Source organism: Mastigoproctus giganteus, chromosome 3 (genome assembly GCF_048544385.1).
Source record: "Mastigoproctus giganteus isolate SK-2022 chromosome 3, ASM4854438v1, whole genome shotgun sequence".
Taxonomy (NCBI): domain Eukaryota; kingdom Metazoa; phylum Arthropoda; class Arachnida; order Uropygi; family Thelyphonidae; genus Mastigoproctus; species Mastigoproctus giganteus.
Genome location: NC_143577.1, coordinates 74238039 through 75391471, shown reverse-complemented (window position 1 = coordinate 75391471; position 1153433 = coordinate 74238039). Strand labels below are relative to the sequence as shown.

General features: G+C 37.6%; 5 protein-coding genes across 7 annotated transcripts; 3 read left to right on the top strand and 2 right to left on the bottom strand.

Annotated features, from left to right (window-relative positions):
* Positions 1-10802: 10802 nt before the first annotated feature.
* On the top strand, positions 10803-304266 carry ProRS-m (prolyl-tRNA synthetase 2-like protein, mitochondrial). Its single transcript, XM_090370015.1, has 14 exons — positions 10803-10948; positions 13498-13623; positions 26445-26622; positions 56732-56805; positions 88518-88598; positions 91774-91846; positions 114068-114175; positions 133590-133683; positions 161098-161129; positions 184839-184894; positions 192420-192499; positions 243785-243920; positions 269402-269581; positions 304153-304266. The coding sequence occupies exons 2-14, from the start codon at positions 13522-13524 to the stop codon at positions 304264-304266; spliced, it is 1308 nt and encodes a 435-aa protein (XP_090226141.1). The 5' UTR covers positions 10803-10948; positions 13498-13521.
* Positions 304267-304732: 466 nt separating this feature from the next.
* On the top strand, positions 304733-305146 carry LOC150088087 (protein CFDP2-like). Its single transcript, XM_090370014.1, has one exon. The coding sequence runs from the start codon at positions 304733-304735 to the stop codon at positions 305144-305146; it is 414 nt and encodes a 137-aa protein (XP_090226140.1).
* A 23179-nt stretch (positions 305147-328325) lies between these two features.
* On the top strand, positions 328326-897498 carry LOC150088086 (nardilysin-like). Of its 3 annotated transcripts, none has more exons than XM_090370567.1 (31): positions 328326-328429; positions 341540-341795; positions 353248-353329; positions 364458-364558; positions 390591-390717; positions 418384-418479; positions 437206-437328; positions 447442-447499; positions 471335-471368; positions 488935-488974; positions 507287-507356; positions 512868-512945; positions 527756-527876; positions 583763-583876; positions 601116-601220; positions 609554-609683; positions 631978-632010; positions 684866-684916; positions 702894-702937; positions 708274-708349; positions 738084-738135; positions 756777-756927; positions 772283-772410; positions 783445-783604; positions 791625-791699; positions 807054-807197; positions 828192-828328; positions 841243-841333; positions 860106-860330; positions 876805-877050; positions 897378-897498. In XM_090370567.1, exons 2-30 carry the CDS (start codon positions 341685-341687, stop codon positions 877012-877014), a joined length of 2967 nt encoding a protein of 988 aa, XP_090226693.1. In that variant the 5' UTR covers positions 328326-328429; positions 341540-341684; the 3' UTR covers positions 877015-877050; positions 897378-897498. The 3 variants fall into 3 exon arrangements, with proteins under 3 accessions (XP_090226693.1, XP_090226691.1, XP_090226692.1); XM_090370565.1 differs by lacking the exon at positions 328326-328429 and adding an exon at positions 328780-329271; XM_090370566.1 differs by lacking the exon at positions 328326-328429 and adding an exon at positions 328780-329275.
* Positions 886189-1044265, bottom strand: LOC150088085 (solute carrier family 4 member 11-like). Its single transcript, XM_090370013.1, has 15 exons — positions 1043999-1044265; positions 1002793-1002856; positions 988648-988829; positions 981553-981634; positions 978704-978826; positions 974779-974892; positions 972909-973041; positions 962018-962091; positions 960959-961151; positions 934846-934952; positions 926536-926701; positions 900553-900717; positions 897391-897586; positions 895870-896039; positions 886189-886249 (listed from the first exon to the last, which is right to left on the bottom strand). The coding sequence occupies exons 1-15, from the start codon at positions 1044263-1044265 to the stop codon at positions 886189-886191; spliced, it is 2097 nt and encodes a 698-aa protein (XP_090226139.1).
* A 22252-nt stretch (positions 1044266-1066517) lies between these two features.
* On the bottom strand, positions 1066518-1147873 carry LOC150088084 (glucoside xylosyltransferase 1-like). The gene is made up of 7 exons (XM_090370011.1): positions 1147098-1147873; positions 1119535-1119697; positions 1102391-1102528; positions 1091586-1091778; positions 1083606-1083755; positions 1083328-1083500; positions 1066518-1066667 (listed from the first exon to the last, which is right to left on the bottom strand). The coding sequence occupies exons 1-7, from the start codon at positions 1147385-1147387 to the stop codon at positions 1066518-1066520; spliced, it is 1257 nt and encodes a 418-aa protein (XP_090226137.1). The 5' UTR covers positions 1147388-1147873.
* Between the last annotated feature and the right edge of the window lie 5560 nt (positions 1147874-1153433).

The window sequence follows — 1153433 nt, the reverse complement described above, 5'->3', positions numbered from 1 at the left end:
GTTGGTTCCACCGTATAGAATTTAAATACTGTCTGAGATCACTGTAGTCACCTTTACTAAAGGTGACTACAGACAGCAAACTGAAACAAAACTCTGACTGTGAGACAGGAAACTGAAACAAAAACCCTTCCCTTTACCTTTGATGGTAATTACCTCCTTGAGTAAATCCCACTTCAGCACACTGTGATCACTGCCACCTACTGGTTTCTTTATCTGCAGATTCTTGGTGCATGAAGAAACACTACTGATAATCAGATCAAGAGTATTACTCCCTCTCGTTGCCTCCTGAACATGCTGCTGTAGAAACAATTATCCAATAAATCCACAAAAGCCTTGTTAGTGTGTGAGTGACCAACCGACAAATTCCATTCAATACTGGGAAATTAAAATCCCCTTTACAAGACACTCTAATTTACTGGCCCACTCTATTTCTCTGCACAATTGCTCATTATACTCATTAGATTCATTAGGCCTATAACACACACCTACTTTCTTTTTTTTTTTCCCAGTGCTTATGTCACACCAAATAGACTCATCATTGCATTGTCCACCCACATCAATTGGATGCACCTCCTTAGATTTTATGTGTTTCTTAACTAACAGCATAACCCTTCCTCCCTTGTCTCTCCTTTCTGTTCACATTGTACTCCCAAATTCCAGTTCTGCACTGCTTATGTCTGTGTGAAGCCAATTTATTAACTATACTCCTAGCATTGGTGTACATGCATGTATACTCTTAGTTACCCTAACACAGCCCATGTGTTTACTTGTTCCACTATCACTCCCAGCAGTCCTGGAAATTCCCATTGCCTTGCTTTCCAGGCTGCTGCTCAATTGCATTTCAATAGAAGTAGTGCAAGAATCATTTTTACCTCTGCCAGCGGCTACTGTTAATCTATTAGTCCGTGTATCCCCCCCAAGCTAGCAGTTTTTCGACCCACCTAACTCTGCCTCGATAGCATCAGCAAATATTCTTGCACCCTTTCTATTTAAGTATATCCCATCCCTGTAGAACAGTCTCTCCTGTTAACAATTACAGACCAGGCTAAGAAAAAGTTTACCCCTTGAGCCTTGCACAATCTCTCCAGGGTAGAATTGATCGACAAGGCTCTCATCATATACTCCCTCCTATCGTGTCTGGGCTGAATTGCAGACACTTTCAAATTCAACCCTAACTTACGGCTTTTTTTCAGCATTGTTTTGTACTTGTTAAGTAATTCAGCCGATCTGCTACTCTTAATATCATTAGTGCCAACGTGTACAACAATATCATCTTTTGTGCCCTTAATGGATGATATCTGCCCTACAACGTCATCAAACTTTGCTCCTGGTAGATGTACCCTGGTCCTGTTCCATCTATTCTTTTTGCCCAATATGTTCCCCGTTTCCCTGACAATAGAGTCACCTACAACAACTGTTCAACTTGTTTTGCAAATTGCGATGAAAAGAAGCAGTGACTCTGTAACTTCCCAAAATGAAATTAAATGTAATTAACTTGATATCATATGATTCCTGTTTTTTTTTTTGTTTTTTTTTGTTTAGCCTTTTTGTGCTGATGACAGTGATAAATTTTATTGTTAAAGATTCTGTTAAAATCAAAGAATTTTCAAAAACTGCAGCTGCTTTATTTATATAAAATTATTTCTTGCCATCCAAAAAAATAAGGGTAATACCCTTATTTTATTGGATGGTACAACCAAGCTAGAGGGGGTTTACATAAATTAAGTTATAATAATAACATACAAAATAAGTATTATTATTATAAGTATTATGTATTGTTCAGAATATTAGAAACAGGCAAATCAGTGGCTAAAATAGTCACTAATGTATATTACAGTAAAATCTCATTAATACAAACTCGTTTTATACAAAGTACTTGTTTGTTTATGTGAAGCACATACCATTCTCTGCAAAAGGATAGGCTTTTCTATGTAAATATATTCGTTTATTACAAAATTCGGTTAATATGTATTACAAAGTTCATTTTCAACCTGTGAGAAGTAAATACAGTATTGGTATTTTGTATGTTTAATACAAATCTTGGCACAGCTATCTGATTATTGCCTCTGGCCACTTGGTTCCCTACTTCCCAAAGGATGGCACTGACTTGTTAGAAATTACTTTTGTGTAAACAAAACCAGTTTATGGTATCTGCAACATAAGTGCACTCTGAAAAACCTCTTTCTGAAGGATGAGCTGAAAGGATTAAATTACCAAGAATAAAAAACAGTTTTTTAAGTTGCTTCCATACACTCCCTCGCTCTCTACAGTATTAAGGTCAGTTGCAATTGTTACGCCAGTTCAAAGAGTTTTTTGCTACAGTATACACTGATCTATTTTTTTGTGCCATTTTATATGAGCTGTCATCTTTTTTTGGGATTTGTGTCTTTATATTAATTTAAAATTTGTTTATATCAAATCTTATCTAGCATTGTTATGGCAACAAAATGTAACCGGACGGAATTAAGCCTGGAAATTAAACTGAAAAATTATACAAGTGGCTGATAGGATAGATCGAAGTAAAATGGACATTACAAAGGATAACAACATCCCTTTACCTACTTTAACCACAATACAGGCACTCCCCAACTTACGTAATACTCAACTTCCATAAATTCGACTTTACGTAAGTTTTTGCCAGCTTGTGCAAACATAAAAAAATCATGACAACGTATTTTGTATCCCGTAGGAATAAATGGAGGTATTGTGAAAACATCGCATTGTGAACCCACTAACACATTGTTTTTTTGGTAATTTGTTCCAAGACCTTGGAAGTTGAAATTTTTGCTATATAACTAAGCTATTTATCTCTCTAAAAGGTAATTTTTATAATGAAGCGCTAGCCTTTCATCATTATCATATGTTCTGTCATAAGAATCAATTTTGAACGGTTTTGTTAATATTTTTCTAAAGAACCTTTCTGGAGGTCACGATCATAAAACAATAAATACAATTTGCACTTTCTGGTTTATTGGGCTTTTCTGTGAGTGCATCTAATTATAAATGGGTAGTAAACTCGATCTTATTGCATTTGCGATAATCCCGATAATTGGAATCGTGCGGGTTTTTACGCTATTATGGTGAAATATGTTCCCCTTCACTGAAATCTTCAATCATATAAGAAACATAAATAAATTTTCAGAATCTTCTCTGAAGGGAAAGCAACTAACGGAAACTGCAAGTGGTGGCAGTGCTAGGAAACCAAACAAAATTGATTTAGAAATGAAGATGAAAATGATTATGAAGTAAGAAGCAGGACAAAGTTTGCCATCTATTGCATGGGAATTAAGTCTCGCTACTTCAACAGTGAATGCTATTTCAAAGGACAGTGCGCATATAAAAGAACATGTTAAAGGATCAGTGCATTTAAGATCAATAGTGATTACAAAACAGCATTCAGGTGCCATATAGAAGATGGAAAAGCTATTAATAATATGAATGGAAAATCAGATTCAGAAACAAGTGCCCCTGAGTCTAATGACCATTCAAGCAAAAGCAAGTATTTATGAAGATACGGTGAACTACAAGCCAAGTTCATGGTAAGCAACGGGTGGTTTAATAGGTTCTAGCATCGTGCTGGTTTCCACATTAAAGTATGCAGTGAAGTCGCCAGTGCTGATCTGCAGCATAAAAAGCAGAGAAATTTTGTGATGTGTTCGAAAAAACCCCTTTTAAATTTTCATAGTCCTCAGCCTCTGCAGCAGCGTACCTTTCAGCTGGAGATGTTGATTCTCGCAACGATGCTCAAAAGTTAAAACTTGCTGATGTCATGCCTGTCCCCCTCCCTTTTTTTGTAATTGCGCACTTTTGTAATTTTTCCTACACATGAGTTAAAAAAAAATTGAATAAATAATTCTATTTACATGATCATCAAACATTTCTTTTTTGCTTCAATGAAATTTAGCAAGCATAGTTGCGAGTGCTGCATAAGCCTTTAGGGGAAATTCCGACTTACGTAAAATTCAAGTTATGCAGAGTTCTGCAGAACAAAACCCTTATGTAAGTTGGGGAATGCCTGTACCGAAACACTGAAAAAACTTGATAAGTACGTGCAAAACACGAGGAGCTTGAAACAAAACTTTTTGAGTGGTACCAAGAAATGCGTGCATCTAATTTGCCAATATCAGGTCCAATTTTGCAAGGAAAGGCAAATTATATAGCTCAGCAACATGGATGGAATTAGCGACTTAAAATCAGTAGTGGTTGGCTCCAAAGATTTAAAAACAGGAATATTCTTGGTTTTGTGAAATGTTTGCGGCGAGGTCTGGATTAGTCAACAAAGAAAAGTACAGACAGTTTTGTATTTTGTACGGTCCATTCTTGAAAAATATGAAGCAAAGGATAGTTTTAATCTTGATGAGACAGGTTTATTTTATGATTTACTGCCAAACAAAAAAAAAACATTTGCTGTTCAAGGAGAGTCTTGTCATGGTGGAAAATTAAGTAAACAATGACTCACTGTTCTGTTATGCTACAATTCAGATGGGAGTACAAAACTACACCCACTGTGATTGGTAAGTTTTCCAAGCCAGGATGTTTTAAAGAAGTTAACCAACGTCCCTGTGATTATGAGGCCAGTAGAAGTGCTTGGCTTATCATCAAAATTGTGCAGTCTTGTTTATCAAAAGTGGACAGAAGAATTGCTTCAGAAAAAAATGAACATTTTGATGATTTTAGATCGTTCTGCAGCACATTCTGCTGAGACACTTAAATCGACTGTTTAAATTGACAAATATGGCTGTTGTTTTTACCTCCCAATACCACCAGTTTTATGTAGCCACTGGATCAAGGGATTGTTTATAACTTTAAGAGAGCATATAGAGCCCATCTGATAAGGTACTTGATCGTCAACATAGACGGGGGACAGGAACAGTTTATCTTGGATGCTGTCCGTAATCTTGTTACTGCTTTGGACAGTATTGCATCAAGCATAATAATCAGCTGCTTCAGAAAGAGTGGCTTTGGAGAGAATATCATCAAAAAATATGGTCCAAGGTTCAGCAGATGAATGTGATAACAACATTGAGGAATGGAGGAATTTGAAGGAGCATATTGATTTTGTTGGTAAATTTGAAGAGTCTGTGAAGGTGGATGATCAAGTTGCTACCACAGTAAGGACAACACCAGAAGAGCTGCTGAGCACCAAGTAAAATGATATTATTTTTGTTACCAGCGACAGTGAAAGTGAAGAAGCACACACGCACTGCTGTCTAAAAAAAGATGCCCAAAATGCATTGAGCATAATAGAGAATGGCTTGGCCTGCAGTAACATTGATAAGAAACAACTATTGCATTTAATAATGTCTGTGCTGTAGTTAAAAATTCATATAGGACAAAAACTGTGCAAACAATATTGGATTAATTTATTAAAAAGTTGATGGTTTGTATGTCTCATTTTGTTGGTCTATAATTGGAAATTATAGACCAATTAGGTTGTTATCCCACATTAACAAGCTGTTCACAAGACTCATTACTAACACATTCGAAAGAATACATGATAAGAATTAACCGAAAGAGCAAGCTGGCTTTAGTTTCTCAACTATGGATCACCTTCACGTAATATCACAGCTAAGCTAATGGAGAAAGCAAATGAATATAAAACACCATTATGCCTGGCATTTGTGGATTATGAAAAGGCATTTGATTCCATACAGCATAAGGCAATGTTTCAAGGGCACCTCCGTAGCCAGGTGGGCAGGAGCAGCAGTGCGTAGCAGCACACGCTTCTTGATTAGACCGGGGTTCGAGCCCGTGACCACCAAATACGGAGGATGCGGAAAGGTCAGGGAATGACCACCGCATATCTCCGGAGCAATATGGCCTTAGTTGCTAATGCTCCTAAAAACCAAATAACAAACAATAGGGCAATGTTTCGGGCGCTGGAAAGACAAGGCATACATACCCCATATATTATGATTTTGAAGAAAATATATGACAACGTTACCTCCTTTATTAGACTAGACAAAGACAGTAGCAAATTTAAAATTGAGAAAGGAGTTCGACAAGGAGGCACAATATCTCCGAAGTTGTTTACAGCTATCCTTGAGGAAGCTTTCAGAAGATTAGACTGGTCACAGAAAGGAGTCAATGTGAATGGAGAGTACCTAAACCATTTACGATTTGCAGATGACATTGTGGCCATAAGCCACAATCCCAAAGAATTAGAGGAAAATCTTAGTCAGTTATGCAGAGTTAGTAAGGATTTTGGAGTAAAGATGAATATGGCTAAAACAAAAGTAATGATGAATAAGTATGCCACAGAAAGGGATATAATGATTGAAGGAGCAGTAATTGAAAAGGTGGAGTCATATACTTATCAGGGACAAGTCATTGGCTGTAATAATGATAAATGGCTGGAAGTCAAGAGAAGAATAAATTTTGGATGGATAGCATTCAGGAAATATAGTCACATACTGAAGAGCAATATCCCAATTTGTCTGAAACGTAAAATAATGAACCAGTGTATACTCCCCACTTATGGAAGTGAAACTTGGGCATTCACCAAAAGAATGGAAGAGAAGCTGCGAACGACACAGTGAAGAATGGAATGAATTATATTGGGAATCAGACTGTTAGATAAGAAGAAAAACACATGGATTAGGCAGAAAACTCAAGTAAAGGACATTTTTATCAAAACTAAAGAACTAGAATGGTCTCTGGCAGGAAACATAGCTCAAAGACATGATGACAAATGGACTAAGAAAATAACAGAATGGTATCCAAGAGGAGCTAGAAGAAAACCTGGAAGACAATGATGGAGATGGACAGATGAAATTCATGGGTTTGTGGGTAGTAAATGGATGGCCATTTCACAAAACAGAAGGAAGTGGAAAGTTGCTGGAGAGGCGTTTATCCTGCAGTGGATTGAAAATGGCTGATGATTATGATGTCTCGTTTTATAAGATTCTAATTCTTTTTACTGTGATACTAAAATATTGTATATATCAAAATATATACTGTACAACATTTTCATTTCCGTTAATTGCTTTTCTCTTTGTTTATCTTACAAATAAAATAAAATCTCTAAAAAATGTGTTATTCCTATTCAGTGGCATAGCTACCATGTAGGCAGGCAAGGTAATTGCCTGCAGGCCTGGTGTCTTTGGCTGTCTCCTATTTTTGCAATTTTCATTAATTAAGTAGGGGCTCAAACATGTTCTTTGCCTGTGGGCCCGAAAAAGGGTAGCTACGCTACTGTTCCTATTACTATATTGTTAGACAAGGCTTTTGTTTTTATTATTTTTTTTATTAATTTAAATTAATTTATTTTTTCCTTTATTTTTGATATTATTATGATTATTTATTATTATTCTTAGAATAATAATAAAAAAAAAAAGAAAAAAAAAAAGGTAAACTTTGACATTTTCGGGGAACTTCATTATTACAAAACATGAAAATTTAGGAACTTTGTATTAATGAGATTCGACTGTATATTTTGCAATTCAATCCATAAGCTGCCAAAAAAGGAAAAAAAAGAACAGTTTCCATTGGTAACTATGGCACTATATTGGCTACTGTAAGCAATTAGAAATAAAACGAACTCCTTTAGCTCTTGGGAAACAAGCATTAGCATTAGTAGAGGCATATGATGCATGAAAGTAAACTTATACAGCATCAACCAAAAAAAAACCCCTTCCAATTTCACCCATCCATTTGCTCGATATGATTGTATAGTGGTGCTTTGAATTTAAGCTGTAAATTTGTACAACAGATGGATTTTGTTGCAGCATTCAACCACTCGCTGGCTAAAGTCAAATTTCCGCACATCTATTCTTAAACTGTCTTTCCTCAATTTGAATATATGTCCCCTCAGGCGATTAATCTGGCCAAGAGAAAAAATCTCGTCAGCATTGACCTTGCTCAAACCATTCAAGGCCCTTATACACCTCAATCAGATCACCTCGCAGGTGCCTAGTCTCCAGACATTGTAATTTGCAAAACTTAAGTATTTCTTCGTAAGAGCAACCCTTTGTTCCATCCACTAATCTTGTTACTCTTCTCTGTACTCGTTCCAGCAGCTCTACGTCCTTCCTAAAATGAGACCTCCAGACCTCATTCACCTCCCCATCTCTGCTAGAAAAATTCTGGTATATCATTGACAAGACACTATGAGCTACCCTTGCAGACTGTCCGCACAGCTCAGAAAACTTCATATCTGACTGCACAATTACTCTTAGGTCCTTTTCATTCTCTACCACTGTCAGTGTAGTACCACAGAGTTGATACGTTGCTCTGGGGTTGCTGTTTCCCATATGTAGTACTTTACATTTGTCAGTGTTATAAACTTCATTTGCCACCTCTCAGCCCATCTGCTCAACATTTTCAGATCCTGTTGCAGCAGCATAGCGTCAGTAGTGTCCTTAACAACCCTGCCAACCTTTGTATCATCTGCAAACTTGGACATTAAGCTTGATATACTATCATCAATATTATTTATAAATACAGAAAACAATAATGGACCCAACACTGAACCCTGAGGGACTCCACTAATGACATTAGTCCACGATGAGCAGTTTCCATTGATTAACATTCTCTGTCTTCTCCCACACAACCATCACTTTATCCATAGCAGCAACTTGCTCTTAATGCCACACTGCTCCAATTTGTACAGCAGTCTTCCATGTGCAACAGTATCAAAAGCCTTTCTAAGATCCAAGTATATGATATCAAAATCATCTTTGCATCTAGTTCCTTTGTGACCAGATCATAGTATCGAATCAAATTGGTCAGACAAGACAAACCCATGCGGTGTCCGAACTATAACTGAAGTCTTGTCTAGATGATCCCGCAGTGCTTCTTTAACCAGTGCTTCCATTAATTTCCCTGGAACAGAAGTTAAAATGAACAGGTCTGTAATTACTTGTGTTGCCCTTTGATCTTCCTTTGTGAATTTGGATCACATTTGCACATCTCCAGTCCATAGGTACCTCTCCTGACTCCAAGGAAAGCCTCATAATTATGGCTAAGGGTTTGCTTACTTCCTTTGCTGCTTCCTTTAATATAACTGGATAGATTCCATCCACCCCAGGTGCTTTTCCTTTGTTTATTTTCAACAATTTCTGCTCCACTTTGCTATTAGTTTTTACAAAATCATTTAGCTCACTGCCAGAATTTAATACACCTCTGGCATTCCTCTCCCTGAATAACTCCTGTAAATGTTGAGGCAAGATACTCATTCAGTTTGTGTGTATGACTGTTTGTGAATTTAGTGACATGTGCAAACTTGGTTAAGCGTTGGAAAGAGCATAAGTGTACCAATATATTTTGTACTTTGGCATTTCATATAAGAAAAAAGAACAATGAGAATTTTATTTTATTATTTTTTAAAATTCACTTAAATACATGTCAGTTATCAGGAAAAAAAATTCCCTAGTGAAAAAGTACTGCTACTCAAAGTGTTATTATTAAAGGTCAAGTTTTCTGCCTCCATGATTTTCAATGGACTGTGAAGTTTTCAAGGAAGTAATGGACTCAAACTCACAATCTTCTTACTACAATGGGTGCTGAGAAAAGCAATAGGATTAGTCAAAACCATAAAAGGAGGGTACCTTCCCAAGGAAAATTTGATTTCTGTAAATTGCATTGTTCTGGAAGCTAAGAATTGGCAAGGAGATCTAATTGAAATGTTCAAGGCTTTAAATGGCATTTAATTCATTCAAATTAAATGCTATAGACTGGTTACTATATAGTCAAACACAACGGTACCATAGTAGTACACATACATTTGAGTTGACTGCAGTTCTAGCGAGTGTTGTACCTAGGTATGGACAAACTGGGCGGTTGTCCAGGGCTCAGGAATGTAGGGGGTCCGAATTCTGATAATATTTTAATATTTTTAAATATAATAAAATGGTTATTTCTTAATATAATACTTTTAATTATACAAAAAAAATATTGCCTTATTTATACAGGGTGTTTCAAAAGTGATGGTCAATAATTTAAAGGTGAACTGTACAGACTACAATATGCAAAAAAGCCTAGTAAAGGTGGGTCCTTAAGTGAATCGTTTTCGAGATATTGCACATTTATAGTTGGGATCCACTACTGACAAGGTGAACTGTACAGAGTTGGGATCCACCACTTGACTTTGTTTAGGTTAGGTTATGCTCATTCTCTCCCTTTTCCCTTTCTAAATCCTCTGAGATGTAGCAGTCATACTAGTACTTGTCAAAGGATGGTCAACAAAGAAAGAGGTTACAGCAACGAAGAGTATGCAGACATGCACTTCATGTATGGTAAAGCCAACGGCAGTGCACTTGAGGCTGTACGTTTGTAACATGAAACATTTCCCTGCCGAAGGCAGCCCAACAGGTGCACATTCATCAGGGTACTCAATGCCTTAGAGAACATGGGCACTTTGCACATGGAGTATGAGACGGTAGGCCCAGAAGCATAACACCTGATGTTGAGGAAAGGGTGAAAGAGAAAGAAAACCCTGTAACATCTGTAAAATCCTGTGGTGTTGAAACCAAAAATGTATTATCGTATGTTTAATAAAACCACCCTTAGCAAAGGATTCACAGCTTTTTGCTAAACTAGTGCTCCCAAAATCAGTGGTGGATCTTAACAGAAAATGCGCATTATCTCGAAAACGGTTCATTTGCGGTCCAATGTTCACTGGGACTTTTTTGCTTATTTTAATTTGTACTTTTCACCTTTAAATTATTGACCATCATTTTTAAACACCCTGTATTGCAGTAAATTTATTTATTTTATAATCAGATGTTAAAAGAAGTTCATTTTTGCCTATTTTTATTATTTAAACCTAGTTTTAATGCAACAAAAACCCACAGTAATGCAGATTCACATTTAAAACTGTTTTCTTTGCTCTGAATGTAACAATATCAGTTATGACTGCAATATCAGTTACGAGCTATTACAACTGCATTAAATGAAATCAAGGAACAGGCCAAAGGAAAATATGCAAAATTGCAGTCTGAAATACAAGGTTTGTTAACAGAAATTACTTCTTTTAAAAATTTATTATAAGTTTAGTTGTTTGGTATGAAACATTGAGTATTGTAAATAAAGTGAGTAAAACCAGCAAAGTAAAACCACAATTGAGATGAACACTGCAATTATATTGATAGAAGGTCAACTAAATGAATTTAGAACATCAGAATTTAAATTGTGCATGGATAAAGCTATAGACATTGCAGTTGAGTTGGAAGTACCATCAGTGTTACCAGAAGTGCAAGTTTACCTATGAAACTTCTTCAGATGAACGCTCTATTAATCCATCCAAAAGGTTTGAAATGGAATTTTTTAATATAATGATCAATGTAGCTTACAAGAAAGATTCGATCAGATGAACGAAATATCCTCTGCTTTTCATCTTATTCTAAAATCAGAAAACTTCATGAATTCATTTGAAAGTGCAATAGAAATGAAATGTCAACACTTGGAAGCAATTCTCATTGGCGAAGACAGGACATCAATGTCAAAGAGTTACATCAAGAAATCCAATCTTTTCAACATGTTTTAAAAGGATAAAAAAATTAGTTGGTTACAATTATTGACATTTATTTGTTAGTTGAATTATTTATTTATTAATTTATTAGTTGAATTATATCCCATCATCATTTCTCTTTGGATATTATTAACATTGCCAGTTGTAGTTGCATCTGGAGAGAAGAGTTTTTCAAGACTCAAAATTATTGAAACACATTCACGAGCAACAGTTGGCCAAGAAAGAATTATTGGATTGGCCATTATGTTAACAGAACAAGATGTATTAAAAGATATAAAAGCATCAGACATTATAGACAAATTAATATCAAGTAAATATCATAAGGTAATGCCGTGAAAAAAACTTTTTTGTATACTAAGTTTGTATCAATAAAAAACTAAGTTTGTATAAATAATGCACTTGTCATTCAAGTTTAAATAAATAATTATGATTTGAATAATTTTTTGGTGTTTCTTTTTTTTTTTTGTCAATTTTACAAATTCCACCTTTAATTTTTGCGAGGAGGCCCAAGATGAATATTTTGCCTGGGGCTTACAGAAGTCATGGCACTGGTTCTAGCCTAAATAAAGTGCTGTTCTCATATTGCTTTTCTCTGACATGTAAACGCCCCTGATGCTATATGGGCACCATGGAATATAAAAAAAAAATTATTATTTCTTATTATCCTTACTCTTTTTTGAATGACAAATAGAAAAGAATGTAAATTAATTTAACTTAAATTCTGGTTGCTGAGTAGATGTGTTGAAATTTGTTTTCAGCCCAAAAGTAATTGGTTGTTGGGATAAACTTTACCTGGTTATTGAGGAAATAGGCAGTTTGAATAAATTTAAAGAAGAATTGGAGAAATAATTAGAAGGGATGAGTAGACAAAGTGGGTAAAAAATTATATACAAATTTGTATATTTGCAAGCAAGAAAGCAAGCTCATATGCAGCATCAGCCATATTTCAAAAAAAAAAAAAACATGTTTGATGCTTCTATAAGCTTGGTTTTTTTCATTATTTTTGCCACTAGTAATGCTAATATTACTAGAATGTTGTCACCTCTGTGAATGTGTTTCCCCTTCTTAACCTCTCATACTCCTTTACTCTTTTAAAAAAGAGCTGTTGCGATCACAACACCAGCTTTTTAAATATATAGCAGATGCTACTTTATTTACATTGTTTATGTTTATTTGAAGTGGTGCAGATCTAAGGTTTGTTAAATGTATGAGCGAAATAAGTCTGTATAAAAAGTCTTGTCTTTTACAATTTTTCAGGTGGCAATAGCTTTGGAATATTAAAAAGAATAATGTCCTTAGAAAAATGTGTTCCTAATAGTTTACAAAGTTAGGTTTTTGTCTTGTGTCCTTAGTGTATACTTCATGAAACTTGTTGTTTCCATTGATATAAATCACCTCATGGAGACATTGTACTTCAAGCATGATGTTTGTTCTACAGCATCTAGGAGTGACATTGATTGGTGCAGCATATATAGTGACAGTATGGGTAGTGCCTGTCGGTTAATCAGTATGAAGCCCATGCAGTGGGGAAAGGGAAGGACCTGACAGTTGTATTGGGACTGATTTGTGGGCACTAGGGAGGCAAAGGCCAAGAATTTCGTGGGCTCTCCTGACTGCCAAATTTTCCCCGTGACACCTATCCCACCGAACATTTGTGGGGTGTAGTAGAATGCAGCATTTGCCATTCATGCCAGTGCCTTGCTCTATTTCTTAACTCTAGAATGTTCTTCTGTTCGGCTTCTCTAGGATGCCTAAGGACACCTGGTCTTATGGAGTCGATGCCATGCTGGGTGTAAGCAGCTATCTAATGAAAGATGGCCCAACATGCTATTAGGTAGGTGGTCATAGCATTTTGGCTGATGAGTAAATGCATGATATTTGTCATTCTCCCCATTCAAGTCATTCAGAAGTGCCAAGTGACCTTTATGTGTCTTGTATATTAGTGTAGTTGTATTTTATTTTTATTATTCAATATAATAAAAATGTTAAATATTAAAAGTTTAATATGGATAATTTTATACTTTCAGCATTTTGAAAAAAGAGTTTCCTAGATGTACCGAAACAGCTGGTATTATAGTGTCCCAAAATTATCTTGGTTTTTGCGACATACCGCAGATGTTGGTAATACAGGAGCCATATCTAAAAGTCTGAAGGTAATTTTCATAAAATTGTGTGTGCACATAGGGCATTCAGTATAGAAGTTATTTTATTTTTTTTCCCCTGAAGCTGTCAAACGTTAGTATTAGTATTAATCAGGCCAAATGATGTAAGGAAGCAGATTTATTCTACATCAGCTAAAAAAAAACTGAATTAATTATAATTTGCTCCTCATAGAAATGTAATTACCAATTTGAACTTGTCAGACAGTCCCTCAGCTGCTTTTCGAAGGCAATTTATTCTAATGGGAAACAGTGCTGTGCCCATACCAATCTTCCATTTAGTTCTACATTAGATTTGTTCCCAAATTTAATGTAGATCTGATCTGTGTTGCTTCTGAAAATTTAATAGTTTCACCCCCACTCCCATGTTTTTAGTTTCACCTGTTGTGAATATACCTTTCTCATTTATTTTGCTTATTACTTTATGAGCCTTTAACTCCTCGATCTGATCACTCTAAGGTGTTTAGTCTTCATGCTCTAAAGTATTCATCTTATAAGGTGCTTGTCATAGGGACAAACCTGGTTATCTGTTGAACCCTCTCTAGAAGTTCTATATGCTTATTTCAGTGAGCTTCCAGACCAGAATACAGTATTCCAATTGTCTCACCAGTTTTTTAAAGAGGAATAACAACATTCTTCTCCTGGCCAGCAGAGCCTATAGCCTATAGATCATTAATAGTACACTCCAGGCTTTCCTGAACACCTGCATTGGCAGGTACAGCATTGCAAAACAAAACAAAAAAACAGTACTTCTCTTATTATCTGTTCACCTCCCTAACAATTTGTCTAGTTCTTCTTAGAATTTGTTCAAACTACCCATCTCCACAGCACCAGATAAACGTTTGTTCCAACAATCAATTACCTGCTGGTTGAAGGCAAATATATGCACATGTATCCTGTAACCATCCTTTCTCAATTTGAATTTATGCTCCATACTATTGCTTCTGAAAATTTAATGGCTTCACCTCCACTCCCATGTTTTTAGTTTCACTTGTTGTGAATATACCTTTCTCATTTATTTAGCTTATTATTTTGAGCCTTTAACTCCTTGATCTCATCACTCCTAACGTGTCTAGTCTGAGAAGGATTCCAATGGCATTGAGCTTAATCAATCCATTCAAAGCCTTAAACACCTTGACCAGATCTTCTTGCAAGTATCTAGTTTCCAGGTGACTGCAATTTATAGAACTAAAGCCATTCTTGGTAAAAGTTTTTTTCTGCACTCATTCAGACAGATCCTCATCCTTCTGCAAATGAGGTTCCAGACCTGTTTTCAAGATATGACCTAACCATTGCCTTATATAACAGGATAATTACCTTCTTATCCCTACCAAAAAATTACTGTATATCATTGAAAAAACCCATGAGTTGTCTTGGCAGCCTGTCTGCACTGCTCAGAGAACTTCATATCTGACTGCACAATTACCCTCAGGTCTTACCACTACCTTGAGTTTGTACCACACAGGTGGTATGTTAATCTGGGATTACTGCTATCCATATGGAGTATAATTACATTTGTCAATGTTAAAATTCAGTAAAACTCCAGAGAATGGTACCCCTTACAAAATGACGTTGAGAAGAAGAGGGGAAAAGCAGTGATGTACGGTTCGTAACTCTGCCCACTTACCGCATTCCCCCTCTTCTCTTGACTGCATGTGGAGGATGTAACGTGACATAACAATATGTCGGATCTGAAAAACAATAAAATTAATGGAAAATGGCAATTTTTTCAGAGCAGCAAGTAACAGAAATGCAATTAATTTGGGGAAGACAAAATGTCATGTAACATAACAACATCTCAGATTTAAAATGAAGAAAAATTAACATGAAAACAGCAATTTTTTTTTCAAAACAAGAAAAAAAGTAATACCATGTGCAGCCAACAACCAGTTTTGCTTGATTCCCTCCCGAAGTCGTGTAAAAACCTAACCTGAAAACGTAACCATTTTTCACTAAAGACAAATGAAAGTCGATTAAATGACCCCTCTTTATTGTTTTTTTTTCCCCAACATCTGGTTTTTGCTTGAATCCCTACCGAAATCACTTAAAAACTTAACCTTTTTTGACTAAACACAAATGAAAGTCGATTAACACGTGCAATTAACAATAAAATTCCTCTTTGTATATGCACAATATGCCAATAGAATTTGTTTTTTTTAAAGAACGTAACAACTGACACAATACTAGGTTAATGAAATGCGAAAAGAAAACTCACCTCATCAGTCCTTGCATGCAGGCTCGCAGCAGCAAAAAACAATGAAACAGTTTACCTGCAGGATGGAACAGGATATATGACAAACTCAGGACAACACGAGGGACCATGTGGCAAGCAAACCCAGTATTAATTTTTGGACACTTATGGTAGTTAAAAAGATGTTAAGGAAAAAATATGACCAGTTTATGAATATTTCCAAGTTTCACTTTTCTTTAACTCAGGATGACACAAAAAGTACCACATAGCAAGCCAACATAACCAGCAAACCCAGCAAGCAAATGCGACTATGAAACAATACAAATTTGTATTTACTGCTGCAATTACATCGTGTCACGTGATGACTGCCTGAAACGAAGAGAGGATGCAGTGAGTTGGTGGAGTCACAACCTGTCAATCACTGCTTTCCCCTGCTTCTTGTTGCCATTTTGAAGGGTGTACCACTCTCTGGAGTATAGCCTAAAATTCATTTGCCACTTCTCAACCCATCTGCTTAATTTTTGTAGATCTTGTTATTTATTATTATTAATATCAATCTATTTCTCCCTTGAGGAGAAATAGATTGATATTAGTAATAATAAATAACCCCTGGGATAGCCATTAACTAGAAGGGTATATGTTACATACTTTAGGTGTGAATGGGCCTCCATGAGCATGAGGATTACATTGTCCATGGGGCATTCACCCTGAAAGGTTACAGTGTGCTCTTTTATTACATTAAAAATTATTTAAATATCACATTTACATTTTTCAAAAAGTTTCAAATTTCAATTTAGTTATTATTGAAGGTGAAATAACTCATTTCACCCTTTTATTGTGTGGCAAACTGGTTGCTGTGGTAACTATTTTATCTAGTACACAATCACTACAGCTGCATGAGATGGTAAGAGTCAGCGAAGACTTGCAACCTGAAGGTCTTGTTGTTGCTGAGCTTTTTTTGGATTAATCTTAAGTTGATTAAAAAGTTCTGTGGTGTTTGCTGGTAAAAAATGGTTAGACTATCCAGGTTTTTTAAGTTGCTGCCAAGAGGAGGTCTTGTGTTAACATTCCTATGAGAGCCATGATGAGAGTTCAAAAGATTGTCTATGTTGGGAGAATCCAATATTCCCATGAGTAGTTGAGCTAATGTGTATACATTCTGTGCAGTTATTGTCTGTCTCCAGGATAAGATATTGAGGTTGGAAAGTAGGATAGCTCTAGAGGTGGTAAAAAGCTGGTTAGAGACTCTGTTGAGCCATCTAAAGAGCTGGTATTCAATACTTAGAATTGCTTTCAGGTTGTAGGCAGGGCAGAGGACTAAATCTGTGAGGCATGCAGTGGGATGGAAAGAGCACATTTCAGGATATATTTTTTGACTATATCTGGGTTTTTAATGCCAGTTGGTTCCTCTATGATTGCCTATAGTGCCACATTGGTTTTTGTTTTGATGAAAACAAAATGCTGAGCAAATGTTAGACCCTTGTCTCATTTTAGTAGTTCTACGTGGTATCTACGTAAGATCGCCCATCAGTGAAGACAGGATATCAAAGCTGGAAAATGAATTACAAAATGAGAATTGGAATATCATCGGTTTGGCTGAAACAAGAAGAAGAAATTAATCACTTATAAGTTTACCAAGTGGAAATCTGCTGTACACCAATGAAAACAGTAAAAGGAGCGAAGGTGTAGTTGGCTTTCTGGTCCATAAAGATATAAAAAACAACATTTTGGAATTCCAAAGTACATTACCAAGGGTGTCAAGACTACTACTCAGGATTTCTAAGAGGTACAAGCTAACGATTATAATGATTTAGGCACCAACATCAAGCCATGATGATGAAGCGGTTGAAAAAATGTACACCGAAATTGAGAGTCTTCTAGATGAGCAGAAAACCCACTACACTATCATTATGGGGGACTTCAATGCTAAGGTTGGAAAGAGACAAAACAGTGCAGAAAGGGGACCTATAGGAAATTTTGGAATTAGTGAAAGAAATGAAAGAGGTGAAAGACTTGTGGAATTTGCAGAATCTCGAGGAATGTCAGTAATGAACACCTTTTTCAAGTAAAGGGTGAACAGAATGTGGATGGAAGATTAATCTTAACCTAAACCAAATGGATTAACAGCTAATGAAATTGACTTCATCCTCACTAACAGAAGATATATTGTGAATGATGTTACCATCCTGAACAAGGTAAATGTTGGAAGTGATCACTTGTCATGATGAACCAAAGAAGACAAATAAAGAGCGAGATAAACAATGGCAAGCAGAAAATTGAGTATACTGAGTTATGCAAAGCCATTAGAAAGAGACTCAGAGAGGACATAAAAATATTTAACACAAGAAAAGTAGAACAAGCATTAAGGGAAAACAAAGGACTTAAATCAGCAGCCATGAGCAGTAATACAGAAAGATAAATGATACCGAAACTGAAGAATAGCGATGGTGTACTTATAAATAGCAGAGAAGGCATAATTCAAATAGCAGAAGACTACTATAGAGAATTATACAAGGAGTAAGGGAATGATGCCAGTTGTGTTGACGATGGATCGCAAATTAATAACACATACAGCATACCTGATGAGGTGAAACGTGCGTTAAAGAAAATGAAGAATCAGCAATTCCAGGGGGAAGATGAAGTTACTGTAGAGTTGTTAAAATTGGGAGGAAGAGACAAGACACAAAAACTGACAAGACTATTCACAAAATGCATTAGAAAAGGTGCAACACCTAAGGAATGGAATAATGCAATCATAGTTTTGCTGCATAAGAAAGGAGATAAATCAGAAATTCAAAATTATAGACCAATTAGCTTGTTATCCCACATCTAAAAGTTGTTCACAAGGGTCATTACTAAAATATTAGAAAGAATATTTGATGAGAATCAACCGAAAGAGCAAGCTGGCTTTAGGACAGGATTCTCAACTGTGGATCACCTTCATGTAATATCACAGCTAATGGAGAAAGCAAATGAATATAAAACACCATTATGCCTGGCATTTGTGGATTATGAAAAGGCATTTGACTCCATACAGCATAAGGCAAATTTCGGGCACTGATACCCCATATATTATGATTTTGAAGAAAATATATGAGAACACTACCTCCTTTATCAGACTAGACAAAGACAGTAGCAAATTTAAAATTGAGAAAGGAATTCGACAAGGAGACACAATATCTCCAAAGTTGTTTACAGCTGCCCTTGAAGCTTTCAGAAGATTAGACTGATCACAGAAAGGAGTCAATGTGAATGGAGAGTACCTAAACCATTTACAATTTGCAGATGACATTGTGGTCATAAGCCATGATCCATCCCAAAGAATTAGAGGAAAATCTTAATCAGTTATGCTGAGTTAGTAAGGATTTTGGTCTAAAGATGAATATGGCAAAAACAAAAGTAATGATGAACATGTATGTCTCAGAAAGGGATATAATGATTGAAGGAGCAGTAATTGAAAATGTGGAGTCATGTACTTATCTGGAACAAGTCATTGGCTGTAATAATGATAAATGGCTGGAAGTCAAGAGAAGAAATTTTGGATGGATAGCATTCAGGAAATATAGTCACATACTGAGGGGCAATATCCCAATTTGTCTGAAACGTAAAATAATGAACCAATGTACACTCCCCCACCATGACTTATGGAAGTGAAACTTGGGCACTCACCAAAAGAATGGAAGAGAAGCTGAGAATGACACAGTGAAGAATGGAGTGAATTATATATTTTTTTTTATGAAAAACCCCAAACACGAAAGGTATCAAAACCTATAGTACTTAGTACCATGCATGGGTTGAAGGAGAAGTATGGGGGGAGGGGGATGCTGGAAACTTTGCTCTAGAGACTAAACATGGGTTTCACCACTTCAAGCCTCCAATAAGCAAAGTGGTGGTATTTCACCGGTTGATGAAAGTCATCTACCACCTCTATTGGAATCAGACTGTTAGATAAGAAGAAAAACACATGGATTAGGCAGAAAACTCAAGTAAAGGACATTCTTATCAAAACTAAAGAACTAAAATGGTCTTGGGCAGGAAACATAGCTCAAAGACATGATGACAAATGGACTAAGAAAATAACAGAATGGTACTCAAGAGGAGCTAGAAGAAAACCTGGAAGACAACATCAGAGATGGACAGATGAAATTCATGAGTTTGTGGGTAGTAAATGATGGCCATTGCACAAAACAGAAGGAACTTTTTTTTTTGTTAGTTGTTGGTGCATCAGCTTCTGTGGCCATAATGCACCTCCCAAGGTTTTTGCACTACTCTGATCCAAGCCCGAGGCAGGATTCGAACCTGTGACCTTTGGGTTGCCAGGCAGGCACTTTACCCACCTGGCTAGCCCGGTCGATAGAAGGAACTGGAAAGTTGCTGGAGAGGCCTTCATCGTGTAGTGGATTGAAAATGAAGATGACACGGGATTTAACCTTTTATATTTATCGTGGGATCATTGCATCTGCTTACCTATATGCTATATTATTCTTAACATTTTTCTTTGTAATTGTCATGTGTGTCTTGGGTTTAAATAGTAGTAATGGCAGATAATGCAAGAAAGAGCAAGCTTATATAGCGTCAGACAAAATAAAACAAAAAAAAAAAACAACACAGTTCATTCATCTGTACCCTCCAAGAACTTGTCTAGTTCTGCCTTGAATTTATTTAAGCTATCCACTTCCACAACATATGGAAGCCTGTTCCAACAATCAATCACCCACTGGCAAACTTCTGCACATTCTTCTATCCTGCAACCGTCCTTCCTCAAGTTTAATTTATGCCCCCTGTCATGTGTAGTCTGAGCAAGTGGAAGAATATCATTAACATTCATCTTAATCAATCCATTCAAGGCTTTAAACACCTCACTCAGTCAGATCTCCCCACAGGTGCCTGCTCTCTAGATGCTGCAGTTTGAAGAAACGAAGGTCTTTCTAGGCAAGAGCACCCTTTTGTTGAAGGGAAACAAAAGTATGCCTTTTTTATGTCCATCTTCAACAATTTCTCCTCCACTTTACTTTCAGTTATCACAAGGTCATTTAGCTGCTTGTTAGAGTTTGATTAATTTCTGTCATCCCCTTCCCTAAAGAATTCCTCATATGTGAATGTAGAATGCAAAAGGGAAAAGGGAACTCCTCTGCACCTGATCCAGCAGATTTACCTTCTTCCTAAAGGGAGGCCTCCACACCTGTATACAGTACTAAAGATGCAGCTAACCATGGCTTATACAAGGGGGTAATCACTTCCTTATCCCTGCCAGCAAAGTTTCTGTATATCATTGACAAAACCAAACCCCATGAGCTGTCTTGGCAGCAGGTCTGCACTGCTCAGGGAATTTCATGTCTGACTTCTCAATTGTCTCCAGGTCTTTTTCATTCCCCACTACCTCAGTCTGTGCCACAAAGTTGATAAGTTACTCTGAAGTTACTTCTACCCATGTGCAGTACCTAGCATTTGTCAATGTTAAACTTCAACAGCCATTTCTCAGCCCATCAACCCAATTTTCCTAGATCATGTTGCAGTAGCTCACCTTGATGACTGTTGTTAACCACCCTGTAAACTTTGTATCATCTGCAAACTTAGACATTAAGCCTGATATACCTTCCTCAATTTCATTGTTAAATATTGAAAACAATAATGGATCCAGCACTGAACTGTGGGGAACTCCACTAATAACATTAGTCCTCAAAGATCAGTACCCATTGATAACCACTCTCTATCTTCTTCCACTTAACTGTCCCTTTATCCATATCAGTAACTTGCCCTTAATGCCACATTGCTCCTGTTTTTACAGCAGTCTTTTCTGTTCAACAGTATCAAAAGCCTTCCTGAAATCCAAGTATATGATTTTTACATCCAGTTCCTTTAACACTGTATCATAGTAACCTATCAGATTGGTTAGACAAGACCACCCCTTAACAGATGCGTGCTGTGATTCCAGTATAATTACCTGCCTGTCCAACTGGTCCTTCATTACTTCTTTAATTAGTGGGCCCATTGCTTTACCTGGAACAGACGTTAAGCTAACAAGTCTGTAATTACTCATGTCACATTTTGATCCCCTTTATGAATTGGGCTATATTCACACTTCTCCAGTCCATAGGGACCTCTGAATTCAAGCATCCTTGGATTCAGGGGAGTATCCAATAATAATTATTTTAATAATTATTATTGGATAATTATGGTTTTGCTTATCTCCTTTGTTGCCTCCCTCAATATAATTGGAGAGATTCCATCCAACCTAGTGCCTCTTTTATGTCCATCCTCAACAATTTCTCCTCCACTTTCCTTTCAGTTTTCACTGCATCATTTAGCTCCTCGTTAGAGTTTGATGAACTTCTGTCATTCCCTTCCCTAAAGAATTTCTCATATCTGAATGTAGATTCAAAATTCCTGTTCAATTTGTCCACAACCTGAGCAGGGTCATCAACAGTTAACACATAGACATCAAGTGGCCCATGTGATTCAACCCCTTCCTTCTATTGTTAAGTATAAGTATAGAAGCCTTTTCTGTTTTTTTTTTCATTCTTTGCCAGAAACGTCTCATAATTTGCCTTACCGCCTTTGTGACTTGATTACAGACTAATTTATATCTACCATGGGCTTTTGTATCACAAGTGCATCCCATGCACTTTTCTCTGCCATGTGTCTGAATGGTTCACTCACATCCAATTAGATCTAAGCCTTGAAGAGTATTTCTATGTTGGTACAAAAAGTCTAGTAGCCATTATCACTGGACGATCGGTGCTGCTAGGTTTGGGGCTCACATCTGGTGAATATGGGCTTGGTACACCCAGGGTCCTGAGCTGGATATCATCATTCTTCTCCTTCTTGGTGATTCCTTTCTACTTCTCTCTCTCTCTCTCTCTCAGGGTAATAGGGAATTTTTTTTTTTTTTTTTTATTGCCGGTGAAGCATAAGCCTCAGGCTTCTTTGCACCATATGGCTGATAATAATAATAATAAACCCACTGCAGGATGGAAGCCTCCTCAACAATTCATGCTGAGAGAAATGGACTATAATCTGCCACGCTGGTCCAGTGTGGGTTGCCAGATATGCATGAATCAGTTATAATTAATTTGGGAAAAAAGTATGGGAATACAGTTTATACCAGTGTTTCCCAACCTTTTTTTTACCATGCCCCACCTAAGTCTTTCTAAAATTCTGATGCCCCCCCCCCATGTAATGTTGGGAAACACCGATATACATATTTTTTATATTCAAAAATTGGATTATTCCCTAAATGAAGCCTAATTACAACTTGTTCAGGACACAAGACTTAGGTTTTAGGAAGAAATCATTAGGAAATTATTAAGAAAAAAATAGTAAGTAAATTTTCAAAACATATAATAGACAACTAAAATTCAAGTACAAAATAATTTATATGAAAGATTTTTCTATAATATTTTAATTTTTAGTAATTATTATTTAATTGTTTAATAATTTCAACATTCCATGTGAAGTCACTTCTAGATGAGTGCACTAAATTTAGTGTTTATTTGTTGTTTGTTATTTGGTTTTTAGGAGCATTAGCAACTAAGGCCATATTGTTCCGGGATATGCGGGGGTCATTCCCTGACATTTCCGCATTCTCCGTATTTGGTGGTGACGGGCTCGAACCCCGGTATAATCAAGAAGCATGTGCTACGCACTACTGCTCCTTTCCACCTGGCTACGGAGGCGCCCCTAAATTTAGTGAGACCCTTGTGCTTGATGCAGAGAGATTTTATATTGGGCTCCAATTTAGTCAGCTTCAGTCTCAAATCTCCCAGTTTTGTGATATCCAGTCGATTTCTTTTCTTTAGTAACAAATCATTTATGGCATTAAATCCACATTCAGCTAAATATGAAGATGGAAACGGTAATAATAGCTCTCTTGCAAAGTTGGTTGAATTTGGGTATTTAATTTCTGTTTCATCACAAAGCCATGCCATCGCTCCTTTTATATTGAATAAAGTTTTAACTGACTCATCATTTTGCATTTCTGACAGTTCTTCTTGGTACTGCATTGATACATCAAACAAATCTATTAACATTGGTTGCATCATCCAGGTTGGAAAATCAATTTGTTTTAAATCAGAAAACTTTCTTTTAAATCAGTGGACAGAATTTTCAGATGATCGACAATAACAAGTACAGCAGTATCAGTAACAAAAATTTTAACAAAAATTTTGTAACAAAATTTTTGTTACAAATATATTTTTGACATAATTCAATGAATGTAATGAAACCAAATATCTTCGCTTTTGCATTGACGAGAGTTTTATTTGTTCCTTGAAGTTGTTTATTTAATATATTTAGTTTTTCAAAGATATCGGCTAAATAACTCACAAATTCTTTACCATCGACCATTAACAGATGCTTCATTTCAGGTTTGTCACTTAAAAAGTCACTAATAGTATCAAATAGTTCCATAAATCTTTTCAAGCAGTTCCCTTTCAGTGTGAAGTAAAAGTCTCACATGGTCTGCATTTTGTTCTTCACAAAAAAGCTTGAAGAGACGCTCACATTTGGCATTAGCTTTAATAGCATTGACACACTTTATAACTGATTTAATACTTCATTAAGAACAGGCGAAATATTTTTAGCTACCAAGTTTTCCCTATGAATAACACAATGCACATGAAGCATTTCTGGATTCTCATCTTTCATCAATTTTAAGCAGCCATTTTTCTTGCCCATCATATTAGGAGCACCATCTGCAGCACAAGATGTTATATTTTTCATTGGTATATTATTGTCATCCAAGTAATTTTTTAGCTTATTATATATACCTTTGGAGGTAGTGGTGCTCTCTAATGATTTACAGAATAACATTTCTTCAGCAAAATTACCTTTATCAATATATCTTACATAAGTTATCAGTACGGCTTCACTGTCTCTCAAAGTTGATTCATCCATTTGCACTGAGAATTTTCTTGTTTTCAGCTTTCCAACAAGTTGTATTTCAATATCTTCACTCATTTCATCTATTCTTCTGCTAACAGTATTGTTATTGAGTGGCATAGCTTTCACGTCTTTGTCATCTTTTTCCAGAACTGTTTAAGAAATGCTGATATTGATGGTTTGATTAAATTCTCTCCTATAGTACGATTTTTCCCAGATTTAGCAATGAGTAAAGAAATTTCATAACTAGCTTCAAGAGTACGATTGATAGTTGCAGTATGAGCAATAAACAGAGACTTTCATGTTGCTCTTTTTTCATAATTCTTCTTTAAAGTTTGAAAGTAATTTAAATCTGAATTTACAAGGGCATTATGTTTCGCCTTGAAATGCGCCTCAAGACGACCTCGCTTCATTGATTCGTTGGTCAAGCATTGTTGGCATAAAAGACAAAAAGGTGACCTTTGATCGTGGATAGCGGGTATGAAACCAAATTTTAAGTATTCCTCTGAATACTGACGAACTTTTTTTTTACTTGCACTACTCATTTTACTGTGCAACTGAAAGAAATAAATATAAGATAAATCAAAAACTAAAAATAAACTATGCATTAAAGTTAATTTAATTTAATTTTAATATATCAAAATTAATTATTAGTACGCTTTTTGAATGAATAAATCACACGAATTACTGAATTCGGGCTATTAAATCTGTGGTCTCTGTGAACAAGCAGATAAGTCTAATTTGTCAAAAATGAGATAAGTGCACTATAATAAAGTATTTATTATTTACTATTATGTGACACGCAGCTATCTTCGTTATTGTAGTTTTAGCGTGAGTAATAAATATTTGTATATTCGAATATATGCGTGTTTATATGAGAGTGTGAAGTTTATTTTTCCTCTCCTGCAAATTCGAGTTTTTGGACTTATTTGCTTATTTACTGAGACCACAGAAATACATATATGACAAATACATACCATTGTATATCACGGTTCTTCATTAATAATAATTCTGTGCGTGGACAAAGTAATTTTTATTTTAATCTGAGATCGTCAAACCTATCCAAATGTACAGTCACAATGCCCAAACGAGCGTTTGTATGAAAGGAATTACCTATTTCATATAACATGCTGAGTTTGCGGTAGGCTACAGTAGACAACCACTTTGCTTGCACATTGCATATGCCATAAGCAATCGTCCAATACAGTATGTACTATTCCTTCACTAGGCATAGTAAGCAATACTCTCCGAGCAAACTGTAGTTGATATTACTCCAAACTTTCAAGTGCAGCTCTATAGAAAGTACAACATTTAACGAATGCTTATTTAAAATTGAGATACCAACAATTCTTCTTTTGTACAAGTTAAATCATAGTAGGCGGTTGTTTTAAACTCTAGACGAGCAATTTTTGAATTGCCCCCCTGAACAATCAAATTGCCCCCATGTGGGGCGTGGGACCCACGTTGGGAAACACTGGTTTATACACCATTTTAAGTCAGATCTCTATTGAAAATCTTTTTTTTTTTTTTTTTCTATGAGTTAGCAGGTATCAGAATTTTCAGTTTATTAATCATGCAGCATTAAAGTTGATTAAAAATCAATTTTTTGACATTATTTACATTTCTTTAAAAGTTCTGTCTAAGTTACCTCATTGATTCCTTTAAAGTAATTGACAAATTGAGAGGTAAATATTTATTTGTTTGCTGTTTGTGGATGTAAGTTTTTTCAAAACTTCTTTTACAGCTAATGCTAGGAAAGGGTTTAATTTCCAGATCAAGTAATGGAATTTTCCATCTTCTGCCTCTAACTGTGCGGTCTTTGGAAAAGTTATGTGCTCTTATTGACAAAGAAATGCAAAATATTGGGTGTTGTAAAATAATCATGCCCACTTTAAGTTCAAGCTCTCTCTGGAAATGTTCAGGTTAGTGAAATTTTAAATTTAGAATTTAACATTAAATTTTAATTTTAAGTTTGCAGATTTTTTTTCAAGCTGTTTTTTCAGACATCTTCACCCCTGTGTTTTTAAGTGAGATAATTAGTAATATATATTATGTGTGAACCCATTTTAAAACATTTGAATATATGATGGAAAATATGTGGGGGTTATCCCTGTGCACCTGCTCCTCACTCCATACACCTGTGTGACTGACGTATATCAGGATAATTTTAAGTTTAACCTCAACATTATTGTGCTTGAAAGAGAGTTCCTGTATTGAGTATTTGTATAGAGGAACTATCTGTATAGCTCTTTAAAATATGGATGGTAGTTTTGCTTCAGGTCAGATTACAGTTTCAGATCAAAGATCTTTTATCAGAATTGAAACTTTATATGGTGAGATGCTGACAAAATTTATGTATTGTTGTGGGAAGTGTGTGGTGAGCGAGCAGTAAATTGTAGCACAGTTTTATGTTGTTCTCAAAGGCTTTGTCAAGGTCAAACCAGTGTTGAGGATAAGCAGTGCTTGGATAAGGTTGTGGGTGTACCAGTTTGCTGGAAATGCCAGAGATTTAAAAGTGTATGGATATTGTATATGTGTAGTGTCGTGTTCTGTTGTTCATCTGGTCATTTAGCCGCTGGATCCCATGCTGTGGCCCAACGTTGCCGCAGTCATCCGGGAAGGCTTGGGCCTTGACTTCTCCCAGGTCCATAGTGAGTTCATCGAATACCATATTCCACAAGAGCAGCTCCAGGCGGATCCCTGAGGGCAGCCCCTGCAGACTTGCCTGTTTAAGCTTCAGAAGGGTGTCACTACCTGTACCTGTCTGTCTGTGAGGTAAGCTTTGATGCTGTTGTATAAATTCATTGGTACTTTCGCTGCCCTGAGCCTGGCCAGGAAACTCGGCCACTAAAGGGTGTTGAAGCCCCGGCAAAGACCACCACTATAATGAGGAAGTATTTCTTAGTGCATTGAACTGCTTTTGTGGCCAGGCCCTGGATGGCTTCAATTGTCGATGATCCTGGTGTGAATCCATACTGCTTGGATGTATTTAGATTTGTTTTGTGGTAATGATGTTGTAATCTCTTGCACAATAGTCTGTCATGTAGTTTGCTTAGCATTGAAAGCAGAGCTATTGGCCAATAAGAATTTAGTTATTCCTGGGGTTTGGTTGGTTTCTTGGGTATCAGCTTTAGATTGGCTGTTCTCCCTCTAGATGGGAACTGGCCTGTCCTTAGGCAGCGGTTGAATAGTCGAAGTAAAAGTTCCGGGATGGTTTCTGTGGCTTTTTTGATCATCTCTAGTTCTATTAAATCTGGGCTGGGACATTTTTTGTTCCTTGTTCTTGCTGCAGGTTCATGCAGTTCATGGGCTCCTCCGTAGCCAGGTGGGAAGGAGCAGTAGTGCGTAGCACACGCTTCTTGATTAGACCGGGGTTCGAGCCCGTCACCACCAAATACGGAGGATGCGGAAAGGTCAGGGAATGACCACTGCATAACCCCGAGCAATATGGCCTTAGTTGTTAATGCTCCTAAAAACCAAATAACAAACAAACGTGCAGTTCATCTGTTGTGAAAGGGGGCAATACAGGCTCTATTTGGTGTGGCGTGTATTCCTCATTTGCTTGGCAAATTGCCTGCTGGTCCTCCGTTAGTAGTTTGGGGATCTTGTATTATGGCATTTAGTATGTTTGTAACTGATTCTTCCCAGTGGTTAGGTCTCCCTGCGGCATTTTTGTTGCGGTTATCACTTCTCCCCTCGGTAGTTTATTTGTGGTTATTTGGATACCACTCCCCAGGGGTTGTTGTTTCCTGTTATTTGGACGAGTCTTTCCCAGGATGTCCTCTTATTCTATTTTTATTGTCTCTGTATATAGGTTCCTGATTTGCCTATATTGTTGTCGTAGTTTTGCTACTTTGTCGGGGGGGGGGGGCGTGTTGCTCGGGCCCTCTGGTACTGTTTTCACTTGTTCTGCACCTGTTTCCTGAATCTCTGGAGCTCCAGGGTCTACCAGGGCATGGCCCTGGATGTGGGGGGTTTCCCCCTTCATGGCTGCTTCGGTGGCACTGGTGATATAGTGGGTTATTTATTGCTTTAGCTGATCTGGATTTTCGCTTCCACTGCCTCCTTCTTGTATGGCCAATTTCTCCTAAATATTGTTGTTCTCTGGTGAGGAGGTGTTCTCGGAATATATCCCAGTTTGCCTTGCCTATTGCAAACCTGTACTGCATGTGTCTCGTAACCATTGTTCTGGTTATGTTTCTTTCTATATAATAGGTGATAGTTCGGTGGTCGGATGTGGTCCTTGCATTTTGCACAGTCCAGTTTGTGACATGGCTTTCGATGTTCCTGGAGGTTAAGGTTATGTCAATTGTTGACTCCCATAGTGTACTGCAGTACATTGGGAGGCAGAAGGGCTGATTCTTGACTGTGAAAATTGAATTTGTGAGAAATTCTTCAAATTGCTGTCCATTCATCATACCCCAGTGGTCTGGTGTTGCACTATGCCAAAGGTGAGATCAACAGTTGACATCCGCCCCATAAGGATTTTCTGCCCTGCTAGGATTGATTGTATGGTCTGTAAGTAGGCTGTGGCAAAGTCAATTTCAGTTCCCAGTCTGCATTAGAGAGCAATTGCATAAAAGCTTCCTATAAAGCTCATGATATGAGCACAGGTGACCTAGGGGCTGCATAAATAATTTTTGTAACTGTTAGCTCCGGGTTCCTTATCAGTATGGCTACCCAGAGAGTATCTTCATCACTTTGCACTATTTTATAACTAAGTGGATAGCCTCTGGTGGGTGTATGGTTCGAGTACGGTTATGATGTCAGCGTTTTCCTCGTCTGCCCTAGGGCGCACTTGGTCGATCACTGCTCGAGCCCACTGTGCATTAAGTTGGTGGATCTTTAGTGCTCCGTTGTTGTAACATTTATGGTGTGTCCCCATAGTCGATTCTCGATTGGAAGGTACTCTTTATCTTGAGATAGGTGGGGTAGTTTGCATCTCCGATTGAGTGTGTGTGTGTGTTCAAGTCTGAAGCTCTTACGGTTTATGCAGATGGGTTCCTTGGTTTTGTTGAGACAGGACACGACTATAACAGTTGTTATAGTCGTGTCCTCTCTCCCTACTGTGGCCACAGGTCAGTTCCTTTTGGTTGCAGGTATGGGAGGTGTGGCCATACTTCCAACATCTGAAGCACTTGGGTATGGCCATGTGTTCCTGAAACCGTAGGCTACTCCACTCAATGTAGATTCTGCTCTGCATTTTTAGGGCCTGCCAAACAGGTGGGGCCAGCTCCACGGTCCAGTTGCATCCTCTGCCGTTTTTTTGACATTGTCTTATATTTTGGGATCACTAGTGTTTCCCCTTCCTGGTCCGGTAGGTGGCTTTTGAGGTTTCTTCTGTAGATCTCCTCTGCCAGTTGCTGAGGTTGTAGATCCTGGTGAACATTGCATATTATAATCGATGGCCCTTTTCTTTTGGGGGCCTCCGCCGTGAATCCCAGGTCATTTATCTTTAGATTTGCTGGTAGTATTTCTTCTGCCTCTTCCTTATTCTCCGTCTCTATGATGATTCCAGCATTTGTTGTTTTCCTAATAGATTTGATTCTGGTGTTTTCAAAATCTTCTTTCAGGTTTTCTATGATCTTTTGCTTGATTTGTTCACTGGAATTTTTCTCCTCCCCAGTGGGTCTAAGGATTGACAATATTTGGGGTGTTCAGTAACGTCTTCCTTTTCTGGATTGGTGCATTGCTTGTTTTCTCTGCCTCGCTTGATGTATTCCTCAGCGCTTGGACGTATGTGGGGGTGCGCTGTGGAATTTGTTTTGCTCCATAATCAGCGTAGGCCTGGGGTTTTGTGTTGACCCTTTCACTTTTGAGGTAAGCTTCCACCAGGAGTGTGTCGAGCTTATTCCACAGGGTCACTATTTGTGCCCTTAATATTATGGTTATTCTATTTGTCTGCACTTTGAACAGATTTTCCAATGCTGAATTTTCCAAAACAGAAATCCTTGTTTTAAGAAACAAGGATTTCTCATATATTGTATCCTCTGGCAGTGTAGGATCCAGGAGTGGGTCCTGCAGTTTATCTTAATTGGCCTCTTTTGGTACTGCGGAGTTTTCTTGCGACTCTTTTGATTCCGTTTGGGAATGTGTTTCCCGTTCTTGCTTTGGTATTCCTTTCTTATTCTTTTTCTTCCTGGTCTGAGGGGCTCCAGAGTGGGGTCCATCACCTCTTCTTGTTGGCCAAGTATAGTAATGTCATCGTTTTGCGTCTGCTGCATGGGGTGTCTGATTTTATCCATTTTCCCCCTCTATTTCAGTATTTGCCGGATAAATGAATCTGATCGGTTTATCGGGATTATTCTCTTACTTTAAAACAGTACTTTAAAAGATATGGCAAATGATGCCCACCACAAGTTTATAGCTTAAACGAGAGGCTAGTTAGGTGCCTTTAAGATATTGTGCTATCCCCCTCAGCACGTGGGGGGTAAACAGCCGAGATTAAAAATGCCTCTAGAACCATGGGATTACTTTCCTATAAGGTATTCGGGGGCGCTGAAAATGATGGTAGCATTGAGAACACTAAGATTTCCTGGAACACTAAGATTTCACTCCTTACCATGTAAAGTCAATGGCAGAGGGGGGGGGGGAAGATCACTAAAGTCATTCTTTACGATAGAGTCGCACAGCACATTTGAAATTTTTGGAGCATAGACACTGTTCAAGGTCACCTTGCTTGGGACACCTCCCGAGTCCAGTGCCAGGTGGAAACGTGGCAGCTGCATATATCGGCCACCTCTCTATATCCCTGTCATCAGCCACATGTTGGCACCTCTGTAGCCAGGTGGGCAGGAGCAGCAGTGCATAGCACACGCTTCATGATTAGACCTGGGTTCGAGCCTGTGACCACCAAATACGAAGGATGCGGAAAGGTCAGGGAATGACCACCGCATATCCCCGGAGCAATATGGCCTTAGTTGCTAAAGCTCCTAAAAACCAAACGACAACAATAGCCTCATGTTGACTAATGCATGCAGTCTGATAACAAAGGACACAGATAATTACACTTCAATCTGGCTAATTACCCAACAAAATAAAAGTTTCTTACCAGAGGTTTCACTGATGTTCTTCCTGGGGATACACCTTTCTTTCACTACAATAAACTTTAACTACCTATTTAAGCACAAAAATCAGGAGTGCAAAATAATGCGTCCACTCACAATGGTGGCCATATTGGCTTCAGCAATGCTTGGTTAGTTGGAGAACATATATGGACAGCACATCATAGTTATTATTATCACCATTTTTGAGGAAGGCAGATGCATGATTTGCGAAGAGATAGTCAATGAATCCAAAATACTGAAATCATCTGTTTACCAAATTTTAACTGATGTGTTACAAAAATGAAAGCTTGCTGCCTGATTGGTTCCACATTTGCTGTCAGATGTGCAATGAGCAAAGGGAAAGAAATTGCAACACAGTTACATTTACATGCATGTTACCAATTGAAGGTGAAGTGTTTTTAAAATGCATTGTTGGCATTGATGAGACACACATACATGACTTTGAAGCTAATGGTGACGTCAGTTCAATGGACGCATCCATCTTTGCCAAACCCACCTAAATGTTGCTGGCAGCAATCAAAGGTGAAATCAAATGGTCATCATGACCTACAATTTTGAAGACGTTATTGCTGCCTATCATGTGCCACTTGGAAGATCAGTAACTGGAGACTACTATGCAACATTTCTTTGTCAGAAATTATGCCTGGAAATTTGTCAGAAGCAGTCAGATGTTGGAAGCTAATGTGCTCATACTCTGTGACAACACAGGGGCTCATATCTTACAGTCTGTTCAGTTTGTTTTCACTTATTACAAGTTTTAAGCATTATCTCACTCCTCTTATAGTCCTGATATGAGTCCTTATGATTATGATCTATTTCTGCAAGCTCAAGGAACCACTGCATGGACAAAGGTTTCTATCTTTAGAAGTGCAACCATGATCCATCACATCTGACAGCTTAACTCAGAAACAGTTAAATGGAATTCAAAAATTACCTGAACATTGGAAGTAGTCATAAGGTGTTAAGGAAACTAAATTGAAGATTTTTAATGTAAATTATGTTATAAAATAAACATAAAATTTTATAGCACAAAACCTTCTCATGCTATGTAAAATTGAACTATGATGTAGTGTAGTGCAAATGCATCATTATTACATAGTTGAATTTTAAGATAAACTGAGGTTTGTACATTAGGCATCATTATTATAACATCTAATTTTTCAAAATCCTTTAAAATGAGTTTCCTTCCTCTTATAGTTAGAATAAGGAACATTTCTCCATTATAGAAAGAGAAGCCTGTTGTTACTTATTCTCTGTAGAGTAGTACCACACAGACAACATCATTTTGAAGCTATATGGCCTCGGATCAGCGAGTGGGTAGGTACCCAGACATATGAGCTGACAATTATTTGACACTTATTTACACATTGAGAGAAGCCAAGAGGTGTGCTTCTCACACCAGTAACATTTCAGGATATAAAGCCTCAAACTATATAAAATTCAAATTATTACATTGCTTAGTGCAAATGTATCATTACTACATAACTGAATTTTAAGACAAACCAAAGTTTGTACATTAGGCATCATTATTATGTAAATAAGTGACAACTGGGTTGTCAGCTCTTAGACCTCTTAGTATGTACCCATTCACCAGTTCCAAAGTGATGCTGTCTGGGTGTGGTACTCAACTCAGAATAAGTAACAGCAGAGTTCCCTAATGGGGAAATGTTAGTTATTCAACGTATAAGAGGAAAGCAACTCGTGAAGGATTTCACAATATGAGATATTATAATAATAATGCCTGATTACAAACTTCAGTTTGGCTTAAAATTCAACTGTGTAGTAATGATTCATTCATATAAAAAAAATGTCATGATTATAAAATAAATTCATTTTAAAATAATTGCTTTTGTGCATTATTTTTGGTATAAACTTCGAAATTCTGCTCTTCATTTTGGGGAAACAAAGGAATTAAAAATAATGTTATTATACAGTATAATTAAATTGGAACTATATAAATTCATGTATCTGTAACAATTTTTTTTTTTTCACATGAAAACAAATGACACGACCAAGTTTGTTTTTCATTGGTTGTGTTTGTATCTACCAGGGTGCAGCTATGGGTAAAACAAATTGCAGCTTTCACAGTTGAAAAATAAAAGCACACCCTGTGTTTTGATTTGAGTAAATTAAGTACACACACAAGTGTAATAAAGGTTTTGTGCACATTACAAAAAAGAATCCTCCTACCAGATTCTATGTGTGTGAATAGTAAATTTTATCCATATTGGGTGTTATGTGACACATAGTATGAAAGCTGGTAGGCTTGCTGTGAGCAGTGAAACACTAGTGTATTGAGCAAGCATATCTCCAAAGTCAGTAGAAATCCACTATTATGCTACCTGTGAATTGTGTTCCATAACCTACTTTTTGCAAGTGCGATTAGAATTAGCATGAGTAGAGGCATATGATGCAAGAAAGCAAGCTTATGCAGCATCAGCCGAAAAAAAAAAAAAAAACCCTTCCACTTCACCCCTCCATTCGTTCAAAATACCTGTCCAGCTGAGCCTTAAATTTATTTAGGATATCAACTGCCACAACAAGGGATGGAAGTCTGTTCCACCAACCAACAACCCGCTGGCTAAAGGCAAATTTCCGCACATCTATCCTACATCTGTCTTTCCTCAATTTGAATTTATTCCCTCTCAGGTGATTATTCTGAGCAAGAGGAAGAATCCCATCAGCATTGAGCATGCTCAAACCATTCAAGGCTTTATACACCTCTATCAGATCACCTCGCTAGTGCCTAGTCTCCAGACACTGTAATTTGCAAAACTTAAGCCTTTCTTCGTAAGAGCATCCCTTTGTTCCATTCACTAATCTTGTTGCCCTTCTCTGTACTCGTTCCAGCAGCTCTACATCCTTCTTGAGATGAGGCCTCCAGACCTGTATACAGTACTCTAGGTGTGGCCTGACCATTGCCTTATTTATACAAGGGAATAATCACCTCCTTATCCCTGCTAGAAAAATTCCTATATATCATTGACAATACACCATGAGCTACTCTTGCAGCCCGTCTGTACTGCTCAGAGAACTTCATATCTGTCTGCACAACAACCCCCAGGTCCATTTCATTCTCTACCACTGTCAGTGTAGTACCACAGAGTTGATACGTTGCTCTGGGGTTGCTGTTTCCCATATGTAGTACTTTACATTTGTCAATGTTAAACTTCATTTGCCACCTCTCAGCCCATCTGCTCAACATTTCCAGATCCTGTTGCAGCAGCATAGTGTCAGTAGTGTCCTTGACAACCCTGCCAACCTTTGTATCGTCTGCAAACTTCGACATTAAGCTTGATATACCATCATCAATATCATTTATAAATACAGAAAACAATAATGGACCCAACACTGATCCCTGAGGGCCTCCACTAATAACATTAGTCCACGATGAGCAGTGTCCATTGATTACCACTCTCTGTCTTCTCCCCTTCAACTACCCCTTTATCCATAGCAACAATCTGCTTCCAATGCCACACTGCTCCAATTTGTGCAGCAGTCTTCCATGTGCAACAGTATCAAAAGCCTTTCTAAGATCCAAGTATATAATATCAAAGTTATTCCCTGCATCCAGTTCTTTTGTGACTGCATCATAGTATCCAATCAAATTGGTCAGGCAAGACTTCCCCTTAACAAAAGCATGCTGTGTCTGAGCTATAACTGAAGTCTTGTCTAGATTATCCTGCAGTGCTTCTTTAACCAGTGCCTCCATTAATTTTCCTGGAACAGAAGTTAAACTCACAGGTCTATAATTACTTGTGTCAGCCTTTGATCCTCCTTTGTGAATTGGGGTCACGTTTGCACATCTCCAGTCTATGAGTACCTCCCCTGAGTCCAAAGAAGCTCTCATGATTATGGCTAGTGGTTTGCTTACTTCCTTTGTTGCCTCCTTTAATATAACTGGATAGATCCCATCCACCCCAGGTGCCTTTCTTCAACAATTTCTCCTCCACTTTACACTCAGTTATTACAAGATTATCTAGCTTACTGCCAGAGTTGAATACACCTCTGGCATTCCCCTCGCTGAATAACTCCTCATGTGTGAATGTCAATGCAAAATATTCATTTAATTTGTTAACTACCTGATCAGGATCATCAACAGTTGAACCATCGATATCAAATGGACCAATCTGATTCATCCCCTTCCTTCTAGAGTTTACATAATTAAAGAACTCTTTGCTGTTTTTCTTTGCATCCCTTGCCAAAGATTTCTCGTAATCTGCCTTCATCTGCCTAACCTCCTTTGTAACTTGGTTACAGATCAACTCAGAGTATCTGTAACAGGTGCATAGATGCCCTCAAGTTTGTCTTCTATGCATTGAAGTCAACAAAAGTTTATATGCCTCTCATTTTTAGTGAAAACAAAGTTACTGTTGTTGTGTATTTGGGTGTGCTTGAGAACTTTCTGTTATGACAAACCACTCAGAAAGTAGAGTAATTTTTCAACTGGATAATATGTCTCCTCATTATCACTGCAGCAAGTGAGAAATTCTCTAAATCAGCAATTCTCAAGTTGCTGAATCAATCATGGTGGCCCTCTTAAGTGGCCTCCTTGCTCATGAGAACTAACCTGACATGATTTTTTCTGTGGAGTTTCATCAAAGATATTTTATCACCTTCCATTATTTTATCATTCATTTTACATTTTTTTTCATATATCAATTTTGTGTTTTACAATTTATGATTCAACTGATTGATTACTATTGTTGTTGCCCAAGTAACTCCTGATATTAGTAAATGCTGAGGGTTTTATTTCAGTGAAGGCATTGAAATAACATGATAATGACATGTTAATGAAACTTTGATATAGTACCCTACACTGCATTCTAGCTTGTGCCACAAAGTGAGGGAGAGAATTAGATTTCATTGTGATATCTGCTGCATTACTTCTGTTACTCATAGCATGCATCTTTAAACTTGATGCTTTTCTCTTTGTGGTCATGTCATTGTTTTTTTTCCTCTTTCATCTAAAAAATAATTGTTTTAAATGTTTGAAGTTATAGAGCTACCATGTAATTACTCTGTACATTTGAAATAAAACTTGCATTTATTAAAAATATAAATGAATAATAGCTTTGTGTATCTATATTTTAACTAATTATAAAATTAATTTGTAAAATATAAAATAATCTAGTGTATTACAGCAAGAAGTTTGCTTATGGGTAAAATGAAAATTCTTTCTACTGTTGCACTTTTCCATCATTTTTTAATTCTTCTTAAAGTATAAGTAATTCACTAAAACTCCTTGTTTTAGAAGAAAAACTTGTGGATAGCGCAGTAATCCACAAGTAATTTTAACTTCTTTAAGGCTTTTGACACAGTCCTTCATGAACAACTTTTACATAAATTGGAGCAATGTGCATCACAGGAATGTTAATTGGTAGAAGGCAGAGTGGTAAATGGCCTCTTCACGGACTAATGTTATGAGTGAAGTCTTTGTCATAACATTAGTCCGTGAAGAGGACTAATGTTATGAGTGAAGTCTTACAGAATTCATTGTTTGGTTTCTTGCTGTTTATGATGTTTGTTAATTATATCAGTGAAAGTAATATAAATTTAATTGTCCAGGTTTGTTACAAAGATGACATCATGGTTGACCACAGTAATCAGGGTACTTATTTAACCAAACCTAGGAAAGTTATGGCCGCCGTAGCCTAGTGGTCAGGCGCGCGGGTGCATAAGTACACGTGCCTTGAGTGACCGGGGTTCAAGCCCGTGACTGCTGAATACGGTGCTGTTTCTTGTATTCTGTCTATCTTGTTAACTCCTCTGACTGTTTGGTCGTCCCGGAGTATAAACAGAAAATTTATTATTTATTATTATTTATTTTATTCCAGTAGTCTGAAATATAGCTGTTAAGGGAAGGATGTTAACATATGTCACGTTAATGTTTTTCAAACTAAAGAGCAAAAGAAAAAAAAAAAAATATATATATATTCCTTTCCAAATATTTGTACAAAAATAGAAATACTCTGAGATAAGAGAACAAGAGGCTGAACAAAGAGCTAGCATCCTCTTTATTGCTTTCTCTTTTCTTTTTCATGCACAATGCATTTTTTATATTTTTAACTCCCTACTTTTTCTGTTTATTAGTGTTATCGAAAAGAGGTTTGGTAATTCATATTTTGTATGATCTTGTTCGTTTTCAAGGCATTAATTCACATACATAAAATGAATAAGAATCCTGTAATTCATCTGTAATGCTACTAAATAACACTGACTGGAATCTGTAAAACGAATCATCTTTATTATGATAAAATAAAATATATGCGTACTAATTGTATAACTATATGTTAAAATATTAAAACAGAATAAAATAAATGTCGTATAACAAGAATAAAATTCAATAAAATATATCAAATTAAAAGCGATAAAAGTTGTTTAAAACCACTAATACAGGAGCTTTTGGCAGCAGCAGCTGCCTTCATCAGCTATAGTGGTTGCAGGATGACTGACAATCTATATGTACCACACATTTCAGCAGGTCTGCGACATGAACTACGGCATCTGCGCACAGTTCACTTCTCGTGCATTGGAACCAGAAAATGTACAAGCCACTCTAAACCTTTCGTCTCTTTGTAGGATAAGAGCTTCAAAGAGTGGATGAATGCGACAGCCCTTATCCCTATTAAGACTGTAGCACTCGGACGAACATATTCTTAAACTCTCTAGCCATTTCCGTTCCAAAAGCCATGTGCCTTATCCACGATCACAGCTTTTTTAGCAGTAATGCCATGCCCAGTTTCCCAGGCATGTTCCACTACAGCTCTGTAATTTTCAGTCTTAAGGGCTCTATTGTGTTCCCCCAGGCGATCCCGCAGTTTGCATTTCATTTCTCCCACATAACACCCCCCCCCCCACAATCAGGACACTCAATTTCATATATGACCCCACTAGTGTCATTACCCGCATAGGATCTTTAGTTGCAGATACTACTGTGTGCAGTGGCGCAATATAACCTTAGTTGTTTTTGCACCAATAAAACCAAAATCACTGTGTGCAGCCTCTAACCTGGCAGCTGCACACAGCGTATCTTACACAAATGCAAGATACGGGAAATGGGTTCCGAAATGCCCGGATAGTAGGGGATGTATGCGGTGGAAACAGGTGTAAAAGCATCCCTGCAAATGTTGTTCATATCTCTTAAACACCTCTCAATGATGCTCTGGGGGTAAACGCATGTTACTAGGTCCGTTGTAACATGTTTAATCTCTTCGCCTCTCTCTTCAGACAAAGAGCAGTGGGACCCCACCCTTTCCAAAAAAACTGTTAACCACATTACTTTTGTGGTAGCTGGCCTGAGCTGTTTTGAAGTGTGTGTGTGTATTGGCCCCGACACACAGGTTTTCTGTAAACCTTAGTTTTCAAGTGTCGGCCTTCTCTGTATACACACATGTCTAGGAATGGAAGGGGAAACACAATAGAGCCCTTAAGACTGCAAATTAAGGAGGTTCAGCTGTAGCGGAACATGCCTGGGAAACTGGGCATGGCATTACTGCTAAAGAAGCCGTGATCGTGGATAAGGCACATGACTTTTGGAACTGGAAATGGCTGGTGAGTTTAAGAATATGTTCGTCTGAGCACTACAGTCTTAATTAGGGATAAGGGTTGTTGCATTCATCCACTCTTTGAAGCTCTTATCCTACGAAGAGACAAACGGTTTAGAGTGACCCATCCATTTTCCGGAACTATTGAACCCGTCCATAGTTCATGTCGCAGACCTGCTGAGATGTGTGGTACATATAGATTGTCGGTCATCCTGCAACCACTATAGCTGATGAAGGGCTGCTGCTGCCAAAAGCTCCTGTATTAGTGGTTTTAAACAAAGTTTATCGCTTTTAATTTGATATATTTTATTCAATATTATTCTTGTTATACAACATTTATTTTATTTTGTTTTAATATTTTAACATATAATTATACAATCAGTACGTATGTATTTTATTTTATTTTATCATAATAAAGACTATTCATTTTAAAGATTCGAGTCAGTGTTATTTAGTAGCATTACAGATGAATTACAGAGTTCCTGACTCCAGAGGCCTTTTCAATGAATAAGAATCAACAAAATAAAAAGAAACTTACTGAGATTGCTGATAAATGCAAATTTAATGACGATAGGGAAGATGAGTTTCTGCTTGTTCAAATGCTTGTTCAATAGGTTCAAATGGAAAATCATGGAAAACTGTCTAGGACTCTATTAACAAATTATAAGAGATTTACTTATAATTGTTATTATATACAGCAACATAAACAGAAAATAGAAGAAAAACAAAAAAAAATATGAAGAATAGAATTACAGAAAAAATATATCAAAAGTAAAAAAAAAACATCTGCAATAGATATAAAAACATTGCTTCAGTGGAATTCTGAAAAACTAACAGCTATGACTGCATTTTTACATGATATTTTGCTATTAATTGCAAAGAAAAAAGGGCATTTTCTGATGGTGAGGAGTTAATCAAGGCGAGTTTAAAAATGGTAATGAAAAACAATTTTCAAATGTCCCATTGTTACAATTAACTGTAACAAGATGAATCGAAGAATTCGTGACTGATGTGAAATCAACATGTTCTAATTGTTATCGTTCTTATCGTTTTCTCTTGCACTTCATGAATTAGTAGATATTTGTGATACAGGTCAGTTCGTTTAAGCATTTTTATTAGAGCAATTGATGTAAATTTCAGTGTTACCAAAGCACTTGTGGGTCTCGAGCAAATATGTATTACAACAAAGGTTACTGATATTTTTGAAAAGTTAAAAGCTGTAACTGGAAAAAACTTGACAGGTTATGTACTCTTGGTGCTCCTGCTGTGGTTGGCATATCTAGATTTTCTACAAAAATATTTTATCATTATAGATATTGAGTTTTGTATATTCCACCATTACTATTTGACTGTGAAATAAAAAAAAAATCATATGTGGTGACATATGCTTCTGAAGATTGAGAATTGTGCAGTTCCCTGCATTCTCACCAGTAAACTGTAAAGTGTGTTTAGTGTCAATCGACACCAGGGGTTTCCCCCATCTCCACGTTGGTTGCATTGTGATGGGTGTGCCAGTTACTGGAAATGCCAGAGATTCAAAAGTGTATGGATGTTGTACATGTGTAGTGTTGTGTACCGTTGTTCATCTGGTCATTTAGCCGCTGGACCCCTACTGAGGCCCAACGTTGCCCCACTTTCGCCCCGTGGAGGCAGACCAGGAAACACCAGTAGACTAAGATTAACCCTGGCAGATCCTGCCACCTAATTTCCTGAGATTTCAGTGGCTAGGACCTATTATAAAAAAAAAAAAAAAAAAAAAAAAAAAATTGCGTACGTGTTGCGGGAAGCGCTAGGAGAAGTCCAGAATGTTGGACAAAATTAATTTTGATTGGTAATTTTAGATTGTGTGGGGCGTGTTCATGTTGCTGTCAGATAGAGTAGGATGAAGACTGGGGGTAGATAGACAGAAATATGGAGCCGAAAGGGAAGGCAACTCCAGTTTACAGTGGGGCATACCCATGCCCCCACTGTAAACCATGCCACTCTATTTCTTCCCACCAAAGGAAGAAATAGAGTGGCAGGGTGGGGAGGGGACAGCAAACTCTCCCCTCCCCACCCTGCCAGGAAGAGGTGAGACAGTGAGCCAGACAAGGGAGCCGGCTCAGGTTGCCAATGTGGCCTGTGCATGGGTGGAAGCAAACCAGACTGCAGGGTCAGGTCCGCACCATCCAGAAAAACTTGAGGCTCAGCAGAGGCGATCCAATGTTGGTTTAGCTGAATAGGTTGTGCAAAATGTCATAATTGGGAGTCATTCATGGGACTGTTGTCCCGTCTGGTAGTCAATGTTCTGGGAAGTGGAGTTTTGTCACTTCTCAGAAGAGTTCCAGTTTTGTCCTGCATGAAGGATCAAGCAGTGAAACCTGAAGTCTGGTTGGGGGTCTCTGAGAAGCTTTGTTTGACACGTCTATTCGAAGTTTACAGGCAGAGGAATGGTCAATCGTCTGGCATACAGGTTCTGGGCAAACTTGGTGAATGCTATATATGAGGCTTCATCTTCCAGTAAGTATTGTTCCTGGTTTTTGGGATTAAGGTGCACTTGGATGATTAATTCAACACGAAGATCTTCATAAAGTTCGCAGTCATACATCTGGTGTCCCAGGTCTCCACAGAGCCACAAGCACTTGGGCTGTTTTCGAGTCCGAAAAGGTGTAATTTGTGGCGGATCGCTCCATGTCCTGTTAGGAGATACGTGCTGTACAATCCAGGGCAAAGCCATGCCTGATACTGTGGGTATATTTGTTGTAGATTGGGGAGGAACTCCGCGTGACTTCCCCTTTTGTGGAGGTCGTCCAGCGCTGCTCCCATATTGATCGCAAATAAATCTGGAGTCTTTTCTTCTCCACTGTAGTAGTGTAGCTACCCTTTTTCGGGCCCGGTGACAAAGAACATGTTCGGGCCCCTACTTAATTAATAAATATTGCAAAAAGAGGAGACAGCCAGCCAAAGATGCCGTGCCCCTAAAGGACCTGGGGCTGGAAGCAATTGCCTTGTCTACCTACATGGTAGCTACGCCACTGATTCTCACTTGTATTATCAATGTGCAAATGCCAACAAGTATGATATTCCAGATAGAAACCATGTATCAAAACAAATACATGGTGATCATTTTAAATGAGAACAGTGTAGGGTGCCAGAGCTGCTAGTACTTTGTCTCTCAGATTGAAGTGTGTTTTATCTTATTTTTTGTTTTAATTTGTCTAGTCTTATTTTTTGTGCATTATTTTTTTATTTCAATTTAAAATTATATTTATTTACAAGATTTGCAAAATATAGAACAAAGATAAATATAAAGTTCCAAAAAGAATATTTTTAGCCTTAGATTTTATTCAGTTTTGTCACAAAAATAAAAGTTGTTACAAATAACACATCTATGTTCGAAACAAATGAATTTGTTTCATTTGAATAAGCATCATTGAACTTTCCATGATGAGCTATTCTACCTGATGCTCATCATTGAAATTCAGTAAGCATTCATATCTACTTCTTCATAATTCATTCAAATTTGGTTGCTCTATCCAAATTCACTCAGTTCATTCAAATTCTGTTCTTCATTCAAATGCAGTTAATTCATTGAAATTCTGTTCATCAAATTCATTTTGTTTATTTGATACATGGTTCAAATGCAGTTAATTTATGGAAATTCTGTTCTTCAAATTAATTCAGTTCATTTAAATTTGACTACTTCAGTAGAAATATACACGTTTATGTTGTACTACATATCATGCCTAATTTATTCAGAATGTGCCGAGTCACAACAAGTGCTCTTCTTCAAGAATGCAACTTTTTGTCCTGCAATCACCAGGATATGAGTATAATTAAGTTTATGGCGAAAATATAAAAACATAGCAGGAAGTCAGATTACTCTAGTCATAAACAAGTTTTTTTGGAGAAGGCGCAAGAAATAATTTAAAGCGGAACATTTTTTGAAGTGTTCTTAATCCTTAATTTCATTATAATGGTAATCAGGAAATTATTTCTTAAAGAAATAGTTTCCTGATTACTATTACAGCAAAAGTGAAGGAGTAACCAAAGCTGTCTAGACAACTCTTGCTAGTATCTTACAGATGCTAAATGGGAATGGGAGTTGACAAAGAAAGGTAGATGCTTTTGCTCATCTGGCATCTCTTAAATGCCAAACAAAATAAAAAAAGAATAGTTTCTCATAATTCATAGAATATCGAAATAAAAACAGAAAATACTATATAATGAGTTAGAGAATGTTGGTGAGCAAAGGTATAGAATATCGAAATAAAAACAGAAAATACTATATAATGAGTTAGAGAATGTTGGTGAGCAAAGGTATATAGAGGATTTCATTTAAGTTACAGATTTAAAAAAAAATAGAAAAATTTCAAAGCGTGGCATCATATTAGCAGTGGAATGTTAAATGAAATGTACTTTTCCACCAAATATTTTTCCACTTTGATATAAAATAGTGCAGGAACCAGTCTTGGAAAATCATTGCAGTAACTTGTGCTTTGTTATTCAATTTCTAAATTACTGGCAGTGAAGACTGAAACATTCTTGAAAGCCTGTGTATTCTTACTGTGATACACTAAAAGTATCTTCAATTTGTAGGCTTTCAGCAGCAGTCTTTTGCAGCATTGAAACTAGATAAATTTCTTCATCTCACGTGCAAGGTATGTAAATGAGAGTATCTTATATCAAAATAATCCAGAATGATGATAAATTGTTCACATTGAACATTTCATCGCCATTGTATTTTCCCTCTCCACTCCCACACCACCACCTGAATTTCAGAAAGTAAGTCAGAAAAACAACGCACTTCTCCTGAATTACTGCTAGCAGCTTCTCCTGCCAATTTTATATCATGTTGTTGTTGTTATTTGGTTTTTAGGAGCATTAGCAACTAAGGCCATATTGCTCCGGGGATATGCAGTGGTCATTCCCCGACCTTTCCGCATCCTCCATATTTGGTGGTCACGGGCTCGAACCCCGGTCTAATCAAGAAGCGTGTGCTACGCACTGCTGCTCCTGCCCACCTGGCTACAGAGGCGCCTTTATATCGTGTAATCTTGAATGGAACTTCTTGTCTCTTTGAAACCAGCCACAAGTGGTGAAACCCACGTTTAGTCTCTAGAGCAACGTTTCCGGCATCCCCCCCCCCCATACTTCTCCTTCAACCCATGCACGGTACTAAGTACTACAGGTTTTGATACCTTTCGTGTTTGGGTTTTCATAAAAAAAAAAAAAAAAAAAACTTGAATCAAAATTACTACCGTCATCTGACAATATGAGTTTTTAGTATCAGTAGTGGAAAATATCAGGCTGAAAGCAAATTTATATTTTTTTTATGCTGTTACCATTGTTTCCTCAATTTAAATGTATGCTTCCTTGTGTGTGTTGTCTGAGCATCAGCGTTTAACTAACTCAATCTTTCAAAGTCATAAATACTTCAATCGGATCTCCTTGTAGGTGCCTAGTTTCCAGATGCTGCAATTTGCAGAACTGAAGTATTTCTTGGTAAGTTTTCCTCACTATGCTTATTGCTCTTCTATGTATCTGTTTCAGCAAATACCCATCCTTTCTAAAATGAAGCTTCCAGAACTGTGGTCCGTACTGATTAAGTGGGATAATCATCTTCTTATCCCTGTTGGCAAAGTTATTTTATATCACTGACAAAAACCCCACGATTTATTTTAGCAGCCTCTCTAACTTACTCAGTGAACTGAACTGAACTGCCTGACTACAATTACGTTGAGATCTTTTTCATTCTCCACTGGCTTGAGTGTGGTAACATGGTTGGTATGTTATTCTAGGATTACTGCTACCAATATGCAGTATCTTGCATTTGTTAATGTTAAACTTCAGTTGCCACTTCTTACACCATCTATCTAATTTTTCTAGTTCTTGTTGCAGTAGCATACCTTGATTACTGTTATTAACCACCCTGCCACTGATATGGGAGTCATAGTGGAACAAATACATACATGGGCTGTGTTAGGGTAACTAACTTCTTACACCATCTATCTAATTTTTCTAGTTCTTGTTGCAGTAGCACACCTTGATTACTGTTATTAACCACCCTGCCACTGATATGGAAGTCATAGTGGAACAAATACATACATGGGCTGTGTTAGGGTAACTAAGAGTAGAAACAGGTGCATGTATACTTGCATGTACAGCAATGTTAGGAGTATAGTTAATAAATATGATGAGCTTGAAGTTCTAGTCAAGACATCAAAGGCAGATATTGTTGGGATATCAGAGACTTGGTGTCACACAGATACAAGCAGTGCAGAATTTTGATTTGGGGAGTACAATGTGTACAGAAAGGATAGACAGGACAGGAAGGGAGGAGGGGTTATGCTGTTAGTTAAGAAACACCGAAAATCTAAGGAGGTGCATCCAGTTGATGTTGGTGAACAATGCAGTGTTGAGTCTGTTTAGTGTGATATAAACACTGGGAAAGGAAAAATGAGTGTAGGTGTGTGTTATAGGCCTAATGAATCTGATGAGTATAATGAGCAATTGTGCGAGGGTAATAGTGGGCTAGTATGTCAGAATGTCTTTTAATGGGGGATTTTAACTTTCCAGATATTGGCTGGAACTTGTGGGTTGGTCACTCGCACACTAGCAAGACATTTTTGGATTTATTGGATGACTGTTTTCTACAGCAGCATGTTCGAGAGGCAACCATAATTCTCTTTATCTGATTATCAGCAGTGATTATTCATGCATTAACAATTTGCAGATAAAGGAACCACTGGGTGACAGTGATCACAATGTACTGATATTATTATTATTTATTATTATTATTAACTATATGGTGCAAGGAAGCCTGTGGCTTATGCTGCACCAGCCAAAAAAAATTCCCGAGTTACGAGAGAGAGAGAGAGAGAGAGAGAGAGAGAGAGAAAGTAGAAGGGAATCACCAAGAAAGAGAAGAATGATGATATCCAGCTCAGGACCCTGGGTGTGCCAAGCCCATACTCACCAAATGTGAGCCCCTGGGGTTGTGAGAATTACTTAAAGATGTAATTACCATCAAGACTAAAGGGAAGGGCTTTTGCTTTTGTAAAGATGATAAATTGTTTTTAAATTCTGTACAGTGGAATCAACTGATGATGTTACCAACGTTGAATTCTAAATGTGAAGCCTTCAGGGAGTTAATCTTGGAGGCTACTGGGCTTTTCATTCCAACTAAGAAATACTGTTCAAGGTTCAGGCCTAAATGGATGTCAGATGAATTAATGAGGCTCATAGCAGAGAAGAAAAATGTATGGGATGCATATAAATAATCAGGTGACACAGAAGCCTGTGGCAGATATAAGCTTGTCTGTAATCAAGTCATAAAAGGAGGTCAGGCAAGTGAGTGCAGATTACGAGAAATCATTTGCAAAGGGTGCAAAGAAAAACAGCAAAGAGTTCTTTACTTATGTGAACTCTAGAAGGAAAGGGATGAACAATTCACAAAGGGGGTTAAAAAGGTTACACAAGTAACTATAGAGCTGTTAGTTTAACTTGTGTTCCAGGGAAAATAAAGGAGTCACTGGTTAAAGAAGCATTGTAGGATCAATTAGACAAGACTGCAGTAATAGTTAAGACACAGCTTGGGTTTGTTAAAGGGGGTTCTTTTCTAACTAATTTGATTGGATACAATGATGTGGTCACAAAGGAACTGAATGTCAAAAATAATTTTGATATCATTTACTTGGATTTCCGGAAAGCTTTTGATACTGTTGCACATGAAAGACTACTGTACAAATTGGAGAGGTATGGCATTAAGGATAAGTTGCTACAATGGATAAAGGGATGGTTGAGTGGGAGACGACAGAGAGTGGTAATCAATGGACTCTGCTCTTTGTGGACGAATGTTATTAGTGGAGTTCCCCATGGTTCAGTGCTGGGAACATTGTTGTTTTGTGTATTCATCAGTGATATTGATGAAGGTACAGGAACTCACTGATTTACGCAAGGGTTGTGTTCCGGGGAATGCTACATAAGTCGGAATTTCACCCATGATTGTGCAGCACTCACAACTGTGCTCACTGAATTGATTGAATCAAAAAAGAAAGGTTCAATGAACATGTGAATAGAACTATTTATTGCATTTATTAAATTTTTTCTCGTGCGCAGTAAAAATTACAAAAGTGTGCAATTTCAAAAATTTCAAAATTATAAAATTACAAAAAAAAAAAAGAGAGGAGACAGGCATAATGTCAGTAAGTTTTACCTCTCGAGCATCGTTGCCAGAATCGACGTCTTTAGCTAATAAGTATGCCACTGCGAAGGTTGAGGGCTGTGGAGACTTAAAAGGGGTCGGCCGCTCAACCTTACAAAGGAACATATTAATGGATGACTGGATGGTGGCTTTTTTCTTTTCATCGTAGATTTCTTTGCAGCAAGCAAGCATATCATTCACTCCTGTTAACTTTTAAGAATTGTTCACTGTCAGGATCCATCTTCTCAAACCTCGCCATTGCCATCTCTCTCTGGTGACGAAGCATCTCGGCTCTTCATTTTAGCGTTAGCATTAGTACAGGCATATGATGCAAGAAAGCAAGCTTATGCAGCATCAGCCAAAAAAAAAAAAAAAAACCCACTCCCATTTCACCCCTCCGTTCATTCGAAATACCTGTCCAGATGAGCCTTAAATTTATTTAGGCTATCAACTTCCACAACAAGGGATTGGGAGTCCATTCCACCAACCAACTACCTGCTGGCTAAAGGCAAATTGCCGCACATCTATCCTACATCTGTCTTTCCTCAATTTGAATTTATGCCCTCTCAGGTGATTATTCTGAGCAAGAGGAAGAATCCCATCAGCATTGAGCATGCTCAAACCATTCAAGGCTTTATACACCTCTATCAGATCACCTCGCCGGTGCCTAGTCTCCAGACACTGTAATTTGCAAAACTTAAGCCTTTCTTCGTAAGAGCAATCCTTTGTTCCATTCACTAATCTTGTTGCCCTTCTCTGTACTCGTTCCAGCAGCTCTACATCCATCTTGAAATGAGGCCTCCAGACCTGTATACAGTATTCAAGGTTGGCCTGACCATTGCCTTATACAAGGGAATAATCACCTCCTTAAATTGGTTCATCTTGAGCTTCGTCAGCATTTTTTTCTTACGCTATCACTGCCTGCAAGTCAATAAGTACTTCGTTAGATAATTCCTTCTCTTCTTCCTCTATTAATTCCTCCATGTCTTTGGCATCACCCTATCATCAATAATTATTTCCAACTTATTATTGATGATAATAAGTTGGAAATTGATGATAACAAATTATTGATGATAGCATCACGCTATCATCAATAATTTTTTCCAACACATCACAAAATTTCTCTGCAGCTGCACAATCAGCACTGGCGACTTCGCCTCATACTTTAATGTTGTGGAAACCAGCGCAATGCTTAATCTATAAAATTATCTGTTGCTTGCCACTAACTTGCATTGGGGTTAGCCGTACTTATCCTTGATATCTTTATAAATACTTGTTGCTTTTGCTTGAATGGTCATTAGACTCAGGGGCACTCGCTTCTGAATCTGATTTTCCATCCATATTATTAAGAGCTGTTCCATCTTCGATATAGCACCTGAACGCTGTTTTGTGATCATTGTTGATCCTTTGATGTGTTCTTTTTCATGCACGCTGTCCTATTAAAATAGTATTCACTGTTGAAACAGCGAGATCTAATTCCCTTGCAATAGATGACAAAATTTGTCTGCTTCGTACTTTATCATTTTCATCTTCATTTCTAAATCAATTTTGTTTCGTTTCCTGGCACTACCACCACTTGCACTTTCCATTGGTCCCTTTCCCTTCCTCATTGTAATACGTAAATAGGAATGGAGAAGCTTCTGAAAATTTGATTTTTATATGATTGAAGATTTCTATGAAGGGGAACACATTTCACCATAATACCATAACGTAAAAACCCACAGAATTCTAGTTATTGGGATTATTGCAAATGCAATAAGATCGAGTTTACCACCTGTTTATAATTACATGCACTAATAGAAAAGCCCAATAAACTGGAAAGTACAAATGTTTTTATTGTTTTATGGTCATGATCTCCAGAAACGTCCTTTAGAAAAATATCACAAAGCATACAAAATTGATTCTTATAATGGAAACATATGATAACGATGAAAGGGTGGTGCAATTTCCATTATAAATATGACCTTTTAGAGAGATAAATAGCTTAGTAATATAGCCAAATTTTCAACTTCCAAGGAATTGGAACGAATTACAAAAAAAAAATGTGTTATTGGGTTCACATTACGATATTTTCATGATACATCCATTTATTCCTACTGGATGCAAAATACGTTTCTACAATTTTTTTAAAGTTTGCACCGGCTGGAAAAAACTTATGTAAAGTACAATTTTTGTAAGTCGGGTATTACGTAAGTCGGGGAGTTTCTGTATATCAGGATTAATGTCCAAGTTTGCAGATGATACAAAGTTTGTTAGGGTTATTAGCGACAGTAAAGACAGTTTGCTAATCCAACTGGATCTAGATAAGTTGGGCAAATGGGCTGAGAAGTGGCAACCGAAGTTTAACATTGACAAATGCAAAGTACCACATATGGGTAGCAATAACCCAAGAGAAACGTACCAACTGTGTGGTACTATGCTCGGGGAAGTGGTAAGGGAAAAAGACCTGGGGGGTATTTGTGCAGTCAAATATGAAGTTTATTGAGTAGTGTAGACGGGCTGCCTGGGCAGGTCATGGAGTCTTGTCAGTGATATATAGGAATTTGTTAGCAGGGACAGGAGCACCTCCATAGCCAGGTGGGCAGGAGCAGCAGTGCGTAGCACACGCTTCTTGAGTAGACCTGGGTTCGTGCCTGTGCCCACCAAATACGGAGGATACGGAAAGGTCAGGGAATGATCACTGCATATCCCCGGAGCAATATGGCCTTAGTTGCTAATGCTCCTAAAAACCAAACAAACAACAGCAGCAGGGACAGGGAGGTGATTATCCCATTGTACAATGCAATGTTCAGGCCACACTTAAAGTACTGTGTACGGGTCTGGAGGCCTCATTTTAGGAAGGATGTAGAGTTGCTAGAACAAGTACAAAGAAGGGCAACAAGATAGGTGAGGGGGAACAAAGGGATGCTCTTACCAAGAAAGGCTTAAGTTCTACAAATTGCAGCACCTGGAGAGTAAGCACCTGCGAGGGGATCTGATTGAGGTGTATAAGGCCTTGAATGGGTTGAGCAAGCTGAAAGCTGATGAGATTCTTCCTTTTGCTTGGATTAAGAACCTGAGGAGGCATAGATTCAAATTGAGGAAAGACAGTTGTAGAATGGATGTGCGGAAGTTTGCCTTTACCCAGAGGGTAGTTGATTGGTGGAACAGACTTCCATCTGATTGTGCAAGGCTCAAGAGGTAGAATTTTTTTCAGCCTGGACTGTCCTTGTTAACAGGAGAGATTGCTTCTACAGGGATGGGATACACTTAAATAGAAAGGATGCAAGAATATTTGCTGATGCTATCGATTCAGTGTTAGGTGGGTCGGAAAACTGCTAGCTTGGGGGAGGATACAAAGACGAATAGATTAACAGTAGCCACTGGCAGAGGTGAAAGAGATTCTTGCACTGCTTCTATTGGAATGAGCAGAAGCCTGAAAAACAAGATTCAGGATATTTCAGAGACTGCTGGGAGTCATTGCGGTACAAGTAAACACATGGGTTGTGTTAGGGTAGCTAAGAATAGAAATAGGTGCATGTATACTTGCGTGTACACCAATGCTAGGAGTTTAGTAAATAAATTTGATGAATTTGAGGTATTGCTCAAAACATCAAAGGCAGATATTGTTGGGATATCAGAGACTTGGTGTCACACAGATATAAGGAATGCAGAACTGGAATTTGGGGAGTACAACGTCTACAGAAAGGATAGACTGGATAGGAAGGGAGGAGGGGTTATGCTATTAGTTAAGAAATACATAAAATCCAAGGAAGTGAAGCCAGTGGACATCGCTGGACAGTGCAGTGTCGAGTCAGTTTGGTGTGACATAAGCATTGGGAGATCAAAATTGAGAGTAGGAATGTGCTATAGGCCTAATGACTCTGATGAGTATAATAAGATACTGTACAGGGAAATAGAGTACTGCGAGTACTGGGAGATTTTAATTTCCCATATATTGACTGGAATTTGTGGGCTGGTCACTCACACACTAGCAAGGCTTTTGTGGATTTATTGGATGATTGTTTTCTACATCAGCATGTTCGGGAGGCAACTAGAGGGAGTAATACTCTTGATTTGATTATCAGCAGTGATTCTTCATGCATTAAGAATCTGCAGATAAAGGAACCACTAGGTGGCAGTGATCACAGTGTGCTGAAGTGGGATTTACTCAAAGAGGTAACTACCATTAGGGTTAAAGGGAAGGGTTATTGCTTCCGTAAAGGTGACTACGATGGACTGAGACAGTATTTAAATTCTATACAGTGGGACCAACTGATGATGTTACCAACAGCAAATGCAAAATGGGAAGCATTCAAAGAACTTATCTTGGAAGCTACTAGGCTTTACATACCAACTAAGAAATATTGTTCAAGGTTTAGGCCTAAATGGATGTCAGATGAACTGATGAGGCATATGGCAGAGAAGAAACATGCATGGGATACATACAAATTAACACATGACACAGAAGCCTATGATAGATACAAGTTGATCTGTAACCAAGTTACAAAGGAGGTTAGGCAGGCGAAGGCAGAGTACGAGAAATCTTTGGCAAGGGATGCCAAGAAAAACAGCAAAGAGTTCTTTACTTATGTAAACTCTAGAAGGAAGGGGATGAATCAGATTGGTCCACTTGATATCGATGGGTCAACTGTTGATGATCCTGCTCAGATAGCTAACAAACTAAATGAATATTTTGCATCGACATTCAGACATGAGGAGTTATTTAGCGAGGAGAAAGTCAGGGGTGTATTCAACTCTAGCAGTAAGCTAGAGAATCTTGAAATAACTGAGAGTAAAGTGGAGGAGAAACTGTTGAAGATAAACACAAGAAAGGCACCTGGGGTGGATGGGATCTATCCAGTTATATTAAAGGAGGAAGCAGAGGAAGTAATCAAACCCTTAGCCATAATTATGAGAGCTTCCTTGGACTCAGGGGAGGTACCCGCAGACTGGAGATGTTCAAATGTGTCCCCAATTCACAAAGGAGGATCAAAGGCTGACACAAGCAATTATAGACCTGTGAGTTTAACTTCTGTTCCAGGAAAATTAATGGAGGCACTAGTTAAAGAAGCACTGCAGGATCATTTAGACAAGACTTCAGTTATAGCTCGGACACAGCATGCTTTTGTTAAGGGGAAATCTTGCCTGACCAATTTGGTTGGATACTATGATGCAGTCACAAAGGAACTGGATGCAGGGAATAACTTTGATATTATATACTTGGATCTTAGAAAGGCTTTTGATACTGTTGCACATGGAAGACTGCTGCACAAATTGGAGCAGTGTGACATTGGAGGCAAATTGCTGCTGTGGATAAAGGAGTGGCTGAGGGGGAGAAGACAGAGAGTGGTAATCAATGGACACTGCTCATCGTGGACTAATGTTATTAGTGGAGTCCCTCAGGGCTCAGTGTTGGGTCCATTATTGTTTTCTGTATTCATAAATGATATTGATGATGGTATATCAAGTTTAATGTCGAAGTTTGCAGACGATACAAAGGTAGGCAGGGTTGTCAAGGATGCTACTGACACTGTGCTGCTGCAACAGGATCTGGATAGGTTGAGCAGATGGGCTGAGAGGTGGCAAATGAAGTTTAACATTGACAAATGTAAAGTACTACACATGGGAAACAGCAACCCCACAGCAACGTATCAAATCTGTGGTACTACCCTGACAGTGGTTGAGAATGAAAGGGTCCTGGGCCTGGTTGTGCAGGCAGATATGAAGTTCTCTGACAGTGGAGACAGGCTGCAAGAGTAGCTCATGGTGTATTGTCAATGATATATAGGAATTTTACTAGCAGGGATAAGGAGGTGATTATTCCCTTGTATAAGGCAATGGTCAGGCCACACCTAGAGTACTGTATACAGGTCTGGAGGCCTCATTTCAAGAAGGATGTAGAGCTGCTGGAACGAGTACAGAGAAGGGCAACAAGATTAGTGAATGGAACAAAGGGGTGCTCTTACGAAGAAAGGCTTAAATTTTGCAAATTACAATGTCTGGAGACTAGGCACCAGCGAGGTGATCTGATAGAGGTGTATAAAGCATTGAATAGTTTGAGCATGCTCAATGCTGATGGGATTCTTCCTCTCGCTCAGAATAATCACCTGAGGGGGCATAAATTCAAATTGAGGAAAGACAGATGTAGGATAGACGTGCGGAAATTTGCCTTTAGCCAGCGAGTGGTTAGTTGGTGGAACAGACTTCCATCCCTTGTCGTGGAAGTTGATAGCCTAAATAAGTTTAAGGCTGAGCTGGACAGGTATTTTGAACGAACAGAGGGGTGAAGTGGAAGTGGTTTTTTTTTTTTTTTTTTGGCTGATGCTGCATAAGCTTGCTTTCTTGCATCAAATGCCTCTACTAATGCTAATCTGTTGTTGTGGAAGTTGATAGCCTAAAGGGGTGAAACGGGAAGATTTTTTTTTTTTTTGCTGATGCTGCATAAGCTTTCTTTCTTGTATCGTATGCCTCTACTAATGCTAATGCTTTCATCAGTAATAATAAATATTGAAAACAACAATACACCCAACACTGAACCTTGGAGTACTTTAATAATAACATTAGTCGAAGAAGAACCATGCTCATTTATAACTACTGTCTTTTGCTGCTTGACCATCCCTTTATCTATAACAGTAACTTGCCTCTTGTGCCACACTGCTCCAATTTTTATGGTTAGCTTTCATATAGAGCAGTATCAAAATCTTTTCTGAAATCTATGTATATGACGTCAAAATTATTTTTTGCATCCAGTTCCTTTGTTAAATTGTCATAGTACCGAATTAGATTGATCAGACAGATTTTCCCATAACAAATCCATGCTGTGATTGCCATATAACTACATTCCTATCTGATGACTCCACATAACTTCTTTAACCAGTGATTCCATTATTACAGACGTCAAGTTATTGGTCTGTAATTATTCACCTCACCTTTTGATCCCTCTGTGAATTGCGGAGAATATTTGTACATCTCCGATTAATAGGGACCTCTCCCGAATCCAAGGATACACTCATAATTAAAGATATACATTTGTTTCCTTCTTTTGCTGCCTCTCTTAACTTAATTGAACAGATCTATTCCCACCAGGTCCCTTATTTACTTATTATTTATGGCGTCAACAATTTCTCTTCTGTTTTTCTCTCACTTATTATGAGATCAATTAGCCATCCTAGAATTTGTTATACGTGTAACATCTCCATCCCTAAAAAAAATCCTTACACACAAATGAAATCTATTAAATTTTTCAGCAACCTGGACAAGATTGTCAAGTTAACATTTATATCTAGTGGACCAATCTGATTCTCCCCTTTCCTTCTAGTGTCGACACAACTAAAGAAGTCTGCTACTTTTCTTTGTATTTTTTTTTTGACAGAGACATCTTGTAATCTGCCGTAACTTTTCTTAACCTCTTCATGACTTGATTGCTGATTAGTTTATATTTAATGTCAGATTCTGTGTATCCTGATAATTTATATGCATCCCATGTATTTTTATTTCTTGCTACTTCATCTGACATCCAGTCATATATCCAGTCAGGCCTTGAATACTGTCTCATAATATTTGCCCTGAATGCTTCTCATTTAGAATTTACAGATGGTAATGTCATCAGTCGGTCCCACTGAATAGAATTTAGAAGCAGTCTGAGACCATTATAATCACCTTTATGAAAGCAAAATATTTCACTACCATTTAATCACTACCACCTGGCAATTTATCTGGAGATTCCTAATGCTTAAATGACTGCTGATAATCAAATCAAGTATATTACTTTCTCTTGTTGCCCTTTTCCTGTGCTGGTAGAAAACAGTCATCCATTTAATCCAGAAAACTCTTGTTACTATATGACTGACCTCTTTTGCTGCCTCTCTTAACATAATTGAACAGATCTATTCCCTGCCAGGTCCCTTATTTACTTATTATTTGTAAGTAAATAAGTTCCAACTCACAAGTTCCAGTCAATATCTGTAAAGTTAATCTCCCATTATAAGACATTCTGATTTACTGGCCCACTCTATTTTTCTGTATAGTTGTTCGTTGTTGATGCACACAAAACTGCTGAAATGATATCAAAAGCAAAACCAAAAGAATGGTTTTAGTGTTTCTTTCTTATTTATAAGGCACATTAGCTTCTAATCTCACAAAGAAATAAATTTTCTCTTTATACACTGGATTTACCACAGCAGAGGACTATACAATTAATCATTTACAGTTATAACATAATAGAGTGCCAAACAAATGAAACAGTATGTAGCTATGTGTACATATATCTAACAAACAAACAAACAAGTAAGCATTCTGGAATTGTATCGCCAGATGTATAGTAACCGAAGCATTATGGGTAGTTCCAGTTGTATGACAAATACAGTGTATCAGAAGTAATAACAGTATTTAATAAAATATCAGATGACAATAAAGAGTTCTAATATTCAAAGTGTTTTAAATATATGTTTATCTCAAGTGATCAAATAATTTACTGAACTTCAATTCACTACTTTCCTGCAAATTAGCAAAACCTGTTTCTCACGTGTAATGTTAGGGAGTGAAAAGGGAACCATGAATCAGTGGGACATGATTGTTGTGCAATACCCATATATATAACCAACCTGTGGTAATTTATAAAATTTTCATTCAGCCTGCAGATGAACATAGGTTTGTCCAACCTTGGTATAAATCAACTTTTTTTTTTTTTTTTTTTTTTTTTTGCCATCAGGCCACACTGAAAATTTCATGGGGAACTCAGAGGTCACATAAGTGGTAAATTTATTATATAGAAATTGAAAAGAATTGAAATTTAAGTTTGGCTCCAGTTTAGTATTATAAGATCTAGCACTCATTAATTTTCATAGAATTTAAATATATATTTTTTGTTTCATTATACTTTTTTAAATTATGCTTTTAACTGTATATGTGATTCGTTAATATTTCTTCCATTTAACAAAAATAATTTTGTTTCTTTATAAAGAATTGTATTGTTGAGTTTTAAATTTTTCTGTTGTTCACCATTGGGCTAGATCTTTCCTCATCTCTTTTCATGCCTTTAGATGCCTTCTGTTTCTGCTGTCCTTTTATATATATTCCTCAAGGCTAGTATTTCCATCTATTTGTCATGCAGGGGTGTATAATTATTGGCATAAGATCTGTGGAATGGGCCATTGTTTTCCAAACTTGATGTGTCTCAGTACATATTGGAGGATAGTGGGTGATACATGAATACAGTTTCTATAATATTACAGACAGTTTTTGCTTTTAGGTCGCTGGGTTGATATGGATAAAGAATTATTTAAGCTGCACGGCCGAGACTCAGCAGAGTTCTGTCTAGCACCCGTAAGTGATTAGTTGAATATTTAGTTTTAACTGCTAAAAAGGAAACTGTGTATCTCAGAGAGAGAGAGAGAGAGAGAGAGAAAGTATACAGATTGTATTGTTTTTACTATATATATATTTTTTTATTCATGTAATTGCATGTAAAATCCAGTTTATTTCATTATACTATTTTTTTTAAAAATTATAAAAAAATTCTATAATTCTGTAAAAAATTCTGTTTAAAAACCAGAGTAAACTCTTCTTAGTGGCACAACCACTAAGAAGAGTTTACTCTATCAGTCATGTGGACTTGAACTACAGTCAAATCAAACACATAGTGTACCACACTTTGGTGTCTAACTACTCATATTTAAAAGAATTATGGCTACATTGAGCTGTAGTTATTTTAAATATTTAAATATAAAATTTCTTGATCACTGTTTCTTCCATTTAACAAAAAATAAAATAAGTTGAGTATCCTTTAAAAAAGCAATTTTAAATGAGCACTCAAGAAGACTACTTGGAGCACAGTTTGTACAATATTCACAAACCTTTATAAAACTGAAACATTATTGTTTCAGTTTTATAAAGAGAGAGAGAAAGATTGTGTGCTGATACCAACCTGAAACTACTTCCAGGTGATAGAAGATATAATCAAGTTTATTCAGCAGATGGCAGCATAATCACAAAACTAAAATTGTGGCAGAATTTACCAGCAAAATTAAATTATTGATAGAATTTTGTTGGTTTTATCATTGATTGACAGCCTCTGTACAAGCTGTAACATATGGTTTCATCCTCAGATGGAGACATAACATGTTACGCACCATTGACCTTGACCTGGGAAATCCACACAAGGTGCCTGTTATGAACTCATTACTAGCATGTTGTATGGATTTCCCATGCTTTGCATCAAATATCCTTAAACCAGCTGCACTGCTTCCTTACTGACTTTCGTTTGCCCACCCCTCAGCTGGTATAATTACACTAAATGCTATCCTTTATGAATTTTCTGTACCATTGCAGAACTGTAGATCTGCTTATTGGCTTCTTTTTAAATCAATTTTGAAATTTACTCATAACGGTGGTAGACTGCAGCTTGTTGAACCAAAGTATGCATTGCACCTTTGCATGGTTGATAAAAGTTTTGTAATTATGCTATCATGTACTGCAGTGTGCATATTTTCTGGTTGGTCATTAAAAACATGATGATATCCTCTATCCTATTCACACAATAAGATTTTAATTTTGCATAGGAGGCTTGTGGATATCCTGTATTTTATAATAGGGAAAGTTACATTCCACACGAATAATTTTAACATTGTAGGCCAGTGGTTTTCAACCTTATTTTAATAACGGCACCCCTAAGTCACTTATTTTATTTTGGGGCACCCCTACTCAATTTTCTGCCTGTTAGATTCGATTCTCTCTCTGTGTATATATATATATATATATATATATATATATATATATATAAAATATTAAAAAATATATAGAGGTACTAAGTAAACATCAATTATAGATTGCCATAAAATTAAAAAGATACTGTACACCTTTTTATAATGAAATAAACATATAATTTTTTTTAAAAATAATAAGTTTTAAGTAACTTAAACCCAAATTACATGGCACCCCTGTTGAAAACCACTGTAGTAGCCTATAATGTTATTCTGCTTGCATTAAAATTATTTGTAATAATGATTGTATATATTTGCTTAAAATCATAGCAGAATTAAAAGTTAAAATAATTTGTTACTTACCTTCTTTTTTAAAACATTGTATAATCCTGTGCAAAAAAGGTTTAATAATAGTCATTTTTTTCTTCTCTCCTTTAATTTGTAATTATTCATGCTTAATGCAACTGGTCAGCTTGGGTAGCATGACCTGATACTGTTATGCAGTGCCACCAAACTGGAGCAGGAAATAAAAAAAAAAAAAAAAAATTCAATAAATCTATGGATGGAACAAGGTTTGATTTTGCATGCAAATATTAAATTATTATTTTTGAGTTAATGTACTGAAAACAATTAAAGGTTTGAATTAGACTAATGCAAAAATTAGAATATATGTATCCCAAAGCATGCCTGAGTGAAAAGGTATGTTTTTGTAAAATAATATTAAGGATTACAGCAAATGCAATTACTGCTCTGCTAATGAAAATATAAGGGAGAATTTTAAATCAGTATGGTGAGTGAAACTGTATGCATCGAAATTCCATCTTGTTTTAATGTATCAACTTATTTCCATGTGTTATGTACGAGAGGGATATCAAAAGGTTCGTACCCTTACCTAGAAATAATAGCCCTAGAAAGGTGAAACTTCACAGGAACTTTTAATCCTTTTCTATGTACTCTCCATGTATAGTAATGCATTTCTGCCATCTATGGATCAGTTGTTTAATGCTTTGATCTTAGAAGTCCGCACTTTTTGCCTGAAACCACGATTCCACTTCATTGATGACTTCCTGAGATGAATCAAAGTAATGGTTTTGCTGTTGCTTCATATTTGCAAGGATTCTTTCTATGTGCCTTTAGCGTAACATAATATTTTTTACAGATTTTGATTCAATATCATTCCTCAGTAATATTTTTAGGAATCAAGTGTTTTTTCCACACAAGTAGGCACTGCTTTTTAGTAAATAGAAGGGATTTCATTTATGCAGAACCATCACTCCAAGTAATACTGGCATCTGTTGTAGTGTTCTAATGGATTCTGAATCTCATTCAGGATCTGAATGAGATTCAGAATCCATCCCACTTGAATAGAATTCTATTTCAATATCAGAAGACATATTATAAAGAGCTAATTTAATGTCAGCAGCTTTAGCATTAGTAGAGGCACATGATGCAAGAAAGCAAGCTTATACAGCATCAGCCAAAAAAAAAAAAAACCCATTCCCATTTGTCTGATCCATTCATTCCAAATGTTTGTCTAGTTCTGCCTTGAATTTATTTAAGCTCAACTTCCACAACAACAGATGGAAATTTGTTCCAGCAATCAACTATCCGCTGGCTGATGGCAAACTTCCGCACATCTATTCTAAAACTGCCTTTCCTCAGTTTGAATATATGCCCGCTCAGGTTCTTAATCTGAGCAAGAGAAAGAATCCCATCAGCATTGAGCCTGCTCAATCCATTCAAGGCCTTATACACCTCAATCAGATCACCTCGCAAGTCGCCTCCAGAAGCTGTAATTTGCAGAACTTAAGCCTTTCTTCATAAGAGCACCCCTTTGTTCCCTTCTGTGTACCAGTCTTGTTGCCCTTCTCTGTACTCGTTCTAGCAATCTACATCATTCCTAAAATGAGGCTTTCAGACCTGTATACAGAATTCAAGGTGTGGCTTGACCATTGCCTTATACAAGGAGATAATCACCTCCTTATCCCTGCTAGAAAAATTCATTCCTGTATATCATTGACAAGACCCCATGACCTACTCTGGCAGCCTGTCTGCACCGATCAGAAAACTTTCATATCTGACTGCATAATTACCCCCAGGTCTCTTTCATTCTCCACTACCCTGAGTGTAACACCGCATAGTTGGTACATTTCTCTGGGGTTACTGCTACCCATATGTAGTACTTAGCATTTGTCAATGTTAAACTTCAGTTGCCACTTCTCAGCCCATCTACCCAACTTTTCCAGATCCTGTTGCAGCAGTATACTATCATTACTGTTATTAACAACCCTGCCAACCTTTGTATCATATGCAAACTCTGACATTAAGCTTGATATACCTTCATCAATATCATTGATAAATATACAGAACAACAATGGGACCAACACTGAACCCTGAGGGATAACACTAATAACATTTGTCCACATAGAGCAGTACCCATTGATCACCACTCTCTGTCTTTTTGAACTCATCCATCATTTTATCCATTGTAGTAACTTCCCCTTAATGCCACACTGCTCCAATTTGTACAGTAGTCTTTCATGTGCAACAGTATCAAAAGCTTTCCTGAAATCCAAATACAGGCTGGCCTCGATTAACGCGATTAATTCGTCCTGCGAGCGCATCGCGCAAAATGGAAACGCATTAATCGAATATAATAATCAATAGGAAAAATTATAATTGGTCTTTGACCTTCTGGAATGTCCATAAAGAATTTTAAAAATACCTTTTAAATCGCTTTTTAACAGTATACAAGGTAAAAGATAATGAAAATAATTATGGAATTAAATGTTTATTGCATAAAACACGGTTTCCAAACCATGCACCACTGAATATTTTAAATTTTCGAGGGAAACACAGCGATACTCGACATCTGTCAGACACCATGCGAACTACTAGCTCGAGGTAGTTCACAGTTTCAACATTTCTTGTTAAGTTGTTTTAACCAACTACTAAACGGAACTGTTGGGTATTTCTTTTGGTCTTGGTGTGCCTTGAAAAAAATTACTGAGACACTAAGGGTGCCATGAATGCCATGAACTGAGAAAGTTTGGGAACCTCTGACATAAAATACACAATGAAGAAATTACTGTTGCGGAAATATTTGAACAGTGTTGACTTTCTCTTTTCATCAGTCAATTTCCGATAGCCGACAACAATCTTCTCTGGGCCCTGGTGAAATAAATATCGCAGAGAACTTCACCACCTTTTGTTTGAGGTTCTTTGTGATATGAAAGGTTTCATCTAGTTCTTTTACCATTATCTCCTTCGCGGTAACATTTTCATCTGGCTCATTTAAAAATTTTAATATTTATACAAGTGACTTTATTGACTTTATTAGCAGGAAACAAACAAGTAACACGTCTTCTTCCGATGGTTGATGGAACACACCGAGGCGGGCAGCAGGCAAACGTTGGTTTATTGCCCGTCCGATTTGCGGTAAGCTTAACGTGCGATTCAAATCTTTTTCAACTATCGCATAAAAATCGCATCGTGTAAAGTGGTATAATTTTTTCAATTAGCGTTAACTGAAAATCGCGTTAATGTAACTCGCGTTATTCGAGGCCTAGCTGTATATGATATCAAAATTATTTTTTGCATCCAGTTCCTTTGTGACCACATCATAGTATCCAATCAAATTGGTCAGACAAGACTTCCTTTTGACAAACCCATGCTGTTTCTCAACTATTACTGCTGTCTTGTCTAGATGATCCTACAATGCTTCTTTCACCAGTGACTGCGTTATTTTCCCTGGAACAGAAGTCAAACTGACAGATCTGTAATTACTCGTGTCACCCTTTGATGATCCCCCTTTGTGCATTGGAGATACATTTTCACATTTCCATGGGGGCTTCCCCCAAGTCCAGGGATGCCCTTATAATTATGGCTAAGGGTTTGCTTACTTCCTTTGCTGCCTCCTTTAATATAACTGGATAAATCCCATCCACATCAGGTGCCTTTCTTATGTTAGATTTCAACAATTTCTCCTCCACTTTGCTCTCAGTTATTACAAAATCATTTAACTCCCTGTTAGAGTTTGATAAACATCTAGCCCTCTCCTCCTTGAATAACTCCTCACATGTGAATGTAGATGCAAAATACTCATTTAGTTTGGCAGCTATCTGAGAATGATCATCTACAGTCAAACCATTGATATTAATTGGACCAATCTGATTCATCCCCTTCCTTTTAGAGTTTATATAAGTAAAGAAGTCTTTGCTGTTTTTCTTTGCATCCTTTGCCAGAGATTTTTCATAATCTGCCTTCACTATCCTAACCTTCTTTGTGACTTGATTACAAACTAGCTTGTATCTACCATAGGCTTCTGTGTCGCCTGACAATTTATCTGCATCCCATGTATTTTTCTTCTCTGCCACGAGTCTCATTAGTTCATCTGACATCTATGTGGGCCTGAACCTAGAGCAGTATTTCTTAGTTGGAACAAAAAGCCTAGTATCTTCCAAAATTACTTCCTTGAATGCTTCCCATATAGAAATTGCTGTTGCTAATATCATCAGGTGGTCCCACTATACAGAACCTAAAAAATCTCTGAGACCACTGTAGTCGCCTTTACGAAAGCAAAAAACTCTTCCCTTTACCCCTGATGGTAGATGCATCTTTAAGTAAATCCCACATCAGTACACTGTAATCACTGTCACCTAGTGGTTCCTTTATCTGTAAATTCTTAATGCATGAATAATCATGCATTAAGAATTATCAAAAAGCAATAAGAGGGCCGGGGTGCCAAGTGATTGTGACTAAGCGATTTCTCTGTACTTCCAGTGCGATTTACAGTTCCTTTTTGTCCTTATCATTAAAAAATCTATTTATTTTATAACAGCTCTCGTAACAAAAGCCCCTGTACAGAGCAAGGAAGGAAAGCCACCTTTCTTTATTTTCTCATAGTATATTACTAACCACTATTACTCTTCGCTTGGTCACACCAGGCACCGCTCCTGCCGCCCCGTGGCGGGGCCGGAATTCTTGGCAGAAAAGTCTCTCTGCCAAGGGCTAAAAGGAGCAAAGATGGAACATACCAATACTGACTCTTGCGGGATCAATGCCCCATCACATTCTAGAGAGCAGGAAGATTACAACCCTTCCTATGCAAAGAAACAAAAGAAGGATACAGACCAGAATATCTGACCTCATTTCCTCATAATACATTCTTTGACTGACCAGCCGGTCAGCAAGCTTTCTCCTTTTCTGATCCAGAAAAGTTTAGAGAATGTCGCTGGCTCACCAAAAATGGTTCGCAGACTAAAATCAGGTGACCTGCTTGTTGAAACAACACAATCCAATCATTCTGACAAGCTATTTAAATTGAAAACACTTTGGAGGAACTCCCATAGAAGTGTCACCTCATGCCACCTTAAACTACTCAAAAGGAGTTGTAACAGAATGGGATCTTCTACATGTATCCGAGGAAGAAATTAAACAAAAGCTTTCAGAACAAAATGTTATTCAGGTAATAAGAATACTAATCAAAAAGGATGGTTCACTACTTCCAACCAGAAACATTATATTAACTTTCAACTTGCCAAATCCACCAACGTCTGTAAAAGCCGGATACTTGAACAGTCGTGTCCGACCATATATACCAAACCCAATCAGATGTTATAAATGTCAAAAATTTGGGCATTCACAGACAGTATGTCGAGGAACTGCTGTATGTGCTTCGTGTGGATCTAAAGACCATATCCATACCGAATGCTCTGCACAAACCTTACAGTGTCCAAACTGTAGAGGCAACCATTCGGTTGCCAATAACACGCTCATATGCAGCAACTGTCCAATAGCATAAACAGATAACTGCTGTTACCACCACCACCACTACCACTTCAGTTCAAACCAACGTTACAGTCCCACCAAACATCTCTATTTCTGATTGGGCTCGCTCAATTCTAGCTCCATCAGCAAAATCATCTTCATCTCAACTTCTAATCAAGCCATAAATACACCTGTTACAATTCCGCCAACAATGCCTTCTATGTCACGGCCAACCTTAAATACTAAAAACATAGATATAGATGACAAACTCCCTACCCATGATCATATGGATACATGTGAAAAAGAAGTCCCAGAAGAACCAACCTTAGAGATACATGCTGAGAAAGAGATGGAAGTTCACCCAATCTTCCCCAGAAAAGAGAAAAAGCCTGAGTGATCCAAGCAGACCCCCACTCATAAAAAGTCAGAAACAAATACAAATACAAAGCCAATATAATGCACACAATAATACAGTGGAATTGTCGAGGTTACTGCAGTAACCTTGATGACATTCGCAACCTAATTGATAAATATCACCCGGTAGGCGTCTGCCTTCAAGAAACTAACCTAACTCCACAAATAAATGCAGCAGTAAACCACTGCGGTACCTATAGACAAGACTGACGATTTTCTGGAGGAGCTCATGGTGGAGTTTCAATCTTAATTGATTGCAAAATTCCGTGTAAACGCCTCCAACTACAAACTTTTTTGGAAGCAGTTGCAGTTCGAGTCTCAATACAATTTACTTTCTCACTGGTCTCACTCTACCTCCCCCCCACAAATCAAGAATTTTCTCTTTCAGAATTGGAAGAGTTAGTAACCCAGCTCCTACCTCCAGTCTGTATCATGGGAGATTTAAATAGTCACCATCCCATATGGGGATCCCATCACCAAGACAAACGTGGTAAATTGATTGAGAAATTACTGTAAGAGCAAAACCTCTCTCTCCTTAATACTGGAACTGAGACATACATCCATTTGCAGCCGACCGGGCTAGTTGGGTGGGTAAAGTGCCTGCCTAGCAACCCAAAGGTTGCGGGTTTGAATCCCGCCTCGGGCTTGGAACAAAGTACTGCAAAAACCTTGGGAGGTGCATTATGGCCATAGAAGTCGATGCACCAACAACTACCAAATAAATAATAAAAAAAAAAAACATCCATTTGTCCACTGGAACAGCTTCTGCAATTGACATATACATATGTTCGCCTGTCCTATATCCATTGATTGAATGGTCAATATTGAATAATCCACTAAATAGTGACCATTTTCCTGTGGTCTGCAAAATACTAACAAATGATGTTGCACTTCACGATGGCTAAAAAAGATGGAGATTCCGTAAAGCTGACTGGACTAAATATAAAACAATTGCAGCAATAGACGAACAAATAATCACCACTCAGCCCATAGACAATGCTACATCTCATGCCACAAACCAAATTTTAATGGCAGTTGAAGCTACATTTCCTCGGTCATCTGGAAAATACCATAAACATGACACAGCATAGTGGACTGAAGAATGCAGTATGGCCAAAAGAGAGAGGAATAAAGCTTGGAATCTCTTCTGAAAATATCCCATTTTCATCAATCTCATAAATTTTAAAAAAGCCAGAGCCAAAGCTAGATATTTTCAGCATAAAAGTAGAAAGGAATCATGGATATGTTTCGCCTCCACAATTAACAAAAATAGAGATACCCATGTCATATGGAACAAAATCAGAAAACTAAATGGGAAATTTCTTTCAGTTCCAACTCCACTAATAATCTGGAATGGACAGGAGATAACCAACCCCAATGAAATCGCAAACTTACTGGCAACTACTTTTGCAAATATATCAGCAGTATCGGTATATACGCCATCTTTTCAGAAAATGAAAACTGTAGCTGAAAAATGCAGACTAAATTTTAATACCAACCAACAACTTCCATATAACCAACCTTTCAACATAGAAGAATTACAAAAAGTTCTGGCTAAGTCTAGGAAGAGTGCAGCAGGACCTGATGGAGTTCACTATGAAATGATCCAACAACTTAATCAAAATTCTCTAAAGGCATTGCTTATGCTACACAATAGAATTTATATGGAAAACTACTATCCAAATTCTTGGCTTCACTCCCTTATAATTTCCTTACAGCCTGACAAAGATCATACGATCCCTACAAATTATCGACCAATAGTGCTAACAAGTTGCCGTGGGAAAATCCTCGAGAAAATGGTGAACAACAGATTAACCTGGTTTCTGGAAAAATATAACGTACTTAACATAAATCAATACGGATTTCATAAAAACAGATAATCTCTGGACCCCATGATAAAAGCAGAAGCAAATATCCGCAATGCTTTTCTAAGGAATGAGCATCTAATAATGATCAGTCTTGATATAGAAAAGGCCTTTGATACTACCTGGCTATACAGCATTCTTAAAGATCTCCACAGTATTGGTTTGTGAGGAAACTTACCACTCTTGGTAAAAAACTTTCTGAAAGTTAGAACCTTCCAGGTAAAATATCAAAACAATCTGTCACAAATATACACACAGGAAGAAAGGAGTACCCCAAGGCCCAGTGCTGAGTGCATCCCTATATGTCATCAAAATAAACTCTATTATAAAAGACCTGCCAAAAACAGTTGAAACATTCCTTTATGCAGATGATGTTACTGTTTCGTGCCATTCACAAAACACGAACATGATAGAAAGACAATTACAAAGTGCAGTGAACAAAATAGAATTGTGGACTAAAAACAATGGCTACAGATTATCTCAACAAAAAACAATAGCCATACACTTCTGTAGAAAATAAAAAATGCACCCAGATCCAGAAATAAAACTAGAAAACCAGCTGATACCTCTAGCAAATAGTATACGTTTCCTTGGCCTGATTCTTGATAAAAAACTTAACTTTTTGGAACACATCAAATACTTCCTAACAACCTATCAAAAAAAAACTAAATATTCTCAGAGTTCTTTCTGCAATGAAGTGGGGAGCTGATTGGCTCACACTTCTTCACCTGTACCATGCTATAATCAGATCAAGACTTGACTATGGGGCCCCTGTGTATACCTCATGCAGACCAAGTGCCATCAAATGGCTTGATTCCATACATCATAGCGCCTTACAAATCTCTTTAGGTGCATACAGACCATCACCAATAAAAAGCTTATATGCAGAGACTCATGAGCTCTCATTATATCTCTGGAGGCAAATGCTGCTATTAAACTATGCAATTAAAATCCGAAGTCTTCCTCATCGTCCTACTTGGCAGTATCTTTTCAATCCACAGTGGGAAATCCTCTACAGCAATAAACCCACAGTAAATAAACCAGCCGGAATACGACTAAAAGAAACAATCTCAAAATGGGGCCTAAGCTTTGACAATGTACATGAGGATAATAGCATAAATATTCCACCATGGCACACTTTCATGCCAAACTGTGACACTTATTTTCAACAATGGGGAAAAAGCAGTCTGGCAAATGTCAACATAAAACAGATGCATGCAGCCCATGCATCACAGTTCTCGGAATACCTTCATATATATACAGATGGCTCTAAAACAGACACCAAAGTTGGTGCTGCAGTGGTCTTTCCACACACTGTTCTCTCAAAACAACTTCCAAACCAATGCAATAGCTATTCTGCTGAACTATTCGCCCTACAAATAGCCTTAAAATACATAGCTTCTTCCCCTCTTCTAAAACATCTCATATACACAGATTCATTGAGTGTAATACATGCTCTCCAACAAAGATAGACTCCATCACATCCCATTCTCTATCAGATACAAGCTTACCTTGTGAAACTTAAAAGCAAAATGAGGCAAGTAAAATTCTGTTAGATCCCAGGACATACAGGCATTGAAGGTAATGAAAGAGCTGATAGAGCAGCAAAGAATCCAACAAACACAAACCAAAGGCTTTACAAAGTTCCATATACCGATTACAGACCTATCATAAAACAGTTTCTCCACACTCAGTGGTCACAAATGTGGCAAAATGAATCAAACAATAAACTGTTTCAAATAAAACATGAACTACAGCCATGGAAATCGAGTCTTCGCAAGAATCGGCATGAAGAAGTCATTATATCCAGACTACACATTGGACATACACATCTTACGCACTATTATTTACTCACCAAAGCAAATCCTCCAGAATGCCTTCACTGTTCTTGTCAACTCACTGTAAAACATTTCCTTATAGAATGTACACAATACCACATGGCGCAACAATCAGCCTTCCATCTTCCTATAAATTTCCAAGATTCTCTGACCTTATCACAAATCCTAGGCGATAACTACAACATTGAAAATATATTTACTTATTTAAAATTAATAGGATATTTTGACCAGATATAAATCATATTTAAGAAATATAAATGTCCTTGTCACTAAACATTAATAGATAAGTGCAATATGGCCAAAGTTGCTTTTGTGCCAAAAAACCGAACAACAGCCAACAACCAGCCAGCAACAAGAGGGAGTAACACTCTTGATCTGATAATCAGATCAAGAGTGTTACTCCCTCTTGTTGCCTCTCTAACATGCTGCTGTAGAAAACAATCATCCAATAAATCTACAAAAGCATTGCTAGTGTGCAAGTGACCAATCCACAAGTTCTAGTCTATATCTGTGAAGTTAAAATCTCCCATTATAAGACACTCTAATTTACTGGCCCACTCTATTTTTCTGCACAATTGCTCATTATACTCATCAGACTCATTAGGCCTATAACAAACTCCAACTCTCATTTTTGCTTTCCCAATGCTTATGTCACACCAAACTGACTCAACATCGCGCTGTCCATCTATGTCAACTGGATGCACTTTCTTAGATTTGATGTGTTTATTAATTAACAGCGTAACCCCTTCTCCCTTTCTATCCTGTCTATCCTTTCTGTACACATTGTACTCCCCAAATTCGAATTCTGCATCCCTTATATCTGAGTGTTCACCATGTGTCAGATATCCCAACAATATCCACCTTGGATGTCTTAACCAGCACTTCAAACTCATCAAATATATTTACTGTACTCCTGTCATTGGTGTACATGCAAGTATATATGCACCTGTTCTTACTCTTAGTTACTCTTGCACAGCCCATGTATTTACTTGTTTCATGACCTCCAGCAGTTCCCAAAATCCCCAGCAACTGGCTTTCCGGGCTGCTGCTCATTCCAATAGAAGCAGTACAAGAATCATTTCCACCTTTGCCAGCAGCTACTGTTAATCTATTAGTCTGTGAATCCCCCCCAAATTAGCAGTTTTCTGACCCACCTAACATTGCCTCGATAGCATCAGCAAATATTCTTGCACCCCTTCTATTTAAGTGTATCCCATCCCTGTAGAAGCAATCTCTGCTGTTAACAAGCACAGACCTTTCTGAGAAAAATACTACCCCATGGCCCTGCACAATCTCTTCAGAGCCGAATTGATTGACAAGGCTCTCGTCATATACTCCCTCCTGTCGTGTCTGGGCAGGATTGCAGACACTTTCAAATTTAATTCTAACTCACGACTTTTTTTCAGCATTGACCTGTACTTGTTTAGTAAATCCGCAGATCTCCCACACTTAATGTCATTAGTGCCAACATATACAACGATATCACCTTTTGTGCCCTTAAAAGATGATATCTGCTTTACAACGTCAGCATCTTTTGTCCCTGGCAAACATACCCTGGTCCTATTTCAACTATCTGTCCATCCTTTTCCTTCTCAGTGTTCAGGCTGTGGATCCAATTTAATAATTCTTTAGGGTAAAATTTCATAGAAAAATACTTTTTATGCAACATGTTATCAGTAGATACACACTAGAGATGTTTTGTTTTTCACAAACTGAAGAATTAAAATTCAGCGAGCATAATCTTAAAAAAATTTTACCTTTTCTTCTTGTGGAAAGTACTAAACTAAATAAAATAACTTTGACATAAGCAAAAAACATGAAATTGTGAATCGTGTATACAGCTTTTATAGCACTCTCTAGAGAGTGTGATTGGAGCTAAGAAAAACCCCAGCCATAATGCAAATAGATGGTTCAATTATTGTACCAATATCAACCAGTTGTTCATTTCATGTGCCTTTCTTTTTATGTTTAAAAGAAAAATTCAAAATCGATTAATTACTGAAGATATTATTTGTTGTGATGCACATAACCTCCTTATTGTGTACAGTATTTATTTATGTTTTTGTCTGATATATTTGTCACCCAGGATCAAATGGCTAGTGGATTCTCCTGAGAGTCAACTGTGTCAATGCCATGCCCCTACTCTCATGGTCTGAGAAACAGGATTCAGGCTGGTGGAGATACAGGTATGGTGTCTAGATAGACCTGATGTTGCATTCCTGAATAAATTTATTTCTTGGTGGGCCCATTTGGACTCCATGGTAGATACTGAACTGGAAAAAAAAAAAAAAAACCATTTGTGAATATTCTGATAATCAAAACTTCTTCTGGGACTCCAACATGGACCCTCATCATCAGCCATTTTCAATCCATTGCAGGATGATGGCCTCTCCAACAACTTTCCAGTTCCTTCTGTTTTGTGCAGTGGCCATCCATTTACTACCCACAAACTCATGAATTTCATCTGTCCATCTCCGTTGTTGTCTTCCAGGTTTTCTTCTAGCTCCTCTTGGGTACCATTCTGTTATTTTCTTAGTCCATTTTTTATCATGTCTTTGAGCTAAGTTTCCTGCCCAAGACCATTTTAGTTCTTTAGTTTTAATAAAAATGTCCTTTACTTGAATTTTCTGCCTAATCCATGAGTTTTTCTTCTTATTGAACAGTCTGATTCCCAATATAATTCATTCTATTCTTTGCTGTGTCGTTCTCAGCTTCTCTTCCATTCTTTTGATGAGTGCCCAAGTTTCACTTCCATAAGTCATGGTGGGGGATATACATTGGTTCATTATTTTACGTTTCAGACAAATTGGGATATTGCTCCTCAGTATGTGACTATATTTCCTGAATGCTATCCATCCAAAATTTCTTCTCTTGACTTCCAGCCATTTATCATTATTACAGCCAATGACTTGTCCCAAATAAGTATATGACTCCAACTTTTCAATTACTGCTCCTTCAATCATTATATCCATTTCTGTGGCATACTTGTTCATCATTACTTTTGTTTTAGCCATATTCATCTTTAGTCCAAAATCCTTACTAACTCTGCATAACTGACTAAGATTTTCCTCTAATTCTTTGGGACCTTGGCTTATGACCACATTTGCTCTTCATTTGTTGTCTTTGGTTCGTCATGACAAGTGTTTCTTGACTAATTTTTTCTTTGGATTTCTTTTTACTTATAGGTTTCTTTGGCTTTATCATTTTCAGAAAGTTGTAATATTCCTTGTTGATATCTCGGTCCTGAGCAGTCTGCAGAAGCTCTCACTCGTTCTTAATTTCCAGTACATACTGCTTTTTTCTCCTCTTCTGTTATCTCAAAGACCTTCGTATTATTTACTCGAGTCAGTTTTTTCCTTTCTTTTCTTACATCTATATCAAGTGTGCATCTTACCATTCTGTGATCACTTCCAATATTTACCTTGTTCAGGATAGTAACGTCATTCACAATATATCTTCTGTTAGTGAGAATGAAGTCGATTTCATTAATTGTTAATCCATTTGGGCTCTTCCATGTCCACTTTCTGTTCACCCTTTTCTTGAAAAAGTGTTCATTACTGTCAATCCTCGAGATTCTGCAAATTCCATAAGTCTTTCAACTCTTTTCACCATGGTCCCTACCAGATATTAATATAGTTGACAATAATATCACTAATGCAGCAAAATGGAACAGCAGGACTTACTCCATGCTTCCTGGTAATTCATTCCACTATTGGAAGATGTTACACTTTGTTATTCAGAAGGTTTTGAAAGGGTTTGCAGGGTCGCAAAAAAAAAAGTGAAACAGCAGTGCTATTGTGATATTTTAATAGAAACCAATAAGGAAAAGCATCCAGAACAGCTTCTTTGAGCCACCTCTATCAGGGGAATATTGATTACAGTTACTCCCTGACACTAAATTAATCTTGTGACAGATCTTATGGAAGTATCAGAGAAAGAAATTTGTTCTGAACTGGGAGTCACAGCTGTAAATATAATATTTGTGCATAGGGATTTCAATCTAGTGCCAACTAGAAACCTTATCCTTACTTTCAACTTGCCACCATCTCCTAATTCCATTACAGCTGTATATCTATGCTGCCCATACCAAATCCTCTGAGATGTCTCAAGTGTCAAAAATGTGGACACTTGCAAATGGCCTGTTTAGTGCCCTTGCATGCACTAAACAGGCCATTTGCAAGAGATGGTGTAAAGGATAACAAAATCATGGGATGTTCAGCTACAAAGCCTGTTTGCATCATATGGAAACGAGAATACTCTGCATATACTTAAGAGCATGCCAGCAGTGGAAGGAGGAAACAGAAATACAGAGGCTCAAGGCAGAGCTGAACATATCCTATCAGGAGGAAAGAAAAGCAGTGAAGCTAATAAACAGCAGTAAGTCTACATATGCTGAAAAAATTGCACAAAGCATTCCATTGGAACCTAAACTGATATGACTTCCACCAAGAGAGACATTCACTCCCATTGCACACTACTTTTGAGCTCATAAAAACCTGCCCAAAAATCAGTCAGCTGCCACTCCTGTATCCATACCTCCTAGTGCTTCACTATTGCCAAAACAAGCAGCAAGTCCAAAACATCATAAGAGTTGCGTACAATACCAGAAATAATGGATGTAGAGGTTAAGGAAGTACTAGATGACTCAGTCCTGGAACTCTTTGCAGTCAAAGAGAATAGAAACTTACCAAGACTATATCGATATTGGATGCTATAAATTTATTTAATGATGCATGGAACAACATTACTTCGACAACCATATCAAATTGCTTCAGGAAATCGAAATTAAATCCAAATGTAATTTCAATTGTAGATGAAGAAGATGGAAATGAAGAAAACAACTTACCATTATCCAAATGGTTGCTATATAACCACTTTGTAGGTTTCAATACTCTTAACATTGATGAATTTGTATGAGTCTATGTGAACTTATTAACTAGTGGTTTCCTACAGAGAGTGACATTGTAGATGCTGTGCTCAACAAAGACGATGGTAAAGACGATGATTGTGATGATGATATTTGAATATATGACAATTGAGGCAAGTAATAAGACTTTTAGCGCATCGAGTGTTTTAAGGGAAAACTTAAGAAATATCAAAGTCAAATCTTTAAAACAAACATCAGTTTTAAGATTCATAAATAAAGACTAATTGAAATCTTGTTTATTATTAAATAGTGTTGTTTTTAATTACAGAGAAATAAATTGTTTTGTATTAAATGTCTGGTTTTAAAATTACAGACAAATAAATTGCGTTTAATATTAAGTGTATTGTAGTTTATACAAGCATATTAATACAAATAATATGTAGGTATATACTTATATTATTTTTTCTCTCTAATATTTCTTTTGTTTTTCTTTTTTTTACTGGATTTCTTTTTATACTGGGAACGAGAGTAGCCTTGTTCAGGCAAAGTTTTTACTGCTCCTGGAAATAGAGAAGTTTTTTCTGTTTTATTAGCTTAAATTGGCATATTAACTTATTTTCTAGAGTAGCTTTATATTGCTAGTCACGATACTTAGTCTAAGTTTAACTTAGATAGCGATTTCGTAGGTTATTACTTAGTATCGGTAAGGGTATCCAATTCATGTGTTATAAGTTTTGCAGCTCCGCTGAATGAGAAGTTTTTAGCCATATTTAGCCGCTTTATTGACGAATTGTTATATTAAATTATTTTCTATAAGTAGCTTATAGACCTAGTCAAGATCCTTGGTTTATTCTGAATTGCGACAGCGAGATTTTGGAAGTTAATTAATACTTAAGTGTCCGTAGATTTATCGTTCATAACTTGATGCCATTGTTATACTACAACAGTATATCCTGAACTAGATAGCGTTAGTATAGTATAGTGTAGTATAGCGTATAATATAGCATTGTCAATTAATCAGCAAAATCTATTAATTTTGTTAAACTTCGTTGTCAATTAAATTGTACTTTTAACTAAATACATATAACGACTTAGATTTCAAACGTAACATAATTAATTAATACATAACTTGATACGGAAGTTATATAAATGGAACTCATAGATAATATTTGATACTGAAAAATATATATAGTGTTATAACTGTGTTGGGATACAAGTTTAGGGTTATAATTTTGTACTGAAATTGAAATTTTATTGAAATTAAATCGAAATCATGACTCAGACCAGAGCAGCAAAGCAAAAGGCTCAAGCTAATGGGAGTCCTGTGGCTCAGGAGAGTACTGAGGGAGGGCAGTTGCCCTCTGAATCACAGCCTTTTAAAATGCACTGCTTGCATGATGTTTGTGGAGCAATCGGGTACGGGACATGATATTGCCATGGGGGATGTCTTTGTGTGTGTGTGCGCGCGATGTAAGTAGTGTAAGGAAATCAGGTGACAACTCAGCATTGTTATGGGCCTATATGAGAGCTTGAAAAAATTGGTGGATGCCCTCGAAGGATCTAAATTGAGGGGGCCCATCAAGCTCTCAGCTGCCCACATCAAAACCAGAGCTTGTACTTGATCATCACGCAACACATTGGCAACCCCCAAGGCAAAATGCGCTGGTCCCACAGGAACTAGTAGTTGTTGGTGACTCTATTGTCAGGGAAATGGGGAACATGCTTTGTAAAAAGCATAGCAGGAACAGGACCAGGGTATGTCTGCAAGGGGCAAAGGTTGATGATGTTGTAGAACAGATATCATCTTTGAAGGGCACAAAAGGTGATATTGTTGTACACGTTGGCACTAATGATATTAAGAGTAGGAGACCGGTGGAATTACTTGACGAGTACAGGTCACTATTGAAAAAAAGCCATGAATTAGGGTTGAATTTGAAAGTGTCTGCAATTCCGCCCAGACACAATAGGAGGGAGTATATGATGAGACCTTGTCGATCAATTCGGCCCTGGAAAGATTGTGCAAAGCTCAAGGGGTAGAATTTTTTTCAGCCTGGCCTGACTTGTTAACAGGAGAGACTGCTTCTACAGGAATGGGATATACTTAAATAGAAAGGGTGCAAGAATATTTGCTGATGCTATCAAGGCAGTGTTAGGTGGGGCGGAAAACTGCTAGCTTGGGGGATACAAGAACTAATAGATTAACAGTAGCCATTGGCAGAGCTGAAAGTGATTCTTGCACTGTTTCTATTGGAATGAGCAGCAGCCTGGAAAACAAGATGCAGGATATTTCAGAGACTGCTGGGATTCATTACGGTACAAATAAACATATGGGTTGTGTTAGGGTAGCTAAGAATAGGAACTGGTGCATGTATACTTGCGTGTACACTAATGCTAGGAGTTTGGTAAATAAATTTGATGAATTTGAGGTATTGCTCAAAACATCAAAGGCAGATATTGTTGGGATATCAGAGACATTGTGTCACACAGATATAAGGAATGCATATCTGGAATTTGGGGAGTACAATGTGTACAGAAAGCATAGACAGGATAGGAGGGGTTATGCTATTAGTTAAGAAACACATAAAATCCAAGGAAGTGAAGCCAGTCGACATCACTGGACAGTGCAGTGTCGAATCTGTTTGGTGTCACATAAGTATTGGCAGATCAAAATTGAGAGTAGGAGTGTGCTATAGGCCTAACGACTCTGATGAGTATAATAAGAAACTGTACAGGGAAATAGAGTGAGCCAGTAAATCAGAGAGTCTTTTAATGGGGGATTTTAATTTCCCAGATATTGACTGTAATTTGTGGGTTAGTCAGTCACACACTAGGAAGGCTTTTGTGAATTTATTGGATGATTGTTTTCTACATCAGCATATTCGGTTGGCAACTAGCATTAGCATTAGCATTAGTAGAGGCATTTGATGCAAGAAAGCAAGCTTATGCAGCATCAGCCAAAAAAAAAAACCCACTTCCACTTCACCACTCTGTTCGTTCAAAATACCTGTCCAGCTGAGCCTTAAACTTATTTAGGCTATCAACCTCCACCACAAGGGATGGCAGTCTGTTCCACCAACCAACCACCCGCTGGCTAAAGGCAAATTTCCGCACGTCTATCCTACATCTGTCTTTTCTCAATTTGAATTTATGCCCTCTCAGGTGATTTTTCTGAGCTAGAGGAAGAATCCCATCAGCATTGAGCATGCTTAAACCATTCAAGGCTTTATACACCTCTATCAGATCACCTCGCTGGTGCCTAGTCTCCAGACACTGTAATTTGCAAAACTTAAGCCTTTCTTCGTAAGAGCACCCCTTTGTTCCATTCACTAATCTTGTTGCCCTTCTCTGTACTCGTTCCAGCAGCTCTACATCCTTCTTGAAATGAGGCCTCCAGACCTGTATACAGTACTCTAGGTGTGGCCTGACCATTGCCTTATACAATGGAATAATCACCTCCTTATCCCTGCTGGAAAAATTCCTGTATATCATTGACAATACTCCATGAGCTACTCTTGCAGCCCGTCTGCACTGCTCAGAGAACTTCATATCTGCCTGCACAATCACCCCCAAGTCCCTTTCATTCTCTACCACTGTCAGTGTAGTACCACAGAGTTGATACGTTGCTCTGGGGTTGCTTTTTCCCATGTGTAGTACTTTACATTTGTCAATGTTAAACTTCATTTGCCACCTCTCAGCCCATCTGCTCAACCTTTCCAGATCCTGTTGCAGCAGCATAGTGTCAGTAGTGTCCTTGACAACCCTGCCAACCTTTGTATCATCTGCAAACTTGGACATTAAGCTTGATATACCATCATCAATATCATTTATAAATACAGAAAACAATAATGGACCCAACACTGAGCCCTGAGGGACTCCACTAATAACATTAGTCCACGATGAGCAGTGTCCATTGATTACCACTCTCTGTCTTCTCCCCCTCAACCACCCCTTTATCTATAGCAGCAATTTGTCTCCAATGTCACACTGCTCCAATTTGTGTAGCAGTCTTCCATGTGCAACAGTATCAAAAGCCTTTCTAAGATCCAAGTATATAATATCAAAGTTATTCCCTGCATCCAGTTCTTTTGTGACTGCATCATAGTATCCAATCAAGTTGGTCAGGCAAGACTTCCCCTTAACAAAACCATGCTGTGTCTGAGCTATAACTGAAGTCTTGTCTAAATGATCCTGCAGTGCTTCTTTAACCAGTGCCTCCATTAATTTTCCTGGAACAGAAGTTAAGCTCACAGGTCTATAATTACTTGTGTCAGCCTTTGATCCTCCTTTGTGAATTGGGGTCACATTTGCACATTTCCAGTCTATGGGTACCTCCCCTGAGTCCAAGGAAGCTCTCATAATTAAGGCTAAGGGTTTGCTTACTTCCTTTGCTGCCTCCTTTAATATAACTGGATAGATCCCATCCACCCCGGGTGCCTTTCTTGTGTTTATCTTCAACAGTTTCTCCTCCACTTTACTCCCAGTTATTTCAAGATTCTGTAGCTTACTGCTAGAGTTGAATACACCTCTGGCATTCCACTTGTTGAATAACTCCTCATGTGTGAATGTCGATGCAAAATATTCATTTAGTTTGTTAGCTACCTGAGCAGGATCATCAACAGTTGACCCATCAATATCAAGTGGAACAATCTGATTCATCCCCTTCCTTCTAGAGTTTACATAAGTAAAGAACTCTTTGCTGTTTTTCTTTGCATCCCTTGCCAAGGATTTCTCGTAATCTGCCTTCGCCTGCCTAACCTCCTTTGTAACTTGGTTGCATATCAACTTGTATCTATCATAGGCTTCTGTGTCATGTGTTAATTTGTAAGTATCCCATGCATTTTTCTTCTCTGCATATGCCTCATTAGTTCATCTGACATCCATTTTGGCCTAAACCTTGAACAATATTTCTTAGTTGGTATGTAAAGCCTAGTAGCTTCCAAGATAAGTTCTTTGAATGCTTCCCATTTTGAATTTGCTGTTGGTAACATCATCAGTTGGTCCCACTGTATAGAATTTAAATACTGTCTCAGTCCATCGTAGTCGCCTTTACGGAAGCAATAACCCTTCCCTTTACCCCTAATGGTAGTTACCTCTTTGAGTAAATCCCACTTCAGCACACTGTGATCACTGCCACCTAGTGGTTCATTTATCTGCAGATTCTTAATGCATGAAGAATCACTGCTGATAATCAAATCAAGAGTATTACTCCCTCTAGTTGCCTCCCGAACATGCTGATGTAGAAAACAATCATCCAATAAATCCACAAAAGCCCTGCTAGTGTGTGAGTAACCAGCCCCCAAATTCCAGTCAATATCTGGGAAATTAAAATCTCCCATTATAAGACTCTCTGATTTACTGGCCCACTCTATTTCCCTGTACAGTTCCTTATTTTACTAATCAGAGTCATTAGGCCTATAGCACACTCCTACTCTCAATTTTGATCTCCCAATGCTTATGTCACACCAAACTGACTCAACACTGCACTGTCCAGCGATGTCGACTGGCTTCACTTCCTTGGTTTTTATGTGTTTCTTAACTAATAGCATAACCCCTCCCCCCTTCCTATCCTGTCTATCCTTTCTGTAGACGTTGTACTCCCCAAATTGCATTTCTGCATCCCTTATATCTGTGTGACACCACGCCTCTGATATCCCAACAATATCTGCCTTTGATGTTTTGAGCAATACCTCAAATTCATCAAATTTATTTACTAAACTCCTAGCATTGGTGTACACGCAAGTATACCTGCACCTGTTTCTATTCTTAGCTACCCTAACACAACCCATGTGTTTACTTGTACCGCAATGGCTCCCAGCAGTCTCTGAAATACCATGCATCTTGTTTTTCAGGCTTCTGCTCATTCTAATAGAAGCAGTGCAAGAATCTCTTTCACCTCTGCCAGTGGCTACTGTCAATCTATTGGTCTTTGTCTCCCCCCAAGCTAGCAGTTTTCCGACCCACCTAACACTGCCTCGATAGCATCAGCAAATATTCTTGCACCCTTTCTATTTAAGTGTATCCCATCCCTGTAGAAGCAGTCTCTCCTGTTAACAAGTACAGTCCAGGCTGAAAAAAATTCTACCCCTTGAGCCTTGCACAATCTTTCCAGGGCCAAATTGATTGACAAGGCTCTCATCATATACTCCCTCCTATCGTGTCTGGGCAGAATTGCAGACACTTTCAAATTCAACCCTAATTCTCGGCTTTTGTTCAACAGTGATCTGTACTTGTTAAGTAATTCTGCCGGTCTCCTACTCTTAATATCGTTAGTGCCAACGTATACAACTATATCACCTTTTGTGCCCTTAAAAGATGATATTCGCTCTACAACGTCATCAGCCTTTGCCCCTGGCAGACGTACCCTGGTCCTGTTCCACCTATCTTTTTTACAAAGCATGTTCCCCGTTTCCCTGACAATAGAGTCACCAACAACTACTAGTTCCTTCTTGACCAGTGCATTCTGCCTTGGGGGTTGTCTCTGTGTCACGCGATGCCCAAGTGCAAGCTCTGGCGTTGATGTGGGCAGCTGAGAGCTTGATGGGCCACTCAATTTAGTTTCTTCGAGGGCATCCACCCTGTCCTTCAAGCTCTCATATAGGCCCACAAGAACGCCGAGTTGTTGCCTGATATCGATACACTCCTTGCATCGCGCACACACAAAGACATCCCCCTTGGCAGTATCATGTCCCGTACCCGATTGCTCTGCAAACATCAAGCAAACAGTGCATTTTATAGTAATACTCTACTAGGGGGAGTAATACTCTTGATCTGATTATTAGTAGTGATTCTTCATGCATTAAGAATCTGCAGATAAAGGAACCACCAGGTGGCAGTGATCACAGTGTGCTGAAGTGGGATTTACCAATGCGGTAACTACCATCAGGGGTAAAGGGAAGGGGTTTTGCTTTCGTAAAGGCGACTACGATAGTCTAAGACAGTATTTAAATTCTATACAGTGGGACCAACTGATGATATCAATAGTAAATTCAAAATGGGGAGCATTCCAAGAATTTATCTTGGAAGCTACTAGGCTCTACATGCCAACTAAGAAATATTGTTCAAGGATTAGGCCTAAATGGACGTCAGATGAACTAATGAGACATGTGGCAGAGAAGAAAAATGTATGGGATACATATAAATTAATGGGTGACATGGAAGCCTATGATAGATATAAGCTGGTCTGCAACCAAGTCACAAAGGAGATTAGGCAGGCAAAGGCAAATTATGAGAAATCCTTGTTAAAGGATGGAAAGAAAAACAACAAAGAGTTCTTTACCTATGTAAACTCTAGAAGGAAAGGGATGAATCAGATTGGTCCACTGGATATTGATGGTTCAACTGTTGATGATCCTGCTCAGGTGGCTAACAAACTAAATGAGTATTTTGCATCTACATTCACCCATGAGGAGTTATTCAGGGAGGGGCATGCGAGAGGTGAGCTAAACTCTGGCAGTGAGCTGGATGATGTTGTAATAACTGAGATGAAAGCGGAGGAGAAACTGTTGAAGATAAACATAAAAAAGGCACCCTGGGTGGACGGGATCTATCCAGTTATATTAAAGGAGGCTGAAAAGGAAGTAAGCAAACCCTTAGCCATAATTATGAGAGCTTCTTTGGACTCAGGTTTGGTACCCATTGACTGGAGATGTGCAAATGTAACCACAATTCACAGAGGAGGATCAAAGGCTGACACAAGTAATTATAGACCTGTGAGTTTAACTTCTGTTCCAGGAAAATTAATGGAGTCCCTCAGAGTTCAGTGTTGGTTCCATTGTTGTTTTCTGTATTTATAAATGATATTGATGATGGTGTATCAAACTTAATGTCCAAGTTTGCAGACGATGCAAAGGTTGTCATGGTTGTTAAGGACATTAATGACAGTATGCTGCTGCAACAGGATCTGGAAAGGTTGAGCAGATGGGCTGAGAGGTGGTAAATGAAGTTTAACATTGACAAATGTAAAGTACTACATATGGGAAACAGTAACACCAGAGCAACATATCAACTCTGTGGTACTACACTGACAGTGGTAGAGAATGAAAAGGACCTGGGGGTAATTGTGCAGGCAGATAGGAAGTTTTCTGAGCAGTGCAGACGGGCTGCAAGAGTGGCCCATGGCGTCTTGTCAATGATATACTGGAATTTTTCTAGCTGGGATAAGGAGGTGTTATTCCCTTGTATAACATTATAGCCCTAGTTGCTAACGCGCCAAAAAAATCCAAACAAACCAAACCAATCCCTTGTATAAGGCAATGGTCAGGCCACCCCTTGAGTACTGTATACAGGTCTGGAGGCCTCATTTGAAGAAGGATGTAGAGCTGCTGGAACGAATACAGAGAAGGCCAACAAGATTAGTGAATGGAACAAAGGATTGCTCTTACAAGGAAAGGCTTAAGTCTTGCAAATTACAGAGTCTGGAGACTAGGCACCAGCGTGGTGATCTGATAGAGGTGTATAACGCCTTGAATGGTTTGAGCATGCTCAATGCTGATGGGATTCTTCCTCTTTCTCAGAATAATCACCTGAGAGGGCATAAATTCAAATTGAGCAAAGACAGGTGTAGGATAGATGTGCAGAAATGTGCTTTACCCAGCGGGTAGTTGGTTGGTGGAACAGACTTCCATCCCTTGTTTTGGAAGTTGATAGCCTAAATAAATTTAAGGCTCAGCTGGACAGGTATTTAGAACGAATGGAGGGGTGAATTGGGAGCGGGTTTTTTTTTTTTTTTTTTTGGCTGATGCCGTATAAGCTTGTTTTCTTGCATCATATGCCTCTACTAATGTAATGTTTTTTGAATCTATCTTTTTATCAAGTTATTGAGAATTTAAAAAAATAAGATGTAGATTTAACTGATCACTGGTATAAATTGTTCATTGTTTAATGGCCCCAGGGGTTTTCCCCTCTCTGCAGTCACTGATATAGTGAGTAATGGTTATAACGAGGAAATTTTGTCAGTCCCTTGTTGCTTGTTATAACCAAGTTCGACGGTATCTAAATGTCTCTTGAAAACAAAGACATTTAGATATTGAGAAACATTTAGATTAATTGTTATGTCATCCATAACTTTGGTTCTAGCAGTTCAATTTTAAAATGGTTCTGATTTTCGTCAAAGATGTTTTCACATAAAATATCTTTCGTGCATACAGGGTACACATGCAGTCTTTTTTTTTGCAGCTAGTTCCTTGGTATCATAGTATCTAATCACATTGGTAGACAGGACTGCTTCTCAATAAATCCATGCTGTGACTGCAGTATAATTGCATTCCTATCTAGATGGTCCTGCATTACTTCATTGCAGAACTCAAGCTTTTCATTGCAGAACTCAAGCTTTTCTTGGAAAGAACACCCTTTTTTCTCCCTTCACCAATCTGATTGCCTTTCTATGCACCCATTCCTGCAGAATGCACTGCGGCAAGAAAGGCAAACAAGGCATTGGGGATATTTCATCAATATCCTACTGCACAAAATCGGATGTAGGGGAACCCCTGGTGCCTTCAGACAATTAACACACTTTGCACAAAATCTAATTGACCTTCAAATGTGCATGGAAAAAGCATGTTATATTAGCTGTCAGAGTCAGGAAGGATCTTGGATGTGCTTCACATTTTCCATCACCCAGGTGTTGATCTCATCTGGGACAAAGTCCAGAAAATTAAGGGTAAATATGCATTACACCCTTCGTCAATCCTAGAGCATAATGGATGTTCAATTGCAGACCTAACTGCAGTTGAAAACACTACAGGAACTCATTTGCTAAAGTATCTACTGAAACATTGTACCCCCCCCTCCCTGTTTCTGGCCTTCCAAAAAAAAAAAAAAATCTAAAAAACAGTATTTGTAGTTTTACTCAAGTGAGTAAAACTACAAATAATTGGTTGTAGTGTGGTCTACAACCAACCTTTCACAAAAGGGAAACTAAAAGTGGGACTCCATCCAGGTAGTGCTGCCAGGCCAGACAATATCCATTATGAGATGATTAAACATCTTTTATCTAATTCTCTGGATCATCTGCTTTGTCTCTATAACAGAATCTATCTTGAAGAGCAGTTTCTGAACTCCTAGCATGAGGCAATTGACCTCGCATTCCTCAAATTAGGTAAGGATCAAAAAATTCTGAACAATTATTGCCCAGTTGCTCCGACAAGCTGCTTGTGCAAGATCCTGGAAAGAATGGCTACTGCACATCTCATATGGTATTTAGAAGCTGATGATCTCCTTTCCAGAACATAGTGTGGATTCTGAAGGAACTTTCCAACACCGCCATTTAATAAGACTCACTATTCAAGATGCTTTTCTCAAACATGACACCTAGTGTCTGTTTTCTTTGATATGGCAGAAGCATATGATGCAGCCTGCAGATTTGTAATTTTAAAAGTTTATACATTCCTTTCTTCTGAGGGTTGATGACCCTCCCCTTCCCCATGTGTGAGAACTGTTGACTACTTTTTAAGTATCCATTGTGTTTTATCCGAGTGTCTGTGTTTTAGAAATGAACTTCACATATCTTTTACCTCTTTTAGTCTTCTGACTGGGACAAGTGGCCAGAAACAACTAAACAACACAACAACACACACACACACACAGACATTGTACAGAATTTTGTTGTTGTTGTTTGTAGTTTTTAGGAGCATTAGCAACTAAGGCCATATTGCTCCGGGGATATGCGGTGGTCATTCCCTGACCTTTCCGCATCCTCCATATTTGGTGGTCACGGGCTTGAAAATTGGTCTAATAAAGAAGCATGTGCTATGCACTGCTGCTCCTGCCCACCTGGCTATGGAGGCAGTGACAGAATTTTGTATATCACCACAGAGAACCATAGTGGAGTTGAAATAACATTTAAGGGCTGCCTTACATAAGACACAATACATGTCCACATGTAAATCTGACTGAGTCCTATACACTCAGTCAGATCAGGTACTATCTGATAATGACCATGTGTCAGCTGTGCCTTCTTAAAATTGATAGACTTGTTTAGATAGATTTAAGATATTTAAGTAATGTCTCTATCTATCGTTATATATCTTTTAACTTTTTATACATTTTGGCAGATTTTTATCATTATATAATCCTTGATATATCTCTTGACGTAGTGACCAGTTTCAGTAGGTCCTGAAATTTTTGTCCTCCTTTTATTGTTTTTATGATTATTTTTACTGTTTTTACTATTTTTGTGCATTATAGCCCATGTTGCTATGCCAGTAAAATCCAAATCAAATAAAACCAAACTGATATACTTAATTTAATATCTTATCTGATTTTTTGTTCTTCATCTGGAGACCAACTGGGTTGGAGCAAAAATATTGTATCCCCCTCCGCACTCACCAGTTAGCTCTAAATGTATTTTTTGGATTGTTTTCACCTTCTTACTAAAAATCAAAAGTTTACACCCTTTGTGTGTGTGTGTGTGTGTGTGTGTGTGTGTGTGTGTGTGTGTGTGTGTGTGTGTGTGTGTGTGTGTGTGTGTGTGTGTCACTTGTAAAAGTGCATGATTTATTTGTATAGATGGTGGCAACTACCATGCCTTACTAGCTGAGTATTTTTGATATGGTTTACACTTACACATGATAATAGGTTCCCCCCACGCATACAGATTAACTCAGGTTTGGAACATTCTGTGTGGTTGCCCAAACTTACCTTTTAGTATCAAATTTCTTTTTTTGGAGAGCAGAAATTAACCGTCTTTCCCCCGAGGACTCTGTTAACTTCTTGATCACAAGCGTTAAAGCATGAAACAAGCTGCATTAATAAAAAAATACTTTGTATAAATTTTTTAAATCTGCACCCAGTTATTTAGGTTTAAAAGTTCAGGAAATATCCTTTTTGTTTTTCTTTTGTTGTTTTTTTGTTATTATTATATTTAATTCTTCATTTATAATTGTGGATCTATAATAAATAAGCATATTTATTTTTAAAAATCTTTTGGTAAGTTAGTTAGGTTCAAGCCAGAAGTTTGATACTAATTATTTACACCCTTTACGCTACAGTAAAATTATTTATTATTTTGTATGTGACAGCACCTTTGCCTGAATCTTGATTATTTGCAAACTGGATTAATGCCCATTAAACACAAACATAATTCTTCCAAAGAATATGTAAAAATAGTCTCAAATTCTATGACTAATTTCTTAATTGCTTTTTTAACTGGTTAAAATTACCCAAACCCCTGCCTTGTTCATCATCTGACTCTGTTATTGAATAATCTGTTCAAAGGTCAGATATATTTCTAACATTGTTTCTGTTAAGAGTTTTTTTGTTAAATTTCCAATAAAAAAATGCTTCTTTTATTATGCGTGAATTTGAACTCAAATGCATGTTTTACCAGTTCTAATTGTTTTGTATGGCCTTTTGATCTGTACAGAATACACCGTTAGGAGAAAATTCACATATAATTAAAGTAAGTTCAAAATATTGATGACATGTGACCTTTAGAAAGAAGTATTCATTATCAGATTTGACCACGATGGATCAGGGCAGAAGGTTAGTTAATTTTAATCAGTCAAAAAGCAGTTGATAGGGCCTCCCAAGCCAAACAGATTACTAAGAGAGAGAAATACCCTGGGGCCTTACTAAGAGAGAGAAATACCCTGGGGCCTTACTAAGAGAGAGAAATACCCTGGTCCTCCAAGTTGGGGGTTGCTGCAACGGACTAGCTCCTTGTTCAACATAAAAAATACACAAATGCTAAACAACCTACAAGTGGAAATGAAAATGGACTGCACTTTCAGACACGACTCAGCAAATTGAAAAGGACAATGATTTTGGGATGCTGAAATATTTGAGGTCTTTCAACTAAAAGAAACTTTCTCCTGGTTGAACTGCAAAAATTCAATTTAGACATTGTTGTGTTATCGGAGACAAAGAAAAAGGGATGTGCAGAGGAAATAATGGGAGAATATTACCATTTTTGGAGTGGATTGATAAGAGTGAAAGAGCAAGAGCAGGAGTTTCTATTGCTGTTAAAAAGAAACAGACATAATATCAAAAATTGGTTATTTATTAATGAAAGAATGATCTCATTGGATTTGACAATGTATGGGAGAGAAATATCTATTTTGGGAATATATGCCCCAACTAATGGCACCACTGATATTTTGAAGGATGAATTTTGGGAGGATCTGAGAGAACTAATAGAAAAAATCCCTAAGAACAATGATATATTTTAATGGGGGATTTATATGTAAGAGTAAGAACTGAACAAAACACAAAAGTTATTGGAAGATTCTTAGAGAAAGAGAGGAATGATAACGGAGATAGACTATCCAAACTTTGTGAACAGTTGACTTGAGAATGAACAACACATTTTCCAACACAAGGATATCCATAAATATACTTTGTTGTGAGACAAGACAAATTAGATCAGTTATAGATTACATTATTTCAAAACAATCAGGGACATACATATTGAAAGATGTCAGAGTTTATAGAGGTGCCGAATGTGGATTTGACTGTTTACTTGTTAAAACAACACAGGTGCAACTGGATTAAGAAAATAAGAGTGGACAACCAACTATGCAGGGTAGGAGAAATTCTACAAACGGATCAATTTAATGTTGAACTACCTCAGGATGACAGCATTAGAAACAACTTCACCCGGAGATTGGATGCTGCAATTAATGTAGAGATAGAAGGTAATGCTGAAGACATTTACAAATACTTAAAAAATATTGCGAAAAAAATAGCTCATGAAATCCTAGGTGAAAAGAAGAGCCAAGGACCAAAAAAAAAACCTGGATTACAGAGAAAGTAAGAGCTGCTGTAGAGCAAAAGAAACCTGCATATCAGAAATGGCTGCTTGAAAGGAATGATACATACAAGAATATTTATGTTGAAAAGAAGAAAATAGCCAATGAGTTGGTAGTAGAAGCAAAAAATAAAGAATGGGAAAGGAAGTGCGTGACTATCAATAGCAAATTGGGTTTCAAGCGGTCAGCAGGATCTTCTATGATTCTGACAATAATGACTTGAGAAGACAGAATAAACACAATGCTGGTTTGCAATTGATACCTTTGAAAGATTGGATGGAGTACTATAAAGGACTTTTAAAATAAAACTGGGAAGAGTTCAAGATGGTGTAGGATTTTGGTGTGGAAGACTCGGGCTTAAAAGTATCTATTAGAGAAGTGGAACTCTTATTAAAGGAGGGAAGGAATGGCAAATCACCTGGACCTGGATGAGTTTATATGGAACTTCTGAAATACGGCGAAAGAGGAGTGGTTGTTTTGATACAAAAACTGGTATACTGAGAGGAGAAGAAATACAGGATATATTACATCAATTTATAAGAAGGGCGATCAGAAAAACTTAATTTCTGAGGAATAGGCATCCTGAACCCACTTTTAAAGATTCTTGGAAAATGGACAGAGAACCATTTAGAAGCTTGAATCGAGGTGTCAGAAGGACAGTGTAGTTTTTCAGCCATGGGGTCATGTATAGACCATATCTCAACAGTATGGCAGATCCTTGAAAAATGTCAATCAAAAGGAAAAGAAATCTTTATGATTTTCATTGACCTTGAAAAGGCATATGACAGTGTTCTTCCAAGAAAACTCTTATGGGAAGCACCGAAAGAGACAAATATTGGTGGACAATTTACAGGAATAATAGATGCAGAATTAAAGTGGAATTGACTTTATCACATGAATTCCACACTTGAAAAGGCTTATTACAAGGGTGTTGCATGTCGCCAACACTTTTCAAAATTTATATCGACATCTGCCTGAGATTGTGGTAAAAAAAATGCAATAAAATGGGTTTGCCAATCAATAAGAATGTCTATATTCACAATTTACTTTTTGCAGATGATCAGGTGGTGATAGTACAAGACTTAGAAGATGCAGACTATGCATGTCGTAAATCGTTTGAGGAATATAAATGATGGGGTGTGAAAACCAATTTTAGCAAGACTGAATTGTTGTCTTCAGGATCAGGACACATTCTAAATACTGAAGGTTTTCAAATCAAGCAAGTCAATAAATTCAAAGATTTGGGATCAATCTTACAAAGTGATGGATCATCCCAAGCAGAAATCAATAAGAGAATTGGGTATGGCAGAAAGGCTATCAGCATGCTAAATTCTGTTCTATGGAGCAGAAATATTCAAAATAAAACAAAGATTGTTTTATTTTGCCCACCTATAAAGGTGAGCAGTGGCAAGCACAGAATTCATTTCAAATGTGTACACTAAATGATGGACACATGGAAAGAGCTAATGGAGTTTTAGAGAGGGAATGAGAGTTGGATGTCATTTTGGGAAAATGTCTGGGTTTGCTATTGCTCAGGAATTAAAGATTCTTAAGTAAATAGTGGCAACAAGCTGAAGAAATGGAAGTTCAGAGGGACAGATCTACCCATATGGACTGATAAAAGCTAACATGCCTCATCTCACATGGCACTAAAGAATCTGAATTTGCCTGTGGCTGTGAGCAGCGACAGACAAACTTGTAACAATGTATAGCGTTTCACATACCTCATTGCATTCATTGCCAATTTAATGCATTAATTTTTATGTTATTTATTTTTTCTTTTATAATTCTTTCAGAAATTATTAATGGTGATTTTTATTATTTTTTATGTATTTCAGACTCATGAGGAAGTTGTGACTAATCTTTTGGCTTCCATAAAGGCATTGTCATATAAGCATCTTCCTATTAGACTGTATCAGGTTAGTTATCTATTCGGAAAATAGTTTTTTTGTAAATAATGTTGCTGCTACTTTATTGTGATCCTCTATCAATATTGGCTTAGTTGGCATTCAGAATTAGCAAGTATCTATTTTAATAATAGTCGACTATTGACCTGTAGGATGGATCCATTCCCCCATTTCCTGCAAAGAAGCTTTGTTATCTGAGAAAATATTTAATATTTCAGATTTCAATTTCAAATTATATATGTATTATTTGTTGCTGTCTGTAATTTTTTTTTTCAGGGAGAGACTAGTAGAGAGGTTAATAGTTGCTACTACTCAGTCATAGAAGTGGGAAAGTTCAATTGACATCAGATTTTCATTCTGTTCATTGGTGCTTTAAAAGAACCAATTGCAGTTCCAAAAATCCCTCAAAAGCACTGCAGCTTTTGATTTCCTTGTCCAAATTTATCAGCTCCATATTTGTCCATATTTGAACAATCTGTGTATGTATAGTGGAAGAAACATGATTGGAATTAAGGGCTAAGACTTTTCCTAGTTTCAATCTTTGTGCCAGAATGATATCTGGGGGGGGTTGAATTGACTTGCATGACTGTGCTCCATAGCCAGGTGGGAAGGAGCAGCAGTGCGTAGCACACGCTTCTTGATTAGACCGGGGTTCAAGCCCATCACGACCAAATATGGAGGAGGCGGAAAGGTCAGGGAATAACCACCGCATATCCCGGAGCAATATGGCCTTAGTTGCTAATGCTCCTAAAAACCAAATAACAAACAAACAAGCATGACTGTGCTGGTGGCGCTGTCATAGGCTGCCTTTGTTTGGGTTGAAGGTTTGCATCTCGTGGTGGTGGAGATTCTGTGGCTGAGGAGGATATTACCTTACGTGGTTTCTTTTTTTGAGGCCGGGCAGGCCCATCGATCCACGGGGGTTCTCATCAGAGTCATCCTGAGTGAGGTCTTGTCTGGTAGTAGGTTCTTGCAGTTCCAACTCAGAGTGTGACATTCTGGTAAAAATTGAATAATCTACATTCCGGATTAGCAAATGACTTATTAACATTTCTCTAGATCAGCTGAAGATGGATCCAACAAGGTGTCACACGTCAACATTCGTCATTTAGGAGCAAGTTATCTTTCGGCTACGGGTTGGGCTGAAAAGCAGAAGGGGAGAAAAAGAGCGAAGCTGATTTAGTCAAAGTGGCCTAAGGAACCCTGGTCATATTTCTTCTGGGGATAAACACGGGCACTAAGAATGCTGGTGTTATCAGTTGTTGCCTGTAGTACATTGTTCAGAAGTTAGGGATCTTCCATTATAGTCTGTGGGGGAAAAATAGGGGGGATCCAAATTTTGCCAAGAATGATCAAATATAACTTAATGTAAGCCTTCAAGACAAAACAAAAACACTTCCTATTTTTGTGTTGCTTGTAGCTTCTAAAGGTAGCAGATAAACAGCAATTTGAGCATTCTCCTGCTCAAGGTCACACGGGGGGGGGGACCACCCAGTAAGTAGGAAAATTAAGGCTCAAAGGCCAAGTCAATAACAACACCGACTTCGCTCCCCAGCATCTGGTTAATGGTGGCGTGGTGACCAATGACTCTTTAACAAAGACCTCAGGTAATAACACACGTAATCTTCCAAAAATCCCTATAAATATGGAACCCACCCAGTAAGTAGAAAAATTAAGGCTCAAAGGCCAAGTCAATAACAACACCGACCTCGCTCCCTAGCATCTCATTAATGGCGGCGTGGTGACCAATGACTCTTTAACAAAGACCTCAGGTAATAACACACATAATCTTCCAAAAATCCCTATAAATATGGAACAGCAGCTCTGGGTCTTTTCAGAATTTCAGGACTTATTTAGAATTTTCTTCTGGAACTTTTTACCAAATGTCACATGAATAGGTTAAGCCATGTTCACTTTACACTCATCCCCCCCATAAAAAAAAGAATTGCTTTGGTAGACATTTCTTGAGCACAAGAAAAGAAAAAAATTTACTGAATTTTTAATCTCCAAGTTATATTATTCGATAATTGAATGCACCTGAAATGTAATATAATGCGCATGTTATATTATATTTCATTATATTTTATAATTAACATTATAATGTTCACATTATAAATATAATGTTAATTATTTTATGAGAAATATATTATTATTATTATTAGCCATATGGTGCAAGGAAGCCTGAGGCTTATGGCTGCACCAGCCGAAACAAAATCCGAGTTACCCTGAGAGTGAGAGAGAAAGAGCAAAAAAGAGTCAGAAGTAGAAAGGAATCACCAAGAAGGAAAAGAATGATGATATCCAGCTGAGGACCCTGGGTGTGCCAAGCCAATACTCACCAGATGTGAGCCCCCGATGAGGTTGTTGTTGTTGGGTTTTAGGTACATCAGTGATTTAGAGACCATATTGTATGGGCAAGTGTTCTGTGATCAGTTTGCTTATTTGCTGGACAAAAATCCCAAGTGTCTGGGAAGGGAAACCATTCTATCCTTGCCTAAAAACAACTAACTGTGAAAAAGGTCCATAAAAATTTCTCGCATCATTGACAGGATTCAAACTCTGGTCTTTTCCATTTCATATAGAGAAGATGGTGATTATATCAATTGTGCCACCTGTGAGGCCGATAGAAATATTTATGGGACTGTTATAATCTTTGTGCTTGTAACATTGGGATAAAAATATGCTATGCATACAAAGGTTTTTTTTTTTAATAACTTGCATCATATATAATATTTATTTTTTTGCAGTCTGATTAGTTTTATCAAATAAAAAAACAAATTTCATTGAGAGCTGAATTTGCTGCCAATCTGTAAGCTGCAAGAAGTCAAGGTAGAAAAAATCAGGTGCAAATGCTTAGGACACAAAAATTTTTTCTTTCTTTTAATAAACATTTTAAACAATGTTTATTTAAAAAACAAAAATGAATTGGAAATATTCATAGCTATAAGCTAAATGCCTGTATTTGAGTATATTTGATATCACATTTTACTCAATGTGCTCACTGCATGTCGTATTATGCAAGTCGTATTTTCTCTAAGCTTAACAGTTTTATCGTAAATAAGCAAAATAAGCTATTGATTAAGATAAGAAATATACATGCTTTATTGTCAGTTAATAATATAAAATTAAAAAAAAATTCATATGCACCAACAAGTCAAAGATGACATACAAAGTTATTCAATTTCAGATAACGGCAAAATTCCGGGATGAAATGCGGCCAAAATTTGGACTTTTGAGAGCAAAAGAATTTTGGATGAAAGGTTTGCAAAGTTTTTTGATATAAACTCTATAAGATAAATTACTTAACAAGCTAGGTCACAGGGCACATTTTAATTGATTCCATTTTCATTCTGTCTGTCTTTGATGAATTTGTTTTTGGAATATAAATAAAACTGTTATATGCAAATAAATGCCACTTGAGTACCCTGAAAGGTAAAAGATGTATTCATTGGAAACAACTGTTTTGTATGTAGCATAATCAAAATATCTCCCCCCACAACACACATTTTTACTGTGTCAGAGAACAGGATTAATGGAGGTCTATTTCACCTGCCAATAAATAAGTAGTAACATTAAGATTTATCGCCTAGGTGTTTTATTAAATAAATCCATTTAATAAAATAAATATTGATTTATTAAATCAATTATAAAAAATTATCACAATATGAGCAATAAAATTTTATTTATAATGTGATAATACTTGTACAAGGTGTGGCAATAAAGTTCCTGGGCTGATGCAATAAAAAGAACATAAACTGAAGGAGCTCAAAAATGGGTTTATTTTTATTCAAAGTAATTTCCACCTGATTGAATGAACTCATGCCATTCTAAAAGTTTTTGAGTCAGAAAAGGTGTCCAAAGAGATGATTTCAGTTCAGTGGTTATGTTTTTTGTTATGTACTCAGGATCTTGATAGATCTTTCCTTTGATGGCAGTTTTTCATCTTGGGGAAAGAGGAAGAAATTCACTCAGGCAGGCTGCCAGAGCAAGTCATGGGATATTGTCAATGATATGCAGGAATTTTGCTAGCAGAGAAAAGGAGGTGATTATCCCTTTGTATAAGGCAATTGTCAGTCCATGCCTTGAGTACTGTGTACAGGTCTGGAAGCTTAATTTTAGGAAGGATGTAGAGTTGCTTGAGCATGTACAGCAAAGGCGCCTCCATAGCCAGGTGGGCAGAAGCAGCAGTGCGTAGCACACGCTTCTTGATTAGACTGGGGTTCGAGCCCGTGACCACCAAATACAGAGGATGCAGAAAGGTCAGGGAATGACCACCGCATATCCCCAGAGCAATATGGCCTTAGTTGCTAATGCTCCTAAAAACCAAATAACAATGTACAGTGAAGGGCAACAAGATTGGTGAGGGGTAACGAAGGTGTCCTCTTATGAAGAAAGGCTTAAGTTCTGCAAATTGCAGCCTCTGGAGACTATGCACCTGCAAGGTGATCTGATTGAGGTGTATAAGGCATTGAATGGTTTGAGCACACTAAATTTTGATGGAATTCTTCTGCTTGCTCAGATTTCAAACTTGAGGGGGGATAAATTAAAATTGAGGAAAGACAGCTATAGAATAGATGTGTGCAAATTTGCCTTTAGCTGGCAGGTGGTTAATTGTTGCAACAAACTTCCATCTGTCATTGTGGAAGTTGATAGCTTAAATAAATTCAATTAGGAACTGGACAAACTTTTAGAGGGAATGGTTGTGTGAATTTTTTTTTTTTTTTTTTTTTAAGCTGATGCTAAATAAGCTCATACACTTGCTTGCTTTCTTGCATCACATGCCTCTACTACTACTACTCCATTGTCACTTTTGAGTCACTTATACCATTCAAACATACTGGTATGTGTTAATGTTTCATCGCCATAAACAGTTTTTAACATTTCAGATTTTCCCAGTTTAAATCAAAATTTGATATTTGTTCGCTGCTGCATTGCAAAATCATGACACAAAATGTTAACACTAATGATGAAACTGGTTCTTACTTGCAACCACTAAGCCTACTGGACAATCTCTATACCACTATCCATTGGAGAAGATTTAAACTACAACATACAACTTATTTATTTTTAAACTCTTATTTATTTTTAAACTAGAGGTGTATAAAGCCTTGAATGGTTTAAGCATGCTCAATGCTGATGGGATTCTTCCTCTAGCTCAGAAAAATCACCTGAGAGGGCATAAATTCAAATTGAGGAAAGACAGATGTAGGATAGATGTGAGGAAATTTGCCTTTAGCCAGCGGGTGGTTGGTTGGTGGAACAGACTTCCATCCCTTGTGGTGGAGGTTAATAGCCTAAATAAGTTTAAGGCTCAGCTGGACAGGTATTTGGAACGAACAGAGGGGTGAAGTGGAAGTGGGTTTTTTTTTTTTTTTTTTTTTGGCTGATGCTGCATAAGCTTGCTTTCTTGCATCAAATGCCTCTACTAATGCTAATGCTAACTCATTGAACATGACCACAACAGTGCTAGTCCAGGAACTTTATTGCCACACCATGTATATTCTTAGTGATGTATCCTGCAATACAATATTTTATTATACAATTTACCTTTAATTATTTAAGTTATTAAAATGATGGAATTTTTTTACATTTAATAAAATTAAATCTAAAATTAAAATTAAATAAAATCTTATATTGACATAAAATTAAAAACTAGATGTGTTGAGCTAGTTATAGCAAGTAAGTTCACTGAACTGTGAGTCATCTGCTGAAACTGAATATCTCAATTGGATCAAAAATGAAAACAATGTTTCTAAAATACATGAGAAAACCAACAGTGACAAAATTAATAAAGCAACTCTAACTGGGCTCTACAGGAATTGTTAAATGCCTAAATTTTGGGTATTTGAATTCAAGAAGCAGTCCTTCAGTTTGCTAAAGAATTTTAAGTGAAAATTATGATGTATTAACTAAAAGACTGGATAGTTTTAAGGAGAGAAATTCAGTATGCTAAAAAAAAGTTTGGTGATATAATGCAGTGTTGTAGTGAATGCCTCTAATGAAAAGTTCAGTGAAATGTTTTTGGATTTACAAGAAAGATACTTTTAATGCAATTAAGTGTGGGCGTCTGTGTTTAGTGTGTCCAATAAGACAACGGCAGTAAAAGATGACATAAAATAATATATTTAGAGAGAGAGAGAGAGAGAGAGGGAGAGGGAGGGAGGGAGGGAGGGAGAGATGCAGGGAGACTGCTTTATTAGCTGTGAGTGAAACTAGTATTGAGTTAGTATTATAATGGCTAAATGATCTAAGAGGGTGGACCCTTAGATCATTTAGCCATTTTGGCATCTGCTAAAAAAAAAAAAAAATGTAACAATGTAAACATAGACATTTTGCCAGTGATTTTGGAGAATAGATAAATTGGTGTGGATGATTAGTGCATTATTTATTGACTGTTTGAATATTATAAATGAAATAAAAGAATTGAAAAATTTAAATGCTCATGCCCAAGGATTGATAGCTTGCCAAACTTAACAATAAGCCTCGAAAGGGCATGGCAATTTCCTTCTAACTGACAAGCATATCCTATGATAAAGTATACCATTTTATAACTTTAAAATCGGCAAAAGATAATTCAGCTATGTTGACTTTTTGATGCTATCCTTTATTATAACACTGTAGTTGACACAGCTATGATAATAAGGCATTTTTCATATTGAAAAAAGTATTTTTTTTAAATAATTTTTTTAATATCTACTTCAGTTGGCATACTATTTACCTTATTAAATAGATGCACCACTGTTCGTGTGGGCAGAGCAACATGATGGGAATTACTATGGAAAGGTAGTGAGTGATAACTCATATTTTCCTAAGTGTTTACTTGAAAATCAGCTTTACAGCCACAAACACGCCTTTGTACACCCTATGCCAAAATGAAATTAAGCTCACTATTTAATTTTTCTGTGATAAAACTACTTCAATTCCAACAATTAATGATGCAGATTAGATGAAAACATTAATTGAAGAATACTGAAATTGGCAATGATGTCAATCTGACAGGGTTTTTACTTTATACAAGAGACGTGCCTATCAATATTGATCCTCAAGTCAAGTGTACCCAATTTCAGCGAAGTCCGGATGGTCTGTGACAGCCAAATCCTCTGCTTGCACCTTCAGGATGGTGGGACTGTTAGTAATCTTGGGTATAACCCCCATGTACAAGCACACTGTGGGTGACCACCCAGATGTGAACCAACGTAAGCAGGGGTCACGTTGTGGAGCCCACACCACATGGAGAAATGCTGCCCCTCTGTGTTACCAAGCAATACTAGATGACTGGTAGATGACTCTCATCAACTGGTGCAATACCACTACTTTGCTTATTGGAGGCTTGAAGTGGTGGAACCCATGTTAGGTCTCCAAAGCTAAGTTCCGGTCAACCCTTCCCATCTCTTCATCATGCAGTATGACTGATAGGTTAAATAAATTTAACCTATCAGTCATACTGCATGATGAAGAGATGGGAAGGGATGAAGAGATAATTCAATTCCACCACTTGGTGGAATTGAATTAAAAATAAAAAAATAGATGAAGAGTGTTATTTGGGGGTAACAATACAAGTGGGCACAAGCACACTGTGGAGGCATTCAGTGGAGGCAAGTGGTGGGGTGTGCTCATGGTGTCCTATTGATGATTTGTTGACCATTTGCTTGGCAGTAGGAAAGTCATAATTCCACTGTATTATCCAGAAAAATTCTCCACCATTTGGAATGCTGTGTCCAAGTATGGAGGTTATGCTTTAAAAAAAAAAAAAAGGCACTGAGCCTCTTGAAGGGATCCAAAGGCAGGCAGCATGCCCAGTGAGAGTGGTAAAATGTCCACATGAGAAGAGACTTCAGATATATGGCTACAAAGCTTGGTAACCAGGCACTTTAGAGCAGACTGCAGACCTAACTGAAGTCTATATAGCTTGGAGAGGAGAAAGTAAAATGAATGAGGCCAAAATTTTCACTTTGCTCTTATGATTCCAGAAGTAAGTGCCATAAATTCAAATTATAGAAGAGGTTTAGAATTGGATTGTAGAATGTTTTATTTTTGCCAGCAAGTTTCTGATTATTGGAATAAGTTGTCTCCATGGGTGGTTGAAGCTCACAACTTGTGGAAATTAAAAGTTTAGCTGGATAGGTACCTATGTGAGGAGGAAATCACATAAGTAGTTTATTTTATTTATTATTATTATTATTATTATTTAATTTTTTTTGGCTGGCGCAGTAAAAAGCCTGAGGCTTCTTTGTACCACATGGCTAATGCTAATAATTACAAAGAGAATAAAACTAAGCAACAAACAATGTGCTTTTTTGAAAAAAAAAAGCTTTTTAACTAACTCATTTTAATAATATATCATATGTATTATTAAAATGCACATAAATATGTGGTTATTTTCCATTATTGATATGATCAGAAAGTTTGTGACTGAATTAATATTTTTGATATGATGCTTTAAAAAAGTTCAGCTATTCAGATGAACCTTCTTGAAGTAGTTTCCTTGAAAAAATAGTGACTATACACCAATTTTAGAATTTCTACAACTTCTGAAAGCATTTGTTATTAGGTTCTGTGCTTCATTCTGCATTTGGAATGCTGTTGAAGGAAGCTTTAAGCTTCAGAAACAAAAACAATCGCATCCTGCTAAACCTGGCGAGTGTGGTGGATGGGGAACCATAGCGATGGAGTGCTTCAAAAGAAATTCTTGATTAGCAAATTCCAAGGGTGCAGAGGCATTGTGATGTGAAGTCCACTTTTCTGGCTGTTTTCTTTGAATCGCATTGCACAGTTGCTGCAGAACTGTTTCATAGTAGTCCTAGTGCACTGCTTGACTAAGTGGGACAAATTCATAATGAATGCCTGTGGGTCAAAAAATATAAGCATGATCATCATTTGATTGAAATTGACTTCTCTTTGTTTTATTTATTTTATTTATTTATTTTTTTTACCTTGAAGGAGATCAAGTCTTCTACTGAGAGAACTGGGCCTTTGTTTCTGGGTCGTAGCCATGCATCCACAATTCGCCACTAATAATGAGGGAAGAAACAAAGTGTGGGTCAGCAGCTGCACTTTAACAAAGATCATGACTTCAAGAACTCACCACTCTCTGTGATTACCGGTAATGATGTGAGGCACAAACTTCTGTAACTTCATAAACATATCCCATACTAAATACCAATTTCAGTAGCAACTTTGCAAATAGTTAATGTCAACCACTCCTAATCAGATCATGAACATGAGTAATTGAATCATTAGTTTTTGAAGTTGAAGGGTGGCTAGTTTGAAGTTGGCTAGGTGTCGCTTGGTGAAGACATAGACTTCTGTAGCTGCTGCAAGCCGATAAATTTTTGTTGAAATTTTATCATATTTTTGATTAGTTAGCATATTAATTTGTGTTTTACAAATAGATTAAGTAAACTTAATGGCGTTCGTTAGCTTATTTTTTAAATTTAGCTAGTGGTTTTGTAAGTTACAACTCGCTACTCCTACTACTGCTGTAGCAGTGTTTTTAGCAGGAATATTGTAGAGTAACCAGTAGCTCAGAAGAATAGTTAAAGTTTAAATTGTAATAAATAAGTGTTTGAAGGGCATATATCTGTTTTGTTTAGCTAAGAATATAACTAATTTAGCATTGTGAATGTTAAAATTTAGCGCAACTTTGATAATGTATATCTCGAATTTGATAGCTAAGGTATATTGTAAAACTATATAGTGGAATACGTATTACTGTATTAGCTTAGTATAGTATTGTATATAGTATAATAAATTAATCAATTAAATTTGTTAACCTTATTAATTTTCATTGTTAATTAATTAAATTGTATTTAAATGGATATTGTGCCCCAGACTACAGCAGCAAAGCAACGCACAAAGTAGCGAGAGTGCTGTGGCTCGGGGGAGAACCAAAGGGGCCGATTCTTCAACGCATCACAGCCTAAAGAAATGTGCAACTTATGAAATGTTTTCAGACTTTTCTGGAACAGGACACGATGTTGCCAATTGGGATGTCTTTGTTTGTGCTCAATGTAAGCATTTTTTTTTTTTAACTTTTTTTTTTTATGAAAACCCCAAACACGAGAGGTATTAGAACCTATAGTACTTAGTACCATGCTTGGGTTGGAGGTTGAGAAGACAAAAGAAGATATTTGTTGACATTAGACTTTAACTTCTGTTGGGTGTAATTTTCAGGAAATACATATGAGGGAAGGTTGTTCCAGAAAACAGCAGTTGAATGAATAAACAAGGAAGGTGAAAAGTTGGTACTGTGAGTTTGAAGTTAGACAGTAAATGGATGTTGGCTGGTGGCGGCATGTGTTCAGACTGTTTTGAAAGAGAGAGCGGGAATTATAGAAGCCAATTCAGAAGAACAGTGCCCATGGAAGTATCTGTAGAAAAGGCAGGCAGCAGAAACAGAACGTCTATGTGACAGGGAGTGAAGAGACTCTGTTAGAGAGGAATCATTAATTAACCTAACTACCCTCTTCTGAATGGAATCTAGAAGCCTGAGAGAGGTTTTGTGGGCAACACCCTAGATGTGGGAACAATATTCCATGGTAGTTATTTGTACAGAGTGAACAGCTGTTTGGAAGAAAAGTAACACTGAGAGCAAAAGAGATAACCAAGTTTTTTAGATGCAGAGGAAGTAATATTTGTAATGTGCTTGTGCCAAGAGAGATTAGAAGTCAGGGTAATCCCCAAAAGAGATATATCATTTTGCCTAGAAATCGGAGTGTCACTAAAGATAAGCATAGGAGCAGAAGAATCCTTTTGCGAGATATAAGACAAGACTGAGTTTTAGAAGGGTTGAAATCAACTAAGTTGTCTTTGCCCCACTGGAGAATTACCTGAAGATCGGCATTTAAGGAATTGGTAGCAGATTTTCGAGAAGTTGAAGCTGATTGAGCAGGACAAGGTTTCTCAAACTGGAAAGTGGAATGCAATGTGCTATCATCAGCAAAACTATGGACAGGATTTCCAGTCAATGGAAGAAGATCATTAATATACAAGAGGAAAAGAGTAGGGGAAAGAACTGAACCTTGGGGGACACCAGCATTAGTGGAGAAGTTAGAAGACAGAGAGCCATCTACCATCACCCTCAGTGAGCGATCAGAGAGAAAACTGGATAACCAGTTACAAAAAACAGTTGGTAAACCATAAGATGGAAGCTTGTTTAGAAAACCTTTATGCCAAACACGATCGAAAGACTTTGAGATGTCAAGAGCAACTTCTTGTTTCACCGAACTTTTCTATTGAAATTGTCCATAAAAGGTAACATAAGCCAGAATATCACTGACGGAACCCATACTGGCATTAGTTGATCAGACGGAAGGTTTCTAAGTAGTTTAAGAGTTGGCAGTTAATTGATTTCTCCATTACTTTAGAAAGACTAGAAGTAATTGCAATGGGACAATAATTGGACGAGAGGAAATTGTCACCCTTTTTAGAAATTGGCTGGATGTGAGCAAATTTCCAAGAAGAAGGAAAAACACCTTTGGAATACGAAAGTGAAAAAAGGCGGCAAAGAAAGGAGTAGTTTAGGAGCATAGGTTTTGAGAACAAGTGGAGAAATACCATCAGGACCTGGAGCTTTCAGAGCATTAAATTTCATCAAAATCCTTCTGACATCCTTTTGACGGAAGACAACAGGAGGCATTGAAATGGAGCATGTTGGGAGGTGTTTTACCAAGATCATTAATACATGGTCTGGAAGAAAAATGGGATGCTAGCAGGTCAGCTTTATCCTTGGCTGAAGTGACAACAAAACCATCTGGTTTGGACAGAGGTGGGAGCAGAGATGGGCAAAAGTTGCAGCCAATAGCTTTGGCAAGGACCAGAATGCTCGGCTACCATTAGGGCAAGAAGCAAGTTTTCTACTCTTAACCTGTTCAAACTCTAGATTGGACTGATTAATAACTGCTTTACAATTGTTGCGAGCTTTGGTGTAGGCAGAAAATGAAATTGAAGAATTAGAAACAAGACAATTACGATATGCAACATCCTTCTCTTAAACAGCCTTAGCACATTTATTGGAAAACCAAGGTTTAGATAAAGGATGAGATTTTAAAGTGGAGTGTGGGATAAAGAATTCCATTCCTGCTAGAATAATTTCACTGACACGATCTGAGCAAACGTTGACATCAGAAGTTTTGAAATAGTAATTTGACCATGGAAAAGAAGAAAAGAAATCTCGCAGGAAATCACATTTTGCATTCTTGTAATGCCAAACAACACAACGTTAGGAATAGCCATGAGGTAAAGGCTCAATTCGAGAAGAGACAATCACCAAGTTGTCATCTCAGGTGCCTAAAGGACCGCTCACTTCGACCGTGTACTTAGAAGAGTTGTTTGTGAGAAAAAGATCAAGCTTGTTGGCTGTATGGTTAGGATTGTCTGGTATTCTTGTAGGTAAATGAACAATCTGTGCAAGGTCATTAATAATTGCAAGAGCCTCAGCATCTTGGCCAGCTACGTCGGTGTGACTAGAAAATGGAAGCCAGCTGGAGTTGTGAACATTAAAATCACCAAGGAAAATTACTTCACTGTTAGGAAAGTTGGACTGGAGAAAGTCAAGTTGAAAAGAGAGGAAGTCAAAGAGCTCCAAGTGATTAGTGGAGTTGGGAGAACGGTAGAGACAACAGATGAATTTGACACAATGAGGTAGAGAGATTTTAAGCCAGAGAAGATCAAAGAGAGGAGATTCCAAATTGCCAAGTCTCTGACAGGGAATATCAGAACGGACATATGCACAAGTACCACCTTTGAGGCGAAAAGAATCATACAGCGAATAATTTGTGCAACTGAGATGAGCAGTATTTGAATCAACCAATAACTGAGATTCTGTCAGAAAAAGTAAATGGGGTTTGGCAGACTGCAAGTGGAAATAGACATCATTGAGATTAGAACTGAGACCACGTATATTTGTGAAATGAATGAGGAAATGTTTGGGAGGTTTACATCTTTTTGTAGATAAGCTTACTCTATTAGTTTGACAATTCATGGTGTATTCAATAGTAAGAAAAGTTGCAATGGGACATGCTGTATGAAATAATGAAATTTTTGGATATGGCATACACATGGTAAGAATATACTGAAATCCTTGACATAACGTGGCCTCAACAATGCTCCCTGCATACACACTACTTGGACACCCTCCAGTCACTATCTGGCAGAGTAGAGGTAGCAAGATTATACACTAGCTGATCCTCAAGCCTCCTAGAGAGTTACCAATAGGTTCGGTCCGGTGTACTAACTAGCCAGCCTGCGAACACCGTTTTAGAGCTGTACCCTTGAAATGTAAGGAAGATTGGATCTCGCCATGCTGTCCATCATAACCACAAAAGTCATCAGTCATACTGCATGATGAAGAGGTGGGAAAGGTTGATCAGAACTTAGCTTTGGAGACTAAACATGGGTTCCACCACTTCAAGCCTCCAATTAGCAAAGTGGTGGTATTGCACCAGTTGATGAGAGTCATCTACCAGTCATCTAGTATTGCTTGATAACACAGAGGGGCAGCATTTCTCCATGTGGCGTGGGCGCCACAGCTCGACCCCTGCTTACGTTGGTTCACATCTGGGTGGTCACCCACAGTGTGTTTGCACATGGGGGTTATACCCAGGATTACTAACAGTCCCACCATCCTGAAGGTGCAAGTAGAGGATTTGGCTGTCACAGACCGTCTGGACTTGACTTGAGGATCAATATCAGTTACATCAGCGTTTTAGACTTCCAGGTAGCAAGTACAGCTTGTCTGGCATATCTGAGAGAATGTCTGCGCCAACCTCAAGGACCAACTTTTGAAGTCGAAGGGTGGCCAGTGCAGAGACATTTGGCCAGGTGTCGCTTTGTGAAGACGTAGACTTCTGTAGCTGCCGAAAGCTGATAAATTTTTGTTGAAATTTTATCATATTTTTGATTAGTTAGCGTATTAATTTGTGTTTTACAAATAGATTAAATAGGCTTAATGGCATTTGTTATTTTATTTTAAAATTTAGCTAATTGTTTAGTAAGTTACAATTCCAACTCAGCATTGTTCCCTCGAAGGATTTATTTGGGGGACTCATCAAGCTCTCAGCTGCCCACAAAAGTGCCAGAGCTTGCACTTGATCATCAGGCAACACAGTGGCTACCTTCAGGGCAGAATGTGCTGGTCCCACAGAAGCTAGTTATTGTGGGTGATTCTATTGTCAGGGATATGGGAAATATATTGTGCAAAAAAGGATTGGTGGAATAGGACCAGGGGTATGTCTGCCAGGGGCAAAAGTTGATGACATTGTAGAACAGATATCATCTTTTAAGAACACAAGGGATGATATTGTTGTACAAGTTGGCACCAATGACATTAAAAGTAGGAGATCTGCAGACTTACTTAACAAGTACAAGTCAATGTTGAAAAAAAGCCGTGAATTAGGGTTGAATTTGAAAGTGTCTGCAATTCTGCCCAGACATGATAGGAGGGTGTGTATGATGAGAACCTTGCCAATCAGTTCAGCTCTGCAGAGATTGTGCAAGTCTCATGGGGTATAATTTTTCTCAGCGAGAATAAGAATAAGAGTAAGAATAGGTATATGTATACTTGCATGTACACAAATGCTAGGAGTATACTAAATAAATTTTATGAATTGGAAGTGCTGGAGAAGACATCAAAAGTGGATATTGTTAGGAAATCAGAGACTTGGTGCCACATGGATATAAGAAGTGCAGAATTGGAATTTGGGGAGTATAATGTGTACAGAAAGGATAGACAGGACAGGAAGGGAGGAGGGGGTTATGCTGTTAGTTAAGAAACATAAAACCTAAGGAAGTGCATCCAATTGACATTGGTGGACAATGCAATGTTGAATCAGTGTGGTGTGAAATAAGCATTAGGAAAGGGAAAATGAGAGTAGGTGTGTGTTTTAGGTCTAATGAATCTGATGAGTGTAATGAGCATTTGTTCAGAGAAATAGAGTGGGCCAGTAAATCAGAATGTCTTATAATGGGAGATTTTAACTTTCCAGATATTGACTGTAACTTATGGGTTGGTCACTCGCACACTAACAAGACTTTTGTGAATTTATTGGATGTCTGTTTTCTATAGCAGCATGTTCAAGACGCAACCAGAGGTAGTAATACTCTTGATCTGATTATTCATGCGTTAAGAATTTGCATAGAAAGGGACCACTAGGTGGCAGTGATCACAGTGTACTGATGTGGGATTTACTTAAAGATATAACTACCATCAGGAGTAAGGAGAAGTTTTTGATTTTTTGGTAAAGGTGACTAAAGTGGTCTCGGAGAGTTTTTAAATTCTATACAGTGGGATCAACTGATGATGCTACCAATGTTAATTCTAAATGGAAGCCTTTAAGGACTTAATTATGGATGATACTAGGCTTTTCATACTAATTAAGAAATATGTTGAAGGTTTAGGCCTAAATCGATATCAGATGAATTAATACGGCTTGTGGCAGAGAAGAAAAATGCATGGGAATGCATATAAGTTATCAGGCGACACAGAATCATATGGCAGATATAAGCTAGTCTGTAATCAAGTCACAAAGGAGGTTAGGCAGGTGAAGCCAAATTATGAGAAATCTTTGGCAAAGGATGCAAAGAAAAACAGCAAAGAGTTCTTTACTTTTGTAAACTCTAGAAGGAAAGGGATGAGTCAGAATGGTCCACTTAACATAAATGGTTTGACTATTGATGATCATGTTCAGGTAGCTGATAAATTGAATGAGTATTTTGTCTACATTTACACATGAGACGTTATTCAAGGAGGGGAATGACAGAAGTTTATGAAACTCTAACAGGGAGCTAAATGATTTTGTAATAACTGAGAGCAAAGTGGAGAGAAATTGTTGAAGTTAAACATAAGGAAGGCACCTCAGGTGCCTTCCTTATGTTTAATGGAATCTATGGGATCTATCCAGTTATATTAAAGGAGACAACAAAGAAGTAAGCAAACCCTTAGCCATAATTATGAAAACTGCCTTGCACTCAGGGGAAGTCCCATGGACCAGAGATGAGCAAATGTGTCCCCAATTCAAAAAGGAGTCTCAGAGGGTGAGATGGGTAATTACAGACCTCTGTTCCAGAGAAAATAATGGAGTCACTGGTTAAGAAAGTGATGCAGCATCATCAAAATAAGACTGCAGTTATAGTTCAGACACAGCATGCATTGTTAAGGGGGAAGTCTTGTCTTGCAAATTTAATTGATTCTATGATGTGGTCACAAAGGAATTGGATGCAAACCATAATTTTGATATCATATACTTGAATTTTAGTAAAGCTTTTGATACTGTTGTATATGGAAAACTACTGTACAAATTGGAGCAGAATGGCATTAAGGGCAAGTTGCTACAATGGATAAAAGGATGGTGAGTTGTAGAAGACAGAGTGGTTATCAATGGACACTGCTCTTCTTGGACTAATGTTATTAGTGGAGTACTGCAGGGTTTGGTGTTGGACCCATTGTTGTTTTCAGTATTTATCAATGATATGGTTAAGGTTAATGATATGGTAAAGTACATCACCAAGGGTGTCAAGACTAATACTCAAGATTTCTAAGAGGTACAAGCTAAAGATTATAATGATATATGCACCAACATCGAGCCATGATGATGAAGAGGTTGAAGAAATGTACACTGAAATTGAGAGTCTTCTAGATGAGCAGAAAACCCACTACACTATTATTATGGGGGACTTCAATGCTAAGGTTGGAAAAAGGCAAAACAGCGCAGAAAGAGGAACTATAGGAAATTTTGGAATTGGTGAAAGAAATAAAAGAGGTGAAAGACTTGTGGAATTTGCAGAATCTCAAGGAATGTCAGTAATGAACACTGTTTTCAAGAAAAGGGTGAACAGAAAGTGGACATGAAAGAGTCCAAATGGATTAACAACTAATGAAATCGACTTCATCCTCACTAACAGAAGATATATTGTGACTGATGTTACCGTCCTGAATAAGGTAAATGTTGGAAGTGATCACAGAATGGTAAGATGTACACTTGATATAGATGTAGGAAAGGAAAAAACTGACTCGAGTAAATAATACAAAGGTCTTTGAGATAACAGTAGAGGAGAAAAAGCAGTATGTACTGGAACTTAAGAACAAGTATGAGCTTCTGCAGACTGCTGAGGACCAAGATATCGACGAGGAATATTACAACTTTTTGAAAGTGATAAAGCCCAAGAAACCTATAGGGAAACAGAAATCCAAAGAAGAAAAAATTAGTCAAGAAACACTTGTCATGATGAACCAAAGACGACAAATGAAGAGCAAGAAAAACACTGACAGGGAGAAAATTGAGTATACTGAGTTATGCAAAGCCATTAGAAAGAGACTCAGAGAGGACATAAGAAGATTTAACACAAGAAAAGTAGAACAAGCATTAAGGGAAAACAAAGGATTTAAATCAGCAGCCATGAGCAGTAATACAGAAAGACAAATGATACTGAAACTGAAGAATAGCGATGGTGTACTTATAAACAGCAGAGAAGGCATAATTCAAATAGCGAAGACTACTATAGAGAATTATACAAGGAGCGAGGTAATGATACCAGCAGTGGGGAAGATGGATTGCAAAGTAGCAACACATACGACATACCCGATATTCTTCCTGATGAGGTAGAACATGCATTGAAGAAAATGAAGAATCGGAAAGCCCCGGGGGAAGATGAAGTTACTGTAGAGTTGTTAAAATTGGGAGGAAGAGACATAACACAAAAACTGGCAAGGCTCTTCACAAAGTGCATTAGAAAAGGTGCGATGCCTAAGCAGTGGAATAATGCAATCATAGTTTTGCTGCATAAGAAAGGAGATAAATCAGAAATTGGAAATTATAGACCAATTAGCTTGTTATCCCATATCTACAAGTTGTTCACAAGGGTCATTACTAACAGATTAGAAAGAATACTTGATGAGAATCAACCGAAAGAGCAAGCTGGCTTTAGGACAGGATTCTCAACTATGGATCACCTTCACGTAATATCACAGCTAATGGAGAAAGCAAATGAATATAAAACACCATTATGCCTGGCATTTGTGGATTATGAAAAGGCATTTGACTCCATACAGCATAAGGCAATGTTTCGGGCACTGGAAAGACAAGGCATAGATACTCCATATATTATGATTTTGAAGAAAATATATGAGAGTGCTACATCCTTTATTAGACTAGACAAAGACAGTAGCAAATTTAAAATCGAGAAAGGAGTTCGACAAGGAGACACAATATCTCCGAAGCTGTTTACTGCTGCCCTTGAGGAAGCTTTCAGAAGATTAGACTGGTCGCAGAAAGGAGTCAATGTGAACGGAGAGTACCTAAACCATTTACAATTTGCAGATGACATTGTGGTCATAAGCCACGATCCCAAAGAATTAGAGGAAAATCTTAATCAGTTATGCACAGTTAGTAAGGATTTTGGAGTAAAGATGAATATGGCTAAAACAAAAGTAATGATGAACAAGTATGCCACGGAAAGGGGAAATAATGATTGAAGGAGCAGTAATTGAAAAGGTGGACTCATATACTTATCTGGGACAAGTTATTAGCTGTAATAAAGATAAATGGCTGGAAGTCAAGAGAAGAATAAATTTTGGATGGATAGCATTCAGGAAATATAGTCACATACTGAGGAGCAATATCCCAGTTTGCCTGAAACGTAAAATAATGAATCAATGTATACTCCCCACCATGACTTATGGAAGTGAAACTTGGGCACTCACCAAAAGAATGGAAGAGAAGCTAAGAACTACACAGCGAAGAATAGAACGAATTATATTGGGAATCAGACTGTTAGATAAGAAGAGAAACACATGGATTAGGCAGGCAAACTCAAGTAAAAAACATTCTTATCAAAACTAAAGAACTAAAATGGTCTTGGGCAGGACACATAGCTAGAAGACATGATGGCAGATGGACTAAGAAAATAACAGAATGGTACCCAAGAGGAGCTAGAAGAAAACCTGGAAGACAAAGGCGGAGATGGATAGATGAAATTCATGAGTTTTTGAGTAGTAAATGGATGGCCAGTGCTCAAAACAGAAGGAACTGGGAAGTTGCTGGAGAGGCCTTCATCCTGCAGTGGATTCAAAATGGCTGATGATGATGATGGTTAAGGTTTAGCATTAGCATTAGTAGAGGCATTTGATGCAAGAAAGCAAGCTTATGCAGCATCAGCCAAAAAAAAAAAAAAAACCACTTCCACTTCACCCCTCTGTTCGTTCAAAATACCTGTCCAGCTGAGCCTTTAACTTATTTAGGCTATCAACTTCCACGACAAGGGATGGAAGTCTGTTCCACCAACCAACCACCCGCTGGCTAAAGGCAAATTTCCGCACGTCTATCCTACATCTGTCTTTCCTCAATTTGAATTTATGCCCTCTCAGGTGATTATTCTGAGCGAGAGGAAGAATCCCATCAGCATTGAGCATGCTCAAACCATTCAAGGCTTTATACACCTCTATCAGATCACCTCGCTGGTGCCTAGTCTCCAGACACTGTAATTTGCAAAACTTAAGCCTTTCTTCGTAAGAGCAACCCTTTGTTCCATTCAATAATCTTGTTGCCCTTCTCTGTACTCGTTCCAGCAGCTCTACATCCTTCTTGAAATGAGGCCTCCAGACCTGTATACAGTACTCAAGATGTGGCCTAACCATTGCCTTATACAAGGGAATAATCACCACCTTATCCCTGCTAGAAAAATTCCTATATATCATTGACAATACACCATGAGCTACTCTTGCAGCCCGTCTGCACTGCTCAGAGAACTTCATATCTGCCTGCACAACCACCCCCAGGTCCCTTTCATTCTCTACCACTGTCAGTGTAGTACCACAGAGTTGATACGTTGCTCTGGGGTTGCTGTTTCCCATGTGTAGTACTTTACATTTGTCAATGTTAAACTTCATTTGCCATCTCTCAGCCCATCTGCTCAACCTTTCCAGATCCTGTTGCAGCAGCATAGTGTCAGTAGTGTCCTTGACAACCCTGCCTACCTTTGTATTGTCTGCAAACTTCGACATTAAGCTTGATATATCCTCATCAATATCATTTATGAATATAGAAAACAATAATGGACCCAACACTGAGCCCTGAGGGACTCCACTAATAACATTAGTCCACGACGAGCAGTGTCCATTGATTACCACTCTCTGTCTTCTCCCCCTCAGCCACCCCTTTATCCACAGCAGCAATTTGGCTCCAATGCCACACTGCTCCAATTTGTGCAGCAGTCTTCCATGTCAACAGTATCAAAAGCCTTTCTAAGATCCAAGTATATAATATCAAAGTTATTCCCTGCATCCGGTTCCTTTGTGACTGCATCATAGTATCCAATCAAATTGGTCAGGCAAGACTTCCCCTTAACAAAAGCATGCTGTGTCCGAGCTATAGCTGAAGTCTCAAAATGATCCTGCAGTGCTTCTTTAAGTAGTGCCTCCATTAATTTTCCTGGAACAGAAGTTAAACTCACAGGTCTATAATTACTTGTGTCAGCCTTTGATCCTGCTTTGTGAATTGGGGTGACATTTGCACATCTTCAGTCTGTGGGTACCTCCCCTGAGTCCAAGGAAGCTCTCATAATTATGGCTAAGGGTTTGCTTACTTCCTTTGCTGCCTCCTTTAATATAACTGGATAGATCCCATCCACCCCGGGTGCCTTTCTTGTGTTTATCTTCAACAATTTCTCCTCCACTTTACTCTCAGTTATTACAAGATTCTCTAGCTTACTGCTAGTGTTGAATACACCTCTGGCTTTCTGATCACTAAATAACTCCTCATGTGTAAATGTTGATGCAAAATATTCATTTAGTTTGTTAGCTACCTGAGCAGGATCATCAACAGTTGACCCATCGATATCAAGTGGACCAATCTGATTCATCCCCTTCCTTCTAGAGTTTACATAAGTAAAGAACTCTTTGCTGTTTTTCTTTGCATCCCTTGCCAAAGATTTCTCGTAATCTGCCTTTGCCTGCCTAACCTCCTTTGTAACTTGGTTACAGATCATCTTGTATCTATCATAGGCTTCTGGGTCATGTGTTAATTTGTATGTATCCCATGCATGTTTCTTCTCTGCCATATGCCTCATTAATGTTCATCTGACATGCATTTAGGCCTAAACTTTGAACAATATTTCTTAGTTGGTATGTAAAGCCTAGTAGCTTCCAATATAAGTTCTTTGAATGCTTCCCATTTTGGATTTGCTGTTGGTAACATCATCAGTTGGTCCCACTGTATAGAATTTAAATACTGTCTCAGTCCATCGTAGTCACCTTTACGGAAGCAATAACCCTTCCCTTTACCCCTAATGGTAGTTACCTCTTTGAGTAAATCCCACTTCAGCACACTGTGATCACTGCCACCTAGTGGTTCATTTATCTGCAGATTCTTAATGCATGAAGAATCACTGCTGATAATCAAATCAAGTGTATCACTCCCACTAGTTGCCTCCTGAACATGCTGATGTAGAAAACAATCATCCAATAAATCCCCAAAAGCCTTGCTAGTGTGTGAGTGACCAGCCCCCATATTCCAGTCAATATCTGGGAAATTAAAATCTCCCATTATAAGACTCTCTGATTTACTGGCCCACTCTATTTCCCTGTACAGTATCTTATTATACTCATCAGAGTCATTAGGCCTATAGCACACTCCTACTCTCAATTTTGATCTCCCAATGCTTATGTCACACCAAAATGACTCGACACTGTACTGTCCAGCGATGTACACTGGCTTCACTTCCTTGGATTTTATGTATTTCTTAACTAATAGCATAACCCCCCCCTGCCTTCCTATCCAGTCTATCCTTTCTGTAGACGTTGTACTCCCCAAATCCCAGTTCTGCATTCCTTATATCTGTGTGACACCACATCTCTGATATCCCAACAATATCTGCCTTTGATGTTTTGAGCAATACCTCAAATTCATCAAATTTATTTACTAAACTCCTAGCATTGGTGTACACGCAAGTATACATCCACCTATTTCTATTCTTAGCTACCTTAACACAACCCATGTGTTTACTTGTACCGCAATGACTCCCGGCAGTCTCTGAAATATCCTGTATCTTGTTTTTCAGGCTTCTGCTCATTCCAATAGAAGCAGTGCAAGAATATCTTTCTTCTCTGCCAGTGGCTACTGTTAATCTATTCGTCTTTGTCTACCCCCAAGCTAGCAGTTTTCCGACCCACCTAACACTGCCTCGATAGCATCAGCAAATATTCTTGCACCCTTTCTATTTAAGTGTATCCCATCCCTGTAGAAGCAATCTCTCCTGTTAACAAGTACAGTGCAGGCTGAAAAAAATTCTACCCCTTGAGCCTTGCACAATCTTTCCAGGGCCGAATTGATCGACAAAGCTCTCATCATATACTCCCTCCTATCGTGTCTGGGCAGAATTGCAGACACTTTCAATTTCAACCCTATTTCACGGCTTTTTTTCAACAGTGACCTGTACTTGTTAAGCAATTCTGCCGGTCTCCTACTCTTGATATCATTAGTGCCAATGTGTACAACTATATCACCTTTTGTGCCCTTAAAAGATGATATCTGCTCTAGAACGTCATCAACTTTGCCCCTGGCAGACATACCCCGGTCCTGTTCCAGCTATCCTCTTTACAAAGCATATTCCCCGTTTCCCTGACAATAGAGTCACCAACAATTACTAGTTCCTGTGGGACCAATGCATTCTGCCTTGGGGGTTGCCGCTGTGTTGCGTGATGACCAAGTGCAATCTCTGGCATTGATGTGGGCAACTGAGAACTTGATGGGCCCCTCAATTTAGATCCTTCGAGGGCATCCACCCTGTCCTTCAAGCTCTCATATAGGCCCATAACAATGCTGAGTTGTCGCCTGATTTCGTTACACACCTTGCATTGCGTGCATGCACAAAGACATCCCCCATGGCAATATCATGTCCCGTACCTGAATGCTCCACTAACATCATGCAAGCTGTGCATTTTAGAAGGCTGTGATTCAGAAGGCAAAAGCCCCCCTCAGTTCTCCTCTGAGCCACAGCACTTCCATTAGCTTGAGCCTTTTGGTTTGCTGCTCTGGTCTGAGTCATGATTTCTTTTAATTTAAATAAAATTTCAATTTCAGTTTATAACCCTAACTTATCTCCCAACACAGTTATAACGAGATATATATTTTTTAGTGTCAAGTATTAATTATCTCCGAGTTCCCTTTATATAACTTCCGTATCAGTTATGTATTAATTAATTATTTTACGTTTGTAATCTAAGTCGGTATATGTATTTAGTTAAAAGTACAATTTAAATGCCAACGAAGTTCAACAAGTTTAATAGATTTTACCGATCACTGAAAATATTATAACCTATACTATACTAACGTTATCTAGGTTTGATATATAACGATCGTATGACAAAGACAAAGGCGTGAAGTTACGAACGGTAATCTATGGACACTTAAGTATTAATTAACTTTCAAATCTCACTGTCTCAATTCAGAGTAAACTAACGATCCTTACTAGGTCTATAAGCTACTTACAAAAAATAATTTGATGTAAACAATATTCAATAAGCGGCTAAATATGGCTAAAAAAAAAACTTCTCGTTCAGCGGAGTTGCGACTTGTAACACGTGGATACGCTTACCGATACTTTTATGCAATTGCAAGGCCGAGTAAAGAATAAATACACCAAATTAATCAGAAAATCCCAAAATAATGCTATACTACTAAATTTAAATCAAAAGTTTTAGAAAAACAATAATTTCAAATCAATAAATAAGAAAAATCCATTTAGCGGCTTTGAACACGTCTGGCCCCTACTAGCCTCGTCAGCAGACTCCTTTATTAATGACAGTAATGATAGTACACTACTGCAACAGGATCTGGAAAAGTTGAGCAAATGTGCTGAGACGTGGCAAATGAAGTTTAACATTGACAAATGTAAAGTATTGTATAATGGTAGCAGTAATCCCAGAATAACGTATTAACTGGGTGGTACTACACTCATGTAACCTCCCCAGGTTACCTGAGTGTAGTACCACCCAGTCTGACTGCACAATTACCTTAGGGTAATTGTGCAGTCAGATATGAAGCTTTCTGAGCAGTGCAAAAAGCCTGCAAGAGTAGCTCATGGTGTCTCGTCAGTATATATATACAGGAATTTTGCTAGCAGGCATAAGGGAGTGATTGTTCCCTTGTATAAGGCAATGGTCAGGCCACAACTTAAATACTGTATACAGGTCTGAGACCTCATTTTAGGAAAGATGTAGAGCTGCTGGAATGAGTACAGAGGAGGGCAATGAGATTGGTGAGTGGAACAAAGGGTTGATGAGAAATTTTAATTTAGTATATTTTAATGTATTTTATGGTTTTATTGTTCTTAACCCAGTATATTTTAATGTATATTTTATATGTATATTTTATATATTTTAGTTGTAAAGTTAAATATAATTTATTGTAAATACAGGCAAATATAATTTATTATAAATACATAGTTATCAGGATTCTAGTTTTCGTTGTGTTTTATTTCTACATAAGGTTGGTGGAAAACATTTACAACTACAATATGAATATACCCAACCCTCAGAAGCCTGTTTGAAGAATTTTATGGGGATCTATTGCAATTTGAACTGAAATTTAATGCAAGTTCGAATCTCAGTGAAATCACTCATTTTAAAATATGATGAAACTTATAAAACACCTTATAAAATACTAATTTAGACTGACTGCAGATGAATAGGTGATTCATGAGCTGCTATATTTAGATGAATTACTGAACATATTATGACAAATTACAATATGTGCAGGTTCAAGATACAGAGTTAGTGCTACACACCTTTTTGATTACATCTCATAAAAGTAAAATATTTTAAAACTTAATTAAATTTATTTCGATTATGTTGTTTCTAATTATAGGCATTTCAATTAAACTGGCTATAAGTAGATTGATTTTTCTTTTCACATACCATTTTGGATTAAATTGTTTGATTCAATTTATTTATAGTGACAGATTTATAGCTGACAGATCAAATGAAATTAGTACATGACACGTATAGCATTATTTCCTCAAAACAGTCAGATGGGCACTAGTATTACCAACCTCTTCATATAAAGCTTGCCATGCTTAAATTCTGCTTATGAAATTTGAATTGTATACTCTGCTAGAAAATTAATGTGTGCAGACACTTGAAGTGAAATTCAGACATATATTATTGATATGACAATTAAAGAACATAAAATAGATAAATTAAATTAAGAAATATACATGTTGCTGATGTATGATTGCAAAACTAAAATACAGTACTTAATTCCCCATTCTTTTTGTAATTCTTAAGTGCCCTCTGTTACCCCTTTGTGTGTTCATAATAATAATCTATCTAATAAAGTTTTTCAATGTCTAGTATGTTTGTTGAATCAGTAGTATAAAGTATCATTTGAATTAAAATAATCATCAAGAATAAACATAGGTGAATTTTAAAATTATTAAATAGCTATTATTTTTTTTTTTTCTCTCACAAATTGTTAAATATTACTTTTTAGATTTGTATACCTTTGACTCCAGCAAAGAGACTGCTCTGAAAACCTATGGAGATGTTTGCTCTGCCTATGAAACAATATTTAAACATTTAGGAATACCTGTCACAAAAGGTACAGACATATGTTAATATTGAAAAGAATTCATTTACAGGAAAATATTGTATACTAATTACTGCAAACAATTAGTGCAGTCATCCTGTGGGCCTGTTATTTTAGCAGGAAATGCAAGTGTTTTATTTGATTGTAATTTTTTAGCTTCCCCCTCCCACTAACTTACTTATTTCAACTAAGTACATTGGATTACTAAATCACTCCTTTACCTTATCCTCTACAGTAAGGTAAAGGTGTGATTTGAGTCTTTATACAATAAGCATAGCTGACAAATATCTGGATTTACGACAAAGGCCATTTATTTTCAATCATTCTCCTGTTCATCGTGTGAAACACAGCTTTGCTTTATCTTTTTTGTAACTTATATAAATTCATTTACCATTTTTTTCCCTAGTTTTTTTTAACATAAATACCCTTTACTTAGTAAATAAATACTTTATTTACTAATGTTTTATGAGTATATATACTAAAAGGCAATGTATTAAACATTATATTATTCCCTTTACATTGTACTAAAACACAATGCTGTTGGCTTACATTTTACGCATCTCTTCTGAAATAGTCATGTAATTTAATTTGCTGGAACTGGTGACAACATTTTTGCAGGTACATAATTCTTAATACTGTAGTGTGGTTGTGGTCAGATGCAATAAATGAAGACATTTACTATCACTCTGACATTCTAACTATGCCATCACCTCATTAATATTTTAAAGCACATTGTTAATTTCTGGTGCTTTTTCCTTATATGAGTCATCCTCATTATCTTCTGAGTCACTTCCTCTGTCACTGGCCTTCTGTTTGTCAATTGTCTTCCCACTGTTCACAGAGGCTGCAATTTCTTCCTTGCTCAGGTAGTGTGCAACTAGGGCGCCTCCGTAGCCAGGTGGGAAGGAGCAGCAGTGTGTAGCACACGCTTCTTGATTAGACCGGGGGTTCGAGCCCGTCACCACCAAATACAGAGGATGCGGAAAGGTCAGGGAATGACCACCACATATTCCCGGAGCAATATGGCCTTAGTTGCTAATGCTCCTAAAAACCAAATAACAACAACAACAATAGTGTGCAACTGATGCTTCTCATTCAGCTTAATCCAAGCAGCCAGGCCATTTGCTCCTAGACTGCCACCAAGTACATTACAAGCAGCCTTTGCTTCTTGTTCTGAAAATGCTGCTAATTCAAGATTATAATTAGTGATCTTGTCTTTTCCAATACATTTTTTCCAGCAATTTTTAGTTACCTTGAGCTTATTTTCTCTCCTGCTAATCCGATATTGTATTCAACATCTTTCAGCATTAATGTTTTCAGAAATTCTAGAACTTGAATTTCTTAGTTCTTAATACCAGCAAGTAGCTCACAACAATAGTAAGCTTTTAAGGCTCAAATAATGCTCTGATCCGTGGGCTTAATTAGTGCAGTTGTGTTCTCTGGCAGAAGTGTGACTCTGATTTGGCCATCTTTCTATTTTAGGACATCAACCAAAGGATCAGCTAGGCAGTGATTCAACAATAACAGTCTTTTCTTTAAAAAATAATGTCTCACTGATGGTACAAACTCACTTTCATACCATGAAGCAAAAATATCACTCACCCTCCAAGCATTGTAGCTATTTTTATAAATCACAGGTAGAGATTTCATACTCACATGCTTAAAACTCTGGGGAACTTCAACTTTAATTGATACACAACAACTTTAGCTAGTAATTTCCAGTCTTGTTTGTGCACAGTAACACAGTAATTCTCTCTTTGTTAGATTTCATGCTCACTTTGTTGGGTGCCTTTTTAATATCCAGTGACTTGTCGAGGAAACGTTTTTAGTACAGCACTGTTTCATCACAGTTATACAACTGTTCATCTGCGAAATCAGCATCTTGAGTCACATTATGCAGAAGTTCAGGATATGCTTCTGTTGCTGTAATGTTACCAAATGCAGATTTTCCTACAAGAGTAACCTGGGATATAATAGTAGGTAATAGTAGTAGTGGCATGTGATGCAAGAAAGCAAGTGTTATGAGCTTATGCAGCATCAGCCAAAAAAAATTACAAAACAATCCCCTCTAAATATTTGTCCAGTTCCTCCTTAAATTTATTTAACCTATCAACTTCCACAACAACAGATGGAAGTTTGTTCCAGCAATTAACCACCTTCTGGCTAAAGGCAAATTTCCGCACATCTATTCTACATCTGTCCTTCCTCAATTTCAGTTTTATGCCCCCTTAGGTTCGTAATCTGAACAAGTGGAAGAATCCCATCACAATTCAGCGTGCTCAACCCATTCAAGGCCTTGTACATCTCAATCAGATCACCTCGCAAGTGGGTGCCTCCGTAGCCAGGTGGGCAGGAGCAGCAGTGCTTAGCACACGCTTCTTGATTAGACTGGGGTTCGAGCCCGTGACCACCAAATACGGAGGATACGGAAAGGTCAGGGAATGACCACCGCATATCCCCGGAGCAATATGACCTTAGTTGCTAATGCTCCCAAAAACCAAATAACAAACAAACCTCGCAAGTGCCTAGTCTCCAGCCACTGCAATTTGCAGAACTTAAGCTTCTCTTGGTAAGAGGATCCCTTCATTCCCCTCACCAATCTTGTTGCCCTTTTCTGTACATGTTCAAGCAAATCTACATCCTTCCTAAAATGAGGCCTCCAGACTTGCACGCAGTACTCAAGGCGTGGCCTGACCTAATCATTGCCTTATACAGAGGGACAATCACCTCCTTTTCCCTGCTAGCAAAATTCCTGTGTATCATTGACAACACCCCATGACCTCCCTGGCAGCCTGTCTGCATTGTTCAGAAAACTTCATATCTGACTGCCCAATTACTCCCAGGTCTTTTTCATTTTCTCCCACCTTAAGTGTAGTACCCACACAGTTGTTACATTTCTCTGGGGTTACTTCTATCCATATGCAGTACTTTGCATTTTTCAATGTTAAACTTCAGTTGCCACTTCTCAGCCCATCTGCCCAAATTTTCTAGATCCTGTTGCGTAACACACTGCCATTACTGTCATTAACAACCCTGCGAACCTTTGTATAATCTGCAAACTTCGATACTAAGCCTGATATACCTTCATCAATATCATTGACAAATATACAAAACAACAGTGGACCCAACACCGAACCCCGTTATTACATATCCCATAACAAGCCTTCTAATTCTAAAGCCACCCTTCAGAAGCTTTAAGTCATTAGCATTAGAAGAGGTATATGATGCAAGAAAGCAAGTTTATGCAGCATCAGCCAAAAAAAAAAAAAAAAACAAAACCACTTCCATTTCACCCCTCCATTCGTTTGAAATACCTGTCCAGCCGAGCCTTAAACTTATTTAGGCTATCAACTTCCACAACAAGGGATAGAAGTCTGTTCCACCAACCAACCACCCGCTGGCTAAAGGCAAATTTCCGCACATCTATCCTACATCTGTCTTTCCTCAATCTGAATTTATGCCCTCTCAGGTGATATTCTGAGCAAGAGGAAGAGTCCCATTGGCATTGAGCTTGAACAAACCATTCAAGGCTTTATACACCTCTATCAGTTCACCTCGCCGGTGCCTAGTCTCCAGACACTGTAATTTGCAAAACTTAAGCCTTTCTTTGTAAGAGTAACCCTTTGTTCCATTCATTAATCTTGTTGCCCTTCTCTGTACTTGTTCCAGCAGCTCTACATCTTTCTTGAAATGAGGCGCCAGACCTGTATACAGTGCTCAAGGTGTGGCCTGATCATAGCCTTATACAAGGGAACAATCACCTCCTTATCCCTGCTAGAAAAATTCCTGTATATCATTGACAAGACACCATGAGCTACTCTTGCAGCCCGTCTGACTGCTCAGAGAACTTCATATCTGCTTGCACAAATACCCTCAGGTCCTTCTCATTCTCTGCCACTGTCAGTGTAGTACCAAAGAGTTGATACGTTGCCCTGGGGTTGCTGTTTCCCATATGTAGTACTTTACATTTGTCAATTCATTTGATAAATGTAAAGTACTAACTAAAGTAAAGTGTAAATTCATTTGACAAATGTTAAACTTCATTTGCCACCTCTCAGCCAATGTGCTCAACCTTTCCTGATCCTGTTGCAGCAGCAGCAGCATAGCATCAGTAGTGCCCTTAACAACCCTGCCAACCTTTATATTGTCTGCAAACTTGGACATTAAGCTTGATATACCATCATCAATATCATTTATAAATACAGAAAACAATAATGGACCCAACACTGAACCCTTAGGGACTCCTCTAATAACATTAGTCCACAATGAGCAGTGTCCATTGATTACCACTCTCTGTCTTCTTCCCCTGAACCATCCCTTTATCCATAGCAGCAATTTGCCTCCAATGCCACACTGCTCCAATTTGTGCAGCAGTCTTCCATGTGCAACAGTATCAAAAGCCTTTCTAAGATCCAAATCTGTAATATCAAAGTTATTCCCTGCATCCAGTTCTTTGTGATTGCATCATAGTATCCAATCAAATTTGTCAGGCAAACAAGACTTTCCCTTAACAAAACCATGCTGTGTCCGAGCTATAACTGAAGTCTCGTCTAGATGATCCTGCAGTGGTTCTTTAACCAGTGCCTCCATTAATTTTCCTGGAACAGAAGTTAAACTCTCAGGTCTATAATTACTTGTGTCAGCCTTTGATCCTACTTTGTGAATTGGAGTCACATTTGCACATCTCCAGTCTATGGGTACCTCCCCTGAGTCCAAGGAAGCTCTAATGATAATGGCTATGGTTTGCTTACTTCCTTTGCTGCCTCCTTTAATGTAACTGGATAGATTCCATCCACCCCAGGTGTCTTTCTTGTGTTTATCTTCAACAATTTCTCCTCAACTTTACTCTCAGTTATTACAAGATTATCTAGTTTACTGCCAGGGTTGAATACACCTCTGGCATTCTCATCGCTGAATAACTCCTCGTGTGTGAATGTTGATGCAAAATATTCATTTAGTTTGTTAGCTACCTGAGCAGGATCATCAACAGTTGAACCATCGATATCAAGTGTACCAATCTGATTCATCCCCTTCCTTCTAGAGTTTACATAAGTAAAGAACTCTTTGCTGTTTTTCTTTTTTTTTTTTTATGTGAACCCCAAACACGAAAGGTATTAGAACCTATAGTACTTAGTACTGTGCTTGTGTTGGGGGTTGAGAAGAAGAAAGAAGATATTTGTTGACATTGGACTTGAACTTCTGTACATTGTAATTTTCAGGAAATACGTATGTAGGAAGGTTGTTCCAGAAAAGGCAGTTGAATGAATAAATGAGGAAGATGAAAAGTTGGTTCTGTGGGTTTGAAGTTGGACAGTAAATGGATGTTGGCTGGTGGCGGCACGTGTTCGGACTGTTTTGAAAGAGAGAGCGAGAATTATAGAAGCCAATTCAGAAGAACAGTGCCCATGGAAGTATCTGTAGAAGAGGCATGCAGCAGAAACAGTACATCTATGAGACAGCGAGTGGAGAGACTCTGTTAAAGATTAATCATTAATTAACCTAACTGCACTCTTCTGAATGGAATCAAGAAGTCTGAGAGAGGTTTTGGGGGCACCACCCCAGATGTGGAAACAATATTCCATGGCAGGGCGGATTTGGGATTTATACAGAGTGAGCAGCTGATTGGAAGAAAAGTAAAGACGAGAGCGAAAGAGAAAACCAAGTTTTTAGATGCAGAGGAAGCAATATTTGTGATGTGCTTGTGCCAAGAGAGATTAGAAGTCAGGGTAATCCCCAAAAGAGATATATCATTTTGCCTAGAAATCGGAGTGTCACTAAAGACAAGCATAGGAGCAGAAGAATCCTTTTTGCGAGATATAAGACAAGACTGAGTTTTAGAAGGGTTGAAATCAACTAAGTTGTCTTTGCTCCACTGGAGAAGTACCTGAAGATCGGCATTTAAGGAATTGGTAGCAGATTTTCGAGAAGTTGAAGCTGATTGAGCAGGACAAGGTTTCTCAAAATGGAAAGTGGAGTGCAATGTGCTATCATCGGCAAAACTATGGATAGGATTTCCAGTCAATGGAAGAAGGTCATTGATATACAAGAGGAAAAGAGTGGGGGAAAGAACTGAACCTTGGGGGACACCGGCATTAGTGGAGAAGTTAGAAGACAGGGAGCCATCTACCATCACATTCAGTGAGTGATCAGAGAGAAAACTGGATAACCAATTACTAAAAACAGTTGGCAAACAATAAAATGGAAGCTTGTTTGGAAGATCTTTATGCCAAACACAATAAAAAGCCTTTGAGATGTGAAGAGCATCTACTTGTGTTTCCACGAACCTTTCCATTGAATTAGACCATAAATGGGTAACATAATCCAAAATATCACCAGTGGATCGACACTGACAGAATCCATACTGGCAATCGTTGATCAGACGGAAGGGTTCTAGGTATTTAAGAGTTGGTGGTTAATTGATTTCTCCATTACTTTAGAAAGAGTAGAAGTAATTGCAATGGGACGATAATTGGATGGGAGGGATTTGTCACCCTTTTTAGGAACTGGCTGGATATGAGCAAATTTCCAAGCAGAAGGAAAAACACCTTTGGAATAAGAAAGTGAAAAAAGGCGGCAAAGAATAGGAGTAAGTTCAGGAGCACAGGTTTTGAGAACAAGTGGAGAAATACCATCGGGACCTGGAGCTTTCTTAGCATCAAGATTGATCAAAATCCTTCTGATATCCTTTTGACGGAAGACCACAGGAGGCATTGAATGGAGCGTGTTGGGAATTGTGGGAGGTGTTTTACCAAGATCATTAATACATGGGCTGGAAGAAAAATGGGATGCTAGGAGGTCAGCTTTATCCTTGGCTGAAGTGACAACAGAACCATCTGGTTTGGACAGAGGTGGGAGCAGAGATGGGCAAAAGTTGCGGCCAATAGCTTTGGCAAGAGACCAGAATGCTCGGCTACCATTAGGGCAAGAAGCAAGTTTTCTACTCTTAGCCTGTTCAAACTCTAGTTTGGACTGATTAATAACTGCTTTACAATTTTTGCGAGCTTTGGTTTAGGCTGAAAATGAAACTGAAGAATTGGAAACAAGCCAATCACGATATGCAACATTCTTCTCTTGAACAGCCTTAGCACATTTATTGGAAAACCAAGGTTTAGATAAAGAGCGAGATTTTAAAGTGGAGTGTGGGATAAAGGATTCCATTCCTGCAAGAATAATTTCACTGACACAATCTGAGCAAACGTTGACATCAGAAGTTTTGAAACAGTAATCCGACCAAGGAAAAGAAGAAAAGAAGTCTCGCAGGTCATCCCATTTTGCATTCTTGTAATGCCAAACAACACGAGGTTGGGAATAGCCATGAGATAAAGGTTCCATTGGAGAAGAGACAATCACCAAGTTGTGATCTGAAGTACCTAAAGGACCTTTCACTTCGACTGTGTACTTAGAAGGGTTGTTTGTGAGAAAAAGATCAAGGGTATTGGCTTAATGATTAGGATTGTCCAGTATTCTTGTAGGTAAATGAACAATCTATGCTAGGTTATTAGTAATTGGAAAAGGGTCAATGTGACTAGAAAACGGAAGCCATCTGGAGTTGTGAACATTAAAATCACCAAGGAAAATTACCTCACTGTTTGGAAAGTTCGACTGGAGAAAGTCAAGTTGCACAGAAAGGAAGTCAAAGAGCTCCAAGTGATTAGTGGAGTTGGGAGAACGGAAGAGACAACAGATGAATTTGACACAATGAGGTAGAGAGATTTTAAGCCAGAGAAGATTCCAAATTGCCAAGTCTCTGACAGGGAATATCAGAACGGACATATTGCACAAGTACAACCTTTGAGGCGAAAGGAATCATACAGCGAATAATTTGGGCATCTCAGATGAGCAGTAGTTGAATCAACCAATAACTGAGATTCTGTCAGAAAAAGTACATGGGGTTTGGCAAACTGCAAGTGGAAATGGACATCGTTGAGATTAGAATTGAGACCACATATATTTGTGAAATGAATTAGGAAGTCCTTTGCATCCTTTGCCAAAGATTTCTCATAATCTGCCTTCGCCTGCCTACCCTCCTTTGTAACTTGGTTAGAGATCAGCTTATATCTATCATAGGCTTCTGTGTCACATGTTAATTTATATGTATCCCATGCATTTTTCTTCTCTGCCATATGTCTGACATCCACTTAGGCCTAAACCTTGACCAGTATTTCTTAGTTGGTATGTAAAGCCTAGTAGCTTCCAAGATAAGTTCTTTAAATGCTTCCCATTTTGAATTTGCTGTTGGTAACATCATCAGTTGGTCCCACTGTATAGAATTTAAATACTGTCTCAGACCATCGTAGTCACCTTTATGAAAGCAAAAACCCTTCCCTTTACCCCTGATGGTAGTTACCTCTTTGAGTAAATCCCACTTCAGCACACTGTGATCACTTCCACCTAGTGGTTCCTTTATCTGCAGATTCTTAATGCATGAAGAATCACTTCTGATAATCAGATCAAGAGTATTACTCCCTCTATTGCCTCCCGAACATGCTGATGTAGAAAACAATCATCCAATAAATCCACAAAAGCTTTGCTATTGTGTAAGTGACCAACCGACAAATTCCAGTTAGTATCTGGGAAATTAAAATCCCCCATTATAAGACTCTCTGATTTACTGGCCCGCTCGCTTTCTCTGTACAGTTTCTTATTATACTCATCAGAGTCATTAGGCCTATAGCACACTCCTACTCTCAATTTTGATCTCCCAATGCTTATGTCACACCAAACTGACTCGACACTGCACTGTCCAGTGATGTCGACTAGCTTCACTTCCTTGGATTTTGTGTTTCTTAACTAATAGCATAAGCCCTCCTCTCTTCCTATTCTGTGTATCCTTTCTGTGCACATTGTACTCCCCAAATTCCAGTTCTGCATTCCGTATATCTGTTTGACACCATGTCTCTGATATCCCGACAATTATCTGCCTTTGATGTTTTGAGCAATACCTCAAATTCATCAAATTTATTTACTAAACTCCTAGCATTGGTGTACACACAAGTATACATGCACCTATTTCTATTCTTAGCTACCCTAACACAACCCCTGTGTTTACTTGTACCGCAATGACTCGCAGCAGTCTCTGAAATATCTTGAATCTTATTTTCCAGGCTGCTGCTCATTCCAATAGATGCAGTGCAAGAATCACTTTCACCTCTGCCAGTGGCTACTATTAATCTATTAGTCCTTGTATCGCCCCGAGCTAGCAGTTTTCCGACCCGCCTAATACTGCCTCGATAGCATCAGCAAATATTCTTGCACCTTTTCTATTTAAGTGTATTCCATCCCTGTAGAAGCAGTCTCTCCTGTTAACAAGTATAGACCAGGCTAAAACAAATTCTACCCCTTGAGCCTTGCACAATCTTTCCAGGGCTGAATTGATCGACAAGGCTCTCATCATATACTCCCTCCTATCGTGGCTGGGCAGAATTGCAGACACTTTCATCAACCCGAATTCACAGCTTTTTTTCAACAGTGACCTGTACTTGTTAAGTAATTTTGCCGGTCTCCTACTCTTAATATCATTAGTGCCAACGTGTACAACTATATCGCCTTTTGTGCCCTTAAAAGATAATATCTGCTCTAGAACGTCATCAGCTTTGCCCCTGGCAGACATACCCTGGTACTGTTCCACCTATCCTCTTTATAAAGCACGTTCCCCGTTTCCCTGCCAATAGAGTCACCAAGAATTACTTGTTCCTGTGGGACCAATGCATTCTGCCTTGGGGGTTGCCGCTGTGTTGCGTGATGACCAAGTGCAAGCTCTGGCATTGATGTGGGCAGCTGAGAGCTTGATGGGCCCCTCAATTTAGATCCTTCGAGGGCATCCACCCTGTCCTTCAAGCTCTCATATAGGCCCATAACAATGCTGAGTTGTCGCCTGATTTCGTTACACACCTTGCATTGTGCGCACACACAAAGACATCCCCCATGGCAATATCATGTCCTGTACCGATTGTTCCACAAACATCATGCAAGCAGTGCATTTTAAAAGGCTGTGATTCAGAGGGCACCTCCCCCCCCCCCCAGTGCTCCCCTGAACCACAGCATTCCCATTAGCTTGAGCCTTTTGCTTTGCTGCTCTGGTCTGAGTCATGATTTCGATTTAATTTCAATAAAATTTAAATTTCAGTTCAAAATTATAACCCTAAACTTGTATCCCAACACAGTTATAATGCTATATATATTTTTCTGTATCAAATATTATCTACGAGTTCCGTTTATGTAACTTCCGTATTAAGTTATGTATTAATGAATTATGTTACGTTTGTAATCTAAGTCGTTATACAGGGTGATTCACTACCAGTGTAACAAGCTTGCAGGAAGTGCAGGGGGCACAAAGGCGAATCGGAATCACATAGCATTGCAGCATCCGAAATGCCTTCGTCATGCGATAGAGGACGTTGAACGGGAGGTTGCGTGAACAGCGATCCCGCTTGAAGTCAGCATTTGCCATTTCTGTTGAAGAAACCAAGTAGTAAAAGTCCTCCAGAGTGGATAATCCACAGACTCCAATGATTGGATGCATTGCAGATGGTATGAACTCATTTGGCTTGTTGACAGTATGCTCCATACAGTGGATTGGGAAATACCCAATCATTGGCTTATCGCTCGAGTACTCATACTCGGATTGCCTTTTGCAAGAAGTAGGACATTCTCCTCATTGTCTGGTGTCTTCGTCGTTCGCTCTCGATTCATGGTACCTCTCGTGAAGCAACCAGTCTCACGTAACCTTCTGTGCACACGTGCGAAAATCTTATGACGAGGAGCACGCCTGTGCGGGAAACGTTCCTAGCAGAGCGGCGTGGCGCGCCCGTTACAGTCCGCAGCTCCATACACGAGGTGCATGTCGGCCAGTTCAACGCTTGAATACTCGTCCATCCTACTGCCTCGGGAACCAGTTTGCAAATGCTGACTGCCAGTGAGATCGCTGTTCAAGCGACCTCTCGTTCAACGTCCTCTACCACATGACTAAGGCATTTCGGACCCTGCAATGCTATGTGATTCTGATTCGTCTTTGTGCCCCCTACAACTCCTGCAAGTTTGTCGCACTGGTAGTGAATCACCCTGTATGTATTTAGTTAAAAGTACAATTTAATTGACAATGCTATATTATATGCTTTACTGTACTGTACTGTACTGTACTGTACTGTACTGTACTGTACTGTACTGTACTGTACTGTACTGTACTGTACTGTACTGTACTGTACTGTACTGTACTGTACTGTACTGTACTGTACTGTACTGTACTGTACTGTACTGTACTGTACTGTACTGTACTGTACTGTACTGTACTGTACTGTACTGTACTGTACTGTACTGTACTGTACTGTACTGTACTGTACTGTACTGTACTGTACTGTACTGTACTGTACTGTACTGTACTGTACTGTACTGTACTGTACTGTACTGTACTGTACTGTACTGTACTGTACTGTACTGTACTGTACTGTACTGTACTGTACTGTACTGTACTGTACTGTACTGTACTGTACTGTACTGTACTGTACTGTACTGTACTGTACTGTACTGTACTGTACTGTACTGTACTGTACTGTACTGTACTGTACTGTACTGTACTGTACTGTACTGTACTGTACTGTACTGTACTGTACTGTACTGTACTGTACTGTACTGTACTGTACTGTACTGTACTGTACTGTACTGTACTGTACTGTACTGTACTGTACTGTACTGTACTGTACTGTACTGTACTGTACTGTACTGTACTGTACTGTACTGTACTGTACTGTACTGTACTGTACTGTACTGTACTAACGCTATCTAGTTCGGGATATATCGTTGTTGTATAACAATGGCGGCAAGTTATGAACGGTAAATCTACAGACACTTAAATATAATTAACTTCCAAATCTAGCTGTCTCAATTCAGAATAAACTAACGATCCTGACTAGGTCTATAAGCTACTTATTGAAAATAATTTGATGTAACAATTGGTCAATAAAGCGGCTAAATATGGCTATAAAACTTCTCGTTCAGCGTAGCTGCAACTTGTAACACATGGATTTGATACCCTTACTGATACGTTTATGCAATTACAAGGCCGAGTAAAGAATAAATACACCAGATTAATCAGAAAATCATAAGATAATGCTATACTACTAAATTTACATCAAAAGTTTTAGAAAAACAATAATTTCAAATCAATAAATAAGAAAATCCACTTAGCGGCTTTGAACACTTCCGACTCCCACTAGCCTCGTTAGTTGTCTAGCCTTGTCATCATCTTCACCAAATAGCTTATGAAATTTAAGTGCCCATGCTTTAAAAATTACTCCATTTATTGGTACTCCTTCACTATGCTTCTATAGAAACCACTTGTATAAGCATTGCTTCACATTACTGTTTTCACAAAGTCTAATTTTTTTTATTTGGAGGCTTAATTCATCTTCTGTGGAATTTGTAGACTCTGTGGAGTCTACAAATGAAGGCAATTTTTCTTCCTCTTTCATCCTCAATATAATATGCCTCTTCACACTACAATTTGGATATATTGTTGGTACAATTGTGTCCCATGAAATGAATTATGAAAAAAAAACGTTTCTTCAGGAATTCCACAGTCACGAAATATACTGCATTTTGTTTCGCTACTCATAACCCTTGCGATAATCTTTATCTTTTCTTCAACTGTATAATTTTTTTCATTTGGTGGCCATTACTTCAGTTCCACTGCTTTACTAATTTTGCTGTCTATTTATTTCTGTTGTTAAAATTAGGAAGAAGAGGCAAGACTCTTTGCAAAATACATTTGGAAAGGCATGACGCCTAAGGAGTTGAATTATTCAATCATAATTTTGCTGTATAAGAAAGGAGATAAATCAGAAATTGGAAATTATAGACCAATTAGCTTGTTGGCCCACATTTACAAGTTGTTCACAAGGGGACATTACTAAGAGATTAGAAAGAATACTTGATGAGAATCAACCTAAAGAGCAACCTGGCTTTAGGATAGGATTCTCAACTATGGATCACTGTCACGTAATATCACAGCTAATGGAGAAAGCAATTGAATAAAAAACACCATTATGCCTGGCATTTGTGGATTATGAAAAGGCATTTGACTCTGTATATCATAAGGCAATGTTTCAGGCACTGGGAAGATAAGACACTGACACCCCATACATTATGATTTTGAAGAAAATGTTTGAGTGCGCTGCCTCCTTTATTAAGACTAGACAAAGACAGTAGCAAATTTAAAATTGAGAAAGGAGTTCGACAAGGAGACATTATCTCCGAAGTTGTTTGCTGCTGCCCTTGAAGAAGCTTTCAGAAAATTAGACTGGTCAAAGAAAGGAGTTAATGTGAGTGGAGAGTACCTAAATCATTTACAATTTGCAGATGATATTATAATCATTAAGCCATGATCCCGAAGAATTAGAGGAAAATATTAATCAGTTATGCTGAATTAGTGAAGATTTCAAGCTAAAGATGAATATGGTTGCAACAAAAGTAATGATGAAAAAGTATACCATAGGGAGGGATATAATCATTGGAGGAACAGAAATTAAAAAGGTGGATGCATATACTAATGACTTGTCCAAGATGTATATCTTGGACAAGTCATTAGCTATAATAAGGATAAATTGCTGGAAGTCAATAGAAGAAGTAATTTTGGATGGATAGCATTCAGGAAATATAGTCGCATGCTGAAGAGCAATATCTCAATTTGTCTGAAACATAAAATAATGAACCAATGTATACTCACCACCATGATGTATGGAAGGGAAACTTGGGCACTCGCCAAAAGAATGGTAGAGAAGCTTAAAACTATACAGTGAAGAATGAAACGAATTATATTAGGAATCAGGCTGCTGGATAAGAAGAGAAACAAATAGATTAGGGCAGTAAACTCAAATAAAGGACATTCTTAGCAAAACAGAAGAACTGAAATGGACTTGGGCAGGACACAAAGCTCGAAGACATGATGACAGATGGACTAAGGAAATAACAGAAGGTTATCCAAGAGGAGCTAAAATAAAACCTGGAAGACAACAATGAAGATGGACAGATAAAATTCAACAATTTTTGGGCAGTAAATGGCTGGTCATTGCACAAAATAGAAGGAACTGGAAAGTTGCTGGAGAGGCATTTTATTTCACAACCTGGAGAGGATTATATTTCACAACCAGTTGTGAAATATAATTCCACAATATGAGAGATGCCAAATGGTGTTTCAGAGTATAATAGTACTAGAAAAATAAATTCACCAGGCGCAATAAACTACGAATTTGAATTCATCCTGCAATGGATTGAAAATGGCTGATGAAGATGATTATTATTATTATTTCTGATGCCTTAGAATTTACCATGTTTTGAGAAAACTAAATCAAAACTGAACTGTCTGGCCTATTGTAGTGTCGAAGTGAAGTCACATCGTTTCTCCATAAATCACTTGTCAGTTTATGTATATTTTTGTCTAGTTTTAGTCCTTAGAACTTTTTGCTATCCTAAGTGCAACTTCTAGTCAAAGAAAGGATGTCGTGTGCTGCTGTTTACAAAAATTACTTTGTAAATGAATTCACCTAATGAATGGCAGCCATATTCTCCTCCAGAGGTAGCTATTTGTTATTAGCGTTCTGCTGATATACTCTTTTATTGCATCTCTAGCTGAGGGGAGAAACTTGGTGTCTACAGTAATTAGTCGTCAATAAGTTCTTTTGTTTACAAAAATTAATCTGCAACTGAATATTGAGTATATCAAAGCCAAATATGTAGCCAATTTTTAGGTAATTTTCCCTCTTGGAAATATGGTAGTAGGATGATATGAGTATATACAGTATTCACTTTTTCCAGGTTCCATTGCTACTTCTTTGAACACACTATGCTACTTTATTTTACTACAGAACTGCTAGTGTATATACACAATATTTTGTTCATAGTAGTGAACAACAACAGTAGTGTAAAAGGCATTGATTTAATTGTATCTCACATTGTGACTACTTTCACGAGTTTAGCATTAGTAGAGACACATAATGCAAGAAAGCAAGCATATACTGCATCAGCCAAAAAAAAAAAAAAAATATTCCTTCCCATTTCACTGATCCAATTCATTCCAAATGTTTATCTAGTTCTGCCTTGAATTTATTTAAGCTATCAGCTTCAATAACAGTAGATGGAAGTTTGTTCGAGCAATCAACTACACGCTGACTAAAGGAAACTTCCACACATCTATTCTACAACTGTCTTTTCTCAGTTTGAATCTATGTCCCCTCAGGTTTGTAATCTGAGCAAGAGAAAGAATCCCATCAGCATTGAGCCTGCCCAATCCATTCAATCAGATCGCCTCACAGGTGCCTAGTCTACAGAAGCTGCAATTTGCAGTTACCATGATATTCCACTACCTTGAATAAGTAACGCTTCACCAATGAAGAAGACTACTGTTACTTATTCTCAGAGGATACCATCACTCAGATGGCACCGTTTCAAGGCTTATTGGCCTATCCTCAGTTTAATCCTGTTGCAGTCATGACAACCAGTTGTGAAATATAATTCCACAATATGAGAGATGCCAAATGGTGTTTCAGAGTATAATAGTACTAGAAAAATAAATGCACCAGGCGCAATAAACTACGAATTTGAAATTCACTACAGAACTGCCAGTGTATATACACAATATTTTGTTCGTAGTAGTGAACTACAACAATAGTGTAAAAGGCTAGGTGAGGATAGGCCACTAAGCCTTGAAATGGTGCCATCTGGGTGGTGGTATCCTCTGAGAATAAGTAACAATAGTCTTCTCCATTGTCGAAGCATTACTTATCCGAGGTAGTGCAATATCATGGTAACTCGTTGTGAAGGTAGTAGCAATATGAGATATATGAGGGGTTTCCGAAAAGTAAGGTAACAATTTTTTCCCCTCAATAATGGTGAAAGGGAATGAGATGAAATGCGGTGGACAGATAGACCTGTTAATAACATTCAAAAAGACCGCCAGTGCAGTGTTGCGGTACTCTCGCCTCACAGCAGATTCCAGTTGTAAAATGGCGGCTACCATGCGGGTGGTCCGAAACAGGTGTTCATGAAGTTATTTGCTTTTTGCAAGCAAAATGGTCTTCACCAAGTGACATTCACTGTGAACTGGTTGCTGTGTATGGCGAAAAGGGGATGACAAAGAAGCAGGTGTGTTTTTGGTGCAATGAATTTAAAGTGGGCAAGACGGAAGACAACATTTCGTGCATTAATGGCATCGTTCTTGAAAACAGGTGAGTGAAACTGTGTGAAATTGCACAAGTAGTGAACATGAGTAAGTCAACTGTTCACAATGTTCTTGGCTTTTGAAAGGTGTGCTGCTGCTGGGTGCCCCAACAATTGCCAGAGGAGGACAAAGCAAAATGCATGGGGATGTGTCTGGAGAACCTGTTGCAGTACAGTGATGAAGGAGAGAATTTTCTTGCTCATGTAGTCACAGCAGATGAAAAATGGGTTCATCACTTTACCCCAGAGAGAGCAAACAAGACTCCATGACCTGGAAACATCCACAATCTCCTGTGTGCAAAAAATTCAAAACTGTTCCCAGTGTCTGAAAAGTCATGGCCACAGTGTTCAGGGATTGCCAAGGCATTCTGTTTGTGGATTTCTTGCCGAAGGGAGGAACAATCAATGCACAGCTTTACTATCCAACATTGGAAAAACTGAAAGCCAACATTCGATGCAAAAGACCAGGACTCCTGACAAGCGATTTGATTTTGTTGCACGACAGTGCAACTCCACACACTGCCCATACCATGTGTGAGTGGTGGTGGTAGTAGTAGTAATAGTAGCGGCATGTGGTGCAAGAAAGCAAGTGTATGAGCTTATGCAGCATCAGCCAAAAAAAAAAAAAAAAAAAATCACACCATTCCCTCCAAATGCCTGTCCAGTTCCTCCTTAAGTTTATTTAACCTATCAACTTCCACAACGACAGATGGAAGTTTGTTCCAGCAATTAACCACCCGCTGGCTAAAGGCAAATTTCTGCACGTCTATTCTACATCTGTCTTTTCTTAATTTGAAATTATGCCCCCTTAGGTTCGTAATCTGAACAAGTGGAAGGATCCCATCAGAATTCAGCGTGCTCAATCCATTCAAGGCCTTATACACCTCAATCAGATCACCGCGCATGTGCCTAGTCTCCAGCCACTGCAATTTGCAGAACGTAAGCCTCTCTTGGTAAAAGGATCCCTTCATTCCCCTCTGGCGCATTATGGCCACAGCTGCCAATGCGCCAATAAAAAACCAAAAACAAAACAAATCATTCCCCTCACCAATCTTGTTGCCCTTCTCTGTACACGCTCAAGCAAATCTACATTCTTCCTAAAATGAGGCCTCCAGACCTGTACGCATGTCAATGTAATGTCTATATCACAATGCAGTACTCAAGGCGTGGCCTGACAATTGCCTTATACAGAGGGAAATCACCTCCTTTTCCCTGCTAGCAAAATTCCTATATATCATTGACAAAACCCCATGACCTGCCCTGGCAGCCTGTCTGCATTGCTCAGAAAACTTCATATCTGACTGCACAATTACTCCCAGGTCTGTTTTCATTTTCTACCACCTTAAGTGTAGACCACACAGTTGGTACATTTCTCTGGGATTACTTCTACCCATATGCAGTACTTTGCATTTGTCAAGGTTAAACTTCAGTTGCCACTTCTTAGCCCATCTGCACAAATTATCTAGATCCTGTTGCAGTAGCACACTGCCATTACTGTCATTAACAACCCTGCCAACCTTTGTATCATCTGCAAACTTCGACACTAAGCCTGATATACCTTCATCAATATCATTGATAAATATACAAAACAACAGAGGATCCAACACCGAACCCTGTGGGACTCCACTAATAACATTAGTCCATGATAAGCAACACCCATTAATTACCACCCTCTGTCTTCTCCCACTCAACCATCCTTTTATCCATTGTAGCAACTTACCCTTAATGCCATTCTGCTCCAATTTGTACAATAGTCTTCCATGCTCAACAGTGTCAAAAGATTTCCTGAAATCCAAATATATGATATCAAAATTATTTTTTGCATCCAGTTCCTTTGTAACCACATCATAATATCCTATCAAATTTGTCAGACAAGACTTTCCCTTAACAAACCCATTCTGTGTCTCAGTTATTGCTGCAGTCTTGTCTAGATGATCCTGCAGTGCATCTTTAACCAGTGACTCCATTATTTTACCCGAAACAGAAGTTAAACTAACTGGTCTGTAATTACTTGTGTCACCCTTCGATCCCCCTTTGTGAATTGGTGATGCACATCTCCAGTTCGTGGGGACCTCCCCTGAGTCCAAGGTTGCACCACAATCATTAGGAAACTCTGTCTCATCCCCACTACAGCCTAGACTTAGCACCTTCAGACTTCCATTTGTTCAGCCCTCTGAAAAAACACCTTTCAGGAAAGCATTTCACCATGGATAAGGAAATTCATCAGGTGGTGTGATGTGATATTGGTTACTGCGTGTGGGCACAGACTTCTTCAGTACTGGCATTGATAAACTGCTCCATCATTGGGATTAGTGCATCAATAAAACTGGAGACTTTGTAGAGTAGTGCATGTTCACTTATTTCTTTATGTGTAATTTCAACTTCGTATTGTTAAACATTATAGAGAGAAAAAATATGTTATCTTACTTTTCGGAAACCCCTCGTAGTTAAATTGGTGCCTTTACACTACTATCATAGTTCACTGCTATGAACAAAAGATTGTGTATATACACTGGCAGTTCTGGTGAATTTCAAATTAGTAGTTTATTATGTCTGATGTGTTTATTTTTCTAGTACTACTTTTTTTTATTATTCATTTTGTGGGATGTGATCATACCCGCAGTATATCCAAAACTGTAATATGAAGAGGCACGTTATATCAAGGTTGTACTGTTAAATGATATTTTCTTTGTATAAAAGAAAATTATACAAAGAAATTTTGCCATCTATTTTGGCAGTTAGAGAGTAAGATTAAAAATAGGAACTAATTCCATGCTAAATTTCCTGTTAAAGTAGCATGTCCTTGGGATGACTGTACTAATTACTGTTTTTCACCTTTACTTAACATTCATTTCTAACCAATATGTTTAGCTATTGCTTTCTTCTTGCACTACCAATTTCTTTTTCAACGTTACTATACTTTCCAGGGCCCATCACTACTATGGATGGGAAGTTGACCTCTTAAAAAATGCAAGCAGAAGCTTTAAACTTCTTCAGTTATAAACTTTTTAACTTTCTATTAATTTCATTAATTAAATATATTATACTATTAATTAAATATATTAATTTCAACACTTGGCTCTATTAGGTTTATCTGAGAGATACCCCTAATAGCACAGAGTTGTCTATTTTTATCCTCAAGTCCCTTACCTAGCTAGTTTCTTTTCTCAACAAACTGAAAAGTAGAATAAAAAGAAAAAATGTATATTTTTTATAGTTCAAGGTGATCCTGGCGATATGGGCAGTACATTTTCGGAAGAATATCATGTTGTGACTGAAATAGGAGATGACGAACTTCTGTTTTGTGTGAGGTAATCAGTTATCTGATTGCATTATTTATTGTGTAAAAATATATTTTTCCATTATTATATGGTTTAATTTGAATAAAATAATGAATTGTTCTATCATTACCATTTAGTTTTGTGAATCTTTATTTTGTTTGATTCATTTAGTCCTTTAGTAGCAAAATTTTACAATTTTGATTGTTTACCTACCTGCCATATTTTCTCTGGGATTATCTAAAAACAGACCATAAGGTGCACTTTTTTTTTCTTGGAAAATGTTGCCTAAAATTTCTCTGTGTTTTACTGTCCAAAAGTATGTTGGTACATGCAGTGATTTTTTAATTTATAGCTGTGGCTAGAGAAGTGTAGTTAAAATGTTAGTGTGTAACAATTTCAAATCATATAACAAATTGGATACTATGATGGAGTAACAAAGGAACTGGATGAAAAAAATAATTTTGATATCATATACTTGAAATCAGGAAAAAAATCAGGAAAGCTTTTGATACTGTTGCACATAAAATATTCCTGTACAAATTGGAGTAGTGTGGCATTAAGGGCAAGTTACTGCTATGGATAAAGGAATGGTTGAGTGGGAGAAGACAGAGTGGTTATTAGTGGAAACTTCTCTTCATGAAAATATGCTATTAGGGGAGCCCCCAGGGCTCATTGCTGGGCCCATTGTTGTTTTCTGTATTTACGAATGATATTGATGAAGGTATATGGGACTTAATGTCTAAGTTTGCAGATGATACAGTGGTTGGCAGTGCGGTTAATGACAGTAATCAAGGTCAACTACTGCAACAAGATTTAGAAAAATTAAGCAGATGGGCTGAGAAATGGCAGTTGAAGTTTAACATTAACAAGTGCAAGGTACTGCATATAGGTAGCAGTAATTCCTAATTAGTATACCAATTGTGTGGTATACTAATCTGAGTCATTTTTTTTTTTTTTTTTAATTTATTTTACTATGCAGTCCCAGCCAGATTTCCTGGCAACCCTATCTATTTACAATGCTGTATGAGTGAACATTAATAAAAGAGGGCTACGTGCTCCGGATTCATAATGCGAAAAAATTTATTTGTTGCACAGAGCATTGAACTACAATACATAAAATTAGCTTTCGGCTGGGTGGCAGCCTTCATCGGATTAAAATACTTGAATGGCAGTTAGAATAGTGATGCACTGCCAGGATGGTGTGTGAGGCACGTGGTTAATTGTTTGTTGATGTTTGTGGCTGTGACGTATGGTGGTGACGTGGCCAGCGTTTGTCTATGGATAGAATTACTGACTCTGTGATGGGATTAACTTGACAACCACTGTTCCTGTTCATAGAGGTGTCCGAGCATTTTATATTTAACGATTCCAACCAGGTATGCCTTAGGTAATGGTGGGACCTGTCCACAACCACGACATCGCGGTGTGGGTCGATGTCGTGGTGGGTTGTCCAGACATGCTCGGCGATAGCTGAGTGTTCCACATCTGCCAAACGGATCGCCCTTTTATGTTCTGAGAGGCGTTTCTCGAGTTGACGTCCAGTCTCTCCAAAGTAGCAGCTAGTGCAGTCACGGCAAGAGATGCGATAGACCAAACCGCTCTGTAGAAGGGTGGGGACAGGTGCTTTTATGTTGGAAATGAGAGAATGCAGTTTCTTGCCTGGCAGTTGGATGCACTTTATCCCATGTGATTTTAGGATTATACCGATCTGTTGTGACAAGTTGGGGTAGTATGGGATGAATGCCCTTGTGGATGACTCGTCACTGTTGGCGTTGCTGTTGGTTGTTGCGTGCTTGTAGATCACACCTGTCAAGGACGTCGATAGGGTAGCCACACCTCATAAGGTCTACTTTGACTCTGGTGACCTCTTTGTGCCTTTCATCTGCGGTGCTGGAGTGTGTCCAGGTGCGACTTAGCAAGGTTCGGGCAGTGAAGAAGAGGTGGCCCCGTGCGTGTGCTGACCGGAAGTTGGTAAACTGGCCAGCACACATAGGCTTACGATAAACTGTCGTCTTCAAGCATGTGTCTTCGTGCCGGACAAGTGTATCTAGGTATGGTATAGAGTTGTTCGACTCCAGCTCAATCGTGAATTTTATGAAGGGCGATAGTGAGTTGAGGTGGGTTAAGAGTCGCTGACCTGAGTCTCTAGGGATGACTACGAACACATCGTCTAAATAGCGACACCAAAAGGCGATGTGATCTGGTGCGTGTGTAAACGCACGTTCCTCTAACTCCTCCATTACGATGTTTGCTGTGACTGAGCTGACAGGGGAACCCATGGCTGTGCCATGTATCTGCTGGTAGATTGAGTCATTAAACGTGATTGCACCCCCTGTTAAGCACAGCCTGAGGGCGGTGGAAATGTCATCAGGCGTCAGTCTAGTTCTGTCGCTAAGGGTTCCATCATTGTCCAAGAGTTGTTTTGTACAAGAGATGGCAAGTTCCACCGGGATGGAGGTAAAGACTGATATGACATCGAACGATGCCATGACTTGATCTTGCGAGATGGATATAGTGCGGATCCTTTCTATGAACTCAACACTGTTGGAGACGGTGTAGGTGGTCTTGCCAACTAGAGGAGAAAGAAGTCTCGAGACAAATTTAGACAGCTCATAAGTCGGTGATCCACAGCAGGATACAATAGGTCTTAGAGGTGTGCCTTCTTTATGCACCTTCAGCAGGCTGTAAAACCGTGGGATCTGACACCCGGAGGCACGGAGGTGATTACGGGTTGACTGTGTGATTTTCTCTTGTTTCAGCCAAGTGTTGATGAGGATATTCACCTCTGACTCCCATCGTTCCAAAGCCCTGTTGGGGTTGACAGTTAAGGGTTTGTAGACGGTAGTGTCTCGTAAGAGCAGTAAGGCTTTCGCCATGTAATCAGTGCGGTTCATTACAACTGTACGACGGCCTTTGTTCGCTGGTAGAATGACGATGGACGTATCCCGTTTCAGTGCCTTGAGGGTAGAAATCTGTATACGGCTGAGGTTTGAAGAGACAGGGCGAGCATGGTGTAGAACTGCTGCAGTCTTTAAGCAGATTGTGTTGGCTACATTACCTTAACAAACCCATGCTGTGTGTGAACCATGACTGCAGTCTTGTCTAGATGATCCTGCAACACTTCTTTAAAACAGTGACTGCATTATTTTCCCAGGAACAGAAGTTAAACTAATAGGTCTGTAATTACTCGTCACATTTGTGAATTGGGGATACATTTGCATATCTCTAGTCCATGAGGACTTCCCATGAGTTCAAAGATGCACTCGTAATTATGGCTAAGGGTTTGCTTACTTCCTTTGCTGCCTCTTTTAATATAACTGGATTGATCCCGTCCACCCCAGGTCCTTTTCTTATGTTTAACTTCAACAATTTCTCCTCCACTTTGCTCTCAGTTAATATGAAATCATTTAGCTCACTGCCAGAGTTTGATAAACTTCTGGCATTCCCTTCCCTGAATATCTCCTCATGTGTGATTGTAGATGCGAAATACTCATCCACCTGATTGGTCCCTTTCCTTCTAGAGTTTACATAAATAAAGAACTCTTTGCTGTTTTTCTTTGCATCTTTTGCCTAGGATTTCTTGTGATCTGCCTTTGCCTGTCTAACCTCCTTTGTGACTTGATTGCAGACTAGCATATATCTACCATAGGCTTCTGTGTTGCCTGTTAGTTTATATGCATTCCATGCATTTTTCTTCTTCCCCCACAAGTCTCATTTGTTTATCTGACATCCATTTAGGCCTACCTTGAACAATATTTCTTAATTGGAACAAAAAGCCTAGTAGCTTCCAAAATTATGTCCATGAATCCCATTTAGAATTTGTTGTTGGTAACGTCATCAGTTGGTCCCACTGTATAGAATTTAAAAATTATCTCCACTGCAGTAACCTTTATGAAAGCAAAAACCCTTCCCATTATCCCTGATGTTAGTTAAATCTTTGAGCAAATCCCACATCAGCACACTGTGAACACTGTCACCTTGTGGTTCCTTTATCTGTAGATTCTTAATACATGAAGAATCATTGCTAATAATCAGATCAAGGGTATTAACTCTCTCTGGTTGCCTCTCGAACATGCTGCTGTTGAAAACAATTGTCCAATAAATCCACAAAACCTTGCTAGTGTGCAAGTGGCCAGTCCACAAGTTCCAGTTAATATCTGGGAAGTTAAAATCCCCCATTATAATACAATCTGATTTACTGGCCTACTCTGTTTCTCTGTAGAATTGTTCATTGTGCTCATCAGAGTCATTAGGCCTATAACACACTCCATTCTCAATTTTGCTTTTCTAGTGTTTATGTCACACCCAACTGACTTAACATTGCACTGTCCACTCATGTCAGCTGGATGCACTTCCTTAGATTTTGTGCTTCTTAACTAACAGCATAATCCCTCCTGTCTATCCTTTCTTTACACATTGTACTCCCCAAATATCAATTTCGCATTCCTTATATCTGTGTGACACCACATCTCTGATATCCCAACAGTATCTGCCTTTGATGTTTTGACCAGCACTTCAAATTCATCAAATTTATTTACCAAACTCCTAGCATTGGTGTAGCAAGTATAGGTGGTAGATGACTTTCATCAACCAGTGAAATACCACCACTTTGCTTATTGGAGGCTTGAAGTGATGAAACCCATGTTTAGTCTCTAGAGCAAAGTTTCTGCATCCCCCTCCCCCCATACTTCTCCTTCAACCCATGTACGGTACTAAGTACTATAGGTTTTGATACCTTTCGTGTTTGGGGTTTTCATAAAAAAAAAAAAAAAAAAAAAACATGCACCTGTGTAGGTGCATCCATAGCAAGATGGGCAGGAGCAGCAGTGCGTAGCAAAGGCTTATTGATTAGAACGGAGTTCGAGCCCGTGACCACTAAATATGGAGGATGTGGAAAGGTCAGGGAATGACCACCGCATATCCCTGGAGCAATATGGCCGTAGTTGCTAATGCTCCTAAAAACCAAATAACAAACAAACATGCACTTGTTCTTACTCTTATTTACCCTAACACAGCCCATGTATTTACTTGTTCCGTAATGACTTCCAGCAGTCCTTGAAATCCCCAGCACCTTGTTTTTCTGGCCTCTGCTCATTCAAATAGAAGCAGTGCAAGAATAACTTTCACCTCTGTCAGTGGCTAACAGTTTCCCCAAGCTAACAGTTTCCTGACCCATCTAACACTGCTTCAATAGCATCAGCAAATATTCTTGCACTCTTTCTATTTAAATTATTCCATCCCTGTAGAAGCAGTCTCTCCTGTTAACAAGCACAGACCACACTGAGAAAAATTATGTGTGTAAAATATATGTGAATCATTATATGTGTAGGGAAAATTGCTCTTGATTTGTGCACTTTCGATTTATGAACTCCCGCCAGTTATCAACTTAGGTTGGTTTTAGTGTACATCAATCCACACGGATAGCAAAATGAAATTCCATATTTATTATTTATGACAGACTGATTTCCATTTTGTTTTAAATATTGTGTAAATATATATGTTATTTCAGTTAAAAGACCCAAGAGTCTGTCTCACTTATTTTAAGGTTTAGACTATTTCTTTGCAACTTTTTTGTCATAGCTGGGCTGAAACTTTTGAATCTGATATTAAAATTGGATGAATTTTGATTTATGATCACCATTAAATATGATGATTTTTAAATTAAATTTTGCATTATAAACTGCTGTTTTTCTCATTGGAAAAGTTTATTTCCTACTATTAGTTTCATTTAAAAGTATCATTGGTATACTTCTGTACTGGACAAAAAAGGGAGTTTTGTTTTGAAGGGGAAAAAAATAAACTAGCAACAGTTGTGTGGGGTTTTGCTCTTCACTGTGCATGTTTAGCTGCACAAGCTATAGTATGAGAACACAGCTGTGCTGCATCTCCCTCCTCATGCTACAACCATTACATTATTACTAATATTAGCATTAGCATTAGTAGAGGATTATGATGCAAGAAAGCAAGCTTATGCAGCATCAGCCAAAAAAAAAAAAAAAGACACTTCGATTTCACCCCTCCATTCGTTTGAAATTACCGTCCAGCTGAGCCTTAAATTTATTTAGGCTATCAACTTCAACAACAAGGGATGGAAGTCTGTTCCACCAACAAACCACCTGCTGGCTAAAGGCAAATTTCTGCACATCTGTCTTTCTTCTATCTGAATTTATGCCCTCTCAGGTGACTATTCTGAGAAAGAGGAAGAATCCCATCGGCATTGAGCATGCTCAAACCATTCAAGGCTTTATACACTTCTATCAGATCACCTCGCCAGTGCCTAGTCTCCAGACACTGTAATTTGCAAAACTTAAGCCTTTCCATTCACTAATCTTGTTGCCCTTCTCTGTACTCGTTCCAGCAGCTCTACATCCTTCTTGAAATGAGGTCTCCAGTACTGTATACAGTACTTAAGGTGTGGCCTGATCATTGCCTTATACAAGGGAATAATCACCTCCTTATCCCTGCTAGAAACATTCCTGTATATCATTGACAAGACACCATGAGCTACTCTTGCAGCCCGTCTGTACTCCTCAAAGAACTTCATATCTACCTGCACAATTACCCCAGGTCCTTTTCATTCTCTACCACTGTCAGTGTAGTACCACAGAGTTGATACGTTGCTCTGGAGTTGCTGTTTCCCATATGTAGTACTTTCCATTTGTCAATGTTAAACTTCATTTGCCACCTCTCAGCATCTGCTCAACCTTTCCAGATCCTGTTTCAGCAGCATAGCATGCCAACCTTTGTATCATCTGCAAACTTGGACATTAAGCTTGATATAACATCCTCAATATCATTTATAAATATAGAAAACAATAATGGACCTAACACTGAACCCTGAGGGACTCCACTAATAACATTAGTCCACGATGATCAGTGTTCATTGATTACCACTCTCTGTCTTCTCCCCCTCAACCATCCCTTTATCCGTAACAGCAATTTGCCTCCAATGCCACACTGCTCCAATTTGTGCAACAGTATCAAAAGCCTTTGTAAGATCCAAGTATATAATAACAAAGTTATTCCCTGCATCCAGTTCTTTTGTGACTGCATCATAGTATCCAATCAAATTGGTCAGGCAAGACTTCCCCTTAACAAAACCATGCTGTGTCCGAGCTATAACTGAAGTCTTGTCTAGATGATCCTGCATTGCTTCTTTAACCAGTGCCTCCAGTAATTTTCCGGGAACACAAGTTAAACTCACAGGTCTATAATTACTAGTGTCAGCCTTTGATCCTCCTTTGTGAATTGGGGTCACATTTGCACTTTTTCAATCTATGGGTACCTCCCCTAAGTGCAAAGAAGCTCTCATAATTATGGCTAAGGGTTTGCTTACTTCCTTTGCTGCCTCCTTTAATATAACTGGATAGATCCCATCCACCCCAGGTGCCTTTTTTATGATTATCCCCAACAATTTCTCCTCCACTTTCCTCTCAGTTATTACAAAATCATCTAGCTCACTGCCAGAGTTTACTTCACCTCTGGCATTCCCCTTCCTGAATAACTCCTCTTGTGTGAATGTAGATGCAAAATACTCATTTAGTTTGTTAGCCACCTGAGCAGGATCCTCAACTGTTGAACCATCAATATCCACTGGACCAATCTGATTCATCCTTAGGTAAAGAACTTTTTTCTGTTTTTCTTTGCATCCTTTGCCAAGGATTTCTCATAATCTGTCTTTGCCTACCTAATCTCCTTTGTGACTTGGTTACAGACCAGCTTATATCTATCATAGGCTTCCATGTCACCCATTAATTTATATATATATCCCATGCATTTTTCTTCTCTGCCATACGTCTCATTAGTTTATCTGACATCCATTTAGGCCTAAACCTTGAACAATGTTTCTTAGTTGGTATATAAAACCTAGTAGCTTCCAAGATAAGTTCTTTAAATGCTTCCCATTTTGAATTTGCTGTTGGTAACATCATCAGTTGGTCCCACTGTATTGAATTTAAATACTGTCTCAGACCATCGTAGTCACCTTTATGAAAGCAAAAACCCTTCCCTTTACCCCTGATGGTAGTTACCTCTTTGAGTAAATCCCACTTCAGCACACTGTGATCACTTCCACCTAGTGGTTCCTTTATCTGCAGATTCTTAATGCATGAAGAATCACTACTGGTAATTAGATCAAGAGTATTACTCCCTCTAGTTGCCTCCCGAACATGCTGATGTAGAAAACAATCATCCAATAAATCCACAAAAGCCTTGCTAGTGTGTGAGTGACAAACCCAAAAAAAAATTAAAATCCCCCATTATAAGACTCTCTGATTTACTGGCCCACTCTATTTCCCTGTACAGTTTCTTATTATACTCATCAGAGTCATTAGACCTATAGCACACTCCTACTCTCAATTTTGATCTCCAAATGCTTATGTCACACCAAACTGACTCGACACTGCACATCTGGCCATGTCGACTGGCTTCACTTCCTTGGATTTTATGTGTTTCTTAACTAATAGCATAACCCCTACTCCCTTCCTATCCTGTTTATCATTTCTGTACACATTGTACTCCCCAAATTCCAGTTTTGCATTCCTTATAATCTGTGTGACATCACGTCTCTAATATCCCAACAATATCTGCCTTTGATGTTTTGAGCAATACCTCAAATTCATCAAATTTATTTACCAAATTCCTAGCATTGGTGTACACGCAAGTATACATGCCACTGTTCCTATACTTAGCTACTTTAACACAACCCATGTGTTTACTTGTACTTATACCGCAATGACTCCCAGCAGTCTCTGAAATATCCTGCAACTTGTTTTCCAGGCTGCTGCTCATTCCAATAGAAGCAGTGCAAGAATCACTTTCACCTCTGCCAGTGGCTTCTATTAATCCTTGTATCCCCCCCCCAAGCTAGTAGTTTTCCGACTCACCTAACACTGCCTCGATAGCATCAGCAAATATTCTTGCACCCTTTCTGTTTAAGTGTATCCCATCCCTGGAGGAGCAGTCTCTCCTGTTAACAAGTACAGACCAGGCTGAAAAAAATTTTATCCCTTGAGCCTTGCAGAATCTTTCCAGGGCCAAATTGATCAATAAGGCTCTCATCATATACTCCCTCCTATCGTGTCTGGGCAGAATTGCAGAATTGTTTTATATATTTTTATATTTATTTCAGAAGTACACCGATGATGATTTTAGACCAAACCAAGGATGGGAAACAACTTGCCCATTGAGAAGAAAGCAGTTGATTTAATCAAACTTAATTTAAAATTTAGAAATAATCAATTGTAACCTATTGTAGTTATTATACTTTTAGTACCAAATTTGAAAATTTAAGCTCAAATATGACAACCCCCAGATGACAAATAAAAGCTTAAACCTAAAAGTAAGCATTAGCATTAGTTGATGCATATGATGAAAGAAAGCAAGTTTATGCAGCATCAGCCAAAAAAACAAATCTTCCCATTTCACCCATCCAGTCACTTCAAATGTTTGTTTAGTTCAGCCTTATTTTATCTTGATAGACACTGCCTTTTAATTGAAACACCCTGTTTGTGTGTATGCATGCATGCGCATGGATATGCCATATATGTGTATATGTATGTATGTATGATTTTTCAGAATAAGTTATACTCTATAGTATCCAAGAGATTTGGATAGTTAACAACCCTACCTTTGAATCTTTGGTCATCTAATGTTTATTATTATCCACTTTTGTTTTTATTCTACATTGGATTTATTTATTCATTGGATCTTCAATCAACCATTTGCCTTCAGTCAACTAAGTAATGCCTTTTATTATTTACACTAGATTTCCTTATCAGGCCACCTTTGGATTTATACTACACTCATTCACCATTGGGTATTTTTATTTATTATTACTGAAATTTTCTTCAGTACCTCATCATCATCAGCCATTTTCAATCCACTGCAGGATGAAGGCCTCTCCAGCAACTTTCCAGTTACTTCTGTTTTGAGCACTGGCCATCCATTTACTACCCACAAACTCATGAATTTCATCTAGCCATCTCCATCTTTGACTTCCGGGTTTTCTTTTAGCTCCTCTTGGGTACCATTCTGTTATTTTCTTAGTCCATCTGTCATCATGTCTTCGAGCTATGTGTCCTGCCCAAGACATAAGTGGTGTGACATAAGCATTGGGAGATCAAAATTGAGAGTAGGAGTGTGCTATAGGCCTAATGACTCTGATGAGTATAATAAGAAACTGTACAGGGAAATAGAGTGGGCCAGTAAATCAGAGAGTCTTATAATGGGAGATTTTAATTTCCCAGATATTGACTGGAATTTGGGGGCTGGTCACTCACACACTAGCAAGGCTTTTGTGGATTTATTGGATGATGTTTTCTACATCAGCATGTTCGGGAGGCAACTAGAGGGACTAATACTCTTGATTTGATTACCAGTAGTGATTCTTCATGCATTAAGAATCTGCAGATAAATGAACCACTAGGTGGCAGTGATCACAGTGTGCTGAAGTGGGATTTACTCAAAGAGGTAACTACCATTAGGGGTAAAGGGAAGGGTTATTGCTTTCGTAAAGGCGACTACGATAGTCTGAGACAGTATTTAAATTGTATACAGTGGGACCAACTGATGATGTTACGAACAGCAAATTCAAAATGAGAAGCATTCAAAGGACTTAATCCTGGAAGCTACTAGGCTTTACACATCAACTAAGAAATATTGTTCAAGGTTTAGGCCTAAATGGATGACAGATGAACTAATGAGACATATGGCAGAGAAGAAAAATGCATGGAATACATACAAATTAACACGTGACACAGAAGCCTATGATAGATACAAGTTGATCTGTAACCAAGTTACAAAGGAGGTTAGGCAGGTGAAGGCAGATTACGAGATATCTTTGGCAAGGGATGCAAAGAAAAACAGCAAAGAGTTCTTTACTTATGTAAACTCTAGAAGGAAGGGGATGAATCAGAGTGGTCCACTGGATATCGATGGGTCAACTGTTAATGATCCTGCTCAGATAGCTAACAAACTAAATGAATATTTTGCATCAACATTCACACATGAGGAGTTATTTAGCGAGGGGAATGCCAGAGGTGTATTCAACTCTGGCAGTAAGCTAGAGAATCTTGTAATCTCAGAGAGTAAAGTGGAGGAGAAATTGTTGAAGATAAACACAAGAAAGGCACCTCGGGTGGATGGGATCTATCCAGTTATATTAAAGGAGGCAGCAAAGGAAGTAAGCGAACCTGTAGCCATAATTATGAGAGCTTCCTTAGACTCAGGGGAGCTACCCATAGACTGGAGATGTGCAAATGTGACCCCAATTTACAAAGGAGGATCAAAGGCAGTAATTGTAGACCTGTGAGTTTAACTTGTGTTCCCGGAAAATTAATGGAGGCACTGGTTAAAGAAGCACTGCAGGATCATCTAGGTCTTGCCTGACCAGTTTGATTGGATACTATGATGCAGTCACAAAAGAACTGGATGCAGGGAATAACTTTGATATTATATACTTGGATCTTAGAAAGGCTTTTGATACTGTTGCACGTGAAATACTGCTGCACAAATTGGAGCAGTATGGCATTGGAGGCAAATTACTGCTATGGATAAAGGGGTGGTTGAGGGGGAGAAGACAGAGAGTGGTAATCAATGGACACTGCTCATCGTGGACTAATGTTATTAGTGGAGTCCCTCAGGGTTCAGTATTGGGTTCATTATTGTTTTCTGTATTTATAAATGATATTGATGATGGTATATCAAGCTTAATAGATGATGGTATACCAAGTTTGCAGACGATACGAAGGTTGGCAGGGTTGTCAAAGACACTACTGACACTATGCTGCTGCAACAGGATTCTGGAAAGGTTGAGCAGATGGGCTGAGAGGTGGCAAATGAAGTTTAACATTGACAAATGTAAAGTACTACACATGGGAAACAGCAACCCCAGAGCAATGTATCAACTCTGTGGTACTACACTGACAGTGGTAGAGAATGAAAAGGACCTGGGGGTGGTTGTGCAGGATCAAATATGAAGGCAGGCAGATATGAAGTTCTCTGAGCAGTGCAGACGGGTGCAAGAGTAGCTCATGGAGTATTGTCAATGATATACAGGAATTTTTCCATCAGGGATAAGGAGGTGATTATTCCCTTGTATAAGGCAATGGTCAGGCCACACCTAGAGTACTGTATACAGGTCTGGAGGCCTCATTTCAAGAAGGATGTAGAGCTGCTGGAACAAGTACAGAGAAGGGCAACAAGAGTAGTGAATGGAACAAAGGGGTGCTCTTACAAAGAAAGGCTTAAGTTTTGCAAATTACAGTGTCTGGAGACTAGGCACCAGCGAGGTGATCTGATAGAGGTGTATAAAGCCCTGAATGGTTTGAGCATGCTCAATGCTGATGTGATTCTCCCTCTTGCCCAGAATAATCACCTGAGAGGGCATAAATTCAAATTGAGGAAAGACAGATGTAGGATAGACGTGCGGAAATTTGCCTTTAGCCAGCGGGTGGTTGGTTGGTGGAACAGACTTCCATCCCTTGTCGTGGAAGTTGATAGCCTAAATAAGTTTAAGGTTCAGCTGGACAGGTATTTCGAACGAACAGAGGGGTGAAGTGGAAGTGGTTATTTATTATTTTTTTATTTATTTATTTAATTTTATTTTATTTATTTATTTATTTTTTTTTTTTTTGGCTGATGCTGCATAAGCTGCTTTCTTGCATCAAATGCCTCTACTAATGCTAAGACCATTTTAGTTCTTTAGTTTTGATAAAAATATCCTTTATTTAAATTTGCTGCCTAATCCCTGTGTTTCTCTTCTTATCTAACAGTCTGATTCCCAATATAATTCCTTCCATCCTTCGCTGTGTAGTTCTCAGCTTCTTTTCCATTCTTTTGGTGGGTGCCCAAGTTTCACTTCCATAAGTCATGGTGGGGAGTATACATTGGTTCATTATTTTTCATTTCAGACAAACTGGGATATTGCTCTTCAGTATGTGACTATATTTCCTGAATGCTATCCATCCAAAATTTATTCTTCTCTTGACTTCCAGCCATTTATCATTATTACAGCTAATAACTTGTCCCAGATATGTATATGACTCCACCTTTTCAATTACTGCTCCTCCAATCATTATTTCCCTTTCTGTGGCATACTTGTTCATCATTACTTTTGTTTTATGCACAGTTAGTAAATCCTTACTAACTGTGCATAACTGATTTAGATTTTCCTCTAATTTTTTGGGATCGTGGCTTATGACCACGATCCCAAAAAATTAGAGGAAAATGTCATCTGCAAATTGTAAATGGTTTAGGTACTCTCCGTTCACATTGACTCCTTTCTGCGACCAGTCTAATCTTCTGAAAGCTTCCTCAAGGGCAGCAGTAAACAGCTTTGGAGTTATTGTGTCTCCTTGTCGAACTCCTTTATCAATTTTAAATTTCATACTGTCTTTGTCTACTCTAATAAAGGAGATAGCACTCTCATATATTTTCTTCAAAATCATAAATATGTGGGGTATCTATGCCTTGTGTTTCCAGTGCCCAAAACATTGCCTTATGCTGTATGGAGTCAAATGCCTTTTCGTAATCCACAAATGCCAAGCATAATGGTGTTTTATATTCATTTGCTTTCTCCATTAGCTGTGATATTACGTGAAGGTGATCCATAGTTGAGAATCCTGTCCTAAAATCATCTTGCTCTTTCGGTTGATTCTCATCAAGTATTCTTTCTAATCTGATAGTAATGACCCTTGTGAACAACTTGTATATGTGGGATAACAAGCTAATTGGTCTATAATTTTCAATTTCTGATTTATCTCCTTTCTTATGCAGCAAAACTATGATTGCATTATTCCACTGCTTCGGCGTCACACCTTTTCTAATGCACTTTGTGAAGAGCCTTGCTAGTTTTTGTTATGTCTCTTCCTCCCAATTTTAACAACTCTACAGTAACTTCATCTTCCCCCAGGGCTTTCTGATTCTTCATTTTCTTCAATGCATGTTCTACCTCATCAGGTAGAATATTGTGTATGTCGTATGTGTTGCTAATTTGCAATCCATCTTGCCCACTGCTGGCATCATTCCTTCGCTCCTTGTACAATTCTCTATAGTAGTCTTCTGCTATTTGAATTATGCCTTCTCTGCTGTTTATAAGTACACCATCACTATTCTTCAGTTTGAGTATCATTTGTCTTTCTGTATTACTGCTCATGGCTGCTGATTTAAATCCTTTGTTTTCCCTTAATCCTTGTTCTACTTTTTCTTGTGTTAAATCTTCTTATGTCCTCTCTGAGTCTCTTTCTAATGGCTTTGCATAACTCAGTATACTTAATTTTTTCCTTGTCAGTGTTTATCTTGCTCTTCATTTTTCGCCTTCAGTTCATCATAACAAGTGTTTCTTGACTAATTTTTTTCTTCTTGTGGAATTTGCAGAATCCTCGAGATTCTGCAAATTCCACAAGTCTTTCACCTCTTTCATTTCTTTCACCAATTCCAAAATTTCCTATAGTTTCTCTTTCTGTGCTGTTTTGTCTCTTTCCAACCTTAGCATTGAAGACCCCCATAATGATAGTGTAGTGAGTTTTTTGTTCATCTAGAAGACTCTCAATTTCGGTGTACTTTTCTTCAACCTCTTCATCATCATGGCTCAATGTTGGTGCATAAATCATTATAATCTTTAGTTCGTATCTCTTAGAAATCTTGAGTATTAGTCTTGACACCCTTGGTGATGTACTTTTGTTGTTGTTGTTGTTGTTATTTGGTTTTTAGGAGCATTAGCAACTAAGGCCATATTGCTCCGGGATATGCGGTGGTCATTCCCTGACCTTTCCGCATCCTCCGTATTTGGTGGTGACGGGCTCGAACCCCGGTCTAATCAAGAAGCGTGTGCTACGCACTGCTGCTCCTCCCCACCTGGCTACGGAGGCGCCTATGTACTTTTGAATTCCAAAATGTTGTTTTTTAAATCTTTGTGGACCAGAAACCCAACTTCACCTTCACTCCTTTCACTGTTTCCATTGGTGTACAGCAGATTTTCACTTTGTAAACTAATAAGTGATTCATTTCTTCTTCTTGTTTTAGCCGAACTGATGATATTCCAATTCACATTTTCTAATTCCTTTTCCAGCTCTAATATCCTGTCTTCACCGATGAGTGATCTTACATTATAACAGGCCAAGTTCAGGTTCCGTGCATGGCAGCCTGCTCATACCCAGAGATTCTTAGCACCCTCTGCTTCCACTGTCACCTTTCACTGCCGTAAGAGGAGGAGTGAAAGCTGCTGGGGACTGAGGGCCATTTGTTTTGTTGTGCTGTCATAAGCTGGAGGGTTTGGTCTTTTCCTCTTCATGCTGACCAGGCATCTTGAAGAGAACCACTCTACACGTTCGTTGCCACCTAATTGACATAACAGAGCTTGCCATCGAGAAGGTGTGCATGAGTGGATTTTAGGGAGGCAAGCCAACCGGACTTCTTCTAAATCTTCTGTAATAGAGAGATATTGGATCCATCAGTGTTTTAGGCTGAGTGTCTGATAACACACAGGATACCTGTTCCGCTCTAAGCCCCAGTACCTGTTCACTTTTGAATTCACTACCTCTATACGCTACACTCTCTCATCATTGGATTTTTGATACTGTTGCACATGGAAGACTGATGTCGATTTATTTATTATTACTGAAATTTTCTTCAGTATCTATTCACTTCCAAGTAGTTACATAATCCTTTCTGGAATCTTTAATAAGACCACCATTTTGGACTACAGACTTATGCTTGACCTATATTCATCCCTTAGATCATTTATATTCTCTCCATATAAGGTTTTCATGTTATTCATTACATATTACTAACTTTTTATGCTGACATATGTTAAAAATCCTATCCTGGATTTAAATATTTTTTATGTTAACAATAATACCCTGGTTTATAAAAAAATTCTTTATTTCTCACAAGGCTTTACTTATGCAACATCCAAAATTGCTTAGGTATATAGTAGCCATACCATTTGGTCCATTTTATTACTTTCTGATTTACTGGACTTGTCACTACTATGTCCAATATATATATTTTCATTTATAGACTGATTTTTTATTTTCTACATATCGTATGTCTTTCTGTCTACAAAAGTCATTATTTCAACCACATATTTTCATTGTAATTATTGTTACAGATAGGCTTTCTCTTTGCCAACAAAGAGAAACAATGTTTCACTTATATATATCTATGCACATATTTCATCAAATACAACTGTAGAGGTCACTAATTTCTCTTTTTCACATCTCTCTATTAAGTCCGTTCTTTTACTGTAAATAGTTATGTGCCTGTAACACAGTCTATAATGTGGTACTGCTTTAGATGCATTCATCAGCTCAACCGAATATGTTCGCATTAATTTTCCCGCCTTCTTACTTCCATTATGCATTACTTGAAAGGTCCAGGTATTGTTTTTATACTTTATTTTCACATTATACTTTCGGTTTTTCTTTCAGCCTTTTTCGGCTTTACATTTTCACTTTTGTTTTCCTTTCTTCCTTATTTTCAAGCATTTGGTATTAGTCTCTTTTTCATACTAACACTTACAAAGTCATGACCCTTACTAAAAAGTTGGGCTTTACAACTCCAGCTAGCCTAGTACATTTAATATCTTTTTCTTTACTTTTTATCTTTTTACTTTCTACTTCTACTTTTTTCCCCGTTCGTAAAGCTATTAGTGCAATATGAGGGTGATACGAATGTTCCAGCTATCCTTAGTCTCTTGTTATCTTCATCTCGGTCTATTCAATTACACCTTTAGCCCTTCCCTGGCTGTATATCATTTGCCTGCTCCAAATTTTATCAAACTTATTTACTTTTTCATTAAATTAAATTTTCTACTAAATTCCAATCCTAATTTTTTTTTTACGCTGAAAACATATATTTGTATTTTAATTCTATTTCAGCTTTAATTTTTATATAACTTACACTGCACTGGGACTACCTTGTCCATATTTTGTAAGAGTGGTTCTGCTTTATCCCACATTGTTTTATTCTTTTATGCTTTAATTCACTTCTCTTCCCTGATGAAATACCTGACCATGTATCAATATTTACTTTAGCTAACATCAGATTTCTGCATTTTTGCTATTCCATTTTTTTGACATAACTAAATTTGCCCACCCATTTTTGATGCTGACTATTTCTCCTTTTATTTGTTTAATAACTTTGTATTAATCATTTTACTTATAGTTCCCTTACCTCTAATTGGCTTTGCAATTCAGCCTATAATTTTCTTAATTCATCATAACATATAGGATATTCGCATTCTTTCTTTCTTTTCACACACCTACAGTACTTCTTATTTCACTTCCATCTATGTATTTTTTTATCAAACTCATTAATTCCTACATAAATATATAAACTTTTGCATCCTTTACTGCTGCTTTGTGTGTTCTGGTACATCTGTCATATCTTCCTTATTTTTATCTTTATCTATCAACTAGCACTTATTGCTTAAACTCATGGTAATATTTTGCATTTCATATATACAAGTGACCCCCGCTTAACGCTGATAATTCGTTCCAGAAAAACAGAGCGCTAAGTGAATCCACACTAAGTGAGCGCCGCATTCCCATAAGGTAACATGTATTTGTGAGTTGTGGTTGGTGCCATAGGATATTTCCTAATCAATAATAAACGGTAGTGAAAAGATGCACAAATGTCGGTCAAAATATTTAATATTCAAATATTTGTACATATAAAATATTCTGCATTACATACCTATATAATTATGTGGTAACTACTTACGTATCAAAAATTAAACTTAAAATTCCAATTAAAATCATGAATTTAATTGATCTTAATTGAATTTGATTGATTTAATTTAATTGATGAATTTAATCACGAAAAATGTGTCGATTTTTGGTTGTACTTTGGCCCTCTTACTGGTAAACTAAAAGGGGTTTTAATTTTAAATCCCCCGCAGCGTTACCACCCAACATAAAGTCAACTGATCCTTCGCCACTTTGAAACCTGGCACGTTTTTTTCTTCTTTTAATATGAAACTTCTTTTAGGCATTTGTTTCCAAAAAAAGTCTTGCTTCATCTATGTTAAAAACTTGTTGAGAAGTATAATACATAACACCCCTCTTCAGTAATTTTAACAAGTTCTTTTTTGAAAGTTTCAGCTCCTTGATCTGCACTTGTGGCTTCTCCCTGGATTTTAAATCTATTCAACCAGCCCTTACTAGCTTTAAATGGTTCTGCATTTTTGTTTTTTAGGTGAGTTTTCTTCAGATCATCATATAGGCTAATCTTTCTCTCTCTCTCTTTTTTTTTTTTTTTTTTTTTATAATATTTAACTTAACTGAATTCTGCATTGGATATTATCTTCAATAAAATTAGTTAGTCTCTACATTTCAATCCTGATAGCCGGCCTAGCCCTAGTTGCTTGCAGTGGAACAGCTGTCTTTCCCACTGCTAAAATTAATTCTTTATTTTTTATAATTGTTCTTACAGTTAAACTTGCCAGCCTAAATTATGGCACACATCTGCTTGTCGTTGACCGGAATCGATTCGCTTCAAAACATCTAATTCAATTTTCAAATTCAGTCTTTTTCTTACATTTGTAGTCTTCGTACTGTTTCCAGACATTGTTGCTTTTTCATTCTTATCCGCCATTATTAACTCTTCGAAAATGTAACTGCGTTGGTTGTATTAATTATAATACAATGTTCGAGTAAACTGTCCGTTACACACGATGTCTAATACTGTACTGAGTGATGACTAGACTTCGGATAAATGCATATAATGTAAATATTACAAGCAATATACTTGATCATTTTTAAAAATGTTGATCTCGGAATTACATAACAAGTCACTGTACTACAATTAAATTAGCATGTGAGAAAATTTCATTGAGCATAGGAAAATTTCTCAAGTCGGTGTGGGAAACGTTTTAATTCTGTTTTGCTATTCATTTTCAAGATATAGACTCCATCAAATGAAACAATTTCATTAAATATACCAAAAATGCAATCTGTAAAAAAATGTTATAGTGATTTGTGACAGCGTTATAATCATATATGGGTTATAACATAAGAACAGCATTATAGCGAATCAGTGTAAAGCTAACCACATTATAACGAGGGCCTGCTGTATATATATATAAATATGTGTGTGTCTGTGTGTGTATATTTACACACACACACACACACACACACACACGTATATATATATATATATATATATATATATATATATGCACACACACACATTTATATATATATAGACAAATATATTTTACCAGTATATTGGGTAGGGGTGCTGACCTGTCAAGTGTAATTACAATGGAAAAAAATTGAGAATGCCTGCAAGGTAAAACAGATTATCTGAAATTAAATGAAATTAAGATTAACATCTTAATTTTGTTAATTTTAATTTCATTTAATTTGAGGTATTCTGTTTTTACCTTGCAGACATTCTCAATTTTTTTCCATTGTAATTACACTTGACAGGTCAGAACCCCTACACAATACACTGATAAAATACATTTTTCTATATTTCATTATGGTTGCTGGGTGTTTCTGCTATAACTAGTAGTGCCCAGTTTAATAATTTAACTCTTTTTCTTACTTGCTTAGATGTTCCGTAATGTCATTATATCATATTATTTTTATCAATATATATATATATATATATATATATATATATATACACAAGGTGTCTCAAAAATACACGGCATAACTTCAGGAATGAGTTCCTCTTATGTAGACAATAAAAATATTTTATATCAACATAGTTCCGGAAATGCTTGGTTTCTGAGTTATTAACCGGAATGTCTTATCTCCCGCAGGTGATTTCCTTCATCACAAGGTACTGACAGAATCTGGTGGTTTTCCATTCTGACCATATACTCAAATCAGGAGCAAGCGGATATGCACTTTATGTATGGTTTGGCAGACGACAATGCTCTGGAGACTTGTTGTTTGTACCACGAAAGGTTCCCAGAACGAAGATGTCCAGACAGGAAAACGTTTGAAGGTATCCATCGCTACCTTTGTGAACATGGGACCTTTACACCTCACACCACTCTACACTCTCTGCAGTCGAATTGTGGCAGGTTGTGAGACAATACGAAACGTGCCAGGAATTTGGCATCGTCTTCATGAGTCCATGAGACGTCAATGTGAGGCCTGTATTCAGGCAGAAGGTGGACATTTTTAACAATTACTATAAGGTAATGTGAATAGTTAAGTGTCATAGACAAACCTTCAAAACTCGGAAACCAAGCATTTCCGGAATTATGTTGATATAAAATATTTTTATTGTTTACCTATGAGGAACTCATTCCTGAAGTTATGCTGTGTATTTTTGAGACACCCTGTATATATATATATACATACAAGGGGGGACAAAATAATGTAACCACCAATGTAAGTAGTATTTTTTTGTAATGGTTGTATGACATATTTATTTTTTTTGACCTGATTGTTTTTTGTTTCTTGCAGGTAATACTGAGAAGGAAAGACAATAAAAGTGTATGTTTATTTAGAGGTAATGTAAAAAGGTACATGAAGAAAAATGACCAACCTGTCTGAATTCCAAAGTGGCCAGATTGTTGGTGCATATTTAGTAGGGGCATTGGTGGCTAAAAGTGCTAATTTTTAAAAATTTTTTTTAATGTATGTAGAGCAACTATATCAAAAGTGATGTCTGCATTAACCAAGAATAAATAAGCAAAATCTGATAGGAAGAATTGTGACAGGAAATTGAAGCTGATTGAAAGATACCACTGGTCACAAAAGGATAGTACACCGAAAACATAATAACTATAACTACTGCATCAAAAATAACTGCAGAACTTAATGTGAGTCTTAGCAACCCAGTTTCTAGCAAAGCAGTTTGGCAAAAACTGTATAAAGCTAGAATTTATGGCAGAGCTGCTATTTCCAAGCCATTCTATGGTAATGCTAGAGAGTGGTGAAAGGAGCACAAAAACTGGACACTTCATGATTGGAACATGTAAATTGCAGACAAATCGTCAAACACTATTTTTTCAACATTAAGGAGAGTTTGTTTGTCGAATGCTAAAGGAAGTGCATCATCCTGACTGTTTATGCCAACTGTCAAACATTGAGGAGAATCAACAATGGTTTGGGCAGCAATATCTTGGTATTCTTTAGGTCCTATCATCACCCTGAATGGAAAAGTTACTGTCATCCATTGATTACCTTGATGTTTTTTGTGACCAGGTTCATCCCGTGGTGCAAACATTTTTTCGTATGAATGATACCATGTTTCAAGATACTAACGCTCCAATATACATAGCAAGATGTGTCCAGTCTTGGTTTCGGGAGCATGAAACTGAGGCTAAGCATCTCCCATGGCTTGCACAATCACCAGACTTAAACATTATTGAGCCACCATGGACATATTTGGAGAAGAGAGTGAGAAGAATATTTTTTCGACCTTCTCACTCAAGGAGCTTGGAACTTTCTTCTATGACGAATGGTCTAATATTAATACCAATGGTCTTAATACAGTACGAGAATTATTTGGTTATTCTATTCCACATAGAATTCAAACTGTTTTAAAAGCAAAGGGTGGACCAACACCTTATTAGCACATACCTGTAACTCTTATCATAGGTGTTTCCGTTGTTTTGTCCACCCCATATGTATACAGGGTGTCTCAAAAATACACGGCATAACTTCAGGAATGAGTTCCTCATATGTAGACAATAAAAATATTTTATATCAACATAGTTCCGGAAATGCTTGGTTCACAAGTTATTAACCGTAATATCTTATCTCCCTCAGGTGATTTCCTTCATCACAAGGTACTCCATTTAAGCAACAGAACCTTCAATGCGCCACCCAGGCAATTGCCTATCTGCGCCAGAGTCTTTAAACTTTTGTAATACATTTATATTTATGTGACTTATCATCACTTTAGTTGTTACTCTGCCAAAATTGTTCTAAGCATTTCTGTTGATTAAAGGATTCTTAAAATTGGTCTTTAGCCTGTGGTCACACAGAAATAAGTGAATATCCTGTGTGACCACAGTTTCCGCCCCTTCCTCGAGGAGGAAGACCTCTACACGTTTGGCGGTAAAATTCAGCTTAACTCTTTAAAACCTTAAAACTGTAGTCTCACACTGGGTCTCTTTCCAAGTGCAGCACTGTTTCAATCATAATCAGTTCTTCTTCGGCTTAGGGACATAGCCTTTTCATACTCAGGGCAAGTATGGTCTACTGCAGTATGCTCTGCTGTTATCTTCCTACGTTTGCAGTTTATGCAACAAGGTGGTCTTTCTTTATTAGCACAATCTTTATATGAATGGCCTTCAATAGAACAGAATCCGCAGCTCGCTCTCATTTTGCAGAACTTGGCTATATGGCCAAAGGCCATACATCTGTAACATTGTGTCACCATTACAATGTCACGAACTCGGCAAGCAGACCAATTTATGAACACTTTCCCTTTGCTAATTAGCTGTTTATGGACGGGACCTGCTATCTGCAATATCCAATTGTTTAGTTTCTTATTCTTTGCTTTATTTACTGATATTACGTTAAAGCTTTCTTGAAATACACTTTGGTCCACGCCATAATCCTTCAAGTTCTTTATCCACAATTGTTCTTTTAACTCTTCTTTATTTATATCTAATTCCACATCAAAGATCAGAATCTTGGGATCTTGCTTCTTTACTTTTTCCACGCACAGTTTCAGTTCTTTAAACTTTGGACAATCTTTGAGCAAGTCTATGTCCTTCTCTGATTCTGCTTCAAGGATGATCTTGTTATCCCGTGCAGTTCTTAAGTTTTGTACCCTGATTTTCTGTAACTCTGGTCTTACTTTTTTTATCAGATCTTCTTTGATATCTTCACTACACTTATGTTCACTATTCTTCGTAGTAATAACTACCACTTTTGGTTTAACACACTTTTCTTTTAATACAGTAGCATAATCCCTTTTTTGCTCCTTTTGAATGTCTCTCTTTTCAGCTTTTAAAACATGTATATCTATTTCCATCTTTACTATAATCATCTCTAGATCATCCCAGATGTTCATTATCTTAGTTGCCACATTGCCTGTAACTCGATGTTCCCTTTGCAGTAGGAGAGCCCTCAATCTCCCTCGTGCCTCTGCAACTTTTTCCAAACCTGTTACCATTGGTCTTTGTTCCGAACTGCTTGCCATAGAATTTAACAACTTTTTCATATTATGAATCATCTCTAATTTCTTTTCTGGTGTCCATCTATCCTGCTTTTTCCTTTTACCACCTATATCACGAGATTCCACAGTACTATCAGTTCTTCCACTTGCTTCTTCAAGATCTACATCTTCCATTTCTTCCTGAGTCTCGGATTCTTCACTCTCAAGATCACTCTCTTCTTCCAACATCATCTCTGCTTTTTTCTTGGAAAGAGAGCCAGTGCTCGACTGTTTACTAGACATATTAAAAGGCTAAATTTGCCAACTATTTACAATTGAACTTTATACAAGGTCTTTAAGACCAACTCAACTAAATAAATTTTTAAACAAAATTCTCTCCGCTCTATCACTCAGTACCCGTTTGGCCGGCCAGGGGAATAACCCCTAGCCGCTCACCCCAGACGTCGTGAACGTAGGGCAGCTAATCAGTGCACGTCGTGCAACGGAAAACTCAATAAGCAACAAATCAATAAAGAAATTTTAATCAAAATTTGCTAATTACGCTTCTGATAAATCACTTAGTCAGTCCCCAAGATTAGCTTCCTGGGGCATCACAAGGTACTGACAGAATCTGGTGGTTTTCCATTCTGACCATGTACTCAAATCAGGAGCAAGCTGATATGCACTTTATGTACGGTTTGGTGGACAGCAATGCTCTGGAGGCTTGTCATTTGTACCACGAAAGGTTCCCAGAATGAAGATGTCCAGCCAGGAAAACGTTTGAAGGTATCTATCACTGCCTTTGTGAACATGGGACTTTTATACCTCGTGCTGCCAACAGAGGATGACCAAGATCTACTACTCCTGAAGTAGAGGGATGGACCAACTGCCTGGCCTCCACGCTCATCTGTTTTAAACCCACTATTCTTCTTGTGGGGCCATTTAAAGTCATTGGTATATTCAACGCCGGTAGCTGATGTAGAAACTCTCCACAACCTAATTGTGGCAGGTTGTGAGACAATACGAAACGTGCCAGGAATTTGGCATCGTCTTCATGAGTCCATGAGACGTCGATGTGAGGCCTGTATTCAGGCAGAAGGTGGACATTTTGAACAATTACTATAAGGTGATGTGAATAGTTAAGTGTCATAGACAGACCTTCAAAACTCGGAAACCAAGCATTTCTGGAACTATGTTGATATAAAATATTTTTATTGTCTACATATGAGGAACTCATTCCTGAAGTTATGCCGTGTATTTTTGAGACACCCTGTATATGTACAGGTGTGTGTGTGTTTGTATATGTATATTCATAAAGTATGATCACAAAGCTTGGGGGACTGATTTGATTCCCTGAAATTGCAGTGTCATAGCACTGATAATCACAACTTTTTGCAACATGTTCAGTGACTCATCTAGACATAGTAACAATGAATCACCTGTTCTTCAGAAGTCAGTCAGAATTAGTGCCCACTGAATAGATGTTTTATGTGTTTTGCCATATTTTAAAATTTGTGATTTTAGTGAGCTGCGAAATCATCATTGCATCAAATTTAGTTTTAAAGTAGGGAAAAGTGAAACAGAAATCCATGAAATGTTAAAAACAACATTTGGATCTTTGCTTTGGCCACTTTTCAACTTCAGAAACCAATGATTCAATCACTCAACTGTGTCTTGAATCAGAACATATTTGTGATCTAATCAGGAATGATCAATGCTTAACAACTATCTGCAAAGTTGCTAGGGAAATTGGTATTTCTTATGGGACATGTCAGTCAATTTAAAAAAAAAAAAAATTGCGGTTTGTGATGCATTTCAGCAAAGTTTGTGCCTCATAAAGAGTGGCAAATTCTTGCATGTTAGGATCTTCATCAACTTGCTGTTGTCTCACACTTTGTTTCTTCCATCATTAGTGGTGACAAATTGTGGGTGTATAGTTATGACTTGGAAATAAATGAATGGAAGACTATCTCTGTCTTCTCCAAGGCCCCCAAAAAAAAGTCAGGCAATCTCATTCAAATGTGAAGCCTTATTATATTTTTTGACTCAGAGGACATTATTCATTATGAATTTGCCCCGCATGGTCAAACAGGTGAACAAAGTGAACCAGGAATACTACAAAACAGTTCTGTGGTGATTGTAGAAAACAGCCAGAAATGTAGGTTTTGGAGAATTGGCCCTTGCACACCCGGCACGTTCCATTCAAGAATATCTTACAAAGCATTCCCTCACTGTGGTTTCTACCTGCTATACTCACCAGATTTAGTTCCTTGTGATTTTTCCCCCCTCAGCTTAAAGTGCCCTTAAAAGGGCATAGATTTGCAATGACTGAAGAAATTATTCAGAACACAAGAACTATTAGTAATTCCAAATGAAGCCTATCTAGAAGCTTCCAGAAGTTGCAGAAGCATTAGGATCTGTGTATACACCATCAAGGAGACCACTTGCAGTAGTCTCCTTGATGGTGTATACACATGCAAAAAGTCTGTAAGCTTAATAATTTCCTAAATATTAGTTTAGTCCCCAAACTTTTTTATCATGCCTTGTATAAAACAAACTCTGTATATCAGTATCTTATAACTAAAAACCTGGAACATTTTATTAGGTTATAGTAAAGTTAGCACCAAACTACCATTCTGGAAGGTCTCCCCACCAGAGGGAGGTATGCTCTTGCTGCCATATGCCTGATGTTTTTTTATGATTGTTAAGCAGTTTGACTTTTTAGAACTTAAGAACTAGCTGATGAAAGGAAAGTTATGTTTGTTAAAGGAATGTAGCAGAAAGGCTATTACATTAGCAGTACAGAGAAAAGTAATAAATAATAAATTTTATCTTCATACTCTGCATGACCACACAGACTCAGAGGAGTTCACTTAATATCTGTGGGTTGTTGAATTAATTATGATAGTTATAATAAACACTCTTACATACTTCATATATGATTAATAATTGATAAGTGTGCCATTTGAATTCATATAGAATAAGCTCTTTTGACATAAATAATTTTGACAACAGTTTTCTTGGAACATAACCAGCCATAAGTCAAAAGACTGAAGTATTTATGTACTGTACATTCTCAGGAATGTAGTAGCAGCAGTGGCATATGATGCAAGAAAGCAAGCTTATAAAGCATCAGCCAAAAAAAAAAAATCCTCCCACATCACCTGTCCATCTCTTCCAATAAATTTTCTAGTTCTTTCCTGAATATATTCAAACTGCCCACTTCTACAACACCAGATGGAATTTTCTTCCAGCAATCAACCATCCACTAGCTGAACACAAATTTCTGCACATCTATCCAGCAACCATTCTTCCTCAGTTTGAATTTATGCTCCCATGTGTGTAGTTTAAGCAAGAGGAAGAAGGCCATTAGCATTGAACATGATCAATACATTCAAGCCTTAAACACCTCAATCAGATCACATCGTAGGTGCTTAGCCTCCAGATGCTGCAATTTGAAGAACCAAAGTCTGTCTTGGTAAAACCACCTTTCATTCCCTTCACCAGTCTCATTGCTCTTCTCTGCACCTGTTCCAACAGATCTTCCTAAAATGAAGCCTCCAAACCTGTGTGTAGCACTCAAGTGCAGCCCAACTTTCCTTATACATACAATGGGATAATCAGTTACTCTTATCCCTGCTAGCAAAGTCCTGTAAATCATAGATAAAATCCTATGAGCTGTCCTGGCAACCTGTCTGCATTGCTCAGAAAACTTCATATCTGACTGCACAATTACCCCCCCCCCAGGTCTTTTTCATTTTCCATTACTCTGAATGTAGTACCACACATTTGGTCCTTAATCTGGGATTACTGCTACCCATATAGTGTAATATTAACAAATGCAGTACCTTGCATTTGTTAATATTACATTTCAATTGCCATTTCTCAACCCATCTAATTTTTCTAGTTTCTTTTGCAGCAGCTTATTCTGATTACTATCATTAACCATCCTGCCAACCTTTCTATCACCTTCATCAGTATCATTAATAAGTATAGAAAACAACAATGGGCCCAGCACTGAACCCTGGGGACTCCACTAATAACATTGGTCCACAAAGAGCAGAGTCCATTAATAACCACTCTCTGTCTTCTTCCACATCCCTTTATCCAGAGAAGTAACTTGCCCTTAATACTGCACTGCTCCAATTTGTATAGCAACCTTTTATGTTCAACAATATCAAAAACTTTCCTGAAATCCAAGTATATGATATCAAAATTATTTTTTGCATTTAGTTCCTTTGTTACTGCATCATCATAATATCCAATCAGATTGGTTAGACAAGATTGCCCTTTGTCATTTTTCATGGTTTGCATTAATTGCAGACTTAACTTTTGCTTAATAAATCCTTATGAAATTATTTTCTTTAGGTGTGGAACTGGACACAGTGCACAAGTAAATGGTGAGTAGTTTTATAAAATGAATATTAAAAATTTAGTTAGCTTTCTTTAGAATTTTGAACAGTATGAAAGTTGCATTATAGTAACAGTTTTATACACCAATGAACCAAAACATTATGACTACCTACCTAATATGATGTTGGTCCTCCATGTGCAGCCAAAACAGCTCATACCCGGTGAGGCATGGACGCTACAAGATTTCTAAATGTGTCTTGTGGTATCTGGTACCAACACGTAACCAGCAGAGGCATGGATGCTAGAAGATTTCTAAATGTATCTTGTTGTATCTGGTACCAACACGTAACCAGCAGATCTTTTAACTCCTGTAAGGTCTATGGTTGAGATTCTGCAGATCGGAGTTGCTGTTCCAACACAAACCACAGCAGAGGCATGGATGCTAGAAGATTTCTAAATGTATCTTGTCGTATCTGGTACCAACACGTAACCAGCAGATCCTTTAACTCCTGTAAGGTCTATGGTTGAGATTCTGCAGATCAGAGTTGCTGTTCCAACACAAACCACAGATGCTCAATGGGATTGATGTTTGGGGAATCTGGAGGCCAGGGCAATTCTTGTAAGTCTTCCTCATGTTCTGTGAACCAGTCTTGAACAATCCGGGTGGTGTGGAATGGCGCATTATCCTGCTGAAAGATGGCACTGCCAGAGTGGAAGACAGTTGCTACGAAAGGGTGTATCTGGTCAGCAATGATGTTTAGGTAGGTGATAGACATCAGAGTGCCCGGCACATGGATGACTGGACCCAGGGTATCCCAGCATGACACCACCGCCACTGGTTTAGTTTCGTCCCACGGTGCATCCAGGTGCCATCACTTCCCCAGGTAAACGACGCACACATACCCGGCTGCCCACAAATGGTGCAACAGGAAATGTGATTCATCGGACCAGACGACCTTCTTCCAATCACTCAAGGTTCAGTTTCACATGCCCATTGTGCTGTCGCCGGTGAACCGTGGTTAGCATGGGCACTCAGAGCAGCCTGTTACACCACAGTCACCCTTCTGTTGCCATGTGCCATCTGGGAGAGCCTTTGCTCACCTCGAGGATTGATGAGCCGTGGTCGTCCAACACCTTGCTGTCGGTTCGTGGGTTTTCCATCCTCGGACCACTTTCGTTGGGTACTAACCACAGCTGACCATGAGCACCCCACCAGCCGTGCCGTTTTGGATATGCTCTGACCCAGTTGTCTGGACATTACAATTTGGACTTTGTCAAACTTACTTAAGTCCGCTGCCTTTCCCATCTGAAGAACAAGAGTAATACTGATTAATGGAACTCAGTATCAGGTGTTTTTTATACCGTGTCCTGTCCTGAGCACGTGCCTTAGTTCACCTGCAGTTGCTTCAGTTTGCATAATGACTCACTAGTCTTAATGTTTTGGTTCATCGGTGTAGTCTTCTAATGTTTTAATTTTTAATATTATTTTTTAGATCTATTGCTAGGAAGCCAGTGCTGTCAGACTTGATGGTTCACAGTGTATATGTTATTTGGTTTGTTTATTTGATTCCAGATGGAAAACCTCTAAAAATGTAAAGAAATAATTCTGCAGCACTTTATCTGAGAATGACTTACTTAGTATAGTGAATATTATATTATGACTTACTTAAGTATAGTGAATATGGCAAATAGGGGATCATACCAGTTGAGTGCTTTACAAGAAATTCTTAAATGAAAAGCGTCAAGTGTGTAGAGGCTCTGCCATGATTAGTATTAGCATTAGTTGAGGCATATGATGTAAGAAAGCAAGCTTATAGAGCATCAGCCAAAAAAAAAAAAAAAAAATCCCTTTCCATTTCACCCATCCAGTCACTCCCAATGTTTGTCTAGTTCAGCCTTAAATTTATTTAAGCTATCAACTTCCACAACAACAGATGGAAGTATGTTCCAGAAATCAACTACCCGCTGGCTAAAGGCAAATTTCCTCACATCTATTCTACGACTGTCTTTTCTTCAATTTAAATCTATGCCCCCTTGAGTTCTTAATCTGAGCAAATGGAAGAATCCCATTAGCAGTGAGCCTGCTCAAACCATTCAAAGCCTTGTACACCTCAATCAGATCACCTCGCAGGTGCCTAGCCTCCAGATGCTGAAACTTACAGAATTTAAGCCTCTCCTGGTAAGAGAACCCCTTTGTTGTCACCAATCTTGCTTCCCTACTCTGCTTGTTCTAGCAACTCTACATCGATCCTAAAATGAGGCCTCCACAACTGTATGCTGTACTCAAGGTGTGGCCTGACCATTGCCGTATACAAATGTATAATCATCTTGTCTCTGCTAGCAAAATTCCTATATATCATTGACAAAACTCCATGACCTACTCTGGCAGCCTGTCTGCACTGCTCAGAGAACTTCAAATCCAACTGCACAATTACCCCCAAGTCTTTTTCGTTCTCCACTTCCCTGAGTGTAATACCACACAGTTGGTACATTTTTCTTGGGTTACTGCTACCCATATGCAGTACTTTGCATTTTTCAATATTAAACTTCAGTTGCCACTCCTCAGCCCATCTACCTAACTTTTCTAGATCCTGTTGCAGTAGCATACTCTCTTTACTATCACTAACAACCCTGCCAACCTATGTATCATCTGCAAACTTGGACAGTAAGCCTGATATATCTTCATCACTATCATTAATAAATACACAAAACAACAATGGGTCTAACACCGAACCTTCGGGGACTCCAATAATAACATTAGTCCACGTAGAGCAGTGTCCATTTATTACCACTCTCTGCAATCTCCCACTCAATCATCCCTTTATCCATTGCATCAACTTGCCCTTAATGCCATACTGCTCTAATTTGTGCAGCAGTCTTCTGTGTGCAACAGTATCAAAAGCTTTCCTGAAATCCAAGTATATGATATCAAAATTATTTTTTGCATCCAGGTCCTTTGTGACCACATTATAGTATCCAATCAAATTGGTTAGACAAGACTTCCCCTTAACAAACTCATTCTGTGTCTGAACTATTACTGCAGTCTTGTCTAGGTGATCCTGCATCACTTCTTTAACCAGTGATTCCATTATTTTCCCCGGAATAGAAGTTAAACTAACAAGTCTATAATTATTTGCTTCACCCTTTGAACCTCCTTTGTGAATTGGGAATACATTTGCACATCTTCAGTCCATGGGAACCTCCCCTGAATCTAAGGATGCTCTCATAATTAAGACTAAGGGTATGCTTACTTTCCTCGATGCCTCCTTCAATATAACTGGATAGATTCCATCTGCCCCAGGTGCCTTTTTTATGTTTAACTTCAACAATTTCTCCTCCACTTTGTTCTCCGTTATTACAAAATCATTTAGCTCTGTGTTAGTGTCTAGTAAACTTCTGAACTCCCCTTTCTTAAAGAATTCGTCATGTGTGAATGTAGATGCAAAATATTCATTCAGTTTGTCAGCTATCTGAGCAGGATCATCAACAGTAGAACCACCAACATCGTGACCAATCTGGTTCATCCCCTTTCTTCTAGAGTTTACATAAGTAAAGAACTCTTTGCTGTTTTTCTTTGCATCTTTTGCCTAGCATTTCTCGTAATCTGCCTTTCTTTGCCTAACCTCCTTTGTAACTTGATTACAGACTAGTTTATATCTTTATATCTGCCATAGGCTTTCTGGGTCACCTGTTAATTTATGTGTATCCCACACATTTTCTTCTCTGCCACGAACCTTATTAGTTCATCTGACATCTATTTAGACCTAAATTTTGAACAGTATTTCTTTGTTGGTGTGAAAATCCTAGTAGCTTCCATGATTAATTCATTGAAGGCTTCCCATTTAGAATTCACTGTTTTTAATATCATCAATTGATCCCACTGTATAGAATTTAAAAACTGTCTGAGACCACTGTAGTCACCTTTACGAAAACAAAAACTCTTCCCTTTACCCTTGATGGTAGAGGCACCTCCGTAGCCAGGTGGGCAGGAGTGGAAATGCATAGCACACGCTTCTTGATTAGATAATGGTTCGAGCCCATGACCACCAAATACAGAGGATGCGGAAAGGTCAGGGAATGACCACCACATATCCCCGGAGCAATATGGCCTTTGTTACTAATGCTCCTAAAAACCAAACAACAACAACAACTCAAACCTTGATGGTAGTTACATCTTTAAGTAAATCCCATATCAGTAGACTGTGGTCACTGTCACCTAGTGGTTCATTTATCTGCAAATTCCTAATGCATAAGAGATCACCGTTGATAATCAGATCAAGAGTATTATCCCCACCCCCTCTGGTTGACCCTCAAACATGTTGCTGTAGAAAACAATCCTCCAAATAAATCCTCAAAAGTCTTACTAGCGTGCGAGTGACCAACCAAAAGTTCCAGCCAATATCTGGAAAGTTAAAAAGCCCCTATTACATGACATTCTGATTTAATGGCCCACTCTATTTCTCTGCACAATTGTTCATTGTACTTTTCAGAGTCATTAGGCCTATAACACACTCCTACTCTCATATTCCCTCTCCCAGTGTTTACATCACACCAAACAGACTCAATATTACATTGTCCAACAATTCTTAAGTTTTGCAAATTACAGTGTCTGGAGACTAGGCACTAGCGAGGTGATCTCATAGAGGTGTATAAAGCCTTGAATGGTTTGAGCATGCTCAATGCTGATGGGATTCTTCCTCTTGCTCTGAATAATTACCTGAGAGGGCATAAATTCAAATTGAGGAAAGACAGATGTAGGATATATGTGCGTAAATTTGCCTTTAGTCAGCGGGTAGTTGGTTGGTGGAACAGATTTCCATACCCTGTTATGGAAGTTGATAGCCTAAATAAATTTAGGGCTCAGCTGGACAGGTATTTCGAACGAATGGAGGGGTGAAGTGGAAGTTTTTTTTTTTGGCTGATGCTGCATAAGCTTGCTTTCTTGCATCATATGCCTCTACTAATGCTAATGGTAATTCCAATTGGATGCACTTCCTTAGATTTTGTGTTTCTTAACTAACAGCATAACCACGCCTCCCTTTCTACCCTGTCTATGTTTATGTACACAATGTACTCCCCAAATTCCAATTCTGCACTGCTTATATCTGTGTGACACCATATCTCCGATATCTCAACAATATCTGCCTTTGATGCCTTGATCAGCACTTCAGATTCATCAGATTTATTTACTATACTTCTAGCATTGCTGTAAATTTAAGTATACATGCACCTGTTCTTACTCTTAGTTACCCTAACACAGCCCATGTATTTACTGTTCCATGATGATGCCCAGCAGTTCTTGAAATCCCCAGCAACTTGCTCTCTAGGGTGCTGCTTATTACAATAGAAGCAGTGCAAGAATCGCTTTCACTTCTGCCTCTGTGGATCTGTCTATGTTTATGTACACAATAATCTTTTAGTCTGTGAATTCCCCCAAGCCAGCAGTTTTCCGACCAACCTAACACTGCCTCTATAGCATCAGCAGATATTCTTGCATCCTTTGTATTTAAGTGTATCCCATCCCTGTAGAAGCAGTCTCTCCTGTTAGCAAGCAAAGACCATGCTGAAAAAAATTCTGCCCCATGAGCCGTGCACAATCTGTCCAAGGCTGAAGTGATTGACAAGGCTTTTGTCATATACTCCCTCCTATCATGTGTGGGCAGAATTGCAGACACTTTCAAATTCAACCCTAGCTCGCTATTTTTTTTTCAATGTTGACTTATACTTGTTAATTAAATCTGCAGATCTTTATTGCCAACTTAAGATCATTAGTGCCAACATGAACAACAATATCATCTTTTGATACAAGCACCAATTCTCTGAACCCGCTTTTTTTTTGGCTTTTAGTAGTAGTGGTAGTAATAGAGGCATGTGATGCAAGAAATCAACCGTATGAGCTTATGTAGAATCAGCCAAAAAAAATTTTTTTTTCACACATCCATTTCCTCTAAAAGTTTGTCCAGTTCCTCCTTGAATTTATTTAAGCTATCAACTTCCACAATAACAGATGGAAGTTTGTTCCAGAAATTTACCACCTGCTGGCTAAAAGCAAATTTTCACACATCTATTCTATAACTGTCTGTCCTCAATTTGAATTTATGCCCTCTGAGGTTCGTAATCTGAGCAAGTGGAAGAATCCCATCAGAATTCAGTGTGCTCAACCCATTGAAGGCCTTATACACCTCAATCAGATCACCTCGCAGGTGCCTAGTCTCCAGCTGCTGCAGTTTGCGGAACTTAAGCCTTTCTTAGTAAGAGGACTCCTTATTTTCCTTCACCAATCTTGTTGCCATTCTCTGTATACTCTCAAGTAACTCTACATCCTTCCTAAAATGAAGCCTCCAGACCTCTACGCAGTAATCAAGGCGTGGCCTGACTATTGCCTGATATTGGCTTTTCTATGAACAGCATTACACAATCACCATAGAACTGTTATGTAGCATTCCTGTTTGACCATTCAGGAAAACCTGACAATGAACAATGTCCTCTGAGTCATAAAATATGGTAATAATCGTCACAATTGATCAGAGACATTTGTGCCTTGAAGAAGATTAGCAGTTTTATAGATATTTAAACTTTGATCACTCCTGATAAGATCATGAAAATGAGTGATTGAATCATTGATTTTTAAAGTTGAAGGGTGGCACCAGTGTGAAGGTCATCCATACTCAATATTAAACTTTGCAAACTGTTGAAAAGTCTTTGAAACATATAGCACCCTCTCCGAAAGCTGTTTTTTACATTTGATGGGTCTGTTATTTTTCCATGGTTTGAAACGAAATTTGATACAAATTTTGCTGCTCAGTAAAATCACTCATTTTAAAATGTGATAAAACACATAAAACACCTTTATTCAACAGGCACTAATTTAGACTGACTGCAGCTGAATAGGTGATTTCATGAGCAAAATGTCGAGATAAAACACTAATCATGTTGCAGTAAGTTCCAACTTGCTATTTGCAATTTCAAGGTACACAATCTGGCCCCAAACTTTTTGATCACACCTCATGTAATCATTTTGAAACCAAAAATAGTTACAAAAAAAAGAAAACTCAATCAGAAATAATCAGACCCTGGATATAATTTCATGAGTTCTCTATAAAGTAGTTCTCATAAGGTTTTAAAAAGCTGAAAGCTATAGCAATTATTTATTCTGCAAAACAACAAATATACAAAATTATTCAGAGATCCCTCAAAATAATTGTCTGTGAACTGTTCAACCATATCAGAAATGCATTTGACGTGCTAAATTCATCAGTAAAACAGAAAAGTGCTGCAGCTTCTTCAATTACATGACTATATGTGTGACTGCAGTATGGTCTTAATTAACTTAAGTATGAGTTGAACAAGGGCTTAATTAACAGTATTTTAGTGGTATACGCAACCACTAAATACAGTTAATACCTGCCAGGGGCAAAGGTTGATGACATTGTAGAGCGAATATCATCTTTTAAGGGCAGAAAAGGTGATATAGTTGTACACGTTGGCACTAATGATATTAAGAGTAGGAGACCAGCAGAATTACTTAACAAGTACAGGTCACTGTTGAACAAAAGCCGAGAATTAGGGTTGAATTTGAAAGTGTCTGCAATTCTCTGCCCAGACACGATAGGAGGGAGTATATGATGAGAGCCTTGTTGATCAATTCGGCCCTGGAAAGATTGTACAAGGCTCAAGGGGTAGAATTTTTTTCAGCCTAGACTGTACTTGTTAACAGGAGAGATTGCTTCTACAGGGATGGAATACACTTAAATAGAAAGGGTGCAAGAATATTTTCTGATGCTATCGAGGCAGTGTTAGGTGGGTCGGAAAACTGCTAGCTTGGGGGGAGACAAAGACCAATAGATTGACAGTAGCCACTGGCAGAGGTGAAAGAGATTCTTGCACTGCTTCTATTAGAATGAGCAGAAGCCTGAAAAACAAGATGCATGATATTTCAGAGACTGCTGAGAGCCATTGCGGTACAAGTAAACACATGGGTTGTGTTAGGGTAGCTAAGAATAGAGGTGCAGGTATACTTGCGTGTACACCAATGCTAGGAGTTTAGTAAATAAATTTGATGAATTTGAGGTATTGCTCAAAACATCAAAGGCAGATATTGTTGGGATATCAGAGACGTGGTGTCACACAGATATAAGGGATGCAGAACTGGAATTTGGGGAGTACAACGTCTACAGAAAGGATAGACAGGATAGCAAAGGGGGAGGGGTTATGCTATTAGTTAAGAAACACATAAAAACCAAGGAAGTGAAGCCAGTCGACATCGCTGGACAGTGCAGTGTTGAGTCAGATTGGTGTGACATAAGCATTGGGAGATCAAAATTGAGAGTAGGAGTGTGCTATAGGCCTAATGACTCTGATGAGTATAAAAGAAACTGTACACGGAAATAGAGTGGGCCAGTAAATCAGAGAGTCTTATAATGGGAGATTTTAATTTCCCAGATATTAACTGGAATTTGGGGGCTGGTCACTCACACACTAGCAGGGCTTTTGTGGATTTATTGGATGATTGTTTTCTACATCAGCATGTTCGGGAGGCAATTAGAGGGAGTAATACTCTTGATTTGATTATCAGCAGTGATTCTTCATGCATTAAGAATCTGCAGATAAATGAACCACTAGGTGGCAGTGATCACAGTGTGCTGAAGTGGGATTTACTCAAAGAGGTAACTACCATTAGGGGTAAAGGGAAGGGTTATTGCTTCCGTAAAGGTGACTACGATGGACTGAGACAGTATTTAAATTCTATACAGTGGGACCAACTGATGATGTTACCAACAGCAAATTGAAAATGGGAAGCATTCAAAGAACTTATCTTGGAAGCTACTAAGCTTTACATACCAACTAAGAAATATTGTTCAAAGTTTAGGCCAAAATGGATGTCAGATGAACTAATGAGGCATATGGCAGAGAAGAAAAATGCATGGGATACTTACAAATTAACACATGACACAGAAGCCTATGATAAATACAAATTGATATGCAATCAAGTTACAAAGGAGGTTAGGCAGGCGAAGGCAGATTACGAGAAAACCTTGGCAAGGGATGCAAAGAAAAACAGCACAGAGTTCTTTACTTATGTAAACTCTAGAAGGAAGGGGATGAATCAGATTGGTCTACTTGATATTGATGGGTCAACTGTTGATAATCCTGCTCAGGTAGCTAACAAACTAAATGAATATTTTGCATCGACATTCACACATGAGGAGTTATTCAGCGAGGGGAATGCCAGAGGTGTATTCAACTCTAGCAGTAAGCTACAGAATCTTGAAATAACTGAGAGTAAAGTGGAGGAGAAATTGTTGAAGATAAACACAAGAAAGGCACCCGGGGTGGATGGGATCTATCCAGTTATATTAAAGGAGGCAGCAAAGGAAGTAAGCAAACCCTTAGCCATAATTATGAGAGCTTCCTTGGACTCAGGGGAGGTACCCATAGACTGGAATTGTGCAAATGTGACCCCAATTCACAAAGGAGGATAAAAGGCTGACACAAGTAATTATAGACCTGTGAGCTTAACTTCTGTTCCAGGAAAATTAATGGAGGCACTGGTTAAAGAAGCACTGCAGGATCATTTAGACAAGTCTTCAGTTATAGCTCGGACACAGCATGGTTTTGTTAAGGGGAAGTCTTGCCTGACCAATTTGATTGGATACTATGATGCAGTCACAAAAGAACTGGATTCGGGGAATAGCTTTGATATTATATACTTGGATCTTAGAAAGGCTTTTGATACTGTTGCACATGGAAGCCTGCTACACAAATTGGAGCAGTGTGACATTGGAGGCAAATTGCTGCTATGGATAAAGGGGTGGTTGAGGGGGAGAAGACAGAGAGTGGTAATCAATGGACACTGCTCATCGTGGACTAATGTTATTAGTGGAGTCCCTCGGGGCTCAGTGTTGGGTCCGTTATTGTTTTCTGTATTTATAAATGATATTGATGATGGTATATGAAGCTTAATGTCGAAGTTTGCAGACGATACAAAGGTTGGCAGGGTTGTCAAGGACACTACTGACACTATGCTGCTGCAACTGGATCTGGAAAGGTTGAGCAGATGAGCTGAGAGGTGGCAAATGAAGTTTAACATTGACAAATGTAAAGTACTACACATGGGAAACAGCAACCCCAGAGCAACGTATCGGGCGCCTCCGTAGCCAGGTGGGAAGGAGCAGCAGTGCGTAGCACACGCTTCTTGATTACACCGGGGTTCGAGCCCGTCACCACCAAATACGGAGGATGCGGAAAGGTCAGGAATGACCACCGCATATCCCGGAGCAATATGGCCTTAGTTGCTAATGCTCCTAAAAACCAAACAACAACAACAGAGCAACGTATCAACTCTGTGGTACTACACTGACAGTGGTAGAGAATGAAAAGGACCTGGGGGTGGTTGTGCAGGATCAAATATGAAGGCAGGCAGATATGAAGTTCTCTGAGCAGTGCAGACAGGCTGCAAGAGTAGCTCGTGGAGTATTGTCAATGATATACAGGAATTTTTCCAGCAGGGATAAGGAGGTGATTATTCCCTTGTATAAGGCAATGGTCAGGCCACACCTAGAGTACTGTACAAAGGTCTGGAGGCCTCATTTCAAGAAGGATGTAGAGCTGCTGGAACGAGTACAGAGAAGGGCAACAAGATTAGTGAATGGAACAAAGGGGTGCTCTTACGAAGAAAGGCTTAAGTTTTGCAAATTACAGTGTCTGGAGACTAGGCACCAGCGAGGTGATCTGATAGAGGTGTATAAAGCCTTGAATGGTTTGAGCATGCTCAATGCTGATGGGATTCTTCCTCTAGCTCAGAATAATCACCTGAGAGGGCATAAATTCAAATTGAGGAAAGACAGATGTAGGATAGACGTGCGGAAATTTGCCTTTAGCCAGCGGGTGGTTGGTTGGTGGAACAGACTTCCATCCTTTGTTGTGGAGGTTGATAGCCTAAATAAGTTTAAGGCTCAGCTGGACAGGTATTTTGAACGAACAGAGGGGTGAAGTGGAAGTGGTTGTTTTTTTTTTTTTTTTTTTTGGCTGATGCTGCATAAGCTTGCTTTCTTGCATCAAATGCTTCTACTAATGCTAATGCTATGAACTTGCCAGTGTAATCATGAAGCAATAATAGCACAGCTGCCAACTCTTTGGATTTATGTTGTTGATTGCCTTTTTCACTCAGTTTGATCCTCCATATTTTTTGCAAGATAATAGTAAAACTATGTTAGAACTAAATACAATTAATGATGATATTCTTTTAGCATTAGTAGGGGCACATAATGCAAGAAAGCAAGCTTATACAGCAGACTTTTTCACAGGACATTTTTTCTGGATCAGAGCACAGATGTTCAAGCATGCAATACACTGAATTTACAAAAGGCACATGGAGATACCCAATATGAATTAAAAGTTTGACTGGGGTGGAATAGAGAAGTAAAGTGAAATATAATGATGAAAATAGCGCATTTCCATAAAGGTTTGATGAAATTAATAAAATCACATAACTGTGGTTGATTTTACCATGTTTATATTCTTATGCCTAGATGTTTGTGCAGAATTCCTGTTTCTGTATTTTTGTATGAAAAAAAATAAATGTCTTTAAAACAAAAAATGTTTTTTGTCTTAAAGTGTCTTATCCTCCATTATTGTTTGCTTATTTTCTCCATCATATACTTGAACATAGCATATGAACTCTGGCTGCCAGAGCAGGTAATGGAGTTTTGTCAATGATATATAGGAATTTTGCTGGAATGAGTACAGAGAAGGGCAACAAAGTTGGTGAGAGGAACAAAGGGGTGCTCTTACCAAGAGAGGCTTATGTTCTGCAAGTTGCAGCATCTGGAGACTAGGCACCTGCAAGGTGATCTGATTGAGGTTTATAAGGCATTGAATGGTTTGAGCAGTCTCAATGCTGATGGCATACTTCCGCTTGCTCAGATTAAGAACCCAAGGGGTCATAGATTCAGATTGAGGAAAGACAGTTGTAGAATAGATGTGTAGAAGTTTGCCTTTAGCCAGCAGGTAGTTTATTGCTGGAACAGACTTCCATCTGTTGTTGTGGAAGTTGATAGCTTAAATAAATTTATGGCTGAACTAGACAAACATTTGGAGTGACTGGGTGGGTGTAATGGGAATATATTTTTTTTCTTTTTTTGCTGATGCTGTATAAGCTTGCTTTCTTGCATCATATGCCTCAACTAATGCTAAATGCTAACTTCCCAGTGTAATCTTGAAGCATTAATAGCATAGCTATCAACTCTCTTGATTTACAATGGAGAATCTGTCTTCTAGGTAACTAATGTTACCTGAAGGTAACATTAGTTACCTAAGAAGACAGATCAGTTTTTACCTTGGGGTAACATTAGTTACATTAGTTAATTTTACCTTGGGGTAACATTAGTTACCCCAAGGTAAAAACAAGAAATGTTACCCCAAGGTTTCTTATAAAAACAAACAAAGCCAGAAGTGCAGGACAACAAGCTTTGCAAACATATGTCACTGAAAATGGGATAAGGTTACTTCTTTTGGGGTAAATAGGGAGGTATTTTACTCAAAGGTTCTCCAATGTATTTTTTTTTTTTTTTTCAAAGTTATCTTTGGCAAACTTGAGTTCCTAAAACTCCCGGATATCTTCTTGCAGAGATTGAACATCAGCGAGAAATAGAATTCTTCACAAGTTTCCAAATAGAATTTTCAGTCACAGCATCAGGGAAATGTCGTTCGAATTCATTTAAAGATAAACTAAGTGGCATTTTATTTTTTCTTGTGAATCATTTTCAAGAAACTTATCTTTGAGAGTTTCAAGTAGAGAAAACAAAGCAACATTTTTAGCACCAACTCACTGAATCCATAATTCAATTTTGGCTATAAATGCCTTCAATACATCAAAATGAGCCATGATGGTGGAATTTTCCCCTGCAGTTTTCGAGTTAATGTGCTCAAAGCTTCAGCTTTGAGCACATTAACTCTAAAACTACAGAGTAATCTGTCAAATATGCCAAGCTCAGCTGAAAACTTTCATTTTTGAAGGCTTGAAGCAGTTGGTCTTTGCCTTGATATTCCAAAAATAGGGCAATTGCTTCCTTAAGCTTATTAGTATTAGTATTAGTAACGGCCGCATGGTGCAAGAAAGCCTATGGCTTATGCTGCACCAGCCAAAAAAAAAAAATAAAAATAAAAAAAAAATAAATAAAAATAAAAAAAATATAAATCCGAACAAAACAATGATAAAAACAAAAAAAAAAAAAAAAAAAAAATAAATAAATAAATAACTAAATAATAATAATTAATAAAATAAAAAATAAATAAAAAGGAAATTAAACCTATCATCCTATGTGCTTCCCTTACCCGACAGTACTATCCAGATGTCCTTTGAATTGCCCCAAAATATAAACCCTTATAAACCCAACCGAGCAATTTTACCTTCAATAACCAACCAACCTCAGTATAGAACAGAAGAGTTTTGTGGTTGGCATTCAAATCTTCAAAAAGGAAAGAAAATAATCTTGAGTTTAATGCACTGTTTTTCACATAATAGTACTATTAGTGATGGCAAATTCGAGAAAGCAAGCTTGCTTATAAAGCATCAGCAAAAACAAGAAAAGAAAAAGAAAATCTACATACATCACCCATCCATACCCTTCAAGAATTTGTCTAGTTCTTCCTTGAATTTATTCAGCCCACCCACTTCCACAACAACAGATGGAAAGTTGTTCCAACAATCAACCACCTGCTGGCTGAAGGCAAACTTCCATGCATCTATTATGCACTTGAATTTATTCCCCCACACATGTGTGTAGTCTCAGCAAGGGGAAGAATACTATCAACATTAGTATACTGAAACTATTCAAGCCTTTAAACAGTAAACAGTAAGATCTTCCTGCAGGTACCAAATGCGGCAATTTGCAGAACTACTGGCTGGCTTCCAGCTTTCAACATTTCACTAGTGACTTTATTGGGTCCTGCTGCTTTGCCATTTTTCATTGATTTTTTATAGCATCTTCTATTTCTTCTACCAAAATTTCTGGTACAGCTTCTGTATCTGGTGTTGGATCCAGTTGTCCTTTATCCTTATAAAGATTTGAATAAATTTCTTCCTTGTTGTAGTATTTTTGTTGTTGCACCATCCTCAAACTTCCAAACAAACATGGCTCTTTTGTGTAACCATTTTTCTTTCTTTAGCTTGAATTTTTTCTAGTGTTCTTCTGACAAGATCAACGTTGAACTTGCGCATGCTTTCTTTTATGTGCTTTCTTATGGTCTTGCACATTTCTAAATATTCTACCTTGTCTCTTATGTCACCACTTTGCTTCATTTCTCATCACTTTTTCATCATGGCAATTGTTTCTGATTGGTTTTATAGTAAGTGCAAGGGACTGTCTACAATAGTCTCAATGACGTTGCCATTATTGGTTGAAATATCTGTGTCAGGAAGGTCGTGCAGCACACAAAAATGACTGAACAGTTCTAGTTTAGAATTTTGACAATTTTTCAATATTTGATTAGTGTCGATCCTCTTCACTTTAGTTGACTTGACCAATTTCTTTCGTTCTTTCTTGCAATCAATTTCGATTTTTACTCTGAGTAACCAATGGCCACTTCCAACATTAAAGTGGTTCCAGACTGAGCAGTCAGTGAATATTGTTTTATTGTTTATTTATATGAAATCAATTTCACTAGTATTTCCAAGAGGCCTTTTCCTTGAAGAACAAGTTCATGATAAACAAATTTTGTTCCTCCACAAATTCATTTTGTAACTGTCTCTATAATCTCTTTTTCCAGTTCTGTATGGGCCGACAGATCTTTCCCCATTTTCACTCTTACCAATACTCTCACATTGATAAACAAATTTTGTTCCTCCACAAATTCATTTTGTAACTGTCTCTATGATCTCTTTTTCCAGTTCTGTATGGGCCGACAGATCTTTTCCCATTTTGACTCTTACCAATACTCTCACATTGAAATCTCCCATTACAACTTTATTGTGATAATTGTCCTGCTTGTAAAAGTGCAATAAGTCTTCATAAAATTCTTCAACTTCATCATCACTATGGCTACTTGTAAGAGCACGAGCTTGAATCATTTAAAGAGAATAGCGACTGTTTAGCTTAATAGCACAGCAAGCAATTCTTTCAGTAATACTTTCTATTTTTATGGTTAGTCTTTTGTTGATCAGGAACCACATTCCACCACACCATCCATTATCTGTTCCTTTGTAGTACAGCCAATGTCCATCTTCTAATTTGACCAAATCTTCACTTTTTCTTTGAATCTTACATAAACCAATGCTGTCCCAATTGACAATTTTCAGCTCTTTTAATAGTTCTTCTCGGTGTGGGTCTGTACTCATAGACTGAATATTAAGTGTTCTAAAATCCCAAGGCATCCTGATCAAGCTTGGTGATTCTCAGCATCCTCTGCCATTGAGCTAGTCTTCCTGCTACCATAGGTACCAGCTCACAGGCCTCTGGGGAATGAGGGTTGTTTATTTTGTTCTGAAGCAATGTTCTGAAGGTCGAGGCAATGGACCATAATCTGCCATGCTTGTCCAGTGCAGATTGGCAGATTTTGAATCAGTTTAGTCTGATGCCTTAGCTTTGATCTGTCCATCATGGATAACTCTGCTAGGAGCATATGCTCCCAATGGCATAGTTCTTGGCTTCACTGGCATGCACAAACACTCCTGCCACTAGTATTTGTGCTTTCATGGCAGTGAAGCCTGATATACCTTCATCAGTATCATTAATAAATATTCAAAGTAACGATGGCCCAGCACTGAACCCTGGGGTACTCCACTAATAACATTATTCCAAAAAAGGGCAGTGCCCATTGACAACCACTATTTGTCTTCTTCCACTCAACCATCCCTTCATCCATAGCAATAACTTAATTAATGCCACATTGCTCCAGTTTATATAGTCTTATGTGCAACAGTATCAAAAGCCTTCCTGAAATCCAAGTTTTCTCCATAAACAGTGACCATTTCTTTGTGGATTGTTTTGGGCATTTCTCTTTGCAAAAATCGGGACTGAATCACTGGCCTGTATTCCACTTTATCCATCATGACACTTCACTTCATTCAGCTCCGCAAAAAAAAAAAAAAAAAATTGTCAGATCAAACCAAAATTTGTGTGGTTGCTATAAGAGATTTGAAGATATCAAACAAAATTATTTAATGTTTCTATCACGGCTACTTCTGGGTGAATACAAATCTTTTTTGAACCCCCCCTTTTGTATTTTTAATAGAGCAAAGAAAGATATCAAGAGACAGTTATAAAGAAAAGAAAATCTTTATAGCATATATACAGTAGTATAAGTTGGTTGGTCTATAATAGTACCACCATCCTCCATGGTACTGTTATAGACCAACAGGCTTAGTCTGCACAGTATACATTGCTATCTGCCACTTGTTTGGAGAGGTCTGGATGCATTTCCTATTAGTGACTGGAGGAATTGCTGAATTCTTTTTTAGTCATAAGTCAATCTTCTTCCTGAGATTGACTAACTACAAGACTGTAGTTAGTCAATCTCAGGAAGAAGAGTAGGGTTTTATAGTCCACACAGACCAATATGCAAATTGGTCTGTGAGCATAAACTTGTGTAGTCATAATACTCTGGCACAGTGTAACCAAAATGCTAATGCTCTGTGAAACCAACGACGACAACAACAACTGAGAGTAAATTTGCTGTTTCTCTAAACATTGCCAGAAATGATTGGAGCCAGATAATGGATTGTCAGATTTAGTAAGTACATATTGCTATGTTATGCATTGAGCTGAAATGTTCTGTTGTTGAAAGCAGAATAATCACTGGTGGTTAAAAAATCTTCCTATCTCCATTTTTGTATGCATTACTGGATTCACCCATTTTACTGCACATAGCTAGAAAATGGACTGTGCTGAATAACGGAATATCAAATTTTAGAGGCTCAACTATATTGTCATTTTTGCTTCTCACAATGATAGTTATGGCATGTAATTGAACTGAAATGTCCTAATGTGGCAAGCAGATGAATCACTTATGGAACAACTTTACCACCTTCGTTTTTCTGTGATTCGGTCACTCTGACAAATCCTGTCATTATGATCTGCCGTAGGGTCATTGACAAAGGCTGGGAGATTATTTTGTATAATTAGAAATTGCTTTTATTATATCAGGAAAAATATATAGAGTAGGGAAATTATATATATAACTGAATGCACTTGGGATTATACCAACTTGCAAGTTATATGTACCAGAACTCCCCAACTTTCCACACTTAGTAGCAGCAATGATGTGAGAAAGTAAGCATATACAGCATGAACCAAATAAAACAATATGTGCTATAGTATCACTGACTTGCCAGCCAGTGATACTATAGTGTTAAGATGATTGGCCAGAATATTTGAAACTAATGAGAGAAATGTGAGCCAATATTTCTACCTTTTCCTTTAATTGAACATTTCCACTTTTACAACTGCATATCACTAGACCTGTGAGTCAGGTTTTGAGGAGTTATTTCTCTGATGAAATAGTGATAGACTGCAATACTGGCATGAGATTGTGTAACACACGTTCACCTGATTTTACTCCTCCATGATTTTTGGCTGTGGGATTATCTAAAAGGCTAATGTTTATTGTGCAAATATTTGATTGATGGCATATTTGAAAGTCAGCATTATGTAACATGGAAGCAACATTATACCAGATATGTTACATGCCACCATCAAAAATGTTACCCTTCACTGATATCACATTGTTCAAAATGAGGGAAATAAGGAGCAAGACCTTCAGTAACTTATGCAGTGCTGGTACCACATTTTTCTCAGTTGGTATTATTTGGGAAGTTTTTTTTCCTTGTGAATTTCTCTTCTCCATCATCTGTATTGTACATATCCCAAATTTCATTGTTCTTCGATAGACCATTCCAGCTACAGGCCCATCAGTATGGGTGAACTTAAATTACATTCACTCTTAATCAGTGCTATAGTTGTAAAATTAGCAGAAGGTATACTCTGTGAATGTTACAAAAAGCAAAGAGTATACTTTGTATATCAGACTTATTAATCAAATTCGCTTCAGTTGCATAGATTAAAACAAGCGATTTTTCAAAATAATATTCTGTATTTTGGTAATCAAATTCTAATAAATTTATTTTTTAATTTTCAGTAAGTATTTTAAAATAATATTTGTTTTTTCAAGTCTTTCAAAAACCAGAAGGTATATGCTATTCACCTGTAGTGGAAGGTGTACACCCTCCACTACAGCCCTGCCCTGAATATAATTTTCCTGTTGTAGTTGTTCAGGGCTGTCCTGGCTCCTTGGCTGCCTGCACATAGCAACTTTTTGATGCCCCTTTACATCATATTTTTAAAAGGAAAAAATTTTCCCGAAAAGCTTTTAGTTTTTACTAGTAATATGAAACAGTGACACAAATTTAAATTAAATTTTTACTGAAACTACAAAGCTACGTAATAATCCTATCCTATAAATAATTCTTGAAGCATCCTTCTGTCTGTTTGTCGTCTGTTCTGTTTTAAAATCTTTTTAAAATATAAAACTAAAAGACACTAAACCACAAAAAAATAATAAAACAACATTAAAAAATACTTATACATTCAGCTCACAAATTTTAATTTTACATAAATTTTCGTGTAGCAAATACTTTGATTAAATTGACCATATCAATTCCCTGTGAAGTATCATTTTCTACAGCAGTTATTACAAGGTCACTTAGTCTTTCTTGAAGCATTGTAGACCTTAAATATTTTTAATGATCTTTAATTTTGAAAAAGATCTTTCACCAGTTGAAACAGAAACTGGAAGAGTCAAAAAAATTCTCAGTACTGAGTGCTACGCAACATTTGGAACAGGAACTGCATTTATTGTATTATTGTTACATATCATTTTGGATCGTCACTACTAATTTTTAAAATACCCCTTGGATTATCGCTACTAATTTTTAATGATTTCAGCTTTTCAAAAAGTTCTTTTTGTTGCTTATATCATTTTAGCATTAGTAGAGGTATGCAATGCAAGAAAGCAAGCCTATGCAGCATCAGCCAAAAAAAAAAAAAAAAAAAACCTTCCATTTCACCCCCTCCATTTGTTCCAAATGCCTGACCAGCTGAGCCTTAAATTTATTTAGGCTGTCAACTTCCACAACAAAAGATAGAAGTCTGTTCCACCTATCAACTACCCACTGGCTAAAGGCATATATCTGCACATCTATTCTACAACTGTCTTTCCTCAATTTGAATCTAAGCCCCCTCAGGTTCTTAATCTGAGTAAGGGGTCATTAACAACGCTGCCAACCTTCATATTGTCTGCAAACTTAGACATTAATCCTAATATACCTTCATCAATATCATTGATAAATACTGAAAACAACAATGGGCCCAACACTGAACCCTGGAGGACTCCATTCTATTTATCAGATCAGTAAAATATGATTGATTAAAGCATTTCATTCGAGGTTTACTTTATTGCAATACTGCTTAATTAGTCCTCAGATATAATTATTTTACAGTAAATAAATTATTATTTTTTTTTCTATTATAAATATTTCTTTCCTTTTTAGAGTGTATATTAGCATTAGCATTAGTAGAGGCATATGATGCAAGAAAGCATGCTTATATAGCATCAGCCAAAAAAAAAACAAAAAAAAAAAAACCGCCTCCCATTTTACCCATCCATTCACTCCAAATGTTTGTTTAGTTCTGCCTTGAACTTATTTGAGTATGCAACTGCAGCTTTTTAACTTTTAGCCCGCATGAAGCACAATTTGAAATGGAAAAAATCAAGGGCATGTGGAGTGCAAGACTAAAGTGCCTTAAAACTGAAATTAAGGATTTGGAGAGGTAAAAGGCTGGCCTTGCAATTCTACACAAATGGATGCCGATAGATGATTTGAAAAAGCAAGACCAAATTGTGTTTGATGTGTGGAGTAGCTTACTGGACACGTATATAAAATATTTGTGTTTGGACTTCTCTCAGTTTTTGGTTCAACAAATTTCTGCAGGCAAATATTTTCGAACATGAACTATATTAAAAATAAATCAAGAAACCGTCTGAACAGTGCAAGTCCCTCAGCATGTTTAAAGATGAAAATTATGGCATACTCACCTGATGGTGAGAGACTGGCTCAGAAGTTCGGCAGCAAAATTCACATTAATTTGTACCTAATTGGATGTTTGTTACGTGTTTTCGGTATTAATAAATAATATTTCAGAATATATATTTTTTTTAATAAAACACTTTTTCTCTCTATTCCATTTCTTAAAAAACTCCCCCTCCCCTCCACCTCCTCCCAGCTTGAGCTAAGGTGCGTCTTGTCGGATTCCCTCTGTTTTTTTTTTTAATTAGATCAAAAATGGCTCTTTACTCAAAAAAGGTTGCCAACCCCTGTTCTAGAGTTTACATAAGTAAAGAAGTCTTTGCTGTTTTTCTTTGCATTATTTGTCAAAGATTTCTCGTAATCTGCCTTTGCTTGCCTAACGTTCTCTGTGACTTGATTTCAGACTATCTTATATCTACCATAGGCATTTGTGTCTCCTGATAATTTATATGCATCCCATGCATTTTTCTTCTCTGTCACGAGTGTCATTATGTCATCTGATATCTAAATATGGCAACATAAACGGGACAAAGTTTTCATTGTCCCGTTTTTTTTTTCATAAATTTTGGGCTGTCATTGTACAGAATAACCTTTTGTAGAATGAGAGGAGAAATACTCTAAATGGGAAAAATAAAAACAAACTGGGAGTTGAATTATTTGTGGTCATTTAAACCACATATGAGCTTTGTTATTAGAGGAGTAATTAAAAAAGTAGGATAACAGACATTTTGAGAAAGAAACCATGTCTTTTCTAATATTGAAACATTGCATGAATAAAAGTATTAATAGTTTCTGGATTTTTTTCATATTTTCCTAAAGAAAAATACAGCTATCTGTATATTTATTATGAATGAAAATTAGAGGCAGTGTGAATTTTTTAACTGTTATTAAAGTAATTAGAAATTTGGCTGTTTCTTATGAATTTTTTATAATTTATTTTTTGTTAAAGTATTATTTTTAAGTGTGAATATTTCTAATTCATATTTCTTCAAGAGCTGCATTTCAGGCATCAATGAGCCATGTTTTGGACACATCTAATAAATACTGAAAGGCACAGACTTTACAACTATGTTTGGCTGTAAAGTCCTCTGGCTTTTTATAGCTGTCTAAAATCTCTTGGATCTCAGAGTATAAGCAGAAAAAAATGTTTTATATATTACAAATACATAATACTGGGTGGTTATAAAATAAGTTTCCCTATTCAGGAGACCCAAGTGTCAAAACAGTTGGAGATAGCACTGTGAAAATCAGTGGGTGTGTCATTTAGGGTATGGGGAAGCAATTTGTAGAAGAAAAAAAATTAGTTCAAGTTTCCACTACCAGGGGAGAAATTGGCACTGTAAACACGAGATGGAATACTTAACTTAGGATTAGATTTTAATATCAGAACTTAGAAATCTGCAGATATTGTTCTATGTGCTTTCCTTCACTTCAGGTGACAAAGGACTGCGTGCGACACAGTTTTGCACAGCATCTCATTGTGTATGTTGGCTACAGGCTGTTTAATGCTTGCTTTCAAATCAGCAAGTGTCTGTATGCAGCCATGGTATATATATATATATATTTTTTTTTTTTTTTAATTATTATTTTATTTATTTATTTTTTTTTTTTTTACTTTTATCATTATTATTTTTTATTTTTATTTTATTATTATTATTTTTTTTTTACTTTTATCATTATTATTTTTTTTTTATTTATTTTTTTTTTTTATTTATTATTATTATTTTTTTTATTTTATTAATTTATTTATTTTTTAGGTCCTAGCCACTGAAATCCCAGGAAACTAGGTGGCAGGACCTGCCGGAGCAACTCGTCATGATGCTGGACACCCGGCTAGCTTCCACGTGGCAAGGCATGGGCAACGTCGGGCCCCACCAGGGGCCAGGCGGCCAATAAGCCGGACAAACAATGGGCACAACAGATCACACTGCACAGACATGACCCGCACACTTTCAAGTCTCTGGCTTGACAGTGTACTGTCCTCAACACAGCGAACATACGCGGAGATGGGAGAAATCCCAGGCGCCGTCTGACACGAACATACCTTATACCTTATATGCAGCCATGGTAAACTCTGTCTTTCAGGTATCCCCATAGCCAGAAATCACAGGGATTGAGATCTGCTGATCGGGCTGGCCAGAACTGCGGAAAGTCTTTAGAAATGATGCGATCATTTTCAAATGTTGAACAGAGAAGTTCCTTCACTTGTCGATCAACGTGGGGAGGGGCACCATCTTGCATGAACACTACAGTCTCCAAGCATTGCCTTTCTTGCAGAGTGGGAATAATGTGATCTCTTAGAAGAGCACAGCACCGTGCACTAGTTACCATACACCATGAGGGGTAGACTCTTCAAAGAAAAATGGTCCGATTATAAACTCTGCTGTGAATCCACACCCACCATACTGTAATGTATGGACTTTGTAGTGGTCTTTCATGCACAGCAGATGGACGAGAAGTTCCCCATATTCAGCAGTTTTGTGCATTTACAGCCCATGAAGAGTGAAATGTGCCTCATCAGACCACAAGATCATTTGAGCCCATGTATCGTCAAGTTCTGTACAAGCCAGAAATCGTACAGCAAAGTCTATTTTTTGTTGCTGATCACAAGACTTTAGTTCTTGCACTACGTGAATCTTGTACAGAACCAGCATAAAATTATTCAAAGCACTTTATGTACAGTAGACCAAGGAAGGTTCAAGTCTCTTGACACACCTCTGGCACTGGTAGTGTTTCGCATTCTGACCATTGCAACCGCCACTTCATCCACTGCCTCTGTACTGATACGTGGTTGTCTCCTGCCTGGAATTACACCTAACTCCCCGGTCGCTTCAAATTTCTTTATTAGTTTTCGAAGCCCCACTGATATCAAAGGTCCTTTACGCAAACCTTTAAGTTTCCGATATTCACATAGTGCTGCATTTTTTTTTTTTTTTTTGGTAGTAGTTGTTGGTGCATCGGCTTCTGTGGCCATAATGCACCTCCCAAGGTTTTTGCAGTACTTTGATCCAAGGCTGAGGCGGGATTCGAACCCATGACCTTTGGGTTGCTAGGTAGGCACTTTACCCACCCAGCTAGCCCGGTCGGCCAGTGCTGCATTAGTGTTACTATTATTCTGGTAGAACAATTTTACTAAAAGAGCATGTTCCCTTTTTTGTAAGAGCCATAATGGTTATTGACAGTGACATTGGCCTTTCTGCTTTTATCTAACAGGATGTCATTTGCATAAGCAGCATGTCTTGAAGGAAATGACAGCTCTTACATATGTGAAGTGCCACGTTTCCCGTGGTACCAGAAATTTGAGCTAATTTTTTTTTCTTCTACAAAGTGCTTCCCCATACCCTAAATGACATACCTACCAATTTTCACATCACTGTCTCTAACCATTTTGACACTAGGGTCTCCTGAAGAGGGAACTTATTTTATAACCACCCAGTACATATTAAACTCATTGAAAGGTATGGATGAGGGTGGATGGTCACATTGGCCATATCAAAATGTAATATCAGATCATTTTTGAATTACATTTAATTCTCAAGCAATTTATTTTTGCTGTATATAGATAGCAAGATAATAAAAATTTGAAAATTATTTTTAATTTTGTTTTATTATCATTACATTTACAACTTGATATAAATTTTTAATTACATTCTTTTTATTTTTCAAACATTAGACACGATATCCTGTCTAAAATGTGGGTCAGAACTGATTAAAAAGAATGGAATTGAGGTAACAATAAGAAATTAAAAGTTTGAGTATATTTTAAGGCAGATTTGAAGATTGAATTACTTTTACTTAGACTGGAGTCACTTTCCAGTAAAATATGTTTATTTTAGAGGAATTTGGACACTCTGCAACACTAGCAAAACAAGTCTGATGCAATGCACAAAGGTAAGAACGTCAGTGGAAGTGTTAAGGGTGCTGGAAACCACAAGGGTATTATTAGCCAGTATGAGTTGCAAGTTGTTTGTGGAATTACAGGGAAGTTTGGTTGCTAGATGCCATGCCAGTCATTTTTGTTGCTGCAACCCATTTAAGCCTTCTAAAGTCAAATGTATCTGTGTCAAAAATATGAAAAAAACAAAATTGACAGGGGAAATACAGCAATAACCTGCATAGCACTAATAATTGGTACCGAAACTGTTCCATGTTATGTGAAACCGTGCTGATTGAGGTATAATTATAATGGGTTTTAATTGAATGTGTACCAAAGAAATGGTCTCTAAACAAATTATAATCAATCTATAAACAATTTGTGCTAGATACCAATTAAATGAATTTGAAATAAAAAATATTGGAAAAATTTTATTAATGAAAAGGTAACATAATGAGAGATGAGAGAAAAGCTTTATTCTTTATTTAGGTATTTCAGTAATGAAGTCTGGTGAAGTTGTCTCTGCATTTTCTAAGCATACTAGTCATTGTGTGTAGGCGCCTCCGTAGCCAGGTGGGCAGGAGCAGTAGTGCGTAGCACACGCTTCTTGATTAGACCAGGGTTCGAGCCTGTGACCACCAAATACGGAGGATGCAGAAAGGTCTGGGAATGACCACCGCATATCCCCGGAGCAATATGGCCTTAGTTGCTAATGCTCCTACAAACCAAATAACAACAAGTCATTGTAGCATCGAATTATATAGCAACTTCAGTGTTATCCACTTCAGAATTGTTTTCCTCTTTATCATATGCAGTTTGCTCATCAATTTCAATGAGAGTTTCATCATCTAAGTCATTTGCATATGAGTCAATGGAATCATCACATTGGCAGTGTCGAAAGTTTCGACCCGAAGTCTTTTCTGATCTTCACATCTTTGGCAATTGTCCGAACTTGCAGTTCAAAACCAGTGAAAACCAGCCAAATGGGGCAAAACATGCTGCCAAACAGAACGCACGTTGTTGGTAATGATTTCTAGCCAAGATGCAGATATATTTTCAATCGCATTCCTGATGTTAAAATTTTTCCAAAATGTTTGTAAAGATGATGATCCCACTCCTGTTGAAACTTTAATCGCTTGGGAAAAAGTTTGCTCCAGATAATATGCCTTGAATGTGGCAATTATGCCTTGATTCATGGGCTGTAAGATAGACATTGTGTTAGGTGAAGAAAGCACATTTTTATATTTTAATTGAGATCAGAAATTTCAGGTGGATGGCCTGGTGCATTGTCTAAAAGCATCAAAATTTTGAACTCCATCCCTTCATCTTTTCAGTAACATTCAGTGGCACCTCCGTAGCCAGGTGGGCAGGAGCAGCAGTGCGTAGCACACGCTTCTTGATCAGACCGGGGTTCGAGCCCGTGACCACCAAATACGGAGGATGCGGAAAGGTCAGGAAATGACCACCGCATATGCCCCGGAGCACTATGGCCTTAGTTGCTAATGCTCCTAAAAACCAAATAACAGTAACATTCAACCATCAGACAAAAATAATTTGTGAACCATTCTGTAAACAATTCTCTTGTAATCCATGCTTTCTTATTGGATCACCAAATTATGGACAATGTGCTTTTTACACAACCCTTTAGAGCTCTTGGATTTTCTGCTCTGAACATGAGTAGAGGCTTCAATATAAAATCCCCAGATGAGTTTCCACCCAATAAAAGTGTTAAACAATCTTTTGATGCTTTATATCCAGGTTGGGCCTTTTCATTTTCAGCTAGAAAAGTTCATGAGGTTATATTTTTTCAGAACAGTCCAGTTTCGTCGATGTTGAAAATTTGTTTGTCTTTGTAGCCACCTTCTTCAATGATGTCTTTCAATTCACTGGGAAATCTTGCAGCAGTGATTTTGTTTGCACTTTCACCTGAGATATGAACATTGTGAAGCCCAACACAGTTTTTAAATTGTAAAAACCAACCACAACTGGCTGTAAATATTTCTTTGGTCTCCTCCTCTTCATTTTCTTCTTTTTCCTTGAGTGTGTTATAAAGGCTCATGGCTTTCACTTGAATGATGTTTTGACTCAAAGGAATTTTCTTTTTATTACAATTTTCTCTCCATATTAATAAAAGACGTTCCATATTAATCAATAGTGAACTTCTTTGCTTAGTTATCACTTTCGTCATGTAAGATTTAGAAATTCCCTGCTCTTTAACCTGATCCTTCTTTCAAATAATCGTTCACACTGATGCTTCATTCATTCCATTTTCTTGCACAATTTTAGCATACGATGCACCACCTTCATGGCACTTGATATCAAGTTTTTTTTCAAATGTAAGCCATTTATGTTTAGTAGCTCCACCGCTTTCATTACTTTTACTTTTTTGACTCATTAGTTCATATTTAAAGGGGTAAAAAATAAGTTACGAAATAAAGTTTGAAAAGCTATCACCTTGTCTCGTCAGGATGGAACACTGAACACTGTTGCACATTGCCGCTGACTGCCTGAGGAGAGCTATTGGCACATGTGCATGTGAGACGATCGAGTTGGCACCCCAACATTTATGTACGCATACCTAGGCTATGACAATACAGCATATAATTATGTAGAGTATGTGTCTAGGCTACTAGTGTAAATTTTTGACTTAAATTTAGTCATAAAGTTTATTGCTTCCTCTGAAAACTAATAAATTTATTATAAGTTAAGATACAAAAATATAAACAAACAGGAGCTTTCGGGGCGATGGAACATTATAGTCATAAAACAATAAATTTTATGACTATTATGGAATCTGATACCAAAGGCCTTTTCACAGACTTAAACTTAATTGAAAACAGTGTTATAGTGAAACCCATGCTGTTTGAAGCCGTGCTACGCGAGGTATTAAGGCGCCTCTGTAGCCTGGTGGAAAGGAGCAGCAGTGCGTAGCACACACTTCTTGATTAGACCGGGGTTCGAGCCTGTCACCACTAAATACGGAGGATGCGGAAAGGTCAGGTAATGACCACCGATATATCCCAAAGCAATATGGCCTTAGTTGCTAATGCTCCTAAAAACCAAATAACAAACAAACAAACGCGAGGTATTGCTGTACTGTAAATGGAAAAATAAGGGGACATGCTGTCAAGAAGTGAGAGCATGTCCCCAATGCCACACAGAATGGAATCAGTGATTTCTGGAGAGAATATTCATCATTGCAGATAGAGGTTTGAGGTTTCTGCATCAAAAGGAGGAATAACTATCATTCATTGGGAATTACACAGTTGTGGTAGAGCTGAGTTGAATGGAAACAGTAGTTTTGCTGTAAAACTGTGTTTTTGCATTACATAACTCAATATTATTTCTCAACACAATCATCCTCCTTAATACACTTCTTTAAATAATTCCCTAGTGCCATCAGAGAAAAATCTTAGCACTGCATATTTAACTTCGTGGTCATTATGAAAACAGATTCTTCCAGGTTTTGCTCTAAAAGCTCCATACAAGTAATAATGACTTGGTGTGTGGCTTGGTGAAAATTGGTATTAGTAGTAGGCAAATGATGTAAGGAATCAAAGCTTATGGCGCCTCCGTAGCCAGGTGGAAAGGAGCAGCAGTGCGTAGCACATGCTTCTTGATTAGATCAATGTTCGAGCCTGTCACCACCAAATACGGAGGATGCGGAAAGGTCAGGGAATGACCACTGCATATTCCTGGAGCAATGTGGCCTTAGTTGCTAATGCTCCTAAAAACCAAATAACAACAACAACAAGAATCAAAGCTTACATAGCTTTCTTCCTTACATCGTTACATATCATCAGCCAAAAAAAAAAAAAAAAAAAAAAACATCATGTGCCCCATATCCTTTAGTAATTTTTCTAATTCTTCCTTACATTTACTTGCTCTGGCTGAAAGAAAATGTTTGCAAATCTGTCATGCAACCATCCTTTTTCAAGATAAATTTATGTCATTTAAGTGTGCTTTGTCCAATAAAGAGTAAGGACCATGTGCATATAGTTTACTCAATCCATTTAAAGACTTAAACACTTCAATCAGGACTCCTCGCTAGTGCTTAATTTTCAATTTATAAACTATAAAGCCCTTTTTGGTAAGAGTACTCTTTTGTGCTCGTGAGTAATTAATTTTCTTGCTCTGCTTCTTGCTCGTTTCAACTGTTCATGATTGATGGTTCAGCTGTTCATGATCCTGCTCAGGTAGCTAACAAACTGAATCAATATTTTGCATCTACATTCACACATGAAGAGTTATTCAGGAAGGGGAATGCCATAGATGTAGTTAACACTGGCAGTGAGCTAGATGATCTTGTAATAATTGAGAGTAAAGTGGAGGAGAAATTGTTGAAGATAAATGCAAAAAAGGCACCTGGGGTTGATGGGATCTATCCAGTTATATTAAAGGAGGCAGCAAAGGAAGTAAGCAATCCGTTAGCCATAATTATGAGAGCTTCCTTGGACTCAGAGGAGGTACCCACAGACTGGAGATGTGCAAATGTAATCCCAATTCACAAAGGAGGATCAAAGGCTGACACAAGTAATTATAGACCTGTGAGTTTAACTTCTGTTCCAGGAAAATTAATGGAAGCACTGGTTAAAGAACACTGCAGGATCATCTTGACAAGAATTCAGTTATAGCTCAGACACAGCATGGTTTGTTAAGGGAAGGTCTTGTCTGACCAATTTGATTGGATACTATGATGTAGTCACAAAAGAATTGGATGCAGGGAATAACTTTGATAGTATATATTTGGATCTTAGAAAGGCTTTTGATACTGTTGCACATGGAAGACTGCTGCAAAAATTGGAGCAGCATGGCATTGGTGGCAAATTGTTGCTGTGGATAAAGGGATGGTTGAGTGGCAGAAGACAGAGAGTGGTAATTAATGGACACTGCTCATCGTGGACTAATGTTATTAGTGGAGTCCCTCATGGTTCATTGTTAGGTCCATTGTTATTTTCTGTATTTATAAATAATATTGATGATGGTATATCAAGCTTAATGTCCAAGTTTGCAGACGATACAAAGGTTGGCAGGGTTGTTAAGGACACTACTGACACTATGCTGCTGCAACAGGATCTGGAAAGGTTGAGCAGATGAGCTGAGAGGTGGCAAATGAAGTTTAACATTGACAAATGTAAAGTACTACATATGGGAAACAGCAACCCCAGAGCAACGTATCAACTTAGTGGTACTACACTGACAGTGGTAGAGAATGAAAAGGACCTGGGGGTATTTGTGCAGGCAGATATGAAGTTCTCTGAGCAGTGCAGATGGGCTGCAAGAGTAGCTCATGGTGTCTTATCAATGATATACAGGAATTTTTGTAGCAGGGATAGGGAGGTGATTATTCCCTTGTATAAGGCAATGGTCAGCCCGCAACTTGAGTACTGTATACAGGTCTGGAGGCCTCATTTCAAGAAGGATGTAGAGCTGCTAGAATGAGTACAGAGAAGGGCAACAAGGTTAGTGAACGGAACGAAGGGTTGCTCTTACGAAGAAAGGCTTATATTTGGCAAATTACAGTGTCTGGAGACTAGGCACCGGCGAGGTGATCTGATAGAGGTGTACAAAGCCTTGAATGGTTTGAGCATGCTCAATTCTGATGGGATACTGCCTCTTGCTCAGAATAATCACCTGAGAGGGCATAAATTCAAATTGAGGAAAGATAGATGTGCAGAAATTTGCCTTTAGCCAGCGGGTAGTTGGTTGGTGGAACAGACTTCCATCCCTTGTTGTGGAAGTTGATAGCCTAAATAAATTTAAGGCTCAGCTGGACAGGTATTTTGAACGAATGAAGGGGTGAAGTGGAAGGGTTTTTTTTTTTTTTTTGGCTGATGCTGCATAATTTTGTTTTCTTGCATCATATGCCTCTACTATTGATAATGCTTCAATAATTCCATATCTTTAAATTGCAATGTCTGGAGATTAGTCATCTGTGGGGGTGATCTGATTGAGGTGCTTAAGGCCCGGAATGGATTTGAGTAAGCTGAATGTGAATGGCATTCTTCCTCTTCCTGAAACCACACAGATGAAGGGACATAAATTTAAGTTGGGGAAGGATGGTTGCAGGATAGATGTGTGGAAGATCTTCAGCCATCAGGTGGTTGATTGTTGGAACAGGCTTCCATCTGTTATTGTGGAAGTGGATGGTTTGAATAAATTCAGGTAAGAACTAGACAGATTCGTGGAGAGTATGGATGAGTGAAGTGTGTGGGTTTTTTTTTTTTTTTGCTGATGCTATATAAACTTGCTTTCTTGCATCATTTGCTGCTACTAGTTATTATTACTAAAATGAGTCTGCCAGGCTTGTGTACACAAGATGTGACCTAATAATTGCCTTATACAATGGGATAATCACCCTCCTTGGCCCTACTAGTAAAATTCTTGTATATAATTGACAGAACTCTGTATAAGCTGTCCTAGCAGCCTCCTATCTGCACTGCTAAGAGAACTTTATATTAGACTGTATAACTACCCCAAGCACAGGTTCCTCTAATGTTTTACCTTAATGCATGAAATGAGTACCACTTTACATGCATTAGCATTGTTGTGCAGCTGGTCACCATAAAAAAAAATTATTATATGATTATTATTATTATTATATGTAATTTCATTGCACGATTATTATTATTATTACATGTGATTTTCTTGTGAGAATTAGAAAATAAATAATTAAATGACAAGTAATTATAACTATTAGATGAAATAGTTTACAAATATAAAATTAGCTTTATGGAAAATATTCTTGAAAGATTTTTTTTTTTAACATTAGGAACTACAGAGTGAACATTTGGAACATAATCCTTATGTGCCTCCCATACATCCTTTGACAGTAAGACAATATGAACTTTTATCAGTGAGGGTGGGAGAGGTACATTCCTCCCAAAAATTCTTTGAATTACACTGTGGGGTTCCCAAGTTTTCCTGTACCTATGGTTCTTAATGGATATAAAGCATATTTGTATTCCAGTAATAGAAATATGCAAAACCTTTATGAGAAGGAGTGGTTAGCAGGCTGGAATCAAGATACAACCATGGGGGATATTTGACACATTTAACAAGAAAAGTTACAAATTTTGAATGTTCTAATACAATAAGTATTAACTTGATAGCACTAGATTACACAACTTAATTGGCAACAAAAGTTGTAATACAGAATGAATGCCTTTTTTCAGTGGAAGCGTGAAGTATTGCAAAGAGAAGCAGTATTATTAAACTGCATTCCAAGTATTCTTTTTAAATATGTGATACCCATTATTTCCTAAAGGATTTGCTTATTTTAAAGACTGAATTAAATTAAATTTTCTGTAACATTTTTACAATCGTCATATTTATATTTTGTGCATGTAATATGTTTTTTATATGCAAGATTTCTACTAGGTAGCCCATGCATTCCAACTTGGATCAACATATAGTGCTGTCTTTGATGCTAGTTACACATCAAATGGAGGGCAGAAACAGTATGTATTTTATGAAATAATTCTTACTGGAGAAAATAACCTTACTTTAAAATATATTCATAGACCTTTCAATCATTCTAACAACCTCTTAATTAAGAAGTTAAAACTATTATTTAATAAACTAAAAGTGAGTAAAAAATAAATTGTATATCTCCCCCCCCCTTCCTTTGCACTCTTTTTGAATTTCAGCATACTTCTGGTGATGATGATGATGCTTAATCCTTTAACTTCTAAGTTTAGTTGGATGCAATATACTCTGCTAGGGTAAAGAAGAGATTTTACTTTGTCTTCTTCTCCCCTTTTATGAATACAGGCAAATAGCTGAAATGCAGCAGCCTTGGGATTTAAGCCTTGTCTGACCTTGGAATTTCTCAATTATGGGTGGTCATATTATAGTCAGATGTAAATGAACAAAGACTGATCTGAATTTCTTCATTTCAATTTATTGTGCATAGTAGTATTCCAGTATCTACCTCAAGAGAAAAACAATATACAGTATGCATTATTATTTCTTTCTATGTGTCTCATACAGTATGCATTGTTTTTTTGTGTGTGTCATATACAGTATGCATTGTTTTTTTGTGTGTGTCATATACAGTATGCATTATTTCTTTCTATGTGTCATATACAGTATTCAGTGTTATTTTTTTCTATGTGTCAGTGTCTGCCAATAATTTAGAGAGCTTCACTCTACATGTCTATACATTGTATACTGTGATAAGCCGACTTCAAAACTTTTATGCGGTTGCTTCACTGAAGTTCCATTGATGAGTTCTTTAGACACTGCAACTTCTTTCTGCAGTAGATATGACAAACCTTCTTTGCTTGTATTTGCATTGTGAAACACTACAATCCTCCAAATCACTAGCTTTTTCTTTTAGGTTTACTGTCAGGGAAACCAGAAATATATTCTGCAAAAAGGATAGGTGGAATAGGATCAAGGTACGTATCAAGGACAAAAGTTGATGCTGTAGAGCAGATATCATCTTTTAAGGACACAAAGGGTGATGTACACATTTGCACAAATGATATTAAGAGTACAAGAGCTGCAGAATTACTTAACAAATACAGGGCAATGTTGAAAAAAAGTTGCAAGTTAGCATTAAATTTGAAAGTGTCTACAATTCTGCCCAGACACAATAGGAGAGAGTATATGATGAGAGCCATGTCAATCAGTTCAGCCCTGGAGAGATTGTGCATGCTCTTGGCAGACACTTTTTCTCAGTATGGACTGTGCTTGTTAACAGGAGAGACTTCTTCTACAGGGATAGGATACACTTAAATAAGAAAGATACAAGAATATATGCTGATTTTATCAAGGCAGTGTTAGGTGAATTGGAAAACTGCTATTTTTGAGGGGGGGGGGGAAATACACAGACTAATAAATTAACAATAGCCACAGACAGGTGAAAGTGATCCTTGCACTGCTTTTATTGGAAAGTGCATAAGACAAAAGAAAGCTGCCAAGCATTTCAAGGCCTGCTGTGAGTCATCATGGAACAAGTAAATATATGGGCTGTGATAGGGTAACTAAGTGTAAGAACACATGCCACCAATCCTAGGAGCATAGTAAATAAATTTTAGGAATTTTAAGTACTGGTCAAGTCAACAAATGCAGACATTGTGGGGATATCAGAGATGTGGTGTCATTAAGAAATAAGGGATGCAGAATTTCAATATGGGGAGTACAATGTGTACAGAAAGGACAAACAGATAAGGAGGGGGAAGGGTTATGCTCTTAAGAAGCACATAAAATCTAAGCCAGTGCATCCAGTTGACATGGGTAACCAGTGCAATGTTGAGTCAGTGTGGTGTGTGTGAAATAAGCACTGGGAAAGCAAAAATTAGAGTGGGAGTGTGTTATAGGCCTAATAAAGAGTTCAGTGAACAGTCGTACAGAGAAATAAAGTGTGCCAGTAAACCAGAATGTCATTTAATGGGTGATTTTAACTTTCCAAATATTGACGGGAGCTTGTGGGTTGGTTACTTGTACACTGGCAAGACTTTTGTGAATTTATTGAATGGCTATTTTCTACAGCAGCATGTTAGCAGCCTTGCAGCAGGCAACAAGAGAGAGTAATACTCATGATCTGCTTAGCAGCAGTGATAATTCATGCATTAAGAATCTGCAGATAAAAGAACTGATAGATGGCAGCAATCACATTGTATTGATGGTGAATTTATTTAAGAATTTAACTACCATCAAGGGTGAAGTGAAGGGATTTTGCTTTCATAAAGGTGACTTCAGTGTTCTCAGACAGTTTTTAAATTTTATAAAGTGGAACTAACTGATGATGTTACCATCAGCAAATTCTAAATGCATTCAAGGAAATAATCATAGAAGCTGCTATGCTGTTTGTACCAACTAAAGAAATACTGTTCAAGGCTTAGACCTAAATGGTTGTTAGATGAACTAATGAGACTTGTGGCAGAGAAGAAAAATGCATGGGATGCATATAAATTGTCAGGCGATATAGAAGCCTGTAGTAGATATAAATTAGTCTGTAATAAAGTCACAAAGGAGGCAAGCTAAGACAGATTTTGAGAAATCTTTGGCTAAGGATGCAAAGAAAAGCAGCAAATACTTTTTTCTTATATAAACATTAGAAGGAAGGGCGTGAATCACATTGGCCCACTTGATGTCAATGATTTAACTGTTGATGATACTGCTCGGGTTGCTGACAATCAATATTTTGCATCTACATTCACATCCTTTAGGGAAATGGAATCCAGAAGTGTGTCAAACTCTAACAGGGAGCTAAATGATTTTGTAACAACTGAGAGGAAACTGGAAGGGAATCCGTTGAAGTCAGACATAAAAAAAGACACTTGGGGTGGATGGGATCTATGCAGTTATATTGAAGGAGACAGCTAACAAAACTGAAAATGGTTTGCTTACTTTGTTAAGCAAAAGCCATAATTATGAGAGCATCTTTTGTTTCAGGAAACCTTCTGTGAACAGGGGGTGTGTAAATGTATCCTCAATTCCCAAAGGGAATTGAGGATAATTACTTGTATCAACAAGTAATTACAGATCTGTTAGCTTAACTTCTGTTCCAGGAAAAACAATGGAGTCACTGGTTGTAGAAGTAATGCAGGACCATCTTGACAGGAGTGCAGTTATACTTCAGACACAACATGAATTTGTGAATGGAAAATCTTGTCTGACCAAATTGATTGGCTATTATGATGCAGTCACAAAGGAACTGGATGCAAAAAATTATTTTGATATTATATAGTTGGATTTCTGGAAAGCTCTTAATACTGTTGCATACAAAATACTGCTATACAAATTGGAACACCACACCACATACATTAAAAGGTAAGTTACTGCTGGATAAAGTGGTAGATGACAGAGAGTGGTTATTACTGAATACTGCTCTTTGCGGAGGACCAATTTTATTAGTTGGGTCTTTCAACCGAACCCAACCCAAGTGAACCCAACTAATGTTAATAGTTGGGTTTAGTACTGAGCCCATTGTTGTACTGGGGTAGGGTGGTTAATGACTGTATGCTACTGCAACAGGATCTAGAAAAATTCGGCAGATGGGCTGAGAAATGGCAATTGAAGTTTAACATTGACAAATGCAAAGTACTACATAGGGGTAACAGTAAGTGCAGAGTAATGCTGAGTGTAGTACCACACACACCAACTGTGTGGTACTACACTCAGGGTAGTGGCAAATGAAAAAGAGCTGGGGTAATTATGCCATCAAATATGAAGTTCTGTGATCAGTGCAAACAGGCTGCCAGGACTTCTCATGGGTTTTTGTCAGTAATATGCAGGAATTTTTGCTAACAGTGATAAGGAGGTAATTATTCTATTGTATAAGACAATGGACAGACCACATCTTGAATACTGCATACAGGTCTGGAGGCCTCATTTTGGGAAGGATATATAACGGGTTCATTATTGGCTCTGTTTCAGTATTAACTGAAACAAAGGTATGCAGATAGACCATAACCAGATACATATTTTGAAAAGCAGAGTATTAGGGCAGATAAAAAATTAAAATAAGAACCACAATAAATATATTCAAAAAAAGAATCCCCTCTCCCCTTCTAACATACTTTTGAACCCCTACACCATTAAGATGCTCACAAAGGTTGACTGCCAAACAGATGTCTATAATATTGCATCCACATCTACTCTCTTTCTAAATACCCTCAATGACAAACTAATCTAAGATTGATCCCAGGAGACCTTAAGCAGAGTTTTAATTCTAAACTTTCTTAGTTTAAAAGTACAGTCTGTCCTCGTATAGCACGATAGTTGTGTTCCTAGAAACCCTCGTGCAATGCAAAATCGTGCAATATAAACAACAGGCCCTATGGGAAAAGTGGAGTTAGGTGCCGACCACCCAAGATTGAACACACATTTGGAACCAAAACATTACCAAATACAATAAATAATCGGGTAATTTTAATCGTTATAAAATACGTAAGTATTTTATAACGATTAAAATACGTAATAAAAATAATATTTTTTATTTATATTATAATATAATAAATAATAAAAAATATTTATTTTTTATTATTTATTTAAATAATAAAAATTTATTATATTAAATAAAATAGTCGTAATAAAATACTTACGTATTTCATAATACGTAAGTAAAAATTATAATACGTACGTAATAAAATGCTTAAGTATTTTATTACGACTATTACGTAATAAAATATTACTAATGCTTTTGCTTCTATTGTAAGCAAACTTGTTTTTTGCTTAGATTTTGATTTTATTTGCTTAGATTGTTAGATTTTCTATCCAAACAGATGACAGCCGTTCCATCTCTTCCAATTCTTTGTGTCTTAATCTAATGGATTTTAATTACACTTTGAGTTGTTCTGCTATGAAAGTTGTTTTTATTTTCTCTGCATTCTTTCTAATTCTCGGCATTGCCTCATTTCGGTCTGTAGCACGTGCAATATCACATGGTCTTCCATTTTGCTCAAAGCGTTTCACAATTTCATATTTTTTCTCTATCGACAGAGGTGGACTGGCCATAAGCCTTACCCGGGAAATCCCGGTGGGCCATAGGCCTGTGTGATTTTGGCCATAAACCCATAAACCATAAACATATGAGGCCACTATAAATTTTCCCGGGTAAGAATTTTTGATCCAGTCCGCCTCTGTTTATCGATATTGCCTTTTTTTTTTTCCTCTCTGAATCTGCAGTGTCTTCGCCAGGACGCTTCCTTTTCACACCTTTTAAGTATTTTACTAATTTTTAGGGAATAAAGCACAATTACAAAACGAGGAGGTATGCTTGATACACATAAACAAAGCTGCGTGCCTGTAGCAACTGAATAAACAACACCGTAAAGGCCGAGATACACTATTAACACCTCACATTTTACTAAAGCACATTTCTGGGGGTTACTACCATAAAACAATTTCCAGTTCCATTTCTGCTAGTGGAATCTGTTATAAACTGGTAGTAAACTCCATCTAATTGCATTTGCGATTATATCGATAGCTGGAATTGTGTTGGTTTTTACGTTATTATGGTGAAATGTGTTTCCCTTCACTGATATAAAAAACATAAATACATTTTCAGAATCTTCTCTTCATTCCTATCGTGTTGCGTTCCGTTGGGGTGATTCTGCGTTCGACTGCCATTTCTTGTAAACACAAAGGCGAATCGTGCATAAGCGAATTCGGTTCATGTTATATAAGATATCCTTCCCCTATTTATAAATCGTGTATGATCGAATTCGTGTAATGTAAACACGTGTTATATGAGGACCGACTGTATAGTACAGAACATTTAAATATAATGAATTGTAATCCACTATCTTGGTATGAGGCCAGTGGTATCGTAAAGACAGCATTACGGAAGTGTATATATTTATATTATCCATTTCTTAATGTTAATTGATTTATTATTAATCTTATTAACCAAATTAATAACTGATATAAAATTATTTAAAACCGTTGAAACTTAATTCTTTACCTAATATTTGCCAATAGCTATTTGTTAACTAATTTAAGACAAAACCTTAACTTTAAGAAATATGCAATCAAATTAATAGTAATAACATGTAATCAAAATTAACAACTTAATAAAAATCATAACACCATAATTTACCGATTTTGCTGTCTTTACAGTCACTGAAGAAGTGGTATATCAAGAATTTACAGTTTTTGATGCTGCTAAAGAAATATTTAAGATTAGTGTAAATGTTTAAGTAGGCTGATTGAACAATGGCAACCTCTGACAAGTCAGTTTAGAGGAGAGGTTAGACATGATGAACAAAACCACATGACCAATTTTCAAAGTTACCAAAGTTGCTAGTGACTGTTCATTAATTTTTCTTCTCCCAAAAGTTTTGAAAGAATACAAATTAATGAGCTTCTCAAGAAAAAGAATTATTTCTGAATTGCAGGCTTCTGGTAAAAGCAATCCTAAACAAGCTTAGCAAGCTGATAATTTTAAGCATGTTATTTATCCTCACTTTTATGGGAAGACAAGTTGTACTTTTTGCTTGAATAACCTCATTTCTGAAGAGGGCTTATTTCTTTTAAATGTTATGCATCATTCAAAAATTTTAACATAGCTCTTCAATCTAGTGTCCCTAGATTGAAGGGCTATGTTCAATCTAGTGTCCCTAACATTCATGTATTGGGGTTATTACTGCAAGTCATATTGAAGAATGCTATGTGCAAATTTGTTAAACCAACAGTTTTTAAATCTTCCACTACTATTGTGAAAGTTGATTGCCATAGCAGACTTAAAAAAAAAGGATAATTCTTATTTATTTATGGGCATTTATACTGTCATGGTATGGAAAGTCTAAAACAAGAAGAGAAGATTCTGTTCTTTTTTTTCAGTCAGGAAGTACTTTATTGTTACATATGCCTACATGGTGCACAAGTCCCATTGAAAAATTATGTTCTTATAAATGCTAATGTTCTTATGTTCTTATAAATACAAATTTTGTCAATTGGCAAAGAGAATCATTTCCAAATTTGAAATTTTTTACGGACAAAATTTTTCTGCAACCATCCTTCCTCATTTTGAATATATGCTCATGTGCATAGTCTGAGGAAAGGTAAGAGTCCCATCAGCATTGAGTTTGCTCAAGCCTTAAACACCTGAATCAGATTGTTACAGGGGCCAAGTCTCCAGATGCTGCAATTTGCAGAACTTAAGCCTTCCTTGGTAAGATTCACCCTTTGTTCCCCTCACAAATCTTGTTGCCTTCTCTGTACTTGTTCCAGCAGCTCTACATCCTTCTTAAAATGAGGCCTCCAGACTTGTGTGCAGTACTTCAGATGCGACCTGACCATTGCCTCATACAATGGAGTAATCGCCTCCTTATCCGTGCTAGCAAAATTCCTGTAAATCATTGATAAAATGCCATGAGCTGTCCTGGAGGCCTGTCTGCACTGCTCAAAGAATATCATATCAGACTGAGAAATAATCCCCAGGTGCTTTACATTTTCCACTGCCCCGAGTGTAGTACCACAAAGTTGATACATTTCTTTAGCATTACTACTACCCATAAGCAATACCTTGCATTTGTCAATGTTAAACTTCAATTGCCATTTCTCTAACCATATGCCTAATTTTTCTAGATCTTGTTGGAGCAGCGTACCTTCATTACTGTCATTAACCATCCTGCCACCCTTTGTATCATCTACAAATTTGGACATTAAGCCTGATATATTCTCATCAATATCATTAATAAACATAGAAGATAACAAATGGCCCAGCACTGAATGCTGTGGGATTCCACTAATAACATTAGTCCATGATAACCACTCCTGTCTTATGCCACTGCTCCAATTTGATACTGTTGCCCATAAATAGCAGCAGTCATTTATGTGTAACAATATCAAAAGCTTTCCTGAAATCCAAGTATATGATACCAGAAATATTTATTGCATCCAGTTCCTCTGTCATTGCATCATAGTTTCCAAACGGATTGGTGAGACAAGATCTCCCCTTAACAAATCCATGCTGTGACTGAAGTATAACAGCACTCCAGTTTAAATAGGCCTGTATTACTTATTTAACTAGTTACTCCATTATTTTACCTTTAACAGAAGTTAAGCTAACTGGTCTGTAATTACTCATGTCACCCTTTGATCCCCATTTGTTAATCAGAAATACATTTGCATATGTCCTATCCATCCACAGGGACATCCCCTGAATCTAGAGATGCTCTTATAATTATGGCTAATGGTTTGCTTACATCCTTTGCTGCATCCTTTAATATAATTGGAGAGATCCCATCCACACAAGGGACCTTTTTTTTTATGTCAAACTTCAACAGTTTCTCTTTCACTCTTCTCTCAGTTATCCCAAAATCATGTGACTCCCTGTAAGAATTTTATAAGATTCTGGCATCCTCCTCCCTAAAGAATTCCTCATATGTGAATGTATCCAAAATACCTATTCAGACTGTCAGCAACCTAAGCAGAATCATCAACAGTTACACCATCAACACCAAGTGGACCAATGTCCTTATGTTCCATTGGTCCTTCCTTCTACTGTTAATATAAGTAAGCTCTTTTCTTAGCATTCTTTGACCTTTTCATAATCTGCCTTGGCTTGCCTAGCCTTCTTTGTGACTTCATTACAGACTAGTTTATATCTACCATAGGTTTCTGTAGCACCTGATAATTTATACCCATCCCAAGCATTTTTTTTCTCTGCCACAAGTTTCATTAGTTCATCTGACATCCATCTTGAACAATATTTCTTAGTTGATATGGAAAGTGTAGTAGCTTCTATGCTTATTTCCTTGATGGTAAACACCATCTGTTTGTCCCACTTTATAGAATTTAAAAACTAAGACCTGAAATCATCTTTACAAAAGCAAAATCCCTTTACCCTTGATAGTAGTTAAATCCTTAAGTAAATCCTTTCCACATAAGTACACTGTGATCACTGCCACCTATTGGTTCTTTTATCTTCAGATTCTTAATGCACGAATTGTCACTGCTGCTAATCAATCAGACCAAGGATATTACTCTCTCTTGTTGCCACTCTAACATACTGCTGTAGAAAACAGTCATCCAATAAATCGCAGACTTACTAGTGTCAGAGTGCCCAATACCCATAATTTCCAGTCAATATCTGAAAAGTTAAAATTCCCCATTATAAGACATTCTGATTTATTGGCCCACTCTATTTCTCTGTACAGCTGTTCAGTGTACTAATCCAAGTCATTAGACTTATAACATGCTCCTACTCTCATTTTTGCTTTTTCAGTGCATATTTCACACCAACGTGACTCAACATTGCACTGTCCGTCCATGTCAATTCAACTGCCTTAGATTTTATGTGCTTCTTAACTAAGATCATAATCCTTCCCCACCTGCTGTCTGTCCTTTCTGTATACATTGTACTTCTGATCAGAATCGCAGGCACTTTCAGATTTAACTCTCAACATTGTCTTATACTTATTAAGTGAATTCTCAGATCTACTCTTAATGTCATTAGTGCCAATGTGTAAAATAATATAACCTTCTGTGTCCTTAAAAGATGATATCTACTCTTGTTAGACACAACGTCTTACAAATACTTATTTCTCTGAGTAAGAATAGCAGGTAGAAATAAAGCAATTTTATGAACAAAGAAAACGTTTCAGAGATATTTCAGTCAGTGGGAGTGGGATTCAGATTTGGTACAGATTCAGATGTTTAGTATCATTGTTGCATGCTCCGGGGTTCCTCCCATTTGCCGCCGAGTACTCTGTACCGGACATAGCCCATGCTATTACTTCCAGCCAACAACAGAACAAGAGAACTTGTTCTGCCATTGGCTGGACCCAACAGGTGTATAGCAGCCAGGGTGCACCAGATCTAGCACCCTCATCCTTAGCTGCGTGGAGGCATGCCAGGTTCTACTATCAATGACTCAGGTCCCAAGATAGCTGGGAGCTCGAAGTGGTAAGTGAAAGAAGCTGGTGATAGTAGGAGAAGTTTGGGTGGGAGGGATAAGAGGAGTAAGTTGGGTGTGGGAGAAGGCATTCGCTAGAAAACTAAGTGATGATCATGAATAGTAACAGATTACAGATTGTAGTCTGTAATCTGTTACTGTCAGTCGATCCCGCCCCAATAAGGGGTCAGCAAGTTCACCTAGAGGCGGATCCCTGGAAGGATTGATATCCTATCCCCTAAGAGTTAATGAGTTGTTCTCTTGTAGGGAGCCTACTAGGCTGAGGGCTGTTTCCCACTCAATATGGCTGAGTCAGATTATGTAATCTCATCCCATTATGGGGTTAGCTGTCATGGTCTGGAGTGTCTTCTGAATTTAGTAGTCATTGTCAGTGGGTTCCTCTTGTTGGGAATTCTACTAGGATAAGGGTGGAGCCCACAGGCTGGTCATGTCCTAGTTTAGGCGATTCATCAGACGTCATTGCTGCTTGAATACATTTTGCGAGTTCATTGAATGCTGCAGAGTTTTCCTTTGTTTGTATGAGCAGGGGTGCCTCTTCTGGTGCCAGGCCCAATGCATGAAATTTCATGTCGAGGCTTCCATGTCCAGTTAGTAGAGCACAGTATACTCTCTGCATATGTAACATTCACATAGTATACCTTCTGCTAATTTTACGACTACAGCACTGGTTGGCAGCCCAGGAATTCTGCCAGATGGAGATCAGTTCACATGTAATTCTTTTCTTCTCTTCTTGGATAGCGTTGTTCAGGTCCAATATTATGTTGTTGCTACTGCATGAGAAGTTTAGTCTCTTATGATATATTTGATAATGGTATGTCACCTCAAGATGAAGAGGTGACTTGCCAGATAGAACCTGCGGTGCAGGAGTAGAAACTGTTCTGCAGGCCCTAGAGGTCACCAGGAGGATCATGCGGTGCTCTTGGTCTAGCTGTTGTTTTACTGTGGTGTAGTTTTAAGTGTCAGAAGTATGCACACTCTCAAGCAGTATGCAGAAGTTTCGCTATCTGTGCAAAATGCGGGTCACAAGAACATACATAACAAGACTGTACAGCACAAAATTCAAGATGTCCCAACTGCAGAGGAGAACATAATGCCTACTCGAAAGAATGTGAAGAGTGGAAGAAAGAAAAGAGAACACAGAAATATAAAGTGGAAAACAATGTAACATATCAAGAAGCTAAAAGAACAATACAACCACAACGGATAAATAGACCATCTTATGCACAAGTAACACAAACTTATTAAACAGTAGAAACACAGACAGAAGTAACGATCTCACCAAAAAAGTCCATTTCAGATTGGGCACGTTCACAGCTCACTGACCCAAAACCAAAACAAAAAGCAGAACAGGCAATAAACATGCCCATTACGATACCACCAACTAGAGAAACCAACAAATCCACAAAACAAGGTAGAACCACTGAAGTAAATGGGAATAAAATGGATAACATGGAAGTAGAAGAAAAGAATCAGACAGAAGAAACAATACTAGAAATTTTTGCAGAGGAAGAAGAGATGGATACCGGAAAGTCATACTTCCCTAAAAAAGGAAGACAAAAACAGAGAACCCTAAGCCAATAACCTCAAGAAAATAAGCTGAAAATACTAACAAAACCAAATAATGAATACATTTTTACATTGGAACTGTATAGGATTCCGCAGCAATTTTGAAGATATCCATGATCTCCTATCGCAGTACAATCCGATTAATCTATGTTTGAAAGAAACATATCTTAAATCTCAGAATAAAATAACACTAAAACATTACAATATATACAGAATTACCAACAGTACAGCACATGGAGGAGTAGCAATCTTAGTAAACTCCAGTATACCTACCCAACAGGTTCCCTTGCAGACTAATCTAGAGGTCATGGCAGTATGAATTGCAGTAAACTATTATATTACAATTGCCTCCATGTACCTGCCACCAAACCAAGATACAGATCTAGACCTGGTAGTCCAACTACCACCTCCTGTATTTATCATGGGAGATATGAATGGCCATCATCCTCTATGGGGAAATGAAAACACAGATAAAAGAGGTCAAATTCTAAAGAAACTACTTGATAAACTCAACCTAATATTTTTGAATGACGGGATACCCACATGTATAGGTCTAACCATAGGAACTAGCACAGCTATAGACCTTTCTATATGCTCTCCATTAATATACCCTCTACTGGTGTGGGAAGTTGATAATGATCCCCTGAGTAGTGATCATTTTCCAATAAAGATTACTTTAAATGAACCTACCCCTTGTCAACCAGAAAGAGCTCCAAAATGGAGATTAGATAAGGCAAACTAGGCAAGATACAAGCAGCTGGCAATATTAGAACAGCAACAAATCCAACAGGTATCAATTGACTTTGCAGTGAAATATGTGACTGACAAACTCCTCCAGGTTGCAAAATTAACAGTACCAAAAACTTCATCAAAATTTCCCATACATCCAAAGCCATGGTGGAACGATGCATGTTCCCTAGCAAAATGCGAGAAAATCAAATCATGGAATGTTTTCCGAAGACACCCTACCACAACCAACTTGATCCTTTTCAAAAAGGCAAGGGCGAATGTCAGACCCATTACTAAGATTAGTAAGAAAAAATCTTGGATCCGTTTTGCATCTGCGATTACTAGGAAAACAGACAGTAGGAAAGTTTGGGACAAAATAAATAAAATGAACAACAAATATCAAAGAATTTCTACTCCTTTTATAAAATGGAATGGACAAGATATAGCTAAATCTAAAGATATAGCAAATGCTCTAGATAGAACCTTTGAAAAAATATCAGATATTAACTCCTATGAGGCAGCTTTCCAAAAACATAAAGCCCATGCAGAAACATATAATTTGAATTTCTCTAGTAAAAGCAAAGAATGCTATAACCGACCTTTCGCCCTCAGAGAACTTTACAAAACCATCTCACAGACAAAGCAAAGTGCAGCAGGTCCAGATGAAACAGTATACATGATAGTACGAAAATTAGATGAGAAATCATTGATATTGTTGCTCCTCTTATATAACAGAATATACCTGGAAAATTCCTTTCTGAATCAATGGCACCACACAATAGTCTTAGCCTTTTCAAAACAAGATAAAGATCCCACAAATCCAAATCACTATCGCCCAATAGCCTTAACTAGCTGCCTTGGAAAAATACTTGAGAAAATGGTAAATGCCCAACTAATGTGGTTTTTAGAAACCCATAACTTACTAAATACAGCTCAATGTGGTTTCAGAAAGAGCAGGTGCACTCTAGACCTAACGATAAAAGCAGAAAACAACATAAGAAATGCCTTCTTAAGAAAACAACACTCAGTAATGATATTTTTTGATATTGACAAGGCGTATGACACAGCATGGCGATATGGAATACTTAGAGACAGAACTTTGGAATGAGAGGACATCTACCAATGTATATCCGAAATTTTTTGCAACAACAAACTTTTCAAGTTAAGATATTAACAACACTATCAGAAGTCTTTGTGCAGCAAGAGGGAGTACCACAGGGATTGGTACTCAGTGCTACTCTGTTCGCCATAAAAATCAACTCAATAGCTAAACAAGTACTGAATACCATAGATGCAGTGCTTTATGTTGATGATTTCAGCATTGCTTGTCAATCACAAAACATGTGAACAGTTGAGCGTCAATTACGAACAACAATTATAAAATAACTGCATGGACTCAAAACAATGGCTATAAAATCTCTAAGCAAAAGACAGTAGGAATACACTTTTGCCGGAAAAGAAATTTACACCCAGACCCAGAATTAAAGCTAGAAGAAGTAATCCCAATGACAATGAGCACAGATTTTCTCGGATTAACCATAGATAAGAAACTGCCTTTTTAGATCACATAAAGCATCTTAGAATAAACTGTTTAAAGAAATTAAATATTCTGAGAGTCATATCTGCAACAAATTGGGGAGCAGACAGGTACACATTGTTACATCTGTATAGAAGCTTGATAAGATCCAAACTCTCTATTACGGGGGCGCCTGTTTACAGCTCTGCAAAACCAAGCTATTATTAGTCTTCCAAGCTATTATTAGTCTCTCTATTGCTGACTTCAGATGGTGTTGGCGGCTCTTTGTCATCATTGTCTTTGTCTTTAGCATGATATCCTCTAGCTCGGTGTTAGTCCAATCTATGACCCCGAAGGTGTATGTTAGTACTGGAGCTGCATAGGTGTTTATGGCTTTAACTGTGTTCCCTCCATTCAGTTTTGCTTTCAGCAGGCTTCTGAGTCTCTGATGATATTTTTCAGTCAGGCACTTCTTGATTTCCTTGTGCTCTAACTGCTGAGCCTGTATCATCCCTAGGTATTTGTAGGTCTCTCCTTCTGTCATAGCTTCGATCACTTTACCAGTCAGCAGCTGGTAGTTTCAGCCGACTAATTTTCCCTGGTGCAGTGCGTGGGTCTTGCATTTCTTTACACCAAATTCCATCCTGATGTCATTGCTGAATTCTTCGGTGATCTGGACTTGCTTCTTGTTTTCCGCATAGAGCTTATTATTATTATTTTGTTGCTTTTATATTATTTCTCCCTGATTGGGGGATTCCACTCTGTGACGGGTACTGCTACCAAGTACTCAGGGTGGTTGTAATGTCTGGTATTACTGTTGGTCGAGGAAATCTCTGACTATCCTACAGGTGTTCGGGATTGCGACTTTCTGGAGTTCCTTGTAGGTGTTCTCTGGGAGACCTATTGCTGCTAGACTGCTATGTAGTCTTTGGCACCATACCGGTGGTTGACATGATGATCGAGATGGTTGTTACTTCTTGCATATGCCACATCTCCTTGACCTCATGTTTCAGGTTCTGTACTTCCTAATGTTTTCCTCATGAGTTTTCTGGACATTGCAAGTGTTGGGCACCACTTTGGCAATCAGGTAGGTAGCCTTTTCTATCTTGTCCACAAGGGTTATGTCTGGTCTGTTGTGCGGGATGGTCTTATCTGTTATTATGGTGCGGTCCCAGTGGGTTTGGGTCTCAAGTACTGCCTAGGGTTCATACTTGTAGTATGGTACACTTTCTTTGTTCAACTCGTATTTCCTTGCTAGCTTCTATTATTATTATTATTATTATTATTACTAGCCATATGGTGCAAGGAAGCCTGAGGCTTATGCTCCACCAGCAAAAAAAAATTCCTGAATTACCCTGAGAGAGAGAGAGAGAGAGTGACAGAAGTAGAAAGAAATCACCAAGAAAGAGAAGAATGATGATATTCAGCTCAGGACTCTGGGTGTGCCAAGCCCATACTCACTGGATTGTTGTTACACAATGCTGCTACGCATCCTTCCAATGAAATTTCATCAAGCATTATGTGAGCCCCTTGGGCAATTTCCCTTGTATAAGGCAATGGTCAGGCCATACCTTGAGTACCGTGTACAGGTCTGGAAGTGTCATTTTAGGAAGGATGAAGAGTTGCTAGAACGAGTGCACAGAAGGGCAACAAGACTGGTGAAGGGAACAAAGGAGTGCTCTTACCAAGAAAGGCTTAAGTTCTGCAATTTGCAGCTTCTGCAGACTAGGCACCTGCAAGGCAATCTGATTGAGGTGTATAAGGCCGTGAATGGTATGATCAGGCTCAATGCTGATGGGATTCTTCCTCTTGCTCAGATTACAAACCTGAGGGGGCATAGATTCAAACTGAGGAAAGACAGTTGTAGAATAGATGTGCGGAAGTTTGCCCTTAGCTAGCGGGTAGTTGATTGCTCGAACAAGCTTCCATCTATTGTTGAAGTTGATAGCTTAAATAAATTCAAGGCAGAACTAGACAAACATTTGGAATGAATGGTTCAATGAAATGGGAAGGGGTTTTTTTTTTTTTTTTTTTGACTGATGCTGTATAAGCTTGCTTTCTTGCATCGTGTGCCTCTGCTAATGCTAAAGTCATAGGCGTCCTTGCACCATGTGGCCTTTACTAATACTAAATCTTTCCTAAATACATTATAGATACCATACAGAAACTCATCATCCCCTATCTCCCAGTTGGCACCAGGTTTCTGTAAGCCCTAAAATGTCAGAGTTACTTGTCCTAACCAGCAGTTCGAATTCACTCATTTTATTGATGACACTTCTGGCATTACTGTATAAACAATGAAGACTTAGTGTTCTTGTATAGTTAACTACCCTGACACACTCCTTAAAGTTATTTAAGCTCTCATTTCCCTGACAGCTCATCTGAAACGTTTCTGCCCTCAGAACATCTTGCTAATATGTTCTTTTGCAGTAAATAACAAGCACTCTTGAAGTATGTACAAGTGTTAATTTGACCAATATTATCAGATAAACGCATATTTATACTACCTTGCCCCCCCCCCAAACTAGCAGTTTACCTGAACCTTCAGTATACCCAATAATACTGGCAAAAACTCTTGCATCATCTTTGTTTAAATGTATCCCGTCTCTACAAAACAAATTCTTTCTACCTTCAAGTGTGGACCAACTGATAGAACTTCCCCCCTCCCCAAGAGCCTTGCAGAGTCCTTTAAGCCTTGAGCTAATGCACAAGGCTTTCAGCATATAATCCCTCCTATCATGCCTGTTCAGAATTGCAAACACATAGACATTGTGACCTAACTCATTGCATTCTTCAGCATGGTCCTATATTTGTCTAACAAATCATCAGATTGTGTATTCTTAATGTCATTAGTCCCCACATGAATAATAATATTCTCCTTACCTCCATTAAAATCTGACAGTCTGTTGGTCACATTATTAATAGTTGCTCCCGGCAGACATACCCTGGTTCTAGTCCATCTGTCCTTATTACAAAAATACTTCCTGTTTCCTTTCCCTGACAATAAAGTTTCCTAATAAAACTAAGTCCTTTTGAACCAGAGTAGTTTGCACTTGTTTATTCTCTTCTGGAGCCCAAATCGGGAGTGCATCACTTTGTAAGTTATTAGTGTCTTGAGTCGCTGATGAGCTCCCAGTTACATTATTCTCGAGGGCAAGCACCCATTTTTTCAGTGACTCAAATTGTTCTAGCAATGCACAAAATTTTAACTTAAGATTAGTACGCTATTCTATACAGAATTAACAACATGATAACATCCAAGGAAATTTTTCTTGCTCAGTTCTGCATTAGGACATAGTTGTTTCACACACATTCCTTTTTGCTGATGACTTTCCTTTGTGTGAATACTGTGACACCATTTTAATTATTACACATTCTTATTTGAATGTCCAAATTTTACTCAAACTTGCAATTTATCTTTTACCAGTTTTAACTAAGTGGCAAAATCATATATATCCAGTGAGATTTTACCCACTGGAGATAGTATAGCTGGCATTTAAATTTTTACAAACCAACTGATGATATATTAAGGAATCCTTATGTGCTGTGATGGAACGACTAGATCGTGGGTATAGCTTAGCTTAATTATCAGCACTCATCTCATAGTAATCTGCTTAGTTTGATGAAAGTAACAATTTTTAAAGCTCATAATTTAGTAATTTCTAATTTTTAAATTCATAATTTCTTTAAGTTAAAAATAGCTACTAATCGGCATTTTAAAATTTCATAACTACTATGTACATGTTGAAACTTTCATCAAACTAAGTGGATTACTATGAGGTGAGTACTGATAATTAAGCTATGCTATAGCTTAGAAGAAAGGCAGAGAAGAAAAATGCATGGGATACTTACAAATTAACACATGACAGAGAAGCCTATGATAGATACAAGTTGATATGCAACCAAGTTACAAAGGAGGTTAGGCAGGCGAAGGCAGATTACGAGAGATCCTTGGCAAGGGATGCGAAGAAAAACAGCAAAGAGTTCTTTACTTATGTAAACTCTAGAAGGAAGGGGATGAATCAGATTGGTCCACTTGATATTGATGGGTCAACTGTTGATGATCCTGCTCAGGTAGCTAACAAACTAAATGAATATTTTGCATCGACATTCACACATGAGGAGTTATTCAGCAAGGGGAATGCCAGAGGTGTATTCAACTCTAACAGTAAGCTAGAGAATCTTGAAATAACTGGGAGTAAAGTGGAGGAGAAACTGTTGAAGATAAACATAAGAAAGGCACCCGGGGTGGATGGGATCTATCCAGTTATATTAAAGGAGGCAGCAAAGGAAGTAAGCAAACCCTTAGCCATAATTATGAGAGCTTCCTTGGACTCAGGGGAGGTACCCATAGACTGGAAATGTGCAAATGTAACCCCAATTCACAAAGGAGGATCAAAGGCTGACACAAGTAATTATAGACCTGTGAGCTTAACTTCTGTTCCAGGAAAATTAATGGAGGCACTGGTTAAAGAAGCACTGCAGGATCATTTAGACAAGACTTCAGTTATAGCTCAGACACAGCATGGTTTTGTTAAGGGGAAGTCTTGCCTGACCAACTTGATTGGATACTATGATGCAGTCACAAAAGAACTGGATGCAGGGAATAACTTTGATATTATATACTTGGATCTTAGAAAGGCTTTTGATACTGTTGCACATGGAAGACTGCTACACAAATTGGAGCAGTGTGACATTGGAGGCAAATTGCTGCTATGGATAAAGGGGTGGTTGAGGGGGAGAAGACAGAGAGTGGTAATCAATGGACACTGCTCATCGTGGACTAATGTTATTAGTGGAGTCCCTCAGGGCTCAGTGTTGGTTCCATTATTGTTTTCTGTATTTATAAATGATATTGATGATGGTATATCAAGCTTAATGTCCAAGTTTGCAGACGATACAAAGGTTGGCAGGGTTGTCAAGGACACTACTGACACTATGCTGCTGCAACAGGATCTGGAAAGGTTGAGCAGATGGGCTGAGAGGTGGCAAATGAAGTTTAACATTGACAAATGTAAAGTACTACACATGGGAAACAGCAACCCCAGAGCAAGGTATGAACTCTGTGGTACTACACTGACAGTGGTAGAGAATGAAAGGGACTTGGGGGTGGTTGTGCAGACAGATATGAAGTTCTCTGAGCAGTGCAGACGGGCTGCAAGAGTAGCTCATGGAGTATTGTCAATGATATACAGGAATTTTTCCAGCAGGGATAAGGAGGTGATTATTGCATTGTATAAGGCGATGGTCAGGCCACACCTAGAGTACTGTATACAGGTCTGGAGGCCTCATTTCAAGAAGGATGTAGAGCTGCTGGAACGAGTACAGAGAAGGGCAACAAGATTAGTGAATGGAACAAAGGGGTGCTCTTACGAAGAAAGGCTTAAGTTTTGCAAATTACAGAGTCTGGAGACTAGGCACCAGCGTGGTGATCTGATAGAGGTGTATAAAGCCTTGAATGGTTTAAGCATGCTCAGTGCTGATGGGATTCTTCCTCTAGCTCAGAATAATCACCTGAGAGGGCATAAATTCAAATTGAGGAAAGACAGATGTAGGATAGACGTGCGGAAATTTGCCTTTAGCCAGCGGGTGGTTGGTTGGTGGAACAGACTTCCATCCCTTGTGGTGGAGGTTGATAGCCTAAATAAGTTTAAGGCTCAGCTGGACAGGTATTTTGAACGAACAGAGGGGTGAAGTGGAAGTGGGTTTTCTTTTTTTTTTTTTTTTGACTGATGCTGCATAAGCTTGCTTTCTTGCATCAAATGCCTCTACTAATGCTAATGCTAATGCTAACTTCCACAACAACTTCCATAACAAGGGATGGAAGTCTGTTCCACCAACCAACTACCCGCTGGCTAAAGGCAAATTTCCGCACATCTATCCTAGGTGCCTCCGTAGCCAGGTGGGAAGGAGCAGCAGCGCGTAGCACATGCTTCTTGATTAGACCGGGGTTCGAGCCCGTCACCACCAAATATGGAGGATATGGGAAAGGTCAGGGAATAACATGGCCGCCGTCTAGTGTGAATGCACGTTCTCCGCGCTCCTGCATCTTGTTCACGAATATGTGGTAACAGTGTCTACTGGTTTTTGAAAAGTTTACTCCTTAGTATAACAACTACAGTGGATCTCAGGGTGAGAAACTTTTGAATATTTAACGGGAACTTTGCAGATTATTTGCGTTTTTTATCTATATCCTTTGTTGCCAGACCGTACTGGTCACCATGCGGCTGACAGCAGGGCTATAGAGAGGCACCAATTATACTGTGGTTGCCACGCAAATACCCTGCACTTGACTTGGGAGGAATGTGTAGCACTCCCCTCCGGCGCAGGGATTAGTGAATTATCTACCCCTTCAGCTGTGACCTTGACTGCCGCATTGATTGGGGACGGCAATTCCACCTGTGAAACCTTGAACTGTGATAACGTCCAATATCTTCAAACTATGTTAGAGAACAATTTTCGGTGCAATCATGATTTCAGTGACCCCCCCCCCCCCGCTGCAATAGACTTACCATGGACAGCTTTTCCTTTTGTTCCTGCTTGTATAGTGGAAAAACAGACTTCACCATAAGTTTCTGCGGCTGCGAAAACGCTAGAAGAAAGTAGCACAGGTTCTCCTAGGCTATCTTTACGGTTGTAGGTCCCCCCCCCTCACGTGACAGTGGGGGATAGACCAAATCGACATCCGTGCGCTATCTGGCTTCAAATTTAGCTACAAACCTGTGGTTGGCACCAAACTTCGTCATTCCTCAACCTCTATCAAACTGTGCAGCAATAATCTGTTATCCGAATATTCCCGATAAACCGATATTTCCAACTAATCTGAGAATATGGATACACCCAGTACAAATCCCACTGAATTGATTTGTAACGTCATTGAACGGTCATCGAGCGCTCAACAAACCACATAATACAAAAAGTGACCAACCTGACATTGAAATCACGGATAATTTTGAAGATATCCGGCTGACACCGGTATCCAAAAAGAAACATAGAAAACGGGTAGTTCCCCAATCGGACAGGGAAACCCGCTCGCAAAGTGAGCCTCAAGAGCCCCAGGGATCCCAGGGCCCCATACAAGACAACCGCGAAAAGACGACAAAACAGCAAGAGTCGACTAACATCGACCCAACTCTTCCAGAGGGCACCGTTAATGAGCAAGTATTGGCCCTGCGAGTTGAACTGGAAAATAAACTAAAAGAGTCTTCCAGCCGCATTACCTCAACCCTTCGGGGTGAGATTGTTGATATCTTGGCAAAGCTTGAGACTATCCTGCACAACGTTCACCTTGCTTCTGAAAGGAATGAGGCCAAACTCGAGGCATACCTCGAATGTAGGGGCACACAAATGCTACAGCGCGCCCCAACTTTTGCTGATGCGCTGAGGAACACAAAGCCAAATACGAGAACGGACCCGCCACCAAAAAGAAAGACATTACTACCAACACCACACCTGGTAATTCTCAAGCCGGCCACAGCCAATGCACCAAAAACAAGCGAGGAGATTAAGAAGACTGTAATCGCTTCCCTTACTGATGACCTGAGAAACACTAAAATAAAATCCATTCGAAAGACCCGAAATACGGGCATCATCATAGAAACTGACTCGAAGGACGACGCTGATATGATATTAACAAATGCTAAGATACCTACCCTGGGCCTCCTAGCTGAGCCCCCAAGGAAAAAGGCACCCTCAATAGTAATTTATGACATCGACAAGGGTCTGGATCCCAACACCATACGAGATGAATTGTACAGGCGTAACCTAAAACATGCACTCCCAAAAGAGGACCCAGCTAGCCTAATAAAGCCAAAGTACCAAACAAAGTCTAGAAGTGGCACTTCCTTCAACTAGGTTGTAGAACTGGCACCAACAGCCTGGCACATACTGACCCACCACAATCGAGTGTACATAAATTGGGGCTCCCACCGCTACAAGGAGCATGTAGCTGTCCCAAAATGCTTCAGATGCTGTCGTTTCGGTCACACGACCACAGTTTCGGTCACGTGCACCCAGACAGAACAGACCTGTGGTCACTGTGCTGATAAAGGCCACAGCTATGAAACCTGCCCGAACAAGGCCAATGAATCAATCTGTGCTAACTGTAAAAGCCAGAAACTACCTCATGCCCACTCACTTCGGGATAATAAATGCCCTGTCTACATCAAGGCCAAGAGCACGCTCCAACAACGAATAAATTATGGGGACACTGCATAAACAGTATAACAGCAACAAGATAAAATTCTTGCAAATAAATGTGCAGCGGGCAAAGGCCGTTGTGGGACAACTCCAACGGAAGGCAGATGAGGAAAACATCGATATTCTCTTAATACAAGAACCCTACACTCATTCAAACGAAATAAGGGGATACCCCTTGTCCTACAAAATTGTCCAGGCTCCTGGTGTGACACCCTGGGCGGGGATCGCTGTGAGGAATCCTCACTTGACTGTGATGCAGATAACTCATCTCTGTTCTCCATGGGCTGCCTGTGCCCACATCATCTCCTCTCTGGGCGACTTCTATGCCGTCTCCCTGTACTGCAGGCCGGGAGAGGACATTCTACCTGCAGTCCAGTACCTACAACACGTCTTAACAGAACTGGCGGGTTCAAAGATTGTCATTTGTGCCGACGTAAATTGCCGCTCTGCCCTCTGGCACAGTGAGACCCCAGGGCGTAGAGGTGCTACAAATGGACAGCGGTTGGAGGAGTTCCTGGCTAATAGTGGTCTGGAAGTCATAAATAGGCCCAACAGCCTGCCGACGTTTTCCAGCTCACTTTGGGAATCTACGATTGACGTGACTCTCTCCACCAGTTCCTTTGCTAGATTTCTGTCGGATTGGACCGTACGGGAGGGCTGGTCCACCTCAGACCATCGGGCCATAACTTTCAACATGTACAGATCGATTACTCAGTCCACAATTCTCAGACAGAAGCAACACAGATACGCTTTGAACAAAGCTGACTGGAGCCTGTTTAAAGAAACACTCATCAATGGGATATTGCACTTACAAACCGAGAATGTGCAAGTTCAGCATCCAGACTCCCATCAGCGCAAGGTCACGGACATAATTACGATCGCTGCAAATACAGCAATAAAATGGAAAAATCCAATCCCTGGGGCAGTCCCCTGGTGGTCAGGGGAGCTTCAGGCCCTCAGACGTGAAGTAAACCAAAAGAGGCGTGCATTCCAACGAGCCAGGCGATCCTGGCCTCCTGCAGAAATTGAATACCTCCGGCAGGAGTACAGAGAAACTCGAAACGCCTACAACGCGATGATCAGGCAGCGTAAAAGACTGTCCTGGGAGCACCTGGTATCAACAGTTGGTAACTCTGACCCCTGGGGTGTCGTGTTCAAAGTAACAACAAACAAACTGCCAAGAGGAGAAGTTATTCGCTCCACAATCACCCCACAAGGCCACATGACCTCCACCTGGCAGCATTCAATTTCAAACATACTTGATTACTCTTTCAAACAGCCACCAGATGACAACTCACCAGAACAACAGCAGCTTTGCCTCGACAATAACAACTATAACTCAACACTCGTGGAAGAGCCTTTCAACATCGAGGATCTCTCTATGGCCATTGGGAGACTGAGAAATAACAAGTCACCAGGCCTGGACATGCTTGAGCCCGAAATAATTAAAAAAGTTGCTGAATTCGCTCCAGAAACCCTGCTAAACCTCTTCAACCATTGCCTGCTAAAGGGATGGTTCCCAACTGATTGGAAAACTGCGTCCATTCGGCTCATACTCAAAAATCCAACTAAACCGCATGATCGCCCTGACTCGTACAGGCCTATTGCTCTCCTTTCTGTGCTGAGTAAGGTTTTTGAGCAGCTCCTTAGACGGAGACTGGAAAACCACTACAGTACTGCACAGCTACCAGCACGAAATCAATTTGGATTCAAACCGGGCATGTCTACGGTCGATGCGCTGGAGACCATTACAAATGCTGCCAGGAACTGCACCCAGAAGTACCTCCTTGTCATCTCGATCGACTTTGCTGGGGCATTCAACACCTTATGGTGGCCTAGCGTCCTCGGACGGCTGAGACGCGCTGAGCTCCCAGGAAATCTCTACAACTGCATTGCCAGCTATCTCAGTGACAGGAGCATTGTGGTTCAGGCTCCCTTCTCCAGTGTGAATCGTCGTGTCCACCGAGGTTGCCCTCAGGGCTCTGTCCTGGGCCCCCTTTTCTGGAACTCTGTACTCGACGAGCTTCTCAGTACGGACTTAGGCGATGTCCAGACCTTGGCATATGCTGATGATCTCTCCCTGATCCTGGCAGGGGACTCCAGGGCTCAACTTGAAATATCTGCCAACAGAGCCCTTACCACCCTGCAATCGTGGGTCCGGAAAAACCATCTGACCATCTCATCCACAAAAACCCAATCCATTCTCCTGAAGGGCTATCTTGATCCGCGGAGGCCGCCTCAAATCAAGATACATGGCACAACCATCAAGCTTGTTACTCAGCTGAAACTCCTTGGAATTATCATCGACAGCAAACTAACATTTCTCCCACATCTCAACTATCTACAGAAGAAAATTAGAAATTACATTGCACTGATTGCCAGGGTGACCCGCCGAGATTGGGGGCTCAAAAAACGCACTCTAGCTTTACTGTATAAAGCCATATTCATACCAGCTATCACCTACGGTTCTGGCATATGGTTCAACAAAGCCTCCACTGTGGTAGGACGAAGAAAGCTGAACATCATTCAACGGCCAATTCTCCTTACAATAACCAGAGCATGTTGCACCTCCAGCACGCACGCCCTACAGGTCCTCGCCAGTGTACTGCCCCCTAGACCTTGAGGTGGCCCATGTGGGGATGCTGTATCAGCTCAGCAGAGGAAAGTCTACCACCTTTATTGATTTTACCACGGATCCTGCTAACACCTATTCCAGCGAAAAAAGCAGACTCCTAACCTACTTACAACAGACCTGGCAAGCCAGATGGTCTGAATCCACCAAAGGGGCCATCACCCGCAAATTTATACCAGACATATGCAAAGTATATCCCAAATCACCATCCTGGTTCTCCCGAGGCCTTCTAACCACGTACCTCCTAACAGGGCATGGTGCCTTTCGCAGTAAACTGAACCTTCTTGGACTTTCCGACAGCCCCCTTTGCACCTGTGGTGCCCAGGAAACCTGGGATCACTTGATGCATGACTGCCTACTATATGATGACCTCAGATCTTCTCTCATCACACAAATTCATTTCATCCCTAGAGATCAGGAGCAACATCTCCTGGAAGACCACCATACCTACACAGCCTTTTCGAACTTTGCTCAGAGCCTCTTCACGAGGCGGAAAACCCTACCACAACCACAGAATCAGACCCAACCAGACAATGAAACGGCCTAATCAGCCATGTGTAAAGACCACTACTTGCTTCAGCATACTGCAATCCCCATGAAGCCTTTCAACCTGCACAATAATTGTGCCTTTACAATGCAGTCTCAACATCACCTTCATCTACCATGACTGCCGCTCCGGCTTTGCCTCCCACCAAGTTGACTCACCACTGAAATGACTCCACTATCTGGACGGGACTTCTTTGTCCCAGGATTGACACTACTCGAATTTGATCCTCTTTGATTGACTCTACCAAATATATCTTCATGCAGCTCACTACTGAAATGACTTCACCACCTGGACGGGACCTGTCTGTCCCAGGACTGCACTACTCGAATCTTACCTTCTCGGACTGGACTCTGCCAACTATGACTTCAAGCTGCATTGCTGCCAATGCCATGTGGCGATCCTGAACCCGTGCTCCCTTGCACGGCCCTGTTTCTCCCCTGTCCTGGCCGGGAGGAGGTGAAAGTCCCCTTGTCTCCTCCCCGCCACCCCCTCTTTCCTTCTGGTGTGGCATGGGCCTGCCTCACTGATTTTGGGGTCATCTACTCTATCGACCCTATACTTCTGTCTCTCACCCACCAGCCTTTAGTCTCCCCTCCCCCTCTAGCTTTCCAACTAGCGTTCATCCCATGTCAAAATTATCCTAGCCCTACACCCAAAATTCTAAATTCCACACTGTATAACTTAAAACTCCTTGGCCTGACCCAACCTCTAGCGCACCCCCCACCTTTTTTTTTTTTTTTTTTTTTTTTTGGTCCTAGCCATTGAAATCCCAGGAAATTACTGGTGTACCTGGCTTGCCTCCACGGGGCTAAGTGTGGGCAACGTTGGGCCTCAGTAGGGGTCCAGCGGCTAAATAGCCAGATGAACAACGGTACACGACACTACATCCAACAATATCCATACACTTTTAAATCTCTGGCCTTTACAGTGTTCTGTAACACGTGACAATGTAGACTACACGGAGATGGGGGTAACCCCTGGTGCCGTTAGACCCTAAACACACTTTACACTTTACACTTACCACATATACCCGGAGCAATATGGCTTTAGTTGCTAATGCTCCTAAAAAAAAAAAATAATAATAACAATAAAATAAATAACATCTGTCTTTCCTCAATCTGAATTTATGCACTCAGGTGATTATTCTGATCAAGAGGAAGAATCCCATCGGCATTGAGAATGCTCAAACCATTCAAGGCCTTATACACCTCTATAAGATCACCTCGCCAGTGCCTAGTCTCCACACACTGTAATTTGCAAAACTTAAGCCTTTCTTCGTAAGAGCAACCCTTTGTTCCATTCACTAATCTTGTTATCCTTCTCTGTACTCATTCCAGCAGCTCTACATCCTTCTTGAAATGAGGCCTCCAGATTATACAGTACTCAAGGTGTGGCCTGACCATTGCCTTATACAAGGGAATAATCACCTCCTCATCCCTGCTAGAAAAATTCCTGTATATCATTGACCATGAGCTATTCTTGCAGCCCATCTGCACTGCTCAGAGAACTTCATATCTGCCTGCACAATTACCCCCAGGTCCTTTTCATTCTCTGCCACTGTCAGTGTAGTACCACAGAGTTAATACGTTGCTCTGGGGTTGCTATTTCCCATATGTAGTACTTTACATTTGTCAATGTTAAACTTCATTTGCCACCTCTTAGCCCATCTGCTCAACTTTTCCAGATCTTGTTGCATCAGCATAGCGTTAGTAGTGTCCTTAACAACCCTGCCAACCTTTGTATCGTCTGCAAACTTGGACATTAAACTTGATATACCATCATCAATATCATTTATAAATACAGAAAACAAAAATGGACCCAACACTGAACCCTGAGAGACTCCACTAATAACATTTCCACGATGAGCAGGGTCCATTGATTACCACTCTTTGTCTTCTCCCCCTCAACCATACCATCCCTTTATCCAAAACAGCAATTTGCCTCCAATGCCAAACTGCTCCAGTTTGTGCAGCAGTCTTCCATGAGCAACAGTATCAAAAGCCTTTCTAAGATCCAAATATATAATATCAAAGTTATTCCCTGCATCCAGTTCTTTTGTGACTGCATCATAGTATCCAATCAAATTGGTCAGGCAAGACTTTCCCTTAACAAAACCATGCTGTGTCCAAGCTATAACTGAAGTCTTGTCTAGATGATCCTGCAGTTCTTCTTTAATCAGTGCCTCCATTAATTTTCCTGGAACAGAAGTTAAACTCACAGGTCTATAATTACTTGTGTCAGCCTTTGATCCTCCTTTGTGAATTGGGGTCACATTTGCACATCTCCAGTCTACGGGTACGACCCCTGAGTCTAAGGAAGCTCTTATAATTATGGCTAAGGGTTTGCTTACTTCCTTTGCTGCCTCCTTTAATATAAATGGATAGATCCCATCCATCCCAGGTGCCTTTCTTGTGTTTATCTTCAACACTTTCTCCTCCATTTTACTCTCAGTTATTACAAGATTATCTAGCTTACTGCCAGAGTTGAATACACCTGGCATTCCGCTCACTGAATAACTCCTCATGTGTGAATGTCAATGCAAAATATTCATTTAGTTTGTTAGCTGCTTGAGCAGGATCCTCAACAGTTGAACCATCTGTATCAAGTGGACCAATCTGATTCATCCCCTTCCTTCTAGAGTTTACATAAGTAAAGAAATCTTCGCTGTTTTTCTTTGCATCCTTTGCCAAAGGTTTCTCGTAATCTGCCTTCATCTGCCTAACTTCCTTTGTAACTTGGTTACAGACCAGCTTATATCTATCATAGGCTTGTGTGTCACATGTTAATTTTTATGTATCCCATGCATTTTTCTTTTCTGCCATATGTCTCATTAGTTCATCTGACATCCATTTAGGCCTCAACCCTGAACAATATTTCTTAGTTGGTATGTAAAGCCTAGTAGCTTCCAAGATAAGTTCTTTGAATGCTTCCCATTTCGAATTTGCTGTTGCTCACATCATCAGTTGGTTCCACTGTATAGAATTTAAATACTGTCTCAGACCATTGTAGTCATCTTTACAAAAGCAATAACCCTTCCCTTTACCCCTAATGGTAGTTACCTCTTTGAGTAAATCCCTCTTCAGCACACTGTGATCACTGCCACCTATTGGTTCCTTTATCTGCAGATTCTTAATGCATGAAGAATTACTACTGATTATCAGATCAAGATTATTACTCCCTCTAGTTGCCTCCCGAACATCCCTATGTAGAAAACAATCATCCAATAAATACACAAAAGCCTTGCTAGTGTGTGTGAGTGACCAAACCACAAATTCCAGTGAGTATCTGGGAAATTAAAATACCCCATTAAAAGACTCTCTTTTTTCTATTTCCCTGTACAGTTTCTTATTATACTCATAGACTTATAGCACACTCCTACTCTCAATTTTGATCTCTCAATGCGTATGTCACAACAAACTGATGTCGACTGGCTTCACTTCCTTGAATTATATGTGTTTCTTAACTAATAGCATAACCCCCTCCTCCCTTCCTATCCTGTCTATCCTTTCTGTACACATTGTACTCCCCAAATTCCAGTTCTGCATTCCTTATATCTGTGTGACACCACGTCTCTGATATCCCAACAATATCTGCCTTTGATGTTTTGAGCAATACCTCAAATTCATTAAATTTATTTACCAAACTCCTAGCATTGGTGTACACGCAAGTATACTGCCAGTAGCTACTGTTAATCTATTATTTCTTGTATACCCCCCAAGCTAGCAGTTCTCCGACCCACCTAACATTGCCGCAATAGCTGATGCTCTCTTGGAACCTACTAGGCTTTACATACCAACTAAGAAATATTGTTCAAGGTTTAGGCTTAAATGGATGTCGGATGAATTAATGAGACATATGGCAGAGAAGAAAAATGCTTGGGATACATATAAATTAATGGGTGACATGGAAGCTTATGATATATATAAGCTAGTCTGTAACCAAGTCACAAAGGAGATTAGGCAGGCAAAGGCAGATTATGAGAAATCCTTGGCAAAGAATGCAAAGAAAAACAGAAAAGAGTTCTTTACCTAGTGATGAATCAGATTGGTCCACTGGATATTGATGGTTCAACAGTTGAGGATCCTGCTCAGGTAGCTAACAAACTAAATGAGTATTTTGCATCTACATTCACACATGAGGAGTTATTCAGGAAGGGGAATGCCAGAGGTGAAGTAAACTCTGGCAGTGAGCTAAATGATTTTGTAATAACTGAGAGGAAAGTGGAGGAGAAATTGTTGAGGATAAACATAAAAAAGGTGCCTGGGGTGGATGGGATCTGTCCAGTTATATTAAAGTAGGCAGCAAAGGAAGTAAGCAAACCCTTAGTCATAATTATGACAGCTTCTTTGGACTCAGGGGAAGTACCCATAGACTGGAGATGTGCAAATGTGACCTCAATTCACAGAGGAGGAGGATCAAAGGTTGACACAAGTATTATAGACCTGTGAGTTTAACTTCTGTTTCGGGAAAATTAATGGAGGCACTGGTTAAAGAAGTACTGCAGGATCATCTAGACAAGATTTCAGTTATAGCTTGGACACAGCATGGTTTTGTTAAGATAAAGTCTTGCCTAACCAATTTGATTGGATACTATGATGCAGTCACAAAAGAACTGGATGCAGGGAATAACTTTGATATTATATATTTGGATCTTAGAAAGACTTTTGATACTGTTGCACATGGAAGACTGCTGCACAAATTGGTGCAGTGTGGCATTGGAGGTAAATTTCTGTTTTGGATAAAGGGATGGTTGAGGGGCGAAGACAGAGAGTGGTAATCAATGGACACTGCACATCGTGGATTAATGTTATTAGTGGAGTCCCTCAGGGTTCAGAACTGGGTCCATTATTGTTTTCTGTATTTATAAATGATATTGATGATGGTATATCAAGTTTAATGTCCAAATTTGCAGACAATACAAAGATTGGCAGGATTGTTAAGGACACTACTGATGCTATCCTGCTACAACAGGATCTGGAAAGGTTGGGCTGAGAGGTGGCAAATGAAGTTTAACATTGACAAATGTAAAGTACTACATATGGGAAACAGCAACTCCAGAGCAACGTATCAACTCTGTGGTACTACACTGACAGTGGTAGAGAATGAAAAGGACCGGGGGGTAATTGTGCAGGCAGATATGAAGTTCTCTGACCAGTGCAGACAGGTTGCAAGAGTAGCTCATGATGTCTTTTCAATGATGTACAGGAATTTTTCTAGCAGGGATAAGGTGATTATTCCCTTGTATAAGGCAATGGTCAGGCCACACCTTAAGTCAGTGGTTTCCAAAGTTTATGTTACTACGCCCCCCCTTTTAAAAAAAATCTAATCTAATGGTAAAAAATGTATTAATACAAAAAAAGAAAAAAAAGAAACGTAATTGACAGAATAATAACAATGTTTTACTATATATATATATATATATATATATATATATTCATTTTTAAATTATTTTGTTTTTAATGCGATGGATGTGCTTGTTTTTTAGCACAAATTTTATCGAATCTAGGTGTCATTGAGGAGAGTGCTACTCATCATTCTTTTACTACTATTAAACGGGCTCGATATTTGAATTTCATTGCAGCCAATGCAGAAAATCCCGTTTCGCATAAATATGATTTACGAATGGCAGCAATACTTGCATTGCTTTGCTTGACAAAGTATTATATTCTTCACTTCGATTCAACCAAAATTGAACTAGGGTTTCACTCTGAAATTTTTGTTCCAAAGAAGTATCGCATGATAATTCTATCAATTTTTCCTTTTCAGTAGTTCTCAATCCAAATTCATCATCTTGTTCATCGACAAATGGATTCTGTATCCACACGAACTTTGTAAAATCAAAATCTTTGAAATAATGTGAAAAGTGCATTAGCAAACCATTCTAGTGTTCAGTAAATAGATTTTTGTTTGCTTCAATATTAACTCTGGCGCAGAAATCATTTAAAAATGGAAACATGTCGAACTTATTTTTTTGTAAATTTGATTTCCACAGCTCCAATTTTTTTAAGAATGCTTTCACTTTGTCTTTTTGAATCAGTGAATGCATTTGTGGTCCTTGCATTGATTTATTCAAAACACTCAATTTTCCAAAAATTTGGAAATCCATCCTGCTGGCCATCCATTTACTACTCAAAAACTCATGAATTTCATCTATCCATCTCCGCCTTTGTCTTCCAGGTTTTCTTCTAGCTCCTCTTGGGTACCATTCTGTTATTTTCTTAGTCCATCTGTCATCATGTCTTCGAGCTATGTGTCCTGCCCAAGACCATTTTAGTTCTTTAGTTTTGATAAGAATGTCCTTTACTTGAGTTTGCTGCCTAATCCATGTGTTTCTCTTCTTATCTAACAGTCTGATTCCCAATATAATTCGTTCCATTCTTCGCTGTGTAGTTCTTAGCTTCTCTTCCATTCTTTTGGTGAGTGCCCAAGTTTCACTTCCATAAGTCATGGTGGGTAGTATACATTGATTCTTATTTTACGTTTCAGACAAACTGGAATATTGCTCTTTAGTATGTGACTATATTTCCTGAATGCTATCCATCCAAAATTTATTGTTCTCTTGACTTCCAGCCATTTATCATTATTACAGCTAATAACTTGTCCCAGATAAGTATATGACTCCACCTTTTCAATTACTGCTCCTTCAATCATTATTTTCCTTTCCATGGCATACTTGTTCATCATTACTTTTGTTTTAGCCATATTCATCTTTAGTCCAAAATCCTTACTAACTGTGCATAACTTATTAAGATTTTCCTCTAATTCTTTGGGATTGTGGCATATGACCACATTGTCATCTGCAAATCGTAAATGGTTTAGGTACTCTCCGTTCACATTGACTCCTTTCTGCGACCAGTCTAATCTTCTGAAAGCTTCCTCAAGGGCAGCAGTAAACAGCTTCAGAGATATTGTGTCTCCTTGTCGAACTCCTTTCTCGATTTTAAATTTCCTACTGTCTTTGTCTAGTCTAATAAAGGATGTAGCACTCTCATATATTTTCTTCAAAATCATAATATAGGGAGTATCTATGCCTTGTCTTTCCAGTGCCCGAAACATTTCCTTATGCTGTATTGAGTCAAATGCCTTTTCATAATCCACAAATGCCAGGCATAATGGTGTTTTATATTCATTTGTCCATTAGCTGTGATATTATGTGACGGTGATCCATAGTTGAGAATCCTGTCCTAAAGCCAGCTTGCTCTTTTGGTTGATTCTCATGAAGTATTCTTTCTAATCTGTTAGTAATGACCCTTGTGAACAACTTGTAGATATGGGATAACAAGCTAATTGGTCTATAATTTCCAATTTCTGATTTATCTCCTTTCTTATGCAGCAAAACTATGATTGCATTATTCCACTGCTTAGGCATCACACCTCTTCTAATGCACTTTGTGAAGAGCCTTGCCAGTTTTTGTGTTATGTCTCTTCCTCCCAATTTTAACAACTCTAAAGTAACTTCATCTTCCCCCGGGGCTTTCCAATTCTTCATTTTCTTCAATGCATGTTCTACCTCATCAGGAAGAATATCGGGTATGTCGTATGTGTTGCTACTTTGCAATCCCTGTTCCCCACTGCTGGTATCATTCCCTCGCTCCTTGTATAATTCTCTATAGTAGTCTTCTGCTATTTGAATTATGCCTTCTCTGCTGTTTATAAGTATACCATCGCTATTCTTCAGTTTCAGTATCATTTGTCTTTCTGTATTACTGCTCATGGCTGCTTATTTAAATCCTTTGTTTTCCCTTAATGCTTGTTCTACTTTTCTTGTGTTAAATCTTCTTATGTCCTCTCTGAGTCTCTTTCTAATGGCTTTGCATAACTCAGTATACTCAATTTTCTCCCTGTCAGTGTTTTTCTTGCTCTTCATTTGTCGTCTTTGGTTCATCATGACAAGTGTTTCTTGACTAATTTTTTCTTCTTTGGATTTCTGTTTCCCTATAGATTTCTTGGGCTTTATCACTTTCAGAAAGTTGTAATATTCCTCGTCGATATCTTGGTCCTGAGCAGTCTGCAGAAGCTCAGACTTGTTCTTAAGTTCCAGTACATACTGCTTTTTCTCCTCCTCTGTTATTTCAAAGACCTTTGTATTATTTACTCGAGTCAGTTTTTTCCTTTCCTTTCCTACATCTATATCAAGTGTACATCTTACCATTCTATGATCACTTCCAACATTTACCTTATTCAGGACGGTAACATCATTCACAATATATCTTCTGTTAGTGAGGATGAAGTCGATTTCATTAGTTGTTAATCCATTTGGACTCTTCCATGTCCAATTTCTGTTCACCCTTTTCTTGAAAAAAGTGTTCATTACTAACAGTCCTTGAGATTCTGCAAATTCCACAAGTCTTTCATCTCTTTTATTTCTTTCACCAATTCCAAAATTTCCTATAGTTCCCCTTTCTGCACTGTTTTGCCTTTTTCCAACCTTAGCATTGAAGTCCCCCATAATAATAGTGTAGTGGGTTTTCTGCTCATCTAGAAGACTCAATTTCAGTGTACATTTCTTCAACCTCTTCATCATCGTGGCTCGATGTTGGTGCATAAATCATAATAATCTTTAGCTTGTACCTCTTAGAAATCTTGAATATTAGTCTTGACACCTTTGGTGATGTACTTTTGAATTCCAAAATGTTGTTTTTAAAATCTTTATGGTCCAGAAACCCAACTCCACCTTCACTCCTTTCACTGTTTCCATTAGTGTACAGCAGATTTCCACTTGATAAACTTATAAGTGATTCATTTCTTCTTGTTGTTTCAGCCAAACCGATGATATTCCACCGATGATATAAAGTTATCATTCCTAAATAAATTGCCTCTTCATTATGATTTTCATCAAGAAAAATTTGCAATCACTTCTTTGAGTTCAAACACCCTTTGAATCACTTTTGCACGAGATAGCCAGCGCACTTCACAATAGTATAGAAGTCAGGTATAATTAGCTTCCATATTTTCACACAGCTTTGCAAACAACCTAACTTTAAAAGGACTGTTTTTTATGTAGTTTTTAACTTTCGTAACTTTTATAAAAATGTTGTTAAATTCCTCACTCATATTTTTTGACACATGAGCTGCTCTGTGAAGCATGCAGTGTGTCCTGATAACTTCGGGTGCTTTCTTTTTAACTAATGCTTGAAGACCTGCCTTGTGTTCTGACATTGACTGTGCTCCGTCAGTACAGAGTCCAATGCAGTTATTCCACTTTATGTCGTTCTCATCAAAAAAAGTGTCAATTATATTAAAAATTTCATTGGATGTGGCCTTTCCAGGAATAGGGTTGCAAAATAATATATCTTCCATTATATTAGTTTCTGCAACATATCGAACATGTGCAATTAAATGAGCATCGTTAGCTACATCAGTTGCTTCATCTACTTGTAGGGCGAATTTCTAAGTACGCAGTCGAGAAACTAACTGATCGCAAAGATCTTTAGATATATCGATTCTTTTGCCAACTGTATTATCAGCAAGCAGTATTTGTCGCAACTGTTTTGCATATGATTCGCCAAACATTATTTTAACCATATCAATAGCTGCTGGCAAAACTAGAGTTTCTTCTATTGTTTGTGGTTTTTTACATTTCGCGATTCTGTAAGAAACTTGGTACGATGCTAGAATTGCATTTGATGGAACAGAAACTATTTTTTTGAACGTTTGCTTTTGTTCATTAAACTCATCTACTTTTCTTTGAAAAAATTCTATGGGCTTACCAGCGTATTCAGAATGCATAGTTTTAAGGTGTTGTTTTAATTTGCCTGGTCTCATACTATCTGCAGCCAATACTTTCGTACAAAACAAACAAACATTGGTTTTTCCAAGCCATGTATAATAACACTTGTGAATCCTAATGATAAATAGGATGAATCGTATTTTCTTGTCTTGGGAGTTCTACCTCCTTGTTCCCTGTTGCTTGTATTCCCACTACCTTTACTTGTATCAGCATCAGTATCTTCATTATTAGTAGATTTTCTCTTGTAACCAGTCAAAAATTTATCCATTCATCTAAAAATATTAGAATTAACTTTATATTCTTAAAAAATACAACTTCTAAATTACTGACGATTATTATCAGTAAGTAATCACGCCAAAAACAATAAAAAACACAATCGCATACCGATGAAACCGTATTTTCAACCATGGAACTAATGCTATACTCTGCAATATATGCATATATACCTATATATGTCATACATAGTATGCACTAAATTAGTTAGAGTGAGATAGGTGGCGGTAAATGCTTTAAAAAATAGGTTATAAAATTTAATGTTATGTTATGAAAGTTTATTTATATGTATATATTTTTTTATTTATATATGTTATGTTATGAAAATTACATTTCTGTTAAACTTTTCGCGCCTCCTTTTGCACTAGTCCGCACCTCCCCAGGGAGGCGCGCCTCCCAGTTTGGAAATCGATGCCTTAAGTACTGTATACAGGTCTGGAGGCCTCATTTCAAGAAGGATGTAGAGCTGCTGGAACAAGGGAGGCAGAAAGAAAGGTAAAAGATTTGTGGGAGTATGGGTAATTTGGGAACAAAGCATAAGGCCAGGGTGTAGGGGGAAGATTGCACTGAGGAGAATGGTTCTCTATGAATAATCGTGCTCTGGCCAGACCAAACCAGAGAATGTCAGCAATGCAGGAGAGGGGGTTTCCACACATTTTTCCCCTTTGAATTTAAATCTATTGTCAGGTATCAAATTATAAAAAGTCCTGTTTCATCAGTGTAGTAGTAGTAGTAGTAGTAGCAGCAGCATTAGAGGCATATGATGCCAGAAAGCAAGCTTACGTAGTATCAGCCAAAAAAAAAAAAATAATAATAAAAAATAACAATTTCACACAACCGTTCCCTCTAAAAGTTTGTCCAGTTCCTCCTTGAATTTATTTAAGCTATCAACTTCCACAACAACAGATGGAAGTTTGTTCCAGCAATTAACCACCCTTTGGCTAAAGGCAAATTTCTGCACATCTATTCTACAACAGTCTTTCCTCATTTTGAATTTATGCCCCCTCAGGTTCGTAATCTGAGCAAGCGGAAGAATCCCATCAGAATTCAGCGTGCTCAACCCATTCAAAGCCTTCTACACCTCAGTGAGGTCACCTCGCAGGTGCCTAGTCTCCAGCCATTGCAATTTGCAGAACTTAAGCCTCCCTTGGTAAGAGAACCCCCTTTATTCCCCTCAACAATCTTGTTGCCTTTCTCTGTACATGCTCAAGCAACTCTACATCCTTCCTAAAATGAGGAAGACCAGTATGCTGTACTCAAGGTGTGTCCTGACCATTGCTTTTTACAAAGGAATAATCACCACCTTTTTCCTGCTAGCAAAATTCCTATATATCATTGACAATACCCATGACCTTCTCTGGCAGCCTGTTTGCATTGCTCAGAAAACTTCATATCTGACTGCACAGTTGCTGCCATGTCTTTTTCATTTTCTACCACCCTAAGTGTAGTACCACACAGTTGGTACGTTCCTCTGGGGTTACTTCTACTCATATGCATTACTTTGCATTTGTCAATGTTAAACTTCAATTGCCACTTCTCAGCCCATCTCCCCAAGTTTTCTAGATCCTGTGGCAGTAGCACAACTACTGTAGATGTCTTCATCATTGAAATCTTTCCTGATTTTTGCTCAAACACAGTTAATCCATTCATTTGCCATTTTGGATTGGCAGATCGAGATTCTCCTCTAATTTTTGCATAAACGATGTTATGTCGGTATCGACGTTAAAAATGTTGTTTGGAAAAAAGCGTTGCTTTACCTTTAAATCGTCACAAAACCCGATGTGCATGCATTGTACTTGTTGCTTGCAGTGACGCAACAAGTACAATGCATGTCCCCAAGAAAACTCAATTGTATGCAACAAGTGCAGTGAGGCAACAAGTTGCAGTGACACAAAAAATACAATTGAGCAGTGAGGCAACAAGTTGCAGTGACACAAAAAATACAATTGAGCAGTGAGGCAACAAGTTGCAGTGACACAACAAGTACAATTGAGCAGTGACGTGGTACATTATACCATTATATCAGCATAATGATTAATACGTGCCAAAATCTACAGCCCAGCGTTAGAAGGAATATCACGAAAGAAAGAAAGGGAAGTTGAACAGAAATGTGAATCCAGATGAAATTCAACAAGAATGTTTCGTTGTGCCTGAGAGTTCTCAAAGTGCACCCAAAAAAACTCGAGCTGAAATAATGAAGGAATATCGTGAATGAAAGAAATTAGAAATTCAAACTATTCCGAATCATAATGAAATTCAACCACAGAGTTCTACTATGACTAATACTTGTCAACCACCGAGTTCTACTATGCCTGATACTTATCAGGAATCTAAAACTACAGCAGAACAAATGAAGGAATATCATGCACAAAAAAAATGTGAAATTAGAAATGGCTAATAATGAGATTCCTGATTACATCCTTATAGTGTCTACACGAGTTGACTAAAGTGCAAGTGTAAAGTGTATTTATAGTCTGACGGCACCAGGGGTTTACCCCATCTCCACGTTACTTTCATTGTGGGTGTATCAGTTCGCTGGGAAGGCCAGAGTTTTAAAAGTGTGTGGATAATGGACATGTGTAGTGTTATGTTCTTTTGTACATCTGGCCATTTAGCCGCTGGACCCCTATTGAGGCCCAACGTTGCCCACACTTGGCCCCGTGGAGGCAGACCAGGTACACCAGTAATTTTAGATAAGTACTCTGGCAGGTCCTGCCACCTAATTTCCTGAGATTTCATTGGCTAGGTCCTATATAAAAAAGGGGGGGTAATGAACATTAGAATTTAGTTAGGCCGAAAGAGGTTCCAAGTGTGTCGAGTTTGGCATTTTAAATTTTATGTTGAGTGGGGCATTCGCTTTTTGTTGGCAATTATAGGTAGAGAAGGGGAAGAGAGGGAAGGCTGGAGGAAAAGACAGATATATGGGGTCAGTAGGGAGGGCGACCTCAGGTATATCAGTGGGGCATGCCCATGCCCCACCAGAGGGAAAAGAAGAGATAGCTAGGAGGGCAGGGGACAGACAGACTGTCCCCTCACCCCGCCAGGGATGGGGGAAAGAAAGTGGGCCAGGCAAGGGAGCCTCGCCCAGTTCACCGTAGTGGCAATTTACAGTGCCCGCCAGCCAGTGCAGTCCGATGCTGACTTGTTGGTGGGGCCTAATCCTCTTCTAGGTGTGTGGGTCCTATCTGGTGTGGGTTCATCCTGGGAGTGACCACATTCTGGCTGGTGCCACTCCCATTGATTCCTAGGTCGATACTGTTTCAGTAATAATATTGGTGCTTCATTTATTCTGCTGCATATTACGTTGTAAGGGTCTGCTCTTTGTGCATTTGTCCTTAGTATTTTGCCGTCATTTCCTCTGTGTTGATGTTCATTATCTGTTTGACTTTATTTATTATTTATTGTGCTTATCTATTCGTTGTGGATGGCTATTTCTGTTCATCGTCTGTTGAAGACATCAAGTGCAAATAACCTGGGGGCTTTGTATTCATCTTCTGAATCCAGGAGATGGTGCTCTTGATTTTTCAGTAAGTATTGGATCTCAGTTATAAGTCTACTTCTGTGTTCTTTGTAGCATTCACAGTCATGCATAATATGCTGCCAAGTTTAAGGTTCTCCACAGGTGCATGTAGACTCTTCTATTATTCTGAGTACGTTCAGTTTGTTCGAAATGGGCCATGGTCCATTAGAAGGAAGGTTGTATTTAGCCCAAGGTAGAATCACGAGGGGGCTTTTTGGTACATTTTTGTGACTGTCAGTGTGAAGCTTCTTGTAACCTGACCCTTTGGCAACATCTCCCATCTGTGCTGCCAAATCTTCAACATGTGGGGCACTATTCTTTGTTTCTCTATTGTCTGGCTGTTGATTAGGTCCAAGGTAAAGTCATAGATGGACTCAGGCATATCCTTGGATAGTAAATATGATTCCGCATCTGGTCACCTTGAGGTCCAGCGGAAAAGCTCCCACCAGTACTTGCAGACCGTGGGTGCTCACCGTTTTGCAGGCCCTGGTTATAGTTAAAAGTATGTTTCTTTGGATAGTGTCCAGCAGTCTTCTGTTCACTGCGGTTCTGGCCTTCCTGAACCAGATTGACCATCCATAGGTGATCACTGGGATGAATATTGTTTTATCATACAGGGACAGGGTCTTCCTGTTGAATCCCCAGTTCCTCCGAGATACTCTTGCTACAAGTGCTGCACAGTTCCTTAGTTTCTCTCTCAGGTAGGTGAGGTGTAAAGGACAGGTTTCCATCCAGGATAATACCTAGATACTTTATTTGCTTTGCTAGTTTTGCAGTGGTTGTCTGATATTTAAAGAGCCTTTTAGTAATACTGAGTTTGTCTTGGTTGGTGAAATCTTTAACATATGTGTTTTTACCCAATTCTGTAGGGTTTGTAGTGCTAGGTTCGCCTGTGTTTCAAGTCCCGTACTGGAGTCCACTTCCTTGAAACACATTAAAATGTCCACCATTAATATGAGGTCATCAGTGAAGGCCTGACTGGCCACGTTTCCCAGGTCCAGAGCCAAGAAGTCATCAAGGACCACGTTCCACAGTAGCGGCCCCAGGACTCCCATCTGTGTGGGCAGCCACTGCGGACACTTTTAACAACTCTTCAAAAGGTTGTGATGACCTCATTTTCCTATCAGACAGATATGCCCAGACACTGTTATACAAGTTTTCTGGGAGTTCTGCTTTCCAGAGTCCACCAAGGACGCTCGGCCACCAGATGGTGTCAAAGGTCCCAGCAAACTCCACTGCTATTACCAGAAAGTAATTCTTGTTACTTTGGGTTGCCTTGGTTATGAGGTTCTGGACCACTTCAATGGTCAAGAAGCCCGGTTTGAATCCATATTGTCTGGGCGATTCCAGGTTGGCGGTTTTGTAATGGTTCATGATCCTTTTGTGGAGCAGCCTTTTATAGAGTTTGCTTAGGGTAGAGAGTAGGGCTATTGGGCAATATGAGGCCGCTTGGTCCATAGGTTTTGTCAGATTTTTTAAGATAAGTTTTAGGTGTGCAGTCTTCCAACTTGTCAGGAACTTCCCAGTTTCTAGGCATCAGTTGAGGAGATTATCAATTCCGGTATATATTCCATGGCTTTTTTGACCATCTCTGGTTCTGTGAGATCCGGACCAGGACATTTCCTGTTGCGCCTTTGCAAGGCTGCACCCTGTAATTCATTGACTGTGAAGGGTGGTTCTATTTCATCAGTGACAAGTACAGGTCACTGATGAAAAAAAGCCGTAAATTAGGGTTGAAATTGAAAGTGTCTGCAATTCTGCCCAGACACGATAGGAGGGAGTATATGATGAGAGCCCTGTCAATCAATTCGGCCCTGGAAAGATTGTGCAGGGCTCAAGGGGTAGAATTTTTTTCAGCCTGGTCTGTACTTGTTAACAGGAGAGACTGCTTCTACAGGGATGGGATACACTTAAATAGAAAGGGTGCAAGAATGTTTGCTGATGCTATCGAGGCAATGTTAGGTGGGTCGGAAAACTGCTAGATTGGGGGGATACAAGGACTAATAGATTAACAGTAGCCACTGGCAGAGGTGAAAGTGATTCTTGCACTGCTTCTATTGGAATGAGCCGCAGCCTGGAAAATAAGATGCAGGATATTTCAGAGACTGCTGGGAATCATTGGGGTACAAGTAAACACATGGGTTGTGTTAGGGTAGCTAAGAAAAAGAACAGGTGCATGTATACTTGTGTGTACACCAATGCTAGGAGTTTAGTAAATAAATTTGATGAATTTGAGGTATTGCTCAAAACATCAAAGGCAGATATTGTGGGGATTTCAGAGACGTGGTGTCACACAGATATAAGAAATGCAGAACTGGAATTTGGGGAGTACAATGTGTACAGAAAGGATAGACAGGATAGGAAGGGAGGAGGGGTTATGCTATTAATTAAGAAACACATAAAATCCAAGGAAGTGAAGCCAGTCGACATCGCTGGACAGTGCAGTGTCGAGTCAGTTTGGTGTGACATAAGCATTGGGAGATCAAAATTGAGAGTAGGAGTGTGCTATAGGCCTAATGACTCTGATGAGTATAATAAGAAACTGTTCGGAGAAATAGAGTGGGCCAGTAAATCAGAGAGTCTTATAATGGGGGATTTTAATTTCCCAGATATTGACTGGAATTTGGGGGCTGGTCACTCACACAGTAGCAAGGCTTTTGTGGATTTATTGGATGATTGTTTTCTACATCAGCATGTTCGGGAGGCAACTAGAGGGAGTAATACTCTGGATTTGATTATCAGTAGTGATTCTTCATGGATTAAGAATCTGCAGATAAATGAACCACTTGGTGGCAGTGATCACAGTGTGCTGAAGTGGGAGTTACTCAAAGAGGTAACTACCATTAGGGGTAAAGGGAAGGGGTATTGCTTTCGTAAAGGCGACTACAATGGACTGAGACAGTATTTAAATTCTATACAGTGGGATCAACTGATGATATTGCCAACAGCAAATTCAAAATGGGAAGCATTCAAAGAACTTATCGTGGAAGCTACTAGGCTTTACATACCAACTAAGAAATATTGTTCAAGGTTTAGGCCTAAATGGTTGTCAGATGAACTAATGAGGCATATGGCAGAGAAGAAAAATGCATGGGATACATACAAATTAACACGTGACACGGATGCCTATGATAGATACAAGTTGATCTGTAACCAAGTTACAAAGGAGGTTAGGCAGGCGAAGGCAGATTACGAGAGATCCTTGGCAAGGGATGCGAAGAAAAACAGCAAAGAGTTCTTTACTTATGTAAACTCTAGAAGGAAGGGGATGAATCAGATTGGTCCACTTGAGATCGATGGGTCAACTATTGATGACCCTGCTCGGGTAGCTAACAAACTAAATGAATATTTTGCATTGACATTCACACACGAGGAGTTATTCAGCGAGGGGAATGCCAGAGGTGTATTCAACTCTAGCAGTAAGCTAGAGAATCTTGTAATAACTGAGAGCAAAGTGGAGGAGAAATTGTTGAAGATAAACACAAGAAAGGCACCTGGGGTGGATGGGATCTATCCAGTTATACTAAAGGAGGCAGCAAAGGAGGTAAGCAAACCCTTAGCCATAATTATGAGAGCTTCCTTGGACTCAGGGGAGGTACCCATTGACTGGAGATGTGCAAATGTGACCCCAATTCACAAAGGGGGATCAAAGGCTGACACAAGTAATTATAGACCTGTGAGTTTAACTTCTGTTCCCGGAAAATTAATGGAGGCACTGGTGAAAGAAGCACTGCAGGATCATCTAGACAAGACTTCAGTTATAGCTAGGACACAGCATGGTTTTGTTAAGGGGAAGTCTTGCCTGACCAATTTGATTGGATACTATGATGCAGTCACACAAGAACTGGATGCAGGGAATAACTTTGATATTATATACTTGGATCTTAGAAAGGCTTTTGATACTGTTGCACATGGAAGACTGCTGCACAAATTGGAGCAGTGTGGCATTGGAGGCAAGTTGCTGCTATGGATAAAGGGGTGGTTGAGGGGGAGAAGACAGAGAGTGGTAATCAATGGACACTGCTCATCGTGGACTAATGTTATTAGTGGAGTCCCTCAGGGTTCAGTATTGGGGCCTTTATTGTTTTCTGTATTTATAAATGATATTGATGATGGTATATCAGGCTTAATGTCCAAGTTTGCAGACGATACGAAGGTTGGCAGGGTTGTCAAGGACACTACTGACACTATGCTGCTGCAACAGGATTTGGAAAGGTTGAGCAGATGGGCTTCGAGGTGGCAAATGAAGTTTAACATTGACAAATGTAAAGTACTACATATGGGAAACAGCAACCCCAGAGCAACGTATCAACTCTGTGGTACTACACTGACAGTGGTAGAGAATGAAAGGGACCTGGGGGTGGTGGTGCAGGCAGATATGAAGTTCTCTGAGCAGTGCAGACGAGCTGCGAGAGTAGCTCATGGTGTATTGTCAATGATATATAGGAATTTTTCTAGCAGGGATAAGGAGGTGATTATTCCCTTGTATAAGGCAATGGTCAGGCCACACCTAGAGTACTGTATACAGGCCTGGAGGCCTCATTTCAGGAAGGATGTAGAGCTGCTGGAACGAGTACAGAGAAGGGCAACTAGATTGGTGAATGGGACAAAGGGGTTCTCTTACGAAGAAAGGCTTAAGTTTTGCAAATTACAGTGTCTGGAAACTAGGCACCAGCGGGGTGATCTGATAGAGGTGTACAAAGCCTTGAATGGTTTGAGCATGCTCAATGCTGATGGGATTCTTCCTCTAGCTCAGAAAAATCACCTGAGAGGGCATAAATTCAAATTGAGGAAAGACAGATGTAGGATAGATGTGCGGAAATTTGCCTTTAGCCAGCGGGTGGTTGGTGGGTGGAACAGACTTCCATCCCCTGTCGTGGAAGTTGATAGCCTAAATAAGTTTAAGGCTCAGCTGGACAGGTATTTCGAACGAACAGAGGGGTGAAGTGGAAGTGGTTATTTTTATTTATTTATGTTACTTTTTTTTTTTTTTTTTTTTTTTTGGCTGATGCTGCATAAGCTTGCTTTCTTGCATCAAATGCCTCTACTAATGCTAATGCTAATGCTAATGCTATTTCTTGGGTTCTATATGTTTGGTTTGCCTGGAATATTACCTGCTGTTTTTCATTAAGGATATTTGGTGGTTCATGGATGATAGCACTAAGGATGTTTGCAATCGATTCCTCCCATGTTTTAGTCAGGCTTCCATTAGGCAAAAACGTGGGAGGAATCGATCTCCAACATGAGCTGACAGTGAGTTTGAAAAACTAGTGTATAAAAACCCATTTGGATTTAGTTGTAATGTTTGTGATCGTTTATGGTTTTGATTAGATTTGAAACCATTTCCAACAACTTCATATGAATTACTTCAAAATGAATTTCATTTACAAGAAGTGAGTACTTTCATGATGTGTAATACATGTCATACTTCATTAAAAGAGGGAAGGATACCAACTATGGCCACATCAAATGGATTTATATATCCAACATATCCTACTCATTTGCCTCCACTGGACGTTGTAACTGAGCGTTTGATACCACCAAGATTACCCTTTATGCAAATTTGTCGTTTATGTTATGAACATGAACAATATGGGATCATTGGACAAGTAATAAATGTATCAGTTAACGTAAATACAATGGTTCATCAATTACCTAGAGAATTAGATGATGATTATGTCATTAATGTACATATAAAACGAAGACTCATACATAAATCATATCTACAAGGATGTGTGCAGTAGAAAATAGTGAAAATATGGTTACAGTATTTGATAAATTCACCTTTGTATAAATTCTATGGCATAAAAGGGAGTGACATTTCTTGGGGATAAATGATGATAGTGAACAGGAACATTCAAATGAAATTGTGGAACCTGTCAACATTGATGATGAACTATTGATAATTCAATAACAAACATTATAAACATTATTATGGTTTGAAGATAAATATTTATCTTCAAATATCCCAAATGTATAGCACCGGGTCAGAAATCATCTCTTAACAAGTTTCATATTTGATATACCGCAATACCCCGAAGTTACGCGATAGGTGGGTCCGACGAAAATCACTTAAGTTGAATTCGCATAAGTCGGGGTACAACTTTGCATATAAATACATAAATTTTGTTTAATTGGGACCAAGAACTAACAAAAACACTAGTTTAGAATAAAAATATTTAATAAAATTGCAGTTCTTTATACATATTTATACAAAATATGTATTAAAAAAATAAATGAGTTACATAAAAAAGTTATTTCGATGTCAATGGCTTCATAAAATCGAACAAATTCGTCTGACAACACAGCACCTTTTTTTTTTCATGCAGAATTTCTTCGTAGCAAGCTAATAATTTTTTTATTCCTTGCTTTGTAGCTATAATGCGTTCTTCGTTGGAGTCTATGTTTTCTAAAATTTTTAAGCCCTTTTCAATTGAGCTGAGACCTTCTGTCAAGCTTGCAATTGTCATGTGCTTTTCTGGTGGAACTGGGTCTGAAGTGTCGGATACTTCATTGACGTTTTGCTCGTGCATCTCTATGAGCCTCATTCATTGTCAGCTCCTGACTGTGTGAATCCAACAGCTTGTTGACATCATCACCATTGACTTCCAAATCTAATTGCCTGCAAGATTAACAACTTCTTCTATCACATGAGCGACATGATCAGTTTCTGGTGTTGTTTTCGTCTTGTTTTTGAAAAAAAAAATGGACAAAGTTTCTTCCAGACACCATTTAATGTTTTTTTGTGAATTTTATCCCAAGATTCTTCAATGATTCTTACGGCATCTAAAACATTGAATTGTTTCCAAAAGTCTTTAACAGATATCTCACTATTTTGTCTCAAAGCTTCATTCAGATGTACAAACAAACACCTCGTTTAGTAAGCCTTGAATGTTTTGATGACTCCCTGGTCCATCGGTTGAAGCAAGCTGGTTGTGTTTGGAGGCAAAAACAACTTTCACACATGGGTCGAAATTAATTAGGGTGGCAGGAGGGTGACCGGGTGCATTGTCAATAAGAATCATTACTTTAAATGGAATCTGTTTAGACTTGCAATAACGTTCGACTTCGGGTATGAAGTGGTGACCAAACCAGTCCTCAAAAACGGAAGCTGTCACCCAAGCTTTATGATTTGACTTCCAAATCACTGGTAAGCTAATTTTAGATATATTTTTTAAAACTCTTGAGATTTTAACTTGCAGTCACTAGCTGCATTTCCGCCAACCATCACTGTCAAGATGCCTAAAAGATAAAAGTTCTTTTAGGCATCTTCCTCCAGAACAGGCCAGTCTCATCCACGTTAAATACGGTGTCACTGCTATAGTCACCTTCTTCTATCATAGCCTTGAGTGTCTCAGGAAAAGAAGACGCAGCTTCTTTATCGGCATTTGCCGCCTCTCTGCGATACTGTGCCAGTTACAGTTAGTTTTAAATCAGTTGAACCAACCGTTTTACCAGCTACAAAGTTTTCATCTTTGCCTGCCTCCCCAGCTTTTTCTTTCAACCTCTCAAAAATCAGCTTAGCTTGATAGCACAGTGTTCTGATCGACTGGACAATTTTTCACTTTTACTTGATTATCACACCATAATTTCAGCATTGTTTCCATCTCAGCAATAATACCATGACGTTTACAAATTATGCTTGAGTTCAAGGATTGAGCATTTTTCACCGCTTCGAGAATTCTTTCTTTATCTTTTATGATTGTTCTTACTGTGGATTCCTATAGCTCAAACTTCTTTGCCAATTCACAAATTTTCATTCTGCTATCAAAATCCTTGATAATGTTAAGTTTACATTCCAAAGATATCATTTTCCTTTTCTTACTAGGTGCAAGAGAATCAGATTTACTTCGTTTGAACAACATAGTTTTTTTAAGTGTTTATAAAACATATAACAAAACAATTTTAACTTTCGTCGATTGTAGAATCGTAATTGTGCACATAGAGTTCGCTCGAAACACGTCCAATGCATATCACAGCAAGAGAAACACTGAGGGTCATTTTTCATATGCCATCGATATATGGCTCGACCAACGCGTTCCATTTCTCTCGTGAAAATGATGTACTTTCTGACAAAAGTTGAGCACAAATTTAAACACATACATATAAATATGACAGTTGGAATACAAATTCTTGTATATGTGTGCAGCTCATGCGGCAGCAAAGTTGAATTTTGTTCATCTTTCGCTCTCACTCTCCGCCGTCGCACCATATATCGATAGCATATGAAAAACGACCTTGAAGATAGTGGGCAGCAGTGTTGCCAAACGAAAAAATCAAGAACCTCGTAACTCTGAGTTCGCGTAAGTCGGGGTATTACTGTACATGCAGAAGAACTTTCTTTTCCAGCTATACATTTGGGACATGCACGAAAATTTAAAAATGGATTGAAAATTACTCCCTTTATAATGGCATCGAGCGAAATTCGTAGATCTAATCATTGTGGAGTAACTCCCCAACATTTACTATATATGGCAATGAAAATTTTGCAAATGCATACTGCAGAAAATTTGCAAATTGCATTTAAATCAGTAGGAATAAAACAGCTAACATTACTCGTTCTGTATTGGAATCGAAAGAATTTATAAACAAGTAATTAGTCTGACTTGGCATTTCTAAAACCAGTTCCCAATTCAGCATATCATTGGAGTCAATGTAAACGAGATGTGTTTGCCATGATTCGTCAATTAGGAAAACCTACAATGTTCTTGACGTTGAGTGCAAGTGAACCATCATGGCCCGTATTACTGTGTATGTTATACAAATTCAGATATAAATGAGAAATTACAACCGATGAAGTTATGGATCTACTTTACCTGGAACGAGCTACATTAATAAATGAAGACTCCGTAATGTCTGCCATATACTTTAATAAAATTGTTGAGAGTATAATCAAAATTTTAAAATCGAAAACCTATAGTCCTTTTGGGAAATATTATGTTGTGAATTTTTTTAAACGTCTTGAATTTCAACATTGATGTAGTCTACATGCACATATATTATTATGGATGAACAATGCACCCTCTGCACCATTAGAAGAAAAAGAAGGTGGGATAAAAGAAGCAATCCAAATGATAGATGCATTATGTTCTGTAGAGAAAACTTCAGATTATTCAAATTTACAGGAACATAAATATACCTGTTATAAAAATAATAACGCAAACTGATGCGAATGTCGATTTGAAGCACCTTTTTGGCCAATGTCGCAAACTCGTATATTGATACCGATGGCCACAGCTAACAATCGAAGATTAGCTTATTGCAAAAAATATTGTAAAATGCATGACTCATTAGAATATTTTGAGGGCTGGTATCAAACGACCACGTGTATTTCTTAAATGCAAAAGAAATTTATGAATAATTACAGCCCTTGGATTTTAGGAGTGCTCAAATCTAATTTGGATTTACAATTTATCATAGAAGAATATTCATGTGCAGCATATGTAGTTGAATATGTGAATAAAACTAACAGAAGAATAAGCAACCTGCAAAGGAAAATTATAGAGCTACAAGAAGAATATCTTGATATGGATATAACTGATCTAACATGAGTATTAAGTGTAGATGTATTGAATTCTGTAGAGATGGGTTCACAAGAGGCAGTTTGGTATTTATTACTATACCTAATGTCCGTGTCTTCAAGAACGATTGAATACGTGCCAACGGTATGGACACATGAGCGTCAGAAATTACGTAAATCAAAAGCTGAATTGGATGAACAACAAGTTGATAGTGAGTCTTTGGATATATGGAAAGGATATATGAAAAACGGGGCAAAACATTAAAAGATATAACTCTTACACAATTTACTGCTCATTATCGAAAAGGAAATGGGGATGGGCAAAAAGACAATTTCCTAAAATAATTTGGTTTCGGAATTATAATACAACATGTCTTCCTGAACATATATGCGAAATGATAACTTTACACATAATTTTAGTTTCATAATGAGTTTCTGCAGTAAAGACATTTTTAACGGCTGCCACTGAGATATTTATCGGTGACACTATCAGTCTTAGAGTAGAACGGCAGCAACTCATTATGTACCTGGTACATAATTTTTTTCAAATCCATCCAACCCACTGTTGTTACACACAAAATCATCATGTCCAAATTGTTTAGCAAATTTTTCCGCTTGAGCCTACAAGATCGGACCGTCTATTGAAAATCCAGCACTTCTTTGTGTGGTGAACCATTGAAACAATGCTTCCTCAGCGTTTATAACCTTGCACTTTCTAATTTTTTTTTTTTTTCCCCCGGTTATATTCTTTTCCAGTGCCAATATGTAAACATCTTTATTCTTCCACAATGTCGATACACTTGAAGAGGAAAAAGAAAACTTTTTACACATTTCAACATATTTTGTACCACGTTCTAACTCACAAATAATTTTGAATTTTGCGAATCAAGCAAAATGTCTACTTTCTTTCGTTAGTAGACATGGTTCCCGAGAAAGGGTTCATTTCTAACTGATTTTACTTTAAAATGATAAAGTGACTTGCATACAAAGTTCTTAGAATCCTGAAATGCATACAATGTTCCTAGAAATCCTGAAATGCATACAACGCTCTTAGAAGTCCCGAAATGCATACAACGTTCTTAGAAGTCCTGTTTCCAAAATGCTTAGAAGTCCCAAAATAAATTTATGGTTCTGTGAATACAAGGCAATCTGTAAATAGGGTAATGCGAAAAGCGGCACGCCATAGCCCCCGTCCCCGGAGGATAAGGTCATAAACCAGCTGCTAATCTGACGCAGATGGTCATAAAGCTAAGTAGCCCATTTCATTTTTGTCAATTCCAAGGATTGGGGTTTTCCGACTACCCGAGCAATTAAGCATGTTTGCATAGTTACCAAAATTTGTTTGGTATATCTGTGTAATTCGCTCATTATAGCAGTGAGCAATTGTATGGGAATATGTGTAAATTAAAATCATTATGGCTTTTTGCTTGTTATTTCCATGCTCATTATAACCAAGTTTGAGTGTATATGTTTCACCCATAAACTAATCAACAAGTTGTAACTGAAGTCATCTTTTGTGACATATGATATTGCAAAGGCAGTTGGTAAGTGCTTATTTATTATTGTTATTTACTGTATAAAATTAACCATAAAACAAAATTCTTTGAGTAGATCTAAGTGTGAGTAGATCTACTTTCAAAATTCTTTGAGTAGATCCTGTCCTAAAGCTGGCTTTAGGACAGGATTTTCAACTATGGATCACCTTCACATAATATCACAACTAATGGAGAAAGCAAATGAATATAAAATACCATTATGCCTGACATTTGTGGATTATGAAAAGGCATTTGACTCCATACAGAATAAGGCACTGTTTCAGGCACTGGAAAGACGGCGCCTCGGTGGCCAGGTGGGCAGGAGCAGCAGTGCGTAGCACACGTTTCTTGATTAAACCAGGGTTTGAGCCCGTGACCACCAAATACGGAGGATGCGGAAAGGTCAGGGAATGACCACCGCATATCCCCGGAGCAATATGGCCTTAGTTGCTAATGCTCCTAAAAACAACAACAACAACAACTGGAAAGACAAGGCATTGATACCCCATATATTATGATTTTGAAGAAAATATATGAGAATGCTACCTCTTTTATTAGACTAGACAAAGACAGTAGCAAATTTAAATTTGAGAAAGGAGTTCAATAAGGAGACACAATATCTCCGAAGTTGTTTACAGCTGCCCTTGAAGAAGCTTTCAGAAGATTAGACTGGTCGCAGAAAGGAGTCAATGTGAATGGAGAATACCTAAACCATTTACGATTTGCAGATGACATTGTGGTCATAAGCCACGATCCCAAAGAATTAGAGGAAAATCTTAGTCAATTATGCAGAGTTAGTAAGGATTTTGGACTAATGATGAATATGACTAAAACAAAAGTAATGATGAACAAGTATGCCACAGAAAGGGATAGAATCATTGAAGGAGCAGTAATTGAAAAAGTGGAGTCATATACTTATCTGGGACAGATCATTAGCTGTAATGATGATAAATGGCTGGAAGTCAGGAGAAGAATAAATTTTGGATGGATAGCATTCAGGAAATATAGTCACATACTGAGAAGCAATATCCCAATTTGTCTGAAACGTAAAATAATGAACCAATGTATACTCCCCACCATGACTTATGGAAGAGAAACTTGGACATTCATCAAAAGAATGGAAGAGAAGCTGAGAACTACACAGTGAAGAATGGAACGAATTATATTGGGAATCACACTGTTAGATAAGAAGAGAAACACATGAATTAGGCAGCAAACTTAAATAAAGGATATTCTTATTAAAACTAAAGAACTAAAATGGTCTCCGGCAGGACACATAGCTCGAAGACATGATGACAGATGGACTAAGAAAATAACAGAATGGTACCCAAGAGGAGCTAGAAGAAAACCTGGAAGACAATGACAGAGATGGACAGATGAAATTCACGAGTACGTGGGTAGTAAATGGATCGCCATTGCACAAAACCGAAGGAACTGAAAAGTTGCTGGAGAGGTTTTCAATCCATCCTGCAGTGGATTAAAAACAGCTGATAATGTAGTAATTTGTATTCTCAGATTTATATTGTTCGATTAGTTTCACTGTAACTATGAATTTCTTCACTTATCAAATTTGGAAAAAAATAATTTCTATTGTATTATTTTAGATTGTTACAGATGGGATGCTATGGAATTGGTGTTACAAGGATACTAGCAGCTGGAATAGAGATATTGTCTGCAGAAGATGTGATTAGGTGGCCTTTATCTATTGCCCCATATTTAATCTGTCTAATTCCTCCAAAGGTATGCTGTTATTGCTATTAAAGATTATAATAGTATACTATACTAGAAAGAGATGCCTTTATTTTTGATGTTTTGGGAGCAAAAATTTCTTAAGTGTGAATTACTGTTGTTCTTGAGAGATATCTTTTTCATTTCTTCTATAGCAATATTTACAGACCAAGAACTTTATTACTTAATAAAATAACTGAATAAACTGAAATAACCTAAAGAGCATTATAAGTGAGATCCCCATTTTTAGGGACTATTTTTCATATTTTGTGAATATTTTGGTAGATAACACTGATTTTTCTTTTTTTCTTTTTTTTCTTTTTTTTTTTTGCAGTATTTATGAAGCAATAGTTGAAATCTTGCATACTTAATATAATATGTTTGCGTTTTTTGGTTAGCATATAAAAAAAAGGTTAAAACTTGTTTGTTTGTTTTTTTGCATGCTATTAAAAAAATAATGAAAATTTTAAAAAGATTTTATTAAATTAATCTACAAATATTTTGACTGTGATAAAAATGATAAATGTAGTATTAACATGATAATAATACTGATTTACAGGTTAGCGCATAGTCTGAGGCTTTTTAGCCTTAAAGTTTTATTTAGTTTAAACTATCACAGCATTTCATACATCTCATGTTATTGAGTTAATTCACAACTGGGTTGTCAGTCATTCAAGGAGTGGAATGCCAGAAGTTTATCAAACTCTAACAGGGAACTAAGTGATTTTGTAATAACTGAGAGCAAAGTGGAAGAGAAATTGTTGAAGTTAAACATAAAAAAGGCACCTGGGGCAGATGTAATCTATCCAGTTATATTGAAGAAGGCAGCAAGGGAAGTAAGCAAACCCTAAGCCATAATTATGGGAGCATCCTTAGAGTTGGGGGAAGTCCAGATGGACTGGAGATGTGCAAATATATCCCCAATTCAAAAAGGGGATGCAAAGGGCGACACAAATAATTATAGACCTGTTACTTTAACTTCTCTTCTGGGGAAAATAATGGAGTCAATAGTTAAAGAGATGATACAGGATCACCTAGACAAGACTGCAGTAATAGTTCAGACACAGCATGGGTTTGTTAAGGGGAAGTCTTGTCTGGCCAATTTGATTGGATACTACAATGTGGTTTGGTCATAAAGGAACTGGATGCAAAAAGTAATTTTGATATCATATACTTGGATTTCAGGAAAGCTTTTGATACTGTTACACATGAAAGACTGCTGTACAAATTGGAGCATTATGGCATTAAGGGCAAGTTGCTGCAATGGATAAAGGGATGGTTGAGTAAATAAATGGACACTGCTCTATGTGGACTAATGTTACTAGTGGAGTCCCCCGGAGTTCAGTCCTGGGCCCATTGTTGTTTTTCTGTATTTATCAGTGATATCATATCAACCTTAATGTCCAAGTTTTCAGATAATACAAAGGTTGGCAGGGTTGTTAATGGCAGTAAACACAGTATGCTACTGCAACAGGATCTAGAAAAGTTAGGCAGATGGGCTGAGAAGTGGCAACTGAAGTTTAACATTGACAAATGCAAAGTACTACATATGGGTAGCAGTAACCCAAGAGAAACATACCAACCGTGTGGTACTACATTCAGGGAGGTAGAGAATAAAAAAGAAGACCTGAGGGTAATTGTGCAGTCAGATACAAAGTTCTCTGAGCAGTTCAGACAGGCTGCCAGAACAGGTCATGGAGATTTTTCAATGATATATAGGAATTTTGCTAGCAGAGACAAGGAGGTGATTATTGCTTTGTATAAGGCAATGGTCAGGGCACACCTTGAGTACTAGATATAGGTTTGGATGCCTCATTTTAGGAATAATGTAGAGTTGCTAGAATGAGTACAGAGAAGGGCAACAAGATTGGTGAGAGGAACAAAGGGGTGTGCTTATGAAGAAAGACTTAAGTTCTGCAGTAGCAGCATCTGGAGACTAGGCACCTGCGAGGTGATCTGATTGAGGTGTATAAGGCCTTGAATGGTTTGAGCAGGCTCAGTGCTGACGGGATACTTCTCCTTGCTCAGATTAAGAACCTGAGGGGGCATAGATTCAAATTGAGGAAAGACGGTTGTAAAATAGATGTGCAGAAATTTGCCTTTAGCCAGCTGGTAGTTGATTGCTGGAACAAACTTCCATCTGTTGTTGTTGCAGAAGTTGATAACTTAAATAAATTTAAGGCTGAACTAGATAAACATTTGGAGTGACCAGATGGGTGGAATTGGAAGGTTTTTTTTGGCTTATGCTGTATAAGCTTGCTTTCTTGTATCATATGGCTCAACTAATGCTAATTATACCCACCCACTGATGAAGATCCAAATAGCCCTGAAACAGCTGTCTGGTGATATCTGGTTGGGGAAGTGTTACTTATTCAAAGTAGTACAATGACAGGTAACCCGTGAAGGTATTCATGATAAGAGATTCAACAGAACAATTCCCTAAAAATAACTTTAGTATTTTTTTTTTTTTTACTACGTACAGAAATGATGCATAGCACTAACTTGTACTTCAGTTAATGTTTCCATAGTTTTAGGCTTTTATCCCTAAATTTTGACTTAGTTTAAACTATCACACCATTTGGCATCTCTCATATTTGGCAACGATGCCTTGTAAATAATTCTCGTTATTTTTGCTACATACAGAAATGATGCAAACCACTAACTTGTACATCGGGTTAATTCACAAATGGGTTGTCAGTTGTTATACAATCGGGTACCTACCAAGCCACCAATAAAGGTCCAAATTAGACCCGAAACTGCCATCTCAGTGGTCGTATCCACTGAGAATAAGTAATAATACTCTCCTCTGTTGGGAAGCATTACTTATTCAAAGTAGTACAATTACAGGCAACTTGTGAAGGTATTCACAATATGAGATTCAACAAAACGATGCCTTGTAAATAATTCTCGTTATTTTTGCTACATACAGAAATGATGCAAACCACTAACTTGTACATCGGTAATCTTTTCCATAGTCTGAGGCTTTTTAGCTATAAATTTTTACTTCATAATAATAATTCATTATAATAATAATAATTCTGCATTAATGAAATTTATTGGCATTAGCATTATCAGTGGCAAATGACACAACAAAGCAAGCTTATATGGCATCAGCCAAATAAAAATACAAAACACCTCCCATTTCATCTAGTCATTCCATCCAATAGTTTGTCTAGTTCTTCCTTGAAATTATTTAAGCTTTCAACTTCCGCAACAACAAATGGAAGTTTGTTCCAGCAAACACCCACCTGCTGGCTAAAGGCAAACTTTCAGACATCTATTCTGCAGCCATCCTTCCTCAATTTGAATTTATGCCCCCTCAGATGCATAATCTGAGCAAGAGGAAGAATCCCATCAGCATTGAGCTTGCTCAAACCATTCAAAGCCTTATACACCTCAATCAGATCACCTTGCAACGGCCTAGAGTCCAGATGCTGGAGTTTGCAGAACTGAAGCCTTTCTTGTTAAGACCACCCCTTTGTTGCCCTCACCAATATCATTACCCTTCTCTATACACACTCCATAGTTCTACATCCTTCCAAAAATGAGGCCTCCAGATGTGTATGCAGTACTCAAGATGTAGCCTGACCATTACTTTATACAATGGGATAATCTCCTCCTTATCCCTGGTGCCCCCGTAGCCAGGTGGGCAGGAGCAGCAGTGCGTAGCACACGCTTCTTGATTAGACCAGGGTTTGAGCCCGTGACCACCAAATACGGAGGATGCGGAAAGGTCAGGGAATGACCACCGCATATCCCCAGAGCAATATGGCCTTAGTTGCTAATGCTCCTAAAAACCGAATAACAAACAAAAAAAAAAAAAAAAAAACCTCCTTATTCCTGTATATCATTGACAAAACACAATAAGCTTTCCTGGCAGTGTGTCTGCATTGCTCAGAGAACTTCATTTCTGACTGCACAGTTATTCCTAGATCTTTTTCAATTTCCACTACCCTGAATGTAATACCACACAGTTGGTATGTTATTCTGGGGTTATTGTTACCCAGTGCTTTTATTTTGTAAGAAAATAGGTGCCGGTACTCATTCTTTGCCATCGGGAAAAATTTAAAATTAAAAGGATATGAAAGTACTCTAAAATTTTTTTTTTCCTGATGCTGTTACTTTAGTAGTAATGTTTTTAGAATAAGAGCAACAGATTAAGTATATTAACACAGTCTCTTAAGCATAAATTTATTATTCAAGTATATAAAAAAATAAGTAAAATAAGTAAAAAATAATAACATAAGTAAAAATAATTTCATAATAATGTTTTTGTAGAATATTCCAAATTTTTATTAAGTTCTCATCCGACAACCTTTTTTGAGTGAAGAGCCATTTTTGATCTAATTTTAAAAAAGAGAGAGAATCCGAAGAGCCACACCTCAGCTCAAGCTGAGAGGAGGAGTGGGGAAGGCGAGAGTTTTTTAAGAAATGGAATAGAGTGGGAAGATGTTTATTAAAAAAAATATATTTTGAAATATTATTTATTAATACTGAGAAAAACGTAACAAACATCCAATTAGGTTCAAGTTAATGTGACTTTTGCTGATGAACTTCTTGAGCAAGTGTCTCTCAACATCATGCGAATATGTCGTAATTAAACATGCTCACATTGTTCAGACAACAGTTGCTTGATTTATTTTTAATATAGTTCATGTTCAAAAATATTTGCTCGCAGAAATATGTCGAACCAAAAACTGAGAGTAGTCGAAATGCAAATATTTTCAAATTTATATATGGGTCCGGCAAGCTACACTATGCATCAAACACAATTCGGTCTGCATTTTAAACTCATCTTTAGCCATCCATCTGGGTAGAATTTCAAGGGCAGCCTTTTGCCTCTCCAAATCCTCAATTTCAGCTTTAAGACATTTTAGTCTTGCCTCCACATTTTTTTAAGTCCTTTCTAACTCCATTTCAAATTGTGCTTCGTGTGAGCTGTAAAGTTAAAGAATTGCAGTTATGTGTTAAAAGAGCTGCATGCAGCTTGCAAGCCGCAGGTTGCCGATCCCTGTCCTATGCCGACTTCTTTTCTTCCTCTTTGTGTGTCGGTTGCTGAATGACATTTCCAAAGCAGCCACCAATTGACATATTTTGGTGGATCGAAGCGGATCAGCGGTGAGCCTACAATTTTGAGAAACAGTAGTGAAGAAACTGTTTTTGTCATCAACAAAGCGCTGATTGGGCGGGCAATCAGATTCATTTGTGAAAATCGCTGTTCACATTCACTCGATGAAATTGGTATCGTACTCAGAGCATTCATCAAATTCTTCAATTCTTCCGAAACCTTCTTATCGATTAAGTATCCATGATTTGCATCTATTTCATTTAACTGTAACCTAATTGACAATTTTCTAACTTCACTTTCACCAAATGCCAACAATTCATGTTTAGAAGGATTAATGCCTTCGTTGTCCTCATTTTCTGTCTCTCGTCAATCAGTATTGTCACTAGTTCTTAAATTTGAATTTTTTTCTTTCTTTTTTTTTTGAAACTGTCCAAAATGTCGGTGTCATTTGGATATTCAGGTAAGCCATGTAAACAGAGATAGCGAAAATTTACGGAAAAATGTGGATAACGCACTTCCACCAAACAACAGATGATTATTTGTCGGGTTAAAAGAAAATCACTTTTCTAATTCTCGAATGGAGAGCTTACAGTTGATTCACAAAGGTATCCAACCTACGGCCTGCGAGGAAAGTGAACTAAAACAGCATTTTAAATTTTGGTAATTATCAAAAAAATTCTCATTAATGTTTTGTTCAGTAAATATAATTGTGTATTGTACTTAATAAAATTTTCGAATATTTTCAATTTTACTTTTGCATGCAACAAGATATGGAAAATGTAACACACTAAAGAAATCTAACTTTGAATTTTTTTGAATATGGTCCCTGTACGGGAAAAGGTTGGACACCACTGCAGTAGTAGAAGATGGGCCAGAGCCCATTGGGAATACACCTTGATCTGCTCAGTCTTGACTAGCGCGACTCCTCCGTATGTGGGACAGGTGGTCAGATAGGTTTTACCAGGTACCACTAAGTTGTCGAATGCTTTAGTTCTCTTAATTTGCGCTGCAGCACTATTTGCCTAAATTGCCTGAAGGCCAGAAATTCAAACAGTGCATACCGAGTTAATTCTCTCCTAATCCGTTTACTATATGAAAATTTTCTTCGCTCAATGGAAACTATTTTAAATGTAACTTCCAAGGGGAAGTCAAAATAATTGGCTATAAAAGATTAAACAGAGGTCTGACTGAGTAATTTAGAATTATAAAAATGGTTATACAGTTTTATATAGAAAATATCTTAACAATAGACAGTAAAAAATGCAAATTTAGTTAAATAATTTTAAGCTTATTTGAACAGTAGGGAAAAGTTGAAAAAAATTTACGAAATATTACAAATTTCAAAGTGCACTGCATCCAAATGTCACATGTCACTGTTAATAAAGGTGCCGGTACACTGTACCATTGCGTACCGTCCCAAAAGGCACCTCCGTAGCCAGGTGGGCAGGAGCAGCAGTGGGTAGCACACGCTTCTTGATTAGACCAGGGTTCGAGCCCGTGACTACCAAATGCGGAGGATGCGGAAAGGTCAGAGAATGACCATTGCATATCCCCGGAGCAATATGGCCTTAGTTGCTAATGCTCCTAAAAACCAAATAACAAACAAACAAACAACCGTCCCAAAAAAAGCACTGTTGTTACCCATATGCAGTACTTTGCCTTTATCAATGTTACATTTCAATTGCCATTTCTCAGCCTGTCTGCCTAACTTTTCTAGATCCTGTTGCATTAGCATACTGTCATTACTGTTGTTAACCACACTGCCAACTTTTGTATTATCTGTAAACTTAGAAATTAAGCCTGATATGCCTTCATCAATATAATTGATAATATAGAAGGCAACAATGGTCTCAACGCTGAACCCTGGGGAACTCCACTAATAACTTTAGTCCATGAAGAGCAATGTCCATTGATTACCGCTCTCTGTCTTCTCCCACTCAATCATCCCTTTATCCATAGCAGCAACTTGCCCTTAATGCCATACTGCTCCAATTTGTATAGTAGTCTTCCATGTGCAACAGTATCAAAAGCTTTTCTGAAATCCAAGTATATGATTTAAAAATCATCCAGTTCCTTTGTGACCACATCATAGTATCCAATCAAATTGGTCAAACAAGATATTGTTGATCACACACAAAACAGTGATTACCACAACAGCAAGGAATGTGGACGAAAATATTGAAAATTTAAAAAAATCTCAGAAGAAAGTATCAATGCAGTGATAAATGAGGGTAGAGACAAAGTTTTCAACTTTAAGGTTTCAAGTTAAATATGAAGTATAGAAATGCACTTGCACCAGGATCAGTTTCGATGAAGTAAACGATCTGCCATAAATTTTCTAGACTCTATTCAGTCTCTATCATTTACCAAAATCAGAAGGAAGGAGGACTATATCCTAATCTATTCCTTCTTATGACATAAAAAAAGAGGGGAAAGGATTTAAAGTGAACTACAGAAGTAAAAAAAAAAAAAAAAAAAAAAAAAAGAGCATTCATTTTATAGGATTGACCATTGGGTTAGAAGAAAAGAACATCAGTAGTGGTAGTAGTAATGGCAAATGATGCAAGAAAGCAAGTTTATATAGCATCAGCTAAAAAAAAAAAAAAAAAACAGTTTACCCATCCATACCCTCCAAGAATTTGCCTAGTTCACCCTTGAATTTATGGCGCCTCCGTAGCCAGGTGGGCAGGAGCAGCAGTGCGTAGCACACACACTTCTTGATTAGACTGGGGTTTGAGCCCGTGACCACCAAATACGGAGGATGCAGAAAGGTCAGGGAACGACCACCGCATATCCCTGGCACAATATGGCCTTAGTTGCTAATGCTCCTAAAAACCAAATAACAAATAAACAAACCTTGAATTTATTCAACCCATCCATTTCCAGAATCCTGTTCCAACAATCAACCACCCACTGGCTGAAGGCAAACTTCCCCACATCTATTCTGCAACCATTCTTCCTCAAGTTGATTTATGCCTCCTCATGTGTGTAATCTCAGTAAGTGGAAGAATTCCATTAACATTCAGCTTAATCAATCCAGTTAAGGCTTTAAACACCTCAATCAAATCTCTCCACAGGTGCATAGTCTCAAGATGCTGCAGTTTGCAGGACTGAAGCCTTTCTAGGTAAGAGCACCCTTTTGTTCTCTTCACCAATGCGGTTGCTGTTCTCTGCACCAGTTCCAACAAATCTATATCCCTTCTAAAGTGAGCGCTCCAGACCTATATACAGTACTCAAGTTGTGGCCTAACCATGGCCTTATACAGAGGGATGATCACCTCCTTATTCCTGCTAGCAAAGTTTCTGTATATCATTGACAAAACCTCATGAGTTGTCCTGGCAACATGTCTGCTCTGCTCAGAGAATTTCATGCCTTATTGCACAATAACCCCAAGGTCTTTTTCAATCTCCACTACCCTGAGTGTAGTACCACACAGTTTATAAGTTACTCTGAGGTTACTTCTACCCGTGTGATTCCCTTGCATTTGTCGATGTTAAACTTCAACAGCCATTTCTCAGCCCATCAACCCAATTTTCCTAGAGCTTGTTGCAGGAGCTCGCCCTGATGACTGTTGTTAACCACCCTGCCAAACTTTGTGTCATCTGCAAGCTTAGGCATTAAGCCTGATATAACTCCATCAGTTTCATTGATAAATATTGAAAACAACAATGGACTCAGCACTGAACCCTGGGGAACTCCACTAATTACATTAGTCCACTAAGAGCAGTGTCCACTGATAACTGCTCTCTGTCTACTCCTTCTCAACCATCCCTTTATCCATAACAGTAACTTGCCCTTAATGCCACATTACTGCAGTGTGTACGGCAGTCCTTTATATGTAACAGTATCAAAAGCCTTCCTGAAATATAAATGTGTGATGTCAAAATTTTTTTTGCGTCCAGTTCTTTGGTCACTGCATGATAGCAACCTATCAGATTGTTAAAAAAGACTGCCCCTTGACAAATCTATGCTGTGATTGCAGTATAATGGCATGCTTTGATGGTCCTGCATTACTTCTTTAACTGGTAATTTAACCATTATTTTCCCTGTAACAGACATTAAGCTAACAAGTCTGTAATTACTCATGCCACCTTTTGATCCCCCTTTATGAATTTGGGGATATATTTGCACTTCTCCAGTCCACAGAGACCTCCCCTGAATCCAGACATGCTCTCATAATTATGACTTAAGGTTTGCTTACCTCCTTTGTTGCCTCCCTTAATATAATTGGATAGATTTCATCTGCCCACATTGCCTTTTTTATGTCTGTAGAAGAGCACTATAAGCAGGAGATATTATAGCAGATGTTTATTGTATATGAAATGGTGTACTTTGAACAATTGCAGCACTTGGAAACTAGGTATGTGTGAGCAGACCTAATTGAAGTGTTTAACGCTTTAAATAAACTAATTACTGATTCTATCTTTACTCTTTCTCAGGTAACACACACTTAAGGGAACATGAACTTAAATTGAAAAATGATGGCAGCAGAATAGATGTGCTAAAACTTCATTCAGCCAGTGAGCAGTTGGTTGTTGGAACAAATTCCCATCCGATGTTGTGGATGCAGTATATAGGGATGATATTAGTGCTACTTGGTTGTTTGGCCCCGAGTGCCAAGCGAGTGATCATAGCGATATTTCCAAAGTGATTTGAAAGCGTTTTTTCTCTAAGCGACAGATTGTAGAGATTGTTAAAACCCTCTTTATTTATAAAATTATTTAATTTTGGCTTTTTCTAAATAAAGAACTAAGCTTCATATCAAGGAAGGAAAGACCCTTTCTTTTATATTTATATATATATAACCAATTTCTCTAACACACTAACCACTAATCTCTTATCGCTTGGTCACTGGTGGCACCGCTCCTGCCTCCATGTGGCGGGGCTGGTAGTCTGAGTATTAATCTAATACTCAGGGCGAAAAGGAGCAAATATGGATCCATTAATATCACCAACTGTAGAGCCTACGTGCTCGCATGAACTTGAGTCATCTCAAGCAAAAAGAATCAAAAAAGATGATTCTTCACATGACCTACCTGCTTTTCTAATTGTACACTCGTTATCAACGAAACCTCTTAGTAGCTTATCGCCATTTCTTGTGCAGAAAAGCATAGAGGCTGTAGCAGGTACTCCCAAAATTGTCAAACGCCTTCGCTCAGGAGATCTTCTTATAGAGACTTCCCATCCCAGTCATTCTAGACAACTCCTGAAGCAAACGACCTTCGGAGGCCTTCCCATTTCGGTAACCCCGCACAGAAGTTTAAACACCTCAAAGGGAGTCATCTCGGAATGGGACCTCCTTAATGTTTCTGAGGAAGAAATTGCCGAAGAACTTAAAGCACAACGTGTTGTCGGTGCTAAAAGAATTATGACCAAACAAGATGGTGTCCTTACACCCACAAGAAATGTTATCCTTACCTTCAGCAGTCCGAATCTACCAGAATCAGTAAAAGCTGGGTACCTTTCCTGTAAGATCCGACCATATATACCAAATCCACTTAGATGCTTTAAATGCCAGAAGTATGGTCATTCTCAAACAGCATGCCAAGGTAAGACAATCTGTCCCCTGTGTGGCTCATCAGACCATTCCCAAACTGAATGTACAGCAGCTACGCCAAAGTGTCCCAATTGCCAGGGTACTCACCCCGCATATTCTAGAACTTGCGAATTATGGAAAACGGGAAAGAAAATAATGAAGTACAAGGTAGAGAAAAATGTATCTTACCAAGAGGCACGTAAACAAATATTAAATGTGATCCCTGCCAAAACATATTCCAATGCAGTTAAAAACACTAAAGAATTTTCTACACAGACTTATATTACTATTCCTCCTAAATTATCTCTTATTCAATGGGCTAGATCCATCCTTGCGGATGGTGAGATACTAACAGCAACAAAGACAAAAAGTCCATCAAATTCTACTAATACAAAGCCATCCAAGCCACAACAAGACGTTCCAAACTCAGGCACATTATTAAAGGAGAAAGATGTTCATCGTACACAAAATAAACCAACTGAACGAACCATGGAAACCGATGAGAAATTAGACAATGATGATGCTGTTCTCATGCTTCATGCTGATGATGAGATGGATATTACTCGCCCAGTCTTTTCAAAACGAGAGAAATATAAACAGGATCGAGGGAAAAACAAACGATCAGACCAATCCATCTAACCTAAACCCAAGTAATGCAGAAAATTATTCAATGGAATTGTAGAGGACTAAGAAGTAATCTTGACGAATTAAAATACCTAATGCACCAGCATGATCCTGCATGTATTTGTCTACAGGAAACTTATTTATCATCAAATTATAGCCCACACTTCTCACGGTATACACTATATAGACGTGACAGATGTTCCAATTCTCCAGCAAGAGGAGGAGTAGCAATATTAGTTCGTAGTAATGTACCATCGAAACCCGTTCAGCTTTCCACAAATCTAGAAGCAATAGCCGTTCGTATTGTTCTTGGGATTAATCTCACTCTTGTCTCCATTTATATTCCACCAAACGTTTCATGTTCCATTGCAGAACTTGATAATTTACATAATCAACTACCCCAACCTGTATGCTTTCTAGGTGATCTGAATGCTCATCATCCTTTGTGGGGTTCCCCGAACATGGATCGTAGAGGGAGGATGATCGAAACTCTACTTGATAACCATCACTTAACACTACTGAATACCGGTGTGCATACTTATATCCACTTGCCTACAGGTTCTAGCTCTGCTCTGCTCTGGATCTGTCCATATGTTCCTCGTCCATTTATCCTAGCCTTGATTGGACAGTATTAACTGACCTTCACAGCAGTGATCACTTTCCTATAATTTGTGAAATACAGACGGATACAAACTATACATCTAACCAAAAAATTACGTGGAATTTTCACAAAGCTAACTGGGAAAAGTTTTCGAAAACAGTGCAATTTGATAACCATTTGATTCTTTCTGCATCTATTAATAATGCCACTAGACATATAGTAGAACAATTACTTGGAGCTGCTACCAGCGCAATACCGAAAGTTAACCTTACGAAACAAAGGTATAATAATTGGTGGACAAGGGACTGCTATCTTGCCAAAAGGAAACAAAACAAAGCTTGGAACACCTTTCGCCGAAATGCTACAATGGAGAACCTTATAAACTATAAACGGCTGAAAGGTGAAGCACGCCGAATTCGTCGAAAAGCTAAACAGGATGCGTGGATTCGATTCAGTTCTACCATCTGCAGAAACACTGACCCCAGAATAATTTGGAGAAAGATCCGTATCCTCAGTGGAAAGTGTCAACAAACCAAAGCCCCAATCTTGTCCTGGAAAGGAATAGATATTTCTTCTCCAACTGATATTGCAGAGGCTTTAGCACAAACATTTGCAGTCACTTCATCATCTCAATCTTATGAAGACTCATTTAGACGCAAAAAAATTTCCATGGAAAAATATAAAATTAACTTTGTTACAAAACAATCTCATTCTTATAACCTTCCTTTCACTATGAATGAACTCAACGGAGCTCTCCAGAATTCTAGAAATAGTTCTGCTGGACCAGATGGCATTTTCTATATAATGCTTTGCCACCTCAACTCAAACTCAAAATCTATACTACTGAAATTTTACAATAGAATCTTTGAGGAGAATGTTTACCCTGATACATTGCATCCGTCAGTTGTGGTAGCCATAGCAAAAGCCGGGAAAGATGCTTCCTCTCCCAATAGTTATCGTCCTATATCTTTGACCAGCTGTTTAGGAAAGATAATGGAAAAGATGGTACACAAGAGACTTGTCTGGATTGTTGAAGATCAAGATGCTATATCATGCCATCAATTTGGTTTCCGCCGTAATAGATCTACAACTGATGTCCACGTCAAGGTCGAAGCTCAGATTCGAAATGCTTTTCTTAAAAAACAGCACATGGTAATGATAACATTCGATATTACCAAAGCATTCGATACAACCTGGAGATATGGAATCCTCCAAGACTTATACAAACTTGGACTTAGAGGTAACCTGCCTAGATTCATTCAGAATTTTTTTCACCTCAGGACCTTTCAAGTAAGATTCCAGAATGAGCTGTCCAAAATTCACACACAAGAAGAAGGAGTACCTCAGGGATCAATATTAAGTGCCACACTCTTTGCATTACGTACCAGTAGCATCATAAGAGACATCCCATCCACGGTAGAAGTTTATATGTATGCAGACGATCTTGCTATTTCCTGTCAATCATCGAACATGGCTACCATTGAAAGACAACTACAGATAGCAATAAACAAAATTGAAACTTGGACAGAAAGCAACGGCTATCAATTAACTGCTGAGGGAAAAACAGCAGCAATACACTTCTGTAAATTACGATCGCTTCATCCGGAACCTGTATTAAAACTGAAAGGCAGAGAAATACCGATGACAGACTCCATAAGATTATTGGGTCTGAATTTAGACACCAAATTAAATTTTCGTAAACATGTGACCTATCTACGAACTACGTGCCTCCAGAAACTAAACATCCTTCGTGCAGTATCCTCAACATCTTGGGGTGCAGACAGACAGTCATTGCTGAATTTGTATCATGCTCTAATCCGGTCACGATTAGACTATGGAGCTATAGTTTATGCATCAGCTAAAAACAGCATCTTACGGTCTGTGAACACCATTCAACACAGTGTCCTTCGATCAGCACTAGGCGCCTACAGAACCTCGCCTGTACAAAGCTTGTATATAGAAGCACATGACCCTCCGCTTTATCTTAGAAGACAACGCCTACTCTGCCAATACGCTGTCAAAATTAGAAGCCTTCCAACTCACCCCTGTTGGGTATACCTCAACCAACCTTTATGGCCAACACTTTATGAATCCAAGCCTAATGAACCCAGACCTGCTGGGATTCGTCTTCAAGAAGTAATCAAAAAGTGGAAACTCGATCTCAATAAAATTGCGGAAAGTGAAAATATGCCTTTACCCCCATGGAATAGACATCATATAAACATTGATCTTTATTTCGCTCAGTGGCCAAAAAATACCATTCCACTATGTAATATCCGACAGTTGCATGCCAACTATACTTCGCAACACAGTGGGAAACTCATAATCTATACAGATGGATCTAAGACCCAATCACATGTAGGTGCAGCAGCCGTGTTCCCTTCGCATGTAATTTCAAAATCCCTTCCAGTTGAGTGCAGCATTCTATCTGCAGAACTCTATGCTATACAGCTTGCATTAAGTGAAATATGTCAACAGTCGTCCCTCTCTGTCTTAATATATTCGGATTCACTCAGTGCTATTTCAGCCATACAGGGTAAACGACATTCTCGTCATCCTCTCCTACAAGAAATTGACTTTCTAATCAACCTCTGTCAAAAGAAACAATCTGAAATAACTCTTTGCTGGATCCCAGGACACTGCGGAATAGAAGGCAATGAAAAAGCAGACATTGCAGCTAAGTCAGCATCAGAACTGCCAAATAGAACAATGATAGTACCACACACTGATTTTAGTCCAATCATTATTAGAGAAAGTGAAAATGAATGGGCTCAAATATGGAAAAATGAAATCAACAATAAACTGCAGGAAATAAAACCTAATCCAGAAATATGGAACTCCAGCATCAGAGAGAGTCGCAGAGAAGAAGTAATACTTGCCAGACTGAGAATTGGCCATACTCATCTTGCTCATTTTCATCTATTGGCAAACAAAAATCCCCCACGCTGTGTCCAATGCCAAGTTCAGCTTTCTGTAAAACACATTCTTTTGGTATGCCCTCGATTCAGAAATTCCAGATTCCTTTGTTTTCAGAGTTCATGCAATAACCAGAATCCAGTTACCCTTCAACAGATCTTAGACAATTCTGCGAATATAGATGAATTACTTAATTTTATTCGGCAAATCAGATTTGATAAACAAATCTAATGTTTGATTTCCATCAAAAACTTGGAAAGATACATCTTGGCCATTGATGCCCTTGTGTCTTTAAACCCTTAATCAACAACAACAACAACAACAACAACTTGGTTGTTTCTTAAGTAGATTTCTAGGTGTATGATTAATATTATATTAGAAGTGCTTTCTTATGTCTGTAAACTATAAATTTATAGAAATACAACAATGATTTTATAAAGTAATTGTATAATGTAGTACATAATGTACTTTCAAATAGTATAGTGTAGTGTTATTATTTTTGTATGTCATAATTTTGTGTTATTTGTAAATTAAGTTTATACCAAAATCATGCCTTAGACTAGAGCAGTAAAGCACATTGCTCAAAGTAGCATTGTAGGTATATTGGTGACATGATACCACTCAGACATAAAGGATATGGAATTTGAATATGCTGAGTAAAATGTTTGCAGAAAAGACAAACCAGACAGAAGTGGGGGGAGACTATGCTTTTTGTCAAAAAATCTCTTAGAATCTAAGACAGTTCACCCAGTTGACATGGATAGATGGCACAATGTTGAGTCTTGTGTGACATTAACATAGGGAAGGAAAAAATAATGTAATGACTGTGATGTGTTCCGCAGGCTCTTTCTGTTATAGCGTGTGAGCCTACCTGTGTGCTGCTGGTTCAGTCTTGCTGTCAATCGAAGCTCACTGTGAATTATTCAACTGTCGGTTAAATAATTCACCATAAAAACCGAGAAAACCTGGGTTTCATATGATAGTCCAGTAGTTTGGATTAGGACAAAAATCTTGCGCCCTCAAGACTTACTCAGATTGACACTGAGAGCAAGCTCGCAGCATCGAAGATTGCATTGTGATTTCACTCAAAAACCTTTCTTTGTAATTGGATCTTTGAGCGCCACTTAACTATGGTTCATAATCAATGATCTACTCAGTGAGTTATGTAGCCGACCGGGCTAGCCAGGTGGGTAAAGTGCTTGCCTGGCAACCCCAAGGTCGCGGGTTCGATTCCCGCCTCGGGCTTGGATCAGAGTACTGCAAAAACCTTGGGAGGTGCATTAGAAAAAAAAAAAAAAAGTGAGTTATATGTAGCAGAGAAATGTCACTAGGCAAAATGATCAACAAAACAAGGTTTATTACACATATTAATCATACAAATAGTTACAAAAGAACCGGTCAAAATTTTAGCATAATTGGCAATTGATTGTTTGGAAACTAACTGAATAGTAAGTATAATTTTGCTGCTACTAGTATTACAAGTTTATAGTGTTCTTCGTGTTGGCACTTCCACCATTACTCTCACGAATATTCATAATGGCTGGAGTCGGTCATACCATACAACTGTTCTACTGTTAGAATAAGGTTATATGTCAATTAAACAATTATAATTAATATTTTTGACAACTAGGTCATTAAGTCTCACCTGTTAAATTCTAATTACTAAAAGTAGATAAACAATTGTCAGAATGTGTGTCTATGAGAAGAGAGATCAGTGGGTATGGATAAATTAAAGAAGGGGGGGTAGGATTAACTTTGAGTGGTCGGGTTTGGTTTGTTCTAAAAAATGCTAGTCAACTTACCCACAAATTGTCGTTCTTCTTCTGCACTTCTGGCTTCAGCTCTTCGCTCCATAAATAGTTTTGGGGATACCTGTTGAATCGACAAGATCTGCGATCTTCCTTGGTTTTCTTTATCTGGCGCTCTTTAAGGCTCTCTAGAAAAACTCTTGAATCTAACCAGTGACTTCCAAATCGACTCCTCAGAACTCTGAACGCTTCAAAATCTACCCAAAGAAGTCTTGTTTTCTATCCCCTTTTCATATATATACTCCTGCATTCCCCTTCCTAAGTTTCCCATGACATGTTCTGATTTCACAGGTTAATTATATGGGGCAAAGAATTACACTTGGAGACTGTCAACTTTTGGGATTTGACACTACTAAAAATGATATGTTATATGTAGAAGAGAAATCTCATATTTGTGTAGGGCAGTTTCTTTTGTTTTACAATCGCGGTCATTGAACATAAATCGATACACTTTTACATATGGAATTTTGAAATGACAGACAATGTTTATCGGACTCGATTGCATAAGAAATCATGTCTCTTGTTCTGCTTAATCACCTTTCTCTGACAAAAGTCACGTTCTTCCCTCGTCATTCTTGGGGCTATTACGTGTTCACTGTTGGGAGAAGGACCTGACGTCATTAATTGACTGGACACTTAATGGAGGTATAATGTTTCAACTACCGCATCCCCTGGGGCGGTGCTGGTTGCACGTGCGAAAACGAAAGTGAAACGGAACTAATTCCGATGGAGTGACGCTACTTTAGTTATACAGGCCGCAGAAAAAGTATAGGGCACTTTGAGGAATAAATGCTTCTTAAAAGCGAGCGAAAGGGATAAAAATGATAGCATTTTACAGATGAGTATAACAGACAACTATCCAAACAAGTAAAGCAGACCAAAAAATCAGAATGTCTTATTACTATTGGATTACTGCGGACACAGAGCGAAATGGAGACAGAATAAATTATGACAAGTTTAATAATAGGAAAAACATATTAAATTAGATACATACAAAAGCTTTCGGTTAGTTTGTTAACCTTCCTCAGTCAAACTGACAGGAGTGGAACATGAACTGCGTGATTAATTGTTTTATGTTGAAGCGTGGCTGGATGCATGTGGATTTTGCCAACATTTGTCATTCATCAAAATGGATGATAGGGTGGACATGGCATTCACTGCTCATGTTGACCGAGGTATTAGAGCATGTGATGTTCAGTGACTCCAACCAGGCACGTTGTCAGTAGTGGCAGGACCTATCTACAATTGCGACATTGCAGTGTGGGTCAATGTTGTGGTGGGTTGACCAAATGTGTTTGGCAATGGCTGAGTGTTCTATGTCCGCTAAGCGGATTGCTCTTTCATGTTCTGAAAGACGTTTTCTGAGCCGTCTCTCAGTTTTCCCAATGCAGCAGCTAGTGCAGTCACTGCAAGAGATGCTGTAGATTAGACCACTTTGTAGTAAGGTGGGAACCAGTGTTTTCACTTTAGAGATGAGAGATCATAACTTTCTGCCTGGGAGTTGTAGGCATTTTATCCCATGTGATTTTAGTACCTTAGAAACCTGTTGTGATAGGTTTGGGTAGTATGCGATAAAGGCTCTCACGGTTGAGTCATTACCTTGGATGTTCCTGTTGGTCACTACGTGGCCATGTGTCTGTAGGTCACACCTGTCAAGGTTATTGATGGGATAGCCACACCTCGCAAGATCCGCCTTGACCTTAGCAATTTCAGTGTGCCTCTCATCTACAGAACTAGTGGGTCCAGACACAAGTTAGTAAGGTTCTTACAATGGCAAGAAGATGGCTACGTGCATGTGCTGACTGGAAGTTGGTAAATTGGTTAGCACACATTGGTATACGATAGACAGTCGTCTTCAAGTGCATGCCCTCACGTCGGACAAGGGTGTCTAAGTATGGTGTGGTGTTGACCGATTCTAGCTCGATGGTGAATTTTATGAAAGGCGACAGAGAATTGAGGTGGTCTAAGAGTCGGTCACCCGAATTTCTGGGGATAACCACAAACACATCATCCACATAGCGAAACCAAAAGATAATGGGATCTAGTACATTCTTAAATGCATGACCCTCTAATTCTTCCATCGCAATATTTGCCAGGACTGAACTAACTGGGGAATCCATGTCTGTGCTGTGATCCTGTTGGTAAATGGAGTTGTTAAACATAATTGCACTGCCTGTTAAGCACAGTCTGAGGGCGGTGGAGATATCGTCTGGTGTTAGTTTGGTCCTGCTGCCAAGGGTTTGGTCGTTATCCAAGAGTTGCTTTGTATCGGCATAGCATCCCTTCCACAAGTTGCACACGATTTGTATTGAACTTAAGCAACAAACAGTTATCTACAGAACAAGTAGATCTGTTGACTCTGGGTATGAAATTTGCCGTTCTCCCAAGAAACCCACCAATCAGTGATATTGCCTTAGGCATAGAACCGTGTTTATATATATTTTCTATATATGGCTCCTGATTTTGTGCGGATGAAGGTCAATCTGATTATAAGCATTCCACGCAGGTCCACATATTGTGGGCACTGATGCATGACATGGAACCAGCTCTCGACCTCCCCGCAAGTGCACAGCTGATCATCGATAATTCCTAGTTCGGCGAGTTTCCCATTGAAAGGCCATTACCTGTTAGGAGGAAGGTAGGTGCCAGTCCCCTGGTTGAAACCAAGTTGGTAATTTCAGGTAAATATTTTCTATATATGGCACAAATTTTTGCATGACCTCACCTTTTGTCAAGGCCACCCATCTGTTTTGCCATTCCAACTGGAGGTGTTTTTGCAGTCTCAATTTTTCTACCATCCTGCCATTTGTTGACTCGATAGTGAATCCACGGAATGTTATTTGAATTCCTTTCGAGTAGTAATACAGTAGACCCTGCCTGACAATTTCCAGGTCCAGGGATAAGGTCCTAGCAATTACTTGAGCTTCCGTGCTTACCGTGTTGCAAGCTCGGGTCACTGTGAGAAGGATTGTCCAGTGGGTTGAATCTAATATCCTCTTATTAGCAGCCATGGTGGTTTTAAGATACCAAATTGCTGAATGAATGAATGTGGTTTTATAATATAGAGAGAGAGGACAATTCTTTTTAGGCCTCATTCGCGGTGGATGACCCTTGTGACCATACCAGAATATTTTCTTATTTTGATCCTCGTTCAGGTGAGACGAAATTTAAACAACAGTTTGGTATTTAAATAAATAACAGTTTAATAAATAACTATTATTTTACTAAACTGTTATTTAAATAACAGTTTAGTAAACAAACACTACCCCGAGGTATTTCATTTCAGTGGAGAATTTGATGGTGGTTCCATTTATTTTTATCTGAGGGGACCTCCTTTTACTGAGAGCTCCTTTCAGAAGGATGGAAGTTGTCTTTTCCGATGAGATATACAGAAAGTTTTCCTCCATCCTCCTTCGAAGTATGTCCAAGGCAGCATTTGCTAGGTCTTCCAATCAGGCATGAGAGTCACCCATCAGTCAGAATCAGGTCGTTGGCAAATGCCTGAGAACGGACCTGTTCCAGGTCAATGTGCACTTCCTAGTTCATTTCAAAAATATATGTAGTCTCAATTCTAATCTCAATGACGTCCATTTCCACTTCACTTGCAGTCTGCCAAACCCCATGTACTTTTTCTGACAGAATTTCAGTTATTGGTTTATTCAACTATTGCTCATCTCAATTGCCCAAATTATTTGCTGTATGATTCCTTTCACCTCAAAGGTGGTACTTGTGCATATGTTCGTTCTGATATTCCCTGTCAGAGACTTGGTAATTTCGAATCTCCTCTTTGCGATCTTCTCTGGCTTAAAATCTCTCTACCTCATGTCAAATTCATCTGTTGTCTCTAGCGTTCTCCCAACTCCACTAATCACTTGGAGCTCTCTGACTTGCTCTCTTTGCAACTTGACTTTCTCCGGTCCAACTTTCCTAACAGTGAAGTAATTTTCCTTGGTGATTTTAATGTTCACAACTCCAGCTGGCTTCCATTTTCTAGTCACACCGACCGAGCTGGTCGAGATGCTGAGGCTATTATAATTACTAATGACCTTGCACAGATTGTTCATTTACCTACAAGAATACTGAACAATCCTAATCATACAGCCAACACGCTTGATCTTTTTTTCACAAACAACTCTTCTAAGTACACGGTCGAAGTGAGCAGTCCTTTAGGCACCTGAGATCACAATTTGGTGATTGTCTCTTCTCCAATGGAGTCTTCATCTCATGGCTATTCCCAACCTCATATTGTTTGGCATTAAAAGAATGCAAAATGGGATGACCTGCAAGATTTCTTTTCTTCTTTTCCTTGGTTCGATTACTGTTTCAAAATTTCTGATGTCAATATTTGCTCAGATCATGTCAGTGAAATTATTCTTGTTGGAATGGAATCCTTTATTCCACACTCCACTTTAAAATCTCGTGCTTTATCTAAACCTTGGTTTTCCGATAAATGTGCTAAGGCTTTTCAAGAGAAGAATATTGCATATCATAATTGGCTTGTTTCCAATTCTTCAGTTTCATTTTCTGCCTACACCAAACTTTGCAACAATTGTAAAGCAGTTATTAATCAGTCCAAACTAGATTTTGAACAGGCTAAAAGTAGAAAACTTGCTTCTTGCCCTAATGGTACTTGAGCATTCTGGTCTCTTGCCAACCCTATTGTCGCAACCTTTGCCCATCTCTGCTCCCACCTCTGTCAAAACCAGTTGGTTCTGTTTCACTTCGGGCAGGGATAAAGCTGACCTGCTAGCATCCCATATTTCTTCCAACTCACGTATTAAAGATCTTGGTATAACACTTCCCACCATTACTAGCACGCTCCTTTCAATGCCTCCTGTGGTCTTCCGTAAAAAGGATGTCAGAAGGATTTTGATGAAATTTAATGCTCAGAAAGCTCCAGGTCCTTATGGTATTTCTCCAATTGTTCTCAAAACCTGTGCTCCTGAACTTACTCCTGTTCTTTGCCATCTTTTTTCACTTTCTTATTCCAAAGGTGTTTTTCCTTCTGCTTTGAAATTTGCTCATATCCAGCCAGTTCCTAAAAAGTTTGACAAATCTCTCCCATCCAATTATTGTCCCATTGCAATTACTTCTTCTCTTTCTAAAGTAATGGAGAAATCAATTAACCGCCAACTCTTAAACTACCTCGAAACCTTACGTCTGATCAATGATCGCCAGTATGGATTCCGCCAGTGTCAATCCACTGGTGATATTCTGGTTTATGTTACTCATTTATGGACAGATTCAGTGGAAAAGTTTGGTGAAACACAAGCAGTTGCTCTTGACATCTAAAAGGCTTTTGATCGTGTTTGGCATAAAGGTCTTCTAAACAAGCTTCCATCTTATGGTTTGCCCACTGTTTTTTGTAATTGGTTATCCAGTTTTCTCTCTGATCACTCACTGAGGGTAGATGGCTCTGTCTTCTAACCTTTCCACTAATGCTGGTGTCCCCCAAGGTTCAGATCTTTCCCCCAATCTTTTCCTCTTGTATATTAATGACCTTCTTCCATTGACTGGAAATCCTAGCCATAGTCTTGCCGATGATAGCACATTGTATTCCACTTTCCATTTTGAGAAACCGTGCTCTGCTCAATCAGCTTCAACTTCTCAAATATCTGCTACGAATTCCTTAAATGCCAATCTCCAGGTTATTCTCCAGTGGGGCAAAGACAACTTAGTTGATTTCAATCCTTCTTGTCTTATATCTCGCAAAAAGGATTCTTCTGCTCCTATGCTAATCTTTGATGACACTCCGATTTCTAGGCAAAATGATATATCTCTTTTGGGGATTACCCCTACTTCTAATCTCTCTAGGCACAAGCATATTACAAATATTGCTTCCTCTGCATCTAAAAAACTTGGTTTTCTCTTTCGCTCTCAACGTTACTTTTCTTCCAAACAGCTGTTCACTCTGTACAAATCGCAAATCCACCCTAACATGGAATATTGTTCCCACATCTGGGGCGGTGTCCCCAAAACCTCTCTCAGGCTCCTAGATTCCATTCAGAAGAGGGCAGTTAGGTTAATTAATGACTCCTCTCTAATAGAGCCTCTCCACTTGCTGTCTCATAGATGTACTGTTTTCTGCTGCATGCCTTTTCTACAGATACTTCCTTGGGCACTGTTCTTCTGAATTGGCTTCTATAATTCCTGCTCTCTCTTTCAAAACAGTCTGAACACATGTTGCCACCAGCCAACATCCATTTACTGTGTAACTTAAAACTCACAGAACCAACTTTTCATCTTCCTTGTTTATTCATTTAACTGCCGTTTTCTGGAACAGCCTTCCTTCATACGTATTTCCTGAAAATTTAATCTACATAAGTTCGAGTCTAATGTCAACAAATATCTTCTTTCATCTTCTCAACCTCCAACCCAAGCACGGTACTAAGTACTATAGGTTCCAATACCTCTCGTATTTGGAGTTTTCATAAAAAAAAAAAAAAAAAAAAAGGAACTTGTCAAATGCCACGTTCCAAACCAGTGGGCTAAGGATCGCCCCCTGCAGACATCTTCTGTGAACTGTTCTGGTTAACCTTTGGTATGGGGTTACAACCTGAATATCTCTCTGTGACAGGTATGTTTTTATTACACCATATAAATTGGCCGGAATTTTGGCTTGTCTGCCCAGGTTTACCTTCTTGATGTGGGAGTATAAATAAGTTTGCCCAGGATGCTTGACCACCAAAAGGAATCCATAAGAAGTAATGAGATCTTCCACAAGATGCCTGTCGTTGCCAGCTTTTCCTAGAAAACCAGTCGAAACATTTCGAAAGGCTTTCCATGCTGATTTCTTGCTTTCACTAAGGAGACATTCGAACTGTTTGTCTTTGAAAAGTTGCCTTATTTGTGGACCAATTAAAACACCAACCTTAATCCTCTCTGTACTAAGTCTTGGGAATTTCCCTTGCAAGTATGTGAATGCAGGACTGTTCACTTCCAGAGCCTTCACAAATTTTTCCTGAGTCCCAGTTTGATGTGGAGTTATGGAAGCAAAACTTTATTTGGATCTACCAGAGGTTCAAATGCTACGTTCTTCATTCCAAGTGTTAATGATTTCTAAGTCTCTGGAATTTCTCTTGCAGGTATGTGATTGCAAGACTGTTCACTTCCAAAGCCTTCACAAAATTTTTCCTGAGTCCCAGTTTGATGTGGCGTTGTGGAAGCAAAACTTTATTTGGATATACCAGAGGTTCAAATGCTATGTTCTTCATTCCGGGTGTTAATGATTTTCATTGAGGCCAACTCCTCTTCTCGTAGTGCATATCCTTGGCATGACTATACCAATCGCAGAGAAAGCAACAATACTTAGCGTAACCCTTTTGTAGTCCTAATAAAATGGCGATTACCTTTAAATCCCCACATATCTGCCACTTGTACTTCTGATAGTGTCTACACTTAAGAGGATGTTTGCATATGTTTATTTTTTGTGGACAGCATACACAAGATGTATTGAAGGCAGCATATTTTTATCATGTAATAACCTTAAAAGCATCTATAAATAGTTGCCATTCTTCGGGAATGTGCCTCTGTTCATTGCTCCCATTAGATCATCAACATGCTTACGAACAGTGAGTTCACCTTCTGTTTGATTGTCTATTTATTCATTAATTATCAGTTAATTGTATTAATTTTATTTGATTTACTATTAATGTATTAGTTAAGTGAGTTGGAATTAAAGTTAGAAAACACCATATAAATTAATCGTCAACTCTTTCCTATTCCTCTGTCTTACCAGTAACTGAAGAGGTTAGTACAGGAACTACCATAAAACATCTGATAATTTTGTGTGATCCCCTTAAAAAAATGTTTATTTTACTCTACGCAGTTAAAATGTTTTTAATTTTCCACTTCAACGTATGAGTTTGTTCTACTGTATATCAATAAATAAATCATATAAGCAATTTTTCTATTTCTGTAGAAATTACATCTGAAAACCCATTTAATGTTTTTTCTTCCAAAAGAAACAGAAAATCTGTATAGTGAATTAAATCATATTTTTAAAAGTCATTTAATTTTTTTTATTTTTTTTTTTATTTTACTAAAAATAATTACTATGATTTCAAAGATTTTCTGTTTTTTTTTTTCATTATTATTATTATATTACTGTTTATCATATTAATAATATACTGCTTCCACTGACTTGGCAGTTTATAGCAGACTAATTACATGGATGTTAAAATTGAGATATTGGATTATGATCAAGACTTGCGCCATCTCATATGGTGAGATCGTGTGAGTCTTGAGAGGCCGTCCATATGGCAGCAGCGGGTCCCACTATAAATTGCAATGCTTGGACCTTGCATGCATCCTATTATGGAGGCTGTTGTCTTACACCACGGCGAGACGTGGCAAATAAGTAATGCAATAGACACCACAGTATACTCCCAAGATACTCCCAGTGAATGTCTCATGTTATCCTCCCCCCCAATTCGCCGTGACTGATCCACAGTTGTTAGCTATTGATGCATATGTAGATTTTCTTTCTGTGGTATATTATGTTCGCTGTTGTTGATCTTGTCTAAGTTGAGAAAGAGACTTGTAAACTTGAAAGCTTGTCACGTAATTTATTTTATGTTATCTTACATTTATTGCTTTTAATTGTACATAATTTCAGTTTTTAAGGTGTATTTTATTGCACATCTTAAATTGTAGCCTACTATTTTATGTTCTTAATTGTACATATTCTCAGTTTTAATTGTAGATATTTTACAATTTAATAACTATTTAATTTAATCTAATAACATCCATGTAATTAGTCTGCTGTAAACTATCCAGTAGAAGCAGTATATTATTAATATGTCTAATCCTGATGCCCAAGGCTTTTTTTTTTTCTAAAATATTGTTTCTCATATTTCTTTATTTATATTCTTTTTCTTATCATAGATTTATTTTGCCTTTAAGATGTTTATTTTAAGTGCTTTGAAAATTTTTTTCAGACCGGGAGCAGAGAACAACAGTGTGCCAGTTACTTTGTAGAAAATGTTTTATGTTCACTTTGTACTCTTCCTGATGTAGTTCACAACATTGTGGTGGATGACAGGGACTTAACAATAGGACATAGAATTAAAGATGCATTTTCACTAGGATTTCCATACATTCTTGTCATAGGAAAAAAGGTAATGATGTTTGCATTTTTAAAAATTTATTTCTATAATTCACTATTATTTTGTTAGTAGAATAAGTCTCTCTCTCTCTCTGTGCAGAAAAGGCAGAAGAAAAATATTACTGCAGCTAAGCTAAAAGCAAAACACCTGGGACTATTGGAATCTATCCAATTATGTTAAAGAAACTACAAAAGTGGTAGTTAAATCTTAAGCCATAATAATGAGAGCACCTTCAGATTCAGAGGAAATCCTTGCAGATTGGAGATGTGTGCATACATCTCCTGGTAACAAGGGTAGTTCAAAGGCTGAGGTGGTAACTGCAGACCTTTAAGTTTCACCTGTGTGTCAGGGAAAATAATGTAATTGATAGTTAAAGAAGTGAAGCAAAATCACCTTGATAGCAGTAGAGCCATAATAGTATTAGTATTTGCCATATAGTGCAAGAAAGCCACAGGATTTTACTGCACCGGCTAAAAAAAAAACCCAAGTAAGTAAGAAATGCAAATTGTTTGCTTCCCTCCTCACACAGGTAACTACCCAGTTGACCTTTGAATTTATTCAAACTGTCAGCCTCAACTACCTGCGAGGGCAATTTGTTCCGGCAAAGAACGACTCACTATCTAAAAGAAAACTACCTATAATCTAATCTAAACCTCAACCCCTGAATTTGAATTTATTACCCCTACTTCTGGAATTCTTTAGAATATAATGTTATTTGAAATGCAGCTCCAGGGGTTTCCCCAAACTCCACGTCAGGCAATATGATGAATGCAAAACTCTGTAAAGGTTAGATTTATGTAGGTTAGTGAGTATTAGTGTGGGGTTGTGTTGTTCATCCGGCCCATTAGCCTAGGGGGGCCTGTGTTTTCACACAAAAACTCTAGTTTACTGTCCTTTGTCACAGCGGAGATGAGGGAAACTCCCGGTGCCATCAGACAACTAACACACTGTCCCTTGCCACAAGGAGGTGGGCCGGGAGTGTAAAGCACTGGTGGGGTGAACCCTGTAGTAGTCAAAGCTACAGACAGCAAGACTCCAGTAAAAACAAAAAAAGGTGAAAATGGAAGGTAGGAAGTGGGAGGGGGTTAAAGTCATAGAGAAAAAGTGGGCAGTAGTGTAGGTGCCTGCCTGGTTGAAAGGGGGGAACAGTATAGGGGCACCCCAGGACTGAATGCCCATCCTGCCTTGGGGTGGGAGGTGGCAGTGTAGTTATCCACCAGGTGAAAAGGGGGGGGGGGGGGGCACCCAGGTTGGGGGGAAGAGGATGGTGGAGTGAGGGAATAACCAACCCATAGGGAAAGGGATCCCTATGTTGAAGTACCTGTTTGCTGCTCATTCCTGCTGACCAGTGTCTGCTTGGGTAAGCAGGGGTCCCATGCTCGTCCATCTGCCCACCAGTCAGTCCAGGGGGAAAGAGGATGACAGGCAGATTTTTTTCACATTTTCTTCTGATTTTGTGCTTTTTCTTTTATCCTTCTTTCTTGCATCAGGGGAATGCAGTGGTGTGTGATGTACCTTAATGTGCTAGATAACTAATAACTAAATTTAAGTACAAAGATTAGACATATTGACATTTTTTGTATTTTATTCTTTCACACTCAGCCATACTCTCATTCATTCATTCTTCTGGCATTCATCTCATTTGTTCAGTTCTTTCTTAGTGGTCTGCACTCCTCTGGCACTCCAACTTACTAGTATTTTTCAGTTGCAATGCAGCCCCAGCTGCATTTCATGCAGGGAAGGGAGGAATACAGCGTGTTGTGTTAGTGTTGTTAGTATATATATCAGGTTGTGTTAGTATCTTAAGCTAAATAAATTATTATTATTTTTTTTTTTAAGTGTGTATTCATGCAGCCAATTACATTCATTCCTTCACTTTCTCCCATTTACCAAAGCATTCATTCCCTTTTACCACAATTCCTTTTTCACTCAGTCATTCAGTACCCAGCACATTTACTCAGTCTTTCATACTTTTTTACTCATTTAATCTATTCACACTTCTTTCATTCTAAATTGCATCCCCCTTGCTACTAGCCTACCAAACATTTTTAGCTAAGTTGCTTTCCTAGCTGCTTGTACATCTCCCTCCCTTACATGATTACGTAGTAGGTGTGTGAGCCCCCAGGTCCCAACATAGGTCAGGGTGTTCCTGGGGGAGGGGGAAACTTCAGTCAATCTGATTTTGTCAAGTCAAGTATCTGTCAAGAAGCTGGAAACAGCTGCTCCATCACGTTAAAATGTCATCATCTGGGTGTGGTGAGAGACATTGTTTAGTTGCTGGGGGTACCGAATGCCCTTCTTTGGATATTCCTTCACATTTCGAATATTTTTTGTGTGAAATTTGTGAAATCTTTGTAATTATCTTCTTCTATTATAAACAAGTGTCTTGTCTCCTGGGGAGGGACCAATTTCTGCTATTAATTAGGTTCTTGGTAGGTCATAAATTATACATTCATAGAGAATGTGTGCCCAGTCTTCACTCTCGCCACAGGTACAGTTTGCATCATCAGTCAGCTCTAAGGGGTTAATTTCACCTTTAGGGAACCACGACTTGTCAGTATAAAGGTAATAAAGAGTCCAGGGGTGTGCCACTTTGGTGACTTTGAGCTGACCATTGCCACCTTTGGCAGAAACCTTTTGGTAACCAGACCTCTGGTTTGTTATTTTTTTTATTTATTTTTTTTTTGTTTTTTAGGAGCATTAGCAACTAAGGCCATGTTGCTCCGGGGATATGCGGTGGTCATTTCCTGACCTTTCTGCATCCTCCGTATTTGGTGGTCACGGGCTCGAACCCCGGTCTGATCAAGAAGTCTGTGCTACGCACTGCTGCTCCTGCCCTCCTGGCTACGGAGGCGCCACCTCTGATTTCCTTCTCCCAGTTTGTTTTCCATAGCTCATGGAGCTTTGTGGTTATTCTTTTCCTTTCAACCTTGATGTTGTTCTCTGTGTCAAGGGCTGTCCCCAAAAATTCTGTGGGTATGCCCTCTTTGAGGCTATAATATAAGCCTCTTTTGGCTACTTCCAGGTAAAGTGGGAGAGTTCCAGCCTGCACCTGCAGTGCAGGCATGCTTACAGTACGGCATGCTCTTGTAATAGCAAGAAGTATTGTTCTCTGAATTGTCTCTAATTTGTTCCTCTTTTTGACTATGGCCATGTGGGTAAACCATGCACTGGCTCCATAGGTAATGACAGGCAAGAACACTGCTTGGTATATGATTGGCAGGGTCCTTCTTTCGAGCCCCCAGTCAGCCTGACTGATCCTGGCAATCATGGTGGCATAGTTTCTCACTTTTTTTGCTGAGCATGCCAAATGGGGATAAAAAGTTAATTTTGAATCAAAAACAACCCCTAGATATTTTAGTTCTCCATTTTTACAGTTTTTCCATTAATTTTAATGTGAAGAGAAATCCATAGGTTTCTTTTCAAAAGTATGGATTTAGTCTTTTCAGGTGATATCCTGAGCATGTGCATTTGTGCCCACTCCTGCACAAATGATCATGAGGATGGCATTTGATCTTTGCTGTACAACCACTCTTGTGTTTCCTTTTACAAGGTGGATCAAATCGTCTGCAGAGGCTGAGCTTTCCACTGGGCCTAGATCGAAGGCCAGAAATTCATCTAGAACAATTTTACAGAAGAAAGGGCCAAGGATTGATCACTGTGAGCAACCTTTGTTCACAGGGCATATCAATTCCTGGAATCTTGTACGAACTGAGACACTTCTGTCTTTAAGGTTTATTACCTTATAGAGGTTTTGTGGGACATATGTCTGGCGGAGTCTCCTAAGGACACTATGCCACCAGAGTGAATCAAATGGCCCAGCAGTCTATAGAAACTGCCAACATGTACTTTTCCTCAGTATTTTTTACTGTTGTCAGTAGGTGATACATGGCATCCTCCCTAGAGTTGCCCTGCATAAAACCAGGAGTAGAGCTATAGGTCTATATGATTTTGGATCAGGGGAGGAATTAATTTTAATATTGCCTTTTTCCAGATTTTAGGGAATATTCCTTCTGTCATGCAGTGGTTGTATAAAGCTATTAGTTTATCTGGTGCTATTTCAGCTAATTTTTTGATGATTTCAACCTCTAGGAGATCAAAAATAGGGCTTTTGTTCTTTTGGTTAGAGCTATTTCTAATTCTTCTGTTGTAAAGGAGGCTCTATGTTGGCATTTTCATATTCAGTATTTTCTTTTATAATGTCAATCTGAGTAGGGGAATAAACCCCAGCCTCAGTCTGGATAAAAGTGTCTAAGATGTTTTTTGCAGACTCTGCCCAACACAGGATTGGGGTTCTATCTGGTTTAACTGTTGTTTCAATTACATCTCCTCTTGGCAGCTTGTTGGTCACTATTCTGTAGATAACTCCCCAAGGATCACTGTTTCCAGAAGTTCCCACCAACTGCCTCCAGGATTCTTTTTTATATTCTCTAATTATGGAAGTATATTGGTTCTTGAGAATTCTGTAAGAATCTCTCAGTGCATCAACCTCATTTTCTGACCAAGATGTTCTGACTCTTTGAAAATGTCTTCCTGCCTGGTGCACCCTTCTCCTGAGTATAGTCAGTTCAGGGCACCTGTAGGGTACCAATAGGGAACTACTTGCTTCCTTGGTTTTTTTATTTTGGATAGACAGGTGTGATGTTTTTATTAAGACATTTGTCATAATCAGGGACATTTGTCATCCCTGATACTGTGGGCATGGTCAGTCAGCCGTGCTGCCTTGCAGGTAGTACGTTTTGGCTGCTGATTTTTATTTTTGCAATACAGGCAACCCCCGTATAACACGGTACTTCTACAACACGGTTTCACTCTAACACGATTGATAAATTGCAGCAATCCTTGCACAACATGGTACTTATATAACACGGTTAGAGAATTTCGGTAAACCTCACATAACAGGGTATTTTTGAGCTTTTGTGTGGGGGGACCCTACTATTATTGTTGGATGTAATTTTTAAACATGTTCACTCTTTTTGAATCCCCACTGTTGACTCGCTAGTCAAAAAAAAATTATTGAGAAATCGCTGTATTTTATTTTGTTGGGAAATCCCTGTGTTACATTCTGTGTAATTGAACTTGTACTTGCTGAACTTGTGGAAAAATCTAGATTTCAAAGTTTTATTACTATTGGATAGCACACCAGGCCATCCAAAATATTTAAGTCTTCCAAACATTGAAGTTATGTTCCTACCACCACAGTTCTATTGGTTTAATACAACTTCTTTCAGTCAGCCATTAGATAAAGGCATTATATCCACCTTTAAAACTCATTACATCAGAAAATCGTTACAATGGATTTCGGAAAAAATTAATTCCAAATCTATTGAAGTAATGGAGGCATGGAAACATTTCTCAATTGTGGACTGTATCAGAATCATAGTTTTATTGCTGAAAGAAATAAAACTGCCAACGTTAAATGCATGTGGAAAAATGTATGGCCAGAGTCAGTTCATTCAGGAAATATGATCGAACCGGCAGAAAACAGAATTGGTGTGATAGTAGAACTTGCTACATCGGTAGGAGGAGAAGGTTTTGATGAAATGACTACTGAAGCCCTTGTGGGTAGCAGTTGACAGAATCGCTCTCCTCCCCACACCGGGTGAAAAAGACCTGAGTTTTAATCCTGTCAATGAAGGGAGGAATTTTATGGGTCTTTTTCACGTGGCTGAATTATTCGGGCAAGGGTAGCATGGTTTTTTCTCCCAGAAACTCGGGTTTTTTGTCCAGCAAAACAGAAAATCGACCTCAGGACACACACAATTTATAGATAATATACACAGAGTAAACATGGCCTTAGTCGCCTATGTTCCTAAAAAAAATTAAAGATATGATTACTGAAGATGTTGAAGAATTACTAGCAGAAAAAGAGGGCGGCGTAGTGGATTTTGTGCAAATGGCATCGGAGGTAAAACCAAATCAATTCAGAGGACGATAGCACAGATGAAAATTCTAAACTTCCAAATTTTACACTAAAAAGTATAGCAGAAGGCATAACATTAGCCAAGCGATTAGAATCTTCTTTTTTGAATGCAGATTCTTGAATGAAAAGAGCCCAAAGTTCAAAAGGGAGCTTCAAAAATGCTTAGTTCCATACGATGAAATTCACAAAGATTTTTCAAGCAAAAGCAAACAAACCAAGACTACTGATTTTTTAAAGAGAGCAGAAGATACATGAAATGGTGTATTTTTCTTAGCGAAATAGTGTATTTTTGTTAGCTTTTGGAATGTAACTCCCCTTTTTGTACTTTTTCTTAGTCCCGTATAACACGGTTTCGCACAATACGACATTTTATAGAAACCTAATAACCGTGTTATATGAGGGTTACCCGTATTTATAATTGTAGCTAGGAATTGCACAGTGACCACAGACAGGTTCTTTCTGATTGTAATCCCTTGCAGTGTGCCCATATTAGTGACAATTGTAACATTTTGTCATAGGGAAATGTTCACTAAATCTATGACTGGTCCAGCCAGCATAGATTCTTTGTTGTCCTTTTAAATGTTGCAAAAGTCTGAATGAATTTCAGCAATTACATTAAGCTATCCATTCTTTCTACTCATAGCTGAACTTGTGGAAAAATCCCCTCTTCGTAGCCAAGTGGGAAGGAGCAGCAGTGCATAGCACACGCTTCTTGATTAGACCGGGGTTCGAGCCCGTCACCACCAAATACGGAGGATGTGGAAAGGTCAGAGAATGACCACTGCATATTCCCGGAGCAATATGGTCTTAGTTGCTAATGCTCCTAAAAACCAATCTATGGTTAGGATGTCCTAGAATTTTTTATAATAGAAGTCAGTCATAAGCTCCCTTTCAGGAGTTGAGTCTAATATCAAAAATTAATATATTTGAATTCCTTCCTTTTGGTTTGTCTAATTTTAAGCCCAATTTTGGTATTTCGGGCTGATTTTGTACCCCTTCAAGCGTTCTTTTGTTGCCACCTCTAGTATGATACCAATATTTCTGGTTTTTCTTAATTTATTTACTTTTATATCTTTCAAATGTGGTTTCAGTTTATTTATGACTGTTTCCTTAACATCTTCACTTCTATGTCATCCTTTGGTTTCAGAATAATAATATTTGTTTCTTTAACAGTACTTGCTTTTGATTGGCATTTTCTTTTCTTGCACTGGCCTTTGCCACTTGTGGTGGATCATTGGTGCATATGACATGGCATTGATTTGTTTGTAATTCTGTTTTTCTTCAGTAGGCATTTCAAGTTTGGTTTTCAATATTTGATTTTCTAGGTTAAGTTCCACAAGTCTCTGTTCTAAAACAGCCCAACAGTTACCAATCTGCAGATGTTATTCTATTGGTCTGCTTGTGCATAAACTCTTCAAGAAAGAACCTTGAAGAGTTTGCTTCTTTAGTTTGCTTTATAGGATCAATTATATCCATTAGTTTTTCAAATTTTATCTGTTCTTTGTGATTCACTTTCTTTGATTTCCCTTATATCTTTGGTTTCTGCTTGTGCCTTCCCTTTCTTAGCTTTCTTGGTGTTAAGAGGGCCTGGGGGACAGTTTTCAAGTTCATTCTTTGTTGTGTCATTTGGGGTTTTCTCCCTGAGAATTCTTACTTCATGCTCAGGGAGACACTTCTTGTCCATATCCGTGTTTAGATCATTGGTTATTTTTTTTTCCATAGAACTAGATTCCCTATTCAAAACAACCTTAAAATAACCAGTTTTAAATATAGTATAGCCAAAAGCACAAAGACTTTGGTTTTTGTGCTTTTAATGTGGAAGCAAGTCTGTAGTTGAGACAGTAGGATTGCTACCACTGATGCTGTAGCAATCATGCAAGTCAAAAACACACTCAAAGGCACAAAAATCTATTAAAACAATCCCAAACAATGGCCTAACCTGACTCAAGTTACTTCTCTTCATCTGTAATCAACTTCATTGTCAAGAAATCCATGATAAAATGCCTGAAATAATCCAGTTTTCTCAGCCACCATCGACCACTGTCCGCCATTTACCTATTAAGCGGAGCTACATGCAAACACATCTGTTCACCTCTGCGATTGCAGTGTCCAGTTCTTTAGAACAGTGAGAATTCCATCTTCATTCATTTTACTAATCCCTCTCAGAGCCTTATAAACCTTAATCAGGGCACCTCTAAGATGCCTGGTTGTCAACCTCTGTAGCCCACATCAGAGCCTTTCCTCATACAATCGCACCGACCTCACACATTTGAGTTGCCCATCTTTGGACCCTTTCAAGAAGCTCAATGTTTTTTTTCAGATGAGGTCTCCATACTTGAACACAGTATTCTAAATGCGGTCTTACAATTACCTTATACAGCGGGATTATGACCTCCATATGTCTACAGTACAACATTCCATAAATCACTGATAGGACACCATGGGCTTTCATGGCTGGCTGTTTACACTATTCAGAAAACTTCATATCTGATATTGTAACCTCCAGATCCCTCTCTTCCTCCACTCTTTTTAATTCAACCCCACCAAGTGCGTATAATCAAGCGATCCTATAATTTATTTGTGGGTTGCTATTACCCAAGTGTAAGACCTTGCATTTAGCAGCATTAAAACATAGCTGCCACTTCTCTGACCATTTTGAAGTCTGTTGAAGTCATCCTTCAGGAGCACTGCTTAGCACTGATCATTAAAGATTCTACCAATCTTTGTTGTCTGCAAATTTTTGCATCACATGTTCTATCCCTTTGCCGATGTCATATATGAAAATGAGAAACAGCAGTGGTCCAAGAACTGATCCTTCAGGGGTCCCACTCCTGATGTTAAACTAATCTGAAGAATATCCATTAATCACAACCCTCTGCCTTCTGCTCTGCAACCCAGCAATCCATCATAGAATCTTACCAGTAATCCCAACAAGTTCAAGCTTATACGGTAACCTTTCATGAGGGACTGAGTCAAATGCTTTGCTAAAATCCAAATGAACTATGCTGAAATTGTTCCCTAAATCCAGCTTATGTTTAACTGTGTCAGAATAGAGGATTTACCCTTAACAAAACCATAATGTGTATCCTTCAGAATGCCATATCTATCTAAATGTCCCTGGATTGCAATCTTAATCACTGCCTCTAAGATTTTTTCTACCACTGAAGGCAGACTAACCAGTCTGTATTTACTAACTTCACTCTTAGAACTCCTTTTATGTATTGGCAATACATTAGCATTTTTCCAATCCAAAGGAATCTCCCTGAGTCCAAATATGCCCTCATAATTAACCTCAATGGTTCAGTACACGCAGTTACACTCTCCCTCAAAACTACATGCCACCAACTCCTGGGGCCTTACTTGCCTTTATGCTCAAAAGTTTTTCTAATAAACAGTCATCTGTAATTACGATATCACTGATTTCATATGGTTCACCCTCACTTACACAGCCAATTCTCAGCATGAAGGGTCTTTCATCAGTAAATGTGCAAAGTACCTATTCAGTTCATCCGCAATATCAGCTGGGTTATCTAAGACTTTCTCACACCCAGTGACCCAGAGTCTGATCTGATTAGCTTTCTTCTTTGTTTGTTTTCACATATGTGAAAAATTCCTTGTCCCCATTCTTGCTCCCTTAGCCAGTGCTTTCTCATATGCAGCCTTGGCCTTCCTGACCTTATTTGGGGTACTATTACATTCATTACTTGTACCTGTTGTAGGCATCATTACTTTTCATCACTCTGTAACTGTCACATGCTATCTTTTTCTGCTCTATTTGACCAGCCAGCTCTGCAGTCATCCATTTCGGCATCCTCCTCATGCAATATTTTCTTAAAAGGTATGTATTTTTTCATGGCTTCTCTGATTTTTGCTTTTAAGGTATTCTATAATTCAAATGTATTCACCCTCCCTCTGCAATCCACTCAATTAATAGATGCCATTGGGAGTCATGCTCGATAGGAATCTATCCTTCACACCATACATCAGGAATAAAATCAGAAACTATTCTGCACTCTTTGCAAGAGTCACCCATAAGGACTGGGGCTTGAGGAAAAGGACCCTCGCTCTCTTCTACATGACAATATTCCTGCCAGCCATTTCATATGCCTCCAGAGTCCGGTACCACAAAGCGACCACCGCGATCAACAGGAGAAAACTCGAGACGATACAAAGATATATCTAACGATCTCAGAGCCCGCAGGATGGTGACTACTCACACGCTGCAGGTCCTTATGGGTGCCCTCCCCCTGGACCTGTAGATCGTTCATCGCGGAATCCTCTACCACCTCACCAAAGGAAACACATCCACCTGCCTGAACTACACGATTGACTTAGCCAATGACCCTAAAATGGAAAAGAAGCGACTCATACTGCATCTCCAACAGACCTGGCAAACCAGCTGGGAAAATTCAATCAAAGGTGAAATCACCCGGAAATTCGTGCTGACAATTCAGACAGTACATCCAAAATACCCCCACTGGCTCTCCCGGACTCCTGGTCATATATCTGAATGCACCGTGCTCACCGGACACGGTGCATTCAGACACAAGCTATCAGGCTTCTGACCCAGTGACACTCCTCTCTGCCACTGCGGACAAACATAAACATGGGAACACCTCATGTATCACTGTCACCTGTATGAAGATCTACGCTGCCGGCTCATCACTGAAATTTGATTCACACTGCAAAACCAGGAACACCTCATCCTGGAAGAAGAAGACAGCTACAAAGCGCTAACAAAAATCGCTCAGAACCTCTTCAGCAGAAGATGGACCTTCTCCTAGCTGCAACCACCGCAATGAAGAGAATGCAAGTACCCATCAAAGCTGCCCATAATCTGAAAAACAATTTGACACCACTAAGGTGGTGTCAAATTGTTTTTGACACCACCAGAACAAATCAAACACACAGGGATCCGGCCTCATAGCAGAAGGACCAAAATAAAATCACAAATGCACATCCAAACTGACTGAACTAAATAACCTCGGACGGGACCCTAACCCATAAATGGCTACAAAATAAACTGGACTTTTGGAAACCTCGGACAGGACAGTGTCCCAGAAATGACATTCCACTGACTGAAGAAACTGCACACTAGCCTTATTGGTGATCTGAGCCGGCACCCTTGCCTGGCCCACTTTTTCTTCCCTATCCATGGCTGGGGGGGTCCCTCTGTCTCCTCCCCTCCTTGCCACCCACACTTTCCCTTCTGGTTGGGCATGCCCACCAAATCTTGGAGTTGCCCCTCCCTATCAACTCCATTCTTCTATCTGTCGCTCCCCAGCCTTCAGTCTCCCTCCCACTCTACCTGCACGCAAGCAAAAGCCCCACACACACATACATCCAAATTTAATTACAGCAAAATTAGATTCACCCACAATTTTCGGCCTCACAATTCTAGCGCTACCACCATGTGATCACTTCTCAAATTTAAAAAAAAAATTTTTTATTTATTTATTATTTTTTTATTTATTTATTATTTTTTTTTTAGGTCTTAGCCACTGAAATCTCAGGAAAATAGGTGGTAGAGTACTTATTTAAAATATTGATGTACCTGGTCTGCCTCCACAGGGCAAAGTGCGGGCAACGTCGGGCCTGGCAGCTAAACGGCCAGAAGAACAATGGTACATGACATTACACACTACAATATCCATACACTTTTAAATCTCTGGCCTTTACAGCGTACTATATCACATGACAATGTAAACTACGCGGAGATGGGGGAAACCCCTGGTGCCGTTTAACTCCAAACACACTTTACACTTTATAGCCAGTGGTGAGCTATAGTGGGCTCGCGAGAGCCCATTGTTATTTTTTTTTGAAAATTTGCAAGCCCGTTGTTGAGACGATCACTTATTTTACAAATGAAATCCTGAATGCAATTATTGAGTATCCAGAGCTGAAACTACGGTGGGGCGAGCAGGGCCCCCATTCCCAGCATTTTAATGGCACAATCGATCAGTTATGTATTTTAAAATTGCTTCATTTTTGATTTAATTACAGTCAGATCTCTGTTTAACAAACTTCTTTATAGCGAATTTTTTTGATTCCCCTTGGTAATTACATTTAAAATAGTTTCCATTGAACGAAGAAAATTTCCATGTAACGAACAGATTAGGAAAGACAACTTTGTATGCATTGTTCTCACCTCTGACATGTAGGCAATTTAGGTAACTGGAAAGTGCGAATTAAAGGTGAAAGGGATTACTGTTTCACAGTGTTAGTGGTGTTCGTAAAACCTATGCAGTCACATACCGAGAAGTCGCGGTAGTCAATATGCTTTCCATAGCCAGTCAGAGGATAAGATTCGCGACACAGATTATAGCCTATGGTCAACCTGTGTTGTGGTTCCCCTTTACTCCGACAAATGGGCATATGTTTTTCGGAGGTTGAGTGATCCATGCCTTCAGTAAATTTCTCCTGTCTGTGTGATTCCGACATTTTGCACTCTATTCAAAAAACTAGTGAGAGTAGCAACATATGGGGGGGGGGGACTGAGCCAACTAAGATATTATATAAACTTTATGAAGATGAAATGTTGGCAGATTTTGAAACTTTCTCGAGCCTTTCACTGTGTAGAAAATGTTCTAAAATATGGCATACAGGCAATAATTTAAAAAAAAAAAAACTGTATTACCAATCTCCAAAAACTAGCAATTCATGCTAGTTTTTTGGAGATTGCTAAAGAACTTGATGCGGAAACCATAAAGATCGGTTGTATGCCACGATGAGCAGCTTGTAGCCTGCAGACTGCAATTGTGGGTTGGAGGACTTATCCTGCTTTGTGCAAACATTTTGAATCAGAAGTTAAATATTCTGGATTATTAAATCGACTTTTAAATTTGGAATTTCTTAACCATTTAGCACTAATGATCGACATCCTGCAGGAGCTCTCTTATCTTTCAGAAGCATTACAGAATCACAATGGTAAAAGCATATATATTAATTATTTGAAATATCAATGCTATTGCTAATTTGAAAAATTTTGAAGGAAATTATGAAGTTAAAATTGAGAGCATGTCGAAATGGAAAGAATTTGAAAGAATTAGAATTGAAAGTTGCAAAGGTCAAAAGTCAAAGGTTGATGACGTTGTAGAGCGGATATCATCTTTTAAACTCACAAAAGGGGATATAATTGTACACGTTGGCACTAATGATATCAAGAGTAGGAGACCGGCAGAATTACTTAACAAGTACAGGTCACTGTCAAATAAAAGCCTTGAATTAGAGTTGAATTTGAAAGTGTCTGCAATTCTGCCCAGACATGATAGGAGGGAGTATATGATGAGAGCCTTGTCGATCAATTCGGCCCTGGAAAGATTGTGCAAGGCTCAAGGGGTAGAATTTTTTCAGCCTGGACTGTACTTGTTAACAGGAGAGACTGCTTCTACAGGGATTGGATACACTTAAATAGAAAGGGTGCAAGAATATTTCCTGATGCTATTGAAGCAGTGTTAGGTGGGTCGGAAAACTGCTAACTTGGGGGGATACAAAGACTAATAGATTAACAGTAGCCACTGGCAGAGGTGAAAGTGATCCTTGCACTGCTTCTATTGGAATGAGCAGAAGCCTGTAAAACAAGATGCATGATATTTCAGAGACTGCTGAGAGTCATTGCGGTACAAGTAAACACATGGGTTGTGTTAGGGTAGCTAAGAATAGAAACATGTGCATGTATACTTGCGTGTACACCAATGCTAGGAGTTTGGTAAATAAATTTGATGAATTTGAGGTATTGCTCAAAGCATCAAAGGCAGATATTGTTGGGATATCAGAGACGTGGTGTCACACAGATAAAAGGAATGCAGAACTGGAATTTTGGGAGTACAACGTGTACAGAAAGGATAGACAGGATAGGAAGGGAGGAGGGGTTATGCTATTAGTTAAGAAACGCATAAAATCCAAGGAAGTGAAGCCAGTCAACATCGCTGGACAGTGCAGTGTCGAGTCAGTTTGGTGGGATATAAGCATTGGGATATCAAAATTGAGAGTAAGAGTGTGCTATAAGCCTAAGGACTCTGATGAGTATAATAAGAAACTGTACAGGGAAATAAAATGGGCCTGTACATCAGAGAGTTTTATTATGGGGGATTTTAATTTCCCAGATATTGGCTGGAATTTGTAAGTTGGTCACTCACACACTAGCAAGGCTTTTGTGGATTTATTGAATGATTGTTTTCTACATCAGCATGTTCAGGAGGCAACTAGAGGGAGTAATACTCTTGATTTGATTATCAGTAGTGATTCTTCATGCATTAAGAATCTGCGATTAAAGAATCACTAGGTGGCAATGATCACAATGTGCTGAAGTGGGATTTACTCAAAGAGGTAACTACCATCAGGGGTAAAGGGAAGGGTTATTGCTTTCGTAAAGGTGACTACGATGGTCTGAGACAGTATTTAAATTCTATACAGTGGGACCAACTGAAGATATTACCAACAGCAAATTCAAAATGGGAAGCATTCAAAGAACTTATCTTGGAAGCTACTAGGCTTTACATACCAACTAAGAAATATTGTTCAAGGTTTAGGCCTAAATGGATGTCAGATGAACTAATGAGATTTATGGCAGGGAAGAAAAATGCAATGGATATATATAAATTAACACATGACACAGAAGCCTCTGATAGATACAAGGTGATCTGTAACCAAGTTACAAAGGAGATTAGGCAGGCAGAGGTAGATTACGAGAAATCTTTGTCAAGGAATGCAAACAAAAACAGCAAAGAGTTCTTTACTTATGTAAACTCTAGAAGGAAGGGGATGAATCAGATTGGTCCACTTGGTATGGATGAGTCAACTGTTGATGATCCTGCTCAGGTAGCTAACAAACTAAATGAATATTTTGCATCGACATTCACACGTGAGGAGGTATTCAGCGAGGTTAATGCCAGAGGTGTATCCGACTCTGGCAGTAAGCTAGAGAATCTTGTAATAACTGAGGAGAAATTGGAGGAGAAACTGGAGGAGAAATTGTTGAAGATAAACACAAGAAAGGCACCTGGGGTGGATGGGATCTATCCAGTTATATTAAAGGAGGCAGCAAAGGAAGTGAGCAAACCCTTAGCCATAATTATGACAGCTTCCATGGACTCGGGGGAGGTACCAACAGACTGGAGATGTGCAAATGTCACCCCAATTCACAAAGGAGGACAAAGGCCGACACAAGTAATTATAGACCTGTTAGTTTAACTTCTTTTCTAGGAAAATTAATGGAAGCACTGGTTAAAGGAGCACTGCAGTATCATCTAGACAAGACTTCAGTTATAGCTCGGACACAGCATGGTTTTGTTAAGGGGAAGTCTTGCCTGACCAATTTGATTGGATACTATGATGCAGTCACAATAGAACTGGATGCAGGGAATAACTTTGATATTATATACTTGGATCTTAGAAAGGCTTTTGATACTGTTGCACATGGAAGACTGCTGCACAAATTGGAGCAGTGTGGCATTGGAGGCAAATTGCTGCTATGGATAAAGGGGAGGTTGAGGGGGAGAAGACAGAGAGTGGTAATCAATGGACACTGCTAATCGTGGACTAATGCTATTAGTGGAGTCCCTCAGGGTTCAGGGTTGGGTCCATTATTGTTTTCTGTATTTATAAATGATATTGATGATGGTGTATCAAGCTTAATGTCCAAGTTTGCAGATGATACAAAGGTTGGCAGCGTTGTCAAGGACACTACTGATACTATGCTGCTCCAACAGGATCTGGAAAGGTTGAGCAGATGGGCTGAGAGGTGGCAAATGATGTTTAACATTGACAAATGTAAAGTACTACATATGGGAAACAGCAACCCCAGAGCAACGTATTGTGGTACTACACTGACAGTGGTAGAGAATGAAAAGGACCTGGGGGTAATTGTGCAGGCAGATATGAGGTTCTCTGAGCATTGCAGACGGGCTGCAAGAGTAGCTCATGGTGTCTTGTCAATGATATACAGGAATATTTGTAGCAGGGATAAGGAGGTGATTATTCCCTTGTATAAGGCAATGATCAGGCCACACCTTGAGTACTGTATACAGGTCTGGAGGCCTCATTTCATGAAGGATGTAGAGCTGCTGGAACAAGTATAGAGAAGGGCAACAAGATTAGTGAATGGAACAAAGGGGTACTCTTACAAAGAAAGGCTTAAGTTTTGTAAATTACAGTGTCTGGAGACTAGGCACCAGCAAGGTGATCTGATAGAGGTGTATAAAGCCTTGAATGGTTTGAGCATGCTCAATGCTGATGGGATTCTTCCTCCTGCTCGGAATAATCACCTGAGAGGGCATAAATTGAAGTTGAGGAAAGATGGATGTAGGATAGACGTGCGGAAATTTTCTTTTAGCCAGTCGGTAGTTGGTAGGTGGAACAGACTTCCATCCCTTGTTGTTGAAGTTGATAGCCTAAATAAATTTAAGGCTCAGCTGGACAGGTATTTCGAATGAACGGAGGGGTGAGGTGGAAGTGGGTTTTTTTTTTTTTTTTTTTTTTTGGCTGATGCTGTATAAGCTTGCTTTCTTGCATCATATGCCTCTACTAATGCTAATGCTAAAAGTAAAATAATTACCTTGTGACAAGTTATTAATTGCATTGTTTTATCCTTCAAGAATAAGTTATTAATGCAACAGGGTGATTTTAAATTTGATAAAGAAAATAATGATACCATTGAAAGAAATTTTAAACATATGCTACCCGAAATTGTGGAATGTGAAATAACTTTTGTCTCTGTGGCAAGACGGTGAAAACTGAATAAGAAATTTAAGTTTTCTGATACAATATGAAATAAAAATTAATGATTTTAGATATATTGTCGAAGACATTTTATCTTTAACATCGAATGAAATTACGTTTTCAATTAAGAAAGACAGAAAATATCTTTGAAACCATTGCGATTAGCTGTGCTGAAGTTCAGCTTTCAGCATAATGAATAATATTGTGACAATTAAACCCGTTGCAGATTATGATGACCATACATTTAAATGGAAAACCATTGCTTCAATTTGATCTGGATCATTATGTCAAATCATTCCTCTGTAATCGTCGCTTGGCTGTTGAGCAAAGCAGAAGATTGACAAGAAATATTAATAAAGAAGTAAATTCTACATGGGAATTTTTAGAATAAATTTTTCTTGAATAGTTGTGAAATATTTTTTTATCGTGTAATCTGTGGTTTTTTGTGTACTTTTTCTAGAAAGTTTGTTTTTATCTAATATCTGTTTTTATATTGTGGAATGTTTTGTGATAGTTTTTATGTTATTTGTGATATGGGAAATATTTCATGTTATTTGTGATATGGGAAATATTTCATGTTCTTTGTGATATGGGAAATATTTCATGTTATTTGTGATATGGGAAATATTTCATGTTATTTGTGATATGGGAAATATTAAAATTTTATCTTTAAAAAAATATATCCATTATATTTCCCTAGTTGTTAAAAAAAACAGACAAATAAAAAAGTTGCGTGTGCCGAGCATGTGTGGTAGATGGTTTATGCGAAACATCCTTTGCGTTTATTTTAGGTATTTTGATTTGTATATATCGATTACGAAATAAAAGAGCTTTTTTATTGTAAATATTTTATTGATCATTCACAGATTTTTGTAATTTCTGGAAGACAAGATACAATGGATTTATGATAACTAAAGTAAGAGATGTATACTTGCGATTGCAACATATCTAAATATCTCTGTAAAACAGCACTGATTGATGTACCGATCTTGTAGTTGAAGCGACATATGCAGCTGTTTGGGGAACCTAATACAGTAATGGAATGTAACGAAAATGTGAGATGAAAAGAAATTGTTGACAAATATTTATATTGTTGCAATCATTACTGCAGTAGTAACTTCAGGAAGCATGATTGTGATGTCATATTATTCAAAAATTCTACAAAGTTAGAACTCCAAACACTGACTTATCCAGTTATCATCGTAAGGCCAAGGCATGACGACCAGGTTTTTCAAGTATAAGTGTATGCGTATAAGTGAATATGTAAAACATTCACTTATCCGCATGGTTAGGGGGGTAATAAGCCGCATCTCTCCCTCCCCCCTAAACCCACCCCTGACTCAAGTTATCATACTGGTCACGAAAAATGCGTCACTCGCTCTAATCACATTACTAGTAGTGCAAGCATGGGAAGCACCTCTAGTGGAAGTCGCAGACGATGTCACTTCTGTGACCGATCAGATTTACTAGGTAGAAAATTGGAAAAACTGCAAGCCCATTGTTAAAATATTTACAGCTCATTACTGCATATAGTACCCTAAACTGTCAACATCCCCTATTCTGAAATTAAAACCCATGCCTTTACCTTTAACTACTGTAACATCTTTCTTCATCTCACAACTAACGATTGTGTGATCACTATCTGCCATTGGTTCCTGTATTTTAAATCCTGTGATGTCATCTAATTCGTGATGACGATTTCAAGAATATTCCCACCCCTAGTATTTTCTCTAACGTGCTGGTACAAATAATAATCATCTAGTTTATTTTAAATTATTTTACCCCAACATGAGTTTCTCTTCCACTTATTCCATTAAATGTGGTGCAGTTTGAAATTACCCATAATAGATTTGCACTTGCCTTCCCATTCCATCTACACATGCAGACTGTCATCATACTCTTTACAATCTTCTGGAGGCGCCTCCGTAGCCAGGTGGGAAGGAGCAGCAGTGCGTAGCACATGCTTCTTGATTAGACCGGGGTTCGAGCCCATTCACAACCAAATACAGAGGATGCGGAAAGGTCGGGGAATGACCACCGCATATTCCCGGAGCAATATGGCCTTAGTTGCTAATGCTCCTAAAAACCAAACAACAAACAATCTTCTGGTCTGTAGATTACTTCCACTCTCTTTATAACTTTGCATCCAACTAACTCCCTATAGACAGATTCTATGCTGGCAGACGACTTCATACTCAGCAAAAGCTCTATTCACGCTCGGGCTGCTTTTAATAAGAAGCATGACCCCTCCACCCTCTGTCTTCCCTATCTTTCCTAAATACATTATATATAAATATACCATAGTGGAATTCATCATCACCAAATTCTTGGTAGCACCACATTTCTGTTAGCCCTATTATATCAGCATTAGTTGTTCCATCCAGGAGTTTAAATTCAGCCATTTTATTGACAACATTTCTGACATTACTGTAAATACAGTTGAGACTAAGCAATATTCTATAGTTTACTACCCTGACACACCCCTTGAAGTTATTTAGGTTCGTATCCCAAGCTTTATCATCCCCCCCCTCATTTGAAACATTGCTACCCACAGAACATCTTATCAACATCACCTTTGTGGCAACAAACAAAAATTCATGAGGTCAGTGCAAGCATTACTTTCACCATATCATCTGATAAATGCAGATCTATATTACCCTTCTCCCCCCCCCCCAACTAGCAGTGTTCACAAACCCTTAAGGTATTCTCATTGATACTGACAAAAATCCTTGCATTACCTTTGTTCAAATGAATACGATCTCTACAAAATAGTTTCCTTCTACCTACAAATGCAGACCGTGCTGATAAAAATTTCTCCCCAAAGCCTTGCAGATTCTCTCAAATCTCGAGTTAATCCACAAAGCTTTCAACATATAATCCTTGCTATAGTGTCTGAGCAGAATTACTCAATGTACACTGCTCATCGTGGACTAATGTTATTAGTGGAGGCCCTCAGGGTTCAGTGTTGGGTCCACTATTGTTTTCTGTATTTATAAATGATATTGATGATGGTATATCAAGCTTAATGTCCAGGCTTGCAGACGATACGAAGGTTGGCAGGGTTTTCAAGGACACAACTGACACTATGTTGCGGCAACAGGATCTGGAAAGGTTGAGCAGATGGGCTGAGAGGTGGCAAATGAAGTTTAACATTGACAAATGTAAAGTACTACATATGGGAAACAGCAACCCCAGAGCAACGTATCAACTCTGTGGTACTACACTGACAGTGGTAGAGAATGAAAGGGACCTGGGGGTGGTTGTGCAGGCAAATATGAAGTTCTCTGAGCAGTGCAGACGGGTGCAAGAGTAGCTCATGGTGTATTGTCAATGATATATAGGAATTTTTCTAGCAGGAATGAGGAGGTGATTATTCCCTTGTATAAGGCAATGGTCAGGCCAGACCTAGAGTACTGTATACAGGTCTGGAGGCCTCATTTCAAGAAGAATGTAGAGCTGCTGGAACGAATACAGAGAAGGTCAACAAGATTAGTGAATGGAAGAAAGGGGTATTCTTACGAAGAAAGGCTTAAGTTTTGCAAATTACAGTGTCTGGAGACTAGGCACCAGTGAGGTGATCTGATAGAGGTGTATAAAGCCTTGAATGGTTTGAGCATGGTCAATGCTGATGGGATTCTTCCTCTTGCTCAGAATAATCACCTGAGAGGGCATAAATTCAAATTGAGGAAAGACAAATGTAGGATAGATGTGCAGAAATTTGCCTTTAGCCAGCGGGTGGTTGGTTGGTGGAACAAACTTCCATCCCTTGTCATGGAAGTTGACAGCCTAAATAAGATTAAGGCTCAGCTAGACAGGTATTTCGAACGAACAGAGGGGTGAAGTGGAAGTGGGTTTGTTGTTTTTTTTTTTTTTTGCTGATGCTGCATAAGCTTGCTTTCTTGCATCAAATGCCTCTACTAATGCTAATGCATCCAACAGATGGTCAAGTCGTGTAGGTTTAATATAACTAATGATATTTAGTCCCCCTATGAGTAATAATTCTCTCTTTACCTCCCTTAAAATCTGACAATCTGTTGGTAACATCATCAATTGTTGCTCCTGGCAAACATATGCTGGTTCTGGATCACCTATCTTTATTACAAAAAATGTTATCTGCTACCATGACAATAGAATCTCCCAATAAAACTAGGTCACCTTCGACTAGAGCAGTCTGCACTTGACTATTCTTTTATGGGAGCCAAATCGGGGGTGCATCACTTGGCAGGTCAGGATATATTTGAGCCCCTGACAAGCTTCCAGTTACATTTGTTTCTAGGGCAAGTACTTTTTTCTTCAGCGACTCAAATTCTTCTCGAAATGCATCAAATTGTAATTTTAGATCGGTACACTCCTTACATCAGTTGCAAAGAAAAGAATTGCCAGATTCTAGTGTGAGTCTTGACTCACACCAGAATTGGCTGCAGGCATTTTCGTTTCAGTTCGAATGATCCTGGACTTTATATTTTAACTGTATTGTGTAGCAACCGTAATCTAAGTAAAATTTGAAATTAGCATTAGTAGAGGCATACAATGCAAGAAAGCAAGCTTATGTAGCATCAGCCAAAAAAAAAAAAAAAAAAAAAAAAAAACCCTCCCATTTCACCCCTCCATTCATTCCAAATGCCTGTCCAGCTCAGCCTTAAATTCATTTAGACTATCAACTTCCACAACAAAAGATGGAAGCCTGTTCCACCAATCAACTACCCTCTGGCTAAAGGTAAATTTCTGCACATCTATTCTACAACTGTCTTTCCTTAATTTGAAACTGTGCCCCCTCAGATTCTTAATCGGAGCAAGAGGAAGAATCCCATCAGCATTCAGCTTGCTGAACCCATTCAAGGCCTTATACACCTCGATCAGATCACCTCGCAGGTGCCTACTCTCCAGATGCTGCAATTTGCAAAACTTAAGCCTTTCTTGGTAAGAGCACCCTTTTGTTCCCCTCACCAATCTTGTTGCCCTTCTTTGTACTCACTCTAACAACTCTACATCCTTCCTAAAATGAGGCCTCCAGTTCTGTACACTATACTCTAGGTGTGGCCTGACCATTGCCTTGTATAATGGGATAATCACCTCCCTGTCCCTGCTAGAAAAATTCCTATATATCATTGACAAGACTCCATGACCTGCCCTGGCAGCCAGTCTGCACTACTCAGCGAACTTCATATTTGACTGCACAATTACCTTCAGGTCTTTTTCACTTTCCACTTCCCTAAGTATAGTACTACACAGTTGGTATGTTTCTCTTGGGTTATTGCTACCCATATGCAGTACTTAGCATTTGTAAATGTTAAACTTCAGTTGCCACTTCTCAGCCCATTTGTCCAACTTATCTAGATCCAGTTGGAGTAGCATACTGTCTTTATTGTCATTAACAAACCTTCCAACCTTTGTATCATCTGCAAACTTGGACATTAAACCTGACATACCTTCATTAATATCATTGATAAATATATAAAACAACAGTGGGACCAACAACGAACCCTGGGTAACTACACTAATAACATTTGACCAGGAAAAGCAGCGTCCACTGATTACCACTCTCTGTCGTCTCCCACTTAACCATCCCTTTATCCATTGTAGAAACTTACCCTTAAAGCTATACCTTTCCAATTTGATACTGTTGCAATATGTGCAACAGTATCAAAGGCTTTCCTGGAATCCAAGTACAGTAGACTCTCGATTTTCCGGGATAAACGATTTCCCCGTTAATCCAAAAATTCAGAAGTCCCCGACATACGTAAGAGATACGTTCCAGGACTTCTTACTTCGTCGAGTTTTACGTAACTCAGGAATGACTAGTAACACTAGTCATTATTATACTATATTGTTATTGACAAATGTGAATTCAGCGTGATATTTGTTAAGGTTTGATCATTTTCATATATTCTTATTAGTTTCATTTTCTGATCCAAATCGATCGCTTTCCTTTTCTTGGTAAATGTACTAGTACCGCTGTCACTTATTCTCTTAGTCAGCACCATGATAACGGTCAAAATGAAATTTTCTGTAAAGAACTTTACAGGGTTAAGGCGAAAACTCGCTATTATCATCCTGCGCAAGCCCGCATTTTACTAAAGCACATTTGTTTGTTTGTTTTGTTATTTGGTTTTTAGGAGCATTAGCAACTAATGGCATATCCCCTACCCCCTCACACCTGTCTGGTTTTCACCAGGACTCTATGCTACCTGCCTCCTCACTGGACATGGCTCCTTCCAGAAAAAACTACATGACTTCAGAATTTCAGACTCACCCCGCTGCCACTGTGGAGAGGATCAGACGTGGGAGCACCTTGCCCATAGCTGTGAAATCTACGAGGACTTCAGGAGGATCCTAATAACAAAACTACACTTCAACTACCAAAATCAAGAACACCTCACCCTACAGAATGAAGAAACTTACCGAGCTCTGACTCAATTTGCAATTATTTACCTTACCTTATTTACCTTATTTACCAGGCAGAAAGCGCTACCACCACCTTAGTATCCGAATCAATAGGTCATAACAACCATGACTGCCAATTGTTGCTACGCATCATTGAGCCATGGATGCTAACGCCTTGGACCAACTTGCACAAGACTTGACCAGCAGTGCAATAAAAGACAGGGTCCGCACATACCTTGACAAATTCCTCATCATTGATTTCTGGACAAACTTCTCTCAACCAGATGTGACATATCTCATCAAGAAGAGGCCTAGCATCGATCCCTGGACTTGACCATCAATCTTGGACTCCCGGTTTTGACCACCCCCACTGTTTGTTCTGATGAACTACTGGACCAGCCTTCAGTCTGGATGCGACACAGACTCACCAAATGGAGTCCCAATGACGGCACCTGAACTAGACCTTACTGAACATGACCCATCCACCATAGCAGCACTCACACTGCTGGATTTCCAGCAAGTTGTCGGCTCCAACTGACTGGCCGTGCTAGCTGTACCTACCCTGAACTTGCGGGGTATATCTCTCTCTCATTTTTTTTTTTTTTTCGGCTTCTTTCTTCTGTTTCCTGCCATCCGTTCTTTTACTCCCCCCCCCCATTTTTCTCTTACAGAATGATTTTTTTTTTTTTTTTTTTTTTTTGTGGGGTGGTGGTTTTCGTCCACCCGCCACCCCACTCCTCTCTCTGGTGAGGCACTGGGCATGCCACACTGTCATCAGGGGCCATCTTCCCTATTGGCCCCTTTCTTCTGTTTCCTACCCTCCAGTCTTCTGCCTTCCTCCCTTACTTTTCTCTTGCACAACGTTTTTTTTTTTTTTTTTTATTTAGTTATATATATATATATATATATATATATGTGTGTGCGTGTGTGTGTGTGTGTGTGTGTGTGTGTATATATATATATATATATATTTATATATACACACACACACACGCATGCCCCACAGGTCTAAATCTAAAAACATCAAAATTACTGCCCGACCTATTTGGCCCTAGAACAAGTTATCAGCGAACAACCCTACGCTCTGTTAAAATTACAACCGTTGCTCAAGAAACAGCAATCATCTCATTCTCAAATCTGGTCCTAGCCACTGAAATCCCAGGAAAGTAGGTGGCAGGACCCGCCAGAGTACTCTAGCTACAGTGGTACACCCGGTCAGCCTCCCCGTGGCATGGTGTGGTAACGTCGGGTCCCACTAGGAGCTCGGCGGCTAATAGACCGGAGGGACAAAGGGCACAACACAATATACAGCACATGACCCCCACACACTTCAAATCTCTGGTCCCGATACAACGTACACCCACGGAGATGGGAGAAATCCCAGGAGCCGTTAGACACTAACATACCTTATACCTTATGCTCTGGGGATATGCAGTGGTCATTCCCTGACCTTTCCACATCCTCCATATTTGGTGGTCACGGTTCGAACCCAGGTCTAATCAAGAAGCGTGTGCTATGCACTGCTGCTCCTGCCCACCTAGCTACGAAGGCGCCTGCACATTTCTGGAGGTCACAACCATAAAACAATAAAAACAATTTGCACTTTCCAGTTTATTGGGCATTTCTGTTAGCACAATCTATTATAAACAAGTAGTAAACTCGATGTTATTGCATTTGCAATAATATCAATAGCTGGAATTCTGTGGGTTTTTACGTTATTATGTTGAAGCATGTGTCCACTTCACTGAAATCTTCAGTCATATAAAAAAAAAAACATAAATAATTGTAAGAATCTTCTCTTTTTTTTGCTTATTACTCCAATCTCACTTCTGCAGTTTGTGCATGCTATGATCATCGTTATTGATTGCTTATTATTATTTTTTGTTGTTTTAAATTTTACAATCCTAAAAATAAAAAATTGAATGAAAACAAATTTACGTAAATCCGTAGTTGAGTAAGTCGGGGACTTACTGTATCGAAAAATGTTCAGCAACCTACGTAAAAAATATGCCGATAGACAAAAAACTTACCACATACTATTTGTGTGTCTAATACAATGCTTCCCTTTATTTTTTTCATTGTCACGTATAGTTTGGTCACCAACATTATTTCACCACCGTTTTCAAACTTTTGAATAATTTCAAGTCTTTGTTTAACTGAAAGTGCAACTCTTTTACGTTTACCCATCATTTTTGCAATTTCTAAACAAAAAAAAAAAATTTCTATAAAAAAAATTTTGCCAACACTGACATAAATAACGAAAAAAGATTTGTCCTTTTGCCGTGCGATGGAACGCAACAATCGACGTGATGCACTAAAATAAACTAAACATTTTGGTCTCTGTTTTTTTTTTTTTTTTTTTTTTTTGAGTGGCTGGTGCTAACACAGCAGGGGTTGCAAGATAATAGGCACATTAATCTTCCAATGATGACTTATAACGCCACTTCTTGTCTCTTATTTACAACATGCAAAATATCTGTTTATACCCATTCTAGTTATTGATTTTTTTTTTTTTTTTTTTTTTTAATTTGGAGTCTTGAAGTGTCCCAGTTAATCTGATCCTGGTAAATCGAGAGTCTGCTGTATATGATATCAAAATTATTTTTCACATTCAGTTCCTTTATGACCACATCATAGTATCCAATCAAATTGGTCAGACAAGACCTCCCTTTAACAAACCCATGCTGTCTTAACTATTACTGCAGTCTTGTCTAGATGATCCAGCAATGCTTCTTTAACCAGTGATTCCATTATTTTTCCCAGAACACGAGTTAAACTAATAGGTCTATAGTTACTTGTGTCGCCTTTTTAAACCCCCTTTGTGAATTGGTGATACATTTGCACACCTCTAGGCCATGGGGACCTCCCATGAGTCCAAGGAAGCTCTCATAATTATGGCTGAGAGTTTATTACTTCCTTTTCTGCTTCCTTTAATATAACTGGATAGAATCTCAATCACCCCAGGTGCCTTTTTTATGTTTAACTTCAACAATTTCTCCTCCACTTTGCACTCAGTTATTACAAAATCAATTAGCTCCCTGTTGAGTTTCATAAAGTTCTGGCATTCTCCTCATTGAATAACTCCTCATGTCTGAATGTAGATGCATAAATACTCATTCAGTTTATCAGCTACCTGAGCATGATCATCAATAGTCAATCCATTTATGTTAAGTGCTCCAATCTGATTCATCCCTTTCCTTCTAGAGTTTACATAAGTAAAGAACTCTTTGCTGTTTTTCTTTGCATCCTTAGGCACCTCCTTGGCCAAGTGGGCAGGAGCAGCAGCAGTGCGTAGCACATGCTTCTTGATTAGACCAGGGTTCGAGCCCGTGACCACCAAATACGGAGTATGGGGAAAGGTCAGGAAATGACCTCTGCATATCCCCAGAGCAATGTGGCATTAGTTGCTAATGCTCCTAAAAACCAAGTAACCAATCTTTGCATCCTTTGAGAAAGATTTCTCTTAATATGCCTTCGCCTGCCTAACCTCCTTTGTGATTTGATTACAGACTAGTTTATATCTGCCATAGGCTTCTGTGTCACATGATAATTTATATGCATCCCATACATTTTTCTTCTCTGTCACAAGCCTCATTAATTCACCTGACATCCAGTTAGGCCTAAACCTTGAACAGTATTTCTTAGTTGGAATGAAAAGCCTAGTAGCCTCCAAAATTAAGTCCCTGAAAGCTTCCCATTTAGAAATCGACATTGGTAACATCATCAGTTGATCCCACTGTACAGAATTTAAAAACTGTCTGAGACCCCTGTAGTCACCTTTACGAAAGCATAAGCCCTTCCCTTTAGCCTTGATGGTAGTTACATTTTTAAGTAATTCCCACATTAATACATTGTGATCACTATCACCCAGTGGTTCCTTTATCTGAAAATTCTTAATGCATGAATAATCACTGCCGATAATCGATAATCAGATCAAGAGTATCAAGAGTATATAAATCCACAAATGTCTTGCTAGTGTCAGAGTGACCAATCCTCAAGTTCCAGTCAATATCTGGAAAGTTAAAATTTCCCGTTATAAGACATTCTGATTTACTGGCCCATTCTATTTCTCTGCACAATTGCTCATTATCCCCATCAGATTCATTAGGCCTATAACCAGAGGTGAGTTATAGTGGTCTCACGAGAGCCCATTGTTATTTTTTTTGAAAATTTGTAAGCCCATTGTTGAGATGATCATTTATTTTACAAATGAAATCCTAAATGTGCAATTATTGAGTATCCAGAGCCGAAACTATGGTGGGGCGAACGGAGCCCCATTCGCAGCATTTTAACGGCGCAATCGATTGGTTATGTATTTTAAAATTGCTTCATTTTTGATTTAATTACTGTCGGACCTCTGTTTAACCAACTTCTTTATACCGAATTATTTTAAATTCCTCTTGGTAATTACATTTAAAATACAGTAGTTTCCATAGAACGAAAATTATTTCCATGTAACAAACAGATAAGGGAGACAACTTTGTATGCATTGTTCTCACCTCTGGCCTTTATGTACGTAATTAGAAAGAGCGAATTAAGGGTGAAAGGGATTAACAGTCCACAACGTTAGCGGTGGCCGTAAAACTTATGCAGCCACATTCCGAGAAGTCGCGCTAGTCAACATGCTTTCCATAGCCAGTCAGAGGATTAAGAAGATTCCCGACATGGATAATAGCCTCTGGTCAACCTGTGTTGTGGTTCCCCTTTGCTCCGAAAAACTGCCGTATGTTTTTCGGAGAAGTGAGTGATCCATGCCTTCCAGTAAATTTCTCCTGTCTATGTTTACATGGTCACAGTAGTGTGACCATGTAAACATAGAGTGATTCCAATATTTTGAGTGTTTATCTGAGTGATTCCAATATTTTGCAGTATTCAAAGAACTAGTGACAGTAGCAACGTTTGAGGGGGGGGGGGATTGAGGAAACAAAGATATTATATAAACTTTACGAAGATAAAATGTTCACAGATTTCGAAACTTTGTCGAGCCTTTCACTGCATAGAAAATATTCTAAAATATAATGGCATACAGGCAATAATTTAAAAAAAAAAACTATTACCAATCTCCAAAAAACTAGCGCAAATTAAGGATGATTGCTAAAGAACTTGATGTTGGAACTACAAAGATCGGTCATGTGTTTGGGCTACAAAGAGCAGCTTGTAGCTTGTGAATGGTAATTGCAGGTTAAGGGAATTATCCTGCATTGTGCAAACATTTTGAATCAGATGCCGCCATAGCCCAGTGGTCAGGCGCGCGAGTGCATAAATATAAGCGCCTTGAGTGATCTGGGTTCAAGCACCGTGACTGCTGAATACGCTGCTGTTTCTTGTATTCTCTCTACCTTGTGAACTCCTCTGACCATGTGGTCACCCTGGAGTATAACCAGAAAATTTATTTTTATTTGGGATTGTTAAAGCGACTTTTAAATCTGGAATTTCTTAACCATTTAGCACTAATGATCGACATCCTGCAGGAGTTCTCTTTCATTTCAAAAGCTTTACAGATTCACTATGGCAAAAGCAGATAAATTAATTATTCGAACTATCAATGCTATTGCTAATTTGAAACATTCTGAAGGAAAATATGAAGCTAAAATTGAGAGCATGTTGAAGTGGAAAGAATTTGAAGGAATCAAAATCGAAAGTAAGAACAGTAAAATTACCTCATCACAAGTTATTAAATGCATTGTTTTATCCAGGATAAGTTATTAATGCAACAGGGTGATTTTAAATTAAATAAAGAAAATAATCATACCATTGAAAGAAATTTTAAACATATTCTACCAGAAATCGTGGAAGAACTTTCGTCTCGGTGGCAAGACTGTGAAAACCGAATAAGAAATTTGTTTTCTGATAAAATATGAAATAAAAATTAATGATTTTAGAGATTTTGTTGAAGACAGTTTATCTATAAAATTGAGTGAAGTTCCTTTTACAATTAAGAAAGCCAGAAATATCTTTGAAACCATTGTGATTAGCAGTGCTTAAACTGAGCGAGCTTTCAGCATAACAAATAATATTGTGTGAATGAATGAATGAATAAATAAATTAATAATGTTGAAAATTAAACACGTTGCAGATTATGATGACCATACATTTAAATGGAAAACCATTGCTTCATTTTGATCCCGGATTGTTATGTCAATATTAATAAAGAAGTATGGCAATTTTTTTTAAAAGAAAATTTTCTTGGATATTTGTGCAATATTTTTTTTATGTAATCTGTGATTTTTGTGTACCTTTTTTAAACAGTTGTTTTTTATGTAATATTTGTTTCTATATTCTAGAATGTTTTGTGATAATTCATTATTTATAATATGGGAAATATTTTTGTTATTTTTTATTCGCAATATTAAAATTTTATCATGAAAAAAATGTATCCATTATATTTCCCTAGTTGTAAAAAAAAAGAATAAAAAAGTTGCGCATCTGCCGAGCACGAGCGGTAGATGGTTTTATGTGAAACATCCTTCTGAAGTGGGGGGGTTGGTACCTACTGAGTAAATCTGGATCGGTCACGGAAGTGACATCACTTCCGTGACCAATCAGATTTACTCAGTAGGTACCCTCCACTTCAGAAGGATGTTTCACATCAAAAAGTTGGCAAAAGTGCGAGCCCATTGTTAAAATATTCACAGCTCACCACTGCCTATAACACACACCTACTCTCATTTTTCCTTTCCCAGTGCTTATGTCACACCAAACAGACTCAACATTGTATTATTCACCAACATCAATTGGATGCACTTCCTTAGATTTTATATGTTTCTTAACTAACAGCATAACCCCTCCTCCCTTCCTGTCTATCCTTTCTGTACACATTGTACTCTCCAAATTCTGATTCTGCACTGCTTATATCTGTGTGACACCACGTTTCTTATATCCCAACAATATCTGCCTTTGATGTCTTGACTAGCATTTCAAGCTCATCAAATTTATTAACTATACTCCTAGCATTGGTGTACATGCAAGTATATATGCATTGGTGTACATGCAAGTATATATGCATTGGTGTACATGCAAGTATATATGCATTGGTGTACATACAAGTATATATGTCCTACTCCTAGTTACCCTAACACAGCCCATGTATTTACTTGTTCCCCGATGACTCCCAGTAGTCCTGGAAATTTCCATTACTTTGCTTTCCAGGCTGATGCTCATTCTAATAGAAGCAGTGCAAGAATCACTTTTACTTCTGCCTGCACCCACTGTTAATCTTTTAGTCTGTGTCCCCTCCCCAAAGCTAGCAGTTTTCTGATCCACCTAACACTGCCTCAGTAGCATCAGCAAATATTCTTGCACCCTTTCTATTTAAGTGTACCCCATCCCTGTAGAAGCAGGCTCTCCTGTCAACAAGCACAGACCAGACTGAAAAAAATTCTACCTCTTGAGCCTTGCACAATCTCTCCAGGGCCGAATTGATCGACAAGGCTCTCATCATATACTTCCTCTTATCGTGTTTGGGCAGAATTGCAGACACTTTCACATTCAACCCTAACTGTGACTTTTTTTCAACATTGACCTGTACTTGTTGAGTAAATCTGCAGATCTCTTACTCTTAATGTCATTAATACGAATACTAATACTAATACCAACAAAGTGTAAGGTATTACACCTGGGAAACAGTAATCCCAAAATAACTTATTCACTTGGTGGAGTTCAACTAAACCCAGTACTGGAGGAAAGGGACGTGGGTGTTACGATATGGTCAGACATGAAATTCTCTGAGCATTGTAAACAGGTTGCAAGGAAGGACCATGGTGTCCTATCGATGATCTATCGAACTTTTGCAAGTAGAGATAGGGACGTGATAATCCCATTATATAAGGCTTATGTTAGACCACACTTGGAATACTGTGTTCAAGTATGGAGACCGCACCTAAAGAAAGACATCGAGCTTCTTGAAAGGGTGCAAAGACGTGTAACTGGCCTGGTGAGATCGGCAAAAGGGCGTCCTTATGAAGAAAGACTTTGAATATGTGGGTTGCAGAGTTTGGAAACTATACACCTTAGAGGAGATTTGATTGAGGTGTTTAAGGCTCTGAGGGGCATCAGTAAAATGAATGAGGACGAAATTTTCAAGATTATAAATGATGCTAGAACTAGGGGACATAAATTCAAGTTACGGGGAGGAAATGTTTAGGTTGGACTGCAGAAAGTTTTATTTTAGCCAGCGAGTTATAAATTACTGGAATAAGTTGCCTTCATGGGTGGTAGAGGCCGACAGTTTGGGGAAATTCAAAGGTCATCTGGATAGTACTTTCGGGTAAGGGAAGCGCATAGGATGATAGGTTTAATTTCCTTTTTTTTTTATTAATTATTATTTATTTATTTTTTGTTTTTATCATTGTTTTGTTCGGATTTTTTTTTTTTGGCAGGTGCCGCATAAGCCATAGGCTTTCTTGCACTATGCGGCCAATACTAATACTATTAGTTCCAACATGCACCACAATATCACCTTTTGTGCCCTTAAAAGATGATATCTGTTCTACAACATCATCAACTTTTGCTCCTGGTAGACATACCCTGGTCCTGTTCCACCTATCCTTCCTGCATAGTATATTCCGCATTTCCCTGACAATAGAATCACCCACAATAACTAGTTCCTTTGGGACTAGCACGTTCTGCCTTGGAGATTGCCTCTGTGTTGAATTTAATTTTTAAGTTAAATTTAAGCTACGAAATTAAAGTTACGAAATTCTAGCTATAATATTGATAATAAAGGCTATCTGAATATTAAATAAATATGATCTTTATCTATAAGGTGCAATGATACATGCAGCTACCCAGACTTTACAAAACTCTTCACGGCACTAAGCCAGGGGTTAAGTTGTTGCTTTCCAAATACTTTACAAATTTAAACTTACAATATACTATGGAATTTAAATTAACAGAGTATTACAGAAATTATACTTCTGACAGAACTTTTAACCACTAGTGAAATTAAATGTAAGCTACTGAACGAAAGTTACGAATTTCCCACCAAAATATCAATAGCAAAGATTATCTGAATAATAAAAGCTTTCAAAAGCTGTAGCATTTGAAATATATATCTAAATACAAACTAACCTATATAAACTAACCATATCTAAATATAAACTAACCTATGTGGTATAAGAATTCAAACTATATATTAACTATAGTTTACTATATTAAAATAAAACAAGAAACTCAAAATTATTTCAAAAACTAACCTGCAATGAAGAGCTTCGGAAATATGCAGCCACACGCTGTTGCTTTGATCCCAAAAAAAAAAAATAATAAAATGTGTTAAAAGGAAAAGGATTGATTGAATTCCTTGAATCAACTCATTGTTTTCCTTTCATGTCTTGTTTTAATTTTGGGAATAGACAAAAGTTGCATGGTGGAAAATCAGGTGAATAAAGTGGGTGTGGCACCACGAATATTTTTATTGGTCAAAATTTGCCAAATGGCAAGTGATACATGACACAGCACATTGTCATGGTAAAGTCTTGTTAGGCTACATACCTCTCGAAACAAATTCTGATAATATAATCCCCTTGTCAAAAAATGCATGACCTTCACATATGATTTTATTTCCACACCTTTTTGGCTTTGAAACAACTTGAAAGCTTTTTTTTTTTTTTTGTCTTAGCATCATCTCTATGAACTGTAATGGGCATTTCATGTGAAACGCTTTCCTTGGCTTCCAAACTTTACAACAAAATATAATGTTCAAATTTCATCATTATCAGTACATGAGAGAAGTGAGATAAACAAGTGTTCACTCAAAGCAGCTTTCTACTATACTGCCATATAATTATAAATTAAAACACAGTAAAACTTTAAAACATGCTCAAAAGACATTGTTCCCACTCACAAGCTTTTTACCTACTGGAATGCTGTGCATTCAAGGATTATAAGCTCATTCACTGAACTGTTTCATCAAACTTTGTGCAATTGTTATGGCATTAGGGGCAAGTTACTACTTTAGATAAAGGGATGACTAAGTGATAGAAGACAAAGTGTGGTTATAAATGGCCACTACTCTTCATGGACTAATGTGATGAGTTGGGTACTACCACAGGGGGTCCAGTGTTGGTGTCCCTTACTGATTTTAATATTTATTAGTAATATTGATGTAGGTATTTCAAGTTTGACATCTAAATTTTCTGGTTATAAAAAGGCAGGCATGTAGTTAATGACAAAAATCAGGTTATGTTACTTGAAGAGATTTTAGATTAACTAAGTAGATGTGTTGGAAAATGGCAATTGCAGTTTAACATTGATAAATGGAAGGTACTAAATTGGGTAATGGCAATCCTGGAATAACATACCATTTGGATAGCAGCAAACTTAAAGTATTTGATACTGAAAAATACCTAATGGTAATCGTTCAGGCTAACCAAAGACTTTGAGCAGCACAGACAGGCTGCTAGAACATTTCGTGGGGTTTCTGTCAGCAATATAGAATGGCTCTGCCAGCAGGGACAAAAAGGTGATTATCTATTTGTATAAAGCAGTGGTTAGGATACCTCTTGAATACTGCATTCAAGGTCGAAAATCTTATTTTTTGAAGGACATAGACCTGTTGGAAAGGGTGCAGAGAAAGCTACATGATTGATTATGGGTATAATAGGTATTCTTACCAAGAATACCCATTTGCCAGCTGGGGATCTGTAGGCCTGATGTAGCCGAGTGGTCAGGAGCACGAGTGCATTAGCACACGCTCTTTGAATGGATCATTTATATGGGTTCAGACCCACGACTGCTAAGTATGATTAATGTTTGTATTGATTGATTTATTGTAAACTCCACTGACCTGGTGGTCGTGCCGGAGTATAAACAAGAACATTTTAAAGTTATTTTCTTTGAATTCTTATTTATTCTTTTAATGAAGACCACTTTCCTACATATGCAGAAAGAAGGGTTGGAATGTGTGTTATACTGCTACATTTCAATGCTAGTTTTCAATGCTACATTTCAATGCTACATTTCAAGTTACTTTTTCTAAAGAATAGCTCTAACCTTTCTCTAAGGCTCATAAATGTAATATATCTAATAGTTTAAATAACTAAAAAACTGTTTCTTCTTTTGCTAAAGCTGTATAAGCTTGCATCACTTTCCATCACTAATACTGACTGAATGATAAACATTAGAAAACTGGCCTTGAGCCTCAGGCTGCATATCACTTATATAATTTCTAGTAATGACTGGCAGACCGGTTTAAGTTAAACTTTATTAAAATAAATAAATAAACAGATATATACATAAAGTACTAAAACAGATATAAAATAAAAGCATTAAAAGTGATAAGGCTGATGAAGGGACACCTCGCCCTGAAAGCTTCTATTTTATTGCTTTTTACTTATACTGTTATATTTTAAAGCTTTTATGTATTTTCTCACTTTTAATGCTTTTATTTTATATCTGTTTTAGTACTTTATTTATGTAACTTAAACCAGTCTTTCGGTTGATACTAGAAATTATATAAGTGAATGATAAACATTTTTTTCTTTGTTAATGTTATTATGAATTTTAATAGATTATTTTCTTAATATTTTTTCATATTAAAAGACATTTATCTTTGTTTCAGGTGCTGGATGATATTCCAAAAATTGAATTACATGATGTGTATAATCAAAAAAATTATCTTCTGATTCATGCTGAAGTGATGGAATATTTTAGAAATAAGCTGTGCATATTTTGAATTTTTATATTAGGCTATTGTATAATATAATAAAAATTTAATTTTTTTTTTAACACAGCCTTTTCATTTTATGAGTGTTTTGCTGTGGGGAAGAGTTGACACACTACCATTTTTAAAAGCTTATCATATAGCCATATATGAAAATGCTTTATTTTTATTTTGTTATCATGACTAATAATATTAAATGTAATGAAATTCTGAAATATTGTCTTTATATTCATAGTATTGTGATTTAATAAGATTAAATAAGAGCTACCACACCTATATGCCTGTGACAGGTTTGGTAGATCAGCAGCTTAAATTTATTGCCTTCAACACAAAAAGAAGCTTAGAAGAATAAAATTTAATAACCCTGGATGTGACACACTCCATCTTTAGTGGTAATATCTATGACAGTCGCAAGCCTGATGCATGATCATCACCAAGCAGGAGGACAACCTATATTAAACTAGCCACACTCAATATTATGACATTTTCAAGAAAAATTGAGGAGTGTGTGGACATATTAAAGGACAGAAAAATAAACATACTAGGACTGAGTGAATCAAAATGGAAAGGAAATGGGTGTAGAGAGTTAAGAGGAGGCTATTACCTCTATTGGTCTGGAGGTTATGTAGCGAAGGCGGCTGTAACCATCATTATAGATCACAGGATGAAGGAAAGGCTACTGGAGGTGCATAACATCAGCAACAGACTCATGTCAATTAAACTGCAAATGAATGGCAGCAAAACATTGAAAATGATACAATGCTGTGCACCACAAACTGGTTGTAAAGAAATGGAGAAGCTGGAGTTTGAGAACAAGCTCAAAGAGAGCATCACAGGCGGAGATACAGTCATCATGGGTGACCTGAACGCAAAAGTTGGAGTGGAGAGATAAAGACTAGAAGACATCATGAGTCTGCATGGATGGAGACCTAGGGATGATGATGATGATGAGAGGCTGTTGTAATTCTTATTACGGAACAGCTTGGTCACAGGAAACACCTGGTTCAAGAAGAGGAAGGGGAAGAGTCACGAAGTGACAAGATACAGATGGAATGGTCAACACAAATCCCTCATTGACTACTAGTGGATAAGGAGCAACATAGACGACTAGTGGACATCAAGGTCATTCCAAGTGTCTTCCTGGGTAGTGCTCACAGGTTACTTGTTCAAGTTTTAAGATTCCTTAAATTGAAGAGGATAAAAATAACGAGAGAGAAAACTACGCGTGTGCAAATTAAAAGAAGAGGGAAAAGGAGCGATGTTCAGAGAACAGTTCAAGAAGGTTGTACCTAAGAAGGTGGTGAACATCGTGAAATCAGAATGGAAAGCATTCAAAGACTGCATAGCAGGACTGACATAGCAGGTATGCAGAAGGACAAGCAACAGAAGCAGATGGAAGGAAACCCCATGGTGGAATGAGAGGATGAGAGAGGCTGTAAAAAATAAGAATAATGCATTCAGGACCTACTTCCAGAACAGAAATGAGGAGAATAAAGAGAAATATAAAACCGTGAAGATAGAGACCAAGAGGATAGCCAACGAGGAGAGAAGGCTATACAGAAACTCCCTGACTTATGTAAGGGTTGCATTCCACGGAACACTACATAAGACAGGGAATTTTCCCATGCTTGTGCAGGCACTCGCAACTGTGCTCGCTGAATTGATTGAATCAAAAAAGAAATGTTCGACGAACATGTAAATAAATTATTTATTGTATTTATTCAATTTTTTATCTCATGCGCATGAAGAAATACAAAAGCATGCAATTTTAAAAAATTTCGAAATTATAAAATTACAAAAAAAAAAAAAAAAAAAAGAGCGGAGACAGGCATAATGTCAGTAAGTTTTACCTCTGAAGTATCGTTGCCAGAATCGACGTCTTCAGCATAAGTACGCTGCTGTGGAGATTTAGAAGCTGCTCATCCTTACGAAAGAATATATTAATGGTTGACTGGACAGTGGTTTTTTCTTTTCTTCGTAGATTCCTTGGTAACAAGCAAGCATATCATTCACCCCTCTGTAGTGCAATTTCCATTATAAATATGACCTAATATAGCGAAATTTTCGACTTCCAAGGACTTGGAACAAATTACAAAAAAAAAAAAATGTGTTATTGGGTTCACATTACAATATTTTCACAGTACCTCCATTTATTCCTACAAGATGCAAAATACATTTGCATGGGCTGGGAAAAACTTAGGTAAAGTCAAGTGTTACATAAGTTGGGAAGTTCCTGTAGTTGGAAGAATGGAGTGAAACTCAACAACAAGATGTCAACTGTAATAAAAAAGATGCTATATGGTATGGTCAGGAATAGGAGAAGAGATGGTGAGTAGAGCAAATACCTGATGAACAAGAAAGAGAACCTAATAACCAAGGATGAAAATATAAGAGAAACATGGAAGAAGTATTTCGGCAATCTGTTGAACATGCAGGACAGCCAGCAAAAGGGACAAAGGTAGATTGATCATAAAAGAGGGGATGACAGAGAAGATACAGAGAGAGACCAAGACCAGACCATGGAGTGATGTAGTGCAGGCATGGAAATACATCAAGACAGGTAAATCTGCTGGTATAGATGAGATAAACAGAAAGATGCTGAAGGCTACAGGCGAGGGAGGGATAGAGTGGGCATATAGACTGTTTAGCAAGATCTGGGATGATACACAGGTGCTGAAAGACTGGAAAGAAGGTCTGATCATCCCATTGTTCAAGAGGGAGAACAGGAAGAAGTGTTCCAATTATAGAGACATCACACTGACATCACATGTGAATAAACTTATGAGAGGGAATGTTGAAGTGAAAGATAAGAGGAATGATTGAAAACCAGATGACTGAGGAACAATATGGCTATAGGCCTGGTAGATTGACAGTGGATCGAATGTTCTGCATCAGACAACTGATGGAAAAATGTTATGAACATAACAAAGAACTGCAGATGGCATTTTTGGATATAAAGAAAGCTTTCAGAACAGGGAGAAGGTGTGGGAAGTTTTGAGAAACATAGAGGAACATCTTGTGAAGAGAACCGAGAATATCTATACAAAAACAGTGAGCAAAGTAACAACAGTGGTTGGGTTGACAGCTTCAAAATAACGTCAGGTTTGAGGCAAGGAGGCATCCTGTCACTACTTCTATTCATAGTTGTCGTGAATCATGTGCAATGTAAAGTGGCAGAACAACTTCCACAAGACCAGATGAAAGATGCTCCTCGCTGATGACCTATGTTTATGGGGAGAGAGCATGGATGAATAATGAAGTTGCCAGATTACTTGAGCAGAAAAAGACAGCATGGAAAAGTTACAACAGAGCAATAAAAAGTACTAAAGCCTATAACAGCTACAAATTGATCTGTAATAGTAACACAGAAAAGTTTAGGTTGGCAAAGGCAGATTATGAGAAATCGCTGGCAAAGAGGGGGGAGATAAGGAATTCTTCACATATATAAATGCAAAGAAGAAGACAAACCAGATCGGACCCTTATGTAATGTACTTGGGATAGTATTAGATACCCCAGCTGAAGTTGCAGATGAACTCAACAGTTACTTTGCATCGATATTTACATCAATGAGAAATTATGGGAGTGAAATTGAAAAAAATGTAATTAATGATGTTGAAATTTCATATGCTTATTTAATGAAAAAACTTTTGAGCCTACAGGCCAGTAAGGCTCTTGGGGATGATGGCATATATCCTATAACCTTAAGGGAGGTGGCAAGTGAGTACATTGAACCGCTGAGGCCTAATTGTGAGAGCATTACTAGACTCGAGTGGTTCCGTTGGATTGGAAAGGTGCTAGTGTCTCTCCATTACATAAGGGCAGTTCTAAGAGGGAAGTGGAAAATTACTGGCTGGTTAGTCTAACTTCAGTAGTGGAGAAAATCATAGAGACAATGATCAGTGGTGGAATTCAGGATCATTTAGATAGAAATAGAATTCTGAAGGATACTCGGCACGGTTTTGTAAACTCATGTTTAATTAATCTGGTTAGCTATTTTGATGGGATCACTTAAGAGCTGGACTTAAGGAATAATTTTGTTATTGTTTATTTGGATTTCAGCAAAGCATTTGACTCAGTCCCACATGAGCAGTTACTTTTTAAGCTGGAATAGGTTGGAATCATAAGGGATGAATGGCTTCATGGCAGGAGGCAGAGGGTTGTGATAAATGATTATTCCTCAGATGTAAGAAGTGGGGTTCCCCAAGGATCAGTATTAGGACCACCGTTGTTTTTGATTTTCATAATTGATATCGATGAAAGGATAGAGACCATGACGTCTAAATTTGCAGATGATGTAAAGATTGGTAGAGTAGTTAATGATCACCAAGCACAGCTTCTTCAAAGTGGCCTAGATAGACTTCAGGGATGGTCAGAAAAATGGCAGCTATGCTTTAATCCAGCAAAGTGTAAGGTATTGGACCTGGGGAACAGTAACCCTAAAATAACTTATACACTTGGCAGAGTTGAACTAAAGCTGGTAGTGGAGGAAAGGGACTTTGGTATTATGATAAGTTAGGCCTAAACCTTGAACAGTATTTCTTAGTTGGAATGAAAAGCCTAGTAGCCTCCAAAATTAAGTCCCTGAAAATTTCTCATTTAGAATTCAACGTTGGTAACATCATTAGATAAGTTCCCTGTGTCCCAGTGCATGAATAATCACTGCTGATAATCAGATCAAGAGTATTACTCCCTTTGGTTGCCTCTCGAACATTTTGCTGTTGAAAACACTCATCGAATAAATCCACAAAACTCTTGCTAATGTGTTAGTGACCAACCCAAAAATGTGCGAAATATGAAATGTTTGCTGAACTTTCTAAAACGGGACATGATCTACATAAGGAGGATGGCCTTGTGTGTGCTAGATGCCTGGAGTGTCAAAAAATTAGGTGCCAACTCATCGTTCTGTTGGGCGTTTATGAGGGTTTGAGATGTAGCATAAATGCCCTCACGAATTAATATGAACTGCCATTCAACCTCACAGCTGCCCAGCTCAATGGTAGAATTGACTCCAGTGTATCAGGCAACACAGAGGCAATCTCTGACTCAGAATGCGCTGGTTCCAAAGGAACTAGTTATTGTGGGTGACTCTATTGTCAGGGTGATAAGGAATATACTGAGCAAGAAGGATAGTTGGAATAGGACCAGTGTATGTCTGCCAGGGGCAAAATTTGATGATGTTGTAGAGCAGATGTCATCTTTTAAAGGCACAAAAGGTGATATTAGTGGCATAATATTTAGGTTCAGGCACCACCGGTGGTCCCATATCTGTGCCATATGTACTCTGTGATGAAATGCAGAACTACTGCACAGCCAGAAAAAAAGTGTAATGTCTGATTAATGTAGTATTGTGCTTTGTTCTATTGTTGTGTCTGGCTTCTTGGCCGTGGGGGCCCCTACGTTGCCCGCCACAACCACTGTGAGGTGAGCCTGGCTGCCTCTTGCCAGGGTTGCCTGAGCTTCCTGACGGAGCCAGTACTCAACGATTCACTCGCAGGGGTACGAATACTTCTGTTTGACCAAAAGATGTCCTTTGTCAACCAGATTGACAAAACCAGTATCAAATTCTCTCGTCTACGGTGGATCTCAAAGCATCAGCTGCTACACGTCCGACATCCTGTCACTGTAAAAATGGTTCATCATCTCCACCGTCTACCCCACCATTCTCTATGGTGCAGAAATATGGGCCTCTGCTGCACATACAAACCTCAAGCGGGTGTACACCGCTGAATACTGGTTACTGAAATGGGTCAATAACAAGCTTCGGCTACCTCCCGCTACCACAACCACCATAATGGCACAAGCACTCGACATCCCGACGATGAAGTTCCTGATCGTGGAAAAGAGGCTGGTCTTCACAGCCAAACTCATCACAGGCCAGATATCATCTCCAAATATTTGGAACTCTTGCTCTTGGAGGATTCCACATCCAAGCCTAAGGTTGGTACCAGCACTCGTGGCTCACCACAACAGGCTTGTACTCACTGAGAGATTTCTTCCCAAGCAGATGCTCGCTGCCCGCAACCGTTTTTTTTTTTTTTTTTTTTTTGCTGGCTCTGCTGTAAGGGCAACCCAGGAGCGGGATTGCAGGCACTCGCCAATATTGCACTCCCTCTGGCAGGTACGAGATTTTCGGTGGTAATAACACCGGTACAGGAGGACTGTTTACCCAGGCCCAGTGCTAGGGATGGGCACCAGGCAGCAGCTGCCCATACGTTGGCTGCACCCTGGTGGCATAATAGCCTGCCACAAACAAAACAGCACACATACACTGACACTTTTCAGGCCCATTATGCAGAGTTTCTCCACCATAACAGAGTACTAAGGTGGAGATGGCCTAAGGCCTAGGAGCCACCCCGATATAAGAACACACATGCAAACACATACAGTATCTTGATTACCATTATATAGAATGGATATATATATATATGTGATAGTGTCTATAAAACTGTATATAATCTTGTATATAAATTGTTTATATCATGAGAATGTACATAAAATTGAGTGTGTAAATAAATGGAATGGAAAAATGCCCTCGACCATGCGGACGCCGACATCGACAGCATAATAAGTAACAAGAAGGACAGACAACTTTATCAAAGCCCTTGAACCCTAATATATGGCCAACTTGTATTTATTTCTGTATGTATGTCTAGCTCTGTTTTTATGCGGTATTTGTATTTCTTTTGCATTTGTGATCGGCATTTTGTAGCCTTTTTGTATGTGTTTGCTGTATTTTGTAGCCTTTTGTATTTGTACGCCGTACTTATCCTATCTATATGTGAACCCCTGGCACTTGTCGCCGTGATGGGATAATGTGCTGTAACTCTACTTCACAATAAATATTTATTTATTTATTTATCAAAAAAAATAAAAAAGAAAAGAGAGAAAAAAATGAAAAGAGAGGGGGGAAAATGAAAAGAGAGGAAAAAAAAAGTTGAGGCGGTTTTTTTTTCCCCTTTCTGAAGATAGCATATGGGGGAGTAAGAGAAGAAGAAGAGGTCAAAATGTGGGGAACAGTAGTTCGAGTGGACCAAAAGGGAAGGCAGTCCACTCTAAGGTAGAGGATGGTGAAGGGAGTTGAAGGAGCAGGTGCTCCTGTGTATCCTGCACCCAAGGTGAATTGCATTATCCTACCCCAGTTGGGGATCGCAGGGGTGGCACGTTATTCTGTTCTGCCCTGAGTTTCACAAGTTTTGCTCTTCCAGAATTGAAAACAGCCTGGGCGTAGCGTGTTAAGGCTAGGTAATTGGCCTCTTCTTGAAGTAAAGTTGACTCCTGATTTTGGGGCTTTCCTTGAATCTCTGTGAGGAATTGAAGTCTGGCGTTGTCGTAAGTAAGACACTCGTACATAACGTGTTCCCAGGACTCTTGTTCACAGTGGCAATATGGGTTATTTTCTATTCCCATGACTTAATTTTTGCTGGAACGGTCCATGGCCTGTAAGCAGGAAGGTGACTTGCAATCCAGGCGAGTACCAGGGAGGAGGCTTTGGGGAAGTCCGACTTATTGAGGGAAAAAACCATTTGGTGATTGCTCCTTTCGGCGTTGTGTCCCATATTTCTTGCCCGAGGTTTTGTAGGTGGTCTGCAATTTTTCTTCTTTTCTTCTTAGGGTCATTTGCATGGTTCAACTGCAGATTTAACAATTGCGTTGGGATTCCCTTCTTCAGGCACTGGAAGAGACCCCCTCTTGACAACTTCCAGATAGAGAGGTAAATAACCTGAATGACTTGTAATGCAGGGGTGCTGACAGTACAGCACGCCCTGGTAACAGATAGTAACATAAATCTTTGAATGGAATCAAGCTTGCGCTTGTTCCTTTCCAGGATTGCCTTTTCACACCAGATGGAGGCTCCATAGCACACAATAGGGACATATACTGGTTTATATATTAATGATAGAGCTTTATTCTTTAGGCCCCAATCCGCCTTATCATTGCAGTGTATTTTCGGATTTTAGCTGACAGGTATTTTAAGTGGGGGTGGAAGGATAAGTTGGCATCTAAATACAGGCCCAGATACTTGATTTCTATGTAGAGACGGATCGGGGTGTTGTTAATTTTCATCACTGGTGGCCGTCGGATTTGGAGCTTTCCTTTTAGAAGGATTGACTTCGTTTTTTCACTGGAGATTGTTAATTTGTGCATGGCAGCCCAGTCTTGGAGTTTTCCCAGTGCAAAGTTGGCTTGAACTTCCAATGTGGCTCTTGTACCATAATGAACAACCAGTACGAGATCATCAGCAAAGGCCAGGAGCTTGACCTCGCCAAGATCCATCCCCAGGAACGCGTCTAAGGCAACGGACCAAAGAAATGGCCCAAGAACAGAGCCCTGAGGACAGCCTCGCAGTATATTCCTGGTGACTGTTTGGTATTTGTTGGTTACCTGCACTGTTCTATTGCTGAAGTAGGACTTTATACTGTTATATAGACTGCTGGACATCTTGGCCTGCCGAAATCTTTGAAGTATGCTGGGCCACCATAGTCGATCGAAGGCCCCCGCAAAGTCCGCCATTATGGCTAGAGAGTATTTAGATTCTGTCTGGATAGCTAGAGAGATTAAACTTTGGATTGCATCCTCTGTACTACAGCCTGTTTTAACAACAAATTGATGCGGAGATGGTAATTGTTGCTCTGTGTAGTAGTCGGTGAGTTGGGAGAGAAAAAGACGTTCTTGGAGTTTGGCCAAAACAGAAAGCAGGGCTATTGGTCTGTAAGAAGTCGGTACTTGAGGTGGTTTTTTCGGGTGTTTTAGCATTAGCATTAGCATTAGTAGAGGCATATGATGCAAGAAAGCAAGCCAAGCTTATTCAGCATCAGCCAAAAAAAAAAAAAAAAAAACCCACTCCCATTTCACCCCTCCGTTCGTTCGAAATACCTGTCCAGTTGAGCCTTAAATTTGTTTAGGCTATCAACTTCAACAACAAGTGATGAACGTCGGTTCCACCAACCAACCACCCGCTGGCCAAAGGCAAATTTCCGCACATCTATCCGACATCCGTCCTTCCTCAATTTGAATTTATGCCCTCTGAGGTGATTATTCTGAGCAAGATGCAGAATCCCATTGGCATTGAGCATGCTCAAACCATTCAAAGCCTTATACACCTCTATCAGATCACCTCGCCGGTGCCTAGTCTCCAGACTCTGTAATTTGCAAAACTTAAGCCTTTCTTCGTAAGAGCAACCCTTTGTTCCATTCACTAATCTTGTTGCCCTTCTCTGTACCCGTTCCAGCAGCTCTACATCCTTCTTGAAATGAGGCCTCCACACCTGTATACAGTACTCAAGATTTGGCCTAACCATTGCCTTATACAAGGGAATAATCATCTCCTTATCCCTGCTAGAAAAATTCCTGTATATCATTGACAAGACACCATGAGCTACTCTTGCAGCTCGTCTGCACTGCTCAGAGAACTTCATATCTGCCTGCACAATTACCCCCAGGTCCTTTTCATTCTCCACCACTGTCAGTGTAGTACCGCAGAGTTGATACGTTGCTCTGGGGTTACTGTTTCCCATATGTAGTACTTTACATTTGTCAATGTTAAACTTCATTTGCCACCTCTCAGCCCATCTCTTCAACCTTTCCAAATCCTGTTGCAGCAGCATAGCGTCAGTAGTGTCCTTAACAACCCTGCCAACCTTTGTATCATCTGCAAACTTGGACATTAAACTTGATATCCCATCATCAATATCATTCATAAACACCGAAAACAACAACGGACCCAACACTGAACCCTGAGGAACTCCACTAATAACATTAGTCCACGTTGAGCAGTGTCCATTGATTACCACTCTCTGTATTCTGCCACTCAACCATCCCCTTATCCATAGCAGCAATTTGCCTCCAATGCCACAATGTTCCAATTTGTGCAGTAGTCTTCCATGTGCAACAGTATCAAAAGCCTTTCTAAGATCCAAATATATAATATCAAAGTTATTCCCTGCATCCAGTTCTTTTGTGACTACATCATAGTATCCAATCAAATTGGTCAAGCAAGACCTGCCCTTAACAAAACCATGCTGCGTCTGAGCTATAACTGAATTCTTGCCTACATGATCCTGCAGTGCTTCCTTAACCAGTGCCTCCATTAACTTACCTGGAACAGAAGTTAAACTAACAGGTCTATAATTACTTGTGTCAGCCTTTGATCCTCCTTTGTGAATTGGGGTTACATTTGCACATCTCCATTCTATGGGTACCTCCCCTGAGTCCAAAGAAGCTCTCATAATTATGGCTAGGGGTTTGCTTACTTCCTTTGCTGCCTCCTTTAATATAACTGGATAGATCCCATCCACCCCAGGTGCTTTTTTTATGTTTATCCTCAACAATCTCTCCTGCACTTTCCTCTCAGTTATTACAAAATCATCCAGCTCACTGCCAATGTTTACTTTACCTACATCATTCTCCTTCCTGAATAACTCCTCATGCGTGAATGTAGATGCAAAATACTCGTTTAGATTGTTAACCACCTGAGCAGGATCCTCAACTGTTGAACCATCAATATCCAGTGGGCCAATCTGATTCATCCCTTTCCTTCTCGAATTTAAATATGTAAAGAACTCTTTTCTGTTTTTCTTTGCATCCTTTGCCAAGGATTTCTCGTAATCTGCCTTCGCCTGCCTAACCTCCTTTGTAACTTGGTTACAGACCAACTTATATCTATCATAGGCTTCCATGTCACCCATTAATTTGTATGGATCCCATGCATTTTTCTTCTCTGCCACATGTCTCATTAGTTCATCTGACAACCATTTAGGCCTAAATTTTGAACAATATTTCCTAGTTGGTACGTAAAGCCTGATAGCCTCCAAGATTAGTTCCTTGAATGCTTCCCATTTTGAGTTTGCTGTTGGTAACATCATCAGTTGGTCCCACTGTATAGAATTTAAATACTGTCTCAGACCATCATAGTCGCCTTTACGAAAACAAAAACCCTTCCCTTTACCTCTGATGGTAGTTACCTCCTTGAGTAAATCCCACTTCAACACACTGTGATCACTGCCACCTAGTGGTTCATTTATCTGCAAAAATCTTAATGCATGAAGAATCAATACTGATAATCAGATCAAGAGTATTGCTCCCTCTTGTTGCCTCACGAACATGCTGATGTAGAAAACAATCATCCAATAAATCCACAAAAGCCTTGCTAGTGTGCGAGTGACCAACCACAAATTCCAGTCAATATCTGGGAAATTAAAATCCCCCATTATAAGACTCTCTGATTTACTGGCCCACTCTATTTCCCTGTACAATATCTTATTATACTCATCAGAGTCATTAGGCCTATAGCACACTCCTACTCTCAATTTTGATTTCCCTATGCTTATGTCACACCAAACTGACTCGACACTGCCCTGTCCATCGATGTCTACTGGCTTCACTTCCTTGGATTTTTTTTGTTTCTTAATTAATAGCATAACCCTTCCTCCCCTCCTGTCCTGTCTATCCTTTCTATACACATTGTATTCCCCAAATTCCAGTTCCGAATTACTTATATCTGTGTGACACCACGACTCTGATATCCCAACAATATCTGCCTTTGATGTTTTGAGCAATACCTCAAATTCATCAAATTTATTTACCAAACTCCTAGCACTGGTGTACATGCAGATATACATGCACCTGTTTCTATTCTTAGCTACCCTAACACAACCCATGTGTTTACTTGTACCGCAATGACTCCCAGCAGTCTTTGAAATATCCTGCATCTTGTTTTTCAGGCTTCCGCTCATTTCAATAGAAGCAGTGCAAGAATCACTTCCACCTCTGCCAGTGGCTACTGTTAATCTATTAGTCCTTGTATCCCCCCAACTAGCAGTTTTCCGACCCACCTAACACTGCCTCGACAGCATCAGCAAAAATTCTTGCACCCTTTCTATTTAAGTGTATCCCATCCCTGTAGAAGCAATCTCTCCTGTTAACAAGTACAGTCCAGGCTGAAAAAAATCTACCCCTTGAGCCTTGGACAATCTTTCCAGGGTCGAACTGATCGAGAAGGCTCTCATCATATACTCCGTCCTATCGTGTCTGGGCAGAATTGCAGACACTTTCAAATTCAACCCTAATTCACGGCTTTATTTCAACAGTGACCTGTACTTGCTAAGTAATTCCGCCGGTCTCCTACTCTTAATATCATTAGTGCCAACGTGTACAACTATATCACCTTTTGTGCCCTTAAAAGATGATATCCGCTCTACAACGTCATCAACCTTTGCCCCTGGCAGACATACCCTGGTCCTATTCCACCTATCCTTTTTACAAAGCATGTTGCCCGTTTCCCTGACAATAGAGTCACCAACAACTAGTAGTTCCTGTGGGACCAGCGCATTCTGCCTAGGGGGCTGCCTCTCTGTTGCCTGATGACCAAGTGCAAGCTCCGGCGTTGATGTGGGCAGCTGAGAGCTTGATGGGCCCCTCAATTTATTTCCTTCGAGGGCATCCACCCTGTCCTTCAAGCTCTCATAAAGGCCCATAACAACGCTGAGTTGTCGCCTGATTTCCTTGCACTCCTTACATCGTGCACACACAAAGACATCCCCATTGGCAGTATCATGTCCCGTACCCGACTGTTCCGCAAACATCAAGCAAACTGCATTTTAAAAGACTGTGATTCAGAGGACAACTGCCCCCCTCAGTTCTCCCCTGAACCACAGCACTCCCATTAGCTTGAGCCTTTTGCTTTGCTACTCTGGTCAGAGTCATGATTCCGATTTAATTCAATAAAATTTCAAAACAAAAATTAAATCCTTAAGTTATATCCCAAAACAATTATGTTATATATTTTTTTTTCGGTATCTAGTGTTTTCTACGAGTTCCCTTTATACAACTTCCGTATCGTATCACGTGTACCACTATAGTTATGTATTAATTATTTGTTACGATTAAGTCGTTATATATATCAGGCATGACGTAGCCCAGTGGTCAGGAGCGAGAGTGCATAGTACGCGTTCCTTGAGTGGACCGGGGTTCAAGCCCGTGACTACTAAATACGATAAATATTTGTATTGACGATTTATTGTAAACTCTACTGACTTGGTTGTCGTGCCGGAGTATAAACAGAAAATTCATTCATTCATATATAGAGTTAAAAATACAATTTAATTGACAATAAAGTTTATCAAGATTAATAGATTTACTGATTAATTGACAATATTATATCATGCACTATACTACACTAAGCTTATGCTATCGTGTAAAAATGGCGGGAATTCTTGAACGGTACTTCTACGGACTCGTAAGTATTGATTAGCTTCCAAATCTCGCTACTCAATTTAGAATACACTAATGATCCTTACTAGGTCTATAATCTACTTATAGAAGATAAGTAGGTTATAGGATTTTTAGGATTAACTTGAGTGTTGAAATTTTCCAGAAGTCAGGAAATGTTCCTTCAACAAGGTATCTATTAAAATGTGATATTGTTGTGCACGTTGGAACTAATGGCATTAAGAGTAATAGATCTGCAGATTTATTCAACAAGTGCAGGTCAATGTTGAAAAAAAGTCGCGAGTTAGGTGTGAATGTGAAAGTTAATGCAATTCTGTCCAGACACAATAAGAGGCAGTATATGATGAGAACCTTGTCAACCATATCGGCCCTGGAGAGACTGTGGAAGGCTGATGGGATAGAATTTTTTCAGCTTGGTCTGTGCTTGTTGACAGGAGAGATTGCTTCTACACGGACGGGGTTTACTTAAATAGAAAGGGTGCAAAAGTATTTGCTGATGATATCGAGGCAGGGTTAGGTGGGCCGAAAAACTGCTAGCTGGGGGGACACACAGACTGAAAGGTTAACAGTGGCTGCAGGTAGAGGCAAAAGTGATTCTTGCACTGCTTCTATTAGAATGAGTATCAGCCTGGAAAGCAAGGTAATGGAAATTTCCAGGCTTTCTGGGAGCCATAGTGGAACAAGTAAATAAATGTGCTGTGTTAGGGTAACTAAGAATAGAAACAGTTGCATGAATACTTGCATGAACACCAATGTTAGGAGTAAAGTTAAAATCCCCCGTTATCACAGATTCTGATTTACTGGCCCACTATCTTTCTCTGCAAAATTGCTCATTATACTCTTCAGATTCGTTAGGCCTATACAATACACCCACTGTCATTTTTCCTTTCCCAGTGCTTTTCACACCAAAGAGACTCAACATTTCCTTCTCCACCAACATCAATTGGATACACTTCATTAGATTTTATGTGTTTATTAATTAACAGCATAACGCCCACTCCCTTCCTGTCCTGTGTATCCTTTCTATACACATTGTATTCCTCAAATTCCAATTCTGCAATGCTTATAGCTGTGTGACACCGCATCTCTGATGTCCCAACAATATCTGCCTTTGATGTCTTGACTAGCACTTCAAGCTCATCAAATTTATTAACTATACTCCTAGCATTGGTGTTCATACAAGAATACATGCACCTGTGCCTACTCTTACATACCCTGACACAGCACATGTATTTATTTGTTCCACTATGACTCGTGGAAAACTCCATTGCCTTGCTTTCCATGCTGTCGCTCATTCCAATAGCAGCAGTGCAAGAATCACTTTTACCTCTAGCTGCGGCCATTGTTAACCTTTTAGTCTGTTTATCCTCCCCAAGCTAGCAGTTTTCCGACCCACCTAACACTGCCTCGATAGCATTAGCAAATATTCTAGTGTGAGGCAGTGTAAGGTGGGTCGGAAAACTACAAGATTGGGGGGAAACAAGGACTAATAGATTAACAGTAGCCACTGGCAGAGGTGAAAGTGATTCTTGCACTGCTTCTATTGGAATGAGCCGCAGCCTGGAAAATAAGATACAGCATATTTCAGAGATTGCTGGGAATCATTGGGGTACAAGTAAACACATGGGTTGTGTTAGGGTAGCTAAGAAAAAGAACAGGTGCATGTATACTTGCGTGTACACAAATGCTAGGAGTTTAGTAAATAAATTTGACGAATTTGAGGTATTGCTCAAAACATCAAAGGCAGATATTGTGGGGATTTCAGAGACGTGGTGTCACACAGATATAAGGAAGCAGAACTGGTATTTGGGGAGTACAATGTCTACAGAAGGGATGGACAGGATAGGAAGGGAGGAGGGGTTATGCTATTAGTTAAGAAATACATAAAATCCAAGGAAGTGAAACCAGTCGACATTGCTGGAGAGTGCTGTGTCGAGTCAGTTTGGTGTGACATAAGCATTGGGAGATCAAAATTGAGAGTAGGAGTGTGCTATAGGCCTAATGACTCTGATGAGTAAAATAAGAAATTGTACAGGGAAATAGAGTGAACCGGTAAATCAGAGAGTCTTCTAATGGGGGATTTTAATTTCCCAGATATTGACTGGAATTTGGGGGCTGGTCACTCACACACTAGCAAGGCTTTTGTGGATTTATTGGATGATTGTTTTCTGCATCAGCATGTTCGGGAGGCAACTAGAGGGAGTAATACTTGATTTGATTATCAGTAGTGATTCTTCATGCATTAAGAATCTGCAGGTAAATCAACCACTAGGTGGCAGTGATCACAATGTGCTGAAGTGGGATTTACTCAAGAAGTAACTATCATTAGGGATAAAGGGAAGTTTTATTGCTTTCGTAAAGGCGACTACGATGGACTGAGACAGTATTTAAATTCTATTCAGTGGGACCAACTGATGATGTTACCAACAGCAAATTCAAAATGCTAAGCATTCAAAGAACTTATCTTGGAAGCTACTAGGCTTTACATACCAACTAAGAAATATTGTTCAAGGTTTAGGCCTAAGTGGATGTCAGATGAACTAATGAGACATATGGCAGAGAAGAAAAATGCATGGGATACATACAAATTAACACGTGACACAGAAGACTGTGATAGGTAGAAGTTGATCTGTAACCAAGTTACAAAGGAGGTTAGGCAGGCGAAGGCAGATTACGAGAAATCTTTGGCAAGGGATGCAAAGAAAAACAGCAGAGAGTTGTTTACTTATGTAAACTCTAGAAGGAAGGGATTGAATCAGATTGGTCCACTTGATATCGATGGGTGAACTGTTGGTGCTCCTGCTCAGGTAGCTAACAAACTAAATGAATATTTTGCGTCGACATTCACATATGAGGAGTTATTCAGTGAGGGGAATGCCAGAGGTTTATTCAACTCTGGCAGTAAGCTAGAGAATTTTGTAATAACTGAGAGTAAAGTGGAGAAGAAATTGTTGAAGATAAATACAAGAAAAGCACCTGGGGTGGATGGGATCTATCCAATTATATTAAAGGAGGCAGCAAAGGAAGTAGGCAGACCCTTAGCCATAATTATGAGAGCTTCCTTGGACTCAGGGGAAGTACCCATGGACTAGAGATGTGCAAATGTGACCCCAATTCACAATTGTAGCAACTTACCCAATTCACAAAAGAGGATCAAAAGGCGACACAAGTAATTATAGACCTGTTAGTTTAATTTCTGTTCCCGGAAAATTAATGGAGGCACTGGTTTAAGAAACACTGCAGGATCATCTAGACAAGACTTCAGTTATAGCTCAGACACAGCATGGTTTTGTTAAGGGGCAGTCCTGCCTGACCAATTTGATTGGATACTATGATGTAGTCACAAAAGAACTGGATGCAGGGAATAACTTTGATATTATATACTTGGAACTTAGAAAGGTTTTTGATAGTGTTGCGCATGGAAGACTGCTGCACATATTGGACCAGTGTGTCATTGGAAACAAATTGCTGCTATGGATAAAGGGGTGGTTGATGGGGAGAAGACAGAGAGTGGTAATCAATGGACACTGCTCATCGTGGACTAATGTTATTAGTGGAGCCCCTCAGGGTTCAGTATTGGGTCCATTATTGTTTTCTGTATTTATAAATGATATTGATGATGGTATATCAAGCTTAATAGATGATGGTATACCACGTTTGCAGACGATACGAAGGTTGGCAGGGTTGTCAAGGACACTACTGACATTATGCTACTACAACAGGATCTGGAAAGGTTGAGCAGATCGGCTGAGAGGTGGCAAATGATGTTTAACATTGACAAATGTAAAGTACTACATATGGGAAACAGCAACCCCAGAGCAACGAATCAACTCTGTGGTACTTCACTGACAGTGGTAGAGAATGAAAGGGACGTGGGGGTGGTTGCGCAGGCAGATATGAAGTTTTCCGACAGTGCAGACGGGCTGCAAGATAGATCATGGTGTATTTTCGATGATATTTAGGACTTTTTCTAGCAGGGATAAGGAGGTGATTATTCCCTTGTATAAGGCAATGGTTAGGCCACATCTTGAGTACTGTATACAGGTCTGGAGGCCACATTTCAAGAAGGATGTAGAACTGCTGGAACGGGTACAGAGAAGGGCAACAAGATTAGTGAATGGCACAAAGGGTTGCTCTTACAAAGAAAGGCTTAAGTTTTGCAAATTACAGAGTCTGGAGACTAGGCACCGGCGAGGTGATCTGATAGAGGTGTATAAGGCTTTGAATGGTTTGAGCATGCTCAATGCCAATGGGATTCTTCATCTTGCTCAGAATAATCACCTCAGAGGGCATAAATTCAAATTGAGGAAGGACGGATGTCGGATAGATGTGCGGAAATTTGCCTTTGGCCAGCGGGTGGTTGATTGGTGGAACCGACTTCCATCACTTGTTGTTGAAGTTGATAGCCTGAACAAATTTAAAGCTCAACTGGACAGGTATTTCGAACGAACAGAGGGGTGAAATGGGAGTGGGGTTTTTTTTTTTTTTTTTTTTTGGCTGATGCTGAATAAGCTTGCTTTCTTGCATCATATGCCTCTACTAATGCTAATGCTAATTAAGCACCCGCTAGCTAAAGGCAAATTTCCGCACATCTATTCTACATCTGCCTTTTCTTAATTTGAATTTATGCCCCCTTAGGTTCGTAATCTGAACAAGTGAAAGGATCCCATCAGAATTCAGCGTGCTCAACGCATTATATACCTCATATACCTCAATTAGGTCTTATATACCTCAATCAGGTCACCGCGCAGGTGCCTAGTTTCCAGCCACTGCAAATTACAGAACTTAAGCCTCTCTTGGTAAGAGGATCCCTTCATTCTCCTCACCAATCTTGTTGCCCTTGTCTGTACACGCTCAAGTAAATCTACATCCTTTCTAAAATGGGGCCTCCAGACCTGTACGCAGTACTCAAGGCGTGGCCTGACCATTGCCTTATACAGAGGGATAATCACCTCCTTTTCCCTGCTAGCAAAATTCCTATATATCATTGATAAAACACCATGCCCTGCCCTGGCAGCCTGTCTGCATTGCTCAGAAAACTTCATATCTGACTGCACAATTACCCCCAGGTCTGTTTCATTTTCTACCACCTTAAGTGTAGTACCACACAGTTGGTACGTTTCTCTGGGGTTACTTCTACCCATATGCAGTACTTTGCATTTGTCAAGATTAAACTTCAGTTGCCACTTCTTAGCCCATCTACCCAAATTATCTAGACCCTGTTGCAGTAGCACACTGCCATTACTGTCATTAACAACCATGCCAACCTTTGTATCATCTGCAAACTTCGACATTAAGCCTGATATACCTTCATCAATATCATCGATAAATATACAAAAGAGGAGTGGACCTAACACCGAACCCTGTGGGACTCCACTAAAAACATTAGTCCAAGAAGAGCAGCACCCATTGTTTACCACCCTCTGTCTTCTCGCACTTAACCATCCTTTTATCCATTGTAGCAACTTACCCTTAATACCATTCTGCTCCAATTTGTATAATAGTCTTCCTTGCGCAACAGTGTCAAAAGCTTTCCTGAAATCCACATATATGATATCAAAATTATTTTTTGCATCCAGTTCCTTTGTAACCACATTATAATATCCTATCAAATTTGTCAGACAAGACTTTCCCTTAACAAACCCATGCTGTGTCTGAATTATTGCTGCAGTCTTGTCTAGATGATCCTGCAATGCATCTTTAACCAGGGACTCCATTATTTTACCCGGAACAGAAGTTAAACTAACTGGTCTGTAATTACTCGTGTCACCCTTCGATCCCCCTTTGTGAATTGGGGAACATTTGCACATCTCCAGTCCGTGGGAACGTCCTCTGAGTCCAAGGACGCTCTCATAATTATGGCTAAGGGTTTGCTTAGTTGATTTGCTGCCTCCTTTAATATAACTGGATGGATCCCATCCACCCCAGGTGCTTTTGTTATGTTTAACTTCAACATTTCTCCTCCACTTTGCTTTCAGTTATTACAAAATCATTAAGTATCCTGCTACAATTTGATAACCTTCTGCCATTTTCAAACCTTGATCACGCATATTTGCCACGTTATCATATCCTTGTGCACGCATATCTTGAATATCTAATTCCTAATCTGTTAAGAGTTCACTTAAAAGATAATTACATAAACTTACCCCTGGAGTGTCTGATACTAGATAAAACCCAAAAAAATAAATCTCGAACTGCAACATCAGAAGTGTCAATATTTATAATACTTACTACTAATGATATCTGTTCAGTGTGACTGGCATCTGGCGTGCAGTCGAGAATTACCGAAAAATATTTTGCTTTCTTTACAAATTCCTTGATTTTTGATTTTATGCCACTTGCTAAAACAGATATGATTTCATTTTGTAAAGCATGGCCTAAGTAATGAGTTATATGACATTTAGCAGGTTGAGATTGTGTTATGTTATTGACATGCTGTGTTATGTTATTGCCATAAACCCGTAAACTCCTATGCATAAAAAGTTAAAGCCATAAACACCTATGCAGTACCAGTGCTAACGTACTCCTTCGGGGTTATAGATTGGACTAACACCAAGCTGCTGGAGGATATCATGAGAAAGACAAGGACAATGATGACAAAGAGCGGCCAACACCAGCCGAAATCTGCCGGAGAAAGAGACTGAAAATTGCCCGGGAAGAAGGAGGAAGTGGACTGGTAGACCTCATTGAGCAACAGAAGACAGCGATAGTTAACCTGAAGGATTACTTCCAGAAACCCACAGCAGCACCCCACCAGGCCATAAGGAAGATAGACAAGCGGTATATCCCACTCAACCTAAGTGAGGAGTCCCCCACCAACCAGGAGGTACAAACGAAGCTAGAAAGATGGGCAGAGAAGACACTCCATGGCAGACACTACATGATCTCCATCAAGATCACATAGATAAAACTGCTTCCAATGCATGGCTCACAAGCGGGTTGCTGTTCCCCGAAACTGACGGATTCATGCTTGCCAACCAAGACCAGGTAATCAACACCAGAAATTATAGAAAATACATCTCCAAGGAACCCAGAGTGTCCGATGATACATGTCGACGATGCCACCTGGCCTCAGAAACGATCCAACACTTCACCGCGGGGTGCAAAGTGATCACTCAGACTGAGTACACTAATAGACTCGACCAAGTGGCGAGGATAATACATCAGAAGCTAGCGAGGAAATACCAGTTGACCAAAGAAAGTGTACCCTACTACAAGCACGAACCACAGGCAGTACTAGAGACCCGAACCCACAAGCTGTATGGACCGCCCCGTAATAACGGATAGGACAATCCCGCACAACAGACCGGACATAACCCTTGTGGACGAGAAGGAAAAGACTACTGATCTGATTGACATAGAGGTACCCAACACTGGCAACCTGCAGAAAACCCATGGGGAAAAAATCAGGAAGTACACGAACCTAAGACAGGAGATCAAAGAGATGTGGCGACTGCAACAAGTAACGACCATCCCGATCATTGTGTCAACCAGAGGTATGGTGCCAAAGACCCTATATAACAGCCTAGCAACAATAGATCTCCCAGCCTTCGCCAATAAGGAACTCCAGAAAGTCGCAATTCTGAACATCTGTAGTCGCAATTCCTCGACCAACAGTAACACCCAACATAACAACAACTACCCCTGAGTAAAAGTAAAAAAAGTAAAGTTCTAACAGATGTTCTTGCAGGATGGAAGCCTCCTCAACAATTCATGCTGAGGGAAATGGACCATAATCTGCCACGCTGGTCCAGTGCTGGTTGGCAGATCGACCGTATTCAGCAGTCAGGAGCTTAAACCTCGGTCTACTGAAAGAGCGTGTGCTCCTGCCCACTCCGGTACGGACCCTGTGTACTTGGTAGCAAAACCCGTCACGAGGTGGAAGCCCCCAATCAGGGAAAAATAATATAAGAGCAATAATAATGTAAGAGCAATAATAATAATAATAATAATAATAATAATTCTTTGCTTACAGGGCACAAACTATTTTTTCTCTTTTCGAATATATAAAACTTTGTAATGACCCAAACCTAATTTAGACCTTTCTGTGCGGGGACCATAGGTTTACTTACACTAAATTAAAATAAATAAGCACAAAATGAAAACACGCACATGTTATGTTTATTCTTTATCAGCAAAAGCTCTAATCTCACACGACAGTTTCTTAGGTTACATTTTTGATTTATGCACCCGTTGTCTATCCACATACTTCTCACCTCACTGCTCCCTCCGTAGTAACGAATTTTTTGCTGTGAAAATGTTGAAAACGGTCAAGAGAATTGATTGTTGGGTGAATATTTAAATTAATAACGTTCGTGCGCATTTTTCACTTTATTTAAATTTCCTTTCGGTTCCATCAACAATAAATAAATATTGTTGATGTAAGTATCGCTTTAAGATTAACGGTACGGGAATAAAGATCCATTCAGAATGAAAATTAAACATAATATAAGCATAAAACCTTTTACCTATGTTATTTAATGAAACCATTCACAATGAATTACGTAAGTGTAACCTTTAACTTAATCATAAGACATTAACATGAAAGTTTGCAAACTCCAAGCTTTTATGCTTTTGTTTGAACATTGTTGAATCCTTCTCTGGTTTAATGGATGAACCCACCATCGCCTATGCTTGCACTTCTAAGTTTTCTGATGCAAAACATCTAACATGTATGCTTCGGCGTTATTTATAACCATAAACTGCACAGCTCTATCATTCGTCATCATGCAAACATCAATTTTTTGAAGTATGAAAAAAAGAGCTTGTTGTATTTCCATGGTTACCAAATATGTTTACAGTCATGTTTATGTTCCCTTTGTGAACGTTGGTATGACTTCTTAATTTTACGGTAACATTTGGTACATTATTTTTATGTTTAATTTTCATTCATAATGAAAATTAAACAGAATTTAGAGAATACAATATTATTTATTAACAATGCCACGTTTGCTATTTCATCGCCGACCACTATATTAAAATAATATTAAATTACATCTTAATTTTATTCTTTAAACTGCACTATCGGCCGCCTACGTGCATGCACGCACTGTACACTTACCAGAACCGGCCCTGAATTTATCCATCATGCTTCTGTATCAGCCCTGGTCATTGTCATTAATCATCCTGCCAGTTGGTATCATCTGTAAACTTAGATAATGAACTTGATATAATCCTTCTTCAATATTATTAACGAACAATATATAGAGTAAGGGACCTCGCAGTGAACCTTGAGGAACTCCACTAATAAAATTAGTCTAAGAAGAGCAGTGCCCATTTGTAACTATCCTCTATGTTCTGGCTCCCACCCATTCTTTTATCCAGTGCAGTTACTTGCCATTAATATTACAGTGTTCGAATTTGTATAGCAGTCATTTATGTGAAAGTATCAAAAGCTTTTTTTAAATCTAAATATATGATATCAAAATTATTATTTGTATCCAGTTCCTTTGTTACTGCTTCAAAGTAGCTAATCAGATTGGTCAGGCAGGATTTTCTCTCTTAGAAACCCATGCTGTGACTTACTTACGGTTCCTTTCCTATTAAGATGATCCTGCAATATTCCTTTAACCGACTCCATTATTTTACCTTGTACAGAAGTCAAGCTAACAGTTCTATAATTGCCATATGTAATTGCTTATGTCACCCTATATTCCTCTTTGTCAACTGGTCACACATTTCTATTCCTCCAATGTATTGGAACGTCCCGTTTTCTGTCACATCTAGCACTGTTTCGATAGCAGTAACAGATGTTCTTGTATCATTTGTTTCTATGTGTATCCCATCCCTATATATAGTCTCTTCTCACAAGGAATGACCTCTTTGAAAAAAATTCTAAACCTCATGGGTTACAATTTTTTTTCGAGAGGCCATTGTAGCCTTTCACAATCTATCCAGTGCCTAATTTATTGACGAGGCTTTTATCACGTATTACTTCTTCCTGTTTTATCCGGGCGCTGTATTTTCATGCCATCTTCTTAATTTATCCAAGTCTTGTGGAAGTGGCATAACCTGATTACTTTCATTAACCACCATCTTTGGATCATCACCAAACTTATCAGATTTGAAATAAACAATAAACAATGCTTTATTTGCCGCCTTGTCATTATCAGTAATAAATACTAAAAACAATAAGGTCTAATGCCAGCCCCTTATAGTACTCCACTCATTTAATATGATGAATTGGTGCAATGACAATTTATAACTTCTCCTTGGCTCATATCACTTTACCGTCCTTATATCCATACAAGTAGCAGCTCTAATTGACATTGTTCCAATTTTTACATATACCGTTCATATGGAACAGTAAAAAAGGCTTTAATGAAATCTAAACATATAATCTCAAAATTATTCCTTTTCATCCAGGTCCTTTTTGACCGCTTCATAGTCGATGATTATATTGCTCAAGCGTGATCTCCCTTTAACAAATACATGCTGCATTTGCTGTATGGCCTGACTGCATTCTAGCCGATCATACTTCTTTAACCATTGACTCCTTTATAACCCGTGGCTCAGAGTTCAATTGCACATTCTCTTGTCACTCCTCTTCACCCTTTGAACCACCCTTGTGACTAGGAGCTACCTTTGCACAACTGAGTATGTAGTAACTTTTCTCGAATCTACGGTTACCTCTCGTAATTTCTTTCCATAGGTTTAACTATCTCTTTTGCCTCATTTTCTTTACAGTTTCTTTTTTTATATAATTACACAGATTCCATCAGTCTGAGGTGCTGTTATTATTAGTATTAGCCATATGGTGCAAGGAAGCCTGAGGCTTATGCTGTACCAGCCAAAAAAAAAAAAAAAAAAAATCCAGGGTTACCCTGAGAGAGAGAGAGAGAGAGAGAGTCAGAAGTAGAAGGGAATCACCAAGAAAAAGAAGAATGGTGATATCCAGCTTAGGACCGGGTGTGCCAAGCCCATACTTACCAGATGTGAGCCCCTGGGGTAATATTCACTTTGAGCTGCAGAAATTGCTCTTCTTTGTTTTCCTGCATTATAAAAAATAATTAACTCCCAGTCAATAGAATTGCAAATTTTTGAAACTGATGTGACGTTAGCTAGTATAAATATAAATTTATTTAACTTAATTAATACCAATAAACGATGAAAAAAAAAAAACAAAACAAAACGAAAAAAAAAAAAAAAAAAACAATGTAACTTATGTTTTGAACGCTATTGTATATTTACGGAAAAATCTAATTTGACCTGGGTTTTACAGTGTATCTGTAAAAGGTTGACAATCTAGATTGGATTACATTATTGTTCATGCCTTTTTATTTTGTGTGTGTGTGTGCCTTGGTCCTTATCTGTAATGAATGTGATGTGATTTTGGTAATTAGGAATTACTTGGAAATACCATCTCTAAAAAAATTTACTTTATTGTAAAGTGTAGTATGCCGTAACTTTGTTACTGAGGTGGAATACAAAGAGTAAAGCTGATTAGTCAAAATTAATAATTAAAACTGAGAGAAAGTGAATTGGGAATTCAGCTTTCTAACTCATGAAAATAAAATTAGGTATACAGTAGTGTTTCACTGGCCGAATGTGGATGAGAGGCACTTCTGATTTTACTGTTTGATATCCACTATATCACTTCATCGCATTTTGCATTTTTAAATATATGTTTATCATCTGAAAAAGAGTAGTAGAAAAATATTGGGTCCAGCCAAATTTCATTGAATTCTATAAATAAATAAGGGGATGTCAAGCTATAAGAGTAAAAAAATAAATGTTTCGATGGAGCCAGACGTACCATTTCAATCGCCGAACGACAGACGCCTATATAAGTAAGTATGTATAATTAAGCCTTGGGCAGAACTATTTTAAAATAATAATATCCGTAACAGTTTATATACTTATACTTTAAGATGCAGCGCTGTTAGCTGTTCCACGGTCAAACCATCTTGTCTACCTACGTGATTGGGGGGAGGAAATAAATAAATGCTGTTAGCACGTTTAATGCTCCACAAAATACCTTACTCGCATATGATTGGGGTGCGTGGGTGGGGAGAGGAGTGGTGAAGGCAATTGTGAAAATTTTCATGGGAAATACACATTTTTTAGTTTACTCTGAAACCCTCCCCCCCAGCAAAAATGTTTTATGTTATTAATTAAATAAGACTTCTTTGTTGATTATTTATACTTCCGTTGGAATATTATCAACCCCATAGTTTGAAACATTGTGGTACAAAAATTATGATACAAAAATTAAATATGAGTATTAAATAGTTTTGTAAAATACATATATTCTAAAAAAAAAAAAACATATAATAATATTACATTGATGGCTGGAGTGTTATGAAGTGAAGGTGACCCTTCGGAAAGTCAAGTGAGGCTGTTTCCCTTCCGGGGGGGCTGTGCTGGCTCTTGACCACCCTACACATTTACTTAAAAATGTAAAGCAAATTTTAGTTTTTCTCCATCACCCTCAGACCCACAAGGGCATTAAGAGCCAGCAAGAGCCCTGATGAAAACAGCCTCACTGGGCCATTCTTTTCCCGTAAGAGGCCTGGACTCCAGTTTCAATTCCCCCCCCCCTCTACATTGCCCAGGACCAGGGCACTGAAGTGCCTGTTCCCTCCATCCAGAGAAATAACAAGAAAGCCCGGAGATTAGGCTGTAAACGCAGGGCATGCAGGTGAAATCTGTAGAGGTAGGCCATCTACCCTGTATGGCATTCACCAAATTGTCTGCAGCTAGCTGCACTTGTTTATATAACACCCCTAGGTCCAATACCAAGGTTCTCTTTGGGTTATTTAATTGAGTGGTTCTGAAATGGCAGGTTGTGACCCTTCAAGGTATTGCATGATTTTCACAACGTAAAATTATACTACAGATTATTTAACTTTGGTAATAGGAGAGAGATGGTCAAGAGGCTCGAAAAGGTTCCATGGCTGGAGTGGGGGGGGGTGCAAGATGAAAAAGCCCGAGAACAACCAATTAATCTTAACAGTATAATAGTTTTTATTGCACAGAATAGTATACACAGATTCCTGGAATGAATGCTGAGGATGCAATGCACATAATATGCACTTTGAGAATTTTAATATTTAGTAGGGTGCTAAAACTTCATCTCATGCACACCAGAATCCAGCCTAAAGGTGGCATTGAGATATGTATAGCCATGGCAGCTCTGATGGAGTAGTGCCATATTGCTGCCCTTGTTGGTAGCACAGTGAATATAATCACTGTCCTTTCCACACTGAGTAGAACAGGACCAAGTTCAAATCCTGTTAACACTTTAACTACACGTTGATGCATATGTCCATTGTGGGGTTTTTAATCCACTTGGATGAAAAAAACCACCCAACTTTAAGAACCATTTCCTTCCAATTTGATGGAAGAAAACAGAATATTTTTGTCAAGCAACCCTTACCAGCAGCTGACTAATTAGCTATAAACAGAGGAAAGCTCAAAAATGTCTCTGCCCTCCTCAATCCATATTGACTCAATCACATAATTTTTGAATTTGGTTCATAGAAGTCATAGGTCAAGTCAGCAGTGGTGAAGGTATTAATGACACAAGGAATTTTTGTTTTTTTTTACAACATGGTCAGTTTAGTCTGTCTCAGGTGAGAGGCACATTGTTTTTTCTTCTAGAACAGTGTTTCCCAAACTGGGGTCCATCGACCCCCCCCTAGGGGTCTGTCAACCAGTTCCAGAGGGTCTGCAAAACAGTGGTCGACCATATATATATATATATATTGTATAATTACTATTATTATATAATTACTATTATATAATTAATATATATTGTATATATATATATATATATATATACACATGTATATATATACATGTGTTATATATAAGGATCTGAAAACTTTTTTCGATTTTTGAAAGGGTCCGTAAATCTCAGTAGTTTGGGAACCAGTGTTCTAGAAGATTGGGTTTATCACCCAGCAAATTGACCACAGAATATATGCAATTTACAGACACAATATACTGTTGCTTTGGTACTTAACACACACACACACACACACACACACACACACACATATGCAAGGTTTAATTCAAGAAGCCAAATTACCCAATAGTCACATGTATAGGGGATGTCCAAGGGTGGAAGTCCTACTCCTGTAAGTTGATTTATATAAGCAGTATTATTGAAAACAAAATGAATAAAAAAATAAATAAAATTGCTGTTTTTTTCTTGTTGAAAAGAAATTGAAAAATAGTAATTATACAATAATTTTGTAATTTTGATATCTGATTTAACTCGTCAGTTCAAATGGTTCATATATTGTTCACCTGTGGAAGCTCTGGTTCCTCTTAGCTGTTGCATGTTACTAGTTTATTTACATATAGATTACATTATGTTATAAGGCCATAATCAGTCCACTTAGATGGTGCCTTACTGCCTTATCTCAAAAGCTTGGTGGCTAGTGGATTCCACCCTCCACCCCCCAGGTGATCTTAATCTATCACTGTTCAGGAAAGTGACATTTTTTTAATTACTGTACTAGAGAAGAAGTTATTGCCATAATCACAGTTTTTTCTTACTGTTTTTTTTTTTTTTTTTTTTTTAATATATAAAATTTAATTATTGTACAAAAGCTTGGAAAAATGGTTTTCTAAGCAAATGATAATTGAATGATTTTGGAGTAGATCCTGAATTTATCTTTTATTAAGGGATGACTCCTTACCATTTATTCCAAGATGCTGAATGACCTTTCATCAGGTTTTTGTAAAATTTTAAATTTACAAAAATATTGGCACATGTGAGGAGTGCTTTGATGCTGATGAATATTGTGATTGAAAGATGATTGAGCTAGTGAATGTGAGTTTTCAGATATTATAGTCATGATGGTTTGGAACAAACCAGAGCACAGCAGAACACTGTCCCAGTTAGTCACATGCATTGGTAATGCCATATTTGATTATTAAAAATGAAGTGTTTTACTAATGAGTATTTTTGTTTGTATAATTACCCCTTTTCACTTATGATTATAGTGAAACTTCACATCTGTAAACGCTGTTATATATTTGAAATACCGAACATTATTTTCAGTATTTCAAATATATAACAGTTATTAGAAAAGAATTATTACTAAAAGTAATACTAAAATCAGATTATATAATGCCTGATACCAGATCAAATATATTATTTCAAATATTAAAAAGTTTATTCTTTATTATTTATTAACTTTGTGTGGGGGGACTTCGTCTGGGAATTTGCCTTTTAATTTTTTGGTTGTTCATTCAGCATGCTTCTGTTAATAATGCAGCATGTATACTGTTGAATTATGTGGAATACAGTTAACTTTATAAAATATCAACGACTTGTCCATTCCATGGACTGTAGTATACACTGACTGCATGCCATCTGGCTTATAAAATAATCTGTCATTTTCCCACCCAGTCTTAAGCAGATCCAGTCATAGTTGTGTGATTTGTAGAAACCTAAGCAATCAGTCACCTTTTGTTTTATTCCAGAATGATTTTGTAAGCAGATTATATATGCTTCATGCAGAGAGCATATAAGGAATGATGGGCACAACTTTGACAGGCACAAATAAAAACCAAACCATGGACTGCTTTCTTAGAAGAAATAGATAGAAGGGAAGGAAGCATGTATTGGCCACACACCTATGACCCATCGTTTTCTATGTATAAGGGTTGACTTGCATGTCTTTTGTGGGAATATTGCAAATATGGATGCATTATTCATGTTCATAAAATGTATTCAACTTTTTGACTGCTTTTAACATACTTCAACATAATTTGATAATATAAAGTTTATTTCACAAAAAAACTGAGATTTCTTGGTCCACCATATGAACAAGCATAATTTTGCCTCTGTAGCTAATGTGCTAATGAACATTTATACCAAAAAACCATCTGTATTACATGTTTTAAGAAAAATATGTAGTGACTTGAGCACTTAATTATAAATTATAGTAGTGGTGTTGTTGGGTTAGGTGTATCATATCAGTGACTTAGACCATATTGAGCCATTGTGTATTATTAGTATCAAATGATGAAGGAAACCAAGCTTATTGAGCATCAACCAAAAAACAAATAAAAAAACACCCACTTCCACAACAACAACAACAACAGATGGAAGGTTGTTTCAACAATCAACAACCTGCTGGCTGAGGGCAAATTTCCACACAATCTATCCTGCAGCCATCTTTTCTCAATTTATGCCCCCTTTTGTGTGTAGTCTTAGCAAGAGAAAAAATGGCATCAGTATTGAACTTAATGAGTCCTTTCAAGGCCTTAAACACCTTAGCCAGATCTTCTCACAGGTGCCTGTGAGAAGATCTGACTGACAATACCACAAGCTATCCTCGCAGCCTGTCATGCACTGCTCAGAGAACTTCATATCCGACTTCAGAGTTACATCCAGGTCTTTTTCATTTTCTACTATGATGAGTGTAATACCACAGAGTTGGTATGTTAATCTGGGATTACTGTTGTCCATATGCAGTACTTTGCATTTGTTAAACTTTAACTGCCATTTTTCAGCCCATTGGCCTAATTTTTTAGAACTTGTTACAGTAACTTATCTTGATTACTGTCATTAATCATCCTGTCAACCTTTATATCCTCTGCAGACTTAGACATTAAGCTCAATGTACTTTCTTCAGTATTAAAAATTGAAAACCACAATGGGCCCAGCACTGAATCCTGGGAGGACCCCACTAATAACATTAGATCACGAAGAGCAGTGCCCATTGATAACCACTCTGTCTTCTCCTGCTCAACCATCCTTTTATCCATAGCAGTAACTTTCCCTCAATGCCATGTTGCTCCATTTTGTACAGTGGTCTTTTATGTATGACACTATCAGGAGGGTTCCTGAAATCCAAGTTTACAATATCAAAATTTTTTGCATTCAGTTCCTTAGTCAGTCTCTGCATCATAGGATGTAATCAGGTTTGTCAGACAAACTGTCCCTTAACAGATCCGTGCTGTGATTGCAGTATAATTGCATTCTGTCTAGGTCCCGCATTACTTCATTAACCAGCGACTCCATTATTTTCCCTGGAACAGATGTTAAGCTAACAGGTCTGTAATTACTCATGTCACCTTTTGCTCCCCCTTTGTTAATTGGGGATACATTTCTATTTCTCCAGTCCATAGTGTCCTGCCCTGAATCTAGGGATGTTCTCTTAATTATGGCTAAGGGTTTGTTTACATCCTTTACTGCCTCCCTTAATATAATTGGATAGATTCCAACTGTCTGTACAAGTGTGCATTTATGAGCTGATCTGCATGTTGTGCGAGCTAAAAAAACTCAGAATAACTTGGTGAACTCTTGTTCCCTCTCCTTAACATCACCTGATCATCTGACAAGAGCCTTGATTGAAGAGGATTTTGTCAGTTCCTCCAGTTATTGATGGGAATCGAGTCCAGAACTCTCAGAATGAATGACAAGTGGAACCACTGTACTGTTACAGAGGAATTGTAGTAGTAGAACCTCACTTTAATGGAATGTATATGGATAAGGTTTGTCCATTATCTTTTAAACTTGAAAAAATATATATAGTTGCTAAAGTTGATAGAATAATAATAAAACAGGCCTACGTGCTCTGGATTCATAATGCGAAAATTTATTTTTATTTTGTTACACAGAGCATTAATAAAACTACAATAAATAAATTAGCTTTCGGCTGGGTGGCAGCCTTCATCGGATTAAAATACTTGAATGGCAGTTGGAATAGAGATGCACTGTCAGGATGGTGCGTGAGGCACGTGGTTAATTGTTTGTTGATGTTTGTGGCTGTGACGTATGGTGGTGACGTGGCCAGCGTTTGTCTATGGATAGAATTACTGACTCTGTGATGGGGTTAACTTGACAACCACTGTTCCTGTTCAAAGCAGTGTCCGAGCATTTTATATTTAGCGATTCCAACCAGGTACGCCTCAGGTAATGGTGGGACCTGTCCACAACCACGACATCGCGGTGTGGGTCAATGTCGTGGTGAGTTGTCCAGACATGCTCGGCAATAGCTGAGTGTTCTACAGCTGCCAAACGGATTGCCCTTTTATGTTCTGAGAGACGTTTCTCAAGTCGACGTCCAGTCTCTCCAAAGTAACAGCTCGTGCAGTCACGGCAAGAGATGCGATAGACCAAACCACTCTGTAGAAGGGTGGGGACAGGTGTTTTTATGTTGGAAAGGAGAGAACGCAGTTTCTTGCCTGGGAGTTGGATGCACTTTATCCCATGCGATCTTAGGATTCTACCGATCTGCTGTGACAGGTTGGGGTAGTATGGGATGAATGCCCTCGTGGATGACTCGTCACTGTTGGCGTTGCTGTTGGTCGTCACGTTGTCGCGTGCTTGTAGATCAAGGACGTCGATGGGGTAGCCACACCTCGTAAGGTCTACTTTGACTCTGGTGATCTCTTTGCGTCTTTCATCTGCGGAGCTGGAGTGTGTCCAGGCGCGAGTTAGCAAAGGTTCGGGCAGTTGAAAGGAGGTGGCCCCGTGCGTGTGCTGACTGGAAGTTGGTAAATTGGCCAGCACACATAGGCTTACGATAAACTGTCATCTTCAAGCATGTGTCTTCGCGCCGGACAAGTGTATCTAGGTATGGTATAGAGTTGTTCGACTCCAGCTCAATCGTGAATTTTATGAAGGGCGATAGTGAGTTGAGGTGGGTTAGGAGTCGCTGACCTGAGTCTGTAGGGATGACTACGAACACATCGTCTACATAGCGACACCAAAAGGCGATGTGATCTGGTGCGTGTGTAAACGCACGTCCCTCTAACTCCTCCATCACGATGTTTGCTGTGACCGAGCTGACAGGGGAACCCATGGCTGTGCCATGTATCTGCTGGTAGATGGAGTCATTAAACATGATTGCACCCCCTGTTAAGCACAGTCTGAGGGCGGCGGAAATGTCATCAGGCGTCAGTCTAGTTCTGCCACTAAGGGTTCCATCATTATCCAAGAGTTGTTTTGCACAAGAGATGGCAAGTTCCACTGGGATGGAGGTAAAGAGTGATACGACATCGAACAATGCCATGACTTGATCTTGCGAGATGGATATAGTGCGGATCCTTTCTATGAACTCAACACTGTTGGAGACGGTGTAGGTGGTCTTGCCAACTAGAGGAGAAAGAAGTCTCGAGACAAATTTAGACAGCTCGTAAGTCGGTGATCCACAGCAGGATACAATAGGTCTTAGTGGTGTGCCTTCTTTGTGCACCTTCGGCAGGCCGTAAAACCGTGAGATCTGACACCCGGAGGCACGGAGGTGATTACGGGTTGACTGTGTGATTTTCTCTTGTTTCAGCCAAGTGTTGATGAGGATATTCACCTCTGACTCCCATCGTTCCAAAGCCCTGTTGGGGTTGATGGTTAAGGGTTTGTAGATGGTAGTGTCTCGTAAGAGCAGTAAGGCTTTCGCCATGTAATCAGTGTGGTTCATTACAACCGTACGACGGCCTTTGTCCGCCGGTAGAATGACGATGGATGAATCCCGTTTCAGTGCCTTGAGGGTAGAAATCTGTATACGGCTGAGGTTTGAAGAGACGGGGCGGGCATGGTGTAGAACTGCTGCAGTCTTTAAGCGGATTGCACTGGCTACATCTTCTGGGAGGCGTGATAAGCTTGCTTCCACACCCAAGGCAATGTTGGTGATCGGTTGCGTGCTTTGGAAGAACGGCAAATGTCAAGGGTCAATAAGTTTATTTGTTCTGCAGATAACTGCCTGCTGCTTAGGTTCAATACGAAATCCGTGCAATTTGTGAGAGGGGCATTACGCTGGCGCCGAAATTGATGGGATTCATTAATTAAAGTATTGAACTTATGTTTCTGTCGGGCACAATAACGATCTGATTCTCTGACGGCCTGGTAACATAAAGTATTGATTACCTTGGTGTAAATAGGATCGGGAATCAGAGCCTTAAGGTCGGCAAGTAGGGCTGCTTTGCTCGCTGAAGCACGTTGTATGTCACGATGGAGGCAGCCGATCCATATGCTCAGAGTTCTGAAGCCGAAGTTCCGACAGGCACGTCCCATACGCTCATTAGGAAACAGTTGTTTGTAGCGAAACCCTTTCGGTATAATCCAGTTAGCTTTGCATCTATGTGCAAAGCTAACTGGATTATACCGAAAGGGTTTCGGAACTTCGGCTTCAGAACTCTGAGGATCGGCTGCCTCCATCGTGACCTAAGCAGCAAGCAGTTATCTGCAGAACAAATAAACTTATTGACCCTAAACTTATTGACGAGTCATCCACGAGGGCATTCATCCCATACTACCCCAACCTGTCACAGCAGATCGGTAGAATCCTAAGATCGCATGGGATAAAGTGCATCCAACTCCCAGGCAAGAAACTGCGTTCTCTCCTTTCCAACATAAAAACACCTGTCTCCACCCTTCTACAGAGTGGTTTGGTCTATCGCATCTCTTGCCGTGACCGCACGAGCTGCTACTTTGGAGAGACTGGACGTCGACTCGAGAAACGTGTCTCAGAACATAAAAGGGCGATCCGTTTGGCAGATGTAGAACACTCAGCTATCACCGAGCATGTCTGGACAACCCACCACGACATCGACCCACACCGCGATGTCGTGGTTGTGGACAGGTCCCACCATTACCTGAGGCGTACCTGGTTGGAATCGCTAAATATAAAATGCTCGGACACCGCTTTGAACAGGAACAGTGGTTGTCAAGTTAACCCCATCACAGAGTCAGTAATTCTATCCATAGACAAACGCTGGCCACGTCACCACCATACATCACAGCCACAAACATCAACAAACAATTAACCACGTGCCTCACGCACCATCCTGACAGTGCATCTCTATTCCAACTGCCATTCAAGTATTTTAATCCGATGAAGGCTGCCACCCAGCCGAAAGCTAATTTATTTATTGTAGTTTTATTAATGCTCTGTGTAACAAAATAAAAATAAATTTTTGCAAAGTTGATAGAATGTTATGAAAAAATGCTGTACTGTGAAATAATAAATATATTTTACTGCACTTTCCAGTTGTGTTGTATGGAAAGAGCATATTTTGCCTGGGTATAATAATAGTGGAAACTTTGACCCAATCTTATTCAGTGTCTGAAGATCTCTTAAGTAACCTTTCTTTAGGTTACTTAAGAGCGCTTTAGGCTCCCTGCTGATGTCCACACCCATTGGCAGGATGATGGAAAGTGATGGTGTGGAAAATTCTGGCTTCGTTTCATGAAAATATTTTAACTGATAGTAAATGCCATCAGACTGTGCCCATTATGTCACCAGGCTTGTATAGCTAAGCTCAGTTCAGTGGATGCCGTCTGTTATTTCCGTTAAACTGAGGTCTGTTAAAGTGAGGTTTCACTGTGCTTAGTGTACTTGCCTCCCATTCTGCTTTCCCAGTTCCTGAGATTATCTTGGCGCACTATAGCCTTAGATGCTGATACGCCATAAAAATCCTAATAACCAACCAACCAACCAACCTGAGATTATCTACAGGAGTATAGCTATGAAGAATATTACTTGCTCTGTTAGAATACTTAGAATAGCATTAGTAGAGGCATACAATGCAAGAAAACAAGCTTATGCAGTATCAGCCAAAAAAAACAAACCTGCTCCCATTTCACCCCTCCGTTCATTCCAAATACCTGTCCAGCGCAGCCTTAAATTTTTTTAGGCTATCAACTTCCACAACAAAAGATGGAAGTCTGTTCCACCAAAACTTAATACTTATTAAGAATACTAGCTCTATTAGTTTAGTCCTTTTTTCAAATAGGTAGCCTTGAACTCTGATTGTAATGCACCCAGAGTTCAAGGTTGTGTAGCTGTGAGAGTTCCCCTATTCTTTGAGAGTAAGGACAGTGGATTCATATGCTATAAGCATAATTCCTTATTTTTATATCTGATTGACCCAGAAACAATGTTAATATTATTTGTAAATAAATAACCATAGAAAAAAGAACTACTGAAACTCAGGTTCAAACTGTATTAAATTAGAACTTCATTGTGGTGCTTTTCCAATTATGTTATTTCAGAATTATTTTTATTAAATGGTGGTTATCATTGTCATCATTTTTTTCCACCTGTATTCTTTTTTTTTTGCCTTTGACACAGTTACAAGTAATTACATCTAGAGCAGTGGTTCCCAAACTGTGCTCTGCAGTTCTCAAGGGGTTCACAGACAGTTCCCAGGGGATCCATGGATAATTTCTGTAATGACTACTTTGAATTTTACTGTTTTTTCAAACAAAATCTAAATATTGTTACAGAATGAATGTCACACTTGACATGAGAATTCAGTTGTCTACAATCACTCCCAACTTTAAAGGAATTTGTTAGACGAAAAAACAACACCATTATTCACACTAGTAGCTTATGAAGTATGATTGATTGTATACTCAAATAGTACAGTTTATTATTCAGTTATTTTTTGTGTCAATCTGAAAAAGATAGATTGTAAACATATAATAAATCAGTTCTGAGATATAAATTTTTAATTTTGGATACCTATTGTCCGGACACCCCATATTTAAGTGAACTAGGATATGAGGATCCGTGGTTATTTTTTGTAGCCAAAAGGGGTTCGTGAGCAAAAACGTTTGAGAAACACTGATCTAGAGTATTCCAATAAATGTTTTCAGTCTACAGCTTGAGCTTTTAGGTGAATTATAACTCATAAAATTGGTTAAGGAATGTGACAAAATTTACAGGAAAGACATACAAAGATTGTTCTTCATTACAAACATGGCACTGCCTAATTTAATCCCATCCTGTGTATGGCTTTTTTTGTCTGCAAAGAAGTATACATGTTGTGTTGTGCTGAAGAGATACCCGATCAATAAAAGAACTATGAAAGCATAATATGATTGTCTGCTCAACACTTAAAAAAGAGAAATAAAGGACACTAGATATGAACTTGCTAGTCTACATTTCTTGATGTGACAGAGTTTTAATAACAACTTAATAGACTTTAACAAGTATTTTAACTAGAAACAAGGTGCTCCAACAAATAACTTAATATAAATTTATAGAGTGAGATTATTTAGTGAATTTGCATCATTACTACATAGTTGAATATTTTAGACAAACTGAAGTGTGTACGTTGGCATTATAATTGTTATATCTCATATTGTGAAATCCTTCACAACAAGTTGCACTCCTCATACTTCAAATAAGTAACACTTCCCCATTAGAGAAGACTGCTATAACTTATTTTCAGTTCAGTACCACCACTCCCACTCAGAATGCACTGTTTCAAAGCTATTTGGCTTCTCATAGTGAGTGTGTAGGTACCCAGAGTATAAGGGTTGGCTTCTCATTAGTGAGTAAGTAGGTACCCAGAGGTAAGGGTTGACAATCCAGTTGTGACCTACTTACAGAATATGAGATATGCCAAAAGGTGTGCTTCTTAGACATAATATTTTAGAGCAGAAAGCCTCAAACTGTGCCACAGTAATGATGCCAACGTACAAACTTTGGTTTGTATAAAAAAATCAACTATGTAGTAATGATGCAAATGCACTAAGTAATGTTGAAGTTTGAATTTTACATAGTTTGAGGCTTTCTTGCCCCAAAATATTATTAGTCTAAATTTATAGTAAACCAAATGGTCCATACTTGTCACTGCAATAAGAGATTACTGTGATCTTTCTCTCTCTCTCTCTCTCGGTCCAGTTGTTTTGAATAAATTTGAAATAATGTGCAAAAATTTCTTAGAAATTTGTTAAATTGTTATAATAATTTCTTCTTATCAAGAAATACAGGATAGTGTTTTTGTGTCTGGTGATTTTTTTTTATAGAGTGAGATTGATTAAGTTTGTAAGTTGCAAAGTTTATAAATCAAGAAATAAGCATTAATTTCTACACAAAGGTTGTTTTAAAAGGTTTCAATAAAGTGAAAATGAGATTTCTTTCCTTCTTCGCAACACAAAATGGGAAGAAAAAGGATATTTACCGACTAGATAAAGAAAATTAGCTAATATATATTCACTGATGGGCATTATTTTTATGTAGACATTTAAGAATACAGTTATGTCATAGTTTGATTACTTATAGCCATTTGATATTAGAGTGTTTTTTACATTCCAGTATATTAAATTACAGGAAACTAATATGCTATGTTATTTCTTTTTAGAATCATCAAATTAGAGAGTGGTCTTACAGCTCTGTTGATATCTGATACTGAATGTTTAGAAGATGCTAGCCCACTTAATACTTATAAGGGTAGCAGCAGTGATAGAAGTGACAGTGGACATGCAAGTGACAATAATGATGAAGAAATGGAAGCTGAGGAGGATGAGGAAGAATCAGCATCCTCATCATCAGATGAGAATGATGAAGTCATTACTGATGAGAAAAATATGCTCATGAAAAAGAAAAGGGAAAAAATGGTAACCTTTTCTAAAAGAATGAATTAAAAATATACTTGTTAATTTATTTGTATGTTTGTTATTTTTTTTACATCTTTTCTAAAATCGTAATCAGGTATTAATAAGGAAGGGTGGCTATATCGATAAATGTTTAATTAGTTTTGTATTTTCCTGGATTATATTTATTGGGGAAAATCAAGTTCTCATAGGAATGCACAGAGCAGTTTCCAGACCATTGCATCAGTTATATATGTTAACTGTTAGTAGAAACAGGGGATTTCATTATATAAAGCATTGCTAGATTATATTTTGAGCATTGAATACAGGTTGTGGTTTAGTGGAATGGGTATAAAGAAGAGTAACATGACTGGTAATATTTTGGCATAAAAAGCACAAAAAAGTTTTTTTTTTTTTTTATAGAGTGAGATTGATCAAGTTTGTAAGTTGCAAAGTTTATAAATCAAGAAATAAGCATTGATTTCTACACAAAGGTTGTTTTAAAAGATTTCAATAAAGTGAAAATGAGATTTCTTTCCTTCTTCGGCAACACAAAATGGGAAGAAAAAGGATATTTACAGACTAGATAAAGAAAATTGTCTAATATATATTCACTGATGGGCATTATTTTTATGTAGACATTAAAATGAGGATGAAATAATACTTCTACACATTGAAAGATGAATTTACTGACATTGAGTGTTGATTATCGAAATTACTCTTGTATATAATTTGTCTGAAATCTTACCTTTGAGTGTTGCATCATAAAGGCAAATAAACCTATTGTTCAAAAGGTCTTTTAACAAGTTTATGAGCAATCAAGTTAAGGCTACTGTATCTGAGTGGTCAAATATGAGGGTACAGAAAAACAAACACTTTGAGTGACTGTGGTTCAAGCCTGCGTGACTACTAAATACAGTGATGTTCATTGTATCTTTTTGTCTTTTGAGTCCCTCTAACCTTATGTGGTCTTGCCAGAGTATAAACATAAAATTTGTTTATTTACTTAATTCATTATTTATTTAATGAACAGTTTTGGCTGTTTTACTAGTTTTGTGCAATAGTTTGCAGTGAGCATTTTAACCAGTTTAGTACATTTTATGCAATGTGTTGTGTGTATCAATGAATATGTTGATAGAGGATCAAATTTTAAAAAATATATTTTTCTGAAAAAAAAAAAAAAAAAAATTGAGAATTAAGAATAAAGTTCAGGATTAAATAAGTTAACCACCGAACACACTGAAATACAGTTATTTTAAATATAAATTATGCAAATAATTTATGAATATCTCTGAAAAAGTATTTACAGTAATAAGCAAACTTCCTGGTAAATGCTAAAAATATGATTTATTTGTTTTACTGCAGAGGAAATACTTCACTGTGTTGGTTTTAAAATATTATTAAACTGAATTAACAATTAACATTTAAATTTAGCTTTACAGTTTTTAAATTTGAAAGTTAGAGATACCACACATTTCATTCCTTTTTATGTGTCTTCTTCTTCTTCTTCACTGGATTCAGAATTAAAATATGTTTTGCTCACATTATAGGTGCCTCCGTAGCCAGGTGGGCAGGAGCAGCAGTGTGTAGCACATGCTTCTTAATTAGACCGAGGTTCGAGCCCGTGACCACCAAGCCGACCGGGCTAGCCGAGTGGGTAAAGTACCTGCCCGGCAACCCAAAGGTCGTGGGTTCGATTCCCGCCTCGGGCTTGGATCAAAGTACTGCAAAAAAACCTTGGGAGGTGCAATATGGCCACAGAAGCCGATGCGCCAACAACTACCAAATCAAAAAAAAAAAAAAAAAAAAAACCCGTGACCACCAAATACGGAGGATGCGGAAAGGTCAGGGAATGACCACTGCATATCCCCGGAGCAATATGGCCCTAGTTGCTAATGCTCCTAAAATCCAAATAACAACAACAAGAAGCTTACATTACAAAAAAAAAAAAAAAAAAAAACTGTTAATTTACAAACAATTTTAACATCTCATTAGAATTATATGTTATAAAGGAAGATTACTACATACACTTTTCAACCATTATATAACAAAAAATGAAGGGGTTGGGATTTCTGAGTTACAAAATGTTGGCTGGGACAAGGGGTTGGGATTTCTGAGTTACAAATCTCAATCCTTTATTCACTTCATTTGTGGTAGTGTTTTTGTTGTCATTCTGGCATTTGAACAATGCTAAATGCTGATTGGCAGCTTGGAAGCTTGTTGTGTGGAAGTTACTTGCAGTTTACTGATCATTACAGATTAGCTGCTTTTGTTGAAACAGATCTTGTTGATCTGCTGAGATGTTTTACTGTCCCCAGCTATGATGTTATGAGGAATCGTCTTCTTTTGATCATTTATCCTCACCATGTAAATTAAAAGTTTGTTTCATCTGTTCAAAGATTCCTTTCTAGCCTTGACTTTCTTTTCAAATGATCCCTATCAACAAAAGGCTTGAACTTCTTGAACTTGAACATCAGCACTTATGGTACCTAGAATGTACCAGTTTCCCATTTGATTTCTCCTTTTTGTGTATGCTTGTAGACATTATGTGGTGCGTTTTTATCCATATAGTTTTTATTTAGATTGTCTGTCTTTGATTTGAGTTGACTCAAGCCTGCTTGGATGGGATTTTGTTGGCCTCAGTTGTCCCCCCCCCTCCAATATGGTTGGGTGGGATTGTCTGTTCTGCATATGTGTGTATACAAGTGAGACCATTGATGACCTTATTTTTCTGGGGTAGGATTTTGATGGCTTTGGTGATGTCTGTGATTGATCAGGGCTACTGTTTGGTTTTGGAAATCCATGACAGCTTAGTCATGTTACGTTGCTGTTTACCACTTGTTTAGAGAGTTTGGATTTGAGTGCTGTTAACAGCTGGAAAAATTTCCAAAGTCCTCTTCAATCAAGGCTGTAGTTTGCCAATTTCAGGTAGAGGGAGTAAGTCCACTCCATGAGTTATTTTGCATCATACAAAGTGTGGCAACAAAATTATGGTGCTGTCATGGTCATGTTTGGTGAGTTTGAAAATAAGTGAAGTGGTATGTTGTAATTCAAACTTTATTCAACAGATGGTAGTATAGAGATTGTCCAGTAGGCTGACAGGTTGCAAGTAACAACCAGTTTTGTTAGTAGTATTAATGTTCCATGTCATCATTTTGCAAAATTTGGTAGTTGTTAGTTGCTCCATCATGTCACAATGGAGCAACTAATGAATATCAAATTTTGCTTTAGAGTAGGAAAATCTGCAGCAGAAATGTCTGAAATTTTAAAAACTGTTTATGGTGGTGTGAAACGTTAAGAGGTGGGCATCTGTTAACCTCTCAAAATGAGTACAGAGCTGCAAAAGTTCAGGAAATTGTGGCAAGTGATTGTTGCTTGATCCTCAGATGATGGCTGATGAGTTGGACAAATCATCTCCTGTGAATAAGGAGATGATTTGTCAAATTTTGCATGAAAATTTGTGCTGCACAGCGCACAGTTGAGCAGAAGCAATTATGAATGTCATCATGCAAAGGCTTCATCCAGACTTGTCAAGACAGTCCTCATTTCCTCAACACTGTTGTCACTGAAGATGAGTATTAGGTGTTTCAGTATGAACCTGAGACAAAGCATCAGGGCATGCAGTGGACTTCAAAATCATCACCAAGACACAAAAAATTTCATTTACAGAAGTCCAGGATCAACATGATGCTGATCATGTTTTTTGACAAATGGGGTGTTTGTTTGTTTGTTTTTAGGAGCATTAGCAGCTAAGGCCATATTGCTCAGGGGATATGCGGTGATCATTCCCTGACCTTTCCGCATCCTCCGTATTTGGTGGTCACGGGCTCGAACTCTGGTCTAATCAAGCGTGTGCTATGCACTGCTGCTCCTGACCACCTGGCTACAGAGGCGCCTACAAATGGGGTGTGATTCACAAGGAATTTGTACCTGAAGGGGAGAGAGTCAATGCTGCATTCTGCATACAGGTTGCTTCAAAGACTATTGAAATACATTTCCTGGTTGAGGCCCAAATTTTGAGAGAAAGGCAGCTGGTTCTTGTTGCACGACAATACTCCACTCATTACACACATGTTGTGAAGATATTTCTGATGAAACGTGGCATTATAAATTCAACCATCCACTCTACTCTTCTGATATAGCACCAATGGACTTCCACTTTCTCAAGGTGGAAACTGCCCTCAAAGGAAAGAGATTTTAGGATGTTGAGGACATAATGAAAAATGTCATCACCGAACTGAACATCATTTCATTGGATGCCTTTGCTGACTCTTTTCAGAAACTTTTAGGATGGTGTAATAAGTGTATTCAGTCAGGTGGTGATTACTTTGAATAAAAATAAAGCCATATTTGAGCTCCTTCACTTTGTGTTCTTTTTTATTTTACCAGTTTGAGAACTTTGTTGCCAAAGCATCATAGAGACAAAGCATCAAGGCTTGCAGTGGACTTCAAAATCATCACCAAGACCCAAAAAGTTTCATTTACAGAAGTCACGATCAACACGATGCTGATCATGTTTTTTGTCAAATTGGGTGTGATTCACAAGGAATTTGTACCTGAAGGGGAGAGAATCAGTGCTGCATTCTACATACAGGTGCTTCAAAGACTATTGAAATACCGGCAATTATAAAATTAGTTTCCCTATTCAGAAGACCTTAGTGTCAAAATGGTTAGAGTTAGCTCAGTGAAAATCGGTTGGTATGTCATTTAGAGTATGGGGAAGCGACTTGTAGAAAAAAAAAAAAAATGGGCAAAGGTAAAGAAAGCCTGCACAAGCACGATGAGAAACGTCAGATAACTTATGCGGAAAAATAGTTTCCCGATACGGCACTCTAGCGCTGCTCACTCGGTAAACAGACGGTAGGTGTTATCGGTCTGGAGCAAAGTCGAGAACAATATATTGATTGACAGGTAGGCGTGGCAAACCTTGTGCTGATTGGTGCGCGAACACAACACACGATAACATCGGTTTAGTATCACTTTAGCAGCACTAATGGTAACTTGTCCTAATCGCACATGCCCTATTCTTTTTTTCACCATTACGAAATACTGTAATGGTGAAAAAAGGTCAGGTTACCTCCACTTGAATCCCATGGGAGCTTGAACCCCCTCCTGAAATGGAGGGGGTAACCTAACCTTTTTTCTTTAGAATCATGGGTGGACTAGCACATAAATTGTTTATTAACAAAATATTAATTTTTTATTACTGTATTTTATTTTTAAAGACACTCATGCAGATACACACGTATCGTAACGTCAGTCAACACTTCAATAGCTATTCAGTATATATATATATATATATATATTCTTTATATATATATATTCTTTATATATATACAAAGGGTACTAGGAAAGTTTTGCAATACAGCTTTGTTTATTTAATTTTTTCAAAGTAATTTCCTCTACATTCAATACCTCTCCATCCTCCGAAACCAATCTTTAAACCAGTTCTGCCAAGTTTCACTAGGGAGTAAAGCACACTCGTTGTCCCAAGCCCGTAGAAGGTCCTCATCACTGGAAAACCGCCTCCCTTTTAGCTTCATTTTCACATTCGGGAACAGTGCAAAGTCGCAGGGAGCAAGGTCTGGACTGTAGGGAGGGTGCTCGAGAAGTTTCAGTCCTGTCGTGGTCAAATATTCGGTGCAGGCTTTGGCGCGGTGAGCTGCAGCATTATCGTGATGGAGGTACCAGGTGTCCATTCTTGACTTTGGCCGCAGGTTCTTCATAGATCCAATGACTTTAGGCAGGCATTGTTCAGTATACCACTTAGCTGTGATGACTGTCTTCTGCGTGTCCAAAACGACACGTTCCACAATTCCACTCGATTTGAAAAATACAGCTATCATTTTCTTCTTTACAGATCGGGATTTTCTGACAATTACGGGTGTGTCGTCATCATCAAAGACCCAAACTTTGTTTTGAGCCTTGGTCGGCAGATCGTAATAGTACAGCCAAGTCTCGTCACCTGTCACGATGTTGTTCACATACCGAGATTGTCCCTTATCAAACTTTTTTAACATCTCCCGGCACCAAGTCACACGTCGTGTCATCTGCTCTTCAGTCAGTTGATGCGGCACCCAGAGAGAACAAAGTTTCTTCACGTGCAAATGATCTTGCAGAATCGAACGAATTGCTGGTGCATTTAGGCCCAAAGTATCCTCTATCTGTTGGTAGGTCACTCGCCTGTTTTCGTCAAGCATTTTCCTCACAGCAGTAACGTTTTCCTCCGTAACTGACGTTCGTGGCCTTCCCGGCCTCTCAGAATCCTCCAGAGTGAAATTTCCCCTTTGGAATTCTCTATACCACCTGAATATCGTTGTACGATGTGGACAATCATCATCTAGTGCAAGAGTCATTTCTTCTAAGCACTGGTCTATGGTTAAACCACGCACGAAATTATACCGCAAAACTGTCCTTATCTCATTTCGTGACCACGATGCCATCGCAAGCACTTTACACTCTCACTACTAATGAATAACTGAGCCCATTGACTTGGCGCGGGGGCTACTATGCACGTATGAACATGTCTCAACATGCAGCAACAAGCAGCTTCCTGTGATTCATTGTTGTGTCATATTGCAAAACTTTCCTAGTACCCTTTGTATATATATAAAGAATCTATTATTTCCCAACCTAACATTTACGTTTAGGTCTCGAAATACAAGAAAACCTTTTCTTTTATTTCCTAACCTACCATTTAAGCTCAGATTATGAAATACAACGAAAAACAAAGAAACCTTTTTCTTTTTTCGTGACCAAACCTAAATCAACAATACAGTAAAAACACTCATCAACTCCAAAAATCTGCTTTTAATAATGAGAAAAAAAAACACAATGAAGAACATAAAAATGAACAGAACAAAACTTTCTCAGAAAAAAAATTCATGAGTACAAATCATACAGTTGGACCTGAATAGCTATTTGCAATTTGAATAACAATATTGTGAAAAGTATCTTCATGACTTTTCCCATAAATTTGATGTTACATATATTCATTGATGTGACCCATCAACATATGTTTACAGCTGCCATTTACTCTTTTAGTTACACTTTTTAGTTTCTTCCACTGGGCTTCGATATTATTCGTATGTGCTCCTGTATGTGGATCTACAAAATGTTCCTTGTGTTTCACCATTAAATGTTTGTAATTCTTTTTTTCTAAAGCCGTAATACAGCTATATGCACGGCATTCATCTGTTATGATGGTAGTATTTTTCTTCACTACTTTTCTAGGTGCCTCCGTAGCCAGGTGGGAAGGAGCATGGGAAGGAGTCAGGGAATGACCACCGCATATCCCGGAGCAATATGGCCTTAGTTGCTAATGATCCTAAAAAAAAAAACCAAATAACAACAAACAATAACACTACTTTTCTAATAATGCGCAAAAGGGTTTTTGCTTTCCGATTTTTCTTCAATTTCATGAAGACGAATTTAGATTCTCTTTCGAATATACCAAACACCCATTTCTTCTTAGCAGTTAAAATTCATCCTCTGTGATGTTTTGGTTTTACCAGTACAGTTTCGTCTGCTTTTACAATTTTCCCCGATCCACCCAACTTAATGGGTTTTTTTGTCAACTGCAATTTTCAAATATCTCTTAGTTTCTTATAAAACTTAATTGCTGTCACTTTCGAAATCTCCAGATGGAATGCTGTCGTAGTTACTGGCGTGCACGTTGACCAAAAGTATATAATGTACATTATCTTTTTCAATGAAAGTTTTGTATTTTCCATAAAACTATGTTTCAATAAAGAAACTCGTGAAGAACATTTTTTACAACATCACAACTTTCCACATGACTCTGTTCGTGATTCAATTAGTTGAAAATAATCATTGCACTTAAAACAGTACAATTTCGGTCTTATCAATTTAGTTTTCATCAAAAAATCAAGCAACGTTTTATTTTCCTTACAAATTTCTTCCATCTTTAAAAGATTCATCGCTACTATTATCTGTTTACCGTTCATTACAAAACTATTATGAACCGTTTTTAATGGTGAATACACATCATAATGTCAACTAATGACTACGCAGTAGCTTGTCATCTGTTGTGTCCACCACCAATCATTTCATCATTTGCCACACCTACCTGTCAATCAATATATCCTTCTCGATTTCTGCTTCAGACCGATAACACCTAGCGTCTGTTTACCGAGCGAGTAGTGCTAGAGTCCAGTGTCGGGAAACTAATTTTCCGCGTAAGTTATCAGACGTTTCTCGTCGTTCTCATGCAGGCTTTCTTTACTTTAGCCAAAAAATGAGTTCAAATTTCTGCCACCATGGCAAAAACAGCGCTGCACATATGTAAAAGTTGTCATTTACTTCAAAACATACTGCTTACACAAATGACATCCTGTTAGATAAAAGCAGAAAGGCCAACGGCACCTTCAATAACCATTATGGCTCTTACCAAAAAGGAACATGCTCTTTTAGAAAACTGTTCTGCCAGAATAATAGTAACGCTAACGCAGCACTATGTGAATATCGGAAAATTAAAGGTTTGCATAAAGGACCTTCAATGTTAATGGGGCTTCAAAAACTAATAAAGAAATTTGCATCGACTGGGGAGTTAGGTGTAATTCCAGGCAGGGGACGACCATGTATCAGAACAGAGGTAGTGGATGAAGTGGCAGTTGCAATGGCCTGCAGGTCAGAATGCGAAACACTACCAGTCAGTAGTGCCAGAGGTGTGTCAAGAGACTTGAACCTTTCTTGGTCAACTGTACGTAAAGTGCTTCGAATAATTTTGCGCTTGTTCCCAGTACAAGATTCACGTAGTGCAAGAACTAAAGTCTTGTGATCGGCAACAATGAATCGACTTTGCATTACGATTTCTGGCTCATATGAAACGATGATACATCAGATCGAATGATCTTAAGGTCTGATGAAACACATTTCACCCTTGATGAGGCTGTAAAAACACAAAACTGCCAAATATGTGGAACTTCTCGTCAATCTGCTGTGCATGAAAGTACACTATAAAGTCCATACGTTACAGTATGGTGTGAATTCACAGCAGAGTTTATAATCAGACCATTTTTCTTTGATGAGTCTACATCTCATTGCTCCGTAAGGTGTACAGTAACTAGTGCACAGTACTGCACTATTCTAAGAGATCACGTTATTCCCGCTCTGCAAGAAAGGCAATGCTTGGAGACTGTAGTGTTCATGCAAGGTGGTGCCCCTCCCCACATTGGTCAACTGCTCCTTTCAACATTCAGAAATGATCACATCATTTCTAGAGACTTTCCGCAGTTCTGGCCAGCCTGATCGCCAGATCTCACTCCCTGTGATTTCTGGCTATGGGGGATACCTGAAAGACAGAGTTTACTGTGGCGCCATACAGATGCTTGTCGATTTGAAAGAAAGCATTAAACAGCATGTAGCCAACATCCCCAATGTGATGCTACACAAAACTGTCGCACGCAGTCCTCTGTTTTCAGAATGTCATCCCAAGTGAAGGAAAGCACATAGAACAATATCTGTAGATTTCTAAGTTCTGATATTAAAATCTAATCCTAAGTATTCCATCTCATGTTTACAGTGCCAATAAAAACACTCCCCTGGTGGCGGAAAGTTGAACTAATTTTTTTTTCTTCTATTAATCACTTCCCTATACCCTAAATGACATACCCACCGATTTTCACAGTGCTATCTCTAACCGTTTTGACACTAGGGTCTCCTTAATAGGGAAACTTATTTTATAACCACCTGGTACATTTCCTGGTTGAGGCTGCAATTTTGAGAAAAGGCAGCTGGTTCTTGTTGCTCGACAATACTCCACTCATTACATACATGTTGTGATATGGTTTCTGATGAAATGTGGCATTATAAATTCAACCATCCACCCTACTCTTCTGATATAGCACCAATGGACTTCCCCTTTCTCAAGATGGGAACTGCCCTCAAAGGAAAGAGATTTTAGGACGTTGAGGACATAATGAAAAATGTCATCACCGAACTGAACATCATTTCATTGGATGCCTTTGCTGACTCTTTTCAGAAACTTTTAGGATGGTGTAATAAGTGCATTCAATCAGGTGGTGATTACCTTGAATAAAAATTAAGCCATATTTGAGCTCCTTCACTTTGTGTTCTTTTTATTGTACCAGTTTGAGAACTTTATTGCCATATGTATATATCTCTCTGACAGACAAAATATATATAGAGATAAGGGGTACAAGCTCTGGTGCCATTAAAATAATAATTACTTGGAATTATGGCGAAAGTAAAGAAAGCCTGCACAAGAAGCATGCAAAAGTTCGATGAAATTTACTGGTAAAAGTACTTTGCCGTAATGACATTTGTATTGTTGCTCACTCGGTAAACAGATGGTGGGTGTTATCGGTCAGGAGTAGAAATTGAATCCCATGGGAGATTGAAACCCTCCTGAAATGCAGGGGGTTAACCTGACCTTTTTTCTTTAGAATCCCTGGTGAACTAGTGGAATTGTTTATTAAGGAAAAAAAAAAGGCAAAGGAAGCTCACACGAGAAGCACGGAAAACTTTGAAAACGTTTACCGGTGAAACTACGTTATGAACGTATTTTACGACGCCAGAACTTCCAATATGACTCTGTTCTTGATTCAATTAATGATTCTAAAGAAAAAAGTTAGGTTACCCCCCTACACTTTTGAGAGGGTTTCAAGGTCCCGTGGGATTCAACTTCTACTCCAGACTGATAACACCTACCGTCTGTTTACTGAGCGAGCAACAATACAAATGCCATTATGGCATATTACTTTTACCGGTAAATTTCATCGAACTTTTGCATGCTTCTCGTGCAGGCTTTCTTTACCTTAGCTGTATATATTATTAATATATATATTTAATATTATTCATATATCATTCTTCTTTCTTCTCTTTTTTTGGTGATTCCCTTCTACTTCTCTCTCTCTCTCTCTCTCTCTCTCTCTCTCTCTCTCTCTCTCTCTCTCAGGGTAATTCAGAAATTTTTTTTTGGCTGGTGCAGCATAAGCCTCAGGCTTCCTTACACCATATGGCTAATAATAATAATAATAATTATTTTACACATAAATAGTGTGTGTTTCACAACACTCTAATATCAAGCAAACAGTTTGCTTGAGTTCGCTCCAAACACTTTTGCTTTAACAAAGCGTTTGTGCAAATTATGCTTACACTAAATGATCCTTGTATTGTTTTTGTATTGTATTTTTAATTGACAATTTATCAGGAAATCAATTTTAAATATATGGAAATATATCTTTATTTCATCCTATTCAAATATTATTTTAACTTGTAATACATGATCATATGTTGATCTTTCTGCTGCAACTTTCCCTTACATTAAATTTATTATTTATGCCTCTGGAGAGTAAGTGTAGCTAGAAGAGCAAATAAATTTTATAGACAATTTTGTAGATTGTTATTATTTGCTATTATTTGAAAAGTTAATAATTTTAGTTAAATATGCTATTTAATGATTGTTAAATAAGTTTAAAATTATATTCCTTAGGCTGCAGCTGCACTTTGTCTAAGGGTGGGTAGTTTTAGTGATCCTGATGATTTACCAGGTTTGGCTCACTTCCTTGAACATAGTAAGTAATACACAAATGTCTGTAATTTATAACTTCATTTCTTAAGTAACTTCTGATAGTCTTCTTTTAAGTGTGAAGATATAGTTTTTTTTTAAATGGCTAAGAAATACATAAAACTGGCATCTGTCTTTCAATAATTTAATTTAATACTCTGTTTCATGCCATAACTTTATATAGTTGTAGTATACTTTTGACTTCAAGTTTGTTTGTTTTTTACATAATGCTTTTTTTTTTTTTTTTTTGAAAAGTGGCCTCTATATGTGATTGCAGCTGTTAGTGGGTTGCCATTTTATAATGTGGATTAATGAAAACAGTCACAAAAAATTCCCTGAAAAATTAAAGTTTATGGAGCCTCTAATCTTGGATGTTAGCAACATTATTGATTGTAAGTTTAAAAATGGAGAAACAGCCTTTTTGTGATAAGAGTATAACAAGAAGGACCAAAGGATATCACTGCCATGGCAAATGACATAAAGGTTGATGAAATCATTTGTAATAATTAGTACATGAAAGGCAATGACATTGTTAGTGTACTAGGTTGTTAAAAACAGTGTTCAGACAGTGATAGTTTAAGATCCAGAAAAGTTTGCTCCAAGTGGGTTCCAAGTCTCCTAATCAGAGAAATGAAAACTTTGTTCTGAGATTTGCAGAGACCTGTTTGAGGCCTACAGAATCAATCCACAGATTTTTGTGTTATAACTGGTGAGTGATTTAGCTAGGATTTTATTATGCTATAACAATCCAATTCACTGGGGAGGAAAAAGACCTGGGTTTATCGCTCCAAGCATGAATCCAAATAACAATTGCTTGAATAATGACATAAAGGATCTCCAATAAAGACAAAACCTAGATTATCCAATTTGGAAAGTAAGATGATGAATATGATACCTTATTGATCAACCTTTTGCCAAGAGATGAAAAAGTAAACAAAGAATGATATTCCCAAGCCCTTAAATGTCTGAAACAAGCAATAAAAAGGAAACGAACATATCAAAAATTACTGTACATCACAACAGAAGCCTTCATACACATGATAGTCCTGGAATTGGGTTGATAATTATGCACCATTCCAGACATTGCTCCCAATAATTTTTTTTTTTTTTTTTTTAATTTGGATTTTTGAAGCATTACTTATGTAAAAACAAGTATGAAGATGATGAGCAGGTACAAAAAGTGAACAAACACTGGTTTCAAACATATGAAGTCTCATTTCTAATGTGGTTTTGTTGGATGGCTAAAATAGTGGGAAAAATGCATTACAATTCAAGCAGGATAAGTTTTTTACCCATATTTCTCATTATCAGTAACTTTTGAAATAAATATATATGGTATTTCAGATTTTGGGAAGATAGAGGTATTACTTTTCATTTGACCCCTGTATTTTACTATACTTTTATTGAAACGTGAGATCTCTCATGTTTTTTTTTATCCTTATATATGTTTTTGGTACTATCTAATGAATAGTTTGTTCTGCATTATTATCTATTATTGTGTTATTTTTGACTTGTTATTATATATTTAACTTGTTTTTGATAACTTAAAAATTTTCAAGCATTGAATATGTTCACAATTAGGAAAATGCTATCAAACATTATTGTAAAATGAAAGGAAAAGTATAGAAATTTTTAGATAGATTAATACAATCTATGCAATTTTTACTAGGAGAATTTTTAAATCTAGTTTTTCCCTAAGCATAACTACAAGTATTAGCTTTTCTGTTGATTACACAATGTATATTAAAGGTTTTGTATATATTAATGTGTTATAGTTCAGCAGATTTGAGAACTATATGAACATTTCTAGTATCTATCATATTATAAACTTTATGTAACCATGTAAAGGAAGGAAACAATATAGGCAGATATCTTAAAATTATAAAATATTTTAATTAATTAGAAATATATTTTAATTGATTACTACAATGTTTGTATTTTAAGATGATCAATTTAATGAGAAGTCAGCATATAATAAAATCATGTTAAGTAAAATCATAAAATCATGTTCATGAAACCAACTCATAAAATTAATAATTGGGAAGAGGCATTTTTTTTTCTGACTTTCATGATTTTGTGTAGAGATAATGTTGTTAAAGTGCTGTGCAAATAGGATAATATTTATTTCACAAATTTATCCAGATTTTAATGAGCAATAAAGATCAAAGAAGACTTACTATTAATCTTTCATGAATTGAAAAAAATTTTTTAATTGATTGACCACAACTGGTTTTGTAACTTGTTGGTACAGTGTATGTATTAACTACTAGTAGGCATAAAATTGTTAAGTAGGATGAAAATAATACAAATTCAATGAAATTTAGCAGAATTATTGGGTTGTTGTCAAAGCTAATTTAAAAGTAAGGCCAGTGAAACAGCTGTTCAGGTCTTCTCTATTTCTGTTTCTCAACCGTTTTTATAATGCCATCCACCTAAGTTGTAAAAAAAAAAAAAATTAATAAACTTCAACAAACAAACAAACAAATCTTGTATCACTTTAGAAGTTGTATTAATGGATATAGAAGAGTTCATCATTCTAGTTTCTCCCAATTTTTCATTTCTAGAGTATAAATATAATTAGTAAAAAAAGTACTTATCTATTAATATGTGCTACATTTTATTTAATTATTCAATTTTCCATATCCAAATTATAAACTGTAGTTATTTATTATTACATATTATGTTTCATTTTATTTTTAATGTGATTCATAATGCTCTATCAAAAATTTTGTTGCTCATCCAGACCCCAGGTTGAGAAATTCTGCTGTATTTCATGGGGAATCCTAAAAATATGTTTTTAATCCTTTCAGTACATATGATAAAGGTTGTTTTTCTTGTATGTGTCTGGGGAGTATATATGCAGATCTACATTTTGAAAATTGCTTCAAATAGAGTCTGTTAATGTACAAATTGTCTTGATTTTTTTCAAATACACATGCTGCCATATCTTTTATGTTTTTACCTAATTTTAGACAGTTTATAATAGATGGTAGCATGAAAATAGCTTTGAAAATAGATGAGAAGGTTACTTCTCATCTGTTTTCAAAGAAGAGGAGGTTGACTCAGTTATCTGATTTGGGCTTAGAACAGCTGAAATTTTCTAAGGATGTCTGTGGAATTCAGATACAGAATTTGATAAGGCTGAATCAAGTAATACATAATTAGATCTGTAGCCATCAGATTGTCAGCTGTTGCATCAAAAAGTAATGGTAGATTTTATATACAATTTATTTTTAATTTTTTAAAAAATTCTGATTTGATTTTTGACAGTTTTACTCTAGTGTTGGACAAGAATGTCACAATAAGAAAAAATAATATTTTAAAGAATTTATGTACAGTTCTTATTTTTACAAAGTTTCATAATTCCATAAAATTCATAATTCCACTCTAGAGTATACTCTTATTGATTATTGAAAATTTACTGCAGAGATCCTGTAGCAAACTCACTGCTGAAAGGATTAATATATTTTTTTAATTCTTTCTGTAAGCTTTAGTGTTTATATATATATATATATACACACACCTTGTCCATACTGTAAATAAAAGAATTTGCTAAAATTTTTTTCATTGTGCTTTTTGGCTTTATTTAACTTTTCTTCTACTGTTATGGACAAGTATAGAAACACAGTTCCTGATACCTGGTAGGTGTAGTCCCCTGATGAAATATCTAACCATGTATCAATATTTACTTTCGCTGACATCAGACTTTGCATTTTTGCCTTCCCTATATTCGACCTATAACTAAATTTGCCCACCCATTTCTGATGATAGCTTTACCACATTTATTTATTTTACTTTATTTTGTTTAATCATTTGGCATTAATAATTTTACTTTACAGTTCCTTCACCTCCAAATTGGCTTTGCAATTCAACCCATAATTTTCTTAATTCATCATAAATTTTAGGATATTAACATTCTTTTGCTTTTTTCTTGAATTGAATTCTATAGCATTAGCATTAGCATTAGTAGAGGCATTTGATGCAAGAAAGCAAGCTTATGCAGCATCAGCCAAAAAAAAAAAAAAAAAAAAAAAACCCACTTCCACTTCACCCTTCTGTTCGTTCAAAATACCTGTCCAGCTGAGCCTTAATCTTATTTAGGCTATCAACCTCCACCACAAGGGATGGAAGTCTGTTCCACCAACCAACCACCCGCTGGCTAAAGGCAAATTTCCGCACGTCTATCCTACATCTGTCTTTCCTCAATTTGAATTTATGCCCTCTCAGGTGATTTTTCTGAGCTAGAGGAAGAATCCCATCAGCATTGAGCATGCTTAAACCATTCAAGGCTTTATACACCTCTATCAGATCACCTCGCTGGTGCCTAGTCTCCAGACACTGTAATTTGCAAAACTTAAGCCTTTCTTCGTAAGAGAACCCCTTTGTTCCATTCACTAATCTTGTTGCCCTTCTCTGTACTCGTTCCAGCAGCTCTACATCCTTCTTGAAATGAGGCCTCCAGACCTGTATACAGTACTCTAGGTGTGGCCTGACCATCGCCTTATACAATGGAATAATCACCTCCTTATCCCTGCTGGAAAAATTCCTGTATATCATTGACAATACTCCATGAGCTACTCTTGCAGCCCATCTGCACTGCTCAGAGAACTTCATATCTGCCTGCACAACCACCCCCAAGTCCCTTTCATTCTCTACCACTGTCAGTGTAGTACCACAGAGTTGATACGTTGCTCTGGGGTTGCTGTTTCCCATGTGTAGTACTTTACATTTGTCAATGTTAAACTTCATTTGCCACCTCTCAGCTCATCTGCTCAACCTTTCCAGATCCAGTTGCAGCAGCATAGTGTCAGTAGTGTCCTTGACAACCCTGCCAACCTTTGTATCGTCTGCAAACTTCGACATTAAGCTTCATATACCATCATCAATATCATTTATAAATACAGAAAACAATAACGGACCCAACACTGAGCCCCGAGGGACTCCACTAATAACATTAGTCCACGATGAGCAGTGTCCATTGATTACCACTCTCTGTCTTCTCCCCCTCAACCACCCCTTTATCCATAGCAGCAATTTGCCTCCAATGTCACACTGCTCCAATTTGTGTAGCAGTCTTCCATGTGCAACAGTATCAAAAGCCTTTCTAAGATCCAAGTATATAATATCAAAGTTATTCCCTGCATCCAGTTCTTTTGTGACTGCATCATAGTATCCAATCAAGTTGGTCAGGCAAGACTTCCCCTTAACAAAACCATGCTGTCTGAGCTATAACTGAAGTCTTGTCTAAATGATCCTGCAGTGCTTCTTTAACCAGTGCCTCCATTAATTTTCCTGGAACAGAAGTTAAGCTCACAGGTCTATAATTACTTGTGTCTAAAATTCTTTGAAATAAGATCCAACTTTCTATTTACTCTCTTTAATAGATGCCTTTATGGTGAAACCTTCCCAAACTGCTGGAAAGCAGCTCTGCTAAAAATCATACTAAAGCTAAACAAGAACCCTGACACAGAAATTTACTGTTCCATCACCCTATTTGCTAAACTGGGCAAAATCCTGGAACATCTCATTGTAGATAGAATCAAAATGCTTATATCCGTTTGCATTCCTCTCTCTCTCTCTCTGATAGACAGGTCAATTTCATCCTAGCAGATTGTGCAAGGATGCTATTGCCGACTGAATAAAATTTGTTATCTCCTCTGATTACAGTTCATGTTCATCATTTTTATCAATTTTGAAGGCATTTTCAGCTCCCTCTGGTGGGAAAGTGTCCTTGAACAGCTTTGATTCCTTTGATGTTCCAGACAATTCTACTCCTTAATACGCAGCAAATTCTCTAAGATATGCAATCATTAAGGCCAAGCATCACTCCATCTCTAGAACCTAGAGGCTTCCCTCAGGGACTCGTTTTGGGTCTTTTCTGGAATATCATCCTGGATGGATGACCAAAGAAACAATTCAACAACACATGTTAAACAGCATATTCAGATGACTAACCATCCTTTTACAAATTTGGCAAAGGTCCACTTGGAAATTGACTATTTCTGTCCTAAATGAACTATTCCCTTGGTTTGTGGAAAGCATACTTACCATCTCCCGCACCCTCCAAGTCTAAGAGGTTCTCTTTAAGGGCAGGCTTCACTCCAGCAAGTCTCTACCAGTGGTCACTGAACCAAGTACCTGGATATCACCCTTGGCAACAGGCTCTCTTTCCTATACCTAAGACAGATAGGAAAACCAAACAATTTATGAGCATGGTTGACTGTATCTTTAAATAAGGCTGTATTCATTCATTTAACTATGTACAGTGCTAGAGATTGGTAACTAGGGCAATTGATATTACATTAACGAACAATTGCATTATTCATAGGATTATGCTATTAGCTATCTCACTTGATTGTATCTCTTTCCCTGGACCTGCATATTGTTTACAGAGGCTTCAGTTACTACAACTGGAAACAGAAACACAAGACAATGACATAAATGTTTCAATCAACCCACAAGCTAACTCAAAAATAGAAAAATCCAGATGCTTGAGCAAACTGGTAAAAATTTGCCAGGAGCATTCACCAGCCATTACCACAGGTCTAGTAACCAAAGCATTCATTCTGAGGGTTGACTCAGAATGAATGCTTTGGTTAACAAAGAAGTTAAATCTTGGTTCTACCCTAATACTTTTCTGGTATTCCTCCTGATTGGGTACAGTTCTTTAAGCACAAAATTATGCAAACTTGATCTACCAGATTCTGAAATCTGCTTTTGTCAGGAATCCAAGAACTGGTCACACATGTGCCTTAATTACTGCCATCACTATGATGATATCAGACTCACATGCTGCTGGATTCCAGAATCTTAGGCACAGAACAGGAGTATAAATTAATCAAAAATAAATGCGCCTTTACTATATTCAATGGCATAGCGACAAAAATTTTACAGAGGAGAAAGGCTTACTGATGGAATGTACAACTGGAGTACACAGTTTCGGGCAGCTTTACTTCAGCAATGTCATACCTTTGAGTAAATTTCCACTTAAGTTTACCCACTTTTTTTTTTTCCCCATTGTGTAAGGTGATCCTCCTTTCATCAGGCTCCCATCTTTTTTTTAAGCTAATGTGAGACCATAACTGGATGCAAATTTAAGGAAAGTTGGATTTTGTACAGTTGTAGATAGGTTAATCCTGCTCAAAAGAAGAACATCTATAATAGAAGAAACATAAGACACATTGTATTTATATGAAGGCCTATATTTGACTAAATTTGTATTAAATCTGTACAAATTTAGTCAAAGTATTGAATTACATGCAATGTAAATAGTGTAAATAGTCTGTAAATACATACCAGATACCTGTTTTATTTATCTTCTAACTTTTCGTTCTGAAGAAATAGATGAATTAGTTCCTCTTTTTATTGTATGTTTTTATATTTACTGTCTGTATTGATGCATAGATAAGTCTCAAGTGTATACAAATATCCTACTGTATGTAATATAAACATATAACTATGTTGATGTGAGTGAGTTTGGACATCTGTGTAGGAAGCACTGCTTGTGTGGTTATAATAAATAAAATAAATTCTCCCTTAGTTTGATTTTATGATCTCTGGTTCTAGCATCATTTGATATTTGACTTCAAAATTCACTTAATTTATTTTATTCTTCCCTTTTGGAGTCATATAGACCTTAATCAGATCTCCTCTAAGGCAGAGAGGTAAATGATTTAGGTTTGTAAGGTTCTTAGAAGGGGATATTAGTTGTCCACCTATGTAGTCCACATATTCAAAATCAGTCTTCATATGGGCATCCTATTTGCCAATCTTATCAGGTGACATTGACTATCTTTGGACGTTTTCAAAGAAGCTCTCTTTTTTTTTGTTTTCTTTTAATCTAAAATAAATTTTAATTCCAAACTACTGAGATTTCAATGGTGTCTCCATACCTGGACACAGTATTTTGAGTGCAGCTTCGCAGTGGTCTCATGCAGTGAAATTATAACCTGTCTGTAAAGCAGTTTTTTGATAAATCAGCAGGACACTATGATCCCTCTTTGCCACCTGTTTGCACTGTATGGAGAGGTTCATATCTGCCTGGATCATAATCCTCAAATCCTTTATGCATATGCCATATGCAGTGGGTGCATTATAATCTCATTCATTTTTGTTCCATAAAACCCCAATCCAGTCCTATACAGTGTATAATATATTTTGAGGTTGTTATTTCTCAAATTTAAAACTTGTAATTTTGCAGCATTAAAACATTGGCTGTTTATTTTTGTTTATTTACCATGTTTTTCGAACGTCTCTTTTGTTTGCTGCCATAACCCCAGGGGCTCACATCTGGTGAGTATGGGCTTGGCACACCCAGGGTCCTGAGCTGGATATCATCAATCTTCTCTTTTTTGGTGATTCCCTGGCATAATTCAAATTTTTTTTTGGCTGGTGCAGCATAAGCCTCAGGCTTCCTTCACCATATGGCTAATAATAATAATAATAGTTGCCACTTATCTGACCATCCTTGAAGCCTTTCCAAGTCATCTTGAAGGAGGAGTGCTTAGCATACTCAGCATTTTAATGCTCACAGCAGAACAAATTTCATGTTATCATCAGTTGTCTAGGTATTTTACTGCTTTAAACAAATGGCACTGCCAGAAGGTCGATTTGTCCTTTTGCAAATTAATCTCTGTCATAATGGAGTCTAATCATTTAAATAAAATGATATTTGTTTAAAGGTAGTGCAATATTTTGGTAACTGAGGGTTGTCAAAAGTTTGTTCTGTGCTTTAGCATTAATTCCTGCTGGCCATAAAAGTACAAGAGAGAGAGAGAGAGAGAGAGAGAGAGAGGATATAGAAATCCTTTTACTTTTCATAATTTTGAAAAGGCTAAGTATCATTTACTATTCTCTGAGTTCAGAGTTGCTATTTCACATACTGCATAGCACCTCTTATTAAATAACTTCATTACCACTAATGTATTATTTTGCATATATGAAATTAGATAGATTCTTAATTTACTGATGTTATTGCCAAGGAAAATATTTTATCCACTTGAAGGGGTAAGTTTAGTTTATTGTTATACTTTATATAAAGATACAATACAGTCCCAATTTCTGGACTAACTATATGGTCCCATCATTAGGTCAATAAGGGGACAATTGGATTACAAACATCATTAACTACTCCCTTCCATGGCAAAATGTGAACCACTGTTTTGTCAGAGACTGTCACTAGAGACACCAGCTATCTGTTGAGGAACCAGTAAGTCCTGAAACAGGATGTCATAGCAGTGTCTTGGGAAGATAAATTAATCTTTTGTTGATGCCATTTGTTTAAAGAACTAGTGCAATACCAAATGAACTTATGGCAACATAAAGTTTTTTCCTGCCATGAGCATCAAGACCATTGTGTTACTAGGCAGAGAAGAGTGAGGAAATCTTAAAATTAAAGTTCTGTTTATACTGTGACAGAGAGAGAGAGAGAGAGAGAGAGAGAGAGAGAGAGAGAGAGAGAGAGAGAGAGAGAGAGAGAGAGAGAGAGAGAGAGAGAGAGAGAGAGAGAGAGAGAGATCAGAGGAGTTTACAAGTAGTCATTTGACAAGAATATTATTAATAATCATATTGTGCAGTCACATGGATTCAAATTATGGTCAGTTCAAACTATAACTAATGCAAAAGCATATTGCTGTGTGCTTTGGCATTGATCACTCATTCATGTCAATCCTGCATTATATACTTTTGAAAAAGGCAAATACATTAACTATTTTATAATTTCAGATTTGTAATGCTGTTTGTTTGTAATGAGTGCCATTGTCTAAACAGATATTTCAGAGATTATTGTCCTTTTATTGGTGTAAATTAGGCACCATCAGTACAGAAACTGACATTTCAGCAATGATAAGCTTCCATAGTATGATGTTTGTTTGTTTGTTATTTGGTTTTTAGGAGCATTAGCAACTAAGGCCATATTGCTCCGGGATATGCGGTGGTCATTCCCTGACCTTTCCGCATCCTCCGTATTTGGTGGTGATGGGCTCAAACCCAGAGTCTAATCAAGAAGCGTGTGCTACACACGGCTACTCCTTCCCACCTGGCTACGGAGGCGCCCTCCATAGTATGAGATAAGCCAAAAAGTGGCAGTGATCAAACACCATATAAAAACTGAACTTGACACTCATTGCAATTTCATTCATAATATGAAATATTTGATGATTTTGTTACTTAGTTTTTCCTTTTTTCTTTCTTTTTTTTTTTTTTTCTAGGTATGCTGCTTTAGCAATTCTTGTGTATAAATTCTATAAAACTTCCATATTGTGAAGTTTGTTAGCTCTGAATTTATTTGAGTTTGATTACATCTTTTGTTAACTCTCATATTATCAGATCTTGCACAGATGGTGATTTGTGGTCCCTCTGCAAAGGGACTAATAATCCTTAAGAAAAAAAAAATTGTTTCAAGGTACTCTTACAAAAATCAGTATACTTCTTTCTGCAGAAATCCTACATATTTGCACTGTTAGACTGAGGGGTCCCATTGTGAATTACTTGACAATAAGAGATGTTGAGGATTATAACAAATCTAGTTTGCTTTTTTTTTTCTTTTCTTTTTTTTTTTTTTTGGTATATACAGAAATATTGATTTTGTTATACTTAACAAGGCATAATTATTTCAGAGATGGCTGAGTAATGTACTTTAATTTAACTTGAACAATTTTATTTGCTCAGAATTGAACTTCTTTCCATTTTTAGATTTTCGTTTCTAAGAAATTAAAGATCAAGAACATTTTGTGTATATTATTTATAAATGAAAGTATGTAACTTTTTTTTTTTTTTTTTTTTAATTCACGTAGACTTTAGTTCATCTTTATCTTTGTAAACTTGGCCCTGCAGGTTTAGCATTTCCATGAGCTGAAGGATAGCATGAAGTAATTACATCTTGTATTTACTTGAAATGTATTATAGAATCTTTAAGAATAGTCTTCATTGCTGTTTTTTTACTGTTCCAATATTTTCTTATATCTTATTTATTTATTAATTATGTTTATTTTATATTAAAACAATAACTTATGCAGCTCTAAATCTCAGAAAGTTTACTATTCTTAAATTGTTTGTGTGTGTGTGTGTCCCTTATAAAATTTGTATTAATTTAGGGGAAATTTTAATTTTACATTAAATGTTATTTTTTATTATAGTGGTTTATATGGGAAGTAAGAAGTATCCAGATGAGAATGCATTTGATGCCTTTATTAACAAACACGGTGGAAATAATAATGCATCTACAGACTGTGAACGAGCAAGTATTCTTTTCTTGTTATTAGCATTAGTATTAACAGTGGCAAATGATGCAGGAAAGCAAGCTTATACAGTATCAGCCAAAAAAAAAAAAAAAAAAAACCACGGCACATACCATTTTACTTATTCATTCCCTCCAATAGTTTGTCTAGTTCTTCTGTGAATTTATTTAAACTATCATCTTCCACAACAACAGATGAAAGTTTTCCACAACAATCAGCCACCCATTGGTGAAAGACAAACTTCCAAACATCTATTCTAAAACCATCCTTCCTCAATTTCAGTTTGTGCTCAATCGTGTGTGGTCTGAGCAAGAGGAAGAATTCTGTCAGCATTGAGATTGCTCAATCCATTCAGAGCCTTAAACACCTTATTACGATCACCTTGCAGATGTCTAGACAGACGCTGTAACTTGCAGAACTGAAGCCTTTCTTGGTAAGACCATCCCCTTGCACTTCTCTGTATTCATTCCATGGCTCCCCATTCTTCCTAAAACGAGACCTACAGACCTGTATGCAGTACTCAAGATGTGGCCTGACCATTGCCTTGTACAATGGGGTAATTACCTCCTTATCCCTGCTAGCAAAATTCCTGTATATCATTGACAAAACCCCATGAGCTGCCCTGGCAGCCTTTCTGCATTACTCAGAGAACTTCATATTGGACTGCACAATTATTCCCAGGTCCTTTTCATTCTCCACTACCCTGAATGTTGTAGGTTATTCTGGGGTTACTGCTACCCATATGGAGTACTTTGCATTTATCAATGTTAAACTTCAATTGCCATTTCTCAACCCAATTGCTTAACTTTCCTAGGTTCCGTTGCAGAAGTATACTGTCATTAACCACCTTCCAATCTTTGTACCATCTGCAAACTTAGACAATAAACCTGATATACCTCCATCAGTATCATTGATAAATATAGAAAACCACAATGGGCTAACACTGAACTCTGGGGGATTCTGCTAATGACATTAGTCCACAATGAGCAATGACCGTTGATTACCACTCTGTCTTCTCTCACTACCATTAATTTATCTATAGCGGCAACTTGCCCTTAATGCCACACTGCTCCCATTTGTGCAGAAGTCTTCCCTATGCAACAGTATCAAAAGGTTTCCTGAAATCCAATTATATGATATCAAAATAATTTTTTGCATTCAGTTCTTTTGTGACCACATTGTAGTAACCAATCAAATTGGTCAAACATGATTTCCCCTTAACAGACTCATGCTGTGTTTGAAGTATTATTGCTGCCTTGTCTAGATAATCCTACATTACTTATTTTATCAGTGACTCCATTATTTTCCCTGAAACAGAAATTAAACTAACAGGTCTGTAATTACTCGTATCATCACCCTTTGGTCCTCCTTTGTGAATTGGGGATACATTTGCATATCTTCAGTCTGTGGGAACCTCACCCAAATCCAAGAATGCTCTCATAATTATGGCTATGGGTTTGCTTGCTTCTTTTGCTGCATTCTTTTAATAAAACTGGATAGATGCCATCCACCCCAAGTGCCTTTCTTATGTTTAACTTCAACAATTTCTCCTCCACTTTGTTCTCAGTTATTTCAAAATCAGTTAGCTACCTCTTAGAGTTCAGTAAGCTTTTGGCCTCCACTTTCCTACAGAATTCCTCATCTGTGAATGGAGATGCAAAATACTCATTCAGTTTGTCAGCAATCTGATCAGGATTATCAACAGTTGAACTGTCAATATCAAGTGGGCTAATTTGATTAAGTCCACAAGAGTTTATATAAGTAAAGAAGTCTTTTCTGTTTTTCATTGCATTCTTTGCCAAAGATTTCTCGTAATCTGCCTTTGCTTGCCTGACCTCTTTTGTGGCTTGATTACAGTCTATTTTATATATACCATAGTCTTCTATTTTGCCTGATAATTTATATGCATCCAATGCATTTTTATTCTCTGCTACGTCTCATTATTTCATCTGACATCCATTTAGGTCTAAGCTTTTTATATCAACTAATATTTCTTAGTTGATATAAAAAGCATAGTAGTTTCTATAATTATTTCCATGAATGCTTCCCTTTGAGAATTTGCTGATGATAACACCATCAGTTGGTCCCCCTTTATAGAATTTAAAAATTGTCTGAGACCAACGAAGTCACCTTTACAGAAGTGAAATCCCTTCACTTTACCCTTGATGGTAGTTAAATCTTTAAGTAAATCTTACATCAATACACTGTGATCACTGATTAGTTCAGTCGCCTCCATAGCCAGGTCGGAAGGAGCAGCAGTGCATAGCACACGCTTCTTGATTAGACCGGGATTCGAACCCGTCACCACCAAATACGGACTATGCGGAAAGGTCAGGGATTGACCACCGCATATCCCGGAGCAATATGGCCTTAGTTGCTAATGCTCCTAAAAACCAAATAACAAACAAACAAACAAGCTTTCATCTGGCTCTGGTGGGAGGGCATCCTGTATAGATTAAATAAAACTGGATGTTCAAATAAGATATTTACTGTATTTAAAAATTATTTTGGAGGAAGGGAAGTAGTTGTTAAAACTAAGTTTATGCAAGTGAATATGAAAATATATAGGGGGTATCCACAGGGCTCAGTGGTGGGCCCCTTTGCATGGAATATTGTATTTGACGAATTTTTAAATATGAATTTGCCTGGAATAGATATCATTGCTTATGTGGATGATCTGGTGTTAGTTGTTAAAGGAGATGCCAGATCACATATAGAAAGAAAGTCTTACGTATACTGGAAGAGTGGTCAAAGAGGTATAGATTGTTGATATCCAAGGAGAAAACAGTGCAGATGCTGTTAGAAGGTAGATTAAGCATGAACCGGGCCCCCACCATGAGGCTTCTGGGTGATGTGGTTCAGTATGTGAAGGTAAACTAGTATTTGGGATTAAAAATAGAGGAAAGGTTGTTCTTTACAGAACACATTAAATATTTGAAAGAGAAAATAAGAGAACTCTATACTAAGCTCCGGAGAGTTGTGAGGGCAGATTGAGGCATTAAAAGAAGTTCAATAAATTTAATATATGAATGTCTATTTGTTCCAATTGTAACTTACACTGCTGGAGCTTGGGTACATAGAGTGGCTATAGTAATAATTCAAAAATATTTAATACAGGCACAAAGGTTCGCTCTATTATTACCAGAGCATGCCAAACTGTCTCCTCAGCGGCCTTACAGGTACTCTCTGGGAGGATCCCTGTCCTGTATGTAGTGTTACTCTCTGGTCTCTTGTATCTTACCAAGAAAAATATCAGGAAAACTTATATGGGAATAACATCATGCCCAGATGAAAATAGAATTTATTCTAGAGCTGATATTAAGGAAGAAAAGAAAATAATATTAGATCAAATCTATGATTTTATACCAAACGTAGGAATTATAAATTCTAAATTTTGGCTGCAATTTGGTTTGCATGCTGGTTTCCTATTAACTGGACATGGGCTTGCCCTAAGATTGAGCCAATTGGGGCTCAAGAAAGATGGTTCATTCCATTGCGGTGAACTTGAGACATCGATGCACATAATGTTGGATTGACCGATCTATGCTGATTTGAGACAAGAATTACAGACGTCTGTGGGGATTCTGGAAAGAGGGATCCTTTGGATGTTGTTCACAGACAAAAGGTTATTTACCTACCTTAATAAATTTGTGGTAAGGGTGTTTATGCGAAGATGGAGACTAGATAGTAGAGGCCCACCTCCTAGTGACAGGGGCGGAAATTCTTTTAATTAGGATCGATGGAAGGATTATTCAATATCAGATTTTTCTTACAGGAGGCTAAGTGGCCAATATAAAAGTGAGTTAAAATTTTGTGTTGAGTTATGTTATTTTGTTTATATTTTAATTTGAATTTCAAATGACTCAGGATCTATTTCCCATATGTCAATATCCATGGATAGGCTATGGACTAGGAAATGAATTGGCAAATGGAGGCTCAATGGAATGTACTTATTAAGTAAGTCTGCAAATCTCCTACTCTTAATGTATTAGTGCCAATTTGTATAACAGTATCACCTTTTATGCCCTTAAAAGATGGTATCTGCCCAACGTCATAAAATTTTGGCCCTAGCAGACATGTCGTGGTCCTATTCCACCTATCCTTTTTGTACAATGTATTTCCCATTTCTTTGACAATAGAGGCACTGACAACAACAACAACTGGCTTCTGTGGAACTAGCTCATTCTGCCTTGGGGGTTGCTGCTGTGTTGCCTGATGATAAAGTGCAAGCTCTGGTGTTGATGTGGGCAGCTGATAGCTCGTTGGGCCCCCAATTTTATACATTTGAGGGCATCAACCTTGTTGTTCAAGCTGTTATAAAGGCCCATAACAATGCTGAGTTGCTGCTTAATATCTTCACACTTCTTACATCGAGCTCACACAAAGGCATGCCGCTTGGCAAAATGATATCTCATTCCTGATAGTGCCGCAAACATGAAACAAGCCATACAGATCATAAGGCAGGCTGTGATTAGGAGTACAACTGGTCCCCCTCAGATCTCCCCAGAGCTATGGCACTTCCACTAGCTTGAGCTCTTTGTTTTTTTTGCTGCTTTGGTCTGAGGAATGATTTTTGTTCAAATTCAATGTTATTAAAAATATTTCACTAAACAAATATCTAATGCAGTAATAACACTGTGCACTGGTTATGCTGTGAAGTTTACATTATTAATTATATATATTTAAATTCAAATGTTCTTATTGATACACCAGATATGCAACAATAATACCACCACATTACCAAGTTTGCATTATACAGGGTGTTTCAGTTAAACGTTTCAGAACTTCTAAGAGGGGTAGGGTACATCCTGACAACTCGAAATCATATAGCAATGTGGGGTCGGAAATGCTTTCCTGAAGCGGTGTTGTACACAGAAGCACCATAAAAAGAAAAGAGACCGTAAGTGAGAAATCGTTTTAATAATACATGAAAAGAAGCAAAAGGTACATGGATTAAAGTAAGTGTTCGAAGTTTCTTCCACGGGCTACAATGCACACCTCACATCTCCGACGCATGGACATCCGAACATTCTGGAATACTCCAGGCGAATTTCGAATTTCTTCGGCAGCTACTCGGATTCTTGCAACCAGCTCCTCAGCATTGTCAACAGGGGTGTCATAAACTAGCGATTTCATATGACCCCAGAAATAAAAATCAAGACATGATAGGTCGGGTGACCGAGCAGGCCAATGCACGGGACCACCACGTCCGATCCACTGTTGACCAAATGTGACATCCAGGTAGTTACGAACATCTCCGCTATAATGGGCAGGGGCTCCATCGTGTTGGAACCACATTGTCTGTTGCGTCGATGCAGAAATCTCTCAAAAGTTGTGGCAATACTTGCTGCAGAAAGATCAAGTAGATAGGTCCGGTTAGACGACACGGTAACAGGTAAGGTCCGATGAGGTGATCTCCCATAATACCGGCCCATACATTGACCGAAAATCGAATCTGTGCTGCACGACGTCGTATTGCATGCGGGTTCTCGAACGCCCAGATATGGTCGTTATGCGTGTTGAAAATTCCTTCCCTTGTGAAGGATGCCTCATCGGAAAACAACACTTCAGCAGGAAAAAGGGGATTTGTAGCACATTTTCCAAGGTAGCACTGTGCGAAAGCAATACGAGGTGCATAATCCTCCGGTTGCTGTGTCTGGACACGCTGCATGTGAAACGGATGCATGTCTTGTTCTCGGAGAATCCTCCAGACGTTGCAATGGGAAACCCCGACTGCGTTTGCTAGACTTCGTGTACTCGTTCTTGGATTCCCCTGTACATGCTGCAGCACATTCTGTTCGACGGCTGGAGTCCGTGCTGTTCTTACCCTGTCCCTGTCAGCTCTTTCAAATGAACCTCTCTCAGCTAACCTCTGGTGCAGTCTTGCAAAGAAATTATGACTGGGAATACGCCTCGTCGGATATCGTTCCGCGTACAAACGCTGTGCGGCTGGCCCACTACAATTTGCAGCCCCGTACGCCAAATGCATATCGGCTAACTCTGCGTTCGTGTAATCATCCATCCTACTAACTTGGCGTTCTTGTTCAAGAAATTCGAAATTCGCCTGGAGTATTCCAGAATGTTCGGATGTCCATGCGTCGGAGATGTGAGGCGTGCATTGTAGCCCGTGGAAGAAACTTCGAACACTTACTTTAATCCATGTACCTTTTGCTTCTTTTCATGTATTATTAAAACGATTTCTCACTTACGGTCTCTTTTCTTTATGGTGCTTCTGTGTACAACACCGCTTCAGGAAAGCATTTCCGACCCCACATTGCTATATGATTTCGAGTTGTCAGGATGTACCCTACCCCTCTTAGAAGTTCTGAAACGTTTAACTGAAACACCCTGTATGTATTAGGCTATTCCATTACGCTTGATAGAACAGTGGTGGTAGATTCAGATGATTCAAAGGTTCTACGTGTGTTAAGTAGTAACCTACAAAATCTCAAGCTAAATTAAAAATAAAATAACGAGCATGACTCATTATTTTATAAAGCTGCTTATAGAGTATGATTTAATATGACAGTTAAGTCAATAAAATGGCAAAATTCTTCAAAAACTTATAATTTCTTGGAGCTGAAAATTATTTGACTAGTGCATGGATACTCTCATGTTGAAGTAAAAATAGGACGAGTATTGGGTATTTAATCATAATATAGTATATTAGAATAGTGGTATCCAAAGTGGGGTGCACGAGATGATCCATGGGGTGATTTGGTAAGCAGAGCAAGCGATGCAATTCTTCCATTTGGATCAACGTACCTACGTGAGGTGACTTTCTCTGCAATGACTATTATTAAAACCACGTTTAGAAGTAAACTTAACTAGGAACTAGATCTTTTGGTAGCTGTGTCCCAAAATATGAAACCAAGATACACAGCAATAATGAAAAATATTGAAGTGCATTGTTCCCACAAAAAAATGCTGTTGATTTGATTTATACCATTTTGTACTTTAATTTCAATTTCATTTTGTTTTGTATTTTTGCATCTAATTAGATTGTGATTTTATATATGTGATTTTAGATATAATGCATATCATTTAAATTATTTATAAATAAAACAAATAGTATTACATTACATTTACTACTACACCTTGTTACGTTAATGATTTCATATAATTTTGTGTTGAACTTCGATTTAATTTTGTTTTGTATTTTTTTATTTGTGATCTTCTAAAATTATATGTGATTTTAGATGTAATGCCTTCCATGTAAATGATTTATAAATTTAAAAAAAATATTAAACTTATATATTTAATTTTTTATTTCGGGGTGCGTGCTAGTTCTTTTAAGTAAAATAAGGATGCACGACCAAAAAGTGCTCTAATACAGTGGTTTGGAGACTACTGTATTAGAGAATTTCGAAGGATTCTAAATATGTTTTGTTCTATCCAAGCTTTTTGAAATTAACTAAAAATGGTCTTTAGCTAAAGGGGTTAAAATATGAAATATTACTACAGATCTTTTAGGAAAAGATAATTTCTATTAGAAAAATTACTTAAAGAATGGAGTCTTGTTAATAGATTTTCTTTATACTCTTTGAGGCCTCAGGCCAGTGGACTTTATAATTTCATTGTTATAGCAGCTAAATTGAATAATGGTCACTTTACAAAAGATTATGCTTTTTTTTGTGATAGTTTTTATTCTTCTTTTCTCATTGCTATTCTTGAAGACAGCTACTACTGCAAAGCTCCATGAGTTTGTTAGCATCTATGAAATAATTGTTCCCAACCCTTAGGCAGTAAAATATTGTCATTGTTCTTTATCGTTTATGAAACACTGTAGAGAAATAAGATAGTTTTTATGGCCAATAATTTGGTGGGGCTCATAATTTAACATCACAGGCTCAAAATTTGTATTGATTGGATTATCTTTTGAAATTAGGTGCACATATATGGTTGCTATCAACTATGGTACATGCATAGTAATATGCAAAGAGATTGCATTATAGCATTTATTTACTATTTTTTATGACAGCTCCATAGGTTGTGAGATGAGAAGACAAGAGATACTTACATTAGGCTTGAATTTCTGTTATTTGTAATTTTCAGGAAATACAAAAGAAGAGATATTTTTCCAAAGAACAGAATTTGAAGGGCTAAATGAATAGGATGAAGAAGAGGAAGAAAAGTTAGTTTGAGAAAATAATGCAGAGTAGCATCATGCTACTTTGCATTATGTTTTTTGGTATTTATTGGGGACATTATGTCATGCTCACAAAAGGGTGAGCATGACATGTCATGAGCTTATGCTCTCTCCAAATGACTGTGTTTATCCATGAGTTGACACCTAAGTTACTAATATCATCTTTAATTGAATAGCATCACCAAGAAGGTGAAAAGCTCTAAGCCACTATTATGGCTGGTTTTGGAGCTGTTTGGTTTCATCATAAGACAATAAAAAATAGGTAGCTTTAATTAGTGACCATTCCATTGAATGGTGAATTTCTTTATGAGAGGAGAGCAAGCTTCTTTTACTAAATTACTACTTTGGGCCAACATAGTGTGTAAGAGGGTTATGTTTTCATTTTGAAATGTTCTTCTGTACATTTCTTGGGTGCTCATTTATTCACGCTCTTGACATTAAATACACACATTAAATACTAATGTGATTAGTGAAACCAGAAAAAAGAAATGCCAAACAGTAGATGAGGCTCTGTTTGTTTGGGTCAAACAGGCTAGCTCATTTAATGCACCAACCAATCATAGCATTCTTCTTCAAAAAGCTAATGATTTTACTGAAAAACTACATAAAGAGTTTAAGGTGATGGACGGATGGCTGACAAGATGGAAGGAGAGGTGTGATATTGTTTACAAAAACTTCACGGAGAAAAACAGGATTCCGATGGTTCTGCAGCTGACACCTGGTTGGAAACCTCTTGGCAAACTGTGTTAAGCACTTATAATCCTGAAGACATTTTTAATACAGTTGAAACAGGGTTGTACTACAGGGCTACCCCAGACCACTGCACGAATTTTAAAAATTCCTCTGTGTCTGCAGGTAAGAAGATAGACAGGATTACAGTTCTTTTAACATGCAACATGACTGGAACAATCAAGATGAAGCCATTAGTTATTGGCAAGAGCAAATCGCCTAGATGTTTTAAAGGAGTTAAACAGCTGCCTGTTGAATATGCCAATAATGCCAATGCTTGGATGACAGCTTCTTTATTTGAAGATTATTTTCTATCTTCATAAATGGGATTTGTAATTGGATAAGAAAAACAAAAAAATTGCATTGGTTTTGGACAGCTGCCTGCTTATTCAAAGTTGACTTTCAAAAACATTGAATTAGTTTTTCTACCTTCGAACACCACATCATTGATTCAGCCTCTCGACCAGGGAATAATAAAAACCTTTAAGACCTTTTATAGATCAGATATGAGGCAAAAAATTTTCATTTGTGAATGAAGTTCCTGAAACCTGATTAGTAACTGTTTCAAAAAGTGCAGATTAATTATTTATGATAGTCAACTAAATCACGATACTGATCATGTTGAAAAGAGTCTGATGACATGGGTGAACAGGAGTTTAATGATTGGGTGGACATAGATGGTGATCTACAAGTTATTACAGATTTAACAGATTAAGAAATTGCCTGTCTGTTACTGATAATTTCACCGAGGAGGAAAATGAAGATAAATCCAAATGAATTCCAGTTACAAAACAGAAAACTGCTGAAGCTATAGCCGTCCTGAGGAGAGCATTGGAAGAAACTGGTGCAAGTGATTGTGCATATAGACTGTTATACAATATTGAAAAATCTATAGATAGACTTTGTAGTGATAATTTAAAGCAATCTAAAATAAGTGACTATTTTATTATAGTCATATTATGAGGGGCATTCAAAAAATAAGTTAACCTGCCGCCATCTCTTGGTATAATTGCACAACAAATGTGGTGCCTGCACGGAATGGAGTTCATATTGTGCGCCCCCTGTTAGGTGAGTTTTGTTGACGTAGCACTAACAGTTGTGTAGGAGCAAGCATTCATATTGGCTCGTCAGCTAGAATGTTACTCCAAGTTCGAGGTATGCAGAGCAGTATGATTTTTGTGGGCGAAATGTCTGAATTGTTCTGAGATTCATCGTGAAATAACGGCGGTGTATGGGGAAAATGCAATGTTGCGTCCAGCCATAGTGAAGTGGTGCCAGCAGTTTGAAAGTGGTCGCACAGAATTGACGGATGCTGATCGAAAAAGAAGGCCATCAATGTCGATCACTGCAGACAATGTGATGCAGGTTGATGAAATGATTCTCAATAATCGAAGACTGACAGTTGCAGAATCGGCAAAGGAGTTGGATATTTCGATAGGCAGTGTTCATTCCATCATCCGTGAACATCTTGACTATCGCAAATTGTGTGCATGATGGGTTTCTTGTTCACTGACAGACGAACACAAAGGTCAACGTTTTTTGTCTTCTTTAGCCTTCCTTCAATGCTATTCTGTGGAAAGCCATGATTTCTTATGCCCTATCATCATCACTGGCAATGAAATGTGGGTGCACCATTTCACCCCAGAAATGAAGAGTACATCTATGGAATGGAGACAAACAACATCGCCTGTGTGGAAGAAATTCAAGGTTGCACCATCAGCAGGAAAGGTGTTGGCCACTGTGTTTTTCGAGACTGTGAAGGAGTTGTTTACACGGAATTTATGGCAAAAGGCACAATTAATGCTGCTTCATACTGCCAAACATTATGGTCTTTGTGAACAGCCATGAAAACAAGAGGCCTGGAAAGTTAAGGACAATGCCACACCACACAATGCACACACAACATGACACTTGCTCCAAAGTTTTGGATGGGAGGTATGGCAACATCCGCCGTACAGTCCCGATCTTTCGCCTTGTGACTATCACATCTTCAGCAAGCTGAAAGAATATCTAGGGGGACAACGATTTGCAAACAGCAGTTTGACGGTGGCTGAATGACCGAGGAGTAGATTTCTATCATCAGAGAATCGAACATTTAGTCACACGTTCTGAGAAGTGTTTACACCAACTCGGTGACTATGTGGAAAAGTAGTGCAAGGTATGTGCTTTCTATTGCATAATGTTACATACCTCAGTAAATGTCTCTTGGGCTACAATGGTCAAGTGTAACTTATTTTTTGAATTACCCTCGTACAAAGTGTTATGTTCAATTAATATGTATATTAATTAATATACGTAAGTGTAAATTTATGTACGTAAGAATAAATTTATTTTTATACTTACGATTTTCAGCTATCATTTAATTGGTAATAAACCAGGTAATAAAGTGTAAATTTGTGCTTTATATCTTTATTTTTATAGCCTCTGGATAATATTTGTTGATTTTTCACATCAGAATCACCGTTTATTAGAATAAAAATTCAATTTGCAAACGTGATCAATATAACTGGTACTTACTGTATTTTGAACAGGGAACCCTAATAAACAATGCAAGAACATACAGAAGTAGTAAATATGATATGGGTAAGATAGTTAAGATAAAAACTTTAATTTTGGTGTGGGAGGAAATTATTTTCCGTGTTTTGTATTATTTCATTTTTTGAAACTAATGGGGTGTTCTGTAATGTCATGATCTGAATATAGCCAACAGTTGGGAATGTGAAAACTGTATTTAGCAACTTAAAAATATTTTTCGATAAATAAATTTTCATACTTTTGGAAGACCACAAAAGGTGAAGTTTAAAATTTTGATGATGGTGTTTGGTTGCAATACACAAGGCAACTATCACAAACTACATGCACTAAAATGGATGCAATAGCACACGCTTCTTGATTAGACCGGGGTTCGAGCCCCTGACCACCAAATATGGAGGATGCGGAAAGGTCAGGGAATGACCACCGCATATCCCCGGAGCAATATGGCCTTAGTTGCTAATGCTCCTAAAAACCAAATAACAAATAACAATGGATGCAGTGGTCACTGGTATTCGTTCTTTTTGTTTGTCTTGCATCTTTTTTCTTTTGTGGTTGGTTACTTGTATCTTTTTAGTGATATTTCACATTTTTTGGCCTCTGCAGTTATCAAGGCTTCAGTCTAAATTTATTATTTATAGGCTCATAATTTTGGCTATTTTTGAATTTTATCTAATATATTTATAAAAATGTTTAACACATTCCTACCACATTTCTTCTATTTCCTCTCTCTTTTTCTGCTTTCCCTCTTTTTTTTTTTAAATACCATATATATATATACAGTCAGTTCTACTATAACGTGTATTTTAGCAACACGAATTTGCTCCAACATGACTGATATGTTAGGGCAGCGATTCCCAACCTTTTTGACCCACGGAGCCCTTTTTAGAATCAATTTCTATGGAGGAACTCCTTAGGCTTACCCTATGTTTTCAAACTAATGGTATTTAAGAGTAGTGTTACAGGGGGGAAGAGGGGATAGATAATAAGGGAATATAAAGTAAAGAGATATTTAAACAATTGTACAATGTCCATGCAATAAAATTATATTTTACAGTAAGCCTAAATTAAGACATAACATAAAATAACGTATAAATATTTAATGAGACGCCTGTGGTTGTATTTTTTTTTGCATAGTTTTCTTATTTCAGGTTCAATTGATGATAATTGCAGGCGAATGTCTGGTTCTGCATTTAAGCGACTTCTGTATTTTGTTTTGGTATGCATATAGGCAGAAAATCCAGCTTCACAGAGATATGTAGTTGAGAAAGGCAGCAATACTAATTTTGCTTTCTCAGAGAAGATTTTGAATTCACTTGCAAATGCAACCAAAACTCTGGCAGACTGATTCTGAAACGTGATTTTTAGTTCACTGTGAGTTGTCAAATCTATGAGGAGCTCGTATTCTGCTGGGTTTAAGCTAGGTGGGTTTTTTGTTCACGCTGAACACATTCTATACCCAATTAAAGTCATGAAGCGCCTTCTCTTGAGCTGTCAGAAAATAATGTTCAAACGAGTCTTTCAGTGCTTCAAGATGTACCTCAATATTTTTCTGTATTTTTTCTTGAATCTTGATATTATTTTCATCCAAGAAGCTTTTTGTAAGAGGGAAGCAATCAATATCTTCCTTTTCCACACACTCCAACCAATACATAAGTTTCCTTTTGAAAGAAGACACTTTGGCGTTTGCATCAAAAACTGTGGCTGTTTTTTCTTGCAATGAGAGATTCATTTTGTTCATTTTGCAAAATGACTGAACGTCATCTGCTAGAGAATGTGCAAAATTCAACCTGGCAAATTTTTATTCAGAATGTGATTTCTAATTTTCTAATTTATGTTTATAATTCTTTAATTTCATTCTATTTTTAACTATTTTATATTTTACTGGAGCGGCCCGCGGATCCCCTGGGAAGTGTACACGGAGCCCTTAGGGCTCCGCGGAACAAAGGTTGGGAACCACTGTATTAGGGAACAATGCAAGTATAACATGATTTTTGCTTTGGCTCATGTGCAATTTCTTCTGTGAGTAACACCAGGTGAATGCAAAACTCAGCACCAAGCTGACTGTAGCGACCTGCACAGCAATACATACAAGGTTTATGAAGCTTAAAAAGTGTCAAATGTGTGAGAACTATATTTCCCATTTACTGTATTTGTATTGGTTGGAGACACTGTTATCATTCGCTGTATTCACAAGATAATAGGTGATATTGTAGACTGACTCACGTTTTCAGGAGTTCACATTTCTCTGTATGAACATAAATTTCGTATTTTGTGAGGTGGGACAGCGTGAGCGGAGGAGCACATTTCTGCAGGTCACTACCATAAAACAATAAAAACAATTTGCAGGTCCCAGTTTATTGGGCTTTTCTGTTAGTGCAATCTAATTATAAACCTCAGGGGGCTCATATCTGGTGAGTATAGGCTTGGCACACCTAGGGTCCTGAGCTGCATATCATCATTCTTCTTTTTCTTAGTGATTCCCTTCTACTTTTCTTTTTCTTTCTCTGAGTAACTCAGGAATTTTTTTTTTTTTTTTGGCTTGTGCAGCAAAAGCCTCAGGTTTCCTTGCACCATATAGCTGATAATAATAATAATAAATGGGCATTAACCTCAATCTTATTGCATTTGCGATTGTAACGATAGCTGGAATTCTGTGGGTTTTTATGTTATTATGGTGAGATGTGTTTCCCCTTCCATGAAATCTTCAATCACATAAAAAACTTAAATAAATTTTCAGAATCTTCTCTTCATTCCTTTTTTGAAGCTTCGCAGACTTGTCATTTCATATATCACTTGAGCAATTTGTGCGTGCTGTGTTCGTCATTATTGATTGCTTATCTTTTTTACTGTTTTAAATTTTACAAGCCAAAAAAAATGTCAGTGAACAGAAATATCAATTAGTATGCATATATTACAGTATTAATTAAGCTATGTACATAAGCGTACATAGTCTCCTACCAATACAAGATATCTTGTCAAGGTAAAGTAGTAGTAGTAGTAGTAGTAGTGGCATATGATGCAAGAAAGCAAATGTATGAGCTTATGCAGCATCAGCCAAAAAAAAAAAAAAAAAAAAAAAAAATCACACCATTCCCTTTAAATGCCTGTCCAGTTCCTCCTTAAATTTATTCACCCTATCAACTTCCACAATGACAGATGGAAGTTTGTTCCAGTAATTAACCACCCGCTGGCTAAAGGCAAATTTCCGCACATCTAATCTACATCTGTCTTTTCTTAATTTGAATTTAAGCCCCCTTAGATTCGTAATCTGAACAAGTGGAAGGATCCCATCAGAATTCAGATTCTGATGGGATCCTTCAGAATCTGAATTCTGAAGGATCCCATCAGAATCTGAACCCATTCAAGGCCTTATACACCTCAATCAGATTACCGCGCAGGTGCCTAGTCTCCAGCCACTGCAATTTGCAGAACTTAAACCTCTCTTGATAAGAGGATCCCTTCATTCCCCTCACCAATCTTGTTGCTCTTCTCTGTACACGCTCAAGTAAATCTACATCCTTCCTAAAATGAGGCCTCCAGACCTGTACGCAGTACTCAAGGCGTGGCCTGACCATTGCCTTATACAGAGGGATAACACTTCCTTTTCCCTGCTAGCAAAATTCCTATATATCATTGACAAAACCCCATGACCTGCCCTGGCAGCCTGTCTGCATTGCTCAGAAAACTTCATATCTGCCTGCACAATTACTCCCAGGTCTTTTTCATTTTCTACCACCTTAAGTGTAGTACCACACAGTTGGTACGTTTCTCTGGGGTTACTTCTACCCATATGCAGTACTTTGCATTTGTCAAGGTTAAACTTCAGTTGCCACTTCTTAGCCCATCTGCCCAAATTATTTAGATCCTGTTGCAGTAGCACACTGCCATTACTGTCATTAACAACCCTGCCAACCTTTGTATCATCTGCAAACTTCGACACTAAGCCTGATATACCTTCATCAATATCATTGATAAATATACAAAACAACAGTGGACCCAACACCGAACCCTGTGGGACTCCACTAATAACATTAGTCCAAGAAGAGCAGCACCCATTGATTATCACCCTCTGTCTTCTCCCACTTAACCATCCTTTTATCCATTGTAGCAACTTACCGTTAATACCATTCTGCTCCAATTTGTACAATAGTCTTCCATGCCGAACAGTGTCAAAAGCTTTCCTGAAATCCAAATATATGATATAAAAATTACTTTTTGCATCCAGTTCCTTTGTAACCACATCATAATATCCTATCAAATTTGTCAGACAAGACTTTCCCTTAACAAACCCATGCTGTGTCTGAATTATTGCTGCAGTCTTGTCTACAAGTGCTATATATACTGTAATATTTATTTATTTATTAGAAATTTAAAGATGTTTAAACCTATGTTAGCAATTTTATTGGGTTTCTAACTTTTTTTAGTGTTTTACTCACCAGACTGAACATTTTTTTTTTTTTTTTTTTGAGTGCTCTACCCCTATCCCTCTTTTTCCCATAAGCCCTGCTGTTTTTAATGCACAAAATACTATAACGCAGAGATTTTTAGGAACATGTGAAATAACGTGTTGTAGCAGAACTTACTGTATATACCAGGTTTGTTTGTTTGTTTATTTGGTTTTTAGGAGCATTAGCAACTAAGGCCATATTGCTCTGGGATATGCGGTGGTCATTCCCTGGCCTTTCTGCATCCTCCGTATTTGGTGGTGACAGGCTTGAACCCTGGTCTAATCAAGAAGCGTGTGCTATGCACTGCTGCTCCTTCCCACCTGGCTATGGAGCCACCAATATACCGGGTGATTATAAAATAAGTTTCACTATTAAGGAGACACTAGTGTCAAAACGGTTAGAGATAGCACTGTGAAAATCGGTGGGTATGTCATTTAGGGTATGGGGAGGCAATTTGTAGAAGAAAAAAAAAATTAGTTCAAATTTCTGCCACCAGGGGAATGTTTTTATTGGCACTGTAAACATGAGATGGAATACTTAACTTAGGATTAGATTTTAATATCAGAACTTAGAAATCTACAGATATTGTTCTATGTGCTTTCCTTCACTTGGGATGACATTCCGAAAACAGAGGACTGTGTGTGACACAGTTTCACATAGCATCTCATTGGGGATGTTGGCTACATGCTGTTTAATGCTTGCTTTCACATCGACAAGCATCTGTATGCCGCCACAGTAAACTCTGTCTTTCAGGTATCCCCCATAGCTAGAAATAACAGGGATTGAGATCTGCTGATCAGGCTGGCCAGAACTGCGGAAAGCAGTTCTGGCCAGCCATACTGTAACATATGGACTTTGTAGTGGTCTTTCATGCACAGCAGACGGACGAGACATTCTCCATATTCAGCAGTTTTGTGTATTTACAGCCCCACGAAGATTGAAATGTTCCTCATCAGACCACAAGCTCATTCGAGCCAATGTATCATCAAGTTCCATACGAGCCAGAAATCGTAGAGCAACGTCTATTCGTTGTTGCTGATCACAAGACTTTAGTTCTTGCACTACATGAATCTTGTCCTGGAACCAGCATAAAATCATTCTAAGCACTTTATGTGTAGTTCTCTAGAAATGGTGCAATCATTTCCGAATGTTGAACGGAGAAGTTCCTTCACTTGTCGACCAATGTGTGGAGGGCACCATCTTGCATGAACACTGTCTCCAAGCATTGCCTTTCTTGCAGAGCGGGAATAATGTGATCTTTTAGAAGAGCGCAGTACCATGCACTAGTTACCATACACCTTATGGGGCCACGAGGTGTAGACTCTTCAATGCAAAATGGTCTGATTATAAACTGCTGTGAATCCACACCATACTGTAACATATGGACTTTGTAGTGGTCTTTCATGCACAGCAGACGGACGAGACATTCTCCATATTCAGCAGTTTTGTGTATTTACAGCCCCACGAAGATTGAAATGTTCCTCATCAGACCACAAGCTCATTCGAGCCAATGTATCATCAAGTTCCATACGAGCCAGAAATCGTAGAGCAACGTCTATTCGTTGTTGCTGATCACAAGACTTTAGTTCTTGCACTACATGAATCTTGTCCTGGAACCAGCATAAAATCGTTCTAAGCACTTTATGTGTAGTAGACAAAGAAAGGTTCAAGTCTCTTGACACACCTCTGGCACTACTGACTGGTAGTATTTCGCATTCTGACCTGCAGGCCATTGCAACCACCACTTCATCCACTACCTCCGTTCCGATACGTGGTCGTGGTCATCCTGTGCCTGGAATTGCACCTAACTCCCCGGTCTCTCCAAATTTCTTTATTAGTTTTCGAAGCCCCATTGACATCAAAGGTCCTTTATGCAAACCTTTAATTTTCCGATATTCACGTAGTGCTGCATTAGCATTACTATTATTCTGCTAGAACAGTTTTACTAAAAGAGCATGTTCCTTTTTTGTAAGAGCCAAAAAATGTTATTGAAGGTGGCGTTGGCCCATCTGCTTTTGCCTAGCAGGAGATCATTTTCTTAAACAGCAAGTCTTGAAGTAAATGACAATTTTTACATATGTGTAGTGCCGTTTTCCCCTGGCGGCAGAAATTTGTACTAAATTTTTTTCTTCTGCAAATCGCTTCCCCATACCCTAAATGACATACCCACCGATTTTCAGTGCTAACTCTAACCATTTTGACACCCTCTTGAATAGGAAAACTTATTTTATAGCCACTCGGTATATGTATACAGGTAGTTCCTGCTTTACGAGTTCTTGGGTTTACGAGCTTTTTTTTTTTTTTTTTATCAAGTATCAACAAAATCAAAAATATGAACATTAATTGCAAAAAAATGATTGTTAAACATTCATAAATACCGTATTTCAAACCACGTGCGTAGCTATGCAATACAGTGTGCCTCGCTTTATGATATTAATCTGATCCAGAGATGCCATCGTATCGTGAAAATATCATAATGTGAACCCAATAACACATTGTTTTTTGGTAATTCGTTCCACAACCTTGGAAATTTTCACTATATAACTCTCCAAAAGGTCATTTTTATAGTGTAAATTGTATTAGTTACTAATTCAAATCATTTAAAATGCACTACACTTTCATCGTTATCATATGTTCTGTTATAAGAACCAATTTTTCTAAAACACATTTTTGGAGGTCACTACCATAAAACAATAAAAACGATTTGCACTTTCCGTTTATTGGGCTTTTCTGTTAGTGCATCTAATTATAAATATGTAGTGTGTGTGTGTGTGTGTTATGTCTAATTATAAATAGTGTGTGTGTGTGTGCACTATAGCCCCAGGAGCTTATGTGCCATTTAATGGCACATAAGCTCCTGGGGCTATAGTGCACCTATAAACAAACAGGTAGTAAACTCAATCTTATTGCATTTGCGATAATATCTTTAACTGGAATTATGTGGGTTTTTACGTTATTATGGTGAAATGTGTTTCCCCTTCACTGAAATCTTCAATCGTATAAAAAACATAAATAAACTTTCAGAATGTTCTCTTCATTCCTTTTTTTTTTAAGCTTCGTAAACTTGTTACTCCATGCAAATTGTGTTAGTTGCAATATGTGTGCTCCGTTAAAAAATGCTTATGCATGTTATTGAAATTTATAAAGAAAAGAGAAGATTATCTTGGAAACAAATGCCTCTTGAAGCATTTCTGAAGAAGATGACTCCTTTTGCAACAAACCAACGAGTGCCGAGCCAATAATGCGTGATCAACCAGTGTGCATTTAGTCGATGATGATAAAGAATAAACATTCTTTAACATTTGTAAGTCATAAATAATTTCTTTATTATTATAATTTGCTTGATTTTATAGGCTACATTTTCCTTTCTTTGGATAAATCAATCATTGTTTAAACATAAACTATTAGCTAACTAATTTCATTGTTGAGAACGTAATCTCTAATTTTAACATTATGTCTATGGGTAATAAATTCCCACTTTACGAGCATATGCGCTAGGAACGAATTAGCTCGTAAAGTCGGGAACTACCTGTATAACTATAAAGAATATATATATTTTAAACTTTCTTCTCTTTTCTCTACAGCTTTTACTTACTTTACTTTGAATATCTATATATATATTCAATCTTTTATGCAATAATAATGGAAAGTTAGGAAAAAAGTAGGAAAAGTCTTATCATACATCTGCTCTTTTGGCTTAAAAGCTCACTTTGAATACTTCTATTTTATAGGCTACATTTAAGAGGGTACTTAATACCCTCTTATAGTTGTAATTATATATATATATATATATATATAGAGAGAGAGAGAGAGAGAGAGTGAGAGAGAGAGATTAGTTTTGTTGGTTGGAAAGTCTTTAGAAGAGACATCTGTTGTGGAAACATGATTGAGATATAGGTTTTTAAAGAATTGAGTAAATTAAATAATGGGAATATCTTCTTTTTCTTTCATACCCAATGCTGCAATTGGAAAATGAGAATGATGTTATGAGACTAGTGCTGGTGATACCATCTACTAGAAGTAGACTTGAAGTAAAAGAGTGAATAATCGGAACATTTTTTTTTCTTTTATACACAGTGCAGCAGTTGGAAAACGAGACTGATGTTATGAGACAAGTGCTGCTGCTGCCGCCCTCTACTACAGGTAAATATGAAGTGAAAGAGGGATTGTTCCTCAAGTAGTGCAGTCAAGGTCAGCAGAAATTGCTGCCATTTCTGAACGTAGTGTGAGCTGAATTGCACATCTCTCCTATGTTTGTGTTGTGAAGGGGCAGTGGAACAAAGAGCAAACATTAGATTAGAAACAACTGGGCAAAAGTGCCATGGAAATGTTTCAAATTATGAAGCAAGTGTATGGAGAATGGTCTGTCTTGTCATATGCATTTGAGTGGCATAAATGTTTCACCCATGGAACAGAATCACTGGAAGATGATGAACATTTGGGCCTAGCAAAAACAGTTCAAACGCCAGAGTTGATTGAAAAGGTGCTATAAATTGTCAGGTAAAAATCGTGTTGGCTAGTGTTATTCTTTCTATAATGGGGTAGTGCAAACCATGTTCTTATCAAGGCACACAGCCCAAATCACTCCTGCTTTGAAACAAATTTTAGAGACTCTATCTGATATCAATTCAGTTTTTACTTTCCTAAAAAAGATGCAATGCTATGACAGAATATAATGCTAAATCCCACATAATGCATATATCTCACTTTTAATGAATATTGTAACGAATAATTGCCTTTAGCTGCTGTTGCGCTATAAAACCTCCAAAAGCAACAACAGTAACCTTAGAATTTTAATTAGTAATTTGCTAAGCCGGACTTGTTATGATATTTAATAAGGGCATTCATTATGGGTATGCCCTAGAGGTGCTATTCCGGTTCCACTTCTTGACATCTTTTTTCCTTGAATATGTTGAAATAATGTCCATTAAAACTTATGCCGTGTTTTCTGTTGATAGTGAGATGTTAAAGAATTTGATGAATTATGCCTCCTTGAAAGATTTTCTCTTATAATTCTAGTCAGATGATAGTACTGGTGTTTCTTTGAAATCCTATAGGTCCACCCACACATTAGAATGCATGGAAGGCCATGTTGGAATTTGCTGGTCGCCCCAAACTGAACATCTTTAATATGCCCATCTAGTCTGGATTGAGATGATCTCTGTGATTAATCAATGTAAATATCCCCTATATTGATCTGGTAACAATATCTAATAACACTAGTCAACACAATTTTTACCTCCAAGAACTTAAATACTGTTTTTAACCAATTTTTATGTGTAGATTTTGAAAGTCACCATGATAGTTTCACATCATGTCACAGTTATTAAATATAGAGGGAGTTACATTTTACCAAAATATGCCAATTTTACATAATCTAGTCAGTAATGTATGACATACTGATTTATTTTAAAAGATATAAGCTAATTCTATTCTGGCCTAGGTTTTCTTGTGATAAACATAATCAGTCTTGTACCTATGGTTCTTATGGTTCAAATTCCGATGCAACAATTTGAATAGAGCACACTTAGTGTTTTTGGTGAGGACTTTTATAGGCTGTGCCAAGGTTTTCCAAGTATTAACTGATCATGACATGTTCTCAGGTTTGTAAATCTAACCTCCAAACATAAACAGCCCCCTCGAGAGTTGAGGATTCCCTGGAAGCCTCCACACAAGACGTCGGCTATCAGCCAGTAAGTTCAGGTAGTGAGGTACATTTAATCAAACAAGGTGAATTGAATGATTTGGTTGGGTTGAGACTTAAATTTTCCAAAAGAACAAGCTGAACTGTTAGGTTCTAGGAATATACTCACAGCAGGAACAAAGATTTCAGTGTTTCGAAAAAGACATGAAAAGTTTTTGAAATATTTTGCTATGGAGGACATTATGTGTTTTTGCAAAGACATTATTGGACTTCTGAAAGAACTAGGTGTCATACATAAGTCAGATGAATGGCATTTATTCATAGATGACTCAAAATTAAGTTTAAAAGCAGTTTTGCTTCATAATGGCAACGAATTTCCATTAATTCCTGTGTTTCATTCAGTTGGACGTGAAAGCATGAAACACAATCATGAAAGATGCCATGAAAGCATGTCTAAGGTTCTACATTCTATAAAATACCAGGATTATGGTTGGAACATATGCAGTGATCTTAAAAGTTATTGGTTTGCTTGTTGATTTGCTGCGGGGGTCAACAAATATTGCTGTTTTTTGTGTTTGTGGACAGCTGTGTGACAGAAGAACATTATGTTGTGCAACATTTTGGGACAAGTGGGACGAGTTCATACCAGGACAGTGTAATGTAAAATATATTCCTTTAGTGCAATCAAACAAGATTCTTCTTCCAGCCCCGCACATCAAACGTGGATTGATGAAAAATTTAATGAAGGGACTACATAAAGAAGGTAATGGATTTGCATACTTGAGAAGTGTGTTTCCTAATTTAACACATGCCAAACATTTTTAAGGACAATTAATAGACATGCTGATTATATATTATTGCAATATAACTATTTCACTATGATTTATGATATTTTTTCCCAAGTTAAATGAGTTATAGAGAATGTATAATTTTTTTTTACACTTGTATTACAAACTTGAATTATACTTATATGTCCCTTTAATTTAACATTAAATGTTGGTACATATTTTGATGTAGATGTGATAGACTTTTTATGATGATTTTCGGAATTAGTGCATTTATTTCCTCCATATTCACATATTTTCATAATGAAGGTATGACAAAAAAAAAAATTTTGTTGGCTAGTGTAATTAATTAAGCTGATTTCATTTTTTTAAGTATTCATATTCACCCTGTTTTGAAATACTGTTCTGCTTGCTATTTCTAGTTGAGGTACAGAATTTAAGACCAAACTAAGGTGCATCATATAGCAATCGCACAGTTGATTTTTGCGCACATTGACCTTTGCTATCGGTCAAGTTTATGCCTGATTTGATATGCAAGGAACAGCATGCTACTTTCAAATTTTGTTTCTTTTTAAAGAAAACATCAGCTGAAGCATATGAAATGTTAAAAGGGCTTACAGTGAATCCGCACTTCCATATAGCACAGCTTGCAGGTGGTTTAGAATGTTTAAAAATGGATGTGATTCGATCGCAAAAATCAGCAGTGCTGGAGCTCTAACCACTGCTGTCACCACAGAAACCATAACTGCTTCTGTAATCATGATAGAAGATGATCATATAACAGTAAGACAAGTGGCAGAGATGTTGAGAATATTAGTAGGAAGCATGCACGGCATTCTCTATGACCATTTGCATATGACATGTTTGTGCACACCTAAGCAACAGCAAGATTTCATGGAGAGGAGCTGCAATCGACAGTTACTGAAGATGAGGTGATAATGGTGGATGACACATGGCTTCATCATTTCAACCCAGAGAATAAGCAACAAAGCTCTGTTTGGAAGTCTACTTCTTCGCCAACACCAAAAAAAGCAAATGTTGTGGCTTCTGCAGGAAAGGTTGTGGTCATCCCTTTTTTGACATTCAAGGAATAGTTTACTAGCATGTTGTGCTAGGCTGTACGACTGTTATGAACCTTACTACATAACTGTACTGCACACTTTGTGGGATCACATTCATCACAAATGATCACAACTGCATACAGGTGAGTGGGTGCTGCATCTCGACAGTGTAACACCTCACAATTGCTCATACTGTCATCAAGCACTTAGCATTAATGTCAAATCTGTTTTGCTGTACAGACTTTGAACACTACAATTTTTTTTTTAATTCTGAAGTTTAAGAAGGAGCTACAAGGAAAACATTTTCACTCATCAGAAGAAGTTGTAAAGACATTAGCATTGGTAGAGGGAAAAAAAAATAAATAAACATCCCGGTTCACCCATCCATTTGCTCCAAAAAGTTTGTCCTCTTCTTCCTTGAATTTATCTAAGCTATCAACTTCCACAACTACAGATGGATGCTTGTTCCAGCAATCAACTACCTGCTGGCTAAAGGCAAAATTCCACACATCTATTCGACAACAGCCTGTGTTCAATTTGAGTTTATTCCCTTTAGGTTTGTAATCTGAGCAAGAGGAAGAATCCCATCAGCATTGATCCTGCTAAAACCATTCAAGACCTTATACACCTCAATCAGACCGCCTCGCAGGTGTCTTGCCTCCAGAAGCTGCAATTTGCAGAACTTAAGCCTTTCTTCATAAGAGCACTCCATTGTTCCCCTCACCAGTCTTGTTGCCCTTCTCTGTACTTGTTCTGGCAACTACATCTTTCCTAAAATGGGGCTTCCAGACCTGTATGCAGTACTCAAGGTGTGGCTTAACCATTGCCTTATACAAGGGGATAATCACCTCCTAATCTCTGCTAGCAAAATTCCTGTATATCACTGACAAGACCCCATGAGCTACTCTTGCTGCCTGTCTGCACTGCTCAGAAAACTTTATATCTGACTGCACAATTACCCCCAGGTATTTTTCATTCTCCACTACTCTGAATGTAACACCACGCAGTTGGTACATTTCTTTGGGGTTACTGCTATCCATATGCAGTACTTTGCATTTGTCAATGTTAAACTTCAATTGCCACTTGTCAGCCCATCTGCCCAACTTTTCTAGATATTGTTTCAGTAGCATACTGTCATTAATATCATTGATAATACCATCAATATCATTGATAAATATACAAAACAACAATGGGCCCAACACTGAACACTGGGGAACTCCAGTAATAACTTTAGTCCATGAAAAGCAGTGTCCATTGATTACCACTCTCTGACTTCTCCCACTCAACCATCATTTTATGCATTGTAGCAACTTGCTCTTAATGCCATACTGCTCCAGTTTTTACAGTAGTCTTCCATGTGCAACAGAATCAAAAGCTTTCCTGAAATCCAAGTATATGATATCAGAATTATTTTTTGCATCCAGTTCCTTTTAAAATACATCATAGTATTTAATCAGATTGGTCAGACAAGACTTTCCCTTAACAAACCATGCTGTGTCTGAATTATTACTATGGTCTTGTCTAGATGATCATCCTACAATATCTTCTTTAACCAGTGACTCCATAATTTTCCCTGGAATAGAAGTTAAACTAACAGGTCTGTAATTACTCGTGTCTCCCTTTGATCCTCCTTTGTGAATTGGGGATACATTTTCACATCTCCACTCCATGGGGGGACCTCCCCTTTGTGAATTGAAGATACATTTTCACATCTCCACTCCATGGGGGGAACCTCCCCTTTGTGAATTGGAGATACATTTTCACATCTCCACTCCATGGGGGGACCTCCCCTGAGGTGCCTTTTTTATATTTAACTTCAATAATTTCTCTTCCCCTTTGCTCTCAGTTATTACAAAATCATTTAGCTCTCTGTTAAAGTTTAATAAGTTTCTGTTCTGCACTTCTCTATAGAATTCCTCATGTGAGAATGTAGATGGAGAATGCTCATTCAGTTTGGCAGCTATCTGAGCAGGATCATCTACAGTCAAACCATCGATATCAAGTGGATCAATTTGATTTAGCCCCTTCCTTTTAGAGTTAGAGAGAATTCTGAAATGCATATCAAAAAAATAGCTTCCACGATGTTTTTGAAGAATTGCAGAAATAGAATAAGTGCATTTCATCAAATGCGGACTACTTCGAAAAGGACCATCAAAATATGGATGATTAATAAAGGTATGTTGTGAAAAAAAAATTATGATCATTCTTTATTGAACAGCTCTTGTATTGCCAATGTTTCAGAAATATAACCAATTTTTCACTGTATTTTGAAAAATAATTCTTCTTTGCTAGTATTAAAATTAATATTTTAATTATGTTAATATTGGTAATATATTAAAATTAAATTTTATTGCTATTACATGAGCTTGATTGCATATTTTGTGTATAGTAATTTATACCCTAGTGATTTTTCCCTTTCTTGACTTACGAGCCCACTTAGTTCTGAGGATAGGATTCAGAAATAATTTTGAAACATCACCAGATAATTGAATGTTGATACTGTGCTTGTAAATGTTATAAGTATTGATAAAAATTTAATTTGTTGTTTCTAAACCTTTCTGGTATGAGTGTGTTAATATATATATATATATATATATATCTTTTTTTTTTTTTTAAACTTAATGGATACTAACCACATATCATTATTTCCTAACCATATCTTATAATTTTATTTTAATAGACTGTTTTTAATATGGAAGTAAATCCAAAACATTTTCATGAAGCACTGGATATATTTGCTCATAGTTTTATATCTCCTCTACTGAGAAAAGAGAGCATGGAAAATGAACTTAAAGCTCTTGATAGTGGTGAGTAAAAGTAAAAAAAAAAATCCAAAAGTACTTATTATGATAATGAGTCAAATAAACATGAGATTTGCATTGTCTAAATTTAAATTTTGTGCCTACCAAATAATTTAAATTTAAGGATTAGTAATAATGCTTTTACTGAACAATAGCATTGTCCTATATGTGTAGGGAGTCATCCACATTAGTGGATATAATCTGACATATCATCATCAATTTTTTTTTATTTAACTATTCTAAGATTGTCAACCCCAGTTGTAGTGCCTATGTAATATTATAAGATATTATGTAGGCACTAGACTTAGGGTTGGCAACCATTTACCCGGTGAGTTCCATTTTTAAATTTTCATTATAAAAATGTTTTTTGATCTTGTTATCTGATATAGTATCAGAATTAAGAGAAAAATTTACTAATTTAAAAATATATCTGGCATTTTACCCCTGGGAACAGAGTGGTAAACTTTGTTCACTGCACACTTGCTGCCATGATTTTTGTGGCACTGACTTGGAGAGTTAGTTTGTTTGTTGTTTTTAGGAGCATTAACAACTAAGGCCATATTGCTCCAGGAATATGTGGTGGTCATCACCTTACCTTTCCGCATCCTCCGTATTTGGTGGTGATGGGCTTGAACCCCGGTCTAATCAAGAAGCGTGTGCTACGCACTGCTGCTCCTTCCCACCTGGCTACGGAGGCACCTGGAGAGTTAGAACTTAGTTCCCTTTCTAAGTTTAGAAATTTGAAAAGGGGAAGTAATAGTTTCACGTTTATATTTTATGTTTATAATATTTTTTTCAGCAGAAATAATAAAAGTTTTATTTTGTAGAAAATAAGAAGTGCAAAAAAAAATAACATTTTAACATTTTCAAAATTTTTATAAAAAAAAATTAAAAATAATTACATAAAATAAAATTTAGGGCTAAAGCCTCAGATCACGGAATTTACTAACTAGACATACAAATTAGTGTATTGCATCAGTTCTATATGTAGTAAATCACCAAAGTTGGTGAATTGGCATTGTTTTCATTACATCTCATATTATGAATACCTTTACAATGGGTTGCTTGCCATTGTACTACTTTGAATAAGTAATGCATCCCCTTCGTTAGTTACCTATTCCGTAGTCTGAGGTTTTAGCCCTAAATTTTATTTTAGTCTTTAACTATTGTATGCTGTTTGGCATCTCTCGTATTGTCGAGTTAACATCATAACTGGGTTGTCAGTTGTTATACCTACGGGTACCTAACAACCTACACACAACCTACTAACAACGTACGAGTACCACACACCAGTACTTACTAGAATATATTATATTCCAACAACATGATGATGTCAAAAGGTGTATTTGTCTCGTAACATATTACTTTTCAGTATAGTTCTTTGGAGCTGATACATTTTTGCCACTGATGTTGCAATGTGTTGATTCTATTGAAGAAAGTTTTCTCTTGGGCCTCCAGGAATGGGTCCAATGCAGGAATGATACCACTGTCAGTAGGAAAATGGATGCCAGCTGTGTAATTTTTCAAATTAGGAAATAGCTGAATGTGTGTGTGTGTGGGGGGGGGGGGGTGGCCAATGATTTCAAAGCTGCATTTATGCAATGCAGCCATGGCAGTGACAGAAGATTTGTGAGCAGATGCTTTGTCCTGTTGGAACAAGGCTTCTTTGCTAAATTTTCTTTGGCATTGGTCTTGATGTTTCCATGCAGATGCCTTGCAAAGTCTGTGTAATATGCCCCTATGACTGTCTGGCCTTTCTTAAGGTAATCCACTAGCAGCACTCAATCAACATTCCAGAAAACTGATGCCATCACCTTGCCAATAGAAGAAATCGATTTGGTTTCTTTGGATGGAGAAAACAGCTGTTTGTTTCCACTGGTTGGACTACTCCTTTGTATCTGTCTGTGCAAAAGTGATGGGCCCACATCTCATTTATGGTCATCACAGACTTCGCAGTCTGTGATGACCCCACTAAAGTGAAATTTGCAAGATCTGCTTAAAAATTATGTAAATGTTCACTTAACAACTCTTGTGCATTTTACATCATGCTGACACCTTTTTCATAGTGAGAAGCTCTGGTAATATGTGATATACACATTCAAATGAGATGTCCAAGATGCTAGCATTGTATTTAACTGGTACTCTCGATCACTCACCAGATCATGCACACTGTCAACAACTTCTGGACATTGCAGGTCTTCCACAATGTGACTGGTGTTCGAGCCCATGCCCACCAAATACAAAGGATGTGGAAAGGTCAGGAATGACCACCGCATATCCCCAGAGCAATATGGCCTTAGTTGCTAATGCTCCTTAAAACCAAATAACAAACAAACAAAACAAACCACAATGTGAGTTATCTTTCAGGCTCTCCCTCCCTTGTTTAAATTCTGTTTCCCACTTCCTAATTTTTCCAAAACATTGGACGAATGCATGGTGATCCATCTTTCCTCATTCACACAACTTTGTTGGTTTCAGAACCTATAATTAAAAAAAAAAAAAGACATTACTGAAACTGTATGAAACTCGGTGGGTTACTATTTGAAGTGTTATTTACATTAAAATGTCAGTACATTAAGTACTGACATTTTTAACACTGTACCACTACTCTTTCATAATCAGGCCACGAAATTTTCAAATCCTCATATTTACAGCACAATAGAACTCTCACTTCCTCAAAATTCTGTGATCTTATCAGTAGACTCTTACAAATCACAGTAGAACATGGGAACATATTAGTAAGCTTTGATGTTGAGTTGATGTTTTTAGCAACCCCCCTCCCCCACTAAAGTGAAAACAAGCCTGACAAAACATCTTGACATAAGCACACACTGATTATCCTATGCCTCCTTCCATATGTGACATCTTTCTTCTTGTGATTTGACCGTATCCAACTCACACGTTCAATATAAAGGTAACACATACTTTTGAAATAAAGAGTGGATTTTCCATGCTCAACCTTTTTTTCTCTGGACTTTTCAGAACAAATATGGATATCTACATTATTCATATCTGATCTGAAAAATTTAGATCCTATCCAAATTTGCTCTTAAGGTCAAACTCTGGGTTAGATTTTTGGATGATGTGCTCCTGATATGGAACCCACTCAAATCTGTACTCATGTTAGAAATGGCAGAGTAGAAGCATAGTAGAAGCACACATTTAAATTTTATGTTGTGAATCAGTTGCTAAAGGCTGATATGCTTAAGCTTAGTTGAGGTTTAGTTTATATAAAGCAGAGAAATGTTTTCTGATGATAAATAAAATTTAGTTAATTTCACAGTTTGTGCATTTACCAGGAGCTGTTCATTCATCATTAATTGATATAATGCATATAGGTCTTCAGCATAAAATTAATATCATACATTCTACTGGTCTTTGTATCTTGCTTGCATGGTGCGGCTTTAGTAATAGCAATAGAGGCATGTGATGCAAGAAAGCAAGTGTATGAGCTTATGTAGCATCAGCCAAAAAAAAAAAAAAAAGAATTCACACAACCATTCCCTTTAAAAGTTTGTCCAGTTCCTCCTTGAATTTATTTAAGCTATCAACTTCCACAATGACAGATGGAAGTTTGTTCCAGCAATTAACCACCCGCTAGCTAAAGGCAAATTTCCACACATCTTTTCTACAACTGTCTTTCCTCAATTTGAATTTATATCCAGTTAGGTTTGTAATCTGAGAAAGTGGAAAAATCCCATCAGAATTCAGTGTGCTCAACCCATTCAAGGACTTATACATCTATCAGATCATCTTGCAGGTGCCTAGTCTCCAGCCGCTGCAATTTGCAGAACTTAAGCCTCTCTTGGTAAGAGGACCCCTTCATTCCCCTCACCAATCTTGTTGCCTTTCTCTGTACACGCTCAAGCAACTCTACATCCTTTCTAAAATGAGGCCTCCAGACCTGTATGCAGTACTGAAGTCATTGACCATTGCCTTATACAAGGGATAATCACCTCTTTTTCCCTGCTACCAGAATTCCTGTATATCATTGACAAAACCCCATGACCTAATATGGCAGCCTGTCTATGTTGCTCAGGAAACTTCATATCTGACTTCACAATTACTCCCAGGTCTTTTTCATTTTCTACCACCCTAAGTGTAGTACCACACAGTGGTATGTTTCTCTGGGGTTACTTCTACCCATATGCAGTACTTTGCATTTGTGGATGTTAAACTTCAGTTGCCACTTCTCAGCCCATCTGCCCAAATTTTCTAGATCCTGTTGCAGTAGCACACTGCCAGTACTATCATTAACAACTCTGCCAACCTTTTTATTGTCTGCAAACTTCAACACTAAGCCTGATACACCTTCATCAATATCTTTGATAAATATACAAAACAACAGTGAGCCCAACACCGAGCTCTGGAGGACTCCACTAATAACATTAGTCCACGAAGAGCAGTGTCCATTGATTACCACTCTCTGTCTTCTCCCATTCAACCACCCTTTTATCCATTGTAGAAACTTACCCTCAATACCATTCTGCTCCAATTTGTACAGTAGTCTTCCATGCACAACAGTGTCAAAAGCTTTCCTGAAATCCAAGTATATGATATTGCTAAAAAAAATAGTACCAGGACGCTTGTCGTAAAAAAAAATAGTACAGGAATGCTCGTTCTCTAGAAGACTATATGATAACGCCACATCGACTGTACAGTAACTGAATCAGACTTCAGACTTGTGGTTCATAGAACAACCAGTTCTAGTGTTCAGCTCATGGCGAACGCTAGAACAACGAATGAGATATACTGTAATGCATTTGGACGCATCACAGTATATCTCATTCATTGGATCTCTTTATCTAACACATTGTACTTTAGTAAGAAACATTCAGGTTTTATTGCGAAATTTATATTTTTGTTTTTAAATAAATTTTTAAGAAATCTATTAATTTATTTTAAAGATTACTATTAATATATATTTTTAGTAGCAATGGGTAAAATAGATATTTCTCCCTCCCCTTTGATTATGCCATTGTTTCAGAATATTAGGTGTATAAATTTAATGATTTTCTATTATGACATTTAGAAAAAAGTACCGGAACGTTGTTCTGGTGCATTCCGGCCTGAATATACCACTGTTTGTAACCACATCATAGTATTGAATCAGATTTGTCAGACAAGACTTTCCCTTAACAAACCCATGCTGTGTCTGAATTATTGCTGCAACCTTGTCTAAATGATCCTGTAATACATCTTTAACCAGTGACTCCATTATTTTACCCGGAACAGAAGTTAAACTAACTGGTCTGTAATTACTAGTGTCACCCTTCAATCTCCCCTTTGTGAATTGGGGATACATTTGCGCATATCCAGTCCGTGGGTACTTCCCCTCAGTTCAAGGATGCTCTCATAGTTATGGGTAAGGGTTTGCTTAGTTCCTTTGCCACCTCCTTTAATATAACTGGATAGATCCCATCCACCCCAGGTGCCTTTCTTATGTTTAACTTCAAATATTTCTCCTCTACTTTGCTCTCAGTTATTACAAAATCATTAAGCACCCTGTTACAGTTTGATAAACTTCTGTCATTTTCCTTCTTTCACACCTTATGTGATTCACGGTAAGTTCAAATGTTTAAGGTAGGGAATGAAAGAAATAAGAAGGAAAATAAAGAAAAAAATAAAATAAAATTAGTAATGCAAACATCAGTGGCAGCAAATATGCATATTCCATCAAATGTTGTGTAAATTAACTTAATTAAAATGTATGCCAGTAGCATGGCAAACCAGTAGAGCGAAATAATAAACTAAACCAATGAAATAATACAGAAGAAAAAAGGGAGGCGGGTAATCAAGAAGAGAATACCGTAGAAGGAACGCTCCTAATATAATTTAGAGAAGACTAAATATACTAAATAAATTACATCTCCAACCTTTGTGATATTTCACATAATTCAGACAGTACTGCCAGCAAGGGGATGCTATTAAATAGGAGTGTTCCTTCTACTGTATCCTTTTCTTGATTACAGTCTTCTTTTTTCGTTTGTATTATTTTATTGGTTTAGTTTATTATTTCTCTCTACTGTTTTGCCATGCTACTGGCATACATTTTAATTAAGTTTATTTTATGCAACATTTGAAGTTGGTCCTTGAGGTTCACAGACATTCTCTCAGACATGCTAGACAAGCTGTACTTGCTACCTGGGAGTCTAAAACGCTGATGGAACTGATATTCGGGGGACACTCAAGTCAAGTGGATCCAATTTCGGCGAAGTCCGGACGGTCTGTGACAGCCAAATCCTTTGCTTGCACCTTCACGATGGTGGGACTGTTAGTAATCCTGGATATAACCTCCATGCATAAGTAGATGGTGGGTGACCACCCAGGTGTGAACCAACATAAGCAGGGGTCGAGGTGTGGCGTCCACACCACATAGAGGAACGCTCCCCCTCTTTGTTACCAGGCAGTACCAGGTGGTAGATGACTCTCATCAACCGGTGAAATACCACCACTTTTGCTTATTGGAGGCTTGAAGTGGTGGAACCCATGTTTAGTCTTTAGAGCTAAGTTTCGGTCAACCCTTCCCTATCTCTTCCATCATGCAGTATGATTGATGACTTTTGAGGTTATGATGAACGTTGTGGCGAGATCCAATATTTCTTACATTTCGAGGGTACAGCTCTAAAACAGTGTTCGCAGGCCGGCCGCTAGTTAGTACACCGGACCGAACCTATTGGTAACTCTCTAGGAGGCTTCCGGATCAGCTAGTGTATAATCTTGCTACCTCTACTCTGCCAGATAGTGACTGGAGGAAGTCCGAATAGTGTGTATGCGGGTAGCATTGTCGAGGCCACGTTATGTCAAGGATCTGGGTATATTCTTACCACATGTACGCTATATCCAAAAATTTCGTTACTTCATACAGCATGTCCCACCTACTTTTTCTTACTATTGAATACACCATGAATTGTCAAACTAATAGAGCAAGCTTATCTGCGAAAAGGTCTAAACCTCCCAAGGACTTCCTAATTCATTTCACAAATATACGGGGTCTCAATTCTAATCTCAATGATGTCCATTTCCACTTGCAGTCTGCCAAACCCCATGTACTTTTTCTGACAGAATCTCAGTTATCGGTTGATTCAACTACTACTCATCTCAGATGCCCAAATTATTTGCTGTATGATTCCTTTTGCCTCAAAGGTGGTACTTGTGCATATGTCCGTTCTGATATTCCCTGTCAGAGACTTGGCAATTTGGAATCTCCTCTCTTTGATCTTCTCTGGCTTAAAATCTCTCTACCTCATTGTGTCAAATGCATCTGTTGCCTCTACCATCTGTTGCGTCCTCCCAACTCCACTAATCACTTGGAGCTCTTTGACTTTCTCTCTTTGCAACTTGACTTTCTCCAGTCCAACTTTCCTAACAGTGAGGTAATTTTCCTTGGTGATTTTAATGTTCACAACAGCAGCTGGCTTCCGTTTTCTAGCCACACCGACCCAGCAGGATGAGATGCTGAGGCTTTTGCAATTACTAATGACATGGCACAGATTGTTCACTACAAGAATACCGGACAATCCTAATCATATAGCCAATACCCTTGATCTTTTTCTCACAAACAACCCTTCTAAGTACACGGTAGAAGTGAGAGGTCCTTTAGGCACTTCAGATCACAACTTGGTGATTGTCTGTTCTCCAATGGAACCTTTATCCATGGCTATTTTCAACCTCGTGTTGTTTGGCATTACAAGAATGCAAAATGGGATGACCTGCGAGACTTCTTTTCTTCTTTTCCTTGGTCGGATTACTGTTTCCAAACTTCTGATGTCAACGTTTGCTCAGATCGTGTCAGTGAAATTATTCTTGCAGGAATGGAATCCTTTATCCCATACTCCACTTTAAAATCTCGTCCTTTATCTAAACCTTGGTTTTCCAATAAATGTGCTAAGGCTGTTCAAGAGAAGAATGTTGCATATCGTAATTGGCTTGTTTCTAATTCTTCAGTTTCATTTTCTGCCTACACCAAAGCTCGCAACAATTGTAAAGCAGTTATTAATCAGTCCAAACTAGAATTTGAACAGGCTAAGCGTAGAAAACTTGCTTCTTGCCCTAATGGTAGCCGAGCATTCTGGTCTTTTGCCAAAGCTATTGGCCGCAACTTTTGCCCATCTCTGCTCCCACCTCTGTCCAAACCAGATGGTTCTGTTGTCACTTCAACCAAGGATAAAGCTGACCTTCTAGCATCCCATTTTTCTTCCAGCTCATGTATTAATGATCTTGGTAAAACACCTCCCACCATTCCCAACACGGTCCATTCAATGCCTCCTGTGGTCTTCCGTCAAAAGGATATCAGAAGGATTTTGATGAATCTTGATGCTAAGAAAGCTCCAGGTCCTGATGGTATTTCTCCACTTGTTCTCAAAACCTGTGCTCCTGAACTTACTCCTATTCTTTGCCGCCTTTTTTCACTTTCTTATTCCAAAGGTGTTTTTCCTTCTCCTTGGAAATTTGCTCATATCCAGCCAGTTCCTAAAAAGGGTGACAAATCCCTCCCATCCAATTATCGTTCCATTGCAATTACTTCTACTCTTTCTAAAGTAATGGAGAAATCAATTAACCGCCAACTCTTAAACTACCTTGAAACCTTCCGTCTGATCAATGATTGCCAGTATGGATTCCGTCAGTGTCGATCCACTGGTGATATTCTGGCTTATGTTACCCATTTATGGACTAATTCAATGGAAAGGTTCAGTGAAACACAAGTAGTTGCTCATGACATCTCAAAGGCTTTTGATCGTGTTTGGCATAAAGGTCTTCTAAACAAGCTTCCATCTTATGGTTTGTCAACTGTTTTTAGTAATTGGTTATCCAGTTTTCTCTCTGATCGCTCACTGAGGGTGATGGTAGATGGCTCTCTGTCTTCTAACTTCTTCATTAATGCTGGTGTCCCTCAAGGTTCAGTTCTTTCCCCCACTCTTTTCTTCTTGTATATTAATGACCATCTTCCATTGACCGGAAATCCTATCCATAGTTTTGCCGATGATAGCACATTGCATTCCACTTTCCATTTTGAGAAACCTTGTCCTGCTCAATTAGTTTCAACTTCTCGAAAATCTGCTACCAATTCCTTAAATGCTGATCTTCAGGTAATTCTCCAGTGGGGCGAAGACAACTTAACTGATTTCAACCCTTCTAAAACTCAGTCTTCTCTTATTTCTCACAAAAAGGATTCTTCTGCTCCTATGCTTATCTTTGGTGACACTCCGATTTCTAGGCAAAATGATATATCTCTTTTGGGGATTACCCTGACTTCTAATCTCTCTTGGCATAAGCACATTAGAAATATTGCTTCTTCTGCATCTAAAAAACTTGGTTTTCTCTTTCCCTCTCGGCGTTACTTTTCTTCCAAACAGCTGCTCACTCTGTGTAAATTGCAAATCCGCCCTGCCATGGCATATTGTTCTCAAATCTGGGGTGGTGCCCCCAAAACCTCTCTCAGGCTTCTTGATTCCACTCAGAAGAGGGCAGTTAGGTTAATTAATGATTCATCTCTAACAGAGTCTCTCCACTCGCTTTCTCATAGACGTACTGTTTCTGCTGCATGCCTCTTCTACAGATACTTCCACGGGCACTGTTCTTTTGAATTGGCTTCTATAATTCCCGCTCTCTCTTTCAAAACAGTCCGAACACGTGCCGCCACCAGCCAACATCCATTTACTGTCCAACCTCAAACCCACAGAACCAACTTTTCATCTTCCTCATTTATTCATTCAACTGCCGTTTTCTGGAACAATCTTCCTTCATTCGTATTTCCTGAAAATTACAGTCTACAGAAGTTCAAGCCTAATGTCAACAAATATCTTCTTTCGTCTTCTCAACCTCCAACCCAAGCACGGTACTAAGTACTATAGGTTCTAATACCTCTTGTGTTTGGGGTTCACATAAAAAAAAAAAAAAAAAAAAAAATTTGGGAGAATATGCATATTTGCTGCCACTGATGTTTGCATTACTAATTTTATTGTTATGATTGTTATTTTTTTTTTTTTTCTTCTATTTCTTTCGTTAAAATTTGTTAAACTTTAGAATATATTCACATGGTAGTAGTGATGTAAATTGGTAACATTGTGCTGGTACTGCCCTCTATATCCTATTTTTTTTCTATATATTTTAGTGTCAGTGGTACGGTTTTGCCATGTGAGTGCTTGACTTTCTGTGTTATTATTTTTCCACTGCGTAAGGACCACCGTTATTCAAATCCATTGCATTGGCGGATCGTTTCATCTTTGTATGGATTTGTCTAACGTTTGAAATGCAGTGATTCCCTGAATATTGACCTTGTGGTCCTCCATTGAGATGGGGAAGCATAATGATCAGTCTGTTTTATTATGTTTAATTTTAGTTCATTTGGTCCTGTATTGTAGATAGTTTACATCTTCAACCTTTGTGATATAGCACGTAATTCGGACGTTGGTGCCAGCAAGGGGGTGGCGCCATTAAATTTTAATGGATTGGCTTTCAAATTGTCATATATTTAGGCTTCTCTAAATTATATTAGGAGCATTCCTTCTACAGTATCCTCTTCTTGATAACTCCCCCCCATTTTTTTTCCCTTTTGTATTATTTCATTAGTTTAGTTTATTTCACTCGTTTTAGTTTATTTTCAGTGGTTTGCCATGCTACTGGCATACATTTTAATTAAGTTTATATATTTAAATTTTGGAAAAATAGTATCTAAAATATTTATTGCCAAGAAATAAACAAACATATTGCATCACAATTATGCTTATTTAATAGGTTAATTTGCATTATTAGCCATAGTAGTCCTTTTAAGTTATTTTCTTTTTTTCAGCTGAACTTATAATTTATTGGTGCAGTAAAGTAAGGTTCATCCTCACTTGTAGTGTCTTTGTTTTTTGTTAAATGAGGATTCATTAAATGGACCAACTTCTTATTTTGTCTATTCACTTACTCCTGATTGTATAAGAAAATTTTCTGGCCTCTGATCAATAGGATGCTTTCAAGTCATCTCTTCATACAGCATGTCCCACCCACAAGTGGGTGGGACATGCTGTATGAAGTAATGAAATTTTTGGATATGGCGTACACATGTTAAGAATATACCCAGATCCTTGACATAACGTGGCCTTGACAATGCTCCCTGCATACACACTACTCGGACTCCCTCCAGTCACTATCTGGCAGAGTAGAGGTAGCAAGATTATACACTAGCTCATCCGGAAGCCTCCTATAGAGTTACCAATAGGTTCGGTCCGGTGTACTAACTAGCGGCCGGCCTGCGAACACTGTTTTAGAGCTGTACCCTCGAAATGTAAGGAATATTGGATCTCGCCACGATGTTCATTATAACCTCAAAAGGCATCAGTCATACTGCATGATGGAAGAGATAGGGAAGGGTTGACCGGAACTTAGCTCTAGAGACTAAACATGGGTTCCACCACTTCAAGCCTCCAATAAGCAAAAGTGGTGGTATTTCACCGGTTGATGAGTCATCTACCACCTTGTACTGCCTGATAACATAGAGAGGTGGCATTCCTCCATGTGGTGTGGGTGCCACACCTCGACCTCTGCTTACGTTGGTTCACACCTGGGTGGTCACCCACCATGTACTTGCATGGAGGTTATACCCAGGATTACTAAGAGTCCCACCATTGTGAAGGTGCAAGCAGAGGATTTGGCTGCCACTGACCATCCGGACTTCGCCAAAATTGGGTCCACTTGACTTGGGTGTCACCCGAATATCAGTTCCATCAGTGTTTTAGACTCCCAGGTAGCAAGTACAGCTTGTCTGGAATATCAGAGAGAATGTCTATGACAACCTCAAGGACCTAATTTGCACATCAATATATTGTGATCACTATCACCCAGTGGTTCCTTTATCTACAAATTCTTAATGCATGAATAATGACTGCTGATAATCAGATCAAGAGTATTACTCCCAATGGTTGCCTCTTGAACATGTTGCTGTAGAAAACAGTCATCCACTAAATCCACAAAAGTCTTGCTAGTGTGTGAGTGACCAAACCACAAGTTCTAGTCAATATATGGAAAGTTAAAATCCGCCATTATAAGACCTTCTGATTGACTGGCTCACTCTACTTCTCTGCACAATTGCTCATTATACCCATCAGATTCATTTGGCCTATAACACACACCTACTCTCATTTTTCTTTTCCCAGTGCTTATGTCACACCAAACAGACTCAACATTGCATTATCCACCAACATCAATTGGATGCACTTCCTTAGATTTTGTGTTTCTTAACTAACAGCATAACCCCTTCCTCCCTTCCTGTCCTGTCTATCCTTTCTGTACACATTGTACTCCCCAAATTCTGATTCTGCACTGCTTATATCTGTGTGACACCACGTCTCTTATATCCCAACAATATCTGCCTTCGATGTCTTGACTAGCACTTCAAGTTCATCAAATTTATTAACTATGCTCCTAGCATTGGTGTACATGCAAGTATACATGCACCTGTTCGTACTCTTGGTTACCCTAACACAGCCCATATATTTAATTTTTCTACTAGGACTTCCAGCAGTCCTGGAAATTTCCATTATCTTGCTTTCCTGGCTGATGCTCATTCTAATAGAAGCAGTGCAAGAATCACTTTTGCCTCTGCCTGCAGCCACTGTTAACCTTTTAGTCTGTGTCCTCCCCCCCCCCAAAGCTAGCAGTTTTCCGACCAACCTAACACTGCCTCGATAGCATCAGCAAATATTCTTGCACCCTTTATATTTAAGTGTACCCCATCCCTGTAGCAGCAGTCTCTCCTGTCAACAAACACAGACCAGGTTAAAAAAAATTCTACCCCTTGAGCCTTGCACAATCTCTCCAGGGCCAAATTGGTCGACAAGGCTCTCATTATATACTCCCTCCTGTCCTGTTGTGTCTGGGGCAGAATTGCAGACACTTTCACATTCAACCCTAATTTGTGACTTTTTTCAATATTGATTTGTACTTGAGTAAATCTGCAGATCTCTCACTCTTAATGTCATTAGTTTCATTGTGTACAACAATATCACCTTTTACGCCCTTAAAAGGTGATATCCGCTCTACAACGTCATCAACTTTTGCCCCTGGCAGAAATACCCTGGTCCTGTTCCATCTATCCTTCTTGCATAGTATATTCCCCATCTCCCTGACAGTAGAGTCACCAACAAAAACTAGTTCCTTTGGGACCAGTGCATTCTGCCTCGGAGATTGCCTCTGTGTTGGCTGATACACAGGATTCAGCTCTGCTGTTGAGCTGGGAAACTGAGAGTTTGAATTTAACCTATACCTCAAGCTCTCATATATGAACATCAGAACGCTGAGTTGGCACCTAATTTCTTGACACTCTAGGCATCTAGTACACACAGAGACATCTTCCTTGGCCAGATCATGTATGTCCCATTTCAGAAAGTTCAGCAAGCATTTCGCACATTTTTTGAGACTGTGATCCATTGGAAAATCGTCCCCTTTCTACCCCCTAGTCACAGCACCCTCGCTAGTCTGTGATCCTTGCTTCCCAGCTGCAGTCTGGGTCATGATTTCCATTTAAATACAGTTTAATCAACAGTGGAAGTTAATAAGATTAATAAATATTTTTGATTAATTGATAATACTGTACTAAGCTAACAGATTCCTAATACAGTGCTTCGTATTAAGCTATCTAGCCTCATGTTATACCTTACACTATCAGTTTGAGATATATATATATACGTTGTGTTGTTTCTTATCGATTACCATATGGCAGCTACTTCAACAATATTGGCACCAACACCGGGAGTCGTAACTTCCAAAAATCACTACTAAACTCAAATTAAGAAGCTGTTATGTTATTGTTATGTTATTTGGTTTTTTGGAGCATTAGCAACTAAGGCCATATTGCTTCAGGGATATGCGGTGGTCATTCCCTGACCTGCCCGCATCCTCCATATTTAGTGGTCAGCTAAACTCAAAATAAGAAGCTAGCGAATGCTACTAAACCTATTGAATGTCTTTGTAAAACACAGTGTAGTATGTTAATTAAAGAAGAATACAGTAAAACTCTCTAAATAGAAGAATCAGAAAAACTGGACATGTGGACTAAATACATAAAGGATGTCTTTGCTGACAGTGAATGTCAGCTAGATGATGACAACAATGATGCAGTGGTAGGACCATCTATCCTAAGATTTAAGGGGAGGAGAGGATGATTAAATCGATGAAGAAGGGAAAAGCCAAAGGACCTGATGAAATCGCAGCGGAAATAATCAAATTGCTCAACTCCAAAAACCGATATTCTTGTTGAATTATTTAACAGAATTTACGACACCGGCAACATCCCTCAGAACTGGCTGACATCAACATTCATCCCTCTTTCCACAAAACTAAACACCAGGACTTGTCGAGACTTCATACTAATTGGCTTGATGAGCCAAGTCCTCAAAATGTTCCTAAAAATAATTCAAAATCGGATCTTCAGAAATTGTGAGGAGCCGATGGACAATACGCAGTTTGGATTTAGGGAAGGACCGGGTCCAAGAAAAGCACCATTTTGTGCCCAGGTCATGATGCAAAGGTATATCAAATAGCAGATTGATGCCCATCTTTGTTTTATTGACATTGAGAAGGCCTTTGATTGAGACCAACACACCAAGCTCATCAAGATCCTTGAGGAGTCCTGCCTTGATGAAAAGGACATCCAATTTATCAAACACCTCTACAGGAACCAAATAGTATCTGTTGTAGTTGATGGCAGAAACATGAGGCAAGGATGTGTACTCTCCCCCCCCCTCCTGTTTAACATATACTCCGATGTCATCATCAAGAGAGCATTGGATGGAAGAAATGGACACTTTACTTTGTACAGCTGATATGATGGACTTACAGATACTCCTTAATCATGTGCATGAAGAAAGTGACAGAATGGGCCTTGGGATTGATATCAACACGACTAAGCTCATGGTCCTTAATGGGGCATTGCCAACACCTCAAACAGAAAGCTGATAAAGAGAGCTGGCAAATTCAAATATCTAGGCTGATGGATCAATGACAAAAATGAACTGGATATGAAAATAAAAGTAAGGATTGAAATGGCCAGGCAGTATTTTCTTAAAATGAGACCTGCATTATGCAATAGTAGTAGTAGTAGCAGCAGTGGCATGTGATGCAAGAAAGCAAGTGTATGAGCTTATGCAGCATCAGCCAAAAAAAAAAAAATCACACCATTCCCTCCAAATGCCTGTCCAGTTCCTCCTTAAATTTATTCAACCTATCAACTTCCACAACGACAGATGGAAGTTTGTTCCAGCAATTAACCACTCGCTGGCTAAAGGCAAATTTCCGCACATCTATTCTACATCTGTCTTTCCTTAATTTGAATTTATGCCCCCTTAGGTTCGTAATCTGAACAAGTGGAAGGATCCCATCAGAATTCAGCGTGCTCAACCCATTCAGTGAGAGGATCCCTTCATTCCCCTCACCAATCTTGTTGCCCTTCTCTGTACACGCTCAAGTAAATCTACATCCTTCCGAAAATGAGGCCTCCAGACCTGTACGCAGTACTCAAGTCGTGGCCTGACCATTGCCTTATACAGAGGGATAATCACCTTCTTTTCCCTGCTAGCAAAATTCCTATATATCATTGACAAAACCCCATGACCTGCCCTGGCAGCCTGTCTGCATTGCTCAGAAAACTTCATATCTGACTGCACAATTACTCCCAGGTCTTTTTCATTTTCTACCACCTTAAGTGTAGTACCACACATTTGGTACGTTTCTCTGGGGTTACTTCTACCCATATGCAGTACTTTGCATTTGTCAAGGTTAAACTTCAGTTGCCACTTCTTAGCCCATCTGCCCAAATTACTTAGATCCTGTTGCAGTAGTACACTGCCATTACTGTCATTAACAACCCTGCCAACCTTTGTATCATCTGCAAACTTCGACACTAAGCCTGATATACCTTCATCAATATCATTGATAAATATACAAAACAACAGTGGACCCAACACCGAACCCTGTGGGACTCCACTAATAACATTAGTCCAAGAAGAGCAGCACCCATTGATTACCACCTCTGTCTTCTCCCACTTAACCATCCTTTTATCCATTGTAGCAACTTACCCTTAATACCATTCTGCTCCAATTTGTACAATAGTCTTCCATGTGCAACAGTGTCAAAAGCTTTCCTGAAATCCAAATATATGATATCAAAATTATTTTTGCATCCAGTTCCTTTGTAACCACATCATAATATCCTATCAAAAATGTCAGACAAGACTTTCCCTTAACAAACCCATGCTGTGTCTGAATTATTGCTGCAGTCTTGTCTAGATGATCCTGCAATGCATCTTTAACCAGTAACTCCATTATTTTACCCGGAACAGAAGTTAAACTAACTGGTCTGTAATTACTCGTGTCACCCTTCGATCCCCCCCCCCCATTTGTGAATTGGAGATACATTTGCACATCTCCAGTCCATGGGAACCTCCCCTGAGTCCAAGGATGCTCTCATAATTATGGCTAAGGGTTTGCTTAGTTGCTTTGCCGCCTCCTTTAATATAACTGGATAGATCCCATCCACCACAGGTGCTTTTCTTATGTTTAACTTCATCAATTTCTCCTAAACTTTGCTTTCAGTTATTCCAAAATCATTTAGTATCCTGCTACAATTTGATAACCTTCTGCCATTTTCAAACCTTAATAATTCCTCATGTGTGAATGTAGATGCAAAATACTCATTCAGTTTGTTTGCTATCTGAGCAGGATCATCAACAGTCGAACCATCGATATCAAGTGGACCAATCAGATTCATCCCCTTCCTTTTAGAGTTTATATAAGTAAAGAAATCCTTGCTGTTTTTCTTAGCATCTTTTGCCAAGGATTTCTTGTAATCTGCCTTCGCCTGCCTAACCTCCTTTGTCACCTGATTACAGACTAGCTTATATCTGCCATAGGCTTCTGAGTTGCTTGATAATTTATATGCATCCCATGCATTTTTTTTCTCTATTACGAGTCTCATTAGTTCATTAGATAACCATTTAGGCCTAAACCTTGAACAATATTTCTTAATAGGTATGAAAATTTTAGTAGCTTCCACGATTAATTCCTTGAATGCTTCCCACTTAGAATTTACTGTTGGTAACATCGTCAGTTTATCCCATTATACGGAATTTAAAAACTGTCGGAGACCACTGTACTCACCTTTACTGAAGCAAAAACCCTTTCCTTTACCCCTGATGGTAATTAAATCTTTAAGTAAATCCCACATCAGTACACCGTGATCACTGCCACCTAGTGTTTCCTTTATCTGCAAATTCTTAATACACGAATGAACACCGCTGATAACCAGATCAAGAGTATTACTTTCTCTGGTTCCCTCTCGAACATGCTGCTGTAGAAAACAATCATCCAATAAATCCACAAAAGTCTGACTAGTGTGTGACCAACCCACAAGTTCCAGTCAATATCTGGGAAGTTAAAATTCCCCATTATAAGACATTCCATTTTACTAGTCCACTCTATTTCTCTGTACAATTGTTCATTGTACTCATTCGAGTCATTAGGCCTATAATACATTCCTACTCTTATTTTTCCTTTCGCAGTGCTTATGTCACACCAAACTGACTCAACAGTGCACTGTTCATCTATATCAACTGGATGCACTTCTTTTGATTTTATGTTTTTCTTAATTAACAGCATAACACCTCCTCCCTTTCTATCCTGTCTATCCTTTCTATACACATTGTACTCCCCAAATTCCAGTTCAACATTTCCATTTCTGGAACTTCACCTTAGAATCCGAATGATGAGATGTTATGTTTGGTCAGTTTTGTTGTATGACGCCAAGACATGGACACTGAAAACAAACACCTTGAAAAAACTAGAAACATTTGAAATATGGATGTACAGAAGAATGCTAAAGATACCATGGACAGCAAGTGTGACCAATGAGAGTGTCCTTCAGAGAATTGGAAAAACCCATCAATTGCTGAAGGACAAAAAGAAAAGAAAAATGGCATACATGCAATTCCACAGCTAATTATTGAGGGAAGAATGGAAGGAAGAAGAAAGCCTGGAAGAAGACATACATCGTGGCTTGATAACACTAAGAATTGGACAGGACTGAACATCAAGCATCTGTTTAGAGCTACTAGAGACAGAGAGACATTTGCCGTGGTAGTCACTTACCTCTGTTAGGAGCTGGCACACAGAGAAGAAGCCTCTCATCAGACACTTCTTTCAAGGAACAGAAAATTATTTTGTTTTCCATCATCATGTTTCTATGCCTGCCATGCTGCATTAAGGTTAGTACAACATTACTTAATCATTTAATCCAGTTTCTAGTATGCTAACTGTAACATTTCAAACACACTCTTTTATAATTTTTTTTTATCTTTAATTGAATAAGTTTATGCAATACTGCAATATCTGATGCTTGTCGTGGCCAGGAAATGTTCCAATTTGAACCCAGTTGAAAACTGTTGTAGTGTTATGGGACAGAAAATTGCTGCTAAAAAGCCATCAAGCAAGATAAAATTGCAAGAAACCATTATTCATATCTGGTACCATGAGCTAAGTAGCAATTATATCAAGAATCTGATATGCTCTGTTTCAGACAGATGCAAGGTGGTAATTAAAGCTCATGGTGGCCCAACAAAATACTATCTATTATAAAAGCCTTAATGGTATTAGTCCCTTGATCTTGTTAATACAAAGTTCAAGGGACCTAATAATTTTCATGTTTTGTAATGATGAGGTTTGTAGTAAGGTCCCTCAAAAGTGTCAACATTTTGCTGTATTTTTTTTTTTTTTGGCACATACCATATAGCTAATAATAATAATAAATAATAATTACATCAAAAATAAATAAAAAATAAGTTAATTCAAATTAATAAAATAAAAAATAAATTAATTCAAATTAATAAAATAAAAAATAATAAAAACAAAAGCCTTGTCTAACAATACAGTAATAGGAATAACACAGTTTTTAAAGATTTTATTTTATTTGTAAGATAAACTAAGAGAAAAGCAATTAACGGAAATTAAAATATTGTAGTATATATTTTGATACATACAATATTTTAGTATCACAGTAAAAAGAATTAATCTTAATATGAAAGGAGACACACAAACCATTAACTTTTTGATAAATTAATCTAATTTAGAGAAAGAAACCAATGTTCTTTGCACAGTCTTGTCCTATATGCATTTTTAACTAAAGCACCGACATTATCAAATGCATTAGTTATTTCTTTATCAACTTTACTGCAGGCCAACACATTCTTTGTTATTCTCAATACATTTTGGGCATATTTTTTAAATGTCAGTATGTGTGTTTCTTCACTTTTGCTGTCGTTGGTAACAAAAGCATCATTGTTTTGCTTGGCGCTCAGCAGCTCTTCTGGTGTTGTGTTGTGTTGTGTTGCTGTGTTAGAAATTACATCATGTACCTTCAAAAACTCGACAAATTTGCCAACAAAATCCATGTGTTCCTTCAAATTCCTCCATTCCTCAATGTTGCTATCATATTCGTCTGCTAGACCATGTTTTTCGATAATACTCCCTCCAAAGCCACTCTTCTGAAGCAATTGATTATTACACTTGATGCAATACTGTCCATAACAAGATTACTGATAGCATTCAAGACATTCCAATTTGGCTGCAAATTGTTCCCTCCCTCCCTCCTATATAGCATAGGACGAGGCTAGTGGGAGTCAGAAGTGTTCAAAGCCACTAAGTGGATTTTCTTATTTATTGATTTGAAATTATTGTTTTTCTAAAACTTTTGATTTAAATTTAGTAGTATAGCATTATTTTGGGATTTTCTGATTAACCTGGTGTATTTATTCTTTACTTGGCCTTGTAATTGCATAAAACTATCAAATCCACATGTTACAAGTTGCAGCTCCGCTGAACGAGAAGTTTTTTAGCCATATTTAGCCGCTTTATTGACCAATTGTTATATTAAATTATATTCTATAAGTAGCTTATAGACATAGTCAGGATCCTTAGTTTATTTTGAATTGAGACAGCGAGATTTGGAAGTTAATTAATACTTAAGTGTCCGTACATTTACCGTTCGTAACTTGCCGCCATTGTTATACGACACAACGTTATATCCCCAACTAGATAGCGTAAGCTTAGTATAGTACAGTATATAATATAATATTGTCAATTAATCAGTAAAATCTATTATTGTTAAACTTCGCTGTCAATTAAATTGTACTTTTAACTAAATACATATAACGACTTAGATTACAAACGTAACATAATTAATTAATACATAACTTGATACGGAAGTTATATAAACGGAACTCGTATATAATACTCGATACTGAAAAATATATATAGCGTTATAACTGTGTTGGAATACAAGTTTAGGGTTATAATTTTGTACTGAAATTGAAATTTTATTGAAATTAAATCGAAATCATGACTCAGACCAGAGCAGCAAAGCAAAAGGCTCAAGCTAATGGGAGTGCTGTGGCTCAGGGGAGAACTGAGGGGGCAGTTGCCCTCTCAATCACAGCCGTTTAAAATGCACTGCTTGCATGATGTATGTGGAGCAATTGGGTACGGGACATGATATTGCCATGGGGGATGTCTTTGTGTGTGCACGATGCAAGGAGTGTAACGAAATCAGGCGACAACTCAGCGTTGTTATGGGCCTATATGAGAGCTTGAAGGACAGGGTGGATGCCCTTGAAGGATCTAAATTGAGGGGCCCATCAAGCTCTCAGCTGCCCACATCAACGCCAGAGCTTACACTTGGTCATCATGCAACACAGCGGCAATCCCCAGGGCAGAATGCGCCGGTCCCACAGGAGCTAGTAGTTGTTGGTGACTCTATTTTCAGGGAAACGGGGAACATGGTATGTAAAAAGGATAGGTGAAACAGGACCAGGGTATGTCTGCCAGGGGCAAAGATTGATGACGTTGTAGAACGGATATCATCTTTTAAGGGCACAAAAGGTGATATAGTTGTACACGTTGGCACTAATGATATTAAGAGTAGGAGACCAGCAGAATTACTTAACAAGTACAGGTCACTGTTGAAAAAAAGCCATGAATTAGGGTTGAATTTGAAAGTGTCTGCAATTCTGCCCAGACACGATAGGAGGGAGTATATGATGAGAGCCTTGTCGATCAATTCGGCCTTGGAAAGATTGTGCAAGGCTCCAATGGTAGAATTTTTTTCTTCCTGGTCTGTACTTGTTAACAGGAGAGACTGCTTCTACAGGGATGGAATACACTTAAATAGAAAGGGTGCAAGAATATTTGCTGATGCCATCGAGGCAATGTTAGGTGGGTCGGAAAACTGCTAGCTTGGGAGGATACAAGGACTAATAGATTAACAGTTGCCACTGGCAGAGGTGAAAGAGATTCTTGCACTGCTTCTATTGGAATGAGCAGCAGCCTGGAAAACAAGATGCAGGATATTTGAGAGACTGTTGGGAGTCATTGCGGAACAAGTAAACACATAGGTTGTGTTAGGGTAGCTAACAATAGGAACAGGTGCATGTATACTTGCGTGTACACCAATGCTAGGAGTTTGGTAAATAAATTTGATGAATTTTAGGTATTGCTCAAAATATCAAAGGCAAATATTGTTGGGACATGGTGTCACACAGATATAAGGAATGCAGAACTGGAATTTTGGGAGTACAATGTGTAAAGAAAGGATAGGATAGGAAGGGAGGAGGGGTTATGCTATTAGTTAAGAAACACATAAAATCCGAGGAAGTGAAGTCAGTCGTCATCGCCTGACAGTGCAGTGTCGAGTCAGTTTGGTGTGACATAAGTATTGGGAGATCAAAATTGAGAGTAGGAGTGTGCTATAGGCCTAATGACTCTGATGAGTATAATAAGAAACTGTATGGGGAAATAGAGTGGGCCAGTAAATCAGAGAGTCTTATAATGGGGGATTTTAATTTCCCAGATATTGACTGGAATTTGTGGGTTGGTCACTCACACACTAGCAAGGCTTTTGTGGATTTATTGGATGATTGTTTTTTACATCAGCATGTTCGGAAGGCAACTAGAGGGAGTAATACTCTTGATCTGATTATCAGTAGTGATTCTTCATGCATTAAGAATCTGCAGATAAAGGAACCACTAGGTGGCAGTGATCAAAGTGTGCTGAAGTGGGATTTACACAAAGAGGTAACTACCATCAGGGGTAAAGGGAAGGGTTTTTGCTTTCGTAGAGGCGACTACAATGGTCTGAGTCAGAATTTAAATTCTATACAGTGGAACCAACTGATGATGTTATCAACAGCAAATTCAAAATGGGAAGCATTCAAAGAACTTATCTTGGAAGCTACTAGGCTTTACATACCAACTAAGAAATATTGTTCAAGGTTTAGGCCTAAATGGATGTCAGATGAACTAATGAGACATATGGCAGAGAAGAAAAATGCATGGGATACATTAAATTAACATGTGACACAGGAGCCTATTATGATAGATATAAGTTGATCTGTAACCAAGTTACAAAGGAGGTTTGGCAGGCGACGGCAGATTACAAGAAATCTTTGGCAAAGGATACAAAGAAAAACAGCAAAGAGTTCTTTACTTACATAAACTCTAGAAGGAAGGAGATGAATCAGATTGGTCCACTTGATATCGATGGTTCAACTGTTGATGATCCTGCTCAAGTAGCTAACAAACTAAACGAATATTTTGCATCGACATTCACACATGAGGAGTTATTCAGCAAGGGGAATGCCAGAGGTGTATTCAACTCTAGCAGTAAGCTACAGAATCTTGAAATAACTGGGAGTAAAGTGGAGGAGAAACTGTTGAAGATAAACACAAGAAAGGCACCTGGGGTGGTTGGAATCTATCCAGTTTTATTAAAGGAGGCAGCAAAGGAAGTAAGCAAACCCTTATCCATAATTATGAGAGCTTCCTTGGACCCAAGGGAGGTACCCATAGACTGGAGAAGTGCAAATGTGACCTCAATTCCCAAAGGAGCATCAAAGGCTGACACAAGTAATTATAGACCTGTGAGTTTAACTTCTGTTCCAGGAAAATTAATGGAGGCACTGGTTAAAGAAGCACTGCAGAATCATCTAGACAAGACTTCAGTTATAGCTCGGACACAGCATGGTTTTGTTAAGGGAAAGTCTTGCCTGACCAATTTGATTGGATACTATGATGCAGTCACAAAAGAACTTGATGCAGGGAATAACTTTGATATTATATATTTCGATCTTAGAAAGGCTTTTGTTACTGTTGCACATGGAAAACTGCTGTACAAATTGGAGCAGTGTGGCATTGGAGGCAAATTGCTGCTATGGATAAAGGGATGGCTGAGGGGAAGAAGACAGAGAGTGGTAATCAATGGACACTGCTCATCGTGGACTAATGCTGTTAGTGGAGTCCCTCAGGGTTCAGTGTTGGGTCCATTATTGTTTTCTGTATTTATAAATGATATTGATGATGGTATATCAAGCTTAATGTTCAAGTTTGCAGACGATACAAAGTTGGCAGGGTTGTTAAGGACACTACTGATGCTACGCTGTTGCAACAGGATTTGGAAAGGTTGAGCAGATGAACTGAGAGGTGGCAAATGAAGTTTAACATTGACAAATGTAAAGTACTACATATGGGAAACAGCAACCGAGAGCAACGTATCAACTCTGTGGTACTACACTGACAGTGGTAGAGAATGAAAAGGACCTGGGGGTAATTGTGCAGGCAGATATGAAGTTCTCTGAGCAGTGCAGATGGGCTGCAAGAGTAGCTCTTGGTGTCTTGTGAATGATATACAGGAATTTTTCTAGAAGGGATAAGGAGGTGATTATTCCCTTGTATAAGGCAATGGTCAGGCCACACCTTGAGTACTGTATACAGGTCTGGAGGCCTCATTTCAAGAAGGATGTAGTGCTGCTGGAATGAGTACAGAGAAGGGTAACAAGATTAGTGAATGGAACAAAGGGTTGCTCTTACGAAGAAAGGGTTAAGTTTTTCAAATTACAGTGTCTGTTGACTAGGCACTAGCGAGGTGATCTGATAGAGGTGTATAAAGGCTTGAATGGTTTGAGCATGCTCAGTGCCAATGGGATTCTTCCTCTTGCTCAGAATAATCACCTGAGAGGGCATAAATTCAGATTGAGGAAAGACAGATGTGTGGAAATTTGCCTTTAGCCAGCGGGTAGTTGGTTGGTGGAGCAGACATCCATCCCTTGTTATGGAAGTTGGTAGCCTAAATAAATTTAAGGCTCAGCTGGACAGGTATTTCAAACGAACGGAGGGGTGATGTGGAAGTGTGTTTTTTTCTTTTCTTTTCTTTGGGCTGATGCTGCATAAGCTTGCTTTCTTGCATCGTATGCCTCTACTAATGCTAATGATCAAGTACTTTATCAGGCAGGCTCTATATGCTTTCTTGTGGTTATAAATAACCACAAGAAAGTGGTTATGGGAAATCAAAAGAACAGTCCTGTTGTACAGCAGAATGTGCTGTGCAACAATCAGAATCATCAGAATGTTCATTTTTTCTGAAGCCATTCTTCTGTCCACTTTTGATAACCAAATCTGAAAAATTTTTACTGTAAACAACAAAGCACTTCTATTGGCCACATAATCACAGGGAAGTTGGTCAACTTCTTTAAAACATCTTGGCTTGGAAAATTTATCAATCACAAGTGGGCAAAGTTTTGTATTGCCATCTGAATTGCAGCATAACAGAACAGTGAGTCTTTGTTTACTTAATTTTCCACTGTGAAAAGACTCTCCTCAAATAGCAAATACATTGGCTTCAAATTATAAAATAAACCTGTCTCTTCAAGATTAAAAATATCCTTTGCCTCATATTTTTCAAAAATGGACCATACAGAACACAACCAGTCTGTAGCCTTTTCTTTGTTGACTAATCCAGACTCGCCACAAACATTTCGAAATCAAGTTATTCCTATCTTTAAATCTTCGGAGCCAGCCACTGCTGCATTGAAGTCACTAATTCCAAGTTGCTGAGCTGGATAATTTGCTTTTTCTTTCAAAATCGGACCTGATATTAGCAAATTAGATGTATGCATTTGTTGGTACCACTTGAAAAGTTTTGTTCCAAGCTTCTTGTGTTTTGAACCAGGAATTCGTTTCTTGTTTTTTTTATTGCTGCTGCAGTATCACGCACTCCAAGTTTTTTCAGTTTTTCAGTATTGTAGATAAAGTAGGTAAAGGGATGTTGTATTCCTATGCAATGTCTGTTTTTCTTCGTTCCATCCTATCAGGTTCTTGTATAATTTTCAGTTTAATTTCCTTTAGTTTGTTTTGTCACCATAACACTACTAGATGAGATCTAATATAAACAAACTTTAAAGAAACAGGTTCCAAAAAGAGATTAGCTCAGATAAAATGGCACAAAAATTAGATTATACTGTAACAAAAGACTTTGAAGCTGTATAACAATTGCAACTCACCTCTTCCCATGGAAAGTGAGTGAGTATATGTAAACAACTTAGAAAAATTTTATTCTTTTGTTCTCACCTTTCACAATGGTGTTTTTCAGAGTGTACTTAAGGTGTAGCTACTATAAACTGGTTTTGTTTACACAAAAGTAAATTTAATAAGCCAGTGCTATCCTTCAGGAAGCAATAATAGAGGCAATAATCGGACAACTGTGCCAAGATTTGTATTAAACATACAAAATAACAATATTTATTTTATTTCTCACGGGATGAAAACAAACTTTGTAATACATAACTGAATTTTAACCGAATTTTGTAATAAACAAATATTTATATAGAAAAGCCTATTCTTTTGCAGGGAATGGTATGTGCTTCATATAAATGAGTACTTTGTATAAACTGAGTTTGTAATTAATGAGATTTTACTGTATAACCATATTTATTTGATGCTTGTATATTTTTTTCTGTATTTATAGTAATGTTAATTTCAACATTTGTCCTAATGAAAAGGCTTTCATATGGCCTGCAGTGATTATTTGTAATTATCTGTAATAATTGCTGTGATTATTTGTTAATGAATAATGCTAAATAGTTTTCCTTTAATTTATCTTCTTATCAATAAATGCATAATCATTTTCCATCAATGTATGACAAATTTGGGGCTCCATAGTCTCAAATTTGTTATATACTGATGAAAAAAGCATTACAGTGATGCAATTTATGTGGCTGTATGTCTTTTCAATTTCAATAACATGCTTGCAACATTTTTTTGCTTTTTGCCAATATCAGCTGCATTTTGCTCAGATAATGATCTAACATCATCTGATTTTAAAATATGCATTGTGAAATGGTACATATTGCTTAATCTGATTACAGATTAACTCAATTTTTATTCAGGTTTGTGTGGTAGATGGATGAGGGGATCATAGCACTAATGTTCAGGAATTACTGCATCAAAAAGGAAAATGGGATCCACAACTTGTACAGTGGAAACAGCATACCATACTTTCATTTTTGGGTATAATTGTGGCTCCATTAATGTGTTGGGTTTTACTGTGGCCTATATTCACATATTCTGCTTTTTTAGCATAATCCTGGAGGTGAAAATGAGCCTTGTCTATAAACCAGATATTTCAAAGTACTGTGGGTAGGCATTCCCTATCAAAAATTGTAGAAAGAATTTTGGAAGGATTGGAAGGATTTTGCATAACTGTTTCATTTATACATGGATTGTTGTTCAATGGTCTTGCTATTCTATTTTTTTCTGACAAAGCTCTTCTTATTGTCAACCACACTATCCATATTTTCAAACTTCTGGACCAACTTTTTTTTTTATCACTGACCTGCTTGTACCTTCCTTGCAGTTGGAATTCCTGTGAAAATCACATTGACATTGTTCCATACTACCGCTAGAATAAAATGTTTCTACTAGAAAAACAGGTTGTTTTAGTGCTAATGCAATCTTTTCAAACAGTGATTCAGGAATTTACCACTGGCTTACACATTCTTCTAGTTATCATCAAAATCATTACTTTACATCAAGTAATAATTTTATAAGTTTTTTTTTTGAGTTATCAGTATGAATTTTTTTTTTTTTTTTTGATTGATTCTGTATAATTGCATATACATGATAGATCCATGTTGAAGAAGGGTCAGTACTAATTCCTGAAATTTTGTTATTATGTGAATTTTTTTTAGGTTGGCAGTACATTCAGATTGTTCATATGAATTCATATTTTAATATATGCCTACGTTTGGCTATAAACCCAATGCAGGTATGAAATCCTGCACCAAACTTTACAAGGAGTGAAAATACAAGATATTTACTATTCTGGATTAAAATTTTACATTTTCACTCGCAGTAGACATTGGATTTTATTGTGCAGTTTTCTTGTTTTTAAATGAATATTTTTAATTATTTCATTATTTATAAAATGGTGTAAATAATGGAAGTTAATTATGCACAAATGCACAAAGTTAATTATGCACAGAAATGCTCAAAGATCTTTTTCCACACATGTGAAAAAAGATCTTTGTGCATTTCTCTTTATAATACAGTAACCTAATGAGTTTTTAAATGCCCATGAGACTTTAATTCCTAATTTTAATGCATATTTTAAATTTAATTCATGAGTTTAACTGATATACATGATTTTTTTTTTTTTTTTTTGTTGGTATGCTTTGGCGATCAAAATTTGTATTTATTTATTTTTTGGTGATAAATGTAAACTTAACACATCACTGCTGTGTATCTATTCAGTGGTTTATTTCATTTATTTTGATTTATTTAAGATTACTGTATTGAGCATTTCATTTCTTTCAGAATTTCACTTAAATCTTCCTGTGGATACATGCCGCTTACAGCAGTTATTTGGTAGCTTTGCTAAAGATGGTCACCCAATGGCAAAATTTATGTGGGGTGTGTATGAGTTCCAATTAATTTCATTATGTATTAGTTATTATGTGGATACTTTTTTTGGAATAAATGATACCATATCATTGTATTCAAGAGAAACTTGGCAGAATATTATTATTTCTTCACCTTTTTAACTCTTTTACTTATATTACCCTTATTTAATATTTTCTGATGTTAAAAATCTACATCTCATGTATCTCAGTCTTTTACTCATTTATCTCAAGTTTCCTTAGATTGTTCTATCTTAATAAAACAGATCAATAAGTATTTTTCATTGAAAAAAAAAAAAATAAATGAGATACATCTTTTGTCACTGATTCCATGTCTGCTTTCAGTTTTTCTCTAGCACACCTAGTCCTTGTCATGAGACTAGTTACATGAACATGATGAGACTGATTATACCACTTGTGTACCTATTCAGCTAATCTACATGGATTTAATTATTATTTATTTATTATTGTTATTTATACATTCATATTTATGTAACGTTTGCATATATTTGTATCCTTGTTATTTCATAAGCTAATTATTTTATTAGAAATTGTTTCAGATAAGATCCAGTGAATTATTGAAACAGTCATCATCCTGCTTCAGAAGTGTAAAAATCACCCCAATGAATTGCACTCTGTCACTAAATCACCATTAGCATTAGCAGTGGCAAATGATGTAAGAAAGCAAGCTTATACAACATCAACAAAAAAATCATAAAAAAATCCACACCTCTCATTTCACCTATTCGTTCCCTCCAATAGTTTGTCTAGTTCTTCCTTGAATTTATTAAAACTATCAACTTCCACAATAACAGATGAAAGTTTATTCCAACAATCAGCTACCCATTGGCTAAAGACAAACTTCCGCACATCTATTCTGCAACAGTCCTTCCTCAATTTGAATTTGTGTCCTCTCATGTGTAGTCTGAGCAAGAGGAAGAATCCCATCAGCATTGAGGTTTGCTCAATCCAAATCCATTCAGAGCCTTAAACACCTCAATTAGATCACCATGTAGGTGCTTAGTCTCCAGACACTGCAATTTGCAGAACTGAAGCCTTTCTTGGTAAGAAAACCCCCTTTTTTTTGTTCGCCAATCTTGTTGCCCTTCTCTGTACTTGTTCCAGCAGCTCCACATCTTTCCTAAAGTGAGGCCTCCTGACCTGTATGTAGTACTCGGATATGGCCTGACCATTGCCTTGTGCAATAGGATAATCACCTCCTTATCTCTGCTAACAAACTTCTTGTATATTATTGACAAAACTGTATGCGTTATTCTGGCAGCCTGTCTGCATTGCTCAGAGAACTTCATATCTGACTGCACAATTAACCCCAGGTCTTTTCATTTTCCACTACCCTGAGTGTAATACCACAGTTGGTACGCTACTCTGGGGTTACTGTTACTGATATGGAGTACTTTGCATTTATCAATGTTAAACTTCAATTGCCATTTCTCAGCCCATCTGCCTAGTTTTCTAGATTCTGTTGCAGGGTGATTAATGACATTACTGTCATTAATCACCCTGCCTACCTTTGTATCATCTGCAGACTTGGACATTAAGCCTATATTTATCAATATCATTGATAAATATAAATAAATATTATCTAAATAATTTCTATATTTATCGATATCATTGATAAATATAAATAAATATTATCTAAATAATTTCTGTATTTATCGATATCATTGATAAATATAGAAAACAATAATGGGCCCAACACTGAACCTTGGGGAACTCTAGATAGTAAATGTAGTTACTACTCCAAGTAGTAAAGCATGCATTTTTTATAATAGTTTAAGCCAAATTAAAGAGATGGGCAGACTTTTCAAGGCATTTTATCGATCAAAACTATGAGGGCACCACTGCAATGATGAGTAGTAATTCTGGGTGTGGGAATTATTAGCCTTATGACAGAGATCAGTGAGGAATAATCAAAACAATCAAAATATCAAAATTTATTTGAGCTTGAGGTTAAAAGATGATTTCCAGTGATGGGCTTGTGGAATCTAATTCATGAATGAAATTAAGGATGTTAATATAGCCATTGGAAATTGACCTGTCCCAAGAGTAGAACAGTTAGGTAACTGATTTATTATTTCAGTTAGTTCTTGATTGGAGATACTGATCCTGCTAAGGTTTGGTATAATAATAGTTATTGCACTGCTTGGTGCAAGGAGAGAAAATCAAAGTTGGCTTATTCCATTGGCTGTAATTTGTTTAGAAATGTCATTTTGGTGTGATGAGCAGCTGAAGAGAGTTCCTTTCCTTGCTTAGTGATTGATTATTTTTGTATTTGCTTTCTCTGAATATTGGAAGAGGAGATAACCTTTCAGTCATTGTTGTTTGATTTTCACTTATTAGTTTTTTTAACAATTTTTTTGCCATTCTGTCCAGTTTTAAAATTTTTTTTTTTTAAATTTTGATTTAATTTTTGACAAATAATTTCATGCTAATGTCAGGCAATGAAGACAAAATAAGAACAAATTGATATTTAAAAGTATTTAATGTATGAAGGTTTTATTTTTACAAATTTTCAAAATCCCACAAAACTTCCTCCATGTGCATTTGCAAAACTCACTCCACAAAAGGTTAAACAATGTAACTCATTTTATCATTATAATACCAAAGAAGACATCGATTATATGTGTGCATGTGTGTATAAAATCTTTTATTCTAACTAAACAAAGTGGACACAATATCCTGGTACATTCAGCTAGAAGGGTTTACATTGAATGAAAACCTAATAATAACATATAAAATAGTCATTTTGGACTTTAACAAAGAATAAAATAAAAATGTATAAAAGATTGTCAAATTGTTGAGAATAAAATAAAATAAAAATGTGTAAAAGGTTGTTGAAATTGTGCACAGCAGATCTGCTAAAGTTAGAAGTTTAATATGAGAGTCTAAAATTTTTTTTTCTGTATGCTATTTTCATGAATTCAGACATCAGGGCTAAGATGGAAATGAGTGGCTAGCTTGACTGAGATGTTGATGGATGAAGAATCAAATCTGTTTATGCTGTAAAGTTTAGATTGAAGAAACAATGGCTCTGTTAGTGTTGTATGGAATTTAACATAGAAGAAGGAACTAGACTTTGAGGAAGTCAATTTGGTCAGTGATTGGGGGCACACAAAACACTGATAACTTTGCATTTTCAGTGAACAATAACAGGCATGATTTCAATTTTTTGTAAAATTAATGGCAGGATGACACAGTAGGATTCCTAGGTTGTGACCTCTTCTAGAGTTTGTTACCTGAAACTGAGTCATGAGTTTTCTCTGAGTGAGTTGTTGGAACAAACTCTCATCTGGTGCAGCAGAGGTGGGTAATTAGAATAAATTGAAGGAAGAACTACTAGACAGTGTGTTAGTAGGGATGGACAGGTGGAATGGGAAGTGTTAGCATTTTTTGGTTTATGCTGTGTAAGCTTGCTTTCTTGCATCATTTGCCACTACTACTACTAATGTTAATGGCCCTCTTGGTACTTCAGATCACAACTGGATGATGGTCTCTTCTCCAATGAATCTTCTCTCCCATGGACATTTTCTCAGCCTCACATTGTTTGCCATTACAAGAATGTAAAATGAGTGGATTATGTGATTTCTGTTCCTCTTTTTCATGGTTCAATTACTGTTTTAATTCTTCTGATCTTAATGTTTCCTCAGATTGAATACCAGTTAAATTATTCTTGTAGAGATGAAATTATTTATTCTACATTTCATTCTAAAATCTCATCCTTTATCCAAAACTTAGTTTTACAATAAATCTGACAACTCTGTTCAAGACAATGTAGATTTTTTTTTTAAAATTAAGACAATGTAGCCTTTTTTTTTTTTTTTTTTCATATTTATTAAATGAAAACCTTAAACATGATAGGTATTAGAACCTATAGTACTTAGTACCGTATATAAGCTGAAGGTTGAAAAGATGAAAGAAGATACTTGTTGATATTAGTAATTTTCATGAAATAAATGTGAAGGAAGTTTTCAGGAAATATATGTGAAGTTTGAAGCTGTTTGTATAGGGCAAGATTTCTCAAACCGGAAGGTGGAATGCAATGTGCTATCATCAGCAAAACTCTGCATAAGATTATCATTCAACAGAAGAATTTCATTAATATATAAGAGGAAAAGAGTAGAAGAAAGAACTGAACCTTGGGGAACACCAGCATTAGTGGAGAAGTTAGAAGACAGAGAACCATCTACCATCACCCACAGTGAGCAGTCAGAAAGAATATAAACTGGATATCCAGTTGCAAAAAACAGTTGACAATCTATGAGATGGAAGCTTATCTAGAAGACCTTTATGCCAAAAACAATCAAATCCTCTGAAATGTCAAGATCCAATATGTCAAGAGCAACTGCTGGAATATCACCATACTTTTCCATTGAATTTGTCCATAGATATCGATACACTAGTGACATATAAGCCAATATGTCACTAGTGGATCGACACTGACATAGCTCATATTGGTAATCATTGATCAGATGGAACGTTTCAAGATGGTTTAGGAGTTGGAGATTAATGGATTTCTCCATTACTTTAGGAAGGGTAGAGGAATGATAATGGATGGGAGGGATTTGTCACCCTTTTTAGGAACTAGCTGGATATGAACAAGTTTCCAAGTAGAAGGAAAAACACCAGTGGAATAAGAAAGTGTAAAAAGGTGACACAGAACAGGAGTAAGCTCAGGAGCACAGGTTTTGAGAATGAGTAGAGAAATATCATCAGGACTTGATGGCATTTCTGTAATTGCAGCATGTTGTTTTTACTATCAGCTTTGTTGCAGTTGGCTTGTATTCAAATCGCCATCTTCATTTTCTGCTTACTTAGTGTACTTACTTAGCTCACAACAATTGAAAAACAATTATTAATCAATCCAAATTCAATATAAAAATGGAAAACTTGCTTCTTGTCTAAATGGTAGCAGAGCTTTCTGTTTTTGGCAAAAATTACTGGTCATAACTATTCTCCACCTACTTTCACCTCTGTTGCCACTTGATGGTTATATCACATCCTCAGATAAGGTAATACTGACTTAATAGCATCCTGCTTTTTTTCCAAAATTTGAATCACTGATCTTGGTAAATCACCTCCCACCTTGCCACAATCTGCTCAATGCTATCCCTTGTCTTTGAGAAAGGATGTTAGAAGAATTCTGATACCAGAAAAGAAAGACATGCTATGAGGACTAATAGTCCTGATGCAAAATTTGTGCTCCTGAGATTGCTACTCTTTTGTATTGTTGAAAGAAAATCTCTGTACATGAAAAAATTGTCATTATTCACATAAATTTTTAAAATTGTTTGTTATTTACATTATTATATGTTATAAATCTAAAGTTACACATTGAAGATAATTTGAATGAATTATATCATTAATTGATTTCTGTAGTTTCTTAAAATTATAATCTTTCTGTAGTTTCTTAAAATTATAGCCTTTCTGTAGTTTCTTAAAATTATAGTCTTTCTGTAGTAGACAAAAGCACATGGTTTACCTTGAAAAAACTTTCTCACTAACAATCAGTTTTGTTTTCAGAAGTGTGAACAAATGTAACTCATCATATCTAGCACAACCACAAGTGCATGGATAGAGAATAAAAAACAAAAAGAAAGGAAGTATATAATAGTCATGATACAGTATGAGTTTCATGTGCAAAGTTTTGGGTTGAAATATGATACATTAAGGTTCAGTGTAACTAAATATGGTTAATATAGTTACTTAAAGTTTGATACGTGGCTAAAAATGATATAGCAAAATGTTAAAAAAAATGATCCAGTAGTTATGAAAGCAAAGCTTAACACATGATTATGTTCACATGGATATTAAACTGTTTAGGATATATAAGGTTTAGAAGTGCTCAGATATTAAAAGATTAAAGCTTCTTCTATCTCAGTTAAGCTCATTTCAGCATTTATTTGGGCAGAAGTAATGTTTTTAATCAAGTTCTGAGAAAAAAAATGATAGTGCTGAAGTTAAAGGGACCAATAAGTTCGAATGTACTCAGATATCAAAGGAAGTTCGAAGGGCTCAGATATCAAAGGATTAAAGTTTTTAGCTTAAGCCTATTCCAAAGCTTGTTTGGGCAGAGGTAATGTTTTTAATTAAGTTGAGAGAGAGAGAGAGAGAGAGAGAGAGAGAGACAATGATAAGATAAAATGGTGCTGAAGTTACGAGGGACCAGTAGGTTTGAATGTACTCAAAATTGGGTCTTTATCTAAATATAGTTCTTCAGTTTTATTTTTCTCTATAAAATAAACTGAAGAACTATAAGTGAAAATAAGACAAGGAGTTCCATTTATGGAGCACCTTGTATTTTCACTCTGATAAGTAGGATCAGTCATACACACATATGTTACTTATAAAGGTTTTGACTGTAAAGTTCACTATTATTTGAATTTCTTGGCAAAGCATCTGAAGGCCTGTGCTGATATTGGTTGTTTGGTTTTTTTAGGAGCATTAGCAACTAAGGCCATTATTGCTCCGGAATATGCAGTGGTCATTCCCTGACCTTTCCGCATCCTCCATATTTGGTGGTGACGGGCTCGAACCCCGGTCTAATCAAGAAGCGTGTGGTACGCACTGCTGCTCCTTCCCACCTGACTACAGAGGCGCCGCTGATATTGGGTACTCAGTCCTGATGACATGTATTATTGGGTACTCATTCCTGTTGACATGTATTTTGTTACTGATTTAGTTGAGATAACTGAGGAAATTATGCTAAAGGAACAAATGATATATGAAAAAACACACTGTGTATGGTGTTCATCTCCTTATATTTTCTTATTTCTGGTGTCTGCATGAAATTTACTCATATATCCAGCCATTTATTGTAGATGCTGACAAATCCCTCCCTTCCAGATATCATCCCATTATAACTACTTCTGCTTTTTCCAAAGTAATGTAGAAATCCATTGACTGCCAACATTTAAACTGATCAACCATCTAACTAATATGGACTCCATCATTGATCTACTGATGATATATTGCCTTATGTTATTCATTTTTGGACAGATTCTGTGAAAAAGTCTGCCAAAGCTCATGTAGTTGCTCTTGACATTTCCACGGCTTATGATCAGGTTTGGCATAAAAGTGTGCATGCTACCTAGATTCTCAACAGATTTTTAATAATATATTAAATTATCTTCCTCTTAGCTGAAATAAAACAAATAATAGCGCAACATGACTGATTAGAACAGTTAAACTCAAGTCAGTTCTGAAACAGTCAACTGGGCCCCTATATCTAATCTTGTTATTTTTAACATTAGACAAGGTATTAATTTGTAAATTAATACTTCTCAAAATTTAACTGTTCTTTGGGTTTCCTTTGTTATGGCACATCACTCAGGAAATGCCTTAGCTCCCTGTACATAAAGTTTTGGTTCTGCTTGTGTTCTAGAAATAACTACAATGGCTTTAAAAAAAAAAAAATGTTTTTTTTGTAATAGCTTTTAACAGTGTTACAGAAGACATGCATTAGAGCTGTTAGACGCGACCAGGCTAGCCGGGTGGGTAAAGTGCCTGCCTAGCAACCCAAAGGTCGTGGGTTCGAATCTCGCCTCGGGCTTGGATCAGAGTACTGCAAAAACCTTGGGAGGTGCATTATGGCCACAGAAGCCGATGCACCAACAACTACCAAAAAAAAAAAAAAAAGAGCTGTTAGAGACATCTAGGTTAGGTGGCCACTGGTAAAATTAATACCTTTGATGTTGAGGTATTTTTAAACAACAGAGAGCATTGAACTCATTTAACAAGTAATACTGAAATGTGACATACATTAAAGTTTTCTTTAAGAGTAATTAACCAACGTATAGGTTAGTGCAATTGCATCAATTTAATTTGTAGCCGTCTACTGAAGTAGTTAAATTGGCATTGTTTTAATTATATCTCATATCATGAATACCTTCATGCAGTGAAAGGCTTCACCAGTGGAGAAGACTAATGTTACTTATTCTCAGCAGATACCACCACCCAGATGGCATCATTTCAAGGTTTATTGGCCTCTCTTCGGTGGATGGCATGTACCCTGGTGTTGCAATATTGACAACCCAGTTATGAAGTATAAGTGCACAATATGAGAGATGCCTGGTGGTGTACAATAGTATAGACTAAAGTATTTAAGGGCAAGATCCTCAAGCTACGTGGTAGAATGGCTAATGTATAGGTTAGTGCAGTTGCATCAGTTTAATTCGTATCTGTCTACCAAAGCAATAGCACTAACCTATATGATGCAATTCAGTCCTCTACAGTCTAATACAATCCTGTTAGAAATAAGCTAGTCTGTAATCAAATAACAAATGAGGTTAGGCAAGCAAAGGCAGATTATGAGAAATCTTTCGCAAAGAATGCAATGAAAAACAGCAAAGATTTTTTACTTGTGTAGGCTCTAGAAGGGATGAATCAAATTGATCCGCTTGATATTGATAGTTTGACTGTTGATGATTATGCTCAGGTAGCTGACAAACTGAATGAGTATTTTGCATCTACATTCATACATGATGAATTTTTTAGGGAAGTGGAGGCCAGAAGTTTATCAAGTTCTAACAAGGAGCTAAATGATTTTGTAATAAGGGAGATGAAAATGTGAGAAAAATTGTTGAAGTTAAACAAGAAAGTTATCTGGTGAGATGGGATATGTTCAATTATATTAAGGGAGGCAGCGAAGGAAGTAAGAAAACCCTTACCTTTAATTATGAGAACATCCTTGTATTCACTGGAGGTACCCATGGACTGGAGATTTGCAAATGTATCCCCAATTCACAAAGGGGGATCAAAGGGTGACATGAGTAATTACAGACCTGTTAGTGTAACTTCTGTTCCAGGAAAAATAATGGAGTTGCTGGTTAAAGAAGTAATGCAGAATCATCTGCAAGACTGCAGTTATATTTCAGACACAGTATACATTTGTTAAGGGTAAAAACTTTTCTGACAAATTTGTTTGGATACTATGATGTGGTCACAAAGGAACTGAATACAAAAAATAATTTTGATATCATATCCTTGAATTTTAGGAGAGCTTTTGATGCTGTTGCACATGCTGCTGTACTGCTGTAACTGCTGTACAAATTGGAGCACTGTGGCATTAAGGGCAAGTTACTGCTATAGATAAAGGGATGGCTGAGTGGGAGAAGACAGAGCATGATAATCAGTGGACACTGCTCTTTGTGGACTAATGTTATTAATGGAATCCCCCATGGTTTGGTGTTGGGCCCATTGTTATTTTCTATATTTATTAGTGATATTGATGAAGGCATATCAGGCTTAATATCCAAGTTTGCATATGATAGAAAGATTATGGTGGTTAATGACAGTAATGACAGTATGCTATTGCAGCAGGATCTAGAAAACTTAGGCAGATGGGCTGAGAAATGGCAATTGAAGTTTAACATTGATAAATGCAAAGTACTGCATATGGGTAGCAGTAACCCCATAGTAATCTACCAACTGTGTTACTACACTCAGGGTAGTGAAAAAGAAAAAGACCCGGGGCAATTGTGCAGTAGAAGTTCTGTTAGCAGTGCAGACAGGCTGCTCGGATGGCTCATGGGGTTATGTCAATGATATACATGCATTTTGCTAGCAGGGATAAGGAGGTTATTATCCCATTGTATAAGGCAATTGTCAGGCAAAATCTTGAGTATTGCATACATATCTGGGGGCCTCATTTTAGGAAGTATATAGAGCTGCTGGAATGAGTTCAGAGAAGGGCAGTGATTTTGGTGAGAAGAACATAGGGCTGCTTTTATCACGAATGTTTTCTGCTCTGCAAATTGCAGCATCTGGAGACTAGGCACCTGCGAGGTGATCTGATTGAGGTGTTTAAGGCTTTGAATCATTTGAACAAACTCAATGCGGATGGGATGATTCATCTTGCTTAGATTATGCACACGAGGGAGTATAAATTGAAATTGAGGAAGGATGGTTGTAGAATAGGTGTGTGGAAATTTGTCTTTAGCCAGCGAGTGGTTGAATGCTGGAATAAACTTCCAACTATTGATGTTGAAGTTTACAACTTAATTAAATTCAGGGAAGAATTCGACAAACTATTGGAGGGAATGGATAGGTGAAATCGGAAGTTTTTTTTTTTTTTTGCTGATAATATATACGCTTGCTTTAGCATTAGTAGGGTACATGATGCAAGAAAGCAAGCATATATAGCATCAGCCAAAAAAAAAAAAAAAAAAACCAACCTTCCCATTTAACCTATCCATTCATTCCAAATGTTTGTCTAGTTCTGATAGGCGCCTCTGTAGCCAAGTTGAAAGGAGCAGCAGTGCGTAGCACACGCTTCTTGATTAGACTGGGGTTTGAGCACGTCACCACCAAATACGGAGGATGCGGAAAGGTCAGGAATGACCACCGCATATTCCCGGAGCAATATGGCCTTAGTTGCTAATGCTCCAAAATAACAAATGATAACGTCTAGTTCTGCCTTGAACTTATTTAAGTTGCTGACCTCCACTAAAACAGTTGGAAGTTTATTCCAACTATCAACCACCCATTGGCTAAAGGTGAATTTCTGAATATCTGTTCTACAATTGTCTTTCCTCAATTTGAATTTATGCCCCCTCAGATGAGTAATCTGAGCAAGAGGAAGAATCCCATTAGCAGTGAGCTTGATCAATCCATCCAAGGCATTGTACACCTCAATTAGATCACTTCACAGGTGCCTAGTTTCCAGAAGCTGCAATTCACAGAACTTAATTTGTAATACCAACCCTTTGTTCTACTCAACACTCTCATTGCCCTTCTCTGTACTCTTTCCAGCAGGCTCTATATCTTTCCTAAAATGAGGCCTCCAGACCTGTATACAGTACTCAAGGTGTGGCCTGACCATTGCCTTATACAAGGGGACAACACCCCCTTATCCCTGCTAGCAAAATTCCTGTATATCATTGACAAGACAACATGAGCTAATCTTGCAGCCTTTTTTGCACTGCTCAGAAAACTTCATATCTCACAGCACAATTACTCCCAGGTCCTTTTCATTCTCCACTACTCTGAGTGTAGTATCACCCAGTTGATACATTGCTCCGGATTTTTGCTGCTAACCATACGCAGTACTTTGCATTTGTCAATGTTAAACTTCAGTTGCCACTTCTCAGCCCATCTGCCCAACCTTTTCAGATTCTGTTGCAGCGTACTGTCATTACTGTCATTAACAACCCTTCGAACCTTCATATTGTCTGCAAACTTAGACATTAACTCTGATATACCTTAATCAATAACATTGATAAATACCGAAAACAACAATGGACCCAACACCAAACCTTGGGGAACTCCACTAATAACATTAATCCATGAAGAGCAGTGTCCATTGATAACCACTGTCTGTCTTCTCCCACTCAACCGTCCTTTTATCCATTGTAGCAACTTGCCCTTAATGCCATGCTGCTCCAATTTGTACAGTAGTCTTCCATGTGGCACAGCATCAAAAGCTTTCCTAAAATTCAAGTATATGATATCAAAAATATTCTTTGCATCCAATTCCTTTGTGACCACATCATAGTATCCAATCAGATTTGTCAGACAAGACTTCCCCTTAACAAACCTATGCTGTGTCTGAACTGTAACTGCAGTCTTGTCTAGATGATCCTGCATTGCTTCCTTAATCAGTGACTTCATTATTTTCTGTGGAAGTTAGACTAAAAAAAAAAAAATAAATAAAGTTAGACTAACAGGTCTGTAATTATCCTCGTCACTTGTGAAATGGGGACACATTTGCACATCTCCAGTCCATGGGGATCTCCCCTGAGTCCTAGGAAGCTTTCATAATTATGGCTAAGTGTTTGCTTACTTTCTTTGCTGCCTCATTTAATATAATACCCCAGGTGCCTTCCTTATGTTTAACTTCAACAATTTCTCTTCCACTTGCTCTCAGTTATTATCAAATCACTTAGTTCCCTGTTAGATTTTGATAAAATCTGGCCCTCTCCTCCTTGAATAACTCCTCATGTGTGAACATAGATGTAAAATACTCATTTAGTTTGGCAGCTCTCTGAGAGAGGTCATCTACAGTAGAACCCTTGATGTCAATTGGACCAATCTGATTCCTCCTTTTCCTTTTAAAGTTTATATAAGTAAAGAACTCGTTGCTGTTTTTCCTTGCATCATTTGCCAAAGATTTCTCATAATCTGCCTTTGCCTGCCTAACCTCCTTTGTGACTTGAATATAGACTTGCTTATATCTGCCATAGGCTTCTGTGTTGCCTGATAATTTATATGCATCCCATGCATTTTTCTTCTCTGCCACAATCCTCATTAATTCATCTGACATCCATTTAGGCCTAAACATTGAACAGTATTTCTTAGTTGGTATGACAAGCCTAGTAGCCTCCAAGACTAAGTCCCTGAAGGCTTCCCATTTAGAATTCACTGTTGGTAACATCATCAGTTGATCCCATTGTATAGAATTTAAAAACTGTCTGAGACTACTGTAGTCACCTTTACGAAAGCAAAATTCCTTCCCGTTACCCTTGATGGTAGTTACATCTTTAAGTAAATCCCACATCAGTACACTGTGATCACTGTCACCCAGTGGTTCCTTTATCTGCAAATTCTTAATGCATGAATAATTACTGCTGATAATCAGATCAAGAGTATTACTCCTTCTGGTTGCCTCTTGAACATGTTGCTTTAGAAAACAGTCATTCAATAAATCCACAAAAGTCTTGCTGGTGTGCAAGTGACCAACCCACAAGTTCCAGTCAATATCTGGAAAGTTAAAATCCCCTATTATAAGACATTCTTATTTACTGGCCCACTATTTCTCTGCACAATTTCTCATTGTACTGATCAGATTCATTGGGCCTATAACACACACCTAGTCTCATTTTCCCTTTCCCAGTGATTATATCACACCACACTGACTCAACATTGCACTGTCCACCAATGTCAGTTGGATGCACTTCCTTACATTTTATGTGTTTCTTAACTAAGAGAATAACCCCTTCCTCTCTCTCTCTCTTTCTATCCTGTCTATCCTTTCTGTAAAAATTGTACTTGCCAAATTCCCATTCTGCGCCGATTCATCTTTCCTGCACATTGTATGTCACTACTATGCTAACTCAGATCTGAAATAGCCTATAGCAGAAAAAATATAATTAACAGTTTTGTTTATATTAATATTACAGAATAAAATAAATAATTTAATAAAAATATAATAAAGATAATCAATAGGTAAACCATCCTATTTTAATTTTGCAGTTTGATTTCAGTTCTGACTTTAACAATCATTCTCTGTTTACTGTAACCAATGCAGGCTTTATTACAGACCACATACTGTAGGTTATGACTGAAGAAGCAGAGGTAAAAAAAAAACATCCATGAATCATATGATTTTTAGACTCTATTTAGTAATAAAATTTTAGGGCAATATGCCTTACACCATATAAAATCCAAACTGACATTGTTTAGTGCAATTGCATCATTACTACATAGTTGAATTTTAAGACAAGGAGAAGGTTGTATGTTAAGCATCCCTATAATAACACACATTGTGAAATCCTTTGCAATGAGCTGCCTTCGTATAATTTGGACTGTTGGCATTTCGTAGTGAGCAATCATATCTTGATGGTGCTCTTGATAGTGATTATAGAGAATTGGGGATTGGTGGAGTAGAGTAGGATTACAGAGGTTTAATATATTGTTTTTAAATAATTTATTTAGTATACTGTAAAGTTTTTGTTATGTTTTTTCCCCCGTAATAGTTCGATTTTTATAATATTATAATTTTTTCGAAAGCTACTTTCATTGATATTTAGTAAATTTTACAATGGTTGTGACAAGATCCACCTTGAACACTTCATCAGAGGGTATTAGATACAGAAATAGCCAATGACAATTTCCAGGTGAGTCATGATTTTATCCTTTGCAGAACCTGTGGCATGTATTCTAGGGTTGACCTGGTGGATAAGCATATTAGCATTAGCAAGGGCACATGATGCAAGAAAGCATATCTCACCTGGTAATTCTTTTCTTTGTCACTGTTATACAGAGTGTATCGATCTTAAGTTAAAATTTGGTTCATTGCTAGAACAATTTGAATCACTGAAAAAACGGGTGCTTGCCCTCAAGAATAATGTAACTGGGAGCTCGTCAGGAATCAAGACTCTAGTAACCTACCAAGCAATGCACTTCTGATTTGGGCCCCAGAACAGAATAACTAAATGCAAACTACTCTGGCTCAAAAGGACTTAGTTCTATTAGGAGACTCCATTGTCAGGGAAACAGGAAATATTTTTTGTAATAAGGATAGGTGGACTAGAACTAGGGTATGTCTGTTGAGAGCCACAATTAATGATGTCATCAACAGATTATTAGATTTTTAGGGGGATAAAGAGAATATTATTATGCATGTGGGAACTAATGATATTAAGCACACATGATCTGACAGACAAATATAAGATCATGTTAAAGAAATGCCACAAGTCAGGTCTCAATGTGTCTGCAATTCTGCCTAGACACGATAGGAGGGATTATATACTGAAAGCCTTGTGGATTAACTTAAGACATGAAAGGCTCTGCAAGCCTTTTTGGGGGGTGGGAATTTTTATCAGCTTGGCACACACTTGTAGGTAGAAGGAATCTGTTTTGTAGAGACGGGATAAATTTAAACAAAGGTGATGTGGGGGTTTTTGCCAGTATTATTGAGGATACCTTAAAGATTCAGGGGAATTGCAAGTTTTGGGGGGGAGGGTAATATAGATACATATTTATCTAATGATATTGGTGAAAGTAACGCTTGTACATACCTCAAGAGTTCTTATTTGTTACCGCAACAGAACACATTGCAAGAGTTTCTGAGGGTAGAAACGTTTCAAATGAGAGAGTAGCTAATGCCAGGGAAGCAAGATTAAATAACTTTAAGGGTGTGTCAGGGTAGTTAACTATACAAGAATACTAAGTCTTAATTGTTTATACAGTAATATCAGAAGAGTTGTCAATAAAATGAGTGAATTTGAACTGCTGGTTAGGACAAGTAACTCTGACATAATAGGGTAGGGCTTACAGAAACCTGGTGCTACCTGGAAATAGGCGACGATGAGTTTCAGTATGGTATGTACAAGGTATTTAGGAAGGATAGGGCAGATAGAAGGGGTGATGGGGTTATGCTTCTTATCAAAATCAGTCTTAGTGCAGCGAAAGCTTTCCCGAATTCAGAAGGTTTGAATGCTAGTATAGAATCTGTATGGTGTGAGATAGTTGGAAGCAAAGGTATAATGAGAGTGAGAGTAATCTACATGTCAGGTGATTGTGAAGATTATGATGAGAGCCTCTACATGCAAATGGAATGGGCAAGTAAATGTGAATGTCTTATCATGGGTGATTTTAATTTGCCTCTAATTGATTGGAGCAAATGCGAAGGAAATGTCCATGTAGGGGACAAAATTTTTTAATAAACTAGATGATTTTTATTTGTACCAACATTTTAGGGAAAAGAATATTCTAGACCTCATCATCACCCATGAACCAGATGACATAATAGGACCTACAGTATCAGGAAGTGATCATGGAGTTCTATGGTGGATGATGAAGAGAGAGGTAGCAGCAGTTAAAGGCAAAAGAATGGTTTATAATTTCAGGCAAGGAAACTACAGCAGCTTAAGGTACTACATGCCCTATATTAACTGGGTAGATATCTCACAGAGAGCAAATACAATTGAATTATGGTATACCTTTAAAACATTAATCACCGAAGTCTTGAATGCTTATATGCCATTAAAAAAATACTCCACGATGATGATTCCAAGTTGGATGAATAATGAAGTTGCCAGATTACTTGAGCAGAAAAAGATGGCATGGAAAAGTTACAGAGCAATAACAAGTACTGAAGCCTATAACAGCTACAAAGTGATCTGTAATAGTGCCACAGAAAAGGTTAGGCTGGCAAAGGCACATTATGAGAAATCGCTGGCAAAGAGAACCAAGCTTGGGATTAAGGAATCCTTCACATATATAAATGCAAAGAAGAGAAGGACAAACCAGATCAGACCCTTATATAATGGATGTGGGATAGTATTAGATACCCCTGCTGATGTTGCAGATGAACTCAACGGTTACTTTGCATCGATATTTTCAGAAGAAAAACCCTTTATGTCAAAGAGAAATTATGGGAGTGAAGTTTAAAAATATGTAATTAATGATATTGAAATTTCATATGATTATTTAATGAAAAAACTTTCGAGCCTACAGGCCAGTAAGGCTCCTGGGGTTGATGGCATATAACTTATAATCTTAAGGGTGACGGCAAGTGAGTGCATTGAACCATTGAGGCTAATTATGAGAGCATCACTGTACTCGGGAGTGAATCTGTTGTATTGGAAAAGTGCCAATGCATCTCCAATACATGAGGACGATTTTAAGAGTGAAGTGAGAAATTACTGACTGGTCAGTCTAACTTCAGTAGTAGGAAAAATCGTGGATGCAATGATCAAGACTGGAATTCAGGATTATTTAGATAGAAATGGAATTCTCAAGGATACTCAGCGTGGTTTTGTAAAGGAAATCATGTTTAACAAATCTGGTTAACTATTTTGACAGAATCACTCATGAGCTGGATTTAGGGAATAATTTTCACATTGTTTATGTGGATTTCAGCAAAGCATTTGACTCAGTCCCACATGAGCCGTTACTTTATAAGTTGGAACAGGTTGGAATCACAGGGAAAATCCTTAGATGGATAGGTGGGTGAATCAGGACAGGAGGCAGAGGGTTGTGATAAATGGTTATTCCTCAGATTGGGTTGATAAATGGTTATTCCTCAGATTTAATGAAGTGAGGTTCCCCAAGGATCAGTATTAGGACCACTATTGTTTTTCGTTTTCATAAATGACATTGATGAAGGGATAGAGGGCGTGATGTCTAAATTTGCAGATGATGTAACGATTGGTAGAATATTTAACGATGACCCTTAAGCAGAGTTTCTTCAGAGTGACGTAGATAGACTTTAGGGATGGTCAGAAAAATGGCAACTGTGCTTTAATCCAGCAAAGTGTAAGGTATTATACCTTGGGAACTGTAACCCCATAATAACTTATACACTTGATGTAGTTGAACTAGTAGTGGAGGAAAGGGTCTTTGTTATGATACGGTCAGACATGAAGTTCTCCGAGCATTGTAGACAGGTTGCAATGAAGGCCCATGGTGTCCTATCAATGATTTATCGAACATTTGCTAGTAGAGATAAGGACGTCATAATCCCATTGTATAAGGCTACTGTTAGACCACATTTGGAATACTGTGTTCAAGTATGGAGACTGCACCTAAAGAAATAAAGACATTGACCTTTTTGAAAGGGTCCAAAGATGGGTAACTCGCCTGGTGAGATCAGTAAAAAGGCGTCCATATGAGGAAAGACTTCAAATGTGTGTGTTGCAGAGCTTGGAAACTAGGCACCTTAGAGGAGACTTGATTGAGGTGTTTACTGCTCCAAGAGGCATAAGTAAAATGAATGAGGATGAAATTTTCAAGGTTATAAATGATTCTAGTACTAAGGGCCATAATTTCAAGTTATGAGGGAAGATGTTTAGACTGGGTTGCAGGAAGTTTTATTTTAGGCAGCGAGTTATAAATTATTTGAATAAGTTACCTATATGGGTGGTAGAGGCTGACAGTTTGAGGAAATTCAAAGGTCAGTTGGATAGTTACCTATGGGAGGAGGGAAATGCATCGTTGTTTATTAATAATTTTCTAAAAATTTTCTTATTACTAAGATGCATTAAGGGCTTATGCCTCAGGCTGCAAGAGAATTTGACTACGTACAAGTTAGTGCAAATGCATCATATTAGTACACAGCTAAACTCTGAATAATTCAGAGTTTAGCTGTGTACTAATGTGATGCATTTGCACCAACTTTTACGTAGTCTAATTTTCTTTATTTATTTTTGCTTTGACTGGTGCAGAATAAGCTATAGGCTTTCTTGCACCATGTGGCCATTGGTAATACATTTCTCTCATCAGTAGCAGGTAGGTACCCAAAGGTATAAAGCTGTGTGACCCAGTTGTAACTTATTTCTAGAAGATGGGATATGCCAAAAGGTGTACTTTTGAGAATAATAAAATTTTAGGGCAGAAAGCCTTAAACTATGATATTGTTTAGCAATTGCATCATTATTACATTTGTTCGGTTTTGAGATAAACTGAAGTTTGTACATTATGTATCATCATTATAATATCTTATTGTGAAATTCTCTACAACACGTTGCCTTCCTCTTATACTTCAAATAAATAACACCCTCCTAATTTGAGAGGTATATTTTTATTTATTCCCAGTTGAGCAACACTATCCTATTTGTAATAAATAGAGTCTGAATTTTATGCACGTGAAGTGTTTTCGTTGCAAATACTTTGATAAAGGCTACCTGTACGACTTGCTGTTCAAACATATTATGCTGAAGATTCCCATATAATATATTGATATTTCATCTTGTAAATGCATTTTTTGTTATGAGATTTCATTGTCATATTTATGAAAGTAGACATTAAGTTTTTAATTATATTTTCATATTTCTGTTAAGGTGGCAGTAGTTTGATTTCCTACGACAGTCTTTTCATTCTTCTGCTAAATATCTGCCTTTGAATGGTGTACTTAAGGGATTCATATTCCAGCTAGTTTTATAAATATTAAATGATTTTACACATAAATTTATTTCATTGGATTACATTAATCTAATAAATTAAGGAAAAACAGTAAAGTTTATAAGTTTGATCATTTTATTTTCATTTTTGATTTTAGGAAATACTCTTTCACTCAAGATTCATCCCCAGAAGAAGAAAATTAATGTATATAAATACTTGCAGAAGTTCTGGAAAGTGAATTATTCAGCACATTTGATGACACTTGCTGTACAATCTGTAGGTAATAGCCTGTCATGTATAGTGATGTACTTCCTATTTTCTTATTATTTTTAAGTAGGAAAAATTTTAATAAGTCTTTACTGTGTGAAAATTTTAATTAATTTGTTGGTAATAAGGCAAAGTGATGCAGACCCAAAAACAGTCCCAAAAACAGTCCCAAAAACTAACAAAAATAAATTAGGCAACATTTTGGATTTCTATATTGAAATCCTTATTCAAGCTTGGATTTTGGGGTTGGGAGAAAACCATAAGTCTTTCCAATGATTGAGTGAAAGTCTTCAATCGTAAATTGGAATTCTAGGATGGAAGCTTGGATTTCAATCCATCTCCCCATTTAGGAGAAGGTTTTGTAGAAAGCCTCTCAATAATAGAGACCTATGAGTTCTGTAATGATCAGATGATAAATCTTTAACTAAACATCCAGGCTTATAAAAAAAAAAAAAAAAAAAAAAGGTAAACTGCAGCCATTATCAACTCACTGCAGGATGGAAGCCTCCTCAACAATTCATGCTGAGAGAAATGGACCATAATCTGCTACACTGGTCTAGTGCGGGTTGGCAGATCGACTGTATTTAGCAGTCAGGGACTTGAACCCCTGGTCTACTCAAAGAGTGTGTGTGCTACTGCAATCCTGCTCCTGACCACTCGGCTGCAGAGGCCGTTTAAGATAACTAAACTATTGTGACTGTTTTGGTCTAATTGTATCAGTTTGTCCTTCATACCAATAAACTACTTAAACATTTTTTGTGGCAAAGTATCTTTATTAAAATTTTATTGCTTAATAATTTATAACATTTTTCTTTCACCTGTTAGTATTAATAGTACCAAATAAATGATGTAATAAAGCAAGCTTACAAAGCATCAGCCGATTTAAAAAAAAAAAAAAAAAAAAAAGGAACTTACTACATCACCTAAGCATTCCCTCCAATAGTTTGCCTAGTTTATCCTTGGATTTATTCAAACTACCCACTTCCACAACAACAGATGGAAGCTTGTTCTAATAATTAACCACCCACTGGGTGAAGGCTGGTTGCATCTATTCCTCGCAGGTGTGTAGTCTCCAGAAGCCAGAATTTGCAAAACTGAAGCCTTTTCATGGTAAGACTATCCTTTTGTTCCCTTCACCAATCTCATTGTTCTTCTCCACCCATTACAGCAGATCTACCTCCTTCCTGAAATGAACTTTCCAGACATATATGCTTTGCAAAACATTTTTTATATCACTGACAAAACTCCGTGAGTTTCTCTGCCAGTCTGTCTGCATTGTTGTTGTTGTTATTTGGTTTTTAGGAGTATTAGCAGCTAAGGCCATATTGCTCTGGGGATATATGCAGTGACCTTTCCGTATCCTCTGTATTTGGTGGTCACGGGCTCGAACCCCAGTCTAATCAAGAAGCGTGTGCTATTCACTGCCGCTCCCGCCCACCTGGCTACGGAGGTGCCACTGTCTGCATTGATTAGAGAACTTCGTATCTGACTGGACGTTATTTCAGGTTTTTTTCATTTTCCATTACTCTGGGTGTAGTGCCACATGGTTGGTATGTTAATCTGGGATTACTACCCGTGTTCATACCCTGCATTTGTAAATGTTATTATATAACATATAATAGAGCAACTAATATAAATCAGAATTTAGAATTTACTAAACTATAATAGAAATTAAGAAAATTTTTAAAATGCTGCATAGTGCACATTGATCATTGACTATAAATTCAAAATTATATTATTTGTTCTATTGTATGTTATATTATACAAAAATATATTATTTGTTATACAACCTCAAAATTGATTTTACCTTAGTGCATATTGTTTATTACATAAACTGAGAACCCTTTATTGTTGTTTTTTCCTTTCAATTTGGGCGGTTGACCCCAGAAGAAGTCACCCAAATTGTAGGTGCACACCGATAAGTTTTGTATATTATCTTTTGTATATTATATTCACATATGTGTTTTCCATAGATATATATATAGTAGAGTGAAAATGGATTGAACCAAATATATATATATATATAGTTCCAGACTGAATGGAACCACTGGCCAATTGGTAGCAGCACTTTATTTTTTATTTTTAGTATTAATAACATCAGAATGGTTGATCATCTGGTTTCAATATACTTCAAATCTAAGTTTTAAATGCTTACACTTACAAACAGTTCTAGAGAATTTCTTATATAGTTGATTATGCCAGCAGAGAACCTCATTTGGCCTAATCTTTTGGTCAATTAGGCCAAGTGAGATTCTTGAGATTCTGCTGGCATGACAAGTTGACTTCTTTGGGCTGTGTTGAAAGACTTCACAAACTGTATCTGCCATCTCAGCATTCAACAGAATGCCTGACTGTCACTTTTGTGAGAGCCCTTCCTGTTTCTTGAAACTCTTTAAACTGTTGCAGGACAGGGTTTTTCCAGGTGCTTTTTTCCCATATTCCAACTGGCAACATCTTTGCACATTAATGAAAGATTTAAATTATAATATATTTGGTGACAAAGAGTGTTTCCTTTTTCCAAATACTAGTTTTTCTCCACCTTGTCCTTTTTACAAGAAAGTAATAAAACTGCATTAAAATTGGAATTTTTTCATTCTTTAAAGAATTGGCCATCGAGTATGCTGTGGTAATCTGTGTTGAAAAATAGAAGTGCTTCTTTCAGTAAAAAGCCAAATGTCTAACAGTGTCTTTTAATAAGATGCCAAATGTCTGACAGTGTCTTTCAGTAAGGTGTCAAGGGAATATGATCTGAAATTTTAGGAAACATATATGTGAGATTTTTCATATATTGTTAAATCTGCTACACATTTGTCTTGTGCACTGTTATGTAGATGTGATTTTTGAATTTCAAGCAGTGGGGAAACACTGATCTACAGATTTTATTTTTGAAAATTTAGTGGTGCAGTAAAGCTGCCTGCATCTGGGATTCCTTCAACAAAAAATCTGTCTGCAATTTAGAGTTGATAACATGCCTGTTATGATAAGAAAACTGGAGTAGCTAGGGCAGGGATTCCCAAATGGGTAGATATTAGCATTAATATGAAAGCAAGCTTATACAGCATTAGCCAAAACAAAAATTCCTATTTCATACAACCATTTGCTCTAAAAGTTTGTTCAGTTCTTTGTTGAATTTATTTAAGCTATCAACTTCCACAATGAATGACAGATGGAAGTTTGTACCAGAAATCAACCATCTGCTGGCTAAATGCAAATTTCCAAACATCTATTTTACAACTGCCCTTCCTCAATTTGAATTTGTGCCCTCTCAGGTTTGTAATCTGAGCAAGAGGAAGAATTCCATCTGCATTGAGCTTGCTCAACCCATTCAAGTTCTTATACACCTCAATCAGATCACCTTGCAGGTGTCTAATCTCCAGATGCTGCAGTTTGCAGAATTTAAGCCGAAATTTCTTGGTAAGAGCACCACTTTGTTCCCCTCACCAATCATGTTGCCATTCTGTGTACTAGTTCTAGCAACTCTACATTCTAAAATGAGGCCTCCAGACCTGTATGTTGTACTCAAAGTGTGGCCTGACCATTGCCTTATACAAAGGAATAATCACCTCCTTCTCCCAACTAGCAAAATTCCTGTATATTATTAATAAGACCCCATGACCTGCTCTGGCAGCCTGTCTGCACTGAGAACATCATATCTGACTGCACGATTACCCCCAGGTCTTTTTCATTCTACATTGCCCTGATTGTAGTACCACACTGTTTATACATTTATCTGGGGTTACAGCTATCCATATTCAGTACTTGGCATTTGTCAATGTTAAACTTCAGTTGCTACTTGTCAGCCCATCTGCCCAACTTTTCTAGATCCTGTTGCAGTAGTATACTGTCATTAACAACCTTGCCAACCCTTGTGTCATCTGCAAACTTCGACATTAATCCTGATATACCATCAATATCATTGATAAATATACAAAACAACAGTGGGCCCAACACTGAACCCTGTGGGACTCCATTAATAACATTAGTCCACGAAGAGCAGTGTACATTAATTACCACCCTCTATCTTCTTCCACCCAACCATCCTTTTATCCATTGTTAGCAGCTTGCCCTTAATGCCATACTGCTCCAATTTGTACAGTAGTCTTTCATGGGCAACAGTATCAAAAGCTTTTCTGAAATCCAAAAATATGATATCAAAATTATTTTTTGCATCCAGTTCCTTTCTAACCACATCATAGTATCTAATCAGATTGGTCAGACAAGTCTTCCCCTTAACAAACCCATACTGTGTCTGACTTATTACTGCACTCTTGTCTAGATGATCCTGCAATACTTCTTTAGCCAATGACTCTATTATTTTCCCCGAAACAGAAGTTAAATTAACAGGTCTGTAATTACTCATGTCACTCTTAGATTCCCCTTTGTGAATTGGGATACATTTGTACATATCCCGTCCATGGGGATCTCCCTTGAATCCAAGGATGCCTTCATAATTATGGCTAAGGGTGTGCTTACTTCCTTTACCACCTCCTTTAATATAACTGGAGGGATCTCGTCCACCTCAGGTGCCTTTCTTATATTTAACTTCAACAATCTCTCCTCCACTTTGCTCTCAGTTATTACAAAATCATTAACCTCTCTGTTAAAGTTTAATAAGCTTGTGTCCTCCACTTCCCTACAGAATTCCTTATTTCTGAATGTAGATGCAAAATACCCATTCAGTTTGTCAGCTATCTGAGCAGGATCATCAATATCAAGCTTTTTAGAGTTTATATAAGGAAAGAACCCTTTGCTGTTTTTCTTTGCATCCTTTGCTAAAGATTTCTCGTAATCTGCCTTCGCTTACCTGACCTCCTTTGTGACTTGATTACTAACTAGCTTATGTCTACCATTGGCTTCTGTGTTACATAATAATTTGTATGCATCCCATGCATTTTTCTTTTCTGCTACGAGTCACATTACTTCATCCGACAACCATTTAGGCCTAAACCTAGTACAGTATTTCTTGGTTCGTATGAAAAGCATGGTAGCTTCCAAGATTAAAACCTTGAATGCTTCCCATTTCGAATTTGCTGCTGGTGACATCATCAGTTGGTCCCAATATATAGAATTTAAAAATGTCTAAGACCAATGTAGTCACCTTTACAAAAGCAAACACCATTCCATTTATCCCCAATGGTAGTTACATCTTTAAGTGAATTCCTGATCAGTTCACTGTGACCACTGCCTCCTAGGGGTTCTTTTATCTGTGAATAATTATTGCTGATGATCAGATCAAGAGCATTACTCCTTCTGGTTGCATCTCTAACATGCTGCTATAGAAAACAATTTTCCAATAAATCCACAAAAGCCTTGCTAGTAATCAAGTGATCAATCCATAAGAGTCAATATCTGGGAAGTTAAAATCCCCCACTATAAGGCATTCTGATTTACTGCCCCACTCTATTATTCTGTACAGTTGTTTTTTGTACTCATCAGAGTCATTAGGCCTATAACACATTGCTACTCTCATTTTTGCTTTCCCAGTGGTTATGTCACACCAAAGTGACTCATCATTACATGTGTCCATCTGTGTCAGTTGGATGCACTTTCTTAGATTTTGTGTTCCTCTTCCCTTCCTATCTTATCTGTACACATTTTACTCCCCAAATTCCAATTCTGCATTCTTTATATCTGTGTGACACCACGTTTCTGATATTCCAACAATATCTACTTTTGATGCTTTGAGCAATACCTCAAATTCATCAAATTTATTTACTAAACTCCTAGCATTAGTGTACACGTAAGTATATATGCAGCTGTTCTTATTCTTAGCTACCCAAACACAAGCTGTGTATTAACTTGTTCCGCGATGACTCCCAGCAGTCTCTGAAATCCCCTGCACCATGTTTTCCAGGCTGCTACTCATTCCAATAGAAGCAGTGCAAGAATCACTTTCACCTCAGCCTGCGACTAATATTAATCTATTATTCTGCAAATCTCCCAAGCTAGCAGTTTTCTGACCCACACACTGCCTCGATAGCATCGGCAGATATTCTTGCATCCTTTCTATTTAAGTGTATCCCATCCCTGTAGAAACAATCTTTCCTGTTAACAAGCACAGACCACTCTGAGAAAAATTCTATCCCATGCGCCTTGCACAGGGCCATTTTGATTGACATGGCTCTTATGATATGCTCCCTCCTATCATTTCTGGGCAGAATTACAGACACCTTCAAATTTATCCCTAACTCGTGAATTTTTTTCAACGTTGATCTGTACTTGTTAAATAAGTCTGCAGATCTCCTACTCATAATGTCATTAGTGCCAACATGTACAACAATATCTCGTTTTGTGCCCTCAAAAGATGATATCTGCTCTACGTCATGAACTTTTGCTCCTGGCAGATATATCCTGACCCTATTCCACTTATCCTTTTTTGCACAATATATTACCTGTTTCCCTGACAATAGAGTTTCCGACAATAACTAGCTCCTTTGGGAACAGCACTTTCTGCCTTGAAGATTGCTGCTGTGTTGCCTGATGCATAAGAGTGAGTTCTGGTGTCGAGTTGGGCAGCTGAGAGCTTGATGGTCCCCCACTTTAATACCTTCGAGGCACCTACCCAACTCTTCAAACTCTCATAGATACCCATTGGAATGCCGAGTTTGTGCCTGATTTCTTGACATTCTCTGCACCTAGCACATGCAAAGACATCCCCCTTTGCTAGATCATGTCCTGTTCCAGAAAGTCCACAAACATTTCATCAATTTTTTTTTTTTAAGCTGTGATGCATTGGAGAATCATCCTCTTTGGTTTTCCCCAAGCCACAGCACTCCTGCTTCTTTGTGCCTGTTGCTTTTACTGCTCTAGTCTGCGGCATGATTTCTGTTTTAATATAGTTGATTAATAATGCAAATTATTAATTAATAAATGTAATTAATTAATTGGCAATACTACACTAATCTAATAGATTCCTAAATGCAGTGACACATATTATGCTATCTAATTTTGTTATACTTTGCTCTAATAAGTTCCGAATGTACGTTATGCTGTACCATAATGACCATGATGTTAAATTAGTTATTTCCTTAGCTAAACACAAAGATATATGCCCAATAAGTGATTTGGAGTTATAAGTTAATTAATTAATTTATTTATTTCATATGATGTGATCAATACACGAAGGAACCAGTTTTTCTTGCTTCCTTCGTGTATCGTGGCCGGGATATCCAACCAACCGGTTGGTTCGGCACCATCGTGATATCCAGCCCGAGGCGGGAATCGAACCCGCGACCTTTGGGTTGCCAGGCAGGCACTTTACCTACCCGGCTAGCCCGGTCGGCTGCAAGTTAATTGTAATATATAACAAAATTATCTAACTAATGCCGGCCTAATTGATTCGAACTTTACAGTTACCTACTCGTATTTACTACAATTAAAAATTTGAAATCCACTGCCACTGACTCTATACTAGTCAGTTGTCTTGAAAGAAGGGCCAATATAAGGATTGACTGTAATAAGGTGAATAAGGATTGACCGTAAAATTACATAATAATAATAATTAATATAAAGAATATATGATTTAAAAATATAACTGTGAACATTGGCTTTGTGTAATTTTCAATTTGAGGAATGATGCCAAGTGGTAAATTTTACCACTTGGCATCAGAACCGTAATCTAGAAAATGGCCATGTCTCATGGTCTATCATGTTGCTACTAATGATGATTAATGGCTGCTGGCAGTTGACTGACAACTATGTCACAGTCACCGAAACTGCTAGACTTACAGATGAAGTTGCTGTGGGGGGGAAAGAAGAGTACTGTAACAAGTCTGTATGCAAGGTTCATTTGTAATATATTTGTTTAAAAAAAAATAATGCCTATTAGTAGACTCCAGAGGTTATTTTGACCAGTAGCCCATTGGATTGTGCATGACTGTGAATATAGGTTGACATTACTTTATAACTATTCAGCTTTTTAACTTAATTTCTTGCTGTTTGGAACATGAAAGTGATTCTTGCACTGCTTCTATTGGAATGAGCAGCAGCCTGGAAAACAAGATGCAGGATATTTCAGAGACTGCTGGGAGTCATTGCGGTAGTGTCTGCAATTCTGCCCAGACACGATAGGAGGGAGTATATGATGAGAGCCTTGTCGATCAGTTCGACCCTGGAAAGATTGTGCAAGGCTCAAGGGGTAGAATTTTTTTCAGCCTGTTCTGTACTTGTTAACAGGAGAGACTGCTTCTGCAGGAATGGGATACACTTAAATAGAAAGGGTGCAAGAATATTTGCTGATGCTATCGAGGCAGTGTTAGGTGGGTCAGAAAACTGCTAGCTTGGGGAGATACAAGGACTAATAGATTAACAGTAGCCACTGGCAGAGGTGAAAGTGATTCTTGCACTGCTTCTATTGGAATGAGCAGAAGCCTGGAAAACAAGATGCAGGATGTTTCAGAGACTGCTGGGAGTCATTGCGGTACAAGTAAACACATGGGTTGTGTTAGGGTAGCTAAGAATAGGAACAGGTGCATGTATACTTGCATGTACACCAGTGCTAGGAGTTTGGTAAATAAATTTGTTGAATTTGAGGTATTGCTCAAAGCATCAAAGGCAGATATTGTTGGGATATCAGAGACGTGGTGTCACACAGATATAAGGAATGCAGAACTGGAATTTGGGAGTACAACATCTACAGAAAGGATAGACAGGATAGGAAGAGAGGAGGGGTTAGGCTATTAGTTAAGAGACACATAAAATCCAAGGAAGTGAAACCAGTCGACATCGCTGGACAGTGCAGTGTCAAGTCAGTTTGGTGTGACATAAGCATTGGGAGATCAAAATTGAGAGTAGGAGTGTGCTATAGGCCTAACGACTCTGATGAGTATAATAAGAAAATGTACAGGGAAATAGAGTGGGCCAGTAAATCAGAGAGTCAGAGGGGGATTTTAATTTCCTGGATATTGACTGGAATTTGTGGGTTGGTCACTCACACACTAGCAAGGCTTTTGTGGATTTATTGGATGATTGTTTTCTACATCAGCATGTTCGGGAGGCAACTAGAGGGAGTAATATTCTTGATTTGATTATCAGTAGTGATTCTTCATGCATTAAGAATCTACAGATAAAAGAACCACTAGGTGGCAGTGATCACAGTGTGTTGAAGTGGGATTTACTCAAAGAGGTAACTACCATCAGGGGTAAAGGGAAGGGTTATTGCTTTCGTAAAGGTGACTACAATGGTCTGAGATAGTATTTAAATTCTATACAGTGGGACCAACTGATGATGTTACCAACAGCAAATTCATAATGGGAAGCATTCAAAGACCTTACCTTGGAAGGTGCTAGGCTTTACATACCAACTAAGAAATATTGTTCAAGGTTTAGGCCTAAATGGATGTCAGATGAACTAATGAGACACATGGCAGAGAAGAAAAATCCATGGGAAACATATAAATTAATGGGTGGCACAGAAGCCTATAATAGATATAAGCTGGTCTGTAACCAAGTCACAAAGGAGGTTAGGCAGGCAAAGGCAGATTACGAGAAATCTTTGGCAAAGGATGCAAAGAAAAACAGCAAAGAGTTCTTTACTTATGTAAACTCTAGAAGGAAGGGGATGAATCAGATTGGTCCACTTGATATCGATGGGTCAACTGTTGATAATCCTGCTCAGGTAGCTAACAAACTAAATGAATATTTTGCATTGACATTCACACATGAGGAGTTATTCAGCGAGGGGAATGCCAGAGGTGTATTCAACTCTGGCAGTAAGCTAGAGAATCTTGTAATAACAGAGAGTAAAGTGGAGGAGAAATTGTTGAAGATAAACACAAGAAAGGCACCTTTCATCAGTACATACATTGCTTTCTCTTGGAGCAGTATCATTTTGAGATTGATTTTACCATTGCCATCTTGCAATTATATTACTTGATAAAGTTCTGTAACTTATTGAGTTGCTCTTTCAAATAAATGAACTGAACTGTTTCCTCACTTGATCTGGTTTGCTTTTTATTTTTTACAATTGCTTGTAATGATGAATAATATATGCCCACCCTGTTTTTCTCCTTATATATTAGTTAAAATATATTTCAGTATAAATTAAAGAGAACCATATTATACTATTGATTACTGTTTCATTGCTGTTTTATTTGTTTAAAAATCAGATTTTTCTTCTTTATTTTAGAGTCACTGGATACATTGGAAGCTTGGGTGAAAGAATTATTCTCAGGAATTCCTAATAAGTGAGTAATTTTCTTTCAGAAAGGATAATTTTGAATATAGTAAACACAATAATTGCATAAGTGAGTCCAGTTTTTTTTTTTTTTTTTTTACTTCTCGTGTGTATTTCTTTTTTCTTTTTCACAGCCAGAGAGTTTTTAACAGAACCTGGTTTATTAATATGTTCACTGTTAAACATTGTGTCTGCTGCATTAATCTGATTGGCACATTTGAAAACTGAAGCCTGATATCTTGGTAAGCCTAGAAGTTTGGGTAATTTCTCCTTCTTTGTGGTGTAGTTATTTGAGATGCATTAATAACCCTGTCTTCTTTGGTAATGGTACCTCCTTCATTGTGTAGCTATTTGACAAACGTTAGTAATCATGGATGAATGATAGACATGTGTCACCTCTTAATGTTAAATGTTAATGTTGTTTTGGTTTTTAGGAGCATTAGCAACTAAGGCCATATTGCTCCGAGGATATGTGGTCATTCCCTGACTTTTCCGCATCCTCTATATTTGGTGGTCACGGGCTCGAACCCCGGTCTAATCAAGAAGCGTGTGCTACTCACTGCCGCTCCTGGCTACGGAGGCACCCTTAATGTTAAAAGGTGATACTAAAGACCTGGACTTAAAACATCAGAGAAGCTCCTTCTACAATGAAGCAAAAACTTCTAGGAAAAAGAGCTTTGATATGTATACCCTCATAAAAATTGTGTGAGTGAGCGTCGTTTTTAGCAAACCTGCAGCATTCTGTTGTCAGACATACAATTATATTGAGCATATCCAATTTGAATATGCACTGTAATAAGGATTTAAATTTTCATCCAGTAACATTTTGCATGAATCATATATAAAATGAGATATTATCAATAACTTTCTGATGACAGGATGAGGCCCGCTGTTTCATTTTCTTAGTTACATTAACAAAATAACTTTTGATACTAATTAAATGAAACAGTGGGCCTTATACTGTCATCATGTTCACTGTTAAACAACAGTGAAAATGATGTAATGTTGTGATGTGCATGTGCAGTATAATCATTTAGAATTATTGGACCTTATTACTTATTTTTATTTCTATTATTATTATTATTATTATTTTTTTTTTAGGCTGACAAAGGAACTATAGTAATGTTACATCAACTTTTTTTTAAATGAAAACCCCAAACACGTGAGGTATTAGAACCAATAGTGCTTAAAACTGTGCATGGGTTGAAGGTTAATAATAATGAAAGAAGATATTTGTTGACATTAGACTTGAACTTCCGTAGATTGTAATTTTCAGGAAATGCATATGAGGGAAGGTTGTTCCAGAAAAGGAAGTTGAATGATAAATGAGGAAGAAGAAAAGTTGGTTCTGTGAGTTTAAAGTTGGACAGTAAAAGGATGTTTGTGCTGGTTTGGAAGAGGCAGAGGGAATATGGAAGCCAATTTAGAAGACCAGTATCCATGGAAGTATCTATAGAAAAGTCATTCAGCAGAAAACATCTATAAGACAGAGAGTGGAGAGATTTTGTTAGAGATGGGTCATGAATTAACCTAATTGCCCTCCTTTGAATGGAATCTAGAAGCCTGAGAGAGGTTTTGGGAGCACTCCCCCAGATGTGGGAACAATATTCCATGGTAGGGCAATTTGCAATTTGTACAGAGTGAACAGCTGTTTGGAAAAAAAAAATAATGTCAAGAGGTGAAGAGAAAAACCCAGTTGTTTAGATGCAGAGGAAGCAATATTTGTAATGTGCTTATGCCAAGAGAAGTTAGAAATCAGGCTAATCCCCAATAGAGAAATATGATCTTGCCTAGAAATCAGTGTCATCAAAGATAAGCATAGGAGCAGAACAATTCTTTTTGCAAGATATATGGCAGGACTGAGTTTTAGAAGGATTGAAATTAACTAAGTTATCTTTTCCCCACTGAAGAATTACCTGGAGATCAGCATTTAAGGAATTAATAGTGGATATTTGAGAAGTTGAAGATGTTTGTGTAAAGCAAGGTTTCTAAAACTGGAAGGTGGAATGCAATGTGCTATCATCAGCAAAAACGATAGATAGGATTTCCGGTCAATGGAAGAAGGTCATTAATATACAAGAGCAAAAGAGTGGGAGAAAGAACTGAACCTTGGTGAACACCAGCATTAGTGGAGGAGTTAATAGAGAGATAGCCATCAGCTGCAGTGAGCAGTCAGAGAGAAACTGGATATCAAATTACAAAAAACAGTGGCAAACCATAAGATTGAAGCTCAATTTGAAGACTTTTATGCCAAACATGATCAAAAGCCTTTGAAATGTCAGCAGCAACTGCTTGAATTTCACCAAACTTTTCCATTGAATTTGTCTATAGATTTGTCTATATACAGGTAATATTTTGGCTTATGGTAGATGGGTACCATAAGCCAAAATATTACCTGTGGATCGACACTAATGGAATTCACATTGGCAACAGTTGATCAGATGTAAGGTTTCTAGATAGTTTGAGAGTTGGCAGTTAATTGATTTCTCCATTACTTTAGAAAGAGTAGAAGTAAGTACAATGGGATGATAATTGGATGGGAAGGATTTGCTATCCTTTTTAAGAACTGGCTGGATGTGAGCAGATTTTCAAGTAGAAGGGAAAACACCTGTGGAATGAGAAAGTGAACAAAGGTGACACAGAATAGGACTATGTTCAGGAGCACAGGTTTTAAAAACAATTGGAGAAATACCAACAGAACTGCAGCTTTCTTAGCATCAAGATTGTTCTAAATCCTTCAGGGCTTGGCTGAAGTGGCAATAGAACCATCTGGTTTTGACAGAGATGGGCAAAAGTTGCAGCCAATAACTTTGTCAAGGGATTAGAATGCTGAACTACCATTTGGACAAGAAACAAATTTTCTGCTCTTAACCTGTTTGAAATGTAGTTTGTGCTGATTAATAACTGCTTTATAATTGTTGCGAGCTTTGGTGAAGGCAGAAAATGAACCTGGAGATTTGGATACAAGCCAATTATAATATGCAATATTCTTTTCTTGTACAGCCCTTAGAACATTTATTGGAAAACCAAGGTTTAGATAAAGGACAAGATTTTAAGGTGGAGTGTGAGTTTCATCCCTACAAGAATAATTTCGCTGTCATGATCTGAGCAAACGTTAACATCAGAAGATTTTAAACAATAAACAATAAAAAGAAGAAAAGAAATCTCGCAAATCATCCTGTTTTCCATTCTGGTAATGTTATGTTTTTTTTGGTTTTTTTAAGAGCATTTTTCTCAACTATTGCTCTGGGGATATGCGGTGGTCATTCCCTGACCTTTCCGCATCCTCCATATTTGGTGGTCACGGGCTCGAACCCCGGTCTAATCACGAAGCGTGTGCTACGCACTACTGCTCCTGCCCACCTGGCTATGGAGGCGCCATTCTGGTAATGCCAAACAACACTATGTCGAGAATGGCCACGGTAGAAAGGCTCCATCGGAGAAGAGACCATCACCAAGTTGTGGTCTGAGGTGCCTAGAGGACCACTGACCTCAACCTTGTACTTAGAAGGTTTGTTTGTGAGAAAAAGATCAAGCTTGTTGCTAGGGGTTAGGATTGTCCAGTATTCTGGTTAGTAAATGAACAATCTGTGCAATGTCATTAGTAATTGCCCAAGCCTCAGCATCTTGACCAGCTGGGTCCATGTATCCATGTGAAGGCAGCTAGAGTTGTGAACATTAAAATCATCAAGGAAAATGACCTCACTGTAACCTCACTGGAGAAAGTCAATTTTCAAAGAGAGGAAGTGAAAAAGTTCCAAGTGATTAGTGGAGTTGGGAGAACAATAGAGGCAACCAATGAATTTGACAGAATGTGGGAGAGAGAGAGAGAAATTTTAAGACAGAGGAGATCCCAAATTACTAAATCTTTGACAGGGAATATCAGAATGTACATATGCATAAGTACCACCTTTGAAGTGAAAGGAAACATACAACGAATAATTCGGCCAACTGAGATGAGCAGTGGTTGAATCAATGGATGGCTGGATTCTGTCAGAAAAAGTACATGGGGTTTGGCAGACTGTTAAGTGTAAATGAACATCATTGAGATTAGAACTGAGATCCTGTATTTGTGAAATGAGCGAGGAAATGTTTGGAAGGTTTAGATCTTTTCACAGATAAGTTTGTTCTATTAGTTTGACAATTCATGGTCTATGTAGAAGTAAGAAAAGGTGACAAGGTCATGCTGTATGAAGTAATGAAATTTTTGGATATGGCATAATCATGGTAAGAATATTATGCTCAGCTCCTTGACATAATGTGGCCTTGTAGTGAAATTTTTGGATATGGCATAATCATGGTAAGAATATTATGCTCAGCTCCTTGACATAATGTGGCCTTGCCATTGCCCTCCCACAAACACATTGGACTCCCTCCAGTCACTATTTGGCAGAGTAGAGGCAGTGAGATTATACATTAGCTGATCCAGAACATAGAGAGTTTCCAGTAGGTTCAGTCCGGTGGACTCTCTAGCAGCCGGCCTGCAAAACACTGTTCTAGAGCTGTGCTCTTGAAATGTAAGAAAGATTGGATCTCACTATGATGTTCATCATAACCTCAAAAGTCATCAGTCATACGGCATGATAGAAGAGGTGGGGGTTTGTTGGAGCTTTGCTCTGGAAAGTAAACATAGGTTCCACAACTTGATATGTTGACATGTTAGAGAATATGTTATTACCAGAGATCCATCCTTGTTTGATTTTTGAACAGATATGATTCTTTCACAATGTCGCAATAGCTCATTGAGTGAGAGCATCAATGGATATTTTGCAGTTGCTTCAGAACCATGTAGATCCTTAGAATGAGGATGTTTCACAGCCCGAAGGTTGACATATTTAAATCCATGTGACTTTTTCTTCCAGAGAAATCCCAAAGACAACCTGTGCATTAATCATTCTCAGAATTTTGTTTGAACTAAAGGGTTAAATCTGAGAAGATTTTCAAACAATGTCAGAAAATATGGCACAAAAAATAATGGAAAAGCACTCAAGAATGGAAGGATGAAAGTTAGTTTGCAGCGGGACTAAAAACACTCCAAACATTTTGAAAAGTAAAATGTAAATTGCTTAATTGCATATTTCATTTTTTCATAAATAAAATATTTTAAAATACATTGAAATTTTGAGCATTACATTTTCCCTAATTTTTAAGATTTTTTAAGATTATTTAGAAATTGAGGGGGAGTTCAGCCAATTTTCTGTTGGGTGGACTTGGAATTATTATTATTATTTTGTTATATAATTTTTTTTTTTTCTGTCTCAGCCCAGCTTGTGTTATTTAGCAGGATCATATATCATTAATTATTGCTGAAATTAAGTGTTTCTCAGTTCTGATGCTGCCTGATAGATGCTTAAAAGTTATTAAGTTATATTATGCATACAACTTGATGAATGCTTATAAGTTTAGTGAGAAGCCTGTATTATACATTTCATACGTATAATATTCATACATATGAATTTTATTTCATTGGCTCCATTTGATAAAATGTGAAGGAAGTCACTCTGTTTCTATCTTTCTGAAAGGTTGATTTATTTGATATCTCATGATCACAATTCAAGGCTAGTTGAAAACTGCAGTATACCCTTAAAAGTATTTGAACCCTTCTGACATGTGAAACAGCAGGTGTTGTAGTACATATAGGTACAACATGTTATATATGAATTTGGAGCAATTAAATGTGTCAGGAGACATGATATTAGCATTAGCAAAGGCACATGACGCATGAAAGCAAGCTTATATAGCATCAGCCACAAAAAAAAAAAAAAACATCCCTTATTTCACCCATCCACTCGCTTCAATGTTTGTCAAGTCATGCCTTGAATTTGTTTAAGCTATTGACATCTACAACAACAGATGGAAGTTTGTTCCAGCAATCAACCACCCGCTGCCTAAAGGCAAACTTTCACACATCTATCCTACAACCGTCTTTCCTCAACTTCAATTCATGCCCTCTCAGGTGATTATTCTGAGCAAGAGGAAGAATCCCATCGGCATTGAGCATGATCAAACCATTCAAGGCTTTATACACCTCAATCAGATCACCTCGCAGGTGCCTAGTCTCCAGACACTAATTTGCAAAACTTAAGCTTTTCTTCATAAGAGCAACCCTTTATTCCATTCACTAATCTTGTTGCCCTTCTCTGTACTCATTCCAACGGTTCTACATCCTTCTTAAAATGAGGCCTCTGGACCTGTATACAGTACTCAAGGTGTAGCCTGCCCATTGCCTTATACAAGGGGATAATCACCTCCTTATCCCTGCTAGAAAAATTCCTGTATATCATTGACAAGACACCATGAGCTACTCTTGCAGACCATCTACACTGCTCAGAAAACTTCATATCTGCCTGCACAATTACCCCCAGGTCCTTTTCATTCTCCACCACTTTCAGTGTGGTACCACAGAGTTGATACGTTACTCTGGGGATACTGCTTCCCATATGTAGTACTTTACATTTGTCAATGTTTAACTTCATTTGCCACCTCTCAGCCCATCTGTTCAACCTTTCCAGATCCTGTTGCAGCAGCATAGCCTCAGTAGTGTCCTTAACAACCCTGCCAACCTTTGTATCGTCTGCAAACTTGGACATTAAGCCTGATATACCATCATATCATTTACAAATACAGAAAACAAAAATGGACCCAACACTGAACCCTGAGGGACTCCACTAATAATATTAGTGCACGAAGAGCAGTGTCCATTGATTACCACTCTCTGTCTTCTCCCACCCAACCATCCCTTTATCCATAGCAGCAATTTGCCTCCAATGCCACACTGCTCCAATTGTTCAGCAGTCTTCTATGTACAACAGTATCAAAGGCCTTTCTAAGATCCAAATATATGATATCAAAATTATTCTTTGCATCCAGTTCCTTTGTGACTACATCATAGTATCCAATCAAATTGGTCAAACAAGACTTCCCCTTAGCAAATCCATGCTGTGTTCAAGCTATAACTGAAGTCTTGTCTAGATGATCCTGCAATGCTTCTTTAACCAGTGCCTCCATTAATTTCCCTGGAGCAGAAATTAAACCAACAGGTCTGTAATTACCTGTTTCTCCCTTTTATCCTCTTTTGTGGATTGGGGTCATATTGGCACATCTCCAGTCCATGGGTACCTCCCCTGAGTCCAAGGAAGCTCTCATAATTATGGCTAAGGGTTTCCTTACTTCCTTTGCTGCCTCCTTTGTCACGCTGGATAGTGCCTTTCTTATGTTTATCTTCAACAATTTCTCATCCACTTTACTCTCAGTTATTACAAGATTATCTGGCTTACTGCCAGAGTTTAATACACCTCTGGCATTCCCCTCCCTGAATAACTCCTCATGTGTGAATGTAGATGCAAAATATTCATTTAGTTTGTTAGACACATGAGCAGGATCATCAACAGTTGAACCATCGATATCAAGTGGACCAATCTGATTCATCCCCTTCCTTCTAGAGTTTACATTAGTAAAGAACTCTTTGCTGTTTTTCTTTGCATCCTGTGCCAAAGATTTCTCGTAATCTGCCTTTGCCTGCCTAACCTCCTTTGTGACTTGGTTACAGACCAGCTTATACCTATCATAGGCTTCTGTGTCACGTGTTAATTTATATGTATCCCATGCATTTTTCTTTTCTGTCACGTCTAATTAGTTCATTTGACATCCATTTAGGTTAGTTTGTTTGTTATTTGGAGCATTAGCAACTAAGGCCATATTGCTCCGGGATATGCGGTGGTTATTCCCTGACCATTCTGCATCCTCCGTATTTGGTGGTGACGGGCTCGAACCCCCGGTCTAATCAAGAAGCGTGTGCTACGCACTGCTGCTCCTTCCCACCTGGCTACCGAGGCGCCTCCCTTTTAGGCCTAAATCTTGAACAATATATCTTAGTTGGTATGAAAAGCCTAGTAGCTTCCAAGATTAATTCTTTGAATGCTTCCCATTTTGAATTTGCTGTTGGTAACATCATCAGTTGGTCCCACCGTATAGAATTTAAATACTGTCTCAGACCACCGTAGTCACCTTTATGAAAGCAAAAATCCTTCCCTTTACTCTTGATGGTAGTTGCCCCTTTGAGTAAATCCCACTTCAGCACACTGTGATCACTGCCACCTAGTGGTTCCTTTATCTGCAGATTCTTAATGCATGAAGAATCATTACTGATAATCAGATCAAGAGTATTATTCCCTCTAGTTGCCTCCCAAACATGCTGCTGTAGAAAACAATCATCCAATAAATCCAGAAAAGCCTTGCTAGTGTGTGCGTGACCAACCCACAAATTCTAGTCAATCTCTGGGAAATTAAAATCCCCCGTTATAAGACTCTGATTTACTGGCCCACTCTGTTTCTCTGCACAACTGCTCATTATACTCATCAGAATCATTAGGCCTATAACACACACACACACACACATCTACTCTCATTTTTCCTTTCCCAGTGCTTATGACTCTCTCTTTAGAAAATATAGCTGTGAGTTACAGGCTCCGAAAAAAACGATAAGTGTTTGCTTTTTATATACATAATTGTTATTTTATATTGCACTTAATACGTAGTCTTATAGTTATAATTAGGCTGGTTATTTTTATTTTAATTTATATAAACAATTTTTGTAGATATACGTAATACTTTATAAAACCGTTATTTCGTTCGAATCTTGCAGGCATTGTTTTTGTATATAGTGATAGAGAATTCAAATTTTTAATTGAGGTAGCTAGGTAGCTCTAACGTATAATTATAGAAACAGTAATATGCTTCACTGTTTCTATTAGATAGCGTAGTATTGACATTTAATTAATTTAATTTATTGATCTTATTAATTTAAAATATCATGCCCCAAACTAGAGCAGCAAAGCAACGGGCACAAAGTGGCAGGAGTCCTGTGATTCGGGGGAGAACTGAGGGGGGCGATTCTCCAACGCATCACAGCCTAAAAAAATGTGCAGCTTGTGAAATGTTTGCCGAACTATCTGGAACGGAACATGATATTGCCATGGGGGATGTCTTTGTGTGTGCGCGCGATGTAAGGAGTGTAAGGAAATCAGGCGACAACTCAGCGTTGTTATGGGCCTATATGAGAGTTTGAAGGACAGGGTGGGTGCCCTCGAAAGATCTAAATTGAGGGGCCCATCAGGCTCTTAGCTGCCCACATCAATGCCAGAGCTTGCACTTGGACATCACGCAACACAGTGGCAACCCTCAAGGCAGAATGCACTGGTCCCACAGGAACTAGCAGTTGTTGGTGACTCTATTGTCAGGGAAATGGGAAACATGCTTTGTAAAAAGGATAGGTGGAACAGGACCAGGGTATATCTACCAGGGGCAAAGGTTGATGACATTGTAGAGCAGATATCATCTTTTAGGGGCACAAAAGGTGATATAGTTGTACACGTTGGCACTAATGATATTAAGAGTAGGAGACCGGCAGAATTACTTAACAAGTACAGGTCACTGATGAAAAAAAGCCATGAATTAGGATTCAATTTGAAAGTGTCTGCAATTCTGCCCAGACACGATAGGAGGGAGTATATGATGAGAGCCTTGTCGATCAATTCGGCCCTGGAAAGATTGTGCAAGGCTCAAGGGATAGAATTTTTTTCAGTCTGGACTGTACTTGTTAACAGGAGAGACTGCTTCTACAGGGATGGGATACACTTAAATAGAAAGGGTGCAAGAATATTTGCTGATGCTATTGAGGCAGTGTTGGGTGGGTCGGAAAACTGATAGCTTGTTGGGAGGCCCCCGAGTGCCAAGCGTTTCTAGTGATCAGGTGATATCTCTGCGATTATAAAGCGATTTCTAAAGTGATAGTGATACACATTTATAGAGTTTAAAGAAAATCCTCTATTGTACATATATATATAGTCGCTGAAAAGTATCAGCACAAAGAATCCTAAGAAAGGAAAGACATCTTTCTTTTATTTATTTTCTAGTTCTACTAACTACTAGTCAACTTCCGCTTGGTCACTAGGTGGCACCGCTCCTGCCTCCCCGTGGCGGGGCCGGAAACCTGGGAGGAAAAGCTCTCACTCCCAGGGCTAAAAGGAGCAAACATGAATGATCCAAATACCACAACCACAGATCCCAAAGAACCGACTCCTTTGAGTCGGAAAAATGAGGATAACGAGACAAATGTTACCAAAAGACAAAAAAAGGACATAACATCGCTTCATGCACCTACCTTTCTAGTCCTTCATTCAACATCAGAACAGCCATTGGGAAAACTGTCGCCATTTCTGATCCAAAAATGTCTAGAAAGTGTAGCTGGAACACCAAAAAATGTCAAGAGACTGAAATCAGGCGACATTTTAGTCGAGGCAGCCAATGCCAAACATGCAGAAAGACTGCTTCAGATGAGAAATTTTGGAGGGATCCCAGTAGCAGTCTCTCCCCATAACAGCCTAAATACATCAAAAGGAGTAATTTCTGAATGGGACCTTATTAGTGTCTCAGAAGAAGAAATTAAAAATGAGCTAGAAGATCAAGGTGTCATTGCTGTGAGAAGGATTAATGTTACTAGAGATGGTGTACTTACTCCAACTAGAAATTTGATACTGACCTTTAACACTCCCAAACCACCTACATCGGTAAAGGCCGGATATCTAAATTGTAACATCAGACCATACATTCCGAATCCTCTCCGCTGCTTTAAATGCCAAAAGTATGGTCATTCACAAATGGCATGCCGTGGAGTTCCTATCTGTTCCAACTGTGGATCTCAAGATCATACCAATCAGAACTGTCCAGCCGAGCAACCAAAGTGTCCAAATTGTAAGGGGGATCATTCCGCCTATTCTAAGAACTGCGAATTCTGGAAAAGAGAAAAGCAGATTCAACGATATAAAGTAGAACACTCCGTCACATACCAAGAAGCTAAGAGAACTGTACTCCCAACTATTTTAAACAGACCTTCCTATGCACAGGTCATAAAGAAATGGCGTACAATAGAGACGCAAACAGATTTCACGATTCCCCCAAAGAAGTCTATTTCGGACTGGGCACGAGGTCTACTTATCACATCCCAGCCAAAACAAAAAGAGAAAGTCACAAACACACCACTATCTGTACCTCCAAATGCAAAACACACAGAAACAAAAGCCACAGAAAAACGTAATGTCATAAGCCAGAAGCCAACAGAACAAATGGATACAGAATTGACCAATCAAGCAGAGGAATCAGTACTAGAGATTTTTGCGGAAGAAGAGATGGATACCGGCAAACCATATTTTCCAAAGGAAAAACATAAACTTGAAAAGCTTAAAGCAACAACTAAGAAACAGTCTGACACTTTCTCGAAAACCAAATAATGGGGATTATAATCCAATGGAACTGCAGAGGTTTCCGCACTAATATACATGATATATATGATCTGATTGCACAGCATACCCCGCTGTGCCTTTGCCTGCAAGAAACATATCTCAGACCTCAAGACTCTCCCACAGTAAAGAACTATATCACATACCATAAAGACAGAGTAACAGGCGGCACGACCCATGGTGGTGTGGCAATTTTCATAAATTCACACATTCCTTCCCAAGTTCTTCCACTAAACACAACCCTTGAGGCGGTTGCAGTACACATAGCCATTAAATCTCTCATAACCATTATAACAATTTACGTTCCCTCAAACGAAGAATTACAACAACAAGACTTAGAAGATATATTAACTCAGTTACCTCCACCCTTCTGTATACTGGGAGACCTCAATGGACACAGTCCTATGTGGGGAAACACAGCCGTAGACCGGAGAGGAAAACAGATCGAAAAATGGATAGAACAGAATGACTTAACCCTTGAATGATGGCACACATACATACACGCATCTTCCATCGGGAAACAGCACAGCTATTGACCTATCATTGTGCTCTCCAACATTATTTCCAATACTTGATTGGTCTGTACACAGAGATCCTCTCAGCAGCGATCACTATCCAATAATCATTTCCATGATATCAGAAACCACATGTCAGTCACGTAGAAATCCCAAATGGAAAGTAAATGAAGCGGATTGGGAAAAGTATAAATCCATTGTAAAATTAGATGCAGATATTATCAAACAAAAACCGTTAGATGCAGCAGTACAATATGTAACAAATAAACTAATCCAAGCTGCTGAGCAGACTATTCCAAAAACATCACCACACCTTCCAAGACATCCAAAACCATGGTGGAATGAAGAATGTTCACACGCTAAAAGAGAGAGAAATAAAACCTGGAACAATTTCCGAAGATGTCCCACTACAGAGAACCTAGTATTATTCAAAAAGGCACGAGCGCAAGCCAGGTATGTTAGAAGAGCCAGTAGCAAAGCATCCTGGATAAAATTTGCATCCACTTTAACAAGTTCCACACCATCTCAAACTGTCTGGAATAAAATCAGAAAAATGAATGGCAGATACCAGATTAATCCACCTCCAATCCTAAACTGGAATGGACAAATCACCGCACAGCCTTCAGAAATAGCCAATGCACTGGGTGAAACCTTTGCCAAAACATCAGCAACCACATCATATACTCCTAATTTTCAAATATACAAGGCAAGAATAGAAAAACACAAACTGAATTTTTCCACAAGAAATGACGAACAGTACAACCTTCCGTTAACTTTCCATGAATTAAAAAAAGCTCTGTCGCAGACAAAGCAAAGCGCTGTAGGACCAGACCAAATTCACTACATGATGATAAAGGAACTTGACCACCAATCCCAAATGGCATTACTTGAACTGTTCAACAAAATCTTTCTAGAAAACCAGTTTCCACATAGTTGGCAGCATGCAATAATTTTGGCTTTCCCAAAACCGGGAAAGGATCTTTCCAATCCACGCAACTACCGTCCAATTGCTTTAACAAGTTGCCTAGGCAAAGTTATGGAAAAAATCATCAACGCTCATTTAATGTGGTATTTGAACAGTAATAACTTTCTCGACCCGGCACAGCATGGTTTCAGGAAAAATCGCTCAACACTAGACCTACTTATAAAATTAGAAAACAGTATACGGAATGCCTTCATCCGAAAGGAACATCACGTAATGATCTGCTTTGATATAGAAAAAGCTTACGATACGGCATGGCGTTATGGAATCCTTCAAAACCTATACCTGCTTGGTTTACGTGGACATCTTCCTAAATATATCCAAAATTTCTTGCAACACAGGACATTCCAAGTTAGGCTGCAGACAATCCTTTCAAAGGTTTTCATCCAAGAAGAAGGAGTGCCTCAAGGATCTGTGCTTAGCACGACCCTGTTCGCTATTAAAATAAATACAATAACCGAGCAAATTCCAAGAATCATTGACGCAGCTTTATACGTTGACGATTTCAGCATTTCATATCACTCTCAGAATATGCGAAGTATAGAATGGCAGCTACAAGGAACAGTAAACAAAATAAGCAAATGGGCTCAAACAAATGGCTTCCGGATTTCCACACAAAAAACTGCGTGCATACACTTCTGTAGAAAACGAAACCTACACCCTGATCCTGAATTGAAACTTGACGGACATATTATCCCAGTAGTACCAAGCATAAGATTCTTAGGACTTCTTTTGGATAAGAAACTAACATTCCTTGATCACATTAAACAACTCCGGCTTTCTTGCTTAAAGAAATTAAACATTCTCAAAGTTCTTTCCACAACAACTTGGGGAGCAGATCGACGTACACTTCTCAAACTTTATCGATCTATAGTTCGTGCCAAACTAGATTATGGAGCAGCTGTTTACGACTCGGCTAAACCAAGTGCTTTGAGATGGTTAGACCCCATACACCACAGTGCACTCCGTATAGCACTCGGCGCTTTTCGAACTTCACCTATACCAAGCCTTTATGCAGAAGCCCATGAACCTTCATTGGAGCTTAGACGACAGAACTTGTTATTGCACTATGCCGTCAAGATAAAATCTATCAGTGATCATCCCAATAGAGATTTTCTGTTTTCATATAACTGGGAAAACATATACCAAGCCCATCCATGGATGAATCGACCTGCCAACATCCGTCTGAAAGATTTACTACTAAGCCGAGAACTTGATTATGACAACGTAGCTACTGCAATTACACAGACCATTCCACCATGGTGCATAGTTCAACCCATATATGATATGTATTTTCAAACCTGGGGGAAAAACACCCTATCCAGACAAAACTACCAGCAGTTATATGCAGCATACAAAGAACAATATCCACATCACACCTTCATATATACAGATGGGTCTAAGTCAGAGACTTGTGTAGGCGCTGCAATTCATTTTGAGGATCGTACCTTCATCCAACAACTCCCAAAAGAATGCAGTATTTTTACTGCTGAATTACAAGCCATTTCAATGGCTATAAACCAAATCAAACATAAACAGATAGCAAACAGCATTATTTTCACGGACTCGCTTAGCTCTGTTACTGCCTTGCAGAACGCAAATACCAAAGGACACCCAATCCTACAACATATCCAAATTTCAGTATCAAAGGTATTACAAACAAATCACAATATCAGAATCTGCTGGATCCCAGGCCACACAGGAATAACTGGAAACGAAAGAGCAGACAAAGCAGCAAAAGAAGCTTCCACATCTGATTATGCCTTTCATACAATTCCATATACAGATTACAAGTCCTTGATCCACCAAAGTAGTATAAAACAATGGGAAAAACACTGGCTAGATCAGACTAGCAACAAACTTCGCCTAATAAAAGAAACACTTCGACCATGGCCTACTAGCTTCCGATCGAATAGACAAGAAGAAGTGATCCTCGCTCGATTGCGAATCGGGCATACACATATGACTCCCTGTTATCTACTCAGAGGTGAAAACCCCCCCCTCAATGCCAAAACTGTCAAGTTCCGCTAACTATACAACACTTCATGGTGAACTGTCCAAAATTTCATAGAGAACGTCAAAGAGCCTTTCAATCAATAATGAATAAACAAAACAATCTAATGCTTAAAACAATTTTAGATGACCGGCCAAATATAACCGAAGTTTTCTACTTCCTTAAGTTAACTGGATACTTTCAAAACATATAAAATTAATAGTACACCTTCTATAGAGAAACTACACAAATATATATAGCAAAGTCTTGGTTCTGCCATAAACCACAAGTAAAGTAAAAAAAAAAATGCTGATATACAAAACTCTCCTACCTAGGCTAGGCGCATTATAGCCTAAGCTGCTCTTGCGCCAATAGCTTGCAAATAACAACAACAACAACAGCTTGTTGGGATACAAGGACTAATTGTTTAACAGTAGCCATAGGCAGAGGTGAAGGTGATTCTTGCACAACTTCTATTAGAATAAGTAGCGACCTGGAGCGAGGGGTGTTGGGGGTTTCAGGGATGGATGGCAGTCATCATGAAACAGGTGGGTATATGGGATGTGTTAGAGTAACTAACATCATATTTAAGTAAATGTGGGATTTACTTAAAGGACTGGAATTTGGGGAGTACAATGTGTACAGAAAGGATAGACAGGATAGGAAGGGAGGAGGTGTTTTGCTGTTAATAAAGAAAAACATAAAATCAAAAGAAGTGCATCCAGTTGATATAGATGAACAGTGCACTGTTGAGTCAGTTTGTTGTGACATAAGCACTGCGAAAGCACAAATAAGAGTAGGAGTGTGTTATAGGCCTAATGACTCGAATCAGTATAATGAACAATTGTACAGAGAAATAGAGTGGGCTAGTAAAACGGAATGTCTTATAATGGGGAATTTTAACTTCCCAGATATTGACTGGAACTTGTGGGTTGGGCACTCACACTCTTGTCAGACTTTTGTGGATTTATTGGATGATTGTTTTCTGCAACAGCATGTTCGAGAGGCAACCAGAGAAAGTAATACTCTTGATCTGGTTATCAGCAGTGATCATTCATGTATTAGGAATTTGCAGATAAAAGAACCACTAGGTGGCAGTGATCACAGTGTACTGACGTGGGATTTACTTAAAGATTTAATTACCATCAGGGGTAAAGGAAAGGTTTTTTGCTTCCGTAACGGCGAGTACAGTGGTCTCTGACAGTTTTTAAATTCTGTACAGTGGGATCAACTGATGATGTTACCAACAGTAAATTCTAAGTGGGAAGCATTCAAGGAATTAATCGTGGAAGCTACTAAAAGTTTCATACCTATTAAGAAATATTGTTCAAGGTTTAGGCCTAAATGGTTGTCAAATGAACTAATGAGACTCGTAACAGAGAAGAAAAATGCATGGGATGCATATAAATTATCAAGCGACTCAGAAGCCTATGGCAGATATAAGTTAATCTGTAATCAGGTCACAAAGGAGATTCGGCAGGCAAAGGCAGATTACGAGAAATCCTTGGCAAAAGATGCTAAGAAAAACCGCAAGGATTTCTTTACTTATATAAACTCTAAAAGGAAGGGAATGAATCAGATTGGTCCACTTGATATTGATGGTTCGACTGGTGATGGTTCTGCTCAGATAGCAAACAAACTGAATGAGTATTTTGCATCTACATTCACACGTGAGGAATTATTAAATTAATTAATGATTTTGTAATAACTGAGAGCAAAGTGGAAGAGAAATTGTTGAATTTAAATGTAAGAAAAGCACCTGGAGTGGATGGGATCTATCCAGTTATATTAAAGGAGGCGGCAAAGCAACTAAGCAAATCCTTAGCCATAATTATGAGAGCATCCTTGGACTCAGGGGAGGTTCCCACGGACTGGAGATGTGCAAATGTATCCCCAATTCACAAAGGGGGATCGAAAGGTGACACGAGTAATTACAGACCAGTTAGTTTAACTTCTGTTTCGGGTAAAATAATGGAGTCACTGGTTAAAGATGCATTGCAGGATCATCTAGACAGGAGTGCAGCAATAATTCAGACACAGCATGGGTTTGTTAAGGGAAAGTCTTGTCTGACAAATTTGATAGAATATTATGATGTGGTTACAAAGGAACTGGATGCAAAAAATAATTTTAATATCATATATTTGGATTTCAGGAAAGCTTTTGACACTGTTGCGCATGGAAGACTATTGTACAAATTGGAGAAGAATGGTATTAAGGGTAAGTTGCTACAATGGATAAAAGGATGGTTAAGTGCGAGAAAACAGAGAGTGGTAATCAAAAGGTGCTGCTCTTCTTGGACTAATGTTATTAGTGGAGTCCCACGGTTCGGTGTTAGGTCCACTGTTGTTTTGTATATTTATCAATGAAATTGATGAAGGTATATCAGGCTTAATGTCGAAGTTTGCAGATGATACAAAGGTTGGCAGGGTTGTTAATAGGGCTTGCATAAAACCGAGAAATTTCAAAACCGAGTTTAACCGAAGTTTACTCTTAAAACCGGTTTTAAAACCGATTTTCTCAGACTTAGGGAAAATAAGTAAAAGCTTATAACACAGGTATTTATTTTATCTTGGGTAGATTGTACAAATCGTAATCAAATCTTTTAAACAAAATCTATCACCTCTTATAGTAAAAAAAATAAAAAAATTAAAATGCTCCAAAAAAGTAACCGGCTTGAGATTATACAAAATTACAAATTGTAGTCAAATCCTTTGAATAAAAACTATCTTCTTGTATAGTTAACAAAAAAATAATAAGCCCTATAATAATAATTAATAAATAAAAATAATGTGAAAAAAAACAGCTTAAAGTATTTGTAAAATACTTTACAAATAGTAAAGTATTTAAAAATAAATACTTTACTATTTATTGCTCAGCTTTCTTCTGAAAATGATCCTTAAAAAAAAAACACAGTAAATTAAGCATTTTTCCTGATAGACTTGACCTTATTTTTGTGTTAAAGAGACCAGTGATCGAAAACACTCTCTCAGATTGGACACTTGTTGGTTTAATGGTCAGCAGTGCTCTATAAACTTTCTCCAGCTTTTCACTTCTACTGCTAGTTGCCTCCAAAATTTTAAATTCTTTGCTGATTTCCAATTCACTCGGATATTTTGAAGGCTCTTCAGTTAATCTCTTTATTACTATCATACTCTCGCATGAGTGTATCTCCAACATCGGAACTAGACGAGTCTTTGTTTTCTTCTAAAAGAACAGTTCGTTTATTTTCAGTTTCTTCATTCAACGCTAAGACTCCTTCGGAATGTTTTGCAAATAATCTCTGATAAATCTCTTCAGAGTGCTTTTTCCAAACTTGCTTACTTGGAAAATCAAAAGTTCTTGAACCTGAATCTTCTTTCCTAAACTTTTTGGGGTCATGTAGATAGCTCAGCAAAGCCACAGTTGGGCAATTTCGTCTTGCATTGTAACGCTGCAAAAGGCTTTGGTGAAACTTTAAAGCAAATGGGTTTTCTGCTGTATCAAGCTTAGCAAGCAAAAATTCTATTGAAGACTCTGCTTTAAGTAAGTCTGTATCTTCTGAGGTTATAGCCTTCAGAATCATTTCAACTGGTCGCAAAGTTTCACGTAGCAATTCAAGTGTTTTCCAGTCATCGTCAGACACGGCTTCAGTTGACAGTACTGCACATAGAGCATTTGGAATGCAATTTTTCAATTTCAAAAATCTCTCAATCATATAGAATGTGCTATCCCATCTAGCCTTGCAATCTAATATAAGTTTATATTCTTTCCTATTACATTTTGCTTTAACAAAATTTTGTAATATGTCATTTTTGTAGGCGATTTTCGAAAAAGCTTGCAAATTTTTCTGACTTTGTTAATAGTTTGTGCAATATTGGCCATTGGATTGAAGAAATAAATGAGCTCATCAGTAAAGTCGGTTTGATAAAGCATGCCTTACTCTCTTTCTTCAACTTCTTCATCATCACTACTTTCTTCATTATTTTCATTTTCCTCATTGTCTTTGGAAGACTCAGAGACTGTGGCACCATAATTGATTGCTTTTTCATAAAGTACATCTATAACTGACAGATGTATACAATGGGCTATACATTGTTGATGATTAGGCGCAATTTACTTGCCAAACTTAATCATCATTGCTGCTCCATCGGTGGTGCGGGCAACAATATCCTCATCCAAGTTCTAACCAAATTCCTTCAAGTGTCCATTCACAATTTGCTCAGTTCTTCTATCAAGTGAACCATTAATCTCAATAAGACCTAACCACCAATGATTGTCTTTTGAATGCTTATTTATATTCATATACCTTTTTATTTTGTATAGACGTATATTCGTCTAGAGTCAATGAATACCGTGCACCCAAAACCAATGAATTTTTGAAATGCTGAATGAGTTCTTTCTTAGTTTTATAACTTCACTTTCTTAGTGAAGCTGCTTTTTGGAGAACATTTGATCGCAAATTTAATTGGAATAAAGAAGCAAAAAACTTTCTACGATCGAAATTTGATGCAATATTCAGCGAATCTGTTTCTAGTGGGTAACCATCAATAAGGCGCGTTCCATAATTTGCCTGGCGAACAAGATAGATGGAAAGGAGAAATGTTGAGCATTTTCTTTTATGCTATCGCTCCGACTCACTCAGTCGTAAATGAGTACACCTGCATCGTGCCATGATACAGGTGGGAAGATAAAAAGGTACCCCTCCTAGATTTGGGCCACTTGCCCATGAGATTCGTACCTAAAAATAAAATAAAATAAAAAACATGTTTAAAACATAAAGCAGTTGAACGATCCAGACAAACGAACAAACAAAAGAAAATGTGTAACAAAATACTATATTCGCGAGGGCTAACTAAAAAAAATATTCGAATCCGGTTTTAGAAGCTCGGTTTCGGTTTTAACAACTCAATAGGAAAACCGGGTTTAACCGGTTTATAAAACCGGTTTGCAAGCCCTAGTTGTTAATGACAGTAATGGCAGTGTGCTACTGCGACAGAATCTGGATAATTTGGGCAGATGGGCTAAGAAGTGGCAATTGAAGGTTGACCTTGACAAATGCAAAGTGCTGCATATGGGTAGAAGTAATCCCAGAGGAATGTACCAACTGTGTGGTACTACACTTAAGGTGGTAGAAAGTGAAAAAGACCTGGGAGTAATTGTGCAGTCAGATATGAAGTTTTCTGAGCAATGCAGACAGGCTGCCAGGGCAGGTCATGGGGTTTTGTCAATGATATATAGGAATTTTGCTAGCAGAGAAAAGGAGGTGATTATCCCTCTGTATAAGGCAATGGTCAGGCCATGCCTTGAGTACTGCGTACAGGTCTGGAGGCCTCATTTTAGGAAGGATGTAGATTTACTTGAGCGTGTACAGAGAAGGGCAACAAGATTGGTGAGGGGAATGAGAGGAAAGAGAGGCTTAAGTTCTGCAAATTGCAGTGGCTGGAGACTAGGCACCTGCGCGGTGATCTGATTGAGGTCTGTAAGGCCTTGAATGGGTTCAGCATGCTGAATTCTGATGGGATCCTTCCACTTGTTCAGATTACGAACCTAAGGGGGCATAAATTCAAATTACGAAAGGACAGATGTAGAATAGATGTGTGGAAATTTGCCTTTAGCCAGCGGGTAGTTAATTGCTGGAACAAACTTCCATCTGTCGTTGTGGAAGTTGATAGGTTGAATAAATTTAAGGAGGAACTGGACAGGCATTTGGAGGGAATGGTGTGTTTTTTTTTTTTTTTTGGCTGATGCTGCATAAGCTCATACATTTGCTTTCTTGCATCACATGCCTCTACTACTACTACTACCAAACAGACTCAACGCATCACTTCCTTAGATTTTATGTGTTTCTTAACTAACAGCATAACCCCTCCTCCCTTCCTATCCTGTCTATCCTTTCTGTACACATTGTACTCCCCAAATTTCAATTCTGCCCTGCTTATGTCTGTGTGACACCATGCCTCTGATATCCCAACAATATCTGCCTTGGATGTCTTGACTAGCACTTCAAGCTCATCGAATTTATTACCTAGCATTGGTGTACATGCAGGTATACATGCACCTGTTTCTACTCTTAGTTAACCAGCCCATGTATTTACTTGTTTCACTATGACTTCCAGCAGTCATGGAAATCCCCATTGCCTTGCTTTCCAGGCTGCTGCTCAATTGCATTTCAATAGAAGCAGTGCAAGAATCGCTTTCACCTCTGCCAGTGGCTACTGTTAATCTACTATTCCGTGTATCCCCTCCCCCAAGCTATATTTACAAGCTGTATAAAGTGTAGCTAGAAATTTCAAGGAATAGCTACAGTAAATCATGCAAGTTGGTCCATACACTTACATTTGTGCAGGCAGTAATATACTGACACAATGTGCCTAAGATGCTGGTGCATCATAAAAACAACAATGTTGTATTCCTTCATCTGATTTTTTTAAACGAAAACTCCAAACTCTAAATGCATTAAAATCTATAGTATTTAGTACTGTGCATAGATTGAAGGTTGAGAAGACAGAAGATACTTTGACATTAGACTTGAATTTCTGTAGATGGTAATTTTCAGGAAATATATGTAAAGGAAGGGTGTTCCAGAATACAGAAGTAGAAGGGATAAATGAGGAAGAGGGAAATCTTTCTCTGTGAGTTTGGAGTTGGACAGCGAATGATGCTGACCTATTATGGCACGTGTTTGGACTGTTTGGGAGAGAATTGGGAATTACAGATGATAATTCAGAAGAATTATCCTCTGTAACTCTCAGATACTTCTATGCCCATATCTCTATGGGCATATTTCTATGCCCATAGAGAACTTCAATCCTTCTACAACACGGTTCTATCTTATTTCTCACAAAAAAGAGTCTGCTGCTGTTATGGTCATCTTCAATGATACACAGATAACTAGACAAGATCGACAAGATCACATATCTCTATTAAAGACTTCTAATCTATCTTGGCATGAGCACAGGTTTTCTGACTCCATTCAAAAGAGGGCAGTTAGGTTAATTAATGATCCATCTCTTATAAAGTCTCTCCACTCCTTGTCTCATAAATATTCAATTTATGCTGCATACCTTTTCTAGAGATAATTCTATGGGCATAGAAGTATCTGAGAGTTACAGAGGATAATTCTTCTGAATTATCATATTTGCTGACCTACCTACAATAGGTCAGTGAATGATGCTGACCTATTATGGCACGTATTTGGACTTTTGGAAGAGAGTTGGGAATTACAGATGAGAATGTCAGAAAAACTGAAGGTAGCATGGTTACAAAATACCTGTTTATACATTGGAAAACACTACAGGAAATTCAGGCTGTTATGTTGGTGGTGTTAGGAGAACAGTGCCCATGCTGATATTCAACATTAAAAATCGGGGTGCAAAATTTAAAATGTTTTTTTTTTTGACACTGAGGATACAGAGAGGACAGGAAGATGAGTTTCTGTGACAGTGTCCGAAAATGTTGATGTCATTTACACTATGAAACTGTTTGATAGACTAATTTCTGCTAAACAGATAGCTGAGACTGGGCATGTCTTGAGAATGTGTTGAAAATGTTATTCTGACATTTTGAACATACGGAAGCTTTCTCCAATTGGGTTCCCAAACATTTGAATGCTGATCAAAAGTGACAGTGTGTCGTCTGCAATTGCCATTCTTTGTCATTTTGAGCAAGGTGACAATGATTTTTTTGGTGCGAGGCCTGACCTTGGCTGTAACAGGGTTGTTTCATTATGTCACAGACACCAAAGAATAGTCAAAAGAATGGAGGCACAGTGGCTCCCCAATCCAAAGAATTTCTGCACCCAGATATCTCCAGTGGAGGTCATGGCCTCTGTTATTTGGGATATACCTGGAAAAGGGTAAAATAGTAATTGCTGAGCATTATTCATCACTTTTGTACAAACTGAAGGAGGAATTGAAGGTCAAATGCAGGAGGAAGCTCACCTGAGAAGTGCTGTTTTTTTGCAGGACAGTGCTTTGGTGTGCACACATGCAGCATGTGAAACGCATGCTAATTTGGCTGAAATAGACATCCAGCTTCCATCTTCATTCCCATATTCACCAGATCTCGCACTCTTGAGCTACCTCTTCCAAGATCTCAAAAAACATTTAAAGGATATCAACATTAATTGATGTTCTTATGAGCAATGTAAACATGGTTTGGAGAGCAGTCTTTCGATTTCTATTTGAAAGATTTACTTACTGTAGGAACATCATTGTAGAAAGTGTGTGGAATTTAAATATGTAGGATAAACTATGTATATAATTGGTTACCTTGTTTCTTTCAGTTATAGGGCTGAAAAGTTATCAGTATGTCCTCATATTATTCTTTTTTTAAACTATTTTGAATTCAAAGAAACATACAAACACAGAAAAAAACATATAAATTAAAGAATAAGAGAGAAACAAATTATGTCCATATCAAAAGTAACATTGATGTTCTTTAGTGAGTTTAGTTTTTTCCATTACTATCATTCTATATTCAGATCATATAGGAACATCTGTTGACAATTTGCTGGACATTAGCCAGTTACTGAAAGAAGATCCTTTTAGGAATTTATAAATGCTGATGTTTTTTGAAGAAGGGATTATTTTGAGCTCCCTGTCTCTGTTTAATTTCATTTATTACTAAAGTGGCACTCATACTTTGGCAGGTGTGATGGTGCATTTTCTTGAGCAGGAAGTTGTGTGTTGACACTACTGCAGATGAGTGTTGCTTTGTATCTTTCTTATTTTTATGATTTATTTTTATTTTAATTATTAGGTTATCTTGGTATTCAGGTTGCACACTTTTTCAGTTAAACCCTAATTGTAACATTAATTTTCCACTTTAGTTTCATGATATAGTTAGTGTTCCTTTTTCTGCAATAGTCTTGGGAGATTATAACCCTGGTTGTCTTTTTTTAAACTTTCTTGTTTTGACCTTCTAATTTTAAGCAGAGAAATTGAAGAATGTTGCGTATGTGCATGATTAAATTTTTAAAGTTTATTTTTACTGTAAATTTTACATAGTAGTTCTGGTGATTTATTAATTTTGTTTGGCATTATATACTTATATATGAATTTTAAATTTATATTGTAGCAAGCTGCATAAGCCTTCATTTTCTGTGCTGAAGGTAAGCATTTCTTTTTTATTTTCTTTCTTTTTTTAAACATATATTGTAATGTTTCTTAATCTGTTCGGTATGAAGGACAACCAAAAAAAACAAAAAAACAAATACAGGTAGTTCCTGACTTTACAAGTTAATTTGTTCCTAGCACTAAAATCAGGGGTTACATTCTCAACAATGAAATTAGTTAGCTAATTAGTTTATGCTTAAACAATGATTGATTTATCCAAAGAAATAAAAACATAGCTTGTAAAATCAAGCAAATTATAATAATAAAGACATTATTTATGACTTACAAATGTTAAAGAATGTTTATTCTTCATCATCATTGACTAAATGCACACTCGTTGTTGGTTTGTTGGAGGCACAAGTAGTCATCTTATTCAGGAGTTTCAGCTGTTAAATCTTCTTCTTCCTCAGCTTCTTCACATTTTGCTATTTCAAAGGGGTCTTCATTTGGGAGCTCTTCATTGTGTGCTTGAAACAGATAAGTGACATCAGTTGAAGACACGTCAAGTTGCAATTGGTTAGCAATTTGTTTCTGTTTCATTTTGTACGACATCTGCTGGTTCTTGAAATCCTTCAGAATTATCCATAAGCTGAGGACACAGTTTATTCAAAACACCCTTCAAGTTCTCTTTAATTTTGTTACAGGTTTGTTGTATTATTTTAATTGCATCTAAAATATGGAATTCTTTCCCAAATTCTTTAACAGTTGAACCTCCCTTCTTATACATTGCATTAATTAACTTATACAATTTTCATTACAAAAATAACCTTTTAGAGAGATAAATAGCATAGTTATATAGCGAAAATTTCAACTTCCGAGGTCTTGGAACAAATAACCAAAAAATAATGTGTTATTAGGTTCACATTACGATATTTTCACAATACGATGGTGCCTCTGGAACAGATTAATATCATAAAGCTGAGGTACACTGTATTGTATAGCTACGAGCGTGGTTTGAAATGTGGTATTTATGAATGTTTAACTTTCATAACATTCAAAATACGAACATTCATAATGTTTGTATTTTAGATTTTGTTGATACTTGATACATCAGAAAAAAAAAAATCGTAAACCTGTGAACTCGTAAAGCGGGAACTGCTTGTACTATTTTTTCTGAAAATGATACTTGAATTATTTTGATGAACAAACCATACCATATTCTTTTATCACAATTTCACAAATTTAATTAATTAAACTTTATATTTAAAGTAAATCATGCATTTTGGAAGTCTGTCTCCTGTGGTAAAACGGTTTAATAAAAAAAAATTTTTAAATTAAATGTAGTGATAGATGGAAGTGATTCTTGCACTGGAAGGCAAGTTGCTGGGGAGCTCAAGAACTGCTGGGAGTCATCATGAAACAAGTAAATACATGGACTGTGTTAGGATAACTAAGAGCAAGAGCAGGTGCATGTATACTTGCATGTACACCAATGCAAGGAGTTTAGTAAATAAATATTATGAATTTGAAGTGCTGGTCAAGACATCAAAGGCAGATATTTTTGGAATATTGGAGACGTGGTATCACACAGATATAAGGAATGCAGAATTGGAATTTAGGGAGTACAATGTGTACAGAAAATATAGATAGGATAGGAAGGGAGGAGGGGTGATGCTGTTAGTTAAGAAACATAACATCTAAGGAAGTGCATCCAGTTGACATTGGTGGATGGTGAAATGTTGAGTCAGTTTGGTGTGACTCAACATTTCAAGCACTGGGAAAGCAAAAATGAGGCTAGGAGTGTGTTAGCATTAGCATTAGCATTATCATCAATTGTTTGAGGAATATAAACAATGGGGTCTAAAAATCAATTTTAGCAAGACTGAAATGTTGTTTTCAGGATCAGGACGCATTCTAAATATTGCAGGTTTTAAAATCAAACAAGTCGATAAATTCAAATATTTGGGATTAATCTTCATCCCAAGCTGAGATCAATAAGAGAATTGCAGACGGCAGAAAGGCTATCGGCATGTTAAACTCTGTTCTGTGGAGCAAAAATATCCTAAATAAAACAACGAAACTTATATTTCAAACGATTGTACAAAGTCTTGTATTGTATGGAGCGGAAACTTGGACATTGAATAGGTGGGCGGAAAACAAATTGCTTTCCACAGAAATGGATTTTTGGAGAGTCTCAGCAAGAACTTCTAGAAGAGACAGAAAATGGAATGAAGACATAAGAGAGAAAATGGAAGCGAAAAAGAATATTATTGACACTCTCAAAGAAAAGTATTTAACATGGTATGGACATGTAAACGGATGCAAGAAACCAGATATCCAAAGGCTATCCCTGGAATGGATACCTCCTGGAAGAAGGAGAAGAGGAAGACCTAGGAGGACATGGATGGTTGGAGTACGGGAGTGCATGACAGCCCAAGGCTTAACTGACCAAGACACCTTGAACTGCACTTTATGGCGGGAAAAAATTCCTACCAAAAAATAACTTGTAGACTGAGGAAACCCATTGTAAATGGAAACACTCCCCTTGAAGAAGAAGAAGACATGTGTTGCTGCTCTGCAAGCAGCCATCCGTAATTCCCAGTGTGTCCCTGAAAACTTGGAAGTCCTCCATGGTAATATAATCATAACTATTTGCTTACTCCACACAGCTGTATTAGTTGCCATCATATTCATCTTACCCATTTAGTTTGTAGTATACCCTAGTCTCACTTTTTTGCTTTCTTGTTATCAGACTGACTCAGTAATACTTCAGCCGTTTAGTAATACTTTGCAATATTATCAAACTAATGATAATTTTAAATAAATAGTAATAATTTTGGCAGTTTAATAATACTTTGGCATTATAGGATATGCCCTTCTTTAATCAATATGCAGTTTTCACCATATTCAAATTCTACATCCAGTGTATCAAAATAACACCATGTGTCTGATAGACATGTTATGTCAACATCAGGTGATTTAACTAATATTTCAAATTAATCAAACTTATTAATCATACTCCAAGCATTAGTATACAGGCATACTTTTTGTAATTATGACACATTCCATGTAGTTACTTAAGGCATTGCTTTCCCCAAGAATTTTCCATTTGAATATTCAGGTAGTTCCAGCACTCTTTGTTCAGCTACTTAGTAATTTCCATTACTTTTCCATGGTCTCATACTATTACAGCCAGTTTAAGTGGGGGCCTCCGTAGCCAGGTGGGAAGGAGCAGCGGTGCGTAGCACACGCTTCTTGATTAGACTGGGGTTTGAGCCCATCACCACCAAATACGGAGGATGGGGAAAGGTCAGGGAATGACCACCGCATATCCCGGAGCAATATGGCCTTAGTTGCTAATGCTCCTAAAAACCAAATAACAAATAACAAACCAGTTTAAGCTCTAGGAGTCATAGTATTATAAGTATTTTCTCAAATCCTTGTACTTCCCCTGCTACTTGCCAAATAACTGCACGTCCACTAATGACATTTTGAGGTAATGCAAGCACTTGAATCTACTTTATGCTTTCAACTATGATAAAATTTTTGGTCTCTGTATTCTCTCTTATATGGCAGTTTCCTAAAACAGTTGCCAATTCTTTATTAGCATCAACAAGTGTTGTGATTCTTCTATTCAAATGCATCTTATCTCTACAGAAACAGCTCCTCTTGTCAATGAGTGCAGGCCATGCTGGCAACAAGAATCTGGTGTTATGTTTGGGGGATGGAGTTTCGCAAGGCTTGGGCCGTACCTGGATAGAATTTCAGATGCATTCAGGTGGGAGTTGCTCATTGTTGAGCGAGTTCTGAAAGAAGAGTTAGGCAATTTGCACATTGACATCTTATAAACTCTAAATGACTTATGCAATGATCCATAAAGTTTTCAAAGACCAGTCTTTTTTTTTCCTTCCTTCCCCCTCTCTGATATCAACCTATATTATGTGCACTTTTAGAAGACTGTTTATAATGTACATACTGTTGAGCGTCATCAGGATTTGAAAATTAAAGTTATTAAAATGTTTCAGTTTAATAACTCAAAAATGTCTGTTGTATGAGTACTACAACTTTCAGAAATATTTGGGAACACTTGAGTTTTTCATTTCATTTTGATTACATGTGAATATTTGTTTCTATAATGCTTTTAAAATCACTCTTCTTTAGTTTCTATAAAACAGAATGAAAGTGAAAATTCTGTTTTTTATGTAACATGCTTGCATAATGTTGCACAAAGTGCTTTATTAATTAAATGTGTTTAATTATTAAATTAAATACAATTGTTAAATGTATTTTAGATGATAAAAGCATATGAAAAAATAAAATTTATGCACAAAAATTTTGCAGTGCATGATTCAAATAGATGATTTTTTTACATTGTTGCTATTTTTAATGAACTTCAAACCATTTCAAACATTTGTATTCTGTTGTCAGTTGCATTATCTAATTTTATATCATGTATTATACTGTTCATCAGTTGTTAATGTCTGAAAAGTATTCTGAGTCATTGTATTAGTATTAGTAATGGCCATACGGGGCAAGGAAGCCTAAGGCTTATGCTGTAAACAGCCAAAAAAAAGAAAAGTAAAATAATAATAAAATAAAGTAAAATAAATAAAAGAATTTGGAAGGGCTATGGCTTCAACCTTCGGGAAATTCACTTTACTTAATGGTTAGTGCAATAGCATCATTGTTGTATGTAAGTGAATCTCCAAAATGGTGAAAATGGCATCGTTTTTATCATATCTCATATTGTGAATACCTTCACAACAAGTTGCCTGATATTATTACTATTATTATTTAGCCATATAGTGCAAGGAAGCCTGAGGCATATGCTGCACCAGCCAAAAAAATTTCCGAGTTACCCTGAGAGAGAGAGAGAGAGAAGTAGAAAGGAATCACCAAGAAAGAGAAGAATGATGATATCCAGCTCAGGACCCTGGGTGTGCCAAACCCATACTCACCAGATGTGAGCCCCTGGGGTGTATTGCGCTACCTCGAATTAGCAATGCTTCACCAGTGGAGAAGCTATTGTTACTTATTCTCAGTGGATACCACCACCCAGATGGTCGTTTCAAGGCTATATGGCCTCTCATTGTGGGTGGGTAGGTACCCTGGTATTGAAATAGTGACAACCCAGTTATAAAGTGTAACTTCACAATATGAGAGATGCCAGAATTTGGAAGGGCTATGGCTTCGATGATGTAATGGTTAGTGCAATAGCATCATTGTACATCAAGGGAATTCCCTGTGAGTCGAGGTCATAGCCATTCCAGATTCTTTTAGTCTATACTGTTGTATACCATCTTGCATCTCTCATATTGTGAAGTTATACTTCATAACTGACTTATAGATTGCCCCAAATACAATAATGATCGACAAGCTATATTTACTTCATTTTCCATGACGAACACTTCTTTCAGTATTGCTGACCTCCTAGAAGATACATCACATGTGGTCAAAATTTTTCCAGTAAACTGGAATAATATTTATATAGATAAAACTATGTATTTAACATTGCCACAGTTAGGCATATTATGGCCTTGTTGCCCTTGTGCCATAAAGCCTATAAATGAACAAACAAACAAACTTTATAGCTGGGTTGTCACTATTGCAACACCAGGGTACCTAATGAGAGGCCAAATAGCCTTGAAATGGCTATCTTGGGGTGATATCCACTGAGAATAAGTAATAATAGTCTTCTCCACTGGTGAAGTATCACTTATTTGAGCTAGTGCAGGCATCAGGCATCTTTTTGTGAAGGTATTCACAATATGAGATACGATTAAGACAATGCCATTTTCACCATATTGGTGATTCACTTACAGTGTTCTCCCCAGGACCTATCAAATGGATGCACTACCTGGTGAATTTAACTGACCGTCCAGCTAAAATTTTAAGCAATTCTCACGGTACCGTATGGTACTGCTTACTGATCTTGATCAGTATTAATTCGAACATACTTGCAATCGAGATCAATGCAACAGGAGCATATAATGTTAAATTATGCAATTTTTGCTCTGGATTATTTAAGTCACATTTATAAATAACAGAAAATTTTATAATATTACGAAGTATTACACTTCCCCATCTGGCTACTTCATAATGCCACCCAGCTGTCAAAGTTTTCTGGGGACACCACTGACTTACATATAACAATGATGCTATTACACTAACCATTATGCCAAAATAAAATAAATAATTAATAAATAATAAAATAAAAGGAAATAGACAACCTATGCATTTCCCTCCTCCCATAGGTAACTGTCCAGCTGACCTTTCAATTTCCCCAAACTGCCAGCCTCAACCACACATATATGTAACTTATTCCAGTAATTTAGAATTAGCATTAGCATTAGTTAAGGCATATGATGCAAGAAAGCAAGCTTATAGAGCATCAGCCAAAAAAAAAAAAAAACCTTCCTATTTCACCCATCCGATCACTCCAAACATTTGTCTAGTTCAGACTTAAATTTATTTAAGCTATCAACTTCCACAACAACAGATGGAAGTCTGTTCCAGCAATCAACTACCTGCTGGCTAAAGGCAAACTTCTGCACATCTATTCTACAACTGTCTTTCCTCAATTTGAAGCTATGACCCCTCAGGTTCTTAAAGCAGTTGGAAGTATCCACTTCCACTGAGGAAGTAGGATACTTCCACTTCCTCAGCAAGTGGAAGTATCCCACCAGCATTGAGCCTGCTCAAACTATTCAAGGCCTTGTACACCTCAGTCAGATCACTTCGCAGGTGCCTAGTCTCCTGATGCTGCAACTTACAGAATTTAAGCCTCTCCTGGTAAGAGAACTTTGTTCCTCTCATCAATCTTGTTGCCCTTCTCTGTACTCATTCTAGCAACTCTACATCCTTCCTAAAAGGAGGCCTCCAGACCTGTACACAGTACTCAAGGTGTAGCCTGACCATTGCCTTATACAAAGGTATAATCACCTCCTTGTCTCTGCTAGCAAAATTCCTATATATCCTTGACAAAACTCCATGACCCTGCATTTATAACTCACTGGCTAAAATAAAACTTCCTGCAGTCCATTCTAAACTTCTTTCCCCATAACTTAAATTTATGACCCCTAGTTCTAGAATCATTTATACCCATGAAAATATTTTACTTTTGCGACCCAGAGCCTTAAACACCTCAATAAAGTTTCCTCTAAGGTGCCTAGTTTCTAAGCTATGCAACCCACATATTCAAAGTATTTCCTCATATGGATGCCCTTTTGCCGATCTCGCCAGGTGAGTTACCCATCTTTGGACCCTTTCAAGAATCTTGATGTCTTTTTTTATGCAGTCTCCATACTTGAACACAGAATTCCAAGTGTGGTCTACAATAGCCTTATATAACGGGATTATGACGCCTTATGTCTACTAGCAAATGTTTGATAAATCATCGATAGGATATCATGGGCCTTCTTTGCAACCTGTCTAAAATGCTCAGAGAACTTCATGTCTGACCGTATCGTAACTTCCAAGTCCCTTTCTTCCACTACCGACTTTAGTTCAATTCCATTAAGTGTATAAGTTATTTTGGAGTTACTGTGCCCAAGATATAATACCTTACACTTTGCTGGATTAAAGCATAGCTGCTATTTTCCTGAACATCCCTGAAGTCTATGTAGGTCACTCTGAAGAAACTCTGCTTGGCTGCAATTATTAACTATTCTGCAGATCTTTACATCATCTGCAAATTTAAACATCACGGTGGTCCCAATACTGATCCTTGGGGAACCCCACTTCTTACATTAACCAAATCTGAATAACCATTTATCACAACCTTCCCTCAAGCCATCTTGGTGTCCATCTGAGTATTTTCTCTGTGATTTCAACCTGTTTCAGCTTATAAAGTAATCACTTGTGTGAGACTGAGTCAAATGCTTTGCTGAAATCTAAATAAACAGTATCAAAATTATTTCCTAAATCCAGCTCATGAGTGACCCTGTCAAAATACCTAACCACATTTTTTAAACATGATTTACAAACCATGCTGCTTATCATTCAGAATTCCATTTCTATCTAAATGATCCTGAATTCCACCCTTGATCATTGCCTCCGTGATTTTCCCTACTACTGAAGTTAGACTGACAGGTCAGTAATTTCCCACTGCACTCTTAGAACTACCTTTATGTATCGGTGATACACTGGCACTTTTCCAATCCAACAGATTCTCTCCTGAGTCCTGTGATACTCTCATAATTAGCTTTAATGGTTCAATGCCGTCTTCTTTAAAATTATCAGTTATATGCCATCAACCCCAGGAGTCTTACTTGCCTGTAGGATTGAAAGTTTTTTCATTAAATAATCATGTGAAATTTCATTAATTACATATTTTTCAACTTTACTTCCATAATTTCTCATTGACACAAAGGGTTTTTCTTCTGTAAATATTGTTGGACTGTTGAGTTCATCTGCAACATCAGCTGGGGTGTCTAATACTATCTCACATCCATTACAGAAGGGTCTGATCTGATTTGTCCCTTATCTTCTCTTCTTTGCATTTATATATGTGAAGAATTCCTTATCTACACTCTTTTCTCTGTTTGCCAGCGATTTCTCATTATCCACTTTTTCCAGCCTAACCTTTCTGTGACAATTTGTAGCTGTTATAGGCTTAAGTACTTTTTATTGCTCTGTAACTTATCCTGCCATCTTTTTCTGGTCTAGTAATCTGGCAATTTCATCCAACTTGGAATCCTTCTCTTGGAGCACTTCTTTAATGGTACCCAGGGTGGCCAACTTAATTTGTGATGCGATCTACTTTTTTTCTTCAAAATGTACCGCAATCTACCATCTGAAGAATTTCATTGCATATGGTTAAAAAAGTTAATCAACACATATTGAAAAATGTTGTTTATAAATTTTAAAATTAAATACAATACAATTCTTATTTTAAATTCATACGTATTTAAATTTTTAATTTATGCGAAGTTTGTAGTAGTTTTTTTTTTTTTTTGATTTGGTAGTTGTTGGCGCATCGGCTTCTGTGGCCATATTGCACCTCCCAAGGTTTTTTGCAGTACTTTTGATCCAAGCCCGAGGCGGGAATCGAACCGCGACCTTTGGGTTGCCGGGCAGGTACTTTACCCACTCGGCTAGCCCGGTCGGCATTTGTAGTAGTAGTAGTAGTAGTAGTGGCATGTGATGCAAGAAAGCAAGTGTATGAGCTTATGCAGCATCAGCCAAAAAAAAAAAAAAAAAAATCACACCATTCCCTCCAAATGCCTGTCCAGTTCCTCCTTAAATTTATTCAACCTATCAACTTCCACAATGACAGATGGAAGTTTGTTCCAGAAATTAACCACCCGCTGGCTAAAGGCAAATTTCTGCACATCTGTTCTACATCTGTCCTTTCTTAATTTGAATTTATGCCCCCTTAGGTTCGTAATCTGAACAAGTGGAAGGATCCCATCAGAATTCAGCGTGCTGAACCCATTCAAGCCTTATACACCTCAATCAGATCACCGCGCAGGTGCCTAGTCACCAGCCACTGCAATTTGCAGAACTTAAACCTCTCTTGGTAAGAGGATCCCTTCATTCCCCTCACCAATCTTGTTGCCCTTCTCTGTACACCGTCAAGTAAATCTACATCCTTCCGAAAATGAGGCCTCCAGACCTGTACGCAGTACTCAAGGCGTGGCCTGACCATTGCCTTATACAGAGGGATAATCACCTCCTTTTCCCTGCTAGCAAAATTCCTATATATCATTGACAAAACCCCCATGACCTGCCCTGGCAGCCTGTCTGCATTGCTCAGAAAACTTCATATCTGACTGCACAATTACTCCCAGATCTTTTTCATTTTCTACCACCTTAAGTGTAGTACCACACATTTGGTACGTTTCTCTGGGGTTACTTCTACCCATATGCAGTACTTTGCATTTGTCAAGGTTAAACTTCAGTTGCCACTTCTTAGCCCATCTGCCCAAATTATCTAGATCCTGTTGCAGTAGCACACTGCCATTACTGTCATTAACAACCCTGCCAACCTTTGTATCATCTGTAAACTTCGACATTAAGCCTGATATACCTTCATCAATATCATTGATAAATGTACAAAACAACAGTGGACCTAACACCGAACCCTGTGGGACTCCACTAATAACATTAGTCCAAGAAGAGCAGCAACCATTGGGCTTTCAAAATTGGGGATATACTGTGATAAGGCCAACCGTAAAGAATCTTCTGTATGCAAGTCCGTAAGAGTAGAGCGATTCTTTGTTTGTTTCAAATATGAAAAGGCCGATTTACATAGATATGGAACCAGAACAGGAATTTAAAAGTTCACTGCATTTTTTTACATTTGGGTACTTTTCTCGGCAAACATATTTTCAAGTCTTTTTCTGATGATCTGGCTTTTAGGAAGATATTGTTTCACAATGTAATAATTTCATTTTCAAGTAATATTTTGTCCATGTGAAAAATCTCAGTGATTTTTACTGCAATTTGTTTCATGTCTGTCGATATGAAATGGATAAGAAATATATTGAACAATGTCTCCAATTCTTTTAAAATCCCTGAATCTGGTTTCAAAATCATCCACAACTTTCTCAATTTCAGAAACACATTTCTGACTATTAAATTCAAAAACAGTATATTTTTGCAAATGATCTTACATATTTGCAAAATGATCGAATTTTTTTCCTTTCAGATCCTTAGCCATTGTCAAAAATTGATATTTATATATGCAGAAATACTACTAATCATGTCACCCACATTTTTATTTTTTCCTTGTAATTCCAAATTCAGATCACTTAATTTACTGGTAAAATCTGCCAAAAAAGCCAGATCACACAACCACTCTTGTAGCTTCTGATAATCATCTCCCCTTTGATCAACAAATTTTTTAATTTCATTCAGCAAATTTCGAAATTTCTGTAGAACCTTACTCCAACATAGCCACCTCACATCTGTGTGTAATATTATATCTGGTTCATTTTCATTGAGTTTCATTTTGAAAAGTCTCTTCAAAGGAGACTTTTCAAATCTTTGGCTAAGTATTTAATCTTTGGCTTACTAACACTTGTTGGTAGATGATACAGTGGTAACTCAGAAATACTGCCTTTTGGCACAATGCGATGAATCCTTTAAGACACCCCATCATTGCTTTAGCTCCATCTGTTGTTATTGATACGAGCTTAAATAGTGGCAATTTAATTTTTTCAATAAAATTTTTGAATGCTTTAAATATATCAAGATCTCTCGTTCTTTCTTTTAACGAAACCATACCCAACAGTTCTTCTCGAGTGGCAGAATCATCAAAAACCATACGAATAAAAATGAGCAATTGAGCTGTATCACTGATGTTTGTAGATTCATTCAGTTTTAAAGAAAAGGACACACAATTAGCAGTATGAGCACGCAAATTGTTCACTCACATTTTTACTCATTTTTTGGATGCATCGCATCACACTATTTCGAGATAATTGCATATCTTGAAGAGCACTTTTAATTTCATTTTTGTTCTTAAAATTTTCAGAGAATCTATTATTTCTAAAAATGCATCTTTGATGAATTGACCATCAGAAAATGAATCGCATTTTTTTGCAAGATGATGACTCACTTTAAATGATTCTATAGTTACTGCTTTAGATTGTAAATTAGGTGTCATGAAGAAATTTTGTTGTGTGAATAATCTGGATTTAAGTTCTTTTAATTTATTTTTTATAAGGTGGAAAATCAATTGGTAATTACCATGGAGTGCGCCAAAGTGCTTTTCTAAATTTACTTTTTTTGGGTATAGTTCCGGAAGCATTGCAAATCAAACAACATTTTTCTTTTATCATTAAAAAAAGTATTCTAGTTCTCACTCTTATGAAAATAATACATTTTACTCTTTTTCGTAGTATTCATTTTAAATCAAAGGGCATTAAATTAACTTATAAGTACTGTCCAGTTATTAATATTAAGTAAGCTAAATAAGAATTCGACACATACACTATGCTCTCCACAACGTAACTGCGTGAATTTTCACTAGACAAGCCTATCAGCTGCGTAGTGACAAGAGTAGTCATGTGGTTCAATGAATTTGTAATAAGCATATTCAGTGGGGTGCATAATAATAACATTTAGATTTTGACTAATCTATTTTTTATATATATTTAAAATTATTCATGATCAACTGAAATTAAAGCCGCAATCGACTGGTAGATCGTAATCGACTTGTTGGCCTCCCCTGGTATATATGCATTTAAGGCTTCTGTGATTAATGTTTTCAAGGTATACCGTAATTTATTTGTATTCACTCTCTGTGAGATATCGACCCAGTTAATAGAGATCATGTAGCACCTTAAGCCATCATAATTTCCTTTCCTTTATCTACTGCTACCTCTCCCTTCATCGTTCACTGTAGAACTCTTTGATCACTTCCTGTTACTGATTCCTGTACTGTCAGCCCTGTTATGACATCTGGTTCATGGGTGATGATCAGATTTAGAATATTCTTTTCCCTAGTACTTTTCCTGACATGCTGATACAAACAACAATCATCTAGTCAATTTAAAAATTTTTTCCCCCTTATAGAGTTTCCTTCTCATTTGCTCTAATCAATGAAAGGCCAATTGAAATCATCCATAATAAGCTTATGCTTACTTACCCATTCTATTTGCTTGTAGAGGCTCTCATCACAATTTTCACAATCACCTGTCCTGTAGATCACTCCACTCTCATTATACCTTTGCTTCCAACTATCTCACACCATACAGATTGTATACTAATGCGAATCCTGGAAAGCTTTTGTTTCATTCGGCTGCTTTTGATAAGAAGCATCATCCCATCACTCCTTCAATCTGCCCTATCCTTCCTAAATACTTTGTACATACCGTACTGAAACTCATCATCCCGTTTTTCCAAGTGGCACCACGTTTCCGTAAGCCCTATTATGTCATCTTACGTTACTTGTCCTAACCAGCAGCTCAAATTCACTCATTTTATTGACAACACTTCTGACATTACTGTATAAACAATTAAGACTTGGTGTTCTTATATAGTTAACTACCAAGACACACCCCTTGAGATATTTAGTATAGTAGAGAAATAACATTCCATGATTTAAAATTTATTCATAAAATCATTCTGGTAAAGGAATACAATGTATGCCTAGTAAATAAGTTGTAAAGATTATATAGTAAATAAGTTGTATTATGCAAAGAATGGTAGAATAGTTAATGATTGCCACCAAGCAGGACTTCTTCAGCCAGGTGGGCAGGAGCAGCAGTGCATAGCGCATGCTTCTTGATTAGACTGGGATTCGAGCCCATGATCACCAAATACGGAGGATGCGGAAAGGTCAGGGAATGACCACTGCATATCCCCGGAGCGATATGGCCTTAGTTGCTAATGCTCCTAAAAACCAAATAACAAACAAACAGCTTCTTCAGAATGACCTAGATAGACTTCAGAGATGGTCAGAAAAATGACAGCTATTGCTTTAATCCAGCAAAATGTAAGGTATTGTACCTGGGGAACAGTAACTCCAAAATAACTTATACACTTGGCAGAATTGAACTAAAGCCGATAGTGGAGAAAAGGAACTTGGGTATTATGATATAGTCGGATATGAAGTTTTCCGAGCATTGTAGACGGGTTGCAAGGTGTCCTATTGATGATTTATCGAACAATTGCTAATAGAGATAAGGACATCATAATCCCATTATATAAGGCTATTGTTAGACACCACACTTGGAATACTGTGTTCAAGTATGGAGACTGCACCCAAAGAAATAAAGAAATGACCTTTTGAAAGGGTCCAAAGACGTGTAACTCGCCTTGTGAGATCAGCAAAAGGGCGTTCATATGAGGAAAGACTTGAAATGTGTGCATTGCAGAGCTTGGAAACTAGGCACCTTAGAGGAGACTTGATTGAAGTGTTTAAGGCATAAGCAAAATGAATAAGGATGAAATTTTCATGGTTATAAATAATTCTAGAACTAGGAGCCATAATTTCAAGTTACGGGGGGGGAGTTGTTTAGACTGGATTGCAGGAAGTTTTATTTTAGCCAGCGAGTTATAAATTACTGGAATAAGTTACCTACATGGGTAGGGCTGCCACCTCTCTAACCTTAAAAATTAGGACATTTGGGCAGAAAAATCTGGACTTTTGAGGACACTGTTCTCTATTTTTCCCAAACACTGCTTACATTCTCTTACAGACTTTTCAAAAATGCCTACACTTTAATAACAGTTTATTATGATAATAGGGTAATAACACAGTCACATGTTAAATATTTTAATTTAATATCTCAGATACCTTAAATTAACAGAAGTCACACAAGTTTACCGTTATTATGCAGATTGCTTAACTTGTAAAAAATGATGCGCAAAAAATTTAATTATGGTATGAATGAAAAAAATACTTATTTTTTTAGTGTAATTTATTTGCTGTTCTGTATATTTCTTTTATATTTTTCCACTGAAGCAAATTTTTTTTTGTAAATCTGTGTTTTTGGATAAATGTGAATGGAAAACTTTACACAGCATGTCACTGAAATTGAATTTTGTAAGCATTAGTCCCTTAATAGAATCCACAGTGAACAAATTTCTATCCTTAGACACCTCCATTTCCATCATTGAAAGCAGTCTTTCAATAAATGCATTATGTAGTGGTATGGAAAAGAAAAATTGAGCAATTATTAACAGCTCTGTGAAAACTTCATTCTTGCAGTGGCTAAAATAATTAGCCTACCTTATATTACAAAGAACAGAAACATTAGTATCCTTAATTTCCACTACAAATTTGTTTAAATTACAGAACTGATCAAAGCACTTCGCATCATCCACACACACACACACACACACACACACACACACACACACACACACACACACACACACACACACACACACACACACACACACACACCTTTTGTATGAAGGTACCTAATTGTTGAAACCAAACTATCCCCATTCAAGTGGCTCTCTTAAACCACCTGAATGAAGAAACTTCTTCCAGTGGCTTCATCCACATGTCCAAGTATGAGTCCATGTGTATGATGAATATAATTTCTGGATATTTCTTCTGAAAACTCTACATTTCTCTGAATATCCATCTTCTCCAATATTTCCTTCACTTTGAGGGAAATGAACTGACATTTACTTCTTTCTGACAGAATATCCCTTACGGAAGCAAGAGCTTCAATAACTTCTATCAAAGAAAAATGTTATTCCTGTCAATGCTCATTATATGTGAATTGAAGACTGATATTACAGTTTGGCAATGAACCAAGATAAGTTTCACTAAACTCATCTTCAAAGAAAATTTTTAAAATTTTGGGGGGGGGGGGGATGTCTTGAGACAAAAAGAAACTTAAGTTTCTTTTGCAAGTAATAGAGAAAGCCAGCATGTTCTGATATGATACAGAAGATTTTTATAGGTAACCTCTGTAAATTCACATAATTTTTTTTAGCTTTTCAATATGTACAGTGTAGACACTGAAATAATAAAATGTTAAGAACAATGTAGTCAATATCTACATTAATTGCATCTGCTCCATGCCGGATACAGTTGTGCAGAATGTGGGCAGGCAGCTCACTCCTATTAGTGATCGACCAAATAATATTTGTAAATTTGAAAATACATTATTCCCGTTTTATCGCCACTCTCCTCCAAACCTGGTGTTACAATTATCTCCACCAAATGCAATACATTTCTTATCCGGGCCACTTTTACACAAGGTCTCACAAACATAGCCTGAAATGGTAGCTGCGGTCTCATCTGACTTGCTACTTAATTCTATTTGCTTAACAAGCCACCATTTTTCCAGTCAAAATGATGCACAAGAATAGGAAAAATTTTCAGAAATCCATGATTAGTGGCATCAGTGGAAACTCCAAAAAACTGTACATTCTGTAGGGACTTAAAACAACTTCTTCAACTGAATGGATTGCTAAGACAGAGTTAATTATGACTTCAATCTTTGTTTTTGCACAAGATAACCTCCTAGCAATATCTGAATCAGAGCATATTGACTTTAAGACATTGATTTATAGCTGTGGTGATGTGCCACTGTATGAAAGGCAAGGGTTCCTTCAGCAACAGAAACTCTTGAATCAAGCCTTTTAGGGGCATTTACTAAAAAGTCTGTTACCTTGCTGCAAGATTTTTCAAATCTAATGTTCTTCTTATGTTTCTCTGAAATCATGTGGATGTTCAAATCACCTGAACCCTTGTTAGCAACCGAGATGTAGCTTTCTGGACTGCAAACGATTCATTCCGCCACCTCATCTACTCTTCCCTTTTGAAAACCTGGATATTTCATCCTCAATTCATCTGTAAACTTGCACTTCCTTTTCGGCATAATGGGTATTCCTGGATTTATGTAAATAAAAGAGTTATTTTAATTTAAATAGTAGAAATAAAAAATTATTTGAAGAAGTGACTGATTACTTCATCAACTGATAATTAAGAAATATTGCATACAAAAACTATGCTTACTCGTAAGTAAATACGACAAATTGAAGCTGGTTGTATCAAATTATTGTTTTTACGAACTGCTGAAAATATAAAATGTGAGATCTCTTAATTAAAAAAACGTGGAATCATAATTTTAATTTAGAATAAATTCACTTAATTAGAATAAATTTCAGGTAAAATAAATAACGAGAGAAAATTTATTTTGAATTGTGCGCTCACCAAGAATGTAAAAGAGAATAAAAAAATGGAGTGAAAAAGTCAAAGTGCACAAACAGAATGTCAGTAACTCCGAATGCCAGAATGTCAGATAAACTCCTCAATATTAAGTGATAAATTCCTCAATCTGCATTGTTTGTAGCTGGAAGTGGAGATTTTTGGAATTACTTCCGCAAAGCTGATTGGTGTACACCTTATAAATTTACCAATGATAAAGATCAGGAGATTTTCAAATTTTAAGAGCCAAAATTCCGGATATTTTCAAAATTTTAGAAATTCCTCTTGGACAGTCCATGATATGTAAAAAAATGAGGACATGTCTGTGAAAATGAGGACGGATGGCAGCCCTATACATGGGTGGTAGAGGCTGACAGTCTGGGGAAATTCAAAGGTCAGCTGGATAATTACCTAAGGGAGGAGGGAAATACATAGGTTGTCCATTTCATTTTCTCTTATTAATTTTTATTATTATTATTTTTTTAAAAATTTTCTTATTATTATTAATTTGTGTTTATTATTTTATTTTAATTATTTTTTATTTTAATTTATTATTATTATTATTATTTTATTATTATTATTTTTTGGCTGGTGCAGCATAAGCCATAGGCTTCCTTTCACCATGTGAAAGGAAGCCTATTACTAATACTAATACGTTAAATTTTAAATTACTAATAACCATTACTAATACTAATACGTTAAATTTTAAATAATTTGAGATATTTAGTATTAAAAAAAGTTACACTACACTAGAAATAAAAATGCAGTATCATCAGAGAAAAATAATAGATAATGGGAAAAGCAACCTTGTTTCTTTTTTGAAGCAAAGAATTTTGTGGATACATGAACTTTTGACTTATTCAAATTGAGAGCAAATGTATAATATTTAGAAATGTCTGGCTTTTGGAAATGCTTTTTCAAAGTTATTATGTATGAATGTCTATTTTGCATATACAGTTTTCTCATGCTATAGGGTCTAATTTGTGTTAATTTTATAGGAGCCATTTAAAACAAGAAAGTTTCACAAATTGTATAAAGGTAAGCAGTGCTAACAGTTTCTGGTTATTTAGGACATTCTTGTAATTAAACATTCAATTTGGTTACAATTACCTGAAATTAATTGTTTAATTTTAGGTAAATATTACAAACCTTATAATGCTGTTATAATAGTAAATATTTATACACTAGTATTTAAGGTAGTATTAGTAGTGGCAAATGGTAAAGAAGCAAAAAAAATCTACCTGCATCATTTGACCTCTAATAATTTGTGTAATCCTTCTTCAAATTCATTTAAACTGCCACTTCCACAAAACCAAATGGAACTTTGTTCCAACAATCAGTTACTCTCTAACCAAAAGCAAATTTTTTGTCTTGCAACTGCAATTTTTCAATTTGAATGTACATCCCCTTACCCTTTCTTGGAATTGTCCAATTGCCCGAGAATTGATAAGGTTTCATCAAAATTTAGTTTATGCAATACATTTAAAGCCTTTAGCACTTCATTCGAACATCCTTGTTGCTATCTAGTTTCCAGGTACTACAATTTGTAGGACTGAAGTCTTTCTTGGTAAGGAAGACCTATTGCATTCCTGAGTAATCTTACTACTCTTTTCTACACTTATTCCAAGAGATCTACATCCTTCTTGAAATAAGCCTTCCACACTTTTATGTAGTGCTCGATGTGTGGCTTAACCATTATCTTATTCAATGTGATAATTACCTCCTTGTCTCTACCTGAAAAATTCCAGTATATCATTGACAGAACCCCACAAGCTATCCTAGCAGCCTGCTTGCACTGCTAAGGGAACTTCATATTGGTCTGCATAATCAAATAATCAACTCCTGAATCTTTTTGATTCTCCACCACCTTGGGTGTAGTGCTCAGTATAATAAACACTATACTCATATACTTTTTAATGTTATAGTACAGTATGATATGCCAACCGGGCTAGCCGAGTGGGTAAAGTACCTGCCCGGCAACCCAAAGGTCGCGGGTTCGATTCCCGCCTCGGGCTTGGATCAAAGTACTGCAAAAACCTTGGGAGGTGCAATATGGCCACAGAAGCTGATGCGCCAACAACTACCAAATCAAAAAAAAAAAAAAAAAAAAAAACAGTATGATATGGACTGTACATTGAAATTCACAGAGAAACTGTCCTCATTATACATCCTCTCTCTCTCTCTCTCTCTCTCTCTCTCTCTCTCTCTGTCTGTCTGTCTGTCTGTCTGTCTGTCTGTCTGTCTGTCTGTCTGTCTGTCCGTCTGTCTGTCTGTCTGTCCGTGTGTGTGTTTCTTCCCTTCCCTTTTTCTCACCTGCCTACTTAATATATTATCTGGCGCTAATGACTTAAAACACCTGGGCTGACAAACTGATCTTTCAGTTCATACAACAAGCAAATGCAGATATGATTATTGGAGGCAAATTGCTGCTATGGATAAGGGGATGGTTGAGTGGCAGAAGACAGAGAGTGGTAATCAATGGACACTGCTCAACGTGGACTAATGTTATTAGTGGAGTTCCTCAGGGTTCAGTGTTGGGTCCGTTGTTGTTTTCGGTGTTTATGAATGATATTGATGATGGTATATCAAGTTTAATGTCCAAGTTTGCAGATGATACAAAGGTTGGCAGGGTTATTAAGGACACTACTGACACTATGCTGCTGCAACAGGATCTGGAAAGGTTGAACAGATGGGCTGAGAGGTGGCAAGTGAAGTTTAACATTGACAAATGTAAAGTACTACATATGGGAAACAGTAACCACAGAGCAACGTATCAACTCTGCGGTACTACACTGACAGTGGTGGAGAATGAAAAGGACCTGGGGGTAATTGTGCAGGCAGATATGAAGTTCTCTGAGCAGTGCAGATGAGCTGCAAGAGTAGCTCATGGTGTCTTGTCAATGATATACAGGAATTTTTCTAGAAGAGGGATAAGGAGGTGATTATTCCCTTGTATAAGGCAATGGTTAGGCCACATCTTGAGTACTGTATACAGGCCTGGAGGCCTCATTTTAAGAAGGTTGTAGAGCTGCTGGAACGGGTACAGAGAAGGGCAACAAGATTAGTGAATGGAACAAAGGGTTGCTCTTACGAAGAAAGGCTTAAGTTTTGCAAATTACAGTCTGGAGACTAGGCACCGGCGAGGTGATCTGATAGAGGTGTATAAGGCTTTGAATGGTTTGAGCATGCTCAATGCCAATGGGATTCATCATCTTGCTTAGAATAATCACCTCAGAGGGCATAAATTCAAATTGAGGAAGGATGGATGTCGGATAGATGTGCGGAAATTTGCCTTTGGCCAGCGGGTGGTTGGTTGGTGGAACCGACTTCCATCACTTGTTGTCAAAGTTGATAGCTTAAACAAATTTAAGGCTCAACTGGACAGGTATTTCGAACGAACGGAGGGGTGAAATGGGAGTGGTGTGTGTTTTTTTTTTTTTTTTGGCTGATGCTGAATAAGCTTGCTTTCTTGCATCATATGCCTCTACTAATGCTAATGCAAAGTGGTCAGTGAACACAAGTGCACATATACAAACATATATATATACATATATATATATATATATATATATATATATATACATATATATAAACATATATATATATATATATATATATATATATATGTATATAAATAAAAAAGTAACGTGTAGTGAAAGTTGACATCATAATAAACAATGATATATAGAGATATATTAAGATGGTTTATGGACTAGGGGCACTACTAGAAATAGCAGAAATACCCAGCGAACATAATGGAATGTAGATAAGTAGATCAGGGAAAAGATGGAAGAAGGCTGACAAAACCGGTAGTAGTAACAATGGAAAAAATTATTGGGTACCTGAAAAATAAAAGTAATACATTACAGTGGTGCTTAATGCTATAGATCCAATGATTTTAACTTTTTCATCAAGGGTCAGCAGCCATAAACAAAGGAAATATAGCAAGAAGTAAGTTCTCTGTTTCTGATGAAATGTACATAGCAAATGGTTAAGACAATGAAACCAAGTGAAAAAGAGCATGAGAAGCCAAAAAGTGTTGGTAAATCTAGTGAGAAGTTGACGTATATTTCATAGCCGACCCGACAGAGACCGAAAAACAGAAAAGAAAAATAAAATAAAATAATATAAAATTTAAAAAAAAAAAAAAAAAATTATTAGCTAAACCGGAGGAAATTTAGAGTGACTAAGACAAAGAAAGACAACTTATTGTCTTGTTAAGCAGGTGTCTGGGAAATGGATGGAGGGAAGTGACTCTCTACAAAGCTGCATCTGTGTATAAAAGAAATAGCAAATTAGTTCCTGGAATATTTATAACATGTTATAATGATCTCATGTGTGGGAGGGGAGAGGCTGTAAGTAGGTCAAAGCCAACATATCAAAGTGTGATGGGGAGATCAGCATTTAAACCAATGAAGCATAACAGCCCAGGATAGAGTAGAAATACAAAACTGGCAAAGTAGTGTAGAAACACACTAAACTTTGTTAGAGATGAAAAAAGTGAATGATAGTAGAACAAGGAGCATCTCGATATCGCTTTCAGTCAACCTAATGGCTCATGAGAAATCAAAATTAAAGGGATTAAGGACAGTAAAAGATGTGGACCTATCTGGATGAAGGGAAATATAGGCTAACTCGGGTAGTCAGGGGATGTAAAACCCATTCCTATAGTAGGACCCTGGACATAGGTCTGGGTGAATGCTTCATGTGCTTAAGTCAGTAATGTTATAATTATATAATATGTAAAAAAAAAAAAAAAAAATACTAAACAATGACTAAAAATTTAAATATCTACAAAAAAGTAATACCCCCTTGGGTAGCCAATCGGTGGGCACAGGTTTTCTAGACAGTGAGCCACCAAAGAGACTAGGGGGTATTGTCTGTACAGTATGTACAAACCTGTAAAGAATGCTTTCTTAAAATGATAGTAAAGGAAGGCTGGAGGGAAATTGTTGCCAAGAAGTTTATTATAGAGAATTTTAATATTGTGTAAAATTAGGATATAGCTGTTGCATATGGTGGCTATCCAGGTATGTTGAGAGAGGATGATATTTGAATGCACCTTTTTACAGATGTTGGAATGCTTCACCCATTGGCATTCCAAAGAGTACCTCTCACTTTATTATAGTATTCTCAAGTTAAATTGATTTAAACAGATACTAGTCTCTGACTAGAGCAGCAAAGCAATAGCCTGAAATGTCTTTCTTTAGGTACAGTCTCCATACTTGAACACAGTATTTCAAGTGTGGTCTAACAATAGCCTTATATAACGGGATTATGACGTCCTTATCTCTACTAGCAATTGTTCAATAAATCATCGATAGGACACCATGGGCTGTCTTTGCCACCTGTCTACAATGCTATGAGAACTTCATGTTTGACTGTACTGCAACACCCTCTGGCACCTCCATAGCCAGGTGGGAAGGAGCAGCAGTGCGTAGCACACTCTTCTTGATTTACCGGGGTTCGAGCCCGTCACCACCAAATATGGAGGATGCGGAAAGGTTAAGGAATGACCACCGCATATCCTGGAGCAATATGGCCTTAGTTGCTAATGCTCCTAAAAACCAAACAACAACAACAGCAACACCCAAGTCCCTTTCCTCCACTACTGGCTTTAGTTCAACTCCACCAAGTGTATAAGTAATTTTGGAATTACTGTTACCAAGGTGTAATTCCTTCACTTTGCTGGATTGAAGCATAGCTGCCATTTTTCTGACCATCCCTGAAGCATATCTAGGTCATTTTGAAGAAGCTCTGCTTGGCAGTGATCATTAATTGCTCTACCAATCTTTATGTACATCATCTGCAAATTGACATGCCCTCTATCGCTTCATCGATGTCATTTATGAAAATCAAAAACAATAGTGGTCCTAATATTGATCACTGGGGAACCCCACTTCTTACATAAACTCAATCTGAGAAATAACCATTTATCACAACCCTCTGCCTCCTGCCCTGAAGCTATCCATCCAAGGATTTTCCCTCTGATTCCAACCTAATCCAGCTTATAAAGTAACCGATCATGTGGGACTGAGTCAGATGCTTTGCTGAAATCCAAATAAACAATGTCGAAATTATTCCCTAAATCTAGCTCTTGAGTGATCCTGTGAAAATAGCTAACCAGATTAATTAAACATGATTTTAATTTTACAAAACCATGCTGCATATCATTCAAAATTCCATTTCTATCTGAATGATCCTGAATTCCACCCATGATTTTCCCTACTACTGAAGTTTGACTGACCTGTCAGTAATTTTCCACTTCACTCTTAGAACTGCCTTATGTATTGGCGATACATTGGCACTTTTCCAATCCAACAGATTCACTCCCAAGTATAGTGATTCTCTCATAATTAGCCTCAATGGTTCAATGCACTCACTTCCTGACTGCCTTATGATTATAGGTTATATGCCATCAACCCCCGGAGCCTTACTGGCCTGTAGGCTTGAAAGTTTTTTCATTAAAACGTGTGAAATTTTAACATCATTAATTACATTTTTTTCAACTTCACTCCCATAATTTCTCATTGACATGAAGTGTTTTTCTTCTGTAAATATTAATGCAAAATAACTGTTGAGTTCATCTGCAACTTCGGCTGGGGTATCTAATAGTATCCTACGTCTATTACATAAGGGTCCGATCTGGTTTGTCCTTCTTTTCTCTGCATTTATATATGTGAAGAATTCCATATCCCCAATGCTCTCTCTTTGCTCTCTTTGCCAGTGATTTCTCATAATCTGCCTTTGTCAGCCTAGCCTTTTCTGTGACATTCTTAGAGATCAATCTGTAGTTGTTATAGGCTTCAATACTTTTTGTTGCTCTGTAATTTTTCCAAGCCGGGAGATTAGCAGTTAGGGTAATCCCTAACTTCTAATCTCTCTTGTTATAAGTGCATCATAAATATTGCTTCCTCTGCATCAAAAAAATTGGGTTTTCTTTTTCACTGTCAGCATTATCTTTCTTTTAAACAACTCACCCGGTACAAATCTTACATTCCCCTTCGTATGGAATATTGTTTTCACATCTGGGGTAGTATCCACCAAAACCTCTTGCAGGCTCCTAGACTCCATTCGGAAGAGGGTAGTCTGGTTAATTAATGAACCATGAATCACCTTTTATAAAGTCTCTCCATTCTCAGTCTCATAGATGTTTAATTTTGGCAGCATGCCTTTTGTATAGATACTTCCATGAGCTCTGTATTTCTGAATTGGCATAATCTCAGGTAGTTCTCTTGCCCCCAGCCGCACCCAAACACTTCTGTCAAGCTTTTAGACTCCATTGAAAAGATGACAGTCAGGTTAATTAATGACTCATCTCTTACAAAGTCTCACCGCCCTTTGTCTTGTAGATGTTCAGTTTCTGCTGCTTTACTTTTCTGTAGATACTTCCATTGCTGCCATTTGCCTGAATTGACATCTGAAATTCCTGCACTCTCTTTCAAGCCAGTCTGTTCACCACAGCCATCAGTCACCATCTATTCACTGTTCAACTCAAAACTCACAGTACAAACTTTTCCTCATTTATCCTTTCTACTTCTGTCTATATTTTTAGGTTGTGCTGCTGACAGAAAGAAGTAAGACACCTGTATCAAATTATGGATTTGCTGAAATTGGCACATTGTTCAGTCATCAAGTTTCTCACCGAAGAAGGAAATGGGCCAAAGCCATTCATGAAAGGATGGTGACTGTGTATAGCAACAGTGTGCCTTCAGAGTACCAGGTGAACTTCTGGTTAAAAACAGGTCAAGTGAGGTAGAGGGTCCATCAAAGAGATCCACGTCCAGGAAGGCATGTGACAGTGACTACTCCAGAAATGTGCCAAGCTGTGGAAACCCTTGTGCTGAATGACGATGTTTAAAGGTGTCCCAAATCATTAGGGAATGTGGCATATTTGAGGGAACAGTTATAATCATCCTCCATGATCATTTGGTGATGACTAAGGTCAATGCAAGGTGGGTCCCCAGATTTCTGACCCACGTGCAGAAGCAATTCAGAGTATAATATTGTGAGGGGAATTTAGAACTATATGGAACTTTCATCTTCAGAATTTTTACAGGTGATGAGACATGGGTTCATCACTGGGATCCTGAGACCAGGCAAGAATCAATGTAATGAAAGCACAAGGGTCCTCCCCCACCCAAAAAATTTTGGACACAACCTTCAGCTGGCAAGATTATGGCCGATGTTTTTTGGGATGCTGTTTCTGGCCACCTGGGCCAGATCAGTACTTCGCCCATGAAAATAAATGTATGCTTAGATACAGTAGTAGTAGTAGTAGTGGCATGTGATGCAAGAAAGCAAGTGTATGAGCTTATGCAGCATCAGCCAAAAAAAAAAAAAAAAAAAATCACACCATTCCCTCCAAATGCCTGTCCAGTTCCTCCTTAAATTTATTTAACCTATCAACTTCCACAACGACAGATGGAAGTTTGTTCCAGCAATTAACCACCCGCTGGCTAAAGGCAAATTTCCGCACATCTATTCTACATCAGCCTTTTCTTAATTTGAATTTATGCCCCCTTAGGTTCGTAATCTGAACAAGTGGAAAGATCCCATCAGAATTCAGTGTGCTCAACCCATTCAAGAAGAGAAGCAATTCAGAGTACGTTATTGTTTGTTTGTTTGTTATTTGGTTTTTAGGAGCATTAGCAACTAAGGCCATATTGCTCCGGGATATGCGGTGGTCATTCCTTGACCTTTCCGCATACTCCGTATTTGGTGGTGACGGGCTCGAACCCCGGTCTAATCAAGAAGCATGTGCTACGCACTGCTGCTCCTTCCCACCTGGCTACGGAGGCGCACTGTACGTTATTGTGAGGAGAATTTAGAACTATATGGAACTTTCATCTCTAGAATTTTTACAGGTGATGAAACATGGGTTCATCACTGGGATCCTGAGACCAGGCAAGAATCAATGTAATGAAAGCACAAGGGTCCTCCCCCACCCAAAATTTTTTGGGTGGGGGAGGATCCAGGATCCCAGTGATGAACCCATGTTTCATCACCTGTAAAAATTCTGGAGATGAAAGTTCCATATAGTTCTAAATTCTCCTCACAATGCCGTACTCTGAATTGCTTCTCGTGGGGGTGTGGGGCAAGTAACAGTCCTTGTTATTCCATACAGCTGATGGAATAACTAACATTCCAATCACTATAGCACCTGACAAAGAACCAGCCCACAGGAACTAACAAAACTCTTTCTATGGGAAAAGAACCATTGAATTTCACTAACATGGAAATAGATAATCAAATGGAAGAAAATGATGTAATACATATGCCATATTTAGATGTCATGAGTAATGGTTGCTCTGTATTCCCACAGAAAGGTAAGCCAAAAAAGAACCAACTTGAGTCAACCTCCTTGAAGAAGCAGTGAGATCAGGCATCCAAATCTAAAATTAAGTAATGCAGAATATAATGCAATGGAATTTCCGAGGCATACACATCAATATTGATGAGCAGGCAGATTCTAGTTGAAAAAATATGATCTTGTTAGTGTGTGCCTACAGGAAACTTACTTAAGCCCCAAGATGTCTCCTAACTTAAAAAACTATACCATGTACAGACTTGACAGAAGACACTGAATCACCTGCTCGTGGAGGTGTAACAGTCCAAGTAACAAAGGCAAGTAACAGTCCTTGTTAAATTCAGTATCCCATACAGACATTCCTCTAAATGGAATCACTTTAGCCATGATCTCAATTTATATCCCACTTTCTCTTACTGATCTTAACCATGTAAAATCTCAGCTTCATCTCCACTTTGTATTTTAAGAGATCTCGAGGGCCATAATCCATTATAGGGATCTTAATGGAATCAATCATTATGGGGGTAGGCTAATAGAATCTTTATTGAATGACTGTCAACTCACTTTACTGAATACTGGGTCACATGCCTATATCCATATTGTGACAGGTGTGCTATCTGCTTTAAATTTATCAATATGCTCTCCTTCTGTATATTCAAGTATGGAATAGTCAGTGCTGATTGATCCACATAGCACTGATTATGTCCCTATTTTCTCTAAAATACAAACTCAGATGACCTCTTCCTTTTAGTTGCACAACCTGGAACTAACACAAGGCAGACTGGAATAATTACTCAAACACATCCATCTTGATGATCAGCTGATTCAGTCCTCTCCTATTTGCAAAATGTAACTGCACATATCACTAACCAAATATTAGCTGCTGCCACTATGTCAATACCAAAATCCTGAGCAAGTAGATGGCTTTGCAACACTGGTGGAATAAGGACTGTACCTTGTAAAATCAAGGAAGATTAAAGCCTGGAATGAATTCTATAAATTTCCTACAATAGCTAACCTCATTAATTACAAGAAATGCAAAGCAGAGCATGAATTAGATAGAAGGCCAAATGAAAATCATGGATTAAATTTGCCAGCACCATTAACAAAGACACATATTCAAGGTTAATTTGGAAAAGAATTCAGGTTCTGAATGGTAAATATCATCAAGTTCCTTTGCTGGAGCAGTAACAATTTGTTCTGTCCTGCTGAGATACCAGAAGAACTTGCTGAAGCTTCCTCTGTAGTATCAGCTGTCACATGTGATACACATTTTCAACATATTAAATCTTGTGCCAAGTGGTACAAGATCATCTCCTATTCACATAATCAATCTCATATTAATAGAACTGAAACAAACCCTTACATAACTCTTCTAGCATTGCTGCAGGCCCATTCTAGAATCAGGGAAAGACCCCCCCCCCCTCCTTACCAAATAATTATAGACCAATCTCCCTTACCTGCTGCTTAGGCAAGATACTGGAAAAGATAGTACATTTTTAAGATGCACATTGACTATGTGGATCTTAGTAACAACATCTTGATTCACTATTAGTATGGCTTTTGAAAGAACCAGTCCATCTTAGACGTACATCTATCTCAAAGCCAATGCTAACATCAGCAATGCATTTGTCATGAGACAGCATTTAGTAATGGTATTGCTAGATATTGAAAAAGTCTTTGGCACCATATGGAGGTATGACTTAGTACCAGTCGGTCAATGTAACATTCTTTGGACAGCTTTTGGAGCCTTTATAATTTATGTTTGCACAGTTTGTATATTGAGGAGATAATGCATCCCCAGAAATAATAGCAAACCCTTCCATGTCTGTATGCTGCAAAAATACAAATCTTTCTTACTCGTCCAAGTTGGAACTATCTCTTTTATCCTCCATGTTTTCCTTTCTATTAGGCAAAGCCGCGACCTGTGAGACTTCACCTGAAAGAACAACTGCCCAACTGGAATTTGGATTTTAGTAATGTTCATTAGGATATCTACCCACCGGATCCACCATGGAGGATTCTTATTCTTCACTGTGACGATTTCTTCATACAATGGAGTAAGAATAATTTGTCACACCATTGTTTCCAACAACTGCATGCTGCCCATACTTCAGATTTTTCACATAAATTTACAATACACACAGATGGTGTGAAATTTGATAATCGTTTGGTTGCAGTTGCCATTATTCCTTCCTTCATTGACAGTATTTCATTACCCTGGAATGTATCATATTGATGGCTGAGCTATATGCAGTTCAGCTAGCCTTGATAAAAATCATCAGTCTTTCCTTATGGCCTGCCATAATTTATACAGATTCCCTTGTTGCAGTATAAGCTATTCAAAATAATCTGCCCTCTTCTCATCCAGTTTGAAGAAAACTGCATTGAGCCTGCTCAAACCATTCTATGCCTTATACACCTGAATCAGATCCTCACAGGTGCCTAGTCTCCAGATGCTGCAGCTTGCAGAACTTAAGCTTCTCTTGGTAAGAGCACCCCTTTGTTCTTCTCACCAATCTTGTTGCCCTTCTCTGTACTCATTCTAGCAACCCTACATCCTTCCTAAAATGAGGCCTCGAGACCTGTGCTCAGTACGCAAGGTGTGGCCTGACCATTGCCTTATACAAAGGGATAATCGCCTCCTTATCTCTGCTAGAAAAACTCCTATATATCACTGACAAAACTGCCTGACCTGCTGTGGAAGCCCATCTGCACTGCACCGAGAACTTCATATCTGACTGCACAATTATCCCCAGATCTTTTTCATTCTTCACCTCCCTGAGTGTAGTACCACACAGTTGGCATGTTTCTCGTGGGTTACTGTTAGCCCTATGCAGTACTTTGCATTTATCAATGTTCAACTTCAGTTGCCACTTCTCAGCCCATCTGCCTAACTTTTCTAGATTCTGTTGCAGCAGTATACTGTCATTAACAACCTTGCCAACCTTTGTATCATCTGCCGACTTGGATATTACGCCTGATATACCTTCATCGATATCATTGATAAATACACAAAACAACAATGGGCCCAGCACCGAACCCTGGGGGACTCCACTAATAACATGAGTCTGCGTAGAGCAGTGTCCATTTATTACTACTCTCTGCTATCAGCCATCACCCCCACTCAACCATCCCTTTATCTATTGCAGCAACTTGCCCTTAATGTTGTCATACCGCTTCAATTTATAGCTGTCTTCCATGTGCAAAAGTATCAAAAGCTTTCCTGAAATCCAGGTATGTGATATCAAAATTATCTTTTGTATCCAGTTCCTTTGTGACCACATCATAGTATAAAATCAAATTTGTCAGACAAGCTCCCCTTAACAGAGGACCCATGCTGTCTGAACTATTACTGCAGTCTTGTCTGGGTGATCCTGCATCACTTCTTTAACCAGTGAATCCATTTCCCTAGAACAAAAGTCAAACTAACAGGTATATAATTATTTGTGTCAATCTTTTATCTTTCTTTTGTGAATTGGGGATACATTTGCACATCTCCAGGCCACGGGGACCTCACATGAATCTAGGGATGCTCTCATAATTATATCTAAGGGTTTGATTACTTCTCTCACTGCCTCCTTCAATATAACTGGATATATTCCATCTACCCCAGGTGCCTTTTTTTTATTAGCATTAGCATTAGTTGAGGCATATGATGCAAAAAAGCAGCTCATAGAGCATCAGCCAAAAAAAGAAAAAAAAAAAAAAAAAAAAAGTCTGTCTCCCACTCAACCATCCCTTTATCCATTCCAGCAACTCATACAGCAGTGTACCATATACAACAGTATCAAAAGCTTTCCTGAAATTCAAATATATGATATCATAATTATTTTTTGCATCCAGTTCCTTTGTGACCACATTGTAGTATCCAAGCAAATTGGTCAGACAAGACTTCCCCTTGACAAACACATGCAGTGTCTGAATTATTGCTGCAGTCTTGTCTAAATGATCCTGCAATGCTTCTATAAGCAGTGACTCAGTGGCGTAGCTACCATGTAGGCAGGCAAGGCAATTTCCTCTGGGCCCTTTAGGGGCCCAGCATCTTTGACTGTCTGCTGTTTTTGCAATTTTCATTAATTAAGTAGGGGCCCGAACATGTTCTTTGTCTCCGGGCCCGAAAAAGGATAGTCGATGCTAGTGCAGTGACTCCATCATTTTCCTGGAACAGAAGTCAAACTAACATGTCTGTAATTACTTGTGTCACCCTTTGATCAACCTATGTGAATTGGAGATCCATTTGCACATCTCCAGTCCATGAGGATCCATTGGGGATCCATTTGCACATCTCCAGTCCTTAGATTCTCCTGAATCTAAGGATGCTCTCATAATTATGACCAAGGGTTTGCTTACTTCCCTTGCTGCCGCCTTCAATATAACTGGATAGATTCCATCTGCCCCAGGTGGCTTTTTTTATGTTTAACTTCAACAATTTCTACTCCACTTTGCTCTCCGTTATTACAGAATCATTTAACTCCCTTTTAAAGTTTAGTAAACTTCTATCCTCCCCTTCCTTACAGAATTTCTCATGTATGAATGTAGATGCAAAATACTTGTTCAGTGTGTTAACTATCTGAGCAGGATCATCAACAGTCGAACCACCAACATCAAGTGGACCAATCTGATTCGTCCCCTTCCTTCTAGAGTTTACATAAGTAAGGAAGTCTTTGTTGTTTTTCTTTGTATCCTTTGTCAAGGATTTCTCGTAATCAGCCTTGCGCTTACCTAACCTCCTTTGTGACTTGATCACAGACTAGCTTATATCTGCCATAGGCTTCTGTGTCACCTGCTAATTTATATGCATCCCACGCATTTTTATTCTTTGCCATGAGCATCATTAGTTCATCTGACATCCATATAGGCCCAAATCTTGAACAGTATTTCTTAGTTGGTATGAAAAGCCTGAAAGTAACTTCCAAGGTTAATTTGCAGAAGGCCTCCCATTTAGAATTCACTATTTTTAATATCATCAGTTGATCCCACTGTATAGAATTCAAACATTGCCTGAGACCACTGTAGTCACCTTTATGCACAAAAAACCCTTATCTTTACCCTTGATGGTAGTTACATCTTTAAGTGACTCTCACATCAGTAGACTGTGATTACTGTCACCTAGTGGTTCCTTTATCTGCAAATTCCTAATGCTCTCGTCATCACTGCTGATGATCCGATCAACAGTATTATCCCCACTGGTTGCCCCTCGAACATGTTGATATAGAAAACAATCCTCCAGTAAATCCACAAAAGTCTTGCTAGCATGCAAGTGACCAATCCTCAAATTCCAGTCAATATCTGGAAAGTTAAAATCCCTGATTACAAGATATTCTGATTTACTGGCCCACTATTTCTTTGCATAATTGTTGGTTGTACTCATCAGAGGCCTATAACACACTCCTACTTTCATTTTCCCTTTCCCAGTGTTTATGTCACACCAAACTGACTCAACCTTGCACTGTCCACCCATGTCAACTGGATGCACTTCATTAGGTTTTATGTGTTTCTTAACTAACAGCATAACTCCTTCTCCCCTCCTACTCTGTCTATCCTTTCTGTACACATTGTACTCCCCAAATTCCAATTCTACACTGCTTATATCAGTGTGTCATGATGTCTCTGATATCCCAACAGTATTTGCCTTTGATGCCTTGATCAGCACTTCAAATTCATCAAATTTATATACTATGCTTCTTGCATTGGTGTACATGCAAGTATACTTGCACCTGTTCTTACTCTTAGTTATCCTAACACAGCCCATGAATTTATTTGTTCTATGATGACTCCCAGCAGCTCTTGAAGTCCCCAGCAACTTGCTCTCTAGGTTTATGTTTAACTTCAACAATTTCTCCTCCACTTTGCTCTCCGTTATTACAAAATCATTTAGCTCTCTGTTAAAGTTTAGTAAACTTCTGTCTTCCCATTTCTTACAGAATTCGTCATGTGCGAATGTAGATACAAAATACTCATTCAGTTTGGATCATCAACAGTTGAATCACCAACATCAAGTGGACCAATCTGATTCATCCTTTTCCTTCTGGAGTTTACATAAGTAAAGAAGTCTTTTTTGTTTTTCTTTGCATCCTTTGCCAAGAATTTCTCATAATTAGCCTTTGCTTGCCTAACTTCCTTTGTGACTTGATTACAGACTGGCTTATATCTTCTATAGTGTCACCTGATAATTTATATGCATTCCATGCATTTTGCTTCTCTGCCTTGAGCTCATAAGTTCATCTGCCATCCACTTAGGTCTAAATCTTGAACAGTATTTCTTAGTTGGTATGAAAATTCTAGTAGCTTCCAAAATTAATTCCTTGCAGGCTTCCCATTTAGAATTTGCTCTTTTTAACAACATCAGTTGATCCCACTGTATGGAATTTAAAAACTGTTTGAGACCACTGTAGTCACTTTTACAAAAACAAAAAAAACCCTTCCTTTTACCTTTGATGGTAGTTACATCTTTAAGTAAATCCCACATCAGTACACTGTGATCACTATCACCTAGTGGTTCCTTTATCTGCAAATTCTTATTGCATGAATAATCATTGCTGATAATCAGATCAAAAGTATTTCTTCCTCTGGTTGCTCCTAGAACATGTTGCTGTAGAAAACAATCCTCCAATAAATCCACAAAAAAGTCTTGCTAGCTTGCGAGTGACCAACCCACAAGTCCCAGTTAATATCCTAGAAGATAAAATCCCCCATTATAAGACATTCTGATTTACGGGTCCACTCTGTTTCTCTGCACAATTGTTCATTGTACTCATCAGAGTCATTAGGCCTATAGCACACTCTTACTCTCATTTTCCCTTTCCCAGTGTTTATGTGACACCAAACTGAATCAATGTTGCACTGTCCACCCATGTCATCTGGATTCACTTTCTTAGATTTTATGTTTCTTAACTAATAGCATAACCCCTCCTCCCTTCCTACCCTGTCTATCCTTTATGTACACATTGTACTTCCCAAATTCTAATTCTGCAATCCTTATATCTGGGTGGCACTACATGTCTGATATCCCAACAATATCTGCTTTTGATGTCTTGATCAGTACTTCAAATTCATCAAATTTATTTACTATACTTCTAGCATTGGTGTATGTGCAAGTATACATGCACCTGTTCTTACGCTTAGTTACCTTAACACAGCTCATGTATTTACTTATTCCGCAAAGACTCCCAGCAGTTCTTGAAATCCCCAGCAACTTGCTATCTTGGCTGCTGCTCATTACAGTAGAAGCATTGCAAGAATCACTTTCATATGTGCTTGTAGTTACTGTTAATCTTTTAGTCTGTGAATCCCCCTAAGCTAGCAGTTTTCCAACCCACCTGACACTGTCTCGATAGCATCAGCAAATTATCTTGCAACCTTTCTATTTAAGTGTATCCCATCCCTGTAGAAGCAGTCACTGCTGTTAGACTTCAGACCACGCCGAAAAAAATTCTACCTCATGAGCCCTGCACAATCTTCCCAGGGCCAAATTGATTGACAAGGCTCTCATCATATACTCCCTCATATTGTGTTTCGGCAGAATTGCAGTCACTTTCAAATTTAACCCTAATTGTCGACTTTTTTCAACATTAACCTGTACTTGTTAAGTAAATCTGCAGATATCTTACTCTTAATATCATTAGTGCCAACGTGTGCAACAATATCACCTTTTGTGCCCTTAAAAGATTATATCTGCTCCACAACGTCATCAACTTTTGCCCCTGGCACACATACCCTGGTCCTATGCCACCTGTCCTTTTTGCATAATATATTCCCCATCTCCCTGACAATAGAGTCACCACTAATAACAAGTTCCTATCATTCAAGTGCATTCTGCCTTGGATATTGCAGCTGTGTTGCCTGATGCACAGGAGTGAGTGCTGGTGTTGAGTTATGCAGCCAAGAGCTTGATGGGCCCCTCATATTAATTTATTTGAGGGCATCTACCCTACACCTCAAACTGTCATAGATGCCCATCAGAACGCTGAGTTGTACTCAGTGTTCTGATGGGCATCCTAATTTCTTCACAGTCTCTGCACCTAGCACACACACACTCCTTGCCTAGATCATGTCCTGTTCTAGAAAGGTCTGCAAACATTTTACACTTCACAAATTTTTTTAGACTGTGATGCATTGAAGAATCACCTCCTTCGGTTTTCCCCCCGAGCCACAGCACTCCTGCTACTTTGTGCTTTGCTGCTCTAGTCTGGGTCATGATTCCATTTAACATGTTTACTGCCGACTACCAGTTAATTCGTATTTGGCGATCTGGCCCAAGCCGCCACATAAGAGTTAACTCAGATTAGTATGACTTGCCTTTCAGACTCAGATACGAATATATTTGTAGCAAATATGTGCAACTGATGGATAGTGGGCTTCTGGGATAAGAATGAAAAATCAACCACGGCATCAGAAAACAGAATTTCTTCACAAAAAAAAAATATTTTATTCACACAGAGAGCTAGCTTCTATTGGCACACTGGACAATAATAGCGTGTTCCGCAACTTTTGTTATTTCTTGTACGTACTCGATACAGCTTAGTCAGCCATGGTTTTTTTTCAGTTGGTGGTATAGCCAACTGAAATTCTAAATAATGAATTTTACGTTCAGACCTAATCTTGTTTGGAAAGTTTAGAATTTGTTCTCCAATCAAAGATTCAATGTAACTTTGCTGTCAAGTTATGGGTTCCACCATAAAATGCCCGAAATTCAGAGAAGCCCATAACTTCACAGAAAAGGATGGATGCATTATGCATTATATATTTTTTATAATAATGCAATATATTTCGGCCATCTGATGGTTTTTTTTTTTTTTTTAGCACTGAATAATACGAGAGCATTTGAGCCGATCGATCTATGAACCAGAACCATACAACTCGTCAAAAAGCTCTTCAGATTCTGAGTCACTCATATTAGCATAGAGCTCAAGCTCTTCTTCAGTCAGTGGTCTCTTCTTATATATGTTTTAGGTTCTTTTCTTTTCTTTTCTTTTTTTTTTTTTTTTAAACACTTAACAAAGTACTAAATACAATGTATACGACAAAGTCTATGTCACTGCAGCGGATTTATGCACAACACTGACTCATGTTCAAAGTATTTTATTATTTTTTTTGGCGGCCTCCAGGGTTTCCCCTATTTGTCGAATGACTCATATACAGTGAATTCTGCAAGTTAGAACACATCTGATTTAATCGAGTTAACTTGTAGTTGGCTACTACAAAAAACTTTCTATTACATAGGCCAACTACAAGATAATTCATGAGGCTTGTTTTAACAACAATAAGCTTTTTTACGAGTTTGGTGATGAATATGTATTATAATTTGGATTTTGAATAATTTAACATGCCCCACTCAAATTGGCGTCAGAAACCAGTTTACCCAAATAAGCTTTGGCAGTCAACATGTTAAGTACAATTTAATTAACCATGAAATTTAATAAGATTAATAAATTTTACTGATTTATTGATAATACTGTACTAAGCTAACAGATTTCTAGTACAGTGCTATGTATTATGCTATCTAGTTTTACATTAAATCTTAAGCTATCAAGTTCGGAACATACTTTATGCAATTCTGTATTAATCTAATATGCTATAACAATGGCAGCAAGTTACAAATGGTAAAATCTGTGGACTAAGTATTAACTTTCAAAATCACTGTCTAAATTCAAAATAAACCAAGGAGCTTGACTAAAACTATAAGGCTTCTTATAGAAAATAATTTAATATGACAATTAAATTATTGTCATATTAATGTAAATAAAAGGATAAATATAAATAAAAACTTAGCATTCGCTGGAGCTGCAAAGTCTTGTCCAACACGTGGATAACCTTGTACCCAATGTATATTATGTTGTTATGCTCTGTTTTCTTGTTAGTTTTCTCTCAGATTTATAAATATGTAATTTTTTTTTTTATTAAAGTTTTTTGATTTAAATATGTATCTGTGATATAGTTTTTTTTTTTACATATTTTAATTCACCTTATTTTTATATCGAAATAGTTTGAATTGTTTTTGTTATCTGTAATTAAAATTATAATGTTTATTTTATTAGTGGTACCTGTGAAGCAGACTCACCAGTTGATTATAAATTGGGCTCTTCCATGTCTTCAGGCACATTATAAGTAAGTACATCTAAGTATAATATTGAGTGACTAGAAGAAATTTTAGATCTTGTGAATTTGTTCAGAGTAGAAAATGGGTGTCTCCATTGAAATTGTTACCAGTCCTCTGTATCTGATTGCCCAGACCTTGGATATATGAAATGATGTGGGGGTAGGGAGGCTGTTTTGCATTTTGATTGGAGGTTTATTCTAGCTAAGTCAGCTGCTGATGACTTGTTCTGCAGCTGGATTGACATTATTTATAACATTGGATGTGAGATAGTTGTTTTAAACCTAAGATCCTGAAAAGGCAAAAGGCCTGCTTTGTGAATGTGCTGATGATACAGCTATAGTAAAGTATGAAAAAATGGCTGGAGTGGAAATCTTAATCTTTGTCTGTGGGTTTTCTTTATACATTTGTTTCCAGATGTATGTCTGTGGCAAAGAATATCCTGGGAACATAGGTTTCTGTTGTCTTCAATTTCAAATTTCAATTTTATTAGTGAATGTTAATTATTACTGCAGTTGTGGAAGATTGTGTCATTAAGTTGCATGGTCATGTTGTCCAGCAATCAGGATGTCATGCATCATATCAAGGAACTTCAGTTGGATGTGAAGGGGCTTTCAGAATTCTTCTTCTAGCCCTGGTATAATGAATGCAGCTGTTTTACTGATCATTGCTGCTCATCGTATAGACATGAGTATTATCCTGAATGTTGATGTTTTTCATGTTGTACAACATGGCCTAAACCAGGAGTCAGAGGATTTTTATATTTATATGTTATCTGATATGTGTTACAAATTTTGTAATTAATACCAACAATTTCGTTTTATTAAGATAAATTATGGGCTAAGGTAAGGAAAGCCAACACAAGAACTATGGCAAACTACAGAAAACTTACCAGACAAACTAGTTTGCCACTACAGCAGCTTTGCACTGCATTCTCAGTAAACAGGTGATGTGTGCTATCGGTCTGGATTTTTTTTTTTTTTTTTGATTTGGTAGTTGTTGGCGCATTGGCTTCTGTGGCCATATTGCACCTCCCAAGGTTTTTGCAGTACTTTGATCCAAGCCCGAGGCGGGAATCGAACCCGCGACCTTTGGGTTGCCGGGCAGGTACTTTACCCACTCGGCTAGCCCGGTCGGCATCGGTCTGGAGCAGAAGTCGAGAATGATATATTGATTGATACGTAGGCATGACAGATGATGTACTCATTAGTGAGTGAACATAACAGGCGATAACATCATGGTGTTAAGTGATTGATTGACTTTATGATACTTATACACTGAGTGATCACTGAATTATGACCACCCTATGAAAGCTGAATGCGACCTGTTGACCACGTGAGGTACGAGAGTGCGCAGTTAGTCAACCTATGTTGCATAGATAAGGTGTCAAAGATTCAGTAGGTAGTAAAATTCCGAGTGTGATGGGTAAAAGGAAGGATTTATCGGACTTTCATAAAGGACAGATTGTGGCTGCTTGACAAGCTGGTGCCTTGATTTCCCAAACGGCTGAACTGGTGGGGTGTTCGAGAGCTGCAGTAATTAAATTGTACCAGGACTAGCATCAAAATAGTCAAACAATGACCCAATGGCAAACCTGCAAAGGTTAGTGAAAGGTTGATGTTAGAGGTGAGCGCTGGGTCAGATGACTCATACAGGCGAACAGGCACAGCACTGTTGAAGAGTTGACTACTCAATAAAACATGTGCTAACCCGGAACAATATCTGGCACGACCATACGTCACACGTATGGGCTATACCAGCAGACAACCTCTGTGGAATTCTCTCCTAACCAGGTTCATCGGCGTAAAAGACTCACCTGGTGCAAAGAGCATGCAAGTTGGACATTATAAGACTGGAAGAAGGTATGCTGGTCGGATGAGTCACATTATTTACTCCACATAGTGGATGGTCATGTACGGATTTGGTGTGAACAACATGAAGCTCTTGATCCATCATGCATGGTATCAAAAGTGCAGGCTGGTGGAGGCGGTTGTATGGCGTGGGGCAAGTTTCACTGGCAGGAACTTGGACCCCTGGTGCATGTGAAACAACGTATCAGTGGTCTCTACTATCGTCAACTGCTTGCTGGTTGTGTACACCCCCGCTATGGTACACTTTTTCCTGAATGGCAATAGTGTCTTCCAAGATGACAATGCGCCGAGCCATTGGGCACTTCTTGTGCAGGAATGGTTTGAGGAACACAGTTGTGATTTCCAGCATATTGATTGGCTTTCAAACTCTCCCAATATCAATCCCGTAGAGCACTTGTGGGATACTATGGAAAGGCATATCAGGCATCTGGATATACCTATCACCTCCATACCTGCATTGCTGACTGCGTTAGTATGGCCAACCAAGCGTTGGCCATACCCCGAACGCTTCCGACATCTTGTTGAACCAATGCCACATTGGATAGCTGCTGTACTGAGGGCAAAAGGAGGACTCACAAAGTATTAGGTAGGTGGTCATAATTCAGTGATCACTCAGTGTATATATAAAGAATCTTTCTTTCTTTGGTTTAGAATAGGGTGCACAGTACAGTCTATTTGGTTAAAGTGTGGTGAACTGTGGTTTTTTTAATAGTGAAAAAAGGTTATGTTATGTTAGTTTATGCCACTAATTTGGGACAGAATCAAGTAAAAAATGGTGTAATCTTTAGTGTGCGGTATCATATAGAGTTACAGTTTTTCACTTGAATCTTTCCCGAATGGCGTAAACTAACCTACCCTTTTACTAGCCGAATATTTATCTATTAAAATCAAACACAGTTCACTGGCACCACAATTCACCACAGTTTAACCGAATAGACTGAATAGACTGGAATGTCACCCTGTTCTAAAATTAACCTTTTCTTTTCTGTTATTTCCTAACCTTACCTTCAGTTAAATAAGGAAACCTTTTTTTTTTTGTTATTTCCTAACCTTTAAGGTTAGGTTAGGAAATAATAGGAAAGAAAGATTCTTTATATATATACGTATTATAACCTCAATCGTTCGCTTAATGCTATGATGTTATTCTCTGCTGTGCGCAAGTATCAATGAGTACATTGTCTGTCATGCCTAGATGTCAATCAATATATCGTTCTTGACTTCTGCTGTTCCAGACCGACAGTTTGTTGGTTTGTTGCACATGGAGTCATCTTCTTAAGAAATGCTTCGAGAGGGGTTGTTTCCAAGATAATCTTCTCTTTTCTTAATAAATTTCACGATAGCATGCATGAGCATTTTTAATGGCATGCACAAATTGCAACTAAACTCAATTTTTTGCAATTAATGTTCATATTTTAAATTTTGTTGATACTTGATATTTGGGAAAAAAAAAACTCGTAAAGTGAGAACTGCCTGTATTATATTCTTAATCATTGCATCCATGATGTTTCCTACCACAGAAGTCAGACTGACTGGTATGTAGTTACTTTGTTTTTATAGATTTGTACTTTATATGTTGATACTTCTCCAATCCAAAGGAATCTCTTGTGAGTACAATGATGCCCTCATAATAATCCTAATAATTTTAATGTACTGTCTATCCACTTCTTCAGATTTACTAGATATATGTCATTGACCCCTTGAGCCTTATTGTCTTCAGGTTTTTCTAATAAACATTCTTCTGTAATTTTAGTATTGCTAATTTTGTGCTGCTCTGCTTTACTCACATAATATTTTCTTGCTATAAGGGGTCTTTGCATCTCTTAAAATCAACAGCCAAGTACCTTCTCAATTGATCATCTGGGTTATTTATGACTTTTCCATACCAATTATGGAAGGATCTATCCTTCCATAGTTGTGATTCATTCTTCTCATCTTTATATTCACATATGTGGAAAAATAAATCCTTATGACTCTTCTTCTTCTTCTTTGTTCCTTAGCCAGTGATTGCTCTTTTTTCAGCCTTCCCCAGCCTAACCATTTCTGTAGTACATTTACAGATCAACTCTTCACTTTTTTTGGGGGCTTCAGTAATTTTTATCATTCCAGAACTTTCTTATGCCAGCTTTTTTCTGCTCTGTTGAACTGGACAGCTTCTCATTCATCTATCTTGTCATCCTCTTCATGTTATATTTCTTAATATATATAAATATTTATTTTATATAATATCAGTGTAAATACACCATAGTTTATCCATAAGTTTAACTACATATGTAGTGTAACGGCATCGTTATTTATTTGAAGTAGTGCAATACCTGGTATCTCATTGTGAAGGTAGCCACAATATGAGATTAAATCTAAATGATGCTGTGACACTACATACGTAGTTAAACTTATGCATAAACTATGGTGTATTTACACCAATATTATATAGTTAATTCCAACCCATAACGTATTATGCTTTGAGCATTTAGTCTTCAAAATAAATATTTATATAAATTATGAAATCACTACTTGATTCCTCTCATCATTCTTCATCTCCATCTCTTCAGCCCTCTCACCCTTCTGTCACAAATGACTAGCCATTGCACGACATGAAGTGTGTGTGTGTGTGTGTGTGTGTGTGTGTGTGTGTGTGTGTGTGTGTGTGTGTGTGTGTGTGTGTGTGTGTGTGTGTTAATTGTAAGTAAAAAGTTTATAAATCTGTTCAAGTATGGAAGGTGAAGAAATTCTAGTAATATTAATAATGTAATAATTAATATGAGAAAGAAAGTACAGCAATACCCCGCATAGCATTGATAATTGGTACCAAAACTATTTCATGTTATGTGGAACTGTGCTGATTGAGGTATAATTATAATGGGTTTTAATTGAATGCATACCAGAGAAACAGTCTATAAACAATTTGCACTTGATAGCCAATTAAAAGGATTTGAAATTTAAAAAATATTGCAAAAATTTTATTAATGAAAAGGTAACATCATGAGAGATGAGAAAAAAGTTTTAAAAAAGCAGTTTATTTAGGTATTTCAAAAATGAAGTCTGGTGAAGCCATCTCTTCTTTTTCTTGGCGTACAAGTCTTTGTAGCATCGAATCCCATCTTGTAAAATTTGCCATATCTTGATGCTACGTTCAACATTTAGATCTCCATCATAATTGCCTCGCAGGCCATGTCAACTCCCCAAAAAAACTTTCTCCAGTTCTTCTGTTGAAAATTGTTTTAGTTGTAAATATGGTCAGTTTTTTTTTTTTTTTTTTTTTTCCCTGAAAAGATTGTGATATTCACTACCCACTTTGATTTACTGGACATTTCATGTTTATGGAAAATGCATTTCACATAAATATGGAATTTTTACATCCAATTTGATTTGAAATTTTTCTAAGAAAAACATCCATGAAATTTTTACATTTAATTTTTGCATCACTCATTGCTGACAGCTGTATTATACAGAGAAATTCATTATCAAACAGATCTTTTGTGGGCAACCAAGGGTATGTTCATTGAAGTGTACTGATTATGTAAATAAAACTTTTTGAGTCACTATATAGTTGTGTTCTTTATATTTGCACTTAATTCTCATTTTTGAAAAAAAAAAATAAAAATTCTTTTAATAGTTTAATAAATGTGAATTCCCTCCCCTCCTTATTTTTAGAGTAAAACCACTTCATTATATTGGATGGCTGGTTGGACACGAGGGCAAAGGAAGCATCCTGGCCTATTTAAGGAAGAGGTATGATTCTATTTTGAGTGGAGAAATTTACTGTATCTGTGCACCCTCTTTCACTATTCATCTGTTATTTAAATTATTCAATAAATATAATTTCTGTACAATAATATAATATACAAGGTAGACAGAGTCTACAGTGCAGCAAACAATTCCTGCATCCTAATCACTTCACAAGCACCTTATTAGGCCTGAAGGCAATGTCAGTTGAATAATAATATGTTGCAGTATATCTAGTAGTAAGTATATTAAAATGATTACATTTAGACAACCTCACATGTGGAAAAAAAAATGTATTTTTTAATTAATTTTACTGGTTGGGCTTGTTCCTACAGGTTGTAGATAAACAAAATGAAAAATAAATAGAACTTTATTGTCAAGCAGGATGAGACTTAATATTGCTATTAATGAAAACTTATGCATCATCAACCCCCCCCCCCCACCAAAGTGACAGCAACAAAATATCACCGGAAATTTTTTTTAGACAGCGGGTAGTTGATTTTTGGGGTGATGCTACTTAAGTTTGCTTTCCTGCATCACATGCCTCGATTACTACTACTAGCTGTCCATTTCCTGTAACAGTTTTTCTAGTTTTTCCTTGAATTTATACAAACTGTCTACTTCTACAACACCAGGTGGAGGTTTGTTCCAGCAATCAAACACTCACTATCTGAAGGCAAATTTCCACATATCTGCCCTGCAGCCATCTTTTATTGTCTTGAATTTATGCTCCTTGTGTGTAGTTTACACAAAAGGCAGCATGCCATGAATATTCAGCTTACTTCATCCATTCAAAGTCTTAAGCTCCTCAATCAAATCACCTTACAGGTGGCTAGCCTCCAGGTTTTGCAATTTGCACAACTGAAGCCTTTCCTGGTAAGAGTGTCCTTTTGTTTCCCCTCACTGATCTCATTTCTCTTCTGTGCACCTGTTCCAACAAATCCGCACCTTCCTAAAATGAGGCTTCCAGACCTTGTATACAGTATTGAAGATGAGGCATAACCATTGTTGTATACAACAGGATAATCATCTCCTTGTCCCTGTTGGAAAAATTCCTATATGTTATTGACAAAACATCATGAGCTGCTCTAGCAGCCTGTCTGCGCTGCCCAGAGAACTTCATGTCTGAGTGCATGATTACCACTAGGTCTTTTTCGTTCTTCACTACCCTAAGTGTGGTACCACAGTTGGTACACTATTCTGGGATTACTGCTACCCATGTGCAGTAGCTTCCTTTTGTCAAATGTTTAACTGCCATTTCTCAGCCTATTTGCCCAATTTTTTCCACCTTCTGTGGAAAAATGTTAAAAGCTTTTCTGAAATCCAAGTATATGATATCAAAATAATTTTTTGCATCCAGTTCCTTTATTACTGCATCACAGTATCCAATCAGAGTGCTCAGACAAGATCACCCTTCAACAAATCTGCACTTGACTGCAGCATAATTGCATTCTGTTTAGATGATTCTGCATTACTTATTTAATAGCCCCAGGTGGCAAGCGAATGTGGCCAGGCGATTTCTCTCTGCTATCACTGTGATTTCCGAAAAGCGAATTGTAGTTCTCCTACATTCTTGTTGTTAATAAATCTATTTATTTAATCAGCTCTTGTTACAAAAGTACTTGTACAGAGCAAGAAAGGAAAGCCACCTGTCTTTATTTTTCATAGTTTATTACTAACACCTACTACTTTTTGCTTGGTCACACTAGGCACTGCTCCTGCCTCCCCGTGGTGGGGCTGGAACCTTGGCAGAAAAGTTAATCTGCCAAAGGCTGAAAGGAGCAATATGGACTATACCAACACTGACTCTTGCAGGATCAATATCCCATCACATTCCAGAGAGCAGGAAGATCACAATCCTTCCTATGCTAAAAAACAAAAGAAGGATCCAGAACAGAATATCTGATCTCACTTCCTTATAATCCATTCATTGACTGACCAGCCAATCAGCAAGCTCTCTCCATTTCTTATCCAGAAACGTTTAGAGAATGTGGCTGGCTCACTGAAAATAGTTAGCTGACTAAAATCAGGTGACTTGCTTGCCGAAACAACAAAATGCAAGCACTCTGATAAATTACTTAAATTGAAAACACTTGGAGGAACTCCCATAGAAGTGTCACCTCATGCCAACTTAAACTACTCAAAAGGAGTTATAACTGAATGGGACCTTTTACGTGTAACTGATGAAGAAAGAAATTAATCAGGAACTGTCAGATCAAAATGTAATTCAGGCCAAGAGAATTCTAATTAAAAGAGATGGCTTATTACTTCCGACTAGAAACATAATACTAACATTTAATTTACCAAATCCACCAACTTCTGTAAAGGCTGGATATTTGAAGTGTCATGTCCGACTGTATATACCTTACCCTATCAGATGCTTTGAAATTTGGAATTTGGGCATTCACAGGCAGTATGTCAAGGGTCTGCAGTATGTGCTTCATGTGTGTCTAAAGATCATGTCCACACTGAATGTTTTGCACAATCTTTACAGTGTCCAGACTGTAAAGGCAATCACTCCACAGGATGTCACAAAGCTGTGAAACATGGAAGAGAGAAGAAAATGATTCAAGTACAAAACTGAGCATAAATTTACCTATCTTGAAGCAAAGAGACAAGTGTCACCAATTACAGTAACACTCTCATAAGCAGCAACTGTCCAACAACGCAAACGGAGGCCGACCGGGCTAGCCAGGTGGGTAAAGTGCCTGCCTGGCAACCCAAAAGTCGCAGGTTCGATTCCCGCCTCGGGAATCGAACTTGCGACATAGAAAAGGCCTTCGACAAAGAATGCTTGGCAATACAGCATTCTAAATGACCTCCATAACATTGGTTTGTGAGGACACCTACCAATGTTAATACAAAATTTTCTGAAGCTCAGAACCTTCCAAGTAAAATTAAAAACAATCTATCAGGAAGAAGAAAGGAGTTCCTCAGGGTTCAGTGCTGAGTGCAACTTTATTTGCAATCAAAATAAATTCTATTACAAAAGGCCTACTGAACACAGTTGAAACATTCCTTTTTGCAGATGACGTTACCATTTCATGCCATTCACAAAACATGAACATTATTTAAAAGCAATTACAAAGCGCAGTTAAAAAAAATAGAATTGTGGACAAAAAACAATGGATACGAATATCACAACAAAAAATAATGGCAATACATTTCTGTAGAAAACGAGAAATGCACCCAGATCCAGAAAAAAAAAACTAGAAAACCAGCAGATACATCTAGCAAATAGTATATGTTTCCTTGGCATGATTCTCGATAAAATCTTGACTTTTTGCCTCTGAACAACCTGTCTAAAAAAACTAAATCTCAGAGTTCTTTCTGCAATGATGTGGGCAACTTGTCATTTCACACTACTTCGCCTATACCATGCTTTAATCAGATCAAGACTGAACTATGAAGCCCCTGTGTATAGTTCGTGTAGAACAAGTGTAATCAAATGGCTTGATTCCATACATCACAGTGCCTTATGAATTTCCTTAGGGGCATACAGAACATCACCTGTACAAAGCTTATATGTGGAGGCCCATGTGCCTTCACTATATCTGCGGAGGCAAATGTTGCTATTAAACTATGCCATTAAAATCCAAAGTCTTCCTCATCATCCTGCTTGGCAGTATCTCTTCAATCCACAGTGGGAGAACCTCTACAGCAGTAAACCCACAGTAAATAAACCAGCTGGAATACGACCAAAAGAACTAGTTTCAAAATGGGGCTTAAAAATCCAAATTCTTACTAGTTTGGATTTTTCTTCATTAAATTTATACTTTTGTTGACAAAAGTGTAAATTTAATAAAGTGCTTGGGAGATCTAGGCCAGTCCCATGGGACTGACCTGGTGTATCTAGTAATAGTCCCAGGATGTCACCTAACCACTAACTTTCATTCATATAATGGGAAGGATTTTAAGTATTCTGTGCCATTGATTATTGATCAGAAAGGTGACAGCAGCATTAATGGATGCAGTCGATTTGAACATCAGTCAACAGTTTTTAAATAAATGAAATGTTTATACGCCAGAGGGTACAGGAATTTGCAGCTGAACATAAGTTTACAAATACTTGTAAGTTCTAAGCATTTGTGCATCTCTTGTTAGGCTTAATATATTTCATACAAAATTCTGGCAGAATTTTGTAAGTGGCACTTAGGTAGGTGATCTTTGTCATCATCTACCCAAATAACATATGTGAACCGCCACTAGTGTGAAGTCTCAAACAGTTAAAAAATCTAGCAAGGTGAAAATTTTATAACAACAAGTAGAATTATTAGAATTATGGATTTTGTTAACATGGGAAAATGGTCAAAAACAAAAGTTTAGTTTTCATAAATATTGATCCTCTGGCATTTTACTATCTTGAAGGGAATTTGCCTTTAATAATGTATATTTCATTATTATAACTCATTTGGTGTGACAAAGATTATTTATTTATTTTATGTATTCTGTCAAACTTATTGCATGGAATGTATTCTGTACAGTAAAATCATCCACAAAATTGCATAATGAAATAATTGCACTAGCTGATAAAGTTAAAAGTAAGGAAATTAAAAAAAAAAGAGTACAGAATACAATCAGTTAACAAGTGGATATATACAGGGTAGTTTACAAGTAAGAAAACTGTTTTGAATAACTGCTGATGTAAATATGTATGAGTTATTTGAAAAATAGTTAATTTTTTTTTGTTTTGTTGTTATTTAAGAATAATTTTAACATAGGAAAATTACCATGAGCTTTACAGTGAAAGAGAGGATGGAAATTATAAAGTGGGATGCAAAATGTGAAAGTGTAACAGAAGTTATTTATTTTATTTTTTTATGAAAATCCCAAACACAAGAGATATTAGAACTTATAGTACTTAGTACTGTGCATGGGTTGGAGGTTGAGAAGGGAAAATAAGATATTTGTTGACATTACATTTAAACTTCTCTAGACCATAATTTTCAGGAAATATGTATGAATTTTTGATTTGGTAGTTGTTGGCGCATCGGCTTCTGTGGCCATATTGCACCTCCCAAGGTTTTTGCAGTACTTTGATCCAAGCCCGAGGCGGGAATCGAACCCGCGACCTTTGGGTTGCCGGGCAGGTACTTTACCCACTCGGCTAGCCCGGTCGGCAATATGTATGAAGGAAGGTTGTTCTAGAAAACAGCAGTTGAACGAATAAACGAGGAAGATGAAAAGTTGGTTATGTGAGTTTGAAGTTGGACAGCAAACTGATTTTGGCTGGTGGCGGCACATGTTTGGACTGTTCTGAAAGAGAGAGCAGAAATTATAGAAGCGAATTCAGAAGAACAGTACCCATGGAAGTATCTGTGTATCTGTAGAAAAGGCATACAGCAGAAACAGAACGTCTATGAGACAGAGAGTGGAGAGACTCTGTGAGAGATGAGTCATTAAGTAACCTAATTGCCCTCTTCTGAATGGAATCAAGAAGCCTGAGAGAGGTTTTGGGAGCACTGCCCCAGATGTGGGAACAATATTCTATGGTAGGGAATATTTGCGATTTGTACAGGGTATACAGCTGTTTGGAAGAAAAGTAATGCCAAGACCGAAGGAGAAAACAGTTTTTTAGTTGCAGAAGAAGCAATATTTGTAATGTGCTTGTGCCAAGAGAGATTAGAAGTCAGGGTAATCCCCAAAAGAGATATATCATCTTGCCAAGAAATCGGAGTGTCACCAAAGATAAGTATAGGAGCAGAAGAATCCTTTTTGCAAGATATCGAAGGACTGAGTTTTAGAAGTATTGAAATCAACTAAGTTATCTTTGCCCCACTGGAGAATTACCTGGAGATTGGCATTTAAGGAATTGGTAGCAGATATTCGAGAAGTTGAAGCTGATTGAGCAGGGCGAGGTTTCTCAAACTGGAAAGTGGAATGCAATTATCATCAGAAAAACTATGGATAGGATTTCCGGTCAGTGGAAGAAGGTCATTAATATACAAGAGGAAAATAGTTGGGGGAAAGAACTGAACCTTGGGGAACACCAGCATTAGTGGAGAAGTTAGAAGATAGAGAGCCATCTACCATCACCCTCAGTGAGTGATCAGAGAGAAAACTGGATAATTATTTACAAAAAACAGTTGGCAAACCATAAGATGGAAGCTTGTTTAGAAGTCCTTTATGCCAAACACGATGGAAAGCCTTTGAGATGTCTAGAGCAACTACTTGTGTTTCACCAAACTTTTCCACTGAATTTTGTCCACAAATGGGTAACATAGGCCAGAATATCACCAGTAGATTGACACTGACAGAATCCATACTGGCATTCGTTGATCAGACGGAAGGTTTCTAGATAGTTTAAGAGTTGCTGGTTAATTGATTAACCAGCAACTCTTAAAGTTATACACCAGTTCAAAAAAGAATTTTGGACACAAACCACCCACAATAAAGACCATAAAACAAAACACTGTACAAACAAATTTTGTATCACAAGGGAATTTGGAATTTGTAAGAAAGGATATTGAAAGAAGTCCAAAGAAATCTCAAAAAAGAAAAAAAAAACCCCCCAAGTTTTGAAGTTAAAATTCCTAAAACAAGCCTACATAGAATCATAAAGAAAATTAAATGCAAGCTTTATGAAACCGTGTTGCTACAGAATTTGAATGAGGATAACAAAGATAGAAGATTGGAATTTGCTGAATGGTGTTTGCCCTTGAATGTTACAAATCTAGATATTGTTGACAGTGTATTTGGACTGGTGAAGCCACATCGGTCCAGCTGTGAAATTACTGGCTCAAAAAAAGCGATGTGTTTTCCATTTTATTTACTTAATTGTCATGTTTTATTATACTTTATAAGTAGCTCTATAGTTCTAGTTATGCTGGTTATTTTTATTTTTAATTTAGATAGTTTTTGTAGGTTACATATTTAATATATGTAAAACTGTTGTTTTGTTCGAATCTTGCAGCCATTGTTTTCATATTGAGAGTGGTAGGGAATTCAAATTATTAATTGTGGTAAATAGGTAGCTCTAACGTAAAACTAGGCAGCATAATACATAACACTGCCTTTAGGATTCTATTAGATAGTGTAGTATTGATAATTAATTAATTACATTTATTGATCTTATTAATTTTCAATATCATGCCCCAGACTAGAGCAGCAAAGCAACGGTCACAAAGTGGCAGGAGTGCTGTGACTCAGGGGAGAACTGAGAGGGGCGATTCTCGAATGCACTACAGCCTAAAAAAATGCGCAACTTGTGAGATGTTTGCAGATCATTCTGGAACAGAACATGATCTAGCAAATGGGGATGACTTTGTGTGTGTGCTAGGTGCAGAGCGTGTCTAGAAATTAGGTGCCAACTCAGTGTTTTGATAAGCAGCTATGAGAATTTGAGGAGTCAGGTAGATGCCCTCGAAGGAATTAAAATAGAGGGGTTGTAAAGCTCTGAGCTGCCCAACTCAATGCCAGAGCTCAGTTTTCTGCATTCTCCAAGGCAGAATGCGCTGGTCCCACAGGAGTTAGTTATTGTTGGCGACTTGTCAGGCAGATGAATAATATATTGCTTAAAAAGGATAGATGAAATCGGACCAGGGTATGTCTGCCAGGGGCAAAAGTTGATTGATGTAGTAGTGCAGATATCATATTTTAAGGGCACAAAGGGTGATTTTGTTGTACATGTTGGTGCTAATGACATTAAGAATAGGTTATCTGCAGATTTACTTAACAAGTGCAGGTCAATATTGAAAAAAAGTCTTGAGTTAGGGTTAAATTTGAAAGTGTCTGCAATTCTGCCCAGACACAATAGGAGGGAGTATATGATGAGAGCCTTGTCAATCAATCCAGCCCTGGAGGGATTGTGAAAGGCTCGTGGGGTAGAATTTTTCTCATTGTGACAGGAGAATTTTTCTCACTGTGACGTGTTAACAGGAGAGACTGCCTCTACAGGGATGGGATACACTTAAATAAAAGGGGTTGCAACAGTGTTTGCTGATGCTATCGAGGCAGTGTTAGGTGGATTGGAAAACTACTAGCTTGAGGAGATTTATAGACTAAAGGGTTAAAAGTAACCACAGGCAGAAGTGAAGGTGATTCTTGCACTACTTCTATTGGAATGAGCAGAGGCTATTTGTTGCTATTGCATATGATGGCTACCTTGATGCATTGTGACAGGATGATATTAACATGATCCTATTTGAAATATTAGAGTGCCACTGGATAAAATTAACTACATTAAAGTTGAATGTATCCCATTTATTGTATATATTAATGGTTGTATATGTTTTTTAATGTCAATATCCAAGTATAAACAGTTAGCCGTATGGTTAATGCTGTTAGTTCTTTCCAGGGTGAGTTCTGGAGGATATATATGTGCATCAGCATGTTCGGGAGGCAATTAGAGGGAGTAATACTCTTGATTTGATTACCAGTAGTGATTCTTCATGCATTAAGAATCTGCAGATAGAGGAACCACTAGGTGGCAGTGATCACAGTGTGCTGAAGTGGGATTTACTCAAAGAGGTAACTACCATCAGGGGTAAAGGGAAGGGTTATTGCTTTCGTAAAGGCGACTATGATGGTCTGAGACAGTATTTAAATTCTATACAGTGGGACCAACTGATGATGTTACCAACAGCAAATTCAAAATGGGAAGCATTCAAAGAACTTACCTTGGAAGCTACTAGGCTTTACATACCAACTAAGAAATATTGTTCAAAGTTTAGGCCTAAATGGATGTCAGATGAACTAATGAGACATATGGCAGAGAAGAAAAATGCATGGGATACTTATAAATTAATAATAAATGACAAAGAAGCCTATGATAGTTATAAGTTGATCTGTAACCAAGTTACAAAGGAGGTTAGGCAGGCAAAGGCAGATTACGAGAAATCTTTGGCAAAGGATGCAAAGAAAAACAGCAAAGAGTTCTTTACTTATGTAAACTCTAGAAGGAAGGGGATGAATCAGATTGGTCCACTTGACATCGATGGTTCAGCTGTTGATGATTCTGCTCAGATAGCTAACAAACTAAATGAATATTTTGCATCGACATTCACACATGAGGAGTTATTCAGCGAGGGGAATGCCAGATGTGTATTCAACTCTGGCAGTAAGCTAGATAATCTTGTAATAACTGAGAGTCAAGTGGAGGAGAAATTGTTGAAGATAAACAAGAAAGGCACCCGGGGTGGATGGGATCTATCCAGTTATATTAAAGGAGGCAGCAAAGGAAGTAAGCAAACCCTTAGCCATAATTATGAGAGCTTCCTTGGACTCATGGGAGCTACCCATAGACTGGAGATGTGCAAATGTGACCCCAATTCACAAAGCAGGATCAAAGGCTGACACAAGTAATTATAGACCTGTGAGTTTAACTTCTGTTCCAGGAAAATTAATGGAGGCACTGGTTAAAGAAGCACTGCAGGATCATCTAGACAAGACTTCAGTTATAGCTCGGACAGCATGGTTTTGTTAAGGGGAAGTCTTGCCTGACCAATTTGATTGGATACTATGATGCAGTCACAAAAGAACTGGATGCAGGGAATAACTTTGATATTATATACTTAGATCTTAGAAAGGCTTTTGATACTGTTGCACATGGAAGACTGCTGCACAAATTGGAGCAGTGTGGCATTGGAGGCAAATTGCTGCTATGGATAAAGGGGTTGTTGAAGGGGAGAAGACAGAGAGTGGTAATCAATGGACACTGCTCATCGTGGACTAATGTTATTAGTGGAGTCCCTCAGGGTTCAGTATTGTGTCCATTATTGTTTTCTGTTTTTATAAATAATATTGATGATGGTATTTCAAGCTTAATGTCCAAGTTTGCAGACGATACAAAGGTTGGCAGGGTTGTTAAGGACACTACTGACGCTATGCTGCTGCAACAGGATCTGGAAAGGTTGAGCAGATGGGCTGAGAGGAGGCAAATGAAGTTTAACATTGACGAATGTAAAGTACTACATATGGAAAACAGCAACCCCAGAGCAGCGTACCAACTCTGTGGTACTACACTGACAGCGGTAGAGAATGAAAAGGACCTGGGGGTAATTGTGCAGGCAGATATGAAGTTCTCTGAGCAGTGCAGACGGGCTGCAAGAGTAGCTCATGGTGTTTTATCAATGATAAGACACCAAGATACAGGAATTTTTCTGGCAGGGATAAGGAGGTGATTATTCCCTTGTATAAGGCAATGGTCAGGCCACACCTTGAGTATTGTATACAGGTCTGGAAGCCTCATTTCAAGAAGGATATAGAGCTGCTGGAACAAGTACAGAGAAGGGCAACAAGATCAGTGAATGGAACAAAGGGTTGCTGTTACGAAGAAAGGCTTAAGTTTTTTGCAAATTACAGTGTCTGGAGACTATGCACCGGCGAGGTGATCTGATAGAGGTGTATAAAGCCTTGAATGGTTTGAGCATGCTCCATGCCGATGGGACTCTGCCTCTTGCTCAGAATAATCACCTGAGAGGGCATTAATTCAAATTGAGGAAAGACAGATGTAGGATAGATGTGTGGAAATTTGCCTTTAGCCAGTGGGTAGTTGGTTGGTGGAACAGACTTTCATCCCTTGCTGTGGAAGTTGATAGCCTAAATAAATTTAAGGCTCAGCTGGACAGGTATTTCGAATGAACAGAGGGGTGAAGTGGAAGTTTTTTTTTTTTTTTTTTTTTTTTTTGGCTGATGCTGCATAAACTTGCTTTCTTGCATCATATGCCTCTACTAATGCTAATGCATAATCTTGTAGGAAATTGGGACAGTTTCCTACAAATAAGTCATCTGTATATCTCGGTATACAGAGTTCTGGTGGTAGTGAAGTTTCAGACCAGTATAAGTAGGGATTGGCTATGATTCTACTGGCAGAATTGCCCATGGGGGTTTTCATGGTTTTTTGGTAGACAGTATTACCATCAAAAATGGAGTTGTTGGAAATACAAAGGTTGAATAAATTGTACCAATATCCTAGGTTGCAATTAATTATATGTTTATATTTATTGTACAGGTTGTTTAAGACAGGTTGTTCAAGTTTATTTGATTAATGTTAAATAGACTTGACGTTAAAAGTTGTATGTGTGATATCTTGTATTTAGTAAAGTCATCTAATACAGGTAAATTGTTGGTAATAATCCCACTGTCAGGTAGCATATTTATTATTGGTTTGAGTAATTGAGAGTCTTACCTGGTTTATGTGCATAGCTGTTTTTACAAGAAGTAATAAATTTGAAGCCAATCCGGGTTCTTATGAAACTTGGGTATGAAATATATGTAAGAAAATTTATAATTATTAATATTAAGCTTTAATTCTTATTGAGGGCTATTAACTTTTTTGTTATAGTATTGCTGTTATTGGTTATAGGTTTGTATGTTTCACATGTATTAAGTTCTGTATTTAGGATTTGGAAGTAAAAGGATTTGCATATGAAGGCTTTGTCAACTGGATTAATAATAAACTGTTTATGCAGATCTGATAATTGCTGTTTAATATTGGAGAAGTTACTACAGTTAATATTCCATATGATATTCAAGCCTTATATTTATTAATTAAAACTTTAAAACTCTATTTATCCACATTTGGTAAGCTTCTATGCATGTATTGTATTTTTAAGCTAGCATGAAGCAGTAACTAAGAAGATCCTGCATATAGTAGTTAATTTGACTTTTGTACTTAATCTGAATTTATACCCATATGAAAGAATCTTTCTAAGCTTAGGATAAGGTATGAAGGCTAAGTTACCAATAATTATACAGTCAGTCCTCGTATAGCACGATAGTTGTGGTTCCTAGAAACTCTCGTGCAATGCAAAATCGTGCAATATGAACAACAGGCCCTATGGGAAAAATAGGGTTAGGTGCCGACCACCCAAGACTGAACACACATTTGTAACCAAAACATTACCAAACACAATAAATAATCGACTATTATGTAATAAAATATTGCTAATGCTTTTGCTTCTATCGTCAGCAAACTTGTTTTTTGTTTGATTTTCTATCCAAACAGATGACGGCTGTTCCATCTCTTCCAATTCTTGTGTCTTAACCTAATGGATTTTAATTACACTTTGAGTTGTTACTGCTATGAAAGTTGTTTTTATTTTCTCTGCATTCTTTGTAATTCTCAGCGTTGCCTCATTTAGGTCTGTAGCACGTGCAATATCACATGGTCTTTCATTTCGCTCAAAGCGTTTCACAAATTCATATTTTTTCTTCTATCGACAGAGGCGGACTGGCCATAATTCTTACCGGGGAAACCCCGGTGGGCCAGAGGCCAGTGTAATTTTGGCCATAAACGCTAGTATGAGGCCACTATAAATTTTCCCGGGTAAGAATTTTTGATCCAGTCCGCCCCTGTTTATAGATATTGCTTTTCTTTTTCTCTCTGAATCTGTAGTGTCTTCACCGGGATGCTTCCCTTTCACACATTTTAAGTATTTTACTAATTTTTAGGGAATAAAACAAAATTACAAAAGGAGGAGGCACGCTGGATACACATAAACAAAGCTGCGCGCGCGTGTAGCAACTGAATAAACAACACCGTAAAGGCAGAGATACACTATTAACACCTCATATTTTACTAAAGCACATTTCTAGGCGTTACTACCATAAAACAATAAAAACAATTTCCAGTTGCGTTTCTGCTAGTGGAAACTGTTATAAACTGGTAGTAAACTCGATCTAATTGTATTTGCGATAATACCGATAGCTGGAATTGTGTGGGTTTTTACGTTATTATGGTGAAATGTGTTTCCCCTTCACTGATATAAGAAACATAAATACATTTTCAGAATCTTCTCTTCATTCCTATCATGTTGCATTCGGTTGGGGTGGATTCTGCGTTCGACTGCCGTTTCTTGTAAACACAAAGGCGAATCATGCATAAGCGAATTCGGTTCGTGTTATATAAGATATCGTTCCCCTATTTATAAATCGTGTATGATCGAATTTGTGTAGTGTAAACACGTGTTATATGAGGACTGACTGTATGTCCATAATGGGAATTAATATAGGTAGATTTCTCTGGTGACAAACCAACTAAAGCTAGCAGGGTCAGATTTGTCCATGTTGGTAGCTAGGGATTTGTAATTGCAGGTCCAAAAGGTTCAGCATTTCTGTACCTGGCTATGATGTGGATATTTTGCCTGCTGGTTGGAAGAAGATCATTATACAACCAGCAGCCAAAATATCCACATACACCGATGAGCCAAAACATTATGACCAGCAAGTCGTTATGCAAATTGAAGCAACTGCAGATGAACTGGTATGTGTGTGGGTCAGGACACTGTATAAAAAACACCTGATACTGAGCCCCATTAATCAGTGTTGCTCTTGTTCTTCAGATGGAGAAGGCAGTGGACTTAATCGAGTTTGAAAAGGCCAAATTGTAATGGCCAGATGATTGGGTCAGAGCATATCCGAAATGGCACGGCTGGTGGGATCCCAGCCGTGCCATTTCGGTGATCCTCCTCGGATCACCAAAAGTGATCCAAGGAGGGGAAACCCAAGAACTGCCGGCGAGGTGTTGGATGAATTGCTGCATATAGTCGATGCTGGAGGTGAGCGAAGGCTCTCTCGGATGGTACATAGCAACAGAAGGGCGACTGTGATGCAACTTCCTGGTAATTGGAATGCTGGTGATGGGAGTAACATGTCACAACACACAGTACGTCGAACCCTGCTGAAATTCAGGCTGCATAGCCGCAGGCCACTCCGAGTGCCTATGCTAACCACGGCTCACTGACGACAGTTCCTACAATGAGCACGCGAGCATCAAAATTGGACCTTGAGTGATTGGAAGACGGTCATCTGGTCCAACGAATCACATTTCCTGTTGCACCATGTGGACAGCCAGGTACTTGCACGTCGTTTACCTGGGGAAGTGATGGTGCATGAATGCACCATAGGACGAAAACAAGCCAGTGGCAGTGGTGTTATGCTTTGGGCGATGTTCTGCTGGAATACCCTGGGTCCAGTCATCCATGTGCCGGCACTCTGACATCTACTACCTACCTAAACATCATTGCTGACTTTGTACACCCTTTCATGGCAACGGTCTTCCCCTCTGGCAGTGCTGTCTTTCACCAGGATAATGCGCCATGCCACACTGCCTGGATTGTTCGAGAGTGGTTTGCAGAACATGAGGATGGCTTCCAGATTCCCCAGACATCAATTCCATCGAGCATCAGTGGTTTATGTCGGAACAGCAACTTCGATCTGTGGTGTCTCAACCATGGACCTTACAGGAGTTAAAGGATCTGCTGGTTACGTGTTGGTACCAGATACCATAAGACACATTTAGGTACAAGCTTGTACCTTGCTAGGTACAAGCTGTTTTGGCTGCATATGGAGGGCCAACATCATATTTGGTAGGTGGTCGTAATGTTTTGGCTCATCAGTGTATTCTACTATTCCATTGGTGAATTTTGATGTTGTCCATGGTGACAGTATGTTATTTTACCCATTTCCCTGACAATGGAATCTTCCAATAAAACTAAATTCTCTTGAATCAGCATGGGCCGATGCTCCCCCCCCTCCTAGGTGCCTCCGTAGCCAAGTGGGAAGGAGCAGCAGTGCGCAACACACGCTTCTTGATTAGACCGGGCTTCGAGCCCATCATCACCAAATATGGAGTATGCGGAAAGGCAGGGAATGACCACCGCATATCCTGGAGCAATATGGCCATAGTTGCTAATGCTCCTAAAAACCAAATAACAACAACAGCTCCCCCCCCCCCCCAACAGCAGTGGAAGATTTGCCAGAATTGTTGTTATGCCACTGATGCTAATCTTTATAAAAATAAGTATGGTATCTTTGTATTGAAAAGTTTATATTATCTTGCTATTTTCCATTTAACTTGCATTTTTTTTTTTTAGGTTATGGGCTCTAAGTCTTATTGCTGGTAATGATGAAAGCAGCTTTGAGCATAACTCAACATATGCTTTATTCAGTATCATCATTGTGTTAACCGAAGAAGGTATGGAGCATATTTTTGAGGTAAGTTGTAGTTATGGTAGCAGTTAGAGATGTGATCAGAAATTTCAGGGATGGACTGACTTTATCTTGAAATTGCAGCATTGTAGTGAATTGCAACTTGTCACATATATGGTGACATATATGTGACAAGTTGACTTAATTCCTACTCATCTAGACATAATTACACTTGAATAACCATTCATAAAATATTTTTATCAATGTCTACCAAACAGCAAATGTAGTTTAAAAAAATTCTTAGAACTGCTAGGATAAATTCTGCTTGTGTAGAAAAAATTAGGAAGGAAAACTCCAAAAGCCAGTGAGTTGGTATATTTCTTTGCAGGTTTAAGGAATAAAACAAACAAATAAAACAAATTTTCTTCTCGATGCTAACACTCTGTTGGAGAAAATAAAAGAGAAAGAATTATAAAAATAAAAGAATACGTATGTAAAAAGAAGAGGACAGTTCTTAAGGATATGTATATTATTTTGGATTTTTTTTTTAAAGTAATCCTTTGTTGCACTTGTGCAGATGAGAGATGATGACGGATGATTATTTAATATTCATGCCATCATTAATTTTTTTTCGGTAGTCTTGTTGTTTTGAGGTGATGTTTCTGAGTTATTTCATCTTGCTAAATATAGATGGCACTACTAAATACTGATACAGTGCTTGCTAAGGTTGTACAGGGTATAATAATAATCTTCCTCTTCAAGAGGAGTGTTCCCATTTACAATGGATTTCCTCAGCCTACAAGTTATTTTTTAGTAGGATTTTTTTTCCCCACCATAAAGTGCGGTTCATGGTCAGTTAAACCTCGTAATAATAATAATAAAATTATATATATATATATATATAATATTAAGCAAACACAACTTTGAACTAGGCGCATTATAGCCAAAGCAGCTTATGCGCCATAAAACCCCCACAACAACAACAACAACAACAACTTTGAATAGACTTTATGACACAAAATTCAAAGTGAATAACGATTTTGGGAAACGTGTGCCATGTAGAGTGATAAATCACTGACAGTTCGTACCAAACAAACAAAAAAAAAAAAAAAAAAACTGTTAAGAAGTGTTAAAAATACACCTCTTAAAAAAGGCCAGCATATGCTAAAAGGGGGTGGGAGAAGGAACAGCTGAGATTATTCTTTGCACCATCATGGGTTCAAGAATTATTAAAATGACTAACCAGAATATAACAGGTTGTATTTTAAACTGTTTTCTGTTTCTGACCAGCATTATATGCTGATCAGAAACCAGAAAATTAGTATCTTTTATGCTTCGACATATTTTGGCTAAATAATTTGATAAGGTTGCAAGTATGCAGCCTTATCAAATTTCGATTTTTGATTAACACAATGTGGTGATGAGAAAATTGGCAAGAACTTTATGTAGTGTTAATTGCATCCTTTTTTACTCTTTAAATAACCAAGGACACTATTATTATTTTTATAAATACAGCTGTTGCTGCTATAATGCATGAGATGCATTCTAAAAAAAAACCAAAAAAATGTATAGTATAAATTCTCATTATAGCACATCTTCGTATAAGAGTCAGGGATGGGTTCCACAAAACTATAAGTTATCAGTACTTACCCCGTTTTTCGAACTTTTATCAATACATAAATGAGAAGCCAAGGTGTAGCTATCCAAGGTGGTGCAGGAATTAACAGCATGGAGATCCATGGAGATTGGGGGAAGGGTCACGGGTCTGTCAAGATAAAATATTTTTATAAATATTGAAGAAAAATACTAAATTCAAAATACCTATATGAGTAGAGAGTCAAATAGGTAGTTTATTTTATTATTTATTTACTTTTGTTTTTGTGGCTGGTGCAGCAAAAGCCTCTGGCTTCCTTGCGCCATATGGCTAATACTAATATCAAGTACTAATGGATAGAAGAAAATTTTTCAGAAGTGAAAACTTTGATTGACTAAAGCTTTCACAAACTGAAATGAAAATTTAGAGAATAAAATAAAGCTTGTCTAATGAAGAATAAATGGAAATACCTATAGGAAAAGTAGAAAGAGAAATTTGGCCACTGATGTGGCAGCATTTTTTAAAGGCAAAAGCCACAAGGCACTCCAGTGGGCAAAAGAAGAACAGTGTTTCAATAAGGAGGTGTCACAAAGGAGGCTAGGCAAGCTAAGGCAGATTAAGTCTTTGGAAAAGAATGTAAAGAAAAACAGCAAAGACTTCTATACTTGTATTAACAGTAGAAGGAAGGAGTTTGAATCACATTGGGCCACTTGATGTTTATGGGTTAACCTGTTGGTGATCCTGCTCAGGTTGCAGACAAATTGAATAGCTATTTTGCATCTATATTCATACATGAGGAATTCTTTAGGGTAGGGGACCAAAAGTTTATCAAAAAATGACTTTGCGATAACTGAAAGGAAAGTGGAGGAGAAATTGCTGAGGATGAACTTGAAAATGGTACCTGGGGCAGATAGAATGTATCCAGTTATATTAAGGGAGGCAGCAAGGGAGGTAAGCAAGAAAGATCCCTATGGATTGGAGAAGTGCGAATATATCCTCAATTCATAAAGCAGTATCAAAAGGTGACATCAATAATTACAGACCTTTTTAGCTTACTATCTGTTTCAGGGAAAATAATGGAATCACTGGCTAAAGAAGTAATGTAGGACCATTTGGACAGGCATGCAATTATACTTCAATCACAGCATGGATTTGTCAAGGAACAGGCTTGTATAACCAATCTGATAGGTTACTATGATGCAGTGACAAGGAACTGGATGCAAAAAATAATTTTGACATCATGTACTTAGATTTCAGGAAGGCTTTTGATACTATTGCACATAAAAGACTGCTGTACAAACTGGAGTGATGGCATTAAGGGCAAGTTACTGCTAATGGTTGGTTAAGTGAAAGAAGACAGAGAGTGGTTGTCAGTGGACACTACTCTTAATGGACTAATGTTATTAGTGGAGTTACCCAGGGTTTGATGCTGGGTCCATTGTTGTTTTCAGTATTTATCGGTGATATTGGTGAAGGTATATCAGTCTTAATGTCTAAGTTTGCAGATGATACAAAGGTTGGTAAGGTGGTTAACAGTCATCAGGGTGAGCTATTGCAACACTAAAAAATGCAAGGTACTGCATGTGGGTAGCAGTAACCCCAGAGTAACTTATCAACTGTGTGGTAATACACTCAGGGTAGCGGAGAACGAAAAATATTTGGGGGTAATTGTGCAGTCAGACATGAAATTCTGAGCAGTGCAGACGTGCAGCCAGGATAGCTCATAGTGTTTTGTCAATGATGTACAGAAATTTTGCTAGCTAGGATAAGAACAAGAGTGTCCACATGTTGCTCAAAGAAATTTCAGCTCCAGGAATCCGATAAGTTTTTGAAAATTTCTTGCCATTTTATTGACCTATTTGTAATATTAAATCATATTCTTTAAGTAACTTTATAGCCCTAGTTTCTCTCCTTAGTTTATTTGGAATTTAGTTACAGATTTTGTAGGTTACTAGTTAGTATACGTAGAAGCTTGTACTGTTTGAAACTTGCTGCCATTGTTGTAGTATATTACATCGATACTGAATAGCATAAAGTATATCTCAAACTTGATTGCATAAGATATAACATAAAACTAGATATCGTAATATGTAGTGCTGCATTAGGAATCCGTCAGTTTAGTACAGTATTGCCAATTAACAAATTAAATTTATTAATCTTATTAATTTTCATTGTTAATCAATTAAATTATATTTAAATGAATGAAAATCGTGCCCCAGACTAGAGCAGCAAAGAAACGGACACAAATCAGCGAGAATGCTGTGGCTAAGGGGAGAACTGAAGGGGACTATTCTCCAATCACAGTAAGTAACCATTACAGTCTAAAAAAATGTGCAAATTGTGAAATGTTTGTGTACATTTCTGGAAGAAGTCATGACCTAGCCAAGGAGGATGTCTTTGTGTGTGTGAGGTGCAGAGTGTGTCAAGAAATTAACACCAACTCCGTATTTTGATGGACAGCTATCAAAATTTGAGAATTTGAGAATTATCAGAATTTGAGGAGTCAGGTAGATGCCCTCGAAGGAATTAAAATAGGGGGCTGTAAAACTCTCAGCTGCCCAACTCAACACCAGAGCTCACTCTTGTGCATCAGGCAACACAGCAGCAATCTTCATGGAAGAATGTGCTGGTCCCACAAGAGCTAGTTATTGTTTGTGACTCAATTGTTAGGGAAACGGGAAATATATTGGGGAAAAAAGGATAGTGGAATAGGACCAGGGTATGTCTGCCAGGGTATGTCTGCCATTAGGCAGCAAACTCAAGTAAAGGACATTCTTATCAAAACTAAAGAACTAAAATGGTCTTGGGCAGGACACATAGCTTGAAGACATGATGACAGATGGACTAAGAAAATAACAGAATGGTACCCAAGAGGAGCTAGAAGAAAACCTGGAAGACAAAGGCGGAGATGGATAGATGAAATTCATGAGTTTTTGAGTAGTAAATGGATGGCCAGTGCTCAAAACAGAAGGAACTGGAAAGTTGCTGGAGAGGCCTTCATCCTGCAGTGGATTGAAAATGGCTGATGATGATGATGATGTCTGCCAGGGGAAAAAGTTGATGACATTGTAGAGCAGATATCTTTTAAGGGCACAAAGGGAGATATTGTTGCACACGTTGACATAATGACATTAAGATAAGAAATCTGTGAATACAGATGAATTTTTTAAAAAAGTCACGAGTTAGGGATAAATTTGAAGGTGTCTGTAATTCTGCTCAGACATTATAGGAAGGAGTATATGATGAGAACCTTGTCAATCAATATGGCCCTGGAGAGACTGCAAGACTCATGGGGTAGAGTTTTTCTCAACATGGTCTCCTGTTAACAAGAACCATGTTTCGCAACATGGTGCTTGTTAACAGGAGAGATTGTTTCTGCAGGGATGGGATACACTTAAATAGAAAGGGTGCAAGAATATTTGCTGATGCTTTTAAGGCAGTGTTATGTGCAGCTGAAAACTGCTAGCTTGGGGGGGGGGATTCACAGACTAAAAGATTAATATTAGCTGCAGGCTGAGGTGAAAGCGATTCTTGCACTGCTTCTATTGGAATGAGCAGCAGCCTGGAAATTGAGGTGCTGGGGATTTCAAGGACTGCTGGGAGTTATCATGGAACAAGTAAATACATGGGCTGTGTTAGGGTAACTAAGAGTAAGAATTGATGCATGTATAGTGGCTTGTACACCAATGCTAGGAGTATAGTATATAAATTTGAACTACTGGGGATGACATTAAAGGCAGATATTATTGGGATATTAGAGACTTGGTGTCACACTTGATGTAAGGAATGCAGAATTTGAATTTGGGTACAATATGTACATATCGTACCCAAAGTGTGACATAAGCACTGGAAAAGCAAAAAATGAGTGTAGGAATGTTTTATAGGCTAACGACTGTAATGAGTACAATAAACAGCTGTACAGAGAAATACAGTGGGCCAATAAATCCGAATATCTTATAATGGGGGATTTTAACTTTCAGGATATTGACTGGAACTTGTGAATTGGTCACTCGCACACAAGTCAGACTTTTGTGGATTTATTGGATGATTGTTTCCTACAGTAGCATGTTCGAGAAGCAACCAGAGGGAGTAATTCTCTTAATCTGATTATCAGCAGTGATTATTAATGCATTAAGAATCTGCAGATAAAGGAACCACTAGGTGGCAGTGATCACAGAGTACTGATATGGGACTTAATTCAAGATATCACTACCATCAGGGCTTAAAGGGAAGGGTTTTTCTTTAATAAAGGTGACTACAGTGGCCTCAGAGAGTTTTTAAATTCTATACAGTGGGACCAACTGATAGTGCTACCAACAGCAAATTCTAAATGGGAAGCATTCAAGGGATTAACCTTGGAAGCTACTAGGCTTTTCATACCAACTAAGAAATACTGTTCAAGGTTCAGGTCTAAATGGATGTCAGATGAACTAATGAGACTTGTGGCAGAGAAAAGAAATGTATGGAATGCAAATAAAGTATCAGGTGACACAGAAGCTTATGGTAGATATAAGCTAAGCTATAATCACGTTAGAAAGGAAGTTTGACAAGCGAAGACAGATTGTGAGAAATCTTTGGCAAAGAATGCAAGGAAAAACAGCTGAAAATGTTTTTACTTGCAGAAAATGCAAGGAAAAATAGTAAACTATAGTAGGAACGGGATGAATCAGATTGGTTCACTTGATATTGATGGTTCGACTGTTGATGATCCTGCTCAGGTAGCTGCCAAACTGAATGAGTATTTTGCATCTACATTCACACATGAGAAGTTATTTAGGGAAGGGAATGCCAAAAGTTTATCAAACTTTAACAGGATTTTATAGTAACTTTAGGATTTTATAATAACTGAGAGCAAAGTGGAGTAGAAATTGTTGAAGTTAAACAAAAGAAAGGCACCTTAAAGAAGGCAACAGGGAAAGTCAGAAAACCCTTAGCCATAATTATCAGTTCTTGGTTTCAAAGGAGGTCCCCACAGACTGTAGATGTGTGTAAATATATCCTCTATTCACAAAAGGAATTCAAAGGGTGACACAAGTAATTAGAGACCTGTTAGTTTAACTTCTGTTCTGGGGAAAATTATGGAGTCACTGGTTAAAGAAGTATTGCAGGATCATCTAGACCAGTGGTCCGCGGACCACCGGTGGCCCGTGAGAGAATTTGGTGGTCCGCAGAGTAATCTGAATATATTTGCAATTTTCGTGTTTATTAAAATGTTTCGTTATATTCTGATTCTACTTTTTTGCAATTTTTGCCTTATTACGTTGTATGTTTATAAAAGGCCCAGTGCAATATCTAGTATTAGCGATGCTTTTATTTTAAAAAAATATAGAAAGCTATTTCTATTTCTTATCGATGGCCTAGCCTTGGGCATGGCGCATTTTGCAATTCTTAGGTAAGTGACCAGTGATATTTTTATTTTAACTGTGCACAGTGTGATATTTAATGGCATCAAAGAGCTTGAGTTTGATAACTATCTTATTTCTCATTTGGTTTTAGATTCAAATAAAATAACCCCAATGAGTGAGAAAAAACAAGCAAGCATTTTGCGCTTCTTAGATAATACATTGCGTTGTCATGAGTTGATTAATGAATCAGAGCCTCCACAAGGCATCATCAGGAAGGACATTAAACTGGAGGCGGAGAGAGGAAAAAGTTCAAAGTTTCAAGAAAATATGATGCAGACTACTTGAAGTTTGGATTTATTCAAGAACCTGGAAGTGAACTGGATCCACGGCTGCTTTGTATTATATGTTCTGAGCGTTTATCCAATGATGCCATGAAACCTTCGAAACTTGGCAGGCACTTGCAGTCAAAACACCCAGATTTAGCTAAAAAGCCAGATGAATACTTCCAGAGGATGCTTGAAAATTTGCAAAAGCAAAAAAGTTCATTAGCAACAATGATTGTTGATAATAAGTCTTTAGTAAAATCTTATTTGATAGCACTTCAAATCGAAAGATGTAAAAAGCTGTATACAATTGGAGAAGAACTAATTAAGCCTTGCTTGTTACAAGCCTGTGAAGAGGTTTTGGAGAAACAGGCTGTCCAGAAACTGAAAGGAATTCCTATGTCCGCTAACACTGTGAAGCACAGAATTGAAGACATGGCCGAAGATATAGAAAATCAAGTGATTGCATTTGTGAAAAATTCTACGTTTTATTCAATTCAACTTGACGAATCAACAAACATAACTAACAAGTCAGTTCTTCTCTGTTTTGTGAGGTTTGATTGCCAAGGAGAATTAAAGGAAGAATTCCTCTGTTTGCTAATCTTGTCGGGTAGAACAACAGGTTCTGAAATTTTCAATGCACTTAATGGTTATTTCCTGAAACACAGTATTGAATGGAAGAAATGTGTTGGGATATGCACAGACGGTGCCGCAAAAGTGACGACATCGTTCAGTAGTTGTTGCAAAAGTGAAAGACGTTGGACACCCAGACATCTTGTTTACTTGGTCACGATGTATAATACAGACATATTGTATTATACATCATGAGCAACTTGTGGCGAAAAGATTATCTCCAGAACTGCACGAAGTACTCTCTGATGTAATTAAAATTGTAAAAGAAATTCGCCACAAAGCACTCAATTCTCAAATATTTGAGGCACTTTGTGAAGAAATGGGCTCTCAGCATACTCATGTTCTTCTTCACGCTGAGGTGAGATGGCTGTTCGAGGGGCAAAATACTAACCCGATTGTTCGACCTGCACCACGAAGTCAAGTTATTCTTCCAGCAGCAAAATAATTCAAGGTTCCATGATCTCTTGTCCAACAATGATTGGCTAGCCAAGCTTGCATACCTGGCAGATATTTTTTCTCTGTTAAACGAGCTGAACACATCCTTGCAAGGACAGCTTACTAAGCAAACCCTTAGCCATAATTATGAGAGCATCCTTGGATTCAGGGGAGGTCCCCACGGACTGGAGATGTGAAAATGTATCCCCAATTCACAAAGGGGGATCGAAGGGTCACACGAGTAATTACAGACCAGTTAGTTTAACTTCTGTTCCGGGTAAAATAATGGAGTCACTGGTTAAAGATGCATTGCAGGATCATCTAGACAAGACTGCAGCAATAATTCAGACACAGCATGGGTTTGTTAAGGGAAAGTCTTGTCTGACAAATTTGATAGGATATTATGATGTGGTTACAAAGGAACTGGATGCAAAAAATAATTTTGATATCATATATTTGGATTTCAGGAATCAGGAAAGCTTTTGACACTGTTGCGCATGGAAGACTATTGTACAAATTGGTGCAGAATGGTATTAAGGGTAAGTTGCTACAATGGATAAAAGGATGGTTAAGTGGGAGAAGACAGAGGGTGGTAATCAATGGGTGCTGCTCTTCGTGGACCAATGTTATTAGTGGAGTCCCACAGGGTTCAGTGTTAGGTCCACTGTTGTTTTGTATATTTATCAATGATATTGATGAAGGTATATCAGGCTTAATGTTGAAGTTTGCAGATGATACAAAGGTTGGCAGGGTTGTTAATGACAGTAATGGCAGTGTGCTACTGCAACAGGATCTAGATAATTTGGGCAGATGGGCTAAGAAGTGGCAACTGAAGTTTAACCTTGACAAATGTAAAGTACTGCATATGGTTAGAAGTAACCCCAGAGAAACGTACCATCTGTGTGGTACTACACTTAAGGTGGTAGAAAATGAAAAAGACCTGGGAGTAATTGTGCAGTCAGATATGAAGTTTTCTGTGCAGTGCAGACAGGCTGCCAGGGCAGGTCATGGGGTTTTGTCAATGATATATAGGAATTTTGCTAGCAGGGAGAAGGAGGTAATTGTCCCTCTGTATAAGGCAATGGTCAGGCCACGCCTTGAGTACTGCGTACAGGTCTGGAGGCCTCATTTTAGGAAGGATGTAGATTTACTTGAGTGTGTACAGAGAAGAGCAACAAGATTGGTGAGGGGAATGAAGGGATCCTCTTACCAAGAGAGGCTTAAGTTCTGCAAATTGCAGTGGCTGGAGACTACGCACCTGCGCGGTGATCTGATTGAGGTGTATAAGGCCTTGAATGGGTTGAACACGCTGAATTCTGATGGGATCCTTCCACTTGTTCAGATTACGAATCTAAGGGGGCATAAATTCAAATTAAGAAAAGACAGATGTAGAATAGATGTGCGGAAATTTGCCTTTAGCCAGTGGGTGGTTAATTGCTGGAACAAGCTTCCATCTGTCGTGGAAGTTGACAGGTTAAATAAATTTAAGGAGGAACTGGACAGGCATTTGGAGGAAATGGTGTGATTTTTTTTTTTTTTTTGGCTGATGCTGCATAAGCTCATACACTTGCTTTCTTGCATCACATGCCACTACTACTACGTGTTCACACTGCGAGGGAAAATGGATGCATTTTGAAGGAAGATATTGCTGTGACAAATGCAGTTGGCTGAAGAAGATCTGCAAATATTCCCAAATTTTGATGATTATATGAAACAGGAGGATGTCAACCGACAGGTAATAACTCTTGTTCGATTGCACTTAAGTCGCTCACTGACTCTTTTGGTTGTTATTACCCAAAGGAAGAGGACCCCAGACACGGAAATACATGGATAATAGATCCATTTTCGGCGAAAATTGAGGATAGTAATTTGAACATGAAAGAAAAAAGAAAGCCTAATCGATCTATCATCCGATGACAGTCTCAAAGATAAATTCCACTCGTCCCTAACAAGATCTCGCTTTTGGCTTTCCATAAAAAGTGAGTACTAAGTGCTGAGTGAAAAGGCCATCAAAATTTGAATTCCATTCTCAACTACATATATGTGTGAAAAGACTTTTCATCAGTTACAGCAATTAAAAACAAGTACAGCTGTCAGCTAGAAATACAAACGGCTCTCCGCATTGCAATAATGTCATTGGAGCCAAGAATCCAACAGCTTATTTCAAACAAGCAGCAACAAATGTCACACTGATTATTTTGCTATAATTAATCCTTTATACACCTCTATGTCAAGGTGCACTCGATATTTGATAATTGTTAATATTAATTGTTTCTGTTAATTCTTTTTTTAATAAAACGAAATTTAAAATGTTTTTTTGCATTTTTCATAATGAATATATCTGTGTTTATTTATTATACTTTTTTTTTATCATTATATTTTTTTTATCATTATATTATTAATTATACTGTATTAACATTAATGATATCCAATTTTTTGCAAATAACTTGGAGTGCAAAAACAAGTGTACGTACCATTTCATATTTAGAATGTTACTTTTATGGAAAAAATCATGGTAGTGGTCTGCGGGATTCAAAATTTTGAGTTTAGTGGTCCGTGAGATCCAAAAGGTTGGTGACCGCGGATCTAGACCATGGTCGGTGAACTCATGGCACATTTTTTGGAAAACTCTGAATCAGAATTCAGAGTTTTCCAAAAAATTTTCAAACTGCAAAACATTCGTAACCTCCTCATTAGAAGGCTTAGATATATTCCACATAACTAGGAACACCACATACTGGATATTTGCAACTATGTGCAGAACATCTTTGCAAAAAGAACAGTGGTCATTGCTAAGCATGACATCCCCAATAGGAGACAAGCAAACCCTAGACAAAAGAATGACCAAGTAACACAAAACTGATTCGGCTGAATAAGACCAATGATAAGAGAACAGGACCGAAACTGCAATACCTGAGTTACAGGCACTGAACGGATACCAGATTTACATGTACCAAATTGACACTTGAAATGGACAACACCCAAATTATGGAAACCAGTGATAGGATTACCAACCGGAACTGACAAATACGACGGAATTGGACATTACACCCAAAATGGACTAAGGCTAGCAGAACCAGGTATAGGCACTGCTGCCCGGCAACCCCAAGGTCGCGGGTTCGATTCCCGCCTCGGGCTTGGATCAAAGTACTGCAAAAACCTTCGGAGGTGCAATATGGCCACAGAAGCCGATGCGCCAACAACTACCAAATAAAAAAAAAAAAAAAAAAAATATAGGCACTGAACTGGTACCAAAATCTGACAACCACGCTTATCATGGAAACTTCACGATGGGATTTCCACGACAGAACCGAGCTGGACCACCACCTGATTTGGACATCAAACTCTACACTTCGCTCAACTTTGAGTGAAGAAATGCTAACAATAGAGGACAGACCTGGACACTTGGACTGATGAAACTTAAATTCACAGACTGAAATCCACGATGAACTTAATTCCTAGAACATGACTCTTATGGCTATACTAGACGAGCACTTGAAGCATGAGCATAAGCTGGCATCGTGAATGCCTCCAAAGCAGCAAACTACTTGTAGCGCTCCTAATATCAGATCATTTCAAACTAGATGGGGCGCTTCTAACATTTCATTGGATATCACCAGTGACTCACGTTTTCTATTCTCAGTTTCAACATGGATGTTTTTCAAGTTGGATGTATTGTGTATTTATTTAGTGTTGATTGCGAGTAGAAAGAGAAAACGACGATGGTGAATTGATCCAGCAAATCCAAATAGGTTAAAAAAAAAAAAAAAAAAAGTTTGATATTATGTTTGAAACACACAGGAAGTCTCCCGAGAATTTTTTTATTTTACAGAATGTCGATACAGAGTTTTGATGAACTTCTAATATTAATTAATAAAAATAAAAAAAAAAAAACAATTTCATACGTGATGCAGAAATCAATATGGATGTTTGCATTTGTGCTTTATGTGCTGTACCAACAGGCCAACTCCCGCTAATTTAAATATTTTTGAAATGTTGTTTTCTTTGTTTGTAAAATTATTTTACTTCTACCCGCTATTCTTATTCGCAGATTAAGGTACAGTAAACAGGTTACGTTCTTGAGAAATGTCACGAATACCAGAAATGGGAATACTGAGTTATGGCTCCCATAGTAATAACAGGGTTCCATTCCAAAGTATGAAATATACATTGGTATTCAAAGAAAGTGCTTCACCCCTTAAAATTGTAATTGTTGTTTGAATAACGTAAGTATATGGCAATATTTCTTACAGATTGCATCAGATAAGATTGACATGCATAGGTGATGACATAATATTGGATCAGCTGTTACTTTCAGCTATATAAGCATGCTCTGCAAGAGTTTCAGTTATTCCTTGCTTGTGTCAGGATGATGAGTTATGTGCAGTTGATGCCACGAAAAAAAAGAGTGCTATTGTTGCTTTACGTGAGGGTAAAGCAACAATAGCACTCTTATTGTTGCTTTATAGATATTGTCCCATCATATTATTATTACTTTTATTATTATTATTATTATTATTATTATTATTATTAGCCATATGGTGCAAGGAAGCTTGAGGCTTATGCTGCAGCAGCCAAAAAAAAAAAAATTCCCTGACTTACCCTGAGAGAGAGAGAGAGAGAGAGAGAGAGAGAGAGAGAGAGAGAGAGAGAGAGAGAGAGAGAGAGAGTGTGTCAGAAGTAGAAAGGAATCACCAAGAAAGAGAAGAATGATGATATCCAGCTCAGGACCCTGGGTTTGCCAAGCCCATACTCACCAGATGCGAGCCCCTGGGGTTAAATTGCTTATAGAGTGTCTTTGCAATCATTCGACAGTGAGTAGATTTCTTTCCAAACTCAAGAATACTGGTTCTGCTGATGAGGAAAAAAGGAACTGAACGCAAATGAGTCTCTACACCAAAACAAGACCACGTTTTGAAGCACTTATGCCTTAAAAACCGTAAAGCTTCTTCTTCATCTGAGCTGAAAAGATATTGGGAAGAACATATAGGAGTGGGAGCAAGTGCAGTAACAGTCAGAAGATGCCTCTTAAAAAATAGACTTGTAGCCTGTCATCCTAAGAACAAGCCCCTCCTCACACAAAAAATGAAAAAGGACAGATTAATTTGGTGTAAGGAGCATGTCAAATGGAACCCTGAGCAGTGGAAGTCGGTTATTTTCTCGAATGAGAAGAAATTCAACCTGCATGGCTCTGATGGGAGACAAACGATTCGCTGTAAGTGTGGTGACGAATACCATCCAGACTGTATGGTCTCTATAGTGAAATTCCCTACCAGCCATATGGTATGGGGGTGCATTTCGTATCGCGGAGCAGGTCACCTGCAGTTTATACAAGGTTCCGTAAATGCCAATGGATACCTGGCTATATTGGAAGGCAAATTGCTGCCAACCGTTAGAGACCATTTCAACCTACCAAGTAACTGCATTTTTCAGGATGACCCTGCTCCTTGTCATCAGGCGAAAAGTGTAAGTAGCACTTCTATAGTTACTTTAGCTTCATTTCTGCATTAGAGGTTCAACAGTAATGTGTTTACATTTGTTACAGGTGAAAAATTGGTTGAGAGAATGGTCCATTACAACTCTTAACTGGTCAGGAAACAGCCCGGACTTGAATTCTGTAGAGAACTGTTGTCACCTTGTGGAATCTGCCATTGCCAGAAAGAAACCAAAGACCCTTTGTGAACTTCAGGAAGCCATAATTCGTGTTTGGAACCACAAACTATCAGTTGATTATCTTCAGAAATTGATCTTGTCAATGCCTCGACAGTGTGCTGCTGTCAATAGGGCTAGAGGCAGTTCAATTAAATATTAGTTTGCACCTGGTGAACTTTTCATTTTGTTTTCCATTTAAAATGATAAACTTAAGAAAATTGATTGCTTCTGATAACATTTCAGCCATAATTGTTGTGTTTACCAAAAATGTTGTATAAAGGTTGCAAATGCTCATTTTGGAATATTTTGAGAGCACCTGTCAAATATTACTTAGCTTTGCCTTAACTATTAATAAATATCTTTTTTTTTTTATATTTCTATTTGTGATGCTAGTCATTAATGTAACCTACCATCGCGAAAAAGGGTTAGAAATTTGAAATTCCTAGGTGTTGCACTTTCTTTGAATACCAGTGCATAAGAAAAACTAGTCCAAAATTTTGTCTATGTATATGACTACATAATATGACTGTGTGTGTAGACAAACACAGACAGTACATAGTGAAATATAAGCATAAGGTATCGAAATGAAAATAAGAAACAATTTAAAATTAAATGTAATATTTATTAGAAATTTCAAACAAATCTTTCAAACCAGCCTTTGCTGGCTGAAAAACTTATCCCGCCAGTGCTCTCACCAGTTTCGCTAAAGTGTTGGTTTATAAAGGTGTTTTGCCTTTTCACGAATGATGAGTGGACTTAATGGAATTTTATTTTGAGTTCGGTCTTCTATCCACAGATTTAAAGCCTTTTACATTTTTTGTAATTTAACATCATGAGTTACAGAGCAAATTTTTGAAGCATTTAGCATGTTTTCATAGACACTATGGCCGATTTTTTTTCTTCCGATTTCCTGATTGATCATACTGTTGACTCATTGATTTTATAATGTTTTGCCACTGACAAGACACTTTCACCATTAAAAATTTTGTCTAATAACTCTATTTTACTCGCTAATGTCATCACCTTCTTTGATCTTTTCACAATTCCCTTCTTATTTGTAGCCATATTTTTGTAGGGGTTAGAAAAGAACTTATCCAGAATAAAATCACTTTCTTTTAACTGTTGAACACACTTGAAAAAGTCTATTTACACTAATACACTGCAAAACGGTAGATTTTTCACTTTTGTAAGCGTATCAATTTATAAGCATATAGATTAAAAGCAAACGACGAAACCTCATGTACTTTTTTTGACAGAATCTCAGTTATTGGTTGATTCAACTACTGCTCATCTGAGATGCCCAAAATATTCGCTGTATGATTCTTTTCGCCTCAAAGGTGGTACTTGTGCATATGTCCATTCTGATATTCCCTGTCAGAGACTTGGCAATTTGGAATCTCCTCTTTTTGATCTTCTCTGGCTTCAAATCTCTCTACCTCATTGTGTCAAATTCATCTGTTGTCTCTACCGTTCTCCCAACTCCACTAATCACTTGGAGCTCTTTGACTTCCTCTCTTTGCAACTTGACTTTCTCCAGTCCACCTTTCCTAACAGTGAGGTAATTTTCCTTGGTGATTTTAATATTCACAACTCCAGCTGGCTTCCATTTTCTAGTCACACCGATCCAGCAGGTCGAGATGCTGAGGCTTTTGTAATTACTAATGACCTAGCACAGATTGTTCATTTACCTACAACAATACCAGACAATCCTAATCATACAGCCAATACTCTTGATCTTTTTCTCACAAACAATCCTTCTAAGTACACGGTCGAAGTGAGAGGTCCTTTAGGCACTTCAGATCACAACTTGGTGATTGTCTCTTCTCCAATGGAACCTTTATCTCATGGCTATTCCCAACCTCGTGTTGTTTGGCATTACAAGAATGCAAAATGACATGACCTGCGAGACTTATTTTCTTCTTTTCCTTGGTCGGATTACTGTTTCAAAACTTCTGATGTCAACGTTTGCTCAGATCATGTCAGTGAAATTATTCTTGCAAGAAGAATGTTGCATATCGTAATTGGCTTGTTTCTAATTCTTCAGTTTCATTTTCTGCCTACACCAAAGCTCGCAACAATTGTAAAGCAGTTATTAATCAGTCGAAACTAGAGTTTGAACAGACTAAGAGTAGAAAACTTGCTTCTTGCCCTAATGGTAGCCGAGCATTCTGGTCTCTTGCCAAAGCTATTGGCCACAACTTTTGTCCATCTCTGCCAAACCAGATAGTTCTGTTGTCACTTCAGCCAAGGATAAAGCTGACCTGCTAGCATCCCATTTTTCTTCCAGCTCATGTATTAATGATCTTGGTAAAACACCTCCCACCATTCTCAACATGCTCCATTCAATGCCTCCTGTGGCCTTCCGTCAAAAGGATATCAGAAGGATTTTGATGAATCTTGATGCTAAGAAAGCTCCAGGTCCTGGTGGTATTTCTCCACTTGTTCTCAAAACCTGTGCTCCTGAACTTACTCCTATTCTTTGCGGCCTTTTTTTACTTTCTTATTCCAAAGGTGTTTTTCCTTCTGCTTGGAAATTTGCTCATATCCAGTCAGTTCCTAAAAAGGGTGACAAATCCCTCCCATCCAATTATCGTCCCATTGCAATTATTTCTATTCTTTCTAAAGTAATGGAGAAATCAATTAACCGCCAACTCTTAAACTACCTAGAAACCTTCCGTCTGATCAACGATTGCCAGTATGGATTCCATCAGTGTTGATCCACTGGTGATATTCTGGCTTATGTTACCCATTTATGGACTAATTCAGTGGAAAGGTTCGGTGAAACACAAGTAGTTGCTCTTGACATCTCAAAGGCTTTTGATCATGTTTGGCATAAAGGTCTTCTAAACAAGCTTCCATCTTATGGTTTGCCAACTGTTTTTAGTAATTGGTTATCCAGTTTTCTCTCTGATCGCTCACTGAGGGTGATGGTAGATGGCTCTCTGTCTTCTAACTTCTCCACTAATGCCGGTGCCCCCCAAGGTTCAGTTCTTTCCCCCACTCTTTTCCTCTTGTATATTAATGACCTTCTTCCATTGACTGGAAATCCTACCCATGGTTTTGCCGATGATAGCGCATTGCATTCCACTTTCCATTTTGAGAAACCTTGCCCTGCTCAATCAGCTTCAACTTCTCAAAAATCTGCTACCAATTCCTTAAATGCCGATCTTCAGGTAATTCTCCAGTGGGGCAAAGACAACTTAGTTGATTTCAACCCTTCTAAAACTCAGTCTTGTCTTATATCTCGCAAAAAGCATTTTTCTGCTCCTATGCTTATCTTTAGTGACACTCCGATTTCTAGGCAAAATGATATATCTCTTTTGGGAATTACCCTGACTTCTAATCTCTCTTGGCACTAGCACATTACAAATATTGCTTATTCTGCATCTAAAAAACTTGGTTTTCTCTTTCGCTCTAGGCGTTACTTTTCTTCCAAACAGCTGCTCACTCTGTATAAATCGCAAATCCACCCTGCCATAGAATATTGCTCCCACATCTGGGGTGGTGCCCCCAAAACCTCTCTCAGGCTTCTTGATTCCATTCAGAAGAGGGCAGTTAGGTTAATTAATGATTCATCTCTAACAGAGTCTCTCCACTTGCTTTCTCATAGACGTACTGTTTCTGCTGCATGCCTCTTCTACAGATACTTCCATGGGCACTGTTCTTCTGAATTGGCTTCTATAATTCCCGCTGTCTCTTTCAAAACAGTCCGAACACGTGCCGCCACCAGCCAACATCCATTTACTGTCCAACTTCAAACCCATAGAACCAACTTTTCATCTTCCTCATTTATTCATTCAACTGCTGTTTTCTGGAATAACTTCCTTCATACGTATTTCCTGAAAATTACAATCTACAGAAGTTCAAGTCCAATGTCAACAAATATCTTCTTTTGTCTTCTCAATCTCCAACCCAAGCACGGTACTAAGTACTGTAGGTTCTAATACCTCTCGTGTTTGGAGTTCACATTAAAAAAAAAAAAAAAAAAAAAATGACAACCGCATAACACATACTAAAAAAGGAATTGTGAGCACGGGAAACATCTGCACTCGCAATTTTGTCACCAATCTCCCCCCCACTCACTGAGCGCTGTTTTGACTGGGCAAGATGATTTTAGCCACACCCATGTTTTTTATGGCAGAAAATGGTCATAGCACTTTAAAATTCACATTTTTTTGGTTTCATTTTATATTAAATCAACAACCACGAATATGTGAAACAGCGAATACAGATACTGCGAATAGCGGGGGGGGGGGGGGGGTTTACTGTATTAGAACTACTTTCTGTAACATAAAGGGTAACTTCCTGTTTGATTTTACTGTACGGGACTTCTCAGAATAAAACACTTGTTGTTACTGTCTTCCCACCACTCGACAATACTTGATGAATACTTTCCATCCTTTTGAAGGAGAAAACATTCTCCACTACCCACACTGGAACAGAGTACTTTTCGTGCAATAAAGGATTGTTTGATTTTACGAATGGTCATGAGAATACACCAGTTTTCGGAGTTTGTAATACAGCTATCAATAGAAATATTTTCTTGAAATATCGTTAGAAGATCAAATATACAACCAGAAAAGGTGCCGTACCGATATTGATCCCTAAAAACAATTACAATAAAGCAAACTTTTTTTTTTTTTAATCAAATGCACATTGCAGTGTTATCAGTTTTACACCAAACACCAGTTTTTCCCATTTTCAGTGTAGCTTCCAGTATATGAATTTACTCGATTTTATGTGTTATTAGATGCAATACACATTTAAGAAACAAAGTACGAACATTTCGCTTTTCAAAAACAATCCATTGCAATTCTTTCAGTCATGTTTTTTATGCCAAGAAACAGTTGCATGCATTATTTTATTATTATTTTTTATTTTATTTTTTTTTCCCTGTATCATGCTGGCAACTACAGTAAACTCCCGCTATTCGCGGGGGTTACATTCCTGAGAAATGTCGCAAATACCGAAAACGCGAATACTGAGTTATGGCTCCCAATAGTAATAAATGGGTTCCTTTCCAAAGTATGAGATATATAAGAAAAACTAGTCTAAAATTTTGTCTAAGTATGTATTATATGTACCTTCATAATAAATTTTGTCTATGTAGGTATTATATATACCTTCATAATAAATTTTGTCTATGTATGTATTATATGTACTTTCATAATATGACTATGTACATAGACAGTACATAGTGAAATGCAAGCATATGGCATCGAAATTAAAATAAGAAACAATTTAATATTAAATGTAATATTTATTAGAAATTTCAAACAAATCTTTCAATCCAGCGCCTTTGCTATAGCTAAAAAACTTATCCCGCCAGTGCTATCACCAGTTTCGCTAAAGTGTTGATAAAGGAGTTTTGCCTTTTCACAAATGATGAGTGAACTTAACAGAATTTTATTTTGAGTTCGGTCTTCTATCCACAGATTTAAAGCTTTTTCCATTTTTCTAATTTAACATCATGAGTTACAGAGCAAATTTTTGAAGCAATTAACGCGTTTTCACGGACATTATGGCGGATTTCTTGAATGATCGTACCGTTGACTCATTGATCTTATAATGTTTTGCCACTGAGGAGACACTTTCACCATTAGAAATTTTATCTAATAACTCCATTTTATTTGCTAATGTCATCACCTTCTTTGATCTTTTCACATTTCCCTTGTTATTTGTAGCCATATTTTTGTAGGGGTTAGAAAGAACTTGTCCACAATAAAGTCACTTTCTTCTGTTAACACACTCGAAAAAGTCTGTTTTACACCTCAAAACGGTAGATTTATCACTTTTGTAAGGGTATCAATTTATAAATTTATTCAATTTATAAGCATATAAATTAAAAGCAAACGACGAAACCTTCCATGACAAGCGCGTAACACATATCGAACAAGGATTAGCGAGAAACATCCACGCTCACGATTTTGTCACCCCTCTCCCCCACCCACTGAGCACTGTTTTGACCGGGAAAGATAATTTTAGCCACGCCCATGTTTTTTTATGGCGGAAAATATTCACGGTGCTTTAAAATTCACATTTTTTTAGGTTTCATTTTATATTAAATCGGCGATCGTGAATACAGATACCGTGAATAGCGGGGGTTTACTGTACTGTGTACTTTGTGGCTTACTGTGTGCTTTCATTGCTTTCACAGTACTTTTCAAAAAAGAAAGACACCGAAGTTATGTTTGAAACGAAAGGTTTTCAGAATTCATTTTTGAAGAAGACATAGACTGCACGTGATTCTTTTTTGTTAATGCCGACATTAGTTCCAGTCGATATTCTTCAGCAGTTTTCCAATTACTGTTTTTATCTTATTTAATAATAATAAGGTTCTTTATTAACTTAAATTATGTACATTCACGATTCTGTACACAGATAACCCAGAATCTACCAATAAATTGTTTCTCAAGTGAACAAACTTGTATTTCGTTAACTAATGAAACAATACTAAAATAGAAGTAATATTTGCAATAAATATAAGGTTCAGAACTGAGCTACCCGATTCTCCTCATCATTACAGAGTTCATCCCAGTTCGGAAGCATTTCTTTTCCAATTTCAATACAACACTTTGCTTTTATTTCTTTGCTGGAGTAGTCTTTTAATGACATTAGGGAGGCCTAATGTCATTAAAATTTGTACTAGGGAGGCCTCCTTTCCATCTCACAAATAAACTTTTCTGTTTCAAACATCTTCTTCCCCAAACTATAATAAACAAACTAGTTAAGTCCAACACCCAATGCATGGGGAGAATGTCTCCTCAGGCTATGCAAACGTCAAGGCACACGCCCTTGTAATGCGTCCGAAGGCGTTGGCAGGTGTTTTATGCCAGCTTACATCGTCATATACGGTGTTTGAAGTTCCCCATCTAGTTTGCATGCCTTTACCCTCTGCTTTCTGTAAAATTGGGCATTGGAAGGCATTGCCAACACTGTGCTTCAAGTGCTTGTCTAGTATAGCCCTTACTGTTATGATTATCAGCAGCCCTGCTGCCAACATGACATATGGTGATCTGTGCTGGGCACCCTTGCCTGGCTCACTTTGATCCCCTTCCCTTTGGTGGGGAAAGGGATGGTTTTCTGTCTCCTCCCCTCCCTCCCTCACACCCCTCTTCTCCTGGTGGGGACCTTCTTGGGGTCATCTTCCCTATTGGCCCCATATTTCTACCTGTCTCTCCAGCATTCAATCTCTTCTCGTACTCATACCAAACCTGTTACGCTTGTCTAGCCTAATTTTGACTTAACTCTAACTTAACATCTAACTAAACCCTTTATCATAACTAAAAATAAACTTAGTCCAAATTTTAACATCCTAACCTTCTTTGGCTGGTTGGTTTTTTTTTTTTTTTTTTTTAATAGGCCCTAGCCACTGAAATCTTCAGAGATTAGGTGGCAGGGTCTGCCACAGTACTCTTCTGCGGCATTCCCTCTATGCCTGACCTGCCTCCTCGGGGCAGAGTGTGGGCAATGGCAGATCCCACTAGGGGCCCAATGGCAAAGGTTAGAAGAACAACACAACGTAACATAACATGACATTACACTACACAGCCAGACACGTACACTTTTTGAAAATCTCTGGCCTTCACAGAGTTCTGTGTTACACAAACACAGAACTCTGTGAAGATGGGGGAAACACCTGGGGCTGTTAGACATTAAACACTTTGCACTTAACTTCGAAACAACATCACTCCAGGAATCCACCTTGTTTAAATATTTCCCAAACCTACAAAGATAAAGCACTGATCTTGAAACTGATGAGAAAACAGACTGTCAGAACCTTCAAATGCTATGTCTGAACATCATTGAGCTTTTGAACAATTTTCTTATTTGTTAAGTTCGGAGAATTGGAATAAACTGCAAAATTCATTAAAGTTTGCAGACTGTCAAACTAGCCAAACTGAACCTGAAAATGTTTCAGTGGATCGACCTGGATGATTTTGAGATAGTAGTAGTAGTAGTAGTAGTGGCATGTGATGCAAGAAAGCAAGTGTATGAGCTTATGCAGCAGCAGCCAAAAAAAAAAAAAAAAAAAAATCACACCATTCCCTCCAACTGCCTGTCCAGTTCCTCCTTAAATTTATTTAACCTATCAACTTTCATGACAGATGAAAGTTTGTTCCAGCAATTAACCACCCACTGGCTAAAGGCAAATTTCCACACATCATCTATTCTACATTTGTCTTTTCTTAATTTGAATTTATGCCCCCTTATGTTCGTAATCTGAACAAGTGGAAGGATCCCATCAGAATTCAGCGTGTTCAACCCATTCAAGGCCTTATACACCTCAAATTCCTATATATCCAAGGCAGAATGCGCTGGTCCCAAAGGAACTAGTTATTGTGGTGACTCTATTGTCAGGGAGATGAGGAATATATTGTGTAAAAAGATAGATGGAACTGGACCAGTGTATGTCTGCCAGGGGCAAAAGTTGATGACGTTGTAAAGCATATATCATCTTTTAAGGGCACAAAAGGTGATATTGTTGTACATGTTGGCACCAATGACATTAAGAGTACGAGATCTGCAGATTTACTTAACAAGTACAGGTCAATGTTGCAAAAAAGTCGTGAAAGCACTCCTGCCACTTTGTGCCCGTTGCGTTGCTGCTCTGGTCTGGGGCATGATATTTTAAAGACAGTTTTTAATAAACTATCATCACGATGCAATTTATTGATTTTCGGAGCAGCTCAATTTGAAGGCAAAAATTTATTGACCTCAGAGCTGATATAGAAAATATTGAAAGAAACGGTTAGTGACAGCATTAGCAAAGAAAACTGCAAAAATAAAAACAAGGTATTAAAAGTTTGGAATTCCATTCCTGAAACTTTTGTCTGTTTAAAAAATCTCACAACAGCATTACTAACAATTTTTTCATCGACATATTCTTCTGAGTTGTTAGCATTAGCATTAGTAGAGGCATTTGATGCAAGAAAGCAAGCTTATGCAACATCAGCCAAAAAAAAAAAAAAAAAAACCACTTCCACTTCACCCCTCTGTTCGTTCAAAATACCTGTCCAGCTGAGCCTTAAACTTATTTAGGCTATCAACCTCCACCACAAGGGATGGAAGTCGGTTCCACCAACCAACCACCCGCTGGCTAAAGGCAAATTTCCGCACGTCTGTCCTACATCTGTCTTTCCTCAATTTGAATTTATGCCCTCTCAGGTGATTTTTCTGAGCTAGAGGAAGAATCCCATCAGCATTGAGCATGCTTAAACCATTCAAGGCTTTATACACCTCTATCAGATCACCTCGCTGGTGCCTAGTCTCCAGACACTGTAATTTGCAAAACTTAAGCCTTTCTTCGTAAGAGCACACCTTTGTTCCATTCACTAATCTTGTTGCCCTTCTCTGTACTCGTTCCAGCAGCTCTACATCCTTCTTGAAATGAGGCCTCCAGACCTGTATACAGTACTCTAGGTGTGGCCTGACCATTGCCTTATACAATGGAATAATCACCTCCTTATCCCTGCTGGAAAAATACCTGTATATCATTGACAATACTCCATGAGCTACTCTTGCAGCCCGTCTGCACTGGTCAGAGAACTTCATATCTGCCTGCACAACCCCACCCCCAAGTCCCTTTCATTCTCTACCACTGTCAGTGTAGTACCACAGAGTTGATACGTTGCTCTGGGGTTGCTGTTTCCCATGTGTAGTACTTTACATTTGTCAATGTTAAACTTCATTTGCCACCTCTCAGCCCATCTGCTCAACCTTTCCAGATCCTGTTGCAGCAGCATAGTGTCAGTAGTGTCCTTGACAACCCTGCCAACCTTTGTATCGTCTGCAAACTTGGACATTAAGCTTGATATACCATCATCAATATCATTTATAAATACAGAAAACAATAATGGACCCAACACTGAGCCCTGAGGGACTCCACTAATAACATTAGTCCACGATGAGCAGTGTCCATTGATTACCACTCTCTGTCTTCTCCCCCTCAACCACCCCTTTATCCATAGCAGCAATTTGCCTCCAATGTCACACTGCTCCAATTTGTGTAGCAGTCTTCCATGTGCAACAGTATCAAAAGCCTTTCTAAGATCCAAGTATATAATATCAAAGTTATTCCCTGCATCCAGTTCTTTTGTGACTGCATCATAGTATCCAATCAAGTTGGTCAGGCAAGACTTCCCCTTAACAAAACCATGCTGTGTCTGAGCTATAACTGAAGTCTTGTCTAAATGATCCTGCAGTGCTTCTTTAACCAGTGCCTCCATTAATTTTCCTGGAACAGAAGTTAAGCTCACAGGTCTATAATTACTTGTGTCAGCCTTTGATCCTCCTTTGTGAATTGGGGTCACATTTGCACATTTCCAGTCTATGGGTACCTCCCCTGAGTCCAAGGAAGCTCTCATGATTATGGCTAAGGGTTTGCTTACTTCCTTTGCTGCCTCCTTTAATATAACTGGATAGATTCCATCCACCCCGGGTGCCTTTCTTGTGTTTATCTTCAACAGTTTCTCCTCCACTTTACTCCCAGTTATTTCAAGATTCTGTAGCTTACTGCTAGAGTTGAGGCGCCTCCGTAGCCAGGTGGGAAGGAGCAGCAGTGCGTAGCACACGCTTCTTGATTAGACCGGGGTTCGAGCCCGTCACCACCAAATACGGAGGATGCGGAAAGGTCAGGGAATGACCACCGCATATTCCTGGAGCAATATGGCCTTAGTTGCTAATGCTCCTAAAAACCAAACAACAACAACAACAACAGCTAGAGTTGAATACACCTCTGGCATTCCCCTTGCTGAATAACTCCTCATGTGTGAATGTCGATGCAAAATATTCATTCAGTTTGTTAGCTACCTGAGCAGTATCATCAACAGTTGACCCATCGATATCAAGTGGACCAATCTGATTCATCCCCTTCCTTCTAGAGTTTACATAAGTAAAGAACTCTTTGCTGTTTTTCTTTGCATCCCTTGCCAAAGAGTTCTCGTAATCTGCCTTTGCCTGCCTAACCTCCTTTGTAACTTGGTTACAGATCAACTTGTATCTATCATAGGCTTCTGTGTCACGTGTTAATTTGTATGTATCCCATGCATTTTTCTTCTCTGCCATATGTCTCATTAGTTCATCTGACATCCACTAAGGCTTAAACCTTGAACAATATTTCTTAGTTGGTATGTAAAGCCTAGTAGCTTCCAAGATAAGTTCTTTGATTGCTTCCCATTTTGAATTTGCTGTTGGTAACATCATCAGTTGGTCCCACTGTATAGAATTTAAATACTGTCTCAGTCCATTGTAGTCGCCTTTACGAAAGCAATAACCCTTCCCTTTACCCCTAATGGTAGTTACCTCTTTGAGTAAATCCCACTTCAGCACACTGTGATCACTGCCACCTAGTGGTTCATTTACCTGCAGATTCTTAATGCATGAAGAATCACTACTGATAATCAAATCAAGAGTATTACTCCCTCTAGTTGCCTCCCGAACATGCTGATGTAGAAAACAATCAACCAATAAATCCACAAAAGCCTTGCTAGTGTGTGAGTGACCAGCCCCCAAATTCCAGTCAATATCTGGGAAATTAAAATCCCCCATTATAAGACTCTCTGATTTACTGGCCCACTCTATTTCCCCGTACAGTTTCTTATTATACTCATTAGAGTCATTAGGCCTATAGCACACTCCTACTCTCAATTTTGATCACCCAATGCTTATGTCACACCAAACTGACTCGACACTGCACTGTCCAGCAATGTCGACTGGCTTCACTTCCTTGGATTTTATGTATTTCTTATTAACGCCCCATGATGTCATCTCATTAACGAATGAGATGACACCATGGTTCTTAAAGTGTAGGAACCATTGTCAGTTGGTAGATTAAGAAATATGTTGCAATAGGTAAAGGAACAGGTTTTAACTTCAGAAGAGGGGACTTTGACATTTTAAGATGCTATATGGCATCTATGTATTGGGTACATTGCTGAGGGATGGCAAATACATGATTCGAATTATGGAATACTTTTAAAGCAAAAATCACAGAAGCCATGAATGCATACATACCATTAAGAAAATATTTGCGAGGATGCTGAAATGGGCGACTGCAGAGTGGCTGGGCAAATAATGCAGAAAATATAGCATGGGATAATTACAGAGCAATGAAAAGCACTGAGGCCTACAATAGGTACATGATCTGTAATAGTACCACAAATAAGGTTAGGTAGGTAGGACAAGGGTCCATATGAGAAATCACTGGCTAAGAGAGCAAAGAATGGTGACAAGAAATTTTTCATGTATGTGAATACAACAAAGAAAAAACTAATCAGATCAGATTCTTGTGCACTGGGTGTGGGAAAGTCTTAAATAACCCAACTGATGTTGCAGATGAATTGAATAGGTACTTTGCATCAGTCTTTAGTGATGAAAGACCCTTCATGCTGAGAAGAGCAAGGCTCCTCCAGTTGATGGCATATAGCTAGTAGTTTTCAGGGAGACCTCCAAGGGGTATATTGAACCATTGAGGTTAATGGTTCAATTTATCTTTGGACTGGGGTGAGATGCCTTTGGATTGGAGAAGTGCCAATGGATCACCACTACATAAAGACAATTCTAAGAGTGAAGGGGGTAACTACAGACCGGTTAGTCTGACTTCAGTGGTAGGAATAATCTTTAAGGCAGTGATTAAGAGTGCAGTCCAAGAACATTTAGATAGACGTGGCATTCTGTAGGACATATATGGTTTGTTAAAGGAAAATCATGTTTAACTAACTTAGCAGGCTGTTTTGACACAGTTACTCATGAACTGGATGTTGGGAACAATTTTGTTTATTTGGATTTTAGCAAAACACTTGACTCGATCCCTCATGTGAGGTTACTGTATAAGCTTGAACAGGTTGAGATTACTGGTAAGATTCTAAGATGGATTGCTGGGTGACTCCAGGACAGAAGGCAGATGGTTGTGATTAATGGATATTCTTTATATTGGTATAATGTCATGTGTGTGTGGTCCCTTGGACCACTGCTGTTTCTCATTTTCATAAATGACATCGATGAAATAATAGAAGGCATGATGTCAAAATTTGCTGATAATATAAAGATTGGCAGAATTGATCATTGCCAAGCAGCACTCCTTCGGGATGACTTGAACAGACTTCAAAATGGTCAGAGAAGTGGCAGCTATTCTCCAATTGTAAGACCTTGCTAAATGCAAGGTCTTACAATTGGGGAATAGCAACCCTGAAATAAATTATACACTTGGTGGTGGTGAATTAAAAACAGTAGAGGAGCAGAGGGATCTGGAAGTTATGATTTGGGCAAATATGATGTTTTCTGAACAATGTACACAGGCAGCCAGGAAATGATTTATCAAACGTTATGCTATAGAAATAGGGAGATCATAATGCCACTGTATTTACCAATTGTAAGACCATATTTGGAATACTCTGTTCAAGTATGGAGATCTCATTTGAAAAAAGACATTCCGAGCTTCTTGAAAGGATCCAAAGAGAAGCAAATAGAATGGATAGATCTGCAAAAGGATGACCATATGAGAAAAGACTCCGATTATGTGAGCTACAGAGTTTGGCAACCAGGCACCTCAGAGGTGACCTGATTGAGGTTTCTAAGGCTCTGTGAGTGATTATTAAAATTAATGAAGGTGGAATTTTCAATGTTATAAAGAATTCCAGAATTAGGGACTATAAATTCAAATAACAGGGGTTGAGGTTTAGATTAGATTGTAGGAAGTTTTATTTTAGCCAGCAAGTCGTGATTGCTGGAACAAGTTGCCCTCAATAGTTGAGGCTGATAGTTTGAATAATTTAAAGGTCAACTGAATAGCTAATTGTGTGAGGAGAGAAGCTTATAATTTGTATTTTCTTATCTATTTGGTGTTTTTTTTGTTTTTTTTTTTTTCGGCAGTGCAACAAAAGCCTGTGGTTTCCTTGTACTATATTAATATATTATATTTTACTATATTACTATATTATATTTTACTATATTACTATAATACTATTTTACTATATTACTATATTATATTTTACTATATTACTATAATACTATTTTACTATATTACTATATTATATTTTACTATATTACTATATTATATTTTACTATAATACTATTTTACTATAATATTATATTACTATTTTGAAACTCTTACCAAAATGATTCACTTTTATATCTAGTAAAAATAATAAACATAAATAGCCAAATTCTATAAAAATGAAGGTCTCGGATACTGATACAATAAAGATGCTACTGTTGCTCCTGTTTGAAGAAACCATATTTAGGACAGAAGCAAGTGCTATATTACACACTTTGCCAAGAACAAGTAATACATTTTACATCAAACAAAAAATAACATTAAAATAACAAAAATAAAGAAAAAAAAAACCCCAAAAAACTCTGTATCACTGTTAAGGATCCAGATCTTGAATTTACCAAAGAACTGCTCTGTGTATTGCTGTAACCTATGTTTACAATGAACCTTCATATCTCATTTTCTCTAACCTAACCTAACCTAACCTAACCTAACCTTTCTTAATGATATTATTACATCTGGTTAGTTTATCAAAATAGGGATAAGTTAATAAAATTTTTATTTCTAATTTGCAAGTAAAAGAAGATGAGCATGGCTCATAAAACTTACAGGTGTTGTTAATATCTAATTACAGTTCACAAAAATCCTCCCCGCATTATCTTCCATCCCACACATAAGGAGAGGGCATATGTCAGGGATTGATTCTAAGTGCAATCCTTTTTTGACTTAGACCCGCTTGTCAGTCACATAATATGACATATACAAATCTTGTGAAAGTTTATATGTATGCTGATGATTTGCCATTTCCTGTCAATCATTGAGCTTGCCTACCATTGAAGGGCAGCTCTAACTGGAAATTTGAAACTTGGGCAAAATGCAATGGCTATTGCTTTACTGAAGGAAAATCTATAAGCAATACATTTTGGTTTGCAATCTCTTCATCTAGACCTCATATCGAAACTGAAAGATACACAGATACTAGTGATAAATTCAGTGGGACTTAGGTTTAATTTTCTGTACTAAACTGAATTTTAAGAAACATGTTACCTACCAGCAGTCTAAATTCCTCCACAAATTAAACATCCTGTATATGGTTTCTACAGCACCTTGAGGTGTTTGCAGATAATCATTACTCAAATTAATCTAATCATAATTAGACTATGAGGCTAAAATATATATGCTTTAGCAAAGAACATTATATTACAGTACCTTAATGCCATTCAGCAGTGGCTTTCAATCTGCACTAGGCACCTACATAACCTCATCAGTTCACACTATAAAAGTTTATTGAGTGAAAAGTTGGACTTACTAACCTAATCACCTTTAAAGTACCTTACACACACACACACACACACACACACACACACACACACACACACACACACACACACACACACACACACACACACACACACACACACACACACACACTTGCTTCATTGATCCTCCCAAGCTTTGACGCATTCTTTAAAATCATGGTGTTTTTAGCACACATACGGCTGCTTGGGAAGAAAAGGATTTGAACTATAGCAAAAACTTTTAAGTATGCTGTGAAAGTATGTGTTTTCTTTGATATCATCCAATGTTGCAAAATGATGGCCCTGAAGCCCAATTTTCAGTTTAGGGAACAGCTAGAAGTCAAACAGTGTAAGGTCGGGGGGAGTAGGGAGGCTGCTGCATGACTGTGGAATCACCCGAATGTCATACACATTTTTGTATGTCATTCAGGTGATTCCCAGTGACTACTTTTCTTAGCAAGCTCAGATCCTCTAGATTTTTTTTTTTTTTTTTTGCATTTAAGAACTACCAAACTGCTATTGCCAAGTGACTGAGTGCATTGACATGGTGCAGGATCTACCATCCTTCCATTTTTTAGGTCGTCTTTGCTTCACATTCTCACACAAACATGTCAAAACCTCAGTGTAGTAAGCAGCAGTAATGCTTCTTCCCCTAGCCACAAATTCATGGTGCACTATGACCTCATCATTTAAAAAAAAGATGAACATGACTTTGATGTCAGATTTTGTTGCATTAGACTTCTTGGGCCATGGAGACATTTTTGTGTTCCATTCAGGTGATTCTCAGTGACCACTTTTCTTAGCAAGCTCAGATCCTGTGTAGATTTTTTCAAACAAATCACCTGTAATGACTTTCCTGCAGTCCATTTGATTGGCTGACAGCAAGCTTGGAAATAACTTTGCACATACCTGATACATCTCTAAGACTTGTGTTATGATTGTACGTACCGTGACCTGCCTACAGACATGTCAACTTCGTGAGCAATCTGAACAATAGTCATTTTCCTATCATCTTGTATGAGTTCCTTCATTTTCATGACATGCTAAATATGGTGCTGTTTCTTGTATTGTCTTTTTGTCTTGTGAACTCCTCTGACTCTGTGGTCATCCTGAGTATAAACAGAAAATTTATTTTATTTTATTTTTTTGTTGTTTTGTGAGGTCAAAAGGCATCCACTGCAAGGTTCACCTTCCGGTGTTTGCTGTCCATTTCTATAAACCACTTGTAAACTGCTGTTTATTTCAAAGCATCATCTCCATAAACTTTCGGTAATACTTGCACCATCATTATAACACTTTTTCCCAAGTTTAAAGAAGAACTTGATGTTAGTATGCTGTTCAAACTGTGACATTCTGCAATCAGTCAGCTGTGACACACAAGTGAAGCAGTTGAGCCAGTTCCCACTTGGCTTGTATGCACACCATGGTCAACATCAGTGCACCAAGAAATCTTTCAGCCATAGCATAAATCATTTAAGTACCAGCATGTGATTCTGGGAACTGTTTGAATGTACTATGTCTATTGGTATTTTTTTGTAATTATGAATTCCACTCAGCTTCTGCTGCTTGCCTAACAACCTTTGAAATAGTAGTACTTCTGCCTGTTGTTCTTCCAGATGTGGAAATATTGTTATAGAAACACTAGAAATTGTTTTTTGGTAAATCAAACACTATCTTGCCTTTTTTACATGTTTTTCATCCATCAGCTTTTGTACTCCCACTAAATGTTGTTCAGTGACTATAACCATGACAGAATATTTTGTTGTAGTCACAGTTTGTCTTCGGCGCTTCCATAGCCAGGTGGGCAGGAGCAGCAGTGCATAGCACACGCTTCTTGATTAGACCGGTGTTCCAGCCTGTGCCCACCAAATACAGAGGATGCGGAAAGGGCAGGGAATGACCACCGCATATCCCCGGAACAATATGGCCTTAGTTACTAATGCTCCTAAAAACCAAATAACAAACAACAACAAAAAACAGTCACTTAATATATATTCTTTTTAAATAAATAGCATTTGCTAAAAGGCTCTTCTGTTATTTTCTTAAAATATGAGCAACTGATATGACAGCCTGTTTTTTTTTTTTTGTTCTTGCTGGTCTCTCATCATGTAGACCAGCGTTTCCCAAACTTTTTTAGAAGATATAAGGTATGTTATACCTTATACTTTCAAAGTGAGGATGAACAATCGTAGCCTTTTGTTCCCCAAAAATCTGAAGTGAAAAAACAGGTACCAACTAATAAAGGACCAAAACGAAAGTATGATGACAGTTATTTGAATTTTGGCTTTACATGTGTTGGAAATAAAGATGCTCCTGATGCACAGTGCATCATATGTAATAAAATATTAGCAACAGTTCTTTGACTCTCGCTAAACTTGTGTTTCGTAAGTGTTCTGTAAATATGTTGTGAGATGAAAAGTGTTCCATGAATAAAAAAAGTTTGGGAAATGCTGGCTTACATGATGAGAGACCAGCAAGAACAAAAAAACACAGGCTGTCATATCGGTTGCTGATATTTTAAGAAAATAACAGAAGAGCCTTTTGGCAATACTATTTATTTAAAAGGAATATATATTAAGGCAAACTGTGACTACAACAAAATATTCTGTCATGGTTATAGCCAGTGAACAACATTTAGTGGGAGTACAAAAGCTGATGGATGAAAAACATGTAAAAAGGCAAGATAGTGTTTGATTTACCAAAAACAATTTCTAGTCCTCACTTGGAAGTGTGACATTATTGTGTTCGTTTTCATCGACCACAGTTGCACTGCTAGAAGTACTTTGCTTCTTGTTTTAAATTTCCTTTTTTCAATCACAAATCCATGGTCATATATTTTAATAATAATAATATTTCAAAATACTAATAATTATAAAAAAAAATGTGTACAAGGAAGTGAGTTTAGTTATGATATTGGTTCACTTCCTCCTCTCCTTCAAACCGTTTACTCCAGGCTAAATCGCATACGAATGGCATACTAGATCTCCACATTGCTACTTTTTCGTAGGTGTCATTACCCCTATGCATACTTCTCTTTGCAAAGCCCGCCAAAATAAAGTGCTCTGTGGTCTATTTGATTATTAGTCTATGCCAGTATATTAATAACCGAAAAAAATTATGTTAAATATTCTAATGATACAAAAGTGGTGAACACTAAAAATATGCAAAATTTATTTATTTTATTTTTTTAATTATTAATTACGATTTTTCATGGAACACTTGTTCACATCTCATGGAACACAGTTTGAGAAACGTTGATATAGACTATAGTCTCAATTGTTATTTTCAAGTTCTCTTGACAACTTGTGAATAATGAAACAGATCTGTATGAGTTTCCATGTAGTATAAGGAAGTTATTTATTCTCCATTATTCAAAATTTGTTAGAGATAGAATAATTAAGGCCACCTGCTGTGAGATAAGTGATTCAGACAGGCTGTAAATTAGTAAAGGTTCTGGGCTTTATTTCAATGTATGCAGTGAAATAAAGCAGTATAATCTTGATTTTTGTTTGTTAAGTTGATAATAGTACACTTCTCTGCATTCTACTATTACATTTTTTTTTAATTTGTAATATCTTTCTGTTATTCAGAAGGACAGAAACAGAATGCAGAGAAATATACTATTATCAAGTTATTGTTGTCAAAAGGCTGTCACAATGGTGTTTCATATTTTAAGCAATAACAGAATAACGTATTGTGCATCTTACTACTAATTACTTGGTTAAAAATAATGCATTTACATTTTAAGGCTATTCATGGATATTGAAAGTTTTTCTGCTGTGAGTATTGTAAATCTATAGTAAATGCTTACTCAAAAGTCTGCTGCTCTCCAAACATAAAAAGACAAGACAGGAAATTACTAAATTTATTTCTAAAGACATATTATTGCTGTATTGAATGCTTGAAATATTCTTTGCACTTTTTCGATCCTCATAGATTAAATAGGTAGAATTTCCTGTGACAGCTCTTGGAGTTGAGAGGAAATGCTCCAAAATCTTCAAGTCAGGGGATTAATGCAGAATAATTTTGTTTGGTAGAAAAGGATTTAAACTACAGCAAAAACTTTTAAGTATGCTGCAAAATATTATCAGCTTCTATAACAGACTTTGCATTCATATCACACATATATATAAACATCTGAAAGGGATTTTTGTTTTGGGTAAGTTTCCACAGGTATTCTCACAGGCATTTCCTCTTAACACCAGTGGCTTGAGGTTGCTTCAATTTCAGGCTGAAATCAGAAAAATGAGGCTAACAGTCCCTCTGAATCTGTGATTCCTTCTTCCTCTGAATTTTAAAGCTATTTTCATGCTGCTATCTATTAAAACTTAGTTTACCATTAGTTAGGTAAAGATTAGAGATAGCAGCACTTACTGGAAGTTTTCAAGACAGTTAATACAGAAATGGACATATTATTTGAAATGTATTTAAAGAAACTTTGAAATATGAATATACATACTACTCCTCATAGCCCACATATATTTTAATATGCATACATGCTGCTTAAAGGGTAAATACTTATAATGTGGCTGCAAGTATATACGGTAGACTGTCGAAATAACGGCACCCCGAATGATGGAACATTCGAGCTAACAGCATATTGAGATCGGATGTTTACAGGTAGCACAGATGTCTTGCAGTGCCAAAAAATAAAATGGCAAATCATGTGATTACTGTATTTGTTTATGTTTACCATTTTGAAAGTGAATCCTGTACTGATATCATGGGTTATACCACTGTTTTTCATTTATTTTAAATTAAAAACCTCTCATTATGGCTCCTGAAGTAAATAAACCTCATACAGAGAAGAAAAAAAGAACAACATTAAAGCTTAGTGACAAACTTGATATAATGACAAACTTTGAGTTGGCCTTCAAGTGTCGCTTGGTGAAGACATAGACTTCTGTAGATGCTGCAAGCCGATAAGTTTTCCTTGAAATTTTGTTGTATTGTTGATATTTAACGTATTAATTTGTGTTTTACAAACAGATTAAATAGGTTTAGTGGCATTTGTTAGCTTATTTTTTAAATTTACTTTTCTAGTGATTTTGTAAGTTACAACTTGCTACTCATACCACTATCATATCAGTGTTTTTGGTGTAGCTCAGAAGAATAGCAAGGTTTAAATTTTAATAAATAAGTATTTTGAAGGGTTTAAGCAACTTTTGGGCATATATCTTTTGTATTTAGCATTGTGATCATTGCTGTATAGTGTAACATGATGACGTGTCTCGAACTTGATAGCTGAGATATAACGTAAAACTATATAGCGGAACACGTATTACTGCATTAGCTTAGAATAGCATTGTATAGTATAGTAAATTAATCAATTAACCTTATTAATTTTCCTTGTTAATTAATTAAATTGTACTTAAATGGAAATCATGACCCAGAGTAGAGCAGCAAAGCAACATTCACAAAGTAGTGAGAGTTCTGTGGCTTGGGGGAACCAAAGGGGGGGTGATTCTCCAACACATAACAGCCTAAAGAAATGTACAACTTGTGAAATGTTTGCAGACTTTCTGGGATGGGACATGATGTTGCCAAGGGGGATGTCGTTGTGTGTGCTTGATGTAAGCAGTGTGAAGAAGTTAGGCGCCAACTGAGTGTTGTTATGGGTCTTTATGAGAGTTATGAAGGACAGGGTAGATGCCCTCAAAATACTTAAATTGGGGAATCTATCAAGCTCTTAGCTACCCACATCAATGCCAGAGCTTGCACTTGATCATCAGGCAACACAGTGGCAACCTTCAGGGCAGAATGCACTGGTCCCACAGGAGCTAGTTATTGTCAGTAACTCTATTGTCAGGGAGATGGGAATTATATTGTGCAAAAAGGATAGGTGGAATAGGACCGGGGTATGTCTGCCAGGGGCAAAAGTTAATGATGTTGTAGAGGGGATATCATCTTTTAAGGGCACAAAGGGTGATGCTGTACACGGCACTAATGACATTAAGAGTAAGAGATCTACTGACTTACTTAACAAGTACAGGTCAATGTTGAAAAAAAAAAAAAAAAAGTTGCGAGTGTCTGCAATTCTGCCCAGACACGATAAGAGGGAGTATATGATGTGAGCCTTGTCAATCAGTTTGGCCCTGGAGAGATTGTGCAATGCTCATGGGGTAGAATTTTTTTCAGTGTGGTCTCTGCTTGCTAACACGAGAGATTATTTCTATAGGGATGGATACACTTATATAGAAAGGATGCAAGAATATTTGCCGATGCTATTGAGGCAGTGTTATGTTATTTTGTTATTTGTTTTTTTTTAGGAGCATTAGCAACTAAGGCCATATTGCTCCGGGAATATGCGGTGGTCATTCCCTGACCTTTCCACATCCTCCGTATTTGGTGGTGACAGGCTCGAACCCCGGTCTAATCAAGAAGTGTGTGCTACGCACTGCTGCTCCTTCCCACCTGGCTACGGAGGCGCCTCAGTGTTAGGTGGATTAAAAAAATTTCTACCCTGGGAGGATTCACTTAATGATAGATTAACGGTAGCCAGAGGCAGAAGTGAAAGTGATTCTTGCACTGCTTCTGTTGGAATGAGCAGCAGCCCGGAAAGCGAGGTACTGGGGATTTCAAGGGCAGCTGGGAGTTGCCGACCGGGCTAGCCAGGTGGGTAAAGTGCCTGCCTGGCAACCCAAAGGTCGCGTGTTCGAATCCCGCCTCGGGCTTGGATCAAAGTACTGCAAAAACCTTGGGAGGTACACTATGGCCACAGAAGCCGATGCGCCAACAACTACCAAAAAAAAAAAAAAAAAAAAGCTGGGAGTTATTATGGAATAAGGAAATACATCGGTTATGTTAGGATAACTAATAGTAAGAATAGGTGTATGTATGCTTGCGTGTGTACCAATGCTAGGCGTATAGTAAATAAATTTGATGAATTTGAAGTACTGGTCAAGACATCAAAAGCGAATATTGTTGGGATATCAGAGACGTGGTGCCACAAGGATGTAAGCTGTGCAGAATTGGAATTTGGGGAGTACAATATGTACAGGAAGGATAGACAGGGTAGTATACGTGATGCTGTTAGTTAAGAAACATAAAATCTAAGGAAGTGCATCCAGTTGACATGGGTGGAGAGTGCAGTGTTGAGGCAGTGTGGTGTGACATAAGCATTGGGAAAACCAAGTGGAGAGTAGCAGTGTGTTATAGGCCTAATTACACTGATGAGTACGATGACCAGCTATACAGGGAAATAGAGTTGGCCAGTAAATCAGATTCTCTTATAATGGGGCATTTTAACTTCCCAGATATAGACTGGAACTTCTGGGTTGGTCACTTACACACCAGCAAGACTTTTGTGGATTTATTGGATGATTGTTTTCTACAGCAGCATGTTTGAGGGATAACCAGATGGAGTAATACTCTTGATCTGATTATCAGCAGAAATTCTTCATGGGTCAAGAATCTACAGATAAAGGAACCACTAAGTGGCAGTGATCACAGCGTACAAAGAAAGAACTACCGTCAGGGGTGGGGTAAGGATTTTTGCTTTCGTGAAGGTGACTACAGTGGTCTCAGAGAGTTTTTAAATTCTATACAGTGGGACAAACTGATGATGTTACCAACAGCAAATTCTAAATGGGAAGAATTCAAGGAATTAATCTTGGAAGCTACTAGGCTTTTCATGCCGACTAAGAAATACTGTTCAAGGTTTAGGCCTAAATGGATGTCAGATGACCTAATGAGACTCGTGGCAGGGAAGAAATATGCATGGGACGCATATAAATTATCAGGAGACACAGATGCCTATGGTAGATATAAGATAGTCTGTAATCAAGTCACAAAGGACACTAATCAAGCGAAGGCAGATTACGAGAAATCTTTGAAAACCAATGTAAAGAAAAACAGTAAAGACTTCTTTACTTATATAAACTCTAGAAGGAAGGGGATGAATCAGATTGGTCCACGTGACATCGATGGTTCAATTGTTGATGAACCTGCTGAGGTAGTTGACAAACTGAATGAGTATTTTGCATCTACATTTACACATGGCCCTGGGTGCCAAGCGATTGTGATTGAGCATTTTCTCTGTGCTTAAAGTGCGATGTATAAAAGTGATTCATAGTTCTTTTAAGTTCCTGTCCTTAAGAAATTTATTTATTTAATAACAGCTACTGTTACAAAAGTAGTTGTGCAAAGCAAGAAAGGAAAGCCACCTTTCTTTATTTTTCATATTTCTATTACTAACCCTTACTACTTTACGCTTGGTCACACTGGGCACTGCTCCTGTCTTCACAGTGGTGGTCCGGAAACCTTGGCAGAACAATTAATCTGCCAAGGGCCAAAAGGAGCAATTATGGAACAAAATGTGTTTCCTTCTCTATAGCCGAAAAGCTCTCAGCCAGACATAGTAACCAAACATGACATATCGCAACCCAAGAGGTTTGAAACCAACTCCTCAGTGACAGATTTTCCTGCATTTCTCATAATGCACTCTTTTACAGATCAGCCTCTTGCTAAACTGTCTCCGTTTCTTATCCCGAAACACCTGGAAAGTTTGGCAGCATCTCCTAAAACAGTCAAGAGACTGCAATCAGTGGACCTACTAGTAGAAACAAACAGCCGGAAACATTCAGAGCATCTACTGAAAATTACAAATTCTGCTGGAATTCCAGTAAAAGTTTCTCCCCATGGAACCCTAAACACATCTAAGGGAGTTATATCCAGCTGGGATCTATTGAATGTCTCAGGGGAGGAGATAAGTCAACAGTTTCAGGAGCAAAATGTAATTTCAGTGAAAAGAATCATGATTAAAAAGGACAGTACACTCACACCTACAAGGAATATTATACTCACTTTTAATACCCGAAACCTACCTTCGTCCATAAAAGCAAGTTATGTTTTTTCCACATTCGACCATACATTCCTCTAATCTCTTGAGATGTTATAAGTGCCAAAAGTGTGGTCAATCTCAAACGGCATGTAGAGGAAACCTAGTTTGTTCCAACTGTGGATCCTCCGATCACATTCAAAATGATTGTTCGGCAGCAGAAATGATCTGCCCTAACTGTAAAGGCAACCATCCTGCTTATTCTAGGACATGATACAGGTGGAAAACTGAAAAGAAAATTGTGAAGTATAAGATTGAAAATAAAATAAGTTTTCAAGAAGTGAGGAAATTAATTGCTCACGGTATTACTAAACTTACATATGCTAGTGTTGTGCAAAAATATCAGTCAGTGGCCACCCAAACTGATGTTATAGTCCCTTCGAACACCTCAATCTCTGACTGGGCACGAACTGTTCTCTCCCAGCAACAGTCCAATATCCCCAAGCAGTTGAACCAGGCAAGCAATACTGCTCTTACAGTACCAGTGAAATCTCCTTCTCCTCCTCCAATGATTGCTGCTACATCAAATAATCGAGGTTCAAACATAAAAAAGAATATTCAGGACACATCCATGGATACAATTTACTCGTCCAGACAGAAAGACCCAATCTTAGAAATATATATGGAAGAAGCTTCTACAGGGATGGGATACACTTAAATAGAAAGGGTGCAAGAATGTTTGCTGATGCTATCGAGGCAATGTTAGGTGGGTCGGAAAACTGCTAGATTGGGGGGATACAAGGACTAATAGATTAACAGTAGCCACTGGCAGAGGTGAAAGTGATTCTTGCACTGCTTCTATTGGAATGAGCCGCAGCCTGGAAAATAAGATGCAGGATATTTCAGAGACTGCTGGGAATCATTGGGGTACGAGTAAACACATGGGTTGTGTTAGGGTAGCTAAGAAAAAGAACAGGTGCATGTATACTTGTGTGTACACCAATGCTAGGAGTTTAGTAAATAAATTTGATGAATTTGAGGTATTGCTCAAAACATCAAAGGCAGATATTGTGGGGATTTCAGAGACGTGGTGTCACACAGATATAAGAAATGCAGAACTGGAATTTGGGGAGTACAATGTCTACAGAAAGGATAGACAGGATAGGAAGGGAGGAGGGGTTATGCTATTAGTTAAAAAACACATAAAATCCAAGGAAGTGAAGCCAGTCGACATCGCTGGACAGTGCAGTGTCGAGTCAGTTTGGTGTGACATAAGCATTGGGAGATCAAAATTGAGAGTAGGAGTGTGCTATAGGCCTAATGACTCTGATGAGTATAATAAGAAACTGTTCGGAGAAATAGAGTGGGCCAGTAAATCAGAGAGTCTTATAATGGGGGATTTTAATTTCCCAGATATTGACTGGAATTTGGGGGCTGGTCACTCACACAGTAGCAAGGCTTTTGTGGATTTATTGGATGATTGTTTTCTACATCAGCATGTTCGGGAGGCAACTAGAGGGAGTAATACTCTTGATTTGATTATCAGTAGTGATTCTTCATGCATTAAGAATCTGCAGATAAATGAACCACTTGGTGGCAGTGATCACAGTGTGCTGAAGTGGGAGTTACTCAAAGAGGTAACTACCATTAGGGGTAAAGGGAAGGGGTATTGCTTTCGTAAAGGCGATTACAATGGACTGAGACAGTATTTAAATTCTATACAGTGGCATCAACTGATGATATTGCCAACAGCAAATTCAAAATGGGAAGCATTCAAAGAACTTATCGTGGAAGCTACTAGGCTTTACATACCAACTAAGAAATATTGTTCAAGGTTTAGGCCTAAATGGTTGTCAGATGAACTAATGAGGCATATGGCAGAGAAGAAAAATGCATGGGATACATACAAATTAACACGTGACACGGACGCCTATGATAGATACAAGTTGATCTGTAACCAAGTTACAAAGGAGGTTAGGCAGGCGAAGGCAGATTACGAGAGATCCTTGGCAAGGGATGCGAAGAAAAACAGCAAAGAGTTCTTTACTTATGTAAACTCTAGAAGGAAGGGGATGAATCAGATTGGTCCACTTGAGATCGATGGGTCAACTGTTGATGACCCTGCTCGGGTAGCTAACAAACTAAATGAATATTTTGCATCGACATTCACACATGAGGAGTTATTCAGCGAGGGGAATGCCAGAGGTGTATTCAACTCTAGCAGTAAGCTAGAGAATCTTGTAATAACTGAGAGCAAAGTGGAGGAGAAATTGTTGAAGATAAACACAAGAAAGGCACCTGGGGTGGATGGGATCTATCCAGTTATATTAAAGGAGGCAGCAAAGGAGGTAAGCAAACCCTTAGCCATAATTATGAGAGCTTCCTTGGACTCAGGGGAGGTACCCATTGACTGGAGATGTGCAAATGTGACCCCAATTCACAAAGGGGGATCAAAGGCTGACACAAGTAATTATAGACCTGTGAGTTTAACTTCTGTTCCCGGAAAATTAATGGAGGCACTGGTGAAAGAAGCACTGCAGGATCATCTAGACAAGACTTCAGTTATAGCTAGGACACAGCATGGTTTTGTTAAGGGGAAGTCTTGCCTGACCAATTTGATTGGATACTATGATGCAGTCACAAAAGAACTGGATGCAGGGAATAACTTTGATATTATATACTTGGATCTTAGAAAGGCTTTTGATACTGTTGCACATGGAAGACTGCTGCACAAATTGGAGCAGTGTGGCATTGGAGGCAAGTTGCTGCTATGGATAAAGGGGTGGTTGAGGGGGAGAAGACAGAGAGTGGTAATCAATGGACACTGCTCATCGTGGACTAATGTTATTAGTGGAGTCCCTCAGGGTTCAGTATTGGGGCCTTTATTGTTTTCTGTATTTATAAATGATATTGATGATGGTATATCAGGCTTAATGTCCAAGTTTGCAGACGATACGAAGGTTGGCAGGGTTGTCAAGGACACTACTGACACTATGCTGCTGCTGCAACAGGATTTGGAAAGGTTGAGCAGATGGGCTTCGAGGTGGCAAATGAAGTTTAACATTGACAAATGTAAAGTACTACATATGGGAAACAGCAACCCCAGAGCAACGTATCAACTCTGTGGTACTACACTGACAGTGGTAGAGAATGAAAGGGACCTGGGGGTGGTGGTGCAGGCAGATATGAAGTTCTCTGAGCAGTGCAGACGAGCTGCAAGAGTAGCTCATGGTGTATTGTCAATGATATATAGGAATTTTTCTAGCAGGGATAAGGAGGTGATTATTCCCTTGTATAAGGCAATGGTCAGGCCACACCTAGAGTACTGTATACAGGCCTGGAGGCCTCATTTCAGGAAGGATGTAGAGCTGCTGGAACGAGTACAGAGAAGGGCAACTAGATTGGTGAATGGGACAAAGGGGTTCTCTTACGAAGAAAGGCTTAAGTTTTGCAAATTACAGTGTCTGGAAACTAGGCACCAGCGGGGTGATCTGATAGAGGTGTACAAAGCCTTGAATGGTTTGAGCATGCTCAATGCTGATGGGATTCTTCCTCTAGCTCAGAAAAATCACCTGAGAGGGCATAAATTCAAATTGAGGAAAGACAGATGTAGGATAGATGTGCGGAAATTTGCCTTTAGCCAGCGGGTGGTTGGTGGGTGGAACAGACTTCCATCCCTTGTCGTGGAAGTTGATAGCCTAAATAAGTTTAAGGCTCAGCTGGACAGGTATTTCGAACGAACAGAGGGGTGAAGTGGAAGTGGTTATTTTTATTTATTTATGTTACTTTTTTTTTTTTTTTTTTTTTTTGGCTGATGCTGCATAAGCTTGCTTTCTTGCATCAAATGCCTCTACTAATGCTAATGCTAATGCTAGATATGGACACCTGTCGACCATTCTTCTCCAAAAAGACAAACCGAGGGCTGAACACCATAAACCAGTCACATTAAAAAAACAGTCAGTACAGCTTTGTTTGCCAAACACCAATAATGCATTATATTTTGCAATGGAATTGTAGAGGATTCCATAGCAACTTTAACAATATTCAAGTCTTAATTAACTGCTACTCTACAGTTGGTTTCTGTCTACAGGAAACCTACCTAACTTCTCAAATTTCTACCAGCATAAAGAACTATTCTATCTATCGACATGATCGTAATACTTCAACTTCCAACCATGGGCGTGTGGCCATCTTGGTCAGCTCAAAGATCCCAACCAAGCAAATTCTTTTGAAAACTGAAATTGAAGTTTTTTTTTTTTTATGAAAACCCCAAACACGAGAGGTATTAGAACCTATAGCACTTAGTACCGTGCTTGGGTTGGAGGTTGACAAGACGAAAGAAGATATTTGTTGACATTAGATTTGAACTTCGCTAGACTCTAATTTTTAGGAAATATGTGTGAAGGAAGGTTGTTCCAGAAAACAGTAGTTGAATGAATAAATGAGGAAGATGAAAAGTTGGTTCTGTGAGTTTGAAATTGGACAGTAAATGGATGTTGGCTGGTGGCAGGACGTGTTTGGACTGTTTTGAAAGAGAGAATGGGAATTATAGAAGCCAATTCAGAAGAACAGTGCCCATGGAAGTATCTGTAGAAAAGGCATATAGCAGAAACAGTACGTCTATGTGACAGGGAGTGAAGAGACTCGTTAGAGAGGAGTCATTAATTAACCTAACTACCCTCTTCTGAATGGAATCTAGAAACCTGAGAGAGGTTTTGAGGGCACCTCCCTAGATGTGGAAACAGTATTCCATGGTAGTTCATTGTACAGAGTGAACAGCTGTTTAGAAGAAAAGTAACACTGAGAGCGAAAGGGATAACCAAGTTTTTTAGATGCAGAGGAAGCAATATTTGTAATGTGCTTGTGCCAAGAGAGATTAGAAGTCAGGGTAATCCCCAAAAGAGATATATCATTTTGCCTAGAAATCGGAGAGTCACCGAAGATGAGCATAGGAGCAGAAGAATCCTTTTTGCGAGATATAAGACAAGACTGAATTGGTAGTGGATATTCGAGAAGTTGAAGCTGATTGAGCAGGGCAAGGTTTTTCAAAATGGAAAGTGGAATGCAATGTGCTATCATCGGCAAAACTATGGGTAGGATTTCCAGTCAATGGAAGAAGTTCATTAATATACATGAGGAAAGAGTGGGGGAAAGAACTGAACCTTGGAGGACACAAGCATTAGTGGAGAAGTTAGCGTTAGCAAGGGCACATGATACAAGAAAAAGCAAGCTTATGTAGCATCAGCCAAAAAAAAACCCTTATTTCACCCATCCCCTCGCTCCAAATGTTTGTCACGTTCTGCCTTAAATCTGTTTAAGCTATCAACTTCTACAACGGCAGATGCAAGTTTATTCCAGCAATCAACAACCCGCTGGCTAAAGGCAAACTTCCGCACATCTATCCTACTACCGTCTTTCCTCAATTTGAATCTATGCCCTCTCAGTTGATTATTCTGAGCAAGAGGAAGAATCCCATCAGCATTGAGCATGCTCAAACTATTCAAGGCTTTATACACCTCAATCAGTTCACCTCGCAGGTGTTTAGTCTCCAGACACTAATTTGCAAAACTTAAGCCTTTCTTCGTAAGAGCAACCCTGTGTTCTGTTCACTAATCTTGTTGCCCTACTCTGTACTCATTCCAGAAGCTCTACATCCTTCTTAAAATGAGTGGACCTCATTGTGTGGACTGACAATTGCCTTATACAAGGAGATAATCACCTCCTTATCCCTGCTAGAAAAATTCCTGTATATCATTGACAAGACACCATGAGCAACTCTTGCAGACTATCTGCACTGCTCAGAAAACTTCATACCTGCCTGCACAATTACCCCCAGGTCCTTTTCATTCTCTACCACAATGGTACCACAGAATTGATATGTTACTCTGGGATTACTGCTTCCCATATGTAGTACTTTACATTTGTCAATGTTAAACTTCATTTTCCACCTCTCAGCCCATCTGCTTGACTTTTCTAGATCCTGTTCCTGTTGCAGCAGCGTACTGTCATTAGTGTCATTAACAACCCTGGCAACGTTCTTATCGTCTGCAAACTTGGACATTAAGCCTGATATACCACCATCAGTATCATTAATGAATACAGAAAACAACAATGGACCCAACACTGAACCCTGGGAACTCCACTAATAACATTAGTCCACAAAGGGCAGTGTCCATTGATTACCATTCTCTGTCTTCTCCCACTCAACCATCCCTTTATCCATAGCAGCAATTTGCCTCCAGTGCCACACTGCTCCAATTTGTGCAGCAGTCTTCTATGTGCAACGGTATCAAAGACCTTTCTAATATCCAAATATATGATATCAAAGTTATTCTTTGCATCCAGTTCCTTTGTGACTACATCATAGTATCCAATCAAATTAGTCAGACAAGACTTCTCCTTAACAAACCCATGCTGTGTGTCCGAGCTATAACTGAAGTCTTCTCTAGATGATCCTGCAATGCTTCTTTAACCAGTGCCTTCATTAATTTCCCTGGAACAGAAGTTAAAACTAACAGGCCTGTAATTACCTGTCTCCCCATTTGATCCTCCTTTGTGAATTGGGGTCACATTTGCACATCTCCAGTGCATGGGTACTTCCTCTGAGTCCAGGGAAGCTCTCATAATCATGGCTAAGGGTTTGCTTACTTCCTTTGCTGCCTCCTTTAATATAACTGGATAGATTCCATCAACCCCAGGTGCCTTTGTTATGTTTATCTTCAACAATTTCTCCTCCACTTTACTCTCAGTTATTACAAGATTATTTAGTTTACTGCCAGAGTTGAATACACCTCTGGGAATCCCCCTCCCCTGAATAACTCCTCATGTGTGAATGGAGATGCAAAATATTCATTTAGTTTGTTAGCTACCTGAGCAGGATCATCGACAGTTGAACAATCGATATCAAGTGGACCAATCTGATTGATAACCTTCCTTCTAGAGTTTTCACAAGTGAAGAACTCTTTGCTGTTTCTTTCCATCCTTTTCTAAAGATTTCTCATAATCTGTCTTCGCCTGCCTAACCTCCTTTGTGACTTGGTTACAGACCAGCTTATATCTCTCATAGGCTTCTGTGTCACATGTTAATTTATATGTATCCCATGCATTTTTCTTCTCTGTCACATGTCTAATTAGTTCATCTGACATCCATTTAGGCCTAAATCTTGAACAATATTTATTTGTTGATATGAAAAGCCTACTAGCTTCCAAGATTAATTCTTTGAATGCTTCGCATTTTAAATTTGATATTGGTAACATCATCAGTTGGTCCCACTGTATATAATTTAAATACTGTCTCAGACCACCGTAGTCACCTTTATGAAAGAAAAAACCCTTCCTTTTACTCTTGATGGTAGTTACTTCTTTGAGTAAATCCCACATCAGCACACTGTGATCACTGCCACCTAGTGGTTCCTTTATCTGCAGATTCTTGATGCATGAAGAATCACTACTGATAATCAGATTAAGAGTATTACTCCCTCCAGTTGCCTCCCGAACATGCTGCTGTAGAAAACAATCATCCAATAAATCCACAAAAGCCTTGCTAGTGTGTGAGTGACCAACCCACAAATTCCAGTCAATCTCTAGGAAATTAAAATCCCCCATTATAAGACACTCTGATTTACTGGCTCACTCTGTTTCTCTGCACAATTGCTCATTATACTCATCAGATTCATTTGGCCTATAACACACACCTACTCTCATTTTTCCTTTCCCAGTGCTTATGTCACACGCCCGTCACCACCAAATACGGAAGATGCGGAAAGGTCAGGGAATGACCACCGCATATCCCGGAGCAATATGGCCTTAGTTGCTAATGCTCCTAAAAACCAAATCCAAATAACAAACAACAAACAGCTTATGTCACACCAAACAGACTCAACATTGCATTGTTTACCAACATCAATTGGATGCATTTCCTTAGATTTTATGTGTTTCTTAACTAACAGCATAATCCCCTCCTTGCTTTCTGCCCTGTCTATCCTTTCTATACACATTGTACTCCCGAAATTCCAGTTATGCACTGCTTATGTCTGTGTGACACCATGTCTCTGATATCCCAACAATATCTGCCTTTGATGTTTTGACTAGCACTTCAAGATCATCAAATTTATTAACTATACTCCTAGCATTGGTGTATGTGCAAGTATACATGCACCCGTTTCTACTCTTAGTTACCCTAACACAGCCCGTGTATTTATTTGTTCCACTCTGACTCCCAGCCGTCCTGGAAATCTCCATTGCCTTCCTTTCCAGGCTGCTGCTCAATTACATTTCAATAGAAGTAGTGCAAGAATCACTTTAACCTCTGCCAGCAGCTACTGTTAATCTGTTAGTCTGTGTATCCCCCCCAAGCTATCAGTTTTCCGACCCAGCTAACTATGCCTCGATAGCATCAGCAAATATTCTTGCACCCTTTCTATTTAAGTTACTCCAGGGGCTCACATCTGGTGAGTATGGGCTTGGCAAACCCAGGGTCCTGAGCTGGATATCATCATTCTTCTCTTTCTTGGTGATTCCCTTCTACTTTTTCTCCCCCCCCTCTCTCTCTCAGGGTAATGCGGATTTTTTTTTTTTTTTTTTGGCTGGTGCAGCATAAGCCTCAGGCTTCCTTGCACCATATGGATAATAATAATAATAATAATAATAATAAGTTTATCCCATCCCTGTAGAAGCAGTCTCTCCTGTTAGAAAACAGAGAACCATCTACCATTACCCTCAGTGAGTGATCAGGAGAAAACTGGATAACCAATTACAAAAAACAGTTGGCAAACCATAAGATGGAAGCTTGTTTAGAAGACCTTTGTGCAAAACATGATTGAAAGCCTTTGAGATGTCAAGAGCAACTGCTTGTGTTTCACAAAACGTTTCCATTGAATTTGTCCATATATGTGTAACATAAGCCAGAATATCACCAGTGGATCGACACTAATGGAATTCATACTGGCAATCGTTGAGACGGAAGGTTTCTAGGTAGTTTAATAGTTACTGGTTAATTGATTTCTCCATTACTTTTGAAAGAGTAGAAGTAATTGCAATGGGATGATAATTGGATGGGAGGGACTTGTTAACCTTTTTAGGAATTGGCTGGATATGAGCAAATTTCCAAGTAGAAGGAAAAACACCTTTGGAATAAGAAAGTGAAAAAAAAGGTGGCAAAGAATAGGAGTAAGTTCAGGAGCACAGGTTTTGAGAACAAGTGGAGAAATACCATCAGGACCTGGAGCTTTCTTAGCATCAAGATTCATCAAAATCCTTCTGATATCCTTTTGACAGAAGACCACAGGAGGCATTGAATGGAGCGTGTTTGGAATGGTGGGAGGTGTTTTACCAAGATCATTAATACATGAGTTGGAAGAAAAATGGGATGCTAGCAGGTCAGCTTTATCCTTGGCTGAAGTGACAACAGAACCATCTGGTTTTGACAGAGGTGGAGCAGAGATGGGCAAAAGTTGCGGCCAATAGCTTTGGCAAGAGATCAGAATGCTCGGCTACCATTAGGGCAAGAAGCAAGTTTTTTACTCTTAGCCTGTTCAAAATCTAGTTTGAACTGATTAATGACCACTTTACAATTGTTGTGAGCTTTGGTATAGGCAGAAAATGAAACTGAAGAATTGGAAACAAGCCAATTACGATATGCAACGTTCTTCTCTTGAACAGCCTTAGCACATTTATTGGAAAACCAAGGTTTAGATAAAGGATGAGATTTTAAAGTGGAGTGTGGAATAAAGGATTCCATTCCAACAAGAATAATTTCACTGACACGATCTGAGCAAATGTGGACATCAGAAGTTTTGAAACAGTAATATGACCAAGGAAAAGAAACAAAGAAATCTCGCAGTTTATCCCATTTTGCATTCTTGTAATGCCAAACAATACGAGGTTGGGAATAGCCATGAGATAAAGGTTCAATTGGACAAGAGACAATCACCAAGTTGTGATCTGAGGTACCTAAAGGACCACTCACTTCGACTGTGTACTTAGAAGGATTGTTTGTGAGAAAAAGATCAAGCGTGTTGGCTGTATGGTTGTTGCTGTACGTTTGATAACACAGATTGAGTTAGCATTAGTACCAATTTATCTCCCACCAAGTCATACCTTCTCTTACCAAGATCTTGAAAACCTGCTAATACAGCTACCTTCCCCTGTCTGTCTCTTGGGTGATTTCAATGGCCACCACCCATTATGGGAATCTACTAAATTGGATAGGCATAGCTGACTGATTGAAACCTTTTCAGATAAGCAAAACCTTATCATTCTTTAATACTGATGCACTACTCACATACAATTACCCACTGGACAAACTTCTGCAACCGATCTCTTGATATGCTCCCCTATTCTGTTTCCATTCATGGAATGGTCTGTTATGGATGATCCCAAGGCCATTGACCAATTTCCAATTATTTATGATCTACTCACTGCACAACCACCATTAGCCAAACCCTGCAGGAAATGGAAGTTCTCTTGAGCTAACTGGGTCAAAATTTCAGTCAGCTGTCACTCTAGATGAGAAATTTATATGAACACAGTTGATAGATGAAGCCACAGATTATATCACTTCACATCTACTATCTGTAGCTAAATATTCAATTCCATTGTCAGATCCCCAGTCCTGACAGCACCTTAACTATTGTTGGAATGAAGAATGCACAAAAGCAATAAAGTTAAAAAATAAAGCGTGGAATTTATTTCGTAGATCCCCAACCACAGCTAATCTTATCGACAAAAGAAATTAAGGGCAAAAGCACGTCTCATTCAGAGGCAAGCCAAGAAGAATTCTTGGATTCGGTTTGCATCTACCATAAATAGAAACACTAACTCCAGGTTGATATGGAAGAAAATTAGGCAGATTTCTGGTAAATTTCCAACCACCTCTTCACCAATTCTTTTGTGGAATGGGCAAGAACTCTCTGCTTTTGAGGACATTAAAAATGCCTTTAGCAAAACCTTTGCCCAAGTTTCTGTGGCATCAACTTATTCTCCAGAGACCAAGACTGAACAGTGCACCATCAACTTTCGAACCTCAGCTTTCCTTTCGTATAACCAGCCTCTTCAATATTCTGAACTTCAACACACAGAAGTGCCGCTGGGCCAGATGTAATATGTTATATCATATTACAAAACCTTGGTGACAAAAATTTACAAATACTGCTGGTCTACTGTAACTGAATATTTCTGGAAAAGATTTATCCCAGCTCTTAGCATCATGCCACAGTTCTTGCCTTTTTGAAACCTGGAAAAGATCCTACCAGTACAGTTACAGACCAATTTCCCTCTCCAGTTGCCTTGGAAATTACTTGAAAAAATTATCCATAATCGACTTGTATGAATCATCAAAACAGAATGCCTAATGAGTAATAATCACATGACTTTCGTAAGAACAGGTCCTCCTTAGATCTCATGATCAAAGCTGAGTCTGCAATTTGTAATGTGCCTTTGTAAAAAATGAACATCTTTTTATGGTTTCCATAGACATAGAGAAGGCATTTGATACTACCTGGTGTCGTGGCATTCTCGGTGACCTTCATGCCCTTGGTCTATAAGGCAACCTGCCTATATTCATTAGGAACTTTCTCCAGAATCGGTGCCTCCGTAGCCAGGTGGGCAGGAGCAGCAGTGCATAGCACACGCTTCTTGATTAGACTGGGGTTCGAGCCCGTGACCACCAAAATACGGAAGATGCGGAAAGGTCAGGGAATGACCACCGCATATCTCCGGAGCAATATGGCCTTAGTTGCTAATGCTCCTAAAAACCAAATAATGTAACATAACACGTTCTCCAGAATCATTCGTTCCAAGTTCGATATCACAACTCACTTTCTGTGACATTTTTACAGGAAGGAGTACCACAAGGGTCTACTGAGTGCAACCCTTTTTGCTCTTAAAATTGATTCTATCACAGAAGAACTTCAAATACTGTTGAGACCTACCTTTACACCGATGACCTCTCTATTTCTTGCCATTCTCAGAACATGAGATCCATTGAACAGCAATTGCAGATATTCCTGAATAAAGTCCAAAGGTGGGCAGAGTTTAATGGCTACTGTCTATCACAACAGAAAGCTGTTGCAATCCACTTTTGTAATCAGTGTAAAATGAATACATATCCTGAACTTCAGATATCAAACTTTACCATTCCAGTGGTTAACAACATTAGATTATTGGGTTTAATCCTTGATAGGAAATTAAATGTCATTGAGCACATTGTTTGTGCATACTTCCTGCCTAAAAAAGCTGAACATACTAAGAGCTTTATCTGCCCTGCCTTGGGGAGCAGACCATACATCTTTTCTGTTCTTATATAGAGCATTGATCAGATCCTGTTTGGATTATGGTGCTCCAATATGGTAATTATGGTGCTCCAATATGATTCTGCCCAAAAGAGTACACTACGTTGTCTGGATCCTATACAGCATAGTGCATTGCAGATTGCCCTTGGTGCTTTCAGGACATCTCTAACCCAAAGTTTATATATTGAAGCTCATGAGCCCCCTCATTGCCTCCGCAGGAAAACACTACATCTTAAATATGCAGCCCGAATACAAAGGCTGTCAGTGTCCTTCTGAGCCATACCTCTTTAATCCACCACTGCAAAATCTCTACAGAAATAAACCCAGTAAAATAATACCAGCAGGCGTATGTCTTATTGAATTAACACATAGTTGGAATGTTTCTATTTTCAATAGGCAACAAGTAATAAATTACTCTCAACCACCTTAGACCCCCCCCATCCTCAATTAACCTGTGATACTTATCTTCATAAATGGGGAAAGAATCATCACTAAGACTCAAAGTGAAACAACTCCATTCAAGCCATATTCAGAAATATGCTGATTTTTTGCCAGTATACACTGATGGCTTGAAATCACATTCAGCCGTTGGAGCAGCGGCAGTATTTCCTTCTACCATCATTTCGGCTGCCCTTCCAACTGAGTATAGTAGCTTCTCAGCAGAACTCCATGTAATAAAATTAGCTTTAGAAAACCTGAATCTTTACCCATCTGTAAAATACATAATATACACTGACTCTGTCAGCTCAGTTACAGCAGTGCAAAACTCTTCTTACAACGTTCACCCTGTGTTAAATCAAATCAGAAGTTTCCTATTGAAAATTGAAGAAAGTCATCAATCAGTGACCTTTTGCTGGATCCTTGCACATTCGGGGATAACGGGAATGAAATCACTGACGAAACTGCCAAAAATTCAACTTTTGATTTAACCTCTGCCCCAGTCCCATCCACTGACTATAATAATATCATACAAACAGCAGAACAGTGGAAAGAGTTATGGCACACCAATACCAATAATAAACTCTACCAATTAAAACAGGAACCAAAGCTTTGGCTCTCTAGTGCCAAAACAATGTGAAGAGAAGAAGTGGTACTTGCACAGGCACGAATAGGACATACATATCAGACTCACCTCCATCTACTGACAAGAGAGGATCCTCCTCAGTGACCACACTATTCAGCACTTTTGACAGTGAAACTGTCAACATGACAGAACATCCGTCCTGTTTTCTTTGACAAATTACAAGTACCAATGACACTACGACATATTATTGGTGAGGATGCAAACATCAATGATTTTTCTCTTATCAAAAAAAAAATTGGACTATATCATAAATTCTAAAAGATCTTGGTAATAAAAATAGAGTTACATCTGAACTTTGTTTTTAGCCTTTTCCTATGAATAGGCGCACTATAGCCCCGTAAGCCTATGCGCCCCTATAACACACAAGAGGAGGTCTGTAGGGAAGTGGAGGCCAGAAACTTATCAATCTCTGGCAGGGAGCTATGTGATTTTGTAATAACTGAGAGCAAAGTGGAGGAGAAATTGTTGAAATTGAACATAAGAAAAGCACCTGGGGTGGATGGGATCTATCCAATTATGTTACAAGAAGTAAGAAAACCCATAATTAAGAAAGCTTCCTTGGACTCAGGGGAGGTCCTTATGGACTGGAGATGTGTAAATGTGTCCCAAATTCACAAAGGGGGGATCAAAGGGTGATATGGGTAATTACAGACCTGTTAGTGTGTAATTACCTGTTCCAGGGAAAATAATGGAGTCACTGGTTAAGGATGTGATGCAGGATCATCTAGACAAGATTGCAGTTATAGTTCAGAACAGAATGGGTTTGTTAAGGGGAAGTCTTGTCTGACAAATTTGATTGGATACTATGATGTGGTCACAAAGGAACTGGATTCAAAAAATAATTTTGATATCATATACTGTGTTTGATATGATATAAAGCTTTAGATACTGTGGCACATGGAAGACTACTGTACAAATTGAGCAGTATGGCATTAAGGGCAAGTTCCTACAATGGATAAAAGAATGGTTGATTGGGAGAAGACAGAGAGTGGTTATCAGTGCACACTACTCTTCATGGACTAATGTTATTAGTGGAGTTCCCCAAGGTTCGGTGTTGGGCTCATTTTTGTTTTCGGTATTTATCAATTATTTATCAGTTATTGATGAAGGTATATCAGGGTTAATGTCTAAGTTTGCAGATGATATGAAGGTAACAGGGTTGTTAAGGACAGTAATGATAGTACACTACTGCAACAGGATCTGGAAAAGTTGTGCAGATGGGATGAGAGGTGGCAACTGAAGTTTAACATTGACAAATATAAAGTACTGCATATGGGTAGCAGTAACCTCAGAATAACATATCGACTGGGTGGTACACTACTCAGGGTAATGGAGAATGAAAAGAACCTGGGGGTAATTGTTGTTGTTATTTGGTTTTTAGGAGCATTAGCAACTAAGGCCATATTGCTCCGGGAATATGCGGTGGATATTCATTGACCTTTCAGCATCTCCGTATTTGGTGGTGACGGGCTCGAACCCTGGTCTAATCAAGCATGTGCTATGCTCTGCTGCTCCTTCCCACCTGGCTACGGAGGCACTCGGGGGGGGGGGGGGGGGGGGTAATTGTGCAGTCAGATATGTTTTCTGAGCGGTGCAAGAAGGGTGCAAGAGTAGCTCATGGTGTCTTGTCAATGTTATACATGAATTTTGCTAGCAGGTGATTGTCCCCTCGTATTAGGCAGTGGTCAGGCCACACCTTGAGTACTGTATACAGGTCTGGAGGCCTCATTTTATGGAAAGATGTAGAGGTGCTGGAACGAGTACAGAGAAGGGCAACGAAATTGGTGAGTGAAACAGAGGGTTGGTGTTACCAAGAAAGACTTCAGTTCTGCAAATTTCAGCTTCTGGAGGTTAGGCACCTGTGAGGTGATCTAATTGAGGTGTAGAAGGCCTTGAATTGATTGAGCAAGCTCAATGCTAATGGGATTCATCCTCTTGCTCAGATTACTCACCTGAGGGGGCATAAATTCAAGTTGAAGAAAGTCAGTCGTAAAATAGATGTGTGGAAATTAGCCTTTAGCCAGCGGGTATTTGATTGTTGGAAGAAAATTCCATCTGTTGTAGTGGAGGTTAGAAACTTTAATAAGTTGAAGGCAGAACTAGACAAACTTTTCAAGTGAATGACAAACTTTTGAAGTTTCTCGGTTACCCTGTTACATTAGGGTAACCGAGAAAATTAATTCATATAAACATGAGCATTGTGTCTTTAAATTGTGTGTTCTCTGGTTGATTTGCCTCTTTTGCTGGATAAAAACCCCAGATTCTGGGAGAAAAAACCTTGCTGCCTATGCCTTGAGACCAATTAACTCAGCCATAGAGTGAAAAGATCATAAAAGTTCATTGTGTCATCAGTGAGATTCAAATCCAGACCTTTTCCACCCAGTGTGGGGAGGATGGCGATGATACCATTATGCTATCCACACAGACTAAATGATGTAATAAAGAAAATAGAATTTGGCATAGGTAGGAGTGTATTAATGGCAGAATATAATATTGGATCGTCAACATGTTTGTTTTTTTATGTGCAGTTAATAAAATTGCATTCTTGATCTCTTTATTTCTTATTTAGCCTCATTATTTCTGCAGTATATATATTAAAAATAAAACTTGCTAGATAACAGAAAAATTGAAATAATGGCACCTTGAATCCCCAAAGGTGTCATTATTCTGAAAGTATACTGTATTTTATTGAATTTTTTCTTTCCTAGGTTAACTGTTATTGCTGCAATACAAACTAAAATAAAAGCATGTGTCTAATGGAATGGCAGTTGTTATTTTTCTAACATTAATTGTTCAAAGGATCATTTTTAACCCTCTCCTTTTTTTTTTTTTTTTTCTGTCATTTCTATAAGCACTGCAAAAATAAAATGTCATAGTAGTAGTAGTAGTAATAGTAGTGGCACATGATGCAAGAAAGCAAGTGTAGGAGCTTATGCAGCATCAGCCAAAAAAAAAAAAAAAATCACACCATTCCCTCCAAATGCCTGTCCAGTTCCTCCTTAAATTTATTTAATCTATCAACTTCCACAACGACAGATGGAAGTTTGTTCCAGCAATTAACCACCCGCTGGCTAAAGGCAAATTTCCGCACATCTATTCTACATCTATCCTTTCTTAATTTGAACTTATGTCCCCGTAGGTTTGTAATCTGAACAAGTGGAAGGATCCCATCAGAATTCAGCGTTCTCAACCCATTCAAGGCCTTATAGACCTCAATCAGATCACCACGCAGGTGTCTAGTCTCCAGCCACTGCAATTTGCAGAACTTAAGCCTCTCTTCGTAAGAGAATCCCTTCATTCCCCTCACCAATCGTGTTGCTCTTCTCTGTACACGCTCAAGCAAATCTACATCCTTCCTAAAATGAGGCCTCCAGACCTGTACGCAGTACTCAAGGCATGGCCTGACCATTGCCTTATACAGAGGGACAATCACCTCCTTTTCCCTGCTAGCAAAATTCCTATATATCATTGACAAAACCCCATGACCTGCCCTAGCAGCCTGTCTGCATTGCTCAGAAAACTTCATATCTGACTGCACAATTACTCCCAGGTCTTTTTCATTTTCTACCACCTTAAGTGTGGTACCACACAGTTGGTACGTTTCTCTGGGGTTACTTCTACCCATATGCAGTACTTTGCATTTGTCAAGGTTGAACTTCAGTTGCCACTTCTTAGCCCATCTGCCCAAATTATCTAGATCCTGTTGCAGTAGCACACTGCCATTACTGTCATTAACAACCCTGCCAACCTTTGTGTCATCTGCAAACTTCGACATTAAGCCTGATATACCTTCATCAATATCATTGATAAATACACAAAACAACAGTGGACCCAACACCGAACCCTGTGGGACTCCACTAATAACATTAGTCCACGAAGAGCAGCACCCATTGATTACCACCCTCTGTCTTCTCCCACTTAACCATCCTTTTATCCATTGTAGCAACTTACCCTTAATACCATACTGCTCCAATTTGTACAGTAGTCTTCCATGCGCAACAGTGTCAAAAGCTTTCCTGAAATCCAAGTATATGATATCAAAATTATTTTTTGCATCCAGTTCCTTTGTGACCACATCATAATAACCAATCAAATTTGTCAGACAAGACTTTCCCTTAACAAACCCATGGTGTGTTTGAATTATTGCTGCAGTCTTGTCTAGATGATCCTGCAATGCATCTTTAACCAGTGACTCCATTATTTTACCCGGAACAGAAGTTAAACTAACTCTCTAACATAATAACTAACCATCTCACAATGGTTGTTATTATGTAATATTCCTAGTATTATAGCAGCTGTGAATAGACATTTCTTAAAAAATGGATGAATGACATTCTCTGAAAGGTTTATTAGAGTTTCTGATGTGCTGATTCTGATAAAGCAGAATTGTTTCATTTCCAAACTTCCTCCCCAGGACAGTGATTTCAGTGGGATTAGACAGTAACTTTTTGCACATGTATTCATTATCAAATTAATATGAAACATTGCAAACCATTGTCTAATTCTTATTTATTTATTTTTAACAGATATTGACACTGGTGTTTCAGTATTTAAAGATGCTTCAAGATGAGGGTCCTCAAGAGAGAATATTTAATGAAATTCGTGCTATTGAACGCAACAAATTTCAGTTTGAGGAGCAGGTAAAAATAATTACAAATTAACAAGTTATCATATAGCTTAAAATGTAACATATTTCTGGATTAAAATTTTGTTAGTATTATTAGTAAAGGCCATAAGATGCAAGGAAGCTGGAATGACACAGGAACTTATCTGTTCAACTTATATTCAATATTATCTGAAAAGATTTATGGATAATTATTTACGGATAATTCACTAAATGTAACAGGTTAGTGCATTAGCATCATTTGTACATAGTGAATTACTGAAAATGGCAAAAGGGCATTGTTTTTGTCATATCTCATATTGTGAATACCTTCACAAGTTGGTATTACACTACCTAAGTAATGTTTCACCAATGGAGAAGATTATTGTTGCTTATTCTCAATGGATACCATCACCCAGACTGCCGTTTCATGGCTCTTTGGACTCTCATCGGAAGGTGGATAGGTACCTTGGTGTTGCAGTAATGACAACTCAGTTATGAAGTATAACTTCACAATATGAGAGATTCCAGATAGTATATAACAGTATAGACTGAAACGATTTATGGCTAAAGCCTCAACTTATAGAAAATTCACTAAATGTAACAAGTTAGTGCATTAGTATCATGTTTGTATGTTATGAATTACCGAAAATGCTGGTATCCAATGAGAATAAGTGACAATAGTCTTCTCCACTGGTGAAGCATTACTCATTGGAAGTAGTGCAATACCAGGCAATTCGTTGTGAAGGTACTCACAATATGAGATACGATAAAAATGATGCCCTTTTGCCATTTTTGGTAATTCACTACGTACAAACATGATGCTAATGCACTAACCTGTTACATTTAATTCACTATTATCATATTCTTCCTGCTACCAGAAGGTACCATTACAACTATCCATTAGATTCCATCATCATTTATTTTGCTTCTTCTTACCCCCCCCCCCCAAGTATTGTTTACATCTGAACTAGACACTCCCTCCCATAATGCTGCCTTGTTTCCATGCTCTGTAACCCACACTTCTGTAGCCTCGTCTTGTTAGCTCCCTTTGCTGTCATCCATCTTGGGCCATTTTGAGAAGCTTATTATCTTTCTTTAGATGTGGTCTCTAGACTTAAACACAATAGTCTAAATGTCTCATTGTTGACGTGTATAGTAAGTCGTTGATAAGACATCAGGTTCCTTCCTGGTCATATGCTTACAATGCAAAGTAATCTTCACATGGTTTGTATAATGCTTGGGTTTCCTTCCTCATTTACACTCTTTACTCTACTCCCTTTAGTGTCAGTGTTATTCTTGTGTTTGTTCCCATATATAGAACCTTACATTGGCAACATTGAAACATAACAGCTATTTCCCCCCCCAGTCATACAGAAGCTTGTGCAAATCATTCTGAAGGAGCACAGCCTGACTTGCACCCTGCCATAGTTCAAAATGCTCTGGTAGCATTATGGATTACTTGATGGTGAGCTATGTCTAGCCATAAAAGTACAGTAAACCCTTGATTTAACAGACCCTGATATAATGGATTTCAGATTTAACGGACTGGAAAAATAATAATACAGTAATGTACATATTAATCTCAACCATATTAATTTTTTTAGGTTATACATATCTTCAGTGTTATTATTAATTAAAATTAATAATAATTACTTATTTCCATTATTGTTTTGATAATTACCTACTTTTATTTTTATAATCAAATTCAGGAAATTGTAGTCAGGAAATTGTTTTTTATCCTTTTGAAAACTTGTTCAAATAGCTGTTTTCCCAGATTACATATAACAGATAAGAGCAGGCGGCGACTTGCGAGCTGAACATGATTTGGGACACTAAACTGCAGGTCTACCAACTTGCTTTGTTTCGGTCTCAGTCTGCCTCAAGCTATCGTGCGGTCAGGTTGTATACAGAGTGTTTCTGTGATTTTTGAATTGTGACTTTATTTATTAAATAATTTTGCAATCCTTACAATTTAAAATGGCATCAAGTGATAGAGGAATTAAAAGAAAGCATGTGTACTTAAATGTGGCACAGAAATTAGAGCTGATTGAGAAATTAGAACAAGGCGTCTCAGTAGCAAGTGTTTGTGAAATTTATGGTGTAAAAAAAAACAAACTGTTTCTGATATCCATAAATTAAAGGCCAAATTGCAACATAATTTTATATTGTACAGTACTGTATATTGTATTAAAGCTTTTTTTATATATTAAGAACAATAAAAAATGCCCCCCCCCAGGTTACATTCGATTTAACGGACTTTCGGCATTAACGGACACCCCTTCTCCCCTATTAGTCCGTTAAATCAAGGGTTTACTGTATGCTGTTTCTACCTGATGCATACTTCTGCCCTTTTTGCTATTCCATGGCTTTCTGCAAGAAAAGTAGTGTACCAGTCTTGTCATCTACCATACACTTACCTACCAAAAGTAATGGGGACTTATGAACATCCATTTATTCAAAGAAATTAACTTATTTAATTTATTAGTTAGTGTGCTGGCTTACCTCTGGCCCTGATTACTGTTTCACTCTGTTGTGGAAGACATACTAATATCTGGTAAAGTAAACTGCAGCCATTAGCAATCCACTACAGGATGGAAGCCTCCTCAGCGATTCATGTTGAAGGGAAATGAACCATAATTTGCCATGTTGGTCCAGTGCAGGGTTGGCAGATCGACTGTATTTAGCAGTCAGGGGCTTGAACCCTGATCTACTCAAAAGCATGTGCTATTGCACTCCCTCTCCTGACCACTTGGCTACGGAGGCCGTTAATATCTGGTAGCAAGCTGATAATATTATTGTGTTTTACTTTTTCTTCAAAGTATTTGTGAACTCTACTAACAAAGAGTGTTGTTATGGTCTTTCCCTAATTCTTCATTCTACTTCATCCCAAAGATGTTCAGTTGGGTTGGAGGCTTGAAGTGGTGAAACCCATGTTTAGTCTCTAGAGCAAAGTTTCCGGCATTCCCCTTCCCCCATACTTCTCCTTCAACCCATGCACGGTACTAAGTACTATAGGTTTTGATACCTTTCGTGTTTGGGGTTTTCATAAAAAAAAAAAAAAAAAAAGTCGGGGCTTTGTGTTAGCTATGGAAATATTTGGATGTTATACCCTTCGAACAATGTTCACAGTCCTTTGCTTTGCAACTGCAGAATTGTCATAAAATTGCTACAATGTAGAATTGTTCAGAACATCAGTGTAAGGTGCAGTATTCATGGTTCCATGCACTGCAATTAGTGAAAGTAGCCCATAGGTTACTCCCCTCCCCTCCCCTCCCCTGATCTTTCCTCTTTTTCCCAACTTCGGATTTGGGACAACACAGTCAGGTATGTAGAGGAATATTTTCCAATGTTCCCCAAGTATATGCCATATCCAAATGTATCCATCAGGTTGGAAGAGCATATAGCATGAATTATTGCTCCACAGGACTGATTTCCATTGATTCAAAGTTCAGGTCTAATGTGCCTTGTACCGTGGCCTCTTCATGGCTTTTGTTTTTGTTATCCAAGTCTTGTTCACTGCAGCTATAGGTCGTGATATACAAAGCAGCTATAGGTCGTGATACACGATATACAGAAGTATAGACTACTTCTGTATGGCGTGAAGTTTAAACTCATACTGCCCAGTTTCACTCACACAAATTCTCCTCATCATGGATGAATGGTCTTTTGTCTGCAAAAATCAATTTAAAGTTCAGTTCATCTGCAATGTCAGTTGGGCTATCTAAGACTTTATTTCACCCATTATGCAAGGGTCGTATCTGATTTCATCTTTTTATTCTTTGTATTCACATACATGAAAAACTTCTTTTCTTCATTTATTTCTCATAATCAGTTGCCAACCTAACCTTGTAGTATCTCATATTACAGTTCAATGTCTAGCTTTTATAGGCCTTAATGTTTTTAATCATTCTGTAACTGCCCCATGACATTGTTTTATACTCTACTGAACTGGCTAGCTTATTATTAATTTTTTTTTTATATGCTCCTCGTGCTATGTTTTCTTATTGGCATTTATGCATTCCTGGCTTCTGCAAATATCTTTAAAGGTATTCCATAATTCCTATGTATTTTCTCTGTATGCTATCTGAGAGTTCATATAGCACCTTAAGCTTTTGGTCTCTTTTCTTGAAATTAAACCCATACCCTTGCCTTTAACTGCAACCTCTCTCCTCTCCCTCTCCTCCTCCTCCCCCCTCTCTGTCCCCCCTCTCTCCATCATTCAACTTAAAATTCTCTGATCACTCTCTGCTAATGGTTCCTGTACTGCCAGCCCTATCATGTCATTTGTGAGTGATGATCAGTTCTAGAATATTCTTGTCCCTAGTACTTTTCTTAACATGCTGATACAAATAATGATCATCTAGCTGATTTAAAAATTTTGTTCCCTATGCTCAGTTTCCTTCCCACTTGCTCCAGTCTATAAGTTGCAATTTGAAATATCACTCAACATCTGCATGTTGAGGTGCTTATCGTGATCTTCACAATCTTATGATCTGTAGATTACTCCCAGTCTCCTTTGCTGTCAACTAACTCACCACACAGATTCTGTACATGCTCAGGGTCGTTTTGATAAGCAAATGACCACATTATCCCTTCCGTCTTCCGTATCCCTCCTAAATATATATGGTAGTGAAACACTCATTAGCCCCTATTTCTGGGTGAAACCACATTTCTGTTAGCTCTATTATGCCAGCATTAGTTCTAACCAAAAATTCAAATACATTCAATTTATTGACAGTGCCCTTTACATTACTGTAGACACAGCTAAGATTAAGTGTTCTGTATAATTTACTACTCTGACACACCTGCTTGAACTATTTAAGTGTGTTTCCTTAGCATTAGCTTCCTATTCAGGTGAAACAATGCTACCCTTAGCACACCTTGCCAATACTGGCTTTTGCAGCCACAAACAAGAACTCTTGAGATGTATATATGAGGGCTGTTCAATAAAGAATGATCCTAATTTTTCATGAATAACTGTACTGCTTGCTATTTCTAGCTGAGCTGTAGAATTTAAGATGAAACCAGTGTTGCATCACATAGCAACTGTTCAGTTGACTCATGTGCATGGTGTGATCTTTGTGATTGGTCAAGTTTATGCCTGTTCATTTTTATGTAGGTAACAATGGTTGTGACATGCAAGGAATAGTATACTGCTCTAAAATTTTGTTTCTGTATAAAGAAAACATCAGCTGAAGCATAATGAATGTTAAAAGTGGTTTATGGTGAATCTACATTTCGAAATAGCACAGCTTGCAGGTGATTTATAATGTCTAAAAATGGACAATTCAATCACAAAAATTGGTGGTCCTGATGCTCCAACCACTGCTGTCATTACAGAAACCATAAACACTACTTCTGTAATCGTGACAGAAAATCATTATATAACAGTAAGGAAACCGGAAGAGATGATGAAAATATTAGTAGGATGCATGCACAGTATTCTCCGTGACCATTTGCACATGACACATGTTTTGTGCATGCTGGGTTCCAAGGCTACTCACATCTCAACAACAACAGCAAGTTCACATAGAGGTTTGTCAGGAGCTGCAATGGATGGTTACTGAAGAATGTTTTGCACAAGGTGATAATGGCTGATGAGATATGGCTTCGTCATTTTGACCCAGAGAGTAAGCAACAGCCAACTGGGCTAGCCGGGTGAGTAAAGTGCCTGCCTGGCAACCCAAAGGTCGAGGGTTTGAATCCCGCCTTGGACTTGGATCAGAGTAGTGCAAAAACCTTGGGAGGTGCATTATGGCCACAGAAGCCGATGCGCCAACAACTAACGAAAAAAAAAAAAAAAAAAAGTAAGCAACAAAGCTCTGTTTGGAAGTCCATGTCATCGCCAACACTGAAAAGAGCAAAAGTTGTAGCTTTTTCAGGAAAGGTAATAGTCATCACTGATTTTGACATTAAAGGAATTGTTTACCAGCATGTTGTGCTATGTCATACCACTGTTACGGACCTAACTACAGAACTGTACTGCACACTTTGTGGGATCACATTCATGCAAACAACCACAACTGCATGTAGGTCGAGGCGCCTCCGTGGCCAGGTGGGAAGGAGCAGCCGTGCGTAGCATATGCTTCTTGATTAGACCGGGGTTCGAGCCCGTCACCACCAAATACGGAGGATGCGGAAAGGTCAGGGAATGACCACCGCATATCCCGGAGCAATATGGCCTTAGTTGCTAATGCTCCTAAAAACCAAATAACAACAACAACAGTATGTAGGTCGGCAGATGCTGCATCATGATAATGTGAGACCTCACATTTCTCATACTACATTTCCAAATAGCCCTACAGCCCTGACAATGCAACCCTGTATTGTCAGAGCTGTAGGATGAAGGAGCTGCAAGGAAAACACTTCCAGTTGTCAGTAAAGATGTAAAGGCATTGGAGTGTGATTTTTTGTGCATTAAGAATCTGCAGAAAAGGAACCACTAGGTGGCAGTGATCACAGTGTGCTGATGTAGGATTCACTCAAACAGGTAACTGCCATCAGGGGTAAAAGAAAAGTTTTTGCTTTCATAAAGGTGACTGTGGTGGTCTGAGGCAGTTTTTAAATTCTATACAGTGGGACCAACTGATGAAGTTACCAACAGCAAATTCTAAATGGGAAACAGTCAAAGAATTAATAAGTGGATGTCAGATGAACTAACGAGATGTGGCAGAGAAGAAAAATGCATAGGATACATATAAATTAACAGGTGACAGAGAAGCCTGCGGTAGATTATAAGCTGTTCTGTAATCAAGTCACAAAAGACATTAGGCAGGCAAAGGCAGATTAAGAGAAATCTTTGGAAAAGGATACAAAGAAAAACAGCAAAGAGTTCTTTACTTATGTAAACTCTAAAAGGAAGGGGATGAATCAGATTGGTCCACTTTTGATGTCGATGGTTCTACTTTTGATGATCCTGCTCAGATAGCTAGCAAATTGAATGAGTATTTTGCATCTACATTTACACATGATAAATTATTCAGTGAGGGAAATGCCAGCAGTGTATTAAACTCTGGCAGTGAGCTAAATGATTTTGTAATAACTGAGACCAAAGTGGAGCAGAAACTGTTGATGATAAACATAAGAAAGGCACTTCTTTCTTATCTATGTCAACTGGATGCACTTCCTTAGATTTTATGTGTTTCTTAACTAACAGCATAACCCTCTCCTCCCTTTCTATCCTTGTTGCATCCCTTATATCTGAGTGGCACCAAGTCTCTGATATACCAACAATAAGTATACATGCACCTGTTCTTACTCTTAGTTACTCTAACACAGCCCATGTATTTACTTGTTTCATGACCCCCAGCAGTTCCTGATATCCCCAGCAACTGGCTTTCTGGGCTGCTGCTCATTCCAATAGAACTAGTGCAAGAATCATTTCCACCTCTGCCTGCGGCTACTGTTAACCTATTAGTCTGCGAATTCCCCCCAAGCTAGCAGTTTTCCACCTAACGTTGCCTCGATAGCATCAGCAAATATTCTTGCACTCTTTCTATTTAAGTGTATCCCATCCCTGTTGAACCAATCTCTCCAATTAACAAGCACAGACCACACTGAGAAAAATTCTACCCCATGAGCCCTGTACAATCTCGCCAGGTCCAAATTGATTGACAAGGCTCTCATCATATACTCCCTCCTATCTTGTCTGGGCAGTATTGCAGACACTCAAATTTAACCCCAACTCTCGACTACTTTTTTTAGCATTGACCTGTACTTGCTTAGTAAATCTGCAGATGTCATCAGTGCCAACATGTACAATGATGTCACCTTTTGTGCCCTTAAAAGAAAAAGTTTACCTGCAGTTGCTTTGATTTGCATAACGACTTGCTGGTCATAATGTTCTGGCTCATCAGTGTATAGTGCAGACACAGCATGTCTTTGTTAAGGGGGAGTTTTGTCTGACTAATGTGATTGGATACTATGATGTGGTCACAAAGGAACAGGATGCAAAGAATTTTGATAACATATACTTGATTCTTAGGAAGGCTTTCGATACTGTTGAACATTATTATTATTATTATTAGCCATATGGTACAAGGAAGCTTGAGGCTTATGCTGCACCAGCCAAAAAAAAAAAATTTTGGAATATCCTGCGAGAGAGAGAGAACACGAGTATTTCAAAAGTAGAAGGGAATTACCAAGAAAGTAGAATGATGATATCCAGCTCAGAACTCTAGGTGTGTCAAGCCCATACTCACCAGATGTGACCCCTGGGTTTAATGGAAGACTGCTGTACAAATTGGAGCAGTGCAGCATCGGGAGGCAAATTGCTATTATGGAAAAAGTGATGGTTGAGTGGGAGAAGACAGAGAGTGGTAATCAATGGACACTGTGCTTTGTAGACTAATGCTATTAGTGGAGACCTCCCAGGATTCAATGTTAGATCCATTGTTTTTTTCTGTATTTATTAATGATATTGATGAAGGTATATCATGCTTAATGTGTAAGTTTGCAGATGATACGAAGATTGGCAGAGCTGTTAATGACAGTCATCATCATCATCATCATCAGCCATTTTCAATCCACTGCAGGATGAAGGCCTCTCCAGCAACTTTCCAGTTCCTTCTGTTTTGAGCACTGGCCATCCATTTACTACTCAAAAACTCATGAATTTCATCTATCCATCTCCGCCTTTGTCTTCCAGGTTTTCTTCTAGCTCCTCTTGGGTACCATTCTGTTATTTTCTTAGTCCATCTGTCATCATGTCTTCGAGCTATGTGTCCTGCCCAAGACCATTTTAGTTCTTTAGTTTTGATAAGAATGTCCTTTACTTGAGTTTGCTTCCTAATCCATGTGTTTCTCTTCTTATCTAACAGTCTGATTCCCAATATAATTCGTTCCATTCTTCGCTGTGTAGTTCTTAGCTTCTCTTCCATTCTTTTGGTGAGTGCCCAAGTTTCACTTCCATAAGTCATGGTGGGGAGTATACATTGATTCATTATTTTACGTTTCAGACAAACTGGGATATTGCTCTTCAGTATGTGACTATATTTCCTGAATGCTATCCATCCACAATTTATTCTTCTCTTGACTTCCAGCCATTTATCATTATTACAGCTAATAACTTGTCCCAGATAAGTATATGACTCCACCTTTTCAATTACTGCTCCATCAATCATTATTTCCCTTTCCGTGGCATACTTGTTCATCATTACTTTTGTTTTAGCCATATTCATCTTTAGTCCAAAATCCTTACTAACTGTGCATAACTGATTAAGATTTTCCTCTAATTCTTTGGGATCGTGGCTTATGACCACAATGTCATCTGCAAATCGTAAATGGTTTAGGTACTCTCCGTTCACATTGACTCCTTTCTGCGACCAGTCTAATCTTCTGAAAGCTTCCTCAAGGGCAGCAGTAAACAGCTTCGGAGATATTGTGTCTCCTTGTCGAACTCCTTTCTCGATTTTAAATTTGCTACTGTCTTTGTCTAGTCTAATAAAGGATGTAGCACTCTCATATATTTTCTTCAAAATCATAATATATGGAGTATCTATGCCTTGTCTTTCCAGTGCCCGAAACATTGCCTTATGCTGTATGGAGTCAAATGCCTTTTCATAATCCACAAATGCCAGGCATAATGGTGTTTTATATTCATTTGCTTTCTCCATTAGCTGTGATATTACGTGAAGGTGATCCATAGTTGAGAATCCCGTCCCAAAGCCAGCTTGCTCTTTCGGTTGATTCTCATCAAGTATTCTTTCTAATCTGTTAGTAATGACCCTTGTGAACAACTTGTAGATATGGGATAACAAGCTAATTGGTCTATAATTGCCAATTTCTGATTTATCTCCTTTCTTATGCAGCAAAACTATGATTGCATTATTCCACTGCTTAGGCATCACACCTTTTCTAATGCACTTTGTGAAGAGCCTTGCCAGTTTTTGTGTTATGTCTCTTCCTCCCAATTTTAACAACTCTACAGTAACTTCATCTTCCCCCGGGGCTTTCCGATTCTTCATTTTCTTCAATGCATGTCAATGACAGTATGCCACTGCAACAGGATCTAGAAAAGTTGAGCAGATGGGCCGAGAGGTGGCAATTGAAGTTTAATATTGATAAATGTAAAGTACAGCATCTGAGTATCATTAACCCCTGGAAGTAACTGTGTAATCAGATATTGAATTTTCTGAGCATTGCAGACAGGCTTCCAGAGCAGATCATGGGGTATTGGCAATAATAAACAGGAATTTTGCTAGTAGGGAAAAGGAGGTGATTATCCCTTTGTATAAGGCAATGGTCAGGTCACATCTTGAGTATTGTATACAGGTCTCGAGGCCTCATTTTAGGAAGGTTCTAGAGCTGCTGGAATGAAGGGCAACAAGATTAGTGAAGGGCAACAAGATCATAGAAGGGCAGCAAGATTAGTGAATAGAAGAAAGGGTTGCTCTTACGAAGAAAGGCTTAAGTTTTGCAAATTACAGTGTCTGAAGACTAGGAACCTGCGAGGTGATCTGATTGAGGTGTATAAGGCCTTGAATGGTTTGAGCAAGCTCATTGCTGATGTTATTCTTCCTCTTGCCTGGATTAATCGCCTGTGGGGACATAAATTCAAACTGAGGAAAGACACTTGTAGAATAGATGTGTGGGAATTTGCCTTTAGCCAGGGATGATTGATTTCTGGAACAAACTTCCGTTTTTTTGTTGGAGGAGTGGACAGCTTAAATTAAAGGCCGAACTAATCAAACATTTGGAGCGAATGGATGGGTGAAATGGGAAGGTTTTTTTTTTTTTTGCTGATGCTGTATAAGCTTCTTTCTTGCATCATATGCCTCAACTAATGCTAATGTCTGAAATGCATGTCAAAAAATGGCTTCCACTACGTTTTTGAAGAATGGCAATTTGATGAAATGAACTCTGTCTCTTGAGTTCATTTCATCAAATTGGGATCACTTTGAAACAGCTATCAAAATACGGATGATTAATAAAGATACATTGTGAAAATAAAATTATGATCATTCTTTATTGAATAGCCTTCGTATGTATGGTAGTGTTCCATATCTTCAGATAAACACATCTCTATTACCTTTGTCTTCCCTAACTAGCAGTATCCCTGAACTCGTAAGACCACCTTAATGATATTGACAAAGACCTTGCACCACCTCTGTTTGAGTGTATTTGATCTCTGTGAAATGGGTTTGTTTTTCTTAGAAGTGGGGGCCACACTGATAAAATCCCCCCTTCCCAAAATGAGTTCTTCTAGTCGTGTGGTTGTCTGCAAAGCTTTCAGTGTGTAGTCTTCAATCATGCAGGGAATGGAAGGGAAGTTTTGCAGATTCCTTCTAGACAGCTTGCGCACACGCATATGAATACATGCATATGTGTGCACAGAAAAACACACACAACCTTCCAAAGTGTATTCAGATGCCCCTTTTTCATTTGCTATTGGACCTTGGATGAATAAATGACTTGGATCAGTATGTAAGGAAGGTGTGTGAGCCACACAAATTAGTTGCTCTTGTCATGGCATGTAAAGCCAAGCTGACTGATTTTGAGAGGGGGTGTTATTGCTGGATGTCACATTGCTGACTCGTTGATTAGTTTAGTTGCTGAATTCCTGCACTGTTCCCAGTTGGCTATTGGTGGTGTTATTGTGAAGTTGAGGTGTTACAGTAACAGCAGTAGGAAGAACATGCAAGCTCACTCCACATGACCAGATGGTACTTGGAAGAATAGTAAAATAATCTTATCAGACATTTCTACAAAGCATCAGCTAGAAGTTTAACACATCGCACTACATAAAGAGCTCTACAGCCTCAGTTTTCATGGGAGAGCAGTGTTGCACAAGCCAAACATCAACTGCAATCAGTGATCTCATCTTGCATTTTGAAATAAACACCATAATTAGTTCATACAGAAATAGAAATTGGAAATAGGTTCTGTGGAAGGCAAATTTTGCTATACCTTATTCAATGAGATTAATGGGTGTAGCCAATGCCTGAAGAACAAGTCCTGTTGAGTCCTGAACTCTGGTAGGCTGACAGCGTGTGCTGTGTCAACAGTGAAGTTTGGAGGAGGGTGGGGTATGGTGCGGAACTGTTTCACATGGTTTTGCCTAGTGATGTTGGGATCTTTAGTGGTGTTGAGAGAGCTAGGAATGCTGATGCCTACCTGAACATTTTTGGCAATTCCATGCTCCCTACAGTGTGGCACTTGTTTGTTTCCACAGGATTGAAACAAATAGGTGCCACATGGGAAACAAATAGAATTATCCCATTGTATAAGACAGTAGTCAGGCCACACTTTGGGTACTGCATACTGGTCTGGAGGCCTCATTTTAGGAAGGATGTTGAGCTGCTGAAACGGTTACAGAGAAAGGCAAAGGTGGTGAGGAGAACAAAGGGGTTCTCTTAGCAAAAAAAGGTTCAGTTCTGCAATTTGCAGCATTTGGAAATTAGACACCTGCAAAGTGATCTAATCGAGGTGTTTAAGGCTTTGAATGGCTTGAAAAAGCTCAGTGTTGAAGGGATTCTTCCTCTCTTACTCAGACATGTCAATTTTATCTGCTTTTTGTATCATGATATCTTTCAAGGTCTGCAGCACTGAGATTTCCTTTCTGTTTAATTTGGGAAGGTGCAGGCTTTTAGGATTATTCACTATCTGTTTAATCTGTTGAATGATTATGTCTTTCTGCAGAACGTTCCGAAGTCCAAATTTGACATCTATAACAAGTTGTTTCTTAGGCAAATTGCTGGGAGGTAAATTTTAACCTTTGGACAAAAGCGAAATTTGGTCACGGTTTAGGGAGCTTGTAGAGAGATTAGTGACATAGGGCTGGGCAGGCATGTCGCAAGTTAAGACATAATCATTCAGCAAATTAACCAGATAGTGAATAATCCTAAAAGCATGCACCTTACCAAATTAAATCGAAAGGAAATCTCAGCACTGCATGACCTTCAAAAAAACAAAGATATCATGATACAAAGAGCAGACAAAGGTGACATAGTTGTAGTTTTAGACAAGCAAGATTATATCAACAAATTAAATTCCATAGTATTAGATACTTCGACTTACCAAGAGGTCAATCCAGGCCTATTTTCCAATTTAGCTAGCCAATATAATAAGACTTTAACAACATACCAGAAACAATTACATTACAATGGCCTAATTAAAACAATTAAAAGCTAGAACGTACATAAGACCGGTTTCCCCATTTGTCCCATCGTTTCTTACAAGCATTCTTCAGTCTCAGCTTTAGCTTCCCATATTATATAGGCAAACTATAAGGTTTGGCATAAAAAACAACAATTCATTATTTAATAACCTTAAAGATAAAGTACTTAATGATAATGACAATCGATTTTCACTAGATATCACCTCTTTATACACCAATGTGAACATCAAATACACTTTGGACATTGTCTGGGACATGTTAAGCAATAACTCCTTACCTATTAACCATACAAAACTCCCGATTACAGCTATTTTTGTTTTGATAAAACTTTTAATTGAAGCCAATTATATTATCTTCCAAGGAAAGGTTTTGAAACAGTCTGCCCATGGGTTTAAATCTGAGTGGTTTATTAGTGAAAATATACCTTACCATTTTTGAAATAATACATTTAAAACACTTTCTGCCACGTGTCACCTACTATGGTAGATATCTCGATGATATCTACTTTTCATCACAGATTTGGGGACTGTACAGGACATTTTACAGAACTTTAATAATATTCATACAAGATTAAACTTTACATAGGAACCAAAAACACTGAAACGAAATTGTTACATTTTTAAAATTTCACTCTCACTCGGATCATGAACAAAATTCAATTTAACAAATTCAATTTCAGTCAATACAGAAAGTCCACCAACACAGGAATGTTTTTACATTACAACAGCTATCAACCCTTTAGCTATAAAAGATCCATTATAAAACAATTTCTCAATGCTTACAAATATTTAACATCCGAATCAGCCCTAAACACAGAAATACAAACATTAAGAAACAGATTTCAAAATAGAGGTTACCCCTAGATTATTATAAATGAAATAAGGTTACAAGCAAAAAATAGTTTACATAATACCACACTAGTCAATAATAATAATAACATAAAGAAATATTTTATTTCTTTATTGTATATTGAACAATGGTACAAACAACTAAATAGTATTTTCAAAGACACACAATTCAAAATCATAGCCAAACCCACAAAGAAACTACATGCAGCGCTTAATAAGCACTTAGTCTAATCCTCTACCATGTTCCAAATAAATGATTTATTCTACAATGTATCTTGCAAGGATTGCAACTCTTCATACCAGGGATCAACTTTCTGTGCACTCAATACGAGAATGAAGCAGCATTCAACATCCGCCCTTGTGTCCCGCTCTTCTTCGGAACTTGCATTCCATGCAATCAGTGAGGGCCACACCTTTCTATTCAACAAAGCAAAAATATTAGCATCCAACATGACCATACACCAAATTATTAATTGCCGAGACACTTGAAATTAAATTACCTTATTTCCCCATGTATAAGATGCACCTTTTTTCAAAAAAATTTGGGGTCAAAAAACTGGGTGCGTCTTATACAGTGGTTGTAGATTTTTTTACTTGCATTTCCCGCTTTTTCGCGCTTGTTGTCTTTGTGCTCATTGTTTCGCACTTGTTACCGGTATATTAGGTTACATTTTGCCACGTTCTGCCCAGAAATGGCTCAGAAAAGATTTGATTTTCGTACAGTGCTGAATTCAAGTTATGAGGAGTTGTATGAATTTTATGATGAATAAAACTTGAGTTCAATAACTTTATGTAACACATTTTTTTTCAAATTTCGGGCCCCAAAATTAAGGTGCGTCTTATACATGGGGAAATATGGTACATAAAATTCAGTCAATGTACGTTGCCCCTACCCCATCTCAGATTCATAGTCCTTCATGCACATGTGCTAAGACAGCAACTAATCTCGATGCTGTAAATTACATCACAAAACTCGTGGTTACACTTTCCTGTGATCACGCCTCTAGTTGAAAAGCCCCGTCTACCTCAGGGAAGTAACAAAATTCTTTTAATTTTAATTTTTTATCATTTGTTTTTAAAGTGTTTAAAGAATGGACTTATTATTTAAATTGGTTTCAAAGTACAGTAGACTCTCGATTTTCCGGGATAGATGGTAAAAAACAAATCCCGGATAATCGATTTCCCAGTTAATCCAAAAATACAGAAGTCCCGACATATGTAAGAGATTCGTTCTAGGACTTCTTACGTAACTTGGGAATGACTAATAACATATTACTACTATATTATTATTGACAAATCTGAATTCAGTGCGATACTTGTTTAATGGTTGACCATTTTCATACATTCTTATTAGTTTAATTTTCTGATACAAATCGATCGCTTTCCTTTTGTTGGTAGATTTACTAGTAGCGCTGTCACTCTCTTAGTTGTGATAACGGTCAAAATTAAATTGTCTGAGAAGAACTTCACAGGGTTAAGGCGAAAACTCACTATTATCACCCTGCACGAGCTCACATTTTACTAAAGCACATTTCTGGATGTCACAACCATAAAACAATAAAAACAGTTTGCACTTTCCAGTTTATTGGGCATTTCTGTTAGCACAATCTATTATAAATGGGTAGTAAAGTCGATGTTATTGCATTTGCAATAATACCAATAGCTGGAATTCTGTGGGTTTTTACGTTATTATGGTGAAGTGTGTGTCCACTTCACTGAAATCTTCAGTCATATAAAAAAAAAAACATAAATAATTGTAAGAATCTTCTCTTTTTTTTGCTTATTACTCCAATCTCACTTCTGCAGTTTGTGCATGCCATGATCATCGTTATTGATTGCTTATTATTATTTTTTGTTGTTTTAAATTTTACAATCCTAAAAAAAAATTTTTTTAATTTAAAATAAAATTGAGTGAAAACAAATTTACGTAAATCCATAGTTGCGTAAGTCGGGGACTTACTGTATCGAAAAATGTTCAGCAACCTACGTAAAAAATATGGCGATGGATAAAAAAACTTACCACGTACTACACGCGTGTCCAATATGATGCTTCCCTTTATTTTTTGTGATGTCAATTTTAAATCTAATAGCTTCCCTTTATTTTTATAATGTCGCGTATGGTATGGTCACCAACATTATAATGGTTCTTTAGAGATTTAATGAATGCACCATTTTCAAATTTTTGAATAATTTCAAGTTTTTGTTTAATTTGAAAGCGCAACTCATGCATTTGCCATTCATTTTTGCGATTTCTAAACAAAAAAAATAAAATAAAACATTTACTATAAAAAAATTTCGACATCCATGACATAAATAACTAAAAAAACTTTGTCTTTTTGTGGTGCGATGGAACACAACAATTGACGCAACGCACTAAAACAAACTAAGCATTTCGTCTCTTTTCTTTTTGAGCGTGGGTGTGAAGACAGCGGGGGTTGCAAGATAATAGGTACACTAATCTCACAATGATGACTTATAACGCCGCTTCTCGTCGCTTATTTATGACTTGTAAAATATCTGTTCATACCTATTCTAGTTATTACTTGAATTTTATGATTTCTGGTTGTTTTTTTTTTTTTTTTTTTTTTTTTAAATTTGGAGTCTTGAAGTGTACCGGTTAATCCGATCCCAGTAAATCAAGAGTCTGCTGTTTTTAACTTGTTTTTAAAACATGGATTTATTCACTCAAAGATTTGGGTTGATGATTCGATGTATTTTGGGGTCAGGTTTTGGGGTCTGCGGGCCTCCAATTCTGTGGTGCATTGGATCATTGATTTTGTCTATGAGTGTGAGGAATTCATGTAAATTATTTGCATAGTTAATTCAACAATGGAGAATATCAGCACAGAAGTGTTCTACAAGACATCATAGAGGTAATTCCTCCTTTTCTTAACTAATTGAAATATAATGTAGAAAATATTGAGCCATTGCAGCTCTGGCATCTATTAATTATTATTTGTTACACTTTTAGAATAGGAAGAGAACACTGTTGATGTTATCTTTTTGAAAATAATATCAGTAAGTAATTTTAATAAAATTCATATAAATAAATTTTATTCCTCCGCCCACCTATCTAAGTAGGAATAGTTTTCTTTTGCCTCACATCTAGCCATCTTTGGTTATAAGATTTTTTAAAGAGATTTTTCAAAATATATCGAAGTCAATGAAATTTTCAAACCAAAAACATAAATCTGTTTGGTATCACATTACTTATTTCCACCATACACTTTGTTTAATCTGCTTTTATGTATTTCATTTAAAATAATTCCACTTTTATTGTGTAATGTTTTATTTTAATCTATTTGTAGATAGACCCTTATGATTATGTTGTGACATTAGCAGAAAATATGCAGCTGTTTCCACCAGAGCATTATATTACTGGTGACAGGTTATATTTTGAGTATGATGAAACAGTAGGTATATTTAAATTAACTAAAAATAGTTTTGTTGAATGGCACTTTTTTAAATGTGAAAACTGATTTAATAAATGCTGCATAAGTTTTCATTTTAACTGGTTCCACTGATAGATTTTGTGCTGAATTTTCTGATATATTGATTTATTTCCCAGAACACTTAATTGAATTGTCACTCAGATCACTCACTTTCTGACAGCAAAAAGATTTTTAGATATAGCTTTGCCTGCATTGTTTCATCTTGAATGTAATAAGTTATATTTTGAATATGATTAAACAGTAGCTATATTTAATAGGCTTTAAATAGCCTATATTTAATAATCTATCTAAAGAAAGAAAGATGCAAATTTTAAAGGATTATTGTAATATTATATATATATATATATATATATATATATATATATATATATATATATATTTAAATAATGGCTTAAAGTTTAACATAAAATAAAATAAGAAAATAAATAAATATAAAGTCATTAGAGGCAGCAAAATGCACATCCTCCACATGAAGCCCAGATATATCCGATAATTCAAAATAAAACAAAATAAAAACAAGCCAGTAGTATGGCAAAAATGTAGAGCGAAAAATTAACATAAAAATAACGTAAAATAAAATAAACCAAACAGGAATGGGAAAGTAAAGGTAATAAGACATAAACCATAGCCGATTGTACCCTATATAATTTAGCACTTTAAATCCAATTAGCCGACCGGGCTAGCCGAGTGGGTAAAGTACCTGCCCGGCAACCCAAAGGTCACGGGTTCGATTCCCGCCTCGGGCTTGGATCAAAGTACTGCAAAAACCTTGGGAGGTGCAATATGGCCACAGAAGCCGATGCGCCAACAACTACCAAATCAAAAAAAAAAAAAAAAAAATCCAATTAATAAAACCGATGTCAAATTTAAAATAATGCCAATTATAATATGATTTAGCGGTACCCCCCCCTCGAAGGTACCAGTTCCGAAAAACGTGAAATATCACCAAAAAAGGGGTTAAAAGAACTACAAAAAGCAAAACAAAATATCAGAATAATAGACTGACCATTATGCCCCATATTGGGAACTGGTACTTTCGGAACTGGTACCTTCGAGGGGGTACCGCTAAATCATATTATAATTGGCATTATTTTAAATTTGATATCGGTTTTATTAATTGGATTTAAAGTGCTAATTTATATAGGGTACAATTGGCTACGGTTTATGTCTTATTACCTTTACTTTCCCATTCCTGTTTGGTTTATTTTATTTTACGTTATTTTTATGTTAATCTTTCGCTCTACTTTTTCGCCATACTACTGGCTTATGTTTTTATTTTGTTTTATTTTGAATTATCGGATATATCTGGTCTTCATGTGGAGGATGTGCATTTTGCTGGCTCTAATGACAGCTTTATATTTATTTATTTTATGTTAAACTTTAAGCCATTATTTAAATATAAATCAGTGGTAGTAGTGGGTTGATATGCTAAATAAGCAGCACCTGTGCCGCCATCTATTCCTTTCTTTCCTTTATATAAGCTGGTTAAGCTTATATAAAGCTTAACCAGCTCTGATCTAGAGTGCTGTCTGTTCTATAAATTATTTCTCACTGCATAAGGACCATCGCCAAGCAAATCCTCTGCTTTGGTGGATCGATCGGAGGAGGAATGGGTGGTTGGGTTCTTTGATCTTTTCGCCTTTGCGATGATTTGTATGGCAATTGAAATGCAGCGATTCCATGACCATTATTGGCCTTGTGGTCCTCTGTCGATATGGGGCATAATGGTCAGTCTATTATTTTTGATATTTTGTTTTGCTTTTAGTAGATCTTTTAACCCCTTTTTTGGTGATATTTCACGTTTTTCGGAACTGGTACCTTCGAGGGGGTACCGCTAAATCATATTATAATTGGCATTATTTTAAATTTGACATCGGTTTTATTAATTGGATTTAAAGTGCTAAATTATATAGTGTACAATCGGCTACGGTTTATGTCTTATTACCTTTACTTTCCCATTCCTGTTTGGTTTATTTTATTTTACGTTATTTTTATGTTAATTTTTCACTCTACATTTTTGCCATACTTCTGGCTTATGTTTTTATTTTGTTTTATTTTTATTTTGAATTATCGGATATATATATATATTATTATTATATATTATATTATATATACCGAGTAAATCTGCTTGTAGGGTGCAAGGTACCAAGAAACAGTTGTTATGTTATATTCATGAGCACATGTTCACACATCTGCTTATAAGTTCTGTGCTGACTTTCTGATACACTGGTTTACTTTCAGAACACTTAATGCTGTTGTCACTCATGTCACTTACTTTCTGCCATCAAAGAATTTTTGATATTGCTTTGCCTGTATCAATTCATCTTGCGCATGTAAACTTTCTGTCATCAATCTCACTAAGGGACTTTTGTGGTACAGTAGAAACTGTCAGTTGCCATTGTTTGAATCCTGTTACTTAAGTGAGGATTTTTTTTTTTTCAAGTTATCTGATCTTGGATGGAGGTGCATAATTATTTTTTTTTTTTTATCCAAACAAACAAACCAGCCTTAAACGCATTCAGAGTATGGATACTACATATTTAATTCTTCATAGTTTGACTTATATGGTGTTAATCCAAAAAATCCCAATCTCCTCTTGTGATGTTTTTGACATTGTCACTGTTAGGATCTCCTTTTGTGGCTTCTGCTCCTTTATAACTCACATTATTCACAAAGCAAACAAAACTTATTGTCAAGGCCTACAAAAATTTGACTAGCTATAACGTCCACAATTTTCACAGGTTTATACTGCTTTCTGATGCATATATGTAGTGGTCTTCATTATTATCTCATATTTTACTGTATATTTTTTTTATTAATAACTGTAATCTTTGCAGTGCAAGTAACATTATTGATTTTGAATTTTAAATCATGAAATGTTGAATTTACTATTAACTTATTATCAGTGGTGAGCTGTGAATATTTTAACAATGGGCTCGCACTTTTGCCGACTTTTTGATGTGAAACATCCTTTTGGGGGGGGGTTACCTACCGAGTAAATCTGATCAGTCATGGAAGTGACATCATCTGTGGTGTCTGCCAGAGATGCTGCCCACGATCACACCACTAATCTGTGTGGAGCACTCACTAGTATGATCAGAGTGCATGATGCATTTTTTGTGACCAGTACGATATCTCAAGTTCTAACTTTTTAGAATTTTTGAATAGTATGACGTCACAATCATACTTCCTGCAGTTACTACTGCAGGAAGTATAATTACAAGTATTTGTCATATGACTGCAACAATACAAAGATTTGTCAACAATTTCTTTTTTAGTCTTGCATTTTCACATGCACAGCTGCTCGGGACACCTAGCATTCCATCGTTAGGTGTTCAATTGTTGATACCCACTTACACAGTAATTCTACTGTGTAATTGGGTATCGACTATTAAAAACTAGAATTAGTTGGTTGGTTGGTATAGAAGTTTATCGGCACAAGGGCAACTTAGGCCGAAATTTGCCTATTCCTGTGTTTGGATAGATTCTGGAAATTTGCTTGATTTGAGATTAGAAATATTCATATAGTCTGGTTTGTTTGAGATAGGTGAAGAGCTCATTCAGATTAGCTCATTTGTCATTTCAACTAAGATCTGGTACCTCAATTGACGCTGTTTTCAGAGACATTTAGATATGTCGCAAGTATATGTCTCTTGCTTTAGTTATCATAAATCCATTGTATATTATCTTCTAGAAATTATGGAAATTTTTGTGTGATCAATAAAATATTTACAATACAAAAGGTCTTTTATTTCGTAATCAAGATATACAAATAAAAAAACCTAAAAGAAAAGAAAAGGATGTTTCACATAAAACCATCTACCGCGAGTGCTCGGCAGACGTGCAACTTTTTTATTCTGTTTTTTACAACTAGGGAAATATAATGGATACATTTTTTTTCATGATGAAATTTTAATATTGTGAATAAAAAATAACATGAAATATTTCCCATATCATAAATAACATAAAAACTATCACAAAGCATTCCACAATATAAAAAATATTACATAAAAAAACAAACTATTCTAAAAAAGGTACACAAAAATCAGAGATTACATGAAAAAAAATTATTATACCAATATCCAAGAAAAATTTATTCTAAAAATTTCCATATAGAATTTCCTTCTTTATTAATATTTGTTGTCGATCTTCTGCTTTGCTCAATAGCTGAGCGATGATTACAAAGGAATGATTTGATGTAACGATCCGGATCAAATTGAAGCAGTGGTTTTCCATTTAGATGTATGGTCTTCATAATCTGCAACTTGTTTAATTGTCAACATTATTCATTCATTCACTCAATATTATTAATTACGTGGAAAGCTTGCTCAGCTTCAGTACTGCTAATCACAATGGTTTCAAAGATATTTCTAGATTTTTTATTTGAAAAGGGAATTTCACTTGATTTTAAAGATAAACTGTCTTTGACAAAATCTCTAAAATCATTAATTTTTATTTCATGTTTTATCAGAAAACTTAAATTTCTTATTCGGTTTTCGCCGTCTTGCAACTGAGATGAAAATTCTTTCATATTCCATTATTTCTGGGTAGCATATGTTTAAAATTTCTTTCAGTGGTATCATTATTTTCTTTATTTAATTCAAAATCACTCTATTACATTAATAACTTATCCTTTAAGGATAAAACAATGCATTTAATAACTTGTCACATGGTAATTTTTTAAATGTTTTCTCACTTTTGACTTTGATTCCTTCAAATTCTTTCCACTTCAGCATACTCTCAATTTTAGGTTCATAATTTCCTTCAGAATTTTTCAAATTAGCAATAGCATTTATAGTTCGAATAATTAATTTATCTGCTTTTACCACAGTGAATCTGTAAAGCTTCTGAAAGGTAAGAGAGCTCCTGAAGGATGTCGATCATTAGTGCTAAATGGTTAGGAAATTTCAGATTTAAAAGTTGATTTAATAATCCGGAATATTTAACTTCTGATTCAAAATGTTTGCACAATGTGGCATAATTCCTCCAGCCTGCAATTGCCATCCGCAAGCTACAAGCTGCCCATTGTGACCCGAACACACAGCCGATCTTTAGTTTCCACATCAAGTTCTGTAGCAGTCATCCTAATTTACACTGGTTTTTTGGAGATTGGTGATATGTGTACAGGTTTTTTTTTTTTTTAATTATTGCCTGTATGCCATTATATTTTAGAACATTTTCTACACAGTGAAAGGGTCGACGAAATTTCAAAGTTTGCTAACATATCATCTTAAAGTTTATATAATATCTGCCTCAATCTCCCCCCTCCTCTCTATGTTACTACACTCACTAGTTCTTTGAATATTGTGCAAAATGTCCGAATCACATGGATATTCAGCTACTGTGACCATGTAAACATAGACAGGATAAATTTACTGGAAGGCATGGATCCCTCACTTCTCCGAAACACAGATGACTGTTTGTTGGAGTAAAGGGGAACCACAACACAGGTTGACCAGAGGATATTATCCATGTTGGGAATCTTCTTAATCCTCTGACTGGCTATGGAAAGCACATTGACTAGCGCGACTTCTCGGTATATGACTGCATAGGTTTTATGGACGCCACTAACATTGTGGAATGGTAATCCCTTTTACCCTTAATTTGCATTTCTAATTACCTAAATTGCCTAAAGGCCAGAGGTGAGAACAATGCGTACAAAGTTGTCTCTCCTAATCCATTCATTACATGGAAATTTTCTTCATTCAACAGAAACAATTTTAAATGTAATTACCAAGACGGAATTTTAAAAAAATTGCAATGAAGAAATTGGTTATACAGAGGTCAAACTGTAATTAAATCAAAAATGAAGCAAATTTAAAATACATAACTGATCAATTGCACTGTTAAAATGCTGGAGATGGGGCCCCCGCTCTCTCCACACCCCACTGTACTTTCAGCTCTGGATACTGAATAATTGCATTCAGGATTTCATTTGTAAAATAAATGATTGTCTCAACAATGGGCTCACAAATTTTCAAAAAAAAAATAATGTGCTCTCACGAGCCTATGTGAGCCCACTATAGCTCACCACTTCTTATTATTATTTATCAAACTGTGAAACCTGTTCGGTATCTATCATGAGAAGAGAATCAAATTTGCATGTGGTTATTCTGTAGGTTTAGTATAATTAACTACTAATTTCAATATAATCCAATTGGATATCAAATGTATTGTATATAATTTCAAACCAATACATGTTTCATGAACAATAAATTTATTGTAATTTGGTGGTAGCAGTGCACAAGGTTCGAACCTGAAGTAACTAGATGAAATGAAAGAGAGTGCTTTATTTCACAGCTGAGATTAGCATTAGTAGAGGAATATGATGCAATAAAGCAAGTTTATATAGCATCAGCCAAAAAAAAAAAAAAAAAAAAACCCAAAAAACTCTTCCTATTTCACCCATCCATTCTTTCCAAATGTTTGTCTAATTCTGTCTTGAATTTATTAGCATTAGCATTAGTAGAGGCATATGATGCAAGAAAGCAAACTTATGCAGCATCAGCCAAAAAAAAAACAACACACTTTCATTTCACCCCTCCATTCGTTCGAAATACCTGTCCAGCTGAGCCTTAAATTTATTTAGGCTATCAACTTCCACAACAAGGATGGAAGTCTGTTCCACTAACCAACTACCCGCTGGCTAAAGGCAAATTTTCACACATCTATCCTACATCTGTCTTTCCTCAATCTGAATTTATGTCCTCTCAGGTGATGATTCTGAGCAAGAGGAAGAATCCCATTGGCATTGAGCATGCTCAAACCATTTAAGGCTTTATACACCTCTATCAGATCACCTCGCCAGTGCCTAGTCTCTAGACACTGTAATTTGCAAAGCTTAAGCCTTTCTTTGTAAGAGCAACCCTTTGTTGCTCTTAAGGGTTACAAAGGATTCCTAATGCATGCGTCATCACTGCTGATAATCAGATCAAGAGTATTACTCCCTCTGGTTGCCCCTCAAACATGTTGCTGTAGAAAACATCCTCCATTAAATCCACAAAAGTCTTGCTAGCATGCGAGTGACCAACCCATAATTTCCAGTCAATATCTGGAAAGTTAAAATCCCCCATTACAAGACATTCTGATGTACTGGCCCATTCTATTTCTCTGCACAACTGTTCATTGTACTCATCAGCATCATTAGGCCTATAACATACTCCTACTCTCATTTTCCCTTTCCCAGTGTTATGTCACACAAAACAGATTCAACATTGCACTGTCCACCCATGTCAACTGGATGCACTTCCTTAGATTTTGTTTGTTTCTTAACTAACAGCATAACCCCTCCTCCCTTCTTACCCTGTCTGTCCTTTCGATACACATTGTACTCCCCAAATTCCAATTCTGCATTGCTAATATCTGTGTGACACCAAGTTTCTGCTATCCCAACAATATCTGCTTTTGATGTCTTGATCAGTACTTCAAATTAATCAATTTTATTTACTATACTTCTAGCATTAGTGTAAATGCAAATATATATGCACTTGTTCTTACTCTTAGTTACTCTAACAGAGCCCGTGTATTTACTTGTTCCATGATGGCTCCAGGCAGCTCTTGAAATCCCCAGCAACTTGCTCTCTAGGCTGCTGCTCATTACAATAGAAGCAGTGCAAGAATCACTTTTGCTTCTTCCTGCATCTACCATTAATCTTTTAGTCTATGAATCCCACAAACTAGCAGTTTTCCAACCCACCTAACACTGCCTCGATAGCATCAACAAATATTTTTGCACCCTTTCTATTTAAGTGTATCCCACTCTTTCTAATTGTCGTGTTTACCAAAAATGTATAAAGGTTCGAAATGCTCATTTTGGAATATTTTGAGAGCACCTGTTAAATATTACTTAGCTTTGCCTTAACTATTAATAAATATCTTTTGTTTATAATTCTATTTGTGATGCCAGTCGTTAATGTAACATACCATCGCGAAAAAGGGTTAGAAATGTGAAATTCCTAGGTGATGCACTTTCTTTGAACTAGTGTATGCCAACCGATTCTTTCTCACCGATGCTCAAAAACTGATTGTCACATGCGTGAACTACAATATCAGCCATTTCTAACTTTGAGCCTTTTCCTACCCATTTCTACTTAAGGGGGTTGTTGTGGCTAATGCAAAGCCAACTCAGTGTATATATATAAAGAAACATTTTTAATTTATAGTACTTTGGTCCCATCTTGATCAGAGTTTCTTGATGCACTCCTTTTGTGATAAATTCTTTACAGTTGTTACTACTGTTAGGAAAGCTTGTGAAATGTTAATATAGCTTATAATTTGAAATTCTCTTCCTTCAGATCATTAGGAAATGCCAGAATGCACTAGTTCCATCTAAGGCTAATATAATCATAACATCTAGTCGTTACAAGGAAGAAGAAATTTGCACAGATCGAGAACCGTGGATGGAAACTCCTTATTGCTCTGCTGGTAAGGACCTGATTTTATTTTATAGGAGGATTTAGAGTGCTAAAACAAACTTCATTTTTAATTCCTTTATCTCTTCATTTTTGTAATTATATTAACACATTGCAGTTCTGTGTGGGAGGAGAGAATTATATATAATACATGAAAGCCTAATAGGTCCTTTACACAGAATAAAAGTAGATGAATAAAAAGTTCTTTTGCTTCAACATTTTAAATAAACTGTTAGAGGGGATGGACAGATGAAATTGGAAATGTGCATGTTTTTTTTTTTTTTTTGTTGGCTGATACTGTATAAGCTTGTTTTATTGCATCATTTGCTACCAATACTACTCTACTGATTTTAATAATAACTTAGCACCCGTGTTTTCATTGTGCACATTAGAAGTTGGGGTGGCAAGCTTCTTTGTAGCTATGATTTTTTATGCTCTAAAGCAGTGGTGTCCAACCTTTAGTCTGCGAATAATTTTTATAAGGCCTGCTCTGAAAGGGAACTAAAACAGCATCGATTGTCACTGCGTGTACAAGCATGCAAGCATCCAGCTCGACTATATCAAACATGTACATGTGGTTCAGTGCAGTCATGTGTACGCTAAATACAGTTATGTATTTTGATATAGCTTGTTCATTGCATTGAATTAATTATTAATTTGTATTTAATTAAAAAAAATCATTCTTAAAAATGTTCCAAAAGGGGAAAAATCGATTTGGAGTGTTGTGTTTTTGATCCAAGGTGAATTGAAGACTATTTCTTCATTGATTACCACGAAAAAGCAGTGTGTTTGGTGTGTTAGGAGACTGTGTGAGTTTTTAAAGAATATAACTTAAAATGACACTGATTCCAATCATAAATCTTATGATCAATATAAAGGCATGCTGCGAAAAGGAAAGTGCTCAAAGTTACAAAACAAATTAAGAAAACAACAAAACATACTGAAAACTTATCAGTCAAGAAATTTAAATGCTGTACGTGCCAGTTATCAAGTTGCACATTTGATCGCTTTTGAAAGTAAACCGTTCAGTGTTGGTGAATTTGTTAAGTGTTGTTTGTTAAAAGTTGTGGAAGAAATTTGTCCGGAGAAACGAACAATGATACAAGACATTAATTTGTCTCGACAAACAGTTATGCGAAGAGTAGAAGATATTGGAAAGAATTTGGTTGAACAACTTTTGGAAAACATAAAACAAATGAAATGTTTTAGTGTGGCACTGGGTGACAATACTGATGTAAATGACACAGCCCAACTTCTCATCTTCATATGTGGAATTAATGGTAATTTTGTACCAGTTGAAGATTTAGCTGATCTACAGAGTATGCACCAACAACTACAGGTGAAAATCTTTTTGAAAATTTTTGTCAATCTATTGAAAAGTTAGGATTAAATATTAAAAACCTGGTAGGAGCCACAACTGGCAGTGCAAAAAATATGACTGGTAAAAAAATTGGGCTTATGAGTAGAATAACCAAGAAAATGATAAATATCGGAGCTGAAACTCTGATTGGAGTTCACTGCATTGTGCATCAAGAAGCTCATTATGGGAAAGTATTGGATCTCCTACACGTTATAAATGTGGTTATTTCAAATATTTCAAGTGTAAATTTTACAAGATCGTGTGGCCTTAAAGTGGCTGTTAGTATTAGTAATGGCCGCATGGTGCAAGAAAGCCTATGGCTTATGCTGCACCAGACAAAAAAAAAAAAAAAAAATATATATATATATATATATAATAATAATAATTAATAAAAGAAAAAGAAATTAAATCTATCATCCTATGCGCTTCCCTGACCCAAAGGTACCATCCAGATGACCTTTGAATTTCTCCCCAAACTGTCAGCCTCTACCACCCATGTAGGCAACTTATTCCAGTAATTTATAACTTGCTGGCTAAAGTAAAACTTCATGCAGTCCAATCTAAACATTTCCCCCTGTAACTTGAATTTATGTCCACCAGTTCTATCATCATTTATAATCTTGTCCGGATTTATAATCTTGAAAATTTCGTCCTCATTCATTTTACTGATGCCTCTCAGAGCCTTAAACACCTCAATCAAATCTCCTCTAAGGTGTCTAGTTTCCAAACTCTGCAACCCACATATTTGAAGTCTTTCTTCATAAGGACGCCCTTTTCCGATCTCACCAGGTGAATTACCTGTCTTTGCACCCTTTCAAGAAGCTCGATGTCTTTCTTTAGGTGTGGTCTCCATACTTGAACACAGTATTCCAAGTGTGGTCTAACAATAGCCTTATATAATGGGATTATCACGTCCCTATCTCTACTTGCAAAAGTTTGATAGATCGATAAGACACCACGGGCCTTCCTTGCAACCTGTTTACAATGCTCAGAGAATTTCATGTCTGACCGTATCGTAACAACCCCTTTCCTCCAGTACTGGGTTTAGTTGAACTTCACCAAGTGAATAAGTTATTTTGGGATTACTGTTTCCCAGGTGTAATACCTTACACTTTGTTGGATTAAAGCATAGCTGCCATTTTTCTGACCATTCCTGAAATCTGTCTAGGTCTCTTTGAAGAAGCTCAGCTTGACAGTGATCATTAACTACTCTACCAATTTTAACATCATCTGCAAATTTAGACATCACGCCTTCTATCCCTTCATCGATGTCATTTATGAAAATTAAAAACAACAGTGGTCCTAATACTGATCCTTGGGGAACCTCACTTCTTACATCTGAGGAATAGCCATTTATCACAACCCTCTGCCTCCTGCCCTGAAGCCATCCTGCTATCCATCTAAGGATTTTCCCAGTGATTCCAACCTGTTCCAGCTTATAAAGAAACCGCTCATGTGGGACTGAGTCAAAAGCTTTGCTGAAATCTAAATATACAATGTCGAAATTATTCCCTAAATCCAGCTCGTGAGTGAACCTTTTAAAATAGCAAACCAGATTTGTTAAACATGATTTTTCCTTTACAAAACCATGCTGAGTATCCTTGAGAATTTCAATTCGATCCAAATGATCCCTTGATCGTTGCCTCCATGATTTTCCCTATCACTGAAGTCAGACTGACAAGTCGATAATTTCCCACTTCACTCTTAGAGCCACCCTTATGTATGGGAGATACATTGGCACTTTTTCAATCCAAGGGAATCTCCCCAGAGTCTAGTGATGCTCGCATAATTAACCTCAATGGTTCAATGCATTCACTTGCCGCCTCCCTTAAGATAATTGGGTAAAAAGATTATAGGGTATATTCCATCAACTCCAGGAGCCTTACTGGCCTGTAGGCTCGAAAGTTTTTTCATTAAATAATCTTGCAAAATTTCAGTAATCATTAATTACATATTTTTCAACTTGGCTCCCACAATTTCCCATTGCCACAAAAGGTTTTTCATTTGTAAATATCGATGCAAAATAACTGTTGAGTTCCTCTGCAACGGCAGCTGGTGTATTTAATACTATCTCCTTTCCCTTACGTAAAGGTCCGATCTGGTTTGTCTTGCTCTTCTTGGCATTTATATATGTGAAGAATTCCTTATCCCCCCCCCCCCATTTGCTCCGTTTGCTAGTGATTTCTCATAAACTGCCTTTGCCTGTCGAACCTTTTCTGTGGCTCTATTGCAGGTCATCTTGGAGCTGTTATAGGCTTCAGTACTTTTTATTGCTCCGTAACCTTTCCATGCCACCTTTTTCTCTCAAGTAATGTGGCAACTTCACTATTCATCCAACTTGGAACCCTCCTCGTGGAGTATTTTTTTAATGGTAAATACGCATTCAAGGCATCTGTGATTAATGTTTTAAAAGCATACCACAGTTCAAATGTATTCATTCTCTGTGCGATATCTACCCAGTTAATAGAGGCCATGTAGTACCTTAAGGCATCGTAATTTCCTTTTCTGAAATTAAAACCCATTCCTTTGCCTTTTACTGCTGCTACCTCTCTCATCATCATCCACCATAGAACTCCGTGGTCACTTCCTGCTACTGGTTCCTCTACTGTTAGCCCTGTTATGTCATCTGATTCATGGGTGATGATGAGGTCTAGGGTATTCTTTTCTCTAGTACTTTCCCTGACATGTTGATACAAATAACAGTCTCTAGTTGATTTAAAAATTTTGTCCCCCATGTCGAGTTTCCTTCCCATTTACTCCAATCGATTAGAGGCAAATTGAAATCACCCATAATAAGACATTGACACTTACTTGCCCATTCCATTTGCATGTAGAGGCTTTCGTCATAATCTTCACAATCACCTGGTCTGTAGATTACTCCTACTCGCATTATACCTTTGTTTCCAACTATCTCACACCATACAGATTCTATACTATCATGTGAAACGTCTGAATCCGGGAAAGCTATCGTTGCACTCAGGCTGCTTCTGATAAGAAGCATTACCCCACCACCTCTTCTATCTACCCTATCCTTCCTAAATACATTATACAAGCAGTACTGAAACTCATCATCCCCAATTTCCAGGTGGCACCACGTCTCCGCAAGCCCTATTATGTCCGTGTTACTTGTTTTAACCAGCAGTTCGAATTCGCTCATTTTATTGACGACACTTCTAACATTACTATATAAACAATTAAGACTTACTGTTCTTGTATATTTAAAAACCCTAACACAACTTTAGGCTCTCTTCCCTGGCATTAGCTACCCGCTCACTTGAAACGTTTCTGCCCCCAGAACATCTAGATATGTCCAATTGGGGTAACAGATAAGAACTCTTGATGTATGTGCAAGAGGTACTTTGACCAATATTATCAGATAAACGCATGTCAGTATTACCCACATCCCTCCTAACTAGCAGTTTCCCTGAACCTTTAAGGTATTCTCAATAATACTGGCAAAAACTTTTGCACCACCTTTGTTTAAGCGTATCCCATCTCTACAAAACAAATTCCTTCTACCTACAAGTGTGGGCCATGCTGATAGAAATTTCCCACTAAAGCCTTGCAGAGTCCTTGAGTAAATCCACAAGGCTTTTAACATATAATCCCTCCTATCGTGTCTGGGCAGAATTGCAGACACATAGACATTGTCGCCTAGCTCGCGGCATTTCCTCAGCATGGTCCTGTATTTTTCCAACAAATCGTCAGATCGTGTACGTTTAATGTCATTTGTCCCCACATGAATAATAATATTCTCTTTACCCCCCTTAAAATCTGACAATCTGTTGGTGACATCATTAATAGTTGCTCCCGGCAGACATACCCTGGTTCTACTCCACCTGTCCTTATTACAAAAAATATTCCCCATTTCCCTGACAATGGAGTCTCCTAATAAAACAATGTCCTTTTTAACCAGAGTAGTTTGCACTTGGTTTTTCTGTTTTGAGGCCCTTTTTTTTTTCTGTGTTGAAACATCACCGAATGTTTCAATGCAGAAAAAGGGAAACCAAAACAACTATCAAATATGAAGTGGTTGTTTGATCTTGCAATTCATACATACATTTCTAGTTATTTAAATGCTCTTAATTTAAAACTACAAGGGAAAGGAAAATTGGTCTGATTTGTTTGGTGACATCAAATCATTTTAGAATAAGTTGTTATTATTTAAATCCCAGTTGAGCAAGACAATTTAGTTCACTTTGAATGTTGTGCTAAGCTAAAGGAGAAACACATTTCCAAAGAATCGTTGCCTTTCATTACAATTACTTTTTGACAAGTTTGAAAGTCAATTTTCTGATATCAAATCCCATGAAAAAACATAAGATTTTGTTTGAGAACCCATTCACTTCTATGGCTAAAAACTTCAATCATAGATTGCAACTTGAAATTATTGATCTTCAAGCCAAAATATGATCCAAAAATAAGTATATACACTGCAAAAATAAACTATTTGAATTCTGCAAGGCTTTCCCATCTGAAGATTTTCCACTAATAAAAGAAAATGCCAGGAAATCCGAACATATGTTTGCAAGAAAATTTTTTTCACTCGTAATTTCAAATAAATATTTAAAAAGAAACAGAATAACAGATGAGCATTTTTTTTTTTTTTATGAAAACCCCAAACACGAGAGGTATTAGAACCTATAGTACCGTGTATGGGTTGGAGGTTGAGAAGACGAAAGAAGATATTTGTTGACATTACACTTGAAGTTCTGTACAATACACTGTAATTTTCAGGAAATATGTATGAAGGAAGGTTGTTTCAGAAAACCAGAAAACGGCAGCTGAATGAATAAACGAGGAAGATGAAAAGTTGGTTCTATGAGTTTGAAGTTGGACAGTAAATGGATGTTGGTTGGTGGTGGCACATGTTCGGACAGTTTTGAAAGAGAGAGTGGGAATTATAGAAGCAAATTCAGAACAGTGTCTATGGAAGTATCTGTAGTAAAGGTATGCAGCAGAAACAGTATGTCTATGAGACAGAGAATGGAGAAACTCTGTTAGAGATGATTCATTAATTAACCTAACTGCCCTCTTCTGAATGGAATATAGAAGCCTGAGAGAGGTTTTGGGGGCAACGCCCCAGATGTGGGAACAATATTCCAAGGTAGGGCTCATTTGCAATTTGTACAGAGTGAACAGCTGTTTGAAAGAAAAGTAATACCGAGAGCGAAAGAGAAAACCAAGTTTTTTAGATGCAGAGGAAGCAATATTTGTAATGTGCTTGTGCCAAGAGAGACTAGAAGTCAGGGTAATCCCCAAAACAGATATATCGTCTTGCCTAGAAATCGGAGTGTCACCAAAGATAAGCATAGGAGCAGAAGAATCCTTTTTGCGAGATATAAGGCAGGACTGAGTTTTGGAAGGATTGAAATCAACTAAGTTGTCTTTGCCCCACTGGAGAATTACCTGAATATCAGCATTTAAGGAATTAATTGCAGATATTCGAGAAGTTGAAGCTGATTGAGCAGGGCAAGTTTCTCAAACTTGAAAGTGGAATTCAATGTGCTATCATCAGCAAAACTATGGATAGGATTTCCGATCAGTGAAAGAAGGTCATTAATTTACAAGCAGAAAAGAATGGAGGGAAAGAACTGAACCTTGGGGGACACCAGCATTTGTAGTGAAGTTAGAAGATGGAGAGCCACCCTCTGTGAGCGGTCAGAGAGAAAACTGGATAACCAGTTACAAAGAACAGTTGGCAAACCATAAGATGGAAGCTTGTTTAGAAGATCTTTTTGCCAAACACAATCGAAAGCCTTTGAGTTGTCAAGAGCAACCGCTTGTGTTTCACCAAAATTTTCCATTGAAAATGTCCATAAATTGGTAACATAGGCCAGAATATCACCTGTGGATCGACACTGATGGAATCCATACTGACGATCGTTGATCAGACGGAAGGTTTCTAGATAGTTTAAGAGTTGACGGTTAAGTGATTTCTCCATTACTTTAGAAAGAGTAGAAGTAATTGGATGGGAGGGATTTGTCTTTTTTTTTTTTTTAGGTACTGGCTGGATATGAACAAATTTCCAAGCAGAAGGAAAAACACCTTTGGAATAAAAACAAATAAAGGTGGCATAGAACAGGAGTAAGTTCAGGAGCGCAGATTTTAAGAACAAGTGGAGAAATACCATCAGGACCTGGAGCTCCATTAAGAAATACCATCAGGACCTGGAGCTCCATTAAGAAATACCATCAGGACATAATCTTCATTATGTATTGAGATTGGCGTCACAAATTTGCAACCAAATTTTGAACAACTATTTAAAAATATCCAGTCTCAATCATCTCATTAAATGTTATTGTGTAATTGTACTTAATAAAATTTTTGAATATTTCAATTTTAGGTTTATCATTATATTTATTTATTCATCTTAATATTGAAAAGCAGTGATCCTTTTCAGGTTGTAAATTTTCTAAAATGAGCATTTAAAAGCAAAAGTAAAGTGTTTTTTTTTAAACAAAAGTGAAGTATTTCAAACAGAAACAAAAGTAAAGTATTTAAAAAAAAAAAAAAAGTAAGTCATGATTTTATAATTTTAATAAAATCTAAAAAATAAATCACTGACAGATTTGTTGCACATAAAAGTGCTGGGAATTTGCATTTTTTTAATATATAGCTTGAAAAGAAAAAAGCAGTAACATTAAAACAGAAACTTCCTTTTACGAGTAACAAGATATAGAAAATGTGACGCAATTTTTACTCGAGTCACTCTGTGCGGCCCGCGAAACAAATCTAACTTTGAATACGGGTCCCATATGGGAAAAGATTGTACACCACTGTTCTAAAGAAAAGTTTCAAAAGCTTTTCTATAGGTTCCATTACTATAGAGAAGTATAACCAAGGTCCAGAAAGAAGACTCCTGGGTATCAAACAATCTCACTACCAAACAACTCTTTGTGCTGTATATAGAATGTTTCTCCAAGAAATAGTCCTTGTTTAGTTCTAAGCATGTTTCTTCACTTTACATCAATACAATAATACAAAGCAGATTTTGCCATAAGAGAACTGTCCAGAAAGGAAACACCTTTCTTTTCTCCGCACACCCCCCCCCCCTTTTTTTTTTTTACTAACCAGTTTATGCTGTTTGGTCACTCTAGCAGCACTACTCCTGCCTTTCTGTAGCAGTGGGACCAATAACCAGGATGAAATAAATTTTTCTTCCAGTGCCTCTCATCCAAGTGGCATTTAAGTGCAAAACCTTGCACAATGCAGATTCTCTGTAACCTGCTAATGATGAATTGTCCATCATGGGATTTATTTGCTGTCATGAAGTCTGTATGTTACTGACTCCGGAACCACCTCTTCCCCCAAGGCATCTTTGCCAACCCCATTTGGGGTAGGATTTTCTACTGCCTTCTGCTGGTCTGGGCTGTTTTCCAACTCAGGCAAGATCTTTCTTGCTTATGATGGCTCTACTTCTGCTGATGCCTAGGTGTGCTTTACTATTGCTTGGAATCCAGAGGTCTTTTGTCTCCTTATGTTCTTTCAGAACTTTGTGCAGCCTTACTACAGGAGCCTTATTTGCCGACTCCTCGGTATCCCAGGAGTGGAAATATTATTGTGACTCCTTCCTTGGTGTGGGATCTTTTTCTCAATGGCAGTTCTGAATGCCATTGTCTATCTATGTTTTGTATTGTCTGTCTTTTCCACAATCCACTTGTGGATTTCCTATAGTTGGGAGGAACCCTTCTTCAGGGTTACCTCCCTAGTATATATATTTTTTTTATTCTACATTTGCCAGGGGATGTCTCTCCTAATATCTCCTATATGCCTTCCTTTTCTATCCAAACTCTTCCTGCTATTAACTTCCCTTTCCTTTCCTTTCTCAAGGGCTTGCTTGTACACTTGCTTTGGCAAAAGTGCAGGCAATCCAGCCAGCAATACTTTGCAGCAGTAACAGCAGAGTGAATGGCCTACGTCTTTGTAGCAGGGACAAGAACTAGCCATAGAACACAAAAACAATGCTACACTAAACACAAACCCTACATACCATTCACAAATGACTTAGCAGTGTTCATTTTTTTATAGTGACATTTGGTAGGTTTGTGGGATGCCTCTGGCACTACCCTGACAAGTAATACGATGTCTCTATGTCGTAAACTCATGAAAACTTACCGGTTCATACTCAAAATTGATCCTGGATTTCCAAAAATATGGGAATCCAGTCTCATGTTCTATAAAACATTGAAAAAACAGAATTAAAAAATTAAATCTCCCATGTGTCTTGTATGTCATCTTACTTACTTGAGACAAGCTTCTAAGCACACAGTTACCTTTTAAATTGTGAAAGAACTTAGTTATTAGACTAAGTACTTTTACAGTTTTAGAAGATGGTCTTGTCTAGAAATCTGAGTGTCATCAAAGGTGAGCATAGGTGCAGTAAACTCATGTTTTCAAGAAATAAGACAGGACTGAGTTTTAGAAAAAGTTAAGTTTTCTTCACCTTCTTGGAGAATTATGCATATAAGGAATTTATGGTGTATATTGGAGTAGTTGAGGCTGTTTGTGTGCCACAAGGTTTCTCAAACTGAAAGATGAAATGTAGCTTACTATCATTGGCAGTACTGTGGTTAAGGTTTGCGGTCAGTGGAAAAAGGTCATTAATATACAAGGGAAAAAGAGAAGAACACTGAATTTTTGAGAACACTGGCCTACCACAATGCCCAATCATGGCAGGATCCTGTATTCCTTACATTACAAGGATAATACAGCTCTAAAACAGTGTTTGTAGGCCATCCACTAGATAGTCCACTGAACCTATTGGTAACTCTGAAGTAGCTTTCTAGTGTACAATTTTGTTGCCTCTACTTTGCCAGTTAGTGACTGGAGGGAGTCCAAGTAGATTGCCATTGTTGAGGTCAAGGAGATGAGTTCATTTTTGCTGTGTGTGTACACCATATCCAAAAATTTCATTAATTCATGCATGTTCCCTCCACTTTTACTTTATCTACTAAATGCATTATCAATAGTCTAACTAAAAGAAGAAAACTTATCTGCAAAAAAAGTTTAAGCCTTCCAAAATCTTCCTAATTTATATCATAAATATTGTGGCTTCACTTCCAGTTTCAGTGATGTCCATTTTTCACCTACAATCTGCCAAGCTCCACTGGCTCCTTTGACATAGCTAAATCATCGGTTTAAGTATTTTAAGTTTTTAAGTAAAATCAGTTAAATTGTTAGTGCCTCGCAACTAGAAGTTTTCTGAACCATTTAACTTTGCCTTGATCATCAACAGATATTCTTGTGCCCTTCTCTGAAGTTTCTCCCATCTCTCTGAAAAAAAAGCCCCTTCTCTTAATAAACATAGGCTATTCTGATAAAAATTCTATCCACCGAACCTTGTATAATCTCTTCATGGTTGATTTAGCTCATATCATGCCTTGGCAAAATTCTAGATACCTTTAAAGCCCTAACTCATAGATTTTTCTAAACATGTTTACCAGGGGCAAAGGTTGATGATGTTGTAAAGCGGATATCATCTTTTAAGGGCACAAAAAGGTGATATAGTTGTAAACGTTGGCACTAATGATATTAAGAGTAGGAGACCGGCAGAATTACTTAACAAGTACAGGTCACTGTTGAAAAAAGCGGTGAATTAGGGTTCAATTTGAAAGTGTCTGCAATTCTGCCCAGACACGATAGGAGGGAGTATATGATGATCAGTTCGATCAGTTGTCGATCAGCCTTGTCGATCAGTTCGGCCCTGGAAAGATTGTGCAAGGCTCAAGAGGTAGAATTTTTTTCAACCTGGTCTGTACTTGTTAACAGGAGAGACTGCTTCTACAGGGATGGGATACACTTAAATAGAAAGGGTGCAAGATTATTTGCTGATGCTATTGAGGCAGTGTTAGGTGGGTCGGAAAACTGCTAGCTTTGGGGGGATAAAAGGACTAATACATTAACAGTAGCCACTGGCAGAGGTGAAAGTGATTCTTGCATTGCTTCTATTGGAATGAGCAAAGTTTCAAAGTTCCAAGTTACAAAGGAGGTTAGGCAGGCGAAGCCAGAAAAACAAGATGCAGGATATTTCAGAGACTACTGGGAGTCATTGCGGTACAAGTAAACACATGGGTTGTGTTAGGGTAGCTAAGAATAGGAACAGATGCATGTATACTTGCATGTACACCAATACTAGGAGTTTGGTAAATAAATTTGATGAATTTGAGGTATTGCTCAAAGCATCAAAGGCGGATGTTGTTGGGATATCAATATATATATATACACAATCAATACAACGTCTACAGAAAGGATAGACAGGATAGGAAGGAAGGAGGGGTTATGCTATAAGTTAAGAAACACATAAAATCCAAGGAAGTGAAGCCAGTCGACATCGCTGAACAGTGCAGTGTCGAGTCAGTTTGGTGTGACATAAGCATTGGGAGATAAAAATTGAGAGTAGGAATGTGCTATAGGCCTAATTACTCTGATGAGTATAATAAGAAACTGTACAGGGAAATAGAGTGGGCCAGAAAATCAGAGTCTTATAATGGGGGATTTTAATTTCCCAGATATTGACTGGAATTTGTGGGTTGGTCACTCGCACATTAGCAAGGCTTTTGTGGATTTATTGGATGATTGTTTTCTACATCAGCATGTTCGGGAGGCAACTAGAGGGAGTAATACTCTTGATTTGATTATCAGTAGTGATTCTTCATGCATTAAGGATCTGCAGATAAAGGAATCACTAGGTGGCAGTGATCACAGTGTGCTGAAGTGGGATTTACTCAAAGAGGTAACTACCATCATTGGTAAAGGGAAGGGTTATTGCTTTCGTAAAGGCGACTACGATGGTCTGAGACAGTATTTAAATTCTATAAGTGGGACCAACTCATGATGTTACCAACAGCAAATTCAAAATGGGAAGCATTCAAAGAACTTATCTTGGAAGCTACTAGGCTTTACATACCAACTAAGAAATATTGTTCACGGTTTAGGCCTAAATGGATGTCAGATGAACTAATGAGACATATGGCAGAGAAGAAAAATGCATGGGATACATATAAATTAACACGTGACACAGAAGATTATGATAGATATAAGTTGATCTGTAACCAAGTTGCAAAGGAGGTTAGACAGGTGAAGGCAGATTACGAGAAATCTTTGGCAAAGGATGCAAAGAAAAACAGCGAAGAGTTCTTTACTTATGTAAACTCTAGAGGGAAGGGGATGAATCAGATTGGCCCACATGATATTGATGGTTCAACTGTTGATGATCCTGCTCAGGTAGCTAACAAGCTAAATGAATATTTTGCATCGACATTCACGCATGAGGAGTTATTCAGTGATGGGAATGCCAGAGGTGTATTCAACTCTGGCAGTAAGCTAGATAATCTTGTAATAACTGAGAGTAAAGTGGAGGAGAAATTGTTGAAGATAAACACAAGAAAGGCACCTGGTGTGGATGGGATCTGCCTCCTCTAATATAACCAGTTATATTAGAGGAGGCAGCAAAGGAAGTAAGCAAACCCTTAGCCATAATTTTGAGAGCTTCCTTGGACTCAGGGAAGGTACCCATAGACTGGAGATGTGCAAATGTGACCCCAATTCATGAAGGAGGATCAAAGGCTGACACAAGTAATTATAGACCTGTGAGTTTACTTCTGTTCCAGGAAAATTAATGGAGGCACTGGTTAAAGAAGCACTGCAGGATCATCTAGACAAGACTTCAGTTATAGCTCAGACACAGCATGGTTTTGTTAAGGGGAAGTCTTGCCTGACCAATTTGATTGGATACTATGATGCAGTCACAAAGGAACTGGATGCAGGGAATAATTTTGATATTATATACTTGGATCTTAGAAAGGCTTTTGATACTGTTGCACATGGAAAACTGATGCACAAATTGGAGCAGTGTGGCATTGGAGGCAAATTGCTGCTATGGATAAAAGGGGTAGTTGAGGGGGAGAAGACAGAGAGTGGTAATCAATGGACACTGCTCATCGTGGACTAATGTTATTAGTGGAGTCCCTCAGGGTTCAGTGTTGGGTCCATTATTGTTTTCTGTATTTATAAATAATATTGATGATGGTATATCAAGCTTAATGTCCAAGTTTGCAGACGATACAAGTGTTGGCCAGATTTTTAAGGACACTACGGATGCTATGCTGCTGCAACAGGATCTGGAAAGGTTGAGCAGATGGGCTGAGAGGTGGTAAATGAAGTTTAACATTGACAAATGTAAAGTTCTACATATGGGAAACAGCAACCCCAGAGCAACGTATCAACTCTGTGGTACTACACTGACATTGGTAGAGAATGAAAAGGACCTGGGGGTAATTGTGCAGGCAGATATGAAGTTCTCTGAGCAGTGCAGACGGGCTGCAAAAGTAGCTCATGGTGTCTTGTCAATGATAAACAGGAATTTTTCTAGCAGGGATAAGGAGGTGATTATTCCGTTGTATAAGGCAATGGTCAGGCCACACCTTGAGTACTGTATACAGGTCTGGAGGCCTCATTTCAAGAAGAATGTAGAGCTGCTGAAACAAGAAGGGCAACAAGATTAGTGAACGGAACAAAGGGTTGCTCCTATGAAGAAAGGCTTAAGTTTTGTTGCAAATTACAGTGTCTGGAGACTAGGCACCGGCGAGGTGATCTGATAGAGTGTATAAAGCCTTGAGTGGTTTGAGCATGCTCAATGCTGATGGAATTCTTCCTCTTGCTCAGAAAACAATTTGCCTTTAGCCAGCGGGTAGTTGGTTGGTGGAATAGACTTCCATCCCTTGTTGTGGAAGTTGATAGCCTAAATAAATTTAAGGCTCAGCTGAATAGGTATTTCCAACGAACGGAGGGGTTGAATTGGGAGTGTTTTTTTTTTTTTTTTTTAATCTGATGCTGCATAAGCTTGCTTTCTTGCATCATATGCATCTACTGATGCTAATGCTACATCATCTCATACCTGTTAACCTAAACACAACTGCGCAATTATCATAACAAAAACAATCAGTCACAATTTGAAAAGTTTCTAACTTTGTTTATTTCTGAAAAAGTTTCTTTTTTTTTTTTAATTCTGCATGGTCTTTTATCTAATAAATTGCAATACTTATACAATGTAATTTTATTTTTTATAATTAAAAAAATGTAAAAAAATTTGTTTTGATACATGCTATGTTCAATAAAATAAAAGTTTTATTAATGCTGCTGATAATAAAAAAAATATATATATATAAATATGAAACTATTAGTCACTTCCATTTTCCAGTTAAAAATCTGCTAAGCATATGAAAATTCAAACTTGCACATGTGTAAGTTTGAATTGTAGCTTTCTATCATTACAAGAAATATAATCAGTACAATAAACCATTTTAAATTACTAATAATTGTGACAGGAAGTTATTTCATAAAATAATTAAACATAAAACAAAGATTACTTAATTTCAATAGTAGGCATATCAGCCGACAGGTAAGAAACATATATGTTTATGTTGCACTGAATTCTGAAGTAGTAAGATGAAGTGGAAGTCAAAGATAGTAACACAAATCATTGCACATTTGGCAGATTCTTTTGGCATATAATTCCAGGTAAATAATAACTGTTCACTACTGAAATTACTTTAGACAAGTTAGACTTTGCTTATATTTTGATAGGTACTGAAATTTTCAGCCATTAACTTTGAACCAATAATTAATGCAAGCAATATAATTTAAGGATCATCTGTCTAGTCCTGTGCAAGCACCATCGGGTTACATAATGCTTTACATTGCCTGTGCTCAATATCATTAGTACCAACATGCACAATACAGGATTATTCAAAAGTCTCCATACATAGGGAAAATGGTCACTTTTTTAACAAACTGTCACTTTAATCACAAAACATGCTCTACATGGTTGCCATTCTTTGAAAACACATACAGATGCATCTTTCCCACTCATATTGAATTGTATTAATATATCTGGTGTTATGTGCATAATTGCATTTCAAATGCATTCCTTTAGGTGATTCATGTTTCATATCTTTTCCTGGAACACCATGACCTTCAATTGCCCCCAAAAGTAAAAGTTGAGTGGGCTGAGGTCTGGGGACCTCTGAGGCCACTCCACAGGACCACGGTGACCAATCCAGGAACCTGGAACTGCTGATCCGACCATTGATGCCTGGAGATATTGTAATGGGGTGGTGCCCCATCTTGCTGAAAATACACTGGAAATTCTCTGTCCTTGTTTAGCAGGGATGGCATGATTGTGTTTTGCAGCATATTTAGGTACATTTCAGTATTCAGATTTGTGTCAAAGAAAACAGGTCTGACAATTTCGTTTCCCCATATCCTGCACCACACCATCAGTTTTCTTGCACCTTACATCTTTGAGGGACTCATCCAGTGCTGGTTGGTATCACTCCAATGACGTAGGTTTTGGCAATTAACTTCTCCATTAATGTGAAAATTGGCTTCATCAGTAAGAAGATTCCAGATGAGAAGTTTTCATCACCATCCAATTTGTTTACTGCCCATTCGCAAAATTCCATCTGCCTATCCAGGTCATCTTCACTAAGACGCTGCAACATTTGCATTTTGTATGGATGCCATTTGTGCTTTTTCATGATGTGGACGATACTTGATTGGCTTACACTGCTTTCTGCAGACAACCGTCATGTAATTTTTTGGGGCCTCTTTGTAAATTCTGCCAGCACCATGTTAGTTGTGCCTTCATTGGTGGATGTTCGTGGAGGACCACCGCTTGTTTGGTCAGTAACACTTCTGGTCTTTCTGAACTTCTCAATAAGTTTGGCAACAGTGTCTTGTGTGATGTGCTTGCCATGTTTCCTGTTAAATTCCATTGCAACCTTGCGATATCTTCCTGACCTGGCCAAGAGAATGATTTTTATATACTCTTCTCTACTTAGATAGTATGAAACTCTTCTCTACACAAAAGCATTTTAGAAGGGTACCCAAAAACAGAAAAAAAAGAAACATTATTTCCTATGTATGGAGACTTGAATCACCCTGGAATATCATCATCCTTTGTGCCATGTCCTAAAATGGTTGGGTCATTAGAGGTGTCTAGTTATGAGGGAAAATCATTGCTACAACATTGCTGTCATTACTTTGCACTTCATACACATTTGGATTGCCCATTGCATTGTTAAAAATTAGCAGAGCTTTCCTCAGATGTTTTTATTTCTATTAGAGGTCTTTTTAGAGATGGAACAAATTCAGAGTGTAACAAACTATTCAGTTAATTCCCTATTTATCCAACCTTTGTAGAGAACAGGAAGTGAGCAATTCTTGTAAGCTCACAGTGTCTGTGAGTTTTCTGGCTCCAATATACATAATTTTGGCTTCCAGTGGAATTCTCATAAGGCTTGAGCATCACTTGCTTTTTGTTGCTGCAGGATCTTCATTTTTATGAACTAAAGTTTTCTTTTGGTAAAACTGTCCAAAGTAGCCATTCTCATCACCATGTAAGCTAGTTTAGGACTGAAACCCAATTCAGTTATTTTTTTAATAAATTTTCACTGAAAATGAAAATATTTTGTGGTGGAATATCATTAGAAAGCTTTTTGTGGTGGAATATCATTAGAAAACTTTTTGTGCCTTGTAGGCAAATAACTGATCTGTATCACTTTTTCAGTTTGTTTTTTTTCTGCTGCCATTAGTTTCATCACTTCATCTGATGTCCATTTAGGCCTATAGCTTAAAGAGTCTTTCTTAGTTGGTATGAAAAGCCTAGTAGCTTCTATGATTAATTTCTTGAACGGTTCTTTTTAGAATTTGTGGATGATAATATCAGATGGTCCCACACTGTAGAATTTAAAAACTATTTGAAATCACTGTAGTTACCTTTACGAAAGCAAAGACCACTCCCTTTACACCTGATGGTAGTTAATGTTTATGTAAATAATATATGTAATATTATATATAATATATATAATATATATAAATAATATATATAATATATATATAATATAAATAATATATATAATAATATGTAAAAAATAATAGAGCAAGCTTATCTGCGAAAAGATCTAAACCTCCCAAGGACTTCCTAATTCATTTCACAAATATACGTGGTCTCAATTCTAATCTCAACGATGTCCATTTCCACTTGCAGTCTTCCAAACCCCATGTACTTTTTCTGACTGAATCTCAGTTATCAGTTGATTCAACTACTGCTCATCTCAGATGTCCAAATTATTTGCTGTATGATTCCTTTCGCCTCAAAGGTGGTACTTGTGCATATGTCCGTTCTGATATTCCCTGTCAGAGACTTGGCAATTTGGAATCTCCTCTCTTTGATCTTCTCTGGCTTAAAATCTCTCTACCTCATTGTGTAAAATTCATCTGTTGTCTCTACCGTTCTCCCAACTCCACTAATCACTTGGAGCTCTTTGACTTCCTCTCTTTGCAACTTGACTTTCTCCAGTCCAACTTTCCTAACAGTGAGGTAATTTTCCTTGGTGATTTTAACGTTCACAACTCCAGCTGGCTTCCGTTTTCTAGTCACACCGACCCAGCAGGTCGAGATGCTGAGGCTTTTGCAATTACTAATGACCTAGCACAGATTGTTCATTTACCTACAAGAATACCGGACAATCCTAATCATACAGCCAATACGCTTGATCTTTTTCTCACAAACAACCCTTCTAAGTACAAGGTTGAAGTGAGAGGTCCTTTAGGCACTTCAGATCACAACTTGGTGATTGCCTCTTCTCCAATGGAACCATTATCTCATGGCTATTCCCAACCTCGTATTGTTTGGCATTACAAGAATGCAAAATGGGATGACCTGCGAGACTTCTTTTCTTCTTTTCCTTGGTCTGATTACTGTTTCAAAACTCCTGATGTCAACGTTTGCTCAGATCGTGTCAGTGAAATTATTCTTGCAGGAATGGAATCCTTTATCCCACACTCCACTTTAAAATCTCGTCCTTTATCTAAACCTTGGTTTTCCAATAAATGTGCTAAGGCTGTCCAAGAGAAGAACGTTGCATATCGTAATTGGCTTGTTTCTAATTCTTCAGTTTCATTTTCTGCCTACACCAAAGCTCGCAACAATTGTAAAGCAGTTATTAATCAGTCCAAACTAGAGTTTGAACAGGCTAAGAGTAGAAAACTTGCTTCTTGCCCTAATGGTATCCGAGCATTCTGGTCCCTTGCCAAAGCTATTGGCCGCAACTTTTGCCCATCTCTGCTCCCACCTCTGTCCAAACCAGATGGTTCTGTTGTCACTTCAGCCAAGGATAAAGCTGACCTGCTAGCATCCCATTTTTCTTCCGACTCATGTATTAATGATCTTGGTAAAACACCTCCCACCATTCCTAACACGCTCCATTCAATGCCTCCTGTGGTCTTCCGTCAAAAGGATATCAGAAGGATTTTGATGAATCTTGATGCTAAGAAAGCTCCAGGTCCTGATGGTATTTCTCCACTTGTTCTCAAAACCTGTGCTCCTGAACTTACTCCTATTCTTTGCCGCCTTTTTTCACTTTCTTATTCCAAAGGTGTTTTTCCTTCTGCTTGGAAATTTGCTCATATCCAGCCAGTTCCTAAAAAGGGTGACAAATCCCTCCCATCCAATTATCGTCCCATTGCAATTACTTCTACTCTTTCTAAAGTAATGGGGAAATCAATTAACCGCCAACTCTTAAACTACCTAGAAACCTCCCGTCTGATCAATGATCGCCAGTATGGATTCCGTCAGTGTCGATCCACTGGTGATATTCTGGCTTATGTTACCCATTTATGGACTAATTCAATGGAAAGGTTCGGTGAAACACAAGTAGTTGCTCTTGACATCTCAAAGGCTTTTGATCGTGTTTGGCATAAAGGTCTTCTAAACAAGCTTCCATCTTATGGTTTGCCAACTGTTTTTAGTAATTGGTTATCCAGTTTTCTCTCTGATCGCTCACTGAGGGTGATGGTAGATGGCTCTCTGTCTTCTAACGTCTCCACTAATGCTGGTGTCCCCCAAGGTTCAGTTCTTTCTCCCACTCTTTTCCTCTTGTATATCAATGACCTTCTTCCATTGACTGGAAATCCTATCCATAGTTTTGCCGATGATAGCACATTGCATTCAACTTTCCATTTTGAGAAACCTTGTCCAGCTCAATCAGCTTCAAGTTCTCGAAAATCTGCTACCAATTCCTTAAATGCCGATCTTCAGGTAATTCTCCAGTGGGGCAAAGACAACTTAGTTGATTTCAACCCTTCTAAAACTCAATTTTGTCTTATATCTCGCAAAAAGGATTCTTCTGCTCCTATGCTTATCTTTAGTGACACTCCGATTTCTAGGCAAAATGATATATCTCTTTTGGGGATTACCCTGACTTTTAATCTCTCTTGGCACAAGCACATTACAAATATTGCTTCTTCTGCATCTAAAAAACTTGGTTTTCTCTTTCGCTCTCGCCTTTACTTTTCTTCCAAACAGCTGCTCACTCTGTATAAATCGCAAATCCGCCCTGCCATATAATATTGTTCCCACATCTGGGGTGGTGCCCCCAAAACCTCTCTCAGGCTGCTTGATTCTATTCAGAAAAGGACAGTTAGGTTAATTAATGATTCATCTCTAATAGAGTCTCTCCACTCGCTGTCTCATAGACGTACTGTTTCTGCTGCATGAATCTTCTACAGATACTTCCATGGGCACTGTTCTTCTGAATTGACTTCTATAATTCCTGCTCTCTCTTTCAAAACAGTCCAAACACGTGCCGCCACCAGCCAACATCCATTTACTGCCCAACTTCAAACTCACAGAACCAACTTTTCATCTTCCTCGTTTATTCATTCAACTGCCGTTTTCTGGAACAACCTTCCTTCATACATATTTCCTGAAAATTGCAGTCTACAGAAGTTCAAGTCCAATGTCAACAAATATCTTCTTTCATCTTCTGAACCTCCAACCCAAGCACGGTTCTAAGTACTATAGGTTCTAACACTTCTCGTGTTTGGGGTTTACATAAAAAAAAAAAAAAAACCTCCTCAAACATGAAAGGTTTATGTTCATTTTGCAGCCCCTGGGAGCTGTTACCAACCGACAGGAACTTCAAGGTTTCCGTGTTAATTCCTGCTCTCTCTTTCAAAACAGTCCAAACACGTGCCGCCACCAGCCAACATCCATTTACTGCCCAACTTCAAACTCACAGAACCAACTTTTCATCTTCCTCGTTTATTCATTCAACTGCCGTTTTCTGGAACAACCTTCCTTCATACGTATTTCCTGAAAATTACAATCTACAGAAGTTCAAGTCCAATGTCAACAAATATCTTCTTTCGTCTTTTCAATCTCCAACCCAAGCACGGTACTAAGTACTATAGGTTATAATACCTCTCGTGTTTGGGGTTCTCATAAAAAAAAAAAAAAAAAAAAATTTCAAATCAATACACCATGATCACTGCCACATAGTGGTTCTTTTATCTGCGGATTCTTAATGAGCCATCTGTCACTATCATTAAAATCATTATTTTAAAAGAGAAATGGTGAATAAAATTTTTTTGTCTTCTTGCTTAAAACTTCTCCAAATATCTAAGTGTTATGCAGTTTCTCTTGAAGGAACGAGGTGTACAAGGCAGTTTCCACTAAAGGATATTCACTCAGTTTAAGCATTCTACATTTAGTCAGCCCTTGGTTAGTAAATGAAATGAATGAAAACATTTTATCATTTTTTTTATTATTTTTATTATTTTTTATTTTTATGTCATTGTATTCATCTGCTAGTTTGGTTCCAGCTTCTGAGTCAAATTTTAAATTATTACACTTTGTTGAAAGAGGTAATATTTTGTATGTATGCTGACTAATGCTACAGGATATCATAAGCAGTTAAATACAACTATACACAAATACATGTACTGTAATTCAGTTACACAACTTACAGTAAAACTGAACCTACAGCACTTACTCCAACCACTAATCTCTCACTCATTGCTGAGCAAAGAGTGAGTGATTAGTAGTGCTATAAAATATTGCTGATGAAACAATTGGCATCCTTTTTTGTACTGCTGACTAGAACATCCTTAGTTCTAGATTCTAGAATGTTTATATTCTGTCAAGCAGTGAGACTGAAACTTCTCTTGTTTGAATGCATGGGAAAACTGAATTATTAACTTGCAAACAGCACAAAGTTGACAGTTTTGGCTTTCTCCATTTCCTTCTTTAAAAATGGTATAAATGAATATTGGTATTCAAAGAAAATTCCAATCTTTATGTTTTGTATGAACCTTTTTTTTAATAGTAAAAAAAAAATACATTTAAACTAGAAACTACTTCTGATTAGTGGAAGTTTGGATTAGCATGGGTTTAGATTACTGAAGTTGTGTTGTATAGACTGCATTAGAAAGACAGTAAACATTGATAGAGTTAAGTATCAGTAGAACAGTAGTTACCTGAAAAGGTTAATGCACTAACTGAAAAAAAATAAATAAATAAAAAAAAAAGTGAAAAATTTGATTTCTGTACACTATATTACACATAAGTTACAATTATTGTTTTGAAATCTATGAAGGACGTTTTATATATTTCAAAAGTTGATGACATACTGATTGCCATCTTCTAGTTTTATGGGAGTTCTTCAAAAAGGCAAGATGAAACCCCAAAAGTGTTGACACTACCTGCCATGATAGCTGTTTTGGTGATCCTCTTTCTGTGAGTTCATCTCATTAGAGTTACTTCTTTTACCACTTGTTTTGCCTATGGTGGAGTAAGGCATTTATTTACATACTCTCTGAGGTAACAGTACTACCAAAGTAACTACAGTGTATTCCTTTTGAGAGAGTGCTTGTATTTTAATTGGGTGAAATTCATTGACAATTAAAAGTTGGTTTTTATAAGACAACTAAAATCACAAAAAAAAAAAAAGGAAAAAAAAAGACTTTGCATGTCTTTTTTTTTTATGAATAATTTCCTATCTGTAATTCAAAATCTGCTAAAAAAGTGAATTGCAAAAGTGCTTAACTGATTAAACTCTGAAAAGGTTTTTGATATATCTGTTTTTTTGTTTATTATTATAGATATTCCAACTGAATGGCTAAAAACATGGAATGGTAAGCTTTAATTTTTATTTATTTTTAATTTTTCTGTCTACTTTTAAAAGATATTTAAATTCTTTTGAGTTAAATTGAACAATTATAAAATAAAAATGGAATAAAATTTAAATAGTACACATCTTATATTAACTCCAGAAATTAACTGTTAGTAACACACTAGTAGAGCATGCCTCAGTGGTGTACTACTTGAGGATATGTTGTCAAAAATTTGAAGACTTCATTTCATTTTTTAATATTAAAAATAACATACTTTATCAATATTTAACATTTAAATGTTATTTTGGTACAAATTGGCCATGTGAATATCATATATTGAGTGACCAGTTTATTAGATAAACCCCATTATCCATGGGATCAGCTTGATTCTGACATTAATTCAGTGTTTACCTGAAATTGATCTGGCACTATGTTAAGATTTGATAACTGTTCAATCTGTATACTGATGTTAAGTAGAACAGTTACTTACAGCTTTCACACATTATAGCCATTAAGGTGCCCTTGTGCTATATATTCTGTTAACAATAACAATATCATATGTCCATACTGGGCTGTATAAAGCAGGTAATCAGATTTCAAGTGATAATGTGTTCAACAAGAGAATATGCCAACAGCATTCCCCAAGTGACTTTGAGTGTGATATGAGAGCCTTTACTAAATATCCTGATGCAAGCATCATGAGCATACAACCCTGCTGGGATGTTTGCACGATTTTTACACACAACAGTGTATAGAGAATTGTCAAGTGAAAGTTAAAGATTCTGCCCAGGTCAGTCCTGTGGCTGGAGAAAGCTTGTTGATATAGTGGCTGACAAGGGATAACAAGATGTACTCTAACCAACAGGCCATAATCAGTCAAAAGATTAGATAAAAATAATAATTAACCAAATGATGAAATTTCTAACACTGCTCAGATTGCATTTTTGGCACATCATCAATGGGAAACCAGGCATTTGAATGAAAAATCCCAATTATCAACATCCAAAAGGCACTCATATTTATATTTTGCTCATTCCAAACTGGGTTGAACTAGCAACTTCAGTAAAGATATGAAATGGGGAGGGGATTTACCTAAACTTGAATCAAAGGAAAAGAAAGGATAGAAAGAATGCTTTGTACCCCTTGAATAGCATTTGCAGTGGAAAATTATTCATTCCATCCAATAGTCTGTCTAGTTCCTCCTTGAATTTATTTAACCTATCAATTTCTACAGCAACAGATGGAAGTTTGTTAAATAATCAACCAACCATTGGCTAAAGGCAAACTTCTGCACATCTATTCTGCAACCATCCTTCCTTAATTTGAATTTGTGGTCCCTGGTGTGTGCGTGTGTGGTCTGAGCAAGAGGAAGAATCCCATCAGCATTGAGCTTGCTAGATTGATTTAAAGCAGTGCTTCTCAAACTTTTTTGGATCACCGCCTCCCTAAAAAAAGCCCTCACCAGGACTTTTTTTTAGCCCACCAATATAAAGTGAAGTTAAATATCTGAAATGAATATTTGTCTGTTTGCCTCCAAAAATGTAAATCCAGCCCTGCATGTATTATGTGTGTGAATTATAAAGAAAACTATTTACTGTACTTTATTCCTTCTTCTTAAAAAATTACAACTACATAAATCAAGTCAGTTATAGTCACTTAAATTAAATCATAAAAATTAAAGTTAATTACATAAATAAGTCATGATATTAATGGAAATAGTTAATTATATTTTAATATTTAATGCGATGGATGAGTTGGTGGAGATTTATTAGCTTATCAATATTAGGTTTAATATCTGTAATTAGAAGTCGTAAATCGCCACGTTTAAAACATCCAGACAATTTCTTTGTTTTGTCAGCAATTGAGATACAGCACTGAAACTGGTTTTGACTAGATATGATGTTGGAAAAGAAATAAGTAATTTTTTTTTACAATTCCCCACAATGCAGGATAATGGTCAGGGATTTTCTTTTGTAACCAAAATTCCTGATATGAAGTTTGAAATTTTGGCTTCAGTTCAACTTCATTTTGTAACTCAATCAATTCTTCTACAAAACGTTCACCATCGTCATTATTTAAAAAAAGGATTTATAACTCTGAAATTTTCAAATTAAGGAGATCTTCGAACCTTTCCTGCATATCTCTGTGCAACAGTTCTAGATGATTACAAAAAGTTAGTAGAGTTTCATCAGCTATTTTTTCTTTTTTCTCTATTTCCAACAGATTTGGAAATTGATACAATTCACATCATCCTACATTGCGCATAAAAAGCTTTAATTTTGAAATAAATGCTGAAATTTGAGTTTTCGCCTTAATAAGAGTTCATCTTGTCCTTGTAAATGTAAGTTCATTGAGTTGAATCTAGTAAATAAATCTGCACGATAAGTAATATCAGTTTTCATTTTCTTGAGGTCATTACTAAGGTCGTTGTTCCTATCTTCAAATAACTCGACAACAGTATCAAAGAGTTCATAAAATCTGTTCAGACAGTTGCCTTTTGACAGCCACCGAACCTCGGAGTGAAGTAGCAATTGTTCAAAATCTTCACTGTTTTGATCACAAAGCTTTCGAAATATACGATCATTCAAAGAATGTGCTTTAATTTTGTTTAGAGCAGTAATAACAGTTTGTAGAGAATTGTGCAGTTGATCACCAAGTTTTTTCGCAACTAAATGCTGACGGTGAATGACACAATGAATAGTAATAATATTTGGCACAGCATTTTTTTTAAATAAGCCATAAAACCCTTGTAACGGCCAATCATTGATGGTGCTCCATCCGTTGCACAAGCATGTACTTTTGTAATTGGAATTTCCCTGTCTTTAAAAAACTTTTCAGTAACCTGAAATATAGACTTGCCTTTGGTATACATTTCTAGACAGCTTGCAAATAATAATTCTTCTTTCAACTTTTCATCTTTTATGAAACGTAGGTATGCTAGTAGTAAAGGTTCATTACCTGGCAGAGTTATGGCCTATCGCCCCCTTTCATACCTAACGCCCCCATGGATTATTCAAATGCCCCCAGGTGGCAATATCGCCCACTTTGAGAAGTGGGCTTTATATGAGAACTGATTTAAAGCCTTAAAAACCTCATTAAATCACATTGCAAGTGCCTGCTTTCCAGACACTACAATTTGCAGAACTGAAGCCTTTCTTGGTAAGAGCACCCCTTTGTTCTACTCACCAATCTCATTGACCTTCTCTGTACTCATTCTGGCAGCTCCACATTCTTCCTAAAATGAGGCCTCCAGACCTGTATGCATTACTCAAGATGTGGCCCGACTTGCCTTATACAATAGGATAATCACCTCATTACCTCTGCTAGAAAAATTCCTGTATGTTATTGACACGACCCCATGATCTACCCTGGCAGGCTGTCTGCATTGTCCTGAATGTAGTACCACCACACAGTTGGTATGGTTTTCTAAGGCTACTGCTACCATATACAGTAATTTGCATTCATCAATGTTAAACTTCAATTTCCATTTCCCAGAGGTGCCTCCGTAGCCAGGTGGGAAGGAGCAGCAGTGTGTAGCACAAGCTTCTTGATTAGACCCGGGTTCGAGCCCGTTACCACCAAATACGGAGGATGCGGAAAGGTCAGAGAATGACTACCACATATCCCGTAGCAATATGGCCTTAGTTGCTAATGCTCCAAATAACAAACAAACAATCCATTTCCCAGCCCATCTGCTTAACTTTCTAGATCATGCTGCGGTAGTATACTGTCATTAACCACCCTACCAACCTTTGTATCATATGCAAACTTGGACATTAAACTCGATATGCCTTCATGAATGTCATTGATAAATATAGAAAACAATGAGCCTAACACCAAACCCTGGGGGACTCCACTAATAACATTAGTCCACGAAGTGCAGCATCTACCTATGATCACTCTCTGTCTCCTCCCACTCAACCATCCCCTTATCCATAGTAGCAACTTACCCTTAATGCCACACTGCTGAAATTTGTATAGTATCAAAAGCTTTCCTGAAATCCAAGTATATGATATCAAAATTATTTTTTACTTCCACTTCCTTTGTGACCACATTGTAGTAACCAATCAAATTGGTAAACCAAGATTTCTCCTTAACAAACCCATGCTGCTTTTGAAGTACGTATAATTTGCAGCCCTGTATTACTTGTATTATCTGTATTACTTCTTTTACCAGTGATTCCTTTATTTAAAAGAAGTTAAACTAACTTGTCTGTAATTACTCATGTCATCCTTTGATCCCCTTTTGTGAATTGGGGATACATTTTACATATCTCCAGTCCATAGGGACCTCTTTGAATTTGAATCAGTCCCTCCCTTCTAGAGTTTACATAAGTAAAGAAGTCTTTGTTGTTTTCTTTGCATTCTTTGCCAAAGATTTCTCGTAATCTGCCATTGCTTATCTGACCTGATTTGTGACTTGATTACAGACTAATTTATACCTACCATAGGTTTCTGTGTCACCTAATAATTTATATACATCTCATGCACTTTTTTTTTTTTCCTGCTGCCATGAGTTTCATCACTTCATCTGATGTCCGTTTAGGCCTATAGCTTAAAGAGTCTTTCTTAGTTGGTATGAAAAGCCTAGTAGCTTCTATGATTAATTTCTTGAACGGTTCTTTTTAGAATTTGCGGATGATAATATCAGATGGTCCCACTCTGTAGAATTTAAAAACTATTTGAAATCATTGTAGTTACCTTTACGAAAGCAAAGACCACTCCTTTTACACCTGATGGTAGTGATATGTTTATCTAAATTCCAAATCAATACACCATGATCACTGCCGCCTAGTGGTTCTTTTATCTGCAGATTCTTAATGCATAAATAATCACTGCTGATAGTCAAATCAATGGTATACTCCCTGTTGTTGCTTCTCTAATATGTTGCTGTAGATAATAGTTATCCAGTAAATCCACAAAAGGCTTGCTAGTGTGAATGACCAACCCACAAGCTCCAGTGAATGTCTGGAAAGTTAAAATTCCCCATTACAAGACGTTCTGATTTACTGGCCCACTCTATTTCTCTGTATAGCTGTTCATTATAGTCATCAGACCATTAGGTCTATAACACACTCCTACTGTCATTTTTGCTTTCCCAGTGCTTATGTTATACCAAACTGACTCAACATTGCACTCGCCACCCATGTCAACTGGATGCACTGCCTTAGATTTTATGTGCTTCTTAACTAAGAGCATTCCCCCCCCCCCATCCTGTGGTATTCTTTCTGTATGCAATGTATTCTCCATATTCAAATTCTGCATCCCTTATATCTGAGTGACATCACGTCTCTGAAATCTCAAGTTTCTACATTTTGATGTCTTGACCAACACTTCAAATTCATTAAATTTATTTACTATACTCTTAGCACTGGTATACCTGCAAGTATACATGCACCTATTCTTGTGCTTAGTTATCTGAACACAGCCCATGTATTTACTTGTTTCATAATGACTCCCAGCAGTTCTTGAAATCCCCAGCACCTTGCTTTCAAGGCTGCTGCTCATTCCAATAGAAGCAGTCGAAGAATCTTGTATTTTTTAATGTTAAACCTCAGTAACTACTTCTGAACTTATTTTCCTAATTTATCACTGCTTAATGGTGTAGTATTCTGATTAGTGTCATTGACTATACTGCCAACCTTTGTATCTTCAGACAACTCAGACTTTAAACATGATTTGTGTTTATCAATATTGTTAAGACATGGCTGCCAACTCTCTGGATTTACGATGGAGAACCATCATTTTTACTCAGTTTGACACTTCTCTCTGCTCACCATAATAATATAATTGGTGGTAAAAAGTTTCTCTGTCTTTTTGAAAAAAAATTAGTTTTTCCTCCATCTTTTTCTTTTCACAAAAAAATAATTAAACTACTTAAATTTGGAAATTTTTTTAAACAGTTTTTAGCTAATTTCTGCTTAATTTCTCTAATGAATTGGCCTTTGGGTGTATTGTGGTAATCTGCTTTGCAAAATAGAATTTCATGATAATAGTATTGTTCTCTCTCATGTGCAGTCATTTCAATTCCTTTTGTAGGGTGAAGCTAATTAACAATGTTTTTCAGTAAGATGCCAAAGAAATATGATTCCTTTAGCATCAATTTCAAGCAGATGTAATCATAAATTCTATGTACTCAGGCATTAGCGAACATAAAAGTATAAGAATAGCATATACTACATAGAATGAAATGCAAAAATAGAAGTTACATTTTGTGATGACAAAGATTAAGTCATACATGTTTATTTGTTCTTGTCGTAGGACATAATCTTTCTCTGAGTTATGCTGCTCATGCAGGAATATGGTTGAGAATATGTTTCTAAATAGTGGAACAGCAAAAAAACAAAATGGCTGTGGAAGAACAAAAACAATGGGTATTGTCAGTGAAATTTCGCAGATAGGGAAAGAGGAGGTAGTGATGGCTCTGAAAAATGTGTCATTTTTTGATTTCTGCAGATGATAGTAATCAAATTGAGTCCAGGTTATATACCATTTTGGATATAGCTTGGAATTTTCCTTTCCTAATTAAAAAAAATAATAAAAATAAATAAATCTTAAAATTGAAAGCAGCTTGCTTTCAGTGCCAGCATTAGAAGGTGACAACTCAACAGCATATACATACACATGCACACGGGACATCTTCTGAACAACCTCAAAGTATGTGGAATACCTCCAAAAAAAACTGTCTGGAATTGGATGTTAGTGTTGACATGCCTTTTATAGTAGGCCTAAATACTGCAGTAGTAGGTATTAAAACAGGAAATTGAGCATTTGGTGGTAACAGGCTACCTTTGTCATCTTATTAACTTCTGTGCTGAATAAGATAGCTGTATACCTTCTTTTGAAAATAAATGAATATGTCATAGAAATTTACTATCTAGAAAGAACTGCTAAAAAGGAGAGATAGATTTAAAAATTTTAAATTAATGCACTCCTGTAAAGTAAAAAAGATTTTGAAGCATGTTAATTGTGTAACTAAACTGGTAGAATAGTGGTAACTATTGTGAGAAAAGTAACATGAGTGCTTTTCAGAGATACCAGATAGAAATGAACAAGTTATTACTAATGAATGCTACTGACTCATTTAAATCAAGTTCATGATTTAAGTAAAGTCGATGATCCAAAAGTTTTAAAAGAAGACTGATTAATGAACTCAATTTGTCTTCTGAATTGTAAAAGTAATAAACATGCTATGTAAGCTGATAATTCCAGACCTGTTATTGTCACTCATGCAGAATGTCTTTTCATATTTTGTTCTTCTGGCTTGAATAAAGCAATTTGCTTGTTTCTTTTAAATATGTTGCCAACATTTGAAAACAACCTGAATGTAACTCTTCAATCCAACTATCTCACATCCATGTACTGAGGTCACTACTGCTAGATATGTTGAAGAACATTATGTGCAAATTTGTTTTACTAACATTTCTCAAACCTCCCACTTGCAATTTGTAAATTGATTACCATAGCAGACTAAACCAAAAGGATGATTCTGACTTAGTGATTAGCATTAGCAAGAAAGAAAGCTTATATAGCATCAGCCAAAAAAAAAAAAAAAAACCCCTTATTTCACCCATCCACTCGCTCCAAATGTTTGTCAAGTTCGGCCTTGAATCTATTTAAGCTATCAACTTCTACAATGACAGATGGAAGTTTGTTCAACAATCAACCACCTGCTGGCTAAAGGCAAACTTCTGCACATCTATCCTACAATTGTCTTTCCTCAATTTGAATTTATGCCCTCTCAGGTGATTTGTTCTGGCTTGAATAAAGCAGTTTGCTTTATTCTGAGCAAGAGGAAGAATTCTATCAGCATTGAGCATGCTCAAATTACTCAAGGCTTTATACAGCTCTATCAGATCACCTTGCCGGTGCCTTGTCTCCAGACACTGTAATTTGCAAAACTTAAGCCTTTCTTCGTAAGAAAAACCTTTTGTTCCATTCACTAATCTTGTTGCCCTTCTCTGTACTCGTTCCAACAGTTCTACATCCTTCTTAAAATGAAGCCTCCAGACATATACAGTACTCAAGGTGTGGCCTGACCATTGCCTTATACAAGGGGAAAATCACCTCCTTATCCCTCCAAGAAAAATTCCTGTATACCATTGACATTTATTATTTTTATTTATTTATTTTTTGGTAGTTGTTGGCGCATAGGCTTCTGTGGCCATAATGCTCCTGCCAAGGTTTTTGCGGTACTTTGATCCAAGCCCGAGGCGGGAATCGAACCCGCGACCTTTGGGTTGCAAGGCAGGCACTTTACCCACCCAGCTAGCCCGGTCGGCATACCATTGACAAGACACCATTACTGGGATATAGGTATTGTTACCCATTCTGATCTTATAGGCATTCCATCTTATGGTTTTAAATTCAGAGTTATCCCTAAAGTTAGCTATGCATATTTCGAAAAACAAGGCCTTTTAGATTACTGTATGTGCTCAGCTTACAAATACAATAACTGTATTTTTTATTTTTAAAAAATATTATTATTTTTTTTTTTTATGAAAACCCCAAACATGACAGGTATTAGAACCTATAGTACTTAGTACCGTGCTTGAGTTGGAGGTCGAGAAGACAAAAGAAGATATTTGTTGACATTCTTCTGTAGACTGTAATTTTCAGGAAATATGTGAGTTATTACGTAGCATAGAGCGAAACAGATGACAGAATAAATAAATGACAAGTTTAATATTAAATTGTAAAACACATATATTAAATACATACAGTACAAATAGCTTTTGGTTATTATGGTAACCTTCATCAGTCAAACTGACAGTTTAGGAACGTAGAACATAAGGGTGTGTAGTGCCAGTCATGTATAATGAACTGCGTGATGTAATAGTTAACTGTTTGATGTTGAAGCCTGTGGTTGTGATGTATGCGAACGTTGGCAATGTTTGTAACTCATGAGAATGGTTGCTTCAATAATAGGGTGGACACGACATCCACTGCTTCTGTTGACAAGTATTAGAACATGTGATGTGAAACAACTCCAACCAGGTGCAGTGCAGGTCAATGTCATGTCAGGTGGACCAGAAGTGCTTGGCAGTGGTCGAGTGCAATGGCAATGACTAGCTGCTACATCGGAGAAACTGGGAGATGGCTCGGCAAACATCTTTCAGAACACGAAAGAGTCATCCACATAGCAGACATAGAATACTCAGCCATTGCCGAGCACTTCTGGTCAACCAGAAGATTTACGAAATGATTCAACCAGTAAAGCAGCCCTGATGCTTGAACTTTGGTTCCTGACTTTATTTACTCAAATATAACCCATAACTTGTACTCCCAAGCTATCAGAGAATCTGAACGCTACTGTGCACCCCAAAAACGTAAGTTCACAATTTTAATCCGTGAGTCCCTTGACTCTCGTCATCGATATAGTACCGCTACTGCAAATTGCACACAGTTTGCATTGAACTTGAGTGACATGCAGTTATCTACAGAACAGGTAAATCTGTTGACTCTGGGTATGAAATTTGCTGTTCTTCCACGAAGCCCACCAATCACTGATATTGCTTTAGGTGTAGAAGCATCTTTAACACATTTCCCTGAAGAAGTGGCGAACACAGCACCTGAAAACCACAGCAATTTTACATCATGCTTGCCCTGCTTCTTCCATTCTCATCGGCAAACAAATCTCTGCTCTTAAAGCATTGAAACAAGATTCATCCATCATCATCCTTCTGACAGACAAAGGGCGTCAAACAGTCGTATTGAATCACACAGATTACGAGACGAAAGCTCTGTTGCTCCTATAGAACACTTCTGTCTACCAGCCCTTAACTGTTCCTCCCATCAAAACCATGATGAATGGGAACAATGGGAGTTTAAAGTAAACACCCTCGTCAACAATTGGTTTAAGCAGGAGAAAATAACAGAATACACACATAGTCGCCTCCGGCTGCCAGATTTCACAATTCTACAGACTACCGAAAGTCCACAAAGAAGGTATACCGTTAAGACCCATTGTCTCCTGTTGTGGCTCACCGAGTTACGAGTTGCCGAAGTTTGTCTCGGGGCTCCTTTCTCCTCTAGTAGGCAATATGGCCAACACAGTTTCCAACAGTGGTGAATTTATAGAACGGATCCAAGCCCTAACCTTCTCAGAAGATCAAATCATGGCATCATTTGATGTAGTGTCCCTTTTCACCTCTATCCCATTTGAACTTGCCATCACGTGCTGAGAAACCCTTGGCTGTAGGACCAAACTAACACCAGATGATATATCCACCGGCTTCAGACTGCTTAACTGGTGGCGCAATTATGTTCAACGACTCCATTTACCAACAGGTGCACGGCACAGCCATAGGTTCCCCAGTTAGTTCAGTCATAGCAAACATTGCAATGGAAGAATTGGAGGGTTGTGCATTTATGAATGTACCAGATGCCATTACCTTTTGGTGTCACTAGGTGGATGATGTGTTTGTAGTTATCCCCAGAGATTCAGGCAGCCGGCTCTTAGACAACCTCAACTCTCTGTCGCCTTTCATAAAATTCACCATCGAACTAGAGTCGGACAATACCCTACCATACTTAGACACCCTTGTCTGACGTGAGGGCACGCACTTGAAGACAACTATCTACCGCAAACCAATGTGTGCTGGCCAGTTTGCCAACTATCGGTCCACACACATGTGCAGCCATCTTCTTGGCACTCCATGGACCTTGTTAACCTGTGCCTGGACTGACTAGTTCTGTGGATGAGAGGTGCAGCGAGATTGCTAAGGTCAAGGCAGATCTTGCGAGGTGTGGCTATCCCACCAGTAACCTTGATAGGTGTGACCTGCAGACACATAACCACATAGCAACCAACAGCAATATTCAAGGCAATGACTCCACCAGGAGCACCTTTATCCCTTACTACCCAAATCTATCACAACAGGTTTCTAGGGTCCTGAAATCACATGGAATAAAGTGCGTACAGCTCCTGGACAGGAAATTATGATCCCTCATCTCTAGAGTGAAAACACCTTTTCCCACCTTACTACAAAGTGGACTAGTCTACTGCATTTCTTGCCATGACTGCACTAGCTGCTACATCGGAGAAACTGGGAGACTGCTTGGCAAACATCTTTCAGAAAACGAAAGAGCCATCCACTTAGTGGACATAGAACACTCAGCCATTGCCGAGCACTTCTTCAATCCGACACTGCATTGACCCACACCACGATATCGTGGTTGTCAATCGGTCCTGCCATTATTGGCGCTGCCCCTGGTTGGAGTTATTGCACATCACGTGCTCTAATACTTCAGTCAACAGAAGCAGTGGATGTCTTGTCCACCCTGTTATCGAAGCAACCGTTTTCATGAGTGACAAACGTTGGCACCGTTCGAATACATCACAACCACAGACTTCAACATCAAACAGTTAACTATTACATCACGCAGTTCACTATACATGACTACACGCCCTAATGTTCTACGTTCCTAAACTGTCAGTTTGACTGATGAAGTTACCATAATAATCAAAAGCTGTATGTATGTATTTAATATATGTGTTTTACAATTTAATATTAAACTTGTTATTTATTTATTCTGTCTTCCATTTCGCTCTGTGCTATGTAATAACTCACCACAATGAATCCAGAGCACACAGGCCTCTTTAACTATTTTAAGGAAATAAGTATGAAGGAAGGTTGTTCCAGAAAACGACAGTTGAATGAATAAACAAGGAAGATGAAAAGTTGGTTCTGTGTGTTTGAAGTTGAACAATAAATGGATGTTGAGTGGATGCAGCACGTGTTCTGACTCATTTGGAAGAGAGAGCAGGAATTGTAGAAGCCAATTCAGAAGCACAGTGCCCATGTAAGTATCTGTAGAAAAGGCATACAGCAAGAACGTACGTCTATGAGACAAAAAGTGGAAAAACTCTCTTAGAAATGAGTCATTAATTAACCTAAATGCTCTCTTCTGAAAACCACAGAAGCCTGAGAGAGGTTTTGGGGGCACCTCCCCAGATGTGGGAACAATATTCCATGGTAGGGCGGATTTGCGATTTGTACAGAGTGTGAACAGCTGTTTGGAAGAAAAGTAACACCGAGAGCAAAAGAGAAGTTTTTTAGATGCAGAAGAAGCAATATTTGTAATGTGCTTGTGCCAAGAGAGATTAGAGGTCAGTGTAATCCCTGGAAGAGATATATCATCTTGCCTAGAAATCAGAGTGTCACCAAAGATAAGTATAGGAGCAGAAGAATCCTTTTTGCGAGATATAAGACAAGACTGAGTTTTAGAAGGGTTGAAATCAACTAAGTTGTCTTTGCCCCACTGGAGAATTACCTGAAGATCGGCATTTAAGGAATTGGTAACAGATTTTCAAGAAGTTGAAGCTGATTGAGCAGGACAAGGTTTCTCAAAATGGAAAGTGGAATGCAATGTGCTATCATCAGCAAAACTATGGATAGGATTTCCAGTCAATGGAAGAAGGTCATTAATATACAAGAGGAATAGAGTGGGAGAAAGAACTGAACCTTGGGGGCCACCGGCATTAGCCATCTAACATCACCCTCAGTGAGCGATCAGAGAGAAAACTGGATAACCAATTACAAAAAAACAGTTGACAAACCATAAGATGGAAGCTTGTTTAGAAGACCTTTATGCCAAACGCAACCGAAAGCCTTTGAGATGTCAAGAGCAACTGCTAACACCGAACGTTTCCATCGAATTTTTCCATAAATGGGTAACATAAGCCAGAATATCACCACTGGATCAACACTGAAGGAATCCATACTGGCGATTGATGATCAGATGGAAGGTTTCTAGGTAGTTTTAGAGTTAGTGTTTAATTGATTTCTCCATTACCCATTTGTCACCCATTTTAGGAATTGGCTGGATATGAGCAAATTTCCAATCAGAAGGAAATACGAATTTCCTTCTGATTGGAAATTTCCTTTGGAATAAGAAAGTGAAAAAAGTGGCAAAAACAGGAGTAAGGTCAGGAACACAGGTTTTGAGAACAGGTGGAGAAATACCATCAGGACCTGGAGCTTTCTTAGCATCAAGATTCATCAAAATCCTTCTGACAGGGCCCTGAGTCCCAAGCAATAGTGACAAGCAATTTTTCTCTGTGATTCCTAGTGTTCTCTTTGAAAGTGATATAGTTTTATTTTTGTTGGGTGATTTTCTTCTGTTTTGTTCACTTAAAGTGGTTCTTTGCCTAAAAAGTCTGACGTAAGAACCTAGAAAAGGAATCTACCTTTCTTTTTTTAGTATTCATATTAAGTACTAACTTACTCTAGTAACCTTAATAACCGCTTGGTTACTGGTCACATGCTCCTGCCTCCACATGGCAGGGCCGGTAACCTGGGAGAAGAAAGTCCCTCTTCCAAGGCTAAAAGGAGTAAATAGACACTAGTGACTTCCCACGATTAGAGCCATTTTTTTTTTTTTTTTTATGACAACCATGAAACTGATCATGACTTCTCGCTGTCAGAAAGACTAAAATGGGATGCAAACAAGGAGGAACCTCCAGCTTTTCTGATCATCCATTCTCAGTCTTTACAACCTGTCAGCAAGCTCTCCCCTTTCATCATAGAACGATGCCTTGAAAATGTAGCAGCATCTCCAAACATGGTGAAATGTCTTCAATATGGTGACTTGCTAATAGAGACCTCTCACCCAGGACACTCTGACCTACTGTTAAGACTTAACATATTTAAGTGGAATTCCAATTCAAGTCACTCCACATAACACCTTGAATTCTTCTAAGGGCATATCAGTGAATGGGACCTATTAAACATTTCCAAGGAATAAATAATCCAGGAACTAAAGGATCAAAATGTAATTAAGGCCAAGAGAATCATGATACGAAAAGATGAATTTTAACCTTCAATTTTACTGAATCTACCATCCTCAGTCAAAGCAGGTTATTTAAATGCCGTGTTCAGCCCTTTATCCCAAACCCTCTAAGTTGCTACAAATGTCAGAAATTTGGTCACTCCCAGCATGCTGTGGAAATGCAACATGTTCAAACTGCAGTTGCAAAACTCATACAATCAGAATGAAAGGCACAAACTCTGCAGTGTCCTAATTGCAGGGGCAATCATCCAGCATACTCCAAAGATTGTGATCTCTGAAAGTTAGGTAAAAAAAAATACAGAAATACAAGACTGAAAATAAAGTATCTTTTCAAGAAGCTAGAAGACAAGTCACCAAATACGGAGGATGTGAAAAGGTCAGGGAATGACCACCGCATATCCCCCATAGCAATATGGCCTTAGTTGCCAATGCTCCTAAAAACCAAAACAACAACAGAAGACAAGTAAAATTATGCATGCCAAAAACCACTTACGCTTCGGCTACCCATAGTCACAAATCAGTAGCATGTCAGAAAGAGGTGTCAGTCTCTCCCGACAAATCAATCACCAACTGAGCTCAATTAGCACTATCAACTCAGCCTACATCTGAATTACTTTGGTCCACAGTTAGTGGACCAAAGTAATAATATGCCACTCACAATTTCAACTCAAAACCTAACCCACAGTAAAGTGGCAGAAAAATTGCATAAATCAGATCCTGTGAAGGTGAAACAACCACAACCAACAAGCATGGATACTGATGATATGCCCAACCAAGAAGATTTTCTTGAATTACATGCAGCTGGTGATATCGAAGATAAAAATGATTCAGGACGCCCCAATTTTCCCAGAAAAGAAAAATCTAAACTTGACTGTTATAAACAACCCACACATAAAAAAGCAGACAGATTCATTTTCCTCTTACAAAACCAAATAATGGAACATATTATCCAATGGAACCGTAGAGGTCTTTGCTGTTGTTGTTGTTATTGTTATTTTTGGCGCAAGGGCTGCTCAGGCCATATTGCACCGTAGAGGTCTTTGCAGTAACATAGATGATATACATGAATTGATTCACCACTACAAATCTCTTGCAATATGCTTGCAAGAAACTAATTTGACATCTTTGGTCTCAGTTTCAATCAAAAATTACACTGTATTCAGGCAAGACAGGGCTGACTCCAATAGCACTCATGGAGGAGTAGCGATACTCATGGATTCAAGCATCCCCTCCAGGCGCATTCCATTGCAAACATCCTTAGAAACCATTGCCACACGTGTTGTTAATGGTATTACTCTGACATTGGTTTCAATTTATCTTCCACCTAATCATCAATATACTATTCAGGAACTCGAAGATCTTGTTATGCAGTTACCATTTCCATTTTGTTTACTAGGAGACTTTAATGCACATCATCCATTATGGGATTCCCCCACCTCAGACAGACAAGATAAGCTTATCGAAATGCTGATCGATAGACAGAATTTAACATTACTAAATACTGTTTCTCCTACATATGTGCATCTCCCTACAGGTTCAACATCTGCAATAGACCTTTCCATTTGTTCCCCGATCATCTTTCCAAGTATAGATTGGGTATCTCTGAGTGATCCTTATAGCAGCGACCATTATCCGTTAATTTGCAAAATTCAAACATCCTGTTCCTTTCCAACAGAAAATCCAATTAAATGGAAATTTTCAAGGGCTGAATGGACAAAATACAGAACGTACATCTGTACATCTCATTTGACAACATTATCATTCAGTCCAGTTCCATCAACATTGTTGCCGAGGACATCACGAATCAAATGCTGACAGCCGCGTCCACTGCCATTCCTCAATATCAAGTAAGAAATAGACGGAAAATAAATTACTGGTGGAATGAAGATTGCAACAATGCAAAAAAAGCAAAAAAACAAAGCATGGAACCTTTTACGCAAACATCCTACCACTCCTAATCTTATTAACTATAAACAGCTTAGAGCTAAAGCTCATTATATCAGATGCAAAGCAAGAAAAGAAATTTGGATTAAATTCGCCTCATCAGTTAATAAAAATACTGATATCAGATTAATCTGGAGAAAAATAAAATGTTTAAATAGTAAATTTACACATTTATCCACCTCACTACTGAACTGGAAAGGACAAGAGCTCTCTAATCCTACAGATATATCAAATGCACTGGGAATTGTATTTTCTCTGTTGTCTTCTAGTAATGCTTATGATCAATCATTTCAAAAACGTAAAACCGTTACAGAGAAATCCAGACTGAATTTCACTGACAATTCTGCTTTAATCTTATAATCGACCATTTACCATGCTTGAGCTACAGCAATCTCTTACCAGCTCAAGAAACAGTGCTGCTGGCCCTGATGGGATATATTATATAATGCTCCCAAATCTGGATCAAAGATTACTCTCTTCGCTCTCATATTTTACAATCGAATTTTTTCAGAACTTACCTTCCCAAGTTCCTGGTGTTGTTCTTATGTACTACCAATTGCAAAACCTGGTAAAGATCATTCTGTTCCTCAAAATTACAGGCAGATATCCCTTACCAGCTGTCTCAGCAAAACTCTTGAGAAAATGATACATCGCCATCTCATTTGGTTCCTCGCGTCTCAAAACTTGATAAATAACAACCAATTTGGATTCCAGATAAACCGATCTTCATTGGATTTCATGATCAAAGCCGAGACAAATATCAATCAGAAATGCTTTCATCAAAAAGGAACATCTTGTCATGGTCTGTCTTGACGTTGAGAAAGCCTTTGACACTACGTGGCATTTTGGCATCTTAAAGGATCTACATTCTCATGGCCTGAGAGGTGATTTACCATATTTTATCCAAAATTTCCTTCAACAGAGATCCTTTCAAGTTTGCTATCGAGGAACCCTCTCTAAAAATTTTATCCAAGAAGGAATTCCACAAGGGTCTGTTCTCAGTGCCACCTTGTTTGCAATGAGAATGAATTATATAATTGAACTCATTCTGAAAACTGTGGATTCATACCTTTTTGCAGACGATCTCACAATTTCTTGTCATTCTCAAAACCCCCATTACATTGAATGCTAACTACAAATATCAATCAATCGCATCCTGACATGGATGACACAAAATGGTTATAGACTATCCAGCCAGAAATCTACTGCCATTCACTTCTGTACCAGACGCAATATGCATCCTGAACTCAAGCTCCACTTGAATAACCACTTCACACTTTCTTCTGATGAATGCTTTGAGCAGTGGGGTAAGGTTCTATAGCAAATATTAACATCCAACAACTACATATTGCTCACTCACAAAAGTACCCCCACTTTACCAAGATCCGTACTGATGGATCAAAGTCTGACAATCGAGTGGGTGCAGCTGCTGTCTTCCCTAATACAACTGTTTCTATTTTACTTCCCACCAAATGCAGCAGCTACACTGCTGAACTCCATGCCATTAAGCGTGCTCTGGAAAACATCTTGCTACTGTCAATAAATAAAAGTATAATATATATTGATTCACAAAGTGCTCTTTTAGCTTTGAAAAGCTAAAAGAGCACTTCCCCACCTAAAAATCCTTTATTAAAGCTGATGCATCTTCATGAGCATCAGAAAACTGTTATCTTTTCATGGATCCCTGACCACAGTGGTATTCCAGGAAATGAATGTGCAGATAATGCACATTCATTTCCTAAGCATCCTTCCATCATATCCTCAACAAATGACCTAGTCCCATATCCTGATTATAGATAATATATGAAGAACATCTATGGAACAATGGACACTTCTGTGGAAAATGCAAAAAAATAACAAGCTATTTCAAATAAAACCTGAACCACAATTATGGACTTCTAGCCTTCATAAAAATTGAAAAGAAGAAATAATCGTAGCCAGAACTTGTATAGGTCACACTCACCTCACACATCTCTATCTGCTAACAGGAAACGATCCTCCACAGTGTGTGCCTGCTCGCAGCCACTTAAAGTAAAACATATAGTCCCTGAATGTAACTTGCCCGACGAATGTCTTTTAGTTTCATTCCAGATCTACAGCAACCTCTCTCTCTCTCTCTCTCTCTCTCTCTCTCTCTCTCTCTCTCTCTCTGAATAGCATGATAGGAAAAACAGCAAATCTCTCTGAATTATTTTTCTATTTAAAACAAATAAAAATGTATGACCGTTTCTAACTGCTCACCATGCAGTTATCATAAGTGACTTTATTAATTTGGGAGGTGCAGTATGGCCTAAGTAGCCCTTGTGCCAGTTCATACTTCTCTTTCCTAATCAGAAGATTAGGAAAGAGAAGTATGAACCACTTTACTAAGTGCAATATGGCTTAAGTAGCCAATGCACTTAAAACCCCATCAACAACAACAACCTTCTGACATCCTTTTGACGGAGGACCACAGGAGGCAATGAATGGAGCACGCTTGGAATGGCGGGAGGTGTTTTACCAAGATCATTAATACATGAGTTGGAAGAAAAATGGGATGCTAGCAGGTCAACATTATCCTTGGCTGAAGTGACAACAGAACCATCTGGTTTTGACAGAGGTGGGAGCAGAGATGGGCAAAAGTTGTGGCCAATAGCTTTGGCAAGAGACCCAGAATGCTCGGCTACAATTAGGACAATAAGCAAGCTTTCTACTCTTAGCCTATTTAAAATCTAGTTTGGACTGATTAATAACTGCTTTACAATTGTTGTGAGCTTCAGTGTAATCCCTAAAAGAGATATCTTTCCTAGAAATCAGAGTATCACCAAAGATAAGCATAGGAACAGAAGAATCCTTTTTGCAAGATATAAGACAGGATTGAGTTTTAGAAGGATTGAAGTCAACTAAAGTTGTTATTGCCCACTGGGGAATTACCTGGAGATCAACATTTAAGGAATTCATAGCAGATATTTGAGGAGTTGAAGCTGATTGAGCAGGGCAGAAAATGAAACTGAAGAATTGGAAACAAGCCAATTATGATATGCAGTGTTCTTCTCTTAAACAACCTTAGCACATTTATTGGAAAAACAAGGTTTAGATAAAGGACAAACTTTTAAAGTGGAGTGTGGAATAAAGGAGTCCATTATTACAAGAATAATTTCACTGATGCAATCCAAGCGAAACAGTAATCCAACCAAGGAAAAGAAGAAAAGAAATCTCGCGGATTATCACATTTTGCATTCTTGTAATGCCAAACAACACGACGTTGGGAATAGCCATGAGATAAAGGCTCCATTGAGAGAAGAGACAATCACCAAGTTGTGATCTGAGGTGCCTAAAGGATCAGTTACTTCAACCATGCACTTAGAAGGGTTGTTTGTGAAAAAGAGATCGTGTTGGCCGTATGGTTAGGATTGTCTGGTATTCTGGTAGGTAATGAATAATCTCTGTGAGGTCATTAGTAATTTCAAATGCCTCAGCATCTCGACCAACTGGGTCTGTGTGACTAGAGAATGGAAGCTAGCTGGAGTTGTGAACATTAAAATCACCAAGGAAAAAATTACCTTACTGTTAGGAAAGTTAGACTGGAAAAAGTCAAGTTGCAAAGAGAGGAAGTTAAAGGGCTCCAAGCGATTAGTGGAGTTGGGAGAATGGTAGAGACAACAGAGGAATTTAACAGAATGAGGTAGAAAGATTTTAAGCCAGAGGAGATTCCAAATTACTGAGTCTCTGACAGGGAATATCAAAATGAACATATGCACAAGTTCCACCTTTGAAGCGAAAAGAATCATACTGCGAATAATTTGGGCAACTCAGATGAGCAGTGATTGAATCAATTGATAACAGAGATTTTGTCAGAAAAAGTACATGGGGTTTGGCAGACTGAGTGGAAATGGACATCATTGAGATTAGAACTGAAACCACATATATTTGTGAAATGAACTAGAAATTGTTTGGGAGGTTTAGATATTTTTGCAGATGAGCTTGCTCTATTAGTTTGATAATTCATGGTGTATTCAACAGTAAGAAAAAGTGGAGGGGGACATGCTGTATGAAGTAATGAAATTTTTGGATATGGCATACACATGATAAGAATATACCCAGATCTTTGACATAACGTGGCTTCGACAATGTCTCCCCCCCCCCGCATACACACTACTCGAACTCCCTCCAGTCACTATCTAGCAGAGTAGAGGTAGCATGATTATACACTAGCTGATCTGGAAGCCTCCTAGAGATTTAGCAATAGGTTTGGTCCAGTGTGCTAACTAGCGGCCGACCTACGAACATGGTTTTAGAGCTGTACCCTCGAAATGTAAGGAAGTTTCAATCTCGCCAAGGTGTTCATCATAACATGAAAAGACATCAGTTATATTGCATGATGGAAGAGATGGGGAAGGTTGAAGGTTACTGTATTTGTAATATACAGTAACAAATATGGATTAATACTGTTTTCTATGACCTAGTTAATAAGTATTCCAAATTATGGTCCAAATTTCTTTTCAATAAATCCTTCAAATTCTACAACTTAGCCAATATCAAAAAGCAATTGCTAGAACGTCATAAGTATTTTGTTATTACTACAGTAGATAAAGCATCTAACAATTATGCTTTAATTTGCAAAGCTATCTATGTCTCTACTTAAAAAAAAAAACTTCAATCTAGTGATACTTATAAACCAATTGTATCTCCACACAATATCATTACCAAAAAAAAAATACTGGCTTTAAAAATAAAATTCTGAAATTAAACATCAATAATTTCAACTTCCCTTATGTTTACTTCATGCCGAAATTCCATAAACATCTGTTAGTTCCACGTTAATCACCTCTGTAAAAAAAAGCTATGTTCAAGTTCCTGGTAAGGCCCTTGAACAACTTCTAAAACCCATTGTAAACATTATTTCAACTAGCAATATTATTTTCAATAATATACCTGTTTTAAATAAGTTAAATCCTGTCATATTACAGAAATTTAAACATTCAACTTCCATAGCTTGTTCACTAGTATTAATTTAGATAACTTCAAAGGTTGTTCAAAATATTTATCAGGAATATAAACATATTTTTAAATATAATACCTCCTACTGGAGGTATTATATTTAAAAATATAATACCTCCAGTAGGTCAAAGTCAAACTATGTCTTTAACAACTTTGTTTTTGATGGATATACTATATATCACCAAATCTAAGGTACTCCTATGGGCAGTCCTTCATTCTGTATTACATAGCCAATTTTTACCTTTATTGGTATGAACGTTCCTTTCCTAAAGAGATCATATTTTTTAGATATGTAGATGACATATGTTTGTTGGATTATCCCAATTTTCTTGATGAATGTAATTATCTACATCCCCAAGAACTGTTATTAAAAAAAACTAACTTAGACTTTGCAGCTAAGCTAATTATTTGGACTTGGATCTGAATGTGAATAATGGGTCTACTGTTATCGACATTTATAACAAATGAGATGCATTCAATATCAATGTGATTAATTTTACTCATTGGCAATCTAATCTAATAAAAATGTCCATTCTAACATTATTTTCTTGCAGAATTGCCACTATATGCAGTGACTTTAATCTAGTGTTTAACATTCAGAAAATTCTCTCTCAAATTGATTGAAAATCTGTTTCTTCTATCTTACCTGCACTTTCATTTTCAGAAAGCTGCGAGTATTATCAACCTTAAAAACTATTTTCAGATCAGTTTAGTCTTATTCAAATCATTAACTAACTAATTTGCCAGGTTCCTTGGCTACTTTTCATGTCCCTTTTGTTTGAGTATGTATATTCTGCACATTTTGACACCTAATTGCTACTGTTTTCTATGGTGGAAAACAAGTATATATTATTGCTAGTTGCAGTATGATTATACATGTATAATGAACACCGTAGCTTTATCTTTTGGGTGTCTGCCAATTTTTTTATGTGTAATAGTTTTTCAATGTCATATTTCACTCAATATGGCCTCTGTGCTTTCTGGGAGCACCAGTCTAAATTATTTCTTATTAATTTTTGGCCCTCTTTATATTTTCCTTCTAAATTTTTTTTTTTTTTTTGCCACTGAGGTCATTAATACACACATCATGTATCAGTTTGCTTTCTTTTACTGGTCTTATCAGGTTTGATCATTTCACATTGGGTGAGTTCACATTTATGTAGTCTATTCTTTGGTCTTCTTCATCATCATCAGCCATTTTCAATCCACTGCAGGATGAAGGCCTCTCCAGCAACTTTCCATTTCCTTCTGTTTTGAGCACTGGCCATCCATTTACCCACAAACTCATGAATTTCATCTATCCATCTCCGCCTTTGTCTTCCAGGTTTTCGTCTAGATCCTCTTGGGTACCATTCTGTTATTTTCTTAGTCCATCTGTCATCATGTCTTTGAGCTGTGTCCTGCTCAAGACCATTTTAGTTCTTTAGTTTTGATAAGTATGTCCTTTACTTGAGTTTGCTGCCTAATCCATGTGTTTCTCTTCTTATCTAACAGTCTGATTTCCAATATAATTTGTTCCATTCTTCGCTGTGTAGTTCTCAGCTTCTCTTCCATTCTTTTGGTGAGTGCCCAAGTTTTACTTCCATAAGTCATGGTGGGGAGTATACGTTGGTTCATTATTTTACGTTTCAGACAAACTGGGATATTGCTCTTTAGTATGTGACTATATTTCCTGAATGCTATCCATCCAAAATTTATTCTCTTGACTTCCAGCCATTTATCATTATTACAGCTAATAACTTGTCCCAGATAAGTATATGAGTCCACCTTTTCAATTACTGCTCCTTCAATCATTATTTCCCTTTCCGTGGCATACTTGTTCATCATTACTTTTGTTTTAGCCATATTCATCTTTAGTCCAAAATCCTTACTAACTGTGCATAACTGATTAAGATTTTCCTCTAATTCTTTGGGATCGTGGCTTATGACCACAATGTCATCTGCAAATCGTAAATGGTTTAGGTACTCTCCGTTCACATTGACTCCTTTCTGCGACCAGTCTAATCTTCTGAAAGCTTCCTCAAGGGCAGCAGTAAACAGCTTCGGAGATATTGTGTCTCCTTGTTGAACTCCTTTTTCAATTTTAAATTTCCTACTGTCTTTGTCTAGTCTAATAAAGCAGGTAGCACTATCATATATTTTCTTCAAAATCATAATATGTGGGGTATCTATGCCTTGTGTTTCCAGTGCCCGAAACATTGCCTTATGCTGTATGGACTCAAATGCCTTTTCATAAGTGAAATGCCTTTTCATTCATGAATCCCACTAGCTTCGAAACAATCTGGGTGCGAGGTTAGCCTGTGCAGACATTGCTCCTTAAAGCTCTTCAAACAGAGAAGTTTTTCCTGATTTCTTTTCTGCTTTATTAGTTTAAATTGTCATATTAACTTATTTTGTAGAGTAGCTTTATATTCCTAGTTACATACTTAGTTTAAAGTTAACTTAGACAGAGATTTTGTAGATATTACTTAGTATCGGTAACGGTATCAAATCCACGTGTCACAAACCAAATTTTTTTTTAACCAAATTTAGTCGATTTATTAACCAACTGTTATATCAAATTATCTTCTATAAGTAGATTATAGAGCTAGTCAGGATCCTTAGTTTATTCTAAATTGAGATAGCGAGATTTGGAAGCTAATCAATACTTACGAGTCCGTAGAAATACCGTTCGTGAATTCCCGCCATTTTTACACGATAGCATAAGCTTAGTGTCGTATAGTGCATAATATAATATTGTCAATTAATCAGTAAATCTATTAATCTTGATAAACTTTATTGTCAATTAAATTGTACTTTTAACTCTATATATATATATATATATAACGACTTAATCTAACAAATAATTAATACATAACTATAGTGGTACACGTGATACGGAAGTTGTATAAAGGGAACTCGTAGAAAACGCTAGATACCGAAAAAAATATATATATAACATAACTGTTTTGGGACATAACTTAAGGATTTAATTTTTGTTTTGAATTTTATTGAATTAAATCGGAATCATGACTCTGACCAGAGCAGCAAAGCAAAAGGCTCAAGCTAATGGGAGTGCTGTGGTTCAGGGGAGAACTGAGGGGGGCAGTTGCCCTCTGAATCACAGTCTATTAAAATGCACTGTTTGCTTGATGTTTGCGGAGCAGTCGGGTATGGGATATGATACTGCCAAGGGGGTTGTCTTTGTGTGTGCACGATGTAAGGAGTGCAAGGAAATCAGGCGACAACTCAGTGTTGTTATGGGCCTTTATGAGAGCTTGAAGGACAGGGTGGATGCCCTCGAAGGAAATAAATTGAGGGGCCCATCAAGCTCTCAGCTGCCCACATCAACGCCAGAGCTTGCACTTGGTCATCAGGCAACACAGAAGCAGCCCCCTAGGCAGAATGCGCTGGTCCCACAGGAACTAGTAGTTGTTGGTGACTCTATTGTCAGGGAAACGGGGAACATGCTTTGTAAAAAGGATAGGTGGAATAGGACCAGGGTATGTCTGCCAGGGGCAAAGGTTGATGACGTTGTAGAGCGGATATCATCTTTTAAGGGCACAAAAGGTGATATAGTTGTACACGTTGGCACTAATGATATTAAGAGTAGGAGACCGGCGGAATTACTTAGCAAGTACAGGTCACTGTTGAAAAAAAGCCGTGAATTAGGGTTGAACTTGAAAGTGTCTGCAATTCTGCCCAGACACGATAGGAGGGAGTATATGATGAGAGCCTTGTCAATCAATTCGGCCCTGGAGGGATTGTGCAAGGCTCAAGGGGTAGAATTTTTTTCAGCCTGGACTGTACTTGTTAACAGGAGAGATTGCTTCTACAGGGATGGGATACACTTAAATAGAAAGGGTGCAAGAATTTTTGCTGATGCTGTCGAGGCAGTGTTAGGTGGGTCGGAAAACTGCTAGTTGGGGGGGATACAAGGACTAATAGATTAACAGTAGCCAGTGGCAGAGGTGGAAGTGATTCTTGCACTGCTTCTATTGAAATGAGCAGAAGTCTGAAAAACAAAATGCAGGATATTTCAGAGACTGCTGGTAGTCATTGCGGTACAGGTAAACACATGGGTTGTGTTAGGGTAGCTAAGAATAGAAACAGGTGCATGTATACCTGCGTGTACACCAATGCTAGGAGTTTGGTAAATAAATTTGATGAATTTGAGGTATTGCTCAAAACATCAAAGGCAGATATTGTTGGGATATCAGAGACGTGGTGTCACACAGATATAAGTAATGCGGAACTGGAATTTGGGGAATACAATGTGTATAGAAAGGATAGACAGGACAGGAGGGGAGGAGGGGTTATGCTATTAATTAAGAAACACATAAAGTCCAAGGAAGTGAAGCCAGTCGACATCGATGGACAGGGCAGCGTCGAGTCAGTTTGGTGTGACATAAGCATAGGGAAATCAAAATTGAGAGTAGGAGTGTGCTATAGGCCTAATGACTCTGATGAGTATAATAAGATTTTGTACAGGGAAATAGAGTGGGCCAGTAAATCAGAGAGTCTTATAATGGGGGACTTTAATTTCCCAGATATTGACTGGAATTTGTGGGTTGGTCACTCGCACACTAGCAAGGCTTTTGTGGATTTATTGGATGATTCTTTTCTACATCAGCATGTTCGTGAGGCAACAAGAGGGAGCAGTACTCTTGATCTGATTATCAGTAGTGATTCTTCATGCATTAAGAACCTGCAGATAAATGAACCACTAGGTGGCAGTGATCACAGTGTGTTGAAGTGGGATTTACTCAAGGAGGTAACTACCATCAGAGGTAAAGGGAAGGGTTTTTGTTTTCGTAAAGGCGACTATGATGGTCTGAGACAGTATTTAAATTCTATACAGTGGGACCAACTGATGATGTTACCAACAGCAAACTCAAAATGGGAAGCATTCAAGGAACTAATCTTCGAGGCTACCAGGCTTTACATACCAACTAAGAAATATTGTTCAAGGTTTAGGCCTAAATGGTTGTCAGATGAACTAATGAGACATGTGGCAGAGAAGAAAAATGCATGGGATACATATAAATTAATGGGTGACATGGAAGCCTATGATAGATATAAGTTGGTCTGTAACCAAGTCACAAAGGAGATTAGGCAGGCAAAGGCAGACTATGAAAAATCCTTGGCAAAGGATGCAAAGAAAAACAGAAAAGAGTTCTTTACATACTTGAACTCGAAAAGGAAAGGGATGAATCAGATTGGTCCACTGGATATTGATGGTTCAACAGTTGAGGATCCTGCTCAGGTGGCTAACAATCTAAACGAATATTTTGCATCTACATTCACGCATGAGGAGTTATTCAGGAAGGAGAATGATGTAGGTAAAGTAAACATTGTCAGTGAGCTGGATGATTTTGTAATAACTGAGAGGAAAGTGGAGGAGAGATTGTTGAAGATAAACATAAAAAAGGCACCTGGGGTGGATGGGATCTATCCAGTTATATTAAAGGAGGCAGCAAAGGAAGTATGCAAACCCCTAGCCATAATTATGAGAGCTTCTTTGGACTCAGGGGAGGTACCCATAGACTGGAGATGTGCAAATGTAACCCCAATTCACAAAGGAGGATCAAAGGCTGACACAAGTAATTATAGACCTGTTAGTTTAACTTCTGTTCCTGTCTAGATGATCCTGCAGAAGCACTGCAGGATCATCTAGACAAGAATTCAGTTATAGCTCAGACGCAGCATGGTTTTGTTAAGGGCAGGTCTTGCCTGACCAATTTGATTGGATACTATGATGTAGTCACAAAAGAACTGGATGCAGGGAATAACTTTGATATTATATATTTGGATCTTAGAAAGGCTTTTGATACTGTTGCACAAGGAAGACTGCTGCACAAATTGGAGCAGTGTGGCATTGGAGGCAAATTGCTGCTATGGATAAGGGGATGGTTGAGTGGCAGAAGACAGAGAGTGGTAATCAATGGACACTGCTCAACGTGGACTAATGTTATTAGTGGAGTTCCTCAAGGTTCGGTGTTGGGTCCGTTGTTGTTTTCGGTGTTTATGAATGATATTGATGATGGGATATCAAGTTTAATGTCCAAGTTTGCAGATGATACAAAGGTTGGCAGGGTCGTTAAGGACAATACTGACGCTATGCTGCTGCAACAGGATCTGGAAAGGTTGAACAGATGGGCTGAGAGGTGGCAAATGAGGTTTAACATCGACAAATGTAAAGTGCTGCATATGGGAAACAGTAACCCCAGAGCAACGTATCAACTCTGCGGTACTACACTGACAGTGGTGGAGAATGAAAAGGACCTGGGGGTAATTGTGCAGGCAGATATGAAGTTCTCTGAGCAGTGCAGACGAGCTGCAAGAGTAGCTCATGGTGTCTTGTCAATGATATACAGGAATTTTTCTAGCAGGGATAAGGAGGTGATTATTCCCTTGTATAAGGCAATGGTAAGGCCACATCTTGAGTACTGTATACAGGTCTGGAGGCCTCATTTCAAGAAGGATGTAGAGCTGCTTGAACGGGTACAGAGAAGGGCAACAAGATTAGTAAATGGAACAAAGGGTTGCTCTTACGAAGAAAGGCTTAAGTTTTGCAAATTACAGAGTCTGGAGACTAGGCACCGGCGAGGTGATCTGATAGAGGTGTATAAGGCTTTGAATGGTTTGAGCATGCTCAATGCCAATGGGATTCTTCATCTTTCTCAGAATAATCACCTCAGAGGGCATAAATTCAAATTGAGGAAGGACGGATGTCGGATAGATGTGCGGAAATTTGCCTTTGGCCAGCGGGTGGTTGGTTGGTGGAACCGACTTCCATCACTTGTTGTTGAAGTTGATAGCCTAAACAAATTTAAAGCTCAACTGGACAGGTATTTCGAACGAACGGAGGGGTGAAATGGGAGCGGTTTTTTTTTTTTTTTTTTGGCTGATGCTGAATAAGCTTGCTTTCTTGCATCATATGCCTCTGCTAATGCTAATGCTAATGCTAATAATCCACAAATGCCAGGCATAATGGTGTTTTATATTCATTTGCTTTCTCCTTTAGCTGTGATATTACGTGAAGGTGATCCATAGTTGAGAATCCTGTCATAAAAAAACCAGCTTGCTCTTTCGATTGATTCTCATCAAGTATTCTTTCTAATCTGTTAGTAATGACCCTTGTGAACAACTTGTAGATGTGGGATAACAAGCTAATTGGTCTATAATTTCCAATTTCTGATTTATCTCCTTTCTTATGCAGCAAAACTATGATTGCATTATTCCACTGCTTAGGTGTCACACCTTTTCTAATGCACTTTGTGAAGAGCCTTGCCAGTTTTTGTGTTATGTCTCTTCCTCCCAATTTTAACAACTCTGCAGTAACTTCATCTTCCTCCGGGGCTTTCTGATTCTTCATTTTCTTTAATGCATGTTTTACCTCATCAGGAAGAATATCAGGTATGTCGTATGTGTTGCTACTTTGCAATCCATCTTCCCCACTGCTGGTATCATTCCCTCGCTCCTTGTATAATTCTCTATAGTAGTCTTCTGCTATTTGAATTATGCCTTCTGTGCTGTTTATAAGTACACCATCGCTATTCTTCAGTTTCAGTATCATTTGTCTTTCTGTATTACTGCTCATGGCTGCTGATTTAAGTCCTTTGTTTTCCCTTAATGCTTGTTCTACTTTTCTTGTGTTAAATCTTCTTATGTCCTCTCTGAGTCTCTTTCTGATGGCTTTGCATAACTCAGTATACTCAATTTTTTCCTTGTCAGTGTTTAACTTGCTCTTCATTTTTCGCCTTCAGTTCATCATAACAAGTGTTTCTTGACAAATTTTTTCTTCTTTGGATTTCTTTTTCCCTATAGGTTTCTTGGGCTTTATCACTTTCAGAAAGTTGTAATATTCCTCGTCGATATCTTGGTCCTGAGCAGTCTGCAGAAGCTCAAACATGTTCTTAAGTTCCCGTACATACTGCTTTTTCTCCTCTTTATCTCAAAGACCTTTGTGTTATTTACTTGAGTCAGTTTTTTCCTTTCCTTTCCTACATCTGTATAAAGTGTACATCTTACCATTCTGTGATCACTTCCAACATTTACCTTATTCAGGATGGTAACATCAATCACAATATATCTTCTGTTAGTGAGGATGAAGTCGATTTCATTAGTTGTTAATCCATTTGGACTCTTCCATGTCCACTTTTTGTTCATTCTTTTTTTGATAAAAGTGTTCATTACTGACAATCCTTGAGATTCTGCAAATTCCACAAGTCTTTCACCTCTTTCATTTCTTTCACCAATTCTAAAATTTCCTATAGTTCCCCTTTCTGCACTGTTTTGCCTTTTTCCAACCTTAGCATCGAAGTCTCCCATAATAATAGTGTAGTGGGTTTTCTGCTCATCTAGACGACTCAATTTCGGTGTACATTTCTTCAACCTCTTCATCATCATGGATCGATGTTGGTGCATAAATCATTATAACGTTTAGCTTGAACATCTTAGAAATCTTGAGTATTAGTCTTGACACCCTTGGTGATGTACTTTTGAATTCCAAAATGTTATTTTTTAAATCTTTATGGACCAGAAACCCAACTCCATCTTCACTACTTTCACTGTTTCCATTGGTGTACAACAGATTTCCACTTGATAAACATATAAGTGATTAATTTCTTCTTCTTGTTTCAGCCAAACCGATGATATTCCAATTCACATTTTCTAATTCCTTTTCCAGCTCTAATATCCTTTGGTCTTAATCATCTGTTATTGTAACAAAAGTAACAGGCAGTGGTATAGAAATGGGAAATAATGCAGGGTAAGGGAGGGAAAAAGGTAATAAAGATAAAGGAGGCAAAAATAGCAAGAATGAGAAAAGAGCCTTATTACCTTTTTCCCTCCATTACCCTGCATTATTTCTCATTTCTGTGCCACTGCCTGTTACATTTAATACCTTTACGATTCACAAATTCATTTTTTCGTTTTTTTCAAAACATTAGCATTAGCATTAGTAGAGGCATATGATACAAGAAAGCAAGCTTACGCAGCATGAGCCAAAAAAAAACTCCTTCCACTTCACCCCTCCGTTTGTTTGAAATACCTGTCCAGCTGAGCCTTAAATTTATTTAGGCTCTCAACTTCCCCAAGGGATGGAAGTCTGTTCCACCAACCAACTACCCGCTGGCTAAAGGCAAATTTCCGCACATCAATCCTACATCTGTCTTTCCTCAATTTGAATTTATGCCCTCTCAGGTGATTATTCTGAGCAAGAGGCAGTATCCCATCAGCATTGAGAATGCTAAAACCATTCAAGGCTTTTTACACCTCTATCAGATCACCTTGCCGGTGCCTAGTCTCCAGACACTGTAATTTGCCTTTCTTCGTAAGAGCAACCCTGTGTTCTGTTCACTAATCTTGTTGCCCTTCCCTGTACTCGTTCCAACAGCTCTGCATCCTTCTTGAAATGAGGCCTCCGGACTGGTATACAGTACTCAAGATGCGGCCTGACCATTGCCTTATACAAGGCAAGAAAAATTCTCTGCTAGAAAAATTCCTGTATGTCATTGATAAGACACCATGAGCTACTCTTGCAGCCTATCTGCACTGCTCAGAGAACTTCATATCTGCCTGCAGAATTACCCCAGGTCCTTTTCATTCTCCACCACTTTCAGTGTGGTACCACTGAAAGTGGTGGAGTTAAACATTTGTCAATGTTTAACTTCATTTCCCACCTCTCAGCCCATCTGCTCAACCTTTCCAGATCCTTTTGCAGCATCTGGAAAGATCATAGTGTCAGTAGCGTCTTTAACAACCCTGCCAACCTTTGTATCATCTGCAAACTTGGACATTAAGCTTGATATACCATCATCAATATTATTAATAAATACAGAAAACAACAATGGACCCCAACACTGAACTCTGAGGGACTCCACTAATAACATTAGTCCACGATGAGCAGTGTCCATTGATTACCACTCTCTGTCTCTGCCACTCAGCCATCCCTTTATCCATAGCAACAATTTGCCACCAATGCCACACTTCTCCAATTTGTGCAGCAGTCTTCCATGTGCAACAGTATCAAAAGCCTTTCTATGATCCAAATATATAATATCAAAGTTATTCCCTGCATCCAGTTCTTTTGTGACTACATCATAGTATCCAATCAAATTGGTCAGGCAAGACCTTCCCTTAACAAAACCATGCTGTGTCTGAGCTATAACTGAATTCTTGTCAAGATGATCCTGCAGTGCTTCTTTAACCAGTGCTTCCATTAATTTTCCTGGAACAGAATTTAAACTCATAGGTCTATAATTACTTATATTAGCCTTTGATCCTCCTTTGTGAATTGGGGTTACATTTGCACATCTCCAGTCTGTGGGTACCTCCCCTGAGTCCAAGGAAGCTCTCATAATTATGGCTAATGGATTGCTTACTTCCTTTGCTGCCTCCTTTAATATAACTGGATAGATCCCATCCACCCCAGGTGCCTTTCTTGTATTTATCTTCAACAATTTCTCCTCCACTTTACTCTTAATTATTACAAGATCATCTAGCTCACTGCCAGTGTTTACTTCATCTATGGCATTCCCCTTCCTGAATAACTCCTCATATGTGAATGTAGATGCAAAATATTGATTAAGTTTGTTAGCTACCTGAGCAGGATCATGAACAACCATTCATATCAAGTGGACCAATCTGATTCATCCCCTTCCTTCTAGAGTTTACATAAGTAAAGAACTCCTTGCTGTTTTTCTTTGCATCCCTTGCCAAAGATTTCTCGTAATATTCCTTCGCCTGCCTAACCTCCTTTGTAACTTGGTTACAGATCAACTTATATCTATCATAGGCTTCTGTGTCACATGTTAATTTATATGTACCCCATGCATCCTGTTGACTTCAGATTCATTAAAAGTGCTAAAAAAGTGGCTGTTATCTGCCAAGAAAACAATTTTTTAAATTGCTAAATACTGTTTTTGTTATTCTTCCATCTACCTGGATCATCAGTAATAATCATAACATCATCAAAACCATCTAATACCAACATTTTCAGTATTGAAACATATGACTTTTCAAACTTATTTACCTCTTTACCGCATCATTTGATTATTTTTGTACTTAATCAATTATTCTCTAAATATAGGAATGTTCTACTTGTGGATGAAGTTATTTGGAATAATGTATCAACCTATGTATTCTCAACAATTTCATTTATGATGGTAAATGGACGTATAGACAAACTGTAGGAGTGCCCATGGGCTCACAAATTTCAAGCATAGTCTCCAACTTATTTCTACATTATTATGAAAATTTATATACTTGTAATAACCCAAACCATAATTTCTATGCATTTTGATACATTGCTGACAACCTGGTTTTGAATGTTCATTTTGAAAATATTGCAAAAACTATATACCCAATCGAACTCACCTTGAATAAAGAAAATAATGGTAATCAACATGCAAACTTCCTTGATTTAAATATTACTTTAAAGAGTCCCCCACTTCATCATAGTTTGGAGTTATTTGATAAAAGAAGTAAATTTAATTTTAACATTATTTATCTAACTAATTGGAATTCAAATATTTCTATTAAAGGTCATAAAAACATCATCTTTACACAAATTATTCGTCTTGCAAATTTAAGTAGCAATCAAACACTTTTCATTAATGCCTTAAATGGCCTATATACTAAATTACGCATTAACGATATTCCAATTAACTTTATCAATTATATTATTAAAAATATGTCGGCTTTCATTAAACAAAAATTTGGATTTACTATGTCCCATTTTGGTTAGTGCTAACCTGAACTTGTATAGCTGCACAGATGTATATTTGAATGGTAGTATTTCCACTACCATTCAAAGTGAACGCATTACATGACTTCTCTCTGAACGATATTCATGCTTTTTTAACTCTCTAAGTTTATTTTCTTTATTACTATTAATCTTCATAATAATAATCATTTATAATCGTAACGTTATTTCATTTTCTATGCTATTGTCTATGACATGTTGCTCTCTCATATTTCTTTCAGAATTTTTATCCAATCAACCTTAATATACACAATATTAGATTCACATTTATTATTATTTTTATTTTTTATTTCTTTTCGATATCTTAACTATAGAGTGCACCTATGTTCTTTTTACCCAGCTTTCTACTGAGCAACTCCATATTCGTCATAGCTCCCCTTCTGTTTATATTCCATTTTTACTTACCTATCTTGATGAAATATTTTCTTTCTCAGTATTACATTTTTGCCCACTTTTATGTTACATAACTTAACAGGTATTTAATTGTTTTCTCTTATTCATTATTTTTATTTCTTTTTTGGCTTCTATCGGCTTTGTATTTTGGGCATTTTAAAATACAATAGACTCTTGATTTATCAGGATCGGTTTAACCGGGACACTTCAAGACTCCAAATTAAAAAAAAAATCAACCAGAAATCATAAAATTCAAGTAATAACTAGAATAGGTATAAACAGATGTTTTGCAAGTCGTAAATAAGCGACAAGTAGGGCATTATCAAGTTGTCATCGGGAGATTATTATCTTGCAACCACCACTGTCTTCAAACCCAACACTCAAAAACAAAAAAAAAAAAAAAAAAAAGAGAGAGAGAGAGAGAGAGAACGAACAAATGTTTAGTTTGTTTTAGTGCATTGCTTCAATTGTTATTGTTCCGTCGCACCGCAAGGAGAAAAATTTTATTTCATTATTTATGTCAGGGATAATGAAAAAAAAAAATTTTTTTTAATGAGGGGTAAACGCAAATGAGTTGCACTTTCAATTAAACAAAAACTTGAAATTATTCAAAAGTTTGAAAATGGTGCATCTGTTAAATCTCTAAAGAACCATTATAATAGTGGTGGGACTGTTAGTAATCCTGGGAAAACCCCCATGCACACGGTGGGTGACCACCCAGGTGTAAACCAATGTAAGCAGGGGTCGAGATGTGGCAACCACACCACATGGAGGAATGCCACCCCTCAATGTTACCAGGCAGTACTAGGTGGTAGATGACTCTCATCAACCGGTGCAATACCACCACTTTGCTTATTGGAGGCTTAAAGTGGTGGAACCCATGTTTAGTCTCCAGAGCTAAGTTCCGGTCAACCCTTCCCAATCTCTTCCATCATGCAGTATGATTAATGAGTTTTGAGGTTATGATGACCATGGTGGCAAGATCCAATCTTCCTTACATTTCGAGGGTACAGCTCTAAAACAGTGTTTGCAGGCCGGCCACTAGTTAGTACATGCAAACTAGTGAACCTATTAGTAGTGAACAAATTACTGAACCTATTGGTAACTCTCTAGGAGGCTTCTGGATCAGCTAGTGTACAGTCTTGCTACCTCTACTCTGCCAGATAATGACTGGAAGGAGTCTGAGTAGTGTATATGCGGGGGACATTGTCGAGGCCAGGTTATGTCAAGGATCTGGGTATATTCTTACCATGTGCATGCCATATCCAAAAATTTCATTATTTCATACAGCATGTCCCACCCACTTTTTCTTACTATTGAATACACCACGAATTGCCAAACTAATAGAATAAGCTTATCTGCGAAAAGATCTAAACCTCCCAAACACTTCCTAATTCATTTCACAAATATACATGGTCTCAATTCTAATCTCAACGATATCCATTTCCACTTGCAGTCTGCCAAACCTCATGTACTTTTTCTGACAGAATCTCAGTTATCGGTTGATTCAACTACTGCTCATCTCAGTTGCCCAAATTATTCGTTGTATGATTCCTTTCACCTCAAAGGTGATACTTGTGCATATATCCATTCTGATATTCCCTGTCAGAGACTTGGTAATGTGGAATCTCCTCTTTTTGATTTTCTCTGGCTTAAAATCTCTCTACCTCATTGTGCCAAATTCATCTGTTGCCTCTACTGTTCTCCCAACTCCACTAATCACTTGGAGCTCTTTGACTTCTCTTTACAACTTGACTTTCTCCAGTCCAACTTTCCTAATAGTGAGATAATTTTATTTCGTGATTTTAATGTTCACAACTCCAGCTGGCTTCCGTTTTCTAGTCACACTGACCCAGCTGGTCGAGATGCTAAGGCTTTTGCAATTACTAATGACCTTGCACAGATTGTTCATTTACCTACAACAATACCAGACAATCCTAACCATACAGCCAACATGCTTGATCTTTTTCTCACAAACAACCCTTCTAAGTACACAGTGAAAGATAGAGATCCTATAGGCACCTCAAATCACAACTTGGTGATTGGCTATTCCTAACCTCATATTGTATGGCATTACAGCAATGCAAAATGGGATGACCTGCGAAATTTATTTTCTTCTTTTCCTTGGTCAGATTACTGTTTCAAAACTTTTGATGCCAACATTTGCTCAGATCGTGTCAGTGAAATTATTCTTGCAGGAATGGAATCCTTTATCCCACACTCCACTTTAAAATCTCGTCCTTTAACTAAACCTTGGTTTTCCAATAAATCTGCTAAGGCTGTTCAAGAGAAGAATGTTGCATATCGTAATTGGCTTGTTTCTAATTCTTCAATTTCATTTTCTGCCTACACCAAAGATCGCAACAATTGTAAAGCAGTTATTAATCGTTCGAAACTAGAGTTTGAACAGGCTAAGAGTAGAAAACTTGCTTCTTGCCCTAATGGTAGTCGAGCATTCTTGTCTCTTGCCGAAGCTATGGCCCGCAACTTTTGCCTATCTGTGCTCCCACTTCTGTCCAAACCAGATGGTTCTTTTGTCACTTCAGCCAAAGATAAAGCTGACCTGCTAGCATCCCATTTTCCTTCCAACTCACGTGTTAACTACCTCAGTAAAACATGTCCCACCATTCCCAACACGCTCCACTCAATGCCTCCTGTAGTCTTCTGTCAAAAGGAGGTCAGAAGGATTTTGACTAATCTTGATGCTAAGAAAGCTCCAGGTCCCGATGGTATTTCTCCACTTGTCCTCAGAATCTGTGCTCCTGAACTTACTCCTGTTTGCCGCCTTTTTTCACTTTCTTATTCCAAAGGTGTTTTTCTTTCTGCTTAGAAATTTGCTCATATCCAGCCAGTTCCTAAAAAAGGGTGACAAATCCCTCCCATCCAATTATCGTCCCATTGCACTTACTTCTACTCTTTCTAAAGTAATGGAGAAATCAATTAACTGCCAACTCTTAAACTACCTAGAAACCTTCTGTCTGATCAACAATCGCCAGTATGGATTCCTTCAGTGTTGATCCACTGTTGATATTCTGGCTTATGTTACCCATTTGTGGACTAATTCAGTGGAAAAGTTCAGTGGAACACAAGCAGTTGCTCTTGACATTTCAAAGGCTTTCAATCGTGGTTGTCATAAACGTCTTCTAAACAAGCTTCCATCTTATGGTCTACCAACTGTTTTTTGTAATTGGTTATCCAGTTTTCTCTCTGATTGCTCACTGAAGGTGATGGTAGTTGGCTCTCTGTCTTCTGTTTGTTTGTTTGTTTTATTTGGTTTTTAGGAGCATTAGCAACTAAGGCCATATTGCTCCGGGATATACGGTGGTCATTCCCTGACCTTTCCGCATCCTCTGTATTTGGTTGTGATATGCTCGAACCCCGGTCTAATCAAGAAGTGTGTGCTACGCACTGCTGCTCCTTCCCACCTGGCCTCTGTCTTCTAACTTCTCCACTAATGCTGGTGTCCCTCAAGGTTCACTTCTTAACCCCCACTCTTTTCCTCTTGTATATTAATGACCTTCTTCCATTGATTGGAAATCCTATCCATAGTTTTGCCGATGATAGCAGATTGTATTCCACTTTCAATTTTGCGAAACCTTGCCCTACTCAATCAGCTTCAACTTCTCGAATATCTCCTACCAATTCCTTAAATGCCAATCTCCAGGTAATTCTCCAGTTGGGCAAAGACAACCTAGTTGATTTCAACCCTTCTAAAACTCAGTCTTGTCTTATATCTCGCAAAAGGATTCTTCTACTCCTATGCTTATCTTTAGTGACACTCCAATTTCTAGCCAAAATGATATATCTCTTTTGGGGATTACCCTGACTTCTAATCTCTCTTGGCACAAGCACATTACAAACATTGCTTATTCTGCATCTAAAAAACTTGGTTTTCTCTTTCGCTCACAGCGTTGCTTTTCTTCCAAACAGCTGTTCACTCTGTACAAATCGCAAATATGCCCTACTATGGAATACTGTTCCCACAACTGGGGTGGTGCCCCCAAAACCTCTCTCAGGCTTCTTGATTCCGTTCAGAAGAGGGCAGTTAGGTTAATTAATGATTTAACTCTAACAGTCTCTCCACTCGCTCTCTCATAGACGTACTGTTTCTGCTATATGCCTCTCCTACAGATATTTCCATGGGCACTGTTCTTCTGAATTGGCTTCTATAATTCCTGCTCTCTATTTCAAAACAGTCCGAACACGTGCCGCCACCAGCCAACATCCATTTACTGTCCAACTTCAAACTCACAGAAGCAACTTTTCATGTTCCTTGTTTATTCATTCAACTGCCATTTTCTGGAACAACCTTCCTTCATACGTATTTCCTGTAAATTACAGTCTACAGAAGTTTAAGCCCAACGTCAACAAATATCTTCTTTCATCTTCTAAGTACGGTACTAAGTACTATAGATTCTAATACATCTCGTGTTTGGGGTTTACATAAAAAAAAAAAAAAAACAAAAAAAACCATATGTGACATTGTAAAAAATAAAGGGAAGCTATTTGATTTAAAATCGACATCGAAAAAAATAAAGGGAAGCATTGTATTGGACTCTCGTGTAGTGTGTGGTAAGTTTTTTTTATCTATCGGCATATTTTTTACGTAGGTTGCTGAACATTTTTGGATATTGTAAGTCCCTGACTTACGTAACTTCGAACTTACATTAATTTTTTCCACTCAATTTTTTTTTTCTTTTTTTAGGAATGTAAAATTTAAAACAGAATAATAATGATAAGCAGTCAATAACGATGATCATGGCACATACAAATTACACAAGCGAGATATGGAGTTAACAACCTTAAAAATAGGAATGAAAAGAAGACTTAAAATTTATTTAGGTTTTTTTATATGACTGAAGATTTCAGTGAAGGGGGACACACATTTCACCATAACGTAAAATCCCACAGTATTCCAGCTATCAGTATTATCGCAAATGCAATACGATCGAGTTTACTACCTGGTTATAATGAATTGCGCTAACAAAAAAGCCCAGTAACCCGGAAAGTGCAAACATTGTTTTATTTTTTTATGGCAGTGACCTCCAGAAATGTGTTTTACTAAAATGTGAGCACACGTGGGGTTATAATAGTGAGTTGTCGCCTTAACCCCGTGAAGTTCTTTACACAAAATTTCATTTTGACGGTTATCATGGTGCTGACTAAGAGAAGTGACAGGGTACTAGTAAATCTATAAAAATAATTAAAAAAGGAAAGCGATCAATTCGGATCAGAAAATTAAAATAAGGATGTTTGAAAATGATCAAAGATGAACAAGTATCACGAGGAATTTAGATTTGTCATTGTCAACAGTGAACACAATAATAAAGGAGAAAGACAGAATACAAGAAGCGGTGAAGGGATTAGCACCAATGAAGTCAACAAAAAAAAAACAAGGCTACGAAATACAAATCAGTTTTTACTGTACAATTTCTTCCTTTAATGTTTGCTTTTCTTATGTGCCACTCCAGCAACTTGACCGCTGTCCCCAGATAAATTTAGTTTTTAATTGAACTAATTAAAAATATACAACTATTTTTCTATCTGTATAACTAATATATATTCAACATTGTTTATTTAGATTTCAGCAAAGCTTTTGACTCAGTCCCACATGAGTGGTTGCTTTATAAGCTGGAACAGGTTGGAATCACTGGGAAAATCCTTAGATGGATAGCAGGATGGCTTCAGAGCAGGAGGCAGAGGGTTGTGATAAATGGCTATTCCTTAGATTGGGTTGATGTAAGAAGTGGGGTTCCCCAAGGATCAGTATTAGGACCACTGTTGTTTTTAATTTTCATAAACAACATCGATGAAGGGATAGAGGGCGTGATGTCTAAATTTACAGATGATATTAAAATTGGTTGAGTAGTTAATGATCACTATCAAGCTGAGATTCTTCAGAGAGACCTAGATAGACTTCAGGAATTGTCAGAAAAAGGGCAGCTATGCTTTAATCCAACAAAGTGTAAGGTATTACACCTGGGAAACAGTAATCCCAAAATAACTTATTCACTTGGTGGAGTTCAACTAAACCCAGTACTGGAGGAAAGGGACTTGGGTTTTACGATACGGTCAGACATGAAATTCTCTGAGCATTGTAAACAGTTTGCAAGGAAGGCCCATGGTGTCCTATTGATGATGTATCGAACTTTTGCAAGTAGAGATAGGGACGCGATAATCCCATTATATAAGGCTTTTGTTAGATCACACTTGGAATACTGTATTCAGGTATGGAGACGGCACCTGAAGAAAGACATCGAGCTTCTTGAAAGGGTGCAAAGACGGGTAACTTGCCTGGTGAGATTGGTAAAAGGGCGTCCTTATGAGAAAGACTTCAAATATGTGGGTTGCAGAGTTTGGAAACCAGACACCTCAGAGGAGATTTGATTGAGGTGTTTAAGGCTCTGAGAGGAATCAGTAAAATGAGTGAGGACGAAATTTTAAAGATTATAAATGATGCTAGAACTAGAGGACATAAATTCAAGTTATGGGGGAGATGTTTAGATTGGACTGCAGGAAGTTTTATTTTACCCAGCGAGTTATAAATTACTGGAATAAGTTGCCTACATGGGTGGGATAGGCTGGCAGTTTGGGGAAATTCAAAGGTCATCTGGATAGTACCTTTGGGTGAGGAAGCACATAGGATGATAGGTTTAATTTCCTTTTTTTTTTTTATTGATTATTATTATTATTATTTTATTTTATTTATTTTTTTTTATATCGTTGTTTTATTCGGGTTTTGGGTGTTTTTTTTTTTTTTTTTTTTTTTTTTTGGCTGGTGCAGCATAAGCCATAGGCTTTCTTGCACCATGCAGCCATTACTAATACTAATACCAGTATATAAATTATATACAGGGTGTTTCAGTTAAACGTTTCAGAACTTCTAAGAGGGGTAGGGTACATCCTGACAACTCGAAATCATATAGCAATGTGGGGTCGGAAATGCTTTCCTGAAGCGGTGTTGTACACAGAAGCACCATAAAGAAAAGAGACCGTAAGTGAGAAATCGTTTTAATAATACATGAAAAGAAGCAAAAGGTACATGGATTAAAGTAAGTGTTCGAAGTTTCTTCCACGGGCTACAATGCACGCCTCACATCTCCGACGCATGGACATCCGAACATTCTGGAATACTCCAGGCAGCGTGTCCAGACACAGCAACCGGAGGATTATGCACCTCGTATTGCTTTCGCACAGTGGTACCTTGGAAAATGTGCTACAAATCCCCTTTTTCCTGCTGAAGTGTTGTTTTCCGATGAGGCATCCTTCACAAGGGAAGGAATTTTCAACACGCATAACGACCATATCTGGGCAGTCGAGAACCCGCATGCAATATGACGTCGTGCAGCACAGATTCGATTTTCGGTCAATGTATGGGCCGGTATTATGGGAGATCACCTCATCGGACCTTACCTGTTACCGTGTCGTCTAACCGGACCTATCTACTTGATCTTTCTGCAGCAAGTATTGCCACAACTTTTGAGAGATGAACAGATTTCTGCATCAACGCAACAGACAATGTGGTTCCAACACGATGGAGCCCCTGCCCATTATAGCGGAGATGTTCATAACTACCTGGATGTCACATTTGGTCAACAGTGGATCGGACGTGGTGGTCCCGTGCGTTTGCCTGCTCGGTCACCCGACCTATCATGTCTTGATTTTTATTTCTGGGGTCATATGAAATCGCTAGTTTATGACACCCCTGTTGACAATGCTGAGGAGCTGGTTGCAAGAATCGCAGTAGCTGCCGAAGAAATTCGAAAATCGCCTGGAGTATTCCAGAATGTTCGGATGTCCATGCGTCGGAGATGTGAGGCGTGCATTGTAGCCCGTGGAAGAAACTTCGAACACTTACTTTAATCCATGTACCTTTTGCTTCTTTTCATGTATTATTAAAACGATTTCTCACTTACGGTCTCTTTTCTTTATGGTGCTTCTGTGTACAACACCGCTTCAGGAAAGCATTTCCGACCCCACATTGCTATATGATTTCGAGTTGTCAGGATGTACCCTACCCCTCTTAGAAGTTCTGAAACGTTTAACTGAAACACCCTGTATAACTGATATATAATTTTTATATATTACTAATATATAAAAATTATATATAACTAATATATAAAAAATATATAACTAATTAATCGAAAAATATATAACTATTTTTCATTCTTCTGAGGATATTATGTAGTTTTTGTAATTTTGGCATATCGTAGGATAATATTGTAGGAGCAATATTTTATTATTTTATTAGTCAATCCCAAGTTACGTGAAACTCGACTTCATAAGAAGTCCTGGAACATATGTCGGGGACTTACTGTATTTTTGGATTAACTGGGAAATCGATTATCCGGGATTTCTCTTTTACCATCTATCATGGAAAATTGAGAGTCTACTGTATAACACAGACTAGTGGTATTAGTTTCTACTTCTACTAACACTCACAGCCAAGGCCCTCTCTAAGAGGTTGGGTATTTATACACCTAGCTTGCCTAGTATCCTTTAAACTCTTTTCTCTTTTCTTTTCATCTTTCTAGGCGCCTCCGTAGCCAGGTGGGCAGGAGCAGCAGTGCGTACCACACACTTCTTGATTAGACTGGGGTTTGAACCTGTGACCATGAAATACGGAAGATGCGGAAAGGTCAGGGAATGACCACCGCATATCCCCGGAGCAATATGGCCTCAGTTGCTAATGCTCCTAAAAACCAAATAACAGGAACAACATTCATCTTTCTACTTTCTGTTCTTCTTTCTTCCATCCATTGAACTAGTGTAATACGAGGGCGATTTGGACATTCTCACTACTTTCTCCTCCTTTATCTCTATTACCTTTTTTCCTCCGTTACTCTGCATTATTTCCCATTTCTATACCACTGCCTGTTACATATAATACCTTTATGAATCAAAAATTCGCTTTTTTGTCTTTTCAAAACATTTTTTAAAAACTTTTTCATCCTTTAAACGATTCAGAATTTACATTACATTTTATACTCTTAAGCCATGTACATGAAAACAAGGCATATTTACACTCTAATTTGTTTAATTTAATTTTATTTAGTTTGTATTAAATTTTTTTTTTTTTTTTTCCCTGTTTATCGTTCTACCTCCTTCATTTTGATGCTCGTTATTATTTAGCATTGATTAATAATAATTTATTCTTTCCCTTTCAGCTTATCTACATATGATTGGCTTTTTAATTCAGCCCTTAATTCTATATAATTTTAGAATTTTTTTTTTTTTTAGGTTCTTAACATTCTTTTTCTTTCTCACTCTTTTCCCTTACTTACTTTCCTTTCTATTAGGCTCGGCACCTTGTGTTAAATACCTCTCCATCTTTTTGTATTTTCTATTAATTCTTTCTAATTTCATCAGTATACTTTTGTATCCTGTTTTTGCAGCTTTGCGCATTCAGGTGCAATTCCTGTTTTCCTTTTCTTTACATTTTCTATTCTTACATACTATATATATAAATGAATAAATTTTCAGATTTATTCATTTATATATATAGTATGTAACAAACAGTCAGAGGAGTTCGCATATTAGATTGAATACATGAAACAGTACCGTATTCAGTAGTCACGGGCTTGAACCGCAGTCACTCACGGCTCGTGTACTTAGGCACCCACGCGCCTGACCACTAGGCTACGGCACACACACGTGTGTGTGCATGTGTGCGCGCGCACTGGAGGATCTCTCTTAATCAACTTCCATATAGCCACTTTTTCTATTTAAGGAATTATTTTGATTTTCCCTTGGTCATTACATTTAAAATAGTTTCCGTATAATAAAGAAAATTTCCATATAACAAACTGATTTTGAGAGACCTGGGTACGCATTGTTCACACACTTTGCCTTTAGGCAATAGAGCTAATGTTGTAGAACGCATGAATTACCAGCTAAAAGGATTAAGAATTAATCACAAGAGTTAAAGGGTTTAATTCTTAAGAGCACGAATTAAGAGTTAAACATTCCACAATTTAGTAAAAACCTATACAACAGTCTTTACTGTACCTAGAAGTCATGCTCGTTAACTGCTATCTGTATGTCCACAGTCATTGGCAAAGATTAAGGCATATTCCCTATGCGGACATTGGCTCTAGTCAACCTGTTTTGTACTGTAAGCACCTTGCCTTTAGGCAATAGAGCTAATGTTGTAGAACGCATGAATTACGAGCTAAAAGGATTAAGAATTAATCACAAGAGTTAAAGGGTTTAATTCTTAAGAGCACGAATTAAGAGTTAAACATTCCACAATTTAGTAAAAACCTATACAACAGTCTTTACTGTACCTAGAAGTCATGCTCGTTAACTGCTATCTGTATGTCCACAGTCATTGGCAAAGATTAAGGCATATTCCCTATGCGGACATTGGCTCTAGTCAACCTGTTTTGTACTGTAAGCACCCAGTTAGAGAATTAGGAAAGAGAGTGATTTTCCTTTATCCCAGAAATTCATCTGTTGTTTCACAGAAATGAGCCATCCACACTTTCACCTGTCTCTATTTACATAGTAGGTACAAGTCCCTAAATTAATTTTGTTTTGGCTGCTGTGCAAGTAACTTTACGATGTCTAAAAGGAAATCCTTGAGTGTAGCAGAAAATGGGGAAGTGCTTAATAGTGTATATTGGGGCATTAAAAAAAATAAATCGCTTTAAAATTTAGTATCCCTACCGGTGGTGTGCCAACCGTTCTGAAAAACTGTGTTTCATTTGTCAAACTGAGGAAATAGGACTCAGTCAGAAGCATGCGAAATTATGCCTGTATGAAGATGTAGATGAAGCTGTTTTTAAATGGGTGATCCGAAGATCCGAGACCAAAACATGCTGATATCAGGGCATTAATAAAAGAAAAGGCTATGAAGTAGGCATCTTTTTTGGGGCATAAACATTCCAAGCCAGTTCTGGTTGGCTGGACAAATTTAAAAAGCACCATAGCTTACTCAAAAAAGTTATTTCTGGTGAAAGTGCAGTTGTAATTGAAGAAGACTGTACCCATTGGAAAGAAACAGTTTGAAAAAAATTATGGACTCTGAGCTCAAAGACATTCAATATTGATGAAACAGGTCTAATTTTTAAATGTTTGCTGGACAAAACACTGACTTTTAAATGTGATAAATGTTTAGGTGGTAAAAATAGAAAGGATAGAATTACAGTCTTGCTTGGTGCAAATATGGCTGGTAATGAAAACTGAAGCTTTTGTTAATAGGCAAAAGTAAACAACCCCGATGTTTCTAAGGAGTAATGTCGTTAGAGTTGGACTACAACAAAAAATCTTGAATGACAAGTCAAATTTTTGAACAGTGGATTTTAAATTTCATTAATCAAAATAATCAATAATTTCAAAGATGACAAAAGAAAACAGAAAAATTGCATTGGTTGTCAACAACTGCCCTGCCCATCTTCACTCAGTAATTTTGAAGCTTGTTTTCTTAGGTCCAAATAACTCATCTGAACTGCAGCCAATGGACCAAGGCATTATCAAGAATTTCAAAATGCACTACCGAAGGTGCATACTGAAAAAATTATGCTGAGAATAGAAACTAACCAACCTATAGATTCTATTTTATAGATTTGTGGATTTGCATATCACTGTTGGCAAAAGTGTTGAGTCAAGATGTGATTGAAACAACTGTTAAGAATTGTTTTGCTAAAATGTCAATTAACAATGATGAGAGGGATGAACTACTACAAGATATTGAGCAATCTTGGGAAGAACTGCAAGCAAGGAGTTTGATCAGTGGAGAAATTGTTCTTGACGAATTTTTAGGAGTAGATAATGATGTCATAGTAGCTGAATATCCAATTGACTCCAATATTTTGGAGCCTATTCAAAGAACTAGTGACAGTATCAATGATGAGTTGGATGAAAATGAGGGCAGTATTAAACCTTCTAAACATGAAATGTTGGCAGCATTTGAAACTTTGTGCCAAGGCCTTCATTGTGAAGAAAATGTGCCAGAAAATATATTTGAGTGTTTATGAACATTTGTATGAACGATGTACAGTAAAATCCAGTGTACAACAAAATATAACCAAATATTTTACAAAATAATTCTTAAAAGCCAACTGATATATGTGCACATCGTGTAAGTAGTCATCTCTTAATATGTTTATAGGTATTAATAAATTAATTGTTTTAAAATATCAGAAAATGTATTTATTCCCACTTATTTTTGATTTATTTCTTATCTTTTTCCTGGGTATAACCTCCATGCACAAGGTTTGTTTGTTTGTTATTTGGTTTTTAGGAGTAGAAACTAAGGCCATATAGCTCCGGGATATGCGGTGGTCATTCCCTGACCTTTCCGCATCCTCCATATTTGGTGGTGATGGGCTCGAACCCCGGTCTAATCAAGAAGCGTGTGCTATGCACTGCTGCTCCTTCCCGCCTGGCTACGGAGGCGCCTAAGTACATGGTGGGTGACCACCCGGGTGTGAACCAACGTAAGCAAGGGTCGAGGTGTGGTGCCCACACCACATGGAGGAATGCCGCCCCTCTATGTTACGAGGCAGTACTAGGTGGTAGTTGACTCTCAACCGGTGCATTATCACCACTTTGCTTATTGGAGGCTTGAAATGGTGGAACCCATGTTTAGTCTCTAGAGCTAAGTTCCGGTCAACCCTTCCTTATCTCTTCCATCATGCAGTATGACTGATGACTTTTGAGGTTATGATGAACATCGTGGCGAGATCCAGTATTTCTTACATTTCGAGGGTACAGCTCTAAAACAGTGTTCGCAGGCCGGCTGCTAGTTAGTACACCGGACCGAACCTATTGGTAACTCTCTAGGAGGCTTCTGGATCAGCTAGTGTATACTCTTGCTACCTCTACTGTGCCAGATAGTGACTGGAGGGAGTCCGAGTAGTGTGTATGCGGGGAGCATTGTGGAGGCCACGTTATGTCAAGGATCTGGGTATATTCTTACCATGTGTATGCCATGTCCAAAAATTTCATTACTTCATACAGCATGTCCCACCTACTTTTTCTTACTATTGAATACACCATGAATGGCCAAACTAATAGAATAAGCTAATCTGCGAAAAGATGTAAACCTCCCAAACACTTCCTAATTCATTTCACAAATATACATGGTCTCAATTCTAATCTCAACGATGTCCATTTCCACTTGCAGTCTGCCAAACCCCTGTACTTTTTCTGACAGAATCGCAGTTATCGGTTGATTCAACTACTGCTTATCTCAGTTGCCCAAATTATTCGCTGTATGATTCCTTTCACCTCAAAGGTGATACTTGTGCATATATCCATTCCGATATTCCCTGTCAGAGACTTGGTAATTTGGAATCTTCTCTAGCTTAAAATCTCTCTACCTCATTGTGTCAAATTCATCTGTTGTCTCTACCGTTCTAACTCCACTAATCACTTGGAGCTTTTTGACTTCCTCTCTTTGAAACTTGACTTTCTCCAGTCCAACTTTCCTAACAGTGAGGTAATTTTCCTTGGTGATTTTAATGTTCACAACTCCAGCTGGCTTCTGTTTTCTAGTCGCACCGACCCAGCTGGTCGAGATGTTGAGGCTTTTGCAATTACTAATGACCTTGCACAGATTGTTCATTTACCTATAAGAAAACCGGACAATTCTAATCATACAGCCAATACGCTTGATCTTTTTCTCACAAACAACCCTTCAAAGTACACGGTCGAAGTGAGAGGTCCTTTACGCACTTCAGATCACAACTTGGTGATTGTCTCTTCTCCAATTGAACCTTTATCTCATGGCTATTCCCAACCTCGTGTTGTTTGGCCTTACAAGAATGCAAAATGGGATGACCTGCGAGACTTCTTTTCTTCTTATGTGCCTCCGTAGCCAGGTGACAAGGAGCAGCAGTGCGTAGCAAACGCTTCTTGATTAGACCGGGGTTTGAGCCCATCACCACCAAATACGGAGGATGCGGAAAGGTCAGGGAATGACCACCACATATCCCGGAGCAATACGGTCTTAGTTGCTAATGCTCCTAAAAACCAAATAACAAACAATCTTTTCTTCTTTTCCTTGGTCGGATTAGGGTTTCAAAAGTTCTGATGTCAACGTTTGTTCAGATCATGTCAGAGAAATTATTCTTGGAGGAATGGAATCCTTTATCCCACACTCCACTTTGAAATCTCGTCCTTTATCTAAACCTTGGTTTTCCAATAAATGTGCTAAGGCTGTTCAAGAGAAGAATGTTGCATATCATAATTGGCTTGTTTCTAATTCTTAAGTGTCATTTTCTGCCTTCACCAAAGTTCGCAACAATTGTAAAGCAGTTACTCATCGTTCGAAACTAGAGTTTGAACAGGCTAAGAGTAGAAAACTTGCTTCTTGCCCTAATGGTAGCCGAGCATTCTGGTCTCTTGCTAAAGCTATTGGCCGCAACTTTTGCCCATCTCTGCTCCCACCTCTGTCCAAACCAGATGGTTCTGTTGTCACTTCAGCCAAGGATAAAGCTGACCTGCTAGCATCCCATTTTTCTTCCAACTCATGTATTTATGATCTTGGTAAAACACTTCCCACCATTCCCAACACGCTCCATTCAATGCCTCCTGTGGTCTTCCGTCAAAAGGATGTCAGAAGGATTTTGACAAATCTTGATGCTATGGAAGCTCCAGGTCCCGATGTTATTTCTCCACTTGTTCTCAAAACCTGTGCTCCTGAACTTACTCCTATTCTTTGCCGCCTTTTTTCACTTTCTTATTCCAAAGGTGTTTTTCCTTCTGCTTGGAAACTTGCTCATATCCAGCCAGTTCCTAAAAAGGGTGACAAATCTCTCCCATCAAATTATTGTTCCATTTCAATTATTTCTACTCTTTCTAAAGTAATGGAGAAATCAATTAACCGCCAACTCTTAAACTACCTAGAAACCTTCCATCTAATCAACGATCACCAGTATAGAGTCCGTCAGTGTCGATCCACTGTTGATATTCTGGCTTATGTTACCCATTTATGGACTAATTCAATGGAAAGGTTCGGTGAAACATAAGTAGTTGCTCTTGACTTCTCAAAGGCTTTCGATCGTGTTTGGTATAAAGGTCTTCTAAACAAGCTTCCATCTTATGGTTTGCCAACTGTTTTTTGTAATTGGTTATCCAGTTTTCTCTCTGATCGCTCACTGAGGGTGATGTTAGATGGCTCTCTGTCTTCTAACTTCTCCACTAATGCCGCTGGCCCCCAAGGTTCAGTTCTTTCTCCCACTCTATTCCTCTTGTATATTAATGACCTTCTTCCATTGACTGGAAATCCTATCCATAGTTTTGCTGATGATAGCACATTGCATTCCACTTTCCATTTTGAGAAACTTGTCCTGCTCAATCAGCTTCAACTTTTTGAAAATCTGCTACCAATTCCTTAAATGCCAATCTTCAGGTAATTATCCAGTGGGCCAAGACAACTTAGTTGATTTCAACCCTTCTAAAACTCAGTCTTGTCTTATATCGCGCAACAAGGATTCTTCTTCTCCTATGCTTATCTTTAGTGACACTCTGATTTCTAGGCAAAATGATATATCTCTTTTGGGAATTACCCTGACTTCTAATCTCCCTTGGCACAAGCACATTATAAATATTGCTTATTCTGCATCTAAAAAACTTGGTTTTCTCTTTCGCTCTCGATGTTACTTTTCTTCCAAACAGCTGCTCACTCTGCATAAATCGCAAATGCGCCCTGCCATGGAATATTGTTCACACATCTGGGGTGGTGCCCCCAAAACCTCTCTCAGGCTGCTTGATTCCATTCAGAAAAGGACAGTTAGGTTAATTAATGATTCAACTCTAACAGAGTCTCTCCTCTCGCTGTCTCATAGACGTACTGTTTCTGCTGCATGGCTCTTCTACAGATACTTCCATGGGCACTGTTCTTCTGAAATGGCTTCTATAATTCCCGCTCTCTCTTTCAAAACAGTCCGAACACGTGCCGCCACCAGCCAACATCCATTTAGTGCCCAACTTCAAATTCACAGAGCCAACTTTTCATCTTCCTCATTTATTCATTCAACTGCCGTTTTCTGGAATAACTTTTCTTCATACTTATTTCCTAAAAATTGCAGTCTACAGAAGTTCAAGTCCAATGTCAACAAATATCGTCTTTCGTCTTCTCAACCTCCAACCCAAGCACGGTATTAAGTACTGTAGGTTGTAATACCTCTCGTGTTTGGGGTTTACATTTAAAAAAAAAAAAAAAATTTTTTTTACTATTTTTATTTGTTGAATTACAATATATTTCATCGTCGTCACATTTCTTTATAACCAAATTTCTGTTTAGCGAATTGGTAAAGATTCAATATCGGGTACGGCCAACAAAAATGGCGGCGAGGAGATGAAGGGGAAAAGCAGTGATTGACGGGTTTTGACTCCACCCACTCACTGCGTTCCCCCTCCTCTCCTCGCCCGGCGGAGGCGAAGTGACACGCAGATGGCACGTGGCACAGCAACGAAAGTGGAGGCTGAAAACAAAGGATAAATGCGAAAATCAGAAAAATCCACATACAAAAATACACGTTTCTACGAGTTCGCGAAATGTCACGTGACATTGGAATAAGTCTGATTGAGCTAAAAAGGAAAGGGGAAAGTGTAATTTAAACCAAAATTTCGCTAAAAGGAAAGGCAAATAAACTGAACAATTTCAAAAACTAACCCTTTTCTCGACCGCAGGTAATACAGCACAACGTAAAATTCGCCAGGGAATTGCAAAAAAAGACTATTTCGCGAGCATTAATTAACAACGAGAATTGCGGATGCACGTGAACAACAGAAATGGTTATGATGATTTTTTTTTAAAAAAATATTGTTTACTATCCGATTTCACCAGCATTAACAATGAAAATTTGGGATGCACATCATCAGAAAAGCTAAAAAGATTAATACATACCTAAAAAATTAATATATTTTAATATTAACATAAAAAAAAATTAATACATACCTACAATTCACACCTGCACCCAACGTGGCTGAACAAGAAAGAAAATCACGAGGAACCACAGAAATTGGGGAAATTAGGAATTACTAATCAGCCAATTAGAAGGCTCAGAAGACGAGGAAAGTGGCCACGTCACTTTCATCAGTCGACATTTAAAAATTAATTTAATTTTTTTTTAATTAAAAACCCCCGTTTTTTTTAATTAAAGACCCCCAGACCCCCGTTTAAGCGGAATTTCATAAATGGGGAATTTAATCACATTTAAAATCGGATAAGTGATTTTTTTTAATTACGAAGGTAATTAAGAATGTAATTAGGAATTACTAATCAGCCAATGAGAAAGCTCAGAAGAGGAGGAAAGTGGCCACGTCACTTTAACTTTCACTTTATTTTTCAGAAAAAGAAATAACTTTAATTTTTTTTTTCTGGGGGCTCTGCCCCCAGACCCCCGTCAATGTGGGGCTCCAGCCCCCACACCCCCGGAATTATTCAGCCGATTAAATATTATTTCTTTTAAATTACGATGGTAATTAAGACAGATGATTAAACCGCAACCACGTGATATCAAAACACAAATAACAGGTACGGGTAACAGCACTTGCATCCTTCATTAATTTAATTTTTAACATTCCCGCGGGGTTGAACTAAGAAAATAAAAAAAGTAATTTAATCAATGGCCGAAATTAATTTTTTTTTTTTTTCTGGGGGCTCTGCCCCCAGACCCCCGTCAATGTGGAGGCTCCAGTCAATATCGGGTGACACGCACTGCGACACGTGTGACACGCACTTCTTGGCACAGTTGTCAGTTGTGATCGTGAGGACGTAATTGACTCCGCCCACTGGGTGGAGCCGGCTGCCTTCATTCACTTCATTCTCATTGGCTGTACCCGCTACTGAATCTTGACCAGCGAATTTTTTCAAACAAACAATCGATTTTGTTATATAGAGGTCTGACTTTATGTCTATAGCCATTACTAGCATGGATGGGAAATCGCATTCCCTGATAACCTGAGCACTAACTTCATATTGTTCAATCATATACTGTTCGCTTTCCTAAAACTAAAATTTTCCACACTTGGGGCTATTAGTGTAATATGAGGGTTGAGTATCTATTTCTATCCTAATTACTTACCTGATTTCATCTCCTATTGGCAAAACTGCTATACAATTGCTTATAAATTGTATAGCAGTTTTGCTTATAAATTGCTTATAAACACAACATGTACACAAAAATATATAGGTTTTAAATACATTTATATGCATTTCTAGGTCTATACACATTATCACTTCTACCTGGTTGCTTCTTGCAATTATTTCCATCATAAGCCATTGTCTTTTTTCAATGATATACTACTTCTATCGTTTTTGTGTTTGTTTCATTGTTCATTTATATCTGTATTTATTTTTGGGTTATCTGTCATGTCAACCTTAAATTACATGCTGGCTTTCCATATTTCTCCCCATACAGCTTTGCTTTTTTTTTTTTTTTTTTTTTAATACTGTGTAATGATATTATTTTCCCCTGCCATGGCATGTACTTTAAGTTAGAAACAAAGGACACTATACTGTCATCTTGTCGCGCAGTTCTGATGATTGACACTCGATAACAATGCCAGGTGCTATATATATGACAATATCATTTTGTATTATAATATTGGCTTATTTCTATATATATATATATATATATGCAAGGTTGTTAAAATTAAAGTATCCCTATGTAGTATCCCTAGTAAAGTAGTAGCCCTAGTGTAGTATCCAGAGCCCTAAAGTATCCCTAGGACTCTGGAGCGAGTTCTAAGACTCGTACTGAAGAGAAATTTGTACAACAGGTACAATAAAGAATGCACTTGCCATTTATTGGGGGGGGGGAAATAGTTACAAAATTTATTAGTTATTAGAATATGGATACTAAGTCATTCAATTTTCTAAATTTAACGCTTACTCTGGACTCGAATAAAATCCAATTTAACATCTATTGTAAACCCACAAACACTTGTGTGCTTCTGCATTATAACAGCTATCATCTGTACACCTACAAAAGATCTATTATCTTTAATCAATTTCTCAGTGCCTATAAATATTCAATGACGGAATCTGCTTTGGGCTCAGAAATACAAATATTAACCAGCAGATTCTTAAATAGGGGTTACCCCTTTGCTACAATAAACCGAATTAGAGTACAAGCTAAGGATAGGATACAAAAAAATTACACCAACCAACAATAGTAATATCAAAAAATACTTTATTTCTGTCCCATATATTGAATAGTGGCACAAATGGCTTAACAAATTCTTTAAAAATACTGAATGTAAAATTGTGGGCAGGCCAATACCGAAATTGCACACTATACTGAACAGCATAGTGTGCAATTTCAGTTCTTTCCTCATTTGCAACACAAATAAATGATCTGGTATACAACATTTCTTGCGGTGATTGTGACTCATCTTATCAAGGCTCTATGTGGTTTCCTCTGAATTTTGGGGTTTAATCAACACACGACCTCAGTGCGTGCTTCTCGTTCAGCAGCATCAGAATTAACCTTTCATGCTGTTAACGAAAAACATACTTTTTTATTTATCGAGGCCAAAATACTTAGTGTCTAATGTAATTATACGAGACTGTTAATCGCAGAAACCATCAAAATTAAATTACACGAGAATTCTGTTAATGTTTGCCGGCCATCTCTGATTCATGGTCTTTTACGTGCATGTGTGAAGACAAATAATCCCTATTTAAGTTTCATGCTCATCCCATTCGGTAATTTTCATTCCCGTGATCACGACTTACGGTCAAAAAGTGTTGTCAGCTTTAAGGAGAAAAATCGTTTTTGCAATTTTTTTGTTAAATTAATTTTTTACTTGATTTTTAATTGTGTTCAATTGATTTTTTAATTGTTTTCGTTTTAATTTCTGGAGAGTATCATATGGAAGTGTTCTATGCATCATACTGAGGTAAACTTCTCTTATTCTTTTACAAATATTGATATCAACGTAGAATGTATTGAGCAATATAGCTCTGGTTCATACTGTCAGGTACATAAAATTGTATCAGTCTTAATGTTATCTTTAAAAATAGCTATAATACTTTAACATTTTTTTCCTTTTTGCTAGATTTAAAACTCAGTTCTGATCTGTACCTCCCACCAGTAAATAACTTTATTGGTAAGTTAATGTTATATATATATATGTGTGTGTGTGTAACTGAAATATTTTACTTTTGGAAATTTTTCTGATATTTAATTTAAATATTAATATATAAATGTTTTGTTATAAAAAAATAAAAAAAAATACTTAAAATGTAGCAAAAAGCATTAATGTTCAGGCAGTCCCTGAAAAAACATCATAGATCTATTTCACAGAAATATAAAATATACTACAACCTCATAAATTCAGCAACATGGGAATCTACACTTTATCAGAATTTCGAAATCTCATACCATGCAGCCCTACTGTTAGTAAACTTCACAGATAATCAACTGCTGTAAAAGATTAGCAACATAGTTTCCCCACAACATTGGAACAATGGAGCAGGGAAACTGTTGCTGCTACTGCAATTATATTAGCATTAGCATTAGTAGAGGCATTTGATGCAAGAAAGCAAGCTTATGCAGCATCAGCCAAAAAAAAAAAAAAAAAAACCCACTTCCACTTCACCCCTCTGTTCGTTCAAAATACCTGTCCAGCTGAGCCTTAAACTTATTTAGGCTATCAACCACCACCACAAGGGATGGAAGTCTGTTCCACCAACCAACCACCCGCTGGCTAAAGGCAAATTTCCGCACGTCTATCCTACATCTGTCTTTCCTCAATTTGAATTTATGCCCTCTCAGGTGATTTTTCTGAGCTAGAGGAAGAATCCCATCAGCATTGAGCATGCTTAAACCATTCAAGGCTTTATACACCTCTATCAGATCACCTCACTGGTGCCTAGTCTCCAGACACTGTAATTTGCAAAACTTAAGCCTTTCTTCGTAAGAGCACCCCTTTGTTCCATTCACTAATCTTGTTGCCCTTCTCTGTACTCGTTCCAGCAGCTCTACATCCTTCTTGAAATGAGGCCTCCAGACCTGTATACAGTACTCTAGGTGTAGCCGGCGCCTCCGTAGCCAGGTGGGAAGGAGCAGCAGTGCATAGCACACGCTTCTTGATTAGACCGGGGTTCGAGCCCGTCACCACCAAAATACGGAGAATGCGGAAAGGTCAGGGAATGACCACCGCATATCCCGGAGCAATATGGCCTTAGTTGCTAATGCTCCTAAAAACCAAATAACAAACAATAACAAACTAGGTGTAGCCTGACCATTTCCTTATACAATGGAATAATCATCTCCTTATCTTTTGTGTATATAGTATCTTTTGTTTGGAAAAACTTTCCCAAGCATCATATTCCAAGCCTTAATTCGAAATACCATCCTGGTGGAAATCTGGGCCATGTTAACACGGAAACCTTGAAGTTCCTGTCGGTTGGTAACAGCTCCCAGGGGCTGCAAAATGAACATAAACCTTTCATGTTTGAGGAGGTTTTTTTTTTTTTTTTATGTAAACCCCAAACACGAGAAGTGTTAGAACCTATAGTACTTAGAACCGTGCTTGGGTTGGAGGTTCAGAAGATGAAAGAAGATATTTGTTGACATTGGACTTGAACTTCTGTAGACTGCAATTTTCAGGAAATATGTATGAAGGAAGGTTGTTCCAGAAAACGGCAGTTGAATGAATAAACGAGGAAGATGAAAAGTTGGTTCTGTGAGTTTGAAGTTGGGCAGTAAATGGATGTTGGCTGGTGGCGGCACGTGTTTGGACTGTTTTGAAAGAGAGAGCAGGAATTATAGAAGTCAATTCAGAAGAACAGTGCCCATGGAAGTATCTGTAGAAGATTCATGCAGCAGAAACAGTACGTCTATGAGACAGCGAGTGGAGAGACTCTATTAGAGATGAATCATTAATTAACCTAACTGTCCTTTTCTGAATAGAATCAAGCAGCCTGAGAGAGGTTTTGGGGGCACCACCCCAGATGTGGGAACAATATTATATGGCAGGGCGGATTTGCGATTTATACAGAGTGAGCAGCTGTTTGGAAGAAAAGTAAAGGCGAGAGCGAAAGAGAAAACCAAGTTTTTTAGATGCAGAAGAAGCAATATTTGTAATGTGCTTGTGCCAAGAGAGATTAAAAGTCAGGGTAATCCCCAAAAGAGATATATCATTTTGCCTAGAAATCGGAGTGTCACTAAAGATAAGCATAGGAGCAGAAGAATCCTTTTTGCAAGATATAAGACAAGACAGTTTTAGAAGGGTTGAAATCAACTAAGTTGTTTTTGCCCCACTGGAGAATTACCTGAAGATCGACATTTAAGTAATTGGTAGCAGATTTTCGAGAAGTTGAAGCTGATTGAGCAGGACAAGGTTTCTCAAAATGGAAAGTGGAATGCAATGTGCTATCATCGGCAAAACTATGGATAGGATTTCCAGTCAATGGAAGAAGGTCATTAATATACAAGAGGAAAAGAGTGGGGGAACGAACTGAACCTTGGGGGACACCAGCATTAGTGAAGAAGTTAGAAGATAGAGAGCCATCTACCATCACCCTCAGTGAGCGATCAGCGAGAAAACTGGATAACCAATTACTAAAAACAGTTGGCAAACCATAAGATGGAAGCTTGTTTAGAAGACCTTTATGCCAAACACAATCGAAAGCCTTTGAGATGTCAAGAGCAACTACTTGTGTTTCACTGAACCTTTCCATTGAATTAGTCCATAAATGAGTAACATAAGCCAGAATATCACCAGTGGATCGACACTGACCGAATCCATGCCAGCTATCGTTGATCAGATGGAAAGTTTCTAGGTAGTTTAAAATTTGGTGGTTAATTGATTTCTCCATTACTTTAGAAAGAGTAGAAGTAATTGCAATGGGACGATAATTGGATGGGAGGGATTTGTCACCTTTTTTAGGAACTGGCTGGATATGAGCAAATTTCCAAGCAGAAGGAAAAGCACCTTTGGAATAAGAAAGTGAAAAAAGGCGGCAAAGAATAGGAGTAAGTTCAGGGGCACAGGTTTTGAGAACAAGTGGAGAAATAAGGGACCTGGAGCTTTCTTAGCATCAAGATTCATCAAAATCCTTCTGACATCCTTTTGACGGAAGACCACAGGAGGCATTGAATGGAGCGTGTTGGGAATAGTGGGAGGTGTTTTACCAAGATTGTTAATGCATGAGTTGAAAGAAAAATGGGATGCTAGCAGGTCAGCTTTATCCTTGGCTGAAGTGACAACAGAACCATCTGGTTTGGACAGAGGTGGGAGCAGAGATGGGCAAAAGTTGCGGCCAATAGCTTTAGCAAGAGACCAGAATTCTCGGCTACCATTAGGGCAAGAAGCAAGTTTTATACTCTTAGCCTGTTCAAACTCTAGTTTGGACTGGTTAATAACTGTTTTACAATTGTTGCGGGCTTTGGTGTAGGCAGAAAATGAAACTGAAGAATTAGAAACAAGCCAATAACGAAATGCAACATTCTTCTCTTGAACAGCCTTAGCACATTTATTGGAAATCCAAGGTTTAGATAATGGACGAGATTTTAAAGTGGAGTGTGGGATAAAGGATTCCATTCCTGCAAGAATAATTTCACTGACACGATCTGAGCAAACGTTGACATCAGAACTTTTGAAACACTAATCCGACCAAGGAAAAGAAGAAAAGAAGTCTCACAGGTCATCCAATTTTGCATTCTTGTAATGCCAAACAATACGAGGTTGGGAATAGCCATGAGATAAAGGTTCCATTTGAGAAGAGACAATCACCAAGTTGTGATCTGAAGTGCCTAAAGGACCTCTCACTTCGACCGTGTACTTAGAAGGGTTGTTTGTGAGAAAAAAGATCAAGCGTATTGGCTGTATGAGTAGGATTGTCCAGTATTCTTGTAGGTAAATGAACAATCTGTGCAAGATCATTAGCAATTGCAAAAGCCTCAGCATCTCGACCAGCTGGGTCGTTGTGACTAGAAAATGGAAGCCAGCTGGAGTTGTTAACATTAAAATCACCAAGGAAAATTACCTCACTGTAAGGAAAGTTGGGCTGAAGAAAGTCAAGTTGCAAAGAGAGGAAGTCAAAGAGCTCCAAGTGATTAGTGGAGTTGGGAGAATGGTAGAGACAACAGATGAATTTGACACAACGAGGTGGAGAGATTTTAAGCCAGATAAGATCAAAGAGAGGAGATTCCAAATTGCCAAGTTTCTGACAGGGAATATCAGAATGGACATATGCACAAGTACCACCTTTGAGGCGAAAAGAATCATACAGCGAATAATTTGGGCATCTGAGATGAGCAGTAGTTGAATCAACCAATAACTGAGATTCTGTCAGAAAAAGTACAGGGGTTTGGCAGACTGCAAGTGGAAATGGACATCGTTGAGATTAGAATTGAGACCACCTATATTTGTGAAATGAATTAGGAAGTGCTTGGGAGGTTTAGATCTTTTCGCAGATAAGCTTGCTCTATTAGTTTGACAACTCATGGTGTATTCAATAGTAAGAAAAAGTGGGTGGGACATGCTGTATGAAGTAATGAAATTTTTGGATATGGCGTACACATGGTAAGAATATACCCAGATCCTTGACATAACGTGGCCTCGACAATGCTCCCCACATACACACTACTGAGACTCTTTCCAGTCACTGTCTGGCAGAGTAGTAGTAGTAGTAGTGGCATGTGATGCAAGAAAGCAAATGTATGAGCTTATGCAGCCTCAGCCAAAAAAAAAAAAAAAAAAAATCACACCATTCCCTCCAAATGCCTGTCCAGTTCCTCCTTAAATTTATTCAACCTATCAACTTCCACAACGACAGATGGAAGTTTGTTCCAGCAATTAACCACCTGCTGGCTAAAGGCAAATTTTCGCACATCTATTCTACATCTGGCCTTTCGTAATTTGAATTTATGCCCCCTTAGGTTCATAATCTGAAGAAGTGGAAGGATCCCATCAGAATTCAGCGTGCTGAACCCATTCAAGGCCTTATACACCTCAATCAGATCACCGCACAGGTGCCTAGTCTCCAGCCACTGCTGGGTAAACTACCTGCCCGGCAACCCAAAGGTCACGGGTTCGATTCCCGCCTCGGGCTTGGATCAAAGTACTGCAAAAAAACCTTGGGAGGTGCAATATGGCCACAGAAGCCGATGCGCCAACAACTACCAAATCAAAAAAAAAAAAAAAAAAAATCCAGCCACTGCAATTTGCAGAACTTAAGCCTCTCTTGATAAGAGGATCCCTTCATTCCCCTCACCAATCTTGTTGCCCTTCTCTGTACACGCTCAAGTAAATCTACATCCTTCCTAAAATGAGGCCTCCAGACCTGTTTGCAGTACTCAAGGCGTGGCCTGACCATTTCCTTATACAGAGGGATAATCACCTCCTTTTCCCTGCTAGCAAAATTCCTATATATCATTGACAAAACCCCATGAGTAGTGGTAGCAAGATTATACACTAGCTGATCCGGAAGCCTCCTAGAGAGTTACCAATAGGTTCTGTCTGTTGTGCTAACTAGCGGCCGGCCTGCAAACACCGTTTTAGAGCTGTACCCTCGAAATGTAAGGAATATTGGATCTCACCACGATGTTCATCATAACCTCAAAAGTCATCAATCATACTGCATGATGGAAGAGATGGGGAAGGGTTGACCGGAACTTAGCTCTAGAGACTAAACATAGGTTCCACCACTTCAGGCCTCCAATAAGCAAAGTGGTGGTATTGCACCGGTTGATGAGAGTACTGCCTGGTAACATAGAGGGGCGGCGTTCCTCCATGTGGTGTGGGCACCACACCTCGACTCCTGCTTACGTTGGTTCACACCTGGATGGTCACCCACCATGTACTTTTGCATGGAAGTTATACCCAGGATTACGAACAGTCCCACCATCGTGAAGGTGCAAGCAGAGGATTTGGCTGTCACAGACTGTCCGGACTTCGCCGAAATTGGGTCCACTTGACTTGAGTGTTACCCGAATATCAGTTCCATCAGCGTTTTAGACTCACAGGTATCAAGTATAGCTTGTCTGGCATATCTGAGAGAATGTCTGTGACAAACTCAAGGACAATAAATTTATTATTAGGACCTTTCGTTTGGTTGAGGGGGGCACAACTCTTTCTTTTTGTATCCAGGCACTTTAAAATTTTAAAATTGTCCCTGGTGCCAATTGTTTAAATATGTTAATAATAATTAATACATTTGTGTAGATACAACCACACCGGTTGAATCATGTAAAATTTTAATTTCCCGGAGCAGCACATGTTCAGATGCCAAGAAAACGCACACTGTGATATGAATGGACAGTTTATTGATTGACATCTTCCATGATGTCATTCTTATTGTATTGTAATGAAGTCGCACAGCTATTGTTATTCGAACTGTACTTATTTCATAAACTTTTTAAAGCAAATGGTTTCCACCTCCCTTTCCATTGCATCAGCAGTGATAAGAAAGTTTCCCAATATGAGCAGTGCACTGAATTGCCAAACGTTCAGCTGAGAAATAAATGCTGCAGGAAGTTAAGGATGCATGTCCTGTATATCACATTTTAAAAAATAAAGCTGCTTGATTTTCAAGTTTGTTAACACCGTTTCAGTAACAGTAGCTGTCATTCAGTTAAGTTTCAAAATGTCAAAATTTCGAAGAACAACCAATGAAAGACATAATCAGCAGATTTGATTTTCATTGACAACCATGTTTACTTCACAAAGGTAGATCATTCCACATATTTGTCCCCTCAATGTGGGCACCTTCCATTGATGCTGCTGGTCCTTCAGATTAGCATCATTGGAATTCAAACCCACAGCTTAAGTTCCAGGCTACTACCACTATAGGAATTCAGCATGTTTTCCATGTTCTGCAACCCATGGGAACTCAGAAAGGTGGTTCTTGGTGGTTAAGTTCCCAACTTCAACACCACTTTGTCTCCTGTTTCAACAAGACAAAAGGTCCTGGGATGGCTCACCCAGGATCAGTCAGCAACCGAGTTTGCCTGCAAAGGTCAACCATGTGCCACTACTTTCATGATCCAAGGGACATGATTCAGGCTGGCAGTGGTGTTGGGTATAGTGCTCAGGTATCTCTGGTATCCCACTCCTGAGCACATTTATTGCTTACCAAATAGTGAGTGTCCCCTTAGGGACCTGGGTATTGAAATGAAATAAAAACTATTATGAATTCTGATAATTTAAATTCTTCTTCTGGGACCCCAACTCTGTCCCAACCAGAAATTTATGACACTGAAACAGATATGTTACATAAGATAATAATAAGATTCTTTATTAACATAAATTTTATACAATAGTGATTCCTTACACAGAAAGCCAGAGGAATCTTACAATTTGTTGTTTATACAAGTGATTTTGTTTTATAAAAAAATAAAAATAAAAAAATAATAATAATTAATAGATCAAAGCAAAGATGATAATCAAAATGTAAAAATGAAGTAGTAATTACAGTGAAAAAGGACTACAAGTTGAGCAGAACATGAAATGACATTGGCTAACTAAGATCGGCACTTACATAAATGTCCTTTGTAAACAGCAAGATAGAACAAGATGCCATCGCGATATGCCTTGTCTATAGTCCACAGGTCGATGTCGATGTTGAGCGAGTTGAGAGTGCCCAGAGTCACATTTGGGAATTGTCTCTTGAAATTCTGTAACTGCTGGAGCCTTGAACACAAGGAGGGGGTACTACGGAGATGTCTGCCTGGCAAACGCCAACCAACCAACCGTGTTCCAGATGTTGATGTGATCCTGTTTAGCTGAGCACAGATGAAGGAATGACTTTATTTTTAGCACATGGGCTCTGTGAACTATGGACATATATTGCAGGTTGCAGCAGAGAGTAGATTTAGATGTTGTGTAGATTTGGTGTGACCACAAGTTGGCCCACTTCAGCAACCAGAATTCGAGGCCCCACAGTTTCCTGAGGCTGGTGGGTGGTGCCACCGACCAAACTTCCACAGCATAGGAGAGTACACTACAGAAGTAAGTTGCAAGGTATTTCTTGATTATTTGCTTATTGTGCATTTTGCACAGATCAATTTTCATTCCCCAGAACGCTCTCAGGGCTTTGGAATACTGAGCTTGGATTTGTTTTTTATAGGTGAGGTTGGCATCAAGGATTACTCCTAGGAATTTGACACTGTCTGTGGGAGTCAGAACATTTCCTGCCAATTCCGGAAATAGAGAAGATGCAGTATCAGCAGAAGTCATGCGACTTGGCGTAAAGATGAGATAGTTTGACTTCTCTGGATTGACTCACAGGCCAAAAAATTTAACACACTTACAGAATGTATTTAGGTAGCGGTTTACAGATTCAGAGGCGGTTTGTCTTTCTTGTGAATCACCAACATGGCGTTTGCATGGCAAGTAGCAAAAATATCATCAGCATACGATAGGAAAGCTGGAATTTGATCCATTAGTGGAATGAATATTGCTGCAAATAACAAGGCTGACAGAGAACCACCTTGTGGGATCCCTACTTACTTCGACGCTTTTAGTGACTGTAATGTTATCGCCTTTGAAGTGAAGCATTCTCCTAGATAGCAAATTATTGAGGATCTCGAGCATATTTCCGGATATCCCATAGAATCTCTCAAGTAAGGCAAGAAGGGGTGTTATTTGGACTGAGTCGAAAGCAGATTTCATGTCCAGAAAAATGGTGTGAAGATTTTCATTGTCATTCCAGGCATGAAGTATTTTCTGTGATAATGACTATAGGCAGGTTACAGTAGATCTATTAGGCATGGCATAATGGGTATGTTCTGGCCTATGCGCAAAGATTGCGAGTGCTACATCATTATAGATGCACTTCTTGAGGCATTTCAGGAAGGGAGAGGCAATTGATATTGGCCTGAAGTCAGCCGGTCTTTTCGCACAAGGCTTTTTCGGAGGGCGCCTCCATAGCCAGATGGGAAGGAGCAGCAGTGCGCAGCACACGCTTCTTGATTAGACCGGGGTTCGAGCCCGTCACCACCAAATACGGAGGATGCGGAAAGGTCAGGGAATGACCACCGCATATTCCCGGAGCAATATGGCCTTAGTTGCTAATGCTCCTAAAAACCAAATAACAAACAAACAAGCTTTTTTGGAACTGCCACGACTCTGTATGATAACCAGCTTGAAGGCACCTGTGCAAATTTGAGTACTTTGTTGTAGAGTTGAGTGAGCTCTTTGCTGATGAAATAAGAAGCAATTTTTAGACTAAAAAGAGGTATTGTATCAATTCCTGTGGTGGACTTGTCAGGTAGTGAATTTATTATTTTTATTAATTGTTCTTCAGAAATTTCTGTATTACTGGAAGATGAAGAAACATTAAACACTTCATTCCAAGGATATGCTTCGGACACACGGTGATCTCGCTTAAAACGCAGCACATGCTCACACCATTCCTGGACATCTAAAGATAAAGGGGTGCAAGTATGACTAGTGGACCACACACGTTTTCCCTTGGATAGCCAGCTGTTCATGAAATTGTCAATAGAAAATTGTTTCCTTTTCTGGAAATCCATCCTTGCTTTGGAAAATTTAGTGTATGACTCTTGTGAAGGCAACTTCTTGTAAGAGGCAAGAGCTGCCTGTTTTTCCCTAAAGGTCTTGGTCAGGAGGTCATTCCACCATGGCTTTAAGTGGGGACTAAGGATGCAAGTTTTGGACATTGCAGACCTTGCAGTGAATTCCATCCATCTCAAAAGCCAGTAGGCAGCCTCATTTATGTTAAGCTCAGCCAGTATGTTCCATGGGTAAAGCTGGAAAAGGGTAGTAACTTTTCCAATGTTGATGTATTTTGGATTGTACACTCTCCTGACAGTGTTTGTAGTTTGTACTTGTGTACGTTTATCCTTATGTGCCTGCAAAGATATCATCGCAGCAATTGGAACATGATCAGACGGAAGGAAGTTCCCAGTTATGGTCAGGATTTCCTTTACTAAACAGTTTGAGAAGATGCGCTGCAGGGTGGCATCGCCGTGTGAGGGAGGGACATGAATAAGACCAATGCCCATTTCCGACATGTTCAATGACAGAGTATCTAGGTGCTTCTTTGTGGCTGGCAGTGGAAGGTTAAAGTCTCCTAGGATGATGAGCTTTTGCCGATGATTGATTGTGGATGACAGCCATGCTGTCAGATTAAGGACAGAATCCTCAGAAACTGGTGGAGGGAAATAAATGGCACACACAGAGATCGACAAACCAGCAATTCGGTAGATTCCAAGAACATCTTCTGTGTCACCTCCTGGATAAGTGGATGCCTTAATCAGGGATAGTGAACTCCTTTGACAGATTGCTACACCGCCACCTCGTCTCCCAATTCTGTTAGCAGCCTGCGTGTGATAGCCAAGATTTAAGGTGAAGGCATCAATTTCCATTTCATCTCTGAGCCAGGTTTCAATCAGAATGACGAAGTTGTACTCTGCGCAGGAAAGCAAATCAAGTAGGCCATTTAGTTTGTTTTTGACACTCCTGATGTTTTGTAGGAAACATCAAATTTTTACTTCGACAGAAGGTTGTACTATGATGAGATTACTCTTGGAACAGTATTTGCTTTTCACATAATGATCTGAAATCTCGTCCCGGGATTGATGTCGCGTTCGATGTGCCCTCTTACTGGATATTCTAACTGGAATCTAGTAAATGTCAGTCTTTTTTCAGAAGGGCTTGGAAGAGTTTACTAGTGAAACAAAATTAGAAAAACACTCAAAACAACTTCTCCGAGCCACCTCTATTATTTGAATGTCATTTATGTCATGTTAATGCCCCTGCAAGACACTCAGTTCATCTTCTCATCTCGAAGGATCACAGAGAATGGGATCTCCCTGAATTGTCTAAAGAGGAAATTTTTTGTTATCTGAAAACACAAGGAGTGAAAGCTGCCAAAGAAATATTCATACATAGGGAGGGGAATCTGATCTCCATTAGAAACCTCATCCTTATGTTCAACACACCATCTCCTAATTCGGTTACAGCTGGGTACCTACTTACCTGCACTGCCCAGTAAGGACATACATCCTTAACCTACTAAGTGCTTGAAGTGGACATTTGTAAATGGCCTGTTGTGGTGCCCTTGCAGGCACCCAATGACATTAATGGACCATGAAATTACATCATGTTCAGCTACAAACCCACCTGTAATAACTGCTAGAAGTGCAGAGTTAAAAAAGAAATACTGAGATTTAAGGCAGAGTTGAACATATCATAAGAGAAGGCAAGAAAAGCAGTGAAACCTCTAAATACCAATCTTCATACAATGTGTATGAAGATTGTGTATATTCATACAATGTGTATAAAATCTTTGTGTGCCAAAAAGGTAGCTAGGAAATATTTCAGTAGCACTCGAACTGAAATATTTCACCTAAAGAGTCATTCACTCCTATGGCATGCTACTTATTAGGCTCACAAAAACTTGCATGAAAGGACCAATGAGCTGCCACTCCTGTATCTGTACCTCCTACCACAACCCCCCTACCAAAACCTAGTAGAAAACGGAAGCTACAAAAACCTTAAGTACTCAACATACTACAAGATGTTGAGGTGAAGGACTTACTAGATAATTCACTCTTGGAAATGTTTTCCATGGAGGAAATGTGTCACTGGTCAACAGCAGCCTTTTATATTCCTATCATGAAACATTCATGGATTTTGTCAGAATACATATGACATTAGTATTAGCATTAGCAAAGGCATATGATGCAAGAAAGCAAGCCTATACAGCATCAGCCAAAAATCTTCTCACTTCACCCATCCACTCGCTCCAAATGTTTGTCTAGTTCTGCCTTGAATCTGTGTAAGCTATCAACTTCTACAATGACAGATGGAAGTTGTTCCAGCAATCAATCACCCGCTGGCTAAAGGCAAACTTTCACACATCTATCCTACAACTATCTTTCCTCAACTTGAATTTATGCTCTCTCAGGTGATTATTCTGAGCAAGAGGAAGAATCCCAACAGCATTGAACGTGCTCAAACCATTCAAGGCCTTATACATTGCAGGTGCCTACTCTACAGACACTGTAATTTGCAAAACTTAAGCCTTTATTTGTAAGAGCAACCCTTTGTTCCATTCACTAATCTTGTTGCCTTCTGTACTCATTCCAATATCTCTACATCCTTCTTAAAATGAGGCCTCCAGACCTGTATACAGTACTCAGGGTGTGGCCTGACCATTGCCTTATACAAGGAGATCATCATCTCCTTATCCCTGCTAGAAAAATTCCTGTATATCATTGACAAGACACCATGAGCTATTCTTGCAGACCATCTGCACTGCTCAGAAAACTTCATATCTGACTGTACAATTACCCCCAGGTCCTTTTCATTCTCTACCACTGTCAGTGTAGTAACATCAAACCCTCCAATAATAGCACAGACCAGTTTGCTTTTGCTTGCAGGAGACATACCGGAAGGTAAATGTAAACCCTTCCTTGCATAAGATTACTATAATACATCAAAACAGAACAGGAGATGGACCTGCCCATGGAGGAAGCGTTGTTGTTATAGGTAATTGGGACCCATTTCAACCTATGGTACTTACTACCAACATATAGGCAGCAGCTGTTCACTTTACAGTAGGGTTTTTATTAACAATCTGCTCTATCTATTTGCCACCTGGGACTGACAGACCTTGATCTTATGCAATCACATTCCTCTGTCTTATTTTTTGGGGATTTCACACCCTGTGGGGTTTGTTATTGTTTGTTTGTTATTTGGTTTTTAGGAGCATTAGCAACTAAGGCCATATTGCTCCGGGCATATGCGGTGGTCATTCCCTGACCTTTCCGCATCCTCCGTATTTGTTGGTCACGGGCTCGAACCCCAGTCTAATCAAGAAGCGTGTGTTGTACACTGCTGCTCCTGCCACCTAGCTACGGAGGCACCCCCTGTGGGGTTGTTTGACATTAATATGAGGGGCTAAATCATAGAGCATATGTTTACTGACAATGGCCACCCTGTTAAACATGCAAACTTTTAAAACACATGCTTTTTTCCATTTATGTTTTGTGCCATTGATCTTTCTGTCTTCTCCCATTCTCTCCTGCCTTCACTTACTTGGGAGGTAGAGGAGAACCCATATGGAAGTGATTACCTAACTGTGATAACTACCCTACTTAGTGGGGAGGTAATGGAGGAAGATTGGTCAGGATGACTCAAATCTCTTCCAACACCTGGCAGAGTTCAATGTCACCACAGTCACCCAAGAGAAACATATTCACGCCTTCTTCGTCACTACTTTAAGTGTTTGCCATTCGCAAGGGTCCACCCAACCCTTGCAATTGGCAAAGGATACCTATTCTTTGTATAAATTCTTTTTTATTAGCTCTGTTTCACCTCATAAAATTAATATAATATAATAATTACTATTAAACCTTTGAATGCCACATTTTTCATTAATCAAGTGAAAAGGCAATCAGTTGTCTCCATGTTGGCATTTTTAGGAGTGTCATTCAATATGGAATTTAGTATCATTATTTGGTATTATCATATCATTTTATATGCTATGGAATAATTTGAATTTTTAATTAATTGAGTTCTTGAATTATAAATTGCTTTCAGTTATGTTTATATACAAAAAAATATTTACTGTACTGGCTTATATTATTAATTAGCACAATGCATTTTTTAAATAGTACTCTGTATTAGGACTTTGATTTTTGCTTAGCAGCTTAGCATTGGTATATTCATCATTTATACGAGAGCTGTTCAAAAAGTATTTTTGATTATTTTGATTATGCTTGTTGTTCAAGCTTGAGACAAAAGAAAGCAGTGTGATAAAGCATAACATGTTTATACATGTCTAATCCTTACCTCCATGCAGTAAGCTATTCACTTGCTTACTCTGTTATTGTCTTCTGATAACAAAGACATTCTTTCACATCTTGTCATATTTCAATATGCATACACTCCATGATCACTGAATTATGGCCACCGTTTGTACAGATAAAACTGCTGTTCACCTTGGCATTGGCTCCACTAGATGTCTGAAGACGTCTCTGCAACTATGCTGCCTACATGGCTTGCTACAGTATTAGAATAGATGACTGTTGCATATCCATATGCCTCACTTTCCATTCCAAAACATCCCACAGGTGTTCAATTCAATTGGGGTCAGGTGAATTTGGAGGCCAATAAAGATGAGTGTATCTTCATTGTCTTCCTCAAACCACTTGTGCACAGTGCGGGGCCCAATGACGGCATGTTATCATCTTGGAAGATCCCATTTCTGTCTGGGGGGAAAAAAATGCAATTTGGTAGGGTGCATGTGGTCTCCTCAGAGCTGCCAGTGAAACATTGCATATGCACTAGGGATCTTAGTTCTTGCTAGCAAAACATGCTCCATATTAAGCAACTACCATCACCTGCCTGGATTGGGAGCACCATGCACGATGGGTCCATGGATTTTTGTTGCTTACGCCACACATAAAGGCATCTGTTGCCATGTTGCACCTAGTATTTGAACTCGCCCGACCAGCACACTCATTTTCAATCATCCACTGTCCAACCAGTGTGTGGTTGACACAGCAGCATTCACCCATTGACAGTGATTAGCAGAGGAGGGGATGTCTCTTGGGTCATCTGCTGTGGAACCTCATATGTCTCAGTGTGCTGTGCATCATCATTTGGAATATCTTGCATTCCCCATATTGTATTGTGATGTTGACTGTCTACACAGTGATCTGCCATTGAGCCCGTACAATGCACTGCACCCTTTGCTCACCACAAGCATCCACCTTGCATAATCCCTTATAGTTCTGTTGGTGGGAGGCGGTTTGACCTGTTCGACAATTCTTTGTGCACTTTAACCACGGTGGGCTGTGAGCAATCGAACAAGACATGTCATTCCCAATATGGAAATACCCAATGCATGAGCTCCCACAAACAAGCCCTTTTGAAACTCTCTGATATCTTTACTATGTCCCATAACTGCTACTGCTTCACTTTGACTTGCACGATCAGATGCAAATTATGATTGCTTTAGCATATGAAGCTTTTTGGCTTTTTATACTGTGAGCTATGTGGCATTGTCCATTATGAATGAGAGTGGTCATAATTCAGTGCTCACAGAGTGTATGTCAGTATGGCTTGTCATTTAATTTTTTTGTCATGTGTGCTAAATTTTGCTTTAAAATCAGAAAAACTGCAACTGAAACATTTGGTGATCTTAAAATAACATATGGGGGGCTCTGCAATGTGCCATACACAAGTTTTGAACTGGGACCATTGTTTCCTAGAGGTTAAGTTAGCCAAAAGTGATCTACAGTCTGGACAGCCCTCAACTTCAGCAAATGATAAAATTGTGTTGTGAGTGCATATTAATAACTTTGCTATTAATTGTTTGTGAAATTGCTGAAGAAACTTTGATCTCCATTGGATTATTTAATGCCATTTTAAAGAAAATTTTGAACACGAGGTGAATTTCTGAAAAGTTTGTGCCATGGCTGTTAACAGAGGAACCATGTGAATATTACGTCAAGTCGCTTTCAATTTGGTTGAATGTGCAACCGATGATGAGATAATATTTAACATATTTTAATTACAGATGGAATGGGAATGTAACCAAAGAGCAATAATCCAGTAGAAGGTTCCTTTTTGCCCTCAGCCAAAAAAAGAAGAGCAGATATCCAGCAAAATGAAGAATATGTTGCTAAATTTTTTTATTGAGGCCCACCACAAATCTGCCTCAGAGGGGCAAACAATTAATAAAGAGTTTTATGTTGAATTTATTTAGATGTCTTTGTGATGCAGTTTGGAAAATATTTCAGAAAAATAGTACTCCAAAAACTGAGTACTGTTTTGCGTCACCATGAAAATTTGCCATCAAATTTATTTCCTAGACTGAAAAACCCTGAAAGGATTCAAAATGATGAACAAACAATCAAGTGTAATATGATAACTCAGCTTTTAGATTTTTAAACTGACTCTCTAGAAGTGATTCTAAGAGTTGAAACACTTTTGGAAATGCTTTCACCCGTCCCTAATTGGGCTAAGTGCATCACCTCAGGAGGACACTATTTTGAAGGGATTAAGTTGTCCATTTTGTAAGTATGCTTATTTTCACTATATCATAGCATTCCAGTTACTTTCTGAATAGACCCATAGCACTTATTTTACCTTATAAAAAATATAAATGAGATCACTGAATTATTACCACCTACGTAATAATCCTTCTTAGGTCCTCCTTTTGCCCCCAATACAGCAGCTATCCGACATGCCATTGATTCAACAAGATGTTGGAAGCATTCGGAAGGTATGGCCAACCAAGCTGTGTGTAATGTGATCAGCAATACAGGTATGGAGGTGATTAGTGTATCCAGATGCCTGATATGCTTTTCCATAGTGTCCTAAGTGCTGTATGGGATTAATATCGGTGGAGTTTGGAGGCCAGTCGATATGCTGGAAGTCAGAACTATGTTCCTCAAACCATTCCTGCACAAGTGCCCAATGGCTTGGCAAATTGTCATCTTGGAAGACACCATCGCCATTCGGGAAAAAGTGTAACATAGCAGGGTGTACAGTCAGCAAGCAGTTGACGGTAGCAGAGACCACTGATATGTTGTTCCACATGCACCAGGGGTCCAAGTTCCTGCCAGGGAAAAATGCCCCACACCATACAACCACCTCCATCGACCTGCACTTTTGATACCATGCATGATGGATCAAGAGCCTCGTGTTGTTGACACCAAATCCGTACATGACCATCCATGGTGTGGAGTAAATAACGTGACTCATTTGATCAGCACACCTTCTATTCTTCTAACGTCCAACTTGCATGCTCTTTGCACCAGGCGAGTCTTTTATGCCGATGAACCTTGGTTAGGAGAGGATGCCATAGGGGTTGTCTGCTGGTATAGCCCATACGTGCGAGCGTGCGACATATGGTCATGCCAGCTATTGTTCCCGGTTGGCCCATGTACTGGGTAGTCAACTGTTCAACAGTGCTGTGCCTGTTTGCCTGTATGAGTCGTCTTACCCGGCACTCACTTCTAACATCAACCTTTCACTAACCTTGGCAGGTTTGCCGTCGGGTCATTTTGGCGCCAGTCCTGGTACACTTTAACTATGGTGGCTCTCGATGACCCCACCAGTTCAGCCATTTGGGAAATCGAGGTACCAGCTCATTGAGCTTCCACAATCTGTCCTTTATCAAAGTCCGATAAATCCTTCCTTTTACTGATCACGCTTGGAATTTTACTACCTACTGAACCACTGACACCTTATCTATGCTACGTAGGTCGACTAACTCCGCACTCTCGTACCTCACGTGGTCAACGGGTCGCATTCAGTTTTCATAGGGTGGTCATAATTTAGTGATCACTCAGTGTATATTGGCATAAAATATTGTATCATGCCAAATTGTTAATACTGGCTGTGTTTAGTTTTAAACACCACTGTGTTTTTACTTTCATTTTACTCTTAAAAATTCAAACATTGTAACTGAGGGATATTAAATGAACAATGTTTATAAAATCAAAACAATTTGGGATTTCAAAAATTATTATTTTGTCATTTATATGACTTCTGAATTTACACATTCTAAACAGAAAACATATGGGGTTAAGACTGACTTTTGGGACATCACTGAGCTTAGTGTAAAGCCCAATGTACTATAACAATTGGTCCAGTTGCCCAGGCTAAGTACTCCTCAAATGGTGTTACTTGTAGAGCATTGACACCACTACCACCACTAGCACCTTCAATTAATGAGGGTGCTAGTAATGTGGTTCTGACTAGCATCCACAATTAAATTGTGTAAATTATCTTTATAGTGTTTGAAACAGGACTTCTATGAACTGATTTTATTTTCATTTATGTTTACAGTGTGCAGTTCTTGTCAAAACTTTTTTAGACTAGTGTTTATATATCACTATAGATGAGAAAAAGAGGCAAATGTGTAGTGACAAAGTTTTTTTGGAAGGAGAAAGTAATTATTTATCTGTCAGTAGTTATATGCTCATGACTTTCACTGATCATAATTCATAATTGCAATCTTAATTCATATGTGAATCAAAATTGAGTGTAACTGCTATGGTATCAAGTTTTGAAAGAAATTTTAGAAATTGTAAATGACTTCATTTTATCTTAATTTTTAAAAATACATTTCTGTTATTTTTCTTTATAGCATCAAATTTTGATCTCAAAGATTCAGATGTCCCAGAAAGTGAGGTAAGTTTTTTATTTTCTCTAAGGCATCTTGACACTCCACCTTCTCCCTCCACATGAGTGGTTTAGATATTTAAAATTTTATCAGGAAACTTCGTCAACAATAATAAAAAGTTATTTTTTTTATAAGTTGATTTATCCTTTAGTTCAGTTAAACCCTTAATTATCTGGTGATAAAGTATTCCTTGAGTGGGATGATGTGTAGGTAAACTGTGCTGTTTGAAGATAATAGAACACTCAAAACCTACGTTTGTATTATCATGTTTATTTCTAAATTAGAAATATAGGGACATACTACTGTGTTTGTCCCTATATAATGGGGACAAACTCAAAAAATTGAGAACCCAGCAAAATGTTAAACCCTATCTCAGGTAAGATCTTTTGCTCATACACTAGTAGTTAGTCATACAATCCCCTCTCCCTCAATAACATGGGATTCTCCAATGTCGTAACGTAAGCTCCAGACCCTTTTCCATCATAGAATACAAGACACTAAGTTTACGCTTACATTTCGTTCCGACACTCAACAAATCCCATTTCTCAATTTTCTAGCACAACTTCATACTCGCTTCCAAAACATAAACACCAGGAATCAAGTTAGAAATCATAAATGTACTGCATAAAAATAAATATGAATACACTTACAAAAAATATAACAACCTGTCGTCAAACCACAGGAAAGTATTAAAACAGCTAAGCTAGACAGCAACATACATAAAACCAAAGCTGAAAGAAATGTGGTAGTAGTTATAACCACCAAAGATTAGCATTAACAGAGGTATATGATGCAAGAAAGCAAGCTTATGCAGCATCAGCCAAAAAAAAAAAAAAAAAACACCTCCATTTGTTCAAAATGCCTGTCCAGCTCAGCCTTAATTTACGCTATCAACTTACACAACAAAAGATGGAAGTCTGTTCCACCAATCAACTACCCACTGGCTAAAGGCAAATTTCCGCACATCTATTCTACAACTGTCTTTCCTCAATTTGAATCTGTGCCCCATCAGGTTCTCAATCTGAGCAAGACGAAGAGTCCCATCAGCATTCAGCTTCCTCAACCCATTCAAGGCCTTATACACCTCCATCAGATCACCTCACAGGTGCTCAACCTTCAGGCACTGCAGTTTGCAAAACTTAAGCCTTTCTTGCTAAGAGTACCCCATTGTTCTGCTCACCAATCTTGTTGCCCTTCTTTGTACTCGTTCTAGCAACTCTACATCCTTCCTAAAATGAAGCCTCCAGACCTGTGCACAGTACTCTAGGTGTGGCCTGACCATTGCTTTGTACAATAGGATAATCACCTCTTTGTCCCTGCTAACAAAATTCCTATATATCATTGACAATGCTCCATGACCTGCCCTGGCAGCCCATCTGCACTGCTCAGCAAACTTCATATTTGATTGCACAATTACCCCCAGGTCTTCTTCACTTTCCACTTCCCTGAGTGTAGTACCACACAGTTGGTATATTTCTCTTGGGTTATTGCTACCCATATGCAGTACTTTGCATTTGTCAATGTTAAACTTCAGTTTCCACTTCTCAGCCCATTTTCCCAACTTATCTAGATCCAGTTGGAGTAGCATACTGTCTTTACTGTTGGCAGGGATGATACAAAGGTTGGCAGGGTTGTTAACGACAACTCTGCCAACCTTTGTATCATCTGAAAAATTGGACGTTAATCCTGATATACCTTCATCAATATCATTAGCATTAGTAGAGGCATTTGATGCAAGAAAGCAAGCTTATGCAGCATCAGCCAAAAAAAAAAGAAAAAAAAAAAAAAACCCACTTCCACTTCACCCCTCTGTTCGTTCAAAATACCTGTCCAGCTGAGCTTTAAACTTATTTAGGCTATCAACCTCCACCACAAGGGATGGAAGTCTGTTCCACCAACCAACCACCCGCTGGCTAAAGGCAAATTTCCGCACGTCTATCCTACATCTGTCTTTCCTCAATTTGAATTTATGCCCTCTCGTGATTTTTCTGAGCTTGAGGAAGAATCCCATCAGCATTGAGCATGCTTAAACCATTCAAGGCTTTATACACCTCTATCAGATCACCTCGCTGGTGCCTAGTCTCCAGACACTGTAATATCATTGATGAATACACAAAACAACAGTGGGCCCAGCACCAAACCCTGGGGAACTCCACTAATAACATTTGTCCACAAAGAGCAGTGTCCATTGATTACCACTCTCTGTTGTCTCCCACTCAACCATCCCTTTATCCATTGTAGCTAGTTACCCTTAATGCCATACCTCTCCAATTTGTATAGCAGTCTTCCGTGTGCAATAGTATTAAAAGCTTTCCTGAAATCCAAGTATATGATATCAAAATTATTTTTGACATTCAGTTCCTTTGTGACCATATTATTTTTACTCCCAGGGACTCGCATCTCATGAGTATGGGCTTGGCACACCCAGGATCCTGAGCTGAACATTATCATTCTTCTCTTTCTTGGTGATATCTCTCTCTCTCTCTCTCTCTCTCTCTCACTCTCAGGGTAATACAGAACTTTTTTTTTTTGTCTGGTGCAGCATAAGCCTCAGGCTTCCTTGTACCATATGGCTGATGATGATAATAATAATAATAGTATCCAATCAAATTGGTCAGATAAGACCTGCCTTTAACAAATCCATGCTGTGTCCTAACTATTACTGCAGTCTTGTCTAGATGATCCTGCAGTGCTTCTTTAACCAGTGACTCCATTATTTTCCCCGGAACACAAGTTTAACTAACAGGTCTATTGTTATTTGTGTCACCTTTTTAACCCTCCTCTTTGTGAATTGGTGATACATTTGCACACCTCCAGTCAATGGGCACTTCCTCTGAGTCCAAGGAAGCTCTCATAATTATGGCTAAGGGTTTGCTTACTTCTTTTGTTGCCTCCTTTAATATTACTGGGATAGATCCCGTCCACCCCAGGTGCCTTCCTTATGTTTAACTTCAACAATTTCTCCTCCACTTTGCTCTCAGTTATTACAAAATCACTTAGCTCCCTGTTAGAATTTGATAAACGTCTGGCATTCCCTTCCTTCAATAACTCCTCAGGTCTGAATGTAGATGCAAAATACTCATTCATCTATGTTAAGTGGCCCAATCTGATTCGTCCCTTTCCTTCTACAGTTTACATAAGTAAAGTATCTCTTTGCTGTTTTTGTTTGCATCCTTTGCCAAAGATTTCTCATATCTGCCTTTGCCTGCCTAACCTTCTTTGTGACTTGATTACAGACGAGCTTATATCTCATATAAGCTTGTCTATCATATAAGCTTGTATGTAAGACTTGTGATATATGATCATGCATAGCTGACTTGTGCTATTGTAAACATCAATATATACTGAAGTACACCATTCACAGACTAGCTGATGAAGAGGCACTTCGCTTCGAAAGCTACTATGTATTTTAATGCTTTTATTATATTATATTTTAACAGTTTTATCTTATTGTATTTTAACACTTATCTTATTTTATTTCTTTTTTATCTTATGTATATATCATCTTTATTTTAATAAATTTATTTTAACCAGTTAGTCGGTCATCGCAAGAAACTTGGATGATGTAATGCAACCCAAAGCACAAGGCCTGTTTTCTAAAGCTTATATCTGCCATAGGCTTCTGTGTCACCTGATAATTTATATGCATCCCATATATTTTTTTTTCTCTGCCGCAAGCCTCATTAATTCATCTGACATCCATTTAGGCCTGAAACTTGAACAGTATTTCTTAGTTGGAATGAAAAGCCTAGTAGCCTCCAAGATTAAGTCCCTGAAATCTTCTCATTTAGAATTCAACGTTGGTAACATCATCAGTTGATCCCACTGTACAGAATTTAAAAACTGTCTGTTGTCACCTTTATGAAAGCAAAAGCCCTTCCCTTTAGCCTTGATGGTAGTTACATCTTTAAGTAATCCCCATATCAGTACATTGTGATAACTGTCACCCAGTGGTTCCTTTATCTGCAAATTCTTAATGCATGAATAATCACTGCTGATAATCAGATAAAGAGTATTACCCACTCTGGTTGCCTCTTGAACATGCTGCTGCTGTACAAAACAGTCATTCAATAAATCCAAAAAAGTCTTGCTAGTGTGCGAGTGACCAACTACAATTTCCAGTCACTATCTGGAAAATTAAAATCCCCCATTATAAGACATTCTGATTTACTGGCCCACTATTTCTCTGTGGAATTGCTCATTATACTTATCAGATTCATTAGGCCTATAACACACACCTGCTCTCATTTTTCCTTTCCTAGTGCTTATTTCACACCAAACAGACTCAACACTGCATTGTCCACCAACATCTATTGGACGTACTTCCTAAGATTTTGTGTTTCTTAACTAGCAACATAACCCCTCCTCCTCTTTCCTGTCCTGTGTATCCTTTTTGCATGATATATTCCCCGTCTCCCTGACAATAGAGTCGCCGACAGTAACTAGTTTCTGTGGGACCAGTGCATTCTGCCTTGGAGATTGCTACTGTATTGCCTGATGCACAGGAGTGAGCTCTGGCATTGAGTTGGGCAGCTGAGAGCTTGATGGGCCCCCCTCATATTAATTTCTTTGAGGGCATTTACCCTACACCTCAAACACTCATAGACTTCAATCAGAACACTGAGTTGGCACCTAATTTCTTCACAGGCTCTGCACCTAGCACACACAAAGACATCCTCCTTGGCTAGATCATGTCCTGTTCTATCCCGGTCTGCAAACATTTCACATTTCGCCCATTGTTTTAGACTTTGATGCGTTGGAGAATCGCCCCCTTCAGTTCTTCCACAAGCCTCAGCACTCTGGCTATTCTGTGAATGCTGCTTTGCTGCTCTAGTCTGGGCCATGATTGGATTGTTGGACAGTTGATTGGATTAGAACCACAAAAGCAATATGTGCAGAGCAGGCCTGCTAATGGCCATAATAACTTTTAATAAATTACAATTGCTTGCATTCAATGTAAAATATTACCTATAACCAAAAGTGTTACCCTACAGTTTACTGTTGGCATTTATAAAAATCCTAGATTAAGTAAAGCTGATTTCAAACAATGGCATGTATAGCAGTCCTTGTTTGTGTATGAACTAAATCTTGGCAGTAAAAAGTGTGAATTAAATTTTTTTCTTTTTGCATAATAGAATAATAAAATAAAACTGCTTTTTTCATTTTTCCTATTTCATATTTTCTCTTGAAGTAAGAAGGTATATAAATTGTGTAGCTAAGATAATAACAATATTTGCTAATAGTAGACTATAGCTTAGAGAAAAATGTATGAAAATGTTACTTTATATACATATTGTTAGACATTATATATATATATATATATATTTTTTTTTTTTTAATTTAGTATCCTGTTAAAATATTAGACAATGTCCAAAGTTGTATATGGTATAAGAAGGACAGTAAATTTAAAGTACCCAAAGGTAGGAGAATTGTGTTTTTTTTTGTTTTTTTTTTGCATTTAAAATTTTTGATTCAAAATTTTATTATATTTAGTTGTTTTTGTCATTAAAGGGCTGGATAATCATTTGAATTTTTATTATAGTTCTATTTTGGATGTTAGGTTTAAGTTATAATGCAACAGGAGATTGTTTAGTAAGCAGGGGGAACTGAAAATATATAGGATGATGGGTGCTTAAAAACTCAGACAAAATGATTTAACAACATAACAAACAGTACTGTGGCAGTCTGTCATAGCCCCTGATCATCGAGGGTAATCTTCAAGAGCATTGATCTCTAAATTAGAAATAGATACTTCTGTCAGAGGGAATTACAGTGGGCTCTCCCTATTGAAGCCTTTCTTTCTCAAATAAGCCCATGGAACTGGAAATATGTTTCTTCAGCTGTAAGATCTAAGATCTATGTTTTAGACCTTACAGCTGTTAGTTAATGGAGTAAGATGGCCAATCAGTAGTTATTTTTGGCATCTGAGAGGGGAATTTTGGTAAACATAATATCTCTATGTTGTATGGAAATATGCCACAGGCAGTCCAGAGCACTAGAATTTTTGAGAACGGGTGGATTTGTGTTGAAGCCTTTGCAAGTGGTCTACACAATTAGTTTCTTGGCGGATTCTACATTGTCTTTTACTACTCACAGTGTGGTGAGCCAGAAAACCTGCTTTTGGACTTTAATGCTGCTAAATTTTGCAGAAACCTGAGGAATGACAATAGTAGTGATATGCGTAAATCAAATAGAGGAGTGCTGAGCTATTCTTTTGGTTAATGAGCATTTTTCTATGCAGATTTTGTTGGGGTTAAGGAAGTTTAAGTTTAATATTCATCTACTTTTCCAGCTGCCTATTTTAATTTAGCACTATAATTCAATGTGCATCTCCATATCCTGTAGAATACAAGAATACAAGCAGATCTGATTGTATTTTTGTGTATTAGTATTAGTAGTGGCAAATGATGCAAGGAAATGTATACAGCATCATAAAAGAAAAAATTTCCATATCACATGTCTGTCCCTTCTAACAGCTTCTAGTTCTTCCTTGAATTTATTCAAACTACCCACTTCCAAAACACCAGATAGAAATTTGTTCCAACAATCAACTACTTGTTGACCGAAGGAAAATCCTGCATATTTATCCTACAATCATCCTACCACAATTTAAACTTATGCTGCTGTGAAATGCAGAACTGAAACCTTTCCTGGTAAGAATGCCCTTTCTCTCCCCTTACCAATCTTGTTGCTCTTCTCTGCACCCATTCAAACAGATCAGAGTTCTTCCAAATATAGGGATTTCAGACCTGTATGATGTACTCAAGCAATTGTGTCCAACCTTTTCCCGTATGGGGGCCATATTCAAAGTTAGATTTGTTTCGCGGGCCACACAGAGTAATTTGAGAAAAAATTGTGTCACATTTTCTATATCTTGTTACTCGTAAAAGTTTTTTCGTTTTCGTTTTTTCTTTTCAAGATAAATATAAAACATAATGCAAATTCCCAGCACTTTTATGTGCAACAGATATATGTCAGTGATTTATTTTTTAGATTTTATTAAAATTATAAAAATATGAGTTACTTTTTTTTTTTTTTTTTTTTTAAATACTTCACTTTTGTTTCTGTTTGAAATATTTCACTTTTGTTTTTAAAAAAAATACTTTACTTTTGCTTTTAAATGGTTATTTTAGAAAATTTACAATCTGAAAAGGATCACTGCTTTTCAATATTAAGGTGAATAAATAAATATAATGATAAACCTAAAATTGAAATATTCGAAAATTTTATTAAGTACAATACACAATAACATTTACTGGACAAAACTTAACGTTTAATGAGATGATTGAGACTGGATATTTTTAAATATCCAGAATTTGGTTGCAAATTTGTGACACCAATCTCAATACGTAATGAAGATTATGTCCTGATGGAGCTCCAGGTCTTTCTTGATGGTATTTCTTCACTTGTTCTCAAAACCTGCGCTCCTGAACTTACTCATGTTCTATGCCACCTTTATTCACTTTCTTATTCCAAAGGTGTTTTTTCCTTCTGCTTGGAAATTTGCCATTCTGTTTATACTCCGTGCCGGAGTATAAACAGAAAACTTGGTTGTCATGCCGACAACCAAGTCAGTAGAGTTTACAATAAATTGCCAATACAAAATATTTATCGTATTCAGTAGTCATGGGCTTGAACCCCGGTCCACTCAAGGAACACGTGCTATGCACTCTCGCTCCTGACCACCGGGCTACTTCAGGCCTCTAGATAGTTTAAGAGTTGACGGTTAAATTGGGCACCTCCGTAGCCAGGTGGGCAGGAGCAGCAGTGCATAGCACACGCTTTTTGATTGGACTGGGGTTTGAGCCCGTGACCACCAAATACGGAGGATGCGGAAAGGTCAGGGAATGACCACCACATATCCCCGGAGCAATATGGCCTTAGTTGTTAATGCTCCTAAAAAAAAACAAATAAAAAAATAAAATAAACAGTTAAATTACTTCCACTCTTTTTAAAGTAATGGAGAAATCACTTAACTGTCAACTCTTAAACTATCTAGAAAACTTCCATCTGATCAACAATTGTCAGTATGGATTCCGTCAGTGTTGATCCACAGGTGATATTTTGGCCTATCTTGCCAATTTATGGACAAATTCAATGGAAAAATTTCGTGAAGCACAAAGAGTTGCTCTTCACATCTCAAAGGTTTTCGATCGTGTTTGGCATAAAGATCTTCTAAACAAGCTTTCATCCTATGGTTTGCCAACTGTTCTTTGTAATTGGTTATTCAGTTTTTTCTCTGACCGCTCACGGAGGGTGATGGTAGATGACTCTCTGTCTTCTAACCTCACTACTAATGCTGGTGCCTCCCCAAGGTTCATTCCTTTCCTTCCATCCTTTTCCTCTTGTATATTAATGATCTTCTTTCATTGATCGGAAATCCTATCCATAGTTTATCTGATGATAGCAAATTGCATTCCAGTTTGAGAAACCTTGCCCTGCTCAATCAGCTTCGACTTCTCGGATATCTGCAATCAATTCCTTAAATGCCGATCTCCGGGTAATTCTCCAGTGGGGCAAAGACAACTTACTTGATTTCAATCCTTCTAAAACTCACTCCTGTCTTATATCTCACAAAAAAGGATTCTTCTGCTCCTATGCTTATCTTTGGTGACACTCAGACTTCTAGGCAAGATGATATATCTCTTTTGGAATTACCCTGACTTCTAATCCCTCTTGGCACAAGCACATTACAAATATTGCTTCCTCTGCATCTAAAAAACTTGGTTTTCTCTTTCGCTCTCGGCATTACTTTTCTTCAAATCCACCCTACCATGGAATATTGTTCCCACATCAGGGGTGGTGCCCCCAAAACCTCTCTCAAGCTTCTTGATTCCATTCAGAAAAGGGCAGTTAGGTTAATTAATGATTCATCTCTAACAGAGTCTCTCCACTCGCTGTCTCATAGATGTACTGTTTCTGCTGTATGCCTTTTCTACAGATACTTCCATGGGCACGTCTTCTGACTTTGGTTCTATAATTCACGCTCTCTCAAAACAGTCTGAACACATGCTGCCACCAACCAGCATCCATTTACTGTCCAACTTCAAACTCACAGAATCAACTTTTCATCTTCCTCTTTTATTCATTCAACTGCCGTTTTCTGGAACAACCTTCCTTCATACGTATTTCCTGAAAATTAGTGTATAGAAGTTCATGTCTAATGTCAACAAATATCATCTTTCGTCTTCTTAACCTCCAACCCAAGCACGGTACTAAGTACTATAGGTTCTAATGCCTCTCATGTTTGGGAGTTTCGTGAAAAAACAAAAAAACAAAACAAAAGGTCATCTGTTATTCTGTTTCTTTTTAAATATTTATTTGATTTTAAGAGTGAAAAAAATCTGCTTGCAAACATACGTTGATCCGAACAAAGTAGCCATTTTCATGGCATTTTCTTTTATTAGTGGAACATCTTCAGATGGAAAAGCCTTGTAGAAGTCAAATAGTTTATTTTTCCAGGTATATACTTATTTTTGAATCATATTTTGGCTTGAAGATCAATAATTTCAAGTTGCAATCTGGGATTGTAGTTTTCAGCCATAGAAGTAAATACATTCCCAAACAAAAGCTTATGTTTTTCCATGGGATTTTATATCAGAAAATCAACTTTCAAACTTTTCAAAAAGTAATTGTAATAATGAAAGGCAACGATTCTTTGGAAATGTGTTTCTCCTTTAGCTTAGTAAAACATTCAAAGTGAACTAAATTGTCTTGCTCAACTGGGATTTAAATAATAAGTTATTCTGAAATGATTTGATGTCACCAAACAAATCAGACCAATTTTCCTTTCCCTTTTAGTTTTAAATTGAGCATTTAAATGGCTAGAAGTGTATGTATAAATTACAAGATCAAACAGCCACTCCATATTTGATAGTTGTTTTATTGGTTTCCCTTATTCTGTGTTGAAACATTCTTTGATGTTTCAACAGCCACATTAAAGCCATGTGATCTTGTAAAATTTACAATTGAAATAACCACTTCATAAAGTGTTGGAGATCCAATACTTTCCCATAAAGAGCTTCTTGGTGCACAATGCAGTGAATTCCAATCGGAGTTTCAGCTCTGATATCTATTATTTTATTGGTTATTCTACCCATAAGCCCAATGTTTTTACCAATCATTTTTTGCACCGCCAGTTGTGATTCCTACCAGGTTTTTAATATTTAATCCTAACTTTTCGATAGATTGGCAAATTTTCAAAAAAGATTTTCACCTGTAGTTGTTCCCCACATACTCTGTAGATCAGCTAAATCTTCAACTGGTACAAAATTATCAATTCCATGTATAAAGATGAGTTGGGTTGTGTCATTTACATCAATACTGTCATCCAGTGTCACACTAAAATATTTCATTTGTTTTATGTTTTCCGAAAGTTGTTTGAACAAATTCTTTTCAATATCTTATACTCATAATTGTGTGTTGAGACAAACTAATGTCTTCTATTGTTCGGACAAATTTCTTCCACAACTTTTAACAAACAACGCTTAACAAATTCACCATCATTGAATGGTTTCCTTTCAAAAGCGATCAAAGGTGCAATTTGATAACTGGCACACGTACAGCAGATAAATTTCTTGACTGATATGTTTTCAGTATGTTTTGTTGTTTTCTTAATTTTTTTTGTAACTTTGAAGACTTTTCTTTTCACAGCACTCCTTTATGTTGATCATAAGATTTATGATTGGAATCAGTGTTGTTTTAAATTATATTCTTTAAAAACTTACACAGTCTCCTGACACACCAAACACACTGCTCTTTTGTGGGAATCAATGAAGAAATAGTCTTCAATCCACCTTGGATCAAAAACAAGACACTCCAAATCGATTTTCCCCTTTTGGAACATTTTTAAGATTGATTTTTTTTTTTAATTCAATACAGATTAATAATTAATTCAATGCAATGAATGTTGTTGTTGTTATTTGGTTTTTAGGAGCATTAGCAACTAAGGCCATATTGCTCCGGGGACATGTGGTGGTCATTCCCTGACCTTTCCGCATCCTCCGTATTTGGTGGTCACGGGCTCGAATCCCGGTCTAATCAAGAACTGTGTACTAAGCACTGCTGCTCCTGTCCACCTGGCTACAGAGGCACCAATGCAATGAATAAGCTATATCAAAATACATAACTGTATTTAGCGTACATATGACTGCCCTGAACCACATGTACCTGTTTGACACAGTCGAGCTGAACACTTGCCTGTACATGGAGTGGCGATCGATGCTGTTTTAGTTCACTTTCCATGCGGGCCTTATAAAAATTAATCGAGGGCTGGATCCGGCCCACAGGCCGTAGATTGGACACCACTGCTTTATACAATGGGATAATCATCTCCTTATTCCTGTTGGCAAAATTCCTGTATATTATTGACAAAGCCCCATGAACTCAAAGATCTGCTTGTCTGACTACACAACTAACCCCATATCTTCTTTATTCTCCAACCTTGAGTGTGGTACCACACAGTTGGTATGTTATTCTGGGATTGACAGGAGAGACTGTTTTTATAGGGATGGGATACACTTAAATAGAATAGGTGCAAGAATATTTGCTGATGCTATCAAGGCAGTTATAGGTGGGTCGGAAAACTTGGGGGGATATGTAGCCTAATTGTAGGTGGTAGATGACTTTCATCAACCGGTGAAATACCACCACTTTGCTTATTGGAGGCTTGAAGTGGTGAAACCCATGTTTAGTCTCTAGAGCAAAGTTTCCGGCACCCCCCTCCCCCCATACTTCTCCTTCAACCCATGCACGGTACTAAGTACTATAGGTTTTTATACCTTTCGTGTTTGGGGTTTTCATAAAAAAAAAAATAATTGGGGGGAATATACAGACTAATATATTAAAGAGAGCCTTGGGCACAGGTGAAGGTGATCCTTGCCCTGTTTCTATTGGAAAATACAGCAGCCTGGAAAGCAAGGTGTTGTGAATTTTAGGCCCTGGTGTGGGTCACCATGGAACAAGTAAATACATGGGCTCTTTAAGGGTAACTAAGAGTAAGAACATGTGCATGTATACTTGCATGTGCACTAATGCTAGGAGCATCGTAAATAAAATTGATGCATGTGAAGTACTGATTAAGTCATCAAATGCAGACATTGTCGGGATAGTGGAGACATGGTGTCACTCAGACAAAAGTGTTCCTGTGTACATTGTATTCCCCATTAGAATTTGAATATGGGGAATACAATTTGAATATGGGGTGGAGGGGTTATGCTCTTAGTTAAGAAGCATACTAAATCTGAGACAGTGCATCCAGTCAACATGGGTGATCAGTGCAATTTTAAGTCATTTTGGTGTGATATAAGCACTGGGAAAACAGAAATGAGAGTAGGAGTGTTCTCTAAGCCTAAAGATGGTGATATGCAAAATTAGCAAAGACTTCCATTCTTACATTAACAGTAGAAGAAAGGGATTGAATCATATTGGGCCACTTGATGTCAGTGGATTAACCATTGGTGATTTTGCCCAGGTTGCTGAAAAATTGAATAGGTATTTTGCATTTAAATTCATAAATGAGGAATCCTTTAGGGGAGGGAATGTCAGAAGTTTAACAAACTCCACTGCAGAGCTAAATGACTTTGTGATAACTGAAAGGAAAGTAGAAGAGAAATTGTTGAAGCTGAACATATAAAGAGACACCTGGGGTGGATGGGATCCAATCATATTAAGGGAGGCAGCAAAGGAGGTAAGCAAGAAGCCTTTAGCCATAATTATGAGAGCATCCTTGGATTCAGGGAAGGCCCTTATGGACTGGAGATGTATCCTCAATTCATAAAGGAGGATCAAAAGTTGACATGAGTAATTACAGACATGTTAGTGGTTTTTGACCTTTTTTTAATAATGACACCCCTAAGTAATTTATTTTATTTTATGGCACCCCACTCGATTTTCTGCCTGTTTGATCTGATTCTCTCTTTCTCTCTGTATGTATATATATATATATCTAATATTAAAAAAAGTTATATGATAGTTATTAAAATAATATAACTATAAACAAAATTATAATTCATAATACAAATTATATATATACCTATATAATAATTTTATTCTTTATATAGATGTACTAAATAAATATCAATTATAGATCACTACAAAATTAAAAAGATACCGTACACCTTTTTATAATGAAATAAATAAATTTAAAAAAAAAAGTTTAAGTAACTTAAAGCCAAATTATGTGGCACCCCTAGAATGTTATTTCCACACCCTAAGGTGCCACGGCACCCAAGTTGAAAACCACTGTAATACAGTCACAGCATGGATTTGTTAAGAGGTGGTCTTGTCGAAACAAGCTAATAGATTGGTGCCTCCGTAGCCAGGTGGGAAGGAGCAGCAGTACATAGCACACGCTTCTTGATTAGATCGGGGTTCGAGCCCACCACCACCAAATACGGAGGATGTGGAAAGGTCAGGGAATGACCACCACATATCCTGGAGCAATATGGCCTTAGTTGCTAATGCTCCTAAAATCCAAATAACAAACAAACAACAGCTGATAGGTTACTAGGATGTAGTGACCAAGGAACTGCATGCAAAAAATAATTTTGATATCATATACTTGAATTTCAGGAAGGTTAAGGTACTATTCCACGTAAAAGACTGGTGTATAAAATGGAGAAATATGACATTAAGGGCAAGATACTGCTATGGATAAAGGGATGGTTAAGTGGAAGAAGACAGAGTAGTTATCAATGGGTACTGCTCTTCTTGGACTAATGTTATCGGTGAAGTCCCCCAGGGTTCAGTGATGGGTCCTTCTGTTGTTTTCAATAATTATTAATGATATTGATGAAGATTAGGCTTAATATTAAAGTTTGCAGATGATACAAAGGATGGTTAACAACAGTAATCAGGGTGAGCTACTTAAACAAGAACTAGGAAAATTGGGTTGATGGGCTGAGAAATGGCAGTCTAAGTTTATCACTGAACAAATTACTGCATATGCATAGCAGTAATCCCAGAGTAACTTATCAACTTTGTGGTACTACACTCAGGGAAGTGGAAAATCAAAAAGATTGGGGGTAATTGTGTAGTCGGACATGAAATTCTCTGAGCAGTGCAAACATGCAGCCAGGACAGCTCATGGAGTTTTGTCAATGATATACAGAAACTTTGCTAGCGGGGATAAGGAGGCGATTATCCCATTGTACAACGCCATGGTTAGGCCTGAACTTGAGTATTGTATACAGGGCTGGAGGTCTCACTTTAGGAGGGATGCAGATATACTGGAATTGGTGAAGAGAAGAAAAGGGTTCTCTTACCTAGAAAGGCTTCAAGGCCAGTTCTGCAAATTGCAGCATCTGGTGACTAGGCACCTGTGGGGTGATCTGATTCAGATATTTAAGGCCTTGAATGGATTGAGTAAGCTGAATAGGAATAGCATTCTTCCTATTGCTAAGACATTAGCATTAGTAGAGGCATATGATGCAATGAAGCAAGCTTATACAGCATCAGCCAAAAAAAAAAAAAAAAAACCCTTCCCAGAACTAGACAGACATTCACTTCAAATGTTTGTCTAGTTCTGCCTTCAATTTATTTAAGCTGTCAACTTCTAAGACAGATGGAAGTTTGTTCCATTAATCAACCACCACTGGCTAAAGGTAAATATCCACACATCTATTCTACAACTGTCATTCCTCAGTTTGAATCTATGCCCCTCAGGTTTGTAATCTGAGCAAGAGGAAGAATCACATCAGCATTGAGCTTGCTCAAACCCTTCAAGGCCTTGTACACCTCAATCAGATCACCTTGCAGGTGCCTAGACTCCAGACACTGCAATTTACAAAGCAATTTGCAATTTACAAAGTTTACTGTAAGAGCAACCCTTTGTTCCTTTTTCTAATCTTTTTGCCCCTCTCTGTACTCATTCAGCAGCTCTATATCCTTCCTAAAATGAGGCTTCCAGACCTGTATACAGTACACAAGGCCTGGTCCATTGCCTTACGAGGATATTCACCTAATTATCCCTACTAAAAAAAATTCCTGTATATCATTGGAAAGACACAATGGGCTACTCTTGCAGACCATCTGCACTGCTCATATCTGACTGCACAATTACCCCCCAGGTCTTTTTCACTCTCTACCACTGTCAGTGTAGTACCATGCAGTTGATACGTTACTCTGAGGTTACTGCTTCCCATATGCAGTACTGTACATTTATCAAAGTTAAACTTCAGTTGCCATCTCTCAGCGCAACTGATCAACTTTTCTTGATCCTGTTGCAGTAGTGTACTGTTATTAGTGTCATTAGCAACCCTGCCAACCTTCGTATCATCTGCAAACTTAGACATTAAGCCTGATACCTTCACCAATATCATTAATAAATGCAGAAAACAACAATGGACCCAACACTGAGCCCTGGGGGACTCCACTAATAACAGTCCACAAAGAGCAGTGTCCATTGATTAACACTCTCTGTCCCACACTCTCTCTTTTGTGTCTTCTCCCACTCAACCTAGTAGCTTCCAAGATTAATTCTTTGAATGCTTCCCATTTAGAATTTGCTGTTGGTAACATCATCAGTTGGTCCCACTGTACAGAATTTAAAAACTGTCTCAGACCGCTGTAATCACCTTTACAAAAGCAAAATCCCTTCCCTTAACCCCTAATGGTAGTTACCCCTTTGAGTAAGTCCCATATCAGCACACTGTGATCACTGCCACCTAGTGGTTCCTTTATCTGCAGATTCTTAATGTATGAAGAATCACTACGGATAATCAGATCAAGAGTATTACTCCCTCTGCTTGCCTCCCGAACATGCTGCTGTAGACTACATGAGCCTTGCACAATCTCTCCAGTGCCAAATTGATTGACAAAGCTCTCATCATATACTCCTATCGTGTCTGGGCCGTATTGCAGACACTTTCAAATTCAACCCTAACTTACACCTTTTTTTCAAAATTGACCTGTACTTAAGCAATTCTATTCTCCTCTTAATATCATTGGTGTCAATGTGTACAACAATATTACCTTTTGTGCCCACACATGAGAGATTACACACTTCTTCTTCTAGTCACATAGCTTCCTGAGGAGCTGTTGTGGCCAACAACAAATTCCTCCAACTGCATCGATCATGTGCTCTACGAGTGGCATCACAAAATTTCATACCCAGAAGTTCACCGATCCTATCCTCCTTCCACCTAGTTGCAGGTCTTCCTCTGCTCCTCGGCCTCTTGATTTTTCCTTCCATTATATTCTTCAACGGAAAGTTTCCCCATTACTATATGACAAAAAAAACTTTAGTTTTCTTTTGTTGATGCTATGAAGAAGAATTTTAGGCCTACCAATTTTATTCAATTCCCAATCATATGTTCTTCAATCCAAGTAATAAATATGCAGTATTCTCCTGCAACACCACATTTCAAATGCCTCAATTTTCTTCCTGTCAACTCTTTTCAGATTCCATCTTTCACATCCATAAGTGGCAAATGGAAATATTAATGAATCAATGATTCTCAGTTTCATCTTTAGGGGCAGATCTTGATCTCTCCATAATTTTGCCAGATCAGTGACCAGCATTTTAGCAGTTGCCTGTCATCTCTTTACATCATTTGAGCAGTCACTATTTTTATTTATTCTTGACCCTGAGTAATCAGATTCATCAACTCCTTTGATATCTTGCCCATTAACCTTCGCTTTACTGGAACCGAGATTATCACCAATCATCATAATTTTAGTTTTATACACATTTAGAAACAATCCTTTTTTCTTACTTGCTTCACATACTCTCCCCGAGTTTCTTTAAAATGATCCTTAGAATTGCAAATTAGCACAGTATCATCTGCATAACGAAGATTGTTTATCTTCATTCCTCCAATTTTGATTCCCGTCTCTAAATCTCTAAAGCTTCACACATGATATCTTCGGCATAAAGATTAAAAAGGTCAGCCCTGCCTGACACCATTACATATTGTGAAAAAGTCTGTTTCCCTTGTTGGTCTCAGTTCCTTCCTGGTACAGTAGCTTAATCAACTGAATTATGTGGATTGGGAAACCCATATTAGCCATCGTTTCTCATGTTGAACACAATCAAATGCTTTTGCATAATCTATAAAACACAAAACGACTGGAATATCGCATTCTTTGCATTTTTCAATAATCAGTCATAGACTTAAGATCTGATCTCTGGTTCCTCTGCCCCTTCTGAAACCTGCTGGCTCTTTTGGCATTTCTTCTTCAAGTTTTCTTGAGATTCTGTTTAATATGATTTTAAGAAGAATCTTGCTAGCATGAGAAATTAGGCTAATTGTCCTGTAATTTGAGAAAATTTTCAGATCTCCTTTTTTTGGTAAGGGAATGAAAATTGGTTTCTTCCAATCTGATGGCCACTGTCCTATTTCCCAAATTTTTACAATCATTTTATGAAAAAACTCGGTGCCCCTCACACCTGTAGCTTTAATCAGTTCCGCTGCGATTTCATCAATTCCAGGTGATTTGCCACACGTCAGTTCTCTGGTGGCTTTTTCGATTTCTTCCTTTAGTGGAACTTTGGTCTTAAGGACTTAATTACATCATACATCTTCTTAGTGTTGTTTCATTTGTTGTGGAATTCTATTTCTTGACACTTTCGATTGATTTAATCCTGTTTGTCCTGGCTTAAACAGCACTTGATGACTTTGCTTAGTTCCTGATACTCTTCATTTCCTTGTACACCCTGGGCTTTTGCAGTTCTTCTCTGTTTAATAAGTTTAAAAGTGGTTTCGGTAATCCATGGCTTCCTGATCTTTGACCTTTCTCTAATGTATCTATTTGCTGAATCCTTAGTAATGCTTTTTGTATTTTCCCACATTTCCTCAGACAACAAATCGTCATCTAGTTCTAATACAGTTTGAAAACGATTGCCTGTTTCAAGTATATAATCATTTAGAATATTTTCTACATCCAATCATCTAGGGAAAACCTTATTCGTGATCTTTTTCAGCTTCAACTTGAGAATGATGTGGAGTAGCTGATGATCACTGCCACAATCTGCTCCAGGAAATGTTTTTGCTGTGATTACACTGGAATGCCACCTTTGCTGCATAAGGATGTAATCGATCTGATTCTTTGTTTTATGATCAGGAGATTTCCATGTGTAGAGCCTTCTCGGGTGCTGCTGAAAGTAGGTGTTACATATGACAAGACTGTTCAGATGGCAAAATTCAATTAAACTTTCACCCTGTTCATTTCTAGTGCCAAGACCAAACCTACCATATTCCGGACTAGAAGAAAACTGTCTTCCTACTTTTGCATTAAAATCACCCATAGGGTATTAAAACATTCTTTTTTTTGGGACCAGATCAAGAGCTGATTGGAGATTTTCATAATAAACGTCCATATCTTCATCTGTGGATATTGATGTCAGTGCATATGCAACTAAAACTGAGATTTACTGGCTGGCTCTGAAGTCTAACCATCATCATTCTACTATTAATAGGATTGTATCTGAGAAGAGACCTTGAATATTCCTTATTTAATATGACAGCAACACCATGTTCTTTTACTTGGTCCCTTCCAGAAAAAACAACTCAAAACCCATTACCATTTTTGAAATGACCTTGTCCTGTCCACATGACTTCGGTTGCCCCTAAAATGTCAATTTTATTTATACCTATCCATTTCATTGATGTCCATATCCATCTTGCCTTCTTTTAAACTTTTTACATTCCATGTGGCCATGTTTACCCCCCCTTCTTTCTTAAATTTAATTTTGCAAGACACACAGTGTCATCCGGGATCTGGTTAACCGCAGTTTTTGGAGCTGTTTTTGTTGTGATCTCTGTGGCATCAGATAATGTGGTGGTATGCCATTGCCTACCACATGGTTGATTTTGAGGGGGACAGCTTTACTCATAGGATACGTACACACGAGGGTATAAATTTAAGTTGAGGAAGGATGGTTGCATGATAGATGTACAGAAGTATGTGTTCAACCAGTGGGTGGTTGGTTGATTGCTGGAACAGGTTTCCATCTGTTGTTGTTGTTATGGAAGTGGATGGTTTGAATAAATTCAGTGAAGAACTAGACAGATTATTGGAGGATGTAGACAAGTGTACTGTGTAGGTTTTTTTTTTTTTTTTTTGCCTAATGCTATACAAGCTTGCTTTCTTGCATCATTTGTCACTACTACTATTACTGCCACCTTACATTTGTAAGGGACTGCATATGGGTAGCAGTAATAGTCGATTTCTCAGACCATCAGCCTAATTTTTCTAGATCTAGTTACAGTAACTTACCTTTATTACTGTCAGTAACAACCCTGCCAACCTTTGTATCATCTTAGACATTAATCCTGATTGCTTTCACAAATATCATTAATGAATATTGAAAACAACAATTAGCACATCACTGTAAACTGGGGGACTCCACTAATAACATTAGTCCATAAAAAGCATTGCCCATTGGTAACTACTCTGTCTTCTCTCACTCCACGATCCTTTTATCCATGGCAATAACTTGCCCTTAATGCCACATTTCTCCAGTTTGTTTTAGTTGAATTAATTTTTTTGGTGTATCTGTAGTTTGGGTTGGATTTTCTGATGTTTGATAATATTTATGGAGATCCTATATGAACTATGGAGGTGGAGACTTAACACCACACTACACTTTGCCACACTGGTTTTGAAATGCTTTAATAAAGCAGTGATGAAAAGATGTGTGCTTGCCAAGACTATTATTGTCTTCTTTACAGCTAGCCCATTTGAAAAGTAGAAAATTGAGAAGATAAAATAATATAGAAGTTGATGGGTAACCTCCCACATGCAGATAATATGATGTAAAGAGTAGGAAAGATAGAACACTACTTTGCATGGAAATTGAGGTAGAAATATATTCAACAGGAGTTGCTGCTCTTTGAAGTACAGGAATAATAGACAGGCAAAATATACAGAATGGTAAACAAGGGTATAAAAAAAAGGATGTAAAACAAGGATGCAAACAATGAAATAAAGTAAAGAGAATAGACTAAAGTAAGCAAGGGATAACTTGATGGCAGCAGCAACAAATATGGAAGACGATTTTTTTTATTCTTTACTTTTGTCGAACAATCTGTGGGAGCTGCATACTCTCAGAAATGACTGTTTCCTGGAGATATAGGGAGCTGGATAGTTGATCTCCATAGCAGTTCCCAGACAAGTTGTGTTATGCTGATTGGCACTGGCCTGTGTGGTTTGATTACAAAGTGATCTTCATAGGATGGCAGGAGAGTTAAACATAAATGGATAGAGCTTGGTTTGGTTGTTTGGCTTTTGCTGTTTAGAAAGTCTGTGTGTTGAATTATTTAGGGAGTTCTAGTGTTAACAGAATAGATATCCCTAGATATCTGTAGAGTACATGGGCCGAGATACCTTCCCTCTTCCTCAACCTGAGATGCTGTTCCAGACACCTGAGGTTTAGGAAAAGCACAATCCAGGAAGGAGAGGAGTGAATTGATTGTTTGCTGTCTCCTCCCCTTTCTGGAAAATATTATTTGTCTTCTCTCCTGGACATCTGTTTTGATGGGCATCATAGCAAGAACCTATTTCTTACATTCAAGGGTAGAGCTTTAAAACAGTTTTTGCATGCTGACCACTAGATTCACCATTATGAAAGCAAAAGCTACTCTGCCAGGTAATGGCTGGAGAGAATCAGGAGGTACTGCTGAAGCCATTCTTCCTGTGTGTAAACCACATTGAAAGGGTTCGTTAATCATACACGTTCCCCTCTCCCTCCTTTTACTATATCTACTGAATGCATCATGAATAGTCAACAGACCTATCTGCAAAAAGATCCAAACCTCTCTTACTCATTCATTTCATAAATATAAGTGGTTTCAAGATAATCTCAATGATGTTCATTTCCAACTACAGTCTGCCAAACTGCACTTACTTTTTCTGACAAAATCCTAATTATTGGTTGCTTTAAACATGACTCATACCAGTTGGCCTGTTTATTCACTCTATGATTCCGTTCACTTAAAAGTAGTATATCTGCTCTGATACAGCAATACCTCACTTAGCACTGGTTCAAACAGCATTGGTTTCACTATAGAATCACTTAAGGACAGATTCTCCAACCGTGCTTACCTGAAATGGCTCATAAACAGTGCCTGAAATACTGCAAAAAGAAATAGTAAAGAAAAACAAAAACGAGAAGTAATGAAAAAACAATGGATAGGCCTCCCATACATTGAAACTTACCAACAATCTTTGAAAAAAATCTTCAAAAATTCTGGGGTAAACCTAGCCTTCGGCAGCTCCAAGAAATTATGGGCATACCTTAAAAATTCAACAAAAATAATAAAACAATAGAGTTTAAACAACAAGCAAACATAGTTTATGTAATTCCTTGCACAACAGACTGCAGATGTATATATATAGGCAGCATGAGAACATCATTATATAGCACAGTGGTTTTCAACCGGGGTGCCGCAACAACATTCCAGGGGTGCCGTAATTTGGGTTTGTTACTTAAACTTATTATTATTTTTTAATTTATATCTTTATTTCCTTATAAAAAGGCATACAGTATCTTTTTAATTTTGTGGTGATCTATAATTGATGTTTACTTAGTACCTCTATATAAAGAATAAAATTATATACTGTATATATATAATTTGTATTATGAAACGTAATTTTTATAATTATATTATTGTAATAAAGATCATATAACATATATATATTTTTAATATTTTATATATATATATATATATATATATATATATATATATATGTGAGGTAAAAGTTAGGCAAAAGTAATAAAAATAAATAAATAAGGCTATGTAGCTATCATTAGAGGCAGCAAATGCACATCCTCCACATGATGCCTAATTATATCCGATAATTAACATAAATATGATATTTAAAATAAAAATATCAGCCAGTAGTACGGCAATAATGCAGAGCGAAACAAAACGCAAAATAATGTAAAATAAACAAACAGGGAAGGGAAAGTAGGGATAATAGGACAAAAAGGTAGTCGATAATCCCCTGTATAATTTAGTCAATTAAATCATTAAACCCAATTAATAAAACATGATGTAAATTTAAAATAATGCCAATTATAAATAATTTAGCGGAACCCCCTCGAAGGTACTAGTTCCAAAAGACGTGAAATCTCACCAAAAAAGGGTTAAAGAATCTACCAAAAAACTAAAATATCAAAATAATAGACTGACCATCATGCCCCATATCGACAGAGGACCACGAGGCCAATAATGGTCATGGAATCGCTGCATTTCAATCGTCATACAAATCATCGCAAAGGCAGAAATATCGAAGAACCAAACCACCTCTCCATTCCCCGATAGATCAACCAATGCAGAGGATTTGCATGGCGGTGGTCCTTATGCAGCGAAAAATAATCTATAGAACAGACAGCACTCTAGATCAGAGCCACACCACTGACATAATGCAAGCTTAACCAGCTTATATAACTGAAAGGAAAAGAATAGATGGCAGCACAGGCGCTGCTTATTTAGCATATCAACCCATTACTACCATTAATTTATATTATGTGAGGTAAAAATAAATAAATAAGGCTATGTAGCTATCATTAGAGGCAGCAAATGCACATCCTCCACATGATGCCTAATTATATCCGATAATTAACATAAATATGATATTTAAAATAAAAATATCAGCCAGTAGTACGGCAATAATGCAGAGCGAAACAAAACGCAAAATAATGTAAAATAAACAAACAGGGAAGGGAAAGTAGGGATAATAGGACAAAAAGGTAGTCGATAATCCCCTGTATAATTTAGTCAATTAAATCATTAAACCCAATTAATAAAACATGATGTAAATTTAAAATAATGCCAATTATAAATAATTTAGCGGAACCCCCTCGAAGGTACCAGTTCCAAAAGACGTGAAATCTCACCAAAAAAGGGTTAAAGAATCTACCAAAAAACTAAAATATCAAAATAATAGACTGACCATCAGGAAAAGAATAGATGGCAGCACAGGCGCTGCTTATTTAGCATATCAACCCACTACTACCATTAATTTATATTATGTGAGGTAAAAGTTAGGCAAAAGTAATAAAAATAAATAAATAAGGCTATCTTTTCCTTTCAGTTATATAAGCTGGTTAAGCTTGCATTATGTCAGTGGTGTGGCTCTGATCTAGAGTGCTGTCTGTTCTATAGATTATTTTTCGCTGCATAAGGACCACCGCCATGCAAATCCTCTGCATTGGTTGATCTATCGGGGAATGGAGGGGTGGTTTGGTTCTTCGATATTTCTGCCTTTGCGATGATTTGTATGACGATTGAAATGCAGCGATTCCATGACCATTATTGGCCTCGTGGTCCTCTGTCGATATGGGGCATGATGGTCAGTCTATTATTTTGATATTTTAGTTTTTTGGTAGATTCTTTAACCCTTTTTTGGTGAGATTTCACGTCTTTTGGAACTGGTACCTTCGAGGGGGTTCCGCTAAATTATTTATAATTGGCATTATTTTAAATTTACATCATGTTTTATTAATTGGGTTTAATGATTTAATTGACTAAATTATACAGGGGATTATCGACTACCTTTTTGTCCTATTATCCCTACTTTCCCTTCCCTGTTTGTTTATTTTACATTATTTTGCGTTTTGTTTCGCTCTGCATTATTGCCGTACTACTGGCTGATATTTTTATTTTAAATATCATATTTATGTTAATTATCGGATATATATATATATATATAGAGAGAGAGAGAGAGAGAGAGAGAGAGAGAGAGAGAGAGAGAGAATCGGATCTAACAGGCAGAAAATTGAGTAGGGGTGCCGCAAAATAAAATAAATTACTTAGGGGTGCCGTTATTAAAAAAAGGTTGAAAACCACTGATATAGCAGAATACAAAAACACAAAAGCAGTTTAAAAGTATCCTCAAATAATAAAGAAAAAATAGACCGGACAGAAAAAATGAGTGCTGAGTTGGTAGCTCACCACTTAGCCACAGGACATTACCCATCCTTTGAAAACACCTAATATTAGACAAATAAGACACAAAATTTAATCTAGAAACTAGTGAAACTCTAGCAATAAGATCGACAAACAAGTCAATAAACATACATAGACCAATAATAATTTCAGAGAAGTGGGATCTGAAACAAATATCCTACAAGTTCAAGTTTAATAACAAAACATAACAGCCCCTCCCCCATTCAAGACCTTTACTAATGGGGAGGGGTAGTCACACACCCCGATTTGAAACTTTCATATTCTTTCCTCTAAATGACCTTTAAGCTGTTCTAAATCCATAGTTTTTCAAATTCCCAAACTATTAGTGAAATACAAGGTGGCGAGAATTTTCCTTCTATCCTGCTTCTCTTCCTTTCGCCTACTTACTCATCGCCCCCCACCTCCACGCTTTTGAAATACGGCAATGGAACATGCCGCGGCTATATATACGGCCTTTGACACTTGTTCGCTTCCCCTTTGAAGATGGTATAAATGAAAAGCCCCCATCAAGCTTCAAGTAATCTTCTCCAATTATACTTTCAACTATTCGCCATGCATGGATTTAGAGTTAAAGCTTGTTTTTATTCCTTTGTCTTGTTGCAAGGTTCTTCCATCTTTAAGCAAGTCTTTGAAATAATTTCCATCTATTCTGATTACATTTTACGTGGATGCAGTTATTCCTGAAAAATATCCCAGTTAAAAGATTTCCTGACTTAAAATATAATGATAAATATAAAACTTTTATGAATATTAGCAGGTCTCGATCACACAAGTTGTCTGTCCAACGTGCCTAATAAAGTTTTGAGATGAGGATTCCCATAATGTTTTTTTATACAAATTCAAACTCAATTCTGAATATCTGTACTTCACATCAGTTACGACCGTGATGTTTTACCATATATGGTTCTAACTGAGGTGGAATGCATCCTTCAGCTAAAGATAAAGCTGACTTATTAGCATCCTACTTTATTTCAATCCCTGTATCAAAGATCTAAATCAAAGATCTTTGTACATCACCTTGTGTCATACCAAACACATTGCACTCAGTTCTTTCTATGGTCTTCTGAAAGAAGGATGTTAGAAGAATTCTGAATAATCTTGATGTCAAGATTGTTGTTATTTGGTTTTTAGGAGCATTAGCAACTAAAGCCATATTGCTCCGCTGATGTCAAGAAAGCTCCAGCCTGATGGCATTTCTCTGCTTGTTCTCAAAATCTGTACTCTTGAGGTTATTCTTCTCTTGTGTTGCATTTTCACACTTTCTTATTCCATTTTTTTCCTTTTGCACAGAAATTGCTCATATCTAGCCAATTCCTAAAAAAGGGTGACAAATCCATTAATTGCCAACTGTTAAGCTATCTTAAAACTTTCATGTGATCAGTAGTGGTCAGTATGGGTCTTGCCATTGTGAATCCATTAGTGATATATTGGCTTATATTATTACTCATCTCTAAACATTTTCAGTGGAAAAAGCTCAGTGAAACTGAAGCAGATGCTCTTGACTCTTCCAAGGCTTTTTATTGTGTCTGGCATCCAAGTCTTATAAACAAGTACTCTTCCCATCTTGTGGATTGCTGACTTTTTTGCAGTTGGATAGCCAGTTTTCTCTCTGACAATGAACTGCAGACGATGGTGATCTCTTTACCATATTGGGTGGATATTCGAGAATTTGAAACCTTGTCCTGCAGAAACAGCCTATAACTCTCAAATATCTACCACCATAAATTCTTTACACACCAATTGCCACCTAATTTGCCAATACAGCAAAGAAAAGTTAGTTAATTTCAGTCCTCCTAAAACTCATTTCTGTCTTATTTCTTGTAAAAAAAAGTTTAGTGCATTTATGCTCATTTTTGTTGACACTGAGATTTTTAGAAATCACATATCTCTTTTGGGGTTACCCTGACTTCTAATCTCTCTTGGCATAAGCACATCAGAAATATTGCTTCCTTTGCATCAAAAAAACTGGGTTTTCTTTTGTGCTCCTACTTTTTCATCTAAACAGCTAATGACTCTGTACATATCTGAAATCTGCCCTCATTAAACCTGCCAAAACCTCTCTCAAGCTTCTAGACTTTGTTCAGAAGTGAAAGCGGTCAGGTTAATTAATGATACATCTGTTACAAAGTCTCTCCACTCTCAGTCTTACAGATATTCAGATTCTGCTGCATGCCTTTTCTTCTGGCATATGTAATTCAATCACCATCTTTCTAATATTTCTGAATGCATGTCTCTACCAATCAATGCCTTTTCGTGTTCAACTCCAAAGTCACAGAGTTAACTTTTCTCTTCTGCATTTATTCTTTCTATTGTGTTTCTAGAACAAATTTCTTTCATGTGTAATTCCTGAAAATTATAATTTGCAGAAATTCGGGTCCAATGTCAACTAGTATCTTCTGATAATAAAAATTATTATATATTTTTTTTCTTTTAAAATATGCAGTGTGAGCTGTTTGAAATATAATCTACTGTTAATAAAGTAATTAATGGCAGTATAATTGTGAGAATGGCAGATATTAAGTATACACACAATTGAAATGATGGTAAAAATCTTGTATGTTTTATCATATAGGGTGTTTAAAAATTGCATAGAACAGATGTTGGAGCATATTCTAAGCTAGGCACCTCGGTGGGCAGGAGCAGCAGTGCATATCACATGCTTCTTGATTAGACCAGGGTTCGAGCCCGTGACCACCAAATACGGAGGATGCAGAAAGGTCAGGGAATGACCACCGCATATCCCTAGAGCAATATGGCCTTAGTTGCTAATGCTCCTAAAAACCACAAAACAAACAAACATATTCTAAGCTAAAAAAATAAAAAGTGCTCCTATAAATATACATCACAGAAGTCTTTATTTCCAAGTTATTAAACATTAATCACAAATTTATGTTCAAATTTATGCCATAAAAATATTACTGTATAAAATGAGCTTTAAACAATACAGAATATACATACCAACACCAGCACCATGAATAGTGTTGCTCTTATAAATGAAACATACTAATTGCTCAATTGTAGCTAGTGTCAACATGCTTGTTACTCAAATTTTAGGTTCCACAATGACTGCCTTATTGTTTACAGAGTAGCATTTTTTAAACTGATATTATGGGAAACACTAAATCTGTTATTGCCAAGTTAGCTGATTTTAGTTAATGGTAGTTTATAAGAATTCTTTAGCTGCTATTTGCAGATATGCCAAAAAATTTCCGACTCAACGACTGTGAATTGTAAAACATTTACTACTGTGGACAAATGACGTAGAAGCATAGGTGTGCTGAAACCATTAAAAGTAAACACTGGTAGAGGGAAATTTTGACAATACTACAGTGTTGAAGAGCAAATAATTCTTATTGTATATAAATATCAGTAGATTGTCAGGTCATGTAAATGTTTTGTCTGCAATTATGTGGAAAGCAGTATGTGAAAAGCAGTTGTATCCATTTCCTAATAAGCCTGTAAAAGATTTATTATTATTATTCGTAGTAGTGGTGGCATATTATGCAAGAAAGCAAGCTTATAAATCATCGGCCATTTATACCTCCTCATGTTTGCTCTCTGGGCACGAGGAAGAATGACATCAGAAGTTTTTAAGGCTTTGAACATCCATTCAAAGCCTTAAACACCTCATTTGGATCACCTTGCAGGTGCCTAGTCTCCAAACACTGCAATTTGCAGAAATGTAGGCTTTCTTCATAAGACCACTTTTCGTTCCTTTCACAAATCTCATTGCTCTTCTCTGCACCCATTCCATCAGATCTACATCCTTCCTAAAATGAGGTCTCCAGATCTTTTTGCACTACTCAAGATGCAGCTTAATCATTGCCTTGTACAATGGGATAATCACTTCCTTATCCCTGCTAGAAATGTTCTTGTATATCATTGACAAAAAACCCCATGAGAACCTCATGAGAACATTGCTCAGAGAACCTCATATCTGATTGTACAATTATCCACAAGTCTTTTTTCATTTTCCACTATCTTGAGTGTAATACCACAGAGTCATTCATCATTCAGTTGGTACTTTAATCTGGGATTATTGCTGCTTGCATGCAGCACCTGTCAGTGATAAACCTCAACTGCTATTTCTCAGCCAATCTGGCTAATTTTTTTAGATCTCATTGCAGTAGCTCACTCTGATTACTGTCATTAACCACCTTGCCAACTTTTGTATCATCTGCAAACTTAGAAATTAAACCCAATATACCTTCATCAATATCATTAATAAATACAGAAATGGGTAGCACTGAACGCTGGCAGACTCCACTAACAACGTTAGTCCATTAATAACCACTCTCTGTCTTCTACTGAACCATCCCTTTATCCAGAGCAGTAACTTTCCCTTAATGCCACACTCCTCCAATTTGAACAGTGGTGTTCTATGTGCTACAGTATCAAAATCTTTCTGAAATCCAAGTATATGATATTAATTTTTTTTTTGCATCCAGTTCCTTTGTTACTGCATCATAGTATCCAATCAGATTGGTTAGAAAAGGTTACCCCTTAACAAATCCATGCTCTGATTGCAGTATAATTGCATTCTCGTCTAGATCATCCTACTTTATTTCTTTGATCAGAGATGCCATTATTTTCCCTGGAACAGAAGTTAAGCTAACAGGTCTGTAATTACTCATTGCACCTTTTGATACCTCTTTGTGAATTGGGAATACATTCCAACATCTCCAGTCTATAAGGACCTCTCCTGAATCCAAAGATGCTCTCATAATTATGGCTAAGGGTTTGCTTACCTCCTTTGTAACGTTCCTTAGTATAATTGGATAGATCCTAACCACCCCAGGTGCCTTTTGCAAAATTATTTTGCTCCCTGTGAAATTTCGGTGAACTTCTGGCATCTCCTTCCTAAAGAAATCCTCATGCATGAATATAGATGCAGAATTCCTATTTAGTTTATCAACAAATGAGCAGAATAATCAAGAGCCAAACCCTTGATATCAGGCAAACCCAATGTGATTCAATCCATTCCTTTTAATATTACCATAAGTACAGAAGTCTTTGCCTTTTTTTTCTCTGCATTCTTTGCCAGAGACTTCCCATAATCTGCCTTAGCTTACCTAACCCCCTTTGTGACTTGATTACAGACTAGTTTATACCTACCATAGGCTACTGTATCACCTAATGATTTATATGCATTCACTGCATTTTTTTCCCTCTGCCACAAGTCTTATCAGTTCATCTGACATCCATTTAGGTCTAAACCTGGAACAGTATTTCTTAGTTTGTATGAAAAGCTTATTTGCTTCTGCAGTTACTTCCACAAATGCTTTCCACTTAGTATTTGCTGTTGATAATATCATAAGATGGTCCCACTGTACAGAATTCAAAAAACTGAGACAAGTGTAGTCATTCTTATGAAAGCAAAAGTTCTTCTTTTTAGCCTTGACAGTTACATCTTATTTACTTAACGTTACGGCTTTAAGTAAATACCACATCTGCACACTGTAATCGCCACCACCCCCCAGAGGATCTTTTACCTACAGGTTCTTAATGCATGAAGAATTGCTTCTGATAATCAGATAAAGAGTAGTGCTTCTTCTTGTTGCCTCCCTAATATGGTGCTGCAGAAAACAGTCATCCAATAAATCTACAAAAGTCTTGCTAGTATGCAAGTGACCAGCCCACAAGTTCCAGTCAATATCTGGAAAGTTAAAATGGCTCATTATAAGACATTCTAATTTATTGTCTCATTCTTTTTCTTTAAATAGTCATTTGTTATACTTGGAGCTTTTTTCGTAGCAAATTTCATAAGGCTGCGATATACAAGAGAACTACCCCCTTCAGTTCTCCCCTGAGCCACACCACCCCCTACTTTGAGCCTGTTCCTTTGTTGCTCTAGTCTGATGAGACATTATTTCTACTTAAATTCAATTTAATTTTGGAATACTACACTAAGCTGATAGATACCTAAATGCAATAATACATATTACACTATCAAGTTTGTGTTATATGTATTACACTATACCGTTATGTTCATAGAGTTTTAAATTAGTTATAGCCTTACTTTGTCTTAGCTAAAACAAAAAAATATATACCGACCTGTGTGATTAGAACCTCCCAGCTACTTATTTCTTAGGTAGCAGATTCCACTTCCTTCTTTATCCACAGCTCTAATTCTTCACTGACAAAATTCTTCATTAATCCAAGCTTTATATGCAAAAAGTGGCTTCTTGATTAGACCGGGGTTTGAGCCCGTGACCACCAAATATGAAGGATGCGTAAAGGTCAGGGAATGACCACTGCATATCCCCCGGATCAACCAGTGAAATGTATTTTATGTTATTTGTCCCTAGTAAAAATTCTTCCCTCTTTTCCACTGCTGCACAATTTAATGTTTTTCTGTTGCACAATTGTCCTGGAAACATATAGAAGAACAACAGTGTTTTTTGAAATCTCCCGACATTCCAGGCAAAGCCATGGTACATTATTGCAGTCAGGACCTTGGACATACTTTCATATGTTTCTTTCAAGATAACAGTATGAAGTAGCAGAACTGATGAGAATGCATTTACATTGTGCAGGAAAAAAAGAAAACTGCTTTTATTAATATCTTTATTGCAGGCAGTGAATGGTTACATGATTGCCTGATGCAGTAATACCCCTAACAGTGACAATGCTAGGGGTTACAGTGCTATATTTAGACAGACAATGCTATACTTAATTTTAAGGCATCAATAAATATATGCCATTCATTAGGACTGTGTTCAATGCCCAGTTCATTCATAAGACCACTGATATCTTTAGAGAACCTCATACTGTCTTCCATAATGTAATACTTTGTTACATTTTTGATATACTGCAATTTCAATTTCTGCTTCAAGTAACTTCCACTGTAATAATCTAGATCCGAGGAATGCTTACTCTTTAGATAAGTTTAAATCACAAATTAAATAATTCATCTTTTCATGCTTAATTAACTATTGTACATTATACTTTTTTGACTGGTGGTCCAAATATCTTGAAATGAATGGCCACTCTTTCTTTATCCCATGATTTTTAAGGAACTGGTATTGGCAGGTCTTCATTATGTAGAACAGACTTTATTGATATGTTAGGCTATTCAATGTGGCTGCATGGTTCTCACCACACCATAGAAACAGCAAAAGGCATACTTTTAATTTCTCCAGTTAGCCATGACCTCAGATTTCTGGTGCAGATAATAATAATAAATAAGTAAATTTTCTGTTTATACTCTGGGATGACCAAACGGTCAGAGGAGTTCACAAGATAGATAGAATACAAGAAACAGCATTGTATTTAGCAGTCACAGGCTTGAATCCCGGTCACTCAAGGCACATGTACTTATGCACCTGCACACATGACCACTCGGCTACGGCGGCCAATAATATAGCACATGTGTAAAGCCCAAGTTCTGTCCTGGTCACCAGTCTTGCAAAGTACAAAAAAAATGCATGTTTAGTATTGCTGTATTAGTAGTGACATATGATGCAAGAAAGCAAGATAATAAAGTATCAAAGCAAGCTTACACCAAAAAAAAAAAATAAATAATATTTTAAACACACTTCCCACATCACCTGCTAATAATTTATCTAGTTCTCTCCAATAATTTATCTAGTTCCCTCCAATAATTTATCTAGTTCTCCCTTGAATTTATTCAGACTACCCACTTCCACAACTTAATTTTCATAAACGACATTGATGAAGGGATAGAGGGCGTGATGTCTAAATTTGCAGATGATGTTAAAATTGGTAGAGTAGTTAATGATCACTGTCAAGCTGAGCTTCTTCAGAGAGACCTAGATAGACTTCAGGAATGGTCAGAAAAATGGCAGCTGTGCTTTAATCCAACAAAGTGTAAGGTATTACACCTGGTAAACAGTAATCCCAAAAAAACTTATTCACTTGGTGGAGTTCAACTAAACCCAGTACTGGAGGAAAGGGACTTGGGTGTTACGATACGGTCAGACATGAAATTCTTTGAGCATTGTAAACAGGTTGCAAGGAAGGCCCATGGTGTCCTATCGATGATCTATCGAACTTTTGCAAGTAGAGATAGGGACGTGATAATCCCATTATATAAGGCTTATATTAGACCACACATGGAATACTGTGTTCAAGTATGGAGACCGCACCTAAAGAAAGACATCGAGCTTCTTGAAAGGGTGCAAAGAAGGGTAACTCGTCTGGTGAGATCGGCAAAAGGGCGTCCTTATGAAGAAAGACTTTGAATATGTGGGTTGCAGAGTTTGGAAACTAGACACCTTTTAAAGGAGATTTGATTGAGGTGTTTAAGGCTCTGAGAGGCATCAGTAAAATGAATGAGGACAAAATTTTCAAGATTATAAATGATGCTAGAACTAGGGGACATAAATTCAAGTTATGGGGGGAAATGTTTAGATTGGACTGCAGGAAGTTTTATTTTAGCCAGCGAGTTATAAATTACTGGAATAAGTTGCCTTCATGGGTGGTAGAGGCCGACAGTTTGGGGAAATTCAAAGGTCATCTGGATAGTACTTGAGGGTAAGGGAGGCGCATAGGATGATAGGTTTAATTTCCTTTTTATTTATTTTTTATTTTATTTATTATTTTATTTTATTTTTTTTATTTATTAATTATTATTATTTAGTTATTTATTTTATTTATTTATTTATTTTTTGTTTTTATCATTGTTTTGTTCGGATTTTTTTATTTTTTATTTTTTTGGCTGGTGTAGCATAAGCCATAGGCTTTCTTGCACCATGCGGCCGTTACTAATACTAAATACTAATACTAATACAACAACAGATGCCAGTTTGTTGGCACCTCCATAGCCAGGTGAGCAGGAGCAGCAGTGCATAGCACACACTTCTTGATTAGACCGGGGTTCGAGCCCGTGACCACCAAATACGAAGGATGCGGAAAGGTCAGGGAATGACCACTGCATATCCCCCGGAGCAATATGGTCTTAGTTGCTAATGCTTCTAAAAAAAAATAACAAATAACAATAAATAACAAATAGCCAGTTTGTTCCAGCAATCAATCACCCACTGGCTGAAGCAAACATCTGCACATATATCCTGCAAGCATCCTTCCTCAATTTGAATTTATGCCCCCCTTTTGTGTGTAGTCTGAGCAATAGGAAGATGCATTAAGCTTTCTCAATCCTGATTGCATTGATGACGGTAGATTTTCTTCCTCTGAGTTTTGTTATAAACCATCCACATACACAGCATAAATTATTAGGGTGATTCAGACACTTCATCTGCTTCTTCTTAAATATTTTAACTATATGCTGCTAAGCAAAACAGAGAAGAAACAAACAATATACAATTGACATGCATGCATATGAACTGTACGTGTACTTGCACTACAGCTATCTTTGTGTATTTAAAGAATAAATGCACAAGGCTTAATTCCATATGGGTTTAAATTACCTATATAATATCAGTGTAGATACACCATAGTTAACTCATAATATTAAACTATGTATGTAGTGTAAAGGCATTGTCTCATATTGTGACTACCTTAGCAATGAGATACCAGGTATTGCACTATTTTGAATACATAATGCTTTTATAGGAGAGAAGACTACTGTTACTTATTCTTGGTGGGTACTACCATCCAGATGGCACCGTTTCAAAGCTTGTTGGCCTTTCATTGGTGGGTGGGCAGGTACCCTGGTGATGTAAACATGCCATCACAGTTGTGAAGTTAATTCCACAATATGATGCCTTTTCACTACATATGTAGTTTAATTTTATGGGTTAACTATGGTGTATCTACACCAATATTATATAGCGATCTTTCTGTTACTGAAAGAGAGCAGTGAGAGGTAGACAGATGAGGTTGTACTTTTTAACTCTCCCTGCATTACTGCCATCTCTGAGCACATGCAAACATTATTATTTGCAGGTAATACTACAGATCAGTATCGTATCTTCTTCCCTAAGTTTTAGTACAATACACCTGTTATGTGTAAACCCAAAAACCTGTATATGAAATTGTGATGTGAAATTCTTTTTTTTTAAATCTATGCACAAAAACTGACTACAAACAGCTGATATATTAGTGGAGATAAAAATCATGTTGATCAGTGTAATTTATGAGTAAGATTTGAGTTCAGAAATCATGGCAAAATTTAGTCATAGTTAAAAAGGATGAAAAACTCCTATGCCAAACAGTACTGCATCCTTATCTTTTCATAAACATAATTTGAATTATGAGGTTCATTTTGTTATAAGAGCTCCTGATTTATTCAACAAAAAATGGCACATGATACAGGAATGAAATTTACATAATTTTTCAATATAGTCTCCAACAAGTTTCACACATTTGTTGGATTTTTTTTTTTGCCAAGCTGTGAAGGCTGCAGTGAACCACCTCCTAGAGATAGGTTGATCCCATTGATAAATGGCACTAAATACTGCTCATAAGAGGCGCCTCAGTAGCCAGGTGGGAAGGAGCAGCAGTGCATAGCACACGCTTCTTGATTAGACCGGGGTTCGGGCCCGTCACCACCAAATATGGAGGATGCAGAAAGGTCAGGGAATGACCACCGCATATCCCGGAACAATATGGCCTTAGTTGCTAATGCTCCTAAAAACCAAATAACATAACAACAACTGCTCATAAGCTTGGAAATGTCCCACCAGAAACAATCAGAAGTCATCCCGGGTCTTCATGAAAAATTATGTGCACAGTCTAACAACTCATTGACTCTCCTATCCTCCATAACTTTTGCCTCAATACAGGCAATGGTTATAAAGGATAGGATGTTCTGTAGGTTGTGCTGCCTGCAGAACATCTGGTTTGTGGCCTTGGTTGATATGTTTCAGTGTCACATGATGCTTCTCCTTCGTTGAACTTATCCACATAACTGTATATATTTTTTACATCAGTCAGACCTTGAGGACACATTCCACTGAATTTTTCTATGATTATTTATTTGGTTTTTCCTATATAGCTGTAAAAATCTGTTGGCATGCTGTTTTTGCAAGAAAAATGCCATTTTTACTGTTATATCACTGTTATAACAGAAGGCAGTTGCTGTCAACTGCCTTCTGTCATATACATATTGTTGTCATCTAAGAGAAGACTCCACAGTCAACTAATACATGTCATACAAGTGATGCTATTCATTTATGAAATATAAATTAGAAGATTTTATAACTTGAATGTACTTAGTATTTTGGTATGTTGAGAGGTGCTCTATTGAGTGTAAACTAAATACTAGGCTCTATTGAGTGTAAAGTAAATACTAATATTGATCTCTTTTTAATTTCAGCGTGTATCTATTTTCATTTGATTTCTCCTATTGCTTATAGTACATCAGAAAAGTAAGATTTTCTCCTCTCGCTCTCATTTTTGCATTTATCTTTAATCACTTAAAAATTTTATTTAAAACAAGCTACAGAATTCTGTAGTTTGTTGTTGTTTGTGGAATTTTAAATATTAAAAAATATATTTTAATTTCTTCATGGATTTCTAATTCCTTTTTGCTATACCAATTATAGCTTGTTGAAATCATTAAATTATATGATATATCAGAATACTTTCCTTTCACTACCTTTAGAAATAGATTTAAGCAAGCCACCTGAGAAGAATTTTTATTTAAAACAATGCGTATGTAATTGGTTTGAAATTTTACTGGCGCATTAGCAGCAGCTGCTACGTAGTAGTAGTAGTAGTAGTAGTTGTGGCATGTGATGCAAGAAAGCAAATGTATGAGCTTATGCAGCATCAGCCAAAAAAAAAAAAAAAAAATCACACCATTGCCTCCAAATGCCTGTCCAGTTCCTCCTTAAATTTATTCAACCTATCAACTTCCACAACGAATGGAAGTTTGTTGCAGCAATTTTCCGCACATTTATTCTACATCTGTCTTTTCTTAATTTGAATTTAAGCCCCCTTAGGTTCGTAATCTGAACAAGTGGAAGGATCCCATCAGAATTCAGCCTGCTCAACCCATTCAAGGCCTTATATACCTCAATCAGATCACCGCGCAGGTGCCTAGTCTCCAGCCACTGCAATTTGCAGAACTTAAGCCTCTCTTGGTAAGAGGATCCCTTCATTCCCCTCACCAATCTTGTTGCCCTTCTCTGTACATGCTCAAGTAAATCTACATCCTTCCTAAAATGAGGCCTCCAGACCTGTACGCAGTACTCAAGGCGTGGCTTGACCATTGCCTTATACAGAGGGATAATCACCTCCTTTTCCCTGCTAGCAAAATTCCTATATATCATTGACAAAACCCCATGGCAGCCTGTCTGCATTGCTCAGAAAACTTCATATCTGACTGCACTATTACTCCCAGGTCTTTTTCATTTTCTACCACCTTAAGTGTAGTACCACACAGTTGGTACGTTTCTCTGGGGTTACTTCTACCCATATGCAGTACTTTGCATTTGTCAAGGTTAAACTTCAGTTGCCACTTCTTAGCCCATCTGCCCAAATTATCTAGATCCTGTTGCAGTAGCACACTGCCATCACTGTCATTAACAACCCTGCCAACCTTTGTATCATCTGCAAACTTCGACATTAAGCCTGATATACCTTCATCAATATGATTGATAAATAAACAAAACAACAGTGGACCTAACACCGAACCCTGTGGGACTCCACTAATAACATTAGTCCATGAAGAGCAGCACCCATTGATTACCACCCTCTGTCTTCTCCCACTTAACCATCCTTTTATCCATTGTAGAAACTTACCCTTAATACCATTCTGCTCCAATTTGTACAATAGTCTTCCATGCGCAACAGTGTCAAAAGCTTTCCTGAAATCCAAATATATGATATCAAAATTATTTTTTGCATCCAGTTCCTTTGAACCACATCATAATATCCTATCAAATTTGTCAGACAAGACTTTCCCTTAACAAACCCATGCTGTGTCTGAATTATTGCTGCAGTCTTGTCTAGATGATCCTGCAATGCATCTTTAACCAGTGACTCCATTATTTTACCCGGAACAGAAGTTAAACTAACTGGTCTGTAATTACTCGTGTCGCCCTTCGATCTCTCTTTGTGAATTGGGGATACATTTGCACATCTCCAGTCCGTGGGAACCTCCCCTGAGTCCAAGGACGCTCTCATAATTATGGCTAAGGATTTGCTTAGTTGCTTTGCTGCTTCCTTTAATATAACTGGATAGATCCCATCCACCCCAGGTGCTTTTCTTATGTTTAACTTCAACAATTTCTTGGAGCAATATGGCTTTAGTTGCTAATGCTCCTAAAAACCAAATAACAACAACAACATCAACAATTTCTCCTCCACTTTGCTTTCAGTTATTCCAAAATCATTAAGTATCCTGCTACAATTTGATAACCTTCTGCCATTTTCAAATCTTAATAATTCCTCATGTGTGAATGTAGATGCAAAATACTCATTCAGTTTGTTTGCTCTCTGAGCAGGATCATCAACAGTGGTACCATCGATGTCAAGTGGACCAATGAGATTCATCCCATTCCTTTTAGAGTTTATATAAGTAAAGAAATCCTTGCTGTTTTTCTTAGCATCTTTTTCCAAGGATTTCTCGTAATCTGCCTTTGCCTTACAGACTAGCTTATATCTGCCATAGGCCTGAGTCGCTTGATAATTTATATGCATCCCATGCATTTTTCTTCTCTATTACGAGTCTCATTAGTTCATTAGATAACCATTTAGGCCTAAACCTTGAACAATATTTCTTAATAGGTATGAAACTTTGTAACAGTGAAACCAAATCACAGTGTAAGTTTAACAGATCTTACTTAATACAGTTTTATATTTCTAAAATCCTTTTTAAAAAATGAAAACTAGCTTACTGGGAAGGAAAATAAATAAACAATTAATAAGAAATAAAAGAATACTACTATATGTGGCTGTTGGCTTCACTAGAAATACCAAGCGAATTGGCATATTCTCTGATAGAAAATTGCACTTGAAGAAGTCTATGTTGGATAAGTTGATATTTCTGAAGAATATGTTCAGGGGAATATGCTTTGTGATATCACACTCAGCAGAGTAGACCTGAAATGTAGTTATATACGAAATGTTTCTTGAGGCACATGGAAGTTTACTTTATGGAATCATATGTTCCTGATATTACCACTGCTTAAATTTTGTCAGAATATTTCCTGTAGGGATTCCAGACATGGAAACAAAATTCATGGATTGGAAGTACAGTATCCTTATAAAGAATAACAACATATCAGTAACCTTTAAAACCTGAATGTGTTTATTAGCATTAGTAGAGGCATATGATGCAAGAAAACAAGCTTACACAGCATCAGCCAAAAAAAAAAAAAAAAAAACCATCCAATTTCACTGATCCATTCATTGTGTGTCTAGTTCTGCCTTGAATTTATTTAAGCTATCAACTTCCACAACAACAAATGGAAGTTTGTTCCAGCAATCAACTATCAGCTGGCTAAAGGCAAACTTCTGCTCATCTATTCTACAACTGTCTTTCCTCAGTTTGAATCTATGGCACTTCAGATTTATAATCTGAGCAAGAGGAAGAATCCTATCAGCATTGAGCCTGCCTGCTCAATCCATTCAAGGCCTTATACACCTCAATCAGATCCCCTCACAGCTGCCTAGCCTCCAGAATCTGCAATTTGCAGAACTTAAGCCTTTCTTCATAAGAGAACTCCTTTGTTCCCTTCACCAGTCTTGTTGCCCTTCTCTGTACTCGTTCTAGCTCTACATCCTTCCTAAAATGTGGCTTCCAGACCTGTATGCAGTACTCAAGATGTGGCCTGACCATTGCCTTATACAAAGGGATAATCACCTCCTTATCCCTGCTAGAAAAATTCTTGTATATCATTGACAAGGCCCGATGTCGTACTTTGGAAGCCTGTCTGCACTGCTCAGAAAACTTCATATCTGACTGCACAATTACCTCTTCTCAGGATCAACCCCCCCCCATACCAGTGAAGTCCGTTAGTGTGGTCTTCTTGTTGAAGTTGAGTGTTTTTTGCCATCTATCTCTCTTTCTTATGACTTGGTAGATTGGTGCTGTGTTTTCATGAAAGTAATTATGCAGGTTCTTAATAGTAATGGAGGTATGTGTTGCAAGGAAGCAAGCATATGGGCTTATGTAGCATCAGCCCAAAAAAAAAAAAAAGAAAAATAAATAAATAAATAAATAAAACAATTCATACCTCCTTTTTCTCTAAATGTTTGTCCAGTTCCTCCTTGAATTTATTTAAGATATTAACTTCCACAATTATACGTGGAAGTTTGTTCCAGCAATTAATCACCAGCTGGCTAATAGCAAATTTCTGCTCATCTAATCTACAACTGTCTTTCCTCAATTTGAATTTATGCCCCCTCATATTTGTAATCTGAGCAAGTGGAAGACTCCCATCAGAATTCAGCGTGCTCAACCTATTCAAGGCCTTATGCAACTCAATCAGATCACCTTGCAGGTGTCTAGTCTCCAGCCACTTAAGTTCTGCAATTTGAAGAACTTAAGCCTTTCTTGGTAAGAAGACCCCCTTCGTTCTTGTTGTCCTTCTCTGTACATGCTCAAGCAACTCTATATTCTTCCTAAAATGAGGCCTCCAGACCTGTACGCAGTACTAAAGGTGTGGCTTAACTATTGCCTTATACAAAAGGGTAGATAATTACCTTTTCCTTACTAGCAAAATTCCTGTATATCATTGACCTACTCTGGCATCCTGTCTGCACTGCTCAGAAAACGTCATGACTCCCAGCAGTTCCTGAAATCTGCAGCATCTTGCTTTCCAGGCTGCTGCTCATTCTAATAGCAGTGCAAGAATCACTTTCACCCCTGCCTGTGGCTACTTTTAACCTTTTAGTCTGTGAATTCCCCCAAGCTAGCGGTTTTCTGACCCACTTAACACTGCCTCGATAGCATCAGCAAATGCTCTTGTTCCCCTTCTATTTAAGTGTATCCCATTCCTGTAAAAAGCAGCATCTCCTCTTAACAAGCACAGACCATGCTGAGAAAAATTCTACCCCATGAGCCTTGCACAATCCCTCCAGGGCTGAATTGATTCATTTAATTTGCTTTCTTCTCTTGTTCAATGAGGTAAGTCAATAACAGTAATTATTATTATTTCTCCCTGATTGGCTGTTTCACCTCGTGACGGGTATTGCTACCAAGTACATAGGGTGGTTGTTGTTATGTCTGGTCTTACAGTTGGTCGAGGAACTCTGACTATCCTACAGGTGTTCAGGATTGCGACTTTCTGGAGTTCCTTGTAGGTGTTCACTGGGAAACCTATTGCTGCTAGGCTGTTATGTAGGGTCTTTGGCACCATACCTGTGGTTGATACGATGATTGGGATGGTGGTTACTTCTTCCATATGCCACATCTCTTTGATCTCCTGTCTTAGGTTCATGTACTTCCTGATTTTTTCCCCATGGGTTTTCTGCAGGTTTCCAGTGTTGGGTTCTTCTATGTCAGATAGGTAGTCTTTTCCTTCTTGTCCAGGTGCTTCCGTAGCCAGGTGGGCTGGGGCAGCAGTGCGTAGCACACGCTTCTTGATCAGACTGGGGTTCGAGCCCATGACCACCAAATACGGAGGAAGCGGAAAGGTCAGGAAATGACTACTGCATATCCCCGGAGCAATATGGCCTTAGTTGCTAATGCTCCTAAAAACCAAATAACAACAACAACAACCTTCTTGTCCACAAGGGTTATGTCCGGTCTGTTGTGTGGAATTGTCCTATCTGCGCAGTCCCAGTACAGCTTGTGGGTTGGGATCTTTAGTACTGCCTCTGGTTCGTACTTGTAGTAAGGTACACTTTCTTTGGTCAACTGGTATTGCCTTGCTAGCTTCTGATGTATTATCCCTGCTACCTAGTCGTGTCTATGAGTGTACTCAGTCTGGGTGATCACCTTTCACCCCACAGTGATGTGTTGGATTGTTTCTGAGGCCAGGTGGTATCATCGGACACTCCGGGCCCCTTGGCGATGTATTTTCTATAAATTCTGGTGTGGATTACCTGGTCTTGGATGGCGAGCATGAATCCTTCAGTCTCGGGGAAGAGCATCCCACTTGTGAGCCATGCATTGGAAGCAGTTTTATCTATTTTGATCTTGATGGAGATCATTGTAGTCTCTGCCGTGGAGTGTCTTCTCTGCCCATCTTTCTAGCTTCATTTGTACCTCCTGGCTGGGGGGGACTCCTCGCTTAGTTTGAGTGGGGTATACTGCTTGTCTATCTTCCTTATGGCCTGGTAGAGTGCTGCTGTATGTTTCTGGAAGTAATCCTTCAGGTTAACTATCACTGTCGTCTGTTGCTCAATGAGGTCTATCAGGCTCCTTCTTCCCGGGCAACTGTCAGTCTCTTCATGGCAGATCTCGGGTGGTGTTGGCGGCTCTTGGTCATCATTGTCCTTGTCTTTCTCATGATATCCTCGAGCTCGGTGTTAGTCCAATGACCCCAAAGGCATATGTTAGCACTCGGACTGCATAGGTATTTATGGCTTTAACTGTGTTCCCTCCATTCAGCTTTGCTTTTAGCAGATTTCTGAGCCTCTGATGGTATTTTTTGGTCAGGCAGGCTTTAATTTCCTTGTGTTGTAACTGCTGAGCCTGCATCATCCTCAATTATTTGTAGGCCTCTCCCTCTGCCATGGCTTCGATCTCTTCACCACTCTGCAGCTGGTAGTTTTGGTTGACTAATTTTCCCTGGTGCAATCCGTGGGTCTTGCATTTGTCTAGACCAAATTCCATCCAAATATCATTGCTGAATTCTTCAGTGATCTGGAGTAGTTGACGGAAGTGCTTCTCGGTTTCTGCATAGAGCTTGAACCAGAAACATCAGGTGGGTGAGGGTGTACAGGTTCTTCCTTTCTTCTTATATCCGTACTTGCTACTGTTGAACATGGTGGATAGTGGGTTAAGTGCTAGACAGAACCACAATGGGCTCAGGGCATCTCCCTGAAAGATTCCTCTCCTGATGGGGATTGGCCTGGTTGTGATGTTTTCGACCTTAATGGTGGTACTCCATTTTGCCATCATTTCTCCTAGGAAGTTTGTCACTATCGGATTGACTTTGTAGATCTTCAGTGCCTCTATTAGCCAGAGTCGAAGGCCTTGCGGTAATCGATGTGGGCTGTGTACATGTTGCGGCACTTCTTGTAGGCTTGCTCCATAACCGTGGCATCTCTGGTTAATTCCTCCTTGCATCCTTTGCTCAACCGCTTACATCCTTTGTGCTGTTCGGCCATTATGTTCTGGCTCTCCAAGTGGTCTGATATCTTCCTGGTTATGCAGCTGGTCAGGATCTTGTGCAGGTGATTTGCCTATATTTCACCGGGTTTCTTGTGTCTTTAGGCTTCAGATATGTGATTCCTTGAATGAGAAACTTCGGGATTGTCTCTGGGTGCCTTATCATTCAGGTGAACTGCTCTGCCAGGTGCTTGTTTGTGCAAGTGAGCTTCTTGTACCAGTAGTTGTGGACATTATCTATTCCTGGAGTTTGCCAGTTGTGAGAGTTCTTGATCGTCTGTTTTACTTCTTCTTTCCAAATCTCCCATCCTCTTATTTCTAGTACGTCCTTGATTTTCTTGGGTTCTAGTTCTATCTAGGATGCTCGGCTGTTATGTCTTACTTCCCTGCTCCATATGTTTCCACAGAACTCCTCAGTTGTCTTCTTCTCAGGTGGTCCGTTCCCTTCTTTCCTGTCTTCTCCAAGATTCCTGTAGAAGCCTCTTTGGTCCTCATTGAAGATTTGGTTGTTTATTTTCCTCTCTTTTTATCGGTGTAGTCTCTTGCTGAGTGTAAGAATTATTATTATTATATCTGGGAGGCCTATTGTTGAGCTTAGCAACAATAGGCTTCCCAGAGAACATTTACATGGATCCAGAAAGCCACAATCCTGATCACCTGTAGGATAGTAAGAGAGAGTTCTTGACCAACAGTAATAATAACAATAAAAATAGTAACCGGATATAACCAACCATCCCATGCACTTGGTACCAGCACCTGTCATGGAGTAGAAAAAAATCACATAAAAAGGAGAAAAGTTTTTTTTTTTTTTTTTTTTTTTTATAATAATAATAATAAGAAGAAGGCCATCTGGTTCCAAAAACAATCTAGCATGTCATCATGGGATGCAGGTTTATTCCTTTGATGGAATACACTCATAGACATGATCAGGTCAGCAGGATCAGAATCTAGCACAAAAATACCAGTTGACTGAAGAAAGTGTACCATATTAGCAGTATGACAAGCACTACTTGGCATCTGCCATGTTGTCCGTTATTACAGATGTTGTCCGTAATAATGGACAAGGCAATCTTGCATGACAGACCAAACATTACACTCATCAACAAGAAGAAAATGGCTACTTACCTAATTAACATAGTGGTGCCATACACCAGCAACATCCAGAAAACCTACAAGGAAAGGGCAGGAAGTACCAGAGATAAAGGGTTTTTGCTTTTGTAAAGGTGACTACAGTGGTCTCAGACAGTTTTTAAATTCTATACAGTGGAATCAACTGATGTTGTTACCAACAGCGAATTCTAAATGGGAAGCCTTCAGGGACTTAACCTTGGAGGCTATCAGGCCTTTCATATCAAGTAAGAAATACTGTTCAAGGTTCAGGCCTAAATGGATGTCAGATGAATTAATGAGGCTCATGGCAGAGAAGAAAAAGCGTGGGATGCATATAAATTATCAGGTGACACAGAAGCCTAAGGCAGTTATAAGCTAGTCTGTAATCAAGTCACAAAGGCAGTTAGGCAAGCAAAGGCAGATTATAAGAAATCTTTGGCAAAGGGTGCAAAGAAAAACAGCAAAGCAGCAAAGAGTTCTTTACTTATGTAAACTCTAGAAGAAAAGGGATGAATCAGATTGGTCCATTTAACATGGATGGTTTGACTATTGATGATCCTGCTCAGGTAGCTGATAAACTCAATGATTATTTTGCATCTACATTCACACATGAGGAGAGGAATGCCAGAAGTTTATCAAACTCTAGCAGGGAGCTGAGTGATTTTGTAATAACTGAGAGCAAAGTGAAGGAGAAATCGTTGAAGTTAAACATAAAAAAGGCACCTGGGGTGGATGGGATCAATCCAGTTATATTGAAGGAGGCAGTGAGTGAAGCTAGCAAACCCTTAGCCATAATTATGAGAGCATCCTTAGAGTTGTATTAAAGGAGAGAGCAAAGGAAGTAAGAAAACCTCTAGCCATAATTATGAGAGCATCCTTAGATTTAGGGGAGTTCCCCATGGACTGAAGATGTGCAAATGTATCCCTAATTCACAAAGGGGGTTCAAAGGGTGACACAAATAATTATAGACCTAATAGCTTAACTTCTGTTCTGGAGAAAATAATGGAGTCACTGGTTAAAGAGGTGATATTGGATCACCTGGACAAGACTGCAGTAATAGTTCAGACACAGCATGGGTTTGTTAATGGGAAGTCTTGTCTGACCAATTTGATTGGATACTACAATGTGGTCACAAAGGAACTGGATGCAAAAAATAATTTTGATTTCATATACTTGAATTTCAGGAAAGCTTTTGATACTGTTGCACATTAAAGACTGCTGTACAAATTGGAGCAGTATGGCATTAAGAGCAAGTTGCTGCAATGGATAAAGGGATGGTTGAGTGGGAGATGGCAGAGAGTGGTAATAAATGTACACAGCTCTACATGGACTAATGTTATTAGTCGAGTCCCTCAGGGTTCAGTGCTGTACCCATTGTTGTTTTGTGTATTTATCAATGATGTCGATGAAGGTATATCAGGGTTAATGTCCAAGTTTGCAGATGATACAAAGGTTGGCAGGGTTGTTAATGACAGTAAAGACAGTATGCTACTGCAACAGGATTTAGAAAAGGTAGGCAGATAGGCTGAGAAGTAGCAACTGAAGTTTAACATTGACAAATGCAAAGTACTGCATATGGGTAGCAGTAACCCAAGAGAAACCTACTGACTGTGTAAGATTACACTCAGTGAGGTGGAGAATGAAAAATCCCTGGGGGTAATTGTGCAGTCAGATATGAACTTCTCTGAGCAGTGCAGACGGGCTGCTAGAGTAGGTCATGGAGTTTATCAATGATATATAGGAATTTTGCTAGCAGAGACAAGGAGGTGATTATCCCTTTGTATAAGGCAGTGGTCAGGCCATACTTTGAGTACTGCATAAGGATGTAGAGTTGCTAGAATGAGTACAGAGAAGGGCAACAAGATTGGTGAGAGGAACAAAGGAGTGTGCTTACAAAGAAAGGCTCATGTTCTGCAAGTTGCAGCATCTGGAGATTAGGCACCTGCGAGGTGATCTGATTGAGACATTGAAGACAAATCACGACAGTTGTGTTGCAATTTGTACTGATGGCTGCATTAACAGGAGTAAATAAAGGTTTAAAAGGCAAAGTAAAGGAAATTGCTTCAAATATAGTTTTTAATCATTGCATTATACATAGGGAAGCATAAGGAGCAAAGGAAATGCAAAACTGATTTGCACGAAGTTTTGAAAGATGCAGTAAGTGTGATCAACTTTATGAAAATAGAAGCTTAAATAGCAGACTTTTCACTATACTTTGTAATGAAATGGGATCAGCTTATGAAACGCTTATTTTATGTACAAAAGTGAGGTGATTGTCCAGTGGTAAAGTGTTGCGATGTCGTTTTGGCCTCAAACATGAAGTTTTATTGTTTTTATCAGATACAGATCAGAACATTGCTCAATTGTTTACAATTAAAAAATGGCTTGGAAAACTTAGCTCCCTTGTTGATAAAACTTAATGATTTAAATTTAAGTCTTCAAGGATAGGGGACAAATATATTAATACTTGGAAGCTTTCAAAAATAAACTTAACCTTTGGAAAACTGAATTTGAGCATGATAATACTGAAATGTTCCCATGTTTTTCTGATTTTGTTAATAGCAATAATATTGACATTTTACAATTTAGGGATGTCATTTCAACCCACCTGACAATGCTAATTAAGAATTTTTCCATACGATTATATACCTCCACAATAAAATGTTGTATTGGATTTGTGATCCCTTTGCTTTTGAAATTTCTTCATGTCCCGAAATTACCATTCAGCAAAAGGAAGTTCTTATCGACCTGTCTTCTGATGAAGCATTACGTGCTCGCTTCGAGACTACAACTTGGGAAAAATTTTGGCTTTCTCTTCGAGATGAATATCCAGAATTATCGAAAATGGCGATACAAAGAAAGCTGCCTTTTGGGTCTACATATTTATGTGAGGTTTGTTTCCCAAAATTAACAGCCACAAAAACAAAACAGCATTCCAGACTTGAATCAGAAGATGACATGAGATTTGCAATTTCAAATATTGCATCCAAATATTATCAGTTATCCAGGCTCATCCTTCTCATTAATTGTTTTGTTTTATAATTGTCCATTTTTTACTGTTTTGTAATCTTAATTGAAGAATAAGAATTTGATTTGTCGTTTTCAATAAAAATATTAAACAATTATTTTAATGTGTAAATTAAAAAGGAAACAATTTTTTTATTCCTTTCTCAGTACTCAAATAAAATATTCTAGTACATAATTTTTAAAATGCCATTTTTCTTCTCTAAAAATCTTGTCATCTTCTCTCGGGGTTTGCGTTGAAGGGTCGCATCAATTTTATATTTAATAATTGGGGTCGTGAGCGAAATAAGTTTGCACGCCACTGATCTAGACATTAGGAGGCCTCCTCCAAATTAAAGTGCAGGGGACCACTATCAAACTCACAATGGAACAAAAGCACCTCGGTGTCATATTAGACAGGAATCTATCCTTTACTTATGTACCTCCGGAACAAAATCAGGAACTACTCTGTGCTCTTTTGCAAGAGTCATCCGCAAAGACTGGGGCCTGAGAAAGAAGACCCTTGCCCTCGCCCTCGCCCTCTTCCACAAAACAGTTTTCCTGCCAGTCATCCTATATGCCTTGGGGGGTCTGGTTCAAAAAAGCGACTACGGTAACGAACAGAAGAAGACTCGATACTATACAACAATATACCCTGCTCACAATCTCCATAGTCTGTAACACAGTCAGCACCCATGCACTGCAAGTCCTCATGGGCACCTTCCCCTTAGATCTGGAGGTAGTCCATTATGGACTCCTCTACCACTTCTCCAAAGGTAAAACTGCCACCTGCACAATAGACTTGACACTGAAACAGAGAAGAAGCGACTTACCCAATATCTCCAACACACCTGGCAGACACGTTGGAAAAACTCAACAAAGGGAGAAATATATCTTGAAAATTCCTGCCGACTACTATTCAGGCTGTCTACCCAAAATATCCACACTGGTTCTCCCCAGGACCTCTTAGTTATTTATCTGCTCACCGGCCATGGTGCAATTAGACAAAAACTATCAGGTTTTGGACTTAGTGACACTCCTCTCTGCCACTGTGGACAGATCGAAACATGGGAACATCTCATCCATCATTGCCAATTATATGAAGATCTATGATGCTGCCTCATCGTGGAAGCGTCTCCGTAGCCAGGTGGGAAGGAGCAGCAGTGCGTAGCACACGCTTCTTGATTAGACCGGGGTTTGAGCCTGTTCACCACCAAGTACGGAGGATGTGGAAAGGTCAGGGAATGACCACCGCATATCCCGGAGCAATATGGCCTTAGTTGCTAATACGCCTAAAAACCAAATAACAAAACAAACAAAAAAGCCTCATCATGGAAACCCAATTTGTACCACAAAACCAGGAAGATCATATTTTGAAAGAAGAGAATAGCTAAGGCTTTAACAAAATATGCACAAGACCTCTTCAGCAGATGAAGGACCTACCCCAGCTACAACCACAGCTACCACGACCTACCTAATCTCCCTTCTCTTCTCTTGCCCTCACTGGAACCATGCAATCTGACACCATCATAGATCACCAGAAAATATCATACCCACCGGGCCCTATCCATGAACAACTTGACTAAGCAAGACAAACATTGAACTTCCACGATGGACACTCAGCTGACTGGACTGAACAATCTAGGACATGACTACATCCCAGGAATGGATAAAATATGGACTGGACAACTAAACACACAACTGGAACTCCACGGACCTGACAAAACAGCAGGTACTCTGCTCTGCAGACATAAAGTTGATTTCATCCCAGGAAAGGCTAAACCACTGATTAGATAACAAAGCACACAGTGGGACACTCTCTTAGACATGAAAATCCATGGACTCGACAAAATAGCAGATATACTGCTCTGGACATCTAGCTGACTTCACTAAACAACCCTGGATGGGACTTCATCCCAGGAATGCTTAAAATACTGATTGGACAACAACTCACCTCCGGGATCTGTCCCAGATGTGACAACCATTGGATCAGACAAAATAACAGACATACTGTTACTGTGCCTTACTACAACCCAGGTTGGAACTTTGCCCCAGGAATGCTTAAATTACTGATCAGACGACTGAACTCATGTAGTGACCTGTCCCAGATGTGACAATCCATGGACTTGACAAAACAGCTGACATTCTGCTACCATGCCTTACTGGCGATCTGTGCTGGCTCCCTTGCCTGGCCCACTTTCCTCCTCTCTCTCTCTCTCTCTCTCTCTGGCGGAGGGAGAGGTGATGGTCCTCCTGTCTCCTTCCTGCCACCCCTATTTTCACTTCTGGTGGGGCATGCCCCACCAGAAGTGAAAATAGAGGTGGCGGGGATATCAACCTGGGATTGCCTTTCCTATTGACCCCATACTTCTGTCTTTTCCCTCCAGCCTTCAGTCTCCCACCCCATTTCTACCTGCGAATTCCCCACACATCAAAAATTAAATTGTACACCATTTCAGCCTCTCAAACTAGCGATGCCTCCCACATGCAAATTTTTTTTTTTTTTTTTAGGTCCTAGCCATTGAAATCTTAGGAAATTAGGTGGCAGGACCTGCCAGAGTCAATATCTAAATTACTGGGTACCTCGTCTGCCTCCATGGGGCTGAGTGCTGCCAACGTTGGGCTTCAGTAGGGGTCCAGTGGCTAAAGGCCAGAAGAACAATGATACACAACACTGTGCTTACAAGATCCATACACTTTTAAATCTCTGGCCTTTCCAGTGAACTGGTACACCTACAATGAAAGCAATGCAGAGATGGGGGAAACCCCTGGTGCCGTTTGACATGAACACACTTTACACTTTATACGTAGTCATTATCTGGCAGAGTAGAGGTAGTGAGATTAAACACTACCTGATCCAGAAGCCTCCTAGAGAGTTATCAATAGGTTCAGTCCAGGGGACTGTCTAGCAGCCTGCCTGCGAACACCATTTTAGAGCTGTGCCCTTGAAATGTAAGGAAGATCTTGCCATGATGTCCATCATAACCTCAAAGGACATCAATCATACTGCATGATTGAAGAGATGGGAGAGGGTTTGCCTGAGCTTTACCCTGGAGACTAAACATGGGTTCCATCACTTCAAGCCTCCAGTTAGCAAAGTGTGATGGCATTGCACGGTTGATGAGAGTCATCTACCACTTAGTATTGCCTAGTAACACACAGGGGTGGCATTCCTCCGTGTGGTGTGGGCATACACCATGACTCCTGCTTACATTGGTTCACACCTGGGTGGTCATCTACAGTGTGCTAGATGCCATATTTCAGGACTCGCACAAGTCCAGAATCTTGACATAACTTGGCCACCATTGCCTTGTCAGAGAAAACAAAGTGAACCACTAGAAGGTGAGGATGTTATTTGAATAGGAGAGGCTTTCTACTCCTGCATTCCAACTGATGCAATGTGCACACCAACGTGGAAAATGTCTCCTCCCCCAAAATGAAATATTAATATAGGCAACCCCCGTATAACATGGTACTTCTACAACATGGTTTCACTCTTACACGGTTAGGGAATTGCGGCAAACCTCGAATAACAGTATTTTTGAGCTTTTGTGTGGGGAAAACTCTGCTATTATGTTTGATGTAATTTTTCAACATTTCCATTCTTTTTTTGAATCCCTGCTTTTGGCTCACTAATCATTATGCAAAAAAAAAAAAATATATATATATATATTTTATAATAAAATACTGGGATTTCCCAATATATATATATATATATATATATATACTACCATTAGATATTGACAAAAGTTACATTATAATAAAATAAATAATTGAGCATTCATTAGAGGCAGCGACTTGAAATTCCTCCATATGAAGCCGAAATATATTTTAAATTAAATAAAATAAAACATAAGCCAGTAGTATGGCAAAAACTGCAGAGCGAAAATTAACATAAAAATAACCAAATAAACAAACGAACAAAAAAAGAAGAATAAAAGTTAGACATAAATAATAGCCCAGAAACCCCTATATAATTTCGAACTTTAAATCCAATTAACATGACGTATATAAAATTTAGAATAATGCCAATTACATGTTAATTTAGCGGAACCCCCCCCCCCCGAGAGGTACCAGTTCCAAAAGACGTGAAATATCACCAAAAAAAGGGGGTTAATGGAACTACTGAAAGATAACAAAATCAGAATAAATTAAAATAAAATAGACTGACCATTATGCCCCATATCGACAGAGGACCACGAGGCCAATAATGGTCATGGAATCGCTGCATTTCAATCGCTATACAAATCGTCACAATGGTGAAAAGATCGAAGTACCAAATCACCCTTCCTCCCCCGATCGATCCTCCAATGCAGAGGACCTGCACGGCGGTGGTCCTTATGCAGCGAAAAATAAATTATAGAACAGACAGCACTCTAAAGCAGAGCCACACCACTGACATACTGTAAGCTGAATCAGCTTATATAGAAGAAAGGAAAATAGATGGCGGCACAGGCGCTGCTAAATTAGCATTTCAACCCATACTACCATTGAATTATATTAAATATTGACAAAAGTTAAATTATAATATATTAAATAAATAAATAAATAATTGAGCTCAATTATTTATTTTATTATAATGTAACTTTTGTCAATATCTAATGGTAGTATATATTTCGGCTTCATATGGAGGAACTGCGTGTCGCTGCCTCTAATGAATGCTCAATTATTTATTTATTTAATTTATTATAATTTAACTTTTGTCAATATTTAATATAATTCAATGGTAGTATGGGTTGAAATGCTAATTTAGCAGCACCTGTGCCGCCATCTATTTTCCTTTCTTCTATATAAGCTGATTCAGCTTACAGTATGTCAGTGGTGTGGCTCTGCTTTAGAGTCCTGTCTGTTCTATAATTTATTTTTCGCTGCATAAGGACCACCACCGTACAAGTCCTCTGCATTGGAGGATTGATTGGGGAAGGAAGGGTGATTTGGTACTTCGATCTTTTCACCATTGCGATGATTGGTATAGCGATTGAAATGCAGCGATTCCATGACCATTATTGGCCTCATGGTCCTCTGTCGATATGGGGCATAATGGTCAGTCTATTTTATTTTAATTTATTCTGATTTTGTTATCTTTCAGTAGTTCCATTAATCCCCTTTTTTTGGTGATATTTCACGTCTTTTGGAACTGGTACCTCTCGGGGGGGGGGGGGGTACTGCTAAATTAACATGTAATTGGCATTATTCTAAATTTTATATACGTCATGTTAATTGGATTTAAAGTTCGAAATTATATAGGGGTTTCTGGGCTATTATTTATGTCTAACTTTTGTTCTTCTTTTTCGTTCGTTTGTTTATCTGTTATTTTTATGTTAATTTTTGCTCTGCAGTATTTGCCACACTACTGGTTTATGTTTTATTTTATTTAATTAAAAAAAAAAAAAATATATATATATATATATATATATATATTTGTGAAATCCCAGTATTTTATTTTGTTTGGAAATCCCCGTGTTAGGTTCTGTGCTATTGAACTTGTGGGGAAAAAAAAATCTAGATTTCAGTTTTATTACTATTGCATTATGTGCTAGACCATCCAAAAGATTTGTCATCCAAATGTTGAAGTTGTTCCTATTATCTAATACAACTTCTTTAATATACCTTTAAAACTCATTACACAAGAAAATCTTTACAATGTATTTTGGAAACAAATGATTTTGAATCTATTGAAGTGATGGAGGCATGGAAACATTTTTCAATTGCAGACTGTCAGAATTATAGCTTTATCGCTCAATGAAGTAAAACCAACCGTCAACATTAACTGCGTGTTATAAAAGTATATGGCCAGAGTCAGTTCATTCAGGAAATATGGTTGAACTGACAGAAAATGGAATCAATGCAATAGTAGAACTTGCTAAGTCGGTAGGAGTGGAAGGTTTTGATGATATGATTACTGAAGATGTTCAAGAATTACTGGTAGAAAAAGAGGCTGGTGAAGCAGATATGGTGGAAATGGCATTGGAGGTAAACCAAGTCAATTCAGAGGATGATAGCACAGATGACAATTCTGAAGTTCCAAATTTTATGCTAAAAAGCATACAGGGAGGCATCAACTTAGCCGAGCCATTAGAATCTTATTTTTTGAATGCATCTCCTTCAACTGAACGGAGCATAAAGTTAAAAATGGAGCTTCAAAAATGCTTAGCTCCTTATCATTAAATTTACAAAGATATATCAAGCAAAAACAAACAAGCTCAGATTACTGGTTTTTTAGACAAAGCAGAAGATATGCGAAGTCTGGATGCTCCAGAATAAAGTTCAGAAGGCGAAGATATTCTTCAACAGTAACATCAGAAGTAAACTTGTTTTTGTTTTAAAATGATCCTTTCTGCTCTTAAGAAGAAAGATATTACCACTCCTCTATAAAAGATATAATCATTTATTCTGCAGATTTAATTTGAACTCTCTGTTTGTTAAGTCAAGTATTTGGAAGTCATTATTTCTCTTCATAATATACTTGTAAACTTTTATTGCCTAATATTTGAGAAGATGCTAATTTTTAAAATAGGTTTGGGAAACTTTTTACTTTATATATGTTACTGTAAAAAAACCAAAATCTGGTAAATCTTAGGATTCAGCAGTTTACAAAAAAAAAAAAAAAAAAAAAAAAAAAAAGGCTGAAATTTAGACTTTTACCTAAGTGAATTGCAAAAAGTCCAAAATAGCAAAAAAAATTTCTGCACCAATGGTTCATTCACTTTTCTGATTTTTAAATAAAGGCATAGAAGGCTATATCTGCTTTCCCCACAAATTTATTTTGGTACCATATTCACTATATTCTTTTTTTTTTTTTTTTTTTTTTTTTTATGAAAACCCCAACACGAAAGGTATCAAAACCTATAGTATTTAGTACCGTGCATGGGTTGAAGGAGAAGTATGGGGGGGGGGGTACCGGAAACTTTGCTCTAGAGACTAAACATAGGTTTCACCACTTCAAGCCTCCAATAAGCAAAGTGGTGGTATTTCACCGGTTGATTCAGAATATAGTGAATATATAATACTGACAAGCTTGTGATGATATGAGATATCTTCCCTATGCCCTTGTTTAAAAATCAGTAAAGCAAATAAATCAGGAAATTATCATTGCTTCCAGTTTTGCACTATTACCAACAGTCTTTTGGGAATAGGGATTATATCCTCCACTTATTTAAAAATCAGAAAAGAGTTTATTATTAGAGATTATTATGTTTGAGATTATTAGATTAGTTTCATAGAGGCAACATGATAATTTCCTGTTCAGTTCATTTTTTTGATTTTTAAATATGGGCATAAGACGAAATTCTGCAAAATTTCCTGAATAACATATTTACTATATTCAGAGTGCATAATATACAGTACTTCAGTCATAATGGAAAGGAATTCGCAAATGCAGTTGTCAATTAGGCATTTACCAATATGAACCATTAAATAATAGGTTTTACTGTATCAGATGAAAGTTTGAAATGAAGTGAAATGTGTTGATATTTCAGTGTAATATACAGTTCTTCAGTCAAATAATGGAAAGGATTCAGACGCCAGTTAACTTTTGGTAAAAGTCCAAATTTTGGCTTTTACTAAAGGAAATTGTTAAATCCTAGGATTCACTAGATTTAAGGCTTTTAGAGCAACGCATATATTACGATGATATTTATTTTATTCACAAATGCTTTATTTTACAGTGCATCAATGGTGGATTTGTTTATTTCTCTTCTTCATCAGAAACTGAGTGAAGATGTATATCCAGCAAGCACAGCTGGTCTGTCATATTTATTTTCTGGAGATGAATCAGGCCTTCAAATTCAGCTCAGTGGTTTCAATCATAAGCTTTCAGTAAGTTACTTTAGTATTTGTTCTTTGATTTAAAATAATTCTTTCATCTTTGGTGTGGTGTTTTTACAATAGATAAAGAACTTTTATACATGGCTACAAAAAGGATAAAAAAAAATTACAGCAACCATCACAGGAAAGGTATAATTTTATTTGTTGTTAAAAAGTAATTTTAAAATTACTGTGAAATTTGTTTTCATCTTATGCCATGTTTCTTGTAGGTATCATTTACAATTTAAATTTATCAATCTGGAAGTAAATTTGAGTTTGCAGTGTCTGATGATACACCCTGATTGATCCGATTTATAAGATTAACATATGTTCATCAATTTCTTTGTGAAGCTCAGGATGGCTATAATAGGATTAGTAATACTTACTCCATATAATGAATCTAAAAAATTGAAAAAAAAAAAAAAAAAAAATTTAATAATGTATGTAACAGCAATTTTCTTGTGGTTTTAATCAGCAGTAAAAAATTAAAATAATAAAAAGACTTACATCGTAATTCAAGATTAAAGCTTCAGGAAAATACAGAAAATTAAGATATAATGCCTTACAGTTCTGCACTGTTTCACTGAATATTTCTGAAACACAAGAGAAGTTTAGCCATCCACTCTCTTTACGTGTTTTGAGAATAATTTCTTGCATAGAGACCAGCGATGGAGATATAGTAGTATAGCTGCCAACTCCCCAGATTTATGAAAAAATCTCTGGCTTTTTATTTTCACAAAATAAATAAATAAATAAAACTACATTAAAATTTATTTTTTTATTATTATTTTTTTTATTTTGCAAATTTCTGCCTTATTTTCATTAATGAATTGGCTGTCAGGTGTGCGGTGGTGATCTATGTTACAAAATAGAAATGACCATAGTAGCATTGATCACCATAATGTGTGATATTTCATCAGACTTTGTGGTGCAAAACTAATTAACAATGTCTTTCAGTAAGGTGCCCAAGAAATATAACATAAAATTTCAAAAAACATATATGCAAAATATTTCATGAATTGTAAAATCTGAAAAAGGTAACATGTTTGACATGTTTTTCATATGTAGATGTGATATTTCATTTTCAATCAGTGGGAAACATGGTGTCATCAGATATTTGCAAAGAAATAAGCTTAACAACAGTGTAGTACATAGAAATAAATGCAAAAATTGATGTTGTTTCATGGTGCCAATGATGTTATATACACTAAAAATATGTATTTATTTATTTTTTTTTTTTTTGTCATAGAACATAATCTTCCTTTGAGTTGTGGCAGTCATATCATACAGGTATAATGTTCAGAAACATTTCCCGATAAGGAAGTAGCAAAATAAAACGATTGTGGAATAACAAAAACAGCAGGCATTGTTAGTGAAATTTCACAAATAGGGGAAGAAAAGGTAGTAATGGCTCCAGAAAATGGCCCATTTTTGATTGCTACAGATGACAGCAATCAAAGTAATTCCAAGTTAGCAGTAGCAAATGATGCAGGAAAGCAAGCTTATACAGCATCAGGCCAAAAAAAAAAAAAAAAACGATACCTCCCATTTCATCTATTCATTCCCTCCAATAATTTGTCTAGTTCTTGAATTCATTTAAGCTATCAACTTCCACAATAACAGATGAAAAATTGTTCCAGTAATTAACCACCTGCTGGCTAAAGGAAAACCTCTGCACATCTATTCTGCAACCATCCTTCCTTAATACCTGTTGGTCCTTAAGTTTTGCACACCAAGAGTGTGCAAAACTTAAGGACCAACACTATTTTTAAGGTTACAACCACAAAATCAAACAAAATAGCCTGTGGCAATTTGCATAACTGTGGCCGTTCAGTAGAAAGCTGGTGCACATGCAAAAATTTGAATCATGATGAGAGGGCTCACATAAACAGATAAAAGCAGCAGTTATGTGCAAATTACCGAATGGTGAGCATAATTGTTACAGATGTTCGATTTAGGTTTCATACAGTGCTACAGACAACGAAATGGCCAGTAGACAACATCTGGATGACTTTAACTGGGGTCGAATAATTGGGAAGCTTGAGGAAGGTCGAAGTGCGAGGAGTGTGGCTGCAGAGTTCGGTATCGCCCATAGCATCGTCTCATGTGCATGGTCGGCCTTCAGAATGACAGGTACATCTGTTCGAAGAACCAGATGTTTTTGTGGGTCGTCCACAAAAACAATGCCCAATAATGACCACTATATATTCCTACAGGCCAAGAGGGACCGACAAAAGACAGCAAAATCCATTGCAAACCAGCTGCACAGGATGCAGGATATCGTGGTTTACTGTGGCCAGGCGACTCCACAAAGGTGGACTGTTTGATCGATGGCCAGTATGCTATGTCCCTTTAACACCTACCCATCAGAGACACCGTTCATAGTGGTGCATCGAACACAAGGACTAGACAGCAGCACAATGGGGTAAGGTACTCTTTATGATGAGAGTAGGTTCAGTGATACTATGTGCGATAGGTTGGCACATGGTATCACCCCACAAACATCACTGAAAGGGATCGATATGGTGGTCAATGTGTTCTCGTCTGGGTACGTTATCTTGGATGGAAGTACACAACTCCAGATACTGGGAGGCAGTGCTATAACTGGTGCATGCTACTGTACTGAGGTAATCCTCCCCCATGTGTGTCTATTCTGAGGTGCCATTGGCCTTGAGTTCTTGTTTACAGATGATAACGCCACACCCCATCGCACTGCAGCTGAGATATGCTTTTGGAAAATAAGGACATTGTTCGTATGGATTGGCCTGCCCGTTTGACGATCTAAATCCCATCGAACACATATGGGGCACTCTGGAGAGACACCTAGCAGCATGTTCACACCCACCAGAAAATGTTCACCATCTGAAGATGGCATTGACAGAGGAATGGATGATGTTACTGCAAGAACTTATCAACAACATTGTTCTAAGTATGGACAGGTGGAGCAAAGCCTGCATCAACATTAGGGGTGGTCTGTCTCCTACTGAGGACCACCTCTTCCCTTTGTTCTATCTTTGACAGTGATACATCTGTATCATGGCAGCTAGTGCTATGTTGCCATTTTTGAATAAAGTCCCTCTACCGCTTTGTTTTCGTTGTTGTGTCGGTGTTGTTTCCTTCATTTCTGTACCTCACGTATGCTTTTCCCATATCCAGGCCACTCCTATGAGAAGCTACAGGTTAAGGACCTGACTGGTCCTTAACTTTTGCACACCAGTGTATGAATTTATGCCCTCTGATTGTGTGGTCTGGGCAAGAGGAAGAATCCTATCAGATTTGAGTTTGCTCGAGCTATGGAAATCCTTAAACACCTCAATCAGATCATCTCATTTGAACATTGACAGCCAAGTCATGTTGGTGATCAGTTATAGTGCTTAATGAAAAGTGGTTGCCTGCCACGTCACTATATAGCTTAACTTTTCTCTGAAGTATATATACTGTTTTGTAAGTTGATTTGGTAATTTTACTACTTTGTCCTGTTATTACTTTAAATAATTGCTTTTTTTTTTTTTTTTATGTTTCATATTTGTAAGTATGGATTTTCATGGTTCTCTTTCCAATTTTGTATATTTGTGGTCCCTATGAGTCACATGATGCTGGTGTGCATTATATATCTTCACTGTTGCAATCAAAAGGCAAAAAGCAAACACATTGTTCTGTTTATCACAGCAACTAGGTAATATTGCAGCTCTTGTTCTCTCTATTTTCCTTCTTAATTGTTATTTTCCTTAATTTTGCCATTATTGATTACCAAATGAAATTTCTGTGAAAAAATAATAAATTAATTAAACAAAAGTTTACACAGAAAGAACCTTTACTTGTCATAAGTTAAAAAAAAATTGATTAATTTTTCATGGTGCAATAAATCACTGTACAGTATCATAGACTGTATGTTTATTGATATGTCTCTTATGAAGTGGGCTTTGCCAATTGCAGGCAAAATTAAGACTTTACAAGTACTGTAGATAATGGTGTGTGTGTGTGTTATATGACTAGCATTGCTAAACAATTAGGAATACAAGTGGTATTCCTAAGAAAACACCACTGTTCATCTTTCTGAAAAATTGAAAAAAAAGGTTAAAAGCCTAGAGAAATCTCTACCAGATAGGATCAGAGCATGAAGGGTGAAATATCCAGAACTTGGATTTACTAATGATGATGCATGCAAAAAAATGTTTGCATAGACAGAAATATTTTAAAAATTATGGCTGAATCATTTATTCATCGGATGAATATTAAGTTTCAAGTCTTCTGATGGGCGATTCTTAAAATTTAACACTTGTCATGGACTATCTTTCCAAACAGTGCACAGTGAAAGTGCAACTGTTGACACTGAATCTGTGAAGGAATGAAATGTTTGACCAGAGAGATATCTTAATTGCTGACAAAATCTTTTTTTTTTTTTTCCTTCTATGTTGCTACCGGGTAAAATTAGCATTAGCATATGAAGCAAGAAAGCAAGCTTATGCAGCATCAGCCAAAAAAAAAAAAACAAGCTCCCATTTCACCCCTCCGTTCATTCCAAGTACCTGTCCAGCTCAGCCTTAAATTTATTTAGGCTATCAACTTCCACAACAAAGGATGGAAGTCTGTTCCACCAACCAACCACCCACTGGCTAAAGGCAAATTTCTGCACATCTGTCCTACACCTGTCTTTCCTCAATTTGAATTTATGCCCTCTCAAATGATTATTCTGAGCAAGAGGAAGAATTCCATCAGCATTGAGCATGCACAAACCATTCAAGGCTTTATATATCTCAATCAGATCACCTCGCAGGTGCCTAGTCTCCAGAGTAATTTGCAAAATTTAAGCCTTTCTTCATAACAGCAACCCTTTGTTCCATTCACTAATCTTATTGCCCTTCTCTGTACTCGTTCCAACAGTTCTACATCCTTCTTAAAATGATACCTCCAGACCTGTATACAGTACTCAAGGTGTGGCCTGACCATTGCCTTATATAAGGGGATAATCACCTCCTTATCCCTGCTAGAAATATTCCTGTATATCATTGACAAGACACTATGAGCTACTCTTGCAGACCATATGCACTGCTCAGAAAACTTCATATCTGCCTGCACAATTACCCCAGGTCCTTTTTGTTCTCTACCACTGTCAGTGTAGTACCACAGAGTTGATACGTCAATCTGGGGTTGCTGCTTTCTATATGTAGTACTTTACATTTGTCAATGTTAAACTTCATTTGCCACCTCTCAGCCCATCTGCTCAACTTTTCTAGATCCTGTTGCAGCAGTGTACTGTCATTAGTGTCCTTAACAACCCTGCCAACCTTCGTATCGTCTGCAAACTTGGACATTAAGCTTGATATACCATTATCAATATCATTTATAAATACAGAAAACAACAATGGACCCAATACTGAACTCTGAGAGACCCCACTAATAACATTAGTCCACGATGAGCAGTGTCCATTGATTACCACTCTTTGTCTTCTTCCACTGAACCATCCCTTTATCCATAGCAGCAATTTGCCTCCAGTGCCACACTGCTACAATTTGTGCAGCAGTCTTCCATGGGCAACAGTATCAAAAGCCTTTCTAAGATCCAAATATATGATATCAAAGTTATTCCCTGCATCCAGTTCCTTTGTGACCGCATCATAGTATCCAATCAAATTGGTCAAGCAAGACTTTTCCTTAACAAAACCATGCTGTGTCCGAGCTATAACTGAAGTCTTGTCTAGATGATCCTGAAGTGCTTCTTTAACCAGTCTTTCCATTAATTTTCCTGGAACAGAAGTTAAACTAAGAGGTCTATAATTACTTGTGTTGCCCTTTGATCCTCCTTTGTGAATTGGGGTCACATTTGAACATCTCCAGTCCGTGGGTACCTCCCCTGGTACCCACGGACTGGAGATGTCCAAAGAAGCTCTCATAATTATGGCTAATGGTTTGCTTACTTCCTTTGTTGCCTCCTTTAATATAACTGGATAGATCCCGTCCACTCCTAGGTGCCTTTTTTTATGTTTATCTTCAACAATTTCTACTCCACTTTCCTCTCAGTTATTACAAAATCATCCAGCTCACTGCCAGAGTTTAACTCACCTCTGGCATTCCCCTCCCTGAATAACTTCTCATGGGTGAATGTAGATGCAAAATACTCATTTAGTTTGTTAGCCATCTGAACAAGATCATCAACAGTTGAACCATCAATATCCAGTGGACCAATCTGATTCATCCCTGTCCTTCTAGCATTTACATAGGTAAAAACTCTGTTGTTTTTCTTTGCATCCTTTGTCAAGGACTTCTGATAATCTGCCTTTGCCTGCCTAATCTCCTTTGTGACTTCGTTACAGAGAAGCTTATACCTATCATAGACTTCCATGTCACCCATTAATTTATATGTATCCCATGCATTTTTCTTCTCTGCCACGTGTCTCATTTGTTCATCTGACATCCATTTAGGCCTAAACTGTGAACAATAATTCTTAGTTGGTATGTAAATCCTAGTAGCTTCCAAGATAAATTCTTTGAATGCTTCCCATTTTGAATTTGCTGTTGGTAACGTCATCAGTTGGTCCCAACGTATAGAATTTAAATACTGTCTCAGACCACCGTATTCTCCTTATATGAAAGCAAAAACCCTTCCCTTTACCAATGATGGTAGTTACCTCTTTGAATAAATCCCACTTCAGCACACTGTGATCACTGCCACCTAGTGGTTCCTTTATCTGCAGATTCTTAATTCATGAAGAATCACTACTGATAATTAAATCTAGTTGCCTCCCGAACATGCTGATGTAGAAAACAATCATCCAATAAATCCACAAAAGCCTTGCTAGCGTGTGAGTGACCAACCCACAAATTCCAGTCAATATCTGGGAAATTAAAATCCCCCATTATAAGACTCTCTGATTTACTGGCCCACTCTATTTCCCTGTACAGTTTCTTATTATACTCATCAGAGTCATTAGGCCTATAGCACACTCCTACTCTCAATTTTGATCTCCCAATGCTAATGTCACACAAAACTGACTCGACACTGCACTGTCCAGCAATGTCGACTGGCTTCACTTCCTTGGATTTTATGTATTTCTTAACTAATAGCATAACCCCTCCTCCCTTCCTATCCTGTGTATCCTTTCTGTAGACATTGTACTCCCCAAATTCCTGTTCTGCATTCCTTATATCTATGTGACACCACGTCTCTGAAATCCCCACAATATCTGCCTTTGATGTTTTGAGCAATACCTCAAATTCATCAAATTTATTTACTAAACTCCTAGCATTGGTGTACATGCAAGTATACATGCACCTGTTCTTTTTCTTAGCTACCCTTACACAACCTATGTGTTTATTTGTACCCCAGTGATTCCCAGCAGTCTCTGAAATATCCTGCATCTTATTTTCCGGGCTGCGGCTCATTCCAATAGAAGCAGTGCAAGAATCACTTTCACCTCTGCCAGTGGCTACTGTTAATCTATTAGTCCTTGTATCCCCCCAATCTAGCAGTTTTCCGACCCACCTAATACTGCCTCGATAGCATCAGCAAACATTCTTGCACCCTTTCTATTTAAGTGTATCGCATCCCTGTAGAAGCAGTCTCTCCTGTTAACAAATGCTACATTAAACAGTAAGAAATGTAGTGACAGAAAAAAGCTAAACAGTGGATTACCATTCTCCTAGTGGCAAACGTGTCGGAGACAAAGCTTCCTCTCTTATTAATTGAGAAAACCCAGAACCCTGATGTTTCAAAGGTTTAAAGAAATTGCTGACTATGTTTTGAGCATATCAGTAAGTATGCTCAATATAACTCATATGCTCAATATATAACCATACCTGGAATAGGTTCAGGCTTTGTCTGCCAGAGGCAAAAGATAATAAACCATGTAGAGCAGATATCATCTTTAAGGGCACAAAAGGTGATATCGTTGTAAATGTTGGCACTAATGACATTAAGTTTAGAAGATCTGCGGATTTACTTAATAAGTACAGATCAATGTTGAAAAAAGTGGCGAGTTATTGTTAAATTTGAAAGTGTCTGCAATTCTGCCCAGACACGATAGGAGGGAGTATATGATGAGAGCCTTGTCAGTCAATTTCGGCCATGGAGAGACTGTGCAAGGCTCATGGGGTAGAATTTATCTCAGCATGGTCTCCTTGTTAACAGGAGAGAGAGAGAGAGAGAGAGAGAGAGAGAGAGAGAGAGAGAGAGATTGCTTCTACATGGTTGGGATACACTTAACTAGAAAGGGTGCAAGAATATTTGCTGATGCTGTCAAGGCAGTGCTAGGTGGGTCGGAAAGCTGTTAGCTTCGGGGGATTCACCAACTAATAGACTAACAGTAGCCACAGGCAGAGGTGGAAGTGATTCTTGCACTGCTTTTGGAATCAGCAGCAGCCTGGAAAGCAAGTCATGGAACATGAGCTGTGTTAGAGTAACTAAGAGTAAGAACAGGTGCATGTATACTTGCATGTAAACCTATGCTAGGAGAATAGAATCCTGCTCAGATTCATTACTGTTCATCAAATGCTATCTGAGCAGTAATGAATCCTGCTCAGATAGCATTTGATGAATTTCACACAAATATAAGGAATACAGAATTGGGATTTAGGGAGTACAATGTGTAGAGAAGGGACAGACAGAATAGGAAGGGAGGTTATGCTGTTAGTTAAGAAACATAAAATCTAAGCAAATGCATCCAGTTGAAATGGGTAGACAGTGCAGTGTTGAGCCATTTTGGTGTGACGTAAGCACTGGGAAAGCAAAGAGGGTAGGAATTTGTCATAGGCCTAATGACTCTAAAAAGTACAATAAACAATTATACAGAGAATTAGAATGGGCTAGTAAATCAGAATGCCTTATAATGGGGGATTTTAACTTCCCAGATATTGACTGGAACTTGTGGGTTGGTCATTCACCCACTAGCAAGGCTTTCCTGGATTTATTGGATGAGTGTTTTCTGCAGCAGCAGCATATTAGAGGCAACCAGAGGGAGTAAAACTCTTGATCTGATTATCCGCAGTGATTATTCATGCATTAAGAATTTACAGATAAAAGAACGACTAGGTGGCAGTGATGACAGTGTGCTGAAGTGGGATTTACTTAAAGATTGAATTATCATTAGGGTTAAAGGAAAGGATTTTTGCTTTCTTAAAGGTGACTACAGTGGTCTCAGAGATTTTTTAAAAATCTATACAGTGGGACCAACCGATGATATTACCAACAGCAAATTCTAAATGGGAAGCATTCAAGGAAGTAATCTTGGAAGCTACTAGCTTTTTGTTCCAACTAACAAATACTGTTCTAGGTTTAGACCGAAATGGATGTCAGATGAACTAATGAGACATGTAGCAGAGAAGAAAAATGCATGAGGCGCATATAAATTATCAAGTGACACAGAAGGCTATGGTAGATATAAGTTAGTCTGTAATCAAGTCACAATGGAGGTCAGGTAAGCGAAGACAGATTATGAGAAATCTTTTTCAAAGGATGCGAAGAAAGAAGGGGATGAATCAGATTGGTCCACTTGATATTGATGGTTCAACTGTTGCTGATCCTGCTCAGATAGCTGACAAACTAAATGAGTATTTTGTATCTACATTCACACAAGAGGAATTCTTTAGGGAAGTGGAGGACAGAAGCTTATTAAACTCTAGCAGAGAGCATAATGATTTTGCAATAACTCAGAACCAAGTGGAGGAGAAATTGTTGAAGTTAAACATATGAAAGGCACCTGGGGTGGATGGGATCTATCCAGTTATATTAAAGGAGGCTGAAAGGAAGTAAGCAAACCCTTAGCCATAATTATGAGAGCATCATTGGACTCGTGGAGGGGGTCTCCATGAACTGGCGATGTGCAAATGCATCTCCAATTCACAAAGGGGGATCAAAGGGGTGACACAAGTAATTAAAGGCCTGTTAGTTTGACTTCAGTTCCAGGAAAATAATGGAGTCACTGCAGGATCATCTAGACAAGACTGCAGTAATAATTCAGACACAGCATGGGTTTGTTAAAGGAAAGTCTTCTCTGACCAATTTGACTGGATACTGTGATGTGGTAACAAGAAACTGGTTGCAAAAAATAATTTTGATACTGTTGCACATGAAAGACTACTGTACAAATTGGAGCAGTGTGTGGCATTAAGGGCAAGTTGCTGCTATGGATAAATGGATGTATGAGTGGGAGAAGACAGTTGTAATCAGTGTACCCTGCTCTTCGTGGACTAATGTTATTAGTGGAGTCCCCCCAGGGTTCGCTGTTGGGCCCATTGTTGTTTTATAAATTTATCAATGATATTGATGAACATATATCAAGCTTAATGTTGAAGTTTGCAGATGATATAAAAGTTGGCAGGGTTGTAAATAACAATATAAGGTATGTTCGTGTCAGATGACACCTGGGATTTCTCCCATCTCTGCATGTGTTCACTATATCGAGGACAGTACACTCTCAAGCCAAAGACTTGAAAGTGTGTAGGCCATGTCTGTGCAGTGTGATGTGTTGTGCCCATTGTTTATGTGGCTTATAGGCCGGCAGGCCCCTAGGGGTGCCTGACATTGTCCATACCTCACTACGTGGAGGATAGCCGGATGCGTCAAGAATCACAACAAGTTGTCCTGTCAAGTCCTGCCACCTAGTTTCCTGGGATTCCAGTGGCTTGGACCTAAAAAAAAAATTCCATGCGTTTGACGTTAATTCTTATTGAGATTGCGGTTAGGAAATCACTGGTTGGGGTTGAACGATAGAGAGAGGTGTTAAAAGGCCTAATAGGTTGGGCAAAATTTTATTGTTATTAAATTTAGACATGTGGGCTATATGTTAGATGAAAGATAATAGTGTGAGGGAGGAGAGTTGGGTGTAGAATTAGAAGTGAGGGGTCGATAGAGGAGATGACCCCTGCTGCCACACTGCCCTGCTAGGCAGTGTGGCATGCCCATGCCACACCAGAGGGAAGTTTGGATGGCACGTGGGAGAGATGAAGAAAAGTTACCTTCCCCTGCCATGGATAGGGTATACAGGTAGAGTGGAGGAGAGGCTGAAGACTGGAGGGGGTGAAAGGCAGAAGTATGGGGATGATAGAGAAGGTGACCCCAGGTGGTCAGTGAGGCAGGCCCATGCCTCACCCGGCAAAGAGATGGATTGGCAGGGAAGTATGTAAGTGTAAGTGTATTTAGGGTCAAGCAGCACCAGGGGTTTCCCCTATCTCTGCATTGATTACTTTGTGTGTTAGAGTATGCTGTAAATGCCAGAGATTTAAGTATGTGGGTCTTGGATCGTTTAGTGTCTTGTACCGTTGTTCTTCTGGTCATTTAGCTGCTAGACCTCTGTTGGGGCCCAACGTTGCCCCACTTATGCCCCGTGGAGGCAGACTAGGAACCTAGTAGCTTATATATACTCTGGCAGGTCCTGCCACCTAATTTCCTGAGATTCCAGTGGTTAGGACCTAAACAAAAAGTCCACTAGGTTGGAGGCTGAAAGTCAATGGGCAAGGTTCAATTTGCACAGTTAAATTTTGACATGTAGGGCATCATCATCATCATCATCAGCCATTTTCAATCCACTGCAGGATGAAGGCCTCTCCAGCAACTTTCCAGTTCCTTCTGTTTTGAGTACTGGCCATCCATTTACTACTCAAAAACTCATGAATTTCATCTATCCATCTCTGCCTTTGTCTTCCAGGTTTTCTTCTAGCTCCTCTTGGGTACCATTCTGTTATTTTCTTAGTCCATCTGTCATCATGTCTTCTAGCTATGTGTCCTGCCCAAGACCATTTTAGTTCTTTAGTTCTTCCATTCTTTTGGTGAGTGCCCAAGTTTCACTTCCATAAGTCATGGTGGGGAGTATACATTGATTCATTATTTTACGTTTCAGACAAACTGGGATATTGCTCTTCAGTATGTGACTATATTTCCTGAATGCTATCCATCCAAAATTTATTCTTCTCTTGACTTCCAGCCATTTATCATTATTACAGCTAATAACTTGTCCCAGATAAGTATATGACTCTACCTTTTCAATTACTGCTCCTTCAATCATTATTTCCCTTTCCGTGGCATACTTGTTCATCATTACTTTTGTTTTAGCCATATTCATCTTTAGTCCAAAATCCTTACTAACTGTGCATAACTGGTCGTGGCTTATGACCACAATGTCATCTGCAAATCGTAAATGGTTTAGGTACTCTCCATTCACATTGACTCCTTTCTGCGACCAGTCTAATCTTCTGAAAGCTTCCTCAAGGGCAACAGTAAACAGCTTCGGAGATATTGTGTCTCCTTGTCGAACTCCTTTCTCGATTTTAAATTTCCTACTGTCTTTGTCTAGTCTAATAAAGGATGTAGCACTCTCATATATTTTCTTCAAAATCTGTGGAGTATCTATGCCTTGGAGTATCTATGCCTTGTCTTTCCAGTGCCCCAAACATTGCCTTATGCTGTATGGAGTCAAATGCCTTTTCATAATCCACAAATGCCAGGCATAATGGTGTTTTATATTCATTTGCTTTCTCCATTAGCTGTGATATTACGTGAAGGTGATCCATAGTTGAGAATCCTGTCCTAAAGCCAGCTTGCTCTTTCGGTTGATTCTCATCAAGTATTCTTTCTAATCTGTTAGTAATGACCCTTGTGAACAACTTGTAGATATGGGATAACAAGCTAATTGGTCTATAATTTCCAATTTCTGATTTATCTCCTTTCTTATGCAGCAAAACTATGATTGCATTATTCCACTGCTTAGGCATCACACCTTTTCTAATGCACTTTGTGAAGAGCCTTGCCAGTTTTTGTGTTATGTCTCTTCCTCCCAATTTTAACAACTCTACAGTAACTTCATCTTCCCCTGGGGCTTTCCGATTCTTCATTTTCTTCAATGCATGTTCTACCTCATCAGGAAGAATATCGGGTATGTCGTATGTGTTGCTACTTTGCAATCCATCTTCCCCACTGCTGGTATCATTCCCTCGCTCCTTGTATAATTCTCTATAGTAGTCTTCTGCTATTTGAATTATGCCTTCTCTGCTGTTTATAAGTACACCATCGCTATTCTTCAGTTTCAGTATCATTTGTCTTTCTGTATTACTGCTCATGGCTGCTGATTTCAATCCTTTGTTTTCCCTTAATGCTTGTTCTACTTTTCTTGTGTTAAATCTTCTTATGTCCTCTCTGAGTCTCTTTCTAATGGCTTTGCATAACTCAGTATACTCAATTTTCTCCCTGTCAGTGTTTTTCTTGCTCTTCATTTGTCGTCTTTGGTTCATCATGACAAGTGTTTCTTGACTAATTTTTTCTTCTTTGGATTTCTGTTTCCCTATAGGTTTCTTGGGCTTTATCACTTTCAGAAAGTTGTAATATTCCTCGTCGATATCTTGGTCCTGAGCAGTCTGCAGAAGCTCAAACTTGTTCTTAAGTTCCAGTACATACTGCTTTTTCTCCTCCTCTGTTATCTCAAAGACCTTTGTATTATTTACTCGAGTCAGTTTTTTCCTTTCCTTTCCTACATCTATATCAAGTGTACATCTTACCATTCTGTGATCACTTCCAACATTTACCTTATTCAGGACGGTAACATCATTCACAATATATCTTTTGTTAGTGAGGATGAAGTCGATTTCATTAGTTGTTAATCCATTTGGACTCTTCCATGTCCACTTTCTGTTCACCCTTTTCTTGAAAAAAGTGTTCATTACTGACATTCCTTGAGATTCTGCAAATTCCACAAGTCTTTCACCTCTTTTATTTCTTTCACCAATTCCAAAATTTCCTATAGTTCCTCTTTCTGCGCTGTTTTGCCTTTTTCCAACCTTAGCATTGAAGTCCCTCATAATAATAGTGTAGTGGGTTTTCTGCTCATCTAGAAGACTCTCAATTTCGGTGTACATTTCTTCAACCTCTTCATCATCATGGCTCGATGTTGGTGCATAAATCATTATAATCTTTAGTTTGTACCTCTTAGAAATCTTGAGTATTAGTCTTGACACCCTTGGTGATGTACTTTTGAATTCCAAAATGTTGTTTTTAAAATCTTTATGGACCAGAAACCCAACTCCACCTTCACTCCTTTCACTGTTTCCATTGGTGTACAGCAGATTTCCACTTTATAAACTTATAAATGATTCATTTCTTCTTCTTGTTTCAGCCAAACCGATGATATTCCAATTCACATTTTCTAATTCCTTTTCCAGCTGTAATATCCTGTCTTCACCGATGAGTGATCGTACGTTATAACAGGCCAAGTTCAATTTCCGTGTACGGCAGCCTGGTCGTATCCAGAGATTCTTAGCACCCTCTACTTCCACTCTGATCCTCTCGCTGCCGTAAGAGGGAGAGTGAAAGCTGCTGGGGACTGAGGGCCATTTGTATTGTTGTGCTCTCATTGCTGGAGGGCACACTCTAATGTATGGGCAGTGGGGGGAGGGAGACTAAAGGCTGGGGTAGGAAAGTCAGAAGAATGGGTGCAATAGAGAAGATGCTCCCAGTTAGTGACAGTGGGGCAAGTCCATGCTCCACCAGAAGGAAAATAGTATGCAGGGGGGAAGGAGTCTGGCTCCTTTCCCCCTGCCAGGGAAGGGGAACAAAGGTACCCAGCAAGGGAGCAGGGTACTGATCGCCAAATAGTGCATAGTGTTGTGTATAGGCAGCAAGACTGGGCTGCAGTTGGTGAAATTTAATCGTTTCCTCTTAGTCTGGTGACATCAGTATTATGGTCTGGCCAAAGCTAGGACAATGTCCTGTCCAGAAGGTCAGTCTGATCCTTTTCCACAGGTCAGTTCCAGATAGTGGCCACTATGATGGATCTCCAATGACACATGTGCACGAGTCAGAGTCTGTTGTAGGAATCCAGTAGTTGTGTCAAGTTCGTTAAAGTTTTCCTTTTTAGGAGTTCAGGGTCCATTCCAAGTTGTAGTCTTGTGAAGGAATTCCGTCTTTCTTTTCGGAGAGTATCCCATCCAAGTTGCTGATTGGGTTAAGTTTGGTTTTCTTTGATGGTTTTGGGGTTTGAGGTTCAATCTGGGCTGTAGGCATTGTCCAGAGCTGCAATCATTCTTCGAAGAATGCCCCATTCTGGTTAATGGTCATTTTCTGTTAGAGGAACAGTGGCATGGAGAGTGCAACTGGTTCCAGTCACTTGCTAGTTTGTCAGCACGTATCATGTTCCTCTTCTCACCAAGAGGTCTTGGGCGTATTTTCTGAGGGTTTTTCTTTTTAAATGCATCTACCATGATTCTTAACTTCTTTGTGACTACTGTGAAGTTAAACAAGGTAATTATAAATTATAAAATATAATCAGTGCATGTGATTAAAATGTTTATAGCTGTTGCTTAATTGTTTGAAAAATGTTTTGAATATTATATGTTATTTGCATAATGCAACTTGATAGTGTCAGATATAATTTTATTTTTTTAGTGCCTTTTGGAAACTATATTGAGTCATATAGCAAAGTTTCAGGTTGATGTAGAGACTTTTGAAAGCTTAAAATTGCATCTCTTAAGGGGTTATTATAACCAGCTGATTAAATCAAGCAGATTAAGCAAGTAAGTTTTTTTTTTATTTTGTAACAAACTAGCCAAGTGTCATCACGTTTTTGTTACATAGTGTATTAATGAATATGTGATTAGTTTTATTACAATTAAATATTCCTAATATTGCACTGCTATATATATACAGGGTGTCTCAAAAATATTGGTACAAACGTTTATTTGAGGTAGGTAACATCTAAAGGAATGTGAATCGCATAGGAACCATAACCGGAAACATCACGGGAAAGTAGTAACAGAGGCACAAGAAGCAGAAATGACGCAAGACAGTAATTAGTGGCAAACATTTATTTGACATAATATTAACAATGGAGTATGAGATGGATGCATTTCATGATGTTACAACAGATGCTCGAAGGTCCCACCATGAGACGTGATGCATGCGTGACACCGACACAGCATGGATTGGCGGACACGGTCAAACACACCTGGAGTTTCTTTGACAGTAGCAGCAGTGCAGACGAGTCTCACCACGAGATCCATTTCTGTCTCCACAGGCGATTCATACACGATAGATTTGATGGGAACCCCACTGAAAGAAATCAAGGCTCGATAAATCAGGTGAGCGTGGGGGCCAGGCAACGGGTCCACCCAGGTCAATCCATCAACGCCCAAAACGCCTCTTCAAATGGTCACAAACACACCTTCCATAATGGGCAGGCTCCCCGTCATGTTGAAACCAAATTTTGCATCTCACATTTTCTGGAACATTGTCAAGTAACCCTGGTAGAACTTGTTAAAGAAAGATCCAATATTTAGCGGAGTTCATGCGGGATGGTAACAGGTATGAGCCAACTAAGCAGTCACCGACCATACCTGCCCACACATTTATTGCGAGGCGATGTTGTGCCGCATGGGGGCGCACACCGTGTGGGTTATCGTGAGCCTACACATGAGCATTGTGCTGATTGAATAAGCCTCATCAGTGACCAAAACACAGGCTGGAAAATTCAAGTCTTGAACACTTTCTTGGAGAAACCACTGAACAAAAGCCACATGTGCAGGATGATCTTGGGGGAGCAGTAACTGAACCCTTTCGAGATGAAAGGGATATAAGGAATCGTCGTGCGAGACATGCTGTGCACTGCAACGAGACACTCCTAAGGCAGAGGCAACGGCACGTGTGCTGGTAGTAGGATTATTCTGGACGGCATTCAACACACTTTCTTCCATGGCGGGAGTTCACATCGAACATGGTCTGCCCACACTACTCCTGTTACCTCTAAATAACCCATAATCGCACAAATTTTGATTCACACGTGCAAACAAATGGTGGTACATGTCTGTCTGGGAAGCGTTCTCCATAAATTTGTTGAGCAGCTCGTCCATTGCCCTCTACTAATCCATACACTAGGTGCATGTGTGCTAGCTCACAGTTCGTATATTGATGCGACGACTACTGCTTGAATGAGTAAACCAGAAATTTTCCCTCTCGCGAACTGATGAACAGTGACGTTTCTGGTTACGGGTTCCTATGCGATTCACATTCCTTTAGATGTTACCTACCTCCGCTAAACGTTTGTACCAATATTTTTGAGACACCGGCAAGTTTGTCGCACTGGTAGTGAATCACCCTGTATATATACAGGGTGATTCACTACCAGTGCGACAAACTGGTATTCAATTTTCAATATTCAATTTAATGACAAGTTTTACATTGGCAAAAAAAGCCATTCTACAGAAGTGTTTGAAAGTTCGACCAGAAGCAGTCACACAGGCTTCACAGCGACACCACATGGAATTCCCAATGTTCTGGAAGATTCCTGGCGTGTCTCGAATCTCCCCAGCAGTTACAGAGATGCAAGCGACGAGGTCTTCAACTGAATCAACGGGGGTCTCGTACACCAATGTCTTCATTTGACCCCAGCAGAAGTCCAGGCATGATAGGTCCGGCGATCTAGCAGGCCAATGAACTGGACCACAATGACTTATCCAATGCTGTGCAAATGTAACGTTTAGGTGTTGGCGAACGTCATTGATGTAATGTGGGGGCCCCCATCATGCTGGAACCACATTGAGCGGCGCAACGACTGAGGAACATGTGCTTCTTCAATAAGTTCGGGCAGGGCTTGCTTGATCTGTAGACAGATCAAGTATGCCCTACCGTCCAGATGAGGGGGCAGAAGGTACGGTCCAATGAGGTGGTCTCCAACAATGCCGGCCCAAACATTGACAGAGAAACGCCGTTGAGTTGCACGTGTTCACGTACCATGAGGGTTCTCAAAAGCCCACAAATGGGCGTTATGTTGATTGAAGGTTCCCTCTCTTGTGAAACTTGCCTATTTCCGTGAACAATACGGACGCAGCAAATGTGCTGTCTGCCGCACTCCGTTGAAGAAACCAAGTAGCAAAAGTCCTCCGGAGTGGATAATCCGCAGGCTCCAATGATTGGATGCGTTGCAGATGGTATGAACTCATTTGGTTTGTTGACAGTATCCTCCATACAGTGGATTGGGAAATACCCAATCATTAGCCTATCGCTCGAGTACTTGTACTCGGATTGCCTTCTGCAAGATGTAGGAAATTCTCCTCATTGTCTGGCATCCTCGTCGTTTGCTCTCGATTCATGGTACCTCTCGTGAAACAACCAATCTCACATAACCTTCTGTGCACACGTGCGAAAATCATATGATGAGGAGCAAGCCTGTGCGGGAAACGTTCCTGGTACAAGTGCAGAGCGGTGTGCCCATTACAGTCCGCAGCTCCATACGCGAGGTGCATGTCGGCCAGTTCAACATTTGAATACTCGTCTATCCTACTGCCTCGGGAACCGGTACGCAAATGCTGACTTCCAGTGGGATCGCTGTTCATGCGACCTCCCATTCAACGTCCTCTACCGCATGACGAAGGCATTTCGGACCCTGCAATGCTATGTGATTCTTTGTGCCCCCTACACCTCCTACAAGTTTGTCTCACTGGTAGTGAGTCACCCTGTATATACACCTAATTTCCTACAGATAGATACCATTAAATAAAATTGACTAATATATATATTTATTTATTTTATTATTTTATTTAATATATATTTATATATTAAATTTAAATATACTTGTTTATTTATTTATTTGTCAAACAAATCATAGAAAACTGAGTTAAAATCTAGTAAAATTGGGTAGTTATTATTATTATTATTATTATTATTATTATTATTATTAGCTATATGATGCAAGGAAGCCAGAGGCTTATGCTGCACCAGCCAAAAAAAATTCCCTGAGTTACCCTGAGAGAGAGAGAGAGAGAGAGAGAGAGAGAGAGAGAGAGAGAGAGAGAGAGAGAGAGAGAGAGAGAGAGACAAAAGTAGAAGGGAATCACCAAGAAAGAGAAGAATGATGATATCATGCTCAGGACCCTGGGTGTGCCAAGCCCATACTCACCAGAACTGAGACCACATATATTTGTGAAATGAACGGGGTAATGTTTGGGAGGTTTAGATCTTTTGTCAGATAAGTTTTGTTCTATTAGTTGGACAATTCATGATGAATTCAGCAGTAAGAAAAGGTGGAGATCGCATAAAGTATGAAGTAATGAAATTTTTGGTTATGGCACACACACACACACACACGGCAAGAATATATTCAGTTGCTTGACATAACATGGCCCTCGACAATGCTCCTACATACACTACTCGGATTTCCTCCAGTCACTACCTGGGAGAATAGAGATGGCAAATTTATATACTAGCTGATCCAAAAGCCTTCTAGAGAGTTATCAATAAGTTTGGTCCAGTGGTCTATTTAGCGGCCGGCCTGCTAACACCGTTTTAGAGCTGTACCCTCGAAATGTAAGGAAGACTGGATCTCGCCATGTTGTCCATCGTAACCTCAAAAGACTTCCATCATACTGCATGATGGGAGAAATGGGGAGGTTGCTAAAGCTTTGCTCTGGAGACTAAACATGGGTTTCAACACTTCAAGCCTCCAATAACCAGAGTGGTGGTATTGCACCAAGTGATGTCATCTACCACCTAGTTTTGCATGGTAATTCAGAGGGGCGGCAGTCCTCCGTGTGGTGTGGGCGCCACACCTTAACCTCAGCTTATGTTGGTTCGCAACTGGGTGGTCATCTCCACTATGCTAGGTGCTGTATTTCAGGACTTGCACATGGGAGTTATACCTAAGTTTAGTTACAAAATACTTAGTTTGATACATAAATATATACCATAAATACCAGTAATTGATATAAGAACTAATACACTTTTAAATGTCATATATGATTATACTGTTAAAATCATTTATAAAATAAGTCATATATACATACAATATGTTATGATTAATTACTGGTGCCAGACATCCATAATCTGTTTTAGAGCCCAAGGTGAAATAACTTTTTGAGTTGTATTGAATTCATATAGCAATGTTTCAGTTTGATGCAGAGAGAAAGCTTAAAATCCTAAGTGGTTATTATATTTTGAACGTTTGTTTGGTCATAAGTTATTTTTATATATACAGTGGATGCCGGTTATTTGGGCTACCGGTTAATTGGGGCAGCCATCTATTTGGGACAAATCTTAAAGAGCAGAACCTAATTGAGAAAATAGCCAGAGCTTTCTTCGCTTAATTGGGACAGCATGCTGTTTAATCGATGCAGGAGACTGCAGCACCTGGTTGTTAATTAAACTGACAATGACTATAAACTGTAGAATGGCACTTATTTCAATCCACGATGGTTAGTAGCATTTTGGTGATAAAGATGGTGGGGCACACTTATTCCTGCATCCTTTGTGCTTTCCCTCCTTACATAGCAGTGTAGGGATTATTTCTGCTAGCAAAACATCCTCTTAATTTTGCCCAGGACGCTTCTTCTTCTTAAGGTAATGACATTCCCATGCTCAACGTCTGTCGAAGATTTTGCATTTCTAGAATTGTCGTGAACAGCATAAATCATTACCTTAAGAAGAAGCGGCCCATGCAAATTTAAGGGGATATTTACTGATACAGTACCATAAAGGAATTGGTTTATACAGTACCATAATGGAATTGGTTTATTTCGGGCGGGGGGGGGATGTAATTCTCACAAAGGGAGAAACTGTGGCATAGTTTCCAAAGAGGGTGGGATTGTTAAAAAAAAGGGTGAGCCGGTTGTTAAAAATTTACCTGCACACCACTGCCTTCTAGTTGTTGCACATCAATGATTCATCTCTCATCTCACTCTCGCTTTGCCTTCTCAGAATGTACAGTCTCTAATTAGCATCAGTTTGTGCACTTGTGCTGTCACTGATACTGAACCAATGCCGAATCAGGTAGTGTAGAGATTTTTCAGTGCAGTGAGTTTTGATAATTTTTTTTTTATTTTTATTTTATAAAATTTTGGTCCCTTAACAAGATGTCACATAAAGATTTGTCACTAGCTGAAAAAATTGCCTTACTGGACCAAATAAAAGGCCATCTGCCCAATATCAGTCATCGTTGTTTGGTGGAGATAACTGGAGTACCAAAATCTACAATTGCATGCTGATACACCAGCAAGGCAAACTGCGAGAAGAATGGGCATGTGATGAAAAATAGGGAGCATCCCAAAAATGTAAACATCAAGGTAAGGATCCTGACATTGAGGACACCCAAAATCAATGGTTCTCCATTTTAACTGGAAGTGGAGTGCATATCAGTTGTCCGATGTTAAAAAAGAAGTCTGAGGGGTTAGCTAAGAGGCTGGGTCATGATGATTTTAAAGCAACAGATGGTTGGTTATCTCGATGGAAATGTATGCATGAGATTAAATTCAAGAAAGCACGTGGTGAAAAAGATAGTGCTGATATTGTAAGTGCAGAAGAATGGAAATCCAAGAAACTACCCATTTTACTTCAGAAATTTTATGCAGATGATATCTACAGTGCTGATGAAACAGGCCTGTTTTATCGTGCCACACCAGATGGTTCTCTGTGCTACAGTTGTGTAACACTGTTGGGTTCAAAGAAAGCAATGGATCGCATAACTGTGTTATATTGTTCAAACATATCAGGAAATGATAAAAAGAAGCTGTTGGTTATTGGGAAAAGTGCTAAGCCTCAATGCTTTAAGGGGCTAAGAATGGACAGTTTAGTGGTCGAGTACTATGCTAAGAAGAATGCATGGATAACTTCTGAAAATTTTAAGAAATGGTTAACGAGGTGGGATATGGAATTACAATAGAAATCAAGAAAAGTTCTTCTGATTCTTGACAATTGTGTGGCACATCCCAAGTGTTCAGAATGTCTGAAAAACATCTGGCTGGAATTTCTGCTTTCCAACAAAACATCTTTGGTGCAGGAAATGGTTATGGGAATCATAAAAAAATTTGAAGATGTTGTACCACAGAAAGTTAGTGAACCACATCCTAGAAGCGATTGAAGAAAATCTACTAAAGGTTAACCTTCTCCAGGTGGTACAGTTTGTTGCCGATAGTTGACAAGAAATAAGCATTAAGACAATTCAGAACTGTTTTTCTCACTGTGGTTTTAAGCTTTCAGGCTTGGAGATGCCAAAAACAGCCAAAAGTGAATATGAAGTCATTTCAGAACTGCAAAAAGTTAGGAACTATGAAGAACTTGAAGCTTTTGACAATAATATTGAATATTACAACAAAAATGAAGATTGTGAGGATGCAATCGTTGAAAGCATTTTATCAAAACACCAAGATGAGGAATCAGAAGGTGAGGAAAGTGATGAAGGCGACACATCTGAACTTGAATGAGTGACTCTACCGGATGCCAGGAAATTCATTAAAAGGTGATGACGATACTTGGTGCAGGAAGGCAACAAAGGCAGTCCATTATCTGCACTAGACGTCTGTGCTGATTTTGTTCACTCACAGTCAATCAAAAAAAAAAAAAAAAAGGCAAGGTACACTGGATAAATTCCTTCGTCAATGACAATTGGGAACTAAAAGTTGAAGGGCAAGAATGCACATGTTTATTACATAAATTAAAATTTTAAAGAAATATTTTTCTCTAATTTGTTGTGCATTTTTCTTTAATAGGATTAGATAGAAGGACTTCATACGTCAAAGATATAAGGACAACATACGTATCCTTGGACAGGTCATTAATGATCTTGATATTGACGATGAGTGAAAATGGAAAGTTCTGCATGAAGAATATTTAAATATTAAATATTTGGCTCTAATTTATTTTGAAATTTGTTGCTCAGTTTTATATTTTTTTAAATATTTACACGAAACTTTGCATAATTGAGGCAGCCACTTAATCGGGCTAAAGTGCACTAGTCTTGATGTGTCCCAATTAACCAAAATCCACTGTATATATAGATATAAATTGTATTTATAACTGGTTGGAGAGGAATATTAAAATATAGTAATTTGGATTATGGACTAGGAACACTGCATATATTGGCAGAAATAGCCCAACGACCATAATAAATATATAAGTTAGGTGATAGAGAGGACCAGAATAGGTAATGAGCTGCCCAACATGAATTGGAGCTATGGAAAACACTGAAAGATATGGGAAGAATAAAAAGTACTTAAAGCTGTGAAACTTATGATTTCAACGTCTTCGTCAAGCGGCAACCATCACAGAAAATACAGCAACAAGTAGGGCCTCTGTTTCTGACATGAAATATATGTAAGCATGCATAGCATTGGCAAAGCAATCTGAATTCATTGGTGACGGGAGTTAGGCCTAATGATAGAGATAAACACAGAAGAGACATACATATATTTCATTGCTGACCCAACAGAGGTGGAGAGGAAAGTTAAAATCAAAAGGTAAAGTGGAAATCAAATAATTTACTGAATCCAAAGTGGCATGCAGTCAGGGGAAACTATCAGAACTGTAGAGGTATGAAGCCAAGCAAAAAAAGAGTTTTTGTAGCTGCTTAAGTATATTATAGTTGCTTTATACCGTGACAACCCCATGTATCAAATTTCGGAAACAGTAAAATTAAATTAAATTACGAAGAATATATGTGTTGAGAATATAGAATTAAGCTTGATTCTGTATTCTCAACAATTCAGAATACAGAATTAAGGTTGAGCAACATGTGCTGTTTGTCTTTCTTAAGGCTTGGTAGATTGGTGCTATGTTTTCCTGTAAGTAATCCTGCAGATTCTTAATCCTGAGGTCAGTCAGTCCGCCACCTCTCCAGGCTATGGTCAGTTTCTCAGATAATAACATTTGCATCTTATATGACTGAGGAAAAATGATCAAAAAGCTGGTTAGTTACTCACTGGAAAACATGAAATACATGAAAAAGAAATGAGCGGTTCCCCTTATTATAGACAATAAATTCATTAAACTGTTCTACACAGAGATCATTTTTATCCAAAAGTTGTTGGAATCTGTTGGGAATCTGTGCTTTCATCTGATATGCTTGTTAGTACATTTCACTAGAATGGCGTGCAATATACAGGATCATCGAAAAAGGTGTCCGTGATTTCCCTTTTAATTATCTTCGGAAATATTTGATCGATTGCTGTGATCGTAGTAGCAAACAGTGTGGTAACTCACTAAGTTTTATTTCACACCTCAAAATGACCTTGGCTGTGCCATCAGTGTGTGTAGAATGACCCTATGTGCACTGCCTCACTCGGTGTCAGTAAGATGCTTGTGCAACAGAAATCGCAGTGTGTTGTAGTACACTGAATTTCAATACTGACGTATGTTAGTATTGATGTTGCACTGTTATGATAGATTTAAATTCAGCGTACCACAACACGCACTGCACTTTCTGTTGAATTTCAATATCGAATGCACACACTGCACTTTCTGAATTTCAATACCCGAATTTCAAACACACTGCGCTTTCTGAATTTCAGTACTGACATTATTATTATTATTATTATTATTATTATTACATACACCAGTATTGACGTCATACTGTTATGACAGATTTAAATTCAGCGTACTTCAACACACATGTGCTTTCTGTTGCATGGCCATCTTACTGACACTGACTGAGGCAGTGCACATAGGGGTCATTCTGCGCACACTCACGGCACAGCCAGGGTCATTGTTGAGGTGTGAAATAAAACTTAATGCATTACCACACTGTTTGCTGCTGTGATCACAACAATCGATCAAATATTTCCAAAGATAATTAAAAGGGAAATCATGGACACCTTTTTTGATGACCCTGTATATTAAATTTTTAAATATAGTAAAATTGCATGAAAATTGAAAATACTATATTTTTTTTATTGCCCATTTTACTTATAAAAGGTAATAAATGAAGTTCCAAAAAAGTTTTAAGATTAAAATTTGAGTTTATAAATCACATTTGCACTATCAAAATTTTTCATTCATAAGGTCAAAAGTTTGTAAACTGGAAGCCCACTCTATATATATATATATATATATATCACTTTGAGAGCATGTAGTAATTGATATGAAATATAGTAGACTCTCAATTTTCTGGAATAGATGGTAAAAAAAAAATACCGGATAATTGCTTTCCAGATTAATTCAAAAATATCGAAAAATGTTCAGCAACGTACCTAATAAATATGGCGATAGATAAAAAATTAAAAAACTTACCATGCACTACTCGCGTGTCCAATACGATGCGTGCATAGGTATAAAAACATACCTATGGGTAATGATGTTTGCTTAACGTTGGCCGCCAAGGACTGCTGATGGGAATGCACAATAATTTTCACAAAGTTTGGTTTTAACTTAAAAAGTCTATTGATAGCTTAAAACACATTTTGTTTTTAACATAATATTTTACATTTTAATTTTACAAAAAATAGGAAAAATAAAATTTTACGGCAAGACTTCTTTAAGGTTATGCTTTGATTTTTAAGGTTATATATTGTGATTTCCATGCTGCCGAAACTTCGTAAATTGCATCCGATACAGTTAGGTTTTCCAAAATGTCAATAGTTACACATTTCCAATACTTTTGCGTTTATCCATCATTTTTGTGATTTCTGAACAAAAAAAATATTTACCATAAAAAAAATTTCGACATCCCTGACATAAACAAAATTTGTCTTTTTTGCAGTGCGACGGAACACAACAATCCACACGATGCACTAAAATAAACTAAATATTTGTTCGCTTTTTTTTTTTTTTTTTTTTTTTTGAGCGGCGGTGTGAAGACAGTGGGGATTACAGGATAATAGGTACATAGATAATAGATAATGCTGCTTTTTGTCGCTTATTTACTACTTGCAAAACATCTGTTTATGCCTATTCTATTTATTACATGAATTTTATGATTTCCTGTGTAGATATATATATATATATATGTTTATTTTTATTATTTTTTTAATTTTGGAGTCTTGAAGTGTCCCAATTAATCCGCAGAGTCTGCTGTAGTTGAACTTTATCTGACTTCTTGATTCATTTCCAATAATGCTATCAGCATGTATTTATGGTGTCAATAGAACCTTGTTTTTCAATTTTTAATGGAAACAAAAGGTTTACATGGGATAATAACTATCAAACCTCAGATATCAAAACAAACTGTGTATGGTTCAAGTATTGAAGGGGTTTCCTCTAAGAAATTTCCTGGATTAATTAGGTCAAAAGTTCACATTATCATACAATTTCTATATAGTTGATGTCAATTAACTTTACAACTCTCCTGACAGTTCTTTAGTTTGTTTTCTGTAGTTTGTTACAGTTAATATTTTGAGAAGTTGGTTTTCTCTGTGAGGTATTAAACACATAAGTTTATCATAAATTGTGTAACTAATTCCATGTATTCCAGAATGGCTCTGCATTCCATCTGCATTGGAGATGTTAACTTAAACTAATTTACATTAATATTGTTAGAGTCCTGTACTATTGCATATCAGGTGCATTCACAGTCAATTAAATCAAAGTTATAATATGATAAACATGTTTCAATGCTCAGCACTGACCCAGACAAAAAATAATTAGTTTTCTAGGCTTTGTTCATAAGTATACATCTCATATGGTAATGAAAATCTGTTGTTTATCACTGAAAGAATAAAAAATAATTGATTTAAAATTTGCATTTAAAAAAGAAATCCTTGTAAATTAAAGTTTATAAATAGGTTGCATAATTTGATCTTGTTTGTGTGGTTCTCTGTGCTTCTTTTATAATGGTGTCTTTAATCTTTTAACAGGGATATACGGCTGTCTGTTATACAAAAAACATACTGGTTAACTGTTGAGAAAAGAAGTTCCCTCTTAACTGTCTCAAGGACTTCTTTTATTACTTTTGTTAGAGAGCTTTTATCCTTCATAAAAATAAAAGGTTTAGTGCAAGGAAATATCACATCTAAAGTATGTATTTTCATTATAAATTTATTTTATTTTATGTGCTTGCACAGTATAATATGGGTACCTCACTTAAAATAATAGGTGTGTTCCAAAAAAGTATTATGTTAAGAGAAATAAGATGACTACCGAAGTTTTGAGGCTTCATATCCCTTGAACTACTGTTTTAAAGAGTAGACGGTAGACATTTTGGAATTATTACCTATATGGTGTGAATTATTACAATAAAATTCCAAATATTTGTCTTACGTACACTGCTGGCACTGTGCCAGCTCTCTACAACAGGTGGAACCTAGTTAATGTTGTTTAATTGTTAATGTCGTTGGGGGAGGACCTAAGAGCACATACTGAATCTTCAAGAAAGAAGACCTCCAACAAGAACTAAACAACTGATTCCCTCTACAGATCATAAAGAAAATAATAGCTGATAGCCCTGAGACCTTCAAACAACCTTGGGTCCTTGAGGTTATCACAGACATTCTCTCAGATATGCCAGACAAGCTGTACTTGCTATCTGCGAGTCTAAAACGCTGATGGAACTGATATTCAGTGACACTCAAGTCAAATGGATCCAATTTCGGCAAAGTCCGGACTGTCTGTGACAGCCAAATCCTCTGCTTGCACCTTCACGATGGTGGGACTGTTAGTAATCCTGGGTATAACCTCCATGCACATGTATATGGTGGGTGACCACCCAGGTGTGAACCAATGTAAGCAGGGGTCGAGGTGTGGCACCCACACCATTTGGAGGAATGCTGCCCCTCTATGTTAACAGGCAGTACTAGGTGGTAGATGACTCTCATCAACCAGTGCAATACCACCACTTTCCTTATTGGAGGCTTGAAGTGGTGGAACCCATGTTTAGTCTCTAGAGGTAAGTTCTGGTCAACCCTTCCCCATCTCTTCCATCATACAGTATGATTGATGACTTTTGAGGTTATGATGAACATCGTGGCGAGATCCATTATTCCTTACATTTCGAGGGTACAGCTCTAAAATGGTGTTCGCAGGCCGGCCACTAGTTAGTACACCGGACCGAACCTATTGGTAACTCTCTAGGTGGCTTCCAGATCAGCTAGCGTATAATCTTGCTACCTCTACTCTGCCATATAGTGACTGGAGGGAGTCCGAGTAGTGTGTATCTGTGTGGGGGGGCATTGTCGTGGCCACGTTATGTCAAGGATCTGGGTATATTCTTACCATGTGTACGCCCTATCCAAAAATTTCATTACTTCATACAGCATGTCCCACCCACTTTTTCTTACTAATAGAACAAGCTTATCTGTGAAAAGATCTAAACCTCCCAAACACTTCCTAATTCATTTCACAAATATACATGGTCTCAATTCTAATCTCAACGATGTCCACTTGCATTTCCAGTTACAGTCTGCCAAACCCCATGTATTTTTTCTGACAGAATCTCAGTTATCGGTTGATTCAACTACTGCTCATCTCAGATGCCAAATTATTCGCTGTATGATTCCTTTCGCCTCAAAGGTGGTACTTGTGCATATGTCCATTCTGATATTCCCTGTCAGAGACTTGGTAATTTGGAATCTCCTCTCTTTGATCTTCTCTGGCTTAAAATCCCTATACCTCATTGTGTCAAATTCATCCCTTGTCTCTACTGTTCTCCCAACTCCACTAATCACTTGGAGCTCTTTGACTTCATCTCTTTGCAACTTGACTTTCTCCAGTCCAACTTTCCTAACAGTGAGGTAATTTTCCTTGGCAATTTTAATATTCACAACTCCAGCTGGCTTCCGATTTCTAGTCACACCGACCCAGCTGGTCAAGATGCTGAGGCTTTTGCAATTACTAATGATCTAGCACAGATTGTTCATTTACCTACAAGAATACCGGACAATCCTAATCATACAGCCAATACGCTTGATCTTTTTCTCACAAACAACCCTTCTAAGTACATGGTCAAAGTGAGAGGTCCTTTAGGCACTTCAGATCACGACTTAGTGATTGTCTCTTCTCAAATGGAACCTTTATCTCATGGTTATTCCCAACCTCGTGTTGTTTGGCATTACAAGAAGGCAAAATGGGATGACCTGCAAGATTTCTTTTCTTCTTTTCCTTGGTCGGATTACTGTTTCAAAATTTCTGATGTCAACGTTTGCTCAGATCGTGTCAGTAAAATTATTCTTGCAGGAATGGAATCCTTTATTCCACACTCGTCTTAAAATCTTGTCCTTTATCTTAACCTTGGTTTTCCAGTAAATGTGCTAAAACTGTTCAAGAGAAGAACGTTGCATATCATAATTGGCTTGTTTCTAATTCTTCAGCTTAATTTTCTGCCTATACCAAAGCTCGCAACAATTGTAAAGCAGTTATTAATGAGTCCTAACTAGAGTTTGAACAGGCTAAGAGTAGAAAACTTGCTTCTTGCCCTAATGGTAGCCGAGCATTCTGGTCTCTTGCCAAAGCTATTGGCCGCAACTTTTGCCCATCTCTGCTCCCACCTCTGTCCAAACCAGATGGTTCTGTTGTCACTTCAGCCAAGGATAAAGCTGACCTGCTAGCATCCCATTTTGTTTCCAACTCATGTATTAATGATCTTAGTAAAACACCTCCCTCCATTCCCAACACACTCCATTCAATGTTTCCTGTGATCTTCCGTCAAAAGGATTTTGACGAATCTTGATGCTAAGAAAGCTCCAGGTCCTGATGGTATTTCTCCACTTGTTCTCAAAATCTGTGCTCCTGAACTTACTCCTATTCTTTTCCTCCATTTTTCACTTCTTATTTCAAAGGTGTTTTTCCTCCTGCTTGGAAATTTGCTCATATCCAGTCAGTTCCTAAAAAGGGTGACAAATCCCGCCCATCCAATTATCGTCCCATTGCAATTACTTCTACTCTTTCTAAAGTAATGGAGAAATCCCTTAACTGCCAACTCTTAAACTACCTAGAAAATTTGCGTCTGATCGACGATCGGCAGTATGGATTCTGTCAGTGTCGATCCACTGGTGATATTCTGTCTTATGTTACCCATTTATGAACTAATTCAGTGGAAAGGTTCGGTCAAACACAACTAGTTGCTCTTGACATCTCAAAGGCTTTCGATCGTGTTTGGCATAAAGGTCTTCTAAACAAACTTTTCTTATGGTTTGCTATCTGTTTTTTGTAATTGGTTATCCAGTTTTCTCTCTGATCGCTCACTGAGGGTGATGGTAGATGGCTCTCTGTCTTCTAACTTCTCCACTAATGCTAGTGTCCCCCAAGATTCAGTTCTTTCTCCCACTCTTTTCCTCTTGTATATTAATGACTTGTTTCCATTGACTGGAAATCCTATCCATAGTTTTGGCGATGATAGCACATTGCATTCCACTTTCCATTTTGTGAAACCTTGTCCTGCTCAATCAGCTTCAACTTCTCGAATATCCACTGCCAATTCCTTAAATGCCGATCTCTAGGTAATTCTCCAGTGGGGCAAAGACAGCTTAGTTGATTTCAACCCTTCGAAAACTCAGTCTTGTCTTATATCTTGCAAAAAAGGATACTTCTGCTCCTATGTTTATCTTTGGTGACACTCAAATTTCTAGGCAAGTTGATATATCTCTTTTGGGGATTACCCTAATTTCTAATCTCTCTCTTGGCACAAGCACATTACAAATATTGCTTCCTCTGCATCTAAAAAACTTGGTTTTCTCTTTCACTCTCGCCGTTACTTTTCTTCGAAACAGCTGCTTACCCTGTATAAATCGCAAATCCGCCCTACCATGGAATATTGTTCCCACATCTGGGGTGGTGCCCCGAAAACCTCTCTCAGGCTTCTTGATTCCATTCATAAGAGGGCAGTTAGGTTAATTAATGATTCATCTCTAACAGAGTCTCTCCATTTGCTGTCTCATAGACGTACTGTTTCTGCTGCATGCCTCTTCTACAGATATTTCCATGGGCACTGTTCTTCCGAATTGGCTTCTATAATTCCCGCTCTCTCTTTCAAAACAGTCCAAACACGTGCAGCCACTAGCCAACATCCATTTACTGTCCAACTTCAAACTCACAGAACCAACTTTTCATCTTCCTCATTTATTCATTCAACTGCCGTTGTCTGGAACAACCTTCCTTCATACATATTTCTTGAAAATTACAGTCTACAGAAGTTCAAGTCCAATATCAACAAATATCTTCTTTCATCTTCTCAACCTCCAACCCAAGCATGGTACTAAGTACTATAGGTTCTAATACCTCTCGTGTTTGGGGTTTTAAAAAAAAAAACCCTAGCATATCAAGAAACCAACAACCTGCATACCATACATACCTGACATTGGTGAAAATATAGGAAAAAAAGAAAGAAAATATGGAATTAGCACTTTCTTCAAGGGTTTGGTCTCTGTAAAACAGATTCTAAAATATCGATCCAATAACCCAACAATCTCTGATGCCTTATTTATCAAATAGACTGTGGATGTGCAGGCACATTCATAGTAAAGTCTTATAGAAGACTCAATTCCAGAATTAAGGAAAACAAAACAGATGTGCGATACAGCAGAATAGAAAAATCTGACACCACCTTGCATGCATTCCAGGGATATATGGCAATTCAACAATAACAGAGTTCTTTCCACCAACTAACAATGCACCAGGAGAAAATTCAAGGAAGCATTCTATATAAAATTGTATGAAGGGATATCTGTTAAAAGAAAACGAAAAAGAATACATTAACAAATCCATTTTCATCTTCGTCCTCAAAGGCAAGGTAAGCAATTTATAGGTCTCAGTAAATAATATTTACGTAATAGCTTACATTCTTAAAACGTAGAGTTCCACAAGTGCCCATTCAGATCACTACAACAATTAAAAGTGATTTGTCTCTTGCTGGAATATAATTGGAATGTTGTTTTTGCTCTCCTTTTGGACTAAATGATGAGCTGTCTAGTCTTGATTGGTTGAGAGGCAATAGTGTCTCAGGTGGACATCTGTTCTCAGTTATCCTCATTGTAATTCTGAATGATGCTATTAATAATTTAAATCAGTGCATTTTTGCTCATCCTTTCTACATACCCTTTTTAAGTATCTCTAGGAGTATATATATATATATATATCCAGTTGAAAAATCATCAGCAGAGCTAGCCTGAAATTGTGTTACATTTCATAAATGAAATGTCTAGAATAAAAATATAAGGAAAAGGATTGTTAATGAGAATATATTATTCGGTGATATTTTATTTGACATTTGATTTCTGCACTGATCTTTGAAAACAAATTAATTTATTTCTTGATTATCTGTAAATAAAGTGAAGCTATTTTCACCTCACGAGAGAGATCTGAAGAAGTATAAATTGTCCAAATGAATTTCATTGAATGCATTTTTCAGAACAGTTCTCTCTCTTCTTCTTAAAAAAAGCCACTAATACTTATTTGGTATTTTAATATCTCATGATTAAATTTCATATTATAATTTGTAATAGATCTCATCTTTTACCTGTTATGTTTTACATTAAAAATATATTAAGGCAATTATTTTGCATGAGGCAATGAGACTACACTTAAGATTCACTATTGAACAGGTCAGTGCCTTTGCACCGTGTTTTGTTCGTAGTGAACTGTGCAAGTCAATAATTAGCATCGTTTTAATTGTATCTCATATTGTGAATACCTTCACAGTGAGTGGCCGAGGTATTGCACTAGTTTGAATAAGTAACGCTTCACCAGCGGAGAAGACTAATGCTACTTATTCTGGACGGATACCACCACCCAGATGGCACCGTTTCAAAGCCTGTTGGCTTACTCATCAGTGGGTGGGCAGGTACCCTGTTGTTGCAATAGTGACAACCCAGTTATGAAGTGTAAGTTCACAGTATGAGAGATGCCTGACGGTGTAGTCCCATTGCTTCATGCAAAACAATTGCCTTAGTTTATACTATTATACACCAATAGGTATCTCTCATATTGTGGACTTATACTTCATAACTGGGTTATGCCTAGTTTATACTACACTGGTGTGCAAAGCTTAAGGACCTACACTATTTCTAAAGGTTACAACTACAAAATCTTTACTTACGGTACTCTTTACTGATGAGAAGTCTCAGTCTCAGCAGCGATTCTGGACATCAGCTAATCTGGCGAGAGGTTGGCATACGATACCACCCTGCAAAACATCACTGAAAGGGATCAATATGGCGGTCGAGGTGTTCTCATCTGGCAAGGCGTTATCTTGAGTGGACGTACACAACTTTAGATATTGGAAGGCAGTACTGTAACCGGTGCACGCTACTGTACTGAAGTAATCAATTCCCCATGTGTGTCTGTTCCGAGGTGCCATTGGCCCTGAGTTCTTGTTTACAGATGATAACGCCACACCCCATTGCACTGCAGCTGTGATATACTTTTGGAAGGTGAGGACATTGTTCGTATGGATTGGCCTGCCAGTTCTGACGATCTAAATCCCATCGAACACATATGGGGCACTCTGGGGAGATGCCTAGCATCACATCCACACCCACCAGAAAATGTTCACCAGCTGAAGATGGCACTGACAGAGGAATGGACAATGTTACTGCAAGAACTTATCAACAACATTGTTCTAAGTATGAACAGGCAGTGCAAAGCCTGCATCGGCATTAGAAGTGGCCCTATCTCCTACTGAGGACCACCTCTTCCCTTTTTTCCATCTTTGGCAGTGATGCATCTTTGCATCATTAATAATGTTAATTATTTAAAATTTTAATTATTTATTTTAAATTAAAATTTTAATTAAATAATTAAAATTTTAATTATTTATTTTATTATAATTTAACATTTGTCAACATTTAATATAATTCAATAGTAATGGGTCGATATGCTAATTTAGCAACGCCTGTGCTGCCATCTATTTTCCTTTTTTCTTCTATATAAGCTGATTCAGCTTACAGTATGTCAGTGGTGTGGCTCTGCTCTAGAGTGCTGTCTGTTCTATATTTTATTTTTCGCTGCATAAGGACCACCGCCGTGCAAATCCTCTGCATTGGTGGATCGATCGGAGGAGGGAGGGTGAATTGGTACTTCGATTGTTTCACCATGGCGACGATTTGTATAGCGATTGAAATGCAGCGATTCCATGACCATTATTGGCCTCGTGGTCCTCTGTCGATATGGGGCATGATGGTCAGTCTATTTTATTTTAATTTATTTTGATTTTGTTATCGTCTGGTAGCTCCTTTAACCCTCTTTTGGTGATATTTCACGTCTTTCGGAACTGGTACCTCTCGGGGGGGTACCGCTAAATTAATAAATAATTGGCATTAGTCTAAATTTTGTATAGTTTTAATTGGATTTAAAGTTCGAAATTATACAAGGGTTTATGGGCTACTATTTATATCTATTCTTTCTTTTTGTTCGATTGTTTATTTGGGTTATTTTTATGTTAATTTTCACTCTACAGTTTTTGCCATACTACTGGCTTATGTTTTATTTTATTTAATTTAAAATATTGGATGTATTTCAGCTTCATATGGAGGAATTGCATGTCGCTGCCTCTAATGAATGCTTAATTATTTATTTATTTATTCATTTCATTATAATTTAACTTTATTTAATATAATTCAATGATAGTATATATATATATATATATATATATATATATATATTGTTACACACAGAAATGTATATTATCAGTGTACTGTATTGGGTAGGAGTGCTGACCTGTCAAGTGTAATTACAATGAAAAAAATTGAGAAGCCTGCAAGGTTAAAGCAGATTACCTGAAATTAAATGAAATTAAGATTAACCTTAATCTTTCATTTAATTTCTGGTAATCTGCTTTTACCTTGCAGGCATTCTCAGTTTTTTTCATTATAATTACACTTGACAGGTCAGCACCCCTACCCAGTACACTGATAAAATATATTTGTCTATATTTCATTATGGTTGCTGTCTATTTTTGCTGTAACCCCGGTTCCATAACCTATTTTAATAATTTAATAGTTTTTCTTTCTTGCTTAGACATTCAATAATGTCATTATATCCTATTATTTTTATCAATAGTATATATATATATATATATATATACACACGCACAAATGTTTTCTTACAGGAAGCAATAGAATTGGAACAAATTATAAGACTGAAACTTAACTGTTCATCAATATCAGAGAACAAAATTCCAAAGGTACATTTTTAAAATATTATATGTGCTAGTAAATGAACCTTGATGATTAATTTCCTTTGTTTAATTACCACTTGTATTTTCTTATTAGATCTATAGCTTCTATTAGTCACAATACTGATGGTATAAATTTAAAAAAAAAATTTGCTCTTAATATCTGATTTGTGTATTCTGGTTGCTTTATGTGTTTGCTCAATTAGCAACATAAATATTTAATGGGGTAGTAAAGGTTACAGAGCTATGCAGGCATGCAGTAAATTGAAAATTGTAACCCTCATTGTATTCAGTTTTTGTCTTCGGAATATTGTGGTCTTTCCAGGGATAGAAAGACTGATGTTTGACCTTCAAGGCTTAGGCTTATGTTTTACATTAGATATGACATCTTTATCCACAATTTTACCTAAATTGTTAATGTCATTTTAATATAAATAGCTTCACCAAGAGGTAAATTTGTTATTTATTTAAAACTTAACGCACTGGTGTGAGCTGTTACTAGTTCTCTTATCAAAAGGATAGCTTAATAACGAACTTATGGAGACTCGTGAATAAGTTTTGAATCTAAGTACTGAGTCTTAAGTGAGCAGTCATTCAGTTTATAGAAGAAAAACTTCCAGCTAAACACATTCCAAAAGTTATGTATAATCCCTGATACTTGGCTATATTTCAAGATTTTATGCAAGCATTCAAAAAATTTGAAAATTGTTTACATTTCAGTGTTCAATTTATACACTGTGCTGCCACTTTATTAGGTACACCTACCTAGTAGCATGTTGAGTCTCCTTTAGCCTTCAAAACAGCCTGAATTCATCTAGGCATGGATTGAACAAGATGCTGAAAATGTGCAGGAATGGAGTACCATGCAGACATGAGTGTGACACGCAGTTCCTTGAGATTCAACGGAGGTGTAGGCCTGCAGTGAACAGCCCTTTCCAGCTCATCCCAAAGATGTTCAATAGGATTGAGATCTGTGGACTGAGCAGGCTACTGCAGCAAAGAAAAGCCATTGTCATGTTCCTGGAACCACTCCATAGTGATTCAGGCTTTGTGCACCAGCACATTATCCTGCTGGAAATAGCCATCTGACTGAGGATAAACTGTCAACACGTACGGATGCACTTGGTCAGCAACAATGTTTAGGTACGATTTGGCATTCAGACGTGAATCTATTGGTATCAATGGACTCAACGTGTGCCAAGAAAACATTCCCCACACCATAACACTGTCCCCACCACCTTGCACAGTAGTCATCAGACATGACGGGTCCATGGATTCATGTTGTTTTTGCCAAATTCTGAGCCTTCCATCAATATGATGCACCAGGAACTTCGACTCATCAGACCGAGCAACTGCTTTCCAATCCTCGATTGTCCAGTACTGGTGTTGCTGTGCTTACAGGTGGCATGCTCTCTTGTTCTTCATTCATAACAAAGGTACGCGATGTGGCTGTCAGCTGTTATAGGCCATTGACGACAAAGTGCGACTAGTGGTCCATTGCGATATTTTGTTCTGCACACCAAGGTTATATTCTGACGTGATGTACGACATTGTGGCCCGTCCCCGTTTGCTTGCACAATGCTAGCTATCCTCCTCTGACCTTTCTCCAACAAGCGATTTTCTTCCACAGGAGTGCCATTGATAGGATGTTTTCTGTGCGTTGCACCATTCTCGATACACCCTTGAAACTGTTGCGTGAAAAGTTCAGGATAACTGCCGTTTCAGAGATGCTTTGTCCAGCACGTCTTGCACCTACTACCATGCTACGTTCGAAGTCCGTTAGATCACTCCTTTTCCACATTCTTGCTACAGTTTGTATGCTTAACTGATACTAGAAAGGTTGTTCTGCTTCATGCATATCCACAACTGTGGTCATGTGACTTGCAACATTGTTGGACAAACCATTTGTGTGCACAGCAGGAGTGTACCTAATAAAGTAGCAGCACAGTGTATCTTATGAACACATTGTTCCTTCTGTACCAGAAGGGGTGATTTTCAAATTACTTCAAATTAGATATTTAACCCTGTCCCAGTCGCCTCCCCCATAACCCTAATTTTCAATCTCACTTGAAAGTTGCCCCCCACCGAGAGAAACTAATAATTTCCATAATTTCTACTCAATTTACAAAATTGAAACTCTCAATATGCATAAACAGAAGTATATTCTTTGATTTCCTACCTTTAGCGCTCAGCAAAAACTATTAATTCACTCTAAAACAGCAAAAATGTACGATCACATTTCAATTTATTAAATTTTGATGTCGGCAAAACAAGATCCAAGCTTTGAAAATAAAACGCGTTACAGCATTAGTTCAAAAATTCGCGCGTCAGCTCGGCACCTCTGGCTAAAACGAATCAACGCACGCAGAGAGATAATTGACTGGTCAAGCTTACGTCATTAGCGTTACCAAGGTGATCCAAGGAGAAAATGAAACTGTAAACAACTTTCGTGGAAAACAAACAGTTGAGCATCATTACTTGCAAACACTAATTTGCATGGCTCTCTCACAACAGTTGCTTTACTGCTTTTCGAAATTGCTGTACGAAAGAATTGCAACGAATTGGTTTTGAAGAACAAAAATGCCTTCTTTTTTTTCTTCAGTATGTATTGTATCTACTAACAAAAAATCAAGGAAATTCATCTATTGGAAGCTGTACTGGAAATGGAAGGAAAAAAGAAACTGTCGTAAAACTGATCACCACAATGCGCATTTCATAAAAAAAGAAGTTCGCTTTATTGTAATTGTTTTTAGAGGACTAAATCAGAACAGCAATTTCATGGATGTATATTTGATCTTCTTACGAAATTTCAAAAAAAAAATTTTATATTCATAGCTGCGTTATAAACTTTAAAACTGATGTCGAAGGAACTTCGCATGCATCTTACCTGGTCTGCAAACAAAAAAAAAAAAAAATATGCTACGAATAACGCATTGTTTTCACAATCCGTTACTCGTCTCGTAGTAATGTGTTAGGAAATTGTAAGTAATTGTTATTGAATACTTCGATATTTCCTTGATATGCATTTGATACCATCAAAAAATTTCAAAGGAAAAATTGAATTTTCATTATCACACACAAGCCCGAAAAATTCACCATAAAGTGTTATGCGTTTGGATGCCTGAATTTCATTCTGAGTTGCAAATGTAATTTCACTTCTCTTGCGCTGACAGAGTAGCTGTTTGCCAAAAGAAGGAAAACAGGGTTCATTTTCCTGAAATTTCCAGTTCCTTTCATTCACTTTTGGAAAAAAAAACCCTTAGGGTAGATTGTCAAAGGTCCAGAGCTGTAACTACTTTGAAGTGGTTACAGTCCCTAACTTGGCAATGTTATTATGAATGAAATCCTGATCTTGTGTAATTATTATTTCTAAGTAAACAATATATTATATTATTATGATATCCAAGCAATTTATCAATAAATAATCTTTCACGAATAAGGTTTGTATGCAGTGTATTCTTGTCCTGTGCAATTGAATTTCGATATTGCAAGTGAAAGTCTTGTTCTGCAGGTTTGGTTGTTTCCTGTTTCGGCTTACTGAGTTTGAACTGAAAAAAGCAAGGCTTTCCAAGATCTGATTGTGTTCACTTTTTTATTGTAGTACTCAATTTGTCTCTTGTTTATGAAATTATAACAGCTGTAATTTTTTGATATTTTATGCAAATAAGAAAAAAAAAAAAAAAAAATTTCGGTTGTCATATTTTTAACCCAGTAAAGCCAAAGGAAGTTCAAATAATTATTTTTATTTGTATCATGATATTTTCATAGTTTTAATTTAAAAAAAATATATTATGAATTCTCAAGAACATAATAATTTTGGCAACTTTTCTAATTAGTTTCATCACAGATGCTGAAGTCGCAATGAATGTTTCATCAAAGATGCCGAAGTTCCTTTTTTCCTTCCAGTCAGGAACTTATCAGTAGCTGTCCTTTTATTGTTCTGAAAGTAATTCGTTTTGTTGGGGGAAACCGTTTTTGCTCCTAATTGAAGTAGCACTTTCGAATTTTGCCCAAGTCGATTTTCTGCATATATTGAAAATTAGAAGGGCAGTAAAAGAGTTGATAATTGGTGCCATTGGTGGGCAGCATTCTGATGAACAAATTTCTGTTTATACTCCGGGATGACCACTTGGTCAGAGATCCCGAAATAGAGAGAGAGAATACAAGAAACCGCACCGCATTTAGCAGTCACGGATTTGATTGTGTGAAATTGCTCGCCATAAACCATAGCAAAACAAGAGAAGTGATGGGGAGAAAATCTATTTTTCAGCGGGGTTTTTCTTTTTATTACAGCTCTGAACAGCAGATGACCGTGGATTTATTCGGCTTCTGTACTAAAACAGAATTTCTCCCTTTGCGATGACATCACAAAGCGTAACAAGCAAATATTTTCTAAAAATAGCATTCTTATTTTATTAAGGTAAAAAAGTCTTTGTTTTTTTTTATTTAATTACAAACTTATACAAAAAAAAACAAAAAATAATTGAGTAATAAAAAAAAAAAAGTTCTTGTTTATACTCCAGCCTAACCACCAGGTCAGTGGAGTTTACAATAAATCAATCAATACAAATGTTAATCATCATGGGCTTGAATCCCAGTCTGCTCAAACAGCGTGTGCTACTGCACTCGTTTTTTTTTTTTTTTTTTTTTCCCCTTTGTTAGTTGCTGGCACATCAGCTTCTGTGGCCATAATGCACCTCCAAAGGTTTTTGCAGTACTCTGATCCAAGCCCTAGGTGGGATTTGAACCCGTGACCTTTGGGTTGCCAGGCAGGCACTTTACCCACCCGGCTAGCCCGGTCGACTACTGCACTCGTGCTTCTGACCAGGCTACATCAGGCCTAATGTTATGCATCAGCCCTCTCTAGAGAGAGGGCTGCTGTGTTACAGAAGATATCTTGCATTAAATTTTCAATGAAAACATAAACATTACATTTATACAAAACAGAATTGTTCAGATATAACCTTCTTTTATCACAAGAGAAGTGATAAAATTATTCAATTTTCAGTGAGATTTATTTTGAGAGGGGGATTCCTATAAGTGACAAACTGAGGGTTTGCTCACCAAAATTCAATACAGCAGGCCCCTGTTATAACGTGGTTCGCATTACGCTGATTTGCTATAACACTGTTCTTATATTATAACCCTTATCTGACTATAATGCTGTCACAGATCACTATAACACTCTTTTACAGATTGCATTTTTGGCATATTTAATGAAATAGTTTCATTTGATGGAGTCGATAGCTTGAAAATGAATAGCAAAACAGCATTAAAACATTTCCCATACTGACTTGAGAAATTTTCCCACGCTCAGTGAAATTTTCTCGCACGCTAATTTAATTGCAGTACAGTGACTTGTTACGTAGTTCCGAGATCAACACTTTAAAAAATGATCAAGTATATTGCTTGTAATATTTGCGTTATATGCATTTTTCCGAAGTCTAGTCATCACTCAGTACCATATTAGACATCGTGCGTAACGGACAGTTTACTTGAACATTGTATCATAATTAATGCAACCAATGCAGTTATATTTTCAAAGAGTTAATAATGGCCGATAAGAATGAAAAAGCAATGTCTGGGTGCAGTACAAAGACTATAAATGTAAGAAAAAGACTGAATTTGAAAATTAAATTAGACGTTTTGAAGCGAATCGATTCCAGTCAAAGACAAGCAGATGTGTGCCATAATTTAGGACTGGCAGGTTTAACTGTAAGAACAATTATAAAAAAAAAAAAAGAATTAATTTTAGCAGCGGGAAAGATAGCTGTTCCACTGCAAGCAACTAGGGCTAGGCCGGCTATTAGGATTGAAATGGAAAGATTTTAACTAATTTTATTGAAGATAATATCCAATGCAGAATTCAATTAAGTTAAGTATTATTAAAAAAAATAATAAAAAAGAGAGAGAGAGAGAGAGAGAGAGAGATTAGCCAATATGATGATCTGAAGAAAACTCACCTAACAAAAAAAATGTGGAACCATTTAAAACTAGTAAGGGCTGGTTGAATAGAATTAAAATCCAGGGAGAAGCCACAAGTGCAGAAGGAGCCGAAACTTTCAAAAAAGAACTTGTTAAAATTATTGAAGAGGGATATTATGTGTTATACTTCTCAACAAGTTTTTAACATAGATGAAGCACGACATTTGTGGAAACGGATGCCTAAAAGAAATTTCATATTGAAAGAAGAAAAAAACATGCCAGGTTTCAAAGCGGCGAAGGATCGGTTGACTTGATTGTTGAGTAGTAACACTACAGGGGATTTAAAATTAATACCCCTTTTAGTTTATTTGGAAGAGGGCCAAAGTTCAACCCAAAATCGACACATTTTTCATGATTAAATTCATCAATTAAATTAAATCAATTTAGGTCAATTAAATTCATAATTTAATTGGAATTTTAAGTTTAATTTTGATATGTAAGTAGTTACCACATAATTATATACATATGTAATGCAGAATATTTTATATGTACAAATATTTGAATATTAAATATTTTGACCGATGGTTGTGCATCTTTTCACTACCATTTATTATTGATTAGGAAATATCCTATGGCACCGACCGCAACTCACAAATACATATGTTATCTTACAGGAATGCTGAGCTCGCTTACCACAGATTCACTTAGCACTCTGTTTTTCCGGAATGAATTATCAGCGTTAAGCAGGGGTCACCTGTATTGCATTACTGATATCCTTTACCTTACTCACTCCAGCTCCACTCAGCTCAATGCAGATATATGAGTAGAAATCGTAATATTGCTGAACACACTGTGACTCCTTTATACTGTCCTCATGACTAACACAATGGCTTTGAATGTGTATGCCACTCCATGTGGAAAATGCCTGGGTCTTATTTCAAACAAGACAAAAACTGTTATGGATTTTTTTTTACACTGTTGACTGCTTAATATCCCCCCCCTCCTTTCTGTTTAATTTCTGTCTGATTCAGACTAATGTACACTGCTCAACAAAATTAATAGAAAACATGGTATAACTCATGCAGCTTGCGATGAAGTGGAACAAAATTTGGTATGGGGGTGTACCATGATGATGAAATGAGGAGACAGTGAGAAACTTTGAACAGGTATAAGAGACATTCATAGGGGTTGTATAAGAATTTACCAATAAAGGTCACATTGCAGAAGTCGATACAAGATGCTTGAAAATATGGTCACATGACATCAGTACATTGTATAATTCCCTCCAATGGCTAAACAAGCAGGCCTGACAGTTGTGAACCATGCTTGGTATAAGGGTGTCTATAAGATTCAGTGGCAAAAAATCACATTCTTCCACCAACACAGACCTTAGCTCATCAAGTGACCAAGGGAGTTGGCTGTCGGCAGGCAATAAGTTGTCCAAAAGCATCTCCCACACGTTTGATCGAATTTAAGTGTAGTGATCGTGCTGGCCATGGCAGTCGTTGGATATCTTCAGTTTCAAGTTATTCCTCCACCACTTGAGCTTTACGTGCAGTAGCATGGTTGTGCATGAAAAGAAAATCTGGAGCAACTGCAACCCTAAAAAAGTCACACGTAGGGTTTGAGGATCTGTTCTCAGTACCTCTACACAGTTATAGTACCCCTATCAAAAACAGGAAGGGGGATGCGGCCATTGATCATTGATGTTGGAGGGGGTGGCACCACATTCCTCATCTTTCGTCAGGCTTAATGTCCAAGTTTGCAGATGATACAAAGATGATACAAAGGCAGGGTTGTTAATGACACTAATGACAGTACGCTGCTGCAACAGGATCTAAAAAAGTTGAGCAGATGGGCTGAGAGGTGGCAAATGAAGTTTAACATTGACAAATGTAAAGTGATGCATATGGGAAGCAGTAACCCCAGAGTAACGTATCAGCTCTCTGGTACTGCATTGACAGTGGTAGAGAATGAAAAGGCTGGGGGTAATTGTGCAGGCAGATATGAAGTTTTCTGAGCAGTGCAGATGGTCTGCAAGAGTAGCTCATGGTGCCTTGTCAATACAGGAATATACAGGAATTCCTGTATATTCCTGTATTGACAGGAATTTTTCTAGCAGGCATAAGGAGGTGATTATTCCCTTGTATAAGGCAATGGTCAGGCCACACCTTGAGTACTGTATACAGGTCTGGAGGTCTCATTTTAAGAGGGATGTAGAACTGTTGGAACGAGTACAGAGAAGGGCAACAAGATTAGTAAATGGAACAAAAGGTTGCTCTTTCGAAGAAAGGCTTAAGTTTTGCAAATTACAGTGTCTGGAGACTAGGCACCTGCGAGGCGATCTGATTGAGGTGTATAAAGTCTTGAATGGTTTGAGCATTCTCAATGCTGATGGGATTCTTCCTCTTGCTCGAAATAATCGCCTGAGAGGGCATAAATTCAAATTGAGGAAAGACAGTTGTAGGATAGATGTGTGGAAGTTTGCCTTTAGCGAGCGGGTGGTTGATTGTTAGTACAAACTTCCATCTGTGGTTGTAGAAGTTGATAGCTTAAATAGATTCAAGGCAGAACTTGACAAACATTTGGAGCAAGTGGATGGGTGAAATAAGGGGTTTTTTTTTTTTTCTTTTGGCTGATGCTATATAAGCTTGCTTTCTTGCATCATGTGCCTTTGCTACTGCTAATGGTAATGCTAATCTCCAGATGAAAGAACATCTAGAATCTGTTTGTAGGCTAAAATGGGACTCATCAGAGAACAAAACTTTATTCCCTTTGTCAGAGCTCCAAGTCACATGTTCATGGCACACAGTCCACTTGAATTGAGCCTTATTAACACAATCTGGTTGGAAATATTTTCACTGTGGCCACAGCAACCTCAAGAAACAAAGTGTAAAGTAAAGTGTATGGATGTCTAGCGGCTCCAGGGGTTCCCCATCTCTACGTTGCTTTCATTGTTGGTGTACCAGTTTGCTGGGAAGGCTAGAGATTTAAAAGTGTGTGGATTTTGTATACGTGTAGTGTTATGTATCATTATTCACCTGGCCATTTAGCCGCTGGACCCCTGCTTGAGGCCCAATGTTGACCACTTGGTCCTGTGGAGGCAGACCAGGTACTCAATAGTTTGAAGTTTTTACTCTGGCAGGTCCTGCCACCTAGTTTCCTGAGATTTGAGTGACTAGGGCCTTAAAAAAAAAAAAAAAAAAACTTGGTAAGGATGAGTGCTTGAATTTAGAAAAGCCAAATGAGGTTTATGTGGTTTAATTTGGAAATTAAAGTTTTGCAGTTTGTGTGGAATATACGCTGGTGTATTAGGCTGAGTCAGGGTGGGGAGTACTGATGACTCGGGGGAAAGACAGAAGTATGGGGACGATAGAGAAGGTGACCCCAGAATGTTCAGTGAGGCAGGCCTGTGCCCCACCTGGAGAAGGATAAGGGTTGGCAGGGGAGGGAAGGAGACGGGACTGACTGTCTCCCCCCCACCAGGGAAAAGGGAGTAAAAGATACCAGGCAAGGGAGCCCGGTATAGATCGTCATCAGGAATTGGCAGTAGAGAGTATGTTGTCACTGTTGGTAAAGAGTCCAATTTGGGTATCTGGTCCAATTTGGGATCATTCATGGGACAGAGGTTCCATCTGAGAAAGATTAATGCTCAGGGTAGTTAATGAACAAGTCTTCATTGGGTGGTGGGTGCCAGTCAATTTTGATGGCAGAATACATTCCAATTCCCAGGTCGCTTACGTTCTGGGTAGGGTTTTTTGCCTCTGGAATAGGTCCTTTGCAAAGGTGGTGAAGGTTGTGTATTCTTCAGCTGTGTCAAGCAGGTGGTGCTCCATATTAATGGGGATGTAGTGAATTCTCATCATAAGAAGAGTGCCTAAGGTCTTCATAAATGTCACAGTAGTAGAGAAGATGCTCCCAGGTCTCTGGGGAGCCACAATGGCAGTTTGGGTCTTCCACAATCCTAAGCCAGGCCAATTTAGCTTTGAATGACCTGTGCCCCGTGAAAAGGAAGGTGGCATGGAGTTCTGGTGAGAACCATGTGGGTAATTCGGGGTAGATTCTTGAGATTTCCGGGATGGATCCCTTGGTGGTTTGGTTCCATCTCAGTTGCCATGCCCTTTGAAGGTTAAGTGTGAGTCATGCTTTTTCCGCTCTGGCACTATTTGCAGGGTCGGTGGTGAAGTCAATGCTGGTAAGGGATCTGCCCTTGGAGAGATTGTGGTAATCTGCACTTGACTACCTCTAGGTCTAGTCAAGCTGACTACCTCCGCTGTGCTGGATGATTTTGTAGGTGAGGGGGGTAACCCCTCACTTCTTTGCAGTGGGTGTAGGGTTCTTGAATTAGAATGATGTCAGAGTTTGTTTCATCTGCCTTGATTCTGATCTGATCTACTCGAGCCTGCTGCATGTTTATCTGGATAAAATTGATTTCTTTGGTGTTGAAACTTCTAAGCCAGGGGTCGGCAACCTGTGGCTCGCGAGCCACATGCGGCTCTTTAACTTATAGCCCACATGAAGCAAATTTTGAAATGAAGTTAGAGGACTTAAAGATCAAGGACAATGTGGAGTGCAAGACTAAAATACCTTAAAACTGAAATTGAGGATTTGGAGAGGCAAAAGGCTGCCCTTGCAATTCTACATAAATGAATGCTGATAGATGAGTTGAAAAAGCAAGACCAAATTGTGTTCAATGTATGGTGTAGCTTACCAGACACGTATAGAAATTTGAAAATATTTGCGTTTGGACTTCTCTCAGTTTTTGGTTCGACAAATTTCTGCAAATTTTTGCAAATAGTTCATGTGAACATGAACTATATTAAAAATAAATCAAAAAACCACCTGAACAGTGCGAGTCTCTCAGCATGCTTAAAGATGAAAATTACGGTATACTTCCCTGATATTGAGAGACTTGCTGAAGAAGTTCAACAGCAAAATTCACATTAATTAGAAATATTATTAATAAATAATATTTCAAAAAATATATTTTTTTAATAGAACACCTTCCCACTGTATTCCATTTCTTAAAAAAACTCCCCCACCCTCCTTCCCTAAGCTTGAGCTGAAGTGTGGCTCTCTTCGGATTCTCTCTTTTTTTTAATTAGATCAGAAATGGCTCTTCACTCAAACAGGTTGCTGAATCCTGTTCTAGACCAAGTTCCCATAATCGGTCCTGCTTTGATGAATACTCTTGAATTTCTGATATACTGGGCACTTTGTATCCCAAAGTGAGTGATTGTGAGGGATTTTTTACACCTTGCAGTTAGTGCAAACAGGCTTGGCAGTTTTATTTGGGCATGAGTTGTATTCTTTTTTTTTTTTTTATGAAACCCCAAACATGAGAGGTATTAGAACCTATAGTAGTTAGTACCATGCTTGGGTTGGAGGTTGAGAAGACGAGAGAAGATATTTGTCGATATTAGACTTGAACTTCTGTAGACTGTAATTTTCAGGAAAGACATATGAAGAAGGTTGTTCCAGAAATGGCAGTTGAATGAATAAACGAGGAAAATGAAAAGTTTGTTCTGTGAGTTTGAAACTGGACAGTAAATGGATGTTGACTGGTGGCGGCACATGTTCGGACTCTTTTGAAAGAGAGAGTGGGAATTATAGAAGCCAATTCAGAAGAACAGTGCTCGTGGACGTATCTGTAGAAAAGGCCTGCAGCAGAAACAGTACGTCTATGAGACAGCAAGTAGAGAGACTGTTAGAGAGAAGTCATTAATTAACCTAACTGGAATCTAGAAGCCTGAGAGAGGTTTTGTGGGCATCGCCCTAGATGTGGGAACAATATTCTATTGTAGGGCGGATTTAAGATTTGTACAGAGTGAACAGCTGTTTGGAAGAAAAGTAATGCCGAGAGCGAAAGAGAAAATCAAGTTTTTTTAGGTGCAGAGGAAGCAATATTTGTAATGTGCTTGTGCCAAGAGAGAGATTAGAAGTTAGGATAATCCCCAAAAGAGATATATCAACTTGCCTAGAAATTGGAGTGTCACCAAAGATAAGCATAGGAGCAGAAGAATCCTTTTTTGCGAGATATAAGACAAGACTGAGTTTTAGAAGGATTGAAATCAACTAAGTTGTCTTTGCCCCACTGGAGAATTACCTAGAGATCGGCATTTAAGGAATTGGCAGTGGATATTTGAGAAGTTGAAGCTGATTGAGCAGGGCAAGGTTTCTCAAAATGGAAAGTGGAATGCAATGTGCTGTCATCAGCAAAAATATGGATAGGATTTCCAGTCAATGGAAGAAGGTCATTAATGTATATGAGGAAAAGAGTGGGGGAAAGAACTGAACCTTGGGGGACACTAGCATTAGTGGAGAAGTTAGAAGACAGAGAGCCATCTTCCATCACTCTCAGTGAGCAATCAGAGAGAAAACTGGATAACCAATTACAAAAATCAGTTGGGCACAATGGCCATAAGTTGGCTGGGTATTGGTGCACATGTGCGTGGTGTGTCTGAAGTGACAGCACCTGTAGCATTGGGGACAAACACTTGCTTTTTAAAGTGGTGGCTTCTCCACTGGATGTAGATTCTGTTCTGGGTAGAGATTATTGGCCAGACCGTTTGGGCTAGTTCAACAATCCAGTTTGAGCTCCCACAACACGATTTGGTCATGTATTTGGGCATTATTAATCTCTGGTTCTGTATATGGAAAGTAGGATTGCAGATTTCTGCAGTACAGTTCGTTTCTTTGTCCATGTCATAAATTATGATCAATTGGCCTTGTTTTCTTGATATTTTTGCAGTTAAGCCAAGGGTCTCTGGATTTTTGAAGATTCTGGAGGCCTCTTCCTTCGTCTCCATTTCTGTGATAATTCCTATGTTTCTTATTTTTCTGATGGATTTTATGCGAGTATTTTTAAGATCGATGTTCTCGTTTTCCATCACCGTGTTCTTAATTTTTTCACTGGTTTAGTAGTCCCTGTTAAGGCTGGTTTCAGGACAACCAGGTTAGGTTTTGGTAGTAGAACTTTCTTTGCCGCCAGTTGTTTGTGTGCCAGCTGTGGTCCTCAGTGCTTCTGAGTAGGTAGGGGCACGCTGTAGCATTTGGTTTACACCTGCTGCCAGAAATGCTTCGAGTTTTGCATTGGTTTTCTCACACTCAATGTTGGTTTGTGCGAGTATTGTTTCGAGTTTTGTCCAAATTGTGTCAATTTTCCCATGTAATCCCGTTGTTATTCTACTGTTGGAGTCTTTCAGTAGGTCTTCAAGTTCTGTTCTTAAGACGAAGGTCTTTTCAGGAACAGTTCCTTCAGGAAGAGAGGGGCCAAGGTCTCATGTGATTTATTGTCTTTAATTAGGTCAGTTTGTGAGCCTATATTGTCTTTCTGTTCCTGCTGACTTCTAATCTCCCTGTCCAATTTGGGCATTGTTGGTTTTTTGTTTTTCTACTTAGTAGGAGTCAGAACAGGCCTGGTGTCATCAGGTTCATTATGTTGGTCTGAGCTGGAAGGAACACTAGAAGCAGTCAACTTCATCACAGGGGGTGATTTCTTGGCATTGGTTTGAGTTTCCTCAGGCATTTTAAGAAAGTGCTGATAATCGAAGTAATCTGAATTAGTGAGAGCCTAGTGTTTGGTTGGATGGATTTCAGAGAAATATGTTCAAGGAAATTTGCCACAAGTCCGTAGCTACAATAGAAGTCGAGATATGGTCTATCAAAGTTTCGGGCTGACCCCCATCACGTGGGGGGGAGAGCCCAAGAGAAAAATTACCCCTAGAGCTGCCAAGTTAGTTTCTATTGGGACAATTGAATGCACTGAGAGAGAGACAGTTGACGATAGGACATCACAGGGTTTGGGTTTGGTCTTGCTGTTAGAGCAGAGGTCTGTTCTGGTTGACATAGCTCTCAAGCAACCTTGGCCATCTCTTCTTGTAATGGATGAAATTGCTTCCATAGTGCTAAGATGACACTGCATGACATATTAAGCCAACATGCCACCTCTGCTTCTGACTTCCTGGCTTCAAGTCATCCAACGGCCACCATCTCAAAAATTATATGAATTCTTGCCATCTAACAATATGCCAACTAATTGCTAGTTGGCAATCTCTTCAAATTTTTAAGCATCAGGGGCTTATGGGTTTTCCCAGTAATTAAAAGAAAGCTTATCTGTGAGAGATATATTTACTTCTAGGGGAATAGCAATTCGTTGTTTTGCCTTATTTCTGCCACTACATTTCTCACTTTTAAATATAAGCATTTTATCTGGTAGCAACTTGGAAAAAAAAGAGCATTGAGGATGTCATTCTGGTTGCACCTCAACAAAACACTATTCCTTCCATTCCTTTATGCATCAATGCCAATGGCTGCACACCTTAAAAAGACATCCCATTTTGAGTCTTACATTTCTGGACTCATCTATTAGAAGACTTAATCTTCAGAATTCATCTAATGTGCAAACTGTTCAGCCTTAGTTATTAAAAGATTTCCATATGTGGGAACAAATCTTTTTTACTTGCGTCATCATTAGCCTTACTAAGAATACCTTTCCAAGATTTGTATACTTTGCCTTTTGTGCTCTGATCCTATCTGTGTAGCAGATTTCTCTGAGCTTTCACTCTTTTCCTGATCTTTCAGAATAGTTGAGTGTTGGTACTCCTTAGGAATGTTGGTCTTAAAATGCGTGCCATTATCTACAATCTGTGAAGTCTTAATTTTGTCTGTAATTGGCAAAGCCACTTGCTATATAGGAGCCATATCAATAAACATATCTATACATACATACTGTATAATGTACTCCTAGTCAAAACATAATTTCATTATGCTAACAAGCTTTACAAATTGCCAATGAGTGTGCAAAATCACCAACAAGTATTTCAGTCAGCCTGCACAGTACTCATTAGCTACAATATTCTTTCATTTAAAAATATAAATATTGTAATAAAAAAGGAATTAAAATGCTTGTTGTTTGTTTGTTATTTGGTTTTTAGGAGCATTAGCAACTAAGGCCATATTGCTCCTAATTAAAATGCTAATTTAGGAACAATAATGCCATGTATGATTTTGTCTACTTTTTTTTTTTTTTTTTTTTTAGTATTGCAGGAAGATTTCATTTCATGTATTAAATTTCCAGAACCTAGAACATAAATGTATTGTAATATTTCCTAACCAGTAAAACATAAAATAACAGTGATATTGAATATGCATCTGATGAAAATGAATATTATTTAGAATTATGCTGGAATTTTGTTAGAAAACTGCAGATAAACTATTGGCCTTTGAAAAAGATATATGTTGTTAATATTTATATATAAAATTTAAAATGTATATATCTTTTGAACTTAGGATGGGCTGATTATTTTGCTATTACATATTATTTATGAATAATTTTTGTAAATGGATTTTTATAAAATGTTATAAATGTTTTATTTAAAAGTCTTTATTTAACTTTATAGTTTTATATTTAATAAGTCATAAACATTTTATTTTCAGTTATGTGCGCTGGAAATACCTATTGGAGAATATTTTTGTCGTGTCTCATCTTTTAACAGGGAGGATCAAAACTCTGCTATGGTTAATTACTACCAAATTGGACCAGGAACAATTAAAGCATTTTGTATACTGGACCTTATTTTGGTAAAACTATGAATCAGTATTATAGAATATTGTAAATCAATGATGTGAATGCTAATATTTAGTTAATAGATTCAGAGCTGCAATTGCTCAATACATTCTGCATTATTTATCAAGTATTATGTCTACAAGACATAATACGTGACACGTAATAAATGTCTACAAGACATTTATTATGTCTTGTAGATGCTTCTGTGCTGATACTCGCTGTTGAATTAACCATGCAAATAATTTTCACGAATTCCTCACACTTGTAGACAAAATCAGTGATCCAATGCACCACGGAATCAGAGGGGGTCAGGTTTGGGACCCATGGGTCCCAAACCTGACCCCAAAATACATCGAATCACTAACTTGAATCATCAACCCTCTCACTCAAAGATTTGGGTTGGTGGTTCAATGTATTTTGAGGTCAGGTTTGGGGTCTGTGGGCCTCTGATTCCATGGTGCATTGGATCATTGATTTTGTCTATGAGTGTGAGGAATTCGTGTAAATTATTTGCATAGTTAATTCAATAATGGAGGATATCAGCACAGAAGTGTTCTACAAGACATCGTAGAGGTAATTCCTCCTTTTATTAGCTAATAGTTAGTATAATATTATTACTAAATGTTTTACTTATGTAAGAAAGTAGAAGGAACTGTGAATTGATGCTTTACATACTGCTGAAAGAACAGCCTATTTCATTGCACAGCATTTTCATAGAAGCAAAACAGCTCTGGCTGAAAGTAGCAGCATACATTCTTCGTGAAGGTTTTCGACCAATGACTGCTAGTTGGCAGATGTTGGTAGTAGGCACAATTGTGGAAGCCATCAAATCTACTACAGGGAGAGGATCCTGCATAGGATACCTTATATTTGGTGTCCTCCTTAGGCCATTAGTTAGAATTTGAAGATAAGATGCTCACAGTTGAAAAAAATTCAGTTATAAACAACATAGTTGTCTAAATGGTTGTTACAGTAGTTTTTTGGTAATTATGTGCCATAATTAGTTGTGCCAGTGTTTCTCATTGTGGACTTCTGGTTTCCTAATTTTTACCAGTGGCTCAGAGCAATACCCTGCATATGGTAATAAAAGTTAATCTTATAGAAAAGTTGGCAAAAAGTGGTCAGAAAATGCTGCGTATTGCTGCAAAAACAGTGTGTTATGTTTTTCATACTGCTAATGAAAAAGCTGCCTGAAGCTGTTTTTTATTTATCTCTGCATGGGGTTTCACTTTTAAATTTCTTTATGTGTTCCAGTCTTAATGTTTGTGCTGGATATCTTCTCATATTACATCCAAATAAAATAAAAACAGGCAAATGGGCACCACATTTTGGGCATGCAAAAACCCCATCAACAATAGGTACATAAGCACTACTTTTCCACAGTCATACACTGAAGGAATTGCAATTAGCTAAATTAATGTGAGGAAACAGTCATTTCTGAGAACAACACAGTATGGTGCATTTTATTCAAAATGCAGTATCATTGGTCATAATGTCCCTATATTTGATTTGTGTTTTCCGTTTTTCTTTTTTTTTTTGTCTAATTCTGTAATTTTGCACATTCACTGCAGTGGCTTTTAACTCAGAATACTTTCAGGCTGTCCACTAGAAAGTCCCTCAGACCAAACCTATTAGTAACTCACTAGGAGGCATTCAGATCAGCTAGTGTATAATCTTTCTGCTCTGCTAGCTAGTGACTGGAGGGACTTTGAATAGTGTGTAGTATTTAGGTGGCACTGTCACGGCCACATTATGCCATGTATTTGGGTGTATTCTTGTTGTGTATACACCATATACAAAATTTTTTTTACTTCATACAGCATGCTCCTCACTCCCACTTTATCTACTGAATGCATCATGAATAGTGAAACTAATAGAACAAACTTATCTGCAAAATGATCTAAACTGCCCAAAATCCTTCCTCATTCATTTTACAGATATACAAAGTCTCAGTTCTGATCTCATTGATATCCATTTCCTCCTAAAATCTGCCAAGCCCCACTTACTTTTTCTGACAGAATCTCAGTTACTAGTTTTCTCAACCACTACCCATCTCAGTTGCTATAACTATTCACTATATGATTCCTTTTACTTCAGAGGTGGCAGTTGTGCGATGATGTATTCCTTGTCGGAGATCTTTATTTGCAGTCTCTTCTTTTTGATCTCCCATCACTTAAAATCTCTTTCCACATTCTGTCAAATTCATCTGTTGCCTCTATTCTCCCAACTCCAATAATCACTCAGAACCCTTTGACTTCCTTTGTTTGAAACTGGATTTTTTCTAGTATGACTTTCCTAATAGTAAGGTAATTTTCCTCGGTGATTTTAATGTTTTCAATTCCAGCTTGCATCACTTTTCTAGTCACACAGACCCAGCTGGTCAAGATGCTGAGGCTTTTGCAATTACTAACAACCTCACACACATTGTTCATTTACCTAATAGAATACCAGACAATCCTAACTACACATCTAACACACTTGATCTTTTCTTACGAACAAGTCTTCAAGTTACACAGTCGAGTTGAGTGGTTGGTCCTCTAAGCACCTCAGATCAGAACTTGGTGATGGTGTCTTCTCCATTGGAGCCTTTCCCTCATGGCTGTTCTCAGCCTTGCATTATTTGGCATTACAAGAATATGAAATGGATTGATCTGTAATATTTTTATTCTTCTTTTTTCTGGTTGGATTACTGTTGTAAATCTTCTGATGTCAGTGTTTGCTCAGATCATGTCAATGAAATTGTTCTTGTAGGGATGAAATCCTTTATTCCTCACTCTACCTTAAAATCTTGTCCTTTATCTAAACCTTGGTTTGGGTTAATAATAAATGTGCTGAGGCTGTTCAAGATAAGAATGTAGCATACTGCATTGACTTTCATCTGAATCTCCAGTTTCATTTTCTGCCTACACTAAATATCAATTGTAAAATAGTTATTAATTAGTCCAAATTCAATTTTCAACAAGCTGAGTAGAAACTTACTTTTTTTCCAAATGATAGTCAAGCATTCTAGTTTATAATCAGTCTATGCCAATCTATTGCTCACACTGTCTGTCCATTAATACAGCATTCTTTGTTAAAACCTGATGGTTCTATTGTGTCTTCAGCTAAAAACAAAGCTGCTTGTGATTACTAATGACCTGAAGAGAATAGCAGACAATTCTAACACACTTGATCTTTTTTCTCACAAACAACTCTTCAAAGTAGTCAAATTGAGTGGATTCTGACAGAGTAGTTGATGCCAAGAAAGCTTCAAGTCCTGATGACATTGCTCCACTGATGTTTTTCCTTCTGCTTGGAAAATTACTTGTATCCAGTCAGTTCCAAAAAAAAAACAAAAAAAAAAAAAAAAAAAATTCATTCCAATTATCACTTCCTTCCACTTAACATCTACTCTTTCCAGAGTAATGAAGAAACCCATCAGTTGCCCACTCCTAAACTATCTCAAAACCTTCCGTCTGATCAATGATTGACAGTATGGATTCAGGCAATGTCAATCCACTGGTGATATACTGGCTTATGTTATCCATCTGTGGACAAATTCAGTGGAAAAGTTTGGTAAAATTCAAGCGGTTGCTCTTGATATTTGAATGCCTTTTGATTGATTGTGTTTGGTGTAAAGGTCTCCTAAATAAGATTTCTTCCATCTTATGGTTGGCCAATTTTCTGTAATTGGATTTTTAGTTTTCTCTCTGATCCAGTTCTCTCAGAGAAAACTGGATACCCAATTACAAAAAGTGTGTGATGGTGGACAGTTCTCTGTCTTCTAACTTCTCCGCTAATGCTGGTGTTTCCTAAGGTTCGGTTCTCTCTCCCACTCTTTTCCTCCTGTATATTAATGACCTTCATCCATTGGCTGGAGATCCTATCCATAGTTTTGCTGATGATAGCACATTGCATTCCATCTTCCAGTTTGAGAAACAGCCTCAGCTTCTAAAATATCCAACACCTATTCCACATTTCATATTTCTCACAAAAAAGCCAACTGCTCCTTTGCTCAACTTCGCTGACACTCAAATTTTCAGATAAGGTCACGCATCTCTATTAATGATTACTCTGACTTCTAATCTCTTTAAACATAAGTACATCACAGATATTGCTTCTGTTCCATCAAAAAGCTGAGTTTCCTTTTTTTTCTCTTGGCATTATTTTTCTTCTAAGCATCTTGATATCATATATTTGGATTTCAGGAAAGCTTTTGACACTGTTGCGCATGGAAGACTATTGTACAAATTGGAGCAGAATGGTATTAAGGGTAAGTTGCTACAATGGATAAAAGGATGGTTAAGTGCGAGAAGACAGAGGGTGGTAATCAATGGGTGCTGCTCTTCTTGGACTAATGTTATTAGTGGAGTCCCACAGGGTTCGGTGTTAGGTCCACTGTTGTTTTGTATATTTATCAATGATATTGATGAAGGTATATCAGGCTTAATGTCGAAGTTTGCAGATGATACAAAGGTTGGCAGGGTTGTTAATGACAGTAATGGCAGTGTGCTACTGCAACAGGATCTAGATAATTTGGGCAGATGGGCTAAGAAGTGGCAACTGAAGTTTAACCTTGACAAATGCAAAGTACTGCATATGGGTAGAAGTAACCCCAGAGAAACGTACCAACTGTGTGGTACTACACTTAAGGTGGTAGAAAATGAAAAAGACCTGGGAGTAATTGTGCAGGCAGATATGAAGTTTTCTGAGCAATGCAGACAGGCTGCCAGGGCAGGTCATGGGGTTTTGTCAATGATATATAGGAATTTTGCTAGCAGGGAAAAGGAAGTGATTATCCCTCTGTATAAGGCAATGGTCAGGCCTCGCCTTGAGTACTGCGTACAGGTCTGGAGGCCTCATTTTAGGAAGGATGTAGATTTACTTGAGCGTGTACAGAGAAGGGCAACAAGATTGGTGAGGGGAATGAAGGGATCCTCTTACCAAGAGAGGCTTAAGTTCTGCAAATTGCAGTGGCTGGAGACTAGGCACCTGCGTGGTGATCTGATTGAGGTATATAAGGCCTTGAATGGGTTGAGCATGCTGAATTCTGATGGGATCCTTCCACTTGTTCAGATTACGAACCTAAGGGGGCATAAATTCAAATTAAGAAAAGACAGATGTAGAATAGATGTGCGGAAATTTGCCTTTAGCCAGCGGGTGGTTAATTGCTGGAACAAACTTCCATCTGTCGTTGTGGAAGTTGATAGGTTGAATAAATTTAAGGAGGAACTGGACAGGCATTTGGAGGGAATGGTGTGATTTTTTTTTTTTTTTTTTTGTTGGCTAATGCTGCATAAGCTCATACATTTGCTTTCTTGCATCACATGCCACTACTACTACTACTACTACTACTACTCACTCTGTACAAATCTCATATCTGGGGATGGTTTGCTTAAAATCACTCTCAAGCTCCCTGATATCATGCAAAAGAGGACAGTTAGGCTAATTAACGACCCATCCATACAAAATCGTTCCACTCTCTTTAGATGTTCAATTTCTGTACATGCTTTTTTTTTATAGATACACTGTTGGAATACATCATGGTTGCACCTTATTTCCAGTTCCAAGGCATCCACAGGTGTTCAATTGGATTTAGGTCAGGCAAATATGTAAGCTAATCAAGATGGGTTACATATTATACCTTCACTCTGTTCCTCAAACCACCTGAGCACACTGTGGGTCCACTGAAACAGTGTGTTATCATCTTGGAAGATTCCATTTCTGTCTGGGAAAAAATGCATCATGGAAGAGTGCACCTGGTCCCAAGAGCTGCCGATAGACCTCACCCGAAATATTGGTCCATATGCACCAGGGGTCCTAGCGCTTTCCAGCAAAACATGCCCCATATTAAGCAACCACTGCCAGCTGCCTGGATAAAAAAAGTAAAGTGCAGCCATTTTCAACCCACTGCAGGATGGAAGCCTCTTCAACAATTCATGCTGAGGGAAATGGACCATAATCTACCACGCTGGTCCAGTGTGGGGTTGGCAGATCGATCGTATTCAGAAGTCAGGGGCTTGAACCCCGGTCTACTCAAAGAGCGTGTGCTACTGCACTCTCGCTCCTGACCACTCAGCTACGGAGGCCGCCTGGATATCAGGCACCATGTACAATGGGTCCATGGACTTGTCTTGCTTGTGCCACACATGAATGCATTCTTTGGCATTTTCCAGGTATTTGGATTCATCCAACCAGTACTAGTTTCCAATGTCCAACCAGTGTGCTGTTGACACTACATTATTTGCCATCAATGATGATCAGTGGCAAGGAGAGGGAGTCTCTTGGGTCATCTGCTATGGAGCCTCATACGTCTGAGTGCGTGGCACATGATCATTTGGGATATTGTTTTTGCATTCCCTATATAGTATTGCGATGTCAACTGTCACCTGCCTTTCACTCATCACGGACATCCACCTTGCTTAATCCTTTACAGTTCTGTAGGTGGGAGATGGTTTGACACATTTGATACCATTCTTTGTACACCTTAATCACAGTGGGCCATGAGCAACCTACAAGATGTGCTGCTTCTGATATGGAAGCACTCACTACATGAGGTCCCACAATGATGGCCTATTGAAACTCCATTATATATTTACTAAATTCCAGATGCAAATTACCACTTGCTTTAGTATACGAAGATGTTCAGCTCTTGATACTGCAAATATGCAGCGTAGTCCGTTACATATGGGCTGGTCTTAATTCAGTGATCACAGGGTGTATTTATTTACAGTTGGAAATGGTAGGAAAATACCATGAATCGTCCAATTTACATGTTTATATAATTTTCAACTGGAAATAAACAGATATTTAGATGTAATGTATATTAAAAGTGCTTTATTCCTCTCTTCTAATACATTACATTGTCTATGCACCATATCACTTATGCACCATCTAAAATAGAGAAATAATATAATATAATATAATGTGATACTGTATATTTGCAACATTTACAATCATGGGAAAGTTTGAATTGTCAGCTTAATGTGAATATAATTTTAGAAACACATAATAAATAAATAAATAATGAGTGGATTGCAGCTTGTTATTGTAAAACTATAATGTCACTTGATATCTTCTTTTAAAAATAAGATTTCTTCCATCTTATGGTTGGCCTCCCTCCAAGCACATCAATCTTTGATAACTGCTTGCAGTTATCAAAGATCGATGTGCCTGGAGGCTCATCAAAAAAACAGGCCTCTCTCCATAGCACATCAATCTTTGATAACTGCTTGCATTGATTTAATTTGTGGTGCACTTCTTAAGTTTAATTTACTAACAGTATATACAGTATTATATTCATTTCCAACTAAGGTGTTCCGTATTTCATTTACTTTTGTTGGTGGAAGCTTAAATTTAATGAAACAGTCAGGAGACATCAAAGGATGACACCCTTAGGGCTCTTGTCCTGGGAAATCTCCTAACCACCCACTTTTATTCATATATCAGTAATCCTTATAAGAATCCCACATTATTGACCTTTCTGGTGATGGCATCCACTGCCCACATTTCTTCTGCTCCTCTGTGAACAGCTTTTAAACATTAAACTCTTAAAATGTTTATACTCTGAGTATAGGAAATGCAACTAAAGAGGAATTTGAAAATATACAAATGCTTGTAAATTGCAAGCATTTGTGTATTTGATTCCATGATATCTAAAATAAGTGATGTTGAGCAATTGAATTGAGTATTTCTTTGCAGAAACTTTGTATATATCTTGGTAGAACCATGATAAACTTTACCAGGATAATTTTCCACACAGGGAAATCATCCTGATAAATTGCATAATATAATAATTCATCAAGCTGCAGATGTTTCATCTCCAACAATTAAAAGATGGAAATGAAGCAAAAGGAGTCATTTTGAATGTCTGAGTGGAAGCAACCAGTACTCTGAGTCATCTCTACACTATCATATATCTTAAACCAAAAGTTACTATAATAGTGTTTTTTTTTTTGTTTTTTTGTTTTTTTTAATTATGCTGTAATGGTGAAACATTGTCATGTTGTGTTGTGTGTAACTTAAGTTTGAACTAAAAGTTTTTCAACAAAGTCTCCAACAATGTTTGCTGGGAGAGAGTGTCTCTTGGGTCATCTGCTGTGGAATCTCATGCATCTGAGTGCATGGCACATGATCATTTGGGATATTGTTCTTGCATTACCTTTATAGTATTGCAATGTCAACTGTCACACAGTGACCTGCCATTGAGCCCATACAACATGCTGCACCCTTCACTCATCACAAACATCTACCCTGCTTAATCCTTTACAGTTCTGTCAGTGGGAGATGGTTTGACACCATTCTTTGTTCATCTCAACCATAGTAGGACATGAGCAATCACAGCAATTCAAAGAAAAGGTATTTCTTTGAATTGCTGCACCTAAGTGAGCTTTAATTGAATTTTCTGTGTAATTAAGTAGCATGAATGAACCCTAGTTGAAGCAACTGAGAAGTGAGTATATTTTTTTCTCAGGCAAGTTTTACAGTTTTTAAGATATATTTTGGATAACTTGGAATCTAAAGATTTTGGCATAGCAAGATATTTTAAACAATTCTAAGTATTGTTTATGTTTAGCAGCTAATGGTGACCACCTGTTTAAATTTAAAGATAAACATTTCTGTTGCAAAATTTTAACAATGTTTGTAGGTATGCATTGTTAAGTTATTCCAAATAAAAATGCTGATGTTAATGCATAAAACTTTATTGACCACCTGTAAGAGTGCAATTGTTTTTTTTTTAAAGTTGTTAGATGCCAGAGTTCCTAGAACAGCAAAAAATTATAACACAGCATCTCCTATTGGTTCTTGTAATATTATAGCAAGCCTTTCTTTAATTATCCAGAAAAACATATTTTATTGAATAACTGAAAGCCTCAAACTAGATACATTCCATTTCTTCAAAACAGATCTGCATATAAGCTTAATTGATCTTTTTACTCAGATGATTGCTATTTATTATATGTTTCATACAACAAACATTTATTTGGAAACTCCTTTTGAATTTCCTCAAAAAACATACAGCATAAAATTCCATAATTTGCTCTATTGAGAGCCCATTTTAGGTATGTTTACATATATATATATACAGTAAACCCCCGCTATTCGCGGTATCTGTATCCGCGGTTTCGCGTATTCGCGATCGCTGATTTAATATAAAATGAAACCTAAAAAAATGTGAATTTTAAAGTGTCGTGAATATTTTCCGCCATAAAAAAACATGGGCATGGCTAAAATTATCTTTCCCGGTCAAAATAGCGCTCAGTGGGTGGGGGAGAGGGGTGACAAAATCGCGAGCGTGGATGTTTCTCACTAATCCTTGTTCAGCATGTGTTATGTGCTTGTCATGGAAGGTTTCTTCGTTTGCTTTTAATTTATATGCTTATAAATTGAATAAATTTATAAATTAATGGAAGAAAGTGACTTTATTGTGGACAAGTTCTTTCTAACCTGTACAAAAAATATGGCTACGAATAACAAGGGAAATGTGAAAAGATCAAAGAAGGTGATGACATTAGCGAATAAAATTGAGTTATTAGATAAAATTGTTTTTTTACTAGCAAAGGCGCTGGTTTGAAATTTCTAATAAATATTACATTTAATATTAAATTGTTTCTTATTTTCATTTCGATGCCATATGCTTGCATTTGGCTACGTACTGTCTATGTACATAGTCATATTATGAAGGTACATCTAATACATACATAGACAAAATTTTAGACTAGTTTTTCTTATATATTTCATACTTTGGAACAGAACCCCTTTAATACTATGGAAGCCATAACTCAGTATTCGCGTTTTCGGTATCCGTGACATTTCTCAGGAACGTAACTCCCGCGAATAGCAGGGGTTTACTGTATATATACACATATATATATATATGCAAATGTGGCAGTTGTCTTCACATAGCTATTCAATTTTCGTATGAATTCGTATTCATACGAAAGACTGTTAATTCGTAATTTGAATTAACAGTCTGCCCACTGTTAATTCATACGTGTGTCCAAAAAATTAAAACACAGCATCTCTTATTGGTTCCTATAATATTATAGCAAACCTTTCTTTAATTATCCAGAAAAGCATATTTTATTGAATAACTGAAAACTTCAAAGTAGATACATTCCATTTCTTCAAAACAGAAATCAATCAAATCACAAAACTCTTTAATAAAATCTCTAACACCAGTAAAATACCAAATGATTGGTTAAAATTAACATTTATCACAATCCTTTATCCAAATTCTTAATGAAGGGTTACTGCTGATAGTAAGATCAAGAGTATTTACTGTTTTATTCTTGTTCCCTCTATAACCAGCTGCTGTAAGAAATAATCATCCAGTAAATCCACAAAAGTCTTACTACTGTGTGAGTGACCAACCCACAAGGTCCAGCCCATGCATTGATATGTAAGACTTGCGAATGTGGTATTGCTTGTGAAGACAGAGAAAGAGAGAGGCAGGCTTAAAAGAAGAGTATGTGAGAGGGGAGTAATAAATATCATACAGTTGTAATTAAATTGAACAGCTAAGTTTATAGAATGTAAAACTGTATAGTTTTATTAAGTGTGCATAAAATTATAATGTTAGTAATTAATTGATAAGGCAACAACTGTTTATTTTTCACTTCTTACCACAAGAAAAATAAATAAATAAAATTTCATTTAATTTAAGAAAAAATTAAACGTGCCTAAAATGTAGCACACTATGTATGTTAACTAACTATTTCTCTTTGTATTCTTGCATTGAGTGCTCCTAACAGTCACTCACAACGTATTAGTTTCAAACATTGTGTGGTATGTGCAAGATAGAACTAATGTATTGTTATTACTCAGACAGTGTGAACTAGCAGATATGCTATAAAGACAATATATTAACAGAGAAATAAATACAAATTACTTAATACCTGGAACAATACACATAAAATGTGAATATAGTTTTTGAAGTTTTAAGACTTTTAATTTGATATGCAGAGTACCCCTTGGGGTATTGTTAAAAAAATGGACTAAACAATTGACTATAACAAGGTTTATAGGAAAGTTCATTATAATTATTGAGAATCTTTGGGAGATTATAAAAAGCAGTAAGCTCTATTAAAAATTTTAACTGAATGATTTTTGACAGTCAGCAATGCCATATGTCATTCTCTTTCAAATTATTAACTCCTAACATCCTCAAAATTTGATGAAAAATGAGATGAATAGCGGTTGCAAGCAACTGTCATAGATCCCCTTACATATAGTAAAAAAAATTAGTCACAGAGAGAAATTGGCAAAAAGTGAGTAGTTTTCTGTCAGTTGTTGACAGAACAGGCAATATTTTTCATACTGTTGACAGAAGTGGGTTGATAAGCTGTACCAGTGTTATTTATCCATTTCTGCTTGAATTTCACAAGCTCTTACAGTTTCTTTACATGAATAACTTTTAATCATATATGCAGACTACTCCTTTGGGTCCTTTGTAAAAAATTGGGCAAAACAATCGAAAAACTGAAAATAACTCAGTGTAAGGCAATGCATCGAAATCAGTTAGTCAAAAAGCAATTCATAAAATTACTTTGTTAGAAATCAGTTATTTGAAGTAACGATTAATTAATTAAGCTGTAAACATTTTTAAGAATTTATCAAAACTTGCTTAATTGAAGAAGCAGTTGATCAAAATATATAAAATAAGATAGGAATGGTGATATCATCCTGATATCTCATGCATGATATAATGTGAAAAATAAATCTCAACTGGCACAAAATTTACAGCAAGCTTTTTGGTCCACATGGTAGGTTTAAGATGAGCCTAATTTCGTGACCCCCTTGCCAATACAGAAACATTACCATAAATTTGAAACAGTAGCTCCAATCTTTTTCATAATTTTAGTTCTTATCTAACATATAAAAATACAGCTAGACAAATCCCACCTCCTAGCTATCCATCACATGATGACATCATGTGATGGATAACTAAGAGGTGAGATGTGTAGTATTTATATATATATATATATATACACACACACACACACACACACACACTGGTTAATTGAATAAATTTTGTTTCGGTTTGGTTGATTTTTCATTTACTGGTATTTATCTACTATCTGTATGGGTATTTAGGTGTATCGGGAACAGGAGATCCAGTTAGCCTGTGCAGTCTAACTTTTTCCTGGGGGTCTGTACATGTGATGGTAAATAATAATAAATGAAGTTAATATTTTGTATTTCAAACAAACATCAAATAAATCAATGTTAACTAACATTCTTTTACCTGGTCATCTATCCGCTACTTCGGCAGGGACTTTCAGCGGGTCGATCTATCTAGATGATCCCCAATGTTTCTTTAATCAGTGACTCCATTATTTTACCCAGAACAGACGTTAAACTAGCTGGTCTGTAATTACTCGTGTCACTCTTCGATACCACTTTGTGAATTGGGGATAAATTTACACATCTCCAGTCCATGGGGACCTTCCCTGACTCTCAGGATGCTCTCATAATTATGGCTAAGGGTGTGCTTGCTTCCTTCGTTGCCTCCTTTAAAATAATGAGATATATCCCATTCACCACAGGTGCCTTTCTGACATTTAACTTCAACAATTTCTCCTCCACTTTGCTCTCAGTTATTACAGGATCATTTAGCTCCTTGTTAGAATTTTATGAACTTTTGGCTTCCACCTTCCTACAGAATTCCTCGTGTAAATGTAGATGCAAAAAATTCATTCAGTTTGTCAGCTATCTGAGCAGGATCATCGATAGGCAAACTATCGATATCACGTGGACCAATCTGATTCATCTCCTTTCTAAAGTTTGTGTAACTAAAGAAGTCTTTGCTGTTTCCTTTGCATCCTTTGCCAAAGATTTCTCTTAATCTGCTTTCACTTGTTATTCCTGTTACCTCTAAATGATCCATAATCGCACAAATTTTGATGCACACGCGCAAACAAATGGTGGTCTGGTACATGTCTGTCTGAGAAGTGTTCTCCATAAATTTGTTGAGTGGTTCATCCATTGCCCTCTGCTAATCCATACACTAGGAGCATGTCTGCCAGCTCACAGTTCGTATATTGATGCATGCTCTTCGTGCAGCGACTACTGCTTGAATGAGTAAACCAGAAATTTTCCCTCTCGCGAACTGATGAACAGCGCCGTCTACAGACTTACAGTGACATTTCTGGTTATGGGGGCGCCTCCGTTGCCAGGTGGGAAGGAGCAGCAGTGCATAGCACACGCTTCTTGATTAGACCGGGGTTCGAGCCCGTCATCACCAAATACGGAGGATGCGGAAAGGTCAGGGAATGACCACCGCATATCCCAGAGCAATATGGCCTTAGTTGCTAATGCTCCAAATAACAAACAAACAAACATACATCCGGTTATGGGTTCCTATGCGATTCACATTCCTTTAGATGTTACCTACCTTCCCCAAATGTTTGTACCAATATTTTTGAGACACCCTGTATATTGCTGCTTCCCATATGTAGTACTTTACATTTGTCAATGTTAAACTTAATTTGCCACCTCTCAGCCCATGTGCTCAACTTTTCTAGATCCTGTTGCAGCAGCAGCATACTGTCATTAGTGTCCTTAAAAACCCTGCCAACCTTCATATCATCTGCAAACTTGGACATTAAGCTTGATATACCATCATCGATATCATTTATAAATACAGAAAACAACAATGGACCCAATACTGAACCCTGAGGGACTCCACTAATAACATTAGTCCATGATGAGCAGTGTCCATTGATTACCACTCTCTGTCTTCTCCCACTCAACCATCCCTTTACCCATAGCAGCAATTTGCCTCCAATGCCACACTGCTCCACTTTGTGCAGCAGTCTTCAATGTGCAACAGTATCAAAAGCCTTTCTAAAGTCCAAAAATATGATATCAAAGATATTCCCTGCATCCAGTTCCTTTGTGACCACATCATAGTATCCAATCAAATTGGTCAGACAAGACTTTCCCTTAACAAAACCATGCTGTGTCTGTGCTATAACTGAAGTCTTGTCTAGATCATCCTGCAGTGCAGTGGCAGATTTCTGCACAGGCGCAAGAGGCACACGCCTGGGGCTTCTTAAATCGAGGGGACCTCAAATTTCAGGTCTCAAAAAAAAAAAAAAAAAAAAAAATTGTTTCATTTTAAATTTTTATACTCATTTTTATTACCATTACTGAATAAAACTATAATTTAAGATGAGAAGTTAATAAACTCTTATGCAAATATCCCTACATATTATATGAAATATCTATGTGAACTAAGTGAATCTGAAGTAGAATACATATTATCATTAATGCTTAAATTAAACACTTTCAGTTTTTTCCTAGTGGAGGTAATTTCATGAGCGACTACGATGGTCTGAGACAGTATTTAAATTCTATACAGTGGGACCAACTGATGATGTTACCAACAGCAAATTCAAAATGGGAAGCATTCAAAGAACTTATCTTGGAAGCTACTAGGCTTTACATACCAACTAAGAAATAACAACCGTGTGACGATATTGCTCAAGAAACAATAATTAGATTTGTTTGCGGAGGCAGTTCAAAACTATTCACAACCAATTGGAAACCAATAAGCAAGCACAGTAGTCTTTTAAAGCCTCTGAAATCACTACTGCGCTGGCTCATATGTAATGGAGCATCGTCTTTTTGAATAGCTTTCGGAACTAACATATCACACACAAATCTGTTACAAATTACTAGAGTTTGGTGTGGTTGGTGTTTTAGTGTAGGAGTATTTCTGTTTTGTTATCACGTAAGTATCTGTAATATCTTATGTATTGTTTTATGTATTTATCAAAACTGAATTGTTTGACGAGGCATGACATTCATAGCAAGTGATAATTGGGAATTAATTTTTTAATTCCCAATTAATAAAATATGTATGAAAGAATTGCGCAACCAAAATGAGTAAAACTGCAACACCAAATCTAGAGTGTGTGCTATAGTAAAAACGTTCACGTAGAATGCACACTGTAGTGGTACCGAAAATATTTAGAGGGGGGCCTCAAAATTGAATTGCGCCTGGGGCCTCTCAAGTGCTAAATCCGCCACTGCTGCAGTGCTTCTTTAACCAGTGCCTCCATTAATTTTCCTGGAACAGAAGTTAAACTAATAAGTCTATAATTACTTGTGTTGCCCTTTGATCCTCCTTTGTGAATTGGGGTCACATTTGCACATCTCCAGTTCATAGGTACCTCCCCTGAGTCCAAAGAAGCTCTCATAATTATAGCTAAGGGTTTGCTTACTTCCTTTGCTGCCTCCTTTAATATAACTGGATAGATCCCGTCCACCCCGGGTGCCTTTTTTATGTTTATCTTCAACAGTTTCTCCTCCACTTTCCTCTCAGTTATTACAAAATCATCCAGCTCACTGCCAGAGTTTAACTGAACTCTGGCATTCCCCTCCCTCAATAACTCCTCATGGGTGAATTTAGATGAAAAATACTCATTTAGTTTGTTAGCCACCTGACCATGATCATCAACAGCTGAACCATCGATATCCAGTGGACCAATCTGATTCATCCCTTTCTTTCTAGAGTTTACATAGATGACAATCTATGTAAAGGACTCTTTGTTTTTCTTTGCATCCTTTGCCAAGGATTTCTCATAATCTGCCTTTGCCTGCCTAATCTCCTTTGTGACTTGGTTAAAGACCAGCTTATATCTATCATAGGCTTCCATGTCACCCATTAATTTATGTGTATCCCATGCATTTTTCTTCTCTGCCACATGTCAGTAGTGATTCTTCATGCATTAAGAATCTGCAGATAAAGGAACCACTAGGTGGCAGTGATCACATTGTGCTGAAGTGGGATTTACTCAAAGAGGTAACTACCATCAGGGGTAAAGGGAAGAATTATTGCTTTTGTAAAGGCGACTACGATGGTCTGAGACAGTATTTAAATTCTATATACAGTGGGACCAACTGATGATGTTACCAACAGCAGATTCAAAATGGGAAGCATTCAAAGAACTTATCTTGGAAGCTGCTAGGCTTTACATACCAACTAAGAAATATTGTTCAAAGTTTGGGCCTAAATGGATGTCAGATGAACTAATGAGACATATGGCAGAGAAGAAAAATGCATGGGATACATTTAAATTAACACATGACACAGAAGCCTGTGATAGATATAAGTTGATCTGTAACCAAGTTACAAAGGACGTTACGCAGGCGATGGCAGATTACAAGAAATCTTTGGCAAGGGATGCAAAGAAAAACAGCAAAGAGTTCTTTACTTATGTAAACTCTAGAAGGAAGGGGATGAATCAGATTGGTCCACTTGATATCGATGGTTTAACTGTTGATGATCCTGCTCAGGCAGCTAACAAACTAAATGAATATTTTGCATCGACATTCACACATGAATAGTTATTCAGCGAGGAGAATGCCAGAGGTGTATTCAACTCTGGCAGTAAGCTAGATAATCTTGTAATAACTGAGAGTAAAGGGGAGGACAGATTGTTGAAGATAAACACAAGAAAGGCACCTGGGGTGGATGGGATCTAACCAGTTATATTAAAGGAGGCAGCAAAGGAAGTAAGCAAACCTTAGCCATAATTATGAGAGGCAAACCTTAGCCATAATTATGCAAATGTGACCCCAATTCACAAAGTAGGATCAAAGGCTGACACAAGTAATTATAGACCTGTGAGTTTAACTTCTGTTCCAGGAAAATTAATGGAGGCACTGGTTAAAGAAGCACTGCAGGATCATCTGGACAAGACTTCAGTTATAGCTCGGACACAGCATGGTTTTGTTAAGGGGAAGTCTTGCCTGACCAATTTGATTGGATTACTATGATTCAGTCACAAAAGAACTGGATGTAGGGAATAACTTTGATATTATATACTTGGATCTTAGAAAGGCTTTTGATACTGTTGCACATGGAAGACTGCTGCACAAATTGGAGCAGTGTGGCATTGGAGGCAATTTGCTGTAATAGGTAAAGGGATGGTTGAGGGGGAGAAGACAGAGAATGGTAATCAATGGACACTGCTCATTGTGGACTAATGTTATTAGTGGAGTCCCTCAGGGTTCAGTGTTGGGTCCATTGTTGTTTTCTGTATTTATAAATAATATTGATGATGGCATATCAAGCTTAATGTCCAAGTTTGCAGACGATACAAGGTTTGGCAGGGTTGTTAAGGACACTACTGATGCTATGCTGCTGCAACAGGATCTGGAAAGGTTGAGCAGATGGGCTGAGAGACGGCAAATTAAGTTTAACATTGACAAGTGTAAAGTACTACGTATTGGAAACGGCAACGTATCAACTCTGTGGTACTACACTGACAGTGATAGTGAATGAAAAGGACCTGGGGGTAATTGTGCTGGCAGATATGAAGTTCTCTGAACAGTGCAGACGGGCTTCAAGAGTAGCTCATGGTGTCTTATCAATGATATACAGGAATTTTTCTAGCAGGGATAAGGAGGTGATTATTCCCTTGTATAAGGCAATGGTCAGGCCACACCTTGAGTCCTGTATACAGGTCTGGAGGCCTCATTTCAAGAAGGATGTAGAGCTGCTGGAACGAGTACAGAGAAGGGCAACAAGGTTAGTGAACAGAACGAAGGGTTGCTCTTACGAAGAAAGGCTTAAGTTTTGCAAATTACAGTATTCTGGAGACTAGGCACCGGCGAGGCGATCTGATAGAGGTTTACAAAGCCTTGAATGGTTTGAGCATGCTCAATGCTGATGGGATTCTGCCTCTTGCTCAGAATAATCACCTGAGAGGGCATAAATTCAAATTGAGGAAAGATAGATGTAGGATAGATGTGCGGAAATTTGCCTTTAGCCAGCGGGTAGTTGGTTGGTGGAACAGACTTCCATCCCTTTCTGTGGAAGTTGATAGCCTAAATAAATTTAAGACTCAGCTGGACAGGTATTTCGAACGAACAGAGGGGTGAAGTGGAAGTTTTTTTGTTTTTTTTTGGCTGATGCTGCATAAGCCTGCTTTCTTGCATCATATGCCTCTACTAATGCTAATGCCTCATTAGTTCATCTGACATCCATTTAGACCTAAACCTTGAACAATATTTCTTAGTTGGTATGTAAAGCCTAGTAGCTTCCAAGATAATTTCTTTGAATTCTTTCCATTTTGAATTTGCTGTTGGTAACATCATCAGTTGGTCCCACCATATGGAATTTAAATACTGTCTCAGACGACCATAGTCACCTTTACAAAAGCAAAAACCCTTCCCATTACCACAGATGGTAGTTACCCTGTTGAGTAAATCCCACTTCAGCACACTGTGAGCATTGCCACCTAGTGGTTCCTTTATCTGCAGATTCTTAATGCATGAAGAATCATTGCTGATAATCAGATCAAGAGTATTACTCCCTCTAGTTGCCTCCCTGAACATGCTGATGTAAAAAACAATAATCCAATAAATCCACAAAAGCCTTGCTAGTATGTGAGTGACCAACCCACAAATTCCAGTCAATATCTGGGAAATTAAAATCCCCCATTATAAGACTCTCTGATTTACTGGCCCACTCTATTTCCCTGTTTAGTTCCTTATTATACTTATCAGAGTCATTAGGCCTATAACACACTCCTACTCTCAATTTTGATCTCACAGTGCTTATGTCACACCAAACTGACTCGACACTGCACTGTCTAGCGATGTTGACTGGCTTTGCTTCCTTGGATTTTATGTGTTTCTTAACTAATAGCAAAACCCCTCCTCCCTTCCTATCTTGTCTATCCTTCCTGTACACATTGTGCTCCCCAAATTCCAGTTGTGCATTCCTTATATCTGTGTGACACCACGTCTTGATATCCCAACAATATCTGCCTTTGATGTTCTGAGCAATATCTCAAATTCACAAATTTATTTACCAAACTTCTAGCATTGGTGTACATGCAAGTATACATGCACCTGTTCCTATTCTTAGCTACCCGAACACACCCCGTGTGTTTACTTGTACCGCAGTGACTCCCAGCAGTCTCTGAAATACCCTGCATCTATTTTTCCAGGCTGCTTCTCATTCCAGTAGTAGTGAAAGAATCACTTTCACCTTTGCCAGTGACTACTGTTAATCTATTAGTCCTTGTATCCCGCCCCAAGCTAGCAGTTTTCCGACCCACCTAACACTGCCTCGATAGCATCAGCAAATATTCTTGCACCCTTTCTATTTAAGTGTATCCCGTCCCTGTAGAAGCAGTCTCTCCTGTTAACAAGTACAGACCAGGCTGAAAAAAAAATTCTATCCCTTGAGCCTTGCACAATCTCTTCAGGGCAGAATTGATCGACAAGGCTCTTATCATATAATCCCTCCTATCATGTCTGGGCAGAATTGCAGACACTTTCAAATTCAACCCTAATTAGCAAAAGTTTTAATTACTGTCCACAGGTGCAAACGTAGTTGAAGGATAAATCAATTTTCACAATAACATGTCCTGGGAACAGTCCAGACCTTGATCCATTTGAAAATTGTTGGAACAAAATGGGTGTTTCAGTAATGCAAAAGAAACCAGAAACACTTTTTTGAGAGCTGCAGAAGACATTAATCTGTGTTTGGTACCATGAGATTACTCATGAATACATTCAGAACCTTATCCAGTTAATACCATGATGATGTGCAGCAATCATCAAAGCAAGGGGTAGGGCCAATGAAGTATTAGTTTGCATTTTGTTGTGATTTTTGGTTAAATAGCACTGTCGTATGAGCAAAGTAATGAAAAATTCACTACTTTCATAGAATTTTTGTTATTTTATGAACCATAAGTAACAAGCTGTTATTTTGGAGAAATATACTTATTTCATTGTATATTTACCCATAAGACATAAAAGTAAAAAATATATATAAAATATAAAAATATATATATATTGGAGGATGTTTGTTATTTTGGTTTTTAGGAGCATTAGCAACTAAGGCCATATTGCTCCGGGATATGCGGTGGTCATTCCCTGACCTTTCCGCATCCTCTGTATTTGGTGGTGATGGGGCTCGAACTCCAGTCTAATCAAGAAACGTGTGCTATGCACTGCTGCTCCTTCCCACATATTGGAGGATGGAGGGGTGGTTTGGTCCTTTGATCAGTTCGCCTTTGTGACAATTTGTCTAGCGATTGAAATTCAGCGATTCCATGACCATTATTGGCCTCGTGGGGCATAATGGTCAGTCTATTATTTTGTTACTTTGTTTTATTTCAGTAGTTGGTTTAGTCTCTATTGGTGATATTTCACGTATCTTGGAACTGGCACCTTACGGAGGGGGTGCCACTAAATTTTATATAATTGGCTTTATATTTTAAATGGAATTATTTTCACTGAATTTCTAAATTATTCAGAGACTTTCGGCTACAATTTCAATCCTAACCTTTATGCTAATTTATCTACTGTGTTTAAATTTTTGCTCAACGATTTTGCCATACTACTTGCCATATGTTTTAATTTTGATTTTACTTTTATAATTAACATCGGTTTCAACCTTTTTTTAATAAAGGCACCCCTAAGTAATTAATTTATTTTATTTTGCGGCACCCCTACTCAATTTTCTGCCAGTTTGATCTGATTCTCTCTCTCTCTGTATATATATGTGTGTGTGTGTATATATATAATATTAAAAAATATATATGTTATACGATATTTATTACAATTATATAATTATAAAAATTAATTTCATAATACAAATTATATAATACAGTATATAATAATTTTATTCTTTATATAGAGGTAAACTAAGTAAACATCAATTATAGATTACCACAAAATTAAAAAGATACTGTACACCTTTTTATAATGAAATAAACATATAAATTAAAAAATAATAATAAGTTTAAGTAACGTAAATCCAAATTACGTGGCACCCCTGGAATGTTGTTGCAGCAACCCGGTTGAAAACCACTGGATTATGCAATGGGCATCATGTGGAGGAATGTGTATTTTTCTGCCTCTAATGATAGCTTTATATTTATTTTAATTTATTTTTATAATTTTCTAACTATGTCATTATTCAAATATATGTATGTATTTATATATATATATATATATATATATATTTTTTTTTTTTTTTTTAATATATTTTGTTTTAGATGTTTATGTCGGAACCTCTTTTTGATACATTGAGAACAAAAGAACAGTTGGGATATGATGTCAGTTGTAAATGTCATAACACTCATGGAATTTTGGGGTTTAGTATCACTCTGTATAGTCCTGCAACTAAATATAGGTGAGACTTTTTATATTTAAAATCTTTAATTAAAAGTATTTTTGGTTGTTAAACAAATGATTCTTATTTTGACCATGTTCATTGAGTTTCTGAATTTTTTTAAATTGATATGGTTCACCAGTTAAAATTACAGACATGTGTTATAAAACTAGAAAAGCCTCAAGATTTATTATTGTATGCCTTTAAAAAATGTTTTAATTTCTGAGATTAAAAAATATATATACAGGGTGATTCACTACCAGTGCAACAAACTTGCAGGAGGTGTAGGGGGCACAAAGACGAATTGGAATCACATAGCATTTCAGGGTCCGAAATGCCTTCGTCATGCGGTAGAGGACGTTGAACGGGAGGTCACGTGAACAGCGATTCCGCTGGAAGTCAGCATTTGCAAACAGTTTCTGTTGAAGAAACCAAGTAGCAAAAGTCCTTCGGAGTGGATAATCCGCAGGCTCCAATGATTGGACGCATTGCAGATGGTATGAACTCATTTGGTTTGTTGACAGTATCCTTCATACAGTGGATTGGGAAATACCCAATCGTTGGCCTATCGCTCGAGTACTCTTACTGCCTTCTGCAAGACGTAGGACATTCTCCTCATTGTCTGGCATCCTTGTCATTCGCTCTCGATTCATGGTACCTCTCGTGAAACAACCAGTCTCACGTAACCTTCTGTGCACACGTGCGAAAATCGTATGATGAGGAGCACGCCTGTGCGGGAAACGTTCCTGGCACAAGCACAGAGCGGCGCACCCATTACAGTCCGCAGCTCCATACGCGAGGTGCATGTCGGCCAGTTCAACGTTTGAATACTCGTCCATCCTACTGCCTCGGGAACCGGTTCGCAAATGCTGGCTTCCAGCAGGATTGCTGTTCATGCGACCTCCCGTTCAACGTCCTCTACCGCATGAGGAAGGCATTTCAAACCCTGCAATGCTATGTGATTCCAATTCGTCTTTGTGCCCCCTACACCTCTTGCAAGTTTGTCACACTGGTAGTGAATCACCCTGTATATATATATATATATATATATATACACACATTCGCAAAATGGTGAAATATCAAATCACTAGTTAATTGACAGTGATTTCTTACTTAATATACAGCATAAGCCTGATTGTCAAAAATTAGTATGGTAAAATTTTAGTATACAGGTGACCCCCGCTTAACGCTGATCATTCGTTCCGGAAAAACAGAGCGCTAAGTGAATCCGCGCTAAGCGAGCGCCGCTTTCCCATAAGGTAACATATGTATTTGTGAGCTGCGGTCGGTGCCATAGGATATTTCCTAATCAATAATAAACGGTAATGAAAAGATGCACAAATGTCGGTCAAAATATTTAATATTCAAATATTTGCACATATAAAATATTCTGCATTACATACGTATAATTATGTGGTAACTACTTGCGTCTCAAAAGTAAACAAAATTCCAATTAAAATAATGAATTTAATTGATTTAATTTAATGGATGAATTTAATCATGAAAAATGTGTGGATTTTGAGTTGAACTTTGGCCCTCTTCCAAATAAACTAAAAGGGGTATTAATTTTAAATGGCCCGCAGCGTTACCACCCAACAATAAAGTCAACCGATCCTTCGCCGCTTTGAAACTTGGCATGTTTTTTGTTCTTTCAATATGAGACTTCTCTTAGGCATTCGTTTCCACAAAAGTCCTGCTTCATCTATGTTAAAAACTTGTTGAGAAGTATAACACATAATACCCCTCTTCAATAATTTTAACAAGTTCTTTTTTGAAAGTTTCGGCTCCTTAATCTGCACTAGCGGCTTCTCCCGGGATTTTAAATCTATTCTACCAGTTTTAAATGGTTCCACATTTTTTTTTTAGGCGAGTTTTCTTCAGATCATCGTATTGGCTAATCTCTTTCTCTCTCTCTTTTTTTAATATTTAACTTAACTGAATTCTGCATTGGAATATTATCTTCAAAAAAATTAGTCTTTCCATTTCAATCCTAATAGCCGGTCTAGTCCTAGTTGTTTGAAGTGGAACAGCTATCTTTCCCGCTGCTAAAATTAATTCTTTATTTTTTCATAATTGTTCTTACAGTTAAATTTGCGAGTCCTAAATTATGGCACACATCCGCTTGTCGTTGACCGGAATCAATTCGCTTCAAAACGTCTAATTTAATTTTCAAATTCAGTCTTTTTCTTACATTTATAGTCTTCGTACTGCGCCCAGACGTTGTTGCATTTTCATTCCTGTCGGTCATTATTAGCTCTTCGAAAATATAACTGCGTTGGTTGAATTAATTATGATACAATGTTCAAGTAAACTGTCCGTTACGCACGATGTCTAATACTGTACTGAGTGATAACTAGACTTTGGGGGTACCTCCGTAGCCAGGTGGGAAGGAGCAGCAGTGCGTAGCACACGCTTCTTGATTAGACCGGGGTTCGAGCCCGTCACCACCAAATACGGAGAATGCGGAAAGGTCAGGGAATGACCACCGCATATTCCCGGAGCAATATGGCCTTAGTTGCTAATGCTCCTAAAAACCAAACAAACAACAAACAACTAGACTTCGGATAAATGCATATAACGCAAATATTACAAGCAATATATTTGATCATTTTTTAAAATGTTTATCTTGGAACTACGTAACAAGTGACTGTACTTAAATTAGCGTGAGAGAAAATTTCACTGAGCGTGGGAAAATTGCTCAAGTCGGCGTGGGAAACGTTTTAATGCTGTTTTGCTATTCCTTTTCAAGCTATCGACTCCATCAAATGAAACGATTAAATGAAATATCGACTCCATCAAATGAAATGAGTTAAATATGTCAAAAATGTAATCTGTAAAAGAGCGTTATAGTGATCTGTGACAGCGTTATAGTCAGATACGGGTTATAATATAAGAACAGCGTTATAGCGAATCAGCGTAAAGCGAACCGCGTTATAACGGGGGCCTGCTGTATAAATATTATTAGCGTTATGTTAAAACAAGATAATTACGAATACTTGCTCCTTTTGAGAGAAGCATGTTTAATCCTTTCTTATTATAATAATTCCACTATGTAGTTATTGCCTACTGCAACCAGAGAGAAACATGCATAAGATGTTTGGTTTTCTGTTAGACTAGATGAATAATGCTAACACCATTATTGAGATTGAGAAACATATGACATCCTTGATGTAACACTGTTTGTGAGATGATGTGTATGTCAAAAAAAAGGAAGAGTTTTATAGAGTAAAATAGTAACATAGAACTGTGAATGGATTAGCTGTTTACTATGAATATGTTTTTATTAAAGCCAGATCATTGATAGCTGCAAGTGAAAGTCAGTAAATTTAATCAGAGCAATAATCAGTAAATTTTGTTAGCCAGTCATTAAAAGACAATGCTGTTTTCAACCTGAAAAAAACAAATTCAACCTAGTCGTTTGAATTCATTCTTTTTGAGAAGTATTGCTACCCACTGATATACCAAAAGGCTGATTATAAATAAAGTTTTATGTTCTCAGTGAAAAATATGTTTATATCCATTGAAGCATGAGGCAGTAGAACACATTTATTCAATTTCTGATGTGCTGCACTTTACAGAAGGAATTTCAAATTAAGATAAACAAATACTATGCTTAAAACAAGGCTTACTAACTTCAAAATTGATATTGTTCGTATTCAGTATCTTTCTTAATACTGAAGTGATTGTTTGTTTGTTTTATAAGCTCATCTTGTTACACTAATATGATGCACTAAAAGATTAGTGCTAGATTTGGCAGCATAGCCAGATCTAGTAAATGATAGTGGTCTGTTATAATTTTTTCTGATACTCCTTGACAGAGACTTTCTATTTCAGTCCACTGCTTCTGATTGCATCTGCAATCAGAAACAATGTGGTAGCGTGTCTAAATCAGAAGCAGTGTTAGAAAATGAAAGGTTATTGCAGTTAAGATGGGTAAATCATATAGTCTGGGGCAGCAGGAGGAGTACAGGGACTCCTCAAACAACACACACACAGCACTGCCACTATCCATTTCTAGCAGCCAAATTGAGTTAAACCTACTGATGGTTAGGGTTTAAGAGCAGGAGGTCACAACAAACTGGCATCAATCTGTTAGCAATATACTGGAAGCTATCTATCCTGAACCAGCAACACCAACTCTGCCGGAACAAATTGCCATCTGTGCCGAGAATGAAGCATATTCCAGCGGACAGCAGGAACCACCTTTCACACTGGAGGAATTGAACTTGGCTGCAGCATAAATTAGAAATAAAAAATGCCCTGGTCCCAATCTTCTGGAGCTGGAAATAATTAAAAAAGTGGTAGAATATGCTCCGCAATTACTACTCCAATTATACAGTAGATGTCCGAATGCCAGCACCTTTCCCACCTCTTGGAAGGTTGCTGGAGTTAAACTAATATTGAAAAATTCCACAAAGCCACCTACACTACCAAGTTCTTACAGACCCATTGCTTTCCTACCAGTTGCTAGTAAACGCTTCGAGAGGTTGCTGCACTCAAGAATAAGCCACCATTATCAAACAGCAAACTTGACCACCCAAATGCAATACGGATTTAAGCCAGGATCATCCACTAACGAAGCCCTGCATCACCTCATCAGTTCTGCTACTGCATGCCAAGAAAAATATTTCTTGGTGATCTCCATGGACTTTGCCGGGGCGTTTGACACCATATGGTGGCCGAGCGTCTTGTCGGGGCTCAGAAGGGCTCATCTGCCTGGGAACCTCTTTGGTACCATTAAATCATACCTTGACAACAGAAGAATCCAGATTACTGCACCATAAGGTAAAATTCATGGACAGGTCCACAGGGGATGCCCCCAGAGTTCTGTCCTGGGGTCTCTCCTGTGGAACATTATCCTTGATGAGTTCCTCACCCTTGACTTGGAAGGCATGCTTTCCCAGGCCTTTGCAGATGACTTGATCCTGATGGTTACTGCAAATAACAGGGCCCAGCTTGAGGTAAAAGCAAACCAGGCCATGACTACGCTCCAAAACTGGGCTAGGACCCACGACTTAAAAGTATCGTCGAAAAAAACTACATCCATACTATTCAAGGGCAGACTTGACATCTGCAGGCCGCCCCAAATTAAGATTGACACCAAGACCATTGGCTTAACCGATAAAATGAAATACCTTGGCGTTGTTCTCGATAACAATCTTTCCTTCAAGCATCACTTATCCTACATTCGCACAAAAATAAAGATATGCTGGCCTACTAGCAAGAATCGCACAACGGGACTGGGGGTTATCAAAACATACACTCAACCTGTATTATAAAACAGTCTTCCTCCCAGCCATCCTGTACGCAGCTCCAGCATGGTACACCAAAACAGCAATTGCTGTAAATCGGAGAACCCTGGACACAATCCAAAGAACTGTATTGATCACTATAATGTGAGCCTGTAGCACCACAAGCACAAACGCCCTGCAGGTCCTGGCAGGCATCCTTCCCCTAGACTTGGAAATTGCAAATAGTGGAATGAAATACCATATAGTGAAGGGATTCCCCAGCAACTTCCTAGATTATATGGTCAACAACAGCACGCCATGCAAAGAGGAAAAAATTCATCCCAGACCTGGAGAAAATATTGCTGAAAATGCCCACTTGGTTCAAACCAGGACTTCACACATCATATGTACTGACAGGCCATGGCACCTTCAATGAAAGCACCTTCAGCTGGGATTGGTAGAAGACCAGAGGTGCGTGTGTGGTGAAGTGGCGAGTTGGACACACGTCATGTATAACTGTCCAAACTATGAGGATCTGCGATGTAGGTTAATGACAACAATAAAGTACTTCCAAAAAAACATGGCATCAAATTTGCTGGACTCGAGTGAAGAATATGGAGCACTAACAAACTTTGCTCAACAGCTCTTCACCAGGCGAAGAACGCTCATTGCCTTACACAGAGTGACGTAAAAATGGTGATACAGAACACTCAATTCAACAAAATGCCTACATTCTCACCAACCCTTCCAAGGTGAAGCCAGACAAGACAACAACCAGAAAACCGGACTAGACAAAACGAGAAAACCGCAATGACTAAGTGGAAATGACAAACTGTCTCTTTCCCCGTGCAACGTGGTGTGGTGACTCCTGAAAGGACTACTTAATACAAGAACTGGAAGAGATCCTCTGAACCTTGGATGGTTCCCTTAAAAGCTGAGGAAGGCCATCTGGAAACGGGGCTGGACATCTGTTCCAGCCTGCTTTCTACCCCTCCCCATCCCAGGTTGGGGGATGCTTTCGCTGTCTCTTCCCCCTCCCGCCACCCCATTTTTCCCTTTGGTGTGGCATGGGTATGCCCACTGAAAAATCAGAGACCACCATCCCTATCGGTCCTTTTATTCTACTTCTACCCCCCAGTCTTCTGCCTCCCCTCCCAAAACTTTTTCTATACAGCATATTACCCCACAGGTCCAAATCTAATACACCAAAATTACTGCTCGAGCTATTAGACCTCTAGAGAAACTCATTCAGCGAAAACCCCACTCAATGTTTAAACAAACCATTTTATTAAGCAAACCGTGAATAATTTTTATTTTTATTATTTTTTTTTTATAGGTCCTAGCCACTGAAATCTCAGGAAAGTAGGTGGCAGGACCTGGCAGAGTACAATCAGTCTTATTGGTACACGCGGCCAGCGTCCCTGACGCTGGGTATGATAACGTCGGGCCCCACTAGAGGCCCGGCAGCAAACAGGCCGGATGAACAATGGACACAACATACTACATTCTACATGACCCACATGCTGATAAACCTCTGGCATTGACAGGGTACTGTCACTCGATAAAGAGAACATACGCAGAGATGGGAGAAATCCCAGGAGCCGTTAGGCCCTCAACATACCCAATGCCCAATATAGGAACTGGCTGGATATGAGCAAATTTCGAAGCAAAAAAGAAAATACCTTTGGAATAACAATTTCTTCTGCTGTCAAAATAGTTTAGATCTCTTTTCTTTGTACTCCCAGTTTGTTTCAGTGGTCGCATTGAACATATACATGCTCGACATGCATTACATGTGCTGTAATGCATGTAATGTATGCATTACATGTGCTGTATATGCCTTACAATGCTTACAATTAGTTTTTGAAATGTTGAATTATAAATTTTTTTTGTCAATTTTTTTTTTTTTTTTTTTGAAATACAGTAGATAATGATGAAAGAAATATTTTAGTTTTTAAAATCGGACTGCTAGAAGCTGAGATATAGCGATTTAAAACGCAAATACGACATGCATGCAAGTCACTCCGTGGCCACACTATAGGGGTACAGATTGTGTCATGTGTCGCTGCTACGCATGACACTGCATCACTTGTGCCTGGTATGGATCAGTACAGTGGTGGGGGTGATGAATCATTTCATGGCACTTTTTTTGACAACCCACGGATGCAAGTTACTCCCATGTGAAAACTGCCCAGAGTCACCTAAAGAAGTTTCACTTCAAAAAGATAACACAGAACAGGAGTAAGCTCATGAACACAGGTTTTGAGAACAAGTGGAGAAACACCATCAGGACTTGCATATGGGCATTATACCAAGGGTTACTAACAGTTCCACTGTCATGAAGGTGCAAGAAGAGAATCTGGCTGACAGACTGAACGGACTTTGCTGAAATTAGGTCCACTTCACTTGTGTATCACTCAAATATCAGTTCCATCAGCATTTTAGACTCCCATATAGCAAGCCCAGCTTGAAATACCTGAGTAGTAATATACCTCAATACTACATTGTTACAATTTGTACAGCAGTCTTTTATGTGGAAAACTTGAAAACTTTTCTAACATATATGATGTCGGAGTTATTTTTCTGCATCTAGTTATTTTCTTACTGTATCATAGTATCCAGTCAGATTGGTCAGATAAGATTACCCTTTAAAAATCCAAGCTGTGACTACAATATAATTGCATTCCTGTTTAGATGGTCCTGCATTACTTCTTTAATGAATGACTTGACTCCATAATATTCCCTGGAACAAAGTCGGACTATCAGTTCTGTAATTACTCACATTTCCCTTTGTGAATTGTTGATCCATTCGCACATCTCCAGTCTGTAGGTACTACATTCTCTGAATCCGAGGATAATCTCATAATTGTGATTGAAGGTTTACTTCTTTTTCTTCCTCCCTTAATATAATTGGATAAATCCCATCCACCTCAGGTGCCATTTTTATATTTATCTTCAAATATTTCTCTTCCACTTGCCTCTCTGTTATCACAAAATCATTTTGTTCCATCTTAATACTTGATACACTTCTGTCGTCTCCATCTCTCCCTAAAAATTTCTCATGAGTGAATGTAGATGTAAAATATCTATTCAGTTGTCATAAACCTGATTAGAATCATCACAGTTAAACCATTCATATCTAGTGCACTAACGTGATTCATCTGCTTCCTTCTAGTGTTTACATAAGTAAAGAAGTCTATGCTGCTTTTCTTTGCATTTCTTGCCAGAGACTTATTGTAATCTGCTTGCCTAACCTCCTTTGAGACTTTTGAGTTCGTTGGTTGTTTGGATTTCAATGGCACATCAGCAACTAGAGTTATAATGCACCAAAACCACGTCCCATACAAGATAACAGCAAAAATTTCAGTGAACTAATTACTTAGCTCACTATGTCAATATATATATATATATATATATATGTAAGAGGTAAACTAATATAAAAATATATTTATATATAAGTGAAAAGGTTTATTGATTTTAAAACCTAAAAACAGCTGACACATTGTCATTAAGACTTGAGTGCAGACTAGTTAATATCTACTATAAGTTTATATATCAACTGATAATTTATATGCCTCCCATGTATTTTTGTTCTCTGCCATAAGTCTCATCAGTTTATCTGACATCCATTTAGGTCTAAGCCTTGAACAGCATCGCTTAGTTGGCATAAAAGTGTAGTAAATTCTACAATTACTTCCCCTAATGTTTCCCAATTAGAATTTGCTGTTGATGACATCATCAGCTGGTCCCACTGCATGGAATTTAAAAACTGGAATTTAAAATTTATTCACTCTTAGGAAAGCAAAACCCCTTCCCTTTCCTTATGTCTTGAAGTAAATCTGACATCAGTACACTGTGATCACTGCCACCTAGTGATTCTTTATTAGCATTATTTTTAATGCATGAAGAGTCACTGCTGATAATCAGATCAAGTGTATTGCTTTTTCTCATTGCCCCTCTTACATGCTGTAGAAAACAATCATCCAGTAAATCCACATCCTCTGTTTGTCTATATAATCATTCATTATACTTATAACAGCGGTCTACATAAATATATTGCAAGACAATTCTTTGTATGTCAGCTTGGTGCATGATAATTGGATGTGAGTGACAATTCAGTGTGTGTGAAGATTTAGTGCATGACAGTTCAGTGTATATGACAATTTGGTGAAAGATAATTGGTGGCTATGACAATAAATATTAATTTTATTAATTTCTTATCACACAGTGATCATAAATTTACAAAATGAATGAAGTAAAAGATTTAGGGAACTTAGAAAGGAGGAATGCAGAAATTTAGAAAAAAGAAAATAATATTTTTATCCTGTTTTGTATAAAAGGATTCATGCTGATCCTTTTCATGGGCAGGTTGGAAAGTAAATACATGCCTATTTCAGCACAGCACTATCCATATTGAACACATTTAATCCAGATAATTAATTTTTTTTTTTAACATACATGCTCATTTGAATTCTGTGCTTTTCCAGGAGCTTGAATTGATTGAGGAAGCTTTCCACCTATCCTTAACCATCCATGGGTGCTAACCTACTACAGGTGACCCCCGCTTAACGCTGATCATTCGTTCCGGAAAAACAGAGCGCTAAGTGAATCCGCGCTAAGCGAGCACCGCTTTCCCATAAGGTAACATATGTATTTGTGAGCTGCGGTCGGTGCCATAGGATATTTCCTAATCAATAATAAACGGTAATGAAAAGATGCACAAATGTCGGTCAAAATATTTAATATTCAAATATTTGCACATATAAAATATTCTGCATTACATACGTATAATTATGTGGTAACTACTTGCGTCTCAAAAGTAAACAAAATTCCAATTAAAATAATGAATTTAATTGATTTAATTTAATGGATGAATTTAATCATTAAAAATGTGTGGATTTTGAGTTGAACTTTGGCCCTCTTCCAAATAAACTAAAAGGGGTATTAATTTTAAATGGCCCGCAGCGTTACCACCCAACAATAAAGTCAACCGATCCTTCGCCGCTTTGAAACTTGGCATGTTTTTTGTTCTTTCAATATGAAACTTCTTTTAGGTATTCGTTTCCACAAAAGTCCTGCTTCATCTATGTTAAAAACTTGTTGAGAAGTATAACACATAATACCCCTCTTCAATAATTTTAACAAGTTCTTTTTTGAAAGTTTCGGCTCCTTAATCTGCACTAGCGGCTTCTCCCGGGATTTTAAATCTATTCTACCAGTTTTAAATGGTTCCACATTTTTTTTTTTAGGCGAGTTTTCTTCAGATCATCGTATTGGCTAATCTCTTTCTCTCTCTCTCTCTCTCTCTCTTTTTAATATTTAACTTAACTGAATTCTGCATTGGAATATTATCTTCAAAAAAATTAGTCTTTCCATTTCAATCCTAATAGCCGGTCTAGTCCTAGTTGCTTGCAGTGGAACAGCTATCTTTCCCGCTGCTAAAATTAATTCTTTATTTTTTCATAATTGTTCTTACAGTTAAATTTGCGAGTCCTAAATTATGGCACACATCCGCTTGTCGTTGACCGGAATCGATTCGCTTCAAAACGTCTAATTTAATTTTCAAATTCAGTCTTTTTCTTACATTTATAATCTTCGTACTGCGCCCAGACATTGTTGCATTTTCATTCCTGTCGGTCATTATTAGCTCTTCGAAAATATAACTGCGTTGGTTCAATTAATTATGATACAATGTTCAAGTAAACTGTCCGTTACGCACGATGTCTAATACTGTACTGAGTGATGACTAACTAGACTTCGGATAAATGCATATAACGCAAATATTACAAGCAATATATTTGATCATTTTTTAAAATGTTGATCTCGGAACTACGTAACAAGTGACTGTACTTAAATTAGCGTGAGAGAAAATTTCACTGAGCTTGGGAAAATTGCTCAAGTCGGCGTGGGAAACGTTTTAATGCTGTTTTGCTATTCATTTTCAAGCTATCGACTCCATCAAATGAAACTATTTCGTTAAATATGTCAAAAATGTAATCTGTAAAAGAGCGTTATAGTGATCTGTGACAGCGTTATAGTCAGATACGGGTTATAATATAAGAACAGCGTTATAGCGAATCAGCGTAAAGCAAACCGCATTATAACGGGGGCCTGCTGTACTAACTTCTTTCAAAAAAAACTTATTTCAATAAAAATACTTGCATTAACTAGCTGGGATCCATTAATGATACCTACTGTTTTGATCTCTGGAACAACTCCCCTTTCCCACCCATATGTGTATATCCTAAAAAATGCAGCTTTCAGAATTGAAAATAAAATGCGAAAAGGGTTCTCTTTTATCCCAATCTTTAACCTGTCCATGGTAATTTTTACTAGGATCTTCTAAAATAAACATAAAATGTGCATTCAAAAATGAAGGTGGATAGTATGTTCCATCAAAAATGATATTGTGATCCCTATATGAATTTAGGGAATGGCATTTTAAAAGTGCATTTTCTGTCTTGCTTTGCCATACACTGAATTCACCCAAAGAGTTTGCCGAATTGTAACCACTATTTGTCTTTCACCAAATTGTTACATATACTGAAATATTGTGCATAGAATTGTTGCATACATCAAAATGTTTTTCAGTGAATTGACATGATCCCTCATCACAGTAATTTAGTTTATAACACACCCCTACTCTCATTTTCATTTTCCCAGTGTTTATGTTACACCATCCCTAAAATTCAGCTTGTTTGTAATGAAATTTTTAGCCATGTTCTCAGAACACTAAACAAAGTCCTACTTATTTACCATTTATATTTTTCAGTTTCTGCACAGTATGTAACCAATATGCATGAGGATGAAGGCATTTTCAAATAACTTACTAAAGAGTTATTTTTGCTCTGTTAATACTGCATATGGTACAGAAATAATTGATTAATGTTTTTAACTCACAGAAGGTCTGATGGAACCTTTTTCTTTACAGACACAACCATTGTTCACCAAACACTTGTACCAATCAAGAAATTTATTTGGCAAATCTCTCCTGTACGTATGCTGGAACTGTCATTGCACTTTCACAAAAGATCTCATTTCATGTAAAACTAACACACAAAATGCTTTCTTTGTCCCTCCTGCTATTTTGTGATACTGAGAACATAACTCTACCTGGGTGCCATATTGAAACTTTCTGAGTTGATCCTCCCAGCTAGTATGTACTTGAACTGTAACCTTAAATAAATGCTCTAAGGAATAAAAGATTAATATTTTAAAGATTATTTAGAGATAACCTATACATTTATTTTATCCTTAGAGAGCACTGTGAAACCTTTTTAGCTTTTGTAAGGGAGTTCATTGTAAAAATGTTACTTAGGGACCATTCAAAAAATTATGTACTCATAATGTAATTTAGTTTTTTGCCTCTTTCCCCTATAAACATTAATTTGACCCTCCTCATTTTATAAAATACTCCATATCACATTATTATTTTTTATTTTTTATTTTTTGAAAACATATTATATAATATTTTTGAAATCATCCTCCTGATCTCCCCCATGTTTTCCTTTAATGCTTTGTAATATTTTAATATTTAACATTTTTATCCTGGCCCTTCATGAGAACTTTTACTTTTAGTATAATAATTTAAAATTTATATTCATGCTAATTTTATTGTCTTGTTGTTTGTGGCTGAAAATAAAGCTACTAGTCTGACCATAAAGTCTGTCTTTTTATTATTATTATTATTTTTTTTATTTTTAGCTGCTCCTTTATTGATAGAAGGACTGAAACATTTTTAGAAGCATTTTTAGAAAAAATGGCAACTATTTCTGAAGAAGAATTTAAAACTCAGGTAAAGTATATTTTCAGTGTATACGTTTATTTATTTATTTATTATTTAGTATTAGTGTATTAAGGATAATAATATAGTAAATGAAAAGTCTCTATTTCATTAACATGGTGGGGTGGGTGCCCTTTCAAAATAAAAATCCTATGTGAACTGTTAATGATTAAAAATCTGAAAGCTTTTCTACCTTCCTAAATATAGACAAACTTTTACTTCAATAGATTCTGAAGTGACTCTTTACAATTTTCAAAACCTATTCACATGTCAGAACCTGTCAGGTCTTAAAGATGGTGGTGATGTATTAAAACAATGAAGTATATTAATACAATCAAAAATGAAAGACAGACCATAATGGCCAACATCTTCAGAGGACTACAGCTATCATGGGACATAGCATTCTGAACCTCTATATCAATAAAGGCAATAAAGAGTCTAAAGTTGATAAACAGTTCAGTGAGAAAACAATTTAGCAGATCATTAACATAGATAAGGAGGCTAGTCCTGACACATCTGTGAATATGTGAATGGTAATAGCTTTTCAGTTATTAGATAATGATTAAAATACCTAAATAAGATAAGTTGAAATGCATAATAATACGTAAATATAACTGAAATTTTAATAAACTCTGCTCAAGGTTGTTGAAAGTGGCAGAAAACTGCTAAAGAAAGATATATATTCAGGCATAAAAACAGACTTCTTAATAGACATCCTTGGCATTCAAGTAATTTTTAGTAAGAAATGTGTAATTAGTAGTGTAAAGGTATATGGTATAGGTGGGGGCAAAACTTAGAGAATAGGGAGGGTTAATTGATTTAGTTTGTAAAATACAAATACACCTAATTCTGTTTTTACACGATAGATACGTTCCTGAAAAATACGTGTAAAAAAAATTCGTGTAAAAAAAGACATTGTATTTATGGAAGAAAAGAAGATTGGTTCCGGATCTAAAAAAATCAGTAAAAATAATTAAAAAAAAAAACACATAAAAATATTCATTTTAAGCTTATTATTTTATTTAAACAAAATACACATGTAATAATATGTAATTAAAATGTATTAAAATAAATTTGTATGCATATGAAATGAAAAAAAATTCTTCATGAACAAAAAAAATCTGTTTTACACATAAAAAGATTTTATTCATTTTCACTTTCTGATAATAAACGGCGCATATGTTTGCGTACGACTGGAATATCACTGCTATCACTAGAAATGTTGTGGACATCGTCTTCTTCCTCTATTAATGAAATTCTTTCTGTGATCTCTTGAGCAAAATTAGCACGAGTCTCCTCTGGTGCTGATGTTTCACCGGTTTTACGAACGAATTCAGTTATTAATCGTTGTGTTCGTGTTTTGGTTAGGCCGTTATATAATTCTCTGTAAGAGGCTGTCAACAACTTCAGTTCACGTTGAAACTTCCCAGCGCGTTCCACATTAGGGTCATTTTTGACAAAATGATTATCTAATTTTCTGGCCAGTTTCAGACCTTCTTTTATTAAATCTGCATTTAGAACAGGATCATTTTCTTCATTATCACTACGTTCTGTGGGATAAGGAGTCCCAAGGACAACCTCTAATATTTCATCTTCGCTTAGGGCTTTGTCGGATAACAATTCATCAATATCTTCAAACGATAGATCATCGAATCCTTCTCCACCAATTTTGTATGCCATTGTAATGATGTTGGGAAATTCGGTCGTATTAGGGATGATGGGATCTTTGCTTTTTACACATTGTGGCCAAACCGCTTTCCAACACGCATTTAAAGTTGCTGGTTTTAATTCAGTTAACGCTAATCCAACTTGATTGATACAATCCATAATTGAGAATTTCTTCCACACATCAATGATTGTTAGTGTTTCATCATTCAGTTTGTCCAAAACGTGTTGGAATGTTCGTTTTACGTAGTATGTTTTAATTGTAGCAATTATACCTTGGTCTAGCGGTTGTATCAAAGATGTAGTATTAGGTGGCAGAAATAAAATTTGTGCGTTTGGGTTTTCCAAGACAGGATGGCCGGGTGCATTGTCAAGAATCAGAAGAACTTTAAATTCGAGACCTTTCAAATTCATATAACGTCTGACTTCTGGGACGAAACATTTGTTGAACCATTCTGTAAAAATAGTAGTGGTCACCCAGGCCTTCTTGTTTGCCATCCAGTGAACAGGCAGTTTATTGATATCTACACCTTTCATTGAACGTGGGTTTAGGGCTCGATTTACCAGCAGTGGTTTCAACATACGATCTCCTGAAGCGTTGGAGGAAAATAATAACGTCACGCGATCCTTAGCTACCTTAAAACCACCAGCAGTTTTCTGCGATTTGGCTACATACGTTCTGTTGCATTCGTTTCCAGAAGAAACCAGTTTCATCTGCATTCCACACTTGATCAGGAGTGTATCCTCCATCTTCAATAATTTTTGCAAGTTCCTGCTGGAATACTTTAGCAGCCGATTCATCTGCAGATGCAGTTTCACCTTTAATTTTTATATTATGAAGAGCATTCCTTTTAAGAAACCCTGTCATCTAACCTGTACTCGCAGAAAATTCATACTTTCTGTTTAACTGGGATGAAGTGCTTGGCTCCTTTTCTTTAATCTGTCTGTAAATTCTTAGTGCTGTTTGCTTGATGGCATTTCCATCTACTGGTACTCTTTTTTGTGACTGATCTTCTATCCATATTACCAGAGCCTTTTCCATTTTTTCCTTGACAATATCTCTTGTATATGATGATGAATTAACACTTACTTTTGTTCCAGAACATACGAACTTCCTAATTGCAGCTTCATTTTTCTTAATAGTTCTTACGGTAGCTTCATGTACACCAAAATGCTTTCCTAGAGGCGTAGCCACTTGTCCAGTTGCAAGACTATCTAAAATTTGAATTTTAAGTTCTGGTAATAGGCGAATTATTCGACATTATATAAGAGCTACCGAAAAATATCTCAGTTATAATTAATAAAAAAAGGTATGAAAAATTTGTAAACTTACAATTTATTGACTATTGGCAAAATTAATAAATTTATATGTGCACAAATTTCACTAAAGATTCTTTCACTTTGAAATAGAGCTTACTACTACATGTCTTCCGAAGGTACAATGCACGAATACCATAAATGTGCACCAAATTCAATAAAAACGTTGATGATTCATAGATACCTAGACGTACACATTGGTAAGCAAAAGCACGCGTTTCAAAACGCACACACTAGCTGTTATCCAATCTATTGGTGCGTGTAATATAGAAATGATACTAATATGCCACAAATAAAAAAAAAATTCTTACAATTTAGGCAAAAAAAATTCATAGAAATCGTGTTAAATCAAAATGACTCGTGTAAAAAGAGAATGAAATATTTATTTTGAATTCGTGTTAAATCAAATTCGTGTAAAAAAAGTTCGTGCAAAAACAGAATTAGGTGTACATTCATAAAAGGAGAATAACATAATGGAAGATTAGAGAAAAGTAATAACATTCACTGTGCTGTCAAACAACTTTTATAGCTCAGTTAAGAGAAAAAAGAAGTTAAGCTAGTATATAGAAAAGTGATGAAAAGCTGGTGATATACTCGGTCAAGTTGGGAGTAGACTGGCCCAACCACAAAGAGAGGGTCCCAGCTTAGTGAAGAGCTAGTTGAAAAATGTATGTTAATACCATATAACAAAAGTGTTTTTAAGAAATAGGATAAATGAAAAATTTTTAGAATGTATAGAATATTAGAAAGATTAGATCCATGCTCACAGCTAAAATGACATAGAAATTTTGAAACATAAAGGAATTTTAAAATGGATCATTATTGTTGAAATTACAAATAAAAAAAATAGGTAAATCCATAAGGTAATGGCTAACCATTCACCAGTAGTGGCAAAGTTCATGTTTTATAACATAAGAAATAGTTATGAGTAAGCAAAATAAATGAAGCATTATAAACAGATATGATTAATGGTAATAATAATTAAATATAATGAAACACAGACAGGAAGAAGATCAGTAACTTTCTTTCAAAAAATAATAAGTTGAAAGTCTACTAAGACCAAGTTATAATAGAATAAATATTTACAAAAGGAAAATAAATATCTTTATAGAGAAAGCAAAGTTCAAAGTATAAGATATTAGAAGGTAAAAATAGAGCTAAAGCTTGAAAGGCAATTTTAATAAAACCCTGTATATCCCATGCTATGAAATGAACAATATTAATGAGAGAAAGACAAGTTATTACCAAAAATTTTGAGAACATGGCTAAATCAATGGACAAGAACGTTATGTATGTGAAAAGCCAATGCCAAAGTCATGCATTAAAGTGCTAGCCAAGAACTATGTTGTTACCTTTCAGAAGGAAGGAGCATTTTTATATAATATATATCAAGTATATGTGTGTACAAATGTGTCCTCAATTCACAAGGGGGGAATCAAAGGGTGACACAAGTAATTGCAGACCTGTTAGGTTAACTTCTGCTCCAGGGAAAATAATGGAGTCACCGGGTAAAGAAGCACTGCAGCATCATCTAGACAAGACTGCAATTATAGGTCAGTCATAGCATGGGTTTGTTAAGAGGAAGCCTTGTCTGACTAATTTGATTGGATATTATGATGTGATCACAAAGTAACTGGATGCAAAAACTAATTTTGATATCATATACTTGAATTTTAGGAAAGTTTTTGATACTGTTGCACATGGAAGACTACTGTGCAAATTGGAGCAATATGGCATTAACAGCAAGTTGCTACTATTGATAAAGGTTGAGTGGGAGAAGACAGAGTGGTAATCAGTGGACACTGCTCTTCATGTTCATGGAGTGATGTTATTAGTGGAGTCGCCCAGGGTTCGGTGTTGGGCCCATTGTTGTTTTCTGTATTTATCAATGATATTGATGAAAATATATCAGGGTTAATGTCCAAATTTGCAGACAATACAAAGATTAGCAGGGTTTTTAATGACAGTACGCTACTGCAACAGGATCTAGAAAAGTTAAGCAGATGGGCTGAGAGGTGGCAAATGAAGTTAACATTGACAAATGCAAAGTGCTGCTTATGAGTAGCAGTAACCCCAGAGAAATGTACCAACTGTGTGGTACTACACTCAGGGTAGTGGAGAATGAAAAGGACCTGGGAGTAATTGTGCAGTCAGATATGAAGTTTTCTGAGCATTGCAGACAAGCTTCAAGAGTAGCTCATGGTGTCTTGTCAATGATATACAGGAATTTTGGTAGCAGGGATAAGGAGTTGATTATACTGTGTGTGTGTGTGTGTGTGTGTGTGTGTGTGTGTGTGTGTAAAGCAATATTATCACTAATATCTAGATAATTTATACAACTGATAAATTCAGGCCAGGACAAATTAATGCTTTCAGAAATGATTGAATATTACATAAGCCTGAGAAAATACAAGAAACTTATTTTTATTTCAAACGATATAGCTTAAGATAGAGGTGTATAACCATAACCTACAAGGACCCTAACAGTCTCTATATATCGTGAAGTCATACCAAATCCAATATTAACAAAATAACAACTGTTATTTTGTGTCCTTGTAAGTTATGGTTATGCACCTCTATCTTAAGCTATATCGTTTGAAATAAAAATAAATTTCTTGTGTATATATATATATATAAATATAAATGTGTGTTATTGATTATTTGTATTTGTATTTCTTTTTGCATTTGTAATCTGTATTTTGTAGCCTTTTGTATGTGTTCGCTATATTTTGTAGCCATTTGAATTTGTACTTATGTTATCTATATGTGAACCCCTGGCGCTCGTCGCCGTGATGGGATATTGTGCTGTAAATCTACTTCACAATAAAGATTTATTTATTTATTTATTTATTTATTAATATGACATAAAATATTGACATTACCATATACTGTTTGCATAACTGCAATGTACATATTCCATGTGTTCAAATAACATTTTGATTACATGAAAAACATATTTTATTGAAAAATATGTTTCTGAGAAATAGACTCTAGCTTTGTTTTTTTAAATACAATCGGTATGTTGGGATTTTGGCCTGTCTGGATTTTGGGCGTCACCAGTTTGAGCAAGCTCAATGCTGATGGGATTCTTCCTCTTGTTCAGATTACTCACCTGAATTGACATAAATTCAAATTGAGGAAAGGACCTGGGGGCTCACCTCTGGTGAGTATGGGCTTGGCACACCCAGGGTCCTGAGCTGGTTATCATCATTCTTCTCTTTCTTGGTGATTCCCTTCTACTTCTGACTCTCTCTCTCAGGGTAATTCAGAATTTTTTTTTTTTTTTTTTTGGCTGGTGCAGCATTAGCCTCGGGCTTCCTTGCACCATATAGCTAATAACAGTAATAATAATAAAAATAGACAACTGTAGAATAGATGTGCAGAAATTGCCTTTAACCAGTTGGTGGTTGGAACAAACTTTCACCTGTCGTAGTGGAGGTTGACAACTTAAATAAGTTCAAGGCAGAACTAGACAAGCATTTGGAGAGAATGGATGGGTGAAATGGGAAGGGTTTTTTATTTTTTGGCTAATGCTATATAAGCTTGCTTTCTTGCATCATATGCCTCTATTAATGCTAATGTTAAATTATTCTTTAATGTTAATTTTTGAGAGTGAAGTTAAATGAATGGATAGGAAAATAACCTTATAGAAGTGAATGGCCAACATTATATAATTTTAATGATAGCCAAAAACTGTGTTGTTATATTTCAAAACAGGAAAGGAAGGAACATTTTTTTTTCAAATATGTCAAGTATATTTTAAGAAAATATATAAACGTATAGAAAGGATGAAAACGTATTGAAGAAATGAAGCTGTTACCTAAAGGGGTGAGATATTACAGAAAAATATTGAAGAAAATGCATACAAATTTTGTATACAAGATAAATACACAAGGTGCAGGAAAGGTAGTATTATTAATTCTTTATTGCATTGCAATAATACAACCCTTCATGGCCAACAGCCAGGGGGTTTTACTCCTGTTCCCAATACTGGATTGGCTAGTGGAAAAACAACTAGAACACCAGAGTAGTGACAGCATGTGTAGTTAAGCCATATTAGAATGAAATACTAGTAAAGGTAGAGGTTAAATTTCAAAGCCAATAAATTTATCATATAAAATAATTATAGATATTGAATGGGAAAATAATGAGTTCAACCAAATACAAAGTAATATAATAACCACAATGACAAAGTATGCCTGAGAAATTTATAAAATAAATTTGAGTGGTTAGAATAATAACCATAAATAAATATGTGAAGATCCATTGTAATAAAATAAAAGGAGTTAAACATAATAGGTGATTCATTTAATCTGAACAATAGAAAAACCATATGCTACATAGAGCAAGTACAGAATAATTGTAAGTAATTTGGTGGGGTAGAATATTTGCAGCATGGACCGTGCTTGTTAACAGCAGAAACTATGTTTACAGGGATGGGATGCACTTGAATAGAAAGGGTGAAGGAATATTGGTGATGCTAACAGGATAGTGTTAGATAGGTTGGAAAACTGCTAACTTTTGGGTTGCACAGACTAAAAGATTAAGAGGAGCTGCAGGCAGAGGTGAAAGTGATTCTTGAATTGCTTCTATTGGGGGCATGCAGCAGCCTAGAAATGAAGTATTGGGGATTACAGGACTGGTGGGAGTCCTCATGAAACAAGCCCGCTATGTTAGGATTATTAAAAGTTGAAAGAAATAAAAATAAAGTCAAAAAAAGGGTATGTATGCTTGTGTACACACTAATTCTAAGAGTATAACAAACAGATTTGATGAATTTGAAGTACTTAGGCTATCAGACATGGACATTGTAGGTTTTCAGAGGCCAAACAACCATAATGAGTATAAACAATATCTGTACAGACAAATTGAGTGGGCCAGTAAATCAGAATTTCTTAGAATGGGGGATTTCAGCATTCTAAATATTGACCGGAAGTTGTGGGTCGATCACTCACACAATAGTAATACTTTTCTGGATTTATTGGATGAACATTTTTTACAGTAGCATATTAGAGAGGCAACAGGAGAAAGCAGTATTATTGATCAGATTATAAGCAGTGACTTTTCATGCATTAAGGATATCCATGTAAAGGAATCACTATGTAGCAGTGATCATAATACTGTGTATTGATGTGGAAGCTACTTAAAGCTATAACTACTGTTAAGGATAAAAGGAAGGATTTCGCTTTTGTAAAGGCAACTACAGTGATTACGGACGATTTTTAAATTCTCTTCAGTGGAACCAACTGACAATGTTACCAACTGCAAATTCTAAATGGGAAATATTCATTGAAAACTTAAATAAGTTCAAGGCAGAACTAGACAAGCATAGAAGTAATGGATGGGTGAAATGGGAAAGTTTTTTTTTTTTTTTGGCTAATGCTATATAAGCTTGCTTTCTTGCATCATATGCCTCTATTAATGCTAATGTATTGCTTATTTGGTATAAAGCTTTTATACCAAATAAGCAATACAAGGTGTGGCTATTAAATAAGAGATGGAGTACACAGCAGTTGACCTTGAACCTTTCTCTAGTTGTCTGGTAAGTCATGTTCCAACACACTCATTTGCTTTGCAGTGAGACAGGTTTCATTGCCTTGTGTTGTTGCAGTTTGCCATAAAAATGACAGACAAAAGAATCAAACAATGAATCATCCTTGAATTTTTAACAAAACAAAAGAAAATACCAACTGAAAGTTATGAGTTGTTATATCAAGTTTATGGGGAATATACTTCTGTCAATAACGTGCATGTTTGAATACCAGGCCACTTGGTATCCACAAAAAAACTGATGAAATTGTGAACCAGGTAAGGACATTAATTAGAAGTGATTGTCATTTAAGTATTAGAATGGCTGCATCAGAACTCAGTATGGACAAAGAAACAGCCAGACAAATTTAACTGATAATTTAGGCGTGAGAAAAGTGTGTATCAAGATGTACCAAAAGTTTTGAATGAAGACAAAGAATGAGAACACTCCAAGTTTGTGAAGATGTTTTGAAAAAAAATTGAAGATCCAGACTTTCTGAGTGCTATAATTACTTGTGATAAAAGTTGGCTATTCCTGTATGACCCAGAAACAAAAAAAAACAGTCAATGCAATCCCCCAGACAAAAAAAAAAAAAAAAAAAAAAACTAGAATGTCAAAATCAAAAATAAAAACCATGCATGTTTATTTTCATATTAAACAAATTATTATGGCTGAATACATCTCATCAAATCAGACTGTCAGTCAAACATACTACATTATAGAAAGTTCTGATAAAGCTGCATGAAAAAATTCAAAAGAAGAGACCTTTCAAATTTTTGTGGATGGATGGTTTGACTTTTTTATTGGAGCATTGTAGGTTGTTGAGCATTTTATTGATTCCATCAATACAATGCTCCGCCACACAGTGCTCTCTCTGTTCATCAGTTTCTGGTCAAAAAACAAATCCATGTGGGTAAACATGCACCCTACTTGCCAGACTTAGTCCCTTTACTGTTTCTCTTCTCAAAACTGAAAAGTGTACTTAATGAAACCTGTTTTCAGTCCATTGAAAACATTAAAAAAAAAAAATTACATAAGTGTTAAAAGGGATTACAGAAGGTGACTTCCAGAAATGTTTGTACTTGGAAGAAATGAATGGAACAGTGTGTGCAAGCCCAAGGCTTGAGGGGATAGCTTGTATGGTATGAAATATTTCATTATATTTATTTTATTGCAACAGTGTCATTATTTAATAGCCACACCATGGTATGTTAAAAGAAACAGCAAATGAGGTAAGCAAACCTTTAGCCATAACTATGAGTGTCCTTGGATTCAGGGGAGGTCTGTGGATTGGAGATGTGCAAATCTCTCTCCTATTCACAAGATGAATAGGAGAGACATTTGCACATTTCCAATCCATCACAAGGGGAGATGAAAGGGTGAAGAGGGTAGATACAGCCTTGTTAGCTTGACTTCTGTTTGCGATTAAACAATGAAATCACTGGTTAAAGGACTAATGCAGAACCATCTAGATAGAAATGCAGTTATACTGCAGTCATAATATGGATTTGTTAAGAGGTGATCTTGTTTGACCAATGTGATGGGATTCTATTACACACTAACAAAGGAACTGGATGCAAAAAAGAATTTTGACATCATATACTTAGCTTTCAGAAAAGTTTTGGTACTGTTGCACATGGAAGACTGCTGTACAGATTGGAGCAGTGTGGCATTAAGGGCAAGTTACTGCTATGGATAAAGGAATAGTTGAGTGGGAGAAGACAAAGAGTGGTTATCACTGGGCACTGCTCTTCTTGGTCTTCTGTCATTAGTGGAGTTCCCAAGGTTCAGTGCTGAGCCTATTGTTATTTTTCATATTTATTAATCATATTGATGAAGGCACATCAGGTTTGTCTTAATTTGCAGAAGATATTGTATTGGTTTGCAGGGTGGTTAATGACAGTAATCAGGGTATGCTACTGCAACAAGATCTAGACAAATCAGGCAGATGGTCTGAGAAGTGGCAAATGAATTTTAATATTGACAAATGCAAAGTACTTCATATGGGAAGTAGTAATCTCAGATTAGCGTACCAGCTGTGAGGTGCTACATTCGAGGCAGTGGAGAATGAAAAAGACCTGGGGATAATTGTAAATATGATTAACTACACTGCAGATATGAAGCTCTCTGAACAGTGCAGAGGCTGCTGGGACAGCCCATGGATATACAGGAATTTTGCCAGCAGGACCATTGTATAAGGCAATTGTTGGGCCACATCTTGAGTTCTGTATTCAGATCTGGTGGCCTCATTTTAGGAAGGATGTTGCTGACCAGGCTAGCTGTGTGGGTAAAGTGCCTGCCTGGCAACCCAAAGGTCGCTGGTTCGATTCCCACCTCGGGCTTGGATCAAAGTAGTGCAAAAACCTTGGGAGGTGCATTATGGCCACAGAAGCCTATGCGCCAACAACCACCAAAAAAAAAGGGAAGGATGTTGATCTTTTGGAATGATTGCAGAGTACTTTTTACCTAGGGTACTTACCAAGAAGATCCAGTTCTGCAAATCACTGTGTCTGGAAACTAGGCTTAAATGCTTCATCAGATATCAGATTTAAGATCTGATTGAGGTGTTTTAAGGTTCTGAATAGGTTGAGTAAGTGAAACGATTTAGCTCAGACAACACACATAAGGGAATACAAATTTAAATTGAGGAAGGATAGTTGCAGGATATATGTGCAGAAATTTACTTTCAGCCAGAGGATAGTTGATTGCTAGAACATATTTCTATCTTATGTTGTGGAAGTGGGTTGTTTGGATAAATTAGTGGAGTGTAGAGACCGGTGATGTGAGTGGGTTTTTTTTTTTCCCCTAATGCTTTGTAAGCTTCCTTCCTTGCATCATTTGGAAATACTAATGCTAACTTATAGAGAACATGAAGGCAAATAAAATGTAATATAAATTCTGCATAAGGGAGAATCGTCATGAAACATATGCTAGATAAGCTTGTATGAAAAATTAACAATGTGTTCACAGTGTGTTTGATAAAACTGACAGGAAATTTGTCATATAATTTTTTTATGCAAATTATCAAGAGTAAATTAAATAAAATTTCATTACTGCAGATTCTGGCTATTCTGGTTATTTTTGTAATCATATTTCCATATCTAACTGACTGGAACCCTAATGAATATTTTAGGGTTCCAATCAGTTAGATAACATTTTGAAATCAGAATTTTGTCATATAGTTCAATTTTATTAGGTAGTGAAGAATTAGAGAGTGTGTGTGTTATGTTTAGATCTAAAAATTTGGCATTTTTTTGTACCTATATTTTCTCTAGGCTTAAGTTTGTTATGATAAATTAATTTAGATATATTGCTAAAATCAGTATTACAGATGAGTAAATCATCAGTATATCAAAAGGCTGTTATGTTCAATGATAAGTTGTTAGTCTAGTATAGGTCTTTATAGTGAGATAGAAATAAATTAACCCAAAAAAAAAATTTAATTTCTAAGAACATTGAGGTCAATATAATGGTTCCATATATCAAGGTTTATCTTAATTTTATCTTTGAATTTATTGTACAGGTAACCCTCGTATAACATGATAGTTTGGTTCCTACAAAATCTTGTGTAATGCAAAACCGTGTTATACAGGACTATGAACCAGTACAAAAAGGGGGGGGGGGGGGTTACATTCCAAAAGCAACAAAAATACACCATTTTTTTATAACTATTGGAAACTTAATTTTTATAGTAGTAATAACTTAATATTTTAACTTTATTTTTATAATAGTAGTAACTTAAATAGTAATAGTAATAATTGTCTTACCTTACAAACTATGATACTTATATGTGAGATGATGTACGTTCGTTTAATTTTCTTTCTCTTCATCGCTACTAAGCACAATCTCTTCTGTAGCATCTTGATTTCGTGTACCTTCTGCTCTCTTTAAAAGCAACAAACTGCACTCTTCGAAGTCACAATTATTTTTTATTCAAACAAGCTATTAATGTACTTTATTGTTTTAATACATTCATATCCTTTAGACCTGGAAATTTGTTTATTTCAATAATTTTGGCCTTCATAGTTAAATCTTAACCCTGCTTTTACATTGTTTAACCCTTTAATTTTGGCCTTCATAGTTAAATCTTAACCCTGCTTTTACATTGTTTAACCCTTTTTTTTTATGAAAAAAAAATAAGAAAATAAAATAGTATAGAACATATTTGTAGTACTTGATACAATCTTTTAACCAGATTTTATGTGCACCTTTGTTTTAAAGCTGTTTTTTTATTAAACTAATTTAATAATTGAATGTTAGCGTTGCTTACATACATTACATATTCGTTGAGCAGAAGAAACCTCTTTGCGAGATATAAGACACAACTGAGTTTTAGGAGAATCAAAATCAACTAAGTTACCTTTGCCCCACTGGAGATCAGCATTTAGAGAATTGGTAGTGGATATTCGAGAAGGTGAAGCTGGAGATCAGCATTTAGGGAATTAGGATATTCAAGAAGTTGAAGCTGTTTGTGCAGGGCAAGGTTTCTCAAACTGGAAGGTGGAATGCAATGTGATATCATCAGCAAAACTATGGATAGGATTTCCAGTCAATGAGAAGGTCATTAATATACAATAGGAAAAGATTGGGTGAAAAAAAATGGAACCTTGGGAAACACCTGCATTAATGGAGAAGTTAGAAGAAAGAGAGCTATCTACCATCAATTAGTGAGCAGTCAGAGAGAAAAATGGATACCCAGTTACAAAAACCAGTTGGCAAACCATAACATGGAAGTATATTTAGGAGACCTTGATGCCAAACATGATCAAAAGCCTTTGAAATGTCAAAGGCAACTGCTTTGAGCTGCACCAGACTTTTCCATTGAATTTGTCCATAGATGGGCAACATAAGCCAGTATATCACCAGTGGATCAACACTGCTGCAATCCATACTGGTGATCATTGATCAGATGAAAGGTTTCTAGATAGTCTTAAGAGTTTGCAGCTAATAGATTTCTCCATTACTTTAGAAAGAACAGATGTAAGTGCAATGGGATGATAATTGGGTGGGAGTTTGTCACCCTTTTTAGGAACAGGGCGGATATGAGTAAATTTCCAAGCAGAAAGGAAAACACCTGTGGAATAAGAAAGTGTAAAAAGATGCACAGAACAGGAGTAAGCTTAGGAACACAGGTTTTGAGAACAAGTGGAGAAATACATAAGGACCTGATGCTTTCTTGGTATCAAGACTGTTCAGAATTCTTCTGATATCCTTTTGATGGAAGACCATATGAGGCATTGAATGGAATGGTAGGAGATTGTTTATCAAGGTCATCGATACAAGAGTTAGTAGAAAAATAGGTTGCTAGGAGATCAGCTTTATCTTTATCTGAGGTGGCAGTAGAACCACTGGGTTTTAACAGAGATGGGCAAATTTTACGGCCAATAGCCTTGGCAAGAGACCCAGAATGCTCCTCTAACATTTGGACAAGAAGCAAGTTTTCTACTCAACCTGTTCAAAACCTACTTCATGACTTAGAAAAACATTCTAGTAATTTCTTACCATTATTGTTGCACATTGCTAAATTTACACTAGTCTGCCAAAATCCACTATTCGTTGTCCTTACTCTCACCTCAAAAGAATTAAAGTTTAAATTGCTTGCTCAGAATACAAATTGCTTATTAATCAGTGCTGGGCATTTAATTAAAAAAAAAAGTAAAGTGCAGCCATTATCAACCCACTGCAGGATGGAAGCCTCCTCAACAATTCATGCTGAGGGAAATGGCCCATAATCTGCCACGCTGGTCCAGTGCGGGTTGGCAGATCGACCGTATTCAGCAGTCAGGGGCTTGAACCCCTGTCTACTCAAAGAGCGTGTGCTATTGCACTCCCGCTCCTGCCCACTCGGCTACGGAGGCATTTAATTAGAATATCTTAATTATTCTTATAATTATCATTTAGTACCTCTGCATCACTTCTCAGAGCTATCATAAGTTTCATATATTCTTTTTCACCACTATGACCTTAGTCATTATCCAATGATTATATGTACATTTATGTTCACTGATCCCTTGAACGTTATCAGATTATTCTATCACACCCTGTATTCAAAAAAACTTAACTCACAGGCTGCAATTATGAGTATAGATTGCAATTGGCAGGGTGAGTCACTTTTTTCTTCTAGAATTAGAAAATAATACTTTATTTTGTTAGAACCACCTTACACAGCAGTAACACGAGTTATTAATTAGGGGAAAAATAAAACCACCTTAAGCCGATTATAATTAACCTGGCAAAGGAAGTTGCAGGGCACCTGACAGGTAACAATTTTCTTTAATTTCTGGAAAACGTTTTAGGTTTTTTAAACTCCACTTGGACAATTATAGTGTTTCATCTTTTCTTAATGGATTTCAATATGTACTGTAACTTTTTTATATAAAAATTTTAAATTTAACATATACTCTGTTTTATACCCTTTTTTATTTTTAAAAAAAATAATTGTACTGAAAATTTAACTGACACTGGACAATGCCCTTCATGGACTAACGTTATTAGTGGAGTCCCCCACAGTTCGGTTTTTTATATTTATCAATGATATTGATGAAGGTATATTAGGCTTAATGTCGAAGTTTGCATATGATACAAAGGTTGGTGGGGTTGTTAATGTCAGTATGCTACTTCAACAGGTGCAACAAAAAGTTGGACAGATGGGCTGAGAAGCAGCAATTGAAATTTAACATTGACAAATGCAACTGCATATGGGTAGAAGTAACCCCAGAGAAACATACCAACTGTGTGGTAGAGAATGAAAAAGACCTGGGATAATTGTGTGGTGCATACAGGCTGCCAGAACAAGTCATGGGGTCTTTTCAACAATATACAGGAATTTTGCTAGTAGGGATAAGGAGGTGATTATTGCTTTGTATCTTTGATTATCCCTATGGTCGGTCAGGCCATGCCTTGAGTACTGTGTACAGGTCTGGAGGCCTCATTTTAGGAAGGATGTAGAGTTGCTAGAACAAGTACAGAGAAGGGCAACAAGATTGTGAGGGGAACGAAGGGGTCCTCTTATGAAGAAAGGCTTAAGTTCTGCAAATTGCAGCGTCTGGAGAGCTAGGTGATCTGATTGAGGTGTATAAGGCCTTGATTGGGTTGAGCAGGCCCAGTGTTGATGGGATCCTTCCTCTTCCTCAGATTATGAACATGAGGGCATAAATTCAAATTGAGGAAAGACAGTTGTAGAATAGATGTGCGGAAATTTGCCTTTAGCCAGTGGGTAGTTGATTGCTGGAACAAACTTCCATGTCATTGTGGAAGTTGATAGCTTAAAAAAATTCAAGGAAAAACGACAAACTTTTAGAGCAAATGGATATGTGAAATGGGTTTTTTTTTTTTTTTTTGGCTGATGCTGTATAAGCCTGCTTTCTTGCATCATATGCCTCTACTAATGCTAACCATTTTAGACTTACAGGAAATGTATGCATCTCTACCATTGTCCAGTTTTAAAGACTTTATGCATGCAAAATTTCAGTGTGATTATTTCTGTGGGTTACAAGGTGAACAACTTTCTTTTAAATTTTTAAAAATGTTTTTGGTATTTTTTGAAATGCTACTTGGAGAATACCAATGTGTGATCTTTTCTTAATTGACAGCAATACTTACTGTATGTAACATTTTGTGCTTTAAAAAATTAAATATTTAAAAAATGCTATTTTTGCACTTTTTATTTTCAAAACAAACAAATAAATAAATAAATAAATATATATATATATACATATATATATCAATTCTGCTAAATATTAAAAAAAAAAAATTCAGCCATAAAAATTGTACTTGCATTACATCATTTTTTTATTAACTAGAACTTTTTTAATTCACAGAGAAATTAGTTGAATATTGGAGTAAATAGTAATTAATCATTGAATGAAAGGGGACTACCTGAAAATTTAACTCAGAAAAAAAATGGGATATGGCTGTATCCAGAATTTAAAACAAATACACCAACCGTTTAACTATAGTGGTTTAATACTGAAAACTATAAAATGTACCAAACGATACTACACTGTAAAATAATATATGCAAAAAACTGATTTACAAAATAAAATATACGATAAAAATTTTAAAATATACAATAAAATTAAAAGCGATAAAACATTGACTGACGATAAAAATTTTAAAATATACAATAAAATATAAATAAAATATTTAAAATACAGCTCTGGTTAAAAACGAGTAAGATTTCTAAAGAAGAGTACTGGTCTATGCATGCAACAGGGTGTCAGCTGCCCAGGTTTTATGGGCTACCGAAAACACATAAAGTGGGGGTCCCGTTACGAGCCATAGTTTCTTTTATTGGGAGCCCTATCTATGCTTTGTCAAAATTCCTGGCGCAGCTGATTTCTCCTATAGTGGGACGGTCCATGTTTGTTGTTAAAGACAGTGTGGATTTTGTGAACTTCGTTAAAAGTCTAAATGTAGGGGAGAATGAAATAATGGTGTCACTAGATGTGGTGTCATTATTCACTTGTATACCCATAGCCCGTGGGGTGGAATGTGTAAAGGTGGCACTACAAAGAGATGATACCCTAAGTACTAGATCACACCTAAGTGTAGAGGATATATGCTGTGGCGTAGAATTATGTCTTTCGAGTACGACTTTGCTATATAAAGGAGTGATGTACAAACAGGTTCATGGCACAGCTATGGGTTCTCCTATTAGCGCTATTGTTACAAACCTGGCAATGGAAGAGTTAGAGAATAGGGTTTTTACAAGTTTGGAGTTCCCTATGCGCAAGTGGAAGAGATACGTGTATGACACGTTCACTTTGGTGCAAAAGGGGAGAGAAGAGGATGTAGTTAGTTTTCTCAATGATGTCTCTCCTTTTATACAGTCCACCTCAGAGGTAGAAGTGAATGGTTCCCTCCCATTCCTGGATGTAATGGTGTGTAGAGAAGGCTCCAGGGGTAGCTCAGAGGTAGAAGTGAATGGTTCCCTCCCATTCCTGGATGTAATGGTGTGTAGAGAAGGCTCCAGGCTTAGTACTACAGTGTTTAGGAAGCCTATGTGTAGGAGCCAGTACACCCATTATAGGTCAGCACAGACTGCGCAGCATAAAAACAGTGTGGCCAGGGCACTTTTGGGTAGGGTTAGGACACATTGTAGTACCTCTGAGGAGAGAGAGAGAGAGAGAAATTGGGCAAGTTAGGGCGGATCTTATGAAATGCAGTTACCTCCAGAGGGTCATTGATAAATATAATAGAGGCGTGGAGCCTAATCATGGAACACCGTCCGTTCCAGTCGCCACAGTTTATATTCCCTACTATCCGGGCTTGTCAGATCGAATTTCAAGAATGCTACGTGACTTTCAGGCACGCTGTGTGCAACTTCCGGGCCGGAGGTTGCACACAGTGTTGTCACAGGTCAAAGACCCCATTCTTGGGGATTCCAGTAGTGGGGTCGTATATGAGATCAAACGCCCGTATTGTGGGGAATATTATGTGGGGGAGACAGGACGGCGACTAAAAGACCATCTGGGGGAGCACATGCGAGCTATGTAGACCGCAGAGTTCAATAAGTCCGCCATTTCTGAGCATTATTGGGAGAAACATCATCGGGTCTCCCCTGTGAATGCTGTCATCCTTGACCGGGCGCATAGGTTCTGGGACCGTAAGTGGCTGGAGAGTTTGTGGATCGGCTCGTCTGAGAACAATAGTATGAATAGGGACAGGGGTGTTTGATTTCACCCCCTTCTGGAAGCCGTGGTCCTGGCAAAAGACGAGCGTTTTATATTTCCATGCTCCCGAGCCGCTTCTGGTTCTGGTTCACATGGAAAAAATATTGAGCAAGCGACTGGTCAGCCACATGTGCTGTGAGCCTGTTACTTAAGGATGTGTTGCTTAAGCATCATTGTTGTTGAGAAAGGAGGCGGAAGCCCCCGAAAGCTTCAGTCAATGTTTTATCGCTTTTAATTTTATTGTATTTTAAATATTTTATTTATATTTTATTGTATATTTTAAAATTTTTATCGTATATTTTATTTTGTAAATCAGTTTTTTGCATATATTATTTTACAGTGTAGTATCGTTTGGTACATTTTATAGTTTTCAGTATTAAACCACTATAGTTAAACGGTTGGTGTATTTGTTTTAAATTCTGGATATGTATTACTCTCCCAACCTTAGAGGCCTTTTTGAAGGGATATGGCTGACTAAATAATCCTTTTATTTTTTTTTTTATAATTTACTTTTAACCTTTTTTAACTTTTGATACTATTATTACATTGTAGCATGCTGCCAGTTTATTTCCTGATGTTTGTCTCCTTTTCTTTGCAGGTAATGTCTCTGATAAAATTAAAGAGATGTAAGGATCTTCAGTTACAAGAAGAAGCAGATCGTAATTGGGAAGAAATAGTTACATGTAATTATTTATTTGATAGACTTTCAAAAGAGGTAGAACATTTAGAAAACTTAACGCTCACTGAACTATTAGAGTGGTGTGATTATCATTTTCCTGGTCAAAAAAAAATTGAGAATGGATGGAAAAAACTAGCAGTTCAGGTGAGATTGTTTTTTTAAGAATGAAGTTTTTGATTAAATGTTCTAATTTGTATATGATTATAATAAATGATAAAACCTTGATATTTTTTATCTTTGCAGTTGTATGAGCAATTATTGTTTGTTATGCTGTGATAGCATTTTCAATAATTGGTCCATATTTTTTTTTTCAAGGTGAATAACTAGACTATCTTAGCCAACTGTGCTTGATACATCAATATGTTACAAAACGTTTTAGATGTCAAACTAAGTTGGCTGGACATATGTGAATATTTACGGTTTCAACAAGATTGCACCACAATGCATGGATGTTCTCAAAAGGATGTTTCCAAATCATTTGATTTCCACATATGGTGACATCATATAACCTGCAAGATTGCCTAATTTAAGTACACTTGAATTTTTTCTATGAAGATGCCCAAAATCCAAAGATATAAAATGCTTCCTAACAGTGTATAAGGCGATGGTCAGGCCACACCTAGAGTACTGTATACAGGTCTGGAGGCCTCATTTCAAGAAGGATGTAGAGCGTCTGGAACGAGTACAGAGAAGGGCAACAAGATTAGTGAATGGAACAAAGGGGTGCTCTTACGAAGAAAGCCTTAAGTTTTGCAAATTACAGTGTCTGGAGACTAGGCACCAGCGAGGTGATCTGATAGAGGTGTATAAAGCCTTGAATGGTTTAAGCATGCTCAATGCTGATGGGATTCTTCCTCTAGCTCAGAAAAATCACCTGAGAGGGCATAAATTCAAATTGAGGAAAGACAGATGTAGGATAGACGTGCGGAAATTTGCCTTTAGCCAGCGGGTGGTTGGTTGGTTGGTGGAACAGACTTCCATCTCTTGTGGTGGAGGTTGATAGCCTAAATAAGTTTAAGGCTCAGCTGGACAGGTATTTTGAACGAACAGAGGGGTGAAGTGGAAGTGGGTTTTTTTTTTTTTTGGCTGATGCTGCATAAGCTTGCTTTCTTGCATCAAATGCCTCTACTAATGCTAATGCTAAATTTGATTGGATACTATAATTTGGTTTAAAAAAAAAAAAAGTGCCCACACCCTAGAAGGACTCAAGAACAAAATTACTAACAATATTGGGCAGATTGATGTGAATCAACAACAGAAAGTAATGTAGTTTTCAGAAGATTACAAAAATGATTAAACTGTAATCAGTCATAATCAATTTAAAATGTAAAGTTAATTCAATTTTTTTATTTATTAATTTGTTACTTGTTTATTCCACCCTATAACTCAATCCTCTACAGCAGCACACTAAAAATTGTCAGATCCTACAGCTATACCTTGTTTGTTCAATCACCACAATACATTCATATGAAATAACATCTGGGTATTAACCCAATTCAAGCCTAAATCATGCAAACTGTTATGAAATTAATAAAATTACATATAAATCAAAAGGACACAAACACATGGATATACACTTTACATATCTAGTACAGAACTGACACATCAGAATTATTCTGTACCAAGGCATTGTTTAATTTGTTACCTGTGGATCCCTTGTATGTCCACATTGTGTGAATTTCTGAAGATATTTCACAGAAAGTACATTTCTGTGAAATGTAGTGCATGAAATCATTTTACTACAGATATGAAGTACATGCCGCCCACTTTATGTACAAATGGTTTTCTGCATATTGAGTTGCTGGTACATTTGTATCACTGTTAGTGATGTAAATATGCAACTTGATGCTATCTGGTTGAACATTCCATTGCAGCTGTTTGAATGGGTTGGAAGTCTTGTAAGTTATTGTGCACCCAATATATAAGCCACAACCTGCTTGGGCATGCCACTTCAGATTATGAGATGTATGCTGAATTTACAGTGCCTGTTTTCTTTATATTAATTAGTTTTACCTATTTCATTGATTACCTTTAATCAAAATGAATATGAGAAACTGATTAAAATATAAAAAAATTAAGCCAAATTATGTGAAGATGAGTTCTGCTTGAAAGATAGTAAACAACATATGCTTGGGAGGGAAAAAAGCATTCTAATAAGTATTTACCATTGATGCACATAATGATGTGTACATCCTGAAGATGATCAGAAAACACTGTGTGCTAGTTTGTAAATATTGTCAGATGAGTCCATAGAACCTCCCAAATTGTGACAACATTTTAAAAGTTGTGTTCATTTTTTCAAAGGCAGAGAGCCTTTGAAAGCTTCCATTCAAAAGAGTGAAATTAAGTTAATTACCCATCTCTTACAAAGTCTCTCTTCTCTGTCTCTGCTGCATGCCATTTCTATAGATACTTCTGTGGGCACTGTTCTTCTGAATTGGCATCTGTAATTCTGCCACTCTCTTCAAAACTGGTACAAAAATATGTGACCGCCATTCATCATTCAGTTACTGTCCAACTTCAAACTCACAGAACCAACTTTTTTTTTCCTTGTTTTCCACTACAGAAATTCAAGTCTAATATTAACAAGTATTATCTATTGGTTCTAGTTTTGTGTTTGGGATTTTCATAAAAATGGGGAGTGGGGGGGATGACTGCTCAGAGGTTCTAATTAACTGAAGTTCATTGAAGCATTCTGTTTACTGCATTTGTTGTTTCAACTTTTCTTTTTTTAAATTGGCATCAAAGCAGTCGAGTAATTCAGACAGCCATCAGAAAAGCTTTTTATTAGAAAATAACCTCTATACAAAATATTTGATTTAGTCGGATCTACCAACAGAATCATAATAAAGAATAAGCAAAAAATCTTATGTGGCAAGGTAGCAACTCCTTTAAGTGGAATGAAATTAAATTGATCTGGACCTTCAATGGAAAGATTGCTAAATTTGTTTATAGAAGAAAATATGCATCATAGAATTCCCTTAAATTGTATGGTAATTCAAAAGAAGGCAATTAGTTTATACGAAGATTTGAAGAAAAATTTGCCATAAGGATCTAATGCCAAATGTTTTAATGCAGTAAAGGCTGTTTTGATAGGTTTTGTAAGCATTGTAATCTAAATAACATTGCTTCCCAGAGGAAGGTAGCCAGTGCTGATGTGAAAGGGGACAAAAAAATTGTCCCCTTTCACATCAGCATAAAAAATTTAAGAAGGCACTTTTGAATATTACTGGAGGTGACTACATCCTGTAACAGGTGTTTAACATTGAAGAATTTGGTCTATTTTGGGAGAGAATACCCAAGAGAACTTTGATTTACAGGGAAGAAAAGTCCATGCCCAGATTTAAAGTTTCTGAAGTCTACCACTCAGAAAACTCCTGCACTCTAAGGAATTTGTTAAATCAAGGTTGCCAGTCATATGGCAATCTAATAAGGCAGCTTGGATTAATAGAAGTCTTTCTCAAATATGGTTACTGGATTATTGTAGTTCAGCAGCTAAAAATATTTTTGCAGACTGTAACATTTCCAAAAAAAGCTTTTCTGATATTGAATAATGTACCAGGACACTCCCTCCACTTCATGAGTTTAGTGCCATTGTAAAAGTTGTTTTTTTGTCTGCAAATACCACATCTCTCATCCAACCAACGGACCAGTGTGTAAGCAGCTTCCAAGGGCTATTACACTAGGAGGATTTTCTATCAGGCTATTAAGTCTACGAATGAGGAGGAGAATGCACCAAGCCTTAAAGAATTTTGGAAAGCATGCAATATTAAACAAGCCATTGATAATATTGTTAGTACCTCGCAGGAAGCTCAACAAAAATTGATGAGAGTATAAGAAAGCTTTGGGAAGACTGTGTTGAATACTTCCATGGTTTTGATGTCAAGAAGGTTAAAAACAATATAGTAGAGCTTGACAAAGATATTGGGTTGGATAATATAGAATCTGAAGACATACATGAGTTCATCAAAAACTAGAAAGATGGTTAAGCACCGAACTCATTGATATGACTGCTGAACAAGAGAAAGCCCTTGAAAACATTGGAAACGACCTGCAAGATTGCCTTCCCCATATTTAGTGGTTTTGAATGATCTGAAAATTAACAGGATCACAAACCATTATTGTAAAAAATATAAAGTTCCTTAATTTTAAAAGTAAGTTCCTTGCATTTTCATGAAAATATATGTTTTGTTGCTACCTTAAAATCGATCAGAAATACTAGTCAAGCCAACTAATTAAAACTATCTACATTATTTCCTATGTTCAAATCTCACTCCCCCATGCACATTAGGTGAGGGAGATTTCACTTAGTGCTCTGTTTTTATGTCCCTAGTTGAGAGTGATAAGCAGGGATGCCTGTATATTAATGAATATATGTTAATAGATTGAATAAATTTTATTATATCAAATGGGATTGAATGGTACCACACAAGCTAAAGGCAATATTGAATGAAGTGGTGAAGGTGATTATAGATCTCTAATTTTAATCTTTATTAAAGCTTGGCTACTTAATTCTCAGGTATAGGTAGAGAATTAAGTAGGCAAATTTGTTTGTTATTTGGAGCATTAGCAACCGAGGCCATATTGCTCTGGGGATATGCGGTGGTCATTCCCTGACCTTTCCGCATCCTCCGTATTTGGTGGTCACAGGCTCAAACCCCGGTCTAATCGAGAAGCATGTGCTACACACTGCTGCTCCTGCCCACCTGGCTACAGAGGCACCAAGTAGGCAAAAAAGAGAGAATTAAGTGGGTAGTGAATATAACCATCTCTTGTTGTGTATGAAATAGCATTAGCATTAGCATTAGCAGAGGCATATGATGCAAGAAAGCAAGCTTATTCAGCATCAGCCAAAAAAAAAAAAAAAAAAAACCCACTCCCATTTCACCCCTCCGTTCGTTCGAAATACCTGTCCAGTTGAGCTTTAAATTTGTTTAGGCTATCAACTTCAACAACAAGTGATGGAAGTCGGTTCCACCAACCAACCACCCGCTGGCCAAAGGCAAATTTCCGCACATCTATCCGACATTCCGACATCCGTCCTTCCTCAGTTTGAATTTATGCCCTCTGAGGTGATTATTCTGAGAAAGATGAAGAATCCCATTGGCATTGAGCATGCTCAAACCATTCAAAGCCTTATACACCTCTATCAGATCACCTCGCCGGTGCCTAGTCTCCAAACTCTGTAATTTGCAAAATATAAGCCTTTCTTCGTAAGAGCAACCCTTTGTTCCATTTACTAATCTTGTTGCCCTTCTCTGTACCCGTTCCAGCAGCTCTACATCCTTCTTGAAATGAGGCCTCCAGACCTGTATACAGTACTCAAGATGTGGCCTTACCATTGCCTTATACAAGGGAATAATCACCTCCTTATCCCTGCTAGAAAAATTCCTGTATATCATTGACAAGACACCATGAGCTACTCTTGCAGCTCATCTGCACTGCTCAGAGAACTTCATATCTGCCTGCACAATTACCCCCAGGTCCTTTTCATTCTCCACCACTGTCAGTGTAGTACCGCAGAGTTGATACGTTGCTCTGGGGTTACTGTTTCCCATATGCAGCACTTTACATTTGTCGATGTTAAACCTCATTTGCCACCTCTCAGCCCATCTGTTCAACCTTTCCAGATCCTGTTGCAGCAGCATAGCGTCAGTATTGTCCTTAACGACCCTGCCAACCTTTGTATCATCTGCAAACTTGGACATTAAACTTGATATCCCATCATCAATATCATTCATAAACACCGAAAACAACAACGGACCCAACACTGAACCTTGAGGAACTCCACTAATAACATTAGTCCACGTTGAGCAGTGTCCATTGATTACCACTCTCTGTCTTCTGCCACTCAACCATCCCCTTATCCATAGCAGCAATTTGCCTCCAATGCCACACTGCTCCAATTTGTGCAGCAGTCTTCCATGTGCAACAGTATCAAAAGCCTTTCTAAGATCCAAATATATAATATCAAAGTTATTCCCTGCATCCAGTTCTTTTGTGACTACATCATAGTATCCAATCAAATTGGTCAGGCAAGACCTGCCCTTAACAAAACCATGCTGCGTCTGAGCTATAACTGAATTCTTGTCTAGATGATCCTGCAGTGCTTCTTTAACCAGTGGCGTCTCCGTGGCCAGGTGGGAAGGAGCAACAGTGCGTAGCACACGCTTCTTGATTAGACCGGGGTTCGAGCCCGTCACCACCAAATACGGAGGATGCGGGAAGGTCAGGGAATGACCACCGCATATCCCGGAGCAATATGGCCTTAGTTGCTAATGCTCCTAAAAAAAACCAAATAACAAATAACAAATCTTTAACCAGTGCCTCCATTAATTTACCTGGAACAGAAGTTAAACTAACAGGTCTATAATTACTTGTGTCAGCCTTTGATCCTCCTTTGTGAATTGGGGTTACATTTGCACATCTCCAGTCTATGGGTACCTCCCCTGAGTCCAAAGAAGCTCTCATAATTATGGCTAGGGGTTTGCATACTTCCTTTGCTGCCTCCTTTAATATAACTGGATAGATCCCATCCACCCCAGGTGCCTTTTTTATGTTTATCCTCAACAATCTCTCCTCCACTTTCCTCTCAGTTATTACAAAATCATCCAGCTCACTGCCAATGTTTACTTTACCTACATCATTCTCCTTCCTGAATAACACCTCATGCGTGAATGTAGATGCAAAATACTCGTTTAGATTGTTAGCCACCTGAGCAGGATCCTCAACTGTTGAACCATCAATATCCAGTGGACCAATCTGATTCATCCCTTTCCTTTTCGAGTTCAAGTATGTAAAGAACTCTTTTCTGTTTTTCTTTGCATCCTTTGCCAAGGATTTTTCATAGTCTGCCTTTGCCTGCCTAATCTCCTTTGTGACTTGGTTACAGACCAACTTATATCTATCATAGGCTTCCATGTCACCCATTAATTTGTATGTATCCCATGCATTTTTCTTCTCTGCCACATGTCTCATTAGTTCATCTGACAACCATTTAGGCCTAAACCTTGAACAATATTTCTTAGTTGGTATGTAAAGCCTGGTAGCCTCCAAGATTAGTTCCTTGAATGCTTCCCATTTTGAGTTTGCTGTTGGTAACATCATCAGTTGGTCCCACTGTATAGAATTTAAATACTGTCTCAGACCATCATAGTCGCCTTTACGAAAACAAAAACCCTTCCCTTTACCTCTGATGGTAGTTACCTCCTTCAGAGGTAAAGGGAAGGGTTTTTGTTTTCGTAAAGGCGACTATGATGGTCTGAGACAGTATTTAAATTCTATACAGTGGGACCAACTGATGATGTTACCAACAGCAAACTCAAAATGGGAAGCATTCAAGGAACTAATCTTGGAGGCTACCAGGCTTTACATACCAACTAAGAAATATTGTTCAAGGTTTAGGCCTAAATGGTTGTCAGATGAACTAATGAGACATGTGGCAGAGAAGAAAAATGCATGGGATACATACAAATTAATGGGTGACATGGAAGCCTATGATAGATATAAGTTGGTCTGTAACCAAGTCACAAAGGAGATTAGGCAGGCAAAGGCAGACTATGAAAAATCCTTGGCAAAGGATGCAAAGAAAAACAGAAAAGAGTTCTTTACATACTTGAACTCGAAAAGGAAAGGGATGAATCAGATTGGTCCACTGAAATATCTTAAGTTAGTGTGGGTTAAGTGTTCACATTTGCTCTGTTGAAGCTTCATAGAAAAATTTTACAAATTGAGGCCCAAAATTAAATTTTTTTTTGGGTTTAGCAAACCCCGGGGTCCTGAGCTGGATATCATCATTCTTCTCTCTCTTGCTTTCTTGGTGATTCCCTTCCTCTTCTCTCTCTCTCTCTCTCTCTCTCTCTCTCTCTCTCTCTCTCTCTCTCTCTCTCAGGGTAGGGTAACTTGGGAATTTTTTTGGCTGGTGCAGCATAAGCCTTGGGCTTCCTTGCACCATATGACTAATAATGATAATAGCCAGAGGGTCAAGGTTTTATTGTTATACAAAATGCAGTTACAGAGATTGCCATTATACAGTATACTACAGATCTTCTGTGGGTCCACCTTGTTGATTTATAACTTTATAAGTAGACAAGAAATAACATCATACACACTCACTTGCAGAAAGTCTGTAGAGATGGCTAAAACCTCATGTTGAATGCTATTCTTTAAAGATATAATTCTATCTTGCTTTTCATAAAATCAGGAGAAAGTTTTTACCTGTATGCAGTATCCTGGCAATAGCATCTGAGGATTCAAAAAAAAAAAAAAAAAAAAAAAAAAAATGCAAGTTACATCAGTACTAGAGGGGAGGGAGAGTATTTCTGATTCCATCCTTTTTTCTTGTTAGATGTTCAAACCAATCTAATATTTAATCAGGGAGATAATCTTGAATTACTTAACTACTCACTTCAACTTTTGTAACCACCTTTGTGAATAGGAGAGGCATCTATAACCTATAAGCACTTCTCCTGAATCAAAGTATGTTCTCATTATTATAGGTGAAGGTTTGATTACCCATTTTACTACTTTAATATAATTGGGTAGATTCCATTAGCCTCATGTGACTTGCTTACTTTTAGCTACAACAATTTCTCTTCTCGCTTCCTTTCAGTTTTCACAAATTTATTCAACTACCAGAGGTGCCTCCGTAGCCAGGTGGGAAGGAGCAGCAGTACGTAGAACACGCTTCTTGATTAGACCGGGGTTCGAGCCCGTCACGACCAAATACGGAGGATGCGGAAAGGTCAGGGAATGACCACCGCATATCCCCGAGCACTATGGCCTTAGTTGCTAATGCTCCTAAAAACCAAATAACAACAACAACATCAACTAGCAGTCAGTGTTGGATAGACTTCTGATATTCACATGAGAATGTGAATGCAAAATATTTATATTACATTTATTTAGTTTATCAGTAATCTGCATAGGATCATCAATAATTATGCCATTCACATCAAGTGGGCAGTGTAGTTCATCCATTTCCTTCTAGTGTCAACATAAAACAATTTTTGATAGTTTTGTTTTCTTTGTATTCTTATCCAAAAATAACACACAGTTGTGACCAAGTACTGACTTTCATTGGTGTGTAGCTGGTGGTAGTAACATTGAGATAGATGTTCTAGTCACCAATAAAAACTTCATGAACACAGCTTTCATTCATTCCTTCGTTTTAACTAAGTAAAAAATACACAAAGTTGTGAAGCTACTTCTGAATTACCTTGTATATCAAGAATGCATTGATGCAACACAGTAATATCACAATTTAAGGGTGGAGCAGAATAGAGTTGACAGCCAAGGCTTTTACCCAGAGAAAAATTGGGATGGGTGGGAACTGGTTCAAGGTATGTATAATGTGAACACAAGTTCAATTTAAATCTGAGGGTAGAGTGAGAATTTGCAAAGAAGCAAAAATCTGTTTTTATTTTTCAATGCAACTCCCCTGAACTTGAATACACTTGTTCCATTTTGTTGGCAATGAGGCAATACCAGACAAATAAAATTCTTTGTCCTGTCCATCAAAGAAAGCAGAAACAGCAGACTTCAGTTCATGATCATCCGCAAAGCAATATTCACATGTGGTTTTTCTTGAGGTGACAAAACAGGAAATAGTCACTGGGGACTAGATCCAAACTGTAAGGTGGATGGGTAAGTTTTGTAAAATCGCAGTCTCTCAAAGCAGCAGCAGCATGTGACTTGTGCATTGTCCTGAAGAAGCAGCACACCTCTGGAAAATTTTCCACAGCATTTTTCCTTTATGACATCCCTTAGGTTGTACTGTAGGGATGCATATGACTTCCCAGTGACTCTGCTTGTGTTCCAAGTAGTGAAAGTACAAAATTCTCTCAGCATCACAAAAAATGGTGGCCATAATCTTGCCAGCTGAAGGTTGTGTCTAAAATTTTTTGGGTGGGGGAGAATCTATGTGCTTCCATTGCATTGATTCTTGCTTGATCTCAGGATCCCAGTGATGAATCCATGTTTCATCACCCATAATGATTCTGGAGATGAAAGTTTCAGGGCCCCTTCCATAAAGCTCTAAATTCTCCTCACAATACCATACTCTGAATTGCTTCTGCACAGGGATCAAAAATCTGGGAACCACCTTGCACTGACCTTAGTTAATCCCAAATTTTCATAGAGGATGGTTATAACTGTTCCCTCAGGTATGCCACATTCCCTAGAGATTTGGGACACCTTTATATGTCTATCATTCAGCAGAAGGGTTTCCACAGCTTGGCATATTTCTGGAGTGGTCGCTGTCACAGGCCTTCCTGTACATCTGGTCAAAACAATTCAAGTTTGGTAGAGAGCCCATCGAAGATGGGCTCTCTACCAAACTTGAATTGTTTTGACCAGAATTTCACGTGTTACTCTGAAGATGCACTGTTGTCATACACAACCACCACCCTTTCGTGAATGGCCTTTGGCTCATTTCCTTCTTTGGTGAGAAATTTGATGACTGAATGATACTCCAATTTCAGAAAATCCATAATTTCATATGCGTGTCTTTCTTCTTTCTGTTACAGTAGCACAACCTAAAAATATAGTGTAATCAAAATTAGTATGATTCAAGAGGAGATATGTAGGAACATATCTCAACTAGGAAAAAAAAGATAATTTGCTTAGTCAAAACATGCTTGTGGGAGACATCTTTATACCAAATTTCTGAGATATGAGAGGTGTTCAATAAATTATCTACCTAAGGTACTTTGCATAGTGATATTTTAATGATTGGCTATCCCTCGTATCTCAGAAATTTTGTATAAAGATAACTTCCACACCGGCGCCTCCGTAGCCAGGTGGGTAGGAGCAGCAGTGCATAGTACATGCTTCTTGATTAGACCGGGGTTCGAGCCCATGACCACCAAATATGGAGGATGTGGAAAGATCAGGGAATGACCACCACATATCCCCAGAGCAATATGGCCTTAGTTGCTAATGCCCCTTAAAAAAAAATAATAACTTCCACAAGCATGTTTTGACTAAGCAAATTCTTTTTTTTTTTTTTTTTTTTTTTTATCAGTTCATATAAGAAATCTGAAGATTGCCAGAAATTTGGCTGAAGCTTGTGTCTGCTGATCGGAGGAAGCTTATGCTTCTAGGCAACCTACTTAAAAATATACAATGTGGCTAAATAGAAATCTTTGAGAGAAAAAAAATATTTTTAGTAGTTTTCTTTTCATACTAGCAGGCCTAACCTGTGTATTTTTTGATAGTGTAATTAGTTATTTCTCTGCTTTTCTTTATTATTATTTAGTTTTTAAATTTGTGTTGTAAATGTAATGTGTTTAGCTTTAAAAACACATCTAGAAGCATTTGCTCAGAAATGTTTTGGTTGGTTTTACAGTATCAATATTTCTTGTTTATTTTAATCAGATTTTCTTACTATTTCTTTTATGGATTCTTATTTACCAATGCAATTCTTCGGTCATTTCTTTCTTTCCATCCTTAGGAAAATAAATATTTTATGATAATTACTGTAATAAGATGATTATAATATTGATTTTTTTGAGAGTGCATATCCAGCACTTGTTAAAGAAAAAAAAAAAACCTTCTCATTTCACCTATTCATTTCATCCAATAGTTAGTCCCGTTCTTCATTTGAATTTATGTCCCCTTATATGTGTAATCTGAGCAAAAAAAAGAATCCCATCAGCATTAAGCTTGTTCCATCCATTCAAAGCCCTAAACCCTTCAAGCAGATCACCTTGCAAGTGCCTAGTTTCCAGATGCTGCAATTTGAAGCCTTCTTGGGAAGTTCAACAGAGCTGAATTGGTGAGCTGAACAAAGCACCACTTTGTTCAGCTCACCAATCTCATTGTCCTTCTCTGTACCTGCTCCAACAGTCCTAAATTGAGGCCTCCAGACCTATATGAAATGCTCAAGATATGGCCTGCCCAGTATGTTATATAATAGAATAATCACCTCCCTATTACTGCTACCAAAATTCCTGTATATCATTGAAAAAAAACCCATGAGCTGTCTGCATTGCTCAGAGAACTTTATATCTGACTGCACAATTACTCCCAGGTCTTTTTCATTTTACACTTCCCTGAGTGTCCCTATTACTGCTACCAAAATTCCTGTATATCATTGAAAAAAAAACCCATGAGCTGTCTGCATTGCTCAGAGAACTTTATATCTGACTGCACAATTACTCCCAGGTCTTTTTCATTTTACACTTCCCTGAGTGCAGTAACAAACAGTTGGTATGTTAATTTGGAATTAATGCTACCCATACACAATAGTTTGAATTTGGGAATGTTAAACCTCAATTACCGTTTTTCAGCCCAGGTGCCTAATTTTTCTAGATCTTTACTTTGTATCATCTCCAACCTTCATATCAACTGCAAACTAAGACTTTAAGCCTAATATACAGGTAGTTCCTGACTTTATGAGTTAATTTGTTTCTAGCAAGCGCTCATAAAGAGGAAATTTATTTCCCATAGACATAATGTTAAAAACAGGGGTTACGTTCTCAACAGTGGAATTAGTTAGCTAATTAGTTTGTTTAAATAATGATTGATTTATCCAAAGAAATGAAAATGTAGCCTGTAATATCAAGCAAATTATAATAATAAAGAAATTATTTATGACTTGCAAATGTTAAAGAATGTTTATTCTTCTTCATCATCATCAACTAAATGCACACTCGCTGATCACTCATTGTTGGGTCGACACTCGTTGTTTTGTTGCACAAGGAGTCGTCTTCTTCAGAAATGCTATGAGAAGCATTTGTTTCCAAGATAATCTCTTCTCTTTTCTTTATAAATTTCACGACAGCATGCATTTTTCACTCACAAATTGCAACTAATTAACACAACACGTGCAAGTGAGTTGCATCTAACACAATTCGCATGTAGTAACAAGTTTATGAAGCTTTAAAAAAATGGAATGAAGAGAAGATTCTAAAAATTTATTTGGGTTTTTTATATGATTGAAGATTGCAGTGAAGGGGAAACGCATTTCACCCTAATAACGTAAAAACCCACACAATTCCAGCTATCAGTATTTTTGCAAATGCAATAAGATCGAGTTTACTACCAGTTTATAATAGATTGCACTAACAGAAAAGCCCAATAAACCGGAAAGTGCAAATTGTTTTTATTGTTTTATGGTAGTGACCTCCAGAAATGTGCTTTAGAAAAATATCACAAAGGCGTTCAAAATTGATTCTTATACAGTAACGGAATATGATAATGATGAAAGTGTAGTGCAATTTCCATTATAAAAATGGCCTTTTAAAGAGATAAACAGCTTAGTTATATAGCAAAAATTAACTTCTGAGGTCTTGGCATGAATAACTAAAAAATGTGTTATTGGGTTCACATTACGATATTTTCATGATACGATGGTGTCTCTGGAACAGAATATCGTAAGGTGAGGTGCGCTGTATTGTATAGCTAAGCACGTGGTTTGAAATGTGGTATTTATGAATGTTTAACTTTTATTTTTTGCAATTAACGTTCATATTTTCAATTTTGTTGACACTTGATACTTGGTAAAAAAAAAAACTTGTAAAGCGGAAACTTCCTGTACCTTCATCAATATAATTAAAAAAATATGTAAAACAACAATGGGCCAAATACTGAACACTGGGGAACAACTAATAACATTAGTCCACAAAAAAGGGGAGTTTCCATTGATAACAACTTTGTCTCCTCCCACTCAGCCATTCTTTTATCTATACCAGTAAATTGTCTTTAATGCCACACCACTCCAATTTGTTCAGCAGTCTTTTATATGCAACAGTATCAAAAGCTTTCCTGAAATCCAAGTATATGATATCAAAATTATTTTTTGCATCCAGTTGACTGCATCATAGTATTCAGTCAAATTGGTCAGACAAGATTGCCCTTTGACAGACCCATTCTGTGACTGAAGTATATTTACACTCTTGTCTAGATGGTCCTGCATTATGTCTTTAACCAGTGACTCCATTATTTTCTCTTAAACAGAAGTTAAGCTAACAGTTCTGTAATTACTCATTTTGCCCTTTGAGCCCCTTTGTGAATTGGGGATACGTTCACACATCTTCAGTCCATGGTGACTTCCTCTGAATCCAAAAATGCTCTCATAACTATGGCTAAGGGTTTGCTTACCTCCTTTCCTGCTTCCCTTAATATAATTGAATAGATCCCATCCGCCTCAGGTGCTTTTCTTATGTTTCTAACTTTAGCAATTTCTCTTCCACTTTCCTCTCAGTTATTACAAAATCATTTAGCTCCCTGTTAGAGTTTGATAAACTTCTGGCATTTGCTCCCCCTAAAGAATTTGTCATGTGAATGTAGATGCAAAATACTTATTCAGCTTGTCAGAAATCTGAGAAAGATAATCAACATTTCAACCATCAATATCGAATGGACCAATGTGATTCATCCCCTCTAGTATTTAATTAAAAAGAAGTATTTGCTGTTTTTCTTTCATAATCTGCCTTAGCTTGCTTAACATTTTTGTGACTTGATTCCAGACTAATTTATATTTACCATAGGCTTCTATGACACATGATAATTTATATGCATCCCATGCATTTTTCTTCTCTGGCACAATGCCATTAGTTTATCTGACATTCATTTAGGTCTAAGCCTTGAAGAGTATTTCTTAGTTGGTATGAAAAGACTAGTAGCTTCTATGATTATTTCCTTGAATGCTTCCCATTTAGGATTTTGCTGATGGTAACATCATCAGTTGACCCCACTGTATTGAATTTAAACACTGTCTGAAACCACTGTAGCCATCTTCACAAAAACCTTTACCCTTAATGGTATAGTTACATCTTTAATTAAATCCAACATCAATATACTATGATCACTGCCACCTGGTGGTTCTTTTATCTCCAGATTCTTAATGCACGAATATTCACTGCTGATCATCAGATCAAGAGTATTACCCTCTCTTGTTGCTTTTCTAATATGCTACTTTAGAAAACATAAAAATCATCATCCAATAAAACCACAAAAGTCTTGCTTGTGTGTGTGTGTGTGTGTGTGTGTGTGTGTGTGTGTGTGTGTGTGTGTGTGTGTGTGTGTGTGTGTGTGTGTGTGTGTGTGTGTGTGTGTGTGTGACCAACCCACAAGTTCCAGTCAATATCTGGAAAGCTTTTCATCTCCAATTATAAAACATTCTGATTATTTACTGGCCCACTCTATTTCTCTGTGCAGTTGCTCATTGTACTCATTAGTCATTAGGCCTATAACACACTCCTATTCTCATTTTTGCTTTCTCAGTGCTTTTTTTACATGAGACTTACTCAACATTGCACTGTCCACCTGCGTCAACTGGATGAATTGTCTTAGAGTTTGTGCTATAAGATCATAACCACTCCAATCTTGTTTGTCTGTACACATTGTACTTCCCATATTCATATTCTGCATCCCTTATATCTGAGTGACACCACAGTTCTGATATCCCAACATTGTCTGCATTTGATGACTTGACCAGCACTTCAAATTCATCAAATTTATTTACTATGCTCCCAGTAGTGGTGTACATTCAGGTATACACGCAGCCTGTTCTTACTCTTAGTTACACAGTCCGTGGATTTACCTCTTCCATGTTGACTCACAGCAGTCCTTGAAATCCCCCCAGCACCTCGCTTTTCCAGGCTGCTGCTCATTCCAATACAAGCAGTGCAAGAATCACTTTTCCTCTGCCAGCAGCTGTTGATAATCTGTTAGTCTATATATCCTCCCCTCCCAGTCTAGCAGTGTTTCTACCTACTTAGCATTGCCTTGGTAGTATTAACAAATATTTTTGCACCCTATCTGTTTAAGTGTATCTCATCCCTGTGGAAGTAGTCTCTTCTGTTAACAAGCAAAGACTATGCTGAGAAAAATTCTCTCTCAATGAGCCTTGCACAATATCTCCAGGGCTGAATTGATTGACAAGACTCTCATCATACACTCCCTTCTATCATGCTTGGGCAGAATTGCAGACACTTTCAAATTTAACTCTAACTCATGCCTTTTCCTCAACATTGTACTGTACTTGTTAAGGAAATCAGCAGATCTCTTATTGTCATTAGTGTCAATTTTTACAACAGTATCACCTTTTGTGCCCTTAAAAAAAGATTATATCTGCTCTGCAATATCTTTAATGTTTCCTCTTAGCAGACATACTCTGGGTCTATTCCACCTCTTCTTTTTGCACAATATATTTCACATTTCCCTGACAATAGCATCACCAACAATAGCTATCTCCTGTGGGACCAGTACATTCTGCCCTTTTAGATTAGGGGGGGGGGGTTGGCAGCATATGAAAAAATTTCATTTAATCACACTTCTCCCCACTGGAATTACTAGAAAAGTCACACACATACCGATGTGTCCACATTCCACTTTAATTCAAAATGAAGTCACATACCCACTCAAATGTATTTAAAAACTCAACTTACCCTGTATGGAAATTTTTTTCTAAAGCAGTAGCATGTATGGTATCCTTACACATACATCCCCTGATTTCTAAAGTTCACTTTTGGGCACCCAAGATTCCAATATTCTCCATTTTAGATATATTATAGATGTATATTACATACATATGTAATATACATTACTATGTATATTACATATCTCATTCATATAGATACCTAAAAGAATGCATGTTCATTTTGTATTTCAGGTTGTTGGCAATGGAGATGTAGCAACACAAGACTGCCATCCTGTTTCTGAGGAAAATGATAGTCAATTTGTTGAAGATGATAAAAAATTAAATTATGCATTAAAGTTTCTACTACCCTCAGATCACGATAAAGCTGGTCCATACATAACTAACATATATGATTTTAAGCAGCGCCTGTCATCTTATCCTTTTCATAAAGTAATATCTTAATGATGTATGCATTAATTTCCTAAAGATTAAGTTTAGGTAAGTATCAAAGAATTATTTTTGCTATTAAAAGTTAAAGTAAAACATTTGTTTTTTAAATAGTATCATCAACATTTATATAATAAGACTACATATTTAGAAATTGCAAACTGTTTTTCTTTAATGGTGAAAACTCAGACTGTAATGAAAACTGTATATTAGTGTAACTCTCTTCTGTGGTTTTCTATTAAAGAATTTGAGACAAATGTTAACACCTGATTGCAGAATTTAGGTCTAAATCTTATTTTTTCCCGATCTATTTGAAAAACTATTCTTGCGTTGGGCCACTGGATTACATAAGCAAGATGAGATAACAATTACAGGACACTGCAGAACACTAAATCTTATATCGCACTTTATTTATGAAAAAATCTAAACCTTCAGAAAAACTTCCTCATTCATTTCACAAATATGTGGTCTACAGTGTTAGCGATATCCATTTCCACTTGTTATCTGCAAGCCCCACTTGAATATGGGAAGTACAATGTATACAGGAAGGATAGACAGGACAGGAGAGGTGGAGGAGCTATGCTCTTAGTTAAGAAGCATATTAAATCTAAGGCAGTGCATCCAGCTGACATGGGTGACGAGTGCAATATTGAGTCAGTTTGGTGTGATATAAGCACTGGGAAAAGAAAATTGAGAGTAGGAGTGTGTTGTGAATATAACAAACAGCTATACAGAGAAATAGAGTGGGCCACCAAATCAGAATGTCTCATAATGGTAGATTTGAACATTCCAGATGTTGACTGATTTTTGTGGGTTGTCACTCACACACTAGCAATACTTTTGGGGATTTCTTGGATGACTGTTTCTACAGCAGCATGTTAGAGAGACAACAAGAGGAAGCAATACTTTTGATCTGGTTATCACCAGTGATTATTAATTCTTTAAGAATTTTCCGATAAAAGAACCACTAGGTGGCAGTGATTACAGTGTATCGATGTGGGATTACTTAAAGATGTAACTACCAGCAAGGGTAAAGGGGAAGGTTTTTGCTTTCGTAAAAGTGACTACAGTGGTCTCAGATAGTTTTTAAATTCTACACAATGGAAACAACTAATGACGTTACCATCAGCAAATTCTAAATGGAAAGCATTCAAGGAAATAATCATAGAAGCTACTAGGCTTTCCATACCAAGAAATACTCTTCAAGGCTTAGACCTAAATGGATGTGAGATGATCTAATGGCACTTATGGCAGAGAATGAAAATGCATGGGGTGCATATAAATTATCAGGTGTCACTGAAGCCTTTGGTAGATATAAACTAGTCTGCACTCAAGTCATAAAAGATGTCAGGAAAGCTAAGGCAGATTATGAAAAACCTTTGGCAAAGGATGCAAAGAAAAGCAGCAGACTTTTTTTTATGTAAATACTAGAAGGAAGGGAATGAATCACATTAGTCCACTTGATATTGAAGGTTGAAATGTTGCTGGTCCACTCATATTGCTGACAAGCTGAATAAGTATACACACATGAATAAGAATTCTACATTCTCACATGAGGAATTCTATAGCGGGGTGAATGCCAGAAGTTTACCAAACTCTAACAGGGAGCTAACTGATTTTGTAATAACCGCGAGGGAAGTTGAAGAGAATTTGTTGAAATTAAGCATAAGAAAGGCACTTGGGGTGGATGGGACACAGTAGTAGTAGTAGTAGTAGTAGTAGTGGCATGTGATGCAAGAAAGCAAATGTATGAGCTTATGCAGCATCAGCCAAAAAAAAAAAAAAAAAAAAAATCACACCATTCCCTCCAAATGCCTGTCAAGTTCCTCTTTAAATTTATTCAACCTATCAACTTCCACAACGTCAGATGGAAGTTTGTTCCAGCAATTAACCACCCGCTGGCTAAAGGCAAATTTCCGCACATCTATTCTACATCTGTCTTTTCTTAATTTGAATTTATGCCCCCTTAGGTTCGTAATCTGAACAAGTGGAAGGATCCCATCAGAATTCAGCGTGCTGAACCCATTCAAGGCCTTATACACCTCAATCAGATCACCACGCAGGTGCCTAGTCTCCAGCCACTGCAATTTGCAGAACTTAAGCCTCTCTTGATAAGAGGATCCCTTCATTCCCCTCACCAATCTTGTTGCCCTTCTCTGTACACGCTCAAGTAAATCTATATCCTTCCTAAAATGAGGCCTCCAGACCTGTACGCATATACTCAAGTCGTGGCCTGACCATTGCCTTATACAGAGGGATAATCACCTCCTTTTCCCTGCTAGCAAAATTCCTATATATCATTGACAAAACCCCATGACCTGCCCTGGCAGCCTGTCTGCATTGCTCAGAAAACTTCATATCTGCCTGCACAATTACTCCCAGGTCTTTTTCATTTTCTACCACCTTAAGTGTAGTACCACACAGTTGGTACGTTTCTCTGGGGTTACTTCTACCGATATGCAGTACTTTGCATTTGTCAAGGTTAAACTTCAGTTGCCACTTCTTAGCCCATCTGCCCAAATTATCTAGATCCTGTTGCAGTAGCACACTGCCATTACTGTCATTAACAACCCTGCCAACCTTTGTATCATCTGCAAACTTCGACATTAAGCCTGATATACCTTCATCAATATCATTGATAAATATACAAAACAACAGTGGACCTAACACCGAACCCTGTGGGACTCCACTAATAACATTAGTCCAAGAAGAGCAGCACACATTGATTACCACCCTCTGTCTTCTAGCACTTAACCATCCTTTTATCCATTGTAGCAACTTACCCTTAATACCATTCTGCTCCAATTTGTACAATAGTCTTCCATGCGCAACAGTGTCAAAAGCTTTCCTGAAATCCAAATATATGATATCAAAATTATTTTTCGCATCCATTTGCACATCTCCAGTCCGTGGGAACCTCCCCTGAGTCCAAGGATGCCCTCATAATTATGGCTAAGGGTTTGCTTAATTGCTTTGCTGCCTCCTTGAATATAACTGGATAGATCCCATCCACCCCAGGTGCTTTTCTTACGTTTAACGTCAACAATTTCTCTTCCACTTTGCTCTCAGTTATTACAAAATCATTAAGTATCTTGCTACAATTTGATAACTTTCTGCCATTTTCAAACCTTAATAATTCCTCACGTGTGAATGTAGATGCAAAATACTCATTCAGTTTGTTTGCTATCTGAGCAGGATTATCAACAGTCGAACCATTGATGTCAAGTGGACCAATCAGATTCATCCCCTTCCTTTTAGAGTTTATATAAGTATATATATCCAATTACATTAAGGGAAGCAGTAAAGAAGGTAAGCAAACCCTTAACCGTAATTATGAGAGCATTTTTGAATTCAGGGGAAGCCCCATGGACTGGAGATGTGTTAATTGATGATGTATCCCCAATTCGCAAAGGGGGATCAAAGAGTGACATGAATAATTACAGATCTATTAGCTTAACTTTTGTTCCTAAACGTAACATATAATATTAATGTTTAGTGAATTTCCCATAAGTTGAGGCTTTAGTCTATACTGGTACACCATCTGGCATCTCTCATATTGTGGAGGTACACTTCATTACTTTGTTGTTACTATTGAAAGGCTAGGATATTTATCTGCCAACACCCACCCACCGACGAGAGGCCAAACATCCTTGAAACAGCTGTCTGGGTGGTGGAATCCACTGGTGAAGCTTTACTTATTTGAGGTAGTGCAATATCAGGCAACTCATTGTGAAGGTATTCACAATATGAAATATGATAAAAACATTGATAAAAAAATTTTTAGTATGGCATTCGCCATGTGTAAACATGATACTAATGCACTAACCTGTTACATTTAGTGAATTTCCCATAATTAATAGAGTATAGTTAATAAATTCGATGAGCTTGAAGTGCTAGTCAAGACATCAAAGGCAGATGTTGTTGGGATATCAGAGACATGGTGTCACACAGACATAAGCAGTGCAGAACTGGAATTTGAGGAGTACAATGTGTACAAAAAGGATAGACAGGACAGGAAGGGAGGAGGGGTTATGCTGTTAGTTAAGAACCACATAAAATCTAAGGAAGTGCATCCAATTGTTGTGGGTGGACAATGCAATGTTGAGTCTATTTGGTGTGACATAAGCACTGGGAAAGGAAAAATGATAGTAGGTGTGTGTTATAGGCCTAATGAATATGAGTATAATGAGCAATTGTGCAGAGAAATAGTGGGCCAGTAAATTAGTGTCTTATAATGGGGGATTTTAATTTCCTGGATATTGACTGGAATTTTTTGGTTGGTCACTCACACACTTGCAAGACTTTTGTGGGTTTATTGGATGATTGTTTTCTACAGCAGCATGTTCGGAAGGCAACTAGAGGGAGTAATACTCTTGATCTGATTATCACTAGTGATTCTTCATGCATCAAGAATCTGGAGATAATGAACCACTAGGTAGCCGTGATCACAGTGTGCTGAAGTGGGATTTACTCAAAGAGGTAACTATCATCAAGGGTAAAGGGAAGGGTTTTTGCTTTCATAAAGGTGACTACGGTGGTTTGAGACAGTATTTATATTCTATACAGTGGAACCAACTGATGACGTTACCAACAGCAAATTCAAAATGGGAAGCATTTAAAGAATTAATCTTGGAAGCTACTAGGCTTTTCATACCACAAAGAAATATTGTTCAAGATTTACGCCTAAATGGAGGTCAGATGAACTAATTAGACATGTAACAGAGAATAAAAATGCATGGGATACATATAAATTAACATGTGACACAGAAGCCTATGATAGATATAAGCTGGTCTGCAACCAAGTTACAAAGGAAGTTAGCAGGTGAAGGCGGATTACGAGAAATCTCTGGCAAAGGATTCTTTACTTATGTTAACTCTAGAAGGAAGGGGATGAATCGGATTGGTCCACTTGATATCGATAGTTCAACTGTTGATGATCCTGCTCAGGCAGCTAACAAACTAAATGAATATTTTGCATCGACATTCACACATGAGGAGTTATTTAGCGAGGGGAAAGCCAGAGGTGTATTCAACTCTAGCAGTAAGCTAGAGAATCTTGTAATAACTGAGAGTAAAGTGGAGGAGAAATTGTTGAAGATAAACACAAGAAAGGCACCCGGGATGGATGGGATCTATCCAGTTATATTAGAGGAGGCAGCAGAGGAAGTAAGCAAACCCTTAGCCATAATTATGAGAGCTTCCTTGGACTCAGGGGAGGTACCCACAGACTGGAGATGTGCAAATGTGACCCCAATTCACAAAGGAGGATCAAAGGCTGACACAAGTAATTATAGACCTGTCAGTTTAACTTCTCTTCCACGAAAAGTAATGGAGGCACTAGTTAAAGAAGCACTGCAGGATCATTTAGACAAGACTTCAGTTATAGCTCGGACACAGCATGGTTTTGTTAAGGAGAAGTCTTGCCTGACCAATTTGATTGGATACTATGATGCAGTCAAAGGAACTGGATGCAGGGAATAACTCTGATATTATATACTTGGATCTTAGAAAGGCTTTTGATACTGTTGCACATGGAAGACTGCTGCACAAATTGGAGCAGTGTGACATTGTAGGCAAATTGCTGCTGTGGGTAAAGAGGTGGCTGAGGGGGAGAAGACAGAGTGGTAATCAATGGACACTGCTCGTCGTGGACTAATGTTATTAGTGGAGTCCTTCAGGGCTCAGTGTTGGGTCCATTATTGTTTTCCGGAACAGAAGTTAAACTCACAGGTCTATAATTACTATATGCTGCTGCATATAGTAATTATATAATAATGCTGTATAATAATGATAATAATGCTGCTGCAACAGGATCTGGAAAGGTTGAGCAGATGGGCTGAGAGGTGGCAAATGAAGTTTAACATTGACAAATGTAAAGTACTACACATGGGAAACAGCAACCCCAGAGCAATGTATCAACTCTGTGGTACTACACTGACAGTGGTAGAGAATGAAAGGGACCTGGGGGTGGTTGTGCAGGCAGATATGAAGTTCTCTGAGCAGTGCAGACGGGCTGCAAGAGTAGCTCATGGTGTATTGTCAATGATATATAGGAATTTTTCTAACAGGGATAAGGAGGTGATTATTCCCTTGTATAAGGCAATGGTCAGGCCACACCTAGAGTACTGTATACAGGTCTGGAGGCCTCAGCTGCTGGAACGAGTACAGAGAAGGGCAACAAGATTAGTGAATGGAACAAAGGGGTGCTCTTACGAAGAAAGGCTTAAGTTTTGCAAATTACAGTGTCTGTAGACTAGGCACCAGCGAGGTGATCTGATAGAGGTGTATAAGTCCTTGAATGGTTTGAGCATGCTCAATGCTGATGGGATTCTTCCTCTCGCTCAGAATAATCACCTGAGAGGGCATAAATTCAAATTGAGGAAAGACAGATGTAGGATAGACGTGCGGAAATTTGCCTTTAGCCAGCGGGTGGTTGGTAGGTGGAACAGACTTCCATCCCTTGTCGTGGAAGTTGATAGCCTAAATAAGTTTAAGGCTCAGCTGGACAGGTATTTTGAACGAACAGAGGGGTGAAGTGGAAGTGGTTTCTTTTTTTTTTTTTTTTTTTGGCTGATGCTGCATAAGCTTGCTTTCTTGCATCAAATGCCTCTGCTAATGCTATTAATAGACTGCTACACAAATTAGAGCAGTGTGGCATTAATGGTAAGTTACTGCTATGGATAAAGGGATGATTAAGTGGGAGAAGACAGAGTTGTTATCAATGGGCACTACTCTTCATGGACTAATGTTATTAGTAGAGTTCCTCAGGGATCAGTGCTAGGCCGATTTTTGTTTTCCATATTTATTAATGATATTTATGGTGGTATATAAATATGATCTTTATTGTAAAATGTACAGGTACCACGACTTTACAAAACCTTTCTCACGGCACCATGCAAGGGGATAATATCAGGCTTAACGTCTAAGTTTGTAGTTGACACAAAGGTTAAGTAGGAAAGAATGATAAGTAGTAAAGATCTAGAAAAATTAGGGTTGAGAAATGGCAATTTAGGTTTAATATTGATAGATGCAAAATACTGTGTGTGGGTAGCATTAATTACACATTAACATACCAGCTGTTTGTTACTGCACTCAGGTTAGTGGAAAATGAAAAAGACCTGGTGGAATTGTGCAGTCAGATAAAATGTTTTGTGAGTAGTGCAGATAGGCTGCTAGGACGGCACATGGAATTTTGTTAGTGATATACAGGAATTCTGCTAGCAGGGATAAGAAGCTGATTATTCCATTGTATAAGGCACTGGTCAAGCCAAATATTGAGTACTGCATACAGGTCTGGAGGCCTCATTTTAGGGAAGATCTACAGCTGCTCAAGTTATTACAAAGAAGTGCAATGAGATTGGTTTGCAAAGCAAAGGGGTTCTCTTACCAAGAAAGTCTTCAGTTCTGCAAATTGTAGCATCTGTTGATTAGGCACCTGCAAGGTGATCTAATTGAGGTGTTTAAGGCTTTGAATGGATTGAGCAAGCCCAATGCTGATGGGATTCTTCCTTTTGCTTAGACTACGAATATGAAGAGGCATAAATTCATATTGGGGAAGGATAGTTGCAGAATAGATGTGAGAAAGTTTGCTGTTAGCCAGCGGATAGTTGATTGCTGGAACAAATGAACCAACTTCCATCTGATATTGCGGAAGTGGATAAATTGAATAATTCAAGGAAGAAACAAACAAACTGTTGGAGGGATGAATAGGTTAAATGGGAAAACGTTTTGGCTGATGCTGTATAAACTTGCTTTCTTACATTAAGCTTGCACATTATGTGCATCATACTAAAGCCAATGTACTGCCAATACATCAAGTAGTTCTAAGAGTGAAGTGTGTAGCTGCAAACTGGTCACTCTGACTTCAATGTTAGGGAAAATCATGGAGGCAATAATGAAGAGTGCATTACAGAATCATTTAGATAGAAATGGAATTCTGAAGTAAACACAGTATGGTTAACCAACCTGGTTAACTATTTTTAAAAAGTCGTCTATGTGCTGTATGCAGGAAATAATTCTGACTTTGTTTTCTTTGGAAGTCCTGCATGAGAAGTTACTGTATAAGATGGATCACAGACTAGTCTTGTGGATTACACAGTCAATAAGGAGATGACTCTTTGAATCCAAGAGAAATGTCACCATTATTTCCCACCAGGCTTGTTGAGGCCTGAAGCTTTCTGGGGTGGGTACATCTCCCCCCCTTGTTTTCAGGTCTCAGTAGATAGATGCAGGTTTCCCTGATCCATCCTGAATTTTATATACAGTACTTAAGAGTTGGCAAAAAGAGTAACCAAGGTTACTATTGTTTCAACAAGACCTAGATAAATTTTGTTGTTCTGAAAACAAAAAATGGCAGCTAAAGTACAATGCTGATTAAAAAAAGTACTACATGTGGTTAATAGTAAAACAAAATTGTATTATTACCTAAGAAACAACAAATTTACATGGAAAAATTCTATAAATCTGTGATTTATAGAATTTTTCTTGTAGAGACAAAAGGTTATTGTTCTACTGCTAAAGTAGAACTACTTTTTGTGCAACTTCTTTAGTGTTGTATATAAAAATGTGGGTCTATGGTGAAAGTGCTTCTACAGAAAGAGAGATTTCAGTTTCGTGGTTTAATTCTGTAGACCCGATGTCTGTTTCTGGTCTAGAGACTTTGCAGACCACAAACTTCATGTCCTCTAGTTATCTCAATTTCACAGGTGACACTAACTTAAATTAAGGAAGGATAGTTGTAAAAACCAGAGAAAGAAAATAAATTTTCTTTTACCCAAAGAGTTACTAAAAATACTAAGAAACGTTGGAACCACTTTCCACATAATCTTGTGGAGTTAGACAGCTTATGTAAATTTAAGGAAGGGTTGAAGAGCTACCTGAATAAAATCAACTTTTTTCTTCTCTTTTAAAATTACATTTTTATTTTTTTAAAGGTAATGATGCTAGATAACTCTAGCTTCCTTGGATTGTTTTGATATCACCTAGTGTGTTTTTTTTTTTTTTTATATATATTTTAGTGCATTTGACAATGTATTCTATATCAATATAAATAAATAATTTTTGTTTTCTTTTTTTAAATAATATTTTCATAAAACTCTTTGCAGTTTCAGCGATAGCTTGAATAGATATTTCAAGTTACAGATGCAGTAAAACATACCACCTTTGTAACTGAATTCCGTGTCCTTTTTACTATTTTTCATCCAAAACATTTAAGCACTTTTTGTCAACGATGTGCGGTAGCACCTTGAACCTGTTTAAAGATATAAAATATCTCTAAGAATTACATATTATAGAACATTATTGATATAATCATTATTTGATTACACACTGGCATTCAGTGGGATTCAGTAAATAAAAGAGATGTAAATTAAGATTAAGTTCTACTTTGAACTTAGCCAGATTTATTGCTTCTGTTGTGTTGGAAGGTAGTTTATTCCATTGTTTGACAATCCACTACCCATAGGTGAACACCACGAGATCCAATCTTCTGTTATTCCTTGAGATTTCATATCCCTGGTATCTGTCTCATCTACAAGGGAGAACATATCTTCCTCATTCGTTTTACTCAACCTCTTTAAGCACCTTATATACCTCATTCAGTCCTTAGTTGTCAAACTTGCGGTCCACACCTGCTAAGCTGTTCTTTCTATGTTCATTGATTTCTACTCCACTAATATGATTGCTCTTTTTTGAACTGTCTCCAGAAGTTCTTTGTTTTATTTATTTATTTTTTTGCTTCCTAACTGAAAAAAATGATAAAGTTTGTCATGTTGATGTTCAATAGGAAACTAATTACAAAACATTCTCAAGGTAACTTTACCTTTGTTCTCTCCTAACAAAAGCTGGACATGACTGATTGGGCTCTCATTCTTCTTCATGTTCCCAAGAGTTATTCCAGTGTTTTTGGTCTGCACAGTGAACAGATCAGCTCAGCTCATATATGTAAACTTGTATGGGCATAATGTTCAATGCAGTAATCTAAGTTGCTGATGCTCCTTAAAAACCAACAAAAACATTTTATAGTTGTTGAATGAAAAGCATTGCAATTAGTTCAAGCACAAGGAAGAGTAAGAATAAGAATGGCACAGAATAGGTCAGGTGCCTAAATTTAGTCCATATCTGCAAAAAAGGTTCCAAACAAAAAGCTTGCAAAAAAAAGTTTATTTGCCAGATTTTAGCATGGTCTGAATGATATATAAAAAAAAAACCCACCACAACTTAGAAAGTGGTGATAAAAGTAGCTGTCTCATTGTAGAAGATAGAATAAAAACAATGCAGGGGAAGTTATACATCCATAAGAAGATTGTGATTAATTTGGAGCTTCTCCGCCAATTATTTCAAAGTAGGTTTAGGCAGTAGCCCAAGTGGTACAAAAAACTGTCATAGTAGAGAACAAAAAAAAAAATAAAATTAAGGCTAAGCCATAGCACCATAATTTATGGATAAAAGGCAGTGAAAAATTGTCACTAGAAAGCCTCAGCGAGGACTATACTCTAACACAGGAGTGGGGAACCTTTTTACATTGGAAGGCCATATTTCATTTAACCAAGATACTATTAGGCTGCATGCTGAGAATTTAATATACACAAAAAAAAATTATATTTTTTAGGCATATTTAAAATTTTGATTACAGCCTGTTATTTTAAAAGGAATTTAAACAAAAAATTAACAAAGACATTTATTTGTTTAGCAATGATGATAACAAAACTAAAAATGGATGAACTTAGACAACAAACCATTTAATGACTTTTTTGTGACTGCTTAATGCCAGATAGTAGTCTGATATTTGGTTCCAACATTGTTGAACGTAGTTTTGATTGGTCTTCCAAGTGAATATCCATCATCTGAGATCTCAAGCTTGTTTTAATTTATGTCATATATAAAAATGTTAATTCACAACAGTAGGTTGTGCCAAAACAAGATAGCATTCAACGAGCATGTTGACATAGACTGGGTATTCAACGGCATTTTTCCATATTTTAAGAGGATCCTTCATTGCTTCAAATAGAGATGTCAGAATATTATCTTCTGAGTGCTCAATTAATTCCATCTGTAAGTCATCAAGTGTGGTTGAAAAGCTAGTTTCAGTGTAAGATCATATTTCTCAAAATCAGCAAACTTTTCATTGTATTCTTCAATTAGGGAGTCTAGAACAGCTGTGTAGTATTTCATGTTGCATTTCTTTAAACTTTAAACTAAATTATATAAGGAGAATAACAATATATAAAAAAAAAAGAGAATAGATAAAATTTACCTTAAAATATTTTGAGTTTGGTGTTGTGTCATGAAATAAATGGTGGATTTCGCATTTGAGAGAAATAGACAAAAAGCCACAACTGGTACCCCAAAATGCCACATGCGGCCTTAAGGCTGCAGATTCCCCACTCCCGCTCTAGCATATTTAAATCCCAAAAATTTCCGAAGCTATTAGAGTGGTAGGACCAGAAAAGTTGTGGCCAACACACTAATGTAATGTCTATGGTGATTTAATGCAAATGCTATAGAACAATGCCAACTTATACTGGCTAATAACATTGCCATTCTTGGATGGAAATTTATGAAATTTTGTACTCAGTCCTGAGATGTTTGGCTATTTGCAGATATCTTAATTCCTGAAATATACCTTGTAAACTGGAACTTAACCCCGAAACACAGGAGCACAATTGTAGATATCCTCCCCACTTAGAAATCAGAACAGTTCCAATAGCTACCATCTCTCTGCAACCAAAACTACAGCCTTAATTCTGCAAAAAGTATAATCTGAATCATGGGCCTGAGTTACTGCTGGGAATTCAGCCAATACAACTCACTAACAATATTAGGTTCTTAGGTCTAGGCCCCGAGTGCCAAACGATAGTTCCCAAGCGATCTTTCTAGTGCGATTTTCCTAGGGCGAGTACTAGTGCTCTAATAATCCCTCCACCGCTCGCAACATTACTGCTGACCGCTCGCAACGTCACTGCTTCACCGCTAGCAATGTTACTGCTATCGCTAGCAACGTACTGCTCTCCTCTCCTCTCCTCTTCTGCTGATCGCTTGGTCACTGATCTTTCACCATGGATAGGAGAGGCCAATTAATAGAAATATTCCTGGATAACCATAACCTGACTCTATTAAATTCTGGCTCTCCAACTCATATCCAACTACCTACAGGTACTACATCAGCCATAGACTTATCCATATGTTCAGCATCTCTTTTACCAAGCATGGAATGGTTAGTGCTAAATGATCCATTCCACAGTGGCCATTTTCCTATCATCAGTTCAATTCAAACACAGACAGTGTCATGTCATAAAGGCCATACTTCTTGGAAATTTCGTAAAGCAGACTGGAAAAACTATTCAACTTGTGTCCTACTTGACAAACTATATGTACAACAAAAACATATTGATAACTAACTGATCACATTACAAGCCATATATTATCTGCAGCAGAAATTTACATCCCAAAATCTCATCAGCTCAAGCATGTACACCAAAATCAGTGGTGGAATAAAGAATGCTCCAAAGCGAAACGAGGAAAAAACCGTGCCTGGAACCAGTTTCACAAATTTCCAACTATCTCCAACCTAATTAAGTACAAAAAACTGAGCCAAAGCAAGACAAATTAGGAAGACAGCAAAATGTGACTCCTGGATTAAATTCACCTCAGCTATTAACAAAAATACTGACCCTCGAATCATTTGGAAAAAAATTCAAGCTTTCAATGGGAAATTTCTACCGCTGGAATCTCCAATAATACAATGCAATAGGCAGGACTTATCCTCCTACTGACATTGCAAATGCTTTAGCCGAATCTTTTTATAACATTTCTGCCTGTTCCTCTTATGTGATCTCCTTTCAACGCAGTAAAACTGATTCAGAATGTCATGAGTTTAATTTCGCAACGAGACTTTCACTTCCATATAACCAGCTGTTTACTCTATCTGAACTGATAGAATCTTTGAGCAAATCTCCGAACAGCGCAGCAGGACAAGACGACATTCACTACAGTATGTTGAAGCATCTGTGTGAAGCCGATCTCGGCATACTATTACTCTTTTATAACCGGATCTTTTCAGAAAATACGTATCCTCTGTCATGGCATCATTCCTATATTTGTGCTATTCCAAAACCAGGCAAAGATCCTTCTCTAGTTGAGAATTACAGACCAATATCATTGACAAGCTGTTTGGGCAAAATATTTGAAAGGATGGTACATAAGAGGCTCACCTGGACTCTAGACTCCGAAAATCCCCTTTCTGATCACCAATATAGCTTCCGTAAAACCAGGTCCACCCTAGATGTACTTGTAAAAATTGAATCCAACATTCGTAATGCCTCTAGTGATGGTCAACCTGGATATTCATAAAGCATTTGACACCACATGGCATCATGGTATTATTAAAGATATGCATCAGTTGGGGCTGAGAGGACATCTCCCTTTAATAATTCAGAACTTTATAAAATTGCGTACATTTCAGGTCCGATATAAAAACATGCTGTCACCATCTCACATTCAAAAAGAGGGTTTCTCACAGGGTTCCATATTGAGCCCAACCCTATTTGCAATTAGGATCAACAATATTTTGGAAGAACTTCCAAAAATGATTGAAATATACATGTAGGCTGACGATCTCACCATATCCTGCCAATTGCAAAGCATGAATACTATCGAAAGACAGCTACAAATTGCTTTAACGAGAATTCAATCCTGGACCTTACGAAATGGATATCATCTCGCTGAACAGAAAACCACTACCACTCATTTCTGCAAACTTCAGTCACTTCATCCTGATCCAGAGCTAAAGATAAATAACGTGCCAGTTCCTCTTGCTCACGCTGTCCATTTCCTTGGCCTGATACTAGACAGGAAACTGAACTTTCAAGCACATGTGGCCTATCTTCGAACCATCTGCTTGAAGAAATTAAACATCCTCCGGTGTGTGTCATCCATGTCATGGGGCCCTGATCGTCATACCCTCATCCATCTTTATAGAGCTCTCATCAGGTCTTGCTTGGACTATGGCTCTCCAGTATATGATTCAGCTAGGAAAAGTACTTTAGAACAACTAAACACCATCCAGCACTGTGCTTTGAGAGTCACTCTAGGCACATTCAGAACCTCCCCGGTTCAGAGCCTGTACATCGAAGCTCATGAACCTCTCTTACATCTTCGCAGAAAAACATTACTTCTGATGTATGCTGCAAAAATCCGTAGTCTGCCCTCTCATCCTTGTTGGAGATGTCTCTACAATCTTGAATGAGAGTAATTTTACATCAGTAAACCTAATGAAAACCGACCTGCTCCACTTAGATTTAAGGAACTGACACAATCATGGAATATAGAAATTAGTAATATATTTCAGGACAAAACACCACCAGATCCACCCTGGCAAAATATCTGTGCAATATATGATGACTACTTTCAACAGTGGGGAAAGAACACACTCTCTCCTTCCAATATCGCACAGTTACATGCAACTTACACTCTTTCTAATTCAAACGCATGTGAAATCGATACAGATGGATCAAAAACCGAGACCCAAGTAGGTGCTGCTGCAATCTTTCCGTCCTTTAGCACTTCTGTCTCATTGCCAATAGAATGCAGTATCTTCACTGCTGAGCTCTATGTAATAAGCTTAGCTCTGGATCACATTATTGAACATTTAATGTCTGCTTTAATATACACTGACTCACTCAGTGCTGTCTCTGCCATAAATACTAATACCAACTCCTCTCACCCTGTAATAAAACAGATTCATTCTAAGTTACTTGCCTGTAAGGAATTGAACCAAACTGTGACATTCTGCTGGATCCCAGGACATTCTGGAATAGTTGGCAATGAAAGAGAAGATCATGCAGCCAAACAACCAGAAACCACTATTTCGCAGACTTTTCAAGTTCCATATACATATTACAAACACATTATCCGTAAAGCATTTTATAACAGCCGGTCACTAATCTGGAAAGGTTATCCAGGAAATAAACTCTACCAAATAAAACCAGAACCAAACCTGTGGCACTCCAGCTTCCGAAAAAACAGACGAGAAGAAATAATTTTAGGAAGGCTAAGGATTGGGTATACTCACCTCACTCACCTGTATCTATTAACTAATGGCAGCACTCCCCAATGTACATCATGTCAAGTACAACTGACCATTCGCCATTTGTTAGTGGACTGTCCCCACTTTCAAAATATCTGTTTAAACACCTTTAAATCAATAGCTAATACACAATCATCAATCAATTTATTACAGATTCTGGGAGATGATTCTAATGAAAAAGAACTATTTACTTTCCTAAATCACATAGGAATATATCATAAAATATAGTTATCACAGTTAAGCTAATATTTCATATTCACCATTAGAAAGACACAATGTGTCGTTAAACTCAACAACAGCAATCTTAGGTCTAACGCTCAATAATAAGCTTTCTTCCAGAATGTATAATGCAAAGTAAAACACTGTGCCAAGAAGCTAAATATACTGAAAGCTATCTCTTTTATGCATAGGGGATGGCTGATTGATATACACTTCTTTACCTGTATCACACTTTGATCAGATTCTGACTGGATTATGGGACCCCCAGTTTGACTCAGAAAGAAAGAAAGAAAATTGGAGTGTACCAACATAGTCGAGAACAATACTCACAGGATTTTGCTCAGGGCATTTAGAACATCAGCAGTTCAAAGTTTTATATAGATGCCAACAAGCCTATGTGGTCTTCCTGATCACCACATCTGGATTTCTTTGATCCAGAATGGGTAAACATGTATAAAAACAAACCTACAGGAATCTGCGACAAGACCTAATGCAGCAGTGGAATATACAACTTGCCAACATGTATCAAAACTTGGAACAGTGCAAAACAACCTCCATAGACAATGTATGCATCTCCTTCTGATAACTACTTTTACCAATGAGAAAAACACTCCCTGGCAGCCAAAACTTTTAAGAATTGCATACAGGCTGTGCAACTGCTAATGCCCAATGCTTCAGTTATGTAAATGACTGATAATCTGATATATTCTGGGAGTTGCAGTGATCATTTCCACCTTTACTATCTTTGTTGTTGTATGAGCTGCAAGGGCTATATTTCATCAAGTATGAGGAGGTTTATTGGTTTGTATATCTTTATTTTTATACACACACACACACTTTGCTTTTCATATGTTAAGTGACCTTTTTTTCTCTCTTTTCTTTTTGTTAGATATTCCTTGAACAGCATGATATGTAAGTAAACTGTGTTATTTGAAGATAATAAAGCACTTAAACCTATGCTATTTCTGATTTGGAAGTAAACAAAATTAAACAACATAGATTTAAGTGCTTTATTTCCTTCAGATTTTCTTTTTGTGTCACTCTGTTTTGATTTAGTTTCTTTCTTTAGTTATTTCACTTCTGTGTTTTCTTCAGTCTATAAAAGATTGTATAAATTTATCAATGTTAGAAAAAGAAAAATTCTCTGACATTATTTATTAGTTTAGTGCTGTGTGTTTGTTTGATTCATGTAATGTAGGTTAGTTTGAAGGCCAACTACCATTCCCTTGCATTGTTTGGGCATTCTATTAGGATTATTCTTCACTACTAGGGTAGTGTTATGCATGGTACATTGCAGAAGTTCTTCTGAACCTGAACTAAGGATATGATGTGTAATTTTCATACGCTCTAGTCTTTATCTGGTTAGCATTACTTCCTGTCTTTTTGGTCTTCAGATTGTGTTCTATGGTTGGAGCATTGGTAAAATCTCTAATAGTTTGTTATTTCCTTGAGTTTACTAGGTTTGTTGCCATCGTTTTATGCAATTTTGACTTACTGCCTTTCTGTAGTCTTTATGTGGCTAATCCCCAGCCTTCTTGTGGCCATGAAGGGCTTGTATACCAGTACTGTTTGGTTTATCTTGCTATAGAATAAAGAGCATTTATTTACTTGGTGGTTGTTTCTAATAAGTGTTGTAGCAGACTTAGCTGCTTGGTCTGCTAATTCATTGCCAAGAATTCTGATATGGCTCAGATTCTCAATATCTTTCCTTTCTTCGATAAATATTTTAAAGTATTCTAGATTTTCCATAAAATAACGTGTTAGGTATCAAGAGAGTTCTTGAGAGCCATTGCACTCAGTGAGTCAGTGTGTGTGTGTGTGTGTGTGTGTGTGTGTGTGTGTGTGTGTGTTACATTTCCATGGGAGTTGTTCTATTGTGACATCTGGGAAGATGACAGAAATCCCTATTTTAGGCTTCAGAAAATGGCAATGTGGTTGTTGAAAATTCTCTTTAGGAATGGATGTTTTATGCTGGAGATTACATTTGGGCAGGGCTTCCTATGGGGCCTCGTAGCCAAGTGGTCAGGAGTGGGAGTGCAGTAGCACACACTTTTTGAGTAGACCGGGGTTCAAGCCCCTGACTGCTAAACACGGTCAATCTGCCAACCCGCACTGGACCAGCATGGCAGATTATGGTCAATTTTCTCTCAGCATAAATTGTTGAGGAGGCTTCCATCCTGCAGTGGGTTGATAATGGCTGCAGTTTACTTTTATTTTATTTTATTTATTTTATTTTTTCTTTTTTTTCCCCTTCCTATGGTGGAGAGAAGTTTTGATGGGATTGCAACACTGTCAAATTCAAGGTTCATATTTATGAGGATTTCTTTAGGATTTATAGCTAAAGGTTGATTGATATGTGGATGAACTTGGTAGATATTCTCCCACCATGGTACAAAAATTATGAGCCATGTTGTGGTTTGGCCTGGATTTTATTTATATTCCTACTGTAGCACAATTGTCTTCTAATTGATAGCAATGGTTTGTGAGCTTTGCCATATAAGCCATATAAGCTAGCTATTGGTGAAGTTCATTATGTCCCTAAAGCAATGTGGATAGCACTGTGATGTTCAGCCAGTGCAGAGCATTGTCTTGTTGAACTGTACACTCAAGTGTCATGATTAAGCCTTGATATTATTGGTGCTCTGTAAAAATAAAGCAGAGCATAGCAGTCAGCCCCCACTTTTTGCTAAAAGAATTAACAGGATATTTATATTTTTTATGCAGTCAACTCTTAACTGTTTGAAGTGTTCTAAGAATGTTAATTTTTTGTCTAGTATAATGCTAAGGAAATGTATGCTGGGTCAGGTGGAGGTTACATTTTCTATAGAAATGAATATAATTACTTTCTATGTGAAAAGTCAACATCTGTTGGCATCTTTCAACAGTTTTCTTATTTTGAGAGTGACAGGAAATGCAGAAGTCATCTACATATAGAGTTATGACTGGGAGTTAATCTGCTAATGAATTTATTTTGATTTTGAACAGGGTCTCCTTCTCGGGGGGGGGGGACTCCTTGATAGAAGGGTTTTGATAATGAAGTTCTCATTGGTAGATGTGTATGCAAACCATATTATACTTATCTCTGAGGATTCCATAGTGCCAAGTGGTGTCACATGCCTTTTCAGTGTCTAGACAGTTAATGACTTGGCATTTTTTAAGCTAAGGATGTTCTAATGTCCAAGGATGTTCTGTTTTTCCATGTTGAGCTATGTGGAATATACGAGGTGTGACAATAACTAATTACTCAGCATTAACTGCATGCTGAGTAATTAGCATGCAGTTAATGCTGCAGTATAATTAGGCACCACATTATTGCCTACCTCTTCTGCATCGTGTAAACTTGTAGGAATATCAGAATTACTGTAAATTAGTTGTTCCTATACACATCATACTGTATGTCTGTTGACAATTTGCATCTGTATTGCATATTTACTGATTTTATCAGATATTTTATAGTACTTTTTTCACTGTGTAGTCTGTACATTTAAGTAATTTTCTTCTTTTTTTTAAACCATTAAAAGAAATTAAATTAATCTAAATTAAATAATATATTATAAAGTACTTACCTGAAAGGAATCAACAAGAAAATTATGATTGGAAAGACCATTGTAACATATGGTAATGGATAAAAGCCAAAAAGACTGATAATTGACAACTGGATTATCTGCCATAGGGTGAACTTATGAATTTCTTTTTGTGAGCATCTTTGGAGGTAATGAGTTGATGGATAGGCAGCCTTAGGGGAAAATATAAAAATGCATATAAAAACAAATACTCTTAATATATTCATAATACTATTAGTAAATTCATTTTTTTTTTTTTTTGTTTTTTGATATTGACTTTAAAGATGTCTTTTCTAGTAATGATCCATTTTTTTTAAACAGTTTATTGTGTGTGAAAACAAGTGAGAGAGAGAGAGAGAGAGAGAGAAAGAAATAAGTACACTGTCTTCTAACATGTTCTGATACAAAGTACAGTTTTTAGGACTACGTAAGAGGGTAACAGACTCAGAATGTTGTTTTTTTTGTTTTTTTTTTGTTTTTGTTAGCTGTTGGTGCATCACAGCTTCTGTGGCCATAATGCACCTCCCAAAGTTTTTGCATTTTACTCTGATACAAGCCCGAGGCGGGATTCGAACCTGTGACCTTTGGGTTGCCAGGCAGGCACTTTACCCACCTGGCTAGCCTGGTCGGCAGAATGTTATAAGCATAATGGGGTGAGGGAAAGGTTTGGATCTGTTCCAAAGAGATTTTATATTTTACAAGTGTTACCCAGAGTCACCTGTCAGAAACATTCAGAAGTGGAAGACAGGAGAGAAGTTGTCAACAGTTAGTATTAGTAGTGGCAAATATACAAGGAAGCAAGCTTTTATAAAGCATCAGACAAATAAAAAAAAAAAAATAAAAAACTACCCATCTCTTCTGACAATTTGTCTAATCCTTCCATAAATTTATTCAGACTACTTACTTCCAAACATCATATGGAAGTTTGTTCCAACAATCAATTACTCTCTGGCTGAAAGCAAATTTTCACACATCTACCCTGCAACCATCTGTTTTCAGTTTAAATATATGCCCTCTTATGTGTGTTGTCTGAGGAGTAAGGATGTCATCAGTATTTAGTTTACGCAATCCATTTAAAGCCTTAGGGTGATGCTACACAAGCATCACATAACATGTGGTGTCTTTCACACTGGAATATAATCTGGAATGCGTCCATGCAGCAATCTAAACAAATGTTGCAAATGTCATGTTGAAACTTGACAGTCACCTGACTCCCTAAATTATTTCCAGATTTTTTTTGATTAGTGTATTACTTTAAGGTTGTGAATGAAATGTTATCAGTCATTTTGTTCTGAATTACTGTATACAGCAAATTAAGTAGTGGCTACTCTTTAAAATTAACAGAATTAAGTCTGTTTTGAAGTTGTTAAATACATTGCAAAAACTGGCCCTTAAATTAAGCTCTCTTAACTGTTGATTTTTATAGAACTTAGTTTAGGATCATGTGATTTTGGATAAATAATAAAATTGTTGATAATAACATGCTTTTATTATGTTTTTTTGTAAAATAGGTCTGGTGATTACCTGTTCAGTAAATAGTAGCAGAATACGTTCAACCATGTGATTACCATATAGAGAAGAAATTGCCATATACAGGAAGAGGCCATCCAAGACACAAATGGGGACATAGCCCAGTGGGTATGGCAATAGAAGGATTGACAGCCCAATGAGAACGTGGGAAAAGATAGCTGTTAGACGAGTTTCACGAGCTTTAGTAACTCTGTAAAAAAAAATTTTATATTTTTATAATGCTGTTTCAGTTATGTTTTTTTATCATACTAGACCATAATTATGGATCACTATGCTGACTTTAATACTGACAAAATTATATACTGATATCCCTTTGTTAGTGAAGGGATACATTACTGAAAAATCTTGTTAGAAAACTCATTTTCTTAAGTTTGCATTATAATGTTTAATATGCATTCTTACATTAAAATTGTAAGTGAGGTAATCAGGAAATTATTTTTTATTTTTTTGTAAAATAAAACCTGTTATCAAAGATATTATTTATTCTTATTATCGAAAATAGTGTCAGAATAAACAAAATTTTTAAAGCACACAATTTTCAACTATTTCTTGCCTTTTATTCTAAGTATGCTAAATGGCATATAAAATTAACCATGTACTGTTTGGGTTAAGGATGCATTGAAACAATGTCTGGACAAGAATGGAATTAATATTGATACTTAAATGGAATTATATGAGTTTAATACTGAATGTAAAGATCAGTTTGACATATTATGTTTCGACTATAGTAAAGTTTTTTATACATCACCACAAATCAATTTTGTATAAATTAGAACACTGTGAAATTAGTGGAAAGGACTACAGTGGATATCAGGATGGTTAAATGCTAGGAAGTGAAAGGTAGTTTTAAATAATTGCTATTACTCTGAGTAGATCAGGCCACAAATTGTTCCTGCAGGGTTCAACATCCACTACTGATATTTGTAAATGGCACTGAGAGAGTAGTAAACAATCTTAACCAAGGTGCATTGCTTCAGCAAGACAAAGATAAATTAGTTTTCTACAAAATGGCAGATTGTACAATACAATACAATACAGTACAATATTAGTAAGTGTCATTCTAGATCTGGGTGATAGTAATCCTAGAGGGGAAGCAAAAAATTTAATTTGATAAAGGAAAAGTAATTGCTATCCATATGACAGAGGGGAAAAAAAAAGGTACCTGTTCTATTATATGAAGTATTGATAAAGCCACACCTTCAGCACTTTAAACAGGTTTGGAGAACCATTTCAGGAAGAATAAGGATCTGCTGGAAATATGCAGAAATTTTGAGGTCAAGTCCTCAATTCTGTTTTACTTTAAGTCATTAGTTCCCACTTGGTAACTGTATGGTCTTTAGGACCCTTAAAAAATAAGGGCTGTTTAGTAACATCATCAATTTATGCACCATACAAACATATTACATTCTATCTGTAATAAATTCTTATTACAGATGGAATGACAGCGGATATCAGCGAAGTTCAAAGTAAGTTATTCATGTTTCTTGCACAAACACATGCATTTCCCTGTCCTCGTGGTATAGGTACTCTTCAGTTTTGTGGTTTGCAGCCTTAAAATCCCTCCCAGACATTTCAGTTGATTACACTGAACGTTGGAAGTGGGGAATAGAGATCTCTTTTATTTAACTGGAATGATAAATTATAGAGGACATGTATTAAATTGAGAAAAAAAATTATTATAAAGTTTCTTTAACTATTATTTTTTGTAACAACTTACTATTAAATCGTGGAGAGCAGATTTAAATTTAAGGAATGGTTGGACAAATACCTGGCTTGAACCTTGTAACAATTTTTTATTTATTTATTTATTTATTTATTATTATTTTTTAATGTTGATATTAAATAATAAATAAAATAATCTTTATCTTGCATATTTACCATAAACAGGAAATGACAAATCTCCATTGTGGCATTTAATGTCACAAAATTTTAGCCCGGCTTCCTTGCATCATTTTGTTTTTAGTATTAATATTAGCATTGGCAAAAAGCTTGCAAGGAAGCAAGATTATGTAGAACTAACAAATTTTACTAATATTAGAATATATTTTTAAATACTTTAAAAAGAACCAAATAAGAATATAAAAATAATTGTTTGTGATATTGAAAGCATTGTTGTAAGCTGAGATCAACAAACACTATCCTGTAGCATAAATGAACTCCAATATAACAGTATCAAATTAATTTATAATAAAACTAATTTTCTTATTCCACTACTGATAAAAATGCAGTATAATTAATTAAAATAGTGAATAATTATGCCTTTAATGTTACCTTTATACTTGACCACATTCAGTTTACACACTGAGGATGATGTAGAGTTAGTTCATTGTGTATCTACAAGGGCATCTACATAATGTTACTCACCATTATCTGGTGAGTATGGGCTTGGCAAACCCAGGGTCCTGAGCTGGATATCATCATTCTTCTCTTTCTTGGTGATTCCTTTCTACTTCCTTCTCTCTCTCTCTCTCTCTCTCTCTCTCTCTCTCTCTCTCTCTCTCTCTCTCTCGGGGGTAACTCGGGATTTTTTTTTTTTTTTTTTTTGCTGGTGCAGCATAAGCCTCAGGCTTCCTTGTACCATATGGCTAATAATAATAATAATAATTTTGACACTTGATTTTTTGTTTATCAGTAGTTCACCCCCACATACTGTCAAGGAATTTGTCCTCTTTTTAATTTTAGAAAATGTACCTTTCCTTGAATTTCTGAAATATACTGTAGTTTAAGATTATGATTCAGTTTTATTTTCATAAAGGATATTAGCCAAGTTGGTAATTTGATTATTCATTAAAAGCTGGTTGGTAATTTGATTATTCATTAAAAGCTGGTTGGTAATTTGGTTATTCAGTAAGTTATTCAGGTTTCATGCATTAAAAGATTTATTTCTCCACCCCCATGGTATAAGTACTATTTTCTTGCTGAACAATTATTGATGGATTTGGATTATATTAATATGTACTACATAATTAGTTCTGTCAATGTGTATGGGTATTTCAATTGCTTAAAATAGAAATTCTTTAGGGAAAGAGCTATGGTTATTATGAGATGAAAAACCTCCTTTTGTAGTACTCTGATAATATAAAGCAACAAACATTATATTAGTGAAGTGAATATTCAAATAATATTGGGATTATACACGAGAAAATAGTTACTTACATGAAATGTGCTTTATCTTTCTGTTCCATATCAGCTAGTTGTTTTGCGTGTAGTGGAGAATGTGGCAACACTCCATGCATCCAAGGAAATCCAAAGAGCGAAAGTAAACCATTGATTAATCCTACTACTAATAAGTCAAAGTGATAAGCTGAACCTTTTTTAAGCCTAGAGAAATAATTTATCGGTTTACAATTAGCAACTGAACATTTTGATGTTATTATTATTTAGATTGATATACAAAGTTTGACAGTTAAGATCCAGGACTAAGTCAATTTAAAGAAAACCACATGTTAGAATTGAGAAAAAAAAAAAAAAAAAAGCTTTCATATATTTCAGAGTAATTGTATTGAGCAGCCACACATTTGTGAGATCACTGACAGAGCTGTTGGAAATGTTTTTTAAAAATGTATGAACCAACTGCCACCAATTCCACTGTCATATTTCGCTTAATGTTCTCTATGCCATCAAATCACCACCCTTTCAGTTTGGATTTGATTTTGGAGAGTAAGTAGTCCAAGGGAGGTAAATCAGGGGAATAAAGAGAGGGGAGAGCTTAGTTCCACAGTCCCATGCTTTGCCAAAATTTTCTTTATAATTAGAACAGAATGCAGCTTAGCACCATTTTGCAACAGGAACCAGCTCCCTTTTGCTTGATGCTGAAGGCCTTACTCAGAGAATTCTTTTAACCAAATAATCCAAAAATTGTGCATAATACTCCTTATTCATTCTCTTAGTTCCTTGTGAATGATTTCCCTACCATCAAAGAAATTAATCAATATCACTTTGATATTTAATTTTTGAAAACAAAATTTCTTAATTCAAGAGAATCTTGATCACTAATCCATACTCTGTGTCCTTGTTTGTGGATTGTATTCAAAACATCACAACTCCATCTGTTACGATAAAACTGGGCAAGAGGAGATCATTGACAACAGTCTGAATGAACTCTGCATACCTTCAAGTCTGAGCAGCTTTTGTTCATCAGCCAAACAGTGTGGAACAAACCTAGTACAGATCTTTCATTTGTCCAAATCTGAAAGAATTGCACAAATTGTTTCTGCTAATGTGAAACTGTTCTTCTATTATTTGCAGAGTCATTCAACAGTCGGAATCAATCAACCTTTTCAGGAATCTGAAGCGTTATTCAAAGCTTAAGATCTGAAAGGCAACAGCCATTTACAGTGGCTGTTGCCTTTCAGATCCTCACATCATTCCCAAAATTTTTGAAACCAGTAAAAATCATGAGGAGGTGGGAGCATCATTACCACACATTTATTTAATTTTTCAGTCACTTTTGCCATCTTGAAACAAAATCTTTGCTCTTTGTCTCATTGCTTTAACACAGTACAAGGAGACAACCATATTGGTCAGTTGCTATGACATTTTGCATCCTGATCCTATGTGCATGCACGAATATGCATGTAATGGAACTTAATTGCTAAGTTGCCGTGGAATGTAATTGTTAGACCTGGTAAAAACTTTTTTTTGCAAAACATACAAATTACCTTCGGTTTTTGTTCAACTGCTTCTTGCCTTCTCCAACTTAATACCACATAAAATTTAATATAACATAAAGAATATGCAGTGCTCACATAATTTAAACTCATCTCAGAAGTGAACAGGTTTTTTGTTATGAGGAGTGGACTTTCGATATTCCTATATATATATATATATATATAATAATATAATATATAAAAGATTGTATTAAAGAGTAAAAACAGAAAACATCAGAGAGTTAAATAAACTGGATATGGCAAATGTCATATTAATTAAAATATACATATATATATATATACTGTATACACTTAAACATTTACAGCTAAACATAAAGGACAGAAGATGAGTGCTATTGGCATCAATTTCTATTAATGAGTAGGTACTTCAATCTGAAATGTCTAGTAGCCGAAACATTTGCAGTCCTCCTCATTGAGGAATAACTCCCTCAGAATTGCTTGTCTTGCAGAGAAACATTGTACTGTGTTATCACTTGACTAATCACAAATAAGTTTAGTAAGAACCTACATAGCCATGATGAAGTCAGAAAATCCCAGATTATAACTGTTTTTGAGTAATCTGATCATGTCATTTTCATAACATCTGCAACAAATTTGCAAAAGTAATATTCTATTAACAAGATTTATACTTAAGTACATAAGATTTTTAGAACCTAGAACTCTGCAGCTGCAGAGCATCTGGAATGCAGTCTCAGCCAGATGAACTAAATAAAGTTGTTTGGTTTGGTTTGGTTTTTTTTTTTTTTTTTAGGGGCATTAGCAACTAAGGCCATATTGCTCGGGGGATATGCGGTGGTCATTCCCTGACCTTTCTGCATCCTCCGTATTTGGTGGTGATGGGCTCGAACCCCGGTTTAATCAAGAAGCGTGTGCTACGCACTGCTGCTCCTTCCCACCTGGCTACGGAGGCACCTCACCAAATAAAGTTGTTGAAACTAGCAAAATAATTCAGTCAGCATAGTCTTAGTGAACATTAAATGGTATAAACGTGGTAGTTTAGTTCTATATTTCACCTTTTAACATTAGCTTTGAGAAATTTTATAGGTATTGCTAGTAGAAATGGAGGAAGAGGTCCATTTTCTCCCCTCCTATCACACACACATCTGCCTTGGTCTACCCAATATCCAAATCAGGGACAGCCATTTAGTTTGTCTGCTGTTGGTCTCCAGTTAGCTGCCTCTCACATTACTGTTCATAGTTTCCCAGAGTTGTTTAACCATATACTATATAACCTTACAAGGCACCTCCGTAGCCAGGTGGACAGGAGCAGCAGTGTGTAGCACACGCTTCTTGATTAGACCGGGATTCGAGCCCATGACCACCAAATACAGAGGATGCGGAAAGGTCAGGGAATGACCACCCATGGAGACAACTTATTCCAATATATAACAACTCACTGGCTAAAAGAAAACTTGCAATCCACTCTATAAACCTCTCCCCCCAATAATTTGAATTTATGATCCCTAGTTTTGTCCTTGTTTACTTTTCTTTCACCTCTCAGAGTCTTATACACCTTAATCAAATCCCCTCTAAGGTGGCTTGTTTTGAAGCTATGCAGCCCACATATTCAAAATCTTTCTTATATGGGCACCCTTTTTATGATCTCCCTAGGCTTTTTGCCTGTTTTTGGACCCTTTAAAGAAGCTTGATGTCTTTCTTTAGGTGCAATCTACATACCTGGACACAGTAGTCTAAGTTTGGTCTTACAATTGCCTTATACATAATACCTCTGTATAAGGCAATTGTAAGATAGTAATAGACTGTGTTTCAAGGTGCAGTCATTCCTTCGTGACCCTGTGGCATAACATATACGCTTTTTCTAATGGTCTACAAAATCCATCCATCTTAAAATGCCAACCACAATTGGGTTCATTATCAACTTTGTTATAGTACCCAATTACAAATTATTTCATTCATTTTCCTTTTCTGTTCAGGTCATATATGATATTCTTTTTCTGATTTAAGTTGAAGATTTCACTTTTCCTATTTCATAATTAAAATACAGGAGTACCAACTTAGAATTTAACATTAACTTTCTTAACAGATGATTATTCTTAGGTTTTGTAATCTTTAAGCTCAAAACAGGTATGAAGTTATTTATATTTTTGTATAGTTTTCTGGTTTGTGTGGGGGAAAGGGAGTATAATAGGCGAGATTGAGCCTTAGAAGTGTGCATAAGAGAGATCAAATAGAATAGGATGCATGTCTTAATTATTTGATTGTTATTTGTTATTTGGTTTTTAGGAGCATTAGCAACTAAGGCCATATTGCTTCGGGATATGCGGTGGTCATTTCCTGACCTTTCCGCATCCTCCGTATTTGGTGGTGACAGGCTCGAACCCCGGTCTAATCAAGAAGCGTGTGCTACGTACTGCTGCTCCTTCCCACCTGGCTACGGAGGCGGCCTCTTAATTATTTGATAGATATAGCTTTTTTAAAGGCATATTTTCCATCCATGTTTGCAAACAGGATAATGAATTCTGCATTCATTGTTTTTTATACAGATTCTCAAATCAGCAGCCTTTTATCTCCAGCCACAGGTTCATCTATCACTAATTTATTTGTAATGTAACCTTCGACCTGTTCACATCTGAGCTGGGCACATAATAACCTTTGTTGCTGATGCAACGGTAAAACTGTAAACCTAAGCTAACCTAACAACTGAGCTAAATGAAGAGTTTATATTTTTACATTATATCATTCTTATTCTTTCCACATCAAAAATTACTTTCATATTACTTTTTATAAAATTTACAGATATGAATGTTTATTTTAACATTAAAACCATCTGCAGTTCAATATTTTGATTTTGCTTGCCATATTCTGTTTTTGTCAGTGTTTTTCAGAAAGTAGTTTTGAATTTTATAATTAAGTTTCATACAAATATGAACATTTTTATGTAAATTTTCTGCTTAGCCAGAAAACATAAATGGTACGCCACTTTCAATAATAACATACATTAACACGATAACATACAAAAGGCACTTATAAATAAGTGCCTTTTGTATACAGTACTTTCAATTTTGATCTCTAATAGTATCACATATTGTTTAAACTACGATCTACAAGTGTAAGTAAAATCATTGTATTATGTATATTAAAATTTTGTGTAAACTGATCTTTGCAATGCCTACATAAATGTGTAAAATTAATAAGATTTGTTCTTATGTACTTAAAGTTCTTCAAACTAGAACTGCATAGCTCTGTGCACCTGGGATTACAGAAGAATAGACCTAAATGACCGATTATTGCTCTTAAATTTATTGTTATAAAGTTGGTGTTTTCATTAAACTTTTTAAAGTTTAATAAAAACACCATCTTTATAACAATATTAACTGTGTGGGACAAAAAGGTCCTTATAATTGTCATCAGACGATGTTTCAAAGGCAGTGAAATCAGATTGCAACTATCTTATAGAGTATACTTTGCAGTAAGATGTTAGCTCATTGAATTCCCTAATAAAAGGAAACTTGTGAAAGGAAGCTTTCACATGTTTCATTATTTATTGTCCGTGGAATGAGAAGAGAGACCCTCTCATCTCTGAAATCTTGTGTTGGAAACCCTACAAGATGTTACAGGTGGAAGAGGAAGACCCTCTCTGCCTACTAATAAGTACTCAAACAGGAAAGGTTGGAAAAACCAAGTAGGAGACAAAAGCATGCCATCTAATCCCTCAGCATCTGAAACTACATATATGCTTTATCACAATTCTCACACTGTTGGCTTAGGGCCCCCCCACCTTTCTAGGTGGTATAGAACAAAATGTTTGTTTGAGGACAACTGGAAACTTTGCTCACTGCATGCCTACCTTTACTTTTCGCAACATATTTTGATAACAGCCATTGTTAAAATTAAAACTTTGTACTATGTATTAATATCAGATTCATTTCCTGAATTGAGCCCTAGTTAGACCTAAACATTAGTAAATTAAATCCTGTTATATTATTAGATTTATTTTGAGATTGTTAATAAATAATCCAAAGAAAAGTTTAAATTACAGAAGCATTGTTCCATTCAAATTTTATATCATTAATAGTGTCCTGTGGTGAATTCTGCAACATAGGTGTTGAATTAGTGTGTAAGAGCCATCCATCTTAAAATGCTTACAACATAGCAGTTTTGATTATTTCTCTTTCTTTTTGTTTTCTTTTCTAGTAAATGCAAGGGTTTAATGGTTAATTATTGTTCCATAACAGTTAAATATAAAGGCAGTAGTTTTATTTATTTTTTTAACTTCAGAAGTTTAAAGACACTGCTTGTGAATATTTCTAAATTGCAGTTTTATTTTCAGGCCATTAATGTTATGCTTACCTTAAAAATAAATTGTCATGAACATGGTTAAATTTTTTTATAAACATTCAAAAAGTATTTTACCATTTTTCTGCTCTTCTTATCACTTTACTGAAATGGAAACATTTTTAAAGTTTGATGTTTACCTCAAGAATTGGGAAACTGTCATGGTTTTTACGATTTCCTCATCTTTGGATGTATTTCCTGTTACTGTGGGCAGCACAGCTAAGTTGATTCACAGAAAGTTACAGCAAAGAGTGCTGTCATAGGGTTATCTGGCCATGGATGCTGAATTTAAATAGAGTTTCTAACTACTGACCCATCCTGGAATTTTCTTGAATGGTCCTGAGGGGTACAGCAGGAACAGATTTATTTTTATTTATTTTTATTTTTTTTTTTTTTGTAGTTGTTGGCGCATCGGCTTCTGTGGCCATAATGCACCTCCCAAGGTTTTTGCAGTACTTTGATCCAAGCCCGAGGCGGGATTCAAACCCGTGACCTTTGGGTTGCTAGGCAGGTACTTTACCCACCCGGCTAGCCCGGTCGGCAACAGATTTATTTATTTCTTAATATGAAATATATTTTTAGAGGGAAAGGGTGGAGAGTTTACCTCTATGCCAACGCTGACAAGTTAATGGTTTCACAATCATTATGCCTTTTTTAAACCTGCAGATAGAACGCTACCAAGTATGTTGAACTAATTTTATATTTTATATGTGCTGATAATTACAGGATGGGAAATTTATTTAGTTAAAATAAAAATAGTGTAAACATTATGAATGATGGAATAGGTACCTTATTTTCTGGTTGTTTTATAAATAAAACTGACTGAGGTTTCAGTTTTATTGTAATGTCTGAGTTGAATATTCAGCAATCATGAATACAAAAATGTATAAAATAGTTATGAAATGTTAAACAATTATGGCAAATGAGAATTGCATGTGTAAATTTTAAATTTTAATAAGAAATTTTATCTTATTTATTAAAAAAAAAAAATCAATATTTGTTTAGTTGTTGGTTCCATTTTATTTGCAGAAACAAAAGGAGATCTAGTGCTTTATTAAAAAAAAAAATAAAATTTTCATAGAAAGTGCAAAAATATGAAGAAAGAAGGCTGTAAATTACATTTACAGTAACCATATTTAATTTTTAGTCAAAATGGGTTTTAACTCTTGGTAAAAATCAGTAAATGCATTTGTTTTTCTGCGTAATATTAAAACTTTACAATAATCCATTATCGTGAGTTATTACTGATTTCAAGAATATCAGCAGTAATAATTTTGCTGTCATTCTAGAAAAATTATAAACTGGCGAAGAAAAAATTATAAACTTGCGAATGAAAACTCCAAATATGAAAGGTATTAGAAACTATAGTACTTAGTACTGTGTATAGGTGAAGGTTGAGAAGATGAAAGAAGATACTTGTTGATATCAGACTTGAATTTCTGTAGATTTAAATTTTCAGGAAATGGGTGAAAGGAGGTTGTTTCAGAAAATGGAAGTTGAAGATATAAATGCGAAGAAGAGAAGTTGGATAGAAAAAGGATGTTGACTGGTTGTGGCACATGTTTGGATTGGCTTGTAAGAGAGAGGGGGGGGGAATTATAGAAGCCAATTCAGATAGTATCAATGGAAGTATCTATAGTAAAAAATGACATACAGCAACAGAAACAGAACTTCTGTGAGACAGAGAGGAGAGAGACTTTGTAAGGGATGAGTCATTAATTAACTTAACTGCTCTCTTTTGGATGGAGTCTAGAAGCCTGAGAGAGAGATCAGGAGGGCACTGCCCCCAGCTGTGGGAACAAAATTCCATGGTAGGGCAAATTTGAGATTTGTACAGAGAGAGAGAGAGAGTAACTGTTTAAAAGAAAAGTAACACTAAGAGCAAAAGAGAAACCCCAGTTTTTTAGATGCAGAGAAAGCAATATTTGTGATGTACTTATGCCAAGAAAGATTTGAAGTCACGGTAATCCCTAATAGAGATATGTGACCTTGTCTAGAAATCATCAAAGATTAGTATAGGAGCAAAAATCCTTTTTTGTGAGGTAAGACAGGACTGAGTTTTAGCAGGATTTAAATGAACTAAGTTATCTTTGCCCCATTGGAGAATTATATGGAGAAGTTAGAAGACAGTGAGCCATCTACTGTCACCTGCAATGAATGATCAGAGAGAGAATTAGATACCTAATTACAAAAAACATTTTGGCAGTCCATAAGATGGAAGCTTATTTAGAATACAAAAACCTAGAAGACCTTTATGCCAAACACAATCAAAAGCCTTTGAAACATAAAGAGCAACTGCTTGAATTTCACCAAACATTTCCATTGAGTTTGTTTATAAATGGGTAACATAACATAACTTCTAATTTATTGCCAATATGGATTTTGTCAGTTGACATCGACAGAATCCATATTGGCAATAAATGAGAAGGCAGAGGATTTCAAGATAGTTCAGGAATTATAAGTTAGTGATTTCTCCATTACTTTAGAAAGAGTAGAATAAGTACAACAATGAGATGATAACTGGATAGGAGGGGTTTGTCTTCCTTTTTAGAAACTAGCTGGATGTGAGCAAATTTCCAAGCAGAAGAAAAAATACCAGTGGAATAAAAGTGTAAAAATGTGACATAGGACAGTAGCAACCTCAGGAGTGGATTTTGAGAACAAATGGAGAAATACCATCATGACTGGGAACTTTCTTGGTATAAGATTGTTCAAAATTCTTCTAATATTTTGACAGAAGACCATGGGAGACATTGTGTGGAGTGTCCTGGGAATGACAGGAGGTGGTTTACCAAGTTTGTCAATACAAGAGTTAGAAGAAAAGAAAGATGCTAGAAGGTCAGCTTTATATTTAGCTGAAGTGGCAACAGAAATGTCCGGTTTTGACACAGTTGGGAATACAAAATGGCAAAAGTTGCAGCCAATAGCTTTGGCAAGAGACCACAAAGTTGGACTACTGTTTGCACAAGAAGCAAGTCTTCTACTCTTAAGTTGTTCAAAATCTAATTTGCACTGATTAATAACGGTTTTCCAATTGTTGCAAGCTTTTGGTTTAGGCAGAAAATTAACCTATAGATTTGGATGTAAGCCAATTCCAATATTTAATATTCCTATCTTGAACAGCATAAGCACATTTATTGAAAAACCAAGGTTCAGATAAAGGACAAGATTTTAAGCAGAATGTGGAATAAGGGATTCCCATATAAGAATAATTTAACTGACACGATCTGAGCAAATATTGACATCCAGCCAAGTAATCCAGCAAAGGAGAAGAATAGAAATCTTGCACATCATCCCATTTTGTATTCTTGTAATGCCAAACAATGCGCGGCAAAGAATGGCCACAAGAGAAAGACTCCATTGGGGAAAGAGACCATCACCAAGTTGTGATATGAGGTGCCTAGAGGACCACTCACCTCGATCATATTACTTGGAAGGGTTGTTCATGAGAAAAAGATCAAGAGTGTTGGCTGTGTGGATAGGATTGTCTTGCGTTCTGGTAAATAAATGAACAATTTGTGTAAGGTCATTTGTAATTGCAAAAGCTTTAGCATCTCAGCCAGCTGGGTTTGTGTTTCTTGACAACCGAAGCCAGCAAGAATTGTGAACATTGAAATTGCCAAGCATTACCTCACTGTTAGAAAAGTTGGATTGGAGAAAGTCAAATTTCAAAGAAAGGAAGTCAGAGTTCCAAGTGATTAATGGAACTGGAAGATCGATAGTGGCAACATATGAATTTAACAGAATGGGGTAAAGAGATTTTATGCCAGAGAAGCTCAAAAAGAGGAGATTCCAAATTATTAGGTCCCTGACAGGTAATATCAGAGCAGACATGAACAAGTACTACCTTTGAAGCAGAAGGAATCTTAGAGTGATTAACACTATTCTGCATTTTGACAAAAAATTTAATGATGTTTTCTCAGAAAAGGATGTTTCTGAATAATTTTCTAATGCTGATTTCAAAAATGACTTCCATCATTTTTCAGTTTTCTTCACAAATCACAAAAGAAAATTTGATACTACTTTTACCAGACTTTTATATTTAAATACATGTTGAAAATACTATTAAAAAGGGCAGTGTGATAAAAAGTCCACTAAACATTCACCTCTCATTTTAAAAACTGATTTATGAGAGGTCAGATTTTCGTTTCTCTAATTTTTTTGAAGATCCTACTACTTTACAGTCCCTCTTCAGCATCCAGCGAAAGTCAGCCATCATTCCACCTCCTCTAGTACCTTTTCTCCATGTCTTTAATGTCCTGGTGAAACCTTTAATCCTGTTCTTCACTAACACTTCATAGATTTTTGTGGAAGCAGTCGATGAGGAGGCGTAAAAAAATGTACCTTGACACTCGTGTTGCAACCCACTTCTTGAAGATTGCCAGCATATAGGGGAATAGTTTTCATTCTCTGTGACATGAGAAAAATGTCCCATGTGCTAGAAGATTTTTTGACTTAAGCCTAGAACTAAGGAGTTCTGCATATTCCTTTGTAAATTTAAATCTCTTACCAGATCATTGAGTTCATGCTGTGAAAACAGTTGAAGGCTGGACTCAGTGTCTCTGCATGTGTAGACTTCAGTTTCATCTTCAGAAGCTTCACTTTCAGCACTCTCTCTGCTGCTAAATTCTCCAATATAAGTGGAGGGCATGGAATTGGGACGTTATCTCCATGTCGGACTAATAGCAGTTTGAATATTAGGATACACAATGATCTTTGAATGTATTCCTCTACATTAACTGAGCAAAAGTAATAGTCATAATAGTGGTTTATAGGCTCCTGCCACATCATGGAAATTGCAAATATCATAGCTTTCTTTTACCATTTTTCCTCCAATCTCAATGCTTCAACACAGGTTTGGCAGACTTTATGTGGAGCCTATTGTTTATCTTTGTCACTGAGTTTCACTCCAAAATAAGCACAATACACATTTTTTACAAATTCTGTAATATCTTCTCTTTGCTTGAGGACTATATAATTTCCACAAATATAACAAAATAAGTTTGGATTGTTCAAACACTTTGAGTGAAGACATTTTACTCACTTCTTGGCACAAGTTTAACATGAGCTTAAAAATAAACTGAGCTCACGCTGAAACATTCCTACATGGAGCTCTCAAGGTCAGGAAACAAATGACAGGGCAGTGATGCCAACATGTGAATATTTAGTTTACAAATTCCCAGCATTTACTCCTAAATACATTCAATAAATAATACAACTCATGACAACATTCAACTTAAGTGATTTGTAAAAAAAACAGTACATGATAGAAAAAAAAAACAAATAACATTTCTGAAATCAGCTTAAACACTGAATTAAAAACAGCTATTAGTTTACAAACATCAAAACCATGCCGAGTGGTGTAATTAGGACAACTGGATGAGCAGTGGTTGAATCAACCAATAATTGGGAATCTGCAGAAACAGTAAATGGGACTTGGCAGACTAAGTGGAAATGGACATCATTGAGATTGGAACTGAGACCACATATGTTTGTGAAATGAACAAGGAAGTGTTTGGGAGGTTTAGCTCTTTTTGCAGATAAGTTTGTTTTATTAGTTTAACTATTCATAATATATTCAGTAGTAAGAAAAGGTGGGGAGGACATGTTGTATGAAGTAATGAAATTTTTGGATATGGCAAGAATATACCCAGTTCCTTGACATAATGTGGCCTTGACAATGCCCTGCATTTACACCATTCAGACTCCCTCTAGTCACCATCTGGCAGAGTAGAGGCAGCAAGATTATATACTGATATCATATATTTGGATTTCAGGAAAGCTTTTGACACTGTTGCGTCATGGAAGACTATTATACAAATTGGAGCAGAATGGTATTAAGGGTAAGTTGCTACAATGGATAAAAGGATGGTTAAGTGGGAGAAGACAGAGGGTGGTAATCAATGGGTGCTGCTCTTTGTGGACTAATGTTATTAGTGGAGCCCCACAGGGTTTGGTGTTAGGTCCACTGTTGTTTTGTTATATTTATCAATGATATTGATGAAGGTATATCAGGCTTAATGTCAAAGTTTGCAGATGATACAAAGGTTGGCAGGTTGTTAATGACAGTAACGGTAGTGTGCTACTGCAACAGGATCTAGATAATTTGGGCAGATGGGCTAAGAAGTGGCAACTGAAGTTTAACCTTGAAAAATGCAAAGTACTGCATATGGGTAGAAGTAACCCCAGAGAAACGTACCAACTGTGTGGTACTACACTTAAGGTGGTAGAAAATGAAAAAGACCTGGGAGTAATTGTGCAGTCAGATATGAAGTTTTCTGAGAAATGCAGACAGGCTGCCAGGGCAGGTCATGGGGTTTTGTCAATGATATATAGGAATTTTGCTAGCAGAGAGAAGGAGGTGATTGTCCCTCTGTATAAGGCAATGGTCAGGCCACGCCTTGAGTACTGCATACAGGTCTGGAGGCCTCATTTTAGGAAGGATGTAGATTTACTTGAGCATGTACAGAGAAGGGCAACAAGATTGGTGAGGGGAATGAAGGGATCCTCTTACCAAGAGAGGCTTAAGTTCTGCAAATTGCAGTGGCTGGAGACTAGGCACCTGTGCGGTGATCTGATTGAGGTGTATAAGGCCTTGAATGGGTTGAGCACGCTGAATTCTGATGGGATCCTTCCACTTGTTCAGATTATGAACCTAAGGGGGCATAAATTCAAATTAAGAAAAGACAGATGTAGAATAGATGTGCGGAAATTTGCCTTTAGCCAGCGAGTGGTTAATTGCTGGAACAAACTTCCATCTGTCGTTGTGGAAGTTGACAGGTTAAATAAATTTAAGGAGGAACTGGACAGGCATTTGGAGGGAATGGTGTGATTTTTTTTTTTTTTTTTTTTTTTGTTGGCTGATGCTGCATAAGCTCATACACTTGCTTTGTTGCATCACATGCCACTACTACTACTAGCTGATCGGGAAGCCTCCTAGAGAGTTACTAACAAGTTTGGTCTGTGGACTATCTCATGGTTGGCTAGTATGAACACCATTTTAGAGCTGTACCCTCAAAATGTAAGGAAGATTGGATCTCACAAGGATGTCCATCATACTGTATGATGGAAGAGATGGGGATAGCTGGAACTTTTTTCTGGAGACTAAACATGGGTTCCACCACTTCAAACGTCTAATAACCAATGTGGTGGTACTGCACTGGTTGATTAGAGCAATCTGCCACCTAATATTGCCTGGTAACACAGAGAAGTGCCATTCATCCATATGGAATGAACACCACTCCTCTGCCTCTGCTTACGTTGGTTCGCACCTGGGAAATATGGCACCTAGTGTGCTGGTCACCTCCAGCATACTAGGTGTCATATTTCAGGACTTGTACACATGGGTTATTAACAGTCCAACCATTGTGAAGGTGCAAGCATTTGGTTGATTTGGTTGTCGCAGAATGACCAGACTTCACTGAAGTTCCACTTGAGTGTCACTCGAATATCAGTTCCATCAGCATTTTAGACTCAAAGGTGACAAGCTGGGCTTGCTACCTGGGAGTGAGAGAATGTCTGTGACAGCCTCAAGGTTATGTACATCTAATCTCTTTGATGTAATCCTCAAGAATATTATGACATTCATCCCTGGTCTCATTAAACCATATTGGTGATTTAGCTTTAGAATCCATACAAATTACTGTTGGAAAATTACTTAAGTGATCAAGCACTTTTCTCGGGTATTCTAGATATCTCCCACTTGTTTTTCCCACTTCTGACTCGACATTCGCACATACTGAGTATCCTGTGCACAGCAAGTCTATAGTAATCACTACCAATTTGCCATTAAATATAACAATTGCTGCTCTAAGTTGTTGATCATCCATATGAATGACTCTCGCAGATAATGGGAAACCTGTTCCACAACACTGAAGTGTAACTAATAAATACCTGCTTCAACTGCTGCAAATAAATAGCTGCTTCAATGAACTAATAAATATCTGGCAGACTCACCTGGTCTACCAGATATTTATTAGTTCGTTGAAGCAGCTTCTTTGCTTATTCTTGGTATCAGACTGCAGTTTGATCTTAATGACAAGTATACTTATAGGAATCGTCTTTTTTAGAAACAAACTCCAATAGATTAGGAGAAGATTGAATGGGACACGGCCAGCGATAACTTGGAGAGCAACTGTTCTGCACACATAAGTAATAGATAAACCACTGAATGAAATTCAGTTTTGATTGGAAGTTTGTATAACCTACCATATGGAATCATACCCCAGCAGAATAAATTATCATAGGGAAGAAGACAGCCTGATAATATAGATGCAGAGTTTTCCTTGATAGACTCCATTCAGAGCTAGAAATTTGAATGATAAAAACCTGGAAGAAGCTGAGTTTGTGATTAATAATGACACCTAAATATTTAGTTTTAGTCACAATGGGTAAACGTCTATAAATTTTGATTTGTGGTGGTTGTTGAATTTTGAATTTGAAAAGCATCATCTTCGTCTTAGACAGACTAATTTTAAATTTATTAACTTGAGACCAAAGACAAGGATCTGATAGCACCTGGTTGGCATTGTTTCTTATCTGGCTCAAGATCTACCTGAAAAAATTAGTCAGATCATAAGCGAATATGATGACCTTACAGGTTTCAAATGTTCTTACAGATGACCTTACAATTTTTAATCTACTAAACTATAGTTAATATATTGTTTGAATTACTATAGTCATGTAGTTTATTTTTGTATTTAATTAAGTATTTGGAAAGCTACAGCTTGATATTCAGATAGCCTTTGTTATCGATACTTTGGTGAGAACTTCATCACTTTTGTTGGATAGCTTAAATTTAATTTCACTAGTCGTTAAAAGTATTGTATTGTAAGTATTGTATCCATATTGTAAGTTTAAATTTGTAAAGTATTTGGAAAGCAACAGCTTAATATTCAGATAGCCTTTGTTATTGATGTTTTTTCTCACAGTGCCCGTAACAGTGGCATCTGGGGAAAAGATCTTTTTCCAAACTTAAAAGATCATAAAAATTTATTTACGATCAAATATGAAACAAGAAATAATTTCAAATTTAAGTACGGTATTATTAGTACTGAAAATAAAACTGTGACATTTCAGATGTTGTAATAAGTATGCAATAAAAAAAGCTATGAAAGTTAATTTTACTTTCCTAGTAAATTATTATCATTATTAATTTACTAGAAAATAACATATTAATAATTTATTATTAAGAATAAATTATAATTTTTATTAAAAATAGATATTTTTTATTTAATATAAAATTTAGTTATTTCAGAATGTTAATTTTTCTTTTATACAATTAAATTATATTATATAGCTTTAATGTGATATTTGTATGAGAGATTTATCTTCTATAAAAACTGTTAATTTGATGTAAATAAAATTAACATTTTTAAATATATTTATCTATTTCTTATAATTCCTAGGATGAAATTTTACACGAACAGCCACAAATATATATGGGGGGGGCAGCTAATTAGGACTGTCACCTGGGCAGGAACTAGCCTTGGCACACCCTTGTCTGGCAGGTGGTGGTGGCATCAGTTTTTGGGGAAATTGATGGAATGTTGCCAGTGTATTACCTTCAGAAAGGCTAGACAGTCACAGGGGCATATTATGCAGACCTCGTGAGGCATTTTCATGAAAACATCAAAGACAAATGCTGAGGAAAACTTAGAAAAGGAATCTTGTTCCACCAAGACAACATGCCTGCTCACAAGTCTGCCATTGCTATGTGGCTTTGAAATCTTGGACCATTCCCTATATTCACCTGATCTCGGACTTTCACCTGTTTCCTTTCACCTGTAATTTTAAAAAAATACTAGGCAGGCAGGCATCCATTTTCCAGCTGACAATGATGTTATTGCTGCAGTGGATGCATTTCTGGAAGCTCAAGAAAAAAACTTTCTTTGAAGCAGGAATCAACAAATTGCATTGGTGGCTGTTGTTGTTATTTGGTTTTTAGGAGCATTAGCAACCAGGGCCATATTGCTCCGGGGATATGCGGTGGTCACTCCCTGACCTTTCCACATCCTCCGTATTTGGTGGTCACGGACTCGAACCCCGGTCTAATCAAGAAGCGTGTGCTACGCACTGCTACTCCTGCTCACCTTCGGCAGTGCTCCCAAAACCTCTCTCAGGCATCTAGATTCCATTCAGAAGAGGGCAGTTAGGTTAATTAATGACTCATCTCTAACAGAGTCTCTCCACTCGCTGTCTCATAGACACTGTTTCTGCTGCATGCCTTTTCTACAGATACTTCCATGGGCACTGTTCTGAATTGGCTTCTATAATTCCTGCTCTCTCTTTGAAAACAGTCCAAACACGTGCCACCACCAGCCAACATCTATTTACTGTCCAACTTCAAACTCACAGAACCAACTTTTCATCTTCCTCGTTTATTCATTCAACTGCCGTTTTCTGGAACAACTTTCCTTCATACATATTTCCTGAAAATTACAGTCTACAGAAATTCAAGTCTAATGTCAACAAATATCTTCTTTCGTCTTCTCTCAACCTCCAACCCAAGCATGGTATTAAGTACTATAGGTTCTAATACCTCTCGTGTTTGGGGTTTTCATTAAAAAAAGAAAATAAAATTTTCATAATTCTGGAAGACATGACACAATGGATTTATGATAACTAAAGTAAGAGATGCATACTTGCAATTGCAATGTATCTAAATGTCTCTGTGAAACAGCATCGAATGAAGTACTGATCTTGTAGTTGAAGTGACATACGCAGCTGTTAAGGGCATCTAACAATGGAATGTAATGAAAATGCGAGACAAAAAAAAGAAATAGTTGACAAATATTTGTATTGTTCCAGTGATATGATAAATACTTGTATTGTTGCAATCATATTGCAGTAGTAATTTCAGGAAGTATGTCTAAGCAAACAACTAAAAAAATCCAACATCTTTCAAATAGGAGAACAGTAGTGATTATTTTAGAACTGTATAAGCCTGTAGAGTACAACGTACAATGCATGCTTATGCAGCTTTGAATTGCTATATACAGTTTACATTTCTTTTGTATTGGATGATTCTGTGTGGGATTCTACTGTATTGTGCAGAAATATGCAAACTGAATCAAATTCTATGATCGGTCCATAAATAAATATCTACATTTGGTAGTTTTTCTTTTTTGTGCTTCCGGCAGGCACTAATGTTCGGTCTTTCTGAAACATAATCAATCTATAAACCTCCTCTGCTCTCGAGAGCAGAGTATTTTGTAAGGTTAATCTCTTTTCTGTTCTTTGGAAAGAAAGAATTCTCAAATCTGCAAATCAACAGCAGACCTTAGGTTAATTTTCTTTAAATGGGGAAAGGAGATTGAGGAATAATGTGAACTGGTCTATAACCATTTCTGTAAACAGTATCTCAAGAGATATGCATTTAAACAAATTTGGAAATTGAATGTAGTAGTCGGAATTCCGTATAAAAGGGATTCTAGACCACAAAGTGCCTGGACACGACCGTAGTCAAGTGATCCTGTCCTGGCACGTATTGTGTTTGAATTCATGGTCTTTTTTTTTTTTTTTATGTGAACCCCAAACACGAGAGGTATTAGAACCTATAGTACTTAGTACCATGCTTGGGTTGGAGATTGAGAAGACGAAAGAAGATATTTGTTGACATTGGACTTGAACTTCTGTAGATTGTAATTTTCAGGAAATACCGTATGAAGGAAGGTTGTTCCAGAAAACGGCAGTTGAATGAATAAATGAGGAAGATGAAAAGTTGGTTCTGTGGGTTTGAAGTTGGACAGTAATTGGATGTCGGCTGGTGGCAGCACGTGTTCGGACTGTTTTGAAAGAGAGAGCGGGAATTATAGAAGCCACTTCAGAAGAACAGTGCCCATGGAAGTATCTGTAGAAGAGGCATGCATCAGAAACAGTACGTCTATGAGAAAGCGAGTGGAGAGACTCTGTTAGAGATGAATCATTAATTAACCTAACTGCCCTCTTCTGAATGGAATCAAGAAGCCTGAGAGAGGTTTCGGGGGCACCACCCCAGATGTGAGAACAATATTCCATGGCAGGGCGGATTTGCGATTTATACAGAGTGAGCAGTTGTTTGGAAGAAAAGTAACACCGAGAGCGAAAGAGAAAACCAAGTTTTTTAGATGCAGAGGAAGCAATATTTGTAATGTGCTTGAGCCAAGAGAGATTAGAAGTCAGGGTAATCCCCAAAAGAGATATATCATTTTGTCTAGAAATTGGAGTGTCACTAAAGATAAGCATAGGAGCAGAAGAATCCTTTTTGCGAGATATAAGACAAGACTGAGTTTTAGAAGGGTTGAAATCAACTAAGTTGTCTTTGCCCCACTGGAGAATTACCTGAAGATCGGCATTTAAGGAATTGGTAGCAAATTTTCGAAAAATTGAAGCTGATTGAGTAGGACAATGTTTCTTAAAATGGAAAGTGGAATGCAATGTGCTATCATCGGCAAAACTATGGATAGGATTTCCAGTCAATGGAAGAAGGTCATTAATATACAAGAGGAAAAGAGTGGGGGAAAGAACTGAACCTTGGGGAACACCGGCATTGGTGGAGAAGTTAGAAGACAGAGAGCCATCTACCATCACCCTCAGTGAGCAATCAGAGAGAAAACTGGATAACCAATTACTAAAAACAGTTGGCAAACCATAAGATGGAAGCTTGTTTAGAAGACCTTTATGCCAAACACGATCAAAAGCCTTTGTGATGTCAAGAGCAACTACTTTTGTTTCACTGAACCTTTCCATTGAATTAGTCCATAAATGGGTAACATAAGCCAGAATATCACCAGTGGATCGACACTGACGGAATCCACACTGGCAATCATTGATCAGACGGAAGGTTTCAAGGTAGTTAAGAGTTGGCGGTTAATTGATTTCTCCATTACTTTAGAAAGAGTAGAAGTAATTGCAATGGAACGATAATTGGATGGGAGGGATTTGTCACCCTTTTTAGGAACTGGCTGGATATGAGCAAATTTCCAAGCAGAAGGAAAAACACCTTTGAAATAAGAAAGTGAAAAAAGGCGGCAAAGAATAGGAGTAAGTTCAGGAGCACAGGTTTTGAGAACAAGTGGAGAAATACCATCAGGACATGGAGCTTTCTTAGCATCAAGATTCATCAAAATCCTTCTGATATCCTTTTGATGGAAGACCACAGGAGGCATTGAATGGAGCGTGTTGGGAATGGTGGGAGGTGTTTTATCAAGATCATTAATACATGAGATGGAATAAAAATGGGGTGCTAGCAGGTCAGCTTTATCCTTGGCTGAAGTGACAACAGAACCATCTGATTTGGACAGAAGTGGGAGCAGACATGGGCAAAAGTTGCAGCCAATAGCTTTGGCAAGAGACCAGAATGCTCGGCTACCATTAGGGCAAGAAGCAAGTTTTCTACTCTTAGCCTGTTCAAACTCTAGTTTGGACTGATTAATAACTGCTTTACAATTGTTGCGAGCTTTGGTGTAGGCAGAAAATGAAACTGAAGAATTAGAAACAAGCCAATTACGATATGCAACATTCTTCTCTTGAACAGCCTTAGCACATTTATTGGAAAACCAAGGTTTAGATAAAGGATGAGATTTTAAAGTGGAGTGTGGGATAAAGGATTCCATTCCTGCAAGAATAATTTCACTGACACGATCTGAGCAAACGTTGACATCAGGAGTTCTGAAACAGTAATTCGATCAAGGAAAAGAAGAAAAGAAGTCTCGCAGGTCATCCCATTTTGCATTTTTGTAATGCCAAACAACACGAGGTTGGGAATAGCCATGAGATAAAGGTTCCATTGGAGAAGAGACAATCACCAAGTTGTGATCTGACGTGCCCAAAGGACCTTTCACTTTGACCATGTACTTAGAAGGGTTGTTTGTGAGAAAAAGATCAAGCGTATTGGCTGTATGATTAGGATTGTCCGGTATTCTTGTAGGTAAATGAACAATCTGTGCTAGATCATTAGTAATTGCAAAAGCCTCAGCATCTCGACCTGCTGGGTCGGTGTGACTAGAAAACGGAAGCTAGCTGGAGTTGTGAACATTAAAATCACCAAGGATAATTACCTCACTGTTAGGAAAGTTGGACTGGAGAAAGTCAAGTTGCAAAGAGTCAAAGAGCTCCAAGTGATTAGTGGAGTTGGGAGAATGATAGTGACAACAGATGAATTTGACACAATGAGGTAGAGAGATTTTAAACCAGAGGAGATCAAAGAGAGGAGATTCCAAATTGCCAAGTCAGGGAATATCAGAATATTGTCTGACAGGGAATATCAGAACGGACATATGCACAAGTACCACCTTTGAGGCGAAAGGAATCATACAGCGAATAATTTGGGCATCTGAGATGAGCAGTACTTGAATCAACCGATAACTGAGATTCTGTCAGAAAAAGTACATGGGGTTTGGCAGACTGCAAGTGGAAATGGACATCGTTGAGATTAGAACTGAGATCACGTATATTTGTGAAATGAATTAGGAAGTGCTTGGGAGGTTTAGATCTTTTTGCAGATAAGCTTGCTCTATTAGTTTGACAATTCATGGTGTATTCAATAGTAAGAAAAGTGGGTGGGACATGCTGTATGAAGTAATGAAATTTTTGGATATGGCGTACACGTGGTAATAATATACCCAGATCCTTGACATAACGTGGCCTTGACAATGCTCCCCGCATATACACTGCTCGGACTCCCTCCAGTCACTATCTGGCAGAGTAGAGGTAGCAAGATTATACACTAGCTGATCCAGAAGCCTTCTAAAGAGTTACCAATAGGTTCGGTCCGGTGTACTAACTAACAGCCGGCCTGCAAACACCGTTTTAGAGCTATACCCTCGAAACATAAGGAATATTGGATCTCGCCGCGACGTTCATCATAACCTCAAAAGTCATCAATCATACTGCATGATGGAAGAGATAGGGAATGGTTGACCGGAACTTAGCTCTAGAGACTAAACATGGGTTCCACCGCTTCAAGCCTCCAATAAGCAAAGTGATGGTATTTCACCGGTTGATGGGAGTCATCTACCACCTAGTACTGCCCGGTAACATAGAGGGGCGGCATTCCTCCATGTGGTGTGGGCACCACACCTCGACCCCTGCTTACGTTGGTTCACACCTGGGTGGTCACCCACCATGTACTTGTGCATGGAGGTTATACCCAGGATTACTAACAGTCCCACCATCATGAAGGTGCGAGCAGAGTTTTTGGCTGTCACAGACCGTCCGGACTTCGTTGAAATAGGGTCCACTTGATTTGAGTGTCATCCGAATATCAGTTCCATCAGCGTTTTGGACTCCCAGGTAGCAAGTACAGCTTGACTGGCATATCTGAGAGAATGTCTGTGACAACCTCAAGGACCATGCATTGAATTAATGCATTGATTCAATGCAAGACCTTGACAACATCAAGGTCTTGCATTGAATAACAAAATGGGAATGGGGGACGCATGTAGAATTGGCCGTAGTCTGATAAACAAGAAATATTCAGTAAAAGAACCGCGTGGAATATTTAATGCAAGATATTTAATATTTACTGTAGTTTCATTGGTATGGGGGACAGATTTATATAGTTAGGACTAAACAGTTCCAGTAAAAATGGTTATGTTTCTTATTTTTTCTGTATTGAAATTTCTTTAAACATTGATTTTGGGTTTTTTAAGAGTATAGTTGTGGACATCTATTGTATTTTATGTAGGTTGACTCCTGAATGTTAGTTCAACTCTGTCATGGTACATCATCATTCTCTTTCTTGGTGATTCCCTTCTACTTCTGACTCTCTCTCTCTCTCTCTCTCTCTCTCTCTCTCTTGGGGTATTTGAGGTTTTTTTCTTTTTTTTTTTTTTTGGCTGCTGCAGTATAAGCCTCAGGCTTCCTTACACCATAGAGCTAATAATAATAATAATAATAATAATAAAAAGCATGATTGTGAAGTCATACTATTCAAAAATTCTAAAAAGTTATAACTCTATACACTATCATATCTAGGTATAATTGTAAAGGGGGGGCATGATGACCAGGTTTTTGAGTGTTTTTTTTTAGGTAAACCTAGGAACATTATACATATACACTTATATGCTTGGTTAAGGGGGGGAATAAGCCTCGTCTGTCCCCCTCCCCTGAATCAAGATATCATACTAGTCACGAAAAATGCATCACATGCTCTAATCACACTACTAGTAGTGAGAGCGTGGGAAGTGCCTCTGGCGGAAGCCATGGATGACATCACTTCCATGACCGATCAGATTTACTCGGTAGAAAGTTGGAAAAACTGCGAGCCCATTGCTAAAATATTTAAAGCTCACCACTGCCTACCAACCTTTATACCATCTGCAAACTTAGTCATTAAGCCTGATGGACCATCAGCAATATCATTAATGAATATATAAAACAATGCTGTTCAATGGCTGCAGACTACAGCTTTCATTTTTTAAGCAATTTTGAAAACCAAGAAAAAAAACAACCAACTTTATCAGATAAACACAAGTACACTTGGTTGTCGACTTACGACCTATGCGACTTGCGACCAGCCGCACTTACAACCACAAAAAAAAAAATAATAATAAATAATAAATAAATTAATAAATTAATAAATCAGGAAGTCACTACTGAGGACACCCATAACCCAGGTGAGGAGGCACATACACTTAGTCGCTCTCTCTCACATAAACCCAGTTGCTTTCAAGCATCTGTTGCGTGTGGTGTATTAATTAAAATTCTACTGAAATACCCATAAAATGTTTAGTAAAAGGAAAATGCCTTCATCTACATATACGTCAGATAAGAAGTCAAGGAAAACTATTGATTTAGAGTGTAAAATGAAAGTGAAAGAAAGTGAATACGATAGCACGTAACTTGAAGTTATCACATCCCACGCATGGTATCGACGATACTTAAGGACAAAGAAAGAATTCAGGAAGCTGTGAAAGGTTCTGCACCTATTAAGTCTACAATTTTAACCAAACAACGACAGGAACCCATCCATGAAATAGAGAAATTGTTGTTTATGTGGATGGAAGATTTAATACAAAAAAATACACCCATGAGCCTTCACACAGTGCAAGCAAAGGCTAGAAGTTTGTTTCAGAGTTTAAAATCATGTGCCGGAGATGATTACGCAGAAGATTTTCAGGCTAGTACTGGGTGGTTTAAGCATTTTAAAAAAAGATTTTCTTTGCATAATATCTCTATAAATAAACATCTCCTACCTCAACCCAAGAACATGACCCTGATGATGCACAACCCAGCACAAGCAAAGATTAAAAATTGATTTTGTAAATTTCATTTGTATTGATTTTTACATTAATTCTAGATTGTATTTTTGTGTTTGCAGTACATTATGTACAGTATTATTTTTCACATTATGTACAATATAATTATAGATTGTAGTTTTGTTTTTTATAAACAGTATGAATAATAAACCAATTAAAATGTAGAGAATGTTTGAATAGAGAGAGAGAGATAGCCTAGGCGTAGAAACGAAGTTATGTACAGTATCGCTAAGTAAAAGATAAAAACATTACTGTATTTAAAATGAAAAATAAAAGATGATAAAAATTTAAAAGATTATAAAAATAAATTATAAAGATGATAAAAAGATTAGAAAGGGTAAAAAATACTGTTAATAAATATATAGCTGACATACGACCAGATCGACTTACGACCTGTCAATCAGAACAGAAGTTGGTCATAAGTCAACGACCAACTGTAATGTGTTTATCTGATAAACTGAATTTTTCTGAATTCACACTTTATGAATGTGTCTGCAACTCACAAAGGGGAACAAAGTTTTACACAGGTAATTACAGACCTGTTAGTTTAACTTCTGTTCTGGGGAAAATAATGGAGTTACTAAAGAAGCATTCAGCATCATCTAGACAAGTCTGCAGTTATAGTTCAGACACAGCATGGGTGTGTTAAGGGAAAGCCTTGTCTGACCAGTTTTATTAGATACTATGATGTGGCCAAAAAGGAACTGAATGCAAAAAATTACTTTGATATCATATACTTCGATTTTAGGAAAGATTTTGATACTGTTGCACATTATTATTATTATACTCTGTTCACTGCTGCCAACATGCTGTTCAAGAAAGTGTTTTTATATTTACATTTCATTGATCTAAGGATACCCTGATCACATGGCTGAATTAATAAAGTCACATTTGGAGGAAAGTACATGGCATAAACATTATTTTTGATGAGCATTTCAGGTGGACGATGAGCAGAACAGTTGTCAAGAAATAACAAAATCTTGCAATCATCATCCAATCCAGCTTTCCTGCAGTGAGCACGAGCTGCTGGTACAAAATGTTTGTGAAACCAATCAGAAAAGAAATTCCTGGTGATCAATGCCTTTTTGTTAGCATAATAATGGACTGGTAAGAAATTCACTCCTTTAAATCAACGAGAACGCAAGCTTTGGCGTATCACAGCAAGTTTACACTTATGCATGCCTGCTGCATTAGTACATCCCATCACAGTTAATCTGTCCTTGACATCCTTAATTCCTGTTGGGGCTGTCTCATCAGCTGTAGTTAGTGTCTTCCTGGAGCAATAATTCCAAAACAATGATGCTTCATCAGCATTATAGACTTTTTCAGCCATCAGATTTTCATCGGATGACCTTGGAAAACTAGTCAAAAAATTTCTCTGCTGCCTCGTGATCAGCAGATGCTTTATCACCACAGATCTTTAAAAATTTAAAGCCTTTATGATAGATCTTTGCTTGTTCCATGATCAGCTGACTGGTAAGTGGCATCTGTTCACTGCGATGCTGAGGGATCTACTCTTTCAAAACACAATCGAGATCTTCATTTTTAGCTTTATGCAGTGTTTTTCTATTTTTCATTAACTTCTTTTAGCATAGAACTTGAACAGTTTATCCTTCTCTTTCTTCAGGTCGTAGATGGTGGTCATTCCAACACCAAACTCTTCTGTAAGACATCTCACACTTACACTGCAGCCCAGTTTCTTCAACAAATTCATTTTCAGTTCTATAGATAAACTTAAATGATTCCTCTTCTTCTTATCCCTTTTACCCAGAGTAACAGGGTTTTTTTTGACATTTTCAACAATATCTTTGCACCACAGAGCAGAGAATAAACTAAACAAACTGAGTAATGGACAAGACACCTTGCGTTGATGATAATTGGTGCTTTACTGACGTCAACACTGCATGTTTTTTTTTTTTTTTTTTTTTTGTATGTTTTATTCATTTGGTTTAATTTAATGCTGCCAGTCCCACTTCTCCTTAATTTTTCATTATAGGGCAATGTGTGGGAGTGAGCTTTAGAAAATTTCTGCCCAAGCTTCTTCACTAGGAAAGAAAGTACTATGTTTGTTACTGGTTTTCATAGCATAAGACCATAGCCTTTCAAAACCAGCCCTTTGGCAGGTTTAGAGGATAATGAGATGCTACCCTATATTAATGTTTATGTCATTCTTTATTTTTTTTTGCTTAATCATATATCCTCCCCCCCCCTTTTACAGCCATATTTGACATCTCTTGTAGTGATCTACTATAGTACAGTTTACCTACTGGGAGGAGGGGGACTTTGAAAAAGAAAACATTTGGCACTGGTCCCATTAAGCAGCACTCTACTTTTTAATTCATTTCTTTACACTCTTAAATTTACATTGGGACATTTCATTACATTGAACAGTAAACTATAAAGAAAGTGGTAAGTGTATACAGACTACTTTTATGGTAAAAGGTAACAAAAGTAAAACCTACAGGTCTAAGAGAGGAGGTCATGTTGCTCTTATTGATGCTCCGTGTGTACAAGAAAGGTTTGATTATTTAACCAAACTTTGTCTCTTTAGTATTATACTACAATTTGGTTTCTGAATTGTAAATAGTGCCTCAATATGGAAATTCATTCGCTACAAAAAATTGACAGTTCCCAACGTTTGCTTTTCGAAAACTCAAAACCTGAACCCAAGAAACATAATTCCATAAAATTTCCATGAACTGTTTCTGTCTGATGAAGACAATAAACAAATTCCTGGGTTTTAAAAAATGAGCAGTATATATTTTTGTAAATATATATTGTATATGAAGAAAGTTGTTAAATGAATCGGTATTAACTCAGGTCTTCCTTAGTGGTAGATCTGGCTGTATGGTAGCTTCAGCACTATATATCACATGTTTGTGTGTGTGGTCATTTCAATCATGTCATACAATTTATCAAATACAAGTACTTACTTATTAGTAGGATTATTTACCATAGCTGCAGAAATGTTCTGATCTATGAAAAACAACAAAGAAAGAGCAAATCCAAGTCCTGCCGAAGCTAAAACTGCTTCCCAGGGAAGAGATGATAATGGGGCCAAAACAAATGCTTCATGGTCAGCATAGCGAAACTGACTAACTACACAGAGAAAGAAAGAGAGATTAAGAAATGACATATTCCTTACATCCTTTTTATAAAATATTAGAAAAAAAGAGTTAAAATAAAGCAATAAAATCTGGAACCAGATAAAATAGTTTCTGGCAGAGTTGATTTTTGAATTACCATATTTGTCAGCTTATAAGATGCTGCAGCATGGAAGACACACCCTAATTTTTGAACTGTAAATTTAAAAAAAAAAAAAAACTTACAAAAAAAATTTATTGTTAATACGATGAAATTTAAAATTCAATAAAAATAAAACCCAAAACCAATAAAGAAAGGTATAAGATTATTACTTTTATTATTTTAGTATTATTCAACTTCAGATTCATTACTGACTTGATCGCAATTATCCTAAACATCATCATGATGTTGAGGATCAATGGCAGGAGCATCAAGATGTGCCTTTTATTGAAAAGTGTATTGGCCGTAATTGTGATTTAAACTATCTGTTAACTACATTTTGTCACTTGCCGACTTCTTGGTTTTGTGCATGTGCAGTATTACCACTTTCGGCTTCTAAGATGCAGTTTTAAGATATTTATAAGGAAAAAAGTGCATCTTATAAGCTGACAAATACAGTAACGTAAAAGCAATTCCAAGAAAGATGCAAAAGTTCTTGCAAACACTCATGTTTCAAAGAACCTTTTATCGATACAATATTTAATAATCTGTCAGCCCACCTTTGGTTTTATTACACATTCTGTCCATGCCACTAAACCCTGAACCAATTTCTGATAATAAGAAGGCAGTATTTTTGTATATTCCTACTTCAACACATCAGTGAATTTTGCTGTTGACTGTGAGTGTTTTGGCCTGACCTGAAATCAATGTTCCAGTTCATCCCAAAGGTGTGCCATGAGGTTAAGTTTAGGACTCTGAGGAGATCAATGATGCTTTTGCATGCCCATGTCTTCGAAGCTTGGGCAGATGCACTAGCATTAGCATTAGTAGAGGCATATGATGCAAGAAAGCAATCTTATGCAGCATCAGCCAAAAAAAAAAAAAAAAAAAAAAACACCCCTTCCACTTCACCCCTCCGTTCGTTCGAAATACCTGTCCAGCTGAGCATTAAATTTATTTCGGCTATCAACTTCCACAACAAGGGATGGAAGTCTGTTCCACCAACCAACTACCCACTGGCTAAAGGCAAATTTCCGCACATCTACCCTACATCCGTCTTTCCCCAATTTGAATTTATGCCCTCTCAGGTGATTATTCTGAGCAAGAGGCAGAATCCCATCAGCATTGAGCATGCTCAAACCATTCAAGGCTTTGTAAACCTCTATCAGATCGCCTCGCCGGTGCCTAGTCTCCAGAATACTGTAATTTGCAAAACTTAAGCCTTTCTTCGTAAGAGCAACCCTTCGTTCTGTTCACTAACCTTGTTGCCCTTCTCTGTACTCGTTCCAGCAGCTCTACATCCTTCTTGAAATGAGGCCTCCAGACTTGTATACAGTACTCAAGGTGCAGCCTGACCATTGCCTTATACAAGGGAATAATCACCTCCCTATCCTGGCTAGAAAAATTCCTGTATATCATTGATAAGACACAATGAGCTACTCTTGCACCCCGTCTGCACTGCTCAGAGAACTTCATATCTGCCTGCACAATTACCCCCAGGTCCTATTCATTCTCTACAACTGTCAGTGTAGTACCACAGAGTTGATACGTTGCTCTGGGGTTGCTGTTTCCCATATGTAGTACTTTACATTTGTCAATGTTAAACTTCATTTGCCACCTCTCAGCCCATCTGCTCAACCTTTCCAGATCCTGTTGCAGCAGCAGCATAGCATCCTTAATATTGATATACCATCATCAATATTATTTATAAATACTGAAAACAACAATGGACCCAACACTGAACCCTGAGGGACTCCACCAATAACATTAGTCCACGATGAGCAGTGTCCATTAATTATCACTCTCTGTCCTCTGCCACTCAATCATCCCTTTATCCATAGCAGCAATTTGCCTCCAATGCCACACTGCTCCAATTTGTGCAGCAGTCTTCCATGTGCAACAGTATCAAAAGCCTTTCTAAGATCCAAATATATAATATCAAAGTTGTTCCCTGCATCCAATTCTTTTGTGACTACATCATAGTATCCAATCAAATTGGTCAGGCAAGACCTTCCCTTAACAAAACCATGCTGTGTCTGAGCTATTACTAAATTCTTGTCAAGATGATCCTGCAGTGCTTCTTTAACCAGTGCTTCAATTAATTTTCCTGTAACAGAAGTTAAACTCACAGGTCTATAATTACTTGTGTCAGCCTTTGATCCTCATTCGTGAATTGGGGTTACATTTGCACATCTCCAGTCTGTGGGTATCTCCCCTGAGCCCAAGGAAGCTCTCATAATTATGGCTAATGGATTGCTTACTTCCTTTGCTGCCTCCTTTAATATAACTGGATAGATCCCATCCACCCCAGGTGCCTTTCTTGTATTTATCTTCAACAATTTCTCCTCCACTTTACTCTCAATTATTACAAGATCATCTAGCACACTGCCAGTGTTTACTTCATCTATGGCATTCTCCTTCCTGAATAACTCCTCATGTGTGAATGTCGATGCAAAACATTGATTTAGTTTGTTAGCTACCCGAGCAGGATCATGAACAGTTGAACCATCGATATCAAGTGGACCAATCTGATTCATCCCCTTCTTTCTAGAGTTTATATAAGTAAAGAACTCCTTGCTGTTTTTCTTTGCATCCCTTGCCAAAGATTTCTTGTAATCTGCCTTTGCCTGCCTAACCTCCTTTGTAACTTAGTTACAGATCAACTTATATCTATCATAGGCTTCTGTGTCACATGTTAATTTATATGTATCCCATGCATTTTTCTTCTCTGCCATATGTCTCATTAGTTCATCTGACATCCATTTAGGCCTGAACCTTGAACAATATTTCTTAGTTGGTATGTAAAGCCTAGTTGCTTCGAAGATAAATTCTTTGAATGCTTCCCATTTTGAGTTTGCTGTTGGTAACATCATCAGTTGGCCCCACTGTATAGAATTTAAATACTGTCTCAGACCACCGTAGTCACCTTTACGAAAGCAATAACCCTGCCCTTTACCCCTGATGGTAGTTACCTCCTTGAGTAAATCCCACTTCAGCACACTGTGATCACTGCCACCTAGTGGTTCCTGTATCTGCAGATTCTTAATGCATGAAGAATCACTGCTGATAATCAAATCAAGAGTATAACTCCCTCTTGTTGCCTCCCGAACATGCTGATGTAGAAAACAATCATCCAATAAATCCACAAAAGCCCTGCTAGTGTGTGAGTAACCAGCCCACAAATTCCAGTGAATATCTGAGAAGTTAAAATCTCCCATTATAAGACTCTCTGATTTACTGGCCCACTCTATTTCCCTGTACAGTTTCTTATCATACTCATCAGAGTCATTAGGCCTATAGCACACTCCTACTCTCAATTTTGATCTCCCAATGCTTATGTCACACCAAACTGACTCGACACTGCACTGTCCAGCGATGTCGACTGGCTTCACTTCCTTGGATTTTATGTGTTTCTTAACTAATAGCATAACCTCTCCTCCCTTTTTTTTTTTTTTTTTTTTTTTGATTTGGTAGTTGTTGGCGCATCGGCTTCTGTGGCCATATTGCACCTCCCAAGGTTTTTGCAGTACTTTGATCCAAGCCCGAGGCGGGAATCGAACCCGCGACCTTTGGGTTGCCGGGTAGGTGCTTTACCCACTCGGCTAGCCCGGTCGGCCCCCTCCTCCCTTCCTATCCTGTCTATCCTTTCTGTAGACGTTGTACTCCCCAAATTCCAGTTCTGCATTACTTATATCTGTGTAACACCACGTTTCTGATATCCCAACAATATCCGCCTTTGATGTTTTGAGCAATACCTCAAATTCATCAAATTTATTTACCAAACTCCTAGCATTGGTTTACACGCAAGTATACATGCACCTGTTCTTTTTCTTAGCTACCCTAACACAACCCATGTGCTTACTTGTACCCCATTATCCCACACAAATGCAAAATAGCCCTGAAACGGCACCAGGGGAAGCCTGATGATGCACGAGTTTCCAAGAATAGGTAACATCCACTGAGGAAGCGTTGCCTATTTGAGGAGTTTTTGAGTGGTGTGAGTTGAAGGAGTTACTGTCCCTTTCATTCTTCTACACCGTTTCTTTTCCTCTTTCACTCCTACTATTACTTTCTCTCTATCTTTTTGCTTTTCCAAGTCTAATAGGGACAACTGGATAGTCGAGTTATTATCCCACACAAATACAAAATAGCCCTGAAATGGTGACGTCTGGGTTGTGGTATCCATCTGAGAATAAATAACATTCGTCTTCTGCTTACGTGAAGTGTTACTTACTCAAAGTAGTGCAATACCATGGCAACTCTTTGTGAAGGTATTCACAATATGAGATATAACTGAAAACAATGCCGTTTTACTAAAATTCTGATTTTTTCAGATATAGATATGTATTTCTGATGAACTTGCACTATATTTATACATAGTTGAGACTCTCCCATAGCTTGAGGCTTATGCTCTAAATGCTTTAGAGTCTAAATACAGTAGATTCAAGTTATTTGGGCCAAATCTTAAAAACCAGAACATAATTGAGAAAATAGCCAGGGTCTACTTCGCTTAATTCGGACAAAATGCCGTTTAATCGGGGCAGGAGACCGCAGCACTGGAGATTACCCTGCGATTCTCTCCGACCATACCACGTAGTTCCGTCGGATTTCTGGAGGTCACAACCATAAAACAATAAAAGCAATTAGCAGTCACCTGTTTATTGGCTTTTCTGTTAGTGCAATCTATCATAAACGGATAGTAAACTCGATCTTATTGAATTTGCGATAATACCGACAGCTGGAATTCTGTGGGTTATTATGGTAAAATGTGTTTACACTTCCATGGAATCTTCAATCATATAAAAAAAATAATTTTCAGAATCTTCTCTTCATTCCTATTTTTAAAGCTTTGTAACTCGTTACTCCGTTCCCACTTGCGCATATTGTGTTACTTGCAATTTGTGTGCCGTGTTTTTTGTTATTGATTGCTTATCTTTTTACTGTTTTAAATTTTAACCCCCACCCACAAATGTCAGTGAACAGAAATGTCAACTAGTTTAGTTAGTATGTACATATTACAGTTCTTCAAACAGGCCTCTGGGGTTGGGTAAATTCATATTGTGATTTTAAATGTTTCTCACCAACCACGCACCAAAATAAGACACGGAAACTGGAATTTCAGAAAAACCATGTGTCCACTTCTACACATCCACAACTAAAAACTCTACAAGTAAAAAGGACAAAATACATAAAACATATATATACACCAAATAAAATACATTAAAATACCGGGTTAAGAGCGATAAAACCGACCGTAGCTTTCGAAGGCTCCTGCCTTCTTCAGCGGTAGCCCCCCTACACTAGATAGTGAGTGGAAGCTAATTTTAAAATATGCTAAGTATGCTTATTTTATTACTTAAAAATTATTGGTGTTTGTTATCTGTTTGATTCAAATTAATAGTGCAGCTATTATTATTTCATTTATCTGATAAATTAGGCAAAATTATTTCTTACTTTACCATGGAAATTACTCAAAAATGAGAGTTAAAGCAGGAAAGAATTCTGCTGCCATTGTTCAGTGTATTAATATAAGAAAGATATATATATATATATATATGGTAAAAAATATTTGTATTCACTCAAAAGTAGTTGTGATAGAAGGTTGAAACAAACAACATGTATTACACTTTTTCAACATAGTCATCAGTCAAAATAACACATTTTTGCCACCTCTCAACGCATTTCTGCAGCCACTTTTGTAGAAGTCCTCTGATTGTCCTTTAAACCACAACTTGGCTGCAGAAATCAACTTGTCATCAGCAGCCAAGTATTTTCCACAAAGAAAGGATTTCAGGGCAGGAAAGAGAAAGAAATTTGAGGGCTCAAGGTTGGGGAATAAGCAGGAGGTGGTAACATTTCAAACCCACATTCACAGGCACATCTCACAGCAGCATGCAAGGAATACACGGGCATTATGGTGCAGACAGAGCATTTGACAGCTTTCCCAGTTTGTCTTTTTTCTTTTAAAGCAGCACATAGCTTTATGAGGAGGTTGGAATAATACTTTGCCATCACAGTACAACCCTTTTGAAGGTAAACCGTTAGTAAAACACCACGTTGATCTCAATAAAAACTAATAGCATCACCCTGCCAGCACTTGGTTGCACCATTGCCTTTTTGGTAAGTGGTGATTCATTTGTTTAGTTTCAGGATCATAGCGATGGATTCAAGTTTCATCCATGGTGACTAGCTGTGAAAAACCTCTTGCTTTTCCTGGCATGAACAACATTTCATGTGCACATTGTGCCCTTTCCTTCTTCTGGAAGAAGGTCAGAAGTCTGAGAACCCATCTAGCAGAGATACTTTATTCATATGCAACTGTTGATGGACAATGATCTCCACAGACCTTACTTAATTTTGAGCTCTGCAGCTAATTCTTTGATGATCTGGCAACCTTCCAGGATTAATGCCTCAAGTTTTGCAACACCCACATCTGAGCTGCTGGGCATCCTGGGATTTCTTCATTCCCTGAGGTTCTTCCACTTTGAATTGTTTATTCCAGTGTGCAACAACACTGTAACCTGGGCAGTCTTCTCAATAAACAATGACCATTTTCTCATGGATTATCTTGGGTGTTTCCCTTGCAGAAAGAGGAACCGAATCACTGATCTGTATTCCAGTTTATTCATTGTGACACCTCACTTTGTTCAGTGTGTTACAAAAAAAAAAAAAAAAAATGAATTGTCAGATCAAAACCAAGATTTTTGTGGTTGCTGTAGAGATTAAGGAATCAAACAAAAAAATTAAATTTTTCTATCATTACTACTTCTGGGTGAATGCAAATCATTTTTGACCCCACCCTCCCCATAAACATTACTTAATATTGTTTTATGTAGTTCTGTAGGGATATAATTAATGTGGCTTTATAACATAACTGTATCCCAGTTATATATAATACATAACATAATTTCATAGCAGAGTATATTACTTTCACATAATCTTGTAAAAGTGTAATTATTGTAATGTATCATAAATTAGTGTGGTATTTTTAATTTAAATTTAATCCAAAATCATGCCTCAGACTACAGCAGCAAAGCAAAGAGCTCAAAGTAGTAGGAATGTTTTGGCTCAGAGAGCCAAAGTTTCATCTTTCTTATGAATCAGGGCTTATAACATGTGCTGTTTGCAGCATGTTTATGAAGCACTCTAGCAGGACACAATATGCCAAAGGAGATGACTCTGTGTGGTTTGATGCAAAGAGTGTGAGGAGATTAAGCACAAATCCAGCATTCTGACTACACTTGTGCATCAGACAAGATAGCAAAAAAGCATTGGTCCCACAGTAAGTAGCTATCGTCAATGGCTATCATTGTGGAAACAGGAAAATATATTTTGCAGAAAGGATAGGTGGCACAGCACCCAAGTATCTGCCAAGTATGTATTCCAGAATTATTGACTAACATTTCATAACAAAACCACAGGAAACAACCATAGGTTGCAGCACTTTTGCTAAACTTCACACCTTAGATAACACAATCTGATATATATATGTTCTCATATATATATCAGATCTATATCTCATATATATATCTATAAAATGTTCTCAGGCATCTGCCAGACACAAAGACAGCCACCAATCAGAAAACCATATATTGTTATTCTTCACTCTATAACAGCTTTCCAACGTTACCCAAGCATTTACCACCTGTTGTAGCACCATAGCATTTCCAATTTGTGATTACATCAGCCACCGTTGATTTAGGACGTTGCAGTTTTGCTGCAAGAGCAAGAACGGATTGACTGCTAACATGTCAAAGAAAGTTGTTAATCTGAATGCTTCGACCCATCTACTGCAATTCATTGATCCACTTGCTTCCGATATGAACACATTCCTAACACATGGATGACAAAGTATGGTTCATTTTTCCAAAATCTCAGAGGCGTCCAGATACTTTGGACAATATAGTACATATACATGCATATTATCCCTAAACATATTTCTGTTCAAAGAACCTATAAAATGTTTAATGAGCTTTAATATTACTGAATAAATATCTTACTTGGCACCGCTATGAAGATGAAAGAGGCAATGAAACTCATAACTAGAACTGCAATGGGAACAGCATAGTCAGAAACAATTTCTCGTTTCCTCGAAGACAAATAAGGTCTACAAATGAAAGATGCATTTGTATCAGGTCTGCATTAAGGTACTACAGAAAATGTAAAAATTAGTTATATACTGAGAGAATTACAAATACTATAATGTAATTCACCTCATAGAGAAACAGTTTGAAATGAATATATAAATGGGCTAGACACACTGTGGGTGTTGCCCTTCATCATCAGAAAAAAAGTTTAAACATGATATATAAATAAAATCCCTGCACTAAGTTGAGACATCTAGATATATTAACTATTAAAATAAATAAATTTTCTGTTTATACTTCAGGATGAATCACATGGGACAGGAGTTTACACATGATAGAGAGAGAGAACACGAGAACATCAGGGTACATTTTATTTATTGTGTGCCTACAGGGTTAGCCGGGTGGGTAAAGTACCTGCCTAGCAACCCAAAGATCGCGGGTTCGAATCCCGCCTCTGGCTTGGATCAAAGTACTGCAAAAACCTTGGGAGGTGCATTATGGCCACAGAAGCCAATGTGCCAACAACTACCAAAAAAAAAAAAAAAAATTTATTGTGTACGGCAACCCCATCCAAACAATGGCAACTCCATAGTGTATTCTGTGATGCCATCTTAATGATAATAGTCACTTGGGCTTGAACCATGATTACTCAAGCACGTGTACTTCTGTACTTTAGCATTTAACTACTCAACTATGCTGGTCGTTTAGTTAAATTTTCTGTTTATGCTGCATAAACCATAAAAGATCAGAGATGTTCACAATCATATATTTGGATCTTAGAAAGGCTTTTGAAACTGTTGCACATGGAAGACTGCTGCACAAAGTGGAGCAGTGTGGCATTGGAGGCAAATTGCTGCTATGGATAAAGGGATGGTTGAGTGGAAGAAGACAAAGAGTGGTAATCAATGGACACTGCTCATCGTGGACTAATGTTATTAGTGGGGTCTCTCAGGGTTCAGTATTGGGTCCATTGTTGTTTTCTGTATTTATAAATGATATTGATATTGGTATATCAAGTTTAATGTCCACGTTTCCAGACGATACGAAGGTTGGCAGGGTTCTTAATGACACTAATGAGAGTATACTGCTGCAACAGGATCTAGAAAAGTTGAGCAGATGGGTTGAGAGGTGGCAAATGAAGTTTAACATTGACAAATGTAAAGTACTACATATGGAAAGCAGTAATCCCAGAGTAACATATCAACTCTGTGGTACCACACTGACAGTGGTAGAGAAAGGAAAGGACCTAGGGGTAATTGTGCAGGCAGATATGAAGTTTTCTGAGCAGTGCAGACTGTCTGCAAGAGTAGCTCATGGTGTCTTGTCAATGATATACAAGACTTTTTCTAGCAGGGATAAGGAAGTGATTATTCCCTTGTATAAGGCAATGGTCAGGCCACGCGTTGAGTACTGTATATAGGTCTGGAGGCCTCATTTTAAGAAGGATGGAGAGCTGTTGGAACGAGTACAGAGAAGGGCAACAAGATTAGTGAATGGAACAAAGGGTTGCTGTTACGAAAAAAGGCTTAAACAAATTTTGCAAATTACAGTGTCTGGAGTCTAGGCACCTGTGAGGTGATCTGATTGAGGTCTATAAAGCCTTGAATGGTTTGAGCATGCTCAATGCTGATGGAATTCTTCCTCTTGCTCCGAATAATCACTTGAGAGTGCATAAATTCAAATTGAGAAAAGACAGATGAAGATAGATGTGCGGCAGTTTGCCTTTAGCCAGCGGGTGGTTGGTTGGTGGAACAGACGTCCATCCTTTGTTGTGGAAGTTTGCTCAAGGTTTAGGCCTAAATGGATGTCAGATAAACTAATGAGATATGGCAGAGAAGAAAAATGCATGGGATACATATAAATTAACACATGACACAGAAGCCTATGATAGATATAAGTTAATCTATAACCAAGTTACGAAGGAGGTTAGGCAGGCAAAGGCAGATTACGAGAAATCTTTGGCAAGGGATGCAAAGAAAAACAGCAAAGAGTTCTTTACTTATGTAAACTCTAGAAGGAAGGGGATGAATCAGGTTGGCCCATGTGATATCGATTGGTCAACTGTTGATGATCCTGCTCAGGTAGCTAACAAACTAAATGAATATTTTGCATCGACATTCATACATGAGGAGTTAATCAGCGAGGGGAATGCCAGCAGTGTATTCAACTTTGGCAGTAAGCTACATAATCTTGTAATAACTGAGAGTAAAGTGGAGGAGAAATTGTTGAAGATAAACACAAGAAAGACACCTGGGGTGGATGGGATCCATCCAGTTATATTAAAGGAGGCAGCAAAGGAAGTAAGCAAACCCTTAGCCATAATTATGAGAGCTTCCTTGGACTCAGGAGAGGTACCCATAGACTGGAGATGTGCATATGTGACCCCAATTCACAAAGGAGGATCAAAGGCTGACACAAGTAATTATAGACCTGTGAGTTTAACTTCTGTTCCAGAAAAATTATTGGAGGCACTGGTTAAAGAAGCACTGCCGGATGATCTAGACAAGACTTCAGTTATAGCTTGGACACAGCATGATTTTGTTAAGGGGAAGTCTTTGCCTGACCAATTTGGCTGGATACTATGATGCAGTCACAAAAGAACTGGATGCAGGGAATAACTTTGATATTATATACTTGGATCTTAGAAAGGCTTCTTATACTGTTGCACATGGAAGACTGCTGCACAAATTGGAGCAGTGTGGCATTGGAGGCAAATTGCTGCTATAGATAAAGGGGTGGTTGAGGGGGAGAAGACAGAGTGGTAATCAATGGACACTGCTCATCGTGGACTAATGTTATTAGTGGAGTCCCTCAGGGTTCAGTATTGGGTCCATTATTGTTTTCTGTATTTATAAATGATATTGATGATGGTATATCAAGCTTAATGTCCAAGTTTGCAGATGATACGAAGGTTGATAGGGTTTTCAAGGACACTACTGACGCTGCTGCAACAGGATCTGGAAAGGTTGAGCAGATGGGCTGAGAGGTGGCAAATGAAGTTTAACATTGACAAATGTAAAACTACATATGGGAAACAGCAACCCCAGAGCAACGTATCAACTCTGTGGTACTACACTGATAGTAGTAGAGAATGAAAAGGACCTGGGGGTGATTGTGCAAGCAGATATGAAGTTCTCCGAGCAGTGCATGGTGTCTTATCAATGATATACAGGAATTTTTCTAGCAGGGATAAGGAGGTGATTATTCCCGGGCCACACCTTGAGTACTGTATACAGGTCTGGAGGCCTCATTTCAAGAAGGATGTAGAGCTGCTGGAACGAGTACAGAGAAGGGCAACAAGATTACTGAATGGAACAAAGGGTTGCTCTTACGAAGAAAGGCTTAAGTTTTGCAAATTACAGTCTCTGGAGACTAGGCACCGGCGAGATGATCTGATAGAGGTGTATAAAGCCTTGAATGGTTTGAGCATGCTCAATGCTGATGGGATTCTGCCTCTTGCTCAGAATAATCACCTGAGAGTGCATAAATTCAAATTGAGGAAATACAGATGTAAGATAGATGTGCGGAAATTTGCCTTTAGCCAGCGGGTAGTTGGTTGGTGGAACAGACTTCCATCCCTTGCTGTGGAAGTTGATAGCCTAAATAAATTTAAGACTCAGCTGGACAGGTATTTCGAACGAACGGAGGGGTGAAGTGGAAGGTTTTTTTTTTTTTTTGGCTGATGCTGCATAAGCTTGCTTTCTTGCATCATATGCCTCTACTAATGCTAATGCTAACAAGATAGAGAGAATATAAGAACAAACGTTTTTAGTAGTAACATGGGTTTGAACCATGGTTGCTCTCGTGCATATACTTCTGTACCCTCATGCTTGCCCACTCAGCTACATTTAAATCTTTTTTTTTTTTTTTATTACATGAAATTTTGGTTTATTAAAATAGTGCTTTAACACTTAAAATATACTTTACGACTTGGACTTGACATTAATTTTTTTTGGTATGGCCACACCTAAATACACTGTTTTGGAAGTACTGTCTTACACCATTTGTGATACAAGTTTTTTCTGTATCTGAAATGTTTTAAAACTGTTAAATGCTTATTGCAAGCAGTTTTTCGAAAGACTGCTAAGTGCTTCCGTTATGGCTCTGCGAGCAACGTGTCAGATGCAAAACGCTTGCCTTTGAGAGCTTTCTTCAGATATGGAAACAGGAAGAAATAATATGGGGGCTAAGTTCAATTAATAAGGGGGATGTAGCAGAACTTTGGCAGTGATCACTGCCTGCACAACATTAGCCACATGGGACCTGGCATTGTCTTTATGGAGTAACGACTTCACACCGCAATATGGCCATCTTACCAGGATACACAATACCATACATTTCATTCATCTCTTTAACTGTTTCCGGTGCATTTAAGCCCCGTCTGACACAATGAATCACACATCTCTGTTCAATCTGTATGTCTGATATAATACTTGCTTCAAAATGATCGTCAGTGACATGGGGCCAAAAAAAATTCGTGCAACACTAGTTTGACAAGTAGTGGCATGCACACACTCACAGTGCTCGGTAGAGATCAGGGAGAGCGCCTCCAGTATCAGTTATGTAAAGTTTGTGCAGTTGTTGTTGCTGTTTGTTTTTTTAGGAGCATTAGTAACTAAGGCCATATTGCTCCAGGAATATGCGGTGATCATTCCCTGACCTTTCCGCATCCTTCGTATTTGGTGGTGACAGGCTCAAACCCCAGTCTAATCAAGAAGCATGTGCTACGCACTGCTGCTCCTTCCCACCTGGCTACGGAGGTGCCGACAGTTTGTGCGGTAAACAAAATTTTGTACCGGTCCATGAGTGAATTTAAATGATCACCCCTCGTTTATAAAAGCATTTATCTAATTTGTGTTAATGAATTTCAATTGCTACTGAACTTCAGTGTCTGGTATGGGAGAATTTCATTTCAAATGATACTTGTAATTTTAATGTAAGTTACTGTTTAAAAATTGTTTAATACATGTTTAAATGGAAAAATGAGTGTTATAAAAACTTGAATTAGATTTAGAAGGAACAAACTGCTGGTATACTAAGTTGTATACTAGAATTTATTTGTACCAAGATGATTGAAGGAAATACAGCACGTGTATTGTGGGAATACAGTAAAAAATCAAAATGATTATATTTAAGAAATAAACTTTCAGAAACTGCATCATACAGGCAAAGACCCTGACTGGTGCAGATATTAATTCACACCGCAATCCAGTAATCAGTAAAATCAGGATAAGACTGGAAAACTTAAATACAAATAAGCAATATATTGTACAGAGGATTTATTTATTTTTATATGGATAAAATAAAAGACGGCAATGAAGTAAAATTAAAAGTAAGCAATAAAACAAGTGAGTACATTATATGAACTAGAGAAAAAAACATTGAAAGCAGAAAGTGACAGAAGACTAAGACCTTTGGAATGGATTTGGAGAGATCTTAAAAGATACAAATGTAATTAAAAATGGGGGCAGAATTTTAAAAAAAGTGGAATGAACACACACACACACAGTGACCAATGGCAATATAGGAGCTCATATAGAAAGGTTGAAAAAGAATTCAGAATGACAAGTGTATAAATAATTAATGTACAGGTAGTTCTCGACTTTAGTTAATTCGATCCTAGCGCACACTCGTAAAGCGGAAATTTATATTCCATAGACATAAGGTTAAAAATAGGGGTTACGTTCTCAACAATGAAATTAGTTAGCTAATTAGTTTTTGTTTAAACAATGATTGATTTATCGAAAGATATGAAAACGTAGCCTGTAAAATCAAGCAAATTATAATAATAGAGAAATTCTTTATGATTTACAAACGTTAAAGAATGTTTGTTCTTCATCATCATCATCATCGACTAAATGCGCACTCGTTGGTTTGTTGTACAAGGAGTTGTCTTCTTCAGAAATGTTTCAAGAGTCGTTTGTTTCCAAGATAATCTTCTCTTTTAATTATAAATTTCACGATTGCATGCATAAGCATTTTTTAACGGCACACACAAATTGCAACTAACACGATTCGCGTGGAGTAACAAGTTTACGAAGCTTTAAAAAAAAGGAATGAAGAGAAGATTCTGAAAATTTATTTGTTTTTTATACGATTGAAGATTTCAGTTAAGGGGAAACACATTTCATCATAATAACGTAAAAACCACACAATTTCAGCTATCGGTATTTTCGCAAATGCAAGAAGATCGAGTTTAATACCACGTTTATAATTGCTTGCACTAACAGAAAAGCCCAATAAACGGGAAAGTGCAAATTGTTTTTATTGTTTTATGGTCGTGACCTCCGGAAACGTGCTTTAGAAAAATATCACAAAGGCGTTTAAAATTGATTCTTATAACGGAACATATGATAACCATCAGTGGTGGGATTCAGCCAGTTCGGCAGAACCGATACCTAATTTTTTGTTGAGTTCGGCGAACCGGTTGTTAAAATGGCACTTGGGATCAGGGTTCTCTCTAAGGGGGGCGCCTGGGCAGCCACCCAATGTGGAAATCACAAATTTACATTCCTTACTCTTTTTTAACGTTCATCTACGCAACAGCGTATTCCAAGTGCCCGTAGTAATGTTCATTCCGGCCATAGGTGAAAAAAATTAGACGGAACTATGCTTGTAATATTTATTTATTCATTTTATAAAACTCATCATACCTTTGATGAAATACTACATTTTTATTCCCTCGCGTTTGTAACTTAAGTAAACAAACATAACGTAGAGAGAAAAAGTGCCAAACAACCAGGGGGGAAGGGGGGTGACACTCATTTGTTTCAGCTTTGTGTTACGCCCTAAATTCACACGAGTTATGAGGGCGTTGGTGTTCCCCGATCAATAAAAACAATAGGAAGCTAGGACACAACGAACTAAGAGAAATATAGATTTAAAGGGTTATCCTATCGCCCATTTCGGAAGCCGTGGAAGAATGTTCTTCCATGTTGGAATCCTTATGCCAGTGTGCACGTGGTAATTAAGATGTTTTTATCCCGTGACAAACAGGTTTTTAATCTCCATAGCTTATGCCATTTATTAATTCAGCAAGAAATTTTCGTTTAGTATCGATAAAATGAAGAAAATGTATGTTCTGACTGATGTTTATCAATGCTTTGTTCAGTGCTTTGTTTATAAAAGTTTATGATATGACCAAACATGGACAGAACCAGTAAAAATATTCAAATATATAGACACATATCCGCTCCTGCTCTATAATATATTAAAATAAAACATTTTTAGATTTTTTTGCAGTAGCCCTTAAAAGGATGAAAAGGCAACAGAGTTTGACAGATTTTTTCAATAAGAAACCAAAATCAGAATTGGTCTTGGATGGTACAAAACAGTCACAAGCACAACCACTCCAACTTGAAGAAAGCAGCACATCAATTATTGAAATAAAAAAACAATAACAACTCCAAAATTGAAAATAATCTTCCTGAATGCTGGACAGTGCAACAATATAACAATTTTAAAGAAATATATGACGGACTGGTAATTTTTAACAAAAAGTTAGGTTGAGAGTATTGTGCAAAATATGACTTTATAAAGGAGAAAAGTGTTCATGTGTCAAAAGAATGGAAAAGAATGGCATCAGGGAAAAATAAAGAGGTACAACAAGCTTCTCTAAGGAAAAAATATGAAAGAACATTTTTCATCAAAAGCTCATAACGAAGCGAACTTAAAACAATGTGAGCAGGAGTCAATAACAAAAGTAATAGTACGATAAGTGAAAAATATTTAAGTGCTACTTGTAGAGTATTTAATACATTTTACAGGCTGACAAGATGTAAACCGTTTTCAAACATAGAAGATGAGCTAGAAGTGAAAATTAAAAATGGATTAGATATGGGAATAGGAACACATTCTCGTAAAACTGCTGTGAAAGTAGTTGATTTCATTGCAAAGGAAATTAAGAAAGAAATATTTAATAAAATTATTGAAATAATCTGAAAATATGTTTGATTATTGACGAAGCTTCAACGATATCCTGCAAACACCAGTTATTATATTTTTCTTAAAAGTTGAGGATTCAGTTACATCACCAACAATTTTCGTTGAACTAGTTGAATTGGAAAAACAAGATGCAGAAACAATATGTTCTTCAGTTATTAGTAAAATAATAAGAGGAGTATACCTCAATATACTCCATGTTCCATACCTCAATGTTCTTCAGTTATGGAAAGTTTAAATGATGTTGGGCTTACTAAGAACCACCTAGAAAAAAATTTAATAGGATTTTGCTCCGATGGTGCCAGCGTTATGCTTGAGAGAAAATCTGGAGTGAGCACTAGCAAAAGAGTTTCCAAACATAATAATATAGCACTGTTTAAATCATCGCCTCCATCTTGTTTTAGATGATTCGATAAAGAAAATAAAGCAAGTAAATCATTTTAAAATATTTACTGATAAGATATATACTATTTTTCATCAATCCAATAAGAACCAAATTGAACTTTCCAAAATATCCGAACAAATTGGAATTTTAATTATAAAGATTAGTAGAGTTTTGGGACCAAGATGGGCTGACTGTAGTTTAAGGTCAACCCTAGCTGTGTGGCGCGCTTATCCAGCGCTACATCACTATTTTTATTCAAATCAAAAAGTACTTAGGTATGGCTGCCCGTCTTGAAAATATATATTTTATAACTGATTTGGCATTGATGATTGATATTTTAAACGAAATTTCTCTTCTTTCAAATGCACTGCAAGCAAGAAACATATACATACTAAAGGCTGAAAAACTCGTGATAAGATCTATTAAAGCATTTCAAATGCTCAGAAAGGAAAAGGGTCCATAAGAAAAAAAAAGATGATGAATTAATTACTTCAGAAACCTTCAAAAATATAAAATTTGTATAAAATCATCGATTTGTCGGGCTTCCTCGGGAAAGACTTTTAGAAAACATCGCAACGAATTTGAAAAAAAGACTAATGGATTGTGAACATTTAAAAGCAAGTCGTAGCCAATTTCAAGATAGGAATAAATTACAATTTCTCAATTTTTTGGAGCCAGATTACTGGAATATTGAAGAAGTACTAGTTTCATGGAAAGCAGCTGAAGAACAATTACTCGTATTTATTGACATTTTTAATTACCAAATTGATTTTAATGATTATCGAGATTTCGTGGAAAACGTTTTAAAAAATTTCCAGAATTATGCAATTCCTGAAAGTGTTCAAAGAGCTAAAAATATTGTCAGAACAATTGCTGTAAGCTCAGCAGAAGCGGAAAGGGGTTTTTCAAAGATGATCATAATATGTTCAGAGAAGAGAAGTCGCCTAACTGTTTCTAATATATCAAACACAATGACTATTAGTCTAATCGGCCTACCTCTAAAGGAATGGGATCCTACTCCTACAGTGAAAAGATGGTTAAGGATAAATTACTCAGCCGATGATGCTCGGATAAAAGCGAAATTGCAAGTGAGGACGCCACTCAAGAAGCAATAACAGTTTTATTGTTTTTTGTCAGGTATTATTTAATATTTTTTCATTAATATTTTAAACCTCTTTCTTATAACATAATCTAGTTTTGTGGACCTTTTTTATTGTTCTTATTTAAGTATTAACTGCATGAAATAATAAACTACCTTTCGGTATATAGTTTTTTTATGCTTAGAACGGTCATTAGGGCAGCGAACCGGTTGTTAAATTATTTGAATCCCACCACTGATAACGATGAAAGGATAGTGCATTTTAATGATTTGAATTGGTAACTAATACAATTTACAAATCATGCTCACGACTTTTTATATGGCCTTAAGGTTACGCTCACGACCTTAAAAATGACATTTTAGAGAGATAAATAGCTTAGTTATACAGCGAAAATTTCAACTTCCCAGATCTTGAATCGAATTACCAAAAAACAATGTTATTGGGTTCACATTACGATATTTTCACGATACGATTGTGTCTCTGGAACTGATTAATATCGTAAAGCGGGATACACCGTATTGTATAGCTACGCACGTGGTTTGAAATGCGGCATTTATGAGTGATTAACCTTCACCTTCATTTTTTGCAATTAATGTTCATATTTTCGATTTTGTTGGGGGGGGGGGGAACTCGTAAAGCGAGAACTGCCTGTACATGAATTGGAATATTAGAAAACTTAAAACCAAGAGAAATGTTCCAAAAATTAATGAAATATAGTAAAACCTCACAAACCCAGTATCTTTGGCGCCATAAGCATGTTCCAGATTTTCAAAAATTCTGTTTTTTTTTTTTTTTTTTTTTTTTTTTTTTTAGGGTTCTGCACATAGCCAAGGGTAATTAATTATTTTTCATTAGATAATGCAGTGATCTCCACACAATGTCAGTCGCCAGCATAAGCCAAATTGTTAACTTCTTACTGCTGGCTTGGTCCAGTGGACAACGTTCTTACCTAAGAAATAAAGGTTGCGAGTTCGAATGGTGATGTGTTGTGTTGTCCTGTGCAGGGTGGCCCATAAACATTAGTTCAACTCCGCCTTGGAACACTGTGGTGATACATAACTGTAAAATGGCCAGAAATGAGTGTAGTACAATGTCTGTGCTGTGTGCCGTTTACTTATTTCTAGCCTCATTACTACCAGGAAGGCTCCTTCCTAGTTACTGCCCACGCCACAAGAGGTAGGTCATGACTATGTACATGTACTATCCATAGCAGACTAAATCCTGCACTCACAGGTAGCAATGCAAGTCCCATGGGTACCAACATTCCTGCACCACTGAGAATATAATAAAACAATGGGTGAGAATATAGTAAAACAATGGTACCAGCAAAAGATTTGGCATTTGCACAAGAGTTCAAAGGCGGGATAAAAAAAAAGTATTAAAATAAAATAAATACAATATAGTAATAAAAATAAAGATATAAAAAATAATAAAAATCCAGCACCCACAGGGAGAAGCGCTGAAACCAGTGAGTGCCTGCAAATCCATACCACAGAAGGCCCAATCCTGGGTACCAGCAAAAGTCCCGTTTCGTATAAAATACAAGAGGACACAATTTCTAACCCCTAAGAGGCTGGGAAGAAAAATAAAATAAATACAATTCTCCGATTCATGAAAGAAGAGGTAAGTCCACATCAACTGGAAGGGTTCAGTGAGGTAAGTCCAAGCGTGTAGAATCAAATCACCACCTTATGATAGGATGCACCTGTAAGGTGCGTCCTAACATTAGTCAGCCCAGCTATGAAATTAAAACCAATCTTTGGAAAATAGACAATTCAGCAAGTATTCCAACCAGGTATATCACAGAGCCATGCCGAGGCGAACAAGGCTCTTGCCTCAGATTAAAAGCTGAAAGGGGCACCTAAAGAAAGATTAAATAATTGACAACGTTGCCATGATTAACAGTAGGGCACAATTTTTAGTTAAGTGGTTAGCACTGTAGGACAAACCAAAAAGCTCAGAGGTTCCGACACAAAACGGGCCATACTTTATACAAAGGGTACTAGGAAAGTTTTGCAATATGACGCAACAATGAATCACAGGAAGCTGCTTGTTGCTGCATGTTGAGACATTTTCATACGTGCATAGTAGCCGCTGCTCCAAGTCGATGGGCTCAGTTATTCATTAGTAGTGAGAGTGTAAAGTGCTTGCGATGGCATCGTGGTCACGAAATGAGATAAGGACAGTTTTGCGGTATAATTTCGTGCGTGGTTTAACCATAGACCAGTGCTTAGAAGAAATGACTCTTGCACTAGATGATGATTGTCCACATCGTACAACGATATTCAGGTGGTATAGAGAATTCCAAAGGGGAAATTTCACTCTGGAGGATTCTGAGAGGCCGGGAAGGCCACGAACATCAGTTAGGGAGGAAAACGTTACTGCTGTGAGGAAAATGCTTGACGAAAACAGGCGAGTGACCTACCAACAGATAGAGGATACTTTGGGCCTAAATGCACCAGCAATTCGTTCGATTCTGCAAGATCATTTGCACGTGAAGAAACTTTGTTCTCTCTGGGTGCCGCATCAACTGACTGAAGAGCAGATGACACGACGTGTGACTTGGTGCCGGGAGATGTTAAAAAAGTTTGATAAGGGACAATCTCGGTATGTGAACAACATCGTGACAGGTGACGAGACTTGGCTGTACTATTACGATCTGCCGACCAAAGCTCAAAACAAAGTTTGGGTCTTTGATGATGACGACACACCCGTAATTGTCAGAAAATCCCGATCTGTAAAGAAGAAAATGATAGCTGTATTTTTCAAATCGAGTGGAATTGTGGAACGTGTCGTTTTGGACACGCAGAAGACAGTCACAGCTAAGTGGTATACTGAACAATGCTTGCCTAAAGTCATTGGATCTATGAAGAACCTGCGGCCAAAGTCAAGAATGGACACCTGGTACCTCCATCACGATAATGCTCCAGTTCACCGAGCCGAAGCCTGCACCGAATATTTGACCACGACAGGACTGAAATTTCTCGAGCACCCTCCCTACAGTCCAGACCTTGCTCCCTGCGACTTTGCACTGTTCCCGCATGTGAAAATGAAGCTAAAAGGGAGGCGGTTTTCCAGTGATGAGGACCTTCTACGGGCTTGGGACAACGAGTGTAGTAGTAGTAGTAGCACATGATGCAAGAAAGCAAGTGTAGGAGCTTATGCAGCATCAGCCAAAAAAAATCACACCATTCCCTCCAAATGCCTGTCCAGTTCCTCCTTAAATTTATTTAACCTATCAACTTCTACAACGACAGATGGAAGTTTGTTCCAGCAATTAACCACCCGCTGGCTAAAGGCAAATTTCCGCACATCTATTCTACATCTGTCCTTTCTTAATTTGAACTTATGTCCCCGTAGGTTGGTAATCTGAACAAGTGGAAGGATCCCATCAGAATTCAGCGTGCTCAACCCATTCAAGGCCTTATAGACCTCAATCAGATCACCGCGCAGGTGCCTAGTCTACAGCCACTGCAATTTGCAGAACTTAAGCCTCTCTTGGTAAGAGAATTCCTTCATTCCCCTCACCAATCGTGTTGCTCTTCTCTGTACACGCTCAAGCAAATCTACATCCTTCCTAAAATGAGGCCTCCAGACCTGTACGCAGTACTCAAGGCGTGGCCTGACCATTGCCTTATACAGAGGGATAATCACCTCCTTTTCCCTGCTAGCAAAATTCCTATATATCATTGACAAAACCCCATGACCCGCCCTAGCACCTGTCTGCACTGCTCATAAAACGTCATATCTGACTGCACAATTACTCCCAGGTCTTTTTCATTTTCTACCACCTTAAGTGTAGTACCACACAGTTGGTACGTTTCTCTGGGGTTACTTCTACCCATATGCAGTACTTTGCATTTGTCAAGGTTGAACTTCAGTTGCCACTTCTTAGCCCATCTGCCCAAATTATCTAGATCCTGTTGCAGTAGCACACTGCCATTACTGTCATTAACAACCCTGCCAACCTTTGTGTCATCTGCAAACTTCGACATTAAGCCTGATATACCTTCATCAATATCATTGATAAATACACAAAACAACAGTGGACCCAACACCGAACCCTGTGGGACTCCACTAATAACATTAGTCCACGAAGAGCAGCACCCATTGATTACCACCCTCTGTCTTCTCGCACTTAACCATCCTTTTATCCATTGTAGCAACTTACCCTTAATACCATTCTGCTCCAATTTGTACAGTAGTCTTCCATGCGCAACAGTGTCAAAAGCTTTCCTGAAATCCAAGTATATGATATCAAAATTATTTTTTGCATCCAGTTCCTTTGTGACCACATCATAATAACCAATCAAATTTGTCAGACAAGACTTTCCCTTAACAAACCCATGCTGTGTTTGAATTATTGCTGCAGTCTTGTCTAGATGATCCTGCAATGCATCTTTAACCAGCGACTCCATTATTTTACCCGGAACAGAAGTTAAACTAACTGGTCTGTAATTACTCGTGTCACCCTTCGATCCACCTTTGTGAATTGGGGACACATTTGCACATCTCCAGTCCGTGGGAACCTCCCCTGAGTCCAAGGATGCTCTCATAATTATGGCTAAGGGTTTGCTTAGTTGCTTTGCCGCCTCCTTTAAAATAACTGGATAGATCCCATCCACCCCAGGTGCCTTTCTTATGTTTAACTTCAACAATTTCTCCTCCACTTTGCTCTCAGTTATTACAAAATCATTAAGCACACTGCTACAATTTGATAACCTTCTTCCATTTACGAGTGTGCTTTACTCCCTAGTGAAACTTGGCAGAACTGGTTTAAAGATTGGTTTCGGAGGATGGAGAGGTGTATTGAATGTAGAGGAAATTACTTTGAAAAAATTAAATAAACAAAGCTGTATTGCAAAACTTTCCTAGTACCCTTTGTAGAAGTTTGTAATTGGAGTTTCTTTGTTATGCTCGAAATTTGTAAAGCACTGTTATTTTTTTCCGTAAGTGATTAATAAATCCTTTTTTTTTTTTTTTTCGCTCTCACAAAAATGTCTGGTATCATAAGTAGCACATACAAAGATAATGCGGTATTTCTTTTAATAAAAATTTTTATTTTAAACGAAGAACACGAGTTGACCAGAAGCTATTATCCCTGTCGGAAATATGCCTTAATCTTTCGACTGGCTATAGAAAGAAGTTGACTAGCATGACTTCTCGGTATGTGGGATAGGTGGTTGCATATATTTTACGTTTCGCTTACATTGTGGAAAGGTAATCCCCTTAACTCTTAATTTGCGCTTTCTAATTGCTTAAATTGCCTAAAGGCCGGAGGTGGAAACAAAGTATACACAGTTAAGTCTCTCGTAATCTGTAATATGGAAATTTTCTTCATTCTACGGAACTTTTAAATGTAATTACCAAAAGGAATTAAGAAAATTCGCTATAAAGAAGTTCGTTAAACACAGGTCCGACTGTAATTAAATCAAAAATAAAGCAATTTTAAAACATATAACTTGTCGAATGCGCCCTTAAAATGCTGCACCTGGGGCTGGCTATGATGGGTAAGGAAGATTCGTAGGAGAGTCCACGAGAATAACATGTGTCAGTACGAGATTTATTATTAGCTATATGGTGCAAGACAGCCTGAGGCTTATGCTACACCAGCAAAAAAAAAAAAAAAAAAAAAAAAATTCCCCGAGTTACCTTGAGAGAGAGAGAGAGAGAGAGAGAGAGAGAGACAAAAAAGTAGAAGGGAATCACCAAGAAAGAAAATGATAATATCCAGGTCAGGACCTGGGTGTGTCAAGTCCATACACACCAGATGTAAACCCCCTGGGGTTTATTTCTTCCATGACTCCATTGTTTTAATTTTAGTGTTATATTACGAAATCGACTGCTGAATACGGTCGATCTGCCAACCCGCACTGGACCAGCGTGGCAGATTATGGTCCGTTTCCCTCAGCATGAATTGTTGAGGAGGCTTCCATCCTGCAGTTGGGTTGATAATGGCTGCACTTTACTTTTTTTTTTTTTATTACGAAATCAGGAATGTCTTCTGAAGTTTAGTATACACATGGATATGGTTCTAAAATTGCAAGAGTCTGTGGAACAGTCAGCATACACAAAGTACTGGTTGAGAGCTGTAGAAATTTGTCCGAGGTCCAATAATTGGAGAAGCTGGGGATAATCCAGGTAACATTTTTCTTTTTTGTAAATACAGTAGAGCGTCAGTTATCAAGAATAATTGATGTCAGACTTTCCGGATAATCGAACGTAAGATAAGATTAAATAAATTTAATCTTACCTTACGATTAAATTAAATAATTAAGATTAATTAAATAAAAAAATTATAAACCAATCTCGGAAAACAGAAACACCCATCCAGGCATTTTTATAATTTTTATACAAAACGGGAAAATTAGAAAGATTTTTAAATGCTCTCGGTTCTTTCGACTTCCGATAACAAGTACGGACAATCTGCACGTCCCAGTAGCATTTGAACCCAGCAATTGTAACTCGCTCTTTCCTCATCTTAAAACCTAGTGCAAGCATTTCTCTTTTAGTGGCTAGGGTTTTTCTGGGTAATACTTTCCATAATAAGCCAGTCTCATTAACATTATAATCGTTTTCTTTCTTGTAATTTGCTATAACTGAAGCAAACTTACTTTTAAAGGACACCATTGCCGATTCATCTTCAGAAAGTTTCTCGCCTTGAATATCAATGTATACCCGTGTCTCAGTTTAAAGTTTTTCAGCCAACCTTGTGCTTGTCTTAAAATCTTCATTACCTCTTAATTTTCGATTAAAATCCATTGCTGTTTCACGCAGCATTGGACCAGACACTGGTTCACCTAAACTTCGCTTCTGGAGAAACCACAAATAAAGTGTACTTTCTAAAGCGGCATTTTAAGGTTTCGACATAACTTTTTTCTGCTAGATCCTCCTTCACTATCCATAATCTACACAAATTCTGTTATAGCACTGAAATTTTTCTTTATGTCGTAAATTGTTGAAGCCCCCACATTAAACTCTTTGCACAGATTTCCTAAATTTTCACCTTTTCTAATTCTATTAATAATTTCTGTTTTCTGTTGCAATGTTAAAACTACGCGTTTTCTTTTCATTCACATTTTACCATAAAAAATTGAGAAAAATAATAAATCGCACAGTTTCGGACCGGTATTATTCTTACCGAATTTGGAGCTAAACTAATCTGAAATTCACTCATGGTTTCCGAGAAAACCCAGTAATCTCTGTGATATTTTTCTAAAGCACGTTTTCTGAAGGTCACATAGAATTCTAGAGATCACAACCATAAAACAATAAAAACAATTGGCAGTTTTCGGTTTATTAGGCTTTATGTTTGTACAATCTGTTATAAACGGGTAGTAAACTCGATCTTTCACTTATTAGAATCACAATTCAATTTGCAAACGTGATCACTATAACCGGCGCTTATTGTATAGTACTACCGTTAATAAAAAAAAAAAGGTAGATCAGCCTTTCAAATTCTTTCGGATAACCGACGTTTTACTGTACACTTCTAGTGCAAATCTTTAGAATGTCTGAGAGGAACCTTCATTTCCTACCAAACTAGCTTAATTTCCTTCAGTAAAAAAAAAATTAGTATAAAGTAAGATTTTAATATTCATCTTATGTCTGTTTCCTGCAGTATGGATGCTGTGATTATCAAGGATTTTACTAGACTATCGCAATTAACAGTGAGATTGTACTGATAATTACTATACTGTGAACTAGTGTTGAATGTCTCGCAAAATGATTTATTTTATGCATTGCAAATACATAGTAACAATGAAATCGATCTAGGAAGTATGTGAAACAAAGAGTGTTGTGTTAGTCCGAGAGTTTTTACTTTCCCTGTAACCCCATCTAATCCAATCAATTGCTAAGTTATCGATATTGTATCAGAAGAACATCGAACCTGAATCATGAAGCTATTGGGAACTCAGTACCAGATGGAAGAATGGAGAAAATATTCCCAAAGTAGATAGCAAAAGTATGGATGTCAGGGAACGTTGTTGTTGTTATATGGTTTTTAGGAGCATTAGGAAATAAGGCCATATTGCTCCGGGGTGTTGCGGTGGTCACTCCCTGACCTTTCCGCATCCTCCGTATTTGGTGGTCACGCTTCTTGATTAGACCGGGGCTCGAACCCCGGTCTAATCAAGAAGCGTGTGCTACGCACTGCCGCTCCTGCCCACCTGGATACGGAGGCGCCTCGGAGAACGTGAAAACCTCTCGCCCTAACTGTGTTGCACGATTTTCTCACCATATCTGATAACTGTTGTTATTTGGTTTTTAGGAGCATTAGCAACTAAGCCCATATTGCTCCGGGGATATGCGGTGGTCATTCCCTGACCTTTCCGCATCCTCCATATTTGGTGGTGACGGGCTCGAACCCCGGTCTAATCAAGAAGCGTGTGCTACGCACTGCTGCACCTGCCCACCTGGCTACGGAAGCGCCATATCTGATAAGAAGCAAGTCAAAGCCTCCCTAGTTCCTACCAGCACACGCAGCCCAAAGAACATAACAATTACAGCAAAACGTTGTCCATAGGAAACTGTTAACCAGAAATGAATTAATTAATGTGCGAGGAAAGAACGCAGAAGCCTGGTTTCTCACGCTATACGAGATTCTTAAAAAGATTTTATGGCCGGGGGAATTGAAAGGATGTCGTGGGCGTCCGGCCAAAATGGAAGCCAGTGTGGAAAAGTAGGTGGGCAGTTCTTTAATATCTCCGACACCGATGGCGCCAAATAACACCAGAGACACAAAGGACTCTTCTTGGGTTATGAGTCATTCCTGGATCGTAATGGACAGGAAACTCGTGACTTACAGTGGCCAATGAAAGAGTTTGTCTCGGAGGAGAAAGCAAAGTAAAAAATATAAAAAGGCCCAAAAAGACACCAAAGGGTCATCGCCGTGGCCACTGTCATCATTGGCAGAGAAACCGACGCCTCTTCAGACGTTGTACGCACCGTCTGAACCGAATGAAGTTTCAGGAGTATTTTTTTTTTTTTTTTTTTTTTTTTTTGATTTGGTAGTTGTTGGCGCATCGGCTTCTGTGGCCATATTGCACCTCCCAAGGTTTTTGCAGTACTTTGATCCAAGCCCGAGGCGGGAATCGAACCCGCGACCTTGGGGTTGCCGGGCAGGTACTTTACCCACTCGGCTAGCCCGGTCGGCTTTTCAGGAGTAGAAGAACGACGCACAGAGAGACAGTACTCGAGTCCAGAGGAGACAACGCCCTAGCGTCCGAGTGGAAGGAGGGAAGCCAAACTATCGGCTCTCGAAGATAACAACTGGTCCTGGTAAGCATACAGTTTCTTTCTGGGTGAATGATGAATAATAAGATATTATTCTTATTATCAGGTATAAAAAGAATTATACCTGATAATAATATCAGGTATAATATGATAGAATAAATGTATTAAAGCCTAATGCTTCCTTCCTGATAGTATGAAATCATTTTGTCAATTCTCTTTATATTAATACAGTTGATTAGTTTTGTTGAATTTATTTGTTAAAAGCCATAAGAAAGATGTTCAAAATCAAAGAACAGTAAAAAGTCCTTACAATTATTTCAGGTATAAACCCGTTATCAACTTATGTAAAAATGAAGACAAGATAGTATGAAAGAATACTTTCATATGAAAGAAAGAATAAAGAAAGTATACATGATTATTTTCTTTGTTCGTAATAAATGTTGTTAGACGTTAGCAAGTTCTGTTATTTTACTCCCTCTGCTAATACCCTTACACATCAGCAAAACGAACCTGAAATGTGGGATTAAACAGCCCTAGCGGTTGTTTAATTTAATCACAACGCCCGTCGAAACTGCAATAGTAGAGGACCCACAACCCTAGACTGCCGGGGGGCTTAGACTATGTCCTAACCAGACGAACAGCTTATGTAAAATGTACCACTGGGATGAGAGGCCATGAGTCGCCGAACGAGCGAACATTTGATTGGAAATTATTAATGAAACAATGCATACTTGAAACGGCGCTTTTTTTTTTTTTTTTCTAGATTTCCTCTGCCCTTGTGTGGTCAATTACCATCATTTTCATTCAAAACTTTCAGGATTTTTAAGGTTCTCTTCAAAGAAAAGAGAAAGAACGGAAGCAATCATATAAAAGACAAATATGGAATTATTTTATGAGAAATGAAGATATCTCCGATAGATAGATTGAATACACTGGTCAACACGTAATATGTTACAAAAACACCCGATCTTGACTAACCTGGGGCTCATGGAAAATTTAATGAAGGCTTTGGGAAGTGAACGGTCCTGCATTCACATACGCAAATCCTATTAAAATCTGTCGACCTGCTCTTGTTTTCGATTATAGTTGGGGTCTCATAATAGCGAGTTATTATGAGCATTATCAACGGCAAAAAATCTGCAAATTCGAAATTAGGGGAAAAAAATTCATGGAACATTTTCCTCCAGTCGTAACCCCCCTATTCAGTAAACATTTTCAACTGCAATGCGCAATTCTGTCGACGGAACACCTCATATGAACACACACATCTCAAAGACGATGGTTAATAAATAAAAACTCAGGACTCCCAATTGCCGATTCCTTGTACAAGATTCGTGTGGTACCGTAAGGAAATGCATTTTGGTCTCAGCAAAATGCATGGGAACACCGCGGTTTTAGTACCACGACGACCTTATCACGTGATCGGCAACTGTCGCCAAGCTCTATATCACGTAATAAGTTGCTGTCGCCTCAAATGCATCTTCAACTCTGTTGAAGACGCATATGAGGCAATAGCAACTTACTTATTGTCTGTGACGTACCGCGTCTTCAACAGAGTTGAAGATGCGTCACGTTACAGACTGTTACTTCTGTATGGTGCCTCCTATTAGAAAAGGGATGACAATGAAGAAAAGGTGTCCAGTGATGTACCCAAATATACCATCTGCGATTCGTCCCATACCTCATGGTGAAGTACTACCTATTCCTGAACCATCCGACCGTTTTTCTGTAAGCTCTGATGAAGATGAAGACACTGATGAGCATCAACTTGATATAGAACGAAGTATGGCAGCTCTACTTCAAGGGATTCAGCATTTTGTCCAAGCCTTTATCCTTCTGAACCACATAAGATCACAGAAAGTGAGCTTAAATGGCCTCATCAAGGATCTCGAACTGCTGAAGAATAAGGCAGAGCTTTTGCCCTCGAGGCTACAACAGTGGAATCTTCTAGCTCATTCTGTGAAAACCCCGGGAGCTCACATCTGGTGAGTATGGGCTTGGCACACCCAGGGTCCCGAGCTGGATATCATCATTCTTCTCTTTCTTGGTGATTCCCTTCTACTTTTGACACACACACACACACACACACACACACACACACACACACACACACACACACACACACACACACACACACTCTCTCTCTCAGGGTAGAGGGCGCTGCTGTATCATTGTACACTTCTGGGTTTTTTTTTTTTTTTTACTGCTCTAATATTTTCTTTAAATGAACAGTAATGTTAGAGAGTCTACGTTAAAGAAATACGTGGATTTGGTAGAGGAAACTGTTGGCTTTCTGGTTTGAATATTTTTAGTCAAGAATTGGTAAATATATAGAATACAGATACAAATTTAGGGCGCGGCAGTTGAACGTTCTCAGAACGTTCTCTGCCTTTTAATGGCTTCCTATGCTTTACACGGGTTTTGAAATGAGAACTAATATGATTCAAAATTCTGGGACTGTTTCTTACTGACAGTCTTATCTTAGGTCACGGTATTAAACCTCTTGCTCGAAATTACATGTGTAGAGGTAAATATATTTGTAGAGGTGGCTAGTATTTAAATTACTGTACTTATAGTATTCCAGGCCAAAAGGTTTTAAGTCAGAGGGCCGTTAACAAGAGTCTACGTTAGCGTGAAAGAAGAACTGTTGCGCCATCTCTTAAATTAGTCATAAATGTAAACTGTTAAGGAGGATTCAATAAGCTTTAGGTAGCATAAGCTGTCAAAGTTTACATTTGCGGATTCTCACCAAAGGATAATGGCTAAGGGTTTAGAAGGCACAAAGGAAAAAGGTAAGATTAGAGAAAGACATTTGGATGATAAATTAGGGGACAGATGGGTTTCGTTGAAGATTTGGAAACACGGGAAAACACAGTAGTTATGGAAACAAAGGACAGTAAAATATTGTTGGGTGGAAAAGAGTGTGATTTTGATGTTTAATGGGACATTGGTGAATGATCAAGACATAGTGAAAGGAAGTAACGATTGCTTAGGATCTTCAAATGACAAGGTTGTTCTAGATGCAATCTGTTCAGGCAAATTGAATAATTGTATGACTGGATTTGGGGATGAGGAAGTTGATAATGGAGAGGATGAATATAGTGAAATCTACATGTCTGTGGCGAGTCATGCGAAAATAACAGATGCAATATCCGCTGGAACAATGCAAAGGAGTTCTGGAAAGGGTAGGCCAAAGAACGTTAAGAATAAAACCGATGGAACATTAACTAAACTAGATACTGAAGAGGAAAGCAGAAGTGAAGGTTTGCAGATGACTGGTGACTTGGGGATGGTTACTCCATTATCTTCTAGAAGTCAGTCTCCCGGCTGTTTTAGAGTAGTTAGGCTTCGAAATAGATCTAATAGAATGGATGACAGTTCAAGGGGCACCCCTACCTCGCGGGGCACGGCTACGTCGTCATGCAGTAGATCCCCTCAGCCTAGGAAAAGTGCCAAAGGTAAACGTGTGCAACGTTCCAAAGTAAGTAACAGTTTGAAAAATACTATGCACAATGTTCAGAAGGATCTTGACTTAGCCAAGGCAAACAGCAATTTGGAGAAGTTGGTGAAATGCACACCAACTGTTTGGTTGTCTTGGGTTGTCTCCATGCGATGGAACACAGAGTATGCTAGATCAAGGGGATTTTTACCTGGATCGTGGGAGGGAACCTGTAGATTTAGCTGAGAAAATACCTTTTAAAACATTTAGTGAGCTTTCTCTCTGCCTGCGCAAGGACCTGGAGGAATTTCTTTTTCAGAAGAAAAAAGGTGTTGGTATGAGGATTGTAAATGGGGTACTTTCAAGATGGCACACACTTGAAACTACATGGCTCTTCATGATGTTGGCATTGAAAATGAACGTCTAATGGAGAAGGTCACTGGCTGAGAGAGGGTACTAGATGTGAATGAGAAACAACTGAGAGAGATCCAGATCAAGGAAGACTGGCTTACTAAGGAACTGTTTAATGCTTTCTTGTGAGCAGAAAATAAATGCTTAAAGGATAACATTACATCCTTGGAGGTGAAATTGGAGGAATACAAACAAAAAATTGAAGGACTAAAAAATAAAGATAATGATATGGTAAGAGAACTATATAGTAAGGTAATCCAGCATAGAACACCTCAGAATCAGGTGAACATCGAGAGACGAGGGCAGAAATGAAAGTCATTTGGTCATACAGCCAAAACATGTTATCGCACAGACTCTGTCTGTAGTCTTTGTGCAGGTATAGGACACTCCTACACATTCTGTACTCATCAGCGAGAACAACCGATCTGTTCCAATTATAAGGCAAAAAATTGAGCTGCAAATCATTCTGTAAGGAGTAAACAGTGTCCAGAATACTTGAATCTTCGTCATTGGATGGGACAGGAGGCGTTCTGATAGTGAAAGCAGCTGAGGGATCAAGATTGAAAAATAGTGATGAGGTGCGTTTAGCAGTAACTAAAGAGCTTAAAAGCAGCTTAAAGAAAATTAGGATAAGGAGGCTTCGGAAGATTAGGGATAATGGTGTGGTATTAGAAATGCAAACAGAAAAGGAGCCACAAGAGGTAAAGGAATGCGAGAGCATTAAAAGATTGGGCGTGATTCTCTCGACTCTAAAGAGCCAGGGCGAAAAATAATATTGTATGATGTGGAAAAAACGATCAACAAGGAAGACCTGTTAGAAGACTTATACAACAAAAATTTACTAAATATGAACATCTCTAGGAAGGAAGTGAAGATGGAGATATTTGTCCGTTTTTGTAGTATTAATAAAGCAAAAACAGGAAATAATTGGGTCCTCCAGGTGTCAAGGCGTATTAGAAGTCATTTGTTACTGCATGGAAGGATTTTCATTGGCTTCATGTCGTATAAGTTCAATGACTTTCATTTAGTTACTTTGTGCCACAATTGTCAGGGATTTGGTCATACAGCCAAAACATGTTATCGCACAGACTCTGTCTGTAGTCTTTGTGCAGGTATAGGACACTCCTACACATTCTGTACTCATCAGCGAGAACAACCGATCTGTTCCAATTATAAAGCAAAAAATTGAGCTGCAAATCATTCTGTAAGGAGTAAACAGTGTCCAGAATACTTGAATGCACTTAAGTTGGTCAAAAAAAGAGCACGGAAATTTGATAACGTTAATGGCAGATATTGATAATCACTTAATTCTTAATCAGTAAAATGCAAAATCGAATGGTAACCTACGTATACTACAGATTAATGCTCAGAGATCAAAATCGGTGGCTGATGAAGTTAGACTAATGTGCAGCAGAGAGAATATTGATATAGCCTGCATACAGGAACCATACTTAGTGAAAGGTCGGCCTACAGGATATCCACTTTCAGCACGTGTACTTTGTGCAGATGAACCAGACTTAAGAGCTGCAATTGTAGTGTTTAATAAGGACATAGTTATTACTGTTATAAATTCGTTGTGCCCTTCACAGATGGTGTGCATAGGGGTAGAGTCAGATCTTGCATCATTCTATCTTTGTTGTATGTATTGTCATCACTCAACGGACATTAATTTCTACATCAGGTACATGGAACTGGTTCAAAATCGCTTGGGTAGTAATTCAGTAATATTTGCGATGAATTCTAACACAAGATCAGCATCGTGGTCGTCAACTATATGAATTCTTGAATCGTTGTGGATTGTTTATACAAAATCTACTAAGTTTAGCTAGTACTTTCTTCACTATTAATGGAGAATCATTCATGTCCGACTTGGGAATCTGGGTCTTTGAGCATTCAGTCAGATGTCTGGAGAGAATGCAGTAGAGTTACTTCAGCGCTCTATCTTTGAGGCTTCCAGCACATCTATGAAGCAAAAGAACTGTAATAGGATTCCAGTTAAATGGTACTCTGGTGAGTTAAGCCAACTTCGGAAGCAGGTTCATAAAGCGTGGAAAAGGTACCAAAAAGTAAGCGTAACAATGGGGAGGAGGAAGTTAATGTACTTAAAGTAGAGTATCAGAGGATACGGAGTGCATACGTGCGTATGATATCTAAATCAAAATTAACTGCGTGGAGAACGTTGGTTAGAGCAGTGGGCAATGAGAACCCATGGGGAATTGTATATAAGCTATGTACTGGGAAGACTAAAATATATAATGGAGATACAACATACTAAGTATTGCAGGTTCTAATACCTCTTGTGCTTGGGGTTATCATAAAAAAAAAAGTGTCAAAATAATTCTACACTTCAACTCTTTCAGTTTCTTGTCTTTAAGTTGAGGGTAAATGGTACGCAACTTCTTTTGTTTTGAGCAAAAAACATGTGAACGAGAGTAAGAGGGAAAATGTGGATTACCAAGCTTAACCAAGGAAATTTGAAATGGACCACGTCAGTTGACCATTTCAATATTCCAGAGCTTTCAGACAGAAAGAATGTGTCCAGAGTTCGCTAGTCGCCGTGTATAAAACACGCGCAGAAATAAATGTGAATATTCGAGGTCGTATATTAATGAATATATGCAGTGAAAGGAAATTGGAGTGAAAACTGTACTGATAGGATGCCAAAATTTGGCAGCACTCCTTTGGGACACGCTACTACTGAAGAATGAAATAGCAATATTGTGAAGTACGCATTTCCAGAACAAATATTTACTTTTGGGTATAAAAGAAATCTTTTTTTTTTTTTTTTTTTGTAGTAAACAAAAAGGGCACTGAATGGCAAGTAAAAGAATCCTCTTGCCTCTTTTCGATCGCACTCTATGCCTCCGCAATCTGGTCCTTACCAATGACGATATCCTAATATTAATCGTAAGTACCTGTAAATAATTATACATGTTTTCATTTTACAATTGTAACTTTTACTTGAATATATAAGTATATCATTTCCTGTCAAAAAAATGTTACATAAAACTTCCTCTTAATTAATTCTTTGTTATTTCGTGTCATGCTCCCTTTGCCTTCTGGCTGTGTAGAGGAAATACCTTATGGTTAAATAATGCCCTGCTAGACTAAATATCTAGTAAAAATACTGACACCGCTGAAAAATTGAAATCTTAGAGCATCTCTTACAAGCCTGACCTAGTGCCTTCCAATTTTTGGACACATTCGGAAGGGTGTCGATTTCAGGAGGATAATAAGCGACGGAAACGTGAAAAACTTAGAGATGTACAGAGCAAGATTCTTTTTGTAAGGAATAAAAATACTTGTACAACGCTGCAACTTCTGCGTTTAAAGAATAGGAATTACGTTGAAAATTAATAAGATACCATTTGAACAGATTAGCATAGTAGCAGTTTCATCAATGTTTTTACTGTTAAACTGTTTGCGTTAAAAGAAAATGCTGGTCTTCTAAGATACTGATACAATAACATGGCTACTCAAATTGATATAGATTTTACATGAATAATGACTTACGTCCTGTTAAAGTTGAAGATGAATAAGCCTAATGAAACTGTTCCCAACATCAGCAGCAAGCTCAATATACTGGAATCTCGATGGCAAGCTACGTTTTTTGCTTGAAATACTTTTTGGATCTCGATTTCAGTGGAGACTCTGATAGTTAGATTATCCTTCTCGCACGCCTCGTTCAAATAATTCAGTTGGAATTCTGTGATAAACAATATATGGAGTCACGGTTAGAACAGCAATCTATTAGCTATTTAAGAACTATCCATATTTGTAATTGTAATCTGGTGATAACAATAAATGCTAGTAAGTGAAATGAGAACCATTCCACTTCATTCGGATTGGTACACCATGTAAAGATTATCTAATCCATTTATTTAATTTAATCAATTTTATTTAATCTAAATTTTTAATTTTGATAATTATTAATATTATTTAATCCATTCTTTCAATGACGCGAGGAACTGTAATATGTGTGTTCCCCCCCCCCCCCCTCTCCATCGCTAAGTTAGTGGAGCTGAGTCGTGGAAAGCAAGATTTTTCGTCCAGAAAAACAGACAAATCGACCAGAGGACACATGCAATCTATGGATGGGCAGATATGATAGCTCTTGGGTGGCCTTAATATGACAGTTTTTTTCTGTGCCAAGGAAAATTATGGAGTCCATGGATAAGCAGTGTTAAACTTACTTAGGAATATGAATTATTCTGTAATTATTTTAAAGCCGGCATGAAATTAAAATCAACTAGTGAACACAAGCTACTATTCCGTAATAATAATAACATTAACAATGATCACACTCAATGTCATTTGAATTCGGTGCACTATGACCACAGCAGTATCCCCAGTCAAATGTGCAGAGAACTCCCAAAACAACCATGCCAACGCCTTGATTGCTTAACTGTTTGTATCTGTATTTTGCATATATTTTATAACTGATTTACCTGATCGTACATGTAAAACCAAATAACCTTCCCAGTTAGATTTATTACTCAGGATAATTATGATGTTCTAATTACACGGCATGCATATATATTATCAAGAACTTATGACTGAAACTATAATTACCAGAGTAGATACTTTTTCCAGCATCTCTCACAAAAGCAAAACATATGAAGAGACTGAAAATTTCTTCTGTTGAACTGGAATGAAAAATGTAAAAGAAAATTAATAATACATTTAATGTACTGTGAAAAGACTGAAATTTGAAAAATATCTTTTCTATTTTTAAAATATAGGAACATGAACAAAAAATCTGAATAAAAAATTTGCAACTATGCTAGGTTAAAAAAACCCCTCACGAGTAGCGCTATGATTATGTCTCGATCTTTCTCTTCCAGATCGAGCGGAAACAGTCTGATTTTGATTTCTATAACACATAAAAGTTGAAAGATATCCCCGTTGGGTACGTTAGAAGCGTTTCAGATTCTCATTCTGTGGCCGAGTTAGTCGGTCTGGACAGAATTCGCATGATCATGCGTCCCAGCAACGAACAAATCGATCATAAAATACACACGATGTGCAGACAAAATACACAGGTCTATTCTTACACTATGGTCCTAACCGTGGTCAGAGTACAGAAGTTTTACTCCAACACACACACACACACACACACACACACACACACACACACACACACACACACACCCCAAATTAAACTAATGTATACACTCTCATGGTTAGAACTGTAATTATGATCAACATTCCTCGTATTACCTTTCCAAACAGGTGCAAAGTGATAAAACCACCTTGCAACAGATGCATTGAATATGGAACCTGAAGTTTAAATATCGTATCTTTCTATCAGATGCTCATTACTGGAGTGGGGTTGAAAAATCACAAAGAGCCAAAGGAGGTTGTGGGTGTTTTAGTGGGTAAGAGACTAGAAAGATTTGTTAGGAGCTATGATCAAATTAATGAAAGATGCATCAAAATCATTATCAACATACATGGCCAGGAAATGGTTTTGTTGGGCGTATATGCACCTGTGCCGTTATTATTATTATTATTTTTTTTTTGGTAGTTGTTGGCGCATAGGCTTCTGTGGCCATAATGCACCTCCCAAGGTTTTTTGCAGTACTTTGATCCAAGCCCGAGGCGGGAATCGAACCCGCGAGCTTTGTGTTGCCAGGCAGGAACTTTACCCACCTGGCTAGCCCGGTCGGCATATGCACCTGTAGATGATGCGCCAGATTCTAAAAAGGACAAGTTCTACCACATGCTTTATAAACAAGTGGATTTTCGTTAGGAAGAATCAACAAATAGTTTTGACAGGAGATCTAAATCCTCCGGGAGGACCAAACGATCCTCTGACCGTTTGGTCGTCCCGGAGTATAAACAGAAGATTTATTTATTTTAAATGGACGGGTAGGATAAAAAAAGAATGACGATGTAGTGGGACTCTCTGGTGAGGAGACTGTGAATGACAACTGTGAGAGGCTTATAGATCTCCGCAAACGATACCACCTGAAAATTCTTAACACCTTCTTTCAACACAAAAATATCCATAGATATGCATGGGAGCGACCATCCCTCCAGCAGAAATCGATCACAGACTATATAATTTTTCACCAGAAGTCGGAATGGACAACAAAAGATAGCAGGGTAATGAGGTGCCAACTGTGGTTCGGATCATTACCGGGTGATTGAGGATATATTTTTCAAATACCAGAAGAAGAAGCGTCAAATGAGACCTAATCTACCATTCGAGACCATAAGGTAATGCAGGAAAATATGACTTATAAACTGGAACTATCTCACGGCAGTATTAAAGATTTTTACCAGAGAAGACTTCAGAACCATCTGTCTCACATTAAATAAACAGAAGAGGTGAATATCTTGTATGACATTAAAACTGCCATACACAAGGCAGCTAACGAAGCACTAGACAAAATGGATAACAATTATAAACAACAGTATTGGTGGAACGAAGGGGGTAGCTGGGTGGGTGAAGGAAAAGAAAAGAGCCTATAACAAATGGTTAATGAATAGAAATCAGGAAAATAGAGAGGATACAAAAGGTGTAATAGAGCAGTTAAACGGAATATTGCTGAATCCAAGAAAGCGGCATGGGAGAAAAGATGCCAGGAAATTGACAGCTTTATAGGAACATAATCATCCAAAGCTTGGCGGGGCTTGAGAACACTGAAACAAATGAATCTCGATCAAATAAAAACTTTATTGATATGCCAACATGGGAAAGTCATTATAATAACTTCCTTAACGAAAGACGACATCGATATCAGAACATAATTACCCCTCCACCAGTGAATAAAGGAAAGATAGAAATTACAAAACATCAAGTACTAGCCTGCAAAGTTAATGAAGAACAAAAAATCTCCAAGCCCTGGGGAATATAGGAATGAATGAATGAAGAGAGATGATCTGAAATTTTATATGAGTAGATACCGCAAGGGAAGAGAAGACACCCTAGAAAATCATAGAAGGACGGTGCAATATCAGCTAGAAGAGATAGGAATTTGAAAGATGCCCAAATCCAGCGACTTTGGAAAATGGGAACGACAAGGTGACGATCTGTCGTATAAAGTCCAACATAAATAGATCTTTCTATCAGATGTTCTATCCAGAAACGAGTTCAATTTTGGCGCAAAAGTTACTTTTGTCTCTCTGACTGAATATCTTCTTATGGACATTTTCGTACCATTGCAAAGTTAGTCAGTTTCATGCAGGAAGTGCATAACTCCCCCACTTAGACTTTGGTGCAAAACCAAAAAGTAATTCTTAATTAAATGATAGAATTCGTTTTGTTTATTCATGAACATATAATGGCTATTTTCTTCATTTTATTCTTTTTATTATGTTTTTTTAGGTTTCCTTGGAATAATTTGAAACAAGAACGCCTTGGACGCACATTTATATTGTTAATGAAGTTTAACTATATACAAATAGCAAATGTTTTTATTATAATACATCACGAATAAAACCTTTTTTTTTTTTTTTTTTTGTACATGAATGGCAACATTCCTTTTAAAATTGAACCAATAAATCATTAAAGCTTCAAAAAAAAAAAAAAAAAAAGGTAAATTATTCATAAATCAGTAAACCAAAAATAACTAAAGTTAAAAGTTAAATATCCGAGGGTTTGCAAATCAGGGAATTTGATTATAATTTTAACATCAAGTACGAAATTTAGGAATGTTGATATCTAACCCAACAGTGGTGTAACCTGAAAGGAGGGAAAGAAATTCTCTCGTTTTCTCAGTGTGACTAGTTAAGAAATTATAATTTTTAAAAGGAAAATAAGTCAAGCCTCACTAATTCAGACTATCTTATCTAAAAAAAAAAACGAAAATTAAATTTTGTTTTTTAAGAATTCGGTCTGTCTTATTTTTTGCGTAGGCATTTTATTTATGCAGAACGGAAATTTTTTCTAAACGAGAATTTCATGATGCAATTCCAATTTTTTTCTTTCTTTTTTTTTTTTTTTTGTAAGGACAGTCTCAACCACTTTGTAAAAGAAGTAAAATCATTTAAAGGAAAACACATGGAGGTATTTTTATTTTTAGACAATGTGCTTCTATATCATTCTATTGTAATTAAATTAAATGACCATTGGCACTATCAAATTCTTACTTCCCGATAGCACTGCCCTCATGCAACCGAATCAGCTATAAATGTTTATATCGAAGGAAACAATTGATTTTTTAAAAAATTATTCTGCCAGTGAGCTGGACACAAGAGGCGTTGGCTAATATTAAAAATTATAATATAAAAAAAAAAAGTGCTATTTACAATTTGCTGGAAGTTTGAATAAAGTACAGTAGATTGCAATAACAAGTGCATGGGAAAAACTATTAAGGGTAACCATAAAAACAAAATAATAAAAAAATACGGACAAAAAAAAATCTGCAAAAAGATTAGCTAGGGAAAAAAATTAAGAAGAAAATATCGGACATTTACATGTCACGGTATTTTCTCAGTTTCTTTACCGGAGAGTAAGCTTAAATACCGGCCACCCTATATCTATAGGTGAAGCAGGAAGTGAAGAAAACTAAGAACGAAGTAAAGAAAATGTAAAAACGATAATGCAGAAGTTACTCTATACGCTTATTAAATTTATTAATTTTTACGATTAATTAAAAATATTTTTAAGCTTAGAAAAATATAGAAAGACACTTATGAAAATTAAGACAATTTAATTCAGCAGGGGTGTTAGGAAGTGTACCAGTTTCTAATAACACTGTGCAAAAATGTTATCGATGCATCTAGGCTGAATTACCCAGACAAGTTTGGTACTTCAGTCAGTCCTCTTCAGCAGCCAGAGACTCCTCAGATCTGGAGCAAAAGCAGTGTTTTTTTTTTTTTTTTTTTTTTTTTGTGAGATTGCCTGCAGTCAGAAAATTGTATCACACGTCACGAAATGATGTTCATAGAAATAGATAAGCAAACATTTTATCGTTTTATTTTTAATGATGCCCCTTTACTCAAGAATGTATGTAATGTCTTTGTTGTATGTATACAGTATTATATAAAACGATAATTCTCTTTGAGATAATCACATCCCGTTCTCTTAAACCATTTCTTATCATCTAGGAAGATTTTGCTTGTGGTTGCGAAGCACTGCTGTGGATTACATGACACACCCATACATATTTATTTCATAGGTTGCCATTTGAAATTTTATGGTTGATAAAGGAGACTTGTAGACGTTGAAAACAAACGCTATGGTTTCGATGGTAACTTAACAGTATTATGAGCATTTGCTCTATTATAGCTGTCCAAATTTTTATCGTTTCATTTCAAATAAAGTTTATAATACAGGGCGTCTATAAATTATTTACTTGATTATGAAGTTTGATTAAAATTTTATTGTAATAGGTATCTTAAAATAGTTTGCTGAATTTATCAAAGCAACTCAATGAGTTTCTCCTCATGCAGTTGGCAGCCTTGATCCTGGCAAGCAGTGCGACAGCATTTAATGGCGACAGTGAAGGAGAAAGTGTGCATGTTGTGGTGTGGGATCAAATCTCCTGTGACTGTAAAGTAAAGGGACGTTTTCAACAGGAATTCCAGAAAGATCCGCCTACGGAACAATCAATGAGGCGATGGTTGAAACAGTTTAAAGAAACCAGCAGTGGGCTGGTTTCTTTAAACTGTTTCAACCATCAATTTTTGAAACTTTCAAAAATTTTCAATTTTAAAGTTTCAATTTTTGAAACTTTATCTGCGTATCAGCAGATAAAGTTTCAAAAATTCATCAAGTGTTTACCCGAAGTCCTACAATATCTATCCGACAGCAAAAGCTTGCAGCTGCAAATACGAGCAACCTTGCACAGAGTGGTTCGCAAGAGATGGAAACTATGTTTACAAAGTGTAAATCATCCAGCTTCACGACAAACCACAACGAGAGGAATTAGCTGCCTCACATTCTCAAGAATATTGCCGAAGATGAGCACTTTCCTGTAAAATGTCGTTGTCAGTGATGAAGAGACATTCCACTTGTCTGGTAAAGTTAACAGATGCAATTGTCGCATGTGGGAATCTTAATATCCCCACTCAGTTCGTGAATACGAGAGTGATACACTGAGCGTGTGTAGGCCCAAGGTAAATGTGTGATGTGCACTGTCCTTCAGCCAAGTGATTGGGCCATTCTTCAACGACAACACTGTGAATTCCGCAAATTACCCACATATGCTCGAATTGTATTCTACACCTCAGCTGGAAGATATGCAACCGCATGTATTCTACCAGCAAGACAGGGCACCACCACACTGGAGCTTGGATGTGCGCGATTTTCTCAATATAAAATTTCTTAATCCAATGGATCTGCCGGGATAGTCTCATTCACTGGCCGCTTCGTCCCCGGCTATCACATATGTGGATTTCTTTGTATGGGGCTACGTAAAGGGCAAGGTGTATGCAAAAAAGTTAACAGCGTAACAGGATTAAAAGACCGGATTAAACAGGCAGTGACTTCCATTTCTCAAAATGATTTTCAAAAAACACTTGGAATGAAATCGGCTACCGTCTAGATGGTAAATCTCCATGAGGAGATTTACCGTAGTGAAGTTGTGGGATAAGAAAGCGTTTGAGTTGCTTTATTAACAGCAGCAAAACGTTTTACAATGCTTCCTACAATGAAATTTTAATTGCACTTCATAATTACGTGAATAATTTAGAGACATCCCTTATTTTACGATTGGTTGATTAATTATAGAAGTTCCATATATTCTGTACTAGACCTACATTGGAAAACATTTTACGACCTATTATTTATTTATTCAGTTGACTGCTAGTTACAATCAGGCCTTGTACAGCTAGCAAGCCAGAGGGGAATATTTACAACCCAGAAAATTAATTAATAAAAGTATTTACAGTTATGAGAAAAACGACAAAACATATAAATATAAATGAGTTCTTCATTTCTGGGTGACTTTTTAGAGGAGCATTCTCCACCATTTAAACATCACAGACTTCGCACAAGAACTGCTTGGCAGCAGCGTAGCTCTGAGTACCATAATTGCGCGACGAGACTGTCAACAACCATAACGACATCCTAGACCGAAACTGAAAATTGAGAGAACTGCGCATTGGGAACCCGTTCACAAGCGGACATGCTTCCCAGCTCAATTTTTATTTTCACTGCATGCACAAGACTATGGGTTCTAGTTAGTACTGTTGGGACTCAGTTGTTTGTTGGAAGATAGCCGTTCTGTGGGCCTTACTGAAGCATAATTTTTCACAATTAACCTGGATTCGGTTCAGGATTTCCAATGTATTTAGTGGGACATCCTGTTGGTACTTTTCAAGGACTTTAGGTTCGGGCAAAGTGGCCTTATTTGCAGACTTCATGAATGCATCTGACTACGCGGATGCGAGATGATGCCTGATAGTACTGGCGCATCGTATCTAACTGTCAATAACTTGGCCAAGATATATTTGTTCTGATAATAAAATTCCAAGGTGTCCACTCTATATTCGCATACAGAATGCCTCTCCCCCCAGGCTTCAGTCTCCCGACCCACTCAACCCACACATACGCAAGCGAATGCCCTACACTTCGGAATTGATTTAATCATCTCCAAATTACGCTTTTCGCCCATACATTCGGCCTTTCAAAATTTAGCGTTATTCCTCATCGAATTTACCAAATATACATATATATTATTATCTTTTATTTTTTATTTTTTTCCTCTCTTTTTTTTTTTTTTTAGATCCTAGCCGCCGAAATCTCAGGAAATTAAGGGGCAGGACCTGCCAGAGTAAATCTTAGTCTACTGGTGTTTCCTGGCCTGCCTCCACGGGGCGAAAGTGGGGCAACGTTGGGCCTCAGTAGAGGTCCAGCGGCTAAACGACCAGATGAACAACGGTACATGACACTACACATATACACATATACAACATATATAATATCCATACACTTTTAAATCTCTGGCATTTCCCAGCGAACTGGTTCACCCACAATGAAAGAAACGCGGAGATGGGGGAAACCCCTGGTGCCGTTTGACCCTAAACACACTTTATACTTTACACTTTACAGAATGCCTCTTGAGACAGTGAAAGGGAATTGGAAGATCCTGTTTAACCACCTAAATATCCAATATTATATACTCAAGAAGGTTTTAACGTACGTTTCAGGAGCTGCTGACCAAATGACCGAAGCGTATAAGGCGACCGGGGCCACACACCTATTAACCTATTCTTTTACCATTTGAGCATTATGAACTCCAATCAATTCCTCTCTTGAGCGCCAGATGGCGGCTAGGGCTTCTCTGTGGTAGCGAAATTCTCAGTGAAGGACAACTTGTTTTCCCAGATCCCCACGATGTTCAACTTTCGTGATCGGATAACCCTTTAAGAGTATGGTGACTTGTTTTATTATGCTTTCTGGAGAAGGACATCTGGGCTGTTTTAAGAGGATTTCTCTCAAGTCCAATCGTAAGGAATTTGGAAGGAATTTGGTCGGGTTAGTTACCTGCTGTGTAGCTTGTTGCTCTACAAGCTACACAGCAGGTAACTAACCCGGCCAAATTCCTTCCAATTTCCAAATAGTGAGCAACTTTGTGCTCACTATCACTATTGCTGGATGGAAAGTACATTGTCAGGTCGTTCGCATAGGCAAGGATGTTATTGCAAGTTGAGAGGAAGGAATCAAGGGCTGCAGCAAAAAGTGTCGCAGAGAGTACCTCTCCTTGGGGAACTCCTCTATTTAGTGTGTAATTGAGGCTAAAATCTTCATGCTACGGGTAATAGCATGAGTAAAGGTAAAACATTTATCAAATTATTGTAACTATGGAAAAAATCTTCAAGAATTTTTTTTTTTTTTTTTTGTTTTCACAGTAACAATTTCCTAAATTGTTTTACATTTAGAATATTATATACAATAAAACAGAGTAGTTTAATTTCCACAACAATTTTTTGCGGGAAAATTAGAAAAGTCATATCCGAGTCCGTGATCATGCAGGGGACCATTATTTCAGAAAGCAGAAAAAAATTAGTCCAATGGCGGCATATTGATCGCGGAGATCTATTGTAAAAAGCAGCTTTGGAAATTTTGTCAAATATAAATTCTCCGATTGCGTCTTTGAGAAATTATTCAAAAACGAAGTTTTACAAACCATCCGCATTTCTTGGACAAAAATCGAATCGTCTAGAATATAGTTCGACAATGCTTCATTTGAAACGTTTTTGAAAGGAAATGAGCCATAGCCCTTTAAGTTTCACATTTTTTTATTACAATAATTTCAGCATATATATAATCATCAAGAATAATACAATAGAGAAGTTATATGCTTTAGGGGGAATTTTAAGAATTGGAATAAATAAGAATTAGAATAAATAAGATTAGATAAGACAGAGTTACAATAACGTGAATTATGGATCTGGGTCACTGCTATCGCAAAAGTACCCTACAGCCATAATGTATATATAAAATATTACTAGTATAAAATATATTAAGTAAATATTTATGCATGGAAATGAACTAATGAAAATACGGTGTACCCTGGTAGCGATATATGTTGTGAACGAAGGTGGGAAGAAAGGAACCGGAAAAATAATTGTAACGATAGAGAAGTAAAGCAAAAGAATATTTTTGAAGAGACGACCTAGGTGGAGATAGCATTGCAGAGTCTTTCATAATTTTTGTGTCTTCATCAGAGGTCATCCACCAAAATCATGAAAAAGACAGCAATGCTCTTACTTCTGTTTCCGACATGTTCTGTATGTCAAAGTACACGTGCGAAAGTCCACGTGGTAATATCAATTTTAAAGTTTTGAATAAAATTATGAATAAAGTTTGAATAACGTTGTACCAAGTTTGCAATTACATAATGTGTTAATAAGTTATAGCATACAGAACATGGATGACCTTACAGAAGTAAGAAAAGGCAAAGACAAAGGCAAGGAAAATCCGAATGACAAGAACTTACCGCTACATGCCGGACTGACAGAAAAGACTGTGTCAGTAGGTTGCCAGTGTATATATGAATGTGTACGCTAGAGGCGCCTAACGTTAGACAAATTTTGGTGTGTGTTTTTTGAAATAACGTGGACGGTGAAGCTACGCTAGGTTAAGTACATGATGCTCAAACTGCCCAGGATAGTTAAGAAATATAATAGCTGACAAAGTAGCGATAAGAGGCAGCTAAACTTTGTTTAAGGCGAAAAATAGGTTGGGTAAAGTTATAAAAATAGAGCCCTGATTTCGCGTTCGGTAAACTAATGGCTCACAGGGCATAAGATGTAGAGGCTAGTAAAGGGAAAAGATGATTATGGTAGAAATATGTAGTTGGGCTAGGGTAGTTCGGGGTTCAAACCCGTTCCTATAGTTAGGATCCTGAACGAATGTCTGGGAGCTCGTGCATCATGTATTTAAGGTCAGTTGTGTACAAAGTGGCAAAATACAATATAGTTAAGTTAGAATATAATATAATTAAATATAAATAAAGTTAAGTATGAACATAATTACAAGATAAATACACTGTAATGGGCCAATTGGTGGGTACGAGTTTTCCAGACTGTAAGACACCACAGAGGCCTAGTGTATTGTATTTACACTATATATATACTTGATGTGTATGGGATTAATTATATGTCTATAATGCTATTTATATTAATATCTTTTAGATTCTTATGCCTTAATATGTTAAGGACTTTACTGATATGATGGCGAAGATATGCTATAGGAAAAAGGTTGTTCTTGAGTTTCTTGTATAATATCCTGATGTTATCAATGGCTGTTTCATTATTGCTGCATATGGTTGCTATTCTGATGCATTGCGCTAGAATAACATTGGCATGTACTTTTTTGGAAATATTTGAATTCCATTGTGTAAGGTTGACTATGCTAAAGTTCAAATCTTCACGTTTGTTGTACAGGTTGATGGAGGCTATGTTATTCTTTAACTTAATGTCTAGATCCAAGAAATGGGCTGCAGTATCAAAGTTGTTTGTTTTTTCCAGTATGAGTTCGTTGGGGTACAAGTGTCCATAATCCTTGATGAAATTCGGGCAGTTGATCACTATGAGGTCATCTATATAGGATAAGGTCCTGTGAAAATGAGGTCTCTGACCAATATAGATAGATATAGGTTGGCTATTATACACGAGGCTGGGCTGCCCATAGGTGTTCCATGGGTTTGTTGATACGCTGTATTACCGTCATATATAAAATTGTTGGAGATACACAAGTTCAGTATGTTGTTCCAGTAATAGGTATTGCAGGATATATAATCTTTATATTTAGCATAAATATCTTTGAGTACAGATTTTAGTTTGGTTTGATTAATACCGGTAAATAGGCTGTGGAAATCAAAGGTTTGTATATTGTTAACATTATTATTCATCTGCAAAAATTTTAATGCAGGTAGGTTGTTGCCTATGATTTTGCTGTTATGGATGTTTTTTAACAGTGGTTGCAGTAGTTGTTCAAGTGTTTTTCCAGGTTTGTGCACATAACTATTTTTGCAGGAGGTTATGAATCTGAAGCCATACTTACGTAGTACACCACTTCATGATGTAGCTCGCATTAAAAACACTGTAGAGTAGAAGGAATGCTGAATTCCACAGGCCAACCCAAGCGTACATAGCCTTAAAGTTCAGATTAAAGTTCTTGCAGATGTCATAGATAACTGAAAGATCAACAAAAGTACTTTTATTTTAATCTCAAACTAAAATAACACCCAAAATTAAAATCTAAAAGTAATCTGAAAGTCATATGATAAAAAAGTGGGAAAATAATTTTTCTGAAACGTTTTACTGTATCAGGTGTATGAAATTTACGTTTTTAAAATAAATGCACTCCCAACGAGACAGAGTCACCTCAGCGTGCCCGGCACATGGATGACTGGACCCAGGGGATCCCAGCAGAACATCGCCCAAAGCATGACACCGCCGCCACCTACTTGTTTTCTTCTCACAGTGCATCCAGGCACCATCACTTCCCCAGGTAAACGACACACACACACACACACACACGTACCCGGTAGTCCACCTGGTGCAACAGGAAACGTGATTCATCGGACCAGACGATCTTCTTCCAATCACTCAAGGTCCAGTTTCGATGCTCCTGTGCCCATTGTAGGCACTGTCGCCGGTGAACCGTGGTTAGCATGGGCACTCGGAGCGGCCTGCAGCTATGCAGCCCCATTTTCAGCAGGGTTCGATGTACTGTGTGTTGTGGCACATTACTCCCGTCACCAGCATTATAATTACCGGGGAGTTGCGCCACAGTTGCACTTCTGTTGCCACGTACCATCCGGGAGGGCCTTCGCTCACCTCGAGCATCGATTAGCCGTGGTCGTCCAACACCTGGCCGGCGGTTCGTGGGTTTTTCCTTCTCTGACCACTTTCGGGAAGTACTAACCACAGCTGACCGTGAGCACCCCACTAGCCGTGCCGCTTCGGTTATGCTCTGACCCAGTCGTCTGACCATTACAATTTGACCTTTGTCAAACTCGCTTAAGTCCGTTGCCTTTCCCATCTGAAGAACAAGAGTAACACTGATTAACGGATCTCAGTATCAGGTGTTTTTTATACAGTGTCCCGATCCGCGCACACGCCGTGGTTCACCTGCAGTTGCTTCGATTTGTATAACGACTCGCTGGTCATAATGTTTTGGCTCATCGGTGTATGTATTTCCTGAAAATTACAGTCTAGAGAAGTTCAAGTCTAATGGCAACAAATATCTTCTTTCGACTTCTCAACCTCCAACCCAAGCACGATACTATAGGTTCTAATACCTGTCGTGTTTAGGGTTTTCATAAAAAAAAAAAAAAAAAAAAAAAAACTGTTAAAGCTTAAGATCAGAAACATGGGGCTTCCTCACAACAGGAGTTTCTGCAGCAAAATCTTGCGAGACATATATTGGAATATGTTCAAGGTGTTGATGTTGGGATCCAAAAAGAGATCTATCAACACAATCTTGAGTAGATTTTGTGCTTTTGGATTTTTTGCACATGTTTAGGACCCCTAAGACTCGGGGATGCAAGTTCAAAATGCGATGCACAATTCACTGACCTTTTTTCCCCCTTCACTAATCGAATCAAATAAGCTTTTGAGTCGCTGGAATAAATTTGTGGAGGTGTTACTGAATAATAGCGATATGATTTGTTTCTATATTAAACCCAAACCACACCTGATTTATTGACAGATATTCACATTTCACAGTAAAACCTATTTATTATAAAAGAAGTGCATTTTTAGTATAAACGAAATAATTTTAATACAGAAATCGAGTATTCCATTTATAAACGACGCTGTTTGAGTACTATCTTCTTTATAAAAATAAAACAAAAATCAGATCAGAATTTCTAGAAAATGCATTAGGTCTATGCATTAATAACAAAGATAAATAAAGAATTTCATACCTGATATGTATATACTGAGTGGGGCTGTTGTCATAATAATAACCAATGGTTGGCCGCCAAATAACCCAAAAAGTAATCCTCCAATTGTTTGAGCAATTATCGTATTTCTAACATCTGTAGACAAAACAGTATAAGGAGTATTATTTACAAAGCATGTAAGCATATTTTTAAGTCGTACATTAGCAAAATGAAATACAATATAATACAAAACAAAGATATTCATCAGTGGGGGCCACTGAGATTAATATATACAGTGGAAACCCTTTTAACGGATCTCCATTTACTCTACGTTCTCTTCCCCCTCTATAAAACATATTGTTGATGCCCATGGCACACTGCATTGTATGCTTGCAGCTAGTAGGCTAGTGTACCACACCACACCTGCCTGCTGGGTTTTGTTCCAAACCGTGTTTGCACCAGTAAAACTATTCATTAATTTAAACGGATATTATGTAAATTAATGAAATGTAAGTAAAAAATGAAACAGAGGAAGTGTTTCTGTGAAAACTAAGTTGGATTCTCTGAAAAGACTCAAAGCAGGTATCTAAAATATTTCTGTTTAATTAGGTGTAGGCGAGAGAGTTATAAAAAGATAGGAAAAAAATTATAAAAAATGTATAAGGATTTGCGCTCAGCTTGTTTCACAAGAGTCGTTAAGTCCTCACCCCACTTTAAAGAAACCAAAATTAATTTTAATTAGTGGATTAAAAGCAGCATCAAAGAAAAGGCCACGGTCTTACATTAAAAGATTGATGATGAAAAAAGGTTTTACAACAGGTGAAGGACAAATTCCGAGTTAGAAAAAAATATATAAAGGTATTCATGTAACTGAGTATCAGCGGAGAGATTATCAGCTGCTGTTCAAAAAATTTACAGACATTTTTAAGATCATTTATCAAGAGAGAAAAATAGATTGGAGAACAACTAAATTATCAAATATTCTAAATTTTGGAAAACTTATAAAAACGATGGAAAAAAGCAGAGCTGCATCATCAGGATACAAAAATCCTGAAGTCGTGGTAGCTTTTTACAGCAATGTAACTCGAACTCACAAATTCTTGCTTTTCAAGTGAAACTTCCTTCACTTGAAAAGCAAGAATTTGGCAGTTTTCACATGGCAGTACTTGCGTCCATGGATTGACAAAAATCGCCACAAAAATGCGACATGAAATGATTCATCGCACCCACCATTCTACTACTCCGTACTAGGCAAAAGCGAAGCGGTGCCGTCCGTAGCAACGACGCATGGCGCAATCAGTAACTCTACAGCGCGGCCCCGGTGTAACTCGCACGCGTGTCGCGTTTACGTTTTAAATCGCTATATCTCAGTTTATAGTAGTCCGATTTTAAAAATTTAAAAACCAAAATATTTATTTCGTCATTCACTTTCGTATTTCATAAAAAATCTGGTGTAACTCGTATTTCATAAAAAATCCGGTGTAACTCGCACGCGTGTCGCGTTTACGTTTTAAATCGCTATATCTCAGTTTATAGTAGTCCGATTTTAAAAATTTAAAAACCAAAATATTTATTTCGTCATTCACTTTCGTATTTCATAAAAAATCTCAACAGAAAAAAAAAAAAAAATATAATTCAACATGCCGAAGACTAAAAGTAAGCGTTGTAAGGAGTAAAGAGCACGTATACGTGCAATGCGTCCACCGAAACCATCTCCATTGAGTACAAAGGAGAGATCTGTAAAAACTTTGTAATAAACTTGTAAAACAATTGTAAAATATTAAACCACCGTAACATTGAAATAATAAACGTTTCAAAAGATTCTAAAGAAGTTTCACTTAACTTCCGCAATGCGTAATAGGAGCGCACACAATGTTTTTGTTGTTGGTAAATCAACTAATCCTAGAGGTTTTAAAAATATAATTTGTTCATCTTTACCAGTTTAATATCACTCGCAAAAATTAGAATGGATGGACTCTACATTATTCAAAGAATGATTTGTTTCGTGAATTTGTATCTTCTGTAACGAAACATATTTGAAATGGCTATTCTCTTTCTGGATACTCCTTCAAATCACAATTGTGAGTAACTTAAAGAAGAAAAAGACCATGTTTTTACCACCACGTGAACATCCTTGATCCATAGCTGGATCAATTTTAGGGATCTAAAGAGATGACAGACGAACGTTTTTAAATTTCATTTTGGAAAAGAAAAAAAGAAAACAACAGAAAGAAAAACAACAGAAGAAAACAACATCAAAAATCTGTTTACGAGCATTAACATGGAACGAAATTCTTAAGTTCATTTACCAAAATTTGGAGAAAACTTTGATTCAGGTTGATAACGCTAATAGAAATCCCGAACTACAAAAAAGATACGGCCGATGCAGAAATCATCTCACCATACTGATGGATCTAAATATGAAGAAGTGATTGAATCAAATCCAAAGCAAAAAAATTCTCATGCTGCAGCCAAAAAGGTCCCACATACATTTATAATGGGACAACAGAGTGATTCAACAGTCAGCGATGTAATATTTATCAAAAAGTAAAGGGATCGGCTCAAAAAACGTTTTATCGCCTAGGCAGATACAAATTATTGATTTTCTGTAAATGGATGCATATGTTTTAAGTGAAAATAAAATTCTTAAGGTACGCAAGTATATATACCCACTTTAACCGACCAACTACCTCTCCCTACCACTTATGATAGGAAGCCTTCTACTGTACTTAAATCTCATTTGATGATAAAGTCTTCATCTTCAGTAATACTTAATAGGCTGCTGAATGATTACGGTTAATCCTCATGGGCATTAATAGTTCCATACTATGATCATTTTGCAGACAGAGAGGAATGTATACTTAATATACAACTGCGTTTAAAATCTTTAAGATTTGTAATTACATGAAACTCCAATTTGGAATAAAAGTATGTCAAAACGATTAAACCAAAGGGGAGAGAGAAAAGAGGGGGAACTAAAGAAAGGAAACTAATATCCTGAATAATGACAATGTGCACATATTCTCTGACCTAGTTTTTGGAACGTTGATAACAAAATTATTTTGTTTTAATCATTTCTCATGTAAATATTTAACAACTGGGACAGTAAAAAATATGCATTTTCATCCCTCATATTATTAGTTTCCTTACCCATTTTATTTCTCATAATATTTTTTTCATTAGGATTTTAAAGTTTACCAAAAGCAACTATTTTTTATAATACTGAGGATTATTCCCAAATTATTAGAAATATTTAAATCTAAGATATTAAAAACCACAAATAATTATGATTAATAATAGACCTATCTTCACAAAATATAAAAAATAAGTACAACTTTTCATTAAACGAGGTATCACTGAATAATCTTTTAATTAGTAATCCTAAAATTTATGATCTAGGTCTTAGCAGGAAGTCATCTAGAGAATGTAGCGGAGGAAAAGGACATAATGGTTATAATTAAATAGATTTAATGGATTGGTATTGAACCAACCGTTCATGAAGTTTTTAGAAATCTAGGTTCTCTTCATGAAAGCTTTTTGATTATGGGTACAGGCTGAAACTAAATTCCCACTGGTACTCATTAAAGTTTTTGTAAGGTTAATGATGCGATGGAAGGGAAGAAGCGTCTCTATGAAGCTATCAACATATTATTACAATACAATATGCCTAGACTAAAACACATTATTGAATATTAAAGTAAAGTTTAATAAATTTATTTTTTATTGATAAGAAAAAAAATTAACAATAAAAGCAAAATTATATATGAAGAATCCGAAAAACATTTAAAATAATGTTAGTTTTCATATTGCATAGTCAGTTATTAAATTACGTTGGTAAAGATATCAAGCGATATGAGAACCAGATCAACATCATTTCTCTTATTCATTTCTAGCTCTGTTTTGAAACGATAAATACATACTTAAATAGTCTTGGATACATAATACAACTGCAATGAATGGCACTTGCCTATTTCCCCATTTGTATATTCTTCATTCAATGCTCCAAACGCCATTGCAGGAAGGATGCAAGAAAAGTAAAGAAATAATGTGACTGATGTAGTTTTATGAAGAGTCCCAGCTCCAACGATTCCTAGATTGAAAATAGTAGGAATATTAACAATGGTAAAATAATACAAGGAAGAAAAATGTTCGTAGTATCACTTCAAAAAATAAAACAAAAATGCTGCTAAAAGCAATTAAAGTTTTATATTAAATTTCAGACCGTTTCCATTCATTCCTTCTTAATTCTAATTTATCCTACCACCATATGTTTCCGGAAAAAAAAAAAAAAACTCCGAAACCAATCGTATTTCAGTCGTTGAGTCAGTTTCAGGTCGTTAATAGGAATTTTTTTAGGGAAGGGAATGCCAAAAGTGAATCAAATCTTAACAGGAAGTTTAATGATTGTGATAACTGAGCAGAAAGTGTAAGAGAAGTTGTTGAAACTAGATGTAAAAAAGGCACCTGGGATGGATGGGATCTATCCAATTATATCAAGGGAGGTAGCAAAAGAGGTCAGCAAACCTTTAGCCATAATTATGAGAGAATCCTTGGATTAAGGGAGGCGGTCCCTATGGACTGGAGATTTGCAAATGTATCTCCAATTCAGAAGATCAAAAGGCGACATACAGTACTTAATTACAGACTTGTTAGTTTGACTTCTGTTCCAGGTAAAATAATGGAGTCACTGGTTAAAGAAGCAATGCAGTACCATCTAAGACAGGAATCCGTTTATACTGCAGTTACGGCATGATTAAGGGGCGGTCTTGCCAGACAACCTTCATTGTACACTATGACACAGGAATTGGATGCAAAAAATAATTCTGACATCACATGCTTAATTTCAGAAAAGCTTTTGATAGTGTTGAACATAAAAGACTAGTATACAAATTGGAGCACTCTGCCATTCGGGGAAACTTGCTGCTATGGATAAAGGAATGGTTGAGTGGGATAAGATAGCATAGTTATCAATGCGCACTGCTCTTCATGGACATATGTTATTAGTGGAGTCTCACAGGGTTGGGCCCACTGCTTCTTTCAATATTTAATAATGATACAGATGAAGGCATCTCAAGCTTAATGTTCTAAGTTTGGAGATAATACGAAAGTTATTACTACTGCAACAAAGTCTAGATAAATCAGGCAGATGGGCTGAAAAGTAGCAGGTTGAAGTTTAACATTGACAAATGCAAGGTACTTCGTATGGGTAACAGTAATCCCAGATTACTGTTAACTCAAACCTTAACATCACACCCTAGATGCAGCGGACAATTAACAGGAACATATACACCGTCGCAAAAATGCTAAGAGGCAGAGTAGATGCTCCAGTTCTGGATAATATTCTAGTCAAACCGCGTGCCACTGCTAGACGTTGCGGAGAAGTAAATCATCCACTGCGTCCAGTCCTGAACAATCTTAGTAGCCTGCAAAGATCCTTCCCATCAAATGCAGCAAAAATATTTAACTCTCTACACATAGATGCCGAAAAACTGTATGAGGATGCAACATACCGGAAAGAGATCTTACAGAATTCGCACAGACTTACCGAAATATGAATCGGCTGCAAAGTATCAAAGAATTGTGAGTAAAAGTGAAACTTTCCGCTTTAAGAACAATAATAATTTGTTGACTGGAAAAATATACCTTCTGTAACAGTTATGTAAATATGTAAGTTATATATGGAATTATTAGTGAATGGTACATATATGATTTGTATAATGTATGTACAGAATCATTAATGTGTAAATACTGTATATATTAAACATAAAATGTGTATATAATATTTCGGGACGAGACTACGTGTTCAGTATATGTAACCTACTGCACGTATTATCTCGTAACCTGATATGTACTTAGCACCCTCCTGGCACTGTGCCGTCCCGGGGTGGTTTCCTTATGGAAATAAACAGATAATAATAATTAACGTACCAACTGTGTGACACACCCTTAGAGTAGTGGAGAATGAAAAAGATCTTCATATCTGACTGCACAATAAATTTTGTTTGTTTGTTGTTTGGTTTTTAGGAGCATTAGCAACTAAGGCCATATTGCTTGGGGATATGCGGTGGTCCTTCCCTGACCTTTCGGTATCCTCCGTATTTAGTGGTCACGGGCTCGAACCCCAGTCTAATCAAGAAGCGTTTGCTACGCACTGCTGCTCCTGCCCACCTGGCTACGGAGGCGTCACAATAAATCATGCAGTCAGATATGAAGTTCTCTGAGCAGTGCAGACAGGTGCCAAAAGAGCACACATGGTTTTATCAATGAAATACAGGAATTTTGCCAGTAGGGATAAGGAGATGATTATTCCATTACAAGATGTGGTTAAGCCACATCTTGAATACTGCATACAGATTTGGAAGTCCCATTTGCGAAAGGATGTGGATCTAATGGAGGGGGTGCTGAGAAGGGCAGACCGAGTCAGCCAACCCCACCCCCAAGTTCCTTGGCCTTCCTTCCCTCTCTCTTTTTCTCTCTCTCTCTCTCCGCGTTGTTTCCTAGATAAGTACATTATCATCATTCTTCGTTCCTTTTTACCGCGTATGTTGACAATTTCTCTATTAAGAGAAGCCCCTACCCTGATCATTGAGTGAAAGGTGATGCAAGAAAGTTTTATTAGCAAATGACTGGTAACATAGTGGAGAGTAATTTGATGAATACTAGTTTGAAGCAATATAAGACCTTCCAGTTGGCTAATAAAGACAATTTCTTTTCAGTGATCTGCTAAAAAAAGAAACAGATAATAATAATCTTAAATAAAATGCACATTTCTAATCACAATAAAGATGAAATGCGTTTAAAATTAACGTCTCTCACCATCTCGGAAATCACTTAAGTAGCATTGCCACCGTCTTTGGATATCTTTACGGAGTCCTCTAGCTAAACAGGATGATTTCGGCTGAAGGAAGAGAGAAAAAGGAATTAACTTTCTGTTAACTTCTTTAAGTTAATTAATAGGAACTCTATTAAGAGAGTAAAAATGTATACTTTAAAAATTTCTGTGAAACGGAAATGTACAAAAACAAATGAACAATAATAAAATTACACGAAATCTTACCACTAAGCAGATTATAGAAATCTGTGTTAATCTCTTTGAAATAAAGATCTGATCTAGACTTATAAGCAGGAGGAAATGATTTTATTTCAGGGTAATAAAATAAATTAAGAGACACTAATCTACTAAATGAAAGATTAAGCTGTTTTACTGAAATTGCAACTAAATCGAATACACAGCAACAGAAAATTTAAAACTGTTTGGTTATTTTTCGATGGTTATTTGTTTGTTTATTTTCATACTGGCATAATAAACACAGGTAATGGGAGATGATTAAAGGTGTTTTTTTATATTGAATGATTGGCCATATATCCTAGGTTAAATTAGAATTTTTATTTTATTTTTTCTTTTTGAAACTGCCCTCACCTGGTTTAAGTCACGCGAAAGTGGAGGGGAGCACTCTACGTTGTACTTTACACACGTACTGTTTAGTTACACAAATTTCTTCTAACATTATGGGTAGATCCCATTTGCACCCAAGGGTGCAGGGTCACCAACAGTAAAGGAACTGGAGAGACAGAAACAAGAACGGTTAAAGTATATTTTTTAAAATTTATTATGCAGAAGAGAAATTAAATCCTTGACTAGATTGCTGAACAACCATTATTATTTTATTTTTCGTTAACATTTTAACAACCATATCAAACCAGCCGTCGCTCTCCCACTCCTCGAACTTCCCCTTGGTGGCGAACCTGGAGGTATGGTAACTTCATCATTCTTATTATATGCAGCCGGTTCCGACAAACCCACCGTGTAACATGTGGAGCTACCATACACATTAAAGCCAATCAATGTGTATGTCTCATTGTCATAATATAAGATGTTAGGTTGAATTATTGGTGCCTTAGCTCAGCCACATGGTTTCTGCCCTTGCCCCATGGAGGCGGACAAGGATAGAAACGATGCATATATTATGCGTTTATTCAGATGGCACAAACTTCTATCCAAAAAAAGAAAAAAAGGCATGTTAGGTTTATCCAAGAACAACCTCATCCATGTGTATTATGTCCATAAATTGCGCATGTTCTCTGTTTGCCTGCTTTTCTGGAGAAAGAACTATCCAACTCAGCCACGGAATGAAAAAAGCCCATAAAAGTTCGCCGCATCATTGACGAGATTCGAACCTGGATCTTTTCTGTAGGATTTGGGAAGGGCATTGATTATAACCACTGTTCTATCACGAGAAAGAACAGTAGCAGATCGAGACTTTTTCTAGGGAGGAATATAACAATGGTGATATATTTTTGAAAAAAAGGGCAATCACCCTTCCTGGATCCACCATTGCTTTTGTCTTTGCCGGTGATATGGTCAGATAATGTTGCTGCAGGAATGGGCATGATAAAATTATCTGACCATATCACCGGCAAAGAAACAATACTCCTGAATGGAAAGCTAAATATACGAAGACCGTCCCATATAAAGATGGATAATACCATCAAAATTTTTCAAACAACTAAAATACCTGGGAGTAGTACTGGACTAAATTCTCTCCTTCCAAGAACACTTGAAGGGCTTATTCTCAAAAATCATAAGATACACAGAACTGGTTGCCAGAATCTGTAGAAAGGACTGGAGCCTTGGCCGACGTACTTTACATCTATTTTACAAAGCTGTCTTTATACCTGATTTCACTTATGCATCCGGAGTCTGGTACAAGGCCACCACGGCAGTAAACAAGAGAATCATCGACTCCATGTAAAGAGTCATCTTACTCACTATAACCACGCCTGTTACATGGTGAGCACCCACGCCCTCGCTGGCGTTTTTCCCCTGGACTTGGAGATCGTGCGCTGTGGGCTTTTGTTTCACCTTGCCAAGGCTACTTCACACACTCATCTTGGTTTCACCATAGATCTCGCAAATAACAGGAACGCGGATAAGAAGCGGCTCATGACTCACCTGCAGCAGATATGACAGACCAGATGTTCAAATTCCAGGGTAACGGAGAGATAACCAGGAAATTCGTCCCTCATGTCGGCCGAATGTTTCCTCCCTGGTTTTCGCCGGGGCTCTACACTACATTCTTGTTCACAGCTCCATAAAAGCCAAGCTTTCAATGCTTGGCCTCGAAGAACACCCATCCTGCGGTGGATTTGAGGCTGGCAGTACCTCTCTTTGACTGCCAGCTCTATGAGGATCTCCGCAGCATACTCATCACTAAGCTAACTTACTTACCAAACGACAGGAGCAGCATCTGTTGGACAGCGAGGGTGAATTCTTGGCCTCTGTCTTTTTGCGAGGCGAAAAACTTACATTTCCCTGCCACGGCGACAAGAACCCCCTGCACCTGCAAAAACTGCCCAGCACGGATAACTAACGGATTTGACAAATTCCCAAAATGGAAAACAATCGGACATAGCTCCCAAGACATCAGACCAACTAAAACCTTACTGGAGTGGACATTACAGCGGAGCCATCCGCCACCATGGCTCCTGGCGATCTCGTCGAGCTCCCTTGCCCGGTGTACTATTCCCCCCCTTTCCCCCTCACCTGGTGGATCTCCACCCATCCTAGGGGGATGCCTTCTTCTACGTCCCCTATACTTGTCTTTCCCCCCTCTTCTTGACGTTACCCCACACACACTAATTTTTTTTTGTGGTGTCTGTCGAAAAACTGAGGCGCGACCCTGGAAGCGACCAGCCAGAGATTTTGAGACTGCCTCCCGGAGGTTTGTGGCGAGCAACGTGAGGTCCCTAATGGGACTCCACGGCAGAAAGCCAGATAAACAACACGACCCGAAACTACACTTGCACTAAACAACACACTTCTGTCTTTTACAGAGTTCCGTTCTACTGCACAAGAGAAACAATGGCGCAGTTGTGGGGAACCCCCCCCCGGGTGGCGCCCCAACCCAAACACTATGCTTCTTTGATATATGAACTCATTCTGTACATTGCTGAAGTACACAATGTATGATATGGAAGAGAAAAAGAAAATCTACATATGATAGGATTTCCATCACATCTTTACTTAACATCCTGAAGATATACTTCAAGATCTCCGATAACCTCTCTGTACTCAAAATATTTTGCAGGAAAAACGACTCCTTGTTGAGCACAATGGTCTCTCACGATCCGTTACTGTCTTCAGAGGGGGGCCCCTACAAGGTGGCGTTTTGTCAGCAGCAGCTTTGGAACCTCTGCTAGCAAATTTCCAAAACATGACATCGTACGCCGACGATCTGAAGCTTTTCATTCTTTCGGATCAGCCGGAGCAAGCGCTCTCTATCCAAAGATCTATAACAAAACAAATCTATGAGATAAGCACCTTTCGTCAATACATTGGTCTTGAACTAAATGCCGAAAAATCTACCCGGATGACGTTTACAAAAAGGAGAAGAATAAACCCAATGCACATCTCTATTAATGGACATAAAATTAAACTTAACTCTCACAAGGACCTAGGCTTGGTCTGGGATTCGAACCTGTCTTTTCAGGAGTACTTTAAGGAAGCTAGAAACAAATTCTTTTCTCAGCTCGACAGGAACTGGTGGGTTACAGCAATACAAAGCTGACAACTAAGTATATCCGATCTTGTATAGTACCGGTGGCTCTCTACGCATCGGAAATCTAGTCCTCTGCGCCCCTCCAACCTACCTGCGGCAGTTCTTGGGGAATTGAGTATTGGCTTCGCAGATACCCTCAATAGGACCTCAGGACATCCCTTACTATCTCTAGGGGTATACTACTTTCGCTGAATGGAATGACCCCTCGGAAGCAAAGCATCACCACTCGCAACATAATTACACTCTCTAAGCTCATTTCTGGTAAAGTAGATGCTCCCAGCATCGATAGTCTCATCATCCTGCCCAAGAATAACAGAAGAATAAGTAACCAGCAAACATCTGTGATTGACCTGCCCTCAACCAAATCAGCCGGCTCAGTCATATGTTCCCAGCAAACACTATTGGGCTTCTCAACCACTTAAACATCAACTCCGAGGCAATTTGCGTAGACAAGGCTTACAGAACAAAAGTTTTTGCAGATACCTAAGCAATCTTAGACCTTCATTTCATCATAGTCCTACGTGGCTTCTGTAATTGAGGATGATCTGTGCTCCTTCTCCTGTTGGCATCTCCGCACTCTTCTTGGGCAGACACTGAATGTATATTGAGCATTTATGTCGAACATATTCTGTCTTCGCATTTGTATCTTTATATCTTTTATATTACCCAATATAGATTTGTATTGCTACGTTATGGTTGTGTTTACCCTCCTAGCATTTGATTGCTGTCTAGGGGTGAATGTAACTTTTACTTTACTGAATTAAATAAATAAATAAAATAAATAATTGAAATCGAAAAAATGGACAGAAAGGAAGCAATAGAAAATGCAAAGGACAATTCACAATTATTATAGCAGATGTGAAAACGGCAATTTGCTAAACTCTCGAAATAATTTTTTGTTGTCCCAATCCCAACAAAAACATTTTTTGTTGGGATTGGGACAGTAGCCTTGCTGCTTACTTCCTGTTCTCTACAAAGGCCATAAAAATATGGAGTAAATGGCGAACTATTCACCAACTGGTTTCACTTTGAATATACGAGTTCCATCTGTAAAAGTACATCTAAAAGAAATGAAAATGTTAGAAGTTCAGCTAATTCTTGTCAATGACATCATGTGGTCCAGATGTAGATGAATTGCAAAGTAATTATGGCAACTTTGTAACAATATTTGTTCCTACTAACACCTCTAATGCAGCCAAAGGACAGATGCAATTCAAGCGATTCAATTACGGTATGTGAAAATATTTATCACGCAGTAGCGAAAATTGAAGTTATCGCAACTACCTTAAAATATAACTTTAAATGATGTGCCATTTTCTCTCGCTAAAGGTTGGTATTCGGCATTAAGTAAACTTCAGATCTCGTGAAAAAAAAAAAAAAAACAGAGAGGAAGATGAAATAAGTTGGGACCAAGTTACAGATCGGATTAACGACAGCGATCAAAATTATTTTTAACTTCAGACCTGACAGCAAAATCATAAAGAGCGTATTATAAGATAAAGAGAAAGAAAATTACCAAAGAATTATTGAAACGAATATGGTAAAACATGAAGACGGAATTTTATGTTTTGATTGGCTACGAAAAATGGCAATATCAGCTCCTGCTTTTACGTTAACTCCGCCACCGTGTTTTAAGGGAAGAGACCAAGCAAAGTAAAACAGATTAAAGCCAGTGCGTTTTTTTTTTCATCAAAGTGAATACAATATTAACTAATACAAAGGGTACTAGGAAAGTGTTGCAATACAGCTTTGTTTATTTAATTTTTTCAAAGTAATTTCCTCTACATTCAATACACCTCTCCATCCTCCGAAACCAATCTTTAAACCAGTTCTGCCAAGTTTCACTAGGGAGTAAAGCACACTCGTTGTCCCAAGCCCGTAGAAGGTCCTCATCACTGGAAAACCGCCTCCCTTTTAGCTTCATTTTCACATGCGGTAACAGTGCAAAGTCGCAGGGAGCAAGGTCTGGACTGTAGGGAGGGTGCTCGAGAAGTTTCAGTCCTGTCGTGGTCAAATATTCGGTGCAGGCTTTGGCGCGGTGAGCTGGAGCATTATCGTGATGGAGGTACCAGGTGTCCATTCTTGACTTTGGCCGCAGGTTCTTCATAGATCCAATGACTTTAGGCAGGCATTGTTCAGTATACCACTTAGCTGTGACTGTCTTCTGCGTGTCCAAAACGACACGTTCCACAATTCCACTCGATTTGAAAAATACAGCTATCATTTTCTTCTTTACAGATCAGGATTTTCTGCCAATTACGGGTTTGTCGTCATCATCAAAGACCCAAACTTTGTTTAGAGCCTTGGTCGGCAGATCGTAATAGTACAGCCAAGTCTCGTCACCTGTCACGATGTTGTTCACATACCGAGATTGTCCCTTATCAAACTTTTTTAACATCTCCCGGCACCAAGTCACACGTCGTGTCATCTGCTCTTCAGTCAGTTGATGCGGCACCCAGAGAGAACAAAGTTTCTTCACGTGCAAATGATCTTGCAGAATCGAACGAATTGCTGGTGCATTTAGGCCCAAAGTATCCTCTATCTGTTGGTAGGTCACTCGCCTGTTTCCATCAAGCATTTTCCTCACAGCAGTAATGTTTTCCTCTGCAACTGACGTTCGTGGCCTTCCCGGCCTCTCCGAATCCTCCAGAGTGAAATTTCCCCTTTGGAATTCTCTATACCACCTGAATATCGTTGTACGATGTGGACAATCATCATCTAGTGCAAGAGTCATTTCTTCTAAGCACTGGTCTATGGTTAAACCACGCACGAAATTATACTGCAAAACTGTCCTTATCTCATTTCGTGACCACGATGCCATCGCAAGCACTTTACACTCTCACTACTAATGAATAACTGAGCCCATCGACTTGGCGCGGCGGCTACTATGCACGTATGAACATGTCTCAACATGCAGCAACAAGCAGCTTCCTGTGATTCATTGTTGCGTCATATTGCAAAACTTTCCTAGTACCCCTTGTACGTTCTAAATAATAAATACATACGTAAACCGATAATTTATGCACATAAAATGTGTTTTAATGTGATTACCTCAAATTCGAACACCTCTTGCATTTAGTTCGGATTTTCACAACTGCAAGGTACATGAAATGAATAAAACAGTGCCCACTAAACGAGTGGCAAAACTATTATCATTCCACCAGGTTCAAAACCGCAGAGGAGAGCGAAAGTCAGAGGGAAAGGACAAGTGGTGTTGTATAATTATTAAAGAGTACTTGGAGTGGAAAAGGAGAGGGTGGAATTTGTAGTTACGCCTGAAATAAAACCACTTTTTTCTGTTTTTTCTGAGGCAATGTATAGTTTCTTGCACTTTTTCTTATGATTCACTTACCTTTTCTTTTGAAGTAGTGAATGATGCCTTATTTTCTTTTATTCTCCTTTGCGTGGCGAATAAAGACGTGTATCTCTGCAATACATCTTTGAAATCCTCTGCAGTGCAAGAATCTGTTGCTTCGTGTAGGAATTTATCATTAGAAAATATGGTGGAAAATGTCCTGGCGATTTCCAGTTCACCTTTAAAGTATTTCTAATAAAGAAAAATTGAATGATTGAATGTGCATTGTTAAAATGTATGCCAAACGAGGTGTGATAAAAAAAAAAAGTAATTTGCCACTATTACTACTAGATTCTCAGATCCTTATCCTTATTGATTTGACAATTACAAAACTTTGACGAAATCGGATTACTGAATCCACATTTACCGCCTATTGTTGCGGGTAGAGTATTATTGTAACGAATGGGCCTGGTGTACTGGGGTCTATGGTTAAGAAAAATATATACATACAATGATAACCCAGTTTAATATAATATAATATAATAAAATATATAATAAGCAGCAGTTATCAGGGTGTGCAAATAGAGGAAAATAGGGAGGGGGTTGAAGACCTCCAAATATTGTCAGAACCTAAGTCATTGGATGAGGCAAAATTTCAACAAAGAGATTTGGAGGTTGATATAGCCAGCTTTTACAGTGATATTAGTAGGAGAAGCACGGGAACCAATTGTAAGAGAGAGAGAGTGATATCATTGTCAGTAAAATTCATGAGCAAAAATGTAGGCCGGGAGATGTAAATTCAATATATGAGTTAATTACTAAGCTTAAAAATCCCATTAGTGGATTGGATTATACAAATGAGAGAAACAAGGTAACAAAGGCAGTTTCAAATTTTGTGTTGGATAAGTGGATAGACTTAGAAGTAATTACCGCAGCATTACTAATAGATAATGAAAGACTAAAAGCAAGGGTAGAGGAACTGCAGACAAGAGCTACTCTATTTGATGATTTAGTTAGAGGTCAATCATTTCTGACTGGGATCCTGGAGAATCAACAGCAACATCATCAAACTTATGCAGATATGGTGAAACATCAAGGTTCACAGGTCTTGACTCAACACGAGGGTAATACTAAGGTATTAAAAGACTTTCAAATTGAAGAAAAGTGTTTGAAAAGTAAGAAACAACATCAAAATAACATTGTTATTTTGAGAGCTCAGGATGACACTAAATTTGCAACAAGTCAAGATATAAAAGATGTGATTACAACTCAAAGAGGATTTAAAGGAAGTAAAGATAAGGAATTTAAGAACAATTAGAAATAAAGGTTTATTGATTGAAACAGACAAGAGGGAAGATTTAAATAAGATAATTGAGTCAGAAGCACTGACTGAAAAGGGGATTAAACAAGATAGAATTAAATTGACTAATCCAAGTTTATTAATTTATGACGTACTGAAGGAGATGACACAAGAAGAAATTGTAAATGACTTGCATTGTAAGAACCTAAGAGATTACGGACGTACTGAGGAGGAAGTGAAGGAGGGAATATCATTTAGGTTTAAAACTGGTAATAAAAGCAAGTTGATAAAGTGAGTAATCGGTGTTGATCCTCAGATGTATAAGAGGATTTTTCAGGGGGATAGGTTATTTATTGGTTATTCATCACAAATTTAGAAAATTCACAGTAATAGCTAAATGTTTAGGTTTTGGACACTCTGCAAACTATTGTTCCCATAAAACTGTTTCATGTGGACACTGTGCCCAAGGTGGGCCTGTGTTTGCTGACTGTATTAATAAAGATAAGAGTTCTACATGTGTCAATTGTAAAAGGAAAGGTAAAAGCTGTGATCATTCAGTTCGGGACAATAATTGTCCAGAGTATATTAGAGCTTTGGAAAAAGCAAGTATGAAGGTTAATAATGGATAGTGGGTTTTTATTCGAGCAATATGGAGTCCTTAAATATCATAGTGAGGATGATTATAAAAATAATATACAATTAAATGCACAAAGGAGTAGGTCAGTAATGGATGAGGAAAGGGTTATTTTGTTATTTTCGTTTTTAGGAGCATTAGCAACTAAGGCCATATTGCTCCGGGATATGCGGTAGTAATTCCCTGACCTTTCCGCATAGTCCGTATTTGGTGGTGACGGGTTCGAACCCCAGTCTAATCAAGAAGTGTGTGCTACGCACTGCTGCTCCTTCCCACCTGGCTACGGAGGCGCCGAGGCAAGGGTTATGGCCTATGAGATGAATTTAGATATTTTTTGTTTCCAAGAGCAATATATTGGTCGTTTTGGAGGGGTATACAAGGTGATTGGTCTTCCTATTACAGCAAGGGCAGTGTATATAGATAATGATAAACCGAAATCAGCAATTGTTATTTTTAATAAGAGCATTACTGTCACTGTTATTACTGGTATGTGCACACAGAATGTTATCTGTGTGCACATATCAACTCCAGTGATATTCTATTTAGCTTCAATTTACTGTACCCCCCCCCCCCTCATGATATTGAGAATACATTGCAGAGTCTGAAATCAATTATGGAAATTGTGGGTAGTGGAAACCTTTTGGTTGCTGTTGATGCAAATGCTAAGTCAAAACTGTGGCACAGTTCCATAGTTGACCACAGAGGTAGGATACTGGAAGAATTTATTCTAAATCATAATTTAAGTGTTCTCAATGTGGAGGGAAACCTTCCACATTTGACAATTGGAACTTACATGGAAGTTCCAATATTGATGCTACCATTGCAAATCGGCAACTTAGCAGGAGAGTTTGTCATTGGGATGTGGTTCTTGGTGGCATCAACAGTGACCACGGGGCCATATTGTTTAATGTATTTCTGACTGATCTCCATTTAGTGTAATTTGGCATTTGATCATGTAAGATTTGGTTCTAAAAGAATTAACTGGAATAAATATAAGTATTCTTTGGAAATATCTTTTGATGATAATATTTTGAGTCAATTAAACAGTGAATGCTGTTGTTGAATATGCATTTTATGTGCAAAATGCTTTGTATAGAGCTTTACTGTTAGCTGCTAAAAGGAAAAGAGAAAATAAGAGATGTGTGCCTTGGTGGATTAACTGTTTTACAAAGGGAAGTTTTTTACCCTTAGGAAGAAATACCAAAGATGTAGAAGTAGAGATTCTGCTGATGCGATAGTATTTAAAGAACTGTACAGAATTGAAAGGAAATAATATGACAAAGAAATATATGAACATGTTAGCTACATGGAGGGATTTTGTACTAACAACAGGGAATTACAGATCCACGGGGGACTTTTGTTTAAATTGTCAAGAGACAAACTGCATATTAATAATGTTATTAATACAGTTAACTCAAATAATATAGAAACTTGTGATTGGCTTTCAACAATTAAAACTATTACAGATGGGCTGTTTGTGTATGATACTATGGACGATGATACTGAGGAACAAAGGAAAATTAGGGTTGATGATTTTAGTTATGTAGGAAATAATGACATACAGTTGTTCACTACTCAGGAGTTATTAATGATATGTTCTAAATTAAATGAAAATAAAACTCCAGGCATGGATATGATAGAAAATAACTGTATAACTAAATGAATGAATATTATCCTGAGATATTGGGTTATGTATAACAAGTGTTTTGTTGGAGGGTAGTTTTCCACTGGTTCTGGAAAATTGCCCTTCTAAAGCTTATACATAAACCTGGTAAACCTGTTAGTGATCCTAGAGGATATAGATCTATTTCTCTGTTGGCAAATTTGGGAAAAATTTTTGAGAAGTTGTTTCTTTTAAGATTAAAACATGTGTTTATTAAGTCTAAAATAGTTTGTAGGTCAGTTTGGATTTAGAAAAGGTCTTTCAACCGAAGATGCTATAAATATATTAGTGAGTTATAGTTCACAATCAACAAGTAAATATGTTTTGGCATTATTTGTAGATTTCGAAGGTGCATTTGACAAGGTGTGGTATGAGAGCATTTTATGCTCATTAAAAAAATATATTATCCTCAAATATTGTATCGAACATTAAGAAGTTATTTAAGTGGTAGGAGAGTTCAAGTATATCCACAACATTTGAAATTTGGCAGATCTATTAATAGAAGCTGTCTGCAAGGATCGGTGCTCGGTCCGGTGTTTTGGAATTTGGTGTTAAATCAGTGGCTGGACAAAGAAATTCTGCATTGTAAGTTGGTTGCATATGCAGATGATTTAGTAATACGTACTGAGGGTAAATCCAGGTTAGTATTAGAGTAGATGGTGGGAGTTGTGGTAAAAGATCTGAGTATGTGGGCAGGTGTAAATAATCTTAAGATAGTAAGATTATTTACAAGTAAGATTACAGATAGTAAGACAGTTTGTTTGTTTGTTATTTGGTTTTTAGGAGCATTAGCAACTAAGGCCATATTGCTCCGGGATATGCGGTGGTCATTCCCTGACCTTTCCGCATCCTCCGTATTTGGTGGTGACGGGCTCGAATCCCGATCTAATCAAGAAGCGTGTGCTACACACTGCTGCTCCTTCCCACCTGGCTACGGAGGCGCCACTAGTAAGCCAGTAATGATGTTGCTGAAAGGCAAGTTAGATTATGGAAGGCGACCAAAATTAATAATTAATGGAAAGCAAATACCTTTGAGATCTCAAGATAAATACTTAGGAATTTTACTAGATGACAAATTGTCATTTTTCCTGCATCTTAATTATATAAGTAATAAGATCAAAAAATTACATCAGCAATTATTAGAGTAACAAAAACTGATTGGGGACTTGGGAAAAGGGTCTTGAGTTTATGCTCAAACTCATAAGGCGGTATTTCTCCCAATCGTAGTATATGCTGTATCTGTATGGTTTAAGCATATAAATATTGTCAAGTTTACACAAAAGTTATTATCCCTACAGAGAGTAATAATGTTGGCTTCTATAAGAGCATGCAAGACCATTTCAACAAAGGCTTTACAGGTAAGGTAATTGGAGGGGGTATTGCCTTTAGATTTATATGCTATTTATAGGGAGTTTTTTTATTTCTTGAGAAAAAGGGTAAGAACAAGCTTTTGGGGAATAAATGTTATTTCTATGGATGATGTTAAAAAAGAAAAGGAAGTGATTAGAAGTAGATTAGTAGAGATGTGGCAATATCGTTGAGATCAGAGTTTAATAGGAGAAGTTACCAGATTATTTATTCCTAATGTGTGGTTTAATCACAATGTAAAAAATAAGAAATGGTTTTATCCAAATGTGGAAACATTGTATTTAATTATGGGGCATTGAGTCTTTGAACCAAAAGTTGTTTTATTTTGGTTAGAAACTCATCCTAATTGTACATGAACACTGCCGGAATCGTGGGATCATATTTTATTTGATTGCCCTATATATGAGACAAATGGGAGTTAATGCTTGTTGTGCCACACCTTGTCAGAGGACAAGAGTACATATGTTTAGATAATAAAGAAGTCTTTCAGGCCTTACAAAATTTTGCAAGGTTAGTTTTTAAGAAGAGGAGAACTTTCTTTTCTGTTGCTTACAGTTCATAAATGCTGTACACTTTTTTCCCCCTCCCTGGCTTAATTTGGCCTTGTGGAGGGGGAGGATTTTTATTTTATTTATTTATTTTTTTAATTGTTATTTACTTATTTTTATTTTACTTATTATATATATATTTTTCCCCTCTTTGCTGGCAATCTAGTGAGTTACTAGAGTGCGGGAAGCTGGCACTAGGATAATAAGTATTGACTACTTGGTGCAGGATTGCAATATGGTTCTGTAAATAGAATGGCAAGTTTGTGTATTTTTTCCCCTGGCTTACTTTGGCTACGTGGGGAGAAATTTAATTAAATTTTTTTTGTTTGTTTAATTATGTTTTATTTTATTTTAATTTGTTATTTTTATTTCACCATGTTCGATAATAATACTACGTGGATTTGGACGAGAGTCTTGGGGCCACCATAGAACAGAAACAAAGATGAAGATGTGAAAAAAATAGTCCAGGGACTAAACTAATATTTGGAAATTGAAGCGTACCAGCCATTCGGGTGATTTCCTTCGTAGTGGTCTCCTTGATACTGTATGCACTAATTCCAATAGTTCTGCAACTTCTGAAACCACTAGAAGCATTCTTGATAGGCTTCTTTTGGAATTGCTAACAGTTCCTGAGTCGCATCCTGAATAATTTTGTTGTAAATTTGTGACCTTTTTAATGGGACTTCAAACTTGGAAAACAACAACAAAAAAAAAAGAAACTAAATCCGATAAGTGTGGTGGACGGAGGACCGCAGTAAGTGACGAAATGATTCGTAAGAAAATGATGCATGGAAAGCGCAGAGACGTTGTAATGATGCAAACGCCAGTTTTGGGAACCAACTTTCCTGGCCGTTTTCTTCAAACAGGAAATCACTGTAAAATTGTGTTTTATTCCTGGTTCACTGTTTGACCACACGAGACAAACTCAGAAAGGCCAATGCTCTTTGATTCAAAAATAATAAGCATGACATTCAACATTTGATCGACACTTTTTTTTTTTGCTTTCACGGTTGATTCTTTCGTTGAAAGAGCTGGGCCATATTCGCCACCAATAACGATGGCAGAAACAGTGTGGGTTGGAGCAACACGTTCAAAAGGTCCCTGGCAAGAGAGCTTGCTGCCCTTTGTGGTCATCAGTGAGGATGCGAGTTAAAAACTTGGCTGAAATGCGTTGCATTCTCAAATTTTGTGTAAAACTGATTGGCATGTTCCATAAGAAATACTTTCCAATAGAAACTATATAGATAGTTAAACGTCCATTACTGCTTACTGATTCAACAGTAGCGATTGAATCTATTGTTTTTGAGGTGAGGATCATCTTCGAAAAGCAGCCCTCTAAAGTTTGCGAACCACTGAAAGTTCTTTGAACGATGCAGCATCTTCGCTAAAAGCTATTTTTAATATTTTGTGTATTTGTTGCACTTTTCACTAATTTTAAACAAAATAAATAAATATACTTTACTGCAGAGATAACATGAATATCTCCAATATACCCTTTACAGCCAGCTTGGCCATGGAGGTTTCTGGGGTTTCACAAAATTTGATTAAAATTCGTTTCTCAGTAAAATCACTCATTTTAAAATGGGACGAAATGAGAGACTCATGCGTTACTATACAGTATTTAGATGAGTCACTGAACATGCTGCGAAAAGTCCCAAGTCGCTATAACGCCGCAATTTCAAAATATGAAGTCAGTCTCTGAACTTTTTGATCATACTGTGTATATTTATTTTACCTGCAAGGTGCATAAAGTGCAAAATGATATGGAAAATGATTAAATATTGATTTATAAACGCTGTCAATTTATAACTTAAATTACTAAATTCATTTTACAATCTTCTAAACTTGAGAGAAGAGAATCTCTTAAAGCATTGTCTTATGGTTAATTGAGAGTTCGTTTAGAAAACGCTTACCATGATAATCACAGCTTTACTCTCGACATAGATAGAAGTATATTGATTAACATAAATATAAATGCATTCACCGACACACTTTAATGGTCGAATCTGGTGTTAGCTTAACGTTCATATTTCAAAGTTTACTGTTATCCACTGGATATATAAACTCTCCTTTGGAGATGTAAGCCATGTTTGGTTGACCGCAAACAAGGGATTAAGATTCCATAGTAGTTTGAATTGGATGCCGTAATCAGTCGAGCTACTGCAATATGCTTCGCAGTTAACCGCTGGTGATGTGTAAAAGATGGGAGAAAAGGGGATAGTACAACAATGAAAAAAAGATCCGGTAGGTAAATGACACTCTGAGCAGTGATCGTAATTTCTGAAAGGGATGGTTAGGTCATCCTGGTAGTGTCTCCACTATCGGGAATCCAGACAACAAGAGGGGTGGTATTAGGAATCAATCCAGTTGTGTTTGGTTAATTCTTTAAGAAATGCTACTCATTGGAATGCATCATTTTGATAAGCACCGTTGTCGGACAATTCTGTAAAATATGTGGTTATATAGCTTTATTGAAATCAGTAGTAATATTAATGAAACTTACATCGATGCCTAATGCAACGTCCATAACAGCACTAAGACTGAGCGTTTAATATGTAATTATATATAAAAAACATTATTACCAAAAAAAAACACATTCATCAGTAGAACACACTACTTTCCTCTCAGCAGTGGAATGTCCACCCAAGTAGACAAAGTTCCACTGGGTTTTGCTTGGCACACGATATTACAGCAATGACTAAACTGCGATCAGTATATATATATTTAATATTGCAGTACCAAAGTTCTTTATTCCACACTACTTGATGACCTTTAAGATGTGAACTGTTCATTGACTGTTAGCTTTCTGTAGACGTTTCCAAAGTAGAACACACTTTTCATTCAAAGACTGTGTGCGCCTGTATCAACTGGTCAGTTCTAGTAAGGAAGTTGCTCAATCTCCAGTGTCAATACTTCGATGCTAAACAATTACTTCCAATGGTATGTACAGACTTTTGCCTAACTTTTCCAAATCAAAATCATATATTTTTTCCTCAATAACTCTAGTCACTTTATATTTCAACACTCTTCATTACGAAATTTCGAGGAATTTCTTACAGTACTACCATCAAAATTCAGGGAAACTAAATTTTAGTTTAACAATTTATGGATATTTAGAGAAGTGAAGTCCTGGTTGAACCCCCCCCCCCAATTCTGCCAAGAAACAGTCTAGGTAAGGGGGGGCTAAGGTGTATAAGAAGTTCACTGCTCTAAAGAATAATACGCTACTCATTTTGCATACAATGGAATAATGCTTTTCCATAAACAAAATTAGCTGTGATATTTTAAAGGAAATTGGGGATAAAATAATACTAACTTATCAGCAGTTAAATTAATTCTACAATGCTTTATAGATACAGTATTTACAAAACTATTACGTTATATTAGAATTTAGTGATATCAGAGAATGACCTACCTCCTTATTTGAAGCAAGTATAATAACGAAGAAGCGGATGTTTTGCATGGTTCTACCCAAGTTCGCCGGATTCTTGGTTCTGACGATTCCAACGGATCTTTGTTGAATACATGGCAGGCAACACCTTTTAAGGCAAACCAAAGGGTACCGAGTGAAATTTTTATATTATTCACTCTCTCAAATTTTATTCATTTTGCTTTATGGATATGAATATCAATCTTAATATTAGCAGTAAGCTATATAAGTGCAAGATATCCGAATACTTTTGCTGCACTAGCGGAAAAAAAAACAAAAAAAAAAAAAAAAAAAAATCTACCACTTCATCTCTTCTTCGTGGGCATATTCAGACAGTGCCCGAATATCCTCATGAAGAAGAGAAGAGATGCAACTCGTACACTGTTGACATCGGACTATATGAAAAGGGTAGAATGTGAAGATTTATTAACCAACCAGCCCTTGTTATATCAAGTGACCCTAATAAATCCCTTGGAAACATTAATGAACTTATTGTTGGAATCTCCGTACAAGACTATTAATTATAATTAATATTGATTAACATAAGTATTTTAGAGTGTTGATCTGTGTGATATAAGCGACTATTCCTCAGATGGATGAATTGTGGCCACTACACTGTGTCGAGAGAGAGAGCCATGCCTATAGAAGAAATATACGTAGCATTTCTGGAAAGATTTGATCGGGAACCACCTCTAAAAATGGCTAACAGATGGGAAAAGTAACTCTTTACCAAGGGATTAGTTAAAGATAAACCCAGAAACGACAGACCTTCAATAATAGGGGTGTGCAGAGATGCTGATGAATGTGTTTTAAGGTCCACACAAACGTTCTGTTGAATTTGGTGTTCCACATAAACGTTTCACGCACATTTCAGGACGGACTTGAAGATGCACTTCCATCGAACTCATTTCGTCCAAGAGCTATCAGATATAGATTTGGATCAAAGGAGAATCGCATGTGATGAAATGCTAAGAATGTTTGATTCCACTCGAAAATGAAATAAAATGATCGTAAGAGATGAATGTGTCATTTACTGGAGTTCTCGTTCACGAAAAATCGTATTCTGGTAGAAGGATAATCCTAATTTCGTAAAGCGCCACAGTATGGGCGGGCATTAATCAAAAGCATATTATTGGACCTAATATTTTGAAGGCACGGTGAACCAAAATAATAATAGTCTTCAAGCGTTACAGACATGGCTAATTCTTAAACCGCGGAATCTCGGGATACTGAATGACGTTTGATTCCAACAAGATGGGGTCCCTCCCCACTATTCCTCAAGGATCCGTGAATATTTAAATGAGGTGTTTCCTGATCGATTGATTGGAAGAGGGTCCGCTGCTTTGTCAGCCCCAATTAAAACGGCCTCCGAGAGCACGGATCTCCCGAGTTGTGATAATGGGATTTATAAAGTAAAAACGTTTTTCAAAAAGAAGTTATGATTCTAATAATAGCTTAAAGAAAGCTGTAAGGGATGCTTTTAAACTTCTAACACCTAAGATATGAGGCGCATTTCAAACCGAATCTGGCGCAAAATCATTCAATACAGTGAGAATGATGATTTGCATAGAGATATCAAATAACCCCATTTGATACATGATACTTGTAAATGTCTCTATAAACTAGTACCATGTTGCCAAAATATCACAGTGTTTTCTACTATATACTTTCATTACCATACGTACAGACAGAATACTGGGGTAACATTTATAATTTCATTGCTCTTCCCCGGTAAAGTTAGATTTAATCCGACAAATGGACCATACAATACAAGCAACTGAAAAACATAATACACTTCTTCTCTATCTTTGGTTGCTTTAGTGTGGGAGAGTGGACAATCCATGGCACACATAGCTCTTCTTAATGGCAACTCTTTTTTTTTTACCTCCTTTGAGGTGAAAGAAAAAAAAAAATAACGTAAAATACTATACAATTAGCTTTAAAAAATCAGATATGAAGCTAACCACAAAGTTTAAATTCCACTCTTACTGCCAGAAATTATAACTTGGGTTTCATGACTACGGTTCGCATTTATCACTTTCTAGCGTTAATTTAACACACATAAGTACGTTACTGATCTATGTTCGTTTTTATAAACGTAAGTTAACTATTTTTGATTACAAGCACTCAGCATAAAATTCCTTTACGTAGTAGTGAAAACATTTTCTGTTTCCAAGGGCAGATCAGTAAGGCTTGGGGGTATTGATTGAGATTCCTTCTGGATGTGCCCCTGGGTGGCACGCGACACATTTCTAACATAAAGTGGTGGCTGCGGTTAAATGCTGGATAATCTTCCTTTAGCGCAACAAAACAACGCCCAACTCTTTAAAATCCGTCACCCTCGGGGATTGAGAGGTGTCGGATTTTAAAAATTTCCGGATTTCAGAGAGGAAAACACCTAGTGGTTGAGCAGTTTTCAATGAATTAAGCGCATTTCGATAAATATTATCATCATAAACAATTGAACTTATTTACATCTATAAACATTTATAATAACTATCTTATTATTTTATTTATTGCTGGCAATTCTATTTAAACTGCATGGATAATGCAATAGTTTTAATTCTCACAGTTGAACAAAGCTGTCTTTGTTACGAGTTGCCCTGATATTGCACTCCTTTCAGTAGATAAATTTTGAAAACTGATTTCGTTTACAGGCGAAACACAGAACAAATCTTTTACACCTGCTTTGTCTGCGTGTTGTCACTATAAACCAACTGATATCTGATGTGAGACCAGTTAGTCTTGAAACAGGCCGTCTTAGCAGTGTCATCTTTTAAACAAATAGCCAGTTAACTTTTTATAGAGGCCATCAGTTTGAAAATAGTGCTATACCAGGGCAACTCGTTGCAAAGAAGTTGTTCTGCTGTGAAAATTAAGACCATTACATTGTCTGTGCAGTTTAAATCCTGCTGGACGCAAAAAACAGATTACAGGAAAATACAGTCCTGAAAGCATCTTTATAAATAAAGAAAGAAATGTCACTCTTTTTTGCTAGGATTGTTAAAGACAAATATAATCGTTGATACGAGTGCAGGATTGCTGCCTTAATATTCCCGATTATAAAATGTTGATTTTTTTGGAAATATGCCATATTTTATAGAGTTTACCGTATATTCTTTCGTAAGCGATTATATAACAAGTAAGGTAATGTGGCGGGTTATTTATTTGAAATGGTTTATGCAATCGAGAGGATCATACAGTTTTAAGGAAACATTAAGGCTGCCATGGAACTGTACTAGAAATGTTATAAATAACTTCAAAGTAAAATCGCCTTGTTCTTCTCATATCGATGGACTATATGCATATATCAAAATGAAAAAAAAAGAAAAAGTGGTTGAAGTTGGGAACACACCCAGCCTCTCCCGAATGGCAATGCCTTAAACTGCTTAATGCTATTATTATTTTACAGTATTTATTTACTTTTTTTGAGCGCCGGCGTGCATCTGATTGTAAATTGTGTGTATTGTAATGCCAGTTTAGTGTTATGCCAGAGAACTTGTACGGCCTCTACTCAACTCGACTACAAGTATTTGGTATTCGATGAAAACCTTTCCCCCAACTTAGCAACGGGATTTGAACATTACAGTTTTTTCACTATGAAGGCAGGCCAGAGTAACTAAACACAACGCGAGAGGTCTTAGAATAAAGCACGAAAGGCATTTGCTCATCCAGCTGGATGTACTGCTACTCGAGATTTAATATTTTGGATTAATATGCGGGTTTACAGGAAATTTGTCATGGCATCAAAACGTTTTGTAAATGAAATGTAAAAAGAAGCTCTACTCACATGGTACACACCCAGGACTGATCATAAATGTAATTCTCCTCTTTTGTCTTGATTAATCCTTGGATTGTTTTAGACAAGAACTGAGCTAAGAAAAGGAAAACCATTTTTTTGTTTTTTAAATTCAGATTAAAGGATAACAATAATTCATAAAATAAACAATGAAAAACGAAAGTGCTAAAATAATTCCTGCAGATTAAATCAATTTCAGGAAAATGACATAATTTACACGTATCGCTTCAACCCCAGATCCGGTACTTTATTTCACTAAAAAAATCGCTACAGGTAACACGCGTCGAGCATTTTCCTGCTTCACTGGATAAATGCAGTTCCTTCCCCTCTGCAGCTACAAGGGCTTTTGGTACCTCATATCTCGTGGCTGACAAGACTGTTGTCTCACCATCTAGGATTTTATCCACTTGAAGATTCATATATGAGTCCACCGGAACATCGCCCTATCTCCAGTCTACTCTATCCACCTTTATTATTCATGGCTCTATGCTTTACAACAAATATCAACTGAACTGGGATCTGCAGATCCTCGACAACTCTTACAAATGGGCATCAGACTATTTATTAAAAAAAAGTTTAGTTTACCAATAGAAGAAAAAAGATTACCAATACATTACTAAAAAGTAGCCCAATATCTGGGCATTGCACTACTACTTTGTGAATGCAAAGTGTGTTCTGCTGTAATCGTTAAGACGATTGAATTAACAATACAGCTTAAATCCAAATGGGGGGAGAAACATATGAGAGGACAGGAGAGTCCTGTCCTCACATAATTTCGACAAAGAAATAGCATAAGCTACTTTATTTTATGGTTATTAAATTATTATCCTAACGTCTGTAGTTTTTATATATCCGAACTACAGACGTTAGGATAATTAATATACTGTATTTTTATATAAAAACTACAATTATTTAATTATTATTATAATTATTTAATCTACAGACACATAAATGGCAATCAACTTAATAATTAATTAAAAAGAGCAGGTGGAAAAGGCCTATTCAAGCTTTTCTTAATTACCCAATTTCCAGTTTCTTTAACAATTGAATCACTCAAAATTACAATTTTATGGAACCCTGAGCTTTCTGCACTGTTTCTTCTTTGCAGAAAGATGCATGAGAGAAAGCTCTAGTATTACGTGCGATATCCATGATTTAATTTTTTCCGGGCCATAAATTTTCAAAACTATAATTATTGATTATCTTAAGCATAAATCTTCAAAACTGTGAAAATAGCATCTGATAGGACATCTATGTTTTCTAACCCCCCCCCCCCCCCCCGTTTTCTACAATTAGAGGAAAGATGAAGTTTACTTCTCTTCTCGCTCTTCCCTCAGAAACAAGCCTCCTCCTTGAAATTACAGTAATTTATAATGATGAAAATATGATAATTCAGTTGGACTAATAAGTAAAGACGATTATAAAAAAAATCTAGTTTCAGTAAAGAACAAGTTACTTACTAGGAGCGCTGACAAGCAACTGATTTTTCACTTGTTGGATAATTTCTGGTTTTTCTTCAAAAACCTGAAATGACAATACACTTAAATTGATTTAAAGTAACATTACACACAAAATGAGTTTCCGAACAAGAACGGACATTCACATAAACTATTAATTAAATTTTTAATAAAATATTTGAGCTTATTTTCTGAAAGAGTTCTGACGTTAATATCAAACTTGTGTAAGACGAAGACAATAAGGTACGTTGCAAAAAGTTAAACATTTTAATATTCTGGTTTTATTCTTTCTTTGTTTACTTTGTCACATCAGATATTCGCGCTGATGAAGGTCTGTAACATCATTAACCCCAAAAGTTTTCAGCAGTTTTTCTTTTCTGTACGACTACCTGGAAATATTCTCTAAACATGAATTGAATGGATTTATTTAAAATTACCGATGATTAAAATAACAACAGGTCAAAACGCAAAATGGGATAAAAAAATTGACAGCTTATAACAGGTTGTAGTACTAACAATTTCATCGTCGTTACATAAAATATATGCATTATATACATTGACTGAATACATAAAATGTATTCAGTCAAAAATTGGTCAAAAAATTTGGCCATCAAAAGATTTGACGAGTTTCATGAGTTATAACGAGTGTGAATATATATAGCCTAGTGTTCCAGACTTGCTTACATAGGGACACCAATTAATCCAGGTTAGCAGCATTTTGACCAGTGAGGAATTTTGACCACTGCTGGGCAGAAGAGAAATTTAAATGACAAAGGAAAATCACATTCATTCTCTATTCTTTTTTTATATAAGATGAGCACAACAATTTTTTTATTTCCAGGCCAACTGTAAGCCACGTCTTAAATACAGATGAATGGGAAGGGGGAACTGAAATAAATCGAACTCAGATAATGAAAAAACTAAGAAAATCAGTATACTTAATAAAAAGAATCATACAAATCAAATTAAAACTCGACTAACATTATAATCAAAGAAAATCACAAGTTAAATAACTGAATCATGATTTTAAATAATTGAAGTTAAATAATTGAGTCATGATTTTAAATTATGAACATAAAAAAATTAAGTTGAAAGTAAAAAATAACGTAAAACAAACGTCAGAACTGTAACGTATTAGAGGAGGTGCTATGTTAACTGATTAAAAATGCCAAATTTAAAATTCTTCAAAATTTAATGCGAAGCAATTAATGAGTCAAGGAAGCCCCAAAACAACCAACCAACCCCATACCATAACATTTTATCTACATCACTTCTCTTCTCCCTTATTCTGTAATAAAAATGGGTTATGGGCACTTTTACAAAGAGGCAACTCGAAAAAAGTGCCTATAACTGTCATTTTATTACGGAATATAGGTTAATAAAAGTTTGATACTCGTAACTGAGTCATTGTAGTAGAGGTACATATGCTTTGTCATCATGAAAACATACTCAATTGGCCTCTTGTGTGTTGCACACTTAAAATGGAACGCATAAAATACTTCAAATTCGGAATTTTAATAGTAACAGTCTGCTCTGAAGATTTCATTCACAGAATTTCAACTACCGAAACTTCAACAGAAATGCAAATTGCAAAAAAGGTATAAAATTTAAACCATTTTTTTTTCAAAGACGTCCCAATATTATATTTACTGAAGTGAACACCTCGTCATGAGATGGCCGCAATATTTTCAGTGAATGAAAGTATTAATATTTCATTAAGATAATAAACATTCAAGCACTGTTAGATCTTGCAGTCCGACAACGGTAGGGTGACCTTACTATGGTTTGTTTCCATAATTGGCAGATCATATTATTTCCATAAGAGGTAAATTATGTATCGGCCAAATGAGGCAGTAAGGCAGGCCAGGCTTCAAATTTTGATTGAAAATTTTGGAGCCATATTGACTTCGACATTTGTACTGGCAACATTCTAAGCGCCTAAGAAACAGAAATAATAAAATATATCTTCCAGATCGTGAATGGTACGTGGGTGATCAAGCGCCCGATAAATCGAAACAAGAGTCAGAGCAATACGAATTACTATAAGTGTAGAAAAAAATCCTCTGAACAGGTTTGTTTATTTATTTGGAATAATGCGTATATTACAGTGATAACCACTAGTTCACCTGCATGCAGAAATGCTGCACAAAATAAGAATTTAACATGAACATACAATAATTAATAATATGTAACTAACTAGAGCTTTGAACAAAAGATAATGAAATATGGATAATAACTTAAAAATTGAGAGGCTAAATACCCTTGGCTAAACTTAAGTGAAAACATATACGGTAAGAGTACAAACTTGGGACAGTGTTAATGTTTGTCATTGCAACCAACATGGGCATATCCCTTAGAAGAAATACGGGAGTCAATAGTAGGTTAAGAGAAATATGTTTGGAAATAACTTTTGAGTCCAAGAATATGGGTTACCGGTCTATGAGCAATATTTTCGACTGATTTCTCTTGTAGAAAATGGATATAATTTCTGGTTAGAAGTATTTTGAAGATGGGTACTTGTGGCGTTAAATTTGTTTCCTATGTTCGGATTCCACAGGATTATAACAGTTAATTCACATATGTTGTCAGTGTTTTCTGAGAAATCCCCTGCAGTTCCATTGTACTATGCTGCGCACGTTTTTTTAATTATTATACCAGGCGTTCCCTGTCAAAAACCTGGCATTCCCGCCATATCATACACTATTGTACTTAGGGACGTAGATACATGAATCCACTTATACAATATACATGCTTTATAAACTTGTTAGAAACTACTTTGCTGATCGCACCGTCACCGTCATCACTAAAAGCACGAAGATTAACAGATCTGTCTCCCGTGGTTGCCCCCAAGGATCAATTTTGGGTCCCTTGATTTGGAACCTAGTTCTCGATGATTGGCTGCTTAGGACGACTGAATTTCAAAATGTGCAACAACTTGCGTATGCAGATGACATTATCATTTTAGTGAATGGAAACTCAAGATCTGAATTAGAACTCTATGCCAATAAAGTACTCTTTGAACTATCGTCCTGGTCCTCTAAGAACAAATTAAAATTATCCCCAACAAAATCGAAGATCATGATTTTTAAACACAAATTAGACTATCGCAGACCACCAGTTGTAAAACTTGACAAGAAATCACTTCCACTTGTCCGAAGCACCAAATTTTTAGGAGTCATCATCGACGACCGCTTTTCCTTTACTGAGCATATTCAACATCTGTCCGTCAAAGTTAAGAGTTTTACCGCAATGCTGCTCCAAATTACCAGACAAGACTGGGGACTGAACACTAAAACCCTACATCTATTTTATAATGCTGCCATAATCCCAATTACAACCAACGCTGCCAGCCTCTGGTTTAGACGTACTGCACTCAAAACAGTACAAACCAAGTTATCCACTATTCAACGTTGCTTTCTCCTCAGCCTACTTCACGTTTGCCGAACAGTATCAACTCCAGCTTTACAGACTCTTGCAGGCACCATACCACTTGACTTGCATGTTGTGTTTAGAGGGCTTTGCTTTTACATCCGCAAAGGCATTTCTACGGAATTTCAGGGAATCATTGTTAACCCTCAGACTGATCCCAAAACTGAGCGAACCAGATGCTGGAATTTGTTAGTGAACACCTGGCAGAATAGATGGAATTCTACCGAAAAAGGAGCTATCACCAAAAACTTCGTTCCCGATGTAACTGCACTACTCTCATCATCCACCAGAAAATGGTTTTCACCCTCACTGTTTACCTCCTACATACTAACTGGGCATGGTTCGCTTAACGCAAAACTCTACCAATTCAGACTTTCCAATACAGTCTCCTGTCGATGTGGGCTACCGGAAGATTCTCCTCACGTACTTTTTGAATGCTCCATTTACGAGGATCTAAGATCGGCTCTTAAGGCAACAGTACCAAACTTGTGTCCCGGAGGTGAGAAGATACTCATTTCTGTCAACAATTTCCAGGCCCTTCAAACCTTCTGCAATGCTGCTTTTAATCGCAGGAAGTCTCTCGACCTCAATGTTAATTCAAGAAATCAAACTGAAAATGCATCATAAATCATAATACAACTGTGCGCTGCTTCGTCATCCTGATGACGTCATATACAAAATTGTTGTGGCTTTCAAGACCACGCAAAGATTTTAACAGATGCTGCACTTCTCTGACTCATCCTTTATCAAGACTCTCTTCAACTAAACCTCTGCTCAGTGATACCGTCATCTACCAGAGACTTCTGACACCACTCCAGTTTAACAGAATTCAGAATTATATCTAGAATTTGTTCCTGCCGATCATGATTGAATGACATTACAACTTCTGTTTGACAATACACCTTTTCTCTTTGTGGACCACTTTGGGCAGCACTGCATAAAGATGTGGGCAAGAAATGGATAAAGATTTTATTTTACTTTTTTTTTTTTTTATGTATATATATATATATATATATTTTTTTTTTTTTTTTTTTTTTATTTTATTATTTTTTTTTTTACTTTATGCTATTCTCATCCTTATTTCTTCGTCTTCTGCTGTCCTGTCTCCTGGGAATGTGTGTGTGTGTGTGTGTGTGTGTGTGTGTGTGTGCTGTTGCCGGCACGGGGTTCTTTTGAATGGCTCCAAACCCTCTTTGGACATTCAGTGCGTGACTGTTGAGGTTGGCCATGGTACATGCGCAGTTGTGGCCTACCTCCCCGTGGTGTAGACGGACACTGGGCAGGCTTTCCAGGTGATCGCCTGCCTGGTGACAAAACGGCCAGAAACAACTAAACAACACACACACACTGCACGAACATAACGTTACACATATTTCTGGCCTGTTACAGTGCTCTGTAACCATCACAGTGTACAAAGACGGAGTTGAACTTTCGTTCAGGTGCCGTCCTACATAAGATACTATACATGTCTACATACATAAATACATGTATTTAAAACACAGATACAGTTAGTCCACTCCAGTAAAAGACGCTCAGTAACTACAACCCCATTAGATAGGAAGATCACTAAAACGCCATCAGTCCATCAATGTGCGAATGTGCAATGAATAACGAAGATGCTACCAGAAAGAAGAATCCACGTTAGCTGACCTAATTCTATGAAGTTTAAAAGAAGTAATGGGTTCACCAAATATGTGCTCTACACATGAGCAACATCTTGGCAGACTGTAAACGCTGTTAGCAGCAAGTCCAGATAAACTAAATTAACTCCATCCATCATCAGCAGTCCATCAAGTATATATAATCACTAAATCAGAATATAGTCCAAGCTGTTAAATATAGAAGCTGAAACTTCACAGAGAATCTTTATTGTTACCATTATACATACATGGGAAAGAACAATTTGCCCTTCATAGCCCAATAGGCCATCAGGATACACAGTAACAAACTGCTGTTAAGATTTCAGGAACTGTGCACAAAACAGGCGGAACTGAAATTGGGTTATTTTCACTGTTTTTTTTTTTTTTCGAGGATTGAAGCAGAGAAGGGAATGGATTAAGCTGATTCAAGAATTGAGGTAGCTCTTTGAGACGATACTAAACAAAATATTTTGGAAACTGTGGCATATGTACGTTTTAGCATATTTTGTAGTGGTTATTTTCTCGCTTCCAGTTATGAGACCGTTATATTTTGTACCTTTTTACCCCCTCTGAGATTTCCAGTGCTCACAAATTTTAAAAAAGGCCGAGTTGTTGACTTGACATTTGGGGCATTGTTGATACTTGTCATTACAAATCAGCATGGAGTCCCTTAAAAGAAATAGGTGTCATAGCTGGAGTGGTCAGGCCCGAGGGTGCATAAGTACACGTACCTTGAGTGACCGGTATTCAAGCCCGTGACTGTTAAATACGGTGCTGTTTCTTGTATTCTCTCTATCTTGTGAACTCCTCTGACCGTTTGGTCGTCCCGGAGTATAAACATAAAATTTATTTTATTTAAAACTAGTCATTCTTGAAATGTATCAATCATACATAGAAATTTTCTGAAAGGACGATAAATTATACGAGAAATTTTCTGAAAGGACGATAAATTATACGAGTAATGGAGAAATAAACAAATCTACACAGTAGTAAGAAAAACAAAGTATGAAAATGTCTGACTCGCATTAGAAAAATTAAAATTTCTAATATAAATATTGATAACTACATTTAAAGTTACGGTTATATTGTTTTTCATTCAACATTTGCTTTACATTTGTGTGCAAAATTTGTGACTGCATCATAGCATCCAATCAAATTGTTACAAGATCACCTCCCCTTCAAAACCCCATGCTGTGACTGAAGTATAGTTGCCCTTCTTTCTAGATGATCTTGCATTACTTCTTTAACCAGTGACTCCATTATTTTCCCAGGAACAGAAGTTAAGCTAACAGGTCTTTAATAACTCATATCAACCTCTGATCCGCCATTGGGAATTAGGGATACATTCACACATCTCCATTCCACAGGGATCTTCCCTGATTCCAAAGATGCTCTCATAATTATGACTACGTGTTTGCTTACCTCCATTGCTGCCTCCCTTATTATGATTGGATGGATCCCATCCATTCCAGGTGCCTTTTTTATATCTAACTTCAACAATTTCTCTTCGACTTTCCTCTCAGTTATAGAAAATAAATTGTTGAAGTTAAACATAAAAAAGGCACCTGAGGTAGATGGGATATATCGAATCACAGTAAGGGAGGCAGCAAAGGAAGTAAGCAAACCCTTGGCCATAATTATGAGTATCTTTGGATTCAGGGGAAGTCCTGTGGACTGCAGATGTATCCACAGTTCACAAAGGTGGATTACAGACCTGTTAGCTTAACTTCGGTTTCCAGGAAAAATAATGGTGTCAGTAGTTAAAGAAGTAAGGCAGGACCATTTAGACATGAGGGCAGTTATATTGCAGTTACATCAACAATTTGTTAAGGGGTAACCTTGTGTGACCAATTCGATTGGACACTTTGATGCATTCACAAAGGAGCTTGATGCAAAAAAATAATTTTGATATCATATACTTGAATTTCAGGAAAGCTTTTGATACTGTTGCACATAAAAGACCGCTGAACAAATTGGAGTAGTGTGGCATTAAGGGAAAGTTACTGCTATGGATAAAGGGAGGGTTGAGTGAGAGAAGCCAGAAAGTGATTATAAATGGACACTGCTCTTCGTGGACTAATGTTATGAGTGAAGTCCTACGGGGTTCGGTGTTTTCTGTATTTATTAATGATATTGATTAAGGTATATAAGGCTTAATATTTAATTTTGCAGGAGATACAAATGTTGACGGGATGGTTAATGACAGTAATGAAGGCATGCTACTGCAACAAGATGGAGAAAAATTAGGCAGATGGGTTGAGAAATGGCATTTGAAGTTTAATATTGACCAATGTAAGGTACTGCATATGGGTAGCAGTAATCCCTGAGTAACGTATCAATCGTGTGCTACTACACTCAGGACAGTGGAAAATGAAAAGGAACTGGGGATAACTGTGCAGTCTGATAAGAAGTTCTCTGAACAGTGCAAACAGGCTGCCATGACAACTCATGGAGTTTTGTCAATAATGTACAACTTTATTAGCAGGGATAATTAGCTTTATTAGCTTATCCCATTGTAAAAGGCAATGGTCAGGCCACATCTTGAGTATGGCATGCAGGTCTGGAAGCTTCATTTTGGGAAGGATATAGAGCTGCTGCAACGGGTACAGAAAAGGGCAACGAGAAGGGAACAAAGGAATGCTCTTACGAAGAAAGGCTTCAGTTCTGAAAATTGCAGGTCTTGAGACTAGGCTCCTGTGAAGTGATCTGATTGAGTTGTTTAAGGGTTTCAATGACTTGAGAAAACTCAATGCTGATGGGGTTCTTCCTCTTACTCAGACTATGCACATGAGGAGCATAAATTCAAATTGAGGAAGGATTATTGCAGAACTGATGTGCGGAAATTTGCTTTTAGTCAACGAGTAGTTGATTGCTGAAACAAGCTAGCATCCGTTGTTGTTTAAGGGGATAGTTTGGATAGATTTAACGAAGAACTAGACAAACTATTAGAAGGGATGGATAGGCGAAATGGAATTTTTTATTTGGCTGATGCTGTATAAGTACAAACCTAATATTAATTTACGCTGCAGGCAAAAATCAATATTGGTTACAAAAAAATATAGAATTAGTTAAAACAGAAAGAATAAAATACCTTCTCGAGAAGCAGGCTGAGGATTCCTTCAAGTGAAGTTTCTGACACATCAAGTAAAATAACTGAATTTTTAAGGAAGTGGGCAATGTCTAATTTTGCTCGTACCTCTACTTGAAAGTCTTTTTTTGGTACAATTTCCAATTTGGTACAGAGGAGAAGGATATCCGTTGCGCTAGATGAATCGGCATGCTCTTCAGTTCCACTGACAGCGACTAAATCGCTACTCAAAAAACTTCCAGAGATACAATGAACGGGAGTGTTTATACTTGCAGAATCCATTGCAAATTTCTAATTCGCAGCTACTTTCAGCTGATATAAAATTAAAATGAGAAAACGAAAAATAGTAGTATAACGTGTTTGAAAAATGCTCTTAGCTTTATCACTCAGATTATGAGGTTAGTTCTGATAAATACTACCTAGATAAGATATGCTTTACTGCTTACTCTTTATTTCGCTATATAAAGGCAAAAATGAAGATGTCGCGAAGGAAATATCAGATCCATGTTTCACTAACGAAAAACGAGTGTACTCGTTATGTTGCGGGTACATGATAAACCGAAATGAAACAAGGAGCACGCAATTAAACAGCGTTGAACTATGCACTCGCGTGCTACTATTGAACGATATCGATAAAGAACGCTGCGATCAAGGCTTCGACCCAAATGAATGTCAGCTGAAGTGATAAGACCAATTGGTAGAGAAGAAAAATGCACGGGATGATTATAAATTATCAGCAGATGCAGAAGCCTATAGTAAGTATAAATTAATCTGCAGTCAAGTCACTGAGGGGATTAGATACCACATGAAGCTATAAAGAACAAATTATAAGAAGAAGCCTTTGGCTAAAAATACGAATAAAAGTAGCAAAGAATTCTTTACTTGTGCTAACACTAGAAGGAAGAAAATTCATCACATTGTTCCACTGCATGTAATTGGCATAATTTTTGATGATCCTGTTCAGGTTACTGACAAATTGAATAAACGTTTTACATCTGCATTCACATGAAGATTTTAGGGACTGGAGGCACGAGAAGTATACCTAATTCTAACTGTGAGTAATATGATTTTATAACTAAAAGGAAAGTGAATATGTTGAAAATAAAAGTAAATACGACACCCAGAGCTGACCGAATCTAAAAACTTATATTAAACGTAGCAGCAAATAGGTCAATCAAAACTCTGACCATAATTATGACAGATCCTTGTATTCAAGAGAAGTACTCGCAAAGGAGGATCAAAGGGTGAAGTGAGTAATCACAGACTTCCTAACTTCTATTCCAAGAAAAAATAATAGAGTCAGTAATCAAAGGAGTAATGGCGACTGTTGTGTAAATTACAGTCTTTTTGCTTGCACTCATTGTCATATTTATGCCAAGCTAATTGAGAGAAATTTCTTCGCGCACGATGCCGGCAGTCCGACGAATTAAATTCAGAACTCAACATACTGTCAGACATGGTTGAGTCACTGAAGAAATGGGTTGATTGCCTTGGTTCTTCTAGGGCTCATCAGAAACTCAAGTGAGAGGCAACGTTGGACAACGTGCTCCCGAATCCAGCTCCAGAAATGAATCAACCAGTGCAGAATGCTTTGGTTCCATAGGAAGTAGTCTTAAATGGGGACTAAGCTGTTAGGGAGATAGGAAATATATTTTGTAAGAATATGGCACAAAACCAGAGAATGTTCACCGGAAGCATAAATTGACGATATAAGAAACAAATTATCAGCTTGTAATAGGTCTATAGATTCATGGTAATACAGGTAGGGAATAATTATTTAAAACTTAAACGAACTGATGCGCTGCTTATGAAATACAAAGTCATGCTGAAAAAAAAAAAGCGTTGCGAGATAGGACAAAATGTTCTTGTGTTTGCAATTCTGCCGAGACATGAGAGTACAGATTTTATAATGAAGGCATTGTATATTAACTGTAGTTTTCAGCAACCCTGCAAGGCTAATGGGGAAGGGAAGGGGTCAATTTTTTCCAGCATTGCCGGCCTTATTTGGTAGACAGAATGTATTTTGTAAAGATAGTATTCACTGAAATGAGAGAAAGTTTTTTGTTAATGCCATTGAGGATGCATTACGGTTTCGAGAAGTCAGCACAAGATTGGCTTAGAACAGTGGAATAGGACAAAATTACATTTGCATCCTCTCTGAGAGCGCTTGTGTGCAAACATTACTAACTTTAAACACTAAAAATGAAAGTGTGATAGAAGAAAAATCTTTCAACGATCGAAGACCACATGGAAAAACACATTTAAGTAACTATAAGGGGTGTACCAAGGTTGTCAAAAGCAATAACATAAAGCACTTAATTTTGTGTATACAATAATAGCAGGAGTACTATAAGAAAATTAAATGAATTTGAGCTTTTCATAAGATCAAGTAATGCTGACATGATTGGAATTACTCAGACGTGATTCCACTCGCAGATACGAGATGATGAATTTCATTTCAGTGAATATGGTGTGTTAAGGAGAGATAGGGGGAAAACTGTGATATTAGGACCACTCAAGAATTATCTCATCTATCCGTGTGCATTATGTCTGTAAACTGTCTGTTTTGATGGACGGAAAATAGGAGTTTCGGGGGAGCGGACGGTGATTTTCTAGCCCGAGCCTAACTAACAGCCACACAGTGAAAAAAAATCCCATACAAATTCCTCGCATAACTAACGGGATTCAAACCCGAGCCTTTTCCACCAGGTGTGGAGAGGGCAGTGATTATAACCACTGTGCTACATGCGAAGCTGCCCACGTGAATAGCACAGTTGGTAAGATCGCCGTCCTCCCCACACCTGTGGAAAAGACCTGAGTTCGAGTCTCGTCGATGACGGGAGGAACTTTTGTGCCTTTTTTCACAACGTGGCTGAGTTAGTCGCTCTCAGGCGAGGGTAGCAGTTTTTATTCTCCCGGAAACTCGGGTTTTTCTTCTAGCAAACAGAAACTCGACCTCAGAACACATGCAATTTACAGACAATATATATGACCTGGACTACGAAAAGGTGGTTAACGTGCGAAAAGAAGTTTTCGAGTAAACAGCCGTTAAAGTAAACACGACTCCGTGCAAGATAGACGTCTCTCGCGGTGGGTAACAACGTACAGAAACACCAGCGATATCTGCTTTATTTTATGACATTCACATCGGTCTCTTGTTCCCGCGCAAGGAGGAGCAAGACATAGGAAAAGGTCCAAATTGTGTACTGAGTTTGCTGCAACACTACCTGGAAACTTCTCAACAAGCCTTGTCCTATTTGCAAACAACTGTGTGAAATAGAATAAAAATAATACAATGCTTCAATATCTAATGTGGAGAGTGGCAAAGGGATGCAGCAGTGTATTCTCCTCAATTTTCTCTTAACTTGCCATACTAAGTTTAGTCCTGATCGGATGTTTGGAATCTTTAAAGCAACGTATGCTGTCAGTAATATTGATACCCACAATGACTTGATAAATTGTGTTATTACCTCCTCTCCTGGTGGTCGTAATAAGGCTGTTTTTGCCAAACAAGTGACTTCGTATGAATGAGATGTATACTTGAAGCAATTTTTCGAACAGTTAGCTGGTATTACTAAATACCATCACTTCATGATTTGCCCTGGTGGAGTAATGAAGGCAAGGAAATTTGCTGATAGTAAGGACATTGAGTTCACTCTTATTTTAAAACCATTGGATGGGAAGATGACAAAGGTAATCAAGCCAGGAGGACTTTCACTGGATCGCCAGTGGTACTTGTATAACAGCAGAAGCCTAGTAACAGATTCTTCCAAAGCAGATGAAGTGGCCCCACAACCGAATAAAGAATTGAAGAGGGGTGAACGTCCAGCGTGAATGATGTGTGATATTTGGTCTTAAACTTGAAAATTTTGTATGAGTATTTCTGTATGTCTACCTTTTTTTACAGTAAAAATTAAGTATGTTCAATTTTTCATTTCATAAGTTTTCCAGTTTTTATTTCCCATCATTAGGTACAAATTGTGAAACACCGAATTGAGCTAGACACCTGGAATTGGTTTTATTGGAAAGGGCATACTTTTTTCTACAAAAATTACCTAAACCTCAATCGATATCTTGACACATTAACTACCTTTTCGTAGTCCAGGTCACATATACAGAGCAATACGGCCTTAATCGCTGATACGCCTAAAAACCTTACAACAACAACCTGCAAAAGCAGAGGGATAAGAAAGAACGGATGGGTGAACGAATGATGCTTATGATCAATAACTGCCGAAGGTAACGTGTATGTTGAGTTTGTGGGCGTGAAATGACTTGCAATAAAGGGCAGAGGATAGGGATATGTTATTGATCAAACGATTCTGAGGTACTCTTCAGGCAATTTGAATGAGCTAGCAAGTACGACAATCTCAATTCGGGTGACTTCAATATACCTATTATAAGCCTGGAACAAGTCAATCGGAAATACACTATACGGCAACAGGCTTTTGAACAAACTAGATGATTGCTACCAATACAAACCTGTTCGAGAGTGTACTAGGGATTCAAATAATCTCTATCTAATTCTCACAAAGGAGTAACTGTTTTTGTTGTAGTACAGTTTTAGGTGTATCAGTAGCTTAGGCCATATTGCGCCGTATAAAATTTCCGAAAATTTCTCGTGATCGATTTACTGGGTGCTGGGCAAAAAACCCGACTTTCCAGGAAAAAACCATGTCGCCCTTGACTGAGACGAACGAACTCAGCCACGTTGTGAAAAAGGTCCATAAAAATTCCAGGCGTTATTGACAGGATTCGAACTTGGGTCTTTTTCATCCGGTGTGAGGAGGACGGTAATCAGGGACATATTCTGGGTAGAGCAGAAAGGGCATATGCTCCCCCCTTAACCATGCGTATAAGTGTTCCTAGGTCTATCTAAAAAAAAACAAAAAAAAAAAAAAAAAAACAATCAAAAACCTGGCCCTCATGCTTCCCCTTACGATGATACCTGGATACGCGAGTGAAGGTAATTATACCAACTGTGCTACCCACGAGGGCGGAGCTAACTGTATCAAAAACTTGAAGTAAAGGAACTAATAACAATTAGTGACCGCAATACCATACTTTGGATTGTGTCTAAAGAAACCTATGTAGTCAAAAGTAAAGCCGAGAAATTCAATTTCAAGAGAGGGACTATAATGGGATGGGATTTTACTTAGGGTGGATTAACTGGAGTGACTATTGTATGGTGTGGGATACAAATACGCCACAGTAATAGTATTCGCCCTATAGTGCAAGGAAGCCACAGGCTTTTGCTGCACTGGTAAAAAAAAAAAAACTAACAAAAAAAAAACCAAGTAGATAAGAAAACACAAATTATATGCTTCCCTCCTCATACCAGTAATTATCCAGTTGACCTTTGAATTTATTCAAACTGTCAGCCTCAACTACCTGCGAGGGGAACTTGCTCCAGCAATCCACGACTCGCTGGCTAAAATAAAACTTCTTACAATCTAATCTAAACCTCAATCCCTGTAATTTAAATTTATGGCCTCTAGATCTGTAATTCTTTTCTTTTTTCTTTATAACAATGAGAATTTTTTCTTTATAACAATGAGAATTTCACCGTCATTCATTTTAATAATCTCTCTCAGAGCCTTGTAAACCTCAATCAGGTCACCTCTGAGGTGCCTAGTTGCCAAGCTCTGCAGCCCACATAATCGGAGCCTTTCCTCATACTTCTGCCGATCTCATCATTCGAGTAGCCCCTCTTTGGACCCTTTCAAGACGCTCAATGTCTTTTTAGGGTACGTACTCTAACGAAGGACCCTTATAACGTCACTCTTTTTTTTTTTTTTTTTTGTAGTTGTTGGCGCATCTGTGGCCATAATGCACCTCTCAAGGTTTCTGCAGTACTTTGATCCAAGCCCGAGGCGGGATTCGAACCCGCGACCTTTGGGGTGCCAGGCAGGCACTTTACCCACCCGGCTAGCCCGGTCGGCACTCGGTTGTCTGTCTGTCACGGCATTGTATCTCTGGAACCACTCAACCTATTGACTTGAAATTTTCAAGTGTTTATACATCGTGTGGGCCAACATAACGCCATATTGATCGTTGTCGACAAAAATTTGTCTGAGAAATGGGGGGTAAAATGTGTGGGGACAAAAATGTTGTCGACAACCTATAGCTTATTATACACTGATGGAAAGAGTTCAACGAGTAGGTTTAAAATATAATTTTAAATATTTTTAAGATTAAAAATGGCGGAACCAAACAGGAAAATGTGAGTAATTTTCGTGTTCTCCCCTCTATTTCCGTCGCTAATGGAGCTAAAAATTACATTAGCTATGTGTTATTCGATGCTTATCAAGGAAAAACTATTCCCATTTAAATCTATCATTTACTTTTTGTGTTAAAATTAAAAAAACTATTTTTTCTTGCACTTCGATAGCGTGCTTCTTTTTACTATGTAACTTCCCTTTTGGTGACAAAAAGGCTGCTAAATAGTTAGTTAATAATTCTATAAAGGTCATTTATAAATTTTGCGAAGAGAAGTATTTTTTAACAATTTTCAAAGCTGGAGTTGTCCCGGCAAGGCGGTACTCAGAGAGACAGAGGTGGTGGACAGGCGCCTGCGCGGAGTACTGCACGGCCCTCACCTGCCAGTCGCTTCTCCCCGAAGACTTTAATCGCTTCTCCAGGAAGAAGTCGGAGTCGCTTCTCCCACCCTCGTCATTCACAACTGGAAAGACTAAAATATACGACGTTTTCGTTAGTTCCTCAGTTTTAGGCCAAGCCGGGGTACTAGAAACTTCTTTCAGTTACCATAAAGCTCTCTATTTCAGATACTACACTAATAACCACTCAGCAGTTGACCGATTTATTTCAGTTAAGGTCTCCATACTTGAACACAGTATTCCAAATGTGGTCTTCAATTGCCTTATACAGTGGGATTATAACCTCCCTATCTCTACTGGATAACGTTCGATAAATCATCAATAGGACACCATGGGCTTTCCCGTTTACACTGTTCAGAAAACTTCATATCTGCCCGTATTTTAACTCCCAAATCCCTTTCCTCCTCCAGTATTTTTAATTCAACCCCACCAAAGTGTATAATTTATTTGTGGGTTGCTATTCCCTAAGTGTAAAGCGTTGCATTTAGCAGCATTGACGTCTTTGAAGCCTGTTCAAGTCATCCCGAAGGAGCACTGCTGGGCACAGATCATTAAAGACTCCGCCAATCTTTGTCATCTAAATTTTGACATCATGCCTTCTATCCCTTCATCGATGCCATTTATGAAAATGAGAAACAACAGTGGTCCAAGAACCAATCATTGTGTAACTCCACTCCTGACGCTACTATACCAAAGTGGGTTGTTCTCTATACCAAGCGCAGTTAATTTCTGTCGAAAGGGGCCATTTCTTGTCAAGAAGAATGTCACATGCAAGCCAGGGGAGTACCAAGGTGGCATTGGGCTAGTCAGTGTAACTAAGGATATAAACTTCTTAATTATTGCACCCTTTGTGGTATTTCTCCAGCTTTCTTGCCGCAATGACTGCAGATCGTTCGCAATTCTCTTTTTCTCTCTCCTGCTTGGGTTGACTGGCATTGTCTAGTTGACTTCCAGCAGTCTCGGTTGATATACATTTGTTCAGTCGTCGGTATAGTCCAATACTGAGCACTTCCAGATAGATAGGCATGGACATGTGTTGTGTCTTATGTACGGCGGCACCTATACGTTACTTCAACTCCGCCATGGTACACTGTAATGAACGCAGAATTCTGTAAAATGGCCAGATATGAGTATGATGTTATGTCTGCAAAGGTTCTGTCCTGGGGCCGCTGTTGTGGAACATTGTCTTGGATGAGTTCCTGGCCATGGACCTTGGTGACGTCCAAACCCAAGCTTTTGCCGACGACTTAATCTTGAAAATTGCTGCCGACAGTAGAACCCAGTTGGAGGTAAAAGCAAACCATGCCATCAAGATACTACAGGACTGGACCACCTTACACTGCCTAAAAATCTCACCAACTAAGACATCCTCAATCTTACTGAAAGGCACCCTTGACCTGCACAGGCCGCCTCCAATAAAGGTGAACAACACCACAGTGAAACTCCAAAGCCAGCTTAAGTACCTGGGGGTGATATTAGATTGTAATCTTTCCTTCAAGCAGCATCTCACACATCTAAGAACAAAGATAAGGAAGTACTCTGCACTGTTAGCACGTGTGGTCCGTCGTGACTGGGGACTTAAACGTCGCGTACTCTCCTTATATTATAAAACGACATTCCTACCAGCTATAACATATGCCTCTGCGGTTTGGTATCACAAGGCATCAACCGCCGCAAATAGACGCATAATCGACTCAATCCATAGAACTATCCTGTTAACCATTACCAGAGCCTGCAGCACCACTAGCACTGTTGCCCTACAGGTCTTGGCCGGAGCCCTTCCCCTTGACCTGGACATCATACGTACTGGAATAGCCTATTATATAAACAAAGGAATGCCTTGCACCCACCTAGACTACACAGTGGATAACAGTGCAACCCACAAGGCTGAAAAGAACAGGCTGCAGAAATACTTAAAAGAAACCTGGCAATCCCGCTGGACAAACACAACAAAAGGGAATATCACCAAAAAGTTCATCCCGGACGTAGACAGAGTTTACCCCATTCTTTCAACCTGGCTGCAACCCGAACTTTACACGACTTACCTCCTTACGGGTCCCGGGGCTTTCAATGCAAAGCTTACAGCATTGGGAATAGTGGAGGATCCGCGTTGTACTTGCGGGGAACAAGAAAGCTGGGTGCACATTATGTTTGAGTGTGCCCAATACGAAGACCTTAGATGCAGACTAATAACTAGAGTTCACTATCTACCGAGGGACCTTGAGTCACATCTACTAGATACACAAGAGGAATATTTAGCCTTAACTGATTTTGCCCAGGGATTATTTACCAGGCGCCAAACACTAACCGCCATATACAGAAGACCTTAAAGGAATGAGACAAAACAAACCTGCAAATAGCAGCGAGATGACACAGAGGAGCCGACTATACAGACCTTGGACTGAGTACATAATGAACTGGAAAAAGACAAGTGACAAAATATTGTCTAACCACAAGAGTCATGATTACCGCCAATGGAAGCGAAAAAAAAAAAAAAAAAAAAAAACACCTTTAAATAGTTGTGACATCAGAACAAAGGGACACTGCCCCCAGACCTTGCAGCATAGACCCACTATATAATGACAAAAGGTAGTGTGAGGACTATGAAACATCACGGAAGGGATAAAACCCCATAATGACAGCCAGTAGACTTGATTATGACCCCAAGATAATGACCTGAAAATAGGACCCAGACCACATGCAGTCTGGAAGGATGACATCTCAGATTTAACCCCCTATTAGTGTCCCACCTAGATGAGACTCAACGGCCAGCTTTTTAGGGCCTGCAAACTGATGGAGACGACATACGGTGGCACTCTCCCCCCGGAACAGCCTATTGGCGACCCAAATCCACACTCTCTTGAGCGGATCTTTCTTTCCAAACTCCTGGGGAGGAGAGGCTTGCCTCTCCTTGCCTCCCCAATTTTCTCACTCTGGTGGGGCACGGGCATGCCTCACTACCTGCAGGGGCTATCTACTCTGTCGGCCCCTTATTTCCAACTTCTTCCCCCCAGTCTTCATCCTTCCCCCAAACTTTTGTCTTGCACAGCGTTTAGCCCTACATTTCAAAATCAAAAGAGAACATCAAAATTCTTGCCCGAACCTATTTGGATTTTAAAACTCACTTTCACCGCACAGCTTGTTTGTTTGTTTGTATTTTATTGGCGCATCAGCGACTGAGGCTATAATGCGCCAAGCACACCACCGCACAGCCCCACGTCGCGTACTATTAATACTAACTTGCTAAGTATCACTAATATCAACCTCGATTTATTTATTTATTATAATTATTATTATTTTTTTTTTTGGTCCTAGCCACTGAAGTCCCAGGAAAGTAAGTGGCAAGACCAGCCAGAGTACAAATATTGGTAATACCCGGCCGGCCTCCCTGTGGCAGGTATTGGTAACGTCGGGTCTCACTAGGGGCCCGGCGGCTAACAGGCCAGATGAACAATGAGCACAACAAACTACACAGTACATATCCCACACACTTTTAAATCTCTGGCTTGTCCGATACAGAGAACATACGCGGAGATGGGAGAAATCCCAGGTGCCGTCAGACCCCGAACATACCTAATGTCTGCAAAGCATGTGTCTTGTTCTGTTGTTTTTTGGCCACGTGTAAGATACCTGTATTAGCATTTATTCTTTATATAATAAAGATCTTTTTACGATAATTGATATGTGCATATACTAATTGCGCCGCAATTTCAAAATGGCAGTGATGTTACAGAAGGGGTGTTAAATTAGTAGCTGAAAGTGACAGGTCAGAGTGTACATATAACCTTAGATGGCTATACACAGCAGAAAGACAGCCAACTAACATGTTAGCTGTCATTCTGCTGTGTACTTGACATGTACTTGTCTGAGCATTGCAATCCATACGTGGATGCATAGAGGCTGATGCTAAAATTTTTTTAGCATCAGCCTAGGGAAACCGCTCATAAATTCTAAAAACCTCTGCTTCCTTTCAAATAATAAAGTCATGTAGCTACCAAGGTTATGAATGCGCCAACATCAGTGCAAAAAATTCCAGGACGCCAAGCAACTGCTCTAACAGAAGAGAGTGTTGCAAAATTTGAGGCATTAATCCTGAACGATCGCCGTATTAACGTCAAAGAAATAGCTATAAAGCTTCCAAATTAGTGTAGGCTCTGTGGAGAACATCGCTCATCAGCAGTTGCATATGAGTGAAGCGTCTGCTACATGGGCTCCAAAATGTCTGATCTCTTAAAGTATGATCCCATACTTGAAGAAAAGGGATGTGTACACGAAATGTCGATGTTCCAGGAAAAGCAAGAGGAGTTTTTTTTCCCCCACTGCTAGTCAACGTGGATGAAACTTGAATCCTCCACTATGATCCCGAAACCAAACAATTGTCAAACCAGTGGAAGCATGTAGAATCATCCCCCCAAAAGGCAAAGGTGCAATCGACTGTTGGCAAGGTGATGCTATCAGTTTTTTGGGATCAGCATAGTGTAAAAACTAACGGATTACCTCCAAAGGGTCTGTAGTGTGAACTAAAATATTATTCCAACCTCCACATAAAGCTACATGCTACTATAAAAGAAAAAAAAAGACGATGAAAGCTATAAAAAGGTGTACGGCTGCTCCACTACAATGCCCCTGCGCATTCCTCGCTTGCTGCAGTGGGGTGTTCCCACGAATGCGAGTTCGAAATATTGCCGCATCCTGCTTATACCCCCCGACCTTGCACCCACGGATTTTCTTCCTCTTTCTGCTCTGAAGTCCCTTCTTATTGACGAACACGTTGTTGCTGATGATGAGATGATTTCTGCTTCCGAATCATGGTTTGAAATACAGGACTGTGGAAGTGTATTGAGAGGTGACAAAAACGTCTAATTTTTTAGGTGATTATGTTGAAAAAGTGTAATAATGGTGTCTGTTTCAGCCTTCTATCACAACTACTTCTGGGTGAATACAAATCTTTTTGAACCCTCCTTTTACTTTCAATATTGTACTGATAAGAACGTTCGCATTCTGCCGTCATTGTTTTAGTACTGATATAGCAGATACTGAAAGTTTCTACGTAGTTTGTAGCAGTGTAATCAGTATCAAAAAAAGATTATAAACTATTATTTATAGCACCACATACGTGTTTTAATAACTTAACTTTATCACGTAGTCCGTAAAGTATGACAGAAAATGTGCATTATCTCGAAAACGGCTCGATGTTCACTGGAACTTTTTTGCTTATTTTAGTTTGTATTTTTCACCTTTAAATTATTGACCATCATTTTTGAAACACCCTGTATACACTGCGTTTGCTAGTTTTTAAGATAAAGACGAGCTCCTCTTCTAAAGGAAGAAAGTTAACTATTGAACCTCACCCTACACACTTCTTGATATGCAAGGGGATTTTAGATATAATCATAAATTTAATAACATTAAATGGGAGAAGAAAAAATATAAAATTTTTGTTTCTTTCGGTAGAACAAAATGATAATGTTACTGAAAATTCAAAATGGAAAGCATTTAGGGAAGAAATGGTACAAGCTACAAAGCTTTTCATACCAGGAGATACTGTTCAAGGGTTCCGACTTAAATGGTGACAGATGAACTAAGTGATGAGACTAGTGACAGAGTAGAACAACGTATCGCATGATTATAAATTATCAGGAGACACAGAAATATATAGTAAATATAAACTATTCTGCAATCAAGTTACAAAGGGAACTTGACAGAGGGCTAAGGTAGATTACGAGAAGCCGTTGGTCAAGAATGTGAAGAAAAGCAACAAAGGGATCTTTATGTTAATACTGGAAGGAAAGGAATGAACCACACTGTTCCACTAGATATTAATGGCATAACACTACTGATGATCCTGTTCTAGTTGCTGAAAAACTGAATAAATTTTGCATCTACATCCACGCATGAAGAAATGCTTAAGGATGGAATTGATTGCAGAATAGTTTAGGAAAGTGGAAGAGAAATTATCGGGGCTAAAAGTAAACAAGGTATCTAGTTCTGGTGGGATCTACCCAGGTTATATTAAAATCAGCAACAAAAGAGGTAAGCAAATCATTAGCCATAATTATGAGAACATTTCAGAATGGGCCCGATGGATTGGATATATGCAAATGTCTCCCTTATTCACAAAGGTGGATCAAAGGGAGCAGTGAGTAATGCTAGACCCGGAAACTTAACCTGATATACTGCCATCAATAAATACATAAAACAACAATAGACCCAACACTGAACCCTGGGGGACTCCACTAATAACAGTCCACGAACAGCAATGTCCATTGATTACCACTCTCTATCTTCTCCCATTCAACCATCCCTATATCCATAGCAGCAATTTGCCTCCAATGCCACACTGCTCCAATTTGTGCAGCAGTCTTTCATGTGCAGCAGTATCAAAAGCTTTTCTAAGATCCAAATATATGATATCAAAATTATTATTTGCATCCAGTTCCTTTGTGACCATATCATAGTATACAATCAAATTGGTCAGACAAGACTTCCCCTTAACAAACCCCTGCTGCCGAGCTATAACTAAAGTCTTGTCTAGATGATCCTGCAGTGCTTCTTTAACCGATGCCTCGATTAATTTCCCTGGAACAGAAGTTAAACTAAGAGGTATGTAATTACTTGTGTCACCCATTGATCCTCCTTTGTGAATTGTGGTCACATTTGCACATTTCCAGTCCATGGGTACCTCTCCTAAGTCCAAGAAAGCTCTCATAATTATGGATAAGGGTTTGCTTACTGCCTTTGCTGCCTCCTTTAATATAACTGGATAGATCCCATCCACCCCAGGTGCCTTTCTTATGTTTATCTTCAACAATTTCTCCTCCATTTTGCTCTCAGTTATTAAAAAATCTTCTAGCTCACTGCCAGAGTTTAATTCACCTCTGGCATTCCCTGAATAACTCCTCATATGTGAATGTAGATGCAAAATACTCATTTAGTTTGTTAGCTACCTGAGCATGACCATCCACAGTTGAACCATCGATATCAAATGGACCAATCTGATTCATTCCTTTCCTTCTAGAGTTTACATAGGCAAAGAACTCTTTGCTGTTTTTCTTTGCATCCTTTGCCAAAGATTTCTCGTAATCTGCCTTTGCCTGCCTAACCTCATTTGAGACCTGGTTACAGACCAACTTATATCTATAGTAGGCTTCCGTGTCACCTGATAATTTATATGTATCCCATGTATTTTTCTTCTCTGCCACATGTCTAATTAGTTTATCTGACATCTATTTAGGCCTAAACCTTGAACAATATTTCTTAGTTGGTAAGGAAAGCCTAGTAGCCTCCAAGATTAATTCTTTGAATGCCTCCCATTTTGAATTTGCTGTTGGTAACATCATCAGTTAGTCCCACCGTACAGAATTTAAATACTGTCTCAGACCACCGTAGTCACCTTTACGCAAGCAAAAACCCTTCCCTTCACCACCGATGGTAGTTACCTCTTTGAATAAATCCCACTTCAGCACACTGTGATTGCTGCCACCTAGTGGTTCCTTTATCTGCAGATTCTTAATGCATGAAGAATCACTACTGATAATCAGATCAAGAGTATTACTCCCTTTAGTTGCCCCTCGAACATGTTGCTGTAGAAAACAATCATCCAATAAATCCACAAAAGCCTTGCTAGTGTGTGAGTGACCAACCCACAAATTACAGTCAATATCTGGGAAATTAAAATCCCCCATTATAAGACACTGTGATTAACTGGCGCACTATTTCTCTGTATAGTTGTTTACTATATTCAGAGTAATCAGGCCTATCTCCTACTCTCGATTTTGCTTTCCCAGTGCTTATGTCACAGCAAACTGACTCAACACTACACTGTCCGGCCATGTCGACTGGCTGTTAAGCGGCAATCACAGCAAGGATTCTCTCAGGGATCTTATCTATCCAGTACGACTAGCTATTATAATACAGTAACAAAGAAAATGATGCAGACAATTTCGACATTGTATTCTTAGATTTCAGGAAAGCCTCTAATACTATTCCACATGCAAGACTGCTGTACAAACTGTAACTTGCCCCTAATGTGGCATTAAGGGCAAGTTACTGCTATTGATAAAGAGATGGTTGAGTGGGAGAAGACAGAGTAGTTATCAATGGGCTTGCTCATCTTGGACTGATGTTATTAGTAGAGTCCGTAAAAGTTCAATGCTGGGTCTATTGCTGTTTTTAGTATTTATTGACTGAAGACATCAAGTTTAATATTCTGGTGGCAACTGAAGTTTAACAATGACAAATGCAAGGTACTGCATATGGGAAGCGATAATCCAAGGATACCATACCAATTGGTGGTACTGTATTGAAGGCATTGGAAAGTCCTGGAGGTAATTGTAATCGGACATGAAGTTTTCTGAGCAATGCAGACAGGCTACTAGGACAGCTCATGGGACTTCTGTCAATGGCATACAGGAATTTTTCATATGGGATAATGAGGTGATTTTCCAGTTGTATAAGGCAATGGTTAGGCAGCATCTTGAATACAACATACAGTTCTGGAAGCCTAATTTTAGAAAGGATGTGATTCTGCCGGATAGGATCCAGAGAAGAGCAACAAGATTGGTAAGGAACACACAAGGATACTATTTCAATAAAAGTTCTACAATTTTCAGCATCTGGAAACTAGGCACCTGCGAAGGATTGAGTATATTAAATGCGGATGACATTCGAACTCTTGCTTGGATAACACACATAAAAGTACATACATTTAAATTGAAAAAGGAATGGGTGACGGATATGCAAAAATTTGTCTCCAGCTAAAGAGTGATTGATTATTGGACAAACTTTCATCTGCTATTGCAATTCACCTCTAAATTTATTCAAACTACCCAAGATGTCCTTGCATCATTTGTTTAATATTAATGCATTTCGTATAGGTGTTTTATTTTAATTCAATATTAAAATAAAACTAACACTCATAACTCACTCTTAAATTCGTGGTGACCCTGAAAATTGGTACCAAGTTATGTATACATGCCCTGAACATGAAGAATATCGCATCAGACTAATGACTAAAATATAGAAAAACCAAGAGTATCTCCTCCTGCAAGAAGAACACCTCTCTACTTGCGCAATCAGAATTCCAACATAGGCGCTCTATTCAGAGGTGACTTCCTTAATTTGATATGTCTAGAACTGGACAAAAAAATGCTAGAGCTGAAAATTTCCAAAATCAGAATACAGTCTTCTCCATCTACTGGACTTAACTGTTGCAGAAATTGCTCAAATAGACTTCCGGACAAATGGATTAACCACCTACAAGAAACTGAAAACGCTGGATGCTGTAGGATAGGATTGTAAACCTTGAACCTAAGGGTGGGACAGCTGGTGTCCAGTAGAGAGGTGCACCTTTATACTGTCTGGTGGGCCAGGTGCTGCTGACACCTGTTTCTTAGGTGTGGAGCTCCATTTTGGAGCTCCACTTTACAGAACGCCATTGCCCTGAAAGCCTTCTACTTTCCCTGGGTCTGGGTGCACCTTTTTGCCCAGAGTGATTCAATCCTTCACTCCCTCCTTCATCAAGAGGGCGCCTTGTTTCTCCGTCCTTCCTACTTCTTTCCCACTTTTTGAATGCTCTCTTAAACTATCTCCCTTACTCTCTTATTTTTTATTATTTTTTTTTTTTTAACTTGTCTCGGTCAGGAAGCTCAGGCGACCCTGACGGAGACTAGCCAGAGAACGATGGCCCGCCTGGCTCACCACCCTGTGGTGATAGAGGGCAACATGGAATCCCACTATGAGCCCTACGGCCAAGTAGCCAGAAGAACAACACATTATACTGCACACACCACACACTGCAGTTTTGTGGGGGATCATTGGTACCGCTGACACACACACACCACTTATAGCATTTACAGAGTTCTGTTTACTTCACTCGATTACTGATTGTGCAGTTGTAGGAAACCACCAGTGGAGCCTTACCTCCAACGCTATGCCCTTACACGATATATTGTATGTATTAATTTGTCATAAGTTTATTGAAAATAAATAAATTTTCTGTTTATACTTCGGGCAACAACACTGTCAGAGGAGTTCACGAGGTAGAACGAATACAAGAAACAGCACCGTATTTAGCAGTCACAAACTTGAACTCCGGTCACTCAAGGCACGTATACCTATGCACCCTCGCGCTTGACCACTCGGCTACGGCGGCCTAATATTATTTCGTTCCCTAAGTATTGTTCCCTCCATTTTGGTCTGATTGTTGGATTCAGCACAGATTCCAGAAATGTAGCCAAGTAAATAATTTTATCAGTTCATTCAACAGATCCCGCTGTTCTTCCACCTTGAGCAATGTGTGGTAGAAACACAAAAACCCCGTTGTCATCAAAACGTAGGACGTCTACTGATAAAGGAAGAGAGTGACTATGCTGAAAAAGTGTAATGAAAAATGATTTACATTAATTTTATTTGCCGTTGTGAGATATGGTTTATTGCTTAATAGTATTGTATTTCAGTTGCGCCGCGAATCTGTTAAATGATAGCAACCAAATAATTGCTCTATGTCGTAAAAGAAGGAAAAAAGTGAAAGTGAGTCCTTTGATATTTTTAGGCGGCTAATACACGAGTTAGCACTAACTATTGCAATTACAACTTAAATCAGCAAAAAGAGCGCTCGAAGTATATATATTTTAAAATTTATTCTCTTTCGTTTCTCGGTGGTAACTGAGTGCAGGCGAAAGACCGCACTGCACATGATTGGATAGAAGAATATGTCCATTTTCCATGTCATCTATTGCGTGGTGTAACATTCAAAAATTAAATTAATTAAATAAAAATTCCGGAGATGGGATAGCATGGAATTTGTCACGCCGTGTTCGATATGTTTAAATAAATAATCTTTATTACTAGTAAATGTCCATAATGCTGGTTACAATGTATTACTAGTACATATTCATCACGGCAGCAGAGCCTCTGACAGGCTTCTTGATTAGACCGGGGTTCGAGCCCGTCACCACCAAATACGGAGGATGCGGAAAGGTCAGGGAATGACCACCGCATATCCCGGAGCAATATGGCCTTAGTTGTTAATGCTCCTAAAAACCAAACAACAACAACAACAAACAACAGCCTCTGACATGTTTAAAATCAATTCATTCAATTCTGGTTGCTCTCGCGTGTAGCAGAGCAGTTATAATCACCGTCCTGCCACACCAGATGGAAAAGGCTGAGTCTGAATCTCATCAATAACAATAAATAAATAAATCTTTATTTGTCCTACCAAATATAAAATTATAGGTGTACATTGGTAAGTGAAAAATTCCCTTCACGGCAGAAAATACCAGGGGATACCATAAAATTAAAAATAAAAGAATGGCTAAAATATACAAGAAAAGCTGAAATATAAACTGCTCACTCATCACTACATTTCTGTCTAGAATCCTGGCAATTGTAGTACAAAAGTTCATCTTAACATCCACTGAAACAACTTGTGCGAGATATACACTTGTTCAATTGCGTACACACAGTTCTTGACAGAAATGCACACAACTACTAGGCAACAGTAGCCTCAGAGAACCACCCTGCGGTTTGTTTCCTATATTTCGGATCTTCTATGAGCCTTAGTAAGTCAATTCCAATATGTGTTAAGCACTGAATTGATTCCAACGCACTGGTGGGTATAAACCTGTCGGCCATCTTCAGCATGTTGGTCTTCATTCTCAAGGATTTGGTGCCTCAAAGCAGATGGCGGGATGTGGCCACTTACAAAGCTGCCAGAAGCATAGTGATGAAATCATGCCAGTCATCATTTTGATTGTGGTTATTAATCGTTTTCAGACAATGATGTCTGGTAAACGCCGTAGTTTAAGCTGTTCAGAAAGCTGCATGGTCCTTAACCTTTAAGGGAGATGGTGCTTATGGTTTACCCACTTCAGCAGCCAGAATTCACTCGCATATACACCAATGAGCCAAAACATTATGATCACCTACCTAATATGATGAAGGAAGTACTCCAGGTGCAGCCAAAACAACTCGTACCCGGCGAGGCATGGACCCTACAAAAAACCAAACTATTATATTTAGGCCACACGAATAATGTATATATAAAGTGCTTTAGCATCATAATACACAGCCATTTCTGAATAAACAGAAAATTTTTAGGGCGGCATCGTTTTAGGTTATATATCATATTGTGAATACCTTCACAACCAGTTGCCATGATATTGCACTACTTCGAATAAGTAACGCTTCACCTAAGGAGAAGACTAATGTTACTTATTCTCAGATAGGTACCACCACCCAGACGGCACCGTTTCAGGGCTATTTTGTATATGTGTGGGATAATAACTCAACTAACCACTTGTCCCTATTAGACTTAGAAAAGCAAAAAGGTAGAGGGAAAGTAATAGTAGGAGTGGAAGAGGAAAAGAAACGGTGTAGAAGAATGAAAGGGACAGTAACTCCTTCAACTCACACCACTCAAAAACTCAAACTCCGCAAATAGGCAACGCTTCCCCACTGGAGAAGGCTGTTGTTACCTATTCTTGGAAACTCCGGACATCATCAGGCTCCCCCTGGTGCCGTTTCAGGGCTATTGTGAATTTAATGTGAAAAAAACCCATTGGACCAGATCAAACAAATGAATTATAAAATTCAAACCATTTGTCCCTATTAGACTTAGAAAAGCAAAAAGGTAGAGGGAAAGTAATAGTAGTAGGGGAAGAGGAAAAGAAACATGTCGAAGAATGACAGGGACAGTAACTCTTCAACTCACACCACTCAAATTCCTCCAATAGGTAACGCTTCCCCAGTAGAGAAGACTGTTGTTACCCATTCTCGGAAACTCCGTGAATATCAGGCTCCCCAGACATGTTTCAAGGCTATTTTGCCCTTCTTCGGTGAATGGGTAGGTACCCAAGTGATGCAATGATGGCAAAAAACAGTTATGAAGTATAACTCCACAATATGAGAATTGCCTGATGGTGTATGATGTATTTAGACTAAGGCGAATTTAGGGCTAGAGCCTCAAGCTGCGAACAAATTTGGACTATGTATATATAAAGTGCTTTAACATCATAATACACAGCCATTTCTGAATAAACAGAAAATTTTTAGGGAGGCATCGTTTTAGGTTACATCTCATATTGTGAATACCTTCACAACGAGTTGCCATGATACTGCACTACTTCGAATAAGTAACGCTTCACCTAAGGAGAAGACTAATGTTACTTATTTTCAGATAGGTACCACCACCAAACGGTGCCGTCTGGGCACCGTTTGGTGGTGGTACCTATCTGAAAATAAGTAACATTAGTCTTCTCCTTAGGTGAATAGTGTGCATAGTGTTAGGGTCGGGCGCCACCTGTGGTTTCCCACATCTGCGCCATATGCACACTGTGAAGAAATACAGAACACTGTAAATGCCAGAAAAAGTGTAGTGTGTTGAATGTGTAGTTTTGTGTTGGGTTCTGTTGTGTGTCCTGGCATTTGGCCGCAGGGCCCCTGGTGGAACCCCACGTTGCCCGCACACACCACTAGGAGGTAGCCAGGCTGCCCATTATTCTCTGGCAGGTCTCCGTCAGGGTCGCCTGAGCTTTCTGAACGGAGGCCAATTAAAAAAAAAAAATAATAATAATAATAAAAAAATAATAATAATAATAATAATAAAAATAATAATAAATAAATAAAAATAATAAAAAAAAAATAATAATAATAAAAAAATAATAAATAAAAAAAAATAATAAAAATAATAAAAAAATAATAATAATAATAATAATAAAAATAATAAATAAATAAAAATAATAAAAATAATAAATAAAATTAAAAAAAAATAATAAAAAAAAAATAAAATAATAAATAAATAAAAAAATAATTAAATTAAATTTAAAAAAATAATAATAATAAAAAACCGATGATAATAATAATAATAGAAAATAATAATAATAAAAAAAATATATATAATAAAATAATAAAATAAAATAAAATAAAATAAAAAAATAATAAAAAATAATAATAAAATAAAATAAAATAAATAAATAATAAAATAAAATAAGTAAATAAATAATAAAAATAAATAAAAAATAAGGTAGAGTGCGGCAATACAGGGTGTATGGAAGAAGATGGGGGATGAAAGTAAGAGTAAGGGGATGTAAGGTAAGGGCATCCCGTAAATTGACAGTGGAGCATATGCCCCACCAGGAGAAAAGGGGGAGGGGATAACTCCAGAAGGGTAGAAAAACCACTCAGCGAGAGTGCTGAGTGTGACTTATATTTTGCGGTGGAGTGGTCAAGACCACTGGAGCCTACCAAACCATATGGAAAGTTAGCAGGTAATCCTACTTTGGATGTTCCAGGGTTAGCAAGTCGATGCGGGTAAAACAGTCAAGTACAGGTACAGATTTTTTATTTCAGTTTGAGTAAGTCCTTTACAGGTTTCTATCCCTGGCTTGTGTTGGTTGTATAGTCCTGCGCCTAGAAAAGAGGTTCTGTGCGTACTCAGATAATGATTTATAATATTGTTCTTCAGAAATTAGCAGGTGCTCCTGTCCTTGAGGTATGTGTTGTAGCCTGGTGTACAGTATTCCTCGAAGATCGTTATAATTGCTATCGAGGCAGTGTTAGGTGGGTCGGAAAACTGCTAGCTTGGGGGGAGACAAAGACCAATAGATTGACAGTAGCCACTGGCAGAGGTGAAAGAAATTCTTGCACTGCTTCTATTAGAATGAGCAGAAGCCTGAAAAACAAGATGCATGGTATTTCAGAGACTTCTGGGAGCCATTGCGGTACAAGTAAACACATGGGTTGTGTTAGGGTAGCTAAGAATAGAAACAGGTGCAGGTATACTTGCGTGTACACCAATGCTAGGAGTTTAGTAAATAAATTTGATGAATTTGAAGTATTGCTCAAAACATCAAAGGCAGATATTGTTGGGATATCAGAGACGTGGTGTCACACAGATATAAGGGATGCAGAACTGCAATTTGGGGAGTACAACGTTTACAGAAAGGATAGACAGGACAGGAGGGGTTAAGAAACACATAAAAACCAAGGAAGTGAAGCCAGTCGACATCGCCGGACAGTGCAGTGTTGAGTCAGTTTGGTGTGACATAAGCATTGGGAGATCAAAATTGAGAGTATGAGTGTGCTATAGGCCTAATGACTCTGATGAGTATAATAAGGAACTGTACAGGGAAATAGAGTGGGCCAGTAAATCAGAGAGTCTTATAATGGGAGATTTTAACTTCCCAGATATTGACTGGAATTTGGGGGCTGGTTACTCACACACTAGCAGGGCTTTTGTGGATTTATTGGATGATTGTTTTCTACATCAGCATGTTCGGGAGGCAACAAGAGGGAGTAATACTCTTGATTTGATTATCAGCAGTGATTCTTCATGCATTAAGAATTTGCAGATAAATGAACCACTAGGTGGCAGTGATCACAGTGTGCTGAAGTGGGATTTACTCAAAGAGGTAACTACCATCAGGGGTAAAGGGAAGGGTTATTGCTTCCGTAAAGGCGACTACGATGGACTGAGACAGTATTTAAATTCTATACAGTGGGACCAACTGATGATGTTACCAACAGCAAATTCAAAATGGGAAGCATTCAAAGAACTTATCTTGGAAGCTACTAGGCTTTACACATACCAACTAAGAAATATTGTTCAAGGTTTAGGCCAAAATGGATGTCAGATGAACTAATGAGGCATATGGCAGAGAAGAAAAATGCATGGGATACTTACAAATTAACACATGACACAGAAGCCTATGATAGATACAAGTTGATATGCAACCAAGTTACAAAGGAGGTTAGGCAGGCGAAGGCAGATTACGAGAAATCTTTGGCAAGGGAAGCAAAGAAAAACAGCAAAGAGTTCTTTACTTATGTAAACTCTAGAAGGAAGGGGATGAATCAGATTGGTCCACTTGATATTGATGGGTCAACTGTTGATGATCCTGCTCAGGTAGCTAACAAACTAAATGAATATTTTGCATCGACATTCACACATGAGGAGTTATTCAGCAATGGAATGCCAGAGGTGTATTCAACTCTAGCAGTAAGCTACAGAATCTTGAAATAACTGGGAGTAAAGTGGAGGAGAAACTGTTGAAGATAAACACAAGAAAGGCACCCGGGGTGGATGGGATCTATCCAGTTATATTAAAGGAGGCAGCAAAGGAAGTAAGCAAACCCTTAGCCATAATTATGAGAATTTCCTTGGACTCGGGGGAGGTACCCATAGACTGGAAATGTGCAAATGTGACCCCAATTCACAAAGGAGGATCAAAGGCTGACACAAGTAACTATAGACCTGTGAGCTTAACTTCTGTTCCAGGAAAATTAATGTAGGCACTGGTTAAAGAAGCACTGCAGGATCATTTAGACAAGACTTCAGTTATAGCTCAGACACAGCATGGTTTTGTTAAGGGGAAGTCTTGCCTGACCAACTTGATTGGATACTATGATGCAGTCACAAAAGAACTGGATGCAGGGAATAACTTTGATATTATATACTTGGATCTTAGAAAGGCTTTTGATACTGTTGCACATGGAAGACTGCTACACAAATTGGAGCAGTGTGGCATTGGAGGCAAGTTGCTGCTATGGATAAAGGGGTGGTTGAGGGGGAGAAGACAGAGTGGTAATTAATGGACACTGCTCATCGTGGACTAATGTTATTAGTGGAGTCCCTCAGGGCTCAGTGTTGGGTCCATTATCGTTTTCTGTATTTATAAATGATATTGATGATGGTATATCAAGCTTAATGTCCAAGTTTGCAGATGATACAAAGGTTGGCAGGGTTGTCAAGGACACTACTGACACTATGCTGCTGCAACAGGATCTGGAAAGGTTGAGCAGATGGGCTGAGAGGTGGCAAATGAAGTTTAACATTGACAAATGTAAAGTACTACACATGGGAAACAGCAACCCCAGAGCAACGTATCAACTCTGTGGTACTACACTGACAGTGGTAGAGAATGAAAGGGACTTGGGGGTGGTTGTGCAGGCAGATATGAAGTTCTCTGAGCAGTGCAGACGGGCTGCAAGAGTAGCTCATGGAGTATTGTCAATGATATACAGGAATTTTTCCAGCAGGGATAAGGAGGTGATTATTCCATTGTATAAGGCAATGGTCAGGCCACACCTAGAGTACTGTATACAGGTCTGGAGGCCTCATTTTAAGAAGGATGTAGAGCTGCTGGAACGAGTACAGAGAAGGGCAACAAGATTAGTGAATGGAACAATGGGGTGCTCTTACGAAGAAAGGCTTAAGTTTTGCAAATTACAGTGTCTGGAGACTAGGCACCAGCGAGGTGATCTGATAGAGGTGTATAAAGCCTTGAATGGTTTAAGCATGCTCAATGCTGATGGGATTCTTCCTCTAGCTCAGAAAAATCACCTGAGAGGGCATAAATTCAAATTGAGGAAAGACAGATGTAGGATAGACGTGCGGAAATTTGCCTTTAGCCAGCGGGTGGTTGGTTGGTGGAACAGACTCCCATCCCTTGTGGTGGAGGTTGATAGCCTAAATAAGTTTAAGGCTCAGCTGGACAGGTATTTTGAACGAACAGAGGGGTGAAGTGGAAGTGGGTTTTTTTTTTTTTTTGGCTGATGCTGCATAAGCTTGCTTTCTTGCATCAAATGCCTCTACTAATGCTAATGCTAATAAATTGGGCAGTTATAAAGAAGATGGTACCAATCTTCAATTTCTCCACATGTACAGTAGGGGTTATTGATTATTCCCAAGGTAGTCAACTTATGATTTATAGAACCGTGTCCAGTTATAATATATGTACAGTAGAGGCCAGGACAGAACCAAGGCGGCGACTTTGGATAAACTAGTTTGACATCCGGGATGAATTCTCCTTAGGTGAAGCGTTACTTATTCGAAGTAGTGCAATATCATGGCAACTCGTTGTGAAGGTATTCCCAATATGAGATATAACCTAAAACGATGCCGCCCTAAAAAGTTTCTGTTTATTCAGAAATGGCTGTATGCTAAAGCACTTTATATATACATAGTCCAAATTTGTTCGCAGCTTGAGGCTCTAGCCCTAAATGCGCCTTAGCCCACACGAATAATTAAATTCATCTGTCGTGCTGTGTCTTATGTCTGTTAAAAAAAAATATTAATTGCATGTGTTCTATGGTTGATTTGTCTGTTTGCTGGACGAAAAACCCCAGTTTCTGGGGAAAAAAAGCTTGCTATTTATGCCTGAGACCGACTAACTCAGCCACTGAGTGAAAAAGGCCTATTAAAGTTCCTCGCGTCATCGATGGGATTCGAACCCGGGCCTTTTCCACCCGGTGTGGGGAGGACGGTGACGATACCACTGTGCTACCCACGCAGACGGCATGGACGCTACAAGATTTCTAAATGTGTCTTAGAAGGTATCTGGTACCAACACGTAACCAGCAGATCCTTTAACTCCTGTAAGGTCTGTGGTTGAGACGCCACTGATCGAAGTTGCTGTTCCAACATAAACCACAGATGCTTGATGGGATTGATGTCTGGGGAATTTAGAGGACAGGGCAATACCTGAAAGTCTTCCTCACGTTGTGCGAACCAGTCTCGAACAATCCGGGCGGTGTGGCATGGCGCATTATCCTGATGAAAGATAGCACCACCAGAGGGGAAGACCGTTGCCATGAAAGGGTGTACCTGGTCAGCAATGATGTTTAGGTAGGCGGTAGACGTCACACCTGGGGGATGCCCACAAGGCTCGGTCCTTGGGCCTCTCCTCTGGAATTGTGTTTTAGATCAATGGTTACTAAAAGAAAGTCAAATTTGCAATAACATAGCATATGCCGACGATTTAGTGCTATGCATACCATGCAGGTCAAGCCTTTTGCTAGAAACACACGGGAAAGAAATCCTGGATGATTTGCTGTAATGGTCTAGAATAAACAAATTAAAAATTTCTGAGACGAAAACTAAAATGATGATCTTCAATAATAAACTGGATTATAACAGACCTCCTAAACTTCATAGCAACAATGTCCAAATTCCTTATGTTTCTCAAAATAAATATCTTGGTCTCTTAATTAATGATACATTTTCTTTTATCCCCAACGTAAATAACTTACTTGAAAAGATTAAAGACGTTTACTGCCAACGTGATTAGGCTCTCAAGAGCTGAATGGGGTATAAAGCACAAAACTTTGGCATTATATTATAAGGCTATATTTTTGCCAATTGTAGTATATGCCGCTGCCATATGGTTTCCTAAGGTTACTCACGTCACAGTGAAGGCCAAACGTTTATCATTGCAAAGAAAAATGATATTGACAACACACAGATGCTGCAGAACAACATCAACCATGCATTACAAGTGATCTCAGGTTGTATTCCGATTGACCTTTATGTGGCATACCAAGGCATGATTTCAAATTTAAAGAAAGGTTTGCCAATTCAAATCCTCGACATTGTAAGTAATTCGGCCACGGACATTCGGCAGGAGAAAACGAATCTTTCGACAAAATTCACTGAGAAGTGGAAATACAGATGGCAATCGAGTGAAACAGGACTCACTACCAGGGAGTTTATTGAAGATGCAACGTTTGCTGTAAATAAGAAAGTTATGGGATGGTTTTATCCTTGAATGACAACGTCATATTTAATTACTGGTCATGGTTCACTGCGGGATAAATTGTGTAAATTTGGACTTGAACCTGACCCTTTGTGTTTTTGTGGGGCAGTAGAAGATTGGAGGCATGTCTTGATTCATTGCCCGGCTTATGACGACTTCAGACAAGACCTATTTAACAGCACTCAACCTATTTGGACTGATAACCTCGATATTTTTATTCAAGATGCCAAGAACTTTGTAGCATTCCAATCTATTTCTGACAAGGTGTTTAAAAGAAGACGCACCTTGTTTACTAATTATAGAAGTGGATAGTAGACTGATGTATTCATGAACTTATATTTCTACCTTACTAGGTCAAACAGCTGTTGACTTAGAAACTTAGAAACTAAATGTTGTGTTCTTAAATTTGTAATAATATAGAATGCATATAATGGTATTAACTATACATAGAATTTTTTTTTCATATAATTTATTTATTTATTATTTTTTTTAATTATTTTCTTTTATTTCCTCCTCCCTCGGGTTGGGCAGCCTGAGGTCTCCTGTCCTTTGGTATTGCACTCCATCCACTGGACAACATAATGGTGCAGCAGCACTAGATAATAGAACTAGGCACAACTCCTCATGTTTAGAAACGTGCAGTGATTGACCAGGTGTTGATTGCTGTAGAGTGTAGACAGTTACTCTCTCTCAACACAGATTTTCCAATGTGGAGTTCGACTAAACGTCTAGGTGCCATCCAAAACAAGTACATAGGCATACATGCGTATATAGTATATCATTTATTGCCTTTTATTGCTTGCAAGTGAAGATGTATAATTAAAATTGTTTCTTACACAGAATGTAAAGGTTGTAAATAGAAAGTGTTTGTATCTATGTATATTTGTATATATGTAAAAAAAAAAGGTGTTAGACGTCAGAGTGCCCGGCACATAACTGGATCCAGGGTATCCCAGCAGAACACCGCCGCCACCGGCTTATTTTCATCCCACGGTGCATCCAGGTAAACGACGTACACGTACCCGGCTGTCCACATGGTGCAACAGGAAACGCGATTCATCGGACCAGACGACCTTCTTCCAATCACTGAAGGTCCAGTTTCGATACTCGTGTGCCCATTGTAGGCGCTATCGCCGGTGAACCGTGATTAGCATGGGCACTCGGAGTGGCCTGCTGCTGTGCAGCCCCATTTTCAGCAAGGTTCAATGTACTGTGTATTGTGACACATTACTCTCATCATCAGCATTCCAATTACCGGTGAGTTGAGTCATAGTCGCCCTTCTGTTGCCACTCCGGGAGAGCCTTCGCTCACCTCGAGCATCGATGAGCCGTGGTCGTCCAACACCTTGCCGGCGGTTCGTGAGTTTGCCCTCATCGGACCACTTTCGGTAGGTACTAACCACGGCTGTCCGTGAGAATCCCACCAGCCGTGCCGTTTGGGATATGCTCTGACCCAGTCGTCTGGCCATTACAATTTGGCCTTTGTACGTCCGCTGCCTTTTCATCTGAAAAACAAGAGTAACCCTGATTAACGGAGCTGAGTATCAGGTGTTTTTTTTATATCGTATCCCGACACGTGCATGCCCCGTAGTTCACCTGCAGTTGCTACGATTTGAATAACGACTCGCTGGTCATAATGTTTTGGCTCATCGGTGTAGTCTCCTACTGTGGGTAGGGGTGGCTGACGCCCACAATTCGGCGCCATACAATATGGCCGAATGCACTGTGGTTCTTAAATATCGTGCAGATGTAGTCTGTTTCACGTGAAAGAGGTGCTGTTTTGTTGACCAACATAAGTAGTTCATTTTATTTACAATCAGATCAATATGCAACTTGAACGTAAGTTTAGTATAAAATGCTACTCCCAGATCTCTATGCGTCTCACGCATAGGTGGGATAGGTTTGCTATTTAGTTTTGGATGCACGAGCGTAGGCCATTTTTTGAGCGAGTACACCCTGATTACAGTCATCTGCGGATTTAGGGCCAAGCCAAATTTATCTAAGTATACGAATAAGTTTAGAAGCTTATGATTAATCTGGTCACACAATGCACTATTGGTCATTGACGGTTGGATGGGCGTTAGGATCTTAATATCGTCTGCGTAAGTGCATGCCTCATCCCTACAACTCCTGCATGGATGGAGTTGGAGGATCTGATTGTCTGTATGCCAAGTAAGTAGGGCCTGTAGGAACTTCAGCAAATTTCCTTTATTATTATTATTGGCTATATGGTGCAAGGAAGCCTGAGGCTTATGCTGCACCAGCCAAAAAAAAAAAAAAATTTATGAATTACCCTGAGAGAGAGATTTGGTTTTGGTTTTTTTTAAGGAGCATTAGCAACTAAGGCCATATTGCTCCGGGAATATGCTATGGTCATTCCCTGACCTTTGCGCATCCTCCGTATTTGGTGGTGACCCCTGAGAGAGAGAGAGGGGAAACAAGAGTCAGAAGTAGAAGGGAATCATCAAGAAAGAAAAGAATAATGATATTCAGCTCAGGACCTTGGGAGTGCCAAGCCCATACTCAACAGATGGGAGTCCCTGGGGTTTAACCAGAGGAAGTCTTATGGAATTTTTTTCAAAACGTGGCTCAGTTAGTACATCTCAGGAGTAATACGATGTGTTTTTTTTTTTTTTTTTTTTGTTTTTTTTCCTCGCACGGAACCTTGGATTTTCGTTCAGCAAATTGGTCGAAGAGCATACGTAGCTACATACACAATATACTTCCGCCTCATCAGAACCGACCCCAGGTGTATCAGCACCCTGTGCGAGATTTTTTGGTGTGCACTATCCAACTTCCTATTAAGTTTATGCATTATATTTTTACTATTAACTAAAAAATATTTACTTTTTTATTTTAAAAAAAGAAACAATGTATGAGTGCCCCTTGAAGGATAGAATCAAATATATTATTTAGGGAATAACAACGAATAAAATATAGTATAATTATTTAATATAAACCCCAACAAATTCTTTATAATTCTGTATAAAAATTAATAGGTGTGAATACTCAAAAATTCAAAAATAGGATGGCATAAATAACTATCTACTAAATTAGTCAAAAGTAAATTAAAGTAAATTTACTAAATAGTATTAAAATGACTCAAAAATAGGAACACAGGGATATATTCAGGGATATTCATGTGTTGTTGTGGCGGATCCCAGGGTTTCCCCCATAAGCCGCTATTGTACTTCTTGTGTTGAAGCTTATGCCAAAACCGGCCAATTGTATGTAGTGTGTTGGTCGTGTAAGTGTTATGTGTTCTGTTGTTATGTTATCGGCCGGTGCCTGGCTCTTAGCAGATAAGAAGCAGTAACACCTGGTCACTACGTCTCACCCCCCATCCCCGCCACATGGAGGCGGCCAGGATCAATTATCTCCTGCTGGGCAAGCCCAGAGCATAACACCTGAGAATGCCCGAAAAAGAGAGTGAAGTGGAAAAAGAGGAATACAGAGGGAGAAGTTTGGGATCTGGGAAGGTAAATGGATAGAATAGAGGAGAATCAACAGAGGGACTCTCCAATAGTTAGAAGTGAGAAGTTAAGCAAGAATAAAGTAGGGAGAAGTGGACTAACTTCTCTAACCATGGAGACTTATCTCATGGAAAATCCCATCCTAGGAACTAGGATCAGCAAAACATCTTAATTACAGTTTGCCTAACCCCTTGTAGGCAGAACGTCTTCAGTTGTTGAAGAAATGATTGATCTTCTAACAAAAAAAAAAAAAAAAAAAAAAAAAAAAAACAGTGAAAGCAAATTCCACAATTCTGAAAAGCTCCACAGAAAGACACTGTGCAATACGTACAATATCTTCTTCTTCAGGAACACAGCAGAATATACACTATGTACAGATTCGTCCAATGTAATGCCAGGGTAATGCCATAACCTGGCCCAATAAATAAAATGTTTCAGGGTTAACGCAAAAGTAATATACATGTCCAAATCCTAGATGAGATCACATTAGTCAGGGTTCAAAATTATGTTTTAAAAAGTTCTTGCCTAAATACAATTTGTGTGTGGTATTCACTCACAAAGTAATATTAATTCCAAAAACTATGAGACGCTAAACGCCAAATAGTATCTCGATGAGTAGAGCAAAATTCCTTATACAGTAAAAACCTATTCTGCAGAAAACAGTTTCACATCAAGAACAAGTCTATTATAAAATCCAGGAAAGTATAGTGTAGCACTTTATGATACTAATCAGTTGCAAATATAGAATCCAATCAAAAATGAGAGATATTTCTTTCCTAATCCAATAAAGGATCCAAGAACTCGCAGGAACAGTAAAACTAGGACCTAATTTCGGTTCTTCTTTTAAATGCACGAGAAGCAAACACAGTCATAGCATTAAAAGCTGTCTGAGACTCAACCAGAATTTTATTGTTGCTGGAGTCCAAGTTAGGAACTACACTAAGTAGGTCACGTCGAAGATCGTTATAATAATGACACTGATGAAGAATATGGTTAACAGTTTCTTCCTGGCCACACAAACAAGATGTTGTTGGTGAAAGTCCCAGTTTGTGAAGTTTACTATTTATACTTCCGTGGCCAGTTAATATAAACATACCATATAAGCCCGGCGAAAACCACTTTAACTCCTCCTTTTTAATTTCACTTGCTACAGGCAGAAAGTCCCTTGTGACTGCACCAATATCAGACGAAGACCACTCTTGCTGCCATTTTGCAATAAAAATTTGCCTTAATCTTATCTTCTCAGTTTTAATGGGAGCACTTAGATCTAATTGGATGTTATCATAGGTCAACGGTATTTTCTTCAAAAGGTGATACTTAAGGTAGCGGTACTGAACTTCAAAATGGACAGGTAGTTTCCCAAGCAAAACCTGAAGAGCCATGGTGGAGGTAGTTCGACAAGCTCTTGACATGGTCAGGAGGGCAGCCCTCTGTGCTTGTAACAGTTGCTTTACTACAGCAACTTTATTAGCTCTAAAGCTCCATGCACCCGCTCCATAAGAAATTATCGACAAAAACACACAATTATAGTGAAGTCGTAAGGTTTGGCCTCTAAGACCCCAGTCTTGTCTTGTTATCTGTTTAATTCGGCTCAGGAACAATTTAGCCTTTTCTTTCACATACTGAACATGTGGTAGGAAACTGAGAGCATCATCAATATAAATGCCTAGGTATTTGGTCTTCGATAAGTACTTAATGGATTGTTCCCTATATTTAATAACTGGAGGTCTTCCATGGTCAAGCTTTCCCTTAAGCAACATCTCAGACGTTTTTGCAATAGAAACCTGCAATTTATGTGTTGAAGACCAGTTGGAGAGTTCTAACAGCACAGCATTTGCTGATTCTTCAAGGCTTTTCCTAGAATTACCCTGGATTAATATTGTAAGATCGTCAGCATATGCGATCATATGAATAGCTGGAAAACTCTTAATAGGAACACATTTAGTATTAAGAAAAATTGACTTTTCTCGCTTTTTTAATAGCAAAAGTTCTAATTAATTCCGAAAAATCCATGTTTTGGACTATGCCGTTTCGATCGAAAGGCTAGCTAGTGAACTCAACCTTTGTGACATAGATGATCGCATATAAGTTTTTATTAATTTCAATTTTGAGAAGCTTCTCTCGCCCTAAATTTTGGTGTCGTGTGAGGCCGCAACGCCCCTGATGTCGACCCTGCGCCTCATGGTCTTGTTTGCTTTGACCCTTAACATACACACCGAACAATCACCGATTTCGGGACATACATTCCAAGTGCGACGAGACTCATACCATAACTAGGACAAACTGGAAGATGGGACACCGTTGCCATGAGTGACATTTCTTAGACTAGACGGGACTCACCGAATTGATTAAATTTTTTTAAACGGGAACACCTAAGAAGACTAGTCACAGATTTACTGTTCAAGGCTATCTGGGCTCTCAGAACTATTCTCCCTTGCATGGTTTTTTCTTCTCCTTTGCTCCTAGCGGGGGATCTGACGGTCTCTGTCTCCTCCCTCCGCTGATCCCTCCTTCCCTCTGGTGGGGCATGGGCCCGCCCCACTGACAACTTCGGGTCGCCTTCTCTATTAATCCCATATTTCTGTCTGTTTCCCCCAAGCCTTGAGTCTCCTCCCCTGCTCTTTCTTAAAAATTTTCATGACTAGCGTTCAAACCAACCCCTAGTAATTGTACACCACATTCAAAAATTTAATCAACACAATTTTTAATTACTTCGGCTAACCCTATTTCTTCTCCCCCCCCCCTTTTTTTTCTAGGTTCCCGAAGTAGTATCCAAACGTTGAACTGGCCGACATGCACCTCGCGTATGGAGCTGCGGACTGTAACGGGGGGCACCGCTCTGCGCTTGCACCAGGAACATTTCCAGCGCAGGTGTGCTCCTCATCATACGATTTTCGCACGTGTGCACAGAAGGTTACGTGAGACTGGTTATTTCACGAGAGGTACCATGAATCGAGAGCGAACGACGAGGACGCCAGACAATGAGGAGAATGCCCTACGTCTTGCAGAAGGCAATCAGAGTACGAGTACTCGAGCGATAGGCCAACGATTGAGTATTTCCCGATCCACTGTATGGAGGATACTATCAACAAACAAAATGAGTTCATACCATCTGCAACGCGTCCAATCATTGGAGCCTGCGGATTATCCACTCCGGAGGACTTTTGCTACTTGGTTTCTTCAACAGAAACGGTTCGCAAATGCTGACTTCCAGCGGGATCGCTGTTCACGCGACCTCTCATTCAGCGTCCTCTACCGCATGACGAAGGCATTTCGGACCCTGCAATGCTATGTGATTCCGATTCGTCTTTGTGCCCCCTACACCTCCTGCAAGTTTGTCGCACTGGTAGTGAATCACCCTGTATATACATGTATACATACATGTCGGGTCTCCATATTCGCGGGAGTTACCTCAGTTGGAACAAACAAGCTCCTCGAGTTCCTCATCCGTTAGTGTTGTTGCTTGTCCATCAATTAAATCGTCGATATCCTCCTTCTCTAAGTCCTCGAAACCTCTTCCTCTAAGAGCTCTTGGGTTCTGAGGGCGGAAATTTAGGCCAGGCTTTGTCATATGGCCTGCAGCATTACTGCAAATTAGCAGCGTAACCCGATCTCGTGCTGCCTTGAATTCTGGGTCCTTCTCTTCTACGGCTATATAGGTGCGCTGAGGCATCTTCTTCCAGAATAATGCCATCTCATCATCCCTCAGGATGAATGTAGTGAGCAACAGCCAAATTTTTATATGATAAATTTTGCGACCGCCAACGCGAAAACACGAAACCGCAAATATGGAGAGACTCGACTGTATAGTGTTATTACTGCATTGGGACATAAATTTAGTGTAGTATTTTTAATTGTATTGAAATTTAACCGAAATCATGCCTCAGACCAGAGCAGCAATGGAAAAGGCTGAAGATAATGGGAATGCTGTTGCTCGGGGAGAACAACCACCACCACCCTTGTGGTGGTGGTTGTTCTCTGAATCACAGCCTTTTGAAATTTACTGCTTGTTTGATGTTTGTGGTCTGTCAGGAACGGGGCATGATATTGCCAAAGGAGATGTCTTTGTATGTGCTCTATGTAAGGAGTAGGAGGATGTTAGCGCCAACTCGGCGTTATGGGCCTTTATAAGAGCTTGAAGAACAGGGTGGATGCCCTCTAAGGATTTAAATTGGGGGACCATCAAGCTCTCAGCTGCCAACATCAACCCCAGAGTTTGCACTTGATCATCAGGCAACATAGCAGCAATCCCCAAGGCAGAATGCGCTAGTCTCATAGGACCTAGTTCTTGTCAGTCACTATATTGTCAGGGAAACGGGAAATACATTGTGCAAAAAGGATAGGTGGAATAGGAACACGGTATGTCTGCCAGTGGCAAAAGTTGTTGATGTTGTAGAGCAGATATCAACTTTTAAAGGCACAAAAGGTGTTCTAAACGTTAGGACTAATGACATTAAGAGTAGATCTGTGGACTTATTTAACAAGTACAGGTCAATGTTGAAAACAGACGCAAGTTAGGGTTAAATTTGAAAGTGTCTGCAATTCTTCCCAGACATGATAGGAGGGAGTACATAAGAGCTTTGTCAATCAATTCGACCCTAGAAAGACTGTGCAACGCTCATGGGGTAGAATTCTTCACAGCATGGTCTGTGCTTGTTAATAGAACAGACTGTTTTGATAGGGATGGGATAGACTTTAAATAGAAAGGGTGCAAGAAAGAAAGGGTGCAAGAATATTTGCTAATGCTATCGAGGCACTGTTAGGTTGGGTGGGAAAACTGCTAGCTGTGGGATTCAAAGACTAATAGATTAACAGTAGCCACAGGCAGAGATTAAAGTGATTCTTGCACTGCTTCTATTAGAATGAGCAGCAGCCTGGAAAGCAAGGTGCTCAGGATTTATAGAACTGCTATAAGTCATCATGAAACAAGTAAATATATGGGCTGTGTTCGGGTACCTAAGTGTAAGAACAGATGCATGTATACTTTGCATGTACACCAAGGCTAGGACCGTAGTATATAAATTTGATGAATCTCAAGTGCTAATCAAAACATCAAAGGTATATATTGTTGGAATGTCCCTGATATTCCAACAATATCTGCCTTTGATGTTTGTTGGCTGTTTTCGTTTGTTGTTTTAGAGTGCATTAGCATCTAAGGCCATAATGCGCCAAGTTAGGTGGTAGATGACTTTCATCAACCGGTGAAATACCACCACTTTGCTTATTGGAGGCTTGAAGTGGTGAAACCCATGTTTAGTCTCTAGAGCAAAGTTTCCGGCACTCCCCTCCCCTCCCCCATACTTCTCCTTCAACCCATGCACGGTACTAAGTACTATAGGTTTTGATACCTTTCGTGTTTGGGGGTTTCATAAAAAAAAAAAAAAAAAAAGTCGAAGGGATAAATGGAATAATCATCAGTTCTCACCTCGTCATATCTATGTAATTGTTCTTGAGATGCCTGTAATGAAAAGATTGAAATCCTGCTAGTGCTGGGCATTGGTATAGCTTTTGTCGTCAGTGGGGATGAATTATCTAGGAGATGCGAGGAAGGGAAATGGAGAGATCGCTGGAAGAATCCCCCCCCCCCCCAATTATTCTATTATAAAACCGAGGCGGGTAAACGCCGATATTCGGAGTACTTCCGACAGTTTCCAATTCTGAATCAAGATCTTGGGCATTAAGTTCTAAGAACAAGCAAAGTACGATCTTAGCAATACCGATTTTAACATTAGAAGATAAACTGGATTTGAAGTTTGAGATGGATACAGTGCAAAGGTTTCTTATGTATACACTGCCCTACCAATAATATCCGGACACCTGCATATTTCGAAATTAATTCATCATAGAGGTTCTCTATAGCAGGGGTGGCCAACTTAATTTGTGATGCGATCGACTTTTTTTCTTCAAAATGTGCCGCTATCTACCATCACAAAAAGTTCATTGCACATGGTTAAAAAGGTTAAATCAACACATATTGAAAAACGTTGTTTATAAATTTTAAAAATTAAATACAATTCAGAATTCTTATTTTAAATTCATTCGTATTTAAATTTTTAATTTATGTGAAGTTTGTTTCTTAATGTCATCTGCCAAGCTTTCAAAATCGGGGATATACTGTGATAAGGCCAACCATAAAGAATCTTCTGAATGCAAGTCCGTAAGAGTAGAGCGATTTTTTTTTTTTTTTGTTTGTTTGTTTGTTTGTTTCAAATACGAAAAGGCCGATATGTGGAACCACAACAGGAATTTAAAAGTTCACTGCATTTTTTTACAGTACTTTTCTCCATTTTCCAAAACATATTTCCATTTTCTCCGTGTGAAAAATCTCAGTGATTTCTCTGAAATTTTTTTCGTATTTAAGTAGACCTTAAATGGAAAAGAAATATATTGAACAATGTCTTCAATTGTTTTAAAATCACTGAATCTGGTTTCAAAATCATCCACAACTTTATCAATTTCAGAAATATATTTCTCACTATTAAATTCAAAAACAAGGTATTTTTGCAAATGACCTTGCATATTTGCAAAATTATCGAATTTTTCTTCTTTGAGATCCTTAGCCATTGCCAAAAACTGATATTTATATGCAGAAATGCTACTAATCATGTCACCCACATTTTTATGTTTTCCTTGTAATTCCAAATTCAGATCACTTAATTTATTGGTAAAATCTGCCAAAAAAGCCAGATCACACAACCACACCGTATCTTGCAGCTGCTGATAATCACCCCCCACCCCGATCGACAATTTTTTTAATTTCATTCAGCAAATTTCGAAATCTGCAGGAACTTACTCCGACTCGGCCACCTCACATCTGTGTGTAATATCAGATCTGGTTCATTTTCATCGAGGTGCAATTTTGAAAAGTCTCCTTTTAAGAGATTGTCCTCCGATGGAATTCACGATTTTGAAATCTATGTCCATAATACTTTTAGTATTTAATCTTTTGCTGGCTAACACTTTTTGGTGGATGATAAATCTGGGAATTCATCCTTTTGGCACAATGCGATGAATCCGTTAAAATGCCCCCCGTCATCTGTTGTAATTGATACGAGCTTAAATAGTGGTAATTTAATTTTTGCAATAAAATTTTTGAATGCGTTAAATATAAAGACCTTTAGTTCTTTCTTTTAACGTAACCATACCAGCAGTTCTTCTCTAGTGGCAGAATCACCGAAAACCATAGGAATAACAACGAGCAATTGAGCTATATCACTGACGTCGGTAGATTCATCCAATTGTAAAGAAAAGGACACACAATTAGCAATATAAGCACGCAATTGTTTGCTTACATTTTTACTCATTTTTTCGATGCGTCGCATCACAGTATTTCAAGATAATTCCAGATCTTGAAGGGTACTTTTAATTCCATTTTTGTTCTTAAAATTTTCAAAAATAGAATCTGTTATTTCTAAAAATGCGTCTTTGATGAATTGACCATCAGAAAATTGCTCTTTTTTGCAAGAAATGACTCACTTTAAATGATGCTACAGTTACTGCTTTAGATTGTAAATTAAGTGTCACGAAGAAATTTTGTTGTGCGAATAATTTGGATTTAAGCTCTTTTAATTTATTTTTTCCAAGGTCACTATTAGGCGAAAGGTCCGATTAGTATTTACCATGGAGTGCTTTGAAGTGCCTTTCTAAATTTTCTTTTTTAGGTATAGCCACGGAAGCATTGCAAATCAAATAACATTTTTCTTTTATCATTACAAAAAAGTATTATTCTAGTTCCCACTAGAATGAAGATGATAGGTTTTACTCTTTTTCGGTTTTCATTTTAAATCAAAGGGTATTAAATTAACGTATAAGCACTGCCCAGTTATTAATATTAAGTAAGCTAAATAAGAATTCTACACATACGCTTTGTTCTCCCTAACTGCGTGAATTTTCACTAGACAAGCCTAGCGGCTGCGCGGCGACAAGAGTGGTCATATTGTTCAACGGATTTGTAACAAGCGTATGCAGTGGGGCGCATAATAATAACATTTAGCTTTTAACTAATCTCTTTTTTTATATATATTTAAAATTCGTCGTGATCGACCGAAATTAAAGCCGCGATAGACTTGTTGGCCACCCCTGTTAAATAGCATCAGCCAAAAAAACCCCTCCATTTTCACACATCCATTCACTCCAAATGTTTGTTTAGTTCTGTTTTGAAATTAAATAAGTTGTTGACCTCCTCTATAAGATGGACTTTTGTTCCTACTATCAACAATCCGCTGGCTAAAGGCAAATTCCCACACATCTATTCTACAATTGTCTTTCGTCAATTTGAATTTATGTCCTCTCAGGTGAGTAATGTGAGCAAGAGGAAGAATCCCATCAGCGTTGAGCTCGCTCAAACCATTCACGGCCTTATACACATCAATTAGTTCACCTCGCAGGTGACTAGTCTCCAGACGCTGCAATTTGCAGAACTTAAGCCTTTCTTGGTAACACCAACCCTTTATTTCACTCACCAATCTCGTTGCTCTTCTCTGTACTGGTTCCAGCAGCTATACATCCTTCCTAAAATGAGGCATCCAGACCTGTACGCAGTTCTCAGGGTGAGACCTGACCATTGAATTATACAAGGGAACAATCACCTCCTTCTCACTGCTAGTAAAATTCATGTCTATCATTGACAAGACCCATGAGCTACTTTGCAGCCTGTCTGCACTACTCAGAAAAACTGATATATCTGACTGCACAATTACCCTCAGGTCCTTTTCATTCTCGACTACCCTGAGTGTAGTACTGTACCACACAGTTGGTACGTTACTCTGGGGTTACTGCTGATCATATGCAATACTTTATATTTGTCAATTTTAAACTTCAGTTGCTACCTCTCAGCCCATCTGCTCAACTTTTCCAGATCCTGTTGCAGTAGCGTACTATCATTACTGTCATTAACAACCCTGCCAACCTTCGTATTGTCTGCAAACTTAGACAGAAACACTGATATATCTTCATCAATGTCATTGATATATACACAAAACAACAATGGGCCCAACACTTAACCCTAGGGGACTCCACTAATAACATTAGTCCACGAAGAGCAGTATCCATTGATTACCCCTCTGTCTTCTCCCACTCATCCATACATTTATCCATTGTAGCAACTTGCCCTTAATGCCATAAACTGCAGCCAGTTTATAGCATTATGAACCCACTGCAGGATGGAAGCCTCCTCAACAATTCATGCTGAGCGAAATGGACCATAATCTGCCACGCTGGACCAGTGCGGGTTGGCAGATCGACCGTATTTAACAGTCAGGGGTAAAATGTATTTGTAAAGTGTAAAGTGTATTTAGGGTCATACGGCACCGGGGGTTTCCCCCATCTCCGCGTTGTTTACATTGTGATGGTTGTGCCAGTTTGCTGGAAATGCCAGAGATTTAAAAGTGTATGGATATTGTTCATATGTAGTGTCGTGTACCGTTGTTCATCTGGTCATTTAGCCGCTGGACCCAACCCCGGTCTACTCAAAGAGCGTGTGCTACCGACCGGGCTAGCCGGGTGGGTAAAGTGCCTGACTGGCAACCCAAAGGTCGCGGGTTCGAATCTCGCCTCGGGCTTGGATCAGAGTAGAAAATGCAAAAACCTTGGGAGGTGCAATATGGCTACAGAAGCCAAAGCGCCAATAACTAAAAAAGAAAAAAAAAAAAAAAAATACCAGTCACAGACTAGCTGATGAAGAGGCACTTCGCTTCGAAAGCTACTATATATTAATCAGGCCGCCGTAGCCTAGTGGTCAGGAACGCGGGTGCATAAGTTTTTTGGTAGTTGTTGGCGCATAGGCTTCTGTGGCCATAATGCACCTCCCAAGGTTTTTGCAGTACTTTGATCCAAGCCCGAAGCGGGAATCGAACCCGCGACCTTTGGGTTGTCAGGCAGGCGCTTTACCCACCCGGCTAGCCCGGTCGGCCGGGGGGTGCATAAGTACACGTGCCTTGAGTGACCGGGGTTCAAGCCCGTGACTGCTGATTACGGTGCTGTTTCTTCTATTCTGTCTATCTTGTGAACTCTTCTGACCGTTTGGTCGTCCCGGAGTATAAACAGAAAATTTATTTATTTACTGCACTCCCGCTCCTGACCACTAGGCTACGGAGGCCGTTACTGCTCCAATTTATACAGTAGTCTTCCATGTGCAACAGTATCAAAAATCTTTCCTAAAATCCAAGAATATGATATCAAAATTATTTTTTGCATCCAATTTCTTTGTGACATAGTATCCAATCAAATTTGTCGGACAAGACTTCTCCATAAAAAACCCATGTTGTGTCTGAACTATAACTGTAGTCTTGTCTAGATGATCCTGCATAGCTTTCTTAACCAGTGACTCCATTATTTTTCCTGGAACAGTGGAAAATAGTGGAGTCATTATAATAAGGGAAAATTGGCATTATACGATGAGTAAAAGTTTCGTTTAACGCCGACATTCTGTTTAGTACTTTGAATCTGTGTTTCAAATACAGTATATGCAATAAAATATAGTATTCCCAAAATTTTAGTTCTAAAAGTGGAAAAGTTCTAAAAGTACGTCTTATCGTGCAGAAAACACGGTGATTATTTCCTGTATGGTAACATTTCGTAGTGTATAATAGTGGTATTTTAATTATAACCTTATTATGATCCACAATCGTCCCTTTTCAGTTAATTCTGATTGCATATTATTTTTGTTTGATGTTAATATTTATGAAAGGCTTTATAATCACGTCTGGTGGCCAGACATTTGCCTTTAATATTCTGATAAAAATGACTTCTAAGCAAATTATGCTAAATGAAGCATAATTAGAATGTTAACTTTCATTCCGTACTTCGATTTTAATACCAAGAACCTCCTGAATAAACGCTGCAATAAACGCTTTTATAATTTACGCTACAACCAAGCATTCAGTCTAGAAAGATCCTCTAAGTTCAGGCACTGAGCCTTAGAGACGTGCTTGAATCAAATTTAATCTGGAATCTGACAAACCTGCTGTTATTCTTTGATCGGAAGTTTGCAGCAGGTTTAGCAGAAATAACGTTTCTGCAAGCATGATCAATAATTGATTCTTATGACCTCTTCCTTTCTTATTACTTTTTTTTTTTTTTTGTTTTAAAATTAAAAGAAAAAATTTCTGCTCATAAATGTTGCAGATTACCAGTAATATACTGCAAGGTGTCACAAGACACGAACTTAGAAAGACTAATTTAATCACGACTGATTTTGGACGTTAAAATTACGAACAGTGCTCTACTGCTATTACAAGCCAGTTTAGTATCATTGCCAATTAAATTACAATCATCAGCTGTTTGTAAACCATTCATTACAGTACCAGAGGTGTTTACGTCTTTCAAGTTTGTAACTCTAAAATATATAATAATTTAGTTAAATTTTGATAGTTAATGAAATGAACACAAACTTTCTCTGTCTAAGTTAAGAAGAATTCGTTAAAACCATATTGAAATTTAAATCATTAGAGAGCTGCTAACATGTTCCTCCGGGTAAAAATGCATATTAGCATTTTTACTAAGCTACAACTACTTAACAATGCTTGTCAGCGAGTGGTTTCCGCAATTTCTGTTTAGTTAATAAAATTTACACTGAACAATATTTAAAACAAAACATTCACCCTACTGCAATAACGAATTCCTCACAACAAAATATCAAACTATTTCTTAATTTCTCATACCTTTGTACACGCAGCATATTTGACCCACTTTGAAAATGAAAGTCATGAAGGGGGAACGAACAGTAGTTAAAGCGATGCATGATAGGAAAAATGCATCATGCAAATAGCTTCAAGTCATCGGCCAATTAGTAAAAGATAAGTGGTGTTTGTTTGCTGTTGCACCAAAGCAATGGCGTTGTTTATTTGTTTTTAAGACAAGGAAACTTAAACACCTGTGTTGTTCGTAAAACTGTATGGAAAGGAAAAAAAGTTACTCCCCCTCTTGACTTGACTCGAATTCAGGCGTCAGTATATTGTGGGTCTGTAAAACGCATGTATTCTATAATCTGGTTGCTTGTGTTGCTACATAACCAGACGATATTGCAGACGATACAAAGGTTGGCAGGGTTGTTAAGGACACTAATGACAGTACGCTGCTGCAACAGGATCTAGAAAAGTTGAGCAGATGGGCTGAGAGGTGGCAAATGAAGTTTAACATTGACAAATGTAAAGTACTACATATGGGAAACAAGTAACCCCAGAGCAACGTACATTTTGTATCAACTCTGTGGTATTACACTGACAGTGGTAGAGAATGAAAAGGACCTGGGGGTAATTGTGCAGGCAGATATGAAGTTCTCTGAGCAGTGCAGACGGGCTTCAAGAGTAGCTCATGGTGTCTTGTCAATGATATACAAGAATTTTTCTAGCAGGGATAAGGAGATGATTATTCCCTTGTATAAGACAATGGTCAGGCCACACCTTGAGTACTGTATACAGGTCTGGAGGCCTCATTTCAAGAAGCATGTAGAGCTGCTGGAAGGAGTACAGAGAAGGGCACAAAGATTAGTGAATGGAACAAAGGGTTGCTCTTACGAAGAAAGGCTTATGTTTTGCAAATTACAGTGTCTGGAGACTAGGCACCGGCGAGGTGATCTGATAGAGGTGTATAAAGCCTTGAATGGTTTGAGCATGCTCAATGCCGATGGGATTCTTCCTCTTGCTCAGAATAATCACTTGAGAGGGCATAAATTCAAATTGAGGAAAGACAGATGTAGGATAGATGTGCGGAAATTTGCCTTTAGCCAGCGGGTAGTTGGTTGTTGGAACAGACTTCCATCCCTTGTTGTGGAAGTTGATAGCCTAAATAAATTTAAGGCTCAGCTGGACAGGTATTTCGAACGAACGGAGGGGTGAAATGGGAGTGATTTTTTTTTTTTTTTTTTTGGCTGATGCTGCATAAGCTTGCTTTCTTGCATCATATTCCTCTACTAATGCTAATAAAATATCTTCACGTTTTCAGGTGGAAGAACTGTGCTGCACTGGCTGGAGCCCAACTAACTCGGCCACAATGTGAAAAGGCCCGTCAAAAAAAAAATCTTCCATTAGATACAGAAGCCTCGTGGCCTTTATTTCTTTCACGCAAAAACAAGTAAAATAAATTCCATGTATTCTACGATCAGTTTGCGGGATGAAAAATCAAGTAGTTTCCGCGTTAAAAATTTAAATATACAACTTCGCAACATGAAGGTAAATACTCAAAAGTCTCGCTTATATAGTATTTTACAGATATTTATAGGCTTTTTAACTGCAGTACCATAAATAAAATGATTAAGAAAAGATTAGTGCTATAATTAAGAGTAGCAGTAGGGTTTAAGAGCATCAGAAACTAAGGCCATATTGCTCTGTGTCCTGAAATTACGTGTATTATGAGGCCGATTTTCTGTTTGCTGGATGAAAAACCCGAGTTTCTCGGATAAAAACCATGCTACCCTCGCCTGAGACCGACTAAATCAGCCGCGTTGTGAAAAAGGCCCATAAAAATTCCTCTCGTCATCGACGGGACTCGAACTCAGATCTTTTTACTCAGTGTGGGGAGGACGGGGATCTACCAACTCTGCTACTCTCGAGGACTTATAATTAAGAGCACAGCTCATAATTACGTTGTCAGTCACATAAGAATGGATATAGATTATACTCCTGTTAGATCAGCAGTTTCAGTCTTCACAGTCCAAAATCGTTTAAGTCCTTGTATCAGGGTTGGAAATGGCTTTTCTGAATTAGGTAACGTTAGCTACATCAGTATAAGCAGACACAATAGCTCACAACAGGGTATCGTCCCACCAGGGTCTTTCTCCTCCTGGCCCTCGTGGGTGCATAGTTGGTACAATCACCGTCCTCCCCACACCAGGTAGCCAAGTCCTGAGTTCCAGTCCCATCGATGACGTGAGGAACTTTTATGGGCTTTTTCACAACATGGCTGAATTAGTCGGTTTCAGCAAAAGGTAGCATAGTTTATCTCCCGGAAACTCGAGCTTTTCGTTCAGCAAAGAGAAGATCGACCAGAGAACACGTAATTTACAGACAGTATACACTCCTTAGTCGCGGATGCTCCTAAAACCCTACTATAACAATAACCCACCCAGAGCCTGGTTAAATTGAAAAAATCACTGTGCTTTATGATATAAAAATGTATTACTCTTAGTCAATCACCATTATTATATCGTCCTCCTTGAAAAACACTGTGAATCCAGGCCCACGCACTGCCAGTATCACTATACTTGCTGCTCAGCCGAGGATAGCTAAAATGGCAATGTTTTTCTTGTACATGTTGTGCGCGGTCGATTTCTAGATGGAATGCCTTTATTTTTGTAATAAAGGGTCAGCCGTTACAAAAGAATGCCCAAACAAAAACTTAATTTTAGGACAGTAAGTGTTTGATCGGTATTATTTGTCAGGTTAGTCTTTGTATCTAATTGTATGCAGCAGATTTTGTTATTTTTGGAGCATTAGCAACTAAGGCCATATTGCTCCGGGAATATGCGGTCATTCCCTGGCCTTTCCACATTCTCCGTATTTGGTGGTGACGGGCTCGAACCCCGGTCTAATCAAGAAGCGTGTGTTACGCACTGCTGCTCCTTCCCACCTGGCTACGGAGGCGCCTCATATGCAGCTGGAATTCCAGGTATAGGTTAATCGGTTTGTTATCGGTTTTATTATTATTAATATATTTCAAAACTGCAGGAATAAATCGTGCCCTATTTTGAATTGCTCTCTGCTCTTATGAAATGTTTCGCATTGTTCCCTTGATTCCATTTTTCTTTGCTATTGGCGATATCTAATTTGTATAACATTTAATGTACTATACTTTTCGAAATGAATTTGGTGGCCACACTTTTCAGATTACCAAATACATAGAGAATATTTTGATATTTCATATTATCAAATTCAAAAAAATTATGAAAATATTTTGAGTGATTTTATTATTAAGTTTATTCTCAAGTAAAATAGTAATCAGCAATATCTACGAGAAAATCTAAGTTGAAAACTATTGTAATAGTCACGTTTAAATGAGTTTAATATCAATAGCTTAAAAAATATAAGAACTTTTTTAAAATTAAAAATATATTTATTTATCAGCCTTTAGTTTAATTTATATCTTTGTTCTATAAATGCAAAAGCGGAAATATCCTCTAGAAAATAAAAAATAAATTTAAAAAATTTATAATTTCACTGTTTTTTTTTTTTTTTTTTTTTGTTGTAGCAGAGTACATACTCAATCTACACAATATGTTTCATACCCAGTAGGTACAGACCTCGTGGAAAACACCCTCATCAGGCCTCCCCACCTTTCCCTGCAGAAAAAGCACAAAAGCGAAGTCCATTCCCCCCCCCCCCCGATCACATTTTATGTTACTCACGGAGCACAACCTGCCCACATTCAGTCACTACCATACTATATGCAAAGATTATGTAAAAGTCGTAATCATAATTATTAGCAAAATTCCAGAAAAGATAATCAAATGTAGATTAGTGTTCCAAATAATTTAAACCAAAATCGGGCTGAATTCCAGATTAGGATACCTCATTCAAGGCAAGGTGAAGGCACTTCCCACTCAATGCTGTGATTGACGGTCGAGTTCTGTGATTGGTTGATTATTGTGGAGGCGTTTTCATTCTGATTGTTATGTGTCGTCCAATCAGGGGGATGCTTAGCTTATGTAGGGTGTTAATTCCCCCCATCCCGCTGTTTTTGAATGGGAAAAATGAGTTCGCGATCTAAAAACAGAATGTGGAGGGGAGGGGACACCCTAAGCATATCAATCTAGGCCAGTGGGCGGAGTCGCAACTTGTCAATCACTGCTTTCCTACTGTTTTGATAGCCGCCATGTTGGACGGGGTACCCTAATTTTTTTTTTTTTTTTTTGGTAGTTGTTGGCGCATCGGCTTCTGTGGCCATAATGGCCCTCCCAAGTTTTTTTTTTTTTTGCAGTACTTTGATCCAAGCCCGAGGCGGGATTCGAACCCGCGACCTTTGGGTTGCCAGGCAGGCACTTTACCCACCCGGCTAGCCGGGTCGGCGACGGGGTACCCTAATCTGAAATTTTAAACAAAATCGGTTAAAACTGCTTACGTTAAAAGTATAAATTGTTAAAAGCGTTCTGCTACTCGGCATTGATATGATGTTAATGATTATTAAAATGGCAATAAATGACTTGAAATAACTTATATTTCATTCTTCCTTGTGCACCTGTCAAGTTCCCTAACCAAGGACCAATGTACATCAATTCTTTTTTCTCCCATAATAGCATCTAGAAGTTTATTGACAGAAGTGATCTGAAAAATATCTGTAGCCTCATCTGCAATGGTTGGCCAGAAAGTCAGCACAGATCCAGAATAAAATTCGAATTATCTTCTCTCATCTTAGCGGAGAAAGAATTTACCACACTTCTCTACATAATTCCCCAGGAGAATTTATGTGCAAGGTCAGTTACATTTGAAAATTTTATGCATATGCATAAATTTTATAAGTTTGAAGTATAAATTTTATAAAATCATGAGCACTTATCCATCTCCATTTTAAACAATTTCTTGAAGAGCTTGAGACTAAATATGGAAGCCAGTGGAACTATGGAACAGTTTTTATGACCTCAGTGATTTACTTATTCAATTTAATTCAATATGTGTGTGCTTACTGGAAATCTTTCTGTTTTCACAAGTTTCTGTCAAATTCCCAAATCATACTGTGTATAGGCAAGATAGGGGTAGTGAGTAGTTCCACTGCTAACTTACTAAAGACAAACTTTATTCTTACCTTGGGTACTTATTTTGGATTTTGTTTCTTGTTTACTCTACGGCGTGATCTAATACTACTCTTCCAATCTTGCTACATAACACTGAAGTTACGTAATTGAGCTTATTATAATTACAAATATCAAGCTCATTTAGTCTTAAATTTCGATTTACTATTACACAACGCGATACAGAAAGTTTACTATAATTTTAATAATCAGCCGAAACAGCAGGAAAATTATATTAAGACAAATAACGAAAAACTCATTTCATTAAAAGATAACTACCAGTTATAAAATGTTACACGGCGATTTAAGTAATATCTGGAAGCATTGCCAAGCGAAAACGCTAAACTTTGAAAACAACAGACGAAACACTTATCTAACTTCCGGGCCGAGAATGGTTGTTGGTAATTTAGCAATAATAGACTATATACGTAAAATTACATATATAATGCTGTACAAGCAAAGTAAAACATTCCATATTTCACTTTTTTTTTTAAATTTCTTTGGGATAAAATAAATTGACAATTAAATAATAACAAAACAAAACAGAAATTAATTGAAAGTCTAGGGAAAACGGATGCCATAAGTTAAAACTACAGTCCATTATTGATATAAAAGAAACAGTTACGTTTCAAAACGGATGTAAATTTAATATTAATTTTTAAAAATATATATGCACATTGTAGGTAAATAGCCAGTGAGCAGAAAAGACAGAAGTAAATGCTTTGCGCCCTTTATATATATATTCAAACCCTTTTAGAGTGATGTACAAGGGTTGAGATGCAAGAAGAAACTTGAAGTCACATTCAAAATTCCGAAAATAAGGTGTGCGAAAGGGGGAGGGGTTATCAGGTGAATAAATCTCTTCCCCCAAAATTATAGACTGAAATGTTAACAAAAACAACTGAAAGAATAATCAGAAAATTATTCTTTCAGTTGTTGGGAAAAATATCTTTCATTTCTGATCATTTTGCTATTTTCCATTCACATTCTATTAGGAAATTTTTCAGATCGTTTCTACAAAATAACGCTAATAAAGCATCTTAAGATGGCAATGAGAGACTATTTTTGACTCACTTAAATTTCTAAATATTCATTCTGCTCTTGACTATCCGTAGCCGAGTGGTCAGGAGCGGGAGTGCAGTAGCACACGTTCTTTGAGTAGACCGGGGTTCAAGTCCCTGATTGCTGAATACGGTCGATCTGCCAACCCACACCGGACCAGCGTGGCAGATTATGGTCCATTTTCCCTCAGCATGAATTGTTGAGGAGGCTTCCATCCTGCAGTGGGTTGATAATGGCTGCACTTTACTTTATACACCACAGCGTACTCATAATGAAAAACTACATAAGTAGTGTAAAGGCGTCGATTTAATTGTATCTCATATTGGGACTACTGTCAGGGGCTCTCTCTTTCTGTGTTTATTCCCCTCGACTTACGGCCGTATTACTTTTCCTATGATAATTGTTCTAAATGAGATGATCGTCGGGCTAGGACAAAATCCGTGCTCTCGGCTATTAAATGCTTTTCTAGCACCCAATCGCTGCAGCATCGAATTCGCGTTGTGTTTAAAAGATCGAGTGAACACAGGATTGTCAAACTCGATCTCCCGCAGTGACCCCTCCTGGGTTCGAACTGGTGTATTTGATTACCGGTAGAGAGAATGAGACATTGTGTAACACATAACAATATTTATTATCACAAAAGAAAACATGCATACAGATTTACATTCCATCTAGTGGGTTTGTGTAGAAGTTAAAATTATGTGTATATATAAGCTTCTAGGTTTCTGTTCAGAAACAAGGATATGGTATTTGCTTACATCATACTGGATTCTGGTATCACTGGAACTATTCCTTCAATAGACTTATTATTTGGTTCTGGATTTACAAGCTACAACAATTCAATTCACAAAACACTTCAACATAGAACAAGAACAGTTGGAACAGGAGAACCTTGGGCAAAGTACTTTTGATGGGCTCATCACCTTTAGGCCGTCTTACTTCCGTTCTAACGTGAACAGGTTCATCCCCTCTTGGTTCTTATCCCCCCAGCACTTTGCTGTACGATTCTGTGTACCAACTACTCTGGGAGAAATTCCCATTTTATTATCAAATTCACAAAGGTTAAATATTTAGGAAGGAAGCATTGAAATGGTATCTGTTTGTGTCATATTCTAAGCTTACATTCGCACAAATGAGATAAGGGCTTACCAGTTAAATCTCTTGCTTCAGGTTGGCCGGAGGGACCTCCTCTCCTCCGGTAGAAACTAGGGTGTGGTCTTCTGAGCCATGCTTCCTCTTTGTCTTGATTTCTTCTCGGCCGTTCTTTTCGGCTAGAGCGAAACACGACTGCAGAACCTTCCCTTCACATCGTTTGGACCCTGGACTTTTGACGGCAAGACGTTCCACTCTCCTGCCAGTCTCTCTGTTGGAAAAGCTAAAAGGTGTCTCCTTCCCCCTTCTTGGTGCCTCCCATCTCTTATATACTAACATTATCTCGCTCTACGTCACAGTGATAGAATCATCGTGGAATGTCCATTTCGCAGGGACAACTGAACGTCCCCCCCTCACGCTGTAGCAATAAATCCCCTTCTAGTACCATCGTGGGCGTGAAAGAGGAGATGTTCTGGCTTTGTTGAACTAGGGCGATGGGGAAAAGCATTATTGGTCTGTACACTTGCTCTCCTTTGAAAATAAGTTTCTGCTCTCTTATTGTATTACAACATAGGTTTCTAATGAATATAGTTTTATGATCTTATCCCACAGATTCCCGAGATATAATTTGCAACAATTGAATGGTTTATTTTGGGTAGGCCGAAGAGTTTTAAAGAGGCGATGTTTTTAATAAAGTTTAAAATATCCCAAGACTGCATTAGCTATTTATCAGAGAATAGATTCCGCTTGATTATTGAGAGATCCTGAAACTCTCGGGCTAACACTACCTTCACAGCGAGTTACCATGTATTGCACTATCTCGAATAAGTAACGCTTCACTAATAGAGGGACCAGCAGCAGAACGGGAAAAACAAGAAACTGCCAGCTTGGGAAAGAAGACTTCAGCAGAAGATAGAATTAAGAGACACATAGGTCAATTGATCCAATTACAACGGGGTAATGGGAGTAGGAAATTGATTGGAAAAGGGAAAAGAGCATCCTAAATCTTACTTGTTGGCTTCTTCTGAGGAACTTTAGACGACATTATGTATCAGCAATTTTCAATAGGGTTCAAATGTGGACTGTTGCTGGAAAAATCCAACACTGTAATGCCAGCATTTCTGAGGTATGACTGCACCTTAAGGGAGAAAAACGAGGGAAAACATTGGTGCAAGTATGTTTTAAGCCTTGTGAGACAAGAAGACAAACTCATCATTAAATCTAAATAGCATAAAACTTACCAATTTTGCTGTGTGGCAAGGTGCTGAGTCCTGTTAAAAAATGCAGTTTTGGACTCCTCCAAGACAGCAGTGTAGGCTTCTGTACTCGCCGTTCCATTAATAAACTTAATTCGCCCTACCCCTTTACTTGTTATGCATCCCCAGACCATCTGACTGGTGGAGAACTTTACAGTCGCTTTTTCATTTGTTGGGTCAACAAAGGCTTCTTTTTGGGCCGATAGGCCTTCAGACATTCCGAAAGCCGGCTTTTGATAGTTCGTACACTTGTTTCAACACCAGAGGCCATCCCAAAGTCCAATTTTAGATAAGGAGCACTAATATGGCGATTACGAAGGCATAGCCGTTTCAAACATCAATCTTGGAAGGCGTAGTCACTGTCTTACAGCCTGATCCAGGCATTCTCTTCACATCACCCATTTTACGCTTTCATTTCAGCACCCGGGATACTGTTAACTGGTGGTAGCCTATTTTATCAGCGATAGCATATGTAGAAAGTCTTTCCTGCGACAGAGCAACAGCTACACTTTTTTTTTTCTTGGAGTGAGTAAATGGATGAAATGAGAAGGGCATGTGTGTGTGTGTGTGTTTTGGCTGATGCTATATAAGCTTGCTTTCTTGAATCATGTGCCTTTGCTAATGCTAAACTCTTTTCTATACCATTTTTAATTTAACCTCGAAAAGTATGTTATTCTGGAAATTCAATGCAAGATTGAATTTTGATGCATTAAAATGCTTTTTTTTTTTTTTTTTCATCCTCAGCACGTCTCCAAGTTGTCCTTAAAGAGTGCTGATCCTTAACTGTGTTAATGATCAGCACTCTTCCAATCTTGAAATTATGAACTTCAGACATCACACTCTTTAACCCTTTGTTGATGTTACTTAAGATCAGTAATGATAGTGGTCCCAGGTAGCAATCTCTAAGGAAATCCACTTCGAACGTTAGCCAAATTTGGAGAGTAACCACTAATCACAACCCTCTTCCACCTGATGTGGTAGATGGCATTTATGCACTGTACCACACGAGAGCCTCACTTGGCTCTTAGAACCACCAAAGTATCTTTAGTAGTTGTAAGAACAATCCAAAGGATACTTTCCTCCCACACAGATAGCAATTGATATGATCATCTCCATACTGAATGTAAAATACCCGATTTTTGAATCCCATCAATGATGCAAAAAACGGTTTTTTTCACAAAGTGGCTGAGTTAGTCGGGCTCAGGTGAGAGTAGCATGCTTTTTCTCCCAGAAACTTGGATTTTTCCTCCATTAAAACTACCACAAACATGTGTAATTTATAACATTCTATATGGCACAATATGGCTAAAGTTGCTGATTCACCTAGACAGGTAAATCAACCACAACACATGCAATTTACAGACACACACACATGGTGCAATATGCTCTAAGTCACTGATGACCCTAAACAAGGATTCTCTCCCAAGTCAAAAGATGCCCTAATAATTGACCTTAATGGCTTATTCTATCTTGCTTTCTCCCTGGTAATTTACTGCATAAATTATGATTTCCATCTTTTTCATGTCTTTAGAGCCTTTCATAATAAAAAAAATTCTGTTAATTGAAATTGTAATTTCATAGTACTGAGCTTGATTCAGTTTCTCCTCATGGTTGAGTTTGAAAAGCGAAACCACCCACAAGACATTCACACTTTCTCATTCCATCTGCATGCAGACTATCATCATTCTCTTCCGGTCTGTAACATACCCAACCTAATTTTCTCTTCTTTGCTAGGTTCAATGCTAGCACGTATAAGGTTGAAATCTGAGACAGCCTTTATCATGTTCAAGCTGCTTCTGATAAGAATCATGCATTCCCCTGTCTTTTATAAATACAATATATATGCCACAGTGAAAATTGTCCCTATCATGTCAATGTTGGTTGCCCTAACCAGTTTTTATTTATTCCTGACAGGGGAATAGGGACAAATGCCTTCCATAAAAATTGATGATGCTTGTAAAAGCTACCATTGTGAAATATATAAGCCCACCAAAGAAAAGTTTCTGGCTGGGGCACTGCTGTATATACATCTACGGACATTCTGTATTTACTATCCTGACACTCCTGAAGGTAGTTTCTCTAGCATCAGCTTTCTGTTTAAAATGTTGCTACCCTCGGCACATCTTTCAAATGTAGGCTACTGCAGCATCACACAAGAACTGTTGAGATGGTGCAAGCATTACTTTGGCCCATACTAACATCTCTACCACCTAGTAGTTTCTCCAAAATCTTAAGGTCTCCTCAGCAATAATGGAAAAGACTGTTGTGCAACCTTTGTTCAAACTGATTCCATCTCTGTAAAACAGATTCCTTTTAGCTCTAATGCAGGCCATGCTGATAACTCCCCCCAGACCAGTTTTAAATAAGTATCAAGGCAAGTTGATCTACCAATGTTACATAAAGGAGATTAGAGAGAAGCACTGGTTTTTACTTTTCATCTGTGTAAAGTACAAAAAACTAATGACTGTATAGAGAATTCTGATTGGCTAATACTCGGTCAATAGAAGTCTGAGAATTACTGCTTTAAAGAATTCACTGAAGCATATAATAATGTACAGTAAACCCTCGCTATTCACATTCCCAAGAAATGCCGCGAATACCGAAACGCAAATACTGAGTTATGGCTCCCATAGTAATAAAGGGGTTCCGTTCCAAAGTAAGAAATATATAAGAAAAACTAGTCTAAAATTTTGTCTATGTATGTATTATATAGTATGAAACAGAGCTGTAATACTCAATATGTTCTACGTTGATAATAATATTAGTAAATTAATAAGAGGAGTTTACCTCAATATAGTACGTGGAACACTTCCGTATGATGCCCTCCAGAAATTAAAACGGAAAAAACGAAAAAATCGACAACTTACCGGTACATTAAAGTAAAATATAAATAATTAAAGTAAAATATAAATAATTAAATAATCAATTTAACACAATTCAAAATCAATTTAAAACAATTAAAATTCAAATTAACGCAATTAAAAGAATCACACGAAAATATTCAAAACGATTTTCCTTCCTTTCTGAGGAAGGAAAATCGTTTTGAATATTTTCGTTAACGAAATAACTAATTTTTAATTAACGCAATTAAAAGAATCGCACGAAAATATTCAAAACGATTTTCCTTCCTTTCTGAGGAAGGAAAATCGTTTTGAATATTTTCGTTAGATTCTTTTAATTGCGTTAATTTGAATTTTAATTGTTTTAAATTGATTTTGAATTGTGTTAAATTGATTATTTAATTATTTATATTTTACTTTAATGTACCGGTAAGTTGTTGATTTTTTCGTTTTTTCCGTTTTAATTTCTGGAGGGTATCATACGGAAGTGTTCCACGTACTATATTGAGGTAAACTCCTCTTATTAATTTACTAATAGTATGTATTATATGTACCTTCATAATATGACTATGTACATAGTGAAATGCAAGCATATGGCATCGAAATGAAAATAAGAAACAATTTAATATTAAATGTAATATTAGAAATTTCAAACCAGTGCCTCTGCTAGCTAAAAAACTTATCCCACCAGTGCTATCACCAGTTTTGCTCAAGTGTTGATAAAGGAGTTTTGCCTTTTCACGAATGATGAGTGAACTTAACGGAATTTTATTTTGAGTTCGGTCTTCTACCCACAGATTTAAAGCCTTTTCCATTTTTTTCTAATTTAACATCACGAGTTACAGAGCAAATTTTTGAAGCAATTAGCATGTTTTCACAGACACTACGGCGAATTTTTTCTTCCGATTTCTTGATTGATCGTACCATTAACTCATTCATTTTGTTTTGCCACTGAGGAGACATTTTCACCATTAGAAATTTTATCTAATAACTCAATTTTATTTGCTAATGTCATGACCTTTGATCTTTTCACATTTCCCTTGTTATTCGTAGCCATATTTTTGTACAGGTTAGAAAGAACTTGTCCACAATAAAGTCACTTTCTTCCATTAACACACTCGAAAAAGTGTTTTACACTGCAAAACGGTAGATTTATCACTTTTGTAAGCATATCGATTTATAAATCGATAAATTTATTAAATTATAAGCATATAAATTAAAAGCAAACAACGAAACCTTCCATTACAAGCGCATAACACATACTGAACAAGGATTAGCGAGAAACATTCACGCTGGCGATTTTGTCACCCCTCTCCCCCACCCACCGAGCGCTGTTTTGACCGGGAAAGATAATTTCAGCCACGCCCATGTTTTTTTATGGCGGAAAATGTTCATAGCGCTTGAAAATTAACATTTTTTTAGGTTTCATTTTATATTAAATCAGCAACCGCGAATAGCGGGGGTTTACAATAGAGTATAATAATAAAAAAATAAATAAATTCAAACACAATGTTTACTATATTTATTATAATATCACAATATACAGAGAATGTTATCTTGCAACCACTTAGCAAGCATTGTTGTCACTATTGTTTAATTATAAAACAATTTTATATATTTATTCAAGTACATGAACAAAACAGATGTGATTCGTTTCCATTTTGAAAATGTTCAACTTATTTTAATAATCTATTAAGTATTTTATACATATTCATTGTAGAAGTATTTTCATTAACAATATCAACTGTTAATTTAAATGGCACAGAGCAGTCAGACCACAAGGTATTTGTTGTGTAACTGAAGAATCCCTTTTTCTCATAATTATGCATTTAAGACACCGCTGCTCTTACTATATTACTAGCATAATACAAAGACAAGAACTGGTAATATAATAAGAAAACTGTGTGTGTGTGCATGTGCGGGCATGCACACTGTACATACAAACCTGTATATTTACATAGGTCAGTATTTTCAAAAATATCACAGAACTCAGAAATACTGCATTATATACATATATATATATATATATACATACGTACATATATATACACATATATATATATATATGCATAAAGTAATATTAATTTGTAATAATGCAGTAATGAAAAGGATCTGAAAAACATGAGATATACACCATATCATACAAATTTAACAAACACACAACAAAAGTCAATATATTTCAGCTTGCATTTTCAATAAGTAAATATTTTCAGTTTCTGTTATTTCCATAAAGTTTTACATGATCTCATTAACATACAAATGCAATATTAACAGTGAATCCTAGGGGGAAAAAATTTAAAATTAAAAATTTGATTATCTTAAAGCTAAAATGATTAACATACAAACTTCTATGAAAAATTAACATTTCAACTTGATTTTAATTATAAATTCAGATCTGTTCCTAAGATTTACATAAATATATAACAAGAGTTTTTAAATTCATAAAAAAAAGTAACAACATTAAACTAGAAATGCATTTCAGTTGTGCTTAATGTAGTGCTTCATAAATAACAAATTGTTAATAATTTTGGACCTCATTAGATTTACTTAAAAACAAATGATGCAACAAATCAAACACAAATATCTAAATAAACCTTAATAAAGCATTTTGTAATCTTGAAACATAGTTGGTTAAAATCTTAAATACTTCATTCTAATATTTAATAACAAATTAAAATCTTTCAAGCTGTATAAATAAGAATTTTTACATTTCTTACAGAGTGCAGGAAATATGATTTACCAATTAACTGTTTCTCTGTTTGTTTTTAAAAACACCTACTATATAATAATATATAAATGAAATACCTTACATTCCCTATGCTGATTAATTTTTTACAAAAAAATATGCCAAAGTGATTTAAATAAATTTATTTTTGATGTAACTTAATGGAAAGAAATTGGTAGTTTCATTTCTGTATATCAATATCAGTTCACAATATTTATATAAAATTGTGTCAGACTATTACTAGTAGATCATTAATTTATATGACTTCTTTTCAAAATAGTATCTTCTAAGGCTTTTGTAAATGCATAATTAAGTTTCCCACAGTTTGAGTTAAATTTCTTTGCTAAAACATTTTTCAATGGCTGAAGTAAGCTTGAATTAAGATCTGTTCCCATTTCATACTGAAAAAATGAATAGAAATTTTAAATAAAGAATACATCTCGGGAGAATAATTTGTTTTGAAAAATTATAAACACTAAACTTCTTTAGAAACACATGATATAAAAACAGATGAATAACAGCAAGACACACTATATTATTATAGTAAAACACAGCTCTCTCTGGAAAGGCAAAAGGAGTAGCAGAGGTAAGTTAAAAGAATAAACAATAATAGTGACAACAGAGTATAATAACAAAACTGTTCTCTACCTATTGTTTTTTTTTTAAATACCTCCCTTTGTTTTAAAAATTTCATGCAGACGTTTTAATTTTAACAAAAATATATATATTATTTATATATTGTTCTTGTTGAACGTTTTCCAAATTGGTTAGTGTGTGTATATCAAAATAAACTGAATATATTTTTTTGGCACACAATGTCTGGCACACAAACAGGGACTGAGGCATTTATTACTGCAGTTGATAACATGGGTTTTTACCAAGAACACACACGTTTATTTTGGAACATTACCATGCATCCAAAACAGTAAAAAATATCCAAACAGGCCTGTACTAATTAAGCTGAAGTTAAATGTTAAGGACTGCATTTGCCACTGTCATTATACTGTGGTATACTATAAACAGAGTTATGAACATAATCTTCAAACCAACAGCATCTGAAGATATTCATAACTGTAACATTAACCATAATACAATTATATCTGCTACTCAAGAAGTGGAACAAGTGATGCACTTTATTTATTCATTGTATTAAGAAATCCTGTCTAATGTTTGGCAACCTCACCATATCTTTATACAATCATGCAGAACATAGAAAATGAGGTACCATATTATCATATGAACAATAAGATATACAGGGTGTTTCAGTTAAACGTTTCAGAACTTCTAAGAGGGGTAGGGTACATCCTGACAACTCGAAATCATATAGCAATGTGGGGTCGGAAATGCTTTCCTGAAGCGGTGTTGTACACAGAAGCACCATAAAAAGAAAAGAGACCGTAAGTGAGAAATCGTTTTTAATAATACATGAAAAGAAGCAAAAGGTACGTGGATTAAAGTAAGTGTTCGAAGTTTCTTCCACGGGCTAAAATGCACGCCTCACATCTCCGACGCATGGACATCCGAACATTCTGGAATACTCCAGGCGAATTTCGAATTTCTTCTGCAGCTACTGCGATTCTTGCAACCAGCTCCTCAGCATTGTCAACAGGGGTGTCATAAACTAGCGATTTCATATGACCCCAGAAATAAAAATCAAGACATGATAGGTCGGGTTACCGAGCAGGCCAACGTACGGGACCACTACGTCCGATCCACTGTTGACCAAATGTGACATCCAGGTAGTTACGAACATCTCCGCTATAAAGGGCAGGGGCTCCATCGTGTTGGAACCACATTGTCTGTTGCATCGATGCAGAAATCTGTTCATCTCTCAAAAGTTGTGGCAATACTTGCTGCAGAAAGATCAAGTAGATAGGTCCGGTTAGACGACACGATAACAGGTAAGGTCCGATGAGGTGATCTCCCATAATACCGGCCCATACATTGACCGAAAATCGAATCTGTGCTGCACGATGTCGTATTGCATGCGGGTTCTCGACCGCCCAGATATGGTCGTTATGCGTGTTGAAAATTCCTTCCCTTGTGAAGGATGCCTCATCGGAAAACAACACTTCAGCAGGAAAGAGGGGATTTGTAGCACATTTTCCAAGGTACCACTGTGCGAAAGCAATACGAGGTTGAAGAAACTTCGAACACTTACTTTAATCCATGTACCTTTTGCTTCTTTTCATGTATTATTAAAACGATTTCTCACTTACGGTCGCTTTTCTTTTTATGGTGCTTCTGTGTACAACACCGCTTCAGGAAAGCATTTCCGACCCCACATTGCTATATGATTTCGAGTTGTCAGGATGTACCCTACCCCTCTTAGAAGTTCTGAAACGTTTAACTGAAACACCCTGTATACTACATAAATGAGAGCTTACATATGCTCAATTTTTCCTACGTTCTATTAATATTTTGGAAATAAACAAGGAGTTAACTTTTATTCAGCCCATAGGATTTCTTCTTTCCCAAATCTCCTTATATGAATAAATTACAAAATGATACTTAAAACAAAATTACATAATTAAAATAATTTAAAACTCAATGTATTCCTCACTATTGACACACGGACAGTCCAACACCCCAGGATCACAGCAGCGAACCTCACCCCAACCCCAGAAACATTAAAACCCCCCCCCCATGCAACTTCTAGTGAAGGAATACATTTTGTCTCATTTATGTAGTATACATCGATAATTACTTTGACGTAGGAAAAATTGAGCATATGTAAGCTCTCATTTATGTAGTATATATCGATAATTACTTTGATCGCTTAAGGGAGGAATCTTTTAATTTCTTTGTTTTATCGCATTTTAATAGCCGCTTAAGGGAGAAATCTTTTAATTTCTTTGTTTTATTGTATTTTAATAGTATTTTATTTGTATTCCAGTGAGGAATTTTTAATTGCATGGTTTTATCGTATTTTAATATAATTTTATTTGTATTTTAATTTTGCGTTTATGACAAAATGTCTTCCTTCACTAGAAGTTGCATGGGGGTTTAATATTTCTGGGGTTGGGGTGGGGTTCACCGCTGTGATCCTGGGGTGTTGGACTGTCCGTGTGTCAATAGTGAGGAATACATTGAGTTTAAAATTATTTTAATTATGTAATTTTGTTTTAAGTATCATTTCATAATTTATTCGTATAAGGAGATTTGGGAAAGAAGAAACCCTACAGACTGAATAAAAGGTAACTCCTTGTTTATTTCCAAAAAGAACAATACGATAAAAATTTAGAATATCAGAGAAAATGAAGTAAAATGTCATTATGAACAATATCATACAGATACACATTTAGAATATCATACAGAGATTGAGGTACACAGCAAGCAATAATGTAATGAGCAAGTACTTGTTGAAGTACTTGCTCATTAAGTACAGGAAGCCTTAGTGATCAAATTAATGCTCCTCCTGTGTGACAGTATCCAGAGTAGAGTCTTGGTCAAACCTGAAAGTTTTAGTAATCAAGCAGATGTACTTGCTAAAGGTAATGTCTTCCTAGTCTTTAAGAGCTATGCTGTCTTTCGAAGCTGCATAATGCAATGGATGCAGCTTAGGAAGCAGTATAGAGGAACAAAGGTTCAAATATAAACATATAGCACACAGGAACAGATTGTTTCTGCATATCCTATCCAGGCCCATACAATGAACATTCTAGGCTTAAAAGATGCAGTTTTATCCCTGTAAGGGAAATCTGACAGCGCAAGGAACTGCCAAACTATCATCTGCCATGCACAAAGCACAGCTGAGCATTTTTTCTGGTAGTTATATTGGGTTCTTTTAATATGCATATCCAGTCAGCAGCCAGGACCATAGCCAGGCAATAGGCAGAGCATACATTCGCAAGGGAAACACACCTATGGTGTGTGTTGTTAATACAATGCATATAACGGGCAATGTATAATAATATAGGTTCAATACTTAAACCCATAGGTTTTAGGAAGCTATTTTAAAAATGCATTCCACTCAAAATCTACGTGATCCTTCAAGTAATTTGAAAACTGGAAAAAAAAAGTCATGGTGAACTGTAAGAAGCTCAGAACTGTGTGCCACTTTACTAGTCAGATAACTTGTGAATAGCAGGAATATTTATATAATGAAAAGGAAGTGTAAAATTTAAACAAAATAAAGCCAGCTTGTTACAAGCTATTATACCTTGCTACATGAGTAGTTTTTGCCTTTAGTTGTAAATGGATACAACAGAGACACAATATGACAAAGATAAAAGTACTGTCCACAAAACTACTGGCTTTGTGTTGGGATGTGGATACCAATAGACACACTGTTGCAGAATTAGCAGTTCTGCTTACAAATGTAAACCATATTATTAATAAAATAAAAATTGGCAGTCCAGCCATCTCAAAAGATGCTAAAGACAGCACAGAAGGGCAATATAGCGGATGATGAGATGGTATACGCTTGAATAGAGTTCAGTCAATAAAATAGGAGCTGATTATAGAGTGTTTTTTTTTTTTTTTTTTTTTGATTTGGTAGTTGTTGGCGCATCGGCTTCTGTGGCCATATTGCACCTCCCAAGGTTTTTGCAGTACTTTGATCCAAGCCCGAGGCGGGAATCGAACCCGCGACCTTTGGGTTGCCGGGCAGGTACTTTACCCACTCGGCTAGCCCGGTCGGCGATTATAGAGTGTTAAGTGCATCCTCATCCTCCAAGGTAAACCATTATCAACATACAAAACTTTTAAGAAACAGTTCCCTTTAAATGTTATGAAATAATATATATGAGGGGTGATAATTTAATTTGCGGACTGGTGCAAGATCATATCTTGATTATCATCATCTGAATCTTCTGTGGATTTCTCCTTGAAATACTCTCCCTTGAAATTTACACATTTTCGCCACCATTGTACCCATGCATTAAATGCTTCTTGCAAGCCGTTTTTCTAAAGATTGCAAAGTGCTCCACTGTGGCTCTGCGAGCATTGTCAAGTTGGAGGTGAAACGCTTGCCTTTCAGAGCTTTCTTCAGGCATGGAAACATGAAGAAATCGCACAGGATTAAGTCTGGAAAATAAGGGGGTTGTGGCAGAACCTTGGCACCAATGGCAGTGATCACTGCCTGCAAAATATTAATTATGGGTCCTGGACTTGTCTTGATGAAGAAACCACTTCACACCGGAATATGGCTGTCCTACCAAGGCACTCATTACCATATGCTTCATTCATCTTTTTAACTGCTTCCGATGCATTTAAGCCCAGTCTGGGACAATAATGAATCATGTATCACTGTTCAATCTGTATGTACAACATGACGCTTGCTTTGAAACAATCTTAAGTGACACACGGCTAAAAAAACTCTTCATGCAACACTAGCTCAACAAGTACTGCCATGCACACACCGAGTCTGCTCAGTAGCAATCAGTTATGGAAAGTTTGTGCAGTAAACATAAAATCTTGCACCAGTCCACAAATTAAATGATCATTCCTTGTGTGTGTGTGTATATATATCTAAAAGTAGTTTTCACACACAACATATATTTCCCTTGGCAGAGAGACATCTGTATATTTTATTCTTATGTGTTAATTTTGTGGAATTAAAAGAAAACCATTTTCAGCTAGATATAATCCTCATCTCCCCATCACTTTAGAAAAAAAAAATTTTTCAATTTACCATACTTGCAACATAGTCCATTCAAATGGATAACAGTCTCTAAATTTATACAGCTGTTTTAATTTTTTTGTAATCACATGCGCCAATGAAGAAGCCAAACGTAAAAGTTTGTTTTATAGAAATGCAATTAAAAATATTCTTATACTGAAAAGAAATAGTTTTTAAATTTACGATTAATGTAATGGAATTCATTACTGTGTAAAACAGTCTTTTTTGTGTTATCTCCACATTTCCCTAATCAACAAAAATTGATGAGATGACTTAGTGAGGAACTTGGACGTAAGTAAGTACGTAACCAAATACAGTGCAGAGTTTAAAAGAGTGGAATCTACTGGATCCAAGCTGAGTGAATTTCACACAGAAAAAGACAAGTAACTTATGCATGTTTTTACCCTATTGCAGAATCCCTGTGCTATTGTTTTGATTGGTCTTTATCAAGAAGGTCTTTATTAGAAGGGTAGCATCTTTTAAAAGAGTTTTTAAAAGTTTGAATGCTGTGTTACTTCACAATGGATATGTAAAGCATTCATTAGAGAGGGGTCAAGTATATGTTTGTTTGTTAGTTATTTGGTTTTTAGGAGCATTAGCAACTAAGGCCATATTGCTCCAGGATATGTGGTGGTCATTCCCTGACCTTTCTGCATCTTCCGTATTTGGTGGTGACGGGCTTGAACCCCGGTCTAATCAAGAAGCGTGTGCTACGCACTGCTGCCCCTTCCCACCTGGCTACGGAGGCGCCAAGGTCAAGTATATATGGAATATCTGCAGAGATTTCAAGATGCAGGATTTTTAAGGTAGTTTTATGAAGTTCCCTTGCTTTCTCAGCCTCTGGGATAGCAGTGATCAATCCCGGCAGAACATTCTCTTCTGCATTAGTTACTGCAGAAGAGAATGGTCTGCCAGAATTGAGCTGCAGTCTAGCACGCATGCACACGCACACACACACACAGTGTAGTAAACAATCCTTTGTTCCAAAAAATAAAATCTGTTCTACAACTCCTTAAGAAGGTGGGACTGGTCAAAGAATTTGTTAAATCACTGGACCCTCAAGGTGACAACTTTAAGCACACAAAGTCTGTATTTCCAAACCTATTGGAGAAATTTGGCATATTTATCAGTTCACACATTAAGCAGATTCTGGCTTCACTAGAAACAGAAAACAAAATGACTGATGGAAGAAAAATGTCTGGCAATTGTTTCACCGTGTAGTGAATGGCCTTCTTGGTTGTGTTACGAGTGAAAATTATATATTAGCTGACAATTCAACTGAAAATTACATAGAAATGGAATGCAGAACACCAACCAGGCTCCACTATTTGTTTTTTTTTTTTTTTTTCACACCAAATGTGGGCACTGTTAGTGAAAAGCATGGGGAGAAATTCCACTCTGACATAGAGTCAATGGAGAAGAGACAACAAGGAAGGTGGAATAAAGCTATGATGAACAATTGTATCTACTTTCTAACTTGAGATAATCACTTACCACAAAAGAGTAACATTCAAGTGTATATTTGTAAAATAATAAGAGGAGTTTACCTCAATATAGTACGGAGAACACTTCCGTATTTACTCTCCAGAAATTAAAACAAAAAAACGAAAACTTACATTAGAGTAAAAAATAAATAATTAAAAACCAATTTAACACAATTCAAATCAATTTAACATAATTAAAAATCAATTTAACGCAATTAAAAAGAATCTAACGAAAATATTCAAAACGATTTTCCTGCCTGAAGCTGACAACGCTTCAGGAAGGAAAATCATTTTGAATATTTTCGTTAGATTCTTTTTAATTGCGTTAAATTGATTTTTAATTATGTTAAATTGATTTGAATTGTGTTAAATTGGTTTTTAATTATTTATTTTTTACTCTAATGTAAGTTTTCGATTTTTTTGTTTTAATTTCTGGAGAGTATCATACGGAAGTGTTCTACGTACTATATTGAGGTAAACCCCTCTTATTATTTTACAAGTATTAATATCAACGTAGAACGTATTGAGTATTACAGCTCTGATTCATACTATTTAATATATATATATATATATTTTTTTTTTTGTTACCTACAGGAGGGTTTCTGTTTTTAATTTTTTTTAGCTTGTTCTTTACTTGAAAAAGATTAAGACTATTCTGCACACAGGTTAAATGTTAATAAGTCTGATATAGCATTATTGCATATTTACTTTTCTTTTATTTTTGGACAAACCGACGATGCTCTGCAACAACTAAGGCTATAATCAGCATACTCTTATTCATATCACTTCAATCAGCATACTCTTATTCATAAAGAAATACCAAGAAAGACAAAAGAAAATATTCTGAAAATCTATTATATAGTATTATGTATAGACTGTAAAACTATTATGAAGAAGAGTAAAAATAAAGGAATGACTGTGAATGCAGTGGCGTAGCTACCATGTAGGCAGGCAAGGCAATTGCCTCCGGGCCTGGAGTCTTTGGCTGTCTCCTGTTTTTGAAATTTTCATTAAGTGGGGACCGAAACATGTTCTTTGCCTCCGGGCCTGAAAAAGGGTAGCTACGCTACTGTGTGAATGTAAGTGGTTGCATATGCAATATCCAACATGTCACATAACATACAATATAATAGGTAAGAGAGGTAAGTATGGAAAAAAAGAGTGAAGAAACAAATAAATAAATGAGAACAGAAGTAGAAAAGGAAGGAGAGTGGAAGGAAAATGTATTTAAAAAAATTTGAAAATATTAAATATAAGGCAAATATAGCCAAACTTATAAGGCAATAAATAATAAATTTAGACTAGAGCCACTTGACTGCACTGAGGCCAAAAAAGTGTGAAATATCACAAATATGATACGATAAACCAACCACAAAAGAAAAATAGATATAGGACAAACAAAGCAAGGAACAAATAATTTTTCAAAATTTTTTAGATATATATTCCTTCAACTCTCCTTATTTTTCAACTTCTGCCCTCATTTATTTATTCTCTTTTTTCTACACTTTTACCATATTGCCTCTATGTTACCTATTATACTGTGTGTGTAATTAAGGCCAATAAGGAGTAAAAAATAAAAAAAAAAGTATGAAAAATAGAGAATAAAACAAAGAAAGAATAATAAAGACTAATAGACCCAGGCCCTTATTTGAAAATAATAAAGCACTCAAAGCTTACGTTGGTTTAATTATGTTTATTTCCAATTTGGAAATAAAACTGAGATTATAATAGCTGAAATATGACAAAAACAGGGGATAGGGGCCATTTTTACTGGATAGGCGTTAGATTATTAAAAATTTTTCCTTGGAATCAACAGCATACTGTATAGAGGGACATGTATATATATATAGGTCGATAATTCAATAAGTCAATACATGATTAAATATTGGTCGATTAATTCAATTAAGTGGTATTTTACTATAGGTATTAGTGTGTATATGGATCAGGTAATCAAGCTAACATATATAGGCTATCTTAAGTCTGTTCGGCCTATAAACGTTAAGTTAATGTAAACACATTCAAATTACTATGAAGCAATCAATACTAATGATAATGAAAATGTCATTACTAACTGATAATGAAAATATCAATACTAAATGATAGTGTGCTGCAATTTTTGAAAAAACATTACATCACACGGCCATCAATCCACTACTTCATCCGGGGCTTTGAGCGGATCGATAGCCCGTCTGAAGGAATGTCTCATACCTACCCGTTTCTATTGTCCCCATACCAGTTTTGCCATTCATTATTTTGCTAATATATATATAAGTGATATTTTTATTTTAAGTAGGCTATTTATTTGGCTTTAGATACATATAATGATTTTAAGTTTAATTTAAAAATGGTTTTATAGTTTTTGGTTTCAATTTAAATTTTAAATTTTGTAAGCAACCGTAGCAGCAAACTGGGATAGGTGACAACAAAGCCCAACGGGTATGTATCTGAATAAATGAGAAGGTTCTTACTTATTGCAACTTGTCCTGTGGTGGTCGTCGGTCAGAAAGGGGTAAGTTCCTGCCTTCTTTTTGTTTTATATGTAGTAAAGTTATTACTGTGCAGTCGCGCTAATTGTATATAGTAGTGTGATGTTGAATTAGCTTCAGGGCCCGATATTCTATGTCAATGTGTGTGTGTGGGGGGGGGGGGGGGTTTGGAGTCGGGAGAAACCTTCCGAAAAGAAACGATGGTAGAAATGATGTTTAATATACATGAAATATGTTTATGAAAATGGAAGAAAAGTACTATTACAAATGTTTTGCCATTCCTCGGACTGGGCCGATATAGCTTTTCTAAGGTATAACAACCCGTATGTCCAATGGAATGGCTACCTGGCTTCTAGCCGTGAAGGGTATTGTGTACGGCATATGCATTTTGTATACAATAAAGATTTCTTCTTCTTCTATTTACATATTTACAGCCTCCTTCTAAGTGAATATTTACCCCGTGTCACTATGTGTGATATTGTCATGTTGTTTTGTGGGAGTAAGCTTCCAGTGGTATTTTACTAAGTTTGTCAGTTTTAAAATTTCAAAATATTTTGATTTAGTCTGGAGGGGGTTTTTTTGAAGTCGGGTTGTAGTGCGGTCAGAAGACGAGCCTTATCTGAGCGCAATAAACCCATGTAACAAACTTGGGCATTAATTAACTTATTGTATTGGTATTTTTAGACAACTTAGTTTAAAAAATGTTTCATAGCGTTTTCAATGCATGTATAGGGGTTGATGTTAGGGTGGTGTGTTTTGAGATTCGAATGTATGGCCGCTTTTATATGATGCCTGCTCTAGTTGGTGGTTATTTTATTTTTGATGAGAGTTTTTATGAGTTTTTGAATAGCTTCCGTGGTACTTTTTATATTATTGCATATGTGTATCAATCTGTTTGTTTGATTTCTGATGGTGTTTCCATGGATGTGTTTAGCTATGTTGCTCTCCCAGTGGATGAGCTTTATTGCTGTGAAGTTGAAATAGTTTCTCTTATCATAGTGTTGCGTGTGGACATTGTCTTGGGTGATGGTAATTTCGCTGTCGAGGTAGTAAGCTTGCAGGTTGCTATCCGGGTTTGTGCATTCAATAGTTAGGTCTGTAGGGTAAATTTCCTGGGCTAATGTATCGATATTGTCGTGGTTGATTACCAGGACATCATCGACATATTTGTAAAAGGTAATATTTTCTTTGATGTTGCTTTCGAAGTGATGCAGGTAAAGGTTAGCTATGGAGCAAGAACTGCTAGATCCCATAGCTATCCCCCTGTTCTGTATGTACATTTTGTCTCCCATAAGTACGCAGTTGTTTTTGATTTCAGAATCTGAGGTTAATGAGGTTGTACCAATATTGTTTATTGCATTTCATAATGCTTTGATGTTTTTGGCAGTATTGCAAGAGGACTTTAATTAAATTGTCATGAGATATGCTGGTGAAAAGGTTTTTAAAGTCGTACGTGTATATGCTTCTGATGTTATTGTTTTGGTTTTTGATGTATTCTAAATATTTTTTGTTGTTGGAAATAATTTTTGGTGTCCTTGATTTCATTAGCTGTTATTTAATTTTTCTTCCATTAATCTACTGGAGTCTTTTATGTAACTGTTTTTGGCTGACGTGATAAATCTTTTTCCGGTCGGTATCTTATGAAATTTGGGGATCCAATAAATTTAAGGATATTGTATCTTGTCTATTTTTATTTTGAGTTTTTTGTGCATAGCTATAATTTTCTTGCTGATGCTGTTTGGAGTGGATTTTATAGATTTGTATGTGTCATTGAGGTTCATCTCCTCTTTAAGTGTGTCTATGTAGAACTTTTTACAAATGATGCTGAAATTGTTACTTGCCTTATCTGTGTTTGTGATGACAAATTTATTTTGTATATCTTTTGCTTTGTAGTTGATGTTTTTGAGGTTAAATTGTTTATCGTATTTTTGTAGCGGTATGTTTTCTTTGAAACTGGTCAGGATGCTTTCTGTGGTAGTGTTTATCCAGCTTTGAAAGGCTTCTACTGGTGCACTGTGTTTGTATGCAGTTTTAAATGCAAACTGAAATAGATCTGTGTATATTGATTTGCGTATGATTTTTATGTTGACTAGGGTGTTGGGTCTAAATTTGGTACCCTTTTTCATGATCTCTCTTAGTGTATTATCTTCAACAACACTGAGGGCACCTGTGGCTATATGGGTATAATGTGGATCTATGTAATCTTTATATTTGTTATCTTGGCAGTGGCAAGGTTGGTCTGTGTTATTCATATCAGCAATGGTGTTTTTGTAGTTACAGATTGCTAATCCTATCGGTTTGATGTAACTGTTTCTAACCTTAATGTTGATGTTTTTAATAGGTAGGTAATTCTTGTTTTTATTGATAATATCGCTGATGTTGACATTGTCGAATGACCGGTTAAGGAATTTAATTACGCAGTATTCTTTTTTTTGTTCTATCTACAAAGTCAATGCCGATTCTGAATTTAAAAATGTCTTCTAGAGCATGGTTGAGGTGTTTGTTCTGGGTTTTGAGCTTTAGGTGAATCTTATTTAGGGCTTTTAGTTTGCTGATACTAAGAGCAAAAAGGGTGTTGTGGATGTTTTTTATGTTTTGAGCTTTTTGCCCTTATCACCAAACTAAAAGCCCTAAATAAGATTCACCTAAAGCTCAAATCCAGAACACGAAATGCAATAAACAATATTGGCACGACCTCATTAACCTCAGTATCAAAAACAACTACGTACTTATGGGAGACAAAATGTACATACAGAACAGGGGGGTAGCTATGGGATCTAGCAGTTCTTGCTCCATAGCTAACCTTTACCTGCATCACTTCGAAAGCAACATCAAAAAAAATATTACCTTTTACAGATATATCGATGACGCCCTAGTAATCAACAATGACAATTTCGACACATTAGCCCAGGAAATTTACCCTACAGACCTAACTATAGAATGCACAAACCCGGATAGCAACCTGCAAGCTTACTACCTCGACAGCGAAATTACCATCACCCAAGACAATGTCCACACGCAACACTATGATAAGAGAAACTATTTCAACTTCACAGCAATAAAGCTCATCCACTGGGAGAGCAACATAGCTAAACATATCCATGGAAACACCATCAGAAATCAAACAAACAGATTGATACACATATGCAATAATATAAAAAGTACCACGGAAGCTATTCAAAAACTCATAAAAACTCTCATCAAAAATAAAATACCCACCAACTAGAGCAGGCATCATATAAAAGCGGCCATACATTCGAATCTCAAAACACACCACCCTAACATCAACCCCTATACATTCATTGAAAACGCTATGAAACATTTTTAAACTAAGTTGTCTAAAAATACCAATGCAATAAGTTAATTAATGCCCAAGTTTGTTACATGGGTTTATTGCGCTCAGACAAGGCTCGTCTTCTGACCGCACTACAACCCGACTTCAAAAAAAACCCCCTCCAGACTAAATCAAAATATTTTGAAATTTTAAAACTGATAAACTTAGTAAAATACTACTGGAAGCTTACTCCCACAAAACAACATGACAATATCACACATAGTGACACGGGGTAAATATTCACTTAGAAGGAGGCTGTAAATATGTAAATAGCCATTCCATTGGACATATATGGGTTGTTATGCCTTAGAAAAGCTATACCAGCCCAGTCCATGGAATGGCAAAACATTTGTAATAGTACTTTTCTTCCATTTTCATAAACATATTTCATGTATATTAAACATCATTTCTACCATAGTTTCTTTTCGGAAGGTTTCTCCCGACTCCAAACCCCTCCCCACACACATTGACATAGGATATTGGGCCCTGAAGCTAATTCAACATCACACCACTATATACAATTAGTGCGACTGCGCAGTAATAACTTTACTACATATAAAACAAAAAGAAGGTGGGAACGTACCCCTTTCTGACTGACGACCACCACAGGACAAGTTGCAGTAAGTAAGAACCTTCTCATTTACTCAGATACATACCCTTTGGGCTTTGTGTCACCTATCCCAGTTTGCTGCTACAGATGCTTACAAAATTTAAAATTTAAATTCAAACCAAAAACTATAAAACCATTTTAAAATTAAACTTAAAATCATTATACATATCTAAAGCCAAATAAATAGCTTACTTAAAATAAAAATATCACTTATATATATATTAGCGAAATAATGAATGGCAAAACTGGTTTGGGGGACAACAGAAATGGGTAGGTATGGGACATTCCTTCAGATGGGCTGTCGATCCGCTCAAAGCCCCCGATGAAGTAGTGGATTGATGGCCATGTGATGGAATGTTTTTTCAAAAATTGCAGCACACTATCATTTAGTATTGATATTTCCAAAAATTGCATTGCACATTATCATTTAGTATTGATATTTTCATAATCACTTAGTATTGATATTTTCATTACCAGTTAGTAATGACATTTTCATTATCATTTAGTATTGATTGCTTCATAGTAATTTTTATGTGTTTACATTAACTTAACGTTTATAGGCCAAAGAGACTTAAGATAGCCTATATATGCTAGCTTGATTACCCGATCCGTATACACACTAATACCTATAGTAAAATACCACTTAATTGAATTAATCGACCAATATTTAATCATGTACTGAATTATCGACCTATATTAAATCATGCACGTATAATGTCGAATTGCCCTATGTACAATGACATTAACGTTGCATATATGACAAAAACTATAATATACAATTCTATCATTATAAACTTTAAACATTACATATACAATACGCTATATATATATATATACATATATATATACATACAGTTGGTCATACCACTGCCTATTATATATGTCTTAAAGTCATAGAAACACTGTACCCATGCTGCTATGGCTATGTACAATTTTATTCTTATTTTATTTTAATTTTATTCATATTTTCATTTTATCTTTCTTATTGTTTACTCTTACTATTTGTACAAACACTAAGATTTGTACTCTTATTGTTTACTAATATTAAATGTTATTACTTCCTTTACAGCAAATTGGGATTAAGTCAAATTATATTAATTTTCAGGAAATTTTGCTACTATCAAAAAGCATAGAGGGTGCACATTTTGAACGTAGTGGTAACTTCAAAATGCATATTCAGCCATTTATTACTGGAAGACAAAACAATAAGCATTTGCTGGGTTCTTTAGTAAATATCATTACTTTATTTAAAATTAAGTTACTATCTGTTGGAAAGTCTCTTCATACCAGACAACAGCAAAATTAGCCTCCTCCCTTCCAGTTTTTATTAAAATACAGTAGAACATCAGTTATCAGGAATAATTTGAAAGGCTAATTTTTCTTCTTCTCGCTTTTTTTTTTTTTTTTTTTTTTTTTTTTTAATCAATGGTAGTATTTGAGACAAATGTTTATTATGCTACAAGAGTATTTCTGTCTTGTGTTTTTTTTTTTTTTAACGTATAATCTGATGAAATGTTGGATTAGGACTAATGGGTTTTCTTTGAAATCATGAGTGATAGAGTTCAGCTATTTGCTTCCGTGAACCCAATTTTCCATGACATATTTTCTCTTCATTTCTTATTATGTTTACTTTAGGTTCAGATTGGGTAAGAATATAGTAATATTGGCCCAAAACTGTGCAATTTAGTTTTTTATGGTAAAATGTCAACGAAAGAAAACAGCACTGAAATGGGCAAAAAATCAGGAGGTATGTGGATATGATCAAATTGATATTATTGGAATTGAGACATTTAGCAGCAAAAAAAAAAAAAAAGTCACAACAAACAAAACAAAATAAATGATCGAACATTATTTAAAAAAATTACTTAATTTTTTTCCACATAAAATTTGCAGTAAAATACCTATCTGAATATATATATATATATATATATATATATATATATATATATATATAAGTAAATGTGCAAATTTTCATGTATAAGTTATTGTTATTTTTTAAATTAAATATATTTGTATTTTTTTCTTTTACCTTAATACATTATATAACAGAATTTATTTAATTTTACCTTACATTCAATTATCCGGAAAATTTTGCTTTCAGGAAGAGGTTTGACAATACGCATTCCGGATAAATGGCACTCTACTGTATTATAAAAATTTTTAGAACTTTATTATCTATAATGCTATTCCATTATAAGCTATTTTTTGGGATTTCATATTTAGGCCTATGTAATGTTGGTATGAGGTTTACAGAAACAGACAATGATTCCACTTAATTACTTTTTATGCATTAAGAGGGAGTTGGTCCTGATCAAAGTACCTATCAACGTGTAAAGATATTTTAGTTAATATGTTTTAGTTAATATGTTATATAAATAAAATTTGGTTAATTCATTTTTGGCTTATTTAATACACAGATTCATGTTATCATTTATATTAAAACATGGTAGTGTCAGTTATATCTTTGTTACTAGCAGGTGATACTGATACACATTTATAATATAAAATTTAGGAATTAACAGCTTTTCTACAAAGGTTATATGTATAATTAAGAATACAGGTAATCCTTGGACTTATGGCAAGTTATGATACTAGAAAAGATGCCGTAAGTCAATCAATTTTCTTCTAGAAATAATAACACAATAGGGATTACATTCCTGACTAAGATTCCAATCAACTTATTTTATAGTTATGAATACAATTAATGCATATAGTCAACTACCAATCATATATTAAGTATGAAACTGTGCGCTCATTAAAACCAATATAATTACTTTGACAGTCTACTCTCCCTAAATATTATTAATTCACTTCTAATGTAAAGGCCTTTCTGCTGCATTTCTTTATGATACCCATCACCAGTTCACCAGCTTTTCCTTTTACTGGCACTTCTTATGGATGAAATAAATCACATACACTAAAACAATATCAAAAATACAATAAAAAATATATAATTTACAGTACAGGAGGTCCTTGGTCTTATGACAGGTTATGTTTCTAGAAGAGGAATGTTAAAGGTTCTGGGGTCAAATGTCATAAATCAAAACCGATTTTCTCCTAGAAACAGTAACATAATATGGGGTTACATTCCTGAATGAGAGTCCAATATGTTCTTTTTTTGGAAAAAAGTATCTCAATCAGGGATAAAATCCCTATTATGTAAGTGCATTTTTGCAATAAAGAGTAATGAGACAAGCTTCTATAAAACAAATTTTGTTTTCTAAAAAAAACAAAACATCTGGCTTAAGGTGGGAGAGTATAAATTACAAAATATATTTTCAGTGAATAATCATAGCATGAATGGAAAAGTCCTGCTGTAATTATAGTTTTATTCCTGAACAACGCGTAACAGAATCAGGAAGTTAAGAAGTATTAATTTAAAAATGAAGGTGATGAAGCTTTACAAAGACTCTTTAAAATGGCTAAACATCAGACAGAAAAGTTTAAATATTTTTAGTAACTAATTATAATAAGTTATTTAATAATTAAATATATTTAAATATGATAAATAATCTTTTACTTACATTTTCCATTTCTTCATAAACTGCTCTGAAAACTGGTTGTTTATTATTATGGAAAATACCCCGGTTCCCATGTATTAATGCAATCCCATTGGTTTCTGCACTTTTGCATACACTGGAGTACATGCAGTGATCAGGCCGAAAATTCCACTCACAAGGCAAAACAAGTAATTTATCTGAAAATGATAAACACAAAGAAATAAATTAATTCTGAAAAATGGATACTAGTACTATCAGAGTTATCTCACAAAACTTATAGTCATATATACCTATGCACATACCTGCATGATAATGAAAAATAATATTAAAAATATCTTGATCACCCCACACAATTTTCTGTTTATATTCTTGATAAATGGGATACAGGTAACTTTGCCAGTTGAAAGCTCTCATACGTGTCAAGTTCATTAATATTACTCCAGAATTCAGTCCTACAAAAAAAAAAAAATAATAAATGATAAATAAATAACAAATAGTAATAATAAAATAAATAATAAATAAATAAAAATTAAAATAAAAGCCAGATTTTTTTTTTTGCTCCTTGAAGGAAAACTTGTTACTGCTAAGTTGTGTGAAATTAAAATTTAGATTTTTAGGTAAAGGATGCTCGAATAATGCTAACATATATAACAATTTCAAATTTACTTTGACAAAGAGAGTCATGGATATTCATCCATTGGTGATGGAAGGTATGAAAGTCACTGAAATCAGCTGAACCATTTGATATGCCAAATTTCAGCAGTAATCTGATGATATAGAGGGCATGTAAAATGAGTTAAATATTCTGAATAAGTGAATATCCATTATAAGCATACTGATGTAATATAGATATATTACAGCTAACAGCAAAGAGCAACAGCCAAGAAAAATTACTTCAATGTTACCACTATATAGCACCAATACGTTTAAGTAAATTACACTACTTAACTTAGTTAATTACTCAAAAACAACAGAATGCTATCAGTTAGAATGTTGGCAATTAAAAAGATATATAAATAAATAAAAATAAATAAAAAAAGGGGGAATGCTTTTTTAATTTAATTTTCTTATTGAGTTAGGAGTCTATCTTTGAAAATCTGGCTCCACCTTTAAAAATTTCAAAAAAATATATCAGGAAAGAAGAAATTTAGTACACAATACCATTTATTTTTCAAAATTTTAGCACATATATATAAAATCGATGTATACAGGGTGTCCATGAAGTCCTTGTGCACTTTAAGCTGTGATAACTTAGTTTCTATATAAGATAAAAAAAATTGGTAAAATGCATTGGAAAAGTAATTTATTCTAGTTTTTGCAGTATATAATCATAAGATTGTAAGATTCAATGAAACCTCCATCATTACTGATACAAAATGTAATACGATTTTGCAATTCCATAAACACGTTCTCCAGATGTGTTTCAGTTACGGCATTAATTGTATTTGTGATCACGGTATGAAGATCATTTAAAGAGCAAGGATTTTAGGAGTAAACCACACTTTTAACACACCCTCACAGAAAAAAAGTCCAATGGGAACAAATCAGATGAGCAAGCTGGCCAAGAAGTTGACTCACATTTGCTGATCCATCTGTCTGGGAAGACTTCATCTAAAAACTTCAATATTCTGAGTGAGGTGGTAAGGTGTTCCATCTTGGCTTCAATTCTTAATTGTCTCAGTTCAGGAATAAAAAATCCTGTAGCACTGCAAGATAACTATCACCATTAAACACTGTTTCTTCAAAAAAGAAAGAAAGAACCAATTATGTGTGTTTTTCCAGGCACTGCAGACATTAACTTTATGGGAATCTCTTTCATGTTCCCAGACTTCTTGTCATTTATTTGTCCCCAAAATATGGCAATTACAGTGATTAACCTTGCCACTAATATGAAACGTTGCTTCATCACTAAACATTAGCTTGTCAAAAGATAAGATGCCATTTTTGTTAAGCTCGTGAAAGAAAGTTAATCTTGCATGGTAGTCCTCTTCCAGTTTTCTTTTCCGATCTGATGCACTTGAATCTTGTAAGGTTACTTGTACAATTTCCTGCTAAGAATTTTGGATACTGTTAACAGCTTTAGGAACAGAGTTTCAGAGTTGCCTGTTTTAGTGATTTTTGTGGACTTCCTTAACATTATATAGCTTCCTTAACAGATGCACCACACTCCAAAACAGTTTGACACTGAATTTCTGTGTGGTGCTCCCTTTGCAAAATGTGTAGTAAATTTTCTTTTAACTGCTGATATGGACTTAAGCTCTGCTAGCCGGAGGACAGTTCACTTTTTTTCTGTTGAAGCCATCTCTTGTAGGGCTGATTATCAGAAAAATTTAGAAAACAAAATTAGAGTAAATTAAGTAATTATTATTATTATTTTTTTTTTTTGCATAAAAGCTAGAATAAATTACATTTGCAATGCATTTTACAGCTTGTTTTTATTGTGTATAGAACCTAACTTATTGCAATTTTCACAAAGTGCACAAGGACTTTATGGACACCCTGTAAAATTATATATATTTCTCTCTATATGTTGATGTTGTGAGGTGAGAAGAGGAAGAGTGCTAATTACAGGAACTTCCCGACTTATGTAATACTCGACTTACGGAAATTCGACTTTACGTAAGTTTTTGCCGGCCAGTGCAAACTTAAAAAAAATTGCGGAAACATATATTTTGTATCACGTAGGAATAAATGGAGGTATCATGAAAATATTGTAATGTAAATTCAATAACACATTTTTTTTTTTTTTTTTTTTTAATTCATTCCAAGTCCTTGGAAGTTGAAAATTTTGCTATATTACTAAGTTATTTATCCCTCTAAAAGGTCATATTTATAATGGAAATTGCACTACCCTTTCAGCGTTATCATATGTTCTCGTTATAAGAATCAATTTTGAATGCCTTTGTGATATTTTTCTAAAGCACGTTTCTGGAGGTCACGACCAAAAAAACAAAAACAATTTGCACTTTCTAGTTTATTGGGCTTTTCTGTTAGTGCATCTAATTATAAATGGGTAATAAACTCGATCATATTGCATTTGCGATAATAACGATAACTGCAATTGTGTGGGTTTTTACGCTATTATGATGAAACGTGTTCCCCTTCACTGAAATCTTCAATCGTATAAAAAACAAATTTTCAGAAACTTCTATTCGTTCCTATTTATGCATTACAATGATGAAGGGAAAGGGACCAACGGGAAGTGCAAGTGCTGGCAGTGCCAGGAAACAAAACAAAATTGATTTAGAAATGAAGATGATTAATTAAGAAGCAGGACAGAGTTTGTCATCTATTGCAAGGGAATTAGGTCTCGCTGCTTCAACAGTGACTACTTTATTTTTGTACTTAGTAATTTCTTCTTCCATCTCTTTTTTCTGTGTTTGTTAGAGGTAAATTTCATTAGTTTTGCACTTCTTTTCTGCTTTCTCTTCAGCATTGTTATCAATAATCTTGTTTCTCTTTTCTAAACTTTTTTCATTAGCTAAACGTTCTTTTAACTCTGAATCGTGTCAAGTTACTTTATTTTTGCACTTATTGTTTTAGCTTCTTCCATCTTTTCTTTCTGTTCTTGTTGGAGGTAGAGTTCATTGAAATTGAAAAATCACATCTAGATGCAATACATAAGGCAAACGTGTTATCTTTTTCAGATTTCATAACAAGTAGTAGTAGTAGTAGTAGTAGTAGTAGTAGAGGCATGTGATGCAAGAACACAAGAGTATGACCTTATATAGTATCAGCCAAAAAAAAAAAAAAAAAATATTCACACATCCATTCCCTCTAAAAGTTTGTTCAGTTCCTCCTTGAATTTATTTAAGCTATCAACTTCCACAACGACAGATGGAAGTTTGTTCCAGCAATCAACTACCCGCTGGCTAAATGCAAATTTCCACACATCTATTCTGCAACTGTCTTTCCTCAATTTGAATCTATGTACCTTCAGGTTCACAATCTGAGCAAGAGGAAGAATCCCATCAGAATTGAGCCTGATCAACCCATTCAAGGTCTTATACATCTCAATCAGATCACTTTGCAGGTGCCTAGTCTCCAGATGCTGTAATTTGCAGAACTTAAGCCTTTCTTGGTAAGACCATATATATGTCTTCTGAAATTTTACATCACATTTTTTTGGCATCTTAATAAAAAACATTGCTAATTAGCTTTGCACCACACAAGTATGATGAAATGATTACACATTTACAGAGCACAATGCTATTATCTTACATTTCTATTTTGTAATGTAGATCAGCACACAACGGGCAGTTTGTTAAAAAAAAACTGAATTTTACAAAATGACAGGGAAATTCTTTGTCACCAAGTATATTATGATGGTGAGATGAGAAGGGTCAAATCAAGCAAAAAGACAGATTCAACATCATCATACATCTAGAGAGCTGGAATGCATGGTGCAAGTCTGCTTTTTTGTTAGTGAAGCTTCTCCATATATAATGAAAGCAGCTTCCACATTACAAGCTTTCTTTCCAAACCTGGTCCACATTACTGGCTTAGGTCATAATTTACAATTTGGAAGAATTTTGGCAAAGTTAAAAGCCATTTTTCTGTATAAAAAGATCTGTGTAAAAGCACCCATGCACATAGCTATTTACAGCAATATGCAATCTGGCCTTCCTCCTCCACCAGAGCCTATTCTGACAAGTTGGAGAATGTGGTTATGTGCAGAAATGTGTTATGCTAAAAATTATGATTTTTATTTTGATTCTATAAAAGTTGTCAATGCTTTCGATAGATACTGCTGCTGTTGTAGCTACTGGCAATGCACTATCTGCAGTATCCAAAACATTAACTGGCAATGCACTATCCAAAACATTAGTTGGGTAATTCTTACTGATTCTTTTTTTAAAAGCATTGCTGCTCATCAAGAATCATTTTGTTTGGTTACATAACCTCTTTATTGAAGATTAGAAGTGTCCACCTCACAATGAAGAAGTTGCACTACACTGAGAAGATGACTGTTGCAGTACCACAAAGTGGAGTCCTTTCTGGGCTATTTTCAGCCATACTTATTCCTTTTATGTGTCCCCATGATGATGCAATAATATATGCTGATGTTATCAAGTTTCTTACCTTAATCCTGCCTACAGCAAATGCAATGGCAATAGCTTCTTCAATCACTGAGAGTTTGACTGCACTTTCAACTTATTTACAGAAATTTCAGGTTAAATTTGAACCCAAATAAATCTGCAATAATGATTTATTCACTCAAACAGCAACCAACAGTGATTCAGCCATCAGTTAATGGCACTCTCATCCCAGTTGTTGCTAGTTATAAGGACCTCAGCATCTATTTTGATTGGAAGCTGAGATATGATGTTCACACAGAATACCTCCATAAGTGATTTATCACCTTATGCTGCAACCACTATCAGATATCTACAAACAAAAGTTTATCTGGTAATATTATATGCTGCTGAAATTTGGGCATCTGCTTTATCCTCACTTCAGAAACTGGTATACATATGTATACCAGTTTCTGAAGTGGTATACAAAGGGTACTAGGAAAGTTTTGCAATATGACGCAACAATGAATCACAGGAAGCTGCTTGTTGCTGCATGTTGAGACATGTTCATACGTGCATAGTAGCCACCGTGCCAAGTCGATGGGCTCAGTTATTCATTAGTAGTGAGAGTGTAAAGTGCTTGCGATGGCATCGTGGTCACGAAATGAGATAAGGACAGTTTTGCGGTATAATTTCGTGCATGGTTTAACCATAGACCAGTGCTTAGAAGAAATGACTCTTGCACTAGATGATGATTGTCCACATCGTACAACGATATTCAGGTGGTATAGAGAATTCCAAAGGGGAAATTTCACTCTGGAGGATTCTGAGAGGCCGGGAAGGCCACAAACGTCAGTTACGGAGGAAAACGTTACTGCTGTGAGGAAAATGCTTGACGAAAACAGGCGAGTGACCTACCAACAGATAGAGGATACTTTGGGCCTAAATGCACCAGCAATTCGTTCAATTCTGCAAGATCATTTGCACGTGAAGAAACTTTGTTCTCTCTGGGTGCCGCATCAACTGACTGAAGAGCAGATGACACGACGTGTGACTTGGTGCCGGGAGATGTTAAAAAAGTTTGATAAGGGACAATCTCGGTATGTGAACAACATCGTGACAGGTGACGAGACTTGGCTGTACTATTACGATCTGCCGACCAAGGCTAAAAACAAAGTTTGGGTCTTTGATGATGACGACACACCCGTAATTGTCAGAAAATCCCGATCTGTAAAGAAGAAAATGATAGCTGTATTTTTCAAATCGAGTGGAATTGTGGAACGTGTCGTTTTGGACATGCAGAAGACAGTCATAGCTAAGTGGTATACTGAACAATGCCTGCCTAAAGTCATTGGATCTATGAAGAACCTGCGGCCAAAGTCAAGAATGGACACCTGGTACCTCCATCACGATAATGCTAGAGCTCACCGTGCCAAAGCCTGCACCGAATATTTGACCACGACAGGACTGAAACTTCTCGAGCACCCTCTCTACAGTCCAGACCTTGCTCCCTGCGACTTTGCACTGTTCCCGCATGTGAAAATGAAGCTAAAAGGGAGGCGGTTTTCCAGTGATGAGGACCTTCTACGGGCTTGGGACAACGAGTGTGCTTTACTCCCTAGTGAAACTTGGCAGAACTGGTTTAAAGATTGGTTTCGGAGGATGGAGAGGTGTATTGAATGTATAGGAAATTACTTTGAAAAAATTAAATAAACAAAGCTGTATTGCAAAACTTTCCTAGTACCCTTTGTACATATGTGAATACTGGACTCTGAAATGAGTCACTCATAAGTATTGCTGGCATTCTCAACTGAGAAAGCCAGCATTGGCTGAGCAGCTAAATTTACCCAGGCTCCCAAAGTTAACTGGCATCAGATGCTTAATTACTACTATAAAAATGTTTACGGGAGTGATAAATGCCCCACACTTATCCTGAAACATAATCATCTGAAACTATGTGATCATTTCTTACCTGCCCAGGCACTTCCAAAAATACAGGCACTCCCATGACTTGGAGCTAACCTGCAGAGGATGACTACTGATAAGAAATACTGTTGCATTCTCCTAGAGTGAATTATATCTGTACAACTGGAATAACTCTTCTTAAATTTTACTGTATAAACTGTGCCACCTTACCAAATGATGAAATTAGCCATCCACATTGCTTATTTCATTTCATTTTATTGTTTTCATCATTTCATCAAATTGTTATTTCATTTGATATTTGTCAGATCAAAATCCTTGGTTTGGATTTTGATTTTGCATGCCATAATTTTCAGTTGTAATGTACAATGTAAATATTTGTTCTCCTTATAAGTTTCTTTTTCTTTTATATTCATTTTAATCATACTGTGTAAATTATTCTTGTGTAACTTATTATTTTTGGCCTTTGTCTTTTGTTTTGATCCTGGCAATAGACACTGCTATACTTTTTCCCAATTTTATTTAATCACATTTTCCTAAATGTAATACTCCTGGCCATATCACCAGGAAAAATATTACTCGTCATGAGTAATATTTTTCCTAGTACCATCAACTACCTGTACCACACTGAGCAACAATACAGATAATTTATTTATTTATAATTCTTTAAATGAACTTGAAACATGGGGAATTTTTATATTTTTTTTGAGGCAACTGAAGAGGCAGAGAAAGTCCAATTAGAAATTTCAACCATCCCTAAAAATAAAGGAGATAAAATAAGAAAGAAACTGATAATGTTTTAAAGAATTTCAGGTTTTGCATTTGAAAGAAAAACAGATAACTTTGTCAATGGAAATGAACAGGAACTTCCATTTCAAGTAGCTTTGAAGGTTCACCCAGTCACTTTGGTCAATGCAGAAAATTCATTCTCTGCCTTTAAAATGATTTTTGTATGATAAATACCACAAATTTACAATGGGCCACAGTGAAAAAAAATATATATTGTTTAACGTAAGACAGGTTATTCCACATGAGCTGTAAAATGATCCTTATTCTAAAACTTTTTATTAATTGTTTTTTTTACTTTTAACCTTGAAGTAGTTGTGACATGCAGTTATTAGAACAAAGACAAGAGGACCCCAATTTTACAAACTGAACAGTGTGCCGGTACTTTTGAAAATGTCTAGTTATAATTAACATTATACCAATAAACAGATTACGAACATAGTCATATAACATGCTAAAATATTAAAACTGAGTTCAATTAATCTATAAACACATAACTGAGATGCTAAAAAATGATAACTTGAAATCATAACAGGCAAAAGGTACTACTATACTTGCCCAAAGGTTCATAAAAAGGATGCCTGGCAAATCGATTGTACCACCCAGTTGCAAAATCTTCATTTTCTTGGGCAATTGCATTCATGTGAGTACTGTTCATTTTGTAAAAATAATGCCAAATATCTTCAACAGGTCGTAGGAACAAAACGTCTGTATCAACATAAAGCAAGGCATCGATATGTTGAAGTAAAGTCTATTGAGAAATAAACACAATTATTAATAATAAAATTTCATCAATGTTTTTGCATACAAATTAAACATTATGGATAGTAAATAATACACTACATGAATAATGCAAAAACTCTCAGAATTTGGAAACTTGCAAATGTAAGCTGAACTAGAAACAATCTGTGTAATCAGACTGAAAACATTTGATATTATATTACTATACTCTACTAAACCTGTACAGGTCTGGAGGCCTCATTTTAGGAAGGATGTAGATTTGCTTGAGTGTGTACAGAGAAGGGCAACAAGATTGGTGAGGGGAATGAAGGGATCCTCTTACCAAGAGAAGCTTAAGTTCTGCAAATTGCAGTGGCTGGAGACTAGGCACCTGTGAAGTGATCTGATTGAGGTGTATAAGGCCTTGAATGGGTTGAGCACGCTGAATTCTGATGGGATCCTTCCACTTGTTCAGATTACGAACCTAAGGGAGCATAAATTCAAATTAAGAAAAGACAGATGTAGAACAGATGTGCGGAAATTTGCCTTTAGCCAGCAGGTGGTTAATTGCTGGAACAAACTTCCATCTGTCGTTGTGGAAGTTGATAGGTTAAATAAATTTAAGGAGGAACTGGACAGGCATTTGGAGGGAATGGTGTGATTTTTTTTTTGGCTGATGCTGCATAAGCTCATACACTTGCTTTCTTGCATCACATGCCACTACTACTACTACCTGCTTGGTAGAATTCATACAGCAGATAGTGTATACTATTTACAAAGTTTGTTCCTGTATATTATGGCTCATGAAGTTTCATTTTCAGTATGAACAGTATTTAAGGTTTTAATTTTAAAAAATACAATATAATTGATACCATAGAGTTTTGCCACTAGATCAGTGGTTTTCAACCAGGGTGCCGCAGAAACATTCCAGGGTTGCCATGTAATTTGGGTTTAAGTTAGTTAAACTTATTATTTGATTTTTTTTAAAAATTTAAATATTTATTTCATTATAAAAAGGTACATTCTTAAAAATATATTATTATAATAACTATCATATAAATTTATTTTTAAATATTATATATATTTAAATGGAGATTTCCAGGACTGCTGGGAGTCATAGTGGAACAAGTAAATACATGGGCTGTGTTAGGGTAACTAAGAGTAGGAACAGGTGCATGTATACTTGCATGTACACCAATGCTAGGAGTATAGTTAATAAATTTCATGAGCTTGAAGTGCTAGTCAAGACATCAAAGGTAGATATCATTGGGATATCAGAGACATGGTGTCACAGACATAAGCAGTGCAGAATTGGATTCTGGGGAGTACAATGTGTACAGGAAGGGAGGAGGGATTATGCTGTTAGTTAAGAAACACATAAAATCTAAGGAAGTGCATCCAATTGATGTTGGTGGACAATGCAATGTTGAGTCTATTTGGTGTGGCATAAACAGTGGGAAAGGAAAAATGAGAGTAGGTGTGTGTTATAGACCTAATGAATCTGATGAGTATAATGAGCAATTGTGCAGAGAAATAGAGTGGGCCAGTAAATCAGATTGTCTTATATCCGTCAAAGAATCTATCAAAGTCTGTCACTCACAACAAATGTCTGTCCTCCTGTAAATATGCTGCTTTTTTGGGCTAAAACTAAACCCGGAAAAATCAAAGTACATCATCATCATCATCTCACCGAGAGCACAAGCAGACCTCAATCCAGCAGTCTCTCTGGAGCCCACAATTGAGGGGCATCTACTCGTTGCAGTTCATTCAGTTAAATTCTTAGGGTTGATAACGGATGAAAATCTGACCTATAAGGATCAAGTCCAGCAACTGCACTCAAAAGCACTATGGGCCTTCTGGGGCATGAAACTCGACCTCTGTTAATTGCATAATAAAGAAACAGTTAGGAAATTTCTCTTCCACTACTTCAGCTCAACCATCGGTTACAGCATTGAAGTCTGGTCTGCAGCTCCTTTGTGCAGCCTGAAGATGCTTTGGTGTCTAGAATTCTGGGTCCTCAAGTGGGACAATTGGGCTCACCTTCCCTATATAACGTTAAGTTCACAGCTCTGTAAAAATCTAAGCTACACTCCAGTCCAGCACATGGCATATGTGAGGAAGCTCACAATGGCACTCGATCTGTGCTCCACAGTTCACAACTTCATCAACATCTGGGAATTCTTGGTTTGGAAAATCTCGGTTAGGGCTCTCAGAAACCCCTCCAGTGCTCTATTCAAACCTGCAGAAGCGGCACTTTCCCAAAAGCATAATCGGAGCAATGAGCTCAGCCGACATTGATTTGGATCTGTGGTCCAGTGATTTTTCATACATGGAAAAAAAGAAAAAAATCCATATTCACGTGGTCACATTCCTGTGTAATTATTGAGAACTCAAAGCTATTTAAGCTAATCTTATGTTGGAGAAGCAATATATTCACTATGATTCATGTATTCTCTGAATGTTATATGTATGTTATTGTTACTCAATGGCTGCAGTTTTTCTATGCAATTTTCTATGTTTTATCAGCTTGTATGTAAATATACAGGCATACCTCGAATAACAAATAGGATGCGTTCCACGAAATTACTTCGTTAAGCGAAACTTCGTTTTCAGAGGTAAAAATACTATGGCCAGAATAGGGATACGTTCCTACGTAAAGAAAATGAAAAGCTTTTTTTTCGAACAAAGAAAAGTTTTATTAAATAAACAGTCAACTTACATACAAAGTGAAATCACATTTTAAAACACGAGTCTAAAGTTGTTGTTTATGCTCTTTTTCTCTTTCATTTAACAATTGCCTATACGGAGTTATTGCATTTAACACTGATCGCTTAACAATAACACTTCTTCCTAAATCAGGATCATTTTCACTAAAAAAATTTAAAACGTTTTCAATGTCATTTAAGCAACTTTTTAAATCTTTGGTTGTTAACACTTTTTCGGCAGGAACTTCTTTAACCTCGTCTTCATTATCTTTGTCTTCGTTGCTAACAAGGTTTTCTAAATCTTCCACTGAAAAACCATCATCTTCTGCATTCAATAAATTTCTAACATCCTCTTCATCGACATTTTCGAAACCTATTGATTGAGCCATCTGGATAACTTCATTTCTGATTTCTTGGATGTTATTTTCTTCTTCTAGTACAACTTCTGGCCATATTTTGCGCCAAACTCCATTTAAGCATTTCTTAGCGACTTCTTTCCAAGAACTATCAATGTTTTCAATTGCGTTTTTAATGGTGTAGTTTTTCCAAAAAGTTTTAACTGTCATTTCCTCTTTATCCTCTAGTAGTTAAACTGCTTAATGTTCGACGCAGATAATAAGCTTTAAATGATGCTATTATTCCCTGATCCAATGGTTGAATCAGGGAAGTTGTGTTTGCTGGAAGAAACACAACTTTGACAGGAATGCATGTGTCCAACGTGTTAAGATCAGTAGGATGTCCCGGAGCATTGTCTAACAACAAAAGAGCTTTTTCTTCAAAGTTGTTTTTTTTTTTGACAATACCATTTTACTTCAGGACAAAAGTGGTTAACAAACCAATCAGTAAATAACTCCTTGGTAACCCACGCTTTTCTATTTGCTTTCCATATTACAGGTAAATTCATTTTTATGTTACCTTTTAACGCCCTCGGATTTTCTGAATGGTAAACTAATAACAATTTTAATTTATAATCGCCAGAGGCATTTGATCCAAAGAGTAACGTCAAACGGTCTTTGGCTGCTTTGAACCCAGCAGCTGATTTTTCTTCAATAGAAATGAAGCTTTTTGTTGGTAGCCGTTTCCAGAACAAACCGCTTTCGTCAACATTGAACACCAAATTTGGAAAATTTTGACGTTCAATGATTTCCTTTAGTTTTTCTGGAAACTTATTTGCAGCTTCTCCTGTTAATTTTACACTATGAATCCTGGCCCGTTTTTTAAATTTCTCGAACCAACCACGAGAAGCCCCAAAGGTTTCCGTAATTTCTTCAGTTTGTTTAGATTTCAGGTGATTGAACTGGAATATATATATTTTTATATTAAATGGGGCTTGAAATTGCCGACTTCGTTATATCGAAGCTTCGTTATCAGAGGTAACGTTAACCGAGGTATGCCTGTAATTAATGCTTCCAATTAAATTGTTAGATTCCTCTGGATACCTGTAACGGGAATCGTATACTTGTAAAAGATTTTGTGAATAAAGAATTTTATTATTTATTATTATTTTAACTTTCCAGATATTGACTGGAACTTGAGTTGGTCATTCGCACACTAGCAGGACTTTTGTGGATTTATTGGATGACTGTTTTCTACAGCAACATGTTCGAGAGGCAACCAGAGAGAGCAGGAGTAATACTCTTGATCTGATTATCACCAATGATTATTCATGCATTAAGAATTTGCAGATAAAGGAACCACTGGGTGACAGTGATCACATTGTATTGATGTGGGAATTACTTAAAGATGTAACTACGATCAAGGCTAAAGGGAAAGGCTTTTGCTTTCGTAAAGGTGATTACAGGGGTATCAGACAGTTTTTAAATTCTGTACAATGGGATCAACTGATGATGTTACCAACGTTGAATTCTAAATGGGAAGCCTTCAGGGATTAAATTTTGGAGGCTACTCGGCTTTTCATTCCAACTAAGGAATGCTGTTCAAGGTTTAGGCCAAAATGGATGTCAGATGAATTAATGAGACTCGTGGCAGAGAAGAAAAATGTATGGGATGCATATAAAGTATCAGGTGACACAGAAGCCTATGGTAGATATAAACTAGTCTGTAATCAAGTCACAAAGGAGGTTAAGCAGGTAAAGGCAAATTATGAGAAATCTTTGGAAAAGGGTGCAAAGAAAAACAGCAAAGAGTTCTTTACTTATGTAAACTCTAGAAGGAAAGGAATGAATTGGATTGGACCACTTAACATAGATGGGTTGACTACTGATGGTCATGCTCAGGTAGCTGATAAACTGAATGAGTAGTTTGCATCTACATTCACACTAGGAGTTATTCAATGAGGGGAGTGCCAGAAGTTTATCAAACTCTAACAGGGAGCTAAGTGATTTTGTAATAACTGAGAGCAAAGTGGAGGAGAAATTGTTAAAGTTAAATATAAAAAAGGCATCTGGGGTGGATGCAATCTATTCAGTTATATTAAAGGAGGCAGCAAAGGAAGTAAGCAAACCCTTAGACATAATTATGGGAGCTTCCTTGAACTCAGGGGAGGTACCCATGGACTGGAGGTGTGCAAATGTATCACCATTTCACAAAGGGGGTTCAAAAGGTGACACAAGAAACTATAATCCTGTTAGTTTAACTTGTGTTCCAGGGAAAATAATGGAATCATTGGTTAAAGAAGCATTGCAGGATTATCTAGACAAGCCTGCAGTAATAGTTAAGATGCAGCATGGGTTTGTTAAAGGGAGGTCTTGTCTAACCAATTTGATTGTATACTATGATGTGGTCACAAAGGAACTGAATGCCAAAAATAATTTTGATATGATATACTTGGATATCAGGAAAGCTTTTGATACTGTTGCGTATGGAAAACTGTTGTACAAATTAGACATGTATGGCATTAAGGGTAAGTTGCTACAATGGATAAAGGGATGGTTGAGTGGGAGACAACAGAGAGTGGTAATCAATGGACACTGCTCTTCGTGGACAAATATTATTACTGGAGTTCCCCAGGGTTCGGTGTTAGGTCCATTGTTGTTTTGCATATTTATCAATGATATTGATGAAGGTATATCAGGTTTAATGTCCAAGTTTGCAGATGATACAAATCTGCAAACAGGTTTAATGTCCAAGCTTGCAGATGGTTAGCGGATTGTTAACGACAGTATGCTACTCCAACTGGATCTAGATAAGTTGGGCAAATGGGCTGAGAAGTGGCAACTGAAGTTTAACATTGACAAATGCAAAGTACTGCATATGGGTAGCAATAACCGAAAAGAAACGTACCAACTGTGTGGCACTACTCAGGGAAATGGAAAGTGAAGGAGGTTAAGACCTGGGGGTAATTGTGCAGTCAAATATGCAGTTCGCTGAGCAGTGCAGACGGGCTCCCAGGGCAGGTCATGGAGTCTTGTCAATGATATATAGGAATTTTTCCAGCAGGGACAGGGAGGTGATTATCCCATTATACAAGGCAATGGTCAGGCCACACCTAGAGTACTGTGTACAGGTCTGGAGGCCTCATTTTAGGAAAGATGTAGAGTTGCTAGAATGAGTACAAAGAAGGGCAACAAGATTGTTGAAGGAACAAAGAGGTGCTCTTACCAAGAAAGCATTAAGTTCTGCAAATTGCAGCACATGGAGAGTAGGCACCTGCGAGGTGGTCTGATTGAGGTATATAGGTGTTGAATGGGTTGAGCAAGTTGAATGCTGATGGGATTCTTCCTCTTGCTCAGATTAAGAACCTGAGGGGGCACAGTTTCAAATTGAAGAAAGACAGTTGTAGAATAGATGTATGGAAATTTGCCTTTAGCCAGCAGGTAGTCGATTAGTGGAAGACTTCCATATTTTGTTGTGGAAGTTGATAGCCTAAATAAATTTAAGGCTGGACTGGACAGGCATTTGGAACAAATGGAGGGGTGAAATGGGAGGTTTTTTTTTTTTTTTTTGCTGATGCTGCATAAACTTTCTTTCTTGCATCATATGCCTCTACTAATGCTATATATAGGGTGATTCGCTACCAGTGCGACAAACTTGTAGGAGGTGTAGGGGGCACAAAGACGAATCGGAATCACATAGCATTGCAGGGTCCGAAATTTCTTCGTCATGCGGTAGAGGACATTGAACGGGAGGTCGCATGAACAACGATCCCACTGGAAGTCAGCATTTGCGAACCGTTTCTGTTGAAGAAACCAAGTAGCAAAAGTCCTCCGGAGTGGATAATCCGCAGGCTCCAATGATTGGACGCGTTGCAGATGGCATGAACTCATTTGGTTTGTTGACAGTATCCTCCATACAGTGGATTGGGAAATACCCAATCGTTGGCCTATCGCTCGAGTACTCGTACTCGGATTGCCTTCTGCAAGACGTAGGACATTCTCCTCATTGTGTGGCGTCCTTGTCGTTCGCTCTCGATTCATGGTACCTCTTGTGAAACAACCAGTCTCACGTAACCTTCTGTGCACATATGCAAAAATCGTATGATGAGGAGCACGCCTGTGCGGGAAACGTTCCTGGTACAAGCGCAGAGCGGCACGCCTGTTACAGTCCGCAGCTCCATACGCGAGGTGCATGTCGGCCAGTTCAATGTTTGAATACTCGTCCATCCTACTGCCTCGGGAACCGGTTCGCAAATGCTGACTTCCAGCGGGATCGCTGTTCACGCGATCTCCCATTCAACGTCCTCTACCACATGACAAAGGCATTTCGTACCCTGCAATGCTATGTGATTCCAATTCATCTTTGTGCCCCCTACACCTCCTGCAAGTTTGTCGCACTGGTAGTGAATCACTCTGTATATACATATATACACACAGAGCGAGAATTGGATCTAAAAGGCAGAAAATTGAATAGGGGTGCCATTATTAAAAAAAGATCGAAAACCACTGCACTAGATGATGACTGTGTATATTTTATGAATGGTTTAACACAGTGGAAGAACAAGTTGGTTGATAAATCATATCAGAAAATGTATCTGTTCACATTAATCTCTGTAAAACAATTTCTGTCCAGAAGAACATGGCCATAGTTATCTAACATCCATAATCTTCAAATTTCACTTCCTATAATTTTTTGTTTATATGTACTCTTACATGACCACTAAGTCTGAGGAATTTACAAATTAATTATTCTAATGATTAATACAGCTGTTAACCATATTTAGCAGTGATACAGACTTGAACTATGGTTCACCCAAATGCACATGCATAACTGCACTCTCATGCTTCTGCGACTAAAAATCCAAGCCCCAAATTAAGCTGAACAATGTTTTTGGATTCTATAAGAAATAAAAAAAATAAAAAAAAGGTACTGCAAAAAAGTAACAGAAAACAGGAGTTCCAGAATCATTTCCGGTAATGGCAAAACCCCCAGAGAATGTGTGTTATCTCCTGAGAGTCTACTATTTCAAAGGAAATGTCATGATATAATCAGTAAATCAATTTTTTTTTTTTTTTTTTTAAATTGTAGTGCAGAAACTTTTGGGTAGCACCTCAAAGAACATTATAAAATAAAATGACTTGGAGCTTAGTAGTGACTACAGAATTGGTGCACAGACTTTTTTTTCTCATGATCTTCTTATTATTATGCACCGTAGATTAATTCTAAACCACTTTCTGAATGTTCTCTACCACTCAGCACTTTTTAACAATCATACTAACTTACACCATCTAGTCAATACAGTAGTTTCACTCCTACTTTTGTGATTTCCAGCCTGTGCACCACTGCACTAGCTGAGTGACATAGGGCTAGGTCGCAATTAGTGCGACTAATGAATCCCACATGAAGCAGTCGCATTATTCGAGTTCCACTATTCGAAGTTATAATTATGTGTAAAATATGGCAATTGGTTCCAGCTCGATGGAAATAGGTAATGAAAAATTTTAAACATAAGTTTTTATGTTTATTAAAGAAATATAACAATAACAATAAAGGATAAAAAGAATATACTTATAATTTAAATTTATTATTAACAAAGTCATAGTGTTACTGTAATTATTTAAAGCAAAATAAAAACAAAAAATTTCTAAATATCATTCCTAAAGGTAAGCTTACATTGACGAAAACATTTTTATTGTCTTTTGAAATATTTTAGCAGCGTAGACTGAACTGTTTTCCTCTTTCTTTAAATCTTCATACATATGCTGGTAGATGCAGAGTGCTTTATCCAAATCTCAGTGAATTTGAATGCTTCGATCAAGGTTAGAATCAGCCTCCATAATTTTTTGCTTCAAGACTTCTACAGCTCGAAAGATATCTTCAAATTCCTTGAGAGTGAACTCCTTCACTTGCACATTATCTCATTCTTCGGCATCATTGTCGGCTTCTTCAAATGCTTTTTGTTGATCTAAAAGTAGGAGATCACCATCAGTCAATTCTTCCAAGTGTGAATTGAGCAGTTCCTGAACATCGTCATTTTCTAGTTCATCAAATCCAAGTTCTCTTCCAATATTTGTTATTTCTTCTATAACAGTTTTTTCTTCAAAACCACCACTATTTGCACAATGAGGCAAAATGTGCTTTCCCAACAAATAACTGCAAACACATGTTGTTTGCAGTTATTTGTTGCCAAGTGAATGCTGAATTTTCTATTGCATGTCTGATGTTATAATTTTTCTAGAACTCTGTTAAAGAAATTGCATCATCTCCTGTAGTTTTAGCAATTGCCTATTCAAATGTTTTTCTTATGTAGTAGGCCTTAAATGTTGTGATGGTCCCTTGATCCATGGGCTGCAACAAAGATGTTGTGTTTGGTGGCAAAAAAATGATCTTTACATTTTCACATAATGAACCGAGTCTAGTTGGATCACCTGGAGCATTATTTAAAATTAGTTAGTACTTTAAATGTGATGTTGCTTTTCTTGCAATATTTTTCAACAGCTGGGCAAAAATAGCTTGAAAACCAGTCAGTGAATACAGCTTGGGTCACTCATGCTTTCTTATTTGATCGCCAAATAACTGGAAGTGATCTATGGTTGAGCCTTTTAGAGCACGAGGATTTGGAGACCGATAAACAAGTATCGGTTTCAATTTAAAACCGCCTTGAGCATTGCCTCCCAATAAAAGTGTTAGGTGATCTTTAGACATTTTAAATCCAGGTTGAGTTTTTCCTTTCTTAGAAATGTAAGTTCTGGAAGGCATCCTTTTCCAGAATAAACCGGTTTCATCCATGTTAAATATTTGTTGATCAGTGTATCCACCATCTTCGATTATTTTTTTTAAAACATCAGGATATTTAGATGCTGTGTCCTCATCTGTACTGGCTGCCTCACCGGTAATTTTAACATTATGCAGCTGAACTTGATTTTTAAATCGATCAAACCAACCAACACTCGCACTAAACATTTCTTCTACTTCATCCCCCCCACTCTCTTAAACAAATTTAAAGCTTTTGTCTGAATGGCTGCTCTACTAAGGGGAATGCGTTTTTGATTGCAATCCTCAATCTATACAGTTAAAAGATGCTCCATTTCTATCATAGTAATACTTCTATTCCTTGTAGATGTTTGCAAACCACAAAAGGCTGATGAAACTTTACATTTTTCTTTTATTTCCCCTGCATGTTTTATAATATTCCGTACCATGGATTCAGGCATTCCGCCATCTCTTTCATATTTTAGAGTTGCTATGACCATGTTCATGTCGTTCAATCACATCAATTTTTTTGCTCTAATCTAATAATGAGCCTCTTCTTTTTTGTGTTCATAGTGTTTTGCCCATTTTGTTAAGGGCACTTCTTAATTAAAATGATTAAAACAAATCACGAAAACTAACGTATATTACGACAGGTAGTAGCACATGCACACATGAAGATAAACAAGTGTAGCAGCGGCTAATGTGAGGCTAACCGTGCTAGCCTCGCATTAACTGAATTCTGGTTCACATTAAATGCGACCTAGCTGTATTAATAAATGTTATGAATGTAAAATTTTTTGTAATTGAGTCACAGTATTTCTTAAATGCTGCTGTATTTTATATACTCACTGGAAAGAAGAGCCTTTGGCATGCACATAACTTGAATAACTTCTTCCATTCTTCACCTGTAGATCCTTCAACTGGGAATGTTACTGGATGGATTTCAAATGACAAATGCTTCAATATATTATTGGGCCAGTCAAGAATCTAACAGAAATTGATTAAAGAGGGGGAAAAAAAAGTATATATTTATATACAGGCTGAAAAGGGCATACATTAAATCATACTGTAACAAGCTTCAATTAATCATATTTCAAGTTGACTAGAAAATGAATTATTTTCCAAAAAAGCTGTACTGGGCAGAAAGTCTATTACCCACATTCCATGATTATTTTTAGTATATACAGTACTTACTTGATTAGTCAAATATGTGATGGATCTATGATCATCATATCATAGAAGTAAAAAATAAAAATAAAAGAGTCTAATGGATAAAATGCAAATTTCAAATTGAGTGAAATATAAATTATAGTGAAAAGTAGAAGCATAACTATGATTTAGCAAAGTAATGCTTGTATGAAAATATCAAGCAAAACCTGAAATATGAAAAGTTTATGTCCAATAATAATAATAATAATAAAATTCTTTATTCATAGAAATGTAGGACACGCACTACAAGCAACCAGAGGAATCTCACAATTAACTGGACACATTACATTCAGTACATACAAAACTACGTGGGTACACAGCATATATTGCATTATATAGATTTTATAGTTATTATATACAAGCTGCAACACATTGAGACAGTCTGGAAATGTTCACTGGGAGTTGACTAGTTCTGCTTACAGGAATGCTGACTGCACTTGACTATGGATTTGCACTTTTCTTCTCTGTAGGCAGAACCTCTGGACCACACATCCAAATCAATGTTTGCAGATTTCAGCATGCCAATGATGCTGTTCAGAAAGTGCCGCTTAAAGGTCGAGAGCTTCTGCAGGTTAGAACAGAGCACTGGACGGTTTCTGAGGGCTCTACCAGGGATTTTCCAGCCTACTATTTCCCAGATATTAACGAAGTTGAGAGCAGCAGAGCACAGATTAAGTGCCATTGTGAGCTTCCTCGCATATGCCAGGTGCTGGGCTTGAGTGTATCTCAGATTTATGCAGAGCTGTGATTTTGATGTTGTATAGGGTAGGTGAGCCAATTGTTGGCCCACTTTAGGACCCAGAATTCCAGACCCCAGAGCATCTTCAGACTGGACATAGGAGCAGCCGACCAAACTTCAATACCATAACTGACGATAGAACTAAAATAGTAGAGGAGAAATTTTCTGACAGTTTCCTTGTTATGCGTACTACAGAGATCAAGTTTCATACCGCAGAAAGCCCGTAATGCTCTTGAATGCAGTTGCTGGACTTGTTCCTTATATGTTAGGTTTTCGTCCATTATCACTCCTAAGAATTTTAAGGAATGAGTGGCGACGAGAACATGCTCCACAATGGAGGGCTGCAGAGAGGCTGCTGGATTGAGGTCTGCTTGTGCTCTAGGTGAGAAGATGATATATTTGGATATTTCAGGGTTTATTTTAAGCCCAAAATAGGCAGCAAATTCACAGAAAGAGGAAAGATCTTTGTTCAGGATAACAAACTTCGATAATTCCTCTGCCTGGTCTGGTGAGCTGGTAGCTGGGTTTGAGAGGTAACATACATTATCATTGTCATAGACCATAAATATAGGTATTTCATTCATTAGCGGAATAAATATCGCTGAAAAAAGCAGTACCGACAATAATCCACCCTGGAGTATACCGACTTCCACCTGTTCTGTGATGCAGTTATTCTCTTGCTGGAAGGTAAGGCACCTCTTGGTTAGCAGATTCCTGAGGAGCTTCGAGACATTACCAGTGAAACCGTAGTAGTTCTCCAGGAGGCACATAAGTGGCTTAACTTGCACTGAGTCAAAGGCCACTTTCAGATCCAGAAAAACAGCATGAATTGCTCCTAGGCTTGAAGGGTTTTCAAATTCAGAGTGAACCTGTATGCATGCTATCGGTGACCTTTGTGAGAGTGCGTAATGTGTATGCTGAGGTCTCTGGGAAAGGATCTGATTGGCAACTGCTTTAAACATGCACTTCTCCAGGCATTTGAGAAAAGGGGAGGAGATTGAAATAGGCTTATAGTCAGCAGTCGAGATTGGATTTTGCACCTTTGGAACTGGGATGACTATAATTTAGCCAAGCATTTGGGATGACTCCTTATTGTAAAATTCTGTTAAACAACTTCATCAGCTCATCACTAATGAAGTAGAAGGCAAAAGGTGGGAATAGAGTCACTTCCCATTGTTTTCTTATTGGGCAGGACGTCGATGGCCTCGATTAGCTCCTCTTCACCAATTGTCACATTAGTGAGATTAGTTATGTCGTAGTGGGCACTGTTCCAGGGGAAGTCCGCAGCTGCACTGTCTGTTTTGACGAACCGGTTACATGATCGCTGGCCACAGGCTATCCTCTTCTGCATGAATGAGTTGATAGCCTGCTTCTTGGATTTCTGGAAACTGCATCTGGCTATTGAGTACGCTGAGTATGATCTTTCTATGGGTGATCTCTTGAATTGGGCATGTAGTCGTTTTTCTTTAAACTGGTGCATAAGGATGCTGAACCACCATGGCTTCGAGTGTGGGCAGATGATGCATACTCTTCCTCTATATCAATTTCACTGAGAGTTCACCAGGGGTAGAGCCTAAAGAGATTCATTGCTGTTTCAATTTTTAGGTATTTTGGGTCATATACAGCCTTCCTGATATTTTCAATCGAGTTCGATTGGTTTGGTTGGTTATAGCATTCTTTTAACAGGATGAGAGTAGTTTCAAATGGCCTGTGGTCAGAGGGAAATGCTGAATTAGAACTGATTACCGCTTCAACGCTCCCATGGCCAGAAAAGATTCTCTGGAACATGACTTCTCTGTGAGAGGGGGGGGGGGCACAGATGCAATGGATGTTGAGACTTGACAGATCCGAAATTAACTGATCGAGGAGCTTCGATGCAGCTGGCAGGGGTAGGTTGAAGTCTCTGAGAATTATTACTTTCTGGTTGCACTTGAAAGAAGTCAGAAACCAAGCAGAAAAATTTGTAGTGCATTGATCTGCAATGGGTGGGGGTAAGTAAACTGCACATACTAGCAACTGTAGCCCATCGACTAGATAGCAGCCCAGAACAGCCTCAAAATCGCTACCAGGGTATGCCCAAGATTTGATCAGAGGGAGCTGTTGCCTTTGGCAGATTAAGACTCTCCCCCCTTTCCCATTTGCCAGAATAGAGTGATAACCGATGTTGGTGGTTAAAAGTGATATGTCCATGTCATCACGAAGCCAGGTTTCAACAAGGATAACCAAGTCGTAATCCACACTTAGAATCTGCACACACAATGATTATTCAATTGATCTAAGCAAAACAAAGTTTAGTAAAATAACGTTTTCAACAATATTCTTTCTGTTTGAGAAAGTGATTTTACAAAACCAGCTTTTAGAACTTTATAAACAAAAAAAAAAAAAACAAACAAATTCACAATACAAATATTAACTAAGATAAAAAAAATTGGTATAATCTGAAAACTGTGCATCTCTGCACCTGATTTACATCTCTGAGTGCATTTGATCCATCCAATAACAGTAGCCCCAGGTCAGCTGTCAAGGACTGGGCTGATGTTTATATCAGACGTGACACTGTTATCCATGGGTTGACCTAAATTGCCAATATCATTTTAAACAGGTGAATCTGCAATATGTTTGAAACTCAGGCAACATCATGGCAGCTGCTGCCACAGCACTGTACAAGACTATAGCTCTCCCATGAAATAATAGTAATCTTGATCTACAGATGACAATCCGTGAATAATGTATCGAATCTAAGTGAGCAACCAAGCAGTATATAGAAACAGAAGTCCTGTTAAACATATATAACTGATGTGTACCAAGTACATGTAGTTTTTGTGATGTGTTTTAACTAGATTTTTATTTTTGTTTCTTTTCTCCCCCCCATACACTATTTGGCTGCTCATTCAGATCTCATATGTTAGTTATAGATCAGCACACATTAATTAATTGAGGCCATCTATCATCTCACGAGGAGAGGTGATCAATGGCCTTGAAACAGCATTCACTACTACAGTCTTTATATTTTAAACAAATGTATTCACTTTTTGGTGATGCCATTTTTTGACATTTTTTGAAATGATATTAGCAACTGAGGCTGATGTGTGAAAAACAATGTGAACATAAATCCAATCATCCTCAAAGAGATGCATACAAATTATTATTATTTTAATGCTGCACTGAAGAATAATAACCCCAAGGGTCCTGAGTGGATATCATCATTCTTCTCTTTCTTGGTGATTCCCTTCTGTTTCTCTCTCTCAGGGTAACTCAGAAATTTTTTTTTTTTTTTTTGACTGGTGCAGCAAAAGCCTCAGGCTTCCTTGCACCATATGGCTAATAATAATAATAATAATAAACCCTACAGCCTCTACTAAAGTGGATATATCTATATGCAGGGCAGGTTGATCATAATTAAATTTTTTAAGCTCTGAGGCCTCTGATGACCTATGCAACATACAGGTTATATTAAATTTGGAATTTACAAGGGTTGTTCAAAAAATAATAGCTATAAATTTTTTTTCGATGTTTATACATATGGCATGGAAGTAGCTCAAAGATTTTTTTTTGTCATTTTCATGACCCTCCTAAATTTTTCTACCTTTAAGCTCATGAAGAAGCTATGACTCCCGACACAAGTGGTCTCAAACTGGCGGGCCGCATCTGGCCCCCGAAGCAATTTTACACGGCCCGCGAATACATTTCAATTATGTATTTGTTGTAAATACGGTGCTTATAATTTTAGAGACATAGAGATATGGACTGAGCTTACTGCTATTGAAGGAAAAAGAGATAGAATGAATAGGTTGGGGCTTTGTCTTTGTCACCGTATGCTTGTATGCCAGGCCACGTGACTGGGGTAAGGTGGGAGAATTTCCCACGTCAGTACAATCAGTAAAGGCACCTCTGTAGCCAGGTGGGCAGGAGCAGCAGTGCGTAGCACACGCTTCTTGATTAGACTGGGGTTCAGGCTCGTGACAACCAAATACGGAGGATGCAGAAATTTGTTGTAAATACGGTGCTTATAATTTTAGAGACAGAGATATGGACTGAGCTTACTGCTATTGAAGGAAAAAGAGATAGAATGAATAGGTTGGGGCTTTGTCTTTGTCACTGTATGCTTGTATGCCAGGCCACATGACTGGGGTAAGGTGGGAGAACTTCCCACATTGGTACAATCAGTAAAGGCACCTCCGTAGCCAGGTGGGCAGGAGCAGCAGTGCGTAGCACACGCTTCTTGATTAGACCGGGGTTCGAGCCCGTGACCACCAAATACGGAGGATGCATAAAGGTCAGGGAATGACCACCGCATATCCCTGGAGCAATATGGCCTTAGTTGCTAATGCTCCTAAAAAAAAAACCAATTAACAATCAGTAAATTTAGTTCGCCAGCCGACAGTTGGTGGTGCTTCAGTATTATGGTGTTTCCGATTTTTTCTATTGAGTTGGTACTTCTGATATATATTTTCCTTGAGTCAGTCACCAGTTGGTTAGCTGGATGCACAGCTGTGCAGTTCATATTGCTATATAGATGGAGACAAACTAATGTACGGCCCGTCAGCTGCTTTCAGATCGTGAATTCAGCCTGCATGCAATTTGAGTTTGAGACCACTGCTCTACACCATAGTTAAAGAGTGGTTTAAACAAAATTTAAAAATGGACAAGTCAATAACAAAGGCCAATATTTAAGTGTTTGGGTATTTTGATCAAAATAATAATGCTATTGCTGCTACAAGACTGCTGATTGACTTTGAGAAACCTTGCTGATATATGATGAGTACATCTTTGGATAATATTCATACCACAGAACATGACCACTTACACAAGTGACGCCTGTGCAAGTTAAGTCCTGAGACTGCTGATATCAGAACAAAAAGCACACAGAAATACGGAGATAAATTTTTGTTTATACTCCAGAATGTCCACATAAGGCCAGAAGAATTCATAAGATACAGACACAGAATACAAACCAGTACAGTATTTTGTGGTACCATGTGGATTTGAACATGCAGCAAAAATAATTCCACCTTGCACTGTCAAATACAGTGCAAGCACCCTACACCGGATTACTTTAATTAAGCAGTTATAAATTAATCTACTATTTAGTTCTCCCAGTTAGGCCCTGAGAACCAATTAACTGTCTGTAGTTTTTTCACTTTCTGGATACCTAGGATCTATAAGGCTGAGGCAACTATGCTTACCAAATAGAAAACTCAAGCCTCATAAAAGGATAACAAAGGCCAATAGTTAAGTGTTTGGGTATTTCGATCAAAATATCAGTGCCATTGGTACTACATTGTGTAAAGACTGCTGCTTGACTTTGAGAAACCTTGCTTATATGATGAGTACATGTATATGATAATTATATATATATATATATATATATATATATATATATCCAATATTTTAAATTAAATAAAACATAAGCCAGTAGTATGGCAAAAACTGTAGAGCGAAAATTAACATAAAAATAACCCAAATAAACAATCAAACGTAAAGAAAGAATAGATATAAATAGTAGCCCTGAAACCCTAGTATAATTTCGATCTTTAAATCCAATTAACAAAAACTATACAAAATTTAGAATAATGCCAATTAGTTATTAATTTAGCGGTACCCCCCCGAGAGGTACCAGTTCCGAAAGACGTGAAATATCACCCAAAGAGGATTAAAGGAACTACCAAACGATAACAAAATCAAAATAAACTAAAATAAAATAGAATAGACTGACCATCATGCCCCATATCGACAGAGGACCACGAGGCCAATAATGGTCATGGAATCGCTGCATTTCAATCGTCATACAAAACATCGCAAAGGCGGAAATATCGAAGAACCAAACCACCCTTCCATTCTCCGATAGATCAACCAATGCAGAGGATTTGCATGGCGGTGGTCCTTATGCAGCGAAAATAAAATATAGAACAGACAGCACTCTATAGCAGAGCCACACCACTGACATACTGTAAGCTGAATCAGCTTATATTGAAGAAAAAAGGAAAATAGATGGCGGCACAGGCGTTGCTAAATTAGCATATCGACCCATTACTATTGAATTATATTAAATGTTGACGAAAGTTAAATTATAATAAAAAATTAAAATAATTAAGCATTCATTAGAGGCAGCAACTTGCAATTCCTCCATATGAAGCCGAAATATATACTATCATTAAATGTTATTGAATAAAGTTAAATTATAATGAAATGAATAAATAATTAAGCATTCATTAGAGGCAGCGACATGCAATTCCTCCATATGAAGCTGAAATACATCCAATATTTTAAATTAAATAAAACATGGGTTATTTTTATGTTAATTTTCGCTCTACAGTTTTTGCCATACTACTGGCTTATGTTTTATTTAATTTAAAATATTGGATGTATTTCAGCTTCATATGGAGGAATTGCATGTCGCTGCCTCTAATGAATGCTTAATTATTTATTCATTTCATTATAATTTAACTTTATTTAATAACATTTAATGATAGTATATATTTCGGCTTCATATGGAGGAATTGCAAGTTGCTGCCTCTAATGAATGCTTAATTATTTTAATTTTTTATTATAATTTAACTTTCGTCAACATTTAATATAATTCAATAGTAATGGGTCGATATGCTAATTTAGCAACGCCTGTGCCGCCATCTATTTTCCTTTTTTCTTCAATATAAGCTGATTCAGCTTACAGTATGTCAGTGGTGTGGCTCTGCTATAGAGTGCTGTCTGTTCTATATTTTATTTTCGCTGCATAAGGACCACCGCCATGCAAATCCTCTGCATTGGTTGATCTATCGGAGAATGGAAGGGTGGTTTGGTTCTTCGATATTTCCGCCTTTGCGATGTTTTGTATGACGATTGAAATGCAGCGATTCCATGACCATTATTGGCCTCGTGGTCCTCTGTCGATATGGGGCATGATGGTCAGTCTATTCTATTTTATTTTAGTTTATTTTGATTTTGTTATCGTTTGGTAGTTCCTTTAACCCTCTTTGGGTGATATTTCACGTCTTTCGGAACTGGTACCTCTCGGGGGGGTACCGCTAAATTAATAACTAATTGGCATTATTCTAAATTTTGTATAGTTTTTGTTAATTGGATTTAAAGATCGAAATTATACTAGGGTTTCAGGGCTACTATTTATATCTATTCTTTCTTTACGTTTGATTGTTTATTTGGGTTATTTTTATGTTAATTTTCGCTCTACAGTTTTTGCCATACTACTGGCTTATGTTTTATTTAATTTAAAATATTGGATGTATTTCAGCTTCATATGGAGGAATTGCATGTCGCTGCCTCTAATGAATGCTTAATTATTTATTCATTTCATTATAATTTAACTTTATTTAATAACATTTAATGATAGTATATATATATATATATAATTAAGTTCAATAAAAAAAAAAATTCTTACATTTTTACAGTTGTTGTTGTTATTATTTTGGTTTTTAGGAGCATTAGCAACTAAGGCCATATTGCTCCAGGGATATGCGGTGGTCATCCCCTGACCTTTCCGCATCCTCTGTATTTGGTGGTCACGGGCTCGAACCCCGGTCTAATCAAGATGCGTGTGCTACGCACTGCTGCTCCTGCCCACCTGGCTATGGAGCCACCACATCTTTACAGATCTGTATAATCCTGTTGAATTTTGTGTTGTGAATTCCATTGAAACCCTATGCGGTTTTTGTTATTCCAATGAATGAATTTATATATGGAATTCAAATGCATATCAATGTTAAACACAATACTGGAGAATAAAAAAATTCAATCTAAATTCAAACTATTAGCAGTAGGCTGACCATATGTCCCATTTTCAATGGGACAGTGCCTTTTTTTGTTATATCCTGGCCGTCCCATTGTTTTAGCAAAAAATGTCATTTTTGTCCAGTTTTTTAAAAAAACTTTAAAAAATGCTTAAATATTAATGCAACATAATCTATAATCATGATTATATATCATAGGTTGGCTGCCATTGTAGGTAGTAGTCATTCGTGTAACTGGAGGTAGAGGTGCCTGGAAGTACTGCTCCCATGGAGAGAATATTTTCCGTAATAAATAGCATGTGGTTGAAGGAGAAATCCACATTAAATGTTGAAACCTTGAAAGTCATGTTAATTATAAAGCAAAATTGTAATAAGGAGTGTGATAAGTTTTATGACAAGATCTTAAAAGACCAAATTTTTTTACTCAAAATACGTTCATCCAAAAAAGTATTCTTGGTATGAACTTGATGATGTGCAGTCCCCCTCCACGTCGACCTAAAAACATTTTGTTGAATATTTTTTTCTGCTCTTTCCGAACAACATTTCTTCTTCCTGTCCCGTTTTGGCCTCAAGGAATTATGGTCAGCCTAATTATACTAGACGCGTTGAAGACATATCGGATGACAGAGAAACAAAATTAATTCAGAGAATTATCGAATCTAAAAAATTTTCATTGCAAATTGATGAATCTACAGACGTTAGTAACTGTGCTCAATTAATAGCACTAGTTAGAATCACTGTAAAGTAATTCTTGAAAGAACATTATTTGTTCTACAAAGAACTGCCAAATCACACAATTGGGTTGAAATATTCAAAGTGGTAAATGAATACTTTGAGACAAACAAGCTAATGGATTCCTCATCAGATAACAAGTAGTCTTTAGTGACAACACACATAAAACAGGTAAATTTACCTTTATTATAACTTGAAGCCCTGATTTCATATAGCACATGGCAGCTCATATTGGACAGCTTCTTTACAATTGTTTTGTAAAGAGGTTGAGAGATAGTCTTGAAACAAGTTGTCATACCAGTGTTCTCAAACTTTAAAGATATGGCCAATTAATTTTTTTTGGCATGGCCAAAAGTAGTGCAATACCAGAGTAACCTGTTGCAAAGGCAAGTTTGTTCTGCTGTGAGAATTAAGACCAGTGTATTACCTATAGTTTAAATAATCACTTCTCAGCCCTTTGGCTCAGATCAAAATATAGTATACAGTTTAAATCCACCTGGTCATAAAAACAGATGAAAGACAACACAGCAAGCATATTATAAAGAGAGAAATGTCATCTTTTTTCCAAGGAGTTTTAATTACAAATGTGATCGTTTATACGAATGCCAGGTTCCCTTTTTTTAATGTTTCTGTATTGTAATGTGTGCTGGATTTTAAAGAATTACATTCTGGAATTCTTTAAAATGCAGCAAACATTACAATCCATATTTTACAGTTTACTGTATTATGAATACTGACAGAAAGCAGCTGAGAAGTAAATAAAAAAAAAAAAAAAACACCTCTAAAATCAGTCGAATCACTTCTAAATTTCAAAAAGTTAGAGGATTTTTGTTGTTAGTAGGGTTTAAATTGTAGTAACTGGAATTGTCATAATGCATGCAGTAGAATGGGTTCCACATTACCGAGGTTGCTTATATACTGAACTACTTTTAAACAAATGACATCAACAAAAGGTAAATTTTCCATTTATTTAAAAGATAAGGCAGTGTTATGAGAGCCTATTTCAGAACTCACTGGTTCTCCTCTCTCATCTAACTTCACACACGGTAGCAACTCGTATTGAACAACAACTTTAATAATACTGTTTTGATCGGAAATTGTCACCAGAGAACACCTGAACACCACCTATCAGCTGAGGGAGCAAGAGGTCCTGAAAAAAGTAGTTATAGCAGTTTAAAGAAATGACACTAGAGAAAAGAAACTTTTCTCTAGATCCTGTTGTAGTAGGGCACTAACATTAACAACCATGTCAAACTTTGTATCATCTGCAAACTTGGACATTAAGCCTGATATTATTATTATTATTAGCCATATGGTACAAGAATGCCTGAGGCTTATTTGAACCAGCCAAAAAAAAAAATTTCTGAATTACCCTGAAGAGAAGTAGAAGGGAATCACCAAGAAAAAGAAGAATGATGATATCCAGCTCAGGACCCTGGGTGTGCCAAGCCCATACTCACCAGATGTGAGCCCCTGGGATAGATACCTTCATCAATATCATTAATAAATATAGAAAACAAAAATGGGCCTAACACCGAACCCTAGGGGATCCCACTAATAACATTAGTCCACAAACAGTAGTGCCTATTGATTACCACTCTGTCTTCTCGCACTCAACTGTCTATCCATAGCAGCAACTTGCCCTTAATGCTATTCTACTCCAATCTGTATAGCAGTCTTCCATGTGCAACAGTATCAAAAGCTTTCCTGAAATCCAAGTATATTTTTTGCATCGAGTTCCTCTGTTACCACATTGTAGTATCCAATCAAATTGGTCAGATGAGATTTCCCCTTAACAAACCTATGCTGTGTATGCACTACAACTGCAACCTTGTCTAGATGATCCTGAATTGCTTCTTTAACCAGTGACTCCATTATTTTCCCTGGAACAGAAGTTAAACTAACAGGTCTATAACTATTTGTGTTACCCTCTGATATCCCTTTGTGAATTAGGGATATATTTGCACATCTCCAGTCCATGGGGACCTCCCCTGAGTCCAAGGTGGCTCTCAAAATTATGGCTAAGGGTTTTCTTACTTCTTTTGCTGCCTCCCTTAATATAACTGGATAGATATCACCACCACAGGTACCTTCCTTATGTTTAACTTCAACAATTTCTCCTTCACTTTCCTCTCATTTAGCTCCCTGTTAGAGTTTGATAAACTTCTGGTCTCCACTTCCCACAGAATACCACATGAACATAGATGCAAAATACCCATTCAGTTTGTCCACTACCTGAGCAGGATCATAAACAGTCAAACCATCAATATCAAGTGGACCAATCTGATTCATCCTCATCCTTCTAGAATTTAAAGTAGTCTTTGCATCATTTGCCAAGATTTCTCGTAATATGCTTTTGCTTGCCTAACCTCCTTTGTGATTTGATTACAGACTAGCTTTTATCTACCATAGGCATCTGTGTCACCTGACAATTTATATGTTATCCCACACATTTTTCTTCTCTGGCACGACTTTCATTAGTTCACATCTGACATTCATTTAGGCCTAAACCAGTATTTCTTAGTTTGTATGAAAAGCCTAGTAGTTCCATTAACAAAGAAAAGCTCAACCTTACCCTAATTTCATGTTTCTATTTATCCCAAAGATGTTCAACCGGGTTGAGGTCTGAGCATTATGTTGCCCTCAGCAACATATCAATGTTATTCTTTTCAAATAACATATTCACGATTCTTGTTTTTGACTGTTTCCATAAAATTGTCACAATGTAGGGAACACAGAATTGTCTAGAACAGTAACATAGGATGCAGCATTCTGTTCTATGTACCCAGTAGACCTAGTTCAAACCATGAGAAACACTCCCAGACCATGACAACTCCTCCCAACTTTACAGTTGGAAGGACACACTCAGATAATAAGTATTTGTAGGTGTCTTCCACACTCAAATGTGACCATCAGACTGGAACAAGATGCACAGTGACTTTTTTCAGAGGACCAATTTCCACTGATCCATAGTCCAGGTTCAGCATGCCTTTTAATTGTACGTACATTTTTTTTTTTTTTTTTTTCTGTTATCAAAGGCCTGTTGGCTGTAACTCTTCTGTGAAAATTTATAGCATGCAGCAGCACAGATCCAAACTCAAATTCTGTAGGGCAGCATTTCCCAAACTTTTTTAGTAATAGAACACTTTTCAACTCTCAATATATCTATGGAACACTTTTCATCTCACAATATATTTACGGAACACTTACAAAATATAAGTTTAGCGGGAGTATTAGCATTAGTAGAGGCATTTGATGCAAGAAAGCAAGCTTATGCAGCATCAGCCAAAAAAAAAAAAAAGAAAGTAACATGACAAGGGATGGAAGTCTGTTCCACCTACCAACCACCCGCTGGCTAAAGGCAAATTTCCGCACATCTATCCAACATCTGTCTTTCCTCAATTTGAATTTATGCCCTCTCAGGTGATTATTCTGAGCAAGAGGAAGAATCCCATCAGCATTGAGCATGCTCAAACCATTCAAGGCTTTGTACACCTCCATCAGATCACCTCGCTGGTGCCTAGTTTCCAGACACTAATTCGCAAAACTTAAGCCTTTCTTCATAAGAGCACCCCTTTGTCCCATTCACCAATCTAGTTGCCCTTCTCTGTACTCGTTCCAGCAGCTCTACATCCTTCTTGAAATGAGGCCTCCAGGCCTGTATACAGTACTCTAGGTGTGGCCTGACCATTGCTTTATACAATGGAATAATCACCTCCTTATCCCTGCTAGAAAAATTCCTATATATCATTGACAATACACCATGAGCTACTCTTGCAGCCCGTCTGCACTACTCAGAGAACTTCATATCTGCCTGCACAACCACCCCCAGGTCCCTTTCATTCTCTACCACTGTCAGTGTAGTACCACAGAGTTGATACGTTGCTCTGGGGTTGCTGTTTCCCATATGTAGTACTTTACATTTGTCAATGTTAAACTTCATTTGCCACCTCGAAGCCCATCTGCTCAACCTTTCCAAATCCTGTTGCAGTAGCATAGTGTCAGTAGTGTCCTTGACAACCCTGCCAACCTTCGTATCGTCTGCAAACTTGGACATTAAGCCTGATATACCATCATCAATATCATTTATAAATACAGAAAACAATAAAGGACCCAATACTGAACCTTGAGGGACTCCACTAATAACATTAGTCCACGATGAGCAGTGTCCATTGATTACCACTCTCTGTCTTCTCCCCCTCAACCACCCCTTTATCCATAGCAGCAATTTGCCTCCAATGCCACACTGCTCCAATTTGTGCAGCAGTCTTCCATGTGCAACAGTATCAAAAGCCTTTCTAAGATCCAAGTATATAATATCAAAGTTATTCCCTGCATCCAGTTCTTTGTGACTGCATCATAGTATCCAATCAAATTGGTCAGGCAAGACTTACCCTTAACAAAACCATGCTGTGTCCTAGCTATAACTGAAGTCTTGTCTAGATGATCCTGCAGTGCTTCTTTAACCAGTGCCTCCATTAATTTTCTGGGAACAGAAGTTAAACGCACAGGTCTATAATTACTTGTGTCAGCCTTTGATCCCCCTTTGTGAATTGGGGTCACATTTGCACATCTCCAGTCCGTGCGTACCTCCCCTGAGTCCAAGGAAGCTCTCATAATTATGGCTAAGGGTTTGCTTACTTCCTTTGCTGCCTCCTTTAATATAACTGGATAGATCCCATCCACCCCAGGTGCCTTTCTTGTGTTTATCTTCAACAATTTCTCCTCCACTTTGCTCTCAGTTATTACAAGATTCTCTAGCTTACTGCTAGAGTTGAATACACCTCTGGCATTCCCCTCGCTGAATAACTCCTCATGTGTGAATGTCGATGCAAAATATTCATTTAGTTTGTTAGCTACCTGAGCAGGGTCCTCAACAGTTGACCCATCGATCTCAAGTGGACCAATCTGATTCATCCCCTTCCTTCTAGAGTTTACATAAGTAAAGAACTCTTTGCTGTTTTTCTTCGCATCCCTTGCCAAGGATTTCTTGTAATCTGCCTTCGCCTGCCTAACCTCCTTTGTAACTTGGTTACAGATCAACTTGTATCTATCATAGGCGTCTGTGTCACGTGTTAATTTGTATGTATCCCATGCATTTTTCTTCTCTGCCATATGCCTCATTAGTTCATCTGACATCCATTTAGGCCTAAACCTTGAACAATATTTCTTAGTTGGTATGTAAAGCCTAGTAGCTTCCAAGATAAGTTCTTTGAATGCTTCCCATTTTGAATTTGCTGTTGGCAATATCATCAGTTGATCCCACTGTATAGAATTTAAATACTGTCTCAGTCCATTGTAGTCGCCTTAACGAAATCAATACCCCTTCCCTTTACCCCTAATGGTAGTTACCTCTTTGAGTAACTCCCACTTCAGCACACTGTGATCACTGCCACCTAGTGGTTCATTTATCTGCAGATTCTTAATGCATGAAGAATCACTACTGATAATCAAATCAAGAGTATTACTCTCTCTAGTTGCCTCCTGAACATGCTGATGTAGAAAACAATCATCCAATAAATCCACAAAAGCCCTGCTAGTGTGTGAGTGACCAGCCCCCAAATTCCAGTCAATATCTGGGAAATTAAAATCTCCCATTATAAGACTCTCTGATTTACTGGCCCACTCTATTTCTCCGAACAGTTTCTTATTATACTCATCAGAGTCATTAGGCCTATAGCACACTCCTACTCTCAATTTTGATCTCCCAATGCTTATGTCACACCAAACTGACTCGACACTGCATTGTCCAGCGATGTCGACTGGCTTCACTTCCTTGGATTTTATGTGTTTTTTAACTAATAGCATAACCCCTACTCCCTTCCTATCCTGTCTATCCTTTCTGTAGACATTGTACTCCCCAAATTCCAGTTCTGCATTCCTTATATCTGTGTGACACCACGTCTCTGAAATCCCCACAATATCTGCCTTTGATGTTTTGAGCAATACCTCAAATTCATCAAATTTATTTACTAAACTCCTAGCATTGGTGTACACGCAAGTATACATGCACCTGTTCTTTTTCTTAGCTACCCTAACACAACCCATGTGTTTACTTGTACCACAATGATTCCCAGCAGTCTCTGAAATATCCTGCATCTTATTTTCCAGGCTGCGGCTCATTCCAATAGAAGCAGTGCAAGAATCACTTTCACCTCTGCCAGTGGCTACTGTTAATCTATTAGTCCTTGTATCCCCCCAATCTAAGTAAAAGAACTATTTGCTAATATTTTATTACAATCAATGCACTGTGCATCAGGAGCCCTTTATTTCCAACACATGTAACACCGAAATTCAAATAACTGTCATTATACTTTCGTTTCGGTCTTTTATTAGTTGGTTCCTGTTTTTTCACTTCGGATTTTTGGGGAACAAAAGGCTGCGATTGTTCATCCTCACTTTGAAGTGTCACAATATTGTGTTCGTTTTTATCGACCATGGTTGCAATACTAGAAGTACTTGCTTCTCGTTTTAAAGTTCCTTTTTTCAACAAAAAATCCATTTATTTATTTTAATAATTATATTTCAAAATACTGATAATTATCAAAAAAAATTATACAAGGAAGTGAGTTTAGTTATGATATCAGTTCACTTCACCCTCTCCTTCACCCTATGTACTCCAGACTAAATTGCATATGAATGGCATATTTGACCACTACATTGCTACTTTTTTGTAGATGTCATTACCTCTACACATACTTTTCTATGCAAAACCCGCCAAAATAAAGTGTTCCGCGGTCTATTTGATTATTAGTCTATGCCAGTACATTAATAACCGAAAAAAATAAATAGATAAATAAATAAATAATGTTAAAAATTATAATAATACAAAAGTGGTGTATCCTACAAATATGCAAAAGTTATTTATTTTATTTTTTTAATTATTAATTACGATTTTTCGCGGAACACTTGTTCACATCTGATGGAACACTGGTGCTACGCAGAACACAGTTTGGGAAATGCTGCTGTAGGGTTTGATGGTGTGATGAAGTAGTCATCCACCTCAAGGTTTGTTTGTTTTAGAGTTTTATGGCGCATTAGCATCTAAGGCTATAATGCACCAAGTCAACCACCTCAAGGTGCTTCAGCACCTGCAAGTCAGGTGTTGAAGATAAAATACATCTTTGTATTTTATTCCTGCTGATCATTTTTTAAGTTCAGTGTTGCTTCTCGATTTCCTTTCTTCAGGATATTGCCAACTGTTGGCTTAGAATCCTTAATTCCTGTGCAATCACAAACAGAAATTTTTCCCAAATGGCATCCAACTACGATTTCCTCACTGCATGTTCATCATTCAATGTATATATTTGAAATGAATTATGAGCTAATTGTCGATCATCTTTATATGCTAAAATATTTGTATAATTTGTAGTAACAAACAGTGTCCTGCAATGAGAGGGGGTCATTCCACACCTTTTGACAATGCAATATAGGTTAATACATTGTATCTTCACATAATACTTAATAATATACTGAATAACATTAATTTTGATAACAAAGTGACAATCACAATTAACTGAAGTGCTTGCAATGTCCTTATATTCTATATAATTTATAATTTCACCTACCTTTTCTTCAACTGCATCCCTATTTTGATCATCTGCTATTATAATTAAGTGAAGGTGGGATAAAGATAAGGCTACAGCAGACTTCAGAGTAACAACAGTTTGGTTTAGTGTATCTCCACATAATACTACTGCTATTTTAATTCCTGAAGGACCATCTCCGTATCTATTAAAATTTTAAAGTATATGCTAATTTTTCACAATTCTTTTTTTATTATTACATTCTATTTCAGTGGGCTGATAAGAGTAAGACAAGAAAATATTATTATTCATTGTATTTTTATAAAAATTTATTTGATGATCAGCTCTTTATCATCAGATAAATATTTTATAAATTTTATTTAAATATTTGGACTGTCTACAAATGAATTCATTCCTGTTTGTACAGTCAATTCAATAACACTTATTACTTATGCCAATGTTAACAGTATTTGTAATGACAAAATGATGCAAGGAAGCAGCAAAAAAAAAAAAAAAAAAAAAAACCTACCTACTTGCCTATTCCCTCTAATAACTTGTCTAATCATTTAAATTTATTTAAACTGCCTACTTCTACCACACCGGATGGAAGTTTATTCCATAATCAATTACTCTTTGAGTGAAAAAAAAAATTTCACCTATCTTCGCATAGAGGATAGTTGTGATTTTATATTCACAATAAAATCACAACTATTCTCTTTCAATTTATATCTCCTTGTGTGTCGACTTAAAAGGAATAAGGACACTGCCATTTAGTTTACTCAATCTATTTAAATACTACAGTCAAGACGCCTCATAGATACCCAGTTTCCAGATACTGCAATTTACAAAACTCAATGTCTTTCATGGTAAGAATACACTTTTGTGTCCTTGACATCTTGCTGCTCTTCTTTGTACTCATTACAACACATCCACATGCTTCCAAAAATGAGGTTGATTGATTGATTGATTTATGAGTTCTTGGCGCAAGAGCTGTGGCTAAAATGCACCTTGAAGGTTTCATATGGCAGTTCTCTTTGTGCTTGTGTTTTGCTTGAAATACTTTCGAAGGATCAAGAAGTCTGTATAACTTAATACAGGGATAACAGGGTTATAGAAGTTTATTTCCTTGAGAAACTGAAAAAACATCTGTTATATTTTTTCTGTCTTCCAATATAGTTTTGAAAGTGAGGGAGTGATGCTTGGTTATTAGATCTTTAAAGTAGTTTCGGCGCTCTGCTACAAAAACCGGACAAGTAATCAGTACATGTTCCACTGTTTGTTGTGTATGACAGGTAGGACAAGGAGGGGGATAGTCTCCTCGCAAGAGATAACAGTGGCTGAAATGAGTGTGTCCTATTCTTAACCTTGCGAGTATCACTTCGTTATGTCTGTTTTGTTGTTTGCTGGATTTCCATGGTTGGGCAAGTTTTTTAATTTGATGCAGTTTGTTATTGGTTAAGACTTGCCATTGCTGCTGCCATTGATGTATCACACTGTGACGAATAACTTGTTTATAGTTGGAGAAAGGGATATATTCTGATACAGAAATGATGCCGCTTGCTTCTTTAGTAGCTCTGTCTGCTTGTTCGTTACCATATATTCTGACATGACTTGGGATCCAGCAAAATTAGCATTAGCATTAGTAGAGGCATTTGATGCAAGAAAGCAAGCTTATGCAGCATCAGCCAAAAACAAAACCCACTTCCACTTCACCCCTCTGTTCGTTCAAAATACCTGTCCAGCTGAGCCTTAAACTTATTTAGGCTATCAACCTCCACCACAAGGGATGGAAGTCTGTTCCACCAACCAACCACCCGCTGGCTAAAGGCAAATTTCCGCACGTCTATCCTACATCTGTCTTTCCTCAATTTGAATTTATGCCCTCTCAGGTGATTCTTCTGAGCTAGAGGAAGAATCCCATCAGCATTGAGCATGCTTAAACCATTCAAGGCTTTATACACCTCTATCAGATCACCTCGCTGGTGCCTAGTCTCCAGACACTGTAATTTGCAAAACTTAAGCCTTTCTTCGTAAGAGCACCCCTTTGTTCCATTCACTAATCTTGTTGCCCTTCTCTGTACTCGTTCCAGCAGCTCTACATCCTTCTTGAAATGAGGCCTCCAGACCTGTATACAGTACTCTAGGTGTGGCCTGACCATTGCCTTATACAATGGAATAATCACCTCCTTATCCCTGCTGGAAAAATTCCTGTATATCATTGACAATACTCCATGAGCTACTCTTGCAGCCCGTCTGCACTGCTCAGAGAACTTCATATCTGCCTGCACAACCACCCCCAAGTCCCTTTCATTCTCTACCACTGTCAGTGTAGTAGCACAGAGTTGATACATTGCTCTGGGGTTGCTGTTTCCCATGTGTAGTACTTTACATTTGTCAATGTTAAACTTCATTTGCCACCTCTCAGCCCATCTGCTCAACCTTTCCAGATCCTGTTGCAGCAGCACAGTGTCAGTAGTGTCCTTGACAACCCTGCCAACCTTTGTATCGTCTGCAAACTTGGACATTAAGCTTGATATACCATCATCAATATCATTTATAAATACAGAAAACAATAATGGACCCAACACTGAGCCCTGAGGGACTCCACTAATAACATTAGTCCACGATGAGCAGTGTCCATTGATTACCACTATCTGTCTTCTCCCCCTCAACCACCCCTTTATCCATAGCAGCAATTTGCCTCCAATGTCACACTGCTCCAATTTGTGTAGCAGTCTTCCATGTGCAACAGTATCAAAAGCCTTTCTAAGATCCAAGTATATAATATCAAAGTTATTAGCTGCATCCAGTTCTTTTGTGACTGCATCATAGTATCCAATCAAGTTGGTCAGGCAAGACTTCCCCTTAACAAAACCATGCTGTGTCTGAGCTATAACTGAAGTGCTTCTTTAACCAGTGCCTCCATTAATTTTCCTGGAACAGAAGTTAAGCTCACAGGTCTATAATTACTTGTGTCAGCCTTTGATCCTCCTTTGTGAATTGGGGTCACATTTGCACATTTCCAGTCTATGGGTACTTCCCCTGAGTCCAAGGAAGCTCTCATAATTATGGCTAAGGGTTTGCTTACTTCCTTTGCTGCCTCCTTTAATATAACTGGATAGATCCCATCCACCCCGGGTGCCTTTCTTGTGTTTATCTTCAACAGTTTCTCCTCCACTTTACTCCCAGTTATTTCAAGATTCTGTAGCTTACTGCTAGAGTTGAATACACCTCTGGCATTCCTCTTGCTGAATAACTCCTCATGTGTGAATGTCGATGCAAAATATTCATTTAGTTTGTTAGCTACCTGAGCAGGACCATCAACAGTTGACCCATCAATATCAAGTGGACCAAAATCTAATATTATGACCTTGTTCTAGGAGTTTTGATATTCGGTACTGAATTTGTTGTTGTAATGGATGTCTTTTGGAATTGATATTTTGCACTGCCATCATGGAGCTAAGGGAATCAGTGAAAATAATGCTATCTCTAGAACTTGTATGTTCAATTTGGTTTGGCGCTAACATAATGGCTTGCAGTTCTGCAGTATAAATGCTGCAGTCTTTTGGGAGTTTGTGGGCCGATATGGTGTCTGAAAAGTAGACTGCCGCTCCCACATGAGATTCAGTTTTTGAGCCATCTGTATATAAAAAGCAGTGAACTGAAAATTGTGACTTGTAAGCAGCATGTAGCTATTGACAGTTTATATGAGGAAGTGTTTGCTTGCTCCAAAAGTGGAATGAATGTAGGCAGTTTGATTATCCATGGTGGTGGTGGTGCAGACTGCTTCTTCAGCAGAGTTATATTATCCAGGTTAAGATTTCTGCTGAGGACAAGGATTTTTAATCTCATGTTTGCAGGTTTATTGATTCTTTGTTGCTGTTGATACTGTTGCTCCCATTCTGATGTAAAAAGAATTTTCTGTAGGGGGGGGGATTTCCTGGTAGGGATTTTATTTTAGCTGCATAAAGAAATTGATTATGTCTTCTAATTTGGAAAGGAGGTTCCTTGGGCCTCAGCATAGAGGCTCTGCACAGGTGAAGTTTGGAAAGCCCCAAGGACTATCCGTAGCATAGAGTGATGTACTGGATCGAGCCATCTCAGGGTGCTAGGTTTTGCTGAGTCAAACTGAGGCACCATAGTCTAACTTAGACCGGATGAGTAATCGATATAATCGTAGTAGAACTGTTCTATCTGCTCCCCATGATATAGCGGATAGCACCTTTAAGATGTCCATTTTCTTCAGACATTGAAATCTAATATGTCTAATATGCTCCAAAAATGTTAATTCATTGTCAAAGACAAGTCCCAAGAAATGGACACTATTTTTCACTGGAATGATCTGTCCTTTCAGTCTGAGTTCTGGATCAAGATGGATATTCCTTTTCCTGCAAAAGTGAATACATAGTCTTTTGCACAGAAATTCTGTATCCGTTTCTTTCTGGCCATTTTATAACTTTGTTTATGGCTATTTGTAATTGCCGTTCTATTGTCCTCATATGTTGTGCTTGATAAGAAATGCTGAAATCATCAGCATTGTGAAGATGTTGTTTGGTATTTGTTCTATTATTGTGCTGAAGTGGACTGAAAAAAAGTGTGGCACTTAGTATGGATCCCTGAGGGACTCCTTCCTGGACAAATGTTTTTGAAAGGATATTGTTAATTCGCACTTGGAAAGTTCTATTCTTAAGAAAATTGCATATGTATAGGGGTAGGTGCCCTCTAAGGCCTAGTTGATGTAACCTTTTAAGAATACCATAATGCCATGTGGTATTGTATGCTTTCTCGATATCAAAATTAACCATGACTTGATGTTGTTTTCTGAGAAAAGCATTTCTTACCTGGTTTTCCAATTGTACATCTAACGTAGAGCGATTTTTCCGAAAATCATATTGTGCTGGATTGAGAAGATTATTATTTTCAAGTACCAAGTTAGTCTATTATTGACCATTTTCTCCAGGATCTTGCCTAAGCAGTTAGTCAAAGCTATAGGGCGATAATTCTATGGATCTGATAGGACTTTTCCTTGTTTTGGGAAAGCTAGTATTATTGCATGATGCCATTTGTCTGGAAAAGTATTTAAGATATCTTGTTGAATAAATCTAACAGGACTAATTGAGACTGTTCATCTAATTGTTGTATCATTGCATAATGTATTTCATTGGGGCCAACTGTGCTGTTTTTCGTCTGTAGCAGGGTTTGTTTTAGTTCTGCTACTGTGAGCGGTAAGTTGTACTGTTCACTATTTTTGGTGGAAAAGTTTAGATTTGTTTTTTCGGCCTCATTCTTGTGAGTTTTGAAAGTAGTCGGGTATGTAAAATTAGCTGATGTATTGGCAAAATTTTCACAAAGCAAGTTGACAATATCTAAGGGATTTGTAACCAACTGCCCTTTCCAATTCAGTAATGGGGTGGGGTTTATTTGGGAACTGTTTGTCATCTTTCTGATCTGTTTGTTTGTTTGTTATTTGGTTTTTAGGAGCATTAGCAACTAAAGCCATATTGCTCCGGGATATGCGGTGGTCATTCCCTGACCTTTCCGCATCCTCCGTATTTGGTGGTGACGGGCTCGAACCCCTGTCTAATCAAGAAGCGTGTGCTACGCACTGCTGCTCCTTCCCACCTGGCTACGGAGGCGCCCTTTCTGATCTGCTTCCAGATAAGTGTAGCTGATGTGGAACTGGTTACAGTGGATGCGAATTTCATCCAAGTCACTTTTTTGCTGATTTTGTGTACTTTCCTGACTTTAGCTCTGGCTCTCTTGAATTGGATTATATTATCTGTTGTTGGATTTTTGCTAAAGAGGTTCCAGGCTCTATTCCTTTGTTTTTTTAGCTTCCTGACACTCACTGTTCCAACATGGTTTTGGATACATTCTAATGTTAGTATTAATTTTGGGTATTGTCTTTTCGGCTGCTGGAGAATGATATTTGTGATATAAGCCACTGCTGGTTTTATCGATTCTTGTTTAATAATACTGCAATCTAATTTTGTTAGTACCCTGAAAGTTTCCCAATCTGCATCATATATTTTTCATTTGGGATGTCTGATGGCTTGGCATGGAGCTTTCTTCGTGATTTTCAAGAATATGGGATAGTGATCGCTGCCCAATGGATTCTCATACACTGTCCACTGAATCATCAGATACAGTGTGGGAGAACAGACTGAAGTCTACTGCAGAGCTGCTTTTTGATGGCAGGTGGAAATATGTATGTGTACCATCATTGAGAATCATGAGGTCGTTCTCAACTATTATTTTCTCGATTTGTTTACCCTTCTGGTCTATTTTGGAATCGCCCCATAGTGTGTGATGCCCATTTAGGTCACTTAAAATGAAGAATGGATAGGATAGTTGGGCAATCAATGCTTCAAAATCTTTTAAGTAGAGTTGTTGACCAGGAGGTAGATATATTGAGGTTACGGTAATATCAAAGCCTATTGCTAGACGGACTGCAACTGCTTCTAAGGGGATGTTCAATGGTATTGCTTGAGATGGCACATGTCTATTGACTAATACTACAACTCTTCCTCACTTTGGTCCATCCGATAAGCGGTCCTTTCTGAATATGGTATAGTTTTTAATGATACTGTTGTCCTGTAATTTCAAATAAGTTTCTTGTAGGCAGATGCTTAAAGGATGATACTGGGTAATGAGGTCTATAATATTGTTAATGTTTGCGCGGAAACTTCGACAGTTCCACTGGATAATTGTATCTGTCATTTCGGTTTAGATGGTCCCTCGGATTGGTTCCTTGGGACTGTTTTCGATTTTTCTGCCTTGGATTTGTCTTTCTTTGGGAAATACGGTCTTCATGTATCCATTTCTTCTGAAATATTTCAAGGATGGGGTCCTCTCTGGTATTTCCTGCCTCAATACCCATTTGTTCTGTAGTACTTTTCTTCTTACATTCTCTGCATTACCCAGGGGAAAAGATAAAGGTGTATTAACCAATTTTTCTTGTTGTTTTTGTGGTGGAGAAGATTTGTAAAATTTGCGTGCCCATTCTGAAATTGATTCTCTTGGGGGAATTGAGACATCTGTTTTGTTTGTGTTCCACAGCATTTTCAATTTGGAAGTCTCATTTCCAAGCTCTTTTTGGTTGTGGTGACTTGAACGTAAGAAGGTTTATTTTCTAGATTTATTGTAATTGCTTTTTTTCGTTTCCTGATATGTAACTCCGTTTTCTGCTTTGTACTTTTGTATTCTTTATTCTTTCTTCAAGATTTCACACTCTCTTGAGTATGCTGTATGTTCCCCTTTACAGTTTGTACATTTATAATTTCCAGCTGTGCAAATAGAGGTGAGATGTTCTTGGGATCCACAGTTTGCACACATTTTTCCTCTACATACAGTCTGTGAGTGTCCAAACTTCTAGCAGTTGAAACAGTGGAGAGGATTCGGGATGTACGGTCTAATATTGCAATGTAGATATCCTGCTTTTACTGATCTGGGTGGTTTCGCTGTGTTGAAAGTGAGTATCAGGTTTCTAGTGGGGTGACAATCCCTTCTTTTTTAATTGTAATTCTTTTCATTTATTCCTTGTTCCTGGAATTCGCTTTGAATTTCACCTTCAGGTACATTTAGGAGGTCCCATTCCGTTATTACACCTTTTGACGTATTTAAGGTATTGTGAGGGGACACCGTTACTGGTATTCCCGCGAACGTTGTCATTTGCAACAGTCTTTCGGAATGTTTAGAATGGACCATTTCTACTAAAATATCACCCAATTTTAATCTCTTAACATTTTTTGGTGGACCGGCATAACTCTCAAGGTTCTTTTGTATGAGAAAAGGTGACAATTGGCCTGCCGATTTCTCATTATTTGAATGTATTATTAGATATGCTGGGGCATTTAAGGTGTTTATGTCAGTTTTCATTTTCTTTGTGGAGACAGAGTCATTTCTGTCACCTTTTCTAGTAATTTTAGATGTATCTCCAAGAGAAATAGATTCTTCGTGTCTTGTATTGGTTACATTTGGATCCATCAACCCAGTGGGTTTCTGGGTATTGGATTCAGTTCGCTCCATTTTGCCCTGGAAGGGAGAGCTTTTCCATTCCAGGTTACGCCCCACCACGTGGAGGCAGGAGCAGTGCCACCCTGTGACCAAGCGCTAGAAGGTTCGTAATTAAGATATGTACAAGAAAAGAAAATATAAGGTTGCTGTTGTTGTTATTTGTTTTTTTTTAGGAGCATTAGCAACTAAGGCCATATTGCTCCGGGGATATGCAGTGGTCATTCTCTGACCTTTCCGCATTCTCCATATTTGGTGGTGACGGACTCGAACCCCGGTCTAATCAAGAAGCATGTGCCATGCACTGCTGCTCCTGCCCACCTGGCTACGGAGTCGCCAGAGACAGAAGGTTGTTTTCCTTCTTAATCTAGTAAAGTTTCTTTCTTTACTATAGATTATTTAATTGTGTGTTAATAAATACTTTAAGAAACGATTTATACTTCAAGAAAGAGCACTAATTCAGAGCAAAGTCACTTGATCACAGAATTGCTTGGCACCTGGGGCCCCAAAAATGAGGCCTCTGGACCTGTATGTAGTACCTAAGATGTGGCAAAACCTTATACAACGGGATGATCATCTTGTCCCTGCTGGCAAAATCCTTGACATATCACTGAGAGAACCTCACGAGATGCCTTCCCAGCCTCTCTCAGAAAACTTCATGCCAGACTATATGATTACCCCTAGGTCTCTTTCATTCTCTTCTGTTTAGAGCAGGGTACCACATTCTGAGATTATTGCTACCGAAATGTAATGCCTTGTATTATCAATGTTAAAACTCAACTTCAGTTTTCAACGTATCTAAGTAATTTACTCAGGTGATCAATATCATTAATAAATACTGAACAGTAAGGGTCTCAGCAGCAAACCATGAGGGATTTCCATTAAAAACATTAGTCCAGAGCAGTGTCCATTAATAAACCATTTGTGGTCTCCTGCCATCCAATTATCCCTTTATTCATGGCAATAACTTGTCCTTAATGCCACACTGCTCCAAGCTGTATAGCAGCCATTCATGTGGAAACACATCAAATGCTATACTAAAATCTAAATACTGTATATGATGTCAAAATTATTTTATGCATACAAGTACCTTTATAACTACTTCATAGTAGCTAATCGGATTGGCTAAACAAAATCTGTGCTGTAATTGTCATATAACCTGTCATAAATTGTTATAACTGTCAAGCTGACCTTGCATTACTTCTTTAATTGATTCCATTATTTTCTCTGTCACTGAAGTTAAGTGCAGAGATCTGTAATTACTTACTTTGTCCTTTGATACCCTTTTGTGAATAAGAGAAACATTTCTATATTCCAGTTTGTAGGGAACTCACCCCCAAATCCAAGAATGCTCTCATATTTTATTACCTCTTTTGCTGCTTCATTCAATATAACTGGATAGATTTCATCAGCTCCGGGTGCCTTATTTCCTTTCAGCTGCAATAATATTTCATCCACTTTCCTTTCACTTATCATAAAACATTTAACTCCCAGTCAAAATCAGGTATACTTCTGGTATCTCCATACTGAAAAACTTCTTCACATGTGAATGTAGATATACACTATTTATTCAGTTTGTTAGCAACCTGAACAGGATCTTCAACAGTTATGCCATTCACATCCAGTGGACCACATGGTTTGGTAGATTTCTCATAATCTGCATTAGCCTGCTTAAACCTCTTATTGACTTGATTGCATATTAGTTTATACCCACTGCAGGCCTCTGCATCTTCTGAAAATTTATAATTGTCCCATGCATTTTTCTTCTCAGTTACCAGTCTCATCAGTTCATCTGACATCCATTAGGTCTAAACCTTGAACAATATCTCATAGTTGGTATAAAGTTTAATAGGATTATTTATTTAGCATTAATTGAAATCTCACTGAAAAGATTTGAAACACTGTCTAAGTCCATTAAAGTCATCACTGAAAAAGCAAAATCCCTTCCTTTTACCTTTGACAGTCATTTATTTAAATAAATCCTATACTACACTATGATTACTGTCACCTAGTGGTTCCTTTATTTGAAGATTCTTAATGCATGAAGAGTTATTGCTGATAACTCAATGGTCAGTAAAACGAAACTTTTTTCATCAAAAAGGTAAATAGACTTTTACAAATCAGTTTTGCACTCTTATATTGGCTGTTTTCAGTTGTTTCCTACATATGTAGTTTTTGTTATATGACTGCTTATAATATCATTACAAGTTAAGACAATTTCATTAAAGAACACAAAACTGGTTATAATTATATTTTCATCACTTCATAGTTTAAACCCAATATACTTAATTAAAATAATACAATATACTATTGTAAAAAAGATACGTACAATTTAAAAATGTTGTGCAGATGATTTCTTTGGTATGCTTTGTATACCAAAGAAATCATCTGCACAACATACATTTGTTCCAGAAACCTTGGTAGCAGTTTTCCGCTGACTCTTGATGGAATTGTTCCTCCTGTTTGTCACTCACTGTTCAAAGATTTTTGGGAAATATATCTAGCTGAAATACAAGAAATGAAATTTCAGTGATGTACAATATCCCATTTCTTTATATGCACTGGGCAGTTTCTGAATTCCATCTTTATATGTGGGAGACAAACAGTTTTTACAAAGCCATTTGATAGCATGCCATGCTTTTAATTCTAATACATTGAGGCATTTTTCAAAGCTTTCATCCTGTAGAAGCTCTCTGATTTGAGACCCTACAAAGATTCGCTCTTTCACTTTCATGGCACTAATCTCTGGAAATTTTTCACTCAAGCAATGAAATCCTCTTGAATTCATCTTACTCACTTTTTTCATAAAACTCTTCATTATGCCAAGTTTAATGTGGAGAGGTGGAAGGAAAAACTTCACTGGATCCACTAACAGAATATACCACACACTACTTGTACCTAGCTCATACATGCTTCTTTCTGGCCAGTCGCTTTTGATGTAATGGTCTACAGTAGACTAGCTTTCCCAAAGACATAGGAAATGATATTTTTTGAACCCTCCTTGCATATCCATTAACATACCAATGACTATGAAGTTCCTCTAATGAGTGATGGTTAGAGTGATGTCTTTGTTTTATAGTATGTTTCCTTTAGATGAACAGGCAATGGGGATGGATAGCTTTAAGTTTCCATTATGCAACAGAACAGCTTTCAAACTCTGATGTGAGGAGTTGAAGAGAGATGCCATTCAGACATTGCATGTACTTGTGAGAATTCCTTGAAAAACTCATGTAATTCAAAACTTTCAGTAAAAGAGCAGACAGTTTACTATAAAGAATGTCACCAAAACTTGGTTTATTTTTTGATATTGATATGTCCATGAAATGAAGGTACTGGAAATGGCATACTGTTATCGTGGGAGATTGGTCTTCATCAAAAAATTCAGGTTTGTATAAATAATCTTGTACTTATTCTTGGCTGAGAATCCAGTTATATTCACATGTAACGATTCTCAGAAACCTATGGCAGATATAAGCTAGTCTGTAATCAAGTCACAAAGGAGGTTAGGCAGGCGAAGGCAGATTACGAGAAATCTTTGGCAAAGGATGCTAAGAAAAATAGCAAGGATTTCTTTACTTATATAAACTCTAAAGAAGGGGATGAATCTGATTGGTCCACTTGATATCGATGGTTCGACTGTTGATGATCCTGCTCAGATAGCAAACAAACTGAATGAGTATTTTGCATCTACATTCACACATGAGGAGTTAAGAATTGAAAATGCCAGAAGTTTATCAAATTGTAGCTGTTGTTGTTGTTATTTGGTTTTTAGGAGCATTAGCAACTAAGGCCATATTGCTCCGGGCATATGCGGTGGTCATTCCCTGACGTTTCCGCATCCTCCGTATTTGGTGGTCACGGGCTCGAATGCCGGTCTAATCAAGAAGCGTGTGCTACTCATTGCTGCTCCTGCCCACCTGGCTACAGAGGCGCTGATCAAATTGTAGCAGGGTGCTTAATGATTTTGTAATAATTGAGTGCAAAGTGGAGGAAAAACTGTTGAAGTTAAACATAAGAAAGGCACCTGGGGTGGATGGGATCTATCCAGTTATATTAGAGGCAGTGGCAAAGGAAGCAAGCAAACCCTGAGCCATAATTATGAGAGCATCCCTGGACTCGGGGGAGGTCCCCATGGACTGGAGATGTGCAAATGTATCCCCAATTCACAAAGGGGGGAATCGAAGGGTGACACGAGTAATTACAGACAAGTTAGTTTAACTTCTGTTCCCGGCAAAATAATGGAGTCACTGTTAAAGGTGCATTGCAGGATCATCTAGACAAGACTGCAGCAATAATTCAGATATAGCATGGGTTTGTTAAGGGAAAGTCTTGTCTGACAAATTTGATTGGATACTATGATGTGGTTACAAAGGAACTGGATGCAAAAAATAATTTTAATATCGTTTACTTGGATTTCAGGGAAGCTTTTGACACTATTGTGCACGGAAGACTACTGTACAAATTAGAGCAGAATGGTATTAAGGGTAAGTTGCTACAATGGACAAAAGGATGATTGAGTAGGAGAAGACAGAGGGTGGTATCCAATGGGTGCTGCTCTTCGTGGACTAATGTTATTAGTGGAGTCCCACAGGGTTCGGTGTTGGGTCCACTGTTGTTTTGTATATTTATAAATGATACTGATGAAGGTATATCAGGCTTAGTGTCGAAGTTTGCAGATGATACAAAGGTTGGCAGGGTTGTTAATGACAGTAATGGCAGTGTGCTACTGCAACAGAATCTACAAAATTTGGGAAGATGGGTTGAGAAGTGGCAACTGAAGTTTAACATTGACAAATGCAAAGTACTGCATATGGGTAGAAGTAATCCCAGAGGAACGTACCAACTGTGTGATACTACACTTAAGGTGGTAGAAAATGAAAAAGACCTGGGAGTAATTGTGCAGTCAGATATGAAGTTTTCTGAGCAATGCAGACAGGCAGCCAGGGCAGGTCATGGGTTTTGTCAATGATATACAGGAATTTTGCTAGCAGAGAAAAGGAGGTGATTGTCCCTCTGTATAAGGCAATGGTCAGGCCATACCTTGAGTACTGTGTACGTGTCTGGAGGCCTCATTTTAGGAAGGATGTAGATTTGCTTGAGCATGTACAGAAGGGCAACAAGTTGTTGTTGTTGTGGTTTTTTCTGGCGCAAGAGCTACTTAAGCCATATTGCGCCTAGGGCAACAAGATTGGTGAGGGAAATTAAGGGATCCTCTTACCAAGAGAGGCTTAAAAATTCTGCAAATTGCAGCAGCTGGAGACTAGGCACCTGCGAGGTGATCTGATTGAGGTGTATAAGGCCTTGAATGGGTTGAGCATGCTGAATTCTGATGGGATTCTTCCTCTTGTTCAGATTACAAACCTAAGGGGACATAAATGCAAATTGAGGAAAGACAGATGTAGAATAGCTGTGTGGAAATTTGCCTTTAGCCAGAGGGTGGTTAATTGCTGGAACAAACTTCCATCTGTCATTGTGGAAGTTGATAGGTTAAATAAATTTAAGGAGGAACTGGACAAACATTTAGAGGGAATTGTTGTGTAAATTTTTTTTTTTGGCTGATGCTGCATAAGCTCATATGCTTGCTTTCTTGCATCACATGCCACTATTATTACTACTACTACTTACAAAAGTAACAATCACCATCATGGTCTTTTGGCTCTCTCCATATCAAGGTATGACAAACAGCATTGAATTTTTACATCAACCAATTGTTCAACCAATGATATAATCCATTCAAACAAGCAGTACAAATAACATGTGGTGCCATGCCTTATTCAGATCACCTAGAGGACAGCCAAAGAATAACTGGCAACAACATACAACATCTGGCAACAGCATGCCAACATCTGTCATGATCGTATGATGTAGTGATTTAGTTAGGAAAGAGCCATGCACAGCAAAATTTGTTGGGGTGATTTTTATACTTTCAAGGCATCATGATGAATGTGTTTCTGTAATTCAAAGGCTCTTATCTAAAACAATTTACAGTGAAATAATTAAATTGAAATAACAAGGATATATTCAAACAATTATGAATGTATAAACAATAATAATAAATAAATATATATATTCATTTAGGTTGACTGACTCAGATAAAGGGTTTTCCTTCCTCTTGGTGCCTCTCTGATATGCTCATATTGAAGATTCATCCAGTAAATCCCGAAATGTTCTGCTACTGTATAAGTGACCTAGGGCTGTAATTGAGGGTTTATGCCATATACCCTCTGGATTTTTTTTTAAGTGAACAGCGTATACCTTGTTTTTGAATGACTTGATAAAAAACAAATATTAAAATATTTACTGAAAATTAAAAAAAATAAATTAATTAGAATTTAATTCTTAGGCAATACTTATAGTTTTATTATTAATATATATGCCATATATATAAGTAAATATGCCGTGTGTATGTGTGTCTATATATATATATATATATACAGGTATATGCTATACCCTCTGCCAACCGGGCTAGCCGGGTGGGTAAAGTGCCTGCCTGGCAACCTAAAGGTCGCGAGTTTGAATCCTGCCTCGGCCTTGGATCACAGTACAAAATGCAAAAACCTTGGGAGGTGCAATATGGCCACAGAAGCCAATGCGCCAACAACTAACAAAAAAAAAAAAAAAAACCCTCTGGAATTCAATTAATAAGCACAGTATACTCTCTGCATATGTAACATTCCCAGAGTATACCTTCTGTTAATTTTACAACTACAGCACTGAAGTGACCGGCCCACAAGTTTCTGTTAATATCTGGCAATTGAAAGTCCTCATGCCAAGATGCTGATTTAATGGCCTACTCTATGTGTCTGTATAGTTCTTCATTATACTCATAACCATGAGTAGTATAATGAAGACTCTACTCTACTTCTACTCTCATTTTAGTAGCACCATGTTTCTAATATCCCTAAAATGCCTGTATTTGACAACCAATATTTAAAATTTGTAAAATTTATTTACTATGCTCCTAGCATTAGGTGGTAGATGACTTTCATCAACTGGTGAAATACCCCCACTTTGCTTATTGGAGGCTTGAAGTGGTGAAACCCATGTTTAGTCTCTAGAGCAAAGTTTCCGGCATCTCCCTCCCCCAATACTTCTCCTTCAACCCATGCACGGTACTAAGTACTATAGGTTTTGATACCTTTTGTGTTTGGGGTTTTCATAAAAAAAAAAAAAAAGTAAATGTGTGCCTGTTTTTGCTTTTAGTAACTTTAACACATATTTGTTTGTCCCCCATGAGGATCCTCAGCAGGCCTTGTAATTCCCCACACTTTAGTTTCCAAGCTGCCGGAAGTGTGAGGATCGCTGATCTATTAACCCGTGTATCTCTCCCATCACCAAACACTGACTCAAAAGCAACAGCAAATATTCCTACACTCCTTCTATTTAAGTATATCCCATTCCTGTAAAAACAGTCCCTCCTGTTAGCCTTATAAGAGTAGTTTTTCTATACATCAACCAATTAGGTGAGCATCATTATCTATATATATATCATAATTAGTATTAAATTGCTTCTGATGTGGTATAAGGTAATATACAGATAACATAATGGAAAACAAACTTGTTGAGAAAATTCTGCACTAGTTCATGTATCATCAGCTGCAATTAAGTGTCATATATAAATATATATCATATAATGTCAAAGTATATATGTAAAACACATTATATATGTTAGACACAGTGATGAAGGATATTGCAGAGGTTATCTATTCCAGTGGCATCAGAGGTTGAAGTCTAGAAAATATGCTAAAACAGGTGAAATATGGTGAATTATAGGAAAATGGAAAATCGCTAATCTGCTCGATTAATCTATTACTTCAGGAGGTGGAAAAAACTAGAAAGAGATAGCAAGATGTTGAACATTGAGATGACAGTATAAAATCAAATGATGTAACTTGGTTATACCAGGGTAGCCAGTCCTATAACAATTGATGGGTCCTGGATAGTAACATTGGGTGGTATTTTGGAAATAAGATAGTGTGTAAGTAACATATTTAAAACCTAAACATAAATATAAAACCAAAGACATTACAATTTAAAATCACATCATTAAGAGAATTATAATTTATAAATATAATATAATTAATAAACCTACAAAAACATACCGTGGCAAACTTAGTTTGGTTTTTGGTAATGTACAAAATGATGCATTGAACTCATAATGAAAAAAGGTTTTATAAAAAATATAGGCAGTCTGGAGTGTGTGAATTTATCTCAACTTGTATAAGGAACACAAAGTACCATTATCTCATATTTTATTAACCTACTTTACTTGAGTAGAAACTTTTGAGACCTATTAGTATTACTATTAAAGCACCAACCTATTAAACCAGCTCACTGAACTGTATCTGTGTGTAATACTTATGTCCATAAATTTTAGATTGCATTTTTTTAAAACTAAAAGAAACTTAAAACCAAAAAATCTTAAGACACTATAAGGTCATAAGAATTTCAAAATTCTGTGGTAATCCACTATTCTTCCTATCTTTACCATATCTTTTCTGTAGTATCATCACTTTTTTTTTTTAAATCTATAATAAAAGCTTTTTTATCTGGCACTTAGATAAACAGAAAGATCTGGCAAACAGAAGCATTTATATCCTGGCATAGAGGTGGTGCACTAGTATATACTCAATTTTAGTTTTACTATTACAATAGTAAAGCTAAAATTCTACAACAGTAAAACTAAATCCATTAGTTCTATTTAGGTTGATGAAACATTCCGATCACTAAAATTTATATAACCGGAATGCCCTAATCCATGCTGGATAACAACACTTTTAATGTACATATATCAATATTATTCATTTCTAATCACTAAATTTACAAAATCACTATATGATTGTATAAATTTTGCACCACAGTTATGATTTGTCATTAACTATAATAGAAGGAATTACTAATTTTAACCTCTCAGCTTGAGTTTCAAAAACACAGCATCATTAGTATTAGCAAATGCACATGATGCAAGAAAGCAAGCGTATATAGTGTCAGCCAAAAAAAAAAAAAAAAAAAACCTTCTCATTTCACCCATCCACTTGCTCCAAATGGTTGCTTAGTTCTGCCTTGAATCTATTTAAGCTATCAACTTCTACAACGACAGATGGAAGTTTGTTCCACAAATCAACCACCCACTGGCTAAAGGCAAACTTCCACAGATCTATCCTAAAACTGCCTTTCCTCAATTTGAATTTATGCCCTCTCAGGCGATTATTCTGACAAAACGAAAAGTCCAATCAGCACTGAGCATGCTCAAACCATTCAAGGCTTTATACACCTCTATCAGATCACCTCACCAGCACCTAGTCTCCAGACACTGTAATTTGCAAAACTTAAGCTTTTCTTCGTAAGAGCAACCCTTTGTTCCATTCACTAATCTTGTTGCCCTTCTCTGTACTCGTTCCAGCAGCTCTACATCCTTCTTGAAATGAGGCCTCCAGACCTGTATACAGTACTCAAGGTGTAGCCTGACCATTGCCTTATACAGGGGGATAATCACCTCCTTATCCCTGCTAGAAAAATTCCTGTATATCATTGACAAGACACCATGAGCTACTCTTGCAGACCATCTGCACTGCTCAGAAAACTTCATATCTGCCTGCACAATTACCCCCAGGTCCTTTTCACTCTCTATCACTGTCAGTGTAGTACCACACAGTTGATATGTTACTCTGGGGTTACTGCTTCCCATATGCAGTACTTTATATTTGTCAATGTTAAACTTCAGTTGCTACCTCTCAGCCCACCTGCTCGACTTTTCTAGATCCTGCTGCAGCAGCATACTGTCATTAGCGTCATTAACAACCCTGTCGACCTTCGTATCATCTGCAAACTTGGACATTAAGCCTGATATACCATCAACGTCACTAATAAATACAGAAAACAAACAATGGACCCAACACTGAACCCTGGGGTACTCCACTAATAACATTAGTCCATGAAGAGCCGTGTCCACTGATTACCACTCTCTGCCTTTTCCCACTCAACCATCCCTTTATCCATAGCAGCAATTTGCCTCCAGTGCCACACTGCTCCAATTTGTGCAGCAGCCTTCCATGTGCAACAGTATCAAAAGCCTTTCTAAGATCCAAATATATGATATCAAAATTATTCTTTGCCTCCAGTTCCTTTGTGACCACATCATAGTATCCAATCAAATTGGTCAGAGAAGACTTCCCTTAACATGGGACAAATACTTGTTTTAAAGCCTATTTATATACACAGGTCAAAGTATAAATTGAGTTATTTTTGTCTCTTGCTTAACAATAATTCCACTCAATTCGTGCAACCTGTCATTTTAATCACAGAATAGCATTCTACAGTGCAAAAAAGTCAGTTGTCACTGAATACTTGAAATCTTCAACATTGTAAATCTAACTGTACAATGTAATGTGAATCACTTCAACAATTTTTTAATTTTATGACAAAGATTACAAAACCCTCCTGATAATTCCTAAACAAGAACCACTTGCAAAACACTGTACTGTCCTCAGGGGGAATCAATTACTCAGGCATACCTTGGGATGACAACTAATATTCACACTTTCCTGCTTTCATAAATACTAACTGTTTGTAATTCCCCATTTTTCATGCCTTTTCTGTAACTGTGTTTCTAAAAAGACACTCTCAACTTACAGATTTTTTCTGATTGCATTTTGCTAACATGTCTTGGGGTTTAGCAAAAATTGAAATTTTAATTTCTGTAACTTTTTCAATTCTGATAGTCATTTTGTCTATAGAAAATACAGATCTTATTTAATAGTAATGGCAAATTGATGTAATACATTGCATTTTTATATGAATGTAGTTGATCAGAAAAAAATACTAAAATAGTTTATGCTTCCTCCAATAAATTTCATTAATAGAAGTTTCCTATTTTATGATACAGAATATTCACACCTTCCAAATTTCTATGTGATATGTTTATATTCGATGTAGTATGTAATTTTAAATAAAAAAGTTTAGAAATGTTAAAATTAAAGAACACGCATTACAAATTGAAATGGCTCACATTTAGCCAATTCCTAAAAAAGGTGACAAATCTCACCCTTCCAACTGCCATCCTACTGCATTTACCTCCACCCTTTCCAAAGAAATGGAGATATCTATTAACTTCAACACTATTTTACACTCTTTTGAAATCTCAATATGGATTCTGTTAGTGCCAATCCTACTGGTGATATCCTGGCTTGTTATTCAACTGTGGTCAAATTCCACATAAAAGTATCAAGGAATTCAAACAGTTGCCTATGATATTCAACTATCTTTGGTGTAGGGGCCATCTAAGCCTGCTTTCATCTTATGATCTGCCTTCTAATTTTTTAAGGTTTTTTTTCCCACTCTGAATACTTGCTGCACGTGATGGTGGGTGATTGAAAGTATAGAACCCAAAGGTTCTATACTTTCAATCACCCTTTCTCTCCAATGTATCTATCTCCCATTTCTTGGAAATCGTATCCATAGTTCTGGATAATAATATACCCAATCCCACTTTTCCACAAGTTTCTTAAATAGTGCTCTGCAGGTATTAGCATTAGCAGAGGCATTTGATGCAAGAAAGCAAGCTTATGCAGCATCAGCCAAAAAAAAAAAAAAAAAAAAACCCACTTCCACTTCACCCCTCTGTTCGTTCCAAATACCTGTCCAGCTGAGCCTTAAACTTATTTAGGCTATCAACCTCCACCACAATGGATGGAAGTCTGTTCCACCAACCAACCACCCGCTGGCTAAAGGCAAATTTCCTCACGTCTATCCTACATCCGTCTTTCCTCAATTTGAATTTATGCCCTCTCAGGTGATTTTTCTGAGCTAGAGGAAGAATCCCATCAGCACTGAGCATGCTTAAACCATTCAAGGCTTTATACACCTCTATCAGATCACCTCGCTGGTGACTAGTCTCCAGACACTGTAATTTGCAAAACTTAAGCCTTTCTTTGTAAGAGCACCCCTTTGTTCCATTCACTAATCTTGTTGCCCTTCTCTGTACTCGTTCCAGCAGCTCTACATCCTTCTTGAAATGAGGCCTCCAGACCTGTATACAGTACTCTAGGTGTGGCCTGACCATTGCCTTATACAATGGAATAATCACCTCCTTATCCCTGCTGGAAAAATTCCTGTATATCATTGACAATACTCCATGAGCTACTCTTGCAGCCCGTCTGCACTGCTCAGAGAACTTCATATCTGCCTGCACAACCACCCCCAAGTCCCTTTCATTCTCTACCACTGTCAGTGTAGTACCACAGAGTTGATACGTTGCTCTGGGGTTGCTGTTTCCCATGTGTAGTACTTTACATTTGTCAATGTTAAACTTCATTTGCCACCTCTCAGCCCATCTGCTCAACCTTTCCAGATCCTGTTGCAGCAGCATAGTGTCAGTAGTGTCCTTGACAACCCTGCCAACCTTTGTATCATCTGCAAACTTGGACATTAAGCTTGATATACCATCATCAATATCATTTATAAATACAGAAAACAATAATGGACCCAACACTGAGCCCTGAGGGACTCCACTAATAACATTAGTCCACGATGAGCAGTGTCCATTGATTACCACTCTCTGTCTTCTCCCCCTCAACCACCCCTTTATCCATAGCAGCAATTTGCCTCCAATGTCACACTGCTCCAATTTGTGTAGCAGTCTTCCATGTGCAACAGTATCAAAAGTCTTTCTAAGATCCAAGTATATAATATCAAAGTTATTCCCTGCATCCAGTTCTTTTGTGACTGCATCATAATATCCAATCAAGTTGGTCAGGCAAGACTTCCCCTTAACAAAACCATGCTGTGTCTGAGCTATAACTGAAGTCTTGTCTAAATGATCCTGCAGTGCTTCTTTAACCAGTGCCTCCATTAATTTTCCTGGAACAGAAGTTAAGCTCACAGGTCTATAATTACTTGTGTCAGCCTTTGATCCTCCTTTGTGAATTGGGGTCACATTTGCACATTTCCAGTCTATGGGTACCTCCCCTGAGTCCAAGGAAGCTCTCATAATTATGGCTGAGGGTTTGCTTACTTCCTTTGCTGCCTCCTTTAATATAACTGGATAGATCCCATCCACCCCGGGTGCCTTTCTTGTGTTTATCTTCAACAGTTTCTCCTCCACTTTACTCCCAGTTATTTCAAGATTCTGTAGCTTACTGCTAGAGTTGGATACACCTCTGGCATTCCCCTCGCTGAATAACTCCTCATGTGTGAATGTCGATGCAAAATATTCATTTAGTTTGTTAGCTACCTGAGCAGGATCATCAACAGTTGACCCATCAATATCAAGTGGACCAATCTGATTCATCCCCTTCCTTCTAGAGTTTACATAAGTAAAGAACTCTTTGCTGTTTTTCTTTGCATCCCTTGCCAAGGATTTCTTGTAATCTGCCTTTGCCTGCCTAACCTCCTTTGTAACTTGGTTGCATATCAACTTGTATCTATCATAGGCTTCTGTGTCATGTGTTAATTTGTAAGTATCCCATGCATTTTTCTTCTCTGCCATATGCCTCATTAGTTCATCTGACATCCATTTTGGCCTAAACCTTGAACAATATTTCTTAGTTGGTATGTAAAGCCTAGTAGCTTCCAAGATAAGTTCTTTGAATGCTTCCCATTTTGAATTTGCTGTTGGTAACATCATCAGCTGGTCCCACTGTATAGAATTTAAATACTGTCTCAGTCCATCGTAGTCGCCTTTACGGAAGCAATAACCCTTCCCTTTACCCCTAATGGTAGTTACCTCTTTGAGTAAATCCCACTTCAGCACACTGTGATCACTGCCACCTAGTGGTTCGTTTATCTGCAGATTCTTAATGCATGAAGAATCACTGCTGATAATCAAATCAAGAGTATTACTCCCTCTAGTTGCCTCCCGAACATGCTGATGTAGAAAACAATCATCCAATAAATCCACAAAAGCCCTGCTAGTGTGTGAGTAACCAGCCCCCAAATTCCAGTCAATATCTGGGAAATTAAAATCTCCCATTATAAGACTCTCTGATTTACTGGCCCACTCTATTTCCCTGTACAGTTCCTTATTATACTCATCAGAGTCATTAGGCCTATAGCACACTCCTACTCTCAATTTTGATCTCCCAATGCTTATGTCACACCAAACTGACTCAACACTGCACTGTCCGGCGATGTCGACTGGCTTCACTTCCTTGGTTTTTATGTGTTTCTTAACTAATAGCATAACCCCTCCCCCCTTCCTATCCTGTCTATCCTTTCTGTAGACGTTGTACTCCCCAAATTGCAGTTCTGCATCCCTTATATCTGTGTGACACCACGTCTCTGATATCCCAACAATATCTGCCTTTGATGTTTTGAGCAATACCTCAAATTCATCAAATTTATTTACTAAACTCCTAGCATTGGTGTACATGCAAGTATACCTGCACCTGTTTCTATTCTTAGCTACCCTAACACAACCCATGTGTTTACTTGTACCGCAATGGCTCCCAGCAGTCTCTGAAATACCATGCATCTTGTTTTCCAGGCTTCTGCTCATTCTAATAGAAGCAGTGCAAGAATCTCTTTCACCTCTGCCAGTGGCTACTGTTAATCTATTGGTCTTTGTCTCCCCCCAAGCTAGCAGTTTTCCGACCCACCTAACACTGCCTCGATAGCATCAGCAAATATTCTTGCACCCTTTCTATTTAAGTGTATCCCATCCCTGTAGAAGCAATCTCTCCTGTTAACAAGTACAGTCCAGGCTGAAAAAAATTCTACCCCTTGAGCCTTGCACAATCTTTCCAGGGCCGAATTGATTGACAAGGCTCTCAAGGCTCGCAGGTAATTTTCTAGTGGAGCAAATAAAACTTAGTTAACCTCAAGAAAGATTTCAAATCTCTTCTTGGCATAAGCATATCCAAAACATTGCTTCTGCTGCATTAAAAAGCTAAGCTTACTTTTTTAATCTCAGCAGATAACTCTACAAATTGCAAATCTGCCCTCCCACAAAATATTGTCTTCATATTGGCCTTAAAACCAGCCCTAAACTTTTAGGCTGTTCAAAAGACAGCAATGATATTAATAGATGGTACCTCTCATACAAACACGACACCCCTATAATACAGACATTGTTTCTCCTGTATGCCCTCTTTTACAGATATTTCCATATACACTGTTTTTCCCAATTAGTATCTGAAATTCCTCTTCTTGCAGAATTGCAGAAATTTCGAAGAAATTTCATCTTGAAGAAATTTGCGGCTAGAATAGCTGCAAAATTTCAAATTTTGTGCATAACACGACTACAGCACATGTGCTCTTTAGCATACAGAACATGTTGGAAACAGAAGCAAGTACATTACAGTCTTTCTCATAATTTTGATGGATGACCTCTGACGAAGACACTGAAATTGTGAAAAACACTGCAATGTATTCTTATTTCGGGTTGCCTTTTCATTTCTTATTTTAAGTTTTTGCCAACTATCTGTCCCGTTTTCATATCTTACTTGGTTACTTCATTCTAACATATATCGCTACATTTCTTATCCTTTTCGTTGAATTCACTTCTTGTGTACATCGTAGATTCAACAGGATCAAAAAATATATCTTCTTCATACTATAAAATATTAGAAATGTATTAGAACTCTTTATTGCATACAGAACGCACATGCAGTACACAATACCCTTCACGGCTACAAGCCAGGGGTTTCAGTAAAGGCTAATACAAGGTTACAAAGGCTAATACAATATTACAGTAAAGGCTAATACAATGTAATAAACAAGGATGAGATAGGAGAAAAAAATATTATTACTAATTATACAAGTGATATATATACATTATGGCTGTAGGGTATGTCTGCCTATGCAGTGTCCCTGATCCATAACCAGCGTTATCTTTCTTTTTGCTACAATTACACTCCAACCCTTACTTATTTTCTTAATACTATTATATATATATATATATAATATATTTCTTATAAAATATATAAAATTTTATAAATCTTATAAAATATATTTCTTAATACTTATATTTCTTATATTTCTTATAATTCTTATATTTCTTATAAAATATATTTCTTAATATATATATATATATATTATATATATATATATATAATATATTTCTTATAAAATATATAAAATTTTATAAATCTTATAAAATATATTTCTTAATACTATTATATATATATATATATATATAATATATTTCTTATAAAATATATAAAATTTTATAAATCTTATAAAATATATTTCTTAATACTATTATATATATATAATATATTTCTTATAAAATATATAAAATTTTATAAATCTTATAAAATATATTTCTTAATACTATTATATATATATAATAGTATTAAGAAAATAAGTAAGGGTTGGAGCGTAACTGTAGCAAAAAGAAAGATAACGTTGGTTATGGATCAGTGTATCAGGGCCTGCATAGGCAGACATACCCTACAGCCAGAATGTATATATATTTTACAGTATGAAGAAAGAAGATATATTTTTAAAATATATATATATATATATATTAAAATAAAATAAAAAAAGGAAGGAGAGAAGAGAAAGCATGAAAGAAGAAATTTTCGTGGACTAGAGTTACTGACAATCAGGGAAACCCAACTACCATGATGATTATCAGTTTAGTAATAAGATCAATACGAAGAAGAGAGAAATGGAATATTTAAGAGTGAAATTGAAAGGTACTAAGCAGTAAGTACTGTATAATTAGTTCAGAGAGCCAGAGGGCAAGAAATAATTATATAATAGAAAATGAAATAATATTAAGCAAATATGATATTGCCACACAATGTGGAACCTTGGTGTCCCTTATCAAGACTACAAGTAAAGGTGAAAAAATTATATACATATATATATTTTTTTATGAAAACCCCAAACATGAGAGGTATTAGAACCTATAGTACTTGGTACCATGCTTGGGCTGAAGGTTGAGAAGTCGAAAAAAGATATTTGTTGACATTAGACTTGAACTTCTGTAGACTGTAATTTTCAGGAAATATGTAGAAAAAAGCTTGTTCCAAAAAACGGCAGTTGAATGAATAAACGAGGAAGATGAAAGATGTTTCTCTGAGTTTGAAGTTGGACAGTAAATGGATGTTGGCTGGTGATGGCACATGTTCAGATTGTTTTGAAAGAGAGACTGGGAATTATAGAAGCCAATTCAGAAGAACAGTGCCCATGAAAGTATGTGTAGAAAAGGTATGCAGCAGAAACAGTACATATATGAAACAGCAAGTGGAGAGACTTTGTTAAGAGATGAGTCATTAATTAACCTAACTGCCCTCTTCCAAATGGAATCTAGAAGCCTGAGAGAGGCTTTAGGGGCTCTGCCCCAAATGTGGGAACAATATTCCATGCTAGGGCAGATTTGTAATTTGTACAGAGTGAACAGCTGTTTGGAAGAAAGGTAATGATAAGAGCGAAAGAGAAAACCAAGGTTTTTAGTTGCAGAGGAAGCAATATTTATAATGTGCTTGTACCTAGAGAGATTAGAAGTCAGGGTAATCCCCAAAAGAGATATATCATCTTGCCTAGAAATCAGAGTCACCAAAGATAAGAATAGGAACAGAAGAATCCTTTTTGTGAGATATAAGACAGGACTGAGTTTTAGAAGACTGAAATCAACTAAGCTGTCTTTGCCCTACTGGAGAATTACCTGGAGATCGGCATTTAAGGAATTGGTAGTGGATATTCGAGAAGTTGAAGCTGACTGATCAGAGCAAGGTTTCTCAAACTGGAAAGTGGAATGCAATGTGCTATGGTCAGCAAAACTATAGATAGGATTTCCGGTCATGGAAGAAGGTCTTTAATACACAAAAGGAAAAGAGTGGAGAAAAGAACTGAACCTTGAAGAACACCAACATTAGTGGAGAAGTTAGAAGAGAGAGAGAGTCATCTACCATCACCTTCAGTGAGCGGTCAGAGAGGGAAAACTGGATAACCAATTACAAAAAACAGTTGGCAAACCATAAAATGGAAGCTTGTTTAGAAGACCTTTATGCCAAACATGATCAAAAGCCTTTGAGATGTCAAGGGCAACTGCTTGTGTTTCACTGAACTTTTCCATTGAATTTATTTATAAATGGGTAACATAAGCCAGAATATCACCAGTGGATCGACATAGAAATATTTACTAAGATATAAGGATATATGAAATAAATGAAAACTGAAACTGTCACCAAAAATGAAATTGTCAACAGCTTGAAAATTAATACTCACATTATCTCAGATCAGCAATTACTAATTTTTCCTATTTTTAATTTCTTGTCCCTTATGAAAATTCCTGGTAATAATGTCCCTGGTTAAAATGTTAATTACATATCAATAATATTAATAAAAAGAGTTAACCTGACACACAATTATTACAAATATTTATTGAGCCCTCTTCCTTATAAACTTCAATCCAAGACCATATTAGCATTAGTAGAGGCAAGAAAGCAAGCTTATGCATAATCAGCCAAAAAAAAAAAAAAAACACTCCCATTCACTCTTTCATTCATTCCAAATGCCTGCCCAGCTCAGCCTTAAATTTATTTAGGCTATCAACTTCCACAACAAAAGATGGAAGTCTGTTCAACCAATCAACCACCTACTGGCTAAAGGCAAATTTCCACACATCTATTCTACAACTGTCTTTCCTCAATTTGAATCTATGCCCCTTCAGATTCTTAATCTGAGCAAGAGGAAGAATCCCATCAGCATTCAGCTTGCTCAACCCATTCATGGCCTTATACACCTCAATCTGATCACCTCGTAGGTGCTTACTCTCCAGGCACTGCACTTTACAGAACTTAAGCCTTTCTTGGTAAGAGCACCTCTTTGTTCTCCTCACCAATCTTGTTTCCCTTCTTTGTACTTGTTCTAGCAACTCTACATCCTTCCTAAAATGAGATCTCCAGACCTGTACACAGTACTCTAGGTGTGGCCTGACCATTGCCTTGTACAACAGGATAATCATCTCCCTGTCCCTGCTATCAAAATTCCTATATATCATTGACAAGATTACATGACCTGCCCAGGCAGCCCATCTGCACTGCCCAGCGAACTTCATAATTGACTGAACAATTACCTCCAGGTCTTTTTCACTTTCCACTTCCCTGAGTATAGTACCACACAGTTGGTAGGTTTCTCTTCAGTTATTGCTGCCCATATGCAGTACTTTTCATTTGTCAATGTTAAACTTCAGTTGCCACTTCTCAGACCATTTGCCCAACTTATCTAGATCCAGTTGGAGTTGCATATTGTCTTTACTGTCGTTAAGAACACTGCCAACCTTTGTATCATCTGCAAACTTGGACATTCATCCTGATATACCCTCATTAATATCACTGATGAATACACAAAACAACAATGGGCCCAGCACTGAATCCTGGGGAACTCCACTAATAACATTTGTCCACAAAGAGCAGTGTCCATTGATTACCACTCTCTGTCATCTCCCACTCAACCATCCCTTTATCCATTGTAGCAACTTATCCTTAATGCCATACCTCTACAATATATATGCATTAATTTATATTTTAAATAACCTTGCTTTCTTGCACCATTTTGCTAACAACTAACAAAATTTTATACTTTTTCATGTCTGATAGGAACTTAATCAAATGTTCTATATTGTTATATATTAATTTGCCTACCTTACTACAGGTTTCCATTCACTATTATTTGTCACCTTGGTCACTTTAAGGAGGTGACCACTCCACTTCTGTGTCATCTTCTGCATAACAGGTTTAGTGTGAACAGATGGGCCATTAATGACATTTTGATTTTTTTTGCCCCAAACAATTGAAGGTCGAAAAGATTTTGATGAATCCCTCAAATGTTGCTGATCCTTTCTAATAACTGATAAATACAAGAAGATCGTAGTTATTGCTATTAGTATAAAACCAACACGTGAAATGAACTTTATGTGATGACAAATCAACATGATTATTCAGATCAGTGCATTAACTGCGACGCATCTTCAGGTATTGTCAAACCGTATCTATTCTTAACTAATTTATTTCTATAATTCCAACTTACATGAAGCTAATATCTTTTATTTCACGGACTAGTGTAGAAAACTGAAGAAAAAAAAATGAAGTCACACTTATAGAATACTTCATATGGTACGTAGTTTTTACCTTCTTTTATGCCTCATATTTACAAACCTTAAACTCAACAAAATACTGATGAAGAACAAATGTAACTATTTTGTTAAAAACAACACCAAATACTGACAGACACATTCTGTGCTGAAACCCTATTTTGAAGTAAACTAATTAAGAATATTTTAAGGCAAAACTGTTTGATACAGCTCATTCTTTTGCAAATAATCAGTAACCTTCTGACTCGGCACTGAAATTAAAATTTAACAACTTAACCACACAAACACGTGTAAACACACATGACCAACTAACAACTCCCCATGTCAGAGAAGTCACGAACAACTCAGATAACAGTTGACACCTGAGCAGCGAGTTACCAACTCAAAATACAAATTAGTAAATAATAAATAAAATAAAAAATAAAGAACAAAATAAAAATATTCGCCAAAACATAACTAAATAGCCCAATCTCAAGCAAGTAAAATCAACGAAATTCAAAAATAAAGAATAGGAACAAAGATTTGTTTAGTTAATTTTTTTTGCTTTGCCTCTTTTATGCTATTTTTAACACATAACCATATAATTCTATTAAAAAATAAATAAATAAGTTTCTGAGCATTCTTATTTTTTTGCCCCTTGGAACAGCTTGAACATTTCAGTAAAGTAGTAGTACTCTTAGTAGCTTTAGTCCCAATAAATATTCAAATCAACAACAGCAGAAGTTACAGCATACTTCAATTATGACGGAGAAACTTTCATAGACTAGTTGACAGCTGTGAATGAGTTAGCTGATCTCATGAAAAGGTTGCACATTGGGCTGTGCAACGGATGTGTGCAGCACAACAGGGTTGGTGATGCAGACTCAAATTTTTAGAGGTAGGGATGGGGCTATTGCTACGTTAGTTAAGCTACTATGGCATAGTAATAATAAAAGTTTGGAAAGAAACTATGCATTGGTTTCTTTCCAAACAACATTTTGTATTATCATTGCACTGATGCAGCTGCATCACATGCTGTCCCCAAAACATTGGCTTTTACAGCGAATAATCTTTTATGGTGTTTGCATGAAGAAAAGTGATGGGAGTGAATAATCGGCACAGATATGCCGCGATTCTTTATGGGGGATCCCTGTAGCACACAGTCCAGCCAAACACTGTTGGACGTATAATCTCAGTATATGAAAAATTACTCCATAATATATTATTATTATTATTATTATTATTATTATTATTATTATTATTATTATTATTATTAATAGCAATAAGGTGCAAGGAAGCCTGAAGCTTATGCTGCACCAGGCAAAAAAAAAAAAAAAAGTTCCCGGGTTACCCTGAGAGAGAGAGAGAGAGAGAGAGAGAGAGAGAGAGAGAGAGAGAGAGAGAGAGTCAAAAGTAGAAGGGAATCACCAAGAAAGAGAAGAATTATGATATCCAGCTCAGGATCCTGGGTGTGCCAAGCCCATACTCACCAGATGTGAGCCCCCTGGGTTATAAAGATAGTTTGATTTCAGTGAACTTTGTTACACAAATAATAAGGATGATGGAAAGAAATTATCAAAATGACTAGAGCAAAAGGCCTTTAAATAATTTTAAAATTACACAAAATTCTGCATTCAATTTATTTCTCTGGGAAAAGCAGAACAAGTGACAGAGTCATGGGAACTCATATGTGAGAATTGGCGTTGGGGAAAATGTCAGCAAAGAGGAATTCTCATTGTCTGGAATGAGGAAGCCCTTTGTTGAGATTTTGGGTAGTCCAGGATTCGGGTGACATTGTCCTGCTACACATCGTTCAGATCCAATCTTGGGACACAACTACTAAAGTGGCAAAGACAGGTTTTTGGTCCAGAAAGAATGGGCTATTTTCACATTGGACAGAATACCATTATCCATGAATTGACTTTAATTTGTTTAATATCGGCTAAATAAGTAAATCCTCAATAAGCCCTATGTATATTTACAACTGAAGGCTCCGCAGTGAAAGCCGTTACGAGATTTGCTAGTCTTACATGAGAGGATGAGAGGCCTCTTTTAGCAAACCTATTTTTACTGTTGAATAAAGTATCGGGTCTAAGTGAGCCGCCAAATGGTGCATCGAAGAAAAATTCCAAGATTATAACAAAAGTTATATAGCTGTTAACAAATATTTCTGGCCCTCGTTTACTCTCCACAGCAAAGTAATAAAAGTTGTGTAGTTATATTTTAGTCCACTCATTGAAATAATATGAATCTTTTATGAATTCAAAATTGTGATCTTCAGTTTTTGTCTGTGAACACTTTAGTCCCTCCAAGAAAAAAGGGAGAAATTGGGACTCGAAGGTGAGTTTATGACTAAACATTACAGATCACACCATTATGGAAAAAAAACCATGTGGCGCTTATTTGTTACGGTTGCCTTTTTTGATGTGATCTGTCCCATCGCCTTAATTATTTCAGTTTCCTCATTACTGTGGAATTTATGTTAAAATTCAAATATATCAAAGTGTGCACCCATGATGACTTTTATATCCCTGTAAGTTGTTGACTAAATTGTGTAAGTACTGCTTTGGAATTTAAGTAATGCTTATCTGCAAACCTCTAAGCCTAATTGCTTCGTGGCACGTGGTACCGCCAAGCCGTGTATGCGGACAAACCTGTTGCGTCATACTCTGTTGGTTCGCAGACAGATGCTCTGCGAAGGCTCTCCTCCGGTTAAACAACGAAGTGTATTGCTCTATGGAAAATCCTCAAATAAACTAAAATAACCAGCATGTTGCATCTTTCCTCTCCTCTAACCCCGGACTTTACAGTTCAGAAGTTTGTGCAGTCACCTACATTCCACATACCATGTAATTCTGGCATTATGTAAACTACATTGATTGCATCAGTAATGTTAACATCTCGAGATTATATGTTAGTGTTTCATATCAATTATATATACTTGATTATGATTGTTTGTGTTATTAATTTCTATGTATCCGCTTATATTGTAAGCCCCTATAACGGTTGCGCTAGTTGTTCCGAGGCAAACTTGTAATTATCAGTACAGGTGGTCATCTCAAATTAGCCATGCCGGACCGTTATTATGTCTAGAATGCCTCTAGAAAACCTGACCACTGGTCTGTTTTTGTATTTGTTGCCTCTCTATATTGCATGGAATCCTGATCAAGAGTTAATAAACGGAATTAATTAAGATCCATGAGTCAACTTAAATTTTAATAGAGTTTGAAGGATTCCTGCAACTCCAACGGGATTTGGAAGCGAGAAAGAAGCAACGAAACCACTATATTATCACAGAGACTTGATGGAATAAAGGATGAATAACACTATAAGAAACACTAAAAGGACACCCTGTTTGTATACTTCTTTTTGAACAAAAGAACTAAGGGATGAGGCATGAGTGCAAGGTATCTGTAAAGGGCGTTAGTATTTAGTATTATATTAGTATTAGTAATGGCAAATAATGCAAAAAAGCAATCTTATAAAGTAATGGCAAAAAAAAAAAAAAAAAGTTTCCGCATCATCTCTCCATCACATCCATTTATTTGTCTAGTACCTCCTTGAATTTACCCAAATATTCACTTCATAAAAACAGAAGAAAATTTGTTCCAATGATTAACTACCCGCTCACTGAAGGCAAATTTCCGCACATCTAACCCTCAAACATCCTTCCTCACTTTGAATTTATGTCGCCTCATAATGCAGTCTCAGAAACAGTGGAATTCTATCAGACCTTTAACAGCTTAATCAGATCTCCTATCAGGTGCGTAGTCTCCAGAGCTTGCAATTTGCAGCAGTGAAGCTTTCTTGGAAAGACTACCCTTTTGTTCTCTTCACCAAACTCGTTGCCCTTCTCTGCACCTGTTCCAGCATATCTACATTCTTTTTAAAACGAGGCCTCCAGACCTGTATGCATTGTTCAAGATGCAGTGTAACCATTGCCTTGTACAATGGGTCAAGCACTTCCTTATCCCTGCTGGTAAAGTTATTGTATATCATTGACAAGATTCCATCAGCTGTCCTGGCAGTTTCTCTGTACTGCTCAGAGAATTTCATATCTGACTGCACAATTATCTGCAGGACTTTTTCATTCTGCACTACCCTGAGTTAGTACAACACAGTTGATAAGTTGCTCTGAGGGTACTGCTACCCATGTGCAGTACCTTGCATTTGTCTATGTTAAAATTCAACTGCCATTTCTCAGCCCATCGACGCAATTATCATAGATCTTGTTCCACTCTAGCGACCTTTATATCATCTGTAAACTTAGCCTTTAAGCCTGATATACCTTCATCAATATTATTGATAAATATTGAAAACAACAATGGACCTATTACTGAACCCGGGGCAACTCCACTAATAACATTAGTCCATAAAGAGCAGTGTCCATTGAAAATAACTGTCTTTTTTCACTTAACCAACCCTTTATCCATAGCAGTAAATTGTCCTTAATGCCACATTGCTCCAATTTGTACAGCAGCCTTTTATGTGCAACAGTATCAAAAGCCTTCCTGAAATCTAAGTATATGATGTCAAAATCATTTTTTGCATTTCGTTCTTTCTTCATTGCATCATAGTAACCTATCAGTTGTGGTAGACAAGACCGTTCCTTGAAAAAAACATGCTCTGATTGTAGTATAAATGCATGCTGTCCAAATGGTACTGCATTACTTCTTTAACCAGTGATCCTTTGCCAAAGATTTCTCGTAATCTGCCTTTGCTTCCCTAAACTCTTTTGTGACTTGATTACAGACTAATTTATACATACCAGAGGCTTCTGTATCAGCTGATAATTTATATGTATCACATGCACTTTTCTTCTCTGCGACTTGTCTCGATAGTTCATTTAACATCCATTTAGTTCTAAGCCTTGAACAGTATTTCTTTGTTGATATGAAAACCATAGTAACTTCTTTGATTACTTCTCTGAATACTTCCCTTTTAGAATTTGCTGTTAGTAGCATTATCAGTTGGTTCCACTGCATACAATTTAAAATCTGTCTGAGAACTGTGTAGTCACCCTTACAAAAAGGTGACGTTAAGTGAATAAGAAGAAAAACTGTCATATTTGGGATGCTTGAGAGCAAACTCATCTGCTTATGTGAAATATATCCATAAGGTAATTGTGTTCTCTATTTGGTTTGCCTGTTTTACTAGACTTTTAATGATAATAGTAATAAAGGAAAACAATAAAAGTTCCACCTGTCATTCATGGTATTTGAACCCTGGCCATTTTTACCCAGAGTGAGTAGAACGGTTATTATAACCACTGTGTTATCGGGTAGACCGAGGAGTACCTGTACAGACAACTTTAGTATGCAGTGGATATAATTTTTTTTTTTTTTTTTTTTTTTGTAGGGCTTAGGCTCCTTAGCGACTTAGACCATATTGTGCCCTATATTATGTTTTCTAGAATGTGTGTGTTCTGTGGGCGATTATTTCTGTTTTCTGGATGAAAAACCCGAGTTTCGGGAGAAAAACCTTGAAACCCTCGCATGAGTGAGTCTAAGTCCTTCAAGCGAAAAAAGCCCATAAAAATTCTTTTGCTTCATTGATGTAATTAAAACTCTCTCCTGCTCCAAGTTAGTGTGGGCAAGACGGGGCTTATTTGTATTATTATTATTATTAGCTATATGGCGCAAGGAAGCCTGAGGCTTATGCTGCACCAGCCAAAAAAATTTTTCTGAAGTATTATGATATTGTCAAGAGCATGTGAAAGTTGTTGTAGTAGGGTTTATGGAGCATCAGCGGCTAAGACCATATTACTTGGCATATACTGTCTGTAAATTGCATGTATTCTGTAGTCAAGTTTATGTTGCTGGACGAAAAACCCGAGTTTCCAGTGGGGGGGGAGGGACCAGGTTACACTCTCCCAAAGAACGACTAACTGAGCGTTAGTCATTATTAT

Coding starts and splice junctions, on each gene's coding strand:
- LOC150088084 (XM_090370011.1), bottom strand. CDS start 1,147,387: ATGTTGATTTGTCATCACATAAAGTTCATTTCACGTGTTGGTTTTATA. Junction 1,083,756..1,091,585: donor TCCTTTTTATGAACCTTTGG/GCAAGTATAGTA, acceptor TTTTTTTTGTAG/GACTGAATTCTGGAGTAATA. Junction 1,066,668..1,083,327: donor TTTATGAAGAAATGGAAAAT/GTAAGTAAAAGA, acceptor TCATTTTTTCAG/TATGAAATGGGAACAGATCT.
- LOC150088086 (XM_090370565.1), top strand. CDS start 329,186: ATGTCAAGCTATAAGAGTAAAAAAATAAATGTTTCGATGGAGCCAGAC. Junction 507,357..512,867: donor TGTCTTCAGGCACATTATAA/GTAAGTACATCT, acceptor CCTTATTTTTAG/AGTAAAACCACTTCATTATA. Junction 772,411..783,444: donor AAATCAAGCAGATTAAGCAA/GTAAGTTTTTTT, acceptor ATCTTTTAACAG/GGATATACGGCTGTCTGTTA.
- LOC150088085 (XM_090370013.1), bottom strand. CDS start 1,044,265: ATGGCATTATTCTGGAAGAAGATGCCTCAGCGCACCTATATAGCCGTA. Junction 978,827..981,552: donor CTTAAGTGATTTCCGAGATG/GTGAGAGACGTT, acceptor TTTTCAATCTAG/GAATCGTTGGAGCTGGGACT. Junction 973,042..974,778: donor ACTCAGTATATACATATCAG/GTATGAAATTCT, acceptor TTGATCTTTCAG/TTATCTATGACATCTGCAAG.
- LOC150088087 (XM_090370014.1), top strand. CDS start 304,733: ATGACATTTTCAAGAAAAATTGAGGAGTGTGTGGACATATTAAAGGAC.
- ProRS-m (XM_090370015.1), top strand. CDS start 13,522: ATGTACCGAAACAGCTGGTATTATAGTGTCCCAAAATTATCTTGGTTT. Junction 91,847..114,067: donor AAAAGAATTTTGGATGAAAG/GTTTGCAAAGTT, acceptor ATTACTTTTTAG/ATTTGTATACCTTTGACTCC. Junction 269,582..304,152: donor TTCTTGTCATAGGAAAAAAG/GTAATGATGTTT, acceptor TCTTTGTTTCAG/GTGCTGGATGATATTCCAAA.